General features: G+C 42.6%; 4 protein-coding genes across 8 annotated transcripts in view; 3 read left to right on the plus strand and 1 right to left on the minus strand.

The window, feature by feature from the left end:
- The window catches only part of LOC126267081 (DNA polymerase epsilon catalytic subunit 1), a 266,885-nt gene extending 222,317 nt beyond the window's left edge, over nucleotides 1–44,568 (plus strand). The window contains exons 32-36 of the mRNA XM_049971944.1: nucleotides 4,558–4,712; nucleotides 11,725–11,854; nucleotides 30,575–30,786; nucleotides 36,630–36,762; nucleotides 43,700–44,568. Of these exons, the coding sequence (XP_049827901.1) occupies nucleotides 4,558–4,712; nucleotides 11,725–11,854; nucleotides 30,575–30,786; nucleotides 36,630–36,762; nucleotides 43,700–43,879 (810 nt within the window). The 3' untranslated portion in view covers nucleotides 43,880–44,568. The remainder of the gene's footprint in view (nucleotides 1–4,557; nucleotides 4,713–11,724; nucleotides 11,855–30,574; nucleotides 30,787–36,629; nucleotides 36,763–43,699) is intronic.
- A 38,342-nt stretch (nucleotides 44,569–82,910) lies between these two features.
- LOC126267454 (ATP synthase-coupling factor 6, mitochondrial) lies at nucleotides 82,911–89,703 on the minus strand. The gene is made up of 4 exons (XM_049972721.1): nucleotides 89,618–89,703; nucleotides 89,224–89,379; nucleotides 83,139–83,275; nucleotides 82,911–83,025 (listed from the first exon to the last, which is right to left on the minus strand). The coding sequence occupies exons 2-4, from the start codon at nucleotides 89,376–89,378 to the stop codon at nucleotides 82,994–82,996; spliced, it is 324 nt and encodes a 107-aa protein (XP_049828678.1). The 5' UTR covers nucleotide 89,379; nucleotides 89,618–89,703; the 3' UTR covers nucleotides 82,911–82,993.
- Nucleotides 89,704–89,915: 212 nt separating this feature from the next.
- LOC126268147 (ETS-like protein pointed) lies at nucleotides 89,916–829,643 on the plus strand. 5 transcript variants are annotated; one of them, XM_049973679.1, is made up of 12 exons: nucleotides 89,927–90,116; nucleotides 142,019–142,127; nucleotides 279,029–279,170; nucleotides 406,737–406,790; nucleotides 677,285–677,401; nucleotides 724,884–725,084; nucleotides 763,405–763,560; nucleotides 817,331–817,456; nucleotides 819,128–819,421; nucleotides 820,908–821,165; nucleotides 826,680–826,977; nucleotides 827,278–829,643. In XM_049973679.1, the coding sequence occupies exons 2-12, from the start codon at nucleotides 142,035–142,037 to the stop codon at nucleotides 827,339–827,341; spliced, it is 1,803 nt and encodes a 600-aa protein (XP_049829636.1). In that variant the 5' UTR covers nucleotides 89,927–90,116; nucleotides 142,019–142,034; the 3' UTR covers nucleotides 827,342–829,643. The 5 variants fall into 5 exon arrangements, with proteins under 5 accessions (XP_049829637.1, XP_049829636.1, XP_049829638.1 ...); XM_049973681.1 differs by lacking the exons at nucleotides 89,927–90,116; nucleotides 142,019–142,127 and adding exons at nucleotides 255,226–255,305; nucleotides 255,391–255,506; XM_049973680.1 differs by lacking the exon at nucleotides 406,737–406,790 and having other exon boundaries at nucleotides 89,916–90,116.
- A 37,641-nt stretch (nucleotides 829,644–867,284) lies between these two features.
- On the plus strand, nucleotides 867,285–892,650 carry LOC126268148 (cell division control protein 6 homolog). Its single transcript, XM_049973684.1, has 9 exons — nucleotides 867,285–868,108; nucleotides 868,204–868,380; nucleotides 879,225–879,424; nucleotides 879,550–879,716; nucleotides 879,794–880,040; nucleotides 881,836–882,007; nucleotides 882,087–882,292; nucleotides 889,860–890,003; nucleotides 892,213–892,650. The coding sequence occupies exons 1-9, from the start codon at nucleotides 867,871–867,873 to the stop codon at nucleotides 892,309–892,311; spliced, it is 1,650 nt and encodes a 549-aa protein (XP_049829641.1). The 5' UTR covers nucleotides 867,285–867,870; the 3' UTR covers nucleotides 892,312–892,650.
- Nucleotides 892,651–1,122,977: the final 230,327 nt, after the last annotated feature.

The raw sequence follows: 1,122,977 nt of genomic DNA on the forward strand, positions 1-1,122,977 counted from the left end.
CCGCATGAACACTTCGTTCCAGGAAATGTTCAAAATGTCCTCCGTTAGCGAGGATACATGCATCCCCCCTCCATTGCATGGAATCCCTGATGCGCTGATGCAGCCCTGGAGAATGGCATATTGTATCACAGCTGTCCACAATACGAGCACGAAGAGTCTCTACATTTGGTACCGGGGCTGCGTAGGCAAGAGCTTTCAAATGCCCCCATAAATGGAGGTCAAGAGGGTTGAGGTCAGGAGAGCGTGGAGGCCATGGAGTTGGTCTGCCTCTACCAATCCACCGAATCTGTTGTTGAGAAGCATACGAACACTTAGACTGAAATGTGCAGGAGCTCCATCATGCATGAACCACATGTTGTGTCGTACTTGTAAAGGCACATGTTCTAGCAGCACAGGTAGAGAATCCCGTATGAAATCATGATAACGTGCTCTATTGAGTGTAGGTGGAAGAACATGGGGCCCCATCAATACATCACCAACAATGCCTACCCAAACGATCGCAGAAAATCTGTGTTGATGACGTGATTGCACACTTGCGTGCGGATTCTCGTCAGCCCACACATGTTGATTGTGAAAATTTACAATTTGATCACGTTGGAATGAAGCCTCATCTGTAAAGAGAACATTTGCACTGAAATGAGGATTGACACATAGTTGGATGAACCATTCGCAGAAGTATACCCGTGGAGGCCAATCAGCTGCTGATAGTGCCTGTGCACGCTGTACATGGTACGGAAACAACTGGTTCTCCCGTAGCACTCTCCATACAGTGACGTGGTCAACGTTACCTTGTACAGCAGCAACTTCTCTGACGCTGACATTAGGTTTATCGTCAACTGCACGAAGAATTGCCTCGTCCATTGCAGGTGTCCTCGTTGTTCTAGGTCTTCCCCAGTCGCGAGTCATAGGCTGGAATGTTCCGTGCTTCCTAAGGCGCTGATCAATTGCTTCGAACGTCTTCCTGTTGGGACACCTTCGTTTTGGAAATCTGTCTCGATACAAACGTACCGCACCACGGCTATTGCCCCGTGCTAATCCATACATCAAATGGGCATCTGCCAGCTCCACATTTGTAAACATTGCACTGACTGCAAAACCACGTTCGTAATGAACACTAACCTGTTGATGCTACGTACTGATGTGCTTGCTGCTAGTTCTGTGGAGCAATGAGTCGCATGTCAACACAAGCACCGAAACATTACCTTCCTTCAATTTGGCCAACTGGCGGTGAATCGAGGAAGTACTGTACATACTGACGAAACCAAAATGAGCTCTAACATGGAAGTTAACCATTTCCGGACACATGTCCACATAACATCTTTTCTTTGTGTGTGAGGTGTGTTTCCTGAAAGTTTGGCCGTACCTTTCTGTAACACACTGTATACATTAATCTATGCTGCAGCTATATGTTCATGACAATATAAATGAAAAATTGAATGGTGCCTTGTAAAACATTTCCAGCTGATCTCTACCGCAAGTTGAAGAGTGTGGATTTCCACTTCGGAAGAATTGCATATAAGGATGAAAAATGCATTACTTCTGTGGTCATATAGACTGTATCAAAATCAGTGGATCAAAAGCAGATTGGAATCCATAAAAATAGCGGGAAAAATTGCTCAGAACGTATGACTGAAATATGAAATTAAAGTATGAGTAGAATATTCCTTACTAGGTGCACACTGTATGTATTGGAATGGGGAAAACACTCACAAGTAACAATATCGCTAGGCGCATGAGTGCTTAGCACCCCATTCAGCTGACGCCCGACAGTGTAGTGCTGGATGCCTGACAGTGTAGTGCTGACAGCACTGAAAGGGCAAACTGGCAATGTTGTAAGCATTCTCCATCTCTCTATGTAGAATGCTTTGCTCAGCTGCCACCTTACCTGCACCCCATTCTGAGACCCAAGGATGAGAGGGAAAGGAAATTAACTGTGCAGTTAAGAATCAGGACAAGAAAACAATTTAGGAAAGGGAAAAAAGTTAAAGACAGTAAGAAGTGTAATTCAAGAGAGACTGTGTTAATGGAGATCTTTTTGTTGTATATTGCTTGATGTATATAAAAAAAATAAGGTTCTGGCACTGTGACCTTTGTGGGGGGGAGGGGGGGGGGGGGTAAAAAGAGTTTAGATGTTTTGAAAGATTACTTTAATTATGTATCTCCCCCCCCCCTACCAGAAATACTGGTATGATGGCATACTAATGTGTGTGTGTGTGTGTGTCTAACACATACACTGCAATTAAAAATGAGGACAGAAAAAAGGGATATGTATGTGTAATAATAACTCCTTTTTCTGTCTCCATTTTGAATTTGAATATTCACTTGTCTTCCCACTATACCCCCGCCGGCGAAACATTGCACTTGACAGTTCGCTTTTTGTCTAGTTAGGTTGGCTATACTGTAATAGCGATGTTGCAACAGCAACCGCTATACACACAGCAGACGGTACAGTTTTCCGTCCCGTCTCGAAAATGCAAGGGATTGAGCAATTACAATGTATATAAAAACTCGTTTTTAGTTGTACTACAATGACAGGAAGTAAACAACCGTATAATAAAGCATGTAAAAGCATAACAATGTGCACCCTTTTGATAACGGAGCCAAGAAATGCAAAAAACAAGCATCTGAGGACTGGTACTTTAAAATCAATAATGTACGTAGTTTACAAAGTAAATAATAACCGAGATTGCAGTAAATAACCAATATTAGTAATTTTTCACTCACCAATTTACAGCGATAATGGCGCAATTCCATCCAGCTCGCAATCGTCACCGTTGTCCGATTCAGCGCTAAAACCGTCGACATCGACAAGACAAATCATTAATTGTTCAGGGCTGTTGATAATGCCTTCTATTGTCTGTGCTGCTCGTATAAGCTTCTCGACGTGCTCTACTTTTTTTCTGCAAGAGGCTGCATCCACAGTCACAAGAGCTTCACGCAACAGCTTTTCCACCTCTGTTATTGTAAAGGACTTGTTGTTGTTCCTTACATACATTTTTACATCACTCCATACTAACTCAATTGGGTTGAAATGGCAGTGATATGGTGGCAGCCTTATTACAGTATGACCCTGCTCCTTGGCAATTTTGTCTACTACGTATGTAGGTGTCGTAGGCTTATTTTCTTTAACAAGAGAATATAACAGAACCTTTGTCATACTCATATTCGCTGCAATATTTCGAGCCTGTAACACTGCACCATAACTTCTTTCTGATCATTTGTGGTTGGGGCTTTGTTCTGTATCACCGAACGATAAGGAGCATTGTCCATTACAATTGTTGTAGGGACAGGAAATTGTTTTAAAAGGTTCCTGAACCACTCAACAAATAGTGTGTGATCCATATCTTCATGGTAATCACCAGTCTTTTTTGATCTAAAAACTAAAACTGTGTCAGGGACAAAACTACTGGAGGAGCCTGCATGGACCACAATTAATCTTGCTCCTCTTCCCGTTGGCTGATGGCCGCTACTGCTGGGTGTGTTATCCGTCCAACATTTACTGACAGCTTCCTCGGCATTAACCCACGTTTCGTCTAGCCAAATTGTGGAATGAATGTGTCCGCCCACAATTTTGTGCAAGAAAATGCTACGAGCAGTAACAATATGTGCTCTTTCTAACAGTACTTTGCGTCCGTCTAGCGTTTTGTAATGGAAACCCATATTTTGTAGCACAATTTTTAGTGATGTTTTACCACCCATGAAGAGTTCTTTTAAAGAGATTAATAACTTAGCTACAGTCGGATACTCTTTTCTGTTGTAGTAAGCATAAACATGCCTACGAACTGCATCAGTCTGGAAAGAATCTAAATTTGTGATAGGACTAGGCTGCTTTTTCTTCTTTCCCGGGGTTGATAAAAATGTATTATTTGATCCAGACAGCTCGGAATCACTACGGCTCACTTCAGTATCTTCCAAGTTTTGTAGTAATACTCCCTTACTTACTACCGTTCTTGCACTAATACCAAGAGTTTTTGACGTACTTTCCACCACTTTGTAGGCAGGAATTGATGGCTGTCCATGAATGCTTACGTAGTTTTTCTCCTGCTCGTAAAACTCAAGAGTTCTGCGTAGCAACTCCAGTGCCTGGCTGTTTAGAGGCACCCCTCGACGCAAAGGATTGTCACTAGGTGAACGAAGTCTTTTTCGGTGGCATTTTCCAAGTACTTAAACTCACAATGTAACAAAAGTCACAACGATATAGCACACAGTACAATGAAAACACATGGTAAACAACATACAACTCATGTTGTATACACATTCACTAAACAAAGCCGGCAACGCGGGAACTTTGACGTCACAGCACGTGAGTAACAGCAGTCCTCACTGCGCTGTGATTGGCTGGCGCCCCAAGCTGAATGCCTAGGGCCTATCGTTCTTCACTTGTTACTCTGTTACGCTGCCAACTTCATACGCAAACGTCAAGTGCAATGTTTCAGCGGCCCGGGTATAATTATTGTATGGTCAAACTTTTGTTTGAGTGAAAAAATTGTCAGAGTGTCTTTACGAAAGATCGCTTAAACATGCATGTGAATCATTAACTGTATTTATTCCTGCCAGGAATCGGATGGCCCACAAACACCAATCAGGCGGCGACGGGTCACAAGTAGCCAAACACCATCACAGCTTGCGCCATTGGGGTTGGCTGCTCATGCTACAGCAGCAGATTTTGCTCGCAACCTCATCAAAGAAGAAATGGCTCTCAGGCTGTACCAGTAAGATCCATCTCCAGTATTACTACTTTTGCTGTGCAATGCTGTTAGCTAGTTGTTGCACATGCTCCTCTTTATTGACATTTATGTTTATGCAATTCAAAGCCACCACATTTTCTCTTTAATTGCATTAATGTGTAGTCTTTGTTACAAGATACTGAAATGAATTGTCTACATACGAATGAAATAATTGGTTGAAACTGATCTAGGGGAAGATCAGTTTGGGTCTGAACTCAGGAGAAATGTGGGGCAATACTGACCTTATCACTTACCTTAAAAGAGGGATTGAGGAATAAGAAATCTGCATTTATATAATTTGTTAATTAAAAAAAGGCTTTTGACAAAGTTGAATGGCATAAACTTGAAATTCTAAGGCTATCTGGGATAAAATAAAGAAGTGAAAGCAAGACTACCATTTGTGGAGTCTCGAACATGAAGGAGGAGGAATACTTCAGGAAATCAGTTATGTTTTCAACTTGTACACACAGGGAAACAGTATTGTAGCGTATCCCTCATATTGCTCAACCTGCACATGAACAAGCTTTAAAAAAATTAAGGGGAAATAAATTTAAAAAATTAAAATAAACTCTAAGGATTGCTGATTGCTTTGTAATGCTGTCAACAATGACAAAGGACTTGGAAGATCAGTTAAAATGAAAGGATGGGGGCTTTTAAAGAGGTTATAAAATGAACATCAGTATCAGTAATGGAGTCTGGATGAATTAAGTCAGATGTTGCTGAGAGAATTAGCACAGGATGTGACACCCTAAGAGTAGTAGAAAATTTTGCCTATTTTGGTTGCGAAATAAATGATTAAAATATAAAATGTAGACAACCAATTGTGAGGAAAGATTTCTGAAAAAGAGAAATATGTTAGTATGCACATTAATTTTAAGTGTCAGTGTGCCTCTTTCGGAAGTAACTGCTTGGTGTGCAACCATATCGGAAAGTGAAATGTGGACATTGAATAATGCAACAAGGAAAGAATAGAAACTTCTGAAGTGTGCTGCTACAAAAGAGGGTGGACTTCTTAAATACTGAAGAGGTAATGCATTGACTAAGAGATATAAAATTTATGGCACAACTTGACTGAAAGCAGTGACAGGCTGACAAGACACATTCTGAGATAGTAAGAAATGGCTTTACACATGGCACTGTGCAGCTCGCATGAAACTCAGGAACTTTATTTTTTTATGCAAGTCTTGTTATGCCACTTGAGAAATCTGTCGTACATGTCTTACCGACTGTTCATATAACATAATGATACTTTCGGTATCAAACAGTGGAAGGTCCTGGTTGGAATACCAAACATATTATGAAAATGATAGATTGCTACACATTGTAAAGATGACACGTTAAGTTGCAGACAGGCACAATAAAAGACTGTTACACATTGAGCTTTCGACCAAAGTCTTGTCCATATAAGAAAACACAACCACATTCACACAGGCAGGCACATGTCACATGCACGTGACCACCATCTCCAGCCACTGCATCCAGAATGCAGCTGTCATGTTGAGCAAAAGCAGCCATATGGAGTGAGGCAAGGAAGGGGGAGGGATATTGAAACAAGGCTGCTAGGTGCAGTGTCAAGAGGTTATGGAGAAGGGAGAGGAGAGGGAAACGGAGCAGAACACGAGAGAAGCAGATAAGGTGAAAAGACCAGTGGGTATGTCAGCAGAGAGTGCTGCACAACAAGGGTGAGGGGACAGAGGGCGGACACTGTTGGATGGAGTATGTGGAGCAGTAGGTTACCCTAGGTTGAGTCCAGGATGATTTCGGTAGTGGAGAATGTGTTGGAAGGATTACTCCCATCTGCGCAGTTCAGTTCAGTAAAGCTGGTAGTGGAGGGAGGGATCCAGATTGTGAAGCAACCAACAATTGAAATCAAGCATGCTTTGTTCTGCTGCATGTTGTGCCACAGGGTGGTGCGACTTTGTTCTTGGCCACAGTTTGGCAGTGGTCATTTCAATATAAAAAGCTGTGCAATAATTAGAGCAAAACTGATGTACCGTACTTGCCCGATCATAAGACAAGGTTTTTTCCCCAAATCTGTCATTCGAAAAATACATTCGCAGGCAATCAATCCTATGACATGGACTCGCACAGCTGCTAAAACAGTCTATTGCTCTCATTAAAATGTGTCAGTTTTGTGAAACACAGGAGTAAATGTAATTAAATTCTAACATCTTACAAACTACTGTTGTTTTTAAACAGGTTTGCAATAAATGTTCTCATACATGTATGGATACCATATACAAACAGTAACAGGGAAAAAGTTGCAATAGTTAATGTAGTGTAATAAAGTTTTGGGAACGCATTTGTCTAGGTAACATACTTAAAATGATTAACATTGAAAGATTACAGGCTAATGTGGAAAAGGATTGAGGCTGGGGTGGCATGGGAATGGTCTAGTGTGTTGAAGAGGCTAGGTGGGTGATAGAACATCACTTTAGGAGGATTGGGAAAGAAAAGTGTGAGGTGATCCACATGAGTTCCAAAAGAAATCCGTTGGAATTCGATTACTCGATAAATAGTACAATTCTCAAGGCTGTCAATTCAACTAATAAGTACCTGGGTGTTAAAATCATGAACCACTTCAGTTGGAAAGACCACATAGATAATATTGTGGGGAAGGCGAGCCAAAGGTTGCGTTTCATTGGCAGGACACTTAGAAGATGCAACAAGTCCACTAAAGAGACATCTTACACTACACTTGTTCGTCCTCTGTTAGAATATTGCTGCGCGATGTTGGATCCTTACCAGGTGAGATTGATGGAGGACATCGAAAGGGTGCAAAAAATGGCAGCTCGGTTTGTTATATCGCGTAATAGGGGAGAGAGAGTGGCAGATATGATACGCGAATTGGGATGGAAGTCATTACAGCAAAGACGTTTTTCGTCGCGGCGAGATCTTTTTACGAAATTTCAGTCACCAACTTTCTCTTCCGAATGCGAAAATATTTTGTTGAGCCCAACCTACATAGATTGGAATGATCATCAAAATAAAATACGAGAAATCAGAGCTCGAACAGAAAGGTTTAGGTGTTAGTTTTTCCCGCGCACTGTTAGGGAGTGGAATGGTAGAGAGATAGTATGATTGTTGTTCGATGAACCCTCTGCCAAGCACTTAAATGTGAATTGCAGAGCAGTCATGTAGATGTAGATATTGAGTAGCTGCCTCTCATATGGGGGCATGATGATAGAAAATCAAAACCCTGAAAAGGATAGCATTCATCTGCTCCAGTATGGGCTGGTATTACATAACGAAGGGGGTGCTCCTTTGTAGCTGGTTGTAGGGGAGTGGTGGGAGGATTTGGAGTGTGTGGGGATGTGGCACAAGAAATATATTTGCTGGTGGGATAGTGTCTGTCTGTGAAGGCTCCGCACGAGAGAGTGGTTTTCTCCCACACCCACCCCCACTCCTACCCCTTACTTGTGTGAATGTGTGTGTGTGTGTGTGTGTGTGTGTGTGTGTGTGTGTGTGTGTGTGTGTGTGTGTGTGATTTCTTTGCGGAAGAAAGCTTTGGCCTAAAGCTCAATGTGCACAATCTTTCCATTGTGCCTGTTTGCAACTCATCATGTCATCTTTATGCAGAATAGAAATCTGTCCTTTTAATAATACTGTTAATATTTAAACCACTGAAGAAGGGCTGAGCCAGTACAGGGCAGCCGTATTAAAATCTTAAAAACAAATCCTGTGGAACCACTGTCAACTTTTATTAATCAAGAATAAAATTCCTGAATAGTTAATTTGTCAGTAGACAGAAGTGTGGTGTAAAATTTATAGATAGAGACGACAAATTAAATACAACTAGCAGTTTCGAATGGATTAAAGTTAGAATAACTATACCGAGATGAAATTACTAGTATAGGATAGACTAGCTTGGAGAGTTACATCAAACCTGTCTTGGGACTCAGGATTACAACAAAACCAACAACAACAACAACAACAACAACAACAACATTGATAGTAATGAAAGTTAGTGTGTATTTGGCTGTTCAACTACATGATTGTATGAGATGCACACTTATATGGAAAACAATAGCTTGGAAAACTAGCAACTGTTCTGAAATACAGTGATGGGAAAAAAATCACAGCATCAAAAAATAATTAATGTAGAGTAATAAAATTTAAGGAATACATTTATCTAGGTAACATATTTAAGTGATTAACATTGCAAGATCACAAGTTTATGTAAGTGTGGTATAGCCATTGCAAAGGTGAAATGCTGTTACATTAACAACAGGTGTAACCCCCAGAATGTTGAATGGAAGCATGCAAACATACGTGCATTGTGTTGTACAAGTGCCATATGTCAGTTTGTGGGATAGAGTTCCATGCCCATTGCACTTAGTCAGCCAATACAATACAGGGACAGTTAATGCTTTATGTGGACGAAGCTGGAGATGCCTTTCGCGGACGTCCCATACATGCTCGACTGCACATGCCAATACTCTGTAGAGCATGTTGGGTTACAATAGCACTATGTGGCCAAATATTATCATGTTCTTGAATGCTGTTCATGAGTGGCAACACAGTAGGTAGAATCATCAGGCTGATGTACACATTTGGAGTCAGGGTGCTTGGGTGTGTGTGTGTGTGTGTGTGTGTGTGTGTGTGTGTGTGTGTGTGTGTGTGTGTGTGTGTGTGTGTGTTCCTTCTGTCATACAAAATCACACTCCAGATCAACTGGCCTCCTCCTAACCAACACACGGCCATCACTGGCACTGAGGCAGAACCAGGTGTCATCAGAAAGTACAGCTAACCACCACCCTGCCCTCCAATGAGCTCTTGCTTGACACCACTGAAGTCACAAATAGCTCACTAAATTTTGAGAAAACACAGTGTATACAATTCTGTACAAATGGCATAACACCATTGATAAATATAGACTATGAACAGAAGTCTGTTGCTAAGACAGAATCAAATATTCAAAATTTCTGGGCGTGTGGATTGATAAGAAATTGAATTGGAACATACATATGGGTGATCTGCTGAAATGATTAGGTTATTGCAAATTTTGGTGAGAAACATATCTGTAAGTTAACGTACTACACCTGTTTTCGTTTACTGCTTTCATATGACATCATATGATTCATCATTAAGAGAAAAAGTATTCATTGCACAAAAGTGTGTAATCAGAATAATAGCTGGAGCCCACCAAAGATCACCTTTCCGACATTTATTTAAGGACTCAGTATATTCACAGTACCTTCACATTACATATATTCACTTACGAAATTTGTAATTAATAACCCACCCCAACGCAAAAATAACAGTAGTGCTTAGCTACGACACTAGAAGAAAGGATCATCATCACTAATCTGGGTTAAATGTGACTTTGGCACAGAAAGGTGTGAATTATGCTGCCTCAAGAATCTTTGGTCATTTGCCAAATAGCATTAAAAGTCTGACAGACAGTCATCCAACCATTAAAAACAAATTAAAATAATTTCTGAATGGCGACTCCTTCTACTCAATAGATGAATTTTTAGATATGAAGTAGTAACTGTAAAATAAAATAAATAAATTATTGTGTGTAAAGAAAACTTACATTAAAGTGACATATTCTACATTATTACGAAATGTCATATTCATGATCTATGAAACAAGTATTAATGTATGTATGCATATACTGAACAGGGTAACAGATGTAGCAAAAATCAATCTTCAGTAAGTAGAAGATAGTCCAATGAAAACCACATACACTGATGCCCACGTATAAAACTGTAGCAAATGTTAACAGCAGTTAATTACATTTGCTTTATGATTTAGTCCACAATACCATTGTAACATAATCACATGATCAAGGAACATGTTATTCCATTAAGTGAGCGCAACACCTTCACATGTGCAGCGAAGGTCAGATATTGGAATGTTGTTCATTGGCGATTGCTAGTTACTAATTAATTCTGTCATTGATGGAGTTGCTTGTGCATCAGTAATACCCAAAACCCTCATCAGTGGTGTCATGAAAATCCCCTTACTGTTATGGAAAAACATTTTGACATTGGTCCTCGGTAAATGTGTGGGTTGGTGTAATCACCAATGAGGTAATTACATTTGTAGTCTGAACAGTGAATTACCATACTAGTCGTCTTCATTGGTCAACAGTATCATCATACTGCATCCTATTTAATGATTTAGGTGTAGTAATTGATGAAAAATAGAGGGCTACTTTCACAAAAAAAAAACATAACCAAAAAAATTACACATTAGAAAGATAGCGGCTTTTTGTATTTGCGTCAACAATGGAATGTATGAAAATGTAATTTAAACTGTAAATTATGTGTGTTATTTTACATCAAGAAGTTGCTTCTATAATTTATTACGTGGTCCGAATCATTTTTATGACATGTCTTGTATGCACAGCATTCAAACACCTGTAACTCTGTGTGTACTGATAACTGGAAATATGTTTGTATCAATGTTGTAATATAGAATTGTCCTTTTGCTGCATCCTAAAATATTAATTTTTTTCTCCCAAAAAGTACATAATTTTCTAGGAAAATAGAACTTTGTGTGTATTCTGACTCAGGAACTGCCATTTACTTACAAGTTTCAATATTGTGATTTCCATGTTATATTTAGAAGTAAGTAAAAGACTGATCATTAGTAACTGCTTGACTGGGAATAGTAACTGCTTGATATAGCAGTCTCACCAAGAAGAGACAAAATTAATGCTTTTTACTGTTTTAATGTTGATATTTGCACATCGTGGAGGTGCTTCTGTACTTTGTGGGTGAGAACTTGCTTTGTAGGAGAATGCCATGTACTCACAGCAATGAGTAGTAACAACTCAATTGGTTCTGGCATTGGTGGAAGACAAGTGACATTGAATGTGTGGTCTTTGATCTATTCCCTATTGTTCAGAGTAACTTGAATGTATTTGTCCTTATACTCCTATTAACATTTTTGCTGTGTTATTGTTCCCAGTTTCAAATCATCCCACAGTAGTGCAGTGTAGATGTTGCAGTATGCAGTTACTGATAGAAATAAATATGTTTTGCAGGATGACAGAGTCTATACAGGAGAAAGCTCGCAAACATAGACCCACTGCTGATGATGAAGTATCACCATTATTAATAAACTCAACAGTCAATAAGAATCCGGCATTAGAATTTGTTAAGGCAGTGTGCAAGGTATTTGTATTTCATTGTTAACTATTTTTTAATTATTAATTTAATAATGCACTGACCAAGCACAGTTTAATTGAACACTTCTATCTCAAAAAATTATTATTTTCTTGTGTAATATTTGGAAACAACTAAAATATTGTAATTTTTCTGTTATTCTTTATACACTAGAACTTTCACAATCTGAGTACATTCCAATAACATCATTTCAGTAAAAAACAATTTCACCTCCGTATTCCAATACAGTGGAATATGCAGATATATGCACTTCTGATATAATTGATTTTTTCCTGGAATATCTTCCAGATTTAGACAGCTTCTAAAGTAGCACAAAACTCAGTGTTTATGTACTGTTTTTCTTGTTTGTAGGCCTCCTTTTTCCACAGTTGCAGTTTTACAAATAATGTAGATTATATACCATGTTTTGTTACTGTAATAAAAATCCTTATTTTCCTTCAACATCCGTCACTGTTGCTATAATAGTTGTTTCTTTGTGATGACTAGTTGCATCTGTGTAATGGTTAATGGTGAGGAATAATGCACAACATGTTGCATCTGTGTAATGAGTATAATGCATTTTTGGTTACTTACATGTACATTGGTGCAGCAAAAACACATGAACAGACCAGAGCTGCTTATGGGCGGCCCAAGTTAGCTGCATCAGATATCCACTGGTGTTCATACCTGTTAATAGGCAGAATTGTGGCCACGTGTGGGCAGCGCGAACTAAGCTGCCGTACAATATGGACACTTATTTCAAGAGTCTATAACTTCAATCCGCAGGCCACGTGGGTCGAGCTATACACGAGCTCCCCACTGACTGGTACGGAAGTTTGTTTGGTGCTACCCATTTGTTTCCGCTTTCACTTTGTCGCATCTGCAAAATACACGGCACCCTGTGGTCCCGAGGAAAAAGTTCATTTCTTTCTGGACACGTGTCCACTCTTCTCACCCAATCGGATGACACGCTCCTCGTCGAGGAGTGTACATCCTCTGGGATCAGTGTTCAAGTGGAACTGTTAAGCAAAGACAATTATCGCAATCGCTGGCTAATGGACATTGCAGTCTGATTTCATTTTTGTCACTTGTCCATTTACTCATTTGGCAGAATAAATACATTTTTAGCAAGTGTAGTTATCAGCTGTCGTTACCACACCATCACCATAGCTTACATCCTGAACAAAGTGCATGGGTGAGATAGTAAAGTCAACTCACTGGATGACGGCCATGTAAGCGGCGATACCCACATGTTCCCGTTTCACTGGTGACCCCGACGTGACCACTAGGCTAAATACGTGGTGATGAACTTTCATCAGTGTGACATGAAACCGCAAGTGATGTAACATGTACACCCTCATGCACGAAGAATGAATTTTTGAACAAATCATTGTGAACTACGTGCTAAAGTAAGATAATGACTTTGGAAAAGCTGCAAAAAAGAATAGACAGTAGACAAAAGACAATGATGAGCCGCTAACACGCAACCAGTGACTGGAGAGCGAGCTACAGGCACTCTCCACACGCACAGTCTCTGCCCACCCAGTACCAGCTGGCCACACCAACACCTCCCACTGTTATGGGAGCGGCGGCAAGCACAGGACATGTGTTGATTAGGCTGCTGCTCTTTTGGCCCTACAACCCAATCATGTGGTTCAGCCAAGTGGAGGGAATTTTCTTGAGAAACATTACCATCTGGGGCCTCGCCAAATTCAAATACGTCGTGAGCCAACTAGATCAAGACAATGCAGCCGAAGTGAAGGACATAATCACCACCCCGCTGACACAGTCTTTACATAACTGACAAAAACAGGAGCTAATACAGCAAATTTTATCATCATAGCAATAACGGGTGCATCACTTGCTGGACCAAGAGGAGTGCGGCGACAGGAGGCCATCTCAGCTTATGCGCCATATGCGGAGTCTTGCACAGTCTGACATGGTCCGAGACTCACTGTTGCATGTTATCTGGATGCGCAGCCTTCTAGCACAACAGCAAATAGAAATGCTGCTGTATGCAGTCACAGACTTGGCTGATCGGTGCATGACATGCTGGCGACGGGGCTCAATATCACTGTCATGGCAGCCTACAATGCCGTTGCCATGCCGGCAAATTTGACTCCGCGCCGATACGCATCTGCTGCAGCCACTGGCGCACGGATGCAGACCTGCCCCAACTAGTTCAGGACTTGGCCACACGGGTGGCAGCAGTCAACACGCAGGTCGACCAGTTGGCCCACTCGTGGACAGAGGGCAGTAGGTGCCGTAGCAGCAGCAGGTCCCAATAGCGCCTATCTGGTTCGCACAGTTCGTAGTGCAGTACCAGCTGTTCTGGAGGTACGTCAGTGACGTTAGAGCAGCGGCAGAGCAGGCTAGGCAGGTATCATTCCCACATTGGTGAGGAATTGACAAAGGTTTGTCCTCCCTGCTCGCACCCAAATGTCAGCTGCAACCAGGCCTAGGTGCACGTGGCTTCAGTGCAACATCCAGGCATCTCTTCGCAACTGAACGGACTGGCAGTGTGAAGTACCTTGTCAACATAGGTTCCGATTGTCTATTTCCCCCCGATGTATGCTAAGAAGCTGCCAGAAGGCTGAGGTGCTGTCTATTATGGCATCAAAGACTTCAACAATAAAAACATATGGCAGTCGTCACCGAAATTTAGACCTTGGACAGCGTGGCACGTTCCTTTGGACATTTCCTGTGACTGATCTCGTCAAACCAGTCATGGATGCGGATTTCCTTGGCCCCTACAACTTATGAGCCGACATCGTGAACACCCTGCTGATTGATTCGATGGCAAATTTCAAATTAGCGATGGCCGACCACTTTCTTCAACGTTAAACCAATGAAGTCCCCCAGACTGTACGCTGACATACTGGACAAATTTCCAGAGCTCACTCACCCGCCTGGTGCACCGAGGGACGTCAAAACATTTGATGGGCTACTAAATTTTGACTACACCTGGCCTACTCACCTCATGCCATCCATTTTGACTTGCGCCCAAGCGACTCGCTGAAGCAACGGCTGAGATAGAGGCCATGTTGTGACATGGCATTGTTCAACCATCACGCAGCCCATGGTCCTATGCCCTGCAGTCCTGGAACACCTATTGCGAAGGGAAGGGCTCCTCGTAACTGGACGGATGCAATGAAGAAAAGCTTTATTAAGTTCAAATGAAGCCTGGCAGAAGCAACGCTGCTCGCTCACCCTGTGCATAACGCTAAACTAGCCATGGCTGTGGTCATGGATGCTAGCCAGGCAGCCATTGGAGCAGTGCTTCAACAGTGCTTCAGTGGCAGCCAATTGGTTTCTTCTTATGAAAGCTTTCAGAGTCACAATGCTTACAATCACGAGTTGCTTGCAATCTTTGAGACAGTAAAGTACTTCTGCCCATCAGTAGAAGCTCATCCCTTCATAATTTTCACTAACCACGCACATTTGCAGGCAATAATAGCCATTGTGTGCCGTGCCAATTCCGGCAGTTGGAGTATGTGTCACAGTTCTCCACAGACATCCATCATATTTCCAGAATTGACAACATCGTTGCTGACTGCCTGTTCCGTATTTGTGCCGTTCTCTCTCCTCCCGTGAACTCGGAGGACTTTGCCGAAGGACAGAAGAATGACAAACTTTCAACAGGCACATCACACCACTCGGTTCTCCTGGAGAAATTCAAGCGGAATGCTTTCAACCGTGTCTGCAGACTGTCACACCCCACGTCAACTCCACTGTGCTACTCATGGCAGTGCATTTCATCATGTGTTTCGAAGTATACGTAATAACGATTGGTTGTTTGTTTGTGCTCTGGAAATTGTCTTAAATGCCATCTTATGTCATTTTATGCTCATTTATATTGATATTTTGTTTTGGATTTTACATGTTGGAATATGAGTTAGGAATGGTGTGTAGTGCCACACTGTACAAAAAAAAAAAAAAAAAAAAAAAAAAAAAAAAAAAAAAAAAAACACATGAAAAATTGTTTAAGAGAGTGTGAAAGGATAAGAAAATGCATAGAATGTTGTCATAACTCACTCCTGCAGATCCAAATGACGAAGTAGCCTACTTCCCTATATTACACGTCAACAATTTGAGTCTAAAAACAAAATTTGAAAAATCCCTTTTCGTGAGCATGTGGTGAGTGCAAGTATTGAAAGTTCGTCGTAGTTTATAACATACATCTGATAAATCAGAATGTTTCATATATAGTGGTGTAATCTAAAAATATTATGGCAAGGATCTTACATCTCTGTCGACTGCTGTTAAGGATCCAATCGCAGATAAATACTTGTGACAAGCAAGAGTTATGAAGATGATTGCTGGTAATATCATTCATAGTAATGTAAGTTGTGCTCTTAGATTCCTGTCTAACCACACACAACGAAATTACTACATACTCAGAAAAAAAATGGTGAATTGCTTGTGAAAATAAAAAAGAAAAATGTCACTGTCGGTTGTTTCATACACAGCAGCAGTTTCATTTTTCTAAACATACGGAAGTCACAAAATCGAAGATACTTATTACTGGGAAGGTGCACACTTAAATGTAAATAACAATGAATATTGCAGAAATTCATGAGTAACAAAGTCTCGGAATGTGTTACAAACATGGGGGGGGGGGATTTACACCTGGTGGGACATAAACCTACAATCTACAGCATTACTGTGTCTTGCCTTATCCACTTGGCTATGACAACTACTGTGGGACAGCTGTACAGATTTAAATAAATAGAGATGCAGGCTCATGTTGTCACTGAACGATGCAGGCTTAAGTCACAAGTGCCTGAAATTTTGGAAGGTTTCCATTGTCAGGTTTCATAAAATTCCTGTCCATTATGACTAAAAAGTTGTAAACATGTTTTGATAATTAATAAATAAACCATTTGCGGGAAAAAAGTACGCAAAGTCACAAGTATTACAGCTAACACTCGTGTCAGATATGTAAGCAGAGCCAACATCTTGTAAATTAATGTTTTTTAAGCTCTTAATTACGTAAAAATAGCAGGTGTTTTGTGAGAATATTGACCAAAACGGTTTCTTTGATGTTATAATCATTCACAGTAAAAACGGAACAAATCATATTTCTAACAAAGGAAAACTGTCTTTTATGAACTCACTTTCCATTCGGATGCGACCTGGTGGTTCTTCTGTAAAACATAATCACTAAGCCCAAAACTAAAACCACTCAACATTTCTAAAATAACAAATTCTACCTGTAAACAAGTCACACTGAACCGAATGAGTGGCATTATCGAACTCTAACCACCTCTCGGTACAGTTGTCAGAAAATCTGCAGAAGTGCTGATCAGTATCAGACCTCAGAAGCTTACAGAATAGCAACTTTGGATTAAGAACTGCACCGATAGATATGAACATTACAGAATAGGGCCCCAGGCCACACTCACCACAAGTGCCCAGGCCACCCCCACCGCAGCCGCCAGCGGACTACGTCACGCCGTCCAGCTGCCGCGTGCGATCCAAATGACTGTGCTGCATCATGCCATCACCTGCTGTAGACACCCTGTCTCCAGTGAGCCATGTCATCTCCAGTTGAAATCCAGAAACCACCTCCTGCATTACCAGCTGCTTGTCCATTGCAGCTCCTGACTTGTGTTCGCATCACTGTGCCTTCGCCATATCGGACGTTGAGGCCGAATTAACTTCCACACCGGATTTTCGTGTCCTTTCCCCCAAGTTCCGGACTTCTCTCTCCGCACTGCCAGGCTTGTCCGTCGCAGTTCCAGGAACTGCATTTATGCAACGACACTGTACTTGCGCAAGTGTATACACTTCTTGTGATCGCTGTACCGAAGCATTGAGTCTGGACTGAATCCCAAGGCCAAGCTCCCGCAACCTCACGTGTCTGTGAAGTTTGAACAGTGAAGCTCATAATGCTTTATTTTGCTACCTCTTGTTGTCAGTTTTTCTTTCAAGACAACATCTTTTCAAGTAAGTCACAGCCAGCACTGCCTGCCTCTACTGTCGCTAGCCAGCTGTGCAAGGACACGCCCACTGTGCATCTTGATGCTTACTCACACGCCACCACGCAATCACAGCTGACTGGCCCACCTCCATCATGCTCACACTGACGTCAGAATGAAACGTGCGGAACCCAAATATCTGTCACACAAGCTGGACACCTGCACTTTTTCATAGCTTCTGAGCTCTGCTCTCGAAGAAGGGATCTGTGTGTCAGCCGTGCTGCAAAAATTCGTGAAAGTACCAGAGCCGTTCAAGGCTGGCCCGAGTTAGTTGCATCATATATGCTTCGGCATGCATACCTGCCAATAGGCAAAACTGTGGCAACGTATGATGTGCACAAATGCGGGTCAGCAGAAAAATCAACAGGCAGTGTGAACTGAGCTATTGTATAGTAAAGGTGTGTATTCTGGGAGTCTATAACTTCAGTCCACAGCCCACATGGGTTTAATGCGAGTTCCCCACAGACCCATGCGGAAGTTCGGTTGGCACTTCCGTTCATTTCAACTTTTGTTTTGTTGCGTCCACGAAATACAAGGTGCCTTGCGATTGTGAGAAAAAGGTTCATTTCGTTCTGTACACACATCAGCTGTTCTCACGCAATTGGATGACGCGCTTATACCGAGGAGTGTACAGCCTCCGGGACTGGTGGAACTGTTATGCAAAGACAATTATCATGATCACCAGTTAATGTTCATTGCGATTTGATTTCATTTTTCTCACTTGTTTATTTACTCATTTGGCAGAATAAATACATTTTTGGCAAGAGTAGTTATCAGTTCTCGTTACCACACCGTCACCATAACCTACATCCTAAATGAGGTGCATAGGTGTGCCTGTAAATCTGCCTCAATAAACAACTGACATGTAAGCGGCGATACCCACACGTTCCTGTTTCACGGGTATTGAAGGAAAATTAAGATGTTAATAATCCAAGTTATTGTTGAAACTTCATACACATGCAATAAAAGTCTTATTTATACCATATACTAACTTTCATTTCAAAGCACTCTCCAGTGGTCATTGTACCAGTGTGGTTTGTCATACAAATCTGTCTGTCAAGATCATAAATAGTTCTCTTATTTTTCATTACTACTATTAAGTAGTGTTAAGTTACAATTCTTTCTCACAATTTTTTGCTTCCTACTTCATTCATAATGTTCTTTCTCACATAGTTGCACTAGTTTTAGAACATTCCACTTTACTGGTGCTGGATATATTTTCATTTCCATGTTGTGTAGATGCACTCGCACCTCTTCTATTTTCTTTTGTGGTGTAACTTCTGTGGGTACATCTCATTGTTTTGTTAAACCTATTTTTCTGTGTATTTATCTACTGCATATTTATTAGCTTAATAATGTTTGGTTATAGATGTTTAATTAGTCATTTGTGTGTTTCTCTTCTGTGACTGCATTTTGAATACAGCAGTTTTCTTCTAGTGTTGAGCTACATTCACACTGAGAGATTTGTCATGTATGCTTATGTCCATCACATGAGCTGTGGCACAAGTTGCAAGTTTACATAAGTGACTGTATCCATATGCTCATCGAAAACTCTGCACTAATCCCTGATAAAATTTTCTGCTGTGAATGCACAGGCAGACTCGTGGTGTTGCATATTCAGTAGCAGATTGTGAAAATGGAGTGAACAGAAAATAAACCCGTTAAACTAATTGAAGAATATTGCAAAAGGCATTCATTATTGGAACCTACATTCCCCCATGTTCTGCAAACTTAACAAATGTTCACCCTGGAAGACATCAGGATCAGATAGAGAAGAGCCGTACATATCGAAGTGGTACACCTCTGATTTGTCGCTCTTTCTGAACAGTGTAAACAAGCAAAGAATGAGTTTATGCACTTGTATGTAAGTTAGAGTGTATTTATTATACATGAGTTTTATTGTTGTTGTTGCTATCTGCAGTCCAGAGACTGGTTTGATGCAGCTCCCCATGCTAGTCTATCCTATGTAAACCTCCTCATCTCCAAGTAACTACTGCAACCTACATCCTTCTGAATCTGCTTAATGTATTCCTCTCTTGGTTTCCCTCTACGATTTTTACCCTCCATGCTTCCCTCCAATACTAAACTGGTGATCCCTTCTTCTAGTCAGGATGTGCCACAAATTCCTCATCTCCCCAGTTCTATTCAGTACCTCCTCATTAGTTACATGATATTCCCGTCTAATCTTCAGCATTCTTCTGTAGCACCCTGTTTAAAAAGCTTCTATTCTCTTCTTGTCTAAACTATTTGTCGTCTATATTTCACATATATACATAGCTCCACACCATACAAATACTTTTGGAAAGGTCTTCCTGACACTTAAATCTGTACTCGATATTTACAAATTTCTCTTCTTCAGAAAAGCTTTCTTTGCCATAGCCAGTCTACATTTTATATCGTCTCCACTTTGACCACATAAGTTAGCAAAACACATCTACTACTTTAAGTCTTTTCATTTCCTAATCTAATTCTGTCAGCATCACCTGATTTAATTAGACTACATACCATTATCCTCGTTTTGCTTTTGTTGATATTCATCTTATATCTGCCTTTCCAGACACTGTCAATTTTCTTCAACTGGTTTTCCAGGTCCTTTGCTGTCTCTGACAGAATTGCAATGTCATCGGTAAACCTAAAAATTTTTATTTCTTCTCCATGGATTTTAATTCCTACCCAAAATTTTTCTATTGTTTTCTTTACTGCTTGCTCAGTATACAGATTGAATAACATTGGGGATAGGCTACAACTCTGTCTCACTCCCTGTTCAATCACTGCTTCCCTTTCATGCCCCTCAACTCTTATAATTGTCATTTGGTTTCTGTGAAAATTGTAAATAGTCTTTCGCTCCCTGTATTTTACCCTTGCCACCTTCAAAATTTGAAAGAGAACATTACAGTCAACATTGTCAAAAGCTTTCTCTGAGTCTACAAATGCTAGAAATGTAGGCTTGCCTTTCTTTAATCTGCCCTGTAAGATAAATCGTAGGGTCAGTATTGCCTTGCAGGTTCCAACATTTCCATAGAATCCAAACTGATCTTCCCCGAGGTCGGCTTCTGTCAGTTTTTCCATTCATCTGTAAAGAATTCGTGTTAGTGTTTTGCAGCCATAAATTATTAAACTGATAGTTCAGTATTTTTCACATCTGTCAACACCTGCTTTCTTTGGGATTGGAGTTGTTATATTCTTCTCAAAGGCTGAGGTTGTTTCGCTTGACTCCTACATCTTGCTCACCAAATGGTAGAGTTTTGTCATGGCTGTCTCTCCCAAGGCTATCAGTAGTTCTAATGGGATGTTGTCTAGTCCCGGGGCCTTCTTTTGACTTAGGTCCATCAGTGCTCTCTCAAATTCTTCATGCAGTGTCATATCTCCCATTCCATTTTCATCTACATCCTCTTCCATTTTCATAATATTGCCCTCAAATACTTCGCCCTTGTATAGACCCTCTATATACTCCTTCCACCTTTCTGCTTTCCTTCTGTGCTTAGGACTGGTTTTCCATCTGAGCTCTTGATGTTCATACAGTTTTTTCTATTTTTTCCAAAGGTCTCTTTAATTTTTCTGTAGGCACTATCTATCTTATCTCTAGTGTTATATGCCTCTACATCCTTGTATTTCTCCTCTAGCCATCCCTGCTTAGCCATTTTGCATTTTCTGTCGATCTCATTTTTGGGACGTTTGTATTCCTTTTTGCCTACTTCATTTACTGAATTTTTATGTTTTCTCCTTTCGTCAGTTAAATTCAGCATCTCTTCTGTTACCAAAGGATTTGTACTAGCCCTCGTCTTTTTACCTACTTGATCCTCTGTTGCCATCACTATTTCATCTCTCAAAGCAACCCATTCTTCTTCTATTGTATTTCTTTCCCCTGATCTTATCAATCAATCCCTAATGCTCTCTCTGAAACTCTCTACAACCTCTGGTTCTTTCAGTTTATCCACGTCCCATCTTCTGAAATGCCTACCTTTTTGCAGTTTCTTCAGTTTTAATATACAGTTTACAACCAATGAATTGTGGTCAGAGCCGGCATTTGCTCTTGGGAATGTCTTGCATTTTAATACCTGTTTCCTAAATCTCTATCTTACCATTATATAATCTGTCTGAAACCTTCCCATGTCTCCAGCGCTCTTTCACGTATACTACCTTCTCTCATTATTCTTAAACAAAGTGTTAACTATGATGAAGTTGTGCTCTGTGCAGAATTCTACCAGGTGGCTTCTTCTTAAATTCCTTACCTCCTGTCCATATTCATCTACTACTTTTCCTTCTTTTCCTTTTCCTACAACCAAATTCCAGTCCCCAATTACTATTAAATTTTCGTCTCCCTTAATTACCTGTATAATTTCTTTTATCACATCACACATTTCTTCAATCTTTTCATCATCTGCAGAACTAGTTGGCATATAAACTTGTATTACTGTGGTAGGCATGGAAAATTGGTCTACCTTGGATATAATAATGCATTCAACTATGCTGTCCATAGTAACATATCCGCGTTTCTATTTTCTTGTTCATTATTAAACCTACTCCTGCATTACCCCTATTTGATTTTGTATTTATAACCCTGTATTCAGCTGACCAGAAGTCTTTTTCCTCCAGGCACCGAACTTCACTATATCTAACTTTAACCTACCCATTTCCCTTTTTAAATTTTCTAACTTACTTGCCCGATATCGAGATCCGACATTCCACACTCCGATTCATAGAACACAAGTTTTGTTTCTCCTGATAATTATGACCTCCTTTGTAGTCCCCACCTGGAGATCCGAATTGGGGACTATTTTACCTTTGGAATATTTTATCCAAGAGGACACCATCATCAATACAGTAAAGCTGCATGCCCTCGGAAAAATTCAGCTGTAGTTTCCACCTGCTTTCAGCCATTTGCACTACCAACACAGCAAGGCCATCTTGGTGGATGTTGCAAGCCTGGATCAGTCAGTCATCCCGATGATTCCCCCTGCAATTACAGAGACGGCTGCTGCCCCTCTTCAGGAACCACATGTTTGTATGGTCACTCAACAGATGCCCCTCCATTCTGGTTGCACCTATGTTATGGCTATCTGCATCACTGAGACACGCAAGTCTCCCCACCAACAGCAAGGCAAGGTCCATGGTTCATGGGAGGCGCGGATGAGTTTTATTGTAAATATTTATTTAGACAACGGTGAAGAATATAGAAGAGGTGTTTACAGTTGTATAAGAGGAGGACATCATTATTGTTGAACGTGATAATTATCAATGAACTATCTTCAGCACTAAATACTGCCACTCCACCTGTTCTCGTACGGTGGTACAATATGCTGCAAGCCCATTTCTCATTTGCTTAGCATCTTCAGCAAAATTTCTAAATATTCTTGATAGTAATGTAAGTGGTAGGTGGTCTCTCATTCTCCCAGGTTCTGCGGTACCCCTTTCTAGATTTTCAAAATCAAAACTCCCTGGTGGTGAATAAATTAGGTGAGCTTCTCGATTTCTTAGAAAATTGTGAAGATAAATACAAATTCACAATAGTTGCTTTGTGGGGATCAAGATGAGCAGATTTACATAAAACACGAAAAGTAGACGATAGTATTCCAAAGGCATTTTTGACAACTCGTCAGACTCGACTGAGACTGTAATTAGATATTCTTCTATTGTTATGATTACCTGGGTAGAGCTTCATAACATGTTCTTGAAGTGCAAAGGCATTGTCAGCAACAATTATCTAGGGGAAGAGGTTCTGGCTGAGGTATGTGCAGCTGACCTGCTTTGAAAGGCTTTGTTAATGGTTGTACAGTTAAATACACCTCCATCTGAAATACGTTTTAAATTTGCATTGCTGCATAAAGAAAATGGTAATTGGCATCCACTAATGCCATCAACAGTACTGAAAGAGTCTTTATAGTTGTTGTTAGTGCTTCCAACATGAGCGGGATTGATAGTTTGCAGGTTTTTTCCATCTACTGCCCCTATGTAGTCAGTAAAGTTCCAGCGAATCTCAAATGCATGTGAAATCATTGTACTTCAAAATCTGGTGTCTAAAGAAAAAGAAAGTATGAACAATGTCCCCTGCCCCCCCCCCCCTTTTTTTGGGGTTGATCGGAAGAGATATGTGGTGAAGAGACTGTCCTCAGTACATCAGCGTCATTGGCAGGCAAGCAAGTACTTAGAGTACTCATTCGAAGCCTTCCTACAAACCCACCCTGCAAGAAGGCAAAAGTAATAAAAACAATATTCTAGTGATGATGCCACGGAAGTTTTGAGGTGTGCAAATGAACTAATCATGAGGAAAAAGGAAGACAAGTTTACCTCAGCTGCAAAGTACATCGAATGTCAACTGAGAGCCTTTCACATCAAAAAACATGTTGCTGTCCTTCAGAAGAGGATTCAAGACCAGATTTTCATATTATAGCCTGACATGCTTTTGGTATTATTACAGTATGCACGTACATTAAGAAGCTGTTTGAATCTCCAGTAGCTTAGAAGTGCAATGTAACTGCAAGTACTTCAGCAGGGGTTACAGCTTCTCGAAAATTTATATTCTTTAATGTGTAGTATTGAGCTGTCACATTTAGTAATACTTCAAAGTCTGTCATAGACATACGAACAAAATTTTTGAAACTCTGTATGTCTTGAACTTTTAGGTCACTTATCACAGAACTGAGAGCTGCATGACAACACCATTTACAAGTTACGCACCCACTACCTACGTTTCCTTCTCCATTTATTCTCCCTTTTTACAATTCCATTCAGATGCTATTGTAAAGAAAAGTTCTGTGTTGGACGCCATGTTCCATGAAACTGATTGGCTACATGTCACCATTGAGAAAGCTAATGTTGGCCACTTTTGCCAGGCACAAACCCCTGATCTAAGTTGCAATGTGCATGTACCAAGGTATTTTCCTCCACGACTTGTGTCGCGTACAAATTTCTGCGACAAATCCCTCGGTGTGAATGTGATTAGATTTTTTTCCCTGAATCTGATTATTTTCATGGATGTTCCTATTGTGGTTGATTGGTTAGTTTTCTTGTTAGAGGTATTCTACAAATGTTGAATAGCCATTCAAGCTATTCAACATTTGTAGAATACCTCTAACAAGAAACCAACCAACCATACTTCCATGCTTTTTCATGTTCATTATATCTTATTTCATACGTTCTGTTGGTTTGTTCTAATTATGGAGCATCACAGATGTTACACTGTTTTAGCAAATGCCACGTTTTTGCATATATCAGTGTCATCCTACTCCTTTAAACCTTTCTGTTTTGAATTATTACTTTGGTAAGCTATGTGTATTCCATGGTCCTTAAATATGTTAACAGGTATGTGTATTAGCTTGTTTCCATATGTGAATGTGCGCCAGCTTGCTGGTTAGTGTGTGTGTGTGTGTGTGTGTGTGTGTGTGTGTCAGTCACTAGATTTATGTGGTGTTTGCATTACTTGTTTAGACTGTTTTATTTTCATGACTACCTGGATTGTCGTATTTAAATAGATTCTTCATATCCATTGTTTTTTGCTGTTTGTATTGTTATGTCTAGCGTCTTACTCTAGCGTCTGTCCGATAGCTGCTTGATTTTTTGGGCTGTAGGTGGTTTGATGATGGGTGTAGTATTGTGCCTGTTGTGGCCTTTTTCCTGTAAATACTGAATGAGTGTCTGTTATTTTTCTTTTTCTTTGTAATAACTGTATCTAGGAAGTTTATTTGCCCTGCATGTTCTTTTTCTAAAGTAAACTATGGTTTTGTGAGGTGTGTTTGTCTATGTGTGTAGTTGTTCTGTTTTCGTTTCTGGTTCTCCTACCAAATACAGGCTGTCATCCATGTATCTCCAGCACAGTAGTAGAGTGTATTTACCTGGTAGTATTTTCTGGTATATTCCTTCTTATATTTTGTTCATGAAGGTATTTGTTAGCTTTCCTGAATTGGGGGATCCCATTCACAGTCCCTCCTTCTGTAAGTAGAATTCTTTGTTAAACACAAAGTAGTTTTGGTCAGTAATAAGGTGTAGAAGTGAGCTTATCTCTGAGATGTAATCCTGTAGTAATTGATTTTAATTATCTAATCTTGTTCTATTACCTTGATTATTTTGTTAACGAATTGCAGGGTGCAGCAACACACCTATATCTGGAACACATGTGCCTTTTATGTGGTCTATTAGTTCCCCTGTATTTTTGACTGTTCTATAATTTTGTGTGTGTGTGTGTGTGTGTTGGTGTGGTGGTTTCCCCCCCCCCCCCCCCCCCCCCTGTGATTTGTGACCGGTCTTTCAGAGGTATTTACTTTGTGAATTTTTGGTTGGCTCCAGAGTTTTGGAGCAATAGGTTTCGTACATGCCATACAATGTTTTATCTGTCATCAAGTGTGCATCCTACGCTCATCAGTGTGTTTTTCATTTGGGTTACAAAACTATTTGTTGAATCTGATTTCACTTTTGTGATTTTATTCTGTGTAATGAGTTATTGTGTTTTGTTATTGTCCTCTTGTTTGTCGATGAGAACAACTTTATTCGCCATGTCTGCCTTGGTTACAATTATATTTGCTCTGTCCATTTTTTTCTCTAAGGGTTTTCAGAGTTAGATTTTGTGGTTCTCTCTGTTGGTTAATTGTGTTCACGTCTTGTATCTATGATATTTTTAATTTGTTTGCCTATTAATTCCATAGTTTGATCAGTGTCATGGTATGGGTGCCCTTCTGCTGTTCATGAGATTGTGTGTTCTGAGATTCTGTAATTAAATTTTCTGTGTAACACTTGTTTACTTTTTGTTTGCGTTTCATTTTAAACCTTTCTGTTGTAGCTGCGTTTCTTCATTATTAAATTTTGTGTCTGTGAGTTTTGAGACATGGGTATACTTAATGTGGGTCTTTCTACTTGGTTGGTGTGTTTAAGTGTATTTGTTGGTCTGTAAGTGTTTTTATTTTCTTTTTCTGTGCTGTTTTAACTGTTCTTTGGAGTTTCTGTTCATGTATGGAATGATTTGGGTTCTGAGTGGTTGGATGTCAAATCCATAGTTAAGTTATATTGTGTGTGGTTCTCTCAAATGTATTACAGACTTTCTGTTCCAATTTGATAGATATCATGTTAATGTTTATAAGTGGTTCCACACTTCTGGATTGATTCGTATATCACATCTATTGCAACATGTTGCATAGAGGTTATGTGAATACTACTTGATGGTGACTAAAGTTTAAATTGTCCAAAAACAAGTCAATTGAATATTATGCAACCCATAATGGACAATTTTTTTCTTTTGAAAAACTTAAATTTATATTCACTGTTAACAAATTTATCTTTTTCAGAAGCAATTTCCTTGTTTTTGCCAGCAGTTTCCTGTTACATCTTGTCTACTTCAGCCATCATCAGTCATTTTGCTACCCAAATGGTACACCTCATCTCCTACATTGAGTGTCACATTTCCTAATCTAATTCCTATTACCTGATCTAATTTCATTACATTCTATCACCCTTGCTTTACTTTTCTTGTTCTCTTTTGATAACTTCTTTATAATACATTACCCACTCCATTCAGCCGATTCCTCATTCTGTGCCACCTCTGTTAGAACTGCAATGTATTCATCAAACCTATTTCGTCTCCCTGAATTTTCATTCGCTTTAGAATTTGTCATTGGTTTTCTGTCTTGCTTGCTTGATATACAGACTGAATAACATCAGGGATAAATTGTAATCTCGTCTCATGCCCTCTCACCTACCCTTTCATATTCTTCAACTCTCATAACAGCAGATTCTGTAAAAGTTGTAACTTTTAAATTCCTACTTTATCCCTGCTGCTTTCAGACTTTGAGTGCTTTCTCTAAATCTACAAATGCTATAACCATTGATTCCTTTTTCTTCAGTGTATCTTCGAATACAGGGATGACCAAGAACTCTGCTTGCATACAGAGGTCTTGCATACGTGTAGATCTCTCTCATCTTCATCTGACTGCTCTCTTCCACCCCCCCCCCCCCCCTCCTCCCAATCCTCCTACTACTGCACCACACTGTCTGAGTGGGAACATGGGCCAACAGCAAATGCCCTGTATCATGTGACAGTTTGTAGCTGTTTGTACAAGAGAATACACCAATAAAAATAAAGCTGGGTGTGCAGCTTTATTACACCAACAATGTTATGCACACCACATTGTTCCTTTTAAATTTCTTACAACATTTAATCTTACATATAGAAAGATAGATGAAAAGAAATAATCTCTATGACACACTGGTAAGGGTGGAATAAATCTTCATTTCAAATGCATTTAGAATCAAATTTCATTATCCAGAACTACTGTTCATTCCAGTGGATACATTTCTCAAAAACATAGACCACAAACAAAATATGCTTTTGCTATCATTTAATTATCTTTGGTTCACCGAAGACATGATAAAATTTATATCTGGGACACACTGTCAGCATGTGGACAAACACATTCAGTTTGCATATTTTTGTCACTCAGGTTGCCATGTAATAGTGACTTACTTAATTCCATAATAGGAATAATAATTTATAATAATAACAATAATAATAATAATAATAATAATAATAACCTTCCACATGCATATTTCTGATAGTAACAGTGATATCAATTTCGCATCATCTTTGTAAAAGTCCTGGACAGCTCTAACGCAAAAGAATTTATCTTTTAAAGGGAGTTACATTCCAGAACAATCAGTTTCTGTTGCAAAAGCACAGGGACTCTTTAAACTGAAACAACAAATGGTCCCAAAGACAGATTTGAGATGGTTCTCCTGGCAATCTATTGAAAACTGTTCCTTTAGTTCATTCAACACTGCATTTTCTTTAACACAAGAGATCTTAGGCAAATGGGCACTGTTCTCTGTCAGAAGTTGTCCCTTTCACCATCTAATTTTCTTTTTAAATGGTTCCATTTTCCCCATCAAATAAAAATAAATTGCTTTTCATCTTGCAACATCTTGCTGAGGGCATTCAAGTGTGCAATCAAGTTCACAAAAAGTGAGGTCTACCGTTCATTCTGGTTTTCCTAGTATTGGTTCCTGCTTTCCTTTTTCCTTCATAAATTCAACAAGACCAGAACTTAAATAAAAAAATCATTGTAGGCATGCCCCTTAAGTTAACTAACATATTTTGCAGTAATATATATGTCCCTACACTCTCTGTCCAGTTCCATCAAAAACTGTTGAAACTAACATCATAATAATCTATGCACTTTCAGAAAATTTACTATTTGTACCAGCAATAATAATGAGCTCGATACCTGCGAATTTAGTGCCAAGTGCTTCTTGATGTACAAAACAGCGAATCCCATAAAAATCATCTTGCTGATAGTAATTTTTAGCCCATTCATCACCAACTATATCTTTAAATTCCTTGTGCTTGCAGTTCTATAGGACGTTTTTGGTGCCTGGTTCTTATGTGACTGCTTAATGGACATTGTGAATTTACAATATTCTCTCAGGGAGGGAAGGCTGTGATTCTCATTCATTTTCTATCCAGGCTTGGGACAATAGGTCACTATTATCTGCCTTTTTTGAATGTATGCCCCATTGCAAGAACGACAAAATTTCCTTTATACCAGAAGCAAATAGCTGCCATTGTGTACAGATCAAAAAACACTGCACCAAATGCCAGAAAAAACAGTGCTGCAGGACACTGCTAAATGAAATGTCGTAATTTACCAAGTAGCTCCAAGGAGGACCACACAAAGCCAAGACATTCTGACAGGATGAGCCCTAGAACACTTACTTGAAGTTTTTCCAACACTGTTCTAGGGTCGGTATTGCCTTCTGTATTGCCAAATTTCTCCAGAACCCAAACATATCTTCCCTGAGGTCAGCATCTACCAGTTTTTCTATTCTCCCCTAGAAAAACCTAATGTCATTAACTTTTTAATGTTGAGTTTTTAAACTGATGTTTCAGTAATATTCATACCTGGCAGCATGTGCCTTCATTGAAATTCTTACATTCTAATTGAAGTTTGAGGACTTTTTGCTGACTCGTGTATCTAGTATACCAGATAGAATAGAGTGTTGTGATTGGTTCTCTTAAAGATCTTAATAATACAGAGGAAGTGTTGTTTATTCCAGGTGCCTTGTTTTGACTTAAGTCTTCTGGGCTCTGCCAAATTTTTTCTCATAATATCATGACTCACCTCATCTCTTCTCTTTCCATAATATTGTCTTCAGTTCTTAAAGTTTCCTAAGCAGTACAGTGAGTCACGTTCCAAGGAAACCACTGTTCCCTGATCTCACACTCTTTGCTTTATGTTTCTCAGTCTCATCTTCTAATGCACTAGGTGAATATGGCTTATGTAAAATTTGTGTGTGGTGTTGTTGCTCCTTTTTTTAAAAAAAATAGTCAAAATTGGAGTCTCTGTGATTGCTGAGTATTCTCTTGTGTTTAAAGACAAGCAGTATTGTGCTTGTGGTGCAGGTAGCAAAACTAACTCACATTTTGTTGTTTTATTTCGTTAAAAAAATTATTTTACCCGTAAGTTAGTGGTTTCCCATCCTCTGTACACATTTTTCCTTCCTGATATGAAAGATAAGAAATTTATAAGATTTATCACTTTTTTTGTGTGCTACAATTGAGCTACTGGCAGAGTATTTGAATGAGCCTTCATTTTATGTCATATGTATCATAGTTTGTGGTGTATGTCTTCCCTTTTAGTCAGGGATAAAATACCTCAGTAATTATTGAGAATAGTACCCATGTTTAGTGTAATCTTTTAGTTGCAATCTCCACCATTTCCCCATATGGAATTCAGTTATTTTATTATTGTTTCGTTCTGCATCACAGGTACTGTCACTAGACCCTAGTGTCCAGGAAGAGGTCAACAATATTCGCCGCAATATGTTACGCCTTCTTGGTATTGGAGAATTCAGTTCAGTTGCCACATGGCGTGATCCTTGTATTTCATTCATTTTACCAGAAGTGATATGCAGAGCCTGCAATCACTGTCGAGACATTGACCTTTGCCGCGATCCCTACCGTGGAGTTGACAACGAGACGTAAGTTAACTGTCATGTACAATAAATCTCTGGTAGTTGCTTTGACTTCATTTGTTAGCAGTTTTCATTAATTTTTTAGTTGTAGCAAAAAAATGGAAGTTGGATGGTAGAAGAAGAAATCTACATTGTGCGTATTCTTACACCATATGAAGGATATGTACTCAATTGAATTATATGATTTCGAATAAAAAAGGAAGAAAGAAAGAAAAAAATTAACTTCTGGTCTTTTTACATGCTCTAGGATGTCAAATGAAAGTTAATAACTTATCTGTGTCTGAGCACCAAGTAAACACATGCATCCATATGTTAAGTGTAAAGGAATATAAATTAGTAGCCTATTTATGTGGGGAAAACATGGAGGATGAGGTGTCATCATGTTTGTTAAAAATAACATCAAGTTCATATCCACTGAAACCAGTAATTTCTGCTTAGATTTCTTAAATACTTGTAGAAAGAACTGAGTCATTATCACACCACCTAGCTAACTGATCTTTGTAGAATTTAGTGTTAATATTCTGAAAAATTAAGATAAAAGAAGCAATTTGAAAATATCTAACATTTATAAGCTGAAGTAAATTTATTGTATTGATGTTAACCCTATGAGTATGGTTGTGTTTCTGTTGCTACTAGGACCAGCCACTCTGCAATGCTTTTTTAGAACATTTTTATTCTTCCTTTAGCTATTTTTCAAGCCATAGCCGGCTCATCTTCAGGTAGTAGGTATTTATAGATCTTACAGCTATCTGCAGAGATCGTGGTATAGTGAAAAAAGTTGGATGTGCATAGATTCTGTTGTTTTAGGCACATTTTATTTTGTTACTTCCACATGACATGATTCTTGAAATTGTAAGAATGCTCCCATAAAATGAGTCATTATGCACCAGTCAATACAGTACTTGGATGCAGTTGGTTTTACAACTTGTGTACAAACAAAAAATTACAAGGAACCCATATCCAAAAAGTCATGATTTGGATGTCAGTTTGAAATCAGGTCACTTTCCAGTGACATGCTTCATGGTGCACACATCACAGAAACAATGAGCTGTGACCCAAGTGCTCTACAGGAACTGATCCATGTGGTGATCCTGCTGTTCATTTTGCAAGGTGTATCTGCAACACATTCTTTCAGACACTCTGTCTGCAAGCCCCATAGTCAACCCTTTTAGTTGCAAATGTAGGCTGTTAGTTTCTTGCACCCACTGCTGTGATCAGATGGAAACGGCACGAGATGGACTGCGGTGATCTGGAAAACATTCTCAATCATGCATTGTGCACTTGTACCATTACGCACCATACCATCAAGCTGGGCGTTGAAAGTGATGCGATCTTCAAACTTATTTTACAACCAAACAGTACTTTTCTGGACATGGGTTCCTTATCAGAATTTTACGTCCCCACTACAACCTCTAGAAGCCTATATAGGAATTCTGAACCAAGCTGTATATAAAAATTATCCACTATTGCAGGCATCATAAATATAACCATATCACTTAAATGAACTGTATCAGTTCTTTAAACAGTTTTTAGTGTCCTTTTGAAGATATTAACAACTCCATATGAATTCTTACGGTGAGGATCATGGTAATTTTACTTATTTCAAACAGGGATGTGTCAGAAAACATTCTGGAAGGAATAAAACTGTGGGGACAAGTTGTGAGTTTTGCTGCAATAACTCAGTTGGTAGAGCACTTACCACAAAAGACAAAGGTTCTAGGTTCGAGTCCAAGTCCAGCACTTAGTTTTAATCATCTAGGAACAGGCATTTCAAACATTGGTATTAATGTGATTATTTTCTTAGCATATGCCTCCACATTTTCAGTGAACTGTTTCTGATCATTACATCTTCACATGCAATATTTATGCAGTTACAGTCCACCTCATAGTTGCAACCTAACTATTAACATCCACAGAAAGTTTTCTGCCTGTGTTAGGCAGAGTTTATCACAAAAGACCCAAATTTGCAATGATAAGCAACACTTTATTTTCCCTGGAGCTTGTCTTCAGCTTCAGGAATGATAACAGTGTGTATACACTTCAGGACACCCAGGAAAAACCCTGAAATTTTTTAGAATTCCAGGAATTTTTCATTGTTTTAGTTTACAGTTAAATTTCTATAATTTGGACTTGTGAGAACTGATATTCTAACAAAGAATTTTACTTTAGTCCACTACTGTGGAATAATGCTGCATCAATAAAGCATAAATGTGAGAATAACAGTAAAATAAAATTCAAGTTGCAGAGAGAATTTTCCATTTAGAACACCAAAACACAGAGCACACGCAAGCGTCTGTTGACAGCAAAATGTGTCAAAGACTTTCGCATGAAGACTATTCAATACTTCATAACAACAAGCTGCTTTTGATGAGCATGACGTCACAACTGTTACATTTTTAATGGGTCACAGGAAAATACTGTGAATTTTCACATTGCATACATAATGACAGTCCATACCATCATGACAGGAGATATGCTTGTTTAACAATGACAAATGCAACCCAGCACATTTGTTCCCCTTGGAACCTCCACACATGGATATGCCCATACTCATGCTGTACGCCAAACCAGGATGTATCTGAAAAGACAATGCAGTGCCAATACTGTGCCCATTGTTGTAATCAGGTGCACAACCATTGCAGTGATGCGTATGGATCTTCAGCGATGCATATGGAAACTAGCAACAGCCCCATGCTGACAGTCCATAGTGCTCTAAATGTAATTGCTTTCTCAGTGTGGATATTTCCCTTGCAGCAGACAGACCCATTACCTGGCTCAAGCTGCATGACATAGCTGTAAAATCCAGCACATCTGAAAAAACAATACGTCTGTCTTCTTGAGGTCAGTCATGTGTGACCTTTGTACCCTGCATGGTGTTGAAAATGGTCCTCCTGAACCTCTTGATATCGTGTTTGTATAGCAGTTGTCAGATTCTAACCAGTATTATCAGCAATACTGTGAAAAGATATATGACAGTCTTGATGCACCATGATCTTGCAACTATCCAACTTTGACGTATGGCTCAATACAATTTTCTCATAAATGAACAAAATTCAAATGCAATTTCTGACAGATAAACTCACTGCATTCTCTTTCCTTATATACACAAAATGTAGATGACATATTGTTACCTACATATTGTGTTTGCACTTTTGCTTATCCAAGCATGTAGTATGCTTTACGCCAACTTGGTGTTTTGTGTTTGCTGCCTTCCTCGTGCTGCAATTTTAATGGCCATCAGGGAAATAAAAATGGCAGTTACTCTATCAGAAAATGTAAAATCTGGAATGGAATAATAATAATAATAATAATAATAATAATAATAATAATATGAAAGGATAGGTTTGCTACTTACCACATAGAGGTATCGAGTGGCAGATAAACAATCGTCAAACATAGATGAAAACAAAACAAAACACACACACGTGGGAAGAGAGAGAAAGGCAGAGAGAGAGAGAGAGAGAGAGAGAGAGAGAGAGAGAGAGATTGTCATCTCCGGGCACTAAGGCCTGACTGCGTCTGAGGTGAATGGTAATCTTGGCTGGGCCTGTCAGGGGGTACAGAGCAGGTGTGTGGCATTGATAGGAGGGATAAGATGATAATGCTACATGTGGGATCTGGCAGAGATGTGCTACTTGCAGCATTGGGTGGCTGTGCAAGTGGGGGGGGGGGGGGGGGGAGGAGAGAAATAGAGAAGGGGAACTGACTATGCAGGTATACTGGCAGAATAGGTGTGTGTAGGGCTGGAGTGGTGGCACTGAAGGGGATAAGCAGGTGGCGGACAAGGACCAGCAAAGGTTGAGGCCAGGTGTGTGTGTGTGTGTGTGTGTGTGTGTGTGTGTGTGTGTGTGTGTGTTTCTGTTTACATCTGATGGACTTAATCCAACATAGGAAGTCCAGGATGGAATAAGAATAATGTTATGAAAAAGGATAGACTGCTACTCACCACAGACATGCACAATGAAAAGAGTGCTAAACATTTAAGATTTCGGATAAAAATCTCTTCTTCAGAAACAGAAAACACACGCTTACAGTTACCATCTCCGGCCACTGTGGCCCGACTATGTCTCCCATGAGCAGGTGGTCTGAGTAAGGATGCGGCATGGGTTGAAGAAGGGGGGAGGGATAGCAGCGTAGGCCAAGATGTGCTGCCTGTGAGAGTGCGAAGGGACATGGTGGAGACAGAACAGGGCTCTACGTGCAGTCAAGAGGCTGTGCTGATGAGGGGATGGGAGGAGAAGTGGAAGAGATGAGAGAGAGGTAGATAATGGGAAAGGTTGGGGAGGGGGGGGGGGGGGTTACGATGAGAATATTGGATGTATTGCAGGGAGAGTATTCCAACATGCACTGTTCAGAAAGGCTGGTGTTGTTAGGAAGGATCCAGATGGCACAGGCTTTTAAGTAGTCATTGAACTGAAGCACGTTGTGTTGGGCAGCATGTTCAGCAGCTATGGTCCAGTTGTCTCTTGGCGATAGTTTAACGGGCAGCAATTCATGCGGACCAACAGCTTCTTAGTTGTTGCGCCCATGTAGAAAGCAGCACAGTGATTGCAGCTTATAGGTTGGCGCAGTAGGATGCCATGCAGGTGCCCGTTGCCTTGCCATGGATTTGTTGTAAGTGATGTCTTCAAAGAAGTAGTAATTGGGTGACGATATAGTTGGTAACTGTGACCAGGAAGGAGTTTTAGGTTTGGAGTCTGTCAGGCATTGGGAAAGGTAGTGTTAAAAAGTGGCAAGACCTTGAGCAATGGGGACGATAGTGTAAAAGGGAGGTGGCATCTACACTGATGAGCAGGGCACCGGGTGGTAAAAAACAAGAACTGTGGAGAGTCGATGGAAGAAATGGTTGGTATCTTTTATATATGAGGGTAGATTACAAGTAATAGGCTGAAGGTGATGGTCTCTTGGAGGCACATTAACTGACCACATTGGAGCACCCTGGGTGGCTTTCTTTATGGACAGGAAGCAAGTACAAGGTAGGAGTGCACAGGCTGGTGGAGATGAGGAGAGAGTTTCTGGATGGGCTTAATGATTTGAGAACAGTTAGAGATCCTCCTGGATTCCTGGAATGGAGACACTGTGCCAGGGATTGCAGGTGGACACATCTGACAGCTGGCCAGAGGCCCTCCAACATGTAAACACTACAATTTGTAACCACAGTGGATGAGCCTTTGTCAACATGGATGCGTATAAGATGTCGACATAAAAAAATTTTGAGTAGACGTTTGCCTAACTGATGAAGAGAAAGAGGAAGATGATAATGATTAAGCCTCAGTTGTTGTTCATGTCTAAAGGGTATTTTCAGTAATTTCAGTTTTTATAAATAAAATCATGTTCTTGTATGTTTTATGGAGAAAAGAGAGAACAGTTTTAATTAAGGTTTTGTTTCTTTGTGTGTGTGTGTGTGTGTGTGTGTGTGTGTGAGAGAGAGAGAGAGAGAGAGAGAGATAGATAGAGAGAGAGAGAGAGAGAGAGAGAGAGGGGGGGGGGGGGGGGGGCTTTTTTAAAAGTGATTGCGGTGTGATCATGTGTCTGACCACAATTAATCTTTTCTATTGAAAATCATTTTTTGCGTATTTGTTCTCATACTGATTCTCATCTGTTGTCTTAAGGCCATCTTAAAAGCAAGAGCATATGGACAGTTAATAGATGTGTGTACTCCAATAGTTAATTCTAATAAACCTTCAGTTGAGATTTATTGAAACATTAGAATCATTTGGAGTATATTTTTATGTGATTATTTTTTTAATAATTCTATATGTTTTGTGAAATACCTTAATATTTAAATTATTTCTGTACCTTCTGTTTGACAGAAAGGAATAAAACATTTTTTCTTCCTTTTTCTGTAGCCCTGTATGGAAATGCCCACTGTGTCAAACAAGTTATGACAATAAAGAGCTTGAATACATGTTACTGGATATTGTTCACAGAAAGACCATGGCTTATACTCTTCAAGATTTGCAATGTTCAAAATGTCATGAGGTAAGGTGGTCAAATACTTTGCATATACGTAAATGCAAGCAAAAATTTTAATGCTTTTGTATGTTGGTCTTGCTTTAAAACATTCAGTGGTGTGCCATATAAAAGACTAGTATAATAATTAATAATATGGAACTACAGTTTTGGTTACCAACCACTAATGATAGCATACTCAGCAGTCAGCTTTTGTACTGTTCGTCTCTGGGAATCAACAAGATACTAAGAAGGTACATACCTTCACAATGATTGATTCACAAGCAGATGATGTATTGTGTATTTCTTCATTTTATACTTCATATTCTGGAACAAAACTTTCAGTTGCTCAGCTTCATCATAGTCTCTCGTGGAAAATTATTGCAAAGGAAAAAAGAGCAAAAAGCCTGGAGATGCACCACCCAGTCTGACACTACCCAAGTCCAGTCTTCACATCTATGAAAGGGGCAAAAAGAATACAGCTAGTTTCATGTGCAAAATACATGATGTGGTATTTTGTATTGAGCCAGTCTTCACATCTCTAGCACATGAAACAATCTATACAGAAACAACACAGAAGTATAAAGTGCAACTTTCCCTGTTAAAACTTCCAATCCCTTCTTTTCTGTCATATGTTCACTGTGGACTGCATTTTTATTGTTAATTGTAACTGAACTTTTACAGTGAGGAACAATTCCTAATCTTGTGTTGGACCTCCTTTTGCCCAACGTAGTGCAGCAATTCGACATGGCATGGACTCAACAACTCATTGGATGTCCCTTGCAAAAGTATAGAGCCAAACTTCGACATGGGAAAAATATATTAAAAACAAAGATTCTAAGACTTACCAAGCGGGAAAGCGCCGGCAGACAGGCACAATGAACAAAACCCACAAACACACACACAGAATTACTAGCTTTCGCGACCGATGGTTGTACTAGCTTTCGCGACCGATGGTTGCTTCTTCAAGAAGGAGAGGGAAAGACGAAAGGATGTGGGTTTTAAGGGAGAGGGTAAGGAGTCATTCCAATCCCGGGAGCGGAAAGACTTCCCTTAGGGGAAAAAAAGGACAGGTGTACACTCGCGCGCGCACACACACACACACACACACACACACACACACACACACACACACACACACACACATCCCTTGTTTGTGCCTGTGTATATGCGGATGGATGTGTGTGTGTGTGTGTGTGTGTGTGTGTGTGTGTGTGTGTGTGTGTGTGTGTGTGTGTGCGCGAGTGTACACCTGTCCTTTTTTTCCCCTAAGGGAAGTCTTTCCGCTCCCGGGATTGGAATGACTCCTTACCCTCTCCCTTAAAACCCACATCCTTTCATCCTTTCGTCTTTCCCTCTCCTTCCTGAAGAAGCAACAATCGGTTGCGAAAGCTAGTAATTCCGTGTGTGTTTGACCCCTCAATTACGTCGCATAAATGTTGAGTAGGATTCATGTAGGGCAATCTGAGTGGCAAAAGAATTCATTTGAGTTGTCCAGAATGTTCTTCAAACCAGTCATGAACAATTATGACCCAGTGATATGGCACATTATCATCATAAAAATTCTATTGTTGTTCGGGAGCATGAAGTCCATGAAAGATTGCAAATGGGTCTCCAAGCAGCCGAACTTAACCATTTCCAGTCAATGATTGGTTCAGTTGGACCAGAAGACCCAGTTCATTCCATGTAAACACTATGGAGCCACCACCAACTTGCACATTGCGTTGTCGACAACTTGAGGCTGTGGCTTTGTTCGGTCTTAGCCACACACTGCCTCTACCATCAGCTCTTGCCAACTGAAATAAGGACTTAGGAATTATCTGACCAGGGGCCAGTCATCTAGGATCCAACCGATACGGTCACGAGCCCAGGAGAGGTGCTGCAGGTGATATTGTGCTGTTAGCAAAGACACTCACGTCATTCATTTCCTACCATAGCCCATTAATGCCAGATTTCACCGTGCTGTAGGAACGGATAGGTTTGTCGTACATCCCATGTTGATTTCTGCGATATTTCACGCAGCATTGCTTGTATGTCAGCACTGATAACTCGATGCAAATGCCGCTGGTCTCGGTATTTAAGCGGACACCGTCAGCCACTGCATTGTCCATGTAGCCATAATCATGTTGGAAGCCTTTTCACAGGAATCGCGGGAGTACAAATGACAGTTCCACTAGTGCACTGGCTTTTATATCTGTATGCGTGCATTTACTATCCCTCTCCTTTTGGCACCCCAGTGTATTTTCAGAGACTGCATTGCTGTCGCCCTCTTGTCCTCCCTTTTTGTCACAAAATTAGTGACACCCCCTACTCCCAAGCCTAGAACCAAAATAAGCATGCGAAATACATACAGTGTAATTCACCAAACACCAGTTAGGTAGAATTTCACCTGAGAATGTCAGTCAGTTTTATATAATGTTATTACAAATTGGCTTTACTTCTGTCTTAACAAACATTTGTTATCACGATGTGGGATATTGCAAGAGAAAAAATTTACAAATAAAATCATGTCTGATTCTCTGCTGCCAAAGTTGTTGATTTGCAAATACAGCTTATGCAGACAGAGGTGTAATACACTGCTCGAAAGAATTTTGGCATCTGCCATACTATACTGAGAAATAATTGTGGACTGGGTATGTTACCAGATTATATCTTAACTTTCTGAAACTAAGTACACAACAAAACATCATTACAATACTTGATTATTTACATAAAAACAAGTGAAATGTCTGACTGGTGCCGAAAACTAAGTGGAAACAATCATTCACCCCATCATCCTGGGTGCTTTTCGTTGGTCTTTGAGAGCTTCAGTAATGTGTATCCGCACTGTGAGTTTTTACCACTGCCTGATACATACATAGTATGCTCATTGTAAGGCTACAGAGGCCCTCCTGTGGTACCTGTTCCCATTCTTCTGTGAGAGCCCTTAGAAGTTCTTGGAGTGTCTGTGGTGGAACAGAACAGCCAGAAATAAGATGATCCCACATTGGCAGGATGGGGTTTTGGTCTGGACTCACTACTGGTCATTCCACTATTTCAGTGTTCAGGCTTCACAAGACATCTCTGCTGATGTCCACCATGTACAGCCTGGAATTAGAAGGAATTCGGGGCCACCACCATACCCAGCGTCCACCACATAGTCCAACAGGATCTGTTCAATGGACTGCATGATTGTAAGATTACCATTGTCAATGACAAGATTTGTATGGCTGTCAACTCTGAAGCCTCCCCACAATCACATAGAACCTTGGAACCCTGTCAATTTTGTGCACAATATTTGGCGAGTACTGTTCACCACAAGTCTCTGCACATGAACACGGCCATCACCTTGTCTCGGAGGATATCAGGACTCATCTGTGAACAACAAATTTGTCCAGTCATCAAGTTGCCAGCTGACACATCATGCAGTTTCCGAAATGCATGTGCTATGCCTCCGGGCCATCACAATCTGCTCTTGGTCAAACACAGATGGATCACATGCCTTTCCCATTGTAGACAAGGACAGCATGGTCACTGATACTACATGCACCATGTGTGAGTCTGACTAGCAGTCATTCCTCACCAGGTGATTCTGGTATTGCATGGATAGGTTTATATCAATAGTATGTCGATGTTTATAATGTTCTGTCTGATCAGTGTAGATGCCTGTTGCTAAATAATTAGTATATTGCAGTTCCTTTCTACCTGTAGGTATCACTGGTTTGTTAACAGAGCCTTACAGCAGCCTATTTTGTATCGAAGAGGACTTAGTAACATTATTTCTAGTACTGATAAAAATTTGCAAATTACAAGAGTTGTATTCACAAACAGTAAATAGAAAGATATCAGTTAAACAGTGAAGTGTAAAACAAGCTTAATTGGATTTCTCAAACAGAGACTAGATATAAAAGTTCATTTTTTGTTGTTCAGGGTCTGGATGCGCTGGGAAATCTAAGAAATACCAATGAATGTTTCTGGATTCTGGGAATTTTTCCTAACTTTAGTTTTTCGGTAAATTTCCGTACTTTTGACTTGTAAGACCTGACACTCATACAAATAACTTGACTTTATAACACTACTGCAGCAATAAAACATAAATGAGAGAATAACACCAAAATAAAACTTTAGTTGCAAAGAAAATGAATTATTTACTTCAACAAAACACAGTGCACATACAGCATGTGCCAACAGCAAATTGTGTCAAAGGCTTTGGGATGAAGACTATGCAATACATATTAGAAACAGACTGAATTCACTGAGTGACATCACAATTGTTTACGTTTCTTACTGGTCGCGGGAAAATATTTCGAATGGTGGTTTGAGAAGCGTTACTTTCTAAGTAAATTTCCTTTTAAGGCAAAATGGATTTTGTTACGTGTGAGAATGTGCGATGAGTTTCTTAAATCATGGAGCGATTGACTCTTTCAAAACTTAAGGCATTGATGATCAGCCACTTAGAAAAATTTTAGACCCAAAAGACCATCCATTTATCCCATCATTTTAAAGCTTACTGTCACATTTGTGTTTGATTTATCTTAAAGGGAACAGACATTAAAACAGATAAATCTTCCAGGTTAGTTTTTCATCTTTATTGTAGTTCTTTCATAGGTTCAAATTGTGCAAGAACTATAGCAAAAAGTATAATTATCATTAAAAATGTGCAAAGCAAATTCTGGAGCAACTTCACATGTAATTGGCTTTACTATAGAAAGGGTGAAGTGGTTGACGGAACACATACTCAGCCGCAAGTGCTTGACGGAACACATACTCAGCCAGGTAACCCATGAAATGTTTGGTGCATGACACTGAAATTTATGATCGTTCTTGTCACAAATAGTCAGCTGCTGCAGTTTAGGCTTTGTTCTTATGATCCTGCCTGACCACACATTTGGAAAAAAAGAGCAAAATGATTTGAGGACCAGTATTATATGAGAAAGCTTAGCATTTTTTGATGAAAAATTATCATCTAGTAGCCATATTTGCAAAGCAAAAATATGTATTATCGCACCACATTTTACCGAATTCTAAGTTCACTGCCACATCACTCGTAGCACTACTCCAGTCTCTGTTTCCATATCGTAGTGTGGGCATCGTACTCCTTATATGTTGGTGATCTGTGTTCAGAAGTTACCATGCTGTGTTTGGTGAATTCGCTTATATACTTTCGTGATACCAAAATATGCAGTGTAAATGTTGCCCAGCATGAAGGATCTTTCCAAAATGTGTTGTTTATTGTTGGGAGACAGGAAATTCTTACTGATATGTTTTACAGCTCCAAGGGAAAGTATATTGTCAATTAACATGGAAAAAGTGTACTTCTATCTGGGCTATAGTGTATTTTCACCTAGAAAAAGTGCATTTTCACCCAGAAAAACTGTATTTTTAACTAGAAAATATCTGGAACTTCTTTTTTGTTGTCCATGTGTACACACTGTTGATACACGTGTGTCCACTAAGAAATTTCAGACATGCTTTTGGTCCATTCCTCTTGATGAATTTGTGAGACACGTAAACCAGTGTTGTTTGTTCAGAATTGCACAGGATTATTTTTTTAGGATTAAATTACCTGCAGTCACTACATAACAGTAGCATGACTCATGACCAGATTGTAATTGGAAGGGTTGAATTCAAGGCCCTGGTATAATGCTACACTCATCCTCCGTTCCTTTCTTATTCAAGGATTGTTAAAACGTTTTTGGCTGAACCTTGTAACTACTGGTTTATAATCACATTGTAAGTAACATAACATTTCCGTCCTGCTACAAAATGTAGAATGTTACCTATTTATGTAAGCCCTCGTGCAAATCTTTAGTCAAGAGGAGCAAGTGTCAAACCACAGTCTAAGTAATGCAGTTGTTTCTTTTACTATGTTTTCCTATATTGATGCTGAAAAATTCCAAGCTAATTTCCTCAGCTAGATGAAAGACATTTCTTTCGTCAGTTTCTAACCAGAAATTGTGCATTGTCTGTATAATTCTACCGCAAAAAAATCCACTCAATGCATGTCACTGTTCAGATCAACCAGAGGTCGAAGATAAGGTTTTGTGCACACAGAAGAGCTGTGTAGAATGGCTAACAATTTGTCACACACGCACTATGAATGTGCAGCTTGCTTCTCCAAAGGTACCAAATGGCATGTACATTGTGCAAGTCTTCATTCAGTATGTTGCAAGGAAAGAATGCAAATCAAATGAGTAAAATCGACAAAAATTATTTTAAAACATGGGTATGCATCTCTTCTGTCGCTCAGGAAATTCATATATCTCTAAAACTCTGTAGTTAATATTTGAAGGTAAAATGTTATAAAGACTAAAGAAGTGCAAGTTGATGAAGAAACAATACCATGCAACGGGCAGTTATGACCAGTAGAACGGGCAGTTATGACCTGTAGATCCATAAGATTGGGTACAATTTGGCATAAAGCGAAACATTTGTTTGAAAATGTGTGTGTTAATAAATACAGAACTTTGTCATATTTCCCAAAATATAAGTTGGTGTGTTGTCATGCTTTCTTACTCTACGCATCATCAAAAGTTCAGATGTGGTGTTTCAATGTAGTGATTAAAACACACTGTGTGTTATGCAACCTATGCTTACTTGACACCCCCCAAGGGCAACATAAGATAATGCTACATATCTTTCAATGTATCCATAGTGTAGTATTCCATTATCAGAGGCCACAGTGATCACGTTATCCAGATCTTTGCCATGAACTTTTCTGTTGTGTTGAGTTTCAGTTACTTCATATTTTAAACTCATTTGTATTCAGTTTTAACTTTTAAAACTGGGACACTTCCTTTGATTGTAACTCTACAGATTCCAAAATTTCTAGCCTCAAATTGTATGATGTATACTTAAAAATTTTAATCTTTAAGCTGGATATATCGCAGAGAGTAATACTACTATACATTTATTGCAGTGATATATCCAGTTAGACCTGTACTTGAGGCTATTGTTGCCATTTTCTAATGAAATATATTTGTTTCAGATTAAGATGGAGAATATGACCCGATTTTGCAACTGCTCAGGAGACTTCCAAACATTAATTCCAGTGTCGAACATTGCAGAACATCTTCGTACATTTCAGGCAGTTGCTAAGCACTTCAAAATGCCACTGTTATTAGAAGTAGTTCAATGGACTATTAATGCTAATCCTGGGCTTGTGTAGGAAAAAAAAAAAAAAAAAAGATGACTATCCAAATGATGGAAAATGTCATGGCATGAGTAGTTGCACATGTCTTTGCTGAACAGTCTGCATTCTAACTTACCTGTGATGTGATAGTACAATGTACAATCACTACTCACAAAACAATTGATTTATTTTTTATCCTCTGTGTTGCATGGAATTCTGGTCACAACAGAAAATTTATTTGCTTATTTTTATCTTTGTGACAGTTAAATACATTTTTAATATTGCATTACTGTCATTCAATGAGACTTCTACAAAATAATTGCAAAATATGTTTGCTGGCATTTTTCAACTACAAGAACAAAGGCAAGACATCAGAAAGACATAAGACACTCTAGCGAAAGCTCTAGTTCTATATTTTGGATGTCAGTGAGTTAGTAGGAAGATAAGAATTTGTGACAAAGTGCATAAAGATATGAAACAACAGTGTTGCAGGTGAGCTCTGTCTCTTTCCCGACATCCAAACCACCCACACATTCCTCTAAAACCAACAGTCTCATTGAGTTCTATCTGTGTACATATTACCCCCATTATTCCCCTTCGAACTATACACAGTTGAGATGAGGGATTTAACTTAGCTGCATATCTTGAAAATTGTACATATTGTAAGTACTGTGATACTATTTTTATATATTTATTTTGCTGGTAATTAAAGCACTTTCTTTTTATTTGTCTTGTTCAATTATTTTAAAAAACTTCATTTTTAATGTGTATTATGAGAAGTACACAAAAAGAATAATGAAAGTTTGAAATGAACATCAACATTTAAAGCAGAAGAGGATCATTTACTTTCCAGTCTCTGAAATAAACAGAAGGAGTCAAATGACAAACAAGTAGTGAAATTTTAGTTTTCAGCCTTATCGTTAATAAAAGATACGGATACAGATTAAAAGATTTGTACATGCAGTACTTTGACAATGAGAAATATAAGGTACAGGGAGTCACTAAATTCCCTGTACAGTCTTTGAAGTCTTGTAGGCGGGACCAAGAAAACTCATGTTCGGAAAGATACAGTTTTCCCACTAGCTGCAAAATATCTCAACATATCTCTCTGACTCCTGCTGCTTCTTGTCGTCTGGGTCTGTTTACAAGTGGGTTCACTGCGACATCCACCAACATCAACCCAGATATGGCACCTCCATACCGTTTTATAGTACACATGATCACCAATCACTGGTCTTCCAGCATTCGCTGCAACTATAACTCACGCCAGTAGGTTTTCCTCAGATGTCACAAGGGTCTTGTAAATCAAGCTTTGATCCAACCCCACAGGGAGTAGTCTAGTGGATTCGTGTTGCGAGAACCTGCAGGCCAAGTAGTCAGGCCACTATGGCCTACCCACTGTTGCCCAAATCAGATTATCTAAGACGGTATCTGAAACATGAGGTGGTGTACAACCATGCTGCCAATGGCCTTGCCACTTTGGTAACATCAGTTCCCATCACATCACCGAAGTTAAGTGCTGTCAGGCTTGGCTAGCTATTGGAAGGGTAGCTGTCTGGATCTGTGAAGCACTGCTGGCAAGCGGGATGCACCCAGCCCTTGTGAGGCCAATTGAGAAACTTGAATGAGGCATAGTGGCTCCGGTCATGAGAACTGATAACGGCTGGAAGGGCAGTGTGCTGACCACATGCCCCTACATATTCACATCCAGTGACACTTATCAACTGAGAATTGCATGGTGGTTGGCCGGTACCATTTGGATGGACTGCCATCATGCTGGAACCACACATTTTGATGCATCTGCAGTAACTCAAGATGATTCCTTGATGGCATACTGCATGGACTCTTGGAAGATCGAAGAGCCAATGCAGTGTGCCATCAAGGAATTTCAAGTACATGGCACCCATGAGATATGGTGAAAGAAGGTGTGGTCCAATCACACTTCAATCCTGGAACTGTACTCAAATGTTCAGACCATATTGCACATGCAGCGTGTAGATTTTTCATCAGCCCACATGTGATTTGTGGAATTTGAGAAAACCTTCCCTGGTGAACTTGGCTTCATCTGTGAAAAGAATCTGCCATGGGAAATTGGGCTCGTCTACACATTGGTGCAAGAACTACCTTTAGAATCTGGTTTGTGGCACATTGCCTGTATCTTTCGGGGGTGGTACTGCTGTAGCTGCTGCTCATGCAGAACCCACCAGACAGCTTTGTGATCCACGTTCATTCTGCCTACTATGCGTCAGGTACTCACCATATCCTCTTTCATTGGATGTAGTATAACCTCCTCAAACTGGTGTGTGGCACCACAGTCAGCCCTGCTGGTGGTGAATGTACTCGTCTCCAAAGCCCACTGGTTCACCCTAACAAAGAGGGAGTGCAAAGGTTTCTGGTGGTCTGGAAAATGCTCCACATACTACTGATGAACAACCCTCCTATTGCACGGAGCTTCTCCATACAATAGTATCGTGTCGGCATGTTCTACGAACATGTAGTTATCATGTTCAACAGCAACACACTAAAAACGTACAAACAGCTTGCATTCTGCACTGTGGTCAATGATTACGACTGTGCACTAGTGTGTGGTATGAACAAAGACCACGAGCACGACGACGCCCGCATCTCGTGGTCGTGCAGTAGCGTTCTCGCTTCCCACGCCCGGGTTCCCGGGTTCGATTCCCGGCGGGGTCAGGGATTTTTATCTGCCTCGTGATGGCTGGGTGTTGTGTGATGTCCTTAGGTTAGTTAGGTTTAAGTAGTTCTAAGTTCTAGGGGACTGATGACCTAAGATGTTAAGTCCCATAGTGCTCAGAGCCATATTTTTTAGCACAACGACAGCTGCAAACTCGACTGAATGGCATGTAAACCGGTAGGGAGTGTGGGGCTTCAGATGATCAGTGAATAACATACATAATAGGCGTCATCAGTGCTCAGAGTGCAAGAGATTTGAATGTGTGTTGCGTATTTTGCGTGTTGTGAGAAAATTATATGTTTACAGAAATGAATCCCCGTGCTAAACATAATTGTCTTGGTCCCACTATGAGTCCTCATAATCAGTAAACGTAATTTGGTAACTGTCTTTTTCCTGATGACATTTGTGGAAGTTAGAGAACTCCATGTGTGTGTTCTAGCCATAATCCAGTTATCCTTGTATCTGTAATTGTTAAATTGATACTCTTTGAGCTGCAGACAGACATAACAAAAAGATTGTTACACATTAATCTTTCAGCCATTGCATTCACACAAGAAAGCACTCCTCTCACACATGACCACACACTCTTGCTGCTCAGGCCAAACTCGGTTTGAGGTAGCTGTCTTGTGCGTGTGAAGCATGCTTGTTTGTGTGAATCTGTGTTTGTTTCTCATATCTGATGAAGGCTTTGTCCAAAAGCTTAATGTGTAGCTGTCTTTTTGTTGTGCCTGTCTGCATCTCATCGTATCCTCTTTACAGTGAATAGCAACCTGTTCTCCCATACCTGTTGATATTCCCATCTGGAATTTCCATTGTTTAAATTGATACTCCACAACAGTTTGATGACTGAAGGTCTTGCTTTCAGTCAAGGAGTTGAATACACAATAATAATGTATTGAAAACAGTGCAATGATAAGTTGTCTTGCAGAAGTGTGACTAAGGCACTTCTCTGCATCAAGATAATCTCCTCATGGGATAAAAAACGGAATAACCTCCTGTTCCTAGTTAGTTTGATGCGAATTCTGCTACATGATCTGTAATTTTTAAGTGCCAGAACACTCTATTATTTTCAATTATTGTGACGTCTGAAACAATTAACTCACATGCAATGTGACCACTTAACCTAACCTAATGCATATGCCTTAAGAAGTGCAGTGCAAGATCTTGTTTGGAGTTCAAGTAGCTATGTCAATAAAATAGGTATCCATCTAAACAATGTGACAAGAATCATGACAGTAACTTTTCGATCCTCGCCAACACCTTGGCTGTCGGTACTCGCCAATATTGCCCCTTCAACTCTCTGATAACATCAGGCAGTAACAAGTAAATGGATGAAATACAAAAGATCCAGAGACTTATCAATTCATGAAACATTTAAAGCTTGCCACACACCTGATTAACATCTAGACGACCAGTCTGGGTAAACACTGCCAAATTGCCACATAGAGCTCTAACCAAAGAGATGAATGGAGAAAAGTAGTGGACTACTTCCATGGTCCTATGTATTTGGTAATACAGAACTGACCAACTCCCAGGTGCTACACAACTGAGAAAAATGTGGAGCTCTCTCAAACATTAACGTTTTTTTAATTATCGCTCTCCAGCTTTCATTATTACCTACAAATACATATAAATGTATCTGCTTGTTCTGATACATGGTAACTTTATTGTATGTACTTGTAATGCATAATGATATAAGCCATACACTAAATAAAACCTAACCAGTACTATTAACCGTTCCAGGAAATGAAATTGACAGAAATTAAATAAATTTATTTTTAATGTAAAAACATTGTAAAAGTGCACTGCAACAGCATTAATTCTTAGTAATTGGTAGACTAAATATAAAACTAAATATAACTGAACAAATTTAAATAAAAAAGTCTTACTAAAGGCTGTATTCACACATAACAATAACAGACACAGGAAAAGATGGTGGAACTGCTGCAGGAACATTATTCCCTGAACCAACTCTTTAATTCTCAGATGGCTCAAAAGACTGGTCTGTCACAAGTGAACACAGAAATCTGCTTCACCAAGTGTTTCATCATTGAGAGACATCATCCCTGCAGCTTCGCAACTTTAGCTAATTTTAGGAGTGAAAGGAGATGGAACTGCATGATACACTAGACCAGGCTACTACGAAGTGTCTGACCAGTATGATTTGGTAGCCAAGTATCACAAGCCTGAGACTTCAAAGGACCATATACAGCACTATTCAGAGGTGGCAGTTTATGGCTGCAGTGTGTCGGTAATGTTAATACAACTGTTGTTTTCTTTGAGCAATGTTATTGTTCTTACTGACATTTGGCCCCACAATTATCTATGGTGAGAAGTGTTGGTCTTCCTAAGCTTAGTCATTCACATTTGGAGAAAAAAGAAACTGGACACTCTGTCTCCAGTCATCCATCTTGAGATGTGAGCTGCCGCTGCAGTTCCAGGTGGTGTGATGATGAGCATATGACAATGAAAATGAACATGTTGCAACATGAAAAATGGAGGAACTGCTTTTCCTGTGCTCCCTATAACGCTACAACTAGCTACAAGCATGCCTCTCTGTAAAAGTTTTCTTCCCCATCTGCTTCTGGCCACAAGAAGAGACAACTCAGGCAATCTTAACCATTGTGAGGCTACTATCATCAAGGTTGTAGGTGTCTTCTAGTCCACATTTGAATTTTTTGAAGGCATTCTTTGGAATTTGTGAAACATTTACCAGCAACTGTCCTACTTAATTAGTGGCACAGCTCAAACTAGTCCCTTCAAGGTGTTAAAGAGGATGTATATGAGTCTTCATAAAAGAGTGAAGCCATTGCTTCTCAAATACTACTTCTTGTTGTAAGTGTGCCACGAGCTTCTTGTTGTTGGTGCAAATCGTATTTTACCTTCCTCATAGCTGTGTATGATAAACTATAATACATACCAACAGTTTCATTGAAGCAGGAACTGGCGTTAAAATCTTTTTGTTTGTGCTTGATGGCATAAAGTTTACTTCATGTATAAAACATTCTCGGTATTCTTGCCGCGTCAGTTCTAGATAAAATCTCGACCTTTCGACGGTTACCTCCATCATCATCGTCAGGCGCTCGAGATTTTATCTAGAACTGACGTGGCAAGAATACTGAGAATGTTTTATGCATAAGTGCCGCTGCGAAAAACTTCGTTCCCATAAGTTTACTTCATGACTATCAACAGGTTATTATTATGTTTTAGCATTATTTGAAGATTGTTAAATTTAATAAACATTGTATGAAGGCTAGGTTCCTCTTTTTAACAGCTGTCTCTGGTAGTGTCAGATTGTACACACAATACAACTGGTGGTTGGTTGTACAGTTACAAACTCGTGACAGCTGAAAATACCAACTTATAACTTATCTAAAATAGGTGTGAAGTGAACTTAACTGCAGTTTTTGCAGTGAAAGTTACTGCCAACAGTATTATATATAATATTTAAAAAAATAAAAAACAGTACCAGTAAAATACAAAGTAGTTAACTGACCCAGCCTAAATAACGTAACCGCGTTTATGTCCTATTATTCTAAACACACTCTTTTTTTTTCCTTCTAGGTCAGTAAAACAAGTACTCAACTAAAATTAATAAAAAACAAACTGCTGTATAGTGTCAGCACTTCCATTATTTTATGTAATTAGTTTCTTCAAAAAGCTTATTTAAGTAACAAATAGACTGAAAACAAAATGAGTAGGAAAAACTACTGACAAAAAAAGCCACTCATCACAATTTCTTGTTGCTCTTTAACTGTTTTAATAGCTTAAATTGTTAGATATGAGCAGTTTTTTTAGCCGTCTAGAGGAAGACACTGGAAACTACTACTGCTAGAATTTAAAAGTGGGAATCAATTAGCCTAACCTGGTTAGTTAACCTTGCTCTCCCTTGTACATCTGTGACATCTGTCATGGGGTTCAAGAGACCAGTTTTTAGAGGCAGAAGACACAATTATGCTATACAGAACAAGTGTATAATGGTAAGTTTCATTGGCTTGTTCAGTGGTGCCCTGTGCTAAGCAATATTAATCCACTTTGCATGAAAAGATGATATGCACTTTGTTGAGTGTGCACAAGAATGCATAAGAACAAATTTATCCCCAAGTACAATGTAACTGAGCAAAGTCCTCTGGCAGACTGAAATCTCATCAACCAACCATGTGCATGGTAGTAAGTGCTTTCAGTCTTATGGATTTTGTTTTTTAAAACATTGGAAACTCCAAGTAGGAATATCAACAATGTAGGAAAAGATAGATTGCTACTTACAATAAAGAAGATTCATCAAGTTGCAGATAAGCACGTTTTAAAGACACTCACTTACCTTCTGTCCACAGCCTTGGTTATGAAAGAGGACCACACACACACACACACACACACACACACACACACACACACACACACACACACACAAACTGCCAACTCCAGCATCTCGGACCGGAATGTAACGTCGCGTGGGATGCAAGCAGCAATCTGGAGGGGGTGGGGAATTGGAAGCGGAAGGTGAGGAATGGGCAAAGACAGGCAGATACATTGGCAGAGGGGTGCAAATAAACAGTGTAGGAGACAAGAATGGGAAGGGGATGATAGGACAGCAGGCGTAGAAACTTGGTTTGAGGGTGTAGGGACAATATGTTACTATAGGTTGTGGCTGAGATAATTGCGGGAGTAGAGAATGTGTTGTAAGGATAACTCCCATCTGCGCAATTAAGAAAAAATGGCTCGGCTAGTGAAGCAGCCATTGAAATTGAGTGAGTTATGTTCAGCTGCATGTTGTGGCATAGGGTAGTCTACTTTGCTCTTGCCCACAGTTTTGTGTTGGCCGTTCATTCTGGTGTACAGCTGGTTGGTAGTCATATCAATATAAAAAGCTTGTGCAATGATTGCAGCGGAGCTGGTAAATGACAAGGCTGCTTTGACAAGTAGCCTGGCCCCTGATGGGGTAGGATAAACCTGTGACAGGACTGGAATAGGAAATGCTGAGTAGGTGGATTGGGCAGGTTTCGCACTCCACCAGACGGTGTTTGTTTCTCTCCCCATTCATACTTTACTATCCCTTCCCCGCCTCCACATTGCTGCTTGCATCCCAGGTGATGTTGAATTCCGGCCCGACATGCTGGAGTTTACGGTCGTGTGTGTGTGTGGGGGGGGGGGGGGGGGGGGCGCTGGCAAAGCCTGTGGCCGAAAGCTATGAGTAAGTGTCTTTTAATCGTGCTTGTATGCAACTTGTCTTCTTTATGGTAAATAGCAATCTATCTTTTCCTAAATTGTTAAAGGAAATTTTCCTGGACTTATTCTGAAGAAGTAGCATTATTCAGTAAATTTTTCCAGCTGTTATTGGTAGGTTATCATCACTGGGTAGGTAGCAATAACAGGCAGAGAGAGAGAGAATGGGTACATTTACCAAAATAGCATTTGATGTTGCAGAAGTGATGTCCTGAATTCACACCCTTGGCTGAGTATTTACTTCCTTAACAGTGGAGAGCCATGAAGCTGGAAGCCTCTAGCCATAATTTCTATTGGAATTATTCTCAGTGTTAGAGATCTTAATTGCTTCTCCGGCTTTCTTCAATACATGTTTCATGGCTAACAATCATACATTGTTGAAATGTGGCCGCAGTTCTCCTGATGTTATGCTGTCACACATTTCATTCTCTGTTCTAAACAAGTGTGGTGTTAATGCTCTTCAATCTGCTCTTTTATTGTCTTCCCAGTTTTGCCTATATGTATACACTTTGTCACAGGTACATGTCACTTCATACTCTTGCTGCATAAAGATGATAAGGTACGTCTGTTTTGTGTTTGAAAAATTCTTTTATTTTGTACTGACTGAAAAAAAGTTATCTTTGTACAACTTTTTGGAAGAATTTTATTTATCTGGTCAGCAGCTGTGGAAATGAGTGGTAACCTTGCACTGTCAGAAGTTGGACCATCATCCTTCATATTAGCATAATTAATGCTACTTTGTTTGAAGATAAGTTGTCATAACTATTGACCTTCAGTCTCTCCTTTTGGAAATTCAGTTCCGATTCCAAGCTGTTACTGTCACTGATACAGAAGGTGTATGAACACAGTGCTTTTTGGCAGGGTTAGGTATGACGTGGCATCTAAATACCTATTTGTGTTTGTAGGTTTTCTATACACTGTGTGTCCTCTACGGACAGGAGTCTGACTCACTTTATCTCCAAGGTGAAGTTGATTTTGGGACGATGTCATGTAATAAACTGTAGAATCTCTGTAGTCTTTCCTGTGTAGTCATATAACAAATCAATGGTAGGCAATGAAAATGTCGTGACTCCATTTTGTTAAATTTTACAGGAGAATCAAAAACAGTTTCTTAAAATATAATACAAAGTGATAACGAAAAATTTTCTACATGTGTAACTATATAGTAGGAACCTATTCTTTTCAAAATACTCCATAAAAAAAGCCAGCTTTAACTGGTGACAAAGCTGAACCAATAGCAACACTGTCAGGTAGTTTATAAAATTCACCCTTGTGTTTAAAATAGCTCAATTGTGGACATAATCTGATCAGCTCGGAAACAACTAGAACAATTTTCTTCCCTATGGTGTGCATAGTATCTGTGAAGCAAGTGTTGGTAAATAAAGATTTCATGCCAGAGTTTACAAGAATGTCAGTCACAAATATCTTCACCGTGCATAATATTTCTAAAAATGTTTTGAATCTTTCACAAAAATATTGTTTTTTCCTATCTAGACGTCTCAATTTCAGCAACAAATCACATACTAGAAAGTACATTGAAGAGTTTTCATTTCTACTTGAGACAGCTGCCCATTACTAATGGAGCTACCCATTCTGTAGCTTGATCAAAGGTTTTTCAATTTTCTAATTATTCCCTTTGTCTTATCACTTTCTGACTTGCAGTACACAGGGTCAACCAATAATTGTTACATCTTCTTGTGGTGTTACACAGCATCCATAAAAACTGTTTCTACTCTTATCCACTTTGGTGACAACATTGCATGCACATCCCCCTTGACTAGTGACCATGAGGTGGTTGTGGCAACAATGAGGGTAGGGTAAGCAAAGCAAAAGCTGAAATGCTTAACTCTGTTTTCAAATGTTCCTTTAAAAAGGAAAACCCAAGAGAATTGCCCCAATTTAATCCTCATATCACTGAAAAGTTAAGCGAAATCACTATTAGTGTCAGTAATGTTGAAAAACGGCTGAAATCATTAAAATTAAACAAAGCTCCAGGATCTAATGGAATCTTTATCAGACTGTATACTGAATCTGAGGCTGAGTTAGCTCCTCTTCTAAGTGTAATTTCTTGTAGATCCCTCAAACAAAGAACTGTACCCAGTAGTTGGAAGAAAGCACAATTACACCCGTCTACAAGAAGGTTAGTATAAGTGATCCACAGAACTTCCATCCAATATCCTTGACACTGATTTGTTCTACATCTCAGAACATAATATTCTGAGTTCAAACATAATGGGGTATCTTGAACAGAATGACCTCATCTGTGCCAAAAAGCATGAATTTCGAAAACATTAATCATGTGAAACCCAACTCACACTTTTCTCACATGACATACTGAAAGTTTTGGAATCAAAGTAACTGGGTAGATGCAGTATTTCTTGATTTTCGAAAAGTATTTGACTCAGTAGCACAGCTATGCTTATTGTCAAAATTGTGGTTGTATGGGTACATATGAAATTCAGGATTGTATTGAGGACTTTTTGGTAGGTAGGACACGCCATGTTATCTTGGATGGAGAATCATCGTCAGATCTAGACGTAACTTCGCATGTGCTCCAGGAATGTGTGCTAGAACTAGAACCCTTGCTGTTCATGTTTTGTATTAATGACCTTGCTGACAATATTAATACTAACTTTTTGCAGATTATGCAGGTATCTATAATAAATTCTGTCTGAATGAAGCTACATAAATATTCAGTCAGATCCAGACAAGACTTCAAAGTGGTACAAATATTGGCAGCTTGCTTCAAAGCTCAGAAATGTAAAACTGTACATTTCAAAAAATGGAAAGTCAAAGTATCCTATGACGTAACACTTTGTAGGCATGCAAAACGGAATGACCACGCTCAGTCATGGGTAAAGCAAGAGGTAGGCTTCGGTTTATTGGTAGGCTACTGAGCTGGAGAAGTGCAATCTGTCTACAAAACAGGTTGGTTACACATCAATTGTGCGGTCCTTTCTGTGTGAGGGGGACCTGTACAAAATAGAACTAACGGGGATATTGAACATATACAGAGGTCAGTGCGAATGGTCACAGGTTTGTTTGGCCATAGGAGAGTGGCACAGAGCTGCTGAAGAATCTGAAGTGGCAGACTCTTGAAGATAAACGTAAATTATCTGGAACAGGTATACTAACAAAATTTCAAGAACCGGCTTTAAATGATGTCTCTAGGAATATACTACGACCCCTTTGCATCACTCACATAGGGATCCTGAGAACAATACTGGAATAGTTACAGCACACACAGAGGTATCCAAGCCATCATTTTACTCATATTATATATGTAAATAGAAAGAAACCCTAATAAATGGTACACTGGGATGCACCCTCTGCCATGCACTTCATGATGGTTTGCAGAGTATAGATGTGGTTGTAGATCACACAGAGCTTTCCTGCACCAATATGTTGCTTGTGGATGATCTCATTGTCAAGAAAATTCTCTATAAGTCCCGTCATTCTCCTTCTGCCTGAACCTACAAAAGACAAAACGAGGATGCTTCGGTCGCACTGAAAATTTCTTCAACCGGAAGTATATTGGGTATATTTGTGAAATTTAGGCCCCTGCCCATTTCTGAGATGGTCTGTTACCAAGTTCCTCTGACGAGATGTTTTGGGTGTGGGATATAGTGCTTGATTCATCAGCTTTTTGGGAAGTTTGTGAAATCTGTGGTACCTGTGTGGACGACTGTTCATACAACATAACAATACTTACAGTATCAAATAATGGAAAGCCCAGATTGGAATACCAATAAAAGAAAGGATTGAGCGTTGCTCAGCTAAAGATAACACAGTGTACTGCTGATAACCAGAACAAAAGGATTGTTACACAGAGAGCTTTCGGCCAGTCTTCTTCACAGAAAAAAACATACAAGCAAGCACACCTCACGCACATACGGTCCCAAGGCACAGCGTCGAGACATAGCTGGGCACAAGGCCGTTAATTAACGAAGTTACCTTTTCAAGTAAGAAATGAACTTATAAATTAATGTTAAAAACGTCAATGGGCTCTTTAACTTACGTTAATTTGAGTCCGTTAATCGTTAATTAAGTACCTACTGTTTATCAGAAAAATAACGCCGCGCTGCCTGCGGAAATCGTATTGTGACTTGGTTTGGTCATGTAAGTTTGTGGCCATGCCCGGGTGGGGTGCACATGGTTGACGTCAACAATCGGGTGCGAAGGAAAGAATAAATAGGTACTGCCTGTTTATAGTTGTCTGTTTACTGAGTTTGTGATAAGTATTTTTTCTTGTGGAAACTAAATTATGGAATTGGATTCTAGCTCTACAACTGACGAAAATCCGTGGCCGCGTTCAGGGGCCGTGCCAAGGGAGGAAGGGGGGTGGCTATAGACCCCCTCCAATGAAGTACCATATTACACTGGATACAGTGACTTCAGATATCAGCAAATATATTATTTCAACAGATTCAATCCTTTTTTATAATTATGAAGCAATATAGGTTGCAGTGTATTTCAAACACATTTTAACAAAAGAATAAGAGGGGCAAATATGTTACTATCTAAACCAGTAAATATCATTGAACTTAAAACGGGCGTCTTATTATTTATTAATATACACTGGATGTATATTAATGTACCACTTACAATAATCAAGAAAGCTAAATATGGCAGGTATGCCTACCAACGCTTAAACTGCTGACCCAAGACAAAAACTTCAAAATCGCCAGACATTTGGGTCAAATCGTATATTTTCCCGTGCGCACACATTCTGTAGACGCGTTGCAATCCTGGCAAAGCCACTGGACGCGCCACCTACCGACCAATGGCTATAAACTACACACGAGAATTTGTGAAATCGCATTATAGAGACGTTCGTGTCCAAACGTAGTACGCGTTTGTAGTAAGGAATGTGAAGGTCATTTATGTCCTTTTTAATGCAGCTCAATGAGCAGAAGGCACATGACATTTAAACTATTCATTTGTCCAGCGCGCGGGTTGACGTTGCGGAGCATACGATCGCTGATTGTTGGCGGCTTCTTATTGTCTCAATAAAGACGTACGGAAGATACAGTGTGTTCCAAAACGATCTTTACAACTCCGACCATAGATATTTTTAAACGTGTTAAAAATGTTGGTTAATTCATATATACATAAATTAACAGTGCAGCATCCGATATTAAACTTTAAAACCAACCAAAAATTGATCACCGAAAAGGCAGAAAGAGGACGTAAATAAAATAACTCAAACCCGGAAACTGAGTGAAAACATCCATATAGCGGCTGACCGAGGAAAGAAACCGACTAGATGAAAAAATGATCAACTGACCAATCGATTGTTAAAAACAGTCGGTTGTCCTGTCACTAGTTCCAACTCTTCCACATGCTGTCAGCGACCCCTTGTCTTCCGCTTACGATTATTGACATTATTGAAGTGTGTAGCTTAAGTAGTGTGACGGAATCATGCATAGTGAAGTGTCATTGTTTTCTGAAATAATAGTGTATTAGTGATTGGAGTCAGTGATTAAAGACGTTGCTGCAATGAATCGCAAGCAATTCCTGTCTGCTGTTTATATACAGTGAGGATGAAGTGATCCGGACATCTGAGAAATATGAACAGCTTTTGGAGAGTTTTTCGTTTTTAATGAAATGAGGGCTGAAACTGTAGTAGAAAAAGTGTGCTGATGAAGGTAAAAGACCTGAAACCTGCTTTAAAGAACTGTGACAAGCAGTTTTTCCCAGATGTATGTTTTAGGCCTACTTAAAATATTTGGGACTATTCCTGTCACTACAAGCACTCCAGAACGAAGCTTCTCTACTTTGAGACGAATAAAGACTTATTTGCGTAACATAATGGAGCAGGTGCGACTAAATGGATGGGCTCCTGCAAATATCTGTAACGAAAGAGATATGGACATTGAAAATATCATTATCATTGACATACTCAGTAAAAAGAAACAGAGGCGAATGAGCATAACAAATTGGACAGAAGACAGAAATATCCAGTGAGTTTTGCTATAGATTTTTTTATATTCATATCGAGTTCAAGATTTTACTTTAATGTCATGTTCCGTATCCAGATATTATTTGTAAGTTGATCTTTTTATGGTTTTGTAATTCATACAATTTCCCATGTTAAAATAAGTTTTCTTTTTACCCTGAACTCCAAGACACTAACTAAAAAGTACTTTAAGCAACACCAAATTTTACCAATTTCTCGGTGGAGGACCCCAACTCTCCTTTTATTAAACGATATTCCATTCCCCCAACCCCCCCCCCCCCTCCCCGAGTAGGCTCTTCCTCCTTGACCGCCTTCTAGATCGCCCCTGGCCACATTTAATTAATTTTGTATCCAGATCGAGAGATCAAATATTTTTCGTTTGTTAATTGACTTGTGTAGAAAATCAACAATATTGTTACATTCTACCCTGGATTTTCCATTCTTTGAAATCAACAATTAGGTTTCATTAAAGAGCTGGTTTGCAGGTTACGGTAACGTTAGTTGGGGTCTCTGCGCCATGATTTTACTACATGAGGACGTAGTTCCTAATTTAGTACTAGCCTGAGAAGCACAAATATGTTTTCTTATAATACAACATGCAGCCTTCAAATACTTTATAAAAGAATGATATTTAAACTTAAAGGGAAAACAAGACTAATGGGCCCAGGCACCCTTACAAAGTGCCTTTGTTCCATACAAACTGTTGTTGTTTGAATTGAGGTAACTGGGCCTGTTAGCAAACATGTAAACCCCATGAGAAAATTAATACAAGTCATTTCACTGACCTTGTAGTTGAGTTACCGACAATGTGAGTTAACACCTTCAAAGTGACTAGGTATGAAATTACTTCATATTTTCGAATAACACAACTTTTATTAAGGAACAGGAGGCACAATTACTAGTAAAGATCAATCCAATTACAGGTATTAATATTTAAGTATTATACCATATGTGTGGTTAAAAAAATGTTAATGAATATTCGGTAAGTCACTCAAAACACCAGTAAAGCTAATCATGTCCTTGAATCTAGCAGAGCTGCTTTTAAGAGGTTTTGACAGCTTGTTCGCTACATCTTTTTTTGGTAATGTAAGCCTCTTCTGTTTCCATGAACTTCATTGTTTGGGAATGACGTCTGCCTAACATGACACCATATCCAGTGTGCGACGGGTTTGTCACTTTTACTATGTATGGCCTGAAATTCACTTCTGAATTTCCATGGACTTTGACAATGCAATATTCACACACTTCTATTGAATTCACATCATGTTCGCCTACTTCTTCGTTAGCATAACTTATAAAATCATAATCATCATCACTGTCACATACAGAAAATTGATCACTTTCTTCACTTGTCTCTTCAGTGGTATTATTAAGTTTCTTCCTCCTCCTTTTTTTTCCTGGCAGCAGGCTTAAAAAGGTTGATCTATGCTAACTCTCTCTTCTTTTCTCTTGCCGCCTGTTTCAGTGTCTTTCTGCTTCCTCCTGCTTTTCTGTTTCCTCTTTTTCTTTCACTAATAAATACTGTTTTGATGTAATAATCTCACAGGTGGTCACAAGTCTTTTACGCTTCTTATCACCTGTTTCAGGTTTGTTTTCTCGCTCTTAAGCATGTCTAATAACAGGTCTTCAAAACTTTTGTGGCATACTCCTGTGGATGTACTGGCTACTCCTGGTTGGTTTATAGCTGTGGATGCAGGGATAGCAACCATTTCCAGTGGCGCAGTGTCTATATGGTTAGAAGCTGAAGTGATTTCTGAAGACACTGTATCTGTTGATGGATGGATGGTAGCTACCTGTGGTGGCACATTTGGATTAGGCAGATTATTATTATTATTATTATTATTATTATTATTATTATTATTATTATTACTATTATTATTTTACTTCATCAGATCAGTTGTTTTGAATACTGAAGTTGGGATTGCTTCTTTGTTAACCCGCTGTACTTCCCAATCATAAATTCCAGTAGTCTTAAATCCATTGATAATATTTGTTACGGGCACATCTTGGGCTAGTCTGGTTAAAAGTGAGATAAATGTCTGCTTACGGATTTTTTTATTATTATTATTATTATTATTTTTTTTTTTTTTGCATGGATTTCCTACTTGCCATTTACGTAGTTCACTGTCCCATTTGGTCTTGAGGCTTTTAAAAACTGGCACATCGAGAGGCTGTAATAGGTCTGTAGTATGGGGAGGTAGCTTCATAATGGTGACTTGATTTTGTTGGGCTAGTCTAATCAATTTAGTTGAAGAATAAAGTGGTTGCCATCCATCCACGTGCACGTCCTGAAACTGCTCTTTGTGAAGCAAGATTTGCATTAATCCAATTCACCATTACATATTTGCATCTGAATATGCACAGTAGTAGACGCTTTTGTCGTGCAGCATAATAGCGTAAGAGCACCAATGTATTTTCACGCCCAGATGTACTTGTTTTGCGTCTACATTTTGCTCCAATGACCCCAACAACTCTGGTTTCCGATGGATCATGACAAAACGAGGTTTCATCACAATTGAAAATCCTCTCTGGTTTCCTATGATGATTCAGTTCCCTTACAGTTTTTTTATAAAACATCAAAGACGTTGTGTACTACCCATGGGTTGACTTGGTCACACATTACGTGTTCAATACTTTGTGGTTTCTTGAGTGGCGCCTAGTTTTAAAATTTACAAACCAGTCAAGACCAGGCCCTGGTCTTTAAATCTACATGGGATGCTGTTTTTTCTGATGTAACATTGAACTAAATCCAAAACTTCTTGTCGAGATAAGCCAAAATTACTTTCAAACAGTTCACAATCTCTTCTTCTTCAGCAGCACACAAGAACAATTTAACACCACCACCACCTTTGTCATCTCTTGAAGTGAATCCTTTACCACATGCGCCCAGAATACGGTGTTTCAGTGTAGATCTAGGAACACTGTAGAATGTAGCTGCTCCCCTGGTGGTTTTACTACCATTCTGAACATCTTCAATAGCTTTTTCTAAATCCTTTTCACAGTAGTTAATGTCAGAACCCCTCTGAGTTTTTCTGACGTATGTTCTCAACATTATCTGCAAAAAAAAAAAAAAAAAAAAAGGTTGTGACATAGTCAAAAGAAGTTAAGGCTAGGTTAAATTAAGATTACATTAGACAGTCAGAGTTAGAACTCAAATAGTAGATATCAGGTAAAATTAATTTAACATAATTCACAAAGAAATAATAAAACTGACTTGAGATCTGAATTAAAGAATAACAATAATGGTAATTAATATACTTGGGGTAAATGGGTCCTAGGTGGGCCCAGATACCCCAAGCACCTGGCCCAATTGCCCCATTTTTGACAAACCTTTGGGGTAACTGGGCCCCCCTCTCAAACTTATAACCTAAAGGATTACACATGCTGCCAATAACATAACAAGTGTTTGTCATGCTTCTACTTTATGCTAAATTACTTGTAACATTGATAATACTCACAGTGAACCCATAGATATTCTGTCAAATTGTGATGACACCACGTTGCTATAAAAATCCAGCACTACAAAATTTAAAACTTTCACACACGAAAGCTAAAGCACTTAGAAAGATGAGACTGCTTGCTCAAGGAAGACGCCATTGTCCTTCAGTGCTGCCACCCACTTGAAGTGAAATTCCTCTGTCAACTGTTATGGGAAAGACCTATGGCCCAGTTACTCCCTGGGCCCACATACCGCAATTGGCCTTACCGGTCGCTGGCGCCCTTGATCAAATTCAAGAAGAAGCTAAAGCTCTGTTCATACACGCATCTAATGTGGCGCCACAACTTGTGGCTTGCTGTAGTGGCCTCGTGAGCTACAGTACCAATCACACAGAACGCCACAAATATTACTTAGTTGCACAACTTCCAGTATGGCGTCAGTTGAAATCATATGGAAAAGTGTACACGCCCTGGGACAACAGGGAAATGCGAGAATTTTTTTATGCAGGAGAAAACTGGGAGAAACCCGTGAGTTCTATAGCATTCGAGGAATTTTTCATTGTTTTAGTTTTTGGTTAAATTTTTGTAATTTTGACTGGTAAAAAATGATAAAACAGCAAAATGTGTCAAACACTTTAGGACGAAGACTAGGAATACTTCATAACAGCAAACTGCTTCCGATGAGCGTGACGTCACAACTGTTTACATTCGCTGGTTTTGAGCAGTTGCCAGCGGGCTCATGCGGATGCGCAGTTGAGTTGTGAGTCAGCAGTGCCTTCTCCCACTTCTGGCTAGCTGAAGTGTGGATGTGTAGTCTGAGTTTTAGCAGGGAGGGAGTTAGTGACACGTGTTTATGTTTAGTGATTTTGCTGTTTCCTCTTTATTCATAGCTCACACATCAAATGAAAACAAAAGGGATGTCTGTGGCCGGGAGCTATCACGTGATTTAAAAATTACGGAAGTCTGTTATTAGTTCCAGTTTTCTGATTTCATTTTAGTACCATGTTTTTGGCGGTCAAGCATTAATCGCCTTGTTCAACAATGAAGTTATTTTTATCGCTTTGCTAAATAAATGTGGCTTTTGTTAATCTTTTCCGCAGATGCAACCGATTTATAAGAAAAGATGTGTTTCATTCTACACTATTGGCTAGTTTCAATTGTTCACTGAATTTCAAGTGCACATTTTCATCTTCTGGCATGTATGACATTATGATACAACAAATAATCAAACACGAGTACTGGTACTGATACTCCAAGAAAATTTGCACCCTGAGAAGCGCACTGAAAAGCTTAATATCAGGTTAGGGCCCACTTCATCGTGATTCTGGACATATGAATGTGCCCTTTAAGACCAATTACGCATTTTAGTATGGTTTACGAAATTCCTATGCTCTAGAATTATCCTCTGATGTCCTATTTCTTTTATGACGCCATGCAAGATCTCTTAATACTATATGTGTACGGACATGCGGGCTTCCTACGTCATCATAGCTGCCTACGTGCAGTAATGCGTGTTTTCTTGCGCTCTCTGCAGCCACTGAAACGAACTCATGTGTAACAGGTTGCAGGAAAATGTTGGTTCTTCGAAAAGCGTTATTTTGAGAGGTAATTTTCTTTTGCGCGAGATGAATTATGTTACATGTGAGAATGTGCAATGAATTTCTTAAATCGCAGAGCGTTTGACTCTCATTTAAAACTTAAAACTTTCCGGACCAGCTACTTAGAATAATTTGGAGTCCTGAAGACCAGACATTAATGTCGTTGTTTGAAATTTTACTGACACATTTGTGTGATGTATCTTAAAGTGTAACACACATTAAAAACACCAATGTTATATGCGAAAGCTTAACTTTTCTTGTAGCTTAATAATCTTTAACACCTATATTATATGTGAACACTTACCTTTTCTTACTGTTACACTATGTACATTAATTTAAACAATTAACTTTTCCTATTTGTCTGTTCACGCTACTTAACAGTGATCTTGCTACTGGCTGGCTACATCACGTGTCCTATGCTAGGAATATCTGGTGTGATTGGCTGACGAGATCACGTGACATGAGCTATGATTGGCTTACAATAGCGCCCAGCAATCTCAGTTTCAATGCTTCGGAAACTAACGTGCTGTGTTTGATGGAATTCGAATTTATATTTTCATAGTGCGAAAATATACAGCGAATCGTAATATGTAAATATTCAGCATACATGTTGGTGCACATCAAAGGTCCTCCCCATCTTGCCGAGTTTCGTTTTCTGAAGGGCCGGGAAATTCCCCCTGGTGCGTAAAGCCTTTACCATTCAAAGGGTTGATGTTTTCCTGCTCCGAGGGGAAGTACACTTTTACTAAACATGGAAAAAGTGTATTTTCATTTTGGAAGAAGTATATTTCCACGTAGGAAAAAGTGCGTCCCGGTTAAAAACCGGGACATCCGAGAAAAATACGGTTTTTTGTTTGTTTGTTTCTTGTCCGCATATACACCCTGAATGTGCAGGTTATGCTCTTAGAGCTGTGACAAGCGATAAATACAAGCAAGACGAAACCCAAATGTTGGATCCAAAAATAGATTTCGCGCAGGGATAAATCAGGGGAAACAAACACACTTATAAAAGTAATAACACGCAGAGACGATAATGCTACCTGCAACGTCAAACCATCCAACCAACCAACACACACACACACACACACACACACACACACACACACACACACACACAAAAATCAAACGTAGGCTGCTGTTCTTGTGGGTCTAGAAGCTGCGAAAGTGTATCTGCCGACCACTGATTTCATTTTTGTCAGAAATAAAATAAAAAACGCTGAAATCGAATGGCACACAGCAGCAAATAAACCACGATAACTGCAATAGAATACTGTGTTTCGAAATACTGCCACCAGGGAGCAGCAGTCGTAGGAAAATGGCGTAACAAAGTATATTGAACAACCAAGTTGAACTTTTTATGGCGTGACAAAAGTTACGTCTCTTAAGTTGCTCCACGAAAAAGTGTGAACTCGCACACGCAACTGCAGTACGCCACTTGTTGTGGCGACACTTTCGTTGAGTGTGTGAACCCGGCTTAAAGCATGTGTATCTTGGCTTACTTCTGCTCACAGCTGTGGCAACCATACTTAAATTGAATAATATAGAGGCAATGAGTCTTGTCAACTGAACAAGTTTAGCCAATGCCTTGTTAAGTGGCAGAGATAAAATGCTCGGATCTCCACTAGACGATAACCAGTGCTAACTTGCTGCGGCTTTTCATGCAGAGTTACGGACGATATGGCTGGAAATATATTATAACAACTGAGTGGAACTAGTAAGACAACGAATGGATAAAGTTGTAGAAGAGACTCTGAGGAAATATGTCAAAAGTTCAAAGATCAGAGATACACTCCTGGAAATGGAAAAAAGAACACATTGACACCGGTGTGTCAGACCCACCATACTTGCTCCGGACACTGCGAGAGGGCTGTACAAGCAATGATCACACGCACGGCACAGCGGACACACCAGGAACCGCGGTGTTGGCCGTCGAATGGCGCTAGCTGCGCAGCATTTGTGCACCGCCGCCGTCAGTGTCAGCCAGTTTGCCGTGGCATACGGAGCTCCATCGCAGTCTTTAACACTGGTAGCATGCCGCGACAGCGTGGGCGTGAACCGTATGTGCAGTTGACGGATTTTGAGCGAGGGCGTATAGTGGGCATGCGGGAGGCCGGGTGGACTTACCGCCGAATTGCTCAACACGTGGGGCGTGAGGTCTCCACAGTACATCGATGTTGTCGCCAGTGGTCGGCGGAAGGTGCACGTGCCTGTCGACCTGGGACTGGACCGCAGCGACGCACGGATGCACGCCAAGACCGTAGGATCCTACGCAGTGCCGTAGGGGACCGCACCGCCACTTCCCAGCAAATTAGGGACACTGTTGCTCCTGGGGTATCGGCGAGGACCATTCGCAACCGTCTCCATGAAGCTGGGCTACGGTCCCGCACACCGTTAGGCTGTCTTCCGCTCACGCCCCAACATCGTGCAGCCCGACTCCACTGGTGTCGCGACAGGCGTGAATGGAGGGACGAATGGAGACGTGTCGTCTGCAGCGATGAGAGTCGCTTCTGCCTTGGTGCCAATGATGGTCGTATGCGTGTTTGGCGCCGTGCAGGTGAGCGCCACAATCAAGACTGCATACGACCGAGGCACACAGGGCCAACACCCGGCATCATGGTGTGGGGAGCGATCTCCTACACTGGCCGTACACCTCTGGTGATCGTCGAGGGGACACTGAATAGTGCACGGTACATCCAAACCGTCGTCGAACCCAACCATTCCTAGACCGGCAAGGGAACTTGCTGTTCCAACAGGACAATGCACGTCCACATGTATCCCGTGCCACCCAACGTGCTCTAGAAGGTGTAAGTCAACTACCCTGGCCAGCAAGATCTCCGGATCTGTCCCCCATTGAGCATGTTTGGGACTGGATGAAGCGTCGTCTCACGCGGTCTGCACGTCCAACACGGACGCTGGTCCAACTGAGGCGCCAGGTGCAAATGGCATGGCACGCTGTTCCACAGGACTACATCCAGCATCTCTACGATCGTCTCCATGGGAGAATAGCAGCCTGCATTGCTGCGAAAGGTGGATATACACTGTACTAGTGCCGACATTGTGCATGCTCTGTTGCCTGTGTCTATGTGCCTGTGGTTCTGTCAGTGTGATCATGTGATGTATCTGACCCCAGGAATGTGTCAATAAAGTTTCCCCTTCCTGGGACAATGAATTAACGGTGTTCTTATTTCAATTTCCAGGAGTGTAGTTTAAGCGGTGGTAGCGGGGGCAGAACAACTAAGATGGATTTTTTTAATGTCTATCGCTCAAGCTAAAGAGATGCCTAGTAGTAACACATCTGCAATAGGCAAAGCCCAGAGTCCAATCAAACTATGGCTGGAGGTGAAGTCAAAAGACTCATTCAACGATGCATTAATTCTTGGGGAACAGGTTTTAGTTCATTTATTTATTACATGTACATGTTGACTGGAATACTCTCTTTCAAATTCTAAAGGTGGCAGGGGTAAAATACAGGGAACGAAAGGCTATTTACAATTTGTACAGAAACCAGATGGCAGTTATAAGAGTCGAGGGACATGAAAGGGAAGCAGTGGTTGGGAAGGGAGTAAGACAGGGTTGTATCCTCTCACCAGTGTTATTCAATCTGTATATTGAGCAAGCAGTAAAGGAAACAAAAGAAAAATTCGGAGTAGGTATTAAAATCCATGGAGAAGAAATAAAAACTTTGAGGTTCGCTGATGACATTCTAATTCTGTCAGAGACAGCAAAGGACTTGGAAGAGCAGTTGAATGGAATGGACAGTGTCTTGAGAGGAGGCTATAAGATGAAAATCAGCAAGAGCAAAACTAGGATAATGGAATGTAGTAGAATTAAGTCGGGTGATGCTGAGGGAATTAGATTAGGAAATGAGACACGTAAAGTAGTAAAGGAGTTTTGCTATTTGAGGAGCAAAATAACTGATGATGGTCGAAGTAGAGAGGATATAAAATGTAGACTGGCAATGGGGAGGAAAGCGTTTCTGAAGAAGAGAAATTTGTTAACATCGGTTATAGATTTAAGTGTCAGTAAGTCTTTTCTGAAAGTATTTGTATGGAGTGTAGCCATGTATGGAGGTGAAACATGGACGATAAATAGTTTGGACAAGAAGAGAATAGAAGCTTTCGAAATGTGGTGCTACAGAAGAATGCTGAAGATTAGGTGGGTAGATCACATAACTAATGAGGAAGTATTGAATAGGATTGGAGAGAAGAGAAGTTTGTGGCACAACTTGACCAGAAGAAGGGATCGGTTGATAGGAAATGTTCTGAGGCATCAAGGGATCACCAATTTAGTATTGGAGGGCAGTGTGGAGGGTAAAATCGTAGAGGGAGACCAAGAGATGAATACACCAAGCAGATTCAGAAGAATGTAGGTTGCAGTAGGTACTGGGAGATGAAGAACCTTGCACAGGACAGAGTAGCATGGAGAGCTGCATCAAACCAGTCTCAGGACTGAAGACGACGACGACGACGACGACGACGACGACGACGACGACGACAACAACATCCTCGAGTGTTGCAGTCAAACAACTTTTTTTGTGGGCAAAAACATTTTCTCTCCTATACGAGTCTAGATCTCTGATAAAAACTTGAACATGAAATAAAAACTTGAACATGTTCATGTTCATAAGGGAAACATGCACGTTACGTAGGATACTATCTGATCCTCCTGTATTTTGGTTCTCTTGTGATTTGCCATAAATTGGGGTGTATAGGGACAGCAGTTCAAGAAAAAGTTTTATTTGTCACTAACTTACTGTGAAATGTGACGGTAGTACATTTGCTGTTAGAAACACCCAAGAAGGTTGGAAACAACTAATGATTTTTCTCTGTAATTGAAGATTTTTCTGGCAGCGAAACATGGGAAGTGACGTAATTGACAGAAGTTAACACATCCAACTAAAGGCACTGTTAAGTACTAACTTTGAAGACGAAATGTTGGCGGATGGAAAGGTCTGTGTTCTTTTCGTTAAGAGTCCACCACGCTGCACTGAACTGTAGTAGTAATTCAGCAAAAACTTCAGTGTACGTTCAAACTAATCAGTTGTTTTTATTGTATTTGTTTTGGTGGTAATACTTTTGCTGTAGATGTAACATACTTTCGTGGAATCATTTCAAAAGTTTCCAGGTAAATACTATTTATAAGACACATGTGCAGAGATTTACACTACAAACCTTTTTATAGAAACTATTAAGTTTTTTTCTTATGCTGTAATTATGTTTTACTTTCAGGAGTAAATATGGACATCATGGTTAGGAAGTATCAGTCTTATCCTATAGGTCAGAAGCAGTGCGGTTTGAGGTGCCATGTCACGGACTCTGCGACCCCTTCCGCTGGAGGTTAGAGTCCTCCCTCGGGTATGGGTATGTTTATGTGTGTTATTTTTAGCGTAAGTTAGTTCAGGTAGTGTGTAACTCTAGGGAAGGATGACCTCAGCAGTTTGGTCCCTTAGGAATTCACAAACATTTGAACATTTTTTATCGGTCATCGCCACACACATGCCGCCCCAGAGCACCTGAGATGTAAGCAAATTTAAAATTTCGAAGTCAGCATTGAAAAATAACATCAAATTGTCTAATGAAAAAGTTGAAAGCGGGAAAAAGAAAGGAGGCCAAACAGCCCTTGGTGTACCCATGGAAGTGAAAATTGGGAAAAGTATTGTTGTTACTTGTGCAAGTCGGGGATATCCACTAAGCCTTTATGACTTACAATGTTTTGTGAAGTACCATTTGGACAGAGAAGGAAGAATAAAAAACAATTTCAAAACAGTCTTCCAGGCCCAGACTGGCTACAATGTTTCGTCAAGCAAAAGTTAACTCACACGATATTGAAAAAGTGTTTTTGTGTCTCTATTGACCCCAATGCCTGACGCAATAGGATTCTGTGTTTACATTTGTGATTGTCCCTACTAACCCCATTCATGGGGCGAACAGGGAACTTTTTAATTGCTACTTAGTACAAATCATTTTAAGCATTACCAATTACACTTAGTTGAGAATGAGTACCAGTACCACCTGAATCATTAAAAAAATCTGTTGCAGTTTGCTTTCCTCGTTTTATTGTTTAAAACCTGTAAAATCTGTCCCTCTTCACCCCTGTTTACAGTAACATTGATACCTAAATAATTACAAAACTAAATTATTAAATTATTTTTTAAAATATATCTTCATTATTCTAACTGGACCTTCCCAACTAAAACATTTTCATTTAAGCACTGGTAATACATTTTATTCACATGCTTATTTCACTACACCCAAAGTTTACTATTAGGAGTTAACAACTAACGATTTACTTCAGCTTACAATAAATTTCCTGGAAAGTGACTCTTTGACATTTAACTAGGTTACCTTTTTAGTAACAGATTAATAATTAGCGAAATTAACTTTTTGATTAATGCTTCCCAAGTATAGTTGGGAAGCTGTGGCAGATGGGGTCAGAGGGTGGAAGAAGGTAGGAGCAGAGAAGGCGAAAAGACCAGTGGCTGGGTTGGCAGAGTGTGGTGCGCAATGAGGGGATGTGAATTGGAAAGAGGTTATACTAGGGTGAGTCAAATGAAAATCTTAAATATTTTTTTAAAATATTATCTATTGTGCAGAAGTGGTACATTCTGTATCACTTTTCAACATAATCCTCCCCCCCCCCCCCCCCCCACGCTCAATGCAAATCCTCCAGCGCTTACAAAGTGCATAAATTCCTTTAGAAAAAAAGTCTTTTGGTAGTCCGTGCAACCACTCCATGCATCGCATGGCGTACCACTTCATCAGAATGGAACTTCTTTCCTCCCATTGCGTCTTTGAGTGGTCCAAACATACGGAAATCACTTGGGGCAAGGTTTTGTGAGTATGGTGTATGAGGAAGACACACAAAATGCAGGTCTATGATTGTTGCAATGTGGGGCTTTGCATTGTCATGTTGCAAAAGGACACCTGCTGACAGCGATCCACGTCGCTTTGATTTGATTGCAGGCTGCAGATGATTTTTTAGGAGATCTGTGTATGATGCTCTGATGACAGTGATCCATCTAGGCATGTAATGCCCCAAAATGACGCCTTTTTCGTCCCAAAAGAGAGTCAGCATAACGTTCTGTTCGAAATTTCTTTGGTTTTGGTAATGAGGAATGGCGCCATTCCTTTGCTCGCTCCCTTCGTTTCCGGTTGGTGGAAGTGAATCCAGGTTTCGTCCCCAGTAACGATTCTTGCAAGGAAGCCATCAGCTTCTCATTCAAAGCGCCGAAGAAGATCTTCACAAGTATCAACAAGTCGTTCTCTCATTTTGTGAAACTGGAGCACATCATGCACAATGTGGTGTGCTGACGCATGACTGATCTGTAAACATGCTGCAATGTCATTCAGTGTCACTCGACGGTTTTCCTTCACTATGGCTTCAACCGCTGCAATGTTCTGTGGAGTCACAACTCGTTGTGCCTGACCTGGACGAGAAGCATCTTCCACTGAAGTCACAGCATTTGCAAACTTCCTACTCCATTGGTAGACTTGCTGCTGTGGCAAACATGCCTTACCGTACTGAACCTTCATTCGTCGATGAATAGGTTTCACACCTTCACTACGCAAAAACCGAATAACAGAAAGCTGTTCTTACCTGGTGCAAGTCGCAAGTGGGGCGGCCATCTTTATACTGATACTGCGACGGTATGTGTGCATGGGTAGCATTCATTTCACGCTAGGTGAGGAGAGCCCTACGTCAACGTGACGTAGGCACGCGTCATCATGAGTTTCTCGCGTTGTCCTATCGACTGTTGTGTGCGTCTGGAGTCTGCACTGTTCATTGTTCTTAGTTGATTTACAACATGAAGGCAAAATTAAATGGAACTAGATGGTTTAATATTTTCAGCAACATTCGGAATTACTTCGAACTCCAGTTTCTCAGTTTAACGTTTCTGCCCACATGAATTATGTACAATTCATTGGCTTTTATAAAAATACGAAACACTTTAATTTCTCCCTATTTCACGTTTTTATCCACATGATTTATCCACGATTAATCGGACTAAAATATGCCTAGACACTTTCGTTATGGTTATCATTCCTTCATTCAGATATTCGTTATGTTCATGAAACACACAATAACATCCCACATTCTTTGGATTGCAGCTTGATAATTAATTATTTCACGTTTCTATCCACACGACTTATGCACGGTTCATCGGATTTTTTTTATTGACTAAAAGCTTTTTTTTTACTTTCGGTATGGTCCCTTCGTTCAGACATTCATTATGTTCCTGAACACATAATACCATCCCAAATTGTTGGGATTACAGCTTAATAATTAATTCAACTGGGATGAGCGTAACAGATAACGCCTGTCACTTCGTCCACATGTATTTACATTTAGCTTTGACGTTATCGGTACAATCGCAAAGATCGATATACGCACTCATGTAGTCGATTTAGGTTATTTAGGTTATTTACGTCACGATGACGTAGGGTTACGTCACTATGACGTAGAGTTCTCCTCACCTAAATATAGCGTGAGATGAATGTTACCCTGTGTGCATCTGCACTATACTGCCACCTACGGGCCATTCTGCACGCTGTTTGTAGCACACTTAACAACTTACAGGATAACGGCGCAAAATTTCGATTTGTTATTACAAATTTAAAGTTTTCATTTGACTCACCTTCGTAGAACAGAGGGGTGAAAATATTGGGTGGAGGGTGTGGGGGACAGTAGTATACTGTAGGTTGAAGCTAGGGTGATTTTGAGAGCAGAGAATGTGTTGGTAGAATAATTCCCTGCTCCACTCAGAAAAGCTGTTGGTGGAGGAGAGGATTCAGATGATCTGGGTAGTGAAGCAACTATTGAAATCTAGCATGTTACGTTCAGTTGCATGTTGTGCCAGAGGGTGGTTCATTTAACTTTTGGCCAAAGTTTGCCCATTCATTCTGGTAGACAGTTGGTTGGTAGTCACAACAGTATAAAAATCTGAGGAATGATTGCAGCAGAGCTGGTCTTGGGTGACAATGGGGGTGCCCCTTTGCAGACGGTTCTTGGAGGGGGGAGGGGAAGGGGGAGCTTCATTCAACTCGTCGACTGAAAGCAAAAATCAATATAAACAACGGAAAGCCTTGGTTGAAATATCAACAATTTTGGAAAGGCTAGATTGCTACGCACCAAAGAGATGACATGCTGAGTCATAGATACACTATGTGATCAAAAGGATCCAAACACCACGCTGAAAGTGACTTACAAGTTCGTGGCGCCCTCCATCGGTAATGCCGGAATTCAATTTGGTTTTGGCCCACCCTTAGCCTTGATGACAGCTTGCACTCTCGCAAGCCTACGTTCAATGAGGTGCTGGAACGGTTCTTGGAGAATGGCAGACTATTCTTCACGGAGTGCTGTACTGACGTAAGGTATTGATGTCAGTCAGTGAGACCTGGCACAAAATCGGCGTTCCAAAACATCCCAAAGGTGTTCTATAGGATTCAGGTCAAGCCTCTGTGCAGGCCAGTCCATTACACGGATGTTATTGTCGTGTAACCACTCCACCACAGACTGTGCATTATGAACAGGTGTACGATCGTGTTAAAAAGATGCAATATCCAACCCCAAATTGCTCTTCAACAGCGGGAAGCAAGAAGGTGCTTAAAACATCAATGTAGGCCTGTGCTGTGCTAGAGCCACGCAAAATAACAAGGGGTGGAAGCCCCCTCCATGGAAAACACGACCACACCATAATATCACAGGCTCCGAATTTTACTCTTGGCACTACACACGCTGGCAGATGACGTTCACTGGGCATTCGCCATACCCATACCCTGTCATCGGATCGCCACACTCTGTACCGTGATTCGTCACTGCACACGACGTTTTTCCACTCTTCAATCGTCCAATGTTTACGCTTCTTGCACCAAGCGAGGATTCGTTTGGAATTCACTGTAGTGATAAGTGGCTTATGAGCAGCCGCTCGACCATGAAATTCAAGTTTTCTCACCTCCCACCTAACTGTCATAGTACTTGCAGTGGCTCCTCATGCAGTTTGGAATTCCTATGCGATGACCTGGATTGATGTCTGCCTATTACACATTACAACCCTCAACTGTCAGCGGTCTCTGTCAATCAACAGACGAGGTCGGCCTGTACGTTTTTGTGCTGTATATGTCCCTCCACGTTTCCACTTCACTATCACATCGAAAACAGTGGACCTAGGGATGTTTAGGAGTGTGGAAATCTTGCGTGCAGACGTATGACGCAAGTGCCTCCAAATCACCTGACCCTGTTTGAAGTCCGTTGTTTCTGTGGAGCACTTCATTCTGCTCTCTCACAATGTCTAATGACTACTGAGGTAACTGATATGGAGTACCTGGCAACAGGTGGCAGCACAATGCACCTAAAATGAAACAGGTATATTTCTGGGGGTGTCCAGATACTTTTGATCACATAGTGTAGATGCATTGAAAAGACTGTTTCACATTAAGCTTTCGACCGAAACCATCATAAAAGGAAACACACGCGTATTCACACAAACAAACACACCTTACACACAAAACCGCTATATCAGATCCTAATCTAGAAACATGCTTTACTTGCCCCCACAAAATCAACAGTGTCTGTATAGGTGCAAGTACTGTAGAGTCCTGTCTACATAGATACTCCGCAAGCCACCGTACAGAGTGTGTTTAAGACTATGCTGTACTACTACTAATCTTTTCTTTCCTGTTCCACTCGCAAATTGAGCAAGGGAAAAACGACTACCTGTATGCCTCCAAAAGAGTCGTCATTTCTCATGTCTTATCTTCATGGTCCTTAAGCGCAATGTAAGTTGGCGCCAGTAAAATCGTTCGGCAGTCAGCTTCAAATGCCGGTTGTCGAAATTTTCCCAACAGTGTTTCTCAAAAAAGTACGACGCCTTCCGTCCAGAGATTCCCATTTGAATTCCCAAATCATCTCCATAACACTTACGTGTTGGTCAAGCCTCCCAGTAACAAATCTAGCAGCCCGCCTTTGCATAACTTCGACGTCTTCTTTCAACCCGACCTGGTATGGATCCCGAACACTCGAGCAGTACTCAAGAATAGGTCGCACCAGCACCCTATTTGCGATCGTCTTTACAGGTGATCCATTCTTTCATAAAATTCTCCCAATAAACCGAAGTCGACCGTTCGCCTTCCCTGCCGCAGTTCTCACATGCTCGTTCCATGTGGTGTCACTTTGCAACGTTGTGCCCAGATATTTAAATGACTTGACTGTGTCAAGCATGAAACTATTAATACTGTATCCGAACATTACAGGTTTGTTCCTCCTACTCATCCGCATTAACTTACATTTTTCCTCATTGAAGACTAGCTGCCATTCATCACAACTGGAAATTTTGTCTAAGTCGTCTTTTATCGCCCTACAGTCACTCAATTTAGATATATTACTGTACACCATGGCATCATCACAAACAACTGCAGACTGATCCTCACCCTGTCTGGCAAATCATTTATGTATATAGTAAACAACATCGATCCTATAACACTTCCCTGGGGCTCTACTGACAATATCCTTGTCTCTTATGAACAATCACTGTCAAGGACAACATACTAGGTTCTATTACTTAAGAAGTCTTCGGGCCACTCGCATATCTATGAACTTATTCTATATGCTCGTATCTTTGTTAACAGCGTGCAATGGGGCACTGTGTCAAAAGCTTTCCGGAAATCTGTAATCTGCCTGTTGCTATATACCATGTGAGAAAAGGGCAAGCTGAGTTTTGCACGAGCGATGCCATCTAAAAAAAATGGCTCTGAGCACTATGGGACTTAACATCTTAGGTCATCAGTCCCCTAGAACTTAGAACTAGTTAAACCTAACTAACCTAAGGACATCACACACATCCATGCCCGAGGCAGGATTCGAACCTGCGACCGTAGCAGTCGCGCGGTTCCGGACTGCGCGCCTAGAACCACGAGACCACCGCGGCCGGCGATGCCATCTAAAGCCGAGTTGATTTGTGGACGTAAGCTTCTCAGTATCAAGAAAATTTATCATAATCGAACTAGGAATATGTTCAAGGATTCTGCAGTAAACAGAAGTTCGGTGTATTGGTCTGTAATTACGAGGGTCTGTTCTTTTACCCTTCTTATATACTGGACTCATCTGTAGATATTTCCAGTTACTAGGAACTTTGTGCTGGGTGAGAAATTCGCGATAAATGGAAGCTGGATAAGGGGCCAATGCCATAGAGTGATCTTCGTAAAATCTAACTGGGATTCCTTGTGCACCTATTGATTTATTTGCTTTCAAATCTTTCAGTTGTTTCTCTATGCTAGGGACGCTTATTACCGTGTTATCCATACAGGAGTCTGTTCGATGCTCAAATGATGGTATGTTTATACAATTCTATGTGAACGATTTTTGAACATGAAATTCAAAACTTCGGCTTTCCTTTTGCTATCTTAAACTACCACACCAGACTGGTCAATAAGAGACTGAATGGAAACCTTAGGCTCGCTTAGCAATTTTACGTAAGACCAGAATTTCCTCGTCCTCTCTGCCGTCTGTTGCTGAGGTGCGACGGTGGTCAGTGGCAGATCTAAAAACTTTGTGCCCCTAGGCCCAGCATATTATAAGGTTCCCCCCGCCCCCAACATGTTTTAAATAATAACCATTACCCGATCACTTCACAACTGCCGTTTTGGGTGGGAGCGCTGTGAGCTGTTTTCGTACTCTGCTATTCGTTGTTCTGAAGGATGCGTCAGCGGTCTATTCGCGCTCAATCAAAATGTAATATGGTTCCTGAACTGTACTTGGTGTACGGCAGCGAAATAAAACAAAATTAAAACTTTATTGTGTTAACACATTCTTCTGTCGGAAGAAAACAGAAACGAACACATGAGTCCTATTTAACGTTTAGGTAGTTAAATGGCCTTTAGCTGCCGGAGGCCAAATAAATAAATGCCGATACATGTACACTCTCATCAAATCGCAAGACAAAATAGAGGTTCTTCATCACATTACCATGGCAAGGAAATTCACAGAGTAGTGCTAGGGTTCTAAGAGCTTCGATCTCTCACAGATGAGTTCAGTTTCTTATTCTAAAACTAGTAAAACTGTTTGACAATAAAAAAGGATCATTGGCTATGCATACATATCGTAGAAATCACATTTTACGTTTTCCAGTAAACAAATGACATTGATACAATAGACAATATACCATAAAAAATCACTTTACTTAGGCACAAGTTTTAGTTGTTTATGTATTGCTTTTACTCTAGATAAATGCAATCAGTGTCCAAATTTAATCTCTGTCCTAAAAGCAGTGTAGAGTCAACTTATTAACAGAACACTGTAGTGATGAAGTGACAGTCCATGAACAGATTCATGCAATTGTGGGTCAACGTCTGCCCATGAACATCTCGTTTCATCTAGCTGGACCCCACCAACACACAAAAGAATGGTTTATGTGCCCACTGCAGCATTCTATCCATGCCAAGTTACAGGACAGCTAATGATGACCATTTACACTTTCATACATACTCCACGAACCATTGTGAAGTTCCTCTGAGCAATCTAATGAGTCTAGTAATGTCCTCACAAGAGTGATACATGGCTGAAGGCTGTCACCAATTCTGCCAGTTTAGGTTCGATGACACACTCTTGCGTGCCAAAAAGACCTGTGATCACTCTCCTTTGGTGGTATACACTGGAGCGCTAAAGAAACTGGTACCGGCCTGTGTATTCAAATACAGAGATATATAAATAGGCAGAATATAGCAACGTCTATGTAAGACATCAAGTGTCTGGCATGGTAGTTAGATCGATTACTGCTGCTACAATGGCAGGTTATAAAGATTTAGGGGTCTGAACGTGGTGTTATGGTTGGGGCACAAGCGATAAGACGAACCATCCCCGAGGCAGCGATGAAGTGGGGATTTTCCCATACAACCATTTCACAAGTATACCGTGAATATCAGGAATCAAGTAAAACATCAAATCTCTGCGATCGCTTCCGCCTAAAAAAGATCCTGCAAGAACAGGACCAATGATGACTGAAGAGAATTGTTCAGTGTGACAGAAGTGCAACCATTCTGCAATTTGCTGCAGGGTTCAGTGTTGGGCCATCAACAAGTATCGGCATGTGATGAACTCAATAAAACATTTTTGATATGGGCTTTCAGAGCCAAATGCCCACTCGTGTACCCTTGCTGACTCCACAACACAAAGCTTTACACATCACCTGGACCCGTCAACACCGGCATTGGACACTTGATGACTAGAAACGTGTTGCCTGGTTGGACGAGTCTCGTTTCAAATTGTATCGAGCGGATGTACGTGTACGAGTTGGGAGACAACTTCATGGACCCTGCATGTCAGCAGTGGACTGTTCAAGATGATGGAGGCTCTGTCATGATGTGGGGCATGTGCAGTAGTAGTTATGTGGGCCCCCTGATACGTCTAGATATGAATCTGATAGGTGACACGTACGTAAGCATCCTGTCTGATCACCTGCTTCCATTCATGTCCATTTTACATTCCAACGAACATGGACAATTCCGCCAGGACAATGCGACACCTCACACATCCAGAATTGCAACAGAGTGGCTCCAGGAACATTCTTCTGAGTTTAAACACTTCCACTGACCACCAAACTCCCCAGACATAAACATTATTGAGCATATCTGTGATGCCTTACAACATGCTGTTCAGAAAAGATCTCCACTGCCTCGTAATCTTACTGATTTATGGACAGCTCTGCAGGATTCATTGTGTCAGTTCCCTTTAACCCTACTTCAGACATTAGTCCAGTCCATGCCACATCATGTTGCGATATTTCTGCATGCTCGTGGGAGCCCTACATTATATTGGGCAGGTGTACGGTATCAGTTTCTTTGGCTCTTCAGTTTATATCTTCTCCTCTACATACATAAAATGAAGTTCTCTGCTTGCTTCTGTCTGTATGTAAAGGTTAATATTGGGAAGTGCTATAGGGATTTTGATACAATGATTTGAGGCAGACTGGGTGGTGCATTAGCTCACACCTTCCATCATTTCCATATAAATAAGGAACACTTAGCAGTCATGTCTCTTGAGAACTTTCCTGCTTTGCAGTGCTTAAATCGGTTTAGTTATATTAAAATGATGTGGTTCAGTCGTCTAATGATGTTCTCTGAACTTACATCATAACACTATACAGTGGCCCTTATGCCAAACTAGTCATCAATATACAATAATTGCTATTTCAACCCATGTGTACTGTACTTTTAGGCCTCTCCTGTCCAACTCTTCCTTGTATACAGCATATTGACAATGGCTTTTACAAATCAACAATACCTGACCACTTCTACATATATTATACATTTATACAGTGTTTTCTTAGTTTTATGTTTATAATGACATTAATGATGTTATCTTCTGCAATTTACTATTTCATTACAAACCACAAATGCAAGGAAGCACAGAACGTGTGTGATGTCCCGGGAAGCATACCACTATTTGCCTGCCCCTTCTAGAGACTTCTGCCCCCGCAGAGAGCAGCTTTGCAGCAAAATTGGCATTCATTACCTGTGCAGATCATATGCATCATCATTAACAGCAACATAAACCATAGTCTACTAGTAATACATTAACCACCAACATGTGATGATGAAGTCTGACTCAGCAACTCTGAGTGCCCTTTTGTGGAATTAATGATTTTATTAGAACACCCTTTTGTCTAGGGATGTGTTCCCACTTTTTATTTACATTGTGTGTTCTATACCCTTTCCTAGATTTTAGGAAAGCAGTGTACATTATAACTTTATTTCTAGTGGCTACTAAGCTTTTGTGACCATATACTTACATTGTCCTACTGTCTCAATTATTTTCAAAATTTCATCTATCACAAGCTGAGGACAGTGACAGTGACCTGTGACTGTGACGGGGGGGGGGGGGGGGGGGGGGGGGGGGGGGGGGTAAGAGGGAATAGGGTATGAATTGATCTTTACATGTGAAGGCAAACATTGTACACACAATTTACATAACTTCATGCAGTTATTTACGTCTCATTCAAGAGGTTTTTCATGTCTTATTGGTGCTAAACCCTAATTTTAATTTCTACTCATCTATTTTCTTCTTTACATTAAATTATTATTTTTTTTTTTCAAAGATTGCTTATTTCTGTAATGGAATACCTTGAGCCATAAGTACATCTTACTATTATTTCTTGTTTGTGGTCTTTCTTCCTTAGTTTATTTCTGTGGAAATAGTTGAAAATGTTTAGCTATCATATTGTTTCCATTCTGGATAAATGGCCATGTAACATCATCTCAGACACCTTCCATCTTGACACTCACCTCAAAATTTGTCTTTCAGCCGCCAATTCCCTTTCCATTTTACATACTTTCTAAAATTTATAAATTGAACCACTCAAGATGCTGCCTTGTAACTACTTATTGTTCTCCATAGGTGATTTCTGCTAATCACGAACACACATTTCCTATGCACCTCTCCACAATTCTGACACTTGGTTCTCTGTTTATCACTGTAAGTACTACATGCTCTTACACCAATATCTCCCATGGTAATGGTATTACTACTGATGAACAACATCCTGTTAAATCAAGATTTCTTCCTTATAAAGATGACATATAATATTCCACACTTTTTCCTCTGAATGTAATGCATAGAAGCAGATTCACACCATAGTCACAGGCAGTCAATATCAAACTGTTCTCAACCCACAAGTTGCTTTGAACACAACCATGTTTTACTGGGCACAGTCCTATGAGGTGGTCAGTTCATATTCACATCTCGAATGACACATCCAGCCAGTTATGCGAAAATTTACATTTTAATGTGGACGCTGAACCATGATGCAACTTTTCATTTTTCACCTATATCAATAATTGTCAGAGTTGAAAGAAGACAGTGCCAGGAACAAATGATGACTGAAATCTGATTCTTTACATGTATAGTCCAATACTAAGCCACCGATGGGCATTCCATCCATGCAACTATTCATGCCTATTTAATAAACTCTCAAAGAGCATTTAATTTCACTTAGTAGAAAGGAAGAGAGTCTTATCATTGTTCCGATGAAGAGCCCTCAATCTACAGTTTACAGTTTGGAAGCACAGAAATGATTTTTCTCATTTGCTTACAATAGGTGCTGAATGGGCACTCTGACCACCCAATTATTGAGATAAGTTTGTAACCTATAAGAATCCATAGATCTGGTTTAGATAAATTTGTGGCATCATGTGGAAAAATAGTGAAGCCTTGAAACAACCATATTAAAATGTATGCTACTCAACATTTAATTCCAATATCCTGGGGATGCCACCAATACCTAAAACACCTAAACTTTCCTCATATAAAGCCTCCCACATACACTGAATTACTGTAGATGCTACATATGTGGCAACTATTATTTTGTATTTAAATATGGTAAACATCTTGCCAAGACCTTTAGTAACAGGAAATGTTCTCCACAGCTGGTACTGACAAAATCTTCTGTATCAGATTCTCCCATTCCCAATACTCCCTGTACCATTCCTAACAGCCAAGAGACAGCAGCAATCTTCTCACAATGGGCAACTCTGTGTATCTCAACAGATGAATCACGTCCTTCATCAAACTGTCACCAATTCTCAAGCCGCGGAACAAGGAATCAATATCAACCTTCCCACATCTCCAGTGTATTCTTTAATCCAACCAGTCTATATAATACCCTGTCCATTTTTTCAGCAGATTTACAAATCTTGTCCAGTGCAATCCTCAACAACAAGTCTTTCTTTCTCATCCCATCTGGTAAGTTTCCCCCGTCTCACATTTCTGGGTGACTTTTCCGAATTCTCACCACTTCCTAAACCTCATCAGTCCTCTCCCTTCTGCCTTTTACCTTCCCCTTCATCCCTTCTCCCAGAAGAACGAGTTACTGGTTCCGAAAACATGCAAATTTAAATAACTTTGTATGTGTTTTCCACTGTCCCCTCTTTGTGAGTTGGTTATTTATCTACCGAAACTTCCTGGCAGATTAAAACTGTGTGCTGGACCGAGTCTTGAACTCGGGACCTTTGCCTTTCGCGGGCGAGTGCTCAACCAACTGAGCTACCCAAGCACGACTCACACCCCATCCTCACAGCTTTACTTCTGCCAGTACCTCGTCTCCTACCTTCCAAACTTTACAGAAGCTCTCCTGCGAACCTTGCAGAACTAGCACTCCTGAAAGAAAGGATATTGTGGAGACATGGCTTAGCCACAGCCTATGGGATGTTTCAAGAATGAGATTTTCACTTTGCAGCGGAGTATGCGCTGATATGAAACATCCTGGCAGATTAAAACTGTTTGCCGCACCGAGACTACCCAACTGTTTTCCACTATCATTGCTTGGTGAGTAGATTATTTATCTATCCAATTACATTCTATTTAATGATGTAAATAAAATAGAAAGAAACTTCCACATTGGACAAATATATTAAAACAAAGATTCCAAGACTTCCCAAGTGGGAAAGCGCCGGTAGACAGGCACAATAAAAATAACACACAAAATTTCGAGCTTTCGCAACCGGCGGCTGCTTCGTCAGGAAAGAGGGAAGGAAAAGGAAAGATGAAAGGATGTGGGTTTTAAGGGAGAGGGTAAGGAGTCATTCCAATCCCGGGAGCGGAAAGACTTACCTTAGGGGGAAAAAAGGATAGGTATACACTCTCACACACACACACACACACACACACACACACACACACACATCCATCCATACATACATACATACATACACACACACACACACAAGCAGACATATTTAATATGTCAAGCTTTTTTCATTATCATTATCCATTACCGACATTCAAAGTTACCATACTTATGCACATAATACCCAGTCTGAACTGCACAGTAGTTGTAACTGGCATAGTGCACACATGGCAAGGGTTCTGAGGTCACAAAACTATGTTTTAGTTAGCATTTTTTTCACCAATGAAACTTTATGACACACTCTCTCTGTCTAATGGGCACTTCACTTCACACTGATACAGATTTGCCCAAAGTGGTACTGCAATAACAAAAAATGGGCTAAAAAGGGTCTTAACATGCCAAACATTATATAAAACTGGAAAGACTGCAAATTCAGTAAAATATTTCTAACAATATTTTTCTTCTTTTAACACACAAATCATAAGCCAGGCATTTTTGATTAACTGACTGATGAGCGAAGTATCCAGAAAAAATGATAGGCAAACGATTTTATGTTAACCTTATATTATGCATAACTATTTGTTGTTTATCTAATTAATGGAAAATCTCATATAAAGATGTGAAACAATTACTAACAAAGAGATAGAGGGGCTGGCCAGTACTTACCTCAGCTCAGTACAGCCGATAGAAACACAAAAAACAACCGAAAATTTAAGTTCCTAGCTTTCGGAATAAATGTTCCTTCATCAGGGAGGAGAGAGGGGAAAGAAAGGGAAGAAGGGAAAGTGGATTTAGTTACTCACAACCCAGGTTATGAAGCAACAGGGAAAGGAAAACAGGGAAGGTAGCAAGGATGGAGGCATGGTTGTCCAACAATACTTGGGTGACAAATTGTTAATGAAGTTGTTGGTTCAGTTACACCTCATAACTTGAGCCCATTAGCACTTCACAGTGCTGTCAGCTGCATACCAACAAAATTACATTATTATTGTAAACACTTGTACCAGACAAAGGCAGCAATCTAAAATTATGCAGTATTACATTTTAAGTACTTAAGTTAGATGTTTAGCTATAATGACACCAAAAGTAATTCCCTTTCATAAAAATGTTGAAATCTTGGTGGCTGAAGCAGAAATATATTGATCCAAACTCCCAAATTATGCTACAAAACCAACTATCCTATTTGTCATACAATTGAATTTTGCACAACTCTGTGGGTAAGTAGGTGTCAGTTTACAAACCCATAAGCTTGAGATTTGGTTTTCAGTGATTCCTACAAATTTTATCACTTACTTTACCTCTGGGAATACTTTATATACGTGGAAGATGCCTAGCTGCTCTGCGTCCCACATTAAGCTGTAAGTCTCCATTTAGTTGGATGTGCAAGTCAGTGAAAGCAAGAGCACTAGGTCCACACCTGGTGAAGATCACTTTCTTCAAACCAACTTCTGGGTTAATAGCAGCTTTACACTCAGGCCTACTTCCTCTATGAGTCTTCACAACATTTTCTAATTAACACAAAATAAATGTAATATGGTAGGTTTCAGATGTCTAATATTAACAACATTTATTTAATCAATATTTACAATGAGAATTAACACTAATTGAGTTGATTTCCATACAATTAGGACATGTTGATAGGATCAATCTTTGGATCTGAAACAGATAAAATAAAGTCAATAATAGTAACTGCTTAAAAGTACCTCAATTAATAACTAAAATGAGTAAGTTTTTCTGCTTTTCATATGAAAGTTACAATTAACACAAACCTGTGAACTTAAAAGTTGGGAATTTTGTCATATCTTCACCAGGCTTGCCACCAAACTGCTTTGCTACCTTTTCCAGTTCTGCTTTCCATTCACGTTCTATTTCAGGAGTCATATCCACTAATTTTCCTCCTGCTGCCCTGTGGAAGTATCAAAAATTAAGAAATGCAATGGCATAAAGCTATGAAAATCCTGGATGAGCTAAAATACACTAAATTCATTAATAAAATCTTACAAATGACTTGCACAATCAATAATAATCGAACACATACAGGTGACAGATGGTGGTTTAAGTGTCAACTGGTCAAAAGAGACCCAGTTTTTATAAGAAATACTTCAGTAATGGTCAAAGCTTTTATGCAATTGAAAATTGTCATTCCACCTCTCTTCTTATTGCAACTATCTATTCCAAATTTGACACTGTCATTCATTGCTCTCAGCCTTGGTTTCATCTATGTCTTCCATTTTATCTGCAAGAATCAGGAACTGGCTATCAAAGTTCTGGAGGAAACGTACATTCGCCTGAAGTTGTTTAAGGGAACCACAGAAAATGTTAACCAGAATGGTGAGATATAAATTTAAACATGAGTGCAATGTGTTAACTGCTGTGGCAATAAATGGTGAGAATGAATGATTTCAGACATTCATACTGTTGAAAGAACTGAATGGCACTGCTTGTAAGTCCTGTATGCTGAAGTTAAAACGGATTAATATAGGGCAAAGCTGCACGACATTCCACATTTGTTGACCACTAACATTGTGTCACTGGACGATAAAGTCAAACATGTGGCATCACAATGTTTGGACTGTTTTTGACCAAGTTTCACTTTTAAACTGCATGCTATTATAATTCAAAAAATCTACTGGCTTCACTGATGGATGCATGAGCCCTGGATGCACTAGATCTGATGCCTAACCTGTAGCACTGGGAGGACACTGTCAGGTAACTACTAAATCACAATTATTTAGAAAGCTGCTGCTCTTTACTTGTGTACATGAAAATTTACATTGTTTATTTTACATATAAATGTTTTTAAGTTACATTACTTTTATCTTTATTTTAGGAAATGGGTGTTCATTTGTTCACTTCTCTCCAGATGTCTAATTACAGCAATGTTCAATAAACATAAGGGTACACTACTTTTCCAAATGTTGTCCACAATGTGCAAGATGCCTGTGCTTGGTGTTAATGTCTTGGGAACTTTAGTAACCTATAATTTACAAGCAACACACTGGCACAGGAACCTCTGGTAAGCACCTTCCTGCATTAAATACACAATGGACAATTATACCAGTCATCTTCAACCCAAGTTAATATCTAATCTGGTAATCACACATAATGTATTGCCGTAACTAAGTAACAAAATGAACCCCAGTAAAAGTATTCAAAAATTATAAAGCATATAATGTATTAACAACACAACAAATAATATTAAGAATCTTATTTGTGGAAATTTATAAGTATTGTGGAATTCTCTACACCGAAAACCAAAGCAAACCATAAAGGTAAGGTAAAGCTGTCACCAAACCAAAAAGCTGGTTTGAACATCACATTGCAATCATTACCCACGGATGGCCCTATTAAAACTGGCATGCTATCGCATTCCTCCGACCACTGAACTTACTTATCCAGGCCAGTTATTTGCCAACCAACAGCAAGATGTGGATGTCAAACCACAGCCCAACTTGTCAACTTTCACATCTACAAATCCTTGTCAGAAGCGAAACAAATAAAATCCAAAGACAAACAGAGTATAAACACAGTTTTCTTAATCTGTAATCTGACACTTACCACCAAGTCACACTGATTTTCACAGAGTATTCATTGTATTTGAAACAAGATACATTTACAATCTAACAAGACATCACCTGCATGTAGTATCTGAGAACAGCCTTATTAAAAGAGGAAGGGTGTAGATGACCGTTTGTTAACATGAGACAGGCTCTATTATTATAGGAATACCCAAATGAAAATTTATCAACTATCAGGCTAGATCTGTAGTATATTCTGTGTGTAACAGGAATACCATCATTCACAGTCAGTTGAACTAAAGGTGCTATACCTACACCTTCCTGTTTCGCATAAAAATTACTCAATCCAAAAACAAGAAAATCACACACACACTACACACAAAGCACGGGAAAAATTTTCACTGTCAGTATTTATGTGGCAAGGGGAGAAGAGGCAGTGGCATTCCAGATCAGCAGACTTTGCGCCAATGTTCTGGTTTAAATACCAAACATCTCCGCAGTGTCTCATGAAGTGAAGGCATATGACACTATTGGTGGTGGCCCTTCCTTCCACCACAAAAACACACACACACATATGTAGTATTGCAAATATTGTAACAGAGCATGATGCAAATATTTAAAAATAAAAGTGTGACAAGATGTAGTGATCATCATTACTATAGCATTTATGGTCCAATAATTCATTTCCATACCAGTAAAAGCAGCAGGGGACTGCCTTTGAGGCATTGCAGGATTGTTCATACAACTTGCTTGGTTTTTATAGCTGATTTGTGGCTTGTGTGTAGCTCTGGAATTCCTTGAAGTTTGAAGTCAAACTCTTCTTAAAGACATTTAACATTTGTCTCTAAGCCTGTTAGTGCTTTTAAACCTGAGATATTATTCTCTCTTTTTAACAGCTTTTAATTTCCTCCTTAAACTACAGTGAATCACCCCTCCCCCCTTTTTTTCCTGCGCTATTATTTTAGTCAATCACTAAACAGTAACATCTACAAATACCTCACAGTTCCGACAGCTATAATCTGAATAATTGGAACTACTGTATTATTAATATTTTTATGAGATCTCACAGGCATTAAGAGATTTCAGTTTCTATTCAAAATGCTGCCAACTACCACAGTAATCATTACAGCTGACACACCTGCAATACCAGTAGCCAATTTATCACCCTGCAAAGTGAACTGAAGTTTTAGATAGAATAGTGGCACTGTCATATTTATTTCTAAGCAACAGGGATGGAAAGCATTAATGGCATACACTGAGGTATTCTTGCAAATGAGACAGCACCACATACTACACAGTTATAAGTCAAAGCCGTCAACAGCACAATAATTAAACACTGACTGGCACTTTTTTTTGACAATGCCCCCCTCAACACTTTAACATATTAACAGTGTAAAATCTGAGAGCCACTATTAACCACTGACTGCTTCCATTGTCATATTTCATTTTTCATAAAAATCAAATGTACCATGCCCATTTTGAAACATCTCATTCATGGATGTGATTATTCATTTGTTCTGACATCTTTTAAGACCAAATACCACAGTCAGAATAATTTTTCTCAGAGTTATCCTGTTAGCCTCGAAACACACTTCTGTGCAACAAAAGGTGTTGATTTTAAATACAAAACTGGTATTTCTTTGCACTGTTCAAAATATTGCAAATTAATGCCTAACACACTGGTCCACATCATCAATGTAATTGATTTTGAATTTCGATCACATCCTACTCAGCATCATTACCTCGTAATCTTATTTTGCACAACACTGACTTACTCTACTTAAATATTTTTTCTACACCTAGATGTTAGCACACGCACCCCTTTCTCCTTGGTAATAAATGTAATATATTTCACAGAAAGTATTTTCTATGAACAATTTTCGTCTTTGCATTGAAAGATAACAATGTGTGCTACTTTGAAATGGAACATGGTTCACCCAGTCACGTGACCACATTACATCCAGATGTGGCATAGTCTACAGTTAGTTTTATCGAGATGTGACAACGCTGAGTGGAAGCTTATTACTGAAAAGACTAGAAGTATTCTATTTCAAGAGTATAGATAATCCTAGTCCCTAGTTCATAAAGTCAATTTCCCAAGACAAACTAGGATAGAGATTAAAGCACTCAGTCCAAAGGGATGCCTGTAGTTACAGGGTATTGTAATCGCATAACCCTAATTAGTATAGAAAATGCAGACTGAATCCACTATCTTAGTAATAGTTCTTTAACAATATATTCATCTAGTTTAACCACTTTTTCCTCACATACTCGTTGTGTACTAGAATTTACTTCATCATATTTTCAGAAGAGAGAGGAGCTGAAGTAGTGTTCATGCAGAAATATGTGCAAATGGTTGCCAAGGATAAAGTACATGATGCCACACATAAGTACAGATATTGTGCACTGAACATTGGGATCACATCTGCTGTCTTTAGGCGGTAATTCTGTGGTGGTGAACATTGTGTTATCAGTAGCCAGATAGTGAATTATGAAGACTTTCAAACCTGCCGATAGCTGTATCTTTTTGGGACTTGTGGGTGGAACAGAGGTGACAGGAAGTTAACCTATGCAATTGAAATGAGTTTTTCTAAGCAATCAGTAGAATTTTCTTGCAACAGCTTTACTCTCACAATGAACAAATGTCCCAAACATTGGCCGCTTGGCGTTCTTAAGCATGGTAATTCTAAAGACAAGCCACCTAACTCCTGATTACTGCTAATTTGCAGCTTCTGCTTTACAGTGCTACCTGCAGTTTCTTTGTTATTTAAATAAATAAACTCTGGCCCAACATGCTGGGGCTAGCAGTCATGTGTGCGTGAGATGTGCTTTTTTTTTTTTTTTTTTTTTTTTTTTTTTTTGACAAATGCTGTGGCCATTAGCTATATGTGAGTGTCTTAATTGTGCCTTTTTGCAACTTGACATGTCTCCTTTATGGTAAGTAGCAATCTGTATTTTTTCACATCCTCTGTTATACATCTTAAACTTGAAAGTATACCATTGTTCAATACATGTTACGTGAAAATTAGAAGGCAGACTGGGCCTCAAACGAGAAACACTGTCAAGAGCAGTGCACTACCAGTCTACATCTTTTCTCCACAAGCCACATTATAATGTGTGACAGATGGTAGTTCATACACCACTGTCATTTCTCCAATTCCAGGCATGAATGTTTCACACAAAGATCAACTGTTGGCAAGCCTCAGTGTGAGCTTGAATGTCTGCTTCAACCTTCATGGTCTTTTGTGATATGCTTCTATAAAACAAAGGAGGAAGCAAAATCAATTGTCACCTTTCAAACTTATCAAGACCTTGAGCTCAGGATGCCACTTCAATCCTCATTTAAAACAATAACACAGAGGCAACCCAATGAACATTGGGTTATTTCAATATCTGTTTATGGATGTATGATATCAATGATCAATACTTTCTACAATATATTACTACACAAATGGCATCCTTGTCACCAACCAAACGAAGATGTGTGAAGTAATACAAAAGGTATTACATACAAACAAAGCATAATGTGTACATACCATACAAGTTAGTGTACACATATTCATTTTGAAGTTATGTGTAGATTGTTTGGAAATACATCCAATACCTCTGCTAGTATCAAGTACATTGTAGTTTGGTGGAGGTCACAAGGGAAAATCTCAACAGAGTGCCGCTAATGTAAGGTACTGGAGGGTGTAAGTCTAGCAAAGGAGGGCAGAGGTAAGCTACGAATACAGCCCACATAAAATCCGAATATCATATCAAAACTGCACAGAATTTAATCTGAGTAGTGCTTTGAGCAACCACAGGCATTTGACTTACGCAAATGGAGTTAATTTCACTTAATCATAATTTTGCTGTGATCCTTGCACTCAAACTACACTCATGCTATTTTCTTCAAGTGGTTTCATATCTCGATACCCAAAAGGTAAGAACTGACTCCTCTGCAGCTGTTGACACAAACAAAACCTAAAGAAATCTGGACTTTTTCACATAGTACCTGGAAGTGATAGAATTTCTGTTGCTCCAAGAACTGGCTAAAAAGATTTGGTTGACCTGTCTGACAGTTTGGTTGTGGTGACAGACTGCCTGTAGCATATCTTGAGGTCTATGATAGGTTACAAGATGATAATTTGGTTGAGAGTTGGAGTAGCCAAAGAATGTGAAAGCTAGATTTGCGAAGTTCTTGCCTTTACATCCCACAGAACGAAATGCTATTATATTCATTATGTTTCTAATTAATTACTACTTCAGGAACTTGATGCATTAGGGTGCAATGTAATACAAGTACATAATCTAGCTCCTTTCGAATCTAAATTCGTTTAATTTTAGTACTTACTGGCTTCTCTTGGCATAATCTCTAACTTTATCGATGAATAACTGCTGAATCGGATCTGTAGCCTTCTGGAGGGCAGGTGCAACTATACCAAAATTGCGCCGAAGAAGAAGGGGGACGGCTTTCTTTGAACGCTGCAGAAAATGAGATGTGAGCATTCTGAAAACGAAGGCAGAATTTTAATGTTGGAACTCCTTAATACAGCCGTTAGAGTGTAATAACACAAAAGAACAGCAGTAAAGGCCTTAAAAGTATATGAGCTTTATTTCTCAGTCAATTATACAGTTTATGATATACAATCGATTTCAGATTGTATCCACTAAAAACCACATCAATATATTTTTTCTAGTGTCATACTCTTATTAAACACAAACTACTTTTCTAATAAACTTCTTACGTGCACAATATATTTATCGCGATCACTTCCACCGAGAACGACCGCTATCAGATGCTCAGGCGCTAATGGCGGACGGGGAGCGGAACCACTCCGTTAGTAGCGCAGCAATTATAAGAAAGAAACAACAGGTTAAATGCATATGAAAACAAATGCAAAAATATATATTATTATTTGTAACTGCAAAAATGCGTTCAAAACCGTCAAGTTTTGCTATATTTAGTTACGTCACTGATGTTTATAGTGTTTTCTTACGTCACAAGCAGCGTGGTAGAGGCGACCAATAGGAAACGTTGTTTCCTTTCATTCATCCATTCATTCATTTACTGACTGCGCTCGGCAGCCATAATCTTTGCGTTTTATGTTGTGATCAGTACTACAGAGCAGTGTGTGTGAGTGTGTGTGCGTGCGCGAGCGTGACGTACAAAGGTGGCTGTCATTAGCTGTGAGGACGCGTAAACCTAGAACAGTTCGAGCGACTTGCTGTGTTTGCTACTGAAAGGTGAGGCCGTTAAAAATTAGAACTAATCGTACACAACGTTTGCCTGACCGGGAAAATGGTTGTCATCTATTAATAAATTGAAAAGCCCGTAAGAAACTCGTACCATCTCTGTAATTTCCCAACATTTACATCGCATGTCTTGTGTGATGCGTAGAACATGCCTTGCGCGAAGACACGCGGTTTCCGCGTCAACAATGAACATTGTTTATCTGTGCTTCCAGGCACCGGGCGGCATCGCATACTCTCATTATCAAAGGAACTGTATTCATTTTAGTTTCTAATATGACTATAGATACCAATTGTAAAATCTGAGCTTGTTGTAAGAGGTTTTTTTTTCAGTTGTACACTTTTTGTGACCTCTTCGAACTTTGGTATATGTTAATTTGTACTGACGCAGAATTGTAAAATAGATCGGCGAACGCTCACAGAGCAATAAATGAAGTGATTTGGTTTTGTATCGCTGTTGGAAAAGCTTGTCGTGCACATGCCGTCAGAAATATGTAAGTTTTATATCTGTACTTATATAGGTGAATACTGTTTTCTGACAATAATAATTGCCGGCTGGCGCAGTCCTAGAGACGCGGGGAAGCATGTTCGCAGGAATCAGAGTACACGTCCTAGTCCGGACAATCTGAATTTTGTTTTCTGTGGTATCTGACTGAAAAGTGGTAGGATTCCTTTATCAGCTACATGGGCGATTCGTTCCACTGTTCTTGTCCAACAAATCCACAGAAGCATCGTTAAATATAGTGTCGACTTCTTGTGTAAGGTTCATAAAACTGCTAGGTAACTCGAATTTTTATCCCATGTCTTCTTCAATATATTAAAATTTTGTTTCTCGAAAGTAACCAGACACATACAAGTAGATTCACAAAAAGAAATCTAGAACACATTAATTTCGATGTGGCTAGAGTATTTGACATTTCGGAAACAACGAATGGAAATGATTCGTCCCCGTAAATAAATAAAACAAAAACAAAAAAGACAGTGTCTAAGCAAACAGGAATATGTGAGGAAATAAGGTAATAACAATTCGGGATAGACAACTGCTGTACATCTCTGTATATTCCGAGTCATTTATATTGTATATTTATGCACGATATTAATTTTGTCTGTGGAATATTAATCACCATTAAATTTAAAACAACGATACGCGAGTGCTTTTGAACAACTGTGTTTAATGAAATGTATAAATTTGTGAGAAACAACGGTGTCAGTATATGATGACATGTAGGGACATACCATAGAAAAGTAACATACATGTAATGACCACAGTTTTTTTTTTTTTTTTTTTTTTTTTTTGTTAACTTATCGATGGTTGTATCTATTGTAGCCTAATTCAATAACTTAACTGTTGAACTACGGTGTCACGTTGCATAATTTTGGCGGTTTTACAATTATCAGATCAAAAGTCACAGGAGGTGGTTGCTACTGCGAGGAATTCCGAAGAATGTCGATATTCGACGTGATACAGTTACATCCGCCTACAATACTGCAAGCTTTCGGTGCGTACCCTGGAAGTAGGTCTTGACGCATTATAATTGCAGGAGTTTTGAAGGGTGTACAACAACACTGTTTCTTCTAGCTAACACTCTATTTAAATAGTGAATAGTAAAATTCTAATGTCATACAAGCGCAAATAGTGTGTGTGTGTGTGTGTGTGTGTGTAAACAGAGATAGAGATATCGAGATCGAGAAAATTAGATCACATTGGCTGAGATGTGGGGCGTACTAACGTCCAATCGCCAAAAAGTGAAAGTCTCTGGTGTTACCGAAGTTCCGAATATTAAATTACTGATATAGGGAACCGAATCTGTTGCAGCATCACTGCAATCATTTTTATGAGCTAACGCTATGCAGCCAATTCGCCCTACCGTAGCCGGAGCTCGTAATGTCTTAACAGGCTTCATGCCTACTATCATACCGTCTTCCAGTGAATTCAGTCGAAACATTCTGTGGCACAACTTTGATTTGCGGTGGGCCTGCTTCATATGTAAGGTAACCCCTTACCAGTCTCTTGCAGCTGGCTGAAGAAATTGAGGTTCCGTTAAGTTTTCAAAGCTCACCTTCGAAATACCTTGCACTTCCAGCTGATGAATCATCTTATTTCGTTGTAACATGTTTGTTATCTTGCACCTTCATCTGTATTCGCCGCCAATGTTTCATCATAGAATGTCGATTCATTTCTCTGGCCCATCAATTTTTTCTCTCAGTTGCTCCTTCAGTTTTTCACTTTAGAATCATAGTTCTTTTTGTAAGAAGTTTCCGGTGAGCTGCTTTCCTCAAACATTCTTTATAGTTGTATAGGTTAAATGGCAACTGTCATTTTGCAACGGTAGCTATGTAACTTGGATATCTTCAGCTGTGGAAGAAAGAATCCGAGAAACGAAGACATGTATTCTGTGTAGTGTCTCTTAATTTCGAGCTTAACGCGCCCACAAAGCTTTTGACATTATTTTCTACGACCACATTTCAAATGTTTCCAGTGTTTCTTCTCCCTTTTTCATGTACACCACGTTTCACTTTTATAAGCTCCCCTCCTGGCGTAATTATAGCAACTTCTTACTCAGTTTGTAGTTAATATTTGATACAAGCTGTCGTAGAGGCAGTTATCAGGTGGCAGCACTCATGATAAAAGGCATTCTTCGTTTTGCTGATACTTCACTGTTTGTCTCCAGTACATATAAGCGGCAGTAACCAGTAAACTTCACAGAAAAATTTTGAAAGTAGGCCTCAAAATAAGATTTAAATAACGTGTAACCAATTACGGAAACCAAAAATTATACAAATTAACAATGGAGCCACAGACCAATAAAGAACTTTTTGCATACGGTGCAGCTGTAGTTAACAACTTTGATCGTCAGCAAATTAAGTAAATCAAAGAGAAAAAGTTGCCTGTAGTGGTTTCGGTACGCTAGCGTTTGAAAAGGAAACTTACAGTCGCTTCGTATTACCAACTATGACTAGCCGCATTGAGACATAGGCTTTTAATTCGAAAACCTGAGAGCAGCGCAGCGAGAAATTGCGGGAATTATTAGAACTATGGCCTTACCAGGAGAGAGAAGTAAGCAGAGAAATGGACCAGGGGACAGACTAGAGGAAAATGTAATTACTGCTTCAATTAATATTAAAGTGAGCTGTGCATTTGGCCAACGAAAGGGTGGTAAATGGACCAAGCTTTTCTTCGCGGGATTCTAGCGTAGAAAATAAGACATTAACAGAGATGCCAATCCAATGGATGGTGCGTGAATAACTACACACGTGGACGTGCGTAGCTAAGAGCATTATGCATGGAGATGTCTGAAGGGACAAGGGAGTCTTTATCTAACAATAGCTGAAAGATGTCTTAGCCACCATATTCAGTTTTCTACTTACCCAAAAGGAGCATAGTTACCTTGTGGACACGGCAGAAGTTTTCTACATAGAGCAGTTTTCAAGAAAATGCTCACTTTTTTATGGAAATGGCGTAGGTCGCATGCAATACATACAGTATATTTCGTTTGCAGTTCTGCCACGTGAAGAATGACGGCCGTGTTCTACAGCTGGTGTACGAACACAAAGAAGTAGTCTCTTTTCCGCAAGTGCCATTGTGCTATGTCGCAAGTAATACTCCCGTTTTCAGTAAGTTATGTTATATCTCTGGAATGGCTTTCTTTCTACCCTTCTCTGAAGTTTTCGCGTAGTTTGATATTCTACGTAGTAGCTCAAAATATTGCATATCCAATTTGAATTCGCATCGCGGAGTGTTCTTTTCGTGATTTAGTTTTCTACCAGCAGCGATGTTGTTGATGGCGAATTTCAAACACATGAATACCAGGTCAGTAGTCCACTTCAAGAAAGTTATTAGACTTTATCGAGATTGATACCAACACGTCGCTCGGATTGGAAAACAGAGACGCTGCCTCAGGTATTCAGACTCAAATTTATGCGGACCTTAGAGGATCCTAAAGTTAATGTTTTCATATGAAAATCCAAAGTAAAATCATGCCAAACGAACCTAAAAAGAAGAGCTAAGAAATTTTGCTGTAACATAATGTCAGAGAAGAGATCTAGCCGGCCGCGGTGGTCTAGCGGTTCTAGGCGCTCAGTCCGGAACCGCGCGACTGCTACGGTCGTAGGTTCGAATCCTGCCTCGGGCATGGATGTGTGTGATGTCCTTAGGTTAGTTAGGTTTAAGTAGTTCTAAGTTCTAGGGGACTGATGACCACAGACGTTAAGTCCCATTTTTTGAATAGATCTAAATAGTCTGTTCAGTCGCTCAGTGTCCATATTGGCACCGGAGTGGAGAACGACAGAAGAATGGCCGAAATACTGAATTAGATCTCCCGAAAATGTTTCATGCCAGAAGATCATACATAATACGGGTTTTCCTACTGCTGTCGCACTGACGCCGAAATCGCAGATAATAATAAGCGACCCCAAAATATAAAATAAAAAGATCTCAGTAGTGGAAAGGCAGTTCATCTGAGACGTTGTACTGTGGCCATGCGAAAGAACATGCCTCACCTCCTACCAGTTGTTTATGGTAGGCCACTGGAGCATCAAAGAATAACCAGCGGTTGGAGGGATATATATCTCCCGTTTTCAGGGAGGGTCATAGGGTAAATGTACATAATTATAGGCTGATACCAATGTTGTAGAATTATGGAACATTTGTCATCCTCACGCATTATGACGTTTTCTGGGAACGAAAATCTGCTTCCTAAAGGTCAACTTGAACTCCGGAAACAGAGGACCGCTCTGTTCGTCCATGATATCCAGAGCGCTGTAAATAAAGGCGTTACGGTGATCCCGTCTTCTTTCGCTTCCGGAATGAATTCGATACAGTTTCGCGCAATCGTTTAGTGAACAAAATGCGGCCATTTACCGAGTGGTGGAAGAGATTTGTGGCAGGAGTTTCTGACGTACAACATGCCATTCTTAACGAAATAGAATCGATAGATGGGGCGGTAATTTCGGGAGTACTCTGAGCAAGTTCAAATATCTACAATTACATGTTTACACTGTAAGGCACAATTACGTACGTAGCAGAGGGTTATCGAACCACGTTCAAGCTATTTCGCTACTGTTCCACTCGTAGAACAGCGCGAGCGAAAAATGAACGCTTAAATCTTTCCGTGCGAGCTCTGATTTCTCTTATTTTACTGTGATGATACTCCTTCCCTTTGTTGGTGGGCGCCAGTAAAATATATTTTCAGTCTGTGGACGAAGTTGTTGATAGAAATTTCATGAGAAGATCTTGCCGTAACGAAATCGCCTTTGCTTTAATGATTACCACCCCAATTCGCTTATGATATCCGTGACACTCTTTCCTATTTCGCGATGATACCAAACGCGATGCCAGTCTTTGAACTTTTTCGATGTCCTTTCTCAATCCCATCCGGTGCGGATCCTACATAGCACAGTAATGCTCCAGAAGTGGGCGGACAGATGTGGTGTAAGCAGTCTCTTTAGTAGTCCTGTAGTAGTCCTGTGGCATTTTCTGTAGGTTCAGCGAATAACTCGCAGTCTTTGATTTGCTTTCCACACAACATTCTCTGTGTGATAGTTCCAATTGAAATTGTTCGTCATTGTAAGCCCCCAAGAATTTGGCTGAGCTTACAGCCTATAGATTTATGTGATTTATCTTGGGATTCGTTTGAGTAGTTATGAGGATGACTCCACATTACTCGTTGTCTAGAATCAATTGCCATTTTCCGCACCATACCAGTATCTAGTCAGAATCGTTTTGCAATTTGTTGTGATCATCTGAAGACTTTATAAGACTGTAAATGAGAGTATCAAATACAAAAAAATCTAAGAGGGCTGCTCAGATAGCCTCCTATATCGTGTATGTAGATCAGGGACGGCAGAGGGACTATAACACTTCTTTCGGGAACGCCAAATATTACCTCTGTTTTACTCGATGACTTTCCGTCAATTACTAAGAATTGCAACTTTTCTGACAGAAAATCACGAATCTAGTCGCACAGCTGAGACATACTCCATAGGGACGCAATTTGCTTAGAAGTCGCTTGTGAGAAATAGTGTCAAAAGCCTTCTGAAAATATATAAAAAAGGAATCCATCTGACATCCACCGTCGATATCACTCATTTGTGAAAATAAAGAGCTAGTTGAGTACCACAAGAAAGAAAACCGCCCGGTTAACCGTCCGGTCTAATGCACTGCTTTCTGGGCGGGAAGGCGTGCCGGTCCACGGGACGAATCCGTCCGACGTATTAGTGTTGAGGTCCGGTGAGCCGGCCAGTCTGTAGATGGTTTTTAAGGCGGTTTTCCATCTGCCTCGGCAAATGCGGGATGGTTTCCCTTATTCCGCCTCAGTTACACTGCGCAAACACTTACTCCACGTACGCTTACACAATGATTACCATGCAAACATTGGGATTACACTCGTCTGATGTGAGACGTTCCCGGGAGAGTCCACAGGGAGCCGAACCGCACAATAACCCTGGGTTCGGTGTGGGGCGGCGGTGGGGTGAGTGGACTGTTGTAGTCTGTTGTGGGATTGTGGACCACTGAGGACTACGGCGGTGACGAAGCCTCTCCGTCGTTTCTAGGTCCCCCAGTTCCATACAATACAATACCACAAGAACTATATTTTATGAATCAGTGTTGGTGGGTTGTCGGTAAATAGTCCTATTCGAGATACCCCGTCATGTTCGAATACAGTATATGTTCCAAAGCCCTACTGCAAATCGACGTTAGAGATATGGATCTGTAATTCATCGGATTAGTCCTATTTCATTTCCAGTCTGTATGTAAGGAACTTTCGACGAGCGAGCGGTTGTATATGATTGCTAAGTATTGGGCTGTTGTATCAGCATACTCTGAAAGGAACCTAACTGGCGTACAATCTCAACCGGAGGCCTTGCCTTTAAGTGATTTAAGCTGCTTCGCTACACCGAAGATATCCTACTTAGAAATTACTTACGTTGACAGCTGTTCTTGACTCGAGTACGGGATATTTTCTTTATATACTTTCGTGTAGGAATTTCGGATGGCCCTTATTGTTTACAGTTTCTTAATGAACTAGCGGATAACGTTGGAGGTTCTCTGAGGCTGCTCGCGAGCGATGCTGCTGTCTGAAAATCGAGAAGGCTGCAGCAAAAGGCTGAATGACTTGCCGAGCGTGGACGATTGGTGAAGGGCATAAAGAGACGAAGTAATCAACTACTGTTCGACGGAATGCCCTCTTTTTTTTAGCCGCTTGCGTTCCCGTTTGTGTTTGCCGTCTGAGTTATCGGCCGTTTTTGCGAATGATGCGCGGACTGTCGACCGCGTTTTCTTTTTATCCGTCGTAGCAATTTGGCGAAGGCCATTAATTTTTAATTCTGAACCTCCGTTTTTCTATGGCGTATTTTATAGACCTTTCTCCACGTCCCTGTTTTAAGCTGTATTCTCTTCCATCGATTGGGATTGACATGTAGTCGTTCTTAACGCCTCTCTTCATTTTCTACAATTTTGACATGGGCGCGTATGATCCTAGTTTTTTTGCGCCCCAAAACAAAACAAAACTGTTTGATTGCACAAATGCCGACATATCACTGGAAACAGTAACCACCGTAAAATGCCTAGGAGAAACAATCCGGATCCCACTATAGTGAAATGACCACATAAATAAAAGCAGATTCCATGCTGTGATTCATTGGGAATCTTAAACAAATGCAATTTATTCCCGAAAGAACTTGGTCAGTGGATTGCTGATTATTACACCTCACCCTGGTACACTTCCCATATTAGGTTCATAAAACAGGGAGAAGATCCAACGAGGAGCGGCGCGTTTCGTCAAGAGTTGGTTTAGTCGACAGCAGAGCGTTACAGGGATGTTCAGCGAACTCTAGCGGCAGACACTGAGAGAGAGGCGTGTGCATCACGGCAAGTTTTACTGTTAAAATTACGAGAGCGTAAATTTCAAGAAATTCCTCCCACGTATGTATGGCGAAATGGCCATTACAAAAAAACAAATAAAAAATAAACACGAAGAAATTAGAACTCATTCGGAGCTATATTGATCGCCTTTCTTTTCAGTATTCGTGGACAGAGCAGGGAAGGGTTCAAAGATGGTGGTTCCACAACAACCCTCCGTCACACATCGTAAATGTGGGTGATGGGTTACAAGAGCAGATGCAGAGATTCGCTACAAGGTCCTGAACAGATTGTGCTTCATAACAAATAGCTTCTTGCCGCATAGACATTGGTGTCGTTTCTTTGAAAATCGTCCGCGATGTGCCTATGGTGGAATTTGCAACCTCTTACAGTTCGTGACTGCTTGTCGAACATGGAGCATTTCTCGTTACAGGAATTGCGGACATGCATGTAACAGAAGGTGTAGTGCCCAGGAAGTCCAACGAATGTAGGCCTATAGAGAAAAATTTGATTACAGAACACCCGTCAACTTGCCCGTGAAAGACGCACTCCAAAGAATGCTGGATGGAGGATGCTCGTGTACCGATAATTACAGCACTGTCATAAAAAATACTGGTGCAACCAAAGAGGCTGACTAAATTTCAGCGTCCAAATCTGTCAACGGATCATGCAGCTCAATAATCCATTGCCGAAATAACACAGTTTGTATTAAAATCATACGCCACGCTCGTCTCAGAAAACCAGCAACAATTCTCAATCGACTGAAGGGCAAAAATCTTAAAAGGTCAACTGACAGACCTTTTTAGCCAACACCTACCCGTTTCGTTGGTGCGGGTGCTCGTGAGAAATATACTCTATCCGAAATATACTCTATGGGTAACAAATCAGGGGAGATGACAGATATGTCCAGGATCCGTACATTGCTGAAGGCTTTGTTTGCGGTGTGATCTGCAGTGTGGGGTCTTGCCCTGGTCAGGAAGGGTTTAGCATTCTTGCCACTTAATGTTAAACATTCAGCATATTTTCAACCAGTAGCAAGTCAAACCTACTGCCGTATCCAGTAGGATCCCACACCATAATTCCTTTGGATGAAACAGAGACCTGTAACCAGCTGGTTCATGGGCACGTTGTCGTCGATCTGGGTACCATTAAAAAGCACAATTGATCGCTGAACGCCACAGAATGTGTGTCGAAGTCGACTCTCTCTACACCATGCAAGCTTATGTTGTCTGTGGTATGACATAAAAGGTAAACGTAGCGTTGCAAGTCGAGATCCCAACCTAGCTTTCGGAAATCTTTTCCCGGCGGGTCGTGGTGACACACTGCCTGTAACCTCCTCCCAAATTTCAGTTGTCATTTGTCTGCTCGTCAGTGCCATTCGAACACTCGTACTACATACGCGTGGTGTAGTCGTTCCTACTCTATTAGCGCTCATTGGTCCTGAATCCATCTCGTACCCACTCGGTTCGCAGTTTCTGCACCACAGCCAAATGTCTGTGCAGTCTGCCTGTGTGATGCTCTCATATTCCTCATGCCAGTGATTCGACTTTTCTAAAGTCCGGAAGATGGCGATGGCGTCCTCTGGGCCTGGACCTGAAAAGTTCCAGCAGCGTTAGAACATACCAAACAAGCATCACATAGATCATTAATCATCCGTAGGAATGGCTCTTTTTGTACCGAAAATAGCTCGTACTTTTTAAAAGTGATGAGACTTCTGACTGGTTCGTTACGGCCTGTTACGAATTCCTCTCCGTGCCAGTCTTTTTTTCTCAGAGTAGCACTTACATCTGACGTCCTCAATTATTTTTTGGATACTTTCCAATCTCTGGCTTCTTCTACAATTTCTACTCTCTGCAGCTCTTTCTACAGTACCAAGGATGTTATTCCCTCATTTCTCTTAACACATCCTATCATCGTGTCGCTTCTTGTTGTCAGTCCGAGTCTGCGGAAAACCTCCTCATTCGGTATATAATGATCACCCAATTTTCAACATCACATCTCAGATGCATCGGTTTTAAATCTTTTCCGGTTTTCCCAAAGTCCATGATTCACTACCATATAATGCTGTGCGCCAAACGTTCGTTTGCTTAAATTCCTTCCTCAGATTAAGGTCGATGTTTGATACTAGCAGACTTCTCTTGGCCAAGAATCGTCTCTGCACGTGCTAATCTGCTTTTTATGTCCTCCATGCTTCGTCCGTCACGTGTTACTTTATTTGAAAGGTAGCAGAATTACTTACTTTCGTCTACTTCGTGATCCTCAGTCTTGATCTTATGTTTGTCGGTAATCTCATTTCTGTAACCGTTATTACTTTCTTCTTCCTTCCATGTACTCTCAACCACGTTCTGTACAGAATAGACTGTCCATTCATTCAACACATCCTGTAATTCTTCTTCACCTTCACTGAGGGCAGCAATGTCATCAACGAATCTTTATCATTGATATCCTTTCACCCTGATTTTAATCCCAGCAAGGCAGCTTTCTTTGATTTCCGTCATTGCTTCTTCGATGTATAGACTGAATAATATGGGCAACAAACCGGATCCTCGTCTTACTGCCGTCTTGTTTCTTGTAAATATTTTATATTACCATCTTTCCCTGCATCTTACTCCTATTTTTCTCAAAATTTCGAATATCTAGCACCATTTCACATTGTCGAACGCTTTTACCTTGTCGACAAGTCCTTGGTTCCATTATTAATCGCGGTAAAATTACGTCTCTGGTGCCCTTACCTTTCTGAAAGCCAAATTGATCGTCATCTAATAGATCCTCAGTTTTCTTTCCCATTCTTCTGCATATTATTCTTATTAGAAACTTGGATGTGTGACCTGTTAATGTGATTGTGCGATATTTCGCGCTCATCTGCCCCTGCTAACTCACTAGTCGTTTGGTGTCCACTTCTCCCAGTGGAGTTAGCAGTTTCGAAGGAATGTTATGTCCCTTCTGCTTTATTTGATCGCAAATCTTCCAAAGTTCTGTTGAATTTTGACTGTTATACTGGATCGCTCATGCGCCCCCCCCCCCCTTTTTTTTTTAATTCGCCGAAAGTCGCTTTGACGATTCTATGTAGTGAATCAGTCCTTCCAACGATCATTTCTTTTTAGATTTCTCCACGGTTTTCTTGTTGCCATTTCACTATGGCTTCCCTGCATTTGTTACTCATTTCATTGCTAAGTGACTTCTCCGAACATTTTTGTACTTCTTTTGTCGATCAATTGAAGCATTTCCTTTGTTACCCAAGGTTTCTTCGCAGTTACCTTCCTTGTACCTGTGTCTGCCTCCCCAACTCCTGTGATTGTTCTATTTAGAGAAGTCCATTCTTCTTCAGTTGAACTGCCTACTGCGGGATTCATTCTGGCAATATGTTTATAGTCTCAAAGAGCTTCAAACGCATCTCATGAATCCTCAGTACTTCGGTTTCCCTCCCCCCTTTTTTTCTCTCTTCGGATTTGTGAACTGTTTATTCGCTATTGCTAGCTGAAATTTATTGTAGAATTCAATTAGTCTTCCTACTCGCTCACTCCTACTACCAATCTCATTTTCGTCTTCTCCTACCACGTTCCAATACCTCGTGACTTTAAGATTATCACGTCATTTTACATACCGAACCACCCGTTCGATATCCTCATACAATTTCCCTACCTCTTCATCCTCTGCTTGTAACTTTGGCGCCGACATGTGTAGCTGAACAGCTATTTTTGGCCGTGGTTTGCTGTTGACTCGATGAGAACAATCCTATCGCTGCTCGCGTAAAGATGAAATTTTAATCGGCATATCTGATGAGTATAGAAATAACGGAGTGTTCGGTCGAGGTCATCATGGTGTATCACTCTATATTTCTGTCATTGTATATAGGGGAGAAATACAATAACGGCACATGCGAAACCTACACCACGATCGAAGAGGGATGCCAAGCGCAACCTCCAAATTACAAACCAGTGACTCCTCGAAAACGGGGTAGTCACCCTCCAAGGGAGCGCTGCTGTAACAAGCCTCCCTCCAAAGAGAATAAAATATATTTTGTAGGTTGGCTGGGGAGATCCTTTGCTTTTTTACTTTTCTTAATGTAACACTAAAGCGTTAGTGCAAGATGAATTGCGATGACATGTATGCGAACGAACTCTTCTGCAGTCATAGCACACTAGGAAGGTAACTAACCTCCCTCCACCCTTCCCCCAGCGACATGTGAGCGTTCAGTGCGTTTCGAAGAACGGCCCGAGTAGAGTTAACGCAGTTTTCCCAGTAAACATACGTAATATGTGGCATCATGTTGCTTCGTGAAGAATTTCGCGAAAATTTTTCATTCTCGCATTCAGCGTGCGGTTTCATATCCCGCCGTGTCATTAAAGCTGTTAGGCTGGCAGTTTCCGTGTGCATCACAAAATAATGCCAAGATTCCTTCTGTTTTTAGGAGGAGCGGTGTGCTGCGAAAACTGGCAGTTATTTTTGCGATTTACTTTTTCTTGCGGTTTCCCTCAGTTTCACTTCAGGTTAATTACGTCATGCTACTTTAAAAAGGCCGCCACAGACGTCGTATTGTCTGATTCTGTCTGGTCGATTAAGTCATTTTAATGTTTGGAGGAGGACAAATAGATATCATCTTCTGTGGCGCCACGCCCAGTAAAGCAGTAACGCTATGTATGCCCATCTACATCTGTACACCGTAAAATGCACGAAAGAGGGTACTTACTATTGTACGACATATTAGGACTTCTCCTCGTATATAAATGATGTAGTAGAAAGTGTCGGATGCTCTTTAAGAATGTTCGCAGATGATGCGATTGTCTACACCAAAGTAGCAACGTAAAGAGACAGTATCGATTTGCAGAATGATCTGCAGAGGATTGATGAATGGTGCAGGCTGTGCCAGTTGACCCTGAACGTAAATAAATGTAACATATTGCGTATACATAGGAAAAGAAAGCCAATACTGTACAACTACACTATTGATGACAAACTGCTGGAAATGGCATCTACCGTAAAAAACGTAAGAGAAACTATCCAGTACGACCTTAAGCGCAATGACCACATAAAACGAACAGCAGGAAAAGCAGATGCCAACCTGAGATTCATAGGAAGAATCTTAAGATGTGATTCATCCACGAAGGAAGTGGAGTGGCTTATAAGGTGCTTGTTCGACAGATTCTTAGGTATTGTTCATCAGTAGAGGATCCTTGTCAGGTAGTACTGATAGGGGGGAAGGGGGGAGCGAGAGGTGTGCGTTTCGTCACAGGATCGTTTAGTCGGCGCCAGAGCGTTTCCGAGATGGTCAACGAAGTTTATTCGCAGCCGTTACAAGATAGTTGTTCATCACGGAGAGGTATATTACCGAAATTTTGAGAGCACTTTTTCCTGGAAGAGCATGTCGCGTAATGTCCACGACTTCAAAATTCTAGAAATTAGATTTAATTCGGAGGCTTATTCAGTCTTTCTTCCCACATTCATTCGCGAATGGAACAGGGCAGGGGGGATCAGTTACTAGAATCAGAAGTATTCACGGCTACACACAATTAGATGGCTTGCGAAGTAAGACATATCTAATGCTTAAACTCCTCCGTGTGCGTTATAATCGGTGTTACCTTCCCTTAGTAGACCCCTGCGAGAGCGAAATATTGGCAGCTGTGGTAAATCCCCAAATTCATTTCAGACATACGTGTGACCATTTTTGCTATCCCCTGTTGACCCTTTTTGATGTACGTTCGCACATCCTTGAGCAATGTTGTAGGATGGGTCGCGCGAGTGTTCCGTGAGCCATCACCTTTGTATAAATAGATTGTTCCTAGTATCCTACAAATGAACTAAAGTAAGACACTTACTTTACCCACTATTGACCCATTTCATGTCATATCCATGCAAAATGCAACACCCAAGTATTTAAGAGGGCGTGCTGAAACGAAATGCCTCTGAATTTTTTATGTGATAGCTCTTGAAACTTCTTGAATGAAACAAATTTTACTAACGATGTGCCTCTTTGTTCTTCATGTCTACATATTTATTTCTTAGCATAGTCACCCTTGGGACGAACACATGTCTTCTAAAGAGAGACCAGTTTGCCGATGCTGTCACAGTAGAAAGATGGCTTCGCTGACGGAGCCACCACCTCACCTATGCTTGCACCGCTCCATCACTACCAAAATGAAGTCATCGAAGGTGTTGGAGTTCTGAAAACAGACGAAAATCAGGGGATGACATGTTGAGAATATGGAGGATGATCTATGACAGTGAACCGAAGGTGTACGACTGTTGCGGTTGTAACAGCTTTCATGTGTTGTTTGGCATTGTCATGAAGGAGAGGCTGCTCCTTCTGTGGACGAACTGTTTAGAATTTGTGCTTTGGCTTCTGGCGCTCTCACAGGACCTTGCAGAGTTTATGGTGACGCCTTCAGGCATGAATTCCGAATGCACCACATCGTGAACATCCCAGAACACTGATCGTGACGTTACCTGCTCAGATCAAATGACTCTGAGCACAATGGGACTTAACTTCTGAGGTCATCAGTCCCCTAGAACTTAGAACTACTTAAACCTAACTATCCTAAGGAAATCACACACATCCATGCCTGAGATAGGATTCGAACCTGCGACCGTAGCAGTAACGCGGTTCCGGACTGAAGAGTGAATAATAGGTGTACAGTGTGAATGGAGTTCGAACACTCAAAATTTTAATGGTATCGTGTTTCTTATACCCGTAGATCTGTTCCCTCCAGAAGGTTCAACTGGCGCTCCTTCGGCACAGTATGTACGACTTGCATATTGTTATCGATGTTGGTTAAACACTGGATCGCTGTAGTCTTGCCACCCCTCACCAATCACAAATTACACTTCATACTCCGTACGATCGTACTCTCGGTAATAAACGTTGGTGTGGCACTGACGAGGGACCACGGTATGTGCCATCGCCCAATTTCTCAGGAACTACGCTCAGTGGAAGAGCAGTCAAAATAAGCAAAGACGTGACTCGGCTTATCTGTAGATACTCGACCGTTTCGACAGAAACGAGCTCCAAAGTTTTCGGGATGTCCTCCAGGTACTCTGGGTGTCTTTCACCGCGCGATATCCTCAGACGAAATGGTGACTCAGTGGTCAGCGTTGTGACTTCTTAACTGTGTACCCAGTGTTCGAAACAAGATTATTGTTTTTATTTATTTTAGTTTGTTTGCATTTACCTAACCATATCTGTAAAATGTTACTACATGAATGTTTACTATTAAATTATAGTAGGCCTATACAAGAGCGTTATAGTAATTGTAAAATCACAACTGGCCTTCACAGTAAGTGTCACACATTGATTATCTAATATATGTGTGTATGGTATGTTGAGAGCTACAATCTCTCTTTAAATTCTCGTATTCCGAGTTTCATTCTCTTCCTATATTTTATTCATATGTTTATTCTTCATGAAGATTTGGTGCATTCCGACCTTAGATGAGACCGATCGTAGAGACATTCGAAGTACAGATATTGTCAACACAACGATCATCGCACCAAGGCAGGTTTGCCTCAGTGATGTTTCTTCGTATAATTCTTACTCGGGGAAGAAACACCGTCAACATTGGTGAAGATTTCGCGAGTTGGCAATAATTTCGCGGAAAGTTATGCATAACGGATCGCTTTTCTGGAAACTGAAGCTCACAGCTGATTATGAATAAAGATATAGTACAGGAATTAAACCGAAAACAATTTCAAATAATTTTCTCTTTTTTTTTTTAATTCGTTCATCTGACATGCAATTAGTAGACGAATAAGGACAACGTTATTAGTGTATACTGGAAACCATTCCTGTACTAACTTACGGAAGTACGTTTATAAATGAAAAACAAAAATAATGGTAATAATTGGATTTCGAACATAATGCGCAAAATTAAGAAGCCGCAACGCTACCCACTGAGCCACCATTTCTCTGAAGATATCGCGGGGTAAAAGACACCTAAAAAAACTTTGAACGTGGTTCTTTTTAGAAACTGTCGAATATGTACGGATAAACCGAGATATCTGTTTGCTTATTTTGGTCCGTCTTCTACTGAGCGAAGTTTCTGGAAAATAGGGTTATGGCATTTCCCTTGTTCTCATCATGAGTCAAACGCCGATATCCAAGCGTCGTAGGCTTTTGTTCGCAATGTCACTGAATCTACAGATGCAGTACTATGCAATATTACTGTCAGTTTCTTCAGTTATGTATTCACACCTTCAATGTAACTTTCAAATGATTAATCGATTTTAGAACACAGTAGGCTGCCAATTTTATTATGCATAGTTTCTTTATTGAACAATGTCTATACTTCATGTTACGGGCAAATATCGGCCATGTTCAAATGTACACTAAAGGATAGCGACATGCGCATATACAGATGGCGGTAGTATCGCGTACACTAGGTATAAAGGAGCAGTGGATTGTCGGAGCTGTCGCTTGTACTGGGATGACTGATGTGAAAAAGTTTCCGGCGTGGTTATGGCCAGTTGTGGGAATTAACAGACTGTGAACCGGAGTGATAGTTGGAGCTAGACGAATGGCACAATCCATTTCGGAAATGGTTGGGGAATTCAATATTTCGATAATCACAGTGTCAAGAGTGTACCAAGAGTACCAAAATTTCAGGCATTACTCTTTCACCATGGATAACGCAGTGGCCGACGGCCTTCACTTAACGACCGAGGGCAGCGGCGTGCGCGTAGAGTTGTCAGTGCTAACAGACAAGCAGCACTGCGTGAATGAAAGCGGAAATCATTGTGAACGTTCGACGAGCGTTTGTATCAGGTCAGTGCGTTGAAACGTGGCGTTAATGGGCTATGGCAGCAGACAACCGATACCAGTATCTTTGTAACAGCACAATGTCGCCTGCAGCTCCCGTATTGGGCTCCTGTCCATATCGGTTGGATCCGAGACGACTGTAAAACCGTAGCCTGGTCAGATGACTCCCGATTTCAGTCGGTAAAGCGGATAATAGGGCTCGAGTGTGGCGCAGACCACACGAAGCCATGGTCCCAAGTTGTCAACAAGGTATTATGGAAGTTGGTGGCTGTTCCGTAATGATGTGAGCTGTGTTTACATGGAATAGACCGGGTTCTCTTTGTGCCGAACCGGTCATTGACTCTATATTGTTATGGTCGGCTACTTGGAGACCATTTGCGGCCATTCGTGAACTTCTTGTCGTCAAACAACAATGTCGTATCATCGGGCCACCATTGTTCGCGATTAGTTTGAAGAACGTTTTGGACATTTCGAGCTACTGATTTGGTCACCCAGATTGCCCAACATGGACCCCACGGAACACGTACGAAACAAAATCGAGAGTCAGTTCGTGCTAAAATCGTACACCGACAACACTTTCGCAATTATAGAGGCAGCATGGTCCAATATTTCTGCAGGGATCCTCCAACGACTTGAGTCCATGACACGTTGAGCTGCTCCACTACGACGCACAAAAGGAGGTCCGACACGATATTGGGAGGTATCCTGTGACTTTCGTCACCTTCGTGTATCGCGTTAGTAATTTGTGTCATATTTGATTTCAGCCCCCCCCCCCCCCCCCCCGGCCCCGCCTTACCACGAAACAAGTTTTAAATGCGACACACACTTCACCAACACACATTGTGCAGTAAAGGCACTTTACATAATAGTAGACAACATTCCATTAGAACTACTGACAGCCTTGGGAGAGCCAGTCCTGACAAAACTCTACCATCTGGTGAGCAAGATGTATGAGACAGGCGAAATACCCGCAGACTTCAAGAAGAATATAATAATTCCAATCCCAAAGAAAGCAGGTGCTGACATATGTGAAAATTACCGAACTATCAGTTTAATAATTCACAGCTGCAAAATACTAACGCGAATTTTTTACAGGCGAATGGAAAAACTGATAGTAGTCGACCCCGGGGAAGGTCCGTTTGGATTCCGCAGAAATGTTGGAACACGTGAGGCAATACTGACCCTACGACTTATCGTAGAAGAAAGATTAAGGAAAGGCAAACCTACGTTTCTAGCATTTGTAGACTTAGAGAAAGCTTTTGACAATGTTGACTGGAATACTCTCTTTCAAATTCTAATGGGTGGCAGGGGTAAAATACAGGGAGTGAAAGGCTATTTACAATTTGTACAGAAACCAGATGGCAGTTAAGAGCCGAGGGGCATGAAAGGAAAGCAGTGGTTGGGGAGGGAGTGAGACAGAGTTGTAGCCTCTCCCCGATGTTATTCAATCTGTATATTGAGCAAGCAGTAAAGGAAACGAAGGAAATATTCGGAGTAGGTATTAAAATCCATGGAGGTGAAATAAAAACTTTGAGGTTCGCCGATGACATTGTAATTCTGTCAGAGACAGGAAAGGACTTGGAAGAGCAGTTGAACGGAATGGACAGTGTCTTGAAAGGAGGGCATAAGATGAACATCAACAAAAGCAGAACGAGGATAATGGAATGAAGTCGAAATAAATCGTGTGAAACTGAGGGAATAAGATTAGGAAATGAGACACTTTAAAGTGGTAAAGGAGTTGTGCTATTTAAGGAGCAAAATAACTGATGATGGTCGAAGTAGAGAGGATATAAAATGTAGACTGGCAATGGCAAGGAAAGCGTTTCTGAAGAAGAGAAATTTGTTAACATCGAGTATAGATTTAAGTGTCAGGAAGTCGTTTCTGAAAGTATTTGTATGGAGTGTAGCCATGTATGGAAGTGAAACATGGACGATAACTAGTTTGGACAAGAAGAGAATAGAAGCTTTCGAAATGTGGTGCTACAGAAGAATGCTGAAGATTAGATGGGTAGATCACGTAACTAACGAGGAGGTATTGAATAGAATTGGGGAGAAGAAAGAGAAGTTTGTGGCACAACTTGACTAGAAGAAGGGATCGGTTGGTAGGACATGTCCTGAGGCATCTAGGGATCACAAAATTAGCATTGGAGGGCAGCGTGGAGGGTAAAAATCGTAGAGGGAGACCAAGAGATGAATACACTAAGCAGATTCAGAAGGATGTAGGTTGCAGTGGGTACTGGGAGATGAGGAAGCTTGCACAGGATAGAGTAGCATGGAGAGCTGCATCAAACCAGTCTCAGGACTGAAGACCACAACAACAACATAATAAAACTAACATTGTGCGGTGGTTTAAAATGGTTTCATCATTTAGAATCATATTACTGCTTCGAAACATATCTCTAGCAACGTTAGTTGTGACAAAAGCGTTTCGGAGCATCTCGTATCTAGCCACAGGTCCTGGTTGCTCCTTTATTCCCGCGGGTGTCTGCGTCCTCACACCATCGCAGATGAGACTGAGGGAGCCTCTAGCCCCGGTGTTTCCAATTTGTGTGCGCGGCCGGCAGCTGTCTCGTAGCAGCGGGCCGGGCCGCTGATGGGCGTGCTGCAGCGGAGCCACCAGCTACCGCTGTGGCGCGGCGCGCTTGGCAACAGCGCCGGCCGACAGCTGGTCCAGCCCTTGACACCTGTTGCTATCATCCAGAGATCGCGGCCCTCCGCCCGCCAGCCACCCGTGACGTAACGGTGCAGGCGCAACCTCTGCCTCGCCACTGATAATCGTCTCGCAGAGGGTGGTGGCTGTCGCCTGGGGTGTATCGCGCCCCCGTAACGAGGAGTCACCCGTCACCACTATCTCTCTGGTGTAAATCTCCACCGAGGGCTACACAAATCCCGCCCCCATCTAACATTTGTTCTTTCCCGCTAGCTCCAGCCTTCTGGCTGGCTAAGATTTCATCCCTGTCCCGAACATTCTCCAGATAAGGTCTCGGACCCTCCGCTTGTGAACTGGTCCTCTTCTTCGAGCCAACATTTGTTTTGTCCCGTAACTTCAAATAACGCAAAGTAAACGTTAATTCTTTTAGCTTTATTGCTTGGACGACTCTCGGACAATTTCCTACGATGGCTCGAGCTGCTCACTACCTGAAGCATACACAATGAACTCGAACACCAGTGATAATGCTTCTGATGTTATTTTAAGTACAGCACTCTCCTGATTATCCGGGTACGGATTATCTGGCTTGCTGATTATCTGGATTTACCTAATTTTGGGGTGCTGAAGTCATTGGTATGATCAGTTTTCTGTCGAGTCACATTTTCTAAATAATCAGCAGAATCAAAAACGGTACTGGCGAACATGGACTGCAATAAGACAAACAGGAAATACGTATGCAGACGTTAGAAATAGACGCCATTTAATGTACATATGCAGTATATTAGGACATGACGCCAATTAGTTCACAACATTCTGTCAACTTATTTCTTCTTTGGTGTACGACAACTGTGACAACGATGCTCTTCTTTTATCATTCTTTATCACACTTACCATCTGACTTGGAGATCTACCACACCTGTACCCAAAAAACAAAAATTTAAAAAATTAGTCACACAAAACAACATTCCAAGATCGAAATAAATAAAATAAACAACAAACACTAAAAAAATGTAAATATGTTGCGTGCTAGAGCATTTTGAAAGGTAGATTCAGATTCTACACAGCAAAGTACGTACTAGTTGACATATCTCAGTTGCAAAATGGCTGTTGTATAGTGTAATTAGAACTAATGTTTTTGTTCGAAATAGAGATTTATGGTTGTGAAGTGATAATGAGAAAACAACCGCGAGTTGTTGAGCAGCGATGCCTGTGAACAGGGATTTGAGCCGCCAAGTGACGGAAGTCAGTGGAAGAATAGCACTGCGCAAGAATGCCTTCCAAAATAAGAAACAGCTTCTGCTGAACTAGCCATCAGCTTTGACTCTAACGAAATATTTGTAAAAACCTCTCTGTGGAGTGTCTTGGCATACATACCGGGACATAGCAAAGCGGCAGAAAGTTCGCCTCGAAGCTGCGGAAATGTGGTTCTGGAGGAGAACTGCTACAACTAGCTGGACTGTCAGGAAAATGAATGAGCTAGTTCTACAAGAAACAGGAGACAAGAAGTAATAAGAGCTGCAGCCAAAGCAAAGCAGAGCTCTTTGGACACTTAAATTAGACGTGATATTCTTCTGCAAAATGTTTTTTAAGTCAAGATCATAGGGAAGAAAAGCACGGGATAACCGGGACCATCCTATCTAAGAAATACGATCAGAGAGATGGGACGTTCTTCACACATGGGGATGGAAAGGACAGCTGAAGAGAGGAAGCTGTGTCTGTAGAGACAGTGCTTGGCCTCTTGAAGCAAGTTGAAGTGACGCGGATGAAGTATCTTGGATAAAAAAATCAGCGAAGAAGGGCGATCGAGGAATTAGTTAAAAGACACCGAGGCACTGACTGATACGTTATCAGAGTATGCTGCACAACATTCGGTTTTCATTACCATAATTTTGACTCCCTTCAAAACGAAGGCCGCCGTCAGGAAAACTGTGACTGAAAAACAAAAACAAAAGTTAGACTATCATTTACGAATAGTGAACTGTAAATAAATGATACGATATATTGTGCGTTTTGGGTGAATTTTTTAAATAATAATCCGGGAAATAATAAGTAATCCAGTGGGTTTCCAGCTGTGACATATTTTGTAAATACAATAAACAGTGGTTCCCAGTAAAAAAAGAGTATTTGGAGTATGCATGTTTTTCGGTTATCCGTGCGGTCTCAGGTCCGCATTAATCCGGATCATCTGAAACGTGCTGCCTGCGGTTTCCGGTGGCGTGTTGGAGTAATTAAATTTCATTCGATTTCTCCCTCCATTTCTCTTTGTATATGTATCGTACTCAAAACATTTGCACAACAATACAAATATCAAAGATATATGCTGTCTTGATTGGAAAAAAATTCTGATCTGCACTTACATTGCTTACTGTTTACAACTGCAACGCCCGCCCTCGAGCTTGCATTCAATACTGGTCGGTTCTGTCCCTGGTTTGGTTCTGCAACAGTGTTAGTCGTACGGTGCCATAACGGTATGGATAGATTTACTGCTGAAGGCTTGCAAACGTTTCTGCCATGTGGTTCCCACGTCCTGTGGAGACAACGCAGCGCTTTATACGAGGTGAATCTACATCTACATTAATACTACGCAAACCACCCAACGGTGTGTGGCGAAGGGCACTTTACGTGCCACTGTCATTACCTCCCTTTACTGTTCCAGTAGCGTATGGTTCGCGGGAAGAACGACTGCCGGAAAGCCTCCGTGCGCGCTCGAATCTCTCTAATTTTACATTCGTGATCTCCTCTGGAGGTATAAGTACGGGGAAGCAATATATTCGATACCTCATCCAGAAACGCACCCTCTCGAAACCTAGACAGCAAGCTACACCGCGATGCACAGTGTCTCTCTTGCAGAGTCTGCCACTTGAGTTTGTTAAACATTTCCGTAACGCTATCACGCTTACCAAATAACCCTGTGACGAAACGCGCCGCTCTTCTTTGTACCTTCTCTATCTCCTCTGGCAACCCGACCTGGTACGGATCCTACACTGATGAGCAATACTCAAGTATAGGTCGAACGAGTGTTTTGTAAGTTACTTCCTTTGTTAATGGACTACATTTTCTAAGGATTCTCCCAATGAATCTCAACGTGGCACCAGCCTTACCAACAATTAATTTTATATAATCATTCCACTTCAAATCATTCCGTACGCATACTCCCACATATTTTACAGAAGTAACTGCTACCAGTGTTCGTTCCGCTATCATATAATCATACAATAAAAAATCATTTTTTCTATGTATTCGCAATACACTACATTTGTCTATGTTAAGGGTCAGTTGCCACTCCCTGCACCAAGTGCGTATCCGCTGCAGATCTTCCTGCATTTCGCTGCAATTTTCAATGCTGCAACTTCTCTCTATACTACAGCATCATCCGCGAAAAGCCGCATGGAACTTTCGACACTATCTACTAGGTCATATGGCTTAGCTCCTTCTTCGTCAGTAATCCTGTCGCGCAGCTGTGCGTCACTGAATGTACTTCTGACCGCCAGGAAAACAAGCCAGAAAGTAAACTCAGCAAGTACCGCGAGTGAATCAAAATCAGTTAGTTTCCATGTAAGACACAACACATATCGCCGACATTTACACTGTTGTGCCGATATTTCCAGTGCATAGCAAATACGGAGATAAATAAAGGTAAGAAATCAAACGAAAGCAATGATGAAATGTAATTATTCCGTAACTAACCACTGGAAACCGCAGGTCTCTTTTACCAAAATACTCTGGAAATATCCAGAACAAATTCCGAAAAATCGTCTGTATGATCTGCAGAAGCAGTTTACGGTTTCCGGACGATGCTTCGCTACTTAGGCCCTTAACTAGCGAAGTAACTCGGAGAAGTTCTGCATTTTATCAGCCAACGGTCAGGTTTGCGGATTTGCAATATCTTTTCAGTCTGTAAGAAGCAATTCTAATTTCGTGCTTCCAGTGACCATTATACACTGCAAAAAATGCAATGTTGTCAGAAACGTATGCTGTAACCTATTGCACCAACACAGATAGGAACTCAACTTTCGTTAGTAAAAGAATAAACAATGTCTTTCTAGTTGAGTGTCCATGTTTATTTAATAAACCTTGGAAAAACTACTGTAAGGCTCCCATTAAGTATGCCGAGTGCAGTCCTTGTAACAAGATCGGAAGACTACTTAACTGTGGTGCATTAAATATGGATAGCGGACTTTTTAGAGAAGAGGAGGTCCCTCCCCCGGTGGCGAGTTGTTCGTGGACTGTAGGATGTTGATAAATGTTTTAATATCGAATTCGACCGTTACATTGATCTGCAACCGCTGCTTATGTGTTTGGGTGCAATTGGGTGGGAGAAACCGGAGGGGAGGGGGGGGGGGGGGGGGAGGGAGACTAGAAATATGTGCTACACACCCCACCCACATTGCAGAGACCGCTCTGCAGTATCAACCTCACATTTGACAATGTCTGTGCTGTGGAGTGTCTGAGCACCGAAGCAGAAACTACATCACGATCTCTGCAAAATATGAAACTATCCAGGACACTTCCTCGGAAAACATTACGTAAGACCCCTCCAAATAATAATTACGTTAAAAAAACTCCTAATCCTTTTAATGTTTCTTCAATAGAGAGAATAATAATATGAACTGACTGTTGCATTTTTATCTTCCTTGATTACGTGAATGATCAAATTCATTTTCTTGCATGGACTTGCTGTCGTCAGGCTGTAAAGAAATTATTATAAATGCAAATATTTACACGAAAAATGGTATAACTCTTGACTGTAACCGCTCTCTTTGGGAAGCCGTACTATAGTAACATTATCGAGCCATATTTTGACTTCACATAAACAAATTAGTGTGTGTGATGGTTTGCGTGTATGTGAATTTCTGCTCAGTGAAAGAGAGATTGTACGTGTAATTAGGTGACAAAAATACTAATTTCTAAAATTGACATATAAAAAATCTCAATTTATAGTATCCGATTGCAATAAAACCTTACAAAAACGACTGCAGGGCAAGAGAGGCAGAACAACACACAGGCAAACATCACATAAAATACTAATGTAAATATTTGCACTTGATATTCACAATAAATTCTCGAAACACATCGTACTAAGCAGTTTTCTGTCGCTTAAACGATCAAGTAACTGATTGACCGTGCTCCCTTTCTGTATGATGTTAAAAAACCGGTTGAAATCCTCTGAAGATTGGTTTGTCTAAGTGCTTTTACTGGGAATCTGGCAATATTGGACGTTCTACGCCGTTGTTTTCCTCAGATTTGCTAACAGTACTATTCGGGCAGCACTAGGGGGTGTACAGTTTGAATTCTGAATCCAGAACATGGAGCAACTTTCCGTTCTTCACTCATAGAAAGCAGTATGAGGGGTGAAATAATAGACTACTTGCGTTATTATGGCATCAGCCTTATCGAACATGTGCCTGCTCCATAAGCCTCTTACGTTCTTTCTATTTCACTGAGCGTCTGTTTCGTGTTGATACCCGTTCTGGCTAAGTGTTTTTCAATGTTATCTCACCATCCTCTTTTGGGTCAGCTTCTTCCTTGCCTTCTATTAATTTTTCTCGTTAACTTTAGGTTGTTTTTTTCCTGATATCCTTAGTACATGGCCTCGTTTATTCAGTCTTCGCTTCTTTAGCGTTTTGACGACGCAGCAGTGGTTTGTACAGCTTCGAATGTTATTTATTTCTAATAATCCATTCCCTGTGATGTTAATTGATCACAGGCCCAAAAATAGTTCTTAGTTTTTTCTTCCAAATATTAATAGTTTTACCCTACATCATTTCCCAAAATTTACAGCTTTTGATTTATATAATTCTGTTGACGTTACACTTATTAGACTAACTGCGAATTTTTAAGTTAGTGCTGAACAACTGTTTTCCTAGGAATTTGATGTATTAGCAGCTGCTAAAATTTATATTTACATCGAGAAAAATATCTTTAACACTTCACGTTTGTTGTTTGTAGTGCCACATCTACAGAATTAGAAGACGGAAGTAATAGCGTTTTTACATGCTCGTACAAGTCTAACGAACTGTAGCGGCCTACACGCCAGCCGCCACGAACTAACGTGGTGTTTAGTATTATAAGGTGCACTGCAGTGTTCTTGGTAAGTGAGTCACGGTTGTATGTGCAGTTCCACGTCCAACCGCCAGGGACGCTGTGCTTCTTATATTTTATGTTTTTTGTGTGTTCTGCTTATTCTTTGTGAATTTGTTGGTACGGTACGCGCCTTGCCAGTGTTCCGTTGCCTTTAGTTGTGGCCCGTAATAAACTCCTTTTTGTGTCAAGATTTATTAGTTCCGTATTACAGCGTTATTTCTGCCCTGTCCTGATGTCAGGCGTGCATTCATAATAAAGTTTGAGTCACTAAAAGTGTCGTTCACTTAGGCACTATGAACACGTCAAGCGAGAGTCGGTTAACCATAAGTAGAGCTGAAACCGACAAAACTGGTTGTGGTCAAGCGTACGCTGTACAACATATTATTCTATAGAAACATAATCTCCGTGGACTTGTAAACGTTTCGTCGTTTCTGGATAAAACCGAAGCTTTGCAGATAGTGTATCGGCTGCTTACCCTCTTCAACAAAAAATGCTAACGTATTTTATGCGCAGATGATCATGTATTTCTTATGTCTTACTACTGCAACTGCCCCTAACCTTTCATTGATTTCATTAAAGCAAGTCCCCCCACCCCCTTCCCGTAGCTGAATGGTCAGCGCTACAGAATGTCAATCCTAAGGGCCCGGGTTCGATTCCCGTCTGGGTCGGAGATTTTCTTCGCTCATGGACTGGGTATTGTGTTGTCCTAATCATCATTTCATCTCCATCGACGCGCAAGTAGCCGAAGTGGCGTCAAATCGAAACACTTGCACCAGGCGAACATTCTACCCGACGGGGGCCTTTAGTCACACGATATTTAAATTTACATTAAAAGCAGTTTACGTGAGTAATAGAGAAAGGCGTCGAAAGAAACGGTTCATATAACAATGAAACACTGTAGAAAGAGATGACGTTTTGTAATGTAGAAATTTCTCCACAGTATGTCATTGTAGAATTGAATATTCAATGATATGTTAGAACTAGGATTATTAATTTTTAAAACATCATTGTTACCGGATGAAACATATTACATATTTCTGAGAAGTAAAATATTTTTGCGAAATCGATATAGACAAAGGACCAACGGAAGTAAATCAATATGCTTGCCTTCACGGTTTTTTTTATCTTTGCACTGTTCAGTTATTTCTGCAATAGGCTCTGTGTTTGTTTTAAATGTTGGGAACTACTCCATCGGATTTTGCAGTCTTCTCGGAAATGTCCCTATATTCAATCACGGAGCAAAAGAAGTATTTATTATATGTGCGGTCTAATTTCAGTTCATAACATAATTGAAATCAGACTTCAAATGTAAAAGCTCATTTACAGAGAAGGTACGTACACAGCACCATTTCTTCGTTAAACGTTAATTTACCGATTAACTATGAAACTTTTCCTAACTGCCTGCTTATTGTAGTAAGTGGTAACGCAATAGTTCTGTTGAAGGAAATAAAGTAGTAAACACTAAAACTTCGGCGTAAACAGCTGCTAATAGTTAAAGTGAAATAAAATACAGCCCACTTCTGCATTGATTGGTTTATTACCGCAGAATTAATGCAGTATTTAAAAATTTGGTTACTTATTACAAAAGTACAGTTCAGTAACAGAAGACGACAGGTGGATTTTAGGAATGGGATTAGTACAGTGGTTAAAAAGATAGCGCTCCATCGCCGGGCAGCACTGGTTTTACTAAGTAACGCCACTCCTCCCCCATAGTCATATGTGATTAAAGATAGGTACAAGAAACTATCGGTTCTCAGTTGTTTAGGATACTGCCCTCGAAAACTAATTTTAATATATCCTTATTGTGATGGGCCACAGTCTGCTGCAGTCCGTACTGTCTCACATAACGTGTTACGTGAATGTAAAATGTTTCTTCCACACCTTGTGGCATCGGCAGTTTGCCTACAGAAATAACTCTTGTACAGCCAGTACTAGGCTCTAGATGCTGGGTATAGAATCAGTGTAACATTAGACGAATAAAAAATAGCGAGCGTGTGCAAATAACATAAATGCGAATGGTCACTTATCTTTTTAGCCGCGCCCGATAGTCAAGAAATGCAAAAAAAGTCAACTGACACACACCGAAATAAAAAATGTGGTGAATTTCAGGAACGGGCATACAACCGAAAAATCTTGCAACCTCATGCTGTCGCGGATATAAGATAAAAACATAAAGGTGATACAATCGCTGCTTCCGTATCATATCCTACTCGTAACAGTCGTCTGGTTTCTTCACTAGTTGACAATCTTTCGCTGCACGTGTTTTATCCCTGCTACATTTAGAGTTTTAAAGGTTGTGTTGCTGACCGTACTGTCAAAAGTTTTCTCCAATCTACAAATGCTGTTTTCTTTTTTAATATATCTTCTAAAGTAAATCGTAGGACATTACTGCTTTGTGCTTTCCCACATTTCTCTGGAATCTAAATTGATTTTCACCCAAGTCGGCTTCTATCAGTCTTTACATTCCACTGTAAGTATTTTACGTGAGTGTATTGCTGTCATGTCTTATTACAGTGATGGTTGGGTAACATTAACACTTGCCAAGACTTTCATCTTTGGAATTATTACATAATTTTATCAAATGTATCAGTGGACAGTGTTTTCATATTTGTAGAAAAGTGCTTTCCATCACATGGCTGAGACAATGTCGATATCTCGGTCACACACCCTTTTGAAGCTGTTGCTCCTTTGAAGCATCACGATGTCGATGTTCTATGTAAATATTTTTTGCGTGTGCACACCTTTTCGCCCAGATCTTACAGCTTTTTGGGGAACTTTGTCATTTTCTTCAAAAGTTTTAAACGATGATTGTATTACTTGCATTTTTGGTGTAACTTAAGTTTCGATTCAGTTCGATTGGAGTTAGGTCACCTTTATCTTTTAATGTACTGTCCACAGTGAGCCCGTACAAGGTTGTATGAGAGGGGGAGGGGGGGGGGGGACTATAAAGAAGTTTCCGCTCGAAGGCCGTCCGTACAGATCAGAATCGGTGTGGTTGCCACGCAAAATCACTGAGCATTGAGACAAACTTCGTCAAACATTTGATGTTATTTGGCAAATGATAAAAAGTTTTTGTTGCTGCATCTTGAACTCTTCTCTGGGACACTGACTTCTTTAATAATGGGTAATAAAGGTCAGTTCCCCTGGAATTTTGTAGGTATGGATTTCACTGTTCTTGTCAAATTGTGATGGATTATTTACGAGAATATCATTAGCGAATGTATGTATTATGTATGACAGCGCAGTTACAATGCCTAGCATCTTAAAGAGGCACCTCTGTGGTTGAACATCATATATTATTCTTATTTCTGGCTTTTATGTAGTCAATACTCTTTCTAATTGATGACTTATCGCAGAAAATTATTCCGTACGACATTACTGAGTGGCGATATGCAACATTGTCAGGATGTTGAATTTGTTTCCAAGATTAGTAATTGTACGAAGAGCAAAAGTAGCTGAACTTAATTGTTTGGGAAGCTCAGTAATATGCTCCTTCTAGTTCAAGCTTTCATCAATATTACACCCAAAAATGTCGAGCATTTACTCTATTTACTGACTTCTGCTGATGTGCTAGACCAATTATTTATGATTATTTGTTTGGTAGAACTGAATGTAATGTATTTTTTCAAAGTTTAGGGACAGTCGATTTTCAGAGAACCACTGAATAATTGTCTGTGAAATATCATTTACTGACTCTTCTGTTGCTTTCTCTCGAATGGAATTTATTATAACACCAGTATCATCTGGAAAAAGTACCAATTTTGCTTGTTGAATGTTAAGTGGAAGGTAATTCACATATATAAGGAATAGGAGTGGACCCAGAATTGAACCCTTTGGAACTCCCTTTGTGATTCCATTTTCTTACGAATCACTAAAATTTTCTACCTTTATGACAATGAATTATTCAGGCTCAACCTTCTGCATTTTGGGCGTTATGTATGATTCAAACCAACTGTGTGCAAAGTACGTAATGTACACAACAAACACCTTCGAAAGATCACAAAAAATACCAACTGGGGATGTACTATTATTTAAGGCTTGTACTGTTTGATGAGTGAATGTATAAAAAACATTCTCTGTCGAGCAACCCTTCTAGAGTCCAAGCAGTGATATGCTAAGTAAATTGTTTCCACTTCAGTGTGCCACTACTCTTGAGTACATTACGTTTTTGGAAAATTAAAAAAAAGATATCAGTTAGGAAATTAGGCAACAAATGTTTGGATCTGTCTTGTTTCCTTTCTTATATAGTGGTTTAACAACTGCATATTTTAACTTGCCTGGAAAAATTCTCTTGCCAGTGATGCATAGCATAAATCACCAAGGACATTACTTATTATATTGACACAGATTTTCAGAAGTCTATTCCATCACCCCCACATGGACTTCTGTTTTTTAGGATTTTTATACTTGAAATAATTTCAGTGAAGGGTGTTTATGCCACTTCTAGTAAATTCTATTTTAACTGTTAGGTCCTTAATTCTGCGATTATATTTCAGCTTTTTGTAAGAAGATTGGTCTCTTATAAACTCTCTTGCACAATTCGGATGCCAAACTGCAAAGCACACAACTCGGGCAACACATGTAAGTTTGGCGCCGACTTGTATACGAAAAGGACCACTTGCGGCAGGCGAAACTCGTACACAAGAGTAATACGCCAGGGGCACTGCGATTGACTCACTTGGCCATTTACCACGAGTAGCAGGTAGAGACGAAAGTGTCGCTCCTGTAAAACGGGCTTAAAAATTCTAGTGTGTGGGTGTAACTGAATGATTTTATTTACACTAACGGTAATCTGTGTTGAGTTACAGCATAGTCCGCCAGGTATCGTGCAGCAGACTGTGTTCGTCTTCCTGCAAGCCCTGTGGTCGTGTAAAACAGACTTTAGCCGCGCGCGTTGACAGGAACAAGATCTCGGTGCGGCTGTCAGACATCTGTTGTGGGGTTGGGAGGGCTGCGGCAGGTAGCGCGCGGCACCTGCAGGCCTACCCCGTGGGAACGCGCGCTGCCTCTGCCGGAGCCTCTCCGGTGTCTGCAGCCGCTGCACTTCCAGCTGCCACCCCCGCTTGCTCTGTGATTTCAAGAACGTCACTTCACCACCTCAAATAACATTTTTGTCGAGAAGCAAAAATAAAAAAAACGGTACTAAGTAGGTGTTGTTTAGCCACCAGGGAGCATAACTATCGTGGCTGCCACTCTTCTAACATTGTTCGAACAGCACTACGTCCTTTGTAACCCTTAAAGTGACAAAATCTTTCATCCGACATGACAAAGAAATGCATGCCAGTATGTAGTCTTTGGGAGTAGTAATAAGTAAAATCTCTCAGATTTATATGTATTTCAAAGTCCACCGTGAGTTACTGATCATACCAATGAATCAGGAGCACTAAATTTGTGCTTAAGAAGTTCCAAAAATGGACAAGAGGGTAGCAGTGTCACTTTCCGTTAGTAAACAGATGCCCTCAGGAGGAAGTAGTTTCCCAAGGTGCTCGGGTTCACAACCAACGTTTGACAACAAATATATAGTCTTGGAAAATAGTATTCATACAGCGTTGTTCATGTAGAATAACTTGCCTATGTATTATAAATAAAGATGAAGACCAGAGAAGTTATTTTGTAAACTAACAGTATACGATTTCCTTCCTAATCTGTACATAAAAATGGATCAACTAAGTTACCCTGCTGCAAAAAGTAAATAAAAATTCTGTAACGGCTTCACATAGTGGGGAAAAAGTATTCGTACTTAATAGAAAATTAGTGTGTACAACGATGAATGATAATATTAATACACTCTAATCATTCCTATTCCATGTATCACTTCTGTTAGCCTCTTTGGCATGGAATGGACCATTCTTTTGTTTTTTATTTTGTAGTCACTGAGGAGAAATTTGGCCTCCTTGTAGCAGGCGTCATTTCAAAGTAGTCTTGACTGAAGATAGTGATAAAACAAAGCAGTAGGCTTTACCAGAAATATCGACCCTTAGACAATGTGTATAATAGTGTATTTTAAATACGACAGTATGATATTTTAGGCACTGTATAACACTTAAAACACTTGATAATGGCACTTTGAAGCCGAAATCTTGATTGTGTAAATGTAACACTGCAAATAAAGCCAATGGCGGTACTGACTTTAAAGAAATATATTATGACATTGGCCCCACATTATGAAAAAATTCAGTCTTACTTCGTATTTAGCGTTTTTTGATCATTCTTTCAAGCGTACACAAAGGGTGGTCAACTGTATTAAGGCCTGCGCTCTGTGATGGAAACTTCAGAACATGGGGAGTATGCTACAACCACCACAGCAGACAATTTCGGCTTTGTGATCATGGTCATTGTCTTGTTGAAAGTTGTAATAAGTGTCTAAACCACGGCTATCTACATTCTTTTTGCCTATTTTCCTTTCGGTTATTTAAATACTGAAATTTATCCATGTTATCTTCAACAAAAAGAAGCTGCCCAACACCAAATGTAGCCATACCTCACCCCCACCCCCAACAGCAGTTCCTCCGCCAATCCACTTTACTGTGGGTTGAATGCCTAGCTCAGTATTTGGACGTCTCCAATCAAAATTCTGCCATCATTTAAAGATATGTTAAATTTACTTTCATCTGTACATTGTCCCAGAAACTTCTGTTCTTGCTTGTATGCTCTCTAGCAAATTGCAACTCAGTGTCTCATTCTTCTTGCTGACGTACGGTTTTATTGTAGGTACACTATCTCCATAACCTACACTGCTTAAAATATAGCGATCAGCCCTTGGTATGATTTTTTTCCCGAACTGATCATTATCATGAGCAGACAACTCAAAAGCTGTCAATTTAGGGTCTTTTCTGACCATCCTTATTAACACATTTATTTCTTCTTGCGTCATCTTCTGTAGTCAGCCTCTTCTTTCGCTATTAAAGATAGTAATTCTCTCTCTGTCATGATATTATGGCCTGACAGTTGCCAGGCTTCTTCCAATATCATCTATTTCTGAAAATGATTTTCCTTTTCATATTGGCTTTCCTTTACAGTTGTTTCCTTTCCTTTGCGGCTCATTTCTCCGTTGCACGGCATTCACCTCTTATCATAACATCTGGGAGGAGCAATGTGCCACTGAAAGCGTTCCTTTCTGCAAGCGGTTCGTCAGTCGTTTCAATGTTGACATTTGCAATAGCGTATGAATACTTTTTTCACCACTGTGTGAAGCCAGTTGGTACAAAATTTTTATTTACTTCGAGTAGAATACTAATTTAGTTAATCCTTTTATATGTACAGATTAGGAAGGAAACCCCATAATGTTAGATTACCGAATAGCAACTGTGGTTGTGATCTTTAGTTTCAATCAACAGTTATTCCGCATGAATAACGGTATATGAATACTATTTTCAGTGACTGTAAATCCACATCTTGCAGCCACTTCAGCATCAGAGTCAGTTTTTCGATTTTTATGAAATGCTTCTTCAAGCACAGGCAAACAGTCTGCCCTACCTGCTGCTTCTTGTACTAGAAGCTTCATCCACTGGTCCACTTGACTGGAATTACTGTGACAGTATCTGGAACTGTAGAATCCGAGTCTCTTCTAAATTCTGCCTCTTCTGTGTGCTCTTCTGTAATCTATTCCCAGCACTTAGTTACACGATCAGCCAGACCGTCATCTGCTTTGGAACTATGCCAGCTCCATGACGTCATTCTTATAGAGCTAAAAAATATTCACGAGTGCCAATATGAGCCATTTAATTATAAAAATCAACCGAAAACGAGTAAACATATGCCTATTACTTTAAAGTGTATGCATAAACATGTTGTCATTGTTGCAATACATATTATTTAACGAAAATCCTACATGTGCACTGCCAACGGAAATAATTTATATTATCGGCTAACATTCTCCAGATAATTTGTGAAACAATATCTTAAATGTTCATTCTTCATTAGAAGTAGCGAGGAACGACTTTACTAAAATCTTTTTATTGAAATGTACGACGCGGAAGAAAACTAGCTGCAAATATGGTTGCAAACGACACGCATACTGATGTTATACTTTATTATACAGGAAATGTTACTGCTCATTGACCTTACTGTCGTTTTTATCAGACGAGTTAATCCACAGGTGACAAACGCTAACCCAACTTTTTTTAAATACTAAAACAGTGCCTTGTCAAACCAGTTCTCAGTTACAAAGTTATTCGTAGACTTAGATCTTCTGCACCTTCAACCTAAAAAACAATAGTGATACTGATATTCATATTTGATTGTTACTAAGAAGCATTCTGCCGTGCTGTCTAGGGCGCCTTGCCACGGTTCGCGCGGCTCCTCCCGTCGGAGGTTGGAGCTCTCCCTTGTGTGTGTGTCCTTAACGTAAGTGGGTTTAACTTAGATTAAGTAGTGTGTAAGCCTAGGGACCGATGACCTTAACAGCTTGGTTCCATTGATACTTACCACAAATTTCCAGTTTTTCTCCTGTTTTCACCGTAAGATAGTGAAATCGTAATACAACGTATATCTAAATGATAGCTTCAAAAGGTTTTAAAACAGAAAGCCTGCATAAGAGCAATATTCCCGAATAGGAAAGCCAGCTTAGGCACGATAGTTCTGTAATAATTATGATCCTGTTGGAGACTGCTCCCTGCTTCCTTTCTCCTGCCTGAATAACGTTTCACGCAGCCAGTTGTAAGGCCTTCAGCTGAATGCGTTCAACACATCTGCAACAGTTAAGACAACGGAATGCTGATTAACATACTTAAGTTCAAAAATAATTGACGCTTGCATCTCATGAACTGTCTGTTTTATTGATTGTCGGGTTTGGTACCAAGCGTAATGGCTCATTCTTCAAGATTCTGGACATGTGTTCATAGAGGCGGAAGGGAGAAAGGTTTGAATTTAACGTTTCATCCTTAACGTAGTTACTTTTCTGACACCATCAGTCATATCCGCGTTTACACTAATTCTTCGATGACCGTACAATGACAGGATGTCAAGCTCTTAATCTCCCTTCTCCTCATTCGTTGTTGAAGGACAGTGTTATTATTGATTTTTAACATCTGTGCTCCTTATCACGCAAATAAATGTTTCAGGGAACATATGTGGAAAACCACTGTTTCAGATATGCGAACTTTCATATTCGCCCGTGCAACTTTTCGAGCGCTTGTGCTAATGTGGCCTCGACTGCAGCGAGTCAGACCACCGCCTAGTGGAACCAGCTGTGCAAACCACATTGACGTTCCAAGACTCTTGGAGCTGTAGCTGTAACTGCATGCATGTCATTGTTTTATGCTACTGCTTCATCAGTTTTTCAGCAGCCGTGTAGCACAAAAGAACAAACACTCTCGGATTAGGATTTTGATGGAAACGTCAGTCCGTGTCGGACGTAAGACAAATCCCATTATTTGTTTCTCTAGTGTGTTACGAACTTGTGGATGCTCTCATTTGTAGAGATATACCTCTGATACATATGGATGTAACGGAATATAATGGGTATGTACTGTAATGGAATGTAATCGAATTAAATCAGATGATACTAACGGAATTAGGACAGGAAACATTGAAAGTAGTAGGTGAGTTTTGTTATTTGGGCAGAAAAATAACAGATGGCCGAAGTATAGTGGATATAAAGTATTGACTGACAATGGCAAGAAAAGCAGTTCTGAGGAAGAAAAGTTTGTAAACATCGAATATAGGACAGAAAACATTGAAAGTAGTAGATGAGTTTTGTTACTTGGACAGAAAAATAACAGATGGCCGAAGTATAGTGGATATAAAGTATTGACTGGCAATGGCAAGAAAAGCAGTTCTGAAGAAGAAAAGTTTGTAAACATCGAATATAGGTTTAAGTGGTAGGAAGGAAGTCGTTTCTGAAGGATTTTGTATGGAGTGTTGCCATGTATGAAAGTGAAACATGGACGGTAAGCAGTTTAGATGAAAAGAGCGTAGAAGCTTTCGAAATGGAGTGCTATAGAAAAATGCTGAATATTAAATGGTTCGATCACGTGACCAGTGAGAAGGTACTGAATAGAATTGGTGAGACAAGGAATTTGTGGCACAACTTGACCAAAAGAAGGCTTCCGTTGATAGGACTCATTCTAAGACATCGAGGGATCACCAGTTTAGTATTGGAGGGACGTATGGGCATTAAAAACCGCAGAGGAAGAACAAGAGATGACTACAGCAAGCAGATTTAGAAGGATGTAGACTGTAATAGTTATTCGAAAATGAAGAGGCGCGCACAAGATAGAGTAGCGTGGAGAGCTGCATCAAACCAGTCTTCGGACTGAAGACCACAAGATCATCATAATCATCTCGTATCAAGTCTTTTTGTCGCATTTGCATGTACTAGTAAAGAACTAGGTCTGTCTTCTTCAGATCACTTCATTGTCATATGTATAATATGCTGTTATCGTAACTGTGACCCACATGTTCAGTAACATGTGACTTTCACGGTCGGCGATTTTGGACACTAGAGCACTGGCATTATTAAACGAGATGGCAAGGGTGAGGTAGGGTGTTAAATTATCCATTCGCACCTCTTGATTTTCTATAGCTGTACTAAGTTACTTTACGGGAGTACCGGAATGGATCCGCAAACAAGGGCACGTTTGGTAACTTTCCTATCCGTCTTTAATGAGATAGTGCTGAATCTCATATATCCTAGATTCTGCTGAGACCTTAACAGGAGCATTGCACGGAAAGAATGGAAAAAGTTCACGTCGGGTGCCACTAAAGAACTACTGTTGCTTCCCTCCATACAGCCTCACGCGTGCGAGGTAAGTTGTGAAAGTAAATCAATGTCTAAATGACAAGACAGAAATATAGAAGAGTGTGCCGCGCATATTTCAGACGTACTTTTGTTCGCTAAATACCGGTTTCATTCCTTGTGCTATTTTGTGAATGAGAAGCAACCACCGAAAGAGGTGGCGCAGTGGTAAACACTCTGAACTCGCATTCGGGAGGACGACGGTTCAATCCCGCTTCCGGCCATCCTGATTTAGGTTTTCCACGATTTTCCTAAATCGCTCCAGGAAAATGCCTGGGTGGTTCCTTTGAAAGGGCACAGCCGATTTCCTTCCCCGTTCTTCCCTAATCCGATGAGACCGATGACCTCGTTGTTTGGTCTCCTCCCCTAAAACACCCCCCCCCCCCCGTTAATTCCATTATGATACTGGGTTGTAGCTGTGGTAAAGGAAATGTTTTAATCCTTTATCTCTAGTATTTTGATGACCGTAGAAGATTTCTAAATATAACACTTTATCCTTCATCCTTTTTTTCGTTTTCCTATTGAAGTGAAATTCTATTCTTATATTTTTACTTTAGCTGCTGGCCGTTACGTTCGCAGGCGACTGACTGGATGATGTAATCTTCTTTACAGCCGTACTACCTTCTCTCCAGTCTTTTATTAAACATGATACGCCTTACTCTAACGACTTTATAATGGCAGAGCTTTAGCGTGGGTACTCCCTCCCGGTACAAATTTTAGAAGTTTGAACGCTTGCACATCAGAGAAGTGATAAATCACGACCGATAACATTTTTAGAGGGCTGGTCGTGCCATCCTGATGTAAGTTAATCGTGGTTCTCCAAAGGACTTCAGTGGAAAGGACGTGGCCATTTATTTTGTTGGTTCCGACCATTGTACAGAAATTCACACAGCTACGCCATATTAATTCCCATGGTCGTGGCAAAGATATCATTTGTCCGTGGTGGCCGTTCATGATTTCCTTTCCTTTTGACGTTAAACATTGTCGCTTTCGAAATACGAAAAAAAAGCGCCTGGTGTAACGAAAGCAAATAAATAGAAAAGCAGTCACGCACGTGAGATTATGGTACCATCTTCGCTTCCTACTCTGTCATTTTGAAAGAGCATTTCTTTCTGTGTGGAAGTTTATAACGAGTTCAGCCTGCCTCTCGCCCTAACAGTATAAGTCTGAGAAAAGTCGAATCTTACTACTAAATGGCTTTATTTCGATTGTCCATTTTCGGATAAAACGGTTGTTCAGTTATTAACCTTCTTCCCGGTTTATGTCTATTTACTTTCATTAGGACTACCACATTATAATGTAGTATATTCCCCCTTAGTTGCACACTAGTGTGTGTGTGTGTGTGTGTGTGTGTGTGTGTGTGTGTGTGTGTGTGTGTGTGTGAGAGAGAGAGAGAGAGAGAGAGAGAGAGAGAGAGAGAGAGAGAGAGAGGGGGGGGGGGGGGGGGGGTATGGACGAAACAGTGTGCGAGTTCAAGGAAAGTCAGTGAGCTTACTGTAAGAGTTAACGAAAAAATATTCTTAAATCTCAGTGTTACAATTGATCAATACTTTGTAATGAAACAATGTACTGTAGCACTGTTTTTGCAGAAATTTACAGCTACGTCCAGCTAGTTTGATATTCGATGACAGCATTTTTTTCAGTGACTCCGATTAATTATCCTAATGCGCTTAGAGGATTAACAAGTAGGTACTCTATTTGGATTGTTGAAAGAAAACTAAAGAAAAGTTGAGAGATAGGGCAGAGATGTGGACAGTCATATCCAGAAGTTAAAATACCGCCTATTTATAACGTCCTTGACATAACTGCTTATCACTATCCTGTTCTCTTCTGTCAGAACACAAGTGAGTAGCAGAAAAAGGTGAAAATCATTCACTTGTACCCTATCATTACATCTATCTCGCCTCCCCCCCCCCCCCCCCTCTCCCCCAGCGACTCCCGCCTCCGCGCCCATGACCTAGAAGCAAGTAGTTGAATTACTGTGAAAGAGGTCGCCGCAAAATTGTGCTCCAGAAAAGAAAATGAACTGCATTCGGGGCACTTGCAGAGGAGCAGTTATACGGTTTCTGAAGCGCAACTCCAGACCAATCAGTATGCCGTCGTGAGCGAAGCCGGTCTGTTGCTCGCGAGATTGTCCGCTCTGTGGTGCCTGTTCTAATCAGATGCAGTAATCAAACGTAGTTACATCAGAGAAGCCGGACTGTTTGATGTATTTATTGTGAGGATGTGTTCCTCATGAGGTTCCGTTTGTTCAGTGGCTTTATTCGTAGTGAATGCAACTTCTTCCTCAGCTGCAGCAAAGACTTTTTGAAAGTCAAGTCTGTGAGGTGTGGAACTAGCTTACGTTAATATGCATTTCCAACACGTTTACTGCAGTTTCCTTTACACTACCTGATCAACGTAGCCTCGTCGAACATAATTTTGCTCACCAACGTTATAAAAGTACACGGGTCGGTTTGGAAGGCTGTAGGTTGTGTAGAACGGTTGCCAGACGGTCACGCTTCCTTCACCGTTGACGTAAGTCATAACAGTGAAGTGTGATATGTCAGTCGTTTGTATGGAGCCAGCACAGTAGGGTGGGTCGTCGTGACAAGCTTGCAGAATAGATCTATCGTATTTGGACTTAACCATTGAACAAACCATGAATGAAGTAGCTCAATCTCGATTTGTCGGTGTATCAACGTGAACTGTCCATTGTATGTACAAGAAACGACGATTCACTCCCACCCAGCTAAAGTGGCGTAAGAACGATAGTCGTGAAAATGTTCTGACCGCCAGGGACCGGAGACTAATGACGCGCCTTGTCAATGACAACGGCTTCATAACCGAAAGGAATTGCTGCTGTTAGTGAATGTGGATCCATCTCCACCAGTTTCCTAGCGAAAATTGATAAAAGAACTGCACACAGTCGACAATTTGAAACATGCACTTCTCTTAAGGCCATTTCTCACAGCGGCACATGAAGCTGCACGTCTTCTCAGGGATAAACAACATAGAAACAGGACAGTACGTGAATGAACTGTGTGTAGTGCGGTCCGACGAGTTCCGATTTTACCTCCTATCGAATGGTGCAATGCACTGAGCCCACAGACGGCCTTACTCGCGCAGTGTTTGCAGGTCGTATATTTCAGGTCGGAAGTAGTTCTGTGATGTTTTGAGGCTGTTTTTCGTCTCGTAACGTGGGCTCTTTCATTCAGGTTACCATGAACACGAAACAGGATGTTCACTACAATATTCTCGGTGATCGTGTGTTGCCCTTCCTTCTACATCTTCTTTACGAATATGCTGTGCACACTTTCATCTTTCGAGATGATTCAGAGGGCTGCACGCATACTTCCCTGCTTGACGAACATTCGAGCATCCTACCGCGCCTCGACTATCCCGCCAAATCGCCCGATCTTAATGCCATAGAAAATGTTTGGAGCTATAGGGATTTGACAAAAATATGGAACACGGCGAAAAATTGATCCTTGAACTTAAACACAGATGCTAGTCAAGCCTGCAGCTTCCGCATTTGAATTTGGCCACGAACGGCACATGTGCAATTTCCTCAATACGCTAAAAGTGTAAGTCGTGGTGGGAACAGTGTTATGTGTAGTTGTGAATGCTTTATGTCAGAGGTCAGTGCATTCAAACGTGGACAGGTTGTTGGTGCTCGCATAGTGGGTGTTTCCATAACGAAGATAGCTGACGCGTTTAGAACAAAATCGAATATTTATATCACTTACACGAATGCGGAAAAACATCTTCCGCCAAGGCACAATACGTACGAACGTCTGTTGAGTGACAGTGACGGACGGTCATTGAAGAGGATTGTGACGAAAAATAGAGGACGATAGCTGTAAAAGTCATTGCCGAACTGACTGTCGCACTCGCGAACCTTGTCAGCACCAAAACAACACGAACGGGGCTCCATAAGCAGAGAACTGGAGGAAAGCTGAAATTCCAAAATCTTTCATAAGTGGCGCAAATGCCTTTAACGGGAAAACATGGTGCCCAAGTCATAAATGGAGTAATGGAGTGTCTCGTTTCACACTGTTTCCAGCTTCTGGCAGAGTTTACGTCACTACAGTGAAACATGGTTGAGGTTCGGTGCTGGTTTAGGCAGCCATGTCGTGGAATTCCTTTAGGCCCGCGGATACTCTGCAAGACCGCGTTTACTGCTAAGGATTATGTGTATTTTGTCTGATACATCTACCCTATGGTGCAACGTTTGTCCCTCAACGGTGTTTCTGTGTTATAGACAGGGCTCCTGTCAAGATACCTTGCATCTGGCCTGACCATCATACACGATATCAAAGTGTTACTGAGACTGAGGTCTACTTTGGAGAGAACGGTGCGTGAACGCTGTCCATCTCTATGATCGCTACCTGAACTTGCCTTTATTTTGTTAGAAAGAATGATATAAAATTCCCTTGAAAACCATACAGGACCCGTATTTATCCATTCCGAGAGGACAGGAATCTGTTTTGAATGCCAACGGCTTTCCTATGCCATATTAGGCATGGTAATATGTTGTGTTTTTGGTGTTCCAATAGTTATGCCGACCCCCTATATTTGGAACAGTGAGTGGAACGCAGTAATCGTCATCCCTGCAATAATGGTAATTTTACGGATTCTAATCATCAATGAGTGGCTTCAGTATGCTGTGACATCCCCGAAAATTCCTCTGATCTTTCTCCCTCGCCGAACTGGGGCCATTATCAGGACTGGACGAAGTGTTAATCATCATTAGCGTGATGTATCCTGGAAGTGACTAACATTTTGTCCGACGTGCTTATATATCTTCGTCTCAAATGAAGAATGTAGGTTGAATGCCATATTATGAATGCTGTTTAACTCTATAGAATGAATCAGAAAAAGAGTGCAAATCAAAGCCTGTATGAGCCCGAAGATAGTCTTTTAACGTAGTTTATCTGTTGAAGGAACGGGCTAAAGATCGAATGAAATCCTCTACAAGCGTGAGACGCCTATCAAACTTCGACGCTGTCTAACGAAGTCTATGTTAAGGTATGCGGGATTGGGTTTTAATAAGGAAGAGATGGCGGAACATCCTCAGAGCAGCGGGCGCAAACGCCCAGTAGTATTAAAAGTAGTGTTGCGCCACTCCACCCGACTCCTAATCTGCCGTACTGGTGTGTCGGGCTGCAGACTAGTCGTTCAGGCGCGATATCGAGATTGCCGGGCCGTGGCAAGCCGTCAATAAGCAATTTCCGAGTGGCTCTCGAGGGGCAGCAACGCGCACGGAAGCGCCGTCTCTTACTCCAGGGGACGGGCGTCGCCAGCTTTCTGTTTCACTCGCCTTCCTACTGCTTATTTCAAACGAACGGAACTTTCGCTCACCCTCTCTCCTCTCAGTACCACAATCCAAATGCGTAATTGTGCGAAATAAAACATACAAAAGATAGATGGGGATGAAATCGGTGGGAATGGAATGACATCAAATGGTATCAATGCAAACCGTTCGGAAATGTCGTGTACATGAAAAACTACTGCTGTAGTAAAAAGTGCACACTATATGCACTTAATAATGAACGTATTACATTGCAGCAATATATACAAGTAACATTAAGTATATACCTACGACTTTCGAAATGCGAACTTTTTGTCTGGAAGGAAAGCGTCTAATAAAGTACTGTAATGATGACACGTAAGTGTGGCATAAAATTTCTCTCAAGGTTTATATTTTTGCGTGGGACTGAAATATTTATTCTTTACTATTTACGTTTCTATCTTAACGTGACAAGCATATCTTGTCATAATATCCACGTTTCATCCGTTGCTGTAATGGGATGGTGCATAAGTTCGTAGGTTTTCCCGTAACTTTATTAAACACAACAGAGGCACATAACGAAGACTTTATTTATCAGTAATATATTCTCTTTCATTATTTACAAGAGTCAGCTAACGCCGAGGTAATTTTTAATTCCGCCATTGTAGAAATCACATGGTTTCGAGGCGAAGAACTCGTCGAGCCGTGTTCGGAGCACATTTTCATCCGGAAAGGAAATTCCTTGGAGGTTGGTGGGGAGAGAGCGGAAAAGGTGAAAATCTGAGGGCACAAGATCAGGTGAATAAGATGGGTGCGCAATGACTTCCCTACCCAACTCCTGTACAGTGATATTTGTCAGACTAGCAGAATGCGAGAGGGCTTTACCGTGGAGTAGCATCACTTTATTCAGTCATCTTGGCCGTTGTTCTTAGACTGCGTCTCAGTTGTCAACAATAAATGTCAACAGTGATGGTTACATCTCTAGGAAGCAAATCGTAGTACACAACACCGTCGCTGTTCCACCAGATGCATAACATCTTTTATGGATGCACGCAGCTCTTTGTATGGGAAGCTGCTGTTTTGTTTGTGCTCAACCACTCCTTTCTTTTCAGTATGTTAGCATAAAGGTACCATTTCATGCTCACCTCTAACGATACTGGATAGGAATGGTCGCTTTTGTTCACGAGTCGATTGATGACGAGCAAATTGAGATGCACATACAGGGTGTTTCAAAAATGACCGGTATATTTGAAACGGCAATAAAAACTAAAAGAGCAGCGATAGAAATAAACCGTTTGTTGCAATATGCTTGGGACAACAGTACATTTTTAGGCGGACAAACTTTCGAAATTACAGTAGTTACAATTTTCAACGACAGATGGCGCTGCAAGTGATGTGAAAGATATACAAGACAACGCAGTCTGTGGGTGCGCCATTCTGTACGTCGTCTTTCTGCTGTAAGCGTGTGCTCTTCACAACGTGCAAGTGTGCTGTGGACAACATGGTTTATTCCTTGGAACAGAGGATTTTTCTGGTGTTGGAATTCCACCGCTTAGAACACAGTGTTGTTGCAACAAGACGAAGTTCTCAACGGAGGTTTAATGTAACCAAAGGACCGAAAAGCGATACAATAAAGGATCTGTTTGAAAAATTTCAACGGACTGGGAACGTGACGGATGAACGTGCTGGAAAGGTAGGGCGACCGCGTACGGCAACCACAGAGAGCAACGCGCAGCTAGTGCAGTAGGTGATCCAACAGCGGCCCCGGGTTTCCGTTCGCCGTGTTGCAGCTGCGGTCCAAATGACGCCAACGTCCACGTATCGTCTCGTGCGCCAGAGTTTACACCTCTATCCATACAAAATTCAAACGCGGCAACCCCTCAGCGCCGCTACCACTGCTGCACCAGAGACATTCGCTAACGATATAGTGCACAGGATTGATGACGGCGATATGCATGTGGGCAGCATTTGGTTTACTGACGAAGCTTATTTTTACCTGGACGGCTTCGTCAATAAACAGAACTGGCGCATATGGGGAACCGAAAAGCCCCATGTTGCAGTCCCATCGTCCCTGCATCCTCAAAAAGTACTGGTCTGGGCCGCCATTTCTTCCAAAGGAATGATTGGCCCATTTTTCAGATCCGAAACGATTACTGTATCACGCCATCTGGACATTCTTCGTGAATTTGCGGCGGTACAAACTGCCTTAGACGACAGTGCGAACACCTCGTGGTTTATGCAAGATGGTGCCCGGCCACATCGCACGGCCGACGTCTTTAATTTCCTGAATGAATATTTCGATGATCGTGTGATTGCTTTGGGCTATCCGAAACATATAGGAGGCGGCGTGTATTTGCCTCCCTATTCGCCCTGTGACTTCTTTCTGTGGGGACACTTGAAAGACCAGGTTTACCGCCAGAATCCAGAAACAATTGAACAGCTGAAGCAGTACATCTCATCTGCATGTGAAGCCATTCCGCCAGACACATTGTCAAAGGTTTCGGGTAATTTCATTCAGAGATTACGCCATATTATTGCTAAGCATGGTGGATATGTGGAAAATATCGTAGTATAGAGTTTCCCAGACATTTGCCATTTCTCGACTACACTGACGTTGGGCATTGTGGATTAATGCTTTTAAACGATCTTCATCAAACCTCGAAGGTCTTCCTGATCATGGAGAATCACTAACGCCAAAATGACCCTTCCCCCCCTTAAAACGAGAAAACCATTTTCTTCCCGTGCTCTGCCCAATGGCATTATTCCCATACACGGCGCTAATGTTTCTTTCTGCCTACGCTGCTGTCACTCCTATACTGAACACAAAAAGAAGAATGTGTCGGAAATGTTACGATTTCTCCAACTAGGCACTCAATTTTCAAGCAGTCCACAACTGCACTCACTATGTACAGATAACTAAATGACAATGCGTAAACTCAAATGACAATCGATAAATAAACCCATAGCAACTGGATTACCAACATGCAAAAGAAAAACGGTACGAATCTATGCATCAGCCTAATAAATACTGTATGCCCATTTGCGTTAAAGATATGACTAAAACATCTAACAAAGTAGCCGATATATTGCGAGCCTGGCAGGATGTAGTTACGATATCACGGGAGTGTAGTAATCGGTGTATTATCTGTCATATCAAATTAGGAATTGAGACTTCACTATTCGCACATACCCCCTGAGAGAATGTCTAGTAATAATGTTCGAAAATCATAGGTAGAAATATAAGTGACCGTAAATACTTGCCATGGCTGCTAGTGCACTCAGATAATCAAATAATTAGGCTACTGTTCGCGAAATTTTTTACTCTTAACGTTGCGTGAATCCAGCACTATTAAATAGCAAACCACTCAGTGGGTGAAAGTTGATGTAAGAGCACAAAAGACATTCAACTTTATTTGCCGTAAAGATAATGGTCAGTGTTTTCTTTGACGTAAATGAGATTGGCGCTGTTAATTTTCTAGCAAAGGGTAAAAAAAAATCTGGCAAATACAACGAAAACCTTCGGGACCAGCGTGATGAAAAATTACGCGGGAGGAGACGTGGATTGCAAAATAATGAGGAAAAAACTTACTCCTGCTCATTGTAAAAAGAGGGGGATTTGAAGTCAGAATTATTGGCGCGTCCACTCTAGTCAGCAGCTTTATACCCTCTATTTCCTGCTACTCGCCGTTTAAAGAAGTTTGTGGTTGGAAAACGTTTACAGTCCAGTGATAAGTTTATAGAATTCGCACTTCGTTCTTTTGCAGACCTTACAGGATCTCTGTTCTGACATAGAATATACTGAGCGGAAAAGGTAAATTATATTTGGAGACTAATACGGGTACCCACTTTTCTATATTTAATGAAACGAAAGGTTAAAAAAAATTGTACATCAGATATCGTGTTGCACTGAGCACCATTATTGGAAGAGTTCGTAAATTTGTAGGACATGTTTGCGAATCTAGCTGCTAATGGTACCGGATGCTCTTCGCGCAGTATCAGTCAATGAGGATATTCATTTCTGCTTTACCGGCGTATTACTTCCGAAATAAAAACGCAACAAATTTGTAGATAAGAGTTCTTTCCCGATACGCAGATGCCCCTTTCCGACGAAGTCGCCCTGTGGCCGTACTCTTTGACAATGCCTTGTAACAAGGGAGCAGCCCACCAATGAGAGACACTCGCCGTCGTGGTTTTCCCCACGTTTATCCCTTAAGCGGCCGCGTTTCGGGATGCCAGTATGTGCCCTGCCGGGGCACGTTGCTTGCCTTTTTCTTTTGGCCGTGGTGTTCGCTAGAGCCAGTGTGTGTTTGCGGGTTCGCCGCTGTGTGTACCATAGAAGACGACAAAAGTTCGTGCGAGCGGAATGTTTAAGATTTATTACTTGCTTTGTTTAGCAGTTGTAATCATAGTTGAAATTGGTTCGGTGTGTGCTACATGTTATACCTGTTGGAATTAGTTTGTCCGCAACCGATAGTGTTTGCGACATTTCAGCTTTTGAAGCCGTGTTTCTCCTCGAGTACTTTCATGGAACATTTATATGCTTACTGTTACTATCCACGTGTATTTTGTTGATGAAATAGATACTAATATCTATGTTGAAACCACGTTTCACGTTACTTCCTGGTAACCAGTTGCTAATTCACCCGAGGGCTGGTTTGATGCAGCTTTACACACAAGTCTATACTGCGTAAGTATTTTCATATTTCCATTAATGATGCATCCTACATAAATTTGAAACTGCTTCCTGTAATGTAGCCCCGGCCCCACTACACAATTTGTAACCCCCAGAGTGCCCTACATTATCTAACTGACTACGCCTTGATCCTTTGAGTAACATTCGATCTTTCTCTTCCTTTAGCCAATTTCTAACATAAATTTCTGTCCTCACTTATTAGATTCCGTAACGCTACATTAGTTAAGTGATCTACCCGTCTATTACTCAGTGTTCTCCTCTAGCACCACATTTCAAAAATTTCTATTCTCTGTCTATGCATTTGATCGTCGACGTCTCACTTCCATGTAAGACGAAATTCCATATAAAAACGTTCCTAGTACTTCCTGACTCTTAAGTTTAAGTCTTGTACATGTGATGCTCTGCACCTCGCAAATACTATGTACTGTTACTATATACTAACCGACTTAAGCTGCTCGGTAGATGGCACTAAAGATGGGCATCTGACAAATAGTAGTCTAGGAGCAGAATGAAAAGAGTACATTGTATTGAACAGCGGAAGTCGTATGTATATTAACGTGATAATTTAAATTTGTATCTCGTATTAAGATGTTCATTTCCTTAACTGAAACTTTACTTGCTATTGTCGATCTCCATTTTTATATACTCTTTACATCGGCCATCGTTAATAATTTCCATGCTCGAAACCTAATCTAATTACCTCAGCGCTATGTGATATAATTAGATTATCCTCCATAGGTCAACTATTAATGTCGCCTAGCGGAGGTGATTCACTGCTATTTAAAGTCGACAATTATGTATGTATGTATGTAATAAGAAGGAATTAACCTCTCTTCGGAACTGAAGTGAGGAACAATTGAAAACCATGTCGTCCGTGGGTGGATGGGGAAACCCATAATCTGTAGAACTTGAATCTCAAAACCCTTTAATAACTCTGATAATGATTTTAAATAGTGAAAAACTACGGCAGTTAAGATTTATCATGCTTAGCAGAGATGCATTCCCAGTCTCCAGTGCAACTAATTTCATTCGTATTGTATGCACTGTCTGCGTGCGAGTTTTTAGACGCTAGTGTTAAAAAAATAGTATTTTCAAACGTTAGTGTCTAAAGCATCCCAAGACTTATATTTTCTGGTCATACTAAAAACTTAGCAAGGCGACTGCAGGGCAAGAGAAGCATGACAATATACAAGTAGATATCATGCAAAATACCAATGAAATAATTGCACTTAGTTGGGAACGAACTGCTGAAACGCGTCGTTGGATGAAAAATCGTAACTGGTGCAGTGTTTTATTATGCAAATCATTAATTCCATAACTGCAGCTTCTATTATGATGAATGAAATTTAAACAGGGTGATTTTAAACATGTTGTAGTAATACCAATTATAAGTTTTTATTTTATCCAGCTTGAGTAATTTGCTACCAAATAGAAATATAAAAATGAGAAATATGTAATTAATTTTGGCTGGTTATTGCGTTCTCCGTATCTATCTTGTCCGCCAGTCAAAGCCGTTTAGAAGATCTCCTAGAAGAAAACATACCCAATTAAACGAATGCGTTTAACTTACCGAGACAGAGAAACGTAGCTATATGTATCATATGCAAACCGCTTAATGTATGTAGCGGAAGAAACTTCTTATATCATGTTTTACTGCCTGTTACTCTACCACATATGAAGGAAACGTGGGGGCGAAGTGAGGAGACATTGAGTCATGGGCTGTACATGATTGTAACTTCTAGTACGGTGTGTCTTTTTGCAGCTGAATGTTTCGTGTGCCAGTTAATTTGAAGAGACGTATAGTAGATGCATCTAGGACCTAAAAAAGATCATCACATGGAGGCATGGAAAGAACGTAAAAATGAATCCCGCTGAGAATGCCTAGCGCGAATAGGCGAAACAAATTTGGTTGACACAGATAAATAATTCAGATGCAAAGACGTATTTTTTCTTATCTATGTGAGTGGTCATTATCTCTGATTGCCTTTTGGAGGACTGGTAGGAACTTTTCATTAGTAGGAGGGCTGGAACAGGGTGTAGTCAGCCAGCTAATGCCAGCTGAGAAGTTACTCGAGCGAGTAGTGGCTGCTCCAGGTTTAAAAAATTAACAACGACCGGGAGAGCGGTGTGGTGATTCCACGCCCCACCATACTGCGCCCAATGACGCCATTGGCTGAGGATGACGCGGAGGTTGGTCAGTACCGAAGGGGTCGCCGGAGCCTACGGATGGAGATAACGTTTACGCTTAATATAGCATAGCTGAAATAGTAACTGAAGAGAGATGGCTGCAGATATTAACGATACTGTGACTTCTAGATTAGGGTTACATTTATTAACAATATTTCGTCTTCAGTCACAATATTTTTATTTTCTAATTACTTACCAACGGGTTTTGAAACCACAGATCTATTTTCAATTACTGTAGAGACATATTGGGCATTATGTCTTGTTGTTTTTCACCTAACACTAACAGGAGGACACAGTTATTAGTTTTATAGATAACTGTCGTTGTCTGTATTAACGAGAGAAACAGATACGCTCAATTATGTTCATGTCTGGGGAGTTTGGTGGCCAGCGAAAGTGTTTATACTGAGAAGAGTGTGTCTGGAGCCCCTTTGTAGCAATTCTGGACGTGTGTGGTGTCGTATTGTCCTGGTGGAATTTCCCAAGTCCGTCGGAATGCACAACAGACATAAGTGGATGCAGGTGATCAGACAGCATGCATACGTACGTGTCACCTGTCGTATCTAGACGTATCATGGGACCTATATCACTCCAATTGCACAGGCCGCACACCATTACAGAGCCTTCACTAGCTTGAATCGTCCCCTTCTGACATGCAGGGTCCATGGAATGAGGTTGTCGCCATACGAGCACGCAACCATCCGCTCGATACAGTTTGAAACGAGATTCATCCGAGCAGGCAACATGTTTCAAGTTGAACGATTCTGTTCAGTAGTCGTTGGTCCCGTTCTTGCGGGATCTTTTCCCCGCCACAGCGATGTCGGATATTTGATGTTTTACCGAATTCCTGATGTTTACGGTACACTCGTGACATGGTCGTACGGGAAAATCTCTTCGCTACCTCAGAGATCCTGTGTCCCATCACTCGTGCGACTACTATACACCACGTTCAAACTCACTTAAATCTTGATAACCGGCCATTGTAACAGCAGTAACCTAACAACTGCGCCAGACACCTGTTGTCTTTATATAGGCGTTGCCGACCGCAGAACTGATTTTGCCTGTTTACTTATCTCTGTATTTGAATACGCATGCCACACCAGTTTGTTTAGCGCTTCTGTGTATATACCTCATTTTAGCCACGTAGTGCACTCATAAACTTCTGAATCGTTCAGAATGTAAGTGCATATGTGGAAGTTTTTCACCAATGCAGAAGGCGAAAGGTAAAATGTAGATAATATATTAAAATACTTTATTCCTCCCATTAAACCAGCCTGAGACACTTATCTCGTAATGTAAACTTCAGTTTCCTTCTGTTACTGTTAAGTGAGAAACTAACAGTTGTAATGCCCATTACGTCTGCAGGGTCATTGAAAATGGAGCTGTAGCTCCTAAACACGTTGGACAGTAACTGCAAAACAAAACTATTGTGCTCAAGATGAAATATTATTAATAAATATATCTCCAATTTAAACAGATTGTATGTATTATCTTGGAAACGAGCTGTTGAGTTCATCAAAAAAGACTTTCACAATAATCGGCGTCTTTCTGAAGGTGCCCGGCAGTTTCCGATTTTTTTGCGATATTTCTGGTATTCTTGACTCCTCAAACAAGCCAGTAACCGTGCACTCTCTCCCTTTGTATTCTGCAATGCTCGATGACCCCATTGGTCCATCTTGTCCAAGATCTGCAAAGCTATGCGATATCCCAGTAATTACTGTGCATCCTCAGTCACAGACAACGTAATTCTGGAGAATAACATAAAAACTAAATGTGTAGTGGGAACAGTTCCATGTAGTTATTTTAAACTAGTGACTCGAGTGCGTTTGCTGTTAAGCACCGTCATTTTGAACACACTATGCAAAGAAATACGAATGCAGCTGCTTGTATATATTGATCAATTTGCTCCTGAAAAATGATTATTGGTTTGGCTAACGCTTCGCACAAGGGTAGTTTACAGTCATGACCTCTGTCAACATGACAAAAAAAAATGCTTATTCTCTTTATCTATGCAGTCTGTTCAGTGCTTGATTCTCCACGCAGGTGAAGCTCCACGAAAGTTTTGTAAAGAAGAGATTTCGAGTGAATTGGAAAGGTTATAACATTGTTACATGGTGATGTAAATGTGTCGTAGCTGCCGGATTAGTTACTATGCAAAAAGACTGCTAAATTGGAGAAAGTCAAAGAGAAAAAAGAAAGTTTTGTATCACTCTTGCCCCTTGACATTAGACCTCCAAAAAGCTGAGATATCCAGTACTTCTGGAAGCTGCACTTTTTTTAGTTACACATCTTACAAATTAATGTGCAGCAATTTCTGCAATATTCCGCCAAGAAAAACGCTTCCAACGCCCAAGTTGTAAGGAGCAAAACGTTCGGGCTCACCACGGGGAGCAGCTGTCGTCTCGGCATTAGACTGACGGACAGAGCGTGTGCAAATAGCATAACTCTGTCGCTCAGTTCATTGAACGATACAGCTACATGTGGCAGGACATACCGCAGTCCACGAGCGCGCTTATCCCTTATCGCAGGGTTTATCGGGTAAAATGTTAGGCTGAGATAGGCGTTGCACAGTTTTGTTAGTGCGTCGCAGAGCTAACGTTCGCCGCTTTTAGAACTGTTGCTATGGCGTACCGAGCGAAACAGAGAGGGAGCTATTTTATGGGCACGCCCAGTTCGTTCGAGAATATCGACGTCGATTCGGACACGCCCTTCATATTCCAGAAAAGCACCAACGATTCCACCACCCCTCCAGTCTTCGAGAATAACACTGTGAATACTGGAGAGAATCGAATGCTCTTTGCGTTGTAAGTTCCGTTCTATGCAGATGTTACTTTGGTTTTTTAGGAAACCTGCCTTAACATCGCAAGTGTTCATCTGCAATAGCAAGAATGCTCAATAAAATGAATGTGTGTGGTGTGTGTGTGTGTGTGTGTGTGTGTGTGTGTGTGTGTGTGTGCGCGCTTGGTAATGTGATGTCTCTTCTGTAAAAGGACATATAAAATAGCGAATGAAATATTTGGATGTGTGTGCTTATTTCAAACTGCCATTATCCAGCGAAGATATTGATCCCTTCTCTTACACCGAGGGGGGGGGGGGGGCGAATATCTTATTCCGAATGAGTAGTGACTTGTGCCTAATAATTTAACTCGTAGAAGTCATAAAAATGGAGACACATCGATATGTAACCCTTGAGGCTACTGACCTGGGTGAAGGATGATACAAGGGAAACATCATTTTGTGTATTTAACGACTAGAGATCCAATACTGAGTATTCAATGGCTAAAAATGGTCTTGCGATGCTATCTTCGCTACGAATTGTGATTGTGCTGTTCAATGATGGAGCGTCATTAAACATTAGACGTTCCAAGCAGCGTAGGGTATTTTGTTCTTAAGTCACAGTAAAAACAATGTTACAAAGGTAAGAAGACTCACAAAAAGCTCAAAACGTGTTATTAATCTTTTTACTGCATATAAATGATCTGTTATTGCCGGCATCCAAGCTATTAAAGATCTTCAGATTATTTCCTAGCTGTGACGTGTTATTACTTTCTTGGGGCTGATTGTTTCAGGTCGACTTACTTGATGTATTATATTTTGAATCCTAGATATAATTCCTTCTTTCGGCAGCTTTTATAGTTAACTGACAACTTGTATCTTGTTTGCAGAGGTGGGAGGCCGGATATGGAGCTGGAGTCGTTGTACGGGGACTTCGCCATGGATGAAGAACAGGACTTCTACGCGTCCTCCAGCCCGCTCAAGAGCGCATCAGCCGTGGTACGTCTTGCTTGCTGCCCTTAAATTACTTTTCAAATAATTTTGTCCGTAACGCGCAGTCATTTGATGCACTGTCTTCGTGTTAAACGTCAAGAAAGGTATTTCACCGTATTATCGTGTGCAGTGCATACACAAAACAATAGAAAAATATGACTTACCACGCAGTTCTTCATATTTTTTTACACATCGCGTTGTTCTTAAGTTCGTTTGAGCAGTTGCCAGAGAGCGCCAGAAAAAAAGGCGCTACTGCGCATGTGTAACTAAGATGACGTAGAAAACCCTATGCTTGGCGTTTGCTCTGCTCATACGCTTTTCGTGGCATTTCTGTTTAGTATTCATGCGTGGTGGGGCATCACATATGCATGTGCACTACTGCGGCATGTTGTTGAGAGGACATACGGAGTTGTACTTCGAGCAACTGCTTTTTCATATCCTACCCAGAAAAGGAATGCAAATAAGGAAGCGGTTATTGGCATCATATTCATTTCAAAACTAGACCCTACATCTCAAAGTACCCTACCATTCTGCTATGTGGTGACTTTGCATAATTTTTTTTACTCATACTCTGCAATATTGTTTCTGCACAATTACTGCAAAAAGCTAGTAAGGAGGAATACAAATGTCTTGCAGAAATAAAGTTCCTCGTGTAGCGTGCACAGGAGCAAAGACAACTAATTATTCCACGACTATTTCAAACTCTAAATAAATAAATAAATAAATAAATAAATAAATGGTTATCTGTGCGGCCAAGAAACTGTACAGCTTGCAGTTTATATTCTACTCTAGGAATAAGTATAAAGGCAAGTGGCGAGTTAAAATGATAAAATCAGTGTGTTGCCAGTCTAAAATTTACCATTGAATGGCATTCCATGAATCTTAGATGTAAACAACACCAATCAAGAAATAACGTTAAGCCTAGTGGACGTACTAGTCAAATGTCTTGTGATCGAAAAACATTGTTTCATGGAAGGCAGATTTCTAAAATACTGCTAAAGCTGTCAATATATTTGAAACAAAATATTTAATGCAATACTACTGACTAAATTTGCATGTTTAGTCAGCTTCAAGTGCATATCTATCTATGTTCCTACGTGTATAGTATTAAGAGATCTTACAATGTCAGTACATCAGACTCTACTTCAAGAATATCGGAATTTCGTAAACCGTACTAAAATACTTAATGCAGCTTAAAGTTCACATTTGTATGTCCAGGTTCAAGGTGAAGTGCGTTTATGCAGCTTTTCTGAGTGGTTTTCGGTATGACAGTTTTCTTGGAGTACCATTACTGTAGTATCTCATGTTTGGTTCTTTATTATGTATAATGTCATATGTGCCAGAAAATGAAATGTGCACTTGAAATCAAACGAGCAGTTGAAACTAGCCAATAAAAATACTGTTTGCCTCAGCGTAAAAGATTAATAGAATCAAATTTCTCTAGGAAACCGAGAAAACAACTTCATTAGTGTGCAAGATGATTAGTGGTTGATTTGCTGATAACGTGGAAATAATACAAATTAGAACAGTGAAACTACTAACTTATTTTAGTCTTCCTTGGTTATGGGAATGATGTTCAGCCTAGCTATATCATCTGCGATGTTGCCTCGCCACCGTTGTCTTCTTCCTCTCGTTTCCACTATTGTAGTAGAGGATGTTATTCTCACACATTCTTGCTATGTGACCAGTCCAGCTGAGCCTTCTCTTCTTTGACAATGCCAGGATGTTTGTACGACTTCTGTATTTTTAAATTTTATTTTATTCTCCGTTCTTTGTTGTTGTTGTCTATTACAGATCCAAAAAGTTTTGATAATATTTTTTGGAATACTATAGTTTTTCTTCATCTTTATTCTTGTACATTAAAGCTTAAGTGGTGGTGTTGTGGTCTTCAGTTGGAAGACTGATTTGATGCGCTGTACATGTTAGTCTGTCTTTATCTCTGCATAACTAATGTAACCTATATCCATTGGAACCTGCAGTTTTACATTGTATAATATTGCTGATCAAATATTTGAAGTTAATAATTAGTAAGCTTTTCCTTGTTGTTTTTGTTAGCTACCCTCAGTCCATAAACTAGTTTGATGCCACTCTTCACTCATTCTTATCCTCTGCAAATATCTTCGTTTCTACGTAACAACTGCAACAGACATCCTTCGAACCTACTTACCTTGGTCTCCCTTAACAGTTCTTACCAACTCACACTTCCCTCGATTAGCAAACGGGTGATTTCATGACGCCTGACGATGTGTCCTACGAACTGATTCCTTCTTTCAGTCAGATTGTGCCGTAAATTACAATTTCCCTACTCGATTTTGCACCACGTCATTAATTACACCATCTACCCATCTATTTTCAGCATTCTTCTGTAGTATCACATACGGAAGCTACTGTTCTCTTAATGTCTGAACTGTTTGTCGTCCTTTTGTCAATTCCGTACAAGGGTACACTCCAAAAAAATATGAGGGGCGTTAAAAAAAAATTTCCGTTCGAAGGCCATACAGTCCGGAATCGATACGCCAATCGTGCAGAATCGCTGTGAACACTGAGGCAATCTTGCCAACGACGCACACGGTTGAAGATACCGTTTTTGTTAAACACATTGCCCTGTTGCGAGGTAAAGTCCGTAACTGCCTGCTATATATCCTCGTCCGACAGGAGTTGTCGAGTTTTCAATGTCTTTTTTAAGGGACCGCAAGCATCACAATCGCATGGGGAGGGATCAGTGTTATAGGGCGGGGGCTAGAGTATCTTTCCACATATGTTGGCGTAACTTCTGAGACATCATGCCTCATATATATCCTTCGCTATGCGACGGATGTCTGCGGGCATTTGTCCGTAGGCAGCCAAGGAAAGAATAACAACACGTTGGCCCTGTTTCAAAGCATTCGGTAATAACGTCTCTATACTTCATTTCCGCATTTGTCGCACGCACGTCGGAAAGACGCGAATGCCGTACTAACCCTTGCCTCCATGTAGGTGCTTATGCACCTGCATCGTAGTCGTGCTACGTTGTACATACGCTGCAGCAACGCCCTTGAATGGAAACTCTTTGATCGCCCCTTATGCCTTTAGAAAAGACTTCACAAAACCTATGTTTATCTTTTCTTCAAAATATTGATAGGTCTCTCTTAGCTACTGCTGGACAATCGTGTATTTCTATATCCACTCTGTTGTGTTTACTACAAAAATTCCCCAAGTTCTTAAAGCACTCAACTGGTGAGAGTGAATCCGTCTACAGTGAAAGGTGCGTCACTAAAATTTTCTTACTAATGACCAGATATACTATCTTCTGTTCAGTCTTCTCTTCAGCTATTGCTGGTTACATTTAATTAACTTGTAGCTCATTAATCTCAGTTTAATTAGCTCGAAATGTAGTGATAAAACTCGTTATTATCGGTATAAATTTTATGTCCGGTATGCAGTTGAAAGGTGTCACCTTCAGAAAGTGCCAAGGAGTTCTAGAAGCACCAGCGTACTTATCTGTTTCTTAAAACTTTGTCCTCTGATACTTATATCCGTTTCCACTCTCAGAAGTCGGATTTTTGTTAAGATCCAAAATATAACTATGAAAAACTAGCCAATCCGATAGATCGGCGTCTCATTATATTTCTCCAGAATTCTATATTTACTACTGCATCATCACATTTAGTGAAACGAATTCGTCAGTGAAAACTTTAGGCGATCGTCATTGAACAGAGATAGATTTGTCTGAAAGTAGAACGCACCCCGCTGGGGACAACGCTTTTCTAGTTGCGAGGATATTTCCCCCTCTGCCGCTGCCAGATGTCGGTGTGGAGGCGCCCGTCCCTCTTTGGCTTCCGAAAGTTGTCTCCACGCAGCATTGCCGTTCCGTCGCTGCAGACGGGCGTGAGTCATGGAGGAGTCGCCCTCTCAGCTCTCGTCCGCAGGCGCAACTGATGTATAGCGCGTTTAATCAGCCGCAGACGACTGAAAGCCGTCAACTTTTCGCTGGGCCCAAGCTATGTAATAGAGTTGGAGGACACTGCTGTTTTCGGCAGTATCCCAAAATCACTCCATGCGAATGCTGGGATGAATACTTCAACAAAACCATGGTGATATGATTCTACATCCTTCCATCAGCATTAATACTTTATCTCTACTGACCTTGACGATATATTAAACATTAAGCTCCGTTAACATATAAACTTTTTCGAGCTGTGGTACCGCATCTTGGTTCTTTTTCCTTACAGTTACCCCCTATCTTCACGGGTCCGCATCTTAATTCTGGATTTGGCAGTGATAAAATGCTAAAAAATCTAAACGAAGCTTGAGTGGCTCATGAGATGAGGATCAACACAACAAAAACAAGCACTATGGTGATTGGTAGAGGGAGGAGACTGGCAAATATTAATGTAGAACAAGTTTACGAACGGTACATGCTGCGGATGAAAAATACGGGGTGTTCAAAAAGTCTCTCCGCAGTGCCGTATGATCAACTGCGCGTGCCGTATGATTGTTCGCCTGCACAACGATAGTGCAGTGTATTCTGTACCCATTCGTAGGAGAACTTGCGTTAAGTAAAATACTGAACGGTTATTTTCAACAAGATGGTGCAACCGCGCATACAGCTCGCGTTTCAATGTCACTGCTTGCCGATGTTTTTTTGGTGGTCGCATAATTTCACAGGGACTTTGGCCTCCACTATCGCCTGACCTAACTCCACCTGATTTTTCCTTCTGGGGTGCAGCGAAAGCAACTGTCTATAAAAACCGTCAAAAATCCATCGATGAATTCAAAACTGCAATATCCACTTTCACTGCTGTTACAGAAGAAATGTTATAACTTGTGTTTGGAAACATGATTAGACGAATTGAATTGTGTATTCAACAACAGGGGGGACACTTTCAACATTTAATGTGAAAATTTATAAATAAAAAGAATATTCAATAAATTAATTATTTGTATTTTACTGTGTTTCATTTCAGTATATTCACTGCGGCATACGGCACGCGTGGCTAACAATCATACGGCAGTGCGGAGAGATTTTTTGAACACCCTATAGATCCCCAACTTATCTTGTAATTGAAATAAATGTTTGTAGTTTCACCATAAGCTGCATTGAGAAGTGTCTATTTTTTATTTCTTTATGGTGACTAGCTTTGGACACGTGTGTCAATTTTCAAACCATCCGTGCTGTAAGTGTGACAAACACAGGCGATAGCCCATGTAGCCTACAGAAACTGCACCGACTTAACAACAGCTTAACAACTTTTAAGTCGGCCGTATACGCTTTGGTTACTGCAGGGATAGTTTCTGTATAAGGGCTATTGCCTGCATTTGTTGCACGTACAACACGGTTGGTTTTAAAATGAACACAGGTGTTTGAAACTAGTCACTATCAAGAAATAAAAAATATATACTTCTCAATGCAACTTACTACAAAGCTACGACCATTTATTTCAATTATAGGACAAATTGTTACTAGCCAAGTAAGAGTATTTGAATATCTTGGATGTACGATCAGTGAAGACTTGAGATGTCATCAGTAGGTAAACACTCGCATTGCTGTAGCGAAGGAGACATTCAATGGAAAGAGGATATTATTTTGTGTAGAAAAGGTATGAGGAAAATACTTGGCAAGTGTTTTGTCTGGGAGTGGCATTATATAGGGCAGAAACATGGACACTGAGACGAGAAGTTGGAAAAAAATAAATAAAAAATGCTTGAAGCGTTTGGGATGTGGATATGTAAGAGAATAGAGAGGATAATCAGGATGGAAAGAGTAACGAAAGAGTGTTGGCTGGGGTTGATTAGAGGAGAATGGTGTTACAGGTTATAATAGAAAAGAACTGGATGGAACATTCGTTGAGACGGGAGTTCTTGCTAACAGGTGCTTTGAAGGACTAGTTTGTGGGAAAAGATGGAGAGGAAGGAGGAGATAAGAGATGATACACGACGTAACCGACCGGAAGCGGAAATTAGGTACACATACAAACCCTGCCTATGGGCCGAACACTTGCGATGATTGGTAGAGGTTGGCTGTATGCTCTGTCAACGCTGCTCCCCAACTCCCCTACCAATGAGATTTATGTACCACTTTTGCGTCTAGTGTTTGTGTTTATCCCATGTGAAGGTGAATGAACGTTTGTGGGATACCGCCTAATAACCACATCCAGCGTGGCCGGCACAGCGGCTGCTATCGTTAATCCGTCGGGTGGATTCGATCGTGGCCGGCGCTCCTCCCCGAGTTCGGAAGCGGCGAGTTAACGCGCTTGGCTATCCGGGAGGGTGTGGTGTGGTACCAGTGGTACTTATTTCAGAATGAAGCTGCCGCCCAGAAAGCTTTCACTGTGAGGAAGAGGTGGTGGTGAATTTCAATAAATTTTAGTAAAGTCAGATATAATTTCTGAAAAGGAAACAAAGAGCGGAAACATGAATTAAACAATGTGAGTTGATGGAGTAAACATAATTTCAGTGACTGGTACGAAAAGAGACGGATAGTTTCAGCAGTTTCATTTTGTCGCTGACGATGTCGTGTGACGACGGCCTCCCGTCGGGTAGACCGTTCGCTTGGTGCAAGTCTTTGCCACTTCGGCGACTTGCGCGTCGATGGGTATGAAATGATGATGAGACACAACACCCAGTCATCTCGAGGCAGAGAAAATCCCTGACCCCGCCGGGAATCGAACCCGGGACCTCGTACGCGGGAAGCGAGAACGCTACCTCAAGACCATGAGCCGCTGAAAGAGTCTGTTATGTCCCACTAGAACGAACTTTGCGTTATTATGAGCGTGGAGTTTTCCATCTGAATCATTCTCTTGGACGTAGATGGAGTGTTAGCACTGGATCTGATTGGTAAGAAGAACTGAGAATTAAATCACAACTTAATCATGTAGCTGAGTAATTGAAATTCTTGTGCGTGCATGAGTTTTCTCGTGGTGTACCTTTAGTTGTTCAGCCGAGTTTTCTGTACGATATTTCGACGACCAACCTCAACTGGGCTGAACACCCAAAACCACACCACTGAGTAAATTCCATATTTATACAGATTAGAAAGTGACCGGTATATTGCGTAGTGTGGAATTACAAACGGCGGATGCTTCGTGGAGGGCGCAGAAACCCTGTGAGTGCCCAGCGGTGCACAGGATGAGCAAATAGCCATTTCCGTGACACTGTATGGGTGTCGGCTGCGTGCCTGATGGCTGCTCGGTCAGGTGGCGAGCGACGAGCTGCAGAGTGCGTCCCCGGTAAGCAGATAGCTCGGCGCTGCGCTCAGACAGGTGGGCGTCCCGTCTCGCAGCTGGGGAAGTGCGGCTCGCTGCCTCCTCCAGGAAGCCGCACGCACCGACACTCGCCTCTGGGAGGGTGCGCCGTCTTCCGTGTCGCCCAAATCCTCCTCCTGTCCCTCAGAGTCTACTATAGACTCACCCTTCTTCCTCATTTACAGGCCATTCTCTTCTATCCTTTTCTGTGAGCTTCTCGTGTGTTGTGCAGTCGTCCAGGTCCCGTAGTACAATATCAGCTAGTTTACCGCACTGGCGCCGTAACATAAACCATTCCAAGACACATGCGATGATAACATGATGAAGCGCTCGCAGCTTCAGCCTCGGCAACTTCTACGTAACCATTGACAGTTATCCAATCAAACGAATGAAGCTGTTATCAATACGAAAGTACAGGGGGACATGGTCTTATTGTAGGTGGTATGCCGTTGCGTTCCTTCAACATTTGGTCCGACTTACCCATCCAGTGATAGGGGGACACACAATTTAAAATGAACTCCAAATCACTGTGCGACTCCGCAATTTTCACATTAATAAACATTGTAAATATAAACTACGGATGCTTCGTGAAACGGAAACGCTTCCGGAAATCATCTCTAAAGTAAAATTTCATGGAGAAATTTCAGAGCCCATTGAGATAAAGATGTGAGATAGGTAGGGAAATGGACCATCGCCAATATGTTTCATATCGCCCTGGAAAAGAGAATAAGAACATGGAACAAAGCTACGTAAGGTTGAGCAAAAGAAATGTTTACCTCCAGAGAAGCAGGCTTTTAAGGAGGCGTGCCTAGCGTTCGCTGATTATTTGGCTTCGTTAGCCGACGATAAATAAGCAGTTCTAATAATGCTCGAAAAACTATGAGATACCAGAAAGAACAGAACTCATGATCTACGAAAGCACAGAGTACTTGGGATACCAGCACCTTGGGGAAATTCATTTGAATACAAGGTTTGGAAACACGAGGGGAACAGACATTCAAGTTTTTTTTTTTGGAAGGGGACCAACCGAAAGGGGCTAGATCAGGGGTCTCCAAACACGAAGTCATAAGGGCCAAGATCTACCTAGTGGGATTAAAGCACCCTAGCACTCCATGATCACCGTAATGTAAGGGTAAAGGAAAGATGAAATCGCAAAAGTCTAAGGTTGTGGGAACAGCTAGCACTGAAACGAACTGAGATTTTTATTTAATTACATAATTTTGATTGGTGGACATACCTGACCGAAATTCTGGCGTATTTTATTCTGGCGAATTTCACCGACAAAAAAGTATGTCACTGCACATTATTCACGAAAGCGTTCTGCGAAGTTAACGAAATCTCAAAATCATTGTTAGCAACACTACTACTGCAAGACGTAACAGAGGTAGAGTATGTCAACGCATTGTTATTTCAAGCTGTGCAACAATAAGTTTGGTTACGTAGTCCTGTAGCGAGTAGCAGAGCCAATGTCGCGGTGTATTGGTCGCGATAGGCCTCGAAACTCAATTGTTGGCAGTATAGGTACCACCTCAAATATTTGGCGGGCCGGGCACCGGGGATGTCCGGACAGCTAACGCGGGCCGGTTTGCTGGCCCTCGCGGGCCGATTTCGGCCCGCGGGCCTTAGTTTGGAGACCCCTGGGCTAGATAAAGAAGCAAAGGACGATCCAGGAAGATAGAACTAGCATACTGGTTAATACAGATTAGATATAACAATAAAACATTCTCCTACAAAACAAAGATTAGACTGCGCACTACGGTTGTTAAGTCAGAATTACTTAACAGTTGAAAATGCCTCGTGCTGAATAAAAAAGGAGAAATGGAAGCAGCAGAACAGAAGGAAAGAAATTCGGAGATCGTCGGACTGCAAAAAGAAACGACGGTACATGGGAGATGAACAAAAATTAGTATCTGTATAAACAAGTGGAGATCAGATACCTTATGCAAGAGACGGCACCTGTTCTAAATGAGTCAATGAATATAGACAAAGAAAATCTTCAACTGCGTGAGCAAACAAAATGTGACCACAAAATGAGTAGAGGAAATAAGACATGGAAGAACTTGGGATCCATCAGGAAGAGGTGTAGAACAGAGATATTTCATATGTTGTAAAAATTCAGGGTTTGCAGGAAAACCAAAAGCAAAAGGACCAAGATCATTTGGACAGAGGAAAGGACGAGGAACCTTAGTGAAAGAACGAATAGGTTCTGGAAAAAGACTGTTTCCCGCTGTACATAATAGGCCGAAGTCGTAAAAAAATGGTTAAAGGTGAAAGAAGTGACAGATGAAAATCCTAATATCTGCAGTCTGTCACTTCATCTGGCCAATGCAATTAACACACTTGGCCATAAACTAACAAGGAAACTCGGCCTCATAACCGACGGAACGCCGGGTATTACAACGCACCTACAAATGCATTGCACACAATCGACTGCAACAAGCCACATAGTTCCCTTGTTTTCGCCTTAATTTCATATAACAGTATGCCACTGTACCTACGCTACATTTTTCGCGCCCCTATGCGATCCTGCACTGCACACGCTACATTTTCTGCCAGGGCATATAAACAGATTCCCATTCTTTGGCTCTGAAAGCTATTACTACTACTACATAAAAGACACTTCCTTTCAATCCTTTCCTTCGTCAGTCCCTTCCCCTCCCAGTCCCTTCTTCCCTTGAAGTTTCCTTTCATTTCCATGACCAAGGCCAGACTGCCTATCAGTTTATTTACTCTAACTCTGATGGCGTGTTAATACAAATCCTACACATTACACCTGCTCCATCGTCACTTCCACACCTTACTGCCCCACAAAACCATTCTGCCTCCCCTCGCATAATTTGCCATGTGCTAGAGCAGACCCTTCTTGTTGCGTGCGTTACTTCTTTAATCTTCCTCTCCTTTGCATTATTGTTTTTCAAAAGACAACCGCTACAGCCTAGCTTTTAATTTTGTGTATTCAAACTGTAACTGTAAATATATTTCAGTTTTTGAATATTTCACATAATTTTTGCTATTTTAAAATCGCGTTAGCTGAAGAACGACAGACAGGACCGCTGCCAGCCACACTCGCACTGGGGAGAAAGTGGAACTACAGTAAAGGAGCATAATATTGATTTCTAACAGAGTGTGAGGAGTAGAAATCCGCGGGATGCGACACAAATGGCATCCGATGTTGAAAGTCGGATATCGATTTATCTGTGTCACCGGCCGCGGTGGTCTCGCGGTTCTCGGCGCTCAGTCCGGAACCACGCGACTGCTACGGTTTGCAGGTTCGAATCCTGCCTCGGGCATGGATGTGTGTGATGTCCTTAGGTTAGTTAGGTTTAAGTAGTTCTAAGTTCTAGGGGTCTGATGATCACAAATGTTAAGTCCCATAGTGCTCTGTGTCACTGTGCTATCGCACTGGAGGTTATTGTTCTTCATTAAGAAAAAAAAAAAGAAGTTGGGAGCAGCGTAGGTTGTTTTCTGTACATGATGAGTGGCTATTAGATTATACAAAATAGCATTTTCACACAAACAGGTTACTGCCAGAGATTAAAAGAAGCGCTAGATGGCAAAGCAAATCTGCAGACCTTGCCTTTTTAACTGGTAAACAAGTTAGCCACTGAGCTACATTCACTGCAGAGAAAAGATGAAATGGGATTTTCTTATTTCGTGACTTTCACATCCTTTCCATAACGGCCACACTGAACAGCAAGTACTTCTGTAATACTACTGATACCAGCATTCGCGAGAAGTGTAAGAGATTAATAATATGAGGAGAGAGTTTTCAGATTGACTTCTGCCACGCCAGTAGACAGGTGCGTGGCGGAGTGGGGAACTACATCTCGACCTTGCTCCTAATTTTAGAGCCTGCGGCGGGGAGAGCGGGATGTGGTGCCAGTGAATGCGCGTTGCCAGCCTAGGTCCCATAGATCCTCACCCTTAGATGAGCGACGCTGAGGTGTACGGCCTTGCGGACTTCCGCCATTCTTACCCGTCGTAAGAGACTATTGAAAGCAACTCTGCGCGACAGCCAGTGAGAATCTCCAATCTTCCCCTCCTTAATACGAAGACTGTGATACGCGAATCGTAATTACACGTGCGTCCCCGTTGGAAGGATTTTAGTAGAACACGCATCCGCACCGTTCCCCCTATTTATGACAAATCATTAAAGTTTCCCAGCGTTTTCATCATTAAGATTGCTGTCCAAGGTACATAAAGGTGAGAAGATTTGTGTGCCCACTGAAAACCAGGCCGAGTAAGTAGTAGAGAAAGGAGGATAATGCGAAGTCATTTAAACCAGTCATTTTGGTATAAATTTACTCAAATTACTCCAAACAATGGCATGTTTTCTAACGAGTTACATCATTTCTTTCTTAAGGTAATTTCACTTTGTCACTCATAATTTCGTTTTGATCTTTCGTGTAAAATTCGAACAAAGACTATAGGAAACTTTTTATTGATAAAACCAAAGGTACTACAAAAACGTTGGCTGTGAAAAAGCTGTTTGTGATTTGAAGAGCTTGTATAGTACCATAGCATTTTGTTTTAGAATAAATGCAACGCAGTGGTAACTATGACATATCGTTTAGCATTAAAATCGAATTACTAATTCCTCATTGACGGTTTCGTAGTATACAATGCCTGTGAACTATTTTAGGTTGTACATAACATCTTCGCATTTATCGAAGTGACGTTCATACTGGAGTCTGTGTTTCGTACTGTTCAACAGTATAAGCTACAAGATATGCCCCTCTTCCACGACCCTCCTTATTTCCTGACGACTTTGTCACTCTCTCTTCATTCCCCTCTCCATTTCTATAGTTGTACTTGGATCCATGGTATCTGAAATATGATACATAACTTTTTAGTCCCAACTAACATAAAGTAAAATCTCTCAAACACTAGCGAAAGTATATAGAAAGAAAGCAAATTTAGCTACAAATATGTACGGAAAAAGCTAATTTTCTACCAGATGAACCCACCTGACATGTACAACGTAATGACGATATTTGGTGGTTTTTGTTATGCTTTCTGTGCAACGTCTACTCAATTTACTATTAGTTTATGTGATGCGGTAAAATCATTGAAGTAAACCGGTTTCAGTTGTGTTTAGCGTTTCTAAGGCAGGCAAAAGATCATTTATAAGTATTGTTATCTTTGCTTCACTTGTGTAAGCTGTGCGAAGAATAATGTAGTTAGTAAAAAAAATCGCTGTTTTCGAAGGAGACGTAGCACTTGTATTTCCTCGTTGAAAGTCCGTTAAAATTTCTTACAAACCACATACGACTAGATTGTGTGTACTGTGTATCATACTGAGATATGTTATGTGAACGTCGCATGCTGTGGAAACGGCCTTTGCGTGTTAGTGCCGCATCTCCATTATCCTGCTGTGACTATCAGCATATACTGGAAGGCTCTTCCCTTATCACCATTCTCAGATAAGTGCCAAAAGCAGACTTGGGCGGCAACGAACGACTTACTAAACGGAATATTCCACATTATTCTGCTTTTTCTCCAACAAACATTTCAATACTGATTGACAGCTGTGCGGAAAACAGGAATACGTAACATGGGCCGTTTTCGCTGACGTCCCGTAACTCCAGATATTTAAACGAATACGTAGAATGTAGAAGAATTTGTTTCAGCTTGACTGTAGTTGTAAAGAGTCGCTGAACTAGTGTGAGAGCTCTGCAACACGAAATTATGGCCGACAAAGTGAAATTGATCTTAAAAAACATAAAAGTTGCTGAATGTAAAAGTAAACTGAACTGGAAGAACCGAATTATTCTGCAAGAGCGTTCAGGTGAGCCAGTTAACTTTCCTGAGCATCCCCTTACAATTTTTTGGTAATGTTTATTTAATATCTGTATAATTGTTTGATGTTTCACCACGTTCTCCTGTTGCCTGTGAGATCTGTTGTAAAACTGCACAAAAGACTGCCATGTAGATACCGAATTGAAGTATTTTAGACTTGTTTCTGTACAGTGGACGTGTAGATTAAAATTGAAGTAAAAATCTGATGGCTCTTTTAGCCACAGGTAAAGTTGTAGATATGAAACATCAGTGGTACTGCCCCATTGGAGTTATAATGTTATCCTGTTATGATATGGTTGGCAAACAGCGGTATCTTGAACGTATATAGCTGATAAACTGGTAACTTTTATTGCCATCTATCCTGGATATAACTTACCCTTTCCTGCAACAGTGTTGCATTTCGCCCGTCATCGGAATTGGAAAGTGATTTATTTCTGTGACTCGCGACCGGTGTCCGTGTGTTTTTGTTTGGTTTTTTGTTTTTCCTTAAGCAATCGATGTAATTTTGTTTTCCTAGGACTCATGGTACGCCATCGATCTTTCTCATTTTTCACTCTTCTGCCTTGATAAGATGTCACTTCCCGTTTCATAGACCATCTGCTACGCACACTGCATTTAGGAATCATGAGGTTGTTACTGGAATAAAGACACAAGTTGCCGCGTAACTGTTTGCAGCCCGTTAAGTTTTGCAGAGCTGTATGTTTGAAGCTTAAAGAAATGGGATAAGGCGCGGATGTACTGGCGCACTACGCCGCTTCTCGCTTGTTTTCCAACTCTGCAGCCTGCGGACACGGCACCGAGCCTGATTGGATTACCGTGCGCGCGCCAAGGTCGAGGCTTTTGTTAATCGATAACAGACACGGCACGTTAGCGACCGCGCACTTTTTTTTTTTTTTTTTTCCTTCGTGTGCCTCAACTGTTTGCGAAATGGCTGCGTCTCGTGGCGGGTCTTCTGTGCGGAGCGCTGAAAATGTCCTTGTGTCCACAAGCCAAGCGAAACGGTGCCCTTAAACCCGTCTGCGTCTTGGAGTGGGAGGTGGGAGCGTAGAATGATCGCTATTCGGCAAGCAGTTTGCTAAGTCAGTGGAAAATCAGCCACTTTGCTGTCACGGTAGACTGCCACCTGCATTGTCGGCCGCTGAGCTCCGGTTTCTTGAAACCTGCATCGGAGCTGGTCTCGAGTTGCATTCAGCGCGCTTTTTGTGGGAACGTTTGCGCTGAACATCTTGCGAGGGCACCTGAGCCGTAGTACTGAGCGCACAGCAGTCTCCGTATACTGTTGATTAGAGCAATTTTGTTCAGGGCATTCCTTCGACAGCGTTGCCCTTTGTTATGACGATGGAACGATCTTTCTAGTTAATTTCTGACGGCGATGGCAGCAATAGATCTGCAACTTTTCGTAAAGATGATACACACTAGCTTCTGCCCATTCGTATGGCTTTCTCCATAGCGTTGGTCTTTGTGTTTGAATGAAACTTGTTAACTGAAGCAAAACATAAGATTTTATACTTCAGAAATATATTTCATATATCGAGATCGTACAGAACAGCTTGAAGATGGCAGGTCCCGCCACGGTCGTCGCCTTGATCGAATACATGTGTAGTGACGGTGATTACCTGCGTGCGAGCAGAGCGCTGCACAGCAACAGAGATGGACATTGGGTCCACATTAAATAATAGAGCACCAGAGATTTGTAGATTAGATCAGAACAGAAACATGATATCACATGGTTGACATCAGTACGAATATTAACAGTAGCTTCTCTGGGCGCGGTAACCCATTAACCGGGTCCTAGATGAAACCACAAACGTAACTGCATTTTAGGAATAGAGATTTCAGTTGGTACGAGTTAACGGTGTTTACCAGACGTAAGGCAAACGTCTAGAAACCATCGATTTCAGTTTTCAGCGTGGAACATGTTTGCACCCACGTTCCAGGTCTTCCGTACAGCAGAAAAGTAGTATACTGGGTGTCCCAGGACGAAGGGTCAATATTCAGCGATATGACAGGAACGAACATTCGAAGAAGAAAAAACCCTATTCAATGTGGGCTCCAAAATGCATGCCTTAAGAGCTATGAGCACTTGTTCATCTTCGTTACTGTAAAACACATTCCTTCAACTAAAAGCTAAAAGGTGCTCATATTTTTGAAGGTATTTAAAGGTATGCATTTTAGAACCTACATTCAGTACACTTTATTTGCTTCAAATGACCGTTCCTGTCATATTGCTCCCCTAATCTGATGAGACCGATGACCTCACTGTCTGGTCTCCTTCCCCAAAAGAACCAACCAACCAACTATTATATGTTAACAAATTTCTTTTTTACAGAAACGCTTTTCTTGGTATTGCCAGTTTGTATGTTACCTTCTCTCTGCTTCAACCATCATCAGTTACTTTGGCGTCCAAATAGTAAAACTTATGTTTCGTATACAATGTTTGGTAGGTATCCGACGTCTGACACTATATTCTGCTTCGCTCGTTACTCCCATAACTCTCGACGTCCTTTGCTGTACACCGAAACGAGTGTTTGAAACTCTACGTTCCGAATTTTATCTTCGTCACATAAAAATACTTGTTGGCCCTGACCATTAGAGGTTTATGCGCACGAAAATTCAAGTAAGGAAAAGAAAATTAGGGACATGTTTGCTCACAGGACAAGAGACAAAACGTAGAAGTAGAGAGAAGGAATCCGTCATTGGCTGAAGTTATCTACAAAAACCGTGGTACACTGTAATCTCGATGGGCATTGCAACACCGTACCTCAGAATAAAGTTCCATTATCGTAATCAAAATCCACACCTATTTGAGTGTGGAACTTCGAGCTTTTAGACGCTAATTAAATGGTCTCATTTACGATTCGATCGTCCAGAATTTCATTTCCATTTCCCAGAGTAGTTTCAGCGATATTCAGGATGTTGATGATGTCAATAAGTCTTCCCTCTCTCAAATTCATTGTCAAAACTGAGGTCTGTAAGAGTATTAAAGTAACCGTCGACGAATTGCTGATCATAACCAAAATATTCAAATTACACCCTCTGTAATCGATTGATAACGTTGACGACGTTTGAGGTTTTCTTTTCGTACAGAAATAATGAAAACAGTGGTAGTCAGGAAGGTGGCTATATCCTTGTACTTCGCAAACCACCTTCCGGTGTGTGGTGGAGAGTTGCTCTGGAGCCACTTTTTGACTTTGTTACACCGTATGTGGCCGTGTAGGTATTCGCTAGTAAACGTTAAACACGTCTTAGAGTCCAAGCCTTCATCGCTCAGATACATAAACCTACCTCGAGCTAACATTTACATGCGAACCGGCTCTGAAAAGCTCGTTCAGATGTTGGAACTGCAACATGTGTGACGAAGCATATATTTGGACGAAACCTAATGTAAGGAAGGGCTATATGAGAAATTTAACGAAAACTCGCCGAGTATTTTCGAAAAGCGGAAGCAAACTGAAATAACTTGCCCTAAGTTTATAATATTGAGGGACTAATTTTAGTTTGTAGAGTGTAGATGTAGATGTGTTTGGTGGAACTCTGGAAAACGATTAGTTACGTCTGACGAAACAGAAACTGTTGTAATTGGCTGCAGAAAGACGGACAGAAGCGAGTCGACGATGCTTGAGTTACGGCGCCACACCAATTCTGTGACTCGGGGTAAGCTGCGCCGTTGCGTTTCTTTCTGTTTTTTTGTCGTGGTCCGCTGTAGGCAGCGAGCGCGGCGCTTGGCTGCGCCTGCGGTGTGTGGTCCGGTGACTAATCTTGTTGGACGCACGCCACGCCTTCTGCCTCCTACAAAAGGGGCCGGGGGGAAGTTCGCCGTGGGGCACCCGCCTAAAATGCGTATCGCGCTTCCGTGCGTGTGGATGGCTTTTGATACTCATAACCGAACAGTCTGCCTAACAGAGCAGAGGGTTCGTCACAGACGGGAACGAAAGGACTCGACGATTTGTCCGGTAAAACATATGACCAAAGCGAGAAGACACTAAGCGTTATTTCACTTGCCGATGATATTTGTTACACAAAATATGCTGGATGCGAAATGAAATCAATTTTTGGCTGTCGGGCACAGTTTCCTTGTGGCATGCTACCCTTCATCTATCAAAATCTCTGAAAACGGTGAATATTCGTTATTCTTTTGTAGAATTAATTTTCAAAAGTAATCTAAATATATGCAAAAATTTTAACACATTACCCGATGTTTAAAAATGCACCTCTAACAAATGACACATGGGGGCTCTTGGTCATGATTTCAGTGTAAATGAGTGGCCCGTATTTATATATTCCAGCAATTAGTCTGAAAACGACACTTTTCCACAATAGGAACAAAGTTCCTTTCGTTCCGACTGCTCATGCAGTTAATTTGAAGGACACATGTGAAAACTGTAAATTGCTGCTCACGCTTAATCAGTACGACAAATAAAAATGGCGTGTATGCGAAGACCTCAAGAAAATTGCAATTCTTGTCGTTCGTCATGCAGCTTGGCCACACAAAGCGCTGCTGCTTTCTACGTTATACAGAAAAAAAACGACTATTAAGGGAAAAAGTAAGCACCCGAAATGAATTGCGGTCTTGACAGAAGATAGTGATGAACATTCCTGTTGTCCTCTGTTAGACCATCATGGACAGGAGGGGACATCGGCTGGTGAAGTAATTGTCAATGTTAGTGAGGTTCTCAAACAACCGTGTAACCTAAGATGTTATTTTATTTTGCAGGCGACCAGCTTCAGCATTTAATTATGTCATCTTCAGGCCCCATGTGCATCTCTCCAAACAAACGAAAATGTCATACAGAGCCATAAATCTCTGGATGTTGCGAATTCAATCGTTACACTAGTGCTTCATTCGAAGACATGTTAGCAACATTTCTTTGCGAATAACCTTGGCAAGAAAAGATATCTTTAACAGAACAATACGCATTTAGTATAGTCATCTTCTAATGAACCACAACCGTCAGCTCTTTTTAAGTCAGTATTAATGTTTGGGGAAAAAATACGCGGACGCGTATTGTGAGCGTACAGAAGTACGCGTCGACTTGGTCGCTAGCTCGCAGCTTTATCGGGGTACGTCCCTTGACTGCTGGTTCGCCCACGCTTCTCATGTTCGTAACCTGCGAAGGATGCACGCCAACCTGCGCTTGCACGCCTCGCCAAGCACAGCCTTTGTTTTCCGATCTATAGTCTGCCACCGTGCCCGAACTAACTGCTAGGATGGCGTGCGTTCCCCCGAACTTCGTACACTTGCCGCATGTCGGAGAAATGCGTTTGGTAATATGATTTAAAAGCCAAAACATATTTATTAGGTAGTCACTTTCAGAGGCATAAATCCTCACATGGCGAGTCTGGATGTCGTCAGCGATGATTACATTAGCGCGTTGACATCACAATGAAGGCTCTTTGATAGTCAACCGGACGCCGAAGATGGCGCTATGCTTTAAAATCTGCTCTGGCCCATAAAATACGCTACTGAATACAGTGTACAGCCCGTTTACTAAGTACAATACTTTGCAAATAAGCGCCACTGTGGTTTCCATTAAATGAAACTTAGGCGTTGAGTGATTTATGATAATAAAGTTTTATTAATTAAGTCATTATCAGTTCGCTGCTTTTTTTAAAAAAAATCTGTATTTTGTGTGGCTGACAGAAGTTTGCCTTTGAGGTTTCATGGATTTTCTCTACAGATCAGTGAAGCTTGAGTCGTGTTCAATAAATATGTATTGTTCACCCACACATCATCAGCAATCAGCGATATCTCAAGGGCAATAGGTACAGATACCAGTGCTTTGAAGACTTAGACATTCCTTGTGGCATGGAGTTGGGCATTGCTCTATTGGAATACAGCGCAAGGAATATACAGTGCTGACGGATGACGGCACATACCACTTTCTGCGACTGATTCCCCCTTCTATTCTATATCCAAAATTAGTTCCTAAAATGCATTATAAAAGTTGACTCCAACGCCTATAACATTTTATTCACGTATGCAGTTTAATTTAAAGCTGCATTTCGGCGGAAACATCACTAGTTGCCAACTCGCGTGTGCGTATCCTAACGTGCTCACTGTCTCAAACGTCAATGGTGCAACATTATGCTACAGCATAAGATTTGGAGTTTGGTAATCAGGTCTAGCGGTATAGAGTGGTTCAGGACATCAAAGGCGATCCAGACTTCCTTGATCTGTGGGAACTCTGGAGCGCAGTCTCAACTCCAGTATACACTGACGAGCCAAAGCATTATGACCACCTACTTAAAAGCGTGTTTGTCACCTCTGGTATGCAATTCAGCAGTGATTCTGTCCGCGCCACGGATCTGAAAAGTATTTGACAAGTTTCCAAAGGTTTGTGGAACCATATACCTACGCACAAGTCACTCTTCCCGTAATTTACGGGAAGCTGGTTTGTGGGCGCCTAGGTGGCTCCCAGCTGAATTTGAAGGCCCAGACATCAACGTGAGTTCAACTATCGTGCTCCTCAAACCGTTGCAGCTCTGGCCTGGTGAAGACATCAAGCATAAGGAGTTACAGGATGATCCCTAATAATGTTTTCGTAGTCCACAGCTGTTATCGTGCCTTAGATTACTACCGCCGGTCCCATGGAGGCCCCGGTGAATGCCCTCTTAACACAACACTGCCCCCACCGGCCTGCGTCCGTGGCGCGCTGCATGTTTCGAGCAACCGTTCGCCTGGGTGATGGCGCTTCTAGTTTAACAATAAGCAAGATCCATCCAGTCAGGCGACACGATTCCGTTGTTCTGTGGTCCAATCTCGATGACCCAGTGCCCACTGTAATCATAACTGACGATGTTGTTGGGTCGTTACCGGAACACGTATGTGCCCTGTGCTGCGGAACACCATGTTCAACACTGTACGCTGAACGATACGCTCCAAACACTTGTGCCTGCGCCAGCACTGTTCTCTGTCGTCACATCTGTCCCAGATCGGCCGCCGCGGGTGCTTTAGAGGTCAGACAAGCCTCTGATCCATATGTTCTGCCATGAGGTACGGACGTCCAACTTCTTGTCGCCTACTCGCGGATTCAGCATTCTTCAACCACTTTCCATGGATACTCACCACAGTAGAACAGCCGACCAGCTGCGCCGTTTGGGGTGCACGATCCCATGCACTGGGCCACAACAATCGGGCTTTTGACAAAGTCTCTTAAATCGGCGGATTTCAGCATTTGCCGCTCTTATCGTCGTTACAATGATTCCCCGCTCGCTTGTGCTCCGCTCATACACTTCTTACCGCGTCACGTTCCCTCAGCGCCACCAGGCAGCAAAGAGCCTCGCAGTGGGCAGAGGCCGAAATGTTTTTGCTCATAACTGTAGTACTTCCACTGCAAGGCCCCAACACTGTTAGTCGTTATGCTCCGGTGTTGGTTGCTACACAGCGGATTTTACTTCTTCCCTGGACTCTCCGTTCGCCATATTTGTAAGCGATCGTTCTCATAAGGACTGTTACCAATCGGTAGTTGAGTCAACAGTTGTTATCCGTGAACTTCGAGTTATGACCGCACGTACATATTTTGACAAATCGCTGCAAATCTATTGTAGAAATAAATTTACCCATTTCCTAACATTAGCGTCAGTGTCGGTACAAGAAAGTTTTTAACGTTATTAGTGTGCCTGCTAGACGAATTTCAGTATTTTACAGCGGTTCCGTAGTTTGTCTTCAATGTTTCTTCCCAGCAGCCACTGTTAGCTCCACACTGCAGAGACAGGAAGATCTTACCTTAAAGATTAGGTTTGAAAATTTTCTTGTCCACTTTCGAGGTCACCAACCTTCCAGCGCAGTCTTCCTCTTATCCTCGTGCGGCTTCGGTCTCATAATGGGGACCTTGTGTACATGACATGCGTAATCGGAAGAACTGGAAAAAGAGTCGCCACCTTATTTACATATTAAAACAACATATCGTCCAGTAATATAAAGGAAGATAGCTTAGTACGATGGTTCAGAGAATGTAAAATAAGACAACACCTTGTCATAGCTCACTCGTTTCTCCGTGTGGGCGCGAGATTTGTGGTTCCCGAGGAGAGTTAACGAGACGAAACGGCCTACGGATATAATGGGCCGTTCGCTGGACATCTCTTTCTCTCCAGTGCCTTGGGCTAAGGATGGCGGCACCGGGTCACGGCTGCGTGACAGATTTACTGCCACAGCTGGCAGCTGCAGGACAGAGAGGTCTTGTGCCCAACAAATTTGTAGCCACCTGCGGACCACGTCTGAAATAAGATATATTCCCACGACACTACGATACGTCCCGAGTTTTTTGTCGTTTTGGGGGCATCAGTTTAAAATTGCGATTTGCCTGAACTGATTTATAAGAAAAGCATTTTTAGCGCCCTCTTTTCCTTGGAATCACAGTTTTCGAATTTCCAAAAAATGTGCTCTGGACATGGAAAAAAACCAAGGTTTTTTTTCTTCTGTCTTACTAAATGTAAACTGTGTCTTATTTCTGCTCTGTAGTAGTTTTTAAACTGTGTATACTACAGGGTGCTCTAAAATTCCCCTTACAAACTTCGATAACTTGTAGAGGTGACTGGGCCATTTGAAAACACGTTGTCAACGCGACCACTTTTACAGTTTATTCGTCAGGCGTGACTCAGTTCAACACTTGTTTGACTCATTAATAATCAAAGCAACATAACACGGTTGTTTACAGATAAACCGTTTTTGTTCTTTTAAACGAATGATTAACATTCTGATCCGCTACAAGTAAGGTTCGATGTGGCGATCACAAAGTTCGGTGCACGCATTGCACCTACGAATGATGTAATACACGCGCTCTCTCATAGCTGGTGTCTCTACAATCTGTGCTGCAGCGACCACGACTCGTGCCAACCGTTCTTCCGTCTCTACAGGAGTCTCATAAACCAAACTCCTCATTTGATCCCGGAGTAGAAATCCAGTGGAGCCAATTGCGGTGATCGCGGAGGCCATACGATTGTACCACGTCGGCCTATCCATCTCTGTGCGACTCGTTGCTCCAGATGTTGCCGAACATGATGTGAAAAGTGATAGGATGCGTGGTAATGCTGAAGCCACATGTCTTGACAGACCTTCAGTGGCAGAGCATTTAACAAAAACCCCAATACTCGTTGTAGGAAGGTCGAGTGGATCGGACGCGTGAGCTCCGGTGGAAGCATGTACGTCCCAGTCACATGACCATCCAGAATATCTGCCCACACATTTGTATCAAATCTGTGTTAGAATCCCTGGACATGCATGGCATGGGGGTTTTTGTGTGCCCAAACGTGGCTGTTTCGAGAATTGACTAAACAACCCCTAGTAAATCTACATTCTTCTGTGAAAATAATGTGCCGTGGTAATACCGGGAGCCCGTTAGTACAGCGGCGCAGAAACTGCCTACAGAACTAAACGCGTGGTGCAAAATCAGCTGACTTTAGTGACTGTATTCTTTGCAGATGGAATAGATGTACTTGTTGGTCATGCAGAACATACCAGTCGGTGCAGAGAGCAACATCCATTGCACGCACAGTTGTTCGTTTACTTACTGATTGGTTCTCTTCAACGTGCTGCCTACAGCCTCTTCCAGTTTGGGTGTGCGGTGTCTGAAGCACCAGTCACGTCTGCTGATGGTGAAGCCACTGCGTAATTATGGCTAAAAGTGTATGCTATGGAGTCGGACGTTGAGGATAACGATCTTGCTGAAGGCGACAAGCTGCTCTCCCATTACCGTGAGGTTCTCTGTACAAAAGGATCATGTCGGTGTAGTTTCCAAACACGTCGCTCTAACACCCACAGATACGTGAATGAGGCTCGAATGAGGTCAGAGGGGTAGGATAGACGTAAAATGACGTCAACTGATACGATGTAAGCACCCTCTCCCAACCTCCCCCACCCCACCCCACCATAATTACCCTGTTGAATACCTACCTGGCAAACATGTTTCCAAACGGCTGTAGCACGGAAACGGTACGTTTCCGGACATGGATTCCATTTCAAAATATCATCTACTCAGTGCCCTGTAAAAGACACAGAAATTGCAAGGGGAGCTTTAGAGCACCTACACCCACAGAACTACGATACGTCCTGAATTTTCTGTTTTGTGGGCATCACAGTTTAAAATTGCGATTTGCCTGAACTTGTTTGTAGCAGGAGAAGCATTTTCGAGTGTCTTATTTCCCTCTGAATCCCTTTTTTGAAATTTCAAAAAAAAATTATCCTTAAATGGAAAGAATTTTTTCTTGTAGCTTACTAAATGTAAACAGTTTTTTTATCTCGGCGCTACAGTAGTTTCTAAACATTGGGTCCTATATTTAATATGACATTCTTATCATAATAAACGACATGTAAAACATGTAGAATGCTAGATTAGAAGTAAGAGACGGCCTGAAGGCCTCGCTCTTGCCTTATTAAACAAATTAGTTAATAAATAAAATAATTTTGACCAATGTAAACATTTTTGAAGGTGCTGTGGTTAAACTCAGCATACCGCTCTACAATAAATGGGAATGAGAAACGTCTATAAGTTGGATCTCAGACTCAGGAAGAGCAAAATTGTAATCCTAGTCGGGCCACGATTTTCCTCGTTTATCCTATACATTAAGACTAATGTTTCCTTTAAACAGACCGCTACCGATTTCATTTCTCGTCCCTGTACAAATGAGCTTGGTTTCCCGTCCTTCATTCATCCTTTGTGGCTCACAGTACTTCCTTCCATAATAGCATCTCCTGTTGTGGTTTACCTAGTTGTGTGAACCCTACCAACAAATAGTGTCTGTTTACCCCCCACCCCTTTAAACACACACAATGAGCTTTCCGGTCTTGTGCTAGACACGAAATACCTTCATAACTGACAATAGCTTGTTCTTGTGTTCTACAGAAATCTATTTTGTACTATGGTCCTTGTCTACAGTCTTACCTAAAAGTTCTTAAGTACAAGTATTTATTCATCTCCAGCCATTCTTAAATTGTTTTGCCTACAATTGACACTCAGAAATACAGGCTTGTGGAACTCACCAGGAAATTAAATTTTGACATCAGGGAGATTAAATGAATGTCACCACGCTGTCTATCACTTGCAAGATGCAATTAATGAATCACATTATTGACCTTTTGACAGTTGTATTGGATTCTCTCACCCTTATCATGTGTCACATTTCGTTTGGAGATGCCTTCACAGACCCTGTGAAAACATACCAGAGTACGATACTAAAATTGCGCTTCAGCGAGTCTTTTCATGCCTTTCTCTTCTTTGTGATGTACTTTATTCACGGAACGAAGCTTCAGATTTCCTTGTGAGTTTCCGCGATTTCTTCAAGCTGAAAATTACCGAAAGGGGTGGAGCACTGATAAGCGCCATGGACTCGTATTCGGGAGGGCGACGGTTCCAACCCGTGTCCGGCTATCCTGATTCAGTTTGTCTGTGATTTTCCTAAATCGCATCAGGCAAATGCCTGGATGGTTCCTTTGAAAGGGCACGGCTGATTTCCTTCCTCATCCTTCCATAAACCGAACTTGTTTTCAGTAAGCCGGCCTTGGTGGCAGAGCGGTTCTAGGCGCTTCAATCCGGAACCGCGCTGCTGCTATGGTCGCAGCTTCGAATCCTGCCTCGGGCATGGATGTGTGTGATGTCCTTAGGTTAGTTAGGTTTAAGAAATTCTCAGTTCTAGGGGACTGATTACCTCAGATGTTAAGTCACATAGTGCTCAGAGCCATTTGTTCTCCGTAGCTAATGACCTCGTTCTCGATCGGACGTTAAATGCTAATCTGCTCCTCCCCCAGGCTGAAAATTGTGTATGTTCAACGCAACCAGGCATAATGTTTGTGTTGTTGTTTACAATAGTTTATTTGCTACACGTTTCGAGCCACTAATGCTGATATTCAGGAACAAAAGGCATGCATAAATTTTATATACTATCTATGCTAACGAAATGTAACAACTCGACTATAAACTGAGATATAATGTTGCGATTAATTTGATTTGTAGATTTGTTAATATATATATATATATATATATATATATATATATATATATATATTCGAATAGTTTTGAATATACTTCATGCCTGTCGGTGACCAGCATGCACTTACCTTATCAGGTTGCTTTTTGTTAAATTGTAACACCACACAACCAATATCCTTCTATAAATGATCCACGGATGAATAAAACTACTACTACCACTATCACCACCATCAAGGAGTCGACAAGCTACACGTTTACATTCGATGGACGGATCACTATGAACATTGTCACCACGTGCAGAGGCTGGTGGTACAGAACTATTTCTCAGACTGTCAGACCGATTTACAAATGACTCTGCTATAAACTATGTCGCCACCTAAATGTGAATGGGCAGCTCTGTTAGCTGCAATAGTGCGGATAAAGAGAAGAAAAATAAGCTTGCGTTGTTAGCGCAGTTTGGGCAGCTGAGTGCACGGAGGCGAGCGTCCGCTCCGCCCGCACTCGCGCATCCACGTTGGAACCTGTGACCCCAGCAGCCAGCCCCGCTGTTCGCTTCAATGGGCGCACGCGGCCACCAGATGCGCCTGTTGTAAACACTTCTTGTGGACCGCCCAGCACTGCCGCCGAATTTACTCCGTCTCAGTCTTATAAACGAGTCGCCCAGAACCTTGCCTCAAGCACGGATGGACACACACACACACACACACACACACACACACACACACACACACACACACAATTTTGTAAGGTCATTCATGTAAATGAAGTCCTGAATCGCATTGAACCCTTAAGCACATATCTATTACCACAGGAGCACAAAATTTACCCTAGTACCTTTCAAGGGCATTTTTTCTTCTTTTCATCCATCTAAAGACCACGATAATTTGGATCAACTTCATTCGTTCTGGTCTTTATCCTTTTCCAATATTCTTTCATTCTCATACTTCTACAACCTTCTTCGCTCTTCTGTCCACTTTATACGTCTACATCTATACTCTCCAAGCCACATTACGGTGTGAGACGGAGGGTACCTCTAGTAACACCCCTTCTGATTTCTATTCGTTCGCGATGGTGAGACGAAAGAACGATAGTCTATAAACTACCGTATGGGCTCTAATTTCTCTGATTTTTTTTCCACTGTGATCTTTTCGTGAAATAGTTGGGCAACATATGTCTCGCGAAAAAAAAAAAAAACAGAAAAATTGGAACCCATATGGTTGTTTATAGACCGTTGTTCTCCCGACTCATCATCGCGAACGAAAAGCAAAAAGAAGGGGAGAAAGATAGTGGCACCAAAGGTACCCTCCGCCACAAATTATAAGGTGGCTTGCGGAGTATAGATGTAGACGAACAACATGAACAGAAGAGCGAAGAAGGTTGCAAAAGTATGAGGATGAAAGAATATTGGACAAGGATAAAGACCGTAAAAATGAAGCTGTGAACGAACTTAGGAAAAACTCCAAACACCCATCATGATCGCTAGTAAAGTACTTACATAGAAAACAGACCAACTACCGAGGTAGTCCGTATTTAGCTTTGGTATGAACATAACACCGGCAGTCAGCGCGTTAATCTTGTTTTGTATATACAGCTATTTTAATTATGACATGCCGACATCCAGTGTGTTGCACGGTCCTTGTACACACATTTGTGATATGACATGACAGAAAGCGCAGATTGTGGATGTAGCGTGAATTGTAAAGTTGAAGATCCCAAGATAGTAACATAGTCTCACTGAAGCCGGTTACATGAGTAAATACTTTGCTGGCGATTGTGGCTGTGTGGAGCTTTTCCGGAGTTCATTATACCACGGATCGCCTCCATTCTAGAAATCTTAGGAATATATTTCTTCCATGAACGTACGCTCTCAGAATTTCAGCAGTAACCTTGTTGTAGTGACCGCCAATGCAATTCGTTGAGCTCCGGCGCGCGGATGAATTGAATTTCGCTAAGCCTCTACCAACTAATTTCTGCCTGCCATCTGCTTTTCCTACAGTTTGTTTTATGTGGTCATTCCAATTCAATTAGCTCCGGACCGTTAGTTCTAGGTATTTTGTGTGTGTTACTGTCTCCAGCGCTTTTTCGGCAACAGCCGAACCGTAATGGGTATTGTCGCCTATTTGACGCATTTAATATGTTATATTTATTTACGTTCAGGATCATGTCCCTGTCCCTGCACCAGTTATCGAGCCTCCACAGCGTTTCGCTACAGTGTTCTAGCGTTGCAGCCTTCCTGTAGACAACAGCATCGTCTGGAAAGAGCCTCATAGAGCTTCCTAGTGCACCACTGGTTCATTTATATATCGCCCTATAGCACTCCCTTGGCGTACTCCAGCAATTACCTTTATACCTGTATTTTATCTCGTGAAAAGTATATAACCCACTCGCAAATCTGTCCCGATACTCGATAAGCTCGTATTGTGTTCACTGACTGAATGTGCGTAATTTTATCGAAGACCTTTCAGAAGTCAACTAGCATAGTATCAACCTGGTCGCGTTTGTCTACACCGCTAAGGATATCATGAAAGAACAGATCCCTGTCTACGGAATCTATGTTATTTCTACAGATAAAAAAAAATGGTTCAAATGGCTCTGAGCACTATGGGACTCAACTGCAGTGGTCATCAGTCCCCTAGAACTTAGAACTACTTAAACCTAACTAACCTAAGGACATCACACACATCCATGCCCGAGGCAGGATTCGAACCTGCGACCGTAGCAGTCGCACGGTTCCGGACTGCGCGTCTAGAACCGCGAGACCACCGCGGCCGGCTTACAGATAAAATTTTCATTCTCTAGAAACGTTATAATGGTTTTGCCACGGGTTTAATTCTGTCCTGCAAACCGACAATCTTTAAATTGCTATTTGGAAGTTACCATGTTGTAAATATGTTTTCCGTATTCTTCTTCAAGATTCCTTTGTACTTCTTGGCTTCAGCGTACTTTGTTTTCTTGTTCACAAGAACGTATTATCTGATGTGTCAATCTCCCCAGGTCCATTCCAAGGATGTGTCGGAAGAATATTATGCTTTTTTCCCAGACGGTGCCAGTGTGTCTCTGTCTCTGTATCGGTACACGATACTTGTATCACTTGTCTTCTGTAATGACAGTTCTTCGAGGTCCCATTACGCTCCTAGGAATCCTTTGTTCGCAAGTTGTCTTCTTAGTCTAGATGTTAATAGTGAGTTTGGGTGCTAACTTTATATTCATTTTTGTTTTAATTCTTGTTTTCGCGTGAGACCTTTTTTTCAGAGCATAATGAATTAGGGTGCAGTTTTTCACTGGTTGGGTGACGGGAATTACGAGAAACACACATTTTTAAACTATCGAAATATTGGTATTGTGATGAGCCTCTATCTTGGGGTATCCACTGCAGGTCGATCTAGTTGGGAATACAAAGTGTATACAAAGAACAACAGCGTGAATGATAATAGGCAGGTTTGATTAACTGGAGACAGTAACATAATTGCTGAAATAGGTCAGCTGGCCAACACACTCAGAAAAACACAATTATCTAGGAGAAACGTTCTTAGGTAAACCAAAACCCTGTTTTTAGTCTGGAAACTAAAATTGTCAGGTAGACATAAGTCTCTCAGCAAGTGTGTAGTATTGGATGGGATAAGTCAGCTATATACAAAGACACCTGCATCCCAACATTGAACTATATCAATAAAACCTAGTTAGTGAGTGCTGCTGGTGTAGTCATCAGCTCAAAGACTGCATGGCTGTAGCTCATCACGCTAAACTATCTTCTGCAAATTTTTCCATATCTACATAACTACCGCAGTCCATTTTAAGCTGCATAATGTACTCATTCTTCGATCTCCCTCTACAGTTTTTATCCTCACCCTTCTCTCGACCACCAAATTAACTGTTCCTTGCCGCCTCAGAATGAATCCATTCAACCTATCCCGACTTTTAGTCAAGTTGTACCACAAAGCAATTTCTATCACAGTTAATCAGAACCTCTACAATTGTTATTCGTACTACCCATATAATAGTCACCATTCTTCAGTAATGCCTCATTTCAAAAGCTTCTATCCATTTCTTGTTTTAATTGTTTATCGGCCACGATTCACTTCCATATAAAACTACACTCCAAACAAATACCTTAAAGAATTTTTTTTTATCGTTCTTATATTCCTCTTCCTAGGTATTTTCCCTGTCCTTTCGCAGAAGTTGTACAGAGATCCATATAATAGTGCTCAATAGAAAGCAGATAACGTCACGTCTATTGATTGGGAATTACGTACAAGACTGCATTTAATATTGTAGACAAAATAAAGACGTAGCTATTAACGGACCCTGTGGTAACATCGCACGTACAGATTACCATATTTAAGATGGAAAATTTCTGTCGATAAATTGTAATCAAAGGACCGTATCTGTTGATTCTTGCGTTAATGCAGCACATGTTGGGCTGTCGAGATAAGGTGTTATCAGTTCAGATAGATATTTGTACAGGACAACCTTGGAACGCCCTACGTCGGGACTTCGCGATGTATTTTGATGCGTATTTTCCGATGTCTCCATCCCCGTGGAAGAGACAAAAATGTAACAGCGAGTGAAACGTTATTTCACGGATATATCTTACGAAAACGAGTTGGTTGATTGTAGAATTTCACTGGGCAAAATATCACTGAAACAATAAATACTTCTACCTTTACAGTCACCACAAATACTTACAGATCCTATGATGAAATGTTCTCATTTCGACTTTCAGATATTAGTTTACTTAACACTGATGCTTTCATGTAGATCAGGTTGTTTTCGAAGCTCCATTATTATTTCCATTTTTGTAATTTTTTCTCGAAAATAAATTTCACGCGTTATATAGTGCGTTATTCTCCATCAGTACTCAATGCAGATTATAACACGGCAACTATTAACACGCGGTTCGTGACTACGTAGCTATCTGTTTCGGGAAAGAGAAATTTTGTAATGTGCGGCTCATAGTTCGGGAATTTACAACGTGTTTGCTATATGTGCATCAAATATTATCAAGAGTAGTCGCTTTTGGCCGGTCTCTGTGGCCGAGCGGCTCTAGGTGCTTGAGTCCGGAGCCGCGTTGCTGCTGCGGTCGCGGGTCCTAATCCTGCCTAAGGCATGGATGTGTGTGATGTCCTTAGGTTAGGTAGGTTGAAGTAGTTCGAAGTCTATGGGACTGATGACCTCAGATGTTAAGTCCCATAGTGCTCAGAGCCATTTAAGTTGTCGCTTTTGATTGGTCCTAGCAGCAACTGGCGGTAACCCCCGTTCGGCGTGTACCGCATTTTTGGTTCACATTGAAGAACCACTGAAGAACTGGTACATTTGTCTAATATCGTGTTGGGCCCCGTGAGCATGTAGAAGTGCCGCAACACGACGTGGCATGGTCTTGACTAATGTATGAAGTAGTGCTGGAGGGAATGACACCATGAATCCTGCAGGGCTGTCCATAAATCCGTAAGGGTATCAGGCGGTGGACATCTCTTCTGAACAGTACATTGCAAAGCGTCTCAGATGTGTACAATAATGTCAATGTCTGGGAAGTTCGGTGGCCAGCGAAAGTGTTTATACTCAGAAGAGCGTTCCTGGTGCCACTCTGTAGCAATTCTGAACGTGGGTGGTGTCGCATTGTCCTACTGGAATTACCCAAGTCCGTCGGAATGTACAATGGACATGAATTGATGCAGGTGATCAGACAGGATGCTTACGTACGTGTCACCTGTCAGAGTCGTATCTAGACGTATCATGGGTCCCATATCACTCCAATTGCACACGCCCCACACCATTACAGAGCCTCCACCAGCTTGAATCGTCCCCTGCTGACATGCAGGGTCCATGGATTCATGAGGTTGTCTCCATACCTGCACGCGTCCATCGCCTCAATACGATTGGACACGAGACTCGTCCGACCAGGCAACGTGTTTCCAGTCATCAACGTCGTTGTTGACGGGCCCAGGCGAGGCGTAAAGCTTTGTGTCGTGCAGTCATCAAGGGTACAGGAATGGGCCTTCGGCTCCGAAAGCCCATATCGATTATGTTCCATTGAATGGTTCGCAAGCTGACACTTGGCCCAACATTGAAATCTGCAGCAATTTGCAGAAGGGTTGCACTTCTGTCACGTTGAATCATTCTTTTCAGTCGTCGCTGGTCCCGTTCTTGCAGGATCTTTTTCCGGCCGTAGCGAAATCGGAGATTTGATGTTTTACCAGATTTCTACTATTCACGATACACTCGTGAAATGGTCGTACGGGAAAATTCCCACATCATCGCTACCTCCGAGATGCTGTGTCCCATCGCTCGTGCGCCAACTATAACACCACGTTCAAACTCACTTAAATCTTGATAACCTGTTGTTGTAAGAGCAATAAACGATCTAAAAGCTTTGCCACACACTTGTTCTACATAGGTGTTGCCGAACGCACCGCGGTATTCTGTCTGTTTCAGTATCTTTGTATTTGAATACGTATGCCTATACCAATTTCATTTGCGCTTCAGTGCATTTTCTTTGAAAACCATCCGGAGGTAGACAGATTAAAGGGACTTTGAGTTGTCGGGATGGTGTGATGCTTCATGAGATTGTGTTTCGCAAGAAATTATTCAGTAATCTCTATTCAGGCCCACTGTACGCCCTTGTCTGAGCAAGACAGTAGACCAGGTCGGTTAATAATTGTTTAGTGGTTTCATTTAATGTTGGTTTTAAATAGCATACTGGATTTGTTTTGAATGACCTTTACATCTCGTTGTTGCTTTCCTATCTTAAGAGTCACAGTCGGCATGAATAACTGCACTGTACACGAAATCTTATTTTTAAAAAAGATTATTAGACAACGATCGGATATGTAGATTGCTTAGAGTACTTCTTGTCCTGTTTTTAAGTGATATGTGACCCGGAGATCTTTCATTCCTGAGAAGCATAGATGCACGTAACCTTCAGAAGTGAATCATGTGGTATTCGGTTTGTACAATGAGGAAGCTGTACAAGAAACGAAGTAGTAATTTGGAAAACAAATTGAAGTTCAGGGAGCAGAAATGAAAGTTTTATAAGTTCGCCAGTGACACTGTAATGATGTCGGAGACTTGAAACGATCGGGAGGAACGCAACAGTGTAGAAAGTGTCTTAGAAAGAGTTATGAGATGAAACCGATCAGAAGTAAGATAAGGCTAATGGAGTGTAGCTATTTAAGTTTGGTGATTCTGACAGAATTAGATAAGGAAATGAAACGCTAAAATTGGTAGACGAGTTGTGCTATTTAGGCAGCAAAATAACTGATGACGGCCGAGGTGGAGGGGATAAAAATTGCGGACTTAGTGTAGGTACTTATGCTTTTCAGAAAAGAGAAATGTAAAGGTTTTCGGTACGCCGTATCTTACAGCTCTCAAATATTGAGGAAAGACGCTTTTAATTGTTTAAACCAAAGATGCTATTTATTTATTTATTGGCTAACGGATTTCAGTTGAAGATTTTCACAAGCCACCTATTACAGAGAACAAAATTATTATGGGTGGATACTTTGAATGTGGACGATAAAGATGTCGCTAATAATTTGCTCCAGATGGCAATTACTTACGCATTTTGTATTTGGAATATATTTGGTATGAAGGATTCTGTTTGTCATCTCACTTTAGATGTAGCTCAGATCTGTGTTTAAAAAATGGCAGTTACACCTTATTGTAATATGTCAGTGTATAATGTATAGGTGTCTTATTTGTGGTACCGTCATTATCCAGCATGATCTGAGCCAAGTGAGAACAATATTTCATATACGAGTATAATGGAGGATTTTTTCACGTCGGAATAAACATTGTCACGCTGGATTATTTTTCTTAGGTGTTACAGTAAATTTGGCAGCTGTTGATTCGAAGACTTTTCATTGCATTGCATTACATTACAGCTGTATAAAAATGTCCATTTTATTTCTAGCATAAATATCAGTCAAATTTACTATAGTCGTACTTACACTTACTTGTAAATTTATTTATTCGTAGCACCTAATAAAAATCAGCGAGCATGACAATATAGTATATTCCAACGTGAAGTAGTACACGAAATATCGTTGTCACATGGATCAGGTCATACTGTATAATGAAGGTACCACAATTAAGTCAGATATTGTATTATGCTCCTACTTTGGCATACCACAGTACAGTATGGCCACAATTGTGACATGGTTTAACGCAGAGCTGAGCTACATCTGAAGTTTGATGACATAAATACAACTGTCCGCACCAAATGTATCCCAAATACAAAATACTTAAGTAGTTACCATATTATGACTGATATTATCCACATTCGACGTATAAAATCATCGAATATTTCGTTCTTTGTAATATGTGTCGTTTAAAAATAAGCAAAGCCTGAAACTTGTCAACCAATAAATAAATAGCAGCTTTGGTGTAAACAATTACAAATGTCTTTTCTTCAAAGAGAAATATGTTAATATCTAACTCAAATACAAGTGTTACGTAGTATTTTCTAAAAGAATTTTTTGGAGCGTAGCTGTATATGGGATTGAGACGTGGACAACTAACAGTACAGACAAGATAACAGAAGCATTTGAAATGTGGTGCAAGAGAACAATAGTGATGATTAGATGAGTAGTTCAGAAAACTAATGCAACGGTGCTATATTCACTCGGGGAGAAAATAAATTTATGCTACAACTTGAGGTGGAGAAGGGATGTGTTGATAGGACATACTAGGCAACAAGGAATAGTTAATGTCATGTTGTTGTTGTTGTTGTTGTGGTCATCAGTCCAGAGACTGGTTTGATGCAGTTCTCCATCCTACTCTATCCTGTGTAAGCTGCTTCTTCTCCGAAGAACAATTGCAAACTACATCCTTTTGAGTCTGTTTTTTGTATTCGTCTCTTGGTCTCCAATTTTTACTCCCCACACTTGGCTCCGATACTAAACTGGCGATTTCTTGACGTCTCAGAATGCGTCCTATCAATCGATACGTTCTTTGAGTCAAATTGTGCCACAGATTTCTTGTTTCCGCAGATCTATACAGCGCCTCCTCATTAGTTACGTGACCTACCCACCTAATCTTCAGCATTGTTCTGTGGCACCACATTTCAAAAGCTTCTATTCTTTTCTCATCCAATATGATAATGAAGGGGTAGAGGGAGACCAATGTTTGACAATAATACATTGGTTCAAGTGTTCTAGTAGTTACACAGAGAGAGACGTGCACAGGATAAATCGGTGTAGAAAGCTGCTTCAAAAAAACCAATCTTCAGCGTGAAGTTGAGGACAAGAACTGTATGAACGAAGAATTCTTCCGGTCTTAAAATACACAGAGTACAAAAGTGGTGTACAATGAACGAGAATGAAGAGTTTAGGAAGTAAATTCTCGTAACTTTTACTTGGTGAAGTGACACTTTGAGCTGTGTGTATACCAAACACGTGTTCACGTTGGTGATGGAGCAGGTGTAGTATCTGGGGAGACGGCAGAGTACTTTTTTCTGCGCCGGGCTATCTTTCGCATTATTCTGGCGTGGTCGCTGACCAGATCTGTTCCGTGACTAACGTCGATGCCTGTCCTCCAGAGGGCTGTAGGCGCCGGGCGTGCCCGACGAGGCAGATCGGAAGGCAAAAATAGCCATCAGCCGTGCGACAGCTGGGGGCCCTGCTGCACCCTGCGCCTGGACCTTCTGCTGCTCGTAAGCGCTGCCTGCTCCTGCTCCTCCATCCAACTTTCACATATACCTTGTCCCTATCAGTTGTTGTCCCGATTGCTGGGAACCCCAGTGACCATACCACCGAGGAAGAAACAGGTATTTTTCGTGTTTGTGCCTTATTGCGAAATATTTCCCTACAAACTCATACAACTGGACCACGTATTTATAGCTTACTTTTAAAACAAGAAGGGGGCACGCCATAACTGCTTAGACAGTTGTTCTGAAACGAAGTGCGGCACTTCTAACAAAATGAGAACTACCTCCTTCCCGATTGTGTTGTGGCATACATACATTGTCCTGTCTTCCTCAGACCTGTGAACAGACTTGAACATTGAGTTAATGTAGAATCCAAAACATTAATTAACTTTGCATTTTTCACTTGCAGAAAGCATTGGAATGGCGAAACGAGTTAAAACACACAGAAATAATTACATGAGATCGAACATCGAACTGATCTATTTATCTGAAACTTAACTGTTGAGCCACAGAACCACGATCAGTTTAATTTTATACTAAATCAGGCGGTAGTTTTTGTAGTGAAACGTAATTTATTTTATCAATGCGTGGTGTCTGTTCTTTCGGACATCATACCACGCGGAATCCGTAGCTGTGATACATGTAACTATAGGTGGAGGAGGGGGAGAAAGGACTCGTACCATCAGTTTCATCCCCACTCCAACTTTAATTACATAAAAACACCTGATTTAATAGTTAGTTTGAAAATAAACAGTATTTTATTTCAGCGTTATCAACACTAATTTCAGAATTGTAGTTAAGAAGAATTGCTTTCAGTATTGTAAACAAAGAATTGGCGGATCAGTTCAACTTCAATTCACTTTACTTTTGTACGTCATCACAAAAGTTGTCTGGTAAAATATGATTGTTCTTGTACCTGAGTTGAATTCAGCATAGTGCCGAATGCAAAACAAGTGTAGCCACAGTACAATTTTTTATGATGCTGACTTTAGTAAAAGTTTTACGGAAGAGAAGTGCGAAGAAGACAATTGCAGAAAAAGAAAAAAACGGGTTCTCAAAAGCCGAAAAATCACGAAGGCCGAAAGTATAATAAAGTTTCTTGGATATCAGTGTCTGCTGACAAGGGAGGAAAACATATCGAGTTTCGAACATGTATAAGGAATAGTAAACACCAAGGACTACACCTGATGCTTTGTAAATAAAAGCGAAACTTAACTGATGTAAAACACTCTTAAACTGCAGTAGGCTTAAGACGGAGAAAGTAGTCGACATTTAACAGCTGCAGCTGAAGATGGCCATGCAACGAAGTTTTCTTCATAGAACATCGAACTAATCCATTTATCTGAAACTTAACTGTTGAGCCACAGAACCACAATCAGTTTAATTTTATACTAAATCAGGCGGGATTCCAGTCTCGTTGAATTTTTTGAATGGCAACACGTTTGCCGTCAACAGCACCATTCATTATGACTTCCTAAATAGCAGCTTAGACTTTTAAATCATTTCCAAGTGATTAAGGTACTGAGAACAAAGCAGTTGTTAACGTTAGTAAAACAAGTAAAAAGTATATAGCTCATGTTCGTGACATGCACCATCGGTACGTAGCAGATGAAATTAAATCTCGTGAAACTGGATTCATGTCAGAACCGTACACTGTAGTGGATAAACACAAGTGAGAACCTATATATCATGTGCAAGGACAAAAGTTTTCTTTGTGTTTAGGGTTACACGCGTGTGGAGCGGGAAGAAAACGTAATAAAAAAAACTGTCAGTAGCTGCATAAATTCGTCTTTATTTTTGACAACCGTCTTTGGCAGATGTGACTGCCATCTTCTGGTCTTCAAGAAAATGTTGTTACTAAACGTGTTCATTGTGAGTTAGAGCCTCATGTCATTGGCATTATGGTGGCTAAAACGTAGCACTTCATGCACAGGTTTCTCAGAAAGAAAACATTTACAGTTAAAAAGCATCTCGTGTACATGGCCATGGCCGTATATGTAGCGAATTAAGTCATCTGTGAGCGAACACATACGGACATAGCCATGTGCACAAGGAGCTTTTTAACTGTAAATGTTTTTTTTTAATTTGCTGACAAACCACTGTATGAAGTGCTATATTTCATACACTATAATGACAACATTGCGGGAGGCTGTAACTCACAATGAACAGGTTTAGTCACAAAATTTTTTTGAAGAACAGATGATGACAGCTATATGTGCCGAACACGGTTGTCAAAAATAAACAGGAATTTATGCGATCTTGATTACTGGAAGCTTTTTACCAAGTAAAACAAATCGCGCCTAATCTCTCAACATGAAAAAATACAGTCAAGACTTAATACAATGGTAGGAAGTAGACTCTGCCACGCAACTTATTGATGTAATAAGAAAATTGAAGCTACAGAGGAATGCTGAATCTTACGTTGTTGGATTGAATAATTAATGATAATTGGGAAGAAGAGAGTTTCATGGCACGTCTTGACTAAAAGAAGGGAGCGGTTGATAGAACACATCCTGAAGCGTGTAGTAATCGTCAGTTTGGTAATAAGGAAAATGAGGGGAGTGAAAATTGTGGAGGGAGACCAAAGTGTGAGTTGTCAGCAGGTTCAAATGGACGTCGGTTGTAGCAGTTGTTCGATGTAATGGCTCCCACAGGATGTAGTACCGTGGAGGGCTGCATCAAGAACACAACAGATGAAGAGGAGAGACTTGCCGCAGAGGCGGATACGGGGCGGCAGCGGCGTTTTTCGCGCCGAGTCGGCCGGCGCCTTTAGGCGGGTGCAAAACAGGCCCGGCCGGTGGCCGTGCGGCACGAGTTTGCGGCTGTGGCGACCGGCCAGCCGAAACGGTCGCCGCTCGCCGGTCACTCGCGCTGGCCAGTGCGCGCGGCAATCGACTCGCGCTGCGGCCGCTCGAGACGAAGCTCATAGGCCAGCGGCCGTTGTTGCCAGCTCTGCAGTGCTGGCCGGCCCAGCTGCAGCGGGGCATCTCCCGCCGGCGGCGTGGGCGTGGGCGGCCGGCGTGGGAGACGCGCCTAATTCACCGCCGCCGGCCAGCCTCAATTGCCCGCCCCTGTCACCGTGCCAATAGCTGCCGCAACTCTGACACATCGGCGCAATTTTCTAGTCTCGGCGGGCGGTCGCTCGGCCTATGAGGTCATGCACACGCAGTTAAAAGTGCTGGAATAAGTATGTTTCGGAAAAGGATTATGCCTCCAGGAAACAGGTTTCTTCACTTTTCACACTTGTTTCGGTGAAGTTACACCGCCGTCATTGTTTCCTTCATTTCCGTACTAGCACGTATTGTTGGTCACATAGTCACATGTCATCTACAGTAGAGCTAGTTTGCCCTCTGCAGTTTTGGCCTCCACAGTACGGAGGTGATAACGCATCACGTGTCCAACTGTCTCATTTATGTAACGTAAAAACCCAAGTTTAGGGAAGACATGATCCCATTGGAAAGGTGATGTCTACGTTGCTATCATTGTCAAACCGTACTCCCAAACACTCATTTTATCAGTGTTAACGAAATATTCAATGATCTCCTACATTAGTGACAATAATGCGAGTAAAATGTCGGAATCATCACCAAAATTTGCGTGAGTCGTATTTGTCGTCGTCGTCGTCAGTCCTGAGACTGGTTTGATGCAGCTCTCGACGCCACTCTCCTGTGCAAGCTTCTTCATCTCCCAGTACCTACTGCAGACTACATCCTTCTGAATCTGCTTAGTGTATTCATCTCTTGGTCTCCCTCTACAATTTTTACCCTCCACGCTGCCCCCAGTAGCAAATTGGTGGTCCCTTGATGCCTCAGAACATGTCCTACCAACCGATCCCTCCTTCTAGTCAAGTTGTGGCACAAGCTCCTCTTCTCCCCAATCCTATTCAACACCTCCTCATTAGTTATGTGATCTACCCATCTTATCTTCAGCATTCTTCTGTAGAACCACATTTCGAAAGCTTCTATACACTTCTGGACTAAACTATTTATCGTCCACGTTTCACTTCCATACATGGCTACTCTCCACACAAATACTTTCAGAAATGACTTCCTGACACTTAAACCTATACTCGATGTTAACAAATTTCTCTTCTTCAGAAACGCTTTCCTTGCCATTGCCAGTCTACATTTTATATCCTCTCTACTTCGACTATCATCATCAGTTATTTTGATCCCCAAATAGCAAAACTCCTTTACTACTTTAAGTGTCTCATTTCCTAATCTAATTCCCTCAGCATCATCCGACTTAATTTGACTACATTCCATTATCCTCGTTTTGCTTTTGTTGATGTTCATCTTATATCCTCCTTTCAAGACACTGCCCTTTCCGTTCAACTACTGTTTCAAATCCTTTGCTGTCTCTGACAGAATTACAATGTCATCGGCGAACCTCAAAGTTTTTATTTCTTCTCCATGTATTTTAGTACCTACTCCGAACTTTTCTTTAGTTTCTTTTACTGCGTGCTCAATATACAGATTGAATAACATCGGTGAGAGGCTACAACCCTCTCTCACTCCCTTCCCAATCACTGCTTCCCTTTCATGCCCCTCGACTCTTATAACAGCCATCTGGTTTCTGTACAAATTGTAAATAGCCTTTCGCTCCCTGTATTTTAACCCTGCCACCTTTAGAATTCGAAAGAGAGTATTCCAGTCAACATTGTCAAAAGCTTTCTCTAAGTCTACAAATGCTAGAAATGTAGGTTTGCCTTTCCTTAATCTATCTTCTAAGATAGGGTCGTATTTAAGCTTGCAAATCAAGAAAAAAAGTTTTTGTGCAATGTTAGGCTTATTACACTTTTAAAAATTTAGGTTGGTCTCTTCCAATTTAACTAAAAGGTTGCGGCATAAGTTCGTAGCTTTTCTGGTTTGCTTGGTTGTATTCCGATTTCTGTGAGTTTATTTATATATTGTCATTTTTGTACACTCCTGGAAATTGAAATAAGAACACCGTGAATTCATTGTCCCAGGAAGGGGAAACTTAATTGACACATTCCTGGGGTCAGATACATCACATGATCACACTGACAGAACCACATGCACATAGACACAGGCAACAGAGCATGCACAATGTCGGCACTAGTACAGTGTATATCCACCTTTCGCAGCAATGCAGGCTGCTATTCTCCCATGGAGACGATCGTAGAGACGCTGGATGCAGTCCTGTGGAACGGCTTGCCATGCCATTTCCACCTGGCGCCTCAGTTGGACCAGCGTTCGTGCTGGACGTGCAGACCGCGTGAGACGACGCTTCATCCAGTCCCAAACATGCTCAATGGGGGACAGATCCGGAGATCGTTCTGGCCAGGGTAGTTGACTTACACCTTCTAGAGCACGTTGGGTGGAACGGGATACATGCGGACGTGCATTGTCCTGTTGGAACAGCAAGTTCCCTTGCCGGTCTAGGAATGGTTGGGTTCGATGACGGTTTGGATGTACCGTGCACTATTCAGTGACCCCTCGACGATCACCAGAGGTGTACGACCAGTGTAGGAGATCGCTCCCCACACCATGATGCCGGGTGTTTGCCCTGTGTGCCTCGGTCGTATGCAGTCCTGATTGTGGCGCTCACCTGCACGGCGCCAAACACGCATACGACCATCATTGGCACCAAGGCAGAAGCGAATCTCATCGCTGAAGACAACACGTCTCCATTCACGCCTGTCGCGACACCACTGGAGGCGGGCTGCACGATGTTGGGGTGTGAGCGGAAGACGGCCTAACGGTGTGCGGGGCCGTAGCCTAGCTTCATGGAGACGGTTGCGAATGGTCCTCGCCGATACCCCAGGAGCAACAGTGTCCCTAACTTGCTGGGAAGTGGCGGTGCGGTCCCTTACGGCACTGCGTAGGATCCTACGGTCTTGGCGTGCATCCGTGCGTCGCTGCGGTCCGGTCCCAGGTCGACGGGCACGTGCACCTTCCGCCGACCACTGGTGACAACATCGATGTACTGTGGAAACCTCACGCCCAACGTGTTGAGCAATTCGGCGGTAAGTCCACCCGGCCTCCCGCATGCCCACTATACGCCCTCGCTCAAAGTCCGTCAACTGCACATACGGTTCACGTCCACGCTGTCGCGGCATGCTACCAGTGTTAAAGACTGCGATGGAGCTCCGTATGCCACGACAAACTGGCTGACACTGACGGCGGCGGTGCACAAATGCTGCGCAGCTAGCGCCATTCGACGGCCAATACCGCGCTTCCTGGTGTGTCCGCTGTGCTGTGCGTGTGATCATTGCTTGTACAGCCCTCTCGCAGTGTCCGGAGCAAGTATGGTGGGTCTGACACACCGGTGTCAATGTGTTCTTTTTTCCATTTCCAGGAGTGTATTTGTGGTTCACTGTTGCAGTTTGTCTGCGTATTATCATTTTGTGATCAGCTCGCCGTCGTGCAACATTCGCAAGCAGCGGGGAAGGTTTAAAAATATGTTACACGGATATCGCCTGCTCTAAGCCCTAACCACAAAAATCATCGGGTGGGTCATCTCTCCTTGCTCGTCATCGATTGGCTCATGAACAGAAGCGATCATTCCTGTCTTGTGTCGTTGCTGGTGACGGGAAATAGTGTCTTTATGTTAATGCAACGAAAAGGAAGGAAGAAAGAAAGGATAGAGCCCAAACAAAGCAGCAACTCTGTACAACGACATGAGTGCAGCCACAATAGAGGCATTTGGTGGAATAGAGATAGTTCGATATCCTAAGACTTGCTTCTGGAGGCTTTACCATTGATACTGACATTTATTGTCAACATCTGTGACGTCTTGCAGACGCAGTCCAAGAACAACGACCAGCAAAACTGCGTAAAGCGATACTACTGCGTGATAACGCCCGCTTGCATTCTGCTAGACAAACAAGACACTACACAGGAGTTCGGTTGGGAAGCCATTCCGTACCAGCCTTATTCACTTGATCTTGCACCCTCAGATTTTCCCCTATTCCGCTCTCTAACAATCTTCGAGGAACGTCCTTCCCGATTGAAAATGCGAGACTGAACATGGCTCGAAGAGTAGTTCTCATCAGAATCACTTGATTTTACAGACGCGAAATCGAAAAGTTACCCTAGTGTTGGCAGACTGTTGTAAATAGTGGAGGAGAATGTATTATTGACGACTAAAAACTCTGTCGTGTGCCTCTGTTGTGTTTAATAAACTCATGGAAAAACTCTCCTAACTTATGCACTAATCCAATACTTTACAGTTCGTGCTAGAAACTTTTCACCTGTAATAAAATAATAGGTAAAAGTAGTGCTACATGATACAAACAGTGCTGTCTCTAGCTCCACCTTGCGTGAGGTTATTTTTACTTCGACCATCGTTAATCAATGCATAACTCTGTTTTTCGTACTAACAAATACGTATAACAATTGTATTTCAGAATCATGTAGTCAATATTTTTTCCGAGCTGATTTTAAACACTTTTTCGTGTATGTGGACGATGATTTCCCATATCAAGACTGTAAATCGGTATAAACTATAATCTTTCCCAGGAGGTTATCCTAGTCACCTACGAAAAATCAACAAATCAAACTTGAACGATTCGATGGAGAATTTTGTAATATCTCCCTTAGAAGACATGAAAAAAATTGTAAAATTCGCCAGACGATAGTAGAACACATTGTAGACACGCCACTTGTATTTTCGTACACATTGCTACAACACAAAGGAGTGACTCAGTCTGAGACTTTCACCTTCCACTGTAAAATTGTAAGTACAGAGGGTCTTCGTTGGATTTTGCTTTTTGGAATGTGAGCACATTGTCTTGGACACAGAAGATCAGTGTAACAGCCAGTTCGATAAGCGGAAAATCCAAGAGTTAAATGATTGGTAGAAAAGCGTTATCAGTTAAACCAGTTAGAGCACAGCGTTTGCTCACCATATCGCACATACGTCCGTTTGGTCTACGTCACACATTTCACACGAACTAGATATACACTGAGATTTAACGATTCATTGGAAATTCCGTACAGATATATTGAGCCATCCTGCCTCTGTAGTCCTCCATAATACCAAGTGTTGCACGTGCAGGATTTTGTGCACGAAAAGATCTCTGTTATGTCCCTGTTAGGTTGGATTCATGTCGGGCGATCTGGACTCTCATTCGCTCGAATTGCCCAGAATATTTTTCAAACGAACCTGGTGACATGAAATTGCTTTTTTTTGGGGGGGGGGGGGGGATGAAACCCATGAATGGGAGCAAATGGTCCCAAGTAGCCGAACATAACCATTCCCTGTCAATGATCGGCTCAGTTGCACCAGAGAACCCAATCCATTCCATGTAAACACAACCCTCCAAAGCATTAAGGAACCGCCACCAGCTTGCCAGGTGACTTGTTGAGAACTTGGGTCCATGACTTCGTGGGATCTTTACAGCACTCGAATCTTACCATCAGCTCTTACCAGTGGGAAGTCTGGACTCATCTGACCAGGCCACGGTTTTCCAGTCGTCTAGAGCCAACCGGTATGGTCCAGAACCCAGGAGACACGCTACAGGCGATGCCGTACTGTTGGCAAAGGCACTCGCGTCGGTCATCTGGTGCCGCACTGTGACGACGGTGCTTTCGTCGTCGTTCCACATTGATTTATGTGGTTATCTTACGCAGCGTTGCTTGTCTGTTAGCAATGACAACGCAAACTCCTCTGCTCTTGGTTAAGTAAAGGCCGTGGTGAGAGGTGAGTCCCCTAACGATTTCTGAAATGGATTGTCCCATGCATCTAGCTCAACTACTTAAACCTAACTAACCCAAGGACATCACACAACACCCAGTCATCACGAGGCAGAGAAAATCCCTGACCCCGCTCTGATCCCCCATCCGCCCATCCAGTAGCACGTTTTCGATGATTTCCGTAAATCGCTCTTAGCAAATGTCCGGATGGTTGCTTTGAAAAGGGTATGAACGATTTTCTTCACCATTCTTTCGTAACCCGAGCTTGTGCTTAGTCCCTAATGACCAAGCTGTCGACAGGACGTGTTCCTTCCTTCATACGAAAACATTAGTTACGATTGGAGTGGGAACGGGACCACCTAGTTTGGACCACGTGTCCGGATACGTCGCGTCGACGCCCAGGCAAACGCCTGCTCGAAACCTGTATTGCGCCACAGAGGTAGGCCACTGGCGGCACTCTATTATGCCATGTGGAACTTTCAGAAGTTTCACATGGAAGCCGTCACACATTCACTATCTCTCCCCGTGCGATTTCCATATTTCTGCGGAACTACAGAAAGATATTCGTGGACGCCGATTTGCTTCGCACGAGGGAGGTGCACACCTTCGTACAATAATAGTTCCATAGGCAACGCCGGCCTTTGTGGCCGTGCGGTTCTAGGCCCTTCAGTCTGGAACCGCGTGACCGCTACGGTCGCAGGTTCGAATGTGTGTGATGTCCTTAGGTTAGATAGGTTTAAGTAGTTCTAAGTTCTAGGGGTTGATGACCTTTGAAGTTAAGTCCCATAGTGCTCAAAGCCACATTTTCCATGAAGGCATTGGCCACATTGTCTCAGCGGATAAAATGTATTAAAACTTATGGCGTCTGCTTTTGAAATAATAACTTTTTTCCCATTTGTCTCATTTTTAATCGACTGTCCCATACAGAAACCGTTTTAAAAAAGGAATTTTGTTATAATTGTTCGTCTACGTTTCCACTACGTTTGTTGCTTTTTAAGTAGTGTTTCAGGACACTGTCATTATTGATTGTAGTTTTAACTACTCACTTATGCTGTCTAGGCTCTTACATGTCAAGTAATTTCAGGAACCCCGAATCGCATTCTCTAGAGAACGGCCATTTTCAGTCACGATTTAATCGCTTATGACCTCAGCTGTTTTGCGCCCTAAAGCTCCAACAAACAAATAGAAATAAAGGTAAAATTAGAAGCCCGAAGGGTGATTTTTTCCCTACTAGTGGATCACGGGTGGCTGATAATGAGAAGCGTAAAGGAGATGGTCCAGCAAGGAGGGGGTGTGGAGCTGCGACCGTTCTCCTGGGCGGCAGCCAAGGCCGGCGCTGGCGCTCTGGCTGGCCTTGCTGGACGGCTCCATTCATGGCGGCCGCGACCAGCTCATTCAGCGGCGAGCGGCGCGTGGGACGCCGCGCGGCCCCCACCCCGCGCTGCGCTGCGCCGCGCCGCCGGCGTCGGATTGCGTCGCGCTGGCACGCGCTCTCACGCCCTGACACGCTCACTTTGCCGCCGGACGTCTGACTGCGAGCGCTCTGCTCGCTCCTGGGTGAAATAGGCAAGAAAATCAGTGTTCCGAGCACAACTCTAATAAAATGGTGAAGAAACTGGTGGTTCTTCTCGCTGGTAATTGGCTACTCCAGTCTATATAAATAAAAATGTAAATGTTCGTTTGTTCAAAATCGAGTACCTCCGAACTTTATTCACCGATTGCTTTGAAATTTTGACAACCTTGCATTCGAATACGAAAATAAAACACTGGTAGATTTTAGGGATCTGTAGTCCAGTAAGATGGCTCCACGTGGAGACGTGGCAGAATGGCAGGAAGCTACTACCGTGTTTACATGTGCCATGGCAACACTGCGGATGAAGCATATACTGAAGCGCTGTACAGAATTTCGTTTGTTCAAATCTTATATCTTCGAAAGTGCTTCACCAGTTGCTTCGAAATTTTGACCGAACGTTGTGTTTTTATATACTAAATTTTGTAATATACAGGGTGTTACCAAAAAGGTACTGCCAAACTTTCAGGAAACATTCCTCACACACAAAGAAAGAAAATATGTTATGTGGACATGTGTCCAGAAACGCTTACTTTCCATGTTAGAGCTCATTTTATTACTTCTCTTCAAATCACATTAATCATGGAATGGAAACACACAGCAACGGAACGTACCAGCGTGGTTTCAAACGCTTTGTTACAGGAAATGATGAAAATGTCCTCCGTTAGCGAGGATACACGCATCGACCTTCCGTCGCATGGAATCCCTGCTGCGCTGATGCAACCCTGGAGAATGGCGTATTGTATCACAGCTCGTCCACAATACGAGCACGAAGAGTGTCTACATTTGGTACTGGGGTTGCGTAGACAAGAGCTTTCAAATGCCCCCATAAATGAAAGTCAAGAGGGTTGAGGTCAGGAGAGCGTGGAGGCCGTGGAACTGGTCCGCCTCTACCAATGCATCTGTCACCGAATCTGTTGTTGAGAAACGTACGAACATTTCGACTGAAATGTGCAGGAGCTCCTTCGTGCATGAACCACATGTTGTGTCGTACTTGAAAAGGCACATATTCTAGCAGCACAAGTAGAGTATCCCGTGTGAAATCATGACGGTGAATCGAGGAAGTAAAGTACATACTGACGAAACTAAAATGAGCTCTGACATGGAAATGAAGCGTTTCTGGACACATGTCCACATAACATCTTTTCTTTATTTGTGTATGAAGAATGTTTCCTGAAGGTTTGGCCGCACATTTTTGTAACACCCAGTATATGTAGTATATGAAGAAATATTTAATACATACAGGGGAAATGTTACAACCAAAAATCTCGAAAAGTTCCTGACAGATTTACTTAAAACTTTTACACAATTCTCTGATGAACATCGGAAGAGAATCAGGATTTATATTTTTAATATACGAGGTGATTCAAAATTGGCTGTATACACTTGGTTAGTGTAATGTATGCATCAAAGTATGACTAAAATGTTAAAGTTTTCTCTGAAATTGTTTCCGAGATATGCAACACAAATTTATTGTCAGAAAGCAACGACACGAAGGAGACTGAAATTCACTATCACTACGTACTGTACATTTCCCTATAACTTATTCGGCATGATGTCCGTGTGGGTAAAGACAGTGCCGTGCTCGACGTCTCATTGTTTTCGAAATGTTGCAGGCCCCATTCATCTCGTTCTGCACAGTTGCACAGCCATTTTCATTTCTCTGTTGTAGTTGTGCTACATCCTCAGATGCAACACCATACACGAACTCGTTGAGATGGCCCCAAAATAGAAAGAAGTCCTGTGCATTAAGATGCGGACTGGTTGACCAAGCAACTGTTCCTGCATGATGTATCTACTAATCGGTGTAAGCAACATTGAGATACTATCTTGCCTCCCGAATGAAGTTTGAAGGGGCACCGTCGTGCATAGACCGTAAGTGAATTTGTGTTGTTGTTGTGGTCTTCAGTCCTGAGACTGGTTTGATGCAGCTCTCCATGCTACTCTATCCTGTGCAAGCTTCTTCATCTCCCAGTACCTACTGCAACCTACATCCTTCTGAATCTGCTTAGTGTACTCATCTCTCGGTCTCCCTCTACGATTTTTACCCTCCACACTGCCCTCCAATGCTAAATTTGTGATCCCTTGATGCCTCAAAACATGTCCTACCAACCGATCCCTTCTTCTAGTCAAGTTGTGCCATAAACTTCTCTTCTCCACAATCCTATTCAATACCTCCTCATTAGTTACGTGATCTATCCACCTTATCTTCAGTATTCTTCTGTAGCACCACATTTCGAAAGCTTCTATTCTCTTCTTGTCCAAACTAGTTATCGTCCATGTTTCACTTCCATACATGGCTACACTCCAAACAAATATTTTCAGAAATGACTTCCTGACACTTAAACCTATATTCGATGTTAACAAATTTCTCTTCTTCAGAAACGCTTTCCTTGCCATTGCCAGTCTACATTTTATATCCTCTCTACTTCGACCATCATAAGTTATTTTACTTCCTAAATAGCAAAACTCCTTTACTACTTTAAGTGTCTCATTTCCTAATCTAATTCCCTCAGCATCACCCGATTTAATTGGACTACATTCCATTATCCTCGTTTTGCTTCTGTTGATGTTCATCTTATATCCTCCTTTCAAGACACTGTCCATTCCGTTCAACTGCTCTTCCAAGTCCTTTGCCGTCTCTGACAGAATTACAATGTCATCGGCGAACCTCAAAGTTTTTACTTCGTCTCCATGAATTTTAATACCTACTCCAAATTTTTCTTTTGTTTCCTTTACTGCTTGCTCAATATACAGATTGAATAACATCGGGGAGAGGCTACAACCCTGTCTCACTCCTTTCCCAACCACTGCTTTCCTTTCATGCCCCTCGGCTCTTAACTGCCATCTGGTTTCTGTACAAATTGTAAATAGCCTTTCACTCCCTGTATTTTACCCCTACCACCTTTAGAATTTGAAAGAGAGTATTCCAGTCAACATTGTCAAAAGCTTTCTCTAAGTCTACAAATGCTAGAAACGTAGGTTTGCCTTTTCTTAATCTTTCTTCTAAGATAAGTCGTAAGGTCAGTATTGCCTCACGTGTTCCAACATTTCGACGGAATCCAAACTGATCCTCCCCGAGGTCCGCATCTATCAGTTTTTCCATACTATGACACCAAATGCTCACCGCAAAACGATGTTCATATCCTCTTACTGTAGTTACAAGAGGATTTTCACGTGCATGTTACGAGCGTTTACTATACCTGCACAGGTAAGGAGGCCCTCATCCGTAAACAGTACCAGACGACGGAACAGTGGATCAGCAGCATGGTGCTCGAGTAACCACTGACAGAAATACTGACGTCTAGGTCAGTCGACAGGTGTCAGCTCCTGTATCGCCTGCAGGGTCGAATTGCTGTCTCCCAAGAAGGCGCCATACAGTTGATTGAGGAACTCCTGCAGTGGACTATTTACAGGGCGGATACTTATGATCGGATCACCTACCATTTCTAGAATGTTCTCAACACCAATGATATAATGCCTATCGCAAATGACATTATGCGCCATAACTCGGAAATAAAGCAATTTCAGATTCTCTCTCTCTCTTTCTCTCTAAATCTGAATGACGAAACTGACAGAGACGGGGAAGGAGATTATTTATGTAAATAAAATTCAGATCACTGCATCACGTTTTTGTGACATGTTCTATACAGCGACCTTTACGTCGCCGGTTTTCCTCATCTCTGGGTATCCACCTGCCCATCCATTTACATCCCTATATGTCCCGTCTACTCCCGCAAACTTTTCACTACAATCGTGTTTCCTTCTTCCACGCTAATCTGTTCTCTTATCGATTTATTTAGTTTCCTGTATCGCCAGATTCTCAATAGGTAATCCTCAGTTTATAAACGGTTTTCGCATAGACAGTACGTGTGCACGTAGCCGTGAGCCAAAACTGGTAATTCTCTCGGAATCTGAAGAACACACCGGACAGAGAAACAAAGCAAACACTAATCACTACTGTAGCGCTACTGGCTGCGGTCGTCGACTGCAAGTGACTGGGGTCACTGGCACAGAACGGAAAATAGAACGACATGATAACTGTGAACATAGCACACACGTGATGCTCATTCTCTAATTGATTATTGCTTTGGTAAGTGTCCTGTAACAAACTGCTATCAATCACTTCGTTATTTTGATCCAAGCCAGATATAAGACGGCAGGCAAAACATTAGCGCTCCCCGCTCCCCTTTTAAAATAACGCACTGGTAGACTTTGGGGCTCTGTAGCACAGTAAGATGGCTCCACATGGAGACGTGACAGAACAGCAGAGAGCTACTACCGTGCCATGGCCTCACTTCAAATGAAATTGACCCATTTGCTGGTGCTCGTACAGCGTAATGATCAGGTGTCTCTCATGAAAAGCAGAAAAACTGGGTTAGTCGCAACCTGCTACAAATTTTAAATTCTTATTACTTACGCATTTCATTTGTATTATTTGATAAACCGTAACACATTATTATGCAAATCTCGGTGGCACATTGCTTAACGACTCCACTAGTCCATTTCGTACGTTTTGAGAAAAATGTGTTTTGCTAACGTCGGAGTTCATGTTCCCCATTTGTCAGCCATTTCATTTACGCTCAGGCATGACAAAAGCAACAAATAAAGGAGTTACTCTTAAAGATAATTCGTTGCAGTTCTCTGTACTTCACACTTAACAATGATTTCACGTACGCCATAACGACACACAACGCTGTTGGCATGCCAAACGCACTGGAATACTGCTACCATAGCAATGTGGGGTCTGCATTGCTGGTACTCGCTATACTAAGCACTCAACAACGTCTGTATTTGGGGGGTGGCTTCAAGGAAAGGTTACGAGAGATGTCATTTGTATCGGCGCCTTTTCTAAGACACTACGCGGCTTTGAAACGACGCACGTGTCGCAGAGCATCAGCGCTCCTCTCCGATTTTGATGTGGTAATTGAGGGAGAAGCTACTCACACGGTTAAGCGTCCTCGGAAAGAACACGTGATGTAGTGTCACGTGCTGCGTCCAAGTCTCAGATCGCTCAGTAAGCAACGCAGGCAGCTACTGTGGAGAGTAGTCGCTTGCCCTGTCCGGCAACGGTCTCGCCCGCATTGTCCGCAGATTCGCCGACGCCCACCATGCAAGAAACAGATTCGAAGTTTACAAGATAGCGGACGGAATTTGAGAACCCCACTGTTGGATGTTACGCTCATGTACGTTCTTCCTCTGTTGCTCTGCCCATTTCTGAGCTAAGGAAAATGACGCTTTGGTTTTTCGGGTACGTACGTTACAGAATGTAACACTACTTGCTAACAGGGCTAATAGGTAATCCGAAATAATCGTTGAATTGCTGCTTTCAATTCTGTTATCCACTGACCTGTTCGTTCGCTTGATTATCTCAAATAAACATTTATTTTTCGTTCGGTCCTTAAAGTGCCCAACATAGTAACTGATATGACTAACACAATGAGTGAACAATGATGTAGAAAATATATCAGCGGAAACTGGCTTAAAATCCTATATATAAGCAAGCACCAACGTTACATTTTCTTTCCGCTCTATTGATTCTGTTGCTACATATACTGTTTACGCAGTAAACATCAAACGCTCAGTACGGTAGCTTCTTTTCCAGATTTACTATGCACCGCTAAGAAACTGTAAGAATCTGATCTCGCTAGTAAAATCGTCGAATGTTCAGAGATGGAGGTGTGGGCCGATGTAGATGCCACGTGAACAATGTGTCCCTTTGCGCAGTACGCGTCTTAAAAGGACACAAATTTTCTTAAAAGGACACAAATTTTGTTTGTGTCATCTGAATCGCTAAGGCACTCTCCGAAGTTGGGTAAATTGAAAAGTATGCGACGCAAAGCCTTCATTCATGTTTTCTGAGGCTAGCGCCGTGTCTGAATATTGACGCGTTATGTAATGTCCTGCTCAGACCATAGTATATGTACATCGCCTATTGGTTGGCGCATGTCCAGTTACTGTATATTTGTACAGTTTGTCTTCAGGAAAAGTGTTTCTAGCGATTGGCTAGTGTGGCATCGAAGATAATTGCAGTTTTCACTGAGGAGCAGTAACAGTATCCGAAACGAGAAACTGTAATTACCATTTAGCTTTGATTAGTGCACTGCAGAATGAATAGTTAGAATCTTACTGCTAAGCAAACTATGGAGTCTAATTCTTTCAGTACTTGTATCCTATTCACGAACTGCATATTAGATGCTGGACGCGACAAGCACAGGAAGTCTTTCGCAATGTAGTTTTGTTTCTCAATGGCACAGAACGTACCAACGTCTTGTGGTACGAAGTAAGGAGTACGTAATACTTGTTAAGTGATATTGTTCTCACCTAATTGTAACAGAGTTAGAGATAATTAACGTTCTGTTTTCGGTAACGTCATTAAAAGCCAACTAATTTCTTTTGAAGTGACCGCAGGAGTAGCTAAAACTGATAGCTTTGGCAAGCCATCAGAAGCGATAGCGCACACACATTCGAAAGCAGCAATTGGAATACTATAATCCATGATCCGCAGTTGAAAGGTTAAAAAACGCAGCAGTCTATCAAACTTTTATTACACCAACAGCTTTCGTGAAACTAGTCATTAGTTAGGCGTATGATGTTGAGTTTATAGTTTCATGTCATGTAACTTCAGTTCCTGATCGGTAACGTGAATATGGGCGTATTGTTAAAAATTATCAGCTACCGTTCTTGACTGCTGTCGACTTCGGTATTTCACTGGAAAGCACATGACGCAGATTGTTTTCCCAGTTTGTGTATTTACTAACCAACTGATATACCGAATATCTGATCCTCTGTAAACTAGAGGCGGCTGGAAAGCCTCCAAGAGTCTCTTGCTGCCTCCCGTACCGTCAACATGATATCGAACTCCTGACGCAAAGTGAAATGTTTGGTTCATTGATACGGGTCGAGAAATTAAAGTTTCTTCGAAACTGATATGTTTTAAACAGATCTAGTGACAACAAACAGCACGAAACGTCCCGGGCTTGCTCTGGATATTTAAGGATTCAGTTCCCCTAAAAAATAGCGAGGCAAGGAAGAGGTCAACGCTCTCTTCTCTACTTTACATATTATATTGATGCGAGTGTGTATTTCATTATTACTGTACCACATGGGTGAAGCGAAACTCGACAGTTTGTAAAAAAAAGTATTACGCCAACCCTTTGTTTCCAAGAGAGATCTGTAAAACACTTGTAATGACTCATTCATGCTATGCAGCTTGCACGGCTCAGACATTAATAAAATGACGAAACAGAATAAATTGGGCCACCACGTGTCCAACTTCCCAATCCGGATGTGAGAAATGTAAAAAAAAAAAAAAAATCATTCATAGATATGTCAAACATTTAATAGTAGTCAGTAACTTCGAAAGATGAAGGGAGGGAGACTCAGTTGTCTTCACTCGCTAATGGAATTCATCCATTTATGCCGTTCTAATAATTTCTGTCATTAACACTGACGTGTTTCAGGTGGTCAGCTCCGCGTGCCGTATTTTCTGAAAATTTAATAGTTTTCTGAAGCAGATCAGGTTAAATGCAAAAGATGTTACAGGAGCCAGCGTCACATGGATAATCCAGTACACAAATTTTTATACAGTGCCTAAGCAGTAGGCGAGGGTTTTTCGAGTGACGTCGGAACTGTTACAATAATAACAGGTGGACGTGAACAAGTTTCATGCCACGTATTCTACCCAGAGTTACGGGCCTGGCTGGGACATTACTGGTCACTTCACACTTCTTACACCTCCCAGCGTCAGCCAACCAGAAGTGATAGGCGAACAAGGTTTTTTTCATCTCGCGTAGTATCTCGATCAAAGTTGCTGTCTGGTCTCGCGGTTCTAGGCGCGCAGTCCGGAACCGTGCGACTGCTACGGTCGCAGGTTCGAATCCTGCCGCGGGCATGGATGTGTGTGATGTCCTTAGGTTAGTTAGGTTTAAGTAGTTCTAAGTTCTAGGGGACTAATGACCACAGCAGTTGAGTCCCATAGTGCTCAGAGCCATTTGAACCATTTTTGAAAGTTGCTGTCCCTTTGTGTCTGAGATTGCTTTGCTCGTAGCGGGAGCAGGCCGAGCTCTGCGAGTTCTAACGGGAGAAAGGCAGTTGGTCCTCCCCGTCGTTCCCTTTCAGTTTTCCTGGGCTGACGGTGACTCTTTTCTCAGGAGCGATTCATACCAAGACCCAAGGGCAGAAGAGAATAGGAGCACTTTGCGAAGAGTGCCTGTCACTGAATTTGGGACCACCTCTTGGGTTTTACCTTTCATCGTCACTAAGGAAACAGATCTCTCTAAAGAACTTCGCGAATGAAATGCATCAGACACTCGAAACCGCAATAGGAAAGCGATTGGGTTTTCCTATTTGATTTCTGCAGTTTCTTGATATCAGTTTCAATGGACAAAATTGTCAGAAGTGAATCTGGTGCTACACTTTCTTCAGTGCGCTAATGGAAACACATTTTGTATGTATCGTAAATACTCAGAAAACAGTTCGCCATTTAGTATTTACGAATCATTTACTGTTATTCAGCCTTTCAAGAACTCAAAAGTTGAAGTTTCACGCTCATAATGAGTATGATTAGCAACTTCCTCTTTTGCTTTTAGTTACTAATTTCCTTTGTAACATGAAATTTGTGTGCTAGCTGTGTTCTTCGACATACAAATGCATGAACCAAGTAAGTAGAGAAAACTATACATTCACTAACGGATTTGCTTCTTGAACGTATTCCACCGGGTGCGTCTTCCTGGCTACATTGTTTTGAATTGGTGTTTATTTACTCGAGCGCCACTGTTAAGACAACGAAAGAGCCTTCCGAATCCATAGCAACAAGGACTGAAGAAACAAACGGCTGAATCTCGTTTCCAGGCGTTTGCTACTACTGACGTGCGACCATGCTTCACTGCCCTCCGCTTTCACTATTACACACGCAGATACGGTACTCTTCGCGAGAAGTGTGCATCCCTTTCAGACCTGAATTTTTGCCTGGAAGAAGGAAAGCTTTTTTTGTGGTTGTGCTCTTAGATGATTTTTAATGAGGCAAGATTTATCCAAAAATATGTTTTCAAAACATACTTCGTACAATTGGCTTCATTTCATGAACTAAAATAGCCAATCAAGAAATACACTCCTGGAAATGGAAAAAAGAACACATTGACACCGGTGTGTCAGACCCACCATACTTGCTCCGGACACTGCGAGAGGGCTGTACAAGCAATGATCACACGCACGGCACAGCGGACACACCAGGAACCGCGGTGTTGGCCGTCGAATGGCGCTAGCTGCGCAGCATTTGTGCACCGCCGCCGTCAGTGTCAGCCAGTTTGCCGTGGCATACGGAGCTCCGTCGCAGTCTTTAACACTGGTAGCATGCCGCGACAGCGTGGGCGTGAACCGTATGTGCAGTTGACGGACTTTGAGCGAGGGCGTATAGTGGGCATGCGGGAGGCCGGATGGACGTACCGCCGAATTGCTCAACACGTTGGGCGTGAGGTCTCCACAGTACATCGATGTTGTCGCCAGTGGTCGGCGGAAGGTGCACGTGCCCGTCGACCTGGGACCGGACCGCAGCGACGCACGAATGCACGCCAAGACCGTAGGATCCTACGCAGTGCCGTAAGGGACCGCACCGGCACTTCCCAGCAAATTAGGGACACTGTTGCTCCTGGGGTATCGGCGAGGACCATTCGCAACCGTCTCCATGAAGCTGGGCTACGGTCCCGCACACCGTTAGGCCGTCTTCCGCTCACGCCCCAACATCGTGCAGCCCGCCTCCAGTGGTGTCGCGACAGGCGTGAATGGAGGGACGAATGGAGACGTGTCGTCTTCAGCGATGAGAGTCGCTTCTGCCTTGGTGCCAATGATGGTCGTATGCGTGTTGGCGTCGTGCAGGTGAGCGCCAAAATCAGGACTGCATACGACCGAGGCACACAGGGCCAACACCCGGCATCATGGTGTGGGGAGCGATCTCCTACACTGGCCGTACACCTCTGGTGATCGTCGAGGGGACACTGAATAGTGCACGGTACATCCAAACCGTCATCGAACCCATCGTTCTACCATTCCTAGACCGGCAAGGGAACTTGCTGTTCCAACAGGACAATGCACGTCCGCATGTATCCCGTGCCACCCAACGTGCTCTAGAAAGTGTAAGCCGACTACCCTGGCCAGAAAGATCTCCGGATCTGTCCCCCATTGAGCATGTTTGGGACTGGATGAAGCGTCGTCTCACGCTGTCTGCACGTCCAGCTCGAACGCTGGTCCAACTGAGGCGCCAGGTGGAAATGGCATGGCAAGCCGTTCCAAAGGACTACATCCAGCATCTCTAAGATCGTCTCCATGGGAGAATAGCAGCCTGCATTGCTGCGAAAGGTGGATATACACTGTACTAGTGGGGACATTGTGCATGTTCTGTTGCCTGTGTCTATGTGCCTGTGGTTCTGTCAGTGTGGTCATGTGATGTATCTGACCCCAGGAATGTGTCAATAAAGTTTCCCCTTCCTGGGACAATGAATTCACGGTGTTCTTATTTCAATTTCCAGGAGTGTATTTTCTATTGTAATAAATAAAGTGATCATTCAATAACTACCATGCAAAATAACAATTACGATATTCAATTATACTGTGAAATATTGCGGATAAACCACATTCGGTCACGAGCTGCTACGCACTGCTGCATAGTCTTACTGATATTTTGATAATTATCTACATCTACAGCACTTAGGCTCGATGAAAACATTGAACATTCGCTGATGTGTACCTCAGGTTTCCATTGGGGAAAAATACTTCTATTTCGACTAAGACACAGTAAAAGTTAATGTACCCAATTATAACCAAAGGGTCTCAAAGGCATCCACCGTGAGAAAAAAAAAAAAAATTGTGCCAGACCGGGTTTCAAACCGGGATATCGTGATTATCGCGAACACTTTCTGGAAAGTTTTACCTTAGATTCCATTGATTTCATCACAGTAAATGTAATTTAAGTCACAACCCTGCGTCATATGCATTTTCTAATGGCGACATCCCACGCGTGGGAGTTTGGGTCACTTCTGACAGCATGATAGGATGCATAATTGAGTAGTCGGCAAACTCATTAGTAAATAGAGCCAGGTATGAGCAATACAACGACTGAAATTTCTTTTGGAACCAAGTTTCATAAACTTAAGCCACATAGGTAAGTACTTAGGTATAGTGTTATTGACTTAATAGTCTACTCCTATGCTGTTCCAACTTCCCCATCCAAACTTGCTTTGTATACTTCTTCGATCTGTCCCATTTCGTTCAACCTCTCTCTATGTAAAAACCATCGAAACATACCTTGTTCGTTATTAATCACTGCATCTTCTTCACTACACAGCGCCCAATAAAATTAACTTAATAAAATTTATTGAAGTTTTAAGTCGTAGTTACATCGAATAAAAATTAATATATTTAAGAAAGATATTCTTTATCGACAAAATTAAATCTACAGTGCTGACAAACACCATTGTGAAAAATGATCTTGTGTCTCCTCGGAAAGTTTGAATAAGACAAATTCAATGTTGTTGTGGCTAAAATTAAGACCGATTCCAGGTTCTTATCAATAACACGACTTCTTAATTTACTCTTGATAAGGTTTATGGTGAAAATGATTCTCCACATGAGCATGTAGATCCGACTGAGGAAAAAGCAGCAAATGGTAGATTTTTCAGCTGATTACGAATGTCAGTAATACTCTTAAAAATGAACATATCGTTTCTCCAGGTCTTTCAAAGCGGGCTCCTTGAGTTGCGAACAAAGTCCACACTTGGTTTTTCTCTACCATATCTGTACCAGAACAAAGACGTTTAAATTTCGAGCTCCAATATTAATTGTAGTGAAACTTAATTCTGTTACACAAACATCAATAGGTTTTTTTAGCAAAGGCTAACGTCAATTTGGTGTTTCTGAATTCTTGGAAGCTTCCCTAATATTTGAAAGTGTTTTGAAATAACCGATGTCGATACCAGAGTAATAATTTTAGCGACATTTCAACAGGCTTCGAAAGTGAATCAGTGTTTATATTTCAAAATCTTGAGTAAAAAGAGATAATTTGTTTTCGAATGAAATATCTTGTAAAATCGACAAAATTGTTTCCTTTCCCTTGTAGTTTACAATTCCTTGATTTAGATGAGACGAAACGTTCACAGTGAAGTAAACAGACTCGCCCAGACCTAGAAACGAGCACTGTGCCTGGGCCACAAAGTCTCAGTATTTCTGAACAATTTCTCTGATATATCATGTTATTGCGCTTCATTGATATCAGTTCCACTAATTTCATAAATTTTTATGCATTGAACTTAGATCAGTTGATACATGATTCGCCAGTAACGAGGAGAAAAGTTCCACGAGAGCGATGAGCGCGATAGTAGGCCTAATAAGTGCCGGTAGACAAAACATCATCTAAAGTAGCTAGTATGGGAAGCTGCACTAAGCTTTAGATTTGGAAGTAGGTGACCAGAAATAACACATTAATAATAATTAATATGTAATTGCACATATCATTTGCAATTTTTTTCATCAAAGCGGCATGTCTCGGCAAACAATCTCAGCTGTCGTTCAAGAGACATATGCATAGTTCGAAACAGTTAATATTACTAATCACGCATACTAAAAGATTTGAGTAAAATGGTATTTAATTTATGGATTTCTACTGCGTCCCGTGGCATTGTATCACATAACAATGGAATGAACGCATAAAGCATAAGTGAAAAAAGCAAAATCACTTTTATGATCAGGCTGTCAGTGACCGAATCATATTAGAGGTTTTATATGGTAGATGGAAAACTGATACTCCGGTTTGCACCCTTTCTCAAACAGCCCATTTCGTTGTTCTCCAGGAATATGAAACACGTCATTTACGTGAGCGCAGACTAGGAAAGTATTTTCTTTTCATTTTCTAGGCTCACTTCATTTGTTGCACAACTATAAGATGATGACCACCGGAGTATAGGGCAATGCGTTTCACATGAAGAATATTCTACAGTATCGAAATTCGCACAGATGGAATACTGAGGGTAGCTGCAATACCTGAAGCCCCTTTTACACGGACGACTCCCCTAACGTCAGTCGCCTGTTCGTGGCAAGTGAGTTCTGGCGTATTATTCCTGTACTGCGTCTCGCTTGTCACGAGTAAATATATTTTTGCTTACCTGTCAGCGCAATATTTGCGTTTAGTAGGATTAACGTCTGCAGTGCAGTTTGGCACATGAAGGGCGTTTATGAGGATATGAGGAACCGTCCTTACTAAAAGTCGCAATGCGGGAACAGCAGTGATAAATGAGTTTATTAATGACGAAACAAAATTCTTCTTAACAAACGCCGTATGTTAAAATCTCCACACCGCTGGGAATTGAAGGAATAGGCAAGATGTGTTCCAAACATCAACATTTATTTGCTCGATAAAATTTATACATAGAAACACATCAAACAATATTTAGAAACGCCTTTTTATTTTATTCATTATATGTATATATTTTTTCCGTAAGGCCCACATTACACTCTGAAAGATTTTTGTCAAATATATTTTATAAAAGACGTGTTGTAAAATATTTGATAGTGTGCTGGAGTACTGTTATCCTATCTGTAATTGAAGTTAGATTCTCATCCTAGCTTTAATAAAAAGATAGTCAAAGAACTTTATCATTGAGTGCCAAATAACATCGAAAACCGTCTCGTTCACTAGATCTGACCAGTCTTTCATCTATTTACGTTTTCTTATATGTACAGTGTAGGCGTTTTCTCTGCCCAGGTGTTGCCCAACCTAAATGCTTTCATACTTTCAAGTATTTGATCTCTCTTTCGAGATAATACTAGTAGCAAAAATATAAAGTTCACATGCAACGTATACTGTGGGTCAGAAAAACAATAAAATAAGTATCAAGGAGGCACAAAAGCGCAAAATACGTAGCCACAACGTGAGGGAGCGCTGCGGGATAGGTTAAATTCCATTTGTTAGCAGACGACGCTGATGTCTCCAGTTTCTGCACAAGCGAGCTTACATTCGAGAGAGTCAGCTGATTGTTAACGCCAAAGATCCACTTGCGACTGATTCACCTGCAGGCACGTACGCACGCTCACTATGAGTGCGTTAGGGAATTTTGACGAGAAAGTTGCTGGTGAAAATGGTCTTTGGTGTCGCAGAGGTAGCTGCGCCTACGCAGGTGCAGTTATTCTGACCCGCGGTGCAGCTCGCTGTCCACCCACAGCTCTGTTCATTGACTTCGCGCGCTCCAGTGGCTGGGTCGACGTGTGCGGAATGCCTCTCAACCGGTTGGTGACCACGCCGGACGCTGGTCTCCTCTCTATAGTTGTTCTTATGTCGTCTACTGTCGCGAACAACCGACTCGTATACACGAGCAAGTGTATGCTACCCTTTGTTCTAGAACTGGTCGCCACCCTGGGGTTAGTTGCTCCCTTGGGAGGGAGAGGGATTGAAATTTTCTGAAAGGTGAAAGAAAAACGGGTTTTATTATCATACAGTCACGAAACTAAGTAATTATTAATAAATTATGCATGTTATCAATTCGTTAATCTAACACTAAATAATCAAACAGTAAATACCTAAAATTTACAGATTCAAGGATTGTAGCGAGATTTAATGCGAGAGAATCCACATCCCTTGAAACGGATATGTGAAGGACGTTATTTAGAAATTGCATACAGTCAAAGGTAACTACAAAATGATTTAGACAAGATAATTGCGTTTTGCGAGAAGTGGAAGTTGCCCACAAACAATAAAAATTGAGATGTCGCCCACTTATAGTGCTAAAAAAAATCCCGTTAAATTTTGGTTGAACTATAGAGCATATAAATTTGAAGATTGTCGATTCAAGGGATTACAGTCGCAAACAACTTAAATTGGAACCGTCACATACACAATGTTTGCGGGGGAGATGAACCAGAAACGTGTTTTATTGTCAGAACACGTAGAAGAAGCAACAAATTTACAACGATACTGCCTACGCTACATTTCTCCGCTCTGTTGTCGAGTATTGCTGCGCGGTACGGAATCCTTTCCAGATAAGGTTGGCGAAGCACGTCGAAAAAATTGAAGAAAGGGCAGCTCGTTGTACTATCGCGAAATAGGCAGTGAATCACGGATGTGATAAGTTGCGGTGTCAGTCATTAAAACAAATGCGTTTATCATTGCGGAGAAATACTTTCACGAAATTAGTCACCGACTTTGTCCTCTGAACGCCAAAATATTTTATTGACTCCCACCCACACAAGGAGAAATGACGATGGTAATAAAATAAGAAAAAAAATGAGAGCTCGCACGAAAAGATTCAAGCGTTAGTCTCCTCCCCCTCCCCCCCCTCCCCCGTCCCCCCTCTTGGCATTCGAGAATGCAGAATGCAGGATTAGTATGAAATGTCTTCTATGAACCTTCTGCCAACGCAAGTGTGATTTACTGAGTAATCATGTAGATGTAGATACAGGTATTTGTATTCAGCTCTCAAGTTTTTGACAGAAAATGGTAATTTAACCATTGCCTTTCGTTTATCATTGAGCGTAATTAGTTAAATTGGTAAGATACACCATTCGTAAACTCGAAGGAATCCAGCTCTTTATCCCTCAAGTGGTGCAACCACTCCTTATGTACTCGTACATAAGGAGAATCTACGAAAGTAAAAAGTGACACGAAAGTATAGAACACTTAAATATCTCTTGAAAAGGATTACCTGTGGTTTATTCGAAAAACTGACAGTGAAAACCACTCCTTCACGGATGAAATACGTCAAACCCCAGTAATTAGTAATAAATTCAATTAGTATTAGTGTTGTAAATTATCGAAGCTCTGTTGTGAAAGAACTAGAGTTCCTAACGCTAATAGAAAGCACTGAATCTCAAATCGTTACAGATACTGAAAGCAGGCTACAGCCGGAGATGAGTTCAGCAGAAATTATTACTTGGGACCTACTGATATTCAGGGAGGATATATTAAATGCAGTTGGTGGTGGCATATTTGTTGCTGTTAGACGTAGTTAATCTTGTAGTGAAACTGAAATAGATTGTTCCCATACGTTGATGTAGGTATAAGTTATACTTCAGCTGGAATAAATAAACAATAGATTCCTTTTACTGACTCATCGGCTCAGATGATACAGTTGCTGAACAATTCAAAGAAAACTCGAGTACCGTCTCAGATAGGTACCTCACTCATACAGTTATAATTGGTGGCGACTTCCATCTACCCTCCATATGTTGGCGAAAATATATATTTAAAGTAGGTGGTAGGCATGAAACATCGGGTCGTAGACATAAAACATCGACTGAAATTATACAGGATGCTGTCTCCGAAAATTAGAGCATTAAGTTAAGGAGTCCGCTCGAAGAGTAAAGGGTTACGAAAATATATTTGATGTATTAACAACAATTAATTGTACCGAGACTTAATACAGGAACATCCAAATCCATCAAAAATAAATGCAAATACATCTACAGTACTTCAAAAAGCATGTAAAATTTCGCTTGACGCATTCTTAAGATAGTCCCCATTCTTTTCAATCTATGTAAACGTAGACCAGGTGTCGTTTCAATTCAAAGAAATAATCATGTTTGATTCCATGGCAATGATTGTGCCCCACGACTGTGATGTAATGCAGGACGGTGGTCAGCATCGGTCGTAGTATCGCCTACCTTTTTTATTGCGTATCTACATTTCAGCTAACTGTGCAGCTATCATCAATGCATTATCGGTAATGGTACCTATAACGCGCTGATGATAGCTGAACTGTTAACTGAAATCTAAATCTGCAATAAAAAAGGCAGATAATGTTACGACCGATTCTGACGTTCTTTCTGATCTCAAACGATTATTATCGACGGCAGTTAACAAATAAAAAGACGGAACTGATCCCTTAGCGAAAAGAATGTTCCATATTTCAAATAAAGAACAGGCACCAACATGAGTAACTTTGTAGTAGATTCCTCGATGTAGTGAAGCAGGTAAATTACTTTTTAATGGTAAGTCTTTCACTCCGAATTGTTTACCAGTTGGGTTCCTTTCAGAGCATGCTGACATAATAGCTCCATACTCAGCAATCGTATACAATCGCTCACTCTACGTAAGATTCGTACCTAAAGACTGAAGTAGCACAGGTCACGCCAATACGCAAGAAATAAAATAGGATTAATCCGTTAAATTACAGACCCATATCACTGACTACTATTTGCAGTAGGATTTTGGTACATATACTGTGTTGGATGTTGGAGCAGTTTTAACTGCCTCAAAGAAAATGATCCATTCACACACATTAAGTCACGTATTTAAAAAGTTTTTTTAAAAAAAAAAACGCAGCTTACTCCTTATTCACACTAAGTAATGAGAGCTATGGACAGGAAAACTCAAATCGATTTTATATTTCGGCATTTCCAGATGCCGTCTGACAGCTTTGCTCACAAGACTCGTTATCCAATAGCGTGCCCATGGAGTATTGTGTCAGTTGTGCAACTGGATTCGTGATTCCCTGTCAGAAGTTCTTGGACGGAAAGTCATCGAGTAAAAGAGAAGTGATATCTGGTATTCCCCAAGGAAGCATTATAGGCCCTTTTCTGTTGCTAATCTAAATAAACAATTTAGAAGACAACCTGAGCAGCCCTCTTAGTTTGCGGATGATGCTGTCGTTTACCATCTATTAGTTTTAAAAAGATCAAAACCAATTTAAAAATGACTTGTACAAGATATCTGTATGATGCGAAAGGTGGCCATTGATTCTGAATAAAAAAATGTGTGAGATCATTCACATTAGTAATACACGGTACAGTGACATTGTTACCACCGCTTATGTTCGACGTCAATGTGCAGTAGCCTTTCACAGGCGGCAGATGGCAGCACCAGTAGTTGAAGGTACGTAAAATGTTTCCAGAATGAGATTTTCACTCTGCAGCGGAGTGTGCGCTGATTTGAAACTTCCGGGCAGATTAAAACTGTGTGCCGGACCGAGACCCGAGTTCGAGTCTCGGTCCGGCACACGGTTTTAATCTGCCAGGAAGTTTCATACGTAAAATGTACCGGCGAAAGCGGGATACAGTGCAGCTGTTGTTTTAATGGCCACTGGAGCTATTTATCTGACGTTTAAGAGGGTATGATCATTGGCGTACGGGCCAAGGGTGGAAGCATTTCCAAAACGGCTAAATTTGCAAGCTGCAAGGCAAAATGGCCTTAAGCAAAGCCGGGGCTGAGGCGATTTTAGTGAAGCACGGGTCATAGATGATATGGGTGAACGACGGCAGCGGAGATGTGTACGGACGGACAGAAGTGCAGCCGTTGAGCAACTGACCGCCCAGATGAACCAAGGAGCTACAAACAGTATCTCCTCGACAGTTCAGTGAACATTGCTACGTATGGGCGACCGCAGCAGGCACCTGGTTCGTACTGCCATGTTTATCGCTGTCCATTGGCGACAAAGGCCGGAAATTGCACGCCAATACCGCAACAGGGCTCGTTTCGGATCAATCACGTTTTACCTCCCACCGTGCAGATTGCCGTTGTCGTGTACGGCGTGAAGCACATCAAAGGAAACGCCCTGCAGCAGTTAGCTTGGGGAATGTTTTCGTGGAATTCCCTGGGTGATCGTGTTATTCCAAAAGGTACAATGGATCAACAAAATTACGCATTTATCCTTGGGGGACTATGTCCATCACATTCAGTTTATTTTTCCCTGGACACAATGGCATCTACCAATAGCACAACACAACGTGTCACACACTCGTATTTGTGTGTTTCGAAGAGCACCAGATTGATTTTATCGTACTCCCATGGTCACAAAACTCTCTGGAGTTAAACCCAACCAAGAATCTGTGGTACCACCTTGACTGAGCTGTTCGCGCCATGGATCCTCAACTGAGAAACCTAGCGCAGCAATGGAGTCGACGTGAATCCACATCCCAGTCTATTGCTTCCGGAACCTCACTGACTTTTCTGGCACATCTCGCAGCGGTCCGCGCTGCAAACCGTGGTTATTCAGGCTTTTGACAAGTTGTCACATTCAAGTGACTGGACGGTGTAGATGAAGTCTGTTAAATATCGATTACACGATCAGTTAAACAGATCTGAAGGCTTTAAGTTGAGCTGAATACTTAGGGATTACAATTACGAATAACTTAAATTGGAGTTATCACGTAGGTAAGGGGGCTGCGGGGGGAGGGGGGGGGGGGCGAAACAAAGACTACGTTTTGTTGCAGAACACTTAAAAGATGAAACAAATCCACTAAAGAGACGGCCTGCAATAAGCTTGTCCGTCCTCGGCTAGAATATTCGTGTACGGTATGAGATTCTTACCAGATTGGATTGACGGAGGACATAGAAAACAGCTCGTTTTGTATCATCACGAATTAGGGGCAAGAGTGTAAAGATTACGATACACGAATTGGGGTGGCAAACACTGAAACAAAGGCGTTTTTCATTGAGGCGAGATATTTTCACGAAAATTCATGTACGCCCCGTACATGAGGAGAAATGAGTCGTAATAAAATAAATCAAAGCAAGCGCGGAAAGATGTGTTCCTCCACCCACCCCATGCACTGTTAGAGAGTGAACTGTAAAGAGATAGCTTGAAGGTGGTTCGGTGAACACACTGCCAGGCACTCAATTGTGAACTTTAGAATAGTCGAGTAGATGTAAATGAACTATATTCATGACTTGGAAAAACTATAGGGAAGTACAGGAATTTAAGATAATTTTCAGCGAAGGTAAGATTATGATAACAACCAGAAGGGAAGGGGTCAACCAACATCAAATGTACACTGAGAAAAATGAAACCTAATACTTAAAAAATCATTGAATAATACAGTACTGACCACCTCATTCGTTCATTATTTGGCTCTGAGCACTATGGGACTTAACATCTGAGGTCATCAATCCCCTAGAACTTAGAACTACTTAAACCTAACTAACCTAAGGACGTCACACACATCCATGCCCGAGGCTGGATTCGAACCTGCGACCCTAGCGGTCGCGTGGTTCCAGACTGTAGCGCCTAGAATCGCTCGGCCACCCCGCGCTCATTATTTCTAACTTAAGTAAAACACGTACTGGAAGACGTTATTTTCATTTGTTTAAACGTTAGCTAAGTATTTCTTTATCTTCATCACTATAAACGTGAAATCTACAAAGAAAATTTTTCTAAGTTTGGTTATGCGATGAGCTTTGTTGGCGTTATTGACGGATAACTTACACCGTTTACGGGTAAAGATCTCTGGTAGGTTGGGAAGCAGGATTCTAAAACGATCGTGGAAGCACTAGTTTTTTCAGAACATGCGCTACAGTAGTGTGTTTCTGTGTTGTCAGACAGTGAGTCGATCTCGAATATTCAGTTGCGAACTTGGTCACCTGACTCTTCTTCATCCTGAGAGCCTGAGGAGAGAATAGTTGCGAAAATACACGTCCTATAGATTGCAGTAGATCACATCAGTTTTAGCAGATCAGCAGTTGAGAATTCTTCTAAGAAGGGCTGCGAAACGGCCGACGTCTTTCTTTTAGAGAACAAGGCACAGTGAGCGTCAATAATTTCTACAGAGAGCCATTACACATAGAGAGTTGCAGACATAGTAGTGGTCGTTGTGGCTTTAGTTGTCCGAATGTCACTTACGTTATTTGCTGTATCAAAAAGATTGGAAGCAAATTATTCTCAAAACTATGAAAACCTTACACCTGAGTTGGAGTGATGTATAAAGCGCTGTAAAGTATATGTGCCAGGCAACGATCTCAATGATGTCATCGCCACTCCACCACAAATGGAACGGAAACAATGGCAAGTATCCTCTGCAATAAAGTCCAAAGTAAATGTATCCATATGAGTTTACAGGTAAATGGCAATAAACAAAGAATAGCCAGATTTTCGTAAACCATTTTAGTGTTGTCACCGTTGTCGTGTTTTCCATTTGAGGACTTCATTTGCGAAAGATATGGTGACCTCAGTTTGATGTCTGTCACAATCATTTCTTGTTTAATCTGAAAATCTTTCAGAACAGGAAACCAGCAGTTGATTTTTAAAGTAACAAAAACAGAATACTCGAAACTGATTGACAAGCGAAGTGGTGCCATGCATCCGTGCATTGAAGTATGAGCAATCGTCAGAACGGTAAAAAAGCGAGTATTGATTCCCGTCGTTGAGCAGATTTGCTGTCTGGCAATGACTGAAAATGACAGGTACCATCTATATTTGGACACTGGAGCTATTTATTTGACGTCCAAGAGGGTATGAGCATTGGCGTTCGGGCCAAGTGTGGAAGCATTTTCGAAACGGTTTTCCTTGCGTTTCTGTGTAAAAGTTGCATCTTGCTACTTCACAGTGATTTTCGAATTAATATTTTTTCCTTTTTGGATCACTCAGTATTTTGTGAGTTTCCTTTCACTACATTGTCAAACCCAAAAAAAGGACATATTCATTTACACATACGTCATCACTGGTGAATACAAATGCAGTACCAGTAGAGTAGGTCCGCGCTGCACATATCTCTTTATTTTGTGAACAAAATAGTCTAGATTAGGTTATTACTTAAATGTTGCTCTAGGTTTCGGCCGAATCGGGCGATCTTTGAGAGTTACAACTGAAATACAAGAGCACTGTTCCTACCACTGGCGACAGTTCATGTCTTTTTGCGTACCAGAGCTCTATATTTTACGACAGCGGAATGAAATGTAACCTAATGTTCCGTGTCAGGGCCAGCGAAAAATCGACACAGCTGGTGGTCTTTGTGGCCTGCCGTAATGCGGCACTGTCATGGGTTACAAACATTAGCCTCCGAACGTGTGACCGAGATGTGACGGTCGCGAAACAATGCGTGCGCCATTTGTCAGCAGCAGAAAAGACGAGAGAGACTGATGGCGCGGAATAATGCGGAGGCCACTTCGCAGTGGGGGCAGTGACCGGGACTCAGGTACAGCGCCGCAGGAGGCTGGCGCCGAGGACGTGCGGGGGGTGTCTTGACAGACAGCGAGCTGGCCAAGTGTTCTTCCTACATCTAGAGCCCGGTCCACACGCAACGATCTGTCTGCGCAGATGTCTGTACATGCAAAAGATCGCTGCAAATGTGGTGCGTTCACACGACACAAACCCCAATCTACTACTCGCCCGCCATCTGACGGTGTAGCAAAGAACTGTCAGTGGCAAGCGACTGCGATCCCCGTAAACGTCAAAAATTTAATTCAGTTACTTTGAAATATAGAAATGGAGGAAGTTCTGTTGTGGTCTGTGTCCGCAACTTGTGTTGCAAGAAACATCCAGACCGACCACAGGAAACAGAGAAAGCGGTCAAAATGGTGTAGACAGTGGCTGCTAAAGCGAAAGCAGTTTTCTTACGTAAGTTTACTGCGAGAGTTGCAGGGCGAACCTACAACATTGACAACTATATTCATGTTTCATTTTATAACAGCAGTTAATTTTCTATTATGTTTGCACACAAACATATTCTTTTGAATAAACTTTTGATGAACATATGTGAAATATATTGTTTTACATTACCTCGTGTTCCATTTCTTCGCACATTGACACTCCAATTTCATCTTCAATTGTACTCCTACTTGGTCTTGGCTTTTATTGATCACGAAGAAAGCCAAGAAGATCAAAATACCATAACGTTGGCTGGTATACTTGATCTTCTCCTACACCAGATCTTCTAGAGTTCTGAACTTTGGATAACTCTTTTCGGTAAACAGTTTGCAACGAATTTTTATTTATTTTATTACTGTTTCTCTGTTTGCCGAGGCGTCAACTGTCCGCAATTTTTCAATTAGAACATTGTATGCTGCTGTCTTTTTGTCTCGGTCACTATATTCTTTACTTTTAATCTTCCACAAACATGGGTGGTTTCTATATATTTCAATGAATTCACTAACAAACTCTCGAGAACACTGACGAGGATCAGCCATTTTAATGCCCTGTGCGCACAAATACAAACACTAGACTGAGCAAACAGCTGTTTCGCGCCAGATTTGCGGCGATCTTCTGTCCACACGCTCCAACTTGTTTGCGCAGATGTGGTTTGAACCAGCAGATTTGTGAGGTTTCGCTCAAACCTCCAACTCCAACTTCCAGGTTTGCACACACCTCAGGTTGGTGCAAATCTGTCCACGCGCAACGATCTGTCTGCGCAGATGTGATGTGCGCAGACATTTGCGCAGACAGATCGTTATGTGTGGACGGGCCTTAAGAGAGTATATCCATCAAGCCTCTATTCACTGAAATGACAAAAGTCATGGGATAGAGATATGCACATACATACCCGGCAGGTATTATCGCGTACACAAGGCATAAAAGGGCAATGGATTGACGGAACTGTCATTTGGGATCAGGTGACTCACGTGATTATAGCCTCACGAAGGGAATTAACAGCCTTTGAATGCGGAATTGTAGTTGGAGCTGGATGCATGGGACATTTCATTTCAGAAATTGTTAGAGGATTCACCTCTCACAGCAGACAACGCAGTGGCCGACAGCCTTCACTTAACGACCGAGAGCAGCCACATTTGCGTAGGGTTATCTTTGCTAACAGACAAGCAACGCTGTGAAAAAAAAACCGCAGAAATCAATGTGGGACGTACGACGAACGTATTCGTCAGGACAGAGCGGTGAAATATGGCGTTAATGGACTATGACAGCAAACTACAGATGCGAGTGCCTTTGCTAATAGCAAGACATCACCTGCAGCGCCTCTCCTGGTCTCGTGGCCATATCGGTTGCACCCTAGATGACTGGAAAACTGTGGCCTGGTCAAATGAGATCCGATTTCAGTTGGTAAGAGCTGATGGTAGGGATCGAGTGTGGCACACACCCTACGAAGCCATAGACGCAAGTTGTCGATGTTTCCTTGATGGTGTGGGCTGTGCTTTCGTGGAATGGACTGGGTGCTCTGGTCCAACTGAATCTGTCACTGACTGACTGTAAACAGTTACGTTCGCCTACTTGCAGACCATTTGCAGCCATTCATTGACTTCATATTTCCAAACAACAATGGAATTTTTATGGATGACAATGCGCCATGTCACCGAGACACAGTTGTTCGCGACTAGTTTCAAGAACATTCTGGGCAACTCGAGCAAATGATGTGACCTTCATATGGACCGCAGGACATGTCGGGATCCTGCGGACGATAAACTTGCTGAAAAGGCTGGCCAAACAGCCTACCGGTAAGCCGACCCTAGAGATCGGCACACCGGTGACTGATCTTCGATTGGCCTTACATCGTAAAGGTTTTGGGAACCGGGATACTGAATGGCACACCCTCAGTGCACCAAAAAACTACTTGTCAACGAGGCAACGAATGTGTGGAGATCATTCATGCGAGCTACTCACAGGGACTCTGTTGTCCTTTGCCGGCTCCACATCGGGCGTACGTGGCTGACTCTTCGGTCACCTCATACTTCACGAGGACCCACCTCAGTGGCGCTTGACTGTGGTTCATATCTGGTTGGACCTTCCCGCCATACTGCCAACGGTGTTAGGAGATAATGCCTCAACAGCGGATATAGTTTCACGTTTTCTTCAAGAGGGAGGTTTTTATCACTCAGTCTAAGGGTGGGCGTCTGGTTTTATCTCCCATACCTTCACCCTCCCTCTTTTTTAACTCGCTCTTTCTTTGCTGTTTGTTCGCCTTTTCCCTATTTGTGTTTCTTTAGTCGTGTGTGTTTCGGCAGGAGACTTTAGTGTGTTGCAGAGTAGTTGACTCAGGCAGTTTTATTCTTGCAATCAACCAGCCCAGACCATCTTCTGTGTGGTTTTAATATCTTCCACCGCTTTTTTTCCCTTTTAGTGCACGTTTCCCCCTTTTGATTTGCTTCTTTCGTTTTCTCTTTCCATGTGGTTCCCATTTTACGCCTTTTCACTTTTCACAATTCCTTCTGGGATTGGTTTAACCCGAGACCTGTTTGCATGAGGAAAAAGGGACTGGTGACTCTTTAGTTTGATCCCTTTACTCCCCAAACCAACGAACCAAAGGATTTTTATCCATGAGCCTCATTCGCTACCACATAACGATTCTTAGTTGTTTTTCTACACTAGTAAGAATTTTTATAACATAGCATATGTCCGGAAATTAATGTACAACCATGCATTGCTCTTTAATTACCTCCTTGTAAAAATGACATTTTCTGTCGCACAGCAAGTTACTAAGTTCTACCTACATGATATTAATGCTCTAACTTGTTCTTTCTCTGCCTGCTTCATATTACGCGTTTCTAGAGTGTAATTAAATTATTCCACAAAATCAATATTAGCTGCGTGCATGAAGCAAAGTAGCTGTACCGAAATGAGTATGTGAAGTTTGTTCAATAGAAGTCAAACTACAAAATCAAAGGTCCACTATTCGATCCCTAGTTGGGTCTGATATTTTTTCTGTTACCTGTTTCACCCTCGGTACTGGTTTATATTCGGCAACGTACATCGCCGGTGGAGCCCACTTCAAAATATAGATAAATCTATAACTGGCTGGATCTATTAGCTCATAGAGCAAAGGAAGGCAATAACGTACCACCTTCGACAAGGACGGACCTAGTAAAGAACGATCACGTTCAAATCTATCTTAATTTTGAAAGCCCATTAATGTCTGTTGCTGCTTTACAATTTCTGAATAAGTTTTAGTGGAAGAATTTGTAGCATGGCAAAACGCAGAACGAATCTGGTATTGTGTGTGTGTGGGGGGGGGGGGGGGGGGTACACTGTTGTAATGCCAGTACAGAGAGTATCAGCATGCACATAACGGAAAATTTGATCAAATGCTATGACAGCAAAAGTAAATAATTTTGATGCAAAAGCACGTTGTTTTTTTCAGTAGTTCTTTGCGCCCATTTTCCTTGTGGTTTTTAATGACTGCACAGTGTCAACCGCACACAGCTGACAACAGTATGTATGTTAATGCAATTACCTTTGTTAGAAAACTATCGCTAATGAAATTAGTTCAACGGAAGTCGTTAGCAAGATGCTAGGGGGAAGTCGTATATTTGTTCTTACGCTGAGCTCTTTAGGAAAATGGTGCTCCTTTGTTCTCAGCAGCACACGTTTCTATTATTAATATCAATAAACCCGTGAGATAAACTGAGAGAAAATGTTACTTTATTGAAACTGAACATTCAGCATGAAACAGTATTCTTATCGCACAGCGTCCCAAGCTAGGGAGCTACTGTGGTGGTTAAAGCACTGGATTCTTATTCAGGAGGAGATCATGCAAAGCATTCTGTGAGCATTGTGATATGTTAATTTTATCCATTATGGATGCTCTTGAACCCGTGACTTATATACAGAAACCTGCAACCAGTCGCTTTCTGAAATTTTTGTTTATTGCCACAAACTAATTTTAGAGCCTTTTCAGGCTAATCTTCAGATGGAGCACATGGGATTTCATCTATAGTTCCGTAGCGTGACGATGGGTACTGGCTCTGTGACAAAAAGATTTAAAAAAGATCATTAATGTATCACGACGCGACAGTATTGACCACGTTGCAGTTGTTATCCGCCTGGGATCTTCATTTTATAGTTTATTGGCACAGATTAAATACATATTTCGGTTAGAAACAATTCCTTGGCTCTTGCGCATCTTCTGCAGTCTGGTGGGGGAAAAGATATTGACTTAAACTGGTGTTAGCGTTTATGCCAAGATGTAGTAATACACTAACTAGGGGATCAAAAACTCAGTTGTTTATGGATATTAAATTTACTGAACAAAACTTCAAAGTTAACTACCGCTTCATTACTAATCTTACATTAAAGTGGCCTTAAAGATGCATAGATTCAGTTTATTGCAGCTACATGGGTATTAAGTCAGCATGTATCTAATTATGTTTAGCATAGCTGTCAAGTCATTCATATTTTTATTTAACAGTGGTAAGATTAGTTATTTAGCTACATGGCACAGGAAGTACACACCTGTAAGTTACTGCATGGTAATAACCATATGAGTGCAGTTAAGAAGTGAAGGGAAGGTCGTCACATGACGACTTTATGGAGTCAGTATCAAGCATCAGTACACAGAAATAAAGAGAACTAAATTTGCCTCATCAGAAGATAAGCCTCAAAAACTTAAATATGGAAACATAATTCAAAAAGTGCCTGGAGTAGAGTATAAAAGAGCGAACGATCTTATCTCAAGGTTACTGATACGATAAAATGGGTTTGTTATCTTCCATGTCAGGGTGAACCCCTATCCCATTCCCTGGGGAATCCCCACATCTCAGGCATTTGTACACAGTACGTTCAAGGTCACTGAACGACTGTGTCAGTTACGGCACAGATAAGGATTTAAGCCAACAGGAAAGTATGAAACCCCTCCCCCCCTTTTTCTTTGGGGCAATAGGAAGGTGGGGAAATCTCTCCCCCTTCTGCTTTTGGTTCTAGAGCAATTCTATGAGCCTAGTCATTTGAAATCCATAGTGAAAAAATCAGATTTGTTTGGGCTACATTATCACTTATAACAAGTACCCAAACAAAACCTGTTCCTATCATATAGATACAAAATGAGGATTGTATTGATTTCAGCCACCTAGTTCCAACTACGTTTCAAAACCACCAAACTATCCATATCCTCCATTCGAAAGACACACTTGTAGATAATCACAAATAGACGACTTTTTAGGATTTGTCAGGGTTAGCAAATAAGAAAACAAATATTCTTGTATGAAAACTTTTCATTTTTGCATATAAATTTACATACAGAAAATAACTCTTCCTCTGTGTTTGGGCTAGTTTTCACTTGTAATCTAACTCTACATTCAAATGTTGTAATTTGACAAGTATAGGAAATACATACCTAATTTTTTGCCTTTAAACCCTTGTTACAGCCTGAGCTATTACCTCCGTTCCTCCTTGCAATTCTCCTAGCATTTGGGAATTTGAATTTTTTTTTTTAAAAAAAGAGGCAAATTTAATTCTCTTCCATTTCCAGTTTTCTTCTTCGTGCGCATAATTACATTTAAAGAAGTAAGTTCTGTAATGAGGTATGGCTTAAGCCAGTGCGATACATTCACATTACTTGTTTATTACAATGTGTGCAATAACATTAGTTGCGGGAACCAGTCCTAATTTGGCAATATCTGTACCTTTGTTAAGAAACTCTACATAGTTTACCCAGGCAAATAGTTAAAACTGTATGCAGACTGTCCATAGTTTACAATCTTTCCTCAGCCCTGATTGCCTACAAAGGTTGCGTGCACACCAATCAATTTTTTGGTATTCTTATTATCCCGGTAAATGAACCACAGAATACTGTTAAGCATGACGCAGCAGCTGTTCTGTAAGTTACTTGTTGATATCATATGGCAGTGATTCGCATGGGGTGGAGTGCAGCACATTGTGTATACTGTATGTTAATATTCAAAACACTAATAGTCTTAAACAGTGATCAAACACATGATCCATTCTGTGGTTGTATATTGTAGCCTCCAGCCTGGTAATACCATGTTCTTGAGCGAAGGAGGAAATAAGAGTTTCTCGTAGATGCATGTGTGTGTACTTTATAAAATCTATAAGGTTTGCTGATATCTTTGTTCACTTATGGACTTGGGATTTGAGATATAAATTTGTTGTATATCTTTGTGTGCAACTGTTTATTCACATTAAACTGCCTCTTACAAATGTCTTATCGTTATTTACAATCACATTTGTATTTCCTTGGTAGTCTCCTTGAATACAAGATGCATGGCTTGGTACTTGGCAGTCATACGTCTCCATTTTGTTAGAAACCCAAGAATGTCTTGCATTATATCTGAACTGATAATGAAATAATCGTCTGCACAAAGCTGCTGCAATATTTCAAGCAGGTGCTCCATTGGAAAATCTTGACATCAGTCAGCTCCACGTTATACATGGTGTAACCACAGGATTTTTATATTTCCTCAAAATAGTTCCTTGCAGTTTTTCTAATATTCCTCATGCTGCCACAATATTGCTCCTATTTAGTGGACGTGGTAGCTGCACCTTGATGCCATATCTTGCCTACTGGCTGGTGGTAGTTGTCTGTATTTATTGTGATGTATCTTTTCAGTGGTGCCCTCTCCTGTTGATCCCCATGTTGACGGGACAAACTTTACTTCTGCAGTAAATTTACTGCATTCCAGCAAGATCAACAAGGCAAAGAGCTTCAGTCATTTCTCGGGCTTTTTTCTGTCTACTTCATTTTCTGTATCATAGTGTGGTCAGAAATTTTATTCACTAGATTGTAGTTTATGAATGTTCTGCATTCCATTTTATTAGAAAGAGATGGCAGTGTTTATACATACACTCCTGGAAATGGAAAAAAGAACACATTGACACCGGTGTGTCAGACCCACCATACTTGCTCCGGACACTGCGAGAGGGCTGTACAAGCAATGATCACACGCACGGCACAGCGGACACACCAGGAAACTCTGTGTTGGCCGTCGAATGGCGCTAGCTGCGCAGCATTTGTGCACCGCCGCCGTCAGTGTCAGCCAGTTTGTCGTGGCATACGGAGCTCCATCGCAGTCTTTAACACTGGTAGCATGCCGCGACAGCGTGGACGTGAACCGTATGTGCAGTTGACGGTCTTTGAGCGAGGGCGTATAGTGGGCATGCGGGAGGCCGGGTGGACGTACCGCCGAATTGCTCAACACGTGGGGCGTGAGGTCTCCACAGTACATCGATGTTGTCGCCAGTGGTCGGCGGAAGGTGCACGTGCCCGTCGACCTGCGACCGGACCGCAGCGACGCACGGATGCACGCCAAGACCGTAGGATCCTACGCAGTGCCGTAGGAGACCGCACCGCCACTTCCCAGCAAATTAGGGACACTTGCTCCTGGGGTATCGGCGAGGACCATTCGCAACCGTCTCCATGAAGCTGGTCTACGGTCCCGCACACCGTTAGGCCGTCTTCCGCTCACGCCCCAACATCGTGCAGCCCGCCTCCAGTGGTGTCGCGACAGGCGTGAATGGAGGGACGAATGGAGACGTGTTGTCTTCAGCGATGAGATTCGCTTCTGCCTTGGTGCCAATGATGGTCGTATGCGTGTTTGGCGCCGTGCAGATGAGCGCCACAATAAGGACTGCATACGATCGAGGCACACAGGGCCAACACCAGGCATCATGGTGTGGGGAGCGATCTCCTACACTGGCCGTACACCTCTGGTGATCGTCGAGGGGACACTGAATAGTGCACGGTACTTCCAAACCGTCATCGAACCCATCGTTCTACCATTCCTAGACCGGCAAGGAAACTTGCTGTTCCAACAGGACAATGCACGTCCGCATGTATCCCGTGCCACCCAACGTACTCTAGAAGGTGTAAGTCAGCTACCCTGGCCAGCAAGATCTCCGGATCTGTCTCCCATTGAGCATGTTTGGGACTGGATGAAGCGTCGTCTCACGCGGTCTGCACGTCCAGCACGAACGCTGGTCCAACTGAGGCGCCAGGTGGAAATGGCATGGCAAGCCGTTCCACAGGACTACATCCAGCATCTCTACGATCGTCTCCATGGGAGAATAGCAGCCTACATTGCTGCGAAAGGTGGATATACACTGTACTAGTGGGGACATTGTGCATGTTCTGTTGCCTGTGTCTATGTGCCTGTGGTTCTGTCAGTGTGATCATGTGATGTATCTGACCCCAGGAATGTGTCAATAAAGTTTCCCCTTCCTGGGACAATGAATTCACGGTGTTCTTATTTCAATTTCCAGGAGTGTATATAAAAAATTACGAATAAACGATTTTTTTAAAAAATATTTTTTGTTTACAATCCTGATTACCAGATTTGGTCTTCAAGACTACTCTCAGAGAAAGGCACCAGATGACACAATGAGGCCAATACGTAATACCATCTGGTACCTGTCAGGAACAGCTCGAACTGCAGAATGGCTTTGTGCTCTTGCTGCTCATGTTGCCTGGAGCCTTGGTCTGAGGATTTCTAGAAGACCGAAACTGGTAACCAGAACTAAAAATTAACAAACATTGCTATCTAGAATGACTGTTACTAAAATATTAACTACGATCCCAGTGTACCGTTAACTATGTCAGAAGTTATTAATGTTTAATTTTGCGATCTTAATATTTGGAAAATAGTAAACTATCGAACTACTATAATGCTCACATAAATTTTCGATTGGCTATTTTGGTTTCTAATATACCAGTTATTATTAACAACCCGTAAAAATTCCTTCGCCGATGACTGACGCAAAGTGTGCTAGGAGGCAATATTTCCCCTGAGGCTACATTGGACGACCAACTGGCCTGTTAATAATGACCAGTTTAAACCGGTATTTCTATTAACAACAGACGTGAACATTGACTGAAATAAACGTCTTAGTTAAAAATGTGGTCAGTGCTGCTTATCTTATATTTTCCTAAAACCTTCAACCTTTTTACTTAATCAGATAAAACACTGAAGAGCCAAAGAAACTGTAACACCTGCGTAACATCGTGTAGGGTCTCCGTGAGCACGTAGAGGTGCCGCAACATGACGTGGCATGGCTCCGACTAATGTTTGCAGTAGTACTGGAGGAAACTGTCACTATAAATCTTGCAGGGCTGTCCATAAATCCTGGAGCCACTCTGTAGCAATTCTGAACTTGTGGGGTGTCACGTTGTCCTGCTGGAATTGCCCAAGTCTCTGAATGCACAATGGACATAAATGGATGCAGGTAGTCAGACAGGATACTTACGTACGTGTCACCTGTCAGAATCGTATCCAGACGCATCAGGCGACCCACATCACTCCAACTGCTCGCGTCTCACACCATTACGAAGCCTCCAGGAGGTTGAGTAGTCCACTGCTGACATGCGGGGTCCATGGAGTCATGAGGTTGTCTTCATACCCGTACATCTCCATCTGTTCGACACAATTTGAGACGAGACTCGTCCGACCAGGAAATATGTTTCCAGTCATCAACAGTCCAATGTCGGTGTTGACGGGCCCAGGCGAAGCGTAAAGCCTTGTGTCGTGTAGTCATCAAGGTTATACAAGTGGGCCCTCGGCTCTGCAAGCCCATATCGATGATGCTTCGTTGAATAGTTCGCACGCGGACACTTGCTGATGGCCCAGCATTGAAATCTGCAGCAATTTGCGGAAGGGTTGCACTTCTTGGTCCCGTTCTCGCAGGATCTTTTCTCGGCCGCAGCGATGTGGAGATTTGATGTTTTACCGGATTCGTGATGTTCACGGTACACCCAGGAAATGATCGTTCAGGAAAATCCCCACTTCATCGCTAACTGGGGAATGCTGTGTCCCATCGTTCGTGTGCCGACTATAAAACCACGTTCAAACTCACTTAAACCTTGATAACCTGCCGTTGTAGCAGCAGTAACCGATTTGACAAGTGTGCCAGACACTTATGTTAAATAGGCGTTGCCGACCGCAGCGCCGTATTATGTCTGTTTACATATCTCTGTATTTGAATACGCATGCCTGTGCCAATTACTTTGGCACATTAGTGTAGAATATCATTTGATTATACTCTCTTATAGTATAGTCAAATGACCAGCTTTGCATTCATCTTATGAAAAATTCGCTTTATTAGTTTTTGTGAATGGTGTCGGCCACGTGACACATTGAACTACAGAGCGTATCACTATATAGCTTATTCTTCCATCTGCAGGAAGCAATTGATGGCGATGGAGGGTTTCCCTCGTGGATACTACGTTATCTCAGTAACGGCGTCGTGGACTATCCCGATATTCTCAAGTGATTTAAAGCCACTGCGGATTATCCACCCCGCACTAGTGATAATTAAATCAGGCCTTTTGCGAGTCAAAGGCCACATCTTACCACCTAGTCATTGCGTTCGTTGGGAAGAATTGCAGTGCGTTTTTGTAAGTGTAGAATTTTTCCCACGGTGGACACCACCAAGGGACTTTGTTTACTGGACCCCGGACGACGTCACCCGGCAACCAGCCGTGGGAATAGCGACCGCTAACTCAATTACTGCTGTTTATGCGGTGGCACAGTGACACGCTAATTACCTACACAACGACTCGTTACCACCTGTCTCTTGCCGCTACTGTTGCCACCTGAAGAGTAATGATCCGCGTCACTCACTTGCATTGAAGTCGTATTCCCGGCATGCAACTGTGGGTCTACAGCTGCAAGCGTCTCGAGGGCCTTTCGGCGCATAGCTCTGTGGCAGAGAACCCAACTGTTAATGTAGGTTCACTTATCATCGTCATCTTCAGATTCATGCCTATTAACGGTGGTTGGTCGTGGTGGTTGTGGTTGTTTAGTCTTCCAGCTGTAGACTTCTTCTCTGCAAATACCTGCATCTACATATATTTAAATCAGCATACTGTCGGCAAGACTTTGCCCCCCCGCCCCGATGATCTTTTCTCTAAGAGTCGATTCAGTACGTCTTCGTTAATTATTTGATCTCTCTGTCGTATCTTCGACACTTTTTTGTACCCCTACAGTTCAGAAACTTCATGTTTGATCTTGTCTGTGCGGTTTATCGTCCACGTTTCATTTCAGTGCAGACAAATGCTTTCGAAAATAGTTTCTTACACATTGTATTAGACGCTAACACAGTTCTGTTTTCAGGGAAAACTATTCTTACTCTCGTAGGTCTCACTTTGTTTTAGATGCTTAACACATTTCTGCCTTGCACAGTTAGTTTGCACCCCACATTCAAAATTCGTCTGCCACTTACGGCGTCTTATTTCCTAGTTTAATTCTCTTACCATCACCTGACTTAATTCGACGACAGTCGTAGCCCACTAAACTTGTAGTACTCACACCCCTTTACAGTCAAGCTAGTCGCTGTAGAAAACTTTCAGATTTTTGTCCTGAACACCTTTCGCAGGATTTTTCTATAAAGTAGTAAACACCTCGAGATGGAAACGTTTTGTTTATCTGTGCGTCGCTCCGAGGCAAGTACTTTGTTGGGGTGCTCCTACTACCATGGGTGACCGATTATACGCGTGATTCTTCTGCAGCATCGACCAATTTAAATTAAGAATATGTTTACGGCTTTCTCATAGACAGCTGGCCGCGGTGACCAAGCGGTCCTAGGCGCTTCAGTCCTGAACCGCACGACTGCTACGGTCGCAGATTCGAATCGTGCCTCGGACATTGATGTGTGTAATGTCCTTAGATTAGTTAGGTTTAAGTAGTTCTAAGTTCTAGGGGTCTGTGACCTCAGATGTTAAGTCCCAAAGTGCTCAGAGCCATTTGAACCATCTTAGAGACACTCTGACCTCGCTACCTAGAGATTGGTCGTGTGTGTGTGTGTTTGTGTGTGTGTGTGTGTGTGTGTGTGCTTGTGCTTGTGTGTGTGTGCTTGTGTGTGTGTGCTTGTGTGTGTGTGCTTGTGTGTGTGTGCTTGTGTGTGTGCTTGTGTGTGTGTGTGTGTGTTTGTGTTTGTGTGTGTTTGTGTGTGTTGTGTGTGTGTGTGTGTGTGTGTGTGTGTGTGTGTGTGTGTGTGTGTGTGTTTGTGTGTGTGTGTGTTTGTTTGTTTTGCCAATTCTGAGAGAAGTCTTTCCGGCTGAAAGGTTACTGGTTTGACAGTCTTCTTGTTGTGCCTATCTGCGACTCAGTTTATCTCCTCTACGTGGTGGGTAGCAACTATCCTTTTCATACTATTGTTCAGATATTTCGGATTCATTACGTGGTTTTTGTAGGAGATGGAAACCTTAAAGCAATTTTCAGTCCCTACTGAGGTCGGAGCCCTAGCAATTCAGTAGCAGCTGAACTGTGAAAGCAAGCTAGACATAGGACTGTAATCAAGATGACAGGTATACTACTAAGTATTTGGGAGGCTGAAATGTTACCTAGTGATTGGCCTTCTTCTTTGATTTATGCCTTGCGCAGGAAATGAGACTTGACTGACTTCAATAACTATCGAGAGATCTCGTTTGCAACTTCACGTACTGTATTCCAACGTAATGTTAAACAGAGCTGAAACTCAACTGGACAAACTCAGTAACAGAACGGATATCTCTCAGGAGGTTACTTAACTGAATTTCCAGAACAAACCATCAAGAAAGAAGACAGGTGCTCTCTGAACAGAGGAAAGGAAGAAACAACGCAGCCAGACGACACGCAATCACAGGACGAACATCAAAACAGACCGCAAACAATATAGTTTAATGTCGTGTGCGTAGTTGACCAATACGAAAAAACAACAAGAAATGACAGATTATAAGACATTCTTCACGCATCAAGAAATAGTTAATTTGGTAATGGAGGGAACTGTCTAGGGGGAAAATAGTTGGAGGAGATCAAGACATGTGAATACAGTAAGCAGGTTAAAACGGTTTTTGAGTGCAGATATGGAAGGACTTGTTTCAGATAGGCTAGCAGGGAGAGATACAACAAACCAATCTTCGGAGTGATATCAAGAACTACAAGAACAGAAGTGCGGCACATAGTCCAGCATAACATGTAACAGGTCTGTGCTGTGGAACAAGGGTTTTTGAAGGCGGGTGGCTACTTGCACAGGGCGAGCAAGTGAGTGGAAACAAAGACCGCCCTGAGGAAACCCAAGCAGCCCACATAACGGCGGCTGCGCTGGTCTGGCATGGGGATAGGGTGTCGCACGCCGTATGAGTTGCGCTCGCCGTGTGAACCTCTATACACCGGACAACTGCCCCACTCACTCAGACACGCTCCCCCATCCTGAAAATCTGAAACATGCCAGTGGGCTCTTGGCTCTTCGTCAGTCTGGGCGTAGTAGCTATCAGTCTCCTCCTGAACTGAAATGGGAAAATGTCTCCTGAGGCATCACTCGAAAGAAGCTATAGCGGAGGATTTTTGCAACACCGACATGTGATCGAATCATCTACTTTGCATTCGCTACTGCCTTGGTTTCGCTGTATTCACCCGCAAAGCGATTCATATCCTTTATGCGCTGTCTCCAATGACATCAGAGCCAACTGGAAGTTTTTTCAATACTCTAACTCTAGAAGTAAATAGAACTCATCCGTTACAAAACTAAAATCCAAGAAATGTACAATCCTCCGCGACTAATAACTTGAAAGAAATACTGTCAAACTGATTATATCCATTACGTGCAATTTACGTTTCAGCCTGTTGGTCGAGTTGGAGTGTTTCACTTGCAAGCAGACCAGCAGCCATGTTCGTGTACTTCATTATCGCCACATTACAGAACAACATTTCAGTTAAGCTAATGACTTACATTAGAGCTCTTTAGAATGAGGGCTCAGGCGCTATGAAATGTGATCATCCATCGTAGTTGGACGTTTGGCCTTGTTACAGGAACTGTACTTTACGAAATGGGAGGCAAGAATCTGTGGTGGAACACCACGCCTGCTCCCACACTTCCTCCAACAAGTGGAATCGAAAGAAGGTGATGCCATACTGGTGAGCATCAGACTCTCTCCTATCTACAAGCGTGGATCAGACAGGCACTTTGGACACTGATTATTGACGGCTTATCGTTGGGGTCACTTTGAATAGGAAGTGCTATTCCACAATCATAAAAATGTGAGAGATTTATATACCAACAGGAAAACTAATATTATGCTTTCAAATTGGATAGAAAGAGTGCACTAATATTCAGTAACATTTTGCAAATGTGATCAACATCAGTTAAAAAGAAAAGCTACAAAATAATACCAAGGAAGCTACTATACTGTTGAGAAGAGCGAGAGAGATACACTAGCAACGAGGAACAACAGTGGAGCACGATGGCGCTTTATCTAGACTGTAGGATGCACAGCATTTCGCCGTGTTGTGCAGACATCGGCCAGCGATGGTCTTCCGGTCGTGTCAATCACATGGATTATTTACGCCTCCCGAATAGGGTAAAGTTCATTACCTCTCCTTACTGAGTTGATTACGTCGCTCTCCTCTACCTTTAGAACCAGTATAAAACTCTACAGGAATGTACTGCGTCAGTTATAAAAAATGTTTGTTGCGGAACACATTCACAGAATATTTCCCAGTTCCCACCCAACACGGATGGCACACGAGCTTTAAATTTCCAATCCAGCAGTGTGTGCAGATGAAATGCACGTTTGTTATTACGGAAAGAAAATACTGTGTTTTGAACGATTCAGTTGACTCGTAACACCGTGGTCGAGTGCGCTCTTTTTTTCTTACCTATAACATCTGACCACGGGCTTGTTCTAATAGCGACTGTGCTTGTGGAGATATTTGAATATTTGCACAGTAGCTCTGTACCAAAATTTGACAGAAGTTCATTGATCGGCGATAACTTCACTGAAAGTGCGGCCGAGTGACACAGTTTAAAAAAAAGGGGTGGGGGGTGGGACGGATGACGTTGTTGCATTGACAGCTCTCACGGCAAGTGCCGGCTAATCAATCATCTCGTTGTAACTAGAAGTGGAAATAGTTGGATAAGAAAGCTAACTATGCACTCATATATTTTTATGTTCACCACAGTATCAACATGTGAGACAAGATACTGCGGAATGCACAAACAAACAGTAACGTTCTCGTTAGCTGTTACTTATAACGGGATGACCTCGAGCCATAGATACACCGAGTGAAGTGACGTAGCGTTTAGCACACTGGACTCGTATTCGGAAGGACGACGGTTCAAATTCCAGTCCGGCCACCCAAAAATAGATTTTCTCTGATTTTCCTAAATGACTTAAGGCGAATGCTGGGATGGATCTTCTGAAAGGGCATGGTCTGGAGCCAAGTGTACGTTCTTTCTCATCCCAAAGGTGTTCCGTTGAGTTCAGGTCGGGACTCTGGGCATGGTTTTCCGTTTCAGGACTGTTGTTGTCCACAAACCAGTGACTCATAGTTGCTATTTAATGAAATTACACTGTCATGCTGGAACATCATTGACTCCGAACTTTTCCTCTATTGTACGCAGTACACTCAATTTTCCTATCGCAACACTGTTTCCTCCGTACTTCACTGTTAGCGCTACACATGCTAACAGGCATTAGCCAAACCCAAACCCTTCCATGGATTTGCCAACGTTGTATAGCGTGATTCATCACTTCAAATCCCTCCTTTCCGGTTATCCACTGTCCAGTAGCATCGCTCTTTACATCACCTCACGCATCACTTTGCGTTATCCGTAGAAACGTAAATTATGAGGAGCATTTAGAGCACTGTATCACATTCTTTTTGCAATCATAGCGTTAGCTGCACTGCTGCTAGCGTTTTAGGTTTCTTACGATTTTTCGCAACCGCCCTCCTCAATGTTCAGTGATCCTTGTTCGTGTTGACACGAGGTCTGCTTCAGCTTCGTTAAGCTGCGGTTGTTGATTCGAGTTACCACTTCACAATCGCATCATCAACAGTCGACTTGCTCTGGTCTAGAAGGATTGAAATATCCCTGATGGATTTGTTACACAGGTGACATCCAGTGACTAGTCCTCTTTCGAAGTCACTGAGCTTTCCTAACTGACCCATCTGTCTTTTCTGCTTCTGTACTGACAGAACACAATACTCCACGCCTTCTTTTATACTGGTAGGTGGTTCTCTCGTGATATTTGGTGCTCAGTACCGCATTACATAGGCGTATCCGTATACTTTTGATCAGGTACTGTAATTCGGACTAATTGCAGACACTCAGTTGTTTTAGTCAACAAGATAGCGAACCACGTTAACAGCAAAAAAAATAAAGTTGATGTGTCTTATCGTGAACACAGAGACGAACGAAATGACATAGTAGATAAAAAATTAACATTTTGAATTAGCATGAAAAGTTTTGTTTGTGGCAATTTGCACTGTCCTTTTTTGTATGTCGTCGCCGTCCCCTTTTATTCCGATCTGATTTGGGGCCCCCTACACTTGAGCACAGTATGCAAGTTTGTGTTCTACAGCTTTGCTAGCCAAACTTCAGCTTATGAACCGTATTCTGCCATTTGCTATGACTGTGAATGAGCCTATCCGGTGTCCGACTTGCTGTCTTTACTCATTAGTAGTTTATGGACGTGTGAGATACATTGGCAACACGAATTGTTGTCCTCGACGTAATCGCGTAGTGTTGCTGGCAGCTGGACGAGGGACACGCCGGCCGGCTGGGGCCAGGTGTCAGGCTCGGCTGGAGCGTCCAGCACGGCGCCAGCGATGGAGGCCGCCGCGCGCTCGCGCTCGCGCTGGCCGCCGGCCGCTATTTCGGGGGAGGGTCCGCATTTAGCCCCGTGCTTGGCTCCGGGACCTGCTTCTTCTCACCGGCGCTCCGCACGCCCACGCCTACGCCGTGGGGGTAGCGCCTCCCCGCTCTGTTGCGCCAACACGACCTCGTGTGCTAGTAGACGTGTACCCGCCAAACGCCAGTTTCCGAATATGCGCAAAATCCAGACCACTGTTTCGATGATTCTGAGACTAATACGGGCTGCTAGTTGACCATAGCACTTCCCAACAACATATGCAACAAATTAGTAATCCTCTGCCACTAACACGAGTATGAATTAATAAATCTCACCTATATCTTCAAATGACTGTCTAGTACGCGTCAGTGGTTTCTTCTCAGTGTACCACTTATTAGGGCTTTGCCTCCCTTCCATGCCCGGATTGAGCGCAGTAAGCATAAAAGCTTCAACGCCCCTTAACTGCCATTAGGATAATCTTGCCTTCGCAATCCCTACGGGAGTGGTACGCAAGGAGACGTAGTATAGTAATAGATTCCTCACTTAATGCTGGTTCTTGAAACATTTTCTAAGCGGACACACTTGGTGAAGAACGAAATCAGCCGCAAATAATTTTAAAAAGCTTTATTTCAGTTCCAGTAGCAATTTAAGGCTATCATGCCAATCTTCAGAAGGCCAACTTTTTTAATTACAGTAACGTGTTAGTCAGCAATATGACGTTCGCTTCTGCATTGCACGAGAATATTGGAGTTTTTAGCACCACTTCATATGTTGTGTGCGTAGCAAAAACATGATAATATGCTTGTATTTTGTAAGATATAAAGAGAGACAGTTATACGAACTTAATTACACTGACCTGACAAGTCATGGGGTACCGCCTAACATTGTGTCGCAAGTCCTTTAGCCCGTCGCAGTGCAACGACTCGAGGTGGGATGGACTCAAGAACTCGTTGGAAGTCCCCTGCAGGAATATTGAGCCATGCTGCTTCTATGGCCGTTCATAATTGCGAAAGTGTGCCGGTGCAGGATGTTGGGCACGAACTGACCTCTCGGTTTTGTCCCATAAATATTTGATGGGTGAGGGAGGGAGGGCAAACCATTCGCTCGAATTGTCCAGAATGTTCTTCAAACCAATCGCGAACAATTGTGGCTCAGTGACCTCGCGCGTTGTCATCCATGAAAATTCCATTTTTCGGAACATGAACTCCATGAATGACTGCAAATGTCGTCAACGTAGCCGCAGATAACCATTTACAGTCAATGATCGGTTCAGTTGGACCAGAGGACCCACTCCATTCCGTGTGAACACTGCTCACACTATTATAGAGCCACCAACAGCTTGCACAGTGCCTTGTTGACAGCTTTTGCCCATGGCTTCCTGATGTCTGCGCCTCACTTGAACCCTGCCATCAGCTCTTGCCAACTGAAATCGGGACTCGTCTGAAGAGGCCATTGTTTTCCAGTCGTCTAGGATCCAATCGATATGGTCACGAGTCTGAGAGAGCCGCTGCAGGTCATCTCGTGCTCTTAGCAAATGTCCCGATTGATTCTAATTGTGACCCGCCGATATTATACCCATGGTATACTACATTCTTTGTTTCGTAAATCTTATAATTTTACGTTTTAGAAATTTAGAGCAAGTTGCCACTCTTTTTAGCACATTGAAATTCTGTCAAGATCTGACCATGTTTGTATGGCTCCATTCAGACAGTAGTGTTAGATATCACGACCATCTGTTGTAAGTCATTAGTCACTAAATGGTATAGCGACATTAGCACCGCGAGTACTATCATGTAATTTATTTTATGTTAAAAAAAACTCCCCTTGAAAATTCAGTTATACCACCGTTTCACATAGTCGAGAAAGCCTAGAGCAACTCATCTTACGAGTGACTTCTCGGGCTACGGGCTCTTCGTTTTGAAAGAGCTGCCCCAACCAGCTGGTTTGTAAGGGCAGAAACAAATAAGTCACTTGGCGCTAAGTTTGGGTTGTACGGTGAATATTTCAGACGCTGACAGTGAAATGTTTGCAATAATCCCTGCGTTTGTTTTTCTGTTTGAAGGCGGGTACTAACCCAAACGTATCGCGCTCCCTGTCAGGAGTACAGGTCGTTGCAGTTTTCTCAAAGCAGTGCAGCAGGATTGGGCATTAACAGCCGTACCACAAGACTGGAATTTCAGCACTACACCAAAACAAAACTAGGCTAAACTGTTCTATCCTACCGGTAACAGGGTGAACGAGTTTGACCTAGGCGAAACTAGTGCATCCTAAAATCGGGTTACCTTTCGTAGCCCGTTCAAACCATTAAGGTAATTTGTTTGTGATAATTATAGGTGCAAACACCAGAGTACACCACTATGTTTTTTTCAGGTAATTATTGATACAAATATCAGGTGTAATGCTATTAAATCAAACATCTATGACACTCTTTATGGTTGATTATGATGTTTCCTAATGAAGAAAGTGTGTTTGCTTGAAAAACGTAGCACAAAGGTGGTTATAATTTAATAATAAATGAATCGAATAATAATTGCAACACCTATCTATAAGGAAGGCTGTCTACAATTTAGGGAAAGCTTATGAGAAAAGTGGCGGATTGCCACAGGACAGGTAGGCCGTCAATAACTGATGAAACTAAGCTGAAAGGTATACAAGCTGTTATCCAGAGCCCTAAAAAGTCTATTAATAGGCTACTTCTCGAACTGGATATTTCTGGAACTCCTGTGGTGAGATGAAACTCAAACGTGAGCTACTGGAAAAGCGATCCTGATCGCAGGCTTCAATATTGCTAGACAATATCAAACAAATAAAGGGGTGGTGATAATGAGTTATTTTCTAAGATACTTTCGAGTGATGAGGCAACTTCCAAATTATCAAGTTATGTCAACAGACACAACTGCGTCTACTGGTGTACAATTAGGTTACCATGAGTAGCGACTTTTGACCTATCCTGTATAGTAAGGTAACCTGGACATGAAACGTTTTTAGTTTTGTTTATAAAAGGCGCAAACTTGAAGTCACAAAACAATTTAAAGTGAGTTTCAACATTATTTTGTTTATTAATGTTAAATTCACAATACTGTGTATTTATATTTTGTCTCGCTTTTCCCCCTGCGTTCATTCTTGAAGCGAGAAGTTTGCTACAGTCAGTGTCAGTAGAAGAGTTTTTAGAGTGACATCGTCTATCTTAAGTTTATGGGTTTCCTGTTTGCTATACATTGCAGGCAACGATTCCACGATTAACTCAAGCTGTCTTTTAAATTCATGACCCCACCCTTAGGAAAATGTTTTTGTAAGCGTTTCTATTTTTATAAATACCAGTTTTCAAATTCTTTAGCTAATATTCGGAGAATAAAATGGCAGTGGACTGAAGCCTAAAAAACAATATTTTCAATGCTTTTCTGATAGTCGTCATGGATGGGTATGCGGCGTGACTGACAGCAGGAATCATTCCGTTCAGGTAGAGACATCGATTCGGTGCCCTTGTCTCCTACCATCAAGGAAAGTGACAAGATTCGCCGGGACAGTGGCAGAAATGGAAAACCACAGGAAGTTAAGCAAGGAAGAACAGAAAGATTTAACGACGTTCTCAAAATTGTTAGAGTTTGTTGTTATTGTAGTTTTTAAAAAATTGCACAACACACATATCTACCATACTTTCGGACAAATGCTTTCTAAATTATAGTACTCTGAATTTAAATTATTACTTGGGCTGTTTACTTTCTTCAGTCCACTTGGTTTATTATTATTTTTTTATATCTCGTATTCTGGCGAAACTACGTAACAGTTTATCTTTTGACTGAACATATCCCTATCAGCTGTTTACACTGCTACTATCTGGATTTTCTGGAGACACACTTTTTACTTGTTGAATCCATGCTATATTACTTAATTTTTATGTATACATATAAAATCTCGTGTGTAAACCTAATTGTTCGGAGGGCCAAGTATTTTTCTCATATATCCTTCGTCCTTCCTTCAGGATGTTTTCCAGATAGCCTCTCTGTTGAGAATTAGTTATTCTCTTGTTCAGAGCTTCAGGTTTCATCATCGTGTTGTAAAATCTAACCTTTACGCTTGTGCACTTGCATTTATTTTTTAAGGACTTATGTGTTCTCCCCTACGCTTCCCCGAGTTTTTGTAATCGAACTATCTGTGCTTTCTTTTCAGGCCCCACGTCAGTCCTAGGATCTCGCCGAGATGCTTGGAGTACCCTTGATTTGCCCGCACATCGTGTTTCATTGTTGATTATTGAATTTAGCGCAAGTGAACTCAGGTTTTTCAAGAGAGATTTGTAGGCCAGCTTTTTTCACGGCACGGCACGTTCTTCGAAGACATCGGTTTGATTGTGATTTCACTGTCCGCTAGTATCGCTAACTAGGACATACCACCTTTTTCCTCGTCCAAGTTGGTAAGGCTTCTAGAGATTTTAGTTTATCATATCAAGACGTTTTATACATTTTGTCTTTATTATTGAAATCATAAACTTCTGTGGCACGTTAAAAGCGATGTTCATGGCAAGTTATTTTTAATATTTGGTGGGTTGGTGGGGGTGGGTTGGTGGGGGTGGGTTGGTGGGGGTGGGTTGGTGGGGGTGGGTTGGTGGGAGGGGGGGAGAAGGAGTGGCCGGGAGAACAACAACAACAGTGTCTCTCCTCAGAACCGAATCCTGGATCTACTCTGGTGTGTCGTTATATTGCCTGAGGACAGCGGAGGGCCCTGAGGCAGAGTACGGCTAACGCAGGGCGCCAGTCGCCACAGGTATCCACCGCTGCGAGACAAAGGCGCCACCTCCTCGCCGGCGAGGCGTCTGGCCGCCCGCCGCGGACTCGCGGGGTCCGGCTAGGCTGCACGCGATCGCAGCTGGCGGTCGCGCCACGGCCTTGCCACCACGCGGCCCCGCTTTTTTATCCGCAGCGCCGTCTGCAGATCGCTCATTCGACCGTGTCTCCCACTGTACAAAGACGGAGCAGCAACGCGTCTGCTCCTTGCCCCCATTTCTTGTTCTGCGGTCTTTCTGTGGCATAACACCCTCCCGTCTGCCTGAGAATAATTAAATACCCTATTGCACTTAAGAAGTCGCCAAATGCGGAAGGATATGAAGACATTGTACACCATTGTGTACTGCGTACAGTAGAGGAACAGTTCATAAATCAGCATCTGTGAGTCAATTATTGGTGAAGAATAACAATCCTGAAATGGACTGACCTACCCGGAGACACGACCTGCGCTTTATGGATCATCTTTGGGATGAGTTTAGAACGTCGACGTCGCTCAAGGCCCAAGCGTCCAATATTACTACCTTTTCAGGTTTCGGCTCGTGAGGAAGGAGGATTACCATTTTTATAGACACATTCAGACATCTCACTGAAAGTGTCTCCAGTAGGGTTTAAGCCGTCATGAAGGGCGGACACAGCCATATTTATATCCACTATTGTGTGTCTGGGTACTTCCGCGAAGATAGTGTAAAAGAATAAAAGACGGTCGCAAGGTTAATGTTACTAGACGTTTGCTCCGGAAGAGTTACCTCACACTACTAAAATGCATGGGATCGAAGGGTAGTAGGGGTGACACCATAAACGGTATTTACAAGTCTTAATTTATTTCTAATCGATTTCTGTGTCACGTAACGCCATGTTCAGATCTCTGAATACATGAAACATCTCTTCGTCATAACTGTGCAAATTGCAATATGAAATTGTTTCTAGTTACCAAATGGTTGTAATGGCTCTGAGCACTATGCGACTTAACATCTATGGTCATCAGTCCCCTAGAACTTAGAACTACTTAAACCTAACTAACCTAAGGACATCACACAACACCCAGCCATCACGAGGCAGAGAAAATCCCTGACCCCGCCAGGAATCGAACCCGGGAACCCGGGCGTTCTAGTTACCTTTAAAGATGATCATACATTAATTCCATTAAATTAAAAAGATTCCAGTTTTATATGTGCACGTGACCAGCAAAATGTTTGCCCATACTGCGTCATATTTATAATTATTACTCAGAGATCAAACAGCCTATGATATTAATACAATAATAGTTACGAGAAGTGATGGTACACAAAGTGATTTGGTGTACGTGAGACTACTCATTAGGATGTAGAAACGTATAGTGCCACATCGGCCTTGGGAGGGGGCTATAGTCTCCTTGTATCAGTGACATAAAACAATTGGTGTGGCTCATAACGCACAACCTACATGAGGTGGTACCTAAATGCATCATAAAGCAGAAATGTAGCATACGGGCAATTTTGTTAAATTGTTTAATCGTATGGTAAACAAATCAGTGCAGAGCAGAGTCATTATTCGTATTCTAATGCCACACAAAGACAACGAAACAACCAATGAATAGCATACACACGGCTATTTACAGTGTTCAACACACTTCACATCTAGGAGCATAAGTGTGTGTGTGTGTGTGTGTGTGTGTGTGTGTGTGTGTGTGTGTGGAGCTAGTCATGCTTTCCTAATGAATATCAGTGCTCAAATTATGATGATAAAAACTCACAGAATTCCAGTTTAGAATTTTCTATTTTATCTGTAAATGAGGTCGTGGTTCTCAAATATTACTAAAACATTACAGTTCTTGCCTCATCCACATAAAATTCATGATAATATCATAAGTTAAGCTACCCGTTTCGAGAGCAGGCTCTGATCTTCAGCACTGCTTAAATCGCGGTCGCTCCAGGGTGCCGATCAACGTCCCATAGTAAAGCCGTAGGAGAGTACACGATGCGAGCTGGTTGTGTCAGCCATGCAAGAAGACGACGTGCACAAGGAAACAAGTGTGTTGGTTCAGTAGCTGTTTAGCTTTGACGCTTTTACTCTTATTTTACGTTGTTGAATTATGAAACTTTTTAAAGGTTCTTGGATCGTATTTTACCTGACTATGAGAGCTTGCTTTCGAAACACGTCGTTTGACTCGTGACGTTATCACGAATTTTATGTGGTTGTTCCAGTTTTTAACATTTTAGTAACACAGAATTGCACTGAGCGCGGGAGAAACTACAGGAATAATTGCGTCAGGGTTTTGATACGGCACGGAGACGGTACCTGCACACTCCAACGTCGTTTGCCGGGGCGACAGTGGCCTTTTATGGCTCGCAGTACGGCCGCACGACAAATCTCACTCTCTAGCACTGTCCGTCTAGAAGGAATCTTTTGTTCCACGACGAAAGCCGGTGGCCTTTCGGAGAAAGAAAAACGAATTTGTTTCCTGGTAAAGTTGAAGTTGCACGAGCACTTGGAGTAACATTTTCGCCATCTTTTCCATCGAATATGAACTTGTCTGCAATGCTCTCACTTCCTGTCCCCAGGAAGCGGCCATTTTGCAAAATCCCTCCAGCGTGCAACCAAGGATTGTATTTCGCCAATGTGTGTCATGCTGTTATCTTTTATCTGCCTTGCTCACGTCACTGACTATTTTAAACATATATCTACAAGTACATAATATTGCCTGATTAGCAGGCGTCCGGCTGTGTGGTAACGAATTCAGATGTTCGTATCACATCTTACTTCTCTAAGCGTCCAAGAAAATTCGTCGGCACCTGAGATGAAAATCTGCAAGATAGATTTCCCGTTACCTGTATCACTTACTCATTGACTGTTTCCCAAACCATTTAACCAGTTCTACCTCCTTTTCTTTTGGCAATAACATGCTCCCCAATTGCTGTTTATTTCCGAAGTGAAACTGAATTACACGTCTATTCCAATAACAGTTTCGCCAATATCATCATCTGTATAAAAAAAAATCTTGGAGATATGCAAGTGGTCCCGGCGGAGGTTCGAGTCCTTCCTCGGACATGGGTGTGTGCGTTTGTCCTTAGAATAATTTAGGTTAAGTAGTGTGTAAGCTTAGGGACTGATGACCTTAGCAGTTAAGTTCCATAAGATTTCACACATATTTGAACATAGTTTTATTGTTGCCCAAGAACTTTAAGAAAGTGTAAGAGTACGAGAACATAAGATCGCCATCACGATAAATATTATAGATACGTACGACGGTCTCCACATTATCGTCACGTCTTTCTTTGTCGCTAAGTTCAGATTCACTGAGTTTTATCAGTGGATTGAAGATGAGATTCTGCTTATTCATTCCAGTCAGTAAATCCTCAGTATTTTCCAAAAGTCACTTTGCAGTACAATCTTCATTAATACGCGTTCTGCCTGCCACCTTTATACAAACGAAAATCGCGCGAAAAGGAAATGACCAGTTGCGCACGTCTAAGTACACATTATATAGAACAGACAATTTGACGAAGTTATGCTGGAAGTGTGTACTAGATGACTTGACGGTGATGAGTATGTTGAACCAGTGATACAGACAAAAGATATTATAAAATCTGCATTTACACATTACAAATAACAGTGGAATCCATAACATTCGTTAAGGTCTCAATATACACAGACAGAGCGCTAGAAGAAACAGCCCTTGCACTATATGTAGTCAATCAAAATCTTATCTTGCTCCTCTCTATACGATGTGTGTGTTCATAGCAGATGCATATTCTTGGAATCCTTCTAGGAAACCCTCTCTTTCAACTTTTTAAATTAAATTTCGGGTAATGTATGCTATTTACCTCCGAGTTTTTGATTTGGTTTTAACTATTTTTTAGTTCATCTAGTGAGTGGAGCAAACTTATGACTTCTATTTTCCAATCAGCTACTCCGAGAATAGGCGCAAAGGGACGACTGAAGCACCTAAAGTGCCGCCTGGTGGCTTTCACGCAGTTGTGGCTTCCGATGCACCTGATATGGCCAGTTTTTGCAGACCGCATCCAGGTCTTGGACCACAGGATAGGAGGTCGTTGATGGTTCTACGAACCTACCAGCCCACACGTCCTCCTGATACCAAGCTCTGTCTTTTGTTCATATAATGCCTAAAACAGCTCGAACCTGCTCCAATACCGAGGGCCTTTTGCTCGAAAACCCGGGAATGGATAGAGTTCGGGCATCGTGCTAGTTTTTAGGATCCCCGAAATTATGCAGGTATTGACATGTCGGAGGGAGACAATAGTCTTGTTATGATGGATGTGAGGCGTGTTGTCAACACTCATACCAGGTCCGATGCAGCGTGACAAGGCCTACTGAGTGCGCGGAGGACAGTCAACTACAGTACCGTTCATGGCACGATCTGTGACGCCAGCCGTCCGAGTTGTGATGATGATCTCAGATCTTTCCAGCGACTGGCCCAATTGGTGGACACCAATATGCTTCCAAATGTAGTGGAGACATAGATTACCATCTGCGTAGTGGTCTACGCTCTCAGCTAAAGGAGTGTGCAGAAGACCGCCGCGAATGTATTCATTTAGCGAGAGGACGACACTGAATAGTTCGATGAACACGTACAAGACTCTCAAGAAACGGCTCTTTCAGTTCTTTTTACAATTCCTAAAATACACTTTCCTTGAAGAATCAGCGACATACACCAAGCGCGCGCACCGTCATTTCGTGAAAAAGCTGTGGTTGCTGCAGATACATATTTTTCTGCCGTCAGCATATGCATCACAATGTGCTTTGTTCTATGTTGGCTCGAGTAGTAAAACATCATAATAATCTACCTGCTAAAGTGAATTCAAAGAATTGTTTCATTGTCAGTAGTCTCTAACTGCAGAGACGTAGGATAGTATTGATACTGTAACGTCGTAACCGCACTTAAGTCCAAATCTGTAAGCAGGGCCGTCAGTGAGGTACAATACTTGATACATAAATCACGTTCTATATTGATACCAACTTTGTCGGAACAAAACTGACTTCTAGATGGAGAGTGCTACTGTTACTACGAATGTGGAGTTTGAGAATATACCAAACAAGAGAAACTTAAGAAATATGGAGAACCTTCTAGAAATGATAGTAAATAACAAACAATTGGTGGTGGTCGGTTTTGAACTGTCGACCCACAGGACACCAGGCAGCAACTCTAACCGTTACTCCATACGGCATGCAGCACAGCTCACAGCAGTATGCTCAACTGCCGCAAGCTATTGGTTTCTACAAATCTCGCTTCAGTGTAAGACTTTATTTTATTTATTTATTTTTACCCTTAGCATCTTCGTGGTTCTGTATTCGTAAGGTGAATAATTCCGTCTCCTTTTTCTAGCACGCTAGTTTAAAATTTACGCGAAACTTATGCGTGCGAAATAACAAATGTTTCTATTTCGTAACTGACAGATGGTGTAGTTCACGGGAAAGCAGAAGGGATCTACATCTACATTTATACTGCGGAAGCCACCCAACGGTGTGTGGCGGAGGACACTTTACGCGCCACTGTCGTTACCTCCCTTTCATGTTCCGGTCGCGTGTGGTTCGCGGGAAGAACGACTTCCGGAAAGCCTCCGTGCGCGCTCGAATCTCTCCAATTTTACATTCGTAATCGCCTCGGGAGGTCTAAGTAGGGGGAAGCAATATATTCGATACCTCCTCCAGAAACGCACCCTCTCGAAACCTGGCGAGCAAGCTACACCGCGATGCACAGCGCCTCTCTTGCAGAGTCTGCCACTTGAGTTTGCTAAACACCTCCGTAACGCTATCACCTTTACCAAATAACCCTGTGACGAAATGCGCCGCTCTTCTTTGGATCTTCTCTATCTCCCCCGTCAACCCGATCTGGTACGGATCCCACACTGATGAGCAATACTCAAGTGTAGGTCGAACGAGTGTTTTGTAAGCCACCTCCTTTGTTGATGGACTGCATTTTCTAAGGACTCTCCCAATGAATCTCAGCGTGGCACCCGCCTTACCAGCAATTAATTTTATATGATCATTCCACTTCAAATCGTTCTGTACTCCCAGATATTTTACAGAAGTAACTGCTACCAGTGTTTTTTCCGCTATCATATAATCATACAATAAAGGGTCCTTCTTTCTATGTATCCGCAATACATTACATTTGTCTATGTTAAGGGTCAGTTGCCACTCCCTGCACCAAGTGCCAAGTGTCAAATCTTCCGGCGTATCGACAAGCGCCGGCGGAAAGGTGAAGAACGCAAGAGCAGAGACGGCTGTGAGACGACGTCAGCCAATAGCCTGATGACTAGTACCGCACCACAACAGGAGCGCCCTCTAAGCGGAGAGAATATAAGCGCCGCTCCTGGCAGCCTCGGCCGAAGAGTAGAAGATGCATATTACCAGAGAGGCCTAGAGAGCAGTAATATTAACAATAGCAGTGACTTATGAGCGAGCGTGGACGTTGTATGTTGTGAAGGACACTGATAGTGTGCATGTCACCCATCGCTAGCGACAACTCGTTGTAAATCCGAAGTAAAGTATTGTCCATCTTCTTTATTGTAATTGTTGTTGTGGTCTTCAGTCCTGAGACTGGTTTGATGCAACTCTCCATGCTAATCTATCCTGTGCAAGCTTCATCTGCCAGTACCTACTGCAACCTACATCCTTCTGTATCTGCTTAGTGTATTCATATCTTGGTCTCCCTCTACGATTTTTACCCTCCACGCTGCCCTCCAATGCTAATTTTGTGATCCCTTGATGCCTCAGGACATGTCCTACCAACCGATCCCTCTAGTCAAGTTGTGCCACAAACTTCTCCCCAATCCTATTCAATACCTCCTCATTAGTTACATGATCTACCCATCTAATCTTCAGCATTCTTCTGTAGCACCACATTTCGAAAGCTTTTATTCTCTTCTTGTCCAAACCAGTTATCATCCATGTTTCACTTCCATACATGGCTGCGCTACACACTAAATACTTTCAGAAATGACTTCCTGACACTTAAACCTGTACTCGATTTTAACAAATTTCTCTTCTTCAGAAACGCTTTCCTTGCCCTTGCCATTGCCATTGCCAGTCTACATTTTATATCCTCTCTACTTCGACCATCATCAGTTATTTTGCTCCTTAAATAGCACAACTCCTTTACCACTTTAAAGTGTCTCATTTCCTAATCTAATTCCCTCAGTATCCCCCGACTTAATTCGACTACATTCCATTATCCTCGTTTTGCTTTCGTTGATGTTCATCTTATATCCTCCTTTCAAGACACTGTCCATTCCATTCAATTGCTCTTCCAAGTCCTTTGCTGTCTCTGACAGAATTACAATGTCATCGGCGAACCTCAAAGTTTTTATTTCTTCTCCCTGGATTTTAATACCTACTCCAAACTTTTCGTTTGTTTTCTTTACTGCTTGCACAATATACAGACTGAATAACATCGGGGAGAGGCTATAACCCTGTCTTACTCCCTTCACAACCATTGCTTCCCTTTCATGTCGCCCGACTCTTATAACTGCCATCTGGTTTCTGTACAAATTGTAAATAGCGTTTCGCTCCCTGTATTTTACCCCTGCCACCTTTAGAATTGTAATAAAAACTGTTAATGTGATTTGCTTGAATTGCTGTATAGCTATCCGAGAAGGCAGCATCCTTTAGGCGCCCTGTAAGAGACGCGTGAGCAGGACCCCACATTTAATAAAGCGATTTCCTGGAACAAAACTGCTATTACTGTCAGATGTTCCACTTTTTTGATACCTGATGTTTCCTTAAAATGAGAACTGTTATCGTTTTACTTCAACCAAGATTGCATTCCATTACTATAGTTGTCGGCGTTTTATAGCTCTTTGGGGAAATTAACCTGAAATCTTGAGTTAATTGCAAACTATACTTGTTACTTCTATGCTTCAGAAACGTTATAAGTGCTGAGAACAAAAATGGTGCGCTTAACTGATCTGAATATACTGATTCCTGAACATATTCTTCAGTACTTCACTCTGCGCAGTGATTCTTTGTGGGAGCGCTATCGCCACTAACGATAACTAAGATTATAGAGAAGATACGAGAAGCAGAGGGCATGGCACAATAAGTTTACGCTGTTCAACAAAATTTTTAGTTACAAAGCGCTCAGAAAAAGTTTAAAAACGGTATTCAAGTTTTCTGTGCGGATCGGTTACAAATATGGAGGCCAACGCAATCTCTTTTCGGTGGCATAAAATTTTAGTGTGTCACAGACAATTTCCGAATCATTCACCATGTGCAATGCTTATAAAAAAAGAGAACTTCCTTAAAACGGTAGGAAGCGTCTGCTATCTGCTGTTACGCAATATGAGAAATGCTTCTTTGCTCCCGCATCCGTCATCTCATAAATACTCATGATTGGAAACTCAATTGAAGACTGCTTAATAGATTATTGTTAATGAAGGGGAATCCATTCAGGGGCCAGGTCGTGTGTAAGCAGTTCCACATGAGGCATTAGAACTGTAGTAACTCTTTGCAAATATATGGGACGCAAGCCAACTCGTTAATGAAAGACATCGTAAGCACAAAAAGCGGGGCCAGATAATAAGCAACGAAAGCTGCTGTGGGGTCACGCGCGCTGTATCGAGTGACTCATTCATTCAGAAGCATCTTGCCCTCGCTCGCTACGGACACTGATTTATCTGGGTCCACAAATTTACTTACCGACAAAAGCAAAGGGCACAAGCTTGCCCGGCCACTGATAGCGGTATATTTAGTCACGTACAGTAGAGCCGGCAAAGCCTAGTTAATGAAGTGTTGCGGAAGGCCTTTCTTTCTTTCTTTTTCTGTAGGCGTGATTAGAATAAGATTGTATCCTTCAGATTGCTGTAAACACACACGTTGAACGGAGCAGCAAACGCATTAACATACAGGGAAGTGCGGATGTGTCCACTAACATAAAAAAGAAATAAAGCTGTTCAGAGCTGAGATATTTGAAAGACAGGGAGGCTGGAAAAATCACTGAAATCACATAGTAAGCTGTCTTTAATGAACATGGTATGCTTTTAACATTTGAATACAGTCGAAGGTTCTTGTATTGTATATTTGTATAGATTTTTTTCCATGGCTCGATCTCAATAAAGAGGGCGGATGAGAGGTATTTATTCAACATCTTTCTGTCATATCGCTCAGAAACCATGGAAAGTGTATGAAAGTAAGAATATTGCAACCAGTCAGTTCCAAAAAGAATTATGTTTGTCTTAGACTGAACTCCCAGTAAGAGCCCAAAGCACCCTTGGCCAGTCGGCTACAAAACAATATTTTAGTAAATCGTTCCCGTAGCACAGACCATTTGGGCTTCAGTAAAACATCGCTGTAGTATGGAATAGAATACTATTATCTTTAACTACTGGAGGTAGTTCGCATGTTTATTAACCCAAACATATTTTAGAATTATTGTCATACGAGAAATATTTTTAAAGTGTGTGTGTTTAACAGTACAGTGAAAGAGGATTGTAACTACACCGTATTGCAGTATGCAAGGCGACTTCCTTGGCTTTCGTTATTTCTTTGGCATTCGTTATTTCTTTGGCATTCGTTATTTTTCCCCTCCAGATTCATTTATGATGTGTGAACAACATTGGTGCGCTTATTCAGATCTAAATAGAGGTGTTCTTGCATCTAGCTTTTGAGAAGAGATGAGCAGCCGTAATTGGACAGTAAGATAGTCTTTTATCAAATATGTTTCACAACAGTTATAAATGAATTATGAAGAGAGCGTAAGTACGTGCTTACGTTTTGCGCCTTTTACACCTCTGTTGATATATAAATGTCACGATGGAATCTCACGTGGGCTCTCCATATATGATTTCTTTTTCTTTCTTTATTCATCCTGACCACTGCTTATAGCTTAGCGAAACCACAAACAGTTGTAAGAGAAGAGTATTTTTTCGCGTATTAAAGGCGCTTGTTATGCACATCAACTGAACATAATTCTTGCCCAAGCTATAAGTCAAAATAAACGAGTAAAACTGTTTCTCAGTGCTACTGCAGAAGTACCAATGATCTCCTCTTCTTAACCTCAGAGTGGTTGCTCTGTATGCAATTGTGATACAAAAAGTCTCATGGATAAGCCACAAGATGGAACTCTGAATCCAGAGCAATTCTCACCGATCATAAGAATAAAGAAGCCATTCTAGATTGTCTTCAACACATTGGAGATTAACAACAAGCAGACGACAATTGTGAATCCAACACATGGCCTAAAATTGAAATTACAACAGCCAAAATTTTCCTGTTGGTTTGAGGTATTTTATAAAATAATGCCCTAGGTACATATCTTGTATAGCGAAATATCCCATCTCAATAAAGCAAACAATAGCATCATCAGAAAACGAAAATTTGAAAATTAGGGCAGTATTGATATCATAAATGAGGGAGAACCAAATGTAGCAAAAAGGTAGGTGGGCTGATTTTGAGGAGGGGACCAAACAGTGATGTCATCGGTCCCATTAAATCAGTGAAGGATAGGGAAAGAAGTCGGCCGCGCCCTTTCAGAGGAACCATTCCCGGCATTTGTCTGAAGCGATTTAGGGAAATCACGGAAAACCTAAATCAGGATGGCGGGACGCGGGTTGGGCCCGTCGTCCTCCCAAGTAAGAGTCCAGTGTGCAAACCACTGCGCTACCTCATTCGGCAGCAAAAAGGAGCGAGGCCATGTCTACAACAAGGAATGTAGCAGCAAAGGAAGTCTGTGATATAATAATTGAGCAGAGCAAAAAGAGGTTTGAATTTGGTATAACTCTTCCCAACTACAGAAACCTATGTACCCCCACTTTTCCCCGAATTATCAAACTATCTATTTCGTGGTGCTCCAGGACGTGTTCCATCAACATATCCCTTCTTCTGGTCGTTGTGCCAGACAGTTCTTATCTCCCCAGTTTGATGCTATACCTCTTCATGCCATCTAGCTCTGCAGATGATGGAGATTGGATTAATGTATGACGAGATAAAAGAGATTATTCAGCTGGCTAAGGGAGAGGAAAATGTAATTGTAGTGGCGGACTGAAATTCGATAGTTGGAAAAGGAAGAGAAGCAAAAAAAGTAGGTGAATATGGACTAGGGGAAAGGAATGAGAGTACGCAGATTGGTGCAGTTTTACACAGAGCATATTTAACCATCGCTAACACTTGGTTTAATAATCACGAAAGAGACCTGGAGACTCCGGAAGGTTTCAAATTAAGTAAGTAATGGTAACACAGAGATCTCTGGACTAGATTTGAAACTGTAAGACACTTCCAGGGGCAAATGTGTATTCTGACCGCAATTTGTTAGTTATGGGCTGTGGATTAAAACTGAAGAAATTACAAAGAGGTACTAAATTAAGAAGATGGGAGACCTGGATAAGTTGAGAGAACCAGAAGTTGCTGAGTGTTTAAGGTTGCATTAGGCAACTATTGATTAAAACAGTGGAAAGGAATACAGTAAAAGATGAATTGGTAGCTTTGAGAGATGAAATGTTAAAGGCTCAAATAGGTGAAACGACAAGGCTATGGAAGTGAAACATGGGCGACAGTGTGTTCATACAAGAAGAGAGTAGTAGCTTTTGAAATTTCCTGTTCCAGAGGAACACCGAAGATTACATGTGTAGATCATGTGACCACTAAGAACGTACTGAATCGGAATGATAGGTGAAACGACAAGGCTATGGAAGTGAAACATGGGCGACAGTGTGTTCATACAAGAAGAGAGTAGAAGCTTTTGAAATTTCCTGTTCCAGAGGAACACCGAAGATTACATGTGTAGATCATGTGACCACTAAGAACGTACTGAATCGGAATGGGGAGGAAAAGAAGTTGGTGTCGTGACTTAACTAAAAGAAGGGATCTGTTGGCTGAATACATTCTGAGACATCGAGGTGGTCAGCAATTTAGTTCTAGTGGAAAGTGTGCCGGTTAAGAACTGAAGAGGGACACCAACAGATGAATAGAGTAAGCATGTTGAAACTGATGTGGATTGCAGTAGTTGTTCGGAGATGAAGCCTGTGCAGGAGAGTTGCATCAAACTAGTCATCTGATCACATCAGATCCTCAGCGTTCTCCTATAATACAACATTCAGAACCTAGTCTTCTCTTCTATTTAATATTCACAGTTTGCGTTTCCTTCTTACCTATCAGCCCAAAAAGTTTCTAGGGCGTACTAAAAAAGAGAAAAATTACGAATTTGGTTTTAATGCTACAGGTGCTCTGCATAGGCCCCTAATCTCCACGTACTCCAGTTCAACGAACAAAACTTTCATAAGACAATGTGAAACTGTCAGAAATGTCTTCTTTGGGACGTTGTTCAACTCGCGCGTCACGTTGGTATGAATATCGAGTATGTCGTCAAAGTGTTGTCCCTTCATGTGAATTCTGCACTTCATTCTCTTTGTGGTGTGTTCGTACTGGTAACATAAAGTCTCTCATCTGTGATGTTTTTCCAGTAAAGAATTATCCACGTTTTGCATTTCAGTTAAGTCGTTGATTTTGTTCTGGAGTCGACGTGTACAGGACAAACCTGACCTAACACAATGCCTATTAAGCAGCGTGAACAGAGTTTGAGACGTAGGAACTGTGGAACAACCAGTGTGTAGTTCAATGTTATTCGGGACCAATTTATTCTCTTAGGGAGCATTTACGAATCGAAAGTACGTCATACTATTTGATGTGCAGCAACAGGCACGAATAAATATGCTCCCTCATTGGTATTCGAGAAACCTTTCAGCTCGACAGTATACGGCCGTTAAAAAAGACTGAATTCCTTGCCTTAAAAGCGAACTGTGAATGAACGTTGGCGCCGCTTCGTGCCGCGGATTCCTGCACGTGTACCTGATGGATGGGCGACAAGGTGAAACCGGCTGCTGTGGCCGGCAACGGGCGATAAGAAGTCGAGCGGAAAAACCGGGCGCCGCGCTGCGACACGAGGAGACAGGAGACGGGACGAGGAGAGACGGCACGGCACGCGCCCGCCTGCCTGCCTGTCCCTAGCCTAGGGGTTGCGGCGGCGCGAGGGCAGTGAAGTTGGCAACGCTGGCAGCGCGGGCCGCGCCCTCTGGTATCACGTGCGGCGCAACAAGTGAAGCCCGGCTGCGCTGCCGCAACACGCTCCAATGGCCATCACACGAAATGATACGCTGCTGTTGACATAACCGACAGGTCATGAGTAATGACACGGGTGGGAAAGGGGGAGGGGAAGGGGAAGAGGCAGAGACGGACGGAGACTGTACTGTGATCAGGCGCGATTCACGGTGCAACTACACGCTTGTGTAGAGCGTCTACAGAACGTCTTTCATAAATGACATTTCGACCTGGACTGTTGTTAAATTCATTTTGAATCGCAGTTTCGGCCCTTGTACCAATCTCAAGTAACAGATCCAACAACACAGAATAAAAGATTACTATAAGACCAGTTTAGTTTAATGGACACATTCTATTCTCAAAAGTTTCTAAAATCCAAATTATTTTTTATTAGTTATTCCACATCCTGCCTCATTACGAAGCGCGTCGATACATCGTCATGCGTCTTAAAGAGGACATCATGTTCGTGTTAATCTTGTTAACCTCTTCCATGTGCATAATAGAACTGGAGTTTATTATTTCAGTTCCCCGCCAATGGAGAGGGTGGTACCAGGGGGGGAGGGGGGAGGCTGACAGCGGATGAAACTACTCTTCACCAAAAGATTACAAAAATTTGAAAGGGGGTTTCAGAACAGATAAAACAGATGATAATAAATTTTATTTAAAAACACATTAGTCCTAGACTGAGGTGACAAAAAAATCATACCTCCAGTTCTGTCGGACCTCCTTTCGACCGGCGTTGGAAGTCCCCTGCAGAAATATTGAGCCATACTGGCTCTACTGCCGTCCGTAACAGCAAAAGTGTGGCGGGTGCAGGATTTCGTGCGCGAACTGGCATCTCGATTATATACCATAAATGTTCGAAGGGATTTATGTTGGGCGATCTGGGTGGCCAGATCATTCGATCGAACTATCCAGAATGCTCTTCATATCAGTCGGGAACAATTGCAGCTCGGTGACACGGTGCCATAAAAATACCATCGTTGTTTGGGAACATAAAGTCGATGAATGGCTGAAAATGGTCTCCGAGTAGCTAACGTAACCATTTCCAGTCAATGATCGGTTCAGTTGAACCAGAGGACGCAGATCACACCACCATGGAGCCAACACAAGCTTGTACAGTGCCTTGTTGACAATTTGGGTCCATGGCTTCGTGACGTCTGCCCCACAATCGAACCCTGCCATCAGCTCCTACCAACTGAAATCGGGATACATCTGATGATACCACGGTTTTCCGGTCTTATAGGGTTGCAACTGATATGTTCATGAGCCCAGGAGAGGCGCTGCAGACATTGTCGTACTGTTGGCAAAGGCATTCGCGTCGGTCGTCTGCTACCGTAACCCATAACGCCAAATTTTGCAGCATTGTCCTGTCACACAGTGTTTCCTGTCTGTTAGGACTTACTACTACACGCAAAGGCCGCTGCACTCGGTCGTTAAGTGACGGCTGTCGGCCACTGCGTTGTGCGTGGTGAAAAGTAATGTCTGAAATATGGTATTCTCGGCAGACTCTTAACACTGTGTATCTCGGAATATTCAATTCGTTACCGATTTCCGAAATGGGATCTCCTTTGCGCATAGTTTCATCTACCATTCCGCGTTCAAAATCTGTTAATTCCCGTCGTGTGCCCTTAATCGCGTCGGAAAGCTATTCACATGAATCACCTAAGTACAAATGACAAATCTGCCAATTCACTATTCTTTATACCTTATGTACGAGATACTACCATTACCTGTGCACATCGCTATCCCAAGACATTGTCAACTCATTGCATATTATTTTTGAAACTTTGTACATGATTTAATATTACAGTTAAAATGTAATCTGATGATAATGTGAATGACGAGAGGGTGTAACGGTGGTGCAAGCATATGATCAGGGTTATGGTGGCGGTGGAATGGTCGTTTGATTGTGGGGCTCTGTAGAACGACAGGTAGCGACGAAAAGTCATTAACGTGTAGGTATTAAACTGGGAGGACGGTGTGAGGTGGGGCATTGTGACTAGGGCTAGGGAGAAGGGTATATCTCGTGCTGTATTTCATCGTTGGGTAGTAGTGTTGGATGAGGTCACGACATGAGAGGATGGATAATGAACGCATTGAGGAGTGTTGAAAATGGGATATGTAGTGGCGCAGCAGGCTGACTGGATGATGATAGTGGGTAAGATATTGGGTGCCGGGACTGGGTTTTGCGATTAGTACATATATTGCGCTAGAAGGTGCTCCAGGTAGAGGCTGTGGGAAGTGAATCAGTTGGTATAGGACGCGAGTTGGTGAAGTTAGTCGGGTGCAGAAGGCGAAGCCGAGTGGATGTCTTTTTAGGATTCAAAAGATTTATAAAATTTTCTTGAGGCAGAGGTCCAGGCAATCTTGGCAGGAGTTTGCATAGGGAGTATGAGGGATTTATAGTTCAGGATAATGGTAGAAAGATGTAAAACCCAGGTGCGATCTGTTGGTAGTTCGTGGTTATCGGATTTGTGCATTTCATGGTATTTTTCTATCAGTGATTAGTCCTAAACACTTTACTGTGTTAGAGAGTTGAGTTGGTTGTGGATTGAGCGGTGGAAATCTCAAGTTCCCCCATATTACTCCACTCAAGGAGACTCAAGTGCGGTTGGAGGAGGCTTAGGTGGAACAGGATTTGTTCGTCTATTTGGAAGTATATAGCACTTCACTAAAAACGGGAACGGTATGTCAAACTAGATGTTGCGACAGGAATTCACTAAGCATATTTCAAATACGTTACTTACAGTAGTGATTTCTGTCGAATTCACGTCATAGTGCACTATCATCTATGTGCGTGTACCAGGTAGGACACATACATTTGTAGTTTCAGCGCTGCACACTATATGTATAACGCTTTACATTGCGTTCTATACTAGGGAATTACTCTACTATATGGAGCCCATATGTAGTAGGTATTACACGAGATACCGAACGAATTCGGAGAGGTCGATATAGTTCATATTATATTGGAAGTGAGATATTCTGGGAACCTAATCTACATCTACATGAATAATCTGCAAGTCACATTTAAGTTCCTGGCAATGTGTTCATCGAACCACCTTCACAGTTCTCTCTTATTCCAATCTCGTAAAGCGCACGGAAAGAACGAACACCTATATCTTTCCGTACAAGCTCTGATTTCCCTTATTTTTATCGTGGTGATCGTTTCTCCCTACGTAGGTCGGTGTCAACAAAATATTTTCGCATTCGGAGGAGAATGGTGGTGATTGAAATTTCGTGAGAAGATTCCGTCGCTACGAAAAACGCCTTTATTTTAATGATATCCAGCTCAAATCCTGTATCATTTCTGTGATACTCTCTCCCACATTTCGCGATAATACAAAACGTGCTGCCCTTATTTGAAGTTTTTCGATGTACTCCTTCAGTCCTATCTGGTAAGGATCCCACACCGTGCAGCAGTATTCTAAAAGAGGACGGACAAGCGTAGTGTAGGAAGTCTCCTTATCGGATCTGTTACATTTTCTAAGTGTCCTAGCAATAAAACCGTCTTTTGTTAGCCTTCCCCACAACATTTTCTGTGTGTTCCTTCCAATTGAAGTTGTTTGTAATTGTCGTTCCTAAGTATTTAGTTGAATTTAAGGCCTTTATGTTTGACTGATTTGTCGTGTAACCGAAGTTTAACGAACTCCTTTTAGCACTCATGTGGATGAAATCACACTTTTCGTCAATGGTAATCTTTGGTAGAAAGGCGACGGTGTTCTCGCGAAACCCTGTTTGGCAAATGTGGAGAACTGGTATTATAGGAAGACAGCATCGACGCTTGCAGAATGTCTACGCAGACCTGGCAGTGACCAATAACATTGAAAGTCGTTGGATGAGACGTCTGTCATCGTCGCAACAAGTCTCGCAAACCTGACCGATCTCTCTCGTGCGCCGGGCGCACAGCTCTGACTCCAGCAATGTTGGAACGTGCGCACTCTCTCATTCGGTGTGATCGACGGATCACAGCCAAATATCTCGCTGCACAACTGGACTTCTCTGTTGGCAGTGCTGACACATTCATCCACAAGTTGGGTTACTGAAAGGTGTGTGACCGCTGGGTTTTTCGCCGGCTAACCCAAGTGCAACGAAGAACGTCTGTGCGGAATTGCTCACGTGTTACGAGGTTGATCGAGACAATTTTTTGTCGAAGATCGTCACGGGCGATGAAATATGGGTTCATCACTTCGATCCGGAAACAAAATGGCAATATATGAAGTAGCGCCATGTCTGCTTTCTTCCGAAGAAAAAGTTGAAAGCCGCACCCCGAGCCGGTCAAGTCATGGCGACGGTCTTTTGCGACTCTGAAGCGTTTGTTCTGCTTGATTGACTCTCTCATGGTGCAACGATCAATTATCAAGTGTATTGTGATACCCTCAAGAAACTGAAGAAATGTCTTTAGCGTGTTCGTCGTCACAAAAATGGAGACGAACTTCTCCTTCTCCATGACAACGCCAAGCCTCATACAAATCTGCGCAGCCGAGAGGAGCTCACAAAACAATACTGGACTGTTCTTCCTCATCCACCGTATAACCCCGATCAGCACCTTCCGACTCCTATGCGCGTGGCTCAATGAAGGATGCTCTCCGCGGGAAGCAGTAAGTGAATGATAGGGAGGTTATTGATTCAGCAACACGTTGGCACCAATGTGGAGCAGTAGAGTGGTATTATGCGGTCATAGAGGCCCTCCTATTAAGATGGCGTAAGGCCGTCGCATTGAACGTAGATTATGTTAAAAAATATGTGGTTTTGCAGCCAAAAGAATGGGGACTGTACGATAAATGTGAATCAAGCTTTATCGTATTCCTTATTGAACACCCCTCGTATTTTCTTTCGGGGGCAACAAAAGACTTAGAAGATTCTTTTAACGGAATGGATAGGATATTCAGGAGAAGTTGTAAGATGAATATCGACAAAATGAATCAGATTGTAATGGAAGCAGAGGTGAAGGAGAATGAAGTAGATTTAACACATGAATGGTTACAGACTGTGGAATAGGTGTATAGGTGTACATGCCTGCACACACAAAAATCGAAGAAAGTCACGGTTTTGGCGTCCAGTTCTCCAAATAATCAGTATCGAATTTTGACTGGGCGTGTCTTGTGACAGTAAGGCCTAAGTCTTTGGAGGAGTGTGACGAACGGGTGGCACCTGGCGGCTTCAGAATGAGGTCGCGTCTGTGACGGTGCTCAGCTGGCGCGCCGTCGCCGCTGTGTGGTCCCGCGTGGGCGGACCGAAACGCATTCGCGCCGACGTTAACAAGGGCCCTCTGTTCCAGCAAAGGCGCGCCGCCGGCTGCGATAAGGCTGCACCCATAGCCTCGTGTTCCCGGCTTGTACAATTATCACACGGCCGCATTTTAGCAAATCTATGGACAGATTGAAGCATTGGGTTACACCTGTTTATCCAAAACAGTTAATTATTCTTGTGTTCCTTTGCCTCCAAAACGTGTTTCAGCACACATGTGGGTCCTCAACGATTTCTTATTCGACTGAAATCTGAAAATAAAGGACCTTGGCAACATAAACTACTGGCCATTGCTACGCCAAGAAGAAATGCAGATGACAAACGGGTATTCATTGGACAAACATATTATACTAGAACTAATATGTGATTAAATTTTCACGCAGTTTGGGAGCGTAGATCCTGAGAAATCAGTACCCAGAACAACCACCTCTGGCCGAAATAACGTTCTTAATACGCCTGGGCAATGAGTCAAACAGAGCTTGGATGGCGTGTACAGGTACAGCTGCCCGCGCACTTTCAGCACGATACCACAGTTCATAAAGTGTAGTGACTGGCGTATTGTGACGAGCCAGTTTCTCGGCCGCCATTGACCGGACGTTTTCAATTGGTGAGAGACCGGGAGAATGTGCTGGCCAGGGCAGCAGCCAAACATTTTCTGTATCCAAAAAGGCCCGTACAGGACCTGCAACATGCGGTCGTGCATTATCCTGCTGAAATGTAGGGTTTCGCAGGGATCGAATGAAGGGTAGAGTCACGGGTCGTAACACATCTGAAATGTAACGTCCACGGTGCAAAGTGCCGTCAATCCGAACAAGAGGTGACCGAGACATGTAACCAATGGCACCCCATACCATCACGCCGGGTGATACGCCAGTATGGCGATGACGAATACACGCTTCCAATGTGCGTTCACCGCGATGTCGCCAAAGACGGATGCGACCATTATGATGCTGTAAACAGAACCTGGATTCATCCAAAAAATGACGTTTTACCATTTGTGCACCCAGGTTCGTCGTTGAGTACACAATCTAAGGCTCTCCTGTTTGTGACGCAGCGTCAAGGGTAACCGCAGCCATGGTCTCAGAGCTGGTAGTCCATGCTGCTGCAAATGTCGTCGCACTGTTCGTGCAGATGGTTGTTGTCTTGCAAACGTCCCTATCTGTTGACTCAGCGATCGAGACGTGGCTGCACGATCCGTTACATTCATGCGGATAAGATGCCTGTCATCTGGACTGCTAGTAATAAGAGACCGTTGTGATCCAGCACGGAGTTCCTTATTACCCTCCTTAACCCACCGATTCAATATTCTGCTAACAGTCATTGGATCTCGACCAACACGAGCAGCAAAGTCGCGATACGATAAACCGCAACCGCGATAGACTACAATCCGACCTTTATCAAAGCCGGAAACGTAATGGTACGCATTTCTCCTCCTTACACGCGGCATCACAACGACGTTTCACCAGGCAATGCCGGTCAACTGCTGTTGGTGTATGAGAAATCGGTTGGAAACTTTTCTCATGTCAGCACGTTGTAGGTGTCGCCACCGGCGCCAACCTTTTGTGAATGCTCTGAAAAGCTAATCATATGCATATCACAGCATCATCTTCCTGTCGGTTAAATTTCGGATCTGTAGCACGTCATCTCCGCGGTGTAGCAATTTTAATGGCCAGTAGTGTAATTTGCAAATGTAAAACAGGCTTAAAAATTTTTATTTATTGCGGACTTGTAGCTTAACTACTAGTTAGTCAGGCTTTGTAGGACATTCATTACTAGGAGATTGGACGACTATTAATTAAGATACGAGACCGCAACAGATAAAAAATATTTTAGGGGTAATTGTAAGTCGCAAATGTTATCACAAAACTTTTTCTGTGGTAGATGATAAAGCCACGCAGTATTCAATTTTTCTATCGTTGTAGCAACGAAGGGTAGATTTTTCCCGTGATTTCAGATTGAAGTCATTGGTTGGGCTGTTTCCTATAACACATACAAATTACAGCTCTATCTATATATTAATTACAGAGAAATTTACAATTTAGTTAAAAAAGATATTGCGGGTTAAAGTCCCACAGTTCGTGTCTTTTACTCATTAGAGCTAAACATGGCCACAACACAACAATTTCACAAAGGGCTATTTGAAGGGTTTAAACTGAAATGTCTCGTAATTTCCTGCTTAAAAATACTTTCAATAATGACACATTCTTAGTCACGAAAGGACAATTAGTAGGGCAACCTGAAAGAGTTCAGTTACTGAGGCTAAGCTATCTAGGTACCTAGTAAATAGTGTACTTTTCTGGGTCCTCTGAGTCTTCCTTGAATCCCCCGATTCTTCTTCTTTTTTTCTTCCTATTCGAATACTTCTTCGCCAAATAGTAAGTCAATGTCTATATCTGAGCTACTGCCATGATGTGAGAAGTCTGAAACTGACGCTGAAGAATAATTAGCTGGCTGTTCGATCTGTTTTGTGCTTTATTGGCATTGATATAATGAAAAACAGCTTACTCGTTTCGTTCCTATGCCACAATCTTTTCTTTCATTGGCACGTCATTCCTTCTCAGTTAGAAAGCCTTTCTTATCTCATATCGTGCATTCTTCTTCCATCCGTTGATTAAATCTTCAAGACAGATTAAGATTATTTTACTCGGTGGGTGCTGTCATCTTTGGTGGGGATTATCATTGTAGAATTGTTTTCACATTGGAGTTGCAGGGATATACCCCCAAAACACCTGCGTGGATTTCCCCATTTCGCTATTTTCTGAGAAGTGTTCTATTCTTGATTTTGAGGAGCAACTGGAACAATTATTTCCACGCGAAAGTGAACCTTAAATGCAGTAGTGTCAACGAGTAAATCGTTGATTCTTCACGATTAAATAAATAGTCAGAGAGATGCCGAGGAGAGATGCGAAGTCTGACATGGGGTTTCAAGCGAAGAATGGTGAGCAGGAACTGTTCGTTCCTCTGCTGGCAAAATCCTTGCGATTCAAACATTTCCTCATCCAGTATTCAAACAGACTATCTTCGAGTTGGGCGCCACCGCTCAAGCGTCCGCTCATCTAGTGGGAGCCTTTGGAGTCGTGCAGTGAAGTGAGTCCATAGCCTTGAGCAGATGAATTTTATTTTTAAAGTTGTCTTGGGATGAAATAACGGAAGGATGCGTATATGTGAAAAAACTGCTAATTTTTATGTATAACTTCGAACTGCCTCAAGATATGTCACATCTTGAAGAAAAAGAATAGTATTACTGATCGTACTACGAGTAGTAGCCATCCTCGAACTGCACGGAATAGTCATGGATCTCCGGAACTGCATCTGGCACGTGGTAAAGCTATTGTATGTCTTGGTGTAGCGGGCAGCGCAGAATGCAGCTCGGCTGGCTGGTGCCGACAGGCAGAAGGCGGCGGAATGGCCTCGCAGTCCGCTTTTTGTAACCGCCTCCTCCGGTAACTGTTCGTAGCAGGGCGTTACGCCACGTCGACTCTTATAGCTCTGCGTCTGGGCTTGCGTTTCTTGACTCGCCAGCGCCTGCCCCAGAGCTAAGGCCGAGTCGTCGGAGTCCTTTCCTGTGATCCCGAAGCTACGAACTGTGTTGGATGTTATCTTTGAAACGTTTCTTCCGTTCGCCTTCGGAGCTCCAGTGTCGATGCGCAGTCGCGTCCGGAATCCACCTACTCTCGGCGTCCTGCGACGCGCGAGGGAAATTATGCAATGTACTGCTCTCGCAGATATAATTGAAAACGCGTTTATTGGCGGACAGGGATTAATTATTTACCCTGCTACATTAACCGTCACTTCTGAAGCGTCACCAGCCTGAATTTGACCTGCGACACTACACTGCGTTAAGCTTTTTTGAAATCCAAAGACAATTACTCAAAGCCCTGTAGCTGTGTTGATTCCCATTTCTTCGGTAAGGCGCACTTTTACGCGACGGTAAATCAGTTGTCTCCTTTCACTGTATGGTTTAGATGTGGAGTTACAACATTCCGTCGGTACCTAGTGTTTTCGAGACAGACCTCAGATCTAGGTCCTGGTTAAACTTAATATTTGAGTAAAATAAAGAATCAAAAGACAAAGCTACACTGAATCGAGATTTGTACTTCGATGCTTTTGAATAATACCCGTTCTTGTTTACATTAGCAGTATAGGTAAACGTGAAGTTTTACTGATAATGCTAGAAGTTTGCCGTGCTAGGACGTTGGTAGAATAGGTACTCAGTTTTATGGATTGGACACTGCTATCGGCTAAGGACGCAGCCGGCAGAGGTCTCGCCCATCCCGCTCGCGTGCAGTAATTGATTCTCGAATCGATGCTGCCGTCGGAGTTACTATGCGTGGCTCCAACCCATTATCGAAATATCGGTTATCTTCGTGCGTGATGACCACTTTTTGCTGTTAGCTCATTTCCTTCACTTTTATAGTTTCCTCGTTTCTATTAAGTAAACACACTGGCGTTCGTCATTTTTATGTCTTACGTTGGTGAATCTCTGTGTCCATTTGTCTCTAAAATCAAGGGCGGATTAATAGGTTTCTTTTATAAAACACTAAAACAACAGAGTATCTAATTTCTGGAAGTACCCAATATGATGCATTTCTCATTACGCAATTCAACATTTTAAGAACTATATAAGTATATAATGTCGAAAGCTCCAAGTAGATAGAGATCTGGTCACGACAGTAAACTATTGCGAAATGCAGGAAGATCTGCAGAGGACGGGCGCTTTGTGTTGAGATTGTCAGTTTATCCTCGACATCAACAAAACGTATTTTGCATAAATAACAGAAAGACCTATTATTGTAAGATTACACGATATCCGAACAACCACTGGAATAAGTCACATCCTTTAAATATCTGGAATTACGCGTGTGGAACGATTTAAAGTGGAACGACTACTTAAAACTATTCGTAGATTGAGAGTCATTGCAAGAATTCTCTGGAAATGAATGCCCGCGAAGGTGATATCTTACAGGGGTATGGTTCGGCCAGGGCTTGAATATTGCTCCTCAACCTGAGACCCTTACCATGTAGGATTGAAAGAGGAAATACAGAAGATCCGATGAAAAGCCACGCTGTTAGTCGTAGTTTCGTTTAGTTGAAGCGAAAGCTTCACGGAGATTCTCGTGCATTTCCAGTTCAGAGTATGTATCACGATGTGGTTTGTTGTTAAAATTCCGAGAGCTACCAGTCGTAGAAGAGCCGACCAATATATTATTTTCTGTTTCAGACGTCCTGCGAAAAGACCACGAACGTAAAAGTAGAGGGCTTCCAACACTAATTAGGCTTGTCTAAAACATTCTCGGACTTCTTGCTGTGTCAGTTCAAGGTAAACCCTCGAGCTATCGACGATTAGGTCCATCATCTTCATCAAGAGCAAGTGACTGTCTAAACTGCTGCTGTGGTGGCCTTATATAGCCCATAGACGGCTTCTGATAGTGGCGTAAACATTGCGACGAATAGCTCTGCTTCTACTCCGCATCGAGAGCTCGCTTCCATGCACTGCTAGGATTACATTCTCTGTCGCCGTTCAAGTTCGTCTTGCGTATTCGTATTTTTATAATCTCTCTAATTATAAAATTCCAGTATGTAGCACCCTGGTTCAATAATTTTATTTTGTCAAACAGTATTTTTTGTTTGTTTGTGAGGCTGTGTTCAACTGCAGATTTCTCTAGTTTTCGATTTTTAATATGTCGTTGATGTTCTGCACAACGGTCGGAAGCCGTACGGATTACTTACTTGCCCCCTGACGAAGACGATGGAAGTAACCGTCTAAAGCTCGAGGTATTTTCTTGAACTGACGCAGCAGAAAGTCTGAGAATGTTATATACAACAGTGTCGTCGCGAATTACTTCGTAATGCAAATCAGCCTTACCCGTAGTTGTTCCTGCTTTCTACCATTATCCATTGGCTCTACACTGCGCCGCCTCGCTCATTGGAATCATTCCTGTATTCACATATATGATTACGCATAATTTGAATTTCTTGATCAATATTTTTCCCTAAGTAAGTATAAAACAGCGCACGAAACATTTCACATAATCAAAAATAACTGCAAACGTAATGTGTTCCCATCACAAAAACGTTTAACTCTTGTCACAGTTCCTTTGGTGTCAAGATGTTACGACATTATAAAACGTGGTTGCAGATATCTACTCAGATAAGGCACACTAATCGTGAGTTATCATGAGCCCACCAACAGATATGCGCGCAGATAACATTACTTCATTGCACTTTGTTCATTGCGTTATGAAGTTCAGTCGTCGGCAAGCTTTAGAAAGAAACTGGTGTGAAATTTGTGTGCGCGCCTGCAAATACTACACGCTGGTAACTGCGTGGTGTGTACTATTTTCCCTTTTGTACCTTCGGGAATTGCCTGCGCTTTACTTACATAAGGTCATTATCAAGTGAAATTTCTTTCAGTAAACAGCGAAGGCGCATCGTTTGAGTGTCTATCCTGGAACCACTAATTGAACGTCTATTAGAGTTTAACAGACTGAAAAATGTTGAGTTTTGCCGACGAAGTCGCTGGTTTTTGGGTGAGTAAGCACAAAAACGGATCACGTTTACCATACATTTCAGTAAAAGAAATTATGTGATTTCTTACTCACTACGAGCCGTTAAGTCTTCGTTAAATAATGGATAGTAAACGTTATAGTCTATAAGGTTTCTCATAAAATTAAAGTATTTATTTTGAGTTGTGTCTAGTTCTGCGTTTAGCGAACGAGCTCGTTGTTTGAAGCGGATACACGCCTCCTTTCCTTTGATCTAACCTCCCTCTACAAGCGCGCGCGCACGCACACACACACACACACACACACACACACACACACACACACACACACACACACACACACACACACACAGTATTGATTTCCAAATGCCCTGCCATATAAAACATAGACGTAGATGAATAGAGGCAGAAAATAGAATTTATCTTGCGTTTCGTGCCTGTTCTAATGAGCATCACAATCTGGTGACGACTCCATCTAGTAACGGCGAAAGCGAGAAGCTGGAATATGCAGCTTTGCTGAATTTCATCGTCATGCCGGGAGTATGTAAAACTGTAACTATTGTCATGTGATTGTTACGAAAGCTAGCATACAACAGTTGACATCGGTCCTTCACTTCTCTCCACTGCGACCAAGCAGCGGTGCAGGCATGATGGGCCATAAATATTTGGGTGCTAGCTTCTTTCACCGCTCAGCGCGGCTGTAATTGAAACCTGCGGCTGCCGCAAACAGAAGGGCGCTTCAGCGGTAATACTATCTGACGAGGCCGGTGCTGGCTGAAGCAGAAAAGTGACGCTGCTCCGCGAATACAGCGGGAAGCCAGCTGGCATGGCACGACTTCATTTCCACGTCCCAAGGCTCTTCCCTCAGGCTGCGGCCACTTTTCCAACAAGGTAGTGATTTATGTAAAACGAACAACCTAAGTACTATTCAATACATTCAGAGCTCAAAACATCTATTCAAGTTAGATGTTATGGAATAAACTAGCATGGAGCATAAAAGTCTTGAATTGACCACTGTGCGAGAACTTCATAAATGCTTTTTTCGTGCAGCATTCTGAATTATGTTCGTGCCGAAAGCCAAGGATACCCTTAGACGGCGTTTGAACTACTTTGCTAGAAATCATTGTATATGTATCTGGCTCTATTGGCAATGTATGCTTGTGCTGTTGGCGCCCGACTCCGATAAAGCCGATTCGAATCATTGTGGCGGGAAAGAAAGCTATTATTTGGCTAGCAATAGGAGAAGTAATACAGTTCCCGATCACCAGAATTTTCAGCAATGCCCTGGTTTGAATTTTGAAACCCTCCGTAGTGTCTCATGGAGTGAGGGCTTGTGAGGCTGTTGATGGTGATCGGTTCATTGCATGTGGACGTTCAGCTTGGCGGCTGTCTTGGTGCTGTTCGCGATGGCAAGACTGTATGATAACACATGGTTTCACACTCTTCGTTCATCATCACACAACACGACACTACAGTATACACACATTGCAATCATAGATACATTTAAGAAACAACCTTCAGACTTCACGAAGGCTAGGAGCTATTGTGAGCAAGAGAGAAAAAAAGTTTTCAGTTAGATTACTGCCCAATCCCTTTGGATATGCAAGCCAACAACTCCAAAAGACTACACTGTTGTTGTATCTGTCAGTTTTTCAATACATGTCATCGAAGCCCAATAGAAATGAAAAGCAAACTGGTTGTATACGGTAGACACGTCTAATAAAATTCCGTCGATGGTGTGAAATTCAGCTTTATTCGCGAAAATCAAACCTTCCGCCTGTTTCAGGAGCGGAATGAGCTTGTCATTTCGGTTCCTTAAAGTCATGCCGCTGCTGCTGCTGCTGCTGCTGCTACTACAATGAGTTATACGTTCCGCATATGATTTGCACGATTTTTATCGAAGTAATGTGGAGTGTTTGTTTATAGACTATGTATACATGATGTGTTTGTGACATTGGCTCCGTGCGAACCACGTAAAACTTGGCATTGTTACAAAATTCCAAGCAAACTAAAATGTAATAAAAACCACTTATATAAGTAGTGACTCATTTGAATGTAGTTTTCTTCATTTACACAGGCTACTAAGTTTTAATAAAAAATTAATCTGTTTCAGTAGAAGTTATTGTTCAGTATAATGATTTTAGGCTGGATTTAAAATTTGATTTATTCCATGTCAGGCATTTCATGTTCTGCAAATAAGAGATTTTTGTGGCTGCATACCGATCGCATTTCTGAGCAATTATTAGTTTTAGAAATGAAAAATAAAGGTAATTTTTACTTGTAGTTTTGTAGGTGCCGCACCACTTTTCTTCTGCTTGTTTTTGCGCAATGAATACTTTCTTTGTAAGTGGTGACCAGCCTTAGAAAATTGTACCATGGGACAGAAATGATTGGAAATATGCAAAATATGTTAAAATGTTGATTCGTTTGCTCCCTACCTACGAGTTATGCAAAGGGCAAAAGCTGCTGAACTTATTTGTTGCATTCAGTAATACGTTTCTTCCAATTACAGATTTCATCTAAATATCCTTCTGAAAAGCTCACAATATTCTACACTATTTACTGAATTCTGTTCGTAAGCTTCATTGATGGATGATGTTATTCTATTTGTTATACATAATATACTGTTTTATTTATTGTTATAACTAAAGGTGGGTCAACTCTCAGGAAACCAAGTGAATTCTTTGAAAAACAGTAACAACTTGTTCTGTTGCTTACTCTCTCTAACAAGATTAATTACAGAGCTTGTGCCTTCTGCAAAAACTGCAGACGTTGCTTGATGTGTGTTAATTGCAAACTCATTCACACATACAGAAAATATTTGTGGAACCAAAATGAGGCTGTGGGGCTCTCTTAGTGCTTTCCACTGACTCAGTAAATTTTTGTCTTCTTCCAGCATTGTTTGACTTATTCTGCACAACTTTTTGCATTAGATTTATTAAGTGTTAGCCAAACCAGTCGTTCGTAAATCCGTCAATCACGTAAACCATAAGCATTAAGAGGGCATCATAACCCGCACAAACAAACACCTTGAACAGGAGACGAGAAATACCAACAGATGTTTTTCGTTATTTAAGGCACGTAAAGGTGAGTAGATATATAACTGATCTGTGCGACCCTCCCGTAATCCAAAATGTGATGTGCTGAATAAACTGTTTGTACTACTTTGTGACACTACTCTTAGGTGCTTTACTTTGTCGTAATACCTGTGAGAAATCAATTAATGGAAAAGGATCATACGCGGTGTCGAGAAGGTATGGGACAACGCAGTGTGACTTCGTCACGGAAAAATCGTGTCCGTCTATATAGTCGTGATGGCCTGCACAGATTCGGTCTCCTTGGATAGAAGTTAAGGGACGTTTACATGGTCCATAAAAATTGCATATTGCCGATAATATATCCATTCTCCATTGTTGTACACGACAAACTCACGACAACAAATAACTATAAAACATGTGGCTGTATTTAGTATCCTAACTTTTGAACAAAAGCCATACAATGTTGCTTTCGCTCAGACACGTGGCTGCAGCGCTGTCGGTGAGACATAGGAAACAAAGATGAGAACGAGAGGAAAGCATTTAGAGACAGACAGAGATAGTGTCTTGCAGGACGAAATGATCTACGCCTTTGGTGGACAACACTGGTGATCTCTCGGCAATACATTGCCAGTTCCCAGCAGCAGCCAGCGACGTCAACTATATTGCCCAGCCAAACCACAAAATAGCCGTCTATTGCAGCGATGCTGACAGCAACTCTATTGCGGCCAATATTGCCGTAAGTTTTTTTTTTTTAATAGTGTGGAGACCCTCCATGCCCACACCGGCATGATGGCCAACAGAAACAGGTCTACTGCCATCTCTGCAAATTGGTTAGTTTTTACTAAGTGAGGTCTCGCAGGATGTCGGTACTGCGATGTTTGTGTACGTCTGGTTACGATTAACTATTAATACACGCTCACCTGGAGACAGATCAGGTGCAGAGTTGAACAAAGGGTAGCGGTTTGTAGGGCTGAGGGAAAAAAAGTGCCAAGGCACTTTGTTTCCAAGGGAATGAAAGCCGTGCGCTAGTTGTGTCATATTGTAAGAGCAGTAGTGATTTTCTTGCTGCCTGTTACAGGTCATGCAAGGGTAGGCTTATGTTAGTAATGGGTATCAGCCAGGCGGATACCTTTGACGTTATGGAGCAGTGCTACTCGGCAGCTGCAACTGGGTACTGGTGTTAGCTTCTCGATCAGCACCAGCATGCTTGTAACAGTTGGGTTCATCATCTTTTAGTGTCCGATAAGTCATATATGAGATACACAAGATGTAGGGTAGTGTTGGTGGTTTGTTTGTGCGTTATGTGCGAGCTTGTCGGCTTTAATAGCACTGGCATATCCAGTCAATGTTGTTGTTTGCAGGGGCATGCCGATGTAGCCCGTAGGTGTAATAAAATATGTTCTATATAAACGCATCTGTAGAGCACTACAGTGGGCATGGAAGTCTCTTTGTCTACTGTTCACAGAGGGCTCAACTGGTTGTAAGCAAGGAATCACAAACAGCTCGAATTGTAATGGCCACGTGAACCCCAATGCTGGCTGGCTGCGTAGCGATGTGTAGTGACAGCATATGGGTACGATTTCAACTTGTCCTCCAGGGATGGCAGTAAGTGTATAAGAGGTTGTCACGATGGCAATAGGCAGGTAGTTTGCATTGTTGATGGCGATAACGGGCAAACCCTAAGCGCAGTAGTTTAGGACACCACTGGATATAACATGCTATCTTTAATAGTGGTACTACTGAAATGTATTTATGGCATTAATAGCAATCGCTCCGTCAAATAGGTTTTCGAAACGGAGTTACAGTCCCTGCTTCAGATCACTCCACATGCTACGAGAGTTGACTGAAAAGTAATATCTCAACCTTCGTAAATCTTCAACAATTGGTACGCTGCAGGTACTGACTTGTTCCGTAGCCTCTTCTCTACAGCTCCAGTTGGCGAGAAGCCTTAGCATCTAACGGTTGTTTTGTTAGAATGTAAAGTATGGAACCCTGCGCAGACGGTCGGTCAATGCGATTTAAGCATCGTGCTGTCATTGAATTCTTGACAGCAGAAGTTGTTACCCCAAAGGACATTCATCAGAATGAAAGCAGTTTGTGGTGATTGCGTTGATGTGAGTACTGTGCGTCGTTGGGGGAGTAAGTTTAAAGATGTTGAGGCGGTAACCTCTAACCTGTGTGACAAACAAAAAGTTGGACGTCCTGTGTCAGCAACCACAGTGTTTAACAAGCAAAATGTTGACAAATTGATTCAGGACGATCGTCGTATCACTAGAGAGAAATTGAAAGCACAATCGGCTTTTCACAAGAATGTATGGATCACATTGTTTTGCTTGGCTATCGGAAGATCAGTGCACGATGGGTACCCCGGATGCTGACTCCTGAAATGAAAGCGCACAAACTTGAAATTTGCCAGGAACTCATTTCGCGTTACGAGAATGAAGATGCACAGTACTCACATCAACACAATCACCATAAACTGCTTTCAGTCTCTGATGAATGTCCTTTAGGGTGAAACATTCTGTTGTCAAGAATTCAATGACTGCACGATGCTTAAATCGCATTGACCGACCGTCTGCGCAGGGTTCCATCTTAACACTGTAACAGTACAACCGTTCAATGCTAGGCTTCCCGTCAACTGGAGCTGTAGAGAAGAGGCTAGGGAGCAAACCAGTACCCGCCTCATACCAATGATGCAAATTGTTGAAGAGTTCCGAAGGTGGAGGAATTACTTTTCATTCGACCCTCCTTTTAGCAGGACAACATCCACATACGTGTCGTAAGAAACGTGCAAGGCAGCTTCGATAAACGAAGGGTATCGCTACTTCGATGATGGGCATTTTTGCCTGACACCGACCTACCGAACCTATATGATTTACTATATGCGCATTGAAAGAAGATTATCACTGAAGCGGCTGACGGATGTAACTGAATAAATCGAAATCGAATTACATGGCCGATACTGATACGTTTCTGATCACTGCCAACGTTAACTGGCAAACAATACTATCTTCCGTGCGTCTATATATCAACGAAAGCGGAAGTGACACGCGGAGCTAATGATCGTAAATGTGTTACTCGAGCTTCAGTTTAAAATAATCTTATTACTGATATTGTTGGACTCTGCGGATGTGACCTGCTACCTTAAGTTGGTACCAACCGGAAAGCATTCAAAACCGGTCAACATAATTGAAAATATATCTACTCGTGGGTGGGCCGGGCGGAGCGTGTCAGTTGTCTTCTTAGACTGTCAGTGGCGCAGTTGGCCGGCACGTCGTTCAGTACACTCTTCCACCAAGCTCTGTCGATCCTTTACGGATTGACACGCATGCTGAATGAAAGAAGATTCCACTGGAAAGTTGATTCAGTGCACGATGTGCTTACGTTCTGATTGCAGCACAAAACAAAGGCCACTTCACAGCCAATTTTTAAACCCAGAGATCATGCATAGTTTTGAATCCCGATCTTTTATATCTCATCATGTACCTTTGCTGCGGTCCATTGTCACACTATCGACTTGGTGTTGCTATTTTCGCAAATGTTAATGTATGCAGTTCATTCAGGATATATGACCTGTGCCTTGTGTAAGCCATCTTCAGCTCGATGGCGCTTATAGTCTATAGACGGCTGTTATCAGTCACGATATATGCTGAGGATGCCGGGGACAACAATGGAAAGACATTGACTGTATGTCAGCAAACGTGCCGATAACACCCTTGTATTTGTTTGCTTTTTAACCGGACATTACGAAGAAACAATGTATGCAGAGATTGTAATCGGGATGTGACTCTTGTCAGATATTTTCATTGCAAATTATTGTGGGACTGTGATAGGTCAGATGCATCAGATGTATAGTAACGCGACTGCCATTGACTCCTTAAATTCTGTGTATTTGTATTCTCTTCATGAAATTCGTAAATACATAAACCACAACTTATTTGTAATCGCAATTATAATCTGCGAAAATTCCATGAAAATTTTAATTTTCATTTTCAGTATTCTTTGATATTGTAATTCATGTCTATCAGTTGCCTATAAGCGATCAAGTCTTGTGCAACAATTAATGCATCACGCTCGCAATTTTTACGCTAGTTTTTCAGCGTTTATAGAGAAGAGTCCTGGTATCTAAGAAAACCGGAAAAAATGACTCAAAGAACCATTCATACAGCTATACCAACAGTAAATTTATAAACCCTGCTGCCCTTGTGGTTTTTTTTTTTCCTCCGCGTAAAAGTAGAAGTCTCATCGCATCATTTGGTACTTCGTGCACATCCGTAATGTATTCTTCTGATTCCCCAGAACCCAGTTAACTTGTTTGATTCGGCATAAATCGAGCTACCGCATTTCTCATGGACCATGTCCCACAAGTAAAAATATCACTAGAACACACAAATCAGTAGCAACCACATGTGGACTGGCAAGTACCCGTACGTAAAGAATGAGATCTTGAAACAAAACCATGTAAATTTTTTTCAGCAGACTACATTTTCCACGTACCCGAAAAGAAGCTTTCGAAGATACTGATGCGAGTAAATCTTTACCTTGACATTTGAGAATGATTGTTGCTTGTTTCCATCCTTTTGCGCCAAGAACATTACTAATTCCTATGGATAGTTCGTATGAATATTGTAGAATCATGATTTTCGAGGAGACGACAAGAAGTAGATCTACCACATTACTACATCGAAGTGAATATTCGTATGGCACTGAAATAATGTGATCTACATCTTTCCAACGCTAGCAAGCGTCAAATATGTTTTTCTGATATTATGCAAATAAAAAAAGTAAATTTCATGTTTAAAAATGAGTTGTGCTCCTAGTGGACTTTACGTATTGTCGTTATGGAGCATGTCGGCAGTTCCAGATCAAATTTTCAGTGCGCTGATCTGAAACCACTTGGCAGATTACAACTGTATGCTAACTAGGTCTCGAACCTGGGACCTTTGCCTTTCGCGGGCAATTGCTCTACCTAATGAGCACTCATTCTGGATACAACGTCCAGGCTGTGGCACAGTCGTGTCTCCGCATTATCCTTTATTCCAGACGTGCTAGTCCCGCAAGATAAGAATTTCATGAAGGCTCGAAGGCAGGAAATGGGGTTCTGGCGGAAGTAAGGCTACGAGGGCGGGTCGGGGGCTGTGCTCGGTATCTCAGTCGGTAGAGCACTTCCCCGCTGTAGTCAAAAGTATAGTCAAAAGTCACAACTAGAGGGTTGGGTTGTTTGGGGGAGGAGACCAGATAGCGAGGTCATCGGTCTCATCGGATTAGGGAAGGACGGGGAAGAACTCTGGTGCTGACAATTTCCCGTTCCTTGTCTGGTTGTCGAATACAGAAGCTGTTTACGCGAAAGTGGTCCGCTGCTTTCTTGCTTTTAATCTACTTATACTATGCAGCGTTGCACTACGAAGTCTAGGGAACGTTTGTCTTCAGGTTTCTGTACGTCCCCGTTTTCTTAGTCGAGATGTATGAGGCAGTGTTCAGTGAGTAGCCTGAGAGCAACTGAGGAGCTTCATGCAAAAAGAAACTTAATTTGTGCCCAAGTAACCATATCCGATGTAACTGCTTCGTATTGAGATGACCACTTCGGTACCTTCTCTAACAGTAGCTGTAGTGTGGAATTCGTAGCCACAAGGGCCAGACAGAGTGTTGTTGGCATTCTTGTGGCAGACGACGTGCTTGGCTACAGCTGGCGTAGGCGGATGGAACCACTTGAGATTACGGCGATGCTTTACGTAACGCTGTGTCCTCACAGGTGCCGCAGAGCAAGGGCATATTCAGTCTTCATCCAAACAAGCAGATACTATTTGTTGCCCGATGAGTGCGTTTCTCGATAAAACATATCCTATCACACAATACCGCCGTTAAATTACCATTTTCGCAATGTAACTAATCTAATAATAGTGACACAGTTTTCGCAAACAAATAAGATCTCCCGCGTCTTCTCTCACATGAGGCTGGACGACGAAAAATGACTTATGTCACACTGTTGCTTGAATGCATGGAACAATATCCATGATCTGGTTCTTACTGTTGCTGCTCGTTGTTTCCTAATGGCTTGTCACTTTACCTTTAATGATGGGTTATATTAGAAATGAAATCTCCCGCTATCTTCGTGTGGTTACAATTAAGTCCGTTACTAATCGTCGGTAGTCGCAGAGAAAAATTAATTTTAAAGGCACTGAAATGATTACTACATTAAACATTCCTATTTGTTCTTTCTACTCTTTTCAATAATTAGAGGGAAATCCTTACTCACATTTATAACGGTGTGATGTTTAATGAGAAATTTGCATCGTATTGCCTTCACTGGACAGGTCGTTGCTAAATATTTTCAAAAGAAAAACGTGTTTCTTACTTGAATACCTATTTCGTACATTGTTTTTTAGATCTCGCATCCTACGTAATATTTTCACGATAATGCAATAACGGTTTGTTAAAATCGCTGCTTTTCTATGAGAGGGTACTTTTCATGGGACGTGCATCTTTCGATATTCTCTCGTTTGATACAATTGTGACAAAGGTGATACCTGGGCTACCACTTATCGAGGCTTGCCGAGAACAGATACGAGAGTCGGTATCTACCACATCCTGTAGACGACAACAAGGTACAAATTGTGTCCAGTTCTTGGGCTATGGTGAGGACATACACGATTTTTGAGAGGTTTTGTTGCGAATAAGAGACTCTTGGAATAGAAAGAGAATTACTAATTTACAAGCATGGCGGCGTGCGGAGTAAGTACGTAGATGTAGAACATAGCAGTCCTATGACACTGAAGCTCTTAGATCCGTTTACATCGCTAGCGCAGCCTCCACAGTCTTTCCTGCCAAGCACGGCGGTGTATAATGAAAGCGGTAGGCCCCTTTCCACTAGGAGCAGAGTTAAAATCTCTGTCCGGTTAGCGTGGATTAGGTTAACATGGCTTTCCTAAATCATTTTCGCCGGATGTCGCAATGGTTCCTTCGAATAATGTCATTTCTTGTTTCTTTTCCGATCATCCTGCAGTTGTTACAGTCTCCGATGACGCCACAGCAGGCGGGACATTATTATTAGTTTCATATTTTCTTTCGAAATGCAGTGAAAATTATAGGTACAGGAGAGTGAATGGGGATGAGAATTTGTTGCTATCCAAACGCAACAAATATGTACAGATACCTCAAACTCAGAAAACTCTAAGACGAAAGTAAAAATTAAAAAATTTTTTGAAGTACAATGCATGGAGTTTTCACTTCTGTTGGACAACCATGTACGGAGGAAATTAGTGCAGTTGACTTCCACATCATTGTTAAGTAAAATTAGTATACCCATCTTCATTTCCAGTTAAATTGATGGAAGTGAGTTTTGGCGAGGCAGAATCATTTGTACGAATCATTCGTTGACAAACTTTAGAGGCTGAAAAAGTTCTCAGATCAAGTTGTGCCAATTCCATCAGTTGCAGACATGTGGCATCTATGAACTCTCATATAATATCGTGAAGATGTGGTCTCAAGAGTTGACAGATGCGCCGGTCAACCTCTTCAATTATTACCAAGTGCAGGAGACGCTTTCTCCTGTAACAGTTGTTTTTGGCGCTCGGACAAATTTGTGGGGCGCGATAATGGAGAATGTTCCGCCGCAACTTAAGTAGCGCGTTGTTAAGCTCGCATCAGTGGATTTGACTGGATGCTGCTATCGATTTACGTTGTTGGATGTCCAACAGTCGATCGAAAGAAAGCCGTTCTTAAGACATGTCACAAGTCCCGACGGCTAATGAAATATATACCCTATCCATCAATGACCTATGGTTGATGGACCACCTAACGCTCCTATCTGCAGTAACTACATAAATTGTTGTGTCTCTAGGAAACGGTGGAGAAAAATGTTGTTTGGATGCAAAAGCTCTATATTCTGACGCTATTGAAAATCACTTGAATGGCACATTGTAAATAATAAAAGGAGCAGTAACAGACATGTAATTGGAACTAAGGTATTTTTTTACAATGGAATAGCAGAGATCTGTATGAGACAAATTGAGTGATACTCTTCTGTTGGTAGAACAAGAAAGTATGGAATATACATACATTGATTACGAGGATTTTTGTCCTGTTGCTGCGGTCGTGTGAACAGCCAGATGTTAAACTCAACGCCGAGAGTAGCGTAAACGTCACTATCGCTTGCTCCGGCTGCACCAATTTTCGTGAAGCGTTGGCAACATGGCGTTGAAACGACCCCAACGAAACAGAAAAAATCACCAGAGTCAGTGTATTTTTACTCAGTATTGTTGCCAGAGCTACAAAAGTGTTATATCACAAAATCTTCCTCATACAAGTCTGATAATTTGGCGTAAAAAAGCGTAGCTCATCCTTTTTTAAGAGAATGTCATTCAGGTGATACTCCGTAACGTAAGGAGATATGCCTTTTGGACCTAAACAAGTTTTGTATGAACCAGTTCCTTGCCACACCAAAATTAACGTAAAAACTGGTTATTTATTTCAACTCTTCTGAAATAAAATGCAATGTAATACGTAAACTTCATGGCTCTGGTTACAGCCTTCGCATTTTAACGTTGAAGCAGCCATACACAAATGCGAAAACAAATAAAGATGACCGAAACCGGTAATCAACTGTATTACGTCATAATGATTTATAAATTCCCAACGATAGCTGCATCTCCTGTTTGCGCTCATAAAATTAACGTAATTCTTCCGGAAGTCAGAGTTAGATGGAGCATCTTGTATAAATGCGCTCTCGTAAACAGACCGGTTTTTCCGAAACCGCGAGTGACCACATAGGTTCTGACACAGCATCAGAATTCAATAACGGAGGGAGGCACAGCCTCATATTCTATCGGCAGAACTTCGGCAGCGCACTTTTCTGAAGTTGGGACGTATCTGGTGCTACTGTGGCGCAGTAGTTTTCCGAGAAGAGGCGGGACTTATCGGCGCGATATTTAATTCATGTGCTGCCGAGACGTGCGCCGGGGTCATTAATCCGTCGGTGACAGCGGACACAGGACACGGCAACGTGCGCGCGGCCAGCGGTGCGGCATTCGCCCGCGAGTTACGTCGCCATCCTTCCACAAATCCCACTCTCCGCAAAAGGCACGACACACCAGCTGCAGAGTTTTGACCTCTTTTACCTCGGCAGCAATACTGGTGAGTACTGAAGCCACAGGGAACACGTTGAAAGGACACTATCACATACTGTCATTAGCACCGTTACTGGATACTGTAACACCTCCGTTTTTATCCCGACCTGATCTGATCGAATAGCAGCCCAATATTTATTATCAACATGACCGTGAACCTAATGGGGCTGGTAATCGGAATTGACTGCAACGGAAGTTGTTACTTTCCAGTTCGTCCTGTTCAATACTATAATACTGAATGTCTAGTAATAAGGAACACCAACACAGTTTTACTAATTACGAACTTATATTCTTCTCAAAACACAAAAAGGAGACAGCCACTGCCTTCGTCATACATATCTAATTACGGCTAATCTCAGCACAGGCTTTCTTCATTTTCCATTATCTTCACACGCTATTTCATCACTGCATCCAACACTGCAATCCAAGGTTAGGCCGGCGCGGTAGATGCGAAACCAAATATTGGCACTAGTAACGTCACTGATCATAATGATACTTCTTCACTTTCTCGGTGTTAATCTCTTACTTAGGGGTCTAACCATGGCAATGGTGACACCCTTCTCGGTTAAAGACCCTGTATTTCAACAATGGCCTTCACACACACGATTCCCGCCAACCACACTGGCGCATCTCCACTCGCTCTCGCAACACGTCACAATCGATTGTTCGCCCTATCGACCTTTGCCGAGTGCAAAGTTATAGTAAGGGCCTACGGACTCCTTACAATACGAATATGCACCTCTCATGGCTTCAACGATGTCAGTGCTCACAAACTGAATTGCTGCCGGGCGTACACGTCATCGAGGTTCTGACACAAGGAGGATCGCCATATTGTGCACCAAGAACATAGCAAGCCCTTCACATATGCGCCTGCCATTCGAGGACAAGAAATGCGATCACTGCAACATTGTCTGTCACCCTGCACCACTGGTCGGAGACAAGCAGCAGCGGACTAAGGAATTACAATCTCATTCGTAGGCTCCCATTAACACCACAACATAAACGACTGCGCCTGGAGTAGCGTCGCATTTGTATTCAGCGATGAATCGCGATTCTGCACTACGTCAACTGACCACCGTCGGCCAGTAAGTCCCATTCTTCCTGTGTTCTTGAGAGGCATAGCGGTGTAATTGCTGGCGTCATTGTGTGGGGAGCCGAGCCATTGGATACGACTTCAGATCACGGTTGGTAGTGACTGAGTGCACTCTGAAGGCACAATGGTCCGACGTGCTCGTCCTACGTCATGCATTACCTCTCCTGCGCAGCATCGTGGTGCCATTTTTCACCAGGGCAGTGCTCATCTACACTTGGAACTTTTCCCTATAAACTGTTTGCGTGATGTTGAGGCACTTCCGTGCCCAGCAAGGTCTCCAGATCTGTCCTCGATACAATATGTAAAGGACCAACTCGGACGTAGTCTGTCCCAGTATCAGTATCCAGGATCTCAAGGATTAGCTACAAAAGTTGTAGGCCAGCTTGCCTGAGGAGAGGATAAAACCGATTTACGACACCTATCCCAACCAAATGAGTGCTAGCATCCATACAAGAGGTGGTGCAACGTCATACCAACAAGTGGGTTCATACTGTCAAGTTCTTTGTAAATTTTACTCGATGTTGCAGTTACTGAAGTAATGTCAGTCACCCTATCAGCCCATGAAGTTTTGTTTCCCTCCTCCCCTTATGTATGCTTTCGTTTTTTGTCAGGCGACGTATTTGCGAAAGAGGAGCTAAAAATTACATAATAAAATTGCGCCTGACTGAACGAAACGTAAGTATACAACTCCAGAAACAGCTCAGCGTTGAAAATGCAGTCGTCAAAAACGTTGTATTGATGAAGATACAAATTTGTTTCGCCAGCTGACGTTGGGTGAAAACCCACAACATAAATCTATGTAAAAAGCAGCAAGTTCATGTATTTCTTAAAGATCTTAATCCACAGTCACTAAGCTCAACCATCATGATCACGGATTAATGTTTAAGATGTTCACGGAACGAGGGAGCTCTACTGAGACTCTGTAGGAGGTATTAAGTGACTATATTTCAGGGTTTTAATTTAAATAATCCACCATGCTCACCAACGCAGTGCAAAGTTATTTTGCAGGCTGGTTTTATTACTTTGTTTTTTGTTTCTAGCAATTTCAATCGTTTAACCATTACAGCATAGTAAGATAGGAAATGTGGAGGATAATAGCAGAGTATGGGATATCTGAAAAGCTGATAAAGCTAACTAAAATGTTTGTGATGGAATCGAAGTGTAAAGTGAAAGTACAGGGGGTGTTCTCAGAAGCATTTGAAGTAAAAACAGGAGTGAGGCAGGGAGATACAATATCATCAACCCTGTTCAGTTTGGCCCTGAACAACACCCTGAGGAGAGTAACATATGAAAGAGCAGGAGTCGTCATACGAAAAAAGATAAACGTCCTGGCTTTTGCGGATGATATTGTGCTGATAGAAAAGAATATGGAACACCTGGAGAAAATAGGGACTGTGCTAATGGAAGAAGCTAAGAAAGTAGGTCTAAGTATAAATGAAAGTAAAACAAGGATCATGGTAGTAGGAAGAAGAGCTCATTTAGGACCAAACCATCTAAAAATCAGAAATCTAACAATACAGAAGACAGACACATTCGCGTACCTCGGTGTCAACATCAACCAACAAAACCTTATAGAACAAGAGATAGTAACAAGAATTCAAGCTGGGGGAAGATGTCTAGGAGCTATACACATAGAAGTTAAAATAAGAATATATCAGACCACCATCAAGTGCTATGCAAGTGAGACATGAACCAAGACAAAGGAAACAGAGAAAGAGCTCATCGCTTTTGAAAATAAAGTACTGATAAAAATATATGGACCAGTGAAAGAAAATGAACAGTGGAGAATAAGGAAATACAGAGAACACAGACAATTATACACATTGCCTGACGTCGTAGCGAGTGTGAAAATTATGTGACTAAGATGGTACGGACAAGTGAGGAGGAGAGGGGAGAACACGGGAATAAAGGCTGTAATGGAAGGAGAGGTTGAAGAAAGGATACCACTGGGACGGCCGAGAATGAGATGGAAGGATAATACCATGGGAGACATGCAGATACCGGGGCTGGCAGATGAAGATGCTGATGGCAGAGAAGTGTGGAAGGCTGGACTGAGTGAGGCCAAGCACCAGCTGCGGTATAAGTAAGTAAGTAAACCATTACAAAACTCGGTGTTGAGTAAGCAAGCAAGCTCCTTCATGACAGAGTTCTAGTAAAAATGCACAGCCCCCTATGTAGAGCCCATTTGACGACGTTTCAAATATACGTGGCTTATAGTAAAAGATAGAAAAACAGTATATAAAAGAGTACATAGTACTCCAGCAAACAGACTTCGCAGCAACACAGCGTAAAAAATTAGCATTGACCTATCAACTAAACAGACATTCACTTCACTAACTCCGCAGCTTGTGTGAAACTCGCAGAATAAAAATGTTCGGAAACTAAGAGGGCTATTACATTGATGATGTAGCACAAAAGGCGGCAAGCAGTGAACGATGCGGGAAAAGGTACGAAGTGGAAGACCAGGTACTGTACGCAGAACGCTCCTCAGACCACCAGTGAATGAAACCGTAGCGTTAGTTGACCGAATGTTTAGCAATGCACAGAGAACGAAACACTTAAACAGCGCTACAGTTGGAGGTGAACGTCTAACAAGAGGAATTCCCTAGCCTGTGTCACAGAACAGCAACCTTCTCTGCACTACTCATTCACTAGGGGTGTCACCGATCTGTAATTTACGTGATCACCGATCTGCAATTTATGGTATATAGTTTGTTTAGCAGCTAAGCCATATATATGTTCTCGCAATCGCTAAATAATGGACTGTGACTCGAATCCAAACGATACTATTTCAGGCGTCATCGTAACACAGTCGCTCATACTGGAGCCGTTGCCAACTTTAACAAATACTTTGTGCCGTTTACGTTGTCGCCTGCTTGAAACTTTAATCTTTATATTGTGCTAGTCTCATGGTGCACATACGACCCATTTTTCTGAAATTTTGCTTAGTGCCGTTCAGTTGTTCTAATTTTTTACTGTTCGACAAATGTAACTGTGAAATGCAATCTTAGCATCTCAAAACGCTGTAGCATAGGTAAGTAGGAAGTCTGTGTAACGAAGAAATGGTATGACCTTTGATAACAACTGTTTTGACTGGATGCGCTGAAATCTGCCCTAAGATAGTGAGCTAAACAGCGCATTAAACTCGGAAAGTGAACATATTCGAAAAATAACAATTAGGTGTGGAACCTACAAGAAGTACAATGTGTCTTCATGTCAGCCTCAATGAAAAGTACAAAATCTAAAAATAAGAAGCCATAAATTATTTATTTTGTAAGATAAAAAAGAGTATTTCCACACGGTGAAGGAAGAGATGCAGGTACATTCAGTATCGAAACACTTGAACTGTTGTTGGAGCAGCCTTTTAATGCCAGAAACTTAAACAAAAAATTGATCGGTGGGTGACAGCCTGCTTCATAAGGAAAAAAACCATACCGTGGATGCCGTAGGGCCTTGTCACTCTCTCTCTAGGACAAATATCTTTGTACCGAATGAACACATGTCCAACAAATGCGGTAATATTTCTGTTCGTCGCGTGTCTGTACTTAAAATATAGTAAAAAAAATATTTTCTGACTAAGTCACTGGATTCTCCTTTATTCGTAAAAGTAAGCGGTGAAAATAATGAAACGACGTTGGAGAAGTGTGGAATATACTCCAGTAGTGTTATCTGATTGTCGCTTTTTCCTCTAGTAATGTGTCCGAAAGACATAGTCTCCATCATGAATCGGCAACTCCATATCGGTATCGTGAAGTTACGAAAGACTGGTTGGTTATGCCAGGACTCTATACACAACCCGTTAAAGGGCGAACTTATATGTATGCCTTTTTCTGGGAAATAAAAAAAAGGAGAGGATTGTTACTTAACATGAGGGATGAATCACAGAATTTAGTACCGTTCACCAAGGATTTAATCAAGTTCCTACTATAAAAAGAGGTGGAGTACGTTTCAAACTTCCAGGACAGTAAAAGATATGGTAGCGTTTCGTTGAGCGGTGACAGAAAAACCGTAGTTCGTTGAGGTCGGGCTTTGCCGTTCACTTGCTTCCGTTGGTTATCCAGCTTTTGGTGGAGATTTCAATCTACCCGGATGCTTAACAGGGTAGGAGGACACAGGAGTACTTTCTGTATTCGGAGTTGTCAAGCGTGAAAATATCGCCACACACTTTCATCTCTTTATCGATGCCGATATGTATCTTTATCACTTCCTGTGGAGATTATCATACAGGATGTGACACATACTCGTACACCGAGAATGAACTGTCTTGTATCTATGCTGAACGTATACGTTTATGTTTGTTAAATCGTTTCTAGAATATAGTAACCTACATTTTTAGTTTACTCCTAATAACTCCGACATCAGTATAAGTACAGTCCAACACAAGCGTTCTGCAGTTGCTGTGTAAACAATGCTCGCTAATCACTTACAGTGGAGAAATCCGCTCGTGGAAACAAATGGCAGACTGTATATGCGTGAACGTGATTATTTCGCTTAATCACATGATAGAGGACTCTCCCAAGAATCATATTTCTGAGGGCCGAGCATATACAATTGCGCCTTGGCGTCGTAAATAATTTATGCTTCTGAATCAATTCAGTAAAAAGATACTGCCATTTATGTCAGCTGTTATGACACACTCACTCATCAGAAACTCAAAAGGTGAACTAGCTATGTACATAGTTATGTATGTCCGAAACCCTCATAGCACGAATCCTACGCGCATTTGTCTTTTAAATCATGAAGCAGCGTCCTTTCACTGTTCCTGTCCTTGTTGACTTTGAACCAATTGCCCTTAGAAAATGGCATATTATGTTTTATTTCACTCCACTGAATGTGAGACAAGAGAGAACGAGCTCTGTGCGTAGGTACAATATACTTGATTCGTGGTGGATTGGGTAAGACATGACGTATCATGATCACGCAGTTCCCATTTAGAAGTAACTAGCTACTGGGCTAAACTATCTTTCGTCCTAACTTGTGTGTCATATACGATGATCAGTTACATGCTTCTGTGTAAAATCGGATAAGATATTTAGAATTCGAGGGACTTCCGAAACAATACTCGTGTATAATATGTACGGAAATAACAATCTGGATTATCGATGATATTAAGTGCTAGTTAGGATTGTAGCGCATTTATGAAATTTATGATCACTATTACTTGATGGTACGTCGAAAAGACAGTGATTAAAATGAAGTTAAGAGCAGGAGAAAAAAGTGAAAGGAAATTAACTGGTCTGTCAGCGCTCACGTGGCATTATGTGGCTGTCTAGAGGTTCAAACGACACGAAGCACTGAACTGGGCCACATGAGAATACCGAGAAAAGTTTAAAGATTAAAGATGCAAAAGAATAATCACGAAAGCACTGAAATTTGGAAATATCTAATAGAACAAATAATTGTGGTGCTAAAGGAGCAAGACTACGCAAGATCAACGAAGCTATAATCACAAAAAAGCGCGGGAGACCAAGGGAAAGGTTATTATTTAACAACAGATGAAAGAAGAGGAACTAAAGAAATATGTTTCTGGAAACGAACAGTTGCATAGTCCCATGCATAATTGATCGCCTTTAATAAAATAAAAAAGACACGCGCGAAAGGACGAGGTTTGAACAAGCAGAGAAATAGTGTGTAGATTGGGAAGCGTCTTTGCAAAGTGTAGATATAAAGTGCTCTCCAAGATTTTATTGGACAATGTAGAAAGTCAGTGTGATCAAACAGTTGGTGAATATCAAGGAGGATTTCGATGCGGAAGGTTCTGTACTGAGCAGATCTTCAATCTGAAAACCATTCTCCAACTAAAACAAAAAAGGAGTACGAACATCACCGTGGTTTTCGCCGACTTTACGAAAGCTTGATTCCATCGACCGCCAAACACTACTCTTAGTATTGCAAGAACGAGGTGTGGATTGCAACACACACACCCTCATCAAACAGACTCTCACGGATACAGGCTCTAAGGTGAAGTTCAGGGGAGAACTACCTCAGAGTTTCAACAGCAAAAAGGGAGTACGACAAGGTGATGGTGTCACCCATTCTGTTTAATCTGGTGTTTGATAAAGCCATCAAAACCTGGGAATATACGCTGAGGAATATAGGAATCAAACCAGTTACCATTGGAGCTGGGACCCGAAGAATCGAAATAAGATGCCCTGCTTTCGCAGATGACATTGCAATCTTAACCAACAACTCGAAGGATGCTGCCATTGCTGTCCAAGCCCTGCATGAGAGAATTGTGAAGTCAGGGTTACAAATATCGTATGACAAGGCGAAATACTTTGAGAACCGGCACTCCAGTAACACCCCTTTAACGACTGTACATGGAACGATTGGGAGGGTCGATCGCTTTCGTTATCTTGGTGAATGGGTCCACCCCAATGGTGGAGACGACACCTTCATCTTAGAAAGAGGTAACAAACATCTGTCCCACAATCAGTACAGAAGTGTATTTCGAATAATGCTAAGGTATGTCATCACAGAACTGCTGTCAGACCACAGTTTCTGCATGCCGCAGAGACCTTCTCGATGAACAGAAAAGGTGCGATGGATGACCTGGAGAAAGCCGAAAGACGTATTGTCAGAAAAATTCATGGCCCGAGATTGCTCCCAAATGTAACCTACCGACTGAAGTCTAATTCTGAATTCTATCAACAGTTAGAGAACACCAGTATGCGACGTAGGAGGCTCAAGTTCAATGGGCACCTACAACGAATGAACAACTGGGCTTACCAAGAAGATCTTCTCATTGGTTCAAAGTTAAAAGACTGGAAGCCTGTGGCTTAATGAAGTGCTAAAGGGCTTGGATTCGGCTGGGATCTCTGATCTTGAGGTAGAAGATAGTTGCAAATCTTGTGCTATGGTAGAGTCTTGGACACCACCTCCTAGAGTCCCTAAACGTCGGAAGCCCCTTTCACAGAAGAGGGAGAAATTATCAGCAGGGCTCGAGACATATTGGGAACGGAAGAGATTATCGAAGAACAATTAGTCATAAGCACTCCTTAGTGGGCTTAAATCAATATATATAACAAGCATACATTTGATACATTTTATGTTTAAACGACGCAGGTATTCGAACCGAACGAAAATTTAAAACGAGAGACATTAATGACTGAAACCTGACACGAACCAGCGATCCAGGCTTGAACGCTACCGATAACGCCACGCAGCCATCGAAAATTGACCTCCCTTCAGTTAATTAAAGTCGCGCGGAGAAATAGAAAGTTGATTTTCTTGAGAATTTTTGACAGTTGCATGAAACTGCTTTGAGTGATCGGTAATAAAGTTGTGAAAATGAACAGCCGCTTTGGCAGAGATATATTAAGGACTAGTTAGTACGTCGTATGTGATGGAAGTGGAACGAATGGCAGGTAGCGAGTGGAGGCAGCTGGTGCAACAGGTGGCAGACGCGGCAGTAGCCGTAGATTTCGTGGCCGGCCGGCTGGCTGGACACACGAGTGGACGTCGGCAATCCGACACCCGCCCCCCTGCCCCCCTGCCTGCCTGCCTGCCTCTGGCTCGCATCGCTTCTGTCGCTGCACGCATGCCGGGCTGGCCGTTGGGTTGGCCGCTCCGCTGCTCGCGCTGCGTCACGCACTCTGCGCCCGCCTTGTAACGTTCAACTAGTTCCCCTTAGCAGCTGCATACCGCTATCGTATTCACTTCTCCCCAGCAGCTAAACGTTACGTCTACAGATTGTTGCTCACATGAAACTAACGATTTGAAACCGAAGGCGCCTCTAGTCACCACTTACAGCTGGAATCTGTGTCTTCACTTATTGTCGTCGTCGTCGTCGTCGTCGTCGTCGTTGTTGGTGGTGGTGGTGGTGGTGGTGGTGGTGGTGGTGGTGGTGGTGGTTGCGGTTGCGGTTGCTATTATTACTGTGTGCTGGTTTGGTCTTTAGCAGCCGTGCTATGCGCGCACTCACGCACGCACGCGTTCCACCATACAGTGCAGTTAGCCACTAATTGTTATGACTTAATTTGCAGTTTCTGTGGTGATTCAAAAAAATACTAAAATTTCGTGTATAGTTATAATTGACCTTCCTAACAAAACAGCCGAATATTACGATATCCCGAAAAAAATTAACTGCTTTTTATAGTGGTGAACAATACCGTAGTAGACTAGGTCAAACGTTTTAATGATGGGTGATTTTATATCAATACCAGTGTGATCACGACATGGACCAGAAACTTAAAATTTGAGAACAATTGTGGAGCATAAAACATACTTTAGCACGAGATATACAAAATAACACTAGTTAAAATATTTTTTGGCTGCATACACTACATAGACCACCAAAGTGGGTCGTGAGTCATTTACAAACGACAATAAAGTAAGATCCATGCTGCTGAAATGGGATCTTCGTGCTGTGAAAGGCTGTACCAGAGAAGACAGATTTTTAAAAAAAAAAAAAAAAAAAAAAAAAAAAAAAAAAAACGAGATTTGAGAGGAATTACACGTATTTAACGTAAGAAACAAAACGGAATGCAGCAGAAGAAAATGGAGTGGACATTTCGAAAGAATGAAGATCAGCAGACTACCTTACAGAGTCTAATTCAGTTGGCTGGAGAAATCTGAAGGCCAAGGAAGAAATGGGCACGTAACAGACAACGACCTGATACTTAAAGTGTAGATGCAGAAGAAGTCAATTTTATGACTTAATATATATAAATGAGAAATTCAGTTTAATAATATAAAGCAGTTCAACTAATAACTGGGGTTGACTGACCACAGGGCTAAAAAGGACGGACCAGCTACTATGCAACACACTAAATCCTCTTGCGTTAAATCTTTGACTGCAGTACCGACACTACACAAGATTTTATAACTTTTACCGCACTCCTCTCTTCACCTAAAACATAAGTCATACCGCAACTTAGATTTGCTTGTTCCATCTTGTCAGAATATAAAATGATGCACACCAGAGGCATCCCAGACTGAAAGGGGGGGGGGGGGGGGAGGAGGAGAGGCGGCTCCTGCTGGAGTACGAAGCAGTGAGTTAATGCGTCGCACTGGGAGCCACAGCCGGGCTGTTAGCTTCACTGAGTGCAGCTTTTCGTCCGTTAGTCAGCCACATCGCCTCTCAGCTACGTGGCTGTCTCAGTTAACAGCGAAATGACAGCCTATAGGGAAGTGGCACATTGTACCATGTGTTCATTGCAACCCTTGATGAAAGTTGCACCTGTGGCCGAAAGGAAATGATGGAAAATGTTACTAGCTGATTATCATTAATAAACATACGACAGTGATATAAAAGAAATGATTACACGCAAATGGAGAAAATAATGTGGAAAAATAGTGCATTGTTCATACTTTCATGTACAATACAATCCACTTATATTGCTGATTTTACGCGTAATAAAATGTTTTACAATGTTAATAGCCTCGTTATTTGCCTAAGTTATTCGTCAAGACTGAGTGACATCATTTATTTGAGAAGAACTAGTCACTGTCACTGAATTTCTGTTAAGAAAAAAATTATCAACTCTCTCTCTCGTGGTGCACAGTTACGGGGTGGTCTCAGATTCGGCAGAGGGGGCGGGGTCCAAGCTCACCCCCCAGCACGCGAGGATAAGTCATACGTGCGATCCTCACTCCCCGTGAGTCAGTCGGGGTGTATACTGCGTGTGTGTTTAAAAAAACCGCGGCAGATTACTGCTTCACTGAAACATAGCTTGTTATTAGTCTCCAGTGACTCAATTACTGACGATACCTTAAATCACAATATTTCATGCTATTTTTCTCATTTTGGATCCCGGAGTTCGTTAAGTAACATGCACATCGGCAGTGTCGCAGTGTGTTTTAATTGCCTGTCCGGTACATCAACAAATCCGTGTACACATGATTCTTAAAATGTGATGTTCGAATGGTGTTCCAGTTACCCAACCACCTTGTTTGAGTATTGCTCGAAACACTTTCGTATAACTTCACCAGGCAGTACCAGCGGAACATAAAGCCATTAATTCTTATTTAGTTTTTTAATTCCTGTATTCTATTAAAATAGTAACTTTTTTTTTACTTTGCTGCTGTGCTTCATTGACAGTATAACACTTCGTGCGTAGCAAAAATTATAATGTAGATAGTAACTGATGATGATGATAGTAATACTGAAATATTGTTACTTTTGTTTGTATCCTCTGGAGTTGCGTCCTGACAAGTGTAGACATGTAGATTATTCTGTTTCCGGTTAATATGTCTGTTAAATTTTGAATATTGCCGTGTAAACGTTTCTATTAGCTGTTGCATGGTCCACGCGTGCAGCGGTATAGTAATGGTGGTGTTCACGTTGCAGAAACGCGAACCCGTGCCCCTGGTGGTGAAGCAGGAGCGCGTCGATGGCGGAGACTCCTGTGTACCCGGCTCCGGCCCCAATTCGTGCTCCATGCAGAAGGTGCCTTCGCTGTCTGACCTCAGCGACCCCGAGAGCTCGCTCGGTGAGTACTTTGCTACCTACTCTGCATGTCGTATATACTAATAACGTGCTCTGCCAAGGGATGGAAGCGATCTCGTATGTGGAAAAACACTAGCCAGGACATAAAAAGCAGTTCCTCGTATGATTTGTGCTAGTGTGTCATAAAACACGGGGACACAATCCGACTTCACCTTCGGGGTGACACAGTAGGAGAGCGTCTCCCGTAGCAACGAGAGTGGCGACGAGTCCAAAATGGGGCGTTCTACTTACGGACTTCCCATCGCGGTCCGTTGCTGGTCACACGGATGTCATTCGACGGCGCAAGACGATCGAAATTCGTACCTCAGCGTTCCTTAAGTCGCCGTACATCCTTCGGAAAACAATGGAAAGTGCGTCGTGCGAGGTACTTAGAACGAGTATCAACCACTGTCTTTTGTGTTACAGTAGCCAACGAAGCGTGCGAAAAATTACTGATGTGTATTTCCTCAAGGCCCCTTACTCCTACTGACAGTTTGGTACACATAAAAATACTTAGGCACATTTTGAGAACCGGATCACTTAAGTCACAAAACTGAAAAAAATGTCACTGAAAGAGGTTCCGAAATTTTCCGTTTTAGAGTTCATATCAAAAAATATTGGTGTAATCATTAAGAGCCAATCTCGGTGGTCTTCATTGCACTGGAGCCGCAGCTCGGATGAATTATTTGTGATTTAGTGCCGCCAGCAGCAGTCTTTTTCCTTCATTGGTTGTTCGTATATACAGTTTTGGTTTTAGACAATTATCAAGTATGTATACAGCAAAAGCACCGTAGATTCAATACAAACATTAAACATAAACAAGTCAGTGAAATATAACTTACTTTACAACAAATTCAGTAATGGCACGTTATGCCATAAGTCTCTGCTCATGTCTAAGTAGCGTTGCCTATGGTTGCAGATGTCGTAACTGTTATAAAAATGGAATCACTAACTCAGTTGTCGCGGGAGAACATCGTAGTTTTGGAAACTACATACATTTCGTGTTCCATCGCACTAAACAAAGATGTCAACGTGGATATGCGACTACTAACCATAGATCTATTCCAAAGATCTTACGCTTAGTAGGCGTACACAGAGCCGAAGTATTCAACGTACATAGATGGTGGACAAGAGTTCAAATGGTTCAAATGGCTCTGAGCACTATGGGACTCAACTGCTGTGGTCATCAGTCCCCTAGAACTTAGAACTACTTAAACCTAACTAACCTAAGGACATCACACACATCCATGCCCGAGGCAGGATTCGAACCTGCGACCGTAGCAGTCGCACGGTTCCAGACTGCGCGCCTAGAACCGCGAGACCACCGCGGCCGGCGACAAGGGTGTTATTCTGTCATGTACACACACAGGTTGTGAAATGGATAAAATTAAAATAAATGCCGAGATGTAAAGTTTAGCTGTCGAATATCTAAAATGCTAAAAATTATGCTCGTGTTCCATGAGCTGGTGACGCTGTGAACCGTTATTGTGGGCTGTGGTTTGTAAATAGTCAACAAGCCAAAGTTCTTCAGATAGTAACTAAAACGAGTTTTTTTGTCCTGCCTTTACATGTTTTTACTCTGAATTTTGGTACGAGAATCCCACCTCCAAATTTTGTTTGTGTTTTGGTGCACTGTGTATATTGGTATGGTACTTACTTAAGATAAAAACTGGAAGAGCAGAATCTATATGGTGTGTGGCTTGGATACTCTCGAGTGTAACGAGAGATGGTTGTAGGTTTCTAAACGAGATATTTCTCAATGTATTTGAAAGTTTGGTGTCTGCACTTCCAGACATCACGCATTCATATAATTTGATTGGCCTAGCCGGGCAATGGATCGACATTCTTCAGTGAGAATGCACAAATACGTCCGATCTCCTGTGGGAATCTGAGAGGGAACATGGAGGAAGTGGACAGGGACTGCAGATAGGTGGAACTCGATGGGAATGTGAGTCGTCCGTGAGGCGTACCGAGTTGTCCGCGCCGATACGATAAAGCTGTATCCCAGACGGCGCAGTGATTAACGCAACAGCCTCGTAAGCAGGAGATCCTGTTTCCGAACCACGGTACGGTACACATTTTCACTCGTTGCCGCTGATTCCGCCTAATGTCCCCGTGCAACTGACGGCAGTGATCCCCTCCCCTCCCCTCTCCTCCCTTTCCTTTTCTTCCCCTCTCCACCTTCTATTTACACTTTTCTCAACGTATTCACACTTTGCAATAGCACGTGCGCGTGGTTCCTTAAAAAAGGAATGAGTTTGTCCCTCGTTTCTAAAGACTCCGCCATTGATTGAACATAATCACCCTTCGTTCTTCCAGTACCACGAACGTTCGGTGCGAGCTGGGCAACTTCGATTTCCATATCCCGCCATTGGTCCATAAGATGTTTATTGCACCATACCAGATACTGTATGCAGAACCACACTGGGCTGTGGAGCAGTTGACGGTCGTCTTATGGTGATTACCTCATGGGATTCCGACTGAAGACTGTGCTTCAACGGAGCCTACTGAGGAGATCAATTGGAATTTCTGCTGCGATACATGCATCCCCGTTCTCTTTCTCGAGGATTGGGCTTTACTCTTCTTGCTCCAAGTGGAAAAGTGAAGGCAGATGGCTTACAGAAGTGGCTGTGCCCGATACCCGTGAGCGGTACCTGTTCTAGTATGAACACTGCATGCGTCAGTTGGCCGTTGTGGCCGAGCGGTTCTAGGCGCTTCAGTCCGGAACCTCGCGATTGCGACGGTCGCAGGTTCAAATCCAGCCTCGGGCGTGGATATGTGTGATGTCCTTAGGTTAGTTAGGTTTAAGTAGTTCTAAGTTCTAGGGGACTGATGACCTCAGATGTTAAATCCCATAGTGCTCAGAGCCATTTGAACCATTTTGCAACCGTCACCTGGGTAATACTGACACTGTTCACACAGGGAGGTTTGCTTTCATAGTTTCTTCTATCGAGTGTACACTTTGTCATGGGGAAAATTTTTTATACTAAAATTTCCTATTTACGACATAAATTATAATATGTGAATACGTAAGATACTGAGCATTAGTATTGATCTTCATTATCGTCATACGATTTTCAGTCGGAGGTGAAAATTAATTCTGAATTTCTATGAGATGGTTGACGTCGGATGTTTGCTAGATGGGAACAAGGATGCCCAAGACGAAAGTGGTGAATTATTCACTCTAAACTATGAGGCGATGCAGCTGCCGACGCACTATTAAGCATGTATTATTCCAAACAGATGCAGCTAAGACCGCGCGATGCAAAGAGGGGCACTCGCGTATACCGATAGCTGTCAGGAACAGGTGCGCAGCTCAGTTCTTCAGCCAGCGAACCTTACACAATACTTCGGCTGAGTACGATCCTGTAAACAGGGCACGTTTAGACAAGATAGCAATCTGCACACATTTAAATAACCAATTTTTACACTTTTGTAACTGAATCATCTCATCGTCGAAATTATTCCAACAAAGATCAAACGCTGTTTACAAATCTCACTTCTCTTCCAGTTTCGGAATTACCGATTCACCTGTGATATATTTTCTCCGTCATAACAGTACTTGTTAAATGTAGCATAATCCATTAAGAAGGGGAAATATTTGTAAAAGAACAGTATTTCGGCAGAAACGTCCTGAGGTAGAAAATTGTGCAATTCGCAAATATTTAAATGTAGTTCTTTCTCGGTATGTTGTTGTTATACCTTAGATAATATTACCACGCAATAGAAACGAATGTTACAGAATATTGTTAAAATTACGTTTATAAAATACTGTAAGCCCTGTAGCATACTAATTGCAAATCTTTCCTCAAAGAATAGGTTTTATACTAGTTTCTTACTGTGTACATGATTATTTCAACGACTGTCGTATTATACGTGCCACGTGCCAGGTTGTCGCATTTTAACCGTCAGAATTGATAATGATATTTCCGAAAGCAGTTACGAAATTTTATTAATTAAAATGTTTATCAGATTATACGATACACTTCTCCTTACTTCTACTTACACATTATTAACAATTACGTAAGTAATAGACGTTATTGGCAGGAGAATCTTTCAGAAGTGCTATTAGCCAATTACTATGTAGGTGGACTGTTACAGTTCGGAGACTAATTTAAAAAAATTGGTACGCTTATTGCTGAGATATCCGATGGCTAGGACAGCTTGTTAGGTGCCTGACCCCCCAAGCTGTTGGGGATTTTCCTCCACTGTTGTTCTCTCCTAGTCACATAGTCGTGATGTAATAGAACATTTATAGCGAGCAGTATGCACTAGTTACCTTACAGCTTTTTATGCACTACTTCCAACAGCAATGTGTTTTTAGATTCGAATTCTGGAGGTGCAGATCCACATCACACTATCACATTCGCATAGTCCTGAGTGGCACGTAATTAGTAAATTCAGGTGATAGCCAGAACAATACCGTCAACAATGTCAGTACCTGTTGCCTTCTCTATTCTCGTTCGTGAAGAGGAAACAGATTTGTATACCAATATATGCCCTGAAATTCAAATATATAAAACTCTGACTTATTTGTATAAGATTTTCACATAAATTTCCCAGCATTCATTTATATCAAAATTTTAGTTTCGAAAAAATGAAAAAAGATGTGTTTATCAGTCAACACTCAGCGTGATGAACTCTAAAGGGAAAAAAGAAAACTCCACGGCAAACCTTAAAAGAAGGGTGCAAGTGGCTTTCTGCAACACTTAAAAGTAGAAAATTCCTAAGAGCTTGACGGTTACATGATATGGTTATACGAAGAGGCGCACTGTAATATACCATGAAAAATGCTTTTATGAAATTGGACTGAAATTCTATCGCGCCATAATGTGGTTATGTAATTCGATTCTGACGTATGATGCGTTTAAGGGCTGCAACACCGTGGATCTTTCGGAAGTCGCAAATGACATTGTTTCACTGATGAAACAAATATAGAATGGTGAATTTGGGGCTGCCATGTTAAGTGATCATTGCTGTACGATAAGAGAACTGCTGGAAGACAGTAAGCCTACCACAGGCAGGCCAAAAAACTGCCTTAAAATATTTTACTTCTTTTCACCATTTCCGTCGTCCCTTGTAAAATACATACAATAAATCATTGTCGAAAAGTGAGAGCCAATCAATAAATTTCAGCCTATTCTTCGGATTTTGTGATCCAAAAAACTGTAAACAAATTCATAGTAGTTCTTGTGTATATTATTATGTATTATTATAGAATCAAAACCGCAGAGAGAAAAAGTCTTAGTGCCATTGATCGAACCAAAAGTAGCCACAAAAGCAAATCAACGTCCAGTAAAGTCAAGAGACCTCATTGTTGCATAGTGATACAGCCAGAGGCCCTATATGCAAATGAATGGCTCTCTATGAATAGGAAAGATCAGCTCAAGAAATGAGGGAAAGACAGATCTAGAGGAGAATGTCAGGTGCATTCAGAGAGAAGATTCGTGAACTGTAGAGACACGTGGGAAAGATGATAGAGACCACTCCTAGGAGGTGGATTGCTTGTTTGAATTCTACATGGTTGAGCTACCGGATATTCCGCTACTTTCCCAGCAAGAAAACCAAGGAGGTAGAGTAGGTATCTAGCAACGCACTCCGTTTAAGAAGAAACCCCGTGAGCACCACGCTTTCCAAGAAACTGAAAACAGGAGAATTGTGGAATGATGCGAGGAAGGAACGGCACAGGAAAAGGGCACTAGGTTAAAGTTATATCCCATGCGCGAGGAAGAGGAACAGTACAATTGACACAGTTTGGTCTGTAAATGACGTATACGATAAGGAGAACAGCTTTTCAGAATTTCTAGACCAGTTATACACATCTTCAAGATGCTACATATTAAATAACGTTTACGTAGTTTCACGCATTGTACCTTGTGGTGCATCTGAGCGTACGAACATCCTCTGGACAGATCGTAGACAGTGTCTGAAGAAAAGCAAGCATCCAGCAGGTGCTGAGGCGTGGCGCAAAAACAAAAATTTCGTTGGCGTAGCTATTTGCGTGTGTTTTTTGCGCTCACGGCGCGGCAGGTGGCGCCGCTTGGCTAGAGCAGGCGAGGCGAGGCCAGGCGTAGCTGGCTGGCATTGATTTAGCGTGTCGCGGCCGCCTGATGAGGATGCTGGCGATTATTGTATTAGGCGGGCGCGGGGCGGCCCCTACCACAGGCCTGCCACCTCACCTACTCCCTGCACAAAACGACGTCTCACAATTGTCGAACACTACTGTCTAGCAGCAATCCGACCGATACCTATAACTACAATTTCGACTCCTATGCATGTAACGGTCCTATAGCTCTGTAGTTTCGGTCATCAGCGTTGTGACTGGTTTGTTGCCAATTCCCTATTCCTTTAGCTTGCCAGCCATCCTATTCATTCAGTATAGCTGCTGCGTGGTACGCTGTCAGAGGTCTCTTATATACAGTGACGGAAAAAAATCGAGACACCAAGGAATTGTACGACATACGCGGAAGTAGGGAGCCGTGTTTCTACATTTGAAAGATGATGTCTATTCAAAATTTGCACTAGTTGCATAACAGTTGTGCTAGTAATGCCACTTAGGGGATGCAGATCAAATTTGCTGTAAATACACGCTGTAACGGTCGTGAGCGTTAATTACCTTTGAGATTACACGTGGTGAGTTGATGTTAGTCAAGAATACATTTAACGCGACAAAGACGCTGTTATCAGCAGCACGCTGAGTTTGAACGATGTCGTGTAAAACGGCTACGAGAAACTGGATGATCCTACTGCGATATTGCAGAATGAATCGGCAGGAATGTAGCCACTGTAAGTAATTGCTGGCACGATGGTTATGAGAACGTACGGTCGCAAGGAGACCGGGTTCCGGACGGCCACGTGACAGTACCGAGAGAGAAGACACTCGTGTTATGCGTATGACTCTGACCCATCGTATTGCTTCTGCATCGGCAGTCTGAGCAGCAGTTAACACCACAGTGACACAGCGAACTGTTACTTCAAGGACAGCTCCGAACCAGGCGCCCTGTAGCATACATTCCACTGATCCCAAACCATCCCATTTGCGAATTCACTGGTGTAAAGCTAGAGCTCATTGGAACTGAGTGGTCAGCGCGACGGAATGCTATACCTAACGACCCGCGTTCGATTCCTGGCTGGATCGGAGATTTTCTCCGCTCAGGGACTGGATGTTGTGTTGTCCTTATCATCGTTTCATCACCATCGACACGCAAGTCGCCCAAGTGGCGTCAACTTGAAAGACTTGCACCTGGCGAACGGTCTACCCGATGGGAGGCCCTAGCCACACGGCATAAAGAATATTGGAGGACAAGATGGAAGTCTGTTTTGTTTTCTGATGAAAGCTGGTCTCCCTCGGTGGCAGTGATGGCCGTGTGTTGGTCAGGAGTGGAGGCCAGTTGAGGGCGTGCAACCAACCTGTGTGCGTGTTACACACAGAGGGCCTACACGTGCAGTTATGGTGTGGGGAGCGATTTCGTATGACAGCAGAAGCACTGTCGTCGTTTTCCCGCGTATACCCTGACTGTAAATCTGTACATCAGTCTGTTGATTCGACCTGTTCAGCTGCCTTTCATGGACAGCATTCCACGGTGTGTTTTCCAACAGGAAAGCGCTCGCTCACATACCGCTGTTGGAACCCAACACGCTCTACATAGTGTCGACACGTTGCCTTGGCCTGCTCAATCACCAGATCTGTTTCCAATCGAGCATCTATGGAACATCATCAGACGACAACTCCAACATTATCCACAAACAGCATTAATCGTCCCCGTACTGACCGATCAAGTGTAAAAAGTATGGATTTCTATTCAATTGACATCCGACCTCTGAACAACACAGTGCATACACGTTTGCATGCTTGCCTTCAACATTCTGGCGGTTACACCTGTTATTAATGTACGGGCATTTCATCTATGCAATGTCTTGCCTCGCTCTTACATTAACCTATTATCCTCCAATGTTAATCACGTAAATATGTTATCTAGACTAATGTATTCCCGGAATTTAATTACTCTGCATTAATTATTTTTTGGTGCTGCGATTTTTTCCGTCAGTATGTATTTCTTTCCATATGACATTTAATCCATAACATTAAACGAGTGCAACTACTTTCTGCAGCCTTATTAACAGAAAAAATATAGAAGTGAAAGAAAGCGAGAAGAGTGAAGCAGAAGCGAAAGAAAAACCCATCATCCCTGGACCCTTTGTAGCCACTATTCTGTTACAATGGCAATCAGCAGCCTTGAAATTCATTAAGTAACCTACTCATCAGTGTCCCATTCGCTCATCATCTCTACCCGAACTTTGAATATTCAGATTTGCTTTCCCTTCTCATTGTTCCCTTGTTGAACTCCTCTAGGTGGTTCTGGAGATACAAGGTGTATTATATGTAATAATGAAAAGTGACATGTGTGAAAGTATAGATAGATTAACTCCTCATCCAACTGGCTGAAATATCTCGAAGGATCCATGGTTGAGGAATGTGCTACAAGCGTGGTGGGGTACCGGTCCATTTTTCTGTTGATGTAGGACGACGTCAAACGCGCCAGTTTGGTCCATGTTAGGTTGGTCGAGGTGGACCTGAACGTTGGCCTCCAACATTATCTGACCTCAGTCCCATTTTTCTGTCTAGAGTCATCTCAGAAGTGAAGAGTACAGCACTTCCGTTGATGTCAATGAATAGCTGGGGCAGCGAATTATACAGTCCAGTCTTGTCACGATGATCCGTGACTTACTAGAGAAGGGAGTGCACTACTGCATACAAATGCAAGGTTGACATGGGGAAGACCAGTCTTAACATCTTAAAGTGTACAGTAAATTGTAAATGGAACGTGCTGAATTAATATTGTATTCCTTATTTAGGTAAACCACAGCTGAAATTTTAGTCCAGTTATTTGGGAAGTTAATCGAAAGATTTACTAATGAAATATTGGAATTTTGTTACTATGTAAGGCAATATTTTCTGCTGAAATCAGTGGCGGCTCGTAACCATACATTTGCAATTATGTCGCAAACGGCTTATTTGGGGATCCATGTTTAATGGAACTTTTTCGCTTCTGTTGTGCCCCTCCAATAAGGTTTTTGGCTAAGACTCATGTAATGTCTGTCCAAACTTTCTCTCTCTCTCCGTTTTCTTATGTTCTTAATTGCACGTTTTTTTCTTTGACTCGCTGGATAAAGTTTTCTGTTCTTACTCGATCAGTCCATTTGATCTTCAACATTCTCCTGTAATATCGCACTTCAGAGACTTTTCTTCGTTTCATTTATGTCGTCTCCATTGTCCATATTCCGCTCCGATACACAGCTTTGCTCCAGACATAGCTTTGGATGACTATTTTTGCGGTTCAAGGTTTATTTTCTGATGTTAGCAGATGCTTCTTTTTACAGAAAGCTATTTCACCTTGTGCAGTTCTTGCTATAATGTCCTCCTTGCATGTTCCGTCATTATCTGTTCTATTTTCTAGATATTAAAGTTCATCCTTAAATAACCTTACGGTCTCGTAATTGTGTAAGTGAGTGGTAAAATTTCCACTCGTTGTGATCAGACAACTGCCATATAATCAGCGCGTTCTCCTAATCAGTGTAGATTCATACAAATCGGGCAACGTCCCTACGTCAGTAACTGCTCTGGTTTTGGAGCGAGGAGGCACGATCTTTCTTCGGCGTTCTCTTGGTTCTATTTTGCAAGTTATCGCCCCATCATACGTTTCCTGGAACGAAGAACTCTGTATTCCACGAAACAGAATATATCGCTTAATTCCGATCTTATCTGATGACCTTACGTGTGGACAGTTACAAATGTGGATCAGACTGTTACTGGGCAACAGGACCATCTGCACTGTCTAGACATCCTGTTCCAGACTAATTGAAACCGTAACATCTCTGAAACACATCAAATGCCTCCCTGATCTTTTGACTCTTATTGCAGAGGGGGATAGGTCCACTTAATACATAGGTTCCAATTAGAGAAGACAATCGCCTCTTCTATTCTTTCTAAAGAACCGTCCACTATTTGCCGTAGGCGATTTAGGAAACCTCGGGAAACACAAATATGGACAGCTGTACGGATATTCGACCCTCCGTCCTCCCGAAAGCGAGTCCAGTGTGTTACCACTACGCAAACACGCTGGTAATGCAAAAGAGGGGCATGAATTAATTTCATCTACAGTATTAACAGCTATGTTTAGCCATTTGTGTTACTCCTTTTGCTAAAGCTAATCCTTCTGGACTGGTTCAACGCTGTCCTTCAAATCTTCTTGTCCTTAGTTAGTCTCTCCATTTCTACATAGCTGTTTCACCTAACATCATTAACCTACATTAAATATATCAATCATTGCCGGTCTGCAGAAGTTTTCACCTGTGCTTATTCTTCCAGCGTGATGAGAACTATTATCCTTCCCGTTGTAAGATAATGTTTCCATAAAACTATTTCCCTCTCATTCTTTTAGTATCTTTATATTTCGTACCTTCTCTGTCCCTTAATTGTTGACGGTCTTTAAAAAGCATTACACTGAAAATGCTTCAAATTTTTCCTTCTCCGGATTAGTATTCCTGCGGTCATTGATATGCTTTAACGACGTTTTTTTCATTCTGATTTCCTTACTTTTTGTGTCCGTTGTTTACAAGAGTGCATTAAACTCAGCGTAACTAAAACTAGCCTTTCACTCAGCAGCGGAGTGAACGCCTGGCACATTACAATGCATGCCGTGTCGGGATTCGAACTTGAATCCTTGCTTTTGAGAGGCAATGCACTTACCGACTGAGCTATCGAGCCAAGACACAATGTCCGCTCTGACTGAGAGCGTTGATAGGTGCGGGACCGAGTCCTAGAGCGACATAGAGATGTAATTTGCCAACAGTTTTAATTGTGAATATTCTGGTTGCTCAATATGTCTGGGATGGCTGACCAGATTTTCTTCCAGGTGTTTTGTCTGTAATTTCATGACTGATTTACACATATTTACATATATCCATTTTTGTTAGTTCTTGCAGTAAATTGTGTCTTAAGACTAGGCTTTACAACCTGAACACTGATTTGAAGCGTTTGCACTGCAATAACCATGACTATGATGGACCCAGCTGCAGAGAGGTTGCTTGTGTGTCTAAACCTTACAGATAGACGTACTGTGGCTGCAGCCACACTGGAGAGGTATCTTTGGAGAGGCGAGACTAACAACTAGAATTATTAATTTACCTTTAAATGCTTCCTTGAGCTCTTATATTTTGACTGTTAGCTGAAAAGAGAGAAATGCATATAAGGTAAGGACACTAGGGATCTTTTTTCTAAAGTAGTTTAAGTACTTAAGAGTTCGTGAACATTAGAATGCAGCAACAGTTTTGAATGATTTACGTGTGTTGAAAAAAATGTTTCTTAACAGAGGACAACAAGAAATAATGCAAAATCTGATTAGATTGTGCGGAAACAGGTCTTCAGCATTTGTAGTGATGAATAACAACATTCACACATTGGTTATTCACTGCTATCAGCCGGAAATTTGAAGTCTTAACCTGTAGGATGGGCATAGCATGTAGGTTACATTGCTAGGTCAGTGTGAACTGCAAGCTTTTGGAACTTCGTATAAGGGGCATTAAAACTAGGGAGGGTTCATGGTAAACAAACTGATGTTAGTGACGTGCGGTATAATTTAAATAATTCATGAATTTCAGAAATTTTTCGTTACCTGCATCTGTCCCCGTAGCTACGTTAAAATACGTTGTTGCGCCCAAGGTACCGAACATTCTGCAAATTCTAGCAAAGAACGACTGGCTACAAATAATTTCGTACTGCGCTCTCTCTCTCTCTCTCTCTCTCTCTCTCTCTCTCTCTCTCTTTGTGTGTGTGTGTGTGTGTGTGTGTGTGTGTGTGTGTGTGTGTGTGTGTGTGTGTGTGTGTGTTTTCTGCTACTCCTTCTTATACAACTTCTTGTTGTTTTCCCTTGCGCAAAATAGTTGGTCGTTCTCGGTCAGGCTGTTTTTTAGTCTTATGGGTGTTCCCTTGTGTTTCTCTTTCCAATGCTTGTAGCTAACCGCCTAATAAAAGCGTTTGCTATGAAGATCTCAAAAGAAGAAATAGTGGACCGTTATTTACCTCTCGTGATTAGAACACAAGTGCAGTTAGCGTGCACTGACAGCTGCTTTTGGTTCGACGTAAACATGTCGTGCCTTTGTTCTAGTCTGTAACATGTATTTTTCCTCTACTTGCGTGTCTCCTTGCCATAGACACGTCCATGCTCGCCGGATACTCAAGGTACCATATGGAGCCTATCAATACTGCGTTTGTAAAGGAGCGGGATCACGTGTATGTTAACAGAGGAGGACGACGTCTCAAAGTTTCTTATCATTTCTACTAACGTTGCAAGCAACGAACCAGTTGAGTGAATCTTTTTTTTTTTCTTCTTAGGAACTCTAGTTTTGCACCTGCTGTATTAGGCCTATTTTGTGATTGTGGGAAACTGAAGTTGAACACGACTGGATTGCACGTTAAAGGGCCGGTCCTCAGGCTGTATCATTCAGCTTACCGATCAAAGTAATCCAACATAAATACCTCCAAGATGTCAATATGCAGTGTTGCACGAGTATTCCGACCAATTTTTGGATTAATGAACGCTTTAATTATTTCCCCATTAGCCACTGTCATATGGTACAGGAAGTTTCCTTCTTAACTCAGCAAATTCTCTTATAATTCTGAATGAATTAAACTTCTTCGAATTCCTGCAGTGCTCTTATTCTTAGCCATTTTCGAAGTATTATATGTGAAGTTCCTCTTGGAAAACGTGTTTCAAGACTGTACACGGCTATATACGATTCTGGATTTGCGATGAGCTTCTACACATCTATATTTGCATCTGTACTCGTCAAGCCACCCTACAGTGAGTGGCAGAGGGTAGTCTTAATTCAGGGGAGCAACGTTTCTGCCTTTAGAACGTGTGTATCATCTTTCGCTGGTCTCACAGACTGTCTTACATGGTTCGTCGTTGTGTGTGTGTGTGTGTGTGTGTGTGTGTGTGTGTGTGTGTGTGTGTGTGTGTGGAGGCAGGGGGGGGGGGGGGGGGCAGGCAGTCTCCTTGCAATCAGCCATGGAAATGAGGTTTCTGCCCCAGGGGATGGCAAGCGATATGCGCTGAACACAAACCATCTCGCCACCTCTCAGGAAGTTTGATATTGACCGTATCTCGGCGGACACAAGTCTCATTCAAAAATACAGTGAGGCTCTTTGTTCATCCACGTGTTAAAAGATACTCCTGTCGGACAGACTACACTTATTTACGCTATTTAAATTGGCCGTTACTGATTATCCTTTCAGAACAATGATAAAATGTATACCCATCAATCCCACTGCCACTTTTTCTTGTAAGATTTGTTGCCAAAGTAACTATAGTAACAATTTAACCTACGAAATTTAAGCGTCAAATATTCCCGAGAACAAGTTATCCTCAGCCAGAAAACCATAACGTTGCCATATAAGAGCATCAGTAATAAATGGTAGCAGACTTTCGGTTCTCTAGGTAACCGCAGATGTATGTGACACGTTTGAGTAAATCTACACGCCATAGCTAATAACAGGTACGTACACGGTCTACGTAAAGTTAACGATTGGTTAGCGTTTTATGACTGAGTGCAGAATAGCTGGGAAAGCATTCATTACTTACAGGTATCAAGCGTTAAAGTGTCCAGTTGTGTATGAATAACATGTAGTGGGGAAAAAAGCGGAAGGAAAGTAAAAGGTTTCAATGTCTCATGGAGCTCATTAGACACAGAGGGCGGATAAAGATACGAAGGTGAAGGAATTTGCCTTAACGCTGTTGAAGTAATTATCTCTACATTGACTGAAGTGTTAAAAGGAAACCACAGTCAGGATAGCAAGGCGAAACTATGTTGAACCTTCCCCCAATTCCACTCACGGAAAATGTTTGTTTTAGCACGTCTTACTGTCGAAGATGGGTACGAGTGCGGAGTGGAAAGAAAAGAAATTGTATACTGTTCAATAGGTACAGAGTTGACTACAATGAGATTAGAAGTCCAGCAACATAGTAGTATTAGATTTGCACCAGGGTTTGTGGTACGTAAACTTATTGTTTTCGCGGAGTATTTATCGACAGAAGTGGCGAAGAGGTTAACGCAATGGATCTGCATTCTGGACAAGCAAGCTTCAAATCCTCCTCATTTCATCCTGCAGCCTACTAGAGCATATGCCCTGTACATGGTGTCGTCCTCGACAGGATGTTAAACACAAAATGTTATTTCCTTTCGCGGCATACTGACCATTATTGACACAGCCGACGTATTGAAGCTTCGTGTCCGGAGATGGCACATGTCTAGCATCGACGCTTCAATTACCACCGTTTCCCTCGTGTTGTTCGTAATGCTACATGGACTCTTCCACCTAACTCCAACTCCTGCCTCTATAAATAAAATGTGATGAATGGTTTAAGAATGAAGTCTAGGGTGCTGAGATTTACGGGACTGCTACAATAGTGTCTGTTCCACATTCCAATATGGTTCGTCATTTTGTGCCCAGCTGAGGTCACCTCTTCATAGCCGAATGAATGCAACTTTTTGTGCTTCATGAAGAGAATAAAATAAGTAGATGGTGCCAAGGACTGATCTACATATGGACACAATCTGATTAAAGGTATCTGGACACTTATTGGTGCACACTGATGTGAGGTATGTCCACCCTTCGCCTCTATGATATCCTGAACTTCGTTGGGTACCCTTTCAATGAGATGTCTGAATGTCTGTGTAGGAATGGTATTCCGTTCTACCTTAAGAGTCGAAACCAGAGAGGGGAGTGATATTGGACGCTGGAGTCTGGAGAAAAGTGGACGTTCTAATTCATCCCAAAGGTATTCCATCGGGTTGAGGTCGGGACTTCGGGTATGCCACTACCCTTCTGGATTATTCTTGTCCACGTATTATTGACTCACAAATGGTGCTTTGTGAGAGGATGCAATTTCGTGATGATACGAACAGTCAGCATTTTCGAACTGTCCCTCTGCTGCATGCAGTACACGGTGCTGTAAAATGTGCTAATATCCTTTCGCATTTGGCGTTTCCTTGAGTGCAATAGGTGGACCACATCTCGAACACGGAAGACACCCACATACCAGAACAGCACTTCCTTCGTGCTTCAGTCTTGGCGTTACACGTGATGGCAAGTAACATTATCCAGACATTTGCCAAACCTTTCCATCGGATTTCCATAGGGTATAGCGTGATTCATCACTCCGAATCATTCGATTCCAGTCACTTCCTGTCCAGTTCGCGTCGCTCTGTACACCACGTCAAGCATCGCTTAGCATTTATTTGTTATGAGGAGCTGCTCGATGATTGTATCAATTTTTTAGCTTCATACTCACGGTGGTTGTTTTAGCAGGATTGCTGGTAGTACTTCGGAACTCACGAATGATTCCTCCCGCTGATTACATCATATTTTACAACCACCCTCCGCAGTGCTCGACGATCCCAGTATACACGAGGTGTGCCTGGTGTTGATTTACCTGTAGTTGTTCTTTCTCGTTTTCACTTCACAATCCCATTACCAACAGTCGACTTGGGCAGCTTTAGAAGGGTTTAAATGCTTATGATGGACTTGTTACTCATATGACATATAATGAGCAGACCACGTTCGAAATCACTGAGCTCTCCTAATCGACCCACTCCTTTTTTTGCTGCTTCGTAATGGTACTCCCCGCCTCCTTTTATACTGGCGGGTCCGCATCTCGTGACATCTAATGGTCAGTTTCGCATGACGTATGGTTTTATGGATATTTTAGATCAGATTGTGTGCATACATGCGTGCGTACAAATTCCAGAAGCCATTGTACAGTGCGTGGCGGAGGATACATTATACCATTGTTAGTAGTAGCCTCTGCTATTCATTCGCAAACAAAACGAGGGAATAACGATTGCCTGTCTGAAACGTGATCTCCTTAATCGGAGACTGTAGACAGATGGCGCGTGGGTAGCACACTGTACTCGCCTTCGGGAGGACGACGGTTCAATCACGCGTCTGACTATCCTGATTTAGGTTTTCCGTGATTTCCCTAAATCGCTCCAGGTAAATGCCGGGATGGTTCCTTTGAAAGGGCACAGCCGACTTCCTTCCCCGTCCTTCCCTAATCCGATGACCTCGCTGTCTGGTTTCCTCCCCGAAGCAACACAACCTCCCAACTGTAGACAGAGGAATCGTGCTGCAATCTGTTGCAAACGCTGAGTCTCTTAATTTCGTCAATTTGAAAATAAACTGTCGTAAGATTCCAGTCTAATGTTACGCAGCATTTCCATATAATATTCGCGAACCGGTCGAAACGAGTGATAACAAATCTAGCAGTATACTTCTGAACTGTTCCGATGTCGTCCTTTGATCCCGCTTGGTGGGTAAATAACACTCGAGCAGTGTTCGAGAATGGTTCCGTTACAGGTGCGAATTGCACTTCTTCCAGAGCTTCCCTGCAATGTTGTTTCGTGCTCGTTCCATTTAACGTCATTTTACAAAATCACACTTAAATATTTTTAATCGACGTGGCTGAGTGATAAATCACATGTATTCGTTATCTTCATAGTGCCTTCCAACATTCGTGCAATACTTGAAGCAACCTGTCATTCGTCACAATGACTACGCTTTCCCTTACACAACAGCGTCATTAACAAACACTGAAAATAGATGCTTAACCTTCCCAACAGATTATGTAAAATGGGAGCAGGAGCGGTCCATCACGTGTGAGGCCTGCTATCAGAAATGCCACGCGGAAAGGAATCACATTTACAAAGAGGATAACGGCCGCGTCAGACGCGACACAAGATTAGAAAGCTTTGCCGTGGCTTGGGCCAACGAGCACGTCGGTGTTGCGTTGCGAAGTTGGCTGGCGATCGTCGCTGTGAGCACCGCGGCGGCCTTGTCGTGACCAGCCTTGGCTCGTTAGCGCAGTTAGTGTGGGCCTGGAGATGCGCGCCAGCGCCGCAGGCGGCGGCTGCTGCTAGCCTCGATCACGGACCACTCCACGACGCAGTATGCCTTCCCCACTCTCTCACTTCCAACCCACCATACGCATCTCCCCCTTCGCAAAAGTCATCCACCGGACAAAGAGACAATGTCAGCCTGGACCAGAGGTGCCCGCTATGCTGATAGTTATTTTCGTTTCCTTTTTATTGGTAGGCCTGAATGTTAGCATTGGGCTTAACGTAAGTTCGAGTGGCGCGGCGCCAGGAAGTCCACCAGTCTCTGTCGAGGCCGGAACAAGTATACGAGGAGAGTGGTGTAAACTTCCGGGCAGCGTCATTCAAACGGCAACAACAAATGCACAAGATTCCACAACTTTTTCATATTTTCTTGTCCATATTTTTTTTTTTTTTTTTAATCAGTCTTCTGATTGGTTTGATGCGGCCTGCTCCGAATTCCTATCCCTCTGTGTAAATCTCTGCGTCAGAGACAAGCACTTTGGGCCACAAGTTTCACCAATTAGAGCTCCCTCGAGTACCACGGAAGCTATTCCTTGATGTCTTAACATACGCTCTACCATACTGTCCTTTCTCATGTTCCTCCTTTGGACGATTCTGCAGATATTCTCGTTTCTTATCCTGATTTTCAACAACCTTCTAAACATCCTACGAACAAGTTACAGCACTTAGTGTTTCACAGGCTTGCTATTTTGGTGTAAAAAACACCAACAAAAAGAGCATGGAAGCAAGTGATGACACATAATTGATCTCAGACATACTTGTAACTGTATGGAGATCCGTTACTGCATTGCTGTGCTCTTCAGCATGTTGAATTGTCGCTGGCGGGAAACTATCAGTCCACCTCTATAAAGAAGAATTTTATAGTTATTTCTCAGCATTGGCCCTCGCGTCACACAGACAGCATCACGACCGATTTAGATTTCGTAGTAAGTCATCACCAAATGATGTGAATACGTTACACAATAACTCGCAATTGACGAATTACTACACAAAGTATTCACTTCATTTAATGGTGACTTTCTAAGAAATCGAAACCGATCGTCATGGTATGTGCGACTTGCGACGCTCAGAACTACAGTAAAATAATTTCGTTACAGGATGGGCGCTGTGCTCCCTTCAGTCTGCGTAGCCTGTCAGCTATGGAACGCACGTTCCTTCAGAGCTGCAGCACTGAGCCGATCGACTTCAGCAACAAACTTATTGTATACTCTCGGAGCAGCAGTCAGGCGCACGCTTGTTTTGAGGTTTTCAGTTTACGTCAGAGAGTAGTCGGCGACACTATTCCGTGTGTACTGGAAGACGAGGCCGCAGTGTCGCCGCGGAGTTCGTGGAAGCGAACGCGGCGATCGAGCCGCACGGGCTGCATGCCACGCCCGCCTGCGCCGTCACGCAACTGCCGCGCTGCCAGCCAGCATTCAGCTCGCGGTCTTATCCACCGGCGACGACGGCTGCGCTCTGTCTGCTCTCGTCATCCTCTAGCGCAACAAATTCGTAAAGCGTCCAGGCACAGCGCCTTCTATTGTCGTACGTGCCTCGCTAGCCGCCGACTCAGAGCTTCATACTAGCCATTTTTGTTAATTGTTTGTTGCAAGGTATTCTCATCGGATGTAACAATAGAGGTTGAACTCTGCAAGCCGCAGCAGAAAGAAAAACGAAAACTGAACTGGTATCTAGGCGGTTATTGTTTGTCAGTCGCAACATCTACCGTGATAACGGCGCCTCACAAATTGCTTTGATGAGAAGTTACGAAATTACGAGATTCTAGCTGAGAAGTGTTAACGCCATTTCGCATGTTCCCCCCAACATTGCTCTCCTTGCACAGTATAGACGCCCGCCAAACCCTTCGTAATGCCGGCTCGCAAAGAAACTTTTGACTTTACGCCAGAGAATTTACTTCCTGCAAATTTCTCATCTGTTAGAATGCAAGTAATCCTGCAACTGTTTCACCCATTCCCTCAGCTATCCGAAAAATAAGAGGTCAAACCAGATATAATCGCCACATTTGGCAAACTACAGCAAATAGCATTACATTTAATTTTAATAGTATACAATTTATTAGTATATAAAGTAATGTAACTCGCCGTAACAACCTGTATTCCATTGTCACAAATTCTCATAATCTTTTCACTTCAAAGTTGCTGTTCAGATCCAGATTGGAATCATTTCTGGGCGTAGCATTCTCAAAACACAATTCCATCGCGAACATTTATTTCAGACAGCCAGCTGATTTTGGCGCTGTAGCATTTTCAAGTGCTTACACAAATCCTCGTCATTTTACCGTCACTCTGTGTACTTGTATACAATGCATGTCAGTCATTCAGTTATTTTCAGATATTTAAATGACACATACACTATATACGCCTACCCAGTGTGATTGCGTAAAATAATGAGTAAGCACATCGCTGAAATCAGTTGTTCGTATGAAATGTTTCTGATTCATTTGTAAAATATCTTTCTCCACGTACGGTTTTGTTGCTGAAAGTCAGTCGTATCCATTTACTGGGGTAATAGTACGCACCTGGTTACGCTACGGTCGGAGGTTCGAATCGTGCCTCTGGCATGGATGTGTGTGATCTCCTTAGGTTAGTTAGGTTTAAGTAGTTCTAAGTTCTAGGGCACTGATGTCCTCAGAATGTCCTCAGAACTTAAGTCCCATAGTGCTCGGAGCCATTTTGAACCATCTGGTTACTAGACCCTACTAATTCGGTGAAATCTTGTCTCATGGCTGGCGCCGGGAACATCCCAAGATCTTTGATATAAAGATTTTGAAGTAATCTGTATACTCCACAATCTAGTACACTGTGTGTCGCGGAGAGTTTGTCATACCAGTGTCAGAGATTTTGTGTCGCAGTCTCTTCCCGAAAAAAGCGATTGAAAAAATGACTTTATATGCAGTAGCACGCGCCCGACCTCTCGTATCTTATTCTCATTATCCGTAGGGAAAATAAACACCGATAACAACGTTCTTCCTCAAATACAGGTTCTCAATTAAAAAAAGGGATTTCGGATGAAAAACTTCGCCTTTCTTTGAAAGATTCACGATTTAAGTTCGCCGAGTATCCCTGTTACACTTTCGTGTGGGCTACAACGACTTGTAACGATACAGAGTCCCTTACAAATGCACTACGCTTCCTCGGGACTCTTTCAACAGATCATCGTAGGTGGTTTCCAAAATTAAACTGTATGCTCTCTCCACCTTACTACTATACACTTGTGACCTTTTGTTGTTGCGTTAGTAAATGTAAGTGGAGAAAGGAGGGGCCAGGGGAGGGAGGGTGTGGTAGTACAGTAGTATTATTCGAAGCTCTCTCTGCCATACACAGTACAGTAGCTTGCTTAATGCGGACGTAGATGTGGTGAGGAACATTATCGTGCTGACACAGATAAGGTCCGACTCCAAGTTGCTGCTACAGTGCGGGAAACGCGCTGTTGTCAGAAATCTTATCTACGTTCGTTTCTCGTTTCGTTTTAAATTCAATTGCCTTTTGGCCTGTATAGCTGGCGAAACTTCTTTTACCTTTTCGCTAGTGTAAATTGCCAGATCCACTATAAATTGGTATATATGAACTGAAGTTCTATCTGTGTAGCGACAAATTTAAAACATGCACCTATGCTCCAAACAGTACTGAACACTGCTTTCGGAGGTCATGGAAACTGTTTTTGCTGGATTGTATTCCGCAACTTACTGTTTGAACCCTGTTCATACACTCTCTGATGAACAACGTTTGCCGAGCATCCACGGGCTCCATGCACGTCCAGCAGAGTTCTGCATCGTCTATCACCGCTGATCACTCCATATGTCTTCATCCATGGTTCCACAGATAAGACTTCTTTGTTTGTCACGCATCAAGCAACTTCGCTTACTATTTCGTGTAATCGCTGCCTTCTCGACAACACCATGGCCGTGATAACCGAACCCCATTGCCTCTTGGCCGATCGTTCTGTCACTGATCCCCTCTATCTGAGATGCGATGCAAGCCCTCTGAAACACTTGACAATGATGTCCGGCATCTGGTTCGCGCAATACAGTCTGGGGATTCGCGGTCTTAAGCAAATATTTCTAGGCCTACCGCTACCGTTATAGTGTTTAGTGCAGTTTGTAGTGACCCCATCAACAGTCGACCTCCGCACTTTTACGTACGTCCTGTGAAATGTCTCCTACAACGCCCCAAGCTGAGTAAATCCCTTATCAAACCCAATTCTCGTCAACTGATTCAAGTGACTCACCCGGGATTGTAAACACACAATGTTGTCACGGTGTCATTTCGACAGTATAATTTCGTCCATACAGAATCATAAATATGCGGCTATTATCGGAAAGACGTCTATCGCTGAAACAGTGCCCTTACATCACCAGCTGCCTCGTGCACAGCTCTTTCACGTTCAGCAATGGAGTTCGGATTTTTACCGATTTGCACCAACAGAGGAATCGAGCTAGACGCAGCGGTGGTGGGACCAAGCAAAAAACTGGTGGGGTGTAGTCTTCCGCAAGGGCGGGGGGGGGGGGGGGGGGGCGAAAGGGGCACGGTGGTTTTGTGCATTACAGAATTCTGATACGCTATGGATAACCAGAAATTCACTGGGATATAACAACTTTTTAGTGTCACCTACAGAATTTAGTACCTGTGACACGACACGTCTTGAAACTGACAAACGCATTTATATAAAAAAAATGGCAACTTTCGGTGCTGTCTACTTAAAAAGAGATTCGGTAATAATCGTGCGTGCCTGATGAATAATATAACCAGAGTTGTCAGCCGTTGTGCCTACAGACAGCTATACTCTGCGTATCTAAGATGAAGCCTGATTTTAACAAACCTATGCCCTGCCATTGGTGATAGGCTACACTGATCGAGCACTTGGTGTCGTAAGAATACTGACAATAGGCCTTAACCTATGTATTTGACATTTGGTTGTTGAAACTAACACATGGATTTCATGTATGTTTCACTTTGCTCCAGGTCACATCCCCTACGACACACACACACACACACACACACACACACACACACACACTGCAGGCACTGTGAGATTCGGAGTTCCCTCAAGCGCGCCCCGTAGTTGGTGACGAAGCATCGCGCATGCGCGGGATGACAGCACACACCCGCGCATACTAAGACGGCCGGCCATTGTTCCGGACGGGACAGCCGCACACGACCATCGACGCCACCGTCGCCTCCGCCAACGGCTGCATCCTCACCAGCGGCAACACCGCCGGGCGTTGTGGCTGCCGCCTGCAGAAAAACACGCCCTGCCAAAAGACAACGAAAGCAAACACTAGACGGTTCGGACGCGACTCGAAGATCTCCATTGTCCGCGGAAATTAAGATCCCTCAATTACTTCCCTGTGGCCAGCTCCAGTTTGACTGCTTCGTTGTTACCAGTTTCGTCTTGCTAGCGGAATTCCTTATTGGAATTCAGGACGTCAGTTAAATAAAACTCACTTTGCTGTCCTTGGCTTTTTGTTGTATTATTTGTTCTGAGGTTCTCTTTGCTTTGGCGGCATCTAGAATTGGAGATTAGAGGTAGAGGCGGAGGGAGAGAGAGAGAGAGAGAGAGAGAGAGAGAGAGAGAGAGAGAGAGAGAGAGACTAACCGGTTGATTTTTTGTTCTCTATGATTTCGGAAGAATAAAAAGTATAAAGAGTTTGCAGAACCAAGCCTGAAATTACTCAATCCGTATCGACGCCAATAATAGAGGGTCCTAAAGCCTTCAGGTGAAAGGTAACTTAACGTAAACGGCATTGAGTCAGCAGTCTTCATACTGTCAAATTTCATTCCATTTGCGTGTGCCATTCCTTGTACTATACCGATTACACATCGATGAATTTAGTGGAATCGGTAGGTTTACAGTAAAAAGCAGTAATCGCAATAATCATGTATTGTGAATCTGTTTTGCCTTTACATTGTAGGTCGTAATAGATTTTTCTTTGTTGTAACCGTAGGCTTTTTCTCAATGAACATTACTGCCCATTTTTTCTCAGCCAATAGGTTCCCAAAATGAGGACAGTGGAGGCAGAATATCGAACATTATTCAGCTTGAAGCACGCTGTTGCCCTGCATGATAAGTTCGCTCATACAACACAACGTAAATGTTCCCATCTGTTCCTGTTCTGTGTAGGGCCTGCGGAATATTTTGTAATTTCTTGTTGTGTTCACTGGACGTGGAGTACAAGGGAAATTCAAAAATTAAGGGATAAATGTACTAACAGAAAAACCACTGGGTATATAAAAATCGTAAGTTTTGTGGACCACGTTGTTAATCTTTTGGACAAATTCAGTCAACTGCGTAAAACAAGTAAACTACTTTTAGTTAATTTTAAAACATCGCCCCTCTCGATATGTGTACGTCAGCGGTTCAGCTTCTAGTAATGTTTTCCGCCAACCAAAGACGTGAAACCGTTCGAAATTTGCTCAAAAATGTTGACACAGTGAGAATGAAAGCGTTTAATCAGCAAAAAGTATACTAGCTGATGTAAAAGTTTAAATCTGGCAGAAAGTATCAGCGATGTTCATCACACGCCTGATCGACTCATATATCAACCGTCGTGTTACAAAATAGCGTAAATGTCTTTATTTCAGAAGACACAAATATCAAAATGTCAACAACTGCAGGTGCGTGTAATGCTAGTTTCCGAAATGAATGTCTCTCTCTCTCTCTCTCTCTCTGTGTGTGTGTGTGTGTGTGTGTGTGTGTGTGTGTGTGTGTGTGTGTGTGTGTGTGTGTGTGTGTGTGTGTAGTTACTTCATTGCCATCTGTTAACGCCTGCATATGTTTGTTCATTGACATGCTGTGGCATTGTGCTGCTTCATCACGCTGAGACATAAGCTGCGTGCGAGAGATTGGTGTTCTTGTTTTCCAGCAGAGGCCCTCGAGAGGAGGCAGCAGTCGCGTTGAGCTCCTCATCTCCGGCCTCCCAGAACCACATCCGCTTCCTCTTCCTATAGTTAGCTGCTCCGCAATGCCCTTTCGTTCCCCCTTCCGCTCATCTCTAATCTGTTGCTGTGTCTGCTCTGCTGTTCGTATTTGTCATTTAGGTTGCAGTAACCAAGTTTTCATCCATTATTAAAATCTGTTGGCATGCTACGGTCAGTTGCGAAGCATGTGACGTCGGAGTGAAGAACCAAGGAAACACTGCGAATGCGGTCTTCATTTATATACCGTTATTCGAGGACAGGACATCAAATAGTCTCATTGACAGATTCATGTAAAACATGTTTCACTACTGCATGCCACTATTGGTCACGCCTCACAGAATGAAGTGCCTGAATAAACCTCTGCTATAGCCATCCGGGTAAGTTTCGGTGCGTAACAGATATTATAACGTGTAGAGGGCTATAGCCTCACGTGTGAATAAAGTGAACACTGACATATTTTAAAGATTCATGCTGGCTTGAAGCAATCACCCTCATCACTGCTGTGCCATCCTGCATGTTTGTTTCTTAGGCAATCTACTTACATGCCGAACTATTCAGACGTGCAGCATACGCGATGGTTCAGCTTGCCGCTTTCTCTCTCTTTGTTTTCTAAATGGTGGTGATCAGCAGCACTATCACTGCTTGAATAACTTATCCTTACAGTTTCTTCACTACTTTATGGTTTCAGGTGTGTAGCCATTTCCATTTCTCTGCTATAAACCATCAAACGGATATTTGGATTACAGTCAATACTTAATGTTGATAAAATGCAGTGAACTGGCGACATTTTTTAAATCCGGTCAACCCACTGCATTTTAACAACGTATCAATAAAGTAAGTTATGAATATCCAAAATATATCCGTTGCGCAGATTGTACTATACACGTATGATCAAAAGTGTTCGTACACTCCTATACAATTGAGCACTAGATGCTACGAGAGGCGGATCCGATAACACAAAAAGAGGCAGGGTGTGTTGTGTTGTCAGTAGAGAAGCAGTAATAATAAAATGGGGCGGTCAGAACAGTTCAATGACTTGCAACGTGCAATGTTCATTGGATGTCACTTAACGTAACAGATCTATCAGACATTTCAGACCCTCTATAGCTACCAAAGTCGGCTGTTGGTTATAAGACCGAGCGGCTGCGAAGAAACAAGTACAGTTAAACAAAACCAGGCAGACCTGTTGTACTGACGGACGCGGACAGGCAAGTTTTGCAGGGGACAGTTGTAAAACGTTGCATGAAATCAGCGGAAGGAATTAATCGTGAGACTGCTACCAGCAATCCAACTGTGTGTAGTACTTAAAAATAATAGGGTACAATGATCGAGCAACTCCTCATAAGCCACACATTTCCGTACTCAGTGCTAAGTGACGCGTGAATTGGTGTGAACATCGACGCCACTGGACAGTGGGTGATTGGAAACGAGTGCTTTGGAGCGATGAATAATAACGCTGTACCTTGTGGCATTCCGAGGGAAGGATTTGGGTGTATCAAATGCCTGGAGGAAGTTACCTGCGGTCGTGTGTAGTACTAACAGCGAAGTACGAAAGAGGTGCATGGTATGGAGGTGCTGTTCGCAGTTAGTGTGAGGTGCGCTATTGGGCATAAGATAACGCAAATGCCGAAGGATATGAATACATATTACAGTATTGTTTACTGCGTACAGTAGATGAATTGTTCGGAAATGATGATTGTATCAGCGTGACTACGCTGTCTGTCATGAAGCATCATCTGTGAGTCAGTGGTTCGCTGTTATGAGCATCATCTGAGAGTCAATGATTTGTGGACGAAAACATACCTGAAACGGAATGCTTTTCTCAGAATCCGGCCAGAACACAACTGAACACTTTCGGCATGAGTTAAAACAACGACTTCGCTCCATACTCCAGCGTGCAATATCAGTACATTTTCTGGTTTCATCTCTTGAGGAATAATAAGCTGCCATTCCTCCACAGCCTTTGACACCTCATTGAAAATGTATCCAGCAGAGTAAAAGCCTCATAAAGGCGAAGGGTGGGCACACCTCGTATATGTGTCCACTGATAAGTGTCTGGATACATTTGACGATCAGATAGCGTATTGTTAAAAACGGCTGTACATGCGAAACTGTACAGTAATGAAAATGAAGAATTGTAATCCATGTAACGTCAATCGGTTCGGCAGATTGTCAGTCAAAGAAATTGTTGTGACTGTAGCCCCCACTGCAACTAAGGTATTAGAGTCTTTGCAGAATTAATGGGAGAAAGAATGTCGCGTAGATTGGTATTGGCATGGTTTTGTACTGTATGAAGTTCGGGAATTAATCAAACTTTAAAGCGTGTCTTGACATTTGATAGTTGAAAATGATCAATTTGTACTTGCTAATGCAGTTTCCTTGAAAAGCAGGGATAAATTAACATTTATATAGTCACGACTCCATTGTCATGTAGCGTTGCTTGAGTGCAACGATTTTTTAAAGTTTTAAATCATGTTTTTCTGGGATTTTCTTGTATTCGTCCACTAAAAACATGGTCAAACACTGCCTATTATTCTATACGATAGTGGCAGTTTGAATGAAAGTAATTTGTTACCTAGAATATGGAAACTCGAGCTAAAGAGTGATTCAACTTCTGTTTAATATCAAGACTTTCACAGTATTTTGCAAATGGCTGCTCCCTTGGCGTCGGGCTAGACACAGTGACACCATGAAAGTCGAACCACACAATATATGCTTTGCTTCTATGCCTACAGGGTGATTCCGTGATGATACAAATTTTCAGGGATGATGGACAAAGGCAGATGAACCAGTTTGCGGTAATGGATCCCGATTCGGAAACGACATAGTCGAAAGTTACAAGCGAAAATCGATGTGATAGCTTTCACAGTGAACCTCTTCCACGGCAAGCTCTTTGCTTTTTATATTTTGAGTGGAAGCAGTATGATCCAAAACCAGAGAAAAAGTCCGGTAAACATGGGCTCTAAAATGCATAATTGCTACTGTAAAACATCACTTCTACTGAACAAATGCTCACATCTCTTAAGGTGTGCATTTTAGAGTCCATGTCTACTGGACACTTCATCTTCTTTTGGTGTATGCTGTCTCCTCCCAGAATATGGAAAGCAAAGACCTTGCAGTAGAAGGCATGCGCTGTCCGAGGTAACGATTTTCCCTTGTAACTTACGACTAGGTCGTTTCTGGACCACGGTTCCTTACCGCAATTTGATACATTTACCATTCTCTATCGACCCTGAAACTTAGTAACATCATCACGGAATCACCCTGTACGTATGTAACAAGGCTCATAAGGCAAGATAATTGACTACTGGCGTCATTTTTCTGTGAGTACAAAGCGAAGATATTGGCGACCAGTATTACGACGGTGTGGCGCACATGAGACCTTGTGGGAAGCCCTGCGAAGAATGTGCAGAGGCTCGCAGGAGTGCGATTACGAGTTGTGCGTGGCGCCTCAGTGTGGTATCCTGAGACTATCGCAGTTATGCGCTTACGCTTCAGCGCCGGGGGTGTAGGTACTTACGTCATGCATGGAAAAGCAAGATCAATGAGATATTAAGAGTCTGCCCGAGCTTGCATTGTTGACGTTCCATTATAACGACTTTAGTTTGGGGCCACGTATGATGGCTCGGTGGCCAAATACGTAATTGTCATTAAGGGGAAGCAAAATTTTCGTACTGTGAAAAGTTCATGTGTTATACGAAGTCGCAGACACGACGAAATTCCGAACTCGTCTCTGCCTCCGTATCCTCAAGGCTTTCCGTTATTGCCTCTAACTCGCTTCAAACCAGTTCCATTACGGCTGCTAAAACAAATGTCGACTCCCTCGTCCCTCTTTTCCAGATGAGATAGTGTTCTGTCTCTAGTTCCCTCTGTTTCAGACAAGTACACTCTTTAACACTACCCTCCTCTTGCTCTCGTTTCTCTACAACCATCCGAACAACTGCGCATTTACGCAGGTCGAGGAATGATCGGGCAGTAAAAGTTCAGAGATAAACTTCTCGAGTTACATAACTGATCGTCCATTTTATCTTTACTGTATAAAAAGAAGCGGCAACTGTATTAAGTATATGCCGTTTTAACACTTTCTACTACCCGAGTTAGACTAGTGTATTCACAAACAAAACACGGAAAACAGTCTACTCATACTTTCCGTACTCCACGTACTTATGCCCTCCATCGGTACGTTCCATATGGGGCCCTTTCCACGTAGAATAATCATGCCTTTGTTTTGCTGCGTCTTTGAATATATGCAGGTGCCCTGCAGGTCAGGTTTGTTTTCTGGAACGGGAGGACCTAGAGTTGACACAAGAAGAAAAGAACTCCTTGTCAAGGACAATGTGTTCAGTATTTGTTTGCTTCTCTATAAAATTTCACGCGCAGCGATAAGAACTATTTTCTCTCCGCAGTAAGATTAGAGATGTCGTCTCTGTTAGATAAGCTTAAGATATTTCACAGCCGCAGCGAGATGCATACTACAGAATGGGTCAGACCCAGTGTTATGAGTAATGTGAATATATTCTCCACTGATCTATTTCTTTACAAACCACCTCACATAAATGTCTCACTCACCATGCCAACAGCTGCAAGAACACACTCTTCTCGGAGTATACTGAACTGCTAACGGCATGTGAAATACGTATAGTCGAATATGTTCTTAGTGAGTGAAAGTCTAATAACAGAGTTTTTAATACTACATTTCATCACCAAAATATCACAATGATTTCGCCTGTAGGGGCATCAAATAACGGTAACACGCACTCAGGGGGTTACCTCGATTACAAGTTATGAATTATTTCGTGTTGATGAAAAGTGTGAGCTTTCACAGGCTTGTTTCTGTTTGAACCTAGCTAAAATACTACCAGTGATCTGTATTTCTGGTTTTGTCAGCTGTTGCGGGAGTAACGCACTAGTATTTGAAATTAAATTTCGAACCAACGTGCATCATCCAATAATATTGCGGGAATTTGGAATGCGAATAAAATACTAAATATTGTGATTTAGTAAAAAGTATCTTTTTATTGTTATGTAGCTAAGATAAAATAATCAGGAGCTATTTCGTAAAGTGTATAATAATTATTTTGCTGGTATACTGGTGGCATAACCTACTGAGACTACACTCACAAGAACGGTAAGGAAATATGCTTTATGTACAGACCTAATAAAATAACCCCGCGAACGACTTCTAAGTTTGATTCTGGAGGGATCATTAAGTGCAGCACAAGAGAACTAATGCACAAAACGTCTTTTAATGGTGCGTCCAATGTGAATTTCTCCAATTCTGTAGTAAGTTTACATGGTATCGGAAAAATGTTGTACGGAAGTAGATAAAAGTAGTTTCACAAAATTAGCTACTTCATTTGTTTACTGAGTCTGCAGTTCTCTCGCGGGTTTTAAGTGTCAGCTTCTTATGATCCGTATGTTTTATATCTGATCAAAAATTTGCTGACACACAGTGGTGGACATCAATAGGCGGTGTGTCCGCCCTTCGCTTTCATTACGGCTTGAACTCTGCTATGAGGACCTGCATTGAGTTGTCCGAGTGTCTGGAAGAATGATGGCTCATTCTTCTTCAGGAGCTGAAGCCAGAGAATGCAGTGGTATAGGACGCTGGGATCTGGTCCACGGTGTTCATGTTGGGACTCTGGCCAGGCCAGTCCATTTCAGAAATACAGCTGTTCAGAACCCATTGGCAGACAGATGCTGCTTTATGATGAAGTGCATTGTCATGCTGATACAATCAACCATCATATCCAAGCTGTTCGTCTACTGCATGGAGTACAACATTCTGTAAAATGTTTTCATATCCTTCCACATTTAGCGTTTTCTTAAGCGCAATGAGGTGTCAACACTCTAATCACGGAAAACACCCCCAAGCCGTACCACCACCACCACCACCACCACCACCTCTTTACTTCACTTTTGGAATTATACATGATGATATGTAAAGTTCTCCAGGCTTTCGCGAAGCCCAAACCTTTCCATCGGACTGCCACAGTAATTAATCACAACAAATCACTCGTTTCGAGTCATTCACCGTCCAGTGTCGTCACTCTTTACAGCACCTCAAGCGTCACTGACTACAGAAATGTGTGTCTAATGAGGAGCTGCATGACAGTTGTATTTCATTCTCAACATAGCATTTATACAGACAACCAGTTTCAAATAACTATTTGGTACCATGACCTAGGTTTCGACATCTACTGAGGGAATCTTCATCATAATGAAATTTTGATAAACCCTATAAAATAATACATAGAAAATGCACTATGACGAAAAACATTAACCAAGATGACAATTGTCGTGACGTACAAAGGTTACTTACGTAAAATTACATAGCGAAAAAATAATGGTCAGAATTTATAGTAGCTATGCTCCAGTTAAAAATGAAATAAAACGTCCCAGCCTTTGCCATGTGTGCCTAGCTAGGGACATCGTCTGATTGATCGGCCAGTGGCTTACATTGCTGCCACGAAAACAGACAAGTTGCGCGGCTTATCGGGCACGGACAGTGACATGTGTCCATTTGAAACATTGACAGAAATAATTGAGAAAAAAAAAGACAGTTAATTTTAAGAAACAAAATATAAAGGAAGAGAGCTTAATGTATTGTTGAAAATACACAATAGTCAAGCAGATTAAGTGTAACTAAGAACCATCTGTTTGGTTTTACGGAAATTACTATTACGTTAAGGATAGGATAATACAGAAAATTTTCACAAACAACTGTACAATCTAGAAAGTATTTGCGTGAAGGTAATTTTTGTAGTACATATCTATGAGTTTCGAAGAAAATGATGTTTCAGAACCAGAGGCAGGAAAATATAGTAAAAATAGAGGAATCAAAACTTCGCGAGCTGTGGATTGACGCCATTGAAAAAAAATTTATTACGTAGTTGTAACTGTTAGAGGATGAGGCCATCGTTCTTAGAAATATGCATGGAAATCTCCAGCTCTTGGAGTACATCGAGCCTTTGACCTTTCTTTTATCTATGTAAAATGGAAATGTCTTCGACGTCTTTCGCTTTGTGTCCGGAAATTAACAGATGATCAGCAAAAGTTGAATAGTGCACAGTAATGCCTCTTTTTTTCCAATAAATGTTTCTTGTACCTGACAGTAAAAGACTTTCCAGTTGGTTCTGTATAATAAACGGGATACGTATCACAAGTGATTTTATACTCTCCTGGATTGTGTGTAGGAGCAATTGTGGTCTTAAGGTTGTGACTGAGATTTCTTTTCTTTTTCAACTTATTGTTTGTGGAAAATCTAACATTGACTCCATATTTTTAAATCAAAGATAACGAATTTTATGCGAAATAGGGCCTAAAAATGAAATAAAGAAGACATTTTTGTACGCGTTACTGTGAGGAACCGCACTGCTGCCTAAAGTGGTAACTTTAGCGTCAGTTTTAAGTTGGAAAATGTCAACTAACGTGGGTTCTTTTTAACTTCCTACGCCCAGTCGTTGTTTTACAAGGACTGCGGATAGCACTTTGGAAGTAGCGAATGATCATTCGGCTGATGTTACTTTTTATAACCACTCGCCGCAATACTCGACGGTCCCTATCCGTCAGTACATGAGGTCTGTCTGGTACCGCTTTAGCTGTGGCTTGTTCCTTCGCGCTTCCACTGGTAATGTGCCCATCACCTGCAGTCTACTTGAGCAGTTTTATAAGGTTTGAAACGCCGTTGATGGATTTGTTGCTCAAGTGACTTCTAATAACTAGTCCACATTCCAAACCACTAAGCTCTCCTGGCCGAGATATTCTGCTGTTACTGCCACTTTGCTGACAACACAATACCTCTCTCCTCTCTCGTGACGTGGTCAGTCCCACATTACGTGAGGGTGTCCGGATACTTTTGATTAGAAATCGTACAGTTCTCTCCTAGGTCCTCACAGAATTGGTCCGTACTTGTATAGGTGTCAGACACAGGAGACAGTAGTTGGTTTGTGGGACGAAGTTTTTTCTTTCTGCAGATCTCGAATAAATTTCTGTCTGACCCAAAGTCACCGTGATATCAGTGACATCTCAGGGCTATAATGATGACAGACACATTTATCCATCCCTGTACTCTGTGTTACCTTCCAGATGTGGCCAGGGTTCTTTTGTTATCGTTATCACTTCTCTCCGTTCCCTGTTATATGCGCAGTTGGCGCTCTTGAACATAGACTATCGATAAACCTACGCATGAGCTCGGGTTTTTTTCGTCGTTTTTAAGATATCGTATCTTAGTTGGTAAAAACGGAACCCTTATAAGTATCACTTTGTTGTCCGTCTGTCTGTCTGTCTGTCTATCCGCAGTATCACGATCAGGGTACAGCGAGAAATCCGAAGGCCCGTCTGCACCAGCCATAGTGGGCAATGAAATTCTGAACATAGCTTGTATGTAAGTCGAATCTGGTCAGTAAAGAAATATTAATGCGATCTCGAATGTTCATTTTAACGTATATATTTATCATCATACCAAATATCATCCATGTAATGTATAAAACTATTCTGTTAAAAAGAGTTATTCCACAGCATTTTACGATTTTTGCTACTTGCAGAGATTTATTGCCAATAGTGTAATCGAGCCGTAATGGAATTATCCGTCTAGTTATTTGCAGTACGTTACATTTCTTTACGTTCCGCATCAACTCACAGCCTCCACACCACTTTATGTGTAATAGTATCGTCCGCCAGCAGAGCTTCCTACATTATCCACTATATATAGTGAACCAGAACTGCACTGACAAACTTTCGGCGGTGGAGGTACAGGAAAAAAGTCCAATAAATTTGGGCTCTAAAATGCAAGTGTGGAAAACATCTCGTCTACTGAGCAAGTCCTCATGGTTCTTAAGGTATGTATTTTAGAGACCATGTTTACTGGACAGTTTTTTCTTCTTCTGGTCTGTAGAATGACCCCTGAAAGTTTGTCGGTGGTGGTACGGTTCACTCTGTATATTATATCGGCCCTGTAGCATCCCTTTGGAATACTCGTGAAGCCTTGTTCTCGTAGAGGGGCTGCCACAATAAGCATGCGTGTGATGCACACCACGATACTGATGCGTCCCGCGTTATCAAATTTCCAGAGAAGTTGATGTCACCGGGAGCGGCGCCTAACGTCATTTCAGGGAACATCCTTGCTTCCGGTCTCTGCTCTGGTCGGTTCACAGCTACAAGTGCTGACTGAACTGCGCCTCAGTAACGTTGCCATTGTTTTACGAGGACATTCTTGCCAGTTTGCGGCGCTGCGTTGTCGAAGCAGACCATCTCCATACTCCCAACAGCCAGAAGATTTTTATTGCAGTTTTTTGTCCCTAAAAACGTTAAAAAACCCACAAATTTAAGTAAAAGTGACGGCTGCATGTATGATCGTCAGGTATGAAGATCACCGGTTCGATTCTAGCACCGCATATGTCCCTTCTGTAACTTGATCTTCACAGAACTATAGTAAGCATACCATTTGGTGGTGCTGCAAACGCTTAAAATCAGTGAAATTGTATCCTAGATGCGCGTGACTGAAATGAGGAGTTGCAACATAAAGGCTAAAGAAGAGGTGCTAGGAGAAGGAAGCCCACACATGTCCCTCTCATTGGTGACGACGTACCGCTCATCCTCCATAATGCGGAAGGGCGCTTGAAAAGAGTACTGAATTAAGAATCTATATCAAATGGTATCGACGAATCGTTGCTGAAGACATTCTCGAACTTAAATGCCTGCTTTGAGTCGGAGAGCGCGGAAGCAAAAATGGTTCAAATGGCTCTGAGCACTATGCGACTTTTCTGAGATCATCAGTCGCCTAGAACTTAGAACTAATTAAACCTAACTAACCTAAGGACATCACACACATCCATGTCCGAGGCAGGATTCGAACCTGAGACGTAGCGGTCGCTCGGTTCCAGACTGCAGCGCCTAGAACCGCACGGCCACTGCCGACCGGCCAGCGCGGAAGCAAAACATAAGTCACTTACCTGAATAATAATTCAGGACCTTTAAAATAACGTGACTCATTAGAAATTTCAGAGGGATGTGTGTAGCAATCCTGCATTTATTACACTCTTTCGTAATTTAAACGTTCATGTTGCCAATTATTATTGTTCTGAGACTATTTTCTACGGGGACAAATAATGCCACGCATGAAACTAGCAAAGATTGTTTTACCTTACTATTTATTAAAATACATAGATCAGTTTATGTTACTCGTTTGCTTTTCCACGAAATGTTAAAAGTGAAAAGATTACAAATATGTTGACCGAAAGTGCGATTGCGTGATGCAGTGGGTGGAGGACACGATGAACTTCAGTGTCTGAAAGATAACCTGCTTCAACTGCTTCGTCTAGCTGTACACCCGTACTCTGGCTACAGTAAAGTGCATGACAGAGGGCAGTTCCCACTGTTCCAGTTCTTAAGGCTTCTTCCCGTTCCATTCACTTATGGGGCCGGGGGGGGATTGCTATTTAAACACTGCAGTTCGCGCTGTAATGCACTTGGAGGAACAACGCATATTAGCCGTAGCATGGTACATAAGACTATGAGCTATAAAATGTACACTGCTTTTGTTTGATATTGAGATATAAAAGAATATCTTAATACATATATAGAAAAGCTGCTGCTTTATCAGTCACACTATTCTCCTGCCATTCGCAAACCGTTAGACGCAGTGAGTACTCAACGCGTGGGTAACTGTATGGATTCTTGCGTGATTGAAATGTAAACAATAATCATTCAGTGTACCGGGAGATTCCTTATCTTGTGTTAAGGTCAGTGGACTAACGACGTGTTTTTTTTTAATCAAAATGTGAGTAGGCTTTTAAACATCCGCTAATTTTACCTCACGTGCGCGATTACCTCTAATATTATTACACCTCTTTTGGAAGCACGAGTGCATCCCGGAGCAGATATAAGAATTTTTATTTCGCGTCCCATATCCACCATTTTAGTACTGCTGGAGTGTAAGCCGGTCGTGTCAATCATGCGTACGGAAAACTTGATACTAATGGCGTCAAGTATAAGCCTCATAATGCTTAAATGTTCCGCGTTCACGATTGAGTGCAGCAATAAGGAAACGAGATAGCTGACATTAGTAATGGTATTAGCGTTAGTGCATGGCTTGTTATATCGTTCAACAAAACAGATCCTCACTGGCGACGGACGAGTAGTTTGTAGTAGACGTTTTGTGTTCTTGGTACCAGCCGGAAGGCAAAAACTCCGGGGCGCTTCCGCAACCTCACTATGAACAATACGCAGAAATGTTATGAGCAGTGAAAATAACGAATACAGACGCCTATGTTAACTCGAACGTCACTAACTGAACATATGTGGGCACGAATATGCAGCATCAGTCTCGTTTTATTTGTGCTAGACCTCGTACACATTCTCTGGAGAAACGCAAATACACGTAGGAAATAAATTGTTCGTCCACCGACATTGATTTGATCGAGCAACTTAGAAGTTTCCACCCAGTGTGAGGACGACGCGACCTTGCTCAAAAACATCTTAAGAGACGAGTGCGTAGAAAGGTAAAACAATTTTAAAAATTAAACCAGTGTTTAATATAAAATTGTCTAAAATAATGTGTGCGCACAGCAATTGGAAAGGTCTAATCAGATACAACAGAAAAATGTTTGTGGTTGATCATTGGACTAAACAAGTCTGGAGCAACCATCTCGAGTCACACTAAAAACCCGGCCTAGGAGCTAAGGCGGTAGTCCACACGGTTCAAACGGTCGATTGGTAGTACGATAGGTCCCTTATCATTTAGCTACAAAATAGCAGGTCAGCAACTGGAAGCAATTAATTCCATAAATTAACTGGGAGTACGCATTAGGAGTGATTTAAAATGGAATGATCATATAAAGTTGATCGTCGGTAAAGCAGATGCCAGACTGAGATTCATTGGAAGAATCCAAAGGAAATGCAATCCGACAACAAAGGAAGTAGGTTACAGTACGTTTGTTCGCCCAATGCTTGAATACTGCTCAGCAGTGTGGGATCCGCACCAGGTAGGGTTGATAGAAGAGATAGAGAAGATCCAACGGAGAGCAGCGCGCTTCGTTACAGGATCATTTAGTAATTGCGAAAGCGTTACGGAGATGATAGATAAACTCCAGTGGAAGACTCTGCAGGAGAGACGCTCAGTAGCTCGGTATGGGCTTTTGTTAAAGTTTCGAGAACATACTTTCACCGAAGAGTCAAGCAGTATATTGCTCCCTCCTACGTATATCTCGCGAAGAGACCATGAGGATAAAATCAGAGAGATTAGAGCCCACACAGAAGCAAACCGACAATCCTTCTTTCCACGTACAATACGAGACTGGAATAGAAGGGAGAACCGATAGAGGTACTCAGGGTACCCTCCGCCACACACCGTCAGGTGGCTTGCGGAGTATGGATGTAGATGTAGATCCGACAATTAATTCTGTAGTGACGCTAAAAGACTCGATCCTTTTTGTCACTATAAGAATTACCGGGATTGTTGAAATACTGTGACGCATACATTTAGTAACGACAATGACGTTGGAAGTTTCCATGTAGTGTAAATACTTGCGAAATATGGCACTGTTATGCACTAGAGAAATATGGAACCCATAGGCATTTCAGCTTTCGGTGAGTGCACTTGTAACGTTTCGTGCGGCTTGCAGCTATCGCTTTATCGGAATACTGATTTGGTCCCAAAACATGGCACTAAATGTTCCTTGCGTTACCTGTTCAAACGATGTAGCTTTCCTATCCTTATGGCGCCGTCACTACTGTGGTATTTAACAGAAGTAAAATTTATAAACCTGATATCAGTGAAGAGCGAACGAAAAGGAACAGCACCTCAGTTCCATTACCAATGTACCTACTCCATACGATACATGGAACTAAGAAAATAAGTTGTAATGAATGGTTTTCCCTTTTTAAAAATAAATGGCTGAACATAGGCCGATTAACATCATCGTTACGGGCTCAAGTCTATCATTGTTTCTTTTTTTTTTAAAAAAAATAATCACTTAGACGTGGTCTAAAAGCTTTATTGCTGACTGAAATTCTGCAAGAATACGAAGTCTGTTGCTCCGATGTGCTGCAATGCAAGGAAATCACGAACGCAGGTGATCATGTGAGCTCAGAACAGCTTCATCATTCTCTCCACTGCCTGCTTTAGCAAAGTGCTTGTAATAAGTATTTCGCATGTAAGACTTTCCTCTTTGTGTCCGAAAAAAGATTGCACGTATTCTTGTATTGTCATATTACACTGGATTATTCCGAAACATCTTCAGGGAAATTCTGTGATATTCTTTGTAATATATTATTTTTTTATACTAAGAAAAAATATAGCAGAAGCGTGTTGTTAGCCGTTAAAAGTTAGGATCGAAGGTTTCTTCTTATTACAAACGTGTGGTTCCTGAAGAGGGGCAGCAGCCTTTTCAGTAGTTGCAGGGGCAACAGTCTGGATGATTGACTGATCTGGCCTTGCAACATTAACCAAAACGGCTTTGCTGTGCTGGTACTGCGAACGGCTGAAAGCAAGGGGAAACTACAGCCGTAATTTTTCCCGAGGACATGCAGCTTTACTGTATGATTAAATGATGATGGCATCCTCTTGGGTAAAATATTCCGGAGGTAAAATAGTCCCCCATTCGGATCTCCGGGCGGGGACTACTCAGGAGGATGTCGTTATCAGGAGAAAGAAAACTGGCGTTCTACGGATCGGAGCGTGGAATGTCAGATCCCTTAATCGGGCAGGTAGGTTAGAAAATTTAAAAAGGGAAATGGATAGGTTAAAGTTAGATATAGTGGGAATTAGTGAAGTTCGGTGGCAGGAGGAACAAGACTTCTGGTCAGGTGACTACAGGGTTATAAACACAAAATCAAATAGGGGTAATGCAGGAGTAGGTTTAATAATGAATAGGAAAATAGGAATGCGGGTAAGCTACTACAAACAGCATAGTGAACGCATTATTGTGGCCAAGATAGATACGAAGCCCACACCTACTACAGTAGTACAAGTTTATATGCCAACTAGCTCTGCAGATGATGAAGAAATTGAAGAAATGTACGATGAAATAAAAGAAATTATTCAGATAGTGAAGGGAGACGAAAATTTAATAGTAATGGGTGACTGGAATTCGAGTGTAGGAAAAGGGAGAGAAGGAAACATAGTAGGTGAATATGGATTGGGGCTAAGAAATGAAAGAGGAAGCCGCCTAGTAGAATTTTGCACAGAGCACAACTTAATCATAGCTAACACTTGGTTTAAGAATCACGAAAGAAGGTTGTATACGTGGAAGAACCCTGGAGATACTAAAAGGTATCAGATAGATTATATAATGGTAAGACAGAGATTTAGGAACCAGGTTTTAAGTTGTAAGACATTTCCAGGGGCAGATGTGGACTCTGACCACAATCTATTGGTTATGACCTGTAGATTAAAACTGAAGAAACTGCAAAAATGTGGGAAACTAAGGAGATGGGACCTGGATAAACTGAAAGAACCAGAGGTTGTACAGAGTTTCAGAGAGAGCATAAGGGAACAATTGACAGGAATAGGGGAAAGAAATACAGTAGAAGAAGAATGGGTAGCTCTGAGGGATGTAGTAGTGAAGGCAGCAGAGGATAAAGTAGGTACAAAGACGAGGGCTGCTAGAAATCCTTGGGTAACAGAAGAAATATTGAATTTAATTGATGAAAGGAGAAAATATAAAAATGCAGTAAATGAAGCAGGCAAAAAGGAATACAAACGTCTCAAAAATGAGATCGACAGGAAGTGCAAAATGGCTAAACAGGGATGGCTAGAGGACAAATGTAAGGATGTAGAAGCTTATCTCACTAGGGGTAAGATAGATATTGCCTACAGGAAAATTAAAGAGACCTTTGGAGAGAAGAGAACCACGTGTATGAATATCAAGAGCTCAGATGGCAGCCCAGTTCTAAGCAAAGAAGGGAAGGCAGAAAGGTGGAAGGAGTATATAGAAGGTTTATACAAGAGCGATGTACTTGAGGACAATATTATGGAAATAGAAGAGGATGTAGATGAAGACGAAATGGGAGATACGATACTGCGTGAAGAGTTTGACAGAGCACTGAAAGACCTGAGTCGAAACAAGGCCCCCGGAGTAGACAACATTCCATTAGAACTACTGACGGCCTTGGGAGAGCCAGTAATGACAAAACTCTACCAGCTGGTGAGCAAGATGTATGAGACAGGCGAAATACCCTCAGACTTCAAGAAGAATATAATAATTCCAATCCCAAAGAAAGCAGGTGCTGACAGATGTGAAAATTACCGAACTATCAGTTTAATAAGCCACGGCTGCAAAATACTAACGCGAATTCTTTACAGACGAATGGAAAAACTGGTAGATGCAGACCTCGGGGAGGATCAGTTTGGATTCCGTCGAAATGTTGGAACACGTGAGGCAATAGTGACCTTACGACTTATCTTAGAAGAAAGATTAAGGAAGGGCAAACCTACGTTTCTAGCATTTGTAGACTTAGAGAAAGCTTTTGACAATGTTGACTGGAATACTCTTTTTCAAATTCTAAAGGTGGCAGGGGTAAAATACAGGGAGCGAAAGGCTATTTATAATTTGTACAGAAACCAGATGGCAGTCATAAGAGTCGAGGGGCATGAAAGGGAAGCAGTGGTTGGGAAAGGAGTGAGACAGGGTTGTAGCCTCTCCCCGATGTTATTCAATCTGTATATTGAGCAAGCAGTAAAGGAAACAAAAGAAAAATTTGGAGTAGGTATTAAAATTCATGGAGACGAAGTAAAAACTTTGAGGTTCGCCGATGACATTGTAATTCTGTCAGAGACGGCAAAGGACTTGGAAGAGCAGTTGAACGGAATGGACAGTGTCTTGAAAGGAGGATATAAGATGAACATTAACAAAAGCAAAACGAGGATAATGGAATGTAGTCAAATTAAATCGGGTGATGCTGAGGGAATTAGATTAGGAAATGAGACACTTAAAGTAGTAAAGGAGTTTTGCTATTTAGGAAGTAAAATAACTGATGATGGTCGAAGTAGAGAGGATATAAAATGTAGACTGGCAATGGCAAGGAAAGCGTTTCTGAAGAAGAGAAATTTGTTAACATCGAATATAGATTTATGGATCAGGAAGTCGTTTCTGAAAGTATTTGTTTGGAGTGTAGCCATGTATGGAAGTGAAACATGGACGATAACTAGTTTGGACAAGAAGAGAATAGAAGCTTTTGAAATGTGGTGCTACAGAAGAATACTGAAGATAAGGTGGATAGATCACGTAACTAATGAGGAGGTATTGAATAGGATTGGGGAGAAGAGAAGTTTGTGGCACAACTTGACTAGAAGAAGGGATCGGTTGGTAGGACATGTTTTGAGGCATCAAGGGATCACAAATTTAGCATTGGAGGGCAGCGTGGAGGGTAAAAATCGTAGAGGGAGACCGAGAGATAAGTACACTAAGCAGATTCAGAAGGATGTAGGTTGCAGTAGGTACTGGGAGATGAAGCAGCTTGCACAGGATAGAGTAGCATGGAGAGCTGCATCAAACCAGTCTCAGGACTGAAGACAACAACAACAACAACTCCCTTGAACCAGAATTTGCAGGCTCGACGCAATAACAAGTACCCTCGCATCATACATGACGCCTGACTGATTTAGTCACTGAGCGACTTATCCGAACTTAACTTTTGCGCGAAGTTATTATTTAGACTTGCTTCACATTCGGTCTATTCATGGGAACAAGATGTTCTGTCTATGCTCGTCTCCATCGCTAAATTTGTTGGCTACCCTATACATTTTGTCGCATTTCCTTTTTATAACGAACACTCTGTCGAGACGTTAGCGCCAAGCGGCAGCAGGAGATTCCAAGTTTGGCTGCCAGAGGGCAGCAGGAGACGCGCAGGTAGCGAGGAGTTTCACAGAGGGACCGCCAGGTGGCACTGGCTGCTGCAACGCCAGTTGAGCGGACATTTACAGCGGGAGGCCGCAGATGAGGCAAAACGTTAATGTGATCTTCAGTCGCTTACGGCTCTCCTGACCTACAAACAGTGTGCCCGGTAACTAATTTTGGACTCCCAGGTGTCCACAGGGAAACGAGAGAGGCTGCCAAGTCTCCTCACTGTATCTCGCGTCGCCCTTATCTGCTTGGTTTTAAGACGTCATGCAATTCTCGAACAAACCAAATAGTTCCTGTCACAGATTTCTGTGTGTTTTGATGTAGTATGTGTGTTTCTTCTTCGTCTAGCATCTACGCTGCAGTAGGGCTCCTGCTGCAAGTGGTACATTGTTTCGTTCGAGGATTAGCATATTCATGAAAACCTATGAATATGCAAGTGAACAACCCGCTTTCATGGCCTCTGTACTGCCGTGACCGTAAAACTGGAGCGTGGGAAACGAGCAAGTGGTATTATGTTAATGACTTGCCGTCCCTCACGACGCACTGTACTGCGCGAGACAGCTACGTTCGTGAAGAGGCACAATACAGAAACTCTCCAAAACCAGTTACACGAATGTAGGAGTCAATCGTTTTGTTCGTTCAGAGCAGTCAGTTCCCCATCTCCTTGAAACTAATGCCAGAGAAAAAAGATTGTTCACTTATTTTCTCTGGCAGCAACGACACGGATCAACCAACTGTCTTATGTCCAAAAAAAGCGAGAAATGTAATGGTGATGTTCAGGCAGTAAGCACTGATAATTAAGAGAACTGAGAGATTATTTTGTTTCGAATAACTAATTGTGCCCGCGTTATCGGAATGGTATTTAGTTTTAACAACGTAAACACCCATTTTAAGTTAATAAAGAAAAGATGTTGCTAAGATGGTTTTTTCTTTGTTGCTACTCAACTTGCTCCGTTACACATGATCTGGATTTTATAGAATGCCCTGGAGTACTTCCCAACGTTACGTTAGGCAAGGTGTAGATAGCAGGTAAGTGAAGTGTCATGGTCATCGTCAAGTCTTGGGACAATAGAATGAAGATAAATTTTTTACGTTAAGACTGGATATGTGATGCGTTCGGAATTCCTTTGATCTCAGGGCACAGACGAAATGTATGAGCTATTAACTAATTCCTCTCAGTACGCAATACTGTACATTTTTTACTCCCTGAACATCTGTCATTGCTGCCTCAGGATCACGGGGTCCCGGGTTCGATTCCCGGCCGGGTATGGGATTTTTGTCTGCCCGGGGACTGGGTGTTAGTGTTTTCCTCATTTCATCATCATCATTCGTGACAGTGGCTCGATTGGATAACGTGAAAAAATTGGACTGGGTAAAAATTGGGACTTAGTACGGGTGCTGATGACCGTGCAAAAAATGGTTCAAATGGCTCTGAGCACTTGGAGACTTAACATCTGTGGTCATCAGTCCCCTAGAACTTAGAACTACTTAAATCTAACTAACCTAAGGACATCGCACACATCCATGCCCGAGGCAGGATTCGAACCTGCGACCGTAGCGGTCACGCGGTTCCAGACTGAAGCGCCTAGAACCGCACGGCCACACCGGCCGGCGTGACCGTGCAGTTGAACGCCCTAAAAACCAAATATCGTCATCTGAACATCTCCCCCTGAATCATTAAAGCTTGCTTTTCCGTTATAAATAACGTCAAATCCACGACTCTGCGAGAACCTCCTACAGGTCACTATGCGAAGCTAGTGGAATAGATTGGTTGTATGCGTTAATTTAGAAAGGAATATTACCATTTAGCGTCCCATGTAAGAGGAGGTCATTGAGAGGAAATATTAGATCAGGTCCAAGTCCACATGAATACTCTATTGTAGGTACTAGCCATCCTTATTTTTCGTAAATTAGACTAGACAAAAGCTGAAGGCCATTCTTGTCCAGCTCGTTTGATACTTTGTATGGACGTTGATGTGAGTAACTAGTCGTTTCTTTCTTCTTTTTCTACGTCGTTGAAGTCATTGCCCCTATGTAGTCTTCATGAAAACTTCCTAAAGGTGTATTCATTTTAGTGTTTTGTATTGGTTACTGTCTAGGAGCACTATAATTTTATTGAGTAACTCATGCGTCTACGCACAAATTCACGTTTGTGCCTTGATCAGGAATACTGTGGTATAACTTGTGACAACAAACTTTGAAGCTTTCCTAGGACTGGCAATTTCCTTGAGTTCAACCACTCATCTTTCTGAAGAGTCATAGAATACGAAACGGTGTTGCTTGTCGAGCATCTAACACATTCTGCAACCACAAAGCAATGCTGCAGTCTTTTATTCCATATGCATAAGTATCTTCTTTAGAAACAGGGTGGGAGACTGGAGAAGTACAGTAAGTAATTGAGTAACTGAAAGTATTCACTGCTTTCTTCCTGACTCGTGACTTAACTTGGATTTTGGCTGTTTCGGGCAACAAACTCAAACGATGTGGTTGCAGTCGTCTGTCGACCATAGGACTTTTTCTGGAATTTATCTACTCTGTCGCTCCTTATAATTTATGTGCAAAAAATCCCAAATTATGTGTTTTTACCTAGTCGACGTTAAACTGTAATATCCAGCTGTATCTGTATGAAAAAAAAAGCTGGAATTAGACGAAGCTTGCCATTGCAGATAAGGAAATAATCGATGTCGAGATGTGTGCAAAAAATATACCATTACAAAGGAATTTTTTTGCAGCTAAAATAAAGTATACTGATTCTCATTGTAAGTACACATAGGGGGAACTTTATCTGTAGCTAGGTCAAGCAAAACGAATGCCTGGCGTTTAGGGTGGAAGTTTATCGCGTTGTATTGTGATGTAGAGAGGAAGTTACCCCGCATTCAAAACAATTTGAAAATGAAGCAGTCTCTTGTATTCTCTCTCACGAAAAAGAAATCCAAAGTTACAGTATGTTCCAAAGCTTTAGGATGAAAACTATACAGGCGGTAGAGGATCCTATTTGAAGCAGTGGTAGGTAAGGAACTACTCTTCATAGTTGACTACTCAATTTTCTATTGACAAACAGTCACAGCAACAACGAAACTTCAAATCAATTTATTGTTTCTTACTGAAGTCCGCGAAGTTGGCAGATTCTTGCTGGAGGAACTTCTCCACATGATTCTCAAAATCTACAGTGCAAACATTTCTTCGTCGGCAACTATGGCCAGCTTAGTGTTGCGTAAACGAACGAGCTTGTTGTAAATTTCTGTCCACGGCGATGTTGTCCAGCTAGGAGGAGATCTGCTGCAAAACGTTCCTCTGCAGCCCTACATTCTCTCGGCTTTACGGGCAGTCCTACATACATTAAATACATGGTTACACATTCATGTAATGAGTAATGATGCGTCTTCTTAGACTAGTTATGAACTGTAAACAGCGGTTAATTCGACCACGTATAATGTAAATATTTGGTTGCACCAGCTGATTCATGATGATAAATAAGTGATAACGTTGTAAGTTAAATTTAAGAATATCTTTAGAAAAACTCTTGAGAACATGTGGCTTCGTAAGTATAATTAAATGAATGAACAAAAACAGGACAAGTGTGAGTAAGAGGGCGCCGTACAAACTTAATTAAGTAGATAGATGTAGTTAAGTAAAAAGTTTTGATTAGTGAGTTCGCGAGTATCAAAATATGACACACAAATGGCAGTATCATTTGATTGCATTGACTTACAAGCTTAAATCTTTTACATCATCAAGGGACCGTAGAGCTTAGCATTTGACATGAATTTCAACTTGATACCTCTAACCGTGTCTAAGAGAAAGACCTGTTAACAGACGGACAACAAAGTGATCCTATAAGCGTTTCGCATTTACTGACTTAGGTAGGGAACCCTAAAAATGAGCGTTCAGTGTTTCGATTAGTTGTATCATCAGATGGACACGCAGCTGTCACACTACGAAAGTACTTGGAAAGTCCCTATGAGCTTTCTGATATGGATTCATTAATATCAGTTGAATTGTTGAATGAAATAATTAGAATGTTACGTAAATTTATGTAGTACACCTAGTAGGACGAGTAATTTTTGGTACGATGCAGCCCAGCATATGATGTCAAGCAAATTATATCCGGACACTCTATCTGGCAAGGACAGAACGGTGGTTTTTCAATACGGCATTTTATTTTAATATATTTCATAATGGAATGAAGTAAAAGAAGGCTGACAGGGATTCAAAAGCCACTCCCGGAGCGGCAGATTATAACAATCGCTAAGGCAGACATTATTTTAAGCTTCCGGGATTTAATTTAAGCGATGTTAAACATGGATACATGACTGAAGACTGCGTATTATTTTTCAAGGTAGCGCTACAGTCATCTGTGTAGAAGTAGTTGTTCCATGAAATACAAGCGTTTCATAAACACGTGCCTCGCAAGAATTTCTCATTCAGAACCACATACCACCTGAAATATTAATTTTAGGACATTGGTTCCCGATCTAAAAATACGCAAGTTAGAATCCGCTACCGTTCCTTTTTACTTTAACCCTGACGATCTGTGGCACCATACATAAGTGACATGTCTTTGGAGTATGGAAGACACTATACCAGGGACCTACTGTATATTGTTGATGGCGCAAGGCTCCAGATGCAAGTTACGTTCTTAACAACTTCCGGCGGAGACAGAAATTTTATTTTCAGTGTTAAAACATTTAAAATGGTCTCGTAATCTACTTATTAATAGGTATAATATTCTGTTAAATGCATAACACAGTAAGAGAAGTACTTTAGTCGGAAACCGTGTGTATGGCGTGAGACAATATTATGCAAGCGGCGAAAAATCACAAAGACCCAGTTCATTTAGTATTTAAGAATGAGAGCACTTAGGCCCTGCAACAAACTTTACACGTGATCTCATACATTTTGGGAACTTTTTCTCACTGACACCTTCAACAAAAATGACTAAAGGAAAAAGTTTATCACTTACTACATTTCCACTGTTCCTGCAGTAAAACTGCCGCATTAGGCCTGTCTTTTTAATTTATTACTTCTTCACTACTAATTGTAATCGGAACACATTTTGCAGTCCCCTCATTATACCTACAAAAATTGTATCATTGTGTGACTATTTGAGGAGAAATAACGTCATGAACACGAGATGCGTGAAAAACTAGCGCAAATTAGCTAAACTATTCATCCAGTGTTTGATAATGGGGACACTTAAATATTTCCAACAAACTTTAAACATAAGTTAAAGCCATTTCTATGAACTTTTCTCGTTTACATGCTTTAATATTTAAAACGTAACTCAATTTTAATCAGAAGTTTGAAGCTGTTTATACATGGGAGTTCGATTTTTACAGAATCGGTGCTCTGCTGGTGTATACTGAATACACTAAAATGAAATGTTTCTGTCTTTTGTTTTGCATTTGCTCCTGCACACTAACAAATGTCCGTGAACTGTCTACAGTGGATGCATCAGCAAGCTGGTTTGATGCAGTAGTATGTTGTACATAGAAGAAGATGCAGCCTACACCCTGCTGTTCGCGCGCTCTGACAATACTTTGGCCTAGGTTACTGATAGGATTACCTAAATCGATAGGTATCGAATGGCATCACTCGATAGAAATTGCTTTTCGTCGCTGTCAGCACTCACTGTCGTGCAGCACTGTGTTAAGTGTGTCAACGTCTACTAAACCCTAATTAACAATGTCCGAAGTGTGATATGCAACGGAAATTATATGTTATTTATTTAATTTGAGACGAGTTAAAGGCTATTTTATATTCTGGGTAATGCCTGTACAGCTGGAAAGCATTCAATACCATTCCCCGTATTTAGATTTCGGTCGATCCCCTATCCCTATTAGCCACGTCGTCGCAAGTCTTGATACAGTGCGCCGTGGTATCCAGACGGACAGCAACGATCGCTTAGTGGATCCATCCATCGGATATAAACTTCATGTTTCCGCCGTTTCAGGAGCACCACTTGTCTTACACTACGTTCGAGGGCTGGCGGATTCTAAGTAAATGCATGGGTCGGAGGATGGAGAGGCGCTGCACCGCGTGCGATCTTGGTGCGCGAGTTGCGCAGGTTGGCACCCCTGGCGCGTCTTTTATGAATGGAGCCGGGCAGGCTGTATCCCCTCCCCCGCCAATCCCCTCACGATGGGGTCACTCACCGGACGCGCTCGGATGAATGAACGTGGACCGCGTGGCGAAAGTTGTCGAGTCTGCATATGCATGAGCGTCCGCGCTGCCCTAATCTCCGCTTCCTGGTTCGCCACTCTGTCAAGAATGCCATCGATTTCGATATTGCTAATAACACATCCGGTTCAAGTTTCATTCAGGTAATACAGGACGCGAACTAACGTTTCACTTTCCGCTGTAGAGCAGCAAAGGGAGATAAATGGCTAAGTACTGCTTAATTGATAGGAGACATGGCCTGAGAATGTAATGTATGGGAAAATGAATAACAAAAAAGAAATTGCAATTTAACAGCGACTGTAACATCAAGTGTTGAGTTGCTAAATCATAAATGTACTAGATACGTGTAATACTACAAATTATAAGGGGCAGTCAAATGAAAACGAGACAGATGAACAAAAAGTAAGTAAACTGTTCATTATTTCGAAAGTAATCGCCATAGTTGTAGACACATCCACCCCATTGTGAGAGAGGGCTATCGACGGCTATGAATGTCTTTCTTCGTATCTCTAAACTATTTGGAAGTCGCTTGGGAGAGTTCAGGACTGTGTAGAGGATGCGCAAGGGCTCTCCAGCGAAACTTCTGCAGACTAGTTGAAGCAGGCTTGATAACATGTGGGCAAACATTATCCTGCAGCAGAATGATGTCTTCTGTCAACATTCCTGGGCGTTTGACATGATGTCGCGCTTAAATTTTTGCAAAGTTGACACTTAAATACATGTATGGACCGCATGACTAGCTACATAGAACTCATATGGAAACCTATATACCTTGAGAAATTAATTGATACTGAGAGCTGGTATTATCTGCAGTGGAATACACTGTGGTAACAAGGTGCAAACATATTCGTAGCAGGTAAGGCATATATTATCCTAAGATCGTATGAGTAACATCGTAGAACTTCCATCCCGATAAGTTTTACTTGACTTTTCTAAATTATATCTGGCGAATTTTAGGATGGGTTCTTTAATAGTGTCAGAGCCGTTCCCTAACCCTCGTCAGACTCAGCTAGTGCTGCAAAACAAAGTGCTTACCCCTAGCAGTTCTTCCTTCGCCATCCTGTGGGAATGCTAGGCAATTAATATTGTGCCGTTAAAGTCTATGCAGGGTTTTAATCTGGTCTCAAAGCACGTGTGATTAGTTCATGTTTAGGCAGCCTATTGATAAAATTGGGTAGAACCAACATTCAGCACGAACTTTAGTTAGTGGAAACCAACGAACGATGTCGTTGATGGTGAAACGTAGGTCTTTCACTAGGCTGCGAAATGCACACGTACGATTTTTCTTAAAGTATTAGAATTGCAGATAGTAGATGTTGAAAAGTAAGCAAACTTCTATGTGCTTCTTCAGTGGCATATTAAACAGAAACGACCACGTTTCGTCAAAATCCTTACAACGTACGTGCCCCAGGTTGATATGAATGGGCGATACGGTAACTGTTGTCTAGTCCTGTGCAAAAAGCATATCGAATTTTGCGTTGCGGTGCTATAAATCCGGTCTTCCTTGATCCGAATAACTCCGGAAACTATCACGGCAAAGGTCTTAAGTCGCAAAGTACTGGTGCAGGAAGCACGCCGTGCAGTTAATTCGGTGAGTCACGGGTTATTGCATAATTTCCGCAACGTTGCTGAGCGACTACTCAAAGCAGACACGGTTAGGAGTTGGAGAAAGGTTGTTTCTTCTGTTGTACATCCTCCTCCTTCCACTTCCCCCACCCCCTGGTAGTCTCGTGGAAACCTTTCACATTTTGGGTAGACCTTGGGCTTATAAGGATCTTGGGAACAGTATCATTTCAGTGATTCACCACAACCTTGCACTGCAGACAGAATTAGAGGTATCAATTAAGATCTAACGCTCTTCAAATGCACATGCTGTATTCGTCGTGATTCTAGCTGGGCGTGAAGAAAAATGTAAAAGAAATAAATCCTCGCTCTGTTTCTGTACGCGTGCTGTTAACAGATACACGCCTTCAAGCCTAAAGCATTGTAGTTTCAGGGCTACATTCCAGCATGTGGTGCCGAAATTGTACCTCTTCGTCAATTCAGCTGTCATTTTACCCCGACAGGCACTAGCTAAGCACAGTTTTTCTTTCCATTTGCAGCTGAATAGGTACTGCTTTTTATCCGGCCAGGCAGACTGTCAAACACAGCATCGTTTTCACCATTTCTTCGTGAGTAGAATATAGTCACGCACCAACCTTCCAGTAGGTATTCTGAAATAGTCATTAGCTGCGTACTCAAGGCAACCAGAACGGTGGAGGTCGTAAAGTTGAGGCAACATGTTGCATATAGTCAGGGGGACTCTACGAAAGACTGTATCAGTTCATTTGTACCAGTGATGTGGTTGTGCTAGTCTTAACGTTTGTTTGTAATTCTGTATCTGATAATTCCATCATGGTGTAGCAGTACACATTTGTTTGGATTTATTGTTCTATCGACGCCGAACACATTAGAGATTGAGCTGGGAATGAATATTCTTATTTAATTCTGGGAAAGTCTAAATCGAAATTAATGGAAGGAATTTTATTCACTACTGTGCCGTCAGTGTCCTTAGCACAATGCCGCCATCTGTCGGGAATGCTGCATTAGCATTGCCAGAAGCAAGAGATTTCACTGAGGGTCAATGTTTATGGGATGCTGTCCCTAGATGGAACACCTTAATATATTGATGGATGCTTGGCGTTTTCTTGGGGATAATGGAAGAAAAGTATGCATGTAGATGTGTCGATCCCATGTTTCTATCGGAAGTCTAAAACACAATATTTTCGTGCTGTACTTTGTGTAGCAAAAACTGGTTATCCATTTGATAAATATCACTGTAATAAAAAAGGAGTGGAGAGACATACGTAAGGTATGTAGGGAAATAATAGTGTGAATTACCTTTAAGTGTAAGATTGATAAAATGAACTCCGTTTTCAAGGTACATTCTAGTTGCTAAATCCTGTTGTCGTATATGTCTTAGTCTTTCACTCCACATTCTTTTCTTTTTGCGTAATATTGGACATTGCGATATCTTATATTTCCCAATTCGTTGCTTTACAGCACATTTACGATTCACTACTTTAACCTAATTTTTAAAAATATCTCGAAGCAAGAGATCTTTTATTTCTCTAAGACGCTATTTCCGTAATGTTGCACTTCTCGAGGCTAAGTTCTTCGAGAATATGCACACCTCATGCCATTGTATCATATGATTATATTTTGTACGAAGATCTCATTTTAGTAAAGCTGTCGTCGACACAAAGAATGGGTTGAGCACCATAATATTTTAGTAGACATGGTGCTATGAGAGGTGGTATATCCTTTTGTCTCCCTCCGAAAGTTGAATTGATTTAGCCAGTTACAGGGGAAGGAGTAGCGATAGTTTATCGTGGATTCCAAACCATTAACAAATAATTGACAGAAGTTAAAGAAAAGATAAGTGACATACGAAATCCTTGCACTGAATGGGTATCGAACTCTAGATGTTTCGATTTTTAGTCTCGCGCTTACCAATGAGCCACCTCTATCTTTAACCTTACTCTTTACTTCTTCTGGTAGTTATATAAAGCCTTTCATTCTTCCTTCTTTGCATTATTAGCAATTTTTGAAAACTGAAGTACGCAGTATTGATGTTACACAATAATATTTATTTCGTAGTTCACGGTGAAACAGTTGCAGCTTTTAGACCGCCCTCAGACAACTTAAGACCAAACAGATAATCCACATATCATCATCGAAAGTTTATAGCTGTAAAAAGACCATTTTTCAATATAGACTTGGCCTTTTGCGACTATACATCTACAGTTGCAGCTTTTAGACCGCCCTCAGACAACTCAAGACCAAACAGATAATCCACATATCATCATCGAAAGTTTATAGCTGTAAAAAGACCATTTTTCAATATAGACTTGGCCTTTTGCGACTATACATCTACCCGAAAAACACAGACATAATGAAATACACGAAGCAGCCATGAACAAACACAAGATAAGACTTATTCCTTATAACTACTTCGTGTATTTTCGTATGTTTGTGTTTTTCATGTATCTATATATGTTAATCATAAAAGATCACATATCTTTGGAAAACCATATTTATACAGCTCTAAACAGTCCCTGATGTTGGGTAGACCGTCTGTCTAGGCTTAAGTTGCTTTTAGGGTAGCCTAAAAAGCCGAAAGCACGTCCACAATGAACTATGAAATACACATTGTTGTGGAACATGAGCGTTATGTCTGTATTTTAATATTTTGGACAGTCAACTGAAAGAGACAGATGGAAAAAATAAGTTGTTTATTATTTTTAAAGTAATCAACATATCTATTAATGCATTTATCTCATTGTGACACCAGACAACCAACTCCTTCGTGAAAAAACGTTTGCGGTTGCCTACAGAACGATGATTATTCCCAGCCGTGCATCTCTTCTTCCGAAGGAAAATCTACAGCCTCGAATGTCTTTCTTCAAGGCTCCAAAAAATTGGGAAATCGCATGGGAGGGGGGAGGGAATCGGGACTGTACTGAGGATGTTTAAGAGCTGCGCTGCCCACCGAAACTTCTGCAGTACCGTCCAAACATTTTTGGATCATACGGGTGGGCATTTCGTTGGCAGGTTGTTTAGACTACACTGCAAAAGTCTCACAGGGAAACTCTTCGACGCCGTCTGTGAAGTCCCATGTCTCCCCACGCGTTTTCCATATTTTTTTGTATCCTAAAAAAAAAAAAAATTCGTGGCAGTGGATTTGCTTCGGACGAAGACGTGCATGCCAGGATACAATCATGGTTTTGTAGGCAACCGCAATTTTTTTTCCTTGAAGGCACTGACCGTCTTGTCCCACAGTGTGGTAAATGTAGTAAGAGTTATGGTGATTACTTCAGAAATAATGAACAGTTTACTTACTTTTCACTCATCTGTCTCGTTTTCATTTGACTGCCCCTTGTATGCCTGTGTTCCTCCAAGTGCCGACGAAATTTCCATAAATGCTTAACCAATTGGCTTTACAACGAAGCTTTTTACATTCCATTTTTTCAATGGGGACTATTATATAATCTTCCGTATTTATTCACGGAAAAAAGTCTTCAATATCTTCTAATTGGGAGGTATCTTCATTGTTGCTCTTAAGTGGTTGCGACCCTGTGCCTCTTTTTCTTCGGTGTCATGGTCTTTCTCTTCCTGTGTGTGTCAATCTTAATTCATCATTCAGTAGGTGGTGCATTCATTGTAACACTTCTACAGGCTGACTACAGGAAAAGTTTCAAACAGCAATTTTCAGCCGTGATTTTGTTAACTGCTTCTGCCTGTAACGTCGTCTTGTACGATTCGAGTTGTAAGTCACTTATCACTGACAGGAAGCAAGAGGAGGTGCGAACATTTAGGGGCGAGTGTCTCACGAAGGTGATTATTCACGACGCAGTGGCTGGCAGTAGGAAGCGGGTGCGGCCGGCAGTGGCCGCGGGGCTCGAAGCCGCGACCGGTCCGGGGCGGCGTGGAGGGGGCACACTGGAGGCCTGGACAACACCTGACCGTGAGAACGGGCCGCCTTCCTGCCGCTGCCGCTCGCCAGAACAGGTTCAATTAGGCGCTTATAAATAGCAGCAGCAGCGGCACCGCTGCGCGCTCACGTGACGTGCCGGAGATCCTCACCCTGTCTCCAGCTGGCGTGTTGTTGGCCATCCGAGGAGTTTTCGATCCAAACATGACCTCGCCGTCTTCGAGAACTGCCTTCCAGTACGTGAGAACAAGAAGTCATGTCTCACGTTGGGTATCGGCTCATGCCGAAAGCACTCGAGAACAGTCTTGTACGTTGTTCTCGTAAAAGGTCTCGCTTCTGGAGTTTTGATTTACATTTGCTTCTACCTCCCTCTTACCATGCGATATCTACAACGGTTTTCATTTGTTCACTTCTTGTACAAAAATGCAATTCGAGCGGCCTGGCTGGAAAAATATTAGCTTTTATACACTGCCTTCAGTAGAAGGTAGGGAAGACGGTTTTACGACCGTGGCTTATGCCATCCGCCATCAACACACACACACACACACACACACACACACACACACACACACACACACACACACACATTCACCACTAAGTAATTGCGTTACCACTCAAGTAGAGTTCTTATCTTGGAGTCCCACTCCAAGTTCTGACGAGCGACCCACTATTCCGTTACTTTATATCTGGGGATCCCAGCACACACTTTTCGCGGCAGTCGCCATTGATCCCGCGCCAAAGCGACAATGACGACACTAACGGCGGATTGTCGATGTGTACGATGTGCAGCATACACTGAAAGATGTATAAAAGCTTACAAAACGCTCTTTTCACCAATATTTGATTACTGATCGTCGGTGTGGGATCCATACCACGCAGGATTTGTACAGGAAGTAGGGAAGATCCAAAGAAGAGCAGCACGTTTCGTTACAGGTTGCATTAAGCAAGAGCGAAAGCGTCACGGAGATTCTCAGCCAATTCCAGTGGTAGAAGCTGCAAGAGATGCATTCTGTATCGCAGTATGGTCTACTGTTAAAAGTTCCGAGAGAGTTGATTCCTAGAAGAGTTAGCCAATATATTGCTTCCTCCTACGTACATCTCGCGAAAAGGCCATGAAGATAAAATTAGAGATTCGAGCCCGCACGGAGACTTGCCACCAACCAATGACTGGAACAGGAAAAGGGGAAGGTGATAGTACTTTACGAAGTACCTTCCGCCACACACCGTAAGGCAACTTACGGAGTATAGAGATAGACTATTTCAAGCAACTGTATATTTGCATTAACATAAAACAATGATCCAATTTTGCTACGAACTGTTCCATTAAATTTCAAAAAATATTATGAACACAAAAGAAGAAAAATATTTTGCAAGCAAGATTTTAATATTTCGGTATGGTAGCTATATTTTGTATTCGTCAGTGAATTACGTAATGTGAACCGAACATGAAGTACTCAGTGGCTACGATTTTCATTCCAAATTCTTCGTATTATGTGCAGTGAGTTATTTGGTTTGGGGGCATTATAATAACTATGACCAATAAGAAGAAGGTTCATGTACATCTGCCCTGTCGTTGATGTGGTCTTCAGACTGACTACTTGATTTCATGAGATTTATGGGCTCCTGGTGACATCATCCTGAGTAGTATCCGCGCCTGGAGAACCGAATAGGGGACTGTAGTACTTCTGGAAAAGTTTACCCGCGAAGATACCATCATCATTAAGCTATACAGTTGACACGCATGGCCTCGGAAAAAATAAAAGCTGCAGTTTCCCCTTGCTTTCAGCCGTTCGCCGTAAAAAGGCCATTTCGGCTAATTCCTTGCGTTTGTCAGTCACTCAAACCGGTGGTCCTGCAGCTACTCAAAAAGCTGATGACCCTATTCAGAAAGAACAGTTTTGTGTGGCTTATCCACAGGTACCCTCCGATGTGGCTGCACCTTCGGTACGGCTATCTGTATTTGAACAGTAGAGGCACGCAAGCCATCGCACCTCGGCAAGGCTCATAGTTCGTAGACGGATAATAAGCTAAACACTCAATTCCCTACCCTAATAATTTACTTATAAACACGCTAATCTAAAACAGCAAAAATTAAAATATTATATCATAACTAACTTCATTTATATAAGCCTATTTCATTAAAGGCTCAGCTGATTAAATGAAATCCCACATTATCAGAACATGAGAACAGAGTTCTCGACTCGTTGAAGTTCTCATTTTTGCCTAGCACTACCTCACAGTCAATCATACGACAGCCATATATGCGTAGATCATATTTAGGTCGAAGAAGGAAGTAGCGCACCACTTTCATCAAGTTGTTATTGAGGACAGCAATGACAGTTTCCATCATTCTCCCCAATTCTCATCGTCTGGGGCTTGCTGGACAAACTTGTATAAAATCGGTAACCAACGTTGTCAGCGGTGTAGTTCTTCTGTTTTGTACTCACAGATACAATAACTGAAAGGTAACATAAGTCGTCACAGACAGATGTCTACGTTCTAGACTCCAATCTGTCTCTAAGGCGTGTAAGAAAACTTGATGCTCTTAGACTACTACCAACAACGTTAGCGAAAATTCCATGCCGGACTCCCGTTGTGGATTAAATGAACAGTGTGTTTTACGCTGTAAAAGCCGCACTGAAATATGAAACTATATCTGCGCAGGTAGTAACTCCAGTTTACTTCCTCTCCACGAAAATGCCACTGTCCTCCACACATGTTTTTCCTTCTAAAATGATTTGGATCGATGATGATGATGAAGATTATTCCTTCGAAAATATAGGTCCAACTCCTGACATACTATGCAGACGGGGTTACCTGTTTATTGGAGGAAGGAGGACTTGCAACAAGTATCGGCTAGACAGACTAATTTACTGATTAGCTGTGAAGACGCTCCCTGACTGTGCAAGAGAAAGAAAGGTAACTTTCTATAGCCTTGTTGCAAGATTGTCTCCAACAGATTGACCAACCGTATGTTCACCTACTGGCAACACACGAAGATTCTTACATGGCTGGCTGACAGAAACTGAAAAGGACATAACTGGGAATGACTGATCTCCAGAAAAAGCAGTCTGTGAGACATACCCTGAAGGAAGTTCGCGGATTTCAGGAAAAGCGCCGAAGATAAGTTACCCGTGGACAGAAGAAAGGGAGTAGTTAAATCGGTAGAGGATGCAACAGTACTGGGCAAAGATAAAAGCCCAAGAAGAAGAAGAAATGCCGGCCGCTGTGACCGAGAGGTTCTAGGAGCTTCAGTTCGGAACCACGCTGCTGCTACCGTCGCAGGTTCGAATCCTGCATTGGGCATGAATGTATGCGATGTCCTTAGGTTAGTTAGGTTTCAGCAGTTCTAAGTCTAGTGGACTGATGGAAGAAGAAATCACCATATCTGTTGATCTCATTTGCAGTAAGAGCTGCAAGCTCGAACTAATATGCGTTGGCTTTTAGCATTGAACAGTGACTTCGAGATACATAACTGTTTATCATGGAATTTCGAAACGCAAAAGAGCGTCCATACTGGAGTGACGTAGCGAAAAGTAACATCCAGAGAAGGTAGTGGAAGACATGGTAATACGAAATACTGTTCAGACACAGCCCATAAAGTATACCTGACAGGATGTCGTTAATAGTAACAAAGTATTTCTGCTTTCTCAGGGGTTTTTTTTTTTTTTTTTTTTTTTTTTTTTTTTTTTTTTTTTTTTTTTTTTAAGGCTCTTAAAATGGATGTAGATAACGTCACACACTTCACCAACAAAAGACGAAGGATCTGTCAGCGGTTAGTCTGATACGTTCTAGGTAGATCGTTAACTTTATAGTTTCGTGATATGTCTAGAGGTGTTTCCTGAAGACAGTAATATTACAGCGTGCGCAGAGATGAGCGCGGAGCTCTCCATCATTAACATAGTCCATTTGCTCTAGGCGGAACAGTGAAACGTAGTCACTGACAAGGACTGCGAAGGCAGCAACAGGCATGTTGCGGAAACGGAAACAGCAGTGGGGGAAGTTGGAAAAAAAGGAGAGAGAGAAAAAAAAACTGCGAACTGCGGAGGAGGAAAGGCTGGCAGGTGTTCAAATTTTCTGTGACGTAAGACAGAGACTGTTTCGCAACTATTTTAGCATGTGTACCTAGTATAAACAAATACATAGAAACGTCTGAAAATGAATAAAATAAGCCTCAGAGATACAAATCTAAAATGCTTAGCAAGGAATTTAGATTGCGCTGTAACAGACTGTTGAAGGCAGTTTACTGTGTTAAATGTTGTATTGGTAAACGTGCTGTATTGTCGGTTAAGAAAGTTTATAGAATATATAATGAAAAGGTGGTGGTGACTGAAATTAAATGTTCTAAAAATTAAGTTAGCCACATCCTTTAACCTGTTTATTACTTCAACGCAGGAAAGGGATTACGGAAAAAATCCTTCTCTATTGCTCCGTTATTCTGCAGTCGGCGTAAAGGAAAATTATTATGATGAAATGCTTTCGACAAACTTAGATGTTATTTCTGCCTCTCTTTTAGAGGGGCTTATTAATGACTGTCTCACAACTAATGAATAGTGTCATTGAAATTTAAGACGGCGTGGACTAAAGACAACAAATATGTCGTGACAAATGATATGTATCATATTGGTTAAATTGCATTCAGAAATGCTATATCCGCAGGGTATTGAATATGTCGTGACAGATCAAACTCTGTGCTAGACCGGGAATCGAACCCGAATCACCTGCGTATCACGAGACATTTACGAAAATAATTTCCTTTGATTTCATTCACTTTATTTCAAAGAATTTGATTCAAGTGGAACAACCTTCACAGATGAGCCAAAACATTATGAGAATCTGCGTAATATCTTGTTTGTCCGTATTTGGAACGAAATACATCACTGATTCTGCGTGTCAGGGATTCAACAGTTTCCTGGTAGGTTTATGGATCTATATGGGATAAGTGTGTACGCACAGGTCATGTACTTCGCGTAAATAACGGGCCGCTGATTTGCGTACTCGGTGATGGCTCCTGATAGCGACGCAGATGGGTTCCATAGGATTTACTTCTGACGAAATTGGTTGCCCAGACATAAGCGCGAGTTCACTATAATGGTCGCTCTTCTTTCTGGTTTTTAAATTTGGTCTCACCTTTTATGCCTTTTCCTGTGTGTCGTACTTCATTATTTTATAATTTGATTCCCCTGACTGAATCCGTCCATTTTTAGCGGACCCTCTTTCTTCTGTGGGTAACCTGGGAATTGCGGGACTGATGACCTCGCCGTTTGGTCCCATAAACCCACTGAATCAATCAATCACTATAATGCTTCTCATCCCAGTGTAGCACGGTTGTGTCTCCGAGACACGGACAATTGTACTACTGAAAGATGACAACGGCGTCGAGAAACACACCAAGCATGAAGGGATTCGCAGCTGTCAGTATGTCTTCGATTACTACCACAGGTCCTACGCAAGCGCAGGAGAACGTCTCCCATAGCATAATACTGTTCCCACCAGCCTACGGCTGAGGCGCGCTGCACGTTTCGAGAAGCCGTTCAACTCGATAGCGGCGATAAACAATGGAATAATGTAGCAAAAGTTTGATTCACCCGAACAGTTAACACGTTTCAATTGATCGAAGGTCGAATCCCGATGGTCCCGTGTCCACTAAAATCGTATTTGACGATGTCGTTTGGCCAACATGTGAACACATTAGTAGTGGTGTGCTGCGGAGCTCCAAGTTCAGCAATGTACGGTGAGCGATGCGAAACACTTGTGCATCCACCAGCATTGTGCTCTTTCGGCAGAGGTGCTGCATATCACCCACCAACTGTCCTTCTTTGCACAGCAGACATGCCTCCGAATCCACGTTCTGAGAATAGTCGTCGACGTCCAACGTTTTATCGCCTAATGGTAGTTTCACTCTCTCTCTTTTGTGGATGGTCACGACAGTAGACCGTGGACATTAGATCAACTTCACCATTTTCGAGATTTTCGTTCACAGGCTCTGCGTAATAAGAATCTGCCCTTGGTCAGAGTCGTTTGTCTCAATGTATTTCCCCATTTTCAGTCCGTATCTCCGCCAGGGTGATCCCCCGTCCCTGTTTACCCACAGGGTGGATCAAATGAAAGTACAAATAAAAGTAGTCCGGTGAACAGAGTTCCAGGGTACAAAGAAACACAGCAGAACAAAAGGAAATACAGTACTAACAGGAGATGTTGAAAGTGACCACCATTCATCCTTTAGCACTTTTGGGCCATGTTTAGCAATTTGCTGAAGGCGGATCACAGCTGGACTGCAGATATTGCTGCAGTTCATCCGAAATGTCCGGCCTTAGTTCTTGCAGACTTCGAAGACTGTTGCGACACACCTGAGACTTGAGGCCTCCCCACACAGATTAAGCGCAGGCTGACAGATCAGGTGACGTGGTTGGCCTGCTGGGGTCGCGACCAACCTGACCTCTCCTATAAACTCTGTCAGGCGTGAAGATTGTGTAAATGTGCTCAAAGGTTCGGCAGGCTGTAGGGGGAGTTGCTCCTTCATCCTGTTAGAAGTAACTATAGGTCTTTTCCTCCGCCGTTAATGCTGCCCAAATGGTATTCACTCATTCGGGCCGCTATCATGTGCCCCACCCTCCACGTTTGTCACCGCTTAACGCGTCGGCAATGCCACCAGGCGGCATCCAGTGTCGCAGTGGGCAGTGGTAATAATGTTTTGGTTCATCAGTGTGTATCCCTGCAGTAGAGTAAATCACAGTATTGTCTTATAGTATCAAATCATAGGTACTTCTATAGGAGAATTTTTGATTGTAGTTTTCCTTAAATAATAATAAGAAGAAGTGAGATTGGAAATTTAAATCAGGCTATGATGCCTGCTCAGATATCGGCTGGAACGAAAGTTGGACTCCCGGTCTGGAGAAAAATTTCATCATCACGATATATTTATTGTATTGTAAGTTCAGCATGTTATACAATTTCATCGCATCATCATTTATTTCACCACCGTTGATTCCATCTATTTCTTATCAGCGATTTTAATTTACATGGTCCGTCCCCGTTTCATCGTGTTGAAATTGCACTCAAGCGCCAAAAATGGACGTCTACTGGGTGGCGACAGGAAGCCTTTTCAGCTGAATCAAGTTTTATGCTTCATCAAGTGCATGACCGTTGGCGTATACGGTGTGAATCGTCTGAAAGCAAACTCCCTGCAACCAGGGGAGAGTGTTAGGGTCGCGGGAATGTTTTCGTGGCATTCGCTGGGTGTTATCATTCTGGAATGCACAATGGATCAACAAAAGTGTGGATCTATCCTTTGGGACCATGTCCACCCCTACGTCCAGTTTATTTTTCGTCGACACGATGGCTTCTACCAGCAGGCCAATGTAACTTGTCGCAGCGTGCGTGGTTCGAAGCGCACCATGTTTAGTGTACTGTACTCCCCTGGCCAGCAGATTCCACGGAATTAAACCCAAATGAGAATCTTCGTTCGGGCTGTACTCTCCATGGATGCTCAACCGAGAAACTAGGCAGCTGGTCACGGCACTGGAGTCAGCATGGTTCGACATCCTTGTCTGTATCATCCAGAACTCTCTCTCCGCACGTCCCGCAGTGATCCGCGTTGCAAAGGAGGTTATGCAGACCTTTGGTAGGTGGTCATGTTAATGTGGCTCGACGTGGTAGTTCAGAAAAGATTGCCACACATTTTTCGTTTATTTTGTTAATACCTCTGTTGTGTGACTCGATTAAGCACCTTTCAGATCTCAACTCAGCAAATTTATGTATGTGTTAGGTACTCATCTCGTCTGCTCTGTAGTGGGAGACGCACTGAATAATTGGACACTTTCTTTTCACTGAAAATAAATAAAGCTTTAAAGTTCTTTACCTTATCAACTTGTATCAACTGAAGATCAGGCTGGTAGTCTGATAGTGACGAACAACCACAGCCGCACCTGCTAACACAGGAGTGCTTATTCGCTCCCGAGGGATGACCAGCTGCTGCCGAAACAGCGGATTTATGTAACATAATGTCGCTTCATTGTGCGCAGGAGAGTCGCACAGACGAGCAGCTTGTTGCTTTTGTAATGATACCTCACCTGCGGAAGGCATACATGATTTATGCGTTCGCCTAGCGTGCGCCGTGGCGCGCTGGTAGCGCCTTTAAAACTCCTGAGGTGGCCGGCGGCAAGACCACTTTTTGCGCCTGCTTACATCCTGGCCCGGCTTTGCGCAACGGGTCCACTCGCCTGCACCGCCGCCGCCGCCGCAGCCGCCGCCGCACGCCGTCTCTCGCGCAGCTCTGCGTCTTCCTCCCATCCTTATTCCCACTCCTTCATCTTCATTCCTCCTCCTCCTCCTCCTCCTCCTCCTCCTCCTCCTCCTCCTGTCTCTTTCCATTTGTCTTCATAGGTAAGGACCGTGCCCGATTAAGCGAGGCCCCAGCGATTTAATGGTACTGAATGAGTTGTCCACTCCCTTCCCTTTCCTGTGCTTCTTTCTTGCTGGCGCGCCGTTTGAATGGGAGCAAGGAGGCTGCTTTCACGGCGCGGGCCGTACGTTGTGCTGGTCGCGGTGCGTCCGGCGGGCTCTCCCGACACAAACACCATTCATTTCAACGCTGCGAGTGACGTGTCCTTGGCACCAGCACCTCCGGATGAACTTCCCCGTGAAAGGTAATGTGATTTCGAGGAGTGAGCTTGCAAGATGGCCAATTTTTCGCCAACAACGGAAGCATCAGTCGATACAATAGGGGAATGTGTAAAGCAGATCCAACTCTCAGGTGTGTGTGTGTGTGTGTAAAAAGAAAAGTACCCAGCTAAAAATAATTAAACGAAAAACAGAAAGAAACCAACCACCTTAAGGATAGCAAGACTTTATCCGAAAACAAAAACTCGTAATGAAACTTCTAATGCAAAATAAACTATCATATGAACAGAAAACAAAACAAGAAATATCTAACCCACAGACTCCCCACCACAAACTCACTATGTCCTGGAAAGAACTTCACATTAGCCCACACTCTCGCAAGGAGTCTAGTGTTAGTGTTAGTAGCAGTGACTACATCTGTTGTTAGTGCAACTACGTCTAATACCACTGGTATTTCATCAAATCGGTGCGATTTCCGTATGGTTTTTAAGCCAAACCATGACTCTAATACCACATGCTCTACGATGATGTATTTTCTAGATGAACGAAACTGCTGCAACACGTTAAAAGCACAGTTACATTAAAATGTGAAGTCATGTAGAATCACATTGTAAAATACTTTTCCGTTACTAATGCCGTTTTTAAGAACTTCTGAAGCTTATTTAAGAAACCTTCATCGGCAGTCATGATTCGCCACGACACTTCTGAATGAACCCTGAGACCCTCTTGGGCGATTTGCTACAAGCTTCTAGAGTCAGTGTTCTATTTTATGACATGAAAGGCAGTGAAATAACGGTGCAACCGAAATTTAACACTCCATATTAGATTCCTAGTTTCAGCCTGTGATGGACATTTCAGCACAGCATATACTTTGCGAGACGCAAAATAAGGCAGTATGAGCTGTTTTATCTACTAACGCAAATGCTCTGGTGATCTCACGAAGCTGAGGAAATTAACCTCATCGCACCAGAAAACTCCTGAGCCTTTACATAGAATTAGCTGCGAGTTAGGTGATAGCAACTAGCAGTAATAACAATCGGGGATTGATGACCATAGATGTTAAGTCCAAAAATTAAAAAAAGAAAAAAAAAGCAATAACAATCAGATCAGTAGGCAGTCACCTGACACTTGTATGTCCTCGTTCGGCCTCGGAAAACTTGCTTTAGGCGTAAGTCTCAACCATCGCCGTGTCGTTGACGATTCAATTCGGAGACCGAAACGCCCTTCATACGAAAAGCAGGAAGGCATTATTCTAAAATAAGTAAGGCTGAATTGTGCAACTTAGTTTGCTGGAGAGTTAAGCTGAGACAGCGATAGCGACTGTCAGGCTTACAGATGGTTCTGTAAGATTGAAGAACAGTTGGGCCTCCACTTAAGGTCTATCTCGAGCTTGCTAAGGGCAGGAAACCCTCTTTTCTTTTGGAATAAGTCTCTTCCGATTTAAGTGATCCATCAATTAGTTATTCGTTTCCTCTTGTGAATGTTTGCGCCAGTGGATACCTGTTAAACACGATGTCATGAACGGTCAGTGGGAAACAGTGTTCACGTTACCTATGTAAAAACGGTAAGTAAGTAATCGCGTAATGAACATTTGTGTTGTTACGTTCCCGAGTGTATCTGGATTGTTATAGCTGTAACGCAACAGCCATTTGCGAAAACCTCGTAATTCCGTCTTCTTATCTTATTCTTCCAGGTCGTCAACAGCTGTTTGTGCGAAAGTAATTGTAGATAATGCGTACAGTTAATTTTCACTGTTCCTTCTTCTAACGCTGAAACAGAGCATTTTTTAGCTCTCGAAAGAAACGCTGGGCGCTAGCACATTGTATAATCCTCGGGTAGCCGCCGCACTTAACATCCACATTCAATGGGAAGATTCATCGTCAACGGTGTCTCGTACCCTATCTTCAAAGACACTTGCGATTTAACCCAGGAAATAGATGCCAAGCCTCACGACCAAGAGCTGACCCCACCAACCGTCCCCTCTCTCTTTCCCTTGCCGGCTGAAAAATAGTGACTAAAATTACTGTCAGCACCAGAGCTCGAACCGAATATGTCCTGTTCGTACGATAACTCGTTACAAATACGGGTTTCATCTGTAGTACTTTGAATTTTACGTTTATCTGATTGTTTTGAGTGATAGCACTGGCTATTTTGCTAGGACTAAACAATCCTTTTATTTTATATTGTTCGCGACTACGTAATTTCATCGGTGTAGTTATTTTCAGGTGTATGCAAGTATCAGATGTAGCATAATTGAAATATGAAGCCCAAAAGCAACCATTAGTTGTTTGCTCGGCGTAATAAAAAAAAAAAATGTCACGAGCCACACACTACGTGTTAAAGCCCGTAGCACACAATGTTCACCTTTTGCCTTCCCGCCACTCATATATTCTAGAATGTCAGTTTTGTGGTTAAAGAATATAGTACTTCCACTGCTGTTTCTCACTGACTAAACAGGCACTAAGTGTCTTTGTCCTAGTTCAGTATTCCCATACAATGGTTAGGTGACCTTGCTGTGTAACTATTAGTTTTTAACACCTGGAGTTACGTCTATAATTCTAAAGTCCAGTAATGTAAATAATTTTTAGTTGTGTGGTATCTTCCCTTTATGTCTATTTGTTGTTCTTATTAGTTATTTATTTTACTTAATTCCTGTTCATTTTGTTGTAGGACTATATCAGGTCTCCCACGCTTTCATTCTAAAATTGTGTAACGTAAAGTTTGCTGACAGTAACGCTAGTATGTGCGTCTAACGGTTTATACTCAACAAATTCTCTTGTTATTCTGTCGACTAAAGAACCAATTATTGCCGTATGCTTTGTGTTTTAATCACGGTATATATTATATGTATTGCAAATACTTCAGAATGACTGCACAGTCGAAACTACGTGTGGGTGAACAGTGTAGAATAAAAGAATGGCTTAATTCTAACAATAACAGTCAGTGTGGCAGTCTGACATAATAAAAAAAAAAAATGTAATGGCTGTATGCTCCATTGCAACTAAAATGTTGGAATTTGTTCGTGGTGCGTAATTTTCCTTACTAATTGACGAAATGCCGGCCTGAAATCCCCAATCGCCGTTGCCTGTGAAATAAAACCACAACTGATGGCTAAGAGATCACGGTGTGCCGAGCGAGGCCTCAGATATAAATGCTGTATAGGGTCGAAAAATTTTTACGAGAATTTGATGGCAGCTAGGACGGGAGCGCCTTTTGTCTGACATTCCTGCCGACGGCCCGCCGGGAATGAAGAATGGCCGCCCCGCCCCCGCAGCTGGCGTGAGGGGGTGCGCGGTGGCAGGCTTTTCTCGCGCACATTGTGCTCGCAGCGGCGCGGAGAGCTCGTGACAAATCGCCGCATTGAGTCCGCTCTTGTCGGCCGCCCCAGACGCAGACGAACCCCCTCTCAATGCAAACATCCGGCGCGGCGCGCCGCAGCAGCCCTTCCGTCTCTACACCTGCAGGCGGGGCCCGGGCACGGACAACCACCTAGCCCTCGCCAAGTGGATCTACTCCCCGTCGTCGGTGCGCGCCCCTCTCCCCGGGCCACCCTTGAGAGCCCCCCCCTCCCTCTCCCACCAGTGGAAAAATATTTTCCTTGGGCCCTCGTCAAGTCACTTAACCTACAAAGTAGATTACCACAATGTAAACTGGGTGATGTTTTCAACAAAGGCTAGGCTCTTGTCGACTGTGCTTGGGAAGTGTAGTCACCGGCGATGATGGGAGTCTATAAAGCGTAAGCTGTAAGCGAATAAGCGACTGAGCGTTTTTGTGTATACAGGTGAAATTTAGGTTGTTGTTCAGATTTCTGCTCTCGAAGATGACAACGATGACCCGTGCAACCAAACTCATCTCCGAAATAGATGTGGCTAACGCATAGCTATGCAGTGTCACTCGACTCTGAGGCAGCTTGTTCCAATCATGGTAGAGGAAGAAATTTTCATAGCCTGTATTTGGGCCATAATTAGGGGCGTAAAGTTCCTTATCACTATAGTTTGCGCCAGTGTTCTGAATTAAATTCGCCTTTCCGGGGTGTCCCATGGCATGAGGGCATGGGAATGTTCAGCACACGGTACCCTCGGTGCGACTGCAGTAGAGTAGGGCATGCTACTCCGGTGGACTATGGTGTGTCTCGACATCGGGTTGCCGGCCTCTGTGGCCTCTACAGTCGCCGGTTCGAAACCTGCCTCAGGCATGGATGTCCTTAGATTAGTTAGGTTTAAGTAGTTCTAAGTTCTAGGGGTCTGATGACCTCAGGGGACGCACACACCTACACCTACACGTAACTACGCTCACGCTCGACAGAACCACGTAAGACACCACTAGGTGGAGCAAAATTTCTTTGTTAGGTGTCATAGAGCCGGAGTGAGTTAGACTTGCCTTAGAACAGAATATTACTCTACAGCCAAATCTTGTTTTTACTGCGACAGGAGAGCACACACAGAATTTGCTTATCCCTTCAGTACATAAAGTGCTGAACAGGGTCTCCCCCCCCCCCCCCCCCCCTCCTCCTCCTCCTCCTCACCTGCTGTTTTTTTTAATTATAGTCTGATGCCATTTTTGTCGCCACATAGTCTCTTTCAAAATACGCTGGAAGGAAAGTCTTTGGGATTATTCGGTTAAATGCGTTTTTGCTGTGTTAACGGTGTAGGTGGTAAATAGTTGCCTGTTACATTGATATATTTTCTCCCGGAGTCCTGAGTGGCTGTTTGGAGATAATTCAAAGAAAAAAGTTGCGTGGAGTTAGTGAAACAGTTGGGCAATATCATTATTAGTTAGGTGCTCGAAAAACATTGGATATTTTGTAAGAAGTGCGTCGCGATAAGATCCATTTTTGAATGCTTTCCTGTGGTCTCAGTCAAAATAGAGATTGATGCCGCCGTCGCCTCCCCCTCTTTTGTAGTTACATCGCAAAGGTGTAGACAAGAAAAGTGGGCATATCTCAAAATGTCGAAGGGAAAACGAAGGCTTAGCTTCTGCAGCAAGACCATGTTAAGTAACGAAGTGTTGCGTGCAGTCCCTAATTTCGGCTGATGCTTATGCGAGTGGTGTGCACTGCACTGTGTTCAGCAGCCCAGTGTAGAAAGCTTAAATATTGGGGTTCAGAATCTCTAAAAGAGTTGTTCGGGTACTCGTGAAAGGAACAGAGCTCCCCATGGCAACTTTTCGCCACGCCGCTGCTTATGTAATATGCCACCTGGCTCTCCGCCGGGGATTCGAACCCGCGCCACCTGCTTGCGTAACTTGGCACCACTTCCCTCGCTCCACCTGTCCACGCACGGGGCGTTTTGCGTAACGTTTAGCGCCACTCTCTACCGCTTACACTTTCTCCGCCATCTCCAAAAGGTCATCATATGCCGCCAGTCTCCGAATTCAATTTTCTAAGTTTTGCTGTCGACTACTTTGCATCATACTAAGTGGGTCGCTGGCGCCCTCAAATTGGCGACCCCACGGACAAAGCTAATTATCTGGTGTTCCTTGTACGATGCTTCCGCCGCGGTGTTTCTTTTTGTATGGCTGGTCTGCTCTGCGAAGGACAAGGAGGGCTGAAAAGAATGCTTGATTATATCTCTGCTAGATAGATGTGAAAGGTACCAGTGAGTTCTGCCGATTTCCGGAGGCAGTTGTCATATAAAGTGATGAATCATAACACTAAACAGCAGTTGTTTGTTGCAGTGATTACGTGTCTGAGACAGACGTCCGCAAATAAATAAATAAAAAAAACGTCAGTTTCAGTTGGCAGTTAGCTGTCGGTTGTAAACGTTGATATATTTCCGTGACTTACTTTTTTTGGCCGTGACGAAGAGGATTTGATCAGTTGTAAATCAGATTTGTCCGCATTATAAATGAAATGGATGATCATACCGCATTATTGCTCGGGAGATGCCACCTGTTGCAATTCTTTCTATTTGCCACCACTTCGGAGGAGGCTTACGCGTTGCAAACACCCAGTCCACGAATGAAGGAAATCGAAACCGGGACTCTGCGATTTACAAGCAGAAACACTAACCATTAGAACACAAACTGTGGACATTATAGATGAAAACGTCTGTAGCGGCGTTCTCATCCTGTACAAATGAAAGAATCCGCAAGGAAAAATGGATATAAGCGCTAGGAAATTCCCAGTCATGGTTTGTAATCATGTATCTAGGGTATGTATTAGTTTATTAGTTTCTTTAAATTGTATCTCACTCGAGAGTTCCAATCAATGTGTCCGATGTGCTTGGTTTTATTCTTCATCTGTGTGGCCATAAATTCATTTGTGTGGCCATAGTGTCCATAGTTTCTTTATAATTCTTGAGGGTATCTTTGTTTTGTCGTTGCAAGTACAAAAATACGTTATCATCTTCACCAGAGGCATTTCACTTTATCGAGGTAAAGCATCGTCAGTGGTCTGTAATTAAGTTATTTACGTTTTGATTTGCTTTTAGATCGAAAAATAGTTCGTTAAGAATAAATTTATTTGTACTTACGGTGACTTTCGCTTGATTTCTCGCTTACATCGGGAAATGCGGTCTGCTAGGATGATGCTCGAAATTGTGTACAGCAAGTGAGGTGCGTCAGATGTTTGTCTAATCTATTCTATTTGTTGCTGTCGGATATGTCATTTCGCAAAACTTTTGACCAACTTTTTCTAATTTTTTAAAATGTTTTCCTCTACTCTGGCTACAATTAGCATGGTTTTAGTACCTCGTTTCTGTCGTCGATAGTGTGCAGACAATACAGCTAAGGTAAGAGTCGGGCGTTGGCTGTAGTAAGTCTTCAAAAATCTTATACGTGTTAGTCAGAATCGCAAACAAATCATCCCTGGTACCCCCCGGACTCCAGAATGAGATTTTCACTCTGCAGCGGAGTGTGCGCCGATATGAAACTTCCTGGCAGATTAAAACTGTGCCGGACCGGGACTCGAACTCGGGACCTTCGCCTTTCGCGGGCAAGTGCTCTACCGAAATGTATCATAAGCTCTCTATGAAAGGATATGTGATAGCTTTCATTGGCTGTGAAGCGTTATCTGTGTCCCGTCAGTGCTGTGTGGCTTAATCAGTTCTCAAGGGAGTTGTCAGCAAGAGGACGTGTTGTTCCACTCTGTGTGGCTGCGTGTGGGGACCACCCATCGGCCGACTGTCACAGGGGAAGAAGCCGTCTGTTTAGCTGGGGCTGGTGCCTGCAGATAGCGGCCGTTATCTGGCAGCATTGTGTGGGCTGCGCTCGCCGATTACCCGCGGCCGCGCCTATCGCGGCCTTCTCGCCACTCTGACAGTGGCCTCAGATACCGCCAGCTGTCAACAGCTATGGCGCCACGCTGGAGCGGGACGGGTCGGGCGATTCTTTCTTCTCCCAACACACACACACACACACACACACACACACACACACACACACACACACACACACACACAGATTTGAGCAAGCGCTAAGGAAATTAAGGGTAGGTCTCGAAAATTAGTTAAATTACAGGGAGGTATTAAATTACTATGAAGCGTATGGCAGCGGTTGCTTTGAATGACCCCTCATGCTGGAGTCTCTTCTCATTTTAGTGGCGTTTGCAGCACGGCAAAAGTGACCACTTTAATTTCTCTGTGCACACAGTAGTTGCGTTGTCTCCACAGTCCCTGCTGGACTACTAAGTAGGGGCTCGCAGTATAGTCCTAGATTTATAACTTCAAGCTGGTTCTCAACAGTTTGTAAGCCGACGTTCTCGGAATAGACACAAACTATCTTCAAGCAATTTCTGTGACGTTCACCCATGGGTCAAACAAACCTGTAATCATGTGTGCTGTTTTTTTTCTATTGTTCACCCTATTTGGTACGGTAGGATTGATCACATGAGCCTTTTAATCTCCTTTGTAGACATACTGCGTTCCATTAGTGTTCTGCCAATGATCCATGGGTTGCCACCTACTTTACCAACGACTTAGCCTAGGTCATAGTTCCATTCCCCTACAAATTATCTCACCTATGTACTTATATGAGTTGCCAGTTCACTGCCCAAACGTATGAAATAAAAGTTTTTGCTCTTTTGTTCGTCAGATTTCATTAAAAAGCGAACGTTTCAGGACATTAAAACCAGGCTCGTAGTGCCTAATGAACTCAGAGGTTGAAGTTTGCTGTAGTGACAGGCTTACAAAAAAATGGCGGGAAAAACGATACGTTAAGAAAACAGTCTGAGGTTGCAAGAGGTTGATAATGGAGGGAAACGTGGGGAAATGGGTAAAAATAGTAGACGAAAATCGTCTTCGGACTGAAGATTGTAACAACAATCCAAATGATATTATTGTCTTTGATTTAAACCACTGATCTATGATTTTTTCGAAATGACAGGTAACAGACAATTGCTGACAACGTGAGGTGCACGACATTCGTTGTGAATGAACAAAACTGAAAGAAATTGCTGGATTCTCGAACGCTGTTAACTTGAAGAAATTTGTGTTACGTTTCAAAACACAGCTTGTGAATGTTTCATTGCGGTGATTTTTCGCATAAACCACACTGCCTTTTGCCGACACCAACATCAGAAAACAAAGAATGATCAATAGCGATATCAAGACGAGTGGACTATTTTGTAAATACAGCCGAATATTCTTTCGTAAATGTGTAAAATTGAACTTAACAGTGATAAAATAACCGTAGCGGAATACATCGAAACTAAATGAGAAGAGAAATAGTAAGGGCAACCACATGTTTGACGTTGCCATCTGGCGGACTAACAGCCACCAACAGTGACAGATTATTTTACAACTACAATGGAACGGATGATGTTCCGAATACGAACGAAAGCAGTTATTATTGTGAAGACGAATGCGAGAATTCACTGTACTAAATACTCCAATACTTTCTTACTGGCTCCTGGGCGAAGAAGACGGTCTTCATAATAACTTCCCTTACTTTGCCGTGTTCATCATCACGTCCATTTTAGGTCAAATTTTGTCGCCGTTACAGTGAAGATGTTTGTGGCTGGTCCATCTGATGTGTAAATGTAACGAAACGTCGGACGTATAATGTAGATAACATCAATTTCTTACGTCAGAGAAGTCGACGACAGCAGGTCGATGGAGGGTGGCTACAAGATTTCTGGTCCAACTTGCCGAATGCAAGCCTCCAATTTGTTTCATCCCTAACCTCCACTACAACGGGATTTTCCCTTTGTTTAACTAACTTTTAACCACCCCCGATATGTCGATACTGTGTGTGTGTGTGTGTGTGTGTGTGTGTGTGTGTGTGTGTGTGTGTGTGTGTGTGTGTGTGTGTGTTCGCGCGTGCGCGCGCCTTTCAGAACCTCAATAACAGTTGTCGTTCACGGTTCATAAGATTTGTCTATTTGATGATCTTAACGCGCAATGGTTTGGCTTGAGAAACAGGAGGGCATTTCGTAATGCCTATACTACTCGCCCCGCTGCAGCCGTCGACTAACTGTAAACTTAAAACATTTCTATCTGATCGGCGGCCGTCTAGAATAGTTCAGATAGCAAAAAGCAGATGTTCTTTGAAAATATCACGCTGATAGACAGTAAGTCCATGAATAACACCCCATAGCGGTAGGTGTTTAGGATGCAGTTTTCGCATTGTATTGATAACTAATATTGAAACTCGTGACGTGGCGAGGAAACCTGCTTTGCCAATGGTGGATTATGATTGCGTTACGTGTTGCTTGAAGAACTTTGTTTGTTTTACTTTGATGGCATTTGTTTGTTTTAGTGTGCTTAACATATAAAGTACTGTCGGAATCTTATCTGTCTCATCCTTTTTGGCTCTATTGAACGCATATGGCAGTCTACGTCTGCATACTCTGATGAACCAAAACAATATGACCACTTCCTTAGTAGCGCGTTGTTCCACCTTAGGTATCCAATGCAGCAAGAATTATGCGTCGCAGGATTTGAGTAAGTCCTTTATAGGTTTCCGGAGGTGTGGCACAAGACGTCTACGCAAAGATCATGCAATTCGAAAATTACGTGGGGCGTGCCAAATATGTCCCATCGTGGTCATATCAAGGGAATTTGGTGGCCAAGACATAAATCTGAGTTCACTGTTATGTTCCTCAAATCTCTATAACACGATTCTGGCTTTGTGACAGGGACAGCTAGACTGCAGGAAGATACTATCGCCGTCGGGGTAAAGACATCAAGCAAGAAGGAATGCAGGATGTCTCCAATGACGCTAAAGTTGTCTAAATTAATGGTGCCTTCAGTTATCTTCACAGTTTTCGAGGAAGCCCAGCTGCATAAATCCCATAGGACAATACCGCGCGCACGCACGCCTGCGTAGGTGACGCGGCGCGGCGCATGTGCATAGCCGCTGTTCACCTGGATGTCCGCGTATCGGCACATTGCCATCGACCTGGTGTGATGAGAAACGTCATTCATTCGACCAGGCGACACACTTCCATTGATCTGCCGTTCAATTTCGACGGTCCTGTCACCACTGCAATGGAAAATGACAGTGTCTTTGGTCAATCTGAGAACGCACAGGGGTCGTCTGCTGCGGAACATGTTCAGTGTTGGTTTCTACCGAAAGAGCTATGCACCAGCATTGTAATCTGTCGTCACATCTGGTATAGACAGCTCTACATAGCGGGCAATCCTCCGACTTCCATGTCCTGGGTTGAGGCGTGGATGTCCATCTTGTGTCCTCCTCGTGTTTTCACCGTCATTTTACCACTTTCCGTAACTGATCGGGACAGTAACACCGACCATCTTCGCTGTTTCCGAGACGTTCGTTCCCAGGGGGCCGGGGCATAATAATCTACCGTTTGTAAAATCGCTTATCTCGATGGATTTCCCTATCCTAAAATGATTTCCATTTGTTTTTCTCAGCTTATATATCTTCCTTACCGCGGCATGTGCATTCAGTCTCGCGGTAGGCGGTAGCAGTGTTCATTATGTGTTGTCTCATCAGTGTTAATTACAGTGCTAACATCTCTGAATGCAACTTAGCTGGAAAAGAGAGAGAGAGAGAGAGAGAGAGAGAGAGAGAGAGAGAGAGAGAGAGAGAGAGAGAGAGAGTACATAAGTTTTTGAATAGGAACCCGTGTCCAGAAACGTCCGTTTCTGTTCTACCACGCTTTCAGTTTGGATGTATAACGCGTCCACGTCTCCTGACGGAAAGAGAAAAATCTCAGAGTTACTTGTGTTGGTATACATTAGCGTAGACAGAATAACATGTACTACTTCTACGGGCTATTCTTGTGGGGTGGTATGCCAAGTCTAGTTTACGAAACTTCTGTAGAAACAGAGAAAGATCTGCTGGCATGAATTCTGACCGCTGCATTAGGAACTGGAGAGAGACCTGGCGGGATGGAGAATGTGTATCAGAACATGCTTCCTAGGTACGCCACGTAGGTGGTCGCAACATGGAGCCGCTGTTATAATGCATCAGTTCGTTGTTGTTGTTGTTGTGGAGTAATGTAAACACATGACTTTAAGGTGTTAATACACGCAAATGTGCTTCAGTAATTAATGGATTTGTCGTAACGCCAAATTCAGTTCCTCAAGGAGAAGTTGGATGAGTTAAACATCTGAAAAGAAAATGTCGTCGAACAGAAAACGTACTTCCCGGATATGGGTTCGATTTCAAAATATTACGTACCCACTCTCCTATACAAGCCCCACAGGTTTGTAACGGGAATTTCCGAACATCCTGTGTATGCGAAATCAATGAAGAATGTGTTCTGTACATTTTTAGCAGTGGTTGATAATCTGTGAACATCCTGGTCTATATCTCCCGGCATCTGCTAACTTCCGAATATAACGGCAGATTCATTTTATTCAATAGCATTAAGTATTGCATGTGGACGAAAACATGTGCGTATGTGTTCTTGGGAAATTACTCATCCATGGTATCATTACTGTGTCGATTAGCTAGCTCACACTGTCTGATTCTGGATACCATTCTATCCTAAAATAAATTTTACACCGTACTCACCTGTGTGGGAAATACAAACATGAGAAACTGGTCGAATGGTCTTTGAATCAGGAATGATCGCAAGCAGTGTAGCTTTATAACGAAAGTTTGTGCACATCACTTTCTGCGAATTTAGCAAGAATTTTTAAATTATGGTTCCATATTAAAATTAAAAAAAAAAAATCAACATGAGTGACAACTCAATTACGCCTTTATCGTTTACGCAGGGTTCTTGTTGAGTTGTTGGTGTCACTTCATATGAAAGAGTGGATTGTGTGGAAGGTGTCGTCGCTCAGGATGAGCGGGCGGGGGCTGGCGGTGACGTCACCCTGGCACTGCGGCTTTGTGAATGAAGCCCTGGCCGCGTGACGTCACATCCGGTGCCGGCTGGCGGGCGCTCGCGCCTCGCAGGCTGGCCGCCTGGCGCTGTAGGCGCTGCCATCTGTCAGCATCCCCAGCAACTAGGTCGCCGGCCGACATCCGGTGTGGGCACATAAACACGCAGAAATATCGCAGGATTGTTGTCGCTGCAAGCGGAGACGCCCGACCTGCAAGGGAACTGTTAGCGCGCGCGTAATGGGATACGCCCGCAGCGAACAAATATACCTTAGTCGCCGCTGCCGATTGGTATTCCCATTCTTCAAAGGCAGGCACGACTTTGGGAGAGATCTCTCCCTGCATGTGGCCATTTATTTGCCAAACACCGAACCGTGTCAAGGAGTGCGTAGTGATTTATTGTCATTGGCAAAATCGCATAGTTCTCAGTGACAGAGGTTATTTACTAATCTGATCTGCCACTGACAAACATGTGCTAAAAATTGTATTCTTAAGTACGTACCAAACACCGATTAAAAACAAGTTTGTTTGTGTGGCCATTTCCTAAAAGTTTGATAGGAATCCACAAGCATGAGTGGAGTAATGTAATCGTACCCGGGAACTAAAGTTCAGTTCATTGCCTGGAAAAATTCTCTATTCGTAATACTGTGACACATAGGATGTTTGAGATACAGACAACGAAGAATGCTTATAATGTTAAATTATTTCAGCATTGTTCTCACAAAACTATTTAGCTGTTTGCCAAAACTTTTTCCCGGTTGCATACTCAACTCAGCTATTCACGATAATCCAGAATTAATTACGATAGAAAGGATAGCGTCTTTCTAGGTAAGCACACAATTTTGGAGAGAGAGAGAGAGAGAGAGAGAGAGAGAGAGAGAGAGAGAGAGAGAGGTGGGGGGCTGGTGCGGCTTGCAGCTCATTACTTTTTCCATGTCTCTGTAGATTAACTGCAAGACACATTTCAATTAATGTGAGGCTTGAAGACACTGTTCTCCCGTAATGGCCGCACGTTCCATTCGAGGAGTAGCGACAGCAACTGCATAATGCAAGATTTACATCTTTAAGCCCATCGCATCTCCGCACTTCTCGTCGAAAAGCTGCAATCTCAAGAGGACAATGACATGGCGTGCTGTAGTTGTATACCAGGAGAAACACTTTCTATTTGTTAAGTGACAGTACATTAACGGCACTGCACTGGAATAGCCTAGCTCCACGTAAGGATTACTTGCTTGAAACTGCGCCTGACGCACCGTCCTATGCTACCCGCCGCACTGCTTTGTGCGCAAGTTTGCGGTTGACGCAGGCGCAGTGAGTCGTCCAATAGATGTGTAGCGGGCGTGTGCTATTGTTCTTTCCACTGATACGTAATTCGCCTGTACCTTGCGCATACTTCGACGATTCGGAATGTGAACATATTTAGGATGTAACATTGCATCATAAGTAATTAAAATGATTTGTGATTGTCACAGTGAAAGAATGCTATTTGTCATATATTAAATCACATTTTATGCATCTTATGAAACAATGGACATTTTAAATGATGGTTACTGTAATTTCTGCGAACATTAACCATTTCGGAAAAGAAATCCATCTTCAATGTAAGTAAAATGAAACAGTTTTTCTATTTTCATTTATGTGGGGAAAGCGCACATTTTACTGCCGACAATAACTGACTCGTAAAATAGTTAATACAATATCCCACTTGAAGGTCGAAATTTCAAAACCTAGGATTCACGAGCGTGCTGTACCCTTACTGTCATGAAAGCGGTGTGCATCACGAACAAATGTGTGTATTGAAAAAATTCTGCTAGATTTTATTTGTTATGAAAAATTTCTGATCTGTCTGCTTATCCAAATGCAGTTAAACGTATGAGGATAAGGCAGCGTAGAAAATTCGAAATTTATTTTTGAATTGGTCGAAAGAGTACGGATACGTGCACTTAACGGGAAATGACAAGTGTTATCTCCTGTGCGGGAATCTTAAGTATTTATCGGAAGCAAATGAGGCTGTAACAACATAATACAGCAGGACATGGTATTGATTTTTTTTTTCGAGTGTCGCATTACTCATCTCCAGTATCATGTCATCAGTTTCAAACGTAAAACGATGGCGTCGGAAAAGTGAGAGTTTTTACGAACATAACCTCGCAAAAAATATACTGGCAGCCAGCTCCTCAGAATACCAAAACACGTTGTAAACTATCAGTCCATGATTGGCAGTTGTTGTTCCTCAATATGGCTCTATCTTTCAGTGTCACAGTGGAAGAAGAAAGGTTCATTTGTCATAAAAGCTGCGAGCGGTGTGCATGGAAGCTGGAGACTTGTGAAGCACTGTATATTTCCTATGTCAATGAAGGCGAATGCATCGTTTATCAAATTCGCTATTTTACGATAATTGCCACATAACATTGTAAATATGCCACAACCATTAATACCTGTATTCTTTAATCTGGAAGATAGAAGAACTCTAGCAATGAAAATTTGCGTTTCTTCAATCTTAGAGCGCAAACCGATGTAATTAAAGCTCAGAACGACTGAAGTATAGCCTTATTTGTTTTAATCACTTTGTAAACAACGTTAATATGCCGCAACTCTACATGTACATGTAAGCAGTAAGAGTGAGAGTTAAGTACAAAAATGCATTACAGTGACACGTTCAAAATGTATGACTCGACTTAGTCATATTGGATAGACCAGACACGGACTGAACCTTAAATGTGATGCGATGTCACACCTTGGCGGATAGATACTTGATAAGCAACAAGTTTCGTGTGATAGCAGTGGCTTACATTGTGTCCAAACGAAGAGTAGGACCGACTTTTACTCTAAACGTACTGGAAGCTGCTCCTGTCCCTCCCTCCCTCTCTCTTCCTCCCTCCCTCCCTCTCTCTCTCTCCCTCCCTCTCTCTCTCTCTCTCCCTCCCTCTCTCTCTCTCTCTCTCTCTCTCTCTCTCTCTCTCTCACACACACACACACACACACACACACACACACACACACACACACACACACGCACACACACAGCAATGTTACTAATGGTACAGATCATCAGAGCCTTAATTCTTTGTGTACTATCTCAGTATTCCCATGTTTCTCCTTAAGTATATGTAGCTACAGCATGCTACGTTGTTCCACAGATCAATCACTTTTTAAGATAATACGAAATTCCGAAGTGTTTTATGGAAAAGAGTGGGTGTGATAACCCATGAGCAGGGAATTTGTGGATATGTGTATTAGTCAGAGCTAGATCGTCATTTTCTTTGGAGAAAAATCGTTTTTTCACGTCGGTTTTTTTTGTGTAGTTTGCATTCGAGATCAACAGATTGGTTCTGAAGATCGTATGTTATTTTGGTACGCCGAAGAATCAATACAGTGTATGAAGTAATTCGATGAATGCCAGATACAAGCTTTATTTCATGTGCACCAAGCTAAAACTTCATAGTATATACTATTTAATGTGAGAAGCCATTATGTGTTTCATATGAACCTAAAATGCACAGCGATTGTAACAAATTACCGCTTCAGATCAGCTCATTTTCTCTAAAATGTTCGACGTAACCGTTTATTTAAGTGATACTGGTAAATATGTATACCACTGGTTTCAAATACTGCCAACGGCCTTGACGCAGTGGTTACACAGGTTCCCGTCAGATCACCGAAGAGCTGTCGGATTTGGCTAATACTTGGTTGGATGACCTTTCTGGTCTCCCGAGTGCTGTTGGCAAGCGGGGTGCACTCAGCCTTTGAGAGGCGAGCTAAGGAGCTACTTGTCTGAGAATTAGCGACACCGGTCACGAAAACTGACAGCGGCCGGCAGAGCGGTGTACCAACGACATGCCCTACGTATCTGCATCCGGCGACGCCTAGGGGCCGAGGATTACACGGCGGCATGTCGGTACCGTTCGGCCTTCAATGCCTGTTCGGACTGTGTTTGGTTGCTTTACTGGTTTTAATTTCTGTTGATTACTTTATTTACAGCAGTCATTTTATTGGTGTAAATGTATTCACGATAGGCTTGAGATATTTGCGGAGTTATGCTGTGAACATTTACCGATGGCCTTTGGGCCACTGGTCTCCAGATCTGGGTTTGTGTTCAACTAGCTCTTCTCATCTGTGAATACGCTCTTCTGATATCTTCTGACATAAACGACGATCATTTCAATTCACTCAAACATTTCCTAAATTACAACGTATGAAATGAATGATGGAGTCGTTAGTAAGAATATTTACGCCTACTTTCAGTCATTGCTTTAAATGTAAGCAAATAGACTGTCGCGACTTCACTGGTTATATGCTGTGAAATCATTCTTTTAATGAAGAACAAACATTGCAAATAATGTTGTTTCACAAATTAACTCGGAGATGTTAGCCGTCGAGATAGTATAAGTTATTTCCGCCGACAGTTCACAGTTAGGATGATTATTGAAAATATGTAACATGACGGAAACAGTTTATTCAAAGACTTGAATGTCATAGGCATATTATTTACTCATATTTGGTTGGATTTTGTAATTAGATGCATCATACTAATATTCGTGAATATTTCTTTTAGATCTGTAAGAATGACTTCATGCAGTTGGCTTATTTCCGTGGCGTATGAAGTCAAGGCTGATAGTGTAATGGGACTTTTGGGAGGAGGCTAAAGAACAGAATGCAGACGATTCAGAATTTTGAGGTATTTCTTAACTTTCAAACATTAGTACTTAAATAATGGTAGTCTCGGTAACACAGTGCCAAGTGGAAAAGTGGGTGAAACGTTTAATACAGCTGCAGCTGGCAGGGCATACTGTTTGATGTTGAAGAGGCATTTCATGCAAGTCGTGAAACTGACGCAAATATGGAAGGGGCTGCAGAAGTGCATTTATGTGCTTGGTCTAAATTTGATTTGTGAAGCCCGAGCCCTTTGGGGAACTGTTTTCCTTCTTATAGCTTATTCTGTAAATCGTGCTGGACTTGGAAATATATAATTAGTTGAGCAGTTTTATTGATTACTATTCCCGAAGAGTACATACGGAATTACAAAAACAAAAAACAAAACAAAAAAACTCTTTGGTGTAAGGTGCTAGTTTCCTCAGACTTCTCAAAGGGCAGGCAGCGTTTCATAAGCATGTGTGGACGCAAGGATGCAGTAAGATGATTCTCGTCCCTTCTTTTTGTGGCAGTGAGTATAATTTTATCAAGTCTCTGGAGGTGTGGGACACGAACGTCGCGAGATATCATGGTTAGAAAAGCCTAAGAAAGGGCGCGTGGTGCAGGCAGTAGCAGGTAGCTGGTAGCGGGTTGCGAGCCAGATAGGATCGGGCGAGGTCCCAGTCCGCATTGGGCACGCTCCGTCAAGGATCTGCAGTTAGACACGACGTATCCGGCCGACCTGGAAGCACGCCTCGTTACTCGCTTGGGCGCTCTCCCGGCCTTATCACCTGCGACCACTTGTTTCTGCGCTCACTCGGCTTGCAAGTTTTTCTTTCATGGAAATCTCCCCATCAGCCTCCCATGGCGCCAAATTCTATGGACAAAGCATCCATCTATAAACATCTGTCTCTGGAAAGAACGGCGAACGCTAACAAAAACGAAGGGGTAAGATCCTTCACCTTAAGGAACATCTTAGTAGCACAGTAGAGGATGGCTTAAATAGGCCCACGGTAATCCTTGAGATCATATGTTCTACATGCATGTAGACTGAAAATCTGTATAATTTTTAACTTACACATAGGAGGACTACAGCGCTTTTATTTTCAACAGAACAGTTCAATTTTAAAAGGGTATACCTTTTACATGCACACACACATACAACATTCGGGTACATTTTGAAAGAGAGGATAATAGATTCATTGTACGCTAAATAGAAATGGCCCATCAATTGATTTAAGATGTACACTTATAGAGATCTATCTCATCTCAAGCGAAGTTGCTACACTTAGTCGGGAATGGGCTTCTGAAGTGGCGTCCGTTTGAAAGACTTACACCAGGCCGTTGAGCCACACGAAATTATTGTTATTACAATACTGTGTTGGAATAATAATGGTTCAGATGGCTCTAAGCACTATGGGACTTAACATCTGAGGTCATCAGTCCCCTGTTACAGCAATGAAACAAGAGTATTTGTACGCAGTCGGATGCATGGATTCGACTAAGAAAAGAGAAATAGAAAACATGTAAAAGACAGAGGAAAATCCTAAGAGAGATATGAGGACAGTAAAGCACAACGGTGAATACAGGAACAGGAGCAGTGAACGGAGGTCCAAGAAAATTAAACAACTAAATGTAACGATGAGATGACGTAGGACGATGTTTCACGGTCTTGTGAAAACAGGATATGGAAGAGAATTTCTGAACGTGTCAGCTGCAAGAAATCAGAAGAGTCCTGAAAGAGATGATTGGTGAAGAACATGTAATTATGAACAGAGATAAGTGTCGAAAGAAGGCTTTAAATTTACACATACGGAGGAAATAGCTAAAGAAAAATTGAGCAAAGTAGTCAGAAGTTCGGAAACAGCACTGCGACCGTATGAAAATTTATTGGAAAAACCGGAAGTTAAATCAGAAGTAGTTACTTATGTGGTGTGTCGGAAGCCTGGGTGTCGCACATAAATTTCATTTTTCTTCAGCAGCAGTCCCCCTTATCTACTTCTGTAACAAACGTAAGCTGTCCTGAATCTGTTGGTTAGTTTGAACATCACAGTACTGTACTAAACTTGGTCCTTTTGCCTTTCAGCGACCGTCCGACTCACCAAGCCAGTTACAGAGTGAACTACAGTCTAAGGGACCCTGAACCAGAGTACAGTTTGCTCCTTTTGACCTTACAAACTCATTGCTGAAGCGAACGGAGCAATAAGTGATAGAAAAATATTTAGAACTGATTGTGGTGCGAAGTCCGGACGTTTATATTTGTTTTCTAGCACTGAAGCATTCAGCCACACATTACGTACTTTTTGGTATTTTACTTTTCCTGAAGATAGTCATTTCATTTCCTTTACCATCATTTCGATGTATACCTTTACTGGCGAGGGAACTGGGGCCTAGTGTGAGCGAGTTTTCGTAACACAGTCGTTTTCTGTGCGAAATTGTGTAGCAACGGAAAAATTGCTCCAGCGTAACCAAGCGATTTGCGCTGCGGGTCGTTGCAGGTGAATGCATCGCAGCCGTCTTTTTTGCTGGCTTTTTCAATCGGAACTTCGGTTGGCAGGGAGCGGCTCTGCGATCTGCGCTGCTAGCCTCCGCCTCCGCCTTTGCCGCCCGCCACGGCGAGAGGGGACAGGGGACGGGGAGGGCTTTCCCGGATGTTCACTTCAATTAGCGCTTTCTACGCCAGGAATGCGGACCCCGCCCCCGCTTGCGTTTCTTTATTGCAGACACTCAGCACGCGCCACTTCCGCCGCCCTTCTAGTACAGCTCTTGCGCGCAACCAGGCGATCTATGCTTCTCTCGTCTTCGCAGCTTAGCGCAGTTTCGAAAGAGAGTATTTAGCTTATAAACTAAAGAAGTGAAGGGAAACGGTATTCAGCGCAGCTTCCTAATCACTACCACTGTTTGTAGATTGGAGTTGATTACGTCTATCATTATATTTGGCTCTGAGCACTATGGGACTCAATTTTTGTGGTCATAAGTCCCCTAGAACTTAGAACTACTTAAACCTAACTAACCTAAGGACATCACACACATCCATGCCCGAGGCAGGATTCGAACCTGCGACCGTAGTTGTCACGCGGTTCCAGACTGAAGCGCCTTTAACCGCACGGCCACACCGGCCGGCTATTATTATATTCCTGCTGTTAAATCTACAGTAGGCTATTTTGCAAAACTTGACGAAAGTAACTTCCGCACGATGTATCACTGCCAAGTAACATAGCTCGATGAAACTTGGGCCATGCAGCTACAGTATAGAGCAGTAGGTAACTGAAAGAAATAAACGATGAGGCGAACAGAAATGACACGTTTATTCAATAATGTTCATCAGTGAGTGTACAGTGTTAAACGATTTGGAGGTCAGTATGTTCATGCAACATCACGCCTCCACACAAAGGTACTCCGCAACCCGCCGTACGGGGCATGGCGGAGGTTGCCGTAGTACTAGTGATACCCTTTACTGTTCCAATCGCAAATTGAGCGAGAGAAAGAAGACTCTCTATGCCTCCGTATGAGCCCTAATTACCTTGATGGTCGTTATGCGCAGTTTACTTCGGCGGCGGTAGAATAGTTCGGCAGTCAGATTCAAATGCCGATTCTCTAAATTTTCTCAGTAGTGTTCCTCGAAAACAAAGTCGCCTTTCCTCCGAGGTTTCCGATCTGAGTTCCCGTAGCATCTCCGTAGTACTTCTGCGTCGATGGAAACCTACCGGTAACAAACACAGCAGCCCACCTCTGAATTGTTTCCATGCCTTCCATTAACTCGAACTGATACGGATCCCAAACACTCGAGCAGCACTTAAGTACGGGTCGCACAAGCTTCCTTTATGCGGTCTCCTTTACAAATGAACGACACTCCCCTAAAATTATCCCAATAAACCGAAGTCGACCATTCGCCTTCTCTACCACTGTCCTCACATGCTCCTTCCATTTATTACCGCTTTGCAACATTACCCCCAGATATTTAAACGACGTGACTGTAAACCAAGGACACTACTGATGCTGTATCTGAACAACACCGGTTTGTTTTTCCTACTCATCCGCATTACATTTTTCCACATTTACAGCTAGCAGCCCTTAAACACATCAACTAGAAATTTTGTCTAAGTCATCTCGTATCCTCCTTCAGACACCTTACCATACATCGCAACATTATCAGTAAACAACCACTGATTGCTGCCCACCCTGCCCGCCAAATCAGTTACGTATGTGGAGAACAACACACTTGGTTGGGGGCACTCCTGACGGTGGGGTTGGAACGTGTGCAGTGAGTGACATTTGTACGGAGCCCGGGCTGACTTTTCACAGGTACAGCCGCTGTAAGCAGTCCAGAAAGTCAGCACAGCTTGTCGCGCGAGCTGGCTCGCGCTCACATCACAGCAGTGAGCAACCACGTATCGCGTCAGGGTGGCCTATTAACAGGTTTCGTGGCTAATTTATTTGTAAGACTGTTGTATTAATGAGAACTGCCAATTTAATTCAACATATCTTTTAACATTTTGCTGTTTCAAGGAGTGGGGGACAGCAAAGTAAGAAACATGGTATTTCTTACGGCGGTTGCAGTCTTACGACGACTGCAGTTTTAGGCCGAAATTTAAACTGACAAATTTATTTTTCGTTACAATTTTATTTAAACATAAAAACACAGAACGTCAATGAATATTAATTGTTTTGCTTGCCGTTAAAGGCTTAGTGTCTAATATCATTTTTTTGATTGATGATAATTCGAGGACAAGCTCTTAAGGTGAAGTCTGCCCATGAGCTTCTGTGGGTGGGTTTTGTTCTCTTAGTTGCGAGAAAAAGCAGCTTGTACATGTGTGTCTAAACATCGACATAATCGTAGCTGCAGACTTACGAAGCCCTGAAAATTCACATTGAGGGAACAGAAGTCTCTGATTTGTGGTAAGTTCCTGTGGGACCAAACTGCTAAGGTCATCGGTCCCTAGGCTTACACACTTTTTAATCTCGCTTAAACTAACTTACACACACACACACACACACACACACACACACACACACACACACACACACACACACACACACACAAACCCGCGCCCCAGGGAGGACTCGAACCGCCGACTGGGGGAGCCGCGCGAACCGTGGCAAGGTGCCTTAGACACAAACGTCACACAGCAGATGTATAAATGCTAACTGTAGCAAAAGTTTCCACACTGCCAACATAACCTAGAAATCAGTAAAACTGCGCAACCCTTTTCAAGCTGAAACTCAGCATGGTAATTTGAATTAACTGCAGATTTATTCTTTGAGTGTTCCTCTTGATAAACAAATGTGTTTTCTTAGACAAAAGTTGGGAAAATTATTGATGTTTATTTCTCTGCTCCCTTATTATAAATACTTTCTTCAGTGATATCACTTACAAGTTTTCCACCTCGGCTTCTCGCTGTTCATCTTCCAAGTGACTATAATCTTTTGCATGGAATCGGTTGTAATGTTGTTGTAAACTGAATACGTGTTTTGAAGCACGTTAGTAGAACACTAAACGCATCAAGACATCATCACGTACAATAAAACACATAGACATCCTTCACTGATACGTTGTTGTTGATGTATCTGACCACTTTGAAGTTCCTAACCCAACCACCATGCTGCTTTTCATCCCTTTGAAAACAGCTACTTTCCATTTTAAAAAAAAAGGAAGAAAAAAGCGTAGTTCACATCTTTAGTGTGTGTGATCTTAAATCCACAAACGATTTGACTGTATTCGGATTACAATTACATCTAAGTAATGTTTAAAATACAGATTGCGTAAGGCACTGTCTCACACCGGAAGATTCCAAAGGTAATTTTTGATTTCTATCACCTTAAAACGGAAGCATCTTTACTCCGAACTTGGCATAAAGGCAAATTGGGAAAAACAAGTTGCAAGATTTCCAGGAAAACTGAAGCGAAACAATTGGCAGCCAGTCGTTGGAAATCAATTGCTCTGCCTGTTGACTGTGTGAACCAACAAACTCTAAGGAAACAGACATTGGTTTGCAACCCGATATCCCTGCCACTGCACCTCCTCAAGAAGACGTTTAGAAAATTTGCGAAAAGCCTACCCTGCTCTTGAAATTACAAGAAGCAGCCTCATGTAAGCAGGAAGGGAAATCTTTATGGTGCCGGTGACTTTTAATGGATATGTGTCTTCTAGTAACACTCATTTTTTGATAAATGTAAAATACATTTGTCTTTCTAAGCTCGGTGCTAACTTTTTTATTATAAATATCAACTAGCCTGAATGAAATTTTTGAAGGGAGGAGACTTAATATGTCTCCTTACTTACATTCATTAATATTATCGAAAATGTAACTTGTTTATTTTATCATAAAGTTTATGTACTGGTAATTAAAAACTTACAAAGTTTATTTTTAAATAATCAGTGAAAACAAATTACTAATATTTCTCGTGAAATAAATGCACAGAACCATTGAACTATGTATGTCTCATGTATGTACACCTGCCTAGTAATGTGTAGAGCCCCTGCGAGCACGCAGAAGTCGCGCAACATGACGTGGCATGGACTGGACTAATGTCTGACGTAGCGCTGGAGGAAATTCAAACCGTGAATCCTGCAAGGCTGTCCATAACTCCGCGAGTGCGAGGTGTTAGAAATGTCTTCTGACAGTATGTTGCAAGGGAGCCCCGATATGGTCAATATTATTCATGTCTGGAGAGTTGGCGGCTATCGGAAGTGTTTAAACTCAGAAAAGAGTTCCTGGAGCCACTCTGTACCAACTCTGGATGTGTGGGGTGTCGCATTGCCCTACTGGAATTGCCCAAGTCCGACGGAATGCACAATGGACATGAACGGATGCAGGTGACCAGGCAGGATGTTTACGTTCGTGTCACGTGTCAGAGTCGTATCTAGACCCATCGGGGGTCCCATATCACTCCAACTGCACATGCCTCGCACCATTACAGAGCCTCCTCCAGCTCGAACAGTCCTCTGCTGACATGCAGGGTCCATGGATTCATGAGATTGTCCGTACACCTTCATCCGCTCGATACAACTTGAAACAAGACTCGTCCGATGAGGCGACATGTTTCCAGTCATCAATAGTTCAGTGACGATGTTGACGGGCCCAGGCGACGCGTAAACCTGCTTGGATGATGACAGTTTCGAAGCATCGTCAAAGAGGCAGGATTCCAACCAGGCACGTTAGTTGTAATGGCTTTAAAAATGCTCGTATATTTCTCACTTTTTATTTGGCAACAAAGCGTAAACAACTTAAATAGTGTTTATTTCCTCCCAATAACTATTAAGGTCAGCACAGAGTCTCAACAACTGTCAAAACTGCTTGCTCGAACTCTTGAACGTTCAGTCCAGAAATCATGATACCCAGCTTTATAAACACGCTTTTCCTTTTTCACTGGCAAACGCCAGTATTCTGTCATTCGGTCCCCTGTTACCTGCAAGTTAAAAATTACTACCATTATTCATCAGTAAATTATTTTTGTGGAAGAATTTTCCTCCAGAATAAGTGGGATGTTGTGTAGTTCCCATATATTTTTGCCTAATAATATGTAACGAGTGTTTCACACTTCTGTGTGACACTTGTTACTAAGTCGTGGCCTCGACAGAAGACCTGCCCTACTTCTTCAACGTAAGCTGATATAGTGTCTATTTCTTTAGTCCATATCTTAGCCTGACAAAATGCTTTCGCACTTCATTTGCTGCTCCATCTGGAATACAAAAGTGGCTGCCTTCCCCTAAAACTGTTCTTTTTTGTGGACAGTTTTCCTTTGCATTTATTCTTTTTAAAGTTTACACAACGCCATTAAGTCATTTCTTGTTGTTTGTATAGTCTGCTATATACTAATGTCCGTTGTAAATCAATAAAGGCTTCCCCTACCTCATCTCGGTGAACTCAGTTATCTCAGCAGTAAAACACAGAACACTACTTGCGAGTCAGAGATCTCTGCGAGAATGCCACTCACACTACGAATTGGTGCGGGGACAGGGAACTTAGTGCAGAAAATGGGCTTCGGCTTCCTCCAGAATACGTCGCAGGTAGGCGCGGATAGGCTGGTGTATCCTAATTCAAAATGGTTCAAATGACTCTGAGCACTATGGGACTTCACATCTATGGTCATCAGTCCCCTAGAACGTAGAACTACTTAAACCTAACTAACCTAAGGACATCACACACATCCATGCCCGAGGCAGGATTCGAACCTGCGGCTGTATAAGTCGCGCGGCGCCGGTCTGAGCGCCTAGAACCGGTATCCTACTTCTGGAACACCACAGTGTCCTGGGCTCCGTGCAAATATCAACACATTCCCTCTCCGTACAAGTGTCGCTCCGTACACTCGCCGTCGAGGACAAAATACCGGATTCTGTAACTTAAAAATCTTTGGGCGACATATGTCTGGGAACCTGTTCTACCTGTTCGTAGTTTCGTTAACAGCATGAAATGGGACACCGTGTGAAATCCTTTCCGGAAATATAGAAATTTGGAATCTGCCTCCTGCCCTCCATCCGTAAGTTTCAGTATATCATGTGAGAAAAGGGTAAGTTGAGTTTCGGACGAGCGATGCTTTCTAAAACCATGCTGATTCGTGGACATAAGCTTCTCAGTCTCACAAATATTTAATATATTCGAACTGAGAATATGTTCAAGGATTATGCAGAAAACCGAAGTTAGGGATATTGGTCTGTAAGTTTGTGGGTCCGTTCTTACACCCTTCTTATATATGACTAGAATTATCTTTTACAAATACTGCCTAATCTCTCTTATTTCCTTTTAAAAAATTTGGTCACCCTATATAGGGGCCACCAGGGATTTTTTTCCCAGTCGCTTGGGTTTTTGCGCAGGGCGAGAGATTCGCGATAAAAGCAAGCTAGGTAAGTGGCCAGTGTTGTTGAGTACTCATTGTAAAACTGAACTGGGATTCCATCTGGTCCCAGTGACTTACTTGCTTTCTAATGTTTCAGTTGTTTCTCTACTCCAGGAATGCTTATCACTATGTCGTCCAGACCATAGTCTATACGATGGTCTGACGACGGTATGTTTGTACGTTTCTCCTGCGTCAACATTTTCTTGAAGGTGAAATTTAGAATTTCCGCTTCCCTTTTCTATATTCAGCTACCAGACCAGATTGTTCAACAGAGGACTGAATGGAAGCCTGAAACTCGCTTAGCTATTTTGCACAGGACCAGAATTATGTCGGGTTGTCTGTCAGATCTTTTGCTAAGATATGACGGTGGTAATTGTTGGATGCTTCGCGCTTAGGTATTTTCATACACACACGAATCTCGACTAACCATAACACCAAGACCACCAAAACAATCATATTCGACAATGTTGGACGTACTATCACGTGGCGAGAGGGGGCGAACACGTATGCACCTTGGAACATTGTCGTCTTAGAGGTCGTGGTGTTATGGTGTGGGGAGGCTTAATGTTGGATGGGCGTGCAAATGGTTCAAATGGCTCTGAGCACTATGGGACTTAACCTCTGTGGTCATCAGTCCCCTAGAACTTAGAACTACTTAAACCTAACTAACCTAAGGACATCACACACATCCATGCCCGAAGCAGGATTCGAACCTGCGACCGTAACAGTCACGCGGTTCCGGACTGAGCGCCTTAACCGCGAGACCATGGATGGGCGTACTGACCTCCAAATCTTTCAACACTGTACACTCATTGGTTAACTTTATTGTGACACTATACTCCTTCCCTATCTGCGTCGTCCCAGGGGTGCATCTGGCCGTGACTTTTATGGATGACGGTGCGCGATCGCATGAAACAACACAGGTCGAGAAGCTCTTGTACGAGAAGGTAATGAGGGAATGCACTGCCTCCCGTTCCCCACATTTAATTTCCTTTAGCAATTGTCTGATGCGCTGGGGATGCGAATCGCAGCAAGACCATTCAGCAGTTACACATTGGTGACCATTCAGCAGTTGCCAACCGCTGTAAACCGAATGGAACGCCCTACCATTAGTAACCTTGTGGCCTACGGCCTGCATGGGAGCACGTTGCAGAGCATGCCTTGCCGTTTGTGGTCTACGCTCTCTCTCTCTCTCTCTCTCTCTCTCTCTCTCTCTCTCTCTCTTACTCTCTGTTAAGGACCATTTGTAATTTTCGGGGGGCCATCATGAACTACGGTGTCTTCTGTGTAATTATTGTCTTTGATCGAATAAAATTGTCATTTCTGTTAGTTTCATTGCGTATTATTGTCTGCTGACTTCTGCAGTGTACGTAGCAGTTCGTTGTATGTACGGTCCAAATATCATCGAGCTATATTACATGGCAGTGACATATCATACGAAAGTTACTTTCGTCCATAAGTTTTGAATACCAGTGTAAATTTTCAGTGTCGTCGTCCAGTTTCTGCATGGTCTAAACAGACATGCATTTGCTCGCTATCTGATTTGATACTTCGTTTTCCTTTGGTGGAAGTCAATCTTCTCGCTGCAGCACATAATTAATCTGCTATATAAGGGAAAGGCGTTGGGTGTAATGATAGTGTATAGCTTTTCGCGGAACCCTGCGATCATACCTCATGTGGTGGTTATAGATCCCTATATGTGGCACAGCCTATTCGGCAGAACATTAAACCACATTCAAGTTGGTGGGTGTAATAGATCCTTTGCCGATTGTGTTGTGGCCTGATTAAATCGGATGTACTCTGGTTTTTATTGCTGACGCTCTGCACACTTCTCATCCAGAGGATCTCTTTGCTGTCAGGGAATTTTGGTTGTCTTTAAGTGTAACGTGCTGTCGCGTAGTTCACCTAACAAAGACAAGACAGGAAGTGGGGAAGAGATGATCGACTCATGGTGATTATTAAGAATTTCTTGAGCTGTCTCGTGGATATGTGAATAAAGTAAGGATAGATAACACGCTGGCTCATAGAGTGAATTTGGGGTAATATTTGCGTTTGCAGGTGTGTTCGGTATTTTGTCGTTTTAAGTGTGAATCTGTTTATCTGGTTGCTAAAATTTACGTTGTGAGTGACAATTTGTCGTTAGGGCCCCAAAAAATGTAAAAAAATAGTCTATTTTGCTCAGATGATTCCCCACAGCTTCTAACGACGACATGACCACAGATGTCGGGGAAGTGTTGTAGACTGGCACGTTAAACGTATTAGTGCAATACTGTGGCCTTCTGACATGTCAGTTCACAATTCGCGCACAGCGGGTGAAACTTCGACTTGACAGCCTTGGAGCCCACAGTGTGAGATGGGACGACCACTTTTAATGTAAGACCCACAATCCAATTTATTTTTATTCCAATTTATTTTATGAGCACCGCAAATATGTTGGTAACACGTTTTAGTATTTTGACCTTATGAGCTGATTTTGACGACTTGCTGATGACAGCATTCTCTAGAAACGCGTTGTGGAGTTGTGTGTAGGGCATGAAAACTGTTGAAGCTGTTGAAGACTACCAGTTATTACTGTTATTCAACGACTAGTTTTCGTAACATGTCACAACTATCTGTACAGCGCAACTGTTACATACTGGCTAACTATGGCGCAGCGTTATCATGTGCCTTGAGCTATTAACGATTACTTATAATGTGAAGTGACTGATGGTACATCATAATGACTCCGTTAATAGCACTCACGCTACAACGTTTCCTGCAGCTCCTGGAAACGATACGTGTCATATTGCGAAAGCAGTGTATGGCTGTGATTGGATGCTTCGCGTATGTTTGAACACTTACGTCGTCTGAAGCTATTTTCAGCACTAGAGGATGCCAGGCGGGTACAGATTACAATGCAGTCTCATTTCAGGCCACCGGTGTTGCAATTTCTTTCAACATACTTGAGCATACACAACACGAAAGCAAAGTAATGGACACTTTGAGAGGTGGCGATATATCACACATGAATTAAACGTGAAGCGATATATCACACATGAATTAAACGTGAAGCGTCAGCGAGGAGGCAACCTCTTCTGCCGGGTCAGCACAGGCAGAAATCAGAAGAAGTCGGTGACAGGAAATGACCCCAGAGTCCCGGTGTGAAGCTGCGAGCGGGCAAACGAGAGAAAAACCTGTTTAGACTTCCGCTCTCAATTGCTCGAGGCGGCGGCCTCTCGCTGGCGCCGGGATGTGCGTCACTGCCGCGGCGCGGCCAACCAGCACACACTGGTCAGGTGCTCCCCTCACATGGGCCTATCCTGTCCGTCACATAGGCGACACCACACACACACACACCACACACACACACACACAGTTAGCCTGCAAGGAAGGATGGATGGAAAAGACGAAGTGGTCACTAGAGAAGCAACACAAACTCGGACGGGGAAAGAAATCGGCTTAGTGATTTCTAAGGAACTGTCCTGGTATTTGCCTTAATCTTAAATCAGGATGGCTGGATTAAGGATATGAAGTACCATCCTCGCTAATGAGAGTCCAATGTGCTAACCATAACACCATCTCACTCGGTAGTTAGCTTGACGAAACTGCCAGATCCAGAATGAGTCTGTCACCCTGTGGTTGACACTGATATTCCTGGAAGGTTATATCGGCGTGACAAAAACGGTGTTGCGAACTGTCGCTGATGCGCCCCATAATTTTCTCCAAAACGAAAAGCCTACGACTCTGTGCTGGGATCACCTCGTGTACCCGAGCGATGTGTATCATTGCTTAAGACGCAACAGGCTTAAAACTGCCAACAGGCCATCTTTATTCAAGTTTTCCCTGTATTTCCTTGCCCAGCTGAAATGGATTAAGCGTATACACCGCACTGCTTCAAAACTGCAAGTGAAAAGACGCCTTCTGGCGTTTCAGCAAAGGGAGACAGTCTAGCTATGACGTTGTCAACTCTAGTTGGAGGTTCAAGGTGTGAAGTCCCAACTTCTTGTTCTTCGGTTCTCCAGTCCATTCTGGACCTTTACCTCTTCAACAATTTTCCTCCAGATGTCCCGATTATTTGCTAGTGCTTTCCAATTCCTGTATCTCATTCTCCATAGCATACCTTTTACCCACATCGTTTTCAGTTGGACGCGCTATTTTTCCCCTCCTGGATTTACAGTTAGTATCTCCTTCAGCTCCTAGATTTTAACCTCCGTGCCACATGCCAGCCCACATCAGGGTTGTTGTCTTCACTGTTTTTGTGATAGCTGGCTCCTTATATTTGGTGTAAAGATTATTGTTATACTATCTCCTTATCACTCTTTCGCAGCAAGGGCTATTAATCTTCGGAATAGCTTCGTCACAAACGCATCCGACATGCAGGCATCCTTTACTATTAGAGGCCATGTTCATGGGACATGTTACCATTGGAGATATTGCAACTATGTCTACATCATCGACTTACATTTGCATCGATTTGCGGAAGGTCGCCATCCTAGCTACTAGTTTACCCTTTCTTATCACGTTTTACAGTGCTGCATTAAAAAGAAGATATGCCAGCGCCTTCCCTTGGCGTAAATCACAGTGAATATCCAGTAGCTCCAACAACACTCCTCAAACGATGACTCTACTTCTCACATTGCTCATCGTAATCCTCCCAACTCTCCCAGAGCAGCATATAATTTCTCACGATTTACGCTATTATACACAGCTCTAAAGTCGATGAATAGATGATATGTGTCGATTCCAAATCAATTTTTTTAAAGATTTATCTCGGGGTGAAAGTCTGTTCCACCGCTAACTTCAGTGGGAGAGATCCACTTTTATATCGACCTGTGCCCATCTAAATGATTGGAAGGAGCCGATTAAACAGTAGATAGAACGCCTTCCACCACAAGTATAGGATTGTAAGCCCTTGATAATTTTCACATTCCATATGATCACCTTTCTTGTAGCGTGTGAATGTAACCCCTTTATTCCACTGTTGTGGCATTTTCTCTTCTTGTCAAATGAACGTAATTATTTTTAAAAGGAGCTGTTTTTGTAACTCTGCAGGGTTTTTGTCTGTTGCGGACGCCGTGGTGTCCTCCAGTCTTTCCATGTCAGATCTTACTTCTCCAGGTGTTCGTGGAAGAAAAGTCTCTTCACTTGCTTGTTCTTTCTTATCCATGGGAACTGTTTGTGTGAATTGAATAGGTTGCTAAAGTTCGTATATACCCTTCTCTCCGCTGTCAACTAGCAAGTAACTTTAATGATATCGTAGTATCCACTCTGTTAATGACCACGTCGACGAGTCATAATCCTAATCTTCATCCTCGTCCTCGTCCTCCCTCCCTCAACCACTGGTCTTTGACGATATTCACAGATGTGGATATTAGACTTTGGAAAAGGAGAGAAAGAAGTGCAGTGTCGATTGTAGGGCGTGCTGAGAGCATTTGACCTGTAGCGCAAAACCCTCCCTCTCACGAAGACCTCACTGATTTGGTATTCAAACTTCTGGAATTACTCAGATCTGTTTCTTGGTACATTTCACATTTTTCTGCTGTAAGATGCCTTGCAGTAGAAAGTATTCAGCCGCTGAGATCACGTATAATACTGGTTGAATATCCCGTGTTCCCACTTATTGGCTTATTTCTCCACCAGTATTTATTTATTTAAAATTGACCCCGCTTTCTGAAATTTCGATGACAGTGTGTGGAATAGACTTTGACAGCATGAATAGCTGGAAAATACAACGTGAAATAACTTCTCTTTGACATAAATTGTCTTTAATCATTTTATATTTACATTGATTTTTTTTCTTCAATTCCCAGATTCGTTCTGTCTCGTAATTACAGATGAAAGAAGACATCCCACGACGACTAGCGTTTTCCTTTAGATATAATGTTTCGTAACTAGCCAGGTTAAAGAGTTACCACTCACTTGTACGAAAAATTGTAAATATTCTTTTTCGTTTGTAACGCAATAAAATTTCAAATCATATGCTTAATGAAGATTTTTTGTTCTATTACTTCGGCTCAGACTTGGACGCTATAATTTCATTTTCGTAAAGTGAAAAAAGCCGTCTGTGTTAATTTTTTTAAAACAATCTCATCTTGAATTGTAGTACATTCATATCGAGATTGCAGATAAGTGTCACCAACTGACCAGCATAGATAAAATATAAATATGAACTACATCTGTCAACAGGCCAGTAAATACTTTTTCGTGAGTTGGCTAACATTGAATATATATGATTTCTTTTTTATTTTAACAGTAATGATCGCAAGATAAGGCAGCGCGTCTGCCATCAGGCGGCCGCTGGCTGTTAGCTAAAAGATCATAGTTGTCCGACACTGCGAAAGGCCACTTTAACTGAAAAAGACGATACCGGGTTGTCAGGAGTCCAGTTAATTTCTCGTGAAACGAAGGTAAACAGATCCACTGAATCTATAGACACATGAATGTTGCAAATACATTAAAACATTACAATATGAAAATCTGTCTGTCATGGCTCGAGCGAAAAAAGAGTTTTTGCCAGCCATTACAAATACTAAAAGTGTGGCATCCCATTTCGTGCATTGACAGTAACAGCTTCAGGCTGCAGATTACGTTTTGTCATTGGCCTACCTGAGGGCACCAGCTCTGATACGATGTGCCCGCCTCATGTGTCCCAGCTCACTAGAAGGGATAGGAATCCGATTTCGCGCTGTCCGCTCCAGGCAGTGACATGTGCAGCCATGTGTAACGGTTCGCGGGCGGCGGGCGCCGGAAGCCAGTGCGAGAAGCCGGGGCAGGTGTTGACCTCAGCTTGTTCCGCCTGCCCCAGTGTTCCCCTGTCGTTAACTCCTCCAGTATACGTGCGTTTCTAATACTCAAGTACTTCAGTTGGCGTATTCCAAAGGGACACTTTGTCAACGTGTTAGAAATCCCAAACATTAGTCGTAGGAGAACGACTAAGAAGCAAAACTATGCGTACAGTCGACATTTATCACATCGAGGATCATATTTTGACAATTTAGCAGCGAAGGTGTTAATTAAGTATGTATAACTAAGGCAAAAACGCCGAAAAACGCTTTTCGTTACTTAAAGACCGACGTGCCGTCGAGAATACATCCTAGAGCGCTGGACCACGAAACAAGATTACCCGAGTAACTCTTGATAGTGGACGAAATTTTCGTCACCAGTCTTTCGCCAAGAATGAAAGACTTGATGGCGAAAAAGTTCTTGAGTACCACACCACACCTCGCATCACAGCTCTGTATTAAGACCCAACTTTCTCCGCAGTGTCCCGTGGGGTGATACCCATGATACTGCTGGTGTTCTTCCTGTCATATGTAGACGTTTACATTCCGAGGCCCATATGTTGTTATTGCAGAGCCGGCTGCAGTGGGCGTGCGGTTCTAGGCGCTATAGTCTGGAACCGAGCGACCGCTACGACTGATGACCTCAGAAGTTAAGTCGTATAGTGCTCAGAGCCATTTGAACCATTTTTTTAATTAGCCGAATAATAATTACTTTCCGTTTACGAACAACTGTGGTTTGAAGGCATTTATTTACGCGATGAACTTGGAAGATGGTATATTGGTGTAAGTGAAGAGGAAACGTAAAGGATTTATAAATCAGAAAGTGACTTCGAACTGAAAAGTTTTTCTTTGCCTGACTACTTTATCAATTAGTCACAGTTGGATTTAGCTCATGCAAATTCCTGGTTGATACAATTTGTAGGAATGTGAAACAGAGATTTCACATAAGCTCAATCGTAGGTGAAGCAGTATACAGATTTCGGTTCATTGTCAGGATACTGGGAAAATGCAATTCAAAGCGGAGGTTCTTGCAAAACGCAGTTAGGACTCTTCCTAAAATATTCCTCAAGTGTATGAGACCCATACAAAGTAGGACTTACGGCGGATATTGAACACATACGAAGAAGGCAGCACGAATGCTCAGAGGTATGTTCCACTCATGGGAGAGTGTCGCGGAGATGTTGGAAAGTGTGACTTGACAGACGGGAACTATCCAATGTTTCAAGAACTTGTTTTAAATGAGGATCCTAGGGAGATACTACAACCCCCTATGTACCGATATCGTAGAGACCGGAAAGACAAGTTTTGCCTAATCACAGCACGTAGAGGCATTTCATCCTACTCGCACATTGCTGTGTAAGTGATGTCGCGCCGAGCCGACTTATACGTCTACAAGTGGCGTCATATTTAAGACTGTTTTAGATGTTGACACCGAGTATAGTATGAATGTTGATGCTGCTAAGCTGATGGGTATTTCGCATAGTCACGTCGGGTTTTCTGACTTTGCTTTGACAGGTTGTTAAAATGTTCGTAGACAGGCGTGGTTAACCATGGCTATTGTTCTTGTTGATTCAGCATTACGACACAGTGTTTCATGGGCGAATGGAGAGGAAATGTGTTATAAATGCAAGGTACATTTCACAGTGGTCTGAAAAAGAAAGTATATGGATGCAGAATTGTTAATAAAATAAAGTAAAAGGCTATAAACATGTTGCAGAAAGTGACCCTACCCGTCAACGAGTGCAGCCACGGTGCTTTTTCAAGTCTGTTCTACGAAAGTGAAAGGAGCCTACCAAGTTTGTGCTGGGGCATGTCAGAAAGGAAAGTAGAGCATATGGGAAGTGTGCACTGGGGTGGTTTGGTGTTGGTAGGAGTCAGTGTGTGGTGAGCGAAGTGCGAGTGTAGGAGGGAAGCGCGGGCAGCAGCAGCAGCAGCTGCGGCACCTGCGGCTGGGCCGGCAGCCGGCCTTGACACGGCGTTCAGTGACCGGCCGGCCGGCGCAGCGCTGCAGCCTCCGGTTCCCACGTCCGCTGAATGGACCGGCAGGTTCTCATGAATGGAGCGCCGCGGACCGGTCGCGTGGCGCTGCCCCCTCCCTCCGGCCGGCCACACGCGCCCGCCGCGCGGCCCGGCGTGGGCGACCGGGCCTGCTGCGCTGCGCCGCGCCGCGCCTCGCCTCGCCTCGCCTGCTCCACTCCGCTCGTTAGCCGCACGGCTCGCCGCTTCCGGGGTACACACACACACACACAGCAGAACTCAACTGCGCAACTTTCACCGTCTTCCTGATCACCACTCCACTCCCTTTGAGGCTTCACGGTGTTGTTTTGAATGACACGTACTGCCTGACAAAAAATGAAGACATGATCGGATGTCAGTGTAATTACTTCGACGTACACACTATTGCAGGATATGTAAATAATTAGAAATGCAACTGTCCGTGACAGAACAGCTGCCAGGTTGGGAGGGTATATGAGGCGTGAACAGTTAGATGGTGAGTCATCACTGTGAAGGATTCCGTGTACTCGTGTGAGACAGCATTATCTTCATGTAATAGGTCGAATATACTCTCATTGTGGATCTCCATTTCGCCGACTGGTCGAATCGTGCAATGTGCATCTTTGTGGGGCTTTCGAATGTGGAAGTGGCACCATGGAAATGTGAGAGAAGGCACTATTCGATGTCAAGGTCATAGTAGACAACGTCTGATCGCCGCACGGGAGGATCGCCATGCTGTAAATTAAGCACATCGTAACACCTTCATATAAGCACGTGCCTTCCGCGAAAAAGTAATTGAACTCCCTGCAACATTCTGTATCACACTGCACCAATAGTCGCAGACTATCTACATCTACATCCATACTCCGCAAACCACCTGATGGTGTGTGTCGGAGGGTACCTTGAGTACTTCTATCGGTTCTCCCTTCTATTCCAGTCTCGTATTGTTCGTGCTCTAATCTCTCTGATTTTATCCACATGGTCTCTTCGCGGGATATACGTAGGAGGGAGCAATATACTGCTTGACTCCTCAGTGAAGGTATGTTCTCGAAACTTCAACAAAAAATGGTTCAAATGGCTCTGAGCACATTGGGACTTAACTTCTGAGGTCGTCAATCCCCTAGAACGTAGAACTACTTAAACCTAACTAACCTAAGGACATCACACACATCCATGCCCGAGGCAGGACTCGAACCTGCGACCGTAGCGGTCATGTGGTTCCAAACTGAAGCGCTTAGAACCGCACGGCCACACCGGCCGGCAAACTTCAACAAAAGCCCGTACCGAGCTACTGAGCGTCTCTCCTGCAGAGTCTTTCACTGGAGTTTATCATCTCCGTAACGCTTTCGCGATTACTAAATGATCCTGTAACGAAGCGCGCTGCTCTCCATTGGATCTTCTGTACTTCTTCTATCAACTCTGTCTGGTACGGATCCCACACTGCTGAGCAGTATTCAAGTAGTGGGCGAACAAGCGTACTGTAACCTTCTTCCTTTGTTTTCGGATTGCATTTCCTTAGGATTCTTCCAATGAGTCTATCTGGCATCTGCTTTACCGACGATCAACTTTATATGATCATTCCATTTTAAATCTACATCTACATCCACTCCTAATGCGTACTCCCAGATAATTTATGAAATTAACTGCTTTCAGTTCCTGACCTGCTATATTCTAGCTATCAGCAGCCGGGCTAGTGAACTGTCGTCCCTTTGATGGGTGGCGTCCTACTTTGTTCAGGTATGAATCGCGGTTCTGCAGTACCCTGCATGACAATGCTCGCAAGTATGGCGGCGACCTGGGAAGAGATCCCATCCTCCCTCTGTTTCGGAGAGGCATAGCGGTGTTACTCCTGGCGTCATGATGAGGTGACGGGAATCTTACCGCACAGTTTAGTCGTGCCATTTTTCAACAAGACAGAGCTTCTCCACATGTGGAAAGTGTCTCTGAACTCTCTCCGTGATGTTGAGGTCTCCAGTGGCCAGCTAGATCTCGCGATATGTCCCCAATAGAACAAGTGTGGGGTCAGTTCGGACGTCTTATTCCGTTCAGTGCCAGTATCCAGGATATCAAGCACCAGCTGAAACTGTTCCGGGCCAGATTGCATAAGGAGAAGATGAAACGGCTTGCTGACACTATTCCCAGCCGAACTGGTGCACGAATCCAGACCACAGTGGGTGCAACGTCACAGTAATAAGTCTGCATATACTTCAGCGTACTATGTAACTCTGACTCGATTTTGTAATCACTGCAGTAACATCATACAGCCCTACCCGGCCAATCCGTGGAGTTTCATTTCGTTTTTCTTCTCCCATACTGAGTGCTTAATTTTCTTTGGCAGGCAGTGTAGTTCTTTTGAAACACACGAAACTTCATAAATGTCTTAAAAGTACACATTAATCAGTACGGAAATTTGGTTACGTCAGTTCCAAAAACTCGGAGACATTAATCTCATTTCGCATTTGAGGATGCCAATAGGCAGATGGATTGAATATCAGCCAACATAAAACAAAACAAATGGCTACTAGTGAGAACATGAAACCCACTACAATAGCTTTTGGCATTTATACTTTTGAGAGAGTTGATAGACAATCCCCCATTCAGATAAAGCCTTTTATGAAATTAAATAAAGTTATTGCATCAAACAAGCCTATTTTCCATTACAAAGCTACTTTCCCTCAAGACTCTAACTTAGATCACCAAATTAACGATTTATGAAACTAAGAAAATGTGTAAATATGTAGCGGGATCTTGGTCATTAGCTTCTAAGTTGTTGGAATGCTAGGTGCCTGAGAGAGGAGGGAACTTCGAAAAATCGGTGGCCCACGTGTTAAAGACGAAGCCAGAGGAGGAGAGACAGCATTATTTATATATATAGTGTGAATGAAGATCCACCTATTACAAGAATAGTGACTGAGAAGGGCAGGGCGCATGGCACATGGCACGGATGAGCTATTCGGAAGTGTCTGCAATTGAATTAGATGGAAACCCGGGGGGAGTGTGGCGGGGGGCTCAAAGAGAACTGGGTCGACATAGAGCCAGATTGTTGGGCGGAGACTTGGAGGACCTGCAGAAAATGAGCTGTAGGCGATGAAACCTCAGGCATTTCTTATTGATAACTGGTGGAGAACTGTTGACGAGACCAAGGTTTACAGTGAACTGTAGAACCACAGGGCTCCTCATTCTACATTAATCCTCAACAGGTCAGCCTCCTTTGAACAAGGCCTTTGCTCTAGTGCTGCATTATGGCAAAACCACATCCACATTATGACAGGAGCAGATCATACAAAAAATTAGCCACCCTTAGAAGACATTATGCTAATATTGTCTGCCTCTAGCCTTCATAATGGCCTCAGATTCTCGAGGAAGTGTGTTCACCAGTTTTTTCAGCTGAAGTTACTCAGTTGATGATCAGATCTTGTATCGCAACCAAACTTCAGGGATGTCAATTGCTGCCTTTCACCCACTCTTTGGAATACCCGCTTACATTTTCTTTGGGATTACGGTCAGGTGATACAGCGGGTCATTCGAGATGCGATAGAGTGCCTGAGTGTTCCTCAAACCTGGAAGGCATATGTGCAGTCCTGTGAACATCTTTGAAGACTACAGTGTACACAGCAGACTCACCATGAATGTGTAGAAGGAAAGGCAACATTTGTTCACCGAGACTGTTGAAATATACAAGGGTTGCCCAGGAAAGAACGAATGCGAAACGTTACGTATGTATTATTTGAAGTCTCCTGAGTGAGCGCGCCAAGTTTCCGTCATTTCCGCAGATAGCGTAGCTGCAGGACAGTTCCAAAACGGCGTCTGTAGATGATATACATTACAAGCAACGTGCCGTCATTGAATTTCTAACGGCAGAGAAAGAAACTGTGGTGAATATGCACAAATGCTTGTGCCAAGCCTGTGGAGCATCTGCTGTCGGTAGAAGTAGAGCTAGTCGTTGGCCACTGAGGGTGAGGTCATCCTGAAGGCGGTTCGGCGGAGCTCCGCGATTTGCGGCGGTCGGTGAAACCATCCGAGGCTGTCACACCTGACATGTTGCAGCGAGGACAGAAGCATTACGACTTGGCAGTTGGCGCTCCATTTGTCAATCGGCAAAGGAAGTGTGGATGCAGTTATCCGCACTCTCGGATATTCAAAAGTGTGTACAAGATTGGTCCCGCGTAGTCTAACGGTGGATCATGAATCGCACAGAAAAAAAAACATTTGTCTTGATTTGTTTCAACGTTTTGAAGCTGAGGGGAAAGCCTTCTTGACCCGAATTGTGACAGGTGACGATACGACAGTCGATGGAATGGCGTAATTCTCACTCCCCACAGAAGAAAAAATTCAAAACAACTGCTTCCGCCGGACATGGTCACCGTGTTCTGGGATGTGAAGGTGTGATATCATTGCTGTGATGCCAAGAGGCGGTACCGTTATTTCAGAATCATATGTCAACGCATTAACAAAACTCAAGTAGGCGCTTCCGGCGATTTCGGCGCCACAGCAACCCAGATGATGATTTGCTGCAACACGATAGCGCTCGGCCCTACACAAGTCTGAACACGTCGCAAAACAGCTTTGGACAGTGCTACCCCATCCACCCTACAGCCCTGGCCTAGCCGCTTCGAACTTCTACTTGTGTGGGCTATTACAGGATTACTTTCGTGGAAGACATTTTGAGGACAATGAGGTTATTCACACAGTGAAGCACTGGATTGGTACCGACAGGCCATACGCGCCCTTGTTTCGCGCTGGGGGAAGGCCACAGAACGGGATGGAGATTACGTGGAAAAATAGGGTGTGTAGATGAAACTCCGTTCTTTTGTGTGTGTGTGTGTGTGTGTGTTGTGTGTGTGTGTGTGTGTGTGTGTGTGTGTGTGTGTGTGTGTGTGTGTATTTCTCATTATGGTCAATAAAGGATCGTTGAAGACAGAAATGCGGTGCATTACTTTCTGGAGAACCTTCGTATCCTGCTTTGTGTTCACGTTAACCTAAAGACGAGGGCTCGAGTCACGATGCGAAATCCCTACAGAACATCCTCCGGCCTGAGCTGTCCCCACACAGACAACAGTTAAAAGGCTCTATCGGTCTTCTACACTTCGCATTATTTGAAAAAAGGAAAAAATTGCAACTTCCTGGACCACAGTGCATGCGTCCGAACAGCTCCTTTCTGCCATTCTGTGACGTCTCCAACCCGATCCGCGTTATTTCGTTGACCCATGCTGTCCACTGGCACATGAACACTAACATCAAAGCATAAGTTACGACAGCAGTAAAGAGCCACGTGGCCGCTGGGTTAATTGAGTCTTGCTCGATAGACAACCGGGCCTTGAAATGTGAAAGTAGTTACTAAATAGGAAATGGCGCCTTCTAGGGATTTTCTCGAAACGTGTAAGGCCTTATCGGCTTTGCGTGTTGTTGAGTTGACTCTCAGTGCTCACAGAAAGCTGCAGTCCGAAACTACTAGGTTCGTTTAAGGGTTAGAGACTTTCTGGTGATGTTAAGTATATTGCCCATAACATTAGCTAAAGCTATCCTCATTTTGCTGGTTGGTTTGAACGCCACAGTCCATTACTATTCGTGGCTTTCCGTTCCGATCTTCGAACTTATTTATCCCGACAGTCACAGGGCGCCTACAGTTTAAAGTGGACTCCGAACCATGATACTTTTCGGCATTTCTCACATACATAAATCTCGTTTCCAGACGTAAACGACAAAAATCCTAGAACCACCCGAAATTTGTGTAACAAACCTTTTGGATATGCAATTTGACATGTACCCTGTGTGCTATCGAGACACACCCAGTAACATCATTTCTTGGGAAATGATAGTGTGAGAAAGTCTTGCCAGAAGACAACGCAGGCCAGAGAAGTAGTGTTACGGGAAGATAACCTCGATCGATGAGAGTGATCGCGTTTACTAAACAATGTTGAACTAAAGTAAGAATTCGCTAAGTTTGAGAATCGTGAACTGGCTCAACTGGATGTGGGAAGCAAGTCATGGACCATCTGTGACGGAGGTGATTATAGTGAGTCTACATTGCTGGGATCAGAGGTTAGATACACAGTGATCCATAAAGTTATTTTTCAAGTATGGGAAGATTGTAAGAACTTGCAAGTGAGTATCCAGTACGTGGGAATGGGTCCTTAACAGTTTTTGTACGATTTTTCCTGGCAAATTTGCAATTTAGTACATGCGCATATGATGAGTCGTATTAGAATTTGGGTATGCTCGCTAGTAAATAGTGCTTATGGTAGAGACTGACTCGGAGAGGTATAGTTAAAGCAAATAAACTGTGTGTCTTTCCGGGGAAACAAGTAGTAGTTTGATTTTGAATTGACTTTTGACCGACGCAGCTTCCAATTGATCACAGTTTGGAAATTTGTAGTGAAGGTGCATTGAACAGGGTGGAGGTGATGAGTTGATTATAAACGATATCCAACGAATCTTTGAGTCTTCTTGTTTGCAGTTAGGTCGCTACAGGACATTTACTGTTAGTGCTGGGGTGGCGTCTATTTTAACCGTGATTATGGAAGCGAGGTTGGCGACCCTTAGTAAGGCTATTGTTCAAGTGTAGCAATGTGGAGAACTGATCCGGTTCCATTGCCAACCGTTTCCGCGACTGATCGTCGTCATGTTTAGTAGTATCGCTCGGAGTGCGTGCTTTCCACTCGCAGACGCAAGTGCATGCTCAAGCGACGCTACATCACGGAGGACGAGGAAAGGAATATTTGAACATGCGGTAAGTGATCGTCATGATAATGAGAGGCGTACAGCGGAAGGTATATGCTCCAGCTACTACTTGCACACTTCATTTTCTACTCACAGAAACTTAACTGATAAAACATCTGCCTATATACTTCGCAATGAGGCCAAAAGGTACTTATCAGGGTATCCTCAGCATTATATGTATTTAAATAAGATTGTTTTCTTAGGCTTTTCAAAATGGCTCAGAGTACTATGAGACTTAACTGTTGAGGTCATCTGTCCCCTAGAAGTTAGAACTACTTAAACCTAACTAACCTAAGGACATTACACACATCCATGCCCGAGGCAGGATACGACGAACCTGTGACCGTAGCGGTCTTGCGGTTCCAGACTGCAGCGCCTAGAACCCGCTGGCCACTTGGGCCGGCTACATGTTGGCTGACTATGATACGTTAGTAATAGGCTGCAAAAACGCAGTTTGTCTATAAAAGAGACGGCATCCAAAATACTTGCACTCCCCATGCTTTATTATCAAGTCACACTAGCAGTGGTTATCGAGCATGTACGTAGAAGGGTCGCAAGAGAGTCAATCTGACGGAACTGTTGAAAAATCTTAACGGTCAGCCACTTAAAGAAAGACACCGTACAACTGCATAGACATTTCTACTCTGCAAACCAGGTTGAAGAGCATGACAGAGGTTACTTCCCATTGTACCAGTCATTAGTGTTTCTTCCCATTTCACTCGTGTATGGAGCGCAGAAAGAATGACTGGTTAAAGGGCTCTGTACGCGCTGGAATTAATCTCAGGTGATTGTTGCATCCAGGTATTCATACGAGTTGAAATACTCGAATTTTTTTACTCTTAAGGTAACATATGTTTGCAATATGTGTAAAAGCACAGTTTTACATATCTGCATTTTTAACGAAACTCCAAATCTTTGCACCCTTTTATGTTGTATTGAAATGGTACTATATATTTGATACACCGTGTAGTTTTAGTTTCGTTAATAAGTGTTGGTTTGGTATTGTATCTAATACTTTCCAAAGGGAGGATTACCCTGTTGATTTGATGCATGGCTTTCAGGATGTCATCTGTGAAAAGCGTGAGTAGGATTTTTTGAGAGAGAGAGAGAGAGAGAGAGAGAGAGAGAGAGAGAGAGAGAGAGAGAGAGAGAGAGAGAACATTTATTTTGTCTAGAATTGATGCGAGAGGAAGTAAAGATACTCTACGTTACAGAGTTCCAAATTTTGTCAAATATAACTGAAGGTATGCGAAGCTCTTGCCCTTCCCCATTCAGATTTTTACACAGAGCAATAAACTCCAATCTACTTCGAAAACAGAAGCCACATGCGTTAGTTGAACAAGAATTAGCCTCGGATTTTCTCTCTCTTCTTATTTAACCGAATTACCAATCGGCCTTTCTTAATAACAATCGGCGATCGGTTCTGAAATTGACCTCATAATTCGATGAACGCAATTAAATTACTGGTAAGCAGCCTCCATTTACGTTCTCATTTATAATCATGCTTATGCCCGGATACTCACTGGATGAATGCTGTAGTAACTACAAAACTTTCTCTCTCAACTTGACGTTAACGTCGGGAAAAGTTCATGGTACTAATATTCAAGAAATTTTTGCTGTCGGGATTTCATGATGATGTACACAACTCTATCTGGATTCGGCGAATGTTCTCCACTAATTTCCATTTTTTGTGAGATACGGGACTCCGGTACTCAGTTATCGCCTTGACAGCAGTTCAACGCCAACGTAATTATTCGGTTATGTTACTGCCTTTGTCCCTATTTATGCTGTAGTTCAGGTTGGAGCAATATGAAATTAGACATAATGAACTGTTCCGAAAGCACCTACACCTGGCTATGTCGAAAGAAACCACTCTGGGGCAAGAAACTGGTGACTCAGGGGAATGGCAACGATTTTGTGGTAAGTCAGGTTTATGACTGTAGTAAAGGCCGCGAGGGGCAGAAATTGTCCTGTTGCAGGGAAAGGAAAAAGCTGGTGTGTCTGACATGACTTCACGCAACCAAGTGCTCTCTCTCTCTCTCTCTCTCTCTCTCTCTCTCTCTCTCTCTCTCTCTCTCTCTCTCTCTCCTTTTTTTATGAGTTCATATGTCCGTTTCAATACTCATAATGTTCGTTGACTATTCTTTTGAGGGACATTTCTATCGCGATGAATATTCTGATCATTTGACCAGAGCCAGTAATTTCGCAAAAAAAGACCGCGCAGCGGAATAAATTGTAACTTCCAGTATTTTATCCACAACTTTGTCGAATGCGGCTGCACGTACTTACTGTGGATCTGCAACACTTTTTGGCGTTTCTGGCGGCGCTCTTCTATACTTTATATCAGCTCTGCAGACATGTACCTAGGATCAGCTCACAATGAATTACGTGACTTTATTTTTTTTTCGAGCTTACAATCAAAAGTTTGACTAACATCTACAGCTACATCATTCCAATTCACACTTAGGTGTCTGACAGTATGTTCACAAAACCAATTTTAGACTCTGTCTCAACTATTCCACTCTGGAATAGAACGTGTGATTCCTGTTTTGTCTTAGTTTATTACAATGGTTATTTTTATAGGAGGAAGTCATAAAATACTTTGACATGCCGAGGAAAAAATTTGTGACCAAATTTCGTGAAAATACCTTGCCACAACTAAAACACCGTTAGCCTTAATTATTGCCTTCACAACTTTCATATCTTACGCGTGACACACTCTCCCCTGTTTCGCGATGATATAAAACAAGCTACCTTTCTTTGAACTTCTACGATGTTCTACTTCAATCCGGTCTCGTAAGGGTCCTAAACCGTGCATTAACACTCCAGAAGAGAACGGATAAGCGTATTGTTGGCAGTCTTTGTAGCAGATTTGTTGCACCTGTAAGAATTCTACCAATAAACAGTCTTTGTTTCGCCATCCCCACAATATTTTTATGTGATCTTTCCAATTCGGGGTTGTTCGTAATTGTAATCCGAATATATTTAGGGGAGAACTACGTACACTATGTGATCAAAAGTATCCCGACACCTAGCCGAAAATGACTTAAAAGTTATTGGCGCCCTCCATCGGTAATGCTGGAATTCAATATGGTGTTGGCCCAAACCCATCCTTAGCCTTGATGACAGCTTCCACTCTCGCAGGCGTACATTCAATCAGGTGCTAGAAAGTATCTTAGGGAATGGCGGCCAATTCTTCACGGAGTATTGCACTGAGGAGAGGTATCGATGTCGGTCGGTGAGGCCTGGCACGAAGTCGGCGTTCCAAAATATCCCCAAGGATTCAAGCCAGGACTCAGTGCAGGCCAGTCCATTACAGGGATGTTATTGTCGTGTAACCACTCCGCCACAGGCCGTGCATTATGAACAGGTGTTCGATCGTGTTGAAAGATGCAATCACCATCCCCGAATTGCTCTGCAACAGTGGGAAGCAAGATGATGCTTTAAACATCAAGGCAGGCCTGTGCTGTGATAGTGCCACGCAAAACAACAAGGGGCGCAAGCCCCCTCCACGAAAAACACGACCACATTATAACACCACCGCCACCGAATTTTACTGTTGGCACTATACACACTGACAGATGACATTCACCGGGCATTCGCCATACCCACACACTGCAATCGGATCGCCACGTTGTGTATCGGATTCGTCACTCCACACAACGTTTTTCCGCTGTTCATTCGTCCAATATTTACGCTCCTTACATCAAGCGAGGCGTCGTTTGGCATTTACCGATATCATCTGTGGCTTATCAGCAGCTGCTCGACCATGAAATCCAGGAAACAGTGGACCTGGGGATGTTTAGGAGTGAGGAAATCTCGCGTGCAGACGTATGACACAAGTGACACCCAGTCAACTGGCCACGTTCAAAGTCCGTGAGTACCGCGGAGCGCCCCATTCTGCTCTCTGACGATGTCTAATGACAACTGGGGTCGCTGATATGGACTACGTGGCAGTAGGTGACAGCACAAAGCAGCTAATATGAAAACGTACGTTTTTGGGGTGTCCGAATACTTTTGATCTCATAGTGTAGACTATATTGTACCGGCTTCTAATTTGTGCCACTACTATAAAATTCATACCTCTTGTACTATCCGATATTTAGAGAGGTCAGCGTGAGCTACGTGTTTCTTGGTGCCATATTGTGAACTCTCTGTTTTGTGTGTTGAGAAACAGATCGTCTGAAGACAGCGTTTTTGTTGTAGTGTTCATTTATCTCTTTGTGTACGTGGCGAAGAGAATTGCTTGTATAAGGTAAGTGGGAACATAAGGTTTTATTTACGGATGAATATGCCTGAAATAATATTTTCACACAGTAACGAATCAGCATTCGTTGCGATTCGTTAGTAAATGTTGACATTGCTATAATGTACCTCTCTACGTTTCTGATATTGTATCGCCTTATGTTTCTGATATTGTACCGGTATAATTTAAGAAACATACAGGTGTAGTGAGCTTCAGAAAATGCGTTTAGCATTATTAGTGCAACATAATAGTTACAAAGGATACTGTGTGTTTTCTAATGCATTCTTTATCCTAATTTACGAGGTTTGGAACTTTAATAGTGGCAAATTTTAATACACAGGTCGTACAAAATATATACGTGTTTCAAAGTTTTACTGACCTTCAAAATAGTCACCAGCATTGTGCATAACCCGTTGCCAGCGATGTGGAAGTCGTAGGATACTCATAGCAGTGCCAGTTGTGTTGACAGTTCGAGCGGCGCGGTCTATTGTCCGACGAATTTGTAGCAGTTCTGAAGCGAATGCCGTGAAGTGTTTCTTCAGTTTAAAAATAGAGTTGTAGTCACGATGGCTTATGTCAGGGGAGAGCAGTAGGTGGTGTAGTACTTAGGAGCCCCATCAGTCAAACAATTCAGAAGCAGCTTGCACTGTACGTGCTTGAGTACTGTCCTGCAGAATGATGGTCAGGTCCTGCAGAAAAAGTCATCACTTCTGTATCTATGCTGTTCATTTTTGGAATACAACTTACGACCAGCTTAGAGTATCCTACTACTTCCACATCGCTGGCAACGGGTTGTGCTCAGTGCTGGTCACTACTTGGAAGGTCAGTAAAACTTTGAAACACACACCTATTTTGTGCGAGCTGTAAATAAATAGTTGCCACTATTAAAGTTACAACCCTCGTATGAATTAAATCATTATTTTCTATTACAGTATGGAAACAGAAAGGTGTTATGGAAAGTGGAGCGCTGATGAACAGTATTTAGTTGTAACAGTATATCAAAATAGGGATCGTGGGTTAAATGAAAGTACGTGATGTAAAAAGTGCCTTAGCCAAATAAAAGGACATGCTGAAAATAACCGTGTAAACCAGGTTGCTAAAATTTTTGGCCGCAGAAAGTGTTTCTCAACGAAGTTGAAAATGAATTGGAAGAGAGTATTCTTACATTTGAAGAGACGATGTTGGGTTTATGTGTATTGACATTTGCATTATATAAATTATATTCTCATCAACTACGCAGAAACAAATGCTATAGAACCGCTTTAAAAATTGTTAAGCTTTCAATTCTCTGCAACCTTAGAGAAAGTTATATAAATTACGTTCTTTATATTATTTGAAAAAGCGTTAACAAATGTATACCAATAATACTGTAATAATAATAAGTATTCGCTGTTTAGATTTAGAAGCATCCGACCCAACTTACATTTCAAGGCGGTGGGTTCCTCTGTACTCTTAAGGAAATAAATAACGGACGTAAGAAAACTTGCTTACGACATTGCAGAAAAAAATGTATCGTCCCATAATTTCAATGCAGAATAAGCTATGCCAGGAAAGAAGTGTCGATCCAAGAAATATCACGGTATCAGAGTAAAATGACGAAAGTTCCAAGCAAAACTTCAAGGACTAACCATGAAAAAAACGACGGGAGTGGGGAGTTAACCGATGCAAAGGAGAGAAAATCTAGAACTAGAGTTTCGCCTGTGAAAAGAAAGTTTTCAAGAGACTCTGGAACGAAACCACCACAAAAAAACTCATTCTTAAAACAGAGTAATGGTATTAAGAGTTGTGTGAGGAAGATAGAATGGTGAAGAAAATGATCAGATGCATGTAATGTAAAACTGGAGCCGTAGAAAACGGTCAAACGTGAGGAAAGGGGTGAGAAAATTCTGTCGCAGTTCCTGCAAATAGTGATGTAAGAACTAAGATGAGGAACATTTGCTTAAACTTAGAATAGTACATATCTTTTTCGGTCAGGGACTTGGTTCATAAGAGTGATATAATTTAGGACCCACTGGTACAAATTAAGAAACCAGATTCTTAATTTGTACCGCTTGCAGATGTTTAGAAAATCATACGTAGCGTGCTTGCTTCTCTGTAAATTTCCATCCTTTTTATCTGATATCAACAAAATGAGAATGGAATAGGGTAATTAATTTTGTAACTCTTTATTAATCATATGCAGTTGATATTCCTGAGACATATTAAGTCTCACCTCTGTCTATGACAATGATGTAGACTGATGAAGAGAATTAAAATTAGTAGCAGAGTCAGGATTCGAACTCTGGTCTCCTTCTTACTGACAAATGCGCTATCAGCTGCACTACTCTGGCAGTTATGCTGCCTTGCAGTTTGACTACCATAACTGCATGGAATAACGTCGTATATCTTCCTAGCTGATAATTAATTCCAATTCATGCCTCAGCCCATTGCTACTCCCCTTCTAAACACTCCTCAGTGTTGCAGAGGCTTTCCGACATTGGAATTGTACCTTAGCAATGAGCGAAAAGGGTTTAATCCTACCCGTGCCCCAGGTGTAAATGATATATTGATCATACATAGTTGATAGTCTTGAGACATACTGAGTCTCACCTTTATCTACGATAGTGATGTAACCTGAAGCAATGAATTGAAATTTGTACCAGTGCTTGATTAGAAGCCGGGTCTCGTGCTTGCTCTGGTATTCTGTACAGTTGTTTAAGCCAAAGTGCCACTGTGGCGCATCTGCCTAGTAAGCAGGAGACAAGGGTTCGTATCCTGGTGCTCGCGCAAATTTTAAGTCATTGCTTCAGCATGCATAATTATCTGACTTACTGTTTCAGTTGTAACACATTAAATCCCAAAAGTGGTACAATTTAGGCAACTCTCCTTTAGCTGAAATGACAGCCGTGAGATTAGTGTGATTTTTTGTGTAACCAACATTTAGCGGATTCCTTATAATATTCATGTGGATGACCTCACACGTTTTGTTGTTTGGAGTAAGACGTCAGTTTTCTCACCATACAGACATGTAAATCATTTTACAATTGGTTTTAGTATTTTCTAAACGACAGCCTCACCTGCAACCTGTCGCTCGGTGAGATTGATTTTATTTGCTGGAACGAGTTTTGCGCTATTATTGGTTGGAATAATGTGTGCTGTGTTAGAAGCGAGGGCGCAAGACGAAACGGCCCAGTTTGGACGCCGGGGCGGGTAGGCGCGGCAGTGTCACCGGCCGCGGCGGCCAGTATGCTAATGAGGGCCGCGGCCGGCGCCCGCGACGTGGCGTTCCCAGGCCGCGGCATCTCAGGCGCCTCCCTGTCAGCGCCGACGACGCCGCCACCGTTTCCGCCTCGCTCCCACCATTAAGCCGCGTCTTCGGTAATGCTGCCTTCCGACGCAACGGTCGCTTTACTAATGCGATCGGCGAAGGAATGCTGCAGTGAAGTGCGTCCTCTGTTTTTCCATCTAGAGTTAATACGAGGAGACACCAAACAAGTTACAACCCGACATTGAATGAATGGACTGAGAGCGAGGAATTTCCAACTAAATGGCACCGGAAAGGCAGTATCGATGGCGCTGTAAAATGTCAGGCGTCCTGGAACGCAATGGTTCTCTTTATATGTACCAGCCCGTATCTGGGCGTTTCTGCGCTACAGTTAATTCTGCCCAAACAGGCCTCGGAAGGCCGAACGGTACCGACCGACCGCCGCGTTATCCTCAGAAAATAGGCATCACTGCATTCGAATATGGAGGGGCACGTGATCAACACACTACTCTCCTAGCCGTTGTTAATTCTAGTGATGGGAGCCGCTACTTCTCAATCAAGTAGTTCCTCTATTGGCCATACGACAGCGCTCTGCAGACCAGGACGCTCACCCATTCAAGTGTTAGCCAAGCCCGACAGCACTTAACTTCGATGATTCCGACGGGAACCGGCTATAGCACTGCAGCAAGCCGTTGGCTGCACTATAAGGAGGGAGTAATTCCTTCACGCCGATGACATTGTAGTTCTGTCAGAAGACGGCGAAAGTATCTAAAGCTGAAGTGAACAGGGTAGATTGCCTTGAGAAGATGACCGAGCGAGGTGGAGCAGTGACTATCATACTGGACTCGCATTCGGGAGGACGACAGTTCAATCCTGCGTCCGGCCATCCTGATTTAGGTTTTCCATGATTTCCCTAAATCGCTCTATGAAAATGCCGCGATGGTTCCTTTGAAAGGGCACGGCCGACTTCCTTCCCCGTCCTTCCCTAATCCAGTCAGACCGATGACCACGCTCTCTGGTCTCCTTCCCCAAACCAACCAACCTTGAGAAGATGAACACTGACAAAAGTAAGACAAAGGTACTGCATCTGACACATTAAAGGGATATTCACTCGATATATATTTAAAATCGATATGTCTCTATGCCTCCCTTTCGTCAGCCTTTCTCGAATACAAAAGTTTTGTGCATGAGCACGAATGTGACATAATACCTTCTGCTACAGATGAAAACGTGTGGAGATGCTGGTGTTTTAAGAAATGAAAAATGGAAGACGTAAGTATCGCATGTTACTATTCATTTACATCTCTGAGTGGACAGATGCCACGGACATACTCCACTCATGTTGTTTCAAAACGGTCCAAATGTCCTTGCAGCTCCACACTTCGCTCGAGTGGGCTATTTTACAGGTCACAAATTGGTAAGGTACAGGATATATCTTTGAGGTCAGTGTTATAGGAAGCCGCACTCAAAAGAATATGACGCACCTACGGCATTGCTTGCGCGAAAGATACGCAGATTAAAATTCTTGATACTGGAACCAACGAACCTGTTTTGTCTGTCTGGTAACTGGGGCGTACCCACTGTTACGTTTCGGTTTGCAGTTATAGAAAAAATTGATTAGTTAGAAGAGAACGTTACCGATGAAGCGTCTCTGAGGTAAATGTGAGAGCGAGTTGTCTGCACCCGCATTTCTGTTTGTCAGACCATCCTTGCTGATTCAGAATAGCTCTGTTTCTTATCAGCTAGACACCGATATGATCTCATGTTCAGATACTTGTCAAAGTAATGGTAAACATGCTTCGTTTCTAACGGTACTGCTGCTGGCATAATACTCTCTAACACAAAGAAAAGAAAAAAAAGAATGGTACGAAAATTGGTAGATGTAATATAAATATACAGACAGAGAAGTAATTACAATTTCAGGAAAACTGGATGATTTATTTAAGAGACAGAACCTCACAAATTTAGCAAGTCAGTAATGAGTTTGTCCACCTCTAGCCCTTCGTCAGGCAGTTATTTGGCTTGACTTTGATTTATAGAGTTCTTGAATGTTCTCCTGAGGGATATCGTGCGAAATTCGGTCCAATTGGCACGTTACATCGACAAAATCCCTAGATGTTTGGAGGCCCTGCCCGTAATGCTCCAAACGTTTTGAGTTGGGAAGAGATCTGACGACCTTCCTGACCAAGGTGGGATTTGGCAAGGGCGAAGACAAACAGTAGAACCTTTCGCTGTATACAGACAGGCATTCTCTTGCAGAGACGTAAGCCCATGTTGGCTTGCCATGAAGGGCAGTAAAGCGGGACGTATAATATCGTTGACGTATTATGACTATGCGGTAAGGGTGCTTTGGATGACAACCAAAGCGGTCCTGTTATGAAAAGAAATGGCATCCCAGATCATAACTCCTGGTTGTCGGTTCATATGGCGAGCGACAATCAGATTGGTGTCCGATCGCTGTCCAGGTCGTCCCCGGAATCTTATTGACTGGAGTAGAATTGTCGTCGGTGACGGGTTCCGATTCGAACTGAGCCCCGATGACGAGCGAAAAATTTGGCACGATATCCCTCCAGAGGACATCCAGCAACGCGACTGATCAATACCAAGCCGAATAGCTGCTTGCAAAGGGTCAAAGGTGGAGCAACGCCTTATTGACTTGTTCAATTTGTGCGGTCTTCCTCTTTAATAAATCAGCCAGTTTTCTTAAATTGCATTCTTTTGTTTGTCTGTGCATGTAATTAAATCACTTCTACTGATTTCTATCCCTTTCGGAAAATACCTTCGTAATACGTCGGATTTTTTTTGTTTTTCTTTGACCGTATTTCCCACTACTATCAAAATGTGGAGCCCACTACAGAGGAATCACGAAGGAAAATAAGCACACTGAACAAAAAGTTAGTCACTCCCAAGAGACATCACGCTGTTACCGTGTAACACCACCTCTAGCCCTGATGCTGGTCTCAGTTCGTCGAGGAAGTGTGTTCACAAGCTTCTTCGGATGTGATATATCCAGCTGAAGCCACTCACTGATGATTAGATCCTACTGTGTTTCCAAACTACAGCATGTTGATTCCTTCGTTTCACTTTCTGTTCCAAATAGCCCAAAACATTCTTTTGATATTAAAAAAATCGAATGATTTAACGCGCCAGTAGAGGTGCGATAGGATGCCTTAGTTATAATCAGACGAGGAACGCTTATGTGCAGCCCTGTAAACACGGCGTTTCCGTTCTTGGAAGATGGGAATACCCACAGCATACACATAGCAAATACACTCCTGGAAATTGAAATAAGAACACCGTGAATTCATTGTCGCAGGAAGGGGAAACTTTATTGACACATTCCTGGGGTCAGATAGATCACATGATCACACTGACAGAATCACAGGCACATAGACACAGGCAACAGAGCATGCACAATGTCGGTACTAGTACAGTGTATATCCACCTTTCGCAGCAATGCAGGCTGCTATTCTCCCATGGAGACGATCGTCGCTGAAGACGACACGTCTCCATTCGTCCCTCCATTCACGCCTGTCGCGACACCACTTGAGGCGGGCTGCAGGATGTTGGGGCGTGAGCGGAAGACGGCCTAACGGTGTGCGGGACCGTAGCCCAGCTTCATGGAGACGGTTGCGAATGGTCCTCGCCGATACCCCAGGAGCAACAGCGTCCCTAATTTGCTGGGAAGTGGAGGTGCGGTGCCCTACGGCACTGCGTAGGATCCTACGGTCTTGGCGTGCATCCGTGCGTCGCTGCGGTCCGGTCCCAGGTCGACGGGCACGTGCACCTTCCGCCGACCACTGGCGACAACATCGATGTACTGTGGAGACCTCACGCCCCACGTGTTGAGCAATTCGGCGGTACGCCCACCCGGCCTCCCGCATGCCCACTATACGCCCTCGCTCAAAGTCCGTCAACTGCACATACGGTTCACGTCCACGCTGTCGCGGCATGCTACCAGTGTTAAAGACTGCGATGGAGCTCCGTATGCCACGGCAAACTGGCTGACACTGACGGCGGCGGTGCACAAATGCTGCGCAGCTAGCGCCATTCGACGGCCAACACCGCGGTTCCTGGTGTGTCCGCTGTGCCGTGCGTGTGATCATTGCTTGTACAGCCCTCTCGCAGTGTCCGGAGCAAGTATGGTCGGTCTGACACACCGGTGTCAATGTGTTCTTTTTTCCATTTCCAGGAGTGTATGTGGAATGAAGAGCAAGATTTGATCCCCTAGAATGAAGTTAATTTCTTGCTTGATGTTATCCTCATCCTGAACGAGCCATGGTACGGAAAACACACCAAAATGTCACAGAAGCACCTGCACCATGAATTTCAGGTGCCCCACCCTCTCCCTTTATGGGTTAAATGCTTCACTCGTCTAACTTGTCCTCGACACCTTGCATAATTGTGGAGAAACGCGGACCACACTACACGCTTCCAGTTATCTACTGTCGTGTGTTGTTCGGCCCATTTTGTTGTGAAGCTTCTTGTGCTGCGGGGTACAACTCCAAATGACCACGGCGTGTATTTCCTCTGTGTTCACTTGTAAACTATTTGAAATAATTTCGCATTTATTTACAGCTCATTTCCGGCTTGGAAACGCTATGTCATTGACAATGTGTCACACACTTGGCCGGTTCCCCCTCTGTCTGGATCTTCTCATCGCATTTCTTGTAGCCACATTGAACAGCCCGCGTTGAAACACCAACAAGCCGTCCAACTTTATTCATTGTATAGTCATTGATACGTCCAGACACGATAGCTCCTCTCTGCCATCCTGTCACATCTCCAAGTGGACCCATGGTACTGAGCTGATTGCATTAAAGTGACTGGCACGTGCACACCAGTTGACTACCACGACGTAATTTAGCGGCGGTGGGTCGTATGACAGCCCGGTACCAGTTCTGCATCTGCAGCGTTCCAAAGTGACCTGTGTGCTGGTTTAAGGTGGAGACTAAAAGTTTTGTACGGTGAGCTAACTAACTACGGCACGGGATAGAAAGTAAAAAACTTCTTTACTTAACGAAGAATAACTGTGGAGAACTAGTGTCCAGTCAGTCACAAAACAATAAAACGAAGAGAAGAAAATACGGGAACTGCATTAGGGCGGGTAAGTTAATCAGGTGATGTCACGTCCTGCAGCGCACAGCAGGCGGTAAGTGGGCCTGGGGCACAAGGCAAACAATCGCAGAGCGCCTGATGGTATCTGCGTGCTGTTAAACCTGGCGCGGGTGGCCTCGGGCGCGTGAGTCATGCCGCTGCCTCTGCCTCTGGTCTCTCGGACTGCCTCTCGTTAAAGCGTTTCATAACGCCTCGCCACAGTAAACAGGTACGAGCCGATGTTGGGCTTGCACACACTGCTCTCAGCTTGTCAGTTATAAAGACGTCGCACCTCACAAAGTGCACTACCTGAAGACGAATTTCCGTCTCAGCTCGTTGACTATGAGCCTTATGTCACATATGTAAAGCCACTCTTGTTTTCACTTATCGGTCTGCTTCTTTCTCATCCACTGGGTGTTTAACTATTACTGTTACAAACGAAAGGGACAAGTAGAAAACAGTAAAACACGCAAATAAGGGGCTGAGAGTACATTCACAATTCACAAGAAATTGCCGTACATTGTGATGGTAAAGTCTGAGATCCAAGTCTGTCTGGACTGCATTTAGAATTCGACTAGTTTAAGTGAAATGGCGTACGCAAGTAGAATTACTGTTATCGTTAAGGCCACGTTCTCATTCAAATGAGCAAAAAATAGACAAAGTTTGTAATTTTTTTAAGAAAATGAAAAGACATATAAAGAATGCATGGGGATTATGATTGCTCCTACTTTGATATTTTGTTAATAATTGCAAACCAAAACAAGAGACTGACGCCCGTACTGATGATTTGATCAAGAACCTGCGAGTTTGAAGTACGAAGACTGCGTGCAGTGTAGCCCCTTAGGAGTCACCTGAAATGAAAAATGGATAAATTCAGTCCATACTACATTAAATTTGTGGTAGCTTATACGTAGTCACAATGAAATAACATTAAATTTAACGATGTGCTGCTAACTCTAACTTTGAGTTTAATTTTTTCGCTATTCATAGCTTTACAAAAAATTGTTAATATTAACAACTGTAAGAGATTATAGATATAAGATCTCAAGAAAAGTGATTAATTTTCGGGGTCAAAGGTAGAAGTTAATAAATTCAACGGTTTTTATTTTATGCTGCACCCAGTTTTGAAAATTCCTTTCTCGAGGAAAACCAGTCTGAAGTTCCGGAAAAACGTTTATATGTATTATTTTAATTTGCGTAAAAACTACGTTATATATTTTTAATGTCGCTAAACACAAATTTGAAGTTGGATACTCAAAATGGCTAATCCAGTATGGCGGACCAAAATTTGAGCAAAAAAGTGTTTTCGTTACTAACGTTGAGTCTGCAGTTCCAGGCCTGTATATCAACCCTTCCTCTAACTATAGTTGTTCCTGGAGAGTTGTTCTTCGTGGCGAGAAAACCGATCTGACTTAGCTGGATATGCTACATTAAGGACACTGCGTAGATTGTTCGTCAGCAGTTTCGGCGAATATGTTTGCATGCATACTGCAATGTAAATAGATAAATTTTCGACAGAAAGGGTATATAACACGCACATATAAATATCTCTTCCTCATACCTTTTCTGTGTTGCCACAGATAATACGTCACTGATCTCATTTGTACTGAGATTGCTGTTACACGCGAGGTGCCTATTTGGTTCCACCGTTTTGAGTGGAATGCGTAAGTTCTAATTCATGTTCAAATGGCTCTGAGCACTTGGGGACTTAACATCTGTGGTCATCAGTCCCCTAGAACTTAGAACTACTTAAACCTAACTAACCTAAGGACATCACACACATCCATGCCCGAGGCAGGATTCGAACCTGCGACCGTAGCGGTCACACGGTTCCAGACTGAAGCGCCTAGAACCGCACGGCCACATCAGCTGGCTCTAATTCCTGTTCATCAACCTGCAGTCTTCTACGGTTGTTGACCGCTGCGCAGAAAACAGCACGTAGATAGTGAATCCGTTATCTTGAGGTTGTAAGAAACTTTTAGCGAGGAACTGATGTTATGTGAGAAATTAAATTTCGAATTAGTTTGTTTACATGGGATGATTCTGGCTTTTTCTTGGCAGAGCAGGAGTAAAGGCATAGTTGTATTCCACAAATATTTTCCATTCTTCAACAAAATAATGAACTGCGCATTTCCATGATTACTATCACACTGTATGTCCAAATAACCATAGACTACTAATAGTCTTATCTGACACGGACATCTCTCTTATCATACACTGCCGAGTCATCTCTGATCTTCCAGCCGAACCACTTCGCCCGCCATCAAAGTTTAAGTGCGATCCGAAGATCACCGAAGTGCTTCGTCTGCCTTTACGTTTAGCAATTGTTTATCATTGTGCTAGTTACAAATCCTTGTGAAATAACGGAATGACAGTACGCTGTTGAGAGATGCTTTAATATTAAATCCAAGGGAATACGCTTTGTAGTTTGTCTAATATTAATAATAGATTACCATTTTGGCGCGCATATCCCGAATGCAGCACCCAATCGCGAAGAGAACCACAATTTAGGTGGTCTCGCGATACCCATGCCGAATAAACTATCTGTCACGGGTACCTCACACCACATTCCGTCATCTTACCACCGCTACCTTCTCAACTGCTTTAAGAAGAGCTTCTTGTCGCCGTATATGATGGCTGTCAAGGCAGAAATATTACACATGGCACAAAAGTTTGTACTTGAGGCAGGCGTCTCCGGCTGAGAGCGTCCCATGGCGGCCGAGACACTGCTACGAACAATGGACTCTAGAAACGTTTGTAACGCACGGATTAAGAAACCTTTTCGTCCCATCATTGTGGAAAAACATATCTTTCGAAAAGTACAATAAGAATCGAATTTTCAACCATTTTGAATGAGAAAATGTCCTTACGGAAGGTTAGGGTACGTTTTTTAAAAAAGTAATATGTGTGCTTTTAAAAGTATTAACAATAATATTTAATGGATGTTTAAGCAAACAATATTTTAAAATACCACTTTTACATCTAGACGCAAAATCAACATGGACCTTAGGATCTTTTATGTCGATGGTCTTAAATTCTGGCCATACATACGTGGAATGTGATAAAGATTTTGGTCTCTCTGAAAAGGCAAAGAAACATATGGAACATGTACTTGTTTCCCAAGACAGAATGTAAGCAGTGAAGCAGGTCGGCAGAAGATTCTCCTTTATAGAGATGCAAACAGAAAACTTTCTTCCAGTTATGCCATGGCTGCCATAGCTGCCATAGCAAAGAATAAGTAGCTAAAGACAGAAGAAAACAAAATACAGCGGAGAAATACCATATGGATCTGAGTCAGCAAAGAAAATGATCTAACAGTGTACTTCAAGTAGTCACTAAACAGTGATCTTAAGTTTATAAAAGCGGATTCTAGGAGACCAAATGTTGGTCCCTCATCGGTATCTCTTCTGTAGCCTGTGAATCAAGATGGGTTTGAAATAAAATTTGAGAAGTATATAAATCTGCAGAAGATGTCATCAGTTTATAACATATCTCACTCCCAGGGAGCAGTTACCATGGGTGTAACAAGAGGGAATAGAGAAAGACGAGGACGTGGTCAAAGAAGGTGACGAGGAAGACCGAAAAAGTAACAAGCAATGGTACAGCGTCATGAGTGTTGTCCGGGACGGGCGTACTTAAAGAGATGCCACAGAAGAAAATGATAATGATTCTATAGGCACTGAGTGTGAGGGGATTATAGAAAGCAACTATGGATACTGTGTCGTATGCGTTGGAACCACACCAATGTATTTTCGTTTACGTATGTTAATTGTCTTTGCTATTAACCTACTGCTTTTCAGTTTTTATATTAATTTCGCTTTAATTACTCACATATCCTTGTTTCTATTATGAACATTTATATTACTATGCATGTCATTTGTGTTGTACCGAAAATTTTTCCAAATATAGCACAGTAAGTAAACGGTTTTTCCACTTGTACCTGTTTTGCTTTACAAAGTTTTAAGACGCAAGGAGTTAAGTGTTTAAAAAATAATACAGGAACACTACGGTCTCTAACCATATTTACAAATATACACAGATTAACTGACAGTTAGGAAAAAAATCTGGTAACGCAAATAATTTATAAATAGCGATTTACTTTTGGCAGTCATAAGTAAGTGCTTGTAAGTGCTTGTATCATCTGTACTGTCAGCCCCTCAAATAAACTTAGTATACAAAGGTTCGGAAACCAGTGGTTCTCGCTACTACTCACACATTCCGTCATATTCGGTGCCCACCTTAAAAATAAATGGCAAGTAAAACGCTACTAGATCGGCGAATGTTATTCATAATGAAATTAATTGAAACTGCATGAAATGAAGTGACTGGACTGATGATGATGAAATCAGTGAAGCTGGAATGACATGAAATAACTTCAGTGCAAACCGTTGCAGTGTGGTGTCACTACTTACTCGTTACATTCCAGGTTCCTCACATCTGAACTCTTTGCACTGATATCATTTCGCGACTCTGCAGCTGCATTGCTTTCATCCATGTCCATACATACGATTCATTTCCATACATTTAATTCATTTCATATATTTCACTTGTGGCAGGGTATGCCCAAGGTCCTCCACAGACTTCGTTTACCTGGGTGCTGTTCTCTCAAACCCCCCTCCCGCGGGTAGTGTTCATCAGATGGAAATGCCGGTGACCAACTTTGAGCCATGCCTAGAGCTGTTCTCAGGTCGTTTAATGGTCCAGGCGACTGCTAGCATTGAGAGGGTGCAAATTTTAGATCACCACTATGTATTCGTTATTCATAATGTAGCCATCAATCCACTCAAAGTAACTTGTAGCAAACGTACATACGAACTTAATTACCAATTGTTGGCTGCCATCCTCTCCCATTTCGCGCGCCCCTCCGTCCAGAGAGTCGATCATAATTCCTATCAACTCTCATAAATATCGATTTTTTTCATTACAGTAAGAAGCTGAATGCAGACATGCTTCACCGGAGTATTTCGAAAGTAAACATTGCTTGATATACCCCTTGGTCCTCACTGTACTTGTTCATTATTTTGTGTAAAACAATTTTTTGATTCTTCTGTACTGTAACTTCACTATCACGCGCTTACTTTACCTCCATAATCACACGCCTCTTGTGACGCTCAGTAGTGGTGATGCCATTCGGTCTTGAAATAAGTAGGTGGTTTGAATCCGAATAAAATTTTCATCGGAAGAATATAGGCAGCAAGGGAACAAGAGCGGGTTAGCGGCATACAGTAAATTCATACGCCATTTAGCACCAATCATTTCTTCTAAATTTCAACTTCGTAGTTTAGTGGGATGAAAGAATCGCTTAATATCTAGTACACGACAGTTCTCCTCGACGATATGGGTGCTCTGCTACTGACAACTTCATGAATGTTATTCAAGTTGTGCATTAAGTGCCATCCTCCCTTACGCATATCAGACAATCTGATGGAAATTTACATTTTGAGATTAGTAGGGTATGTGCCAGCACCTGCTTTCACACTACTTTTCATTTTCATCTTATCTCCTAAAAATATTCATGGAGAGCGTTTACAAGGTCAGCTGCGAACAGAATGTTTATGTGGTGGCAAGGCGGTCACCGTGGTCTGGAGGGCAGCGTCTTGTCTGAGTCTCGATTAGATTTCAGCCACTGCTTATTTGAATAAAATCCCGCAACAACGATGGCCGAAGACTTCCGGTACGAGGAGTCAACCTCATTCCGCCAGCGACTTTGTCAAAGAGGACAGAGGATCATGCTGACCTCTTCCCGGTGATTTGAGAAACTAGCCCTGACGGCGGAAGAATCAGCAACGGTCAATGACAGGAGGATGGGTAAGGCAATAGAAACCACTTTATTAGAGGCACATCATGTAGGCCTGTATTCACAAGACATGTCCTCTGTAACTGAAAAAAAAAAGTGTTTCACAATGTTTTCTCCATTGGCAAATGACACACATGTCCCCCATTCGGATCAGAGGCAGTGGGCTGCCAAGGGAGAAGTGACCATGAGAAAAAGTTTGGAATACAAACGAATTAGCGGGCCGCATACACCAGTCAGAAGATATACGATTTAAAAAAAAAAAAAAAAAAAAAAAAAAAAAAAAAAACTTTAAAGCATGACGGAAGAACCTCGATCCGGGAGCACTCTAGTCAGTGGATTACACCAAAATCGCGTGCGACAGCTAGCAAGAGATGCCAGTAGCTTTCACACAAGCACTAGAAACACGTTGGTATTACCTACTGAAAGCAAAGATAATATGAGGAGAGCTAAACGAATATGCCCGTTGTTGGTCCCTCGCTGCTGCGCTGCCAATTAGCGCAGAGGGAGGCGTCCGCGTGGCGCTGCTGTCCTCGCCTGGCCGGGACACTGTCACAGCGGCCCTCGGCCCGCGCCAGAAAAACACCGCCTTCCGGCGCTTCCCAGAAACGGGCGCAAATAGCTTGTCCGGCGCATGCGGCTACACGCGTCTCGCCGTGTTCTGCCCTCCCGTGCCTCGACCGTCACCTAGCGGACACAGTCGCTGCCCGCCGACCGCCGTTGATGCAGACTCCTCTTCTGTCGACGGCTGAGAGCATGTCGCAGAGTTACGCCGAGGTCATCACGTAAAAGTGACTACGAGCGAATGGCAAGAGAGTAAGGGAGTGTTGTGGGATTGTTACCAACCACAACACATTTATTTAAATATTTTGTGTAGGCGGTGTTGAAATTTGGTAGGGTTAAGAAATGCATTTTAAATACACAACTGTATTGTTTCTATTGAAAACAATCGGTTTCGGTCCAACATCACACCGCCTTCGGGTGTCTTGTACCAAAAGAAGAAAACCAAATAACAAGTGTGTACAATGTGTGACCATCGAGTATTTATACGGTGTTCCGAAACTACTTGTAATGCTAGGGAACATTTTGTTAGTGATTCTTTCTGTCATTGAAAACTGCTCATTAAACGGATGCTTGGCTCTGATGTGTCCTTGGAAACACACAGATTCAGTCGCAGTCATTACCGCCTTGTGACAACAGTGAATATGAAGCGGTTTACGTACATCTGGTATACGGGTCTGTGAATGAAAATGGACGAACTGCAGTGAGACAGTATAGACAGCGGTTTCCCAACCGGCGGGTTCCACAATACCGAACACTCGGACGCCTACATCGCCTGGTATCTGAAACAGGCACTCTCCGTGCAAGTGAGCATGATACAAGTCGGAATCAAACAGTGCGAACTCCCGAAGTGGAAGATGAGATGCTGCGACGCTCTATCTACAAGTACACGACGTATTTCACACATCCTGGCGTCAGACATAGCCTTGTTACAAGACCAGAAATTTCATCCTTTCCAGCTTCAGCGCTTGTCAGCATTAGCACCTGCAGATTATCCCCAATGCGTGCAGCTCCCAAATTGGTTTTTAAAACAGACTACCCTGCACCCATAATATTCGGCCCATGCCCTGTACACCGACGAGGCTTTGTTTAATCGCGAAGGCTGTTTCAGTATATACACTTTGCATGTTTGGATACACGTAAGTCCACAACATATTCGATCCCGTGCTCATCAACAGAGCACAAAAAGGTACTTACAAATGCAACTGATTTGTCTATTGTCACAGTTGAAATGCCAAATGTAGCTTATAAAATCTTCCATTACTATTATTAACTGTTGATAGCAGTTACGCCTTGACAACATCAGCGACGGTTATGATCATCCTGTTCTCACATTTTTAACTGAGCAGCCCAAAGACCGTACGATGGAAGTCCCAAACATTCCAGAGATATAATGACGATCGATTTAGTCACATATATAAATAATCTTGAAGATCAGGTCAGAAGCTCCAAGAGTCTGTTGCAGATAATGCCGCGGTATGTAGAAAAGTATACTAAACATTATACTGATATGAAGGAACCTGCAAAAGACAAACGCTTGGCGCAGTGTTTGACACTGATCCTCAACATAAACAGATGTTTTGTATTGCGCATAAATAGGAGAAAAGATACGTTATTGCTGAGCAGTCACAGAAAGCAGTGACATACATTAAGTAGCTTGCAGAAATGTTTCGAACGTTTTAAGCAAGGAGTATACACATGTGTGGATTGAAGTGAGTGCTGTTTTGAAATCGACCACCATTAATTGAACAAGTTTACTAAATACGCAAATATACTGTTTCATTCTCATGGTTTTTCCCCAGAGCTGCTACATTTTTTTTTTTCACCTGCAAGAAAGTCATGTTTCTAGTGAATTTCTTGTACACAACTGCTGAACTGACGGAATATTTTGAAACGTGCAACAGTGTAAGCACGCGCCTCATGGAACAGAATCTGTCACAAATTTGCCTCATCAAATAGTCACAGTCTCGTTTCTTGCTTATTACAACTATACGACCCAGATGTGCTCTGCTCGATCGATAAAAGCTTCGTGCATCGTGTAATGTTAGCATCAATATTTCCACTGAAGATGTTCCAACCAGTTATATAGCAAGAATGCCTAGCTGAGGATCTACACGTAGAGCAGGTACCGACAGTTTTACCCAAACAGTAACGTATTGCGCGTAAGTAGGGGAAAAGACCAGTTATTTACGATTGCTTTCTTTTATTGTTCTGCAACTGTGTAGTCACAACCGTTAAACACCCAGGAGTATCCGTACGGAAAGATTTAAAGTCGAGCGACCACATACATAAAACTAATCGAAGGACCGGCAGATGGCGAACACATCAATTGGAAGGATTCTTAGAGGTAGCAAGTAGCACTTTCTTCAGATTACGTGATCATTGCTCGTCAGACTGGGATCCTTACCAGACAGAAATGACAAGAAATAAAGACTATAAATGATGTAGGAAATTAAGCAGACCCAAAAAAGAGCCGCGCTTTTGTCTCAGGTTTGTTTGGTAAACGCGAAAGCGCTCCGGCGGTGCTAATCCAACTTCAGTTTTACACGCTAAAAGAAAGGTCTCACCCACCAGTACATGGTTTGCTGTTGAAGTCTGAGATCATACATTCCTAGAAGAGTGGATCAATATGTATATTGAAAAAATGCCATGAATGTAAAATTGGATAATTAGAGCTGACACGGAGAGCTACCAACAATCGTTTTTCCCGCATAATTTTCGTAACTGGAGCAGGAAACCGGGAAAGTAACAATAGCACACAAAGTACCCTCCGCAGCACATCAGATGATCGTACATACAGATGCTCGAGGCGCCCCCCCCCCCCCCCCCCCCCACACACACACACAAACGCTTAACATAATACCGTTTCCGTTAAATACTGTGGCTCTCTTACTTCGAGATTAGGGGATAAGTCTGTAGTGGTGGCGGTATCTGGATGTTTGGGTTTAGTCGGCCTGTCCGCTACGCTCCCCGGAGATCATTAGGGCGACTGCCTGGGGAGCAACCTGTTGTGCGGGACTCCCTCGCTGTTTACGGCAGTGGCTCGCTGGGGGGTTGCTGTCACAACTGGCACCGCGCAGCAGGGAGCGGAGTCGCCCCACACAATTACCAGCCACTCTTTCCAGGGGGAAAACAACCCCGACTGACACGCTTCTACTTCCTCTTTGGTCTTATCGTCCCCCTCTCACACCACAGATTTGACTTCCCGAGTTCTGAGATACGTGACGCAACTGCTAAAATACTGGACTAATATTTAGGAGGAACACCACTCAAACCCTATACGCTTATTCTTACTTCTGCCCTTACAAAATCATTTCAAAATATCGTTAATTTCTTCACACTTCAGTGTCCGCCTTAGTCGTCCTTATTTATTATCTCTACCTCCCTACATGCAACACTGAGTCATCTTTTAGGACAATTTATTTTACTCTTTTCGTAACGTCGCCCGTAACGTTACTTCAACGATCCAGATTTTTGTTTCCGCCCACGCTGTCAAATTCTTATAAAACATGTGTTGCGTTGGCAGAAGAGCCAACACCGTGTTACTAGAGGAAGCCGAAATGCACGCGTTTTAGCTCACGCAGGCTGGCGTGAGGGGGGAAGAACTATACTGACGTGAGGACTGGCGCGTGACAAGGAAATTAGAATTCAGAAAGCGGACGAATTTAGGTTGATACTTAACTTTAATACATTAATGATGAACGTCGCTCTTGACGGTACATGAGTCACAATATTATCTGTTCAGAATAGTAACTGAATATGGCGCCTTGCTAGGTCGTAGCAAATGACGTAGCTGAAGGCTATGCTAAACTGTCGTCTCTGCAAATAAGAGCGTCTGTAGTCAGTGAACCATCGCTAGCAAAGTCGGCTGTACTACTGGGGCGACTGCTAGGGAGTCTCTCTAGACCTGCCGTGTGGCGGCGCTCGGTCTTCAATCATTGATAGTGGCGACACGCGGGTCCGACATACACTAACGGACCGCGGCCTATTTAAAGGTTACCACCTAGCAAGTGTGGTGTCTGGCAGTGGCACCACAACATATTTCTCTTATATTTTTTCGAGCATTCCAAATAGCTCTCCTGTCGCTTCCATTAACAATATATAATTGTTGGGTAATATACGTATGTTACTGTTCAGCATCGTAGCTTGAACCGCGACGAACAACAACGCTCACACACCGTCTACAAATTTGCAGTTTAAATCTGAATTATGACGCACGCTATGGTTATCAGGAATGTAGTTGCGAACTTACCTCGATTGGCTGCTTCATCACCATCACGATGTTGACTTATTTCGTTTAGCTCCGCAAGCAGTCTGACGCTTTGGTCGTATCTTCACTCAGACGATGTTTTCCTTAGACGTATCAATTTGTCAACAGTGTGAAACTCGCAGCAGGCATTTCGTTAGTCTGTCGGAGGTGTTCCCTTGTGATGGAACTGCAAATGTGATTGTAGGACACACTTGTCGGCAGTTGTGACGGCCACGTAGCGGAAACGTTGCGTAGAGTCTTACCACTCGCTGGGCAGAGTGTGTTCGTTAGCGGAGATGTGTCGCCACACGCCAGACGACCGAGAAGTCGTGTTATCGTTGTTGGCTTCCTGTTACTTCACTTCCGCAACCTGCATCTTCAGTACCTGCAAGGGCCTCGCTGTTGCGGTAGTAACATTGTGAAACAGACCTACTTTTTTCAGGTCTGATAAAAAGAATGTCGTAGCAGGAACGCGGCACTTGTGACAAAGTACTGTAATGTCCTTCCGATTCTAAACGAAAAAAAGTCACAAATTAAACGTAGCTAGCCATTTGAAAATATGTCCACTTATGTGGCGATGAAAACGCATGGACGTAGTTTTCTCGTAAGATGTCCTAAGAATCATGGATGAACGGAAAGAGGGAGATTCCTAGATTTCCAGAAAACGTTTGACATAGAGCCCTACTGCAAACTGTTAAGGAAGGTTCAATCATATGGAAATAGGCTCTCTGGCTGTGAGAGTCTTGTGAAAACATTTAACCGCAGAAACCAGTACTTTGTCTTGGACTGTGTGTGTTCATCAGAGACAAGGGTACAGTGAGGAGCGTCCCAGCGAAGTTTGATAGCACTGCTCTTGTTCTTTATACACACAAACTATCTGACAGATAGATTGAGCAGCGATATGGCAGTTGCGTTGTTGAGTAACTGTAAGAGGATGCAAGGTGAGCTAATATCTATTCCGTGTGACGAATACCTTGCTCTAAATGTAGAAAAATGTAAGGTATTGCAGATGAGCAGGCAAAACAATCTTGTACTCTTCGAATATAGTTGTAGCGCTGTGCTGTCGACACCGTTACATCTACTAAATATCTAGAAGTAACTTTGCAAAGGGACATGCAATGGAACGCAGTTTAGACCGGTTGTAGGGAAGGCGAATTGTTGACTTCAGTTGATTAGGGGAATTCTAGAAAAACGTAGCGTTTCCATAAACGAGAGCGTGTCCATTCTCCAATACTGCTAGAGTATTTCCGACCTCTGTAGGGTCGGATTAAAGGAAGACATCGAAGCTATTAAGAGGCAGCTGCTAGCTTTCTTACTGGTAGGTTTGGTCAACCAGCATTTACGACTGACGGCAGAGTGATTATACTGTCACCTATTGAGACGCCAGTTAGAAGCTATCGATAGGGGGAGGTGAAACGAGCCGCCACGGCTCAATGGGAGTTGTCAGAAGAACGGCAACTGACTTTCTCAAAAGGTTACTATGTAATTTTAAATATCCATATTGTCTGTGAAACTATGCTGCAACCTCGATTGTGTACTTCACCTAAGGCCAATATAGATGTATAAAAGCGAAGCTTACAGAATGTCTTATTCCCACCCACTCTGTAACTAGATAAATGCAACAAGAAAGGAAACGACTCGTAGCGTTATCGATTTTCCCCGGCCATGCACTGAACATAGAGATCTGAAGTAATCCCATGGATGTAGATGTTGGAATCTTACAAAACCAGACGACCAGCCTGTCGTTAACTGAAATATCCCAGATTTTTCTCTATGCATTCGAGCACTCTAATACGGCCATGCATCGTTAAGTATTAAAAGTGTGTATTTTTTTCATTTTAATCATTAAGTAACGTTCTGTATAGGGAGGTTCTTTTATCCGAAATAACTATGTATTTTCTTTTGTGGCTGGATTTTTGACTTTGACTCCTGAAGGAGCGTTCTGGAGAACAGTTTCGTAGTGGTTGTGTGCGTAAAGTAAAACACTTTTTCCTCCGAGTGATGGGGAAGTAGGCGATACGGAAGACATCCATTCGAGGAGTCATCACCGATGAATTTGTTAGCAGGCTTTGAGTCTCGTGGGTCGCTTCCACCCTCTACGTGTTTTCTTCGCTCGCCGGATACTCTGTCTGTGTGTGTGTCCCTTGCCCGGCCTGCCATTGGCCGGTGGCGCTCTAACGCCCTCTGTGATTGGCTTGTTGCAGGGGAGAACTCGCGGCGTGGCCCCTACCAAAGCGGTGGCGTGCAACAATTAAAAGGTAGGTAAAAGCTCGGGCGCCCACGGCTCCTCCCGGGGGCTTTTAAGAGCAATACAATTAACCCCTGCGCCCCGTTTATTAAGTTTGCTCGCGACTGGTAATTCTGTTTGTCTGTCCTCAGCGGCTAACGCAATATCGCAGACGGCGACGGAGACATTTTTTTATCCCTCTCCTCCACGTCTCTCCACACGCAATTAGCAACGTAATGGAGTTTGGGCGGGTTCCGCACCACTTGCGGCCGATGGCGCTCCGCTGGCGATTCGGCCCACGGGCGACGCAGCTGGCGATCTCTCCGCCGTTCACTAGGGCAAAGTCCCTCCCTCCCCCCCCCCCCCCCCCCCCCTACTACTAGATTCTCAACATTCCTCTAAAGTCGTCTCACGGAAAAAGATTGTTGCCCACTCCCAAGGAGTTTCCAAACTCTGTGGCCGTATACGAACGCATGCCGACATCTCAGTGAACTTCTCTATATTGCACTTAAAACTTCAGCAAGTCCTTTATCCGGTAAACAGGACGATTAATTTTTTTGGTGGTAAAACGAGCCTCTCTTTCTTGACACCGAATCTTGATTTTTTTATGGACCTCTACTCTTCAAACAAACAGAAAACCTTAGAAATAATTACTTTTTCTAATTATTATTAATAATAGTGGAAATAGTGACGGTGATAGAGGTAGTATCGTGTAGGTGGTAATATTGCATAAGTTATGTAAGAATCTTTATAAGGATGAGTGCAGCTGAGTTCAAATTTTAAGTGACAGGATACAATGGGATAAATAAATGTTCAAGAAACACCGTGAAAAGTGACTGCAAGACACCAGTTTAGTATACATGAGGAATATTAAGGAAAATCCAGCTAGGTGTACAAAGATAAATAAAAAAGTATGATTTTTCAGTTTGATTTCTGTAGTAAAACCTCAGTTGAAAAGAAATAAGGTAATACTGACACACTATTACGAATGTTGGCAACAGCTTAGAATTAATTTACTTCAGTAGTTATACGAGAGCATACTGTTATAGGTAGGTGATTTAAAAAATTCGGTTATGAGCACCAAATTACGAGTACGTCCTCGTGTTCAATACATATGGTAAACTCCTAAAAACTGAAGGAAAACTTTTATTGCGTACATTCATCTGAAACGTTACGCTGATGACTTGGGCACGAGCACATTTGATTTTGCCTTCATTTTCTTGTCAAACTTTCTCACTCCACTCTTTTTTTTTTATTTTAATTTTTAAAATTTTTTTTAGCTCTGAACATTATCGATTGTATCGGAAATGGTGATAGTTCTTTCGCTTTTTGTTGGTCGGCTATATCAGGAATACCGAAAAAAATGCACTTTTGCCATCGTCGACGTAAGTACTTCGTTCCTAGTCAATAAAATGAGCTCCATCAGTGATGTTGTATTTGCATTAAGTGATTACAAGATAGTATTTTATTGAGTGCACTGGAACTGAAGAATCTAAAATAGGTTGAAAATCTTTTGACTAGTTCGTAATGTTATTCACGTAGAATAGATGTAATCTCGGTTTTGTTTCGTTAGATTTCGTTGTCATGAGTGTGCCATGTACGTTAAACCCCACATACGGCAATCGACACTACTGTATATTCTTTCCACCTGGCTGTTTGTCTGTTTCATTTTGTATTGAAACATGTTCCCTTGACGGATCCGTGGCTAACTGACCATGGATTACTTCTGGTAAGGGAAAGGAGTAAGAGGATAAGGTGAGAATTAATCAATAAACGGTAGTACCTTATTGTGATCTGTAGTAGTTAAGCGCAGCGGAGTTTCGGATTAACCTTAATCATAACAGCCTGCAGTGCCACTCTGTAGATTCAGATGCAATATTATTTTGATTTATTAGTCCCAGGTTGTATCAGCGACGGTAATTTAATACAGCTGACACAGCCGATGAATGTTCCTAATAAGATGTATACTGTCAGTCCTCTACAAGCGCTCCATACATAATACACTGCAGACAATAGTAGTTGATGTATATTTTCCTGCAAGATACATAAATAAAAAAAGTAGGTAGAAGAGACAGAGAGACAAAGAGATAGTCGCATTCGACACTTTCTCAGCGTCTGGTACAAAGCGAACGAAAGTTGGTGTACTACGGAAGAGGAGAAACCGAACAATTAAAAAAGAGGCACGTACACAAGACGTAAGAGTACAATCTGCCTGACGTCGCTCATTGCTGATCTTGCGTTGCGTCGTTCGCCGATGGACTTTTCACCAGGATAGCCATGCAGGGACCGCATTCTATCTGCGATGAGCACTGTTTCGAACTACACATTAAAGTGCTGTCATGAAAGAAAGAGCCCTTGTTTTAAAATAATACACTGTGTTATGAACAAGTGTCCCGTTGCTGGTGAGGTCATTCTAGATGAAGCATTAACGTGTTTTAGTAAGGTGGGGGAAGAACTGTACGTGATCTCACTGAACCAGTCATCTTGGGATTCGACTGGATTGGTTTTAGTAGTATTACAGAGAGTTACGTGAATGAAGAGTAAGTTTTTAATCGACTTTGAGGTGCCGGCCGATGTGGCCGAGCGGTTCTAGGCGCTTCGGTCTGGAACCGCGGGACCAATCCGGTCGCAGGTTCGAAACCTGCCTCGGGCATGGATGTGTGTGATGTCCTTAGGTTAGTTAGGTTTAAGTAGTTCTAAGTTCTAGGGGACTGATGACCTCACATGCTAAGTCCCATAGTGCTGAGAGACATTTGAACCATTTGACTCGGAGGTGGCAGATTCGAATCTTGGCGGAGGGAAGAATTATCATTGCCCATATGTGGCTGGTGAAGAGAGGATAGGTGGTGCATAGGTGCTGCTTATCAGAGATTGCGCCAGTAAGTATCCTCGGTTAAATTCCAGACCTCTCGGCAGTATTGTGGAATGAGGACATCCGACGCTGTTGATGGTATCCGTGCATCGGAAGGAAAGGCTAAGCTCGGAAGCTCCTTGGTCGTATTGGAGCAGACGAGACTGTCTGCCCTTCCTTCACACTGTCAGCAGTAACACAGACGCGACAAAAGAGCGCCATACGCTTTCGTCACAGTCACCAGCAATTTGCGAAGGGAAGGTGTCAATGTGCGCGAGGAGGGGAAGCCTTCCCAATTACGCGGCTGAATCTACCCCAAGGCTTTTGCTGGCCGACTTGCCATACGACTTCCTTGCTCTCTCTCTCTCTCTCTCTCTCACACACACACACACACACACACACACACACACACACACACACACACAGAGAGAGAGAGAGAGAGAGAGAGAGAGAGAGAGAGAGAGAGAGAGAGAGAGAGAGAGAGAGAGCCGAGCGACCGCTACTGTCGCAGGTTCGAATTCTGCCTCGGGAATGGATGTGTGTGATGTCTTTAGAACTAATTAAACCTAACTAACCTAAGTTCTAGGCGACTGATGACCTCAGAAGTTAAGTCGCATAGTGCTCAGAGCCATTTGAACCAAACCTCCTGCTTTTGGTATTTTCTTTTGCTCCAGAAAATGATGATGGAAGGGGGAGGGGGCGGAGGGGCTGCGGTCTTCAGTATTTTCTTCTTACTCACGGAATTACTATACAGTCCCACCTGTGGCCCCGGGCGTAAAGTCCAAATCTTATTTCCTTTAATTTGAAACCTATGCTTATCTACATGTTATTCGTCCATATCACCCATAATACACAGAGTTACTCTTTTCGTTTCGTTTATCCTCTTCTGGTATCTGTACGGAGGAGGCAGAAAGAGGGAATATCACGGGCTATACATTCCTCCCCAAATCGTATTGGGAGCGGGGAGAACCTTTGTCACCCACTTCCTACCCCTATTCAACCTTCACCTTCACTATATCTTCTTTTAACAAGACTCATAGTTCATCGTTATGTTTTTGTCATTTTATCTTCTATCTATCAGTATTGACCCGAGTGACTGTACATTAATCGTTCGTTGATTATTAAGGTAAAGGGACTAATAACCACCCTGTTGAATCCCGTACCACCATCACCACTATTATTATTATTATTATTATTATTATTAACTGTACACTTCAAATTTTGATACCTTCACCAGTGCATGAGGAGGGACTCGCACCGGTGACCTCCGCTTTTCGAGACAATATACTGTCTTTAGACGTATGCTTAGTGCACGGGGGGGAAAAAACTATAAACCATCAGTAAAGGGCAAACTTAGATGTTAAGCTGTGATTTGAAGTAACTGCGTCACCAAGTCCTGGCTTGAGCACTGTAGTCGTCATAGTGAAGGCCCCTGTAGGGTGACAAAAGTACGACCTGTGCGGCGTACGGAAACGCGGACGAGTGCGCGCTGGCAGCCGAGACGCGAGCGGTCGCGTGGCGTGCTGTGAGCAAGAGCAGCGCAACTCTCGGTTTCTGCGGCAGGAAGCGCTGCCGTTAGCGGCGCCGGAAACCCTGGAGCGGCCAGCTCGCGGGCCGCGCCTAGCTCCCGTTCTGCGCCGCCACGCTGGCGCACACCTGCGCGTGCGGGGCGTGCTCTGTCCGTGGTCTCATGGCGCTGCTGCCGCACACTGTCTGATCAAAAGTATCCGGACACACCTAAGTAATTCTGAACTGACTGCTAGACGTCGCGAGAGGAGCAGTAACAGCACAAAAGAGCTCAATGACTCCGAACGTGGACTGGTCATCTGAATAACAAATTCATCAGGGATATTTCAACCCTTCTAAAGCTGCCCAAGTTTTGGTTTAGTTTTGGTTTAGCTGTGGTTGTACATTCGCGTTTCCTCTTAACAAATACGTCACCAAGACCAAGCAGATCTCATGTACTGATGGTAAGCGATTGTCGAGGGTTATGGGGGGGGGGGTTATAAAACGTCTCAAGAAATATTTCGTGGGTTCCAAAGTGCTATCATCAGACCTGTAAGCACAATGATTGTGCATAGTCTCTAACATACAGTTATTAGGGACTATGTATTAGGGACTATACAGGGTGTTACAAAAAGGTACGGCCAAACTTTCAGGAAACATTCCTCACACGCAAATAAAGAAAAGATATTATGTGGACATGTGTCCGGAAACACTTAATTTCCATGTTATAGCTCATTTTAGTTTCGTCCACCTACGCTCAATGGAGCACGTTATCATGATTTCATACGGGATACTCCACCTGTGCTGCTAGAACATGTTCCTTTACAACTACGACACAACACGTGGTTCATGCTCGATGGAGCTCCTGCACATTTCAGTCGAAGTGTTCGTATGCTTCTCAACAACAGATTCGGTGACCGATGGGTTGGTAGAGGCGGACCAATTCCATGGCCTCCACGCTCTCCTCACCTCAACCCTCTTGACTTTCATTTATGGGGGCATTTGAAAGCTCTTGTCTACGCAACCCCGGTACCAAATGTAGAGACTCTTCGTGCTCGTATTGTGGACGGCTGTGATACAATACGCCATTCTCCAGGGCTGCATCAGCGCATTAGGGATTCCATGCGACGGAGGGCGGATGCATGTATCCTCGCTATCGGAGGACATTTTGAACATTTCCTGTAACAAAGTCTTTGAAGTCACGCTGGTGCGTTCTGTTGCTGCGTGTTTCCATTCCATGATTAATGTGATTTGAAGAGAAGTAATAAAATGAGCTCTAACATGGAAAGTAAGCGTTTCTGGACACATGTCCACATAACCTATTTTCTTTCTTTGTGTGTGAGGAATGTTTCCTGAAAGTTTGGGCGTACCTTTTTGTAACACCCTTTATGTTAGGGACTATATGTTATGTTAGGGACTAGAGACTATCCACAATCATTATATTATATAGTCTCTAAGAAATCTCCAGCTACCATATGCACAACAACAATAATAATTTCTGTTATGTCATTACTTTAGGATAGGCACAGTAAGTAATACCCCATTTAAAAATACACAACCTTAACCGAGGTGGGATTCGAAGTCTGTCATCTCTGCTTCGCAAGAGAGCATTGTATCCTCTGTTTAAGTACCATGATTTTAGTGGGACAATTAAGGAACAAACTCGAAGAAGTTGAAGGGAGTTATTAAATTGAAGTCTCTGAATAGGTGGTAGAGCGCGAATGCTCAAACTGTTTGTATTGCACCTAGTGCAACAACGATGTCATCTCGTTTATGTGGACACTGCACGCAAAAGAGCACCAACATCGCAAAGCACAACTTGATAGTGTACCAGACTATCTTTAGACTACCTAACCAGGAATGCTGTTAAGGATCCTGTAATCGAAGTCAGGTCTTTTTTGAACGAAATATTTATTTACTCTAAAGATGGACGAGATGAGTCATTTTATAATTTTTTTTCTCTTAACTGAAATAAAATTAATAATTAACCTGCCTTTCGCAGGATATTATTTCGTCGTAAAAGACGCAAATACTAGACAGAAATTAGCAGTGAAATAAAATCAAGTGAACCTCTTATTGGGTGTACAAAATAGAAAAGACTAACACTGTGGGAGGAATACTATGGAAGGAAAACTGCATGGAGGCTACAGTGCCAGCATATCTTTGTGCAGCTCGCTGTTGCAAGATTTACAAATCCAAGTTCAAATTGGAGCTACATCAGGAACCTCGGCTGTACATTCAAAACGTATGAGAAGGGAACTGCTAAGATTCTGGATCGCGCTACTGCGGAATGTGAACGCTTAACAGCAGAGTGCTGCAAAATAGCCACAGATGGTCGTCAGATACCTTCTATCTCCGACCTTGTGGCTCGAACCTCCGTCCTCGACTCACAGAAAAACGTTCCTTCTCCCTGTCCAACTTTAAACCTGTACCTACCTTACCGCCAAGGTGTGGCGAGGCTGACAGGACATCGTTGCCCGCCTTGATGACGTTCGCCGGCTCACAAGCTCGATGGTGTGATGCGTTCAGACTGACGCCAACTCTGGGCCACACACACTGCGAGCGCGGTTGACGAAGTGAGTTTACCGAAGGCTCTCTGTCGCTACAACGGGCACGCCAGCCGAAAGCGAAGCATTTTTTTCCCCCACTCACAGTCCAAAAGATCACTACGCGATTGAGAAGTATGCTGGCCCTGGCCCGCCCGGTTAGCCGTGCGGTGTAACGCACTGCTTCCCGGGCGAGAAGGCGCATCGGTCTCCGGCACGAATCAAAAATGGTTCAAATGGCTCTAAGCACTATGGGACTTAAATTCGGATGTCATCAATCCCCTGAACTTAGAACTACTTAAACCCAACTAACCTAAGGACGCACACGAACCTGCGATCGGCTGGAATCCGCCCGGCGGATTAGTCTCGAGGTCCGGTATGCCGGTCAGCCTGTGGATGGTTTTTAAGGCGGTTTTCCATCTGCCCCTTATTCCGCCTCGGTTACACTATGTCGGTGAGTGCTGCGCACACACTTTCTCCACGTACGCGTACGCCATAATTACTCTACCACGCAAACATTGGGGTTACACTCGTCTGGTGTGAGACGTTCCCGCGGGGCTTACACTGAGGGCCGAACCGCACAATAACCCTGGGTTCGGTGTGTGTGTGTGTGTGTGTGGGGGGGGGGGGGGGGGGGGAGTGGAGTGGACTGCTGTAGCCTGTTGCGGGGTTGTGAACTACTGAGGGCTATGGCGGGGACGAAGCCTCTCCGTCGTTTCTAGGTCCCCAGTTCCATACGATACAATACAATGCTGGTCCTAAAATGAGTATATATGACATAGCTATATGTGACAGTAATGTCACAAAGTCTGACGGAATACGATTGACGAAACAGTCAAGCGAATCCTGCAATCAGTGTCGCGTGCGAAGTTTAACTTCACAACTACTCAAGTCATTTTTGCAGACTGGAGACTGGCGAACAGCAGATATCACTTCGGCTTCACTAGCACTTACGACGCGGAAGTAGCTTTGCTTCATTTACATATTTACGGTCGCAGTAGCTGTAAGAATTTCCACGTTATGCAGTGCACACACATTCGAGAAACGCGAGTTTTGCAAGTACAGCCGGCTCCGTGGTTGAAGTGTTCGGTGCCCTTAACAGACAGGCTTTAATCCTAAAAAGTTTTCGGTAGGTATTTATTTTGTTTTGGTTCTTAGTAACAATGTTCTGGATTACTAAAAGTTCTTTGTTCTTCGATCAATATCTTGACCGTTAAAAACATTATCTTGCGATTTAGTCGGACTGGAAAATTACAGAGAATGTTGAATATTCCGCTGTCAGAAGCGACGTACGATCTAATGTTAAACTTATTTAGCGCACGGTAACCAGCGGTCCCAAGTACAACACCTCACAAACTTTTAACTGAGAGACGTTCTCTGATTTGCGAACACACAAGTGCGGTCTTCGCGATAAGTTACAGCAAAACTGCAGAGCAGACGTATGTTTTAATTACGGGCTGCTCGCCACCGCAAGCGGGCCCCGGCTCTCTGCGGTGTGCCTCTATTTGTCTGTAGGCCGGGGGACACGTCATTATGCGTGACGTACAGGCGGGCCGCGTCCAAATTACCACTGCCGAGAAAAACACACGTCGGGCTGGTTTCACATTTCATTCTAACAGCTATTCCACCAGGGGCTGATCTGATAGCGGTGTCAGGAGGGGCCGGAAAAAAAGAGGGTAGGCCGTGGGCGCTAGAGGCCGTTATCCGGCGCCTGTCGGCGTATTTCGTGGCGGCGCGAGGCGCTGACTGAGTTAGGAACTGTGGCGCGCTATCGGCCAGCCAGATGTGATTTACTCGCCGCTGCAGCCCGACTGCCCCAGGCGTTTTTGCGTCAAGCCGCTGAGGAGCGAAGGCGTGCACACCACACCACACCACACAACACTGCTACCTTTGGGCCCTGCTTTCTGACAGCTACAAAACTAGCCTGTGACATTCTTCTGATAGGTGTAATTACACCAAAAGTTGCGTTGCCCCGCATACCAGAAACATTGTTTGCATTGAGTTAAGTAAAGTTCAGTGGTGCAAACAGAAGTTCCACAAATCTCAGTTCAGGGTTCACGTCTATTCCCTTTATTACCTTCAAATGTTCATACCTGCAAACCGTGTTAGCACTGAAAGTTCTGGGTAGATTAAAGGTAAGACAGCAGCACAGGCCCATGGCACGACGCGACCGAGTACTGTTTATATGAAAACGTATGAGAAGAACGTACTGCACGGCCGACTGTTACACCCCGTGCGGCGTCGCGTAGGTCTGTTTTCGCTAGTACGGTAAGTGACGCGACACTGCACGTTATTCAAATCTTAATTGTTTTGACCTGCGAAACAAAAGTTTGGTTACCAAAATGGCGTAAGACGAGGAAAAGTTAACTGGATATCCAGAGTTATGACCTTCAAAATGATCATTACATGAATAGTACCAGAAAAAGAAACACCTGGAAAGAAATTGGCAAGGAAATGGGAGTAAGCAACACTTACGAATACCTACAAATTACTTTCTTTTTATTTTGGGAAACGGACTATTAGGTCTCCTTTTTTTAATTAGTACATGCTAAGTATTATATTTTTGCTAGTTATTTTCTCTTCGACGACATTCCTTTTTACCTTGCCGTTTTTCCAGATCAAACTGTCTTACGCGAAATTGAAATAATCTTTGAATCTATCCCGTATCTGGATAGCATTATTTACGAAATTGCCTCCTATTTGAGGAAGGTATCGTAATTGTATATCTTCAGTCTCGTCATTGGCTAACAACGCTATATCATGGGTTAGAAAATAATGCAAGAAAGATGTGGTAAGACTCAAGTTCTCTACGTGTTCATTTGGCACAGTATCCCAAAAGCGTTTTGTGGAACTCCTCGGGCTCTGTTAAGTCTGTAATCGTATACTTTTTCCGATAGATACCAGGGGTAAGGTACCATCAATAGGTTTTTAATTAAAATATTCACATTACTCCAGCTCTCGTGCCTGGTAATTCTTTTGGCTCTGGTATGTTCAAAGTCTGTGTTTCCAGTTTGGTGCTATGTCCTCGCATCACTTTTCTTTCCAAGGTCACCGACGTTCACACACAAATTTATAGTCTTCATCCTCACGTAACTAAGAAAGTATTATCACATTCCCGTTACTTTCATCCATTTTATTCTGAGGTTGCTGAACGACTTATAAAATTTACTACGTATTCTCGCGCCACTGCAATTCACATGCGGCGTACTAAATAGATCGGCGTTGTGCCGCGCCTCTCTGCTGGAGTGCAGTTCCTCTCAGTGCGATATTATATTCAAACAGTGTGCCAGGCTGTGACAGAAACCCGGGACTTTTGCCTTCCACGTCAAACGCTGCATTGACTGAACTATCCAGCCCCGACTCGCTACCCACCCTTACATCTTCACTTCCGGCAGTTCCCCCTCTGCTATTTTCCAGACTTTACGGGAGATACCTCCAGAACTAGCACTTCTGGAAGAAAGGATATTGCGGAGCATTCGCTTACACCCAGCCACTGACCTTATCTACTGAAAAACTCCAAATTGACAAAACTGATATATCTTGGAGAGGACTTTCGATTATATTTTAGGAACTAAGGAATCTTGTAACTTATCTACAGTCTTACAACTTTGATAATAACCGTTCATATAAAAAGGTACTGCTTTTGGAGTAGTGAACTTCCATTGGATTTCATTACAACAAAGTATACATCCGTTTCCAGACTCATTTTGTTTCACTGTTTCGTGTTTTGTTTAATTAACCACTACTCTACCAGAAAGTAAGGCAGTCATCAATGAAAGATGGCTATTTAGACAGACCAATTTTGGTTGGGCACGAGAGTTAAGAGTTGCCGGCGGGGGGGGGGGGGGGGGTTGGAGGGGAGGGGGAGGGGGAGGGGGGACGCTCCTCGGCGATTGGGAATATTCGGTGTGTCACGTGATGCTAGGGATATCGGCAGACCTTGTACTAGCTTTCGACGCTTCATTAGTCGTGCGCAGGATGGAACATGCGCCATTGCTACCAGATCATAAGTCCCCGATGCGTGGGACAACTTTGAATCCCTGCGAGCACTGGGGCTTCCTCGTGTTATAGTCTAAAGGTCGTACTAGAAGATTAAACAGCTGCTGTCAACACCAATCTGTTGACAGGGTTCGCCGTCGACTGGACCTGCGGAATGGCACAACACAATGCAGCAAGTCACTCACCAATACAACTCTGGAGACAACAACAACAACAAAAACAACCGTAACAATCAATCAATACCCTGCTACGTTACTCTGAGCCACCACCTCCATATCACGCACTGAAGCGATCGCCCCAACTGTGCATTTCTGGTTACGCACATCACAGGACGGAGGTAATATGAACGCAGTAACACCGCCATTGGAGGTGCCAAGATATGGAAAAAGGTGACTTGGTCTGACTAGGTGCAGCACACATTTATTACCACGGTGCGACTACATTGAAAATCTCATGAGTCAATACATCTAGCTTGCCAATAGGACTCCATGGTACAGGTATTGTCGTGTGGGGAATGTTCACACGGCATGAAACGCAGGCCCTGATACATCTGCCTTCGTCTCTCACCACCGAGAGATGCAGAAAGATCCGAAACAGATGAAAGGCTATGTAGAATCCTATAGGTATTCCGTCCGATGTAATATGCTTCTCTTCTAGTAGCAGTTTACCACAGATCGGTGGAGGAGCAAAGCTTTCCTAGTGATTCGAAGAAGTGCAGTCATTATCATTTTCAAGAATGATTGTCGAACAGATGCACAAAACGATAGGCTTATGTTGCTGACAATATTTAGTAGAATTTTGGAAACTGTTAGTGCTCGGGTATTACGACATTTCTTGAGACCGAAAATCTTCCCTATAGGAATCATCATGGATTCCGAAAACAACGATCGTGTGAAACCCATCACGCTCTACTCTAACACGAGACCCAGAAAACAGCACATATACCAGCGCCGAGGTTAATGCCACGTTACTGACTTACAGAAGGCGGTCCGTACAGTTCCACACTGCCACTTTGTGAATAAGAGCGCACGGAATATCAGACCATCCTTGTGACTGGACTGAAGAGTTCCTGGCAAACCGAACACAGCGTGTCATTGTCAAAGGAGAGAAACTTTCAGACATAAGTCACTCCGGTCGTACTCCAGTGAAGTGTTATGGAAGCAGTACCGTTCACAATATGTATATAAATGAGCTTCTAGATGACTAGGATTTTCACGAATGTTGCTGTTGTACACAGAGAACTCGCAACGCTACCGATTTGAGTAGAATGCAGGAAGGAAGAGGTGCAGATGTTCGACACTTGGTTCAGGTATGGGCAGTTATCCCTCAACATCAACAAATGTAACACATTACGTGTAAATAGACAGGAAGTCCTATTCTTGTTTGGTTAAACGATTGCAGAATAACCATTGGAAGCAGTCACATCCATTAAATATCAAGGAGTATATATAATCAGCAATTTAAAGTGGAATATCCACATTAAAGTAATTGCAGGTAAGGCCAATGCTGGACTGAAATACATTGGAACAATCCTCGAGAAGTATAATCGACTCACGAAGGAGATAACTTACAAAACACTCGCTCGACCAGTGCCTGAATATTGTTCGTCAGTCTGGGATCCGTACCAGATAGGATGGAGAACGAATAGATAGGTGATCCAAAGAACAGCAGCGCGTTTCGTTACAGGTTGTTTATTTTTTTAGTAACTGAGAAATCCTCACGGTGATTCTCACCAACTGCAGTAGCAGACGTTAAGAGAGAGGCGTTGTGCATCATTATGTGAGTTACCGTCAAAATTCCGAGAGCGTACGTTCCTAGAAGAGTCGTGAATATATACACTCCTGGAAATTGAAATAAGAACACCGTGAATTCATTGTTCCAGGAAGGGGAAACTTTATTGACACATTCCTGGGGTCAGATACATCACATGATCACACTGACAGAACCACAGGCACATAGACACAGGCAACAGAACATACACAATGTCGGCACTAGTACAGTGTATATCCACCTTTCGCAGCAATGCAGGCTGCTATTCTCCCATGGAGACGATCGTAGAGATGCTGGATGTAGTCCTGTGGAACGGCTTGCCATGCCATTTCCACCTGGCGCCTCAGTTGGACCAGCGTTCGTGCTGGACGTGCAGACCGCGTGAGACGACGCTTCATCCAGTCCCAAACATGCTCAATGGGGGACAGATCCGGAGATCTTGCTGGCCAGGGTAGTTGACTTACACCTTCTAGAGCACGTTGGGTGACACGGGATACATGCGGACGTGCATTGTCCTGTTGGAACAGCAAGTTCCCTTGCCGGTCTAGGAATAGTAGAACGATGGGTTCGATGACGGTTTGGATGTACCGTGCACTATTCAGTGTCCCCTCGACGATCACCAGAGGTGTACGGCCAGTGTAGGAGATCGCTCCCCACACCATGATGCCGGGTGTTGGCCCTGTGTGCCTCGGTCGTATGCAGTCCTGATTGTGGCGCTCACCTGCACGGCGCCAAACACGCATACGACCATCATTGGCACCAAGGCAGAAGCGACTCTCATCGCTGAAGACGACACGTCTCCATTCGTCCCTCCATTCACGCCTGTCGCGACACCACTGGAGGCGGGCTGCACGATGTTGGGGCGTGAGCGGAAGACGGCCTAACGGTGTGCGGGACCGTAGCCCAGCTTCATGGAGACGGCTGCGAATGGTCCTCGCCGATACCCCAGGAGCAACTGTGTCCATAATTTGCTGGGAAGTGGCGGTGCGGTCCCCTACGGCACTGCGTAGGATCCTACGGTCTTGGCGTGCATCCGTGCGTCGCTGCGGTCCGGTCCCAGGTCGACGGGCACGTGCATCTTCCGCCGACCACTGGCGACAACATCGATGTACTGTGGAGACCTCACGCCCCACGTGTTGAGCAATTCGGCGGTACGCCCACCCGGCCTCCCGCATGCCCACTATACGCCCTCGCTCAAAGTCCGTCAACTGCACATACCGCTCACGTCGACGCTGTCGCGGCATGCTACCAGTGTTAAAGACTGCGATGGAGCTCCGTATGGCACGGCAAACTGGCTGACACTGACGGCGGCGGTGCACAAATGCTGCGCAGCTAGCGCCATTCGACGGCCAACACCGCGGTTCCTGGTGTGTCCTCTGTGCCGTGCGTGTGATCATTGCTTGTACAGCCCTCTCGCAGTGTCCGGAGCAAGTATGGTGGGTCTGACACACCGGTGTCAATGTGTTCTTTTTTCCATTTCCAGGGGTGTATTTATTTCTCCTATATTTATCTAGCGAAAAGACTGTGAAAGTAAAACTAGAGAGATTATGGTTGAGACGACAGATTACCACCAATTGTTCTTCCTACTGACCATTCGTGGATGGAACAGGAAAATTGCTAACTGAAAGTTATACCCAAAGTACCCTCAACTGCACACCATAAAATGGCTAGCGAGGTATAGAGGTAGATGTGTGTCTTTTTGTTCGGCTATGCAGCATCCTGCAGGGGACCTGCACTTTCAACACGGTCCATTTCAGAACGGTTTGAGGAACATAGCAGCAATGGTGGTTGTCTCTAGAGACCCGCCCCTCTCCTTAGTCTCCCCGCCTCTCTTCCCTCTCGTCCTTCGATCACCCTGTTGGCAACAGATGAGAAGCTATTGGCGATGTGTGTGTATATTGGACGTAGCTCTGTAAATTCTTCTTGCGTTGTGGGTGAAGGTTGTGCGCTAGTTGACATAGTATCTGCAACAAAGCACTCTTCATCTTAGGGAGTCCATGCCACAAAGCTTTGCCCATCATCTTCAGGTCGAAACCCATTGCTACACGCTGGTAGGTGGATGCGTTTAATTCAGCTGCTCCTAAGTCTGTGTGGAACGAAGCAGAAACAGTCGAAGGGGTGTTCGACCTATGGGCTCAGGTCGAGGGAACCTAGTTCCTACTGCTCGTTAATGACCCGCAGCATCTGTCACTATCGTTTACTGTCCTGACACAGTATTATTCTCCTTGAAGAAGACGAGGCACCGGTAAATTCTGGAAACTTTTAAGTCTTATATTAAGGGAGATGGACTATGATTTTTTTTTCGTTTTTGTGTGCTGGATGTCGTTCGTGTGTTTCATTTACAAAATGTTTACTTCTTCCAGATGGTAGGCTGCATAGTGTTGTTCGCCAGACGTCTCTAGGATACTGAAGTAAGAGACCCGTTAAGGAATGGATGACTAGGGTCTTGTTGTATATAATAAATATATACGTCAATTAAGATGACAGATGTACTTAATTTGCAATACTGTCATTCTGCATTGATCACTGGAATCACCGACGGAAAAAAATCGCAACACCAAGGAGGAGTTATGCGGCATAAACTAAAGTTGGTAGGCGTGTTTCCACACTAATGAAAGATGATGCCTGTTCAGATTTCGCGCCAGTAGCGTAACTAGTGGCGTTAGTAGCGCCACTATGAGGATGAAAATCAGGTTTGCTCTAAATACACGCTGTAACGGTCGTGAGCGTTAGTTACTTTTGAGATTAGACGTGGTGACTTAATATTAGTCCAGAATGCCTTTAAGGCGACAGAGACGCCATTATCAACAGTTCACTGAGTTTGAATGACCATCGCCATTTGCCACTTCGGTGGTGTCAAGCGAGAGCTCATTGGAGGTTAGGTTGGGAGACCTGTTATATTTTTTGATAAAATATGGTTCTGCCTCGGTGCAAATGGGAATATGCAACCAACCTGTCTGCGTGCTAGACATAATGGACCTACACTTGGAGTTGTGGTCTGGGCTATGATATCCTATGACAGCAGAAGCACTGTCATGGGTATCCAACGCACGGTGACTGCAAATTGGTACGTCAATCATGTGAGTCGACCTGTTGAGCTGCCATTAATGAGCAGCATTGCAGGGGGTGTTTTCCAACAATATAACACTATTCAACATACCGCTTTGTAAACAAACATGCTCGACAGTGTGTCGACATACTGCCTTGGCCTGCTCGATCGCCAGATCTGTCACCAATTGAGCACATACGGAACGTCATCCACAAACAACATTGACCGTCCTGTATCGAGCGACAAAGCGAAACAGTCATGGAAGTTCACCCTAAAAATTGACATCCTGCACCTGTAAAGCATAATGCATGCACCTTTGCATGCTTGCATTTAACTTTCTGGCGGTTGCACCGATTATGTACTAGCATCTCACATTTGCAATGGCTTAACTCACCCTTACATTAACATGTGATTTTTTGAATTTGAATCATGTATGTTACCTAGACAAATGAATTATCGCAATTTCATTACTCTAAATTTTTTGTGTTGCGTTTTTTTCGTTAGTGTAAATGTAGTCTGTGTATTTACTTATTTTATTTTTATTTAATGCTGGTTATGGTTATAGACTGATATGTAACGTAGCATGAAGTTTGTTGTATTTGAAAAGTCATAGTTTGGTTGTTAGTGCCATGAAAATCGTTTTGGTTTTTAATATGTTGCAGTTATATTTACGTGTCTGTTCTAAGTCCCTGGACTCCCATTTTAAAGTTTTTAATGTGTACGAAGGCGTTAAAAAAGACATCCATACTCCCGTGAAGGCCCGCTTAGTTTTTCAGCTGTTGTTTGGGTAATCATATTCTTCGTTGCGCCATCATCGATCGTTTCTCGAGACTCTTGTACCCGTCAAGTTGATGGCATCATCGATCAGTCGAAGCCGTATCGCGTTGGTTACTAATACCATCACTTACAACCTTGTTGAAAGGAACAGTCGTTTCGATAGCTAGAGAGCTGTGTTCAGTTTATTGGGGATATTCTTTAATTAGAAGAAAAATAATTTTAGCTGTTACGGAAGTAGTAGCTGTAGCAGCAGGTCGTGGTTACGGCGGCAGCGTGTTTGGCTTCCGCGAGACAAAGAGGTGCGGGCGGGGTCCAGCAGGTAGCCGGTGTTTTGGCTGGCGCCGCGCCGGCAGCATCCGGCCGGGCCCGGCCTGGCTGTTACGCAAAGCGCCGCCGGCGGGCCGGGTTTTTTGCGGCCGCTCTCGGGGCCCCGCTCCCCCATCCCGCCCGGCCTGGCCTGCTCTGGTCCGGCTGGAGCTGCACCACGGAAATGTGACCCCGCAGCTCGGCCCGGCCCGTTCATTCATAAAGCCGTCCTGCGCGCCGCCCGTTACTCTAATGGACGTCCGGCGCGGCGGCTGCGCTGCCGGCGGTCGTTCACCTGCGCCCGCCGCGGTCCCGGGTTCGTGCACCGCCGCTGCCTCTGACTCACACACCACTCCCCTTCGCTGTTCGCCACTTATCGCGCTTCCTGGGTACTTGCCCGGCGCTGTTTCGCTCGCTTCGGCGGCTGTGCAGTTGTCAGGTTCCTTCGGCGTAATCTTCTTAATCGACTTTGGCACCTGTGACGGCAGCGACGTCCATCCATCAGACTGACTTGTCTTCCATGCGCGTCCGTCGCGCCCTAGCCGGCTTATCTGCTTACCGTCAAGTGACTCGTCGGTAACATCTCGCGTATTTACCGGCTACCGCCTTTATTTATTTGTTATCTGTCCGTTTCACGTTACGTTGCTTCTTCTGCACCTACGTACACTCCCGCAAGCCAGGTGTTACCTTGTACCACTGCTAGTCATTCCCTTTCCTGTTCTACTTGGAAATGGAACGAGGCAAAATCGTGTCGTTGCTTGTCTTATCCTGTCTTCACAGTCCTTACGCGATATGTTCGTCGATGGCAGAAGAATCGCTTTGCAGTATGTCGCAAATGTCAACTCTCTAAACTTTGTGTTCCGCGAAAAGAACATATGCTTCCCTCCAGGAATTACAATTACAGTTCACAGAGCATTCCGTAATATCCGCATGTTGTTCGAACATACTGGAAGCAATTTCGAAGCGCGTGTTTGAATCGCTTTGGTGTCTTCGTTTAATCCGATAGTAGTAGTCAAGAATGGGTCACACAAATGTTCTGTATATGATTTCATTTATAAATGAAGTACGACTCCTAGAATTCTCGTTATCAACCGAAGCCACCATTCGCAACCTACAACCGAGCTCATGTTGTCACTTCATTCAAGTGGTTTTGCAACGTTACACCTTGATATTTAATCGGAGTAACTGTGTCGGTAGCACAGCACTAAAACTGTATTCGAACAGTACAGGAACTTTTTCGTAATCATCTGCATTAGCTTCCATTTTTCTGCTCCCTTAGCTAAATGTCAGCGTGTCTGGCTGCCATGCAGCAGGCCCGGGTTCGATTCCTGTCTGAGTCTGAGATTTTCTCCCCTCGGGGTGTGGATGTTGTGCTGCCATCATCATCATTTCGCCATCACCCTCACGGAAGTCGCCCCCACGTGGCGTCAACTCGGCAGTCGAACTTTCCTAGGTGGCGACTCCTGGCCATCAATACCTTACTATCATTTCATTCCATTTTTTCTGCATTTAGAACAATGACATTAATTACACCATATAGAGCTTGTGTACCACCTCCTGTACCCTCATACAGTCAATCAACAACGATACTTCACCGCACACTACAGCGTCATCATCAAACAATCTCAGATTGTCGCTCACCCTTTCCGTCAGATCGAGAGAACAAGGAGTGGTCCTGTCACACTACTGTGGGGTACAGTGACGAAGTGTTGTACGATATGGTGTCGCTATGGATGACATGTAGAAATCATCCTGGTACCAAACACATTTCTGTAGAAAAGCTGCATTGGCATTGTCGAATGTGACGTCCCAATCTGACGTACAGATCGAAGTTCATTGTTTCGGAAGACATGTCAGCGAACCTCACCTTCTCCCCTGTATATTGCCCAAGAAACCTTCGCATATGACAAGAAGTCAAAACTAAAACTGTCGCACCAGGCCTATCACTCCTGCCATCGGTGAGCAGACACCTTCCACCCTTTCGATAATGGGCTCCGGATCATGGCCCTACCAGCTGTTACGCAGCTGTCTACAGGGACTTTTGTGGACTCGGTCAGACGGACGATCTTAAGTGAATGATACAGTAGATTACCTTTGGCAAGACCTTTTAATACCATAATGCCCACCTTCAACGCAGTGCGGATCCTCCCTCTTGTCTCTACTGTGACCGACAGACTTTTCTTTGGATGTCTCACTTCAGTCGTTTTCCGGAACTGTTGACAGTGGCACAAGCTGAAGACCACAGGAAATTCAGCCTATACCTCTGCGTAATTGACGATGTACATAGCGCTTAAACAATTTGCGCAAGTACCTCCCCCCCTCCCCCCCGCCCCCCTCCCCCCACCTCCCTTATCATTCCAGTACGCCTTCACATTACTAGAATCCCATGGTGCTTTATTATTGTAGTGCAGTGACAGCTGCTCAGTGCAGATTGCCTTTCTAATGTGTGTGCTCTAGCCAAGATTTTAATTTCAAGACTGAATTACCAAGCCTCTTATTACACTCCGATAAATCTGAGATAATAATGTTTCCCCCAAACCCATTGCTATGGACTTTCTTCCAACACTGAAGTAGGCCCTATTATAGTAGCATCTGTGTCATTTATGAGGGTAGGATATGTGATTAAGCGTATGAGTACCTTAAGCGCTGTAGCAATGAGTTTTTGTAGCCATGGATTGTTGTGAAAAGTTAGGAAGCAAGAGATAAACACAGCTTCGACAAATGACCTTGTTTCGGTTTGCACCAAGCTTAACGTATACAATATCGCATGTTCTTATTCCAAGAAACTGTAGAGAAGTTACTTACGTACATCTCACATTGGCATCTACTTTGATTGTGTCTGCTTCTCCTCGAATAGACCGCTGATGATAATTACATACACTACGAGTAAGAGGCTGTTGCTACATGCAAACAGTGCTTTGAAAAGTTGTAGTCTGGGAATAACAACGGAATGGACAGCCAAGCAGTTGGCCAACTTACATTGGAACCTACAGCGAAATAGAAAACCCGGTTCAACACCTGAAGAACTATAAATCCCCTGGTCTAGATAGTATCTTTGATGATGTGATCGAGGAAATGGGCAGGAAGATGTTGATGAGCTACATTCAACGTGCACAATAATATGGGGAACTGGGGAGCGGCAAGGAGACCGGAAGTCTCTGTTCACCTCACTTCAAAAGAAAGGGTCACACACAAACTACTCCAGCTATTATTCTCATATTCCATGCAAGCTAACTTTTGCTCCATATCTTAAACCAGTGTTCGAATCCATGCATTCAGCCTCAAATATCCACACAACAACCAGGTTTTGTTCAAGGAAAAGGAACTCGTGAACAGATACTCTACATAACACACACATTCGAGAAATCGCCAGTTCTGTGTTCCTGTCTTTAGCTGCTTCCTTAGCTATAGGACAGCCTTGTCTGGTTAAGTTGTGGCAGGTGTTTGCAAAGTTCGGTGCCCCACCACATTTTACGGCACACCAGAAGTCTACAACAATAACCTCACAGTTGTGAAGACATGTCCTAGCGCGTCTGGTTGTATTCTATCCCCCTCATCTGTACAACATCTATGCAGAACTTGTCATTATGAATGCTCTTTATGTTTGAACTAAAGGCATCTCAATGGTGGTCGAATTCTCTGATTTGCTGGTGACACAGTGCTTTTAGTCAGCATCGAAGATGAACTTGCTGAGCTACTAACAAAAGTAAGGGGCATTAGTCTATAGTGTGGACTGGATCTCAATGTCAGATAAATAATCGATAGAGGAGCATCGGTTCAACTCACAGATCGATTAAAGGAAACGGAAGTTGTGTATTCTTTCATCTAGCATTGGAACCAGTGAAGATGAGATAAGAACAAGGATCACTCTAGGGCGAGGAGCTCACCAGGACCTGGCAGAACAGAGCAATAGGAACACATCACCACTCGAGTTTTCGTTCTTCTTTTATAGTTGCGAACATGAACCCTTCAGGCCACAGACATGCTGCGCGTCCTAGTGTTTGAGCTTTGGTGCTGCCACAGTGCGCTGCGCATAAAGCGGTGTGAAAGAACAGCAGATGTGTTCATTATTAGACAACTCACTATATCTAATTCCTTTCTTCTCGTGTCACCCAAAAGATTCACAAGTTCTTTGGCTATATTATGTGAAGAGAGAGGGAGAACCCAGAGAAAATAATCATGGAACGGAAAATCAAGGGCAAGAGACTGAGTGGTAGAGCAGCGAACTGGTGGATGGATCATGTCAAGATGATCTCTGATCGTCGTCTTCAGCAGGCTCTAAGAGAAAGTGGTAACCGTTCGGGATGGAGACGCTAGGTTCATGGGATCACGACGCTCAGCAATGGGCACGACTTGTGGTGATGGTGGTGGTGGTGGTGGCAGCCGAGCATTCGAAGTGACTGCCTCGAGGTGGAGCGCGACCGTGCTATTGTGTATTGGTGATTGGAGCATACGCTTACAAGACCACAACGGCATGCAGAAAATGACAAAAATGTCAAGATGACGTGTGTGTGTGTGTGTGTGTGTGTTCTGAGAACTATTCATTGTTTATGCAACGATGAATAGAGAAGACACAGCAAATTGCTACATGTCAGCTGCCATGTGCTTACTTTTACTCTTTGAGTTAAGCAGTATTTTGTTGGAAAATTCAACAGAATATGAAGAAGAGTCCATAGCACGAGATAAGTGACAGCAATCATGCGTTTGGTTTTATTATGATCATTGGTTTATTTAAAATGTGAGGGTAAGATGTGGCGGTGATGTTACAGAAGGGTGAAAGACTGGAGTTCTCCGGTCAAGTTGCCGCACCGACAGAAGTCCTTTAGTACGATATTCCAGTGCGTGTGTTATTCTAATCACGGTGCAAAGAAGCATTTCCAAAAGAACAGGCACTGCTGCGACTACAGGCGCTATGAAATACATTAAATGTTTTCGTAGTTGCGAATAAGGACAATCGTCAGCTGTAGAATGGAATGACAATGAAAATTTGTGCCGGAACGGGACTCGTAACCGGATTTCCCGCTTACCGCGAGCAGTTGCCTTACCATTTGACTGTCTGATGACGACTCACGGTCAGACCCAAACTTCCCTGTGTCGTCAGTGATGCGTCTGCGACCTCTACTTTTACATCCATTACGTATATTCTCGTGCAAGTCAGACGTACTTAAGTCTCTTGTCTGGTATCGGCAGATAAATACGATATTGTAGTGCCTGTGTTATTCTGATCACAATGCAAAGTTCCTTAGGACATGCATGCATCGTAATTCAGATTAACACGGGCACTGCAGTATCCTATATATCTGTGGATACCGGGCAAGCGTCTTTAAAGTATAACATCTGACCTGCACGGGAATATACACAATGGAAATGAGAGTAGAGGTCCTAGGCGCATGGCTGACGACACGTGGAAGTTGGGGTCTGGCGTGAGTCGTGCACGGATAGCTAAATGGTAAGGCGACCGCTCGCGATAAGAGGAAAATCCGGTTTCGAGTCCCGTTCCGGCACAAATTTTCATTGTCGGCATTCCATTCTACAACTGGTGGTCGTCCTTATTCACAATTGCGGAAACATTTAATGAAGTCTTTCAGATATCTGCAGACTGTTCTCCTTAAAGTCAGCACAACGTGTAACGAAAATAAGACCTGCACGCTAGAACGTTTTACCATTCCCCTTTCCTCAAATGTTTCCCAAACTGTGGTATACGAAATATTTCTGTCGCCAGACATCAAACACATGTCTGCATTCAGCTTGATTTAGTAGACACGCAGAACATTCAACCATTGCAGCTGAGTAGTCGGAGGTTTGATGAAACGAACCTCCATCTGCTTCGTTCCGCTGCAGAAGTCGCGCGACGTTGAGCAAAGCCAACAGATGGCAGCAGCGCAGCGATCTGAGCGTAGCTCCGTCCGGTCGCGCGAGAAGTGCAATTACGTTTTTTCATCTGCCGTGTTATTAAAATAGCGAGTTCCATTCTATTCTTAGCAAGCACCATTCACAGCCCGCGTTGGCTATATATAGATATTGTTTTAATGAATAATTTAATTAAAGCGCACCTGCTCCGCCCCCAGGCGGTCTGTTTTGTAAACAGGGTACTCACGGGACGCACTCGTTGGCTGGCTACTCAACATCGCCTTCCATTATCCCAGCCCTGTAACCGAAACACACGACAGCACCGTAGGTGAATGAGCGAGTAGACACGAGCAAGAGTCTGATTCCGTGTAAGAGTCCATTGTAACGAGCTCCTTAACTATTCCTCTGAGTTTAAATTAAACGTCGAGTCTAAATTAACAGGAAATTGTTCTAACCGTTTGTTGTGGCTTTGGAGAGACGTCTGACGATATTGGTGCCAACGCTGGTGCGGCAGGCATTGGCACCGCGCTAGTAACGTCACGTAGCGAAATACTTCCATTACCCTCGTGGCACAAATTGGTCGCTGCGCTGGTAGCAGCTGGTTTTGGTCACAGCATGCACGTCATTTGTTTTCTCCGAAGTGCGCAGTGTTCCATATTAGTCGTCGCTGTCTTGTGTGTGTGTGTGTGTGTGTGTGTGTGTGTGTGTGTGTGTGTGTTCTCTGAAAACTGCTGTGCCACCCATCGTGCACAGAGGGCGTCCACAGTGATGACGTAATGTACGGAGAATAACGTGAAAGAATACAGATTAGTCAGGAAAACGCAGTAACACTTTTCACCTTCCACACCAGTTAGACTTGTCCGCGTTGCCTCTCCTTCCCGGCCAATTTCGTACAGTATATTGCTCACCACGGAACAGTCGGGCTTTTTTTGCGGTGTGCTCGTTGCAGGCTTTTTCCCTTCGTTAAATGTGCACTTAACAGAACTACTAATGCGCCTTGCAGGTGGAAACGCTCGCTGTTAAGATGCATACAACTCTCCCCGCCACCAGTATGCATGATATCGCAGATCTGATCCAAGCTTCGTATTTGACACAACCCTCGTTTCGCGACACGCTTCCCAAGGATCGCCTTACACATGACGTGGCAAGAAAAGAAAAAAGAAAAAAAAACTTTCGCTGCAGAAAAATTCTAACTGCAGGCTACAGTTTAACTATATCGAAGTGTTTTCATAGTCAAACTTCACATTTGCTGATAGCCTGAAGTTCGTAAATAGGGAATGAAGTTGGTTCACACGTGGAATTTATTTTAGAAAGCTGTGTTTTTCATTTCTTTTCAGTTAGCTATGAAACATTTCTCTCCGTTTTAAAGGCATTATACGATGAGTATCCAACATATCGTTAACAGCAGTACCGTTACACGGAACACGCAAAGCCTGTTCCAGGCGATGAACTATGGTTGCAAAGTGGGACTTTGCAGTCCTTCCTTGGTAGATGGCACAGCATGGCCTTGTTACGGGATGTTGGGGATCTGTCAGCTCAACCCGAAATTCACACCCATCCCTCCCTCATTCGCGTACGGAAAAGACGTTTTGGAATATCTCAATTTTCCCTGCTATAAGCTACAACTTGGTTGATCGCGAAGTATCACCTATTCCCTTCTCCTGAAATACGCTGCGAATACAACAGAGGTGACACGGCTACCACACCACACGAGGGCTTTCGGCCGACTCCTCGGTGTCGCGGGCTCCAGAGCGCGCCACGAAATTGTTGAATATTCCAGCCTTTCGGCCAGTCAGTAGCGGGACACAGATAATTTCATTGGCCAATCATCGCTCGCTATAATAACTCTACTGCAAAATACTGATTACTGCCAGTGCTTTTATTTCCAACAGATGCTTCAAAAGACGTTCCATCCTAGGAAAGTCAATAGCAGTTCAGCCAGCGTAGTCTGTTCCGACCAATATCAATCTAGGAGAATTAAGGAAAGACCAGCTCATTATATCTTCAGGTCCGACAAGACCCGCTTTCTCCTGCAAGAGGAAATTGGCCGTGGCGACCATAGCAATGCAAGGACTAGCACCCCTGCGCGGCTACGAAATATGTTGTACGGTATCGTACGTGTAGCACACTGCTCAGTGAGTGCTAGTCGAGCTGAAGAAGTGCCTCGTACCGCCAGGTGCTCCACCTAGACGCCAGAGGCATACCGACTAATGGCTGCGCTGCAGGAGCAAGGGAGAGTGGGAACCTGTACGGCGGCGGCGGTGACTCACATATTCCGGCGCCCAGAGCGAAATAAAAAGTGGGCAGCATCAGCGCGTTTGTGTTTTGCTGCGACTTCCCACGGCGCCGCCGCCGAGCGGCGCGACGCGAGTGGTCAGAGAGGACAGGTGGCGCAGATGTTCCCACGCGTCGCGCTGACACACCTGCCGGCCGTCTCCTCCCGCGCCCGGGTCTACCACCACCTCCGCCGTCAGTCGCGTCGTCACCACCACCGCCTCTCGGGCCGTAAGATCGCGACAACCAAGTCCGTCTGGCAGAAAATCGCTCGTTGCTCCCACTAATAAAAGGTCAAGTTAGGTGCGATAGAGGGTAGCAGCATGCTAAAAACTCCACAAACTTCAACTGGTTTAGACAGCTATTGGCCGACAGATATTTGATTTTGTGTACGCTTGTAGTGAAGAGTGTTGCCTATCAAACAAGACAAATCTAAAGGTACGTTTATATGGAGCACAGAAATGGCATACAGCCGACAACATACCCGGCAATGTCGTCTCACAGTATTGGTGGCCACAAGAATAGCAGTCATGTTCGGCAACATTAACAGCCGCTGTTGCCCAGCAATGTTCGGCAGTAATACATTTTCGGGCCAGTTGTGTTAACAAGGGCCATAGTATCGCCGTGGAAAGTGGTTGCTGCTTTCGTCCATGAGGAATAAAAGGCAGTTATATAAAGATGAATTGGGCTTGCTGGATCCGTTCTTCTTCGGAAAGTTTAACTTGTGGACTGATATTAAATGCATACTGCTTTCACTTTGATGAAACGCGAGTGTAAAGCAAAGTAAAGGCAACTGGTCTGAGATGCGGTAGAATAAGAAAGACTGCATACTAGTTTAAAACTAGATTGTTGATTTGGTTGCCGGCGATTCATACAGGAGTTTGATGCACAGTTCTTCGAAGGGTACTTTCCATCGTTATGCGTCGTTGAACTAGACATTTGCAACGTTTTAGTGGAAGAACTCGAGGAATTCATAAAGTAGTTTGAAATAAAAATCAGGCGTTTATGTTACTATCTTACTGATGATTTTTTTTTTTTTCGTCAGTACTACGAGAGAATTACGAGTATCATAAATGCGATGCATCTACGATCAAAGTTGTGGGACGTGAAAAGTAATATTTGCAAAGGTCGTAATAAAAGGACTATTTGACAGTTGCAACCATGAACAATGAAACACGTAATGAAATTAAAACAAAAAGAGTAAAAAAGTTTTACGAACCTGTATAGAATACAGTTATGATTCCGCGCTCCAAATCTCCTCCTACGACGGTAGCATCCAGAATGTCATTCTTCTCCTTTGTATTTATGTCCCGTAGTTGTGGTAGTGGATATACGTACCACATTTATTCATTTATATTTATTTATTTACACGTCAAGTTCTGTAGGACCAAATTGAGAACCAATCTCTAAGGTCATGGAAAGAGTCAGTACATGAAATTATAACATAAAAGTAATAAGAGATAAAAATAAAATGTTTATGAACCCAAAAAAATGCCAAGCCAGAAGTTTAAGTAAACGCAGTCAACAATACAACAAGAGTCAGCTTAATCTTTTAAGGAACGCCTCAACAGAATAGGAGCAGTGACCCGCGTAGATACTCTTCAGTTTCGATTTGAAAACGCGTCGATTACTGTTAAGATTTTTTAATTAAAGTGATAGATTATTAAAAATGGATGCAGCAGTGTACTGCACACCTTTCTGCACAAGAGCTAAGGAAGTCCGATCGAATGCAGGTTTGATTTCTGCAAAGTATTAACTGAGTAGAAGTTGCTTGTTCGTGGGAATAAGCGACTAATGTTAACAAGAAATGACAGTAAGGAATATATATATACTGAGAGGCGAATGTCAAAATATCCAGACTTGTGAACAGGGGTCGACAAGAGGTTCGTGAACTTCCGTCACGTATTGCCCAAACTGCCCGTTTCTGACCCAAAAATATCCTTTTACAATGGGAAGAGTTACCCTAAAATGTAATACCTTGCACCATAAGCGAATGAAAATAAGCAAAGTAGACTAATTTTCGTGTCGAATGACCATTCACTTCAGATACCTTTCGAATAGTAAAAATGGCAGCACTAAGTCTTTGAACAAGATCATGAACGTGTGCTTTCCACGACAGTTTACTATATGTCTGAACACCTATAAATTTGAACTGTTTAGTTTCTGTGAAATTAGGTCAGTTTTCGTTGAATGTTAGAAACTGTAAAAACTGAGTCTTACTGCGATTTAGCGTTAGTTTATTTACTACAAGCCATGAACTTAGGTCATGAAGTACACTATTTGAAACCGAGCCAATGTTGCACACAACATCCTTTCCCATCAAGCTAGTCTCACCAGCAAAAAGAAATATTTTAGAGTTAGCCGTGATACTAGAGGGCACATCATTATACAGGAGTGGCCTCAACACTGATTCCTGGGGTTCAGTGGGGATTAAATCATAATCCGATGTACTATGCTTTCACATCTAACATACCACCTCCAGTGTACGGATACTTATTTGTTCTTTCGATGTTCAGCGGTTCTGATGGGGATGTATTAAAAACATTGCCATATGGATATGACGTGGTACATAAATAATATGTCAACCTTCGTAAGTATTAGGTTATATTACCCCTTGCATCAATTGATTGTATTCCATGCATTTCTGGTTGTTGAACACTGGAGCGCCAAAGAAAATGGTACAGGCATGCGTATTCAAATACAGAGGTATGTAAACAGGCAGAATACGGCTCTGTGATAGGCAACGCCTGTATCAGACAAAAAGTGTCTGGCGCAGTTGTTAGATCGGTTACTGCTGCTACAATGGCAGGTTATCAAGATTTGAGTGAGTTTGAACGCGGTGTTATAGTCGGCGCACGAGTGATGGGACACAGCATCTCCAAGCCGGCCGCTGTGGCCGAGCGGTTCTAGGCGCTTCAGACTGGAACCGTGCGACCGCTACGGTCGCAGGTTCGAATCCTGCTTCGGGCATGTTTTTTTTTGCCATTTTGAACAGCATCTCCGAGGTAGCGGTCAAGTGGGCATTTTCCCGTACGACAATTTCACTAGTGTACCACGAATATCAAGAATCTAATCTCCGACATCTCTGCGGCTGGAAGAAGATCCCGCAAGGAAGGGATCAGTAAAGAGAATCGCTCAACGTGACAGAACAACAGCCCTCACGCAAATTGCTGCAGATTTCAGTGCTGGGCCATCAACAAGTGTCAGCTTGCGAACCATTGAATGAAACATGATATGTGCTTTTGGAGCCGAAGGCCCACTCGTATCCTGGATGACACACAGCTTTACGCCTCGCCTCGGCCCGTCAACACCGTCACTGAACTATTGACGACTGGAAACATGTTGCCTCATCGGACGAGTCTTGGTTCAAGTTGTATCGAGCGGATGAAGGTGTACGGGTATGGAGACAATCTCATGAATCCATGGACCCTGCATGTCAGCAGAGGACTGTTCGAGCTGGAGGAGGCTCTGTAATGGTGCGAGGCATGTGCAGTTGGAGTGATAAGGGACTCCCCATGGGTCTAGATACGACTCGGACACGTGACACGAACGTAAACATCCTGCCTGGTCACCTGCATCCGTTCATGTCCATTGTGCATTCCAGTAGGGCAATGCGACACCCCACACATCCAGAGTTGCTACAGAGTGGCTCCAGGAACTCTTTTCTGAGTTTAAACGCTTCCGATAGCCACCAACTCCCCAGACATGAACAATGTTGAGCATGTCTGGGATCCCTTGCAACGTGCTGTTCAGAAGAGATCTCCACCCCCTCGTACTGTTACGATACATGGACAGCGCTGCAGGATTCATGGTGCCAGTTCGCTCCAGCACTACTTCAGACACTAGTCGAGCCCATGCCGCGTAGTCTTGCGACACTTAGGCGTGATCGCGGGGGCTCTACACGACATTACAATGGTGTACCAGTTTGTTTGGCCCTTGAGTGCAATTTTTTTTTTTTTTTTTTTTTTTTTTTTTTTTTTTTTTTTTTTTTTTTTTTTTTTACACAGACACCGTGAGGATGGCTGTTGGGCGCAAAAGGTAATGACAATATTAGAGTTCTGCATGTCATGTTCTTCATAAAATACTTTATATCAGATTTCGGTAACCGCCTTCAAAAATGTTTAAAATTATTTTTAACTGTTGGTCTGCATAGTTCCGTTGTTATATTTTACGTAATCACCGAATAAGTCCAAAACTGATGGTTTTCGGACGTCCTATAAATGTGATTCCGTATTTCCAGCTTGCTTCCCTACGTGCAGTAGTTACGAGGTGTACTGTAGCTGAAAATCGGCAATAATATACCGAGCGCAACAGTAGAAGTGGATCCTAAACACCCAGACGGCGTCTCTGATCTCGGGCGTTTGCTCAAAACCACAGACTTGTAAACGGATCTGCTACACTTGGCTGCACGTAACCGCAAGACGAGTGGCGGAAGATAGGACTGGGCGGCTTAGCGCAGGCAACGGCCGCGGCGGCCTCTGGCTAGGACGTGTTAGCGCCGAAGACAACAGATGTGCACACTGCTTCATAACGGCGCGGCGCGCCGCTGTAAACACTGTAAAGCGGCCGGGACACAAAGCAACTGTTGCAGTATTTCTGTCTTGCGGGACAAGTGTGGCCGGACGCGCCTACAGCGGACACAGAACACGCTGCGCGGGAGGAAGTCTGCAGGCCGCCGGTTCCCTGTCTCTGCCTCGGGCCGTTGCCCCTATCCGTGCTGCGTACGCAAACCGATCGCGTTCCTGCTTCCCTCTGTCATAATAATGAAGCACCACTAATAGATGTCTTTACACACGGTTCACTACTCGCCTAAAACATTGGCAGTTAAACAGGGGAAGTCTTCGACGTCACGTCACGATTTTGGGAGGAGCGTACGTCGTGTACAACTATAAAATGTCCTCTTTATCGTCCCATTTTCAGCTTGTGCCTAGAAAGGAGGACTAATATATCTGATTTCCTACCACCCCTCCCCCCCCCCCCCTCGGCATGGTCATTTCACAAGATGTGTGTTGTAGGAGGGTATGTGACTACATGCATGGCAGATGATACTTAGGACTGTACCACATCTCAGGATTTCTTCCTGTTCCATAGACGTATGGAGGGAGAGAAGATTAACTCTTGAAATACCTTTTTGCGCACTGTAATTACTCTAATCTTCTCTTGGCTCCTATCGGAGCGACACATAAAGGGCAGAAAACATATCTATATTCTTGTCTTAAAACTATTTCTTAATATGATGTAAGTAGGCTTCGCGGGGTAACTGGCGTATACACTGAGGTGACTAAAGTCATGGGATAACAATATGCACATATAAAGATGGAGATAGTATCGTGTACAGGAAGTGTAAAAATTATTGCATTTGCGGAGCTGTCATTCGTAGTCATGTGTTTCGTATGGTCGTACGACGGGAATTAACAGACTTCGAACGCGGAATGTTAGTTGGTTTGCAATCAATCATTAATAATATATTTGTAATTCGTTTATTACAGTAATTAATAGTATGTGTGCAGTTTTACTCTGTAGATGCCATACGCTAAATAAAGTAAATAAAAAGTTGGAGCCGGCCGGGGTGGTCGTGCGGTTCTAGGCGCTACAGTCTGGAACCGAGCGACCACTACGGTCGCAGGTTCGAATCCTGCCTCGGGCATGTTTTTTTTAGTTGGAATTAAACGCATGGCACACACTATTTCGAAAACCGTCAGGGAATTCAATAGGAGTTTCTGTAGAGGTGAGAAGTGTCACTGCTAAAAGACAAGCAACACTGCGTGAAATTAGCACAGAAATCGGTGCGAGGCGGACGACGAAGGTGTCCGCGAGGACAGTGCTACGAAATTTGGCTTTACTGGGCTATGGCAGCAGATGACCGACGCCAGCGCCTTTGCTGACAGCACGATATCGCCTGCTGCGCGTATCAGTTGGAAGCTAGACGATTGTGAAATCGTGGCCTGGCCAGATGAGTCCCGATTTCAGTTGGTAAGAGCTGATGGCAGGGTTAGAGTGTGGTACAGAGCCTACAAAGCCATGGACCGAAGTTATCTAAAAGGCATGGGCTGTGTATACATAGAGTGAGTGGGCTCTCTGAACCATCTGAACTTCTTGGAGACCACTTTCAGCCATTCATAGACTTCATGCTCCCAAACAACGATGAATTTTTATGGATGGTAATGAGGTATGTCAGTGGCGGCAAGTGTTAGCGTATATTTTGAAGAATATTCTCGAAAATTCGAGCAAAGATTTGGCTACGCATATCGCCCATCGAGCATTTGTAGGACGAAATCGCGAGGTCAGTTCGTGCACAAAATTTTTCACCGGTATCACTTTCGCAAACACAGACGGTTATAGAGGCAGCATAGGTCAATATTTCTGCAGGGGACTTCCAGCGACTTGTTGACTCCATGCCATATCGAGTTGCTGCGCTACGCCGGGCAAAAGAAGGTCCGACACGATTCACACGTCTGCCACTTTTGATTTCTCAACATGTCCTTGCCTTTCTCTGTTGAGACAGACATACCTGTCACTGTTCTTCCTGCCTTTCTTTATATACAGTTTATATCGCCTGCTAATCCTAATTCGTATGCAGCATTATTCTAAGATGAGACGCACAAGTGATTTGCAAGCGGTCTTCGTTGTGAACTACCTTTTTCCATTCTACTGCTTATGAACCAAAGTCTGCCGTCTGCTTTACCTTCGATTGAGTCTATGTGATTATTCCATTCCATATCCCTAGGCTGTCGTACTCTTCTTGGAACGCACTTTATCGTAATGTTAACATCAGTTTCCTCCTTGATACACAATCTCTCTCTTGCATTGTGTGCCACCGGAGATTGATGAGCATCTCGGTATCGCTACCACACAGCTTAAAATTCCTATTACAAAAGATGCCGCTTTTCTTTGAATATTTCCAATTTCCTCTGCTAATCCTACCTGGCAAATGCCCCAGATCGACAAGGAATATTCAAGCATCGGAGCAAGTAGTGCTTTATAAGCCATTTTTTCTCATGAATAATTAGCATTTTTGTAGGATTCTTCCGAAGAATTTCTGTGTGGCAACTGATTATCCTACTAGTTATATGTGACCGTTCCACTTTAAGTCGCACACACAGAATACCTCTAGATACTCTGCGGTAGTTACTGCTTCAGTGATTTTACCGCCAGTAATGTAACAGAGAAAATAATTGGTCACTTTTCTTCACTATCGTTACACAGTACAAGATAGAACTTCGTCTATAACGGCCTCAGTTCAGATAGTGTATTAAACTATAACCTTGCACTCATTTAAAATGATGCTTCATACCAAAAAAATTTATTTAAAAATGTATCTCTTTAACGACCATATTTTTCACTTTTTTGGACTGCGAAGATCACGAATCATTCTGTACAAGGGAATCTTCTTATTCATCAATTCATTACAACGTTGTAAAAAATACATCACGTATGCTATCTGTGCGATATGTAATGTTAATACACTGGCGGAAATGGAAAGTGTTACACCACGAACACTTAAGCCGAACGGTAACAGACTTAATACTCCAGTGTTTGCTTGCTTTTGGGATACTTTGATTGCTTCATCCTTACGCCATCTTATTTTCATTACAGAAAAGATCCACTCTTATAGATGAGGAACGATGTGAGTACATAATGCATGTTGTAAGTTACTCGTACTTTTCAGTTGAAAACCTTAACGGATTATGCTCAGAACACGTGCAGGTGCAGCTTATCGTCATTTCTCAGACTTCTAGAAGGGAAACATGAGTAGCATTAGAATATAATGCAACTGCAGAAAGAGTGGTGACGAGATGGGCGCAGGCCAACCGTGTGACAAAGTAAGCGTAGGTCCTTCCAGAAAAACTAAAACACGAGAAGATCGTAGGAATGTTCAACTGGCTCTGTTGAATAGATGGATGACGACAGCTGGAATGCGGCAGTGCTCAGTCAGTGTCACGACGAAACGTCTCAAACATGTTACTCGAAGCTGGCTTTTGATCTCGAGTCGCCACTCTTCGTTTATTGGTGAGAACGTACCACAAGGAACATCTGGGACGTTTAGTGGGGTACTGCGGTTTTCAGACGTGTGTGTATGTGTCGTTTCTGTCTGCTGCAGCCAGTAGCAGGCCATCTGGCTGAGGTTTGCAAGCAGCAGCATTTTTCGTGACCATGCCTCTCCTACTCATGAAGTCATGGCCAGCGGGACTGATTTGATAACTTTTAACTGGAGACTGAATGCTGCCTGTGTATGACACCGTTGGTACACCCTGTTGTCATAACCTTCATGACAAGAGTACCAAATAGGATATTCCAGAATGTTAATGCAAGACCCAACGCCACAGTTTCACACCACAGCCACTTTGAGGAATGTATAGATCCCCGATTCTCCTCCCTGGATCCCTGAACTGTCACCCATGGAGCATGTCTGGGATGCGATGGGAAGATGTACACTTTCACACCATCCTCCACACACCAGTCATCATGAACTGACACAGCACGTTTTTCAGGCATGGCAAGAAATTCCTCAAGATGAGTTTCAGAGGCTGTTTGGATGCCATAACAAATAAAAGCGTGTGTTAGTCGTCCACAGAATTATTGCACCTGGCAGTGAGGGCGTTTCGGGCGGCTAATCGTGAGGTTTCATTCAGGAGGACACGCTGAATCACTTTATAATATAGTCCCGGAAGCAGTCACAGCGCAACGCGTTTTCGTTAAATACCTCTGTACTTGTTTTCTGTGTAGTCACCGCGTGTTTCCCATACCAGTCACGGGAAGGCAACTGCAGTTGTACCGTGGTTGGGTCGTGCCTGTGGATGTCGCACCTCATGCCGATGTTTATGATAGGCGTCAGTTTGGAATGAAATAAAAATTTATTTATTTAATGTCCGTTATGTGATGATATCTTCATGAACTTTGATAAATATTGGATAGTTGCTTCATGGTGTAGCACTTTGTATCCCATCAGTTATGCATAGCGGGTCTGCAACTGCATTATGTGGTCTTGTACAGTTGTTACAGAATGACATTCAGATGATTGTAATACCACGTTGTAGGAGACACGAGATACGTTGTCGCAGTGTGCTGGTGGAGGAGCCAGCATACAACGGGCCGGGGACTGCATTTAGCGGTCGCGCGCCGCCCGGCCGCCGGCGCTGAACAAATACACGGAGGCGGGTAAACACCCGCTGATAGGGAGTTAACTGCTATTGGCGAAAATATTTACAGCCACTCTCGGCGCGGCGGCGCGGATTGCTCAAAACACTTTCATAAATCACCTGCGCCCGCCGCCGCACCCGCGGACACCTTACTAATGGCACTAAAACTTATTTTCGGCCGTCCTTTGTCCGGGTTCTTCTTTTTTTATTTACCTTTGCCCTTTTGCCAGTGTTTATTTGCACGGAATGGCGTATGTTTTGTGATGCAAAGAATAGCCGGCTTCGACGTTGGTGCTCTTTACTAACATCGTTTACGTTAGGCACGTGTTCTGCAGGCGTCGGTGTTGCTTTATCCACAAACGCCGACCAGCGTGGCGTCTCGTTAAAGTGCTCGTCTCTCCTCGTGCAGCAAGAGCTAAGTTTCACAGCTGCGGTGACAGGTCGCAGGGAGAGGCAGACTGACATCCATTTTTATTTCCGTTACGAAAACCGCGGCTTGTAATCCAACTCTAGTTATTGATCGCCAATGCCCCTTCCTCATTATTGCACGTCCCGTTAGACGTTATCTGCAAACTGCCATTTTGTTCATTTGAATGCTTGTATACCACGCAAAACAAATGTGGCAAGTCTATTGCGCTAAGTTTTCCGTTTGCATCGAAAATAAAAAGGCTTCATACAATTAGAAGTACTGTGCTGACACATAGGTGGTAAACTGTAACTGAGTAATTCATCAGTTGCAGTATTGTTTCGAATGGTACAGTTTCTTCCGCAAGTTAATGGAAATTATTTGAGTTGAAGATTTTGATGTAAATCAGACATTCAAGTTGAACATGAACAAAAAATTACTGATAAACGATGGCTACGTCGCAAAATTTTCCCATGCTGCACGTGGTGTTTGTAATTGCGGTCTCTACACTGCGCCGCAGGGGGAAATGTCATCCTGGGTCATTCCGTCTCAAATGACCAGAAAAATGGCAAAATGCAACCCATCAACTCAGATTTTCATGAAATTTGATATACATGGTTTGTTTACATGTGCGACATGTTTAAAATTTGAGACATCTCTCTGTAGTCATATCAGAACTGGAGCAGCCTGATTTTCAACCTAGAATACTAAAAAAAAATTCATCCATTACTGTCGCGAATTCAATAATTAATTTTAAATTTATTTAATGCCTCCTGAAATTAAAGTAGGAAACATTTGAAATTTTCCATACTTAAGTAAAATTCGTACCACATTTCTTCTAACAATATTCTAAAGGGTCATTTGAGCCTTCCAGAATAGAAATAGTGCTTTCTTTTAAATTGTCCACAACTTAACATACAAATTCCTATGTTGGGTACAATTGCGTTAATCGTACCCCGGTCTAACTCGTACTCTAGTAATATCAGATCCCACGTTCGTAACATGGAGCATCAAGTGTTTTAAAATTGATAGTCGTGCGAGTAGGCAAAAACACGTGAGCTGACCGCTGGCTGTCGTGACAGATAAATAATTAACAAGTAAGTTTGTCCGAATGTTTTTATAACATTCTTTCATTCATTTGTAAGTAGTTTCAGAGAAGTACATGATGATAAAGTAATTGTTTTGTATCACGTCTACTTTCGTGGTTATCTGATATTCACAATTAACCGATAGGAAACTTACAGGTTATACCTGTAGTTCTGGCATGAAACGGTAGATGTCTAACTGCCTAAGTCGTACTTGCGGAGAAAACGTTAATCGTACTGGTACGACTTAGGCGTTGATGGAAATGATGGAAATTACATACCATGCACAGCATACAACTAATCTAGTCTAGTTTCTTCGGAGAAACCACTATTGAATTAAGAAAACTTGCCTCCAGACCTTCTAAGAAATATCATCTATCGCATCACTTCAAAACAGAAAAAAAGATAGTCGGTAAAAAAAATAACAGGTTTGTGAAAGATCATGCCACTTTGTCCTTGAGAGTTCCCGAAGCAATATCGATGACACGAATGAGGCGCTTTAATAAAGAGCATGTTAATGAGATTTTGATAAATATACAGAAACACGACATGAACATAAGTTCACTGCTGACCAAATATGTAACCTGGAGGAAACTGTATTATCCACTGTTAACAAACCTTCTGAAGTAAGGCAAACACTAAAAGGGCGTAATCACAAGCGGAGAAAGGGGTCTTACAACGGATGCAGTGAATGTAACAGGCGAATTCATATCTCCGATGTTAAATATTAGGCTCAGTGAAATGATGCCCCTAAAAGAGGAGCTATATCAGACGCAGCGTTTGGACGCTCATAAGTGAATGGATAACATCAGAAATGTTTGTACGATGGCAAGAACATTTTAAAGCGTGTATAAAGTTAGCAAAAGGGACCAGAGACAAGTTTTCCTTTTACTGGATGGAGATAGCGCACACACCAGAAATTTAGAGGCACTTCTGGTGAGTCGTGAGTATGGTATATTCATGTATATTCATGCTATCATTTCCTGCCTCAAACGATCCATCTCCTACAGCCGTTCAACAGATCGTTCTTTAAAACACTAAAAAATCCTGGCTGTGTTATGAAACCTGCTAAGATTGCACAACTTCTGGGTAATGCATAACCCAGATCGGTTTGTATGCTAGCAGCTTTGTGACCATGTAATGGAAATGTTATCAAAGAAGAGGCTTTTGTAGTTGTTGTTGTCTTCAGTCCTGAGACTGGTTTGATGCAGCTCTCCATGCTACTCTATCCTCTGCAAGCTTCTTCATCTCCCAGTACCTACATGCAACCCACATGCTTCTGAATCTGCTTAGTGTATTCATCTCTTGGTCTCCCTCTTCGATTTTTACCCTCCACGCGTAGTGTCCACTGTAAATATTGCTGGTTACTCAGACCAAGAATCGCCTCGTAGAACAGAGGCAACGACGCGAAAATCAGAAAGGCCATCTAACGTTGGATCTCCACTTCCTACAATGTCTCAAGAATGTGGATACAAAACCAGTATTGCAACAGTTGCCGAAATTAACACAGTCTTAATTGAATACTTCATCTCTTACCCCATGTATAACAACAGTTACCAAGAAAATGACGAGATGACCTAAACCAACAATGGAAGTAAGACCAGATACTTGCTGAAAAGAGAAAGAAATCAAAGGAAAGGCAAATAAAGAGTCCTTTGCAAAAAACCTATAAAAAAGACAGGCGAATGAAAACTTTAACAAGGATGAAAAATAAAGTACAGAGTTAATGGGCTACGTCAACTGTGTGAGGATGATCGAGAAGACGACGTAATAACTGCGTGGAAGGTAAAGGTTTCGTTATGCCAACTGAAACAGCTTAATTTGTTAAGAATTTATATTTTGTTTCATATGTGTAATTACATTATGTGTAACTGTGAAAGTAATATTACGTTTAGAATTTGTAATTTGTTGTTGCGATGTAACAAAACGTTATTCGATTGATGTATTGCGTCGTCGCTGACTTCGTTTCCTAAGTACCATTTAGGCTCTAGGGGATACATGCCAGGAAACCAGGCGCCTCAATCGTACAGAGGGTACATATTTCAAAAACGTTGAAAACCCACCTTCAGAAAAGATTTTTGTGTTTGTGTGGAAGCTGGTTGATAGCTTAAAAAATAGGAATTCTGTGTATGCAAAACAAATTTTGTCATTTAAATTACCTTACCAGATACAGTAACTCCACCGTAATGGGTACTGTTTGAACAGCCTTTGCCTACGAATTGCAGTTACAGTGTACCAGTATTATGGCCGATACCGCCGGGAAGAAAAGTCCTGTAACATAGACTTTAAAAAATCTTTGGAGAAATGACAATTACACTAGTAGTCATAAAAAGCTGTATTTAGGGCATATTAACAAATTGATCCGCTTTTACACACAGATACAAAATTAATTCAAAATAATATCCAAATTTACATGTACAGAAATTTAATGATGGGATGAATTTGCTTAAATATTGCATACAACTCTTCTAAATTACTAAATATTAAACGTTTCTGAGCATGAACCTTCTTTTTTATGCTGAAGTAGTCTTTCGTACCGGGTATTAGTCAACTGAACTCATCATCGCCACAAAAATTTCTTACAAGTAATACAGTTTCATTTGACAACTTTCTGCCTTGCTCTGGGTCAGGCAGTGAACAGATTCCTTTGGCATAAGAAACTCACTAACTTCACGCACTATTCTTCGTGATGCACAAAACGTTTGTTAATTTTTTTCTGTTGGCCGTGATGGAGGAGCAAAAGTAAGAATACGAATACTTCCCTGCCACTTTGCAGTAGGTAATTTTTCTTTAATTAATTAAACCAGTCTGTCTAAATTTTAACTCTTTCGTTTTTCTTCGCGCTTTCTTGGTATACTTTTAGTCGAATTTATTGTCTTCGCGTAGTTTTTCGTCTGGAAAATGAAGCACACGAGCCATATTCTGTCGGAGATTTTGCTTAGCTGTTTTTATTTTACATTTCCCTTGGCTTAATTTTTGGCGTGGAGCTAGAGAATTCATTTTCATTGGTGAGTGTTCTATGCCTGTTAACCGAATATTAACTTTATCCAGTCCTTCTGTATTGTATCTTCTGCTGCTTCCCCTTTTTGACAGTCTTCATCGGATGCAGTCTTCCCTTCACTGTTGTTTCCATAACTGCTGTGTTTGTTTGACTCCTCCTGATCTGGACCTGAAGTTTCTCTTAAGGCATGCTTGCGACATGTTGAACACAACTTCGACCCTGAAATTACAGTGGGTCTTACATGTAATGTCTCACGGAACTGCTTAGCGAAATCAAGTGAAAAAACTCGCAAATCATGCTGTATTGCTTTTGAGTGCCTTTTAAATGGATCACATCAAACGCACATGAGCGTAATATTCATTCTGATTCAGGTGCTAAATTTTATGACGAGTGCAAACATTAGTTAAATCAACATGTTACTCAATTCCTGTTCTCCAGAGCAAGAGTTCATTGGGTACAGCAGTGAAGGTGTTAGCCACAAAGTTAGTCGCAACAGGTGAGTAGACAGTCTTAGGACAGGCACTCTCCCTGCAGAAAAGTACGAATGCTGCATGATGGGTAACTTGCACCATCTACAGGTCTACTTGTCACACTCCTGCAAGTAAGTTAACTTTTTACATGGTTTACTTCTCCTATAACATGAACACAATAAATTAAGCATGCTTCTTTATAGGTATTCAAATTGTATACTAACCACACTAGCTGCAACTTCTCATGGCAGCTAGCTGAGAAAAATGCACTATCAGTAGTGACAGCTGGTGTGGAAGAAAAATTTGAAAAGTCTCCTATGATGATTCTTTCCAATGGTACCAGCCATAATATTGGGACATCGTATACAGTATGTAAACGGAAATTTGCAATTTAAGTTGTGGACATTCAAAAGAAAGTAATATTTTCATTTTGGAGGCTCAAATGACCCTTCATATTTGATACATGTGAATTCTGCAGAAAATTTTACAGGAGTATGGAAAAATTTTAAAACTTTCCAACTTCATTTTTAGGAGAAATTAAATAAACTTAAAACTATTTATTGAATTTGCGACAGCCACGGATTATTCTTTCTAGTATTTTAATCTGAAAATAAAGATGTTCTATTCCTGAAATGGCTTGTGAAACCATGTGTACCAATTTTCATAGAAATTCGGGTCGATGGATTGCGTGCCGTGGTTCCATTGATGTAGCTTGACCCCTTTACGAATTAAACACGCAACACGCCTGTGTACTGTAAGTTGCATAGATGCAGGAAGTACATAATAGAAGTCAAGCCACTTGAAAATACTACCTGGGATCAAAATTCGAAGCTGTATAAGTGTATATATTGAAGAATAGTAGCATGATTCCTACGAGATGGAAGTAGTGCATTCAGTGAGATTGATCCCTGACACCAGGCATAATACCGAATTGTTGGAGTACTGAATAAAGATTCTCTTATTTTGTTTATTCCAGTTGAAAATATTAGAAAGTTTTTTTCCGTAATCCTTTGGGGAGTTTTCCCCATTGTAACTATGAGCTGTGAGGAGCTCTTCCCTAGATTTTGTCAGTTGAAGGGGATATATCACGATGACGTCTGCATTAAAGTATGTAACTAAGCAAACAGGTATATAATTAAGTCATTGTATTCACTCTTGTAAGAAACACTGCAGCATACTGTAGCGCTTATTATCAATAAAACACGTTATTACGTAACTTTTATATTGCTCGTTATTGCGATTACAGGTTAGACTCGGAGGAGGTGACTAGTGAAGTGTACTTGCTATTCCCGTTGGCAATGTTTTTACAATTAATTTTTTCCCGTGCCACCAGTTTTTAGTAGAACATACTAGCTGTAATTTGCGTCTGCTATGTAAATGTAATCAAGCGTTTAAAAAAAATTATTCGTGCTGTGGTGTCTGCGATCAACAGATGTTCAGATATGCAAAATTAACGGAAAATAGTCGACATGATGTAAAGATCCCTCTGAACGGCTTCGCTCATTCTGACATTGCTTCGTATGAAAGTTCGACGTATTGGTGTAATTATGTAGCAATTTCGGTAGGTGCCCTACTTAGTAGATGAATTCTGCGCTTCTGTTTTCGTAGTATCGTTATTTGCCACTGGAATTCTGCAATCTTGTGCACACCTCTAATGTGTTTATATCATAGCGAGTCTTGGAAAAAGCAGCTCCATTTGGGTGGATGAAACACTCAGCTACATTTTCAGCATACAATTCCAGGCTCCTTTTCCCGCTCACTTTTCAACAAGACGACCTATCATACTGTTTTTGTTTACGGAACCAACATTTATTCTGTAGTGCTACGGTCCTGATGTATATTTCTATCCAGATCCTCTTCTCGCAGAACGAAAACGGCTTCTCTATGTACAATATAAAAGTAACAGCTTCTCTTTCTTGGAGAACACGGCCGTTTTGCCGTTGTGTACCTGTTTCGTAAGGAGCTTTATGCAGATCGACGAAATGACTATAGTGAAAACCCATAAAAACATGAAGTAACCTTGATACACCAGCGTCGTATTGCGAACAACGCTGTTCTGCATCGCAGAAAATCTACGTTTAGTACTAGGGATACGGTGAATGATAATGAGTCTTGCTTAAGATAGTGATAAATTGATAATTCTCCTACTTACAAGCGATTTTTTGTACTTCCAATGATTTCTTTAACAAAACCATGATTCCGCCTCTATTGCTCTCGATGTCCTTTTGTAACTCAGGGTGTTGTATTCCCTCCATAAAGACCATTTGGGTTCTTTAACCCACAACGGTCGTTTCCTGTGAAAGTGAAAAAAAAAAGGTCGTGCTGCAGGTCGATTGCGCGATAATGATTCTTAACAGCCACGTTCTCCCCTCGCTTTTTATGAGCCTTACTTGTTGCACTGCTTTGGGTACGTAGCTGAGGACGTAATTCTAATTGCCGTATAGCGTAGCAGAATTACGGTACAGCGTTGTATCGGCGATTCAGAAAATGTGGACCGGAAATGACTACATGTTTTAGTTTAAGCCGCACTTTGTATAAGCGGCGCTTAGAGTATCTCCGTTGACTATTCCCTTCAGATAAATCATCTGCGTTTTACAGGCTTGCCACCACAAAAAGTTTATCTATGACGTTTTCTACAGCTGTGTCTAGTCGGTAAGGCATAATTTTATAAACTGTGAGAATACAATTTTTGCTATGTCAAGGGTGACGGAAACATTTCTACGCTATATAAGTCGCCAGTCACACTGACAAAATTTCATCAGACAAGTTGACACTATGGCTAAGATGTCCGCCATCACTATTCCGTCAGGACGTGCTTTATGGTCGCAATCTTAGATTGCTCGACTTTACTTCAACAGAGAATTCTCTTAGATTATCAAACCAATGTTGGGAAATTATGAAGTATTTTGGTCCTTGAAGTTCCCACGAAACCCCCTACTCACAAAAACATCATCTTAGGATTAATAAATTTAAACTGAAATTCGTTTTTGCACATCAGACTTACGATTGCTTTAATGCAACACGGCACAATTTTTCGCTTTTGGACCAATCTTTGCATCTCATAGTAGTACCTACACCCAATATCTTCAATTATTTGTTGTATGAATCCTCCTCCTACAGTGTTTGCTCTTACTGGCCCGTGCCATGGAAGTTATTCCTTGATGTCTTAACACGGTACCATCATGCCCTTCTTATTGTCAAGATTTTCCACACATTTCCTTTCCATGCCGATTCTGTGGAGAACACTCTCAGGTCTTACCTTAGGAGTCCACTAAATTTAGAGCATTCTATTGCAACACCTCTTTTCAGACGTTTTCACTCTCTTCCAGTTATCCCACAGGTCATAATTCACATCCACACAAATCCTTGTTCTTGAGGTTCATTCTGAGAAATTTAATTCTAAAATAACGTCTTATGTTTAATACTAGTGACTTCTTTTGTCTAGGAATGTTCTCCTTGCTGTGTTAGTCTAATCGTCCTCCTCGATTTGTCTGTCGTGCATTATTTTGCTTCCAAAGTTGCAGAATTAGTATAATTCCCATCTACTACGTGCTCCCCAGCTTGATGTTAAATTTGTTGCTAATCTCTTCCATGCTGCTGCTTAGCACTTCCATCTTTCTATGGTTGACACCCAGCCCGTATTCTATGAAAGATCCCGTAATCTTCTTCACTTTCACAGAGGGTAGCAATGTCATCAGCGAGTCTTATTATTATCATTTCACTCTGAACTTTAATACCACCTTTGAAAGTTTCCTTCATTGCTTTCTCGATATACTGGGAGGACGACATAGGGGAACTACTTCATCCTTGCATTACAAGCCTTTTTAATCCGAAAATTTCTGTCTTGGACTTTCATCTTATTACTCCCTTTTGGTTCTTGAATATATTCTGTTTTACCTGTCTTCCTCTGTAATGTATATCTTTATGAGCATTACAGACATCTTGCACCACTTTATGTAGTAGAAATATTGTGTAGGCCGCCAAATCCTTTGTTTCTTACTTCAGTTTCCGACCATAACTTCAGAACTTTATAACACATCTTTAAAGCTACAATTAATAGTGATTAACCCATCGTATTTGTAACTAGAACGCCCAGTTGATCCGGCACTAAGCTCGGCGTATTCTTTTTTCAAAAGCAAAGTGTAGTATTTTACTGAGGAATTCAGTCAGCTGCACTACTCATCCACATGTATCCCACCAGATTAACCAAAGGGAATAATACAACATAATCTTCTGGCCAGGAATTAAATGTCAGGAAGCCGTAATTTAGTGTTGTGAATGTTTCTTAAGCGAACAAAGTTTTCTTGGCCGTTGCAATCACGACATTCCTGCGACAGCATTCTCTGTCGCATTCTTCGGACCACACGGAGCAAAATGTGTTGTAAAGAGTAGATAAAAATTTTAGATGTAAATTATATGTCATACCAATAGAGCTTCACAAATGTTTCAGAGGCATTCAGCAACACCGAAAATCTTTTTGCCGTGTTGCGCAGTGCCGCGAAAGGCGTAGTGGGCGTACTGCTTCGGCGCGGATGACTGCACGCAATTAGACGGAGGGTCTGCAGCCAAGGCCGATGAGTTGAGGCGGCCTCCCCCACATCCTTATCTGCTGCAGTCGAAAGGGGCCTGTCGTCAGTAGAGACGTCTGGGGACACAGCTCTTAGCATATGCACACCTGTAACGGGCACACATGTAGGAGCGACAAGAAGGATGATCTTGTCGACCTACCGAAACACGGGAATCAGGCCTGTGTTCGTAACTATGAACTGCTAGTGACTGATGACTGTTCTGTCATTGCGTAGTGACATAGATTAGTTACTGTACTGTCGAGGAGATACGTGTACTTTACTGCTTAAAATTCTTCCCTTTACAGCCATTTTCGTAGTTATAAAGCAGGTGACAATGAGAAATTCAGCTTTCCAAGAGTCTGTCGTGAATAAATTGACTGTAGAAACGTTATCTGTCTACGACATGTTGATAAACAATAGTGACAGCAAAGAGTGCACTAAATCTTCTGTATCTGATCAGAAAGGTTAACATTCTTTGATAACTAGTGGATACGTAAATATCAGGAAATCAAAAAGCATTTTGACCCAGTAGACCGGGCGAGGTGACATAGTGGCGAGTTACTAGACTCGCATTCGGAAAGATAGCGACTGAACCTATCACCCGGCCATTCAAATCTAGGTTTTCTGTGATATCCCTTCTTCACTGAGGACTAGTGCCAGAATGGGAACTTTGAAAGGGCACAGCTAATTTCCTTCCCCATGCTTTCACAAGACTCTAATGGCATCGCCGTCGGAGGCATATTAAACCCTAAACTACCTTATATTAATTCCAGTAGATGTGGCATCTAAGACTAAATTTAGAGTTAAGAAACTTAGTGTCAGACTTATCTCTCGTTGCTCTAAATTAAGCGACGATTGCTAATGAAAACAAAAATAGATAAGACTAAGGAGTTTAGTACGTTAACGAAATTCATATCGACAATCATCGTTTCACTTAAACCCGTCTGTGACTGCAAATCATGGATCCTGAAGTAAGTCAACCGGAAAAATGTAGTGCATTTGAAATTGAGTGGTGTCGACTTCTTCTCAGAATGAAGTGCACACTCATAACTATTTTTAAGCTGTGCTAGAGCATACATGTGCTAAAATAGGCGTAGTGATTCGGTTAAATCTTCCGTATTTCGGGAACATAATAATTTTGTCCTTGGAGAACAATGTGAGCAACAGTACAAGAGACGAAGTATAAAAATAGCTTTGACAGGCAGCATCAATCATTATAGTAGTTCATCTCGAGAGGGTACCTGAAATAGACAGGGATGAGAGATGCGTAATCCATAGAAAAGTCGCGTGACATTTTCGATTGAACTGTTCAGCAGCGTGAATAATGGAGCAAGTACATTACAAAAGGCTGTCCGTTATACATGACACTGTATGCAACAACCCTAGAATACCTTCTTCAGTCTGTTACTCATGAATGTCTAGGTATCCTGATAGAAAATGACCGGCTCAACTGTATTTCTAAAAGAAACCCCAACAAAGCACAAGACAACTGACAGTCTCAATACAGATAGTATATAACAACTTAAAAATAGATCGCTTAGAAAAATACAAATTTATATCATCGGGTATTTGACACATCAAGGTGGCATTGTTGGTGGTGTCTCTGCAGTCGAGTTTAAGGACTTCGTTGGTGCTTCATTGTGTAAGATCACTTTAAAATTTCCGTCACGACTTTAAACTGTCATGAATAAGTTACAAAATACTGCTATTATCGATTTGCTTTTGTGAAAGAGAATCATGTGAGACCCTAAGGTGCTCAATGACCTGGTGTTACCGATGTTACAACACAGGGAAAGTGGCGTAGAAGTTAACATACTGGTTCTTATGCAATAGTTAATTGATGTAATTTCCCTATATAACACACACGAAATAAGGGACAAAGGAAAAAATACCAGCGCAACTTCAGATCTCGTAAGTCGAGATCTGATAGATCAAATGGACTATGGAAATCGGATAATTTTTCTCCTTTTGCAACACATCCGAAAGAACGTGGCCATTCTGTCACAGGTAATGAAGACAACCAGCAGATACTACACATTGTTAGCAAAAGAAAGACAGTGAGTCCCCTTTAAGAGCTCAAAATTTACATAAACAGCTCCATCTGACGACACCTCATTCTTAATAAACGTGTATGCGCTACAAAAAGTCATTACTAACATATTTAATTAAATATTTAGAAACAGACACTGTAACTCATTGCCCCCCATCAAATAAATCCTGTATGATAAGCGCCTTAAATGTAGAAGAATCATCTAAATACTTGGTTTTTAGAAGTCTTATGAAAATCTGTTGTATGAAAATGGATCACTTTACACATCACAACTCAGATGTAATTGACATATGAAGGGCTTATTTCAATAGTGGTACAAGTCCATTTATGTTCATTTTGAGATGAGAGACCTAAAGTTAAATGTGCGTTGAAAAATCTGCAGTTGAGATATCAGAAATATTAAAGCATGTGGCTTCTTCTTTCTTTCTGTTTGTTTGGATCATTAATTTCAGAAGCATTATAGGCAGAAAAGTGTAGGTAATGAACTTGTACCACCATTGAAATAAGCCCTTCATATATACTATTTGACAGTGAATATTTACTCTCAAGTAACTTGGCAGTAACCATTCTATAGATTATAAATGACAGTGTGCTTCCACAATCATGTAACAATATTCGTTTTCGTAATTTGTAATATCTGCTGTGCTTCAGTGTGTGTATTCTCTCTGTACTTCTTAGGTCTATGTTTGTACGCACCCTTCTGCAAGACTCAAGTGATTCCTTCCTAAGGTAATTTACGTTACCCCGTAACAGTGCTAACGATCACGCTTTCGACTAGGTATTACAATCTTATAATCTGAAATATCCCTCCCAAAGAAATTAACTACCTTTTTCACGTAGATAATCTTTATAGCAGATAGGTCAGAGGTCTCAACAGTCGTGTTCCCTGCATGAGTACGCCTTTAACTGGAATTGCAATCGAATCTTATGATAGACTGGAAGTAGTAGAAGCATCATTTGTAATGATGGTGTATAACGAAAGCGAATGAATGACTTTTTTTTTTTTTCCAAGGTGTGAGAGCTTAGGCGCAGATTGTGAGTAGAAACAACTAACAACGTGCCGATTTCTCGGAAAGGATGTTTTGCACTTACTGACAGCGCCATAAACCGACTACTGCATAACTGAAATGAAATGTGGGTGTTCCTAGAACCTCGAAACCGGTCTGCGTGTACGCAGTTGGCAGGCTTGTCGCGGGTGCGATCGTAACCTTGAGGGGGTTCCCACGGCGCGCCGGCGAAGCTTTTCCCGGTCAGTGGAACGACCAGCTTAATTCGCGCATTAGGACAACGTGCCCCGAATCGTTATGCTGGTTCGGGAAGAGTGATGCGGGTTTCGCGCAGTTGTTCCCACGCCGCGAGGAAATTACCCTTTCCGAAGCCAGTGTCCTGTCATCAGTGACGTTGTGGAACACTCATTTTTATTCATATGTTGTTCAGTAGAACTGATGTATTACTGCAATAATGTTATAGAAAGAGTACGGCTATGATGTGTGGTTTAGAAGTGATAAGACATCACCTCTGCTTTTTCAATATATTACGTTTTCCGATTGTAGTGTGAACATGAAAAGACGACTGGAGTGGAAAACACGGAATCAAACGTTTGATTAAAAAAATGTAATATCCGAAAATGAGAAATTCTTGAAATTCGTTTTATTATTTGTAGCTCAGGCATTAATTCTTTTATTCAAATGAGTACTGATATAGTTTCCGGAAACAGAATCAGTTCAGTCGAATGCCAGGATGGTTCCATAAAAAGGCCACCACCTATTTTAATCCCCGTACTTAATCAAACCGAGTTGCACCTCCAACTGTCTCAACCTGGATGTTAGTGTTGTTTTAGTGGTGGTGGTGGTTGTGGCAGCGGTGGCTCTCCACGCTAGTTTGTCTTGTGCAAGCCTCTTCATGTCTGAATAACTGCAGTTTGAACATTGCTGCTGCCTACATCCATTTGAAACTGCTTATTGCCTTCACGTTTAGGTTTCCCTCTTCTGTATTTATCCCAAAACACACTTCACTCCATAACCAAACTGACTATTGTTTGATGCCTCAGGGTATGCCCTATCAAGCGGTCCCTTCTTTTAGGCGAGTTATGCCATATATTTCGTTTCTCCCTAATTCGATTCAGTACCTACTCATTAGTTATCCGAACCAGCCATCAGAATTCTCATGCAGCTCCACACTTTATAAGTTGCTAATACTTTTCTTGTCTGAACTGTTCGTCTTCAAACTTAACCTGCGTGCAATGATACGACCCAGGCAAATAACGCCAGAAAAGGCTTTCTGACCTTCAAATTTACATTCATTGTTAACAAACTACTCATTATAATTCTTATTCCATTCCATTATTGCCTCTAGCCGCTTCACCGTATAGTATTATGCCTAGATTAAGTTTTACCACAATACCGCCTTCTGTTGTTTCACTGCCCTATTAGCGCGGACAACATGGCCTTTCTCTGCACTCCGGTTTCAATGTGGCGATCTATTAGACCGTTTAGTCGCCTGATATCCATATTCATTCAGTTACGCATGGCTCTGTGCTGAGCTTCACATGGCGGTTCTCACTGTTTTAAGGTATTTTCTCTTCCTCCGCTTTATGCTTGCCTTTATTTATCCTGTGTTTTATCCTTTTTAAGTATATACACCTGGTTTTGTTCAAGCATCCTGTTCGACGATACTTCCTTTAGACGGTTCGTTGCCATCGTTCTGACTAACCAACCTACCACCCGGTGATACGTAATACTTTGACAGTCTTTTCCTTAATATTTCAAAATTTCCATTATTTTAGCGCAGCTTAGAACCATGCCCTGTGACTTATAATTTTGTATAATTACGTCGTTGCTTTTCCTTTTCTCTTAGAGCACCCGAGGAAGCCTTAACCAGGCGAAACGCGTTATATGTGATAAAGTAGCTTTGTGACCGAAACTGTCACTTTATATAATTCCTCATTTTCGGAAATCATTTTCTCGCTATTGGCAGTAATTTATATTGTCTGTACTTCAAGCATCATTCTTTATTTTTGGCACCCAAATACCAAAATTCACGTGCTAATTGTAGTATCTCATTTTCTTATCTAATTTTGAAAGCATCGACAGACTGAACTTGTCTGCACTCCATTACGTTTTTATGATTCCTTACTGTTCAACGTATAATGTTAGTGTGTGCGTTTTTTATCTGTAATATTTGAATTTTTGATTTCTAAACCTTGTGTTACATGCTTACTGAAATAAATGTGATGTAAAATATGTAGAATGCCTGTTAAGATGCAGTATGCATCTTCCAGATTAAATAAATAAATAAATAAAGACCGATTTCGTCAGTTCTCGACGCGGATGGTACGTTAAATCCTCATCTTCTTTCCTTTTCCTTCGGTTCAAGTCTACAACAGTCTCAACAGCGAGACATTTGGACCTGTGGCGACTCAATAGCAGCCACGTGTGTTGTCTTCCCACGCTCCCCGCTCCGCGGCCGCAGGAGCCACGCGAAAGCAGCGCCGGAGGTGGTTCGCCGCGGTCCAGGCGAGCGCCAGCGCGGCGATTAAGATAGCTATCGGCGCCTCCCGCAGGCCGCGTTTTTATGCCTCGTAATTGGCCCCGAGCCGGCCGATCGGGAACAAATTGAAAGAGAGCGCGCGGCTGCCGTTACTGCGCCCTCGTGCTGTTCGCTCCACGTCGTCCTTCCGCACCTGTATATGCCTCCAAACAAGTGTGCCCGTGGTAGCCTGTTTACTCCACAACTAGCAGGACCCTCTCTGAATACCTCGCACTCTCTACAAGTTTCTTCGAAATAACAAAGAGAGGTATAGTTTAACAAGTCTGCAGGTATCTGGATTATGAGACCACCAAAAGGCAACGTAGTCCCATACTCCGGGAAGGAGCGTAGGGGAGCCGAAGCAGCGATTGTCCACCGCCACTCATAACAACGTCCCTAGTGTAAGTGGTTTGCCATTACCTTCCTCTGACCTGTTAACAAGTGTCAGTTGTGTACCTTCGTCGTGTGACTGACTGTGATGAGTTTTTGTACAGTGAAATTAAAACTGTGTGCCGGACAGAGACTCGAACTCGGGACCTTTGCCTTTCGCGGGCAAGTGCACTACCAACTGAGCTACCCAAGCACGACTCACGCCCCGGCCTCACAGCTTTACTTCTGCCAGTATCTCGTTTACTACCTTCCAAACTTCACAGAAGCTCTCCTGCGAACCTTGCAGAACTAACACTCCTGGAAGAAAGGAAATTGCGGAGACATGGCTTAGTCACAGCTCGGGGGTAGTTTCTAGAATGAAATTTTCACTCTGCAGCGGAGTGTGCGCTGATATGAAACTTCCTGGCAGATGACATTGTCGCAGTGGCAAAGCGTTGCACGGTCTGTAGAATCCCGATACCTTCTTCATCATGCCGATGGGAGGGCGCGAATCCGTCGTCTTCCAGGGGAACATTACTTTGACTCTTGTACTGCGGGACGGAGACAAGCTGGCGTCGATCCATTATGCTGTGGAGCATTCACTTGGGAATCCATGGTCCAGTGCAACTCGTGCAACGCACCATGACGGCCAAGGAGTATCGTACACTGGCTACAGACCGCGTACACTCTTCCATGACAATCGTGTTTCCCGACGGAGGTGGCATTTTTCAACATGATGATGCGCCATGTCACAAGACCAGGAGGGTGATGCAGTGGTTCGAGGAATACAGTGGCGAGTTCCAGTTGATGTGCTGCCCCCTCCCCCACCGCCGCCCACAAGTTGCCACATCTGAACCTGATCTAACAGATCTGGGATGGTATGAACATGGCCTCAGGCTCGTCGCCACCCTCCCAGAAATTTATTAGCTGACTCAGCTGCATGTCGTCGTTCACACACGTCATCCCGACTAGATCCTAAAATAGACTGTCTCAGCACTGCTTCATTGCTGCTCCAGATCTCCATATAATTCTAATAATTAGAACACTTTCTACATTCGATTTAACGAAAGTACGAAACCGAAGGTAAACCAAAAATGAAGAGCTTACGAAAAAAAGTATTTAAATTTATGTCGACGACGAGGTCATAACAACAAACGGATCACGAGATCAAATTACGGAAGGGAATCGATTGCACACTTTCAAAAGAACTATTCCGGCACTTACCTTAATCCATTTTGTCGAAAAGTCGAATTACCTAAATCTACACAGCCGGGCGGGAAAAAAATGGCTCTGAGTACTATGGAACTTAACTGCTGTGGCCATCAGTCCCCTAGAACTTAGAACTACTTAAACCTAACTAACCTAAGAACATCACAAACACCCATGCCTGGGGCAGGATTCGAACCTGCGACCGTAGCGGTCACAGATTGTAGCGCCTAGAACCGCTTGGCCACTCCGGCCGGCCCCGGGCGGGAAATTGAGTCACTATTCTCCAGAATGCGAGTCTGTTGTCTTGACTACATCTTCACATCCTGGTTCGCGAAAGTTTCCGTGTATGCAATGGCACATACTTTTCTGCAAGAAATACAGTTTCTTCGTGAATAGTTCGTACGTCGTTCTGTTCCCGCCTAAGGCAATAGAAATGAGGCGCAAATAGGTAAGAATTACTTGAAATCTTAGTACTATATTAATTACATTACATATCTTGATGTCATGGTATTGAATGACTTCTTTTTGAAGTTGTGTCTATACCTACACCTACATACTGTATATACCCTATAATCCACCATACACTTCTTGGTGGTAGGTCGTATTGGAACCCGCTCAAGGAAACAATACTTTTCATAGACAGTGAACTTCAGTCGCGACCAAACCAGCACTAGTGTTAGGCTGTAGCCTCTTCAGTGATACACTGCAGAGGATAGAAACTGCCGAGCGGGCAGCCACAGTCGTGGTAATTCTTCCAGCTTCCATTGCAATCAATCTTGCAACACTACCCAGCTTTTAGTGAGCATCCTCCAAATTCTGGACAGGCACATTCTGGAAATATACATTCGTATCAGTCGATCTACATGAAGACGAGAACATTCGTTACATTGATACACGTCGACGCTAAACATACCCAAAACAAATTAGATCATGACAACATCGTCCACTGCCGGTCTCTGGACTTTCTGATGACACTTAAGAATATTTACGAGTAGCTTTCGCCTTAATTGTCCTCTTCCTGACGACTATACTTTTTGGAACGTCATGTTTATAGTATACTGTGTGAAATAACGTCGCCTGTAAAGTCTCCAAGACTGCTCAGAGACAAACCACTGAAAGTAATTTTCGGCGAGGGAGGTAGGAGCAATAAATTGAGATAGTCGAGCGTTGATTGCCATTGAGAATGTTCTTAGGGCCAGTTTGACTTTTACGTGTGGAGCATAGCCAGAAATTACCGCTCCATGCTTAATGTTAATGTGTCGTCGTTACCGCGGTCGTTAAAGGCGGAACACTTACTGCGCACAGTCGGCAACTGTGAAAGGAACAGCGGGGCCTTGCGTGAAGAAAAATACGTTCATTGCCATGGCGCAACGGTCGGAGACCATTAGCGGGCTATGCCGAACGAAATTCTAACATCACGTGAAAGTATCACTCGTGTATTGAGGACATGACTCGTCTGCCTGCCAGCATCATACACCAGATTGTTGCCCCAATTTCTTTTATCCTCTTGCTCTGGACCAGAGTACGTCATAGAGGAACTCGTCCATTCCAGACAGGAATTTACTCTGCAACATTGTTTTCGTGATTTTATTTATAACACCGAAATATTGATTGCTGTCTGAAAAGGTATTGAAATCTGATATATTAGTGTAGAGCTAAAACACACACACACACACACACACACACACACACACACACACCGATAGGGAGAGCGACTTGAAAAACTTTGAAAATTAGATTTGCGACCACCGAGGATTACAAAACTTTTAGAGCTTATTATCATATTAGCCAGTAGCTGAGTGCAGCGTTTAATGTATGGTCGCTGATACAGAAGATCCTCACCTGTTACTTTCGTGCCGTGGCTCTCACGATTGACACCCGGCTCCTCCTATGCCCGTACAATACTTACTTCCCGACGGCCAAGACTCGCGCTCTTATAGAGTTGAAAGGCATGTAGATTTACTATTTATTAGCCCGCCCGGTTAGCCGGTCGGTCTAACGCACGGCTTTCCGGATTGGTAAGGAGCGCCTGGGCCCCGGCACGAATCCGCCCGGCGGATTAGTGTCGACGTCCGGTGAGCCGGCCAGCCTGTGGATAGTTTTTAGGAGGTTTTCCATTTGCCTCGGCGAATGCGGGCTCCGTTCCCCTTACTCCGCCTCAGCTACACTATGTCGGCGGTTGCTTCACAAACATGTTCTCCACGTACACGTACACCACCATTATTGTACCATGCAAACATAGGAGTTACACTCGTCTGGTGTGAGACTTTCCCTGGGAGGGGAGGCGGGGAGGGAGGGGGGGGGGGGTCCACTGGGGACCGAACCGCACAGTAACCCTGAAAGAGTGGTTCGGTGTGGGGCGACGGAGGGGTGAAGTGGACTGCAGTAGTCGTCGTGGGGTTGTGGACCACTGCGGCTGCGGCGGGGACAGAGCCTCTCGGTCGTTTCTACGCCCCCTGTTAACATGCAATACAATGCTACTTATTGTGCCACGATGAGAACGTAGTTCTTGTCTATTGGTAATATCTCCAAGATAATCACAGCGCATTGAGCACACTCCTCGCTATCAACAACTAACTTTTCACAAATTACTTTCGCGGTATCTTCATAAACCCTGCTTGCAGTTGGGATGTACCGTGCAGAAGGCGACCGTCCTACTACTGGACGTTAACATGAGGCGAAATGATTATCGACTCTGTACCAATCAACATTGTCCACAGTGGAGAAGCGCGCGGAATGCCGTGAAGGATTTGTTTTTCCTCATTATTTTGATTTTCTTTGATGGTGTGTTCGTTGTTTAAGCAATATAACTGTAGGAGTTTCCATTCTCTTATTTGTTCTTAGATGTTTTGTGTTTAATCGTGTCTTGGAAGATGGACGAATGAAATTAATGTGATATTTTTTAATGTGAAAATCATTTATGTTATTTACTCGTAATTTGCTTACCGTGCTTGCTTACTAAGGGAAACAGTTTGTATTACACTCACATCCCAACTTCTGGAGTTAATCTTCCTGCCGTTAGTGATAATAGAATGTCCATAGATATTTAAATATATTTCATGCTTTTGGAACAACTTGAAAATAGAATTTTTTTTAAAAAAAGCGTAATCTTTTGTCTAAAAGTAGGAAATAAAATAGATTAGAGAAACATTTAACGCGCGTTTGGATGATCAGCATCATTCAGATGCGCGTTAAAATGTTTAAAGTTTAATGTTCAATTTAGAATATGAGAAGTTTAAGGAGTACTTCAGGATATTTGTTGGGCGAAAACTACCCAATGTTATCATTACGTGATTGACGCATGAGCAACCCGGCTGCTATGCACGATTCAGAACATCATTCAAACACTCAGTCTTACATTTATACAAAACATTTGATGAGTTTTCAAAATTTTTATTTAGAGGTCTCCCTCTCCCTCTTTTGTAGAATTTCAACGTACTTATTTAGGGAATGGATGTTCAGTCAGTGGCCTTCAGATCGTGATTAAGGCCCGTAGACAGCGACTCGCCACCAGCAGTGTTAATAACCTTCTATCGCCGATCATTTGGCAAATGATTTCTCCGACGCCATTCGACTAATACGGGTATCTCCAATAGTCTTATCTCGCACAGCATGTAAGTGTAGCTCAAACAGAAAAGTCGCATCAGATAATGTTACGTGGCAAGCCTCAGTAAAAGTGAATCGCAGCCAGAGGCGAGAGCAACGGACGTACAGAGGTGATGCACATCCCTCGACGCGAGCGTTTCGCTCTACGTACGTCACACGGCCATGAATCAACCGCGTTCGGAGAAGATCCCAAGGACGCTGCCGCGAAATGTGGCTCGAACCGAGACCAGCTGCAACATCACTGCGGCTTTGTCTCGCTGCCTCGCGAGTCTAGTTACCGTAATTGCCTGTTCCTAGCAGCGGCATCTGCCTGCAGCACCTGGCGCTGGCGTCGACTCACTCAGTCCGGGGCAGATTCTCCCACGAGATATTCGTTACGAGCGCCCACACCTGGGCTGGTCTGGCCGCACTGCCGTGTAACTGCCAACTATGCAGCATGCTGCTACAGACTGTCTGTAGAAGAGTTGAAAACTACTTGACGTACCTGTACTTTTACGTTAATTTCTGATAGTTACAGCATTGTTACTTAAGTTGTAACTTACTGATTTTCAAACATGTACTTATGATTATGTGTTTTAATCATTTTTGACGTAATTCCTTAAAATTCTAATAACAGATGACTAGGAGCTACTGAATTTCTTAATCATCATCGTCCTTAAAGTTTTCCTTTTTCATAAAGTAATATTTACTAATCGTAATACAAATGATAACTAGTTTCAGCTTCATTAGCACACAAGAAGTTTCCGTTAAGAAATGGAATAGATATGCGTTGTCACAAATGCTTCTGCACAACACATTATTGACTAGAGAAAATTCTGTGTTTATTGAGAACCCATAGTTTGTAGCTAGAGAGGGGCAGCAATGCCTAGCAAACGAATTAGTCGCATATTCTGTTGGCGACGAAACAACTGGCACACGATGCTTGCGGAGCGTGTCGTCAGTAATCTGCATGGTATTAAAGCGACCTCCACAATCATGCGGTTTGTTACATCATAGTTTCTCGTATGTAGTGCTTAATTTGTGTTTACTTCTGCCTTCCCCCTCCCCGTAATATTTCACTGATACTCGTACTGACAGCAGATGAGTCCTCCGCATCAGTTACAGCAACACCAGTGAAAGAGGGTTAACATCATATTTCTCGAAAACTGAAATTCCAATGCATACGACGGTCTACCTGGTAAGTAAAATTTATTCCAGTTCTTACAACGGAACGCTGCACGTTATTCAATTTGCTGTTTGTATTTATATCGAGGGCGGAGACTCATTTTGACCACATGCACCTACAGTACTCTTAAGACACTGGTCTCGCTTTGTGGAGGCCAGTGGCTCACGTCGATTTCCCACCATCCATGTTTAGGTTTTTCCTCGTTTCCCCAAATCGACTGAGGCAAATGCCGGAATATCCTTTGAAAAGGACGCAACTGATTTCCTTCACCAACTTTCCCCAATCCTAGCATGTGCTCCGTGTCTAATGAGTTTCTCCTGAACGGGACTTCAAACCTAGTCTCCCTCTGTTACTTCCTCCAGTGTGACCTTAGGCAGCAGACGGAGCAGCGGTCGGACTGCATGCCAGTTTCGTACAAAGGCGATAACTCCACAGAATTAAGGCAACTTATTGTTTTAATGTTTAACATAATCTCCATGTCGGTAAATAGAATTTTACTAGCTATTTGACATGTCTGAACTCGTACATAAATATTGTTTGGATACGCAACAGATTTTAATCCACACGTCGTCGTCATTAAAATGAAAAGTTTTCCTCACTTAGATAACTTAGGTTGGTATGATTTGTGATATGAATACAGGCAATTGTTGTGTAGATCATCTAAATATGACGTGCTATGCCAAGAAATACATTTTCCTAAGACGAAAGCAGTCCCTTCGGTGGCGATGAGTCGGGCTGAGTCTACAGTGCTACAAGAAAGCCGTCTAGTTGTAGCGCTTACTGCCTATTGTCCACGTCGTTATTGCAATTTAGGAGTCAGACAGATATTGCGACGTTATTGGCGAGACATGTTAAGTTGTAGCTTATGACGCACAAAATAAATTGACAGAACAACATGACTTGAGTTTTAACATCGCCTTAGACTTACTGAATTAGACTTACTGAATATTTTCTATAATTACGGCGAGAATAGCCGAATCTGTAGCATATGTCATTAGAATCGTACCAATTGCCAACTTAATTATTCCGTCTGTACACTGGCAGCTGTGGCTAATGTCATTCATGCTTAAAATCGGAGAAAATTTATACTTTCACTGGTAAATATTGGAGCAACAAACATAATTAAACGGCGCACAGTGATAGCTGCATTTGTACTTTGTCGTTGCATGTACACTATCCACTGCCAAGGGTAGGAGGCACTTTCTTTGTGTATCAACATTCAAATTTACTGGGTAAAAACACGATATGATTCTTTTCTTAGCACCCAACATCTTCGTTATGCTTCTGTAACCATCTCTCCTTTTGAAATATGTTAAATACACTGGAATGACGTGAAATAAAATAGTAAATATGCATGAAATCGGCATAGAAGATGAAGTGCTATCAATGCAAACCGCTTAGCCATGCCTAAATGCAATGCGATGAAATTGTAGTGAAAATTGAAAATTTGTATCAGGATGGGATTCACATCCAAATTTTCTGTTTCTTGTGAGCAGTCGCCCTAACCTTTAAGCGTGCCGGGCACGCCTGTGCGTCTGACTCGAAACTTTCATTTTCACTGAAGTTTCCATCGTTGATTTCTGAGCACAAATACCAGAGGTTCTTCTACGGGGTATGTGAGAATAGCACCACCGGGACACGAGGTCGGTGGAGGATCGTGGCTTAACTTGCCTTAAGGGATCTCGATTAAATGAATTAAATTCGCTGAACCAAAATGAACTGATGGATAGGGTTCAAACCAATAAAAATTCAATCATATGAAATGATGATAGCGCGAATATGCTGTCAGATATATTAAACCTACAGTGCAATGAATATGCAGTAGAGATGTGATGGTGGCAAAGCATGGATGCTGATTTAGATTTCATTGTCGACGTCTAACCATCTACAGCTGATAATAAAAGACACCAAAAGCCAGATGTTTTTTAAAAAAAATGGTTCAAATGGCTCTGAGCACTATGGGACTTAACATCTGTGGTCATTAGTCCCCTAGATCGTAGAACTACTTAAACCTAACTAACCTAAGGACATCACACAACACCCTGCCATCACGAGGCAGAGAAAATCCCTGACCCCGCCAAGCGAGAACTCTACCGCACGACCACGAGATGCGGGCTCGATGTTTTGAACAACGCTGTTAAATTATGAATGTATTCAATGGCACAAAAGCAACGTGCAAATGCATGTAATATCTTTATTAATCGATAAATATAGCAATACTTAACGTTAAATTTCCCACAACTATGGAGTGTAATGCTTTGCTGTTACATGTTGGTAGTTACAGTAACGCATCAGTTAGAAAATGTTTCTAACTGTTCAATCTACATTTCCAATAACTCGAAATTCTCTCCGTTTATAGCGGGTTTCGTAACAACGTAAGTGTTAAAACACGAGAATGAAGTATCAACCGCTGACATCACTTATCGGGAACACGGCTTCCTATATAGTCAATATAATGTCGATATCATACGTGATGTTGACAAGAACCGCGTGAAAATGAAAGGAAGGTAAAAGTGTTGATTACTCGTAATAAGTAACAAACGAAAATAGTAAAATTATACACAAACTGACAAAATGCGGAACTGCTGGAAAACCTTAACTGTGAATATGGTGTTTTCCTTTATATAAGCACTTAAATTTACCTGGAACAGATGTAGTCTTACGCATCACAAACGGAAAATCTAATTATAAAGTTCGCAGTGTCATTTTTAGCAAAAGGGAAAATAATTGCAGCTTTCAGAGAACACAGGCGCACACACTATTTCATACCACGAACACACTGATTGAATAAATAATGAGAGGCATTAGCCCACGCTGAGCTACCACCATATACATTGTTTCATCTTATTTGTTAAAGAAACACACCGCCATTTGACTGTTGTATTGTTTATTTAAGTACAACTCAGGTTTCGGTCTTTTATGCCATTTTCAAGTATTTGATTTTATGCCTATAACATATATTAAGGACACTTAACATGTTGTCAAACTCAAAGTTGGCCAAATTAAGAAAAATATTGGCTCCCCAAGAAATCACCATCTTGTAACAGAGTAACAACACCAAAAATTTTTTCTGGCTTAGTTCGTTCCAAAACATTGTACTCTCGCCCTCCTTCATGATTGCATTTGTCAAGTAGCAAAAGTGTTCATTGCTGTTGTTGCCAAGATACATTTTCACCAAACGACTCGTTTAAATGTCTAAAAAATTAACGTTGGTAACAGTACCCCTTTTTTTTCTTTTCAGCAGAAAAAGTCAACAGTTTGTCTTCAAAATCGTTTGGTACGATGTTTCAAAGACTCCTATATCGACACTGAAACACTGATTTTTACAATCCGAAAGGTAATGTTGTGTGTATTTGATATGTAATCGATGATAATCGAACTTCCCCAATATGTAGCAACACATGAAAATTCGTGACAATTCAGGACACGTAAGCAGCCTTCGGGCATGGTCAGACTGCCCGGTAGGTAATGCAGCTGTACACGACAAGCAGGAAATCTTCGCTAGATTTCTCCGGTCTGTCGCAAATATCAGTTGTCTCTAAACATCCATTTCCTCGTATCGTCAGTGTGGAGTACGCTTGACATTACAGGCTCTGTAAGTGGAACGTGACTATGGCGTGTGAAGAGCACGAGTTACTTTGAAAACCGCGTGAGCGCAACATTCCGTCCCTTTGCGACAGCAACGGCTGTCTGAATGATAGAGACCCTCAGGAAGCGCGACTGCTGTGAGAATGCCGGCTTCGCAGATTTCACAGTGGACTCCGCCGACGAGCAGATGTCGGCCAGAGTCGTATGGACGCAGAGACGCAGATCACGCACTACTGAAAGCTGACATATTGCTCGCTGCGACGACGGACACGCGAGAGAGCCGGCCGGCCGTGTGTGGGAATTCCTACCAGGTGATGTGGGCATATGTGCTCTTCTGCGCTCGTCCGTGACTAGTTGCTACAGCCGTGTGGGGGAGGCGCCCGTGCGCGACCACAGCACGAGTGATGTTATCTCCTGCCTGGCGCGAGCAAAACTGCGTTCCTCCAGCACTGCAACAACACTGCGTATTTATCCCTCCTGTGTTACGCAGTGCGTGAATTGCTGTGGGAATTCCATGCACTGTTGACAATATTCTCTCTCTCTCTCTCTCTCTCTCTCTCTCTCTCTCTCTCTCTCTCTCTCTCTCTTCCCCCTCCCTCTCTACCTACTCCCTCGTGTTGAAACCGCATGGACAAACAATTAACCTGAAGTTAATGTTCAGTAAGTAAATGTGACCTAAATAGGAACAATAATCAGAGGTCTGTTAGAACTATTAAATCACAAAGAAATATTGCCTGACACTGTGACTACAAGGGTCCGTGAAAGTGAAACAATGCCCGGTTGGCACGGGGCTGCTACCCGTCCATCGTGGAACTGTCACGTGCTGCGGGACGGTATCTGCTCCTGCGAAAGCTTGGCTCACCTTGCTTGCTTGCGTCGGGCAGTGCTATTGTTCCATCACGTTAGGCAGTTGATAACGGAGTGAGACACGGTTGTCCCCTATTCTCGATCTTGTTCAGTCTGAGTATTGAGCAAGCAATAAGGGAAACCAGAAATTTTGATAGAGAATTAGTGGTCATGGAGGCAAAATAAGAAGTTTAATGTTTGCTGATTGTAAACATGTCAGAGATGGGAAAGAACTTGACAGAGAATTTCGAAAGATGATATAAGATTAACATCAGAATTAAAGCAGGTGGTGCCATGTTACTTAGATTAGAAGACGAGAGACTAAAAGCAGTAAATGAGTTTTATTATTTACCAAAATAACTGTGCATGGCTGCAGCAGAAGAGATACAAAATGTGACTATCTGTGGCAAAAAAAATGCATTCCTGAAACAGAAGACTTTAACATGTAACCTGAATTAGTGTTACGTATTCGCCGTGTAATGTCAAATTCATATCCTTAACTACAGAGACTCCGAAGATTTCAGACGTCAGTTGCTTCCACCAGAAATATGAGCTCTTGGGCATTGCACCCATAGGACACGCGGTGTGTGACCATGTTTGTATCCATGCGCTACTCCCTGTGGACGATTTTTCCCATTGAGGCTAAACAAAATAATAATATTTCATTAACAACAGATGAAATTGTCACTAAAAGCCATACTAATTTTTTTAGAATTCCAGAGCGTGTGAAATTTGCAAAAATGTAATTTTGGGGGGGGGGGGCTACTTTCTGTGTTGGGACTGTTGCGCAAGTAGCACAGATTTTGAGGGATCCAGACATATCATACTTGGCGTCTTCCCATTGGAGTCATGTAGTCATGTTCGGAATAAAGTGATTTTCTAACAGTGATTCTTCTTTTCTCAGCTAGCTACTTATCTTTTACTAAACCAAGTTTGAACGCCAAAACTGGCAAATCAAAGAAATGAACGTAAATAACCCCCTAGAGATTCAAGTAAACAATAACCTCCTATGTGAAGATTTTGAAGCCAGCAGTATCGCACGGTGCTATAATCTGGAATGTTGCCTTGTACGGAAATGAAATGTGTACGATAAGCAGTTCAGACAAGAAGAGTGTATAAAGCTTTTGAAATATAATGTTACAGGAAAATGCTGAATATTAGATAGGTGCAATGATTAATGACGTTGCAGTGAATCGGATTTGGGAGAAAGAAATTTGTGCCGTAACTTGACTAAAATAATAGACTGACTGATAGAACACAGCCTGCGGCGTCGAGGGTTTGTCAGTTTGGTAATTAAGGGAAGTGTGGAGGATAAAAACTGTAGGGGGAGATAAAGTCTCGAATACATGACGCAGGTTCAAATGGGCGTAAATTCTAACAGATGTTCGAAGATAAGGCTTACACATTATAGATTAGCGTGGATAGCTGCGTCAAACAAGCCTTTGTACTGCAGACCACCACCACCACCATCACCATCAACAACAACACCAACACTAGCAACAACGACGACAGGCACTTACGAATTGTTCTTAGATAACCATTACAAAGGCGGTTTTGACATTCAGCAAAAGAAATTCTATCTTTAGTGTATTTGATAAATATAAGTGATCTGGCATATAAAGTACGTAGTCCTGTGTGGCCGTTCGTAGACAATGCAGTCGTGTGCAGCGAGCAGACAACTTTAATACCCTTTTAGAAATCTGTGGGACTACCAGTGCCTGATGAAAAGATTGGCGGACCACCACCATCACCAATAAATGCAATGAAATGCAGTTTAGTAGACAAAGGGATCCGATGTTGTTTGAATTCGCTATCGGAGATAGGTCACTATAATCGGTCACAATCTTAAAGTATTTCGAGAGTGTCTGTCCGCTGTGGCTTAATGTGGAATGAGTACCTACAGACGGCAAACATCGGCTCCGATGTTTTGGGAGAATCCTAGGGAAATGCAATCCATGCAGCAGAGAAACGGTTGTTCGACCAGTTCTTGAGTATTATTCGCTAGGTGTGTGTGTGTGTGTGTGTGTGTGTGTGTGTGTGTGTGTGTGTGTGTGTGTGTGTGTGTGTGGTGGGAAGCACCGTGCTACGCCGTGAACTGTAGATGTAGATTCGAAGGGATGCGTCATTCGCCACGAGTTTGGTAAACAAACGTGATAAATACTCTCTTACTACTTCTTACTTGCACGTACCTCGAGTAGATGCTAAAATTAGAGAAATTCGGGCTCGGACCGAAGGGCGCTGGCAGTGGGCAGTGGTGTTTTTTTGTACCATCTGCGTATGGAGTACCAAAGATAGAAAAGAATACTGTTGCACTATATAGCCTTAGTCACACTTCGTAGGATGGCTTTCGGAGTACAGATAAAAATGACTCACCAAGAACTACTTCAATGAAGCAACTACACACGTATCTGCCATATCCACATAATAAACGGAGGTCTTAATAGTGAATACCAGGCGATTGAATATGAATTTGAATGCACAGTGTCGACATATACACTGATAGTGAAAATATCAACGAAGAGATGGCAACTTGTAAGATAATTACACATCACCCGATATTTGCTCTGTAAAGCCGGTCTGTTACGCATTCATCCTATGAATCAAACAGTAGTGAAGACGAACTGATTGTAAGTGAGAAACACGCTGATTGTAATAAATAGATAAACTAATGCCGGTCACCTCATCAAACCATTCACAGACCACATGAAAAATTTTAAAACTGATCAATCCATGTCAGATTCTCGGTCACTGCCCTCCCAATCTTCTCCTTTTTAGAAGACGACTCGCGTTTAGGGATTAAATGTAGAGATCGGTGGCGGGAACGGCGGACGGGCGGGTTGAGATTGCGTAAACAACATTTTTCTTGTGCAAACTAGGAGACAGTGGCTATGCGTCGCCATTTATGTCTTCCAGAGAAAGATAGTCCCACTTGCACCAAAACTCGAAATAATTTTTGCTGAACTGTTCCAATATTGTAGTGGAACTTCGAACTGCACAGTGATGGTAAGCGTGGGGAAAAATAAATTAACATGCCTTTTCAATGAAGCAACTTACTCGGTGTGTGAACTGGACACCGTAACGTAGTATGTGTAGTGGAGGGTACCACTGTTACTCACCCCTTTCTTGCCCTAGTCGCGAATAGTCTGCCATGAGAATGATTGGTTCCAATGGCTCTGAGCACTATGGGACTTAACTTCTAAGGTCATCAGTCCCCTAGAAGTTAGAACTACTTAAACCTAACTAACCTAAAGACATCACACACATCCATGCCCGAGGCACGATTCGAACCTGCGACCGTAGTAGTCGCGCGGTTCCGGAATGAAGCGCCTAGAACCGCTCGGTCACCGCGGCCGGCGAGAATGATTGTTGGTCAGCCTGTTGTGAGCTCGAATGTTTCTGATTTTAGCTTCCGGCCTTTTCGCGAGACATGCGTAGAGGGAAGCAATATATTGGTTGATACTTCTAGGAATGTACTCTCTTGTAATTTTAAAAGTAAACCACACCGCTGTCCACATCGCCACTCTTGAAGCGCCTGCTGTTCATAACGAAACGCGCTGTTGTTCTCTGTATCCGCTTTCAGTCCTATCTGATATGGATTTAACACTGACAGACAGTACTCAAATTATCGGGCGAAAGAGTACTTGTTTTGTGGGTACACAACATTTTCTGGGGATTCTTCCAGTGAGGCAGTCTGGCATATGCTTTTCCTGCGATTGGTTTTATCATGCGGACATAGCTTTATGCCGGATTCATGTTAGGAAGCGACGACACGCATTTTGCGCTTCGCCATTTACGATGTCTGCGTCTCGCCGAGCGTAGCGATGGTCGGCGTTGGACGGTAAAGGCATAGCGCCCGCATGGCGTTCCAGCAGTAGTGTGGCCACCAGCTGCGGACCTTCCCATGGGGCCACACGTGCAGCTGCCTTCCACCTCCCCCATTCCCCCCCCCCCCCCCTCTCTCTCTCTCTCTCTCTCTCTCTCTCTCTCTCTCTCTCTCTCTCTCTGTGTGTGTGTGTGTGTGTGTGTGTGTGTGTGTGTGTGTGTGTGTGTGTGTGTGTGTGTGTGTTCCAACCTCTCCGTTAAACCGTTAGACTCGATATGAAGGACATTGCAGAAACTAAGCAAATCACGGCACTGACTTCACTTCACCAGTTCAATGGTAACTTACTGTAATAAACAAGACATTTTTAGAAAAACAGAGGCTTCTCTCTTGTCTTCTTTCCTTTGCCCACAGATTGCTTATCTTACCTGGACTCGGTTCCCTCTCACCAAAGGGACAAAGGCATTAGAAGGAAGATTATCCCCTATATTTTTCCTCGCTGTGAATAATGAACGAGCAGAACTACACACGGTCCCGGGAATTCTTTCCTCAATCATAGTAGATGAAATTGTAGTTTTCGTATTTGTGCACCAGTTTGACCAAAACACAATATGTAGAATTAAGTACATGATAATTAAAATCAAAAATTGCCACCAAGATGCTATTAAAACTATTGCTGACGAGCTACTGACGCTTAACTCATTTATGCAAATACCAATGTGGATTTACAAAGGGCATAGTTCAGTCTGAACTCTGAACCAGTTTAAACTATACCATTTAAATCCCTAATTCATTAGGGATTACCAGACGCTAAGATCATAGTCAAAAGACTTTTGACTTCGCTGAAAGCTAGGTACACCCACAAACATTATCTCAAATAGATGTAGATGGAATATCAAATAGTCGTACAATCAAAATAATTACAGGATCATGACAAGGTGATGATCAACTGATCTTCATTTCCCTCCACTTGTGCTCTGGAGAAAATCTTATTGAAAATCAGATCATTAAATGATATGAGTGATACTGGACAGCAAGAACATACTTGTTAAACTGCCAGGTGTTAACTAATAACTTTGTATACTTTCTGGAAATCTAACAATAGACGCGATGTAAGTCAGTACGTTACTGGAGGTAGTAACCAAAACAGATATAACGATCTCTACACATTAAAAAGATCGATTCATTACGAACATTAAATATTCCCAAATTTTAATGTCTGATACTGGTCCAACAGCGATTATCTTGAAGTATTTTGGAGAAAGAATACAAAAAATAGTTCACAAGTATTTCCTAACGCTATGGTTTCACGAGGAATGTTTACAACAGAAATTGATAATGCAAAGAACTTACAGTAAGGTTAACAGTACGGTAATGAAAACAAAATATTTAGTGCAGTTGAATTCATAGTATTGATTATCGTATATGTTACATGAATCAGAACTTTGTGAAAGTAGTAGTTTCAAGGCAGATACTGGATCCACTAAAATTGACAGACTTCTTGAAATTGAGAAGAAACATGAAAAATTTCTAAATGGGTTTCATTGCTACTTGTGTTAACATTGTCCTGATTTCCTTACCCATACGAACTGCCCACAAATATCTGTAATGTGTTTGCACAAGATGGGAACCAAACGATGCATCATCAAGTGGCGGATTGTCGCTACACGTAAAGCAGCGTCACTGAGCAGCTATGGCCCAGCGAGCTAGTGCAGTGAGCGGGACACCCGTGTCTCATGCGTGAGGATCGACTATTCAATCCTAGTTAGACTACGCTGATTCAGCTTTCCACTTGTTTCAGTAAACTGCATCAAGCGAGCACTGTGGTAGTACTTAAAAACAAAGGAATACATGGCACGTGATCAGATTAACTTTCACTTGTCAGTGTCGTATACCGTGGCAACGATGCATTTCCGGACACATGTTCACAGGACCTTTTTCTCTCCATTTCCAGTCATGAATCGTCCGTGCAGTTCGTGTTTATCAATGTTCACCCGGTATATTTATGTGTTTATTTAGTGAATGTACCTCGACGTTAGCCATTCATCGAGAAAGTAATGAGTCGTCGTCGTCGTCGTCGAAGTCGTCCCCCGCCCTCTTGGGTAGGCTCTTGTAGGAGATTAGAAAGTAGATGGTAGGCAATGAAGACATCGTAGTTCCAGTAACCAGTAACTCCATTATCAAAGAGAGATTTGAAAGTGCATGGATATATCTAATCTGTCAATAACTGGACTTCTGCTATATAGTTACACATGTAGCAACTTCATCTGTATTACTGTACGTTATTCTTAAGAAACGGTTTTTGTTTCTCCTGCAAAATTTAACAAAATGGAATTACGAGGTTTTCATTACGTACAATCGATATGTAAAACAGTACATCGAAAAGTTTTGGGTCGAATGAAAATTTAGATATTAAACGATTAGCCCAAATTAGGAAGGATGCAGGACGACACGAAATTAGCCAAAAGATTGATGACTAGGCTGTATAAAAAGAGAACGGTATTAAGAAGACGCGTCAGCGAACGCAATAAAAGTGTGGTCGAACCCTTTGTGAGGCAGTGCTTTAGTAAAGTTGGCCTGTGACGCGCAGGGCGCACACAAAGCGGACAGGAATGCTCGTTCCCAGGACGGGCCTTTTGTCGGGAGCGCGCTCTCTGGCGAGTGATCCGCGATTACGCGCGTCCGGGCACAATGTCATTAGGCGCGCCTGCGAGGAAGGGTTGGCGAGCCGGCCGGCCGGAGCTGGCTGTGATTTTAGTGCCGCCACGCGTTAAGCGGCCAATATCGCAAATTAGCAACTCCGGCCGGCCTGGCCAGGGGCCCGCATTTGGGAGATTACGGCTTTTTCCCGGGCTGCGGGCATCAGGCGATGCGCGCCAACTTCATTAAAGTGTCGCGTACGGGGCCAGGGTGCCGGCAAAAAGGCGGCGCACCCACAATGGCCGCGGAGGCAATTAGAGCACGCGTGCATGCGTGAGGCGCCGACCATTGTGGGGCCCGCCCTTTGTGGCCGCCACTGGCAGGTGGCGCCACGTCGTTCTCATCTCCGCCCCCACCCCCTTCGCCTGTTCTGTCCGGCTAAATATTGTCCCTTTTCAACTGGACTTCTTCCTTCTCCTTTGTTTGGTAACGAAACATGCGTCACAGCATCAGTTACGTTTTTCGCAGTCTTCTACATCCACAACTGTCATACATTTCGTTTATGCAACCTCCGGAGGATTGTGTAGTGTACGATAAATCGGAATACTTGACGTAGATACCAAACTACCAGGAGACGATTTGGAACGTTGGGAACGACTTATAATCTTGTAAAAATACCAGTTGTATTAAACTCGACGTCACGGAAGCGTTATTTTCCAGAGTGAATCTTCACTCTATATCGCAGTATCGACTGTTTTAAAACTTTCTGGAACATTAAAACTGTGTGCCGAACTGGAGTCGTTCCCGGGATGCCTCTTTCTCGAGCTAAGATCTATATTTGATTCTTACTAAACTTATTTTTTGCCTCTGATAACCTTCTCTTCAGAGCTAACTTGATTCGTCCGCACTGCGTTACTTTGTTTCCGAGGTAGCGAAATGCCCTAACATCCTTGTAGCGGCAGGTTGGTATTGGAGTACGTTAACCAGAATATTTGATGCCATTAGAAGTCTAAAATCACCTCTATTTACGCATGTCTAACTTCTGACTGCGGGCCTTAGAATGCCCGTGTCGAAGTTGTCTGTCGCCGTTTGTTTACAGCATTATTCAGCTCGGTATTACGTTTAAATGTGTCCCGCCTAGGAACGAACTCTTTAAGCTCTGTTAATTACCATCCGGTGCGATTTTCTACTTCTCACAATTTTCCATCCACATTGATCCAACAAGCATCTCGTTGCAGCGGCTACTGTTGCTATGTGTTACAGAGTTACATGCTGCAAAGAGTGAATCCTGTATTATTTAATATGGTAGCCTGGACAAACTCCAACACAGCTCATTTATCCTCGATAGTTAGAATAGTTTGCAAAAGCTGGGCGCCTCCTCAGGTTTGTGTGTCTTGCTATTCGGTAAATATTACGTATTGTACATACACACACAATTAATACCTCTTGCTTCTACTTTTACACTTCCTAATAATACCTCTGTTGTGATTAGAAGGAATATCTATCTATCTATCTATCTCTCTCTCTCTCTCTCTCTCTCTCTCTCTCTCTCTCTCTCTCTCTCTCTCTCTCTGTGTGTGTGTGTGTGTGTGTGTGTGTGTGTGTGTGTGTGTGTATATCTATCTATCTATCTCTCTCTCTCTCTCTCTCTCTGTGTGTGTGTGTGTGTGTGTGTGTGTGTGTGTATATCTATCTATCTCTCTCTCTCTCTCTCTCTCTCTCTCTCTCTCTCTGTGTGTGTGTGTGTGTGTGTGTGTGTGTGTGTGTGTGTGTGTGTGTGTGTGTGTGTGTGTGTATATCTATCTATCTATCTATCTCTCTCTCTCTCTCTCTCTCTCTCTCTCTCTGTGTGTGTGTGTGTGTGTGTGTGTGTGTGTGTGTGTGTGTGTGTGTGTGTACACACACACACACACACACACACACACACACACACACACACACACACACGTCGTCTTGTATCCTTCTTTGTCCCTGTGTTAACAGTTAGGCGCTTTAATGTTCGTCCATTAGACGCAGGATCAAGGCAGGTAAAACCTTTTGCTAACTCTGGTGAGGATAATCTGAAGCCTCAGGGAATGACATCGTTGTGCCACCAATAAAAAAGACTGCACTGGCTAAGTAACTTCGCCACACATAAACTAACATGAAAATCAACGCTAAATGTCCTAGACGCACCGCAAAGTACACGCGACAGCTAGACGCGTCAGAATGACACTACTGGCTGGAACATTTCGTGGTACACTCACAGAGCATAGAAGGATCCTTCTATGCTCTGTGGCTACACTGCCCCTTGTCGCTGCTCATCACCCCACCACTCGCCACCTTACTTCTATAACCTAAGGTTGTCGACTTTCTGACTTAGATTATTCCGAGACTGGACACCGACACGAGAGCGGTAGCCATTGAAATGGCACCGCGCGAGGCCAGCGAGATCTCGCCGTCGAGTAGGCGTTGGCCTGGGTCACCAGCGCCGCTTCCTGGCAAACCTGCCGCCTTCCGGCCGCTCCCGCTGCACGCCGCCACCATTACAGCTTCCGCCCTGCACTCAGCTCCTACCTGCTACGTGTACTTGCAGGTTTCAAGTATCCAGGTGTGGCCACATTAGCATGAGAGGGAGGTGGGGGTGGGGTGTACCTTTGTACTTCTTGGCACATTATTCTTATTTTAAATTAGGGATTTTCTGCAGGAATAAAGGCAGTGCGAAAGTCAATCAGCTGCACTCGATATGTGTGCGTTCTCTTTCTCGTAGCTGTTGGGACTCTATGTATGTGCGAGGCCGGAGGAGCCATCCTAATTTTCTTTCCGAGCGTGACAGTGCTGCGATATATGCAGGAAATTTTGAAATTTGGGGTAAGCTGCTGTAGGACCAAACTGCTGAGGTCGTCGGTCCCTAGACTTAAACACTACTTACTAACTTCCGCCGCGCCCGAGGGAGGACTCGAACCTCCGACGGGGGTAGCCGCACGAACCGTGACAAGGCGCCCTAGGCCACGCGGCTGCGACGCTTGGCGATGTCTGCAGGATTAACCCGAATCCCAACGACAATAGTTCGAAGGTTCGGCAGGGATTTCTTCTGAATATTTTGGTTAAGAGACTTGAGGTCTCCGATGGTTCATTTCAGAAGTTTTGTATGGTACAGACACAAAGAAAAGTAACAACACCGGTACTTTCGTATCTTGGACTATTGTAACCCTTCATCAGAAAACCTGTCCACACTGCATTTTATCACTGTTAACATGCAGTTATCACTGTTAACATGCAGTTATCACTGCGGGACAAACAAACCAGAGACAGAACCGAACAGTCCCGAACACAAGTTTCAGAGTGATTAGTAAAATGAGTATTATTGCTGTCAATAACAATTGAATCGAACAAGTTTGTCGCCAAACAAGACACACATAATTTACACTTCTCTTCAGATACTTTTAGCACAAGACGGATACAAAGATAAATTGCGGTAATAAATCTAACGAAATTTAGTTGCTCTGAAACGAGCCGCCGGAGGCCATGGGCCCCTCATACAAAAATGCTCAGAAAATACCGCTGGACAAATTCAAAAAATTTGTCGGCAGAGTTTCGGTTCATACTGTAGAATTTGGTATTGCGTACTAGAGGAGATAGATAAATTGATACCTGGTCTTCATTACTATGGTTTTACTAAATAGCTACAAGTGAATCCAGATTGCCTCAACAACACTTTGAATTATTTGGCCACCATAATTATGCACGAATGAAATAGTCCGCTAGCAATAACTTCGGTATCTTCCACAACCTAAACTATAAACTTCCTTTAGTCGTTGTTCGAGTTTGACTGATAAAAGGATCATAGGAACACATCAGAGAGTCCTTAAGATTTGTCGCTGCCGTCCGTCGTCATTATTTTTTTCTCCACCTGTCCTACTTCGTTTTTAATACTCCGTTTTTATCGTCGACATGCGTTGAAGCCAGTTAGGGATAGTGTGAGGCGTTGCCTTGGAATAACTTAAAAAAACGTCTACATGTTCGCCAGAACGATCACTGAGTGGCCCCGAACAGTTCGTATGTACTAGCTCTCCAAATACCGAGCAAGAGATGTTACATGATCAACTCATCATCTGGTAATGTTGAAGAGTACATTGCTAAAATAGAAACTCTGCTGTTTATACACGAGTTTGTTTTTTAATCAGGGTAATCAGCTGTATATCCTATTGCCGTATACTCTGTTTCCGTAGCTGCCGTTTCAGTTACCTCTCGTAATATACTTCAATATTTGTGTACGGCTTCCGCCAAATGTAGAATTAGTTTTTAAAAGTTATTGAACTTCCAGTTCTGAGCGCCAGTCCTGTTTTCTCTTGACTTTTCACACATCTCCTCGACGCGCCAAACATACCTAAATGTAAAGGAGTAAGTTAGTTTTCTTGCTATCTGTTTCGTATTTGGCTGTGTGCTATTTGACATATGGTTTATGGCAAAAAATAAAAAAAAGTTCTCGCTACGAACAACCGTTGTTCCATCCAACCAAACCTGAAAGAAAGTAGACGAAAAAATGAGTAGCCCCATTATATTCATAGGGTCAGTTGTATTTATCTACGCTTAGAGAAGATGGAATACCTACAGAATCAATAACTGCGAGAAAATGGAATTCAATTATTGTCGCTGATTAAATGTTTGAGTGCAAAGATATCAGACAACACCGACTCAGGACGTGGTATCTACATTATTTGTTTCCCATTCGCAATATAATAAACTGAAAAAGTTCGTGGAAGCTCATAACAGACTCAAACTCTGTGAACGATCGTGTCTCTAAGATGGAACCTTCTGCAGGCAGTATGAGTGCTGGTCGTCACTAGTGCCTGGATAGCTGAGTCGGTAAGTACGCTGTCTGCGAAAGACAATGTCCGACACACGATTAGAATCTGTTGTTGTTGTTGTTGTTGTCTTTAGTCCTCAGACTGGTTTGATGCAGCTCTCCCTGCTACTCTATCCTGTGCAAGCCTCTTCATCTTCCAGTACCTACTGCAACCTACATCCTTCTGAATCTGCTTAGTGTATTCATCTCTTGGTCTCCCTCTAGATTTTTACCCTCCACGCTGCCCTCCAATACTGAATTGGTGATCCCGTGATGCCTCAGAACATGTCCTACCAACCGATCCCTTCTTCTGGTCAAGTTGTGCCACAAACTTCGCTTCTCCCCAATCCTATTCAACACTTCAACATTAGTTATGTGATCTAACCATCTAATCTTCAGCATTCTTCTGTAGCACCACATTTAGAAAGCTTCTATTCTATTCCTGTCCAAACTATTTATAGTCCATGTTTCACTTCCATACATGGCTACACTCCACACAAATACTTTCAGAAACGACTTCCTGACACTTAAATCTATACTCGATGTTAACAAATTTCTCTTCTTCAGAAACACTTTCCTTGCCATTGCCAGTCTACATTTTATATCCTCTCTACTTCGACCATCATCAGTTATTTTGCTTCCCAAATAGCAAAACTCCTTTACTACTTTAAGTGTCTCATTTCCTAATCTAATTCCCTCAGTATCACCCGACTTAATTCGACTAAATTCCATTATCCTCGTTTTGCTTTTGTTGATGTTCATCTTATACCCTCCTTTCACGACACTGTCCATTCCGTTCAACTGCTCTTCAAAGTCCTTTGCTGTCTCGGACAGAATTACAATGTCATCGGCGAACCTCAAAGTTTTTATTTCTTCTCCATGGATTTTAATACCTACTCCGAATATTTCTTTCGTTTCCTTTACTGCTTCCTCAATATACAGATTGAATAACATCGGGGAGAGACTACAACCCTGTCTCACTCCCTTCCCAACCACTGCTTCCCTTTCATGCCCCTCGACTCTTATAACTGCCATCTGGTTTCTGTACAAATTGTAAATAGCCTTTAGCTCCCTGTATTTTACCCCTGCCACCTTCAGAATTTGAAAGACAGTATTCCAGTCAACATTGTCAAAAGCTTTCTCCAAGTATACAAATGCTAGAAACGTAGGTTTTCCCTTCCTTAATCTAGCTTCTAAGATAAGTCGTAAGGTCAGTATTGCCTCACGTGTTGAAATATTTCTATGGAATCCAAACTGATCTTCCCCGAGGTTGGCTTCTACTAGTTTTTCGATTCGTCTGTAAAGAATTCGCGTTAGTATTTTGTAGCTGTGACTTATTAAACTGATTGTTCGGTAATTTTCACATCTGTCAACACCTGCTTTCTTTGGGATTCTTCTTGAAGTCTGAGGGCATTTCGCCTGTCTCATACATCTTGCTCACCAGCTGGTAGAGTTTTGTCAGGACTGGCTCTCCCAAGGCCGTCCGTAGTTCCAATGGAACGTTGTCTACTGCGGGGGCCTTGTTTCGACTCGGGTCTTTCAGTGCTCTGTCAAACTCTTCACGCAGCATCGTATCTCCCATTTCATCTTCTTCATCTACATCCTCTTCCATTTCCACAATATTGTCCTCAAGTACATCACCCTTGTATAGACCCTCTATATACTCCTTCCACCTTTCTGCTTTCCCTTCTTTGCTTAGAACTGGGTTTCCATCTGAGCTCTTGATGTTCATACAAGTGGTTCTCTTATCTCCAAACGTCTCTTTAATTTTCTTGTAGGCAGTATCTATCTTACCCCTAGTGAGATAAGCCTCTACATCCTTACATTTGTCCTCTAGCCATCCCTGTTTAGCTATTCTGCACTTCCTGTCGATCTCATTTTTGAGACGTTTGTATTCCTTTTTGCCTGCTTCATTTACTGAATTTTATTATTTTCTCCTTTCATCAATTAAATTCAATATTTCTTCTGTTACCCAAGGATTTCTACTAGCCCTCGTCTTTTTACGTACTTGATCCTCTGCTGCCTTCACTACTTCATCCCTCAAAGCTACCCATTCTTCTTCTACTGTGTTTCTTTCCCCAATTCCTGTCAATTGTTCCCTTATGCTCTCCCTGAAACTCTGTAGAACCTCTGGTTTAGTTAGTTTATCCAGGTCGCATCTCCTTAAATTCCCACCTTTTTGCAGTTTCTTCAGTTTTAATCTACAGGTCATAACCAATAAATTGTGGTCAGTCCATCTATCAGTTTCAAAACAGCACACATACCTTAAAGACTTGACTGCTAAGTTGTTGTTCAGCTGTTTACAAAGTATTACATTTTCAGTATGTCTCGGGAGTATTAAGCGGAAAAGGAACTGCCGACCAACGCAAGCAGGAGTGTGAACACATTGAAGATGAGATTGACTACACAAGCCTCTCTTGTTCGACATCTCTGAACTCGAACTCGCGCTGATCCGCCCGTGGGAAGAAGACGCAATCAGCGTGCGGAGGATATGAAAGTGTGGAACAGGAAACCAGTAATGCCTACGTGCAGCTGGATCAATCTGCTGTGCGTGGGAACTGGAAAAGCGGAGAAAGGGAAACTAATGAAATTACTCGAAAGTAAACTAATCATTACTGGAATGTCCGAAAACTCACTAACCTCTGACTGCCAGAGAGACTGCTATGTGTTACATACTGTAGGTTTTTCAGTTCGAATCCTAAGGGACTCATATTAGTTGGATTACAGTGAGCCGGCCGAAGTGGCCGTGCGATTCTAGGCGCTGCAGTCTGGAACCGACCGACCGCTACGGTCGCAGGTTCGAATCCTGCCTCGGAGATTGATGCGTGTGATGTCCTTAGGTTAGTTATATTTAATTAGTTCTAAGTTCTAAGCGACTTATGACCTCAGAAATTAAGTCGCATAGTGCTCAGAGCCATTTGAACCATTTTTTATTACGGTGAAACCCACAGAAAAGCACCCGTGAATTCTGTTTTTCTTCATTTCCTAGTTATCATTATAACTGAGTTGCAGAACTGGATGAGTTTCTGACAATTAAAAACGACATTCAGGTGACCACCCGCGAATAGTGTCGTCACATGATTGTCGCCCTGCAGAATCATACACTAACTTTAGCCAAGTAAATGCACGTGCATTTCCCTAATATATTGATAGATGGCACGAGACCAACCTTCAAATTCGTTTATTCTTTCTTGTGAAGGAAAGTATTCTGAATCCATTACCACGACTGAAATACTCCGTCAACGTTTTACGAGTATAACATCGTTTCAAGAGAATGAGAAAAATAAATGATACTTTCGGAATCCGTTCGATTTAAATGCAGCGTGAAAGAGAGGAAAAAAGGAGAATTAAAAATTCTTGAGAGAGACCCTAATGAATCACATTAGTGTTTCTCTCAGCACTGGACTGCCAACCATTTCACTTATTGCTACCAAATGAAACGACTAGTATCATCATGTGAAACACAGAATCTCAAGAAATTGTAAAGATATAGGAATGGAAATCAATTATGAGGTAGAAAACAGGCATGCTTTTCAAGTACTTGTGACACCACAGCTAGAATGACAGCAGTAGGGTCAACGAAAGTTGAGTTCTACTTGACGCGGTTGGATGGCGGTGGAGGAGGGAGGAGCGTCGTGCACTCTCTGGCCTGTCGATTGGCCGGAACCATCTCTCATGCAATTATTTATGTCTAGCATAAAAATTGCTCTCAACACTGCAATATTACCACACCTTCCTACTATCAGATTTCTATATATGTGGTGTCTGTACTTCGGAAATTTCCGAAAGAACAGTCGCTACGTATATAACAAAGGCGAGGGCGGCGAATGATCCGTTCCGTGCTGATGCTCAGCAGGCTCGAACTCTTACGGGAATCGACGACATGCCGCGAGTAATGAGGATAATGGGCAAGGGCACATTAGTAGTGTGTGGAAAGGTTGAGAACTTTGGTCTGACGAAATGCGTGCTAGGGTAGTCCGTGCAATAGCGATGACCACTGTATCCGGATTCCGCAGTGGTCAGTGCATCTGCCTGGTAAGGAGGAGACCCGGATTTGAATCCCGCCCCTGCGCAAATTTTTAACTTTCCCCATTGATTTAAGTCAATGCTCAATGACAGCTTATGTCTTTAATTCCTTTGTGTCTTGAATCAAATTTCTAGCTGACGTCACTAATTCCAGATGGACTTTGCCATGAACGAGGGGCTGAAGACGTTGCTGTTTAGTTCCTTACTCCCAACTAATCAGTGTAACGGAGAGACAAGAGGCGCGACTCGGCCGCCTCCGGCAGCGTCAGCGTCCACTTGCCCGAGGACGGCACGTCCAGCCGGCGTCGCAACGGCGCGCTGCGCCTGTATAAGGCGGCGGGGGCGGGCGCGCTTGCTAGGCAGGCGGCGTGCGGCGCGCCGTGCGTCACCGCATTGTTCCGCTGCCGGTGCTTACCAGTGTCACGGCTGTCGCCGCCACGTGCGATCAGCATCCAGCCGGGCACGGTCACTACGGCCGAGAAACGTACCCAAGCGATGCGCAAGCCATTGTCGCCTGTCGCACAAACAGATGTGAAATCTTTAGTGTCATTGTGACACACTTCAGGAAGAATCAGCTGGACGCCAATGCTAGCAGAATCCACAGCAGAACCGCTAATCACTCTCACCCTTTTCCCTCTGTTCTGTTGTGCAGAATTTGAATCGAGGGTTCAGTGTCATTGCGGTGCCTATGAATAACTCTATTTGTCTTCAGAGTGTTTGAATTAGCTTAAAATGGCGAACTAGCACTGCTGAAAGAAAGGATATTGCGGAGTCATGGCTTAGCCACAGCCTGGGGGATGTTTCCAGAATGAGATTGTCACTCTGCAGCGGAGTGTATTACTATGTAATGTATGGTTCAAATGGCTCTGAGCACTATGGGAGAGCACTATGGGACTTAACATCTATGGTCATCAGTTCCCTAGAACTAAGAAGTACTTAAACCTAACTAACCTAAGGACATCACACAACACCCAGTCATCACGAGGCAGAGAAAATCCCTGACCCCGCCGGGAATCTAACCCGGGTGCGGGAAGCGAGAACGCTACCGCACGACCACGAGCTGCGGACACTATGTAATGTATTCAAATGCGTATAGTTATGTATAGAAGTTACTCTCATTTTTAATTTAATTTCCCGATTTATTAGTATACCGCCTTACAAAAAAATAGACAGCAGAATACATGGTCGGATGTCAATGATAACTTCGCACACACCATCAGCTGGTGCGAATATAATTGAAGTTCCAATTACCAGTGACAGAACGGCAACGAAGTTGCGTTGATGTGATGTATGTATGTTGTGGTTGCCAAGTCTGGTAAGGAATGAAGGGGCGTCAACAGTGTCGGATGTTCATCACAGGAAAGGGCACAGAGTTACCGTGTAGCCGTGTGAGACAGCGTCATCAGCACATGACGGAGTTTGAACAGGGTCTCATTGTGGATCTCCATTTGGTCGACTGGTCAGATCGTGCTATAACCAGACATTTGGGGCATTCGGATATGACATGGCCCGAGGTAGGACTACACGGGATCGTGACGGCAGACATATCGTCACGGTTCCAATCCTTGCAAGTGAGGATCAGCTTGTGGTGCACCAAGCTCATCGTAACCGCTTCATGTATGCGTCTGCCGTCAGAGAAAAAGACATACTGCGTCAGCCCACACCACTGGTCGGAGACAAGCAGCGGCCGGACTAGTGAATTACTGCACCTTGTGCAGGCTGCCGTCAACATCACAGCACAAGCGGCTGCGTTTCGAGTGGTGCCATGCCCGAGGAGCATCCAGTGCTACCGAGTGACGTCGCATTGTTTCCAGTGATTAATCGCGGTTGTGCACAACTCTGCATGACCATAGTCGGCGAGCATGGCGGCGACCGGGAGAAAGATCCCCTTCTTCCAAAGTTTTGGAGAGGCAAAGCTGCGTTACTCCTTTCTTTATGGTGAGGGGAGCCATCGGATACGCCCTCAGGTCACGACTGACAGTGATAGAGGCTCGTAACCGACAGCGTGCGTCCTCATGCGTCATGCGACAGAATCACAGTACCATTTATCAACGGGACAGTGCTCTTCCGCACTTGGCAGGTCTCTGTAACAACTATCTACTAAATGTTGAGGTACTCCTGTGGCCAGCAATCCCAGTTCTGTCCTCTGTCTGGAACCAGCTCAGACGTAAACTCCGTCCTAGGCCAGTATCCAGGGAGCAGTTGGCCATCTTGCCTCAGGAGATGATAAAGACGACATTATGACACACTTCCAAACTGAAGCAGTGTATGCATTCTGGCAATACCGGGTGCAAAATCACACAGATGACTGAAAACCTAAGGCCAAGTAATTTGTAAATCTGATTCGTTATTGTAATCACTGAAACAACATCGCATACCGTCTCAACACGTGAAGTTTCATTTCATTTCCTCCTTTCCATGTGGGTGCTTCACATTTTTGTTAGCATGTATTATTATAATTAAGAGAATAAGGAAAAATCTGTAAAACTGTAATATATATGGAAAGACAATTGTAATACGCATACAATAAACATGTATTACAGGCCACTGAGGATACATAGAAAAAAAATGAAAGTGCAATGCATATAGCGTAGAAAGAGAACTATCATTTAGTTGCTTAAACGGGGCGCAACTCCAAGAACCAACTAAGGAAGACAGAAAACGGTAAAATGACGATACTAGCCTAGAATTTTACTATGCTCCTTCTTAATTTTTAAACAGGTCAACAGTCAATGACTCGCTATGAATTCGGAACTGGCGGACAACTTATTTGTATGACACGAGGCTGTAAAATAAAATAAAAGGCTGTCGATATATTGAATATTTAGTACTGGAAGAGTATTTGTATATGAAGTGGCGGGGAGGTGTCAGTGTGTGTGTGTGTGTGTGTGAGAGAGAGAGAGAGAGAGAGAGAGAGAGAGAGAGAGAGAGAGAGAGAGAGAGAGAGAGAGAGAGAGAGGGAGAGAGAGAGGGAGAGGGAGGGACAGTCTAAACTGATAAGTTACTCTTGGGTACAGTTTCTTACAGGTTCTTGGTTGAATGGGTATCTTCTACCGAAAATCATACTGGCGTCCCAGTTCACTGGTGTATTCGTTTGTGATGTTGTCGGCTCACGCTGCTACGATAAAATTCCAATTAAAATTTTATTTAGTAAGCGGTTAGTGAATTTTTTTAGCCACGTACACAGTAAGAGAGACGATAAAAATGCCTTTTTCAATTAAGCACATTCTCCAACGACGCACTTAATTTTGTCATTTGTAAAACTGAGTTTACTTGTGCCCTTTGAACGAACGCCGTTACGGGGAACGTATTTTGTTAGTAGCTTTTCCTGCTGTACCCTCTTTTGAACTTCGCGCGGCCGTGTGCATCCATTACGCTTACTTCACCGGCTACCTGCGTGTGTGGGCTGGCACCTGCGCGTCAGTTGTGTAACGGCTGGCGCCAGTCGCAGTGGCCGAGCGGATCTAGGCGCTACAGTCTGGAACCGCCCGACCGCTACGGTCCCAGGTTCGAATCCTGCCTCGAGCATGGATGTGTGTGATGTCCTTAGGTTAGTTAGATTTAAGTAGTTCTAAGTCCTAGGGGACTGATAACCTAAGATGTTAAGTCCCATAGTGCTCAGAGCCATTTGTAACGGCTGGCGACTAATTCTTGCTACGTGATACCTTAGGTCGGTGCTCAGCTGCATCGTTTCTACGCGGCTACCTTCTCTTTCTAGCATTGGCGTCCAGCTGATTCTTCCTGAAGTGTGTCACAATGACACTAAAGATTTCACATCTGTTTGTGTTTCGAATTTAGTTTCAAGAAATACTGTGACTGTTGTTTTGTTACAGTGAAATTCAAAGATGTCACCATATCTGCAGACAAGAAATCGAAGAAAAATTTCTATCTGTTTCACTCCTGATCTGGCAATTTAATGGCGTTTTCTGGTGTATTCCCTGACAATCGTTAATATTATATCTATTCTTCAGAAACATCACCCGACAATTTGCTGATAATTATCGCAGTGCTTGTTCATCTTAGCAGTGTTAGCAGCGAAATTTTTGAACTCCTGGTGGAAAAACTGGAATCCTCATTTTATGTCTGCATGAGGAAGACTGAATAGTGAACCCTAACGAAATAACTCTTATCAGATCTATGATAAATATTGCAAAACAGCACATATAAAAGGTGTGAGTAGCTAGAGCGCGAACATACATGAACTTTTTGATCACAGAAGTACCTACATTTATTGGCGAGGGAAAGGAGAAGGGACTGAGGAGAAAGCAACGAAAGCAACTATGTATTTTCTAAACAACAGAACTAAGAGCGATATCAGTAGTATACAGAACACAAGAGAAATAATCTCACATTCAGACTCCGTTGTTCCTTTTGTGATATGCATAAAATATTACTATAACAATTAAAACCGATCACTCCATCAATTTTTTGTTCTCGTTGTGATTTGTAAATACTGTCGCCAAACTATATGCCTCAGATTTTTCTTGAGTATTTCCAGGTTTTCAGAATTGACGTAAAAACATCCAAGAGTAAATAGTGCTGCGCTACAACTCAGACCTATCGGGAAACTTAAGATATCTGTCGTATTCTTCGTCCAACATTGCTATAGCCATACACCTGAGAGATAATTATGGCCGGCGACGTGTAGTTTCCTTTTGTAACGGCGTATCTTCACTCTTGCTTGTGCAACTGAACAAATCTAGCAGTCGTTAATGGATACATCTCACGGAAAACACACAGTACATCTTTTTTTAATGTGAACAGGATTTCTTCGGTCCGAAATTCAGTTACACTATCGGAATACATTTATCTGGACGGATGAACTCGTATACAAACACACGGACGTTAAAACCCGTGACCTTGCCTCTAATACCTCTACCAGATTCCTCTTTCGGTTTAAATACGGTACGATAATAACTCATATTAATTCAAAATAACTGTTGTCAGAGAGGTGTATATTCTGTAATTCTGAACACTTGTAGTACCGGATACAGTCACTGTTCAGTTTACAATCATGAAATCTCAGTCTGAACAGTTTATGTTTACCCTCTCACTTTTCAGTTTCAAAATGGTTCAAATGGCTCTGAGCACTATGGGGCTTAACATCTGAGGTCATCAGTCCCCTGAATTTAGAACTACTTAAACCAGACTAACCTAAGGCCATCACACACATCCATGACTGAGGCCGGATTCTAAGCTGCGACCGTAGCGGTCGCGCGGTTCCAGACTGAAGCGTCTAGAACCGCTCGGCCACATCTGCCGGCACTTCTCAGTTTCTTTACAGTACAACTTTCACTGTGAGGTATGCCATTCTGGACTCTTACCAAATCATTATTATAGAAGGTAGTTTACTGTTCATATCTCATTAAATATTTACTAGCGCTATTAAACCCTCGGGGTTTAATTTAAATATTATATGTGATAACTTGCAGTTAGTTTATATTCATGCGCTATAGCTAACCTTAATTATTTTACTCAGTCGTAATTACTGTGTTACTTTTTCGTACTTTGTATCACAATCTCTGCACTCGTTTTACTATTATTTCTTCCTCTCTTCCCAGTTTTCTCTTCTACACAGATCATCTAATATTCGATACTGCTCGACACTAACGCATCTGTCACGACGACTCAAAACTGACTCAAAACTGACTAAAATTAGGAACGCGCACCTGTTCTTACCAGAAGCCCCCATTGTCAAAACTGCAAAGACCAACGAATATTTGTCCAGTTACAAGCTAACGTGGACGAGCATATAAAATACCCTTGCATTGTCCATATGAACTAATGCGTCGTACAAGTGCTTTATTATGTCGACAAGACTTCAAGTGTTTAATCTTATTTCGTTCCTAAAACATACTATATCAAAGATGCAAAATAAGACATTGACATGAACGTAATTAGAATAACGTGTGATTCAAAACAAACTGTTTTCTTGGATGGAGAGACTATTTTATGCCCTGTTATGAAATGGGAATGGCTTTTCGACGGGTAGTCATTAAATTTTAACTATCACTCCTTAAAAAAAGATAAGTATAGTTAGCTAGTAGATTTTTATTTAGCTGCAGGTGCTCGCGTAAGTTGCAGCGAACTGCGATACTGCTGCTTAATCTCATGTGTACATAACTGCAGATATGTACTTGCAAAAAAAAACAAAGAAATTAATGGTTAATAAGTTTGTTTGTATGAAGGACTGCCGGAACAGCTGTCAGCGTGTCGCTTTTATTTACAAATCATCTTCAGTGATCGCTCTGGAAATATGGTATGCATAAAATGTTTCTACATTTTGCTGTTTACAGTTAAACTAGTTTTCCTTTGCACGCTGTCCACTCACATTATTGTGAACACCTTTAAGTGCCCGAATAAGCACCTTTTGCAGCACCTTTTGCAGCACGGACTGCCGCTAGAGTGTCATTTAATGAAGTTCTGGAAGGCTCTGCCAGGGACGTGAAGCCACACAGACTCCAGCACCGTGGCCAGCTGCGCTAAGTTATGCGGCTGACGATCCGTGGCGCGACAAGCCCGATCGAGGTATTCGTACAGATTCTCGATTGGCTTTAAATCCGGGAAGTTTCGTGGCCAGCGGACGTAAACTGATACTGGTGCTCTTCGAATCACGCACTTATACTGTGAGCTGTGTCACTCGTTGCATTATCCTGATGGTAGATGCCATTGTGCCGAAAAACAAAATGCTTCTACGGGTGGACATGTTCCCCAAGGATAGAGGTATGCTTGTGTTCATTCACTGTGTCTTCCAGAGTGAAGGGATCACCCAGGAAATGTCGCGGAAACGATTCCCAGACCTTAACGACCCTTTCTTCGGCCTGGCCTCTCTGCTTTGAGACGTTTCACGTCGTACACGCGAACGGTCATATGTCCGTTTCAGCATAAAGCGTGAATCATTTGAAAAGGCCACATGTCGCCACTCAGTGGACTTCGAACTGTGGTACTGGCGTGAAAAATTCCAACCTTCGTCTTTGATGAACAGCAGACAGCAAGGCTGCGTGAACCAGGTGCCTGCCGCGGAGGCCCATACGCAGCAATGTGTGCTGAACGGTCGTTGAAGAGACGCTGTCGGTAGTCCCTTTGCTCATCTGGGCAGTGAATTGATCAACAGTTGCATGTGTATTCGCCCGCACACATCTCCGTAGCCGCCTTTCACCCCCTATGGCGCGTAATGCACCACAGTTGCATCGGCGCCAGTTTTGCATGGTACCATTTTGCTATGCACGGTATACTTTAACCATGGCGGTAGCCGAACAGTTTACAAACTTAGCCGTTTCAGAAGCGTCCCGACTTTTGAGTCGAAATCGAATGATAATACCCTCCTGGAAGTCAGATAAACCGCTCCGTTGACACTTCACGACAACGACTGCACTATTGCCCCCCATCCGCACACACGCACGCACGCACACACACACACACACACACACACACACACACACACACACACACACACACACACACAGGCGCTCGCGCGCGCGCCGTTTGTGAGTAGTTATTGCAGGATGATGTCGAACATAAAAAGCGGCGGTCACATTAAAGTCATTGGGTCGTGATAATGTGGTGTGCGATTTGCTTACGGTATATTTTTCCCCTTTTCACCTTCTTTTTAATTTTCAAATTGACGAACTAGGATGACGTAGCAACTTCAGATCGTCGTCTTTCCATATTGTTTTGTTTTTCTTCAGTACGCCTTCATCTTCTCCCCGTGTTGTATTTTCCTTTCCATTCTCCATGTCGTTCCCTATTTCTCTGGACTGAAGGCCTTCTAAATTTAGTATCTTATTCTTAGGAAGGTTTGTATGTTGAGATTTTTTAAATGTTGTTTCTTTCTATTTTTTCCTAATTTCTGTATGTCGTGCTATTGTCGATTTCCTCTTCCAGAAATACAGGAATATTCAGATGTTGTTTTTATCCATGTTGGATGTTGTGTTCTTCGCGGCTGTTAATGGTAGTTGGTGAATGTGGCTGGTTGCGTCTGTCACCCGCAGGAATATTTGTTTCATGAGCCTGTTCTCTTTCATCCGGTAGACGTGTCCAAAAAAGATAAATCTTTTAGCCGTTACTTCTGATATTTTCTCTATGTTTTCTGTAAACCTACTCGTTACTTCTCATTTTCCAGCTACCTTTAGTTTGTTACACCCATTATTTTTCTAACAATTTGTCTTTCCAATACCTCTACTCTGTCTAGGCATTGTTAGGCATTCACATCCATATGACCATTCTCGGCGTACCACTGTGGTACAGTGTTTTACTTCTGTGTCTTTTTTAGATCTGCGTTTCTTCTTGTAAATCATCTTTGTCAAATCATATGCGCTCTCCATTTTGTTATCCATTACATCAACATCACATTATTATTATTATTATTATTATTTACTGGTTTCAGGCGAAATCCATTTAATGAGATACAATTATCATATCTGTAAAAGATGCAGGACAATTATCCGCCGGCATGAGTGACCGAGCGGTTCTAGGCACTACTGTCTGGAACCACGCGACCTCTACGGTCGCAGGTTCGAATCCTGCCTCGGGCATGGATGTGTGTGATGTCCTTAGGTTAGGTAGACTTCCCTAGTTTTAAGTTCTAGGGGACTGATGACCTTAGAAGTTAAGTCCCATAGTGCTCAGAGCCATTTTTGACAATTATCCAGCTTATTTACAAAATACTACTTTATTGCTTTGTAAATAAAACCGATACTGGTCTTATGAAAAGCTGAAATTGGAGTAAATGCAAGAGGCGAAAAAACGATAACAGATGATAATTAAATTCTTAACGTTATTTTTTACAGGTAATCAAAGTTCGATGACTGCCCCTCGTATTTGGTGGTAGAGTTCATAATTGACGCTGCAGTGTATAATTTTGCGGATTGACCCCGTACTCGACTGTGTACGTAAACTGGTCTCCAGGTGGTCGCAGGGTACACAGGCGGGGACGACGGGAGGGGTAGAGACAGACAGTCGTGTAGGACAAGACGAAAGCCGGGCAACGCCCCTTTCTGGACTGCATCGGGTGAATGTGATTACGGAGGCGAGGCGAGACGCTCTCGTCGGGCGGCGGGCGGCGGGTAGCGCGTGCTCGCGATTGGCGGAGCGGCGGCCCGCGAGGCCCACCTGGGGCGGCGGCCGCCCACTTCCGGGCGCGCACAATGGACACCGGAGCGCCGCGCACGTGCAGGCCGGCAGATGCGCCTGCGGGGGGCGGGGCGGCCGGGCGGCCGGGCGCCTGCTCCTTCCAGGGGACCGCCGCCTTTGTCCTAGCGGAATCTCGAGCATCCACCCGCCCTGCACTACCGGTTCGACTTCTAGCGTCGCACAGTCGCAGCCCCCAGCCCCCAGCCCCTCCCGATTTCGAGACGACAGCTGCACGAAATGAGTCCGGCGCGTTCGTTACGGACGTACAGCTAGCTTTGCCGCGAGCGCGCGCGCACACGTAGGCCCTTCCCGTGATGCGAGTGGCAGAAACGAGAAGTTTCAGAAGACGACACAGTAATACTGTTGAGGCTGAGACTCCGATATCGGTTATCTTGTTGTGTTGGTGCCACCATATTTATGCACTGACAAAGAAAGAAAAAAAAAAAGAAAAGAAAAATCTCTCAACACCAAAAGGGAGGTGTACGATGTAAATGAATATTGATAATCATGTCTCCACATCTCAAAGATGATGTCTATTTGCATTTGCGCCAGTCGCACAAGAGTGGCGCTAAAAGCGCCACTATGAGGATGCAAGCCAGGTTTGCTTTAAATACACGCTGTGACGATCGTGAGCGGTGAGACTAACGTGTGAGTTGATGTTAGTCCAGTACGCCTTTAAGGGGACAAGGTTGCCATTTTTAAGACTTCACTGAGTTTGAATGACCACCGTCATTTGCTACTTAAGTGGTGTCAAGCGAGAGCTCATTGGAGCGCAGGGTGGAAGTTTGTTCAATTTTCTGATGAAAGCAGGTTCTGCCTCGGTGCCAGTGATGGCAGTGTTGATTGGGCAGAGGCCAGTTGAAGTCCTGCACCCAACATGCCAACATGTCCGTGTGCTAGATACACGGGACCCTTACCTGAAGTTTGCTACCATCCGTGAACAACATTCCACGAGGTGTGCTCCAACAACATAACGCCTCGCCCACATGCCGCTATTGTAATGCAACATGCTCTACGCAGTATAGACATGTCGCCTTGGCCTCCTCGAGCACAAGATCTGTCTCCGTCGAGCTCATATCGGACACCATCGGACGACAACTCCAGCGTCATCCACAAAGAGCTATAACCGTCACTGTATTACCCGACCAAGTGCAACAGGCATGGAACTCCACCCCACAAACTGACATCCGGCACCTGTACAACCAATGCATGCTTTTTTGCATGCCTGCACTCAACATTCTGGGGGCTACACCGTTTATTAATGTACCAGCATTTCATATTTGCAATGGCTTCCCTCTCGCGTTCATTAACTTGTGATCTTGCAACGTTAACCACGAAATATGTCACCTAGACACATGTATTGCCGAAATTTCATTACTCTGCATTATTTTTTATTTTTTATTTATTTTTTATTTTTTATTTTTTTTTCTGTTGCGATTTTTTCTGTCAGTGTACTTGCAAAGCATCAGCTTTCTTCCCAACAACTTCGCCCACAAACGGGTATGTCAAAATTATTTCACATATATTCAATATGTTTTACACCAAGTATTTGCTCCGACATTTCATCTGTATCTACAATCCAACATACTTCCAAAGTATTAATGGTCAACTAAACACAAGGGAGAAATACCACCAGGTCGTTTTCAAATATCTTTACGTGTAACTCCATTTCATGCCCAACCCTATCTCTAGGGCTAATAGGGATATCTTACTGCCACAGCGTACTTGTTCATATAATGAACCATGCACGTAACAAATTCGCATATAATTGCTCCAGGTGATGTGGGTTATGCTTTCATGTCATTCCTATTACCACACTCAGAGGTAGGTGTGCTAGGAGTGTGTTAATTGTCACATTTGTTTCCAGACCGATGTGATACGAATACCCAGTTCGAATTGCTTGAGCTGCACAAAGAGCTGCTGATATGTCACTATCTTTGCGCCCTCCATCCCTACCCCCACCCCAACCTCTGGAGGTGAAACGTCATCGGGACTAGCACTAGTTAGTTGAGCGTTCCCGAAAACTGTGGATTCTGTTCTAATACCGGTCGTTATCGAATATTCTTACTTGTAATGGCTTCTTACGGCTGCCCTCCTCCATCATCCATCCCGTTACCTTCGAATCGAGCTCCAACGCATAAGCGTGGTTTAGGGACTTCAGCTACGGAACTGGTACAAATGAAATAAATGAACAGGAAAGAACTTTCTCGTCCGCTTTAGTGGTATCGGGCGGAGCAATGGGGCGTAATTTTACTAGGTACACTTCTATATTTCCCCTTGCAGTGAAACTGCGAATAGTTCAGAATTGTCTTCATCTCCGATTTCGCGTACCCTGTTTAGGTCTTAAATTGTATTAGAAAGAGGGGCAGAAAGTCACGTACTTGCTGATTGAATACTTGCTGACCTTTTTGAACCTTCCTGAAGAAGTATTTGTAAAACTAGCTGTCATCTTATTACAAATGGGAAAAAGGCTAACGAACTTAGTGCGATGAAAAGTCATATCGTGAAGAAGTAATTATTTTGCGCTGTAGTGCTACAACCGCACTGAAAGCAGCGAACAGCATTTGAGAAAAAACGACTTGCCCTGACTGGTGACATGAAATGGTCAGTAGTTGCTGGCCAGTGCGGCGGCAAAACCTCGGCCGCTGTGATGAAGTATTTGCAGGGAGGCGGAGCGTAACGTAGGCAGTGGGGTGCGGCGCGCCGTGCAACCCTCTGTTCGACAAGCGCTCTCTTATTAAGTCTGCTGCACCCTCTTGTTAGACTCTACATTAGTCACATATAGCCAAGGGGCTGGCTGTCACGAAGTGGTGCCACTTTACCACAATTCCGTTGTTCTTATTTGCCCTATCTCAGTTTTCTGCAAATTTTCGTGAGAACAGGTTCTAAAAAATTTGAACATAATCTTACGAAAGCTACATTAAATGGTCTACCAGTAGGAGTTATTTGCACTTGGGGTGTCTGAAAATGAGTTCTTTGTTTACAGTGAACTGAGGGCAGTGTATGTTCATTGACGCGAAATGTTTTGTGTGATGAGCCATTGCGGACAATCTATATAGCAGAGTACGTTTCCGTTTAACGCTAGAACACCAGACTACGCTGTCACAATCTAACGGAGGCTGCTGTTTAGCGCTCTAAAACACATTTGGTATCATAGAGTAGTGGAGGAGCAGTCATTTATTTACTTCTCGAAAATATTGTGCCACAGTTAAGTGCTATGAAAACCCTTTATTATTTCGACCAATTTACATTGAGACAGTTCATCGTCAGCACATCTGATACAAACCGGTGTAGACTTTTTGATGAAAAAAGAAATGGATAAGAACTTCACAATTCTATAGCACTGAATGATGAACAGAAACTTTTCCAGTCACATTATTTTAATGTATACATACGTGATGTGCAACCAGTCAAAAACGCAATCTGAAAATAGGCACCTGATAAGTAAAATCTTAACAGTGTTCACAAGAGACAAACACCTGAACATCTCTAAAGCGTTGGAACACATCTCCATCAGACGTCTGAATCATGACTGAAAGCACACGTACTGCTGTACTTGCGCACTGATTGCACATTTTAAAAAATTAACAATGTTCTGTTCGTTTTTGCTTCGCAGGAACCTTAGTGTTTGTAATAATCCAAATCGCTAACTACAATAAAGTATTCATCTACTGGTTGAAACTCCCTTTTTTGCTCTCCATTCTTGCTTCTTATATTTCCATAATAAAGTTTTTCATAGATGCCGATGAGTTTCAATAAATATTTACAAACCGCGCAGCACTTAGTTACTGTGAGATATGCAACGCGGTGCTACACTGCTAAGATATTCAGGAACATTTGTGTTCAAATTTGCGCAGGACAGCCTGACTTTAGTTTCCAGTGCTTTCCTCTTAGTCATTTTAAGTTTCTGGAATGGACTCGTACATCAAAAGTGGCTTTAGTTTCTTTCCATAATCACGTTCATGATGAATGTGGTAAGGCCAGTCAGTCGCTGATGGGTTGCATCTGAAAATAAGTTGTGAGTAGGAGGCTGTTTTAGAAACATAACTCATTGCAAATCTCGGAGAGACATACTATGTTAACAGTAAATTCCGAGGGTCAAATGCAGCATGCAAAAAAATCGTTAAATAGCAGTCGGACATAGTTACCGCACGGAAAGCGGGAGAACACCATTGATGAACCAGCTGTCGTGCGGGATGCATGCTAGTAGGCGCGAGCAGAGTTCTTAGGCGGAACTGGTCGTTGGCAGAGGGACTAGGTAGGCTCTGGGCCACCACAATACACGAACGTTTTCGTTTTTCGTTTTCTTTTTTGTTCCCGGAGTAACAGTGCACTTAGAGGGAAGGGAGGTGGATTCCACTATAACGTACTGTTCAGGGCAGGGTCATTACATTCGGAGCTGAAGCTCGAATACGTTATCAGGCTGCCAATGTTTTATGTCTGACTGCAGCCACGAAAATAATAATGATGGTGGTGGTGGTGATAATGTTAATATGTTTGTTTGTATGAAAGACACGTGTTAAAGGTATGTGTGGCTGAACAGTGTGAGGAAGATGATGTTCACACATTCCTTTTAAAAGCTCTAACCTCACCACACTTTGTTGTGCGTTAATGCCAGTACTTGAAATAAAAAACGTAATTATTGGTAACATATATAATCAGCATTACAGAGCTATAAAATAGTGATCATGTTAATGGACTTTTAAAAATATTCTAATTTCGTGATCGAAACACAGTCAAACCCTTTTGTGTTTACCGCTTCTCAGAATTTCGTTTTACGCTTCAGGGCGTAATTACCACAGGTTGGGGTAAAGAACGTTTTCATCTGATGAACCATGCAATTGTTACCTCCACCGCCGCCCCCTGTTATAGATCTTCTTTATTGTTGGCGCCAGTATGACGCCATCAGCGAATAGGATCGTTGTTTACTGGTTATTTTTGCAATTTTCTAATGTGTGACTGAATTAACGATCCTATCAAGTATGAGGTTCGTAGTGAAATATATTTTCTTTCTGAAAAAAAATTACCCTCGAGAAATTTACAGGCAGGAAGCCCAAGTTTTAGGAAATGTGATGAATGAGGCTTCAATTCGAAAGTGGTGCATCATGTTTAATGGCGGACGAATGAATATTCATGAAGAATACCGATCACGTTAACCTTCAGTTGTGAGTGACGAACTCAGATCGAGGGTTGAGGGAAAAAAAATAACAGTCTGCCCGTAATGAAACGTCTATCCTGAGACTGCTCTCCGGAAATTTCGCGGTCAGTTCCTTTTCGAATTTTAACTGGTGATTTCGATGATAGGAAACTGCTTGCCAAGTGCATTTCTCGACTTTCGACGGATAAACACAAAAAAGGGTGAAAACTGCGCTACTGTTCTCACTCGCTACAAGAATGGAGTGGAGTATTTGAACGACAGTGTTACTGATGATGAGACCTCGGATTCGCGTAAAAGTCCACAAACAAAGCAATAGCCATTGAAATGGCATGTCACGATCCCCACCAAACTGGAAAAAAAGACAAACGCTGAGCACCGGAAAGATTATAGTCACAGTATTTTCGGATTGAAACGGCGTCCTACTCATCGTCTAAGTCTAGAGATCCATGAATACAACGGCGTGTTGTCATACCCTTAACCGATTATGCCGCGTCGTTCAAAATACGCGGTGTCGGTTGTTGTTCAGAGGCATTGTTCTTAAAGTGGGAAGTTCTTGAACATGTGTGTTATTTCTTGGCCCCCGAGTGATTACCTCATTTTCCCCAAAGTAATGAACGGTGACTACGTAGGAAAACGGCTAAGATATCAAAATATGTTTTAAAATATTTTCATCCCTTGCCTCGAAAATATATGTCTGTTGAAACAAAGGTTCTCGACCTTTAGCAAGACCCACATGCCGTGTTGGAATTGAGCATACCTTGGTGACAGGTGCTGAGTGGCCGGTGTGGTGGGAGAGCACTGGCGGCCGGCTCATTGAGAAGAATCGCCCCCACGTGGGCCGCGCGCGTCGGCGGCGGATGCGGCCAGCGGCGCGCCGCGTCACGCCACGCCGCTGCAGGCGGCCAGGCGGCGCCTCTCTGCCGCTGCCCACAAATTAGCCTGCACCGCATACCTCCAGCGCAAGTCTCCTTGTTGCGAACTCTTTAAGCCTTACTTTGCGCACCAACAAAACTGCAGGCTGCATCGGGAATCGTTACAGAAGCATTAGGAACAGCTTCCTCAAACATGCTTCCGAAAACTCATCAGGGTTCTGTGCATCGATTTGTAAAAAAGGAACCACTGTAGGGTCGCTTTGTTGTCCTTGTGTTTATCTGTTCGACTGTTAAAACCCTTTTTCCCAGGAACGAGTAGACGTGTCAAATTCAGATTTATGTCACATGTTAAGGTATATCGTCCAATGACGGTGTAGAAATTTCAAGCTTCTAAGGCAGTGTAGTCCTCAATAGGGTACTTGACTTAGAATCATAAAATTTTGCAAGAAACAATATTTCACAGTACAATTAAAGGGGAAAAATCGAAAATCGTTAATTTATAATTATTTACACAGAAAATATGAAATTAAAATATTCTCGGAAGTCATGGAATCCCTGGGATTGACATCTTGCCAGTATCAATGTCGATAGCAGGCAAAAATCGTCAATATCATCGATTCCCGGAATGGATAAACTGTATGCTTAATTCGTTTGAATGGAACCCTCAGTGCACGGGTCTTACTCACACCTGGACAGTTTTTTTTTTCTTTTGTTGAAAGAACATTTTTTGCGATGAAGTTCATTGTTCCACATCTACACGAAGTGTTCGTGGCAATAAGATGATTCATGTAGTTGTGCTTGATGGCTCTCCACTACACGCTGATCACTTTGTTGTAAGAAGGAAGAAAGATTAGGGTTTTTTGTCTCGTCGACGACGGACACACAAACTCTAATTTGGAGAACAACCTCACATGGTATATCTAGCCAGTGTATGGGCTGAACCAGAACTCCACCCTTCAAAATTTTGGAGGTTGTTCGCGGACACTTTCTGTTCCGGTGTAAGGGACCTTTGGTCTTCGGTGGTCACGGTTTATTCGGCTTTGTTGCAGGATTATCTTTGTTTGTGTGAAGATACTTTCAGAACAGTTGAAATGCCTGTAGTACACAATCATCAAAACGTAGTAACACCACAAGATCCAGTTACTCATCGGCGCATAAGGACACATGCAACACTGCTGTAATGTAGTTGCAGTCGCTGCGAGAACAGCTGAACACAGCGTAGTCGTGGCGCTTTTCCTTTGCATTCAGTCAAACAATACACGACAGCATATCGGTCAACTACTCTCCAGTTATTTGTATGCTGTTGTTTATTTCTACAGCTAATGCTGCCGTAAAAACAAACGCAAGACACAACCGAACAGTACTGGATGCAGTCTTGAGGACAAAGAGTAAAGTAAGCACTGCTGTTGTCAGCAGCAAGTACTTTGAGTGAATGGAACAAATTTCTTTCCAGGCAAGACACGCAAAAGATTTGCACTGTTCTACACGTATTTTCAATGCAACAACGATATGAGGCAGCAAGAAATCAAACGAAAAGTAATTACTGTCTAACGAGACACCAGATTCCACGGATCTCTAATAACAAAGTACTTTGAAAATGTCCATGAGCAAGCTCCGAAATTTTGTCGCTGGAGTTGTGGTTCACACTGAATATAGAAGCGATATGAAAAGGGACGATCATGTAAAATGAGTATTAGGGTACGCGAACAGAAGACAGAGATTTGTTGTAAGGGTTCCTGGAAAATGCAACCCACCTGTTACGAAAATCCCAATCCCAAACAAGGCACTAGTGCTTCTGATAAGCGTTGCTAGGATCGTAACAGGTTGATGTAACTTGTACCATAGATATTCGTGGAACTTAGATGGAAATTCTTGGAAGAATGACAATTCAGTTCTTGTTAACGTAACATTGATGTTAGTTAGAGTTACCTATTAGAAGACAAATGTTCAAATGTGTGTGAAATCTTATGGGACTTAGCTGCTAAGGGCATCAGTCCCTAAGATTACACACTACTTAACCTAAATTATCCTAAGGACACACACACACACACACACACACACACACACACACACACACACACACACACACACACACACACACATCCATGCCCGAGGGAGGACTCTAACCTCCGCCGGGACCAGCCTGCTAGAAGAGTCCAACATGTTTTGGCTGTTTAGAACTAGAGTGCTATTTTCTCTCGCTCCAAAGCGCTCGTCGTACCACCCTCTCGAAAGGGCTGCAATAATTCGTTTTTTGTCACATTCTTTTATTGAATATGGAACGAGCGATGGGCTAGTCGCTAATTGTCTGCGACAGGTTGATACTTTAAACACTGTAAAACTACTACATTTTTCAAGGATTAATTTAAAGAATGTAAAGCCGGCCGCTGTGGTCGAACGGTTCTAGGCGCATCAGTCCGGACGGTCGCAGGTTCGAATCCGCCTCAGGCATGGATGTGTGTGATGTCATTAGGTTCGTTAGGTTTAAGTAGTTATAAGATGTTAAGTCCCTTAGTGCTCAGAGCCATTTGAACCATAAAAAACGTAACACGTCTCTTGTTGTTATAGTCATGAAGTAGCATAAGAATAAAGGTCACAAGGCTTCTATTGAGAGAATGCTTGAAAGAGCCAATGGGAATTTATAAAAAAATAAAAAAAAATAATGTTCTCTTCCTGCAACTAGAATCTTGTTTTGCAACTGGTACAACTCATTATTTAACCCTTTCGTTGTTTAAACTCATTCTATATATATTTCAAAAATAAAAGATCGAAAACTTTCTTCGTTTGCGATCAATATTACACTTTTCGTAACAAAGAGAAGTTAGACTTCCACCAATCATCGTGGTGGGACACGTGTCCCAGGTCCTAACCAAGTCTACGTTTTCATTTGACCCTAGGATCTCCAAAGTCACATTTCTCTCTTTAGAAGGACTTTACCAGATTGGTAAACGTGGTAAAAGTGTTACAAATATGTGTCAAAGCATATTTACTCTCATGACAATGAAAAACATGAATGATATGAATGTGTCGTGTCTGTTCTTTCGGGCATGTCCGAAAACACACCAAAAATTCATATAATCGATTCTCCTCGATGGACTATGAATCCACGACATTCAGTGCGGATGTTCATTTGCGTTCGACCTCCAGCGGGAATCTAAAATTAGCGAGCATGGGGACATTGTCGGGGACTGCGGGCAGGTGGCGCTAGGTGGGAGTCTGGGTCAGCCGGGGAGAATGCCGAGATAGCCCGCGCATTTGCAATAAAGTGTGCCCGGGTGTCGCAGTGGATAACACAGCTGCTGGGTAAGCAGGAGATTCCGGGTTCGAGTCCCCGTTTGGCACACACATTCACTCGTCGCTGCTGACTCCGCGTGAAGTCCTGAAACAGCTGATATCATTAGTTCCTTTCCAACTCCCCTTCTTCCCCCTTCCGTTTGCATGAGAGAACAATGAATTTTGAACATAAAATGACTTTGACGTAAAATATTACATTTAACAAATATACTAAGACATATATATCCCACTAACAACAAATCATGTTCAAACACGCACAGTTACTTGAGAGTGTGGTAATGTTCCAAGATAATGCCTGCAATCATGAAGGAACCTAGTCACATAAGACATTCCTGTAGCAAAGAAGATAGTGATTCGATTCGTATTCTTCAGAAATCTGAACTATGCGTATTCTAAACACACACTGTAACACTTGCTCGCTCTTAGCGTTCTATACATCCAGCCTATGGTCCGCAGTATTCTCTCCAAGTTCTGAAAGGTACTCGCAAGACGGGACGTCTATGTCCTATATCTATCTAGTGCTACCAACATTCAAAATTGCATATTCCGTTGGTAAACCATGAAAGGGTTGAATAAACTGTGTAAAGAAATACAGGTGCACATACTAACCGACAGCAGATTATGACAGCACGCAGAGACGGGAAAGGAAATGAGACTGGGCGACCCTTTAAATGTAGACCGGGCGACTGCGCTGTCGCCGCACCGGCTGCAGGCGCTCGCGCCGCCTCTTCCTGCCCGCTCCGCGCGGCTCCCGCGTGCCTCGCCGTGGCGCATCTCTCTACTCCCGCCTCCCGCCTCTCGCCTCTCGCCGACTCATGAATGAAGCCGCCCGTGCGGCGTGGGCGGAATGCGGCCTTGGACGCCGAAGAATGTGTGTCGCGGATCGCTCATTCCGCTCACACGCGTCGCTCCTCCCTCGCGCCTCCTTCCTGCCCCCCTGGTGTCGCCGGACGACTTGGCCACGCATCAGCCCTCCTCCACGTCGCCGGTCCAGCAGGGGCATACACGGTCTGATCGAAAGTATCCGGACATAATTACAGTGTGTGTCCCCCTTCCCCCTTCAACGCTACTGGGGACACTTTCAGCGGGGTGTCTGAATGTCTTGGAGGAATGGCAGGCCATTATTCATCGCGAGTCGAGGCCCGAGAAGGTAGTGATGTTGGACACTCTAGTCTGGAGCGAATCCCACGTCCTGACTCATCCCAAAGACGTTATATTGGGTTCAGGCCAGGACTTCGGAGAGGCAGTCCATTTCAGGAATGTTATTGTCCATAGACAAGTGTCTCAAAGATGCCCCTTATGACGGTTCAATATCATGCTTGTACAATGAACGTCTCCGAATAGTTTCTCTACTGGACGTAGTAAAGACTGCTGTAAAATGTGTTCGTGTCCTTCCGCATTTAGCACACACACTAAACACGAAAAACACTCCTACACCGTAACATCACCTTCTCCATACTTCACTGTTGGCACTACCGGTGATGGTAGGTAATGTTATCCAGGCGTTTGCCAAAACGAAAACCTCTTTTGGATTGCCACAGCATGCGTGATTCACCATTCCAAATCACTCTTTTCCTATTGTCCGCTGTCCAGTGGCGTCGCAACTCATGACACCTCAAGCATCGCTTAGCGTTTCCTACAGCAATGTGTGGCTTATGAAGAACATTGCACCTTATTCTTTTAACTCCCAACGCGCGGTCGTTGTCGTAGCTGGACTGCCTGAAGCTCTTTGGAATTCAAGAGTGATTCCTTCCGCTGATTTCATGTGATTCTCTTACTACCACGATCCACAATGATCAACGGTGCCTGTGCGTCAGCGCATGACGTCTGTCCAGTTTTGGTTTAGCTGTGGTTGCCCCTTCACGTTTCCACTTTACAATCACATTACCAATTGTATACTTGGGCAGTTTTAGAAGGATTCAAGTTTCCCTGAAGTCAATCAACTCTCCTGACAGACCCATTCTGCTGTTACTGCTTCTCTACTGACAACAAAATAGTCCCCGCCTCCTTTTATAGTGGATGTTCCAGATCTCTTGACATCTGTTTGTTGATTCCGCATTCCGCAGAGTTATCTGGTTGTTTTTGATTGGATAATGTACGATGCCTTACATCCGCCTACACAAACCCATATCGCAACGACGTCTGCCGTTCTCAGGCCGTCTGCACTCGCAGCGACTCCAAAGCATCGGAACGAGCTACCGATCTCAATCGGTCACTGGTTGCCCGGATACACAGTTCTACACGCGGCGACAATTCTGAAGTAACAAACCGTTGCTGTCATTTGTGAGCGCGGAAGAATATCTTTTCTTGCGGCCGGCATCCTTTTATTTCATTCGACATGTACAGTATAGATAAAGATGTTGTACTTTGTAATTACAGACGAATGTCAAAACAAAGAAAATTCTAAAGGCATCCATACGTCTACAGAAACATAAGCTGCGGAATGTTCGTAGCAGACAAGGGAGCTGACATAGGCACATTCGAAATTCTCTCTCTTGGTCTATGAACACAATTTGATGTACACTTAAGAGGTTTCTGCCTTTTCTGTCATTTTCCCGCCGTTTTCACCGTTCGTTTGGACACGATAATGTAAGTTTACAGAACGTGACCACCGTCACTCGCACAAAATAATACTCCCCGTATGATTTTAGTTTTTCTTGTGTACTTACTTGCATCGATGTATTTTTTTTTGAAACAATAAATACTCAGTATATTACATACCTGTCATTTGAACTTATTTTCCCCTCTACAAACAACATTGTGTGTCAAATCCTTGCTACAGTAGCCTGAGAATAAATACTTGAATAAAACGGATGTTTGTTTTCCACTTCTGTACAAAATTACTATTCAAAACCTGCTCATCCATATTCAAAATAAAACAATACAGCACTTTTTCGAGGAGATGACGCATTTCATTGTAAGTTTGCTTTACAACGCCGACTCCCAAATCGTTGGCAATTGGTCGATAACACACTGCGAACAATATACTTGAGTCTGTACAAGGACGCACAGACTACGGACACCTATCCAGCTGCTTGGGAAATCGTTCACAAGTGACCAGTTACCATCCACATCGTGAACGAGCCTGAGTTGTTTCTCATGCGGAAGGCCTTACCTAATGAGTCAATGCTTTTACTTATCTTTCGCACTTAAATGCTTTAATCTGATCTGGCACATGCTGACGCACTTGTAAACCACCCTTCTCTCGATAAACCTGACACCCACGAATGAACCCACTCAGTGGTGACGCCAACTAAAACATGCAGTATCATTTTGCTCTAACAGAGGAATATTTTTTCCGGAGGAAATAAATAAATTCGGTTTCGCACAAAATGTTTGACCAGATTTATTACTAAGTGGGAAATATTCCCAGGACATCGTGTTTTAATCTTCCGTGACGGCTAATAACCCGTAAGTTCAACTTACGGGTTAATATATATAATGGTCATATGGCATGAAGCTTCTAATGTGTTACATGCAGTTGCGTCAGCGCTAAAGATTCTCTTACTGATTGTGAGAAAGCTAAATAAACTTGTATTTTTCTTTTCAGGTGAGTAGCAGCCAGCCCAGACTGAAAGTATTTGCGGTACGTGATTCGCCACAGTAGCGAACTGTCTAACACGTAATTAATTCATTGCACGAGGTACAGTGCATTTTCGCATAGCTTTGCACGTTGGAATGAATCATGTGTAGATGTTGATTTGGTATTAGTTTGGTTCATGCCCTTACCACAGCTCTGTCACTTGATTTAATGTCGACTCCTTTGCCGGCTGGTGTGGCCGAGCGGTTCTAGGCGATTCAGTTTGGAACCGAGCAACTGCTATGGTACATGTTCGAATCCTGCCTCGGGCATGGATGTGTGTGCTGTCCTTAGGTTAGTTATGTTTAAGTAGTTCTAAATTCTAGGGGACTGATGACCTCAGATATTAAGTCCCATAGTGCTCAGAGCCATTTGAACCATTTTTTTTCGACGCCTTCTTGTTTAAGTGTCTTTTAAGTTACGCTAATGTGGCTGTGGACTCGTTTTATAATATTTATAGGCAGGGTCGATTCGCTGAGCTACTGAGACACGAGAGTTGAAGTTAAGAGTGACTTGCAAATTGTAGGTACTGTGCTGTCTCACGAGGTCATTAAATTGGAAGACCTGGACGTGACATATAGTTAATGGCTGGACGGAAGACCTCTGAAATAAAACGATATGCATCAGTTTAAAAATATATGTTCATGGTTTGTTGGTACCTGTTGATTGAACATAAGGGGGTCAAATCCATACATTCCCACCAATACTAAAAGTGCTGCGTTGCAATTTTTTTTAGCAGCTGAGCGATTAGCATGTGTGACTGATTTCAGTCCATAGGAGCAGTGATTTTCCTTAGTAGGAGGACTGGAATGTTGCCTCTCCTATGGGATGAACCATTATCGGCAATGTAGGGTCCCTTGACCCCTAACAAGACATCGGAGACTTTCGAATTTTAACCCAAAACACTAGCGTAATCTAATTACTGTGCTTCTATGGGTCGAGCGCCACAGCAGTAGTGTTTATAGGTCATTATGATTACGAAGGAATCTGATACTGTGGCTATATACCAGAACTCGAAAATACTGACCGATTTGACGGTAGTTTAGTTTGGTTTCCGGAGAAATGTTGGAACTACTTATCCTGTGACGTACCTTCGAAGATAGTTTTAACAGAGACAAACCTATATTTACAACGTTTATAGAGTGAGTAAAATTTTTTGACTGTGGTGACTGTAATACACAAATTGTAATTCTGAAGGGAGAGGGTATGAAATACATAGTGGAAAGTTATTTACAACTTGTACAGCAACCAAACTACCGTTATAAGAGCCGAAAGACATGAAAGGGAAGAAATGGTTGAGAAGGGATTGAGACGTGTTAGTACCATACCCCAACGTTATTCATTGTGTACAATGAGGGGGCAGTAAAGGAAACAAAAGAGAAATTTGGAAAGTGATTTAAAGTTCAGGTAGAAGAAATAAAATCTTTCAGATTTTCCGATGATATTATAATTCTGACAGACGGTAAAGGACTTGGATGAGCAGTTGAACGGAATGGATATAATCTCAAAAAGATAAGTAAAGCTAAGAGTAGTGTAATCGACTCGAATTAAATTCAGTTATACTGAGAAAATTAGATTAGGGGCAGACACGCTAAAAGTAGAAGCGTTTTGAAATTTGGGTCACAAAATAACTGAAGACAAGAGCAAGGAGGATACAAAATATTGACTGGCAATAGGAACTCATGCGTACCTAAAAATGAGAAATATCTTAACATCTCGTGCAAATTTAAGCGCCAGTATTTGTTTGTAGTGTAGTCTTAGATGGGAGCGAAAGGTTGGAATACAAACAGAAAAGACAAGAAGATGACAGAAGCTTTTCATATGCGGTGTTATATAAGAACGCTGACGTTCTGATCTGTCAGTCGAGTAACTAATGAAGAGGTACTGAGTCTAACTGAGAAGGGGTTTATGATAAATCTTCACTAAGAGAGCAGTTGGTTGACAGGACATATCCTTTGATGATGAAGGGAAAGAGAGGGACGGTAAAAACTGAAGAGGCAGATCATAGCTTGCATACAGTAAGAAGGTCCAAAGGGATATAGATGACAGTAGTAACGCAGATAAGAAAGTCTGGCACAAGGTAGACTAAAATGCAGAGATGCATGAAGTAAGTCGAACTTGAAGTCCACAACAACAATCAGTGGGGAACACCTGAATAGCTGCTTGGGAGGCCCCGAGGAGTCCTTGAGGACGGCGTGGACGTAGCGTTTGGGTGTGGGCAGAGGCAGGGACCAGTGACCGGCGGAACCGGGCACTTCTGCCCATTACCCGCGTGTGCCGTCTGCCGCGTTAATGGGCGGATGCGCCCGACGCCACGGCCCGCGCCCCAGACTGCTCGACACACTCAGATTTATTCACACACGCACATGCGGAGCACTCGTCAAGCCCAACACAGCTGCTGTACGTTGTTCAGTTTCAAAGTTCGTAACGAATATAGTAACACAAAACTATAGTCTGCAGCAGTTCGTGTATGGTAAATGAAGTCCCACATGTAGTCTACCCCCCCCCCCCCCTCTTTTCCTCCCTGGTCACCCTTCCCAGCCACCGATATGCCATAAACGCTGCAAGTACCCGAAACACCGAAACAGTGTTTCCAGCCTATCGTAGAGTGCAGAGGGCGAGTATTTTAATGTTTGATTATTTGCTATGATTCTCTCATGTATGTACTTACCCAAGCGAACCCTAAGTATACAATGACTGCATGTGCAGAATGCCTGTTGTTGTGGTGGTGGTGGTGGTGGTGGTGGTGGTGGTGGTGGTGGTGGTGGTGGTGGTCGTCGTCGTCGTCTTCAACATGAAAATTTGTTTAATGCAGCTGCCCACGTAAGTCTTTCCTCCGTGAGCCTGTACATAATTATTGCAACCTACTTCTACTTGTACCTGCTTACTGTAGTCAAATCTTGATCTCCCTATACAGTTTTTACCCTCCACACTTCAGTTCATCACCAAATTGACAGTTTCTTGATGATTCACTAGGCGTCCTATGAACTGATCACATCTTGTAGTGCCATAATTTTTTTCTCCCCTTATCGATTCATTGGTTATTCGATATACCTGTCCAGTCTTCGGCATTCTCCTGCAGCATCAAATTTCAAAATCTTCTATTCTCGTCTGAACTGTTTATCGTTCACGTTTCATTTCCATACAAGGCAAAACTCCATACAAATCTATACAAATATCTCGAGGAAAGACTTTCTACCACTTAAATTTGTATTCGATGTTAACAAATTTATTTATTCACAAACACTTTTCTTTCTATCACCAATCGGCATTTTACATCGTGCGCAGTTTGGCCATTGTCAGTTTTTTTGCTGTAGTAAAACTCGTATACTGCCATTGATTATGTATAGATCGGCAACAGGCAAAACGAGTAACATGGCTCAGAGGGACAACTCCAAGACAGAGAAAATTCTGTGACTAGGGTAATAGAACTAGTGCGTTGCAGTTGACACTGTTCACTAGACGTGTCGGTATTTGGTATCAGACACACCTACGATGAAGTACTTTGCCGAAGCAAAACGCAGTTAGTTTCAGATCTATGACTAAGTCCTCGTTTCATCATAACAAAAAGGTGACCATGGCAATGGTGTTCGAAATGGATAAGGACTTGCTTATATATCTGTTACTTTCTGATTAAACTGTGAGCAGCCAGCCGTAGAAGTGTATATATTGTGTGTGTGTGTGTGTGTGTGTGTGTGTGTGTGTGTGTGTGTGTGTGCAAACGCGCGCAATAGAAGCAAATTACGAACTGACTCTTGGAATGTTCATGATTTAGTTTGATCATCTCCATTAATTCGCCGTAGAATTCGCAATTCAAGTACAGCCTATGATTCCACAATCAAAAACACATCACCTTCCCTTTCGATTAAATTGTTTATAGTCAGATATATTACTGTACATAACAAGCACTTTACCCTTTTTATGTCAATGAAATATTCAACTCCTTTCCTGAACGTCTAATTCTCTTCCTATGTTGAATTAACTTTCAATTTCCTCAGAAATTGTCGTAAGAGCTTTATATTTACAAGCAGCATATGTCGACACAGTTCGAGCTAATAACACGCAGTTTAATGTTCACAGTATGGTCATCTCTACAGAAGTGGTTATAACATTAATTCTTACTGTACGCATCAGGTTTGGCGTGTCAATCAGCGAGCAATTACGGCGCACTGTGGTTAGATTCTTCATTATAACGTGGCTCAGAGACGATATTTGGATGACCTCTGACGGGGAAGAATCATCGGGAAACCGGACTAAGGACGAGGTGCAAGGGGTGTAGCCCAGGAGTGTGGTATTGCACTCAGGTTTGTTCCACGGGCATGGAAAACGTTGCGAACCACAGGCACTGCTGCCGGGAGGAGCAGATGACCGCTAGATTGTGCAACAGGCACACTTCTCAGGTACCTTGTGTACTGCACTGTAGCAGTTCGTTCAGTGTATGGTCCAAGTTCCATCAAACTACGTTAGTTCGCAGTGACACACCATACGAAAGCTACTTTCGTGCTTACGTTTCGCACACTAGTGTAGTTCCGTGATGCAGACCTCTGACGAGGTGAGAGGCGTGGCAACCGCCTCGCGCGGCACACTCCCGCCAACAGGCTGCGCGCGTAACTGCCACGGCGCGCAAGTGCGTCGCCAGTTGGCCACATTAGCGTCGCCGGCCGGCTGATGGAATACCCTTGTAGGAGCGCGGGCATGCGGGAACAGGAACGGGAATTTTTCGCGGCAGCAGGTGCGTCGGCGCAGGTGCGGGTCAGCGCCAGACGCTTCCCACCGCCGGCGGCCGCCACCTGCGCAGCCGCCGCCGCCGCCGCCGCCTCCGGAAGCCCCCACCGATCAGTATCTGCAGCGCCCTCTACCAACTAGGTTCGCTACTTTATTGCGGGCCGCGCTGCCCTGCCCTGCCCTGGGTAGCAGGGGAGCATAGGTAATTTCCTCCCCCTCGTTTCAATTTACCGTCCAAATATTGGGCCTCTTTTTGTGCCGCCCCTATACCCGGTCCGTAAACTTTGCTGGCTGGTGATCGCGTGGGAATGCTAGCTAGGGTCGCGAGGTCTCTGCTGGTACCCGGTTCAGTTTTTGTGTAGTACATCTGAGCTCTCTGAAAACAAGTAAGGTTGGACTGTAAAGTACCAACAATGAGTCACTATTTTCCATAGCTGAGGTGCCCCGACAGTCATGGCTTTGGGTGAGAGTTCAAAGACAAGAATCACCTCTACAGTGGAGCGGAAAAAGTGATTAACCTGCATCGAGGTTGGCTTGTTTCGTGAGGATTTACCATTTATTGTTTCTAAATATGTTGTTGTCCATAATCGAGTGCTTCTTAAGGGCCGCGGCTAATGTGGATACAAACAGTAATTGGTAAACTGCTTCAGTCCCTCTCATTTTAGCACAACACTACTTTTCGATGACAATGCCATCATAATGAGATGGATTAGGTCGAATTTATTTGTTGCATACATCTGAATTTTTCTATTTGGGAGATGGTACTCTGGCAGGGAGGTTATGCATCATCTTGCATTTTTGGGGAAGCATTAGCGTTATTTACAGCGCTGAAATGGTTTAAACACTTTTCTCTATATATGTGACAGCTAAACCTGTTGCATATCTGAGCGAACATATTTCTTGTGCACTACCATACATGTGTTCGTGACCCGTCTATGACCCGTCTACCTCCACGCGTATAGTAGTATACAGCAAATATATGCACTCGGATATGCAGAAAGTACCACTTCCATGTGTGGATTGAAATATGTATAAATTATATCACTGCTGTAAATAACGCTAACGTTTCTGGATTAATCCACTACGACACATTGCTTCCCAGTCACAGAGCTGTCTGCCAAATAAACGACGTAGGTATATGTCACAAAGAAGTTCAAAGATTTGAAAGACACCGTCTGATGATTATGGAACGATATTCGAAATGCTTTTTAGGCTAGCATATGTGTGACTGAAGCAGTGTAACATTTGCTAATAATTATCTTGGTCGATGACCAGCGACTGAAGGAATTTGGCTGGGATATGATCCAGCTTCATTTTTTGGTCGCCTCCACGGAGTAAAGAAATGGATTAACAAACTAATGCGGGCAACCTATCGGATCTCCATGTGTTTACTAAACAACGGTAAGTATTTCTTTCAAGTACTATTCACATCATTACACATTATGAACTAATAAAAGAGCTTAGATTCTGCTAGAGATTTAACTTTATGCATCTCAATAAATCGTTCCAGTGAATGTAAAAATAAATAGTAATCCGTTAAAAAATTTTATCTGCCACAGGGAATTAAGATACTGTTGCATGGAAAACAAAATTTTCAGCCCCGTGCTGAAAGCACTTATTTTTCTCGTTTTGAGTCAAGCCGGTGTTGAGGTTATCCTACTGATAGTGTAGAAGTCGTTGCATTCGAATACCTATAACGCAGGCAATCATTATGTAAAATCAAGAGCAGTTCGAATAAAAAATATTCCATAAATAACTGGTGACTTTTATATTTTAAAACACAAAAATCTTTCACACGCTGTTAGGTACTGCGAGCTTTTATCAGTACGCGTGCGTTGTCAGTGCTTAAGTTTTGCGGATCCTGTTAGGTTAATGGTCGTTAGTCATGCTATCCGCCAGTATCATAGAGTTGGCTAAATTACGTTAACTTGTAGGCACTCTGCAACGGCCCTAATTGTTCCTGAAACTGCCGAATTAAGTCTAATGCGGAAATTAGGTGGACAAGGACAGACCTTGTGTCATGCTGTTGCTTAGACATAGATTACAAACGCGTCATTATTCTGAAAGGGAAATACCATCACGGAGACACACTAACACAGTGGGACCAGATTCTTGTGTTGTTACCAGTTTAATTCCTGAGTGTGGATCCTTCTGTCTTTCTTCCAAGGATTTAGTAATAAATCGCAATAAGCTCAATAGTGTAGAGTCTGTGCTTGCCATGAGTGCATGTAGAACATGTGGTGGTAACGTAAAATTATTTTGTTCAATGCATAAGCGCAAATGGTGATACGCTTTTAACTCTGTGCTTCCGTAACTGTGGTTAAAAACACGCAACGTAGTGACACCGGCATGTCTATTCAATATAATATTTCGCGCTACATGGACTAAATGTTAACCTTCAAAGAAACTAGGAAATATTCACTGGCACCATGGCATTAGAAGCATTCAACAGCTGAATAATGGTTCGTTCTTAAAATACAGTGCACCAATCTGATCAGCAAAACGTTCGAAAACTGTAATGGCAAGAAACAATAAAGTATATTAAAGAAAGATATCATGTTAGTGATTGGTAGCTGTTTTGCGACATAATACGGCCACGGAATTCTTATACACTGAAATAACAAAAGCCATGGGATAGGGAATGCATATATGCAGATGGTAGCAGTATCGCTAACAAAAGGTATAAAAGGGCGGTGAATTGGCGGAGCTGTTATTTATACTCAGGTGGTTCACGTGAAAAGGTTTGCGTCGTAATTATGACCCCGGAGGATGGGTATTAAGATACTTCGAACATGGAGTGGTAGTTCAGGCTAGACGTATGTATTCATTATTCAGATATCCCCAGTGGCAAGAGTGTGCCAAGAATACCAAATTTCAGGCATTATCTCTCACCACGGACGACTTGGTGGTCCACTGCCTTCAGTTAACGATTCGAGAGCAGCGACGTTTGCTTATAGTTGTCAGTGCTGACAGGCGAGCAACACTGCGTAAACTAACCGCAGAAATCAATGTGGGACGTCTGACGGACGTATCCGTTAGGACAGTGCAGTGAAATTTGGCGTTAGTTGGCTGTGGCAGTAGACGAGTGACGCGAGTGCCGTTGCCAACAGCACGACATCGCCTGCAGTGCGTCCCCTGGGCTCCTGGCCGTATCCGTTGGACCCTAGACGTCTGGGGAACCGTGGCCTGGTCACATGAGTCCCGATTTTCCATTGGTAAGAGCTGATGGTAGGGTTCGAATGTGGCGCAGACCCCACGAAGCCAGGGATCCAAATTGTCAAGAACGCGCCATGCAAGCCGGTGGTGGCTCCATAATGGTGTGGGAATGGAATCACGAACTTCATTTTTCCAAACAACAAAATTTTTTGGATGACGATGACACGGTTATTCGCGATTTGTCTGAAGAACATCATGGACAATTACATTGAATGAATTAGGCATTGACATCGCCCTACATCAGTCCCATCGAATAGTTACGTGACATAATCGAGAGGTCAGTTCGTTCACAAATTGCTTCACCATCATTATTTCTACAATTATAGACGGCTATAGAGGCAACATGGTTCAGTATTTCCTCAGGGAACTTTCAACGACTTCTTGAATCCTGACATGTCGAGTTGCTGCACTACGCCGCCCAAAAGGAAATTCGTCACCATAATATAAAGCATCCCATGACTTTTGTCATCTCAGAGTAATGTCATATACTAAGAAGTAGCTTTAAAACACAAGTCTTGGTACTCATATATATGGAACAACATACTTCGGTGTTACTGTATGCATTCTGTTACAACCAGAAAAACTGCAAATTCTATACTGTCTCTCAAGGAAATATTCAGTATACTCCATAATCTACGTGAGCTTACGTTCTGTTTAAATGAAGTGAGCGACTACTATTGAATTTACTGACTCGTGATTGCCGCACTGTTGCGACATATACTGGATCTCATCCCGAGGGGAAAAAAAAGAACAGCTCACAATAGGGAACAAATGCAACGTGGGAGGCGCGCGCGCGCGTGGGGACCTTTACCTATTGCTTTACAAATAGAGAGCAGGAGTGTTGCTGTTCGGTTGTGCGTTACCGGTATTGTGTCTTCAATTGGACGACTATTCCTCAAGGCCGACAATATTGAGTTTACGGAAATTTGTACATGGCAGGCGCGACTCGAGATCGAAGATGCAAAATCGCATTTCCGACGACACTGGAAGTAAGCCGCCCTCTGACAGGGCGGAAGGCTACAATCCGATTGGCGCCCTAGCGTAGAGGCACTTGGCGTTGACGTGATTCAGGCCACTCGTCTGCCTACTGACCTACCTGCTTCCTGTTGGGAAGCTGCTCGCGCGTCCTCCCGTAACGTGACGCTGAGTCGAACATTTCTAAATATTGATACCGGTTCTCTCTTTTTTATCTAAAAGTTTTACTCTTTCTTCTTACGTCTTGGAAATATTTTTGGAGTTCTGTATGTTTTTATTTTAACTTTCAAATCCCTTCTGACAGAGCTAAGTGATCGAAAAAGAATGTAACTTTTCTCTGTACTTAGAAGCATGTCATTTTTAGTCATGTAGATTACACATTCCCGTAATCACATACACATTGATGTAGTTGGTGATCAATATATTGGGATACTACATTTATTTGTTTAGGGAATTAAGATATAAATTTAAATAAAAGGACCTCGATTAGAGATTGTGTGTGTGTGTGTGTGTGTGTGTGTGTGTGTGTGTGTCCAAGACAAGAGTGAGCTGGCATTCAAGTACAAGGGGGCGTTCAATCAGTAATGCAACAATTTTTTTTCTCTAAGCAGGTGGGTTTCATTCAGGATACCAGTACACCATATTATTCCCCACTCTTCTGGCTACAAAATCTCTTCTCAACATACTGTTCATGTATCTTTCTGTGGTTAACAATTGAAATTAAGTTATTCAACTGCTGACAGACCAAATATCAACGCCGTGAAGGAATCTCGAGAGAAATGTGAGTTATCACACGTGACCAATTATAACCCACATGTGTTCCCGAGTCATTTGTTTCAAAGTCGCGTGGTCATGCCAAATACTGAAGTCCAGTCTGTCTCTAATTTTTGCTATACGTAGTGTGTGGAATAGGAACATGTGCTTGATGAACGACTGTGGTATATATTTGTACAGAGAAGCACTATTCAGTGGATTGCTGTGTTTGTATTTTAATGGGTGCCTATTTGACAGAAATCTCTTGTAGCGGCCGGACTAGCGTCCCACCTTTCGGACGGATCATCATAAGTAGTGACCCTTGCCTTCACTCAGAAAGACACTAAGGAGAAGATTCAGATTTAACCCCTGTCATCTGAGCTCTGTTGGGTCATCACAAATTATCTCGCTCTCTTTCGATTGCTTTTCAAAGGAAAATTTGTTCCACTGCTAGGACCTGACACGGCTACGTCAGAACCGCACGCGACCGTGTTTTAGCTACATCCGCTGCTGAGCTATGCTGTGGCACAAGTCAAACTGATGTACTGGCATACTGGCAGGAAATCGATGTTAGACACATTTACAGCTTCCTGCAGCGATATTCGCAGCTGTGAATGTGGTGTATAGGGATACAACCTAATGTAAATGAGTATAGGTGTGAGGCTCGTGGAAGTTCTACACTAAAACCGCATGCATTTCTGGACCAGAACCTGCGCAATGACTTGGGAAACGGTATCTTTTTCTTCTGATAGCACATTAGAGCAACTTTCGATTTACTACCCTTACTAAGTATTTGTCAGAATTTTTGTACGGGACAGCGTCTTCATACAATCAATCATTGGCAAGTTTTCGATTGTATACTTCATATCACGCGTGCAAACTGCTAATATACGGACATTTCCGTTGTGCTGTAGATAATGAGCTTTTTATGATTCCGGTATACCTGATGGAACTTTCATCCGAGACGAGGAAAAAAACAATCAAGATCTACAGTAGAACGTGAATGTACCAAACAGACGGCTTCGTCGAAGTCTTGCGACAAGAATAATTTTGATTTACCTTTAACAGTCATGGGCCAGTTCCTGAGGACGGACATATGCACTTGCGCGCTTCCGTTTCACCGCTTTCAGCATATGTTGCACGGGTTACGGGTGACCCGTAGACTAACATTGGCAAGTGAGTCACGGCTGCGCAAACGCCATTGCTACAGCCTAGCTATCTGGAGTCGTAGCGTGGCCAGGCTGTCGTGCAGGTGGTACACATTCGCTATGTTACGGCAAACTCCGATAACGACACTCTCCCCTGCTCGCACCCCGCTTCTCCAATCAGTTACCTCGTAAGTCAAGAGCCATCTCTCTCCCTGCTCCTCAACTCTGTTTCCTTTCTTAGTTGATTAGTTGTAAAGCTGTGTTAGTCTAGCAGTTGCGTGAAAATGTCATAACGCAGATAATGTGTAACGTCGTACCATTCTTGTAACTTTCGCCGCTAAGCTGCCATTAGGTCACTTACTTAAGAGGACACGAGTGAAGGTGCTCTAGATGTTCGCCCTTCTAATTTGTTGCTGCACTGAGTGAGATAGTAAGTGGGTAATGTGAATTCCTTGAAAATTACATCGTAAAAGCACCTGAAACACGAAGCACTGGACTCGGTGCAAACAAGTGATTTTGTGATGCTTCAAGAAAAGTCAGATCTCATAAATGAAAGGTTACTAATTTGGAATTTACAGCAAGAGAAAGGATAGTATATTTGTACCCTAGAAGTCGACTGTGTAGTAAAAGACACATTGCTGTCAAGAGTGACGGTCTGATTACTTCACAAAGTTTTGAGGAGAATTTCAGGTCCCAGAGAATCGTCAGAGGCGTTAGGAATGCCTCCACTTTTATTAGGTTACAGGAAAAAGGGGACTGTTTGTGTGGGACGTAATAAAGCTATGTGCTGGAAACTCTGTCGTTGTTCTGTATCCACACGTATGGCTCGTGTAACATGCTTCACGATGAGTGTAGAAGTGCACTAAGAAAATTACTTTTCTTGTTTTTGTATGCTGTGTTTTACATATGGTCTCAAATGTGCGTTCGTTGCACTGTGAGTGATCTAGACATTTCATTCGAAGTAAATGTATCAAAATGTTAGGGACAGTCAGATGTACGTCTGCTGTATTTTAATGTTGTTCTCAGTCTGAAGACTATTTTAATGCCCCTCTCCATATTAATCTATACTATGGAAGTATCTTCACTTCTGAATAACTATTGTATTGTGTCGTTAGTGGAGGTGGCCAACAAACACAATCATACATCTACAAAAAGGTAACATGTTAATAAGTATATTTTCAGTGTGTATAAATAACTTTGAATGCTAAAGGTTCTTCCCCGGTTCTGAGGTATATACAAAGAGAGTGACGTTCTTGGTTCTAACAAGTAGCCTTGAATGTCATTGGATGTTAGTAATGTATAGCAGCGTAGTGCTACGACGATTTATTGTCCTCACTGCAGTCTGCGATACTAATGTTTATAAATGTAAAGATACACTAAATCTGGGTACAAAGCCCTGGAGTACGGCTGCTTAAAAAGATACTCCGGACAAACTAAGTCGTGAACTTATGTCAATTTATCTTTCTCTGGCAGCGTGCATGCGTAGCTCTACCTCGACGAGAACTGTGAGCGATGCTCGCCCGGCGGTGCGCTAGCGGGAGATCTAAAAGCGCCGCCCCACGCTTAGCTGTTAAGCGGCGCGCCGGGTGTGGTCGACGAAGATGCCGTCGATACCACATAATGTGCCTTACATCCGTTTCATCCTGCTTGTTGTTTTGAAGCCTTGGTGTCCATCCACAGCCGGCCGCTGTGACCGAGCGGTTCCAGGCGCTTCTGTCCGGAACCGTGGTGCTGCTGCGGTCGCAGGTTCGAATCCTGCCTCGGGCCTTAGGTTAGTTAGGTTTAAGTAGATCTAAGTCTCTGAGACTGATGATCTCAGATGTTAAGCCCCATAGTGCTCAGAGCCTTTTGAACCATTTTTTGTCCATCTAAAACTTCTCGATACTTCTCTCCTTTACTAAATTAACCATTATTTGATGAGTCAACCTGTATGATCTTTTGGTCAGTTTGAGTCACAAAGCTTTTTCCTCTCCATTTCGATTGAGCACGTCTTCATTATTTACTTGATCTACTCGTCTGATGTTACTCATTTTTTCTGTTGCACTGATTTGAAAACTTTCTTATGTTTTCTGTGGAATTGATCATCAATTTCTGTATAAGGCTACACTCGAAAAAACTACTTTCTGAAAGGAAAAAAACTCCTTAAATTTATATTTCCAAGATTATATTCGACTATTTTTTTTCTTTTATTTCTGGAATGTTTCCCTTGTTTCCTGTCTACCTTTTATATCCTTTTTACTTCTATCATCATCAGTTATTTTGCTGTCAGAATAACCAAAATTATCTAGCACTTTCATTGTCTCACTTCCTAATCAAGCCGTATCCCCATAACCTGGTTTATTTCGATTGCTGCCTGTAACTCCTGTTTTACTTTATTTATGTTATCCTACAACTTCTCTTCAAACCACTAACCATCCTTTGCTGCCACAGACAGAATAATAATGTCTTAGGTACGCTCAAAGTTCTTATTTCTTGTCCCTCAATTTTAATTGCTTGATGTGTTACAGTGTAGTTTTCTGTGTTCCCATTAATAAGAGTTGTCTACGAGAAGTCGTTTTGGTGGGGGATTAAATCGATGAGTGAGGTGGGGCAGCTGTTGACGTATCGGACCCGCAACAGAAATTTTCTAATCTGCACTGACTCATGCTGATTAATGCTTTCCCCATTTTCATAATCTGCACTGAGTCATACTGATTAAGGCTTTCCCCATTTTCCTAAATCACTTCAGATAAAAACCTTGACGGTTCTTTCAAGAAGGCAATATCCGACGCTCTTCCCCCGACGGGTGCCCGAGGTAGAGTCGGGCGTGGTGTGATCTAGTGGTATAGTTGGAGCCTGGAAACTATTAGCTCACGCGATCGAACCTAATTTTTCAATCTGGTTTTACGGAGCCCTCAATCTCTCAGTTAGGTGAAAAGACAGGTGGATCAGTTCAAGCTTAAACTTAGACCTTATTTCCCTGATAGGATTGTTGGGGAAGGCCAAGGGTGTGCAAGTCGCCGAAGTGACATCCAATTGAAAGAACTTGCAGACAGGCAGTTGAACATTCATCTTGATGTGCTCCCAACCGATCTAGCAATATGAATTTCTTTTACGTGGAACAGAGCTGCGTCCATCAGGAGCGGGACGCAGACAGGAAGGTAATTTTTAACGTTCGTCGGTGCCCCGAGAGCGGGTTGACGCGCTTTCCCACGACCTGCGGCAGCACAGGTGCATCTGCAGCGGCTGATAGGCGGCGCTGAGCCGGCGGGCCCGCCGTGTCCGGCTTGCGTGTGGAGTGCGCGCCGCTGGCGGGAGGCGCGCTTGTTGGAGCGCGCTTCCGGCGGGGCCGACCTTTGTGCCTGCGCTGCCGTGACGACGCGCCCTGCCCTGCCGTGACGTCACCCGGCCACCCCGCTTATCCCGTCACCACCGTCTCTGAGACTCCTAAAAGCCGTCAGCGCAGCGATCTTCCATTTTCCACCCAACTGCCGGCGTGCACCGAGGACCTGCCCAGTCATCGCTCCATTATATTCTACAGACAGACGACTTTCTCAAACTATTCCCTTCTGCATTTAGCTTGGAATACGAATCACTAAACTACTGTCCCACAATCTTCTATCAGCCCAGAGGGTCGGATCGAGCTTTCAGTACTTCTACGGCCTTTTCCCATTTGACTGCGTTAACGTAGGTCTCCTGACCCTACGACTTATCTTAGAAGCTAGATTAAGGAAGGGCAAACCTACGTTTCTAGCATTTGTAGACTTAGAGAAAACTTTTGACAATGTTGACTGGAATACTCTCTTTCAAATTCTGAAGGTAAAGGGGTAAAACACAGAGAGCGAAAGGCTATTTACAATTTGTACAGAAACCAGATGGCAGTTAAGAGCCGAGGGGCATGAAAGGGAAGCAGTGGTTGGGAAGGGAGTGAGACAGGGTTGTAGCCTGTCTCCGATGTTATTCAATCTGTATATTGAGCAAGCAGTAAAGGAAACAAAAGAAAAGTTCGGAGTGGGTATTGAAGTTCATGGAGAAGAAATAAAAACATTGAGGTTCGACGATGACATTGTAATTCTGTCAGATACAGCAAAGGACTTGGAAGAGCAGTTGAACAGAATGGACAGCGTCATGAAAGGAGGGTATATGATGAACATCAACAAAAGCAAAACGAGGATAATGGAATGTAGTCTAATTAAATCGGGTGATGCTGAGGGAATTAGATTAGTTTTGCTATTTGCTGTTTGGGGAGTTTTGCTATTTGGGGAGCAAAATAACTGATGATGGTCGAAGTAGAGAGGATATAAAATGTATACTGGCAATGGCAAGGAAAGCGTTTCTGAAGAAGAGAAATTTGTTAACATCGAGTATAGATTTAAGTGTCAGGAAGTCGTTTCTGAAAGTATTTGTATGGAGTGTAGGCATGTATGGAAGTGAAACATGGACGATAACTAGTTTGGACAAGAAGAGAATAGAAGCTTTCGAAATGTGGGTCATATATCTAATGAAGAGGTATTGACTAGGATTGGGGAGAAGAGAAGTTTGTGGCACAACTTGACTATAAGAAGGGATCGGTTGGTAGGACATGTTCTGAGGAATCAAGGGATCACCAATTTAGTACTGTAGGGCAGCGTGGAGGGTAAAAATTGTAGAGGGAGACCAAGAGATGAATACACTAAACAGATTCAGAAGGATGTAGGTTGCAGTAGGTACTGGGAGATGAAGAAGCTTGCACAGGATAGAGTAGCATGGAGAGCTGCATCAAACCACTCACAGGACTGAAGACAACAACAACAACAACAACAACAACAACAAACGTAGCTCTCATCGGTCAAAATATTCACTGACTGCTCCAAAACAACAGAGAGCACCGAATGTGCTTGCTCCTGCGGAGATTCACTGTCTTTGGCTGTGTGTCAGCTTTCGACAGAAGTTAGCCCCTGCACTGCCGAAGTTCTTGCAATGAAGGAGACCCTTTGATATGCCGCAAATCAGTTTGATGACGTTCTTATTGTCACAGATTTGATGAGTCAACTAGAAAGCCTTGAGAAGCAGCAGTGGGGCTCCAACACTATCCATTAAGTGCTTCATGCAATTCAGTTAATCTGTGTAAAAGTCAACATAAACGTGTCTAGTTGGATCAATGGACACACTAGTAGCTCATGCGGACCACCTGGCGAAACAACGTGTGATTAGTGGCCCACCTTACTAAAATTCCCTTCCACCTACAGATTTTGTTATTGGCGTAGAGAAAGAGGTCCATCAAAAATGGTCACAGACATAGATCATCACTCAGCAGTCCAAAGGAAGAAATTATGGCGCAGTGCAGCCGAGTATTCCGCGAGAAACCTGTTTCTCCGATATCAAGCTATGTAGACTTCATACCACTGCTATAACGCTCATCCAGTGGTCTATCTGGATCACAGTCATTATTCTTCACATCTTTATGTGATGAAAGTTTAGCCATCTCCTTACTGCGAAGTCTACCCAACTGAGATTGCAGACCTCAAGCGTGTGATTTATTTAATTTAATCGTATGGCTAGCTCCCCCCCCGTCGGGCAGACCGTTCGCCGGGAGCCGGTCTTTCAATTTGACGCCACTTCAGTGACATGATGATGATGATGATGATGATGATGATGACAGCACAACAACCATTGCCTGGGCGGATAAAATTCCCCGACTCAGTCGGGAATTGAACCCGGGCCCAGAGGATTGACAATCTGTCACGCTGACTATTCAGCTACCAGGGGCGGACAAGCGTGTGATACTAGATTGTCACGCTATGACAGACAACGCCGCAAGTTTCTTAAGGCCTTGATCAGAGCAGGAATTCCCAACCTATATCTCTGAGGGACCGACTTCGAAAGCTGTCCACAGTGGACTATGTCAGTAGTGCCCGGTTTCCGCAAGAAGATGACATCCAATTATAGATCTGACGAAAGGATTCAGTGTGAGGGGTTGTGATATGGAACTGTGTTGAGTGTGTGAATGTACAAAGTGTACCATGAAATTTACCTGGAATTAATGTAACTTTTAGTGCCTATGCTGTATATGTGATATTGTATACCAGATCTGTTGTCACTCACTTCTCCGGCTAAACTGTTAATGCCAAACTACAATAAATTTAAAAAAAATGCTGTTTTGCGTTCCTACTGATTACTTCATCATGCAGACAACACATCTTTCTTTGCTGTGCAGCCCAGTCTCCATTCGTCTAAACGATTACTCCGTCTGGTATAACCAGTGGTCATTCACTATCAACGCTCAAGCAGGCACAACTGCAGACATCGAACGAATTCATAGACGGGCTGCTAGGCTCGTCATAAGTGCACGTAGCCCATACGAAAATGTATCTCCACGAGTTCTTTAATAATGGAATCGCAAAAAGAATTAGTTGCTTGCAAAAATCGTTTTTTATCGTAGCGGCAACCCACCGAACTGCTGAGTTTAGCATTTCCGCTGGCTGCAGACAGTGTGGTTAGTTCTGCAATACAGTCAGGAGACAGGAGCGAAATTTACAGACTGTGTTACTAACTTTTGCGACGTGGGTAGCCGATGTCAGTCGTCTACGGCTCACCTGCAGATGTCTGGCAGGCGCCCAGGTGAAATATTGTGCGTGGCTAGAGAGGGACGACTTAAGTTTCAGGCTGGGCTATAATATAGGAATATCCACACGAACTTTCTGTCGCCAATATCTTTAAATCATGCCCCATAATTCTCAAATTCACTTAACGAAAATGCTCCAATACCTCACACTTTATCAGAAGCTAACTTTGAAACCCTACCAAAAGAAAACCCACAGTTGACTAAAACTACTGACCGAATGAACCTGAGGATAAATCTCATGACTATCATAGATACTTAAGACCCTCACCGATCTCATGTGTACCTATGAAATTGTTGAATGTGCCTCCGCTGCCCCCCCCCCCCCTTCTCTCTCTCTCTCTCTCTCTCTCTCTCTCTCTCTCTCTCTCTCTCCCTCCCCTACAACCCCTTCTTAGTCATCGCCTGTCAAGCCCTTCACCTTCCATTCCCTGTACGTTTACCCTCTCCTACCAGAATCATTTACCAGCTACTAAAGGCCTCATATTTTCTCTGCAATACCTGCGTCAGTCTCATATTGCTCGTACGATCAAATCCCAACACTGCACTGTATCGCCTATCCTTGGTAACCACGTCCAACCATCATTATATCTTCAGACATTCGTGTCCATTCCCTGGTAATTTGTGGCGCCTTTCCAGACTACTTAATCGCTTATGTAGTCTAGCTATTCTGTTAACTAACCCTATCGTACCTCTTACATTCCAAACGAGAGCTCCAGTGAGTCCATTATCTCCTTAACCGCGATCGTATCCACCTATCTTATCACGTTCATCCCTCCTCTTGAAACTTCGCAACACTAGTCTCATATTCATTTATCGTACAGGGTGGGTCAAATAAAAGTGTCCAGGGGAACAGATTTCCAGGGTACAATGAAACAGAGCAAAGAAAATACAATATTAAACTGACTATATCAGATATTGAAAATAACCACTATTTATCCCTTGGCACTTTTGGAGTCTGGTCAGCAAGTTGTTGAAGGCGGATCGAGGCTGGACAGCTGTAATTGCTGCAGTCTGATTCGAGATTTTCTACTGAAGTTCGTGAAGACTGAAGGTTGTTGCTAACACCTTAACCTCGAGAGCTCCCCACACAGAGTAATCGCAAACTGACAGATCAGGTGACCTGGGTGGGTGGCTCTGGCCGCGACCCGACTGTCCTCTGCTTACAACTCTGTAAAGCGTGAAGATTGTGCAAATGTGCTCCAAGGAACCGGTGTGGATCACATGGTGGGCGTACATATGTTGTGCGCGTCACGGGGCGTTGTTGTATGCATCATCTCGTCCAATCGTATCCACTTGTCCGAACCACTTTTATTTGTCCCCACCTTGTATAACTACTTCCTGTAAAATCCAGTCTGAATCTGTATTCCTTGTCCAGAACGTTACCAGGAGCTCAAAGCACCAACGTCTTTACATGATGAAATCAACATACATTACCAACATGCCACAAAGCTAGAAATCATTTTTAATTCTTACTGATAATAAGTATTTTTAAATTCAAAATCTGAAAGGTACAACAAAGCCCTTGGCAGCCGGCCTTCATCACTAGTATGAAAAAAAACCTACCTTGTGTTGATGTCAACGCGTACTACACCAGTGTCATTCGCGGTTAAATTCATACTCGGCTTGTGTGTGTGTGTGTGTGTGTGTGTGTGTGTGTGTGTGTGTGTGTGTGAGAGAGAGAGAGAGAGAGAGAGAGAGAGAGAGAGAGAGAGAGAGAGAGAGACGCGCGCAGAGGCAGAGAGAGAGAGAGAGAGAGAGAGAGAGAGGGGGGGGGGGGGCAAGAAATAATTGTAGGTGTGGCATTAGACAAGCTTCGGGGGATGATGTGTTTGCGGTGATTTCTTATCTCCTTACTGCTTGTTACACGGAACTGTCGTTGCTCTAGTACGCTCGCCCTACCTCCTTGTTACGACACGTTCTCTCAGTACTAGCGTCCCGGCCGGGGTAGCACAGCGAATAACCGATCTGGTATCAAATAAGACGGCATCGAGCTTAGTCGACAACTGAAGTATCGTCATCAATGTAGTATGGACTGGGCAAGCGCGGTGTCCAGTTGAGGGCTGTTACGAGGGCTTGGATCCTCAGATTCTACAGGCGTACAGCAGATGGATGAGAGTGGAAACTGCACGAGCACAGCTCTCGACGACATTTTAGAAGTAATTTCTTCGCAGCAAGGTTACCGCGCTGAAGAATATGTCAAAGGTAGGTACGACCACGTACTTAAGAACTTAGGCTTGTATTTAGAAACACTACAACTTATTTAAGTCGAAGAGATTAAAGTTCAGTGCTTGTAAGTTAGCAGCAAGTGTGACAAGCTTGTAAATAAGTTTTAAATAACATTCGTGGTCCAGTAACTCAAATTTTTTGAACTGACGTCAGTAAAAGCAGTTTTGCATACATATGTAACAGAAGCGTCATGGATGAACTGCAATAGTAGCTTACAGAAATTTACTTACGGGAATATGTTGTAGATGTCTCAGGAAATGTAACTGACGACTTTGAGATGACTTAATGAATGACGACTGGAGCTTGCAGCATTTTGTTTTCAGAATGATGCCAGTTCACTCTACAAGCGGTACCACACATTTGGTGTCTATTAATGCTGTGAACGTATAGATCTGTAGCTCAGGGTGTTTATTATCTGACTAATGATGCTAAATCTCGGCGCTCGATATCCCGTTGTTTTAAATTTTTTGTTTGTCAGAATAACGCTATTTTTGTCCGTCACTTTAGGTTGAACGCATGAATAGCGTCATGAGTGTGATTTGGAAGAAACATTAAAATAAAGTTGTCCCTCCACATCACCGAGATTAAAAGTAGTATCTATGTTAGGAGACATAGCCGTTGCTGTCGTAGGATGAAATGCAGTACAGATAATGTTAACGTGGGCCTGGTGCTATCATTACATTCGCTGATATATTCTGCAAAAAACATTTCCTTTGAACATTGATACAAGCAGTGGCTAAAGTAAATTGTTAATGTTTCAGTTTTTACCCGAAAAGCACAGACTGCAAATTAACAACTCAAAAGTTTCCGTGCAGTCCTATTAAATATACTTTTCGTCGTCCGTGTATATTTTGGAATTACTTAGCCTGATTGTACTCAGGGTCGCATAACACTGAAATCGACGAACAGATTTCAAGAATATGATTAGACGGTAAAATTGCTTTCAGGTGAGAACAAAACACTTTTCACATCACCGTGCAGGGTGGCGCAGTGGTTAGCACACTATGCAAATTCCAGGATGGTCCCTTTCAAAGGGCATGGCCAACTTCCTTTCCCAACCTTCCCTAATCCGATGGGACCGATGACCTTGATGTTTGGTCCTCCCCCCCCCCCCCCCCCCAAATTAAACAACCAATTTTCCAAGTCGAAGCAACAGCAATGTTGAGATCAAATTTTCATGATTCCGAGAAAAAAAGAAAACACGTAATGTGCAGAGTTATTTGAACTGTGAAAAGTAAAATGTTCAGTAAAATATAGTAGTGTATGCAGTACCATTTTCAACATTGGCAGAATGTGTGTCAATAAAAGAATATGACATTGCCGTCATTTACCCGTAGAAGCTTTATTGAAGATGAGAGTGAACACTCACCAATATTACGTCTTTTTCGTTACACCTAAAATTAATTGTTTTATAGTATTGCGTGAGATCGCTTTTGCTTGAAAAATAATAGTTGTGATGACTTTGACGGCAAACATGAAATTACCGGAAAGGAACTAATGTACATCAAGTTTAAAATACTAGAAAACACCTGTTGTTTATTATTTGCTTGTGTTGGACGTTTTTGTTTTATTCTTTGCATGGTATGATGTAAAAAGCCTTAAATGTCAATACAATCTTCCGTAATTGATTTTTCTCATCATCATTATCATTTAAGATTATGCCTTTCAGCGTTCAGTCTGGAGCATAGCCCCCTTATAAAATTCCTCCATGATCCCCTATTCAGTGCTAACATTGGTGCCTCTTCTGATGTTAAACCTATTACTTCAAAATCATTTCTTAACCGAATCCAGGCACCTTCTCCTTGGTCTGCCCCGACTCCTCGTACCCTCTACTGCTGGACCCATGAGTCTCTTGGGCAACCTTGCTTCTCCCATGCGTGTAACATGACCCCACCATCTAAGCCTGTTCGCCCTGCGTGCTACATCTATAGTGTTCATTCCCAGTTGTTCTCATGTGTAAAATTATTGTTTGTGGCTGGTCGTATATTTCATTGCTTTTGTCATCCATCATTGTGATGATATTAATCGAGAAAAAAGATAGAAAACAATACTGTTCGCGCTTCTAAATACTGATGATAGTCATCGACAGCCTGTTCATAGACTACAGTTCTCTCTTAGTTTTTTGGTCATTAATTCGTTTCTTTTGCTAACCTCTTGATATCGAAATAGTACTTGAATTTTACGTCCCCAATCGTTTGCTGAATATATTCCAATCTCGGTGTTTCCCCATAGTTTTTATCTACCAAACAAGTTGTTCCCTGACGTCTTAACGTATGTTGTATCATTCTGTTCCTTCAGTGTTTTCAACATACCCCTATCTTTACCGGTTCTGCAGCTCCTAATTCCTTACCTTATTTTCGACATCATGAAATAGCACTACATCCCAAGCGCTTTGATTCTCTTCTTTTCCGTTTTTCCCATTGTCGATGAATCACAACCATTTAACGCTGTGCTTCAAACGAATATTCTTAGAAATTTATTCCACAAAATTTTGTCCTGTTTTTTGTCTCCTAGCTTCGTCCTTCATATATTATTTTGCATCCAAGTTTGCAAAGTTCCTTAACTTCGTCTCTTTCGCGGTCACCAATTTTGATCCCAAGTTTATCGGTAGTCTCATTTGTGCTACTCCTCATCGGGTTCATCTTTCTTTGGTGTTCTCTCAAGCCATGTTTTATAGTCGATAATTCCATTCCATTCAACAGGTCCTGCAGTTCATCACTTGCACTGAGAATAGTATCGTCAGCGAATATTATCACTGAAATTCTTTCAACCTGAATTTTAATCCGTCTCCTCAACCTCGGTATAATTCTATACGAGTGAAATAAAAATTCCATCACAAACGGCTTCATGGCTAGTGAACGACGAATTGCACTATCCTTGCCACATCGAGTCCGTGGCAACTGCGACTGGCCTTGCGGGGGCCGAGGCCGACACCACACCTCTGCTCGCCACGGCTGTCCCCCGCGGGGGCGGCTTCGGCTTCCGGCGTGCCAGCGGCATTTCCGCGCGACGCTCGATCTGTACAGAGGCCGCGTAACCCGAGCCTGTTGGGGTAGGTTCGTGACCGAAACACCTGGTGAGCCGACCACGTGCGGAAGTCTATTGATCGCGGGAAGCGGGACACTCGAAACTGCGAGCCGCCGACGGAGACAGAGCGCTCGCGGGCCGCGCGCGGACGCACGCATGTCCTTTGCGCACGCCACGGGCACGTGTACTGCTTGCCTTGCTGCTGCGCCTTGGGCGCTCATTCTTAACTCCGCGCTGTACGTCGAGACCAGCAGATTGTACGATGGGAGGGGTAACTGCGTTTCTTCTATTAGCCCAACAGTCTGGCAGTCGTCCCCGTAACGCCTGAACTCGTAGAGTGCCCCTGTACGGAGCACGAGTACGGCAATAGAGTGCCTCTGAATTAAAGTGCGGTCGTCCTGGCGCTCTCTTCCTCGTTGGTTTTCCACAAATTCAGTCACTGTTCCATTCCCCATTCCTCCTCACATACGTGACTACTACCATAGGTTGCCACGAGCCAAAGCCAGTGTTTTTCGCAGGCCCATGTTACCAGACTTGGCGGCTCCACTGGTACCGCCAAACAAACAACACCGGTCGGCCCGTACTCCCTGCAAGTGAAACAGAGGGACTTTAGCTTCTATTTCAGCTGCTGACGGCGATTCGTCTGCCCAGGCATACACTCAAAGACCAGTGTTGGTGCTTGCCTACCCACTCCAGAGCCAAGTCATTCCGGGACAGAACACTGGGTAGCGGACACCTTCCATGAATTGACGTCACTCACGAAGTGTTGCCCCGCCGTTGCTGCCCACGGACCGCGGCGTTGGCTCCAAGCTGTGACCACTTCCCTATCACACACCAGGCCGCCTTCGGTTGTGTTTCAGGGCCATTCGTCGCCTCGCTGTGGCGTTGCGCTCGGTTACTTTGATGTTTCGTGCCTTCTCTTGTCGCAGCGGGGGAAGAGATCTGCGGGAGTTATATTGTATAGTATGCCGCTAAATCGTGGCACAGTAGTAAGTATGATCAGAACGTTGCTTCGAGAGAACATATTAACAAAACGCATGCATGCTATTTCTGACACGGAACTCGTGAAAGCGAAATGTTACTGTCCAATGTAGTCAGTCAGTGAAGTCCAGAATTTTAAATTCTTAAGACTAAGATAAGATGGAAGACTTTTTGAAAATAACGCATTTAAGACTTCATACAGAAAGTGAATGCTGCGGTCTTCACTATAAGAAGGACCTCTACTGTCTCTGACACTGAAAAAGCGAACGGTTGTTTACTTTGCTTACTTTCGCTCTGTTATCTCGTGTGGTGCTATATTTCTGGACAATACTGTTCACTCCACAAGAATATTCTTAGCCCAGAAATAAGGCGCTAAGATTGCTACGTTGTGTCAGTTCTCAAACTTCGCATAGTCCGTTGCCCAGGTGTCTCGCAATTTCGACTCTGCCAGTCCTGCGCATACTCCACCATGAGGTTTTTCTTTGTCAGTAGTGAATTACAAAGAAGAAACTGCAATATTCATTCAGAAAACACTTGGACAACACTTCCGTAAACATTGTACAGAAAGGTGTGCACGATTCAACAGTTTACATTTTCAGTAAGCTTCCAGCAGAACAGAAAACAGTGAGTGATAAAACTTAACGTATTCAAGTCAAAATTGAAATGTTCCGTTGTATCTTGATCCTTGTATTTTGTACTGGAGTTCCTCGAAATAGTTGAAATCTTGTCTGTTAATCGTTATTTATCTGTATACTATCTCTTTATTCTTCCGTCTTGTATTAAATCTTTAATTATTTGCTTATGAACTTTCTAATAAGAATTCTATAAATTGAGTACTGATAAACGATCATATACTGACATTTTCGGAATGGAATATGCGACCCATGTAGCATGTTCCAAATGTATTCTCTCTCGAACTTAATCATTTTTACAGTCATTATTTATTTATTTATTCATTCATTCTTTATTACACACTTGCTTTCTACGTATGCTTTCAAACATTTGGTAGCTATGTTAGTCCAGTCAAGCCTACCGTTTCAAAATGAAGTTAAGTGAAAAGTTGTTTTACATTTGCATCAATTCTTAGCGGCCAAAGTGTGCTACGCCTGCTAGTTTATTTCTCTGCAACCCAGTTTTGACTTGGGTCTAATACAGTTGTTACTTATAGAGCTTTATATGCTGTACATTTCTTTTGTAATGATATACGATGTCCACGTCGTGTCTCTGTCGTTTTCGCAGGGTTTAACAATTGTATTCAAGTAATAAGTATTAATACTCACCAGTACTGCTACCTGGTGGTTAACTGTTTGCCGCGCGGGATTAGCCGATCGGTCTGGGGCGCTGCAGTCATGGACTGTGTTTCTGATCCTGGCGGAGGTTAGAGTCCTCCCTCGGGCATGGGTGTGTGTGTGTTTGTCCTTAGGATAATTTAGGTTAAGTAGTGTGTAAGCTTAGGGACTGATGACCTTAGCAGTTAAGTCCCATCAGATTTCACACACATTTGAACATTTTTTAGCTGTTTCCCTGAACGGGGCAAGTGCCGCAATGAAACAGTTTTGCGTAATCTCATGAACGAGACAGGTGACTCCATACTCATGTATGACGTGTCACCCAAACCCTGGTATGATTTCGTATTGTACTTTGATAGGTTTCCTGTGTTTGTTTATTGGTCTATAACTATTATTTTGCGCTATATATTATTTGTTGTATTTTACAGATTTTTCAGATTAATCTGATGATATATAAATAGAAAAACGTTATTAAAGAAAGTAGTCACCAAGCGACCTGTGACTTCCTTGTATTTTTTACACTGTCTGTTATTGCACTGATACAACCTTTATATGAAAATCGATGCATACCTCTTACGTTATTTTTTCACACCTCTTACTTATTAAGTACGCATGACAACAGACACCGAACGAATCTTGAGATGTGCTGGTAGGATCGAAATTGCTTGGTAACTTAAATGGGAGTCCAACGAAGAATGACGACATAGTTTCCCCCGAGGTTTTGTTGAAATATGGCGTTAAAATCTGCATTATTCCAAGAAGACTGTGCGACTATTCTATTGCCACCATCGTATATCTTCTGCAGAAAGTTTCTCATTGAACTTTCGGGGAATAAGTAGCATTAAAACTAAGAGTATTGAAAATACTTTTAAATGATATGCAGTATTTCTCTGAATTGCAATTTCTTGGAAGTCATCTACATCCATTCCTGTAAATGAAAATTTCAAGTAGTAAGAGGAATCGCACAGCGTCTCTAACAGAGTCCATTTGGGACTAGTACATGTACAAGTGGTCTTAATGTGTTAACATTTACTGCACTGTAGATGGCCACACAGGACCGAAATCTAGATATGCAATGAACATCATTTACGGCTGATAGTTGTACCCTGTACTACTTGAAACGAACACGGTCGACAGGCACAACTGTTGCCGTATGGAATCAAACCTGAATATCCTGTGTATTTCGTTGTTACTGTTATTGAAAAACCTAAAACTGGGCCGCACTTGATCTCTGATAGAAAATACAGTATAAGATGCGAGAGCTTAAGGCATATACACAGAATCGCAGACGGTTATTTTTTTTCTCTCGCTCAATACACGAACAGAATAGGAGAAAAATCGATAATAGGCGTACAATGTACCCTCCGCTATCCACTGTGCGGTTACTTGAGTCGTGTATGTGTAGCTGTAGATGTGGAATCTTCAGATGGATGACGTGTCAACTTTTATCCAATGGACACACTGTCCGTTTATGAGACATTTAGCAAGACAGTAATACGAAAAGGTGATGGAGCAGCAGGTATCAGTGCGTTCCCCACCGCACATGGCACTGCGGCAGGGTTTGGCACCGCAGAGCGCGGGCCCGGCCATTGTGTCCGATCGCGGGCCGAGGGGCCCTGAGCTTCCGGTCACCTGACCGCCGCCGCCGCACGGCGCGGACCCGCTTCCGTCTTTATTCTGCGCGCACCACAAAACATCCACTCGTAATTGCGCTTTATGAGCAGCTGCGCCTTTGCGTCTCCTTTTGTGGCTGTCACGAGTTCTGAGGAAAACGTCGTCGCGGGGTCTTAGTCCTCCGCCGCCTAGTGCGCCGCTCGTCACCAGTCATCGCACCGCCTGCTGCCGTTGCCTAACGCCCGGGACTCGTTGACAGTAGAATTCAGCAGTCGATGGCAAACAGGACAGCCAGTGTCCTTACATCACTTTTGACCACTCAGCGTACATCTGCTACAAAAAATTAATATCTTCTCGGCATCACTTGTGTCGCAGGAGGAATGGTCAATATTCAGAGATGTGGCAGAAACGCTCTTGAAGCAAAGTACTCGATACGGTTGAAATGGCTCTGAGCACTATGGGACAACATCTTAGGTCATCAGTCCCCCAGAACTCAGAACTACTTAAACGTAACTAACCTAAGGACATCACACACATCCATGCCCGCGGCAGAATTCGAACCTGCGACCGTAGCAGTTCCGCGGTTCCGGACTGTAGTGCCTATGACCGCAAGACCACCGCGGCCGGCATACTTGATACGGACATACGCACTATTCCGAGTAGTCCCCAGGATAGAACACATTTAATGTACATTTGTTTTTCGACTAGGGGTGCGCACGTATATGTCTTACCCATCGGACCTCCGTGACGTTTTATTCTAGCCCAACCTCCTCGTTGCTTTCAACCTCTTCACTCGGAATATCTTTCTGCAGTTAAAATAGCCTGTTGAACGCGCTCTTGATCGCGCTATTCTGACACTGAAGTAGCGGATGGGATTGAGCGAGTATCAGAGAGAAGGTAACTGCTGTTGATAATTCTTCCGGGTTATAGGGCCGTGGTCCATGGAGTTCTTCAATTCCTAACGTTTCGTCCAATACTACGTTGGTCATCTTCAGACAGTCGGCAGGACTCAGCAGGACCAGCCATACTTTTGAAGATGTCCAACGTAGTATTGCACTAAACGTTAGGAATTGAAGAATTCCATGGACCACGGCCATATAAACCGGAAGAATTATCAACAACACTACCATCCGGTCGTGAAAGAGTTCATTGTATGATTAGAAGGTAACTGTGTTCGTACTCGAGCTGGCTAAAATGCTACTCTCATGCACTAATGAGTATGCAGCTATAATGTATGTTTATGGCTTCTGCGGTGGTAGTGCTCCTGCTGCTGTCGAAGAATACCGACGGCGCCTTCCGACTTCGAATTCCTGATTGTAGAGTGTTAATCAGAGTTCCCAGCACATTGAATAAAAAATGTATTCTTCCAAGATCCTGTTATCATCTGAACGCGTAGTTCAACTATGTGTGCAGGAACAGTAACACATTACTGAAATGGTGCACAGTATTTCTGATGCCAGAACGCAGCTGTACGATAATGCTTAGAAGTGAACGTGTTAAAAATACGTATTTTTCAATTGATGCTCTGTAAAACTCTTGTATTGTTTAGCAACTGTTTTACATTAGTGTGTGTGTGTTAACCTGACAATTAATTGAATAACACAGAATATAAATAACAATATACACTGAACATGCTCTATCTCGGAAACATTTCGGAATAAGGCATATGTCTATATTAAATTTCGTGCTTCATATTGTCATTTTTGTCATGTCCTTGAATAATGACCATTCCCACTTGGATACCCTGCTTAGAACTAATTACGTAAAATATTCAGTAGCCTATAATTTCACGCTGAAACGAGCAACTCTAAGTCGTACATGGCAAGATAAGCCAGAATAAGTACGTTTGGCATTAGTAAGTAGTACTGCGATCATGCCAGTTCAGATGTAGCAATCGGCTCTGTACATTGTTTTCATCTTGCCACGGTATATAGTGGGCAGCGGTCATTTTAAGAAAGCTACTTTGTTGACGCACTTAGGGGAAATAATCAGCGCTTAGACAAGGTTACAAGAGTTTGAGCAATGTAGCGGAGCATTCATAGCACCAGAAACAGATATTTATTACCGCCAGTTCTTGCATTAAAATAAATATCAACTAGGTTTGTTATCGCTGTACTTGTTTAAACTTTAATAACGAGCAGTAGTTAATTATAATTTCTCCCCACCCATAATGTATAGCTAATAAATAAATTGAAACGTCAATTATTGTGATGTGTGGTTTATATAATTTTGTGTCTACCGTGCACATAAAATCAAAGTAAAATTCGCAATTAGCATGTTAATTAATTCGTTCTCACAAATGAAAATCTGTACCAGAACGGGACTCAAACTCGAATTCCGGCATTTCGCGAGCAGTGAATTTAATTCATATCAAATGCGATACTTACTAATTATGTATCCAGCAACGATTCGGTTCCTTTGAAAGCCGCAGTACGTGTACTAAATGGTCAAAAGTATCCGGACATCTGTTAGTGAACTTCAATACGGGTGTCGCTAGCCTTCCCCTCTGTGACTCTACCGCGCACACTTTCAGTGAGGCGCCTGAGTGTTTGTGGACGGTTAGCAGCCCGTTCTTCCCTAAGAACCGAAGTGAAAGGAGCTGTGGCGAAGTCTACTTTGTGCCTCATCCCAAACTTTGGCAGGTCGGTACTATGGGAAGGCCAAGTCCGTCTCAGGAATGTCATTGTCCACAAAACAGTTGCCTCACAGATGCTGCTTTATGACAAGTTGCATTGTCGTGCTGGTACAATCAGCATCGTCTTCGAATTGTTCCTTTGTTCTATCAGTACACAGTGCTGTGAAACATCCTTTCCTCATTTAGCGTTTTCTTAAGCGTTATAAGGGAACCAAGCCCTAACCACGATAAACACCCTCATACCGCTGCACCACCTCCTCTGTACGTCACTGTTGGCACCACACATTACGGCAGGTAGCGTTCTCCAGGTATTCGCCAAAACCCAAACCCTTCCATCGGACTGACACAGCATATCGCGTGATTCATCGCTCCAAATCACTCGTTTCCAGTCGTCCTTGCCCAAGGAGTCGCTCTTTACATCACCTCAAGCGTCGCGTAGCGCTGACAACAGAAACAGAGTATACATTTGGGTGAAAAAAAAATATCAAAGTGATAAGACTCAGTACCTACATTTACAGGTGCACCTTATACAGTGACAAGATAATGGCACTCACAATTGTTAACTCTCAAATCGGACGAATTACATAATCGCTTCCGCTCAGTGAAGAAACATTTTCATTCCTCTATCTTTTCCCAATTGTTACGGAACCAGAGAAATTAGATTACGTTACGGAAGACGGCAGCCGTGTTAAATGTCGCACTGTAGTCATACACGTCGAACACGGGTCCCTGGAAGCGCGGCAGTAGCCTCGAGCGTGCGCGATCCCCTACTGCTTCCGGTCGATGGAAAGGGTGGGTGGCAGGCGGGGAGGGGAGGAACTTCCGGCGCGCGAGTGGGGACGCCACGCAATTAAGCGCGCACCTGTGACAGCGTGCGCCGCTCCATGGGAATGCCGGCGCCGGGCCTCCACCTGCCTAATGTGCTGAGCCCGTTCACACAGGCCAGTCGTTGTGGAGGGACCTGCTGCCGTGGACGACGACGACCATGGCTGACAGAGACATTCATATTCAGTGGTTTACGTTGGCACATTTAGGGCCGTCAGGCCCTCTCTTTTCAGTTTCCCAGCCATTCTGTGTCTGTTTTACATCATATTCATTACACGAATCACCCTTTAACTTCCGCCTAATGAACACTGAGGTTACAAAAGTCGTAGCTTAGCGATGTGCACATACACAGCGGTAGTAGCGCGTGCACAAGGTATAAAAGGGCAGTGCATTGTGTGAAAAGGTTTCCAGCGTGATCATGGCCACACGACGGAAATTCACAGACTTTGAACGCGGAATGATAGTCGGAGCTAGATGTATGGTTCATTCCATTTCTGAAATCGTTTGAGGATTCAGTATTCCGACATCCGCAGTGTCAAGAGTGTGCCGAGAATACCAAATTTTACGCATTACGTCTCAGCGCAGACAACGCAGTAGCCTATGGACTTGCTTAACGACCGAGAGCAGCGGGGTTTGCGTGGAGTTGCCAGTGCAAATGGAAAGCAACCTTAAATAACCGCTGAAATCAATGTAGGACGTACGACGAAAGTGTATCCGTTAGGACTGTGCGGCGGAAATTGGCGTTGATGGGCTATGGCAGCAGATGACAGCCGTGAGTGTCTTTGCTAACAGCACGACATCGCCTACAGTGCCTCTCCTGGGCTTGTGCCTATATCGTCTGGACCCTAGGCGACTGGAAAGCCGTGGCCTGCTCAGATGAGTCTAAATTTCAGTTGGTAAGAGCTGATGGTAGGGTTCAAGTGTGGCACAGACCCCACGAAGCCATGGACTCAAGTTGTCAACAACGCTCTGTGGAAGCTGGCAGTGGCTCCATAGTCGTGTGGGCTGTATTTATATGGAATGGACTCGGCCCTCTGGTTCAGCTGAACCAACTGGGACCATTTGCAGCCATTCGTGGATTTCATGTTCCCAAACAACGATGGAATTTTTATGGCCGACAATGCTCCGCGTCGCTGCCCCTCAGTAGTTCGCGATTGATGTGAATAACATTCTGGATAATTCGAACGAATCAGTTGGCCATCGAGGTCGCCCGACGTGAATCCCATCGAACATTTATTGGACATGATAGAGAGGACATTTCGTTCAGAAAATCCTACACCGGCCACACACGCAATTACGGACGACTATAGAGGCAGTGTGGGTCAGTACTTCTTCAAAAAATGTTCAAATGTGTGTGAAATCTTATGGGACTTAACTGCTTAGGTCATTAGTCCCTAACCTTATACACGCTACTTAACCTAAATTATCCTAAGGACAAAAGGGAGGACTCGAACCTCCGCTGGGTCCATGACTGCAGCGCCCTAGACGGCTCGGCTAGTATTTCTTCCACGCCACATCGAGTTGCTGCGCTACGCCGGGCAAAAGGAGGTCCGACATGTTATTAGGACGCATCACGTGATTTTGTCACCTCAGTGTAGAATACAAGAAGTGGAAATTATTATGACACAATTAGCGCAGAAAAAGGCAGTTTACATTCGTCCATAAAAAGTCTAAGGATAAAGACAAATTTTACGCAGATGTAAGGTGTGAGCGTTAACAGCAACAGACACGAAAGGAGGGCGGATGAGGAATAGACAAACGTGTTCGGACACAAATAATTACAGAGTGGAAAATAAAACTGCTTCACTGACTGAGAAAGGAAAAGAGAAAGGTGCGTAACAAGGGGAAGTGGCAGCCTTTGCTTCATCGTTTGACAAGGGGAAATTTGCCATATATTTTAATACTTCTAGGGAACAGTTATGAGATTGATAGCTATGTTTAAATGCAGCAGAGCATTGGACTGCGCTCAGAGTGCATGTTAGCTTGTTCCAGAGTCGTGCCGAGAAGGGGTTTGTGACTTTGTTTATGGAAGCTTACAGCTAAGATAAGTGAGACATTGAGCTGCGATTTTGGTGAAACGGTAGGTATATCTCTGATGCCAGGTACTGATGTGCGTGCGCAGTTTATTTTCAGCTTACAATTATTTGATTTCTCTAAGTAATAGTCGGCGAGGTGAGGAGTCTAGAGGGTGGTCCATTGATAGTGATTGGAAACAAAAAGAAAAGGAATAGCCCATATATGAAATGAACGTAAGATCCCCAGCCGAAATCATTCATTAGTTCGTGCGAATAAAGAGCCAGTTGTGTTCACAAGAATGTTATTATCTGAAAACGTGATAGTTGTGTGTCAACAGATGGTTTTCTTAGAGGTATTTCATTGTTTTGAGACACCCGTTCCTAAGTGTTGTGGTTGTCGTGTTTCCTCATATTCGGAATGAAGTGGTTCATCTTCGTGTACATTGGTGCTTCCCTACGGATCGGAACTAGACGATTGAACGAGGGCAGGGCTGCGTGGTGTCGCGCGGCTGTGCTCGGTAGTCTGTATGCCCGCGGCGACTGCAGTCAGTCATTGAGCGCGGCTCGCGGCTCGCGGCTAGCAGCTAGGAATAGCCTTGGGACGCGCGACGCTCTCCGCACATCCGGCGGCGGTGCCAGCGCCAGCCCAGTCCTCGCAAAACAAACACCGCCGCCCGCGCAACGCCTTGTTCCTCCGCGCTCACCTGCCCCCGCCCCCCACCCCCACACACACAAACAGGCAACACGGACTGATCAACTTGCTATAAAGACGGTCTTAAAAGAGAGACGTCCTGATCAAAATCGGCTTCTCGTGGTGGCTGCGCTTAGCTAATGGGAAGTTGCGCTGCACAAAATCGAAAGAGGACATCGACGCCATGGTCCTCCTGTCAGATGAATGTTTGTCGTATTACATTATGAAATAATGTGTTCTTAGCCTGTACAGTGATTGATATTGCGAAATGAATCTACAGTGTGACACTGGCTCTCTACAGTATTAAATACCTTCTTCGTAAATCTGTGATGTACACTAGAGATAAACTGACTGTTTTGATCAGACAGGCCTCGTATCCGTCCATCCCGATTTATATTTTCCGTGGATTCCCGAAATTTATTCGGCAAATGCCGGAATGTTTGCCGGCCGGAGTGGCTGAGCAGTTCTAGGCGAGACCGCTATGGTCGTAGGTTCGAATCCTGCCTCGGGCATGGATGCGTGTGATGTCCTTAGGTTAGTTAGGTTTAAGTAGTTCTAAGTTCTAGGGGACTGATGACCTCAGATGTTAAGTCCCATAGTGCTCAGAGCCATTTGAACAGGAATGTTTCCTACTACAAGGCCACGGTCGCTTACCTCTCCGATTGTTGTCAGACTAGACCTACAAATACTTAATACCCAGGAATATGAATTATGTTTTCTAAGTCTTAAACTGTAATATTGTAAGATGTTTAAAAGTCCTTGTAAAAATGATTCACAGACGAACAGTATCCTTGTAAAAATGACCCACGGATAAATGTAAATACTAGTAATCCTAATATCGACGACGACGACGATGATGATAATTCGTGCCTGCTTCTAAATCAACTGCTAACGATGACAAATATAGGTCAGTGAGGTCAGTGATGAATTGGCTGTGCCAAGGGTAGAGTTCTATGATTCTACACATTCACAGAAACAGGAAAGTATGCCACCGTCTGCTAACGTCGGAAATCAACCTATTGTGACCGCCATACTTACGTTGCAGTAACTGATTTTGTGGACAGTGTAATTAATATTGACTTACCTTCGTAGTATGTTTTTAGTAGTATTGTTAAAATGTTGTAAGAGTACCATGGTTCGGAGTTAGACATTAGTATCTCAAACAAGGAAGACCGAAACTTCGCTTATGATTCACATTCTGTTGTAACAATGATATCTGATCAAGCAGTACCATTGCGAGATGGGAGTGATGGTAAAATTCGCTATCTGCAGCCTTAATGGACTCTTTACCCGTTAATAACTTGCGAGAACGTCATCAGAGGCTCTCGGATCCTACGGAAGTTACATTTTGTAATGTTCAGTAATTAACCCGAGGCATCGTTCCATTGTAACATGATCTTCATAAAACATTACAATACAATGCTTCCTTTCACAACCGAGGCACTCATTTAGAGTAATTTATACTCTTTGTTTTGTAGATGATGCAGATACCATCACGTAAAAGGATACAATTGCAGTGGAATGGTATTAGGGAACCTCCTGCTTGCGCTGTTTCTAGAAAGAAAGATGGCGATTGCGTTATTGAAACGTATTGGCTCCAGAACTTTGGACTCCATTGTAGGTGCTGCGGAGAGTAAATACTGCAGGTTCCTAGTGCAGCTCAGTCCAGAGCCTTAGAAGAGTGTCAGCTATTAATGCACCTACATTTTTTATGATTCCATAATACATTTCTGTAGGTGTCTGAAAATTAGAATATTGTAGGGTATTTTCTAAAGCTCTATTAAAAACAAAAGACAAAAAAAGGGAACAAGCCGAATGCATACAGTCGTGGAAGGAACGTCTGTTTTACATTTACAGGTAACATGGTATTTCTGCATTACTGAGAAAGGTAAGATCTCATCCGATCCACGATGTACAGGTTGTCTGGTTTGGTCTCTAAATGTTTTCCTACGAATACGAGATGATTCGCTCATCCCATGTTCAACTCATATTGTACACATCTCCTCCCCTTTCTCTGTGTACACCTCTTCCTCCAACCATCTCTTTGTCCAATTCATCCTCCACTCTGTCTGTCCATCATCCCCCCCCCCCTCTCTCTCTCTCTCTCTCTCTCTCTCTCTCTCTCTCTCTCGCGCTCTCTCTCTCTCTCTCCCTCTCCCTCTCCCACCCATTCCCTCCCTCCCTCCCTCCCCTCTTTATCCACCTCCCCCTGTCTTTGCCCATCTCCCCCACTCCCGCTCCTTCCCCCTCCTTCTGTTCATGCCCTTTTCCCCTCTCTCTGTCGATCTCTCTCTCCCCTCTCTTCCTTTTACATGTGGCCTTTATCCCTATACACCTTCCACTTCTCTTCTGCATCTCTCCCTATACCTCATCTCTCCATGCATCTCCTCTACCCTGTCTTACTGTCTGTGCCCCCCCCCCCCCCGACTTTCTCTCTATATATGCATCCCCCTTATCCATATATCTGTCTATTCACCCCACTGTCTGTCCAACTCCTCCTTTCCCGTTTCTCTGTTCCTACCAGTGTTCCCCCCTTCCCATTCCTATACTCACGTCTCTCTTTGTCCTTCAGCACCTCTATCCATCTCAACTTTCCCCCAGTCATGACCATCTGTACATATAGTCCCCCCCCCTCCCCCTCCCCAAGACAAGTCAATAAAGCAGGCCAGCCAGCACTACTCCAGCACAACACTCCTGTCATGCAGGGCAACATACACATCAGAGATATGAAACTGTTTTTTCCCCTGACTTGTACACTGCCCTGCAAAGCAGGCCAATAAAGTAAGCTGATACTATGCCAACACAAAATGCCTATCATGCAGGACGATATATAGGGCCGAAGCTCAATCAAGACGGTTTTGCCTATATGCCGCACCTATTCTTTTACTGTGTGCTGTCAGGTGCATCTTGTACACAGATTCACTATTTCTCTTTCCCGTATTGAAACGAAAGCAAACATTTGATTTTTATGGTGGACACTGTGCTCTGTGATCATCAGAGCACTACTCTACAGTAATGAGTTCATGATGAGTAAATTTCTTAGACGGTGCGTTCTCTCATAAGCGCGCGTGTGATCCAGTGGTAGTCTACTATAAACGAGCCGTCGACGTTCCTGGTGCGAGAGGTACGTGCCATTGCGGCGGCAAGTCTGCTGACGTGGCGTCGCCGCCAGGGGCTTCTTGGGTGTCGTTTGATGTGGCGGCGACTGTGGCGCTCATTAAAAGTATCGACTCGACTTGACCGCCGCGGGCCGCAATTACCGTCCGCAATTAGGGGCCTCTCTGCAGTTCTCTCCTTGCGGCGTCGACGGCGACGCCAAATCTCGGCAAACAGGCCGTCGCTTCGCTTCACGGCGCCCCCTTTATTGGCAGGGGCTTCTGCGCTGCGGGGAGCAATTAAACTTGCAGGATTGTCTCGGCCGATCAAACAGCGCCGCCCGATCCCCTCGGCGGTTAGCGCTGCTGTCGACCTCAGCCTTGTCGCTGGCCCAACCCGAAGAGAGCCCTGTCTTTGGCGCACTTTAAAAGTTCCTCACATCTTCCTAACTTCTGCCAGACTTCAGACATTTATTGCTTGAATAAACTAGTTTGTTATTCAATTAGTCGCATCTTACATCCTTCTACCTTCTTTACTTTGTGCTCGAGTACTGCCCTTCCTGTCCTGTATCGATCGACTGTAATAACGAAGCAAGAAGCGTCTGTAGCAGAGTGCGGCTGTAGTCATAGCGGTCACGAATCGGCATGCCTAGCTACTTCTCATCCTTTCACACCTTACCAGGCTTCTCTTCAGTCACCTAAACCTTTTAATACGGTATTCGGAACCTGCAGTTAGCGGCCAAGAAAAAGTCTAGTCTTCATCTTTAGCCTCATATCGTGACTTTTTCTTAGCTCAGACTTTCCACTTCTCCATTTTATTCCCATGAATATTTCTATTTTAACGAAGATTAAGAAGTCATCTAAGTGCTTGTGTGAAAAAAGTACATTTAATTTATCGATGAATGTGTAATAGATACCATGATAAAAACGAGTAAGTTATCGCCAGCGGAAGTACTACATGAACGTGGGAAAATCGCACATTATTTTCCATATGAATCGGCATACACTAATTTTATTTACTTCACCCTCGGTTGGTTGTGCGAAAGCTTGTTTCACCATTTCATCACTGAAAGAACGTCTAGTAAGAAATTTGAAAGCGCATATTATTCTCCTTTCTGCAGAATGAATATAAAATAGTAACAGGCACATACATCCTGTGCACACTGCTTCTCAGGTAGCTCCAAATTGCACCGCTATTCTTACAAACACACACGTTGCCTGATCGTATTCTTGCTCTGCATGTCACGAGCAACAACTACATACGATGTAAGACGCCTTCTTTACGCTGTAAATCAATGACACCATCGGCTGCATGTGAACATAGTTTCCCTTGAACCCATGTGCTGTTCTTACATACAATATCAGCTCCTTTGTGGTGGACAGTGAATATGACAGTTCTCTAAGAACCGCTGTGATTTCAACTTCATACTCGAATCCTTGGAATCAGCTGACGTGACAACTGTGTAAGTTTTATTACTATATTTAGAGTATTCTAACCAGAAAGAAATTGCACACTCAGAATACAGCTTACGGTGAGCAGCTATTCCTAAAGAGAAGAGTTCCGTCGAGGATGCTCTCTACAACCTGTTCGTTGCATGTGCTGGAGCGGAACTATATTCTTTCGTAGACGACAGGTATAACTTTTTGACTGGTTATGGAGAGAGCTACAGACGGACATTGGATTTGTTAATCTGGAGAGGCAGTGCTATAAGCATAGCAGCTGGCTCGTGACTGCAGTAATGGCAGTATAGCGTCCGGTGCGTTGTCGCCTTTTTACATCTGATTGATTTCCTCCACGATAAACTGTCGGTAAGCAACCCTTCTCAATACTCCTCCGCGTGATGACTGCAGGCTGAAACCAGGAATCGCTCATACAATCGTGACAACTCACTTTTGCCAACTGATCTTTAGTGGTACCGAAGTAACAGGACAGTTACAATAGCAGCAAAAGATCTGAGAATGAAATTAATCACGCCTGCTGTTCAGTTTAATATTGTCAATCGCTCTGCTACCTGAAGTACCAGTTGCCACACTTAGTGGCAGACGCCGCTTGCTGCCGGCGACGTAACATTCGTGACTCATTTGCGTTATTCGCATCGTTTCATGTGCGGCATGTTTATTTTACGCTACATAATTTCATATACAAGCACTAGTTGCAAAAGTTCTAGAAAAGTGATTGGTTTTACTACTGTGAAGGAAATCCTGTATTACTTGTTAAATGGCTGCGTGTCCAGCTCTTTCTGCCAAGGACACATTGTGTGCGCAGCCAAACGTGAACCGACATCAACGGCCCCTCCTATTCGCATATTTCGACTACTTTGTTAATGTGATTGAGGAATAGTACTCATTCGGAATCTGCCAGTAACTGCGACAAAGAACAGACACACTCTTCTTTTACACTGTGTAACAGCCAACGAAGTCTTATTTCATTGTGGATGTGTCACTGGTGTTCGCCTCCGTAACCGAGTAGCCGATGACGGAGTTTGGTTTTAGTTTTTGTGTCATAGGTGATGGCCAGAAAAGATTTAGTGAGACGCTTACAGATGTGTTGAACTGGTGATCTTTAACAAAAGTTACGAACGTTCAAAACTCAGTACTACTCTGCGTAAGGAATGTTTTATAACATTTGGTATAATTCAGTGATGAAATAGTGAGACAAGCTTTCGCACAACCGACCGATGGTGAAGTAAATAAAATTAGTGTATGCCGATTCATATGGAAAATAATGTGCGATAGAGGGCCAAAAACTAACAGCACGTTGTTTAGTGTATGCTGCAGCATGTAAGAAACAAAGGGACAAGAATAATCGCATGTGTTGAGATTGAATCTTACAGAAAGTTGGTGCTCGTCATACAGATCGTACTTTTGTCGTTGTCATGTGGTACCAGGATGTTAACAAATGAAGAAATGTTACAACACTGTATACAGAACAACTGAGAATTCGAATGTAACACACAGTTAACATCTCACAAGAGTTATGGAACAGCAAATTTGACGTAATTGTATTGATTACACTTTTGTTATATTAATGAACACTATGTTGCGGACAGTAAAAGCAACAACCGTACCACTAACGCAAGATCAACTGCTCTTCTGGTGCCTCTGAGAGTGTCTTTGACATGTAAACTCCTACACTGTGAGATGATATGCAGTGTGCATATTTTGGTGCTGTGTACCTTCTTTACCGAGCGTGGTGATGCAGTGGTGGGACACCATACTCTGATTTATGAGAACAACCCGACACGTTTAAGTTCTCTGCGATTTTCCTAAATCGCTTAAGGAGAATGTCGGAACGGTTCCTCGGGAAGGGTATGCCCGCTTCTATCCCTATTCTCCCCAAACCGATGTTGTTTTCCGTCGCTAACGACATTGTCTTAGACGTGACAATAGACTATTAGTCGGATTTGAGAGCAGTCTGTGTACTTCCTGAGCATTTGCTTTCCGTTTTGAGTACCGGTACGCAAAGTTTCAAGCGCATTTTCATTTCATTACAAGATTGGTTCTATTACGTGAACCACTAAAATTTTTCTATACAGTAACTATCTGTACATTTATGTGTACTTTATATGCACTTCTGTAGTTCACCGTTTTAATTGACATAATTAGTTCTGGGACGTTTTGATAGTATTAATGTACTATGTAGATCACTAGCAATGTTTTTTTGCTTCTGTATATAAAGGTTAGTTACAACTCTGTTGTGATCCTGAAACCGAACACTGGGAAGCATTAATGCAGCACGGCATCTCGTTGTGTCTGTCCTCTTCAGAACTTGGGGCGGTGAATTTCTGAGGCTATCTGTGTGCCGCGGGGAGACTTGTTCGCGACGTTCCAGAGAGGCTGCCAGGGCCTTCTGGGAACGCCCGGCCGGCGGCCACGTGCGATTTCTCTGAATTTCTATTTTGTGCCGACTCCGCTTCGGAAGAGAGGTACTGCCAGATACCGCGCGTGTTTGAAGTATTGGGAACGGAATGCTAGGCGGCCGTTTTGGGTGATTTAACATGTTTTCTGACCCTAAACTGCTGGCGGCGGTGATCCACTGGTGCAGCTAGTGGCTGGGCGGCGGAACTTCAAAGGGACGCGTCAGCTCGCTTGTTCCTGTAACTGGATCGCAACGTTGCCACATTACTGTTGTTTTTGAACCTCCATCACCGTGGCGCAGGTGCTGCCGTGTGACCTCCCATGCAGTGGAATGAGAACAGTTCGCCGAAGGGACTGAATTACGTCCCCAATGGGGCATTTTTGTACTGTGCCCAGATTTGCCTTGAGCACTGTCTGCTCTTAATAAATGTAGTCAGCATTATATTCTGTCCGTACAGAGTATGTCATTATCTGCTATTTTTAATTTATGGGCCTTTATTGATGTACACATACAACTCAAAGCGTTCATTTCCGGATGGAAAACTGTTCAGGAACACATTTGTTCAGCGTGGACTCGATGGCTACTTGGTGGGAAGTTGTAAGAGTGACAGATGAACAAGTAAATTGGTGATGGAGCAGACTGAAGAAGAAGATATAATTATGATATTACGTTGACAATTATTACTTTGGATCGTCGAATTACAACTGAATATAACGAATTTTTTCTGCACTGCTAGTTTCGCCTTTATTATTTGCGAGGTATTTTCAGTGACCTGGCGTATACACGTATTTGTTTTAATACTATTTCGTTTTGTGTATTGCACATTCTAAGAGATACAAGACCTGGAAAAGCATTTGAAGGATGGTGAATGGATAACAGTGGACAAGAGAATATCCAGGGCCGAGATGGGTATGTATATCTGAAGAGTGCAATTTATGGAGTCTTAGAGTGGTGGATGGGGTGAGTTTTATCCATCTATTGATGAGTAATTGATGATTGTGATTCATTTTCGTTGTTCATAACTCAAAGTGATCCCTAACGTCTTCGACGAGTTTTACGTCATTTGGAGGTAAAATGGCTGAATGTTTATTCATGGATCCCGATTCAGTGCAGAAGAGCAGCTTTTGAAGGGATAATGACATCCCAGTATTAACTGTTCGCCTTTCAGACTTTGAGTTCATCGGTGCCCCATACATCTTATCTACAGTTCAGACGAAAGAGGGAACAAATTTTCACTGTGAATTTATCAAGTACTATATGATCAGTTTCTGTGTACACTCCATGTGCTAAGAAAATAATATACTGTAGCTTCCTTCGATATTCAATTCCGGCGATGATGAGCGACAACCAGCTGTAGTTCCTCTTCAGTATATTTTCATGAAAGGTTTTTGCAGATCTAAGTGGCTAAGCAAGCTGCATGCAGTATTTGTAATAACTCATCACGAGATTATGGTTTCGCCTTGATAGCTGTTATATTTATCTGAAATCTTTTTCTTGTATTGCAAAGTAAGGAACTTTTCTGCCGATTAGTAGACTCCTTTGTGAGTAGACATTTTACAAACGAAAATGACGACATATACGATAACACATGTTCAACTAGTTCCCCCTTTAGTCTAAACTGTAGGAAAGATATGTGGGGCACCGATGAACTCAAACTCTGAGAGACGGAAATACAGTACTGGGATCTGCCATTATTCCTTCGAAAGCTGCAATTGTGCACTACTGCTGTTACTTTTGGCCTCGTAACATATTTGTATTAGGAATAAATTATCAAAACGTAGAACGCGTGGTTACCGAATACGCTGCGTCTATGGAGTTATGAAAAGGGGGGGGGGGAGTGGTACTAAGTAGAATACTGTTTTGAGGTTTACGTATGTAGCTCTGCTCGTAAGAACATTGCCTGCGAAAGACAAAGGTTAGGTTTAGAGTCCCACCCAGCATGCTGTTTCAGTCCGCCAAAAAACTGCGATAAACAAATAGTGGGTACTGGATGACAGACGAAATTGTCGAACTCGAACAAATGGATGCATGATGTAGAGCACAACATTTCACGTTACGTCCTGGTGTTCCACACGTACAGCCATAGCGTTACCTTTCCGACCACGGAAATTAAATCGTTAAATTGCCCGGACAGTAGATAACACAGTCAAAACAATTTGTACTGCATCGTTATTGTAAGGCCATATAGTATACAGTCCTTCAGACAAGAAAGGTGCTTCAAGCATGGGCATTCGTTGTAAATACCGATCCAGCAGCGACTTTATGTCCAGTTGATTTGCTATTGGGCAATGACTGAAACTGAGGAGGGTGGGAAAGCAAGTGGCTGTGATCATACTGGCATTCGTTTGGTCTGATCGAAATCACGGAAAATGGTGATCTTGATGTCCGACGCATGAGGTTACAGATCGAAAGAAAGAGGTGAATACAAGTTGTGGGATGGAGCAGAAAAGTACATTTAGAGCGTTTGTAACACTTTTCGACAAACAACAGAAAAAGGACAAGTAAATATGTACGACACAGAGCGTATTATTAACTGACACGAGGTCCCCGAGTCTGCACTGGGCGGGGCAATCAGAACAGGCATAAATGTTTTCGTCGGTCTTGATTTCACCTCAATTTTACGGATTATGAGACACTTGTTATATTCATTTTAAGGAATTAGCTGTGGTTCGTACAGTTCATGTTCGTAATATTTTAAGAAATTTGGAGACCACCCAGTTTTCGAGATGGTTGATAACATTTACGCATTAGGCAGCGTTTGATAGTTTGTCCATAGCTGCTCTGGGAATGTTGTCTCTTGATTTTAGGCTTGGGTTAATCATTCGAATTCCAGTTCAGCAGATGGTCTCGCACGTGGAAGACTTCATAAGGAGCATAGTGCCTAACCACCATACTGATCAGCGCGAGTGAGTCGCAACGCCTGCTGCACGACTTCCACCTCCAATATGGAGCCCATCTCCATCTCACAGCCACGGGATTTTCTGAGACTAAAAAGTGAGAGCTATAATTCCTCACCCTGGACATTTTTTTGGTGTGAAAATAGTTAATACTACGAATTACAGTTTAATTTAGTACAGATATCCATCTTTGAAGCTTGAACGCCTGACGCAAGCCGTATTTGAGAATGAACCAGTTCGCTGTTGATGTAGCTGGTATGTTTGTCCTTCACACTTATGTTGTTCTCGTTATTCTATTAATTGGCATCTATTGCTACGATCGGTACGTTTGCGGTTAAGCCTTCAGACAGAGGAGAATTGTTGAGTGAGGTGCTGGAGCTATTAAAGGGCCATCTGCAGTATTGGCTTTGGGGAGGCGCCGGGGTGTGGTGTAATTAGTCCCCCCTTTGTGGCGGCGAGCTTGTTAATTAGGCAGCCGACGGGCGCACAGCCACAGGCAGAGGCAGGGGGAGAAAAGCCAGTCACGCGGCGCAGACTTGCCACGTGCCTTCTGCCCTCCTCGCTCCATCCACTCGGATTCGCGAGCTGTGTTTCGTGCTCAGGTGACTACTGTCGAGCTTGGCTGTTTCGGTGTGCGTGTGCGCTTATAGTAAGCTAAGACTCGGCTTAATCATAGGCTGTTCTCTCTGGTAAGAATCGTGCAAAATCTGAATCGACAGACACGAAAACGTCTAACAGTTCGCGGAGACCTTTGTAGAAGATGACAAGAACTCGAGTGATGCCGTCATAGGATTATGTGGAAGATGGAATGGCGCGCCTTGGTCTTCAGAGATAAAAGCAGACTCTGCCTGCACGCAAGTGATGGTCGTTTGCGCGTGCGACGTAAACTTAGTGAACGCTGCCTCGTAGAGTGCGTTCCTCCAGGGCACACTAGCCCCACTCAGGCCGTATGGCCTGGACTGGGATGAGCTACAGCTCCCGTTCACCTTCGTTGTTTCCGGGGGGAACGCTAACCGGCACCCAGTACTCGCAGAATGTTCTTAGACCAATTATCTTGCTGTTCTTGCAGCTGGAAAGTAATGCGATTTTCTAACAGGATAATGCTCACCAACGCACTGCAACGTCAAGAGCAAACATCTTTGACTGCTCACATAAAGAGAGATTATGCTCCACGATAACGCGTGTCCGCACGCCCTCAAGGTCACAAAAAATATAATGGCAAAGTTCAAGTGGACCATGAGCCCGACAGCCCAGACACGTCGCATTGAGATTTCCATACGTTTGGTCCGCTAAGGAAACACCTCAAAGCGAAGCGCTTTATCTCCGACGACGAACGGAAGGACACAATGGAGGACTGGGTCTTGTAGCCACAAGAATTCTTAGAAAAGGGACTCCAGCGGCTCGTGAAAGAGTGAGATAGTTGTGCTCAGATCTTTGGTTACATTTGAATAGAGACTTCATTTAGTGTTGTTTCGTATCTTTTCTTTTGAACACATTTCATGGTATTATTACTTCGAAAGACATTACAAAAGTTACCAGTAATTACATTTTTTTCCAAGTACTAACGTTCACAGGTGACACGGTGTGATAGGCGTTACAGTTTCTAAAACAAAAGTTTGACCTTCATTTTCCTCACATTGTCCACCGCCTACACGTATACTTTCTACTTTGTACACGCATCACATAAGCTTAAATATATAATGAAAATACTTCCTCCAATTTATACGTAGTTCCCACAGTAGTCCAGAAATTGCTCTTCGCAACAATAAATGAACTAATTGACGGCATAAAACAATAGTATGTATGTAATGGATACTACACTGCTGTACTGCTTACACTGTATTTTATTATTATTATTATTATTATTATTATTATTATTATTATTATTATAACCAGTAGCGAAATGCAAACCACTGGCAGCCTGAAGCCTTCCAGTTTCCGCCAGTTCAAAAGTGAAAAGTCCAGCAGTCAAGTGATTTACAAACACAAAGCCACAGTTTAAATTGGGCTTTAAATGGGGATGAAGTCTGTGGGAGATGCAAATGTCGCTGGAGACAGGAGTGGCACAGAGGAAGTCTGTTTTGTAAAAAGTGTCTACCCTCAATGGAGATAATCAGCTCCCTTTCTGAGCAGAAGTTGTAGGCAGCACTCGTGATGCACTGAGAATTACTTCATACTATAAAAAGATTATTAGAAATAAGTAGTACAAATTGCCTCATTGACTCACTAGTTCCTGAGTTAATAAAACATCTACAAAAACTGATATTATTTCTTTCGTCATTTTAAAACTGAAGTGTTGAAAGAAAATTTTTTCATCGCGAAGTGTAGTTTCGTTCGATGCTATTGGTGATGGAGGGGTGGGAGAGAGGGTAACATGTCATTACACTAAGAGGTAATGGCCTCCAAACGTTGGGAACCACTTGTCTGTACATACTGTAAATGATTCATGAAGAAGGTTTGCACGCATAGTCTATTACTTCGACGGCAGATGGATGTACTTAGTGGTATCCATGCGAAGCCGGGGCAGGTCGTTAGTCGTATATTAATTCAAGGGTTAAGAATAGTTGCTATATATGGAAATGAAACCTGGACTAGGAGCTGTACAGACAAGAAAAGAAGAAACGGTAGCTCTAGACTTGGGGTGCCACAGAAAAACCATGGAAATCTGTCAGATCCAGTAATCAATTAAAGGAATAAAATTGCCAAGAAAATAGCTTTAGGATAAACCCCACTAAAAGCTGGGTAGGTTGATGGGAAACAAAATGTGGGATAAAGGAGTAATTGGTAGCAGAAGGAAGTCTATGTTTTGGGGGGGGGGAGGGGGGGTGTAACAGTTAAAGAGGGACGCCAAATGGCACGTAGTGTAGTCTGCAGTTGTTGTGCAGATGGGAATACACTTGCGCGGGATCAACTAGCGCTACCGGCAGCAGCAGCCCAGTCTTGGGACCCATGGGCACGTCAGTAACATCACTCAATCGGTTCGAAGCCATATGAGCATAGATTCTTTCCACTTTCCATCCGAAACTGTAACTGGAAAGAACTTCTACAACCTTACATGACTGAATAAAATCTTTGAGCTATTTATTTGCGTTGTTCGCGTTTTACAGTAAACAATCGCTGCATTTTCACTGCCATGTCGTTTGTGGAATCCTGTAACTGGCGTCCACTTTTGCTTCTGCGAGAACAGCTGATATGGCCACAGTTGAAAAGTATCAATCTGTGTTACATTTCAAAAGGCCGCCGGAGTGGCCGAGCGGTTATAGGCGCTTCAGTGTGGAACCGCGCGACCGCTACGGTCGCAGGTTCGAATCCTGCCTCGGGCATGGATGTGTGTGATGTCCTTAGGTTAGTTAGGTTTAAGGAGTTCTAAGTTCTAGGGGACTGATGACCTCAGAAGTTAAGTCCCATAGTGCTCAGAGCCATTTGAACCAGTTTACATTTCAAAAACTTAATTGCCTTTCCTGTCTATAAAAAATTTTCTTATATTATGGAAGTTCCAGCAATTTTGCTACGAGAGGAACGCATACCTCATCTTTGTTAACTCTGCCTGCGTGTGTATAGAAAAAAATTGCAGGTACAGTATTGACTCTGTGCTTACTTTTACAAGATATATTGCCTCATGCCACAGACAAAACATGTTAACAAAAAGTAATGGTGCAACATTTTTTGGCTGTTTGTAGTAAGCAGTATAACACGTCAACCCGGCTGTTATTAACCTGTGTTGCAATAAAAGCCTAAGACTGTTATTTCAGAGGAAATGATACTTCTGTAAAGAGACAACTATTTGTCGCTGTCCAATTACAGGTATGAGAAATGGATAAACGTGGCCCTGGTTACATCGATCGTTAGGCAATGTTGATGGAGGCTTCTTTCTAAGCAAGTAAAGTAAAAGTCGCAACCTTAAGTTGCAAACTGCTTGAGAGACATTGACACGGAAAATTACTTTGTGGATCTGTTTTATATTGTTTGCTGTAGTTCATCTGACTTCGACAGTTGCATTCGTTGCGCGGCAGTCGAGAACTTCCAGAAGTTCAACTAACATATTTGTAGCATATGAAAATTCAAATCTGAATTTATTTGTTTTTGTCAACTTTCTTAGATATTCGGGGATGAAAATGGGCCATTAATTCACACATGTATTCGAAATTAAATTTTAATGGAAAAAACCATTAACGTTCTTGTAACCTAGCGTTACAATATTCATCGTAGATTGGGGCTGGAATGGTCGTTTTGGCGAAACTATTGCGTTGTTTATTCCTGTACACGTGTTCCCATTCTTTGTTGGATCTCGAGAAAATCTGTAATGGTATCCTGTTAAAATTTCCCACGAAACAAAAGATAAAAGAAAGCACGTCAATTTATTAGTCGCTTTCAGCTGTCGATTCCTTTAAATATTGAAATATTACCCATTTTAAATAAATTGCTTGCAATTTAAGTTAGCTATCTAATTTGGTTGGGTAAGCTGCAGATCTTCATTTATCAATCTACTTTCCAATTTGTGGCGCTTCCGAACGGACTCTGCAGCTTTGGAAGAAAGTCAACAAGGCGGAACCGTAACGGTCGGCGGAGGGCTTTTGCAGCTGCTCATCGGCTGTCGGATGAACGAACGCCCCCTGCTGCACGCTGCTACGTAAGGGGAGAGGGGGGGGGGGGGGGAGGGGAATGAGCCAACGGCTAGGTGTCTGTCTATATTTCACAAGAACACTTCAGCACTTTTTGTTTTGCTAGTTGCTCTTCGCCGTTGAATACATGTCTTTGGATTCTCACCATGGACGTTTCTATTACGAGATGCTAGCCAAAGTATTCCGACTCAATTTCGTTCCCTCGCTTGTGAGAACGATGAACGGGAAGTCGCCTTGTCATAGATTCATCTGTCAGCCAATTAAGAGTTTCTGAATTGCAATATTTCAGCACAACACTGGCTGTCACAGATTGAAGTAAAAATTCCCTTTATTTTGCTTCCATTGCTGTACCGTGTCGGCTATGAGGCCATTTCCAATAGTATGCTTAATAACAATCCGTCAGAATCGCCATACTTGAATCGGAGTGGAGCAACTTACCAGTTCACGGATGTAATATTTTAATCATGCTTGGCAAGCGACATTGTAAGACAGTTTGTTGTGGCCATGGTCCCTTTCGCATCAAACTAATTAAAAACTTACTTTTATAAGTAAACACATCATGTGAATCTCTTAAAGTACAAACTTCGCGAAATAGGTGCTTGATATGAACATAGAAGACAAAATCCTGACATAGAATACAATGCAATGTGGAGAAAAGACAACAATGAACGTGTCTGATCATAAAGGTGGTATGTAGCGTCGTAATGTCCCACTTCCCCCCCAAAAATGGAGGAGGGGGGCGGTTTCAACTGCTCTGCTGGTCAGGCTTTAATGCACTAATGAAGACCTAGATTGTGTAAGGAATGGCAGATGTCACTCGTGACAATCCTACGTGCAGAAATACAGAAGACGTCGTTTTGATTAGCCTCTGTCATGCAGCAGTTACAGATGTTGGAAACTGAGCGTTTGCTCTGTTGGACTAGTAGACGGGAGTAATTAACTATATACATCTTAAAGAAACCGCTCCTCCAATAATATAAAGTTGTTTAAGAATACTACGCAGTTTTTTTGGGTGGTTATCTTCCGCATCAGCTATTATAAATCAAATTATTATTGTTTTCTGCGGTTTTAGGTTTATTGCGGTTTGAGAGTGTTTTTCACCATACGCGTTTAACTTTTATTTACAGAGCATCTTCTGTGGTCATAATAAATATGGTATACCTAATTTGTTTGTTATTTATAGATTATTAAGAAGAACCTGTGCTTAATCTATAAATAGTAAAATGTAGAAACACATTTTGTATACAATATTTCAGAATTACCACAGAAGATGCTTTGTAATAACAATAAACGCCCCAGGTGAAACACACTTTCAAACTGCTGAAAGCTTAAGACGAAAAGCAATAATTTTTTACTTTCTTTGCACATGTTGCAATATTTATTACCGTAGAGAGAGGGAGGTCCTGAGACAAGCAGAAGTGGGTAGTAAGAAATTTGTATGATCTTTTGATGAAAGAAAACTGACCCGAATGATGTATTTGTTACAATAATTTTTATTTCCAGATACTACCACATATTACCGGTTAGACCTTGGCAAACGGTCAACTTTATATTACTGTACTGTCCAGCTGTACCATGCATTTGATTGTCGGTCGAAATCGGAAATTAAATCCATGCACGTGACTGTGTCTCTGAATAAAAATTGTTATACCAAAAACTGGTAGCCTGTTCACAAAACTGCGGCCTTGTTAATTTTGGTCTCCGTGCTAGAGCAGTTGTGAAGACTGCACATATTAAGACTGACGACTAACGTGCTGTTGCATCAATGGGGATATGTCGTTGACTTCGCGCCGTCCTCGAACCGGTGCGTGTGAACAGGCGGAGATAGAACGCGGCACCTGTTGCCGCGGCCGCTCTCCACACGGCGCCGCCGTGATCAGCAGCAGCCGCGCACGTGATTGGAGGCTCGAGACACCTAGTTAATAGACTGCTGCTAAGCGCGTGGCACTTGTTCACTTCACGTGCACAGCACAAGCAGTCACAAAGTTGTTACGTAGAAACCGTACGCACTCCTCCGTGGCTTGTACAGCCAGGTCGCTCGATTCCACTGTCCTCTACCCTGAAGTGTCCATGAGTAGGATGTTCTTAGCTGGAAGTTGTCCGGTGGGAGAGGGAGGTTGTGGTAGGAAACTGTTCTCAATTACCAGTTGCATTGACACTCTTTAAATTCCAAATTTCCCCCGCGGTACAGTGCTGAGTGAAAACGTACACTTATGAGCCAAAATATTATGACCACCTTCTTAACTTGTTTGTCCCTCTCTGGAACGAAATGCATCACTGATCCTGTGTATCAGGGATCTGGCAGTTTGTTGATAGCTTGGGGGAGGGGGGTGGAGTGGTTATGTGACATCAGATGTCCACGCAGCTCCATGTAATTTGCCTAAATAACTGGCCGCTCATTTGCGTACGAGGTGATGGCGCCGGTTAGCGACCGCGATGGATTCAATAAGATTTAAATAAGGCGAATTTGATCGCCGAGACGTCAGCCTGAGTTCAGTATAATGATGCTCAAACCACTGCAGCACGATTGTGGATTCGAGAAGCGGACAATTAAATTGCTGCAAGATGACATCACCGTCGGGGAAGACATCAAGCGTGAAAGTATGCAGGTCGTTCGTATCGATCAACGTGTCTTTGATTTCTACCACAGGTCCCATGCAGAAGCAAGAGAACGTTTCCCATAAAACAATACTGCTCCCACCACCCTGCGTCTGTGACACACTGTACGTTTCGAGGCGTCTTTTACCTCGATGGCGGCATTCGTGGAGACGACCAGCGACCTAGTGTAGCAAAAATGTGATAAACCCGAAGAGCCGACACGTTTCCATCAATCGGCGGTTGAATCCCGATGATCCCGTGTCCACTGCAGTCGTAACTGAAGATGTCGTTGGATCAATATGTGAATACATAGGGGTGGTCTGCTGCGAAGCCCCATGCTGATCAATGTACGGTGTGCACCACCGTTGTGCTCATTCGGCAGAGATGCCACAGATCACGTTCTACCGTACTTTCACAGTGCAGACAAGGCTCCGAACCCCACGGTCTGAGAAGAGTCGTGGATGTTCAACCATTTAGCACCTAGTGGTAGTTTCACTGGCACACAAAAAGAAATGTCGTGTGACTAGGGCCTCCCGTCTGGTAGACGGTTCACCTGGTGCAAGTCTTCTGTGTTGACGCCACTTCGGGGACTTTAATTTCATTTCACTGTCCTACACATCTTTCCATAGATGCTCACGACAGTTGCATGTGAAAATTCGACCAGGTTCGCCGTTTTCGAGACACTCGTTTACAGGCTCTGCGTAATAATAATCTGCCCTTTGTCGAAGTCGCTTATGTCAAGGGGTTTCCCCCATTTGCAGCCCATATCTTCGCTATTGTGATCCCCGCGCGCGTTTGCTCCGCTTGCATACTTTCGCTATCGCGTCAGGTGGCCGCAGCGCAACCAGGCGGCCTCCAACGTCGCGGTGGGCCATGGTCATAATGTTTCGGCTTATCAGTGTAATTCTGATAAGACTGAACCGTCTGTCAATTACCACTTTTAATCGTCCTCGATACTTCTGGATAAGAGCGGCTCTGTAGCTGTGGTGATGAAGTAACGGACATTGTGCAGGCGCCTATGAATATCTGCGATGCTCCGATTTTCTGCCAAAAGAAACTTAATGATAGCTCTCTGCTTGGAGGGCACATGCACTGCAGACATTTTGAAGGTTAAATACAGCGCCGTCGCCTATCGGAGCTTCATGAAACTTTAAGGGCTGATGCGAGAATATTCCACGTCATCCCATCGAAATTGGGCGAGAAAGAAAGTGTGTTTCATTATTTATTGAGCGCCCGTCATTACTTCTGGAACGGAGTTAGTGCGGACCCAGTCCGAAATGACACAGGAATCGGGTCTCGGAAAGATCGTGCAGTGGGTGTTAACACCATACTTCCCCCGCATCGCCTCCCGCGCGGCTGTAGCTGTAGTTGCCGTTGGTAGGCGGACCAGACTGTGTCAGTCGGCGAGGAGTGGTGCCAGCGATAGCGCGCGTGGCGTGGGCGCAGACAGCCGCCGCCGCCTCCTGTGGCTGCAGATAGAACGCCGCTTCCGGCCTCGGGGTGTCACCGGCCTCGCATTCGCTGCATCTTGTCCGCCGCTACCACCGTCTCTCGAGATAGCGATACACTGCCTCGTGCTACTAAACGCCCATCCAAGTGATAAGCATCTCCATTTGTCTAAAGCTAATTATCTTATACACTGAAGAGCCAACGACACTGGTACACCTGCCTAATATCGTGTAGGGCCCTCGCGAGCACGCAACACGACGTGGCATGAGCTTGACTAATATCTGAAGTAGTGCTGGAGGAAATTGACGAAATTGACACCATGAATCCTGCAGGACTGTCCATAAATTTGTAAGAGTGCGAGGGAGTGGAGATCTCTTCTGAACAGCACGTTGCAAGGCATCCCAGATATGCTCAATAGTGGTTATGTCTGGGGAATTTAATGGCCAGCGGAAGTACGTAAACTCAGAAGACTGTTGCGGGAGCCACTCTGTGGCAATTCTGGACGTGTGGGGTGCACATTGTCCTGCTGGAATTCCCCAGTCCGTCTAAATGTACAATGGACATGAATGGATGCAAGTGATCGGACGTGATGCTTACGTACGTGTCATCTATCAGAGTCGTATTTAGACGTCTCAGGGGTGCCATATCACTGCTCACGTCCCACACCAGCTTGAACTGCCCCCTGCTGACATCCAGGGTCCATGGATTCAAGAGGTTGTCTCCATGTCCGTACACGTCCATCCGCTCGATACAATTTGAAACGACACGTCCGACCAGGCAACAAGTTTCCAGTCATCAACAGTCCAATGTAGGTGTTGACGGGCCCAGACGAGGCGTAAAGTATTGTGTCGTGCAGTCATCAAGGGTACACGAGTGGGCCTTTGGCTCCGAAGACCGTATCGTATGATGTGTCGTTGAATAACTTGCACGCTGACACTTGTTGGCGGCCCAGCATTGAAAGTTGCAACAATTTGTGGAATGGTTGCACTACTGTCGTGTTTAACGATTCTCTTCAGTCGTTGTTGGTCGCGTTCTTGCAGGATCTTTATCCGGCCGCAGCGATGTCGGAGATTTGATGTTTTACCGGGTTCCTGATATTCGGTTTACACGCGTGAATAAAGTCGCCACTTCATCGCCACCTCGGAGATGCTGTATCCATCTCCCGTGCGCCGGCTATAACACCACGTTCAAACTCACTTGTATCTGAATAACCTGTCATTGTGGCAGCACTAATCAATCTAACAACTGTGTCAGATATTTGTTGTTTATGTAGGCGTTCCCGACCGCAGTGCCGCGTTCTGCCTGTTTACATCTCTCTGTAGTTGAATACGCGTGCCTATACCAGTTTCTTTGGCGCTTCAGTGTATATAAGGGAGTGTACTGACTGACGAACTCACTCACTCACTATCGTCTAGCCCAAACCGCTGACGATAGGATCCTGATATTTGGAAAGGGTATTCATCTTAAACTGTAGGCGTCGTTTATGAAGCGATTTTACGAAATTCCACCCCTAAGGAGAGGTGTTAAATAGGGCATGAAAGGTTTTTTGAATGTATGTTAAGGCAATTTTGAAGCTGTAACTACGAAAATTAGTTTTTGGCTTGTCCGTTAGAAGTAAAAATATGTGTTTCACTGTTTTTGGAAATTCAACCGCTGTCAGGGTTAAACAGGGGATGAAAGTTTTTATGAAAACATTTCAAAAAATGGCTCTGAGCACTATGGGACTTAACATCTGAGGTCATCAGTTCCCTAGAACTTAGAAATGTGCTGTCACCGCCAGACACCACACTTGCTAGGTGGTAGCCTTTAAATCGGCCGCGGTCCGGTAGTATATGTCGGACCCGCGTGTCGCCACTATCAGTGATTGCAGACCGAGCGCCGCCACACGGCAGGTCTAGAGAGATTTCCTAGCACTCGCCCAGTTGTACAGCCGACTTTGCTAGCTATGGTTCACTGACTTCTACGCTCTCATTTGATGAGACGATAGATAGCGTAGCCTTCAGCTACGTATTTGCTACGACCTAGCAAGGCGCCACGATCAGTTACGATTGATATTGTAAATCATGTACCATAAAGAGCGACGTTCTCCATTAGTGGATTAAAGTTTAGTATTCCACCAGCTACGTCCGTTTTTCTCAATTCTAATTCCCTTGTCATGTTCCAGACCTCACGCCAGCCTGCGTGAGCTAAAACGCGTGCATTTCGGCCTCCTTTACTAACACGGTTGGCTCTCCTGCCAACCACAACAAGAACTACTTAAACCTAACTAACCTAAGGACATCACACATATCCATGCACCGAGGCAGGATTCGAACCTGCGACCGTAGCGGTCGCGCGGTTCCATACTGTAGCGCCTAGATCCGCACGGCCACACCGGCCGGCATTCCAATTACCAGAAACACTTTTTGGTTAATTCGGGAAAGGCCGTGGCTCTATGGTCTTCATTGGCGTGCAAAGTTTAGAAACTGTTGCAATTTGTTAACAACATAAAAATTCGATTATAGGGAAACAAAACAAAAAAAACTTTGCATATCATATAGTCTACGCCTGCGAAGCAGCAGGCGTTGAGCTAGTAGTTAACATAGATCGCCTCTAGTGCAAGGTCTTTCGTTGAAGCCGTACCTGTTTCGGTAGATTAATCTTCCATCTTTAGTCATCTATCAAATATGAAAACACAATTCAACAGTCGAGCCAGAAAGTAAATAAAAAAATTAATGTTAAATGATAATGAAATATATTTACCCAATTATAATTCACTGTACCGTGCATAATTATAATTACGCGGCATAGTGCTGGTTTCTAGCCTCCAATAATACAAGTCGTACAAACTGTTAAGAACAATCACTGTGACAGTTAACCTTCAACCTCTGTGACGTGCCGACACCTTTGAACATAAGAAAACAGAGTAATCTCACCCGTACACAGTATTAAAATGTTCCAATTGAACGGTATGTCTAAAACATACATACCCGAACTGCACAAGCCTAAGGGACAACCCCAAAAGGACCTAGTGTTTCAATTGATCGTAATTACTCGCTAACTAGTATCACTGCACATAAAACGCCATATATCCAAAAACGTGGTCAAACCACTCTAAAGGCATTCTTTTGTCAAACATGACAAATAAAAGGTTAGTGGACCTCTTGGTTCTCACGGGCAAATGTTTTACTGTCATAGCTACCCAGACACGACTCATGACTCGCTCTCACAGCATACTTTCAGAGTACCTCTTCTCCAATCTTCTAAACATCACAGAACGCCTGCTGCATTCCTTGCGGAACTAGCACTTCAGGGAGAAAGAATACGGCAGAGAAATCACTTCGCCACGTTTAGGGAATTACCTGCACAATTAATTTTCACTCTGCAGTGGAGTATGCTCTGATCTGAATCATCCTGGAAGACTAGAACTATGCCGCACCTGAAGTAAAACTCTTTGCCTTTCGCGGGCAAATGATGTACCGACTGAACTACGTACGCTCAGTTTGTTCAGTATGACGTAAACATTTATGCGTTTCGGTAACATGGCACAAAGCGGTATGATACAGATTTTAAGGCACTAGAGTCACGGCATTCCATGAACATTCTTTTCCATGGTTTTCGTACATGAAATGTGGCTGATGCTGGAATCCTCCTTTGAAAGACCCTATGTCTGATTTCTTACTGTTTCCTTGTTCAGTGGAAAAGCTTGTACCTAGTCTTTCCTGTTCTCGCTGTCAACATGACATTAAATCCTGACCTCCCTCTTCCCCTTTGAGAAAGCAGCTATGTGCGTCAGCTCGTTATTACTTTCCTAGCGCTCTGTTTTTGACTAGTGTTCTCTCTTAATAGTACTGTGTCTCATTGCTCAGAAACAATTTGTTTTCTATCTTTATATTCAACACAGTTATCATTGATTTTACACTGCGACTAATTCTTCATACTCCGTTTGATAGTTATTCTAAAGAATATCAGGAAGATATCAAAATCTTGCTTCAAATGCACTTGGTTTGATCGGTTACTGATGTAAGAACCTTGTGCCACATCGGCCCCACCTTTTTCTACAGCATGCATGTTTGTGAATATCAGTTTGTTTGAGATGGGAAAGCCATTTTTCTAGGTAAATACGCCAACAAAAAGGCTCTAGGATCTATCTGACTTGAAATCGCAACAAATATTCAAGATTTATAATTTTTTTATGACGGTGGTCCGTCTCTCCTCGCCCAGCACAAAAAAAGAACGTCTCTGCTCTGTGTTCCCTTAATGAGAAAAAACCAGAATGGTATGATGAAAGCTTTATGACTAATCACAGCGGTAATTAAATCCAGCCTTTAATATCGCAGTGGTGACCACATTAAGCGTCTGAAACAGAGAACAGGCTTTAGAGATCTGCTATAAAGCGTCTCCCACACGACCAGCTGTTTGGAATATTCAGTGGCCCTTCACCCTGCAGGAGCATGCAGGCTAAGTTACCTCTTGGTTAGTAGTTACTGAACGTTTGTTTCAGGTTAGCATCTAAGTAGTAAAAATAAACCAATACAAATAAAACAAAAGAGACTGTCCAGGGTGTTTTCCTATTGTTCACAAACATTGCGAAAATTCGTAATATATAGACGTGACTGATTTCGTGATGCAAGAACACTTTTCGCGCAAAAAAAAAAACTTGGTAAAACTTGGTAAAACTTAGCGAAAATTCTGTGATTCTGCGAAATGTATTTTCGTACCATCTATAATTCATTCAGTTTCCTTATTAATCGTAGTACAGCAAACCATGGAGCACCTGGCATACGAGGTGACATTGTCTGTCAAAACTCACTGGTGACCTAATTTCAGCCGCCTGTGTCACCACCGAGCGAGTTTGTGGATCCGTATACCGACAAGATTGTTCTAGATAATTGTATGGCTGCGAGAGGCAACCGAGCGAGGTCGCGTAGTGGATAGCACACTGGACTAGTATTTGGGAGGAAGACGGTTCAAATCCCCGTTTGGCCATCCAGGTTTAGGTTTCCCGTGATTTCCCTAAATCGCTTAAGACAAATGTGAGGATGCTTCCGTTGGAAAGAACACTCCTGATTTCATTCCTCTCCTTTCCTAATCCGAACTTGTAATCCGTCTATAACGATCTCGTTGTCGACGAGGCGATAAAGTCTATTCTTCCTTTTTTTGCCCCTAATTCCCCCATTTTTATTTACCTTTCCAGTTTATGTTCCACGACAATGGTGACTGGCAATTTTCGGAGAATAGAACTATCCCTTAATATCTGCGCGAGTATCATACTTATTGGATCAACTGTAAGCTTTCACAAGACGGGTCTTGTGAAATTGGTATTTTATAGGCATAAAAATAATAAATTCGACCTCTTTTAGAGCGAACGCACGAAAATGATGCTTTGTCACTGTTGACTAACGCAGCAGAAAAATTTGGATTTCACACAACTCCCATCTAATAGTAAAAATGTGATCGAAGTGCATGAGATTCAAGATGCATTGTCCGCGTTATATTTCTTTCCGGGCCGTAATGAGATTTTCATGTAGGAAGACGTGTACTCGAAAAACCCAAAATCACGCCATCGTTCGATTTCCTTGTCACACCGGCTTCCTTTAGGACGGGAGTAAGACAAGGCCACACCACATCCAGAATGTCCATGACAAGTAAAGCAGTGTGGTGTTCATTTGAGCAGACTGGTGACCGTTTTGTTTGGTACACCACACGCATACACACGCTCAGCTGTGACTGACATCTCGGCTAGGTGGATCCCCAGTCCTGTTTGATGCTCGCTCGTTTCAAGGCGCGAGACGGCGCCGGCGACAACGCGCGGGCGCTGGCGTCCCGTCTCGTTGCGCTGCGCCTTCCTGTTTCTGACCCGGCAGCGCGCACCTTGTGTTGGCGCAGTGACGTCACGCGGAGAGCGGCGTGGCGAGGAAGCGGGAGAGAGCGGAGTGCGCTGATGGATCGCTTCCGGCCGGCCGGCCCGACCGCCGTCAGCTGGAGCCGCGCGGCGCCGTCGACGTGCGCGCTGCCAGCGCCGCCGCATCGCGCCCAGCCCTGCTATCTGTAGAACGAAACGTATTGTGTAGTGTTAAGCAGCACATTCAGTCTACAGGGACACTCTGATACATTTACAAATGCCTGCAATTCGGACCACCCGAGTACGTTCGAGTTGCAAACGACTTGTTAAATATATCGTGGAGGCAAGAGGGGTTGTCAGGCTGTGACCCATTTCGAGACTTCTAATCAGAAACAGCATTTACGTACTGTCTGTCGGGGCTATACTTGCCAGATCAGAATGACGAGGGAGACGGAGGAAATTCAAGGAAGATGACAAAATTCGTGATGAGCTTTCGGTCAGTCAGAAATTCCTACCGAGATACAAAGTAAACTCTCGATATATTCAGTTCGTCAGTTGTCACTATCGTTGCTCATCAGAGTTGAAGAAGGTATGTTCAGAGAAGAACTGAAGGAGTGCTGCTATGTGCTACGTGCTATCCACACACCTGACACACTGATAATGTATAAGAAATAGAGATACGTCTACAAACTTAGAGACAGTCGTCTTCTCTGAGTACTTTGCTCAGTTACAAATGGCACTAAGAAAATGGGTACTATGTACCTGCCGTCTTGGACGCACCATTGTGAGATGGGTCAGGGATTTTCTCGGCCTCGTGATGGCTGGGTGTTGTGTGATGTTCTTAGGTTAGTTAGGTTTAAGTAGTTCTAAGTTCTAGGGGACTGATGACCTAAGATGTTAAGTCCCATAGTGCTCAGACCCATTTGACCCATTTGAACCATCTTCTTCGCCTGTTCCTTCACCCCAACGATCTGTGTGTTTCTCGGTCATTCTCTAGGTCTCTTTCCTCCTGTTGTCGTTTCATTAGCCTGTCCCCGGTATCGTGCCAACTCCCATTCTTCTCACACTACCATACCATCTTAATCTTGTCTTTCCTATCGTTCCTTTTCCTTACTGTCCATTCCCGTTAGTCCTATCCTGCGTCTTTCAAAATTCATCTCGCAAATCTGGATCCTGCTCACCTGTTTTTTCTTCATTACCGACGTTTCCGATGCATACGTGGATGTTGGAGCATCATATGCACGATATAACGTACGTTTACTGTTTGGGGGTACAGGGTGGGGCAAATAAAAGTGACCAGGAGTCGTAGGTATGATTGGACGTGAATCTATGCTTATAACCGCAGCCCGTGACACGTACACCGTGTGTACGCTCGCCACGTGACCCACACTGGTGCAGAGCGTAGTGCGGGCTGTGTCAGTGTGAGGGGAGCAGTGGAAAGGGGAATGGATCAGCGGGTATTCGTTGTGTGGCAACAAAGTGGTGGAAACAGTGTGGTCAGTTATTTGCTGAGAAGTTTAATGATGATAAAGTGCCATGCAACGCTTAGTTCGAAAATAGCGTCAGACAGGAGCTGTTTTGAACAAGTCAAAAACATTCCGAAACGTGCCCAAAAGTGCCAAGAGATGAATGGTGGTCGCCTTCAACATGTGCTATAGTCAGGTTGGTATTTTATTTCCTTTCCTCTGCTGTGTTCCTGTGTATCTGGAACTTTGTTCTCCGTGCCACTTTTGTTTGCCCCACCCTGTACATCCTTGCTTCAGACTTGACTTGTTACTCTTTTCAGGACTCCATGTTCTTTTCGTCTCCTTTCACTAATCTTATCATCCCCAGGTAATTCAAACTTCCCCTTTTCTGTAATACTTGTCCTCTGATACCTACAGTATTATTCCTCGTAGCCAATCAAAAACCAAAATGTGAAACAGTCTACTCTCAACAGCGTATCTGAAACGTAAATCTGTGAAAAGTCCGCGTAAGAGACAGCAACATAGTAAAATCCAAAGTTCGATGATGAGGACGAGAAAACGAAAGCGAGCGTGTTACAAATACGCTATACAATTTATAAATAGCAAACTGCGCCAAATAGTTTTGTAAACCAATACTCAACGAAATTTTACCGATGCCGACAGGTAAATCTAAACATAAAAACAATTACACATTTAGCAGGCAAATAATAACGAAGAACAGTTCAAGACATATGAGTTACAACAATGGCAAACGTCTACACGAGGAATATGCCACGATTTTACCTGAATGCATAGTGTAGACATTACATTGTAAACTAAATTAAAGTTAGACGCTGCCCTAACATCATTGTATTTCAAATGACATACTACATTAATATACACTTCTGTGATTGATTTCTATTTGCTGTACAAGGCATAAATAATGTAAAAATGGGTGAATACATGTGTAACCAAAGAAATAACAATCCTATGTCAGAATATTGTTAACATACATAAAAATTTGCATGTACAGTTTTCAGAAACAGTACAAGAAAAACTGACTGAAGATACCACAGTTGTAGTGAAAAAGGTTTGCGGGTTAAACAAAACAAAAAAAGTGTTCTTGTAAGAAGACAGAACCCTATTTAATTCATTATCAGATATGTTATTTTACACATCGGATGTGTTCCGTCTTACATTCTTAATGGATCTGATGAAGTGAGTGAGTTGTTTCAGTGGATAACAACGCCCGTGATTCTGAGAACTACCACTGAATATGTCAGATTGTTTAGAGCGAATAAAACAAAGGAAAAAGTGCTCTTTCACACACTGTCCTTCGTTGCAGTTACGTGATGCTTACGAATAATGCAGAAAAGTGCTAAAGCAACGTTGAAAGCAGTCCCAAAGACATCCTGGCTCCGACATAGGTTCCGAGCCAGCTTCCTAAGTGATTTCAGACCAATGCCGGGATGTAAGTTTCTAGGTGGGTCTGGCCGGTTTATTGTGACCTCGTCGACAGTGAGAGCTTGTGTTCGACGCCGAGCAGCGTCGCCGCCGGCGTAGCTCGCTAACTCTTCAAGAACAGGAAAGAGATCGTTTGATGGGCTAGTTGGCTGTACTAGCGGAGAAGGATGTTGCCACCCGCGACGTGTGTATGTGCGTGTCGTTGCATTGCGAGCGGCTGGTCCATAAAATGAGCCGGCGGCTATTCATAGCGGCAGCGGCAGCAGAAATAGTGCGTGCTCGCGAGCCCAGCCTCTGTGGGACGACTTGGCGACATCCGTCACTCAGTCGCTGCGGCGCGACCTGCTCATACTCCACAGCCAAAGCTCGCAGCCGCCAGCAGCCCTTCGCCCTCGAAAGCTGCCGGCAGATCTAGTGTGCCACTCTCCTCTCCTACTAACATTTCACTGAATGCCTGGCGTCAAGTGAAGTGTTTCCGGTAATTTGTCATTATTGTTTTTTTTTACAGGATTTCTCAGAACACTCGTAGTAACTTCCAAATAAAGATGTTTGCTTACATTCGCTTGAAAAGGAAAAAAAGAACCAGAGGCCTCTGCAATGAATCAGAAGAGTAAGTTCGACGCTCGACCTTGCGACGCGACGCAGGTGATAACGACCGTGAGAACTTGGTTGTGTGAAATTAATACTTGGTGGGAAAAAAGGCAATATGCACGAAAAAGCGTAGGAGGCTGGAAAATCAACTGCAATGCAATTTGCTGATGACTTGGTACTGCGTGCAGATTAAATAATATCTCTTCAAAGAACGCAAACTACTCTCTACGGACTCGATGAGTGCGGAATGAAAATCAACGCAAAGAAAACTGAATTTATGGCAGAGCATGTGACAAAGAAGATACGAAAATGAAAACAACAGAAGGTCAAATTGAACAAGTTGCACAGTACATTTTCGGGGAGCATGCTAAGAAATAAGATAAAGAATTGCAGTGGCAAAGAAAGCTTTCGAGAAACAGAAACCGTTATTATGCAGCAAATTGGAGTTTGGGTCAAGGAAAAGGCTGTTCAAATGTTTTGTGTGTAGTGTTGAATTGAAGGAGCTTGAAGAAAATAGAATGGGTGGCTACAGTAATGAAAAGTGAAGCAATGGAGATGGAAAACTAAATAATGGCTCCCGTGAATCTGTTTAAGAAAAGGAAAGCGGGCTGGATGGGACATATTCTGCGACGAAAACGAATTCTAGCATCATCTGTTGAAGGTACAATAGAAAGACAGAAGAAAATAGAAAGAAAAAAATCCTAGATGAAGTGAAAAGACGAAGATACCACACTACGAAGCAGCTGGCCTGGAATATCATCGGACGGAAACAGCAGTGCCATCAGGAGCCGTCCAGTACGAGGAATGCTGTAATGATGTATGTGGTGGTGTTGACTAAAATCGAGTTTCTGAATTACACGAATTTGGTTAATTTTTTGGGTGTAACACTCTGTGGCTTCTGTAAGCATTCAAATTTGGCTCGGGATTATCCAACTCCGTGTGTTCCGCGGCGGGCACCCTGTTATCAGTTTATGCAAAGCTGGAGGCTATTGAGAGAAAGGAAAATGGTTGTGCTATATTTGGATTTTAAAGCTAAAGCGAGGGGGAAAATGGAGTTCTGGGGATGTGTCTGAATATTGTCGATCGCGTTACCCCATCCTTCTCCTCATAATATTTCCGTGTTTGTATCCTCCTAACAGTAATGGTGATCTCAAGAAAAAACTTAATTGCGTCATTATCTCGGTTTTACTTAGCTTTTTACGTCTTTGCGGCAATTTCCCTCTCTGTTGTACACCCGATTTGCACAGCTGGGTAGACTTTTGGGAGTATTTCAGACAGCCGATGTTAGGATGCCAAAAGTGAATTCGTTGAAGATATAACTTTACGTAAAATTTAGCACACGGCCAGATTTTCTCTGTCAAAAGAGTAAAACAAATCGTTCCATTTTTTTTCCAGTTACGCTTCGCTCTCTTTTCGTATCCCAGTGAATTATACTATTTCTTTCCCCTTCCACCCACAATCTGTCTTCTGTCACGTACCTCTCTCTTCCTCTCTCCTACACCTTCTCTCACCAATATTTCTGTCAGTGTCCTCAGCTTAAATCTACCAATATATAACTTACTTATTTCTATTTTCATGAACTAACATGCATTCTATTTTTTCCTACTACAACTGCTACTGTTTTCCTCTGTTTATATAATAGTTATTTCTACATGTTGTATCCCATATTAAAAATGTTTGAAGAAATGAGTGTTCCACTGAATAAAATACAAAATAAGTAGAATGCTTGGTCAGAGGTATGGGAGGGCTTTATGAACTTAATCTTGCCAGGATAAACAAACAAATTAATTAACTAATTAGAATTTAGTGCAACCAGATTTTTGTAGGCTGTTTCCGTAACTGTTCAAAATACAACTAAAACTCAACATAATCAGCCACTAAATTTAGTTTTTAAATTTACGACGCATTCCTATGCATCTTCGTTACGTACTTTTCTCGAGAGCGCTGCTGTTTGTGCGCGCACGCGCATAGGGCGTGGGGGGGGGGGGGGGGGGGGGGGGAGGCGGGGGAAGTGTGTGTGTGTGACGTGGAGGAGGTGCTAAGAGACAGAAAAGACAGAAGGTACCGTCTGAAAGACGGTGTCGCGCTCTTCGACGTTTAAGAAATTTCGTCACTGTGTGTTGGCGGCTGGTGGGCGTTGCTGCATCAGGGGTGTGAGGCGGCTCGGCTGTCTTCAGTGGCTGTTGCCTCACCACCTGCGCAGCTGACAGCGGTGTCCAGCTTTTCATTGCCAGCTGCTGCAAGCGACGAAACAAGCAGTCTCGCGGCTCCCCGCCGCCTATTCCGTTGTGACACTAGCGATGTTCGCCGGCCTGTGCTTACGTTCGGTCTCAAAGGGCCTCACAGAAGCGTCCCCTCTGTGCGCCAGCGTCCAGTGGCCGTGAGCCGCTTACCTACTACCTTACGCCTACTTCACAGTTGTCGTGCACTTCACAAAAACGCGTTGCTCACACTCCAACCTCTTCGCGTTTCAGATATATCTCCTTTTTTAAACTTTTGAAAAGCACATTACTGTAATACTAAGGAAGGGAGCAGGAACCGTAAAAGAAAGTACTTAAATTACTTGGTAGGAACTGGCGACCGGATTATACCTTATGATTCCTTCATGAAATATATTTTATTCACGACGTCCGAGTAGAGGACGCTAACTGTGCCTTCCAGAAACCAAACACATAGGCAACCGCGACAGCAGTGGCGGTGCTAGGGATCAAGCTGCGACTTTCTCACGCAGTGTTGGCACTACGCACGTGCTTATTGGTTCCGCACGGCAGGACACAACACGGCAATCTTTGCTTAATGACTACGGTACGCATAGAAACTTTATTTTTAGATCGTCGGTGTTGGCAGCGGCCGGGCACAAATTTGATAAGTAGAATTCTCTCTGAAATATTAGTTAACAGTTAACAGTGGAGGCAAATGATTAATATTTTCGCACTTTGATTTTTGTTTTATGTATTTGAGGTTAATATCTCTCAAGAATCGGATGTTGTTCCGGAAGCCAATCCAAGGCAAGGAGAATGGGATGGGCTGGCCATGTCTGTAGAAGAGAGGAGGGATTAATACTGAGAGAAATGCCAGAAGAAACCCTAAGGACGAAATCCTTTAGGCAGACCGAAAATAAGATAGTGGCCAGGTGAAAAAAGGTCTTCTGTTGCTTGGAGCAAGGGAAGAAGATGCCAAGGACAGGAGGCTGTAGAGGAAGCCAAAAATCGATTGCGGTTTGTGGGGCCAGGAGAATAAAGGTAATAGTAAGATTACATAAATAAACTGAAGGTCACACCAGTTTTCAGACTAAATAGCCAAAAGGAGAGATTTCCCGACCTTTCTCGTTTATGGACTTTATGGAATTAGTAGCGCCGCGCAAACTGGTGCTACAATTGACGTTTAAATTGTTGTTGTGGATGTGCCACGTATCAGTCGGATGTTATCGCAGTATCCTTACAGATGTCTAGTCAAGTCTACTGTTACCACTCTAACACTTTTCACACCTCCGTTTCGTCTTCACAGACAACTCCTAAAGAATTCCCACGAGAGCAGAATGTTTTGCAGAAATCTCGGCAACTTTCGTGTTCAGAAGATTAGCATTGAAAAGAAAGGGTAAATTCTGCTAGCACGGCAGTACTACCAATACGAATAAGGCTAATCGGACGAACATTAAGTTTTCAGTAGAAGATTGTGCGGGTTACTACGATTCATCTGCAGCGTAGGACTCTTAACAAAATGTATGATGAATTTTTCTTGCACGTGTACAACTCAACTGACCCAATAAGTAGACAGCTGCAGAAAAAATATAATTATGTCGAAGTCCTGAGTACATTCCGCACAACTACAGGGGGCAGAGAAAGCAACGTACGTACTCACGTCAAAATTTTATATTCTTACAGACAATTATCTTGTAACTACAACTATAGTTTATCCAACATCGTCGGATACCATAGGTACACAAGCTATTCCATTCTAGCTTGGCTTCTCATAAGCTGAAATCTGTTTCGTGCATTCATGCGCCACCGTTGAACTTCAACACGAAAGAGGAAGTAGCCTCCAGAATTTATCACAAATCGCCTCCGTGCCGGTCCCTGAGAACTGCATCATTAGGAAGGTAAAATACGAACGCCTGGCGCCTTTTTCAAAAGTAATAAGTTTCTACTCCATCGGATATTATGAACTTTTAAAATGAGAAACGAGATATACAGTAGCCCAGAAAAAATGAATACAGGATGCGGCGCTAAATGTGTAGGGCAGTTCTGGATAACAATAGTAAAGATCAAGTACAAATGCTGAGTTGGATCGCTTTATACAAGGACCAGTCACAGATTAACAAAATATAGAAGAGCCTGTCTTGGACATGTTCAGATGCGTGCCGGAATAACAATAAAAATATTTATGACTGAATGCTAACTTGAAGGAGGGGAGAGAGAGAGAGAGACGGGGGGGTCCACAAAAGCGGGGGATACACGTCTGAAGGAGGGTATGAGAACTATTCCTGTCACCGTCAGATCCATTCACATTTAATGGTTGCCAGTTTCACCCCTTATTGCTTCTCCAGATCTCAAAATAAAATCTGCAAATTCATAAAAATGGTAGATCCCATAAGGACTTGTTTAGAAATAATACTGTCCACATTCCACCAGGTATTCGCCTGACATCACGCTAACCACTTTGGGTCGATCTGAGTATCAGAGACTTCTTGGACACCAAAAAGTGGAAAGAACGCTGTAATGAACAGCCATACCAGAAGCTTGCCTAATTCGAAACTTAACGACGGAGATGCCAGAGTTGACCTTCCCTGTCACTATTGGTCGAGACTGAATTTCACTTCAAGTGAACGCAGGTATGGCAACAGCTTGAACTGAGTTATTGTGAAAGTGCTGCGTGTGACTGGTGCTTAAAAATTGACAGCAGGACCTATTGTACCCACTCCATGCTTTTAAAGGTGGTCTGAAAGACTTGCACGAAATGACACCGAGTTCTAGGCGATCTGGTTGTGTCAGTTTTAAACACTAAACTGTACTCTCATTGCTTATGTACACTATCTGATCAAAATATCTGAACACCTAGAAGTGGACATCAATATGAAGTGTGTTCACCCTTCACCTGTATGCCTGTTTGAACTCTGCCAGGAACACGTTAAAGGACGTGTCTGAATATCTGTACCTTTGCGTCAGAGATGCTGCTTTATGACAGGTTGCATTTTCATGCTGAGACAGTCAATCATCGTCTCTGGATTCTCCATGGGCGCCGTACGCAATGTTGCAGAATGGGTTCATATCCTTTCACATTCAGTGTTTTCTTGAGTGCGATAACTAACCACACCCTAACCTTGAAAAACGCCTGTATATCGTAAACCCACCTCCTCTGTACTTCATTGTTGGCACTATACGTTATGTTCTCCATGCGTTCTCCTTTCCATGACATTGCCCCGTGGTACAGCGCGATTCATCACACCAAATCATTCGTTTCCAGGTATCCACCGTCCACTGGCGTCGCTCTTTACACTGCCTGAATCTTTCCTTGGCACTGGCTGCAGAAATGTATGGCTTATGAGGAGCAGTTCGACCATTTTATCCGCGTCCGGCCATAGAGTTTAAGATTTTCCGTGATTTCCTTGAATCGCTACAAGCAAATGCCTGGATGATTCCTTTAAAGGGCACAGCCGATTTCGTTCCCTATCCTTGAAGCATTCCGAGCGTGCACTCCGTTGGATCTCGTTGTCGAAGGGGCGTTAAACTTCAACCTCCCTCCCTTCTGCCGTTTTACTCCACTTTAACTCCCTGTGGACAATAATTGTTGTGGTTTGATAGCTGGTAGCACTCTGGAACTCAGGAGCGATCCTATCCGATGATTTCGTTCGGTTTTTAATAAAGATACTCCGCAATGCTCGACGGTCCCTGTTCATCAGTACATGTGTGCCCGTTAGTTTATCTATGGCTGCTTTTTTGCGTTCCCACTTCACAGCCGCGTCACCAATAGTAGACTTGCGCAGCTTTGGAGGAGCTGAAATTTCCCTGAAGGATTTCTCAGGTGAAATCCAGTGACTACTTCACAGTAGGGGTCACAGAGCTCTCGCGATCGACCCTTTCCACTATTACACCTTTTCTACTAACAACACAGTACGCCTCGCCTCCATTTATATTGGTGGGTCCGCCGCTCATGACATTTGCTGATCAATTACGCACTACATAGGAGTGTTTGGATACTTTAGATCAGATAGTATGTATGTGTATGTTCTGTAATGCCATACTGTAGTACTAATACCTTTATTCTTTTGACACCCGCATCTAATTGTGCATTACTTTGATCTTATATAATTTACAAGCCTATTGTCGTAGTTGATCTGTTCACCAGTACGTATAGAATATAGCACATCTCCAGCAGCGAGGAAACTATTAGTCTAGGATACGCGAATTCCGTAGCGAGCTCTGCTAGGTGGTTCCCTGCCGCTAGATAGGAGTACTTTTTGACGGGCGGAGGAACGAGGCCACCAACCTGGCGAAAGTCTTTCTCGAGCGTGGCCGAGCGGTTGCGGGAGTTGGAGCTGGTGTGGGTGTGTAGGAGAGGAGAGGAGGCTATTGAATCAGCTGGTGCGGCGACGCGGCCGGATGCGGCCCAAGGACAGCCCACAAAAACTGTTCGCTAGCCTCGCGCGGGGCTCCGGCCGCTTCCGGTGCCCGGCTTCCGGCCGCTGCCGCACCACGCCAGCCAGCTCTACCTGCTGAAGCCGCGCCGGGACTTCCCCGTACTGCGAACGTGGAGCAGAAGTTGCTGCCAGCAGGTTGTCCCGTGCAGAGAAAGACAGTGATCCCTCATTAATCGCGAGTTGGGAGAGCGTATCGGAATTCCTTCAGAAAGTCCGTAGGATCAACCGTTCAAACAAGAGATTAGAAGCTTTTGGAATATGACTCTACAGAGGAACGTTAATGATTAGACGGGTAGAGAGAATAACAGCTAGACTACAATAAGGGATCCATTGATACGACGCACCCTGATGTATTGAGGAATCAATTTGATAATGGAAGAGGGAAATGTGAGGGTATTGATTATAAAGGAAGGCCAACGCTCGAAGGAGTATCAAATAGAGATTGGTTACAGCAACTATGCAGATATAAAGAAATTTGCACATGATGGACAAGCGTGGAGAGCTATGCAAATCAGTCTTAGGAATGAAGACCAATGACAACAGCATGACACTGACGAATGCTCTGCAATTCCGACCAAATAAACAGAAATTAACAATACACGCCGAAAACCGTAATTGCTATATTCGTTCCCTCTAAGTGAGCCGAAACTAAAACTGAATTTGAAATTGTTCAGTGACTAGAAACAAGCGAGCTGGCGCAGTTAATTAGCGGTCGGTTTGATCAGTAAAAGAGTATTGCGAAATGTTCTGTGAGCTGAGGAGGGAATCCTGGGAGGAAAGATTACGATCTTCTCACAAAACCTATTGAGCAAGTTTAGAGGACCAGCATTTGTGATAGACCGGAGATTGAGTCTGTTGCCTACAACGTTCGTCTTGGGTAAGTGGAAAGTAAGGGATATTATGGCTCGTGCAGATACATAGAGCCAACCACGCTCCATTTGCGAGTGGAGCAGGAAAGGGACTGACTAGCTGTGGTACAAACCACGCGTCTCCAAACGCTCAACAGTGACATGTGGATTAACCTGAGTCTTATCAGTATTCAAATCCTCAACAGACTATCCTGGCGTAAGTCTGGAGCGGTTGCCCTATACATTCATATGCGCAAGCTATAACAATTGCTTAAGAAAGATCGTCACTTCCTAGTAGAGTCGAACTGAACTTACGCTTCACACATAATGCCCTCGTCAGCACGTGGAACTTCCTGCTCGATCAGTAGCCATGTCTACCGAAAGACAGCATTGTTTTCCAATCAACTGTTGTTCAACCCCGCACATTTTAGTAACTGCACAAGTAAATTAAAATCATGGTTGTACAAATTAAATTCAATGTATAGAAACTATTAATAAAATTGTCGTGTTGCTTCAGCCTATGGCTCAGTAGCATCGTCGATTACTTGTAAAAGTTCCAGCAATAAGCTAAGATTATTAAAAAATAAATGCCTAAATAGGATCCAAATTTGTCTCCAGATTCACCAAAAACAGTCAAAATGCGCGATGCCTATACGCAGAAGCATTAGAATAGAGCTAAGACACACGCATCTTCACATCAAAATAGAAACATTAAAACTCTCAAAAAGACACTAGAATACGCAGGTTAAGTCTTCCTTGTGAAATGCAACTAAAGAGCAACGCAGTACGAACAAGGAAGGCAGAAATAACGGAAAACGAGGAAAACTAAAACGTTTATTCGAAAAAAGAGACATCTTTAAAGGTGATACATCACTGTCAAAACAACAGCCAATTTATGGTTTTTATGCAACAAGGAAGTCGTGAAACCTCTGTCCAATCCAGAAAAAAGTAAAACTTTCGTAACGTATGTAGGGTAACGATGCAGCTAGTTGCGAGAAAATTCGGTGTCTCCTTTATATGCATTCTTAGCAGCCAGCACTATTGAAGGGTTCACTTTAGAATGATGTATAGTAATCCACTCCCTTATAATAGAAAGTGGAGCTCTCTTCGTTGAGTCACTTATTATTTCGTGATTGCAGCTTCACATACTTCATAAGAATCGCCCAAAAAGGTTTCAATAAATATGGTCTTTGCCCTTTCCCGATGTTGAAGCCAACATTTCGTAAACTGGTGTCTGAGGCGTGCGACTAGCTTTAATGTCGTACCACCCTTTCTCCACGACTGCTCGTTCGGCAGACTCCCCGTTTCGAGTGTGGCACTGTGCCAAGCTTCTCATTCACCAACTTTTGCACCTGCGCTCAATTTGTCGGTGGTGCTACAAATTATCTAATAAATATTTGCAACCTTGCTGCGTGTTTCAACAGTAATAGGGACAAGAGAGCCTACTAACAAACATAAAACTACAAGGAAATTCATCACATATTACTAACGCGGGCACCACAGTAGAAAACTGATGTGCTACTATGATAATATTTGTGTACTTTTCTATATTTGCCGAGCTTATAAAATGTCATCTGCTCCCTTGTATGACTAGTAGCTCCAAACACCTTTCTAGATTCCTTATAGTGTCCCTATATAAAGCTTCGAGGGCGTGCTGAAAAGTAAGGCCTCCTAATTTTTCATGTGAAAACTCTTCATTATTAACATTCTGCATCTTTATTCGTCACCTCTATAGATTTTCAGGCCTCCTGCGTGTCACGTGGCATCGTGTAACGTATCTACGTCGGTGCGTGACAAACGGCGTGCCTAATCGATTTTATCGGCATGGCAGTGCGCAGATCACACACGAGCGTTGCGACATGTGCAACAATCCGACGCCGTGTGTTCCCTGCCACCCGATTTTCATTCGCTTCCAGAACTTAAAGAACACGTTGGGCAACTTTAGTTTGATAGTGATGAAGCGGTGCAAGCAGAGATAAGGTTGCAGCTCCGTCAACTACATTAAACATTCTACAGTGACGGTACAAACAACCTGGTCTGGTTTGGAGAAATGTTCATCGCCAGGGTGATTGTGTTGAGAAATAAGTATGTAGACAGGAAGAGTTAAGTAGCAGAATGCTAATAACTTTTGCTTTCTTTAAAGAAGATTCCTGAGTTTTCACAGAAAATTCGGGACATTACTTTCCACTACGGCCTCGTAATTGACTATTTTCGCGATGAGATGTTCGTGTTGCATAGGATACGTCTCGAATACAAAGGCCGCAAGAATAACCTAGCGTGATCAATGTATGTCCAGAGATATTTCGCCCACTCACTAAATAAATACCATACGGAATTCAAGCACTTCGTGTTGGAAGGAGCATATACACAATGTTACGCACCTGAATCTTTACTCATACCATACACACAGAGTATGAATACCTAAGGAGGCAGCGTTCAGATGCACAGAATTGAATTTTTATCGGAAACACACAGCAGATACAACAGTGACGTGCTGTGGTGCAGCGTAAAATTTGTCCGTAAGTGTTATGTCACCACTAGTATAAATGAATACCGATCAAAAGTACCTTGTAACGTGTATATCCATTTCACAGGCATTTTAGAAACTGTCGTTCGACATCTTGACTCTAGTTGGGTTAGTGCCATACGTTCAATATTTCCTCATCCTTAAATAAGCTAAACTATGAAACGCACATACTTATTTTAGTATCATAGACACTATAACTAAAGTCTTCCTGTTAGTTTCAAACAATTGTAATGTTTCGGAGAGCTTTATAATCGGCAGGTAGTGACTCAGACTTCCATAAACAAATCTTACATGCTGGCGAAAATTGCTCGAAATGTATATACATTAGACGGATCGACTGGCACCGCAGACCTACGCCACGGTAAATGTAGGGAGATACAATTGCGTAGATTAGCCCTAGAATATTGACTCTATTTTACTTAGTTATTTAATCGTATGGCTAGGGGCCCGTCGCGCAGGCATTTCGCCGGCTGCCGGTCTTTCAATCTGACGCCACTTCGGCGACCTGCAGTCGATGAGGATGATAGGATGATGATGATGATGATGATGATGATGACAGCACAGTACCCAATCCCTGAGAGGAGAAAATTCCCCGAGGCAGCCGGGAATCGAACCCGGGCGCAGAGATTGACAATCCGTCAGGCTGACCATTAAGGTACCGGGGGCGGACTTTATAATAATGGGTGTCGATAGTGATCAATGCATAAAGCGCATCTTACTACTACGATAACAACAGATACACTTCATTACAGTTGCTTCCACTAATAAATAAATGTGTGAAAAACGGACAAATGCGTGTAACATGAAAGTTCCGGTCTTGACGCAAAACGTCAACAGCGCCATTTGAACGTCACCTGTGACTACTTTAGCTTGATGTTGGCGACATGCGCAGTAAGCTGTACTTACGTCATACATATTCCTACTTTTTGACCCTGAAAGTTATCCGTTAAACGAAGGCCGGCTTCGGCGTTCGCCCAGGCGTATACCACCTCCCAGCATCCTACCGCTGCACACTACGTATGGGAGTTCGGAATTACGCAGCTCTCTGCCGTAACCGGTTCAGCGGCGCAGTGCTGGCGCCTGTATTACGAGTCGCACTGTCGCCTGCTATCGCGTGCATCGCTGCGCCACCTTATTTTTTTCCTTTATGCTGCGTGTCGGGTTTCGTCAGACACTCGGGCTGTGTAAGCAGGAGAGGCCCTTCTAATACGAATCCGGCCGTTGTGCGATACATCTGCTCCTTTCAGCATACCGCGTGGATTAGTGTTCGTGCATTCTCTCCTGAAAACTGAAGCAACAGCTTCACTGCCGTTGTTATGCTTCTAATCATTTTGCTGCATTACTTTTGAGAGACGTACAGTACGGCTCACGTTTGCAGCACCATTACCTCTTATGGAGAGAATCCTTCTGTTTTGTCCTTTGCTTCACAATAGTTACTTGCGTTCGCCAATAAATTGACGCGGAGTCTAGACTGAGAGCACCAATGACACGTACCAGTGAACAGCCTGGCAGCGGCCCTAATGAGGCAGTAGCTGTGGCAGCAGGTTTTCTCGCAATTACTGCTGATAGGGGGAAAGGGAGGTGGAGGAGCCCTTGATGGCGTCGGCAGCCCTAATGACGCGGACGTGCCCTGCACAGCCTGCGATCATGCCGCTACCGACTTCGTTTTTTCGCGTACCGCCACGCGGTAGCCGCGTTCTGCCGGGCCCACGTGGAGCGACTAATGGGATTTCACCTGCCACCTGTAGCCAGGCACATTTCTGTTGTAGGCGCAAGAGCCACTGTTACATTAAAGTACATTTCCCGGTTTCTCACCCTCTCCCGAGACAGTGTGCAGTATCTAACACTCATAAGTAGATGTAGAACATCCAGACATTTTTGTACCTGCATCCGTCTTGGTATAGTAAACGTCAGGAGTCGCTTAGCTTTTCGTGTCGAACTAAAAGCAGAGTGTGATCTGGATTCGAATGATGGCGGAATAGCGCGGCAGCCTAGTGCACGAATTAAAACACCATTCAGCACGACGCTTACAAGAACCACGAACCACTGAGGCTTAAAATCAACTAGTAGTCCTTTTCAAAAGACAGTGTCAACTATCAACGCTTATGGCAATATTTTCTCTTAGTAGGAAAGACGCCAACACTTATGTACCACAACAGAGTACGTTGTAGACGGTGGCTAACATTCGAGTAAGTAATAAAGAGTCATACATTTTATGACCAGTTTTTATTGTTATACTGCATTGGCACTGACTCCATTTAAAAAGTGCTGCCGTATATGAGATAGTTTCGTGTCTGTATCTGCTTCAGAAAGTCCTTGAGAGATAAGGCGTAAGATACTGGACTGACGCTCAATGGTTAGGTGGTTTTAAATACCGTCCGATCATTCACACTTAAGTTGTACTTTTTTTTCCGTAGAGTACTTTCGTTCGATGCCGAGATAGTTACTTAAGCGAACCGACATTCGGATTTATTTCCATCCTCGTCCAGTCTAAATGAGTACACAGTCAGTAATGACTATGATGTGAAATCTTTATTTGATTCTTCATTTAGATGCTCCTTCATTAGAAACAAAATTGTTTAATTTTTTCCGATATACTGCTTCGCGTTGCCCCTTGTTTACTCAGTGTACATCTCAGACGAAATAAATTTAAAATAACCAAAACACGTGTGGCGAAGAAACAAAGAGCCTTTTTTTACAGACATACCTTGGACGCTAGCAAGGTATCCATAATTAAGTTATCGACTAAGGTACAACAAAACATTTTGTAATTGGATTGGCCTACTGAGAAATACATTAAAAAAATCTTAAGTCTTCTGTTTCTTTTTTGTTTTTTCTTTGTTTCTGTCCAGTAGTTTATCATCCTTTCCCTGCGTTCTCCTCTTCTCTCTTCTGTCCATATTGCGCGTCTATTTCTTTGTTTTTCTCCTGGAAGCCCATGAAATTTTTTAATTTTGTTCGGAATTTCTCTGTTTCTCCTATTTCTTCCCACATTATTTCCATTTCCGTCGGATCTGCCTTAACTTCCTTGATCCACGTCATAGATGTTTTTAGATTTCTGTCAAAGTTAAAAATTCTTGACGTTATTCTTTTTTTCATATGGCTTTTCTTAGTGTCCATAGAATACAACACTTCCTCATTGTGTCTAATATTTGTTTTATTTTATCATAAACTTCCTTACCACTTCTTAATTTCCATTTCCTGGTGTCGTATTTTGGTCCCAAGAATTTCCTCATTGTTTTCCTCCTCTTGTTTTCTATTTCACCTAATTGTTTGGCTGTATTTATAGAAAAGCATTCCGATCTAATGACAGTGGTGAAGTGCTGCAGTTTTGTGTTTATGGACGATTTCTTGTTATTGAATAGCCAGTCATTTTCCTTGCCCTTGGCGCAGTTTAAATCTTTGTCCAAAGTATTTGGTTTTATTGTTTCATCTACATATTTCAGTTATATTGCCTTTCTTTATACTTCCATAATCAGTACCTATGTATTCTGGTGCCTCCTTGCATCTGTCGTATACTCTTTCCTTTCTTAAGATGACACGTAGGTCTGCTTTTGAAGCTGTCTCTTGTAGGAGACATATATGCATCTTACATCTTCTATAGATTTAGCTACGGTGGCAAGATAGTCTGCAAAGCCAATCAATCAGTTCTCAGATGTCCCCACTCCTCCCAGCTATGCTTTTGTTGTTGTCTTCATGGTCTTCATCCCCAAATAACTGCTGCAACCTATATACTCCTGAATGTGCTTACTTTATTCATAGTTTGGTTTCCCTCTACTAGTTTTACCCCTCTCCCCCCCCCCCCTACACACACACACACACACACACACACACACACACACACACACACACACACACACCCTCAACATCTTGTCATTGGTTATGCGATCTATCCATCTAATCCTCAGCAATCTCTTGTAGCACCTCACTTCGAAAGCCTCTTCTTGTCTCGACTTATCATCCATGTTGCACTTCCATACGTGACTATAATCCAGACAAATATCTTCAGAAAGATTTCCTAACACTTAAATCAATATTGAATATTAACAAATTTCTCTTCTTCAGGAATGCTTTTCTTGCCAATGTCAGTCTACATTTTTAATGCTATTACATTCCATTACCCTTTTTTTGCTTTTGTTGTTATTAATTTTATACCATCATTTCAAAATACTGTACGTTCGGTTAAACTGCTTTCAGTGTATAAATGAGTAATATTGGTTTTTGCACATAAATGGCAGCGACAAACTTTCCGTAAAATGATCGAAACTCTGTTTGTAATAGAATTTTTTCCCTATCATTGGCGTATACATTTCCTTGATGATACAGATCTGCAGTTTGTAGGTGATATTCTTCAGTGCTGCCTGTGGTTCCTGACCAAAACGCAGATATACAAACGTTAAAATGTGTGCACAGAAAAATGTTTTACAAAAAGAAATCTGTCTGAAAACTTCTTAATTGTACTATTTTGATATTATTCTGCATTTTTATTCTATTCCTGTTTTCTTCCCTGTTTAAATGTTACATTGCACGTTCTCATTAAACTTTACTTCATCTGTCAGTCTTTGACATCTTCAGGGATACTAGTTAATTACGAACATCATACGCTATATCTCTGCAACACGTCATGATTTCAAATAATTTTCTCGTCATCATTATTGCATTGAATTTCTTCCTCCCCGTCATAGCCTCGAGTCGGTTGTCGGAGTGGGGGGGCTGTTTTCTAAGATGCAACCACACCGCATCTTTAGCCCTAGGAAATAAAAGAAGTGAGATCTACTATAGCCAAGGCCGCTACAGCCTCTTTCTGAAGATTATCTGACACTTTTGCAAACTCTGCGTTTTGCACGTCAGCCATGGCTTCGTCGCTTTTACTTCGTTTTCCACGTCACGCAACACAGGAACGCTCCCACAACACGTGGACTGTGAACTATGTGAGTGCCGTTCAGTGTTTGTTCGATACACTAGGTTTACGTTATCTAGAGTTTCGTGTCGTGTGGCAAGCATCGTCAGCGCGTTGCCGCTTCCAGTGCGCACAATATCGCCAACAACAGCTGAAACAAAGTCAACAGCCGGGAGTCGAATAAATTATTATTCATCCGTGCACGGGTAAATCTCGCCGTGCAGCTGGTTGTAGCATGTAGTATCAACTAAAGGTAATCATATCATCGAATCGTGTGGTTATTCAGTTCCTCATTTCTGGTAGATGCAAACACTCGTCTGCGACTGTAGTTTTTGTCCAGTTACGTCTTTGGATTCTTCACATTTAACGGGTAAGTAGCCTGTGAACTTCACCCAAGTCAGATACCTAAGATATTCCTCTCTTATGACTCAGTTGTTGATGAATTATTGATAAATAGAAACATGAAACTTGTCAATTCTAATATAATGGACATGTACAACGAAAAAGTTTGGTAGAGACGATAGTGGTTACCTGGAAATAGTGCGTGGGTGTCGGCACAATGCTGCTAAACTACAAATTTTAGCAATAAAAGTGGGTCTCGGAAACTGTAACATTAAAACAAGGCAACTAATAAATAAACTCATCCTATGGTAACATTAATTAGGAATGCAGCTATTTCAGTAGTGAATGCTTTTGCAATTTTCAGTGCTGTAGTACTTATCCGCCAACAGAAGACATGTTTGCGAAAATGATAAATATCAGAAATATTTTAAACCTTTTCCGTGGTTATAGGTTCGTAGTTGTTTCCTTTAGAGCGATTTTACATCCATCTAGTTTACCATACCAGTGTTTAGTAAAACATTTCACTTTTTCCCGAATAAACAGAAGTTACCCAAACACCAGAGACAAGTATGTATGTGTATAAGTACATTCCATATAGTATAAGAGTATGACTCGACATTGCTTTTTTCGGTGTACAAGCATAAAATATGTCATTTTTAAGTTCTATGTGTGCAGCAAGTGTCAGATATTTGAAAAGAGTTTGATGTAATCCTTTGACGAACTGCCTTACTTGAAGTAAAGGTATGCCTGCGATTAAGAGAGACAAGAAAACTGCGAAAGTCTCTGCCAGAGATGTTGCTAAAGTGCTGCCACGCCTTGGGATCAGCGTCGTTACTGTCACAGTGACCACAGCAGGAGCAAAATGAAGAAATACATATCATCAAGCAAGAGTTCAATTTTGATTAAGCTCAAAACCTCCCGCTTGGTCAAAATAAAACTCCTGTGTTACCTATTTTCTTTGTATTCAGGTGCAGAGTCGTCGATGGGGAGCAGAAAAGCTTGGTGACGACGGACCCTGATAATCTGATGTATTGCAACGGAAAACAGATTTAGATTGCAAGGTTTGACTTCCGAAAACTACGAATGTGCATCTAATGGCGCGCAATCGACACGCCATCCAACCAATCGCCTTCCAACATTATTAAAAAGCTGAAACAAGAGACAGATTCATAACACATAATTACTAAAGGATTTGTACTGTATTATTATGAAATAAAGGTATAAATAAATTTAAATACTATCATTATTATTCGTAACATTCTAATTAACAGGAATGCGTCCTTATATGAAGACAGACGGAAGAATAAATGAGATGCCTGTGTCAATTATTTTTTAAGTCGGAGAACAAAATTAAATCGACGATTTTAAGCAGTAGCAGTAACAGTAATGAAAATTATAAGTGGATTCATCACTTATCGCACCAGGTTAATTTATTACAGTAAGGCATAGTCATTAGAAGTTTCAGTTTGGGAATATATATATATATGTGTGTGTGTGTGTGTGTGTGTGTGTGTGTATGTGTGTGTGTGTGTGTGTGTGTCGATTACCTAAGTCGGGAATAGCATATCAGAGTGAATAAATAAATAAAAACATCAGCATCCTAGCAACCAGTCACATGTCAGAGTTCAGTTGCCAAGTTCTAGATTCCCAAGAGAATGAAGGAGAGGTATAATGGCATACTGAGTCTTCGATAATGAGGTCGTTTCCTAAACTTCATTGGTCTCATACTGGTCGTTTAATGTAGCATGGTGAGAGCGTGGTATTTCGATCTTGAGGGTATAAGGCCTTTAATGTCTACATTAGACGGTTGTCCGTCCTTCAGAAGCATCTCCTGAAACTGACGAACTGGTTTCATGACGTGTACAAGGCTAATGGGAAGTGTGACAGGTACCTGATTGATGTCTCCTCATCAAGACACAACTTGCATCTTCTGTTTCCAGTTCCCGGGTCGGTGGATCTCTGTTAGCTATTCGAAAATAATATAACCTCGCTTCTTAATTTGGGTCCATTTGTCTGTTTAATGCGACACAAAATGCAAATTACGTGGGAGTTTTGTGTAACATGTGACTGAATAAGAGATGCGGCTGCTAAATTACGCAAGCTGTTTCTTCGGGCTACTTACCATAAAATTTCTCCTCATTTATCTTCCTGACGGCCGACAGCTACGCTTTGTTTACCATTTCACCGCCCTGTAGCCATAGGGGGTTAATCTTTGTGAAGCACAGTTGTAGAACGGTCTTGTAGTACAAATGCATTACTTACCTTTCAGTTTTATAATCCTGGTCTCTACGAATAATCAGCACAAATTGACTTTTTCAGCCGTTATAGTTGTATACCTGAATTAATTGCAGTGCGGTCTAGCATCATGTCCGTATCGTCGACGATCTAACTTTCGTGAGATACAACATTCACACCAGTATGACAATATCTGCTAACTTAGGCTGTACAGATATTGTCATGCTGATGTCAAATATTCCATCTAACGTAGGGAAGATATCTTCGGGACCGCCCAAGGGAAATGTGTTAGGACCGATCTTGCTCTGTATAGAAACTATCTGAAAGATAGGGTGAGTGGGAACCTGCGAATGTTTAGTGATGGCGCTGTAGTGTACGGGAAAGTGGTCGTCGAGTGACTGTAGAAGGATACAAAGTGATCTAGGCAGAATTTCTGTTTTCTATGATGAATGGCAGCTTGCTCTAAATATGGAAAAATAAGAGATGCATATGAGTAGGAAAAGCAATCCTGTAGTGTTCGAATACAGTATTAGTGGTATGCTTCTTGACACAGTCACGGCTATTAAATATCCTGGAGCACTGTTAGAAAGCGAGATGAAATGGGACGAGCACATAAGGTCTGTAATGGGGAAGGTGAATGGTAGATTGCGATGTGTTACTAGAGTTTTAGGGAAGTGTAATTCACTTATGAAGAGATCCATTCTTGAGTGCTGATTATGATTGGGATGCCCACTAGGTGCGATTAAAGGAAGAAATCGAGGCAGTTCAGACACGTGCTGCTAGATTTCTTACCGGTAGGTTCCATGCGAGTATTACGGAAATGCTCTGTGAACTCACATACCCTTTTTTCAGGAGTGCTAGTTCTGCAAGGTTCGCAGGAGAGCTTCTGTAAAGTTTGGAAGGTAGGAGACGAGATACTGGCAGAAGTAAAGCTGTGAGTACCGGGCGTGAGTCGTGCTTCGGTAGCTCAGATGGTAGAGCACTTGCCCGCGAAAGGCAAAGGTCCCGAGGTCGAGTCTCGGTCGGGCACACAGTTTTAATCTGCCATGAAGTTTCACATGGAAGATGCTCTTTTTGCGAAACACTATGAGAAAGTTAAGAAAACTGCCATTTGCGACAGAATGTACGACGATTCTACTACCACTGACTTACTTCTCGCCCAAGGATCGGGGAAGAGAAGGCAAGGGCAACCGTGGCTCATGAGGAAGCACATCGTGTTTCACTCGCTGCATTTGCGAGTGGGACAAGGTACTCCCCGCCATGCAGCGTTTGGTTTGCGAACTATATGTGTAGATGTGGAGTATGACTCCATGGCATCGAAACTGATGTAATTAGTAAAACGTATTGACTAACATACCAAAATGTGTTCATTTCTTGCCTGCTGTAGAAGCGGTCGCGATCCTCCATTCTGTGATTTGTAAGACATCTAAGAACGAAGTCGGCGATACAGCGGTCGACGGCCGTCTCCTCCGACGCATCCGGTGATTCATCTGGAAGCGCTATTTATAAAGCCATCCACGGGTCACCTGGACAGTCCCCCGTATACGTTCCATGTTGCACCGTTCTGCCTAGATATTCCGGCTAGTACTATTTTGTGCTGGCATTTTCAGTCTTTCTGCAGTATTTTTAATATTTTTTCTTGTTCAGTAGCACTCACTGAAAGAACTGAATACGTACTGCTCTGCTTTCAGAGACAGAAATGGCGCGTTTTTGATGTTTACTGACATGTTTATACTGAGAGCAGATGGTACAATTTATAAAAATTGTTCAAATGGCTCTGAGCACTATGGGATTCAACTGCTGTGGCCATCAGTCCCCTAGAACTTAGAACTACTTAAACCTAACTAACCTAAGGACATCACACACATCCACGCCCGAGGCAGGATTCGAACCTGCGACAGTAGCAGTCGCACGGTTCCGGACTGCGCGCCTAGAACCGCGAGACCACCGCGGCCGGCTGTACAATTTATAGTTCACGCAAAATTGTCATATTTTAATAGTATTATCTAATAAAGACACAAGAATCTTCAGCATTTTTTTTTAAAAAAAAGGAAACGCTCTATGTCCTTTGTAGTTTTAACTTCTTTGGCGATGTCTACCCTGTTACCGAAAAAAATTTGGAGAATGCGTTAGTAACGAATAGAGAAGTTAAGATGGTTGTTTCAAAGCTTCAGATGGCGTTCTCCCCACTTGACTACAAAGCACAGAACGTTCATACGTACAGAAAAGTACTGTTTTCGGAAATTGCTCAACTCGTGCGTCCCTTTGGCTTGAATACCAGTTATTTCGTCTAAGCGTTGATCCTTCATGTGAATTTCTGCACATTATACTTTTTTTGTAGGCTCGTACTGATAAAGCCAAGCTTCGATTTTTTGAGAAAAGAACTGTCTACTTTTTGTACTTCAATCATGTCGTGTAAGGCGTCCGTGCGTGGTTGTTTTTGTCTGGTAGTAAAGGGATGCGGGATAAGCGTTGCACACACTTCCTCTTCTTCAAAACATTCTGGAGTATGTCTTAGACGCTTGATTTAGAGGTATTCGTGTCGTTGCCCGATTGCAATTTGTGATAACAACGTTGCGAAAGGATCGCCTCACGTGCACTATTTTACACTGCCTGCTCACAACTGACTGCTCGAATGAACATTTGTTGTTTACAGTTGTTAGTTCAAGCTACTACTTAGTGACTGTACTGACGTCGCTTCCACGCAACGGATAAACTCTGCCTCTGAACCTTTTGGATGGACGGAGTGTGTTAAGAGTACATCGCTGCATCTTCAATAGGAATGAAATACGTTCGATAAAGCAAAAAAAAAGTGATATTCCATACTTTATCTACGAAGAAGAACATCTCCGTCAAGTGCGTCTCCTTCTGAATGTTATGATCATACCGGTTTTGTGGCGAGTGAGGGAGACATTTTTCTGCGAGTTGTAATATATATTCGTCACGAATGTGCAATTTATGAGAAAAAACACATTTTATAATTGCTGCCTTTGAATAAACTCATTAGCTACTCATGACAGATTACACATCATGCCCACTAAAGTGTTGAGAGCGTCTATAGTGATATTCCCGGGCTAGTAATATGCTGGTGCAATGCCCTTAACGATCTTGTAACTACAGACGCTGCCCTGCAGTCGGTGTACTTTCCGCAACATCTTGTTACCTGTGTTAGCGACAAGTATTACGTCAAAAAGAGAGCACGCGTCCGTGGTTTCTCAGCAACAAGACTATGCCGTGCCTTACTGTGCTCTGGGAGGGAACGCCGCCGGCTCTACCAGGAAGGTGCGTGTAGGCCCTTCTGAGAATAGCTCGCCGCCGCTTCTTGTGAGGGACCTGCTGTTGACTGCGTAATGCATTACTGCGCAGCGTTTCAAGGTTATCACTTACGCCAACCGTCCCGAAAAAATCCAGTCCCTGCCAGTTGCTATGGGCTGCAAGAGTAAAAGCAGCTGAGGAGTCAGCTGATCTTTTATGATTGTCTTGGTGCTCTAACTAGCTAGCGGGCGGAGAGCGACTAAATCAGATAAAGAAAGGCGTTACGAATGACGCAGCGTTCGGGGAACTCGTGCGAAGTAATTCGACCCGAATTGATTCCGCGGGGCGTCACGGCGCTTATGCCCGGTCTGGCGTCCATGAATCGCTCCTTGTGTGTTGAAACACTTCACAAATTAACGGAAAATTGGGTTAGTTTTTTTTTTCAGGCATAGGCCATTTCTATTCCACATCGATGGTGGTACACTGTGAAGGATGTGATGGGACTGTTCTACAAGAAGTGGAACTCTATGGAGACAACATAGCGACACACAATATTTAGGAGCCTGTCTTTGTACGACACACTTTCTACAGTGTTTTGGTGGACACACTCTGTCAGAGATTCGTGATTTAGCCTTTGGTGTTTTTTCATACTGTTGTTCCCAAGCTAGACTGATTTGAGAACAGCTTTATCTTTAATGTCTTGGCGTTACTGTTAAGTCGTCAGTGAACGTTTCTTAATTCACTGAGAGATTAAGGTCCTGCAGTGTACTTCTAATATTTGATAAACTCGTGAATTCATTGTCCCAGGAAGGGGAAACTTTATTGACACATTCCTGGGGGTCAGATACATCACATGATCACACTGACAGAACCACAGGCACATAGACACAGGCAACAGAGCATGCACAATGTCGGCACTAGTACAGTGTATATCCACCTTTCACAGCAATGCAGGCTGCTATTCTCCCATGGAGACGATCGTAGAGATGCTGGATGTAGTCCTGTGGAACGGCTTGCCATGCCATTTCGACCTGGCACCTCAGTTGGACCAGTGTTCGTGCTGGGCGTGCAGACCGCGTGAGACGACGCTTCATCCAGTCCCAAACATGCTCAATGGGGGACAGATCAGGAGATCTTGCTGGCCAGGGTAGTTGACTTACACCTTCTACAGCACGTTGGGCGGCACGGGACGCATGCGGACGTGCATTGTCCTGTTGGAACAGCAAGTTCCCTTGCCGGTCTAGGAATGGTAGAACGATGGGTTCGATGACGGTTTGGATGTACCGTGCACTATTCAGTGTCCCCTCGACGATCACCAGAGGTGTACGGCCAGTGTAGGAGATCGCTCCCCACACCATGATGCCGGGTGTTGGCCCTGTGTGCCTCGGTCGTGTGCAGTCCTGATTGTGGCGCTCACCTGCACGGCGCCAAACACGCATACGACCATCATTGGCACCAAGGCAGAAGCGACTCTCATCGCTGAAGACGACACGTCTCCATTCGTCCCTCCATTCACGCCTGTCGCGACACCACTGGAGGCGGGCTGCACGATGTTGGGGCGTGAGCGGAAGACGGCCTAACGGTGTGCGGGACCGTATCCCAGCTTCATGGAGACGGTTGCGAATGGTCCTCGCCGATACCCCAGGAGCAACAGTGTCCCTAATTTGCTGGGAAGTGGCGGTGCGGTCCCCTACTGCACTGCGTAGGATCCTACGGTCTTGGCGTGCATCCGTGCGTCGCTGCGGTCCGGTCCCAGGTCGACGGGCACGTGCACCTTCCGCCGACCACTGGCGACCACATCGATGTACTGTGGAGACAGCACGCCCCACGTGTTGAGCAATTCGGCGGTACGTCCACCCGGCCTCCCGCATGCCCACTATACGCCCTCGCTCAAAGTCCGTCAACTGCACATACGGTTCACGTCCACGCTGTCGCGGCATGCTACCAGCGTTAAAGACTGCGATGGAGCTCCGTATGCCACGGCAAACTGGCTGACACTGACGGCGGCGGTGCACAAATGCTGCGCAGCTAGCGCCATTCGACGACCAACACCGCGGTTCCTGGTGTGTCCGCTGTGCCGTCCGTGTGATCATTGCTTGTACAGCCCTCTCGCAGTGTCCGGAGCAAGTATGGTGGGTCTGACACACCGGTGTCAATGTGTTCTTTTTTCCATTTCCAGGAGTGTATGTAAACAGTGTTTCCGGACTGATTTCTGTAACATGGCGCAATGACGCACACACAGCTGAGGTCGTGGGTTCAAATCCCAGCATTTGTCATTGGTGTGTTTTGAGTGTTCTGTTACTTCGCGTGCGTCATTAAGCTAATAACAACTTTTTCCTTTTAGTTCAGTCTAGCCATTTGACTCTTTGTAACCGATCGGTGTGTTATAATTAGTTCGGCGTAACTATTTCCCTTGGTGTTATGTTCTGACGCCCGCTGTTGGTGCTCCAAGAACTTAGTTCGAAGGTCATGTTAGGCTTTTTACCTGTGGATCATCCCGACAGCTTGAGACGAGTCAGCCTCCACCTTCCGCCTCACGCCATTGTCTGAGCCACGGAAATTCCGTGAGCGTGGCACGCGACACGTGTCTGGAGCCGGGAGCTGTTTACCAAATTTCTCCGTGGGGCAGACATCCCATTGAGGCGGCTGACGTAGTACACGCGGTCTATCGCCGCCTCTCCGTTGCTCTCCAACGTATTGTATCGCGTGGCCTCGTTCCAACCTGCCGTGTGGCGGCTTTTGTTCCATCTACGTGACAGAAAGATCACTTCCAATGTTTCTGGTACTAACGAGAAAACAAGCGACATCTGTCTTCTGATGCAAACCGTACCGATGTTTCAAGCTTTTCCTCATGGCACTGTTTCATTAATTGACGGAAAGTTTTTGATGAAGGGCTGCTTATACACAGTAACTCTTAAGACAACATACACGGTACGATCAGTTGGTATTTCCATCATATTTGTCAATCATCCGTGCCATGTACATTTGGGGAAACATCGATTTATCAGTAACTGTAGGTTCTGTGCACGAAGGATGAAAATTAAAACAAGTAGTGTCACAACGTCAAAAGACATTCCTTTTTCCCATTCTCTTTGATGAAATAATAACCATAAAGTTACACATAAAATTACACTGCATGAAAATAAAATGAAACACCAACAAGGGGAGGAAGACACAGATTCACAGGGTATGTTACGTTGTCTCATTGATTACAGAATCAAGTCAGGTTTACTAATAGTTGCCCAGTACGGGCCACCTTATCGTTGTGTAGTTACTTGACCGTTTTTTTTTTCCATACTGACCCGTAAATTACATGAATTCCCTAAGAAAGCGTCAAATCTAATCTGAATAAATTACTCCCCACAGGACAGTGAAATGTGAATCAGTATCAGTGATTGCCAACACTTTGCTGCATAGATCACAATTTCCTGTGTTACGTTGCATGCATAGCTAAATGAGAAGCCATTGTGGAAGCAAGTTGGACTCCACGGAGAACAAGGGAAGCGCGGCAGGGCCATAAATGCAGGGAGTCAGTTCTCCATCCCCATTCGCAGAATAGCTGCTCGCCACCGTCTGAAGCGTCCTGCCAGACATTTATCAGAGTTGGACCCGGCTGTGTTTTGAAAGGAGGCCGTCCTGGTACCGACCGGCCAAAGTCATACGATGCAGATTACAGCTCTAGGACATGCGGGGAACAGCAGAGACTGTTTTTAGCGAATGGTGTGGCCATGGGGTGCGTACTGCTTAGCGGCAGACTCCCGGAACATTTGCCATTGTGGAGACAGTGGGCAGTCAAAATTCGCTCAGAAACACGTGCTCTTAATATAACATCTTAGAAAGTGGAATGCGAACAGGCCCCCTCTTAAGATCGTGGGATGCCGAGAGCTCGCCCAGGTACCACAAAGAAAAATAATTAAAGAAATGTAAAAACGCTTACCACTGATTCACGTAAATAATTTAGATCTGAGAGTGGAAAGTGTGACTATGCTTATAGAAACCTGCCAGTTTGTCCAGTCCACAAAAGTAGTCAGAGAGAGACCGAGAAATCTGACACATTTAGTAGCACCAAGACCAACAATTTTTTTAACTGGTTAACCACCTGAAACGTGAATACGGGAGGGAGACCAGATTCTTGTAAGATAACATAACTTATTACCTGTTGGCACTCACAAAATTTATTATTTCGCCAGTCACAAATTACGCGAGACTGAAAAACTCGTAGCTCAAAATTTGCCTTGTCGGAAGTGCACTGCAGAAAGTTACTTCTGGGGCAGGTTTAATCCCAGCAGCTATCTTGGTGAGCAGACTTCACTTCTAGACGACTTCCTCAGTCACATCTGCGTCGAGGTGAACACAGACGTAGGCAGTGAGGCGTTCTTGGTACAGAACCAGTGGACGATTGATTTTTCAAAGCGAACCGTAGGGAAAGACGAAATACTTGTAACGATGTACAATAATTTCAAGCTTCATTCTTAAGACTAGTTTGCACTTAGAGCTTCAACATGCTTTCGTCTGGGGCAATTGATGAGCACACACATCCTTCTGTATGATTTTCTAACTTTATACACTAACCTTCGGCAGTCACGGCATGACTCCCACATATGCAAATGTTTTGTCCAGAAAAGTGTTCACTTGAAAGACATTCCAAATCCCCTGTCCACATTGCCGAGCCATTACTCTAGTCATGTAATGTTTGTTCCATTTGTTTACTGTGAACGTGTAATAAACTGAATTCATTCAAATCCTTGTCTAATTTCATAGTCAGATGAATTCCTTTATCATTGTTTTGCTGGGTGATGATTTACTTGTCAAATATACAGGGCTACTTTAAGATATTTGATTAAATAATTTAATCATAGTACTCCAGCCATAAGGCACACGAAAGGTGTAAACTTAAAACGCACACACTGACTGGGTTGGGAAGGATTTCATAAGGCTGTAACTCATCCTTGATATGCAGGATGCAGGATACTGGTACTGGAACAGAGGTAACGTCAGAGATGGTCCCACACACGTTATGTGGGAGACAGATATCCGGATCTTACTGGCGATGGGAGAACATCATGATCACTCGAGACAGTTCGTAGAGACATGTGCAGAGGAGCATTGTCCTGTTGGAAAATGGTACCCCGATACTCTCGCATAAGAGGAAACACAAGAGAAAGCAGGGTGTTCGTGACGTACTGTTGTGCCGTCAGTTCCCTCAGTCACTACCACCCATGGCATGAACTCATATGCGATGGTTCCCCTACCTTGATGTTAGGAGTAAAACTGTGGTGCCTATGCAAAACTTTGGAAGGAGGAGACCTCTTTCTTGTCGCCGCTATACACGCCGAAGATTGTCATCGGGGGTAGCGCCGAACCATACTGTATCGCTAAACACAGTGCGACGCTATTCATGCTTCCCCGTCGCGCTACCACTCCAAAACGCAGCTGTGTGTTGTGGCGTTAATGGCACCCTACGCAAGGGATGGTAATTTCCTTTTCCGCTTGCTGCTAATCTCGGACCAGTGATGTGGGATGACACAGAATGTTGCAGAGAGTCCATAACTTGTTCTCGGATGGCAAGCGGAGATGTGCAAGGATTAGGATGTGCTTGGTGAGATGGCGATCCTTTCTTGTGATGGTCCGACGTGGTCGAGAAGAACCTTGACGACGAATATGCATTCCCTCACTTTCCCTTGCAGTCCAATATTGAGGCACTGTCACATCCAAATTCCACACAAACCTCAATATTGCACGTTCCGATCAGGCGACGAAATGGAGACCCACAATGAAGTCCCTTTCAATCCCTGTCAGATACTGATAACGCTATCTCACACGGATATGCGGCATGTTCGTGACTTCTATAGCAACCACTTAACATCTGACGCAGTTAACGTTCCTGACTTTTCGCGGATGATGCTACAAAACAGAGAGAAGTCGCAACGCTAGAAAATTGTAGCGAAATTCAGGAAGACCTACAGGGGATCGACGCTTGGTAAAGGGAGTGGCAATTGACCCGAAATGTAAAGTACAACGGATACATAGACACAAAGATCCTTTATTTTGTGATTACACGATTGCAGAAAAATTACTGGAAGCAGTTACTTCCATAAAATATCTAAGAGTATACGCATGGAGCGACTTGAGGTGGAACGACTACATAAAATAAATCGCGGGTAATGCAGATACCGGACTGATTCATTGGAAGAGTCCTCAGGAAACGTAATCCATCAACAAAGGAAGTAGTTGTCGATTTACAAAACACACGTTCGACCAACACTTAAATATTGTTCGTCTATGTGGGATCTCTACCTGATAGGATTGACAGAGGAAATAGAAAAGATCCAAAGAACAGCAGCACATTTCTTGACAGGTTAATTTAATAACCATGAAAGCTTTACTGCAGAAATTCCGAAAACGTGCGTTCGTAGAAGAGTCAACGAATACACTTCTGCTTCCTATCTCGCGAAAAGAACATGAAGATAAAATCAGAGGGATTCGAGTCCACAAGGGGAATTACCAGAAACAGTTGTTCAACGAACCATAAGCGACCGGAACAAGAAAAGGAGGAAGTGACACTGGTATATTGGTACACACCTGTAAGGTGGCTTGCTGAGTATAGATAGGATGTGGAGGTGTAGTCCGTTACACCTGTCACAGAAAAATTCAGCTCTAATCATTCACATAATCGCCGAGGGCGTTTAGTGTACGGCGTTACGTTGACATGCAACCATGTCTTCTAGGTGCTTCACTTTTCTTGATGAGGCAGCGTATTTGTGTCCTGGTTGCTGCAATACATAGCTTAGTCTGCAGGTACTCGTATCTCGTTTTGGTTGTTACCTTCCTATCGGCATTAGCATAACCGGAGGAGTTGTTCAGACTGAGTAAGTAATGTAGCTGTCATAAGCAACTGCATCTACTTAGCAACCATTTCCGCATTTTCAAGGACGGAGTTTAGTGTAGGAACGAACTTCTTTCGCGGCTCATTGATCACTGGCCTAGTTACTTGGTTTCAAGATATGTGCATGTTGTTATACAAATTCCTATAGAATTCTATTGAAATACCTGAATACTGTTGCTGATGCTGGCCGGTTGGACGGCTAAATGTTAAGCAATTTCGTGAAATAAGGAATCGTCCAGTAGTCCTAGTGGGGTGTAGAAGGTCTGTGGCCCCTGGGCAGATGTGGTGTATTCGTAGTGTAGTTGGTGATACTTTGTGGTCAACAAAGTTGTTTCGTGCCGTGCAGAAAACTGAGAGATCTTTGTTCCTCTGCGCGGGCGTGGATTTCTGGTTGGGTCACTTTTGGTATTCTGAGCGAGTTCAGGCAGAGACTTCAGCATTGGTTGTGGATTCAAGTAGCTAACTGGACGGAGGTGTTGGTGAACGAGATGCACGTGGCAAAGGTTAGTTGATGTCAACAAATCATTTCCCTTTTCCTAGAAATTTGTGTACAGTAGTATGACCCTCTTCCTATGGACTTTAAGTTGTAATCTTGTTTTGTTGTTGTGGAGCTTAAAGCCGGTAGTTGTTGGAGCCAGTGTATAAACTGTTAACGGTGTGAATTTTTCGTCGAGTGGTCCGATCTTGGAATTTTTCTGGAAATAGTTAGTTACTGGGTTTTGATTATTTAAACTGGAGTAATGCGAAGTTCAGCTCTGTCTCACCGCTCGAAACGAGGTTAGCGTCCCCCGCCCCCCAATATTCGGACTGAAGAAGGTTAATTCGGATCCGACAATAAACATTTCAGTGTAAATCTTGCGGATAGATACATCGCGCAATTTGTGTCTGGCGCCGCACGTTGCTAGAGATGCGAGTCCAATGCGACGGCCAAGACGTCTACAGCCATGCGATCCGGTACATCTGATCAAAGCCGCGCGTTGCGAGCCGACTGGTCAGCTTCCTGCTTCGCGACTTCTATTCGCGGCACACTGCCTCAAAAACAATAAACAGGCCGCGGGACTGCAGCGTTTGAAACATACGCAGGTAAATAAAAATAGAACTGACGATGAAATGACTGTTCATTACAGTGTGCACATTTAGAGACTGAAACTGTCCAGAATGTTCATCAAACCAGTCGCGAACAACTGTGGCTCAAAGACATGGTGTATTGTCATCCATAAAAATTCCATTTGGGAACACAAAATCAGTGAATGGCTGCAAATGGTCACCAAGTAGCCGGTTCAGTTGAATCTGAGAACCCCGTCCTTTCAACTTAAATTCAGTCCACAGCGTTATAGAGCCACCATCCGCTTGCATAGTGACTTGTTGACAACTGCCGGCCTGTGTGGCCGTGCCGTTGTAGGCGCTTCAGTCTGGAACAGCGTGACCGCTACGGTCGCAGGTTCGAATCCTGCCTCGGGCATGGATGTGTGTGATGTCCTTAGGTTAGTTAGGTTTAATTAGTTCTAGGCGAGTGATGACCTCAGAAGTTAAGTCGCATAGTGCTCAGAGCCATTTGTTGACAACTTGCGTCCACTGCTTCGTGGGGTGTGTGCCAGAGCTGAACATTGCCATCAGTTTTTATGAACTGAAATCGGGACTCGTGTGACCAGGCGACGGGTCTCTTGTCGTCTAGTGCCCAACCAGGATGGTGACGGGTCCAGGGGATGTGCTCTTAGCAAAGGCGCTCGCGTCGGTCTGTGCTGCCACAGTCCATTAACGCTAAATTTCGTCGTACGTCCCATATTGATTCCTTCGGTAACTTCAAGCAGTATTGCTTGTCTGTTAGCACTGAGACCTCCGCGCAAACGGCGCTGCTCTCGGTCGTTCGGTGAAGACTGCCAGCCACTGCGTTGTCCGTGGTGAGAAGACTGAAATTTGGTATTCTCGGCACACCCTGGCACTCTGGATCTCGCAGTATTGAGTTCCCTAACGATTTCCGAAATGAAATGTCCCATGCGTCTAGCTCCAACTACCACTCCGCGTTAAAAACCTGTTAACTCTTGCAGCCATAATCACGTCGGAAACCTTTTCACGCGAATCACCTTAGTACAAATGACAGTTCGCCAATGAATTGCCCCTTTATACGATGTGTACGTCATACTACCGTCATCTGTATATGTGCATATCGCTATCCCAAGACTTTGTCACCTCTGTGTAAGTTTGGGACAAAAAAGGAAAGCCTAATTTATGAGAATTTTTTCATATCTTAAGAGTGCGCGAAGTTCAGCGACAGATGCCGGTGCCATTTGGTACCACACTGTTAGTTCCGAAGGCGGACGAAAGGTAAGGTTCAATTTTCCGTGAGGTTTGTAGTTTGTCATAATGAACGAAAATGATAGTTTTAATAGGATTAGTCTTATACCGGTTTTCCAAACAGTACCGACGGAAGCTAGCGAGTGCTTGCCGTAAGTGTGAGAAGGCGCGATGAGGAACTGTCTGCTGTCGACCGGTGACCAGACGCGGCGCCGCGAATGGCCAGGCTGCGCGGTGCTGGGAGACTGCGTGGAGGTCTGGGGTGGGGGGGATAATTGCGGAGCAACTGCGCGTCGCGATGTGTGCGGCGCCGCGCCGACCCCTTCTCCCAGGGCCGGCTGCCGGCAGCTCAATTGAAGGGCGTTACGACACGCTGCCCCGGGCAAATGCCCTCCGCCAGGACTTTCATTGAGTGCGCCGGAGACAATGAGCGAGCGCCGCGCAGCGCCGCCAAGAGAGCAGCTCGCGGGCCGGCCTCCGGCCAGCTGCTGCTGCTGCTGCTGCTGCCGCTGCCGCCGCCGCCGCCGCCGCCGCCACCACCACCGCCGCTGCTCCTCTCGCCCTACTCTTGAAGCTTATACCCCGCACTGTCCTTCTCTTCTATATATGGCGCCACTCTACTGCAACCGTACCAAAATGATCTAGCACCCGTCACAGAACTGTCAAAGTTGTGCTCTCCCTTCCCCCAAAATTATTTTCTGCAATTTTTATGCGCAGATTTAGCAGATTTTGTGTGTCTTTTTAAGTAGGCTTAATAAAAAAATGATGCAATATTGAGCAACACTATTTGAATTATAACATCGATAAAAATATTGCACACAGCAAAATGTGTAACTTCTTGTTCATGGCAGCTATGTACATAGTATTTTAGTATCAAGTTACGAAGGTGAGGCACTGGTTACTTTTTGACAAGATTGAGTGAAATTATGGCTTCGGTTACTGAAGGAATTGTTTTATCCGCTGTGTGAGGAGACGGAGTGGTGAAGATATTTGTAGTAGGAAAAAAGGATGGAATCTCTGTTTGTCCTTGAAACAAGCTTTCTCTGCTTTTTCTGTGTCACGTAAGGCCAATACCGGAAGAGGTCTTATGACAAGCCCATAGTGGATTTCTCCGTCCGTACTAAGTCAATTCTACAAATGAAACTTCCTGGCAGTTTAAAACTGTGTGCCGGACCGACACTCGAACTCGGGACCTTTGCCTTTCGCGGGCAAGTGCTCCGCCAGGAAGTATAGTATCAGCGCACACTCCGCTGCAGAGTGAAAATCTCATTCTGGAAACATCTCCAGGGCTGTGGATAACTCATGTCACCGCAATATCCTTTCTTTCAGGAGTGCTAGTTCTGCAAGGTTCGCAGGGGAGCTTCTGTAAAGTTTGGAAGGTAGGAGACGAGGTACTAAAAGAAGTAAAGCTGTCAGGATGGGGCGTGAGTCGTGCTTAGGTGGCTCAGTAGGTAGAGCACTTGCCCGCGAAAGGCAAAGGCCCCGAGTTAGAGTCTCGGTGCGGCACACAGTTTTAACATGCCAGAAAGTTTCATATCAGCGCATACTCCGCTGCAAATGTTAAATTTCTAATGAGTATGATGTTGTCACGACATTAACACTCTTTCCTTCCGTCCATTTCTTCATGTGGCTAAAATGTTTCGAGCAAAATTTGGAAACCTTAACCCGAAATCACTTGATGAGCTACAGAAACATCCTCATATGGTTTTGATTCGTGTAGAATCTCCAAAACTCCGAATGTAAAGCATCGCTTTCCGTACGGACCTCGTCGTCGACGGGTTGTCGTACATCTGAATACAACACGTAAAACAGTTATTTAAAGACTGTTTATGAATGTAGTACTTTTCATGGTTACCTTCTGAAGAAACCAAGTGAAGTATCGCAGTTGTAAGACATTGGATTTGCATTTGGGAGTACTAGGCCTCAGTTTCCAAATTCAGATTTCCGCGTTCTTCCTAAAACCACATAATGAAAACCTAGTGATTCCTAAAACGGCTTAAGGACAATATGTGTACGGTTCCCTCGAAAAGAACCCAGGCAATTTCCTTCCTCAATCCGGGGGTTTGTCTCTAATTACCTAGTCATGGACGGAAACTTAAATCCTTATCTTTCTTTCTTTCTTTCTTTCTTCCTTCCTTCCTTCCTTCCTTCCTTCTTGAGAAACCACTTGATCTGAGACGGCGGAATGTGTCCGCTGCTACATACGGGAGTCAGTGGTTGAAAGCCTCCAGGCGATTTTAAGACCCATTACTGTATGATTACATTGTTGCAGAACAATCGCTGGCAGCAGTCATATCTAGAAAACATCAACAATTATGCTTACAGAGCGACTAGATATGGAACGACCACATAAAGGTAATTGCCGATAAGGCAGATCAAAGACCGAGATTCGTTGAAAGAATTCTCATGATTCCATTCACAGCTTTAACAGTAAAGTGACGTTTCTACACAAACCCACAAGGTACTCTGTGCCATACACCATGGGGTGGCTTCCGGAGTAGAGGTGTAGACGTAATATAGTAACTTGTTCGTTGTTCACTGTTTTGAAACAAAATCAATTGTGATTAGTTTTTTAAATTGACCTACCACTGTTTGTATGGTGGTAAATGACGAGCGTCTAACAAGAAATAGAAATGTGAATCTATCAGTAGAAGTTTGTGATGAGTCTTTCTTTCTTCAACAAAAGGCTGTTTTGACCAGTTTTACACTCTTACGGTCTCTGCCTTGATAATCGTGTAAAGTCTTGGAGAGCTAGAGGTGCTTGCAACTGCCTTGGATGTTAATCCCTGTCTTTTACATGAACTGTATCTACACTCCACTCTCGTCATCTTCTGTACCCTCCCGACCCTTGCACACTTGTCCCTGGGCGGGAGATCTGATTTACTACTTGTAACATAACCGTCGTCAGGAAAACGTATTTGACATACGGCTTGAATTCAGTGTCGCTAGTTTCAGCCTACTGTTGCCTGAGCCTTCTGAAGGGTCTTCGGAGAACAGTCCTACAACTTAGGTGTCATTGGTGGTTAAGAGTGCGCAGTGTTGTTGCAGCGAGTTCCGCCAGCGCTCTCGGCAGGACACGCACTGCGCAGCCGCTCTCCCACCTCGTCCCGTCCCGTCCCGTCGCGTCCAGTTTTGTTTTGTTTCGCCGCTGATGAGGCATTATCATGTGACTCACCCACTGCCAGAGCGAAAAACAAAAGCAACAACTATTGTCCGCGCCGCTTTCATTCCACTTCCTGCCATCTCTCAATCGTCCACAGTGGATGCGGTCCTGTTGCCGTGACGGGATCGTTAGAATAGATTGTACTCATTATTTGCCACTTAGCCTTTTCAGACGGGTAATCTGATGACTGTAGTTTCCAGGGACTTTTTTCCCCCTTGCAGGTATTTGTTCATTTGTTACGGGATTTGCACGTGGTAATTTTGCAGTGGCGTCACGTAGTCTAGTACCGAACAGAGCCTGTTTTTGTACTGCATTGCGCTTGCAAGAACAATCATTTTTTAAGTGTGGGGACTGGCTAGTTGATCTGTTTTGAAGTTTAGTGACCAGTGGTAACGGTGCTCGTTGTGGGCAATTCGCAAGTATTTCTGACATCAGTATTTTACGTTTCACGCATATATCTCATCATCATCAGCTAGTTCTATCACTTGGTAATATGGCCTGTTTGAGTTGGTTCGCAACATGGGATGCGTGGAGGTTCTTTCCATTTCTGGCGATCTTGAGCTTCTCGTTGCCAATTTAATCCTGCTGTCTTTAAGTCCCTGTCTCATCTGTCTTCCCGTGGATTGGCAAACTGGGCTCCATTCTGGTACTACTTTTGACCAACCGCCATTTTTTTCTTTGAACGATATGACGAGCCCAGAGCCATTCCTATGTCACTGACCTTTGTTTTCGTATATGAAACAGCTATTGAGTGGTCCTCATATTGTTACAAAATGCTATTTTCGATCGGTTCTGTGTCAGTTCATCAGCTTTTAGGATTTGAGAAAACTACTACATACGTCGATAAAATTTTGTGATCAGTAAATATATTAAAATGTATATGGCTGTAAGGATAATTCGAGAGTATCCTCGGAGTCTTTCGCTGTCCCATGCTTCAGTAAAAACTTCTCGGTTTACAAGCCGTGTTATGTGGAATAAAACACTCAAGCTTTCGGCATCAGGAATTGAACTCGCTCACTACCGGGGCTGCAACGGTTTTCTACTTACATAACGGGTGGTTATAATTAAACTTTCCCTTTAAAACACACGTTATAACACGGAAACTAATTACCGTACGATTACCAAACTTAGGTGCATTGATGTCAAGAACATGAAGAGATATAATGCAGATTTAATTTAATTGAAAAACTTTCAGTGTGGTGCTACGGTACATCATACTACTACATACCGGTATCGTGCCGGACAAACATTTGGAAACGACCGGCTGACAATTCGATCATTTACAAATATGTTTTGAAGCAGCAGGTGGTCGTCACGAACGACGCGTGGTGGAGCCCCATATAGCAAGAAAACTGTTGGGTTCAACGAGTGTCTGTCCTCTAGGGCGGGTATGACGTGCTGGCGAAGGATATCGCAGTAAAGCTAGCCAGTCACACTGCACGTCTTTGGTCCTTGAGCGCCAACCTGTTCAGAAAAGAATGGGCCAATGATGAACGTAGCCGTGAAACGACGCCATGTGGTGACACGTTCAACGTTCAGAGGAACTTCATGCACGGTGAATAGAGGTGAAGATCGCTCTCGGCAATTCTGCGTGTTCACCTCACTCGTCAGAGAAAAATGCACTTCCTCTACTCATAGGACTTGGGAGAAACTGGAGAGCGAAGTCAGCACGCTGTTGTGCGTCCTGTGGTGCGAGCTGCCGTATGATTCGGACCTTCTACAGATACCATTTGAGAATGGTTCTATGCACGTTCCGTACAGTGGACACGGGATGTTCAACCGTCGTGACACAGCACGCCCACTGCATGACGACCGGGAGTTGCGCGCACCATTGTCTGCCTTAGCAACAGCGATTCCATAAACCACCTCCTGGAGGGACGCCCAGTTCTCCAGTTGATTCGGACTTCATAATCACGCTCCACTCCAGGTGGAGAAAGATGACCCTTCCGTAATGCTTTCAGCCGGAGATATTCTCGAAGTGCAGGTGCAGCATTAGTGTTGTTTTGATAACAGAGCTTCATCAATAATGCCGTGCCGCTTTTGTCCAAGCTCATGTTGACGCGTCAACAAATGCACTGCGACTGGTCAGGTGTGAGAGACTGTGAATCATGATGACTGATCACGACACCTGGTGGCCATAGTCGGAACTGCACGGTGGCGCTGGAAATCATGTACCCTATACCCTGGACGTTAATGCTACGAAGTTTGGTACTCGTACGGAAATTAGTTTCCGTGTTATAACGTGTTAAGTAGGGAATGGTTAATTATAACCATGCGGTAGATCAAATGGCAGCATCTGGAACGTTCCAGAGAGGACTGGTGTCGCATATATCTGTGACATTTAAAAAGTACTCGGCCTTGAGAATTAAATTCATAGTGAGACGTTTTAGCAGTAGTTGTTAATCATTTAGGTTACTCTTATATAGCAGCCAGCCACAGTCCCTCAGTACTATCTGTAGAACGTATGTTTTTCCAACGTATGGCTAAAACGGAAAGTAGTAGCTCATTTAATATGAATTGATGTCAACTTTCTACGCTAATGCATCTTTTTTGTTGTTGTACTACAGAAAACTTTTACTTCTTGGCTTCTGTGGAAATTACATAAAGCAAAAGTGCCCTTTAGCAATCTACTATTTCAATTTCAGCCTCATGTTAAGGACTGTTCAGAAAGCCCTTACTGGTTCTGGGTTCTGCAAGTCACAATTTACGGATATGTCGGCGCGGAGAGAAAATTAACGAAGCAACTACATTCGTGAATCACCTGTAAGCGTCTCTCTGCTGAATGAGTTAATCGCTTTGGTTGTTTTTCGCTTACAACATGAACTCAGGAAATGAAGACACAAGATTACAGTAGTTAACTTCCTTGCCATCCATTACTCCGTTGTCTGTTTAAAGCGTAACCATGAGCGCGAGAGGCAATTGAAAAACTTGCTTTTAATGTCTTGAAAGTCTTGGGACGGCTGTTTGTCAGTTGTAGTGTTGGAATTCTACGGCGTAAATTCATGGCTTCCTTTCGCAATTACCTAGCGGATGAGCAGTCCACCGCTGGGCTGGTGTACGTTTAGTGTCGATTCACCCAGTATCAGGTGATATTACACGAGTGTAATGAAATTCTCTTTCGTCTGAGATGGCCTTTTCCTACTTTTTTTGCTCATACATCTGTTGCGCCGTTCTTGAACGATAAACAGTTGCGTTAATTGCTACATGAGATATGTGTTTGTTAGGAAGTTGCAGCATCAAGAGAACTGTTGATTCATAGGACGTTAGCGGTAGGTTAATTTCTTGCTTCCTATCATTCATCTCGTTCCATCTCCGCAACTCCATCCTATAACAGATCCCTTCTCGCATTTTCGGAAAGAAAGTTTTCTTACTTTATTAATAATATGACTAAAGCATGGGACACGGTTACGTTCAGTGAGTTTATTTTAATGATTTAAATATATAAGTTTACGTAATTGTCAACGTAATACAGTCGGAAAGTTCAATACGTCGTCCATTAAAGTATTTCAAAATTCTCATATTTTTGTGGTCGGTAATAATAAATAAGAATTAACAGTGAAAATGTGACTTGATTCATTCGCCGTGAAACACTATGACGTGTAGGTAATGAAAATGTACCAGTCATATTTAGGTCAGTTCTTCTCTTCGATATGTATGCCCATGTTTACCTTTCTATCGATGTTAAAACTCTAGACATGTTGAAATTAAGTATTTTAGCCGAGTCAGCGTCTGCTCTTGTCAGTACTGAATTAATCATCTAACGAGGCAAATCGTCCTCTTCCAGAATACCGATTCAAGATGTAGACCATTTTGATTGTTACCATTTGATACTGATTTTTCTTTTAGTCACATTCTTGCTCTTAACCTGAATAAATTTTGTTCGGCTATAAGTACGCTTTAGTCATACGTTCAACAGTTAATGCTGCCTTGTACGGACAGATAGAAGCTAGATTGTTTGGGATGTACTGAGGGAAACACTGGCAAGTCATCACACACCTCTGCTTTCGTAGCTTCTTCAGCTGCCTGATGTCTCTTGGTCAAGGAATCGCAGAACCAGTACCAGAGCCAATTTCTTACATGTGCACGTGCCTTGAAGCCCTCGGAATAAGTGGCAAAGAAAACACTAATATTGAGAAACTCAGCCAGTGCTTGTCCATACTCCACAATTTTTTCTGTGAACTTGGTGTTTATGAAATGCCTTGCTTTAAGGTCCGACGCATCACAGGCAAGCGATCGTATGTTTCAGTTGCCAAGACATTTCATTGCCCGTGACACTTCCTTGTTATCGCGCGCATTTGTATTCATACATCATCGATTATTTTTCGGCCGAAACGTGGTCATCAATTTACTGAGTGCCGCAGAAAAAATAGGACACGTCTCAAGAAAAAAATGTTTCGATGGTGATCAAAGGTCCAGTTCTTGTCATTGCCACGAGATGAAAGTTTCTCGTGGAGGCTGCCTTTGAGAATAGATACAGTATGCGCCTGTATCGACGCGTCCAATGCAGCAGTTCCTCGTGTGTTCGTCATATGCTCTCACGAAATAACCAGGTAATTTTTTGACGGTTCACGTTTGCACCTGATCTACGTCTTCGTAATCTACGTCTCCCTTTTGCATTATAGACAGGTAGTGCTGTAAAGGTAAAACAGAGTTATGTTTACAGTTGATACAATTTGCCCTTTGAGGACAGATTTCTACCACAGCAACGTCCGAACAGTTCTGGCACAGCTGTTTGAGAAGTCACATTGGCAACGAAAGGGATCTAGAGATGACTGTAACGATAGATTCCGCACTGACAAGTTGTCGAGTCCCCCAATACACTCATCGCGCCAGCTCACAGCACGTGACATACGTCATCGGCTACGCGAGGCTGATGCCAAGTGCAAGGAGGTCCTGGTAATGACGAGACTGTTCTGTGCTTTGGATCTTGGAAGCAAAGTGTTGCCAGTCTGTCGGAGATTATCCCCACCCCCCTGCATTTGTCGAGCGACAAGGATGCGGCACCGACGGTTCCGTTCCAGAGTAGCGAATACTGCGAGACGCGACCTGGGCCGAGGCCGCCGCCCCCGCAATCGGAATGCGCGCGCCGTCACGCGTGTGCCTCGCGCTTCGCCAGGTGTCGGCCAGCCGGCCACTGCTAATAGCAGCACGTACTCCGTGACGCTTCTCTGCGCCTGCGTGTTAGGCCGCTCAGTCGGCGCGCCGCTGGGCGCCGGCCAAGTGAGCTGCCTTCCCCATATCGCTGTGTGAATGCGGCGCGCCCACACTTCAGCAGACGTGACTCAGCCGAGCACTTCACATCGGAAAGGTGCTCGAAATATGCCTCGTACGAAGCGGTCCATCTCCGTTGTGGAGTGTCTTTGCGAATTGCCGAGTTCCCGTAACGCATATCTGCAAATGGTACGACTTGGCATCGCTGATAATCAAGGGAGGTGTATCTTGGGGGCTACCGACCTGTCGCTGTTAAAAAGTTGCAATTCTCAGAATTGTCCTACACATCTGTTCATCTTTTCACAAACAGTCAAAAATGATCTGGTTGTGAGGTTAACTCGCAGCTTCCTAGACGGACAGGTGAGTCAGACCTGGGTAGAATCGGCGCGGCGGATTGACGAGTCTTTGTCCGGAACACCAACCAGCCTGAGTGTGGTTTCTGAATGGTCTTCCATGCATTTAGGCAAATGCAGGTCTGACTCCTGGTCTTCACCAAAGAAAATAGGATACACAAACACTTAAAATAAGACTGCAGCACTAAATAAACTGTATTCACGACCTAAGTATATAAGAAAACAGAACGCAAATTACATCCACGTAGACTCCTTCATAAAAAATCATGTGTTAGTGACTTAGATTTTTTGAAAGTTCGTGTAAATACTGTGAGTGAAATGTTTACACTTCCTGTTTCTTTGTTTCATCGTGCAAATTCGCCTCTGAAGCAACGAAATAAAGGAATGTCTTTTTAATTAAAGGTGAGTTACCATTCTTTAGTATTTTGTCATATTCATTCTGAATACGCTTCTAGGCGCTTTAATCTGGAACCGCGAGACCGCTACGGTCGCAGGTTCGAATCCTGCCTCGGGCGTGGATGTGTGTGATGTCCTTATGTTAGTTAGATTTAAGGAGTTCTAAGTTCTAGGTGACTGATGACCTCAGATGTTAAGTCCCATAGTGCTCAGAGCCAAGCCATTCTGAATATTTATGATAAAAATTCAAAGAAGAGAGCACGAAATTACTGAGAGCTGCTGATGTAGGTCTATTTCACGCACACGTATGAACGAAAATGTTTCATTTTACCATATGTTGCCTGCTACTGCAACAAATTATGTATTCACTAATAAACTTTGTTTTTACTGCTATAATTAGACATTTTTGGACTTTTTGTGTAGATAAAAAGAATATTTTGCAGAAAAATACAGGAACTGGTTGTTTGCACGTCATTTTATAAGTAAAGTAACCATCATCGTGCCTTATTCGGTCTTTGTTCTTCCATTTCTCCGTAAGACAGTAACCTGACCACAACTTGAGGCTGATTGAACGTAGCCCTTATTACAATGTGCGGCGGGGCAGGTTCGACACTATGATCGCTAGCACTGAGTGAAGCGAGCTGCAAAATTAATGTCCACCTACCTCAGTATAGCGTTCGTTCACCATCCGTTACTCTGCATTCGTAGGTACTAAGCAGACGATGTTAAAAGCAGCGTTGAACAAAACCATCGTCCATACTTACGATTGCACAGTCCGCGTAACTTAGGTAACAAAATAAACCTGCAAATTTCTAGTAATAACGGGCAGAATGGGATCCTTTCTTCCTGAACTGAAAATGTCCGCTTATCGATACCAATGTTTTTTTTGTGTGTCTGCCCCAGGTAGCGGAGCGGTCAGCGCGACAGAATGTCAATCTTAAGAGCCCGGGCTCGATTCCCGGCTGGGTCGGAGATTTTCTCCGCTCAGGGACTGGGTGTTGTGTTGTCTTAATCATCATTATTTCATCCCCATGGACGCGTAAGTCGCTGAAGAGGCGTCAACTCGAAAGACTTGCACCCGGCGATCGGTCCTCTCGACCGGAGGCCTTAGTCACACGACATGTACATTTAGCTACGGTGTCAACAAGACCACATTTACGTCGACAGCACACCCACTACTAGTTCGTGCAGCTTATGTCACACGCAGGACAGCCAGAAAGTCCAACCGGAAATATTAAGAGATTAATGCAGTCAGTACTCTGCTGCGAAATGAATTTCACGCTAGATCCTTTTCAGTACATTCTTCAAATGAAGATGCTCGCCAAAATTGTTCTGTAAGTGCATACTGAACACACCACGCAGAATTCTTTACAGAGGCCGAAAGTTTAACACGCAGTTTTCTCTACAACAAACACTCAAAAATCTCCCAAACTTCACAGAACTGTCCGTAATTGCATCTACGTGCACGGCGATACAAACCGAACGCGATATAACAGTCTTTTCTTCATTTTACAAATAATTTTTTCGGACACGTCTAACATGACCTCGTCCGACAGCTAGTCCACGACTAACTGACTGCCGTTGCTTTATGGGCGTATAACTCATCCCAATGCGCCGGAAAGACTTTCCTTTCATTGGTTGATCAAAACGAACAGCCAATCACATTAATCTTTCATGAAATATTCTCGCTTAAACTACTTCACTCCAATCAAGATGCGCAGATGCAACTACGTCGTTTCATGCTGCAAGTTTTAACAAAATGTTCCACCGAACCAAACCAAACGAAAAACTAAGAGAAAACTATGCTTGAAATATACTTTAGAACTCATTGCCCTCTTACTATCTTCCTGGCTGCCTTATTACAAAAGCAAACGCTCATAAACATACGTCATCCGCCAGCTACGTGGTTCACAGTTTTTCATGACATCCTGATGGCGTAACACTTACTAGTTACGTAAGGTGTAATACAATAATTATAGACTTGAAATTTGACATATGTCCCACATACATGCTCACACTCACTCTCACTTACTCTCACCCTAACACAAAATATAAATATTAACTTTTAAACTGTTATTTCCATCACGAATGAAAATTTATCGTAAGTTTAGAACTGAAAATCTTTAAAAATTAAATCATAACATTAAGAATGTTATTACTGTTTTCAAATAAGAAAAGAAACATAGAATTTTGTTATTTCTATCTGAATTTATTTTGTTAAGTGTTTGTTAAGTACTTTTTAATAGGTTTTTTATATCTCTGAAACTATTATAGGTAGCGGTATCAAATTTCGACACAAAGCTCGTCTGAATAACAAAAGGTCATGTACCAAATTTGGAATAAAATAGCTAATATTTAACGTAGTTATTTACTTTTTAGGTGAGGTGAATAAGTGATTTTAGCACGCACCACAGTGAGCGTTTTCACCGTCCGCCTTAGCGACAGGCGGGCCTATGGCGCATACGGCCGGCCACATGCCGCCCGCCACCGAACGTTACTGTGCTGCAGGCTCACACAGCAGCTTGCCATAACGTAACAAACTTACTACAAAACAGCTGCGACGCTGCAAATGTACGTGTAGGGGCCTGTGTCGAGCGCGCTTGTGGACACTCTACCACTTCGCAGCGTGTCGGGGGACGCGATGAATGAAGACGGTCTCCCTACCTGCCTCGTCGCAACAATGCAAAGGTTCTTGACCCACCTACCGCCGGGGACACCCGGGCTATTTGACACTTGCTACATCCGGAGACATCCGTTCGTCGTCGCATTCGTATTCATGCCTCCACTGTCGGAGCTTCTGGAACGCTGTTCTCCTGTGTGAATCAGCTCTTCTTCGGAGTGCCGTCGTTCCCATGTTATAAACTTGTTTACGCACATTTATACCTGTGAACACATTTGCGGCAACTGCGAAGAGTCTAATCCTTGCATTCCCGGTGGCGGCAACATAAATGGAAACGAAGAAAATAAATAAATAACTGGTGGCACTGTCACTTGGTCTCTGTGTACAACATTCATTTTCCAGAGTCGACATCGAACTTGATACCTAAGAGAACTGATTCCAGCAATTCATGTTCCTTCTTTATGTTGATACATTATGAAGTAACGGAAAAAACTGAAAGTTTTCCCGCTTCTGATCTTCTATAACCTTGTTTTCCGTCGCGCGTTAAAAGTTCCTATTTTGTAGTGTGCACTTAAATCCCTAAGTGCAGGAATATTCATTGTATGCAGAACTGTGCAGCAAATTTTGTTTGCTTGCAGTCTTCGCACAAAGCTAAGAGTCCACTATACGTTATGTGCAGAAGAAGAAAGCTATCTAGATATTATCCTTCCTTTTTCCACTCGGAAATGAAGCAAGTAAATATTAATCATTTTGCGCCTCTTCCATCTTGTTATCGCAAAAGCGTAAACATGTATGCGACACCTTCATATTGTAAAAGATGGTAGATTTTTATACTTCCGGTGCTCCTTTACTGATGTGCATATTGTCCCTTCGGAATAGGGATACGAGTGCTGCAACAGTTCACAAGTGCGATCAGCAGAACAGTTTCTAAGGTGTAATCTTCGCAGTTGATCTTCGACGTCCTAAAATTTACGCTTTTCACGTCACACCAGTTCGGCTGGATCTTTCCACTTCATGTCAGGAAATGCAAACGCTGGTGTTCTGACAGAAAGCTTTGTACTTCTAGACGTAGTTGCCTTCGTGCGCACAGCGCATAGATATTTCTTCTGGGTAAATCGTAATTGTTGTTAGACATTTTGCCGACGGCTTCATTTTAGACTTTATCGGGACACAAGTAAATAATGTAGTAGTTCTGTCTCTCTGAGAGAACAGATACGAACTTGGCGTCCTGAGCCACATACTAAATGGACTTTGGTTCTGCCAGACTTGAGGGTAGCTACAGACAAGGGCATGAAAGGCCCAAGCGATGCAAGCAGCCGATTGGGGCGCCATGCTGAGACGAGGGCCAGAGGCTCCCCTAGTACAAAATGTGTATATAGGGTAAAAAGTAAGTAGCAGCGCCGCGCGGTTTGAGGCGTCATGTCACGGACTGCGCGGCCCCTCCCGCCGGAGGTTCGAGTCGGGCATGGGTGTGTGTGTTGTTCTTAGCATAAGTTAGTTTAAGTAGTGTGTAAGTCTAGGGACCGATGGCCTAAGCAGTTTGGTCCCTTAGGAATCCACACACATTTGAACATTTTTTAATTAGTAGCGAAAACTGACGCGATAGAAAGTAAACGACAGTATTCGCTGAAGCAATCATATTCCAATGAACATGGGCCAACGAAAGAGCCGTTGGCGAAATAATTGCGGATGTGGGCTACTGAAATATTTCGGTATAAAATATGAACACTTCCTGGATGTATCCTCATCCAATCGGTCTCAGATTTCGCCTAGGGCTTACCTTGACAAGGAACAAAATGTTAAATCAGCACGTTGCACTCGTGTCCCCGGATCGTAGCGTAAAGCGTGACAAAAGTTTGCAATTCACTGCTCCAGTTCTTCAGCCGTATCAGCGGTAGTGCTTTACACTTCACTTTTGAGATGAACACAGACAGAAAAAATCTAAACAATTGAGATCAGATGGCCTTGAAGGCCAAGGTACATTCTGTGTTCGACCTATCCGTCTTGGACCGTATTGACGTTAAAAGTCAGTAACAAAATGTCCCTGTGGAGTACCATGCACGTACCACGTTCACCAACGTTGGGCAAGGTAAACTAGTCCTAGGGTGAAACTGGAGTCCAATTACAAGGGGACTTACTGGAAAAGTTTCGTTTCAGGTAGTTTTGTACTAACGAGGGCAATGCTGCGTAGTTAAGTCAGTGGTTGGCACTTGTATAATTTTCTCACAAACGGCTTGTTTGCAGACCCATGTTTACTGGAAAGCTTTTCCTTGTGTTGTCGCATACTTCCACAGTGTCATTTTTCACTTTTAAATGTGATCCTCCTCCTACGTAGCTGGGTACATAATAACAGAATGTTATTCAGTAAAAGCTGTTAAAGATCTCAGGGTTTACCTTAAATATAAATGGTTTCTTCTCGTAATATTTAGCACTGGACGCAGATTTTTTTTTTTTAAATTCTGTTAGAGGGAAACGTCTGTGTAGTACTTACTTTAAAACAAACAACTCACTTTCACGGCCACTGTATTTAGTTTTTTTTAAAGGTTTTATGAAGAGCCCGCTTGGAGTTGCGGGTGGGGGGGAGGATGTCGCAGAATGACACATACCTTGTTGGGAAAATTGTTCTCGAACTTGCCCTGAGTACAGAATATGATAGTACTTCCAGTTGGCAATGAGGGGTACGTCCCAGACACATATCTAGAAACCTAGGGTTACATGACAGACGAATGAATGACTGAATGAGCGATCAAACGACACAACAAGGGTACTATTCCTGGTTTATAAACTGAACAGCGCACTCCGAAGACTATTGGCTTGTATTCTGGAGGAAACATATGTAATCCTTATCCAGCCATCCTCATTAAAGTTTCTGTGGTTTATTTAAACCATTTCTTTCTCCGAGGCGGTAACAGTCCCATTTTCTCAATCTGTAGGTGCACAGTGCTCCTTATTGTATGGCACCTACGTTCACGCGACGTTAAATTTTTACCTTCCTTCCAACAGATGTATAGTTTGAGCTCATACATGCTTGGTAGTTGCTGTCCGCCTGTGCTAGGCCTGTGACAAGAATATGTAAGTAGACGCATTAGAGACTAGTGAAATCGCGCTCACAGTCCACTCTCCGAGATAGCAAGTAACGGCCCAGACGCACACTGGGGTAACTGGAGAGAGACGGGCACATAGACCGCAGGGTGGTGCGGAAGCATACGCACCGCTTGGCGACGTATTTAAATTGGAGAGAGGCGGGCGGGCATGGTTCGCTGTGAGCGGGGCCGGGGTGCAAGGTCGAGTTACAGCGAGTTAAGATACTTCCGGCGGCGGCAGGGTAGCGCCCGCGCCTGCGCCCTCCCACGCACCGCGCCGCCGCCGCCACGGCAGGTGCGTCCTCCGGCCACTCTTTGTTAACTGCTGCTGCTCACTGCTCGCTCCCAGCCATCGTCCCCACCTCTAGTCCGCAAAAAACACTATTTTTTTTATCGCATAGCGAACTTGTATCTGAATCCATGGCCTCTACCTTCCTAGCCCACTCATGACTTGGGCTTACCTCACACGACGATCAAGGTAGTATTTCTTGACTTCCGAAAACCATTTGACTCAGGCCCATACCTATGTTTGTTGCTGAAAGTATGACCATACGGAATATGGAGCGAAGCTATGTCCGGATTCAGAATTTATTATTAGGAAGTACACAGCTTTTGTTCTTGGATGTAGTCGTAGAGAGATGTAGAAGTAGCTTCAGATGTGCCCAGAGAAGTATTTCGGTGCCCTTGTTGTTCATGTTATATACGAGAGGCGTTCAGTGACTCGTGTAACACACATTTTCAGAAGGCAGAAGCACGCATCGAACCACTCTACTGGTCGACGTCGGTGCCAAAGTCTTTGCTGCATCAGTAACTTCCCCTTGATCCATGTACTGCTTGCCACGGAAGGCATCCTTCATTGGGACAAACAGATGGAAGTCGGAAGATGAGGGATACGGGCTATAGGGTGGACAGGGAAGAACAGTACAGCGAAATTTTGTGAGCTTCCTTCTGGTAAGCAGACTTGTTTGAGGCCTTGCGTTGTCACGGAGAAGGAGAAGATCGTTTGCATTTTGCTGGCTCCGAACACTCTGAAGTTAGCTTCCTGAGGGTGCGCCATATACTTCAGAGTTTATCGTTCCACCATGAGGGAGCACATCAAATAGAGTAAGCCCTTCATAGTCTCAGAAGATCGTCGCTATAACTTTATTGGCTGAGGGTGCGGCCTTGAGGTTTGTCTTCTGATAGGTGTCACTCCTTGGATTGCCGGTTTATTTCCGGTTCGAAGTGATGAACATGTGTTCCATCGCCTGTGACAATGTTCGAGAAGAAAAGTCACATGCAAGGAATTTTACACAGATTGTTCTTGGTTACTCTTCATGGTCTTCTTTTAGCAGCAAGGAACCACATTTCTTGAGTGCCCCAACTCGTGGACGAGTGTGTCAGCACTACCAATGGAGCCGCGCGGAGTGGCAGCGCGGTTTGAGGCACCATGTCGCGGACTGCGCCGCCCCTCCCGCCGGAGGTTCGAGTCCTCCCTCGGACACTTGTGTGTGTGTGTGTGTGTGTGTGTGTGTAATTTCGTAGCATAAGTTTAAGTAGTGTGTAAGTACCGATGACCTCAGCAGTTTGGTGCCTTCGGAATTCATATGTATTTTAACATTTGAAATACAAGTAGAGACGTCCAGTTGAGCAGTGAGGTCTTTGATTGTAAGCAGTCGATCACCTCGAATGAGAGACCGACGGAGGTGGCGCAGTGGGTAGCACACTGGACTCGCATTTGGGAGGACGACGGTTCAGTCCCGCGTCCGGCCATCCTGATTTAGTTTTTCCGTGATTTCCCTAAATCGCTCCAGGTAAATGCCGGGATGGTTCCTCTGAAAGGGCACGGCGGACTTCCTTTCCCGTCCTTACCTAATCCGATGGGACCGATGACCTCGCTGTCTGGTCTCTTCCCCCAAAACAAGCCCCAACCTCAATTGAGTGTGTCCGCACGTTCTATCATTACAGAAGTCACGGCGGTCGGCACGCAGGAGATCACAGAGGTTTGCGCGACCGTGCTGCGATGATGACAGACACCTCACCCAACGATATACCGTACTTTGGTTCACAGGAAGGTCTCCGTATACATTCTGGAAGCGCCTATGAATATCTGCGATGCTCTAGTTTTCCGCCAAAAGCAACTCTGCTTGGAACGCTCCTCCATTACAGACACCACTTCGAAGGCTACGAATAGTGCCACCATTTATAGAAACTTTACCAGATTGGTGGAGGAGGCTAACAGAATTTAGCCAAATGTAAGGCTCTGTTCGTATTTTTCTCAAGCTGCCCATAAAGATTTAAATGTGGTCCGATCCGAACGAAGAGTTAAAATGGGAAGGAAGATTCTCACACGGCGCAGTTGCCGTTCTCCAAAGCGCGGAGCAACAATATATAAGCGCTCTTATATTTTTTTATTGTTATTATCTCGGGCTCGTATTCAGTTTGTGTACTGCAGCAGCTTGGAAGCGAAATAAAAAAAAAAGATAGCCAATAAGATAATTATATGTGGTCGTATAATCGATTACTGTGAGGAGTGCGTCTGCTTAGTGATGGGCCACGCCGGGACAATGAACGTTGGCGTGTGGAGGGAAGGCCGGCGGTGTGCCGGGAGCTAGGAGGGGCGAGTGCGGCCTGTGAATACCTGAACGTGCGGGCCCGGGCCCGGGCCCGGATGCTGCTGCTCCGCGCCGGGCACTTCACGCGCCGCTCATTCACCGCTCAGGCGGCCAGGGCGCGCGGCAGCCAGCCGCCACTGCCAACTCGACGAGCTTCACGGAATCGGGCAGATCAAAACTGTGAGCTACGAGCGGGAATCGTGCCTGCATAGCTCAGTCGACGTCAGAAAACTCGACGAATTACAAAAAATAAAGCTAGTGAATGTCTATCTAATACCTAAAATTAAGTGGCTCGTATCCTCTCGCCGCCCTGCAACACCGCCAAAACCATTATGTCGGCGCTAGGTCACTTTACAAGCTTTGGTCCTATTTTTAAAGTATAATAAAACAGGCTGACGCTAGCAACTAAAAACAAGGCGGTTCAGCCTCACCGACGTCTACTACAGACCAGTGGTCTTGTACATCGGCAGCATGCTTAAGAGTGGAGAAATGTGCCTCCTAGCCTCACCGCACGTTTACTAAATGAGATACCACTGGCTAGCCTTCTCAACAGGCAACATTAACCATATACCGAACGGATTCTTGTCATTTAAAGTACTTTCTCTTCACATACAATTATAAACAGGTGACAGAAGTCATAGCGTACCCCCTAATATTTTGTCGAACTTCTTTTTGCCCGGCGTACTGCAGCAACTCGACGTGGCATGACCTCAACATGTCGCTGGAAGTCCTCTACAGAAATATTGAGCCTTGCTGCCTTCGTAGCCGTATATAACTGTGAATGTGTTGCCTGTGCAGGATTTTGTGCACGAACTGACCTCTCGACTGTGTCCCTGAAAATGACCGATGGAGTTGATGTCGGACGATCTGACCAAATCATCCGCTTGAACTGTCCAGAACGTTCTTCAAACCATTCGCAGACAATATGACATGGTGACATGGCGTATCGTTGCATCGTTCGTTGGGGACATAAATTCCGTGATTGACAGAAAATGGTCTTTGAGTTGCCGAGCATAACTGTTTCCATTCACTGATCGGTTCAGGTGGACCACAGGATGCAGTCCATTCCATGTAAGCACAGCTCTCACAGTTCTAGAGCCACCAGCCGCTCGCACAGTGCCTTGTCGACAACTTGGGTCCATGGCTTTGTGGAGTCTGTGCACACCTCCACCCTACCACCAGCTCTTATCAGCTGAAATCCAATCACCGAGCGAGATGGTGTAGTGGTTACGATATTGGACTCGCATTCGGGAGGACAAAGTTTCAAACCCGCGTCCGGCCATCCTTATCTATAATTTCCGCGATTTCCCTAAGTCGCTTCAGGCAGATACCTCGAGGATTCCTTTGAAAGGATACGACCGTGTCCCTTCCCTAATCCGATCTTGTGCTCCGTTTTTAATGACCTCGTTGTCGACGGAACGTCAATTTTGAATCATGTCCTACTCCTACTCCACGGTTTTGCACCCGTCTAGAGTCCGACCGATGTGGTTACGAGCCAGGAGAAGCGCTTCGGGCGATGTCGTCCGATACCATAGGCCATCATCATCAGATTTCACCACACTGTCCACACGGATAAGTTCGTCGTATCTCTCACGTTGACTTGTGCGTTTATTTCATTCAGTGTTGCTTGTCTATTAGCACTGACAACACTACGAAGACGTCACTGCTCTCGGTCGTTAAACGAAGGTTGTCGGCCACTGTGTTGTCAGTGGCGAGAGATAATGCATGAAACTTGGAATTCTCGGCACACTCTTGATACTGTGGATCTGAGAATATTGCATTCATTAACGATTTCCGAAATGGAATGTCCCATGCGTCTAGCTCCAACTGCCGTTTCCCTTTCAGAGTCTGTTGATTCCAGTCGTGCGGCCACAATCACGTCGGAAACCTGAGTACAAATGACAGCTCCGCCAATACGCTGCCCTTCTATACCTTCAGTACACGATACTACCGCTATCTGTATACATGCATGTCGCTACCTCGTGACTTTTGTCACTTCTCTGTATGTAACTGACAACACCCGATAGAAACTAACATATGTAAATCAATTACAGTATAAATTAATGGAGCACAAAGCTGAGAACACGATAGAAGGTAAATAAAAGACCACAAACTGGCAAGGGATGTGGAACAAGATTCATAACGGACATTTACCCACGAGAGTGGGAGTCCAGTTTATACACCACGGTCAATTGGAAAATTCCAACGGACTCCGAACTATACACAGTACACCTCACCCAACTCACCCTTGTGTTCCCTATGTACCGCTATCGACAGTGAGGAGCACAGACTTACATGTACAAACGCAAGAGCAATATGGACCACAATCAGACCGATGGTGTCGAGCATCAAAGGGACTGCACCTCATACCATGACAACAGCGGACTTCTTCAAACAACTATGCCCCTTTTCTCAAAATGAAGGGAAACGCAGTGAACTGGCTAAAATGTCACATCGTATTTTATATTCCGGGAAACGAAACAAAAAAGTAACAGGATCGTTGAGAGTGCCTCACGACAATGCACCATAGACTTCAACGGACGGGAAACTTAAGGAAGAATTCGGCGGTTTTTTTTTCTCTCCTTCCTCATTGTCTTAAGGAATAGGTTTAGGTAATATAAATGTTAAAGACAAATGTCCTTTATAGGGCAAGACTGGGAGAGGAAGAAGACATCAACTAACAAACAGTTGAGGCAGGAAAGCAATGACTACGTGGAACTAAACAGGAAAACACAAGACAGCAAGAGATGGCGAAGTTCCATGTCTGAAATCGCGGCGAGCAGAACAACTAATGTTGATGTTCTCTCCAAGAAACGAAGATTAGGTTTTAATGTCTCATCGACGACGAGGTCATTGTAGACGATGCACAGTCTTTGGTAGGGCAAGGATATCAACCTTCTCCTTTACCAATAAACCATCCTGGCATTTGGCTTAAGCGATTTACGGAATCAATAGGAAACTGAATAGCGGAAGTCAAAAGGGGACTGTTCAATCCGACATATTGAAACTACCAATGACACTTTTTATGCAGCAAAAATGCACCGAAAGATCCAGTGTCAAAATGTTACCTACTAAGACTCACTGCAATGAAAGCCTACTTATGTGTTATTTATTAGTTAATTTCTTGTATCGAACCCCGGTATTGACCGTGTAGGCATGGTTGAACTACAGACAACACGAGCCGTGTACCTCCGTCCAGGTGGAATGACAGGAAATCTTTGGGTGGGTTTAGTGACATCTCTGAGCAGTCAAAGGGACTGTGTCTGTGATCAAATATCCCCAGTCAACGTCCATCTTCAGGAGTTCTGGGAACTGCGGCAATGCAAAACTCCTTTGATGTGTGTATATAATTCGGATTCCACCAGAAATTAATAGTGTTTCAGCCCCTCGATAAAAACATTTCAACAGTGTAAAACATTTTTCAGAAAATTCTCGGGCAATATAATTTACAACAGCTCTTTGTCTCTTCATATTTATCCGCGGAACAAAATTGTTTAACTTCCGTCTTTTCTGCACTGTCAGTTTCCATCATAGCTGTCAATATGAACTGCAAGTTACTCAAAACGGTTATTATTGGAGCATTTTTAGTACGGTTAATGTGCTTAAAATTCACGTATGTGATTTGGACTTCGCGGCGCCACGTTCCTCTTGTCACGGCTGAGTTTGCTTATCCGCCAATCCGCGCCCTGGACAGAAAGAGCTGTACAAACTGCTGTTATAAGTGGTTCTTCGTGCGGTAAAAATTAACAACTTTAATTTGTTTACATACTCACAATGTGTCTTAGCAGCTACAATTTTGACAGTACATTTGTTTCTGTGCATTCTTCCTGCTTCAAAAATTTCAGGCTAAGCTTCGACATGTCGGACTGGACCATTCCGTTGTAAGGGCAAGTCCAGTGTTTCAACTGCATCACGTCGCTCTATTTTGTCTCGAAGAATCTGTCTAGAGGTCTTTCGAAATTATGCTATGAGTTTTTATCCACAGTTAGGTAGTTACTACATTTGCGACATGTAGATTTTCGTCCTGATATTTTACTGAATCAACACGATAAATTAGATAGATAAGAACTAATTTCTAAAAACTATTAGACCTAATATTATTCAATAAGAAGCGGTTGTAATGCCACTGCTCCCAGATAGCTGTCCGTTCAAAAACAGCTGAAGTAATTGTTTACAATTGTCTGTTGTAGTTCTCACTCCCGAAATTATTCTCTAGACCCACGCCAAACACTACTGCCTGCGTAGAGTGGTTTCATTATTAGGTTAATGCGAAAATGGAGTCACTCTACAAAAGAAACTGTTTACTATACATTTCTGCGAACCATTATAGAATATTGCTCAAGTGTGTGAGGTCCTGAGCAGGTAAGGCTTTCGGTGGAGATTGAACATATACGAAGAAGAGTGACGTTAATGCCCACAAGTTTATTTCACCATCGGGAGAGCCTCAGCACCAAGACGCTTAAGGAGAGACACGCTCTCTTGCAAGCTTGCTTACCAAGTTTCGCGACCCTGTATTAAGCGAGGAACTCTGTACGTAACGCTTCTTTAGGGACTGCGACCACAATATTAAGCAAATTACAGCACGCACAGAGATATGTAAGCAATCATTTGTCTAACGTGTTGTACGCGTTTGGACGGAGAAAATGCTGATACGTGGCTCAGTGGGAACCACCACGCCATACCGTTGACAGTGGTTTGCAGAGTGTTATTGTGGACGTAGATGCAGATGTAGGTGTAGGTGTATAATGTCCGACAAACTGCATAAACTAGTGGCATCACATAAAAAAAGGAAGGCTAGAGTGACCCTGAAGTAGCCAATCACGGTGCAAGTTTTAGGATGGCCGGTGACTGTTCCCTGTCGTATCACAAAACAACTTAATGTCCTCGCGTGGCAGGTATCGCAGCGAGCAGCGGGCCGATCTGCGATTGTGCAGTGTAAATTTGCTGGTAAGATTCTGTGGGCCATGGCAGCGATGGGCTAGCAGCGATATTGCAACATATATTTGAATTTGGCGTGGATTTATTAAGTCACATTGCCAACAGCTCGCTACAAATATACCATCATATATACAGAGAAATCACAATGTAAAAATTTCGAACAGTTATTTAGAATCATTTTACCATGTCCACGGAGGTACAATATTTATAGCTAAGGGTTCTTGACCTATCAACTGGATACAAAATAGAACGTAAGAAAGACTCAACAGAAATTGGGAAGATTAGAATGTTTTACAACCACAGATAGTACACCAAATTTCATTACATTTGCTACCAACTCGTATAAAATAGAAAAGAGGCTTTGTATATCTGAAGATATTCATCACATAATAACACAGAAGCAGTTGCTGGAAAGGACACCTTACGTTTCGGAATGTTTCGTAGTATATGAGTTCATCGAGCTTTGAAGAAACTGCAGGAAAACAACAAACAGTTTACACCTCTTTCTTTCTCTTCTGACGCGCAGAAAGGGATGTCCTTGATGCTCATCGGAAGTAGTTAGGAAAGAGTTGAACCACGGTTGATACGCATTCGTACGATGGTAGTTATCAGCTTCCTGCTTGCCTGAACTTTTCAAAACCAAGGAGAACTTCTAAGGAGCGGTTAGATCGGAGTGTAGTATTGTCCTTCGTGGCAGATGGAAAAGCGCGTATCCTCTACCCATATGTTGCAGCATAAACGTAACATAAGACAGAATAGGACATGTATTACGACATCTAGAAATAACTTTCGTGGTTCTTGTGGAAGCTGTAGGAGGTAAAAACTCTAAGGAAAGGCAGAGATTGGCAGTCGTCGTTGTTGTCGTTCTTGTTGTTGTTGTTGTTGGTGGTGGTGGTGGTGGTGGTGGTGGTGGTGGTGGTGGTGGTGGTCTTAGGTCTGAAGGCTGGTTTGGCACAGTTCTCCGCGATAGTCCATCCTAAGCAAGCCTCTTCGTCGCGTCGTAATGTACATCCATTTCAGTCTGTTACCTGTACTCGAGCATTGGTGTCCCTCTAAAACATCCCCCTCCCCCCACCCACTTCCATTATCAAACTGACGGTTCCTTGATGCCGCAGGACCTGTCCCATTAAACGATCCCTTGTTTTAGTCAAGCTGTGCTTTAAATTTCATTTGTCGCCAATTCCATTCAATACTCGTTACTGTAGCCGACGTTTGATCGATGATTTTTCTGAGGTTTTTTCCAGCACGAGTAGCCGGCATTGATAAAGCTGCACAAATTGTCTGTTGGCCTCTGTCTCGGGTTCTTCAGTCGGACGTTTATTTGAAGGTTTTTGAGACGTTTCTTCAGCACGAGTGACTGGCAGTTGTGAGCTCGACTCGGTCCACCACCAGCAGTGGAGGATGAAGGTTTGAGAATGTCAGCTACTCGTGCTGGAGAAACGTCAGAAAAGTCATGGCACAAACATCGGCCTAAGAGCGCGAGACAGAAGACAACAGGCACTTTCTCAAGAAGTGGCCACGAAAGCATTACCAGTTTTGTACGTTCTCGTTAGTTATTCTCTTGTATGAACTCTTCATCGGTCGCGTTTCACCTCTGGCAAATAATCGAGGACGTTGGGTGCAAGTGCTACTCATAAATGAAGAGGTTGGCACTGCTGGGTAATCAGACTACTGAGATGGATGGCCCAAAAGATGAATCATCGCCGTATTTCGCCGCACACCTTCCTCGCAAATAACAGTGGCAGCAGCAACAAGAAGGGACTGTAATGAGCAGCGCCGGCGAGGAGGCCGCATCCTCACGGCAGGCTCCCCGCAGAGTGCGAGCAGCGGGAAGGCAGCGGCCCAGAGGCGCAGCACATGTGAATGGGCTGCAGGCCGGCGCGGCCAGCGCTACGTCGCGCCTCCCCACGGCGGCGCCAGGTACTGAGCGCTGCAGCCCATTGATGGCGGCGGCTGGGGGCGGGCGCTGGCGGTAGCCGCCGCCGCGCGGGCAGTCTGCCGCGGAGCGCGCTGCCGAGCGGACCTCTGCACGGCCGGCATGTGGGTCAACCTCGTCGACCTCTACCGGCAGCTACGCATCGCATGAGCCGGACACGCACAGCCGCAGCATGGGAATTAAAACGATGAAGTCGTTCGCCAGGCCTAGAGGTGAGACTCGAGACGACGGCGACAGATGCCTCGGCGGACACGTGCCGCGCCACCGAAGCCGCAACTCCGCACGTGTGCCGCCAGCCGTTTTCGGCTTCTCCCTTTTTTTCCTTACGCTTCGGAAAGACCGGCTGACGCCGCCGTTTAAAGGTCGCGCGCGCGCTGTTTTCGTAGTGACACATGGCGCCCGTGTGCTGGTGCTGGTGCGCGGAAGCTGAGCGAAGCCGACGGTGCGGCGTGTGCGAAGCTTGATGGCATAGTGGTGGTGTTCTGTCCTCGCTGCGTTACATTCAGCCCCAGGACGGATTCGTTGGAAATTATAGTGTGCTTGTGCGTTCTATGATTTATGTGCGGCGTTGTTAAATTTATGTGACGTGCCGATATTCTTTTTCCTTTTTTTATTTTTATTTTCTTCTTTTATACACCCGTTGTAATTTCAAGACGTCTGACTCACATGTGGACTTTGTCTAGCGTTTGTTGACACTCGTTGTGTTTGGTCCTTTTACCGTGATGTGTCTTCCACGAAACACGTCATAGCTCTGTGTGACTGCGTTGTAGTCCTCGGGCTGACAGCGTATCTCATTCATTGCCAACCACATTCTGCCACTCTTGGCTCTGAGCACTATGGGACTTAACATCTATGGTCATCAGTCCCCTAGAACTTAAATTAGTTAGGTTTAAGTACTTCTAAGGACATCACACAACACCCAATCATCACGAGGCATAGAAAATCCCTGACCCCGCCGGGAATCGAACCCGGGCGTGGGAAGCGAGAACGCTACCCCTCGACCACAAGCTACTGACCAGCCACTCCTACTTTCAACAATACTGTGTAGATGTAGGACGTACACAGCGTCAGTCCTTCAAAACTGTTTCGTATGGGGCTTTCTTCAGATGTATTCGACACTTGTACTTTGTACAAGAAAGGAGAACACGAAAACTGTAGTGAGCATCTTGGCTTCATAATTTATTTACTTGTTATTGAAATGTGTTGCCTGTACGATAAAGTTTTGTTTGTCATCATTGTCGAACCTGCACTTCATTCGTCACATGTCTCTTTTTATTTCCAGTGCTTTTTTAAAGAATCAGTGACTCGGTATATTATAGTGCCCAATGCGCTGTCGGATTACGTGGCTTCTCTACAGTTTGCTTTATTGAAAATGGTTGCTGCCATGACATATTTTATACAGAGCTCTGCTGTTTCGTTCTTCATCTCGCTGCCGTTCACCGGCGCGAGAAAACTTTGTGCTTCTGAAAGTGTGATAACATTTTTGTAGGTTGTGCAAATACCGTTTTTAAAGTGAGTCCCTCGTAATAGAGTAAACTTTTTGGGATTGATCGATATGTAGAAATAATAGAAACCAAAATAAATAAAGTGAGGTAGTGTGAATGTACCTAGAAGTCACACGGTATTATTATTATCTGTTTCTGCTGGGTGATAGATAATTTCTATCACAATGTAGTCTATTAGTGATGACTTTATATCTGTTGGCCGTTTCGGTTTTAAGTAAACCATTAGTGTGCAATACCTGCTAGAATAGTACCACGACTGAAAGTACTTAGGGATTAGGTCCATTGTTGCTAGTAGGGCAGTAACAGAGCTAAACATTGTCAAAGCCTTGTGTTTGGTAGATCCTCCTTTCCACTGAGGGAGAACTTGCTGTTCAGAGCGTCTGCAGCAGTGCCTAGCTCCGCACACGGCACGTAGCCCACAGCGTGGTGGGCTGGTCTCCCATCAGCGTGGATGCGTACGGAAAATCCCCGCAGGCCCGGTTGCGAAAGCGACGAGCAGAACATCTGGCCGTCCGGCTGTGCTGAGCGCTTCCGCCGAAAACGTGTGGACGCCGCGAAGTGGCCGGTGCACGGCGGCGCGAGTGCGGGCAGTTTTTGGCCTAGGCGGCGGCGGCGGTGGTGGTCGACGCCGTAGCTTGGCGTGGCGTGCGGCAGCCGCACGGCGCAGCGAGGGCGGCCGCAGCCACAGACACAGCCGGCCATTACCTAGCAATTGCCCTGAGAGGGTAATTGGGGCCCGGCCGGGGTCGCTGATTACGCCGTCGCCTCGCCTCGCGGCACACATTCGCCGTCGCCTTTGACGCGCCTGCGCCGCCGATTTGCGAGACCGCGCGCCTCTTAACCTGCCTGCACTCCCACACTCGCCGAGGAGCACAACTGCACTGCAATGCACTGCACGCTCACTCCGCCAGTTTCCTCCAGGCGCTGCATCCGTGTCCATGCATGGACAGCAAAATAATAGACAATGTCCGTAGTAGAAAGGATGTAAAATGTAGGCATGTAACAGCAAGAAAGAGTATCTGAAAAGAGGTATTTCTTAACATCGAATATAAATATTGGGAAATATTTTCGAACTGTATTTATCTGGAGGTTAGCCTTCCACAGAAGTGCAATGTCAGTGCTAAACAGTACAGACATGGTGAGAATTGAATTTGAAGTGAGGTCCCACAAGAGAATGCTGATGATAATTACATCGGTGGACTGGATACTCAATGACGCCGCATCGAATCGTAAAGGGGAGAATAGAGCTTTGGAGCACAACGAGATCCAAGAGAAGGGGTAGGTTGGATGGGCACGTCTTGCTGCATTTGCGAATAGATAATTTTTTAAGGAGGGGGACTATGGAGGGTAAAAATTGTAGAGGGAGATCGAAGTTTAAATATAGCAAAACAGGGGCAGATGGGTGTAGTTTCCTCAAGTGCGACAGCACACACTCGGCGTAATTTTAGAGTGCAAAAAAATGGCTCTGAGCACTATGGGACTCAACTGCTGTGGTCATTAGTCCCCTAGAACTTACAACTACTTAAACCTAACTAACCTAAGGACATCACACACATCCATGCCCGAGGCAGGATTCTTTAGAGTGCAAAAACCATTTTTTATGTCAGTCGTAGATTACATTACTGGCTAGTTTCGGCGTGCGACCCTTTTCAATCCTTGCCATGTCAAATGTCAGCGATCTCATACCAGGTAAAAAGGTAACACTTTTGTAACAGTGTTATACTTTATGCAGATTTTCGACGTGTATCAGGTGAACGAGTGTCAGCTCCCAATTAGCATTAACTCTATCAATGTTATAAATTAAAGTCCTCTGCCGCGTTTTTCTGTCTGTACGTCAAGGCTAATCTCGGGAAGTACTGCTGGGATTTAGATTCGGTTTTCACTGATAGACCGAATCACGAGAAAGGTTTCTGTGTGTAATTTATCATCACAGCGCCTGACAAGTCGGCCGGCCATAAGTACTTAATGCTAACCGATCGAAGGCGGGGCAGATCGCTAGTAAATGTTTGATATAACGACATAATTTACTGACCCAAATGTAAATAATGTAACACCAGTTGTAATTTCCAAAGTGTAACAACGTGAAAGAAACTGTCTTTTTCCCTTGTATCAGCTCGCTGGTATTTGATGTTGCGGAATTTGAAAGTGGCCACAGCCTGAAACTGGCCATTAATGTGATACTTGATGTGATTGTCATCTGTTAAAATTTTCAACAACCTATGGTGGACATAAAATATGGTTTCAGCGCTTAGAAAGTTGATGTTGCGGTAGGTATCCAGAGATGGTGCCTGCACAGGGTAGACAATCGTGGAGAGCTGCATTCAACCGCTCTTCGGACTGTAAACGACGTCGTCCTCAACAACGACGACTGTCATTGTATTTTGTAACCCTACACGTTCTCGTCTGTCGACAAGAAAATTCACCAGGATGTAGTGTTTACGGAATAACACTCACATGCATCATGGTTTAACGTCTTAAGTTTTGTATGCTGACATTAGAGAAAGGCATTTGGTTTAGCAGTGATTGAGACGTTACCAATTAAATTGTTCATATTTTGTGTAGCATCAGTACTGCTCCCCCGATTCAATCGGGCGGATATTTTAGTGTATTTCAGAACGGCTATTCATTTACGTACACATATGTGCTTAGTTGTTCCGTATTTGTTCAACTTGTCTAGGCCGAATTAGATTTTTAATAGGCGCTTTGTTCGTGGGACTCATTACTAACTCGGTGCATAGCCGTCTGTAGAATGAGTATCTTTTGTAAAATGTTGTTGTAACGTAAAAAATCCAATAATTTAAAGGTTATAAATGGTGCTGTAAGAAGGGTGCTTCATATGTTTTTGAATTTTCAGAAAGCCGAGGAAGAGTAATTGTTAAGTGTGTGAAGTTACGTTGACATTTCTATGAAGGAAAAGTAATTATAAATAACTCATTTCAATTTTAGTTATTAATGTAGGAATATTTAATAGTCGCAGTGGCAAAGGGTGATTATTATCTGTGCAAACTTCTGTTTACCAAAACTACGAAAATATTTTCACACATATTGTATTTTCGTGTTTAGCTACAAGTTCGATGTGACAGAAATACAGCGTGCCATTGGTCACCTCTGAAAACATCGGGCCGTAATAAATTCAACCTGAAAAATTGCTGACTTTCAGATTTTTTTCTTTGTACGAGTATGTGTTTTATGTTCGCCACGGCTTTCGTCCTGTAAGTCTTAACGTTATATTACATTTCTCTAAATAAGATTTTGTGTTTAAGGGAAATGATTTTTTTCAGTCTTCAGTATCAATAAACTCATTAGCCTGCAAAGCTATATTTTGTAGAAGTGTAGTTCAGTGTAGAAGAGCTTCACTTTCGATTAACGGTAATTTTTTTCACCTTTACGAAAGTCAGTAGTAGCAAGTGATAAAAGCGAAACAGAAAGAAGTGAAAGAGATTGTGGATAAATTACCGCTGAAATGAGTAAAACCATAGAAAGCACTTTGTGTCATTTGCCAGAGAGTGAAAAAGTAAAATGAGACACTTCCCGAGGGTTTCAAGAAATATTTTGGAGAAGAATTCTAAAAGAAAACAAATTTTGGAGTATGTCCGAAGGAATATTTGAGTGTGATACGCGAAACTCGAGGTCTGGAAAGGGATAGAAAGCTCGCGAAGAATCACAAAAAACAGTCAAAATGCAGTATGCAATACAATGAAGTTAAAATAGTTACGGATGTTTCGGAAGCACTGTAAAACAGAACTCCCTATAAAGCATCGGTGACCTGTGTATGCTGTAAAAGGCTTCGGCTGCCCAACCGTTAACCTGCGTGGTCGGAAATTTTAACACTAAATGCAATGCGGAATCCTGGGGACTTGAAAACGAAAGAAATGTATTGTGGCTGGTAATGTTTATTTATCGTTGTTGTTTTGGGACGTATACGTAATCAAAGACGTATAAGAAACAATTTTTTTTTACTTGCACCCAATTTCCATAAACTAGAGCGGAAAAATCTGAAAGTAAAGCTATTACGAAAGTAGCATAGTCTTTTTGTTCTGTCTATTTTCCAAGAAAAAACTGACAAACTTTTTTTTCAAATGCACACTTGGTAAGGCCTTAACTATAAGAAACGACCATACATTTAGTTCCACGGGAAAACTATGAAATATTGACAACGCATCTAAAAAGAGGTAAAATTTAGGAGTCTTGTAGATTCGCAGTGCATTGACACACAAGTTTCGTCTTCACTTTCAGTAACCTACATCTCATAAAGTTCACTTGGTGTTTCGTGGTCACTTGGTATACTATTTTCAATGGTAATGTTGTTCTCGGAATCTAAAAACTCAGCATTACATTCCTCAGTCCTTAATACACGTTCCTCAAAGTTAGGGTCTCTAACGTTAACTTCTTTTTGCAATCGCCGACATATTCACTAAACTGAAAATATTACACTAACTGCGTCGCGGAGTCCCGGGAACTCCATAAGATCGTTGTTTACAATGGTTGCCTAGATAACAACTGCAGTCGCCTGAGAACGCGATGTGCCTCCCTACCATAGGAAGGTACCGAACAGAGCACGCTCCCTGATCAACAAATACGAACGTTACTAAAACTTCATACTTTCCTGGAGTCCCAGAGACTCCGTAGCGCCGGTCAAGAGTTGATACGAAATGCTACTCGCCAATCATAACTGATCTAAACACCCAACAGGCATGACATCACGTTGGGCCCGAATCGTACCGCGCAGTAATTAAATTTTCAGTATTATCTGTAGCACGCTGTTGCTTCGTAGTGACAGTTGAAGGTAAACTCGCTTAGCTTGCCTATGCTAGCTGAGACAGCCGGCCTGGTCAACGCACCCCCGACAGCTACGTTAGCGGGGACTTTCGGTGTTTACAAAACAGCCTGAAACGGACATTCCGAGATAAGGCGGTGGGCCCGCGCTGTCCGCGGCGGCGTGCGCGCTAAACGGCCGCCACTGTGGACAGCGCCCTATCTTTACGAGACGTAATAGGCCATTTGTCGCCGGCTGTGGCTGCTATCGCCGCCCAGATGGGATTTGCGCGTCTGCTGTGGCAGGCCGGCCCCGGCCCCAGCCCCAGCGCCCACACCGATTGCCTCAAGTGCCCTTAATCTAGAGGCTCGGCATTTAGCAACCCGCTCGCAGCCCGCTCGGCGGATCGTCTGCCCGCTTTCGGTTTCGAAATCACTGCCTAATGAGCTGCCGTCGGCACCCACTGGCTACGTTGCGTGCGCTAGGGCGGCCACTTCGCGGTACTTCTTTCTCTCTCTCTCCCGGAGAGCCTTATATGAAGCCAAAACGTTTCGTCTTAGACAATGTTGCTAATGAATTTTAGACTGTTTCGATCTTTTCAAGCCGTAACTTCACCGCAATGTATAACTCAAATGGTAACGTGTCCTTTTCCAGCAGAGACTTCCAATTGGCTTTTACATTCCCACGAACGACCGAAAAATTTATCTGCCGAGGGATGGGGGGACAGGACTCTATCTTTGTATATGAATGAAATGGTCAGATCGCAACGTACCATGCCACAAGAACTAATTTTGTCGTTGAGACTCCCACTTCTAGAAGTGTGTGAAATTTCTCTAATGAATAAAAACTGTACTCCAAATTCCGGATGGGGGAGTGTGAGGAGGGAGGTGCAGGCATTGCGCGCGCCTATATTTATTTTCATGCAGAATAGCTCACATTGCTACGAACCACACTACGCCACGTTGTACAGTGGCTTGCAGAGTGAACTAGATGCATACACCCAGTACTGTTCCACAAACCACCGTAGAGTGTACATTAGAGGATTCCTCCTAGTGAAATTTTTTTCATACAAACTTGCTTCTGACGTGCGACTGAAAGAACCGATATTTTAATATTTTCTCATCCTGTGTTTTATAAAATTTTCTTAGTTACTCTATCGCATCTCTGTTTCTGATAAACTTGTCGAAATGTTTAACTACCTTTTGTTAGGCAATGTTTCAAACTTCCCCTGCATTTGTAACACTCGTGCAAATTACGAGCCCACATAGCATTTTATTTCAAATACTTCAGTTTTATTATTCACAATTTTCCTCATGTTACTTCCCTAATTTCATCACGATAAGTCCTAGTGCTACATACGCTAGAGCAAGAGCGTTCTTCGAGTATCTCCCATACAAGGACTTGGCGTTGTGTATTTCATGTGCCAGAATTCTGCAGCATTCACTGAACATCGGAACAGGTTTTCCAGTTAATGTTATTGTTACATTCTGTCAAGCACCGACTAACAATTCAGGAAAAATTTTGACAAAAGACCGAGATTTGAGCCTATTTTCCTCTTACAGTCAGACACGCGTCTGGTTCCCTATTTGTCTGTTACGTGGATGGTTCGGATTTTTTTTAATATATCGCTGAGACAACACATTTGTAGCGTTAACTCAGCAGTGGCTGAGCTGCATGTACGATTACACACTGAAAGCTGTGCCACTAAACCACACACAACACCAGCCCGCCCACACACACTCTGATTAGCCGAACTGGAAAAGCCCTCAGTGCGCGGTGCGTTCAGTGAATCAGCTAGTCGATTTACTTCTACTTACCGCTACACAGCCTCTTCAACAACACCTCTCCCTCCCCCACCTTGTTTTAGTGTTACTCTCATTTGAGAGTAATTAAAACACATCATAACGGTGTTGTGTAATATTCATCCTACGAACTACGTGTCGATGGTTTATTACCGTGATAAGTTGATATTAGATACAGACACCAACAACCATTTTAAAATTTTGCTCGTTTTCGAGTCTTCGTTCTGGTGCTGATTCTTCTTGTAACTATTCTCATGATTCATGATGAAGCAGTATAGCAGTTTTTTTTTCTAAAAAAAGAGTCCCTTTCCATTATAAAATGTTTGCTTGAGCTATCGGAATTTTGGCCAGTTGCAGTCGTTTTGAATACAGTATGGGTTGTATTGGCTTTGACGCCAGTATTGTGTTAGTGAAATTTTAAAACAAAATAGCAACAAGGACTTCTTATCAATTGCGAATGCAGAACGAATAGTCTGTGCCCATATTTACTGGACTTCTCACGGCGAATATAAAGAATTTTTAGTGATTTGATATACAGTGACAAGTTTCCTTAGTTACACAGTTTTGTCAGTCGTGTTAGATAATTACTGGAAATATTCACATGCTTCAGCGAAAATGATCATGATCGTTTTTAGCTTATAGTGCTTTTATGATAAACTGGCGAAGACCATTTATGGAACTGTAGATTTCGTATGGAGGATTAGAACATACAAAAAAACTGCATTCACTGTTCATCTCATTAACCAGAATCCCTTGTAAAATCCGGTTTGTTTGTAGTTTTTCTTACTGTATCATTTTTCTCTACTGTTAAAGACTGAAATAATTCTGAAATTGTACCAAGGAAAGAGTTCAACATATTCATTCAAAATGTAATATGATGTAAAGAAGTGGTTTCACGCAAAAGTGTGGTGCTTGATTCGACCGATTTGAATTTTTGGTCTTAATAAGTACACATGTTTTACGATGTGTTGTTCTGTTATACAAATATGAAAAATTAGCTACAGTTAAACATTTTGGTTGTGTTCCTGCTTCAATTGATTGCCTGATTTATATACAAAGTTCTATTTAGACCTTTGAAAAATTAAGCCTACTGCTTGAGTTGATACTTGCGATCTCACTGCTCTTATAATACATTTATTGCGGAGCTATTAAAAAATTATTCTTTGAAATTTCACAATTTTCAATGTACCTCTTCGAGGAAAAGCAGGAACTGAGTGGATATTCGGTGTTCACAAAAATTTGTAAGAAACACTTCAACATTAATTTGCCTTTGCTCTTGGAAAGCGCACCCTGTTAAATTTATCATGTAACTCAAAAATTTCTCAACGGCTTGCGGTTAGTGGCTTGCACTGTCGTTATCTTATAAGGAACATGCTTCACATAAATATACTTTGTTTCTAATCTCACTTACCTGTTGCATCCGAAACAGAAATTTATTTGCGAAAAATTACGTTTATCGGGATGCAGCGTCTCTGATACACGTAATCGTATTTGAGGAAGGGTGTTCTGAGCGTGAATTGATTGTAAATTGACATGTTTCGACCTGTCTGTGGCAAAGTGTTGGTTTCCTTTCAGTAGAAAAGCGTGTAGACTAAATATTCCCACATTACTTTCTTAACTGAAGGCTTATTTTTTCACGTTTTTGTGTAACAAGGAGTTGCCATTGACTACATATTCTTCTACCTAATGTTAAGGAGTGTTAATCGCACAGAATCAGTTACGTAACGACAGCACTGAGTTTTTCGTCTTGGTGTGCAAGTGAAGTGGCAGTCAAAGTTACTTGCCTGCTGGTCTGCGAAGGGATGTTTGTGGACTATGTTATAAACCATTGAACTTGAGATTACAGTAACGTCTGCGAGTGGCTTATTTTAGTAGTATAGAGGGCAATTATCTGTTGTCATTGTGAGCTATACATGGGGCCGAATTCTTTTCGGGCTAGCCTACCTGTCCTGTTGTTGCTGTTGCTCTAAAACTGCGTCATAGTTACTCTCCAGATATCGATGCTTTTGTCTAACTCTGATGGTAGTTAAGGATTTTCAGCTGACAATTTGTTTTTATTTTCTCTTACATTTTTTTTCTTTCTGGATGACTGTTACGAGTCACCTGTTGTTATTAAGTGATCATCTAGCCACAGTAATCTTTACCATAAAAAAGAAATTGTCCTGCTATTTTGTAACAGATTTTACGGAGAACAATACGGCGCCCTTTTTCAGAACGTATTCGCGTTTTGTTTTTATGGTTTCTTTCGGGACGAGTTTTTTTCTAAATCGTGTTCATTATATTTCTTACCTGTTCCTGTTTGGTTTTAGGGTTTATTATTGTTCAATCAATTTTAATCACACTGATCTCCAGTTTATTTTATTGTTAATGACCTCGCTCCCTAAAATAACCATTAACTTTTGAGACATATGCAATATACGTAAACGCTGTTGAATATTTCTTCATGAAATGGCTGCCTTTTAAATATAGTTATTTATCTCGAGAAATAACTTTCCTAAAATGAACTCCATACTCTTGCAACATCTAAATACTCTGCTGCACTTTGACACACTTTGCTAGATTGGTACTCCTCATCGATCTTCTTTAATCTATTCATAGCGTAATAGCTATTTCGAATAGTAAACCGCGCATTTCTGTAATACACTCGTCAAGGTCCAACAAGGGATGGTTGCTGTGTGGCCATCTTTGTGATGCTTCATTTAAAAATAAATTCCCTATTTTAGTGTGTCTTACCTTTCACTACAGGAACTAAACATCAAAGACAAGATAGAATTTTTTTATAGTGACGTGAGGGGAATCCCTGTTGCATTTTGACTGGCTTTCCTCACTCGAAGATTGCTGACATAGATTCGGAATAAATTATGATCTGCTTAATCATCACGCTCATCATTCAACACTTCGCCCCATACGGAACCACATGCGCACATACAAAACATGAACGACATTGTCTCAGGAATAAATTAAAACAGTCCAAATACCCCAGTTCCAACAGTTTCCAGGAGGTTTTCCTTGGACCAGTTCGTCTGGTATTGACTGAAAGATAACCGCGACTTCGCAATGGAACGTATTCTAAACAGCCCGTTCTATTCTCTGTAATGAAGAATGTTTCTTTTTTCGGGACATATATTGTACCCGTACCATCCAGACTCGTGCACCATCGATTCATAATCGGGCATACATCTCAACACCAAAAAAAAAAAAAAAAAATTAGTTACCACACGTCTTTACGCTTTTTGCTCGAGATGGACGGTGATAACCACATTTTGAATTAATGTTGTAGGAAGTGGGTGGTGTTGCTGCTCTCCAGGCATTGCGTGTGAATGATCGCCCAACCTCTTGCAGCCGCGCGCTCCATTTCGTCAGTCGCAAAAGATTATTTCGGGAAGTTGGCCTCATTGGCAACTCTGATGTTTATAGACGACGAGGGGAAGGGAGAAAATGAGAGCGTTCCGCTCTTTTAATTTGCAGTGGGGAGAAAATTGCCAAGGTGCTGTGTTTTTGTTTCATACGAGAGAGAATGTGGTTCGCCGGGAAGACTTGAGCTCACACAACAGAATTTCTCGAATTTGGATGACACGTTTCTCGATCTGAGTTTCCATGTGACCTACCTACCTACCTACCTACATACATACATACATACATACATACATACATACATCTAGACGGCCGTATGGCTGATTCTAAGTAGCTTCCGAGAGTGGAGGGGCGCGTGGTACAGTCGCGTGCTTAGTGAAGAAGCGACATGCCCGTTCTGGACTGTAGACAGCTTGACAGAGGCGTTACTTACGAGTGTACAGGCGGGACGCCCTGCAGACCCCTCGACACCACCTCTGCATCGGCCGCCATTTTGCGAGATGAAAACCTGCTGCCGCCCTGTTCCATGACCTACTGTCTCCGCTTCCTAGGACCAGCGGAGAACCTGACTGTCGTGCTGCTACACAGCAGTCTACTACTCCTCACTTCACAGTACGGTAACTTCCATTGCGTGAATATGGCTCGAGTCTTCAATTCAGGTGGCTGTGGCCGTGCAGTTACCAAACCACTACCGCTAATTTAGGGTTTTGTCTTGGAATCTTTCTATCGATACTGAACAGCGGAGATAACCACATGTCAGTTACCTTTATTCATGTTATAACATCACGTACATTTATGCAACGTGATTGATAAAACACTAACAAATATGCAGTGAAAATATTATTACGTAGATAATATCAACTCTTCCATAGTACGCTTATGTCAGGAGATAGGGTATGACCTATTATTCAGTCTCGAGAATAAAACCGCTCTCCCTGTGGCTTCGAACGAAACTGATTGGCGGTCTTTTGTTTGCTATCTATGTTCGACAGACGACAACCCTTCTATGGCAGAAATATTAACCCATTCGAAAAAATGACAGAATGACAGAGTAACGGACAACGGGACATACAGAGCAAGTAGATACAGTGTGTGTGTGTGTGTGTTTGTGTGTGTGTGTGTGTGTGAGAGAGAGAGAGAGAGAGAGAGAGAGAGAGAGAGAGAGAGAGAGACTATACAAAAAATACAATTTACCAGTTCACTGAGTCTCAGTGAACATAGATTATCATAAGAATCGTAGTAGAAATATTAGGATTAATTTTACTGACGTAAGTTTCAGTAGTAGTAGTAATCGGGGCTTTTATACTTGTAATAATTGCGTTGTTTGTCATAGTACATGCTGTTGTATTAGCACTAATAGCAGTAGCTGATGGAAGTATTTGTAAAATTGTGCAAAATAGATTGAAATAACGAAAACCTGTTGCTCTTTTTCTGTCGCAGTAGAGGAACACCGACTGAGAGTGGAAAAAGATACCGTAGGACAACCATATGCGGAGAAAACTACAAATAGCCGTCTAAAAGTTAGAGGGATAGTAATTGAAACAGAGCTGAAGAAAAATAGTATAGGCGCTGTAAACTGCTTTAAATTTTCATTTTAGAAAATAAAATCGTTTGTCCTAAAGATACACACAAACGTAATTTTGTGTATAACGGTCCATTATTGTCAAGAGAGTGGATCCTAGTAAATAGATAAAATAATAAAATAAAAGAACAGATGCCAATTGTCGTCCAGGGGCCCGCATTGTGGAGGTGGACTCTCGGATGTGAAGCAGATTGAAAATATGCTACATAGTATCTAGGTTGCTCCTGGGCGCGCGTTTCCGATAACCGGACCGAAATTGAATCCGCAGTTTTTGTCGTTCCCAGTATAGACTTACCATAAGATTTCTTCCTTTTTACTGCTGTAAAAACATTTACAACAAAGGATATTAATGAAAAATGTACACCTCTATGGAACAGCGTTCTCAACAATCGTTTCTTGAGAAGCAATTACATCTCGTCTATGTCCATTCAGACTCACAAAAAGGCTCCTTGGGATAGAGATCTTCAGAGCTGATTAGGAAATGACCATCGAAACTTTATCTAAATCTGCCTGCCTCCTCCTGTGGAGGAACCGACAGAATATTTTCTAATTAGAACCCGTAATACCTTCACTGCACTCAGCAAGACGTTTCTTGAAGACTGGTACAGAATTGTCCGAATACTTCAGTTTTATGATACACTGACGCTTGAAATATCTTCTGGTCAGGTACTACAAACACTGCTATCTGTTCATTGTTGAAACATCAAAAGTATTTTCTTTGCTGCCTCAGGTATCACTTATTTTAAAATGATCCTTTCTTATTTACTATGGACACGTCATGTGTGTGAAACTCGATCCTTCTAAGTGCGTGCAGCGTACCTGTTGCTTTCACTTTGTGACGCGCATCTGTTTAAATTCGTAATCTGCAGCGCTTCTCTGTAAATACGGAAATAATGTGCGGTTGACGCGAAAAAGAAGTTGATTAAGCGGGACGTCAGTGGCATGCTACAAGAAAAAAAAAAAGTGCTTTGTAGATAAATGTGCTCGCAATAAATTCGACTTAGGGATATCTCAAACTCACCGAAAGTTATGTAATAGTACTCTTTAATGTAGAGAGTCTTACTACTAACGTGAACTGTATAGAGTATATCTTGTGGTCCCACAAGTTATCTGAGGGATGTGAACAGAGTATCCGTGTAACTATGTAACGTGAGTTATGCAAGTGTGCCGGCCGCAGTGGCCGAGCGGTTCCAGGCGCTACAGTGTGGAACTGAAAGACCGTTATGGTCGCAGTCTCGAATCTTGCCTCGATCATGCGTGTGCGCAATGTGTTTAGGTTAGTTAAGTAGTTCTAAGTTCTAGGGGACTGATGACCTCAGAAGTTAAGTCCCATAGTGCTCAGAGCCATGTTTTATGCAAGTGTCTGTATAAATAAAAATTTCAAGCATTAAAAGATGATGTCGTTTAGCGGTTTAGTTCATGCCTGATTAGCGTGCCGCCCCCATTTTACGCGTGTGCTCACACTGGTTTGCGCACGTCTCCCAGATTACTGCTCCACGGCAGCGAAGCCATCGCAGACACTCTCTTTACGTAACGGCAACAAGTATCAGAATTGATCACGGCCGCTCGCTCACCTGTGGGTGTTGCTTCCTCGGCTTCACGTTTACTGCCGCGAAGCTTTTCATCTGGGTAGAATAGCGCTCTGTTTCCTGTACTGCCGCCGAAACAACGCAACTAGCGTTCGTAGCCGGTTCTCGGTGATTATGTAGACTAAACAGGCTTCCGTTATTTGAATCTACAATTGTACAGTTACCTTCATCAGCTACTGCTATTAGTGCTATTAAAGTGGCATGTACTATGAGTACAATAACAAACAACACAACTATTGTATGAATGCGTGGAGTCTGTTCTTTCGGACATGTCCAACAGAGCAGACACCACGCATTCATGTGAGTCGCCTCAGTGGGCTAGGAATCCACCATCTTCAGTTGGAATGTACAATCACGTTCGACCTCCTGCAGGAATCTCAAAGCAGCTAGTACGGAGGACATGGAAGGGGACTGCAGATAGGTGTGGATGTGGGTCGGCCGTGGGGCGTACCCAGATACTTAGCGCAGTTGTAATAATCACCGTGTCCAGGTGGCGCAGTGGTTAACGCAACTGCCTAGCAAGCAGCAGATCCCGCGTTCGAGTCTTGGTGCGGGGCACATTTTCACTCGTCGCCGCTGACTCCGCATCAAGTCCCTATGCAGCAGAAATTATGAGTTCCTCCCCTTTCATTTCCTTTCTACCTCTCCGCCTTCAGTTTACATAATACGGACTAATTTCTCTATATTTCATTTTCCGTCTCCGACGATATTATCCTCAGCTGAGATCGAAAGGCAATGAAATGAGAAGAAGATAAATATAGAACACATTCCTAAATACAAAAGCTTTGACTACGTAATCCGTTAAGAAGTTTCCATTGGAGATGCATTACTCGACTTAAGTATGTCCATTTTTTTCAGCATTAAGAAGCGTATGAGTGATACCTTCGTACAATAGCGTGAGTCATGTTAGTAATTCGGAAGGCAGGGAACAGTTAACGCCACAGTTGTAGCGAATTTAAATGCGAATCGTGGCAGAGAAGAGGAAAAATCAGGCAGTCATATTAGCTGTAGGAACATTTGCAGGCTGTTGGCTATTTCCAATGTTCAACACGTAAGACGATAAAAAATGGTTCAAATGGCTCTGAGCACTATGGGACTTAACAGCTGAGGTCATTAGTCCCCTAGACTTAGAACTACTTTAACTAACTCAAGGACGTCAGACACATCGATGCCCGAGGCAGGATTCGAACCTGCGACCGTAGCGGTCGCTCGGCTCCAGCCGTAGCGGTCGCTGGGCTCCAGCCGTAGCGCCTAGAACCGCACGGCCACTTCGGCCGGCCGACTCGGCCACACCGGTCGGCATAAGACGATCCTTCCAGAATCATGACACAATCTATGTAGCGTAATGCTGACTGAGGCAATTACACAAGTCAGTGGGTAAGGCGAGACTACAAAGTTAATGGTTCGTGGTTCAAATACGCTCATCCAAATAGAGTGCATCATATGACACGCAGTAAATCGACCAGAAAACTAAGTCTCGTATCAAAGTTAGTTTGAGAAAACTTCGTTGCGCAGTTCGCACAACTCTCGTGCAGCAGTCAACAGAACAGGGTCTACTTATCGCAGGTATGAAACCCGAATGTGCTAAGTCGCTCCAAACGATACAGCAACAATAGCAGCTGAGCCATTTGATGTGACGGCGAGGTTGTTACCGCCTCAGGACACGAGCAGTCGTATAGATGGTGGGCATTGTTCGGCGCCTGGTTGTGTGCGAGCGCGCGGCCGCGTATAGCACAGCGTAGAATGCCCCGTGTTGCGTGCATTACGGCGATCACTTGGGACGTAATAGCGGTGAAAATATAGTCTCCTCTTTCAGTACCGTTTTTAACCTGTCTCAGAACAATCGATCTTAACCATTTGTGGATTCGCGGAGCACCAGAAAGAAGCGAAATAGGAACTGGAGTATGGCTTTCGCTAATACAACTTTTGTACAGAGAAGTCAAAGATGCTAGTAGTGCCGACAGGGGCATAAGAGAACATCAAATGAGGCTGCGCTGAAAATCTAGTTTCCTTTGAGTACCTCAATTCTTTTCGAAGTATCTCCAGTGTCTGCCTCACGCTGCAAATAATATTAGTACAATTGAATTTACCCGTAGTCTAACCGAGGACTGGTCTGATGAATCTCTCCACACTAATCTGTCGTGTACAAGCCTCTTCCATTGCATCCACTTGGAACTTGGTTGTTGTAGTTCTGCCTTGATCTTGCTGTACAATTTTTGCTCTCACAGATACCTCTGTAAATAAATTACCTATTCCTCGATGCCTCGGGGTGTCTCCTGTCAGCCGATCCCTTCTTGTTTCAGTCAGTTCGCGTGTAAATTTCTTTTTACCCCTGTTCGATTCAGTGTCCTATCGTTGATTATTCAATCTACTTATCTGATCTTCAGCGTCCGTCTGCTGCACCGATTTCCAATATCTTCTGTTCTCTCTTTGTACATACTGTTTATTATTTCTGTTTCACCTACACCTGACACTACATTCGAGGCAGTTATTTCCATGACAAACTGTTCCTAGCATTTAAATTTATGTTCGACGCTACATTTTTTTCTTTCTTTTCTCTAAAATCCTTTTCTACTGTTGCCAGTCTGGATTTTATATATTTCCTGCTTCGGCTAATACCACTTACTTTGCTTTCCAAATATCTGAACTAATTGACTATATCTACACCTTAATTTAATTTCCCCCACATTACCGAACCTAACTCGAACGCGCTCCATAATCCGCGGTTTCCTTTTATTGGCGTTCATTCCACAGCCTCTTCTCAAGACCACCATCACATCCGTTCAACTGTTCGAAATCCTTTGCGGTCTCAGAAAGAATTACAATGTCATCGGCAGATCTTAATTTTCTTATTTTTTCTCCTTGTAATTTAATTTCTCTGCCAGTTTTATCTTAGGATTCCGCCTCTCGATGAACGAAATGTATTTGTCGAGTGAAGATTTAGAAGCGCGTGAGTAAAAATATGCGTGAATATTAATTCGCCACACAGTTTTCTTTTAACTGCTTTCAATTCTTTCCGATCTAATTGTTATCGTATACTTCTGAAACGGTGGAGATAAGAATTCTGTAAAATGTATGTGCCTCGATATAAATTTTTAGTGGCATATTACGCACATAAGCGTTAAAAAAATGGTTCAAATGGCTCTGAGCACTATGGGACTTAACATCGGAGGTCATCAGTCCGCTAGAACTTAAAACTACTTAAATCTGACTAATGGACATCACACACATCCATGCCCGAGGTAGGATTCGAACCTGCGAACGTTGCAGCAACGCGGTTCCAGACTGAAGCGCCTAGAACCGCACGGCCACAGCGGCCGGCCTGAAGCGTTAAAGAAAACAGCGATGTTGCGTTGTTAAACACTAGAATGATTTATGGTAGGTTGTCTGTCTCTGCTTCGATTGCGACGCGCGGTATGGGCATATGTTAATGGGATAAATGCAAGGTTGAATACAAGCAACCACTCCTCCTGGAGTTAGGTAGCTGGCAACGGGAGGGCCGAACATGTACGGTGCTGGCCACGGGCCTAGCATTTTAATGCTGCATCATCTGTGGCTGTCGCGCGGCGCTGCCGTCCCCACTACAGCCGTGGTCGTTCGTAGTATCTGAGTGCCCGCGTAAGAATCTTTTGTATTCGTACGGTGTTGTACGTAATGAGGGGTTCTTTCTCTGAAATAATTGTTCCTCTCTGTTTCCGTTCCTTGCAAAGTTTAGTGCGGCAAGTGGAAACTACTTTTTTATTAGTATCTACGGGTCACAGTTCTTCAGTAAACTTGAGTTTTACAGTATTTGCCTGCCGTATGTTCATGCAGCTGTATAATAACGATCTAAGACTGCGATCTGTCTCGTGTAACGGAGGTAGCTGCCGGGAAGAGCGGGACATGTTACTCTATCCCTCATATTATCCAAGTTGGCCATACAACGAACAGTAAACTACAGATAAACTGGGAAAAAGAAATTAAAGTTCAGGTGGAAGAAATAAAGAAATTGTAAACTTTGTCGATGACATTCTAAGTAACGTAAAGAATGTGGAAGATGTTTTGAATGGAATGGTTAGTGTCTTCAAACGATGTAAGATGGACGTGAACATATACCAGGGTAATGGACAATTTTGAAATCTGATGATGCCGAGGAAAAAGGTTGGTAAATGTGCCCTGAAAGGACTAACTAGTTGTTGTATTTGTGTAACAAAATAACTAACGACAGCAGGAGTGACACAGCATAACAAGAAAATATTATCGAAGAAAAGGAATACGTTAACGTCGAATACCAATTTAATTGTAAGGAAGTCCTTGAAAATATTTGTAATGTTCAACGTTATGTGAAAGTGAAACGTGGACAATAAACAGAAAGGGCAAGGACAGAAAGGAAGAATTTGAAATAAAATGCTACAGTAGGAATCTGAAAGTTATATGGGTACGCTAATTAGGGGTCAGAGAAAAAAGAGCTTTGTCACAGATTCAATAGAAAAAGGGTTTCCTTGATAACACCAAACCATGTTTCATCAACAAATAGTTACTTTTATTATGGAGGGAAGTATGGCTGATAAACATCGGTGAGGAACATAAAGTTTCGTATATGGCAACCACTTTCAAATATATGTAGCTTGCAGAAGGTAGGCAGACGTGAAGAGACTTGCACAGGGTACATTAGCGTGAAGAGCTACTTTAACATATCTTCTCACAGAAGACGAGAACAACGACGACGGCGACGACTCAGCCTTCTGATAAAGATGGTTTTTAAATTTTTGTATTTGCTCTTGTATTCATCATGGACTGAAAATAATAGATCTTCATAGTACATAACACTGCGGATAATTCTTGTGAGAGTCGCGAGTCAGTAAAATATCGCGTTGCTTCAGAATTGACGACCCTCATCCTTCAGTGTTTGCCCCGTCATGACAGGGCCTGCTTCCCAGCCGTGATGTGACAAATGTTATAATTCTGCTCCTGGATATCCTTCCCGTTGCTTCAGCCGTCTTTTGCTCCAAGGCAGGAATGCGCTACATATCTGTGAATGGTGAAAACAATCCTTCATGCAAAGGATTGTCTTCTTATTTTTGCTGTTTATATGGTGTGTTGCTGAGGCGGAAATGTGAAGCTGGCCGGCGTTTGTGTGGTTAACAGTTTGAAATCTACACGCAAACTGACCACTGTTAATCTAGAGCGCGGATTCGATTAGTTAGCTGATTCATCTCCCTGTTCCTGCCCAACAGCTATTATCAACTTTAATTCCTTTACCAAAGAAGAACAATGTGAGAAAACCCATTAGTCTTACTAGTCATCCTTCAAAATATTTCTCAAAGTCATCCATCAGAGGTTATATGATGAATTTGGGAAATTCATTGCTGAGACGCAGTTTGAGTTTAGAAAACTTTCAGGTACAAGGCAAGCAATAGTTGCACTAAAACTTCAAGTGCAAAACTGCTATGATCAGGGTAAAGATGCAGGCCTTCCTTTTATTGATTATCAAAAGACATTTGATAGATTGCATCATCATAAACTTAAGGAAATTTTAAAAAAGTTGGATGTAGATCAAAAAGACAGACATTCTATAGATAATTTATTCTGGAATCAGGCAGCAGAGCTAAGTTTGCTAATGAGGACACAGGATTGGTTATACTTTTAGAGGAGTCAGACAAGTATGCATTCAATCACCTCTAGTGTTGAATTTCTATTCACAGAATGTCTTTCAGGACGCATTTGATGGTACAGAAAATGGCATAAAGTTTAATATAGTGTTTACCAACAACATTCGCTTTGATGATGATACAATTTTTACTGATTATAATTTGGATGATAATCAGCAACTAGCAAACCTAGGAGGATATAACAATAATATTGTCGTGAATATCAACATTAGAAAGACGCATTCTATGATTGTCACACGATAACCGACTCCTTTACAAATGCAAATCTGCTATTAAATGGCTCCTTTACAAAACGTAGACAAGTTTCAATACAAGAAGAAGACACGTTTAAGCACATAGGGAAGTTGCAGTGTGAAGATTGTAGATCAAACACGGAGATAAAATATCTCAATGAGGACACACGTAATGTTTTCATAAAATTTTCACAAGTAGGACCAGACCTAAACCTTAACCTTAGAGCTCGATTTGTAAGATGTCACATCTGATCTGTCCTTCTATACGGTTCTGAAGGATGGATGCTAAATATGACAACAGCGAAGAATATCGAGGCCTTTGAAACGTGGATTGACCGCAGAATATTTAAATACTGTGGAGAGCAAGAATAATTAACACAAAAGTACTTTGACGAATACACCATCAGCGAGAAATATTAACCACTTTTAAAAGAAATAATTGCGTAGCTGGAGATTTCTCGCGGAACGCAAAATACATACTTCTACTGTTGATAATAGGTGGGTGGTTGTTGTTTTGGTCCAAAGACTATTTTGATACAGCTCTCCACGCTAATCCATGCTGTGCAAGCCTCTTCATCTTCGAGATGGGTAGGTCGAGAAAAGGGTGAAGAAGAATAATACAAGAATATCTTGGTTCGATAACGTAAAGCAGTAAACTACTACATAGGCCTATTGCGATTCCCAACCTCAGTTGTTAGACAGGCAGAAAAAGAAAGAATATGTTGCAAGAATTAAAAGGTGAAACATATTACTACAATCATATCCGTTCATCTGGTTGTACTGTTCTGGAATGGACATTCATATATGGCCTGTATTTGTTCTGAGTTAATGGGGGAAATTCATTATTATTGACGGTTTGAGTCAGGAGCTCAGATAGCCTAATGGATATCGGGACTACTCAGGAAAAGCAGGAAATTAGAGTTTCGGACGGCACAACTTTTCAGTCCTCGCAACATGTTCAATACTTCGGAGTTCATCATTTCTTAGCGTTGCTTCGCTGTTATCATTTAATAACATTACATGTTCATTGATTTCATCCCATTACTGTAACGAACTTACAAAGGCATTCCATCAGCATGAAATATTGTGTTCCATTGGGACCATGGGGAAGAAAGGAGGAAAGAAACAAAGAGACACGGATAGCATCACGCAAAAGTTGTCCACAAGTGTAAGTTCATTGACTGATAACGCGTGTTAACGGCGACATTGCTCACCGTGTTAACTTGGCGATTAGCGGTTTCGTGTGACTAATCAGTATCGCTGACAGCCCGGAGTTACCTCTTTACTGGGTAACGGGAGTGTTAGGTGACAAGAAATGCAAATATGCAACCAGCGAAACGAGCTTTAATCGGAGCTGGTGATATTTGCTTGTGGAGACTGCTAGTTCCCAGTTTATGAGTAAAGCGCAAAAGGTTTGGTTACGAATCATTCGTGGAGAAGCCGGCACGGGTGGGAGAGTGGGGGGAAAAAACCCGACTGCTGTAAGGAACTTTGTAAAGACGTTAAGGTAATTTGGTATAGCTGAAATGGCGTGCAACGGCTAGTCAGCACGTGCAAATGATGGCATTCGTAACGGACTTATAACCGGCTGACACAGGTGTGCTAATGGCATCACGTAACGGGGACATTTCTGCTGTAGGTGGTGAGGCACATAGGGCGTAAGATTTCACGTATTAAGAATTAAATGATTATAATCACTTTGGACAATTTCTTACATTATTTCAAGAGAGATTGAGGGTACTATCGCCATGTCTAAATCATTGGACGAGATTTGGTGAGAAATGGGATTCGAGTCACTATGGGGCTATCCTAATCTGTTTTAAAATGTTTTCCCAAAATAATTCAGCCGAATGCCCGAATATCTTCTGCAATGACACTGAAGCACGATTTCTCCGTAGTGTCAAACCGTGGTATTTTTTGGTTTCCAATTATCCTGCTGTTAAGTGAAACTTAAACGATAATAAACGTTTAGTACGTAAATGGCAAAGCTTTCGCGTTATGACGCACACCCTCATTATTTAACGCGTAAATTACAGGAACAAACGTCTCTTCTTAGCACAGAATATTGTCAGCCTCATCGTAGCTGGAGTTCTCGTGTCATGTTTCGGTTTGTTTTGTATATACATATCTTTCTGATTTTTATTCATTCTCTTATCTGCTCGTATTAAATTTGTTGTATTCATTATAGTGAAAACTACGCGGTGTAAGTCTTTAATTAAAATTACAATTGATAATCTACCTCCATGGTGAGCGTGAAAATTAGTCTATACGACTGCAAGTCAAACAGTGGTGGATGTCGATACGAATGTGACAGAATGCGGTACCTAATATGTTCGAAAACGTCGCCTAACCTAAGGACATCACACAACACCCAGCCATCACGAGGCAGAGAAAATCCCTGACCCCGTCGGGAATCGAATCGTGCTAGGCGCCATTTGTATACCCAACAGAAGTATCGTCTTAGTAGCGCTATCCTACAGTATAGGGTCAAAATACGAATAGCATACTTCCTCATGTTTAGGCCAATGGAGCAAATAGTTTGGTTATTTCTTCCTTTCTTTTTTTTCCATTTGGCATGGTCTTTGGTGAGTCTTGGGTCTTCAGGGACTATGGAGGCACCATTAGTTCAGGGGAAGTTGTGTAGAAACGCTACCCCCCACCCCCCAAAAAAATACCACTTTTTCGAAGCAAAACCGAGGGTCGGATTCCAAGACGGCTATGCACAGCAATTGGCTGAAATATTGACAATATATGTCTCTAAAAACCTTAATTTTCTTGATATCTTTTTATACAGGGGTACAAAGTTACCTTATATGTACACGTAAAATACGCACATAAACGCAGTGTAAGGCGAAAATGTAGTTTATGAAGTGGCGTAGCTGTAACACGTCACCGTTATCACCAGAATGGTTCTGCGATCCCCCCCCTGTATTCCCCGTATTGTAGTACTGAAGCACATGCAAAATTTCTGCGCACATAAAATCTGGTCTCCGGTGTAAAATTACTTTTGCGTTTTAATGTTCGGTAAGTAAACTATCAATCTTTCTGACCCATGAAGTTCTTTTCATATCAGTGACGTACTGTGCTGTGCTAGGAAAAAGAAGGGAACCAGCGGGAAAATGCTCGTATCGGAGCACAAAAAAGGCTAATATGCTCCTGTTTAAAAGACTAATTGCCGCATTCTACCTTCCTCAGCACTTTTAAACAAAATTTCCAAAAATTTTGGCACGCAGAAATGTTCATGCTTTTTTAAGCTGAAATAGGAGGAGACAGTGAAACAGGGAAAGGGACGGACAAGTAATGAATACTGGACAGTAGTAGACGGCGGCTGTGGTATAGAAAGAGCGATGGAGAAAATGGCAATGTGAGAGAAAAACACACGCACACGCACAGTGGCATTAAATGCAGCGGACAGTGGCAGAACAGTGCCAAGGAAAGAGACTGTTTCAGTGGGACAGGAATAAATAGAAGGAAAAAGTGGAAGAGGGAGAGAGCTAGTGTTAGACAGTCTATGACAATCACAACTGAATTTTGCTGCTGCTGAAAGAAGTTATGTTCCATAGTTGGACATTATCTGGGTTATTTTCTTGATTTTTCAATATACCTGTACTGTGTGTGTCTTGTGCACAAATTAGAGCATCATTCATATTCTGCGTTGGCTTTGAACCTCATGTTATATGTACAATACACACAAAAATTTACAAATGACCAAATTTTCTTAGGATTCATCTTATATGCTGGGTATATGGTCCGAGTGATAAAGGAAAAACTCATTAGTTGTGAATAATCCAGAAAAAATTAAATAAATTGAGTGTGGTCCGCAGCCTGGTCCTAGGCTATTCATTTGACGCCTTTGCTTGTAAAGTTTACCCCGTTACTTGCAGTTGCGCCACGACATGGCGTAAGCTTCAGGAAATGTTGCATGGACGTTGTAGCAACAGGGGGTTACCCCTGTGTGACGAGTCGCGTCTGTCAGTTTTCATCGACACGTTTGTACATAATCGTACGCAATTCTTTCTTTAGTTGTAATGAGTTTAGTTTTCAGAAGTGCTTCAGAGGTTTATCACCTGACGTGGAGAATCGTGCAAAACATTTCTTTCTTGTTTGTAATCCAAGATCAGATGCGAGAGTTACTGTTAACAACAATCATCAGCCAACTAGGGACAATGATTCTATGAATTTCCATTGTCGAGAGCTATTTTTGCGAGAGTGGTATTGGGGACCGTCAGATAACATGTGGATGCCATCGATCATACTGAAGTCTATTCTACCTTTACAAGAATTTGTATTTTCTGTACTGAGTGCGGCCCAAGATTAATATTAGATCTTGGTGTATTTTCAATTTGATTACCCAATAGTTAAATAACTTTATTTTAGTTACGTCTCGTCCACTACCTAAAATATTGTTTCATAAAAGCTATAAAACATTGTTTAAAAATTTTGTTCTTAGGAGACACCTTTTTGCACATCATTATGGGTAACTCGCTTGCAGCATTGTATTTTTGACGCTACTAGCCAGAAAGTTGGTCAGGTTAGTTTTGGGATTAGGACCCGCAACCGCTAGGTTATTAGCATCCGAGCTGAAAGGTTACCCTTTTTAACACTTGTTTAACAGTAAGCAGAGGCACGTGGCGGTGGCAGCACAACTTACCAACGATTGCGGCTATTACACATGATGTTGCACATTCAGATTATGGATATCGATATCAATGGCATCATCGGACTACCAAAAACTGTCGTATTCACAGAAACCTTCGGTTAAGCGGCCATCTTCAAGTACAGGATTAACACTACGTCGAGTTAAAGGATGTTTCTCGGCATCCAGTACGTACATTAAGTTTTTTTTCAGTTGCAGTTATTTACGTACATTAAGACGGAATGGAGAAGTGCGCTAAAACACACGCAATATCTGATTGGTGTGTCATCTCTCTCGTGTTTGCATGTGAGTTGTCTCTATTAATGATGATCGCCTAAGAGGACGGAAAAAACAGAAGCATCCTATGCTTGAAAGCTGTGCATTGTTTACATATTTGTTTATTGTAGTTTCTTCCTTTGTGGCGATTGTACTGGGCTCGGAAATTAGAAATCTATCAGTAGCTTAATTAGCAGCATTGTGCTCATCGAACGTGAAGGAGAAATGGAAAAAAGTATCACAATTCGTTACTATAAACTACAATTACTGACAACATTCTAGAAGTAACTGCCAGTTAATGCCATGGAAAGTCATTCTGTCATTTCGTTTATTATTACTTCGAAGGGAAGCGTCAAAGCTTGTTTCACGGTTACCTCCATACTAGCATACAGAAGCAGCGTTTTCGCTTCCGTTTCTTGAGACCAAAGTTAAATTTAAAAGGAGTTTAATGATTAGCCGTTAATTCGTACTGTGTTGTTATAACGCTTTTTTTCGGGAGTGGCGGTTCTTCCTGTTTCGTCTGCGGCGCGGAAATTAAGTGTCTTTGTTTTTTCGGCGAGGCAGGCTGTTTTTAAACGTCACAGAATAATTCACTTTAAGCAGCGGCCGGTGAGGACGTGTCAAAACAGCGCCTGCTGCGGCTGTGCCGAGCGGCATTGTGAACGAGCGGGAAATATATGGGGCAGCGCAGCAGGAGCGGGGCAGGTACCGGCAGATGACAAGTCCTTGTGGGCTGGAGAGGCCTGGAGGCCTGCTGCCGGCCCGTGTCGCTTGCCAGATGGCGACTGCGGGGGCTGGACACAGCTGGAGGGGAGAGGCATTCCCTGCTGCGCCTCACCTGCGCCTTCCCGCGCTCTTACATCCTAATTACCAAACACTTACTCTGCAAGCTCTGCGCCCTTTGTTGCTAAGTGATTTGGCACAGCTCGCCTAGTCTATCCGTATGCTGCTCCTTACATAAGTCGGAATTCTTCAGATACTAGCCAATACGCTAGATGTTTAGGCATATCATTGATATCTTTAGTGTTAGCTGGACAGCAACCTGGGTCCCACTGAGGTAATTACTCTGATCTGGGAAGGTAACTGGAAGACATCAACTTTCGCTACCTCTCATTTAGCACAATAGCATTCCCTTGCACAAATGGGAAATTAGGATTAGGGACTGCATCTAGACGCAGGCTTTGATCCATGACATGGTGGCGTGCGTCGTCATACATGACCAAACATAGGTCAAAACTAAGATTTTCTTTAACTCTGATTGTACAGGCATACTTGATCTGCAACGTAGCAAGAGGTCTAGATTAGTTTGGAAGGTGGCAGCTTTGTAGTGAGTTATTGTTGCGCTGGGTATTTTAAGCATATTAGATTTCGACGAGCGGTTTACAACCGTCATGTCGTGGATCAAAGTAGACGGGTGGTACCGACCAGTTCAATATCGACGTTTTATAAATATTTGTCGGTGTGTTGAAGCGCTTTTATCGTGACTTTTATATTCGTTTTGGCGGAGATGTCGGCCAAATTTGAGATGTTCTTCACAAAAAAGTTTATCTTGACCCGTGTACCTTTTCGCATATACATTTCTGCCATTTGCAGTGTACAACTAAGTAGTTATTCGACAGCGAGACGAGACGAGACGAGACGACAGAAGAGTACATGATTGTATATGCAACGACCTACGAAGAACAGCCGAGAAGAAACAATGGGTGGCAGGCAGTGCTGTGATTGGAAACGAAATGAAGCTGTGGGAACGGAGCCGGTCTCACGTGCGGACCGTCCCAGCAGAGCACAGCACGCCGGCTAACGGCCGCTGTGGAACATTCCTCCCTGTCGCACGAGTCTACGCTGCTGTAGAGCCATGAGCCCCGTAAACGTTGCATACAGCGATGCTGTCTAAACTGAGTTTACTGTTGATCACAAGCCACGATTGCGTCATTTAATGTCGTGTGCCAGCTAAGAGCAATAACGATACGTAGTACTTCCCGCAGTCTCAGCAGTTTGTATAAATGCATCGATGTAGATGAACGAAATAACTAATCAAAAAGTTATATGACCGTTAAAATATTGAACTAATAATAATGAATGTTTCCGTCAGTGAGCAACAGATTTCACGAAGTACTCTTACATTGTGTGTGTATCGTGTAGTGAACCGGGGCCCAAAAAATAACGGAGAGGGTTCGTCCCGCCGTAGCTCTCAGTGGTCCAAAACACGCCACAGTGGTCCACCTGCCCCCACACCGGACCCAGGGTTATATACTCCTACATAGTATAATAGTTTACTAGCTTCACAAAAAGAAATTATCGAGACTATCAATGATGTACGTACATTGTTCTGAATCTTACTCTTATAGGCCTACATTGTTTTGTCTTTATTTTTCTGCGCTAGCAGAATAATTTAGGGATGTAATTGTATGCACAGTCATGACGAATTGAAGAAGTTCAGAATGAAGACACGTATACACTGCCCAGAACAGTCCACCAGACATAAACGGAGCAGAGGAATCGCACTAGGGGAGAAACTATGTCGGGGAAGTTAACAGGTTAAAGAGAAAAGAAAATTGCATGGAAAAGGTGAAAATTGTGCTAGGAATGAAACTGCTTCCATCTACATTAGATGAGCATTCTCAGAACGAAGCTCTGTTCCAAACTAAGTGCAGCACACTATGATATTCAACAGTTAGTGCTTCACCGATTTAAGTTTTCTTCGTAATATTGTCTCTCCTTATCGTTATTCAATCTGCCAGACGTATAACAAAGTTACTGAATCCGTAAAATAAACAAGAAGATTAAACACTTCGAAACTTGCCACTATGGGTGTAAAAGAAGAAAGCTATCGGAGGTATGAAGGAGAAAATCACTTCTGACACATTAGGAAAGGACAGGGAATAGTATATGCGTGTTCATTTGTTTGAAAAAAGGTGAAAGTGTAGTGAAGGTGCAAGTCTGAAAATACATTATAAGAGTTTCTGACTGGTGCCGCGTGGGGTAGCCGCACGGTCTGGGGCGTCTTGTCACGGTCCGCGCGGCTGCCCTCGTCGGAGGTTCGAGTCCTCCTTCGGGCATGGGTGTGTGTGGGTCGTCCTTAGCATAAGTTAGTTTAAGTTAGATTAGGTGGTGTGTAAGCTTAGGGGCCGATGATCTCAGCAGTTTGGTCCCATAAGACATTAACACGAATTTTCTAACTGGTAAATGTTAGTTTCTAACTGGAGAAAGCAGCGACTGTGAGGAATGAAGAAGATAAGGTACGAGGGTTCAAATGGCTCTGAGCACTATGGGACTTAACATCTGAGGTCATCAGTCTCCTAGAACTTAGAACTACTTAAACCTAACTAACCTAAGGATGACACACACATCCATACCCGAGGCAGTATTCGAACCTACGACCGTAGCTGTCGCGTGGTTCCAGACTGAAGCTCCTAGAACCGCTCGGCCACTCAAGCCGGCTAAGGTAAGAGGGCGTAGGGAACATCAGTCGGAAATTTGATTACGGATCTCCCAAAGTATGAGTACAGTATCGGGAAGAACATGGCGACAAAGAAAACCTAGTTATTGTGCTCATAAGTATCGATAACAAGAGGATGCAGTCTTTTGTGTGCAGCCTGAATTTTACGCCGTACCTTGCTGAAAATGTTAAACGCAACGATTGGTGTAGTGCGAACACATGAGGTAACGTCCATGCACCCCCGAATCCAGCTGATTTGCGTTATTGTGTTCAACGAGTCATTGGTATTGAAGATGCTTCCACAATATTCACAGGTCGTTGTAGTTAACCTTTCGCTATTTGCAACGAACCCTATGGAAAATGGAAAATGAGCGTTCACAGGGCAGTGAAACTTCGTGAAAACATTTGACAAGCAGAAGAGAAATAACGAATAAACCACTGAAAGAAACACGCCTTGATTTCCACATGAGAGGGTAACATTTGTTAATTGCACACAATGTTTACGTTCCTGGTTACATACGTTGCTCAATGTGACGACCATCTGCAACCACGACAACTTGGAACCACACTAGAGATACCATTTGACAATTAGTCGTAGCCATTTTAGAACGGCGTACCATCCAATGTTCAGCCGTCACGACACAGCTCGTGCACTGTTTGGAAGTTCGATCACTGCGTCAAGCAGTTTCAGCCATAGGAACAGTAAACTCTCCAACAATTTGTGTCGCAGCTGACCATCGGACTCTGCCAGGAGTAATTTTCAAGTCGCCAGTTAATTCGATCCTGTGAATCATCTTCAACCCTGTTGCGGAAAGAGGACCTCTCCGTATTGTTTTACGGGGGTAGGACGTCAAACGGGCCGACCTGGAGCAGGAGAGGCACCACAGGACATTTTAATTTCCACTGTCTATATTTTTACAAATAAATTCATAAAATTTTAACAGCATGAACAGGAAGGATTCAGGATTCATACTCATAGCAGCGGAAGCTCAAAAACGTAACAAAACACTTTTTTTTACATGTGAAATTTTATCATTTCTTCACTTACTACTGGCTGCATTTGTTGCTATAGGTACACTTTTCTTCCTAAGTAAGAGAGATTCATCGATGTCTTTTTGCACAGCATACAAATCATAGTTACAGGTGTATGAAACTCTAGAAGTTATTTAATTTATGAAAAAATGAATGAACTGTTACATTTTAAACTTCATGTTTAGAAAAAATTCAAGTTTTATGGTTAATTATCTCAATTTTTCCATAGTTTTTAATATATTTGGAAAATTCTAGAGTTTCATACACCTGTAACTACTGTTTGTATGCTATGAACAATTCATCGAAGAATCTCTCTTACTTAGGAAGAAAAGTGTACCTATAGCAACAAATGCAGCCAGTAATAAGTGAAAAAAATGATGAAATTTCACATGTAAAAAAAAGTATTTTGCTACGTTTTTGAACTTCCACTGCGATGAGTGAGAGTTCTCAATCCTTCCTGGTTGTGGTGACAAAGTTTTATGAATTTATTTGCAGAAGTATAAGCAGTAGAAATTAAAATGTCCTGTGCTCACACTCCTGTTCCAAGTCGGCCCGTAAGACGTCCTAGCCCCCCTTAATGCGTCGATACTCCCAAACAGGAACAGCAGTATTGCTGTTGTTTTGATAGCTTCACGAGTAAAGACCAGATCACCTCTTCCAGACACATCTTGACTGTCTGCAACTGTAATGCATATTCGTGCTTGAGTTTCAACGCTACTTAGTCGTACCAGGGCGGCCGCCTAACGGCAAGTCATGAAACTACCACTACTAACAACGCAAATCCTGCACAACCCTGTCTGAACATCATGCCTAGAAAGTTGGGTACTCCTAATGCAAATTATTTTTCCGTCTACACTGGCTCGAGTAACGAAGGTTTACTTATAACTCCATGTATACAGCATTTGAACTGCGACGGCGATATTCTCAAAAATGGTAGCATTAACGCGGTAGCCCAAGTAAAAGCCGAGATTTGTAAAGTGTTTCTATTTTGTCTCGATTACTTTCGCCACTTACGAGCACCGGTTGGGGTAAACAGTATCAAGAGCCACGGTGCCGGTGTGCTCGCTGGAGGCTTGTGCACGCCTGATGCAATAGCGGCAGACGGCAGCAGTCTGCAGGCGACACGCACGTTGCGTGCCGTTCTTCGCTCTGCCGCAGCTGCTTTCAAAATGAAACGTCGCTCTCACTGACTGATGTCAGCTGACCAGGTGGCTCTGGCGATCGGAATTACATTACTCAGAGACAACAGTTCTTTGTAACATCTGTCGTGGTTGACTGTCATATAAACATTTATTCGCCGCTAATTTCTACAGTAAACCGAGATCACCTGATATCTTCGTTGTTATCTTTTGTACACTTTGAGTTTCACCCAGTTTTGTCTGTGATTGTTAATTACATGTTTCATGTCTAATTCGTAAGAAGTGAAATGAAGGCGTTAAATAATTTTCATTTAGTGTACAGTGAAGTGACAGTCATGGCTGGCGATATGCACACATGCAGGTGCCGCTGCTATCGCGTACACAACGTGTAAGTGCATTGGCGGAGCTTGTAAGTTGCACTCGGGTGATTCATGTGAAAAGATTTCCGACGCGAGATCGGAATTAACAGATCGAACGCGGAATAGTGGTTGGAGCTAGACGCATGGGACTTCGATTGCGGAGATCGTTAAGGAATTCAGTATTCCGAGATCCTCCGTGTCAAGAGTGTGTCGCGAATACCAAATTTCAGGCATTACGTCTCACCACAGGTAACGTAGTAGCCTACGGTCTTCACTTAAAGACCGAAAGCAGCGGCGTTTTCATTGAGGTGTTGGTGCTAACACATACCCAACAGTATGTGATTTTTCTGCAAAGGACTTCCAACGACTTGTTGAGTCCATGCCACGTCGAGTTGCTGCACTGCGTCAGACAAAATGACGTACGATACCATATTAGGAGGTATCCCTTGACTTTTGTCACCTCAGTGTACTTCTGTCATCTTCTGACAACAGTTTTCTACCGAAATTTGTCGTGCAAATATATTACCAATACTGTACTGGTTGCCAATGGGCGCATTTATTACAATTCAGTAACAGTCGCAGAATGCTACAGATAGATTTTCCAAGTTCGAAGATTCTGCCATGTTTACAACGGTGCCGAAGGAGATATATAAACGCTTATAGCACTTATCTCCAAGTGATGTCATAGCATTATGTGAATGTTTCCTTTTCGGCTATTTTTCACAACTTTGAATTACAATACGCTTTTGTCGTTCTATGTACTTAACAGGCCGTACGTGAATAGGGGCCTACAGCTCTGGCGTTCTGGAATAAATTCTCGTTTCGTTGGTTTGACTTCACCATTTTCAGAGCTATTATTATTGCGTATTCATATGTAATCGTGGAATATTTGTGACTGTCACTGTGAAACTAAATTGTTTTACGCGTCCTGTAGAGAAACGATGAGGACGTCTCCGACTTGTTAATTAGAAATAACAGAAACGGGGAAATGTTTTTCCGTATGCTTTTATTTGCTGGCTTCAAGTATCAGAGAACATTTGTTTAAAAGAGTCGTCCAATACGGTGTTGTTGAGCTGTGGAGTCCATCGCGATTTCTGTAGTATTAGCTAAGGGTGGATACCAGACTACATTTCTCTGTCTACGAATCATTGAAATCTAGTTCGTTTGTGATTGATACTAGTGTTCAGTTACCGTTATTGAACAGCAAGCGATGTTACACTGGTAGCAGAAGGTAATCTGTACTACCAAAACAGTAAATCACGCATTTATAGAAGGCGAAGCCGCCCCATGGCGGTGGACTCGTTACTCAGCGCTCCATGCACTTGGGCGGTCGCCATGTTTAATTAGCAGTCGCTTAATCATTTCTCCTTCCATAGCTGTGGCAAAGACACAGTTTTATAGGTCCTGTGTAAGTCGATTCAGTCTCTCTTGTCGCTTTGGTTTGTTAAACTGTTTACAGTGTATCCAGCAAATAGTCTGCAGCGAAAGCCTTTCCCTGTAATTGCAAAGCAACAACGCCTTAGGATTTGTTGCATATCACCGGCCTGCTCTCGTCTTCCATTATTTTGCGAGGTAACACAGTCGACTCGTATGCAGACGGCCAGGGTCCAAAACTCAATCTGGCCGTCGAGATTGGTCTTCCGTTGTCTTGCCTAATGTCTTAAAGCAAATGGCAGGACGGTCCTCTGAACCTTGAAGAGGACATACACCATTTAGTTCCATATTGTTCTGTAATCCGAGCGTGTCTTTAATCTCTAAAGACTTTTCGTTGACGGGAATTCAAATCCCTAATCTTCTTCTTTCGTTCTTTCATCATTTCTCCCGTCCATCGACGATTTTATGTCACAGTTACAAACGCTCTAGCAACCATTATGCAGTATAGGGTACATGGGATGAAAGTTTATATTTACATTTACACTTCATTTCAGACACACGTAAACAAGATGTACATTATATGAGCAAAGGTATCCAGACACTACCAAAAACATATCTTTTTCATATTAGGTGCATTGTGCTGCCACCTAGTGCCATGTACTCCATATCAGCGACCTCGGTAGTCATTAAACACCGTGAGAGATCAGAAGGGGCGCTCCGTGGAACTCACAGACTTCGAACGTGGGCAGGTGACTGGGTGTCGCTTGTGTCATACGCCTTAACGCGAGATTTCCACACTCCTAAACACCCCTATGTCCACTGTTTCCTATGTGATAGTGAAGTGCAAACGTGAAGGAACACGTACAGCACAAAAGCGTACTGGCAGACTTCGTCTGTTGACTGACAGAGACCGCCGACTGTTGAAGAAGGTTGTAATGTGTAATAGGCAGACATCTATCCAGACCATCACACAGGAATTACAAGCTGCGTCAGGGTCCACTGCAAGTACTGTGACAGTTAGGCGGGAGGTGAGAAAACCTGGATTTCATGGTCGAGCGGCTGCTCATAAGCCGTTCATTACGCCGGTAAATGCCAAACGTCGTCTCGCTTGGTGTAAGGAGCGTAAACATTGGACGATTCAGCAGTGGAAAAACATTGTGTGGAGTGTACACAATGTGGCGATCCGACGGCAGGGTGTGGGTATGGCGAATGCCCGGGGAACATCATCTGCCAGCGTGTGTAGTGCCAACAGTAAAATTCGGAGGCGGTGGTGTTGTGGTGAGGTCGTGTTTTTCCTAGAGTGGGCTTGCACCCCTTATTGTTTTGCGTGGCACTATCATAGCACAGGCCTACATTGACATTTGAAGCACCTTCTTCCATCCCGCTTTTGAAGGGCGATTGCATCTTTCAACACCAATGAGTACCTGTTCATAATGCACGATCTGTGGCGGAGTGGTTACGCTAACATCCCTGGTAATGGACTGGCCTGCACAGTGTCCTGACCTGAATCCTATAGAACTTCAGCCAGGGCTCACCGACGGACATCGATACCTCTCCTCAGTGTAGCACTCCACCGTCGAGCACCTGAGGGAATGTATGCCTGCGAGAGTGGAAGCTGTCATCAAGGCTAAAGATGGGCCAACACCATACTGAATTCCAGCATTACCAATGGAGGGCGCCACGAACTTATAAGTCATTTTCAGCCAAGTGTCCGAATACTTTTGCTCACATAGCGTACCTCCTTGGGAAAGTTCTTCCGTCATTAGTTACCTCTCATCAGAAGTCCGTAAACATGAAAAAGAAGTATACCTAAGTAACAAAAGGATGACAAAAGTGACAAAACATGATAATTGATGTTATTTCAGTGACTACAAAATTACAAAAGTCAAATTTACGAAGAACTTTAAATTATAATAAGACCACTTAGCAGTATGGCGTTTCACTCTCTATGACCTTCATGGATTGATTGGGAAGTGTGTCATAAAGCAGTTGCATCCTCTCGTGAGCCAACATGGTTCACGTTTGTTGTAACTGGTCGTCGGTACTGGCACTGCGGCGGAGTTGACGTGCGAGCTAGTTGCCGATATGTTCTGTCGCGGATAAATCTGGGGTTCTTTGTAGCCGAGGGAGAACCTCAGCAAGACGTCCACACATGGCACGTGTATCTATGAAGTATTCTCCTGTTGAAAAATCTGACCGCAGCTCTGTCGCATGAGAGGTGACAAATGCGGACACAGGGTGTCCGTGACGCTTTCTTCTGTCTGCAGTCCTTCAGTCACTGCTAGCCGTAACCTGAAGTCATACCCGATGGCTCCCCACACCGTGACGCCAAGAGCAACACCACTGTGTCTCTCCAGAATACAGGAGGAATGGGACGTTACCGCAGGGCGCCGCTATAATCGCCGACTATGATCGTGCGGGTTATTGCAGAACCGAGATCGATTTCTGAACAGTATGCGACGCCATTCCTCAGCAGCCCATGCTTCCAGATCATATCACCGTTCCAGACACAGAAGTTTGTGGAGCGTTATATGTTTGGTGCACAGTAGGGCGATCTTCCCCTGAGGTGGTCAGATGTGGTGGACCGGAACCTTGTCGAAGAGTGTGCCTGACCTGACGTTCACATGTGAATGCCTCATAAGTCTGGATGTTTCATGATTCGACCAGCCGGCCAAATGGAGAGCGACAATGAGGCTTCTTTTTAACTAATAACGCTGTCTCACGCGAGTATGCTGCATGTCAGTGTCAGGGATAATCACCCAACATTTGACGTTGTTCACGCCGCTTATCTACCCTGCCAGTCCTAGAAACAACTCAGAATACAAGCAACACTAATACACTGGTAGCCGCTCTACCTGTCACAGAATTGTAATTCTAATCATTCACATACCCGGCGTGGTGGGCACGTGTACGAAGTTGCAATGACTTCTGACCATGTCTATGGGTGCTCCACTTTTCTTCTCAAGCGGTATATATTTCCTTATTCACTATCCTGTAGCTGTTATCTGCCCTGTTGAATGTTGTCGCAATCGTTGACCTGAGTTCGTCAGTCGGCCTATTCATTGATCATCCTGAATATTCTTTCGTTCGCCACTAAACATGATGCACCATTCCCAGACTGGAATCGAACTCTCGAACTCAAGTATTGTAACGGAACACTCCACTCCCTGCGCTAACTGGGTAGCACAGCTCTGGCGTATTGAATGAAGATACGCGACCGACAGTGTTGCCAAATTTCTTTGCTTTGACACCCCATTCTCTACCGAAAATAGGCTGGATGAAGTTTTGTAAGAGATTTTTTTCGTACTATTACTGTGCAGAGAATCGCGCGCTGGTGTCAAAGAGTGCGCGAATTTTTGTTCATACTGGATTAGATGTCAAACCTGTATAATCACGCAATTACATAATACGGAATTGGCATTATACTGCGAATAGGAGAGAGACCGTGTTGAGAGTTATTGTGGGCGTGACCGCGTTCCGCCAGAAACAGTGCGCCTTTACCAGGCCGCTTTTCTGGCGGGCACTTGGAGAGCGAAGGCGGCTTATCTGGCAGTTAAACAGTTAATGACAGGCGGTTACTGGGGCGTTCAGGCGCGCGAATTACCCTTCCGTGCAGTACGTCTGCAGTTTACTCCTCTTTAACGCCTCGCCGCTGTCGTGAAGCGCCAGGTAGGGAAAGAGCATAAGAAGTTTTGCAACGGCGCCCAACATAAAATTTACCCCGTTATTTGTAGGTTACTGGCGTCAGATTGCCGGAGTTGGGAAGTACAAGAATGTGAATTTCATTTCACAAATGCTTTAAATCAACAAACTCAAATTTACTGTTTTTCGTAGAGTACTTGGCAATCTTTCTTGAAAGAAACGTCGCGTCACCACCTTAATTTCCGTTTTCCTATAATTTCTTCAGACTTACTGCGATCGGATACAAATATAGTTGCAAGTAGTAGAGTCCTCTCGATTTGCTCCTTGAGTCTGAACTAATAATACATCAATGCACTGTAACAAAATTCAAAATGAGTTCGTGCGTTTGTACCTAATGGTCCCTCTGACACCGTTTTCTCTAGAAGCGATTTCCTGTGCTCGGTGTACTTAATACTCTAATATATCTATTCCATTGTTATACTGAAGTATATATAGATTTCATTGTTATACTGATGTATAGGCGCTATAGCGTCCATCAGGAGAAATGATATGGCAGATAGGACTGAAATTTCTCACAATTAAACGTCAACTATGGTTTGGCTAAATAGGTTAACTGGGAGAAACATCAATGCCTTTGGTCTGATGCCATCATTATTTGATAAAACCTAACACTGTTCAAAACGAGGACTACAGTCCTTTGTTTCTTGTGCGTACTGAAAGCTTAACAGTATAACAAGCTGGATAGCGCTCCCTTCAACTGGTAAAGCACAGATATTATCAGTCAGTTGAGCAGTTGGTATCCGGTTTACGTATCTGTCATTGGTGGGAGATGAACTTGATCTACAACAGAGGAAAAAATTTCCTTGTAGTTCATGTTCCGCCGACGCCGTGGCCCATTTGGTCTGGACTAGAATGTGAAAGTAACCGGCAGCAGCTCGCTGACAGGAACCGTCGCGACATTCGCTTTATTGATTTACGAAAAGGTTAGTTGTAAATCTGGACACTCTAGAGGGATTACAGCAGAGGAGCAAGCATGAGTGAGCTGTCCAAAAACATGTGACGATCGATGCAGGTTCCCCTTATTCTACAATAATTGCTCTGTTCATAAGTGTTCATTATCTAAGACGCCACAGATTGTAGTGTTGTCATAAGCTAATACTGGGCTTACCCTTACTTGCATTAAAGTGATCGAAATCATTAGAAGGGGGGGATATGCAACAGGATGAACGCCGTAATGTACAGTTAAGTTATCTTTCAGGCCAGTTTACGATTGCTAGTTGGTGCTAAAAAATGTCACAAATAAGTACTTACGATGGCTACCTGGTCACATAACACACACACACACACACACACACACACACACACACACACACACACACACACACACACTAGACCTCCAATGGGGACCGTATTGGTCTATCGTTGAAGCTCGCCACTGCAGCTGACTAACGTCCGATACGTGGCCAGCCTCTAGTCTTTCGCCTTGCAGGTGAACTGCTTCATTAGGCGATGGACCGTGAGATATACTTCCCAGAAAAAGTGTACCACGTCAGGTAAAGAAGCCAGAGAAAGCGAAAATTCTTAGTACTATGTAAGTCTATTACTCACCATACGAAGCAGACGAGAATTTCATCATCTACTTCAAGATTTGAAGAGGGACAGGGCAAAAATTCTAATGTTAGACGTCGAACGAGGAAACATTTCAGTATATCGTTATAGCAATCCAGCACGCTATTACGAAGTTAACGAATTTCACCTGACGAATGTCTGGCATTAATGCTGAGGTAAGCTTGACACGTGGTTCGGTACACAATAATTGGTGAACACTAATGGAAAAAATTGTCCACAGAGCTAGTAGTACTATTTTAATGTTCCCAAATCTCCATTACAAAATAGCTTGGGAAAAAAAGTGTAATAATGTAAAGCTTGTTGTGTTACCTGTAGAGACTGCACACAAAACGAAGGAAACGTTTCGTCTTGGAGGTTGTACTACAGGCTGCGAAACGTGTCACGTAAGTGGCCGCAGTGCACATATGGTCTGTTGCATTTAGGTCTGTGGTAAGATCAATCAAGTAAATGTTTGTTGTATTTCTATTGCTATATCGTTGAGAACGAAAAGAACTGTTTCCAGATGACATATAGCCAGAACATTCAGCGCCCTACGATCGATTAGATGTAATGTGAATTAAGATCGTGGTAGTTACAGGTCTTAATTATTCCTCAAGAACAACTTTTTGTAAATTACGTCCCTAACCACATTTTCTGTGGATAGGGACATAATTTAAGGAAAGGTAGGAGGTTGATAAATTGACAGTAACTATTTTTCGCAACATAGTTGCTGCCAAGTAATTTCAACTTATCCTTTAGTACTGCAAGAAATGAGACAGCGTATGTAGCTGTACAAACTTGCATAATAGGTAATTACATACGTAACACAAGCACGCACCGACGCAGACAGCAACAGCCGCCCGCTTCGGAAAGAATACGTCGGATTAAAGTATCCGCTCCGCCAGACGTCCGTGTTCGGCAGAGTTGACCGCGTGCAGTTGACGCCTGCCTACCTACCTATCGATTCGGCAGTCTTCTGGTGACCAGTGAGTCAGGCTATCGGGATTGTGGTTAGGAGCGTGATATCTCACGCAGCATTGGCGGCGACGAGCCTGTAAGTAGGAGATGTGGGCTAGACGGGGCAGACTGCGGAGTGTTTGAGGAGGCAGCTGGCGGTCAGCGCAGGTGGCGGCGCGTGCGGCGGCGGCGGCGGCCAGATGACGGCGACAGGTGCCTGCCCGCAGACACGCGACCGCCGCGGTCGCCGCTCTCTTTCATTTCGACCGCGCAACCACGGCAACAATAACTATCATATCGAGCTGCCGAAACAGACTTGCACCTAGCCTGGACCACTTGTCTGGTGGCTTTTCACGTTCTTGTCCAGTACTGTCCACGTCTCGAAACGGTCATCCGACAAAAACCCGAAATATCTGGAGTTCGAATCTCGGCTGCATTTCTCAAATGGCGTAGTGAGGCAACTTGTAGCTAGACTGAACACAGAAACGTGACGAATAGGGCCATCCATACTACGTGAAAGCTGTGTACTAAGTCGGTTAATCACTGATTTATTGAGTTATTTACGTGCTCTCTTGTAGTTCACCTTGCATTTTCTGTAAGGATCAGCATTGTTCGAACTGGAATTAATACATCTCCTGACAGCCTCTGTTTGGCAGTACGCTGGATACGATGAACCCCAAACTGAACTGGGTACATGGAAGTGTAACATTTCAGAGTACAGAATTAACGCTCGTAACAAAAGAGAAAAGTGACCTCTTCTGCTTCTTCGCTGGTCTCGTAACGTGTATATCCGAGGCTGACCCAGTTTGCGCCGAAAACGAGCCATGTCTGTGCGGTAGTTCTATTTCCGTAAATACCCAGATAAAAATCACCTGTGATTGTTGTCGTAGCCGTCGGTCCGAAGGCGGTTTGATGCAGATCAATCGTATGCCACTGTTCCCATAATTCAAGGCTTGATTTCTTCGTACAAGTTTTAGCGCCCAAGCTTCCCTTCTTTATCAAATTAACTATTCCTTGATATCTCATGATGTGTTCTACCAGTCTGTCCCTCCTTTTATCAAATTGCGCTCTGAAGGTCGTGTTACTCCGACCGAAGCATTTCTCCTCTCTGTCGTCATACGTTACACTGCTGCCCAGATAGCAAAACACATCTGCTACAAATTTCCACATCATCAGTTTTCTTACATTGACTGCACTCCACTACCTTTATTTTTCCGGTATTCAGTTCAATCACATCACGATACTTATTAGTTAGGCTACTCTTTTGAGTCCTTTGCCGTCTTTGACCATAAGACAGTGTCTCAGACAACTCTCTTCAATTTTTTTCTGCCATAATTTCCATTACCTTTCAGAATTTGACTGTAGTTTTATTTAATGCTTGCGGTGCTTTCTCAGTGTAGAGATGGAATAGCAGAGGTAATACACTACAACACTGTCGCACTCACTTCTCAATTAGATTTCATACTCTTTACTTCTTGGATAACTGCAGTCTGGTTTCTGTACAAATTGTTGGTAAACTTCCACCTACTCTATTTTTGACACCTGATAACTACCGAATTCCGAAGTGTGTGTTCCAATCAATGGCTTAGGCAGGCCAAAATAAAGAACAAGAGTTTAAAAAAAGTAAGTACCTTCTCCAGCAACGATATCTGAAATTAAATTGAGGTGACGGGTTGACACATACAGATGGGGGTAGAATCGCGTATACAAGATATAAAAGGGCAGTACGCTGACGGAGGTGTAATTTGTACTCAGGTGTGTCACGTGGAAACGTTTCCGGCGTGATTGTGGCTGCACAACGGGAATTAACAGACTTTGATCCATTTGTAGGAGCTACACGCATGGGACATCCCATTTTGGAAATCGTTAGATAATTCAATAATCCGAGATACAGAGCGTCAAGAAGGTGCCGAGAATAGCGAATTTCGGGCATTACCTCTCGTCACGGACAACGCAATACCGATGGCCTTCACCTGACGACCGAGAGCAGCGGCGTTTTCGTACAGATGTCAGTGCTAACAGACAAGCACCACTGCGTGAAATAATGGCAGAACTCAATCTGGGACGTACGACGAACGTATCCCTTAGGCGTTGGCTTTGATGACCGACGCGAGTGCTGGTGACGGCGTCTCCTGCAGTGTCCAAACCGTGTCCTGGTCAGCTGAGTCTCGAGTAGGCCTGATGGTAGGTTTTGAGTGTCGAGCAGACCCCAGGAAGTCGTGCACGCAAGTTGTCAACAAGCCACTGTGCAACCCGGTGGTGGCTCCATAATGGTGCGGGCTGCGTCCTACGGTCCAAGTGAACCTATTATACTCAGATACTTGGAGACTATTTGCAGATAATCATATTTCCTAACAGCGATGGAATTTTATGGCTGTCAGTGCGCTGTGTTTTGAATCACGAAGTGCCATGTCACCGGGCCATAATTCTTCGTAACTGGTTTGAAGAACATTCTGTACAGTTCGAGCGAATGATTACGTCGCCAATCGAACATTTATGGTACATAATCGAAAAGTCATCATCATCATTTAAGACTGATTATGCCTTTCATCGTTCAGTCTGGAGCATAGCCCCCTTATAAAATTCCTCCATGATCCCCTATTCAGTGCTAACATTGGTGCCTCTTCTGATGTTAAATGTGTTACTTCAAAATCATTCTTAACCGAATCCAGGTACCTTCTCCTTGGTCTGCCCCGACTCCTCCTACCCTCTACTGCTGAACCCATGAGTCTCTTGGGTAACCTTGCTTCTCCCATGCGTGTAACATGACCCCACCATCTAAGCCTATTCGTCCTGACTGCTACATCTATAGAGTTCATTCCCAGTTTTTCTTTGATTTCCTCATTGTGGACACACTCCTGCCATTGTTCCCATCTACTTGTACCTGCAATCATCCTAGCTACTTTCATATCCGTAACCTCAACCTTGTTGATAAGGTAACCTCCCATAGAACAAAGTTGGTCGAAAGATTGAACGGTGCACAGATACCTTAGTCTTAGTACTGACTTCCTTCTTGCAGAAGAGAGTAGATCGTAGCTGAGCGCTGACTGCTTTAGCTTTGCTACACCTCGCTTCCAGTTCTTTCACTATGTTGCCATCGAGAAGTCAGTTCGCAAAAAAAAAAAAAAAAAAAAAAAAGTATCCTTCACGGCCTTAGAAGCAGCATGGCTTAATTACTCTACAGGAGATTCCAATGGCTTGTTGGGTCTATGCCGTGTCGAGAAGCTATACGACAGCGGGCAAAAGGAGTCCGACACAATACTAGGTCCCTAGGTCCCTGCCTTTTGTCGCCTCAGTGTACGACCTACATGAAATAAGAACCAAGCGAACGAGCTGTAAAAACAACTTAGTGTAGTGCTCCTGAGACGTGTCGGCGGAAAATGTGAACCGAGAAAGTAGGCAAGGACGCGAGTGCAGTGTGGTGCAGTAGACGGAGGCAGTGGCAGAGGTAGGCAGTGGAGCGGCGCGTGCCCACGGCGCAGCTGGATGCGTCTGTGCTAGCCACCTGCCGGCACACACCTGCCGTAATTAACGATACACTCCCCCGGCAACCGTTCCAGACGTCACGGCCCGTCCTCCAACTGGCCCCCTCCGTAACGGAAACACCCGACACCTACGTTCGCGCCTTTTCTCGCTCACGTTTGGTCAGTAACAATTGTCGTCCTTTCAGTAGACAGCGAGTCTGGCTGTAGAACCTCTAACAGCATTTCTCTGTATTAGTCCACAAGAATGACCGATTTACAATGGAAGTGTGAAAATGAGGCGTAGTTAGTGGCAACTGGATGGGTTTTTGGGGCATTTCGTTTATCGTAAGCCCACACATACAGACAGTCACCGAGAAGTCATCACTCTTGGCCAGCCGGAGTGGCCGTGCAGTTAGCGGCGCTACAGTCGGGAACCGCGTGACCGCTACATTTGCAGGTTCGAATCCTGCCTCGGGCACGAATGTGTGTGATGTCCTTAGGTTGGTTAGGTTTAATAAGTTCTAAGTTCTAGGCGACTGATGACCTCAGAAGTTAAGTCGCATAGTGCTCAGAGCCATTTGAACCATTTCATGACTCTTCACAAACTATGGGTGTCCTACAAAGGTACACCGGGCACATGTTGTGTCTGATGGAGACAGCCCTGCAAAAGGAGCTGGAACACTTGCAATTTGTGTTCAAAGATTATCGATATTCTCCACATAGGATTAACGCAGCTTTAACGCTTGGATTAATAACAGGGGTCTTTGAGACCCGGAAACGTTTCGTTTTTCTGGGAAATTCCTTTATTTTATGTCCTGTGTAACTGACTTTCTTCAGATGGAACAATATTTGCCTCAAGTCAAAGTAATTACATTATTTTATGAGTTTGGTACTCCTGCATATATAATGCATGGCAGGGGTCTCTCAGACCCCTTTGCTTATAGAACCAGTTTATAGTTTACCTGAATGAAGCGTTAAAGTACCTAAATAACTGTTAACAGGTATCAGTCTCGCACAGTTATACGCTTTGATGAGAAGTCCGAAACAGTGTACGACCAACATCCCGGTATGAAACGTCTTGACAGATTGAAGCTATTTGCCGGACCGAGACTGGAACTCGGGACCTTTGCCTTTCGCTTGGGAACTCAGTTGATCACTTCCCGTGAAATACAAAGGTCCCTAGTTCGATTCTCAGTACTGCATATAGATTGAAGTTGCCAGGAAGTTTTATATCCGCGCACACTCCGCTGCAGGGTGAAAATTTTAATCTGGGAACATCCCAGTACTTAACTGAATATGTGTTCCTCAAAGCCAAATTACTTTCTGATGATCATGTGTTTTCTATCACAAACAGAATTAGTACTTAAGATAATATTATTCCTTGCTTTAGAAAATACATGCCGAAGTACCAGTAAAAAACAGAACAAAAAAATATGAAGGTAGCACAAATGATAAAAACTTTAAATCATTTAATACTGAACGGCTCGAAGGGGAAGCTCACTTTGACAAAGGAGATGGAAGAGTTTGACAACGACGATCACCAGTATAGGGAACCGACGTCTTCTAGTGTCCTTAGTGAAGCAAGCAGTGAATAATTAGATGATACAGACGTCGGAATTAATGACTTCCTTATCGGTCATGGCTGAACTCAGTAAATCACTACCACCAATGAGCAGAATAGGAATACACACTATCATGAAAATTCCACTTTTTTCATCTAAGTAATCAAAGACGAAAATCCGCTCTAAATCTTACAAGCATCATTTTCGTGTAAAGACGTTCACAGCTGTGCCTTGTGTGACCAAAAAGAACAAATTTGCGATATTGCTAAGTCTCAGCAAAACACCACCACTGTAGATGAAGGACGTAAAAATATTCTTCTGTAATGAATGTAAATCAGAAGTTGAATTTATTGACTAGAAGATACGCACATACTTGAAATGGACAGTCAGAAGTATGGTTTTTTTTTCTCTCTTGTGGGCAAACATATTGGATACAGTAGCAATAAGAATCCTGTGCCTATTTTCACAGTAACATTCAACTACATGAAAGGTCGATCAGACGAAAACAGAACTTTGATCATATAGAGAGGAGAATCTACAATCCACGGCACATTGTGGAATTACTAGCCAACAGGCGAAGATTGCGGCAAGTGGAAGACCGCTTGAAGGAAGATGCTTCATTTGCCGACGTCCGTTAGACAGAAAAGAGGTCAATCATTCTGCAAATGAACAAAAATACGTGCAGAAAACATTGTGAAATTATTTGTGAAGAGCAAGTGTGCCACTGTGGATCAGTAAAATTGACAGTTAGTTATTAAACTCTTGAAAACTATAACGTAATTTAAAGCCACACCACCGTAATAGCATTCTATGCCATCAACCCCTTCAAAACTTTGTAGCATCCCTTTTAATACTAATAATTAGTACTTTTTTTTAAAGGTACGGGTCTTACAGACCTCTCTTACGAGTGTTTTTGTCCAGCCACTTATGAATTCTAGGTTTAGGAACTGTTGAAGTCCAGGGCGTTCCATGCGTTGACATCATTTCATCGATATTATGTAGGCTCCTAAGGAAACATTATGTTGTAAATACCTTCTAGCCACGTACAAAGACCTGTGCTCTGCTCTTCTCGGTTCGGTTTGCGGATGGCTGAAGTTTACAGAACATAATGTCAGTGTGACAAATCTTACATTGGTCAGACCACACGCACAGTGTGGGAAAGGTGCGTAGAACACGATCGCCACACACGTTTCACAGCCGAGTAAGTCACCTATAGCCGAGTAGTGTATCCCCACATTCCGTGGATTATTTTTCTACGGAAGTCCTCCTGTGATTCAATTATTAAGGAATCTGTCGAAATACATTTGGTGGAATATCTTATTAATCATGATGGCAGCTTTCAACTGGGTAAGGCATGGGGCCCAATGAGTTCTTTAGTATCTTCAGAAAGTAAACATATTGCGTCTAATGACGCGTAGTGACAATTAATTGTATTTGTCGATTCCTGGATTTTGTCTCCACGGCCGAGGCGAAGATGAACAAGTGCTCATAGTTTTTCAGGAACCCATTGTAGAGTCCATGTTTACTGAACCTTTTTTTTCTTGTTTTCGTCCATACTAACACCTCTTAAAGTTGTTTATCGTACAACCTTAGCAACAACAATTTCTGAAGAAGTATTTCACTGTTAGAGGAATCAGAACGATTTTCGTTTATAATTTTAGACTCGTTCGTTTCCGCACAAGGGTCCCTTAACTCTTACTGTTATCTTTATCGTTCGCCATCATCCCTGAAACTTCCTGACATCATCACGGAATCAGCCTGTATATGCACACATTGTCAGCCTCCAGTGCCTATAACTTCCACGCTCTGTAGCGTAGTTGGATGACGTTTCTGGAAACGGGTTCCTATTCTCATTTTGTTCCTCGAGATACCTTCTACACCTCCTCGAAGTTTGTCGATGTTATTTTGGAACACCCTGTATATAATCAGGAAATAAACGAGGGGGCGATATGACGCGACATTTTACCCAGTACTACAGTCGTCTACGCCAAGCAATTGCAGCTTGGTGGAATCCCTCTCATAATTACAGAAGCCCTCCATGCTGTTACTCCTGTGTTGTGGCTAAGCACACAACGTTATCTGCCGGTACCGCCGGGCAGATTCGCTTACGGAAGTTTCGCTTCTGCTGGAGGCACGATGGTTTTCACCACTGGCAAAGCTCCGTTTGTCTGTCAACAAAGCCCGCGACAGCAGCGCGACGCCTACTTTCGCACGCTAAATGAAAGAAAAGAAGGGCGGTGGTCGTGGGAAGCAGAGGTGAGGTGAGGTGAGGTAGGATAGGGGAGGAGAGGAGAGGAGAGGCACAACGAACACTCTGCCAAGTGGGAACTGGGCGAGGCGTCACTTGAGCACGATCATTCTTCATATTGTCCGCACTGCTTTCAGCAGTTTGTCGCCATCTGGTAGACTTCAGAATTTCCAACTGGTGTGTATCGCACGTCTTTAATGCTAAAAAACATCAACTTACCACTGTTACAACAACAGGGCCTGGAGTATGGCATAACTCTCACAGTGCTAAATAGATACAATTTAAAATTACAGATACATGACATAAACATTTTAAATTTTCAGAGCCTGCCAGACGATGGCCTACTGTCGAAACTAGTTGCACAACAATAAAGATTTTGTTAGCATTTTAGCGGTTATATATAGGCATTTCTTATATAAAGTGCTTTAAATTACGCCGATTATTTTCTTCTCCTTGTTGTTCTTTCAGAAACTGTAAAGCATGTCACTCACATGGTGAAACTCCTTAGTTTGTGAGTGGTGCTTTAGATTATGTACATATATAAAAATAAAAAAAGTGCATCATACAGTTTTCGATGCTGCAAGATGACAAGCAGTCTGCACTGGAACGTACTGGAGCGGATTTGAAAATCGGTATCACTATTCCAAGGAAATTTTATTAGTTGGGGAAAAAAAGCGAAAGCTGGTGTAAGATTCATCTTAACGTGAACGGACTATTTAAATAAATAAATAGCATTGTAAAATGTGGCTGGTTGCTGTTATCTTCTATGTTAGAATCAAGCTGTATCAAGTAGACTCAGTTTTTATTACATGTCAGAGCGCCCAAAGCTGCGGATAACATCTCTAAATGTGTCTAAGGTTGGAAGTGCAGACAGCTTGTTCACTGGCTGCAAAGTTTTTGAGTAAAATTATCTCCGCGTTGGTTCTCTTTCTAATGCATCGCTGAAGTACTTTGTTCGATAATTATATCGTTCGTTTCTGTTGAAGCTGTGTTATTCACAAGTAGGTTCTTGTCAATTCGTACGATTCTAATAGGTTGTTTCGCAAAGCTTTCCCCAGCACCTTGACTAAAGAAACAATGACGCACGTCAAAATTAATGTAAAAGTAAGAGCAAATCCTGTAAACAACTTTTAAATTTAACTTAACTCACAACGTTATCTTTACTGCTGTTGCAGTTGCATTTATTGCAAGAACAGTTCGACAAGGCAATCTCCTTCCTGCCTGCGAATTCATCGGGTTGCTTCAAAGGCTTGCTATTACTTGCTGGAACGCTTATTAGATATCTCTTCTTTCATTATTTGACAGTATGTTATAAAATTTTGGTTAATCAGAATCTGGCGATATCTCTACTTGAAAGTCATTTGACACAGTTGTAATGTGACAGGAAGTTTCACATCGGTGCACACTCCTGCTCAGACTGAAAATTCATTCTGCAAATTATCCCCCAGGCTGTCTCCGCAATATCCTTTGTTTCAGGAATGCTAGTCCCGCAAGTTGTGCAGAATTTCTGTGACGTATGGAAGGTAGGTGATGAGATACTGACGGAAGTAAAGGCGTGAGGAATGGCCGTGACTGATACTTGGATACCTTAGTCGGTAGAGCACTTACCCGCTAAAGGCAAAGGTCCTATATTCGAGTCCTAGTATTCCACAGAGTTTTAATCTGCCAGTAACTTACAAATCAGCGCAGATTTTGCTTCAGAGTGTACGTTCTTTCTGGTAAGTTTACAAAATGAGGAGGCGTTGGTAGGTAGCTCTCTGTAATGATAATCTACTAGGAAATGAGATACGTCAATTTATTCAGTTAGTAAGTATGTTACATTGATGCCGCTCAAAGCAGATGGCTTGCGTGGACGCACCGAAAAGGATCGCCAAGCTAGTTTTGCAGGTAAAATACCCAAAAAACGCTCCGTTGAGAAACAGTTAGTATTGACTACAAAAGCCCTTGTCTTTTAGGAGACAACGTGATGAACTTTACCGAGTGCTTGTTTGTCGTTAGGATATGTAGTATTCTGCTGAGCCAGAGTATTATCCGTTTGCAGCGGTTATTTATCTGATGTCAAGGTCAAATTTCATATTTACTACACGAAACTCGGTAATTGTGGGATACATGGTGGGATCGGTTCTTTTTCCACACTATGCACACATTTCAGTGCTTTGCCGAGTGAAGCACGCTTCTGAGCTGTCCGTTGACGTCATGTTCACTTGCGTCATAAATAAGGCAGCTGACACATTTCCAAAGAACTCGTGTTTATAAATAGAGGTTCTCTGTGAGGCGCACAGTGTTTTTATTCACCGGTTTGGGGCGGTGTCAAACAGACCGCTCTGTTCGAGCACTCGCAAGTTACTGACTGCGGTTTGCGGCGTCTTCTTTAGCACTCAACCCTGCTAGTGCGCTCCCTGACTGCTTATATGATGTCTTATATTACTGTCACTCTTAGTTAGGACCTCCCAAAAGTTTTAGGAATATACTCAATTCTTAACAGCAGCTATCATTTTGGGCAGTTGTCCAAAACCCAATAATGGTTTCATCACAGGAAAAGGTACCAACCTTAGAAAAAAAATTTCGTTCCTTTCGGAGTGGTTCAGATGTTTAACGCAGTCCTTGCCTCTTCCTGAAAATGTAATGTGTACCTACAGTTAAATGTTGACGAGCAGTTGTTTGTCACAATTACGGCATCAGTCGTTTGCAACTCGTAGCATTTCTGTTTACCCTTGACCGTGGTGTCTAGTAGACGATTGTTGATGTTAGCTCTGGAGGACGGGAACGAAGACAGTGCTTCTTCCCTATAAGATACTATCATAGAAAGGCCAGCAATTATTCAGATAAAGTTGTGAAGCTCCTTTGTAACTTTGTGTCCACACCACCTAGTGAACCAGATACTACATTATATTTAAAGTGTTATGGGTTCAAAGTATTGCGGAAGAAATGAAATGATGAAGAGACTGTATTAAAATAACATTTGTGTACATATTGTCCACGAGGGAGAAATGAAACAAATAGGCAGTGCTAAACCCTGTGTCTCAGTGGCAGAAAACAGTGGTACAGCTTTTACGCCGTAAATATGTGAAGGTGGTGTGTAATTGTGTTGCCCAGTGAACACATCAGCCCGCGCACCCCACTCTCCAAATCAACATGTTCTGATATTCAGTCAACAGCTAGTTATTGAGGTGAGAGTGCAGCAGTGAAAAGTCTGAGACCGTGTGTGAAGTTTTTGCCATACGAAATGTATTAAGTGACACAACAGTTACTCACACGCCGTTTACAGGTTTACTGGTTTTGGACCCCACCCTCTACAAACTTATGAACCTGAACTGATGCATGAAAGTGGTATTTGGGCGGTGTCAGCTGGAAACCTGGAGCCGGCCCCGTTCTGCGAGAGTTTTAAGCAGGCGGTGGGAGGCATTCTGTGCCCCGTGCCAAGTACGTTATTTTCGTTTCCTGACATTCGGCATTACGATACAGCCGTACACACGAGAGAGATGGGGCCCCGCCGCCGGCTGCTTCTGGGCGGATGCCCGAGGCGCGCCTTGCTCGCCCCAACCACAGTGAAATATGTAGCAGAAGGTACGCCCGTATCAGTTATTAGGTATTATTCCCATTCCATTCACAAAAGGAGCGGGAAGAATGGTCGCTTAGACGCCTTAGTGCGCGCTGTACTTACGTAGGGGTTTGTAGTATATTCCTATCTTTGCCAGTTAAAGCTGGTTGTTGAAGTTTTGTAAGTAGGCATTCACGGGATAGTTTGCGTCCACGTTCAAGCATCTGGCAGTACAGTTCTTTCTGCATGTCCGCAACGACCTCCCATCGGTCTAACAAACTGGTGACAATTCGTTCTGCTCTTCTTTACCTGCTTTCCGTATCTCCCGTCAGTCCTATTTGGCGTGGGACTATCATACTTGAGCATTGATGTAGGGTAAGTCGAACGAGTGTTTTGCGAGCAATATTTGTGGACGGATTGTACTTTGTAGTATCCTACCAATGAACAAAAGTCTTCTACGCTTTATCTACACCGCTATGTAACTCGGAATTGACCACTAGTTGTCACGAGAGACGAACGTCCGCAGCTCGTGGTCTCGTGGTCGCGTTCTCTCTTCCCTAGCACGGGGTCCCGCTTTCGATTCCCGGTAGGGTCAGGGATTTTCATCTGCTTCTAGATGACTGAATGTTTGTGTTGTCCTCATTATTTATGAAAGTGGCGAGTTTGGATTGAGCAAAGTTGGGGAATTTGTACGGGCGCAGATACCCGCGCAGTTGAGGACCCCACAAACCAATCATAATCACCACCACCACGAGAGACGAAACCGGCACTATAAAACGAGGCGGAATGTAAGGTATTGTCATTAGAGAAGCAGCAGCAGCAGCAGCAGCACAATTAATTTGCCAGGAAGACTCATTGGCTTCGAACGTGGACTATTAATTGGATGTCACTGATTAACAAATCCATCAAGGACATGTCAACCCTTGTAAAGCTGTCCAAGTCCATCGTTGATGGTATGATTGTAAAGTGGAAGAAACGAAAGAACAACCACAGTTAAAGAAAGGCCAGATAAACCTCGTGTAATGACGTACAGGGACCGTTGAGCATTCCGGAGGGTGCAGCAGAAGGAGTCTCCCGTGAGCTCCCAAGTGCTGCCAGCAGTCCAGCTAGCACAATGATGGCGCGTAGGGTGTTATAGAGTGTGGAGTACAATGATCGAGCAGCTCCTCATATTTCTGTAGTCAGTGCTAAGTGACACTTGAGGTGGTCTACTGAACGAAGCAACTGAACAATGGAGGGCTCTAAATGAGTGATGTCAAGTGACGAATCACCCTATATGGTGTATCAATCTGATGGAGGGGTTTGGTTGGAGAACATTAGCTGCCATCACGTATAGTGCCAACACTGAAGATTGGAGGCGGTTTTACGGTATGTGGGTGTTTTTTGTGTGTAGGGCGTGGTCCTCTTATTGCTCTAAAGAAAACGCAAAATGGAAAAGATACAAACATATTTTACAACATTATGAACTGCAAACGCTAGAGGAACAATTCGGAGATGACGATTGTATCGCCTTGAGAAAACACACTGTATTGTGTATCCCACTGATTACAGACCGCTGCTACAGTGCGATGCAGGTCCACAGTGGGGCGGCTGTCTTTGCTGTGACACAGGCTGTCAACTGTTGGTCATTTTTCACAACTACTGCCAACTGCCAAAACGGTAGTATAATGTTTTAGGAATTTTATTGCACTTTTATGATTTTCATATGACGCCCTCGTATAATCTCTCAAAGGATGTCTCCAGATAAGACAGCGATAAAAACTTATCGATCGATACCTTTCAGTAGCCTTCAGAAACCTAATTTTTATTCTTGAGGTAAAAGTCTTTGCTGAATCAAATGAAAAAAGGTACACAACAGTGCGACAGACTAAATTATGCAACATTTTTCACTCGGTTCATGTTTCACGAAGATGTTTCTGCTCATTCAACCGTGATGCTGTGACTGCTCCCTGAGAAATGTTTTATTCTTCTAACGATGCAATCAGCTCTCCTGAGACGCTTCTCACCCTACACGGATTCGCCAGCTGTTTGGGAATCCCTACCGTTAATCCGCCACCCTCAAATGCGGCGTTTATCATGAATACGAAGCTGGTGGAAAGCGCCTGATGTGATTTTAAACTGTCGATTAGCTTGGCCGTGACGTCACCGCGCCGGTTATTTATACCTAGCGCGTTGCGCCGCCGCCATGTTGGAGGAGAAGAGAGTTGGGCTAGGGAGTCCCATCGTGTGCTAGACGGCGCACGTCTAGGAGCCTGGGGGCGGCGACTTGTCCACTGTGCTGGCGCTCCCAGCTACACGAATTTGGCGTACTTTTGACAGTCTGGAATAAACTTGTTTCTTGCAGTACATTTAAGTACAGGGTCAAGTAAAATGGAACGGCTGAGACGTAATGATTACCGTATATACCTGAATATTCTTCGTATTATCCACGAGGTGTGTCAAATGTACGGAGACACCCCTTTCCCAAGTTATCGGTTACGTGTGCCTGTATGTATCATGCGGATTCCTGCTTCACACGTGTTTTTCTAAACAGATTATTAAATGTTAGTAATTTGACGTTTCATGTCAATGTTGCGAATTTTCTTTATTGATTGTGGTGTTTCTGGTTTTTGCAACAACACTATTCTAGCTTGCGTACAGTTTCTAATGCTGTGAATGATTTTGCGGGACTAGGAATTCACTGAAGGGAACTGTTATAAAGTTCTTTAAATTTGTGCTTTAAGCTTCGTATGATTTATTTTGTGACTCAAAACACGAGAGCTGTTATTCCATATCAGTATCAGAAATATTTGGTTTCAGACTCTGATAGCAAGAGGAGACACCACGTACGCGAAGGCGCGTATTTGTCCGTCAGATCAGCATTTATTTTGTTGGAGAAACAGGTTTAACTGTTGCTTAACTTTAGGAAGAGAAAGCAGATACCCATTCCTGATACACAGTCCGGAACCGAGTGACTGCTACGGTCGCAGGTTCGAATCCTGCCTCGGGCATGGATATGTGTGATGTCCTTAGGTTAGTTAGGTTTAACTAGTTCTAAGTTCTAGGGGACTGATGACCTCAACAGTTAAGTCCCATAGTGCTCAGAGCCATTTGAACCATTTGAACCCATTCCTGATAACGTAATGAATTATCCACTTTATATTCCTCTGCTCAGCTGAGTTGACTAAGATTAATGGATGATGTATGACCTGAAGGAAAAGCTACATTAATTTAATAACCGCCAACAGCGAATATTGAATACGTTTGCTGTATAGGCAGTACAGCTAAGTGTGCTCCAGTATCGAAACACTTATTTGCCGTGGATATTTATCACATAAATTTCGCAGTATTTATGTACGTGTGGAGTGATGGGAAACCGGAATCAGCTGTTGGAAACTATGCAGAATCGCAGATAAGGAGTTACATTTTCAGCGCTGCCCTCTGTGGGAATATCTTCTTGTAGCAGTCTTCAGTCACAATCGATTGTTTACGAATCGAACTTTTCTAGACTGACCTGAGCCGTATATAACCGTTAAACGTCCTTAACAATACAGCAACGACAATACAAGTCAACACAAAGTCCAGTATCGTATGTTCCCAGTACCCAAACTCTTAAGACACAAACAAATTGTGCAGTTGTGGTAGGTGAGTGATTAATGTGTGACTAGAATCTCTTCATAGTAACTATCTCATGACACTGTAATGAAAAATTAACATAGGAAAGTATCAGATAGCGCTAGAACATGCTTCCCAAGCAGCCGATAGCTGATTCCTGTCTTATGAGCCAATTAATTGACCTTCAATGTAACTCACAGCGATGATGAAAATGTAACAGTGTTTACTAAGGAGGTAAGTCAGTTTCAAAATGCAATGAATAAAAAAAGTACTACGTGTCTTCTTAAATTTTTAAACGTCATCCGTGTTGTAGTTCACGTTTTCTGTAATGTTAATGATTGGTACAGGGTTTGATTTCCAACATTAGTGATAGTAAATATAAGATCCAAGCTGTGTTTTTATGATTGTTGTGAATTCTTTGAGACTCACTGCTAATCTTTGTTGCATACGACGTTATTTCAGTTACAGAAATAGTAAGCTGAGGTGCATCATACAAAAAAATTTCCTTGGATGAAGGTTCTACAGATAACAGCGGACATATTTGATGTGACAACTTATTTCAATATGAAACGTATCTATGACTGACCTTGAAATGGAAAGCTGCTTGTCCGTTCACTCAAAAGATTCCTTAGGAGCTATAGTACCGACGTTTAGAACGAAGGGACGATAAAGCTGTCCCAAGAAGGCACGGTGATTGACCCAAGGGGAAAAAAGGAAACGAGGTCTGCCGGCTAGAAGATGGTTGACAGATGTCAAGGAAGCTACGCACACAAGCAGTCTTCAGGAGGGGCATTGGAAGACGAGAAACTATGAAGTTGGGAAGGGAGAAGCACCATCAGCTGTGAACTTCTAAAACTAAATAAATGTACGCGCATGTTGAGTTTAAATGCGGCTCGAAGTTCCAGTATTTTATCGTATTTTAAGGGATGTAATTTTATTTGTCTACCGGACGCCTTATTGACGTTTAGGTTACATTGCTTTGGTGTCTTATTTGTGACAGGCAAATTAAGCAGAGGGGCGGAGCTAAAATTAATTCCGCGAAGAGATTCATTCTCTAAATCATTGTGTTAGAGAATTTAAAAGTGATAAATTTTATTGTAGTAGTTGTTTACAATGCATTGTATTACTTGCTGCTGCTGCTGTTTTTGTTGTCCTAGTCGTGGCTTCCTGTGCAAGCTTCTTCACATCCGCAAAACAACTGCAGCCTACATCCATTGAACCTGCTTACCAATATCGGGCCTTGGACTCCCATATGCGGTTTTTAACCCCACTCTTCCCTCCGTTACTAAACTGATGATTCGTAGATGGTCCAAGAAGCGTCCTATCAACCGATCCCTTGTTTTACTCAGTTGTGCCGCAAGCTTTTCTTTCCAATTTCGATTCGGTTCCTTCTCATTCGTTATTCGATGTACCCGTCTAGTCTTCAGCCTTCTTCTGTAGCGCCACATTTAAAAAGTTTCTATTTTCTTCTTGCCTGAACTGTTTATCGTCCACGTGTAACTTCCGTACAGTTCTATATTTCTGCCGGCCGGTGTGGCCGAGCAGTTCTAGGCGCTACAGTCTGGAACCGCGCGACCGCTACGCTCGCAGGTTCGAATCCTGCCTCGGGCATGGATGTTTGTGATGTCCTTAGGTTAGTTAGGTTTAAGTAGTTCTAAGTTCTAGGGGGCTGATGACCTCAGCTGTTAAGTCCCATAGTGCTCAGAGCCATTTGAACCATTTTCTATATTCCAGACAAATAGTGTGCTTCAGAAAAGTCATCTGAATACTTAGCTTTATATTAGATAAAAAAATATCTCCCTTTTCGTATTATTTCCAGTCTCCATTTTATATCCTGCCTACTTCCGCCTTTTTTGCTACCCGAATAGCAAAACTGGTGTATTACTTTCAGTGTCTCGTCGAATCCAATTTCCTCAGCATCACCTGAGATTTAATTCAACTGCATTCAATTACCGTAGTCTTAATTTTGGTCCTGTTCACTTTATAGTCTGTTTTCATAGTTACCAGCAATGGATTCTAGTATCTAAAGGACTTCACTGTGGTTTGGCTACTGGGCCACAGAGATGTATTTTCATCTTATCTTGTCATTCTACTAATGAGTGAGCAGCACGCAAACACCACGCTGGTCGCTGCAGGATTCATTTATCCTCGCGTGACACTTAATTGGCGTCGAGGTTGGCCACAATAACCAGCACTCACGTATAGCATGCGGCAGAGGGCGAGCCACAGGTGGCCAGGAGAGCGAGCAAGCTGGCAAGGGGAATTTGTTTGCTGCCGAAACGTAGCGCGGGTGCCTCCTGTGTCACCGGCAATTACCCGCTGTCGCTGCCAGGATTATCCGGCGCCGCGGCCATAAAAATGCGTCTTTACTAGGCGGGTGCCAGGGGCGCGCCCCCCGTCAGCCGTGGGAAGGGAGCGGGCAGGGCCACTGGTTGGCAGGCGCCCGCCCTCCCCGCCCAAAATGCCCCGTCCGCGTGGGAAGTTTGGGCAGACGCCGGCGGTTGGCAGCGCTGGCTCGTCCAGCCAGTCGCCGCTGCCGCTGCCGCCGCCATGTTGCGTCCTTGGTCGAAAGCAATTTGGCTGCGCAGCGGAGCGCAACCGGCAGTCGGCCGCCCACGAATGCTAGAAACAACGGCGGGCACGTATCATCCTGCGACTTAGCCAGACAATCCTCCTTAGGGCACACTCCATCTCAAAACTGTGCCGAGACAAAGTGTCTTACGCTAAGGGACAACATACAGCTCGGTTTGTCCCCTTACGCACTTCTGCAGGGTGATATACACGGAGACAACCCCAAATTTACATCCCTGTACATCGCGTATGTTGGTAGTTTCATCTGATGCCAGTAGAAGTCAGAGATAGATCACCAACATTTTCTTCTGCATGTGGATGGAAAGTATTTTTCTCGAGAAATTTTTTGTGTGGTATCTTTCTAAATATCCAGAGCATATGACGTGCAGTGGCCGAAGAAAGACGAAAAAATAGTTTCCTACTCCCAAAGTTCAAAGTATTTCTGGTTTCAATTGTATAAGCCAATAGAACGACATTTCGTGTCGCTTCCGTGGACTATTACAGAACATTACATGTAGAATATCCTCTTTACTTCGCCCACCGTCCGTATCTTGCTATGCAAATAGTAGAACTTATCTACAGTTTTTTAGATTCCATTTCCTAATCGAATTTCTCTCTAAGTCACATGCTATAATTAGACTACACTCCATTGCCCTTGTTTTCATCTTATAAGCTTTTTACAAAACATTATCCAATCTGTTCTTTGTCAGTCTCTGGCAAAATAATAATGTCAACGGGAAATCTGAAACATGTTACTTCTTGTCCCTCAATTCTCTTTCCAAGTTTTGCTTTGGTTTCCTTTAATGTTTGCTGAAAGTACCGTCTCCTTAATCCGTGGTATTAATATATAAATCCCGCACTTAATTGCTGTTTACATAGCTACGAACTGCATATAGCCAAGAGATTTTAAATCTAAATTATTTCCACTATGATACCAAGACGATTTGTTTTTCAGGGGTGCAGTTCGAGTTGCTCCATTTATTCTAATATTCGCTGTTTTATGTGGCGTTCGTAGCTGCGTGTCAGTTTTCATCAATTTCAGTGCTGCTTGATGCTGAGATTGCTACGGATGTCCTCCATTCTCTGGGAGTAACCCACTATGCCCTGTTATGGTCATGGAGTTGCTTTGCGAGGAAACCCAGTAAGAACTGTCTATAGCTTGTGCTGAATTCTATAGTGGAACCGCTGTTCATTATTTTAAGACATTCATATTTCGATCATTCGTTTACAATCTGATGGGAATCAAGCATTGTCAATTTCAGCCAACTTTTCAACTGTTGTAACACTTCACTAGTTTGCTTCATATCAACTTGGTTAGGTTGTTTATCTGTTTCGCTGTTTTTGAGCTGAGAAAGTTTTTTCAATATTCTAGTTGTGTTCCAAACGCAACACTGAATATGTTTCTCTAGCGACTATTTTCCTTTCAAAAACATTCTAAGATTGTTACTTCACGTCGTTCTTTTCAGTCTGGGCATTTCGACTCATTACCTTTCGTAATTTGCGGTGCTTTGTATATAATTCTAGCATTCTAGTTCTGTGGGCCTTTGAAGAGTTTTGTAGTGCGGTCGTTCTTGGTGGAAACGATGGCAGTAGTATTGTGAACGACATCCTCATCGGTATGTGAGGCGTATACTGTGACAAAGCGTAGCTCGCGATGAGTAATGTGTACGCCCGTGCGGGCTCATTTGCTGCATAAAGTATTACCTTAGGATGGCACTGCAAGCGTTTGCATTATTCAGCTGCTTTCTTCCACGATGAAAATATTACATGGCCGTAAATTGAGCGTGCAGTACTTGGTAAACATTCTCTTTCAGGTATTGAGTGTGTCATAATGTCCGGGTAAACGCAATATAATGCTCTATATTTGTATAAATATTTGACAACTCTTCGGGAAATGAGTGTAGGCTCACATCTGGGCAATTATTATACGTAGACTTCCACTAGCACGTTTGGTGTTGCTTGCTGAACTTAACGACGAGACTTCTTCGTTAACTAGCCTTCGACTTAAAAATGCTCTTGGCGGTCGTTAATATTAGACTCTTCAAACAGACGCATTTTTCCGTATTTCACGTATGTACTCTAAATGCGTTTGTATAGTTTTGAAGGAAGTACTTCATACGAGATCTTTGTTAATAATATTTATTATGTCTGCGTTGTAGAGGTGTCTTTGAGACCTACCGCAATCTGTCGTTATTAAAAGTTGTCTCATTAGTTTTATACATAATGACAGCCTGGAAAAGAAAAGTCCACACAGGAAGGACCAAAACATATACTGATTAATGTAAATGACATACATTCCGAATGGAAAATATGAATGACTAAGGCAAACTGATATTGACTATAACAAATAATTGAGTGGAGTTTCCTTTGAGCCATATCTGGTAAGTTAGGGAATTGTTATAGTATAAGAGCGCCTGTCGGGCTCGTCTCCATTTCTCTGGTGAAGTGAGTTCTCAGTTTTGTTCGCACAATTGGGATATTCCCAGCGCAGCAGCTCGCCTTGTGACTGACCAGTTGTTTTGTTTTGGTTTTGCAGACATGCCGACTCAAGTGCCCCCCTTGACGCCGGGCACGAACAAGAAGATGACGGAGGCGCTCAAGGCGTCCTTCGCGTCCTGGGAGAAGGAGCAACTGCGCCTCAGCATCGTCAAAGGTAGGCTGCCCGCACAGCGCCTGAGCCAGCGAAGGAGGCAGTACGAGACGGGAGCAGCTATAACAGTTTGGTTGCCTCCTTGCAGCCTTTTTGTGGCCCCCGTTGTAAGGAACTACTTTGCCTTTTAATTTGATGGAATTAACCACAGTGTCCGCCAGTTATACATGAAGTGCTGTTCCACTTACAGCCACGTACGCACACAAACCAGCATGACAGTCTCTTATATAAGCGAGTAAACAAAGAGAGGCAATGAATTGCATGGGTGTTCAAAACGAGCATTTCTAGTCCTCCTTGTCTGGACATAATTTTGTCACATTGCCAGCAGTTCATATCAATTATTCATGTTGATTAATTTTTATTTATTGATTCTTGTAGAGAAATCTCTCACTGTTACGTCCCAACACTCGTTAGTTGCTGTATAGTTTTGAAGCTCTTACACGATTAATATTTCAATATTTACCTCCGAAATTGCGAATTACTGTGCACCTAATTTTGGAAAGACATGTCACAGTCACTTGTGCTAGAAAAGGTAGAATGGTGATTATATGTCTAGAGGGTGACAGTGGCTTATTGTGGTAAAGTGAATTTCAGGTAGTCATTAATGCTGAAAATTGTTGTATCTTGTTCTGTTGTTTAGCTTAAAACGTTAAACCCGTGGCCGCTGTTTATGATGTTACGCTAATATTCTCAGCTATTCGCATCTCAGAGTCTTCAGCATAAAAATATATATCTTTTTCAATCTGATAATCTTAAACTAGAAAGACACATGGTTCGTCGATATCAACTTTTCTGTTGAATTCAAGTGAACTATGTATCTCGGGGAGTCAGCAGTAAAGTGCCAGACTAAGAATTCAAAGACCAAACGAGGTGTCACGTCTGGGAGGACGGTGGTTCAAATTATCCACTGGTCAACCAGATTAAGGTTATCCGTGTTCTTCCTTAATTTCGTAAGGCAAAAGGACATAGCGGAGTTCCTTCCCCATCCTTTACATCGGAGCTTTTGATACGTTCTTAGTGACCTCGTCATCGACGCGACGTTAAATCCTAATATTCCTTCCTTCTTTCCTTCAACTGAAACTGTCAGAGGGTTCGATCCCTAGTCTGGACAAGAATCTGATATATCATGTACCCTGTCTTCCACCTCTAACAGTGATTTGTTATTGTGTAAAATACAAAGTTGGACCGTGATTCCGGGCCCATGTTAAAATATAGCTGCCGGCCGCTGTGGCCGAGCGGTTCTAAGCGCTTCAGTCTGGAAGGGCGCTACGGCCTCGGTCGCAGGTTCGAATCGTGCCTCGGGCATGGATGTATATGATGTCCTTAGGTTTGTTAGGTTTAAGCAGATCTAAGTTCTAGGTGACTGATGACTTCAGATGTTAAATCCCATAGTGCTCAGAGCCATTTGAACCATTTTAAAATATAGCTCCTACTATAACTCGCTGAGTCAGTCAATTCAAAAGCCAGAGGAAAGAAATACACTCTGATGAGAAGTATGCGGTCATTAGTTGACATTAGTATGGGGTGTGTCCACCCTTCGCTTTTAGGATGGGTTAAACTCTGCTGAGGAAACTTTGGGTGAGGTGTCTGGAATCCTGTGGAAGAATGGTAGCTGAGTGCGCAGTGGCGTCACTCTTTCCACCGCTTCAAGCGTCGCTTAGCTTGAGGAGCTGCTCGACCATTGCCCCCCACGCGCAGTCATTGTGCTAGCTAGACTGCTCGTACCAGTTTGCATCTCACTAGTCATCCTTCCGCTAGTTTCATGCGATATTTTACAACCACCCTCCGCAACCTTCGACGGTCCCTGTCCGTCAGTACCGGAAATCTCCCTGATCTTTGCTGAGCTGTCACCAACAGTCGACTTCGGCAGCTTTAGAAGGTTTGAAATGTCCGATACGGTTTTTTACTCAGGTGATATTCAACGGCTAGTCCACGTTCAAATTCACCGAGCACTCCTGACATCGATTTTTCTGTTGCTGCTTCTCTACAGGCAAGACAATATTCCCCCCTCCCCTCTTTTTATACTGGCTGGTCCACTTCTCGTGACATCTGGTTGTCAGTTTCTCATTACGTAGAGATGTCTTCATACTTTTGATCATATAGTGTATCTGCCTTACTTTACCCCGTCATCCACTTGCAAAGTAGTCGCTAACACAGAATTTAATTTTTTAAAAGTTTTCGTTGATGTATTTTCGAAAATCTGATAACAAATGTGCGATATTCATGTAAATATCACACTCTTTGTCGAAGAAAGTGCGAAGACTTAATTGGAATCCACATTACCTTGATAATTGAGGAGAAATACTGTTGTCATCCGTGTGCCCAACTCATAAACGCACGTCATTAATTTCGAACTGTGCACCGTTTCGCGTAGCTCTCTCTGTGCTACTTCCCTTCATACACTGACTATAGTTTAAGTTGTACACTAGTTTAGTTACTCGTCGGTAAACTGCCCTTGACAAGAATTGTGGTCCTACAAAAAGCCCACTTTGTTTACGCTCCGATGTAGATTCCTCCCAGTGGTGGCCTCTCGCAGCTCGGCAGTGTTTCAGGGAAACAGGTGCATAAAGTGGCGGCAGGCGAACGTGCCCTCCTTGCGGCCAGAGCTCGCGTGCGGCAGGCGCCGTGCGCCGGGCCCGTCGCTCAGTCATTGTTGACAGGACAATACACGGCTCCCCGGCCTCCGGCGAACACAATTACAGGAAGTGCCGCGAGTCAAAGCTGATCCCACTAGACCAGAAACACATCTCGCTGGCGCCACACTTTGCAGCTCCGAGCGGCGGATCCGCTCCGCCAGAGCTCTCTGCCGGGCCAGACGTGTGGATGTTCAGTGGGTCCACACTGGATCAGCCCTGGCGCTTTCGGGTAGAGCTTGCGGTATTCGCTGACCGAGCTGGCAACTAGGGTGTACATGGCGAGGGCATGGCGGGCAGCTGTTTCCCCCTCCCCTTCTTTCTAACCCTATGCTTCTAACAGAAAGAAAAGTAATCTTCACAAAGCGAACTCATGTCCTGCTACAACGCACAGGCAAAAGTCTCATTTCAGTATCATTCCATTCAATTTACCCTCGATGTTGAAAAGCACGGATGCCTTCCGTTCTTGGATGTACTGGTTCCTTACAAGAAAGACGGCACCTTGAGAGATAGGGTCTTCCGCAAACCAGTAGATACGGATCTCTATCGGTGAGCGGACAGCTGTCATCATACAGCACAGTCCATTGGTGTCCTCAGTACACTTGTACTCAGAACACGTATGATTACTGACAAGAACCGTCTACAGGAAGAACTCTAACATCTCAAGAAAGTTTTTGATAATAATAGTTGTCTACATTGAACAACCCGGAGGGCTTTGTAGTTCAAACCAAAGATTAGTGTTATACCTCAGGAAGCTGAAAGGGAAAGATTAAAGTCTATGGCATTCGTACCATTCCTAAAACCACATGAGCATTTACAGATTTATCTTCGTCATACGACACGGTCTCGAAAAAGTGGATGATGTGCAAACTATAACAAGCAATTCCATGTGAAAAGATGACCAGATTAACCCAGAATATGCTTGGTGAAAGAATAATTACAGTGCATGTTAATGAAAGATCCAGTTCTAAGCGTTCTCTCAAAAATGGGCTACCCAAGGGGTCAGTCCTGGCACCAGTTCTTTTTAATATATAAGCAGGAAGGATCACCTAGAACAAAAACGAAATTTACCTGTGCTGATGATATGGCACTGAAAACCCAATATCAAAATTGGAGGAAGGAAGTGACGAGCTATCGGAAGACCTAGAAATAATGCACAAATAGTACATGAAATTCTGACTCGAACCTAATCCCCAAAAATCGGAAGTGCTTTCCATCTTAGTTGGCTCACAAAAGACTTTGTTTACTTTGGTGGAGAAAGAGTACGGCGCAACACCTGCCTCACGTACGTAGAAGTCACTCTGGACAGATCATTGACGTATAAGCAACATCTGACAAAAAGTGCTCTTCAGATGGTTGAAATTGCTCTGAGCACTATGGGAATCAACATCTGAGGTCGTCAGTCCCCTAGACTTAGAACTGCTTAAACCTAACTAACCTAAGGACATCATACACATCCATGCCCTAGGCAGGATTCGAACATGCGCCCGAAGCAGTTGCGCGGTTCCAGACTGAAGCGCCTATAACCGCTCGGCCACAACGGCCGCCGACAAAAAGTTACAATGTATTTTAATTTGGGTGGTCAACCGACAGCAATATCTATTACCCTTCTGAGGTAACCAACGATTCGTCACCAGGTGGAGTACACTCTGAAAGGAGTGACTATTACTCTCATATGACACACAACTAGTGTCGTATCGCTTCTATCAGACGCCACAGTAACAAGAAACGTGAAAGTGGCTGCGAAATTAGGACGAGGAGCTATGACGCACTCAAGGTATCTAGTGCAGAATATAAGTCTAGGAATAAAATTCTCAACAAACTAGCTGGAACCTCATGGGGAACAAAGCGTTGGCCTTAACCTACTCTGCCGAAGAATACTGCGCTCCGTTGTGGTATAGGAGCCGTCATGCTAACAAAGTCCACGTCCAACTAAACGAAACAATGAGGATAGTAACAGGCACATTGAAATCCATTCCTATTGCGTCGCTTCCATATCGCTCCACCTCAACTCTGCAGACTTGCCACGGCTCAAAAGGAGTGGTTAAATGTAACCAGCCAGGAGATGTACTTTTATCTTTGCTCTTTTACTGCACTTGTTCAGACTAGGTTAATTTCATTCCCAAATGTGTACATTTTGTCTTAAAATATGACAATTAAAATGAACAGATTCTGTTATGTAACATCTATGTACTTTACGTGCACCTGCTTGGTGCTAGTCATTCTTGTTATGTAATGTTTTGTGTATTGTAATTTATTTGTGCTTCTCACAATAAGTATAAAGTTAAGGTCATTTTTCTGCTCGTTAGTTCTGTGAAGTCAGGAGTGTATAAGAGTCCCTGTCGGTACTTCACATACAGCTGAAGTTTGCACGTAACATAGACCTTACATCCTGATAACTCTGCCGTGGCTGAGCGCTGTATACTGTATACAGGCAGGTTGCACAATATTGACAACGCGAACGTCCGGATTTTAACATCTGTTCCATCCTACTAGGAGTACGTTTTCAAGTCAGGTATTGAAATAAGTTTACGAATGATTAATTAATCTTGATCGTGGTTTTAAGCTCGACAAAATTTGGAATCTGACATTGGCAGTAGTTAATTCTCATAGACTACGGACCTGTCTGCCAGAATATGTGAAAGAAGAGCTGTCACAGAGGGGTCACGGTAGCGTATATCTCTGCCGTCTCTGTTTTATTTTTCCCACTGTGACTTGCCCTGTCCCCAAATGCAGTTGGCTCGCTCTACTGTTGTATCAGGTGAATGGCAGCGCTTTACCGTCGGTCTGTTCAGACTCGCTCCGAAAATGACTATTGGCTTGCAGCCGAAATGTTAGCAGCAAGCAAAGTTTGGTTTCGGCTGAACTACATACAATTGTATGAATCGATACAGTATCAGTTTGAAGAAAGCCTGACTAGAAGCAAGTGTAATTAGAAGCATTTGTCTTGTAATCCCAAAACTATTTTGCTATCCAACGCGAAACTGGGATGGGTGTGTAGCGTACAGGCAGGATCTTGGGGTCCGGCTACGCTCTTCAACCAGTTCCTTAAACTGGACGGCGAATGCAGAACAAGAGTGGAAGTAACATCGTGTGCCGACCAAAAAAGTATAATAGGATCTCTTATAGTCTCGCTGTACATAACCTATTCATCAGACAGAGTCAGTAGCATCATGAGATCGTTCGCCTACCATGCCATTGTCTACGGGGAAGTACCATGCTCGCAATTATACGATCGTAAGGAAATGCAGACATCGGGAAAACTTGACATCTTTTAAATATTTTTGAGTAGCATTAAGAAGTGGGAACGCGAATGGAAGACTTAAGACGTGTTGCAGGTTTTCTGGGAAAGTAAAGTGAATCTGTTAAGGCAATACGCCTAGAAGTCGCTTTTTGGTTCAAATGGCTCTGACCACTATGGAACTTAACATCAGAGGTCATCAGACCCCTAGAACTTAGAACTACTTAAACCCAAAAATCACCTAAGGAAATCATACACATCCATGCCCAAGGCAGCATTCGAACCTGTGACCTTAAAGTCGCGCGTTTCCAGACTGGAGCGCCCAGAACCGCTCGGCCGCGCCGGCCGGCAAAGACGCTCGTACGACCAATTCAAGAGAACTGTACTAGCGTTTGGAGTCTTCTTCAAGTAGGAATGGCAAGCAGACACTGAACGAATTCAGAGCTGCAAACCAGTGTAGCCCAAAACAATGTGTAATAAAAATGTCCGGAGAAGTTAAATGGGGAATATTAAGAAGAATTCAGAACTGTTAGTCAAATTTAGAGAAGCGGTAGTCAAAGAAAATTGTACAACTGTTAATCTGCAACCTTCGCATATCCTGTGTAGGGATAATTATGTCAAAAGAGAGAGAAACCAGGCTGCGAGGGAATGGAGTTAAAGTGCTTACAGAGGCAGATAGGCAGGTATTTTTTCCTCGGTCAAAACCGAACTGGTTAGGACAGAAAATCGCTAATACTGGTACAAAGTGTCCTTGGCCATACACTAGGCAGTGGCGTAAGGAGTATTTATCTACATCTCAACCAAGCAATGCGTAAAAGCGCTTACCGATGAACTGTAAATCCGTTTCTGCATATTCCAGTATGCAGAACCCATAAATATCGTTTGACAGTGACTGTGTTAAAGAGTTTCGGTGACAAATAAAAAGCTGCTCCAATCACGGAATATATATTTTCCCTGTACGCGTTCCATTTCCTACTCAATACTGCATGTTTTTCTTAAAATGAACCCGTTTCTGTTGAAAAAATTTGTGTAATTGATCCGTTCGCTTTTCTGTTATATCTTTTCCAGAAATGTTTAGTTGTTGTGGAGATGAGTCTTGTTATACAGCATATATTTTAATGAACTTTGAGTCCTGGGCGACCACGTTTTGAACAGGTCGAAATTAAACTTCTATAATTGAGAGATCATACAGCCTTTTAGAGCAGGGTATTTTTAAAAAAATAAAAAGATACTTGCAGAGCGGTATTGTAACAGTTCGTATTTTATTTTGGACTGTCACTTACCTTCAGCTCTTGCAGCAAGAGGATGACTCCGTAACTTGTACTTTCCCTTCATTTTGTGTGTGTATAATTGACGATAGTTTCCTTATTGAAAATGGCAGTCTTAAATATTTATTTTCTGAAGTAAAGAAAGCGAAAGACATTTGCGAACCATTTCACCTGAAGGGTTCTGTAAGACTCGAGTTGCAATTATTACTGCCAAGCACGTAGTTACAACCTTTGTTGCAGTTCTTGAAGTCCCGACGTAGCATAACACGCCATACAGTTGCGAGTAATGCATCGTTTCCGGCAGTTGGGGGCAGTGCCAAGTGGAATTCCACGCGCTGTCGGGAAAGCTGTCCGACGCCGGACACGGCAGGGTCGGCGTTGATGCGTAGCGCTGCTTTACGGCCCGGCAATGCGGCCCAAAGTAAACTGTGCGTAATCTGCGTTTTACGACCGTTTGTGCATTGAGTAGCTCGTAGCCGCCGTGACTCAGATCAAGTGGCAGGAAGCAGCAGGTCGTTGACCCGGCATCCGAGCAGGTAGCCTACAACATTTAGAGCGCAGTACCTGTCTCCTAGAACCGAACGAGCCCCCACTGGACACGGGTAGTGTACGCTGTGACATCAGCTGCAGACTTCCGTGTGACATCTCATAGAAAATTCCAGGTGTTAGACTCGGTTTAGTATTTAATGACAAATACGTTCAGGCTGCCAACGAAAGCCAATGAAGTTTGGCCGTGGCTCTGGGTGACATTCGACACCTGTAACGAACGCTGATGCAATGGTCTGAACCCAACATTCTATGCTCAAGATGCCACCATTCATACCGCTGCCTTTAGTTTGATTTAAATTGGTTGCATCTGATTTTTAGGTCCAACGTTGTCAAGACCGCTTCATAGACTGTATCTCGTGCAAAGATCATGTGAAAGAGCTGAAATTCATACACAGAATTTATCTGTAAAGTGCCTCTTAGAATGTAGAAAGAAACTCTTCTTGATTTTAATTAGGACCACAGTTGTGTTAATTATTTTTAAACACGTGAAATTTTTCCATCCAAGAAAGAACGTCAAATTATCACGTGACGTCTTTGAAACTATTGAACTCGCTGAAATAAAAAGGGATGGAAACGCCACAATCGGATCACACGATAATCTACCGATCACCATGAGCTTCTCACTCAACCATCATCAGATGCTGTATGGAAGGGCACGCAGTCAGCACACCGCACTTCCTGCCGTTGTCGACGTTTCGACCTTCGAGCCACTATCTCTCAATTAGCTCAGTTGGCATCCCGTGGCTGAGCGCACCCCGGTCCTGTCCTCCTACCAAGGAAATATCCCTGGTTAGCAGTACCGGGAACCAAACCCGTATCCCCCTACTGGAGGTTTGTCGCCTCGACCACTCGGCTATCGAGGCGGACACTGAATTCATTGAAATACTGTATTTCCGTTGGTCACCAATATATCTTGCTCTTTACTTGATATCTCGAATGTTGCCTACCACATTGTGTTTGCAATGTACGACAATAAGCTTCGTAAGTTTGTCACCGTTTAATTCTTAACAATTATGAAGATCAACGTCTTTGTTTCCTACAAACAGTGACGTAATTTTTCCGGAGTTTACACATGTTAGCCGGCCGGCGTGGCCGAGCGGTTATAGGCGCTTCAGTCTGGAATCGCGCAACCACTACGGTCGCAGGTTCGCATCCTGCCTCGGGCAAGGATGTGTGTCATGTCCCTAGGTTGGTTAGGTTTAAGTTAGGTCTAAGTTCTAGGGGACTGATGACCTCACATGTTATGTACAGTGTCTCTACACCCACCAAAATTTTGTTCTTAATTTTAATTAACTCTCGAATTAGGTTTCTTTCTTGAAATAGGCTAGAATTTACTATTTTAGACGTGACAGGCTCCCATTGGTGTATCTCTGACGGAAGCAGAGCTATCAAAACTTAAATATAATGGACAGTCAAATGAAAACGAGACAGATGAGGAAAATAGTGAGTAAACTGTTAAATATTTCAAAAGTAATCGCTATAACTGTTCATACATCTGTCCTACTGTGAGAAAAAGACTGTCGCTTCCTGCATGGGAAAATGTTCATTGTTGTCTACGAAACCATCATTGCATCTAGGTGTACACCTCTTCGGTCGGAGCAAATCGACGACCACGAATTTCTTTCTTCAGGGCTCCAAAAATATGGAAATCGCATAGGGACAGAGAGGGACTAGATGGGTACACCAACATGTTGCCAAGCTTGTTTAGACAACGCTGCAAGAGTTTCACCGGAAAGCTCTTGCGCATGCTGACTGCTAAGTATCTTTCTAAGTAATAGTGTCTTCTATTAATTGTTCTATTTGTATTAATATACCGTGCATACATTGTCAGTTCTCCAACAAGTTGTGATTGTAGTGGGTAGCGGAAATCACTTATCTTTTTTAAGTACATTGATTTATGCGCCTGCGTGTCGAAATGCACAATGTAGGCATCTTGGCATTGAAATACAGTACACTAAGAATTAATTATTGTATATGATTTTTATCTTTCTGTTCGTTCATGAGTGGAATATTTCGTAATTCATGTGCTTCTTTCTTTCATTAGAAAATAAGTAAACGCACTAGTCAATTACTATTATACTGTCAAAATTAAACAAATCAGTGACAGAAAAGGGATGATTAATACAAGTTTGAGATTCTGGAACTACCTCGACAGCTATTTTCAGACCGTTTTTATTTAACAAAAAAAAAAGCCATAAGACAGTTCCTAATGTCTAATCGTTCCTTCGATGACTTTGTGGCAAGTCTACCTCCTTCAACAGTTCATGTTATCTTCCACCCAAAACTGTTATGAAAGGAGAAACTCTTCTTTACACTTTATTCGGACACTTCAGATTAGTTGACTAAGGAAAATATAAATTCTGTATTTCGATTTCTTAACGTTACTATTTTAGTTGAAAAGAAACACTAGCAGTAGTAAAATACGGCAGATAGGCTCCGAAATAAAGCCTGTCGATCACTGTTCTGTTCCAGCAGATGAATTGTATTGGTATAGTTTATTTTCGTAGCAGATATAAACATAACCCATTAATACCTTGTCATTGCGTGACGTAAGGTAGTAGGTACATTGCCTCACCGACTTTTGCGGATGGTAAAAAGCTGTGTGCCGTTGCAGACAGACACCTTTAGTTTTCTTCAGAAGCTGAAGAATCTGTAATCAGATACCTGTAAATTTCGTAACGCGATATTCTTTGAAACTGCGTATGTTCTTGTATGTTTTTAATGTCCTCTTCAGATCTCAGTTGTGCTGTTACAAATAATACGGAATGTGTTCGCCTGGTAGCCGCTAGCGTAGGGGCGCTGCGACGAGGTTCGGTCTCTGGCGTGCGCCACGACTCTGGTCTGTTCTGCAGACAACCTATACGTTATTGGCCAAATTCAGTACGACTTTGCTGTTAGCAGTGGATGCAAGATTATATCGGCACGTACGTGTGATGCGACTCAGAGTTCTCTCTGACAAGGCTTTAACTGAGATCTTCATATTTGTTCATAGTTACCGGACTCTGAATATGGTAGCCATCTTAATGCTAGATTGTCGTTCGTTATTTGGCGCTGGCGACTTTCTGCTTCACGGAACTGTAGCAAATCCTATCAGGAGTAAATGTAACTGCGTTTTCCCTCGCCCCCTCCCCCCCTCCCCCCTCCCTCCCCCCCCCCTCTCTCTCTCTCTCTCTCTCTCTCTCTCTCTCTCTCTCTCTCTCTCTCTCTCTGTTTGTCTGTGTGTGGGAGAGAGAGAGAGAGAGAGAGAGAGAGAGAGAGATGGCTGGGCTAGAGGACGGCCACGGCCACGTTTCGTGCGGCGACCGTTATGTTAGCAGCTCTAGGAGTCTGCTTCCGGTCCACTTCCTCGCGGCGGAGCACCCGCCCTCGGACACGGAATCAGCGGACGCCGCCAGCGCATTCGCCACACGAGCACTATACTGACGGGAACGTATCGTAAACTAAGCAATCCCAACATTTGCGTCGAAAAATCCACCCGTCCCAGTGCTTGTATTTTGCCACCTTATCTCGCAATAAGTGACTTATTGCTTCTCACCTTCATGCTTTATTCCTTTCGTTGATCTATCCCAGAACTTTGCATCAAGCCTCTGTTACAAGCTTGCCCCTACTGTACTAGATTCCCGGTTAGCGTCTTAATTTTCAGTTAATTTATTTCTCTTTGTAACATGTCCTTTTCATTTTGTGGCTTTCTGTATAATGGTTTTTCCTACAAAGATGAAAAAGTTGATAGGCTCAGTCGACAATAGAGTTCATTCATAACGAAGTCGAACATGACTATAGTGAAAAATATGACCTAATTTTTAAGAAATATTGCACTGCAGTACAGTCTTGAACTCAGTTTTTTTCCCTTTATTTTATGGCCCATTTCAATCTGTGAGCTTATCATCAGATGCGTCGGTTTTCCCAAACTAGTATTCAGAACACAGAACACTAATAACCAGAATGGACATCAACAAAAGATGTAAAAACATAACTATACTTTGATAAACACAAATGACTCATAGTGAAGGGTCTCCGTCAGCGTACTGTCTGTATCACAGTATTATAATGTTCTTATATTTTATGACGACGCCCATCTTGGCTTCAAGCCTTTTCGTTTTGTTTGCTGGTTTAAGAAGAAAGGCGCATCTGATGATGATCTTACTGATCGAAACCGGTCGTAAAATAAAATAAAAAAATTACGGTCAAAGATTGTTTTGAATTCCAGGAGAATTTATTCAAATAAAACTTATCTTTTTCCATTTAAGTCTTCAATTCAACGGCGGAGAAGTCTTCCTTTAAGCATCAGTTCTGCATTTTTATGTGTAAAGGTTTTTCCGCTTGTATATTTTCTGGTCTGCGCAAAACGCCTAGATTATCCTGTGGGATTTTTGGTGGTAGCTTCCCGTTGTCCGTTCAGAAAGATTATAAAACTCTCAGATTATTAGTATATTTGGCTGAGTTATAGGAAATTTTTAAATTGTAATCTGTTGTGTTTGAACTGAGGCCGGATGACACACACTTTTTTTTTTTTTAATCATGTGGCGATATGATTTACATTCCTTTGAATATACTGTTCAGCCAAAACATTACGATCATTGTTTGCCGCCACGCTGCTTATATGTAAGCGGAGCAGACACGGACGGGGGCCTACACTACCGAAGATATGGGCGACATATGGGGAAATCCATTGAGATAAGCTACTTTCACAATGGGCAGATTATTATTACGCAGGGCCTGTGAACTAGTGTCTCGAAAACGGCGAAGCTGGTCGAATGTTCACGTGCTACAGTCGTGAGCATCTACGGAAAGAGGTAGAGCGACAGTGAAACCACCACTAGGCGCTAAATGGTTGAACGTCCACGGAACGTGCGGTCCATAGGCTTGTCTGCTCTGTAAAGCAAGATGGTTGGTGAGTCGTGGCATCTCGCCCAAAGAGAGACGAAAAGTGTTTCGGAGCACATCGTACATTTGAACATGGAGCTCCGCGGAAGACCCACCCCTACGTGTTCGATCGTCAATTACGATTGAGTGGGCGCGAGACCATCGGGGTTCGACCACCGATCAGTGAAAACGCATCGGCTCTTCGAGTTAATCATATTTTTGCTACACTCTACAAACGCTGTCATCGAGATGAACGGCGCCTCGAAACGTGCAGCGCACCGTGGACGCAGGCTGCTGGGTGCACTATTGTACTATGGAGACATTCTTCTGCGCTTGCATGGGACTTGTGGTAGTGATCGAAGACACGCTGACAGCTGCGAACCGCCTGCATCCCTTCATGTTGATGTCTTCCCCGAAGACGATGTCAAATTTCAGCAGTATAATTGCCCTTGTTTCGGAGCCAGAGCCGAGCTACATTGGTGTGACGAGAATTAAAATGAACTCATGTTGATGTCTCAGCGACCGAATTCGACTCATGTAAATCCTATGGATCCCATCTGGGTTGCTATTGGGCTCTATCACCGCGTACGCAAATCAGCGTCCCGTTATTCACGCGAATTACATTTACATGGCATGTTCGTAGACATCTAAGGCCACATACTTCCACAAAGCTACGGACAATCTATCGGATCCCCGATACTCAGAATCAATTATTTATTTCGTTCCAAAGACGGACAGACAAGCTATTAAGCAAGTGGTCGTAATGTTTTGGCTCTAAGCACTATGGGACTTAACGTCTGAGGTCATCAGTCCCCTAGACTTAGAACTTCTTAAACCTAAGTAACGTAAGGACATCACACACATCGACGCGCGAGGCAGGATTCGAACCTGCGACCGTAGCAGCAGCGCGGTTCCGGACTGAAGTGCCTAGAACTGCTCGTCCACAGCGGCCGGCTCATAATGTTTTGATTCATCAGTGTTATATATAAGCGATCATGACGTAATAAATTATAGTAAAAACATTTACGAAGGATGCTATCTTCCTGTTGACAAAAAGTCAATTTAAAAAAAAATTAGCATCAACGTGCTGATTTTTTCGACCCAGCAAAACGAGCAATTAATGCATCATTGGGACACGCGTTTTTAAACTGGTGAATCCATACAAAATTTGTGTGATTATTTGCGCTACATCGTATTTGAGTGCCTTAAGAATCAAAGTTGTTTGTCGTGAAATAGTGAGGTGACCTGGTTTTAGCCCCGCACGCCGAGAGCAGACGAGAACGCGGGCGCGCCTACCTGGTCCTCGTCGCATGTGGCGCTCTTGCGTCACGCGGCGTCTTCCCAGCATTCCCCGTCCAGGAGTTGAACAAAGGGCACGTGTCGGGGCACCGTAAGTGTGGCCGTATGTGACGCAATGCCCCGAAGCTGTGTTCGCAGCGTCACGGAGCGCGGTCGCTTCTGTCTCACAATCGGTGCTAACGTTTCCCACCTTAGCTTCGGCGCACGTACCGAACTCCATAACGCCTCCAGATTTCTGATCTACATCATTGCATTTGTGTTCTGTTCGTGTCCTGTACACGTGAGCGAGAAATACATTTCATTGCACACCAGGCTATATGAGTTTGTGATTGAACTTCAAATTCTTTAAGTATCCTCTGCTGTGCCAGTTTTACTATGAGACTGCATAGTTCTGAACTGCGGTAAAATGTGTGTTATCCATAAATATCAGATTTTGTGCTGTATTAGTAAATCGCATGACACACTTATATCGCATGACACACTTATATCGCATGACACACTTATATCGCATGACACACTTATATCGAATGACACACTTATATCGAATGACACACTTATATCGCATGACACACTTATATCGCATGACACACTTATATCGCCAATTGTACAATTATCTGAAATTCTGTCGCCATAGGCCAGGTGCTAAGCTCGTGAATAGATACTCGCAAGTGGGAAACTGAAGCACTGCACGGTCTTTAGCCGCAGTAGCAATCTAGTTAATCATCGTGAACATCGGCACTAAAATCAGTTTCGTTTTTCACTGCGAAGGAAGTATCGTAACGTTTGAACTACCACCGCGAAATAACCAGTCTGCGATCAAGGAAGCTGGTGATAGTTTTATTCCTTCTCTACGTAATCACCCTTCAGTGCGACAAATTTTTCCTGATAATGGATGGCTTGGCGTAGAGCTAGGTTACAGAAGCTTACATTTTGACTGTACAGGAAACGTAGCAGTTAGAAAATGTTATTCTGCAACGCCTGCCAAGCAACAGTTTCTTCATCTGAGGAAAGAATAAGAAGTTACCGGGTCCCATGTCTAGAGAAAATGGAACGGAGAATGCAGTCGTGCAAACTGATTAATAAGTGATTCAGTTTTTCCGCTCTCGCCTCTAATGTGTCACGTCGGTATCGTATACCGGTGCCCCCCCCCCCCCCCCCCCCCCTCCTCCTCTTGCTGTCCCCAATTCTTCGAAGAGAGACGCTCTGTCGCTTCGTTCTCTGCCATTTAGATTATTTTGATGGCAATAGAAGCGTCTGCGTCGCCTAACCATAGCGCCAAATGTTGGTGCATTGATTCTGTACATTTCACCAATTCGTGTGGGTTGTTACAGTGTTGTTTTCCTTCAGATTGTGAAAGCGGATTATCAGACGATACTTGACTTTTATCAGCGTGCCACACCAATTTGGGTTTGGGTCCTCTAGCGGCGTGTTGCGGTACTGTGTCGCAGGGATTTCAGTGTGCTTCAGGACTGCAGTTACATACTTTAAAACAAACAAAAATAATAACGCAACTTTATTTTTTCGAGGTGATAATTAGAACCCTCTTGTGTGATTAACAATGTGTTGCTTTCAGGCTAACGTGATTTGGTTTGTCATAGATTTCATGTATGCGTGGTTCTTTAAAGAAAGCCAGAACGGCTGAACACCTCATTCATTCGGGATCAAGCACTGTCATCAGTGACAGTGTGTTAAACATCACTCTTCTCTCGCTCAGTTACCACAACTTAGCTTTTTTAGGGCTCCTAAATCAGTATATGCGAATGATCGCTGCTGATTCTCCGCCAGTTGTTTCCATGTGTTAGCTTTCCCTATAATAGAGGAGTTAATGGTGTTGATGTTTCTTGTGGGCTTTATACAACGTAACCAGTTTGGCGAAAATGCTAAGCAGACGCAGGAAAAACAATTGAGACACAAATGAATCCAACTTTTGGAAGAATTAGAAAGTAATTATAGCGAAACTCTATCCAGTTAATTTAAAGAACCCACGTTCGAAAAAGACTATGCGACCATTCGCTCGCAACCATCGTGTATCTCGCGCAGTGGCCAGGAGAATAACACAAGAGAGAACTCAGCATGTACACACGCATTTTCTCCTCACTCGGTATGCGAATGGAACAGGACAAGTGCTCACTTATATAGGTACGAGCTAACCTCCGACTAAGCAGTGGCTTTCGGAGGATATATGCAGCTGCATAGCCACTCTTTTCGATCACCGGGGACAACTGGTGCAGAAATCTCAAACAAATACTAGGTATCATGTACAGACACGATAAAAGAAGTTTGTGCCTCAAAAAAAAAAAGGGGGGGGGGGACAGGCAACATACTGGGCATTGATCCGTCAGTATGAAGAAATTGTTCGTAAACTGTGGTGTTATACGGACTACTGTTCCACTTTTTACGTAAAAAGCGAGCGCGCGCGCCCGCTGAGTTACAGTGTGTGTGCGTGTGTGTGTGTTTAGAAGCTGTGACGTCACGGGAGAGGCACAGGCGCAGTCCCGAAAGCGAGCGCATGCAGCTTGACGCTCTCGCAATTACGCCACTTTCGCCTAATTAAGAAGGTGCGTTGCGAAACTCGCGAGCTCTGTATTGTTTGGCGCCTCAACTGGGCTACCGGAGCATCCTCGTCGCGGCTCCTCTCTGCAAACGAACGTCGCGAGTTCCACACCTCTCTATCTCTCCCGGACTAGTCTATACGAATGACGCCCACTGTGGGAACAGCAGTCCTTTCTGGGTGCAATATGACACATTTATCAATTCGCTGCTTCTGTTTGCTAAAATAATAGCAGCGTATCATTTTATTGCAAGGCTATGCTGCTCAGTGGATGGCCAGGAAATGGAAGTGCATAGCATCGACCTTAAGCAATTCCTGTATGTAATAGGTTTTGGTGCAAGTGAGAAGTGAGGTGTAGGTTATGTTCGGGGAGGACGGCAATAATCATAGTGTTGAACGTGAAAGTAATAAAATACAAACTTCCGCAGCGGGAAAAGTCTCACTTATTAAAATATTGTGGGATATTATGCCGTACTTGTGTGGCCTCCTTGGAGCAGCCTGACGTTCTGTCCTTAGTTGCGGAGAATATCTTAAAGAGGGAGGGGGCTGCTGGTACAGGGGTCGCAGCTACTATGAAAGTCTGATGCTACTGCGGGCCAGGGTGTGCATCGGGTCTTCAGAGAAACAACACCCACTCCCACCTGACCCCTTCCTCCGCAGAGAAATGTTGTATTTCTTCAAGAAATTCATTCGATCACGAAATAGTATCCCGTATTTATTTTAATTTTTATGTTCTATTCAGATAAGATACTGCGTAAAGAGTTTGACCGGGCACTGAAAGACCTGAGTCGAAACAAGGCCCCGGGAGTAGACAGCATTCCATTAGAACTACTTACGGCCTTGAGAGAGCCAGTCATGACAAAACTCTACCATCTGGTGAGTAAGATGTATGAGACAGGCGAAATACCCTCAGACTTCAAGAAGAATATAATAATCCCAATCCCAAATAAAGCAGACGTTGACAGATGTGAAAATTACCGAACTAACAGTTTAATAAGTCACGGCTGCAAAATGCTAACGCTAATTCTTTAGACGAATGGAAAAACTGGTAGAAGCGGACCTCGGGGAAGATCAGTTTGGATTCCGTAGAAATGTTGGAACACGTGAGGCAATACTAACCTTACGACGTATCTTAGAAGAAAGGCAAACCTACGTTTCTAGCATTTGTAGACTTAGAGAAAGCTTTTGAAAATTTTGACTGGAATACTCTCTTTCAAATTCTGAAGGTGGCAGGGGTAAAATACAGGGAGCGTAAGGCTATTTACAATTTGTACAGAAACCAGATGGCAGTTATATGAGTCGAGGGGCATAAAAGGGAAACAGTGGTTGGGAAGGGAGTGAGACAGGGTTGTAGCCTCTCACCGATGTTATTCAATCTGTATGTTGAACAAGCAGTAATGGAAACAAAAGAAAAATTCGGAGTAGGTATTAAATTCCATGGAGAAGAAATAAAAACTTTGTGGTTCGCCGATGACATTGTAATTGTCAGAGACAGCAAAGGACTTGGAAGAGCAGTTGAACGGAATGGACAGTGTCTTGAAAGGAGGATATAAGATGACCATCAACAAAAGCAAGACGAGGATAATGGAATGCAGTCAAATTAAATCGGGTGATGCTGAGGGAATTAGATTAGGAAATGAGACACTTAAAGTAGTAAAGGAGTTTTGCTATTTAGGGAGTAAAATAACTGATGATGGTCGAAGTAGAGAGGATAAAAAAGTAGACTGGCAATGGCAAGGAAATCGTTTCTGAAGAAGAGAAACTTGTTAACATCGAGTATAGATTTAAGTGTCAGGAAGTCATTTCTGAAAGTATTTGAATGGAGTGTAGCTATGTATGGAAGTGACGACAACTAGTTTGGACAAGAAGAGAATAGAAGCTTTCGAAATGTGGTGCTACAGAAGAATGCTGAAGATTAGATGGGTAGATCACATAACTAAGAAGAGGTATTGTATAGAATTGGAGAGAAGAGGAGCTTGTGGCACAACTTGACTAGAAGAAGGGATCGGTTGGTAGGACATGTTTTGAGGCATCAAGGGATCACAAATTTAGCATTGGAGGGCAGCGTGGAGGGTAAAAATCGTAGAGGGAGACCAAGAGATGAATACACTTAACAGATTCAGAAGAATGTAGGTTGCAGTAAGTACTGGGAGATGAAGAAGCTTGCACAGGATAGAGTAGCATGGAGAGCTTCATCAAACCAGTCTCAAGACTGAAGACCACAACAACAACAACAACAACAACAACAACATTTCTATTAACAGACGACGATTTTATGATTTGCACGCTTAACACTATAATAATTGCTGCTTTTTCCATAACATAATCTACGCTTCAAGGTCCCACTTGTATCAGGAGCGGTTACTTACAGTGCTCATTTAACGTCCATGATGATGTCCTCTGGTTCCAGATTTCTTGACCTTTCTATATTAGCTGAAGTATCTTGATGTACTCGAAACTACAGCAAACGCCGTAGACTCACGAGGACCATGCAGCTAAATCTTTCCAGCTCACTGCAGTGGAGATATTGGTGAATACCATTTGGCATTTAAATACTCGTGTTTTGGTGCCACACAGTAAGGAGCATTATTTGTATGACTCGATAAATGTCTCTAGAATATACAAGAATGTGAACAGCCTAGACGATAGGAGGAGGACGGTGAGCATCTTGCGGAAATCTATCTAAACATTTAAAGGACGAATATTTCCGGGAGAGTCTAGGAAAATTTTTGTTTGGGCACCGTTACGAGTAGCGATTGAAACTTACTGTAACGAGTGACATTTAATGTGTTACACTTATTCCTTCATCAGGTAGATTACGTTAGTTAATGCGACATCGATGTAGTGCCAAGTGCGACTTTAAGGTAAACTGTAGCACTGCCTGGCGGCAGTTTTAGTGCAAATTTCAAAGTCATGTGGATGTTTTGATTACATTGCTTGAACAGTTGTATTAATATAAACACCTTTTAGTGGTCAAAGGCTCGTTTTTATTTTACTGTTCACCTATGTAATCAAGCGATGCACGTAACTTCGAGCTTTTCACCGAAGTAATTCTTCTTTCGTGTTATGCAGTTACACAGTTCCAAAGGTTACCCACTGTCGTAAAATACCATACTACTTGACAAAAGTCTACGTGATGATGGAGGTATAACCTTCCGAAACGTGTAATGGGAAGTTGAATGTAATAAATCTGACTGGTTACAACAATTAGAATTTTTACAGGAGCCTACGAATACTGCGCACTTCCTTCCCACGCCCCGTCTTTCTCCTCCCACCCATCCTTCTTAGCAATCTAACAATATGGCAAACTGATCTTGAATAAATGGCAAACAACTACTAATTGATGATTATCCACACGACCGGTTTCGCTGCTTTAAAGCAACCTATTCAGTTGATAATTAGTATCATCTACATTAGCACAAGGAGACAGCCCAAACGTTCATAGTCACCGGAATCCAGTCCATGAGGAGGGGAAGTAGTCAAATAATAATAATCGGCACAGCATTGGGGGCGAACGGCGTAGGAGCCGAGGCACGTGTAGTTGGTTATCACGGTGGTAAAGCAGTGGAAGCGGCCAGCTGTATACTCTCTCATGGGCTGGATTCCGTTGACAACGTCTCGGTGTGCTAGTAGAAGTGATCTTACCAATTGAAGAGGCTGCTATAAAGCAGCGAAACCGGTCATGTGGATAGTCATCAATTAACAGTTGTTTGCCGTTTTATTGAAGTTCATTATTATGAATTTAAAGAGCTGTGACTGCCCTTGTTATGAATAATATAGTAATTATCCTCAAGACAAGTTGAGGCTTATTTTAGTATGCCTCACTCGTTCCGCGAACTATCTCGTGGAAGATGCTCTTTGTACAACGATTCTCAGAGTTAACATGAAAATGTAGGTGGGTGCTAATTGCTGTTCCTGCCGCTAGCTCCTCCCACTGAAACACCTGGCGACGGACTCGGAAACTGCGCGTCTGTTGTGTAGCGAGGCCCGCCCTGGCACTGTCACTCAGCCGACAGGTAGAGTCGCGTGCGTGAACTGTGTTGACTGAGATCGGCAAATACCGTTCGCCCTGAGCAAACATTAAACACGACCGCCGCTGTTGACACTTCTCCCTGAAGAGGGGCGCTCTCCTCAATGGGTTGCCATCACTCAATGAGGGGACCGTCTCTCTCTCTCTCTCTCTCTCTCTCTCTCTCTCTCTCTCTCACACACACACACACACACACACACACACACACACACACACACACACACACACACACCTTAATGGTATATGAAGTGTATATGACCCTGCACACCACCAGACCTACAGACCTACATGGCTCATACTCGTCCGTCTGATTCCGGGTTTCCGTTCGCCGTGTTGCAGCTGCGGTCCAAATGACGCCAACGTCCACGTATCGTCTCATGCGCCAGAGTTTACACCTCTGTCCATACAAAATTAAACGCGGCAACCCCTCAGCGCCGCTACCATTGCTGCACGAGAGACATTCGCTAACGATATAGTGCACAGGATTGATGACGGCGATATGCATGTGGGCAGCATATGGTTTACTGACGAAGCTTATTTTTACCTGGACGGCTTCGTCAATAAACAGAATTGGCGCATATGGGGAACCGAAAAGCCCCATGTTGCAGTCCCATCGTCCCTGCATCCTCAAAAAGTACTGGTCTGGGCCGCCATTTCTTCCAAAGGAATCATTGGCCCATTTTTCACATCCGAAACGATTACTGCATCACGCTATCTGGACATTCTACGTGTATTTGTGGCGGTACAAACTGCCTTAGACGACACTGCGAACGCCTCGTGGTTTATGCAAGATGGTGCCCGGCCACATCGCACGGCCGACGTCTTTAATTTCCTGAATGAATATTTCGATGATCGTGTGATTGCTTTGGGCTATCCGAAACATATAGGAGGTGGCGTGGATTTGCCTCCCTATTCGCCCTGTGACTTCTTTCTGTGGGGACACCTAAAAGACCAGGTGTACCGCCAGAATCCAGAAACAATTGAACAGCTGAAGCAGTACATCTCATCTGCATGTGAAGCCATTCCGCCAGACACGTTGTCAAAGGTTTCGGGTAATTTCATTCAGAGACCACGCCATATTATTCCTACGCATGGTGGATATGTGGAAAATATCGTACTATAGAGTTTCCCAGACCGCAGCGCCATCAGTTGTTGACAATTGTAACTATTGTAATTTCTAAAGTTTGTCTGCCTGAAAATGTACTGTTGTCCCAAGCATATTGCAACAAACGGTGTATTTCTATCGCTGCTCGTTTAGTGTGTATTGCCGTTTCAAATATACCGCTCATTTTTGAAACACCCTGTATGAGACACCATTATTTCATTTTTTCTTGTCCATCGAACCCTGTTGAAAATTTGAAGTGTCTTTTTAGACAGTGGGCTAATGTTTGGAACGTCATTTCTTACCTCGACAATATTACCGACGATAGTGAATTTTCGACGTGGCAGTTACACTAAGATGTAAAGCATGCAGGATTTCTAAAGTACTCGGCAGTGGCAGTCCCTGCCTGTCACTTAATATTGCCGATATTCCGCATTTTAAAATTTTCAAACGTTCGTTTCACTTTCTCTCGCATTTTCCATAGCATTACTAAAGTCAGTCGACCACGAAACGTCTGTCGCTTCGCTTCCAGGCCTTTATGCTACATACAATCATAATTATCGCGCAATTCTAGTCTACGTGTTATAATTATTCGTTCCTCGCGTATCGCGATAGTCATAATTGTTAGCATTGATCTGATGATAAACTAACTGCCGTTAGCTGCAAATTGTATAGATTTTGCACAACAAATCCGATTGTCATGTTCAGAAGGCAAGCCTTCATATGAGACAGACCGAGTCCAGTAGATACGGAATACGGTGAAACATCTGACTTTACTCAGTGCTACATCCAGTCATTGCTTTGCCCTTCTCAACCACGACAAACGCTGCTTTCGACCAACCATCTGGTCATGCTTTCCGTAGAACGGAGCAAATAAAATGTAAAACAAATGAGTTGGCCACTCAGAATGATGGTGTTCCTTCGGCCCGCTCGAATTTTATTTTGTGCCTACCTGTATACGCCAAGTTTTGTGGAATGTGGTACGGGCGCCCTTGGCGATGTCGTAACCACCTGTTCAAGTTTTCTGAAGCCACGCCGCGACCGAGGAGAACCGATATTCGCGAGGTCATGCCTGTCAGGCGATGAGATTATAAAATAAAATGCAGGAACTAATTGTGTATATTTCCTTGTTTCAAGGAATATGATGTCAGTACTGACTACGGTTGTTGATGAACATACCTTTTGTAGAAGCGAAACTAAGCTCGTGATTAGTCATGCATTTAATATATTTTTTTTTTTACAGTAATGTGTGTAATCTCATAAAGAGTACCAAACTTGAGATAAGAGGAGGGAATGGCGGAGAGAGGGGAAGTCAGATTTCAGAGAAAAAATTACGCATATCTTTCAAAAGAACTACCCCTGCACACATTCTATGGTGATTTGGGAAATGAGAAAACAGGATATCTGTATCATAACTTCAGTTTTACATTGTCGTTCTTTCCATAGTTCACTTACACTACTCTGCGTTCGTGGTCTCTGAGAATAATTGTTAGAGTCCAGGACATGTTGCGCAAGCACTAACATTAGGTAGCGAAGGTAGGTGATAAAATTTTAGAATCTAACCTGACACTGCAGCAGAACAGTTGTTAAGCAAAACTTGAGGAATAACAATAGTACAGTAAGTGAGAAGAATGTCAAGCATGATAAAATCATCAACGGAAGCCACTTCACATCGGAATGTCTTCTATAACTGAGTGTGATTATCAAGTGTAACGCAATTATCAATGTTTAGCGACGCATAGACCTCCCGGATGTGACTTATCTATGATTTCATTTAGGGCGATGACGAGGTTACCAAAACCAATGGATTTTATTTTAGACGAGCTTCTAACTGCGCGTAGCATTTATTACCTGTATTAAGTTTGTCAAGAAGTGACCGTTACATCGTTGCATCGAGGGCAGTATAGTAACAGTTGTGTGTCAGTTCTAACATTTTCTAGGTGTCTTGACTGTAAAGATGAGAGCAAGCAAATGTCAATAGTTATAATTAAAATAGTGTGTTCTTGAAGCTGACGATGTTAGTAATGTATCACATTACTTTGGAACATATACCTCATAACTCGTTCTTGTTTTTATCATCAACTGGAACTATGGTATAATATAGCCCCCTGTTCACGTCCCTTACAAACTATCCTCTTTATTTCAGCGTGAATGCTGTATCATATTTAACTATTTGCCTAACTTACGTACCTCTAGGACTGCTCCTGCGAGTCTTTAATTTAACCAAATATAAGTTATGGTAATATTGTTATTAGGGTATACATTGTGTGACACACGGATTTTAATATATTATCAATATTTAAATTAGACCAAATAACAGTACGAATAAACAAAAGTGAACCCTCATGATATTCGTTCTTGCTATCTTCTCGTTTGTTTTGAGTGATTTTAAATATTTACCGTAGTCCATTACTATACTAGCGAAAAATTTTTATATCTGCAGTATCTCTTATGTCACTGAAATTGCAAATAAAAGATAAAATAATACCAAGGTTTTAACTCCATTTATGACAGAACATGGATGGATGAAGTTTTGCTTGGACATAGCACTTGGAACGTGATAAATTAAAATTTTATCGTAGTAAAGACGATTTATAGAATCAACCTATTATTTTCTGCCGGCGGGGCTGGCCGAGCGGGTCTAGGGGCTACAGTCTGAAACCGGGCGACCACTACGGTCGCAGGTTCTAATCCTGCCTCGGGCATGGATGTGTGTAATGTCCTTAGGTTATTTAGGTTTAAGTAGTTCTAAGTTCTAGGGGACTGATGATCTTAAGAAGTTAAGTCCCATAGTGCTCAGAGCCATTTGGATCATTTGATTATGTTCTGTGAATCGTTGTGCTAAATGATTGAACTGATAAAATACAATTCCTTTATATGTGTCCTGCATAGGGCACATTTGGCACCACAGGTAGAAAAGAAATTGGAAGCGTAATAGCTTTGGTGCTTCATGTTATTCCAGTTACAGTTGAAAAAACACAAAGAACTTCTCGATTAATCGATGTGTAAAAATTTCATCCCGATATTTGCCTGCCTATGTGCTGCGTAAGAGAAGACTTTAGTGCTTACGCCTGTTGGAGTTTCCAGCTTTTTAAAACAAAAAAGGCCGTCCACGTGCCGGCGCGGTCTGTTCGTTTTGCGGGCACCTGCATTGTCGGAACGACAGCGCGTGCAGCCGCCGCCGCGGCGGGGCGGCGGGCAGTGGTGCGGTCCAGCGCTCTCGTCGGACCCAGTCAAAGGCGGCTGCAGCCAAAGAGGAATGCACTGCCAGAAATATTTCACGGCCGGCGTCCGTCAAAGAGGATCATCCCCAGGGCCAGAGCCACTTTTGTGTGTCGCAAGCGACCGGTGAAACCATAAGCCGGTTGCCCCGGTGACGCGTCCAATTACGGCGTCACTACTGCCCACCACAAAGGTTGCTGCTGTTCGCTGTAACCCTGTGTAGATCTATACGAGTGTCAACCTCCTTCGCGGTTTTTTATCCTCACTTTCCCTCCAGCTCTTCGCTCTCCCTCCCCCCCCCCTCTCCCCCCTTTCGCTTTCCAGGGAAAAAATGGTTTCCACACATCGGTGTACTAGTATCAAGATCGATACACAACGTGTCCAGTCTCATTGGAAACATTTGGAAAGTCGTTCTCAGCACTTTCGGGCTGAAAAATAAAAGTTGATAATTTGTCCGTAACTAATGAAACCTGATGATGTATAAGTTATGACTTCGTTGTGTATTTACTTAGGTCTGAAGTCGTTCCTAGCCGGGCACACATGGTAAATGCTAGAACGTTTCATTTTACGATTTATCATAATTTCATTCTGATGAAGACCCCTCCTCCCCCCCTCCCCAATAGGTGTCATAACCTAGGTAATGTACTTACTAATTACATACAACCGTTTGGCTGTGTAATCCTATTCTGAAAAATTAACTTAGGTCTTTGAAATTTCAGTATTAATGATCAGTAATCGTTTGTGTCAATATTGTAAACGACAGGACTTTTTCCTCCTTTTTTAAAAACTTGATTTGTTGTTGAAAACAGGATGTAGCAATAAATTCGATATCGTGTAACAAATCTGTAATTTTTGCTGATCGTAAGGTAGACGAAAATATTCATAATTACTACACAGGAATACCACGAAACATTACACATCCTTAACAGAAATCTTCAGGGCATTTGTTCGCATCTTGTTGTAAACTGTTCCACCGTTTGTCATTTATCGTCATCCAGAAATCTTTATCAGATTTATAACTGCTGAACGCATAGTTCACAAAATACTACATGTGTGAGAAAATTAGTAAGACCGAGAACGCTGCGTAGTGCCACTTACGTACACCGGTGTCTTTATCCCGCCTCAGTAGGAGTTTCAGCTCCGTACAGCCATCACGTGATTTTTGAGAGCGCCATCAGTGAAGTTTTTTTTTTTTTTATGGAACTGGAATAGCGGAATTTAGAGCAACATTATGCCATCAAGTTTTGTATTAAACTTGGGGTACCCAAGAATGTGACCTTCGAAAAGTTGAAACAGGCTTGTGGGGAACATAGTGTAACAACAGCACAAGTTTTTCGCTGGCTCAAATCATTTTTTCGAAGGTCGAGGGCACGTTGAACGTGGACCTCACTCAGGGAGATCGTCGAAAGGGTACGTGAGAGATTGTTCCTCTAGGACAAACTGTCAACCAGATGTTTCATAAAGACTTCCTTGAAAAGCCAAAGAAAATGGTGAATCGAGTGAGACTGGACATTGTAGACAAACGGATGCTGCATCATGACAACGTCCCATGACGTACTGACACTTCCACCACGGAATTTTTGACCTCAAAAGGTAGTCCTGTGAGTCCAAAGACCTCACCCCCCCACCTCCCTATTCATCTGATCTGAAAGATTTTCCCCGAAATTAAAAGAAATATCTTAAAAGGACGTCATTGTGGGACTCGGGACAATATTCAACAGAATGTAACCGACACGTAAAAGGCCCTACCGTTTGAAGGCTTTCGGCGTTGCTTCCAAGGCTGAGAACGATTCCGCCGCTGTATAACTGCTACAAGGAACTACTTTGAAAGAGACAATGTTGTTTGAAAAAAAATGAAAGCTTTGGTAGATAAGAAATTAGTTTCAGTACTTTTCTCACATGTATCGTACACTGACGAGCCAAAATATTATGAGTACTTGCATGAAAAAGTTTGGTCCACCTATAAAACGCATTACAGCAGCGATTCTGCGTGACATGGATTACACACCTCCTTGGTAGGTTTCTGTTGGTATGGCATCAGATGTCCATGCAGAGCCACGCAATTCACGCACATAGCGCCCCAGATACGCTCCCATCAGACTCGGGTCAGGAAAATTTGGTGGTCTAGATATCAACGTGAATTCACTATCATCGTCCTCAAAACACTGTAGCGCGATTCTGGCCATGTGACACGGACAGTTGGAAGCGCCATTGCTGACGGGGAAGATATGGAGTGAGAAGATACGCATGTGGCCTGCAATAATGGTAATGCTGTCCACAGCTGTCATGGTGTCTTCGATTACGACCACAGATCAGGTGGAAGCCCAGACTAATGACCCCCTTAGCATAATAATGCACGAACTGGTCTGCGACCTTAATGCAGTGGGTGTTTCAAGGAGCTGTTCGGCTGGATGACGGCGTATCCTGACACGGCCACCGACCTGGTGTAACACGAAACGTGAACTGGTCGATCAGGTAACACATTTCGATCGATATACGGTCTCATCCCAATTCTTTTCGCGCCTACTGCAATCGTAATTGAGGATTTGGTTGGTTCAGCATGGGAACACACACAGATCGTATGCTGCGGGTCCCCGTGTTCAACAACATGCGCTGAACGGTGTGCTTCGAAACACTTGTGGAACAAGTTGGCTGATGCGCAGTGACCAGTTTACGTTGAATGCGCTGCACAAGTTCATACAATTTGTTCGGAAAGGGAGGCCAACAGTATTTCCATCTATCGGCCAGTCGGTGACACGCTGCGATGGCAGAGTCGAGGCGCACGCCCTGAGCCTTTCTCAAACGATATTACAGACACTATCTGCTTAAAAAAAATAATAAAAAAATTGCGTTAGTTACAGATTTATATGTCAGCTTCATGATGACGACACTCGTTTCGTTAATGGCCATAGTTACTGCGATATTTGCACATCAATAAGACACCGCGAAATTCGAAATAGCCGGCCGCGGTGGTCTCGCGGTTCTAGGCGCTCAGTCCGGAACCGCGCGACTGCTACGGTCGCAGGTTCGAATCCTGCCGCGGGCATGGATGTGTGTGATGTCCTTAGGTTAGTTAGGTTTAATTTGTTCTAAGTTCTAGGCGACTGATGACCAAAGATGTTAAGTCGCATAGTGCTCAGAGCCATTTGAACCATTTGAGCCAATTCGAAATAAATTGCAGTGAAAAATAGAGGTCGCTGTAATTTTGCGTTCTGTGTAGATTGCATGATATGTTGCTGTGTATTAAATTTAGCTAACATATTGAATTTCCCTATAGACGTGTGTGGTGGTCCCTGTCTATCATCAATATCAAGAAAACTGAGCTGATGCAGTAGACTCAAAAAAATGGCTCTGAGCCCTATGGGACTTAACATCTTAGGTCATCAGTACCCTAGAACTTAGAACTACTTAAACCTAATTAACCTAAGGACATCACACACATCCCATGCCCGAAGCAGGATTCGAACCTGCGACCGTAGCAGTCCCGCGGCTCCGGACTGAGCGCCTAGAACCGCGAGACCACCGTGGCCGCAGTAGACTCATTTGCGATTTCTCGCGCCAACGATAAAGCCAGACTGAAATATCCGCTACATTCCTTCTATTCTCTTCTTCCATAAACTGTTTATCGTTCACATTTCACTACCGTCCAAGGCTAAACTAGTTGAATGATATTCGACATTAATAAAATTCTCTTTTTCAGAAATACTCCACGTGCTATTGTCAGCGTGCGTTTATATGCCCTCTACCTCAGCCACAATCAATTACTTTGCTACCCAAACAGCAGAACTGGTCTAGTTTCTCATTTCCTAATCCAATTCCCGCAGTATAGCCTGGTTTAATTTGCCATCATTCCGTTACCCTTGATGATGATCATCTTATATCCGTTTTTGGAGACAATATCCATTCCTTTCAACTTCCGTTTACGACGTAAGTACAATGTCATCGGCAGACCTGAGAGTTTCGCCTTCCTCTCCCTATAATTTAATTTCCTTTTCAAATTTCTCCGTGATCTCTGCTTGGGAAATGACGTGCATGAAGTGTTGTTACTTGTACCCTACTGCATCTGACCCTCAAATGAAAGCAGCATTCAACGTAGAAGACAGTGTTAAGAGTTATGTCTGTCCGTGTGTGACACTTGGAGTGCTACAGGACAGTCGCGGACGCACATTCGCTGTCGACAGCTAGTGCCAGCCGCATAGTCTGTGAATGCCAGTGCCGCGTTATTCTCCAAACGCTGTGTCGTAGTGTAGTGGACGAAAGGCGTCGCCGCTGAAAGAAGGCCGGCGTGACCTGGGCTATGGGACAGTGGGAGAGCGCCCCGCCGCGTACCTGCCAGATACGACACTTCCGAGAAGTCTCCGGCCGGCGCTGTTTGCTCCCTCGACCCGGCAGACATCAAAAACCCTGAGCCGCCCATGCTTGTCAGCTCGCGAACACATCTGGGTTCTTGCGTGTCTGTCGCCTTCAGGCTGGAGCCGCAAGAGCGGTCTAAGCGTTTATCATTCTCTACGAGGATTCAGCTCACTCTGTGCTCACCACGTGGGGGTGCGTATTCGTAACTGTCCAATCCAGTCCGTGCAGGTATTAGAAGGGAGTGAAAGTGCAGGCTGGAGCAATGATTTCTGTTTACCAGGAAATCTCCGTCCCGTTGCGCTCCTGTCACTTGACTGATATTCCGTATACAAACAAGGCAAGCACGTTGTCAGGATCAAGAAATATGGGAGTGGTGGGGGGGGGGGGGGTGGAGGAGCAGCTCATGTTACTTTCGCGGTGAATGACGAAATACTTTGGAGTTTTCACGGCAAATGGCTCTGGGTACGCTTGCTACTAATGAGTATCTAATACTGATACTGTGTACGCTCTTGACACAGAGTGAGATTGAAATGAGCGGCCCCATCACTCGTTCAACCTACACACTATAACTAAATCTGCCTAGTTTGATTCGCAGTGTTGTACTGAAAATTGAATCTCCGCAAGGTGTATGACAGAGCACAGCCTCGGTTTCTCTTTAGTTTCCAACAGCAACAGCACTGTTAGCCACAATTGCCTTTTGCTCGTTGATATACGAGTACTTTCGTTATATGACGGGCGTACGGTTCCAAGCGTTCGCACTTTCATCGAGAAGAGCTTGTCCAGATTTTGTCATCGCCGCCCAGTCTTCCGCTTCACACACTACAGTTCAGCACTACTGCAAGCTGCTGCTAACAAAAGAACTAAAGCAATGACTTGGTGTAATGCAAACAAAAGTGCTCACGTAGTCATCTGGTCTGACACTTTATGATCGGGTGACAAATGTCGAAATTCGTAGACTCTGCGGAGTGTTAACTATCAGCCGTCTACGACATATCGACAGGTATTTCGAACAAATGAAGAAAGATAGTGGATCACTGGTTTTCTTTGTTGTAAACGTACTAAATTAGATAGATACCCAACCTCCACGCATATCTCAAGATAGTGGGTCTCCTCTCTGACAACCCACAATATGACGTCAAGTGGAGACAGAGCCAAAAGTATGGACCGGAGGAGGAGGAAGAGAAGGAGACGACGACGACGACGATGACGATGCGTGACAGCTCACCAACAGCCCCACAGTTTTTTTTCTTCAGAATTTTATGTACCCGAAAACTATTAACCATCGCTGATCCGTTCACGTTGTGTTGACACTGTCGTACAAAGTGATTGACGTGACACTCTCGTACAAAGTGATTGACGCAAGATACTGAAATATTTTTGTCTTCTCGTGTGTTTCATCGTCTTCATCCATCGGAGTTAGATAGTAGTTAGACATTTTCCATGTTTTGATTTCCTAGATACTTCCGTTACTCTGTAGTGGGATGCTCCTCGGCTGTAGCTGTCGTTACACTTTCAGGCAGCTGTTGCATTCAAGGACATCGTTAGTGTAAAACGACAAGTGTAGGCACGTCGCAGCTTGTCCAACGACAAACAGTAACGGTCCCGGTTAATTGTAGGGCCAGGTTCCAAAAATTCAATGAAAATAACACCACACTGATCCAAGAAGACGGGGGCCAACACCCTTCGTCCTGCTGTTCGTGTAAGTCTTGGTCTTTTCTTTCGAGGGGAACCCGGATGACGCCATTCCATGGATTGGGCTTTGCTCTCAGGTTCGCCACAAAAACAACCATGTTTCATCCTGGGTGATGACGTCTTCAAAACACTTTTCCACTCTTCAGTACAAGTCTTCGTGAGACCCTCACACTTATTCTTCCTCGTCGTTTTCATTTCTCTTGTCAACAATCTAGGCACCCAACGTGCAAAGATTTTTCTGTACCCTTGTGGCCATACGAGTGATACCACACTACCCAGTGACAAACGAGTCATTTCAGCAAGCTGCCGTGTCGTCACACATTTGTCATTTTGAATGATTTGATCAGTGGTCTCCTTATTCACATCACTCACTGCCGTCGATGGTCTACCGCATCATGGATTGTACATTAGAGAGAAATCACCTTCTTTAAACCCTCTGCAACCGCGCTGGATACTGCTGCGATCCAGCGTGTCCTCCCGATAAATAGGGAGCAACTTCCTGTGAATCGATATGGCAGTCATCGCCGATCTTGAAGAGGAACTCCCATCACTGAGCGTTGTCGCAACCTGACATCTACTTCACGGTCCATTATGGCGCACCTGTAAATAAAAAAAACATACTTTTATATACCAACTTACAGGTGAATGTTCCTAGTATGTTCACAAAAAATTTCATTGTCCTAGTGCAAAAAATAAAAAATTAGAGACGACTGTGTAAAACTTTGTAACTCCCTTTGTACAAACGGTAAAAAACCAGTGAAGAGAGACAACAACGCTGGTGGAACAACTCTTAGACATATTTCTCGCTTTGTGCGCAAGCGTTGGCATCGCTTTGGTTTGTGGACTCGCACGGGCGTCGAGTTGGCGGGCTCCAAGTGGAAACCGATTTGTACGTCCGAGCACGAGTCGTGATATGCTAGCGATCCTCGGCAGCGTCGACTCCCTGGTCACGGGCCATGCGCCGTGGGCTGGTTCCGAAGGGGGCGTTGCGCCTCTGAGTGGAATGAGTCGTAGACTGGCGGTCTCCTTGACGAGATAACTGCAACAAGGCGGCACTCCGGCGAACCTGGCTACAAGCGCGCCGACCGCTCCGGCACTGACGTCACCTGCGGGGGAACAAAGGCAGATAGCGTGGCGTGACTAATTCGCCGGCAGCACGAGGACAGGCCCAGCCAGCTCTGTTGACAGTCGAATTTTGCCAATCCCCCCACGGCATCCTTCTAGCCCTAAACCACGTACCGAGGAACTGAAGGAAGAGTAAATAATCTCTCAATTTTGGTATTATTTCGACGCCTTGCCAGGAATCTCTCAATTGTTCTTCATTAGCAGTTAAAATCTCAGAACGACAATATATATTGACGACACAAAACATTATGACCACTGCCCACTACGAGATTGAATGGCGCCATACGTAAGCACAGATTACGGTAGGTTTTCCTAGTAGCATTGGTCAGTTTAAGTATCTTCGGTACCTGTGCGTTAGGTGTGTTGCATACATATAGGGCGGTACTTCGCTCTCTTCATGTATGCGATTAGTGTCTTAAAAGATTCCCCTAAAATCTGGAAGCGGTTAGCAGTCCAGAAACTGAGTGATGATTATAAAGCGCTTGGTAACCTACAGAACATTTTTGTTCTACATAGCTATCCTCCGGCCTGTTACTTAAAAATAAACATTATTTATAGCAAAATTGAAATTCTCGATGTTTAATTCAGGTATTCGAAAATCGTTTTGTAATGTGAAACAGAGGGATGATGCTGTAAAAATAAACGATACAGATTTATCATCAGCACTGGAAAAGTCATTTCCTCAACAAAAAGGCAAAATTTAAAAAACTCAACACAAAGCTATAGCTTCAGCACTTCGTCGAACTCATATAAATTGGTTAATATTATCCATAAACAACTTTTGCATCTATCAATAACACCAGGAAACTCTTGCCATTTCTCATGATGAACAGTCTACTGGGTACAAAATGACAATAATAATTACATATCTATTATTACTGTAAACTCTACTTGTATCAAAAGTCATTGATTTGGGTACATAAAAGCGCGGAAAGTAGGTGACAACTAATTTTTATACTCATTAAATGCAGTTTATATTCTATAAGAATATAAAATACACAATGGACTAACAATAAATAAGGTGCAGCTCTAATTAATTACATGCAAAACAAACAAAAGAGTCGTCGGCTGCAAGTTTCTCTCTTACACATCCATTTATGTGCTTTTCTATCAACGTTACCACTGGTAATCCGATTTATGTAATGTCCCAAAACTACCGAACCGCAGTTTTTGCAGAGCACAGCTCTAGTTGACGCTGAAGTAAATCAAGCTGTCAGTATCGAAAAATGCGAAGCGAGATGATGAAAGAAGATGGTTGGGCAGGTATCGCACCAATTAAAAGCGTCACGACTGCAAGGACTGATTTGGAGGTAAATTTACAGTAAAAGTTCGTTGACACTTTGCATGGTGCAGGATGTAACATTCTAGTAACACTTTCTGTAGTCATGAGTGTGTTGCGCAAAAAATGGTTCAAATGGCTCGGAGCACTATGGGACTTAACATCTGAGGTCATCAGTCCCCTAGAACTTAGAACTATTTAAACCTAACAAACCCAAGGACATCACACACATCCATGCCCCAGGCAGGATTTGAACCTGCGCCGTAGCGGTCGCGCGGTTCCAGACTGGAGCGCCTAGAACCGCTCGGCCACACCGGCCGGCTGTGTTGCGCAAAAACTCAGGAAAGCAAGCGCACGTTTTCTCATTAAAACCTGTTTCGCCAGCCTACCAACGTTCGACTTGTTATTCATAAGAGATGATCTCCTATTCATACAGTCTATCAAAGTCCGGAAGTTTCATGATGGAAGCACGGTGGTCGTCTGTGTGCAGACCAGAAGACATCTCATCTAACGAATGTGTTCCAAATGCTGCAGTCAGCCGAAGAATATGCTGAGTTTGAAGAGCGTAATGTTGCTTACAGCACGAGCGTGCCGACGAGCAGGGCGAGTCGACGTCAGGAATGCCCTGAAATATCTGTTTGTTCACAAAAATGGAATAAAAAGCGCCACACAGGCTTTTTATCGCTGAGAGCGTAACTAGTGTTTTTCTCGACACCAATAGAATACTGAGCTGTATCAAGATGATTTGATGTAAAGAGGTATTTGTTGCCGTTTCCCTCGTGATCGTACGATGACATTAGATCTTACATCTACATTAATGCTGTCCAAGTCACATCTTAGTGCTTGACAGAGGGTTCATAGAACCAGTTTCAGACTATTTTTCCACCTGTCCACTCCCTAATAGCATGTGGAAAAACGAACACCCACAACCTTCCGTATTCACACCACAACATGTGTCACAAGCTATTCTTTCCTTCTACGGGAAAGAGAATTCCTGGTACCAATACCCGGCAGGTAAAACTAGAAGTTGGACGGCAAACCAGTGTATGTCGTGGCTATAAACAGTTTTTCCGCACCTGCAAAAGCTCTCATCAGGTACTGAAGGAGATTAATCTTTCCATTCACAGATATGTATAATGCGACGTGCAGTTACGCACCCAAACGTTTCGCTGTCTGCTGTACTTCCTTAAAGCTGTCTTAATCCGTCTCATATGATTCTGCTGTCGACGGGACGTTAAATTCAACGGAAGACGTGGGAAAATAAATTTCTTCCGCAGTAGGATTACCCCTGACGCAAGCTCTCCTGCGGGACACTATGTAAATGGCGAGCTTTGACCGTCGCCTGTGTTGCGACGTTAGCCAGCTAAATATATCGCCATTTATCTTACTCCTTATAAGAAACTGCCTTCAACCTTTGTTTTATTTTGACGAAAACGAAAATGTTGTATAATATCCGTTGAGTAATATCTTACAATGAACATATTCAAATGTTATAAACCCAATTCTGTTAGGACTTCACAGTAGAATATTATATTCGTACGATAATAAATAATGTATGCAGATGTAGTTGTTGACTATTTGACATTTGCAAAATGTCTTACTACTTGCAAAGTTAATGTTATAGCGCCAAAGTAAGATGAATAAGTAAACTAGTAGTGTAGATAAAGAAGGGAGTCCGTAGTATTTTTTGCTGTAGCCTATTTCCTGAATGACTTTACGAAAAGGCAGTATCAGTGTATGCGGCTGCCATTTACTCTCCTGCTCACTTTCCGCTAACTGTATCTGAACCCGGTACGACAAGTGCTATAGTGAGTTACCATCTTTTCATGCCCAGCATTATATCCTACAATATTTGTTGGTTTCCACTCTTTCGTACGTAGATCAGTCTAAAAAATTGTATCTAGCGTTTCGGCAGTTGGCTGTTTCTTTGTTTCTTTATTTAGTTCCTTACGAGGCACCGACGTTCTAACCATGCAAGGCTTCTTCAAGGAATGCCACGGCGCGAGGTGTAGCAGTGGTGAGACACTGTAAGGGAAAGTGGAGGAATGGTGCGCACTTAAGCAAAGTTATTATTTTGAAACAGTCACAGTAAGTAACCTAAAGCCAACGCTAAGAAAATTTGCTGTATTTTCTCTACTCTTACTATACTAAATCAATTTAACTGCAACTAAAAATAATACAATGAAATATAACTGCAAATATCACAAAGATGCTATTACGCACGATTTCCAGCCGCGTGGTAGGGAAACTACGCGAGAAGGGAAGCTTATATAAAATATACAGGAACTAATATATTCGCAACTTTAATTATCTGCCAATATCTGTAGTGGATTGTATTGAAGAACAAGATGAAATGTGTAATTACTTTCATTTTCAGATTTCAGCAAGTTTTCATTCCTTGAATAAGAAGTCATCAGTAACATAGTTTTGCGGTGAGAGTATATGCAGCGTGATTCCCAACACACGTTACCACACTTCTTTGTCTTTACGTCCTTCTCCCCAGATGCAAACGACTGAGCAGGTTCTTTACCACTTTCAGCTAATGATTTCAGTGCTCCAGTAAACTGGTCGTCGTAATCTGCTGGAAACATCAGGCACGTCCGATGACTGGTGCTTCGTCCTTTCTTCTTTCCTACTTGTTCAGTAAAGCACCTACGAACAACTTTCTTCTTCTTCGTCCCAGTCTATTGGTTCTGTTCATTTATTGGCTTCTTTTTTACAGGTTTGTGCACATGTTCTCTTTCAGCACTCCATTACCCCAATGTAATATTACGTACTAACTCGATCAGATTCTCTATGTTGAACGGTTGTATTTAATAAGCAAAGCAATGCAGATGAAAAGAAATCTCTAATAACTGTAAGCTTACCTTCTTATTTGCTTCCTGTTGAAAATAACTGAAACTGTCCTGTTTCACACGCATTCCACAATTTAAATGGGTTCTGTCTTCTTGTTCCAGTTTGTTACTTGTATGAAATATAAGAGGGCAACAGTAGTCGCAAGTCGTCATTTTTGAAGCAAGCTTCAAGTACTGAATGCGTGCGATTACCCGCTTCCCACAATTACTTAACTCCCCCTTACTTGCATTCGAGGACGGCGGTTCAAATCCTCCTCCACAGTCCCGTATTAAAGTTTTCCTGGTTTCTTTAAACCGTTTACAGGAAATTTCGAACTACCTCGTTCTCTTCTCCATCTTTACCAAAGGCAAGACTGTGCTCCATCTCTAATGACCTCCCCATCGACTGGACGTGAAACACTAATCTCTGTTCCGTCCTTTAACGAAACCCAAAACCCTACTTGGACAAGCATAAAATATTATAGTCACCTTCACATTATTCTAACAATAAGATTCCCGTTCCAATGGAGAGCAATGTGTTGTGATGAATGGCTAAGGTCTGACTTCAGTGTAACATCTTACTTCTTCGCCTCCACCCACACTTTAATACTGTAGTGTTTGTTCCGTCGTTTAGAAGCAATGGAATTTGGCACGGCTAGTGAGGCAGTTTGTTTTGCCGTACGATGGGTCCACTGTGCTGGCGATTGTCGATGTCTCATTGGTTTGCTGGCGATTGTCGATGTCTCATTGGTTACGTTCTGCCTCTCAATTCCTTCGATCTCTTCTCAGAAAATTGGTTTTTCTACGTAGCTTAGCCAATTTGCAGACGGCGTAAGTGTTCCCTCATCTACTAGAGGCTAATGTTCCGAACATGTGGAAATACGGGAATTCAAAGCAATAACTTGTGCAGTTTCCTTAAATGTAAAGTATTTGCACCGGAGAGTAATTTTTCGTCTTAATATGGTTGTGTCTGTTGCAAAGAAAGGAACAGTATACGTAGAGCGTGAGTTATAGTACGTTAAAAAAATGTCTGGCATAGCCCCCTGCTACTGTCCCTGAAATATCAAAACTAAGAGCGATGTCTCGTCGTACAGCGAACTAAAATGCTGCCGCTCACGCCGCCAGCTATGTTGTTCGGTTCCGCATTCTTAAGCAGACAATTAACTTCACCTTTTAGAGTCTCTCAGCGTAGCTGCAAAACGTAATTGGTACTCAGGTAGCCTTTATGACAGTTTATGTGCTGCAGAATGCTGCCCTGCGACCGATTTCGCAAAACCGTGGTAGTGCAGTGGTGCTCACTCGGATGTAGCGGCTGAAAGAAATTTCCTTGCTCGGAATTTGCCATACAGGAGGAGGAGAGGTTGCCGCCGTGCATTTCCAGATGAACGCTGCCCTCCCCGAGTTGTCAGTGGTAGGTAGGGAAGATGTTCGCACATTCGGAATTGTACAATAATATCTGCATCCCGAACCTTTCAAGTTGCGCCGTAATTATTCATCGCGGCGTTCGCGTTGCCGAGTACATACGCTACTGTGAACTTATTTTGCGGAAAATGTTGGCGACGCGATTGAGCAGTTACGGCTCGCGAGGTTTGGGGAAGACGAGCTCGCACCTCTGTGTGATGTGCCAAGCGCGCCCCGCGGCTGACAGGCGGCTTTTAACAATAGGCGGCGGCGGAGGCGGCAGGTAACCCGAGCCGCTGGCAGGCGCCCGCGGACCGCACCGCGCCGCGCGCCGGAAGTCCGACGCCCGTAGACGGGACGGCCGCCTGCCTCCGCCCCCACAGATACGCGCGCGCCAGCATCGCCCAAAACTGAACCCATCTCTGTCATCAGAAACGTCTCCAGGCACGTTGGCAACATTTCCTGGATGCGTTGTCCACTCAGTAGCACCCCTGTTGGAAGTGTGTCTCGAGCCACTACTTCTGCACGCGTTAGCAGTTAACGAAGCAGTTACTAGTTAAATACGTATAAACAATTTATTTCCTGCTGTGGAGCCTTCTGTGGCGTAATCGTCCCCTAATTTCAGTTTTCTTCCACAGCTTCACCTTTGCAAACAATACCCGAATGAAACAACGACGGTCGTTCAATAATTAGCCCCATTTTTTCTCGGAACACATTTATTGTTAAGTCAGAATTTGGTGAAAATATAGGGGAGAGCCGGGCAATGCCGTACAGCGGGGTAATACCGTGCACCGTTTATCCAGTTCCACATGGTGTGTGAAGAGCGTTATAGAACACTACATGGTGCTGCCACATAGCGGAAGTAACTATAATCAGATACAGAGGGGTCTATATCGTTCAACGGCGAAGACGTCTTCGGCAATCGGTTTCAACTGATTTTGACTGTTTTCTTATAAAATCTGAAGATGAGAAGTCTAGAGGTGAGCGAAATATGTTAATAGCAACAATATTTAAAGTAGGTTCTTTTTAATTACGCATTTCTTGATCTTCTTTCAAACATCAAATGTTAGACGTTAAATTTCGTGATTGTTGGGTTAGAATTTACAATGGCGAGTCATGTTGTCTCGGGCCAATACTGTGCCCGATGCAGGGTATTGCCCCGTGGTGAACGGTATTACCCCATATGGTAATTTCTTTTGGTATTTTCGTGAACTATATATTTGGAAGTGTGTGTGTGTGTGTGTGTGTGTGTGTGTGTGTCATCTTAAAAGTTTTTTTTTCTTCTTTTTAATCACAGATGGTGAGAAACAAAGCCAGAACCACAGAAAGGGGCAAAGGGTGGACGGAACATGAAATGAATTGCGCACTCCACGATGTTATAGAAAATGCAAAGCCACAGAGAGTAGCTGCAACAATGTACGGAATACCTCTTTCTGCTTTAAGACAGAGGCTAAAAACAGGAGATTGCTGTAAAATAACAGCTGAAAACTATATTTGCGAATAGTGCCATTAAAACGGGATAAATGTGTTTAGAGACACCATAATCCAATAATTTTGTTTTACCAGTAAAAGTATTTTCTGTCTTTAAAAACTTTCATAAGTTGTAAAATTTATGTTTTTCAATTCTAAATAAATGCTGAATTTCGAGTTTCTTAATTTGATTTATTTTTACAGAGTTTTTGTCATTTTATGTGCTATGTTGTATCATAAGATATATTGCGCGGTATGACCCCACCCCTCGGGGTAACACTTTTATAAAACAGCTGTAGGAACGTAAATCGATTTAATATAGCAAATATGAAGCCATAAACTTGTGGGGCATTGATTTCTTGCCCAAAAAAAGGTGTTCAGTATTTCAATTCGGTTCGAAAAACACGACGTATTTGAAAAATGGCTTACGTGCACGGTAATACCCCGCTCTCCCCTACACCAACATGTCCTGTGTTCCTACGTAGTCTCCATCACGTTCTATGGCCGTACGCAAACGTTGTGGAAGACCATGTACTCCCTGCTGGTAAAAGCTCTTGTCCTGTAGGCGTAGCGATATTTTCACTGCATGACTGACACTCTCGTCATCTTCGAAGTGTGTTCCCCGCAGAGAATCTTTAAGCGGCCCAAAGAGATGGAAGTCCGAGGGTGCCAGGTCTGGACTGTACGATGGATGAGCCAATGATGTCCAGCCGAATTTGACGATGTGTCCCCGTGTTCTTAGACTTACATGTGGGCGTGCATTATTGTGTTGGAGCAAGATTCCTGCTGGATTCTTGTCCGACAACTATAGAGCCAATTGTCGAATTGTGATGGACCGGTCGGCACGAATAACGGCGTCCGCACGGTTCAGCGTGTCTGGAGCAGTGGCTGTAACAGGACGTCCCGAGCGTTGCTGATCATGGAGCTCTGTTTCTGCATCTCCTGAGGCTGTAACTTTCTTCACCCAACGCCAAACAGTTCTCCTATCACGTGCAGCATCACCATACACTGCACACAAACGGTTAAGGATGTTCACCACGGTTTCTATTTCTGCACACAAGAATTCAATACAGCATGCTGCTTGTAACGTGAGTCGTAAGTAGTCGCCATTTTGACGCTGTACTACGGTTCTGCCAGCCGTCAGAACGGGTCGAAACTTCACCGGCGCGCAGAGGAAACATCAAATGTGAAGCACCAACAAGGACGTTTGCCTATGTATATTAATGGCTTTAAAAAAAAAATTATTATTGACACTGGTCACGTGCAAGCATGAACAATTCCTGGCAGTCTCCTTCGTTTTGCTGTCGGATCCTTAAATCAACATGAGTCGGTATTGCAGCGATCCATCTGCCGCCACATTTTAGGCGTCAGTTTTCAGTGGAACTCAGCGGTGGTGGCGGCAGCAGCAGCAGCAGCAGCGACAGCAGCGTCTCTCCTGAAGATAGCGAGCTGGCTGATAGCCGAAGTATCGAGTCATGTTGACTTTAGGATCCGGCAGCAAACCCGAGGTGGTTACCACTGATTACTATGCCTCATTATTGTCAAACACGAGGCCTTTTTTTTTTTAATTTTTTTACGTACATCAGATCGGTGGCGAAATTCAAACCAAAGCGAAAATTCGGTGAAGCTTTGCGCAGATGAGATGTCTCTAGTAGGCCCGTCTTAGCGTCACGTGTGAAGTCCTGCTGACGGCTTTTGCCCGATTTCACCCAGCCCACAAAACATAACCGTTGTGCGTTTTCTTCTCCACAGCAATTATCGGCCTCATACTGCAGGTTCAACGAAGACTCCTGCAGCGTTTACGGCGGGAAGTGTTTCATCACCCACCATACCTTCTGGGCTTATAGCACCCTCTGATTTTCATCTCTTCGCTTACATGAACCGCTGGCTAAGAGGGCAGTACTTCGGCACAGACAATGAGCTGCAGACCAGCGTAGGGAATTAACGAAAATCACATGACTTCTATGGTGAGGTTATCGCAAAGTTGGAACCACACGCTACGACGTATGTCGTAAGTCGAAGCGGCGACTATGTAGAGGGGTAGGAGAAAGATGTAGCTAAATGTCGCAAATAATTATTTTTCTGTGGTTTCCTTTCCGTGAACAATTGGACGATTGGAAAAAAATATCACTCGTTTATTAACTTCAGCAATGATATTTTTTTTACTGAAATAAAACGGCTTAACTGTTTTTCTTTGTGATGATTAACTTCTTGTCTAGTTGCCACTAAATGATTTACAAGAGTGTGTGTGTGTGTGTGTGTGTGTGTGTGTGTGTGTGTGTGTGTGTGTGTGTGTGTGTCATGAGGTGTATCACAACTTTCGTTCGTAACCCGGACAAAAGTTCGTTCTGCATTCTTGACCAAATTTTGCTTTTCCCTGAAGACGTATATACGACACTGGTAACTAATTCCTATTCCCATGCCTGTATGGCCTGTTTAACGAACAAAATTGTGTAAATAGTTTATTTTCATCATTTCGTAGGACTCACTTCCTGGGAATAAACTTACTTCTCAACTTTCACAATAGTTTGCTCCATCTCTAATTACGTCGCCGGCCGCGGTTCTAGGCGCTGCAGTCTGGAACTGCGCAACCGCTACGGTCGCAGGTTCCAATCCTGCCTGGGCATGGATGTGTGTGATGTCCTTAGGTTAGTTAGGTTTAAGTAGTTCTAAGTTCTAGGGGACTGATGACCTCAGAAGTTAAGTCCCAAAGTGCTCAGAGCCATTTGAACCATTTCTAATTACGTCGTTTCCTGTAACCTTCTGAGACACGGCTAACGCTGTAAGCTTACGAGGATTTCACTAAATCCAGACACCAGCCAACTTATGTAAACAGTCTCAGTGCATACTGAGTTGACTCGACAGACACATGTGCAATGACTACCACGAGCCATAAAAATTTCCATCAATACACCAACTCAGACGACGATATTCAGGTTGCGGCATTAAGAAGTTTCATCCTCCTCTGCCCCCCCCCTCCTCCTCGTACCTCCCTCCACCGCCCCCCCTCCTCCTCGTACCTCCCCCCACCGCCCCCCCCCAATCCCCAAAAAATTGAATGACTCAGAACTAACACCAGAAAAAAAATTTCAAATGTCCAATTGCTGGAATCTTCACACATGCACTCGAATACCCCTAGAGCTTCATTGCAGAATTACCTAATGTCAGTGTTACCCATCGTAAATCTCACTTTGCACATAAAAATGAAGTTCCGAGTACTTTCGTTGGACTTCTGTGTCTGGCACATCAACTGACAACCGCAGCGACATTAGGCCTGTGCGATAAAACCTCGCGTACTGTACGCGCATTTGTCAAAGTCACTCCACGTTAACAGTGCGGCTGTGATTCACGCGCTCCAGTAACCAGCCGCTCCCGTGTGATAACAACGGTTTGTTTGTTACGTGCTGCCGGGCGGGAGCTGACGTGCCGGTGGCGTTATCGCCATTCCTCGGGCCGTCCCGTAAGGCTGGCGCTGCCGATAACGCCGCAGATTTCCAGCTCTAGGCCGCATCAGGTAGCAGCAGGCCCACTGTGGCTTAGTCGACGGTTTTTTCGGAACGAGAACTTTCAAAGGAATTTCTTTTGTTGTGGAAGCTTCTCATCCTAAACGAAAACTTCGATGTGGTTGCAGCTTGCGACGTCGGTTTCACCGCAAAAGATGCGGGTATAAGGGTTCTTGCTCCTTGCGTCATTAGTAGACTAATAAGACTTGACCATTAGTAGGATCTTCAGAAAGAGGCAAACCAAGCATTAAAAAAAGGAAAAAAAGCCATACCGTTATTAATAATCCCGTTCGGCGGTCCTGGTTGACGTTTTCCATAACTTTTTAACTCTCGTAGTAAACCGCGGCTGGCCCGTTCTTACCCTCTTTGCCTTCCCTTTAACTTGTGTGGGAATTAATGCTTCATATTATTGCTTCCATCGCGCTGGAAATGGAGGATGTTAGTTGCGAAATACTCGTATTTTGCTACGGAGCATAAAGGTTACTCTCGCACTGCTTTTCCACTCATAGTCAGCTGCGTTTATTGCTGTAATTTGTCTGCAACCGATTTCAGAGTGCCGGCCGGAGTGGCCAAGCGGTCCTAGGTGCTACAGTCTGGAACCACGCGACCGGTACGGTCGCAGTTCGAATCCTGCCTCTGGCATGGATGTGTGTGATGTCCTTTTAGGTTAGTTAGGTTGAATTAGTTCTAAGTTCTGGGGGACTGATGACCTCAGAAGTTAAGTCCCATAGTGCTCAGAGCCATTTTTGATTTCGGAGCAATTACGGCTACATCTTCACCCCTGTAATCGATGTAATATCCCACTACAAATATATCCTGTCAATGTATCCCAGCAACCTCTTCTGGTTACCACGTTTAGCAGATGATGGGATGCATCGACAGGATATACTGTAATACAGTCAAATACTTAACATAGGGGTTGCTAGAGTATATTAAGAGGAAAAACAAAGGTGACTATCTGGAAGTCATAAGAGAGTAACTTTTGAGCTCCATAACAAAATTAATGCTTTGTCTTTAACGACATGAATATCAACAGAAAGTTCATTCTTCCAATTAAATATCCGACTACCGACCACACGTATTGACAGACCTTATTCTTTAAGTCAAGGCAGCTACAAGAATTACACAATATCGACATTATAATGGGCTGTCGTTTAACCGAGCGTTTCCGGATGGCCTCGTCGTCCTCCAACAGTGATTTCGCTCCGTTTATATCAATTTTATTGTAAAGAATTAAATAGGTGTCGTAAATTATTAAAATGAAACTAACTCAACAAGACTTTGTTGCAGCTGCTGCTCCTGGTGCTTGAGATTGCGAAATTCCACCGGAGGGATAAGTACTACAAAATAGCCGTAGCAAATATCACACAGCGAACAGATCTCAGACCAGTAACCTGATTTACTGCTTTCCACTGTGAGCCAAAAGTATGAGGACTCTCTCGCTTGCCCTGAAGTTAATTATCTTATAGTTGTCATTATACTACACAACATTCTCTATGGACGACGTTGCATTTAATTTTGGTTCTTTGTTCCAAAGTTATAATACTTTGCAAATAAACACAATTAACGATCTTCATTAAATGGTTGCTGCATCCGGAAGACGACCACACTCCGCTGTAAACTACTATTGTTAAGATTTCTTAAGCAGTATGAACTCGGTAGCCTTCCCAGTAGGACGTTAATGACTCTCTGGAAGGAGGGTCAAGATCAAAAAGATATGCAATAAAAGAAGTATAGGACCAGAGAACTATAAAACCAAATAGTAGTTGTTGATTTCACCAATAAGGAGTTTTTTTGTTTGTCGCCCTTGCGGCATCTACAAGAATTTGCACTGAGGATATGTTAGGTTATTAACTGTGGACCCATTAAGCATAATATTATTTAATTCCAGTTATAGCATCTGACAGTCTGTTTCTTCATAAACGTATTCCCTGTCAAAAGTAGTACGTGAATGTACGTAACACAGTATTCTCCAGACATCCTCGGCAGTGCCTTTAAAGGGAAGACTAGAACGGCCCTAGAGTTAATCACATACATTCTATAGTATATTTCTGCGCGGTAAAATATAAACGATTAGTTACGGGTAGGAGATAAAACGTCCATTAACAAGCAGAGAGAAAAAAAAGCAATCCTTATTCCTGAAGTACACTGCATATTAGGACAACGTACAACACACCTCTCGAAGCGCTAAAGTTCACTTCCATCTGTGTAGAAAATTTTTCTCTTGGTTTCGTCATATATGTTTTTACTCGTATTATGAAAATGTCATAAAGTATCGAGCGCGTGATGGAAGGACGGAAGACAGGGAGGTATTGGAATGGTGAATAGTAGATGCGCTTCCGACTGGTATGTTTATCAAATTTGAACGAGTTTTTCACTTTATCGCTTAGATCAATAACGATTCTGTCCATAACTGTTATGTTTAATTATAGGAGAAGGCTGAAGCTTTGGCTTCAAAACGGGATCAATGTACTTAATACTTGTAGCATGAAATGTAAACTACACTAACAGATTGGAAGTGTAGCTATTGTCTGAATTACGCAAGTATGACGCTGTATTTGGTGCGCTTAGACAAGGTGAAATTAAATCATAGTACAAAAAATAAGGAATTCGTTTCGTACTTGTCGGACATGTCCTCAAGGGCAACCTAGCAGCAACCGTACAAGCAATCGTGTGGCCTAACGAAAGTGTGTACGCTACGACCTTTACACGGACGTGGACGAGTAGAACCTTTGAATCTCCTTACTTTCCTTTTGTGCAGCGGATTTTGAGGGCACTTTCATTTGCACAGCTGCGTTACTTAAGTCTCCTTGTGACAGGCTTCCCTACGCAGCAACATCTGTCACCATCACAGATAACAATCTGATGGTACCACTACTGCTGTGCCGCCGATCTGAGCTCGATGGCAGTGTTGTGTTCCTGTTGTGTAGCCTTCACCTTGAATGACGAAGTACCCGTGTGAAGGCAAGTGGGAAACTGCGTGGCTTGCTAGTAGCCACAACCAGGCCACAAAAACGCGTATTTCTCCACAATTCAGAGGGGTCCCAGCAAGTGAAAGTGTCCAGTCCAAGCAATTTTCCACATTCGTGCGAGCGACAATTTTATATTCCCCACATTAATTTCACATGACCTTCACGGTAATACACTTAATCAGATTTAAATTTCACAGGCAGTAACGACGCTTCCTTACTGTATTAAACTTGTCCTAATATCTTTGTCAAGCTATGTAAATTTTAAGGAGAAAATGCCTAATAAGAATTTTTTCTGTTACAGAAGAATTTATGAAAGTTCTTCAGTATTTAATGCAGGAATATTCATATCTATAAAGTGTAACATTTGTCGAAGCGAATGAAAGGAAAACCATAGTTGAGAAAGGAGTCCAACGGGACTGCAGCCTGTCCCCGATGTTATTTAGTTTGCGTATTGAGCAAGCAGTCAAAGAAACAAAGGAGAAATTTGTAAAGGGAATTACAGTACAGGGAGAAGAAACTAAAACTTTGAGGTCTGTCTCTGAGATCGTAATTCTGTCAGACAGCAAAGCAACTGCATAGTGCTTTGGAAGAAAAGAAAACTAGAATGTAGTCGAAATAACTGAGGGGGTGCTGAAGGAGTTAGATTAGGAAATGAGATAATAAAAGTAGTAAATGAGTTACTAAAAGTAGTAGATGAGTTTTAGCATTTGGGTAACATAACTGTCGATGGTCTACATAGAGAAGATGTAAAATGCAGTCTGGCAATAGCAAGCAATGCATTTCTAAAAGAGAGAGTTTTTTCACCACGAATATACATTTAAGATCAGGAAGTCTCTTTTTGAAGATAATTTGCTTGAACTGTAACCGCGGCAGTGAAATGTGGAGGATAAACAGTTCAGACAAGAAAAAAATGGTACAAATGGCTCTGAGCACCATGGGACTTAACTACTGTGGTCATCAGTCCCCTAGAACTTAGAACTACTTAAACCTAACTAACCTAAGGACATTACACACATCCATGCCCGAGGCAGGATTCGAACCTGCCCGAGGCAGGATTCGAACCTGCGACCGTAGCAGTCGCACGGTTCCGGACTGCGCGCCTAGAACCGCTAGACCACCGCGGCCGGCTCAGACAAGAAGCATGCCGAAGATGATTAGATAGGTAAGTCGGATAACTAATGAGGAGGCACTGATTGGAACTGGAGTGTGGAAGACGGAAGAAACTGATGGCGTAACTCCACTAAAAGAAGAGATCTGCTGATATGACACGTTCTGCGATATCAAGGAACCGTCAGACGGGAAACGTGTTGGATAAACATATGTAACTGCAGCATGCAGCTACTAGATTTCGCCACGTCTACTTTCACCAGAAATAAAAGCTTAGGCCGAACATATTTTAGGAAACTTGTTTTAGCTTTACATGAAGATAGTATTGGCATGTCATAAAAGCACGGCAGCAACATTTGATACATGATAACGGTTTTTCTAATGTTTCCCTTGTACGTAGTTGAACAGTGTTCGAGTGAAAATTTTCTTTTGTTGGACTGATAGTCAAATTACTATGCTTACACGAAATTGAGCTCACATCGAAACTAAAATATGAATCTGTGTAGCCGGCCGGGGTGACCGAGCGGTTCCAGGCGCTACAGTCTGGAACCGCGCGGCCGCTACTGTCGCAGGTTTCAAATCCTGCCTCAGACTTGGATGTGTGTGATGTCCTTAGGTTAGTTAGGTTTAAGTAGTTCTAAGTTCTAGGGGACTGATGACCTCAGAAGTTAAGTCCCAAAGTGCTCAGAGCCAGTTTTTGAATCTCTGTATATTTAGAACCGTCTGCTTTTGTTCAGATGTTTGGTTTATTTATTCACTTAATGATATGATACCTTGCTGGCTAAGGAAGCAGGAGTACTGTGTTTGCTGTTATGGGCTCGCATTCATTCCTCACCACATCGACTACGAGCATCTTTGCCACAACTGGATCTGTTTACCCATTTCCTTTAGCTCAGGTTGACTCAGCTAGCATCCGTCGACAGCAACGTGGGCTAGTGTCAGAATCGCATGTTAGCGTGCTAACTGAAACGTTGGTTGCGCTGTGTTGCAGACCCGAGGCAGTGGTCGGAGGCGCAGGTGGCTCACTGGTTGTCGTGGGCCATCCGCGAGTTCTCGCTGGAGGGCGTCACCATGCAGCACCTGCACATGCGCGGCAAGGACATCTGCAACATGGGCAAGGAGGCCTTCCTCGCCAGAACGCCGCCCTTCATGGGCGACATCCTCTGGGAGCACCTCGAGATCCTCCAGAAAGGTACTGGTCTGAAACACACAACAAACAATACCTCTTCAACATCCACATCCAGAAACATTCACTTGCTACATTGCTCTCCATTCGAATCCTGCCTCGCGTATGGATGTATGTGATGTCCTTTGATTTACGTAGTTCTAAGTCTAGGGGACCGATGACCTCAGATGTTAAGTCCCCTAGTGCTTAGAGCCATTTGAACCTTTTTGAGCGTCCGTACCAAAACAGAACTGGAGCTTCAGCCAAGCATACCGAAAGCCGCACATGTTCTATCCTCTTAAACGTCATATACACTTTCATGATAAATGCTGCCGAGTAATGATAAAAAATTTTCTTATAGGGAAAGCGTACACTCAGTGGATCGTCGATTTTAGCCATGTTCCCTACGACTATTGTATATGCTTTGGTGCAACAAATTCTGCTCTAGCGTTTTCGAGAAATGGCACTTTACAGTTTTACGAGACTGTTGAATCCCATACCAGACAGGCTAGTGCAGTAGGTCTGCTCGTATTGCGTTCAAGTCTTGCCCTTTTTTACCATTCTTCTACCAAATTGAGTGAAACATATTTCTTCGTAAAGAAACAACAATAAAAATGGCAATCATAGAAGTAAAATTGTATCGAGGTATCACAAGGAATCGTTACACCGTTATGTCTGCTGTGCAATGTATACTTCTATACAAGTCAAAACTTTTCTGAAGCGATTCCAGAATGCGTTTGCATTGAAGTAGACCCAGAGTGATATCATTGATCGGAAAAGCTTGGCACATGTCCTCAGCGACTCCTTTACATCAAGTTTGAGATTTTGTTAGCGTATTCACAATGTGGTATAGAACCAAAAAATTCCATATGTAGGACTGTCGTTCCCCCCTATCCAATTGTTCTTCCGATAAGTGGACTTGCTGCTAATTATCGCCAAAGGTTTTCTTCAGTTCGGTCTGGAATTTACCCTACCTACTGAGTGCTCTTCGTTGTTCTTGAACCACAGCTGAACTGTGCCGTCTCAAGTAAAAGTACACATTTGCCAAACACATCATGTCGTCCCAACTGCTGTATTTGACGATCCGGGCGAATCCTTTTTCATTTCGCCATGTCATGACCAGCATCCCGAGACAACACAGGTGGATGCCTGATGTGCAGCTGACTTTCTGCTGGCTTGGAATCTGTTGGTGTCCTGAATATACCGACCAGGGGAACAACGTACTGCTTGTATTCCGGGTCGCGTCCGTGTAAGCGGCTGTTGTTACGTTACTTAATTGAAGCCACGGCGATGGTAGACGTTTTGAAGTGCCCAGCGTCTCCAGCAAACAATGTCATTTCTTAACCAGAATGAAGTACAAATGCGAAAGTACAGCCAAAACAGAAACCAACTGAACGGACCGGAATATACAAACATGAGCTCTTCCGAGAACCTCTCAGAAACGATAAGTACTAAATAAAAAATAATTTGCCGCCGGTCGGATTTGGACTGGCGTCCCGTAGCACATGAGCCTTGCGACGCTGCATACGTCACACCTCGCAGCAGTATCAACTGTATGAAGACTGCATTAGTCTTTTACCCCCTGGTGCTGTATCAGTTGATAAGTCCAGAATTCCTGCTATTCGTACCTACATTGAAACGGCCACATACATACAAGTGTTAATGAGGTATTTGTTTCCCTCTATTATTATAGACAGTAAAATGTTGGTGTCAAGAAGTGGCATTCATAAAATGTTTTTGGTGCTAGTCTGTTCCATGTTTTTCATGTTTTTAGAATTAGATTCCGTTCCAGTGGCTGTCGGTCTATCAGTGACTACGAAGAATTGAAAGTGTAATGACGTAACTGCGATAACTTTGTAAGATAAAAACAATGTTAATTTCACCACTATTCGTTATTACATCTCAATTGTGCCTGCCCACTTATATACCAAAGCGATTATTTTTTTTATCTCTTTCCGAAGAAGCGGGATTTGTTGTTACGATATAAGTATTTGGGGAAAGATTATAAAGGAAAAATATGCATGTCTCGAACGCAGTTCGGGTAGACTTCCGATCTGCTGCCTTACCCGGTTATGCGAACGCCACTCGTCGAAGGCTGGCTCTTTCGTGTGGCACTGAAAAGGCTCGGAAAATTTTGAACCTTGATTTCTCGTAAACGCTAGAGAAGCGTATCGTATTAGAGCAGTTGCCTTTTACGTGGATGCATAGGTACGTACTAACGTGCTACAAAATACGACCGAACTCGCCGAGCCTTTTGAGTATATGCTTCCTTTGTTAGAGATGGCAAATGTCAATTGAAGAATTTTGTACTCTTCTGTCTCAGGCGCAGAACTGTGCCTGTCGAGAACGAAATTAAAAGAATACATGAAATTAACTAATTAGATCCGTACCCCTGGTCGAACAGAAATCCTGCTTGTGTGTGAATATTGAAAACTTGGAGAGCACTACTGTAAACAGATAAACAGACTACTTCCGACAGTGTGCTTAAGTTAAGTAACTGAGAGCACATAACGTGATCATTATTAATTCCAGATTTATGTTCTCCAAACATTGGCCAGAACTACCTTAAAAAATAGTTCAGCGTTAGTGACCAATCAAATGGCAGACGATAAGTAGCTTCACTTAATTGTAAAACTTATGCTTGATTGAATACCATAACTACCGTTTTCGCCCTGTGCTATGTTGCAGCATGACACTTTATTCATCTCCCATACCAGAACCTTGTGAAGCAGCATGAGATACGTGCAGTTTGTGACAATTAATCCCAAGTCAAAAGCATCATGTTTAAAATACGTGTGCGGCGGCTCGTTATACGCGATCGTAAAATTAAGTCTTCTTCCCCACAGCTGGTTGTGAATGAGTACTGAACAACACTGTAGCACACGAATTTATGGAAGTAATTATTCTGAAAATGACCACGGACAAAAAGAGGAGATTTTACAGCCCTGCGTCTCCACAGTGTTTTATTTTGCATCCCGGCGCAGGCTGCTGCAGCCGACGACTTGCTCGCCAACGAGAACAGTAAAGAAGTGGGCTGTAGTTGTTCCCGAGCACTACAACTCTAGAAGGCGATCCGACAGCTACTGGTGTAATTGCGGTTACAGGAAGGCTGCAATCTTTTGTTATTGAGGACCGCAACCGAGTATCAGCATCAGGCAGTTATTACTGCCCGGCGCGGCGTGCGGCTGTCTGACGTGGGGTAAGCCAACTTTCTCTCCTGCTGATCTACTTCCCTGCCCAGGGTGATGTCCGGCCACACAAGAGCACGCTGTGGGCCTTAATTTATTTGTTTCCGCCGATGTCGTATCAGCTCTACAAAAACCGCACCTTCATGTAGCACACTGACGGTGTCCTGTTAGAGCAGTTTTAAGCAGAATTTTATATCTCACTTTGAGTATCAGCCATAATTATATTTCATTAACATCCAGTGAGCCAGATCTACTGCAAAATGAATCTGTTAAAGGAACCACTAGGTAGAATACTTTATACAGAATCTACAGAAACACTTCCAAAATTTCTGTGGACAGTTCACATGAAACTTCCAACGTGTGTCTACGGTGACTGCATGTGTAAGTGCTTGTGATGACTACATACTAATTTGAAATATCGGCACTAGAGAATTTTGTTGTAAAAAAAAAAAGTATCATCTGTTAATAAAAGTATTTATGAAATATTACAATTTTCAACTTGCTGGTATGCTAATTTCCTTTGTTGTTAACTTCCTTTAAAATAAAAAGAATATGACAACTGTGTGTTTACTAACAAATGAAAAAAAAAATGTTGGCTCTCTCCCTACCTCCTATAATTTATCTTCTGTAACATTACGGTAACATCTGCTGACTAAAATACTTAGTAGAAATTTAACTGTTATCTAGAGCTCCGATGAGAAAATTTATTAGACACCATTGTTAGGTTTTTAAAGTGAAGATTCAAACAAAAAATAGTTGAAAGGGACAGCAAGTAAGAGGGAAAATTAAAGGAATAGAAAACAGATTGTGTTTCCTGAATGATCTGAAATCATTCATCACTACTAGCACAGGCTCCTGTGACAAGTACGTCCACGAAAAATGTATATTATTGACAAACACCTTTTCAAGCTGACTACAGAACAATTCTTCTGACACGAATCCATATTTCGCGCAAGGACCAAGAAGATACGAGAAATTAGGGCTTGTACGAAGGCATATAGATAGTTGTTTTTGCCTCGGTTCTTTTGTGAGTGGACCAGGAAAGGAAGTGACCAGTACTGGTACATGGTACCCACCACCACGCACCGTAAGGTGGCTTGTTGAGTACGTATTTAGATGAATATCTATCGCCCCGCATTAGACGATGTCTTGCGGATAATCTAATGTACTTCTTATTCATAGCTTGTACCAAAATCAGCTACTCCCATTCAGCTCCGGAGCGAAGAAAAATCGCGGCCTAGTCTCATTTTATTCTCATGGACCAAAGGGGGATATACGAGGGTCACTCCAAAAGAAATGCACACTATTTTTTTTAAATTCATATTTAATTCTACATGTTTGAAAGTTTTACAGTGTGTAGATACATCCTTTGGGAACAATATTTTCATTTCTCCACGTAATTTCCATCCCTCTCAACTGCCTGACGTCATCTTGGAACCAGCGCCTGTGTACCCCCACGATAAAATTCTGGACCAACCTGTTGGAGCCACTGTTTGGCAGCGTGCTCAAGGGAGTCATCTTCAAACCTTGCTCCACGAAGAGTCTTCCAGTTTCCCAAAGAGATGATAGTCACATTGAGCCAGGTCAGGACTGTAAGGCGGGTGTTTCAGTGTTGTCCATCCAAGTTTTGTGATCGCTTCCATCGTTTTTTGACTGACATGTGGCCGTGCATTGTCGTGCAACAGCGAAACCTGCTGATTTTGCCGACGTGGTCGAACACGACTCAGTCGAGCTTGACGTTTCTTCAGTGTTGTCACATATGCATCAGAATTTATGGTGGTTCGATTTGGCAAGAGTCCTTCGCAATCGAAAAACACCGCAGCCATAACTTATCCAGCAGAAGGTGTGGTTTTGAATTTTTTTTCTTGGTTGAATTTGCATGGTGCCACTCCATTGATTGCCTCTTTGTCTCTGGTGAAAAATTATGGAGCCATGTTTCATCACCTGTCACAATTCTTCCAAGAAATTCATCTCCACCATTCTCGCACTGTTCGAAAAGTTAGCTGCATATAATTATTCTTGTTCCTTTGTGAGCCACTGTCAACATCTTGGGAACCCAACTGGCACAAACCTTTTTTAAAGCCAACACTTTCAGTATTTTGCAAACACTTCCTTCCCCTATCCCAACGTAGCGTGACAATTCGCCCACTGTGATGCGTCTGTCAGCAGTCAACAATTCGTTACCTCTCTGCACATTGTCTGGAGTGTGTGCAGTACGAGGCCTGCCGCTGCGAGGACAATCCTCAATATTGCCGTGCCCGCTTTCATCACGTAATCTGCTCGCCCACCGACTAACTGTACGGCGATAGACAGCAGCATCTCCATACACCTTTTTCAATCTCTTGTGGATGTTTCCCACTGCCTCGTTTTCACAGCACAGAAATTCTATGACAGCACGTTGCTTCTGACGAACGTCAAGTGTAGCAGCCATCTTGAAGACATGCTGTGACGGCGCCACTCACGGGAACTAGTTGAACTAAGTTTGAAAACAAGTGGGAAGGATGTATCTACACACTGTAAAACTTTCACACATGCAGAATGAAAAATGAATGTTTACAAAAATAGTGTGCATTTCTTTTGGAGTGACCCTCGTACCTAGAAGGCACCAGAGTTGGTGCCCAGTCCACTTCGAATAACTGTTCTCTAAAGTTATGCGACTTAAGTTTTAACCACAGCATTGACCCCTTTCTTCCTTGTCTGCTATACAGACTTCTTGCGATCCGCGCAGCGAATTTTTTCCACGCCTCCCTTCAACCCCATGAATGGATCCGGAAATTACAACAGCAGCTTAAAAAAAAATCGTACTAGAAATGCAGAGCAATCTACCCGCCTTCCCTGCATTTCATTCTGGCGCTCGTGCCGCTTCATATCTTTCGTAGGTATTTAAATCTGTAGCTGACGCAGATATTTCTCACCTAAGACGTAAGCTGATGTGGCTCTTGTTGTTAAACACGCAGATTGTTTTATTATGTATCAGTGGTACTGCGGTGGATCGAGCTGCGGTGCTCACCTTGAAGCGGAGTACAATCAACCCTGCGACGTGCCGTGTCTAGCGGGACCGGCACGTGGGCTCCCGAATAAGGGCTGCGGCGCTGACGTCAGTACGTGGCGAGTCGTTCAACTGTGCGGCGGCGGGGGCGAGCACCTGCGCGGGATGGCGAGCCGTCGCCAACGTACTGCATCACCTTCTCTTCTCCCTCCCTCCCTCCCTCCCTCCCGCCCTCACTCGTTCACTACTTCCATAATTTTGCTGGGAGCTACATTTTAAGACAACATTCCGTTCTAACTGATAAATCGCCTTAACAGCTTCAAATATTATGCACTTAATTGTAGACTTTTAAGTAAGACCTGAGTATATAAGGTCCTACTTAAACGCGGTTTCAGCTTTTTTCCGGATTTGTATCTGGAATGCTATTTTTTTTTTTTAAATCATTCTATAATTAGCCAAGACATTGGTTCCAAGTCATCCTCTGAAACAACGTCACGCACGAACTCAAGTGAATCTCTGCTGTTTTCGTGTGCAAATTTTACAGTCGCTTGATTGATTAAGCGCTCTCCTTGGTGCAGAAGTATTGCAGTGACCATTACTTTCGCATGGTGACATGCGCCATTATAGAGAAAGAGGAATTGCCTACACTATCATTATTAAATAAACAGCAACGGCTTTCCGACGGTAGAATATAGGGATCCAGGACGTGGCCTGGAAACACTCGAAGAGTCGTTGGAAAGAACAGCGACTGTACAGTGGTACAACAAGCTTGTCCCCAACTGTACCCGCGCCTTCCGGCGACAAGGCGCACTTCCCGAGACCACCGCGGATTGCGATACTGTGCGATAGCAGACCACCGCTATCTGTCCAGTTCCGCCGCAGTCGGGGACCGCTGCAGCACAAGCTAGCTACAGCTTCACTACAGTTCTGCACTCATCAAACACCATTACACAGTCGTCGTAACTGCAGAAGTGAAACATGTACACACACTCAGAAACAATTTTGACTCCTAGCCAGTTTACATTCTCCAGATGCGACCTAATTAGTGTTGTTACCATCATTAACAGATACCATTTAATGCCTGGGAAATCAATAACTGCAACACGATCGTGGCAAGTGTTTCTTCTGAGTCACTCGATTTCTCTCTGAAGCTCACGGGAAATAACGCTCTAAATTATACACCAAACTATAATAATTCTTCAACATGTGAATATCGATTCCCCGATGATTGAGTACTGGACTGTTCACATCACAACGCACCAATGGCTCTCGCATTTCGGTATGAAGTTTAATAACAAGTTTGGTAAATACCTTTATAGTATAAAAGACAAAACAAAGAACAGAAAGTTATAGACCGCTAAGAAGTACAGGGATTCGTGGTGTTCCTTCTTTTGACTGCTTTCAAAACCAGTGTTTTAGTTGTTGCAAAATGCCTAATCAAAGATTATTCGGAGCCGTGCTAAAAGCAATAATGCACACTTAGATAATGAAAAAATTCAATGTTGGTGAAAATAAAAATATATCTATGATGACAAATTATGTTGAAGTGGCACCATCTGTTGGCGTCGTGAAAATAGTTATTTTCTGGCAGTATTGTAAAATTACTGTTATTTTGTTAAGGACGTAACTCAAACTCCTGATCACCCAATGGGAATTGACGAAGAACAAACGAGGAAAAGTTATAATAGAATGTTGTAGAACGCCGAATCGTCTGCAAGATAGCTACGTGGGCCGTTCACACTGCTGTTAACACACATCGTCTATTAATGTATATAAACCTGAAGGCGCTAAGAATGGGTTGCAAGACTGTAATACAGAGCTACGTTACGGCTGCACCATTGGCTGTTGTCTGCCGTCCATTAATCATAGAGGCGTGAAGGCTTCTGCCTATTCGGTACAGCCAATGTCACATCGAACGCGCGTAGCTCGCTTTGCTTGCTAATAGCCGTAGCCTACAAGAAAGACGTGCGTTTTGTTGTTCCACTCATTTCTTTTGTGCTTGTTACCATTTTACATGAAGTACAAACGTCATTTATATCATGAAATTTAATTTTATAAAAGTTACTGTCTGGTATGCCTAATGTTTAAATAGGAGGGGGGGGGGACACAATTAAGTTTCACTCCGCGCTGAAATAAGACTAGCAGTTACCCGTGCTGTTGTCTACTTTCCAAATTACCCACATACCGAGAGAAGAGTCTTAGAAACGAAGAAGCCTGACATGTTTTATTTATTTATTTAACTTACATCAATGCGGCGTTCAAGTAGTCATTCTATAAATAGCTTAATAGTTATTGAGTTTGTGAGTTTGTTTACGTATGTACTTAGTTTCTGCATGTTTTTTTATCTGAATATCATCACTGACTTTTTAAACTGGTGATATTTTTTAAAACATTTGCTTGTATATTTGCAGTGTAGGAAGAAGGAAATGTGCAACATTAGCTACCTGTCACGACTGGCGACTATAGGAAATCAGCGTTGGGAACTGAGGTGCACAGTGAGTTCGAACCGGTTGCATGTAGACATCTGCCGGTACTGCGTCTTCCGACGCAAGCTGGCAGCTGTTTGCCGTGGGTACTGGAAACGTTCATGAACCTGCAAATGAAGATAAAACAATATGACGGACTGATTCAAAAACATATATTATGGGCAGTCAGGTTGCAGTAACAGATGCTAAACTGTAGAGGAAGAAGCAGATGAACATAATGGATGCGTTAAAACAATGACTAGCGAGCGGGGGACCGTTCGTGGTAGGAAGAATTTGAATGCAGTGGCCTCCATACAAAGCAACAGACATGTGCTATGTGACGATAAAGCGACCAGCTAAAGCCGTCGTCACTGGTGACACACACACGGGCGGTATATCCAACGTCATAAGAAACGGCGCCGTCGGCACGTGAGACTAGCTGGTTAACGTGATTTTGCGCTCTCCAGCAGCAGTTGTCTGCTTTATTTGGCTCGTAAAACATTGTTTGTTCACGAAAATTTACGAATGTAGAATTTCTACTTCAACTCTGTTAAAACGAGCATTTCCTCCCATGTTCATATGCTAGTCATGTCGTTCTGTCTGTGGTATCCATAAATAAAAACTGCAATGTCCGTGAACATGTAATAAGAGGAAAAGATACACGTCCAATCAGTAGGGGCATCAGTTTATAGAATTTCACAAAATCGAACAAACTACCGCTCACAGAGAGCGCACTTATATTTACGTAACATCAGACGTTACAGAAATTATTTCTAGTAATTTCATAAGAAAGCTTCACAACCTTTTGTAAAACACGAAAGTGAAGAAAAAAATTGAATGTAGAGGGACGCTAACCCTCTACTCACTGTTCAGTAATTTGGCGCCCCCTGCAAACTACACTACACTGAAGCTCTGCAACGAGCGACCTCGTATTTTACGTTGCGAGCTCTCAAAAACTTTAATCGCCGATACATAATTAACTGAGGTTTAATTATAACAAATCCTAACAAGAGCGACACGTTTTTCATGAATCTTCAATGTGTCGTTGCCTTAAAATGGCGCGCTTTCAAAAAGACGGGCTATAACATAAAAATAACGGAACATTAAAATTCTTTAACTATTAATGACTTTCCCATCATTTTTTTAACAAATCGTACCAATAACAGCGAGACAATCAATATGCTGATGCTTAGAAACAGCATATATTCATAGGGTGTAAGTTAGAGCGTAAAACCCAACGAATATGGGCTTCTACTGAACATGAAAAATACAATGTGACGTGTCGAAAGTTCTGCTTGTTATGCAGGGAGCGTTCTCTCTTCTTGTAGATTCTACTGCACATGGCACTTTGCCGAAATGTTTTGCGTTTTACCTGACGAAATGTCTTCGCAGCGTGGTATAGCAGGAAGTGACGTCACAAAACTTGTAGATCACCACGTGAGCTTTAGCTAAGACGTTACACGTGACGACCGCTTTAGCCGTTGCCCAGAACTAGGTCACTATTCCTTGCGGTGCCCGGCTTTCAAAAAGTAGTCAGAGTGAATTGCTGCTCTATGGCGAGTGCTACATCTAAAAGAAGTAAAGTTCTTCAGAAACTGCTCATTCCAGTCTCTAGGAAACAGCTTCTGTTCGTCATAGTTGCATTCTTAGTTTCAGAACTGCTCTCCGAGGCTGACTTTGGAACCGTATAAATGTTGTTTCTGAATTGATGGGTACATTGTCCATCCTGTTAACAAAGATGCGGAATTAATTATAATCAAGTCATAAACGGACTAACAAAATGGAAACTTTTGGCTATAAACGATATTCACATTGTTCAATAAAGTAAATGTTCTTTCCCTCTTTCCAAAGAAATTAATGGACACTTAATTTGCACACATTTGCGTGCAAGAGAGTGCCACTCATAAATGTGCATTGCATACTGAACCTGTTGGTAAAATGATGTGGACACGGAGTTGTCGTGCCGGCAGCAGACTGTGAGTGCCTGGCAATGCAGTGAGAGGCAGTGTGAGAACGCGCAGTGAGTGGTGGGTGTGGTGTGGCTCCACCCGGCATTCGTAGCCAGTCACAGTGCGACAGCCAGGTGAAAGCGTGCAGAAACCACCTAGCTGAAGCATAGCGCACCTCCATCCCGTCAGCAGCTTTCGTTATTTGCTGGTATCGTCGTTATGGCTCGAGTAGGGCACATCTGACTGTTCGCATTTCACTACTTACGGGACTACTTGCAATCTTTCTCTTTTGCTTCTTATATGTTTTCTTTCACCCTCACGTCTCGCAACCACCCACTTCTCCCGCCATATTAAAGTATTTATTTCCCTTTTGTTCAGCCGGCTACGCTGGTATTGTGTGCGGATAGCTAGTAGCTAGCTTTGATAAGCATCCCAATGAAACGCCTGACATGATTTAGGGATAACAGCGACAATTCATATTGCAGATGGCGGCACCATAATACGAAGTAAACGTTTGCCGCATTTGATTTAAGTCCCTTAACAGCAGCAACATAGTGTTTTTCCTCAATTTTCAAGCCACACCTTTCTCCACCACTTGTAGATATCTTGCTCTCATTTCTGGCCGAATTTATTGCTTCATGTAATTTATTTTCGTCATACCGACTAGTACTGGTTCAAATGGCTCTGAGCACTATGGGACTCAACTGCTGTGGTCATTAGCCCCCTAGAACTTAGAACTATTTAAACTTAACTAACCTAAGGACGTCACACACATCCATGCCCGAGGCAGGATTCGAACCTGCGACCGTAGCAGTTGCACGGTTCCGGACTGCGCGCCTAGAACCGCGAGTCCACCGCGGCCGGCCCGACTAGTACTCATTAATTATAACTAAACTTAGTGATTTCCACTTCAGTTATCTGTGGGCGTGCTGAGAGTAGGACATACTTCTTTCCCAAACTTCTTTATCGACACGCCGTAAGTCAGCCCTTCTTCTCGTTTGTTCTTATTGCAACTTGTCAACTGTAAGAGTATCGCCATTGCAGATAGATATCCCTTTCGGACTTCAACGATTTGATTACTACCTGTAGTGTGACTGTATTTATAATTCTACAATATTTCATGTCCGTATCATATTGGGAATTTTCTTCTTATCACAACGTTTAATACTCTCTTAAGTTCATTAACTTAAAAGATATTGGGAATATGTTTCCACCCTGAGATTTGCTATTTTACTGCGTACGGATTATGATACAGTTACGTCTAAAGTTCAGATTATCTCAGCCTTGGCAGCCGAATACAAAATAGCTGTGAAGCGATTATCGGAAAAAAGAAAACAAGAAGTCTACACACTGGATCCAAACTGCTCAGTGGGTTCATGGCTTCTACGTCTACCAGACACAAAGACGAATGCAGATCTCTGCGTTCTTGGCATCCAAGAACAACTGCTGTCGCAGCTACCTTCCTGGCTAACATTTTTCTGCTTCTCCTTCAGCTCCAAACGTTTCTCAATTTTGGGAACGAAAGCAGTGTAATAATGGTTTCAGAACTCTTAGTAAATCCTGTAAAACACTATTTTTTTCATTTGGAGAAGTGGACAACCACTGGCTTGGCGCCCACGTGGTGGTTGCAGAATTAAAACCGCGAGAATCGTGTTCCTGGATATTATTTCCTTAGAAACCTGGAGTGACCCCAGAGAAGCTGGATGTGACAAAGGCAGGCGGTGGCGTTCGTTAGCGCCGGCGTCGGCGTGTGGGGCGTGTCGGTAACGAGCTGGCTGCTCGCCTTGTTACGCGGGGCAGTGGGCGTGCCTAATACGCCGCCGGACATCGATCGCTATTGTTCATCTTCGGCAGATCTGCAGGGGTCTTCGGTCGGAGAGGCCTGGTGCTGGCGCCGCAGCTCGTCATTGTACCACACGTTCAAGATGCCGCACCTCAGCAAAATGCGCAGTTCACGCGAGGCACAGTAATTATACGATCGTGATAATAAACTAAAAGGCTTTGAGTTTGATTAGTTTTGTGGATGGGAGAGAAGCTATACTGAGATCACCTTCTGTGTGCGTGCTCCTGATTAGTGGCAGTCTGTGCCAGTGGCAGCTATCCCACCCCGAATCAAGCACGGAGTATACGTCTATTGTCTAAAGTACGCCACAGGGCGGTTGCTGGACACCTAAGTCACTAATGCGATATTTTTATCAATGCAAATCAGAAGGGGTAATTCTGAATCGCTGTATGATGTCTGTTGAGGATTCTACTGTCATTAAGAACATTCCCCATTTATTCTGATGATTGTGGCTAAAGTTTTGAAAATTGGGAATGTTTCGCCGAAGCTATTTGCAGTTTGCTTTACAGTAAGGTATGTAGTGATTCAGACGCCAAACTGCTAATCGACATAAATACCTTCAAAATTTCCGTCACGAACCTTACTTTGGATTTTGTTACTCACGGTTAATTCTTGGATCCATCATTCTAAATAATAACAATCCATATCCTTATCCTTGTCCAGCAAGGACAGCAATGTATGCGGTACCAGACGGAGAAAATATATACACATATACTGGATGGCTATAATTAAATTTTTCCTTCGCCGTGATTCATAGTCTCACACACCTGACTAGCCACATTGCCCTCGTTAACTTGTCAGGGGTAGCCGTGCGGTCTGAGGCGCCTTTCACGGCTCGCGCGGTTACCCTCGTCGGAGGTTGGAGTCCTCCCTCGGGCATGGGTGTGTGTGGCGTCGTTAGCATAAGTTAGATTAAGTAGTGTGTAAGCCTAGGGACCGATGACCTTAGGTTCCCATAGGAACTTACCACACATTTAAACCAAATTTTAATGTGTCAACTTGAGCTTGGACAAAAGGAGCAGGGCATTATTGATTAAGCTACGTTATCAAAACAACAGTACTGCTGCAGCTGCACTTCGATAATATGGCCAACTGAAAGGATTACGAAAGGATTCTCTTTCTCCACCTGCTGTGCGGAGCATGATGATGAAATTCGAAAAAAAATGGAGAACTGGGCATCGCTCCGGGAAGAGGCCGACGACCGGTTGCACCACACGTGGTTGATCAAATTGGTGTTGTGATTCTTCCGTTTCTCCAGGCGTATTTCATGACGAATCTGGTGTTGGTGTACTGCGCGCAGTTCCTGATCTTCGGGCAGTTCACGTGCTGTGTTACGACAGTTGAACATTCTGTGGTATATAGTACGGAAAATGCTTCGAACCATTCACGAATAGTGTCCGTACAACATTCATATCGTACAGCAGCTTGCACCACAGGACGCACAACGATGTATTGACTTCGCTCTCCACTTTTTCGCAAGGACTGAAGTTGACGAGGGTTAGCCCTCGGCCATCCAGTGGGCAGACGATCATTTTTTTTTTTTTTTCTGACGGCTGTGTGGAACACACAGAATTGTCGAGTATGAGGATCTTCACCTCCACTCACTGTTCATAAAGTTCCTCTGTTTGGTGAACTTTGCACCGTATGGTGCGGCTTCATGGCTACGTTCATCAATGGGCCATTCCTTTTTGAACAGGTTGGCGCTCAAGGACCAGAGCCGTGCAGTGTGACTGGCCAGCGTTACTGCGATGTGCTTCGCCAGCATTTCATTTACGGCAGAGAGATGCATTGAACTAAACAGTTTTCGTGCAAGATGGGCCCAACAGCACGTCGCACGTGAAGTTCACCTGCTTGTCCAAAACACATTTGGAAACAATCGACTTATCAGCCGAGCGTTTCCAAATGCTTGGCCAGCACGCTCCTGTGATTTCTTGCTGTGGAGCAACCTGAAGGATGGGGTTTACCAGGGAAACATTCACACAAGTGCTGATATGAAGCGCAGCATATCAAGAGAGGTAGCCAGCATAGCTACGGACATGCTTCGCTCTGCTTTGCAGAATGTAATCCTGCGCCTTCTGAGACCTCTGGACACTGACGGGCGCAATATTGAGCGATTTGTGTAACAATAATGGTATCTGTATGTAGTGGCATGATGTACCGTAGCAGCACATTAAAAGAGTTTCAGTAGCCGTTGCGCCGAGAAGGTGGATGTGTATTTACATACGTTCCTTCCTGTTGACAGCAGTGTTGGCGTGTCTCTAGACAACCAAACCACCTTCACTGTTCGCTCTAAGCAGCTATAAGAAATATGAGTGTTAGTTTATCAGATCAGATGAATCCTCCTGATATCACACAGGAAGATAGGGCTCTTTAGCTACTGGATTTAGTAATATCCGTATACGTTAACGCAAACAATACGAAACAAGATTAGAAACATCAAAGCGCCCAGAACAATGTCCTTTTACGTCGGCAAGGTCCGTACTTCGTTGTGATGAAATGAAAACACAGTGTGTCGTTGTTTTCTGTCATCTGTGGACAGATACATTGAACTATCACAACCAAAGAGTTTTCTGTACCACAGTAATGATAGACTGGCGTCCAGACAGGATGATAGTACAAGAATTCAATTGCATGCTGTTTTATGACTCCAGAAAATGAACGGGACTTTTAAGTCCTGTCGGGCAGCAAAGATTTAAAAGTACCCTGCAACAATTCACAAAGATTTTTAGTAAACGCTTTGATGGAAACGCATATTATCTTCCGATTACAGCCTATGTATACATTTTGTGCGTATTTCAAACCTTGGCTGCTTATGTTATGCCGTCTGGGCAGGAAGAAGATGCAGGAAACCGTGCTTCGAAACGTTTACCTCAGATTTTGCCGCACTCTGTACACTAATTTCGTAAAGCAGATCACGCTGGTTTGTGGATTATAAGCGAAACTGTACACCTCAGTGCCGAGAGAGAAATGTGGATATGTATTGGCGCCCAGTAATATGTCGCCGTAAATTGGACTTCAAACTCCTGTTTGTTGGGAGAGAAGTTCAGACCCCTTTGTGACCACCAAGTTTTGATTTTCTATTGTTTCAAGCAAGTGTGGAGATGGTTATAAAGGATGTTTCAAAGCCTTCTCTATAAATATCTAGTGGTGATAGATAAAATCAAAGGGAAAAATTTTTGCTAGAGATAAAATTTTCACTGACTTCTTCCACCAACAATGCTCGGAGCCCTTTAGTATTCCCCAGCCATGTGTCGACGAGATTGCACCAAAGTAGCAGGGCCTTCTGTACAGAATACTACCTACTCCCAAAAATTGATAGTGATTTTCAACGGGAAATCCATAAGAATGTATGTCTCTAACTGAAGGAAGATATTTTAGAAGCGAATCAAGAACTCCAATTATGCATAGCTTACCGGCTATCACAAGGAGCAAGTGACTGGGCGATAGGCAACGTACATGCAAACGAAAGCCCCAGAGTACCTACGGCCTGCCGCCTCTTAGAGGCCTAAACAGTCTTAAACGACGCCACAGCAATCATTTTATCTCTAACAGAAGTTGTTACTCATGACGTGATATATTACGAGACATTTGTCGCACAGCTTTGAAACACCCTGTATGTGTTTAACGCGCACTTTCAAATGTATACAAGGGACTTCAGAGAGTAAGTTACACAATATTGTGGAAGGCCGACCAAGTAGCTTTTATTGAATGCTGCACTGTAGTTTAAAGTGATATAGATATACGATACTATTTCACTTGATAGTCACCATGTCTCTGCAACAACAGTTGGAACTTTCTACCAGTCGTTCTAATTCGTTGACGCCAGAAATCCACTCCCTGGCCACGCAGCGGAGCCATTCGAGAACCACTGTGACAATGTCGTCATGGTTGGAAAATATCTGCCCCCAACAAGTTATTTCAGATTGCCGAAAAGATGTAAACTGCAACGTGTATTATCTGGACCTCCTGATCGGCACCACCCACTCCAGTGCAGCCCTGGCAAAACAGCTGGCACGATTTCACCACGGCTTTGCGTGATATTGCATTTGGTCTATATACCGGCAGAATTTCACGGCGAATCTGTGTGCAATTTAGACGTTTTGCCCACGAGAATCGTGCTGTCCCACCAAGTACAGCTTTGGAATACGTTTCCAGTTGTCGCGCCATTTCAGGCGCGCGCCTTATACCCGGACTGCAGCAAAACTGTCTGTGCAGGAAACCCGAAACATGTAAACTCTTCTGACTGTGCGCCTCTCCTCATGCGCAATGGTCTTAGCGTGTCACGACGTTTATAACTTACTGTTTGAAGTCACTACGTAAGAGCACCATTCTCTCTCTCTCTCTCTCTCTCTCTCTCTCTCTCTCTCTCTCTCTCACACACACACACACACACACACACACACACCTACCTTTATACTTGTCCCACATCACTTGACGACCAATTGTAGAGCAATATATAAAAAAAGCTGTGGAAAACTATCTACAGTTGTTGTGTTCTTGTCACTCAGAAGTCTGCTAGTATTCCATTTCCTGTACAGAAATTAAGCGGAGAAACATGTTAGTGAGTGTAGCCACAAACGGAAGCTTGACGGCCTTTAGACAGTAACAAGCACGGGAGTGAAAATTTCGCATAAATAAGCAGAAAAAAGTGTATTAAAAACTCTTGAACGCGGCAGCTCCTGTGTGGTAACTTTTAACCGTTCCTTAAAAGAAATGCCCTTCGAAACTAAAAATTCAGACAATAATCGGGTTTTCTTATCCATGAGTGTCCCATTTATTTCACTGTCTGGGTTTTGCCAAGAACAGGCACTGTGGCGGCCACGAAACAAACAAATCACATACATTGTTGATCAAAAGTATCGGGATGCCTGTTAATGGACATTAACATGGGGTCTGTGTCCATACTTCGCTTTTATGGGCTTGAACCCTGCTGGGGACACTTTCTATGAGGTGGGTGACTGACTGTGAAGGAATGATAGACTATTCTTCCTCAAGAGCCGAAACTAGAGAATGCAGTGATGTTAGAAGCTGGGATCTGGAGTGAAGTTGACGTTCTAACTCATACCAAAGCTACTCCATTGTATTCAAGTTTGCACTCTGGGCAGGCCATTCCACTTCAAGTTGTTGTTACCCACAAAATGGTTCAAATGGCTCTGAGCACTATGGGACTTAACATCTGTGGTCATCAGTCCCCTAGAACTTAGAACTACTTAAACCTAACTAACCTAAGGACATCACACACATCCATGCCCGAGGCAGGATTCGAACCTGCGACCGTAGCGGTCGCGCAGTTCCGGACTGTAGCGCTTAGAACCGCTCGGCCACTCTGGACGGCTGTTGTCCACAAACTGGTGCCTCGCCTCACACATGCTGTTTTATGACAGGATGCATTGTCATGCTGATACAATCTAAGAATTCTTCTTATGAAGAGCTGCTCGACCATTGTACCCCATACAGTGGTGTGCCAGTTGGCCTGTTGGTATCACTTGGAACTCGCGCGTAATTGCTGTTTTTTTACAACCTCCTCAGTGCCCGATGGTCCCTGTTCGTCAGTACATGATGTCTACCTGATCCTGGTATAACTATGGTCGTCCCTTCGCGTTTCTACCTCAGTATCGAATCATCAACAGTCAGTTTGGGGGGCTTCAGGACGGTTGAAGTATCGTTTGTTTGTTTCTTAGGTGACATCCAACGACTAGTCTACGATCAAAGCCACTGAGGTCTCCAGACTGCTGTTACTCCTTCTGTACTGACAACACAGTATTCCCCCCCCCCCCCCACGCCCGTTTCCTTTTATATTGGCGTGTCCGTCTTTCGTGAGATCTAGTGGCCAGTTCTGCATTACGTAGGGGTGGCCAGATCCTTTCGGTCAGACAGTGTGTAATCAGTCAAGCGATTAACTTACATTCAGCGGAAGCACCAGTTACACACGTTATGTTTGGGTTGTGGCCGAACAAAGTGATGACGAGGTGAGGAGACAGGATGGGCACCGGAGCGGGGCTGGGATGACCTCGACCGCGGGGAAACGACCGCGGAACACGCCGGCGGCTCCCACGCCTGCGCCTGCGGCAGCGGCGCCGCTGCGCCCGGGTCAGGGTGGGGCGGTTCGCTCCTGTAGCGCACACGTCGTCCAGCGAAGGCAAAGGACTGCTCTACGCCTTGTTAACCACCAGTGTCGGTCTGCGTATTAACGTCCAGAACAAATTACCGTTTCCGTTTGATCGAAACTTCGCCTCGTCATGATGCGCCATTATATGCAAAAGCTTTTATTCTCTTCCAAGTTGACACCGGCTGCTATCGCCTGCTCATTTACCGGCAGATACTTCATGTTCTGTTAGTTTGGCAGTCTCATTAAAGACAGGCAAAACCTATGAGAGTGTTTTTAGTACACTCAGAGACAGTTCAGTCTAAAGGCAGGCGTTAACGTGTTGGTATTTAGCGGATATTTGAAGCAGCAGTAACAGCTCATAAAACAGAGAAAATACAAAAAAAATGAATCACGCTTGCATACATGAACATCAAATGGAGTGTCCGATTTGTTTTCACTCTAAACACTGAGGATTCTTCTCACAATGCTACGACCGATGACCCATCAAACTTTCAATTTTATGTGCCTGTTTACAGTTATGAGTGTTGACCGTGTCAAACATATGTGACATGCTCTAAGGCGCGTCAGAACCACTCGAAAACGGTGGCAGACCGAAATCGATATAGGAATGAATATAATATAGCACAAACTGTGGCTCGGTGAAAATATTGTCATTTCATAAGTACAATTCAACTGTGTCATCTAGTGCACCATAAATTACTGGTTTTACTTAATTACACTTTGTAGGAAAAGATAACTCCAGTTAAAAAAAAAAAAAATCTGTCAAGCAGGACAGCTAACACTGAACATACTGAATTATAGAGGAATATGAGGTGTCGTGTTGTCGTTCCCAAATTGCATCACGGATGTCTGGAAAAGGCCAGAATCGAGAACTCAGCTAAAAGGAATGGTTAATCAGTAGGTAATTGATGTAATTTTTTGGATCTTATTTCTGGTTGCGTAAAGTCAAATCAAAACTCGATGCAGATGTAATTCTACGTGAGACAAAGTTTAAAAGCAAAATATTATGGTTTTGAATGTAAATAGCTCGTGGCTTACTATACTGACAATTGAAAACTTCAGGGAAGTGTGTGTGTGTGTGTGTGTGTGTGTGTGTGTGTGTGTGTGTGTGTGTGTGTGTGTGTGATAAGATCGCATGACGATTCGCACTAGTGCTTGAAATTTAGTCTTCATGTGGGTTCTGTCACACGAAAACTTTTGATACTTTTTTTTCCCTTTAGGCGAGAATCCGTTCAAAGTCCTTGATGTCGTTAAGACATTACGTATTATAATCTGACCATTTATAATGAAGGCAGTTGCGACGTAGTCGTTAATTAATTCACAACGTCGATCGTGACGTACGGTATAGTTCCTTCGCTTCTCCCTTTGAACTTCGCATTAGTCCAATTTATGTCGCAAATATCTCAGATAATTGCATGGTTTTCAAAGCAGAAGCTAACGAAGTATCAGAATCTCAATGTAGCAAAGGTTTCTTCGCTGCTGAATTGAAATGAAAAAGGAAAAAAAAATAGAGTTATCTGTTGTACATGCGCAAAGACGAAAATTGTTTTGGATCTGAAGCATAAGTTAACGGAAGAAATTTTAATCAGTCAAAGAGTATGGCAAGGTTGCAAACTCTCAACGGTCTTCAGTACATAGAGAGATGATATAAGTAGGAACAAGTAGGAAAATGTGCACCCTGGAATCAAATTTAATAACGATGTGTAAATAAATACTTGGCTTTTTCCAGAAGATCAGTTAATCCTACAGGGCGGTGAAGATAAGTTTCATAAATCGTTACTTATGGTAAATATCAATTGTAATTTTCAGATATCTAGGAGAAAAACGAAAGTTATGGCATGGTAAGGAAAATACTGAATCATGCCAAGCGAGTAATTGCCGATCAATCAGCAGAAAAAATTTCGAGCTAGACTCATTGTGGTTGTTATTTATCTTTTAACGATGTTGACGTAATGAAGAAAAGCGTTCGTCCATTTCAATATATGCGTGGAACAATTGTGCGAACACTGAAGGGTGAGGTGGTAGAAGAGACTTTAATTCTGTAACACTGTGACTGTGCCAACATTGATGTGTGGAAGCGTGGCTGGATAAAACGTACGTTCGTCGACCCATAAAGTGTTGGCAGGAAAACTGAGGTCGGAATGAGCTAACAGCCTAATCCTGAAAGAAGACGTAAGTATAACTGCTGTGTTATTAAATGAGTTCGCACCAACTGTTCGTAACTTTTAACTCAATCTGTTTGCAAAGTATACGCGTGGCGTCACTTTTGTATACAGTACATAACTGATTTCAGAATGGAGTCGATGGCCGATATCATAGACTAGGAATAGTGCATAGATGATGAGCTTGATAAGCCTTTCACGAATATGCAAACAACAAATAATTGAAAAATATCAATAAAATGCACCAGGAATTCTCATTCCTCCAGTTACTGCTTCAGAAACTAGCCTTGTTGAAACACTTACTTATTACCGAGTCTCTAGCTTGGATCTTGCTGCCATTTTCCCCATAACATCGGCGTTCTGCCAGTCGACATCTCAGTTCTTCGAGCGCCGAATTTTGATTATTCCCTGTAGGGGTGTCAAAAATGCTTCGACGCGGAAAGGTTCAGCTGGTTTATAAAATTCGTGTTTGGCTGAACAAACATGACAGTTGATAGTTCATCCAAACGTCGATCCGCGGCCAGCACCAGCATCGCATATTCTAATAAAAAGACGGCAGTGTGGAGTGCTGTAGTGAGGTCAGTGTCGGCGTTGTAGAGAAATGTGGTGCAGCGGTGGCCGGCGTGGAGGGAGCGCGTCAGACGGTCTGGGAATGGCCACCGTAAATTAGGAGGGCTGCATTGTGTGTCGGCCGGCGGACACCTGCGCGTTCCCACGGCGCTACCTTTAACCTGCATAATGACGGGGCCTGCCGCGCCGCGAGCTGCTTGGCCTTCGCCGCGTACGCGCTGACACGCCACACGACCGACGCCGGTCTACACAAAATACATGCCCGCTCGTCACACGCAGGCGCGCACGGTCGTCCCACTGTAAGAACGAGCCCGCCACGCTACAAATAGATCATTTCCTGTTTCTCGTCGCTTTCGTACACCCTCTGATGACGGCACCTTCACGGCAGCACTACTCGTATTAGACATTACGTGGTCTACAATCCCAATTGACAGACATTAGTAAAAATCCCCCCTCCCCCCTCAGTGAATAAAAGTGTGAAACAATACAACCTTACCCCGTTGGCTGAAACAGTGTTACACATCTTCAGCCTTTAGTAAGGGGAGGGAATGAAATGTGCTAAAAAAAATTGTATTTTATTATTAAATATAAATCAATAATTGTTTGATCGAACAACAGCCCATCATCGCGCATAAAAACTGACAGAACGTCCGTCCAATGATGATCGTTTGCATGTAGACCAACGTCGTAAATTAAGGACATCAGAATTATAGCCGGCACGAAAGTATTTGATTTATAGATTAAACAATATGTTAACAGCGCGAAGAACATTGCTAGACTGCTATTTTGGCCATGCCCTCCAGCCTATTAAGTAAAACATAAATCGGATATTTTCCAGAATTCTAAATTTTTGGTGCAGTTTATATATAAAGTTACTGCAGTTAGAAATGCTAATGATTTGACACATGTCCTCTAATTAATGTTGTTTTTTATATCTGAAGATGGTTTATTATTTGATCGAAAATAATAGTTTTAATACAGCGACATACAGTTATTCTATCCAATCATGATTTCTGAAACATATTTAAAAGCTACAAAGCACCTCCTCCTTACACATAAATAAACCATATAATGTTAGTGTCCAGTTCGTATATCACCTGCACGCAATTACCGTAATTATATGTCGTTTATTACGCCCCCTTCTGAGCATTTCTTTTTACGATGTAATTTCATTTGTGAGCTGCAATGGCAGTCACCAAGAAGCCGCTTACTGGTAACAAACCATACGAATCCTTTGATTACTTGAGGCGAAAGTGTCGGCAAAAGTGGTTATTAGTGAAGTACGGTTTGGCATCACCATCACTCGCGAATGAAACGGGTTTTCTCACGGACCTCACGTAAGGTAATCGGGATGAATCCTCTCTTATAGACCGATTTCTGTTGTTGGTTTTTCTCCGAATCACTGCTTTTGCCTTTGGCCATTACGCTCACCTACTCGCCTTTAAAAAGATATATGAGAATCCAGTACCCTGCTCTAACGTAACATTACCAATTACTTGGGACATGATTGTCTAGAACGGGGAAGTTAGACACGGTCATGCAATATATACATTTGTCTCATTCGTTGTTCCCATATTGGTTGAATGTAAGGAAGGATACGCTTTTGTCGACAACAACTTCGAGAAGTATTGCGAAGTGTTTAAAACATCTCGGTGCAAGATACAGGTTGCTATCACACATCAAAAAATGTATGCCACAAAGTTAACCAGCGGAATTCCGTCGGTGGAAGCTCATGGTCCTTTCGTTCACTTGTTTTAAAATACTGTTTTCTTTTCTGATTTCTGTGCAAAAGAAGCTGAGAGATCCAATAGCTCCATTGTAAAACTAGGGTAATCGTAATTCTTCTGAACAAGCTTCGGCTGAGTTCGCTTCCCCCTTCTACTCTGACTGAAAGAGTGCGCTCTCTCTGTGACCACACCATCGGTGGGATACAAAATTTTAACCCACATTCCTATCTTCCTGTGTGGTGTAGTGAATAATGAAAGTCCGTACTTCAGTAAACCAACACATGTAGTATTACTCTTTGTAATGGAGCATGTTAATAAACATAACATGAAAACCAGGTACGTACGACAGAACACAGAGAGGCTTCATGCAGCAAAGCAACAGGTAAGCTCGCTTTAAGCAAAAGAAATGCGATCTGCATGTCTGTATGGCGAGATATGTGCAGCACCAAAATAAGGTGGACAATTTTTATGTAGTTTTATGTCTAGAATGTTACAGTATAGTACTGATGCCTTTTGTATAGCGGTAAAGGCTACATTACCAACGTCGTGAATTACTGATCAGGTTAAAATTGAATAGTAAGGTATATCTATATCTTTCGGTTGTAAGTAATGGTAAGGGACACTCGCTGAGAAACAGAGTTATTGTAGGCAAAACTTGGCACATGGTGTGCTTTATTCATATCAGCTGATGGCTCCACGGTAAACCGAGAAATATCAACTGTATCTTCAATTTCAGATTCTCACTGTTGGTAACTTCGTCAGGATGAGAGCTTCCAGTACGTGAAATTATACGGTGTTCTTCGTGCAGGAAAATGCTTTTCAGGGACGATTTGTAAAATTTTGAGGAAGATGGCGATGACGACGACTGAGTATGGTTCTGAATGCAAAAGTCTATGCTAAGATAAATACGAATAATTCTTTAAATAAGTACACAATGTAGTGTCTTTTGCCACTGTTTATGTGAATTTACGCGATAGTGTGATGGCAGGGCCATCCTTAACATTCTTTATGTGCTGTAGTACTGCAGCAAGTTAATGTTTATATTATGCTAAATTATAGTTTTCTGAGGTTGTTATACGTCATTGTTTTCAAAATTGGTGATGTTAGCCTTAGTATCATAAACTGAAACATTTCGGGCCTTTACAATTTGTAAAGTTTCGTTAACTCAGCCAGCAAGTAAACAGTGGTAAGTCCGAGTTAACTCGTATTAAGTGCTGCAGGTGAACAACGTAAAGTTCCCGTAGGCGTATTTTTAAAAATAACGATTTGGATAGAATTAACGATTTTAAACGTATGTCGTTACTCTAGAAATCTCTGAAAACAATGAGACTTACACAATTGAGCAGAATCAGACAGCTTTAGGTCATTTAGCGAATTTAATATGGCGCTCAGAGAGAGAATTTTTGATTTCATTGAGTAAGCGTATAATCTACCAAAATTAAAATTATCTTTTTGCGAGTTGTATCTTCTGTTTCATTATTACACCACAGAACAACGCTCAAATGGCACTGAAATTATGAAATACGGGGTGTTCAAAAAGTCTCTCCGCAGTGCCGTATGATTGTTAGCCGCGAGTGCCGTGTACCGCAGTGAATGTAACGAAATAGAGATCAGTGAAAAACAAGTTATTAATTTATTTAATATTAATTTTTACTGAAACAGTGGAATGTTGGGAGAGTCCGCTTGAAGGGAAGTAACCCAGGCAGGGGAACAATCATACGGCACTCCGGAGAGACTTTTTGAACTCCCCGTAATAGCATATTGCGTGCAGCAGCCTCACGCACAATTTCACAGTTCACACAAAATTTAAAAACCTCAGGGACAGTAACTACACTGACAGTATTTTGGGAAAATAATCTTGCAGTCTGAAGTATTCCTAACAGAAGTTGAACATAAATATGCGAAGTAACTGCGGCAGATAGAAACACACACGCAAAAAAGGCGTCTGTCGTCTTCTATTTACTGGGAAGAAAACTTAAAAAATAGAGGGGAGGACAGCATGGATGGAAATCCGTCAGCAGAGTGTAAGTCTAAATGAGCGCAGGGCCAGGGCCAGGGCTGGCCCAAGTTCGTGTTCTCTTAGGTGCCGTTCCAGTCCCGAAAAGAAATTTCCTGCCGGTTGTTAAAGTATGCGTAACTCGACATTTGCCCATGCCGAAGCACTGGAAGAGTGCTAATAAAGAAAACTTACTCATTCCATTCGAAGCTACAATGACAAAGATTAGTTCTTGTTTGTTTCAAGGTTCCTCCTGTAAGAATGAAGTTATCGTTCAGTAACTGTAAGAAATTTTGCCGATTTCTTCTGAAAATGTTTTGTAAGAAAAATGCATACATTAGTTTCTTTCACTCTTAAATGTTGTTCGGGATCCTTAACTTTTACATCACTGGAACCGTTTCGGCTTAATAAAGTTAAGTGGTTTTTCTTTCTTGTAGACTTAATGACGTATTACTTTTTTTTTAAATTGACTATTCAGTATATTTCTTATTACTGGTCTTTCAAAACTACTTTTACAAATTTTAGGGACAGGTTGTTTACATAAAACAAGAAAAAAGTTTCTATAAACGTATGTCCGAAAATTCTTCATCTTCGAGTCATTAATGAAAGTTTACTGGTAAAGTGCCTGGAGCACATCAACGCACAAACTCTCATAATAAATGCTCAAAATCCCCTGCTCTTGCTTCAAAACACGCATGCATTCGTCGAATCCCGGACTGTCGCAAATATTCCATGCGACGTCGATGAAGAGTTTCGGGATCCGATTGGTCTGCTGCGTAGATAAATGGTTTGAGGTACCTCCGGAGATAAAATTCAAAGGATTGAGACCGGAGGAACGTACAGTCAAGGAATTGGTCTTGGTCTACGCATCCATCTGTGATTGTGGATACCACCCAGTGCATCTCGCACACTGAAATATGGTGGAGCTCCATCATACATAAACCATATGTTTCTTGATGAGATTGAAAACATCCGTTTCAGTTCTGACTTTGTTGTATGTTTCGGCAAAATTGTGTTCTCATCTTCAAATGCACTGTAACGTCCGCATGTCCTACAGTGTAATCTGATCTCTACGGTATGCAACCAGCTCGCAGCTGTTTTGTGAAAAAAAATCACATTTTCTTGCTATTTGCAAAGGCACATCTTGTGGTAGGTCTTGGAGGGTGTTCCGAGTACCTACAATTCCAGCCCACACATTAATCGTAAAACTGATGCTGCTGTCCAGTGTACGCTGTAGCATGAGGATTACAATCGGCCAATAGGTGTAGGTTGTGCAGATTTATTGTCATGTCTTTTCAAACGTTGTTTCGACCGTAAACAAAGCTGAAGTGACTAACAATGGATTGGTAGTTTGTGAAACAAATAATCGGAAATAATTCTCCCGTGGTGGGTGATCGGCAGATACATAGCTCTGCACACATTGGTGACGGTACGGATACATGAGTTGCTCGTGAAGTATCCCCCATGCTGAACTTGGAGGTGGACGACACGTCAGCGCTAATACCTGGCTCTCCTTCAACAGCCAGTACAGAGCGCTCTTCAAGGTCAGGCTTACGAGCAACACGTGGTCGTCTCGATCAATAGTCTTCGGTGCTGCGGGTTCTATCTCAGCAACGTGACGATAAACAGCACCGAAGATTGGATGACTCGGCTGTCTTCGGTATGAAAACACCGACTGATACAGACCTGCTGCCTCGTGTCCATTACCATTCGCACCGCTGTACATAAAAACCGTGTCTGCCAGCTCACGAAATGAATATCCTGCCATGTTTGAACGGTGCGCTGTCAGTTAACGCACTGTCTGTAGTACAAGTACACATTAGACACCTTGAACGGCCGCTCCCGCCGGAGGTTCGAGTCCTTCCTCGGGTGTGTGTGTGTGTGTGTGTGTGTGTGTGTGTGTGTGTGTGTGTCTGTGTCTGTGTGTTGTTCTTAGAATGTCATCGGTCCCTAGACTTACACGCTCAAGTAAGTGTGTGTAAGTCTAGGAACCGATGACCTCAGCAGTTTGGTCCCTTAGAAATTCACACACATTTTAACATTTTTGGACACCTTGAAGACAGACGAATATAAAAAAGTTCCCTTGGCAACACACCACCACCTAATGTACAATGAGTCAAACGGGTACACAGATAAGTAAAGTTGTTGGGTTGTACCTGAAACGCCATTAACGTCAACTCTAAAACGAACAGTGACCCAACTCAAAAATGCAAAACTTAAGAAAAATCGGGCTAATGGAAACTTAGCTATATTGAAACAGTGTAAGCTTCCTTTAAATTTCAAGTACCTGTCGTTGGCAATAAATTCCAATACTTATTTCATGTATGTCGGGGCACTTTACACGTATTTTCGTATTTTTCAGTTAGGCAAAAATAAAACTGCCCTTTTTCAACTTGGGTCACTTTTCTTGCCGGGGTAGGATAAGATTATATCAAGGCCGGCCACGGCGTGCAAACCGCATGCGATCCGGACGCGAGGGACGAGACTTGCCCTCCCTCGGCTTTGCTAGGTCCTTCCCAGAAGTACTTCGTGCAATGCGACATGTCATTTAGAATTGCGGTGTGGCAGTTTTGGATCGGCACAACTCTCTTCAGTAAGGCACGATCGTGGTGTCAACTCTGTTTACCCTTCGCTGTTTGTTCTTCGTATGATGGACGTTTACAGGTTCAGTGTCTGCGCAAAAGAGGCAGTGTAGAGATTTTTATAAATAAATGAGAATGACAGAGGAGACTGATGGGAACTCCCGATATATAGTATGCAGTCACATAATCTCTAAATTTGCTATCAAACGACATGGCAATACCATGCAAAAAGGAATTTTAACATTTAGTTGAAAATGGAAGAGCAAAAAAAAATACAACAATCGACAGACGCGATTCATCGTTCTCTACATCAAGAAGCATTCTCTGCTAAATTTACAGGCATGAAGCATGTGAAGAAATACGAATAGTAAAATTTCTGAAGTTGCACACATTATTTCACTATCAGTTGCGATAGTTTCCGATGTAACTGAACGAATAGTATGCAAACTTTACGTATTGCTGTAAACTATGTTGGTTAAGTTAAGACGCATCGTTGGAACTACACTCCTGGAAATGGAAAAGAGAACACATTGACACCGGTGTGTCAGACCCACCATACTTGCTCCGGACACTGCGAGAGGGCTGTACAAGCAATGATCACACGCACGGCCCAGCGGACACACCAGGAACCGCGGTGTTGGCCGTCGAATGGCGCTAGCTGCGCAGCACTTGTGCACCGCCGCCGTCAGTGTCAGCCAGTTTGCCGTGGCATACGGAGCTCCATCGCAGTCTTAACACTGGTAGCATGCCGCGACAGCGTGGACGTGAACCATATGTGCAGTTGACGGACTTTGAGCGAGGGCGTATAGTGGGCATGCGGGAGGCCGGGTGGACGTACCGCCGAATTGCTCAACACGTGGGGCGTGAGGTCTCCACAGTACATCGATGTTGTCGCCAGCGGTCGGCGGAAGGTGCACCGTAGGATCCTACGCAGTGCCGTAGGGGACCGCACCGCCACTTGCCAGCAAATTAGGGACACTGTTGCTCCTGGGGTATCGGCGAGGACCATTCGCAACCGTCTCCATGAAGCTGGGCTACGGTCCCGCACACCGTTAGGCCGTCTTCCGCTCACGCCCCAACATCGTGCAGCCCGCCTCCAGTGGTGTCGCGACAGGCGTGAATGGAGGGACGAATGGAGACGTGTCGTCTTCAGCGATGAGAGTCGCTTCTGCCTTGGTGTCAATGATGGTCGTATGCGTGATTGGCGCCGTCCAGGTGAGCGCCACAATCAGGACTGCATACGACCGAGGCACACAGGGCCAACACCCGGCATCATGGTGTGGGGAGCGATCTCCTACACTGGCCGTACACCTCTGGTGATCGTCGAGGGGACACTGAATAGTGTACGGTACATCCAAACCGTCATCGAACCCATCGTTCTACCATTCGTAGACCGGCAAGGGAACTTGCTGTTCCAACAGGACAATGCACGTCCGCATGTATCCCGTGCCACCCAACGTGCTCTAGAAGGTGTAAGTCAACTACCCTGGCCAGCAAGATCTCCGGATCTGTCCCCCATTGAGCATGTTTGGGACTGGATGAAGCGTCGTCTCACGCGGTCTGCACGTCCAGCACGAACGCTGGTCCAACTGAGGCGCCAGGTGGAAATGGCATGGCAAGCCGTTCCACAGGACTACATCCAGCATCTCTACGATCGTCTCCATGGGAGAATAGCAGCCTGCATTGCTGCGAATGGTGGATACACACTGTACTAGTGCCGACATTGTGCATGCTCTGTTGCCTGTGTCTATGTGCCTGTGATTCTGTCAGTGTGATCATGTGATGTATCTGACCCCAGGAATGTGTCAATAAAGTTTCCCCTTCCTGGGACAATGAATTCACGGTGTTCTCATTTCAATTTCCAGGAGTGTATTTTGAAAAAAGAAAGGCATTAGACAATGGCGAGAAGCCGTTAAAGGTAAGCAAGTTAAGAATCAATTCGGTTACACAGGGTCCAATGGTTGCCACGATGGAGAGTGCCTGTCATTTGTGTTCGATATTATCATCTTAACACTCTTAGATAAAGATAAATAGAACTCAAAGCTGCGAAGGAAACCGGAAAAAGGAAAGAAAAGTAAGAGATCTGTTCAAAAAACACCGGTACATTCGTAATTGCGAGACAATGATGCATTGTAGCGGAATGCGGTTGACGTCTCTGTACACGTATGTGTTAAAGTTTAACTGCCGTAAGTTACATTGTTGTATTTCTGTTAGTTATTGTTTGATGCTGTGTTGAGTAGAACGTTGTGTCGCAAAGCTTGACAATTTCAAGATGACATAGCTAGAGGAGCAACGCGTCTGCATTAAATTTTGCGTGAAACTCAGGATTACGTTTACAGAGAGACGCCAAATGATGAGTGCGTAAGCCGTACTCGGTGTTACGAATCGTTCATACCGTTTAAAAATGGCCGGACGGAAGTTCGATGACCCTCGTTTAGAGCTTCCGACGACGCTCATGTCAGGAATGTAAACGAAGCTGTGCGTGGCAGTCAAAGACTGACTGCCCAAAAGGTTGCAAAAGAATGTAACATTTCAACTGGATCGTGTCTCGAAATCCTCACAGCACCTTGGGATCCATCGTGTTGCCGCCAAGTTCGTCCCACGGCTCGTGAGTCAAGACCAGCAAGACCTTCGCCCAGCAATCTGTAGAGAGCCTTTGGATCGCGCAAATGAGAATGGGATGTTCCTTAAGAGAATCATGAGCGGTGATAAGGCGAGGGCCCACGCGTATTATGTAGGTGTACGGTTTATGGTGTTGAGACCAGGGTTCAATCTTCAAAATGGGTCGGGAAAGGTTCTGCAAGAGCAAAAAAAAGCTCGTCAGAGCAGGTCACACGTCAAAGCCACGCTGCTAGTTTTCTTTGACTTTCAAGGATTAGTTTATCCATCGTGAATTCGTGTCACAGGGACAAACTGTTAACCCATGTTACTATCGGGACGTGTTGCGACGCCTGCAAGAATATATTAGAAGGAAACGACATGACGTGTGGCGAGGCAATTCATAGCTTTTGCACCGAGATAACGCACACACACATTCGTCCCTGTTGGTGCGTGAGTATTGCACAAGAAACTAAGTTACTATTCTGCCTCATCCTCCATACTCGCCGAACGTGGCCCCTGTGGTCTTCTTTTTTATTTACAAAGCTGAAACCCCCGTTGAAAGGACGAAGATTTGCAACAATAGATCAGTTACAAGAAAATTCGCAGGCGGCGCTTTGCACGATCCAGCAAGAGGCTTAGCAAGACTGCTTCCGGAACTAGAAACGGCCTTGGTGGCGGTGTGTCAATTGCGGAGGAAAGTATTTCGAAGGAGACCATGCACAGTAAGTGAAAGATAAGCACAGAAAAATTTTGTGGTAAAAGTTCCGGAATTTTTTGAACAGACCTCGTATATATATGATCAACATCAGGGGCAGTTTGAGCAAATAACAACGCAGGGTGACATTCCACGAATTGAAACCTTCACTACATTGGAAAGTGGATGGGCATAAGGAAAACCGAGGAGGTAGGCATGAATGAGAGAATAAATAAAATAATTTTTTGCAAATATCTACAATAAGAAATCACTATCAATGGAACAGAGATGTTGACGATACCAGACCGTTGTAAGACTAGATGTTCTGTGTGCATCAGAAAGACAAAGCTTGAAGTGCAAAACTGGACAGTGCTTTAAAACAATGTACGGAATACAGAAGAATGACGAACTTCATAACATAGTAGTAAAGGTGACAGATACCATCAAGAAAAGAAGATTGGTTTCCTTCGGCCATACATTTCACATGATTGCAGCACGCTGACAAAACTTGACACGTTTGACGGAAAGACCTGGTTGCTGTTCAGGGGCCAAAAATATATTTAAACGGAAAGTAATTGACTGAATATGACATCAAGACTGTCAACTGCCAACCATTGACAGAGGATAGTAGAAATGTCGCACAGGTGAAGAAAGACAGGCAGACCTTGCTCTGAACTGAAATAAACCCAATACAGCGGTAAAAAGAGAAGAAATAATAGAATGCTGTTGACTAATTGCCACGTAATTTGTGTTTGATCCTCACGCTTCGCGCTTGAAAGTCAGACGTTCGGTTACTTCCTCCGAGGTTCGATATTGAGCCATAATGCCATTACTGCTGCACGCTAGAACGGAAACGGAAGTGTGTATGAGGATACGATTTACGTGCCAAAAGAAGGCGCCGATGAGTCGAATGAGAGAAGTGAGACGGAGGTGCAGTGCTGCGGCGGCAGACGCGCGATAAGCAGAGGGCAGGTGGCGGGTGTTGCGCGCGAGTGCCGCCAGGCGGCTGGGGCCCGCCGCGCGCCGGCCAGTGCGAGCCCTGCCGGCGTCCAGATGGCCGCCGACGGCTCTGGTGAGTACGTGCGCCGCGCCTCCACCTGTTGCTGCCTGCACCTGTTGATCACGCACACGACGTGCAACTGCGTCGGCCAAGTCGTTTGGCAGTTCCTGTCGCACGATGAGCCTGACAGTCGAGCTACAATGCGGCAGAAGGCTTCGGGGAACTTCTATCTCGTGACTGCAGCTAGGAACGCCCTAAATAAATACGTCAAACTTTTTGCGGTGGAGAAGACCAACATCAAATGTTGACACAGTGTCAAAAAAAGTAACCACCTACATTAGGCGTAATTTCGCAACGTATTGGAGACACAGGTGCTAAGCTTAACGGAATAATTGCCAGGAGATAGTGTCACATTTCACATAATCTGACATCTTTTATATTTCCGAATTCCTCGCCAGCGAGACACTGTGTCATATTACTCCAGCTTCTGTTTGCCATTTTACCTCTTAAGCACCGCACAGCCCTCTCTGATGCTTGTATATACATAGATGCAGTTCTTCTCGAGGCACGGTTCAACCATTCATCCTAACAGTGCAAACACTGTACGGGGTCACTAAAGTTGGTGGCGGCACTGAGAGGGAACGAGAACAGGAGCTGATATACAAATACTATCGGAAGAAGAACATGAGTTATGAGACATGATGTTCTGTAGCGCTTAACACAAAACTCTAAAAGAAATGAATTCGTCCGTTAACGTACTAGCCTGCGAGAGAATTTGCCGGCAGGCTGTTCCTACACACCACACAATATGGAGATAACTTAGACCATATGCTTTCGAAATTGCTACTTACCCGCCTGCTTTCCATAAGCAGCTAAATAGTCACTTCTCGTGCCTGTGTGAGTCAATACAGTGAGACAAACCGCGTATATTGAGAGACACGTTCCCGGATTTCGCATGTATTCTCCTCGAGCTACTGTGTGTAACGGAGGGATTCATTACAATTCGCACTATCTAGTATTAATGGTTGCAACAAATTTTGTCTCCATTTATTTTTTGGAATAGAATCCTACATTCAGATATTTCATCTTTTCTCCGTACATTGTTTTACTATTTGAAGGAAGGTCACAACTTGTGCATTTTATGCTTTTAGACACAGTATCTGAAAAATACGTAAATGGACGCTTGCAAGTGTCAAAAATCTTCGTGTCCTTCCATACGAAGTCAAAGCGACGCGAGTCGAACCAAAATGCTTCCGAAATATTTTCAAACAATCTGATAGTCAACATATTCGAACATTTAAGGCACCAGATAGCAAAAAATTAACTGTAGAAAAATTCCCTATAACAGCGGACAAACGAAATAAGCCTTTATCTGAGTTATAAAGAACTAACTTTTGATTGTGTGTGTGTGTGTGTGTGTGTGTGTGTGTGTGTGTGTGTGTGTGTGTGTGTGTGAAAGCACATCATTCGGTCAAAGAGTTTTCGAATGACGCAAGATACGGTTACGTAACAACTGTTGCGGAAATCGGGGATTGCACATAATTCGTATCAATAAAAAGACCTTTTCCAGAGCGTGCGAATCAGGAAGTTTCACAGTCTTTTAGTGGATTATAATTGCAATAGAAGCAGCACCTGATACGGAGTGGGACGCAGCGGCACAGACGCAAAGCTAGGACACACGATTTTGGGGGAATTGGTGTGAGCGCACTGTGGCTGCGTGCGGCTGGCGGCACGGCAGAAGCGCGTCACTCACCCCGCCGCGACCGGCGTCGCTCGCCGCTCGCCTCTCGCCTCTTGACCTGCGGCGCGGGATCTCCAGCGTCGCGTCCGTCTGGGCAGAGTGTCGGGCCACAACTGCGTGCTGGCGGCGCGCACCACGCTGACACACATCCCCCGTATTGACTGCAGGATTTCCTGCGGGGCTCAATAGCAATCGGCAATGCCGGTCGGATGCTGGCCGTCCGGCCGGACGGAGCGGCTGCCGCTGCTGCTGCCGGCGGCGCCTAATGAGAGGAAACGCCGCGACAATGACGCTTCCGTCGCGCCGCGGAAGTGTCGCAGCAGCAGCAGGAGCCGGCACGGGAAGCCGGCCCCGGTCCCGGACGCCACCCCGGGCAGCCGCCGCTGCGCTGCTGCTACTGCTGTCAGTCGCTCGCCGTGTCTACGGGCGCGAGTGCGGTTGTCGGTACCGAATACACGGTACAACCTCCTACATCGCAAGGTTGCAGCCGAGACTGGCTCTCCCCCGTGGGACTGCGAGAACACCGGAATGAACCCTTCTGACAAGTGTACTCAATCAGTGTACCAAGGCGTGAGTGGGGAATACACTGTGATGGCCAATGTGTGTCTGGCTTCTATACTCCACAGGTGGACCAAATACAGGCTGGCCCGTGAGTGACTATAATCACGCCGAAATATATCCTTCTGCCGAGGATGCACCGTGGAAATGTAACGGGAAAATCGTAGTGTGCGTTGGACACTCCCCTCCCATCTCTAGCGATTAGGCACAAGGAACCGCTGTTCAAGCTCCCCGCCATCCTGTGTTTCCGAGTAGGCGTCCATACTCCGTCGACTACACGACCCAAGCTGCACTCTGAGCCAACAGGGAGGCTTCTTTCAACTCTTCGAGTACGCTAACTGGTGCCCCTGAATATGTGCCTCGTGTTACACGTAGAAGAGAGTAGTTCGTGAGTTTGTGATAAGGACACGTGAAAATTCCGTATTCGACGTGTGGACGCTCGTACATCAGCCTTGCATCAGGACATGGACTGAATGGAAATTATGCTACCTCGACAGCAACGTTGTCCGATGTGCTTATTCTCTGCAGACGTCACTAAAACTGAAAGTTCATTACGTATATTAGGAGCTCCACTACATGGCTACAATTTTTCACTGCTCCAGTCACTCAGTCACCATAACTTTCGCGAAGTGTTAATTGTTGTGTAACAAGGAAACTATGAGTGAATGAGTTTTTGTTGGTGATGACAGCAAGAAGGAAAACGGAGAAGCTCGGTGCCGCTACGTAGCCCACTCCTGGCGAGTAGCACCGAGGGTGTCACCCAGCAGGGCACGGCTCACCAACATGTACCTCAACTACACAACACATTGCACTCAATATCTCCATTTATTCCGCACTCTGCACTCAGTCTTCCGGTCAAGAATACTTCTGAAGAATTTTTCTTCTGCTACAAGGATTCGAATCGACTGCCTCCAGCTCCAGCTTCAACGCACAAGTCAAGTGGTCACGACTATGGCATGTGTTCGGAATAGGTGAAGTTTCTGCTGGCTATTATTTTGACTATTCATTGATATAGTTATGTAAGTAATGCTCTTGAGTAAATTTCTAGAACCTGTATTCAATGAATTTTGTTAAAGACTATTCTGCTGCCACTACCATATACCTCGCGTGGGGATCATGAGAAAGGAAAGAGCTAATGTTAGTACGAAGTGCCCTCCACAGTGCACTATGCCCTGGCTTGCGGCAGGTCTGTATACCTGTATGTTTTAAATAAAAATTTTCATACATAGTTCATGGGACAGTCAATACGTTCCTGCTTCCATGTCCTCCAAACAAACTTACTTAAGCCGTTACCGTAAATACCACTCTTGCGGTATCACCTTACCAATTTTGGGGCAGCTTGCTCGAATGATACATTTTCAGCATGAGCAAGGCTAGTATTCCTTCGGCACGGTACTAACGACCCGGTTGCAGTAGAGGAGCCACTAGCTACGTGCTAAGCCACTCTTCTCGCGGTTGTGTGGAATGACGTGCTCTTTCGGCTTTCACTTCAGTTAAGCATTCAGCAACGATAGTGGTAACCTATTCAACCTAGGCAGAAAAACGGTCTCCATAATTTTTCCGCTTCGATACTGTAGCATAAGATATCAGTGTGACATAATGGACGAGCTTTCAGCTCCTGTTAGAGTCCGAAGTTGCCATAGTACATGACAAGAAAACATTTTCATTTCGTTGCATAGTATCTGAACGGTTATCCTATCAGTACACATGACGGCTGTACGTAGAGAACAAAAGCAGCGTCTCCAGGTCAGATGACCTTGAGGCAGGTTAATAGCGCAGCCGTGCTCATACAAGGTGTTGTCGCCTTATAAAAGCTTTCCTGTCATTTGCATTATGTGGCAGCTCAATGTTTTTCACCAGTCTTCTGGTTCCATGTGGCCTGCCAATATTTCCTACCCTGCCTGTGCCATTCTCTTCGTTTCAGAGTATCATTTACACTCAACTTCCTCAATTATTTTGTTAAATATATTCCAGTCTGTTTCTTCCCTTAAAATTCTTCCCCGCTACAGCTCCACCTAGTGCCATGAAAATTATTCCCTGCTGTCTTAATACTTGGCCTAACATACTGTATGTTCTTCTAGTTAGTTCCTTTAGTCCAGAGGTCGCATCCTCCCATACCACATGTGAAACGCTCGATTACTTGTTTTCTTCCGCAGTCCATGGCCCACACTGACAGTGCTGTGCTCCAGACGTGCATCCTCGAAAATTTCTCTTACGAATTAAACCAGGTATCACATACAGTTTGACTTGTTTTGGTCAACAATGCTCTCTTTGCCTGTGCTAGTCTGATTATTATGTCTTCGTTTCTTCGTCCGTTATGGGTTGTTTTGCTTCCAAGATACAGAATTCTTTCCTTTCGTCTACTATATGCTCCCCATTTTGAAGTTTGTCTCTGATCATCTCATTTGTGCTACTCCTCTTTAACATGAATTAACTTATGCTCGATATGTACTGATCCCACGGAATCGTCTAATAAATCGAGAAAGTGCAGGAATTCCATCCTTTGTAAGCTTGAAAACAATTAACGTGTCCAGAGCGTTATTCGAAACAAGCTGAGTAACAGATATTGCCCCTATATGTATTTATTCCAATCTTATGTTCGTCTGTCTCCTCCTTCCCCTCTCTCTGTCCGTCTCCTCTTTCGCCCTCTCTCACTCCACGTTATCACACGAATAGAACTCTGATAGTTCTTACTTCCTCAATATTTCTTTCCATATCGTAACTAATGCGTGTTCTAACTTTAGTTGAAATCGTTCCAGGGATCCAGGATGAGCTGATTACTCGTGACTTCTCCCGCCTGTGCATATGTAAAATATAACACATTTCAGAGATAAAGGTGAAATACGTGTAAAAATACGTCCATCAAATTTCTCTCTGCAATTTTATTTTCAGGCAGCTCAATGTGTATGGCGTCGTATCTCGTGAAATATTGTGTTGTATAACGGTATATTTTTTAGAAACATTCTAGTTTAATTTACGGACCGCAGTATCTGACGTCATATCTTCTGAACTGTGCGTCGTAAAATGATACAATTTTGATGGTACATTCAGTGGTAAATGTGAGAACTGTCTGCAAAATGTGTCGCGAATACTGTTAGTAAAATTAAAACGCCGTGGTTCATGCAGCATCTTTACTGCACTAACAGTGAAAATGCAGAAAGCGATAAACTTTTTTCCTTTCCTCATTGTGTAGGAGCCGTCGCCGAGGAAAAGTTTTGTAAATGTTTGCAATTATTTGTAAAGTGCACTGAGTGCCCCCATTCTCAAGTACTGGACGACTAATGTGCGGGTAGCCGCGCTTCATGGGCTGTACTGCTTTTCCACTCCACCCAACACCTTTGATATACAGTGTGGTCAGAAAATGTCTGAAACGCTTGTAGGTATGTTGCAGAGAAGGTCGTACTGAGATATGAATGTTACAAAAAAGAAAAAAATCGATACGTTGCGCCGTTTCCGAGCTATTTAGCATTGAAGTTAGCCAAACGGATCGTCGCGCGCGTAAATTAAAGTTTCAGCTAACGAGTCAAGGCACTCGTTGGGCAACCCCGCCCCTGGCAGGCCGCTTGAATGCGAGCGCGCGACGCCCGATTGGCTAAATTCTATGCTAAGTAACGCTGAAACGGGGCAACGAATCGAATTCCTTTCTTAACATTTATGTCTCAGTACAACCTGCCCTGTAACACCCCTACAAGCATTTCACACATTTTTTGACCACCCTGTACAAATTGTACAAATTGTACAAATTGTACTTACCCACATAGCGATTCTTTCCAGGCAGGAAGTGATCCACGTGTACCAAGTTTAGTCGAAATCGGTGCAGTGTTTAGGAGATGATGTGGAACATTCATATATACGTACATCCATTTTTATAATATGTATGCACGCGCGCTCGTGTGTGTGTGTGTGTGTGTGTGTGTGTGTGTGTGTGTGTGTGTGAGAGAGAGAGAGAGAGAGAGAGAGAGAGAGAGAGAGAGAGAGAGAGAGAGAGCACTTAAAAGAAGTGCTAAGAACACGTCACAGAAGGTTGTAAGATGTTACGAAAAGATTGCATTGTGAAAGTTGGTTACATCTATGGACGTCTGCGAGTATTTGGGGCATAAGAGTAGAAGGTAACCCTGAAGGCCTTGCGGGGACATGTTGAGTGACCTGGTGGCGTGGCTCGTTGTGTTGCAGAGGTGGAGAAGGAGCGGTCGCTGGGCACGGCGCCGGCCGGCCTGTACGAGTCGGTGTGCGTGCCGGACCTGAGCGAGTACCTGGGCAACGCCGTCGCGGGCGGCGCGTACGGCGCCAACACTCCGCACGGCCAGCAGGCGGCCTTCCTACACGACGGTGAGTACACGGAGAGTACACTATCTATCTAAAGGATCCGGACTCTTGGGTATGTCCACTTATCGTCTTTAGGAGGACTTCGCCGCATATACTTCCAGAAGACGTCTCAATGTCTGTGGCGGAACGGCAGACAATTCTTCCGCAAGTGCTTCTTCTTCTTCCGTATCCGGATGCATCATTTATATCTTCCCTTCCCAGTAATTAGCAACGTAGGTTGCTTTGTCATTGACTTTCAAAATATCGTCGTTAGTGCATGCCATAGACATATCTGGGCAAATCAATAGGTGGTCCAAGTCCTGTAATGCTCCGCATTCACACCTATCGCTATCGCTGTAGCCCCACTTAAATAGGTTTACCCCAGTGCGCAGCCGGTTTAATGACCTCCAAGTTGTAAAAGGTAGTTGAAATCCTGCAAATCCCTCCTCAAGTAGTTCCATTGTGGAGTGTGGCACCATTTCTTCCCAAAGAGATAGCCGCCTTGCGACAGACTTGGTGGCGAGCTCTTCAGTAGTTTCAATGAAACTCCTGCGAGATTTCAGACGGACACGTTGTTTTCGGTGAATATGCATCGGGTGTCGAGGATCATTCTTTTGTTTTGATCTCTCCTAACTTTGATTACTGAACACTTTCAACATCGAACGGAATATTTCTTCCATTGAAGCCAAGCCAGTAGCTTGTGTTTGGACACCAAATAAGAAAAAGAAAATTCGAAATGTTTCCATGTTTAGTGTTCTCGTTTTGTTTTTCAGTGAGATACAGACCGGCTGGATAGGTCGAGTGTAATGTGACACTTATATTTCATTTAGTGGCAGAAGGTATGACAGTTTTTCGAGGTGGGTTGTTTTCCAGTGGAATATTCTGTAAGGTGCCGGAAAAAAGAACAATGACTTACATGTTGACTAGTCTGCTTCATGTATAGGACGAACTCGAACTCCATCAAAAAAAATTCGGAGGATGTATACTGAAATTTTTAAGTATTTTCGAATGAGGGACATATGGTGTCCTTAGACATATTTCAGGGTAACTGATTTCTTAATGCCGTTTAGCTTTGTAATTGTATTGCACTGGAAATGTCTGCATAATAGCGCAAAAGTAGTGTCTTTCTTGAAACAAACTTATTTGCTCACGATTCTTGCTGTTGACAACAGTAATGTCTGCGGCCGTGCATATAGTACTGATCAGATCACTCTCGGGTTATTTTTTTATTTTTAGTGGTGTTGGTTTACTTTAAGTGATACAACTCGTAATCAGTAGGCTAAACCTGTCCGTATTGCTATGTAGCGCTGATGGCGTACAGGTAACACTGCCGGAAAACAACCAAACCGTGGTCAGATCGGAGCACCACTGAGTGCAAGGTTGAGGACGAAGCATAAAGTGAACGGAAGTGTTGGCCACACCAAGTATCGTGAGTGAATGGAACTAGTCTGCAAATAACGCATGCATACCGCATAATGCCAACAGGTGACTGTAGGTATTATCAGTGTACTAAAGATACCAAGATAAAAGGGGACAAGAAATTGAACGAAATGCACTCACCCTGAAACAAGCCATCGGAGACCTCGCGTCCCTTATTCCGAGATACTGGAAAAAATATCCCTGAGCAGCTCATAAAATGTTGTCGGTGGAACTGGGCTTCACCCTGTAAATGTGGTTACCGAGAAGCGGCGACAGTTCTGGAATTCCGGTTTAGATTCATGCACTAGGATCTCGGTACAGAAGGGTTTAACACTGCCTTCCTCAAACATGTGAGCGAAGTGTCAATGTCACATCTGTACCGTGTTTAAGACTGTATCAGTGTATGTATTGGTGTCCCTATTCATGATTATGGGCCCGAATTGGTGTAAAATTAGATGCCAACAAAAGGCTCTCTGCGTTTGAAAAGAAAGAATAGGCCGCAGGTGTCAAAGAGGTTAATCACAGTCCCTGGTGCGTTTGTACTAAAAGAAGCTGAGTAAATGGTTGTTGACAAACTGCCTGTTGGCGTCTGTGTCTGGCTCTTCGGCTGACGTTTGTTTGATGATTTTTCTGGCTCTTCGCCAGCACGATTGGGCTGGCAGTCACAGCTTCGCCCTCCATTGCTGGTGGTAGACTGGCGTCGAGCTCGTGGCCACAAATTGTATGTACCTGCTGCACCAACGCCCAAGGGCTTCTCCGCGGTCATTTCCGCTGCGGTTCTCCCCTTGCTACTTGGTGGCAACAGTCGTTCGCTGCATCACGAGAATCCAGAATCGGTTCACCTTCAGGCTTTCGTTTCTCGTTGAAGCTGTTGTCATATTTGTGTATTTCTATAGCTTCCCTGAACAAGCGAGTGCGACAGCTCTTCTGTACAGCCAGAACATCCGTGTCGGCGAATTTTACTATGTGATGGGTATCACATAACGTGTCCTCCTTCACGGCTAATTTCTCCAGCTGCCCCATCCTGCAATGCCTCTTATGTTCGCTAATCCTAGTGTTGCTTGATCGTCAATTCATTCCAACATAGATTTTTCCGAAAGTCCAAGGTATGAGATATATTCCCGACATTGTGGGTGGATCCCTAGTCTCCTCTGCCGACCTGAGACTCTCTTCGATCTTCTTTGTCGGTTTAGGTCTTTATGCTGTGTTTCCGCAATATACGACCGTTTCTTTCCGCTATTGTGTGAATGTATTGCAGAAATGCCGTACCCGGCATTTCTTTTTACGGTGTGTCACTTCACCTGATGATTCTGTGAACTTCTTATGTAGACTAATTGGTGAAATACCCATTTCTCCTCAGACTGCTTTGCAGCTGCTGCATCTCGAGTGTTGCGGCTCACATATTCGTCTTGCTCGCGTTACGAGCGTATTAATCGTGCCTATTTCCTGCTCACGTGATGATTTGACAGTTGGTGCAGGTATCGGTCCGTATGTCTCGGTTTCCGATACACGCTGTCCCCCAGGTTTTCAACAGATCATGCGACCAGAGCATCTGGAAAGTGCAGCTATTGGTCCTTTTCCACCTCCGTGATAAATTTTACATGCTTGGAAACTGTTCAGGTGTTTTACGAAATCACCGAGCTGTTCCACACCATGGCTCCGCGCAGTGAAGGTATTGTCGACCTCATGTGCCTGTGCTTCGGGATGTTCCACGAAGAAGTTGGCCACCAATTGATTAAGTGGACTGCCCATCGCGACGCCTCGGAAGTGTTAGTAGAAGTTGCCCTTCCACATGAAATAATTCGTGGTGAGACGTACATGAGAGAGCTTGGTGACATCTTCCGGGAAAATGGAATAGATGCATTCCAAAAAGTAATGGAATGGCACCTGTGTAAACAAAGAAGCAACATCAAAGCTGCCAGGCTGTCGTTTGGTCATTGAGGCACAGGCGCTGGACTGGGGACCCCGTAAACCTAAGGTGTGCTATAGATACTGACCTTGCGTGGATCTGTGGTGAGGAACAGCTCGGTGACTTCCTAAGATACCTGAACAGCCTCCATGCACGTAAAATTTACCATGCAGTGGAAATGACCAACAGGTGCCCTTTCTAGGTGTTCTGTTCATGACATAGGGTGGAAACTTGGGACACAGAGTGCATCGGAAACACACACAGAGGGACCGATACCTGCAACAAACAGTTCAATCATCACCCGAACCAGAAAAGAGGCATGATTAATACGCTAGTAAAGCGAGAAAGACCAATATCTGCGCAACACCTCAGACACAAGATGCAAGAACTGGAAAGTGATATGAGGAGCAATGGGTACGTCACCAGTTAGTCTACATAAGTGTTGCAGAATCAAACAAGCGAACTAACGTTGTATCGTTAAAAAGATGTGTCGGGTACGGCCTTTCTGTCACACATTCGCAGGATAATGGGCAGAATAGGTCATATATTGCGCAAACACTGCTTAAAGAGTATTTATAAACAGACAAAGAAGATGATAGAGTGTCTCAGATCGGCAGAGGAGGAAAGGGACTCACTTTTAAAGTCGGGAATATGCGGAAGAGTGTGTATTGGAATGACTGGACGATCCATCAGCACAAAACTGCAGGCGCTGCAGGTGGGGGCAGGTGCAGAAATCGACGCCTTATGTCCGACACCGACCATACAGTAAAATTCACCGACACGCTGTAGAGATGAGATATATCCGCTTGTTCAGTGAAGCTATAGAAATACACAAACATAACAGAGAAGAAAGCCTTAAGCTGGACAGATCCTGGATTCCCGTGCTGCAGCGGACGACCGCTGTAGGTAGCAGGGGAAGAACAGCTCCGAATATGACCACGGAAAACCTCTTGGCTGTTGGAGTGCCAGGTATATGTGATCTGTGGCCGCGAGTCCACCACCAGTAATGGAGGGTGAAGCTTTGACAAAGGCCAGCCACTCGTGCTGACGAAACGTCAGAAAAAGTTTCCGTGAAACTTTGGTGGAAGAACCCGAGACAGTAGCCAACAGGAAGTCTGTTAACAAGCCTTAACAATATTGTAGACGGTTGTTTCTTTTGGGTTAGCGCGACCGGGGAGTGCGTGGTACAGTAGAGTAGGCCGAATATTGGGCATGAAGGAAGAGCAGTCTGGAGTGGAGCAGTAAGTGCAGCGGAGCGTGCCGTGCGCTGCCCGGCGTGCCGTGCGGGTAAGGCGCGGGCCGGCGAAAGTCTGCAGTCTGGCGCAGCCGCAGCCGCGGCCACCTCGCCGCCACGCATGCTCTTCACAGGTAGGCCCGCTATGTAGTGCGTGTAGCAGCTGCTCGCGCCCAGGCTCACCTCAGCCGCCTGCCGACACCGCAGATTAGTAGCTGAAAGCATGTGCCGCAGTCACTCTTAAGACGCTCTTCATATTAAGCGGTTGTCTACAGTTTTAGCCGATTCTCACCGACCAAATCACTGTACACGGAAGTTATCATCTAGTGGTGCGTCATGTTGATGAGTTACAGCTCATTTGTGATGCCTTAGGTCATCAGTCCCTTAGAACTTAAACTACTTAAACCTGACTAACCTAAGGGCATCACACACATCCATGCCCGAGGCAGGGTTCGAACCGGCGACTGTAGTGGTCGCGCGGTGCGAGACTGAAGCGCCTAGAACCGCTCGGCCACAACGGCCGGCTGTGATGCCTTATTTCTTAGGTGCATCCTCACATGTACTTTGAGAATTTTGTATCTTTTGGTAACTATTTAGTCAGTCAGACGTTGGCATACCGCTTCTTAAAATGATGGGAAGTTTAACTGGAAAATGTACATACAGCACGTCCATTAACCCTTTCGTTGGCGAGTCTGTGGTAGCAGTGCAGTTTCTGTGCGCGCCTTACGCTAGCCCTGGCTGTGCAGTGCTGGTCTCTTTCTGCCCGTCCCCTACCACTGGAAGCTGACCACAGACATAAAGGGGATCTCTTTCGCAGTCGTCATTGTCTTCTTCAGTATCGTCATCAGTTTAACTCCTGGAATTCGACCGCGGGCAACGTGAGGAACGATTTTCTCGGCCTTGAGATGCAGAAAGCCCCAGATGGACGATACTAACTATATCCTCGCTATGAGACCAAGAAATATTAAATTAATCCTCACTAAATTCATCCTCACTGTCACTATTCGACCTTTCACTTCCGCGCTTGCACATCTTCTAACTGCTTCGTAACACGCCTCTACACTGTAATCCCCCAAAATGTGCCTCAGACAAGTAATATTTGTGTGTGTATTCATGTTGCATTAAAACATCTTCTGGCGCTGTGACCGCTGCCGCATATAATCGTCGTTAGCACTGAGCCCGCGCAGGTTTTCGAAGTATATCTACGTCGCAACAAATAGTCCCAACTAATATTCTTCCGTAAAAAAAATACCAATTATCTGCTGTAAAATGGCTAGCACAGTGAACTACCCACCCACCATGTACGGCACAATTCTTCTTCCGTTAGTCCCTTTCGAAGTATTTAAAGTGCGAAATCACATTCAATAACTGTTCAACATGAATGTCCTCTCATGTGCATTTAGTATTTTAGTGTTCTTCGTTTAAATTTCTGATATGATTTATGCTATTTGTGCCTGTGATAATAGACTGCATCATTCTCCAAGTCTGCATGTCACCTCTACTATCTTTCGCCATTCTCTCTCCAGTACGTAAAGTATCACGTGTTGTTGCGTTCCGCTCATGGTGCAGATGGTTATCTTTCCTGGTAGCCCGTAGTTTCTCCTGTTATTAAGGCTTGGAATTGTTCCTCGTATTTTTCTTTTTTTGTGTGTGTAATGTCTGTTGCTTACATGTAACGTGCAGCATTGCGTCATTGTAGCTAATCCGAAGAAAAGGATTTCTGATTATAGCGTACAAGTATCTCTATAACAATTCTGCCTTCTGCTTGTTTATTGAAATTTTATCAACCATGTTTCTCTGTGTTTCTTGAATTACTAGGCGATGACGTGTAGATTCGACCCGCTCGAATAGTATGATGCTCTGACCGCTTATTCCCGAAAATTCTTCGATAGACACACAAAGATCGATCTCGCGAGTCGTACTTAAGACCAGTGGTCTGCAGAACTGCTCTCCTGGTTCTTTTATTCCGTGCCATATTGATAGTGCCCAGTCTGCGATCAAATCTCTTCAGAAACAGCTTAATGGAATACATGAACTGCGGGGAACATTCATTTAGTTCAAGTATACCTTTGCTATTACCATTGTTTCTGAAAGAATGTTTTGTGATATAAACCACTGCTCAGGATTACGCAAAGGCTTCGTTGGTAAAATAGGTTCAAAACTGTTATTACATGTTAGGAAGAACACACAAGATAGAATTTAGCTCAAGACTCATCTATGTCACTGATTTTGGGATCAACTGTAATGTAATTCTTAGTGTTTACACTGTTTCCTTGTCGGCAACAAGCAGTTTCCGTCTCCGTATGAAGGTCGATTGCGGCAGCTGTCATAGTTCGTCTCACGCCTCTTCGTACTCTTCTTTTGATAATTACATTGTTTTCACGAAACATTATCATTCGCAAATTGCCACCATTAGTTATATATCTTCCTCATATAACGTGCATCTCCAACTTGTAGCAACGGTCACTAGATGTTACCGGAAAATTCCTCTTGACCATGGCAAGTTTGATCTTCCATCGGAACGTAGTAAATACTATTTTGGCTACTCTTCTGCTACACACATTTAAATCAATAAAAAATGAAATCATTTATTTTTCTGTTTTTTTTGAGAAGATTCTGCCCATTTTGACATATAGTCTATAATATCAGCAAAATATTTTCTTATAATAAGTAATAACAGAGGCTCAATAAGGCATTTTAACAGAATGCAGCATTTTTGACTAACAAATATAAAAGTTCAGGCAGATTCTTCCGTGACACGCTGCTGATCGTTGCCGTCAGCAGATCTTTGCTTTTACTGTGGTGAACATTTCCCCCCCTCCCCCCCCCCCCTCCGCGCGCGCGCGTGTGTGTGTGTGTGTGTGTATCTCTAATTCACTCTATTCACAACGCACAACTGTCTCGCCAATCCCCTAGATACTTGCAGTGTTTGGAGCGAAGAGTTAATACCAGTTCCAGTTTCAGTCTCACGTGCCGGAAAAAGAGGAAAACCGTACATGTGACAAGTACGTTAGTCCAATCCAAAAGAGAGAAACGACGTTCATGTTCCAGTTTGTTTCGGTCTCCCCACTAAAAACCGGTTACACCTGCTATGTAAATACATTCACTTAACGCAAGCCACCGGTTTACATTAAGAGTTCTGCTGGAACACTATATAGGTACTAGATCAATGTTTTAGTCGATATATTGTCCCACGTGTTGGCGCCCACTGTGGTGTCAGCGTGGGAATAAATTCATCGTCCGACAAAGTGACGAGCTTGTTTTTAATGTCGCTTGATCATCGAAACAGATTACGTTACTTGTCAGCAATTCCTCGACGTGGGCTTTACAAAACAATGCGTTCCCTGAAATAACATAACAAATTTCAGTCACGTTATTAATAATGAGCTCTTAAAGATTTGTATAGTTTTTGGAAACAAATTAAGCCGTAACTTTCGGAAGTGTTGCCTTTGTTGGATGTTGTAGACGTATACATTGAGTTTCTCGTAACAGTCGTCAGGTGAGTTTTCTCTGGTATTTCGGTATATATTTGCAATATAGTTTTTACAATGTGCTCATGGAGTCAGCTTAAACAATTACTGATCATCACGTTTTTTTTGGGACGCCCAGTGTCGACCGAAAACGCCGGTTTGCTTCCAGTTACAAACAAAATTACTTTTAAATCGACATGTTATGTGCCGATTCGATACAGCGGTCTCAAATTAGTGACGTGCGATATTCATTTTGCCGGTATGACTACAGCAGGGGCAGTAAAACACAAACAATGACAAGTACTATAACAGCGACTGAGCAGCGCTGCTGCATGGCTGCAGCAGACGGCGCGGGCCGTGGCGGTGCTGCTGGAGTACTGGTTATTTTCCGTCTTTTACTGTCCCTGTTAACACACATCGATAAAACATATATCCCACTAGACTGACAACTTATAAATTGCAAATACCTGCCGAAACAACACAGGAAATTCGCTTGGAACAAGAAAAATGCTGGAGTCACACGTGATCTTGGTCAATGTGTGTAGATGTTGAAAAACTGAGTCCTTGTGCTGTAACGGCTGCGTACAAGCAACCTGAATAATCTACTTTAGTTGCATGTGCAATATTATTTCCAGAGATTTTATTAAACCATCGCTCACTATTCCTATCAGACCAAATTATACTGAAGAGGTCTTCATTTGCCATGTGTCTATGTTAACACCAGGACTGCTTAAGCGTACCTGTTTCATCGCTCCCTTCCCTTTCCATATATACACACACACACACACACACACACACACACACACACACACACACACAAAAGCGGATTTTTTCGAAAACTGTGTGGCCACACACCTAGGGGTTCAAACTAGACCATAACCTCTGTCTTCTCATGTGGGCAAAGACATAAACGCCACATCGAGAAAAACGGTAACATTAATTTTATAGCTGCCGTTTATTGGCTCGTTAGAGATATTTACCTGAGCACAGGTAACACGGATCCCCTCCATCAACGTTCCGAGACGGCTCCTTGGGAACGCACGCCGGAAGCTCGAAAGGAGACTTTAGATTTTACTGCCAGGTCTCGTTTTTTCCTTTTATTGGCGCCGTAAACTACTGCTTACGAATAAAATCACTCGCTCATGTAAACCGGTTATATAATCTCATAGCAAGTAACTAACTTCCCTCAAGATATGACTCACTTGTTGCCTACAAATAAAAGGTGTAAAATTGTGTTGTGCAACCGATTTCAAGTTCACATGAAATTAATGCTTCACTTCTATTCCCGTAGAAATGAATGAGAGACAAAATTAACGATGGCGTGTTTAGAGTGGGCTTCATATCACGTATATATCTTTGATGCTGCCTAGGTCTTTGTTATAGTAGGTTCTCTTATTTTTCGAATACAGTACGCACTGGAAAGCATCCCTGCAAGTACAATACTAGTTTATTACTCGCAGGTTCAATACTTAAGTTGTATAATGCAACGAGCATTGTCACTCTGATTTTAAACAAACACGCAAACAAATGTTTCGCAAATATTAACAGTTCCTCTACCTATCGGAAGGTCACGCCCTGACAATGTCTGTTAACATACATATGGTTACCACGAGCGCTACCTACGGGCAGAACGCCGCGCTTGAATGTATTACAGCATTTTAGTTGAAAGTAAAACCCCAGTAGGGACATATTAGTCACCTGTGGAACAGTATAGTGAACATCCATCATGCTATGAATCACAATCGCGACCAACTGTCGTATCCACATCATAACATTAAGCGCAGAAGTCTTGCCAAAGAGAGTCGAACTGGAGTCAAGGTAATATCATACCGACATGAATCGGTTCCAGTTGACAGGTAGTGTGGAAGACTTAGAGGCCGTCTACATTCTATGTTCCACAGGTCTACAGGGTGATTGATATCTACGACTTTGAGTCAAAGAAGCCGTGGGCTGAGCGCTCGAAAATTTAATTTTGTGCGAAGAGGATCTCCATTCGTAACGACCACGGCGAGCACCATGCCGTAAATCACTATACCACGTACTTCGTTATGGTCGGGCAAGAAATTATGCAAAATGCGCTCCCCAAGATTGGCGTCGGGTGGTGTTTACGGATGAAACTCTGATTTGTTTGTGACATGATAACCGCAGACGTGGTGTCTGGAGACAACCAGGTATATTAAACGCCTCCACATCTGTGTCTCACATGTGCAGCAAGGTGGTGTGGAGTGATGTTCTGGGGTGAAATTACATGGGCTCACCGTAGACTTACCATGGTCGTTTAGGGCAGCCTCAATGCTCTGTGGTACAGGGACGCGATTCTGCAGTAAAAAAAATATATATATATATATATATATATATATATATATATATATATATATATATATATATATATATATATATATATTTAAAAATCATTAATTGTACGTCTAGGATTCTGGGCCAAAATGACGAAGTTAAATTTAATGTCCAATTCAAAACGAATGAAACTGTACTGATATGTGCACATATTAATCCGTGTATTTACGCTCCAAAATCAACACATCAGTCATGCGTTCCTTAAAAGTCATCGCCCTACCACTGGATTGTTCAGTCATCGAAAAAATGGTTCTTTGATAGTAAAGATACAGATTCAGGAATGTATTGACTCGCTAGAGCTATACCTTTGCAATTGTAAACAATTTAATCTGTCGATGGTTAAGAAATTCCAATGTTCCTCAGGCTGTGCGCTGTTGAATTTTTTGATCCATTAAAACCTGAGACGAAAAATAAAACTAGAGACTAGATTGGGAATTTGAAATTTTCGGGAACTTGAACTGCTTCTCTTGTGTTCAAGTTATTAAGCCGAATTTCGCCTGTTTATGTAGATCGTCCTTACTGGACAGTGGACCTGTTTAAATGCGACAGAGGACGAAGTTTGTAATTAGCTTACAGGCTTAAAAATATAGCTCTGGATTGTGAAATGAATAATAAATAAATAACCGGGTGGTGATGGCGATGGTACTAATACTCGTAAAAGCGAGCAAATCGAAAGCCGCTCACGAAAACAGCTGTAAAAAAAAAAAAAAAAAAAAAAAAAAAGAACGTAAAGGCAGTATAGAAGTCATGATATATGCCGTCATTTTAATTAACTGCGCGTCTTTATGTGGACAAGTAAGCTGTATAGATAATTCTGTGGTCGGTCTTCTAGGCGGGAAATATTTTCCTATCGATTTATTCAAGATTTGTACTACTCCAACTAAAATATAAGATTATAAGCTTAAGGGGCTCTCCTCTCTCCCAAAATCGATATAGTGAAGTTCATGACTAATAGTGTTTCTCCCGTGTCCGAGACAAATCGTGTCGATGTCATTTGTTTCAGCACCGCTGCCACCAGCTAGTGCCGCGCCAGTTTAGCGGCCTCTGTTGCAGGACTGCTATAGATACTGTGGTTTTAGTCTTGCGGCCCTTACCAAAAGCTCTTTGTAGTAATTTGCTTTTGACATACTGTAGCCACTGATGAATCATAAGCTTTAGCAGCGGCGATGTAGAGAGGCGCCGGAATAATCAGTGAGCTACGCGTAAATGCAGATGAAATGTGGGAAAATTGAGGATTCGCCTGTGGGCAGAGTCGCGCGGCAGACGAGCCGAGTGTTGCACAAGCGCGGCACGGCACGCGCCCTTTGCGGCGCGGCTGGCTCATCCAATAAAAGAGAAACAAGACAGCGCGGTGCGCGGTTCACGCTTTCTAGGCGCCGCGCCGGCTTATTACGAGTATAACGCAAGCACCTCGCCGTTGCCGGTTCCGGGGCGCGACCCGCTCGCCAGCGCCCGGACCACCTCCCCCGAACCCCGCCTGCGTCACTTCCGGCCGCGCCGACGCGCTTCCGCCGACGCCCGCCGTCGCGCTGGTCAGTTGGCGTCCGTCTGCGGGTACCAACCTGTCGACCGCTGCTCCTCCGGCTGCCAGTCTCCTACCCAATCTTTTCAGATAATATGTAAATTTTCTTCTGCACTCTGTTATCAGTTATAAGCTTCGTTTAGTACGTTTATTTACTAGCCTACAATTCCGTTTCGAACAAAATTATCATCCTCGAAACGTCATGTGTTTGCTCTTAAAAAGAACGCATACACAGAGACAGACAAACAATACGAATGTAAGTGATTGACAACAAAGCGCCAACTTTTAACTTTGTAACGAATAGTCTGATGACGGATCTGTTCCGTTTTCCAATGCATCACATGCTGATAACAAGAAGTTTCCATACATACTGTTAGCAACCGCTGTCTACTACATTAATTGTTTTGCGTTAATATATCTAGTCATTGTCTGCCGTTCTACTGCCTTATCTCAGTGGTTTCATGGTGTCTAAAATCCGTACGAATCAGAATACCTGTTCCTTGTGACTGTGGTTCTTCTACATTTTTTATTCTCGTAGCCCTAACAACAAATACGTTCGTATATTTTTGTACCTTGTGACGATGTCGCTATCGGGGAAAACGGAATTATTCTTCGTGAGTGATCTATGAATCCATCAACCTGCCCAGCCCTAACCTGAATACAGTAAGATTTTGTCTTCGATTCAGGTCAAATATCACACGAAGGGGGCCTAAATGAAATCATCTCATAACCGCTATTTACAGCATCTAATAAGCCTTGAAACGTTCTCGTATCTGGCTGCGTGCAGTTGGAAAGAGAGATGGCGAATGTTAAAATTTCAGCTTCCTACCGGTCGTATAGGAGCTCAAAAGAATAAACAACCAACACAAATATTTCTCACACCAGAACAAAATTAAAATGCTCGATATTAAACTTTGTATCCAGTAAACACACTGGTAAATACACTCCGATAAACTTCAAGCTACTAATCACAAATTTCTGTAACTCAAGCACGATATATTGTTTCGAATTCCAAACAAATATTGCACCCCTTGAGTCCCTGGCATCCTTAATCCGGATTAATTTCATTCCATTAACGCATTGAGCAAACCTGACCTGGAGCAGACAGGTGTCTATTGTACTCGTACATTTCAGTACAAGAACTGACATAAAATAATATTGTAAGATATTCCATTTCCTCGGCGAGCTTAGGCTGGCGCTACTTGGCTTCCATCACTGCCTGAGAACACAGTGCCACCGGCAAACTGCTTCATGTACGCCGGTCGCATCGAGGACAGCGTGACTCGAGCAAGTAACAGAATCCTGCAACATTATTTTCGTCTTCATAAGCATACTTAAAATCCGCCATACCGCTAGACCGTTGGCCCCTCGGCAGTAATGTTATACAAAAATCCTGGTAAGTAGACCGTACTCGAGAAATAACCCCTTAACGACGGGAACCTTGGGCGTAGGGCGCGACGCTGTCGACGGGAGCCGCGGCTGGCCGCTTGTTCCCGCTGAATGGCTGGTTCGCGGCCGCGTGCATCTCACTTTGATTTTGTCAGTCATTACCACCATGATCGCTGAACTATTTGCTAGTTGTTTGGTATTTTATGTTGGTTTACTTTCAATCTCCCTTTGAACAGAAGGAGTGATTCTTCCACGTAAAGGTTTTCACATCGGCATAAGTGCTTCTTGGAAACAATACGAAAGTGATCCAAAATAGGATGAAGTCTGAACAAGTAGTCTGTTGTTTTCACAGTATTATCATTGAAGTGTAAAAATCGTAGGACAAATATCTATCTCGTGAAAGAAGTAGTGAGCAAATCGGTGTTTACAGAAGTGGATGTTTTGATCAGTACTCCGATAAAGGCAACGTTTTTACTCTTGTCATAATTTGAGACATAGCTGCAAAAATAAGGAATTCATTTGGTGTCGCACGGTCCAATCTTTCTTCATCTGCCTGTTAGATGTTCAGAGCGTTTAGTAAAATACCTATTTGTTTCGTAAGAAATATGAGCCACAATTTCTTCACTTACAAACAGGGAAAACAAGCTAAAGAAACTTGCTGTATCAACTACACTTTTGAGTCCAGAATCTGATGTTTTCGTGGTGTTAACATAATTACTTGTCCATACCAGGTTCGGTTTTATATCCGAAGGCGTGGTTCCTTCTTCATCTTTCTCCTCGTCTTCTGATGAGTCATCTGATATTGCGTCTGGTATTGTTGAAGGGGCAGGAAACACCGATGCACCTGAAGACGTCGGTATGCCTGAAGTCATCGAATGGCCTGCAGAGGGTGACTTGTGCTGAAACACTTGGTCGTGGTAATGAATCATTCTCAAATCCACTTTCACCGCTGAGCTCGAAATCACTAATAGCAACTTCAGGTATTCTTCGGCTGAGTAAACAAGTTGCTCATATTCAAACTAAAAACCTTACACAAAGTTAAACACCTACAGCCAAGAAAGGAGACAATACAGATTGTATATAACGACAGCAAAAGTGTCTCCGCTCGCATTGTTCTGCTAACTGAATGCCCAAATCCTTTGCCGGTAACACAATACAATGTGAAACCCCTTGACAGCTCGCTAGATAGTGCCAGGGACGTTCTTTCAATAACACTTATGACGTTGTTCGGTATTAAACCTCATACATCTCGAAATAACTCACATAGCAGGTGTAGTAGATACTGATAACGACGAGTCACTTGTATGTAGGGGTTACGGAGTTTCTTTATTGCTGCTCAAGGTGTGTATGAAATAGCAAAGGGTTGCCTACCGTTTCTAAATCCTCGTCACTGGAGCCGTATGTTTCGTACAGTTTGATACCAGACAAATCGGAATACGTGGAGCCAGAACTGTTCCAATTGGACCTAGCCCAGAGGCATAGTCCCCAGCGATTCACTGATGAGTACGGTAGCAAACAATGAATGTTTTGACCTTGGCCACCGTCCTGGGTGAATTAGGTGTAAGTTATTAAAGACACTTTAATGGCCTCGCTTTCTATTACTCGTGGTTGTGGGAAGAACTACGTTCCATTGTAGCCCTGTGCTCAGAAGGCTGCGATATGTATTTCACTTCCTTGACTGAATTCCTTTGGCCCCTTGGGATCAAAGAGCCTCAGGACAACTCGTCATCTGTCTTTGGCCATTTTCCTCAGTTTCAACCAGGTCTTGCCAACTCACCTTGCTTCCCCTTCCAGCAATCTTCTCCATGGGCCTTTGGGCCTGCCTCTCATCCCAGTTTGCTTGGGATTCCACCCCAGTGCCTTCTTTACGATTGCTCCTTCTGATTTTCTCGATGTGCGACATACCTTTCGTGTCCACAAAGCTATTTTTGTCGTGAGAAGCGAATTCCAACCCTTTCATCCCTCTACTCCGTCACCCTTCCCATCCTTTGTCAAGCGAGTGATCATATTGTGGTATTGCTGCTTTCTCCCGTTTTATGCGTTTAAAAGGCTTTATAAAGCTGATGTCACTGTCTTCCTCCGAAATTAACTGCCGACGACCCACGAATCATGGAAGCTTTGCGGTCTTGTTTTCTCATTCATGCCTGTCTCACGTGTGACTTCATAAGTGTGTGTGTGTGGGGGGGGGGGGGGGGGTCGGGGAAGGGGAGGATACATACGACAATGACGTTATATGTGTATGAGGGGAGGAAGGATAATACGTGTAACGCGTGTGTGGTGGGGGGGGGGGGGGAGAGGGTGAGCGGGGAGAATATACCAGAAACGGCTGAGGTGGAAGCAATCGAAGCATTTACAAAGATAGAGGAGGAGGCGAATAGATTGGCCAACATTTATTATTTGGTGGCACCTTAAGATGGAGGTTCAAACTTCAAAACTGGTCGTGTAGTATACAAGAAATTACTGGTAACTGAAGCTTTTTTTTATTATATTAGTTATCGGTAAAAAGTTGATATATAGATGCTGATTTTTCAGTTCGTAACTATGACTTTAGGTTCCTGATTCCATTTGTCTCACCTGTTCTCCTGCCATCAGAATGAGGAGCCAAGCCGAGGCGTAAAACAAGAAGCGACAGAGAGAACAGGGGGAAGACCGTCACAAAGAGAATAACACGCAGCAGGGGTTGGTGCGCTTGGTGGTAAGGGGTTTATCTCGTATCGCCGACGCAGAGCTGAGTAGTCTGGCGCAAGCGGAAACTCGTATCTCGCACTCCAACCGCCGAGGAAGCGGAAGTGGAGACCAGCTGCGGCACATGTTTTCGTCGTGTCCCTGGGACGTTTATCTAGTGGTCAGCAGATTTCACAAACAGTTCCGCGGGTACGTCTTATTTTAATCCGGCTGCGGTGAACTGCACGGTGTACTTCTGGGACTTGTTTCTTATATCCGGTTAGCAATTCTTCCTTGTGTCCTCGCCCTTAGGTCGGCGTGAGTTAAAATCCATCATTCGCTCGCTGATGTCGCAGTTTGCATTTTCTTGTTTGACGTGGCTTTAGTTAGTGTACAGCTGCCGTCTGGTCGACGAGCACACTAATCGACGAACGTTGCTGAGAACATTCGCGAGCGTGCGTGCTTTTGTGTATCGAAATTTACAACCATTTCTTACGTCCTCTGTGACTGAGATGGCACAGTATTGGCTTCCCTCCTTGTGATTTCGTTGTTTGGCTGATGACGAAGGGAAGCGACGAAACACGAATTCTGTGCAGTACGAATTTTCGGGAGTCTTGCTAATATGCCAACAGCAGCGCATGAATCCATAAGACGCGAAGTGCCAGCGATGCGATGTGTGTGGCTGGTTTGGGGCAGAGCCCGCCCCCCCAGCGCCGGCCACCGGCAGCCTTACAGCGGCAGCCGCGTTCCGCACCGCCGGAAACAATGGCAGGCTGAAAGCCGCGCGGTCCAGTTGGCGCAGTTTCCATTACGGCCGCTCTATCAGATGCCGCCCCTTGTGTTGCCCGGCGACGCCATTTCCATACGCCCGGCTCCGCGCCCGTTTATTAACATCCTTTTGTGTCCGTCCTGCTATCTGCCAGAAGACGGGGGTAATGATGGAGTACGGGTGAAAGCAGTGCACGAATAACGGACCGGCGTCGGCGAACCGAGCCCGTTCCCGTGCTCCGTACAGCCAGCAAGGAGTTTGGATTCGCCGACTTAGGATTCGCGTGTTTTTCTCAGCCTGTGATGGGAAAGTACACACCGCGCTATTCAGTATGCAGTTTCCCAGTCGATCGGCTATGCGATACCTACTTTCTTTCGAATCTCTTGGTGGCTCAAACATGAGTCTTAATCGGCTTTCTGCATGTACTTCAACTGATTCTGCAGCTCTTCAAATGTCGAAATTCTATGATATATTCTTCATGTAACATTTCCTTAATAAGCTACTATGTGGGTTAGATTTGTTCATCTCATGGAATTTCAACAATGAAGTGACAGAAAATTCCAAGGATAAAGAAAAAGAAAGCTACATGAAATGAGCGACGCTCAGTCCCTTCCATCGCTAATGCTTCATGTACTCAATTTTATGTGCAATAAATCGGTATCGGTTATGCCTTCAGTCCGAAGACTAGGTTGGTGCATCTCTCCACGTCTGTTCTGTGCAAGCCTTTTTACCCCACATCGAGCTGAACCTGCTTACTGCAGTCAAGCTTTTGTGTCTTTCTACGGTTTTTACCTCGCACACTTCCATTACCAACGCAACTATTCTTTGATGCCTTAGGTGTGTCCTACAAGCTGATCCCTAATTCTAGTAAAATTCTGCCTTACGTGTTTTTTGTCCACTATTTGATATAGTGGCTGCTCTTCATTAGTTATCCGGTCTACCCATATACTCTTCAGCATTCTCTCGAAATATCACATTACAAAAACTTCTGTTCTGTGTTACGTTCACCTGTTAACGACGTTTCTGTAACAGTCGGAAGTTTAGCTTTATTACGAGGTATTTATGTTTTATTTTTCCTTTATATATTAATTTTTAACGAACTCATTGGCGGCTGAAAACATTTTTCCAATAGGGTGCAAATAGGGCCTACGCTACTTCTTTTGAAACGAGGCGAATCGCTGATTTATCGTCTTTAATTATAAGCACCAGTGGGCCCAGTTGATGATGTAATGTCTGGAACCGACGCTGATTGTGTTAACAGATTTTGTGTAATCTAGGTTCGATATCCTTTACGCCCGGTGACCAACAACTTTCACGCAATGTTTGCAGGGCGAGATGAAAAAATGCCTTTACTCACAAAGCACTCTTAATTTCGTATTTGAGCGAAAATAATAAAATACTGGGAGGGAATTTTACAATAAAGTCCCGATGCGAGTAGAAACGAAATTCAATGAGCTCTACAAGGCCCAAGGTCGCAGGAGGTAGCAGACCATGCGTTTGATAAGGCGTCTACTGTTTGAACTCCTCGAATTCGCTTTTACTGTTTGCAATGCACAGTGCAAGAAGAGAGACAGGGACGTCGACTCTTGACAGGCGCTTTAGAGGAGTTTGGAGCAAGGCGGCAAAATTCGTAATAGACGGTAGTGTGCGGTCCTGGACGGCGACACGTAGAAGACGCGTTTCGCCAGAAGCGCCCTCCCGCTGGAGGTGTGGAAACGGCGTCCGGTGGCCGGGCGGCGGCGCCGCTGACGCAAGCGAGGCGGCGGGCGAGCAGCGGGCAGCGGGCAGCGCGCGCCGCGCACACTGCGGCCGCGCCGGCGTGCGATGCTGGCGCTACACCAGCTGCGCTGCGACCCCTACGGCTGCCTCTGCTGCGCCGACGGTAAGCGCCTCGTTTCTGTTCAGCGCAACACGTGCTTCGCAACAATCGAACGGAAACATCCATCTGCTCGTAATCGGAATTCTTCTTCTCCTTCTTTCTTCCAGCGTATCCTCAACTCCCCCCATCATCATCATCTGATTTATCTTCGTTTAACGTTAACGGCCATAGCAGCTTTTTATGGCCTTTTTTAAGTTATATAAATTTCTCTCTCCCCCTAAAAAAGTAGTTTTACCTATGTTTGACTCATTGCTTTCTCTTGCCTGTCGTTTTGTCTCGTATTTCTTCTTAGTGAATTGTTGAAAATAAAAACTGATGGCAGTGATGTCAGTCTTCGTGCTTGTCTTACTTTTTTTAGCTATTTTACAAGCATTTTTCAAGTAGCGAGTTTGTTGGTGTATATTTCGTTCCTGTGAAAACTGCTGTTGAGTAATTCTAAATAAAATTTGTTCATTTTTTTCCTTTCGCTAAACTCTATTTTCTGTAAATTGATTAATGATACGGATTCTGGAATGTTACGCCATGTTAAATGTGTTGCTTCCTCTTGTGTTAATTGTGAAAGGTTGCTTCGTAAGGCAGAGCGAAAATAATTTTGTAACATTTATTTCCCTTGCTTTGAAGGGAAATACTCCGTTCATAAAGAACGTTTCGGCATGGCCTGAGACTGATTAGAAAATAAACAAAATCATCGATCTGCTGCTTCAGGCACTTTTATTTTGGCTTTAAAATCAACTACTCGTTTCAGTAGTGACGGCATTAATATCATCGGCAGATTTTGCTTTCTTTGCGCGTGTATTCACTGACATACTCGCCCCAACATCGGATTATCGATAACCAGAACAACAGACAGGGCCTTCCCTTAGGGAAGCAGCAGTTGTTTGTCGCTTACTGTGGAGTGCAGACCGTTACATAGTGCCGTGTCACGCTGACGTGCCGGGAGGCCCGTCGGGTAGCCTCACGGCTCCCGTACATCACGCTCGCTATGGCTCTCACCTCCCTGCTGGTCGCGGCCTTATGGTTCCATACCCAGCGTACAACGGAATTTCTGCACAGCCGGACCACACGCGACTTTGATTGCTTCGCGACGAACACACCGGATGTTTGTTATTTTGCCTCATCCTATCCTTGCTGAAGTGCATTTTCAGGTTAGATCGCAAATTGCCGGTATACCTGTGAAACCTTGCGTGATAGTGTTAAACTTTACTGTATTCATTATTGAAGCGAAATTAACCGTAATATGGTTTAATGATTTTTACTAGAATGGAATGGCGCTAAACTGGATCGATATTTTGTTAAGTCCCTTTTGACAGCAATGAAACACATGTGTAAATCGACTTTGTTTTCTACATTATTATGAAACAATAAGAACGAGCGATTAACGCACATTAATTCTTACGTTCTGCATTGCTAATTCGTTTCCGAACATGTTTTGAGAAGTTGTACTATACTTTTTTAACCAATCCTTTATCCTTAGCAGCTGAAGAACAGATACTTCGACAAGCACTGAAGTTGCAAATGAACTGTGCTAACATTTGGTACCACAAATGTGATTTGGATTAGAGTAGGATGAAAACACGCATGTAAAACAATGGCGCGTGCGTTGCCTCTGCACGTGGCAACACTCGTCGACACTTCCCGGATGCTGATAGTGGCGTAGCCATTCAGCTGCGGGAAATAGTGTGACGGTTGAGCGCTGTGACCAATTTTATCGTCTTCACAAACTTCCAGTTCCGCGTGAAAGACGCAGCGGCATCTCCGCATTGCCACAGCGGTCCGCTGAAATGACAGTATGACATCTTTACTGTACCATAGATTGATGTGCAGAAACTGATTATCCTCCGTAACAGGTTAATAAATACAGCTCCAGCGCTGCCTTGGCTGCTTAGTTACGTTAAGGACATCTAATAATAACATGACGACAGAATAGTTGATCAGTTAACAAATTTTGATATTTTAATTTCATCGGCAACTATCTATCTTCACCAGTGAGGCGGTTCAGTAGTAAAACAGCGGACTTGGGTTCAAGAGACGGCGGTTCATATGTTTGTCCAAGTTAGTCACATTTCGGTTTTCTGTAAATTATTTAAGGCAAATGTGACGAGTCCTTAGAATAAAAGGACACGACCGATTTTGTTCCCCATCCACAACTCCGATCTGGTCGTTCACGGGGCGTTAAAAACCCTGTTGCCTTCGGTTTAGTCGATTGGTCAATCGCAGTGACAGGGATTTATAGCTCCGGACGTCCCAGTCTCCTGGGTGTTTAATCAGCAGAATGGAGCAAGCAAGAGACTTTTGCAACAACAAATATCACTGTTAAATCACCAGTCCCATAGCACAGCGTCGACGTGTATGTAAATGATTAGAGTTGCAATTTCCTGTGACAGGCCAGCAGAGCGCACAATTTTGTTCGTGTTCAGTGTTTTTAGCAGGTCTGTTAGGGTATGTAAGGGGCGTGAAAAGCGCGACATGTTGAGCGATCACAGTGAAGAACACGGAGGCATCCCGTACTCGTGTGAGACAGCGTTCTCGGCATCTGACTGTTTGAAGGTGGCCTCATTGTGTGTCTGCATTTAGACGGCGCGTCTTGCAGTGTCCAGATTTGTGAGGTATTCAGATGTGACAGTTGCCCTTTATTGGAATGCATGGGAACGTGAGGGCAGACATACCCGTCGACAAGGTTCCAGTCGAGTATGTTTGACCACCACAGGGAAGGAGCGCCATATTCTGCACCAAGCACGTCATAGTCCCTCCACGTGTGCGCCTGCCATCAGAAAAGAACTAACGCACGCCTTGCAACGTACGGGTCACCCTGCACCATTGGTCGGAGACTGGCTAAAGTTCGGAGTCGGGAATTACCGTACCATGCGTAGGCTGCTGTTAACACCACATTTAGGCGCTTCAGTCTGGAACCGCGCGACCGCTACGGTCGCTGGTTCGAATCCTGCCTCGGGCATGGATGTGTGTGATGTCCTTAGGTTAGTTAGGTTTAAGTAGTTCTAAGTGTGGGGGACAGATGACCTGAGATGTTAAGTCCCATAGTGCTCAGCGCCATTTGAATCATTTTTTAACACCTCGACACGAACATTGCGTTTGGAGTGAAGCACTAACCGGAAGCATGGACTGCCACTAATTGGCGTCACATTTGCGTTCAGTGGTGAATCGCAGTTCTGTGCTAGCCCAGATGACCAGTGTCGACCTGGTGAGGGGTGCTATTTTACCAACGTTTTGGAGCTGTACGGCCGTGTTCTGACACCACAACGTTACGTTACTCACGTCTTGCGTACTCGAATGTTACCTATAATGCGACAGTATCGTGGTTGCCATTTTTCAACTGGACAACGGTCGTCACACTGCGTGTGTATCTACGAACTGTATCAGTCATAAGGTAATCCCTAGGCTAACAAGATCCCCTGATCGTTGCCCGATAGAACATGTGCAGACGAGTTCCGACAACTCTTTCCAGTGCCGGTGTCAGGGATATGAAGTTGTGGACCAGCCTGCCTCGGGTGATAATACTAGAGGTGACGCAACGTCACACCGATAAATCGGCTCTTACTGCTAAGTTCTTTGTAAATTTCAATCAGATTTGTAATCGCTGAGATAATATGACATAACCTCCAGCTCGTGAAGTTTCATTTCGTTTCCTCCTCCCCTTCTGGATGTTTCACCTTTTTGTCAGACAGTGTACATGGCTCGGAGGCAATCCAACGTTGTATGGTTATGAGGTGTCATCTTGCAACAGAGTACTTCTCTGACCGTGGAAATTTTTGCATTGGGCCCATCCAGTAAACATTGACATTTTCAATAGGGTTTGGAGTAATACGAAAGATAGAGCTGGTTGTTATCGATGTAACAAAACAACGGCTCTGAGCACTGTGGGACTCAACTCCTGAGGTCATCAGTCCCCTAGAACTTAGAACTACTTAAACCTAACTAACCTAAGGACATCACACACATCCGTGCCCGAGGCAGGATTCGAACCTGCGACCGTAGCGGTCGCGCGGTTCCAAACTGAAGCGCCTAGAACCGCTCGGCTACCAGCGACCGGTATCGACGTAACAGCCCAGGATCGGTAGGGAAAAGGGAGGTCATTGCCGCTTTGCCAGCGGGCGCTCCCGATCGGCGAGATGCAGGACGACGAGAAATGCCTCCGGTTCGGACAAGGCCGCCCCGGTCGCGAAGGCGGCTGTGACCTGTGCGACAGCGACGGCGGCCCGTGGAACCCGAGCCGAGCCGAGCCGCCGGCGACCGGCCGGAAGCGCGCACAAAGCGCCGCTGGACCATATATAGGCTTCCGGTGGCCCTCCCCCTCCCCCCAGCCGCTTTTGTCTGCCACCGGCACGCACGCCACTTATCAGCTGTACCACTGCCACCTGTATGTGTGTGTGGCCACGGTCCGCCGCTGCGGAAAGGAATTTCTCTGCACTCGTGTAATCACGCGCCGGGCCAACAAAGGAATGCGACCTCGCCGTGCCTGGACACGAAACGAAATGCTCGGCTTTCCGGCTACGTGCCACTCGTAGTACTCTTGGGGCTACGTGTAGCTTTTTTTATAGTTGCTTTCCAACTGGTGGTACCTAATGAGTTTTCCAGGCACATGAAAACATTGTAAAGTTGTAGCTTTTTTCAGCGATAGATTCTTACTTCTCTGGCTTGCACTGAAATTGACGAGAATTAAATTTCATTCTTTTAAGCTCTTTCTGAGGGAAACACAAACAGACTATGTCGTGGAAGCTGATGCAAAGCAATTACTACAAAAATGAGTTAGGCGATGTTCCGGGAACGGTGCAGCGTGCTATCTGCAAGTTAAAGGGCCAAGTGCTACTTCCGGATAATCATTTTCCCGTGAAAGGGAGAGTAATGAATGACTAGTTACCCGACTTGCATAGGCCTAATGAGTGGAAATTGTCTATATTATTTAACTACTTTTACACCTATGACTTTCATGTTCACTGCCGCTGAATAAAATGACATTAGAAACTGTATAGCACAGAGAGCTGTGGTTCCCAACCTGGAGGTAACTGTCCCCTGAGGGGTAAAATGACATTTTCTGCGGGGTAAAAACTAAACGATTCGATTCTGTTTCAGTCTCGAAACCAAGTTTTCAAAAGATCAATACTATTATCGTAATTTTGTAAGATTCTAATAATAATTATTATGTAAGTTACCAATAATTACTTTCTCTCAGTTAGTAGCATTAATGCGGTGGAAGTTAAAAGTTGCTCACATAGTCCACCCACTACACACCTATATTGTAGCTTGTCCCGTACATCGCTGATGATAAAAGTGAGACATACACCTAATAAATGCTAAATATCTCAAGAAAATGTCTTCTCCGTGCTGTAGATGGTACCTGCAGTAGTCCATAAACTGATTCATTTCACGCTTCGAAACAGATAAATCAATTAACATCACGACACAGCAGTAACTACATGAGGGCTACTATAGTGTTGTACAAACAATTATTATTATATTCATTAGTAGTAGTAGTAGTAGTAGTAGTATTAGTGGCTGTGGTCAGACACAAAGCATTAACAGCCTGAAATCTCCAGTTTCTGCCAGTTCAGAAGTAATGACCGTAACAGTCAGGTGATTTACGACACTAAGTATAGTGCACACGTTTTAACGTGGTTGACTTTAAATTGGGTTGCAGAGTGCTGGAATAGAGAGGAGTAATGCAGCTTTCATGTCTGGGAAGAAGTTGTGGGAGCATTTGCGACGTACCACCAATTCCTTCGTCAAGCAATATGTAATAGATCACTATTTTTCGATTATTCCTTATATTATAACGCAGCAGAGAACTTTTCATTTTATCGTGTATTTGAACGGTTCTTGTCATCACTACAGTTGTTGCCGTAACATCAATTGATCACACAAAATACGATACCATACCCCACACATTTTTCAGATACTGTTATTTTAACGTACGCTTTTTGATGTAGTTACCCATAATAACTGTTCCCTAGCACACTGGTGCTGAAATATAGTGCATCAAATTATACATGAAATTTTTAGTCATACGTATTCGTACTTGTGTATAAGTGAAATCCTGCGAGTGAACAAATTTGGACGCAGATCGTGTACAGAAAATTTTGCACGCGCAATAATTAGTGCAGGTCTAATCCTCATATGTGATAAAAATTCCAGAAATTGCGATTATCGCTACTCGTAATGTAACTTTCACGATCAGGACATTACTGTAGCTTCGAAAACTCTGACCATTTATTATATGCATTTTTTGTGTCTCCCTTCTTCTGACGGTATGTTAAAAATCGTTTAACAGCTAAAGTATTGATGCATATTAGCATTCTCAAAGCATATTTCAATTGTAGAAGTAGATGTGAAAAGTGGTCTAAAGATCCTTTGTGGGACAAGATAGGTTAACAAAAAACTAAAATTTGAAAGACTTTTTCGTAAATGGTTTACATGTCGACAGTTACACAGCTGTGCTGAGTAAGACACGTCTCGGAAATTAGCCATCTGTAGTAACAGGAATCGCTACGTAACAGCTACTTACATATGCATCCGTTAAAGTAATCGACGGTTCGAAAGTCGCACAGGTTGAACCTTCTATTAAGTTTTATCGTATTCATGCCTTTCCTGGTAGTGTTCAAAATAACTTAAAAATAGTTGTGCTCAAGTCAGTTAGAAATTGAAGTCCCGTGTGTTAACGACGCAAATTTATGGTGCGAGCTGTATTGTATCATCAGATGACAATATCACAATATATCTTTATTTTTTTATAGAATAAGGTGCCCTACTGCTCTGTGAGTGCATAACAAATAGCAGTTTCATTTGAGAATATATCAGCAATATCCCGGTATCCCGGGTTCGATTTCCGGCGGGGTCGGGGATTTTCTCTGCCTCGTGATGCCTGGGTGTTGTGTGATGTCCTTAGGTTAGTTAGGTTTAAGTAGTCCTAAGTTCTAGGGGACCGATGACCGTAGATGTTAAGTCCCATAGTGCTCAGAGCCATTTGAATTTTTTTGCAATAGCAGCTAGATGAGACTGAACTTTAGAACATGCGTCTGTCAACAAGTTGAAGGATGTGAGGAATGAACGAATACTTGTAGTAACACTGAGCAGCAGGGAGCCCCATGCAGCGTCGTGTTCTTTGGACCTCATTCGTACCAGAGACGAAAGTACAACCCAGAGAAGGAACAGGCCACCACTGCCTAGTTGTTGCAGCCTCTGTGCCATCCGCGAGCAGCGAATTATCGAAGATACGGGAAATTACGGGTCGGGATTTGGCACCGGGATCCGAAAGCGTTCCTAAGAAAACGAACGCAGTGCTCGAGTGGTTCCGGTGGCAGCGGTGGGCCGGAGGCTGCAGCGGCAGCTCCCAGCTTCCGGAGGCGGCGCGCTGATGAGTGTCAGCTGGGCGCGGCACCTGCGTCCTGTGCGCCGCGCCGACAACCTGACAAACTTGTGCGCCTGAGTTACGGGCCCTCCTTACAAATGGCTGCTCACCTCCCTGTGGCCGACCTGGCCGAACCCAAATAAACGCCCCCGCATAACCGGAAGGGCTCTCTCACTGGCCGCGCCATTGTTTTCCGTTCCGTCACGCTGCCCCGTTCGGCATAAACACGCGTCTGCCCCGGCCATCCGGCAGCTGACGGATCGTCGCTTTTGAGCTCTGGCTTTCACACGCGCAGAAACCACAAGCGGGCGCAATGCGTATCCCATCACGGCTGCCGCTCTCCTCGCATGCGCTGCTCGCGTCGAATCGACTGCGACTCTTGACAGTCTCAACGAACTACTATAAAAACGGCGCGGAGCCATACGAACGGAGTAGTGCACGTACAAAATTCTGATACCGCAATCGGAATTATCGGACCACATCTCTAACCAGCCATACGACATCACGTTTCCACGCACCGGAATGATTCGTCCATCGAACTCACAGCCTATTCTTTCTCTCTCTCCGCCAGTATTGGGTCTCTACTATGACCACCTGTACGAGGTGCTTAAAATGACACTGGAAAAACTCTTTAGGGAAATTCCCACGGTACCTGTGATCACGAGAATGTAGGATTATAGTGTGTTTACTGGAGTGTATGAAATCTGATCCACAGGTAGTGAGGGAAAAACTTTAAACTGTAATTTTTCTGTCAATTTCTCAGTTAGTATCAGTTTTCAAGAAACCTATGTCAGCACGAGTACTCTGCAAAAAATGGTTCAAATGGCTCTGAGCACTATGGAACTTAACATCTCATGTCATCAGTCCCCTAGACTTAGAACTACTTAAACCTAACTAACCTAAGGACATCACAAACATCCATGCCCGAGGCAGGATTCGAACCTGCGATCGTAGCAGCAGCGCGGTTCCGGACTGGAGCGCCTAGAATCGCTCGGCCACAATGGCTGGCAGTACTCTGTAGTTCACAATTAAGTGCCTAACAGAGGGTTCATCAAACCAGCTTCAAGTTATTCCTTTACCGTTCCACTCCCGAACAGCGTGCGGGAAAGATGAACACTTAATCTTTTTGTGCGATCTCTGCTTTATCTTATTTTATTATGATCATTATTTCTCTACGTAGGTGAGCGCCAAGAAAATATTTTAGCACTCTTCGGAGAAGGTAGTTGGTTGAAATTTCATAAGAAAATTCCGTCCTAACGAAGTGATTGTTTTAATGATTGCCACCTCAACTCGCATATAATTTCAGTCGTACTCTCCCCTATTTCGCGATAATACAAAATGAACTGCCCTGTGGACTTTTTCGGTGTCCCCCGTCTACCCTATCTGATGCGGGTACCTCACCACACAGCAATACTCCAGAAGAGGGCGGACAAGCGTAGTGTAAACAGTGTCTTTAGCAGACCTGTTGCGTTTTCTGAGTGTTCTGCCAATAAATCGCCATCTTTGGTTTGCTCGTTATTTTAATCCGTAAGCATTTACTTGAATTTACAGCCGCTAGAGTTGTGAGATTTTTCGTGTAACCGAAATTTAGCAGTTTCCTTTTAGTACTCATGTGGATGAATTCACACGTTTCAGTTTTTAGAGTCCATCAGTGTATTACTACCTATGAGCTGTGTCGCCATGAGTCTGACACACATGTAGAGTTACTAGAAATATCAAATTTGATAAGACAAATACAGCGACATTAGCAAGTAGCCACATATTCATTTCTTTCTGACTTGGTATTTGTGAAAATGCTCTGTCGCACGGCCGATTTCTTCAGTACGTTGCTTAAGAAGTCATAGCAGGACGCTTGCGGTTGTTTTATCTTCTTGTGCGGTATAGGGAAGTCGCCGGAAGTGGGATACCGAGCGGAAAGTCTTGTGAGCCGGTTTACTGTAACTAAGCTCTTTTTTATTGTACCTTGTAATAATGAAATGAATTGGCTGCACTGAAACGAAGTGGATGGAAAGATGGGGATGAAATCTCCGAAGATGCAACGATACAAAGTAGGATCACTGCAGACCGTTCACATATACTGCACTTGATTTGTAGTAAATATGCAATATCAATTGAAAAATTTGACTCATACCTGGAGGTGGGCTCAGATAACATAATAGTTAAGACGGCTGCTCGCGATCAGCAGAAAATCTGGGTTCGATTCGCGTCTGGCACAAATTTAGTAATGATTTTCGATTTTGCTTCAATATTTTCCTTACCGTTAGATCACAAGACCGTTCTTTAAGTTGTTACTGTAGACAGAGCCGAGAATTCACGTTAGCTCTTTCAGTAACCTGGTTTTCTCGATATTGTTACCTTCAAAATCGAATAGCTCGTGGTACTTTATCCGGAACTGTCGTACTTACTTGTAAGCTCCTTGTGAAACGCTCTCTTCAGTCTGCAAGTTAAATTTCACCGTATTCATATCGGACAGTGCCTCCTTTATATAAAGATCGAAGCTGTACTTTTCTGTGTTCACAGTTTTATTTTCTTTTATCTCCGCGTCAATCAAACACATTCGTTACGTTATCTGAATTAATTACACATCATTGTTTCCCAGTAAGTAAGTAATTTGATCAAGAAATTTGAGACATCTGTAGCGCTCTTATATTCCGTACTACCTTATTTGGTCCACCTGACATTGTCACGTCTGACTTTTTCTTTTCATGTACCTCATAGCATCGTTTGTTTCGTGCATTTAATCTAAAAGTTCTGATCATCTGAATTACGAAAGCGCGTTTGTTGCTTTCCGAGTCAGACAGATACCTTATACACAGTTTCAGATAACACAGCAGACGTTACCCTGTATCTGCATACGGGCCTACTGCAGGGTGCCTTGTGGTGGGTAGCAAAGAGTACTTTATTTACCACTACAATCAGCCCTTCTCCTCCCATCTTTCATCTTCCGTTTGCGAATCGTGTCCAGGAGGAAGTCGGTAAACCTCCGTTAGCGTTCGTATTTCCTTGATTTCACACTTATGGTCATTTTTTATGAAATATTTTGCTCTTAGATTAATAATGTAGCCTGTACAGACTGCATTTGACGTGGCAACATGGAGAAAAGGAAACTAGAGTGCTGCACGTTCTCTCAGCAAATTAACGAATCGATCGAGGTAGCTGGGTTGAAGTGCTAGTCTCCCATTTGTGAGATTTAGGCTTCCCGTTGTTCCTTCTGGCTGTCTACAGGATTAAAGCACAAAGTGAACGCTCTGAAAAAGATTGCAGGAACTGATTCCACAAATGAAAATGCCTTTCTTAAAACCATTTTGAATAAGCATTTCTTCCTCCCTCCCCCTCTCTCCCCTCTCCCTCTCTGTGGGTGGGATCGTATCAGCGTGCTGCAGTGACGCTAACGGTTCTTGAAGCATGAATCTGATAACTACCTGCATATTATGATCTTTTAGCTCGTAAACGTACACACAATACTTTTACGAACTGATGTTTCCTTGGAGGGATTTAGTGCCAGTAACTTACATCTCAACAAAATAATGAATATGATAAATGTGTGGCTCACGTAGTACTATTGGAGGTTGACCTACTTTACGGTTTATCGTGCATTGTGCAAACCGTTTTAATTGCTGTCACATTTTCTTCCATATGCCTTGGCCACAACGCAAAGTTGATTCTTAGATCATACAGTTTGACCGCATCATACGAGTCTTGAAAAGTTATGAAGTTAATGTGAATTTCTTTGCTCTCACCGTTGTGCATGTACTGTTAGGCTTTGCTGACTGCGCCGTGCGTGGTCTTGTTTCGGAAAACAGTGGAAGGAAAATCTCCGGAAGGCGTGGGAGTCCCTTCTAAGAGATTCATGACGCGCGTCATATTACAATTTCATCACCACAGGAAGCCGAAGACAACGTTTTTACACCAGAGCTCCACTTCCATTCATTCCTCGTTTCCAGTTATTATTAAAGGCTTCTCGTTTTAGATTTATGAATTGTACCTGACTTCTTACCTTAGTTTTACTGCAGCTATGATGCAGACAGTGAGAACTAGTTTTACTGGTTGAATGTGAGCTTAATACACAATTCACAGTTGTTATCTCCAGCCATTAACTACCGACAGCTTCACAAACTTGTTCTGATATTTCGTAATATAACACAGCAAAAGACTGTGGAGGATGTGGTCATACGAGACAGAGTTAAATAATGTAAACGGAATCTGAGGGAAAATTTTTGTTTTCGTTGCTGCTATGCTGACTGGATCTTGCAACAAAAGAAGCTCTTGTCCCGAAATTATTAACCATGAGTTGGTACTGAACTGGGCCATATCGCTATCTATCGTAATGCGCAAAATTTTCCCAAGTAGCCAGCTTAGGGCTGTCTTTTATAATGTCATACATCCCCTCACATAAGCATTGGTGTATAGCCGATAGGAGTATCCCCCAGTGTTCTCCTGTCACAACGTAAATAGCTGGCACATGTCTAATTAGTTATAGTGCATCTGTTTTTTGGAAACAGTCGTCCCATTTGGGGCTCCGGCGCGACAGTTGGCTTCATCCCATGGCACGTGAGGTGTCCGTTTCTTATGGGTGCTCTCGCCGACACTAATATACGGTGTTCCGAGGCGAAGGCCAAATAACGCTTGACGCGGCGCAGCCCCCCCCCCCCCCCCCCCCCCCCCTGAAGGCGCTGAGAGCAGCGCCACCTTGTTAGTTGGGTCCTCCGCCGCGTGAGGCGCTGCCAGTGTAGCGTCCCCTCCCGCCCGCCGCCAGCCAAGGACTGGGTGCTCGCTGGCTTCAGTTGCGAGTTCGGCCCCGAGGCGGAAGGCCGCCGTTAGTCGCCATGGTGCTTCAAGTTATAGACCTGGTCGCTGCGGCGCATGAAGCCTTCTACGCGGATAGTCCTACGTTCGAACATCCAGACACAGGTATGCTTCGTGTGATAGCAAAAAAAAAAATTTGCTTGTTAGCCTGATTCTTTCCGTAGTTTTGCGATTGGAATAGTGTGTTTCTCACGAGCTTGCTATGCCTCTGCAACAATGCTAGTTTAGCTTAACTTTTTTATTGTGATTAGTGTCTATGTGGTTGCATTTCGTTAGCAGTTTCATTACAACATCACATTTACAGAGATTATTGCAGAAGAATAAATTACAGAAGATAGCATACTGCTGCAAAATTACACGTCAAGTTTTCGGGCTCCTAAGATACGGGCTAGATGTTAAGAGAGAGGTTAGATGCGTGTTACGAAAAATCAACATTGTTTCTGCATGTTTTTTGCCAAAATGTAGGATACGTGTGAATGTTTCAGAAGCTTAAAGTCTGTATGTCATATATCCAGTACAGTAAGAGAACCATTCTTACAGGAATGGTTGTTACTTCGCCAATAGGTGGCAGCATTGAAGAATGCATTTCTGTTATGTGACAGGTGGCAGCATTGAAGAATGCATTTCTGTTGTGTGACAGGTGGCAGCATTGAAGAATGCATTTCTGTTGTGTGACAGGTGGCAGCATTGAAGATTGCATATCTATTGTGTGACAGGCGGTAGAATTGAAGAACGCATTTCTGTTGTGTGGCTAGTGGTTAACACTGACGAGTTCGGGTCTGTTGCGATACAGTTCACTAGTGCATTACTGATTTGAACTGGAACCGAAGGCAGTGGATCTATGTACTGCAGAGGTTTTAAAGAAGAAAACTGGAAAAGAAAAGCAAGAAGGAAACATACACTACTATACTATGTAAGTTGTTACTTGACCGCCTGTTGTCCGAAAGGACATACCTTAATTATATGATTCAAAAGCAGCTCGATGGTATTAGAAAATCCCTGTTTTCAGTTCATTCTGCTCTCCCTTTTTCGAATCTACATCACTTAGTCTGGATTCAAAGGGCTGAGTGTACAGACTACCGATTGTGAAAGAAAGCACGGATTAGAAGATTAGGTCGAGTTGCAGTTGGAAGGAATTGAACAGAGTAGGGTTTCATTCGAAAGGGATAACAACCACCCAATCCATTTTCATTGCGTAACAGTGCATGCTGAAGGAGCAACTGTCAGATAAAGATGTTATGTATTTGTTAACTGCGAAGACATAAGGAGCCGTGTTTGTTGTATGTTATGTTAAGGGATAAATATTGGGAATGGACAAATGTGTGGCTCTCGGTGCGATTATCCATTCCGCAGTACGTCCTTTGGTAGATGGGTGGAAGACAGAAGCCTGCTTGGTGAAAATTCATGTGATACAATACTAATAAAACCGGTGCTCTCGAACGTCTCGAGCGGATTGTTCAGGAAGAGTGCTGTTATTTTCTGAAGTCTGTGACAGTCCCAGAAAAAGTAAGCGATACGAACGGTGTGTTGTGAGGTAGGAGAAGAGCGGCAGCAGCAGTGGAGAAGGGAACAGGTGGCGGGCGCCGGGAACAAAGGTGAGCCAGCGGGCACTCGTAATTGTAGCAGTTGGCGCCGCACCTGCCCGCCTTGCCACGCGTCGCCTGCATCTGCCGCCCCGTGTCTCCGACTAACCGCCGGCCTGCAGTCATACACCACGGCGCCAGCTCGGTGCGCCGAGACCGCAACACTCGAATCGTGTCCGTTTGGTCGTTCCCGTTCCCGATAGTCGCTAGACATCTTTTGCGAGGTCTTCCTCCGTCCTTGGCGTCTCTAATGCTCTAACTGAAGGCGGGAGCTAATCTGTTTTAGTGTAACACCTCATCACTCACATGACCAAACACTTTTTTAAATTTCGCGTTTGAACGCTCATTGCCACAGAACTTCATTATCTAAAATTTTTTAAATATGTGTATAAACGGTTTCTTCCATGGAGTTAATTTTAAGTAGCATCGTGAAATAATAAATTAATGTGCAAGGTGGTCAGTATATTCTGCTGAAATTGGCTAATAATGCATATGCTTGTTGGTTTTTAATACAGATCAATTCGACATAATTGTAAGTCGGCTTTGACAAAGCCGTTTTTTGCTTCGGCATCGTGAAAATGTGCAACGTCAATATAATGATGCGTGTTAATGGAGAAACTGGTTGTCTCGTGACTATTACTGACGAAGCAGCCCGAGCAAGCTTCGATAACTTCTTATTATTGCACGTATTTTGCGTAATAATTGCAAATGTTCATTGCGCAGCGAATGGGAGATTTTTTCCCCGATTATGGTTTATAAAAGCAGCGAGCTGTCTCAGCCGCGAGTATGAAGTATGTCCTTTCACTTGAGTTGTTCAGCTATGAGCTAGAGACCACATGTGCAGAGCATGAGGATGTGTTAACTGATTAACCGAAATAAGAGAGCGAAAGGGCTATAATACAATTTAACAGTCAAGCCACGCATACCGCTAGTAAGACAAATTACGGTCGTAAACTGAATTGAGGAGTTTGTGCACTCGCACACAAATAGCAGCCTGTTTTTGTGCCTTAAAGTAAAACTACTCTCCTTAAGAAACGAGTACTGGATGATGTTGCTATACACCCCACACCCTAGTAATCATCAAGTTCCAAAATTGGAGAAATTCGGACTCGTGTGGAGGAGAACTGGGTGTTGCATTCACGATTTGAGATGTTCGTGGTTGTAACAAACTTTTTTTTTTTTTTGCAGCGTAATGGGCTTTTAGAGAATGGAATGCGAAACGGAACTGATAATGTTGATAGCTAAAAAACTACAACCTAACACCAACTAGCGAAGTTTTGAGATGGGTAAATACGTAATATTACAGATAAAGACGAAGGATGCAATTTGCTATTTGTCTTTGCAGCGTCATTCGCGAGTTGAAAATTAGTATCCAACAACTCCAGTGACCACTTACCTTACGTAATTGGTCTGGGGACCAACCTTCACGCAACTTACCGGCCATATTTTAGCAGGACGGAATACGTAAGACGGAGTAAAGAGTCCATTTCCCCTCTTTCATATTTGGGGCACGCGGAAGTCATCGGAGCAGTACTTTATTTTCCGGATGCGGCGCCACTCAGCATCGTCCATTACCTCCTCCTTCGGACCACACCCACTAGCCCTGACTACGTCAGCGGTATTTAGGCAGGCTCCAGGGAACAGCTTTTCTCAAATTGAATTAGCCTTAGGGAACAGCACCTAGCATTTCTATCAATGCTGTGATTTCTGACACTCCTGATTTAATGTCGTCCAATTTTATCATTAAAAACCACACTTAGGAAGAAAAATTAATCGCTGAGTAAGAGAAACTGAAAATTTTAGATTTTGAATCAGTTGTCACTAAAGGAAAGATAGCGTTCTGATTGATTCGTTACAGGTACAGTAGGTTATGTTTCGTTAATCGTATTGATAAACGAAAGCAAATCCGTTCACTTCATGTGGCGGCATTTCGATCGGTAAGGTCATATTACCACTTGAAGAAAGCGCATTAAAAAAGGAAATAAGCCGCAAGGCAAAATGTCAACGAGGAAATGGATTAGAGATTTGTGAAGTCTTAACATAAACATAATTGCAGTCCAGTTTCATAACGTTCCAACGCTGCAAATAATGGATGGAGAGGAATGCTACGCACCGTAATCCGGAAATTATACTTTGTCCTGGCATTCGTCACATCTTAACTGCCGCACCGAGCGAAAAGAAAGATGTCTCGGTGTAATTTATCAGAGAACGAGAGCTTAATTGTATCGGGCATTATCGTGAATAAACAGCGAGCAAGAGTAATACGAAAATAAAGCTATTGATTAATGGTACACTTGGTGTATGACAGTGTTGCAATTAAGATGGCAGACAATACGGTCAGAAGTGGCGGGACGTTTGCTACAGCGGTAACATGAGGGCCAGCTGACGCCACAGGGAGCAAGGCGAGTCAAGGTGAGGGCGGGCGCCCGCATGGGCCGTGAACTCGGGGGCCCGCATCTGCCGCCTCAGACTCGCGCTCTGACCACGTGCGCAGCACGCCGCCGACACACTAACCTTCCTACGAGACCAGACCGGCAGACGTCTCCTCCGTCCGTTCTGCGACAGCCTACACGTTTCTCGTGAAATACGCCCTCGTACGCAAGTGCTGTCTTGACATGTAATTGGCGCGAAATATTGATGGGCACTTTTGTTCCGAAAATGTCCGTGGCGTGTCACTTCGTTAAAAAAGGCATGTACTACGCTGACGCCAATATTTGGTCTCTAGAAGTGAACGTCTATCAGGCAGACAACTGTCGCGATGACTGAAATAGGAACCCTACTGTTCACTGCCGGGACATCTGATGGGTGCTGGTCGGCACGCAGTGGTGTTGGAAGGCCGCTCAGGATTTCAGTTGCCCATGTCACCAGAAATGGGGAACAAATCGACAAGCATCAGAACAGCAGTCCGAAGGTCACACTCGAAATACTTTCTCACCCCTTCCTACCTCCACAAAAATCCCATTACGCTGCAAAAAAGTAAGTTTGCTACAACCACGAGCATCTCAAATCGTGAATGCAGTCAACAAGGGCTTGCTGTTCTACTTTGAGAGCTAAAAAAAAAAAAATCAAGGCGTTTGGAAAAACGAAAGACACCGAGAATAAGGAAAAAGTTTAAAAATTCTGATGTACGTTCCAAGACGAGTCAACAAACATGTTGCAGTCATCATCTCGCGTGTAAGGATGGCAGTAAAATTACGAAATATTTTTGGTCTTATTCGAAGCTGTAACTGGCTCTCACGATAAGTGCCAGTGCACAAATCCAAAGATTCTGGGTTACATCGGCAGTCGGTTGTTTCACCTTTGGCAATGACTTAAAAAACGCTGCTTTAATACCTTGGTACGGCGTGCAGATCGAACTGTATATACTCCTGTAACTCTCTGCTTACGTCAGTGCGACCGACGGGAGTATGGTATGGCATACCACCTCGAAAAGGAGCGTGTCTAGCAAAGTACTGCGGCTTCACCTTCTTTTTACAGAGGTGGATAGATGGAAATCAGTCGGTGACCGAAATAGAATCTGAACTGAAACAGGCACAGTGTGCGTGCTCGGTGCCACTCACTTTATCACATTGCTTCACGGCTTGTTGCAATAATATCTGACGGGAAGGCTCTTTCTCGGTACCCTACCATCAGTCCATCACATTCGTGTAGGATCTGCTCAGCGCTATGTAAAATATGGCAGAACGTGATGCAAGCTATAAAAGTCATCGTTTCCTCTGAACCGATAAACACGACCGGGGAAAGTTTAGTGTGACGAAGTCTGACCGCCACTTCCATTTTAGTGTTAGTGATGGAAGAGTCTCGTTTCGGGGTGCGCGTGACTCTTCTTTCACACTGTAGGGGCGCTTTTCTGTGGCGAGCGGCCTCGTGCCAGAGAACGGCGTAAGCCAGCCGGCAGCAGCGGGCGGCCGCCATCTGTTGGCGGGCAGGTGCGCCTCCACCTGCCACCTCCCGGCCCTTTATTTGTTCCCTCTTAGCGCCGCCTCATCTCACCTCTTCGTCATCGTCATTACAAGACAACAAACTGTTTTGGCGAGCAGTCAAGTGATTTCCAGTTTCTAAGTGGTTCGACTGCCGAGGAGATGCCTGAATAGAATTACGAGCGGCAAAACGATTTGCTCTGTGACTAGGCGTACATTACACCAAACGAAAGACCGCCAGCAAAGAGAGTAATGAGAAATAAAGCTCCGAGGATTCGTACCGTCTCACCGAGCGAGGTGGCGCAGTGGTTATCACACTTGACTTCCATTCGGGAGGACGACGGTTCAAACACGCGTCTGGCCATCCAGACTTGGGTTTTCCGTGATTTCCTTAAAATCGCTCCAGATAAATGCTGGGATGGTTCCTTTGAAAGAGCACGGCCGTTTTCTGCTCCATCCTTCCCTAATCAGAGCTTGTGCTCCGTCTCTTATGACCTCGTTGTGGATGGGACGTTAAACACTAATCTCCTCCTCCTCGTACCGCCTCATTCTCCAGGCGAAACCGCCTTCATATCGTGCCCTTGTGTATTTGCCTGGGGAACTTGTACAAAATTTAGTCGTCACTGTGAGTGTGGTGTTGGCTCGGGCTCAACTGGCGCGCGTTCCCGAGTCGGCGCATCAAGTCGACGACCACCCCATCTTTCTCCAACTGTGATGGTGCTCCGCCTACGATCACTTTGACGGATTGCTAAACTCTAACTTACCTTCACTGATTATTTACTTTTCCAGAGAACTGCGCATAAGAGTCGGTGATCGGTGAGCTGCTTCAGTCTAGTCACGCCGCCGTCTCCCACATTATTATCCCCCCCCCCCCCCCCCCCTCTCAAGTTCTCATCAGATCAGTTGCTCCTTCGTGCCTCGGGGTATGTTGTATCAGCATATACCTTCTTTGAGGTACTTGTGCCACAAATTTCATTTTCCGGATTCGATTCAGTACCTATTCATTAGCTATCAATCTTCTGCAGAATGAACTAAATGTCAGAAAACCATTGTTGGAAATTGTCTATGTAGACTAGTGGTTTGGTCTCCCGGTTAGCACAGAACATTTGTGTTTGGAAGCAATGATCTTTACGTCAACTACCAGTCATATTTTTTGTTTTTAGCTGTGGTTTCTTTTTATCGCGTCAGTTAAATATCAGGATAATTCCTGCTAAAAGTCCAGGGACGACTTCAGCCCCCCTTCTTCTCCATTGTGAGTTCTTGTTCTGCCTCTAATGATACAGTCGTCAACGGAACGGTAAATCTCGAATATTCCTTCCTTCAAGGGTGCCTATACGATATTTTCCATGGGGGTGGGATGACCTGGGGATGTAGAGTATTTTTAGTATTTTGGAAGACGAATGGAGATTTGTACGTAGCCATAAAAGATTCTAGTTCCAGTTAAAATCCTGCGTAATAACGACTTTTCTTGCCCCCGGGTATGGGGTGCCCTTGTCGTTGTTCATTTCTCTAGAGGCCCATATTTTTACTGATCCCCTGCCAGCAAGTCCAGAGTATTATGTGCTTCTGCATTGAAAAGCAGTCCTCATTGTCACTAAGAATCATTTCTAAACACTGTAAATTCTGCCTTGTACGAGCGAGATGACGCAGTGGTTAAGATACTTAACTCGCGTCGTGGTTCCTCACACTCGTCCGGCAATCAACGTCTTTCTTTTCAATAATATTAACGGACACTGAAATTTGTAAAAAAATTCGAAGCAGTAACATGGAAAATTTTAATAGGTTTTGGCTTTAGTTAATTTATTTCAATTACGGTACTGAAACTAAAAGAATACTTATTTGAATTCTTAACTATTAATGATATTTCTATAACTACAAACAGAAATGTAAAATGGATCAAGAAGACATATCGCGAAAACCCTCTATAGTCGGGCTTGCCCCCCGCCCCCCCCCCCTGTCCCCCCCCCCCCCCCTGCCTCTGCAGTTTCCATGACTTGCAGATGACACCATCGATAATAGTTTTTTTGATTCCTTACAGCAACACATTAGTATAGCTATATCTTAGAGACACCCACATAAGGGTAGATAAGATTTTTTTCGTTTAATTTGGCTTAGCCTTCTCCATGTCACTTCCGTTCTATAGCGCCTCGTAATGCTCTGTTTTCGCAGCCTTCTATAATATATATTTTAGGTTCCATTTGAAGTGCTTGCTTATAGAGCCGCTCATTCGGTACTTACAAGCGTTCCTAATCTCCCGTCCCATTTTTCTGGCGTATTATACTGTACTGCCCTCCTGCGCTAACATGAACCACTAAAAATGTGCGACCGACTATTATTGGAAAAGATGTGGGTTTCGGATCACCGTCCGGTCATCCTTACCATGTTTTTCATGAATATCTCCAAGTGGCTCCAAGAATGAGAATTTATTAAACAAGGTTACCGACAATATTCTGTCTCTTTTTAATCCAACAGTGACGGGACGTTTAACATTTCTTCCAAAATTCTGCCCTTTTTACCTGTCGGTCAGTCCCAACGTTGAATAACTCGCTGACAGGAAACGAACATTTGTTCGTGACTCAAAGACTTCTCAGGCTGACTTCCTGTTGGACGAAGAGGATTCATACCACGCTATGAAAAAAATAGGTCACTGTTCGTGGTTTCGGGATCTCCATCTCCATTGACGTTTGTGCGGCTTTTTCGCCGCAGAATAAAATCCTTTCTTCCGCCAGGTCACTAACAGAGGTGAGGAAATTTGAAATATGCGTAGGAACTACAGCCTTATTGTGGCAATGGAAAGGTGGACATTTTCTTCTACTTGCCTTCCGGCGATGAAACGTTCAGCACCCTTGCAGGAATCGGAAATATAACTTACACACAACACTAAACAAATCTCTTATTAATTGCTTAGTTAATGTTGCGGTAACAATGTGAACATTTTGTCCACATTTTACGAATATCGCATCTTCAAATTATTGGGACCTTGTGCTAGCCTAAGATAAAGTTTGACGCGTCAGGTGTGGGCCTGGGTAAACATGTTTTAACCAGTTGGATACGATGCGAGCAACTGCTAGACAAGGGCACAGATCTCGCTGCGAACTGCGCTCCACTGCCATGTCTGGCTAACATCACAAGAAACTTACGAGAAAATATCAGTATTATTGCTCCCTTATAATACAAAATAATTTCTTTTGATGGTACTTGAACACTTCAATTTATCAATAGTGAAAGAGATGTAAGGCGTACACCAGTTAAAAACACAAATATATGGATGCGTGTTAAGGAAAGTCCGATTTTGTTATACTGAACTGCCAAAGTGCAATCCATTCGATAACTCTGCGTATTCCATGTTCCCTTTACAATTTTGTACCACCTTTCTCACAGGGAACGTTAAGTGTAGTCTGCGTTATCTGAGTAAGTGCACCAAAGTCACAGCTTCAGCAATATAACAATTATGAGTTCAGTAAAAAGGCGTAAAAACATGCGGTTTGCAACATTTACCTCTCTCTCTCGTGTAGAACAATAACACGTAAATGACGACGCATAGGGTCCTTGCTTCTAGGAGAGTATCATTCCTGTGCTTTTCTAGTGCCGCATCAGTCGATGTTAGGTGACTTTCAGCGCGTATCTCTGTCACAATAGCTCCTGTTTCCTTGCCAGCATCTAGCGAAGGGGAGCGTGGTAAGACACTGGCCTCGTATTCGAAAGGACGGCGTATCGAATCTCCGCCCGGTCATCCAGAATTATGTTTTCCGGTCTTTCGTAAATCGCTTAAGGCAAATGCCGGGATGGTTGACAAAACAGAGCTTGTCCCCCCGGCTCTAATGAAGTTGTCGTCGATCTTTAATCTTCCTTCCTTCCTTCCTTCCTTCCTTATTGACAGCAGGTGCAGTAGGGGACCCACAAGTAGCTTTTGTCGTGCGACCCTCCCCTCAAGTAGCCCTTGCGGCTGCGGCTGCGGCGTCGCCCACCTTATTGATCGCGTGCAGAAAGCAGCGGGCCACTGACACCTGTGGCGCAATAGCGCTCCTGCCTGAACGCGTGGAAAAGCTTAGCTTAATTCTAGCGAATCCACACTTTGCCTGTCGCTAGCAGACACGAATTTCTACGAAGCTGCTTTGTTGCTATCGCTGTTGTCGACAACTCCTGTCTAAAATAATGTAACAGTAGTTTGTTTTCCTTATTCCTGAAAGAAAAAGGTGTAATTACGATTAATTCAGTTACGAATAAAGTTTCATAGTCAATAATAATTCGTTTCGTCACTTAGTATACGTACAAAGCTTCTTGATACTGGAGAATATAGAACGTTTGACAAAAGGAAATTGACACGGTTTTACCGCAGGGGGAGAGCGTAATATTTTAATGCCCTACTAACAAGGATTGTTGAGGGGATTTTCCTCGCACACGCCTGCAGTTACTTAGAGCTATCCGAATTTTTAAACTCGCGCACTAGTCAAGTTCTAATCACTGCGCCCTGTCGTTGTGCTTCACAGCTAGCGAAGGAAAACGCCGACTGAATTAACTGTAAGCTCTGCCATTTGTAGATCTTAACAGTTTTCTTTGGCATAACCGCGCAGGTGGCGGGCTACTTGAGTATCTTGGTAAACCTGGAAATAGGACACTACCTTAAGGACGTTGTTTAAATGTGGCACAGGGATAATATTTCAAATCACACACTAAGTGCTAATGCTAGTATTTCCTATGCATGCACAGAGAGCGGACAAAAATATGGAAACGCGACAAATATGACACATTACCATGTCTAATACGGTGCAGGAAAACCGTTGGCGTTCAAAACTTCCAAATTAGCAAGTTCATGTAACGATGTTGCAGCCGATTAGCAATGACGCATCCTTCTCTCCAAAGTAGACGGCAAAGGCTCAACAATGTCGAGATGTGGTGACGGTGGTGGCTAGGGGACGTGCGACAGTTCACCCTCGTGCTCACAAAACCAGTTCTGGACGATGAGAGTTGTGATAACGGGGCTCCTGTCGTTCCAAAACACGGCAAACTTCGAATCGTGGGATAGATCTGATCAACTAAAACGGTCTCGCAACCCTTGGCAGTAACTATACCTTACAGAGTAACCGTGTGACCCATGGAATACCACGATATGGCGCTGCGTAAATCGGCACCCAACCCCAGCCATGTTTCACTCTTGGGAAGTAACCTCGCCGGAAGTCGGACCAAATGACATTCCTCCATTGTTCCATAGTCCCCTTTTGACGGTCTGTCACGACCACTGAACACACACTTTCGTCCGCTTTGTGACTTAGCAGATGATGTTCGTGTTTCCCTGTGTGCGGTAAAATCTGCTATATGGTGCCTCTTCAAACACAGAACATTTCGGCTACCTCAGTTACGGAATCGTCCACCATTCAAGCACCAGCAATTTGCCCACGTTCGAATCCATTCACCTCGGACGTAATGGACTCACAACTACACAGAACACTCTTCAGACCACAACTGACATTTGCAACACATAGATCGAGCGGTTCTAGGCGCTTCAGTCCGGAACCGCGCGACCGCTACGGTCGCAGGCTCGAATCCTGCCTCGGGCATGGATGTGTGTGATGTCCTTAGGTTAGTTAGGTTTAAGTTGTTCTAAGTTCTAGGCGACTGATGATCTCAGAAGTTAAGTCGCATAGTGCTCAGAGCCATTGGAACCATTTTGCAACGTATTGAGGGCATTGCACAGGCTCGTTGTCAAATAAAACTGCGCAACCTGCCGGGTTAGCTAGCATTGCATTTACTCGTAAGTTTATGCACGCATTTGTCGCGATGTTTTGGTATTTTTGTACTACTCCTGTACTTCCACCAGTTCAACGACGTAGGCGCCTGTTCGTGCTCCAGTACGACTGCTTATCGATGTAGCTTTAGGATCCGCCAGCACGCAATTAGGATACTTGCTGCATCGAGGGACTTGTAAGAAGACGTCTATCCGCATCTCGGCCCCTCACTTAGAAGAGCATGTACAAACTTGGGCAGAAGAATCCTCCGAGCATTTGAAGAGTGCGCGCAAGAATTTCCATTGTCGTTTTAAACTGGTCTCAACCTTACGTCTACTTTTTATGAGTATTTTGAGAAGAGTACACACGGATTATTACCTTAGGGTAAATGGTATCGGCTGTAGTTTTTTACAAAAACTGGTAAGGCTAAAGAAAGACAGGTATCAACACAGATAAAAAAATGTGCAATTGCAAAATCGTAAAATGGGGGATTACACTCACTGAAGTGTTTCGTGCAGGTTTAAATGGTATAGTAGGATTAAAAATAGCTTGCGAACAATATTAGCTGGAAATGAAGCTCGTTATTAGGTACTTTTTTGTCATCCCTCTGTCAGTTTTGCAATTAAAAATGTAACAGTTTTGTTTAGCTTAACATTGCTAGAGTCGTACAACATTGCTTACCGACGTGTTGCGGAGAGTGGCCGAGAGAAAACCACGGGTCTGCTGTGAGTTGCGGGGTCGGTGTGTATTGGTGTACTGAGCAGATGTGAGCCTGTCTGTAGGTAGTCTGCTCGCGACGATGGGCGTCGGCGCCCTTTGTCCGCTGTAGCCGGAAGCCGCACGGCGTCGCGGCGCCTGTCTGCATTCGGGAACAGCCGGCGTTCATGGAGAACACACACTATTTTAAAAAGCCAACAAATCCACAATTCTGAATATATGGCAGTGGCATTTTGTACCATCCTTTACGTGAAATTGACACTTTACTGTTACGCTGTACACCTTTTTCTCAGAAACTATGTGAGAGATTTCTACAAATTTTCTCTATTTAATCTCTTTGCATGTAGTAAGCTTCTGTAATGAGGTTTTTTTGAACATATCTAATAGAGGTATTGTAAAAATTTTTAATTATAGTTCTGTAAGTATAATATAAAATTCATGCAAAATTACTAGCACTTCGCCCCATATCTCAGCTTACACTCAGAATTTCAAAATTTGCTATTGAGGCAACATCCATGTGAGAAAAACGTATATAAACTTCAAAAACTTATTTTTAGAAAATATAATTTAAAGTTCAACCCAACGTTATTTTCTTTTGCCACCTCTTCAGAAGGCCCCAGATTTGTACTCAGCGCCCTCTTTAAGGCTTCTCTTCTGGTTTCTTGTTTTCTGCCTTCTCTCCTTTACCAGGTCTACAACTGACTTCTCAGCCCCACAGAGGCGCTGTAAATCTATTTTTCTCAAGGTGTATTGAGTGAAATTTTGCATCTTATAGCCCATTCTTTCTGATACCTTCAGCCACCCCAGGGTCCCATCATTAAATATAAGAACTGCACCGTAAGTTCTAATTCTGGCAACTGTAGCAAATTAAAATGTGGTTTTAGGGCATCGCTTCCATGCGAGACACATTTGGATTCTGAATTTTGCAACGAACACACAGTTTTTAGAAGTTCAGATTCGTCCAGAAACCTGTACGTGGGGCTGACAACATCCAGGATAAAATTTGGAAGGCTTTCCTAGTGAATGTAGGGACTGTTATCCTTCTGAGACTGTAAACATTAACAGCAGCTAATATGGCACAGATGATGAATAGGATGTTCATCTCTTGTCACCATATGGAAATATGTAGCCCGTACTGCACTTTCCATGTTACATACACTGAGTAGTTCTGTCTGATAGCTTTCCCATAACAACTTGAAGATTGTCTATCATCTTCTTTACGAGTGTGTTTTGTCCACCAATATCCTTTCCATCTTCCAACATCTTGCCCTTCTTGTCACTAACAAATCAGAGATGATCCATAAAGCCAAAGAGTACATATTACGGCCTTCTAGATAAATCTGTAAGCTTGCTTTCAAGTAATCAACAGAATCGTTGTTCGCTGAGCTAACACTGAAGTGTTGTTTCAAAAAGTGGGCGTGGTAGGTAGGTTGCGTCACACATCTCATTATTTTTCAGGCACTTCGGATGCGATTTCTTCATTGAAACTTTGAGATCTTGTTGTCCACGAGTGCTACTAATAAATAAATAAAAATTGAAGATTGACATTTTCACTCAGTTTCATGACACTTTCTAGACGAGCTATGCCCATAAACAACATATCTCTTGAACAATGAGTCGTAAAATGATGTAATTTGGAGGTCCAAGTAGTAGTATATGTGGAAACTGTTTGTAAACTGTGTTGCAGGTAATTTCATACTTTGAGACTCAGGCTGGCTTCGTCTCAGAAAAATTAACTGAAAACAAATAATCTGCATGAGACACATCCTGTTGGATTGTGTGCTACACTTTTATAGTACAGGCATGCGTAGATATACTGGCGCCACAGTTAATTTACTGATTCGACGAATCACTTACCGCAGCAGAACAATGTACTTACATGAGGGATTCGACGAGAAATGCGAAGCCTTCTACATTTGAACGCGTCTCTGGTTTATCTCGCGTAACATGCAACAGTTTTGTGCAGTGGTTAGAGCAGCATAAAGTCGATGGACACGTGCGAATAACTGTAACAGCCAGGGGACTGGAGCGACTACCAGTTTCGCGGTTTTGCGAGAATAGATTTTTATGTTGCAGCAATGTATACGATTACGCAAAACTGTTAGTTAAAGACAATTTCAATTTTGGGTACTTGAAATATTTTAAGATCTGTGTGTAATTTATGCTGTTCTCAAGTGTTCCTCGCGCGAAGTGTGAGACAAGAGTCTCATTTCCATTAGCAAAACTCGTCTCGTCTCTCATCTATCAGCAATCCCTTCGGAAGCACCGGATTAAATGTTTGAAAAATGATCCTTTGTCTAATGATTGCAATATGATCAGCTTGTATACTGCCCAACCCTGTTCCTGAAGAATGTGATAGATCTGTCAGTGTACAGTGCCACATGCCCACTCCCAAACAAAATCTTTAGTTTAAAAGCTACCTTAAGCGCAAAAAAGTTTATTTCACACAATAAATATCACTGGAATAGCGGACTCACGCTAGCAGAACGGGCGTTTTCTTTGTAACGAGCCACGCTGATGAATCACGTTTGCAGAATGTTTCACTCACGCAAAACCTTAATGCAGGTCACACCAAGTGCTAAGAAGGTTTGGGTTATCTGCGCGTCATAAAACCAATTACCACACAGGCAATTTATTTTTCTGAAGTGATAAAAAGTTTTCCTCAACCTCGACATCAAAACGGAATGCTGCATGTTGCCGCAGTAATATCAAATGATAAATATGTGTAATTCAGTCAGAAATGAAATGTACCGGCAGCTACTTCTTTGCACGTTATCTCGTAACAGAAGCATGGAGTTGTTCACTTATTTCCACGCTATCCAAACAGAAAGAACCATTGTCATGATTTACATCGAAATCTTGTAGGGCCTTCAAGAGATTAGGGCCCACCAACTACTCTCTCGAAGCATAGTATCCACAACATCGCGACTCATAATGTGACCTAGGGTCGAATGACATTACTGATGCAAAGTGCCTGCAATCAAAAGAAACTGCTAACTCCATGCTTATATCCACCATACACGTTAGAAATTTTGTTCCAGATCTTGTTTTATCCGGAACATATACTGATTATTCACGACTTGGTGAGCAGTTGTAGTAGTCAGAAAGAGTGACTGTACTCACAGGATATCTTGTTTGTTCCTCTTTTGATATACAGGAATTGCCAAACCAGAATTACAGTGATGTACGTTGATCAAGGTGAGGAGTAGTTTTCTATTTCTTACAACTCTAATACAGCGATGGAAACTGTCATTTGGCCGGGAGACGCATTAAAACGACAGACTTTAAGTTGCGGAGCAGCATATTTGCTTTTTTGACTGGGAAAGAGAATACAAAACACCTCATAAATTCAATGACGATTTATTTTTCTGTAGAACGATCCTACTGACAACCACTTAATTAAAACTGCAGTTTCATCGGCCCGAAGAACAGCTTAGCAAACCGATCGAAGCTCAACTCCTTGCTTTGTAGTTATTTAGTTTTCCCGAATGGCGCAGCCTAACACTCGACAGGATCTTAATCAAGCTGCCGAAGGCTAATATACCGTTACCTTACGGAGGAGTAAAATGAGAAAGTGCGCCTTCCTCAGTACGTAAGTCTGTCAGCACAAAAGACGCGCGCTATGGTAATAAATCCTACATCGGATTCTATTTGAGGCATGAACTTAGCAGGCATAAGATGAACTCCCTTTGGTAACGATAAATACATACATTCTCTGTAAGACACTGTTCAGCGCGTGACATTTTGTAGAGCACGCAGGGAACTTATCCATTTAAGAATTCAACAAGGACAAAACCGTTTACCTGGCGGCGGTACAAAGTCTTTAAATCTATGTAGTCACAGACTCAAGTCTGTAGCAGTTTCTCCTTGTACAGGGAGAATCTCGTTTCTTTCTTATGTTTTCCCTCTGTTGATTGCTTAGTAATGGCTCAAATTACTAAGTGGTTGTGACGCGTCTTCGAATCCTTTCGGTCTCTTTACACTCATCCCGTAAGGTTCATACACTAGCTATAATATACGTCGAGAAGGATCACATGATATCATTGCACATAAGACGAGGTGCGGTATTACCTCGTGTACTACCCAATATTTCTCGTAGACAAGTAATTATGCCCTTTAATTAGGTAAAGACACTGCGCAGAGGCGACGCAACCGTTTCGCAGAATTCGACGACGCGATCCCTACTTGGTTTCCTTTGTTCTGTGCTGTGTGAGTTGTCTTCACAAGAAACTTTTGCTTTAGGTGAGGCGGATGCGAGGAAGGCATGAGGTCGCGCGGCTGTGGAACTTCGCCGGTCGGAGGCCGTTCCAGGCGAGCGCGCGCTAGTCCCCGCCTTCCACTCCGCCGTCTGTTTACACTTTCCCGCCCGAGCTGTTGTCCGGTCGGGCGGGGCAGGACGCTATTGGGGGGAGGCGTGACACTGCCAGCCAATTGGCGCGCCGTGGGCTCCGCCCTGGCCTCCATTGGCCGCCGCTGTTGCGTAGCCACGCCTCCCGCTGTCCCACCCGGCCGCGGGTCCAGGGAACAATGGGCTGGACACGAGGTGGGCGCAGTCGGCCGCCCGTGTGCCATTAATCTGGCCACTGATGCGGCCAGTTTTAATTAACATCGCTCGGCCACTAACGAGCAACCGGCACACAATGAGCGGTCGCATTGAGCCGATACACTGAAACTGTGCGCTCTCCAAATAGGGTCACTCATTAGCGGGTAAGCTTACCTCCGCTGATTAGATAATTGCGACAATGGTCTCCACGAAGTTGTATCGGATTACGCTACATGCGTGCTAAACTAGGGTCTGTAATTTCGTTTGCCCATTTCACTGCACGACGCTTAGTCCGTGTACGTTGTTATCCTATTATACTATATACACACATTTTCGTTGCCATAGGCTGTAACTGTCACACTAATTCGAGTTAACGTAACTGTAACTGAATAAATGTGGATGTGGAGCCACAACATATACTTCTCTTCTTAGTTTCCACAGTTGGTTTTATATTCCGATGATACTTTAAAAATACTGCAATCGGGAAAAAAGAATGTCTATTGTCAGCGAAGCTATAACTAATTCTCGTGCCTACAAAGATGTATGTCGCATGTTCACAAACCGACACATCCTACAATGTTATTACAGACACAAGCTGAATTTTCGCTTGCGTGTAGGCAGCTGTATGTTGCGAAGGTGAAAGACGACTCTAACGAGTCCCACGTCGTTTAGAGCGGTAGGCCTCTGATTAAATTTATATCATTGCTTTAGTGTGTCACCCACGTCGAAAGTTCGCGGAGGATATTAGCTCATGGAAGGTCTCTGGCAGTCACAAGCTTGCCCATATACTAATTTTAGCTTTCACCAGGTCGACTTGCTGATTCTTCGACAGAAGAGATGAGCGTCTGATAAACGACCAGTTTTCCTTTTCGTAAATCACTTGTCTTGCTTTTTGCAGCACACTGATCCACAAGTCTCATACGTCAACTGTACAGGTGAGCTGACTGTCATTCGGGTGTCTTATCACCCAGTTTACCACATAATTTCGAAATTTGCAGCAGCTTTAGACCATTCTTCGTTAAATAGTAAACTCTGCGAGTCGCTACGCATTCTAGCGAACTTCAGACTCTCAGCCCATCTCCTTGTTGGTCTTAGTACACCATAAATTCTGTTCGGGGCAGTACACGATCTTGGAAGCCACACGAGACATTTAAAGGCTCAAGAAATTACCTGTGCCGCTTGTCGACTTCAGCACGCCACATCATATAAGACTTTAAGGACAATACTAATGAGCGATATGAAATAGGACGATCATGCAGAATTCAAAGCCATTATTGGTGAAAGCAAATGGAAGACCAAATTTGTTGGAAGGGTTCTGGGAAAATACGACTGATCTGTAATAGAGATCGCATACGAGACGCTGGTGTGACGTATTGTGGAGTTCTGTTCCACCGTTGGTGTCCTCATCGAGTAGGCACGACAACGTACATCAAAAGATCAGAGAGACGCGCTGCTAGGATTGTAATACGTTGGTATGATCCATACGAATGTGTAACAGAAAAGTTGAGGAACTTAAAACGTGGATTCTTGAAAGCAATGCAAAGTAGTTCTCGCAAAACCCAGTAAATTTACAGGACATTTATTCAAATAAGACTGTGCGACCGCTATGCTGCTACGAGCATATGTCTTGCGTAGGGACCCTCAGTATACACTACACGATTAAAAGTATCTGGACATTAGTATGGGGTGTGTCCAGCCTTCAACTTTATGGCGGCTTGAACTCAGCCAAGGACACTTTCAGTGAGGTGTCTGAATGTTTGTGGAGAAGTGACAGCCCATTCTTCATCACGAATGAGACCAGGTAATGCAGTGGCTTTGGACGCTGGGGTTCGGAGAGAAATCGACGTTCCAACTCATCCCAAACGTAGTGGGTTCAGCGCGTGATTCTGGGCAGGCCAGCCCATTAAAGGAATGTTATTATCCACAAACAAGTGTCTCACAGACGGTGCTTCATGACAGGGTGCATTATCATGCTGATAACTATCATAGACTCGGAATAGTTCCTCTACTGACCGCAGTACATAATGCTGTGAAATGGTGCTCATATTCTTCCGCATTTAGCGTGCACTATGAGAGGACAACGTCATAACCTCAAAAATATACCATTACATCGCATCCTTCGTACTTCTCCGCTAGTACTACACGTGAAGGAAGGAAGGAAGGTGAAGTTTTCGAAGCACTCTCCAAACCCAAACCCCTCCATCGGACTGCTGCAGGGTATAGCGTCATTCATCACGCCAAGTACCTCTTTCCAGTCATTCACTGTCCAGCGGCGTCCCTCACATCAAGCGTCGTTTAGCATAGACTATAGAACTGTGTGGCTGTAGAGGGGCTGACATGCCATTCTTTTTAACTGCCTTCGGACAGTCATTCGGCTCGGTGGGAGTGATTGCTTTCGCCGATTTGATGCGATTTTTTACAACCACGTTTCGCAACGCTCAGCGGTCCTTCTACGTCAGTCGATGAGGTTTGCCTGGTGTTGGTTTAACCGTGGCTGGTTACATTTCACAACCACATCAACAACAGTCTACTTAAACGGCTTTAGAAGGGTTGAGATGTCCCTGATGGGTTTGTTACTCAGATCCACGTTCGGAAACACTGAGCTCTCCTGATCGACCCATTCTGCTTTTCCTGCTTCTCTGCTGACAACACAAAACTCCCCTCCCCGCCCCCATCCTTTTGTCCTGGCGTCCACCTCCTGTGACATCTGGTTCTCAGTTCCAAATTACATAGGTGTGTCCGGATACTTTGATAAGATAGTGTAAGAGAAGAGAGAATAGGGCACGTACAGAGACGATATTTTTTCCCTTGCTCATCACGGGAATAGAACAAATAAAATCGATAATAATGATACACTGTGCCTTGCACCGACGGTAGTTTTCAGAATATGTAGACGTACAGTCCTCCGGTATGATCTCGATGCTGCCGCACAGTTCTCTGTCGCCAGCCAGAACGACATTCCCCTTGGTTGATTTGGAGATCTCTCTGCAGCGTCCTACAGCAAAATTCTGAAGGTGTTATCCGTGGAAGGTCCCTTGATGATGCTGAAAAAGTGTAGGCTATTTGTCGGCACAGAGATTTGCCACCGGTCTATACCTCATTCTTGTCACGTGAGGAAAAACCGACATGAGGTGTGAGGAGCACAGCGAGCGCGTTGTGAGCAGTTTCACATTGCTTCCAGACTTCGGCACCGATAAAGTCACTCCCTCACAGTTTTTGGCTCAAGTGCGGAGACCAATCTGGCTCTCTTGTTAGAGCATCCAGTCCGCGTGTAACAGCTTCCCGGCCGAACACAAGGAATAATGAAATTTGTGCAACTGTCTTGACAGCGGAAGCTCAAAAGCAAACGTCATCTCGACAGTTCCATTCTGTAACTAGGTGTTTGATGTGATGCAGTATATGTCTGGCCCTCGGCTTTCCGCGTTTGCAGTAAGACACGCGCGTTACAGAGCAGTATTACGCGGCGCCGGTGTTACGAAACGCGCAATTAATGGTGGCAGGCGGAGCGAGGAGGCAGCCGGGAGAAAGCCGCATGTGGGCGCGCGCCTCGCTGCCCATATGGAACGCCGAGCGACCACCGAACTTGGCCGCACCGAGGCAGTGTTTCCCAGTTTGCCAAATATACGTTGTATGTACTCAGAATTCTCTAATTTTGGACTCATCTTTGGCCACGTTTGAAGCAGACAGTACAAGAATGTTACGAAGCAATACGTTCTCGTTGGCTAAAGGATAAATAGTGCATGCTTTTTTAACGCTTTGAAACTTGTAAATATCTTCTTGCACACGAGTACATAACATCTGGGATTTCTTACCATAGGATTAGACGCTAAAACATTGTGTGGGGTGGTGAGAACAAGCATGGAGTGGAAATATCTATGGAGTGAGCAGTCGGATACGCAAAGTACATTGCCACCCACGTCACGTGACTGTCACCTGTGAAAAGTAAGTGTTCCTTCTTTCAAGTATTTCGATTTTCACCCATAGCATTGAAGGTGATCTTAAAGTTTCATGTGAACAACGGTGCTATACCAAGAGTCACGTGGCATTTCTCGTTTGAAGTTGGCGACACCGCAGTACGCTGCCACTCCATGCTCCTACTCTGTGGGCACAACGGGAAAAAGTAAAAATATTGCAGTTTTCTATTCGTTGTTTATTGATTTAGAATCTCACTCTTATAGTTAAGAATATGCAGATGTGTGTAATCATTCAATACCACTCTTTTTAAACATTATTTTTTTAAATGTAGCTTTATGGATATGCCAGAACACCGAGCGACAAAACGTGATGAACTTATATTTTATGTATATTTATTTTTTCCATGGGTTTTTCTCGTATTAGTAATTAAAGTCCGAATTTTCCCAACTGTTGAAATCGGCCTTTTTTAACGCTGCGAAGACCATTGTAGTAAGGAATGCTTACAAGATGTTTTCAACATGGACAATGGAGCGCGAAGAACTTATTTAACTAATTGGACGTCTTATAACCGATTGTCCGTATACGAGCGATAATGTTTCCGTGAAGTGAGCAGTGGCGAGGTCCTATAGTTACTTGTTTGCCGCTCTGTAAGCAGGTCACCGCGCCCAGCTTAGAAGTGCAAGCAGTGGACACGGATTATTTACATGACGCTAATTGTGAAGACTTAACGCGCGTAAGCTGCCATAGGTCTTAGCACTTTACATTGCCGACTTACTCTTTACGGAACACCACATTATTTTGCACTACAAGTTCAGGGCCCTCATTCTTGAAGGTTACGCGTCTATTATTCTCGTGAGTTTCCTACAGCAGGTTACTCTCAGTTGCAAAATTCAGGGATCTTCTCACTTGTAAGCGAAATTTTTCTGCAACAGCAAAAGTTTCCAAGCGGCTGATGCCGTGCGGGCGATATTATCTTTGTAACGTACACTCATCGATTGGTACATTACTCTTTACATAATGTCTATGTTTTGGCTTTTTATCAAAGAAAACCTGATTGAGAGTAAACTCAGCATTTGAACAACCCAAATGAGACTAGTAAAATATTTAGTAATTGGATAATTGTAAAATAAATTTAATTGTCTCAAAACATTGCAAATTATGCAAAAGTATATAGTTAGGGGTTTGCGAGAAAAGTGTGTTTTATTACAAGTTCCATAACTACGGGAAGAGTCTGAAAATTGTTGGTGTGCAGTCTTATTGTGGAAATCCTCGTTTTGTATCAGTAATATATTTTCACTGTTGGATACGGCAATGTTGCATTTTACTAGACTGCATCGTTCTCCCAAAGTATATGATTTGATCTGTTCAGCACTAGGTGTTATTTGTCTAGATAGGACTTGGCGCGGCAGGGACGACGAAATCGCGAGAGATCAGCCGCTTAATCGGGCTATAATTTTAGGCGGACTTTCACACCCGTTGAGCCAAATGCCATCATAGTTTCTTTTTTCCGTCTTAAATACCCAATCTCCTTACAATTCCAAAACATACACCCCATTGATGGAATAAGATACTTTGGCAGTAAAGCCTAACAGGGTGCTTTCGTCACCAAGAAGTAGTAGGATTAAGTAGATAGGAAGAGTTTGGAATACACCTCTAGCAAAAGATGGAAAATCGTGGGCAGTCAGCGTTACATGGTTTATCTCCTAATAGTTCTTTTGTAGTTTGAAGTACAAATGGCAGACAGGAAATTCAGATATCTGACTTAATAACGAAGGAAGCATTTAAAGTAAAATTTGTACGTTTCTTTTCTGAGTGTATCTCGCCTATCGGGCATTTTTAGCATTTAGATATTGATGAAGGCTTTTGATTGACGAGAGTGGAAGCGTTATATAGTTCCAAGAAACTTACCTGTGAGAGCGTTCAGTAAAATCATTGCGAAGGACATCTGATTTCACAGTAGGATGTAAAAAGATATTACCGGGCTGGCGCAGGTCACACGAGAATCACACAGAGTAGGAATATCTATGGAATGAGCATTGAGATGAGCAGATAAAGATTTTTTTATTTTCAACCTACACTGCCCTGTAGGTCACGTGGTGACTTGGTATTTCCCCATGAAATTTACTGTTGCTTCTTTCACGTATTGCTATTTACATCAACCATTGCTGTTACTAATAAATAAATGTGTAAAAATAGGATACTTACAATACTGAAGTTGGTTTTAGAGCAAAATGTAAACAGAGTGAGGCGATTTCGATCTATTATCGGCGACAAGAGTAAATCTGTGTGTTGACTCCTACTGTATAACCAATCATAACGATAGAATTTGAAAAGCATGACACCAACAAAAACCTATCTAGACGTACACTCCGCAAATAACGTCTGCAACATACGTGCAGTCGTTTGTCTTCTCGCAGCACGCGTGAATGAACGGGGAAACGACAACGATACGAGGTACAATTCGCCTTATGTGCGTTAGTGGCACACGACAATGGCATCGCCGAGGAAAGCGTTCGTTTACATTTGGAGGGGAAAATGTAGCGACGTTACTGGCGGGATGACAAGCTGGCCGCAAGTGCAGTTGTGGTGAACGCCGGTGTTGTGTTGTGTGCAGGCGGGTACAGCCACCTGAGGTCGCCGGCGGTGCCGCCGCGCGACGCAGACTGCGGCCGCGACGAGCCGACGCCGCCGCCCGCCTTCATACACCTCCGCCCGCCCGCCGGATACCACATCAAAGACGGTGAGTGTTGCGGCCGCCACCTTGTTTCTCACTTCCAGCTCATTACTGCTCGCTTGCGCTTCCGATTAGGTCCCCTTCGTCTTCCGGAAATCGAGAAACCGTCGGCGGTTCTGGTCATACTACCGCAGTGTGACACCTTCACCACTCAGCCAGGGACAGTGACAATATACAACAAGCTAAAAGATATTGATCTCAAAAGTTTTGAACGTAGCTCGTAACACGCTCTGTTATTTTACGTCAGTTCGATTCCTCAGTTGCAACAAAACTGGACTAAACGGTTCTTCCTAAACGGGCAGAACTGGTTAAAGATAGAAATCAACGATAGCTGGCAACGTATCACGATGCCTGTGTACTTAATTCTTGCTAGTGGCTGAAAACTTTTATGGTAGAAACCGATGATGGCAATGAGTGATTTTTGTATCACGAATATGGATAGAAACGGCCGTGACGTTTTCCAACACGTATCACTATTAGGCACTACTATGAAACGGTTAGGTCCTGCACGTAATTACGAAGTTCATACTTTTAGTGTCATGTTGTGAATGCTGGGAAATATTGACAGTGTACTTCGAAGTATTTAATAACATTTTGTTCTTGCAATAAACCTCTGCCGTTGCAGGCCTATTTCAGGAATCATATACCTGGTAGAATCATATTTCTTGGCAAGACTTACGTCTACATATTTTATATCCGTTTGACTCGTTCTCTGCCAATCTGTGTCTTAATGTTCTCAACTCCTTTTGCGTCTATTAGTCTTGTAGTTTAAATGCAAGTATTGACACAGTCTCCTTGTTATCTCTGTGTTTCTACAGAAATGTTATCAACAGCACCACTGCTCGTTTGCATAACTCTTGTAAAATGTATGACGAAGGAGTGTATGAAATGCCAAGGGACTGTTGTATGTATTACGCCCTAAGCATTTAAATTAAGGCGGTCATTTAATATTATCTCATTTTGTTTAGAAGATAAAAAGTTTAATGACATGTTTAATCGTTCGATAAGTAACTAAAAATCACCGTCTGGAGCTCAGAATATCTAATTACCTAGAGCTTCCCCATGAATTTCTACTTTACAGTATCAGCTTCAATGTGGTAATAAGTGTAAAATATAAGGGTATCAATGATTTCAGATTTGGATTTCTTCGTAATATAAGTGGCAGCATTGCATTCAAGTTCACTTTTCAGAGTGACCAGTCCTTCCTAAGTAATTATAAATTCCGACGTAAAGACTTTACTCCGCTACACAATCACGCTCAGTGACTAGACAAATGACTCGCAGCCATAGTGCCACAGACGGATGATTCGTCACATGCGATTCATCACACTTTACGAGGATTCCGAACGATCGGCAGTCGATCGTTGCAGTCGGCTGTTTTTGCACATATATGCAATTTGCCCACATACTGTAATCTATGGGCAGATCGCGCTCCTGATTGAACGTTTACTGCGATCTGTCACTCTCATATGGGGCCTATTAGAGTACAGTAGTATCTTCGTCGTAGACTTATCCTTTCGTCGTGGAATTTTATACGGTTACTAGGAGAGCTCATGCAGAGACTTGAACGTAAGAGGGCCGCACCTTCGTGAGGCTTTCTCAGGAGGCTGACACGAAGAACAGGCTCGCAAAAGAAGTGAGAATGTCGGAGCGTGACGAGTGTGCCCGTTTGCGCAGGCGGCGCATTCGGCCCTCTGGAGCCGACGCTGGGGCAGGCGCAGGCGGCGGCGCTGGGCAGCGCCGACGACGGCTTCGGCGGCCCGCAGCAGCCCCCGCCCCCGCCCCCGCAGCAGCCGCCCCCGCAGGGCCAGCAGCCGCCGTCCGGTCCCGCGCACTTGGACCACGACCAGGACTACCACTCGCTGGACGCCCACCAACCACCGCCCTACCTCGAGTCTTCCCCGGAGTTCTACTCTGCTGCGCCTCCGCTCTTCGACAAGTACCAGCAGTACGTCAAGAACTTCAGCCGCGGTGAGTGGCGCCGCAGCACTTCTCCGAGGAGGCACGCCGCTATCATCCGTGTAGTCCGTTTCTGCAGATGAACGTTACTCCTATGGGATACAGCACACTTCCTCTAGAGTAGTCAATAACAGTGCTTGGCTTGGCACTCGTTTTTATTTGCTCTCCTTTAGTGTCCTTTGCACTCTCTTTAAATCGCACAAATGTAACATTTTGCTGGTTGAAGCAGTTTCTGGGTTCCAGCTGAGACAGACGGCAGATTGTTAAGTAGTTTTACACGCGCTGGGTGAAGTGTCTCCTCCACTTAAAAGTCCAGCTCTTCTCTTTTATTCGTTGAAATAGCTACCATTCCAAGTGAAGACCTCCCGTGAGTCTGGCTACAACATCAGTGATGCAACAACATAAATTCACGATTATCAGCTGTTTCCGTTGCAGTTAAATCACCTATTAATTTAGTATTTGATTGTACATATTGCTTAAATTATTCGTAAGGCGTGATTCCCTGTCGTAGATAGGCAAGTTCCGCGCATCTCTCCGTGTTAGCGTATCTGTGCAAGTCTTTTCATATCATTTTACACTAACTGCTGCTGGACATTCTATACATTTGAACCTGCTTATTATATTTGATCGTTGGCCTTCCTCTACAATCACCCACTAGCCAGTCACCAAATTATTCTCTGTCTCAGGATTAGTCCTACTTATCGATCCATCGTAGTTGAGCCGCAAAATTCTTTTGTCTCCAGTCTCATTCATTATCCTTTCATTAGTTACTCAATTGACCATCTAATCTTCAGTATTCTTCTGCAGCACCACATTGTAAATGCTTTTTATTATTGTTTGTAACGTTCATTGTTCACGCCTCACTGCCATATAAAGCTACACTCCAGCTGAATGCTTCCAGAAAATACTTATTTCTATCCGACTTCATCAAACTACTACTTTTCAGAAAATATTTTCTTGCTTTTGCCAGTCTGCATTTTATATTCTCTTTATCTTTTACAGCGTTCTTCATTTTGTTGTCTCTACTGCATTTCGTGTTTCATTTGTTAATAATTTCCCTCCATATATATTTTAATTCGACTACCTTCCATTACCTTTGATTTACTTATGTTGGTGTTCATCTTATAACTTCTTTTCGTGACACTATCTATTCCGCTCAGCTGGTATTCCAAATCCTTCGCCATCTCTGACAGAACTACAGTGTCGTCAGAATAAACGCAATTTTTTATTCGTTCTGTCTAAACTTGACTTAATTTCCAAATTTCTCCTCGGTGTCCTCTACAGTCTGCTCAGTGTACAGATTGAACAACTTAGATGAAGGGCTATAATCCTCCGCTAGTACTGCTTCCCTTTTCGTGTCCTCCTCCTCCTATAACTACACTCCATAGTCCGTAATAACCAGAGAATCTGGAAGGGTGTGTTCCAGTCAGTATTATGAAAAGATATGACGCGTGTGGCGCGACAGAGGCTTCAGCTCGACTTTGCTCGTCGGTTGCAGCTCGCTACGGCGGCCACCACGACGGGTATGCCGACGCGTACGGGTCGCCGTACGACGCGTTCCAGACGGTGCCGACGAGCGGCGACCACTGGGGCGGCGGGGGAGGCCCCGGCGGCGAGCACGCCGCCTTCCTCCAGCACGCCCACGCACACGCCCACGCGCACCACGCGGCCGCGGCGCGCGGGCCGCAGGACCTGGCGCACAGCGCGCCCGACACCAAGCCCGTGCTGCAGCCCTCCATGCTCGCCGGATACTCAGGTCAGTACACACGATGCCGTGCAGCGTTCTGACCTTTCTTCTACGAGCTGTGATCAAAAAGTAACGGCAGTTTCTTAATTTCGCGGGCTTTACACATCTCACTTCCAAGATTTCTTATCTCGATGGTGCACTTGCCCCGATGTGTGTGTCTGTATTTTCAGCTGTTTTGAATATTTACTTCATTGTTGTCAGTTATATGCGTTTTCGAGTGCTCGCCGAATTTTTAATTTCGAAAAAGATGGATCAAAGAAGTTGCATTAAATTTTGCTCGAAAAATGGAATTAAGTGCAGCACCGCAACCGGAATGTTGACTGTGGCTTTTGGCGAACCTATTACGAGTAAGGCAAGAGTTTACGAGGGTTATTAAACGTTTCGGAGGGGTCGAGAAGACATTGAAGACGACGACGACCGTCCTGGATGTCCTATCACAATAATTATTCGCGACAGCGTGGAAGAAGTAAAGAAAATGGTTCTGGAAAATAGCCAGATCACCGCCAGAGGGGTCGCTGATTTTTATTTAATCGTGTCTGAAGCGTCGCTCATGAAATCATAATAATTGACACATACATATCAAGTATATAACAAATACAAAAAGAGTACCAAAGTATACAGATATATAAGGGGGTCAAGTAGTTTTTTAAAGTATGAACTCTTGGACCAGAATCGGACCACGTCCAGCACTTCCGGGGTGGCATTCGTGAAATCCTCCTTGGTGCAGGTGCTTGGGCACAGCACACACTGTGTGAGGTGGGTGGTGGTTTGAGTGTGTCCACAGTGACACAGCGCCGGTTCATTTGAGAGGCCCCATTTGCACATATTCTCTTTGGATCGTGAGACACCAGAGCACAGCCTGTTAAGCCTTACATATGGCCGGCAGGGAGTTCTTCGTTTGGGACTGACCATTCCTCGAGGTGCGCGTTTTCTTCTCGCCACGTTGGCAGCCTCACTGGCTGCGGTGTCCCGGCGATGTTTTCTGCTCTGTACGGGAAGCTTTTTCTAGATTTTAGTCGACGGCGGGCTGGCTGGTCTTTGTACAGCGGGTGGGCTGGTGAGGTCAACGCCTTTGTCTTTTCCTTCCGGCCGCTACTTTCCTTCTAATATATGGTGGGGCCACACCTGACAGGCACTAAAATTTATCAGTCAGGATTGGGGTCGCTGATGATGTCAGCACATCCCTTCACTCAATTTTTTTTTGGGGATGTTTTGGGTACTGAACACGTAGCAGCAAAGTATGTTCCAAAATCTTGCATTTCGATCAGACGAGACGTCACATAGATATCGCGCGGAAATTGCCGAATGAAGTCCACGACGACCCAGAACTCGTAAATAAGATTATAACAGGTGACAAAACGTGGGTATATGCGTATGACGCTGAAACCGAGGCCTGAACGTCCCGATGGAAACTGGCTGAAGAACCGAGGCTGAAAAAAAGTCGACACATTTGAGCGCAAGTGAAGGTGCTACTCAATGTTTTCTTCAGTTTCAGTGGGATATGCATCATGAGTTCTCGCCTTGTAGTCGTGTGGTCAGCAAGAAACACTAAATGGAAGTTATGCTTCATTTGCTTGAGGCAATCCGAAGAAAGCGGCCAAAACTGTGGCGAAACAGCTTGTGGAAATTGGATCACTCTAATGGTCCTGCTGACACCTCAGTGCTTTTTCGTCATTTCTTGGAAACAAAACAAAACCGCTACGTCGACTCGGTCACTGTGTTCGCCAGACGTGTCGCCCCACAACTTCTTACTATTCCCGAGGCAGAATACAACCTTGAAAGAATGTCATTTTGTTACTATTGGTGACTTAAAAACAGAATAGCGGGAGGAGCTGAACACCGTAACAAAAAGTTGAGTTCCAGAAGTTCTTCCGAGATTGTAAAGAGCACTAGCACAACTGTCTTTTATCTGAGTGGGATTACTTTGAAGGGCACAAAGTGATGTTGATCAATAAATAAAGATTCTTTAACGAAAACGAAAATTCCAGTTACTTTTTGTTCACACCTCGTATACGTAAATGATCTTCCGCTTACAAATTTTGCCTCTTTTCGGGGGAATACGAGAACAGGAATAAAAAGTAGTACCAGTACACTTACTGAGAAAAAAGACAGGTAATGACGTATCTAAATCATTAACAGACTGTTCAAGGCAAACGCATTACTGTTAAAATTTGACAAGACTCGGTACGTACAACCCAATACTTGTCATTGAACTCCAAAAGCTGTAAAAAAGTCTACTCAAAACATGAAATGCAAAAAGTATGTAAATAATGTTTTTGGAGCTACTTGTACATCATAACTTTAACAGGAAAACCCACTGCCTTGAATTCATAGAGATGTAGCTCAGCTACATTTACACTGCATGATACGCTATAGGCAATTTATACATGGAGAAATAAGTTTATTCTGCATATTCCCATTTACTAATGGGTTGTGGTATACTATTCTTGTGAATGTGAACTTAAAGGGAGATAATTTCATTATCTTGTGCCTGTTATAAGAATTATATCTGGCAGAAACTTCTTCCAAAAACTTAATTTTACAATGTTTTATGATACATTTTTTTGGTTTTAAAGTCCATTGTCAATAGCAATATTTTTCTTTTCACAAAATAAATAGTGGAAAACATGAATGCAACACTATAATAAAAAAACACACACTACAAACACTTACAGAGTTTATCATTAGTACACACATATTCAGCATTCTAGCAGAGCATGTTGCAGGTGGTGCAGTGGGTTTTGAGACTGAATTAAAGAGTTTTCTGTTGGCAAATCATGCTACTCCATTGAAGAGCATCTTCACAGAAACTATAACACAATAATATTTCATAAAGTTGAGAGATCTGTCCACAATCCGGGGAGCCCACTCCATAAGCTCTATAGCAACTATGTAATGTAATGTAATAGCCATTCATGTCAGCTCTTCATAGAAAAAGTTGCAATTCCAGGAGGTGGCAGGATGTTAATTTGGGGGGGGGGGGGGGGGGTATTCATCAGTGAATACATCTCTTGGGCCATAGAGGCTACACCAGGTTCTTAAAAGACTTTTAGAGATTCCATACAGCTCATTAACAAATACCAGATTGCATACAGCTCATTAACAAATACCCAACATTACAAGCCAGTCTGCAGTGCTTGCAATGTAAGTCACATTTGGAGAGTGCTCACATAAAACTAATGGGGCCAGTCTGTGATGTTCTTCTGAACCTGCCCACATCTTATTGTCCAGCATTTACTAAATATTTGTTCACCCTGACAGCTTTTACACAGTGTTGAGAAGTGCACTAAGTTGGTTTGACTAATGCTGACTTTCCTTTTTCTCTAAAGAGCAGCTTTGAACTCTCGATTTTTTTAAAAAGCATCTTTAGAACTTTTAAAACATCCTTTTGAGCACAGCTATAGCATTTTCACCAATGACTGATTTTATTGCTGCCTTTGGCTAATTTAATTTAATCTGATTACACATATAAACTCAGTTAGGGATTAATGACAGAACTTTTGCGCATCTGTAACTCAGATGATAACTAGAAAAATGATTGGGTCATAGTCGCATGCAGTTCTCCATTTCTTGGCTCTCTTCATTATTACAGACACTGAGAGCAATAATTCAACTCTTCTATTCCATTTTCTATGACCATTCCTTTTGTTACTCATTAATATCCTGAATAAACAGCCACAATCTTAATGATGTGTTAAAATGTAAACTGCTGTGGAATAAATGTGGCTTTCTGTCGGAGTATCGGGCACTTTCATTTTCACGACAACTAATAGCTTTTCTTGAGAGCCTGAGAAGGTTAAATTATATGTTAAATGTGACAAATGCAATTGGCTGTCTTAAAAATTAAACTTTGCCAGTTGACTGTCAGCGTATGTCGTTAACAGCTCCATCACCGTGCTTCACATTACTATGGAAGAACTTCAGTTCAGTGCCAAAGTGACAGTAACATTTGTCTGTAGAGACAGTGTGAAGAGAATTCCATCTGTAGATATCAGCTAAGTACAAAACAACAAAAGAATTATTTGCTGTGGGAATGGCTTAAACTTTAAAAATTTCACAGTACGTGCTGCAGTGTTTGCATTAATCCTGTAATGTTCCATTGGAAACTTCTTATGAAAATATTTTATTAAAACTGTTTGACTCCTGCAGAAACACCCCTCATTTGCTGATGAAAGTAAGAATGTACTCTTCTAACACACCGTTCGAAATGAATATTCCTTCATGCCGCACAATCGCATGTGGAAGTAATATGACAATAATGGTCAGCATTTAGAGAAATAAAAGTAAAAATGTGCATTGCATAATGATTACAGTATTATCAAAAGCTTTAGAACAACTGGACAGCCTGTGTATAAAGTGAAGTTCTTTGAAGCTGTACAATTACCTTTGACTGAATATATGTACATATCTGGTGCATACAACTGATAAGTAATAGAGAAAACAGTGTCTAAATGTGGCTGTACATTTACATATTTCATTCCACTATATTATTTTTCTTTCATTTCTAGTTAATGGATTTTGCTCTGATGTTGCCATTACATCCCCTCCACAGTGAACTAAATACTTGATAATAGAGCTTTGCTTTGAAATGTCCACTGCCTACCAACAAAAAAGTTAATTTTGAAAACAGGTTACTCTATTTGGCATGAACATCTTAACTACTGTTTCTGCATTATGCTAATACCCACAACCTTTCTTTTTGTGCTATACGTGAAACAACCTTTCTTTATGTGCTTGAAGTGGAACGAATCCCAGCTCACAAGAATCTCAATGTCAAAAAATGAATTAATTTTAAAATATGACTCAAATCTAAGTTGATATTATCATTTTCACAAATTTCTTCTGGTGTCTTTAGAATCTGGTGCTACTGATAATATAGAGGGGACACAATGAACTATATAAGGAAAAGACAGGTTGCTACTCAATGTAAAGATGATACATTGAGTTGCAGATAGGCACAACGAAAAGACACTTACACATTAGGTTTTGGCCAAAGCCTCCTTCAGAAAAAAACCACACACACACACACACACACACACACACACACACACACACACACACACACACACACACTAATCAAAAAAATATTTTTGGCATCAAGAAAGTTCAAACTGATATCATGGTGATACTTTTTGGAACCTCACAATCAGACTGTTAGCTTAATTATCAAAGAAGTGAAAGCTGTATATGTAAGGGATTCCTTTAGGGCAAATGGAATGTATGGAAGGAACTGATTGTGATTTTTTAGTAATTTTTTTTAGACACGTTGTCCGATGGTTTTGTCTTCTGTTTCTTACTGCATTGTGTGTAATATTAAGTGCCATAACACGACTGTGTGTAAAGTGTTTACTTGGGTAGTAAGTATTGGTTTGCGCAATGATGGCAGGAAAAGTTTATTGTAACAATTTGTGCATTACCCTTTACAGCACACTGCAGTTTACAAAGACGGTTACAAATATTAATATGTCAGAATAGTAGGTTGTTGTTGTGTTGTTTTTCTAATGAGTAATTTGTTGTTGTCAGGTGGAGGACCTTGTTTCACTGGCTCAGGTCCAATCCAGTTGTGGCAATTCTTACTGGAGCTGCTTACTGACAAATCGTGTCAAACATTTATCTCGTGGACCGGAGACGGTTGGGAGTTCAAGCTGACCGATCCTGATGAAGTTGCTCGTCGCTGGGGCATTCGCAAAAATAAGCCCAAAATGAATTACGAGAAGCTGAGCCGAGGCCTGCGTTACTACTATGACAAAAACATCATACACAAGACAGCAGGAAAGCGCTACGTGTATCGCTTTGTGTGTGATTTACAGTCTCTTCTTGGGTTAGTGTTTGTACATATGATACTATAACTCGAGTAGTTTTGCAAATGGTCAGATGAATTCAGTGATTTAATTCAGTTATAAAGTAGTTGGTAAAATGTTTACAGTACAGTAGATTTAAATTTTTGTAGTGTTTCTACACCCCGAAATATTGGAAATATATGCTTGTGATGCATATTAATGAAGATTGTTGGATATTTATATTTCCTCCTTCTTCAGCTCCATTTAATATTCTAATACAGTTTTGTCCACTTATGTTATAAGATTGCCTGCCATTTAATGAAATAATTTTGCAATTTCAGGTGCTCTCCTGAGGAAGTTCATGCTGCTGTAGAGTTGAAGCCAGAGAAAAAGGATGACGACTGAACATTTGGAAAGGATATACAGAGTCAATTTGAAGGTTGCTGGTGTAGCAGTAAATTAGGGAGCAAAGAAGTGTACATATCCAATCAATCAGTAATTTAAAATAATTGTGTCGGTCATAGTGTTTGCTATGTCTGTCCTGAAGGTGTCTCGTTTTAAGAGACACCGAACTCCGGCTTGTTCTTTAAATTTCTCCGAGGATATGTACAATGGGAATTATCAATGCTTGTGTTGACTACGCTCTCTCCTGACAACACGTAACGAACCATGTGGCACAGATACCAGAGGTATACTGCGAGTGAACTAATCGTATGTAACTTGTTCGAACTACTGTTGTGTTGTTAGGTAAGAAGAATTACACAGTTTGTTATTAAATGTTTCTAATTAAGTGGTCACAAATAATTGTGAGTGTTTCAGTTTTATCAATAAGTGCCTTGTAAATATTCAATAAACAGTTTTTACTCCCCTGATGCGGGATGCTAACAGATTTTTCTTGTGATTTTACGCGATGATAAATATTGTGGTATCAACTTTTTTAATTGTAAGTTGTAATTTTTCATTAATAGAGGAAATGTAATATATTGTTATGCACACTGTAACTGTTATGATTGTGCAAATAGGAAAAATGTAAATTCAGCAATTTTTTAGCTGATATGGAGTGATGACTCCCAAGGTGCAACACATTAAGTCTGATGGCACAGCTAAAAACAGCTGTTTTGCCTACACTATTTTCGTAACTTTTACCTGTTGCATACTTCTTTAAGTAATATATGGATGAATTGCTTTTAGAAGAAAAAAGAAAATGTTGACGTCTTGTGTATGATGTTTTTACAAGTGATCATTATACCAAATACAGATTCCATTTAGGCTAATGTTGCACTGTCAAATTTGTATGCTATTATGAGCATATCTTTTTAGATGTACCCTGTGATCTAGTAGCTATCGTCATCAACCAGGATGGTGCTACTGTTCTTTTATGCTGAAGTATAGCAAAATCACAAAAACAAATCATTCAGTTTATATCTTGTATTAGTAATAGAACGTTCATTCTCTTAGTTTTCCAAACATGGCAGATATAGTGATCTATCTTTGATATCAAAATTTTTCTAAACTGCATGGTACTATGTAATTTAATTATGCAATTTCTCTGATTATCAGTTCACTCATGTATACATAATGTTATGGAAAACATCTTTGTGAAATTATTTTCTCCAGAAATAATACTATAAAACTGTTTTGCTAGCAAAAGTATTTATGAATTCAGACTTACTTTAGAAGGATTCTCATTGAGGACTGGACTTTTTTTCTGCTTTATGAAATGGCCATTAAGCAAAGTATTTTTTTTTTCTTTTTTTTTGTGGATATTCTTCAAAAGGTGACGCAAATTTTCCTATGCTGTATGTGGTGTTAACATATGTGACCCTCTATATTATCACCATTAAAAAAATGCTGATGATTTCTTGGAAATGACAAGTGATGAAAATTCATTCACTTGCCAAGTGATGAAAATTCATTCACTTGCCAAGTGATGAAAATTCATTCACTTGCCAAGTGATGAAAATTCATTCACTTGCCAAGTGATGAAAATTCATTCACTTGCCAAGTGATGAAAATTCATTCACTTGCCTGTCATGTCTGAAGGGGGTTCAAAAGTAATACAGTTTCAACTAAATTCATGTCATTTCTGCTAAATATCTACCTTAAAGTATAGAAGGTAAAGCATCAGTTTTGTATTCATTTAGAAATTCACTTCTGTATGTTAAGATGTTACTTACACACAAAAGAATATAGGTATGTAATGTTAGTACAGAAACTGTCTAAGAGAAAAATACTTTGGACATATGAATATTTTTAATATCATATGATTGCATTTTCCTCAATGAAAATCTTATTTTTATTATTGCATGCACAAGAGGCCAAGTATTATCATAAAATTTAAATTATTAACCCACCTATTCCAGCCAAGAATGGAAAAATATCCTCTGTACTATTAAAGCTAAATCAGTATTTGGTTTTTTGTGATTTTATATAAATGAAGACAAACTATGCGCAGAAGTCATAGTTGCTGCCTCAATTCTTTTTTTACACCAAAGGAATGAAAAATATATATTGGTAAATTCAAATTATAAATATTATCTGAATGTTTGAGAGAATGACTGTGCTTGATTGAAAGGTTAGAGTAAAGCTATTTGGGACAGCATTGTAAATTTCTATATATGATGGTTAGAAATAAATTATATTCATTTAAAAAAGCTCTGTACTTACAAACTGAAGAGCAAAATAAAGTTGTTTCTGCAGCTAACAATCTGATGTTCATTGGAGCCTTAATTACAGCCATATTCCCTTTAATTAGGCTTGCTTTTTTATCCATGAAACTCTAAGAATATCAGAATACTTTTATTGTATTTTTATCTTTTTCTGCTGCCTGCAAGTCCTGTAAAAACATTGTTAACAGTAAGATAACTACAAGAATCATGAATATCTTTAATTATTCATTTCTGCTCTATTTTTAAAATAGTTTGTTCCAATTTAGTTTAAACAGAAATGCAAAATAGTGTCTCAAAGGCATAAACTTAGTTCATAAATTAATCATATCTACACCTGTGTGTGTAAATATCTTGGACTCCCAGACAATAAATTGTGTACTGACAGTGTTTCAAAAAACTCTGTCATCTCTGACATTACACAATACACAGTAATGGTACGGAGATTCTATGGAACACCACTTGTCCTTCGACTATAGTATGATCCTGTCTAACACTGAACTTTTCATCTCTTCACGCCTACTACAGTCAACAACCTCAATTATCTATTTGAAAATTGAAAACTTTTGTCCTTCATGAACATTTTGTCATGCTACAACAACAACCGGAGTAAAGTTACCCATTCTTACATCCCTTATCATATGACCCACAAACCAGTCCTTCCTGTAAGCTTCATTGCACCCTTGGCTTTGATTTCAGAAGTCTTTCACAATTTATATTGAGTTTATCTCAATTTCCAGTTTTGATTTTTAGAGATCACTATCTTTACATTTTACTAGTTTCACTCTGGTTTCTATATCTTTAACACAATTTTTTACCATTTCTCAATTTTAAATCTTCCTTACTTTTAACTAGCAAGTTTATTGCCATAAAATGCTGATTTAAATCTTTCAATGGTAAAATTCATTCTTGTCTAAGACTATCTTACAATATGCTGGGGCAAGGAGGGCCGTGGGGGGGGGATTGCAAAGACTGCATGTGAATAGAAAGCCAAGTTGGACAAGCATGTAGAAAATTAATCACTGCTCTACAGACTGCACGGTCACTCTGTTGTGAAAGAACAAGAATAGTAAGAAGTTGTATAGCACAAAATCCTGAAATATAAATGTATGCATTCTTACAACTTTTTTTTAGTATTTTTTTTCCAAAACTGCTTTACCTGGAGATGCTGAAGGCAGAGCTATTAACTACACAGACAAACAGTTGCCTGCAGTAATTTATTACAACATTTTTAGAAATGTTACCACTTAATTCAAAATTATATGCTGCACTAGTGGAAAGCATCACATAAAGAATATAGCTAAATTAATATATGAGTTTATGAGAAAAATGTGAAAATATGTACAGAGAAATTGAAGTTACCTAGAGCAAGGCAGTGAAATGGTAAATTAAACTTATCACAGATACCACCAAAAATGTGAAGAATGTTAAATAATTGCAAGTTATTGCAGATTAGCCAAGTCTGAATATCTCTTATGTGATCAAGTGTACACAAAAACTGGAGTAATAAGAGATACATGAGTATCAGTTAAATAATCTCTTATGTAACATTTTGTTGTGGACAGCTCATTTATTAGAGTCCTTCTGGTAAGGACTCTATGAAAGAAGCAAAAACAAGGTCATATCACTATAATGGTGCAGTATGGATTCACATGTTAACAAAGGAGAGTACACTAATGGAAAATGAAAGCTAAGTTTTGCATGAACAAAATTTTATCTTGTTGGCCAGTGTAACTGAAGAACAACTCGGAAAGGACATTGGGGAATGCATGAAGACTGTGTACGAGTATTGTTTTTCAGGTGCAGCACATCTCTGTAACATTGTAGAAATGAGAAAAAAAAATTTGATTGACAGGACATCGCAAATGAGCATTATGGAATCGGATAATAAACTGCTTCAGCTGTAAAAGATTTATTTGTTCAATCATCACCAGTTTTGGGTGATTATAATCCCATCTTCAGGTGAAACAAGACTGTATGTAATGAAACATCAAGAAACTATAACAAAAGATCGTAAACCACATAACACTTGGTTAGATATAATAACAGGAATTCATTTCCCAACTGTAAACATGAAGTTGGTAAGGTCGGATTCGTCAGAATGGAACATGGGTTATGTTTCATATGATCAACAAAATTACCTGAACAAATGGATGGTCAAAGGGGGAACTTACACAATAAGGTGAGTAGCCACTGCACTGTAAACTCCTGCCTGAGGGTTGGTGACAGCTGCACACAAAGATGAAAATAGAGGATGATGCAGCAGCAGAAGGCAGGCGCACACACAAAAATGTGACCGTTTTATTCCAGGGGAAAGTAAAGTCATCTAGTGGCGAATATGCCAGGGCTGACTAGCCCAATCGTTAGCAAAGATGGATACTCGTTATGTAACTGATAAAAATGCTAAACTGTCCATCATCAAAATATATTTAAAAATGTAATAATTGTGTGCTGGGGCAAAATCATTGCGTGCCCAACCATCTGCTAAAAATAATATAATGGTTTAAATTTAAAAATCCACAAATTGGCTAACAGTGGAATGTTACATAAAATACTTAATATAGTGCCATTTGGGTATTCATAAGGAGAAATAGTACCAGTTGGTGATTAAAATTAAAGGGATAAAAAAAATTACGATTCTTCCAAGAGGAATGTTTGAAATTGCTGAGGTCTGAGCACTATTTAAAACAAGAATAACTATTTAGAAGGTACATGTGCTTCAGTGTGGTTCACTTATTTAGGGTTGTTGAGGGGTTCTTGTTCAGGCTGTGCATCATATCCATTTCCCCTAGTAAATTAAGGACATGACATTCGTAGTGATGATGAAGGATACTCAGATTGGTACTTGTTATCAATAGAGTGCCAATTGAGTTGCAAATGACCGGAAAAAGTGGCTTTTAGAATTATTAAGACCTTGATATTCTTCAAATCGGATGTTAAAAGTGTGCCCTGTCTGCCCAATGTAGAGGCACTGGCAATCACTGCACTTAATTTGATAAATGCCTGAGGCCATGATGCACTTCTGAGTTCTGGCTTCATAACGCCTATACTGAAACCCAACTGTAGCTGAAATACTACCTAAATAGGATATTTCGCTGTGCAAATTACATTAAATGTCTACATCAATGGGTGTCAGGGTAATTCCATGGTGAATACAGGGTGACAATTATTGAACTGTATGGAAAAAAACATAAATCAATTACAAACTACAGCATGCACACACTTTGTTCAACATGTAAACATCACTACAGATATTCGGATTTACTTTGACATGTTCAATATACCTGCCATCATTGGTGGTGATGTGGCGCAGACGAATAGCGAAATTTTGCATGACCCACTGAAGTGACAGACAATCGATGCTGTCAATTGCCTTCTGAGTGGCTGTTTTCAGCTCAGCAATGGTTTTGGGGTTGTTGTACACCTAGTCTTTAATATAGCCCCATGCAAAGGAGTCACATGTATTCATCCGGAGAATATTGTTGTTGTTGTGGTCTTCAGTCCTGAGACTGGTTTGATGCAGCTCTCCATGCTACTCTATCCTGTGCAAGCTTCTTCATCTCCCAGTACCTACTGCAACCTACATCTTTCTGAATCTGCTTAGTGTATTCATCTCTTGGTCTCCCTCTACGATTTTTACCCTCCACGCTACCCTCCAATACTAAATTGGTGATCCCTTGATGCCTCAGAACATGTCCTACCAACCTATCCCTTCTTCTGGTCAAGTTGTGCCACAAACTTCTCTCCTCCCCAATCCTATTCAATACTTCCTCATTAGTTATGTGATCTACCCATCTAATCTTCAGCATTCTTCTGTAGCACTACATTTTGAAAGCTTCTATTCTCTTCTTGTCCAAACTATTTATCCTCCATGTTTCACTTCCATACATGGCTACACTCCATACAAATACTTTCAGAAATGACTTCCTGACACTTATCTTCTCTTCTTCAGTAATGCTTTCCTTGCCATTGCCAGTCTACATTTTATATCCTCTCTACTTCGACCATCGTCAGTTATTTTGCTCCACAAATAGCGAAACTCCTTAACTACTTTTACTGTCTCATTTCCTAATCTAATTCCCTCAGCATCACCCGACTTAATTCGACTACATTCCATTATCCTCATTTTGCTTTTGTTGATGTTCATCTTATATCCTCCTTTCTAGACACTATCCATTCCTTTCAACTGCTCTTCCAAGTCATTTGCTGTCTCTGACAGAATTACAATGTCATCAGCGAACCTCAAAGTTTTTATTTCTTCTCTATGGATTTTAATACCTACTCCGAATTTTTCTTTTGTTTCCTTTACTGCTTGCTCAATGTATAGATTAAACAACATCGGGAAGAGGCTACAACCCTGCCTCACTTCCTTCCCAATCACTGCTTCCCTTTCATGTCCCTCGACTCTTATAACTGCCATTTGGTTTCTGTACAAATTGTAAATAGCCTTTCACTCCCTGTATTTTAACCCTTCCACCTTTAGAATTTGAAAGAGAGTATTCCAATGAACATTGTCAAAGCTTTCTCTAAGTCTACAAATGCTAGAAACGTAGGTTTGCCTTTCCTTAATCTTTCTTCTAAGATAAGTCGTAAGGTCAGTATTGCCTCACGTGTTCCAGTATTTCTACGGAATCCAAATTGATCTTCCCCGAGGTCGGCTTCTACTAGTTATTCCATTCATCTGTAAAGAATTCGTGTTAGTATTTTGCAGCTGTGGCTTATTAAACTGATTGTTCGGTAATTTTCACATCTGTCAACACCTGCTTTATTTGGGATTGGAATTATTATATTCTTCTTGAAGTCTGAGGGTATTTTGCCTGTCTCATACATCTTGCTCACCAGATGGTAGAGTTTCGTCAGGACTGGCTCTCCCAAGGCCGTCAGTAGTTCTAATGGAATGTGGTTTACTCCCGGGGCCTGGTTTCGACTCAGGTCTTTCAGTGCTCTGTCAAACTCTTCACGAACTATCGTATCTCCCATTTCATCTTCATCTACATCCTCTTCCATTTCTATAATATTGTCCTGAAGTACATTGCCCTATATGTACTCCTTCCACCTTTCTGCTTTTCCTTCTTTGCTTAGAACTGGGTTTCCATCTGAGCTCTTGATATTCATACAAGTGGTTCTCTTATCTCCAAAGGTCTCTTTAATTTTCCTGTAGCCACTATCTATCTTACCCCTAGTGAGATAAGCCTCTACATCCTTACATTTGTTCTCTAGCCATCCCTGCTTAGCCATTTTGCACTTCCTGTCGATCTCATTTTTGATATGTTTGTATTCCTTTTTGCCTGCTTCATTTACTGCATTTTTATATTTTCTCCTTTCATCAATTAAATTCAATATTTCTTCTGTTACCCAAGGATTTCTACTAGCCCTCATCTTTTTACCTACTTGATCCTCTGCTGCCGTCACTACTTCATCCCTCAAAGCTACCCATGCTTCTTCTACTGTATTTCTTTCCCCCATTCCTGTCAATTGTTCCCTTATGCTCTCCCTGAAACTCTGTACAACCACTGGTTATTTCAGTCTATCCAGGTCCCATCTCATTAAATTTCCAGATTTTTGCAGTTTCTTCAGTTTTAATCTACAGGTCATAACCAATAGATTGTGGTCAAAGTCCTCATTTGCCCCTGGAAATGTCTTACAATTTAAAACCTGGTTCCTAAATCTCTGTCTTATCATTATATAATCTATCTGATACCTTTTAGTATTTCCAGGATTCTTCCATGTATACAACCTTCTTTCATGGTTCTTAAACCAAGTGTTAGCTATGATTAAGTTGTGCTCTGTGCAAAATTCTACCAGGCGGCTTCCTCTTTCATTTCTTAGGCCCAATCCATATTCACCTACTATGTTTCCTTCTCTCTCTTTTCCTACTACCGAATTCCAGTCACCCATGACTATTAAATTTTCATCTCCCTTCACTATCTGAATAATTTCTTTTATTTCATCATACATTTCTTCAATTTTCTTCATCTGCAGAGCTCGTTGGCATATAAACTAGTACTACTGTAGTAGGCGTGGGCTTCGTATCTATCTTGGCCACAATAATGCGTTCACTATGCTGTTTGTAGTAGCTTACCCGCATTCCTATTTTCCTATTCATTATTAAACATACTCCTGCATTACCCCTATTTGACTTTGTGTTTATAACCCTGTAGTCACCTGACCAAAAGTCCTGTTCCTCCTGCCACGGAACTTCACTAATTCCCAGTATATCTAACTTTAACCTATCTATTTCCCTTTTTAAATTTTCTAACCTACCTGCCCGATTAAGGGATCCGACATTCCACGCTCCGATCCGTAGAACGCCAGTTTTCTTTCTCCTGATACACATCCTCTCGAGTAGTCCCTGCCCGGAGATCTGAATGGGGGACTATTTTACCTCCAGAATATTTTACCCAAGAGGACGCCATCATCATTTAATTATACAGTAAAGCTGCATGCCCTCGGGAAAAATTATGGCCGTAGTTTCCTCTTGCTTTCAGCCATTCACAGTACCAACACAGCAAGGCCATTTTGGTTAGTGTTACAAGGCCAGATCAGTCAATCATCCAGACTGTTGCCCCTGCAACTACTGAAAAGGCTGCTGCCCCTCTTCAGGAACCACACGTTTTTCTGGCCTCTCAACAGATACCCCTCCGTTGTGGTTGTACCTATGGTACGGATATCTGTATCGCTGAGGCACGCAAGCCTCCCCACCAACGAAAAGGTCCATGGTTCATGGGGGGGAGGGGGATCCGGAAAATATGGTGGAAAATTAAGGCCCGTGCCAGTGGCCTCTGGCTACCCCGGAACCAGAATACGGTCCCCAAAGTGTTCCTTCAGGATCAAACACATTCCTGCTTCGATGGGGTCGAGCTCCATCTTGTGTGAATCACCTCTTGTCAAAATCAGGGTCACTGTGGATAATGGGGATGAAATCATCTTCCAAAATCTTCATGTACCGTACAGTAATCACCATGCCATCAAAGAATATTGCACCACTTATTCCATGCCTGGACATTACACACCACATAGTCACCTGTTGAGGGTGAAGAGACTTCTTGTTCATGAAATGCGGATTCTCAGCTCCCAAATCTGCCAGTTTTGCTTATTGATGAACCATCCAAATGAAAGTGGGCTTTGTCGCTAAACCCCAATCGTGTCCTGTGGCCAAGTTTGCAGTTTGAATGTCCTAATGCAAACCTTCAGAAGTTATGACAATTTTATTTCATATAGTTCAATAATTGTTGTCGGGTACTAATAAGTCCTTAACACGTCATTTGCTGCATAAGAATGTCCACAGCTTGAATTGTGTAGCCATTAGGACTTGCAATGTACCTAATAATTTCAAGTTCATTTTTATATCTCTTGTGTGCTAAGGTGCACTTTAGTGACATGGTGCACATTTGGGTGCAATGCAGCCATCTTATATTTGATAAGCAGCGAGTTATATTGTCAGTTGTGGTCTCTTTCCTAAAAGTGTGATAGGCAATGTTATTGTTCTACAAAATGATTTCTGATCTAAAAATGGTAAAGCAAAATTAGTGTGGTGCTCTAACATAAATTGAATATTGTGGTGCATCATATTAAGATTTTTGTAAAGCTGCTGGGCTCGTTCTTTAGTACCACTGTAGAGAACTGAGACATCATAGGCATAATGTTTACAGCAAACAACATTCTGAAGGTGTTGGCAGAAATGATATTCAATGTGGCTGACAAAAATATTGACAGTAACACTAACTACGGGTGATCTCATGGCTAACCCTTCTGTCTGTCTGTAAATGACATTATTGAAATTACAGAAATTGTGGTTAGAACCACCTTTAGGAGAGCAAGAAGTTCATCAAATATTTGGAAACATAAATTAGCATGTTGCCTTAATTGGATTTTGTATTCAATATTACTTCTTTATTTAGGATATTTGTAAACATATTGGTGACAGAGAAGCTAGCTAGATAGTTATCATGGTAATCTGGTTTAAAAGTCTCATGAATTCATCCCTGTTTTTCACAGTATAAGAGGTTGGAAAATAAAAATGCCTCCATGGGAAACTATTTACTCTTTCACTAAAAGTTAATCACGAGAATCAATTGTGTTGACAACCACGTGTTAAGTTGGCCTCGCAAAGTGCATTTTTGAGTACTCATTGGTACATGGGTCTCTTTCTTTCTTTCTTTCTTTTTTTCCTTATGAGGTTAAGAAAGTTCTTATTTTTAATTACTTCTTCATTTCAGCAACAAATTTCTCTAGGATTAAGCACAATGATGGCCAGGACTCTACATCGGGTGGACGGGGCACACTTGTAACATCAATTTAAGGAACATCGGAACCTTAATAATTCTAAATCCAGTTTGTCGATCCATTTGAAAAACAATGGAGGGTAAAAATCGTAGAGGGAGACCAAGAGATGAATACACTAAGCAGATTCAGAAGGATGTAGGTTGCAGTAGGTGAAGCAGCTTGCATTGGATAGAGTAGCATGGAGAGCTGCATCAAACCAGTCTCAGGACTGAAGACCACAACAACTCTATTGGTGACATAAAAACCAATTTAAGATAAGATTAGATTAGATTTACTTTCATTCCAATTGATTCATAGTGAGGAGGTCCTCCATGATGTAGAACATGTCAGAAAAACAATAATACATGACAAATATTTACAACTGAAACAAATAAGCTAATATACCTTCCACAGGCCCCAAGTGGAGTGATCATCATTTTTTTTTAATGAACACTATATGAAAGAACCATTTTACAAACACTCATTTATTAAGATCGCATTGATGCACTGAATTTAAAGTTAAAATTTTTTTACTTATAAGGTAATTAACATATAATAGAACTACAACAATACTTACTTACAATGAACACATTACTGCACTGAAGTGGTGGAGAAATTAAATTGTACTTCACACACACACACACACACACACACACACACACACACACACACACACACACACACACACACACACAAAATCAGTTGGTTTTACTGAGAAATTCATCAATGGAGTTGAAGGAACTGGCCACCAACAAATCCTTTAGGCTGCTCTTGAACAGAATTTGATTGGTTGTTAAGCTTTTTATGGCTGCTGGCAAGTTATTGAAAATGTGTGTTCCTGAATAATGCACACCTTTTTGTACAGTAGTAAGTGACTTTAAATCCTTGTAAAGATTATTCTTATTTCTAGTACTGATTCCATGAATTGAGCTGTTGGTTTGAAAAAGTGATATATTTTTAATGACAAATTTCATTAAGATATAAATATATTGGGAAGCAGTAGTTAGTTTCCCTACTTCCCTAAACAGGCTTCTGCAGGATGTTCTTGAGTTCACACTACACATAACTCTTATTGCACGTTTTTGTGCCTGGAAAACTTTAGCTTGGCTTGATGCTATTACCCCAAAAAAATAATCCCATATGACATATGGAATGAAAGTAAGCATAATATGCCAGCTTTCTCATTTTTATGTCCCTTATGTCTGACACAATTTGCATTGAAAATAGAGATTTGTTAAGACGCTTCAGCAGTTCTGTGGTGTGCTTTTCCCAGTTGAATTTATTATCAAGCTGTAATCCCAAGAATTTAACACTGTCCACTTCTTCTATCTGCTTGTCATCATTTGTTAGGCATATACTCGTGAGACACCCCTTACAAGTTCTGAACTGCATGTAGTGTGTTTTTTCAAAGTTTAGTGACAAAGAATTGGCTAGGAACCAGTGATTAATGTCCACAAATATTTTATTAGCTGATCTTTCTAAGACTACACTTGATTTGCTATTTATTGCAATGTTTGTAGCATCAGCAAACAAACTTGGCATCTGGTAATGTTATTGATGAAAGGTCATTCTTACACACGATAAAAGTAAGGGCCCTAAGATGGAACCTTGTAATTAGTCCCCAGTTGGATGATACCTAATAACACAAAAATATACCAGTTGCCTGCAATTTCTTGTCTAATGAATTAAGTACATTTTCACTGTAAGTGTAGGTAGCCTTGTCAATATCAGAACACTTTAGAAATCCGAACAGCTGTTTATGCTAATGTAATAAGCTAGAATTATGTTTTTTGGTTTCTTTCTCAAACTGAAGGTTTGTCTCAATCCTAACCTCTCTTAAAACTTGGTTTCTTTCTGTCCTCCCTACCCGAAAAAGGGTCTTTTCTGAACCCTATAGCCACTGGTATTTTATCACTCATGACAGTGCCTCCCCCCTTTAACTTTCCTGCTATTTTCCCAGACAGTTTACTCTACCCTTTCCTGCTGAGGTGAAGGCCATGCCTACTATAATCCCACCTATTGAGAGAACCAACAGGAACCACACCAATGTATGACCCTGCTCCCAACATAAGTAGCCATCCCAACTCCAAATTAACTCCCTTGACAGAAGAGCTCAAACGAGGTCATTCATGGTGCTCAAGAACAAATACATGCTTTGATGCTAATGCAATCTTTGCCAGGTCTATTCTCTACCCTGGATCTCTGTCAATACTATCACCTGGCCCACCCATTATAATCACGGTGTCTTCCTTTGTGAATTCTGATCCTAGTTCATCCTGCAAAAGTTGGCCAACACCTCCTCCGTGGGAACTACCTGACAACAACACTTTCCTTCTCTTTGCTGATTTCTCTACATTCTTACTTTTCAATTTTCTGCTGAAAGTTTCCCTTGTGCCCTGTCTACACCTTCAACTGCTTGAGGGTCACCAGCTGCTAACTGAAGCAACAGGTCAAATCTATTTTCCACATTCACCATCAAGCTGTCAGACAAAAGTTCTAGGCTTGTTCCTCCTGTTGCCTGTTGCCACTTCCCACCTCTCTTTACCCTTCTCCCTCCTTAGTCTGCCAAGCTCTCTTGTGGCCTTGTCTAACCCAGTCTGAAGGGCGGCAATTTTCCCCTCCTCTTCTAGTGTCTTCCTATCTCTACTACATATCGTACAAAACCACTAATGAGTCTCATTTACTTCCCCTATTCCCATGCCACTACAGTCACCCACCTGGGAAAAACTACAGCACCTGTCACACCAAGGCCCTGACCTAACAATTCTACAGTAAGTCAAGCACTTTTCACTCATGATAAATGTAATAGTTTATTAAGGATATGTCAGTTAAATTACAGATAAACACGAAAATATGATTCCACAAATTTGGCCTATACACATCTGTATGTAAACAAAAACAACACTGCAAAGTTTCTGAAACAACAACTTAAACTTTACACTACTTTCCGGAAATGTGAGTTAAATAATGAAGAGGTATGCTACAGTTAAATTGCTGGAGAAAGCAAAGAACAATTAAACAAAATTCTATAGATTTGCTGTGGCAAAACGTAAAAGAAAATATGACTGTAACCCAACTGCACAATCTTTTCGCATTTTCTGCTATATTACGTAAAGAAAAATTAAACCTTTACTGGCATGCTTAAAAAGCACACTAATACACCTATTTACCATGTAATCAGTACTAAACTAAATGTTGTTATAATCTAAAATTACTTTTCTTTACGAGAACACCAAAACTCGCGCTAGTCGCCTGGCTCAATCAGTGTCAGTATCCTTCATCATTACACACCAAGTTCACATCCTTAATTTATTAGAGGAAATAGAAATTATGCACAGCCTTAACAAAAACCTTTCAAAAGGGTTCAAATGACTCTAAGCACTATGGGACTGAACATCTGGGGTCATCAGTCCCCTAGACTTAGAACTACGTAAGCCTAACTAACCTGAGGACATCACACACATCCATGACCAAGGCAGGATTCGAACCTGTGACCGTAGCAGCCGCGTGGTTCCGGACTGAAGCGCCTAGAACCGCTCGGCCACAGAGGCTGGCTCAAAAACCCTTCAACAGCCCTAAACGGGCAAATCACACTGAAGCATAAATATCTTCTAAATAGTTATTCTTTTCTGGTACAGCACTCAAACCTCAGCAATATTCTTTTCAAAATTCTCTCTGCAAAGAATTGTAATTTTCTTTGTATCTCTTTAATTTTAATCACCAACTGGCACTATTTCTTCTTGTGAACACTCATATGTCACTATATTAAGTTTTTTATACATCTTGCCACTAGTGGCAATTTGTGGCTTTTTTTAATTTAAATTTTACCTTTATATCATTTTAAAAAGTTGGTTGGGCACTCACTATTTGTGCCCAGTTCATAATTTATACATAATTTTGTTTTAATATATTTTGACGATATACATCTAACCATTTATAATTTATATGTTATGTTTATAATTTATATGTTATTTATATGTTATTCACAACTTTATTGCTTTACTTTTTTCTACAATTTGGGCACGTCTGCATTCTACCACCACATCATACCATATCTAGACTTCACACGTGGCTGTCACCAGCCCACAGCTTGGAGTTCAGTGTGCAGTGGCCACACAGCTCATTGTGCAAGTTATTTCACAGTGTTCATTTTTCTTGTTTCCCTCTTTTAACTGCCCATTTGTTTAAGTAATTTTGTTGATTATGTGACACATAACCTGTGTTCCATTCTGACTAACCTAAGCATATCAGCTTCATATTTATAGTTGGGCATGTATTCCTATTATTATAACTAAGCAGATGTTAGATTGCTGACAATCTTTTATTACAGTTTCTCTTCTTTCACCTGAAGATGGGCTTCTAATTGACCAGAACTAGTTGTGATTGAACAAATAAATCTTTTACAACTGAAGTGGTGTATTATCTGATTCCACTGTAGAAAAGGCTACAGAATGAGCTACACAATGTTCCACATGCCCTCCATACCGCCGTGTCCTCTCAACAAACATCGGAAGTTAATGGTCATTGTAGACGATCACTCCCCTAGTTCATGATGCTCTGAGTTGGTCTGCTGCATCATGGTATGACACACTTCCACAGTTCCTACTTTGCTGGTCAACAGTTACTGCTGATGCCAAGGCATAATCTGCTCTCATCATTAGACTTATCTTGGCATCATTCATCCTCCCTAATTTGTGCTGGTGTTACTGTGAGATCAGCAATCAGATTGCCTGATATGGAGGTCTAGGCAGAATGTATTCCATTGGTATCTGGAACTAGGATGATTTGCAAATACACAGTCAACCTTTTTGCATCCAATGTATTGGGCAGTTTACTGAAAATATGTTGACTGTATACTGTGAAGTAAGATTAGGATTTAATGCCATGTTGATGATTTCATTAGAGTCAGGTCACAATCTCAGATAGATAAGGATGGGGAAGAAAGTAAGCCACAACCTTTTCAAATGAACCATCCTAACATTCACCTTAACTGATTTAAAGAAATTGTATTGAACCTAGCCCTCAGACTATGTAACTCATTAGCTAAAAGGTAGTGTAGAGAATTGATTGTGTTAAAAAGAGTTTTGCATGCCATTCCTTCAGAATGTGAATGCAGTGTCTTAATTACTGCCCTAGATTGCTCACTGCATGAATTGGGCTCATAGAATCACTCTTGACATGTCGACATCATTGCTGTTCCTAAATGGTATCTGAAACAATGAAGCACTCTTCAGACTTTTCATGCTCCCACTGCATTCATAGCACAGTACTGTTAATCGTTGCTCTTTCTGTCATTAATCAGCACTCTATCCTAATATCGTGGTCCTATATCACACTTTTGAAAGTTTTCTTTTCCCACAAGTATGTTCCATTACACATAGTACCATAATCATTTGCTATTAAGTCCTGGATCATCAGAAGGAAAGTTAGCTCTTATCCTTTTGCTTTCACTTGCTCTCTGAAAAGAGCTGTGACTACTAAATATTTTTTGTGTAACTTAGACATTTGGCTGCACATACTATTGCCTAATATATTATAAAACTATAAATTAGTATATAATGGGACAGGAGGGGTGTCATATTGTTTGGTTTCAGTCCTACAAACAGTAATCTCATACAGCCATGAAACAAAACAGTGGGTGCTGTGTCACACATAAAACATTGCTTTCCTTGATGTGTGTTCATGATATATCAGTGATACCAGCCAAGGCTCGACCTCTTTTTTTATCTGCAGGCTATACTGCTTTATTTTCCAATGATTACAAAAAAAACTGGATTACATAAATAGGACATTCAAGGAAATCTCTACTTTGTTTGCAGATACAACTGAATGCAACAATCTTCAAAGGAAATCTCGTAGTGGTAATACTATACTAACATTTAGAAATGAATTCTCCTGTAAAATGTGGGCATTAGCTTAGGATTGAATAAAGGTCTGAAGTTTCTGTGGAAGAAACACACTCATTACCCTTCTTAGAAGTTGAATACAGTAGCCCCACTGTTGTGGGAGTACTTTACCCTTGCCAACATGGGAGTAGTTTTAGCTGGTTAAATATGGTTATGTTCATTCTTTTTAAAGTACTGTCACAAATTCAAGAACAAAGACTATTTTTATTGCTAAGTGAGTAAAACGGTTGCTAGAACTGTCTGAATTCTTCAGCAGACATAATCAATTAACTGTTAAAAGCATCTGTCCAAACACAACTCTGAATTTATTAAGGAACCATAAAAAATAAATGGTCTTTTAGGAACAATTTTTAAGAGCAATCCAAAAACATAAGCAGTGTCTTGCATCTCCTGTCTGCTCTAAATGGAGATAATCAGTTAATAGCAATCACAGATTTTGAACCCAAGCTGGAACCTTTTACTTTTCTCCACTTCAGTTATTTGTACTACAGCTGAAATTTCTCCTGATCAGTTTAATAATATTGCTTGCAGAATTGTTAATGCAATCTGTGACAAAGGCATCATTGTAGATTAATGGGAATGAAGTTTCTTGCGATAACATACTTGTACAACAGTCACCCACAAAGTAATGCAGCACATTTTTTCCCTCCAACAATTCTTTATTGAACATAATGAGAATTACACACACAAAAGAATGATGTTTCATCTACACACCCTATTTTTCCACATAATCTCCATCCCGTTCTATGGCCTTCCTCCAGCTGAAAGGAAGGCGCGTATGTCCTGTTGGTACCAATCCTTATCCTCGTGGTGGAGCCAGTGCTTCGCTGTGTGAGTCACCTCCCCATTATCCTGAAAATGTCTTCCACAAATGGTTTTCTTTAATGACCCAAACAAGTCGAAGCTCACTGCAACATGTCTGGTGTGACAGCCACGAATGGTCTCCCTGACCGCTGAAATCGTGGAGCTCCGTTGAACTGCCATCTGATGGCCTCACCCTCTGTGCCCAGTGACTGACTGTACTTCTGTTGACAGCAGATGCTTCACAGACTTTGAACAAGTGTTTGTGAACATTCCCCTCAGTTTCTTTCTCTGTAGTGAAACATTCAGTGACAGTACATTGCTGGTAACATACTTCAGTTACAGACGCCATTTTGAAACTGTCCTGCAGCTATGATACCTGTCAGAAGTGACAGAAACTTGGTGCACTCACATACGTAATATTTCGCATTCATAGCATTGTTTTCAGTTGAGAAGAAAATGTGGTGCATTACTTTCTGGGCAGCCCTCGTATAAGAGTGTCACTGATCGGATGGGTAACCACTTGCAGTGGGGGGGGGGGGGGGGGGGGGGGGGTACACAGTAGTCTGCTCAAGTTCTACAACCTTTCAAAACAGTTCCTGTTTGATTATAAGATATGCATGGTATATGAGTTGGTGATCATTAAAATCATTTGACAATGAGATGAACAGGTTGCCAACATGAGCATTTAAGACCAGTACTACATCCTATCTCTTTACCAAAACTGGTAAGCCTCTGCTTGCCCTGTGAAAGCTCCTCATTTTGTGCCACGCATACAAACCACCAGTCAGCCCACAGCCACTGCTATTGCATATCCTGTAAGAGAGTACACCTTGTCAAGCCGACCATGAATAATCCATTTACATAGTTGTCTTGACTATGTTGACAATATTTGACACTTTGCTTTGGGGAGCAGGTGAATGGAGCACAAACTGAAGCAGAGAAAATGGAATTATGAAGTGCTAACAGATAGTAAGCATTCCTGTTTAGTACCAATAAATAGTAAGCAGAGCATTTTTCTTTCTTTCTTTATATCAAAAGAGAAATGATGATCATCTGTAGCTCAACTAATGTCTGTAGAAGGAAGGTCTCCAGAGATTGGATTCCTTGAAACATAAATGTATCCACCATAAGGTGGTGTTCACAATGGACATGCATCTATACTGCTTCCAAGAGCAGAGCATTGATTGGTCTGGTACCGCGTGCCGCAGAATTTGAATCCCCGCCAGTTGTCATGGACGTCGAAGGCCCCTAGAGGTCTCTGCACCATCGCGCCGGAAGCTGTGGCGGCGCGCACCTCCTGACCCACTCTTAGTGTGAGGGCACCACAGTGGAACACATGGTTCCAGCGGCCAATAGCAACACCCTCGATAAAGTATTTAAGTGCCTGCCTTTCGCTCAACCAGCCCCACGCGGATCCTGTACAACCTAATTCCGTTCCCCCATCTCCTCCTTTTCCTCAAACGGATACAGAACCTCTACACCTCCCGTAAACTCGATCCTCCTCACCCGCTTGTCTCACCCATCCTCTCCCAACCCAGCCTGCTGCCACGCCTGTATTCCCACGTCCCACCTGCTCTCCATCTCTCCACCCTCCTTACCCACTCCCAAGGTGGTTTCCACCAGCTCCCCTTCCCTGATCATGCCCTCCTCCTCTCCATCTACCCATCCTATCAACTTTGATCCTCCCCTCCCACTTCCTGTGTTTTTTCCTTTGGGTACCCTCCCTCCCTTTTCTCTCCTTTTCCCTTTATATACCCCCTTCCTCCACTCCTCTTCCCCCGGTCTTCACCTCCCCCCCTCCTCCCTCCCCTGCCCTTGGCATCTCTGCTCTCCCCTCTTCATCTCCCACCCCCCTCCTCCTCTCTTGGCGGGTTCCCGGACTCGTACATGCTCAGTGGACTTTCGCACGCCGGAGATCATCGCCTAGTGTTTCTGTGTGTGACATCGTTCGTGGTCAAGTATTCCAGTGCTATTTGTTTTGTGCTCCAACGTTCGCATGTGACAATTATCATCTCTCTGTGTGTCCACATGTCTGCACAATTTTATCTTGGACTCTACACTCATGAACAGCTCCATGTTTTTTAAAAAGTGTCTGTCTCCGTCTATGTATCCACCATGTTTATTCTTTGATTGTCTTCATTTGTATCTTTCATTTCCTCTGTGGCCGAAGAACAGCGAACTGTGCCACTGATGACCTACCTGTAACAGGTATAAAAATAACAATAAAGAAAAAAAAAAAAAAGAGCTCAGCCAGAGAGTATAATCCTTGTGTGTGTCTTGACATATCGCCTTGACAACAGATGGCATGTTTACTGTTCTTTGTTTTCATTACTAGTGGACATCTCACATTCGTTTGGTTGTCTCTGTCACTCAGTTGCTTTCTGCGTGTTGTTGTCATAAGGTCTCTATCCATCGTCCGTCATTGTTTCGTGTCCATCCTTTCTGTTCATTTGTTTGATCGCAGGCCGCTCTCTGTTTGGTTCCACCGAGCTTTCTCAGCCACCCCACGACTGTTCCAGTCGCGGTTACAACAGCTGGTGTTGACAGTATCACTGTGATACAGATTTTAATGTGGGCATAACACATTAGTCACAGTTCTAGCTTAGTTCCATAACACTAGGTTCCTGAACTCTCAGGGTCTCCTAAATCTATATGCGGAACAAAATGCTGCACACATTTGTACTGTTTGTTATTTGTAAGACAATATTGAAACTCCAGTTCTATAGCCCAATCATCAAGATGTATGCCAACATGATCTATACTGGAGAGACATGGTCTACGTGTTCTGTTTTCAGTTGGCAGCAGATATGTTTCAAAATCAGCAATGCACATGGTGATTATAACTAAAGTTAAACTTTCAAAACACTGTAGAAATAACATCACTGGTCAGAATGACATCAAATTGCAACAGAATATTATCAGAGAAGGGGGGAAACTTATGGCTGAAGAAAGAAAATAGTGTAAAAATTGATGACTGTTTCGTAGTAAGGGTAATGCAGTTCATAAAATGACAGAACGTTGTGGTGCTTCTGTATTGACTGTATATATAAACAGTGCAGTAACATCAGAGCAGTCCCAGCACCTGATTCCCGCAGAAGAGCATAGAAATCTATGATATTTGACGACTTTTACAAAAAGTTAGAAATTAGAACTGTATTACTTTAGTATTACAGAGGATAGTATCCGATGGCTAGAAAAGTACTGAGTAATGTCCGTGATAAAATTGATTATTCTCGCCAGTCACTGCAACTGTCTTCTCCGCCCACTTGGTTTTTAATTCAGAAACTGTAATGATGGGCGAAATTTGTAACAGACGACAGGGACATTGCAGTAGTAAGAACGAGGTTTTGTGCACCAAGCGCGTATTGCATGCCGAGAAAAATAGGCTTACAGAAAATTTAGATAAAACTTGGGTTTCACAAAACCTTTCGAACAAATATTTTGCTCTCAGTGAAAATATTGGCATCAAACTACAATTACTTTTGCATTAGCGTATATTGGCAATTTGATTGATAGATGCAATGACGAAGGATACGCATTAACAGCCAGTAAAATATTTTCGGGAAGTACGGAATATTCTCGGTCATATTAGAGCGAGCCGTCCGAACAAAACTCTTGGCAACGGACTACAACGACTCGCGCGCTACTGCGCACGGAATATCGCGGAAGTAATTTGCCTCTGTCCGTGACACGATACAATAATGATGTCTGAAATGTTACGGATGAAAAATATTATTTTAAGGGCAAGAAATCATTTTATCAACTTTATAATTACACCCTGGATGCGAAAAAAACACATTTACTGAAAAAAAAACACAGAAGTTACACAAAAGCAAAGAATAAAGATATTGACAGCAGAGTCATGGAGCAGCACATAAACATAGACCTCAATGATTTTTTTCTTTTATTTTAACACTTCCTCCAAAAGAAAAAAATCATGAAATTATTGCTTTGTCTCTTGTATGCCACTTTCTGAACATAGAAAATTCTTTCTTCTCGTTTGACTGCAATATTTCTGAAAAACAGTTTGGATCTTTGTATTCAAGTGCATCAACTTTTGTTGCCATACAAAATTCACCACTTTCCATCCAGGTTGGCTTTCTTCATTGCCTTTTATTCTTCTGATTCTCTTCATTAGAAGATTCAGCAGCTTCTGCATTTAGAAATTCTGTTAGTTCTTTATTGTCATCAGCTTCACTCGACTCTTGACTTTCTCTAGAAGCGAGAGTGGCAATTTTTTCTTGAGTTTGACTTCCTCCAGAAGTGTAGAGCCTAGGAGATTTACATTGGTCATCTTTAGATGAATTCGGATCAATAATTATTCCTGAGGGACTTCAAATTCAACATGATCACTATGTAAATCACAAGCAATTTCTGGCTTATATTTCACATCGTGACTCTACACCACTTTTCTTTTAGATGGAATCCAATCTCTAAACCCATCCTTGTCATTAACATATCTAACAAGTCGTCTAAAAACTGCCTTATCATCAAACTTGGAACGGAATTGTTTGTTAATGTGAACATAGCAGCATGTGCCAAAAATTCTGAGATGATCAAGTCGATTAAACCATAGTTTATAAGGGGTTTTATTTTCAACTGAAGATTTTCCTGTACGATTTATTAGGTAGACTGCTGTGTTACATGCCTCTGCCCACAACCCTTTAGGTAATTTACTCGGATTTAGCGTTGACCGGGCAGCTTCGACAATGGTCCTATTTTTCCATTCAGCCACACGATTTTGTTCATGAGCGTAAGGAGGAGAAATCAGAAGCTCTATTCTCCTGTCTGCAAGCAATTCACTGACATGCTTATTGTTAAATTATTTGCCACCATCACATCTAAATTGTTTGACAACATGTCCATTAGTTCGTGCTTCATTTAAAAACTGCTTAAGCACAGTACACACTTCACTTTTGTGTCTTAAAGAGAAAATTCGACGAAATTAACTAAAATCGTCTTTGAAACATACATAATAATGCTTACCTCCAAAAGATTTCGTGCTCATTGGTCCATTGACATCTACGTGGATTAATTCACCAGTACTGGTAGAGCGTATTGTTCTTGTTTTGAATGGCAGCCTATGCATCTTTCCAACTGCACAGCCATCTCAAAATTCACTCTTGGCATCTTCCACATTAATGTTCATTCTTTTTAAAATATTCTTCACATGTTATTTATTTTTATGACCAAACCTTTCATGGTATACTTGCAATGTTTTGGATGAAGTCATCAAGTTCACATGATTCATTTTTGCATTTCTAACAATATGCATGTTCAACACATAAAGTCCATTTTTCACATAACCTGTCATAACAATATTGCCATTGACTTGTTTTCGAACATAGACATTATTATAACTAAAATTAGTACTGTAGCCTCTGCAGGCAATGGCTCTCACAGAGGACAGATTAGTACTTGCAGCAGGGACGTACAAAACATTGTCCATTCTAGCAGTGCACCATTTATTGTTTCGTCGAATTTTGATGTAAACTGTTCCTTGACCATACACACACATTTTGACATCTTGTTTCCCCAATGAAATTACTTGAGGAGCATCAAATTCACTATACGAAACAAAATACTGTTCGTTGGGAGTGACATGATTTGTAGCGCCACTGTCGCAATACCGTTTATTTGGGTCACTGTGATTACTGGTACACACACCCATAGCGTATGAAGTAAATGCAGTGTGTTCACTTTCTCGCTTCTTCTCTTTTCTTTTATTGCTGTCACGAATGTTCTGTGGACACTCTGCTGCCCAGTGACTTAATTGTTTGCATATATTACATGGGAACTTCTGTTTTAATTATGACTTCGTCATCTTTACTTGCTGATTACTCATTTGCCGTTTTCTTGTTCTAGAAACGACGAAAGCTGCGCTTCCATTAATGTCTTGTTCACACAGTTCAATAGTTCAGAGTTTTTCAATTAATAAATTCAAGCATTGCTTTTCTGTCGGTATCGTATCCCCAAGATCCTTTAAATTGTCGTAGTCTGTTCCCAGTGTAGACAAAATTCAACCATTTAAGATTCTTTCAGATAGCGTATTTTCTTCATGTTTTGCTAATTCATCGTTCAGGTCCACAAATAACTTTTGCATATTGGCCACATGTGCACTAATATCTTCAGTTTCATCACGTTTAACACGGAAAAATGTTTCAATCAACATATTCAAACGCTACGTTCAAATCGGGCGCGTAATTTGTTCCAGATTTCGGATAAATTCTAGTGTCCGACACCACCCGTCGGCTTTGACCAATGACGTCAACGTAAGGCAAAGATGCTACAATGGACAATCTATGAATGGAACAGATCATACGTGTGAGCAAACGAATGTAGCATGCCATGATCTTGTTAGTGAACTACAGAATACGACTAGACTTTCAAAAATTGAAAGTCTTTTGACACATTATTGCAACACAAAGAAATAAAACGAAAAAATGACCAAATATTGCAACCAATAACTATATTACGCAAAAGTCACGCCAGCTACAGTAGCCCCAAATAACACTCAGTAAAATCGATAGACCAGGGATGGCAGTGTAGTAGAAATATGGAAAACATAAAAGGGGTTACATAAAAAGAAACTTAACGCATATGAACTTCAAAGGCGTCAAAGATCGAAGCTGACAATAACGAAATAAGGACATAACAAGAAATAATAATGTTAGGCCAAACTGTAACGAAAGAAGCAAAATCCAGAATAACTAATGAAAACACAAACTGCCAGGCACGAATGGGGTACTACCCATATCAGTTCTTCCCTACCACCCGTCCTCAATCAAACGCAAAATTTTTAAATAATAAGAAAAGAAACCACGAGTCAATCACACAAACCCTTCGGCAAAGGCACAGCAATACCCCTCGGCCCAGCATTGTAACCAGAAAATATTAAAACGACAAAAAAACCTCCCTCCATGAAAACCAAAAAGTAGCACTCCCACAATACAGTAAGATAAAAAAAACGCAACGTAAAACAAGAAAAAAGTATCAGACCCATCAACACCTAAATAACAAAACGAGCTTTTACATTTTGGGGACTACTTTCATAAATACAAAAAATAAACAATAACCTTTAGGAATACTCTTCCTCCAAAAGTATTCATCTAAATGGCCTTGCAACACTGAAATCCTTCTCTTTCCCTGCCCGACAACAGATTTTACGGGCCCCCAATACCCCCTGATAGTATTAGTACATGCCCCCGTCTTATCTTTAAACTGAATATTGAGATTCACGACTAATTGCCGGCCGATGTGGCCGAGCGGTTCTTGGCGCATCAGTCTGGAACCGCGCGACCGCTACGGTCGCAGGTTCGAATCTTGCCTCGGGCATGGATGTGTGTGATGTCCTTAGGTTAGTTAGGTTTAAGTAGTTCTAAGTTCTAGGGGACTGATGAACTCAGATGTTAGTCCCATAGTGCTCAGAGCCATTTGAAACATTTGAACCACGACCAATTGATGATAACCCCTTTCAACCAACCCCTCGTAAGAAGCAAAGCCATTAGACGTAACTACAGAACCTTCTTCCTCATATTCTACTAAAGATGTCAAGATTTTCTTTGTCCGATTTGGTACAACCCTAAATACAACATCAGCACAATCTCCTCCAGAAACTACAACTCCAAAAACCCAAAGACCAACAACCTCTTGCCCCCTTTCGTACTTTCTCTTTCCAAAGTGTGACTCACTTACTTCAACTAAAACCCCAATCCCCCCCCCCAAATGACCACAATACTTTATAAAATCCCTGCAGACTTCTCTACAATACGAGAACCAGTTGACTACAATGCCACACGAAACCCCTGCTTCATGCATGACAGATTTGCAAGAATATTCATAGCAAAAATAGTACGTTGGCATGTCAATAACTTCTAAATTCAGCCTCGATCTTTCGAACCACGTCCCCCTGCATATGGATCTCCAAATGTTATTTTTTTGCACCTCCACATGTATTCGTCGGAATAACGTGATAAGGCAACCTTCGTCAAATCCATATAATATCCACAGACACAGCACTTGCAAAATTCAGCAATGACACCCAATGATTACAAAAATTTTATAGATGATTTACAGTTACTCATTTTCTGAATCAGAAGTTTCGCAGTAAAAACAACTGACTCGTCCGTAACGAACATCGTGAGAAATCAAGACCTCATATATCACGGCCACTCATAAATCACGACTACTTTCATCAACAGAAGATACCAGAAACAAATTACGAGATGGAAACAAAACAATCTACATCGAATTTTTAATATACGTGCATATCGAGGAAATCCAGAGAAATCATTAACGTTCATCGACAGCAATCTGCGGCACAAACAAAATAATATCACACATTACGTCATTGGTCAAAGCAGACGGGTGGTATCTAACACTAGAATTGACCCCAGATTTCTTTAGCATTCCTGCACGCTAAGACGAGTTCTGCAACAGGTTTACTTAGCGCACTTGCTGTAAGACTTACTTCCTTTGCGTCGTCCTTGTGCCATTCCACATACGCTTCTTTTTGTGCACTTGTCGCATCTTGTGGCAACTCTACACGTTCTTGCGTACCGTTAATAATATCTTCTAGTCCATATGAACGCAGCACCATAGAAATATGCCATTTCCATTTGGCCCAGTCCTCAGGTCCTTCAAGCTTATCAATGCTGACCTTATAATCGCCGCTAGCAATCATGTTTCTTCACAGACACAGTCTCATTTCAAATATTTATTTAATTAAACTATGTTGTTTGCCTTTACACATGTACTGTGCCCACAACCTGATGAAAAATATTATTTTAAAGGCAAGAAAACGTTTTATTAACTTTATAATTACACCCTAGATACAAAAAAACACATTTACTGGAAAAAACACAGAAGTTACACAAAAGCAAAGAATAAAGATATTGACAGCAGAGTCATGAAGCAGCACATAAACATAGACCTCAAGGATTTATTTCTTTTCTTTCACAGTAATTTTGTAGCTGTCTTAACTCTTTCTCATGGGAAGTCTCTTCGCAGTCCTACAGGACGAAAAATTCATCAGCGACTACATTTTTCGCTACACAGCCAGCACAGTTTCACACCTCTTATAATATTTTATTTTTTATCTTGGAATACTTTTATGTTTCCAAAACAAAGGACGCAGCATATGTATATTTGAACTTTGAGGATGTTCTTTTTTTCCCAGTTCAATTACATTAGTGATCCTGTTACCACCACAGATTGAAGTAAAAAATTATTTTTCTCCAAAATTACTTGTAATGTTAGTTTACATTTTTTCATAGCAGCTAGTGAGAATTTTCTTTTGGAAAGTACTCCATCATATTCTAGAATAAAAATAAACTTGCCCAATATCTTTTTTAAAATTTTTACAAACATTTGAAATTATCGCTACAAAAGAACTGGCAATGCTGTGAAGATGGAGAGATGTCCTTGAAGTCCTATTTTCGTGCTAGGCATTATAGCTGGTATGGGCGCAATAACTCCATTATCTTGCAAATCTTTAAGTTCAGCAGCGACTTTGTCCCATAATGCAGTGGGAACAGCTCTGGCCCAGCAAAACTTTGGCTGAGCATTGTCTTTCTGCTTAATATGTGTAACAAAATTGTTAGCTTTGCCTAAACCTTCAGAAAAGAGTTCTGGGAATTCTTTTAGCAAGCTAACTACACTGTCTTTTTGCATTGAATTCAAACACTGACAACACATTGTCCTGAATGTTAAAGTCGAACAAACCAAGTGAATGAAGACCAAAGATATTCTCACACTCGCATGATTGTAGCACTGTAAAAGTCACTGTTCGCATATGCGAGCGACACATAGCACGCAATGTACATGTTCCAAGAACGGTAATGTCTTGTCCATCAGTCGTGTACTAGTTTTAGGCAGGCATGGGGAACCTAACAGTTCACATGTGTGATGATTTAGCGATGTGGCAGAGGCACGCTTGTCCAACTTAAATATCACATGTTTCCCACAAATGAACAAAAAGTTAGTTTGACTGGCATATCACCAAAGAAACTGCACACTTGCTAGTTTTGCTAATGTCTGTTGCAGGCTTGGAATATACTACATTAATGGCATGGGCCTTGAGATGAGAGTTTTGTGAGTGGGCTGAATTCTTATGTTTGTTCCTTTGCAAACATACGGATTGCACATTACCTTTCCTACCACAAGCTTAGCACTGAGCTTGTTGGGAGAGGCAGTCTACACGTCTGTGCCATGAATAACACCTAGAGCAAGACTTAATACTGTTTACTCGGCATGGCTAGCACACGCCGCCGGTGCAGAGCGGGGCAACCGTGAAGCAAGGGACTCAACCCGGCAAATAGCTGAATGCACAAATGTAAGAGCCGATAAGGCACCAGAATCGTACTGATGTAGTATTTGCACTACCTGCTGAAATGATGGATTGGACTGTTCTTTGAGTTTGAAGTCAGGTACGTTGTACACAATCACATCACACAACATAGCATCTGAATATAAAACACCACAACCACATTTGAATTTACATATCCTTGTCATACCCTGCCAATATGTTACCCATTTGCGATACATTTGTTCTGATCGTTTTTTGCAATTGAAGAATTGATACCTAGCTGCTACCACATTCACTTGTTGGCCATAACAGTTAGTTAGCGAAGCAATAATCTGGTCATAACTGAGTTCACTCGGAGTGGCGTTAGGAACAAGTTTTTGAATTAATCTAAACACTTCACTTCCTACCGTGGACAGTAGGTAGGGAAGTTTCACAGTACCAGCAACACTGTGGGCTAGTAGGTGTGCCTCAGATTCGTGTAACCACTCGAGCCATTCTTCTTCTTGTTCACAATACTGTGCTTGTTCCATCAGGCATGTTGCGTTGATTAGTGGCTGCTGCACTATGTTGAGTAGTGCAGAAATATGCTGCATCTGAAACTGAAACATCTGCATTAGCTGTGTGGCATCTAATGCTTGTGGTTGTGGCGCATGAGCACGGGGCGGGACAGGTGGGGTGGCCATGTTGGAAGACAGAAATGTAACAAATAGACAAAAATATGTGCAAATAAAGTTCCTGCAACTCCTACCTGAAAACACTGATTAGCAAAAACGACAAGAAACTGTTAACGCAAATGAGTGCCTCTGAAAGTAAAGACAAGAGAGAATTAAGGCGCCAGCACATAAAAAAAGTCCGTGGCCATCTGGCATGGGGTTCAGAAGAGACTTGTCACCAAATGTTGAGTCCTCGTCGCCAAATCTGGGGTCCTGCCCATTCATCTCGTATAGGGTGCCTAAAGGATGTTGCATTCTCGAAATGCTATACAACAATTCAAGCAGATAACATTAACAGTTTTATTTAAATAAGCAGATTGACAATACCTAACTTTATATTTAGAACAAGTGTCGCAAGTAATGGGCGACATTCAAACAGTAATATTCTTCGCTATAAAGTCCAAAAAAGCAGTGGATATGGATCACTAATAACTGATATTGTAGCACTCTCTGTTAGGCTGTGCTAATACTGTCCCTTAATGTCTGTCTGAGGCTGTCAGCAGTGGCGCTTATATTCACTTCAGTTAGATGCCACTTCTATTGTGGTGATGTCCTGGTCAGTGCGCTATTGGCCCACGTCGTTTCACCTCCTTCTCTGGTCTTGCACTCTTCTTCTTCCTTCCAGCGCTTGTGATTACGCCAGAACAGACAGAATCATATTTTCATTTTTTCCATGCTGTACCGCTTGTTACTGGACCATGTAGAACGGCATAGCAAAGGCCATAGCAATAGTAGTTTGTTGAAGATGAAATAATGTATTTTTTTAACGTGTGGAAGATTGTGTACATTGGCAGAATAATGATATTGTCTAACCATTCTGTCTATGAATATTAAAAAAAAATCACTATTCTTTAACACGCGTCAGAAGGCATTGAGAGCACAGTGTAATCATAGCTATCGTATTAAGAGGAGACCTAAGTTTGACTGAAATAGTAAAAAACATCTTCTGAGGCATCAAGGGATCACCAATTTATTATTGGAGGGCAGGCAGGGTAAAAATCGTAAAGGGAGACCAAGTGATGAATACACTAAGCAGATTCAGAAGGATGTAGTTTGCAGTAGGTACTGGGAGATGAAGAAGCTTGCACAGGATAGAGTAGCATGGAGAGCTGCATCAAACCAGTCTCCGGACTGAAGACCACAACAACAACAACAGTAAAAAAACAAGGAAAAACGCTTTTAGCAACAATGCTTCATTTTTCACAATGTGTATTAACAGTGTATAAAAATAAACCATACAGTAATAGTATTTCTTACAACATCGCTGTTTTCATCAAAAAAGCTCTTCCTCTATCTAAAACAGATCTCTGACACACAGCATGCAAGGAGAGGGGACGATTCACATTTAATATGAGCAGAAATATAAATGTAGGATAAAACGGTACTCCCATTTCTTACCAGAAGCAGATTTAACACAGGTGAGGATTATCATAAGCTCTCATAATATTATGGTTTACTGTGCTTCCGTCAGAACACGTGATAGATGTTTAATATCAGTTGCGTACATTGCAGTAACTTTTGCATCTCTGATCCGACAAATATTAGCCACAAAATCCCTAACCTTCACAAGATGCCCAAACAGGCATTTGGAAAACCACAGAGCATGTTCAACCTATGGTTTAAAAATTTCAACCCAGTATTTCAAGCCTCCACCCAGTGGAAGGACTCATTGGTGTTTGTTTAAATATACATGTTGTAATTATTTGCATACTACCCCAGTAGTGTGCATACCTAAAATGCAGAGCAACGACATGAGCTGGAAGTGATGTCAATATGCTAGGTACATGCGAACACACACATAGGCTCACCTCTCACCCCCAGCCTAGTGTGGTCTTTGTGAGTGAACATACATTCCTCTGTAGAAACGTTTCAGCAGTTATTTTTTTTAGCATAATCACATAATTTAGGGGACCTGATAGTAATGTCATGCACAATTAATGTGGGGAATAAATTGTCTAATGCTGAATATCCGTATAATTTATTATATTACTGCAATGTGGCAATTGATTGAGTGACATTTTTATGTTGGTCTTCGTGGAAAGGGTAGCTATTTGTGGACTACTAGGAAAAATTTTTTAAGCTATACGTAGCAATGGTGTGCTTACAGAAGATATATTGCAGAAATTTTTATACATTCACAGCTAAATTGTTATGTGTGTCCTCTCGAAAAATCGGATAAATTACCCCAGAAATGTAAATAGTGTCATACATTGAGGTGCCAGCTACAATTATATGGTGGTGGTATTCTGCAGACCCATATCAGTGAAATATCCGCATAACTTGTATTTATGTGTATCTTATTGGAAAATCGATAAAATTGTCCCAAACATGCAAACAGCATCATGCACTGAGGTGCCTGTAGGATATGTATCGTGGTGGTATTCAGAAGCCTATTATTCACTCGCATATTGTTAAAAAGTGTGGAGAATCGGTAATCTAGCGATGAAATGTGTGTCTTCCTAGAAAATCGGTAAAAATTAGCCATGAAACTGTAAATACCATCGTGTGTTGCAGAACTACGGGGGTTGCCGAAAATTCGTGAAAACTATGCCAATTCCCCTGGGTGCTTTTACCATGCTCGAAATGTGAAATAGTACTTGAATTTACTGACGCTGCTGCTGCTCCAGTGAGATACTGATGGAGAATGACTGTCAAGGGATGGTGGGAGGACAATAAGAGGTGGGCGGGTGGTGTTGGGGACATGGCCGATAGATGGTGGTGAGCTTCATAAATTACCAACATAAAAATGACAGCTACCACTTTAAGGTAAAAGCTTTGAACACCTGAGTAAACATGAACCATACCGCCCTCTTGCTTATAAATTACAGTAATTATCTTGACAGTTATTGACCATTAACTGACAGTATCATGACAGTACTTGGCATTAATTATGTCATAAATAAACAAGACAGAAACTAGGGCAACTGATCAGTTTGTTTACCTGAGGAGAACAGTAGGCTCTTTGTTCTGGAATGCATTTATGTCCACTACTAAGAGTGACCTAGAAGCAGAAAATAAAGAAAAAGAAGAAAAAAATTAAGAAGAAGGAAACATGGAAAGCAGCAGAAGAAAAGGAAGGCAGTAGAAAGAACAGTGTGAAGAGTATGAATCCCAATCCTGGAAAATCGCATTTCAATGACAACAGTGAAGACAGAGCGTGCATGTACTGCGAAGAAAAATTTTCAAAATCAGTGTCAGAAGATCAGTGGATTCATTGCTAATTGGCCGTACAGGCATTGAGAAACACAGTTTCACTTTTATTTGTGAAAAGTGTAAATAATTTAATTTGAATCATTTTTTACAATAAAATTTATACAGTTCTTTGTTAAAATCGTTTTTATCCCTTATTTTTGAGTTTAAATCAGAATGGCCACTTTGCCCACTCATGTTGGATAAAGTGGCCATTTTGCCACTTTCTGAAAACTGAATTGTGTAAAGTACTTAATTTGGTCCTCAAGTAATTAAAGTGTTCGATATTATACTTCAGCAGTTACAGATTATAATCACTGACTTCTATGCATTTCTGTCTGTTGTAATTCAGGTTAAAAAAGAGTAATATATTAGCCTGGCGGCTTTGTGTGTCTGTCCCCTACATTAACGTTTGCAAAACATACTCAAAGAGCACAGTAAAGATCCCTACTTCTTAAATACCTCAAGTGAATGATCTCACTTATGATTTTTCGTTGTTATTATAAGGACTTTCTTTCATAATTTGATAATTTTTCCTACATTCTGTCTGTTTGATGGCCAAAAAATTATACCTAGTAACTGAGTAAACATATGTGTGATAAGTTACTTTAAGGCAATTATTGTTACATTCTTGTGCTAGAACCCTTAGATCGAGCTCTTCCAACAAGTGCCCTATGGGCTGTAGCATTCACGCTTTCTTAGGGAGCTGTGGTAGTGAAGAGAGCTGGCATCAAGCACGCTAGTATTCTGTGGACACAAGTAGACAGTGGTGCCTCTGTCTTCTCGTGGATTTGTAGTTGTGAAGTCAGCAAAAATGTCTAGTCACAGAAGCCTTCTGTCTGCATGATTAGAAGGAACATATCTCTTCAGTGAAAGTGATAGTGTGTCATGAAACACAATTCAAACTGTAACTGCAATCACATTCATACAGCTGATTACAATAGTACTTAAGACAAAGCTCGCCACAAACTACTTTCTAGTTTGAAGAGCAACATACAGTAAGTTAAAAAAATACTGCAATATTGAAATTGAGGATTATTTAGGACTGTATAAATACTTCTTGTACTACTGTAACACATTTATTTATTTCATCTCAATTCTGCTGAAAAAAAACCTGAATGAAGCAGTAATTTGTGCAAGTTATAAAGTGGCTCATGTCGTAGCACTGAGTGGCAAACCATTCTATTTGATACCTCTAGATAAGTCATGTTTGGCAGCAGAAACAGAATGTTTAGTTCCACAGAGTTTGTAACCTTTGAAGGTATTCGTCTCTCAAAGAAAACGTCTTCCTGTCGAACCCCGAACTTGGGAGCTTGTTTAGAGGCAAATATGGAAATGAGCGTATGGCATCGACGGCCAGGAGGCCCCGTCCGGGGAAGTGCGGCCGCCAAGGGCAAGTCTTATTTCAGTTGACGCCACATTGGGCGACTTGCGCGCCGGTGAAGAAAAATGAAATGAAACGATGATGAGGGCAACACAACAACGCAAAACTCAGTAATCAAACCGGAAGTTTAGTAGCATGTTCCCTAGCACTCTAGAAGAGCAGTGATAAATCTGTTTGTGTGGAACTCATTGTTTTTGTACATAGTATGGACAAGCAAATGTAAGTTATGGAGTTGCAGCTAGCACGGTACCACTGGATTACACTAAAACAGGGCTCATTTTTTGAAGCTGTGATGTGGACAGAATGAACTTGCGTGGGAAAACCCTCATTCTGTGGTCACAGGTGGTGTGCCACAAATAATTGGACCTTATAAAGGTTTCGTATCTTGAGTAAAAATATACTTAAAGGCGCCTTTGGAAGGATACCTGAAATGCACACTGTTTCCCCTCACCGGGAGGCAATGTGCTCCAAAACTATGGAACTTTGTCACGCAGTGGACATTGTGATGAATTGTGCGAATTTTGCATGAAGGCTCAGTGTCAACTGTCGGCGGTTCAAAGAGTTTCTTCGAGATGCTGAAGGAAGTTGTATATTGAGATATGCCTTACCACAGCACTGTTCAGTGCACCAGCAGATTAAGGTTCTTGGCCCTTTTTCAATTCGTGAGGAAATTCGTTTCTAGACAGAAAAAGAAAAGAAACTCCTTGCCTCAGAGAACCAAAATGAATATCAGATCTTGATTTTCTGGCTGCTATAACAATGCACCTAAATACACCAATTGTGTTATTGCAGTCGAAAGATTTGTTGATAGTAAAAAAAGTAACGTTGTATGGCTTGGATGGCTGTAAGAGCCTGAAGGGCAGCAGGTTCAACTGACTAAGTGGAAAGTTTTTTCCTACCCTCCACGCCCACAGGAACATTTATTCACAAAGTATGAGAGTTGTATTCATGCATGACAAACTCAGGGTGTTCGGAGATTAGCTCCATTTATTTGAGATGCAAACAGGGAAGAGAAATCTGAAGTTCTTCACCCACCTTCGTTCTCTAAATTAATCAGCTGCTATCTCATTTGTAAATTACCAACCTATAATTAATCAGATATTAAATAATTTCTAGTCACAGCTCGGAGAACAGATCTTTTCAGAGAAAGAATAGCATTTTCTTAGTACTCTTTTATCTGACTTACCAAGTTCAATGTTGCTAAAGGACAGGTACTGCAATTATTAGAATTTGTCCCAATAGTATCCTAATTTAAACACAGAAACATATCTGAGGCCATGTAGGAATTCAGCTGGGATTATGTCCATATTCGAGTCAACATACTGCTGTGAGCAGCCATTCTCTGCGATAAAGACGACTGAAAACAAGGAATGGTGATAGCTTCAGAAAACTTATGTGAAGAGTATGCTGCAGCAAACAAAATAACAGCTAATATAAGTGCACGTACCTCACAAATAGTTCTGTAAAAAAAAGCATCAATAAATTATTTAACATTTTGGCATCCTGATGCTGTCCCCTTTGCAGCAGCAGAACTCCACAAAAAGAAGAACTAAGAATGTGGACATGGTAAAGGAGCTCCAGACAGTGCACCAATACACCAAACTGAAAATGGAATTCAAAGGACACTTATAATAGTGAGTGTGGAGCATAGAAGGAACATCTACGAGTAGAACTCCTCCAGGGCGGAAACTGAACAATAGTGCACAAATGGGTGCACTGGACTGAAGAGGGAGCACTTAAGAACGTTCCTGATGGGACTGCACTGCAGCGAGAACACCAGCAACATGGACCGAAAACAGAACGCTAGTACATGGACAGATGCACTGGACTGAATACAGAATGACTAAGGACACTACAAGTGGGACTGGACTACAGCCAGTATGCCTGGAACTGGCCATGGTGGAGCCTGGACTGTAGATATAAATACTGTGCCCGTTCTACTTGGTAAAGGTCTCCAGACACTCTGGGGCAGCGGTAGCTAGGGCATCTTTGCTGGTGAGTACCCCTCTGTTTTATGCTGAGAGACGTGTTTGGCCAGTGATGTGTGCATGACTCTATCAAATTTTCGTGTTGCTGTTCTAACAGTGAAAAGTAAATTTGTTATATTGACACTGTGCTTACCATCATGCACAAGGCCAGATGCGACGTTAAGAGGAGGGAGTTCGAATAGATGAAATGTCCCTCGGTGAATCTGCCTGGGTCTACCAAATCACTGGACGATCGAAGAACAGTCACCGATGGAGACGCTATCGTTAGCGTCTTCCAAGTTTCGTCTATCATCGGGTGACCATCCAGCGATTTGGTAGATGGCTCTGAGCACTATGGGACTTAACTGCTGTGGTCATCAGTCACTTAGAACTACTTAAACCTAACTAACCTAAGGACTTCACACACATCAACGCCCGAGGCAGGATTCGAACCTGCGACCGTAGTGGTCGCGCGTTTCCAGACTGTAGCGCCTAGAACCACTCAGCCACCCCCGCCGGCAGTGATTTGGTATACTCTGTCACTATGCCTGCGATGATGATGAACCACTGCACACAGAGACTTTGATTCCCCTTCTCTCTTTCTAAATCCAATACCATGTTGAGAAATGCATGGAGCTCCTTGGCACAATGTAGGGTATTGCAAGTAGTGGTATCGCCATAAAGTGCCCAGATAACGACACCCTTCACGAGGTGCAAGTCGAAAACTGTAGCGATTATAAGGCCCTCTCCCCTCTCCTCGACTAATACGTCCCTGCACCGGAGAACGTGCGGCAGAAGAAGAAGAAATGATGATGATGTCAAGTAAAGGTACTCCTCAGAGGGTTTCTGTGGCTATGCAACGAAGAAATGGTCAGCAAAGGATTGCTCCAGGCTCTGTTCAGAGATGTGGTAGTCCAGTTACACAACAGGACAGTAAGCAGAAGCCATTGCTTTTCATCTTGGCGGTGGACAGAACGGAGAACCGGGCTGGCCGCGGTGGTCTCGCGGCTAAGGCGTTCAGTCTGGAACCGCGCGACTCATACGGTCGCAGGTTCGAATGCTGCCTCGGGCATGGATGTGTGTGATGTCCTTAGGTTTAAGTAGTTCTAAGTTCTAGGGGACTGATGACCACAGATGTTGAGTCCCATAGTGCTCAGAGCCATTTGAACCATTTTTAGAACTGAGAACCGACGACGGAAGAAGGATGCTGACAAAGTCTTCGTGCTGCACAAGCTGCGTGGCTGCCATGAGAAAGTAGAACCGCTCCCTGTGGTAATTGATAACAAGCCTCAGTGTTTCAGGCCTCAAAAAGAGAGGCATATGGCCAAATATTGCGACAATCAAGCAAACAGGGCAGTCAAGGTTGCTCACTGAAGAAGGATGATTGACCAACGTGTGCTCGCTGTTGTAAATTCCATTTCATAAACTGGTGCAATTGCGAGGCCTTCTCAAGCCTGATTAGCACCAGCAAAATGACGCAGTGTACATCCCTGGAGAGATCAGCAGAAACTGATCAAACCGAGAAGAAATGTTCACGAAGACTAGGAAGACGAAGCAAAACTGCAGTTTTGCCCCCAGAGATGTGCAATGGCAAGCCGACAGTTTCGTGTTGGTGATATTGCGGCTATGGTTCTGATTACTTAGTTTTATGTTCCAGTTGCAATCTAATTAAAAAAGTCATCATCCTCCTAGATTCAAAAAGAAATGTTGGACCACATTTATGTGGATATGGACGACTAAGTAGTGGTATAATATCTACCCTTTTCCGTTCGTTGTATAATCCAGTGATATCGCCACTGTTGATCAAAGTGGCGAGTAAAAATTATTTATTTTGGGTGCCCTGAGATGAATATATAGACAACTGGAAAAATCATGAAGAACCTCTGTTAGCATTTTATAAAATTCCGCTATTGATGTTTCTGTACTACTATCTATGCATTTCTTGGGCATACACATTGGATTTTTATATAAAGCTGATGATTTTTTATTATTTAGCCTGCACACTATGCTTCTGACTTCCTGCTCTTTTAGCAGTTAACAAAACCATTGAGTTGTTTAAATTGCTTCTGGCATGCAATTTATATGGTTCTAGAAAATTTTACTATAGCTATGTTGCAGTTTTGGTGAAATACCTGTTTGTACTATTGATCATTTTTTTGGGTTACAAATTATTGCTCCTCTATCGTTTATTTGGAATTTATTTCCTTCTGTTGCAAGTTATCAGAACAGTAATTGCAGTTATCATTTCTTATTTAAAGTACGGGGACATGTGGGAGAGTACGGTTGTACTTTTAATCTACATGTTATGTACATTAAAGGCAGCATTGTTTAAAATCTATAGCATCATACCTTTTCTTTAATTGTGGTAGAAGGTAGGCATAATGTTGCTCAGTCAGACAACTCAGTAGAGTGTGATACTAATTTTATTTGGTAAGTAAGACAATGTCATGTGACCTGGAAGGAAATATTGAAGGTGTTCCTCCATGATTGAAGGCAATAATTCTGTTCTGTGTACCTAAACACTCACTCCATATATATATTCCTATCCATCACTTACCATGCGGTTTGATATTAAAGAGCCATGATGTGCTAAAAATTTACCCCCATGTAGCTGACTTTCTTCTTGAAATAAATGAATTCGCTAAAGGGAAGATACAAATCATGGAATTCAGGGATATTTTTATGTCTTTGATGTTCTTAGCTACTTTTCTAGAGGTCCTTATTGTATGTTTTTTTGATATATGTATAAACATTACTAATTTTATTAAGTTTTTAATTCCTTGTTTATGTAGTATGTGGGATGATTAACATTGTCTACTATGGGATGTGTAGGAACAAATTGTTTGTGTATGTTAGGGTGTGCACAGAGATTTGGTGTTCTAGGGTTCATTGGGATACATGTCTTTTTTTCATATTCTGTAAGCACTGTGTGACATCTTTTTATGGTTTTCTTGGTGGGGGTACAAATTTGTTTGTGGCGTTTCTATTGATTTTTGTGATAATATTACTACCAAAGAAATCGTTAACTTTTTGTATGCAGACATTTTTATTTATGATAGCTAGACTTGGCCACTGTTATTCGTCAATAGTAGCTTTTACCAATTTTGAGCTCTCTTTATGTTGTGTTCACTATTATGAGAGTGATTTCAGTCTGTTGCTATATATGTAAGTTTGTTAAGTCTACTGATACTTTTGCAGATGCAATTAGTTGTTTTTGTTGAGTATTGTGTAATCTAGGTTCGATGGTATGAAAAAAATAGAAAGGAGATACTATGTTGTTAGTTTTTGAAATGGGGTATTATTTTTCCATGAGGCATTTGGTTTTATTTTTGTATGTGGATCTGATCTTTGGCTGATCTTACGAACATAGATATTTATAAAATGTGACATAATGTGAAAAATTTATAGAGTAGTATTGTTACTTAATTTCAGGTGAGCCACATGCATGTCTTGATTTAGGTGTTCCTTATAAGACAGTTTATTGCAGATTTCTCGTTGCAGCCATAATTTTGCCCCATATTGTCTGATGTGAGGTACCAACCTTGGTTCTGCTGAAATCTTGATGTTGATGTAGGCCGGGATGAGTTTCTTCTTTAGGCAAACCTTCCTGAAATTCACACTTTCGATGAATTTTACCATTTTTGTTCTTATTCTTAAGTATTTCAAAAAGTTATCCATATTGGTATACATTTAAGTCCGTAACTTTTGTTCTTTGGGTTTGCAGTGCAAAATATCTCCTCTAATGACATGATTATTATGAGTATCAGGCAGCTACACTACTCTTTAAATGGTTTATATTTTATAAATTACTCACGATGAAAGGGAGTTTTCCAGTAGACCTATGTATTCAAATCAGGGCACCCAAAATTAATAATGTTTACTCTTTTTACTGCATTACACAACGAACAGAAAAGGGTGGATGTTATACTTAGTCATCCATATCCACATAAATGTGGTCCAATAGTCTTTTTTTTAATCTAGGAGGATGATGACTTTTTTAATTAGATTGCACCTGGAACATGAAACTGCATAATCAGAACCAGGGCTGCAATATCACCAACACAGTACAGACAATCAGTAAAAACAAGCAGAGTCCCCTAACTGGAGAAGTATCAAGAATGGAGTCCCACAGGGTTGAGATTTGGGTCCTTTATTGTTCTTAATAAAAATTAACGACTTGCCACTCTATATTCATGAAGATGCAAAGCTAGTTCTTTTTGCTGATGATTCAAGTACAGTGTTCACACCCAACAAGGAAGAATCAGCTGAGGAAATTGCAAATATCTCGTGCACAAAATTATTAAATGGTTCTCTGCAAATGGACTCTCACTAAATTTTGGGAAAACGCATTTTATACAATTCTGTACAGTAAATGGCATAACACCATTGATAAATATAGACTATGAACGGAAGTCTGTTGCTAAGGCAGAATACTCAAATTTTCTAGGTGTGTGCACTGATGAGAAATTGAATTGGAAGAAACACATCGATGATCTGCTGAAACGGTTCGGTTCATCTACTTATGCTATTAGGGTTATTGCAAATTTTGGTCATAAAATTTTCAGGAAATTAGTCTACTATGCCTATTTTCATTCATTGCTTTCATATGGCATCGTATTTTGGGGTAATTCGACATTAAGGGAGAAAATATTCATTTCACAAAAGTGTGTAATCAGAAGAATAGCTGGAGCCCACCCAATATTACCTTGCAGACATTTATTCAAGGAAATCTGGATATTCACAATACCTTCGTAATACATATATTCACTTATGAAATTTGTCATTAATAACCCATCGCAATTAAAAAATAGCTACAAAGTGCATAGCTACAACACTAGAAGAAATGATGATATTCACTATTCTGGATTAAATATTACTTCGGCACAGAAAGGTGTGAATTGTGCTACCACAAAAATCTTTGGTCTTTTGCCAAATAGAATTAAAAGTCTGACAGATAGTCAACCAACATTTAAAAGCAAATTAAAAGTATTTCTGAATGACAACTCCATCTGCTCAACAAATAAATTTTTAGATATGAAGTAGTAACAGTAAAAAAATCAATCAATTAATCTGTGTAACGAAAACTTATGTTAAATGAGACGTTCCGCATCATTGCGCAATGTCGCATTCATAATCTGTGGAATAAGGTTTAATGTATGTATCTACGAAGCTGTCGATCTGAACCAGTTACGTCTTGGGAGCTCCAACTATCCAGAATAACGCAAGGAACGGTATACAGTAATAATAATAAGCAAAATTTTGCTACCGATCAGAGTTTTGGATGTTTAGAGATTGTTTGATGCTGCTATTTATTCTACACGTATCTACATGTGTTCTGCAAAATACAACCCAATCTAGGCAGAAATAAGAAAGTCTCATTGGGAAATGTGACGTAATGAGTAAAGAACAATATTATTTACTTATGCACTAATAACAATACGCTATAATAGCTAAATTGGAGCATTCAAGGGCCAATAATAATAATAATAATATTAATAATAAATACAAATTTGAAAAAACATTTCCAAATGTTTCTTCCGTTCTATCGATACCGATCGTTGTTTCGGCTATCGATTCAAGCGTTACCGCGCGTTTTTCGCGCCAAATCTAGTGTTGCTTTCAATGTGGCTGTGAAAGTGTGTGCTACTAAATCAACGGCATAATTCCGGTGTCTGTTATACGCTTATCAGTTTGTCTGCTTACGAACTGAACTAGAAAACGAAGTTCCACAAAAATGGCAATGGTACAGACGAATCTGAGATTTAAGGTGAGAAAGAATCCCCAGAGAACCTTGGTTGTGAAAGATTTCTACGGTTCGTGCAAAGAAAATACTGGTGCATCACGAACGAATGTATGTGGAGATGATAACAGTAACTCAAAGACAGGAATTGCTAGTGAAGATCCGCAGCAAGATACAGAGAATCGTATTGCGGCAAGGAAACGCTGTACTAGTAATGAAGTGAAATCAGCTGGTATTTTTTTTTATTTTTTATTTTTTTTTTTTTTTGAAATAGAATAGTTATTTATGTGTATGAAAGACGTTAGCCTTAACATGTGAATTTTTCAGATAGTCAAATTGATGGCGATGGCGGGAGTCCTCCAAAGAGAGAGAAATGTGTATCAGCAACAATCCCATCTACTACTCCATCCCAACTACTGATGAAACTGAACTTAACTAGTCCAAAAGCCAGAAGTGATTCACAAGACGAGAAACACTTAACCCCGAAAAAATTGTTCGATTCAGGTATGTTAATATACTTTTCATTGTGTCCCGTACACACCATGAAGAACCACCTTCAGGATTGTGTAACGACTCAAGGTACACAGTCACGAGAGCAAGTCGACATAGAAACGATAAAATATAACTCCTGTTCTTTTCTTTTCACACACATCTCAGTGTAAATTTGTATGATTGCTGCGTCAGTTTCATCGTGTAGCTATTATTTGCTGCTAGTAGCCTAATATTTACCTGATCACAATGGTATTTTTCAAAGAAAAATGCTTGTACATCCAAAAATTTTCGGTTTACCTTTCAGTACTTGGCTGCTAGTCTTCATTAGTGATTAGTGAAAACGTGTTTTTAATTTTCTTTAAATTTGCTAGCTTTTTCCAATGTCTTGCTTTATGTTAGATGTTATCTTCATGATCTTTACACGAAATACATGTTGTCAGCAGTAGAATGCCCTGCAGTCAACTTCAAATGCAGGGGTCTAAATTTTCTCAATAGCGTTTATCGAAAAGAAAATCTTCCCTCCACGGATTCCCATTTGAGTTCCTGAAGCATCTCCATAATACTTGTTTGTTGGTTGAACACACTGGTAACAAGTCTAGCAGCCTGGCCTCTGAATTGATTTGATGTTTTAGTTTAATTTGACCTGATGGGGATTCCAAAAGTGACCATTACACCAGAACAGGCTGCTCTAGTGTTCTAGATGTGGTCTCTTTTACTGATGGGACATGCTTTCCTAAAATTCCCTAAGGAAACCAAAGCTGATAATTCACAATCCTTACATGATTGTTTCATTTAATATCGCTTCGCAGCATTGCGCCTAGATATTTAGTTGATGTGATTTGTCAAGTGCAACACTGCTAATGCATAACTTACATTTTTCTACATTTGGAGCTAGTTGCCCTTTGCATCACACAAATTAGAAATTGTCTAAGTCATCTTGAATCCTCAAAGAGCTGCAGGATTGCTGCTTTCTCTGTACATCTGATTATTTATGTATATAGTGAATACGTAGCCCTATCGCACTTTCCTGTGCTCTCATGACGATAACTTTGGTTGAGGAACACTCGATGTTGTGGATGAGACACTAGTTTCTGTTAATTAATCTTTGAGTCACTCACATGCCTGGGAACCTTTTTGGTGTGTTCGTACATTCATTAAGTCTGCAGTGGGGGGCATGTCACTTTTCAGAAATCTAACAATATGAAATCTGCATGTTTCCTTTCATCTGTTCTTCTGCAGGATATCAAATGATAAGAGGGCAAGCTGAATTAGATGGTCACTTGGTGAATAGCACTATCTAACTACCATGAACCCTTGATGATAAGTGTGCTGTTTAGATAAGACGTAGACGGCCTTTGGTGACAAGCTGACCTGATTCACATACTTAAGCTCTTGAGTGAACTTGGTATTTGACGCAGCAATGCTCCTAGTAAATAAAATCAGAATGTAAATGTTTGTGGGTTAACACACCAATATGAATGGCATCCCTAGCGCCTTATAGGGCACATTCATTGCGTGTTCACCCGGAATATCTTCCACAGGCTGGATTGGAACCAATCGTGGACTACCGCATGCCCACCCTTGGTTTAGGTAGCCCTGTGGCTGTAACCACGCAACAGCTGGATTAATCGACAATCTTTTATTGTGTAAGGGGTTGGTTTCAAACACAAAAAACTGTCATCTGGTGTATAAAGTAAAATCATTTGATCATCTGAGGTCATCCTCACCCCATTGTCTCAGCTGACAGACAAGTAAGGAGTAGAACCACAATCTAAAATAAGCTACTAACACAGAGTGCTTGCTATGGATCATATTCAACTGTAGAAGTTCATTTTGTAAAATGAAGAAACCGTGTAACATTCAGTTTTGGAACACTTAAAATTCCGTCATCTGGTGTAAAGAGTAAAATTGCTTATCTGATAATATCCTCACCCACTGTTGCCATGGGACCAAAAGTTCAATGTCAAAAGAATAAAAGGGTCATACATTCCATAATAACCATTCCCTTGTGCTGTGTAATTGGATGCGTTCCCCATCACACAACACAGGAGAACTGAATGTGGGAAACTATTTGCATGGAATATAGCACTCTTGTTAGTAGCTTACTTTATATTGTAGTTCTATACCTTACTTGTCATTATCAGCTGAGCTAATGCTGTATGGCAGAACAATAAACATTGTGTTCTCTTCTTGTTTGTTTGGTTTTGAATGGTTTGCATTTTGATTTTGTTGAAATGCAGCAGCAGGGCAGAGGAAGGTGTTTGTGGTGTTAATGTGAAAGTAACAGGAGTGTGATTATCTTCTGGATAGTGATTACTGTCATTCCGCTTGGTATTTTCTATTTCCCTTCCAGTCATAGTCGGCATTATGAAAAAACTTAAATGTCAACATTATCTTACGCCCTCCTGACAATACAGCAGGTCAGCTCAGGCTAATAAAGGATCTTTGATTGGGAGAAATGGGAATGTGGTAAATAAAACATGCAGCAAACTATATGTGTGGCATGAGAACATTAAACACAAATGCTATAAATGTAATTTTGAATTTCTTCATTATATTTTTTAAAATAAGCCCTGGGGTCTAGTTTTTTCTGAGACCCACCAAACTGATTTTCTTAAAGGTCCTCTTCCACCAGTTTTACAACCCTTCTAAAAATAAAAAATAAAAAAAGTCACAATTTTACGCCCATTACTTATGAAACTGATAATTTAGTAATATTCACCCCTGTCTTTGGAAATATTACTCTCTTCTTTAAGGCTAGGTCACTCATTTGAGTGAGCAAAAAATTGGCAAAGTTTGGAAATGTTTTTGAGGCAATGGAAAGACATTCAAAGGATCTGTTTGAGGATTATGATCGATCATAGTTTATTTTATCTTAGATTTTCAGTACAGGACAAAAGCCCTTGTAATTAGGGTTTGAGAAAGGGCCTGTGAGTTTTAAGTATGCAGACTGTGTGCAGTGTAACCCCTCTGAAATCAAATACGGATAACGTCAGTTGATATTACATTAAACTTATGGCAGTATATGCCTAACCACAATGAAATGACCTTAAATTTAAGGATTTGGTGCTAACTCAAACTTCGAATTTGATTTTTGTGGGGGATTTTTCACTCTTTATGGCTTTACAAAAAAGTTAATGTTAATAAATTTCATATCCTATACATATAAGCTCCCAAGAAAAATGTTTACTTAGTTGAATCATTTGTATTTTATGCTGCGTGCAGTGTTGAAAATTTTTTTCTTGCGAAAAACCTGCTCTTGATAAAACTGAAGTGCCATGTATTTATGAAATGCTTAGAAAAACTGTAAAGACATATATCATACCTGTTTAAAAGATATTTTATGTGGGTCTTGTAAGAGGCTTTAGTGATTTTGTATTGCCATCAAGATGGCTGCCTGCAGACAATGTTTGCTATAGCATCACAACTAGTTTAAATCGGACTATACAGGGAAACCTACTTGCTGTGGACATTGTTGGAACAAATGTCACTTCCTCTCATGGACATGAAACTCCAAAAATTTAAAGTGATTGTAATCATTCTACACCCCCACCCCCTTGCGGATCCGGTTGTTAGTATAGGCCCGAGGTATTCCTGTTTGTCGTGTAAGAGGCGACTAAAGGGAGTCTCACATGTTTCAGCCTTAATGTGATGGTCCCCTGTATGGTTTGGCCTTCATTTTTCAAATTTTTTTCCCAAAGAGTGGGCTAATTGGAGAAGGGTGCCTTACATGGTGCATCGTGCTCATCATGCATCGAGATCTTTAGCGCACTTTCTTGTCATCACGTTGCAGACATGCCCATTCTCCATCTCTTTGCTGAGGACACCTTCCTGGATACGTTTTCCACCAATCATATTCAACACGATAGCCAGTCCGTTGTGGGGCCACCATGTACTCTGTTGGTTGTGGCCCCCTGACAACACAGGGATCATTCTGCTGATGGATGTGCCGTTACCTCTCCACATATGCAAAGGAGAAGATACCTGTCACCCTGGGGCATCGGGACACTCGGCAACGGGCATCCTGCCAGGTGGCCTTTGCTGCAGCTGGGTGGCGCCCGTGGGGAGGCCCCCTGGTCGGAGTGAGTGGCATCAAGGCAGATGACACGCCACAAAGCATAGTACATAATCTCTTGCTGGTGATCTGCCGCCATCAGTCTCTAAGTGGGCAAAATCTAAGAGCTAAGAAACATGTCCCCAAGTCGTTTGCCTTCCTGGCCACACCATGGGAGGAACGCCAGGCCAAGGACGGCAGTGAAGCTTATTCGTCCCTGTACCTCGTATGTGCGAGAGTTGATGGGAATCTTCAATGTCCATGAAGCCTCAGTTTTTTGTGGAGCATTTGGGGAGGTGGAGAGATTGTCCAAAAAGCGCTCTGGATCACTTTTGATAAAAACAGCATCCACTGCCCAGTCAGCGCCTTACTTGTTTGTGGCAAGTTGAGAGAAGTTTCTGTTACCATCATGCCTCATAAGAGCTTAAAAACAATCCAGGGTAATATATTCCACAGGGACCTTCTTATGCAGTCTGACGAGCTACGCGCCAATTTAGACTGGCGAGTTGCTCATTTCATATGTAGGTGTCTGAGGGATAACCAGGTTGCCACGGGCTCTTCATCTTGGCCATTGAGGGTGATACATTGCCCAAGAAGGTCAAGGCGATGGTCTAACGCTGTGATGTCAAGCCATATATCCCTCCCCCGATAAGGTGCTTTAAGTGCGGGAAGTTCGGCCATATGTCTTCCCGCTGTACTTCCAGCCCCACCTGTCGAGATGTGGACATTCATCGCATCCCAATACTCAGTGTGCCCCGCCTCCCACCTGTGTCAACTGTGGAGAGCATCATTCACCTTGCTCACCAGACTGCAGGATTTTACAAAAAGGGGAAAATCATGGAATATAATACTCTGGACCGACTGACCTACACTGAGACTAAGAGGAAATTTGAGTGCCTACATACTGAGGCTATGACCTCCGCATATGCCGCCGCTATGAGTATAGTTGTACCTCCATGAATTTGTCAACTCCTCTCGCCAGTAGGGGGTCACTTTGGTCACTCCCTTCCCAGGCTTCTGCTAATGGGAAAGATGACGCCCGCCAGCAGCTGAAGAGCCAAAAATCAGCTGGTCGTAGGGCTTCATATTCGTCCCTTGTCCCAGAGACTGATTCAGTGAACTCCTCCCAGCCAGGAAACCCAAGGAAAAGCGTGGGAAATTGAAAAAGAAGACCCATAAGAACAAGGAACTTCCAGTGGCACCCACAGCTCCGCTACCTACAAGCTCTGTATCTTAGGATGGGGTGGAGATTCTGGCGTCTGTTGAGGACCTGGATCTGACCGAACCCTTAGCTACAATGGATGTAGACTGCTCAGGCAAAAAGCTGGTGGCAGCAGGTAACTCTGAGGTGTAAACTGCCTCATTGAATATTCCATGCCTTCCCAGTCTCACAATTACGTCACCCGCCAGTGGAATTGCGGCGGTTTTTTCCACTGCCTGGCTGAGCTACGGCAACTGTTAAAATTTACACCTGCTTTCTGTATTGCCTTCCAGGAAACCTGGTTCCTGGCAATGAGGACTTTTGCCCTCCAAGGCTATAAGGGATATTACAGGAACCATAACTATAATTGAGCGTCAGGTGGAGTTTGCACTTATTTCCTAAACTCAATCTGTCGTGAAACTGTGCCCCTTCAAACCCCTCTTCAAGCTGTGCCTGTCAGAATATGGACGGCTCAGGAAATAAGTGTGCAATGAATGTCTTCCTCCAGATAGTGCAGTACCCCAGAATGTATTAGCTGCACTTATTGATCAACTCCCTAAACCTTTCCTAGTTTTGGGGCTTCTTAATGTCCATAAGCCCTTGTCGGGTGACACCGTGCTTACTGGCCGATGCAGAGATGTCAAAACTTTACCGTCTCAGTTCGACCTCTGTCTCTTTTAAGTACTGGGGCTGCCACACATTTCATTGTGGCTCGAGGTAGTTACTTAGCCATTGATTAATCAATTTGCAGCCCAGGATTTCTTTCATCTATCTGCTGGAGAGCATTTGACGACCTGTGTGGTAGTGACCACTTCCCAATCTTCCTGTCACTGCTCCAGTGTCATGCCCTCAGACACCTGCCTAGATGGGCTTAAACAAGGCGGACTGGGAAACTTTCACCTCTAATGTCACCGTTGACTCTCTCTCTCTCTCATGGTAACATCGATGTGATGGTTGAGGAGGTGACTACCGCAATCGTTTCTGCTGCATAAATGCGATCCCTCTCTCTTTAGGGTGCCCCCAGCGAAAAACAGTCCATTGTTGGTTGCCTGAAGTCGCTGAGTCAATTACAGAGTGTTGGCAAGCTCTCCAGCGACATAAGTGGCACTGTTCCATAGAGCATTTTATAGCCTTGAAACGGCTCCATGCCTATGTATGCAAGCTTATAAAACGACAGAAACAGGAGTGTTGGGAGAGGTACATGTTGACAACAAGGTGCTGTATATCACCTTCCGAATTGTGGACGAAGATCAGACATCTTTTTGGGTTCCAGACCCCAACAGGTGTCCCTGGCATTACCATCAGTGGCATACTATGTACCGATGTAAACGTGATTTCTGAGTACTTTGCTAAGCACTATGCTCGAACCTCTGCATCGGAGAACTACCCCCCCCAGCCCTTCGCACCCTCAAACAGCGGATGGAAAGGAAAGTTCGTTCACTACATTCCACAGTGAATCCTATAACGCCCCATTTACGAAGTGGGAGCTCCTCAGTGCACTTGCACATTGCCCCGACACAGCTACTGGGGCAGATCGGATTCAGTCAGATGATTAAACATCTCTCGCCTGACAAGTGCCATCTCCTCATCTTTAACTGGATCTGGTGCAATGGCATCTTTCCCTTGCAATGGCGAGAGAACACCATCGTTTTGGTGCTCAAACCTGGTAAAAACCCGCTTGATGTGGATAGCTATCGGCCCATGAGCCTCACCCACGTTCTTTGTAAGCTGCTGGAACGTATTGTGTGTCGGCTGTTGGGTTGGATCCTGGAGTCATGTGGCCTACTGGCTCCATGTCAGGGCAGCTTGTGCCAGGGTCGCTCTACCAGTGATAATCTTGTGTCCCTCTAGTCTGCCATACGAACAGCCTTTTTCAGACGCTAACACCTTGTTGCCATCTTTTTTTCTCTATGCAAAGTGTATGACACCACCTGGTGACATCATGTCCTTGGCACATTATACATCTTGGGGTATCCAAGGTCCAATCCAGATTTTTATCCAGAATTTCCTAGTCCCCCCCTCCCCTTATATCCACAAGAAGGGGTCCCGCAGCACTCTGTATTGAGTGTATCACTATTTTTAGTGGCCATAGCAGTCTAGCAGCAGTTGTAGGGCCGTCCATCTTGTCCTCTCTGTATGCAGACGACTTCTACATTTCGTACTGCTCCGCCAGTACTGGTGTTGCTGAGCAGCGCCTACAGGAAGCCATCCACAAGGTGCAGTCATGGGCTCTCGCCCACGGCTTCCAGTTTTCGGCCGAAAAAAGTCGTGTGTTATGCGCTTGTATCAGCATCGTACCATTCATCCAGAAACAGAACTTTACCTTCATGACGATCCACTAACTGTAGTGGAGATATATCGATTCTTAGGACTGGTTTTTGATGCCCGATTGACTTGGCTTCCTCACATTCGTCGGCTTAATAAGAACTGCTGGCAGCACCTCAATGCCCTCCACTGCCTGAGCAACACCAACTGGGATGCTGATCACTTTGTGCTGCTGCAGGTATACAGAGCTCTTGTTTAATTCCGCCTTGACTATGGGAGTCCGGTTTATGGTTCGGCGGCACCCTCAGCATTGCGTTTACTCGACCCAGTGTACCATTGTGGCGTTCGACTAGAGATGGAAGCTTGTCCTTGCGGAGGCAGAGTCCCTCCATTGCAGGTCAGGCGTGCACAACTGTTCGCCAGTTACGTTTTACAAGTTCGTTCTGCTCATCCGAATTGCCGTCTTGTTTGGTTCATCTTTCACATCGGTGGCCCAGGTTTGGGCTTACAATTGCAATTCACATGCAATCCCTTCTGTCCGGAGTCCTTGCCTTTACCATGTATACTCGAGGTCCAATTGTGTACACCTCCATGGTGTACACCTAGACCGCGGGTTCGCCTGGACCTTTCGCATAGCACAAAGGACTCTGTTCACCCCACGGCTTTTTTGCAGTCACTTCATCTCGATTCTTGACATGTACTAAGGCCATGAAGTGGTTTACACCGATGGCTCGATGGTTTATGGTCATGACGGCTTTGCATATATCCATGCCGGACTTATTGAACAGCATTCCTTGCTCGATGACTGCAGTATTTTCACTGCAGAACTGGTGGCTATATCTTGTGCTCTTGAGCACATCCGTTCATGCCCTGAGTAGTAGTTTCTTCTAAGTACTGACTCCTTGAGCTACCTGCAAGCTATCGACAAATGCTACTCTTGTCATCCTTTGGTAGTGCCCATCCAGGGGTCCGTCTATGCCCTGAAACGGTCCGGTTGTTCAGTGGTGTTAGTGTGGACCCCAAGATATGTTGGAATCCCAGGCAACGAACTTGCTGACAGGCTGGCCAAACAGACTATGCGGAAAGTGCTTATGGAGATGGGCATTCCAATAACTGACCTGCATTCGTTTTTACTTCGCTAGGTGTTTTAGCTTCCCAAACATGGAATAGCATAGTCTCAGTACGCGTAATAAACTGTGTGCCATTAAGGAGACTACGAATGCGTGCCAGTCCTCAACGCTGGCCTCTCGCAGTGACTCTTTGGTTCTCTTCCGGCGCCACATTGGCCACACTTGGGTGACCCACGTCTACCTCCTGGCTCCGAATTGGCCATGTTTGGGTGACTCACGGCTATCTCGTGTGCTGTGAAGACCTGCCTCAGTGTTGATACGACATCCAGTTGACAGTGGCCCATATTCTGGTGCACTGTCTCACTTTGACTGCCCTGTGACAAAATCTTGGGTTACCGGACTTGTTGCCGCTAATTTTATCTGACAATGCTTCATCAGCTGATTTTTCGTTTTATTTGTAAGGGTGGGTTTTATCATTTGATCTAAATTTTGGTGTATGTCCTTCCTTCACCCTAATGCTTTTAGGGTGGGGTTTTTAATGTGTTGCAGAGTTCAAAATTCCAAAATTTTGGAACAAATTTTTGCTCAAAAACTTCTCGAATTGTCATTCAGTCATAGATCATAACCATTTTTCAGAAGAGTTACTGCTGTTGATGTGGTACATGTATGGTCTTTTTCTTCCATTCCATTGAAGACATGAATACTAAAGTGTGTTTCAAAACATCCTCACTAATTCAGAGTTCAAATAAAAATATAAAAAACAGGTGAATCAAAATAATATTAACATAAATGATATCTATGAGTGAGTGAGAAGTTTTGTTCACGCACTTTGCTATAATGAAAGGTTGACATAATTATATCAAAATGAGGACTGACTAAGACATCGAATTGACATTAAGCTAGTGCTTACTGTAATCTTGACGAATTGCAGCTGTGGAGGGATGAAGATTGTGCTTATGCTGTGGAATCAATCCTGGCAAACTGTTATTTTCTGTTGCTTGCTGCCCAGCATGCTTTCTGGAGATGCTTCCACATTCCCCCTGTGGAAGAGAAGGAAGGCCACATAACATCCATACCCCAAACAACATTAACACTGTAAGGTGTTTATTTCAGCTGTCAGTAAAGAGATCTGCCCAGAACATGTTACACCTCTTCAGTTGATTAGAAGGTGCAACAAATTTTTCAACAGGACTTGAGATTTTACCTGTACTGGAGTGGACAGAACAGTTTTGAACTTCTTGAAAAACACCACATAATGACCTTATTACTACTATGTCATGTGTGGTTGGAAGATTTGGGATGATTTGTATTTGCTTTTTTGAAGAGCAAGTGAGGCAGTAAACTCTTCAATCATACATGCTTGATTAACACATTATTTTTTCACTAAGTATCAATCAGCTGCAGATTTACCAGATCTGGTTTTAGCAAGATGGAGCCACTGCTTACGCAATTCAGATTTCTCTCAAAGTGCTGAAACAGAAGTTTCCTAGATGCTTAATTTCTTCATGTAACATCACCTGACCAGCGTGATCGCCAGACCTTACACCCTGTGAGCCTTTTGTGTTATGGCATCTGATGGCTGAGCTGTTCAGAACATCAGCTGAGGTCTCCACCTCCCTAAAAACTGCAATACAGGAAGAAACTAGTCTTACTGCTAAAGAATTAGTCATTAGTTATGCAGAACTTCCGAAGTGCATTTGACAATACATTGATGTGGAGGATAATATTCGACTGAAACATTGTTTAAAAAAATGAAAATTTCCACTGTATAGATACCATTCAATTTAATATAGTTTCTTTATCCTGATCCATCTGTTTTTTATTTGAACTTGAAATTAGGTGTTTTGCTTCACTGTGTGTATAACCCACAAGATGATCCTTTTCCCCAACCCACCTCTCAGTGAGTCTAACTTTAGTATATTACCAGTGAGTTAAACTTGCCTCTTTAATCATGGTCTCATTAAAAGCTATGTGTAAGTGTAAGATGCTTTGTGGTGGTGGTGCACTTGCGTGAGGTAAAATAATTGCATTATTTTAAATTATTGCAATTTTTGCATTCCCAGTATTCTTGTATTTTCTGTAGTTTTGTTTCTAGGGCTTCATCCCCACAGTACCTGTGTGTCACATCACTAAAGTTTATTTGACCTTCTTTGCATAATGTTAGACTCAAATTTTGAAGAAATGTAGTAATTTGTATTAGTTTATCATCACCTGGCATACTAAAAGGTACAAATCTACTTATATTCATTCATTTTCCCCTTTTCAGATCCTGCCTTTCATCAAGCAAGAAAGGCTCTCCATTGCACGTCCTGCAATGGATTACCTGGAAGGGAAGAGCAGCTGGAATTCTTCCAAAATTATCTGCAGGACCACTTACTTCAGAGAAAGCCAGGAACTGTTTATGTGTCTGGTCCTCCAGGTACAGGAAAGTCAGCTTGCCTGAAAAAGATAATGGGACTGAAAGAGGTGGGCCTAAAAGCAGTGTGCATTTTTAAATTAATAGTACTGCTCTTATCACGTGATTTGAGTTAATGATGATAACATGTTTAACTGCTCTGTTAGTTTTCCTAAAATTCCTTCCTTTTTTGTAGATTAATGAAGGTTACAGAACAGTTTACATAAACTGCACGGCATTAAAAACTTCACAAACAATATATTCACGAATATGTTCTGAGCTGAATCTGAAGACCTCAACAAAAACTGTTAAGGAATATGTAAAGATCATTGAAAAGTTGCTCTGCAGCAGCAGGAAAATGATGTGAGTAAGATGTAATGAGAAAATAACCTCTTATTTTTTGGATGTGTGTTGATTTAACATATGTTTTTCTATTGCAGATTATTTATTTTGGATGAAATAGACCAGTTGGATAGTCGAAATCAGTCCGTTCTGTATACATTGTTTGAATGGCCATCAAAACCTGATTCAAAACTTGTTTTAATAGGTATTGCAAATGCACTTGATTTAACTGACCGAGTACTTCCTAGGTTACAAGCTCGTGTGGAATTGAAGCCAAAGCTTGTTCATTTCCCACCATATACAAAACAGCAGATTGTAACTATACTATCTTCAAGGTTATCAGAGGTAAGATTTTAATACTACACAAATTTAGTTAAGTTAGTAGGATAAAAACAAAAGAAGTGATTATTTGACTGAGAGTAAGCTCTTTATTGGGTTGACTCCCCTCATCAAGGGCTTATGTCATTGATGTGCGCAACTGAGCCCCAAGTAAATTAAGACTAATCATGCAGTACGATCATTAAAAGGTTGGGTGTCAATGTTTCCCATATATTTATTAATAAATTTGTTTAATAACAGCTGATTCAGCAAGAAGTGATTTAATTATTTGATATAAAGTGGATGTATCATATTAGTTAAAATTTACTGTAGATCATTTGACCAAAAAAATCATGCTGAGTAGTTGGAAGAAACCACAGGTCACATTAGTCAGCAAGAGGAATGGCAAAAGTGTTGCACAAAACTACAATCCAGTATCCTTGGCATCTGTTTGTTGTCGAGTCGTAGAATATATTACATGCTTATGTGTAATAAGGTATCTCGAACAGAATGAGTGTAATTGTGCTCATAGAGCAAATGTGTTAATTTATTGGAAAATTTCAGGAATTTTAGTCTATATAAAATCAGAAGAATTTAACATGATTTTCAAGGAGTCCTTGTGGTTGTACGAAAGTTTCTATGATGTCCTCCAGGTGTGTAAACATAAAGGAGAAATGTGTAGAGTAGAAATGAGGATGTACAGTGCAAATGGGGGTGGCAAAACAAAGAGATAGGAAAAAGAAATGAACAAGAGCAAGAGACACTAATATAATTGTGGACACCTGTGTTTTTGAGATTTTCTTGTTGAAAATAGGAATATGAAGCACCCACATGACAAAACTACCATATCTTCTACATGAGAGCTGAATGTTTAAAGAATTCCTTATTGAGATACAACACTACTCCCTCTTTATCTAGGTGCTTCTACTTGTTATAAGTGCCCTTTGTACTTCAGTAATCATTGTTGCTGCAGCTGCCTCATGGTTACTGACACAGTTCTGCATGGATATTGGGGAAGAGGTCACGTCTGTTGCTATTGGATCCAAAGTATTTGAATCAGGAGTGGGATTCTGAACAATCTATTAAAGGTAGTTATCAGGGATTGCTTTAGTATTGTTTCATGGGACATCTTGACACATCCACCACTTACAAAACTGTTGTTATCCCAATTGAAGGCTGGATTGTGAGTCTCCTGTAATGACATTGGTTGGAGTGGGGAAGGTACGTGCTAGTGAACTTGGATTTCCTCTAAAGTTTTTGTTGCATATGGAGACGAGTCTGGTGGTAGACAGAAGGATCAAATTAAATTTTTATGCACACCCATTGTATTGAGTTTTGCCCAGACAGTTACGCATACAGTTTCAGTTATTGTCTTGGTGGATTTGTTTGTCTGCTATGACAAATACACCACCTCTGTTTACCATTAGCCTATTTTTCCACTATATGATTAAATTTTCCCCAAAAATCTCACTGTTGTCAATTTATGGTTTTAAACAGCTTTTTCTCACATCAAATAGCAGGAGTGCAGTTACTTGATGAGTTATTGTATCATTACTACTACTACTATGCTAGGTACTTCCGAGTAAGGAAATGAAATGCTTATGATACAGATTAAACTCAACATTTGTGCTGATTGCTTATTAACAGATATGTAATTTTTTAAAGGAATTTTTTATGTAATCTCTCGAAGCTTTGAAGCAAACATTATTTTGTGGTCATGTAAGTGTCATTGTATTTCTTTTTAATTACAGTTTGAAATCCTCTACTGTGAGCCAGGCATATTTATTTTTGTCTTCTAATGTCCACATTTCTCTTCTTCCAGTTCAATGTAAACCAGATATTCAGTCCTGCTGTAGTGCATCTTCTAGCTGCAAAAGTTGCATCAGTGTCAGGAGATGCAAGACGTGCTTTAGACATTGGACGGCGAGTAATTGAAATTGCAGAATCTAGACTTCAGGCAGACCCATTGCCATTACAGCCAATTGCACAAAATGGTATGTAGTACTGAAAACACACCTCACATTTGAAAATTCAAATAATTTTCATGTTCTAAACTAAGATGTCTTCCAACAGAATCAAATTCAGCCAATCCAAGATCACCACGTAAAAGCACTGGAGGTGTTGATACTAAACTAGTTATGGATGTTTTGAATAACATTTATGGGACATCACAAACCCTTAATGAAGAAAGTGCATTTCCTATACAACAAAAGGTTCTTGTTTGCACATTGTTACTATTGTTGAAAAGTGGACCAAAAAAGGACATTTCTTTAGCAAAGGTAAGCATTTATTATTTATATACCCACAGTAATTCTAAGTTAAACAAGGTATTGTGCACTTATACAGCACTGGTAGTATTCAGTAGATATTTCTTTATCACTACTGAAAAATTTTTGTAGGGAAAAGTGATCCAAGTGCATTCCTTTATATCACCTTCATCTTGACAAATATTTTGTGATCTGAGGTTTTGTATTTAATTAATCAAGTAAAATTGTCATACAAAGCAAGCAGTATTTTGCTAGTAGTAAACATTGTCAAGTGACAAGTGGTACTTTTGTTACATGGTGATTAAAAAATAACATTTGCTGTTACCAACTTAACACACAATGCAGTTAAGCGCCAAGTTCTTGCTTTAAGCCCAAAATTTTTTTAATTATATTGTACACCTAAAATGCTAAATTGTAGACCTGATTTTGCAGCACATAGGTAAGTGTTAATTCTCTCGTTACAAGGTATCATAAGTGTTGATATTGCCATGAGGTAGTCAGACAAGGAGTAATGTGTGAAGATTGTCGGTTGGAGTTCCATCGGGGCAGTTATAGTGGGGAATTAAATGGGAACTCAATGAGCCTCATGCATGGAAATGTGAGCTCTGCAAAAAGACAAGAGAATTGCTGAACAGAAAGTAAAGATTCGTGCCTTCATGCTGAATTAGATTTTGTCAAATTTGAGGGGGGGGGGGGGGGGGGGTAAGAACTGGATAAAGGTAACCAGTAATGGGCAACAGCTATATACTTGAGCTTCCAATATCCAATAAGTTCAACATGTTGCCTGTATTAGGAGGGGAAGAGCATCATATAGCTGCAGATGACATTAGGGTGCAGAAGACTTCCAGCAAAGAAACTTAGTGCCAAATGATATCAAGAGATAGGGAAGAAGAATTGTGCTGCTATGTGGTAGTCAAAGCAAGGGAGTAGACCAGATGGTACAGGAAACATTAGGGACACGGTATTGTGTCAACAGTATTGTAAAGCAGATTGCTGGTCTTATCTAGATGATGGAGGACATACAAAATTTGTGGAAGGATTTTGTTTGTGGGTTGGGTGATCATAGTTGGTGCAGGAAACAGCCTGACTAGAGAGAGAGAGAGAGAGAGAGAGAGAGAGAGAGAGAGAGAGAGTACTGCTTTTGGGGGTGACATTGATGGAATAAGAGTAGCAACTGCACCTACAGGTGAGCTCCGTAGAGGTCCTGCAGCACAATGACCAGCCCTGGCTCAGCACTGCTGTGAGCTGTATGACATGAAATAGAGCAGTCTGCTGTTGACTGAAATGAAATCTTAAGTGCAGTGCCTGTTTCTACAATCAGAGGTGGGATGTGTTATTGGTGATAGAGATGTCAACCTTGTTCACTTTTTTTCAAAGTGTTTGAGAAGATGGTGTACTCTAGAATAGTAACCCTCCTGAGCAACAATTCCAAGTAATCAGTGTGGATTTTAGAAGAGTTCCTCGACTGAGAATGCCATTTACATATTTGCACACTAAATTTTACAAGAATTAAATAATAAAATAGTGTCTATTGGTATTTTCTGTGACCTATCTAAGGAATTTGAGAGTCACAATAGCCTCCTAGATGAACTGATGTTCTGTTTTATGGAATTGGTGGTACGGCCAACCAGTGTCATACCTAATCAAAAGAATGCAGAAAGTTGTACTGGATAATTCAACCAATTTAAGTAGGGGACTTCTCTTCTGGCTGGGGAGAACTTCCAGGTTCCACAAGGCTCAATCTTAGAAGCACCAATGTTTCTCGTATATATAAATGACCTTCCACCTTTTGTTTGCAGATGATACTAGCACTGTAATAAATCCAGACAATTTTAAACCCAGTGATGAGAAGACATGCAAAATATATTAATTCAGATTTGTACAGAGTAATAGTAATTTTTAGTAATGAAGTACTGAAGAATGCTAATTGGGCAGCTTGTTTGTGATACACAACCCGCATACTTCATTGCCATGCAACCATGAATATCCAAATACTGAAAGATCTGTAGAATTGACTATGGTTTAGTTAACTGATTATTGTAAATGGATATATAAGTATACCAGTTATGTTTTATGTGACTTATGCATTGAGCAAGTAAATAGAGATGACATACAGCAGTGGAAGAAATGTTAAATAATATCCTTTAAATTATTATTGAGTGCTTTTCTGCTAATAGTGTCTCAGTTTCAAAAAGACACAAGTTCACTTCAGCTCCCCTCCCTAGATTTACTACACTAATGACAAATGTAACACATCGTGAGGAAATACCTTACATGGAAATTTCAAATTTGTTTTTGACGTGGAATAGGTGACAACTGTCAGAGGAGGTACTGTTAGTGGTTGGTGCACTTGATATGAAACTATTAATTAACCTGAATCCTGCTAGGGGCTTTAGGTATTGACTGAATGGGAAGGATTCTTCCAGGTTCCACATAAAAAAAATTGGCATAGGATGGTGCCATGCAAGTAATCATGGCAGCACAACAGATTCCTTTATATATTTGCCCTGTGAAAGTGAAATAATTATGGATCAGGATGTGGTTAACTAAGGACAACATTGTGAAAGATAGTATTCCATCACTGTGGGACAATGGGTATGGGGATGTTGGTGTGAAATGATGTTGAAACCAGACATCTGGTGGTAATGGGGCAGGATCTAGGCAGAGGAAGTGAGCAGTGTCTTGAATGTATGTGGGATGTTACAGACAATGGTTTGGAGATGTTGGGCAATGAAGGCAGAGGTTGTTCATCAGGAGCTTTGTACCCAGCCACAATGGGATGACCAGAGGGGAGGTATTTGGAGCTGGGTTTACGGAATTTGAGGAGTAGGTAAAAGGTAGGACTGGGAGGTATGAGGAGGGAAATTGATTCACGTGGACTTGCTTGCGATCCTGATCATAATAATTTGTATGCAAAAGTGTACGAAAGTTGGAGATCTGCAGCCAACTTGTTACTGTAATTCATGACCACTGTGGTGGAGCCGTTGTCTGTAGGAAGGATAAGGTCTGGATTGATTTTGAGGTTATGGATAGCTGTGTGTGCAATAGGAGTGATGGACACACTGGGGAAAGGGTTTAGAATGGAAGGCAAGGCCAGGTTTGAAGTGAAGAATTCCTATAAGATAACTGGGGCATGGTTGGATGGAAGCAGAAAGGATAAAGTTTCGTTGGACTTTTGAACTATTGTAAGCAACGCTATGTGGAATTTTGGAGATTTGAGGCCTTTGCAAGGTACCAGGACTTCTGCAGGGATCAGTATTTCCACTTTGACAGCTGTCACCCATTTGATGTCAAAAAGTCTCTTCCATCCAGCCTTGCCACTTGTGGCTCCACATATGCAGTGGACAGCAATTGGTGAAATATAATAATCTTACTGACAGTCATTGTCCTATCCAGCTCATCCATAAATGAATTTATTTTCCAAGTTTTAGGTCAACCAGTTTTGAACAAAAAGCAGAATGTAAGGCTAGAAAATAAATTTTTCACTTAGTGTCTTCACGGGGCAACATATATAATTGTGGTATTCCCTTTATAGTCACCCCACTACCCAGTGAACATATCGTCATATATTTCTCATTATGTTTGTAGGTTTTATCCATAGAAACTTGAAAAGTGCTTACATGCTGTGTATTAATCTCTCTCATAAATCCTTACCAGGACACAGCACTCAGGTTGGAGACTTTTATACTGATCCACTTTCATGTATTTTCTTTTACCTTTCTGCTCTGAAACACTATCTTCCAAATTATCAGTTCAGCATTGTTGTTTAGACTTAAGAAGTTCTAGTCTCTGTGATCAGCTGTTAACAATTTGGTGCTGTCAACATTTTGTTTGATGTTCCTTTGCGTGTATGTGTATGTCTGCTAACTTTCTAAAGAGCTATGGCGCAGTGACTTGTCAGCAGTTGCTATTTCGATGTAAGGCAAATGGCCCATTTACAGAAAACTCTTTCAGCGTTACCATCCTTTCGTAGTTTGCAGACAACAGTGTGCTTTATTGTAAACAGCAGCAGACATTTTAACATACAGGGTTAGAGGTAACAGAAATGTTACATGCATTTGAATTTAATTTAACTATATTATGACACGGATAGTTGCTACTCGCCATGCTGTGTTTGGCTCCAGCTGCCAGACTCTGGTCTCGCACGTGCGTGCCTGTGTTATTTATTTTTGACAAAGGCCTTGTTGGCTGAAGGCTTACTTTTCGACAGTCTTTGTGTTGTGTCTGTGACTTATCTCCACTACAAGTTGAGTGGCAACTATCCTTTTCATAATATTGCTACTAAATTTGATATGCTCACTGAATATACTCTTCGCTATAAAGTAGGTAGCAGATACTGCACAAATGAAGGTACTCAAAACCAATTTGCAAGTACTAAAAATATACGTTTGTTTTCACCTAACACTTTTTGTTTCACTCTCTTGAACAATGTCAATGGTAACATTTTTGTCTGATTCTCTTTACATCTGGAAGTGTCATCTGCTTGCATATTTATCACTGGTTGCTAATATGGTTTTAAAATACCATTACCTTATAAAACAACTACAAACACAGTGGCCAAATAGAAATTGAAATCAAATCTAGTTGGGGCAAGTAGTTAAAATTTACAAAACACATTTTTGATTTTTCTGAAAATATGTATATTTGACCCTGATTTTTCTGAAAATATGTATATTTGACCCCTAAACGTTACAGTAGATTAGCTCAAGCCTGTCCTTTCCACTCACACTGTCAGTAACACTTGTCCTTTCAGGAGTGTTCAGATTCATTACCACTTGTCGTGTCCACATTAATAATTTTCATCGATGGCAACTTCCATGGTGCTATTGTTCATTCAGTACTAATTGTGCCACCTTATTGCAGTACCCTCTCCAGTGACACTGTGGGGGCAGGTGTTTGCAAGCTTCTGTAAGGTTTCACTGGATATTTGCCCAGGTGAATTCAGTTGCATTGAGGTTACATTTGTATGGCAGCAGGTGGACGACTTAATAGCCTAGACTTAAAGACACTTAGTCAATGACATTGCAGTTAATCTTGCTCTTCTGCAGCCATTCCATCGTTACCACTTCCATGTTGCTTCTTATTGGTATCTTGTCTAGCTGCCTGTTGTGATACGTCTTATTGCCCATGACAATCACTGAATATGAAGGATTCCTGCTACTTGGTACAAGCTTTTGGACAACTTAACTCACACATGGTGTATAGTATCACACCCTTTCTGAAGTTATAGATTTCACACTGGACTTAACCAGCAACTCTCCTAAGGAAAGGAACAATTTACTCTAGAAACTTAGACAGCATTGTACATCACATCAGGCAAAAGTATATCACATCAGTATGTAGCTGTACTTCTATATAAAGTGATTTGGCATGTACAAGCCAGCAGTTACTCAAGGAATATTTAGGGAATTGCTTAAAAAAAAAAATAGCTCAGTCGTGAGTCAAGTCTTTACTATAAGTTTTCTCCCAGAGTAACTTTGGGTGTGCCTACATGATCTAAAGCGCCTGCCTTTCAGAAGTGAAGCAGTTCTGTCTGGTTAAAGGTGCTCTCTGATGAAGTTGCTAGCGAATTCATGCCATCAGTTTAAATAGTAGCATGTGTGGGAGACAGGTAGTGTGTAGACTCGGAAGGGGGGGGGGGGGAGAGTCTGTAGAGCAGAACACTGTTGTTTCTCTCATGTGATGCAGATCTAGAGTAGAACAGACATCTTTCTTGGGAGACAGTGTGTCTGGCTCTACACTCAATGACTGGCCACAAACAGTTCTTAACATGAACTGCCTCCTCTTCCACTTGTCTCTCCAGTCATTCAACGTCAGAGACTAATCTACACTTGGTAACTTCCTACCTTAGACATTCCCCGTGTATATATACATTTTATCTGAGTTCCTTTTCTATCATTGAATATCAGCCCTGGACACCCACTTGATCAGTCCTGACTGCTCGACCACTTGCGTATACTCCGGAGCTGAATATGATGACACCCTCCCTCTCCTTGCAGTTATGCAGGCAATAATCAAATGCACATATTAAAATAATTTTCATGGACTAGGACTGTTGAATAAAAGAATTACTGAAACTAATTTCTTCTTTGGAGATTCTGATAAGTATTTGTGAACTTGAAGAGTCTCGTTAGCAGATTGCTTTCTTGATTGAGCAAGTGGATGTAGCAAATTCATCTGTTATTTTTCCTTGTCGCATATTTAACAACATTCATCATCATTGTGTGAGTGTAGCTGCAAATTGCTGTTCTTTCCATGAAGAGGACTGGAAGGAGTTGCAAGGTGCCACCATCATTGAAGCAGCATCCTCAGACTCACTTGTTTTTGAAGCAGTAAATTGTATTGCAAATCACAAGTCACATCACAGTGAAATTAAGCTGGAAACAATATGACTAGAATGTCAGAACTATGGTTGTTGGTAACGATCAGAAACAAGTGAATATTCCGGAATGAGAGTTTCACTCTGCAGTGGTGTGTGCACTGATATGAAACTTTCAGGCAGATTTAAACTGTGTGCTAGACCGAGACTTAAACTTGGGACCTTTGACTTTCACAGGCAAGTGCTCTACCATCTGAGCTACCCAAGCAAGATGGGTAGCTTAGCAGAAGCTCATCTGTGAAGAAGGTAGGAGACTAGAAGAGTTTGGAAGTTAGGAGACGAGGTACTGGCAGAATTTCTGCTGTGAGGACGGGTTGGGAGTCATGCTTGGGTAGCTCAGATGGTAGAGCACTTGCCTGCAAAAGGCAAAGGTCCTGACTTGTGGTCTCAGTCCGGCACACAGTTTTAATTTGCCAGGAAGCTTCAAGTGAGTACTGTTCCAAAGACACAGTTTTTAGAGGTAATATCGAAACAGTGGCTGTTGAGTCATTGCCCGTGGCTCTTTAGAAAGTAAACAGACAATAGCTAAACTTCATTTCCCTTGATATTATACAGTCCAGACTACTTTGTGCTGCTGGCATGCGCTAAACAACATTTTAAAATGCAGAAGGCCTCACTTACATTACTAATTGCTTCTGGCAGCTGTCCTGTTTTATTGTGCCTCAAGATGATTCTTACACTTTAGTTATTGGAATCCATAAAATGAAGTGGGCCCACAAGTTATGCTGAACAATTAGTGCTCCATTTCAATTGTCAGATAGTGGTATTACAGGAATTTCTTAAGTTAACTGTTTCATGATGAGCACTTGAACTGAAATTTTTCCTTCTTGAATAGATTCTGTTTATGTTGTTTCTTGATAATGGTTACCACCAGAGTACCTGAATGAGACAATAAAGATCCATAAATAGCATAAATAGCATACAGGTTATTCACAAAGTTTCATTTTAATTAATATATTAATATTGATCATATCATGTGTTTTCTGTTCTTGTGTAAGCCAACTTTAATTTCTTTTAATATGTTGTGAGTTGCTCCTGTGTTTGTTGAATTGTATGGTAAGATCTTAATAAAATTAAATGCCTGAATAGCAGCATTAGTCCCACAGCATTCTGTTATGCTTCTTGAGATCTGGAATTTGCATGACATAAAGTTTTTTCCTTTTTGTAAATCATATTTTCAACATGAAATTTCATTTGCAGCTACACGAAGTGTACCGTCGTGTTTGTAGTAGAAGAAATATTTTAGCTGTGGATCAGGCTGAGTTCAGGAGTTTGTGTCAAATGGTTGAAATACGTGGTATTATCCGGTTACAAGGTGCTCGTAAAGAAGCGCGGCTCACAAAGGTAACTTGAACACCTTTAGTATGTCTTAAGAGTTTTGCTGGGTACAGACTAACAATCTTGTTTCTACTTTTTCTCTGTTGGAAATTTTATATGCTATTATTTTTTCAGTCTTTTGCTTTATACTAACTTCACAGGTGTTCCAAAGTCTTCACGTCAGTCTCTCTCTCTCTCTCTCTCTCTCTCTCTCTCTCTCTCTCTCTCTCTCTCTCTCTCTCTCTCTGTGTGTGTGTGTGTGTGTGTGTGTGTGTGTGTGTGTGTGTGTGTGTGTGTGTAATATAACTTCCAAGTTTAGAACACAGAAATGTTACTCTGGGATGACAGGCATCAGTATATAGTTAAAAGAAACCTTTTTATGTTCAACTTTATTTTCCTGTGTGAAAAATGTTTTGTAATTTGTGACCTGCAGTTGTAAGTATTTCTGCAATTCCTTCAAATGTTTGATGAGGGGGCGCTAAAATTTGTTCACACATTATGAAGTTAATTCTTCAGATTGTAAAATAACAGTAATTAATCTGTAGAATTTAATAGCATAATTCACAAGTATAATACACTTTATTTGTATTTTTCTGCTAGTAGCCAATTATTTTATGCTTAATTTAACACATTCAACATATTTAAAGCATGTTTTGCTCATCAGGTGTTCATGCATACAGATGACACATAAAGACAATATCAAAGTATAAAATTACCTAGAACAGTTGTCTTTACTCTTCTGTTGCTGTAGTGATTATTGGGATATTGGAGGTAGGTGGGGGGAGGGGCAGAGGGTGCCCAGAAATTTGTCAGTGTTGAAGTATGCTGGAATACCATGTGAAGTTTTCCATGAAGTAACTGACGCTAAGTTGCTCCAGTTAAGTACGTTTGCAGGTATACAGGTTCTAGAAGATTAGCAATCATTCCAGCTCAAATGTTTATGGGAAACTTATTTTGGTAGATCTTCCAGCAACCGCATGTTGGTGGTCACTCTACCAAATGTGACTGTTCAGAGTGTTAAAATAAGTGGCACACATGAACTAAGCCACATTTATGGAAGGCAGCACCATTAGCATTTTGATGAAGAAACCACTGCACAAATTCCACGTGTTGTGTGAAATATGGTTATTCTAGTGGTGTACCTTCCAGATGCTTAAGTGACGTATGCCCATTACCGGTTCCACAACATGTATGTGGATGAAAATCTATTGAGAAAGCTATATCATAACATCCTCAGAATCTGATGTATGTTTATGGATTTATTTCATCAACAAAACTAGTTCAGTTTATATTATAAAGTTAATATTTTAATACTGTAGTGCTCGAGAATCACATAATATATATATATATATATATTAACGAATATAAAACATTTCAGAAATGTCAGTGTAATTAATGCTGTGTTCTTACATTTTTTATGAATGTGAGTAATCACAGCCAGAAAATTCATGGCAGCACTATAGTGTGAAACAAATCAGGAGATGTTGACTGATTGGTAACAATGAGAAGTAATGAGATAAGATTAGGAGATGAATAGGATGAAATAGATAGGGATATAGCTCTGGAATGGACAGAATCTGGAAGAAGACCAGTTGGAAGACCATGAACAAGCTGGAGAGACCAAGAGAAGTGTAATTTTAATTGGAGAAGACTATAGTGGGAACAAATGCTATACGATTGACTGTGGGAGTGAACAGAAGATTGGAAGAGGCTTTGTGAACGACTTGACTAAGCAGAAACATATCAGGAGAAGAAGATAGGAATTAAAGTAATTGCATGTCATCCAGTGCCAACAAGCTTACATCCAAGACTCACAATTTCACAGATTTACGGTAGTGATATCTACTGTGAAAAGACAAATGCTTGTTACACATTTATTTACAAGTGGTGTGTGTGTGTGTGTGTGTGTGTGTGTGTGTGTGTGTGTGTGTGTGTGTGTGTGTGTGTGTACACCAGTGACACTCAGTGATCCAGCAGTGAATTTCAAATGGCAGATAGAAAGTGGTGGTATAACAAATTTATCTCTGGGAAAATAATTTTATTTCCTCTTAGGCAAGCAAGACTCGTCATGTATTTAAATGTTTCAATAGTTACCGCTCTGTCCCCCTTTCTCCCCTTTTCCTCCCCTTCATTGCCCCCTTCTTCCTTTTCCCTCCTCAGCACTTAATTTTTTGCAGCATTTGTATTATCTGCTAAAGTTCAATCTCAACTTAATATTTTGTTTTTCACCTTCCAGGTTTGCTTACAGTGGGATGAGGAAGAAGTTGCTGCTGCTCTAAAGGACAAACAACTTCTTGCAGCAATTATGAATGACAAGTCTGCTGTCTTACCATAACAGCATTATTAGCATTAACAGAAAATGCATTGTAATTTATTTGTTGAGACTTGCTTGTATTTTTGTGCCTGAAAATTATTGGACAGGCAGCCAATGATAAAAGTGATTGTTAAAGCAATCAGTGTGTATAAATTAAAGAGTAAACTTCATGTTGAAGTTATCCCAAATATTGTCTGGAATAACTTATTTTGTGATGTTGGGAGAAATGAAGTTGGGTAAATTTGTATAATGAAAATCATTCATATTTTTCATTGCATGAGATTTTATTTCAAGGTTGTGTGTTTTGTACATGGACTTTTCCTGTCAACAAAGGAAATTAAAAATATGTTGATCTTTTTTAATTATTTTTTTTCTTGAGTCTTAATCCTTTTAACAATACTATAATTACCAAATATGACCACAACTGACATCATTTTCTTGCAGCAGATGAATCTACAAAATAGGAAGCTATTTCTTTTTAAATCCTGTAAAAAAAAAATTGAAAGGCTATATTTTGAACTGAGGAAATTGAAGGGATTAAAAAGACAAAATGTGCCACTTCTATTTAGTACAGTTAGTTGGGGTAACTTTGGCACTTTGAAGGTAGCATTGGCCCAGAGGAAAACAATATTCTGTGCTATGCAGCTCTAACAGATTAAATTACAAAATGCTACTTGTATCAATGTTTTTTGTGCACTGTTTCCGTAGTTCACCAGTCTGCTGCCACAGGAGCAATTAATGTGACTGGTGTGTCAGTCGAGGTAGGAAATAGTGATGGTCCAATTTGCATCTGTCACAGAAGTGAAGATCGAGGTGTAAAACAAGAAATTTCAATTTCTGACAATGGAAAGTGCAGAACTGAATTAAAACAATATGAACGGAAGATGTGCATGGTTTTTCAGGACGACTTCTTTTGTCCAAAAGCTTAAATATTTAGCAATGTTTTCATCCTGCCTGTCTGCAACTCAGCACCTCTTGTATGTGATTGGTATGAAATATAGGCTTTATTTCCGTTGGGGTAATTTTGTACTATGTTTTGGGATAGCTCTGTCCCAAACAGTTTTAGGCTTATGCTTTGCTAATTTTGTTACCTATTAGTGCTTATTTTTTTAAAATCTGACTTGTTTAAACAGTTTTTCTATCTAGGCTGACAAGTGTTTCTTGCACTACTAAATGAACGGAAGGACTTAAAAAAACCATGGTCCAAAACCTTATCTCTTGGTTCAGCATGTGCGGAGCTGTCCTGCTAAGCACACAAAAGCTTCTTGAATGCTTGTCAATGAATAAAAATTGACAAGGTAGGAGGGGCTGTCTTAGAAAAGTTAGAGGTAAATAAAAGATGTGATTTCAACATTAGTAGCTGATGCTAAGAGGAGGAGACAGAAGTTAGACCTCAAACTGCTTGCAGCATGTGTTTTATCTCCTCTCCATTGTCCAAGCCTAACAAAAGAAGAAAAAATTAATTGCGAAGTTGCTCAGAAGATGGTAATCCTGATCTACATCCATATTCTGCAAATGACTGAAGGGAATGGCAGAGGAGTGTCCCATTGTATTAGTTATTGGCGCTTTTTTCGTTCCTTTCATACATGGAGCTTGGGTAGAATTACTGTTTAGATGTCTCTGCGCATGCTGTAATTAATCTTGCCCTGTCACTATGATAGTGATATGCAGAATGTTGTAGTATATTCCTAGTAATTCAAGAGCCAGTGCTTGCAATCTTGTGTAAGTTGACTTTCTCAGACTTTTCATGTTTCATCTCCAAGTTACCAATTCAGTTCTGTCAGTCATCTCCACGACAAGTGCTCAATTTTTCATTTTTGAACATTTAAAGTGTATTGCCAATCTTTGCGCTACTTTGAAATTTTACCACAATTTGTTCAGCTTCTTTCAGACTGTCATTATAATTAACTGCATCATCTGTGAAGAGTCTGAGGTTACTATTAATATTGTCCACAATGTCATTAATATACAGCAAGGGACCTAACATACTTCCCTGTGGCACTTCCAAACTCACTTTGTCTGTCGATGACTCTCCATCCAGAATAACTTACTACATCCACGCTACAAACAATTCTCTACCAGTTTTGCATGATACGCCATTTGATCTAATTTTTGACAATAAGCTAAGGTGTGGTACTAAGACAAAAGCTGTCTGGTAATAGAGAACTATTGCACCTAGGGATTTCTTTGATCAGAGGCTTTCAGTATGTCGTGATGAAAGTGCAGGTTGCGTTTCACATGATTGAAATTTTCAGAATCCATGGTGGTTGGCAAGGAGAAGGTTATCCTGTTAGTTATACCTAATTATATTTTATCTCAGAATATGTTCTACAAACCTACAACAGATGGACGTAATGGATATTGGACAGTGGTTTTGTGGATCACTTCTGTTATCCTTGAAGACAGGTATAGCCTGTGCTTTCCTTCCAACTACTGACGACAATTTTATGTTGAGGGCTCTGTGATGTGCCACTGGAAGAATCAGCAGAACAAAGCAAATAGCTTGCAGATCCTGAGCAGTATCATTGAGCTCTAGTGGGAAAATCAACATTGAAGACTGTGCTATTAACAATTCTCCTTTTAAATGGGGGGAAAGTACCCAGGAAAAACAAGAGGTTAACAACACTGGCTGTGCTGTTGACAGGATGGAGAAAAGGTAGCCTGAAAGCCCACATCAAGTCATATATTGCTAGAAATCTGTTTCTGATGTGAGCAACATTGTATAATCAATTTTGTTAGAATTTGTTATGCTGTGCTTTTAAAGTAAACTAATTAGTACTTTCTGTGTTCATTTTCTGTCTTTAATTTGGAAGTAAACAATTCATTGAACTGCATTAACAATCTATTAAAAATGTAATTGTTTTTGTTTGGTTTAAAAAGGACTCAGTGCATTTTTAACTTCTGAAAATAGATTTAAACACGAGAGGGACAGTTATCTCAAAGATAACATTGGGACAATTTTTTCAAAAATATTGCAGTCATAAACAGTTGTCAAAAATGGTAGCACCACATGGATTTAGTATCACATGAGATATGCATCCTAAAATGAGTACTGTGTGAAGTAATCAGAGCTTAACATGTGAAAGAAGATGGAAAAGTGGGTCACCACTGCTGGCAGTAAAATTTGTGATGAGCATTTAAGATGGGTTAAAAGTTTGTTTCAGAATAAAATTGTCGTCACTTGCACAGATATTTTCATTTCGATTTACTGCTTTCAACAGATTATTTTGTCATCTATCAAAGTTTACAACATTAGCGATGTTGCATCACAGTTTGTGCCAGACTGGGATTCAGGCCCAAGCCATAATGTAATTTGGAGCACTTACTGTGTAAGTTGTAAAAGATCATTAAAATTGACATACTAATGAATAAAGAAATATATAACTTATGAGGTGTGACAATAAAGTAATGACTGATTTTCTTTGCAAGATGTGGCAACCCTGCAGGTTTGCATAGGCACAGTATTGGTCTATAAGCTACTTCTAGTCCAAGCCGCCCATCGATGCAACTGCTCAGTCGTGAGTTGTGCTGTAATAAGTTAACACGTTTGTGTCTCTCGTCATGGAAATGGAACCGCATAATATTGCCCAACAGTATGCCATTTCTTTTTGCGTTAAATTGGGTGAAAACATGCCAACTACTTACGGTAAGCTTCAGAAGGCATTTGGAGTGGTAGTGTTGTCAAGAGCTCAAGTTTTCGTTGGCATAAAATGTTAAGTGAAGGCAGAACAAATGTTGAAGATGATGATCGCAGTGGACGACCATCAACCTCACGGATGAATGTCAACTTGACCAGGGTGTGTGAACTCGTATGAGCTGAACAAAAATTATCCGTGAAAATGATTGCAGAAGAACTGAACTTCTTTCAAGAAACGGGTCGTCTAACAATAACTGAAGATCTTGGTATGAGAAAGATTTGTGCAAAAATGGTCCCCAAAAATCTCAAACCACAACAACGAGAAACACACAAAAAGATGGCAGCCGATCTGTTAGAGGAAACGGAAATCAATCCAGAATTGAGCCGTGTTATCACTGGTGATGAAAGTTCGTTATTTAGTATGATCCAGAGAAAAAACGCCAAAGTTAGCAATGGTGCTCAAAGGGATCACCCAGACCAATAAAAGCTCACATGTCAGTCAAAAGTGAAATGCATAATTGTGAGTGGCTTTGATTCCAAGGGAATTGTTCATAAAGAGTGGGTGCCTACTGGACAAACAGTTAACCAATATTACTACAAAGAAATTTTATAAGTACTTCGTAAAAGAGTTCTTCGTGTCCGTGCTAACATTGCTGATAATTGGATTCTGCATCACGATGATGTGCCATCCCATACTGCTCTGTCAGTACAGCAATTTTTAACCTCAAAACAAATTTCAGTACTACCACAGCCACCTTATTCACCAGATATCGCTCTGTGCGACCTTTTCTATTTCCAAGACTCAAAATGTGATTTCCCATAAAACATTACCTTACCTTATCATATAAGTAATCAAATGAGCCCTATGATACGTTAGTAAACTCAGTAAATGGTGGAAATGTTGACTTTTGTAGCTTCCGAACTCATTCGCATCCAATGTCATACAAGCAAGTTCAGCTGCTAGTGGCCACAGTCCACACGGGGCAAAAAGGAAAAGGGATGACCCTGGAGGAGAAAACAATCATCTTGCATTTGCATGAACTTGTAAAGAAATTGGGAAATCTGTACAGAGATATCTGAAACTGTGTGGTGTCATCCAACACTATAAAACAAATATCATAATGAATCAGCATAGGGCAAATGCTACATTGAAACTTATTCCTGGAGTTAATAGGTGCTGCAAATGGTGGAGTTAAATCCCTGACTAACAGCAACAGAAATCAGAGCACATATGGAAGAACATCTTGGGAGGTGGTTCTTGAAAGAAGAATTTGTGCAGTTCTGATCAGTACAGGGTTCAATTCCACAACAGATAGACGGAAACCATATGTAAGTTAAGTAAACATAAACAAGCATTTAGTATTTGTCAGTGAGTATGTAATGATGAAAGTCCAGTGGACTTCTGGGATTGTGTGTTGTGGCCAGATGAGAGCAAGTTCATGGTATATCAGAGGAGTTGCAGTTTTAAACAGATTTGCTTTACTGCAACATTAAACACCATAACTGTAACTAGGTATTTCAGTTCAAGCAACAATATGCAAACAACAGTGGAATACTAATTACAGCAAAGAATAAATGTATGTCACGAGTTGTATATATTATTCACTTTATGTTTGGCTCACATATGTCACTACATTGCACTATCAGTTCACCACTCCCCATTAACAGTACCTTTTGTCAAGGATGTAACCAGAGGGGAGGTCCAGGGGTCCGGATCCCTCCCTGTCACATAAATGTAATTACACATGACCTAGTTTACATGTCATGAAACTGAAACATATTTGATTTTCAATCATATGATGAAAATCAATATGCACTCTTGATAGTCAACAATGGCATGGATGATTTAAATTATTGATAGCACTATCAGCTGTTGCCTATCCATACTTCATCCAAGACCAGCTACTGCACATTGTTGGCCTTACTTGAGCTCGGTTGTTTTGTTTTGTTAATCAGTTCAGTTCTTATACTTGCAGTTGAATTTAACGTAAATGCTGCCGTTTATTGCTGTTGTTCTATGTTGTTGCAATAGTTTTTAATTACAGGTAAGTGTGTGACAAGAATGAAGAGAGAAACCAATTTTGATTTGTTCACTTGTGTTATGATAAGTTAAAAATATGTACGTGCTACTATAGTAGTCTAATTACTTATCTATAGCACTGGAGTCTTTATTTGGAGACTGGTTTGCAATGTTTCAGTATTTCAGAAGGCAGTGGAGCAATAGACATAACTACAAATAAAGTTAAACTAAAATCAGTGCAAAAAAATGCACTCGCCCAAAAATTGCTTTGATTAACAAAAATGTCACCCAAACAGCAATGGTTCCATTTCTTTACAAAAATGTGCTGAAAATTCTGTCATTAGTGGCCCAAATAGCAAAATAAACAAAAATGTCACCCAAACAGCAATGGTTCCATTTCTTTACAAAAATGTGCTGAAAATTCTGTCATTAGTGGCCCAAATAGCAAAATAATGTCCAGTCTAGCCACAGAGGCGACACTTATTTAGGAAAACCAGTCACGGTATAGAACAATGGTTAGGGGTTTGCAGACAGTAGAAGGGGTATATGATGGCAGCATACTCTATAGTTTACTTGTTTATATAGATTTTTTCAACAGGTAGCTTGAATTTGTTCAAGTTGACTGCGTCTTGCATCCCCACCCCCCACCTGTCCCTTTCATCCATAGTTTATTTGCACTCTTGTAACACTATACTAATCAGAGTATTTCCAGATGTTCTATGATTATCTTCAAACTGCAATGTTTTTAAGGTGTAGAAACAATTATAGAAAAATACTTTTTCATTGCTTTGTACCAGTACTTATTCTGATTTGGGGAATAGTTGTATATTTCTCAGGCAAACAGTATTCAATTTTAGTGTTGATTTTAGTAAGATTTCAGGAATATGCAGAGCTAAGTGATATTTACACTGGAAGGTAGCTAGCAATTTTCATTTTGTACTATCTGGTTGTGCATAAAGAAGGCTCACTAGGGGATTGGTGATATAATATATCTTCAAGTTTTACTACAGGAAAGATGTTCTACTGTGAAATGTCTTATTCATAATATCTTAGGAACAATGAGTCCAAACCTCACAACTTAATGTATTTGTAAATAAACATCATACAACCAATAACATTTGTTGTACATCACAGAGGAATTTATTAGCATCAAAGACATTATAACCATTTATCATGGATAAATCCAAACTCATTTGTGGTGTCTCATACAATACAAATCTAGTTGAAATCAATGTTAAGGTCCCAAACTGTAGTCCGCAATACTGGTGTATTCTGTTTTCTTTTATAAATAAATCTTGGTTGCTATAGACTGTTCAAATAATAATTTTAAAAGAAGTTCTTGATCATTTAAGAAAATTGGAGGATTTTAATTTCAGATTCAATTGAGGGACTTGGGATGCTTTGATGTGTTGAAGAAATTCCGACTTGGAAATTTAAGTACATGAGTGTTTTAGGAGAAAGATAGCTATTCTCAAAAGAGGTTTAAACCCTTTAAATTTAATATCCAACCCAACTTTAGGAAATTTTGGAAATTTTTGATAAGTTCCTATGGGAACAAACTGCTGAGTTCATCGGTCCCTAGGATTACACTCTACTTAATCTAACTTACACTAAGGACTACACACACACATGCCCGAGGGTGGACTCGAACCTCTGACGGAGGGGGGGGAGCTGGCAAACCGTAGCAAGGTGTCTCAAACCGCTCGGCTACACCGTGCGGCCAATGTTAGGATTAGTCTGCGCCTCAATAGTGAACTTTATACTAGAAGACCGAGCTGTGTATTGATAGCAAAGAGACAATACATTATATTAACATTATATTAGAGTTTTACACAAACACTCTCTCTCTCTCTCTCTCTCTCTCTCTCTCTCGTGTGTGTGTGTGTGTGTGTGTGTGTGTGTGTGTGTGTGTGTGTGTGTGTGTCCCTGTTGAGAATAAATATTATACTTAGTTACGAAAAGTCTCTCTTGCCTAATGTTACAGACCACATACTTTTTGTATGAAGCATGACGGGTGGTGGAGTGGCAGGTGAGTCAGTCCTGTTTGTGGAAAGTCTATCCAGTGATGCATTTGTACCATTGTAGGAGGTGTTGAAGGCGGGTTTGAATTGGTCAGTAGATATGGTGGTTGGTGTTTCCACAACATTGACCTTAACGATCTTCTTCTCCCTGGCGATAAGTGGATATGGTCTGTCATATGGTGGCTGCAGTGGCTTGCATACCACATAGTATTGGACTTGATTACAGTTCCAAAGGTAAATGAAAATGGAGGGACAGTAAGTCTGTTGGCACTCAGAGCAACAGAATATAGCTGCTGAATTCGTGAATGCAGCTTGTGGACTAAATCTGATGCCTCAGCTAGGTTGTTCGGCACAATGCTTAGGACCTCAATGGGCAGCCAGTTCAGTTGGCCATAGACAAGCTCTGTGGTTGTTGCTAATAGGTCTTCCTTAACGGACGTGCGGAGGTCCAGGGGCGGAATGGTATTGATTCTGTCAACTATAGTGAGTCATGTCACCAAAGGGATACTTTTAATTGTCTGAGCATGCATTCTACTAATAAGATCACTGCCATATGGTACGCTTAGTCCTAATACACTTCATGCCCAATAGGATGACGGGTGTTTTGAATAGGTACAATTCTAATTGTCTGCCCTAGTCAGTTGTAAGACTGAGTGGTGCTCCAAAATGGATTATCCATCCTCTGAAGAATGTGATCGCAACTGTTTTGATGCTTATGTCAACCATGGGGAAATTTTCAGGCCAGGGAGTAAAGCAAACAGTAGCTTCGGACGGTGGGAGAGGGCCGACGATGTCCAGATGTACATGCTCGAATAATCATTTCGGTGGGACAAACTTGCCAAGGAGTGCATTGACATGATGGTAAATCTTATTCCATTGACAAGCCACACACTGATGGAGAAATGTCTGGCAGTTTTTGTCCATGCTTGACCACACAAAAACTCGCTTCATTAGGTGCGTCATACCATGTAACGTAGGATGAGACAAATCGTGCAATGATGCTATTGCATGTTGACAAAAGTCACTGGTCACAAACGGTCATGGTTTCACAGTAGCAACTGCATAGTATAACAGTGAGATGGACAGCAGTACTGGGACGTGACAGAGTTGCAAACCTGATTGTTGTATCAGCAAATCTCGCAGGTCAGTGTTAGATTGCTGTGCCAAAGCAAGTGCTTCAAGATCTGTAGCATCTGTGCTCACTTCTATTTGAAGGAGAGCATCCAATCACACATTCAGTTCCCTCTCAATGTGGATAATGCAGGCGGTGAACAGTCCTGTGTAATCAAGGTGGCACACTTGGTATGGTGACACTTTGTCTGGTCACTGACAGAAAACACAAATTAGTGCCTTGTGATCCATAAACTTTGTAAATTGCTGCCCCTAAAGCATGTAGTGGTGCGACATTTGCGTGCTTTGTTTCCTCATTGATGGTCGTCGGTGTTGATGTACTGTGTTGCCATACTGTCTGAAAAATGGGGGTGGAAGTCAAACATTGACTACTTTAAATGATGTAGCCAACAGGTGCACATTTGCATTTCACAGTTCTTTACTTTCTCTGTTCACAACTTCCCCAATAATACACAGTTATAGGGCCAGTGCACTAATGTTTAACTTTTGATAAGCCTCAGTAATAGTTTGCAGGTAAACATCCACATACTGCTACAATACTTTACTGTTGAACATCTACGAGTAGATAATAAAAAGGTACGTATGGAAAAGACACTGTCATTGTTTTAACACACAGCCTAATTGTGTTACACTTATTTCACAGTTAAGTTGAGACATTGCTGTTGATGTAACCATTATGGATTTCTCGTCTGAAATTCAGCTCTGGACAGACTGTCGCATGACCAAAATGTGGGTCTTCATATAGGCACAAAAAATAGGCACTGAAAGTACACTTTGTTTGAGGTTTAATTTACAGAAATTACAATTAAAACTTACCTCATTAAATCAGCTGCTTACATAAAAAAATAGGTTCTTTTAACAGTTTCTTCCACCACAAGGGTTAGGTCAAATTATTTGTTTAAATGATAAAATTAACAGATATAGTTACACAAACAATACTTCTGATGAAACTTTGTATTTAATTAAGGGCTGGCTTTGCTAACATGTTTTCAAATAGAGCCAAATAGATCCTTTAAGAATACTGTGAGTTGTTCCTCCAAATTTTTATAATTAGTACAGAATTTATATTTGCTTATAAGTGAACAATAGAATTTAAGTTACAAAACAATTACTGATTTCAGCCTATAGCAAAAGATACTAACTAGAAATAGCCAAAATAAATTAGAAAATCAATTACAAATATAAACTAAGCACAAAATTAGATCTGGTGTTATATTCTTTAAAACTAAGGTCCAACCTTCCTGTTTTAGAAAAATGCAGATTATACTCATGTATGTTAACCATAATTAGTTAAAAATGAAATTTAAAGAGGCAGATGGCAAAACAAAAGGGGAAGTTAAATTATCCCAGCTTGCTTCGTCACAGCAGAACTTCTTGATAGCAGTATATGCTGCATACAATTCATGTGTGTAGGTTGCCCAGCTCTGTTGTGATGGGGGATAACTTCCTACTGAAAAATGCCAACGGCTGCCCATTTTCATCTACTTGTTGTTGCAGTATAGCACCAACTACAGCAGCACATACGCGCTAACAGGGTAGCCTCTGCAGTGGTGTTCTTGACTTTGGTAAATACCATATTGGCCTCGCGAGACCACAGTAGTTTTAATATTACATTTTGCTGAACCTCATAGCAAGTCGTTATGTGGAGTGGCTAAGGGTGAATGGTGGTGCACAAAATGGCAATAAAAGCTGATGGTGCCAAGAAATCATCACAACTCTCAAACTGTTGAAGGCTGTGGAAAGTTAGTTATTGTGACCTGGTGGTTTAGGGAAGACAGGATTCAGTTACGATTGTGGATGGGGCCGTAATCAATTACTATTGGTTGCCTCTTAAAGTTACACACATTTATTTTTAAAACCATAATTCCAGACTCAACAATACATAAAAAATATCCACACGTTATTAATGACGGAATAAACAACACTGTAAATAATAGTGTTTTCAGTGTGCTACAATTTAGCAAATCACCATACAATACAGATACAGATAATGATTTTTTTTTTTAAAGAAAAAGCAGTTGTGATCATGGCTGAAGGCCTTACATGCCAAGAATGGCAATAAATTAAGAATGATTAAGAACCGGCTAAAATTACAACTTACAGGTGTTGAAATATTAAAAGGTAAGTGGCCACAAACACAGCAGAAGGTATCAGATGCCAGAAATGGCAGCAAATAAGGTTTTAAGGCTTACTGCTAAAATACAAATATCGAATTATATTTTTAAAGCAAATGAACACAATCATGGTTGGAGGCCTATCACGCCAGGAATGGCAATTATACAAAAAATTTTGAAACCTGCTGTAAAGCAGCAAATACAAGCAAAGGTTAATTAAAAGAAACAAGCAACTGACCACCAAACAGGTGAAATATGATGATAGTAACCTTGTAACACATTCCTTACACTGCTAGATTTATTCCAGAAGGTGACCGGAACTATTAACTAGACGAGTTCAAGTCTCGGTCCGGCACACAGTTTTAATCTGCCAGGAAGTTTCATATCAGCGCACACTCCGCTGCAGAGTGAAAATCTCATTCCAGAATTCTACCTGTCTGATAACTTACACCTAAAGCAAAATTAAAATGTGTCCAGTGAGTATTTGACATGTATGCAAGGTTCCATGCTTCTTACTGTGATGAGGAAGGATGTCTACTCTGTCCATGGGAATTCAAGCACCTAGCAGCGATCATCATACTAGACTGCTCAGAACATAATGGGACTATTAATTCTGGACCTACAGAAGTGCAAATTGAATTTCAATGTCCTGCAAATTTCCCCAAACATACAACAGCTTATGCTCTAGTTCTACATGAACGTGTGATTACCTGTTGCCCGGTAACTGGTGTCTTGCACCGAGTACTATAAATGAACAAGTGTGGTGTCATACTCAAAGCATTTCATAATGACTTCTCAAGGTGTGTACATCGTTGCAGAAGTTCAGATTTCTATGATGATGAGAGTGAACAGTTAATATTTAAAGATGTTGTATTCGTAACATACACAGAAGATGCTGGTATAACAGAGACATTCTCAGCACACTTTGTATCACCAAGGTCTTTCAAGGATGTGAAGTGTGCTAAAATACTGAGAAGTGTATGGAAATCACTAGGATGATCCTGGTATACCCTATAAAGGAATGGTGATGTCACTTTGATTATTTGACCACAATAATATCATCATCTATGCAAAAGGTGAGGAGAAGATCAAATGGATGCATCGAATCTTCGAGTTGGCTGCCACACAGGACCTTGAATTCTATGGATGCCCTGCTCTCCATTGACTCAAGGAGAAGAAGAAGAAGTTGTGTTGCCTTATTGACAACTGTTTATGTAATAAATTTGTTAGATATTAATGCTAAATACGAAATTGTTGATAAAGTAAGAACAAGTAAATCAAAAGGAATATTCTAAAATGGACGCACGGCAAATTAGTCAACAGAAATGTTTCAAATGGAAGTTTTATTCATTTTAATACAACCACATGTAAACTGAATGACTTAAGTGGAAAAAAAAGAAATTTTTATCAACAAAAACTATTGAAAATGAAATTCCCAGATATTTATATTGTTAAAAAAGTTTTGAAACAGAAAGGTAGTGAATGTATGTTAAATGGTTAGGTTTTGATAATTGACGCAACAGTTCGGTAAATAAAAGTAATGTAACTTTTTAAGACATTAATAAAAAAATTTATGTATAAATGAAGAGAGACTACATTTTGATAGTCAAATAAAGGTTAACAAAATGTTTTGATGTCGGAATTATTTGAAAATTTTAAATTTGAATTAATTGAATCAGATAGTTTTAATGAATTTAGCTTATTATTTATATATATATATATATATATATATATATATATATATATATATATAAAGATCTATATGAATGTTATTTAAATATAACCATGAGAAATAAGTTTTACGTTCTTAATAATCGTTTGCTGCATTAGTTATATCACAATACAAATGTTCTTGTGCATAATTATTCAAAGTATTGAAATAATTTTGACAACAAATAGTTCTTAAAGTTTCTTTCATTCATTGACATAATTTTACAGAATTTGGTACATAATTACTTCTTAAAATTCTTCACAACATGGATTTTTATTTCAAATGTTATTTATATGTCTTTGAACATTTTAAAATTGTGTTTGAATAACTTAGTAATCATAATTATAATAATATAATTTTAAAATAACAGAGGTAGGTCTTAATCATCATTCAATTGTTTGAAGAACAACATATGTTAATAAACTATTTATTCATTCAATTCCTTCATGTAAAATTTCGAAAGTTCTATCATATATTTCATCTGATTTTTTAAAATACAATTAACCTTAATTTTATTCAGATCTTAAATGGTTTATTTGAACCTCATACAGTTGTTTTACATTAATCTTTATTTTATATTCGCCATGTTCTCTAATTGATGATAAACCTTCTTCATGAACTAAATCTTGAAAGCTTTCTGCATATGACATTTGAGATTTCGTAATTAAAGACTATAAAGCAACTTCATTAATAAATTTTATGAGGATGAATATTTTTAGATAGCAACATTTCATCACTATTGAAATTTTCGTATGCATTACAATATTTTTCTTTAACGACTTCTTCTACAGCATTTGAGAACGTTTATACCCTAAGATATTATTAGCTTGATTTGCATAAAACCATGGATATTTTTTTCATCAATAATTATTAAAACTTTTATGAAGTTATATATAAGTTTGTAATTTTTTAGATCTAAAATCGACTGCATTTATATATGAAAAAATTTAATTTATTTTCATTTTTTAATTATAATATATTTTTTCCTTATAAATAGAAAGTATAAATAGAATGATTTGCCCATTATGCAATCAAAAAACAATAAACTCGTTAAAAAATAAAAATAACTAAATGCCTTCAAAAATGGAATATACCGATTGCATAAAAAAAGGATCAAAAAGAATATACGAAAAAGGGATATGAGCATATAAAAGAACTTGTTAGTAATACGAACGAAAAACATTTATTTGTGAAAATTGTAAAAAGGGAATTAAAAATTCTTCTAAATACATTCATAACAGTGACCATAATCAATCAAAAAAAAAAAACAGGAAATAGGTTCCAATTATCAAAAACATATTTTCCAAAAGTTGATTGTTTTTGTGGAAAATTTGTTTGTAAAATGTATCTGAAAACACATCAGAGATTACTGCATCATGAACATATATTGAAAAGGGATTAATTTTTTATTGTATTAATTGTTTTTGCTTAATCTTCTATACAATTGTTCAATTTTTGGGAGAAATCACTGTCATCATTTATTATTTTATTTGGGTTTAATTTATTATGAACATATGGTAATGTATTAATTCCATCTTCCAACTTAAAACCATTTTATAACATTCAACTGTATACAATTCATGTTTAAATGATCCAATTAAATTCATTTTTCTGTATTGCGTTATTTTGTTATCTAAATGTTTTTATAATCATCAAAACTAATTTCGCTTTTTACAACAGTTTTTTTAACTCCTTTAGACTTTTCTCTTCTTCATCACGAACTTTATAAGTATGCATTTTCGATTAAACTAATGTGCTCCAACATAATTTTTACACAGTTTTCATCTTTCATTTTTCCTAAAACTTTCTTATTTATTTGTGGAATTCCATAAATATTACCTTTTGACTAATCACTTGTGTTAAATTCGTCTATCATTGAATTCATATTTTTATAAAATTTTTCTGTTCTTATATTATAAATAAATGAATCTGTATCCATGTAACACAAATAAATAATTTCGCCATGTTTTGGTTTCGTAGCATTATGATGAAAACCATATATTTTTATTTTGGAAATATCTAGAATACTCATCCCAATACTTTCATAATTATTGATCCTTTCTACATGATAATTTGCTGCACATAAAGCTGATTTTATTGAATAAAGAAAACATTTTTGATCTGTGTATTTTAATATTAATTACAGCTTTTTTATCTTTAATTCCTTTTGGTAAATAGTTTTATATCATAGTTTTCTCTTCTTCATTTGTATCGTATTAAAATTATCAATAAATTCAAAGAGATATTGTCTAGTTACAGTTGAATAACCAAATTCTTTACAATAATTTTCTATATCTGTATAGCTCAGTCCTTCATTTTCCTTACAACAGTTTTCTAAGCTTTTAATCAGTGAGCCATGCGTGGCTTGTGTTCCCACCATCATGTATTTTACACCCTGTTTTTAACATACTTCTATCTCACTACGTCAATTTAAATTACTAATGTCACTCAGTTACTGCTTTGCCTGACCATGAGTGGCGTTAGCAGCACGTATCAATATGTCCCCTCTCATAGTATCTTTGCTCAACTGGTATTACTTCCCAGTCGTTTTCGGTCGTAAGGAGTTTGGGTTGCGAGTTCAGGTCGACCAGTCAGTTGGAAAGTGTCTGGAGCGCAGTCTGGAACTGCCAGTCGGGGAGTTGCAATGTGGCACTAGTGAAGTCGGATTGAATCTGCAGGGAGTTCTGCATTGACATGGCTCGCCCAACCATTGATGCCACAAATCCCTTGAGCCAGGCCACAGTCTTGGTGGATCATCAGACGGTCGCCCTACTGGAAACGCGTTTTGGCTGGCCAGTCGTTCATGAGTTGGCTGTGTGTGTGTGTGAGTGTGTGTGTGTGTGTGTGTGTGTGTGTGTGCATCGACTCCCGATTAGTTTTCGTGCGTGCTTAACTACTGTTGGGTATCGTTTCGGTCTTTGTGCAAGTGTTTGTCAGGTTGTGTGACTAGTTGGCGTTATTTCCTTGACAAGTTATTTTAAGTGTTGTTGGCGAACTGCATCTGAGAGGTCAGTCGTCTCATCGGGCGATGTGTAACTGGTTGTCCGAGTGCTTCTGGGCCTCTTGAATTACCATCTTGTGGAATTTGGGTTGGTCCTTTCCTACTGCAGGGGTGTCATTTAGCCAGTGGGAGTGATTCCTCTGCATGGTTGGGTCCGAGCCAGTATTTTCGCCGTTGTGTGCCTGAAAGTGAGTGGGAGATGCAACAGCAGTGCAGTCGCGACGGAGCACCAGCCACAGACGGACCAGCAGGCAGTCGGTCGGTTGTTGCCGATGAGGGAAGTTATCTCCACGTGGTGCAGTTGGCTGTGGCCGCTGGCAGCCCCTGCGCAGTGTCGGAGCATGTGTGGAACTGTCCGATCGCTACGAGATTCGTGGTTCACCGACCCAGGACGTCAAAGTTTATTAGTTGTTTCAACTACCCAAGCCACGTACATTCATGTTGTGGTGGTTCTTTTCAGTGGTTTGCTGTTGGGGAGGTTTTCATGTGAGCAACACCGAGTGTTTCTACTGCTAAAATTTAGCTGCCATGCGGTGCAGTTAACGATTTTGGTCTACTATAATTTGAGTGCACCAATGGAATTTTCTGTCCTGTGGCCGTTAGTGTTCTGGTTACCTGGCATGGGCACTGACGTAAATTCAGGCAGTGTTCTTTTGAGTAAATTTAACTATATTACCGTGTTCCAAATCAAGTGTACCCAGCGTAATTTTCTGCCAAGTGGCTGTTAGCTTTCTGGTTACCTGCCCTGGCCACTATCATAATTTCAGGCTGCATCCTTTCCTCACCTGTTGTCGCTATCCAACATGGTGTGTAAATTTGACAGCCAATACATCCTCCATTGTGGATTATGACGTTTGTAACCTTTCCGGTTTCAGTTCTTATGTACTTATTGACGGGAAGCAAGTCATTGTGTCGGTCGGTCCATGGCTGTCCCCTGGTTGGGTTCCGACGGATCAAGTATAGTTGGACTCACCACCTGTCTCACCTCAGGGAACGAGGGCAGACCGACCTCCCTGGAGGCTTCTGTGTGCCACTGGTATTTAATTATCTGATGTCGGCTACTTTAAATTCAAAGCTTATGGTTATTTTTTTTAATCACGAAATTAATTTTTAAATTTATCCTTCAAGTTCAAACATTGTGGACTTCTGCCTTTAAAAGATTATGATAATATATTTTAAAATTTTGAAACTTAATTGTGGCCTTCACCCATTGGTATTGCACCTTGCATATGTATGTTCTATGTGCTTAGCCTTAAGGCTTTCCACATAGCTGTGATACGTTTCTTAATTTATTTGATTTGCCTCTTTAATTGCATGTTAATCTTGTTGATTTTAAAGATTTGTTGCTGTCAAACATTCTGGCCTTCTGCCTTTAAAAATCTATGGTAATATATTCTAAAATTTTGAAATTTAATTGTGGCCGTGAGCCATCTGTATTGCATTTTGCATATGTTTGCTGGTTTTTTAAATTATTTAATTGCTATCTTAATTGGATTTTTATCTTGTTGATTTGTGAAGATTTCTTGTTTGGAGGCCCTCAGCTGTGAAAGAGTTGGTTGTAAATGTTATTAAATTACAATAAATGACAATTAGAAGGAGAAACTAACCTCAACCTTTGGCCCTTTCCACAACCCTATTACCTGTTCTGCCCAGCGGATTTAGCGGGCATCTCAATCAGCTTTGGAAGATATATATTGTTTCTACTTTATAATTCTATAGAAAAAATTTAGGTTTTTTAATTTTTAAAAGCGATTATGGATGAAAATTTCAAACAGTAATATAGATAGATAGGGTTTGACAGAGTTTATTTATAAGGAGAAAAATTTATTAGTTTTTTTGTTTTTTAAATAAATGAAAATTTGATTCATCGATATAGTTAAACACAATCTCAAGAACTTATTTATAAAGAAAAAATTATTATATTTTATTTTTTAATTAAATGAAAATTTCATTCGAAGATATATAAATTTTTAAATGGTTGAAACAGCGAAACTAAAATCGTGGTTTTAAATTTGAGAATTTAAAAAAATATGCTGTTTGGATCATAATCGGCATATGGATACCAATCAGCTCCTTATATATATGGTCCAAGTTTCATTGCATTATGTCACTTGACAGTGGTGCATCACGCTACAGGTTCTTTTGTCCATACCTTTTGCACACCAGTGTACCTGGTTTTAAGAAATGATGTATGTTAACAGATGCATATATCTACTTGCCTGTTTTCATAGTTACTGCCTGTGGCTAAGATCTTAAAAATGAGGCAGTTAAGTTTTTCAATGACATTTTGTACTGGCAATTCTCTTCTGTTTCCAGTACAGTTAATGTTGATAAGAACTCCATTCAAAAGGCAATTGTAAGAAAACGTTGGGTGTACAAGACTTAGCAGAGCTGATGTCGAGATACACTGATATATGCACAACCATCCTGATGTATCTAACAAATGTTACGGCCATTGCTAAAACTGTGTGCTCTTTTTCCAAGCTAATTTTTTTTTGATAAAAATACTTACGTTCTACCATCACACAGGCACAGTTATTTGATCTGGCAGTATTATCAAAAGGAAGAGGATGGCGCGAATTATTGGAGGCCTGATGAGAGACAGTAACAGAAATGTTGAAAAATCTTCACTAACAGAACTGGATCCAAGACATCGTACATGTCAGTAATGTGCTTGGAAAACTCTAGTGGCCCTTTTTCAGTGCAGGAACCACAAAGGTCCTTCAGCTCCTACATAACTGTCCCACAGAGGTCATGCAAATGACATTAGGCTCACAAAGAGGCACAGAAGCAGTGGATTTTCACATGTCCCATCTTTAAATGGAAGAGGAACAGATTTTAACGTATTTTTCTGTAAAAAGTATCCTCTGTCACGCAGTTTACAGCGATCTGCAGAGTGGAGATGTAGCTCTACATAGTTTATGTATAAAATGAAAGAGTGTAAAATACTGATTTTCTAAATTAAAGGCTATAAAGACTTAGATATTGGTTTGTCTTACGAACCTCTTTGAACTTATCTACACGTTCTTGTTTTGTCTTGCAGTGCTCATCATTATCATCAGCAGCAGTTTCTATCCTTAAATTACAGCCTCTCCAAGGACTGAGTTCTTCTTTCATGACACCTATGGAGCAGGACTGTATGAGGTTCTTCAAATGAAACCTGGTCAGTGCGTGTACTTTTGCCTTTCACATAAGGTGGCACCACGTAACTGCAGGTATGGTGGAGTCAGCTATTGGTAAAGAGACTGACGTGTGCACACCATTTGATGTTGCATAGCGCCAGTGTGGTTTCACGCCTAAGAGAAGGTTGTCACGTAAGTTACCATCCACTACTGAACATGCAGGCGAGTAAGCAGGAACAACGAGGAGGATTCGAGTTTTGGCAGTTGGAGGAGTTGGAGGCCGCGAAATGTATCGAGGGATGAAGGCTACATACGGTGAGTACAGTCTGAGTCATTCAAGTGTTGTGGAATGGCGCAAACGATTCCTTGAGGGGCGCGAGTCACTGGAAAATGATGCTCGTCCTCGACAGGCTCATCGTGTCATCATACCGGAAATGGCTGCGGAAGGGAATGCTTTAGTCTTGGACAACCGCAGAGTCGCCATCTATCACAAAGCGAAAAACGTGGTCCAACTGAAACATTCATATTTCTTTACGTGTTACATGAATATGTAATAAAAAATTGGGGTTCCTATCTAAGAAAAACGCAGTTAATATTCGTTTGACCTATGACAGAGCCATCTGGCGGGCCAACCATAGCGCCATCTCGTTTCCCCCTTCAAGCTAGACAAGTTACATTCTTTGTAGTTTCATATATACAGGGTGTTACAAAAAAGGTACGGCCAAACTTTCAGGAAACATTCCTCACACAAAAAGAAAGAAAATATTATGTGGACATGTGTCCGGAAACGCTTACTTTCCATGTTAGAGCTCATTTTATTACTTCTCTTCAAATCACCTTAATCATGGAATGGAAACACACAGCAACAGAACGTACCAGCGTGACTTCAAACACTTTGTTACAGGAAATGTTCAAAATGTCCTCCGTTAGCGAGGATACATGCATCCACCCTCCGTCACATGGAATCCCTGATGCGCTGATGCGGCCCTGGAGTTTGGCGTATTGTATCACAGCCGTCCACAATACGAGCATGAAGAGTCTCTACATTTGCTACCGGGGTTGCGTAGACAAGAGCATTCAAATGCCCCCATAAATTAAAGTCAAGAGGGTTGAGGTCAGGAGAGCGTGGAGGCCATGGAATTGGTCCGCCTCTACCAATCCATCGGCCACCGAATCTGTTATTGAGAAGCGTACAAACACTTCGACTGAAATGTGCAGGAGCTCCATCGTGCATGAACCACATGTTGTGTTGTACTTGTAAAGGCACATGTTCTACCAGCACAGGTAGAGTATCCCGTATGAAATCATGATAACGTGCTCCTTTGAGCGTAGGTGGCCAATCAAGACGTCACCAACAATGCCTGCCCAAACGTTCACAGAAAATCTGTGTTGATGACGTGATTGCACAATTGCGTGCGGATTCACGTCAGCCCACACATGTTGATTGTGAAAATTTACAATTTCATCACGTTGGAATGAATCCTCATCCATAAAGAGAACATTTGCACTGAAATGAGGATTGACACATTGTTGGATGAACCATTCGCAGAAGTGTACTCATGGAGGCCAATCAGCTGCTGATAGTACCTGCACACGCTGTACATGATGCGGAAACAACTGGTTCTTCCGTAGCATTCTCCATACAGTGACGTGGTCAACGTTACCTTGTACAGCAGCAACTTCCCTGACGCTGACATTAGGTTTATCGTCAACTGCACGAAGAATTGCCTCGTCCTTTGCAGGCGTCCTCGTCGTTCTAGGTCTTCCCCAGTCGCGAGTCATGGGCTGGAAGGTTCCGTGCTTCCTAAGACGCCGATCAATTGCTTCGAACGTCTTCCTGTCGGGACACCTTCGTTCTGGAAATCTGTCTCGATACAAACGTACCGCGCCACAGCTATTGCCCCGATGCTAATCCATACATTAAATGGGCGTCTGCCAACTCCCCCTTCGTAAACTTTGCACTGACTGCAAAACCACGTTCGTGATCAACACTAACCTGTTGATGCTACGTACTGATATGTTTGATGCTAGTACTGTAGAGCAATGAGTCGCATGTCAACACAAGCACGAAGTCAACATTACCTTCCTTCAATTGGGCCAACTGATGCTGAATCGAGGAAGACAGTACATACTGACGAAACTAAAATGAGCTCTAACATGGACATTAAGCGTTTCCGGGCACATGTCCACATAACATATTTTCTTTATTTCTGTGTGAGGAATGTTTCCTGAAAGTTTGGCCATACGCTTATACGGCATTTTGGGACAGACTCTCTGAGTTCTGTAATACAGGCACTATGATGTCAGAGACAAAGGATGTTTGTGTGGGTCCAGGCGTGTCTGCTGACATACTTTACATGTTTTCTGTGGCTACTATTTACTCACAGATGTGTGTTCACTGCTTCACCTAACTCTAAATTTTGTTGTGTCTTTATCTGAAAAAACGCCAGAAGGGACAGATCTTCTGGATATGCCCCCATTAACTTATTGTCCTATGTTAAAGACCAAATTGTACACTGTTTTGTAGGAACACCTGAGTCTTCATTTAAACAAATACCTTTCTTTTCAGAAAGAGCCTCCTTTCTGCAGTTGAGAAGTCTGCCACCACACGCCATTGCGAGAAGGTTGGGCTGAGTTGTCAACCGTCAGGGTCCAGCTCACCATCTGTCAGTGACAGCTCAGGGCAGAGAAGAGCACCACGTGCATACTACCGATTCGATATCCCATGGTACAGTAGACACTTGTTCAGTGGCTCTGAAGCCTAAAAAATAGTGTGCTAAGGTGCTATGTTTGTAAAATTCACCACAAAAAAATTGTGTGTGGAATGGACGGTGACTATTTACTGACAATAACATAACCAACATTACAGAGCTGCCAAACACGCGAACTAATATGTACTAGGCATGTAGCAGCAACATTTCAGAATGAAACACATTTATAGTTGTTGAGAGTCCGCATCTGCCCCTTGAAATGTCTTCTAGTTTAAAATGTCGCTCTGTTACCTCAGTCTTACCATTATATTATCAGTTTGAAACCTTCAAGTGTCCCCTGGTCTCTTCTTTCATGTATAAAACATTCTTGGTCTTCTTACTGCGTCAATTCCGGGCTTTCGACAATTACGTCCACGTCTTCGTCAGGAGCACTTGACTGTCAAAACTGCTGCTGTGGTGGCTTTATGTAGCCCCTAGTTCGGTCGGTAATTACGTAAAGCAGTCGCAGATGGTGTCAAAGTCTGCTCTGGTGGTGCCACTGCTCCTGCCAATATGTAAACACCGCGACAAACATCTCTGGCTCTTCTCTGCAACAAGAGCTCGCTTTTATAAACCTTTCAGATTATATCCACTGTCTCGGTTGAAGACGTTCTCCCACGCATTGTTACTTCTGTAGCCTCTTCAATTACAGGATCCCTGTATGTAGGAACCTAGGACAAAACATCTGTTTTGATAAACAGTATTTTATGTTTGCTTGTGAGGCTGTGCTCAGCAACTGCAGATTTCTTCAGTTATTAATCTTTAATGTCTGCACAGTGGTTGGAAACCGTGCGGATGGGCTGACTGATATGTAATTGCTTCTGCACTCACAAGGGATGTTGCAAATTGCAGTGGTCTTGAGGCCGAGACTGTCCTTAACAGAGTGTATCATCTCCTTTATCGTCATAGGAGGTCAGAAAATGAATCTTATACCTTGTCTTCCCAATATTCTATCTATTTTGCTGGATGTAGTGCTGCAGAAAAGAAAGAACGTAATCGCTGGTTCATCACGTGAATGTTCAACATTTTCACGTTTCCTTTCCTAGGAGAACGCTGGTTTCATATCATGTGAGCCACAGTCATTATTTTGTAACATACTTCAGATCGCCACAGCAGCAGTTTTGACATTCAGCCACTCCTGATGAAGACAATGGAGGTAATCATCAGAAGCTCAAAGTTGTACCCTGAACTGAAGCAACAGTGCTGTCGTGAAAGACTTCTTTTTCAACCTTCTTTCACGATTCTTAAACCAAGCATTAGCGATGATTAAATAGCAATCTGTGCAAAACTGTACCAGGCAACTCTGTCATTACTTTCACCCAGTCAAACATCTCCAACATCTTCCTTTTCCCACCATCGAAATCCAGTCATCTTTCTTCTTTTGCTGGTGCCTTGTTCCGGTTTTGCAGTGCCAGTATGGTTAGGACGGATTGGGCAAGGTGGTTAAGGGGTGGCCGGATGCCCTTCCTGCCGCCACCCTACAACCCACTGGATGGAGTTAGTGTGCCTCATCTGTTGTGTCTCGTGTAATCCACTGAGAACTGAGGCGGAACATGGGGACCAGCCCAGTGTTTACCTGGTGGTATTTGGAAAACTGCCTAAAAACCACATCCAGGCTAGCCGGCACAACACTCAACGTCGGTAATCCACCAGATGGATTTGATTCGGGGCTGGTGCGCTTATCCAAGTCGAGGAAGCAGCGCATTAGCGCTCTCGGCTAACTTGGCAAGTTGAAAGCCAGTCATGCATCACACTTAAATTTTTGTCTCTATTGACTGTCTGAATACATCATTTATCTTACCATACATTCCTTTATTCCTTCACTCTGTTCATCATCTGCAGAATTGGCGTATAAGCTTGTACAGTTGTGGTGAACGGTAGCTTTGTGCCTATCTTGGCTACGACAATGCGATTGTATGCTGTTCATAGTAGCTTAACTACATTCCTATTTTCTTGTCCATTATTGGGCCTGCTCCAGCATTAACCCTATTTGATTTTATGTTCATAATTTGTACAAATCAGTACAAAGACAGGTAGATCTCTGGCCCAAAATATGTCACTGAAGACATCATCAATAACATAATAGATGACATCAATTAATCACCTCATTTCGCCACCCCACCCCCTCCACCCCTTTGACATAGACTAATTTCCCTATAAGTAAAATGGCGTTAATTTGAAAATTGGTGGGAAATTCAAAAATAGCTAAGTTTTTTCTCCAGTGCTATGATGTCACTGTGGAAGAAAGGCTCTTGTCCTACATATAAATTGATGGGAAATTCAAAAAAAATATAGAATTCAAGATTACCTCTGAATTCTTCCCGATGTCACTGTAGAAGTCGGTTACTTCTATTCAGTATAGAATTCCCTGCGATACTGGCACAGTTTCTATGATGTTAGAATTCCGGATGATATGGTAAAGGGAAGTAATCAGTCTGCTGACCTACTTCACATGTTTGCCACAGGCTATTTTTCAATCTGACATGTTTGGCTATATGTAGCAGTCAGGTCACTTAGAGAATTCCAGGGTGCTCTCCTCTAATGTCACCATTTAAACTGTTGCCCTGAAGTCCAAGTGCCCAACACATATATCATACACATCATGTTATTTACATTCAAAAATCTGTAAGCACACTTCTCCCCTAATTTTAAACAACTGTTCTTCTGACATCACAGTTTAAACAAGTTGTTTTGGAGAATACTGTAAAACTATGTGGTTGCCACTGTCATATTGTGCAGTAGGAGCAACTGAGTTTTATTCAATACCACATCACGAGAAAGTGTCATCTGTGCTGCTGCCTCATGCAGCCTTTTGCAGCATCAGACAACCTCGTGTGCTCTGTGCTGCAGGAGCTGCACACAGAAGTCGCAGGCCATGGGTCACCACTGCTAGGCTGCTCGCTCTGGCACAGAGGTAGCGCAAAGCGCATCTGAGGTTTAGATGTAAGCGTTCATATTTCAGCAGTTTTACCAAATTGTAAATGCATCTCTCCTTATAGAAATGTTGTGTGTAATGCGGATGTCCCTGGTTATGGATGTCCTTGGCTATTGTAAAAAAAATCAGCATCATTTAAGACTGATTATGCCTTTCAGCGTTCAGTCTGGAGCATGGCCCCTTATAAAATTCCTCCATGATCCCCTATTCAGTGCTAACACTGGTGCCTCTTCTGATGTTAAACCTATTACTTCTAAATCATTCTTAACCGAATCCAGGTACCTTCTCCTTGGTCTGCCCTGACTCCTCCTACCCTCTACTGCTGAACCCATGAGTCTCTTGGGTAACGTTGCTTCTTCCATGCGTGTAACATCACCCCACCATCTAAGCCTCTTCGCCCTGACTGCTACATCTGTAGAGTTCATTCCCAGTTTTTCTTTGATTTCCTCATTGTGGACACCCTCCTGCCATTGTTCCCATCTACTAGTACCTGCAATCATCCTAGCTACTTTCATATCCGTAATCTCAGCCTTGTTGATAAGGTAACCTGAATCCACCCAGCTTTCGCTCCCATACAACAAAGTTGGTCGAAAGATTGATCAGTGCACAGATAACTTAGTCTTGGTACTGACTTTCTTCTTGCAGAAGAGAGTAGACCGTAGCTGAGTGCTCACTGCATTAGCTTTGCTACACTTCGCTTCCAGTTCTTTCACTATGTTGCCATCCTGTGAGAATATTCATCCTAAGTACTTGAAACTGTCCACCTGTTCTAACTTTGTTCCTCCTATTTGGCACTCAATCCGTTTATATTTCTTTCCCACTTACATTACTTTCGTTTTGGAGATGCCAATCTTCATACCATAGTACTTACATTTCTGATCTAGCTCTGAAATATTACTTTGCAAACTTTCAATCGAATCTGCCATCACAACTAAGTCATCCGTATATGCAAGACTGCTTATTTTATGTTCACATATCTTGATTTCACCCAGCCAGTCTATTGTTTTCACCATATGATCCATAAATAATATGAACAACAGTGGAGACAGGTTGCAGCCTTGTCTTACCCCTGAAACTACTCTGAACCATGAACTCAATTTACCATCAACTCTAACTGCTGCCTGACTATCCATGCAAAGACCTTTAATTGCTTGCAAAAGTTGGCTCCTATTCCATAATCTCGTAGAACAGCCAATAACTTCCTCCTAGGAACCCGACCATATGCCTTTTCTAGATCTATAAAGCATAGATACAGTTCCATGTTCCACTCATAACACTTCTCCATTATTTGCCGTAAGCTAAAGATCTGGTCCTGACAACCTCGAAGAGGCCTGAACCCACACTGATTTTCATCCAATTGGTCCTCAACTAATACTCGCACTTTCCTTTCAACAATACCTGAGAAGATTTTACCACAACGCTGATTAAAGAGATACCTCTGTAGTTGTTACAATCTTTTCTGTTTCCATGTTTAAAGATTGGTGTGATTACTGCTTTTGTCCAGTCTGATGGAACCTGTCCCGACTGCCAGGCCATTTCAATTATCCTGTGTAGCCATTTAACACCTGAAGTTCCACTGTATTTGATGAGTTCCGACTTAATTTCATCCACCCCAGCTGCTTTATTGCCCTGCAATCTATTGACCAATTTTCTCCACTTCTTCAAATGTGATCCTATTTCCATCATCATTCCTATCCCATTCTACCTCGAAATCTGAAACATTGCTGATCGTATTTTCACCTACATTGAGCAACTCTTCAAAATATTCCCTCCATCTGCCCAAGGCATCCACAGGATTCACCAGCAGTTTTCCTGACCTGTCCAAAATACTTGTCATTACCTTCTTACCTCCCTTTCGAAGACTGCTAATTACACTCCAGAATGGTTTTCCAGCAGCTTGACCCATAGTCTCCAACCTGTTTCCAAAGTCTTCCCAAGATTTCTTCTTGGATGCTGCAATTATCTGTTTGGCTTTGTTTCTTTCTTCAACATAACTTTCTCTTCCTACCTGAGTTCTAGTATGTAGCCATTTTTGATACGCCTTCTTTTTCCTTTTACAGGCTGCATTGACTGTGTCATTCCACCAAGCTGTTTGCTTCATCCTACTTTTACACACTACTGTTCCAAGACATTCTTTAGCCACGTCTAGTACTGTGTCCCTGTACCTTGTCCATTCCTTTTCCAATGACTGTAATTGACTACATTCAACTAACTGGTACCTTTCTGAGCTCGCCGTTATGTACTTGTACCTGATTTCCTTATCCTGAAGTTTCTCCACTCTTATCCTCCTACATATGGACCTGACCTCCTGCACTTTCGGCCTCACAATTCCAATTTCACTGCAGATTCAATAATGATCAGTGTCATCAAAGAATCCCCTGAATACACGTGTGTCCCTCACAGCCTTCCTGAATTCCTGATCTGTTATTATATAGTCAACGACAGATCTGGTTCCCCTGCCTTATCAAGTATACCGGTGAATGTTCTTATGTTTAAAAAATGAGTTTGTGATTACTAAGCCCATACTGGCATAGAAATCATAGAGTTGTTTCTCGTCCCTGTTGGCCTCCATATCCTCTCCAAATTTACCAATAATCTTTTCATACCCTTCTGTTCGATTTCCAATCCTGGCATTAAAATCACCCATGAGCAGAACACTGTCTTTGTCCTTTACTCTAACAACTACATCACTGAGTGCCTCATAAGAACTATCCATCTTATCTTGATCTGTCCCTTCACAATGTGGATATACTGACCCAATCCTAATTTTCTTGCTAGACACTGTCAAATCTATCCACATCAGTCGTTCGTTTACATACCTTACTGCAACTACGCTGGGTTCCATTTCTTTCCTGATGTAAAGCCCTACACTCCATTGTGCTATTCCTGTTTTGATTCCTGACAGGTAGACCTTGTATTCTCCCACTTCCTCTTCTTTCTCACCCCTTACCCGAATGTCACTAACAGCTAAAACGTCCAGCCCCATCTTACTTGCAGCCTCTGCCAGCTCTACCTTCTTCCCAGAGTAGCCCCCATTGATATTAATAGCTCCCCATCTCATTACCATTTGTTTGCCAAGTCGTATCTTAGGAGTCCCTGGTTTGTCAGTTAGAGGTGGGACTCCGTCATCTCCAAAGGTCCAAGGCATTTTGCTCTGATTGTTGCCAGCATCATATTTGAAGTATCGGGAAAGGAGGTTGCTAGCCTTACTTGCCCCTAGTCCCATTGAGTTTTACCCCTAACGGTTGAGGGACTAACCGGTGGATTTGGTAGTCTTTGCCATATGAGCACAAAGGTGACCACGACTCAGAATATGTACGAGATGCCCAGCCTTATTCCAAAGTAACTGGTATCCCGACTGTTGGGGCCACTTACTTGGCCACTCATACGTTGCTCTTCATCCGAAGTAGATTGTTTGCCACAGGTGTCATTCTTCAGGGTTTTTTAAGAATAAAGAAAAAACTGAACGCAAATGTATGTGCCTGTCCGCAGTAAGAAAGTTTAAGTGTAATTGCACCTATTCACACACACACACACACACACACACACACACACACACACACACACACAGAGAGAGAGAGAGAGAGAGAGAGAGAGAGAGAGAGAAAGATATCCACAGGGTGTTACAAAAAGTTACGGCCAAAATTTCAGGAAACATTCCTCACACACAAATAAAGAAAAGATGTTATGTGGACATGTGTCCAGAAACGCTTAATTTCCATGTTAGAGCTCATTTTAGTTTCGTCAGTATGTACTGTACGTCCTCGATTCACCGCCAGTTGGTTCAATTGAAGGAAGGTAATGTTGACTTCGGTGCTTGTGTTGACATGCGACTCATTGCTCTACAGTACTAGCATCAAGCACATCAGTGCGTAGCCTCAACAGGTTAGTGTTCATCACGAACGTGGTTTTGCAGTCAGTGCAATGTTTACAAATGCGGAGTTGGCAGATGCCCATTTCATGTATGGATTAGCACGGGGCAATATCGTGGCGCGGTACGTTTGTATCGAGACAGATTTCCAGAACGAAGGTGTCCCGACAGGAAGACGTTCGAAGCAATTGATCGGCGTCTTAGAGAGCACGGAACATTCCAGCCTATGACTCGCAACCGGGGAAGACCTAGAACGACGAGGACGCCTGCAATGGACGAGGCAATTCTTCGTGGAGTTGACGATAACCCTAATGTCAGCGTCAGAGAAATTGCTGCTGTACAAGGTAACGTTGACCACGTCACTGTATGGAGAGTGCTACGGGAGAACCAGTTGTTTCCGTACCATGTACAGCGTGTGCAGGCACTATCAGCAGCTGATTGGCCTCCACGGGTACACTTCTGCGAATGGTTCATCCAACAATATGTACTACATCTTCATTTTCTGTCACACAATATGATTTCCTGGTATGACTGGTGTGGCGTGGCTCAGTGGCCACGTGAAAGTCCTTTAATTGGACTTAGAGACACCCTAACCTACAGCCTTTATTCAACTGGGGAAAGGAGACGAGGCGCCGTTCCTAGCGACTCCTCACACAATTGAGTATGGAAGGCTAAATTAAAGATAAACTGAAATTTTCAGTATTGCGTCCAAAACGCGATGCCGCGACCACTCGGTCTCCAGGCACGCACTTTACCATTACAGCACCATCTACATCTACATCTACATCCATACTCCGCAAGCCACCTGACGGTGTGTGGCGGAGGGTACCCTGAGTACCTCTATCGGTTCTCCCTTCTATTCCAGTCTCGTATTGTACGTGGAAAGAAGGATTGTCGGTATGCTTCTGTATGGGCTCTAATCTCTCTGATTTTATCCTCATGGTCTCTTCGCGAGATAGACGTAGGAGGGAGCAATATACTGCTTGACTCTTCGGTGAAGGTATGTTCTCGAAACTTTAACAAAAGCCCGTACCGAGCTACTGAGCGCCTCTCCTGCAGAGTCTTCCGCTGGAGTTTATCTATCATCTCCGTAACGCTTCCGCGATTACTAAATGATCCTGTAACGAAGCGCGCTGCTCTCCGTTGGATCTACTCTATCTCTTCTATCAACCCTATCTGGTGCGGATCCCACACTGCTGAGCAGTATTCAAGCAGTGGGCAAACAAGCGTACTGTAACCTACTTTCTTTGTTGTCGGACTGCATTTCCTTAGGATTCTTCCAATGAATCTCAGTCTGGCATCTGCTTTACCGACGATCAACTTTATATGATCATTCCATTTTAAATCACTCCTAATGCGTACTCCCAGATAATTTATGGAATTAACTGCTTCTAGTTGCTGAACTGCTATTTTGTAGCTAAATGATAAGGGACCTATCTTTCTATGTATTCGCATCACATTACACTTGTCTACATTGAGATTCAATTGCCATTCCGTGCACCATGCGTCAATTCGCTACAGATCCTCCTGCATTTCAGTACAATTTTCCATTGTTGCAACCTCTCGATACACCACAGCATCATCTGCAAAAAGCCTCAGTGAACTTCCGATGTCATCCACCAGGTCATTTATTTATATTGTGAATAGCAACGGTCCTATGACACTCCCCTGCGGCACACCTGAAATTACTGTTACTTCGGAAGACTTCTCTCCATTGAGAATGACATGCTGCGTTCTGTTATCTAGGAACTCCTCAATCCAATCACACAATTGATCTGATAGTCCGTATGCTCTTACTTTGTTCATTAAACGACTGTGGGGAACTGTGTCAAACGCCTTGCGGAAGTCAAGAAACACGGCATCTACCTGTGAACCCGTGTCTAAGGCCCTCTGAGTCTCGTGGACGAATAGCGCGAGCTGGGTTTCACACGACCGTCTTTTTCGAAACCGATGATGATTCCTACAGAGTAGATTTCTAGTCTGCAGAAAAGACATTATACTCGAACATAATACGTGTTCCAAAATTCTACAACTGATCGACGTTAGAGATATAGGTCTATAGTCATGCACATCTGTTCGACGTCCCTTCTTGAAAACGGGGATGACCTGTGCCCTTTTCCAATCCTTTGGAACGCTTCGCTCTTCTAGAGACCTACGGTACACCGCTGCAAGAAGGGGGGCAAGTTCCTTCGCGTACTCTGTGTAAAATCGAACTGGTATCCCATCAGGACCAGCGGCCTTTCCTCTTTTGAGCGATTTTAATTGTTTCTCTATCCCTCTGTCGTCTATTTCTATGTCTACCATTTTGTCAACTGTGCGACAATCTAGAGAAGGAAGCACAGTGCAGTCTTCCTCTGTGAAACAGCTTTGGAAGAAGACATTTAGTATTTCGGCCTTTAATCTGTCATCCTCTGTCACCAGGTCCGACTATTTCCTGGTGGTAGTGTGGTTCTGTCGCTCTATGAAATTTCACACTTCCTCGACAACCCTGTCACTGTGTTCTGCAGGAGCAAATTTGTCGGCAGATAGGCTGCAGGTCGTGACGTAGTCGATAGCAGAACAGCAAGCGCCATTCTAAAAATATCTTTAATGGAATTGCGTCAACATTATGTCAGTGATTTATTTACATACAAGCGGCGTCAGTACAAGAAATCATCGCATCTTTTAAACGTAGTGATACTTTCGGATAATAACGGTTAATCCTTTACTTACCATGGGCTCTGCAGGTGCTATGTAAATAGCTTGTGGTGTGCATTCAACTGCTGACGCGTTTTTTCCCCATGACACACGTTTCATCTTATTCCGTCAGTTTTTCTCGTCTGTTTCTAATGCGCAATGAGATGACCAGTGGTGGATCCAGGATTTTGTTTTGGGAGAGGCTTGACCCACCTGAGCGTAGGCTTTCTCAAGGTAAACATTAATATACTAAAAAGCACACATAATTTTATTTTGCTCATTTAACGCACAGCGAGTCTCCCCGCATAACGCTTTGCAAATTCTTCAATGACTTCGACAGGTTGTAGGCTGCCAGATACATCACGGTGAATAGACATGGCAGTCAAACCATTCAACCTGTCATCCGTCATTGTCGTACGAATGTACGACTTTATCAGTTTAAGCGAAGAGAAGCTACACTCCACACTACAAGTAGATATTGGTAAGGTAGCGAGAATTTGTGAAAGAATTTTTATACTAGGGAAAAATTAATTTGTGTCTTGATGTGCCTCTGCTGCTGTTCGGAGGGGGGGAATATTCCTGTCTCTCCAGAACTCCTCCAAAGAGTTATTTCTCCCAATAACGAGAGAGGATGAGGCAAGACGCTGCTGTAAACGCGTGCAGCTGCCACTGAAGAGTTCAGATTTTCTGTTTTTACGATGGCACTTGGTAAAAGGGTGAGCAGGTCGAGAGCTGAAGAGTGGTCTGCTCTCGAAAAGCGACTTCTCAACTGTCCCAATACAAAATCGATGAAAGGAAGGAATACATTCAATCTGAAACAAAACACAACATGACATTTTTCTCGAACTCGAAACAAAAGAAAAGAAAGGAATGCCGCAACAGACAAAAAGCGCGTGTATGTATTAAAGGTTTATTTTGGCTGTAGTATTCCTTAGCATCAGGTGCTTCTATATTTCAGCGATGAGCACAACGTTTGGCGATTCCGGGCGCCTGCACTTGCGTGTCAAAAGGTTCTACAAAATGAGACGCCTTTTGGAAAATTTCTTCACATTTCGTTTCTCTGCATCGTTCGAGTGTTCTTATTACACTGTCCACCATCTCATAGCAAAGGTTGAGATCTAATGCAACTGCTTGAAGTTGCCGTGAAAGCGAAACAGTAATTTCAAATACAGCGGCGGTTACCGGCAAAGCCATATCGTTGCACTTTCCGACGACGGAGAAGTTCTGTCCATTTCTTCAAGGAACTGTACGATGGACTCAAAGAGCTCTTTGAACTGAAGGAGTGTACCATGCCTTAGTGTTTCACTAGGACTTCGTAACCTAACTCTTTTCGCCACTGGATGTTTTTCAAGGGCTTGATAAGTTCCTCTCTTTTTGCTGACTCGCACTCAAAATTAGTAAACACGTCTTACATCTCCCATCATGTTGCGAATACTGCAGGCCCTCACGATAGGAGCACAATTCACGTAAGTCGTTAGCGGTTGGAGCTGCTTTGTTCGGAATTGTACGCCAGTGAACTTTCAGACATGTTGGCACCTCCATTATAACCCTGACCTCTCAAATTCTTAACTTGTAGGCCGGCTTGATTTAATTCTTGAACGATTTAATCGCTTAATGCAGCACCAGTCATGTCAGTTGCAGATAGAAAGCATATGAAATCTTCGTGTACTGTGCTTTTTTGTAAATTCTGATAGCTAATACATACACTGAGTTGTTCTGTACCACTGGTATCCGTTGTTTCGTCGCCAAGGATAGCATAATATTTTGCTTTTTTGACTTTGTCGAGTACCTTTTTCATAATGAGAGAATGGCAACAATCAATCAGCTAATTTTGAGTTGTTTCGCTCAGATATGTAGCATTTTTTGGCGTTGTCTCTAAATGTTTTTGGAGAGACGAATCGCCTGAGTCAATGCAAAATTTTAAAAGTGCTCGAAATTTTCCTTGGCTGATGTCATCACTCAGTGTACCGTCATCTCTGTGGCCTCATAACGGTATGTCTTCTCGATGACATAATATGATAGTCTTTACTATAGGAATCAGCCGCTCTTTGTTTGATTTAATCATATTCAGTTTCTCAATTTCTATTAAATTATTCACAGATTTTTCAAGGTTTTCATAGGAAGTTTTGAAATGTGTGCTTTTTAAAACTGCCATTTTGTGCTAATCTGTAGCAGAATGGTTTCTGAAGATTTCTAGTGCTTGATTGTATTTGCGAAGTGGACGAGTGACTAAAGGTCTTACAGCCACAGAATGCCTACCCCCACTATCTGGACCAGAAAATAGTACGGAAGGCAAACAATATGCAACGTTCTGTTGTTGGATACAGACTAGTCTAGAGTATTCCTTTAGCCAATCAGAACGGAACATTTGTTGTCCACCCTCTGTCTTCTCCGAATATTCATAATTAAGAAGCTGTTCTGAAGACTCCGTCAGAAGTTTATACTTTTTCCTCACTGAGTAATTTTGCTACCACATAAGAAATACCAAAAGGATTTTCAGTGCAAGTAGTCTATGTACTAGCGACTCCCATTGACACTGGTTCCGGTTCTGCAAACAAAAACTACAACTTTTACGTGAATCAGAGAATCATACATAAGCAAATCAACAACTTACCAACAACTAAAATAACTCTTCGGAACTATATTACAGGGTTATTTAAAAAGGCCAATAATCATTTAAGGGTTTAAATTAAACACATTAATATGAAGCTTTTCTTTTATTATGGAGCAAACTTCAAATCAGCTAGTCCCTGTAAAAGTTGCATAGAAACTAACCTACTCGAACAAAATGTATGAAACAGGTGATTTTTTCGCGATTTTAAAGCTGGTCCCATAGTGAAGTCTGTTCTTATTGATAAGTACTTTATCCAATTAAATGATTATTTACCGATGTTAGGTAAATAACGCAGTATAAAAGTATGAAATTCACGGCAACACCGGCATGCGCGAGAAGAAAGCTAGTTTAAAAAGGATTCAAAACCGAACAAACCCAATGATTAATATTACATTACATCACTTACGCTAAATATTACTCCACGCTGTCCATTGTAGGGCAGGCAGAGAGGATCCAGTGCTCAGAGCATTTTTGTTGGCAACAGTGAAATGAGATTTCCCTCCATAATAACTTATTCAAAACTACTGTAAACCGCTACATTTTTATCGGCCCCTTAACAAAACCATCAGATTATTACTTTTTAAGCACTGAGTGTGTTGAGTAACCAAAAGTATGAGACAATCCAATGTAATCCTTTGTTTAATGCTAGAACAATATTACGAAATGTGGCACAGTGAACTTACCTAAGAGAAAATCAAGAGCTCGGGGTTATCAACGTCTTCCTCGACAGAAAGTTCAACACCAGAGGCAGAGGTAGCAGCGGATAAAGTATGTTCAGATGCTTTACATGTCGTCAACACTCCCTGTCAGATCACATGAAATTTAATGAAACCGCAAACAGCTGTTAACTGATGGTCTATTGACACGATCGGATTCGCTGCATTAAAGCAATATCTTCAGGTGTAAGTGGTGTCACATAAATTAACACATAGACACACCCCAACGTTCGTAGTCAGAGAATCCAACCCCATGAAGAAGGGAAGTGCTCAACGAATAAAAATCGGCGAAACATTGGGGCGAATAGTGCAGGGGATGCGGCAACTGTAGTCACTAGTCGGAGGGGTAAAGCAGTAGCGGATTCTGTGACTACGAACTTCGGGAACCTCTCCATGTGTTAATTTGTGAGACACCACTTACACCCGAATACGCCGCTTTAACGCAGCGAAACCGGTCGGATCAATAAACCATCAGTTAACAGCTGTCTGAGGTTTCATTTAGTTTCAGGTCACCATGAATTTCAACGGCTGTGGCTGCCCAAGTTACGAAGTTCCTACCTGCGCCAGCACTTATGTTGGCAGTTCATTATTATGGTAACATTGTTTCTTCCTTCCGAATCCTGCTCGAATCGACAAATGCGAATTCATCATTTCGTATTTCATTTTATTTCTGGCTTTAGTTTCAATAATGTTCATCTGGCTAAAAAGTCTTCCACTTACGCATTCGGCCATAGTAACATTTATCCGTGACAGCGCAAACTTTATCAGTTCGTGAAATGGGTTGATGTCATTTGCATCCCTGTGTTGAAGCACTTCACACCAGAAATTAACAGCGTCTGTTTCGGACCATCTGACAAGAGCTGAATCTTGTCACTGAAGATCAGTTTTTGTTACTGTGCCAGTGTCGATATTACACGATTCAAGAAGGGGGATCAATGACTCTTTAGAGACACGAAGAGCTTTGGACACTGAAAGAAGTGAAATTCTCCTCATTATTTCATTGTTGTCTGGAAGCAGTTGCAACAACTGAATTATTAACTAGTACACAAACTGGATGCATCTCAGACATACGAGATGTTCTTGTTCTGGGTATAATTAAGGTTTTCTCAGTTCATTAATCTTATTTTCAAACTAATATCTTAGATATGTTTTGGGACCTAAGTGGTTTCAAAGTCTAAATTTAATTTTCTTTGCATAGGATATGTAGGAACAAAAGGTTTTTTTTATTAATGACTCTGTTAGCACAACGTGGTTATTTAACACCTTACATGGATCCTTTGCAGTGTAACGGTTGTCTTCGGTTCGAATTATTTCAACGTGCGTTCTAGCCTCTACCCGCTGGTCTGTAGTTCTTGTTACCTCAAGGCTGTATGGACAACCATCGCATATCACATGCGCGTGGAATTTTAAGGGGTTCTGCTCCTTTGACAGTCTGATAAATATCATTATTCAACTGTTGCCAAGTTGAAGAATTCAAAAACCAATTATATGTTTCCTAACTACGAAGTGCAGATTTCCTGGAGCGTCTCACTTGCAGCAGAAGTTGTTGTTGTTGTTGTGGTCTTCAGTCCTGAGACTGGTTTGATGCAGCTCTCCATGCTACTCTATCCAGGGCAAGCCTCTTCATCTCCCAGTACCAACTGCAACTTACATCCTTCCGAATCTGCGTAGTGTAGTCATCTATCCATTCCGTTCAACCGCTCTTCCAAGTCCTTTGCTGTCTCTGACAGAATTACAATGTCATCGGCGAACCTCAAAGTTTTTATTTCTTCTCCATGGATTTTAATACCTACTCCGAACTTTTCTTTTGTTTCCTTCACTGCTTGCTCAATATACAGATTGAATAACATCGGGGAGAGACTACAACCCTGTCTCACTCCCTTCCCAACCACTGTTTCCCTTTCATGCCCCTCGATTCTTAGCAAGCTGAATATAACAATCAAATCCAGAACTACGTTTTTCAAAATTTGATTGACACCATTGTGAACACCTACAATACATTCGTATTGTTTGTGTCTAGACCCTGCAGCATGTTTAGATCTAATTTCAATTCTTGAGTCGGCTGTGCATTATAATGTTCGACATCGGCTAATTTTAAAAACGGTGAAATGATCGCATTGGATGCAGCACTGTAATACATTATTGTTATTCCTAAAAATTCGGTCACGCTAATGTCTGTTGATTCATTAATGATAATGATATACATGTTGTCACCGATGTTGGTGTTGTGGTCTTCAGTCCTGAGACTGGTTTGATGCAGCTCTCCATGCCACTCTATCCTGTGCAAGCTTCTTCATCTCCCAGTACCTACTGCAACCTACATCCTTCTGAATCTGCTTGGTGTATTCATCTCTTGGTCTCCCTCTACGATTTTTACCCTCCGCGCTGCCCTCCATTACTAAATTGGTGATCCCTTTATGCCTCAGAACATGTCCTACCAACCGATCCCTTCTTCTAGTCAAGTTGTGCCACAAACTTCTCTTCTCCCCAATTCTATTCAATACCTCCTCATTAGTTATGTGATCTACCCATCAATCTTCAGCATTCTTCTGTAGCACCATATTTCGAAAGCTTCTATTCTCTTCTTGTTCGAACTACACTCCTGGAAATTGAAATAAGAACACCGTGAATTCATTGTCCCAGGAAGGGGAAACTTTATTGACACATTCCTGGGGTCAGATACATCACATGATCACACTGACAGAACCACAGGCACATAGACACAGGCAAGAGAGCATGCACAATGTCGGCACTAGTACAGTGTATATCCACCTTTCGCAGCAATGCAGGCTGCTATTCTCCCATGGAGACGATCGTAGAGATGCTGGATGTAGTCCTGTGGAACGGCTTGCCATGCCATTTCCACCTGGCGCCTCAGTTGGACCAGCGTTCGTGCTGGACGTGCAGACCGCGTGAGACGACGCTTCATCCTGTCCCAAACATGCTCAATGGGGGACAGATCCGGAGATCTTGCTGGCCAGGGTAGTTGACTTACACCTTCTAGAGCACGTTGGGTGGCACGGGATACATGCGGACGTGCATTGTCCTGTTGGAACAGCAAGTTCCCTTGCCGGTCTAGGAATGCTAGAACGATGGGTTCGATGACGGTTTGGATGTACCGTGCACTATTCAGTGTCCCCTCTACGATCACCAGAGGTGTACGGCCAGTGTAGGAGATCGCTCCCCACACCATGATGCAGGGTGTTGGCCCTGTGTGCCTCGGTCGTATGCAGTCCTGATTGTGGCGCTCACCTGCACGGCGCCAAACACGCATACGACTATCATTGGCACCAAGGCAGAAGCGACTCTCATCGCTGAAGACGCCACGTCTCCATTCGTCCTTCCATTCACGCCTGTCGCGACACCAGTGGAGGCGGGCTGCACGATGTTGGGGCGTGAGCGGAAGACGGCCTAACGGTGTGCGGGACCGTAGGCCAGCTTCATGCAGACGGTTGCGAATGGTCCTCGCCGATACCCCAGGAGCAACAGTGTCCTTAATTTGCTGGGAAGTGGCGGTGCGGTCCCCTACGGCACTGCGTAGGATCCTACGGTCTTGGCGTGCATCCGTGCGTCGCTGCGGTCCGGTCCCAGGTCGAAGGGCACGTGCACCTCCCGCTGACCACTGGCGACAACATCGATGTACTGTGGAGACCTCGCGCCCCACGTGTTGAGCAATTCGGCGGTACGTCCACCCGGCCTCCCGCATGTCCACTATACGCCCTCGCTCAAACCGTCAACTGCACATACGGTTCACGTCCACGCTGTCGCGGCATGCTACCAGTGTTAAAGACTGCGATGGAGCTCCGTATGCCACGGCAAACTGGCTGACACTGACGGCGGCGGTGCACAAATGCTGCGCAGGTAGCGCCATTCGACGGCCAACACCGCGGTTCCTGGTGTGTCCGCTGTGCCGTGCGTGTGATCATTGCTTGTACAGCCCTCTCGCAGTGTCCGGAGCAAGTATGGTGGGTCTGACACACCGGTGTCAATGTGTTCTTTTTTCCATTTCCAGGAGTGTATTTATCGTCCATGTTTCATTTCCATACATGGCTACACTCCATACAAATACTTTCAGAAAAGACATCCTGATGTTAACAAATTTCTCTTCTTCAGAAACGCTTCCCTTGCCATTGCCAGTCTACATTTTCCGATATCCTGTCGCAAATTTTCCACAAAATACCGCCTTATTACATGTTTTATAGCTGCACTACATTTTGTTCTACGTGTTTTAAGTTTTCTGGCAATATTACTGTGTGTGAATTTACTCTTGCACAAATCAGTTACGTGATGACATGACATGATCAGACAATGGGTGGAAACAAATAATACAAGGGAACCGTCAGCTTTGTTCACTACGGAATACTTTTTCACGATTTTGAAAGGTATTTTTACTTGTTGACAATTGTGCTGCCGCTGCCTTGTGTTTTTTTACGCCACTGTAACTTATTATTGCAGCAGAACACGCTAACAAAATATTACGGCAAAATTTACTATACGCTCTTGTGTTATCGCCTTGAATTCTTCCTCGCCCGTCTGCAAATTTTCTGTCGCGTAGCGATACTGCACGAAATTTCTGGGTATACCATCCTCAGTCCTGAGAAAGTTTTTATTTAATTTTTTATATTTCTTATATAATTTGTTTATTAGCAATACTAGAAACACAAGAAAAATGTTTTAAAAATTATTCATTGCTCCCACAGGGGACGTTAAGTCTCAACATGTAATGAAGTTCCACAAATCATATTTCATTAAGAACATCATTTTTTAATTACTAAAAATACATTTTATTGTTACAAAATTGTACCTAGGTATATCAAATAAACAAAAGAAAATTAGATTAGAAAATTTCGGAATACAGTAGGCCTATCATAATCATTATTTCGGATGACAAATTTAATTCATTTAGTCTTCATAGCTCATGATAAAGTTTGAAGCAGTTGTGTGTATCTTGTAGGCAAAGGAAAACTCTGCAGGTGGCACATCTTACGCGTGCCTCATTAATTGAACACCCTGAAACTCGACAGCGGTTTTTGGTAACCAGTTGAAGAAATTCTGGTAGATGTAGAACATTTTTGTTTCGAAGGGCATCAGGAGGGTGATCAACTCTCGATTTTGAACGCTTTGGCGCTGGATTTTCGAAGTCAGGATCATCATCAGATATCACTTCAGGTGCCATAGATATTCTTCACACTTTTCTCTGAAGTGGAGACAGCCTAGAACGTCATTCTTCAATGTACCCAAGACAGATTGATCACATCTGTATTCTAGCCATGAACCACAAATAGCGAAATCAACGAAGTGCATGATAACTCTCACCGTCCGCTACTTAGTTCTGGCACTTATTCTGTACTAGCTGATCAACCTGTCGAAAAACTCAGCAACTCCCATATCTGAATTGTAGGCGCTTACAATTGCGGGACAGTCCACTTGAATGTACTTTTTTTCTTTCCTGGACCAGCGGCGACATTTATCAACTGGATTTACTCCTTCTCTACTGGACATGAAGATAACACTGCGATTGTCGAACCACTTCACTACACAAACTTCGCCACCACTTCTCACAGCCTGATCAATGGATCCCTTGCCATTTTTCTTCATATCCTTGTCTAATGATAGTGTGGAAGCTTTTCGAATTCTGGAGTTCTGAAACGTACTAGCAGCTTGACACTCAGCTTCACTGTGCAATTTGTATAAAAGGGACGCCGATGTGAAATAACTGTCCATGTATATGGTCACTCCAGGAGGAAGAGTGGCTGTCAGTTTTATAAAAGCTTTTCCACCTACATCCAAATTTTCATATTGATTGTCAGTCACTATAGGATCACCTTTACCTTGGTAAAAGAAGGAATCTAAAGATAGATCATCAGTTGCAGCCTGTACAAAATTCTTTAGTCCACAAGGACTAGGTTTCGATTTTATGACTTGTCTTGCTGGACTGTGACCCCAAAATGGAAGCATCTGTTCATCAACAGAAACGTTAGTGGGCCTGGGGTTCAAACTGCAACCATTCCGTACACTTTCAAGAATTGGTTGTATTTTCCAAAATTTATGATTTTGTTTTACTTAGAGGGTCACTTCATCATCAACAAGTTTCAGATGTTTACTAATTGTTAAATATGTCACTGCAATTTTTTTTTAGCAATACCTTCCACTGGCCGAGGTGGCCGAGCGGTTCTAGGCGCTACAGTCTGGTTCGAATCCTGCCTCGGGCATGGATGTGTGTGATGTCCTTAGGTTACTTAGGTATTCTAAGATACCTTCTCTTTGTATATTTGGTAATATTTTCTGGCAGACATTTACTCACACAGTCATGAGGTGATGGTAAGTTCACACCGACTGCCACTTGTTCCTCATGTTCAGGTGCAGGTGGCAGGGGAAAAAATCCAAAGTCTTCTTCCAAAATGTCCTACACGGTAGTGGTAGATGGACTGCAGCAGATTCTTTCAAGATTAAAACTGTGCGACGACGACAACGATGATGGTATATGTACAGATCCAGGCTGTGGCTAAGCCATGTCTCTGCAATATCCTTTCTTTCAGGAGTGCTCGTTCTGCAAGGTTCGCAGGAGAGCTTCTGTAAAGTTTTGGAAGGTAGGAGACGAGGTACTGGCAGAAGTAAAGCTGTGAGGCTGGGGCTTGAGTCGTGCTTGGTTAGCTCAGTTGGTAGAGCACTTGCCCGCGAAAGGCAAAGGTCCCGAGTTCAAGCCTCAGTCCGGCACACAGTTTTAATCTGCCAGGATGTTTCATATCGGAGCATACTCTGCTGCAGAGTGAAAATTCTCATTATAGATTCTTTCAAATCTGCTATCCTTCCTGTCTTCATCTTCATTAGCTATATATAATTCCCAGTCATTACTAACATGGTAATCTGGATCTGTACATATACCATCATCGTCGTCGTCATCATCATCAGAGAGCTCCAATTCACTAATATCTCCGTCAAATAATACATTTACAAAATCTTCAAATGCTTTTCAATCAGGCCTAAAGATTGTAAAATTGTTCACCTGTAGATTACAATTTCCTGAAACATAATTGATATTAACCTAATAATCACTACAGAATATAAAATGAGCAACTAAAATACTATTTTTTTGTAAAAAAATATGAGAAACATATTTTGTGGCCAAATCACGTTATAGATTACACTAAGTCCAGCTGTCCCCTACAGAGTACACTCGAATTTCAATACATTTTTGAAAGACAATTGTAAAATCATTAAAATTATAATTTTAAATTATTGTTCTCTGACTATTTATTTACATTATCCCATATAAACTATATTGATTAAAACAGAATAAAGTAGTAATAAAATACTTACAAACAGCCTCTCCTCTGAAAACACGCTTTTTTTGTCAGCCATTTTCTACTCTAACAAGTTTGTTTGTGTGGCCATCCTCGACAGCAAGCATATAAATACTTGAGGCTCTTAGCCCCCGCCCCACTGAATCCGCTACTGGAGATGACTATATGCTCGCTTCATTGTTGTTATTTTTGGCGGTGATTCTGTGATCTTTGGGGCTCGGCCGTTTGACGTGGCTTTTGGCCGCGACGGGCGTGTGGCACTAGAGAGGGACAACCGGAGAGCCACGCGGCGCGTAAGAATCGGAGGCGAGTGTGGTTGAGCAGGCCGGGGCACGACGCACGTGCAGAGGTTGTAGTGTGTTTGACACGTTGGCAAGACCGGACCTGGCTTGTAGTGGGAGAACTGGACTCGGCCACATTACCCGAATCGAGTCGTGCGGCCCTGATTTGGATCTGTGAAGGCTTTCATAAAAGATTTGGCCTATCTGGATTTGGTGATGTGATACAGTCCGAGCAAGGGAGGTGTATTAATTGGTACTATTGCTGTTCGGAGTGACGGACGGCATAAGCCAGTATGGTGAAACTAATATTTTTCCTGGTACAGTGAGCTGTGTGGACGTTGTTATAGTTGGTTCAAAACACAGGCTTAACATGGAATCTGTACGTTCTGTGTTATCTAATTGCATTACTTGTTCACTCGTAAACAGTGAAATGGTAGCCTTACTTCACTGTTTAAGTTTATCAGTATCCTGTTAAGGGATAATTTAAATGTGCTCCCCAGTTTCAGTGAGCATATGTTAGCCTACTAGTGTAGTTTAAATTTCTGAGCTGACTTGATATTATGCTATTCGCCCTCCTCCTTTAAGGTTACGTCAAGGGCATTGGTTATTGACTCACCCTTGACTATTTTATTTCAATGTTCGTGAAATAGGCTATCATTTTATACATCGTAGTTATTTTACGTCTGAGGAATTAATGTTTGCCATTTTCTCGCCCCGCCCCCTCCCCCTTTTCTCTGAAATTGTATAGTAGCACGGGCTGTAAGACCTTTTTTTTCAGTGTGTTATAGTGTACTGTGTGCGGCACCCTGTCCAGCTCGCCCGCTTGCTGTGGGTTCTGGGTCTAGCCGCCTCTGGTCTGGGTCCAGTGGGACCCCCTTCTGCTACTTGAATTAGCCCGTGCCTATGTGACGTCGCCTGTTTTGAAAATGTGTCACGAAGGGGCGTATCTGTTTGTATTTTATTTTGTGTTGACAAAAATTTTGTGATATCCATTATTCGTTAAAGTTTATCTCATTACTGTAGTCTCCTTTTGGGAGCTTTACTGTGTACAGAATTTAATTAACTTGCGAGTCACTTAATGCTTGTTTAAAGATTCATGTTGTTGTTTGAATAGGGCAGTTGCCCGTGCTTGTAAGGATTTTTTGCTAACTTACCTTATCACAAAAAGTTTGAAGATAAAATTTTGTTTTGCCAAAGAAAAGTTTAATAAAAGTGTTGTTGTTATGAACTGTGAATGTTGCTTAGTGACCCAGAACTCCCGCTCAACAGCAATTTGCTGGTTAGGGTGAATTGACCACCACAGAAACAGTTCAGTTTTCTTGTAAAAAGTTACATTATTACCTCACAGAAAATATATTAAAATAAGTTTTCAAGTTTATATCCAGCAAAAAACATTTAAACAAAAAATGCAAAAAATGAACACAATATTACATGATAATTTCAGTGCTCTGAAAACTCAAATATCCTGCACTCTAAATTTTACTTTTTGCCATATTTTTATTGTTTATAATAAATGTAACAATAAAAACAAAAAACTGCCACAAAATATTCAAAAAACGAAAATTACGCTGTACTGGTTTCTTGCAACAAGACAAATATAAGACGCCTTTCTGTTCTTTTTTGGGTCACAGGTGGAGCATGTTTTGAATTTTTTTAGTCGTTCTGTAACGACTGCTACTCTTGGTTCTGATACGAAAAAACGTGGTGAATGGGCAGACGAAGTTCACGGGCTATGTGATAGTTGTTGACTCGCTTTTTATATGTGGTGTCATCAACGAGTTTGCAAGCTTCTTCAGAAAATTAAAGCGGCTCATCAGTGTATCGTTTTTGTAGGAAACGAAGGACAAACGCATTCACACCGCTAATGGCCAACATGCGGAAAAATAATGCCATTGGCCATCATTGGAAAAGACTTCGACGACCAGTGATATTTGTTTCAACTAAATATACTTCTAGCAGAACCCTAAGCTAAAGATTCAGTGTCTACAATTCTGTCTTCTTCAGTTTGATCACCTGCTTCATTCAAGGATTTCTCAAGAGGCAAAACAAATTCGTTTTCGCTATCGCACTGTTCCTATTCTGAATTATGTTCACTTTCAGTTTCATATTCACTGTCTAATCCAACATCACTTCCTAAACCGTCCTCAGACCATTTTAAAACAGTATTCTCAATATCAGGATATGTAACATGAACAACGGATGAATATTTGGTAACTGAATCCATAACGCAAAGTTCCAGCTGCGGTTCAAAGGCTGCTAGCACGAAGAAGCAGTGATGGTATAGGTTCACATCACTAAACGGTAGCGATCTGTGAGATCGCATGTGAGACGATAAGGGTTAAGTAGTTCCTTCTCCAAGCTATGAGTTTTGCTTCATTGACGAGAACATTTTACATCCATTCATAGGATGTGATAAATGCCGCCATCCAAGAACAATATTTAAAAAGAGATGCCTATTTTTTCTCTTATTTAGAGTAACTCTTAGTTTCATGAATAGGTCCGTTGCCAACCGTATTTGCCACTTCATTCGACTTTGTTAAATGGAACTTTAAAATTTGTAGGATATCTTCAACGTTTTATTATGTATGTGTATAATTGGATTTTATGATAAAATTTGTTGGCTGTAGTTGTAACGGTGTGGTCAGACTAAGGTGCTTTCTTGACGTTTCATCTCGTTTAATTATTTTTATATTTTGTAATGAAATCAGACCAATGTCCTGTTTGAATCATTATATGCAATAATTGTATGTAGTGAAATGGGCTCGGCCTGAAACCAAATAAAATAAAGCAAGGTGTAACATTTAAACAATAACAGTACGAGTTTCTCTAAGTTAATCACTGTTGAATCTCTGAACGAAAATTTGCAACGCGTTTGGGAAACGAAATCGCTAAGCTTTTGCAATTCTGACAGATCCTTTAATCAAAGTATTGCAATAAAGAAGTACGAAAAAGAAACTTACCGGCAGATTTTCTCTCTCTACTTCAGCCTTCCCCAACTGAGGTAATTACCCTCTGAATGGTGAAATGAAATTTTCTGAGAGATAACAACTACAAAATTTGTTATTGTGTTTCAATCATGAAACTAAATTATGCTTAAAAGACCATTACTATGACCACCCTAATATTGATTATATAAATCAATTAAAATATTCTCAAATCACAAGCATTACGACACTATTCGTTGGAAACTACAAGTTCCTCATATAGACCACACTCACTGTACACGAGCTCTGTACTTTGTACCACACACCGATGATGGGTAAACGTGAGACATGTACATAGCAAATGAAAACGTCTTCTCATGGATTATTATTATTATTATATTATTATTATTACTCCTGTTGTTGATCAGACACAAAACACCAGCAGCCTGAAGTCGTTAATTTCTTCCATTTCAGAAACAAATAGATCAGCAATCAAATGATTTACCAACAGTAAGAATAGAGCAAACATTTTAATTTGGCTGGTTTTAAATGGGGGGAGCAGGGGGCAGGTGAAGCAAGTACCGCCAAGGAGAGCAGTAGTGCAAGAGAAGAATGTCTTGTAACTGCCCCCACTGTGGGCAATTAGCTTTCTTATTGTAACACAGTCCGCAGCTCGTGGTCTCGCGGTAGCGTTCTCGCTTCCCGAGCACGGGGTCCCGGGTTCGATTCCCGGCGGGGTCAGGGATTTTTCACCTGCCTCGTGATGACTGGGTGTTTGTGTCGTCTTCATCATCATCATCAATCATCCCCATTACGGTCGGAGGAAGGCAATGGCAAACCACCTCCACTAGGACCTTGCCTAGTATGGCGGCGCGGGTCTCCCGCATCGCTCCCCAACGCTCGGTAAACGGAGTATGGGACTCATCATCATCATTGTAACACACACACACACAAAATGGAAAAAGAAATGTGGTATTTTAAGATTTGAGGATGTCATAGTAGATTTTTGACCATGATGGCAATGAAAATAAAAACAAGAAACTGAATGGACTTTGAGCACGGCTTATGATGTGTACTGGCTGAGAACCACTCAAATACGAGCATAAAAAAGGTTGTTAGACATAACCAGTGACTGGTTAATTCGTAGCTTAAGGTGGGATGTAATGGAGTTTGGTCCAAACAAATCGATTTTTCAAAAATATTATTTTCTTGATCTGCACAGTGTAATCTATGTCGTGTGTGAATTTTATCGTGATAGCAGCTTTACAAATACCTTTAAATTGATAAACTGATTAACTCTGCACTGGCGGCCACTGCCACCGTTTTCGTCATTTGGGAAACTGCTTGCTTCGGCGGAACTTTTGTCAGTGTGAAGGTAATTTTCTTTCGATATCTTTGGCTGCCATCTATATCTCTGGCTGACATCTATATCTTTACCTGAAAACCTTCTTACATGTGGTTTATTTACGTTTTGACAACGCTAACAAATATTACTATGTGGGGGGTTGAATTCGCAAACCTTTACGTGGAAGTCAAGATTTAGGCATAATGGGTGGTGGAAAAACTCTGCTTAGGAAACGGAGATTTCATGGAAATGAGGAACATAAGCTCTCAGCTTCAGCATCGGAACTTGGGACAGGAGAATTGTACAGGTGCGTGAATGATGATATGGATTCCACTGGATTCGGACTTACTGATTTAGAGCTTCTCTGCCGGGATGTAAGGTTTTCATGTTCATGTGTTAGCTTCAAAAATACGAAATGCATGATTGTTGTTGAAGAAAGGAGAGCGGGAATATCTTGCGATTTTAAATTAATTCTGTAATTCGTGTAGCTATGAATTTTCATTTTCCTCCTCCAAAAAGTGGACACTGGTACCTACGAAGGCAATTTCAATTTAGCACATGCTCTGAGATGCCTTGGACAGGGCAGGGAAGAAGGTAGCTTATTGTGAGGTTTTCTGGACATGCCCCCGTCTTGTGCATGGTTTGAAAAAACAGATAAAGCTGTATGCGATACTGCCAAAGTTTTTATGAAGAAAGCAGTGGAGGAATTGGTGGAAATAAACCAAAAATAAATAGATCCTGGGGTAAATATCATGACAATGAATCTCCTACAAATGTTACTGACCTGTGTGTGTGTAGATGGGACCTGGATGAACAGGGGTCGTACGTCTCTGTATGGAGTTGCATCTGTTATTGATATTGGCTCAAGTAAAGTTTCCGATGTATAAATTATGTCTAAACGATGCCACCAGTGTACAACAAGGAAAGCGTCTAACAATGAAGAAAGTGAGAAACTGTGACGAGAAAATCATGCAGTAGCATGCTCTAAAAATTATAGTGGCTCAAGTGGGGCATGGAGGCGCTGCAGTTTTGAGGATGTTCTCCAGATCTGAAGTTCAGTATGGTGTCACATACACTGAATACATTGATGATGGAGACTCCTCTTCGTTCAAAGCTGTAACAGATCAAAATCCGTACAACATCACAATAATAGAGTTGGAATGTGCTGGCCACATAAAAAAGAGGCTTGCTGGTAGGCTTCGTTGTTAACTGAAAGAGAAGAAAGGTGAAGTATTTGAGGATGGAAGACCACTAGGAAGGAAAGGCAGGCTTACTCTGAAAGAAATTGATTCTCTTAAGTTATTTTATGGGAGAGCTATCAGAAAAAAACACATACTTTAGATGCAATGAGGCGTGCTGTATGGGCATTTTTTTCCACAAACTGCCCACTGACCAAATACCAGTGCACACTCTATGTCCGAAAGACGATTGGAAAGTTCAACATTCATGTTTCTTGCAAACCCTGATTTATTGAGGAATGGTCATCACGGAAAGACACAAAATGCAAATGAAAGCCTCAATACTTTAATTTGTATTAGATGACCAAAAATGACATTCTGTGGACTTGAAGTACCCAATATAGGTGTGTATGGTGCAGTTTTTTGTTACAATAACGGAAATAATAGCAGAATTGAAGTGATGAAGAGAGGTGGTATAGATCCTTGTGTGTTTACAACAAAAGCATTTTACACCATCGACGAGAGCAGGGTCAAGAAAGCTGACAGATCAGCATCTTACCTGCAAATACAGGCCAGGCAGATTCAAAGAGGAGAGAAGAGAAACCTGGAGGATGAGGAGTATCAGTATGGTTGTTGTTGTTGTATTCAGTCCTGAGACTGGTTTGATGCAGCTCTCCATGCTACTCTATCCTGTGCAAGCTTCTTCATCTCCCAGTACCTACTGCAACCTACATCCTTCTGAATCTGCTTAGTGTATTCATCTCTTGGTCTCCCTCTACGATTTTTACCCTCCGCGCTGCCCTCCATTACTAAATTGGTGATCCCTTTATGCCTCAGAACATGTCCTACCAACCGATCCCTTCTTCTGGTCAAGTTGTGCCACAAATTTCTCTTCTCCCCAATCCTATTCAATACTTCCTCATTAGTTATGTGATCTACCCATCTAAGCTTCAGCATTCTTCTGTAGCACCACATTTCGAAAGCTTCTATTCTCTTCTTGTCCGAACTATTTATCGTCCATGTTTCACTTCCATACATGGCTACACTCCATACAAATAAATACTTTCAGAAATGACTTCCTGACACTTAAATCTATACTCGATGTTAACAAATTTCTCTTCTTCAGAAACGCTTCCCTTGCCATTGCCAGCCTACATTTTATATCCTCTCTACTTCGAACATCGTCAGTTATTTTGCTCCCCAAATAGCGAAACTCCTTAACTACTTTTACTGTCTCATTTCCTAATCTAATTCCCTCAGCATCAACCGACTTAATTCGACTACATTCCATTATCCTCGTTTTGCTTTTGTTGACGTTCATCTTATATCCTCCCTTCAAGACACTATCCATTCCGTTCAACTGCTCTTCCAAGAACTTTGCTGTCTCTGGCAGAATTACAATGTCATCGGCGAACCTCAAAGTTTTTATTTCTTCTCCATGGATTTTAATATCTACTCTGAATTTTTCTTTTGTTTCCTTTACTGCTTTCTCAATATACAGATTGAATAACATCGGTGAGAGGCTACAGCCCTGTCCTACTCCCTTCCCAACCACTGCTTCCCTTTCATGTCCCTCGACTCTTATAACTGCCATCTGGTTTCTGTACAAATTGTAAATAGCCTTTCGCTCCCTGTATTTTAACCCTGCCACCATTAGAATTTGAAAGAGAGTATTCCAGTCAACATTGTCAAAAGCTTTCTCTAAGTCTACAAATGCTAGAAACGTAGGTTTGCCCTTCGTTAATCTAGCTTCTAAGATAAGTCGTAGGGTCAGTATTGCCTCACGTGTTCCAACGTTTCTACGGTATCCAAACTGATCTTCCCCTAGGTCGGCTTCTACTAGTTTTTCCATTCGTCTGTCAACACCTGCTTTCTTTGGGATTGGAGTTATTATATTCTTCTTGAAGTCTGAGGGTATTTCGCAAGTCTCATACATCTTGCTCACCAGATGGTAGAGTTTTGTCAGGAGTGGTTCTCCCAAGGCCGTCAGTAGTTCCAATGGAATGTTGTCTACTCCGGGGGCCTTGTTTCGACTCAGGTCTTTCAGTGCTCTGTCAAACTCTACACGCAGTATCGTATCTCCCATTTCATCTTCATCTACATCCTCTTCCATTTCCATAATATTGTCTCACGTACATCGCCCTTGTATAGACCCTCTATATACTCCTTCCACCTTTCTGCTTTCCCTTCTTTGCTTAGAACTGGGTTTCCATCTGAGCTCTTGATGTTCATACAAGTGGTTCTCTTATCTCCAAAGGTGTCTTTAATTTTCCTGTAGGCAGTATCTATGTTACCCCTAGTGAGATAAGCCTCTACATCCTTGTCCTTGCCGTCTAGCCATGCCTGCTTAGCCATTTTGCACTTCCTGTCTCATTTTTGAGACGTTTGTATTCCTTTTTGCCTGCTTCATTTACTGCATTTTTATATTTTCTCCTTTCATCAATTAAATTCAATATTTCTTCTGTTACCCAATGATTTCTACTAGCCCTCGTCTTTTTACCTACTTGATCATCTGCTGCCTTCACTACTTCATCCCTAAAAGCTACCCATTCTTCTTCGACTGTATTTCTTTTCCCCATTCCTTTTAATTGTTCCTTATGCTCTCCCTGAAACTCTGTACAACCTCTGGTTCTTTCAGTTTATCCAGATCCCATCTCCTTAAATTTCCACATTTTTGCAGTTTCTTCAGTTTTAATCTACAGGTCATAACCAATAGATTGTGGTCAGAGTCCACATCTGCTCCTGGAAATGTCTTACAATTTAAAACCTGGTTCCTAAATCTCTGTCTTACCATTATATAATCTACCTGATACCTTTTAGTATCTCCATGGTTCTTCCATGTACACAACCTTCTTTCATGTTTCTTAAACCAGCTGTTAAATATAATTAAGTTGTGCTCTGTGCAAAATTCTACCAGGCGGCTTCCTCTTTCATTTCTTAGCCCCAATCCATATTCACCTACTATGTTTCCTTCTCTCCCTTTTCCTACACTCGAATTCCAGTCACCCATGACTATTAAATTTTCGTCTCCCTTCATTATCTGAATAATTTCTTTTATTTCATCATACATTTCTTCAATTTCTTCGTCATCTGCAGAGCTAGTTGGCATATAAACTTGTACTACTGTAGTAGGTGTAGGCTTCGTATCTATCTTGGCCACAATAATGCGTTCATTATGCTGTTTGTAGTAGCTTACCCGCATTCCTATTTTCCTATTCATTATTAAACCTACTCCTGCATTACCCTATTTGATTTTGTGTTTGTAACCCTGTAGTCACCTGACCAGAAGTCTTGTTCCTCCTGCCACCGAACTTCACTGATTCCCACTATATCTAACTTTAACCTATCCATTTCCCTTTTTAAATTTTCTAACCTACCTGCCCGATTAAGGGATCTGACATTCCACGCTCCGATCCGTAGAACGCCAGTTTTCTTTCTCCTGATAACGAGATCCCCCTGAGTAGTTCCTGCCCGGAGATCCGAATGGGGGACTATTTTACCACCGGAACATTTTACCCAAGAGGACGCCATCATCGTTTAATCATACAGTAAAACTGCATGCCCTCGGGAAAAATTACGGCCGTAGTTTCCCCTTGCTTTCAACCGTTCGCAGTACCAGTACAGCGATGCTGTTTTAGTTAGTGTTACAAGGCCAGATCAGTCAATCATCCAGACTGTTGTCCCTGCAACTACTGAAAAGGCTGCTGCCCCTCTTCAGGAACCACACGTTTGTCTGGCCTCTCAACAGAAGATACCCCTCCGTTGTGGTTGCACCTACGGCACGCTATCTGTATCGCTGAGGCACCCAAGCCTCCCCACCAACGGCAAGGTCCATGGTTCATGGGGGGGATCAGTATGGAGGATTTTAAAATCGAGGTAAGCTTACTACGTGCAGAAGTATGAGAAGAACCTCATTTTCTCTGTTTTACATTTTTTCGTTTTTAGAAGCCATTTCTCAGAAGTATATGCGCTAATCCTATGAAATTTTCAGGAACTGTTTGCAACGTGTTGCTGTCTCCCTGGAACTAAAAAAATACGAGGTCTTGCAATAACATTCTGATTTTTAGATGACTGTATGTATAAAAAACTTTAATTTTGGATATGCAAAATTACAAACTCTGTTAATGATAAAATTTGTACCATAAATTAATAACTGTAGTTCAGTGGTCTTATAACCTTCTCAGGACACAACAATAAAATTTTCAGATTAAAAGCTTGATTAGAATTTAAGTTATGGCTTTTTATAAAAAAGACAAAAAAATTAAAAATTCAGTTTTCTGGCAAAATATTAATCCTGTATATTTTATTATATTTTCCGTTGCTTTATACATGCAAAATTTTATGTTTGTAGATTAATAAATATGGCTGCAATAACGTTTTGATGATGAAAGTGTTCAAAGAAAACTCTATTTCATTCTAAAGTTTAGTTTGACGCTGAAGTTGGTGATTGTGAGTGGAGCAGCCCGTCAGGAGAGGGACGGCAGGGGAGGGGTACTGGCAATATCTGATTGCACTCAGGGATAATGGTAACAAGAAAGGTTGAGAACAACTGCTGTACTTGAATTCTCTCCGAAATCAACAAATATTTCGCAACTGATGCCGTGCCATGCCATGCAGTATCTTTCTTGTTTATGCACTTCTATTCATCGGACTTGAGGTCCCAAAGCATGCCCGCTTCTCTACCTCCATTGTTAAAATCTCTGTGTCGATTTTCTCTACGACCAGAGGGCACATTGTGGAAAACAATTTATAGTCTCACACACACAACGGAGGACGCAACACAGCCTGCTGTCAATAACCATCCCGCTCCCAGCCTTTAGTCAGCAGGCTCCTCTTCCGTACCCGCTACACCACCCATGTGAACTTCGCAGTTGATTTCCGTAGCCCATGGCACTGCGTTTGCCGACGGAAAAGTCCGCCTCGCTACGAGCTATTCGTCTGGCAAGCGGCGAATTCCGCAGCCACAGACGTCCTGCGTCTTGTGTACTGCTGCATCTACGCTGTGCGCCATAGCAGTGCGTCCTTTTAAGCTACGTTTTCCTTGCTGTACGAATTTGTCGCAGCTGCTGCGGAATATGCTTGCGATCTCCGTTGTCCGTTCTTTTTTAGAATTAGGCAACTACATCTGATAGAGTGATACGAGATCTACCTCCTGATACCTTCTTTAACTCAATGACCGCGCGGTATTAGCCGAGCGGTCTACGGCGCAGTAGTCGTGGAGGTTCGAGTCCTCCCTCGGGCATGGGTGTGAGTGTGTTTGTCCTTAGGGTAATGTAGGTTAGGTAGTGTGTAAGCTTAGCAGTTAAGTGCCATAAGATTTCACACACATTTGAACATTTTTTTAACTCAATGAAAATTTTATGCTATTGAAGTAGATGAATATTTAAGATTTTAAAAGAAGTTTTTTTCAAAAATGGTTCAAATGGCTCTGAGCACTATGGGACTCAACTGCTGTGGTCATTAGTCCCCTAGAACTTAGAACTACTTAAACCTAACTAACCTAAGGACATCACACACATCCATGTCCGAGGCAGGATTCGAACCTGCGACCGTAGCAGTCGCACGCTTCCGGACTGCGCGCCTAGAACCGCGAGACCACCGCGGCCGGCAAAGTTTTTTTTTTTTCCGCGCTACTCGATATTTATCACGTCATATCTCCTAAACTGAGTATCGTACTACAACATAACTTTATAGTTGCCTTCAGTAGTATATGTCGTTAACGTCTGCTAAAGTTCTGGCCACTAGTGTTGGTAATAGTGAAGTAATGAATTAAAATGTAACGTCTGACGCGAAACTTTTACCAAACCACCGCCCAAAATGTAGTAAGCGACAAACTTTTTCCCGTTGCATTTATTGTGTGGGGTGAAAACGAGAAAAAGTTTCGGAAAGGTTTGAAATAATTTTTGCAGTTTGTTAGAAGTCAATGGGTTCTATAGTTTCTCCTAGACGGGGGCAGTTTCGGACGGTTCGTTGGCGCAAGGTTTTTTCCTGCGCGCTGCGAGGAGCTTCCTGCTACGCCCGCGGCAGTGCATCGCGACAGTGGCAGCGGAGGCAGTGAAGGCCAAGCACGTAAAGTGTTAATTTTGGACTCCGAAAGTACATGGAAGTTAGGGAAAAGAAGGACTGTATGTTATTGGAAAGAGCACTCACGAAGCGCAAAGCAGTGAGGCAAATGTTCTTGCATCGTGAAGAAGGAGCATGTAAAATTTTAGTTTCAAAACATTTGCTCGATGATGCGAAGAAGTTTAAGGCATTTTTCAGATTCACACCCAACCAGTTTCATTATCTTCTTTCATTAATTGAAGACAAACTGAGAAGTAACTCCTGTAACCGAGTGGCAAAACCGATTACACCACCAGAAAAACTCGCAGTTACATTAAAGTAAGTTTCTCTTTGCTTTCCGGGAACCAGTGTCGCTCATTCTGTGAGGAAGAGAAGCGGCCAGCCGACATTTCTGGTGATTGTTTCTATAACAACTCAGTTAAAAATTGTCTATTGTTGCGTGTGCGCGCGAAACAAAGCTGTGCAGCTGTCGTCTCGCTGTTGCCCAGTTCGACTATACCCGCTCCTCCGGCCAAGTAAATCGCTGCGACGTGCGGGACAGACTCCTCCCGAAGCACGCAAGCGTTGTCCGCACCCTGGGAAAACGGCCTCCTATGTTTGCATTGTGCGAGTGAGCAGGGGGGGTCTCGCACGCGTTTTACGCAGCACGCTGCGGGAAATTTCCGCAGCTAGGAAAACGCAGCTTTACCGCGCAGTGATGTTCCGCACATATTCCGCTTGTGTGGCCCCACGTAAGTGAATTTCCGTAGATAACAGTCGCTTGCCTTGCATGTGGATGTAAGCTCACGTGTCTACCTCACCCCCATCCCCATGGCCTATTTGACAACGCCTATCCCCATATTTTTTATAGCCGTCTGAGCTAAAAGACAGCAACGGCCGGCACTACGGAGGACTCGGCTATACATGTGACAGAATTAGGTGCCTGTGTAGATCAGAAACGGGTACATGAGTGCCTTGCCTTAACTTCGCTGCTAACGTAGCTTCACCAGCAGTATCCGTACTCTGCTTCCACGCTGGTCTCTTAGTCTTCCTCAACTGTGTCGATTCGACGTCTAGCCGACACAGTTGCTGGCGATAACGACTCTTCACTTGAATCCATGCCAACTGATATAATTATATTTTCTATTTATTTCTTATTCCATGAAAGCATCTCTCCAACAGCAGTCGGCAGACGCTTTTTTACGTGACAAACCGCCTTTCTCCAGCCTTCCAAGTACACAGCAACAAAATCATCAACCGTTTCTTTTTTTTCAGCTCCGAGAGCGAGAAGCTTGGCATTTCCGACTACCGATCTTATTTCTTGTATTATTCTGTCAATTCTATAACAGCAGGCCTAGAGTTCACGAAATCTTGGACCAAATATACAGAAACTCTTTTTCAGGAAATCAAAACGCGCTATGTTTTTTTCTGCTTCAGAAAGTCCATAAGAAATACTTGCATTTGATCCTGCTATGGTCACCATATGGTAAAAAAATAGCCAACGGCTACATTCTTGTTTTAGGAGTAGCAGAATAAACAAGTTATTAATATTGCTCAGAAAAGGAGTGCACAGAACCGTTAAACTATGTCATGTTTCCGTACTTACAAAATATTGCTTGTGAAAATTGTGGTGTGAGTACCAAAAGCTGGATTTTCAAGTATACCATTAAAATCACATTAAAAATTCAAGCCTCGAAAACCAAAAAAGCTATGGACTTCAAACCTTGGGTACTGCTACATCCTTGCATAATAGACACTATTTTAAAATTTGGTTGCTATCGGCAAAGTGGAAGAAAAGTTAAATTTTTGGGGTCAACTGAAGAATGGGATACAATCTGTCGGCTTTGACCATTGATGTCACAGTTAAATGTCTTTATTTTCGAGCCATAGATAGTTAATCGATTATCTTCTATGGCGAGGTGTCATCACTGTAAACTGAAATAAACGAGTGTGTTTTCAAAAGACCGGGCTTTGTTCAAATGGCTCTGAGCACTATGGGACTTAACTGTGGTCGTTAGTCCCCTAGAACTTAGAACTACTTAAACCTAACTAACCTAAGGACGTCACACACATCCATGTCCGAGGCAGGATTCGAACCTGCGATCGTAGCGGTCGCGCGGCTCCAGACTGTAGCGCCTAGAGCCGCTCGGCCACTCCGGCCGGCCCGGACTTTGTGTACGATTTTTGTTGTTTGTATTAATTTAAATCATTTGTTCGTTCCAATTCATTCGGTATTTATTTTTATTCTTAGTGATTTTGAGATATTTTGAAAGAATCGTGTTTCATTCTGGACAATTTTTAAGAATCGTGTTTCATTCTGGACAATTTTTACTTTTTAATTTTCGTTCGTAGGTATGAATTTATCTATTCCTGCGAATTTGGACGACTTACAGTTGTCGCTTTTTTCGCCTTTGCTGTCACTAGTATTACCACGATATTTTTCAGTGGATACTAGTACTGTCGTAGGCGAAAAGGCCGACAAATGAAAAATTTATACCATAGTTCACTTGACATATATATATATATATATATATATATATATATATATATATATATATATATATATCAACTGAAGAATAGGACAGCAGCACTAAGACGAGAAGGTCAACATAGGTTAAATTTGTATCCCATACAGATCAGCTGAAGTTCGGGATACAGCTCATTTGTCAACTGAGGTAACGTTACTCCTGTTCCTTTTTTTTTTTTTTCTTTTTTGCACTAGAATTCCATTCGTCGGTTGAGCTATATAAGTCAACTGAAGAATAGGATACTTGGACTCAAAGAAGCGATATACCTAACGTTATGTTCGAAATATGAATGTATGTGATATATGCCTACTGCCTGCTTTCTCTCTCCTGCATTCCTTTGTTTCTCAATATCATCTTTGCTGTTAAATCCATGCGATACATCATCTGTGGTAACTTGTGACGTCAAAGCCGACGGGTTGCATCCCATTCTTCAATAATCCCAATTTTTGGGTGGAGTCAGCCCGTAAGCACCGAGCAGTATAAACTGTATGGCTATGCCGAGCCTAATTATGCTCTTTCCTCTGAATGCCTATTGTTCGCACGTCTGCGCTACCAGTCGACCTTGCTCCTGTAAGTAACGTCATCTGACCGCCCCAGTTCACCGCGAGCGCTCACAGCCCAGGTTGCGAGCGAGCGTGAGTGGTCTTGCTCGCCTAGAAGCAACACCACCTGGTAGAAGGCTTTGCTAGAACCAATCTCAACAGTCATGCTGTCGTCACATGTTACTAGAAATTATTTTTAACGCGCGTTGGAAAAGTTGCAAAACTGCGACCAGTCACTTTTTATGATAATTTATTTTGTCTTTACCAGTTTCGTGCAGGTTTGCTCAACTTCTAACGGAGGGAGAAAGTATGGGTTTAATTGCTTGTCACTTGCCTGCGTTTCTGCAGCAAAGATTTTGTATTCAGTGCCCATCCATACAGACTTTGATTCTAAGAATGACTCAAGACGAATGCTGCGACTATTTCTTGCAAAAGGCTTGTCCTTGGAGATAGTCTTGTCAGTCTTCATTAGAAAATATTTTACAAATTTCCGAAGACATTTAGCCCACTTGGTATCGTTTCCAGGGAACAGCACGAGAAGGTAGTTTCTTCTTGTTTCCTATTACATCTATTTACAATATTTACAAGACTGCCAATGTTTACATTAAACTACTTCCCGTATTTACATATTTTCAATGATTCTGACGTTTTAGTCGTCATTGTAACTTCTGTGCATAGGCCATACAGGACAGAAATGATTTGAAGGTCCCATCAATTCGAGGTTTATTTAAGGTCTTTTCAATCGTTTCGTCAGTCTTGATTACTGACTTTTCTCTTCTTTTTCCATTAAAGTTTAAAATTAGTCGGTCAAACTGGTATCCATGGTACTTCGCATATTCTCGAACATTCGGATGAACTTTAATATTAATGTATTTCTTCTTCGGTTCCATCCTTCTGGGACGTTATTAGTGCGATGGCGCCTTCCAGTTCAATTCCACGTTTCTTGGCATGTGTGTCATCGAGCAACTGATCCACTTTTTTTTTGGTCATCAGTCTACTGACTGGTTTGATGCGGCCCGCCACGAATTCCTTTCCTGTGCTAACCTCTTCATCTCTGATCCACTAAATAAGCATAATAGTCCTGCAAGTTTTTGTTTTCAGGCGTGAGCTCCCGAATACACAGCCAACCATCATCCAACATTTACAGAGAAAGATGTGCTAGAAAAGAACAAATTCTTATGTGACAGCGTATTGCCTCAACCTCTGCTCCATGAAACAAACTGTTAGCTGCTTGAACGATGGCAATTTCGAAGTCCATCATCAGTTCTGCAAGTTTCCACCCAAACACTATAGTTTTAATAGCTTCAAAAAAATAAAAAAATAAAAAAAATAAAACGTTCATACGTTTCTCACTTTTTATTTAGCAGCAACGTGTAAACAACTGTTATGGTTTTTGTTTCCTCCCAAGAACTATTAAGGTCCGCATGGAATATAAACAATTGTCCAATCTGCTTGCTCGAACTTTCCCTTTTCGCTGGCAAACACCAGTATGCTGTCATTACCTGCAAATAAAAAACTGCTGCCATCATTCGTCAGGAAATTATTTTGTTGGAAGAATATTCCTCCAGAATAGGTGGGATCTTGTGTAGTTCCCATAAATTTTCGTCTATGCCATGGTAATGGTGTTATTGAGTTGTAGCCTCGACTGGAGAATTGACCTACTTCTTCAATTCAAACTGATGAAACTGTAGCATCTGTTTCTTTTGCCTGCTTCTTTGAACTGACAAAATTTTTTCGTACTTCATTTGTTTCTTCATATTCTGTACAAACAATGCTACCTTCCCCTAAACTGTGATATTTTTGTGGATAATCTTTCTTTGCATTTATTGTTTTTAAAGTTTACACAACGCCGGTAAGTCACTTTTTGTTTGTTTATATAGACCACTAATACCGATGCCCATTGGAGATCAGTAAAGGCTTCCATTAGTTGGTCTCGGTGAATATTATCTCAGCATTAAAATACGGAACACAATTTGCCAGTTAGATGTCAGCTGCAGTACTGAACTCTGGGAGATGGCCATACACACACACACACGCACACACACACACACACACACACACACACACACACTACGAACTGTAGTGGGGACAGGGAAATTGGGTTAAAGCCCCAGAATACTTCGCAGGTAGCAGCGGTCGGGCCGATGTATCCTGTTTCCGGAACACCCTGTCCACTACCTACAGTGTCCTCGGCTCCGTGCAAATGTCAACACATTCCCTCCCCGTAAAAGTGTCACACTCCTTAGGAACACCCGGTCGGAGAGACCGTCGAAAACTTTACACTTTTAGGAACACGCGATCTGTCAGCAGAGAAAGCACATTTTCGGACAGGGTCTTACAAACCACAATATGTAACAAAAAATCTACTTAACGGAAAACAAATGAAAGCGTCGACAATGAGTTGCCGTTCGAGACCCGACTGAGGGTTACTCAATTTCTTCCCTCTCTCGCACGCCATGCAGCGCCGTTAGCATTGTTAACGTCAACTTTAGCGGTATATCAGACTGAAGTCCCGTTCAGAAGCTTACATATCCCCTTCAACGCTTTTGCTTGCTTCCACCAGAGTCGCCATCTAGCTCGTCATCCGGCAGCACAAGTCGGAAGCTATCGAGCATGAACGTGCTGCGCAGGCGGCAGCTGTATCAAAGAAGCGCACTGTATGCCACATAAACCAAGTTAGCGATAGACGTCTGTTCGTTACTAGCCGTTTCTTTATGATGCTGCACGGACGAAATGACGCTGTGACAGCTCGGTGCGTTTACAGTCGCAGGCCGAGGGAAAGGATACTTCCCTTACGCAGAAGATAGGAACCCAAGGAGTAGAACTTTCCAACCTCTTCGGGTTAATTCTTTTCTTTCTCGTTTTTGTTTCTGTCTGTTTTGCACCCTTGACGGGGCCATGTAAAGCCTCCCAGTCGCCACGGCCTTGGCGCCAGCCGGCAAAAAAAAGAACACGGGCGTGGGGCGTGCGCAGTGGGAGCGGGGACCCTGTGCCCGCCAACGCCATTATACCTGTTGTCACCTGCTGTTCCTCGAACGGCTACCTCCCCGTCAGCAACCATAAAAATTCCACAGTGGCTGAATTCCCACCAAAAACAACGGCGAAAAAAGCTGTGGCGGCTCGTGAGTATACATTCGGGGTGTTCACAAATTTTTAGATTCAGACAAATTGAGAGTGTGAAATTAATAGCGTCTTCTGTATAAAGCCAGAGTTACACTATTATGTTTCTGAGACTAAGAAATATGATAAAATATTTGTCAAATTTCTTTGACAAAGATCTTTGATGTGGCGCTGAAAAGGGTTATTACACTATCATCATAGTTTTCGTCAAATTTCAAGATGGCGGACGACAACTTATTACGCCCTGCAATTCCTATACCGCTATTGCATTGTGTGTATTTGGAAGAAAAGCGGCAGAAAAAAAAACTTGGATGAAGCGCTAAGTATTACGTCGAGATATAAAAGCATTCAGAAAAAATTCTCACGAGAGCTGCAAGTGGAGGAAGCCAAGTCTCAGTATGTAAATTACTTACAAATGGGTGTGTGTACTTCCGTATTTGCTCAGTAAAGTGGCTTCTCATAGTACACTACAGAATACTCTCTTGATAAATGCTACATGTGCAGAACTCAGGCACACTGTAATCCATCGATTTTTTGATACATGCGAGAGCTACTCTATACTTTGTTCATCGTAAGAATAAACCTAGTGACAACATTACACCATGTACTCTTCCGCGTTTGCTTGAATCTCATTGGATTTCGTTTCACGTTGAGCGGAAGCCAAACTGTGACCAGTGCAGTCAAGTACGATCATAAGGATACGTTTTATGCTGTGTTACACGCACATAGACTAAGCGATAAGCGGGACAACAGTTTGACCGGCGCATTAAACTTGGACAGCACTGGTCAGCCAGCGGTCCAATTAACCTGCAATGGTGTGAGTAGTTGCAGTTCAGACGTAAAAATAGACGAGCAAAGATACAATATAACTTCGAATGTCATTTAACTTTTAAAGAGAATGAAATAATATTCGGAGAAACTCCAGCACTGCCGCGCTAGGTGGTCAGACAGACAGCACAAAATGCACTCGTTCTCACTTGACATAGTATTCTAATTACAAACAGGTCATCATCATCATCATTTTAAGACTGATTGTGCCTTTCAGCGTTCAGTCTGGAGCATAGCCCCCTTATAAAATTCCTCCATGATCCCGTATTCAGTGCTAACATTGGTGCCTCTTCTGATGTTAAACCTAATACTTCAAAATCATTCTTAACCGAATCCAGGTACCTTCTCCTTGGTCTGCCCCGACTCCTCCTACCCTCTACTGCTGAACCCATGAGTCTCTTGGGTAACCTTGCTTCTCCCATGCGTGTAACATCACCCCACCATCTAAGACTGTTCGCCCTGACTACTAGATCTATAGAGTTCATTCCAAGTTTTTCTTTGATTTCCTCATTATGGACACCCTCCTGCCATTGTTCCCATCTACTAGTACCTGCAATCATCCTAACTACTTTCATATCCGTAACCTCGGCCTTGTTGATAAGGTAACCTGAATCCACCCAGCTTTCGCTCCCATACAACAAAGTTGGTCGAAAGATTGATCGGTGCATAGATAACTTAGTCTTGGTACTGACTTCCTTCTTGCAGAAGAGAGTAGACCGTAGCTGAGTGCTCACTGCATTAGCTTTGCTACACCTCGCTTCCAGTTCTGTTACCATCCTGTGAGAATATGCATCCTAAGTACTTGAAACTGTCCACCTGTTCTAACTTTGTTCCTCCTATTTGGCACTCAATCCGTTTATATTTCTTTCCCACTTACATTACTTTCGTTTTGGAGATGCTAATCGTCATACCATAGTCCTTACATTTCTGATCTAGCTCTGAAACATCACTTTCCAAACTTTCAATCAAATCTCCCATCACAACTGTCATCCGCATATGCAAGACTGCTTATTTTGTGTTCACATATCTTAATCTCACCCAGCCAGTCAATTGCTTTGTCCGCCCCCGGTAGCTGCGTGGTCAGCGCGACAGACTGTCAGTCCAAAGGGCCCGGGTTCGATTCCCGGCTGGGTCGGAGATTTTCTCCGCTCAGGGACTGGGTGTTGTGCTGTCCTAATCATCATCATTTCATCCCATCGACGCGCAAGTCGCCGAAGTGGCGTCAAATCGAAAGACTTGCACCAGGCGAACGGTCTACCCGACGGGAGGCCCTCGTCACACGACATTTCATTTCATTTCAGACTATTGTTTTCAACATATGATCCATAAATAATATGAACAACAGTGGGGACAGATTGCAGCTTTGTCTTACCCCTGAAACTACTCTGAACCATGAACTCAATTTACCGTCAACTCTAACTGCTGCCTGACTATCCATGCAAAGACCTTTAATTTCTTGCAAAAGTTTGCCTCCTATTCCATAATCTCGTAGAACAGACAATAACTTCCTCCTAGGAACCCGGCCATATGCCTTTTCTAGATCTATAAAGCATAGATACAATTTCCTGTTACACTCATAACACTTCTCCATTATTTGCCGTAAGCTAAAGATCTGGTCCTGACAACCTCGAAGAGGCCTAAACCCACACTGATTTTCATCCAATTAGTCCTCAACTAATACTCGCACAGGTGTGATGAAAATTTCTAATTTAAATATAGGGTAATTTTTCTGAGGGAACTGTGTGTAATGCAAAACATAGCGTAGGGATTTTATCGTACTGTTGAATACTGAAGCCACTGAAGGTATTAATTATTACAGTCAGTCGTCTGGTAATCTCTTAGTTCCTTCCTTATCCGAATCAGAGAAATGCATTTCAGTTATGGAAGTGTCATCTGCTACGTTGATAACGAGCCTGTCAACAACAGAATTCACAAAGCCAACCAGGCTCTGCATTTTCTCTTCTTCCAATATGACGATCCGATCTTTATCCTGCCCACATTTGGCAGCGACACGTGAAAAACTGCGGACGTTAGTTCCAGTACGTCTGGCAGCTTAACAGTGTTGTTACTTCTGACGTCAAATCCCGCAACTTAGCTCCAGATCAGTTCTGTTGGGTTCATATTGTAATGGTACAAAAGCAAACGTAAAAATGCAGCATTTGTATGATGTGCTCGATGCTGTGAAAATGTTTTTCAATTTTCTATGATACTAAACTACCTCTGTGGTATGAATAAAGAGCACTTGTGTTTTCATTTTTACCTTAAAAAACGAAATTATGTTTTCTTAATTTAAGCAGCTTTTGCGAACAGTCTTTCATAAAACATCGATAATTAAGAATTTGTATATGAAACGAAAACAGGAATTTCACGTCCAATATGTAATTAGAAACAAGAAGACCTGCATTATTAATAAATAATGATGATGAGTTTTATAATTAGGAGATGTAGGTATTTCAAATTGAACAAGAAAAAGAAATTATTCTGGGGAGATTTGTTCAACGGAGCATTAACTGTACCTTGGTTATCACTCCATTACGTTACCGACTGCACTACATGTACGAGATGGGCGTGTGTATCAACGGTATTATGTACAGTGGCTGAGAAAACTTCAAAGCCGATTATCTCCGTAAATTTATGAGAAACATTAAGAACAGCCTATTTCTCGGCACTTTTTAACCGTGTTCCACTCGCGTGTTTCACTACGTAACAGAAAGCAGCCTATTTCCATACTACGCATTAGCGGCGCGACGATCAGAAGAGTACAACGCTGCAGAGGTTGTGGCTGTAAGCGGTTTTTGAAAACAAAAACTACATAGCTAAAGTGTGACTAAGAAAAACGTTGATGGCTGTTAATACATTTGAATATATTAAAGTTTCATTTAACTTAACTTAGTAATAAGATATCTAATACTTAAGTAAGACCTACTTCCAAGAGCGTAGCAACACCAGTGTACGAGTGCTACGACTTCTGATCAATCATCGCGCTTGTGTTCGTTTACATCAGGTTTATTCTTACAATGAACGGATTATAGTTTATAACACAGCAATCGAGTATCACATTGCACATTAATCAAAATAATTCCAGGAACGTGTGAAGCGATTTTTAAAGTAGGGAAGGTAAATAAATTTTTAGTACACTATATGGCCAATAAGAACTATTTTTAATTTTGAATAACTTAATGAATGGAATTAGTGTTCCACCAACTACAAAATTAATAAGAATTACGAAACAGATCAAGCCTTTTTAACTTGTGGCATCCAGAGTTAAAAAAAGAAAGTGGGATGGAAAGCTAAGAAAGAATATTCATTTTAGACTGTGACCAGGTCTTCTATCTCAGCTAGCTGAAAAGGTGCCTGGATGTTTTCAGATGTAGAGGTGGATGGCTGTAGTATTTCACCTGTCCATCAACACACAACTAACAGCATGCACTGTGCAACTTGCTCACCCCCGCCCTAGTCCAAGAAAGTTTATTAAAAATAAAAAGAGTCGAAGGAACAAATCAGCTTTGAAGCCACGTTCACAAGGACACTACAGAGATGTCAAATAGTGTAGCGACGCCAGTGCTTGAGGTGGTTACATTTCACATCGGAGGTGAGGGTATCATCTGGAGTGCCCCAGGGAAGTGTGTAGGTCCGCTGTTGTTTTCTATCTACATAAATGATCTTTTGGATAGGATGGATAGCAATGTGCGGCTTTTTGCTGATGATGCTGTGGTGTACGGGAAGGTGTCGTCGTTGAGTGACTTCGAGGATACAAGATGACTTGGACAGGATTTGTGATTGGTGTAAAGAATGGCAGCTAACTCTAAATATAGATAAATGTAAATTAATGCAGATGAATAGGAAAAAGAATCTTGTAATGTTTAAATACTCCGTTAGTAGTGTAGCGCTTGACACAGTCATGTCGATTAAATACTTGGGCGTAACATTGCAGAGCGATATGAAGTGGGACAAGCATCTAATGGCAGTTGTGGGGAAGGCGGATAGTCGTCTTCGGTTCATTGGTAGAATTTTGGGAAGATGTGGTTCATCTGTAAAGGAGACCGCTTATAAAACACTAATACGACCTATTCTTGAGTACTGCTCGAGCGTTTGGGATCCCTATAGGTCGGATTGAGGGAGGACATAGAAGCAATTCAGAGGCGGACTGTTAGATTTGTTACTGGTAGGTTTGATCATCACGCGAGTGTTACGGAAATGCTTCAGGAACTCGGGTGGGAGTCTCTAGAGGAAAGGAGGCGTTCTTTTCGAGAATCGCTACTGAGGAAATTTAGAGAACCATTATTTGCTGCTGACTGCAGTACAATTTTACTGTCGACAACTTACATTTCGCGGAAAGACCACAAAGATAAGATAAGAGAGATTAGGGCTCGTACAGAGGCATAGAGGCAGTCATTTTTCCCTCGTTCTGTTTGGGAGTGGAACAGGGAGAGAAGATGCTAATTGTGGTACGAGGTATCCTCCGCCACGCACCGTATGATGGATTGCGGAATATGTATGTAGATGTAGATGCAGATGTAGACATTGCAGTGAACAGAAGACGAACGACTTTTATGATCATATCTACCGCGAGGCCCTAATTTGATCATATTTTTTTGGATATTTGACGCATCAACTTTGACAAAGAAATATGACCGTGTAATACCAACCTAACAATTATCCTTAACAAATTTATACAACTAAAGCCACTGTCGATAATAATAATAATATGCATACCTTGACTGAAAAAAGAAAGAATTGTTTTGTGGAATTTTGTTATTTTGTACATAATTAAGTACATGCAAGCGTAGGCTTCCGCGGCCGTTGTCACAGTCAATTAAATTCTTCTGGGTTTGGGACCGTATTTTCAACTATAAAATTCCGATGTTTCGGCGACTGTTGCAACACGCCTTCCTCAGTTAGCAATTCACTCTGAGCAAGGCGTCTTGCAATAGTCGCCGAAACGTCGGAATTTTATAGTTGACAATGCGGTCCCAAACCCAGAAGAATTTTATTGATAGTTAAGTACAGTTTAGGGCAAGAACGAAATAATGATTAAGCTTTCACTAACCTCCGCTTCGCATTTTTGTGTAAATTGGAACTACTTCATTTTTTATGGCAAACGTACAAGATCCCTAACATATACATCATACTCCGCAAACCACCTAATGGAGCGTAGCGGAGGGTACTTTCGGTAACGCTATTTGCTCCCTCCAACCCTGTTCTACTCGCGGCTAGTGCGTGGGAAGAATGATCCTTGGTAAGCCTCTGTATTGGCTCTAATTTCTCGAGTTTTCTCCTCCTGTTCCATACGTACGTGGGGGGAAGTAACACACTACTGGCCATTAAAATTGCTACAGCAAGAAGAAATGCAGATGATAAACGCATATTCATTGGACACATATATTATACTATAACTACCATGTGACTACATTTTCACGAAGTACCCAGAACAACCACCTCTGCCCGCAATAACGGCCTTGATACGCCTGGGCATTGAGTCAAACAGAGCTTGGATGGCGTGTACAGGTACAGCTGCCCATGCAGCTTCAACACGATACCACAGTTCGTCAAGAGTAGTGACTGGCGTATTTTGACGAGCCAGTTGCTCGGCCACCATTGACAAGACGTTTCAATTGGTGAGAGATCTGGAGGATGTGCTGGCCAGGGCAGCAGTCCAACATTTTCTGTATTCAGGAATGCTCGTAGAGGACCTGCAACATGCGGTCGTGCATTATCCTGCTGAAATGTAGGGTTTCGCAGGGATCGAATGAAGGGTAGAGCCACGGGTCGTAACACATCTGAAATGTAACGTTCACTGTTCAAAGTGCCGTCAGTGCGAACAAGAGGTGGCCGAGACGTGTAACCAATGGCACCCCATACCATCACGCGGCGTGATACGCCAGTATGGCGATGACGAATACACGCTTCTAAACGTTCACCGCGATGTCGCCAAACACGGATGCGACGTTCGTGATGCTGTAAACAGAACCTAGATTTATCCGAGAAAATTGACGTTTTGCCATTTGTCCACCCAGGTTCGTAGTTGAGTACACCACCACATGCGCTCCTGTCTGTGATGCAGCGTCAAGGGTAACCGCAGCCATGGTCTCCGAGCTGGTAGTCCATGCTCCTGCAAACGTCGTCGAACTGTTCGTCCAGATGGTTGTTGTCTTGCAAACGTCCCCGTCTGTTGACACAGGGATCGAGACGTGGCTGCACGATTCGTTACAGCCATGCTGATAAGATGCTTGTCATCTCGATTGCTAGTGATACAAGGCCGTTGGGATCCAGTACGGCGTTCCGTATTACCCTCCTAAACCCATCGATTGCATATTCTGCTAACAGTAATTGGATCTCGAGCAACACGAGCAGCAATGTCGCGATACGATAAACTGCAATTGCGATAGGCTCCAATTCGACCTTTATCAAAGTCGGAAACGTGATGGTACGCATTTCTCCTCCTTACACGAGGCATCACAACAACGTTTCACCAGGCAACGCCGGTCAACTGCTCATTTTGTATGAGAAATCGTTTGGAAACTTTCCTCATGTCAACACGTTGTAGGTGTCGCCACCGGCGCCAACCTTGTATGAATGCTCTGAAAAGCTAATCAATTGCATATCACAGCATCTTCTTCCTGTCCGTTAAATTTCGCGTCTGTAGCACGTCATCTTCGTGGTGTAGCAATTTTAATGGCAAGTAGTGTATGTTGTTTGACTCCTCCTGAAAAGTGCTGTCCCGAAATTTAAACAGTAAATCTCTCCGTGATGGACAACGTCTCTCATGTAACGTCTGCCAGTGAGTTCGTTTAGCATGCCCGTAACGCTCTCTCGCCAGCTAAACTATCCCGTGACGAAACGCGCCGCTCTTCGTTGGATATTCTCTCTCTCCTCTATAATCCCTACCTGGTAAGGATCCCAGATAGATGAACAAGCGCCTTATAAGCCACTTCCTTCGGGGATGAGTTACATTTCCTTAAGTTTCTTCCGATCAATCTGAGTCTTGTGTCTGCTTTTACCACTATCTGTTTTATATGGTCATTCCACTTAAGGTCGCTCTTGATAGTTACGCATAGATATTTTACGGCAGACGCTGTCTACAGCTGTTTGTCATCAATAGTGTAGCTGTACAGTAGTGTATTTCTTTTTCTACGTATGCGCAATATGTTACATTTATTTATGTTCAGGGTCAACTGCCACAGTCTGCACCATTCATCAATTCTCTGCAGGTCGTTCTGCAAATTCTATCTTCTGGCGTTGCTACTTTGATATAAACAATTGCATCATCTGCGAATAGCCTTAAAGAGTACCGGACGCTTTATGCTAGATTATTTACGTATATTGTGAACAGCAACGGTCCTATCACACTACCCTGTGGTACTCCGGGTATTACCTTCTCATCTGTCGATTTAGTTCCGTTAAGAGCGACGTGTTGACTTCTATTTGCAAGAAAGTCTTGAATCCAATCGCAGGTCTAATCCGGTACTCCGTAAGCTCGTATTTTTTTCATTAAACGGCAACATCAGGACGGTGTCAAATGCCTTACTGAAGTCAAGGAACACGGCATCAGCCTGAGCGCCGTTGTCCACTGCGCTGTGTATCTCATGCAGGAACGGAGAGAGCTGAGTTTCGCAGGATCTCTGCGTAATCCATGTTGACTTTTATATAGGAGCTGTTCACTTTCCAAGAACGTCATAATTCTTGAGCATAAAACGTGTTCCATAATTCTACAACAGATTGACGTCAACGGTATAGATCTATAATTGTGTGGATCTGTCTTACTGCATTTCTTAAAAACGGGAATAACCTGCGCTTTTTTCCAGTCGTTAGGTACCTTTCGTTGCTCAAACTATCTACGATAAAGTACAGCTAGAAGGGGAGCAAGTTCTTTGGCTTAATCTTTATTGAATCTTATAGGCACCTTATCTGGTCCTGAAGCCTTTCCACTACCAAGCGATTGTAGCTGCTTTTCAGTTCCGCGATCGGTTATCTCAATATTTGTCATTTCGACGTTCGCATGATGATTGAAAGGAGGGACCGTGTTACGAACTTCAGCTGTGAAACTACTTCGGAAGACCGAATTCAGTATTTCGGTCTTCTCTCTGTTATCTTCCGTTTCTGTGTCGGTGTGGTCGCTGAGAGAATGAATAGATGATTTTAACCCACTTACTGGTTTTACATACGACCAAAATCTACAGGGATTTTACTCAGGTCGGTTGACAACGTCGTACTTTCTAAATGATTGAACGCGTCTCTCATTGCTCTCCTTATGCTCATTTTCACTTCGTTCAGCTTTTGTTTGTCAGCTAGGTTTTTAATTCTCTTGAATCTGAGATGAAGTGCTCATTGTTTACGTAGCGCTTTTCTAATGTGGCTATTAAACCATGGTGGATCTTTCCCATCCCTTAAAACCTCACTGGGAACATACTTTTCTAGGGCATATTCAACAATGCCTTTGAATGCACAAGCATTAATTAACAAATTAACTTATGGGCTGAAAATCAGGCATTCTTAACGCTGCAGCCACACAAAAACGTTTAATACATACTTCGTTGAGAAATGTTCGCTTTTAGTCACGCTTATTTGATTTCGTCACTTTCTCAGTCAACGGATATGATCTCGGAGGCCCTCCTTCCTGTACCGCTAACTTTTCCTGGTAATTTTCATCTCTGTTAGCACTTAAAACAGATTCAACAGAGTTAACGTTGACACTGCACACGAAAGCCGATTCCTACACCGTAAACAACCAACTCCAAACACAAACTGCGGTTTGTGGAAATGATTAATTTCACGTAGTACAGTCTACTAACATAGTCACTTGACTAGAATACAAATGCGCTGAGAACCACAAGGGCCGAAAGCACAGCGTCGTCGATCCTACATTTAAATGGATGCCAGAGAAACCAGAGAGACAGCTTTTTGTGAATATCCATACGTGCAATACAATACAACTTGACCCACCATCAACAGATGTCAGAAGCATGTATAAATGCAAGTCTTACAATCGGCGATGATGTTCTTCGTGGTTCTCAGCGCCTTAAATTGATTACTGAATGATAAAATTCAAAACTTAATATATTAAATCTCATTCAGATTCTCACAAAATAGGTTTTCATGTCAGTATAAAACTGACGACCGACCTAATTTTTCTATTGGTGCATGTGAGAAGTGTGCTACCTTCTAGCGGGAATCAGCCCAGCGAACAGGGATGCAGGAGTGCTGCACTGTGCCACTACCTGGGGGCAATGACGTAAACTTGTAGTTGAGTGGTAACGGCTAGTTACAGGTAGTTGTGCACGCTGTAAACCATGTTCGTTATTTTCAAAACCGTATGAATTTGGCCCATAGGGCAATTACGCCACGCCAATTGCGCATGCGCAAAAGCTTCATAAAATGTACACAACTGAAGTTTTCCTCACGACACTGACGCCAAGTTTCACGCAGTATAGAGGAGTAGCAATTGAATTTAGTGCGGTAGATTTAGTGCCGTATATTTCAGATTACCGTATCTACATGACTTTTAATAGCATTCAAAGAAAAATAACCAATAAATCCACAAGGTTCCAAAAGTTGAATTGTTCACGTGTTCTTGTATTCTTACACAACAGCCATCACTGGAAAACAGTAAACGGCGAAACAGGGAAACACGAACACTAGTCATTAGACATAGGGCAAACACGCACGAACCTTATCGTCAAGATATTAAGCACAATTCGTAGCACTACAAAGCAATAGCTCGCATAGCACAGGTGTTGACTCCTTAACAGCACACAATCAGCACCCAGCTACAATAGATACAGATTTTAAAATTCTAAAATCCAGCCACAGCCTATACCAAAAACTTAACGCTATATGATCAAAAGTATCCATACGATTGTAATGGACATTAGTGTGGAATGTGTCCGTCCTTAGTCTGTATGACAGCTTGACCTTTGCTCGAAATACTTTCAGTGAGATATCTGGTTGTCTGTGGAGGAATGGTAGCCCCCCCCCCCACCTTTTTATGTTTTTTTATTTTTTCACGGTCCGAAATCAAAGCAGATAGTGATTTCGGACGCTGCGGTCTGCAGCGAATTCGACATTCTAACTCATCATAGTGTTCAGGTCTGGATTCTGTGGAGACCAGTCCTCAGGAACACAAAGCACTGCCTCATAGATGCTCATTTATCACTGGCAGCAGTGTTATGCTGACACAATCATCGTCTCCAAATTGTTCCTTTGCTGTACGTAGTACTCAATACTTTTATTGTGTTTACATCTTTCTGCATTTACTTTTTTCTTGAGAGCAGTAAGGGGACCGATCCTCAAAATACGGAAAACACCCCATACCAAAACATCACATCTTCCGTACTCCACCGTTGGCACCACGCATGAATCGGATTGCCGCTGAATAAAGTCTGATCATCATTTCAGATGAGTCGTTTCCAGAGTCGTTTTCAGATGAGTCTGACCAGTGACGTCCCACTTTACACCACCTCAAGCGTCGCTAACATTGGCTGCAGAAATGAGTGACTTAAAGAAGCTCCTCGACCATTGCACCCGATTGCCTTTAACTTCCTAAGCACGAGTGTGTGCGTTTGCACGCTGTTACAAGTCACGCGTGATGTCATTGTGACGTGTACACCCTTTATCCAAGACGACAAGAGGCCGTGTATCGACCACGTATGGACTTTTGTGACCCTTTGAGATGCTAAACTGCGGCAGTCTTTCCTACAGACAAATTTTAGAAGCACTTTATTATATCTTCAATTGGTAAATTTCGTGTAGTTTTGGAAGCTATTGACGTATTTTCCTTGGAAGTCTACATCTGCCAACTTTTGGCAAAAGACCAACACAATACGATTTGTAAACGGTAAAACTGGTAGTTTTGGATATGACATATCCATGGCTTAGTCAGTTAAATGCAGTGTTACAATGACAAGAAATTTCGCCGCCAAGTAGATGCAAGTTAAAACACAACGCTTCAGTGATATCATCCATATTGTCAGCCAATTACACATACCAGTATTATTGAAAAACTGCATCAGTGCGTCTGAAGTTGTTCTAGCAGTAAGCATTATTGAGTCTGGCCTTCAAATACAGTTTCGAGATTTTCAATCTCACCAGAGAGAAAGACAGCTGCCTGTCTGACTTATTTGCATTGAGACATCGGGGTAGACGTTAGCCAAATCTAATGCTAAATTTAACTTCCCATTTCGTTTCTGTTCACATGATGGGTACAGCATTCTTCATGGAAAAAAAAAGTGCTTTTTTTTCTGAAATGGTTCAAACGGCTCTAAGCACTATGGGACTTAACATCCAAGGTCATCAGCCCCTAGACTTAAAACTACTTAAACCTAACTATCCCAAGGACATCACACACATCCATGCCCGAGGCAGGATTCGAACCTGCGACCGTAGCAGCAGCGCGGTTCCGGACTGAAGCGCCTAGAACCGCTCGGTCACAGGGGCCGCCTTTTTTTCTGAATTTCCAGTTTTAGGCGACCGTACTGAGCGCACAATATTTGCAACTGGTTCTTTATATCAGCAAAATGCAAAGTCTTGTTAACATTACTCACCACAATCCTAAAAATTCAGGAACGACTAATGACAATGTATGTAAGCAAAGTAGTCTGCCCTGACACATGAATCATAACGCGCTGCTTCTAGATATAGAAGTGTACGACATGCCGCAGATTATTTTTCCAGGTAGTTTGACATCCCCGTCCTATTCTACTCGAAAGTCAACATGCACAGAATTCTTCGATTCAGTATTCATCATCATTTGGAAACTGCAGTGAAAGTACTGCTGCAAATTTTAAAATGTGTTCAAAGTATCAGATGAGTAACGATAAAAAATTTTGCATGTTACTCATGAAATGAATCATTTGCAAATGTTGTCACCTGAGTACAGTCACTTGCAACTGGTACTTGAGAAAAAAGCTCATTTTTCAAACGGTATGCTGTACCCATCATGTACACGGAAACGAAAAGAGAAGTTAAATTCAGCATTAGATGTGACTACTGATTTCCCTGATGTCTCAATGCAAATAAGTAAGATATTGACACCTGTCTTTTTCCCTGGTGAGACTGAAAATCTCAAAAGTGTGTTTGAAGGTCAGGTTCAATGATCCTTACTCCTAGAACAACTTTGGACACACTGATGCAGTTCCTCAATGATACCGTAATGTGCAGTAGGTCGACAATATAGGTGATATCTGCCAAGTGTCAGTTTAACGTGGATTCTGCACCACGCTGCTACTCGGTGGCAATTCTAGCAGTAAAAAAAAATCACTCTCGGTAATTATAATAAATTTAATTGGCTCAGCCATGTTGACGTTGCATCCAGATTGCCAATTTTACCGTTTGCAATCGTACTGTGAGGCTTTTTGAAAAAATTGGAAGGTTCATATTTTTAGAGAAAATACAGACATCAATAGCTACTAAAACTGCAGCAAATATACCAACTAAAGATATAATGAGCCGCTCCTTTAATTCGTCTGCAAAAATGGCTACCGTAGTTAAGCGACTCGAGCTATCACGAACGATACACGACCTCTGTCGTCTTCGGTACAGCAAGTACACGTCATAATGACGTCACGCGTGACTTAACAAGTGAGCAACTAGACCCACCCCTCTTCGAACTCTTTGCGCTAGCTAGACTCTTGGCAGCGTCTTGGAACTCAGTAGTGCTTTCTTTTTTCCATGTGAGTTTTTACAACCACCTTCCACAATGCTCCACGGTCCCTGTACGACAGTACATGAGGTCTACCTGGTTTTGGTATAGCTGTGGTTGTTCCTTCGCGTTTCCACTTCGCAGTCATATCATTTGGGCAACGTTATAAGTGTTGAAATGTCCCTGATGGATTTGTTATTCAGTTGACAGTCAATGAATGACCTACTCTCCTTTTTATACTGGCGTGTCCGCCCCTTCTGAATCTAGCGGTCAATTCCGCATTACGTATATAATTCTGACAACGGCCTTGCCGCAGTGGATACACCGGTACCCGTCATATCACCGAAGTTAAGCGCTGACGGGCGTGGCCAGTACTTGAATGGTTGGGCCGGCACTTGGGTGGGTGACCATCCGGGGCGCCGTGTGCTGTTGCCATTTTTCGGGGTGCACTCAGCCTTGTGGTGCATATTGAGGAGCTACTCGACCGAATAGTAGCGGCTCCGGTCAAAGAAAACCATCGTAACGACCGGGAGAGCGGTGTGCTGACCACACGCCCCTCCTATCCGCATCCTCATCTGAGGATGACACGGCGGTCGGATGGTCCCGTTGGGCCAGTTGTGGCCTGATGACGGAGTGCTTTATATAATTCTGGATACTTTTGATCAGATAGTACACAACAGGATAAAACTTCCACATACACGAACGCATTAGCAGAAGGATAATAGATAATAAACGACTACACTACTCAATGCCACGCCACAGTACCTAACATATTAAAGGAGCTGCATAAAAAAGACGACACACACACACACACACACACACACACACACACACACACACACACACACACACAGAGAGAGAGAGAGAGAGAGAGAGAGAGAGAGAGAAAGTAAAGTAAGTTCGAAATTGGCGCAGGCTGGTATAAAAACAAGTGAACCTCAACAAGTGCTGATCACACAGCAGCAACATAAACAGTGTGTTTTGTGAAGTGCTAAAGTGTAATTAGCGAGCGGGACTTATCGAAGCATGTTTCTTGTTTCTGTGTGTATTTTCACGACAGAGGAGCATACAGATGAGGACGGCTACTACTAACATAACTGTAAGTAATCACAGTATATTGTATATTTTCGCGTAACAGAATTACTTTCGTAGACAATATGATTTGTTAACTCGCCAGCTAACCGAACTTTATTTAGGGGCAGATGACAAGCTATCGACCAAGTGAGGTGGCGCAATGATTAACACACACTACTCGCATTCGGGAAGACGTCGGTTCAATCCGCCCATCCTGATATAAGTTTCCTGTGATTTCCCTAGATCGCTTCCCATGAGTGCCGGGATGGTTCCTGTGAAAGGGCACGACCGACTTCTTCCCCCATCCTTCCTTTAGCCGTTGGGACCGGTCACACCTCGCTGTTTGGTCCCCTCCCCCGAAACAAACAACCAAGCTACCGGTATACAATAATGTCCGGATGGTTCCACAGAACCCGACAATCAAAATTTTAGGCTTACTTTCGTTAGAATAAGTGGTACTTAAGCCATGTCTGCTTTTTGTGGAACTGAATAATAGTACGCACAATTGATAATACAAAAGTAGTAAAACAAGGTTGGGTATTAATAAACATGATTTGTTTTGCATAACAAACGGAACTAAATTTCGGGAATTTAAACACTGAGAGAATATTAACGCACTGAAGAAGGCTTCTCATTGGGTGAAGCTCAATGGCGAGGACCATTACATCCCGTAACGCTCGAGCCAATAGCATCATTCTGCCGCGTCTATCTGTGCCGCTGTTTGAGGTGCACATAAGGTGCGTCCATACGATGCCCGTCTTGTGTTCAACTTCGCGCATGACCGTAAATTTGGAACAGCGCAACTACGCATGCGCATTTGAGCATGCGTAATTTCCTGGAAATGAAGGCCGTGCGTAAAGCCTTCGGTCTGAATCTTTGCACTTTTTAGCAGACGACAGGTAGCTGAGGCTCACGTGTGCTTGAGTATGTAGAGTGTTGAGATTATGCTGTGATGCGAATTATGCGCAATAGTGTCTGTTGACTACAAAGGATGGACCCGTAAGTTTATAGATGATTACAAAGAAGGAAGTCGTATGGAGTGCCCCTTCTGAAAATTATTTGAATAAAAGCTCAAGATTTGTTGCCGTGAGCGTCAAGTATTATATAAAAGGTCTCCGATCATGGTTTTGTAAAGAATAAGGCACCGCAAGTTTAGAAGTAGAAAAACTGAGAAGAATAAGCCAAAAATTTATGAAAAGTGTTGCCCTATATGAAAACGTGGACGAATACTCACGTTACGGCGATTTAAAAGTACACCAACCGGGGAGCCTGACAGTTGAACCAAAGAAGTGAAGGGGTATGTTTAGAGCCTCAAAAAACTACTAAAAATTGAAATTAAGGACATTGAAGATGCAAAACACGAAACAAAAATACAACCGCCGATGCCATTCTGGCATCAATGAGATTCCCAAACAACTATCATGATTAAAGCTGTGTAAACAAATGAAATACGAATGACGCATTCAAAAATAATTAACTTTCACATGACGACTAAGAATCTCCCTTCAATATTTCTCTGCTTCAAGAATAATCACTGAAATGCTTTGTTTTGAAATGAGGAATAAATAGATAAAACTGGTATGTAAGTCGCCATTCATTAGCTGATGAAATTTTATTGCATTTTCATTGCAGTTTCGTAAGCAGAAAATCTAAAAATCTCGCTGTGACCTCCTTTAAATTTACAGAAAAAACGTTGTCATCGCTTCATCTCGAAAACGATGCATCATACGAAAAAAATGTTCTAAGCGAAAAGTTACAACTGGCCACCTCCTAATCCCCCCTCCCCTGCGTGAACGGGGTCAACTGCGTCTTTTCAAATGGGAACCCCCCCCCCCCCCACCCAGTTTTACTGCATATTCGCATTCTACAAAAAATAAAAAGTACAGTTTACTGAAACCATTGTTTTCCATACGTGGTAGATGTCGGTGTAATCGACAAACATCAGTTGCGCCTGTTTTTGCAATTATAACTGATTCATTTGATCCTACATTTCCTTTAGATGTAAATGTTAACCTTTGTGTTCCAACGAACGATATTAATGTTCGAAATTTACTTTAGTGTTGCAAATTTGACTGTGCAAATACGATATGGTTAGCTGTTTGAATGTCGGACACAAAGGTTTACACATACTCGTACTCCGTGAAAGTGTAGAATCAAATGCGTCGGTTCGTGAGTGCAAAAACAGGCACTCTTGATATTTGTCGATTATATTGCCTTCTGCCACGAACGAAAGACAATGGAGTAAACCGTACGTGTTTTTGGCGTAGAACCCAACTACGCAATAAAAATGGGGTTTATCGTTTGAAAACTAAAGTTGACCCTGCCCACGCGGTAGTAGTAGTTAGGAAAGTGGCCATTTGTAGCACAGACACATGTCTTTTTCACTAATATAAACTTTTCACCTACAATAGTTTTTTCGTACAATGCACCGTTTTCGATATATTTAGTTGTCTCTAGTTAAAACAAGCACTCTGTATGTAATATGTGTTTTATTTCGTAACCTCACACGTATTGTTGCCGGCCGCTGTGACCGAGCGGTTCTACGCGCTTCAGTCCGGAACCGCGTGACTGCTACGGTCGCAGGTTCGAATCCTGCCTCGGGCGTGGGATGTGTGTTATGTACTTAGGTTAGTTAGGTTTAAGTAGTTCTAAGTTGTAGAGGATTGATGACCTCAGATGTCCCATAGTGCTCAGAGCCATTTAAATAATTTGAATACGTATTGTTCCTGAAATACGAGCAGAATGGTTGCCCTGTTCTGTAATCCATGCCCGAACTCGTTTTACCATATTTGAGGACGCTTTTCGAACACGTTGACACTGATGTTGTCAATCTCCGATGTTACGTTCATCTTTAGTTAGCCTGTGTGTGTGTGTGTGTGTGTGTGTGTGTGTGTGCGGCTTGTTTTATTGGTCCTTTCTTTAAGGTAGCGCCACAGGAGGAAGTCTTGAGATGTCATATTGGGAGAACGTGGGTGCCACAATGATAGAGACAATTCAGTCGACATAACAGTCGCTTAAGATATGAATTGGTTCAAATGGCTCTGAGCACTATGGGACTTAACATCTGAGGTCATAATTGCCCTAGAACTTTGAACTACTTAAACCTAACTAAGCTAAGAACATCACACACATCGATGCCCGAGGCGGGATTCGGACCTGCGACGTAGCGGTCGCGCTGTTCCAGAGTGAAGCGCCTAGAACCGCTCGGCCACACAGGCCGGCAAGATATGAATTGTTTCACTAGACTAGCGAAAAGTGGCGCAGTCCTACTGCAACCAACAATAACGTTCACTTGTTTCCAGAGGCAGCTGTGTACTGATGTATTGGGGTTAAACACTGTTTACTGTATTTTCAAAAAAAGAGAAATGGGGCCCTCTGTCCGACGACGTGATACAACACGCTACACCCAGTTCCCTGACAGTGCAAGGTGTTTTCAGCAAATACACGTGCATTTTCGATTGCTTAAATTCTTTTCTTTTGATTATTCGCGTATGCACTAAGGTTAAACCACGTCTCATCAGTGAGTAAAACACGGCCCAATTCTGCGATTCCAAGGAGACAACAAATGACCGAAACCACGTGCAGTATGCTAGTGCTTTTCCTTATTCCGTGCCTTCAAATCCTCCTCACTACGAATATGAACTTCTGCATCACTTTTTGCTCAACACCGTCCGTCATCTGAGCCAGTTTGGTGTCAAAATGGCCGGTTCACCGCTTTCTCCTCTGATTTGTAGCTGAGCTGCATTCCCAGAAACGAGCGATAAAACTCGTAATAGTTGGGTGTTCGGGAATACGGCATCGGAGTATTTCCCATGAAATGTGTCTACAGCACGAGCATACGAACGACTGTCACAATACTGTTCATCAAAGAAAACTCGTTGCTGTTGAGAAAACTAGCAGTGAACTGCGCAACGTCAAGGATGTGTAACCTGTATCCGTTACATTGGCGTCTTTGTTTCTTTGTCGGATATAGCGGTGGTGCTATCTTGCGGTGGCTGATCGAACGTATGCAGTGCAGCTCTCATCTATACACACATGTATTTTCATGCGCGCAACTTTTCGATCGCACTGTGTAAGGCTGACTGCACACACCACCGAGAAGCTTTTCCCTGCTGCGCAGCTGGCCTTCCCACGGCGCGGCAAGGCAAGCGGCCACTAAGGCTGGCCGCAAGATGAGACGCAGGTACGTGAGGTGACGCAGGGTGACTCACGGTGAGTTTTTGCGAACCACACAACTGAATGGTCCTGTGCACGTTAGAGCGCAGCGTGACGTGACGCAGTTCCTCCGCTTGGTGACCCTGCGCACCGCAGTCCCCTGTACGCAGTTTACTGCGAGGCTCACGGTGGTTCTGGCTGTTGGTAGTTCGAAATGGAGGAAAAGCTAACTGAAGCCGTACGTGTTCGCAAAGTTCTGTGTGATACAAGCCATGAAGATTACTTGAAAACGAAGCTGAAAGCTGAGAAGTGGGAGGAAATGGATATACGAAATGGTAAGTTGCATTGTAATTCGTCTTTCGAGTATAATGAAACAAGGTTTTATGAGCAGTGTTTAAATTGATTTGTTGTTGGATAGTCGACTGGGCGTTATGAGTCAATCACTCAGTCATTCAGAACGGAGCCTTTTATATCATATAAAGACCTCACATGTTCTCAAATCTGTGAAAACATTTAATCCAAGGAATAGTTACTTAAGAAAGTTCGAGGAAGCGAGAAATATGCTTTTATACTTGTATATTAAAAAATTAAGCCATTGTGTTCACATAAAGACTGTAATACCCTCGGTTACTTCATTTGGATATATGGTAACCCTAGTTCCAATGCTTTGAAATTTGGACACAACGTTGCACTGGACTACGCGCATGTAAATTTTGACACAATGTTCAACTATGAATTTATACTAATTTTATAATGCGGAAACATTGTTACAAAAAATCGTGAAAATGTACTTGTATATAGGTTATATACAATATATAAAGAAATAGGTACCTAAAAACCATCCTGTAATAGAATACAACGTTGTGTCAAAATTTAAAAGCAATCGGTCAAGAGCTTTCGGAGGTTAGTGGCTATACACAAACCAACAGAACATTTTTATGTATAGAGATATATATTAATCATAATAGCTTATCTTAAAAACACAGCTAGTTTCTCCTCGGTTCCAATAGGCCTTATAACGGTGCATCTCTGTCTGTCAATTCCATTCTTGATGAGATAGTACTGAAACTGCGTATTGCAACTGCGATCCAACTTGCGATAATTGTCGCCGTGACTTACGCTACCGTGAGGAATTTGGCGTGAGCCCCCCTGCGCCACCTCACGGACCTGCGCCTCATCTTGCGGCCCGCCTAAGAACATTCAAAATGGTTCAAATGGCTCTGAGCACTATAGGACTTAACATCTGTGGTCATCAGTCCCCTAGAACCTTTTTTTTTTTGTCATCAGTCTACTGACTGGTTTGATGCGACCCGCCACGAATTCCTTTCCAGTGCTAACCTCTTCATCTCAGAGTAGCACTTGCAACCTACGTCCTCAATTATTTGCTTGACGTATTCCAATCTCTGTCTTCCCCTACAGTTTTTGCCCTCTACAGCTCCCTCTAGTACCATGGAAGTCATTCCCTCATGTCTTAGCAGATATCCTATCATCCTGTCCCTTCTCCTTATCAGTGTTTTCCACATATTCCTTTCCTCTCCGATTCTGCGTAAAACCTCCTCATTCCTTACCTTATCAGTCCACCTAATTTTCAACATTCGTCTATAGCACCACATCTCAAATGCTTCGATTCTCATCTGTTCCAGTTTTCCAACAGTCCATGTTTCACTACCATACAATGCTGTACTCCAGACATACATCCTCAGAAATTTCTTCCTCAAATTAAGGCTGGTATTTGATATTAGTAGACTTCTCTTGGCCAGAAATGGCTTTTTGGCCATAGCGAGTCTGCTTTTGATGTCCTCCTTGCTCCGTCCGTCATTGGTTATTTTACTGCCTAGGTAGCAGAATTCCTTAACTTCATTGACTTCGTGACCATCAATCCTGATGTTTAGTTTCTCGCTGTTCTCATTTCTACTACTTCTCATTACCTTCGTCTTTCTCCGATTTACTCTCAAACCATACTGTATACTCATTAGACTGTTCATTCCGTTCAGCAGATCATTTAATTCTTCTTCACTTTCACTCAGGATAGCAATGTCATCAGCGAATCGTATCATTGATATCCTTTCACCTTGTATTTTAATTCCACTCCTGAACCTTTCTTTTATTTTCATCATTGCTTCCTCGATGTACAGCTTGAAGAGTAGGGGCGAAAGGCTACAGCCTTGCCTTACTCCCTTCTTAATACGAGCACTTCGTTCTTGATAGTCCACTCTTATTATTCCCTCTTGGTTGTTGTACATATTGTATATGACCCGTCTCTCCCTATAGCTTACCCCTACTTTTTTCAGAATCTTGAACAGCTTGCACCATTTTATATTGTCGAACGCATTTTTCAGGTTGACAAATCCTATGAACGTGTCTTGATTTTTCTTTAGCCTTGCTTCCATTATTAGCTGTAACGTCAGAATTGCCTCTCTCGTGCCTTTACTTTTCCTAAAGCCAAACTAATCGTCACCTAGCGCATTCTCAATTTTCTTTTCCATTCTTCTGTATATTATTCTTGTAAGCAGCTTCGATGCATGAGCTGTTAAGCTGATTGTGCGATAATTCTCGCACTTGTCAGCTCTTGCCGTCTTCGGAATTGTGTGGATGATGCTTTTTTGAAAGTCAGATGGTATGTCGCCAGACTCATATATTCTACACACCAACGTGAATAGTCGTTTTGTTGCCACTTCTCCTAATGATTTTAGAAATTCTGATGGAATGTTATCTATCCCTTCTGCCTTATTTGACCGTAAGTCCTCCAAAGCTCTTTTAAATTCCGATTCTAATACTGGATCCCCTATCTCTTCTAAATCGACTCCTGTTCCTTCTTCTATCACATCAGACAAATCTTCACCCTCATAGAGGCTTTCAATGTATTCTTTCCTCCTATCTGCTCTCTTCTCTGCATTTAACAGTGGAATTCCCGTTGCACTCTTAATGTTACCACCGTTGCTTTTAATGTCACCAAAGGTTGTTTTGACTTTCCTGTATGCTGAGTCTGTCCTTCCGACAATCATATCTTTTTCGATGTCTTCACATTTTTCCTGCAGCCATTTCGTCTTAGCTTCCCTGCACTTCCTATTTATTTCATTCCTCAGCGACTTGTATTTCTGTATTCCTGATTTTCCCGGAACATGTTTGCACTTCCCTAGAACTTAGAACTACTTAAACACAACTAACCTAAGGACAGCACAAAAATCCATGCCCGAGGCAGGATTCGAACGTGCGACCGTAGCAGTTATGCGGTTCCGGACTGAGCGCCTAGAACCGTTAGACCACCACAGCCAGCGCCTAAAAAGAGGCGCAATAGAAGTCACGCTGAGCAGCTGTCATGCTGCTGCTAAGATCCTTTGACGAACTTTTTTTAACGTACTTTCGGCATTCTTGCTAACAAATGGAGACTTTTTCATTGGCTTTAAACTTGCTCAAGATTTTATAAACACAAGCTATGTGTCGCACAATTTCATGTGCCACCGAGATGGATACAGATTCGAAGACACTTGTGGTGTACTTGACACAGCAACAGAGCCAACAAAAGTAGAAAGAAATGTGAACAGTGTTTGTTACAAATTTTCGGTCTAATTTATCAGCACAGAGAGACAACAACCATGGCAGTTTGATAAAATATGAGTTAGTTTGTTCAAAATCTAATTTAAATTAAGTTTTGTTTCCACGTTTAATCACGTAATAAAAATGAAAATGTGATGTATTTTCAGTTTTTTAATCACTGTTATAACAGTCACCAACTGCCTTCTTCTCTGAAGCGTTTTTGGTGAAGACTTGGAAAAGAATGTCAACTACTATTTAATCTTCTCCAGTTTATTTGCATATTCCTCACACTCCACATTCCATATAGGTACTTTTTTTTTTTTAATTTCACAGATGAAATCAATAGTATGGACTCTATCTCTAGCCCACTGCCAAACTTGGATCATAACTGGCATGACTGGTACAAATTTTACAGGAATGGCTCCAAAATGTCTGCCTCTGCAAGAGCCGCATTTTTTTGGTCAAGCTGGGTATGGACAATCTTTTCCGATGACAACCGAAATATCGATATTAAGCGCGGAGATGTATGGCATGCATCAAGCCACTGCTTGCGTAGTCGACAAAGTCCTAATATGCACTGACACGACGTGTGTCCGGTAGTCTTGCGACGGCGGCTGATGGAGAACTGTAAATCCATGGGCACGCGATATACTGACAATTCTCCATAGAGCAAGGGATCTGCGCCAACCAATTCATCTACCGTGGATATCGGGACGTGTTGGATTTAGAGACTACGGAGTTCAGACCAGCTGCCGAAAATTGTGCAACATCTACTTCCTGCTGACACACCCCCATAATACAGCGATTTTCGTAGTAGACTCGCCAATCAAGCAAAAACGGAATGTATAAAGTTAGCGGACATGGACCTTAACATCAAAGGTATATGGTATCGGGTGATTCAGCAGTAGATCTCACGGTCAGACTTGGTTTTCCAGTCCGACACTTCTGAGAACATAAACTACTATTAATAGATCGAGAGCAGATCACACGAACATTAATAAAATGAGATGTTTGTTAAAATTAATTACCTCTCGAAGCTGTGATCCCTGTCTCTTTGACGAAGACATTGTACATATATCATATAGAAAGATAAGTAGAATCAGCCAAGAACAATTACACTGTACAATATCCTGAAAATTTCCTCCTAGAGTAGCCCTTAGTGCCACGAATAGGACCTTGCCAGATGCATTTGAAATTTCATATGTCTTTGTAAAATGCAGTTTCAAAATTTGAGGATCTCTTTTTGTGTTTCGTACACAGGGTGAATCAGAAGGAAAGGTACATGCTTTGAGGGGTGATTCTAGTGGTGATTCTGAACAAATAACTCCTAATAAACATACGCCCTTTTCGTAACTTTTCCGGGTAAACCAATGAAGACAGCTAGGAACGGGAAACGTGTAGCGACATCCTTACCAACCGTGTCAGTGCGCAGTTCACATGCGCATGGTGCAGCTGTTTGCCTCAAGACTCAGTCCGACAGAGCTTGTCGTAGTGCACTGCACTACAGTGTCGTCACGTGAACAAAAAATACAGTTTTGCGTAGTGAAAATGTCACGGATCTTCACACGTGCAGAGTATGCTAACATGGTGTTTGTCTATGGTTTGTCCAATGGGAATTCCAGAGCTGCTGTGAGAGAATACCACCAACGATTTCCGAATCATAGAGTGCAAGACAGTAGGGTGTTTAGTAGGGTGTTCCACGAATTGTGTGAGTGTGGTACGGTTTCCAGCTAAATGTTGTCAATGAACTTCCGGTACAACAACTTCTTAATGAAGTTGAGAACATTTTTCAAGTAGTGAACGCAACCCTGCTACTAGCTCTAGAAGAATTGCTGCCCAACTTGGTACCCCACAAACACGAGTGATACACACAGTACACGAGCAACATCTGTATCCCTTTCATCGGCAGAATGTACAACATGAAAGAGATGCTGCCGCCCGGCAAGAATTCTGTCAATGGATCACTGCCAATGAGTGATTGATTCCACGTATTGTGTTCACTGATGAGTCAACAATTACCCGCAGCGGAATCAACAACGCGCGCAACTCTCATATATGGGCAAATGAATATGTTCACGATACTGTGCAAACGAATTTTCAGTGACGTTTCTCAGTCAACATGAGTAGTAGAACAAAGTATGTGTGGCCCAACTCTTCACTGCTGCCAAAATAGTCAAGATGGTGGATCCAAGACGGCGGCGATAGATATGGTAACGTCGCTATGACGTCATGGCGGAATTTCAAACTTTGGCAGGAAGATAGGTCAATTGGGCTACCTCCACTAACCTACCCCCTCCCCTTCTCCCTCCCCCCAAAAAATGGTGGGGAGTTCAGATTCCAGCAGCACAATGCAACACCCAGCTACCTCCACTAACCTAAGAAAATGGCGGGAAAAATACGTGACTTGGGCTCCACTAACCTAAGTCAACCGACCGCCACCTCTTCCTAGGAACTGGCCAGGAAAGAACTCAGGCTGTGCTGGGGTGCTGGATAGGATGGACGTAAGTCTTTATTTTGCATGCAGTGTTTATTTAAAGAATTTGAGGCAGTAGCTCCATCCAGTGTGTCCACCATGACGTCTGGAGTCCAACTGATCTAGTACACTGTACTGCCACCAGAGGGCGCTGTCATCCCTTGCGTGACGTAATCCAAGTTGGCGATCTGGGGGAGGGGGGGGGGGAGTGGCAGGAACCAATAGGAATCCTTAATCCAGTCATGTATTAGACTTCAGCCAGTAGGATGGGGGTATCTGGTAATGTCATTGGAGGGGGTACAGGGCAGGCTCAACAGCTCTGGGACCTCAGTTTTGCTCAATCAGTCAGCAGCAACAGAAGAAGGAGAAGAACCATTGAGCATCAAGAGCTGTCACAATCCAACACAGACCTGCACAACAGGAGGAAATGGAAAAGTAAGTATCCCATATCACTTCTTTCTTTGTGGTTATTATAATTATTATTATTTCTTCCCTTTCTCAGGCGTTATGTCTGGTTAGAATTGGAAAGTGACACGGACCTTGATCAAGCATGACTTCCTTTTAACTGTACGGTATATGTTACATTGCATTTAGGAACTTTCGGGCAATTGAACATGTAGCAATAATTACAGATTTCCGTAGTTGTATGTATATGTTTGGATGTAGCTGTATTGTGTTGAGGTACTGGTGGATATTGTGTGGTATGACTCCTGTAGTTGATAGTATAATTGGTATAATGTCAACTTTATCCTGATGCCACATGTCCTTGACTTCCTCAGCCAGTTGGATGTATTTTTCAATTTTTTCTCCTGTTTTCTTCTGTATATTTGTTGTATTGGGTATGGATATTTCGATCAGTTGTGTTAATTTCTTCTTTTTATTGGTGAGTATGATGTCAGGTTTGTTATGGCGTGTTGTTTTATCTGTTATAATGGTTCTGTTCCAGTATAACTTGTATTCATCATTCTCCAGTACATTTTGTGGTGCATACTTGTATGTGGGAACGTGTTGTTTTATTAGTTTATGTTGTATGGCAAGTTATTGATGTATTATTTTTGCTGCATTGTCATGTCTTCTGGTGTATTCTGTATTTGCTAGTATTGTACATCCGCTTGTGATATGATCTACAGTTTCAATTTGTTGTTTGCAAAGTCTGCATTTATCTGTTGTGGTATTGGGATCTATAATAATATGCTTGCTGTAATATGTGGTGTTTATTGTTTGATCCTGTATTGCAATCATGAATCCTTCCATCTCACTGTATATATTGCCTTTTCTTAGCCATGTATTGGATGCGTCTTGATCAATGTGTGGCTGTGTTAGATGATATGGGTGCTTGCCATGTAGTGTTGTCTTTTTCCAATTTACTTTCTTCGTATCTGTTGACGTTATGTGATCTAAAGAGATGTAGAAGCTGTTATGAAATTGCAGTGGTGTAGCCGATGTATTTATATGAGTGATTGCTTTGTGTATTTTGCTAGTTACTGCTCGTTCCATAAAGAATTTTCTTAAAATGTCTACCTGTTCATAATGTAGGTTTTTTATGTCGATAAATCCCCTTCCTCCTTCCTTTCTGCTTAATGTGAATCTTTCTGTTGCTGAATGTATGTGATGTATTCTATATTTGTGGCATTGTGATTGTGTATTATTATTATTATTATTATTATTATTATTGGTTGTTTTCAAGTATTGGTCCATATGTAATGCTTCCTCATCTTTGTTCAGCAGTAGCCCTTCACATGTCCAAACCTGTAGTGTCGAGCGCCAATATGCGGATCTCTGCTGCGTTACTTCAGTTGCCATCTTGTTGAGACCTGCACCAACCTCTGGACCTTCAGTGGCAACAACCTCCAGCATGTCAGAGCCTGTAGCGACCACGTGGGATCATGCAGTGCACATAGCCAACTTGATGGAGCTGGACAAGGAGCTGTTTTTGTCTGTCCCACTCATCGATTTGTGTGATGAGGACATGCGATCTGCTCCCAGCACATCGAACGCTGCTGGTTGTCCTAAACAGCAGCAAGATGGAGGACAGTACTCGTCATCAACATACAACCCATTCCAGCAAAACATCCCAGAGCTAGTGCAGGCACAGAGTGAAGATGCTGTGGATAAGAAGGCATCGACTGTTCCCATGCTTTTTGGTTCTACATACAATTTGACTCCCAGTGGAATGGAACACATAAACGCTGGTATAGAAGGACATCATGTCTGGGGCTTGCATGTGAGAATAGAAATTGAAAATGCATTAAAGGGTGTTAAAGTGCCAATTTCCAAGTTCGACTGGGACGAAATATGTCATGCAGAGCACTACATCAATCATCAGATGACTGCAGAGTATTATCCAACTTGTTCTCCGGCAGACATTCGTCTTACTGGTGTGACACTATCTACTACAACAGTGTATGATGACTGTGCACTATGTGTGAAATCGGGTGACAACTGTGTTTATCTAAGGCACGCCTCAGTTATGAACTTACACGATCTGGATACTGCACTACATCTTGCATTGGAGAGGTTGAACTATTGATTGCTGAGCATAGACTCTGCATACAATGATGTTGTAAAGTTCCTACATGTGCATAGTGTACATTTTGATGATTTAGTGCAGTACCTTTGTTTGCTCATGAGTGCTGAACCAAAAGAGAAGCAGATTAAATGTGTGTGTGAAAAACCTGAGTACTGTGAGGCATCTATTGGCTTGATGGAGATGTGCTTGGAATTTATTGCATGTCAAAAAGCTTTGTTTGGGTTATACCATACAGGTGCAAAGAAGAAGAAGATATAGAAAGAGTCTTACGATTTTCTTGAAATACTGCATCCTATATATTTAAATTAGGAATGTATGTATATATAATCTCAAACCGTGATTGTGTTTTATTTCATACCATTTCATACCTCTCTTATTATAGTCAAAGTATTACACTTATTAATATCATTATTTTTCAATGCAACTATCCAGTGAACCTCCCGGACACTTGGATGATGTCGTCCTGGATACCGTGCAGCATACATGGCACATGGGCATTTTGATGACAATAGCCATACATTAACACAATATCGACCTTTTCCGCAACTGGTAAACGGTCTATCTTAACACGGGTAATGTATCACGAAGCAAATACCGTCCGCACTGGCGGAATGTTACGTGATACCACGTACTTATACGTTTGTGACTATTACAGCGCCATCTGTCACAAAGCGAAAAAAGTGGTCCAACTAAAACATTCATATTTTTTTTATATACTACATGAATATGTAATAAAAAATGGGGGTTCCTATTTTAAAAAACGCAGTTGATATTCATTTGACCTATGGCCATCTAGCGGGCCAGCCATAGCTTCATCTGGTTTCTCCCTTCAAGCTACACGAGTTTCGTTCTTTGTAGTTTTTTCGTTTGATGCTTATTTCTGGAGATATTTGGCCTGGTCACTATCAATGGATCACCTTGTATAGCTTGGTAAGAGAGGTTAGTACATCAGACTTGCTTGCTGGGGGGTCTCATCCGAGATGTGGAGGAGGCCCTACCGGCGGCGATCGAGAGCACTGGGTGCACCCGACAGCAAATTGTTGCTCATGTCGGCACCATGACTCCTGCTGTCTGGGTTCAGAGGTCATCCTCAGTTCGTACAGGCGGTTGGCGGAGTTGGTGAAGGCGGGGTAGAATCAGAGCTAACTATTTGTAGTATCGTTCCCAGAACAGATCACGGTCCTCTGGTTTGGAGCCGAGTGGAAGGCTTAAACCACAGGCTCAGACGATTCTGCGGAGAGCTGGGGTGCAAATTTCTCGACCTCCGCTATCGGGTGGAGAAATGTAGGGTCCCCCTGAATAGGTCAGACGTGCACTACATACCGGAAGCGGCTACGAGGGTAGCGGAGTACGTGTAGAATGCACATGGGGTTTTTTTAGGTTAGAGAATTCCCTCCCTAGGCCCGACAAGACGCCTCCTGAGAGGCGGCAAGGCAGGAGTAGGCAAAATGCAACAGGGAATAACAATACTAATGTGCTAATAGTAAACTGCAGGAGCGTCTACAGAAAGGTCCCAGAACTGCTCTCATTAATAAACGGTCACAACGCCCATATAGTACTAGGGACAGAAAGTTGGCTGAAACCACATGTAAACAGAAATGAAATCCTAAACTCAGATTGGAATGTATACCGCAGAGACAGGCTGGACAGTGAAGGGGGAGGCGTGTTTATAGCGATAAGAAGTGCAATAGTATCGAAGGAAATTGACGGAGAGAGGGCTGTGTACAAGCAATGGTCACACGCACGGCACAGCGGACACACCAGGAACCGCGGTGTTGGCCGTCGAATGGCGCTAGCTGCGCAGCATTTGTGCACCGCCGCCGTCAGTGTCAGCCAGTTTGCCGTGGCATACGGAGCTCCATCGCAGTCTTTAACACTGGTAGCATGCCGCGATAGCGTGGACGTGAACCGTATGTGCAGTTGACGGACTTCGAGCGAGGGCGTATAGTGGGCATGCGGGAGGCCGGGTGGACGTACCGCCGAATTGCTCAACACGTGGGGCGTGAGGTCTCCACAGTACATCGATGTTGTCGCCAGTGGTCGGCGGAAGGTGCACGTGCCCCCGTCGACCTGGGACCGGACCGCAGCGACGCACGGATGGACGCCAAGACCGTAGGATCCTACGCAGTGCTGTAGGGGACCGCACCGCCACTTCCCAGCAAATTAGGGACACTGTTGCTCCTGGGGTATCCGTCTCCATGAAGCTGGGCTACGGTCCCGCACACCGTTAGGCCGTCTTCCGCTCACGCCCCAACATCGTGCAGCCCGCCTCCAGTGGTGTCGCGACAGGCGTGAATGGAGGGACGAATGGAGACGTGTCGTCTTCAGCGATGAGAGTCGCTTCTGCCTTGGTGCCAATGATGGTCGTATGCGTGTTTGGCGCCGTGCAGGTGAGCGCCACAATCAGGACTGCATACGACCGAGGCACACAGGGCCAATACCCGGCATCATGGTGTGGGGAGCGATCTCCTACACTGGCCGTACACCTCTGGTGATCGTCGAGGGGACACTGAATAGTGCACGGTACATCCAAACCGTCATCGAACCCATCGTTCTAGCATTCCTAGACCGGCAAGGGAACTTGCTGTTCCAACAGGACAATGCACGTCCGCATGTATCCCGTGCCACCCAACGTGCTCTAGAAGGTGGAAGTCAACTACCCTGGCCAGCAAGATCTCCGGATCTGTCCCCCATTGAGCATGTTTGGGACTGGATGAAGCGTCGTCTCACGCAGTCTGCACGTCCAGCACGAACGCTGGTCCAACTGAGGCGCCAGGTGGAAATGGCATGGCAAGCCGTTCCACAGGACTACATCCAGCATCTCTACGATCGTCTCCATGGGAGAATAGCAGCCTGCATTGCTGCGAAAGGTGGATATACACTGTACTAGTGCCGACATTGTGCATGCTCTGTTGCCTGTGCCTATGTGCCTGTTGTTCTGTCAGTGTGATCATGTGATGTATCTGACCCCAGGAATGTGTCAATAAAGTTTCCCCTTCCTGGGACAATGAATTCACGGTGTTCTTATTTCAATTTCCAGGAGTGTATTCCGTACAGCAAGATGAAGAACAGGAACATACAACTTGGTGTTTTTGCATGGCGAGCACGCGGTTGGTCATCAAAGTAAAACAGCGTGGCCAACAGAAAAATGTGAATTTTTGCGCAGAAGCATAAGAAGTGGTGGTTTGGCTCAAATTAGTGGATTCCAGCTGAAACCATCGCTAGCTTATTTCCATAACTTCACCCGCATGTCGACAGACAGTTTTTGCCTTCTTCTGCATAAACGTCTATACTTTGCACACCACGTGGAGTGCATGGCGGAGGGTACTTCCCATTGAACCAATTATTAGCGTTTCTTCCCTATCCATTCACGTATCGAGCATGGGAAGAATGACTGTTAAAATGTCTCTGTGCACTAATTAATCTAATCTGGTCCCCACGATCCCTTTGTGAGCGATAAGTAGGAGGGCTCGCTCTAGCAGTTACGTTGCCCCAGACAAAAATACAAATTGCCGCCCTTTATTTCCTGGCTGAAAATGGAGAGAAAAAAGGCCCGGAAATGTACGGTGTGCATGCAAAGAGAACAGATCGTCCCAAAACACAGTACAGATATGCATCGTATCCACATCACAACAGATGTTCAAAGTGGCCTCCATGGGACTGCCGGTGACAGGGAAAGTAGCAGTCGTCGTGCAGGATACACGTAATCGTATTTTGGCTTACATCACGTTGGCAGGCCACTTGCCTGAAGCTATCAGTATCCTGTAGTACCCGATCCTCCAAATCTGGTGTACGCACAGTCCACCGCCCCACTGCAAGTGCGTCTGTCTGAAAGGACACATGATCACACAAACGCCCAAAAAGGGTACAGCCGTGCTGCTTCTCGACCGTTTCCATCTGCTTCGTCATACACGAACACCATCTTGGCTTATTCCCGACAGGAATACCGCAACATTCTGCTGTTTGAAGTATGCTACGTCAATCATACAGCCGGCAACACGCAAGAAACATACGGCACATGGTCAAAACTGTCATTCGTCAGCGGCATCTTCCGTTGCAACGATGCATTTCCGGACAGATGTTCACAGCACCATTTTTTTTCCTCCATTTCCAGTCAGAAATGCGTCCCTACAGTTTGTCAGTTTTATTAATGTTCACCTTATGTATAAGTGATATTCAAGCAGTACAAAACAGTACAAAACATTTAAAAAACACACTCTTGTTTCCACTTGCTACAGTTACGGGTGTCATTAGCAATATTGTTAAATGATTTGTAAGATTTGGGCAGCTCGCCCGGCTAGCCATGGGGTCTAACGCACTGCTTCCTGGGTGGGAAGGCGTGCCGGTCCCCGGCACGAATCCTCTTGCCGGCCTTTGTGGACGAGCTGTTCTAGGCGCTTCAGTCCGGAACCGCGCTGCTGCTACGGTCGCAGGTTCGAATCCTGCCTCAGGCATGGATATGTGTGATGTCCTTAGGTTAGTTACGTTTAAGTAGTTCTAAGCTCTAGGGGACTGGTGACCTCAGATGTGAAGTCCCATAGTGCTCAGAGCCATTTGAACGAATCCTCTTGGCGGATTAGTGTTGAGGTCCAGGGTGCCGGCCAGCCTGTGGATAGTTTTTAAACCGGTTTTCCATCTGTCTTGGCGAATGTGGGCTGGTTTCCCTTATTCCGCCTGTTACACTACTTTGGTGATTGCTGCGCAAACACTGTCTCCACGTATGTGTGCACTATAATTACTCTACCACGCAAACGTTGGGATTACACTCATCTGGTGTGAGACGTTCCCGGGGGTCCACTGGGGGCCGAACCACACAGTAACCCTGGGTTCGGTGTGGGCCGGCTGTATCCTGTTGTGGGGTTGAGTACCGCTGAGGGTAAGTTGGGGACGAAGCATCTCCGTCGTTTCTAGGTCCCCAGTTTAATACATACATGCAAACATACAAGATTTGGACCAAACTTAATTTTGTAATTTAACCCAGTACATTGCTTAGGCTTTCTTTTTTTTTGCTCAAAAGCAGAGATACTGCTGAAATTTCCTCTGCTGGTTCTGCACAATTTATGTCAACAAAATCATCTTCAGTTACAATGTTTACAGTGTTTAAGCAGTATATCGTTGGAGATGGCATTTAAATTATATTATTTAACAATTGAAAATAGTTACTATGATTGCTAAGTTGTCCAAATCTATTATCTAGTGCGTTAGATGCTTCATCAATTGTTAAATTTAAAAATACAAATATATTTCATATTGTTCTTTTGGATCTTTGACTAGTCCTCGTGCTTCATATGAGAAGTTCTTTGTCTTTCTTATGGCGAATTCTTATGCAGATGGAGCAATGCTGCCATTCCGTTTACCGCGAGCCATGTAACAATAGGTGACATAACCTAGTTTCTCTTGGAGCGAGTGAGTGGAAACCTCCTCCATAGCAGGGAGCGGCGAAAATCAAACAGACGCTCTCGATCGCTCAGCGAGAGATGTCTTCATAGCAATGAAAATTTAGTTAACCGACGCAATGGCAACCACTCGCCCACACTCACAGCCGAAATGGCGCCCCTAAATTTTGGCTCCCTGAACAAATGTCCGGCTTGCCCATCCTTAAAGAGGGTACTGGCTATAGTATATTCCTAGAGATCATTTTAAAGCCCTTTTTGAAACTTTGTAAGTAGCTTTCGTCAGGATTGTTTACGCCAATCCCCAGGAGTCTGCCAGTTCAGTTTCTCTGTGACTCTCTCCCATGGCTGAAACAAACCTGAATTATTTCTTCTGTTCTTCTCTGCATACGTTCAATTTTCCCTGTTACTCCTATTTGGTATGGGTCCCACACACTTGAACAATATTCAAGAAAGAGTCACAAGTGATTTGTAAACAATGTCCTTGTCTACCGCCTGCTTTACCGCCGACTAAGCTTAAGTGATCATTCCGTTTCACATCCCTACAAAGTGTTATAAGATGGCAGGGTATTTTACCGCTCCACATGTGATTCTCCACGACATGCCGATTCGTTTGCTACAGCAATGCCATATTTTGCAAGTAATTAGTTTCATTTGCATAATGAGGAGTGCAATGAGCAATAAGCACATACATGATGGCTTTCGTGTACACGGTATTAATGCAGATAAACACGTACATTTCTATAGTGACCTGTAACTGAAGTGAAAGGGGCCAGTCGCTCAGGTTTGGACGCAGAAGTACAACATGGAAATCCACTTTAGTAAACATTAGCGAGCCACAACAAAACAACGCTCACAGCAGGGAGCCAATTTAAGGCGTCAATGGTCTGGGCCCTCGCCCTGCACATTTCTAAATCAGGTGGAAAAAACCCTCTGTGTCGGAGTTTTCGTAAACATTCCGATCACAAGATACTCTCGTGCTAGCTCATGGGCTTCACATATGAACACACCGGTCCTGGCAACAAAAACTCGGACTCTGATTGGACGGAATGAAGACAAGGGGGCAGAAGGCGACGTTATTGCGACGCAGAAATTTACTAGAAAAATTCTGATTGGCTGAAACAAGCAAGTACGCGCTGCTGAGGTACTAAATGTTGAAGTTACTAGCTTGCTTTCACTTCAGAACTGTGTAAGCTTGGGGTAATACCAAGAATCCCCTCGTGTTCGTTACAGCCACGTCACCCAGAGGTTTAAATTTGGATAAGTCATTCAGGTGATAGGAAACATCGCCCAGCTACAGTAGCGTAGTTTACGTTGTGAGAGTGAGGCGGAAATTTCAGTTGCACTTTTATAACTTTTTCGTATTAAGGTTTGTTAAATTTGATTAATATACGTTTCTTACCCTAAATGTTTGACACAGGATCTTCCAAGACCGTACAGGATGTTCCTAAGATTACCATTTTCGCGTCTTGAACCAAAATGTATATGGTAATTTATATATTAAAAAAATTCTGTGTACAGTGAGTAGACCGTTTGTTCTAAAACAGACGTCTCCCTCGCTCATTGACATATTGTAGGTTTTCGACAACAGCTGGTCTTCTGATGTGTAACAGTGGGCATGTCTGGGACCTCTCTTCCTGGCAGGGCATGGGTTCACAGGCTTAATACTTCCTTTTCAGAGCGCCTCTTTGCATGGTAAGAGGCAGAGCAGATTACACAAAAGCCGGAGCACTCTGCACGTTAGATGATGGCGACCCTACCAGCATACGTAAATGATTATTGGCTCTGAGCACTATGGGACTTAACATCTATGGTCATCAGTCCCCGTAAATGGTTATTATTCTGATCATAAGCAGTATAGGGGAAATATCCTGCTGGAAATAAGAATTGAAAATTTGCCAACAAAATTCAAATGGCTCTGGGCACTATGGGACTTAACATCTATGTTCATCAGTCCCCTAGAACTTAGAACTACTTAAACCTAACTAACCTAAGGACATCACATAACACCCAGTCATCACGAGGCAGAGGAAATCCGTGACCCCGCCGGGAATCGAACCCGGGAACCCGGGCATGGGAAGCGAGAACGCTACCGCACAACCACAAACTGCGCACATTTGCCAACAGATTTAATTGTTAATTACTAGGAAAAGTAGTATCATCTGCAAGGATTCTCATTTGACGGATACTTTACGAGTTAGTAGTCGCCATAAGGTGTGTCATCCTGTTAGAAAAAAAGTGATTACTCCAAACTAACGTTAGTCAGCAGTTACAGAAATTTGTATGTATTTCGTTGCCGGCGCACAGGTGAAAGTTTCGCCGTTCTTGTGTTGCATTGGATTGTATTGCAACAATATTGAGTTTGTAAGTAGGCTGTTTTTTTTATTGGTAACGCCGCCGCCACGTAGCGCTCTGTATGAAAATCACTGGCTGTGCCGTGTGCAGTCTGTGGCTGGTTTGCATTGTTGTCTGCCATTGTAGAGTTGGGCAGCGGCAGCTGGATGCTAACAGCGCGTAGCGTTGCTCAGTTGGAGGTGAGCCGCCAGCAGTGGTGGACGTGGTGAGAGAGATGGCGGAGTTTTGAAATTTGTAAGACTGAATGTCATAAACTGCTATATATATTATGACTATTAAGGTAAATACATTGTTTGTTCTGTATTAAAATCTTTCATTTGCTAACTATGCCTATCAGTAGTTAGTGCCTTCAGTAGTTTGAATCTTTTATTTAGCTGGCAGTAGTGGCGCTCGCTGTATTGCAGTAGCTTGAGTAACGAAGATTTTTGTGAGGTAAGTGATTTGTGAAACGTATAGGTTAATGTTAGTCAGGGCCATTCTTTCGTAGGGATTTTTGGAAGTCAGATTGCGTTGCGCTAAAAATATTGTGTGTCAGTACCTGGTTTCAGATGACGAACATGGGGAAAATGTTTTGAGTGAGGTACATGTGGATCCAGATGATGATCAGTTAGAGTGTAGAACTGAACGTAATCATACTGAACCAACCGGCTCAATATAGGACCGAAAGAAAAGGTGTTAGTGCACCATCACTCAGTTCCGAACTCAATGAGTTGGCATCGGGAATAAGGAATAGGAAAAAACTGCATCAAATAGCTACAGGAGGAGACACAAGCGTACCAGATAATACGTTTGCAATGTTTCAATAAGTGATTCAGATCATGCGAACCGTGCAAAAGGGGTTGCAGGAAATAATTCGAAGAACACTTTACTGATGCTGGAATAGAATACCAAAATACTGCAAGGCAGGTCAAAACAATGTGGCTCTCATTGCATCCTGCTGTTGGAAAAATTATGCGCTGGTTTACAACATTGAAGTCATGTTTTATAACCCTTGAAGATGACTACCCAGTTGTATTAGGAAAACAATTCGATGACAACCACGCAAAGAAAACAGAATGCATTCTTGGATTTCTAGGTGATACTTTAAAAATATTTCCAAACGCTTTATGTTTATGGGAAAAGATAAAGCGTTATCTTGTGAACCCTACAGTATCCTAAGAGATTTATGCCTAAAAACAGAGGAAAGAATTAACGACAAATTCTTTGGATTTATTTGCTCAAATGCCTCCGCACAATTTCACAAATGATGAACAAGAGACTATCAAAACTGTTTTGATTGTATGGTACAAAAATGCATTGAAATTCCTAGACGATCAATTGGATTTTTTCGGAAGATAATAATTTGTCAATAATGCGAACATTTGCGGTGGAAAATATATTTATTTACAAGGATCTGTCAATGTGTTGCGAAAAATTATCACTTATCAAACTCATAGATATGGAAGAACTTTATGATGAGTTCTGTAGTGTTAAGAAAAATGTAAATCAAATTCTATGAAACTTGGCATCAACTATTTCAGCATTCGAATACACCCAACTTATTAAAGATTTTCCAGTCTGTTTCTGTCCGTTCCATGTTCTAACACCGTTGCTGAGAGGGCATTTTCACTTTGTGGAAATGCCTGGACTGGTTCAAGAAACAGACTGAGTGTTGAACATATAAAGGCGGAACTGCACGTAAAAATTAAGTTTCAGTACAATTGCAAAGATTTTTATAATTATGCTCTGAAGCACAAAAAATTGCTGAAATGTGCCAAATTACAAGACAAGTATTCCTTCAAAAAGAAGAACTAAATGATTGAGCAAAGTACCTTATTTACTGATTTGTTAAAGATGTTTTGTGACGATTACTTTGTAAGAGCGAAGAGTTTATTTTGTTTAAAATTTCAAATAAAACTGGTAAAAATGGTTACACTTGTTTTTCTCGCGCTTCTGTACATTTGGAGGCAGGGTCCACTTTTTTTCACAAGTCCCATATATAAATTTCTAGTTTCCCCACATATCTGTGAATAATAGTTCGCAACCCTAGAGAGGAGGGAGGAATAGCGTATTTGAACAAACGCCATATGATGCCACGACGAAATTTGATAATGACCACCTCCACACTGTAAGAAAATTTCAGCATTACAAAGAGGAAGGGAAATTACTTGCATCCGCGAACATTTATAAACCATCGGAACATCGATGATGTCGATGACTTCCTGAATGGCTGTTTTCAGCTCAGCAATAGTTTAATATAGCCCCACAAAAAGGGTCAAACATGTTCAGATCCGGAGAATATGGTGGACAGTCAAGGCCCATGCCAGTGGCCTCTGGTTACCCCAGAAGCAGAATGCAGTCCCCAAAATGCTCCTCCAGGACATCATTTACTCTCCTGCTTCGATGGGGTCGATCTCCGTCTTGCATGGACCACATCTTGTCGAAACCAGAGCGACTTTGGATAATGGGTATTAAACTTTCATGTACTGTTCGGTAGTCATCGTGCTATCAAGGAATATCGCACCGATTATTCCGTGACTGGATGCTGCACACCACACAGTCACCCACTAAGGGTAAAGAGACTTTTCTATCCCGAAATGCGGATTCTCAGTCCCCAAAATGCGACAATTTTGCTTATTGACGAACCCATCCAAATGAAATTGGGCTTCGTCGCTAAACCAAGCCATACTGCGCCTATTAAGTCCCATCATGCCCCGCACCCAACCGTGCAGTTTGAATGTCCTAACGCAAACCGTTTAGAAGTTATGATGATGTTATTTCACATAGTTCAATAACTGTCACCCTGTATGAGGAGTATAGATCTTTGTTTCTCTCACATTACTGAAGCATAGAATAGAATCAAATAAGAGCTGCTTCAGAAGACATACGAAAATTCAGGAGAGATAAGCCCAGTAATTCTTTGAGAACATGGCGAAGAAGAATCAGTGTCTTTATAATCCAAATAGCAATGGACAAATTGATCCATCTCTGTACGATGAAGCTCCCATTATGGTATCAATAATCATTGGTAGGAAGAGGAGAAGATAACATGCAAGTCTTTAAAAGAATCATCCGTGAATTAGATTTAATATTCAGTGAGGATGATGGACATAAACGTAGAAATCAATGAGGATGGAACAGTGATAGACCAAGAAATGGAAACAAGTATGACAGGAACAAAGGAAGGCAGAATCTAATGGAAGATAGAATCCAGGGCGGAATTACGGTCGAAATGGACTATTTTAATTTTCTCAAATGTAGCATTAACGATGATGGTACTGAACAACTATTTTATCCTCTGTGAATAAGGCATAAAGCGTGAAGTAGGTAGCGCAAAGAATGATGAAGAAGGTGCGTACATCCGTATGTTTAACGCTTAACGTGCCAGGTGCACTCTCACAGACTGCGAGCGTTTGTTACTTTGTTGCTAAAGCATAGAGGTGTGGTAGGAGATTACTGCTTCATCTAGTTGTTCTTTCCTGGAGCTGCAGTGATTTCCTATCTCAGCAGTCATTTTAATGAGACACGAACCTATATCACTACTGGGTGTTTCGTGCTGGCGGTCTATGAACTGCGCACGGGGCTTCACGTTACGGACCATGACTTTGAGGATACTGTTTGAAAATGGTCTGAGGACAGTTTAGGAAGTGATGTTGGATTAGATAGTGACAAAGAAATTGAAAGTGAACGTAATTCAGATAGGACCGTCCAACGATGGCCAAATAAGTGGGGTGAATGTGTTTGTCCTTCACAATTCCTCATCTAAGATGAGCCACTTAAATTTTTTGAAGACGCTTGTAAACTCGTTGATGACATCACAGCTAAAAAGCGAGTCAGTAACTATATCATAACCCATAAACTTCATGTATTCATTCGCTGTGTTTTGGGTGTGGCAGAACCAAGACTAGAAGAAGTTGTAGAATTACAAGGAAAAACGCAAAACACACTCCACCTGTGACCCAAAAGGGAAGAGAAAGAAAAGTCTTATTGTTACAAGAAGCCAATTTCTCGACACAAATTTCCAGTGTGTGCAAAGAAAATCTGAGAAGAAAACTAAATTACTAGCATAATTTTCATTTTTTGAATGTTTTATGGGAGTTTATGTTTTTGTTATTACATGCATAATAAAAAATAAAAGTAAGGAAAAAAGTAAAATTTAGAGTGCAGGGTATTTTAGTTTTCATAGTATTAACATAATCATGTAATATTATCTAATTTTGTGGTGTTTTTTGTTTAAATGCATTTTTCTCGTAAAAATAAACTTTAAAATTTAACTGAATATATTTTTCCCCCCATGAACTATGAACCTTGCTGTTCGTGCAGAGGCTTGCATGCCTCGGCGATACAGACACCACAACGGAAGGGTATCTGTTGAGAGGCCAGACAAACGAGTGGTCCTGAAGAGGGGCAGCAGCCTTTTCAATAGTTGCAGGGGCAACAGTCTTGATGATTGACTGATCTGGCCTTGTAACATTAACCAAAACGGCCTTGCTGTAATTGTAATGCGAACGGCTGAAAGCAAGAGGAAACTACAGCCATAATTTTTTCCGAATAGATGCAGATTTACTGTATGGTTAAATGGTGCTGGCGTCCTCTTGGGTAAAATATTTCAGAGACAAAATAGTCCCCCATTAGGATCTCCGGGCGGGGACTACTCAGGAGGACGTCGTTATCAGGAGAAACAAAACTGGCGTTCTACGGATCAGAGTGTGGAACGTCAGATCCCTTAATTGGGCAGGTAGGTTAGAAAATTTAAAAAGGGCAATGGATCGTCGACATAAAAGTTTTCTGGGTGGGGTACGTTATCATAATTTATAAAACTACTGCTGCTGGAGAAAAATGGTTAGGTTAAAGTTAGATATTGGGAATTAATGAAGTTCGGTGGCAGGCAGAACGAGACATCTGTTCAGGTGAATACAGGGTTATAAATACAAAATCAAATAAGTGTAATTGTAATTAGGCTGTTTAGGTTTTTATGTTGGTAACGTCACGTAGCACTCTGTATGAAAATCATTGACTGTGTTGCGTGCAGTCTGTGCCTGGTTTGCATTGTTGGAATTTGCTATTGTAGCGTTGTGCAGTTGGAGGTGAGCCGCCAGCAGTGGTGGATGTGGGGAGAGAGATGGCGGAGTTCTGAGAGCGGATGATCTGGACGTGAGCCATTAGAGAGAGTAAATTTGTAAGACTGGATGTCATGAACTGACTTTTGAACACTATTAAGGTAAATAAATTGTTTGTTCTCTATCAAAATCTTTCATTTGCTAACTATGCCTATCAGTAGTTAGTGCCTTCAGTAGTTTAAATCTTTGACTTACCTGGCATTATTTGCGCTCGCTGTTTTGCAGTAGTTCGAGTAACGAAGATTTTTGTGAGGTAACTGATTCATGAAAGGTATAGGTTATTGTTAGTCAGGGCCATTCTTTTGTAGGAATTATTGAAAGTTAGATTGCATTGCGCTGAAAATATTGTGTGTCAGTTTAAGCACAGTCATTTTCTAAGGGGACGTTTCATAATGGAAGAGTAGGTTTAACAACGAATGAGAAATACGAACATGAATAAGCTACTGTGAACTGCATAGTGAATAGAGATGAAGAAATGTAAGATGAGATAAAAGAAATTATTCAGATAGCTAATGGAAAAGAAAATTTGATTGTCATGGGAGACTGTAATTCGATTGTAGGTAAAGGAAGAGAAGGAAAAATAGCAGATGAATATGGACTGGCGGGAAAGGAACGAAAGAGGAAGCTGCCTGGTAGAATTTTCCACAGAGTGTTATTTAATCGTAGTTATTACTTGGTTCAAGAGACTTAAAAGAAGGTTATATATGTGGAAGAGACCTGGAGACACTGTAAGGTTACAGATTGATTATACACACATCAAAAAGATTTTTGCATCTCCCTGGTTCTCAGAACTCTTGAAGATAGACATTGGCTGTGGATATTGTTTCGCATACACAGTCCCTTTGACTGTTCAGAGATGTCACTAAACCCATCCAAAGATGTAAACAACAATGCATGAGCAGCGCCTATTAGACAGACGGGGTCCGACAGCCTATCAGTTCCAATCATTCCACCAGGAAGGAGGTACACAGCTCGTGTTGCCTGTATTTCAACCATGCTTAGACGGTCAATGCCACGGTTATCGCGTTGGCATTGTTACTTTGTGCCAGGAAGGGCAACGCCACCATGTTGAATAATGCTTTTCATGCAGCCACAGGACGTCGTGTTATGACTCAAACTGTGCGTAATAGGCTGCAAGATGCACAACTTCATTCCCGACGTCCATGGTGAGATCCATCTTTGCAACCATGACACTATGCAGCGCGGTACAGATGGGCCCAACAATATGCCGAATGTACCGCTCAGGATTGGCATCACGTTCTCTTCACCAATAAGTGTCGCATTGCCTTCAACCAATCGTCAGAGACGTGTTTGGAGGCAACCCGGTCAGGCTCAACGCCTTAGACACACTGTCCAGCGAGTGCAGCAAGGTGGAGGTCCCCTGCTGTTTTGGGGTGGCATTATGTGGGGCCGACGTACGTCGCTGGTGCTCGTGGAAGGCGCCTTAACGGCTGTACGATACGTGAGTGCCATCCTCCGACCGATAATGCAACCATATCGGCAGCATATTGGCGAGGCATTCGTCTTCATGGACGACAATTCGCGTCCCCATCGTGCACATCTTGTGAACCTTTAGGATAACGACATCGCTCGACTAGAGTGACCAGTATGCTCTCCTGACATGAGCCCTATTGAATATGCCTGGGATTGATTGAAAAGGGCTGCTTATGGACGACGTGACCCACCATCCACTCTCGGGGATCCACGCCGAATTGCCGTTAACGAATGGGGCAATCCGGGCCAACAGTGCCTTGATGAACTTGTGGATAGTATGCCACGACGAATACAGGCATGCATCAATGCAAGAGAACGTGGTACTCGGTATTAGAGGTACCGGTGTGTACAGCAATGTGGCCCACCATCTCTGAAGATCTCGCTGTATGGGGGTACAACATGCAATGTGTGGTTTTCATGAGCAGTAAAAAGGGCGGAAATGACGTTTATGTTGATCTCTATTCCAGTTTTCTATGCAGGCTCCGGAACTCTCGGAACAGAGGTGTTGCAAAGCTTTTCTGATGTGTGTATAATGGTAAGACCGAGATTTTGGAACTAGGTTTTATATTTTAAGATATTTCCAGGGGCAGATGTGGACTCTGACCGCTCTGGTTATGAAACGTAGATTAAAACTAAAAAAATTGCGAAAAGATAGGAAAGAGATGGGACCTAGATAAACTGAAAGAACCAGAGATTGTAGAGTGTTTCACTGAGAGCATTAGACAACGATTTACAAGAACAGGGGAAAGGAATACAGTAGAAGAAGAATGAGTAGCTTTGAGGTATGAAATAGTGAAGGCAGCAGAGGATCAAGTAGGTAAAAGGACAAGGGTTAGTAGAAATCCTTGGGCAACACAAAGGAAGGAGAAAATATAAATATGCAGTAAATGAAGCAGGCGAAAGGGAATACAAACGTCTAAAACGTGAGGCTGACAGCAAGTGTAAAATGGCTAAGCAGGAATGGCTAGAGCACAAATTTAAAGATGTAGAAGCATATATCACTATTGGTAAGGTAGATATTGTGAGTTAACGAGCATTTCGCTCTCATTGAAGTATATTGCCGAAAGAGTCATCATTTGGGAATTGTGAAACGAACCCTGTCGTCCAGGATCGGGTGCCACAAAGGATGGTTGGTTGATTGGGATTGAAGGGACCAAACAGCAAGGTCATCAGTACATTGTTTCAAATGTGGCCCATTCATACAGTTTGACATCTCAGAAAAATCAGAACGATAAAAGGGAAAAGGATAAAAGACGTAAAAGTGCAGTCGTGTCGTCAATGGTAAAAACAAAATGGGAGAAGTCAGCAAGAGAGCGACCCCAAGGCTATGCTAGAGGCAGGAAATATCCCACCTTCGAAGCAGTAGAGGCAAGACCACCTGCTGTTTAAAAGCTTTCAATCGCTAGAATGTAGAAGTGCGTGTGGGAAAAGGAGACTAACCAATTCGAAAAAGTGATAAAAACAAAGTGAAAAGGAAGAAAAGAGGATCTTGGCCACGGAGGGGAGTCGGGAATCTCCAAAAAACCTTAAAACTGAGAAATAGTTCGACTATTCGGGAATCGTCAGCCAACATTAAAGTGCAGGTAAGTCGGTACTTAGTACGCAGAGCCAAAAGAAGGGGGTCATTTCACCAAAATGTGGGCTACTGACTGGAAGGCTCCACAACCACAAAGTGGGGGTGGCTCGTTATGCAAAAGAAAACCATGGGTCAGCCTGGTATAGCCGATGCGGAGACGACACAGTGTGGTGAGTCCTTTTGGGAGAGGTAGAAGGAAGAACACCACGGGCCTGATGTCACCTTAATCGCACGAAATTTATTAGACAGGGAGGTAGCCTCCAAAGAGTTAGCCCATGATTGTGCGAAGAGGGATTTGATGTGAAGCAGTAAATACGCTGCAGGATGGGTTACAGAGAACGGGCAGTAAGTGACCAGCCAAACGATCAGCAAGCTCATTACCTCGGATACCCACATGTCCAGGGACCCAAAGGAAGTCAACGGAACAAGCAGCACAGTGAAGATCAGCGAGATGGTCATGGATGGCCGAGATCAAGGGATGGCGGGAAAAACACCGGTCAATAGCCAGAAGGCCACTCTTTGAGTCTGTACATAACAACACACGGTTGTGTTGGAACTGTTTAATAAAAGTAAGGGCTTGGGAAATTGCCATCAATTCCGCAGTAAACACCTCACATGTAGATGATTTTTCGTGCCAACAGAGGACGAGAAGGCATATCTCACATGATCAGCAGATTTAGAGCTATCAGTGGAAAAAAGAACAGCATCCCGAAACTCCCATAAAATTCGGCGGAAAAAGCAAGGGAACACCATGGGGGGGGGGGGGGGGGATGGAATCTTTCGGACCTTGCGGAGATCCATCCGAATTTGAGGCCGATGAACTAACCAAGGGGGGTGTTGGGGAGGAAGCGTGGAAGACAGGACAAAGAAGGAGGCTGAAAATCACGGTGAAGAGACACAAGGCAGAGCCCAACCAGTAAATCTATCTGAGGGTGGGAATCAGGTGGGCGACGTCCATGGTCTGGGAACACGATAGAATAGGAAGGATGAGTGGGAGAGGAATGGACAGCGATTGCATAAGAAACCAGAAGCTGGGACCACAGAACAGAAAGGGGGAGGGGGGATCCCAGCTTCAACGAGGAGACTATCAACAGGGCTAGCAGGGAAGGCACCGGTGGCCAAACAGATACCACAACGGTGGACAGGATCCAGCAGGTGCCATGTGGAAGGAGCAGCCAAACCATAAACTTGACAACCATAGTCCAAGCGAGACAGCACTAAAGCACGATAAAGGCGGAGAAGGATGGAGTGGTCCGCACCCCAAGAGGTGTGGGCAAGGAAGTGAAGGACACTGAGTTTACGGAAACATCCTACCTTCAGAAGTCTGATATGAGTCAGCCAAGTGAGCTTGTTGTCGAAAAGAAGACCCAGGAAACGAAACTGTGGGACCACAGGTAATCGTTGTGCATAGAGATAGAGCTCTGGATCGGGGTTGATCATAGTATGGCGACAGAAGTGGACCACGCGCGATTTTAAAGGAGAGAATTGAAACCTGTGTGAGAGGGTCAGTGCAGAGGCATGCTGTTTAGCTCCTGCCGCTCTGCAGAGACCATCGAAGAGGAACTAACCCAAATGCAGAAATCATCCACATACAGAGCAGGGGCGACCAAAGGACCGACAGAGGCCACAAAGTCCATTGATAGCAGTGAGGAAAAGAAGTACACCCAATACAGAACCCTGTGGGATGCCAGTCTCCTGAGTCCATGGAGAACTAGAAACAGTACCAACCCGAACCCTGAATGACAGATGGAACGGGAACTGGCAGATAAAAATCGGGAGTGGGCCCCAAAGACCCCACTGATGTAGTGTAAATATGTGGCGCCAAGCCATGTCATAGGCTTTGCGAAGGTCGAAAAATACTGCAACCAAATGGCGGCGCTGGGAAAAAGCATGCCAAACTGCGGATTCCAACGAAGTAAATGATCGACCAGAGATCGTCCCTCTCTGAAGCCACACTAATAAGGGGACAATAGATCCCGAGATTCAAGGACCCAATTGAGCCGATGGGCTATCATCCATTCAAGTAACTTGCAAACAACAATTGTCAGACTAACTGGCTGATAGCTTTCGACAAATAGGGGGTTCTTACAAGGCTTAAGGACAGGAGCCACGGTGCTATCCCTACACTGAGAAGGGAAGTCACTCTGGAGCCAAATACAGTTAAACACCTGGAGAAAATGTTGCCAATGTAGAGCACTGAGGTGTTGAAGCAGTTGGTTATGAATGGATTTTGGGCCAGGGGCCGTACCATGAGAAGAAGAAAGTGCAGAAAGAAATTCCCATTCAGTAAAAGGTTTGTTGTAAGATTCTGACTGACAAGGGGTAAAACATAAGGCGGAAGCTTCGGCCTGCTGTTACTGGTGAAGGAAAGCAGCCGGATAGGAGGCTGATGCCGATGCCGTTCCAAAATGGGTCGCAATATGTTTCGCGAGAATCAATGGTGTGTACAAACGGCATCCGGGCGGTGAAGGCCTGGGAGGGTGGACTGTCGATGGCAACCTTGGAGAGACCGAAGTGTAGCCCATACCTGTGACATAGGGACAGTAGAACTGTGGGAAGAGACAAAGCGATCCCAACACATACGTTTGCACTGTTTGATTAAATATCGGGCTTTAGCGCGAAGGTGTTTAAAGGTAATACAGTTGGCAACGGATGGGTGCCTCTTGCGGTGTTGCAAAGCTCGACGGCGATCACGGATGGCCATGGCAATGGCCGTACTCCACCACGGGACTTGCCGGCGGCAAAATGGTCCAGATGAGCGCAGTACAGCAAGGCTAGCAGCGTCAACAATCGCGTCAGACATGCCACGTAGGATGTCATCAATACAACCCGACAAAGAGGGAGAAAACACGGCCTGTGCAGTGTATAGAGGACAATCGGCGCGTTGGAAAGACCAACGAGGTTACCTGTCCATCAGGGAGCGGGAAGGGAGCGAGAGAGTCAACGGGAAATGGCCACTATCAGAAAGGTCGTTTTATGGCGACCAGCGTAATGTAGGGAGGGGAGAGGGAGGAGAAAGAGAAAGATCAATGGCGGAAAAGGTACCATGGCTGGCACGGAAATGAGTAGGGGAGCCATCATTAAGAAGGCACAAATCGTAGTCAGCAAGAAACTGGTCTATGAGAAGACCTCGTCTAGATGGAAATGCACTGCCCCACAAGGGATGATGAGCATTAAAATGCCCGAGAAGGAGGAAGGGAGGAATAAGTTGCTGAAGAAGGGCAGTTAAGGCAGCAGGTGTAAGAGTACTGTCAGGATGGAGATAAAGATTGCAAACTATGACCTCCGAGTCCAGATGGACCCTAACAGCAAGTGCTTCCAATGTAGTTTAAAGAGGAATCGACGTGCTAGCAACGTCTGCACGGGCCAATGTACAAACAGCGACAGAGGCCTGCAGGGGGCTGACCTGATTTCGACAGAAAACACGGAACAAACAGAGGGACGGTGAATGATCATCAGAAAAATGAGATTCGTGTAGAACCACACAAGCTGCAGAGTAAGACGAAACAAGGGATTTCAACTCCAGAATGTGACGGTAATATCCATTACAATTCCATGGATAACCACAGAACGCTGATTCAAATGGGGGTTGAACAGGCTAAAGCCAGTCATGATGCCAGGTCACCACCCGTCACCAACAAGGCAGGGCGACATCCATGAACCACAGGTCAGAATCAGGTTGCGAAGTTGGGGATGGGACCTCTGGTGACACCAGAGGCTCCTTGTCCCGAGACTTATGTTTCTTCTTGTTTTCTATTTCAGATCGAGGAGGGCTGTGTGGCATAAAGGAGCCAGCTGCAGCAAGATCGGGAACAGAAAGAGATCGAGCGACCTGGGGGCCCACACATGGTGCTTCTCACAGTCGTTGCATGACAGCAGACCTTTGCCCTGGAAGGTGCCGGGAAGGGGTATCCCGGGAGGGGCGCCCTTGACCGGCAGATGCCGAAGAAGTGGGACACTTCTCCAGCTGGGGAGGGCGAGCTGCGCCTGGAGGAGAAGGTGTGGGAGCTGCAGGGGAGAGGTGGAGGAGTGGGGTTCGGGACTGGGGTAAGGAACTGGGAGGAAGGGGTGAAGATGTAACTAAAGCATAACTAGACGTCATGGACACCGAGTTAAGACATGCATACTTCTTACGAGCCTCAGTGTAGGTTAAACGATCAACGCACTTATACTCCTGTATCCTCTTTTCCTTCTTATATACTGGGTAATCTGGAGAACGTGGAGAATGAGTGCTATGACAATTAACACACACAGGAGGGGGAACACAGGAACTCCCCTCATGGAATGGACGTCCACAATCACCACAGAGAGGGGCCTGCGAACAGTGGGAAGACATGTGTCGAAAATGCAAGCACTTAAAACACCTCATAGCAGGTGGGATGTACGGCTTCACATCACATCGATAAACCATAATCTTTACTTTCTCAGGGAGGGTATCCCCTTCAAAGACCAGGATAAAGGCACCAGTATAAATGTGATTGTCCTTTGGACTCTTCTGAACAAGCCGAACAAAGTGACACCCCGCCATCCGAGATTGTCCCGAAGTTCCTCATCAGTCTGAAAGATGAAGTCCCTGTGAAAAATCACACATTGAACCATATTTAGAGACTGGGGGGGGGGGGGGGGGTAATGGACACAGGAATAGTGCCAAGATAGTTACAGGCACGAAGGGCCCCAGACTGGGCAGCTGAAGCAGTTTTGATCAACAACGAACCTGACCGCATCTTGTTCAGAGAGTCCACTTCCCCAAACTTGTCTTCAATGTGGTCCACAAAAAATAAAGGTTTGGTATTGGTGAAAGTATCCCCATCAGTCTTAGTGCAAAACAGACAGCGGGGGAAAGGTTTCGCCCCTAGCCGACGGGCCTTACCCTCCTCCCAGGGGGTAGCCATGGAAGGGAAGGCCGAAGGGGCAGGAGAAGCAGCACTAAAAGCATCAGTTCCACATGGAGAGATGGTCGCAGAAGAACGGCCAGAGTTCTGCACCTGTATGCGTTCATTTGAATAGCATCCACCCTGATAGCACCCACTCCGATTAGGGTCTCTCCTCGCAGGTGCCACCCAGCCACTGCAAGGGCCGTCTAGCACGGCGGCCATTGCCGGGAGTTCCGATGCTCCAGGACGGGAAGCAACCACTCCTAGGCTTACATGAGGAGGTCACAGCTCAGGTATCAGAAGTGTGATCCCTGTATTTTCAGGGGGCTCAACCAAAAGTGTACATAGCGACCCCACCTCACGGGATGGCTACTGTGCTGGCTATGCACCCTATCATCAGACAACGATGTGAAAGAAGAGGTGGAAGGAACTAGGATGGCACACGTGTCAGACACTAGGTAAGGTGCTCTTCCCCAAATGGCTCACACTATGAAATAGAAATATAGTAATGGAGGTCAAACCCCAGAGGGGGACCACGGAATGCCATAAGGAGGTGATTACGCAACAAAACAAAACTGCAAAACCAACATAACCAGGAGGATAGCGGGGCAAACATAAGCAAGGACACCAAGAGAGGGAGAGGAGAGGGCGAAGGGGAAGGAGCAAGGAAAGGAAAGGAGGGGGAGGGCAAGGAAATGTAGCCTTGGAAAGATTATGATATGCCTTTGTGGACGACCTATAATGTTATCTCTGTGGACTACCTGTAAGAAGATCTTTGTAACTGTTTTGTTTATATAAGATATTTTCGATGTGTAAAGTGTACAACAAGTTGTGTGTGATGTTACGTGTGTGTGAGACTCTACACAAATGGACCATTAGAAAACTTAAAAGTCAACAAAATTAAGCAGACTCACACACACTGACAACATCAAAAGAAATGGCTTAATAAACACCAAAAAACGCACTTTCTCAAAACGTGTCGTGCGAATAGTAAAAGAAAGAAAAAAATCGTGACTGGTAGCAGAAGATTTATTTATTTATAAACAAACCTATTATAGAATCTGAACGCTTTGGTCGGTCTTAACGATCGACATTTCATACAGAAGTGCATCACTGAAATGATGAATATTGTAAATATCAAATCTGTAACTTTATTTGTTTAAAAGATACAGTAAATTTAAATTATAAGTATTTTCAGTTAAGCATCAGATCATCATTTCCTCCACACAAAACACATTGAACCGTGACAGCATGACACCTTGTTAAATCATTAGGTAATAGAATATTTGTTGTAAAGTTTAGTGCATAATAGTTACTTTTGTTCTTTATTTATTTATCAGAAAGCACACTGGTGCAAGGCTACTGCTCGAGGCATTCAAAGCTAAGAAGGAAATTGTTTTGGTTTTATGTAAAAGATTATAACGTTTATGATGTAATGGATATTATTGTTAATTTATTTAGAATGTGAAAGTGGTCAAGCTTTGAGTATTTAAATATGTTAAAATGTAAAATAATGTAGAATAAGCCATAGTCAATCAGATGGGCGGCTTCAGGAAAGGGAACAGCCCTAGTCAGTTGAACAAGGATATTCGGCACGCGGGAAACGCTGCCAGGGACGGGCAGAGGGACAGTGCTGATGCCTGGTACAGACGCGAAAGAGGACAGTTCGGCTGGAGACACCAAAGGGTACAGTTTAGATTGAGACGCGAAAGCGGACAGTCGGTCTTTAGACCGCTAGGAAGTGACACGACTTAAGAAACTTCGCGCTGTGTGGCCCTAAGCAAAGGGCAAGTAATGGAAATCATGGAGGACCTAGATGAAGATGAGATGGGGCATATGACAATGTGTGAAGAATTTGATGGAGCACTGAAATATCTAAGTTGAAACAAGGCACTGGGACTAGATAACATCCTCTCAGAGCTACTGATAGTCTTGGGAGAGCCAGTCATGATGAAACTCTTCTATTTGGCGAGCGAGATGTATGAGGCAGACGAATTATCCTCAGACTTCAAGAAGAGTACAATACTTCCAATTCCAAAGAAAGCAGGTGCTGACAGGTGTGAACACTACTGAACTATCAGTTTGATAAGTCAGAGCTGCAAAATACTAACACGAATTCTTTATAGAAGAATGGAAAAACTGGTATAAGCCGAACTTGTGGAAGATCATTTTGGATTCTGGGGAAAAGTATATGTATGTGAGGCAATAGTGACCATACGACTTATCTTACAATACTTACAAAATAGGCTAAGGAAAGTCAAATCTATATTTATAGCATTTGTAGACTTAGAGAAATCTTTTGACATTGTTAACTGCAATTTGGAATCGGAATTAAAGTCGAGGGAGAAGAAATAAAAATTCTGAGGTTTGTCGATGACATTGTAATTCCGTCGAGGAGGATTTAAGATTAACGTCAACAAAAGCAAAACTAAGATAATGGAATGTAGTTGAATTAGATCAGGTAATGCTGAGGGAATTAGATTAGGAAATGAGACACTTAAAGTAGTAGATGAATTTTTCTATTTGGGCAGCAGCAGAACTGATTATGGTTGAAGTAGAGAGGATATAACATGTAGCTTGGCAATGGCAAGAAGTGGAAGAAGAGAAATCTGTTAACATGAAGAATAGATTTAAGTACCAGGACATCTTTTCTGAAAGTATGTTTATGGAGTGTAGCCATGTTTGGAAGTGAAACATGGACAATAAACAGTTTAGACAAGAAAAGAATTGAAGCTTTTTAAATGTGGTGCTACTGAAGAATAATGAAGATCAGATGGGTTGATCATGCAACTAATGAGGAGGTATTGAACAGAATAGGAGAGAGGAGAAATTTGTGGAACAACCTGACTAGAGAAAGGATAGGTTGGTAGAACCAACTTTGAGGCATCAAGGGATCTCCAACTTAGTACTGGACGGAGCATGGGGGTAAAAGTCGTAGAGGGAGACAAAGAGATGAGTACAGTAAGCAGATTCAAAAGGATGCAGGTTGCAGTAGTTGCTCAGAGGTTAAGAGGCTTGCATAGGATAGAGAAGCATGAAGGACAATAACAGCAACAAATTTTTTGTGTGGCATTAATACAACGTTTTATATAAAAAATTGAACTATTTCACTAAAACTGCTGAATGTAATTTTTATGGATATAAACATAACGGTATGGCAGAAATAAGGCGTTGCTATATGATGCCATTGTGAATTGATCAAAGGTTGTAGTAAATGCACCACCAAAAACAGTCTACAAACCTGAAGTTAAAAGCTCTCCTGTCGAATGATGGGGCATGTTATCATGGTTCATGGACCTAAGATCCACAAAATTTAAACTGAGGAAAGTGTAGGATGAGGTTCTGTATGCAGAATGCGGCTGAGGCATTAAAAATATTTGGACTCAAAGCAAAGGGGCATGACATCCCAACAGTTTTATAGGACTTGATAAAGATATGAGGACATTCCATAATGATTAATAGGTTTGATAGGAGGAGCTGTAAGTGTTCTTTTTGGATTGGCATCTAGGAATGCAAGTCGGGTGATAACTCGTTACATGAGGAAGAGAGATTGACTAGGTAGGAGTAATCTAGTGACGTTTTAACTTTCCCGTGGCATTAATAAGTATTTGTTCTGCCTGCAGTAGCCCTGCTAAGAACCAAGTTACGTTGGAGTGTCCCCACTATGCACCTGTGACAGCTCCATTCAGACAGACATCATACACATACTACTGATTTGATAATTTAATATGGAATGGAGTATAGAAGTTGGTATACCCAATGCTACTATGCTGCACTGCACTGCAACCACTCTCTGCATGGCTGGATTTAAAATGAAACATGAAAAATACAGGGACTACACCTGTATTTTAACCGGAATTACAGGGAGTCAAAAGTAAAAAATCTACTTATATCAAGTTTAAAGTGATGGGAAGTCTGCTAGCTGTCAAACTATAAAGCACTCATTCTAACTTTAAAACTGAGAAGACCATCAATGCAGCGTGTATGGTTTTCAAGCAACTGTCAGTGTCATATGTAATTGAGAGCAAAGGAATAGGAGATGTAGTCACTTGCATCTTTATTTGAACACCTTTGCCACTCATACCATACTGTGATGACCATCAGTCGACACACAGATACCAGTTCGTATCATCTCTGCCACACCTCGCTGTGCATTGTCGTGTCACATCAGGCCAGGTTGCATACCACACCTGAGATATCCTCTCAGGTTCACATACTGTGTGTAACCCACCACCAGTACTTTCACCTGCAGTAGTTATATATATATCTGTGGCTTCGTGCTAAAAGGGCCAATGTCCAAATTCAACGTTTTTCAGTTATTGGCTCTACGACACTTTCGATGAGATCATTGTTTAGGTGTGAAAAAGGTCAATGTCAAGCTCCTTTATTAACAGAGATACAGATTCATTTAGGGCATATGTCCAAATGGAATGTCAGAATAGCATTAATGGCAAGAAAGGCCAATATACACTTACACCCATTTGAAATATATTTTTGTATAAATAAAAGGGCCAAAGTGCACATTGTCCCTTTTAATCCATATGTGTTTGTGACATTGGCCCCCCATCAAGCAACGTGTATTGACATTGTTGTATAACCTTGTGTTGACATTGTTGTGAAATTGTGTTGACACTGTTTTGAAATCGCTTGTCGAGATTGTTTTGTAGTGTTTGTTTAAACGCCAATTAGACCATTGTTACAAAGGTTACAGGATGGCAACAAGAGGGAAAAAGCTGCTACAAATGGGTTTGAGAGAAACTCCAAGCCAAGGTAATGAAAACTTGTATTATTCCTTTTACTTTATTACACTTGACTCTTAAGCATTAGTTTTGTTTGCTTTGCGCTATAATAATCAGTATAAAATTAGCAATTATTAGTGCATTAGTGTTTGAAACAAATTATTAGCATATACGTTCTCTTCAGGTCCGTCTCGGGAGACCCAGCAACAGGCACTGTCGTGCACTGACAAGAATTTTTACAACTTAGTAATGAAATTGATGTCACCAGCTCACCACCTGATTGTGGCGATCTAATGAAGTTTCCTCTGATGAGTATTTTCCCTCGGAAGGTAATTCGAGTGATACAGGCAGTGAAGCGAATGGGCAGAATGAAGCGAATGAACTGAATGTTGTGGACACAACAAATGAAATGAATGCTTTGAGTGAATTGAATAATGATGAGAACGAACAGGACAATTTATTTCAGGAACAAAATGCATCGAGAACGAAAAAACGTGGAAGAAAGAAGGTTGAAGGAAATATTACCAGAAAAAGGATGAGGAGCCCAAACTCGTGGGCAAGAGAAATAAGGAAGAAAAGAAGAAATGCAGGGTTAGAATATAAAAATGCTACAGGAAAAACGGTTGAGGCCAAAGGTCTTAAAGCAGCCTGTACATGTAGACTGAAGTGTTTCGAAAAATTAAGTGAAACTGAAAGACAAACTATATTTTCAGACTATTACTCATTAAGTAAGGAAGCAAAAAACCAATTCATAGCAGGATTGGTTTGTGAAAAAGGTAAAACTCGCCAAAGATTACGATATGGTAGAGAATTGGAGAGTAGGCGAAAATTCACTCGCCTCTATTCACTTCCTAAATCTGGTGAGCATATTGCAGTCTGTCAAAAAATGTTTTGAAATACACTTGACGTCACCTTAAGAAAAGTCCGAGTTGTAACAAAGAAAAAAAGGAAATCGAACCCAGGTATGTGTGCTGAAGATCTGTGGGGAAAGCATGGGAACCAGCCAGAAGTGTCTCAAGAGGCACAGAAGATTATTCTCGATCATATACAGATGTTTCCTGCCATTGAATCTCATTCCTCTCGGGCACATACTGCAAGAAAGTACCTTTCACCCGATCTGTCAATTTCTAAAATGTACAAACTATATGTGGCCTTTTGTACAGAGAACAACATCATACCACAGAGTAGGTCTTTCTAGAGGCAGATGTTTGTGAAAAATTTCAACTATCAATTTAAAAGCCCAAAAATGATACTTGCACAAAATTTAATATCATTGTTAAATCAACAAACCAAGAAGAAGGGCGAATAAGTGCTGAAAAGTTGAAAAATAAACACCTTGACTTTGCCAAAGCTGCGTATAAACAAAAGGATATAGACAAGAAGTTGTCTTTGAAGGATAAAAAGCTAGCTGTCGTTTCCTTCGATTTGCAAAAGTGCCTTGCAACACCGTTTTTAGTGAATGGAGTAATTTTTTACAAGAGGCAGCTCTGGACCTATAACCTCACACTGTATGAGATAAGATGTAATCAAGCTAATCCAAAACGAAAAATGTGCTTCATTTGGGATGAAACCATTGCCAAACGTGATAGCCAAGAAATTGCTTCGTGTCTGATGAAGTACCTAAAAACGTATTAGACAAAGAAATATCAGAAGTAATATTCTACAGCGACTGTTGTCCAGGTCAAACAAGAAACATCTTTGTTAGCGCAATGTTCCTTTACATGATGCAAAAACGTCACGAATAAGGGCATCCACTTTTTATCCACCATAAATTTTTAGAGCCAAGTCATACTCATATGGAAGCTGACACAATTCATACTCTTATTGAGAGAGCAAAGAAAAAACTGTAGACCCCATCGAAATTCCAAGGGATTGGGTGACCTTCATCAAGTACATACAGTGTGATCCAAATCTTATTGTATTCAAAATGGAATAAAGGGAGTTCTTTGATTTCAAGTCCCATATGAAAAACATCTTCATCTGCGTTTAATGAAGATGCACATGGCAAGTTGTTGTACAAAACCAGTCTTGAAGATAATGTACCGTTCAAAGTATTGGACATAAGTAGGAAAAAAGGGAAACAGCATGAGAGCAAAAACCAAGCCAGCCTGCAGCCTATATCAAACCAACCACTTCCTCTGTCAAAACAAAAATTAAATGAACTGAAATCTTTGATGCCATTCATAAGTAGCAGTGGCAGGATGCACTATGCCACTTTCATAAATAGTTTGGCATGCACCTCCGATGGGGATGATGACACTGATTGTGAGTTCGAAGACAAGGAGAACTAGTGTGTGTTTTAACTGACCTAGTATCATTCTTTATCTCATAAAGTTCTAATTTCTACTTTGTTTATAACTTCTAATGTATGTGTAAAACAAGTTGTAATCAATGACACTATTACTTAAAACTAGTCATAACTAAACATGTTTACATGTTGTATCTACATTCTTTCTTGAACAGTCTGAAAGTATCATCTGCATGTTGTACATCAAATATTACTATAAAATAAAAATGAGACATAGAGTATTCTAATTGAGTGTTCATTCCTCTTACATAATGCTCTAATACTTTCTAAATATTGTTATTAGCCCACATTTGTGCGTTTAGTGACAAATAAATGTGGTATTTCAGTAATAATAATTTGTAACAACCTAAAAAGCAGTCATGTATTGATAACATAAGGGTCAATGTCCTATATTAAAACACGAAGAAAATACTTAAAAAAGGCCAATGTCCTTGATAAAATTAGAAATAAGTAATTTTTTAAAATAAGTTATATGGGCCATAATGTACATAAAATAATAAAATGAAAGAAAAGAAATGTCGGTACACCAATTTGTTGCAGTTTAATTCCATTGAGAATTACACAGCAAAACTTCAATCAGCCTTAGCTGAAAATGGAGATTTTGGACATTGGCCTTTTTAACACCAAGCCATATATATAAATATAAACCTGTTAGCATTAGGCAATGGAACAGTTCTGATATTCATAGCTGGAGTAGCCTATATGGTCTCTACACACTGCTACAGCTGCCACCCCACAGTTAGCATGCGATGCACGGTTAGGGACTTTGACACTTTGAACTACAAGAATAGAGCAGCAGTGAGAAATGCAAGCGAACATCTTTGCCTGATACAAGTCGTACGCTCTGCCACAAACAGTGCACTCAAGATGGCTGACGAGGGTGTACTGATGAAGCTCAATCAGAGTCCGAAACCCAAGATCCTAGTGCAGCCTATTTCAAACGACGACAGGTGACATACATACAACAATTCAATGGCTTTTCACATCAACTGTATGGTCAAATCAACGAATAACATATCGAAATCAAAGAAATTTCTACCTAAACAAGTGTTAACGCTCTTTCCAGGTGACATCTCGGAACTGTATTTAACACTGGCTGGAAGTTCGAACATTTACTGGCAGCGTAATGGAATGGCAGTTTAAGATAAGTCCATTTCTGTTACAAATCCAAAACCACCACAATTTGCATTTCTGCTACAGATCCAAAACCACAACAACAACTAGGAAACCGAGAGTTCAAGACAAAATTTTTGTGAATACTGGTACTAGTGCTACAACGGCTTGTTAATGTTGCTAAGAAATCTAAATTTTCTGTCTGCTTCTCCCTCCCCTAGGACGGCCAGACATCCTACACCAGTCGTCTACAATGCAGTGTCATTAACATTCCAGTGCAGGAAATCTATTTCCAATGCCTGAAATATATTCAGCAGTCAAGTTCCACACACTAGGGTTGCAAACGTTAGACAGCCATAAAAACGAATCACATCTCACATAAGAACCTCGAAGATAGGAGAAATAAAAAGTCCTACAGAGGCATACAAATGCTTTTCCATTAATTAAGTATCTTTACTTGATGGTTTTACATGTTTTTACACAAAGTGTAATGACACAACAGTGTTGGACATCGACTGCACTAGGTGGAAGGATGATACCTAAGACCACTGGTCAGCATGTTGTACGTCAACATCTACATACACACTCTAGACGCTACCGTACAGTGTGTGAAAGAGGGTTCCCTGTACCACTACTATTTGTTTCCGTTACAGTTCAACTCACAAACAGAGCATATAAACTCTAATTTCTCGTATCTTTAAAAAAAAAGTTCTAATGTGTATGAATTCCTAAGGGACCAAACTGCTTAGGTCATCAGTCCCTAGACTTACACATTACTTAAACTAACTTAGACGAATCTATGCTAAGAACAACACACACACACACACACAAACATGCCCAAGGGAGGACTCGAATCTCCGGTGGAAGGGGCTGCGCAGTCTGTGACAGGGTGCCTTAAACCGTGCGGCCACTCCGCACAGCTCTCGTATCTTCGTGGTTCTTACTCAACATGTTCACTGGTACACCTGCCTCATATCATGTAGGGTCCCCACGAGCATGCAGAAGTGCTGCAACATGACGTGGCATGGACTCGACTAATGTCTGAAGTAGTACTGGAGGTCTTGATAACCTGCCATTGTAGCAGCAGTAACTCCTCTAACAACTGCGACTTGTTGTTTTATATAGTCATTGCCAGTTGCAGCACGTATTCTGCCTGTTTATGTATTTGAATATGTGTGCCTATACCAGTTTCTTTTGTGCTTCAATGTATGCTGGTGGCAGTAGAATCGTTCTGCAGTTAGCTTCAAATGCCGGTTCTCTAATTTTTCTCAATATCGTTTCACGAAAAGAACATCACCTTTCGTCCAGGGATTCTCATTTGAGTCCCAAAGCATCCCATATTATTTATGTGAGTAGTAGAACAAAGTTCGTTTCGCCCCACTCTCCATTGTTGCCACATTTATTCAATATGGCGAATCCAAGATGGCGCCTATTGATATGTCAACGTCGCAATGACGTCATGGCAGGAAGTTCAAATTTTGCCAGGAAGATAGGTCAATTGGGCTACCTCCAATAACCCAAACCCCTCCCTTACCCTCCCCTCTCCCAGAAAATGGAGGAAACTTCAAATTACATCAGCACAAGTCAGCACAATGCAAAACACCATGGCTACCTCCATTAACCTCAGAAAAGGGTGGGAAAATAGGTCACTTGAGTTACCTCCACTAACCTAAGTCATCCAACCGCCACCTCTTCCTAGGAATTGGCTGGAAAAGGACTCAGGCATTGCTGTATAGGATGGATGTAGGTCTTTATTTTCAGTCTTTATTTAAACAATGAGAGGTAATAGCTCCATCCAGTGTGTCCACAATGAGGTCCAGAGTCCAACTGGCCTAGTACACAGTACTGCTACCAGAGAGCACTGTCGTCCCTCCTGCGACATAATCCAAGATGGCGGTTCGGGAGGGAGGGGGGGGGCAGAATGGTGGGGAAAAGGACTCAGCTTGCGATAGTCTGCTGGAGAGAGGAAGGAGTGTACTTTCTTTTGGAACAATTTATTTAGGGGCAGATTTCATGTAGTTCTTTTACTACACTGATACAAAACAGTCACTCTGACGTGCTTGGGGTCACAATACACAGTTTACAGACCTGAAAACTACTCATAAACTGTTAAAATAATGCAGTACACTGATTTACAGACACACAAACAACTCTTACATTCCCAAAAAATGCATGTAAAAGGTCTGCAAACCGCTCACAACGGTTAAACAGCTGAAAATAATCCAGTGCACAAACACTCACTGCCCATAAATAATGCTTTTGAACTATCGTCAACCAGAACTATCAGAGGCTCCAATGCAGGCACACGCAGACGCCGCCACGAGCCACCGCCAGACACAAGCCAGCACAACAGCGCGAGTCATCACTCTCATGCTGCTGCAGACTACAGCCAGCAGGTGAATGTCCCATCTATTTTCAGGTATACAGTTAGAATGTTATACTGATGTCAGATGTTTATATAAATAAGGGCCAAGTCACCCTCTGGGCTACCTGCACTTGTTTACCGATGCTGGCACCTATGAATATTCACTTCACAGGTTTAAATCTGTTCTGATGATTACTACAATAGCACATGGTGCCTTGTTCCTAGCAATCCTAACAGGACATGCGAGCTGTATATAGCTGTACACGCATGTATACATGGCCAGCATGACTAATGTATTGCCGTGAAATGTTCGAGTAGCAAGACACCATCAAAGGCGCATCTAAAAGGTTCTCAATGTTATACTGATGTCACATGGCTATGTAAATAAGAGCCATAACGACCTCTCGGAAGTTGTATACTGTCCCGTAAATAGTTACGTTCGCTTTCGTGATGTCTCAGCTTGTTCGCATGGAAATTCTTGTCCAAACAGAGCCCATTTACGAAAATAGCCCAGAATAACACCGAGTGCATACCTACTGATGGTCCTAACGTGGCACACCGTTCATCACGTGTTTTCCTTCCTGGAAATCGTTAAGTACTGATTTTAACAAACATTTCCAAAACGCAAACATTCTCACTGTCGAAAGCTTTCTCAGGCTCTCTGAACCGTTGTACAAAGGATGGCACACTTGCTTGCTGCATCGCTTCCTACGGCCATCTCCAGACTCACAAGAATATTGGGAAGCAGACACATATTTATCAGTGTAACTTCAATTAAATATTAGGATTGCTGCCACAGTGTGACACCGACCAATGTACTGGATATGTTTGCTCTTTAGGACTGTGGTTCTGGAACGAATCTCAGTATCAATCCACACATAATTTTCCACATAATTTTTTTCCATTTCCCTTACGCCTATCGATGTGCTGAATCTGTACCTCCCTCAGGTTAGGACATGCAGTAGCGACTACCAGACACTCACATATACCGCGAAGACTGTTGTGCAAAGGCTGGGTTGGTTCCCGCCGGGACAAAGACGTCACTGTTTCTGGCCCTGATCTATTTGCTTGTTTGATTGCTTGCTTTCTACAAACGTCTCCAGACTCTGGGAGTATAAGAACACATGTATTTTCAAATGGTTCATTATACCATTTACGCAACACTTCTCGACATAAAGCACATAGCAGCACGCTACTTATCGCTCGCTCAATATATAGAGTAGAATTTTTTTCTCTAGAAATTCGAAGCTTATCGAGGTGGAGTGTGCTGTAGACCATTGAGTAAGTAGAAATGTATCCCATCTGCTTAGACCTTTACATGAACCTCGAAAAAAATAGAGGAAACTGATATTTCTACCCAAGAATACCGATATTGGTTATGTAACAGATTCGAAATCATCCCTATAACTGACAAAGTCAACTAAAGTGTTTCTGATGTCTAGAGGACCTGCAATCATGTCTTCCGCCCGTCTTTCACCTGCTAGATGCACACACCACAATCGATGTTCTCTCAACTAAATAAATGTGCAGAAACAGTCAACAGGACAATTTCATGGGAGGGAATAATGGTCCAGCGCAAACACACGTTCAAATTGAATCTAGTCAAATTTGCACGTGATAACAAAAGCTATCCAACACATTCTAAGTGTTAGTTCGCTATTCGGCCGTCTAGAAGACGACACGGTTAAGTCACCTGCATTCCTGCATCCCAACAGGACTCTCCATTCAGACAGCCGTTAGCCGGAAACGTGAATCATTCCTGCCACAGGTCACCGCCGGCGCGCCACTCACTATTTAACAGAATTATCCTAGGAAACCAGTCACAAGCATATTTAATTGCTATACTTCCAATTGAATGTTATGGTTGGAGTCTCAATTGGACCACATTCGACAATGAGCGAAGTATCGGGAACACACCCGACTGCGGCTCCGGAAATAGAAATATTTGTACCATTCTTATGACTTGACACACTTTTCCCTTTGCTATCACAATATTCCACATCAAATCCATACCTCCCTTATGAATGGACATAGTCATTTCCTTTGCATATGTCAGAACACAGACACATACTTTATAAGCCTGATGCTCAAGGCGAACCTATCACGGAACCCCAACTACTAAGCTTAATACTTCGCCAATAACTGATTGCTGGCGATACAAAATAATACTTACTGAAAATCAGTGATGGGTGGACATGTCTCACAAGTTTTTCTTGCAAGTGGTACCACTGTGTCTTAGAAAGACAGACGTAATCATCTTACAAACTGCCAGATGTTATAAAACACGACCATATTACTATCACAAGCGGTCTTGGTTCTACACGTGCACACAGGTATCCATGTTAAAAGCTATACTAGCTTTATAAATCGAGGTTTTTCCAGACAAATACCGCTACACTGAATATAGATGGTGATCGCCGGAGTGGATATTATCAGACCAGCAGTGCAATAACACGTCGCTGACGGTGCACCCTCATAATAAAATTACCGAATTTAGAAAGTGATTCGGCTAAGGAACGTGGTATGAAAGCAGTATTTGCAACTCCCTCATCCACAACTCGATATTTCTCCAGTATTTGTAATGCATTCTGTCTCGACGCCACGTCAGAGGTTCGGTGATATTTCGACTGGGTTATAGGCAATGGTAGATTGACAAGGGTCACAAACAGTAGTAGATGGTGTGCTGATTGAGGTCGCATGATAGGCGCTTCAGTCCTGAACTGAATCCTGCAGGTTCGAATCCTGCCTTGGGCATGGATGTGTGTGATGTCCTTAGGTTAGTTAGGTTTAAGTAGTTCTAAGTTCTAGGGGACTGATGACCTCAGATGTTAAGTCCCATAGTGCTCAGAGCCATTTGAACCATTTTTTTGAGGTCGCAAGAAATGTACACTAGCGTTTCAGATCTCTAGTGCTATGCTTTCGGTAGAAATGATATCTATGGTTTGGAATCAGTTCTTCCCATTCAACCACATACCTACGTTGTATCCGATGGAGAAGTCCTTTAATGATTGCGCATCTAGTGAATCATATTTCTGGCACTCTCATATCTCAAAGCGAAACTTTTTTTCGAAGCTATCTCCTACACTAAAATTTTAGATAGCCCCTATGCCTCATGCAACTACTGCCATTTCTGCAGCTTTTGCCCATGTCATCGTTCTAATTGAAGTAGTAACTGAGCAGAAGTCTGAGAGAGATGTATCTACCACCTTCTGCAACCCATGTAGAAACAGAGTGACCTCAGTTAGTGCAACAGGATCATGTTTAGACCATTCCGTGGAAATGAGAACATGTTGTCATAGCTCCGCCAACAGTGTACAATGTGTAAGGTCAGCGCCAAACGAAGTCTACTCTTGCAACACGAGGTAGTATGAAAGACAATACGGGAACTGGGGGAAGGACGAGGATTTTGTTACTGGATTGTGGTGCGTCACCAAACTACATATAAGTACTGCTGTCCGAAGCAGATCAGCATCACTCAGGGCCCATTCACACCTATCAGCCCAACATACTATCTATGTTATTCTGTACCATTCAACAGAGAAAAATTACAAACTATAAAAGCTCCATTAACTTCATACGATAGAGAACTCGAAGACATTTTTACCACGTCTCTCTCTTCCCATATATCGAAAACAAATACAGTCTGCGTGCTGGCATCGAGCATATGACGGTCCTATTATACAGGGTGTTACAAAAAGGTACGGCCAAACTTTCAGGAAACATTCTTCACACACAAAGAAAGAAAATATGTTATGTGGACATGTATCTGGAAACGCTTACTTTCCATGTTAGAGCTGATTTTATTACTTCTCTTCAAATCACATTAATCATGGAATGGAAACACACAGCAACAGATCGTACCAGCGTGACTTCAAACACTTTGTTACAGGAAATGTTCAAAATGTTCTCCGATAGCGAGGATACATGCATCCACCCTCCGTCGCATGGAATCCCTGATGCGTTGATGCAGCCCTGGAGAATGGCGTATAGTATCACAGCCGTCCACAATACGAGCACGAAGAGTCTCTACATTTGGTACCGGGCTTGCGTAGACAAGAGCTTTCTAATGCCCCCATAAATGAAAGTCAAGAGGGTTGAGATCAGGTGAGCATGGAGGCCATGGAGTTGGTCCGCCTCTACCAATCCATCGGTCACCGAATCTGTTGTTGAGCAGAGTACGAACACTTCGACTCAAATGTGCAGGAGCTCCATCGTGCATGAACCACATGTTGTGTTGTACTTGTAAAGGCACATGTTCTAGCAGCACAGGTAGAGTATCCCGTATGAAATCATGATAATGTGCTCCATTGAGCGTAGGTGAAAGAACATGGGGCCCAATCAAGACATCACCAACACTGCCTGCCCAAACGTTCACAGAAAATCTGTGTTGATGACGTGATTGCACAATTGCGTGCGCATTCTCGTCAGCCCACACATGTTGATTGTGAAAATTTACAACTGGATCACGTTGGAACGAAGCCTCATCCGTAAAGAGAACATCTGCACTGAAATGAGGGTTGACACATTGTTGGATGAACCATTCGCAGAAGTGTACCCGTGCAGGCCAATCAGCTGCTGATAGTGCCTGCACACGCTGTATATGGTTCGGAAACAACTGGTTCTCCCGTAGCACTCTCCATACAGTGACGTGGTCAACGTTACCTTGTACAGCAGCAACTTCTCTGACGCTGACATTAGGGTTATCGTCAACTGCACGAAGAATTGCCTCGTCCATTGCAGGCGTCCTCGTAGTTCTAGGTCTTCCCCAGTCGCGAGTCATGGGCTTCCTAAGACGCCGATCAATTGCTTCGAACGTCTTCCTGTCGGGACACCTTCGTTCTGGAAATCTGTCTCGATACAAATGTACCGCGCCACGGCTATTGCCCCGTGCTAATCCATACACCAAATTGGCATCCGCCAACTCCGCATTTGTAAACATTGCACTGACTGCAAAACCACTTTCGTGATGAACACTAACCTGTTGATGCTATGTACTGATGTGCTTGATGCTAGTACTGTAGAGCAATGAGTCGCATGTCAACACAAGCACCGAAGTCAACATTACCTTCCTTCAACTGAGCCAACTGGCGGTGAATCGAGGAAGTACGGTACATACTGACGAAACTAAAATGAGCTTTAACATGGAAATTAAGCGTTTCCGGACACATGTCCACATAACATCTTTTCTTTATTTGTGTGTGAGGAATGTTTCCTGAAAGTTTGGCTGTACCTTTTTGTAACACCTTGTATATACAGCTATTGATCCATTGCACAGACCAGTGTAAAGTTGCATCGCCTGTACTGTAGGATGATGACTGTATCCCACAAACTATACTATACGTCAAAGAGATTTCTCCAGATGCGCCCATGTTGAGGAGGTTAGCACCCCTATCGGTGTATAGCAACAGATCTGAAAGTGTTATAATAGCAGATGATTAAGAAGAACAAGAAACGAGTGGTTTTTATGCATGATGGAGCTCCAGATGGATGGAGTTTGAAGTATTTTACGTAAATCAACTATGCTATCAATTTTAAAGTGTGTGGGATCAGTACCTGGAGGGTAAGAGATAAAATAAACACACGCACTCCTAAGGCTACACGGTTCTGCACTTAAAGCAGGCTATAATGTTAGATCACTTCAGTTTTCCACCTATCAATCGTGTGGAATGCAGCGAGGTTAATATCCCACTGTAAGAAAATATATTTCCAGCGCATGACATACCTCCTTCATGCAGTTTTCTCTACGATAAACTACGGTAACAAACTGTAAAATGAAAAAACTGCTTTCTTTAAACAGCGGCTCAGTGCGGTACATGTGCAATATATCTTTCCATTGATGTAAAATGAAAAAAACTGCTTTCTTAAAACAGCGGCTCTGTGCGGTACATCTGCAATACATCTTTCCAGAGATGTATAGCGTCCACTGTTCACATCCGATCACGGTTCAGAATTTATATTATGCCCGCATACAAAATGATCGTCAGTAACGGAGAATACCTCTTAACGGAAGCACACAAACACATCACATAGCAGCGGTGTCTGACATGCGAAATTACACGTCATGCCGTCACTAACTCTGTAAACAGCACATCTGTCAAGCAGATGTATACATGGGAACTGCAGTGCCTCGTGAACACCTACCACTAACTTAGAATCATCTTAGCTATGAAACTGAAATCTCGATTTTATACCCAATAAGCGCAGGGGAATTGGAGTACATCACACAAATCTTCGTTCGTTTAGAGGAATATGTCTAAACAGGATGGTCACGTTTCATCACACACGATATGGAAGTCCTCTGATGACCTAGAGGTTTTGCTGATAACGATCGCAAGTAGTGCTCTAAGTCACATACAGAACACGTGATTGTATATGATTCGAATGCAGGCTAAGTCACGTGACTGATGCATCTAGACAGAACTGCGCAAATAATAGTCATATGACCTGCAGAAACATCTCCCTCTCTAGAATGCATCATCAGTCTGCCATTAGATCTTACCTCGTTACAGCTCCATCTCAATCGATCACCCCGTTCACTCTCTGTTATCCTTTAACGGAGGTGAATGTAAGTTTAGAGGTTGATTGTTCTCTGTGTTCCTGAAAAGCGTGAAATACAATAGTCAACTCGCATGTATCACTGGTACCTCAACAGACATTCAGTAGTATGCTGCCTCGACGGATAAAAAAGTGACTCTTTCCCTGATTCCCTTCGCTTCCATGTCGATGTTTTCTCGGATTCCTCTTGCTGTCGCGTGCTTGTTCACATGTTCAAGAATTATTCTGCGCCAACCAGAAGACACGCAAGTACTTCCTCAATTTCCCCGTATTTCAGTGTATTTTCCCTCAATTTATACTCGTAATTAAGTCATTTTTCGCAGTTCTATCGATTTTTTTATGTCACTTCTACCCATGTGAGCATGACATAACCTTTCGTTCCATGTTCTAAAACTGCTTGTAAATGTAGTACAGCTGCCAACACCTAGGGCAAATGCACTATTTTTCTGATCGGTCCTCCCGCTGGTGGAACCAACCTCAAACACAGAACACGTCTTCGGACGTAGCGTATGGTTGGTCCACCTAGGAGCTCTATTCGAGATGCGATGTGTGGTGGAGCCACCTCTGAACATCGGTCTGGATATACAGGGTGAGTCACCTAACGTTACCGCTGGATATATTTCGTAAACCACATCAAATACTGAGGAACCGATTCCACAGATCGAACGTGAGGAGAGGGGCTAGTGCAATTGTTTAATACAAACCGTACAAAAATGCGAGCAAGTATGTTTTTTAACACAAACCTACGTTTTTTTAAATGGAATCTCGTTAGTTTTGTTAGCACATGTGAACATATAAACAAATACGTAATCAGTGCCGTTTGTTGCATTGTAAAATGTTAATTACATCCGGAGATATTGTAACCTAAAGTTGACGCTTGAAACCTCCGACGTTCAGTTGCGTGTTGTAACAAACACGGGCCACGGTCGGCGAGCAGCATCTGCAGGGACATGTTTACGATGACGACCATGTTTACGAGTGTGGCTGTAGTGCACTGTTGTGGTTTGTCTAGCTGTCGCAGTGTCCGCCATGTAGCGCTTCCTGCTATTGTAATTCTGCATTCGTCTCCGCACGCAGACCAACTGTAGTACACCGTGTTACCAGACGTTTGTGATAGCGTAGTGTTGTAGGAACTGTGACCATGGTGTATTCGAACTCTGAAAAGGCGGAGATGATACTCATCTATGGCGAGTGTCGACGAAATGCAGCTGAAGCCTGCAGGATGTATGCAGAACGGTAGCCGGACAGAGAGCATCCAACGTGCCGCACATTGCAAAACATCTACCGCCAAATGTATGCAACAGGTATGGTCGTAGCACGCAAACGGGTCCGTAACAGGCCCGTCACAGGAGAAGCGGGTGCAGTTGGTGTGTTAGCTGCTTTGCCACGTTCCCACACATGAGTACACGGGACATTGCGAGAGCCGGTGGATTGAGTCAAAGTAGTGTCATGCGCATACTGCATCGTCACCGCTTTCACCCGTTTCATGTGTCGCTACATCAGCAATTACATGGTGATGACTTTAATCATCGAGTGCAACTCTGTCAATGGGCATTAACAGAGAATGCGTTGCAGTTCTACCTGTTTGCCGATGAAGCAGGTTTCACAAACCACGGGGCAGTGAATCTACGGAACATGCATTACTGGTCCGTGGACAATCCTCGCTGGCTCAGACAGGTAGAGCGACAGCGACCGTGGACTGTAAATGTATGGCGCGGAATCATTGGCGACCACCTCATTGGTCCTCACTTCATTGCAGGGGCCCAAAGAGCTGCAACATACACCGCGTTTCTACAGAATGATCTGCCAACGTTGCTCGAAAATGTCCCACTGGAAACGCGTCGGCGTATGTGGTATCAGCATGATGGTGCACCTGCACATTCCGCAATTAACACTAGGCTGACCCTTGACAGGATGTTCGACGAGCGCTTCATAGGACGTGGAGGACGCATAAATTGACCAGCCCGTTCTCCTGATCTTACACCTCTGGACTTCTTTCTGTAGGGTACGTTATAGAAGAATGTGTGCCGTGATGTGCCTACAACCCCAGAGGATATGAAACAACGTATTGTGGCAGCCTGCGGCGACATTGCACCAGATGTACTGCGGCCTGTACGACATTCATTACGTCAGAGATTGCAATTGTGTGCAGCAAATGATGGCCACCACATTGAACATCTATTGGCCTGACATGTCGGGACACTCTCTATTCCACTCCGTAATTGAAAACGGAAACAACGTGTGTACGTGTACCTCACCCCTCATGGTAATCTACATGTGCATCAGTGAAAAAGACCAATAAAAAGGTGTTAGCATGTGGACGTAATGTGCTGTTCCAGTCTCTTCTGTACCTAAGGTCCATCACCGTTCCCTTTGGATCCCTACGTAATTCGGTGCTCTCCGATACACACGATCGAACAGCGGAGGAGTGGTACTCAAGCGTCAACTTTAGGTTACCATATCTCCGGATGTAATTAACATTTTACAATGCAACAAACGGCACTGATTACGTATTTGTTTATATGTTCAGACGTGCTAACAAAACTAACGGGGTTCCATTTAAAAAAACGTACGTTTGTGTTAAAAAAACATACTTCCGTGCATTTTTTTATGGTTTGTATTAAACAATTACACTAGCCCCTCTCCTCACGTTCGGTCTGTGGAATCGATTCGTCAGTATTTGATGTGGTTTACGAAATATATCCAGCAGTAATGTTAGGTGACTCACCCTATATAGTGCCCGCCAGATCCACACTTGAACATTAATTCGGCTGTGGTATATTGTAGATCTGCATCCCAACATCGCTCCGTACGTCGTGCGTGGTGGATCCACCTTCAAACCATAGCCAGGACGTGGCATAGTGTGGATCCACATCCAAGCATTGCTCCGAATATAACGCGAGGCGGATCCACACTAGAACGCTAAGTCCTGGGGGCGATCCGGGACACAGGCACCTACACAGACATACAGAAAACAGAGCAAACACATTGCAAATGTGAAGTATGTGGGTGGAGGCGACTCGGTACAATTGAGTACAGTGTTATACTGCGCCTCCCGATCAGAAAAATAGTGCATTTGCGGTAGGTGTTGGCAGCTGTACTAGATTTACAAGCAATTTCAGAACGCGGAACGAGAGAGTACTTCATGCTCGCATGGGTAGAAGTGACATTAAAAAGTCGATGGAACTGCTAAAAGTGACTGAAAATAGGTATAAATTAAGGGAAAATACACTGAAATACGGGGAAATTAAGACAGTACTTGCGTATCTTCTGGTTGGCGCAGAATAATTCCTGTACATGTGAACAAGCTTGCGACAGCAAGAAGACTCCGAGAAAATGTCGACATGGTAGCGAAGGGGACCAGGGAAAATTCACTTTTTTCCGTCGAAGCAGCATTCTACTGTATGTCTGTGGAGATACCAGTGATACATGCGAGTTGACTACTGTATTTCGCGCTTTTCAGGAACACAGAGACCTATCTTCCTCTAACCTTACGTTCACCTCCGTTAAAGGATAACAGAGTGTTGACGGGGTGATCGATTTAAATTGGAACGATCACATGTGCAAAAGCTGCAGAAATGTCAGCAGTTGCATGAGGCATTGGGAGTATCTAAAATTTTACTGTAGGATATATGTTCGAAAAAATGACTCGCTTCGAGATATGAAAGTGCCAGAAATATGATTCACTAGTGGCTACAATAAATAAAGGACTTTTGCATCGGATACAACGTAGGTATGTGGTTGAATGGAAAGAATTGATTCCAAATTATAGACATCATTTCTACCGAAAGCATAGCACTAGAGAGCTGAAAAACTAGCGTACATTTCTTGCGACCTGAATCAGCACACCATATACTACTGTTTGTGATCCTTGTCAATCAACCATTGCCTATAACCCAGTCGATATATCACCGAACCTCTGACGTGGCATCGAAACAGAATGTATTACGAATACTTGAGAGATATCTAGTGGTGGTTTGAGGGAGTTGCAAATACCGCTTTCATACTACTTTCCTTAGCCGAATCATTTTCTAAATTCGGTAATTTTATTACGGGGATGCACCGTCAGCGACGTGTAATTGCACTGTTGGTCTGATAATATACACTCCGGCGATCACCGTCTGTATTCAGTGTTGCGGTATTTGTCTGGAAAAACAGTTCATTCTGAGGTAATACCATACCTAGATTTATAAAGCCGGTATAGCTTTTAACATGGATACTTGTGTGCACCTGTAGAACCAAGACCTCTTGTGATAGTAATATGTTCGTGTTTTTTAACATCTGGTAGTTTGTAAGACGATTACGTCTCTCTTTCTAAAACACAGTGGAACCGCTCGCAAGAAAAACTTATGTCCACCCATCGCTGATTTTCGGTCGGTATTATGGTGTGGGGCGTAAGCAGTTGGAGTGATATGGGACCCCTCATATGTCTAGATATGACTGACAGGTGACACGTAGTAAGGATCCTGTGGATCCTGTCGTATCACATGTATCTATTCATGTCCAATGTGCATTCCGACGGACTTGGGCAATTCCAGCAGGATAATTCGACACCTTACACATCCAGAATTGCTACAAAGTGGCTCCAGGAACACTCTTGTGAGTTTAATAACTTCCACTAGCCTTCAAACTCCCCAGACATGAACATTATTGAGCATATCTGGGATGCTTTGCAACGTGCTGTTCAGAAGAGGCCTCCAGCCCCTCGTACTCTTACAGATTTATGGACAGCCCTGCAGGATTGACGGTGTCAATTCCCTCTAACACTACTTCAGACATTAGTTGAGTCCATGCCACGTTGTGTTGCAGAACTTCTGCGTGTTCACGGGAGCCCTACACGTTATTAGGCTGGTGTACCAGTTTCTTTGGCTCTTCAGTGTATCTAAGTGTCTAAAAAATGAGAGTGACTGGAAGTTCAAAATGGCTAAACAGGAATAGCTATAGGACAAAGGTACGGATATAGGGGCATTTGTAACTAAGGGAAACAGATATACCCTACAGGAAAATTAAAGAGACGTTTGGAGAAAAAAAAAACAGCTGTGTGAATGTCGAGAGCTCAGATAGAAAACCAGTACTAAGGAAAGAAGGAAGACCTAAAAGGTGGAAGGAGTATACAAAGACAGGCCTATACAAGTGGAACGAACTTGAAGGCAGTACTATAGAAAAGGAAGAGGAAGTAGATGAAGATGAAATAGGAGATACGATACTGCAATAAATATTTAGCAGGGCACTGATAGACCAATGTCGAAACAAGACCCCTGGAGCAGACGACAATCCTTTGGTACGCCATTCATAACAAAACTACTCCACTTAGCGTGCAAGATGTAGTAGACAGGGGAATTACCCTCAGACTTCAAGAAGAATGTAATAATTCCAACTCCACAGAAAGCAAATGCTAACAGTTGTTAGTTTAATAAGTCCTAGTTCCAAAATAAAAACGAATTACTACAGAAGAATGGAAAACTGGTAGAAGCCGATTTCAGGGAATATCTGTTTGTATTCTGGAGAAATGTACAAATATGTCAGGCAATACTGACCCTATGCTTACGTCAGAAGATAGGCTAAGGAAGCGCAAACCCAGTTTTATAGATTTCATAGACTTACAGAAAACATTCGACGATATCAACGGGAATACACTCTTTGACGTTTTGAAGGTAGCAGTGGTAAAATACAGGGAGCGAAAGGGTACTTAGAACTTTTGCAGAAACCAGATGATAATAGAGGCACATGAGACAAAAGCAGAGGTTGAGAAGGGAGTGTGATGGGATGTATTGCAGGGGCAACAGTCTGGATGATTGACTGATCTGGCCTTGCAACACTAACTAAAACAGCCTCGCTGTACTGGTACTGCGAACGGTTGAAAGCAAGGGGAAACTACAGCCGTTATTTTTCCAGAGGGTATGCAGCTTTACTATATGGTTAATGATGATGACGTCCTCTTGGGTGAAATATTCCAGAGGTGAAATAGTCCCCCATTTGGATCTCTGGGCGGGCAATACTCAAGAGGATCCCTTAACCGGGCAGGTAGGTTAGAAAATTTAAAAAGGGAAATGGATAGGTTGAAGTTAGATGTAGTGGGAATTAGTGACGTTCGGTGCCAGGAGGAACAAGACTTTTGGTCAGTTTAATAAGTCACAGCTGCAAAATACTAACGCGAATTCTTTACAGACGAATGGAAAACTAGTAGAAGCAGACCTTGGGGAAGATCAGTTTGGATTCCGCAGAAATGTTGGAACACGTGAGGCAATACTGACCCAACGACTTATCTTAGAAAATAGATTAAGGAATGACAAACCTACATTTCTGGCACCGTAGACTTAGAGAAAGCTTTTGACAATGTTGACTGGTATACTCTCTTTCAAATTCTAAAGGTGGCAGGGGTAAAATACAGGGAGCGAAAGGCTATTTACAATTTGTACAGAAACCAGATGGCAGTTATAAGAGTCGAGGGGCATGAAAGGGAAGCAGCTGTTGGGAAGGGAGTGACACAGGCTTGCAGCCTGTCCCCACTAGTATTCAATCTGTATATTGAGCAAGCAGTAAAGGAAACAAAAGAAAAATTCGGATTATGTATTAAAGTCCATGGAGAAGAAATAAAAACGTTGAAGTTCGCCGATGACATTGTAATTCTGTCAGAGACAGCAAAGGACTTGGAACAGCAGTTGAACGGAATGGACAGTGTCTTGAAAGGAGGATATAAGATGAACATCAACAAAAGCAAAACAAGGATAATGGAATGTAGTCGAATTAAGTCGGATGATGCTGAGGAAATTCGATTAGGAAATGAGACACTTCAAGTCGTAAATGAGTTTTGCTATTTGGGGAGGAAAATAACTGATGATGGTGGAAGTAGAGAGGATATAAAATGTAGACTGGCAATGGCAAGGAAAGCGTTTCTGAAGAAGTGAAATTTGTTAACATCGAGTGTAGATTTAAGTGTCAGGAAGTCGTTTCTGAAAGTATTTGTATGGAGTGTAGCCATGTATGGAAGTGAAACATGGACGATAAATAGTTTGGACAAGAAGCGAATAGAAGCTTTCGAAATGTGGTGCTACACAATAATGCTGAAGATTAGATGGGTAGATCACATAACTAATAAGGAGGTATTGAACAGAATTGGGGAGAAGATGAGTTTGTGGCACAACTTGACAAGAAGAAGGGACTGGTTGGTAGGTCGTGTTCTGAGGCATCAAAGAATGACAAATTTAGCATTGGAGGGCAGCGTGGAGGGTAAAAATCGTAAAGGGAGACCAAGAGATGAATACACTAAGCAGATTCAGTTGGATGTAGGTTGCAGTAGGTACTGGGAGATGAAGAAGCTTGCACAGGATAGAGTAGCATGGAGAGCTGCATCAAACCAGTCTCAGGACTGAAGAAAACAATAACAACAAATAAGTGATGATAGCTGAAGCAGAGATGATATAAAATGCAGGCTGGCAATGGCTACGAAAACGTTCCTGGAGGAGAGAAGTTTTTATTAAATGAAACAACAAGTTTACTGTTACCAGTCACCGTTATATTTATCTCCACGACGCGTTTAAAAGGTTTAAACCTCCATCATCAGGTGGATTTACATTAGTTAGTATGATATTTATGTGTATGTTGTGTTACGATTTTTGGAGAAACTTATGGCACTGTCTCCAGTGGTCACAGGTTCCTTTCTCTGTCATAACACATCACATGTATACTATCATATTTTGAAAAATGTGACAGTATATGAGTGATGTGTTATGACAGTGAAAGGAACCTGTGACCGCTGGAGACAGTGCCACAAGTTACTCCAAAAAATGGTAACAGAACACAGACACAAATGTCACACTAACTTTTCCGCCTGATGATGGAAGTTTAAACCTTTGAAACGTGTCGTGGACATAATTAAAACTGTGACTGGTAACAGTAAACTTGTTGTTTCATTTAATGTTAATAACAGTCACGGTAAAGCCTAACCTAATATGTTCGCGTTTAAAGTGAAGAGAAATTTGTTAACATTGAAGATGCATTTAAATGTCACTATGGAAATGAATCATGGATGATAAACAGTTCAAACAAGAAGAGAACAGAACTTTTGAAATGTTGTGCAGCAGAAGAATATTAAAGATTAGAAGGGTACTACTGAGGAGATACGGAGTAGAATTGGAGGGAACTGAAATTTGTGGCGTAATTTGACTAAAAGAAGGGATAGCTTGATAGGATACATTATGAGACCTTAAGGGATTACCCATTTAGTACTGGAGTCAAGTGTGGGGGGCAAAAACTGTACAGGAGACCAAGAGATGAATACAGTGAACAGGTTAAAGGTATGTAGGTTGAGTAATTATTCGGAGGTGAAGAAACTTGCAAAGGCTAGAGTAGCGTGGAGAGCTCCATTACACGAGTTTTCGGACTGAAGACCACAATAACAAGATGTCTGTAATGGATTTTTAAAATTATATTTTGTTAATGTCTTGTTTGTCAGTATGAGAGTGCATGCAACTGCTTATGCTATTGCAAAATAGCTTTCGCAAGTTTACATCGTCCTGCACAATTGGGTTTATTACACAAAACCTCAAGACCCTTGAAGATGTAGATGAGGTAACTGCTGCACTGCAAACGCAAACGTGACCCGCGGGGTGAGCGTTGCGGCACGGGCTTCTCCGTGGCTCGCGAAGTGATGGGAGGGAAGGTGGAGGGACCAGCGCTATGAAGTGACAGAGGGGCAGACGTTAAATCCTCCCACCTCCCACACTTTTGTGACGGGACGGCGGGTCAGCTAGCGGCCAGCCCGCCCGTGGCGCTTGTGGGTCTCCCTCTGTGATTTACGACGTGTCTGCTACCGTACGCCTTTCCCTCTGCCCACCCAGGCTTCGAGCCGCCTGGGAACAACGAACTATGTGCGTTCTCAACTCTTACCTCTTTGAACGAAAAGAAAAAAAAAACAATGCCGCCGCATACTCCAGTGGCCCAAGACAGACGAGAAAGTTTCACTCTGTTAACACTTTACACTCCAACGGTGAGCAGCGCTCTAAATTGTGAATCATTCTTTTCCACTCCTTTATCAAGCCTCACAGAACACGATTTTTCGTAGCTCTCACAGCTCCATTTTCGAAGCTGACTGTACTAAGCATTAGTACTGGCACCTAGCGGAGCCTGTGGTAACTGAGTCGAACTGTAGCCGTCGAGTTAGGAGAAATGTTGTAATAATCACTTTCAAGGTAGCAGGCACGAAACGGCTAGTTCTTCACGCACAGACCTTTCTGATGAATAGATTGTAGAGCTTTTGGAGAAATGTTAAGTGAAAACGAGAACGAGAATGATTTTGATGATGACTGGTGTTCATTTGCAAACAGTTCGAGTGAAATGACTTGGAAAACAATACACCCTGAAGAGTTTCAACAAATATCACACAATGTGAATGCTTAGGTAAATACGAGGGGGGAGTCAAAAGCCGGCCAGAGTGGCCTACCAGTTCTACGCGCTACAGTCTGGAACCGCGCGACCGCTACGGTCGCAGGTTCGAATCCTGCCTCGGGCATGGATGTGTGTGGTGTCCTTAGGTTTGTTAGGTTTAAGCAGTTCTAAGTTCTAGGGGACTGATGACCTGAGAAGTTGAGTCCCATAGTGCTCAGAGCCATTTGAACCATTTTTGAAGTCAGAAAGTAAAGGGACGTTTGAGAAAAGGAACAGTTACAATAATGATAGAAAAATGAAACATACATTATTTTTCTACATAACTTTCCTGCACTTCAACGCACTTTGTCCAACGTTTCATAAATTTTTTGATTCTGTCGGAAAAAGTTTTCTTGTTGCACCTGTAAACAATTTTATTCTGCAGCAACGACTGCTGCATCGGTTGCAAATCTCCTTCCCCTGAGCGCTCCCTTCAATGGTCCAAACACATGGTAATCGCTTGGAGCCGCGCCTGGACTGTGTGGCGGATGTTCCAGCTTTTCGAATCCCAACTCCTTTTCTGTCTTGTTCGTTCGTTTGGCAGAATGTGGCCGAACGTTGTCTTGCTGCAGGGAGACGCCTTTTCGCAGTTTTCCGCGACGTTTTGATCTGATTGTAAGTTTCAATTTCGTTCGCAACACATCACAATGTTTACAGTTTCGCCTCTTGGGGAAAATGAACGGCTACTACACCTTCCACGTCTCAGGACAGTGTTAGCATAATCAAACCAGCTGATGGCTGATGTTTAAATTTCTTAACGTCTGGTGATATGGCTGTCCCAAAACCATGCTCGCATCCTTACTTTTCGGTTAGTGATGATTCACCCACGGTTCGTCAACAGTAATGATTTGCTGTAAAAATCCATCTTCCTCGCAATGATAATGGGGTCGGATGTTTACGAGAGATGTCCATCCTTTGCGCCTTATGCTGCCCTGACAGTTCTTTCTGTACCCACCTTGCACACAGTTCCTGAAAATTTAGCCTGTTTTGTAAGCTGGAATACCCTCAACCATGACTGATATGTGAAATATTGGCAATTTCGTCCACTGAGATTCATCTGTTTTTCCATCACCATACCCCCAACAACTTGATCTTGTTGCTGCAAAGCCTCAACGTTTTATTAAAAATTGTCGTCCATCTTCACATTTTCCGAATCGAAAACCGAGTGAGCGCAGAAACAAAGAATGGAAGCCCCTGAGCCAAATTAATTAATTTATTCACGGAGATCACCCTGTATTTTTCTAGCCTACGGATACTCTTCTCTGTCGTAGTAACGAAATAAAATCCTACGCAGTAACTTTTGTTAAAATCTTCAGATTCTGTAGTTTTCCGTTCCTTTTTATATCATTTCTTGGAGAATCAAAACACGAGTTAGCATATGTAGATCCTGCCTATGTTACAGCACACACTCGATTCCGAAATACTGTAAGCTTTTGCTGTCTATTTATGAATTTGCGCAAAATTTATATTATTCATTACTTCTGGCCACATCAGTAAAAGAGCTTCAGTGAGTTCGATACGACAAGGCCTAATTTTCGAATGTTTTATCTACCTTTGCGCACATCGACCTATTTTGCACTAGAGTTAGACCCTTGCTCCTGCATTACGCTGACCACAAAACACAATGCAATGCATTTTCCACAGAAGACTGGAGCCACACGTGAACACACCACATTGCGCGGGAACGCTGGCGCAAGGCTCTTGCAGTAACAAAGCTGTCGACCGGACACATCATTACAGCTGTTAACGCCTATATACGCCACGCGGCGGGTGTAACCTTGACTTGGCTGCTTGCTTACATTCCTTATCTGTTTCTTACTTTTTTAACATTTACTCATTCCTTTTACATTTCAATTTTTATTTAACACTATTTCAAAATTTAAAAAGACCTTGATGACACTGTCTCCGCCAGTCAGCAGGTGCTCTCAGATTTGCGTTGTGGGCCCAAAAATGACAATACAGCGTCACTCAGCTCAAGTACCATACAATTGCACCATACTTCGACACTGGATATATTCGAGAAATTTAATATGCGAAACATATCACGATCTTTACGTGGCACGTTCTTTTTAATATTTAGGCCTACTTCTTTCTCTTTAAATATTTTCATCTACACTGTGCTCTCTTTTATTTTACTTTATGCTCCGTACTATTTGTGCGTGGTAGTTATATAAGCAAACGGAAGATGTGTCGGTCTAATTTTATTTACTGTTGTCAATGTATCACTGCAGTTCGTCGAACCTGTAAACAGATCCTGGACTTTAATAGTGGCCTGTGATTCCTATTAACTTTGTCTACCGAGGATGAACCTAATACTGAGGCTGGAGCCCCAATCAATTTCCGTTGAAGATACTGGTGAGGGCAGAAAGAGGCAGCTGAACGTGGATATCATTACTTAATCGTCTATATAAAGCGATGGAAATACAATACTATCTTACAGGGCCGTTCAGTTCTGTGATTAAAACTTAGTGTTTCACCTTCGGGAATGCAGCGAAGCGACGAATTCCGTATAGGTGCGTCCCCTCCACGTTCGTCTTAAGGGAATTTCCACCGTAATACGCAATATCCAAAGATTTTGGGTAGACACATGTGATATAAGGTCCATATTCGCTTTTCTAGTTACGATCTGTGCGCCCCAGAAATGGCAAATAAATGCGGAGTAGATCTTTTAAAAATTAACTGGACTGCAGAGTTGAGACAGGATCTGAGAATATAACTTAACACCAGGATTAATATTTTCTGTAAAATAATATGTTCCATATACCTCTTGTTTTATGGTTCTCCCAAGTCTCGCACAAAATTTGAGAGTATGCGACGTGTAATGTTGTATGCTATTAATATAATCGGTCTTAATTAACACCACTTAGATCCATTTAACTCAGGAGATTATTACATCTATTAAACATCTGCTATAGTATACCATACCATTGAACTACTGCGTGTGCTTCTGTGTAACGGCAGAATCGAACGCTCTTTTCACACAGTTCATCAAGACAGACAATGCAAGACCACTCATTCATAGCCTTCGACAAATAAGGAGGTAGGCAACGATGCTGTGCACTGTTGTACTTGGCCACCAGCGCGTCCCGTGCAGTGTCCTCAGTACGTTGCAAGTGCAGTCGTGGTCAGAGCACTGTTCTGGGTAGTTGCCAGTGTACTATATCGGAGCCAAGTGAATTAGAACATGGACAAATTGTTGGCGCTCGTTTCGTGGGTGAAGTGCTTTGTGTTCCAAGATGTACCTTATCGAAGTGGGGTTTATACTGCACACAGGGAAAGCGGGAAAACATCTTTTAAGTCACAACACTAACGAAAGCGTGTGTTGTGAGATCATGGTGGACGTTTACTGAAGAGAATTGCGACAAAAATAAGACGGAGATACCTGCAACCGTCACTGCAAGACTGTCAGTACCGAAAGAACTCGAAGGGAGCTCCGTAAGGAGGGAATTTTAATGCGAGCTGGAATTCAAAAACAGCTCATCAGGGATCCAGATGCCAGTAACAGGAAAAAGTGGTGCCAAAGCTATAAAATCTGGACTAAGGAGCAATGGAAAAATGCGATTTGGTCGGATCTACAGAGGTATCTCATTATTATTACTGGTCACCAACAAAATTCTCGCCAAAGCATTACTCAAGACTCTAGAACCACAAGCTGATACAAAGATAGGTAAATACCAAGCAGGCTTCAGAAAAGGAAGGTCCTGTGTTTAACAATTTTGGAACCTGCGACCGCTCCTTAACATCACACACACAAACAACACTGTAGTCATATTCGTGGACTTCAAGAAGGCCTACAACTCCATAGACAGGCAGATTCTATTGACACGCTAGAAGAATTTGCAATAGACAGAAAACTAGGAAAGTCACACAACAGACACTTACGTACACCACATTCAAAATAAAATTTATGAGAGGTATCTCAGACCCATTCGAGATACATACAGGGGGCAGACGAGGAGATGGTCTCTCACCACTTTGTTCAACATTGTCTTGGCCAAAATTATCAAACAATGGGAGGAAAAAGTAAAAGCAATTCAGTTAGGATGATAATGTGCGGACAAGACGATCATAAAATGCCTGGCATTTGCATGTGACCTGGCAATACTTAACAACAATAGGCAAGAACCACCGAAATACTTGCGTGAAGTTTATGCGGAAACAGGTCTACTTATATCATATGAGAAGACGTAATAAATGGAAAGAAAGAACAACAACAACCAAGCCATGAACACAAAATATGGAGATGTTAACAGAATCGAAAAATTTAAATATCTTGGGGACTGTATACAGATAGGAGGATCGAACGTGGCAGCCAACATATAAAGAACAGAGAAACTCCAGAAAGCTTACAAACTGACATGGACGCACTACAATAAAAGAAATATGTCACGACAGACTAAACTCAGCCAGTACAGTACAGCAATACTACCAGAAGCGCACTACGCAGCAGAAAGGACCACAATCGGAGCATCACTCATCATTGTTGTTTTTGTTGTGGTCTTCAGTGCTGAGACGGGTTTGATGCAGCTCTCCATGCTAATCTATCCTGTGCAAGCTCCTTCATCTTCCAGTACCTACTGCAACCTACATCCTTCTGAATCTGCTTAGTGTATTCATCTCTTGGTCTCCCTCAACGATTTTTACCCTCCACGCTGCCCTCCAATACTAAATTGGTGATACCTCGATGTCTCAGAACATGTCCTACCAACCGATCCATCCTTCTAGTCAAATTGTACCACAAGATCCTCTTCTCCCCAATTCTATTCAGTACCTCCTCATTAGTTATATGATCTACCCATCTCATCTTCAGCATTCTCCTGTAGCGCCACATTTCGAAAGCTTCTATTCTCTTCCTCTCTAAACTATTTATCGTCCACGTTTCACTTCCATATATGGCTACACTCCATACAAATACTATCAGAAACGACTTCCTGACATTGAAATCTATACTCTCTTCTTCAGAAACGCTTTCCTTGCCATTGCCAGTCTACATTTTATATCCTCTCTACATCGGCCATCATCAGTTATTTTGCTCCCTAAATAGCAAAGCTCCTTTACTACTTTAAGTGTCTCATTTCCTTATCTAATTCCCTAAGCATCACCCGACTTAATTCGACTACATTCCATTATCCTCGTTTTGCTTTCGTTGATGTTCATCTTATACCCTCCTTTCAAGACACTATCCATTCCGTTCAACTGCTCTTCCAAGTCCTTTGCTGTCTCTGACAGCATTACAATGTCATCGGCGAACCTCAAAGTTTTTATTTCTTCTCCATGGATTTTAATACCTACTCCGAACTTTTCTTTTATTTCCTTTATTGCTTGCTCAATGTACAGATTGAATAACATCGGGGATAGGCTACAACCCTGTCTCACTCCCTTCCCAACCACTACTTCCCTTTCATGCCCCTCGACTCGTATGACTGCAATCTGCTTTCTGTACACATTGTAAATAGCCTTTCACTCCCTGTATTTTTCCCTGCCACCTTCAGAATTTGCAAGAGACTATTCCAATCAATATTGTCAAAAGCTCGTAAGGTCAGTATTGCCTCACGTGTTCCAACATTTGTACGGAATGCAAATTGATCTTCCCCGAGGTCGGCATCTATCGGTTTTTCCATTCGTCTGTAAAGAATTTGCGTTAGTATTTTGCAACTGTGACTTATTAAACTGATTGTTCGGTAATTCTCACATCTGTTAACACCTGCTTTCTTTGGGATTGGAATTATTATATTCTTCTTGAAGTCTGAGGGTATTTCGCCTCTCTCATACCTCTTGTTCACCAGATGGTAGAGTTTTGTCAGGACTGGCTCTCCCAAGGCTGTCAGTAGTTATAATGGAATGTTGTCTACTCCGGGGGCCTTGTTTCGACTCAGGTCTCTCAGTGCTCTGTCAAACTCTTCACGCAGTATCATATCTCCCATTTAATTTTCACCTACATCCGCTTCCATTTCCGTAATATTGTCCTCAAGTACATCGCCCTTGTATAGACCCTCTATATACTCCTTCCACCTTTCTGTTTTCCCCTCTTTGCTTAGAACTACGTTTCCATCAATTCTCTTAATATTCGTGCAAGTGGCTCTCTTTTCTCCAAAGGTCTCTTTAATTTTCCTGTAGGCAGTATCTATCTTACCCCTAGTGAGATAAGCCTCTACATCTTTACATTTTTCCTCTAGCCATCCCTGCTTAGCCATTTTACACTTGCTGTCGATATCATTTTTGAGACGTTTGTACCCTTTTTGCCTACTTCATTTACTGCATTTTTATATTTTCTCCTTTCATCAGTTAAATTCAATATTTCTTCTGTTACCCAAGGGTTTCTACTAGCCCTTGTCTTTTTACCTATTTGATCCTCTGCTGCCTTTACTATTTCATCCCTCAAAGCTACCCATTCTTCTTCTACTGTATTTCTTTCCGCCATTCCTGTCAATTGTTCCCTTATGCTCTCCTTGAAAGTCTGTACAACCTTTGGTTTAGTCAGTTTATCCAGGTCCCATATCCTTAAATTCGCACCTTTTTTGCAGTTTCTTCAGTTTTAATCCACAGTTCATAACCAATAGATTGTGGTCAGAGTCCACATCTGCCCCTGGGAATGTCTTACAATTTAAAACCTGGTCCCTAAATATCTGTCTTACTATTATATAATCTATCTGATCCCTTTTAGTATCTCCAGGATTCTTCCATGTATGCAACCTTCTTTTATGATTCTTGAACCAAGTGTTAGCTGTGATTAAGTTATGCTCTGCGCAAAATTCCTACCAGGCGGCTTCCTCTTTCATTTCTTAGCCCCAATCCATATTCACCTACTATGTTCCTTTCTCTCCCTTTTCCTACTCTCGAATTCCAGTCACCCACGACTATTAAATTTTCGTCTCCCTTCACTACCTGAATAATTTCTTTTATCTCATCATACATTTCATCAATTTCTTCGTCATCTGCAGAGCTAGTTGGCATATAAACTTGTACTAATGTAGCAGGCGTGGGCTTCAAGTCTATCTTGGCCACAATAATGCGTTCACTATGCTGTTTGTGGTAGCTTACCCGTGCTCCTATTTTCTTATTCATTATTAAACCTACTCCTTCATTACCCCTATTTGATTTTGTATTTATAACCCTGTATTCACCTGACCAGAAGTCTTGTTCCTCCTGCCACCGAACTTCACTAATTCCCACTATATCTAACTTTAACCTATCCATTTCCCTTTTTAAATTTTCTAATCTACCTGCCCGATTAACGGATCTGACATTCCACGCTCCGATCCGTAGAACGCAAGTTTTCTTCCTCCTGATAATGACGTCCTCTTGAGTAGTGCCCACCCAGAGATCCGAATGGGGGACTATTTTACCTCCGGAATATTTTACCCAAGAGGACGCCATCATCATTTAATCATACAGTAAAGCTTCATGTCCTCGGGAAAAATTACGGCTGTAGGCCATTTTGGTTAGTGTTACAAGGCCATATCAGTCAGTCATCCAGACTGTTGCCCCTGCAACTACTGAAAAGGCTGCTGCACCTCTTCAGGAACCACACGTTTTGCCTGGCCTCTCAACAGATATCTCCCCATTGTGGTTGCACCTATGGTACGGCTATCTGTATTGTTGAGGCACGCAAGCCTCCCCACCAAAGGGAAGGTCCATGGTTCATGGCGGGGGGGGGGGGGGGGGGGGGGGTGCAGCCTTCATAGAGAAATAAAAAATAGAAAGTAAAATCATCAGAAAAAATTTTGGTACAGTACACAGAGATGGTATATGGAAGAAGAGAACAACCAAAGAATTATATGAAAACACAGACAGGTTCACAGAAATGACCAAAAAACGCGGGACTAACATTCTATGGACACATACATAGAATGAAGAACAACAGAGTCATATAGAAAATTTTTGGTGTAGTAAACAGTTCAGCCAAAAAAAAGACCAATTGGTTTCAAAAAATTGAAGAAGACCTAAAACAAGCAGAGATCAGTCCTGAAATGATAAATGAAAGAGACAATTTCAGAAACAAAATTATGAACACGAAATCTGAAGTAAAAGAAAGGATTCAAGAGGGAAAATGTGGACAGAGCAAAGGAAACAGGAACACAGCCAAAGAATGAAGAGGTTTTGGGAAGAGAAGAACAAGAAAACAAGGAAAAAAATGAATAATCATGTAACATTAAAGTTAATCACAGTCCCGGAGGCAAAAATATCTAATACGTAATAATAATACACTACTTACCATCAAAATTGCGACACCAAGAAGAAATGCAGATGATAAACGGGTATTTATTGGACAAATATATTGTACTAGAACTGACATGTGATTACATTTTCACGCAATTTGGGTGCATAGGTCCTGCGAAATCAGTACTCAGAACAACCACCTCTGGCCGTAATTGCGGCCTTGATACGCCTGGGCATTGAGTCAAACAGAGCTTCGATGGGATGTACAGGTAAGCTGCCCATGCAGCTTCAACACGATTCCACAGTTCATCAAGAGTAGTGACTGTCGTATTGTGATGAGCCAGTTGCTCAGCCACCACTGACCAGACGTTTCCAATTGGTGAGAGATCTGGGGAATGTGCTGGCCAGGGCAGTAGTCGAACATTTTCTGTATCCTGAAAGTCCTGTACAGGACCTGCAACATGCGGTTGTGCATTATCCTGCTGAAATGTAGGGCTTCGCAGGTATCAAATGAAGGGTAGAGCCACGGGTCGTAACACATCTAAAATGTAACGTCAACTGTTCAAAGTGCCGTCAATGCGAACAAGAGGTCACCGAGACGTGTCACCAATGGTACCCCACAGCATCACGCCGGGTGATACGCCAGTATGGCGATGACGAATTCACGCTTCCAATGTGCGTTGACCGCGATGTCGCCAAACACGCATGCGACCATCATGATGCTGTAAACAGAACCTGGATACATCCGGAAAAATGACTGTATGCCAGTCGTGCACCCAGGCTCGTCGTTGAATACTGGCGCTCCTGTCTGTGATGCAGCGTCAAGGGTAACCGCAGCCATAGTCTCCTAGCCCCCCCTCCCCCCATGAACCATGGACATTGCCGTTGGTGGGGAGGCTTCCGTGCCTCAACGATACAGATAGCCGTACCATAGGTGCGACCACAATGGAGGGGTATCTGTGGTTCCTGAAGAGGGGCAGCAGGCTTTTCAGTAGTTGCAAGGGCAACAGTCTGGATGATTGACTGATCTGGCCCTGTAACAATAACCAAAACGGCCTTGCTGTGTTGGTACTGCGAACGGCTGAAAGCAATTTTTCCCGAGGGCATGCAGCTTTACTGTATGGTTAAATGATGATGGCGTCCTCTTGGGTAAAATATTGGGGAGGTAAAATAGTCCCCCATTCGGATCTCCGGGCGGGGACTACTCAGGAGGACGTCGTTATCAGGAGAAAGAAAACTGGCATTCTACGGATCGGAGTGTGGAATGTCAGATCCCTTAATCAGGCAGGTAGATTAGAAAATTTAAAAAGGGAAATGGATAGGTTAAAGTTAGATATAATGGGAATTAGTGAAGTTCGGTGGCAGGAGGAACAAGACTTCTGGCCAGGTGAATAGAGGGTTATAAATACAAAATCAAATAGGGGTAATGCAGAAGTAGGTTTAATAATGAAAAAAATAGGAGTGCGGGTAAGCTACTACAAACAGCATAGTGAACGTATTATATTGGCCAAGATAGACAAGAAGCCCATGCCTACTACAGTAGTACAAGTTTATATGCCAACTAGCTCTGCAGATGAAGAAAATTGAAGAAATGTATGATGAGATAAAAGAAATTATTCAAGTAGTTAAGGGAGACGGAAATTTAATAGTCATGGGTGACTGGAATTCGAGAGTAGGAAAAGGGAATATACACTCCTGGAAATGGAAAAAAGAACACATTGACACCGGTGTGTCAGACCCACCATACTTGCTCCGAACACTGCGAGAGGGCTGTACAAGCAATGATCACACGCACGGCACAGCGGACACACCAGGAACCGCGGTGTTGGCCGTCGAATGGCGCTAGCTGCGCAGCATTTGTGCACCGCCGCCGTCAGTGTCAGCCAGTTTGCCGTGGCATACGGAGCTCCATCGCAGTCTTTAACACTGGTAGCATGCCGCGACAGCGTGGACGTGAACCGTATGTGCAGTTGACGGACTTTGAGCGAGGGCGTATAGTGGGCATGCGGGAGGCCGGGTCGACGTACCGCCGAATTGCTCAACATGTGGGGCGTGAGGTCTCCACAGTACATCGATGTTGTCGCCAGTGGTCGGCGGAAGGTGCACGTGCCCGTCGACCTGGGACCGGACCGCAGCGACGCACGGATGCACGCCAAGACCGTAGGATCCTACGCAGTGCCGTAGGGGACCGCACCGCCACTTCCCAGCAAATTAGGGACACTGTTGCTCCTGGGGTATCGGCGAGGACCATTCGCAACCGTCTCCATGAAGCTGGGCTACGGTCCCGCACACCGTTAGGCCGTCTTCCGCTCACGCCCCAACATCGTGCAGCCCGCCTCCAGTGGTGTCGCGACAGGCGTGAATGGAGGGACGAATGGAGACGTGTCGTCTTCAGCGATGAGAGTCGCTTCTGCCTTGGTGCCAATGATGGTCGTATGCGTGTTTGGCGCCGTGCAGGTGAGCGCCACAATCAGGACTGCATACGACCGAGGCACACAGGGCCCACACCCGGCATCATGGTGTGGAGAGCGATCTCCTACACTGGCCGTACACCTCTGGTGATCGTCGAGGGGTCACTGAATAGTGCACGGTACATCCAAACCGTCATCGAACCCATCGTTCTACCATTCCTCGACTGGCAAGGGAACTTGCTGTTCCAACAGGACAATGCACGTCCGCATGTATCCCGTGCCATCCAACGTGCTCTAGAAGGTGTAAGTCAACTACCCTGGCCAGCAAGATCTCCGGATCTGTCCCCCACTGAGCATGTTTGGGACTGGATGAAGCGTCGTCTCACGCGGTCTGCACGTCCAGCACGAACGCTGGTCCAACTGAGGCGCCAGGTGGAAATGGCATGGCAAGCCGTTCCACAGGACTACATCCAGCATCTCTACGATCGTCTCGATGGGAGAATAGCAGCCTGCATTGCTGCGAAAGGTGGATATACACTGTACTAGTGCCGACATTGTGCATGCTCTGTTGCCTGTGTCTATGTGCCTGTGGTTCTGTCAGTGTGATCAGGTGATGTGTCAATAAAGTTTCCCCTTCCTGGGACAATGAATTCACGGTGTTCTTATTTCAATTTCCAGGAGTGTAGTAGGTGAATATGGATTGGGGCTTAGAAATGTAAGAGGAAGCCGACTGGTAGAATTTTGCACAGAGCACAACTTAATCATAGTTAACACTTGGTTTATGAATCATGAAAGAAGATTGTATACATGGAACAACCCTGGAGATACTAAAGGATATCAGATAGATTATATAATGGTAAGACAGATATTTAGGAACCAGGTTTTAAATTGTAGAACATTTCCAGGGGCAGATGTGGAATCTGACCACAATCTATTGGTTATGAACTGTAGATTACAACTGAAGACACTGGAAAAAGGTGGGAATTTTTAGGAGATGGGACCTGGATAAACTGAAAGAACCAGAGGTTGTACAGAGTTTCAAGGAGAGCGTAAGGGAACAATTGGCAAGAATGGGGGGAAGAAAGACAGTAGAAGACAAATGGGTAGCTCTGAGGGATGAAGTAGTGAAGGCAGCAGAGGATCAAGTAGGTAAGAAGACGAGGGCTAGTAGAAATCCTTGGCTAACAGAAGAAATATTGAATTTTATTTATGAAAGGAGAAAATATAAAAATGCAGTAAATGAGGCAGGCAAAAAGGATCACAAACGTTTCAAAAATGAGATCGATAGGAAGTGCAAAATGACTAAGCAGGCAAGGCTAGAGGACAAATGTAAGGATGTAGAGGCTTATCTCACTAGGGATAAGATAGATACAGCCTACAGGAAAATTAAAGAGACCTTTGGAGAAAAGAGAGCCACTTGAATGAATATCAAGAGCTCAGATGGAAACCCAGTTCTAAGCAAAGAGGGGAAAGCAGAAAGGTGGAAGGAGTATATAGAGGGTCTATACAAGGGCGATGTACTTGAGGACAATATTACGGAAATGGAAGAGGATGTAGGTGAAAATTAAATGGGAGATATGATACTGCGTGAAGACTTTGACAGAGCACTGAAAGACCTGAGTCGAAACAAGGTCCCCGTAGTAGACAACATTCCATTAGAACTACTGACAGCCTTGGGAGAGCCAGTCCTGACAAAACTCTACCATCTGGTGAGCAAGATGTATGAGACAGGTGAAATACCCACAGACTTCAAGAAGAATATAATAATTCCAATCCCAAAGAAAGCAGGTGTTGACAGATGTGAGAATTACCGAACAATCAGTTTAATAAGTCACAGCTGCAAAATACTAACGCGAATGATTTACAGACGAATGGGTAAACTGGTAGAAGCCGACCTCGGGGAAGATCAGTTTGGATTCCGTAAAAATGTTGGAACACGTGAGGCAATACTGACCTTACGACTTACCTTAGAAGAAAGATTAAGGAAAGACAAACCTACGTTTTTAGCATTTGTAGACTTAGAGAAAGCTTTTGACAATGTTGACTGGAATACTCTCTTTCAAATTCTAAAGGTGGCAGGGGTAAAATGCAGGGAGCGAAAGGCTATTTACAATTTGTACAGAAACCAGATGGCAGTTATAAGAGTCGTGGGGCATGAAAAGGAAGCAGTGGTTGGGAAGGGAGTGAGACAGCGTTGTAGCCTCTTTCCGGTGTTATTCAATCTGTATATTGAACAAGCAGTAAAGAATACAAAAGAAAAATTTGGAGTAGGTATTATAATACAGGGGGAAAAATAAAAACTTTGAGGTTCGCCGATGACATTGTAATTCTGTCAGAGACAGCAAAGGACTTGGAAGAGCTGTCAGAGACAGCAAAGGACTTGGAAGAGCAGTTGAACGGAATGGACAATGTCTTGAAAGGAGGGTATAAGATGAACATCAACAAAAGCACAACGAGGATAACGGAATGTAGTCTAATTAAGTCAGGTGATGCTGAAGGAATTAGATTAGGTAATGAGACACTTAAGTAGTAAAGGAGTTTTGCTATTTGGGGAGCAAAATAACTGATGATAGTAGAAGTAGAGAGGATATAATATTTAGACTGGCAATGGCAAGGAAAGGATTTCTGAAGAAGGGAAATTTGTTAACATCGAGTATGGATTTAAGTGTTAGGAAGTCGTTTCTGAAAGTATTTGTATGGAGTGTAGCCATATATGGAAATGAAACATGGACGATAAATAGTTTGGACAAGAAGAGAATAGAAGCATTTGAAATTTGGTGCTACAGAAGAATGTTGAAGATTAGGTGGGTAGATCACCTAACTAATGAGGAGGTATTGAATAGGATTGGGGAGAAGAGGAGTTTGTGGCACAACTTGACTAGAAGAAGGGATTGGTTGGTAGGACATGTCCTGAGGCATCAAGGGATCGCAAATTTAGCATTGGAGGGCAGTGTGGAGGGTAAAAATCGTAGAGGGAGACCAAGAGATGAATACACTAAGCAGATTCAGAAGGATGTAGGTTGCAGGAGTTTACTGGGAGATGTAGGTGCTTGCACAGGATAGATTAGCATGAAGAGCTGCATCAAACCAGTCTCAGGACTGAAGACCACAACAACAACAACAGTCTCCTAGCTGATAGTCCATGCTGCTGCAAACGTCGTCGAACTGTTCGTGCAGATGGTTGTTGTCTTGTAAACGTCCCCATCTGTTGACTCAGGGATCGAGACGTGGCTGCACGATCCGTTACATCCATGCGGATAAGATATCTGTCATCTCGACTGCTAGTGATACGAGGCCGTTGGGATCCATCACGGCGTTCCGTATTACCTTCCTGAACCCACCGATTCCATATTCTGCTAACAGTCATTGGATCTCGGCCAACGCGAGCATCCATGTCGCGATACGATCAACCGCAATCGCGAAGGGCTACAATCCGACCTTCATCAAAGTCGGAAACGTGGTGGTACGCATTTCTCCTCCTTACACGAGGCACCACAACAACGTTTCACCACGCAACGCCGGTCAACTGCTGTTTGTATAAGAGAAATCGGTTGGAAACATTCCTCATGTCAGCACGTTGTAGATGTCGTCACCGGCGCCAACCTTGTGTGAATGCTCTGAAAAGCTAATCATTTGCATATCACAGCATCTACTTCCTGTCGGTTAAATTTCGCGTCTGTAGCACGTCATCTTCGTGGTGTAGCAATTTTAATGGCCAGTAGTGTAATAAAACTGACCCTGTATTTCAATGCTGCGCTAAGAGATGGCGTTACTTTAGAACTTCGGCCAAGCTTGTCACAGTATTTTGCAAAATCGGGTCAAAATTAGGTCTTGTCGGGACAAGAAGGTCCACAATGGTGACGGGCCCGATATATCGAGACGGACGCACACACACGTACATTCATCCTCTCACATCCTCTGACCCCGCAGTGGCCGCGTTACTTATACTTAAGCTACCCTGAGGTACGCGGCCAACTTTACTAAGCTCACTACCGAATTCACCAAAGTCAATTAAAATTAACCGCATCTTAAAGTATTACTATGTATTTTTGTTTGTTGCTGAACAGGGAAACTACAGGCAGATTCGGCTGTTAGCTGCTAGGTGCACTGAAGCGCCAAAGGAACTGGTATAGGCATGCGTATTCAAATATTCAGAGATATGTAAACAGGCAGAATACGACGCTGCTGTCGGCAACGCCTATATAAGACAATAAGTGTCTGGCGCAGTTGTTGATCGGTTACTGCTGCTACAATGGCAGGTTATCAAGATTTAAGTGTATTTGAACGCGGTGTTATAGTCGGCGCAGGAGCGATGGGACACAGCATCTCCGATGTAGTGATGAAGTGGGGATTTTCCCGTACGACGATTTCACGAGTGTATCGTGAATATCCGTATCTGGTTAAACATCAAATCTCCGACATCGCTGCGGCCGGAAAAAGAACCTGCACCTGCAAGAACAGGATCAACAACGACTGAAGATGATCGTTCAATGTCACAGAAGTGCAACCCTTCCGCAAACTGCTGCAGATTTCAATGATGGGTCATCAACCACTGTCAGCGGGCGAACCATTCAACGAAACATCATCGATATGGGCTTTCTGAGTCGAAGGCCCACTCGTGTACTTTTTGATGACTGCGCGACACAAAGTTTTACGCCTCGCCTCGGTCCATCAATACGGACATTGGACTGTTGATGGCGGGAAACATATTGCCTGATCGGACGAGTCTCGTTTCAAATTTTACCGAGTGGATTGACGTGTACGAGTATGGAGACAACCTCATAAATCCTTGGACCCTGCATGTCAGCAGGTGGAGGCTCTGTAATGATGTGGGGCGTGTGCAGTTGGAGTGATATGTGATCCCTGATACGTCAAGATACGACTCTGACAGGTGACACGTACGTAAGCATCATGTCTGATCACATGTATCCATTCATGTCCATTGTGCATTCCGACGGACTTGTACAATTTCAGCAGGACAATGCGACGCCCTACACGTTCAGAATTGCTAGAGGGTGGCTCCTGGAACTTTCTTCTGAGTTTAAATACTTCCGCTGGCCACCAAACTCCCCATACATGAACATTACTGGACATATATGGGATGCCTTGCAACGTGTTGTTCAGAAGAGACCTCCACCCCCGGTTATTGTTTCGGATTTACGGACAGCCCTACAGGCTTCGTGGTGTCAGTTCCCTCCAGCACTAGTCGAGTGCATGCCACGTCGTGTTGCGCCACTTCTGCTTGCACTGGGGGGCCCTACACAATATTGGGCAGGTGTACCAGTTTCTTTTGCTCTTCAGTGTAAAATACGGCAGGGAACCGCGTACTGCACGAATGCTTGATTCGGGCTGCATGCAGCCCGCAGGCTGCAGTTCAACCAACCACTGCTGTAGATGAACTCTGACATTGACCATCTCAGCTCTCGGTGTAAAGTCGGCGTCTCGTTTGTGGCCTTCTCTCCAAGAATTGTCTGTTCCTTCCATATAGTTCTATTTTTTTTTCGTGGGAATGCCCATCTCATCACACGTGTCTTTCGCAAATCGAAGTGCTTCGTCAACAAGGTAATTTTTCTTGTCTTTCAAAATTGACTTCTTATCTTAGCAATACACAATCTGAAGCCGCATCCAAGAATAACTAATACTTTAAGAGCATGGTTGACTTCTTCAAACACAGCGTCCATAAATACGAGAACGAGAAATCACACAATGCAAGCAACAGAGTTTAAGCTCTTCTGGTTAATACAGTTTTCGAAGAATCAATTTCTCAGAGACATGGATAATCTATGTAAAGCACTGAAATACAGGCTTAACAGCTTCGTATTGAGCACTTCATCGGCCATGTCAGAAACTCTCTTAATTGTAACTCCAATTTTTTTAGAAGAATCGTTCATCTGTGGATAGATGTTGAGTAAAACACGAATAAACTTTGTAAGATCACGAAACAAGGTCACACACAATGGAACTGTTGCAAAAGTGTGTAATCCGCACAGACTGAGTCATTTGCACAAACAAAGCTGTATGATTAAAGCTAGGCGCACACTGACGATTTTTCAGTCGGCGCAACCAAAAAACCGTTGTCGCGGAGATACATCGTGGTGCGCACACAACGACAGGAAAATCGCAAATATTCTCAGTATCGCTACGGATTTTATGGGAACAGCTTGTTTGGTGGTGCTCTTGCTACGGAGAAGAGCGTGAAAACACTGCAAATCTCGTTATTTGCTACATCCAATTGTAAGTAAAAGACTGGTGAAAGGCCAGTTTTACAAATAACACGAAGAATTGTAAAATCACTCAAATAAATTCTTTCAATACCTTCGAATGAGTAACAACACTTTGGACCGCTTCAAGCAGTACGGCCGAAAATAACGAAACAAGACACGACATGGAGGAAGTTTGTAGCACATGAGGAGCGGTTGTCATTACCTTGAGATAAGCACACATCATTTCATTCCACAGTTTTTATTGCCCTTTTACGTTACTGACTACTTTTACATTACTGATTAGATACACCAAGAAAATCACAACTACAATTCGAAACTGGCGAACTGGTTTCCCGTGAAAAGCGCAAAACCAAGTTGCGCATAGAAGTTTCTGAGTTGTTCGGTTGTCAGCAGAGGGGCACACGAAAACAGTTTGTGGAGGTTCCATTCCATTTAGTACATTTGACGAATACGTCTGAAGAAATGAAGTTGCTGGAGAATAAGTAGCTCGAGTGGAGTTGGTATGACGCATGTTCGGATGCTGTGCAAAAATTGGTGGATGCTGATAATATCTGGCATTCCTCATCAGGTACCGTATTCCGCTTTCGCGTAATATCTTTGTTGTTCGTCTAACTTCGCCAGCATGGGCACAAGCATTAAAGCAAAGGTTTCGTCCTCTTTTAATTTCTTTGTTTTGTTTCTCTTTTAATATATTTAAGAGAGATTCCTCGTATGATGTAACCCTCTTGGCTTCTCTTTAAGTAGGATGTCTTGCTTTTGTGCTCTGTGCTGCATCGTCGTTGTGGTTTTGTGAAGATTTTCCTTTGCTATTTGCCAGAATTTCGACGTTGCTGATGGCCAGTCTGCCTACCATTTGAGGGAGCAGAAACAACATTGCATCGAAGTACAGATACTGTCTCCGTTTTCTTGCAGCCTTGCCAGACGAAGACTTTTTCTGTGATGTCAGTTCTTTCGCGAAACAGTCCTTCAGATTTTTTTCACTTCTTTTGAATTTCTTTGCCTGTCATGAATGAAATTAACAATGTGTACACTTTGTTGTATGTAGTCTAATATTCCAATGAATAAATACTAATGCTGTTACGGCATATTATTTCTTCCAGATATTTTGAAACTGGAAATAGCTTTCGCTCATTACAATACGAATATCTGCTAGGAGACACTACAATCAAGAAAGAAGGATACATTGCAGAAATAACTCAGGATGACTGGATGATTATTGCCAGACAGTTTTTTGACAGAACTGACTTTCCAAATTGCATTGGTGCTGTGGGCGTAAAGCATGCAAGACTGACAAAACATGCTAACAGTGGCTAAGAGTTTTATAATCACAAGACTTTTCTTCAACAATAATTTTGGGTCTAGTCGACGCTATTGTTTCACTGTGATAAATGTGGGTTCATATGGCACCAGTGGGGATTCTAACGTATTCGAGAAATCCGACTTCTATCAAAGATTGAAAACTGATCAGTTAACGTTTCCACTTGCTCAAAAATTACCTCACGACGAGGAAGGATAATTTCAGCCCTTTAATTTTGTAGGAGATGAAGCATTTGCACTAACTAGACATATTCTATGGCCTTATTCTAAGAGAAAACCAGACAATGAAACAGCGTGTTTTAACTATAGACTTTGTTGTGTATTAGAATGGTGGGACGTAGTTTTGGGATTCTGACTAACAAATGAAGAGTATTTCACCGTTCTGTCGATATGGATGCCGGCTTTTCAGACATAATCATAAAAGCATGTTGTATTCTACATAATTTCGTAAGAAGGAATGACGGTGTACGAAATGAGGATGAGTCATACGAATGCTCTCTACAGCACTGTGAACCTATAGGAATTAGAGCTGATATGTGTGGTCCGCACATTAGGATTACTTTGCAAACTACTTGGTGACTCCACATGGATCAATACCTTGGCAACATGACATAATGTAAATTGTGGTAATTGCGTTGTCTACATGAAAGTGTACACTGTATTGCAAGTATGTAGCCTAATATTCCTATGAGTAAATAGTCATGCTGATACTAAATATTATCTCTTCCGGATGTCTTGAAACTGGAAATAGCTTTCGCTCATTACCCTACGAATATCTGATAGGAGACACTACAATCAGAGAAGGAAGGATACATGCGCACAGTTGTGGAAGTATCTTAGGCCTCTTCATATGGCAGAAAAAACTCAGGATGACTGGATGATTATTGCCAAACAGTTTTTAGACAGAACTGCCTTCCGAAATTGCATTCGTGCTGTGGACGGAAAGCATGTAAAACTGAAGAAAGCTGCCAACAGTGGCTAAGAGTTTTATAATTACAAGACTTTTTTTCGACAATACTTTTGGGTGTAGAGGACGCCGACTATTGTTTCACTGTGATAGACGTGGGCACATACGGCGCCAGTGGGGATTCTGATGTATTCAAGAAATCCAACTTCTGTCAAAGACTGAAAGCTAATCAGTTAAACTTCCGGCTGGTCCCGGCGGAGGTTCGAGTCCTCCCTCGGGCATGGGTGTGTGTGTTTGTCCTTAGACTAATTTAGGTTAAGTAGTGTGTTAGCTTAGGAACTGATAACTTTAGCAGTTGAGTCCCATAGGATTTCACACACATTTGAACCTTTTTTGAGTTAAATTTCCCACATCCTCAAAACTTACCTCAACGCGGAAGGAGAACTTCGGCCTTTCCATTTTGTACGAGATGAAGCATTTGTGCCATCTAGCCCTCAACTGCTATGGGTGGTCTCTCAGGCGGCTACAGTTTTTTGTCTCATGACATTCCACACACCCTTGTGAGGCGAAGTAGCTTCTTCTGTGCACCTTCTCATTGGATGACAATGTTGTTGCAATTTGTTTCTTATTTTTGGGTCTTGAGTGGTCTCACAGACGTACCATAGTGTCTGCGTGTCATGTTTTTGTCGAACGTTACCGTTTCTCTGTGGTGAGGAAAGCTAGACCTTCTATGCAACGTTTTCACGTTTTCTATGCGAGACGAATGTGGGCGTTCAAGAAGGCCTCAGTGAATTCTCTGATGAAGACTTTGGTGACCGTCATAATGACGCCGACCTCGAGTATTTAGTGACCACGATACTAATTTGGAGATGGAAACTGAAAGTGATGAGGATGTGACAGGTGATGGCGATGGAGAAGCGTACTTCTTCGGTAACAACAGAAAGATGTTTTCGATGGAGGAAACAGAAGCTGCTAACGTAAGAACAATGCAACTCAACATTGTCTTGCAGCTACTTGGACTGCAACAGATCCTGAAAAGTCTTAAGGAAACTTGCTATTTCGGAGATATGAGCCGCAAATACAGAAATAATGTTTTGAAAAATGAAAAAATCAGTCTTTTTTATCCTCGTTTGAAGTGGAAAACCAGATATACGTGCCAAGTGGGGTGTTCCGATTTGGTTGGAGAATTGTAGGATGGTCTGCGTGAAATGCAGGCTGAAAGCGATTGAAATGTGATTCAGGGCCTCAGAAGAATACGTAAGGTAACTACTTCCTTCTTAATTTTTAGAATAAAAATATTGCGGAATTTCTCCCTTCACAGAATTATGGAGTGGAATAAAAGCTCTAAGGCTTAAAGGTTGAGTAGCAAACTCAAAGCTAATTCCAAATACAATTTGTCGTAACTGAAATGTGTTTTTCCATACAGTTATCTTGCAAATCTGTAACAATAATCTGTGAATGGGTAGAGAGATAATTATGTGCTGTTATTTTAGTAACACATAAAGTAAAAATAAACTGCAAATTTTGCCGAGATTTATGTTTCAAAGTGTTTTAAATTCTGCATTGTTTAAAAAATGAAAATTTCCATGTAGTATGTTCCCAAGAAGAGTAACGAATAACAGGAAGTCATGAAAATATATATTTACCAAAACAGTGGTTTTATACATAAAAAATAAAAAAGTGGTCTGACAGATCCCTCTATAGTAACTGTGTTCCTGTAGCTAAGGGCTAGACATATTGTGCGGCTTTATTCTGAGAGGAACCTGATAATGAAACAGCGTGTTTTAACTACAGACTTTTCCGTGCTCGTAGAATGATGGAATGTACTTTTGGGATTTTGGATAACAAATGGAGAATGTGTAACTAGGCTGTTTACGTTTTCTTATTGGTAACGCCACGTAGCGCTCTGTATGAAAAATCACTGACTGTGCTGTGCGCAGTCTGTGGCTAGTTTGCATTGTTGTCTGTCATTGTAGTGTCGGGCAGCGGCAGCTGGATGCTAACAGCGCGTAGCGTTGCGCAGTTGGAGGTGAGCCGCCAGCAGTGGTGGACGTGGGGAGAGAGATGGCGGAGTTTTGAAATTTGTAAGAATTGGTGTCATGAACTGATATATATATATATATATATATATATATATATATATATATATATATATACTCCTGGAAATGGAAAAAAGAACACATTGACACCAGTGTGTCAGACGCACCATACTTGCTCTGGACACTGCGAGAGGGCTGTACAAGCAATGATCACACGCACGGCACAGCGGACACACCAGGAACCGCGGTGTTGGCCGTCGAATGGCGCTAGCTGCGCAGCATTTGTGCACCGCCGCCGTCAGTGTCAGCCAGTTTGCCGTGGCATACGGAGCTCCATCGCAGTCTTCAACACTGGTAGCATGCCGCGACAGCGTGGACGTGAACCGTATGTGCAGTTGACGGACTTTGAGCGAGGGCGAATAGTGGGCATGCGGGAGGCCGGGTGGACGTACCGCCGAATTGCTCAACACGTGGGGCGTGAGGTCTCCACAGTACATCGATGTTGTCGCCAGTGGTCGGCGGAAGGTGCACGTGCCCGTCGACCTGGGACCGGACCGCAGCGACGCACGGATGCACGCCCAGACCATAGGATCCTACGCAGTGCCGTAGGGGACCGCACCGCCACTTCCCAGCAAATTAGGGACACTGTTGCTCCTGGTTTATCGGCGAGGACCATTCGCAACCGTCTCCATGAAGCTGGGCTACGGCCCCGCACACCGTTAGGCCGTCTTCCGCTCACGCCCCAACATCGTGCAGCCCGCCTCCAGTGGTGTCGGGACAGGCGTGAATGGAGGGACGAATGGAGACGTGTCGTCTTCAGCGATGAGAGTCGCTTCTGCCTTGGTGCCAATGATGGTCGTATGCGTGTTTGGCGCCGTGCAGGTGAGCGCCACAATCAGGACTGCATACGACCGAGGCACACAGGGCCAACACCTGGCATCATGGTGTGGGGAGCGATCTCCTACACTGGCCGTACACCTCTGGTGATCGTCGAGGGGACACTGAATAGTGCACGGTACATCCAAACCGTCATCGAACCCATCGTTCTACCATTCCTAGGCCGGCAAGGGAACTTGCTGTTCCAACAGGACAATGCACGTCCGCATGTATCCCGTGCCATCCAACGTGCTCTAGAAGGTGTAAGTCAACTACCCTGGCCAGCAAGATCTCCGGATCTGTCCCCCATTGAGCATGTTTGGGACTGGATGAAGCGTCGTCTCACGCGGTCTGCACGTCCAGCACGAACGCTGGTCCAACTGAGGCGCCAGGTGGAAATGGCATGGCAAGCCGTTCCACAGGACTACATCCAGGATCTCTACGATCGTCTCCATGGGAGAATAGCAGCCTGCATTGCTGCGAAAGGTGGATATACACTGTACTAGTGCCGACATTGTGCATGCTCTGTTGCCTGTGTCTATGTGCCTGTGGTTCTGTCAGTGTGATCATGTGATGTATCTGACCCCAGGAATGTGTCAATAAAGTTTCCCCTTCCTGGGACAATGAAATCACGGTGTTCTTATTTCAATTTCCAGGAGTGTATATTATGACTATAAAGGTAAATACATTGTTTGTTCTCTATTAAAATCTTTCATTTGCTAACTGTGCCTATCAGTAGTTAGTGACTTCCGTAGTTTGAATCTTTTAGTTAGCTGGCAGTAGTGACGCTCACTGTATTGCAGTAGCTTGAGTAACGAAGACTTTTGTGAGGTAAGTGATTTGTGAAACGTGTAGGTTAATGTTAGTCAGGGCCATTCTTTTGTAGGGATTTTTGAAAGTCAGATTGCGTTGCGCTAAAAATATTGTGTGTCAGTTTAAGCACAGTCATGTACAATTTTTAAAAGGGGACGTTTCATATGTCGACCCTTAGCCAAGGATACCTCACTGGAATCTTCTGATTTTTTCCCTTGTAGTTTGTGTAATTAGTGTAGCTTTTGTTTATTGCTAGCGCGTAATCATAGAGAGAATTTCCTTTGTAGTTGCAGTCTTTCATTGTTGTACAGTAAAATAGTTGTGGCATGCATGTAGTTTTGCACGAAGTATTTCGCAGCTGCGCTTGCAATTAACTAGATATTATTTTCAGTGCTATGTTAATGTGTTCTCTTATTTTTGTTCTTCAAATTGTGTTTTTCTGTGTTGTCGTGTGAAAAATTGTGACAATAATGGCGTGTGAAAAACGTAATACTAGGCTCCAAAGTAAACTGAGAAATGACAGTGAAGACGAAAGCAGTGTGTTAGCGCCACCATGTAATGAATTAACTAATGTTCAAAGTAGTAATTTGGTAATTGTGCATATTGAAACGGAGCGGGTTGCAAATAATGGTGTAGGCAGTGAAACAATTAATGAACAGGAAAGCGTTATCGATCGATCGGTCGGCAAGAGCTCGCCTCAGGATTCCGAAATGACAGGACACAATATTGCAAATACTGTAGATTCAGGTTTTGCGTCCTCACCGTTTTCTCAAATAAGTCAAGACACATTTTCTGTTTTTCAAACTGCGAATATTGCCGGTGCAAATGCATTGCCGAATAGGACTAAGGAACATATTTCAGACACCAGTGCATTGTTATTACAATTAATGCAACAAATGGGACAAAAGCTTCAAAAGTTAGACACAATGGAACAAAATCAGAGACAAACACAGCAAAAGCTTCAAAAGTTAGACACAATGGAAAATAATCTTCAAAAGTTAGACACAATGGAACAAAATCTTCGGAAGTTAGACACAATGGAACAAAATCAGAGACAAACACAGCAACAGTTGGACACAATGGAACATAATCTTCGGAAGTTAGACACCACACTTGAACAAACACGTGAAGATTTAACTACTGAGTTACATAACATTGAATCGAAATGTCAAAAAATCTGTAATGTAAAAACACAAATTTGTGAGCATTTTCAACCTATTTTTTCGCGGCATGAAAACTCATTACAGAATCACGAAGCAGCCATAAAAGAATTGCAAACTGTTGTTCGTGAAAATCACGACACCTTGAAGCTAAAATGGACTCAGTTGCATCCACCGATTCAGTTACGCAACTTGCAAGAACTCAGGAAAACTTAAAGGACACAGTAAATTCGATTTCAACACAAATAGACACTCTGAAACTTGGTTCAGAAAAACACACTGAGGAAATGTGTTCACTATCGGAGAAAGTAGCCGAACTTTCGGATCAGTTCACTAATTTATCTACGAAGGTAGATGATAATTTGAATGACGCAAAACCGGTAGTCTTTAATGACACAGAAGAGTGCGAACAAATTAGGAAATTCAAACAAAGTCTGAATCAAATTAGTACGCAACACCAAAGAGAAATCCGGGAAGTACAAGATCAGCTGACACAGGTAATACAACAATTACGTAATTCAGATGACACTCGCGCTCCAATACGGGAAGAGGGACATAGAAATACGGAACAGCCACAAAATAATAACACAGGGCACTTCGGAAATTATGAAAGAAATTGGCAAGGTACACCGAATTCTGAGATGGAACCGCCGACACGACGTAACAATGACCGATATGCTACCCGCCGAGACGATGATTTTGACTATAAGCTGTTCATTACTACACGTAAATTCAAAACATTTAAGAATTCTGGCAACGACATTCATCCACAAGCGTGGCTCCATCAATTCTCTCATTGTTTTCCTCCCAACTGGTCACTAGAGCACAGATTAGAATTTATGTGTGGCTACTTAGAGAATGAACCAGCTGTAAGAATGCGATCGGTCATTCACGATTGCCACAGTGAAGGAGAATTTTACCATGCCTTCCTCTCAGCATATTGGTCCCAAGCCACACAAGACCGAGTAAAACATAGCATCATAATGATGAAACATTTCGAACAATCTGAATTTTCCAGTCTTGTCAAATATTTTGAAGACATGTTACATAAGAATCAGTATCTTTCAAACCCATACAGCCCATCAGAACTCATCCGCATTTGCTTAATCAAATTATCTGAACATTTACGACAGATTATTTTAGCAGGACGATGCAAAGACGACATTGAAGCTTTTCAGGGACTGTTACAAGAATTAGAAATTGACACAGACAGTCTCGGGATGCGAAAACAGGAAAACAATCACTACAGATCACATCCGTCGGAATTCCGAGATGAAAGAAACAATAACTGGGCACGACAAGGCCATTCTCACAACACAAATCGTGACCAAAACAGACACCACCCATATGACAACCACTGGCAGAGTAATAGTTACAGAGAAAGACCGCATTTCCGTAGTAATGAATATCACAGACACAATCAGAGAAACAGACAATACGGGAACCAAAATAATTATTATCAAGGGAGACGGAATAACTTCAGACGCAACGGTCCAGCGCGCAGTTACGATTCAGGGAGAAATTCTCCACCACGTGACAGACAAGAAATTAATTACAGAAATTACCGACATGACGACAGACGATATGATCGTAACGACAGACCTGAATTGGATCAGAACTGGCGGAATTCAAACAGAACAGGGCTCTCTCGGCAAGGTGTATTTGTAGAAGTTAGGTCTCCTAATTCCAATAACGGCGCGCGCCAACAAAGAGACAGACAATGACCCGCACCGCAGGCAGCCGCGTGCGCCGGCTGGCTCAGAGAAAAATAACATAGGCGCTAACCTTGAGAAAAATTCCAGTATTCTTTACCGACGAATACCGCATGATAATTGCATTCAAGTTCAAACTCTGAGTACTATAAAGGGTAAAAGATTACACCACATATCACATGCAAAACCATTTATTGAAAGAAAATCTGGTTTTTAACTTTGTCTTTGCCATAAAATTTTTCACATCACGTCACTAGTATACTTTGTCACACTAAGAATCTGTTAACATGCAACAATGTTTTGAAGTTAACTATCCAGTCTAGAACTTAGAGAACTTATTTAGACAGTATTTACGAGTGCATTGTTATAGTGAACAGACATCACAGTGTTTTGCGTGTGTACATTCTTGCTTGTTAGTTGCACGATTACGTAACGACTATAAGGCTCACATACTTAGAACATTTACCAGTATTGCTAATGAGATTTTTATGCAACATTTTGGTTTACTTGAAAATACATTCTGGATTTAAAGTACTTTCTGTGAGATACCAGATGATACAGTGGTTAGTTTATGTGACAGCTACACGATTTTATCACGACGCTACTAATGAGTGACAATTTACAATGTTGCTTTTGCAGTTTATCTGTTTTATATCTGCACAGTTTTTCTGAATTTTTCTGGAAAGTAAAACATGTTTTAGTAGTAACGTTTGTGGTATAGCTACAATGAGACAGCCTTTTCTGTAGCACAACAATACGTACAGTACAGTACTTACTTCATCACGGCAATAAGCGTAATAACTAAGACATCTATACGCAAAGCATTTCAATTTCGTTTATCATGAGGTAAGTACATTGACTTCTGCAGAACTTAGCTTTCGAAGGACAATAACTACGACACTTCCACAGAGATTGTCTTACAGCAAGACGCACATTTAGCGCTACAGGACATGCATTAAACTATTTATTTTTCAACATATTTGAATTACCAAGAAAGTTTTCCGTGATACATTTCATTCCATTGCTGTAATCTGTAACACCTGAGGATATAATTACATTATTCCTCAGGGGGGTACACGCTTACTTTGTGTACCATGTGTATGGCAAGCACAAGGAGCCCTAGTTAATATGGTATTTGCTTATACAACTTCACACATTGGTACCATATTTCTCTAACACATAAATTACACAGCTATCTGATCATTTAACTGAGAGAGACAAACATTTACTTTACTACATCAGTGACAGATGTTTACGTAATTACACCATTGGATAACTTCACACTTATGAAATTGTATTTTGTCTGTACTTTGTGAACAGTTCATATTTTTTCGGAACCATTGTGATATTACGACAGCTTTGAATGATGTAGTTGGTATGGGATCATGATTTTCAAAGTACGTTTGAGGTAGATGACACTTTCGACATGAGCAGAGAATTTTTAGGTTTTGAAATTAGTGGAGGAAGCTATGACGATTTTGAGAATTTGACCAAGGTGTTATGATGTTGTTATTACGATGACTATGTGTATTATGCTGTTGCGGTATGTTTATGATCAATAAGCTGATGCTATATGAGTTATTTGATTATGCTACGTATCTGTTATGATGAAATATTGAAGAAGTGTCGACGAATATATATATGTGTAATATGGTAAGAAATAATGAGTAGTGGTTAGGGACTCTGATTTGTGAAAAAGGATGTTGGAAACCGAGAATCGTACTTTAAGAGTTATGAAATGTGTGTATATGCGTGAATGTATCACTATGTTAGCGAAAATTTTTTGGACACTATTCTATTTAAAGGATTTTGTTTCTACATATTTGTAACGCAAATTCTTGACCTGTGAATTTTTTTTATATGAGACTGTCACTGTAGCGGAAACTACTGTCGTAAATTTTTCAGTAAGAAAGGTAAGTGGCCACCTGCACGTAATGCGTCGTGGGCACCCAGCTGTGCGACAGTTGCCTGGGAAAAAAGCCATTAGTGTGTGCCTTTCTGAGGCACGGGTAAAAAAAAAGGGGGTCATTATCTTCGCTATTGACATTTCTTTGTCGCAAATACGACACGCTCAAACTTGATAACATATGATTACACTTTGGAGTTCTTAATTTATGATATTTACTGAAATGAAATGATGAGAAACGTTTGATGTCTATTGGCTTGCTAGTTGGAAGATTGTTTACTGCATTATGAAATGCCTTATGGCTAGCGAATGACGTTTCACGCCTTGCTTTGCCTATTTTGTTTAATATCTCGTTTCTAGCTGCACTGCAGCATTGGTTAGAATAAAATTTTATAGATGCCCTAATATAAATATTTTCTGTCTACAGATCCAGTATATAATAATAATGTGATATACTTCAAAAAAAAAATGAGGGAGCACAAAAAGACATTTCCCTTCACAGGAACTGCATACATAATTTTCTTTTCAAGTACTTGGTAATTTATTTCATTGAATAAGTAGTGGTGCACCATTTTAATTACGTAGACATTAAGATGTGAATATACATTTCCCTTATCTGCGTTGTTGTCTTCAGAGTACTACTTTTTCTGCTTGTGGGTTTGTCATGTTTAGATATAAGTTATTACATTTATTGCTGCTTGCTTTTCTTACCTGCACCTTTTTTTCATTGCTGTTTGTATTAATTGTTTTGTGCTGCTGCATTGCCTCGTCCCTTAGTTAAGCATCTGAGCTCATTAGATTTAAGTTAGCTTAAGAGAGGGTAGCCTATATAAGAGAATGAGTTGCGATGGATTTGAAGAAATGCACTGAGAGGTTATATGAGAAAAGTACAGAAAGCAGGTATAGGTAGGTTTTTCTTGGAAATAAATGATGAGTTAAGATACTGGAAAATAAATGATGAAGTAAGAAATATGTGAACATATAAATACAGAAAACATGCTTCGATAGGATTTATTTGGTGGAAACAAATTTTGAAATAAGACGAAAGATCTAAGGAATGAAGTTTTGGGTTGGACTGCAGTACCAAATGTTACACTGAAAACAAATCCTGCTCTTTCCTCTTGTGTTAACCCACTATGTGTTTGTGTACCCTTGGGTATTTGTGTTCTTCCTGTGTTTATGTGTTTATCTGATGAGAGTTACGTAGTAGAATTTTTATGATAGTGTGTTATTTACTCTGTAAAGATGTTTATACATTATTTATCTGTTCTGTTTTATTGCTAATGTGTGAAGTTGATGTTTCAAAAGTTATTCTGATCTTTTATGTATGTACTTATGTCATAATTTTTGTAACACTGATATATTTGCTATTTCGATTCTTTTGTAAAGCCTGTACTACCAAAAATGTTATCTGTATTGTTTTGTTCTTTAATGATATATTTTGTACCTTTGTTATTGTATTCTTATGTTATAAAATTGTAATTGACACCAGTTCATCACATTACGTAACTTGTAAATTACATTTCACTGCACACGTTTCTGTTGGTCATAGTATATGGACAATATGTGAGAAATAGGGACTGATAGTGTTTGCACGTGTGTTAATAATTCAGTAAGGGACTGGATAACAGCATTGCTGGTTGTAAGGACATTTCAAAAACAATTTTTGTGTGTGCACAAGTGGTGGTTATGGACTTGCTATATTATCCGCAAGACTCTTCAATGGTGATTGTGCGCCTGCACAGTCAAACAGATGGCTGCTGGCCATCTCTACAAGGACTACAATGGGTCTACACCTTTGATGACCCACCAATACCATTATTTCTACAAGGACTGCAGTGGGTCTGCACCTCTGGTGGCCCACCAATAGTAATCTCTACCAGGACTACAGTGGGTCTGCTCTGTGATGACCTACCTACCGATAGTCTTCAACGTCGACTGACTCTGCTGTGGCCTATTACCTGTCTGCATGTCAAGAGTCAGCACTGTCTTTCGTTGGAAGGACAACACTACTTCTTCAAGACTGCTTACAAATCCACTACTTCCAAGTGCAATTTCTTTTATTTCTCAGACTTTGAAAAAAAACACTGCAATTTTACTGTGATGAACGATCAGGACTGTCTTTATGGACTGTGAGAGAATTTTAGCTTTTGACCAACATTGTATCGATAAGTGTGTGCATTTCATTTCTTTGTTATTGTAATTATGAAAAAATATTTCAAATCTGTATTGGCCACGGCCCAAAACAATTTGTAAATTTTTTTGTGGGGAGCATGGGGGCTATGTAAGTAGGCTGTTTATGTTTTCTTATTGGTAACACCACATAGCGCTCTGTATGAAAAATCACTGGCTGTGCTGTGTGCAGTCTGTGGCTAGTTTGCATTGTTGTCTGCCATTGTAGTGTCGGGCAGCGGCAGCTGGATGCTAACAGCACATAGCGTTGCACAGTTAGAGGTGAGCCGCCAGCAGTGGTGGATGTGGGGAGAGAGATGGCGGAGTTTTGAAATTTGTAAGAATTGGTGTCATGAACTGATATATATATATTATGACTATAAAGGTAAATACATTGTTTGTTCTCTATTAAAATCTTTCATTTGCTAACTGTGCCTATCAGTAGTTAGTGACTTCCGTAGTTTGAATCTTTTAGTTAGCTGGCAGTAGTGACGCTCGCTGTATTGCAGTAGCTTGAATAACGAAGATTTTTGTGAGGTAAGTGATTTGTGAAACGTGTAGGTTAATGTTAGTCAGGGCCATTCTTTTGTAGGAATTTTGGAAAGTCAGATTGCGTTGCGCTAAAAATATTGTGTGTCAGTTTAAGCACAGTCATGTATAATTTTTCTAAGGGGACGTTTCAAATGTTCCATCGGCTTATTGATGTGGGTGTCGGTTTCTCAGACATAATCGTAAAAGCGCGTTGTATTCTACAATATTTCGCAAGAACAAGTGACAATATATGACTGGAGAACGAATGCCTTCTACAACGCTGTTAGCGTAGTAGTAGTAGTAGTAGTAGCTTTATTCATCCGTATATCTCTTTTTACAAAGGTATAGAACATATCAAAGTACTTATAAATTTAGATCAATTTAAAATAAGCTAATTCGTATACACAAATATTTACAGCCTTCTAATTAGAGACAATCATTAGATTTACTCCTGGTATACAATACTTTTTTTTTACAAATAACTTATTAAAGAATGTAATGCCACATTGCTCGCTCATATCTCTCTATCAGTCACCGCACACACTATACACACATTGTTTCATAACACTACACACACACACACACACACACACACACACACACTGGTGATCTTTGGGCCATTTTCTGTACCGCAACTTACCATTTGCTAACCTCAAAAACTGAGTCAGCATCCCTCCATAATGTGTGAGATGTTGAGCTCAGAAAGAGGTGCTAGTATTACGCTATGCATAGCTTGGGGGTAAGTATTTCCAGAAAGGAAAAATAGAAGGAAAAAAACAACGTGAAGGTGTTATGTGGAATGTTGGATATTTTATGGTTCAAATGGCTCTGAGTAATGTGGGACTTAACATCTATGGTCATCAGTCCCCTAGAACTTAGAACTACTTAAACCTAACTAACCTAAGGACATCACACAACACCCAGTCATCATGAGGCAGGATATTTTATAATCATTATTATTATTGTTTATTTGTATAACATTTTTAACGAACCCCTACTCTGTTTTCGCCAAGTAATCTTTCAATGTGTAAAATGTATTGCATAACATGCACTTTTTAGCTGCCTTTTTAAATAAGAGTATTTTGGCAATTTCTTTAATCTCTTTTGGTAATTTATTGTAAAGTTTTATTCCTTTAGGAATTAGAGCTGATATGAGTGGTACGCAGATTAGAGATTACTTTTGCAAACTACTTTGTGACTCACACGGATCAGTACCTTGGCAATACGACAAAATATAAAGTGTGGTAATGATGTTGTCTATATGAGTGAACAAAATTAGTGAACCGTGAAATACCTTTGTTATTCTTTCCTGGTCCAGACAATTCAGTCCAGTTGCGAATGACGCTGTAGCACACTTCACCCGATAGTTTCTTTTTCAAATTGCGATCACTGTATTCTTTTAATTTCCTATAGTAGAGAATCGACAACACAGCTTACAATGTCTTCTCGCTATCAGACATGCTGATGGCGCACAGAATGTGTCTGTCTGCAAACACACTACGTGAGCGACTGACAAGGGAAAAGTGGTAAGATGGCCCACTGGATAGCACACGAAAAACTGAACACAGATCAAGCATGAAAACAGGAAGGAGGTGTACTGAACTGTGAAAAAAAAAAGGCAAAAGGGAAACAGTGAACGGTCCAAGAACAGGAAGTGCAATACAGAGCAACGTCAAATAGCAACGCGGTCCTGGGTAACTGGGCACGGTGTTGTGCTACAAGCGGGCGAGCCGTATTCAAAACTTCCTCCTACTAATTATTTACTTTTTCACAAAATCATGAACTGTCTGTCCGGTCACTGAAATGTTTGTTCTCTTTCTGTAGTCTTGGCAGTTGTTGTACTATACATTGGTTACAGAATGTGAGCCATGTGGTAAGAATACGTTATCTTCGCAAGTAAATGTGATGAATAGTGAGAGCAGGGGGATACCACATAGACGTCTCACAGAAATGAAAACAACAAATAAAAGGGTATGAACTATGTAACAACAAAGGAATTCAAGAGTTAAGTCTTCCGAAATGCAACGCAACGCAACTTCAAAAACATTATAAACGTACTGTATGTTTTGACAGAGCACAGAGAAACTTTGTAATTGTGCAACTGTTGCGTTCATTTGTTGCAGCTTATGAGACAAACCATTATGTTCTCACCAATTCTTTGGGGGTGATCAGATTCAGTCATACGAACGCGTATATCGGGCAGGGAAGTATATCTCACTTGTATTGTATTGAACTGGGGACCTAGAAACGACGGAAAGGTTTCGTCCCCGCCGTAAGCCTCAGTGGTTCACAACCCCACAACAGCTACAGCAGTCCACTCACCCCACCGCCGCCCCACACCGAACCCAAGGTTACTGTGCGGTTTGGCCCCCAGTGGACTCCGCCGGGAACGTCTGGCACCAGACGAGTGTAACCCCAATGTTTGCGTGGTAGAGTAATTATGGTGTACGTGTGCGTGGAGAAAGCATTTGCGCAGCAATCGCCAACATAGTGTAACTGAGGCGGAATAAGGGGAATCAGCCCGCATTCGCCGAGGCACATGGAAAACCGCCTTAAAAACCATCCACAGGCTGGCCGGCACACCGGAGCTCGACACTAATTCCCCGGACGAATTCCTGCAGTGGATGGCACGACTTCCCGCAAGGAAAGGATGGTTCAAATGGCTCTGAGCACTATGGGACTTAGCATCTATCAGTCCCCTAGAACTTAGAACTACTTAACCTAACTAACCTAAGGACATCACACAACACCCAGTCATCACGAGGCAGAGAAAATCCCTGCCCGGAAAGGAGAGTGATACCACAGACACAGATATATACGTTACTCTGTGGATGCCGGCCGCGGTGACCGAGCGGTTCTAGGCGCTTCAGTCCGGAACCGCGCGACTGGTACGGTCGCAGGTTCGAATCCTGCCTCAGGCATGGATGTGCGTGATGTCCTTAGGTTAGTTAGGTTTAAATAGTTCTAAGTTCTAGGGGACTGATGACCTCAGATGTTAAGTCCCATAGCGCTCAGAGCCATTTGAACCATTTGAACTCTGTGGCATTACACCCCACGACTAACCGGGCGGGATGTATCTCACTTACTTACAGGTTGTACAAATTAGGTGCGTTGATAAGAGATTCCTATCATATGACACAAGTACTGTCACGAATGCCATGTATGACAGACCAGGCGTGTTTCCCGGTGGAGGATTCGAGTGACTTGTCACCTTGTCATCAAACGTTTGTGGTTCCCATTCGAAAGCCACTTTCTTTCGGCCACTAATACAGTAGTTATGCAGAATCAACCGTCATTAGGACCGTATCTTGTACTTCGGTGTTGCAAACTGACGTTACACCACGCCACAGACACAAATTTGAATAAAGCAAGCAGCGAGAAAAAGGAAGGAAAAAAAGGCATGTGGGAGGTTAAAACACGACCAGTCGCTTTGCAGTCCATCTCCGTAAACACTCTACCATGTCGCCCTTTGTGTAGGCAGCTGCTGTATGTTGCAGTTGTTGTTCTTGGTCTATTAACTGTTTCTATTTTGCTTTTTTTCACAGTCCAGTGTACCTTCTTCCTGTTTTCACGCTTGATCTGTGTTCAGTTTTTGACGGACTGTCCACTGGGCCCTCTTACCACTAAATCTGAGGTGGGGGTGGGGGGGGGGGGCGTGGGGAGTTTCCATTGTAAGAAACAGCTTCGCCCGTGTGCTCGGGCTTGTGCCAGTGTATGTGATCCATTCAACATCTGCGACTATCGAGTCGTACGTGAAATAGAGCACGTTGCGTTTTTTAAATCGCCGCTACTGTCTGATCGCAGGTACGTGCGCTCTTAATCCAGCCAGTCTTTCATTCTTGTGACAAAATCGCCTGTGCGCACCAAGCCGAAGTCCACAAATTCTTGCTTGAACTTCTGAATGCCCTCCATCCATTGTAGAAGCGTTGTCGTATCCATGTCCTCTGCGTACTGTTGTGTCCAAACCATAGAGATTAGTGACCTATATAATTTCTTCCGTTATGTTAACAGCTCTCGTCCCAGTTTGCTGAAAAAACCTAGAAATGATATCTTTACTTCTACTTTTTTGTTTCCCAAATGGACGGAACGAATGATTGCACTGATTTTACCTGTGGCAGACGTCCGGCGTTCTCTCAAAGATGACATAAAAACACTTCGAATTTCTTATCTGATTTAAAATCTTTTCCTTAACAATTCCCTCCAAACGTGCGATACGTTCATTTAGTACACCAGGCGATAAATAGCTTAGTTGTGAATAAGTGGGCTATTCTAGCTAAATCAGCTATTCTCTTAGTACAGCATCATATTTAGTTAAGTCTGATCGGCTGTAGAAAATTTCCAGTTTTCCACCACTACTGTATATGCTCTCTGTGGCGGCGCAATGCAATATTTAGTTCGGCCAAGAACATAGTGACGTCTACCAGTCATTTTAAAATGTCTCTCCGTTTCCTTTTTTCTGTTTGAGATGCTGTTGTATAACATTATCAATTGCTTTCGCAATTAACTTGTTATTAAGGTTTTCCACTTTTCAAAACAACTTTACGTTTTTCTGAGTTTCATGGTTGTAAACCTTCGGACTAAGTTTCCACCAGCCTTGTAAACCCAGTAACAAATTGCGTCTTTGCTAAAGAGCATACAGCAAAACTGGTATAAACTTTGGTTTATAGTTGAGTATGCCATCCAGGTTGTCAGAATTTTCGCACTGTTTGACCCATTGATACAGAACCAATCAGACATCAACTGTCGTCCTATCGCCCTGTCTGTTGACAGAAACAAATGGTCTGTCTTTATTATGAAGTGCTTCACTTCCTTTTTTAATTAAATCAGTCGTTAGAGTTTCTATAATATGCCACGGCCAATGACAAATGTCAGAAAATAAAATATTACTGTACCACTACTTTCACCAGTTTCTTCTTAATTTGCTCGCTCATTATCTATGTGTCGTCTTCGAATCTATTTTCATTTACTTTACAGTTATCTATAAGATTTCTACATTTTCCTTGAGCTCTTCAATTTCTTCATAAATGTCCTCTCTAAATGGTTCTTCACTTTTTTTTAGTTCTGTCAGCTTTTTCGTTACCTACAAATACATTCTCGAATTGGGATAATTTTACATGTTCTTCCATGTCATTTTGGTCTGGTTCTTTGTGAGCACTTGATGGTAATGTAGAAGTTCAATAAATTGACAACACTGAGTTGGCCAACAACTGGTCTTCTAGAACTTACGGCCTCAGTTTTTTTCTTTGCTATTCTCTGCTTGGCCGATGGTGTTTCATGTTCGCGAATATGTTTTAAATTATATTTCTGCAAAAAGTCAATAAGAACAATCGATCACGGATAAAGATGAAATAATTATGAAAAAACTGTTAATTCCCTAAGTACAAAAAATGTACTTATCAGCACTTACGGCACTAAAAAATTACTACTAATAAAATAATGGAAATCTAACTTAGTACGCAGTGTTTCAGAATTACCGCACAAACTGTTGTGTAGCATTTAAATACTTCAGTTCGCTCAAAATTGTTTGCTTACAGCGTTGGAAAGCGTCTTGCAGGCACTTGCCTTGCAAGTAACACACTGCTTTGAACGCTATTTAACGTGCTAGAGCAGATATGGCGTCTCATTTTCTGCAGTGTTGGTCCATCCGCATCTCTTCGTTGTGTTGCTCCTCTTACTGCTGCTGAGTTGGTGCTTCTATTCCTCCATCCATCAGAAATAACTTATCTCGAATAATATACGATATATGGTTATTATAAGTTTCTTGATAACTTTTTCCGTGATATGTTAATTTTAAACTCGTTGAGAAATACTCTTCTTCGTCTCTTTTACTAGTGCTCATTTTGTAAAAATACGTTTAAAAATCAGAACGCAGAAAGAGGCCACGTACTTGTCTTGCGGTCAGCACAGTATTTGTAGCATGGATGTTCGCACATATCCAGTCCTCCCTTAGTGCAGTTGTACGTCACTCTTTTTTACATTTCTATGTTTATTGGACAAAAGATTAGCACGAATTTCATGGTTATTTTTGCACGGTATTCCCCCTAAAGTCAGCTTCAAGTCGATCGAGGTTCTTGCTAGTGGGACACCAATATGCAAGTTAACAACGGTCCTTTTTTTGAGCGAAGCATCAGACTCCATTTCAGCACATACACCTCAAATGTGTGCAAATAGAAATTTCTGTGTTGTGCAATAGCGACCACTTTTTATTCGTCATTTCCTGTTTTGGCAAATACTGTATACATGAGCAACGCCCCCAGAATGGAATGAACTCTTCAATCAGCAGATATTCTGTACATGTAAATGCCTCCATTTTTTTCCTTTAGAAATTCACGAATAGCACATAATATGCAGCTTTCTTCATCACATAAGCTCGTGCTTCATATGTAAATACTGTGTGACACCACTATTTGACACCGCCGCGAGAGTGGCCACGTGGTTTGAGGCACCATGTCACGGATTGAGCGGCCCCTCCCGCCGGAGGTTCGAGTCATCCCTTGGGCATGAGCATGGGCATGGGTGTGTGTTGTTCTCAGCATAAGCTAACTTAAGTAGCGTGTACGTCTAGGGACCGATGACCTCAGCAGTTTCGTCCCTTAGGAATTCACACACATCTGAACATTTTTTTGACGTCACAGCTGCGTTAAATAATTAACATAACCTTTATTTTCTTGTGATTTTCAATGTCTTATTGTTCCATTATACAACATAACGTTCCATATGGGTAGATAAGGAGGAAAACAGCTCTGGTTTTATGCTGGACCAACTTTATGATTGATACTGCTCTTCAGATTTGGGCACTTTGCCACCCTAGCTTCAGGTAAATGTTTGAAGATAATATTGCGTTTTTCATGGCTACTATAGTTAAATGGCTGCTTGTTCCGTTTGGTTTTCCCGTTATGTCAGGAAAAAGCAGCCACTATTCCCAATGACCGTTTCAACACCACAAGCGGCAGTAAACTCTGTATGAATAATACGAGAGGCAGTGTCCCGATTGACTGACTGACTGACTCACTCACTCACTCACTCATCATCGCCCAGCCCAAAGGAGTAAGTATAGGAACTCGAAATTTTAATCTCATACTACAGGCGTCTTTGAAGAAGATATTTTTTGAAATTCCGTCCCTAAACGGGTGAAATAGGGGCTTCGTTTCTTGATCAGAAATAAAGAAATATGTGTTTCAGCATTTTTCGAAATTTAATCTCTATGGGGGTGACATAGCGAGTGAAAGTTAGTTTTTAAAGAACAACTAAAATATTTGTAAAGTTACATATATGAAAATCGGTAGATGACTTCCCGGTTCCAATTAAAAATTCAGTCCCTAAGGGGTGAAATAGGCGTTGAATGTTTTATGAAAATCTTTCATTATGAAAGCATTTTTAAGGCTATATCTATTAAAATTTGGCTTCTCAGTTAGAAATACAAAATACGTGTTTCACTGTTTTTGAAAATTCAATCATTAAGGGGCTTTCACTGTTTTTGGAAATCCAATTCCTAAGGGGGTGAAATGTTTTGTGAATAAATTTCATTGTGAAAACATTTTTAAAGCTAAATCTTTGAAAATTGATATTTGGGTTCTCGGTTAGAAATAAGAAAAATTGTGTTTCACTGTTTTTGGAAATTCATCCACTAAGGGCTTGAAATAGGACCATCATCACCCAGCTCAAACTGCTAAGGACAGGAACGTGAACTTTGGAGATTGTGTTGATGTCATACCGTGGGCATCGTTTAAGAAGGGATTGTTCGAAATTCCACTACTAAAGGGGGAAATAGGGGATGAACATTTTTAAGAAAATATTTCGTTATATTAAAAAATACTAAATCTATGATAATTGCTGTTTCATTTCTCCGTCACATACGTGTTAGGGGATAAAAGTTGCTATGGAAATATTTCGTTTTTAAACCCAGGAGACCCTAAACCGGATACCTCCTCCATCCACAATCTCAATTTTTTTACAACCAGAGTGCCCTCTCTAGTAAAAGATCGATTTTCTTTATTTTGCAATCTCAGATCTTCACTAATCACAAAATCATAACAGCACGAAAACCTTTGCAGCAAAACCAAATCGTAAAAACCGTTTAGTGACGGACGAGCTATGTTAACAATGATCCCTGTAAAAACAAAATACATCAATCAATGAATTACTCTCTCATGTTCTTTTGTGAGAATAGATAATGTTTACATAATATTTTAGCAGTAAAATGTCTCTAATCGCCCATCAGCTACCGTAAGTGTGAGGAACGAAACGACGAAAAAAATTAGTTTTACAACTAGTGTATAGAAACCCCCCACCCCCTCCAAAGAGCTGGTATCCAGTGCAAACCGCAACCCCACTACCCAAAATAAAATAAAATAAAATAAAATATTTAAAAAAAGTCCGCCATCCACTAGCTACGCCTTTGAGCATATGTCTGATTGGGCAGAAACTTGGACGCTGAGGAAGGCGGGAACGAAAGTACAGGAAGCTTTCGAACTGTAGAGGCAATCATTAAAACAAAGGTGTTTTTCGTTGCGACGGGATTTTCTCATGAAATTTCAATCACCAGTTTTCTCCTTCGATTGCGAAAACATTCTGTTGGCACCCACCCACATAGGGAGAAATGATCATCACGATAAAAAAAGAGAAATCAGGGCTCGCACGGAAATATTTAAGTGCTCGTTTTCCCGCGTGCTGTTCGAGAATGGAACGGTAGAGAGACAGCATGAAGGTGGTTCATTCAACCCTCTGCCAGGCACTTTATTGTGAATAGCAGAGTAATCTCGTAGATGGAGATGTAGTGATGGGGAATGGAATTGAAAGTACCAGGGACTCATAATGTCTCATACGAAGAAGTGATGAGAGGAACACTGGACACAAGGAACCTACTCAAAACAGTCACTGCTACGTAGAACAATACATTTAGCCAACTACTTCACCATGCATCTCAGTTTACTACACTGATTGGAGGAATGGTGGATGGAAGAAGGCAGTGATGACGACCGAGACAAGAGTTCACGGATGAAAGACACAGCATCGACAGACTAGTATCAAGTACATCTACATGCATACTCCGCAAGCCACCGTATGGTCGATTGTGCCACTGCTGCTTTTCCCGTTCCAGTCGCAAATGGAGCGAGGGAAAAACCAGTCTATATGCCTCCGTATGAGCCCTAGTTTATCTTATCTACACGGTTCTTACACGAGATGGACGTTGCCGGCTGTCGAATCGTTCTGCAGCTAGCATCAAATGCCGGTTCTCTAAATTTTCCCTGTAATGTTTCACGAAAAGAATGTCGTCTTCACTCTGTGGATTCCCGTCTGAATTATCGAAGCATTTTCGCGATGCTTGAGCGTTGATCGAAACTTCAGGTAACAAATCTAGCGGCTCTGAATCTGAGATGGTGCGAGTCCCAAACGTTAGAACAGTACTCAAGATCACGTCGCACTATAGTTGGAGTCACGAACGAAGACGGTCGAGTTTAGATTTGTTCTGCGCACCTACGTTACATATGCTCCAACAGCCAATGAGCGTTCAGTATGTTCTGAGCGCTCTGCTGAGAATGCTCTAGCTAGTGCCAGCGTTAAACGTGATAGTAGCCAATTGTTTAGTGAATTTTTATTCCATTTGTTGCGAATTGTCATTACTGATGGTGGTGGTAAGTGATACTTTCCGCATAATCAAGATGATGATGATGAGATCCCATACTCTGAGGAGCGTAGGGGACGATGCGGGAGACCCGTGCTGCTGTACTAGGCATTGCCTTCCTCCGATCGTTTATGGGGATGAATGATGATGATGATGAATACGACACAACAACACTCAGTCATCACTGTTGTTGTTGTTGTCTTCAGTCCTGAGACTGGTTTGATGCAGCTCTCCATACTACTCTATCCTGTGCAAGCTGCTTCATCTCCCAGTACCTACTGCAACCTACATCCTTCTGAATCTGCTTAGTGTACTCATCTCTCGGTCTCCCTCTACGATTTTTACCCTCCACGCTGCCCTCCAATGCTAAATTTGTGATCCCTTGATGCCTCAAAACATGTCCTACCAACCGATCCCTTCTTCTAGTCAAGTTGTGCCACAAACTTCTCTTCTCCCCAATCCTATTCAATACCTCCTCATTAGTTACGTGCTCTATCCACCTTATCTTCAGTATTCTTCTGTAGCACCACATTTCGAAAGCTTCTATTCTCTTCTTGTCCAAACTAGTTATCGTCCATGTTTCACTTCCATACATGGCTACACTCCAAACAAATACTTTCAGAAACGACTTCCTGATACATAAATCTATATTCGATGTTAACAAATTTCCCTTCTTCAGAAATCCTTTCCTTGCCATTGCCAGTCTACATTTTATATCCTCTCTACTTCTACTATCATCAGTTATTTTGCTCCCCAAATAGCAAAACTCCTTTACTACTTAAGTGTCTCATTACCTAATCTAATTCCTTCAGCATCACCTGACTTAATTAGACTACATTCCGTTATCCTCGTTGTGCTTTTGTTGATGTTCATCTTATACCCTCCTTTCAAGACATTGTCCATTCCGTTCAACTGCTCTTCCAAGTCCTTTGCTGTCTCTGACAGCTCTTCCAAGTCCTTTGCTGTCTCTGACAGAATTACAATGTCATCGGCGAACCTCAAAGTTTTTATTTTTCCCCCTGTATTATAATACCTACTCCAAATTTTTCTTTTGTTTTCTTTACTGCTTGTTCAATTTACAGATTGAATAACACCGGGAAGAGGCTACAACACTGTCTCACTCCCTTCCCAACCACTGCTTCCTTTTCATGCCCCACGACTCTTATAACTGCCATCTGGTTTCTGTACAAATTGTAAATAGCCTTTCGCTCCCTGCATTTTACCCCTGCCATCTTTAGAATTTGAAAGAGAGTATTCCAGTCAACATTGTCAAAAGCTTTCTCTAAGTCTACAAATGCTAAAAACGTAGGTTTGTCTTTCCTTAATCTTTCTTCTAAGGTAAGTCGTAAGGTCAGTATTGCCTCACGTGTTCCAACATTTTTACGGAATCCAAACTGATCTTCCCCGAGGTCGGCTTCTACCAGTTTATCCATTCGTCTGTAAATCATTCGCGTTAGTATTTTGCAGCTGTGACTTATTAAACTGATTGTTCGGTAATTCTCACATCTGTTAACACCTGCTTTCTTTGGGATTGGAATTATTATATTCTTCTTGAAGTCTGTGGGTATTTCACCTGTCTCATACATCTTGCTCACCAGATGGTAGAGTTTTGTCAGGACTGGCTCTCCCAAGACTGTCAGTAGTTCTAATGGAATGTTGTCTACTCCGGGGGCCTTGTTTCGACTCAGGTCTTTCAGTGCTCTGTCAAACTCTTCACGCAGTATCGTATCTCCCATTTCGTCTTCATCTACATCCTCTTCTATTTCCATAATATTGTGCTCAAGTACATCGCCCTTGTATAAACCTTCTATATACTCCTTCCACCTTTCTGCCTTCCCTTCTTTGCTTAGAACTGGGCTGCCACCTGAGCTCTTGATATTCATACACGTGGTTCTCTTCTCTCCAAAGGTCTGGAAAAATCCCTGAATCGAATCCGGGACCCCGCGCGCGGGAAGCGAGAACGCTACCGCAAGACCACGAGACGCGGAAGAAAGAGGTGGCGTAATTTTCAGGACATAAGCTTTCTTGAAGCGGCAAGCACGCGAATGCGCGTAACTCAACTGTCGCTTGGAATCGTCAACAATGCAATCCCCGTCTGTGTCTCGACATGCGAGAACCGTCATCGTTCGTCGATCGGACTTTCGTGTTCTATACCTGGTCTCTTTTATCAATACGTTACACGTTCCTAAAATTCTCCCAATAAACCGAAGTCGGCCATCCACCCTCCCGACTGCCGCCCTTACGTGCTTGTTCCATTTCGATCGATGACCTCAACAGTCCCTTAGGAATTCACACACATTTGTTCCATTTCAAATAATTCGCAACCTTACGCCTAAAGTAGTGCGAGGGATGGAGAATGTATCTGAGAAAAGCATCAATTAACGGTGTATGTACACGCACTGGCTAAAATGCCACACATCTACACTAATGAAGAATATGTAGACATGGTGTTGCGTTTACGGTTTTCGCGATAGTAGTGCTCCTGCTTCTGATGAAGAATCCCGTCGGCGTTTTCAGACACGTCAGATTCCTGATTGTAAAGTGTTTATCAGAGTTTTCGGCGCACTACGTGATGTTTAACAACCTGTGCAGCAGCAGCAACAACACATTTTTGAAATGGTGCACTGAAGTCCTACCACCACCACACGGCGACTTTCTGCACGTATCAGTATCCCACCAACACGTGTATGGCGAACGTAACATGCGGGAAACTTGTACCTGTATCACATACAGCGCGTTCACAACCTTCATAGTGGCGACAATGCCACACGACTTCAATTTTATCTCTGGTCAAATGATAATCGTCACTAGCTTCCATTATTATTGTTCACTGATGTCGCCGCGTTTGCACTGAATGGAATGAACAACACACGTAATAATCATCGATGGCCGCAGGAAAATCCACACACTACAGTGGAAACCAATTTCCACTTCGTTTTTCCGTCAGTGTTTGGTGCAATATGATTGTTTACATGTTGATAGGTTCATTAATTTTAGAAGAGCGAATGGGGGAACAGAATTACTTGCACTTTTTGGCAAATTCGATTGTTGGCCACGCGCACTGCAATCTAGTTTCAGCATGAGGGAACCTCTCCAAGTTTTACCAGACGTGTGAGGGAACATCTTAATTGCACTTAACCTAATCGCTAGACTGGCCATGGTCATCGGGATCGCCAGACCTTACGCCATTAAACTTTTTGTTTAGGGGGTGGGTGATGAACACGCGAGATGAACTGCTTGGTCGCATCAAGGACGCTGCTGCCTGCTGCCCTCTTTACGGAACGTGCAGAGGCACTCAGGCAAGAAACACAGCTTGTTCTCCCAAGAATATACGAATGGACTGATGTTGACTGTGGGATATTCGAACATTTAATGTGAATAACAGTAGTCAGCCACGTGACTACGGGCGAGCCCACCAACTTTCAGGCGGAGTAAAAAAATAAGACGCACCAGTAGGCGACGAGGCAGCTGACCTCGCACACTGCCCGCTGCGTGGGCACCCGTCTTCTTTGTTTATCAACAATTCCCAGCTGATCGCGCTGCGTCTGCGTCCGCTGCTGATAAGATAAGCGGCCGTGCGGCACGAATCTACGCTTCATGCACTGTGGACATCAGCCTCGCACACACAGGCTCATACAATGTTATAGCGCTGCCGATGCTTTTCTATATATTGCCAACTGTGTGTTTCTAAATGTAACAAATTATAGAGACTTTGCACATCATCGCTCCCAGCAAAAAATGCGGCAAGCTAACGTTTAATGCCGACCCGAGACTGAACGTATAACCGAAAAACACGAATAATCCAAATACAAAATTCTCTTTTTCCCCAGAAACAGCTATTTATTTACAGAAAAGCTACTCGTACATATTAGATCTGAAAATCCACAGTATTACTTACATGTTACTAACCAGAAACTGACAACTTGTCTACAAAATTCAAATGCCTCTGAGGCCTATGGGATTAAACGTCTGAGGTCATAAGTCCCCTAGAACTTAGAACTACTTAAACCTAAGTAACCTAAGCACATCACACACACCCATGTCCGAGGCAGGATTCGAACCTGCGACCGTAGAGGTCGCGCGGTTCCAGACTGTAACGCCTACAACCGCTCGGCCTCCCCGGCCGGCCAACTTGTCTACAGAACTACATTTAAAACGCAATGCCTTTCATACTATTTGCTTCCAGTTCACTTTCGGGAAATAATTACACAATTTAGCGACAGTTTCCATATTCTGGACAGTCACACATCTATATAGGATAAGATTTCAGCCCTGCCTACTTTAATAACCAAAGCACTGACACGAATTATTCACAGAAAAATGGAAGGACTGGTAGAAACCGAAGTCGGAGAAGAACAGAGTGGGCTCAAGATAACTATATTAACACGAGTTAACACGGGCTTACGGCTTATATTAGAAGACAGACTGAACACAGGCAGACTTGTAGTTACAGAATTTGGACATTTAGAGAATGCTTTTGACTATATTGACTGGGCTAGAGACTTTGAATTTCTAAAGGCAGCGTGATGAAGCACAGAAAGCGAAAGTTTATTTATAACATGTATAGAGCCAGCTTGTAATTATAAGAGTCGAAGGATACGAAAGGGAATCAGTCGTTGAGAAGAGAGGGAGATAGCGTTTTAGTTTCTTTCCCATGCTACTGAATCTGTACATTGAGCAAGCAGCAAAGGAAACCAAGGAAAAATTTGAAAATTGAATTAAAGTTCAATGAAAAGCAATAAAAACTTTAATGATGCCGTTGACACTGTAATTCTGTCAGAGGCGGTTAAGCACTTGGAAGATCAGTTGAACAGAATGGAAAGTGTCTTAAGAAAGGAACCCCTGATTTCAAAATTCAATATCTCCAAAACTAAGATCTGTAGACAAGTGCAACAAACGGTATGTTCATTAAAAAAGCTGTAAGAATTTTATACAGAGGTTATACGGAAATTTCGAACTAGTTCGGAAAGCTGGTTACAAATAGTGCTCTAATCGCAATACGTAATCAAGGTTCTATATAGACCTTGTACGTAATGCTTATAGAAGGGACGCTGCAGCTCAGAGCGATCAGTTCCACCGTTGAAACGTGAAAGGAGGATAGTGTACCGAAATAAGAGGTTGAAATCATGTATTCCATTGAAAAATGTGTTTTTCTGGTACTGGACACCATAGGCTAGAAACTAACCCAACAACAAAAAGGTGCTGTTTTCAAACACGATTAAGTGTTCCAAAACGACCCGATGCGAAAACCATTCGCAAGCTCTTCGCCAAATTCCAACGGACAGACAGCGTGGCTGATGATCCAGCGCCGAATGATGGCTCCAGGCAAACTATAGTTATTCTCTGAAAATGTCACTAGGGTTTCTGGAACTATTCATCAAATTCCAAGAAAACCCGTCCGAAGAAATGAAATAGACTGGTTTGACGCGTTCCACTAAGTAGAAAATACTGAGACAGAGCCCACACATGTCTCGGTTCAAAATCCAAGGCCATCAGCCCATGTCTGCAAAAGCTGTGCGACAGAAGAGTGGCTTTGTGAAACAGTTTCTCACAATGGGTAATAATGAAGAATTTGATGGTGGCTGCATCTGGCTCACACATGAAGCACACTTCCACCTAAATAGAGTCGTTAGTAAAGAAAAATGGCGATTTTGAGGTTCTGAAAATCTTCATTTGTGTGAAGCAAAACCACTGTACTCTCCCAAAGTTACTGTTTGGGCTGCGGTTTGTAGCGGAGGCATTATTGGACCTTTTTTCATGCGAGAAATGATCAATAGTGAACATTACGTTGCAATTTTGAAGTAATTTGTTGCTACGCAGGTAGCCTCAAACATTTCATGCAAGATGGAGCTCGACCGCATCGCACCAAACAGAGGTTTCGCTTTCTTGATTAATACTTCGGGAATAGGTTCATTGCCGCTTGGATTATTGCAAATTTGCTGGCGCAGGGATGGACTGGCCTCCATATTCGTCCGATCTGACCCCTTGTGCCTCCTTTTTGTGGGGAACACTGAAAGATGCTATCTACTGGGAGCATCCCACCACTCTGGACGAGTTGAAATCGGTTGTCTGTATGGCATCTGAATCCATTTCCGCTAAGCCACTGCAGATTGTGATGGTAAATTTCATCACCTCCGTACTGCAAGTGGTGGACATTGAGATGTGATTGCAAAGACTGCTTGCAGAGGACGTGTTTAATTATGCACTCTGATGCTGCACAGCGCCATCTGTTACCAGATTCCCGAACCTTCCGTATAAATTTTGTATCAAATTATTACAGTTATCAAAATAAACATACCTCTTGTTGCACTTGTCTGTCGACCACGGTTTTCGAGATAATAAATTCCGAAATCAGGGACTCCTTCGCTAAACACCCTGTTACATGAATATGAATAAAAGTAAAATAAAGGCAATGGAATGTAGTCAAATTAAATCAAGCGATGATGAATGAGTTAGAACAGGTAATGAGAAACTAACAGTAGTCCCCCCCCACTTCGTTTTTCCTCTCCTCCCCCTTCTTTTTTCCCCTCATCTGTCCAGGTCCTCCCCGTCTGCCCTTGGCTGTGGTGTGTCATCTTCGTGCCAACTTTTTAGTGCAGTGTTTCAAGTGAATGTTAAGTGTTGTGCGTCTTTTCCGAAGTGTCGCGAACGGAAATCATACTGTCGCTGGGTGTGATTTTTATATCTCTTGCGAACAGCAACCAGACTGTCTCCGCGTTTTTTAATTGTCTGTGTGCTATTTTACCTGTCTGCTTCCTGTGTATTTTATTAACATCGCCGACCCTTAATTTTATATTTTAACTTCCACAATTTTCCGCCATTTTACAATTTAAGTCACCATTTTTATCGCCTGCTTGTATTGTTTATTATCTTCTTATATTTCAAAAATTCTGTAGGCTGAAGAGCGGCGTACTAAGCTGCTGCCAGCCAGCCCCCTTCGGGGGAATCGAAACTCAATAAAGGAAAAAAAAAACACTAACAGTAGTAGATGACTTCCCGCTTTTTTGGGCAGTGAAATAAGTGATAGAGAGGATATACAAATCAGAAAGACTATAACAAGAAAAGCATTTCTAGAAAAGAGAAATTTGTTAACAACCAATATAAATCTAAGTGTAATGAAGCCTTTTCTGAAGGTATTTGTCTGGAGTGTAGCCTTGTAGGGAGGCGAAAAGTGGACGATAAACACTTCAGACAAGAAGGCAATAGAAGCTATGGAATTTCGTGCTACAGAAGAAAGCTGAAAATTAGATAGGTAGATCGAGTAACTAACGTGGAGGCACTGAATCGAACTGGGAAAAACAGAAATTTATGGCACAACTTGACGAAAAGAGGGCTCACTTGATGGGACACATTCTGAGACATCAAGGGTTCGTTAGCTTGGTAATGGTGAGAAGCATGTGTGTGTGGGGGAGGGTGAGGCGGAACGTAGATGGAGAAAAAAACATGAAAACAATAAGCAGGCTCAGACGGATGCAGGCTGCATTAGTTAGTCGGAGGTGCAAAGGCTTTCTCAGGATAGAGTAGCATGGAGAGCTGTAACAAACTAATCAACAACCACAACAACTCTTGTAGCAGATCAGTGGATTTCAGTGCCTGAAAGTGACATAACATAAGTCACATGTATTCTAAACGAAATTATCCGTTCCAATTACAACAGAAGATCCGAGAATAACAGCCCAACTTTGTACAGGTACTCTACAAGCCAAACAATCCACACCTGGAAACCCGGGAGCTTTCTGCGTAACAGCACGAATTTGAGATCTGTGTTCATGCAGAATAGAGAACAATATTAGAGTAGGTCAGAAGTTATACTTGAGAACAATATGAAATAGTGCAGGTGACATCCTTCACCTTTCATTCTACGAGTATATTAAGCCCCAGACATCGAGACATGAAGATGGAATTTGCTTGAGGAGCGTCCTAAACCAAATCTGTGCCACAATGGAAACCAATACGTGAGATTCTATCGCGTTATTACTATTCAGAAAAGTGAGAATGATGGCGCTACAAATAATAAACCCAACTTGTATCCTCGCCCCTAGGGTGAAGGTCAGCACGAGACACAGCAAGTGGATGTCAAGATTCTCCTTCGTTCGGAATAATGCCTGAGCCATGTACGTTACAGTCACACACACACGCGCGCGCGCGCGCAGCGCAAGTTCATACTATTACACATCCAGAAATTCTTCTATGGAGCAGAAGGAGTTGTCAAGCAGATACTATTTCAAATTGCGTTTAAAGTTAATTTTATCATCTATTAACTGCTTTACACCAGTGAGCAGGTGGTCCAAGATTTTAATGGCTATACACCATTGTGTGCCGTACTCAGGCTGAGGGTGGACAGTATACACCATTTCTCGTTATAGTATTATAGTTAGTGTTAAAAAGTATTCGAATATGATAATTGACTTTTATGAGTGATCATTTGGTGTTCGGAACACTTGTACGAAGTGGATCATCTGTGGAGCTTGGAATTGGAAATTTGTGGTAAAGTCTTGTGGGAGCAAATTGCTGAGGTCACACACTACTTAATGTAACTTGCGCTAAGGACGACACACACACCAGTGCCTGCGGGAGGGCTGGAACCTCCGACGGGGGAGCCGCGCGGACCGCGACATGGCGCCTGAGACCACGCGCCGTGGAACTTGGAGCTCTTGTTTGGGTGCAGCGCTTTGGCCACACTAACAATCTGTTTCCTGTCTAGCAGTGTAGCACAGCGTGGAGCAGTCTACGGCACGTGTTACTGGCAATTAGTTTTAATGTATGTTGTTGGGACGTTGAAGAAATTGCGACCCGCCTGTTTGCCCATCCTCTTTTCAATCTTTCATTACACCAACAGTCACGGAGTTCTACCTTCCATGAGGGATAAAATAATGTCTCATAAATGACTTATTGGTTAAAACTACATATATTTATGAGAGGGAGATGGATGGATGACCTCTGCACCTGTGTCACACTGCACAACTGTCACTAACTCGTGTTTCATAACGTTGAGAATTTTGTAATAGGGACTCAATGGCACGTATAAATACTAACAGGTACTGATGACACGACGTAAGAAAATTTAGCCAAGTTTTCTTAATATTTGTATTGTTTATGTATTTGTTATTGCCATGCTGATGAAAGATACAAAACTACTTTTTCAAAAAATCAATATTTTAGGTATAATTTCAAAATAATCACTTTTGTTGGCATTGGACTAACATGAGTGACTATTGTGTTCAACAAATAGAATAATACATAAAAATTAATACTGATATTTACAAGGACAACAGTTCTCATAATATACAAAAAAAGACTGCCATATGTGTTGAGCTTTCGGCCGAAGGCCTTTTTCTAAAGAAGACAACACACACACATTCACGCAAGCACGGGAATTGTCTCTGGGTGGTCATGTGTGTGTACAGTTGTGCTTGCGTGAATGTGTGTGTGTTGTCTTCTTTAGAAAAAGGCCTGATGGTGGAAAGCTCAACATATATGGCCGTCTTTTTGTTGTGTCTGTCTGTAACTCAACATCTCTTCTATATGGTGTGTAGCAATCTTCCCGTTTCATAATATTGCCGTTATTACATCCTGGATTTTCCATTGTTACACATCCGAAAAGGATATACTTTATTTGGAGTGAATTTAAATAAAACATGAACATTAGAATGACTTCTCCATTTGGTTGCATTACCTTCGTTTCATGCACTAAGCCCCAGATGTAGTTCCTCCACCACAGCTGTATCCCGTCTCCCTTGACATGTTTTATCCATAGACCAAATGCGTTGGTGAGAACGTTCACCGTGTTCTTCATTCACATCCCTCAAATTATGTCTGAAAAAATCAATATGTGAAGGCAAGTAGTGAATTTTTATCGACGTTTTACATTCAAGGACGTTGAAACTTTGAATTAAAACTTGTGTAAGTTCTAAGTAATTCTCGCTTCTTTCCTTGCATACAAACCAGCTTTTTTAGTGAATCCCATGCATTATGTTCTTCTAGAGCCGTTACTTCCTCCAGATCTTTTGGTTGTAACATTTGCAGAATTTGGAGCCCAGTAAAAATTCCATTTCGATTTTTGCATCAGGTATCTGGGGAAACACTTATTTTGGGCACAGTAAAAATTTCGCCTCCGATTTTTGTATTAGATATCTGTGGAAATATTTAATGAAGTATGTAATTGGTATCAGTTTAATGTGTGGAGAGGGTAACGAAAGTTATTCCCTCGGTACATGACGTTCTCTAAGTACATTATCTGAGCGTGGGATTAACCCTTCTCTCACGAGCTAATGTTTCCGAAGACAGTGCTGGGCTGTTGCTCTACTATCGCAGTCCGGCTGCTTAGCTGGGTGGTAAGGTGCTCCCCTCCCATGCAAGTGGTTCAAAATGGTTCAAATGGCTGTGAGCACTATGCGACTTAACATCTGTGGTCATCAGTCCCCTAGAACTTAGAACTACTTAAACCTAAGGACATCACATACATCCATGCCCGAGGCAGGATTCGAACCTGCGACCGTAGCAGTCGCGCGGTTCCGGACTGAGCGCCTGAACCGCTAGACCACCGCGGCCGGCCCCATGCAAGTGTGCCCGCGTTCGATTCCCGGTCGGGATGGCAATTTTTCGCGCGCGGGGAGTGGGTGTTGTGTTGTCTTCATCATTTCAGCCTTATCACCGGCGCGCAAGTAGCACAATGTGGTGTCGACTGAAATAAGACTTGCACTTGGCGGCCAAACTTCCCCGGATAGGGCCTCCCGGGCAACGATGCCATACGCTCATTTTTTACTATCCCATAGACAGACAAAACGTGAATACTTTCTACGCACTCTTTGAAGTCGTAGAAGGAATCCAGTCGTCTTAAATACTCGACATAATAATCTAGAAAACAGTGTTATCTCGTAGTAATCTATGGTACTAACAAAGAAAATGGGGATAAAACTAATAACCAACATGACACTGGGTGATTTCTGCTGATTATTTATCGAAATATATGAATAAACAGTTTTCTATTCTAGGTCTTTTTAAAACAAAGATATCCTAAATATTCAAAAATAATTGTTGTTTTCGGAAAACTACGGTCATTTTCGGGCTCTGCAAGTCAATTTTAATCAGGAAGCGTTGTTAAACTGACGTAAACCATTTCTTGGTATATAGGGTGTTTTAAAATTGCCGTTACTGACTTTCAGGACTTGTAGAGGGGAATGAGCGAATAATATTTTGAACTAAAACTCGTGTCCAGGAATGCACTGTTTTCGTGTCACAGCCATTTGTAAACATGTTGGTAACTCCACCGGTTTTACAATTAATTGATTAGGCGTGCCCAGTACATCACTTGTCTTATACTTGCATTCATTCATATACAACGAAATTGCTCGTGCACTCGTTGAGGGGTTCTCTCCTACGCGATGCACAACGACCTCTTCCAATTCGGATGTGCGGCTTCTCCTTGGAACACCGCAGTCACGCCTGCTGATGGTAAAGCTATCATTGGCTAATTGTGGGGTATGCGATGGAGTCGGACGTTGTGGACAACGATCTCAATAAAGGTGACGAGCTGCTGCTCTTCCACTACCGTGAGCTTCGCCATTTAGAAGGATCATGTCTGTGTATTCCGCAGTATTCTGCAACCGAGTACTCAGCTATGTTACTCTAACACTCACAGACACGTGAATGAGGCTCGAAGGGTTCTTAGCAAAAGCGGTTCTAGGCGCTACAGTCTGGAACCGAGTGACCGCTACGGTCGCAGGTTCGAATCCTGCCTCGGGCATGGATGTGTGTGATGTCCTTAGGTTGGTTAGGTTTAATTAGTTCTAAGTTCTAGGCGACTGATAACCTCAGACGTTAAGTCGCATAGTGCTCACAGCCATCTTAGCCAAAATATTATGTACTCGCTTCAGTCTACAATTCTTAGAGGATTGTAACGGGAATTTTCGATTACCCTTTATAGTGTAATCGCTCTTCCTGCTTTTCTAAATACTTTCAAATTTGAGTTTGGACTAACACCAGCTAATGAGTAGTGTAGCTTCTTAACGGAAGAAACGTTTCTCGTAGTCCCTTGTCCAGGGCGGAATACGAAGAGGGTGGGTAGGGGAGGGGGACGGACTTGGAGGATCCTTACATCTCTCCCCGTCCCGCACACCCAAGGACAGTTTACTAAAAGTTTTTATATTCTTACGCATATCGATTTCCTCCTTAGGCATATCGATTTTCAAATTTCTCTGTTAGCTTTCGGAAATTTCGAGTTATGTTTAACTCATGACACTTTCCAAATGTTTACGGCCTGACCGGTGGCTGAAAAAGCGCCACTTCACAGTCTGTCCGTAGCTGCTGCCAGCAACAAGTCCGACACGGTTCGTGAGTCCATAAACAGAACAAGCAAGCCACTGGACTTTGAGTGAGACATAAGACAAGACAGAAACAGAAAGACTCTCCCAAAAAATAAATAAAAAAAACAGCATCTCTGAATGTAGACGGCGACTGGAAGAAACTGCTTTCCCCTCCAATTATACACTTGCTTTAGTCGTAGTCTACAGACTCGTCTTCGCAATCGTAGTGCTAAGTGAAATACTGATAATGATAAATGTAGACTTCGATTTACATCGTGTAAACTACGAAGTTATCAAAGTTGTGAGAGTTTCTTGCTATTATTGTGCTTAGATCAATTCCACGACACATTTACATGTCAATTTTTCGGACGAGCTCTTTTCAAATTATGTACGAAGCGTGTCCAGAAAGTAAATACAGTTTTGTTCTACCGCCACCGCTGCACTAGTGTCGCAGTTCCGCACATTCGCACGCGTCTCTCTGGCCCATCGTCTTTCAAATGACGACATTACAGCCGGATTGTGCTGTGATTACATTTGCTAGTGTTCGTTCGAAATGTTTAAGATTATCACCGAGCCCGCCGACTGTGAAGTGCATTCTCGGATACGGGTTTTTGAACGCAGAGAATGTTGAGCTAGCTGAAATCCTACCTCAACTTCTAGAGATTTATGGTGAAAATGTGATGACGGGTGAAATGGTGAGAAAGTGGATGAGGAAGTTTAGTAATGGACGAACTAATTTTCATGACGCAGCACGAACTGGGCGGCACTCTGTTGTCAGCGAGAAAGTGAACGAGAAAATACGTGGAAATAGACGGTTCACAACAAGGATGCTTTGTGACGAGTTTCCACAAATTTAAAAAACTGTTTTGCTTGAGACAGTCACAAATCTTTTCGCAAATTTTGTTCCCGTTGAATTCCTAAAATGATTACGATGAAGATGAAACGAAGCGAATTGGCTGTGCTTTGACGTTTCTTACCTGACACAGTGATGAGGGAGATGAATTCTTAAACAGAATTCTGTCAGGTGATGAAACTTGACTTTTTCATGTCGCTACAGAATTAAAACAACGGTAGATGGTGTGAAGTACTCACGATCCCCTCAAAACAACGTTGTCAGCAAAAAAATCATGTGCACTGTGTTCAGGGACACACAGGGTATCCTGCTCGTTGTGTTCCTTCCCAGAAGTGAAACCGTCAATGCGGTGCGATACTGTGAAACTCTGAGAAAACTCCAGCGCGCAATTTAAAACGAAAAGCTTGGAATGCTCAGTCATACCATTTTGTTTCATGGCAACACACGTCCCCATTCTGATGGTGCCACCCAGAATCTTATTCAACATTTCGGTTGGGAACAGTTCTATCACCCGCCGTACAGCTCCAACCTCGCACTTCTCCCTACCACTTCTTGCTTCACCCGAAGCATTATTTTGGAGGAAGACGCTTTGACAGCGATGAAAATGCAGAAAAGGTATTCAGCAGTGGCTTTCTTCATGGTTGCGTCTTCCGTGAAGAGGGCACAGAATGTTGGTTTCCCGCTATGAAAAATGTGTGAACAATGTAGAAACATAGCTCAAGAAATGCTCTTTCTTATAAAAACATTTTTTTTCCAAACTAAAAATTATTTCCACAAGTATTTTTTTTTTTCTAAAACGGTACTTACTCTCCAGACATGCCATGTATTTCGCTGAATTGCAGTTTCTTACAAGCTATATTAAAGCGAAGTACCAATCGAAACAATTATTATCATATTGTTAATATTTGCATCCATTCCTTCTCAGTTGCAGTGTCAACTACGTTTATCATCTGTTATTATGGCTCAAATGGCCCTGAGCACTATGGGACTTAACATCTGAGGTCATCAGTCCCCTAGAACTTTAGGGACAATACACACATCCATGCCACAGGAAGGATTCAAACCTGCGACCGTAGCGGTCGCGCGGTTCCAGACTGAAGCGCCTAGAACCGCTCGGCCATTTGTTATTATATTAGAACACTTTATTATTATTATTATTATTATTATTATTATTATTACTTTCGATTATTCCATTTAAGAGAGCGTTTGTACTTGAATTCCTTTATGGTGATTGTTTATGGTTTTTTTCTGAGCCCAAATTTTCTTCATGTGTTCACTGTGTTGTTTCTTTCGCTCCGCTGTCCATTATCATCCTGGTCTCTTCTGTGTTGTGGTGTCAAATTTATGTTTTTTGATGATGTTCCTGAATTCAGTTCGATTTTCTGCATCGTTTACTGTTATGTGTGTTTGTATGAGGTCCTCTTCAACTTCTTTTATCCATTTTGTTTTTCCCCTGCCTGAGTTGATGACTTTAAGAATTCGCTTTGAAATTGCTGTTTTCATATATCCTGTGGATATGTCCGTAGAACTGCATTCTTCTTTTCCTTATTGCATCCGTAATCTTGTCTGTGTATTTATATAATTCTGATGTTGGTCTCTTCTTCCAGATTCCTTGCTCTTGTATCGGGCCAATAATTTTCCTGAGAATTTTCCTTTCTTGTTTCTCTATTTCTTTGATTTTAGTTTGCCCACCTATTTGTGTTGTTTCAGATGCATACAGTGCCTCCGGAAGTACGACAGTATTGTAGTGCCTCAATTTTGCGTTAATGGATATGGACTTTTTGTTATAATAGTTCCACGTGAGTTTATATGCTTTCTGTAGGTTTTTTATTCTTTCCTATATTAGAGCACTTTATATACTTGTTATTATGGGATGCTTATGGCGGCCTAGCCTTACGGTGGGGATTGAGAGAGGGACGGGGGGGGGGGGGGGGAGACAGTAACAAAGTGTGCCACCACCTCTCTCCTTCCACGAGAACCGAACCGTGCATGTTTGCCAGCCCTTGTCCTCCTTTCGCTGGTGTTTTTTTCCGTCAGTTGTGCGAAATGGCCCTTCCACACAAAAATCTGGAAGTGAAACGAAAGCGGTGTTGGGCTCGCCGTGTCAGAAAAGCGATTTACTACAGCCGAGGGAGTCTCTCACGGCAGGAACACACTAACCACTCCGACTGTCCCGTGTAGCCTCTGAACACGCAACAGGGGGCACACCCACATTCTCCGAAAAGAGGCCACGCCGAGACGAACTTTGCGTGTATTTTTACGACACCTTTCAGCCGGAGGGGTGTTGTGGGGAGTGGAGGGGAACAAGCCCCGTCTGCCTATCTTACTGAGATAGCTTTACCTGCGCTTCGGGGTTCCGCGAAAGCAAAAGCCAGGCACAAGAGTTACGGATCGCTTAAATGTTGAACTGAAATCTTCCGTGTACTGACATGTTTAATAAAGATGCTAACCGATACACAAATGAAACTTACAGCACGAAATAGAGTGAAGTGCAACAATGTAACACAACGGTCAACAATAACTATCTCGCACACTAAAGTCGCATAATAACTTTGGTTACAACCAAAAACAAATGAATACCCGTCGAAGACTTCCGACAAATACCGGCTTCTAACGATTCAAGACTGTGGATCCGATCGGCTAACTTAAAAGATATTGTAGTCTACACATGTTATAAAAATGGATGTACGTATGTATGTTCCACATCTCCTCCTAAGCAACTGGACCGGTTTCAGTATCACTTACTGTGTAAAAAGAATGGCTGTGGGAGTAAGAACCGCCTACCTATCAAAGGGGTGAGGGTGGAAAAGAAGCATACTGTAGCTCACGGCGCACAAACTGGGAACGAGAGCACCTATAATGACATGCAACAAACTTCACATATAATTTCAAACCTTAACGAAACCTTATTTCGCTGACAACCTCCTCAATATGCTGAAGAGGAAAAAAAGTTTTCTGCTTACTACGTTTCCGCTGATCATGCAATAAAACTGCAGCATGAAGCACGACGTTTGAACTTACTACTTCTTCACTACTGACTACATCCGCGACACATTCTGCAGACAGCATTCACATACAGCACTGCATGTACCAGGAAAATTATATAATTTTACGCCACATAGTTCAGGATATATGGCGTCATAAACACTGAGATGCATGAAAAACTGCCGCATCATGCATGACGTTTAAATTTATTACTTCTTTGCTACTTATTCTATTCTCATTGTTTTTTGATGAGCAGGGAACTCAGAAAGTTTCTTTCATACTTTTTCATAGGCGTTCAAGATGCCCCGTTAAAATACGCGGCATATGTCAATACGGTATTCAAATTGTTCCCACACTGCAGCGAGCATGTCTTGAGTTACAGATTCCACAACTGCTGTTATGCGATGTCTCAATTCGTTCAGTGTTGATGGTAACGGAGGCACATCAACAGAGTCTTTTATAAACCCCCACAAGAAATAATCACATACTGTCGGGCCCGGTGATCTTGGAGGCCAGTAATGTAAGGCAGAATCATTTGATCCAGTACGACCGATCCATCATTCCGTAATCCTATGATTTAAAAATTCCTGTATTTCCAGATGCCAGTGTGGCGGTGCCCCATCCTGTTGGTATATGAAGTCGTTCGAATCAGCCTCCAGCGGTGGGAAAAGACTACTTATGGAATTACGGCGGATGCGTTCGACGTCTGCATCAGACACTCGGAGATTGCCGGACGATTTTTCTTTACACGAAAAACCTGTTTCTCGGAATTGATAATGCCATCATGCTGTAGGAGGGTCCACACCATTCCTAGTAAGAAAATCACCGCCAAACAGCTATCACTGACCCGCACTAAGCTCAGCGTAGAACACAAAACGCGTTCTTTTTTCCCGACACCATTTTTACTAGAACTGAAGTGGGCGCACACTGCTGCTACCTAGCGGGAACCTTGTAAAACTCGAGAGTTTGCTCTTTCCAATAGTACGTTGTTCACGCACATATCTCAAACAGCATAATAATTATTTTTTCTAAATCGGTAGATTCTTTTTCACATACCCTGTATTATTGAGCGACACACAGTTAAGAGACATCACGTCATAACCATGAGCCGGGTGAAAACGAAACTGCAGGGCGAATTTCGATACAGGTACAGGGGAAACATGTGTACAAATATGTGTGAAATACATATGTTTTTGGTTAGGGTCTGCCTTTAGCAAAACGCAGTTTTGTTTTTTAACCCAAACATGTTTCACTGCAGATGCAGCATCTTCAGTGGGCTTTTATTTTATGGCTGTTAAAGATGAATAATATTCTTTACTGTTGCTATACATGTAAATATTAGTTTTTTAACATTATGGTTCTACAGTGACTGTTTTTTTTTCAGTTTCTCATCTGAAACCACTTACACCTTATAGTAGACAAATTATTTAAGCCAAAATTACGATTTGACAGTTGTTATGGTTAAACTTTAAATTAATTAATTCTGTGTGTGTGTGTCTATTTACATGATGCTTCACTTACATTTTCTTTTTCCTTGTCTTCTTCACTGTGAAGCACTATATTATGAGCTGTCACTATCACTGTTTGACTGTTTACCAGCTGTAGAAACAAACATGGCGGACAGTGGAACAGTTGAAGGTGTAAAAACAAGATGGCTGACAGTGGAACAGTTTAAGGTGTTTGTGGCGGAAGTGGGATGAGAGAGGGATCAGAGGAAATAGATAGAGAATTAGTGGTGTAGGAGGTGGACAGAGAGTGTGGCTGTAAGAGATGGACGGAGAGAAGGGGAAGGAGGAGATTGACAGAGTGAGGAGGGAGCAGGAGATGGGCTAATAGGAGACTGGAATCAATTCGTACCCAGGTAACACTGGGTACTCAGATAACCTGTTATATAAAGCAAATTATAAATGTATACAAATATGAAGAGCGAATTCAAAGTAATCTGTATTCAAAACTTGGACTTTCGGGTAATTTAAACGAGTCAAGTATTGTGGATGAAATTGTTTTCTGTGCTAAAGACTTTAATAACACAAGATTTTATGATTGGTGGTTGTGTGAGGGCAGTAATTACAGGTTTTGTTCCTAAATAATTCATGAAAGATGTATAGAAATGACTTGTTTGCTACTTCTATTTGTTCGCTGAATTTAAATTTAAAGTTCTTCAAGGAGGTCCATTTTCTTCCCTTTCCTGACAATGTGTATAATTTGAATGTTGGCTTTAATACCTGTGACAGAGTGATTACTTTCTTTCAAATGTTTTTCAGAGATGAATTTATCAAAGCTTTTGAGCCGAAAGGCATCCATGTGTTCCCAGTACCTTTCAGTGAAAGTTCCTCCTGTCCTCGTAAAGCCTGACTTGCAGTGACACTACCTATTTGTCTTGCTGCAGTGGATGATGTGCTATTGTAACTTAAACTTGCTATTAGTGCTTAAGCTTATTCGGATACCAATGTTACTCACCGTTATCTGGATTTTGCTTAGCACTAAGATTCATAAAGCGGTTGCTATCGGACTGGCAAGAGGAATTTTCGCGGGCATCAGAAATCAAAGGCAGTCACTATGCACTAATTCATCCCACGATTCCAAGAGTACCATGGTAGAAAACGCGCAAACATCAAGCAGCTTCACGACAGTTCTAACAGGGCTGAAATTTAATGATTGCAAATTCAACAAGCACCTCTATCGGCTCAACCTAAGCGCCACCCCCTCTATGTCTTTGAGGAGAGGAAGTAGATCCAAACCATGTATGTCTACGATGTCCTGGGGACATGTGTCACATAAACGTACTTGCAAGTAATCTTCGGGCTCTTTGTCGTCAGTTCCCAAGCAGCCTTCAAACGTTGTTATCAACGATATAGCAATATAGGTATAAACTGCTATGAGTTCGTCAACAGTGCCGACGTCAAGATATAGCACATCTAATTATGTTGGCAGCTACAATGCCAGGGGAATACCAGAGCTCAATTAATGGACTACATTCCCACGTGCTACTCACCAAAATAACGAACGCTCAGCCTCTAAATGTATGTCACTATGTACCTCCTACATGTTTCTGTCCGAATACTTTGTAACTAATCGTATGGCTGTAATATCCAAATCTGGTTCTTGTAAACTGTTCTCCTGTTCTGCCTAGATGGTGCTTACACACCTGCACAAATGTTCGTGCAGGATATACAACAGAACATTTTATTTTACTGTAGATAAATATGGACTGAATTCGGAATATCTCAAATGTGTACCAACGGCGATTTATCATTTCTTATTGTATTACCAGCATGATTTTTATAGCATACTACATCTTTGCATCCCGCCCACCTGTTTTAACTGAGTGGTAGTTTGTTTGCCTACCCGAGGATGGACCCGGGTTCGATTTACGGCCGGCTTGGAGATTTTCTCCGTGCGGGGACTGTGTGTTGTGTTGTGTTGTCCTCATCATTATATCATCACCGATACGCCAGTCGGCCGATGCGGCGTCACCTGAAATAAGACTTACAACTCGGCGGCCGAACTTCCCATGTTAGGGGCTCCGGGCCGACGATGCTACATGATCTCCTTTTTTGCCGTGTATCCCGCATTACATTTTCATCTTGTTTACTCCTTTCAGTATACTGTGGCTGTAAAACTCATTTAATGTCGGATTCAGTCCTTTGTTAAGCCTATGTTACTTCGTACCAGAGTACGACTTAAACTAATGTCTACTTTGAATTCTCAAAACAAACTGTAATATAATATTTCCATTCTTGAGATGGCTGTATGAGCACTAAGATTGTGAAAACAGGTCTGCATACTATGGCAATGTGTTGCCATTGTTGAGATTCTTAGCTTTTCTGCTACTACATTCTCTGAAAGTTACTTGAAAAATTTTGGAAATTAATAAACACAAAAATTAAAAATTTCTCCTTTTTTTTCTTCTGATCATTTACAGTATCCACAAAGGTATTACGGATCGTCTGCATCCACATTATCGGAAGAAAGAGAATTTTTTCAAAATGTCGAAGACCTTTGATTTTCCTGAGAAAATATGAATATTTCTTGCACATGCGGGAAAATTGTATTCATTCGATATAGTAGCTGCCATTTTAATTTATGTTTCCTGTGTCTGTATGAAAAATATCAACCTGCAACTTGTAATGTCGAAAGCACATCCGACGATTAATCGTACATTACCCTCATATTCTGGCATATTGTAACTCATTGTATTACTGAATAAAGTTATTTACAACTTTATTTACCGATGTTAGACTTGTGTTTTCCAAGCCTGTCCCTCGTCCTTGAAAAATATGTGTCCAGATCGAAGCGGTCCAGGTGCATAGCAGATCTCGATATCTTACCCGACAGCTGATATAAGGGATTTAAGAAATCAAGGCACACATACATTCTCGGGAAAACATCACGCGTTTGATCGTTTACCTGTCGATAATCAATTACATTTGTCTTGACAATAAAAATTAGAAAACTACCAAATAACATTGGAATTCAGTAACAGTTGATGTCTTTTTGTCATATTGCCCTTCAAATGTAAAATATACGAAATAACATAAGTAGTGTTGAAAAAAAATGTAAATTAAAAAGCGAGCAGGACTCAATCCAGCGATCCACCGATTACGGAGCCTGAATGCAAAACAAGAGGACCGCCACCATATCGTGCTCAGAGTCGCAATGCACCGGTACATCATTGACGCATAAAAAATCTCCTGCAACTTTCTCGAAATCGCCCAAGAAGTATGCCTTCTCTTCTTTCGTTTCACCCTCTTTGGGGTACGCTGGATCAATCATTTCTTTGTGCGTTGTTCTTTTCTTAGGGCCCAGTATTTCTTCATTCTTTCTGATCTTCTCCTCTCTTCTTCCGAGATGAAGGGTTTGGACTTTTGTGTGGATTTGTCTTGAAACCTTATGTTTTCATCTTTAGTAATTAATTTAGCAGTTCGATCAATAAGTGAATTTTCTGAAATCTTTAATTCCACTAGGTCTTTCTCAGTTTCTTTAAACCAGTTGGGTTTCGTTTTTCGGTTGCGGAAGAAGTCAAAGATTTGATTAGTTAATCTGTTGGAATTCATTCTGAGAAGATTACCATAAAAATTATTCTCCTTTCTCGCAAAGAATCTGAAAGTTTTTCAATTTTCTTGTAGAGAGTTTCATTTTTTATGTATATAATCTTACTGTCTTGAAATTTTGGCCCAATGATTGTTCTTAAAATTTTTCTTTCCTTTACCTCAAGTTTCTCCATTTGGCCTTTGAAATTCATGTTAAGTGTTTCTGCTGCATACAGTGCTTCTGGCTTAATCACTATCTTGTAATGTGTAATTTTGGACCCCCCTGAAAGGGATTTTTTGTTGTATGTATTTTTTGTTAGTTGGAAGGGATACCCATGTCTTTTGTCTTCGTGGTAGTTTCTTGAAAGCTGTGGATTTAAGAATTAAATTGTGTGCTTGGCAAAGTTCTATTAGTCTCACACCATTTCTGTTTGGTCTCTTGTGTGCAGGATAGTTTCCAACTATTTTCTTATATCTTTTTCTTTACCAATCTGTGCATTAAAATCTCCAAGAAGAATGATGATGTTTTTATCTGGAATTTTCAGAATAATGTCATCTAGATGATTCCAAAAGACCTCCACTTTTTCTTTGTTTTTCCTGTTATCCTCGTTTATAGGGGTTATAGGGGCATGTGCATTGATAATTGTGTAGATTTTGTTTGTGCTTGTGAATGTAATACTTGAGATTCTTTCTGATTGTGAATCAAAGCCAACTATTGAGTTCAAGATTTGTTTGTTGATTATAAAGGCTGTCCCAAGATGTGGTACATTTTTCATTACTCTCGGTCCCACTTTCCCTTTGTATATCCTAAAACCTTCGGAATCGAAGGTATCTGTATCCATGTATAGTGTTTCTTGAATTGCTGTTATGAGTACGTTGTGGTTCTTTAGCGTATCTGTTAGATGTTTTAGTTTTCCGGTTTTCAACAATGAGTTTGCATTGATAGTTGCTAGGTATGTTGATTGCCTATGTTGAAATTTGGATGAGATTCCAAGACACTCCGACTTGTCTTTGTGCAATGTTGCAGACTCCCCAGAATCCGAATGTCTGCTGACGTACTGGCGTACGGTGGATCGTCCACCTGGGGTAAAATAGTCTACATCACACACTTCCATGATTGATGAAAGTTATTTTGGGTGTGGCCCAAAGGCCACAACATATTATATCGTGCATTAGACACAGGACGGAGAAATAGCAGTTTGTTGCTTTAATTTTAGACACCAGTGTATAAATTAATGACTTGGCAGATAGTATTGGTTACAATCTCAGATTTTTCGCAGATGATTCAGTTACCTTTGAGGAAATTCTAGCTGGTAAAATGTCCACTTAGATCTGAGCAACATATCACCTTGTGCAAAGACTGCCACATTGGTCTTGATGTAAAGAAGAGTGCGGCTGTGCGCTTAACGAGACATAAAAGGTTGATATCCTTTGGCTAACACATTAATGAGCCACAACTAGATTCGCTAATATTACACATATAAAGAGTGATCGCAATGTCGAGCACATTAAAACGTAATTGATGTGTGACAAGTGGCACCACGCTGCTGCAACCAATAATCGTTCATCTGCCTCAAGAAGCAGGCCTAACGACATTGTTCACTGTTGTTCAAAGAAAATAGGGCTCACTATTCTGCCACTCGATACGGTACAACACACGCATTTTCTGACAGTGTGTTTTCATGAAAGACTTGCAGATTTTCGGTTGACCAAATTCTTGTGTTCTAACTATTCGCATATCCACTAAGGAGAAAACACGTCTCATCAGTGAAGAAAATATGGCCCAGTTCTGCACTCCAATGGACGTCAACAAATGACCGAAACCACGTAGCCCACGGAAAACTAGACGCCTTTATTTTTATTTTATTTTTTATTATTTTTTTCGTGCACACTTCGAACATGATATGCACGATATTTAACTTCTGTGTATCATTCTAAGCTCTACCGTACGAAACCTGGGGCTGGGCTGACAGTTCCCTCAAGCTTTCGAAGGCGAGCGCAGCATCGCATCACTCACTTCAGTCAGCTTAGCGTCTGTCAAAATGGCCGGTTCTTCCCATAATCTTTCTGTCTGCAACCGATGCGCATTCCCGGAAACGGGCGGTTTATCTCGTTGTTGAATCGTTCAGCACTGCTGTGTCTGGATATTTCCCAGAAATCGCGTGTACGTGTGCAAACGAACGACTGGCATAATACATGTCAACAACAACAAAATTTTTCAGCACTGCGGCATTTGGATATTTCGCACGAATTGTGTGTACATATGCATACGAACGACTGGCAAAATACACGTCAACAATGAAAACTCGTTGCTCATGGAAATACGCATGTTTACCAGTAATACACATGTTATGTGACCTGCACCCGTAACATTGGCGTTTTTGTTTGCTATCGGTAGCATCTGTGTTGCTATCTTGGTGTTTCTGATAAAATGAATGCAATAAAACATGTGCATGACTTTTCGATCGCACAGTATGTGCTAGTAACAACGTGTAAGTATATAAAATGGAATGATCAGAAATGCTCAGTATTAGGCAAAGCGAATGACGGGCCACTGTATCATTGACATGATACTGGGAACCTACAGTTTCTTCACAGATGAGAATACATACATCAGGCCGGTATTACGCTATACAGTTTTCTGATTTGATAGTGTAATAAGCCCCCACCCCCCATGAACCATGGACCTTGCCATTGGTGGGGAGGCTTGCGTGCCTCAGCGATACAGATAGCCGTACTGTAGGTAACCACAACGGAGGTGTATCTGTTGAGAGGCCAGACAAACGTGTGGTTCCTGAAGAGGGGCAGCAGCCTTTTCAGTAGTTGCAGGGGCAACAGTCTGGATGATTGACTCATCTGGCCTTGTAACACTAACCAAAACTGCCTTGCTGTGCTGGTACTGCGAACTGCTGAAAGCAAGGGGAAACTACAGCCATAATTTTTCCCGAGGACATGCAGCTTTACTGTATGGTTAAATGATGATGCCATCCTCTTGGGTAAAATATTCCGGAGGTAAAATAGTCCCCCATTCGGATCTCCGAGCGGGGACTACTCAGGAGGACGTCGTTATCAGGAGAAAGAATACTGGCGTTCTACGGATCGGAGCGTGGAATGTCAAATCCCTTAATCGGGCAGATAGGTTAGAAAATTTAAAAAGGGAAATGGATAGGTTAAAGTTGGATATAGTGGGAATTAGTGAAGTTCGGTGGCAGGAGGAACAAGACTTTTGGTCAGGTGAATACAGATACAAAATCGAATAGGGGTAATGCAGGGTTAGGTTTAATAATGAATAGGAAAATAGGAGTGCAGGTAAGCCACTACAAACAGCATAGTGAACGCAATATTGTGGCCAAGATAGACACGAAGCCCACGCCTACTACATTAGTACAACTTTATGTGCCAACTAGCTCTGCAGATGATGAAGAAATTGATGAAATGTATTATGAGATAAAATAAATTATTCAGGTAGTGAAGGGAGACGAAAATTTAATAGTCATGGGTGACTGGAATTCGACAGTAGGAAAAGGGAGAGAAGGAAACATAGTAGGTGAATATGGATTGGGTGTAAGAAATGAAAGAGGAAGCTGTCTGGTAGAATTTTGCACAGAGCATAAATTAATCATAGCTAACACTTGATCCAAGAATTATGAAAGAAGGTTGTATACATGGAAGAACCCTGGAGATACTAAAGGATATCAGATAGATTATATAATGATAAGACAGAGATTTACGAACCAGGTTTTAAATTGTAAGACATTAATCATAGCTAACACTTGATCCAAGAATTATGAAAGAAGGTTGTATACATGGAAGAACCCTGGAGATACTAAAGGATATCAGATAGATTATATAATGATAAGACAGAGATTTACGAACCAGGTTTTAAATTGTAAGACATTTCCAGGGGCAGATGTGGACTTTGACCACAATCTATTGGTTATGAACTGTAGATTAAAACTGAAGAAACTGCAAAAAGGTGGGAATTTAAGGAGATGGGGCCTTGATAAACGGAAATAACCAGAGGTTGTACGGAGTTTCAGGGAGAGCATAAAGGAACAATTGACAGGAATGGGGGAAGGAAATACAGTAGAAGAAGAATGGGTAGTTCTGAGGGATGAAGTAGTGAAGGCAGCAGAGGATCAAGTAGGTAAAAAGACGATGGCTAGTAGAAATCCTTGGGTAACAGAAGGAACATTGAATTTAATTGATGAAAGGAGAAAATATAAAAATGGAGTAAATGAAGCAGGCAAAAAGGAATACAAACGTCTCAAAAATGAGATCGACAGGAAGTGCAAAACTGCTAAGCAGCTATGGATAGAGGACAAATGTAAGGATGTAGAGGCTTATCTCACTAGGGGTAAGATAGATACTGAATACCGGAAAATTAAAGAGATCTTTGGAGAATAGAGAACCACTTGCATGGATATCAAGAGCTCAGATGGAAACCCAGTTCTAAGCAAAGAAGGGAAAGCAGAAAGGTGGAAGGAGTATATAGAGGGTCTATACAAGGACGATGTACTTGAGGGCAATATTATGGAAATGGAAGAGGATGTAGATGAAGATGAAATGGGAGATACGATACTGCGTGAAGAATTTGACAGAGTAGTGTAAGACCTATGTCGAAACAAGGTCCCGGGAGTGGACAACATTCCATTAGAACTACTGACGGCCTTAGGAGAGCCGGTCATGACAAAACTCTATCATCTGGTGAGCAAGATGTATGAGACCGCATAATATAATATAACAATTCCAATCCCAAAGAAAGCAGGTGTTGACAGATGTGAAAATTACCGAACTCTCAGTTTAATAAGTCACAGCTGCAAAACACTAACGCGAATTCTTTACAGACGAATGGAAAAACTGGTAGAAGCCGACCTCACGGACGATCAGTTTGCATTCCATAGAAATGTTGGAACACGTGAGGCAATAGTGACCTTACGCCTTATCTTAGAAAAAGATGAAGGAAAGGCAAACCTAAGTTTCTAGCATTTGTGGACTTAGAGAAAGCTTTTGACAATGTTGATTGGAATACTTTCTTTTAAATTCTAAAGGTGGCAGTGGGAAAATACAGGGAGCGAAAGGCTATTTACAATTTGTACAGAAAACAGACGGAAGTAAAAGAGTCGAGGGGCATGAAAGGGAAACAGTGGTTGAGAAGGGAGTCAGACAGGGTTGTAGCCTATCCCCGATGTTATTCAATCTGTATATTGAGCAAGTAGTAAAGGAAACAAAAGAAAAATTTGGAGTAGGTATTAAAATCCATGGAGAAGAAATAAAAACTTTGAGGTTCGCTGATGACATTGTAATTCTGTCAGAGGCAGCAAATGACTTGGAAGAGCAGTTGAAAGGAATGGATAGTGTCTAGAAAGGAGGATATAAGATGAACATCAACAAAAGCAAAAGGAGGATAATGGAATGCAGTCGAATTAAGTCGGGTGATGGTGAGGGAATTAGATTAGGAAATGAGACACTTAAAGTAGTAAAGGAGTTTTGCTATTTGGGGAGCAAAATAACGATGATGGTCGAAGTAGAGAGGATATAAAATGTAGACTGGCAATGGCAAGGAAAGCGTTTCTGAAGAAGAGAAATTTGTTAACATCGAGTATTGATTTAAGTGTCAGGAAGTCGTTTCTGAAAGTATTTGTATGGAAGTGAAACATGGACGATAAATAGTTTGGACAAGAAGAGAAGAAAAGTTTTCGAAATGTGGTGCTACAGAAGAATGCTCAAGATTAGATGGGTATATCACGTAACTAATGTGGAGGTATTGAATAGAATAGGGGAGAAGAAGAGCTTGTGGCACAACTTGACAAGAAGAAGGGACCTCTTGGTAGGACACGTTCTGAGGCATCAAGGGATCACAAATTTAACATTGGAGGGCAGTGTGGAGGGTAAAAATGGTAGAGGGAGACCAAGAGATGAATACACTAAGCAGATTCAGAAGGATGTTGGCTGCAGTAAGTACTGGGAGATGAAGAAGCTTGCACAGGATAGAGTAGCATGGAGAGCTGCATCAAACCAGTCTCAGGACTAAAGACCACAACAACAACAGTGTAATAATGAACTTCGTCAAAGTTAGGCCTTGGTCAAATTTTCTTTCATCAAATCTAGCGCTTTGCCTTAGATCTGATCAAAGAACGCGTTCGTCTTCTATTTACTGCTTGGAGGAATGTAGCCGCTAGGAGCGTAAGCGATGCCGCAGCTTTTTTCTGTTTAATGTAGAATTTATAAATGTTAAATATTACCACGAAGTCCGAGAGCACACATGACGTTGGTGCAAGCGCAGTGAAAGAACTGTGGCGGAATACTTGATGACAGTGTAATGCTTATGGAAAAATTCCATTTTGTGCGACGTCAAAGATATTTGTCAAAGAAATATGATGAATATTTGACGAAATTTCATTGTCAAATAAAATTTTAAAGTGTAATACCGGCCTAATACATGTACGGTCTTTACCCAAATACAAATTAAATTTACAGATCGTATATCAAGTAAGGCTAACAGGGTGCTTCAAGTACGTAGAAAGAAAGGTGGAGCCACTGGTAACAGGCTTATTTCACTGGCGAGTGCATTTAACAGAAATACTGAGAAACTTCAACTGGCAGACATTCGAAGAAAAATGACTTACACCGCGAGATTCTGCTTAGACTACTTCTTTCGTATAACCTCGTTGCCAGTTTTGTAAAGGCCTCGTCGCTAATGCTGTTGGGCCAAGTTGCCACTGTTGTTATGGTAAGCCGAATACATGAAACGGTTTCTGGTGCAGTACACCGCTAACACAATTTCTTCCTGCCACTATTGCACAGGACAGAATAACGAAGGCTCTACAACACTCCAACAAATTAGTAACAGAGTCATACTAATGAATTAAAAATATCTGCTTATTCTTGTGATTTGTTTAATAATGAAGTCTGCTACACTGCTTGTAATATAACACAAATACAAGGTCCTCAATGTTTAAGTGCTAATAATCGAAGGTTAACTTCACAGTACATAGAAAATGTAATTTACACCTGTCTGTTCACTTCTAAGAGTTCACTAAACGACGTTCGCTGTCTAAGTCAGCCCTGGACGATGATTTATAACCAAGTGGGCGAGAGCTGCTCTATCTTCCGAGTAGGCTTCTGTCCGTTATCGTCGGATCAATGGCGGATTCTACTAGATCGGCAACTGGCGGAGGCGAAGACGATATCTTCATCCTCAGCGCCACCCGTGGCGCTGGAGGAACTCCCGCAAGGGGGCGAGTCTGTATGGCACCGGCACCAGCTTGCGTCTATGCGCCTGCGGTGCTTTTGCCCTGGCTGTCTTGTTCGGACGATACATCAACTTCAAGAACCGTTTTTCCGGCAGAAATAACGGAAGGCCTCTCCCGCCTCCCTTCCCGCTCCTTAGGCATGTACCTTTTAGGAACGTCGCAGACAAAGTTAGGCAAACAACAGCTTGTACAGATGGCGTAAAAGCAGTGATTGTTCCCACGGTCCATCCTTGAATGGAACCTTAATATCTATATCTACATCTATATTATACTCTGCAAACCAATGTGAAGTGCATGTCATAGGATTTGTACCATAATACAAATTATTACGCCTTTTTCCCGTTCCTATCACTTATGGATTGCAGGAAGAATCATTACTTAAACTCCTTTGAATGTGCTGTAATTATTAGTCTAATCTTGTCTTCGCGATTTCTTTGAGAGCAATAGGTAGGAGGTTGTGATGTATTCCTAGATTCGTCACTTAAAGGTGGCTCTAGAAACTTTGTAAAGAAGTTTTCACGTCTTCATATCTGAGTGGTCAGCGTGGCTGACTGTGATGCTGGGGACTAGGATTCGATTCTAGGCACTGACAGGGATTTTTGCTTGGTGGGTTGACTGATACGGCGTGCCGCCAGTCTCGTACTCCAAGATCAAGGAGCCCGACAACGACCGGGAGAGCTGTCAGATCGATAGCCACGCAATTTGGTTAGTAGCCGCTTCTGAAGCTAAATGCCAAATCCTTCTTGCCATCGCATCAGACGCGGCCTGTGCGCACGAGTTTAGTCTCAGGAACAGGCGGAAACATACTAGCTCGATGGTGGTGGGTGCACAGTGCTGTGAGCCGTCAAAATGAGTCGTCTTAGGTAATTCCACGTCTTCAGTGATTGTGGAAGGAATAGTGTCAAAACCTAGTGGTATAGAAATTCAGCCACTCACAGGGAGTAGTGGGGCGACAGGGGTGCAAGTCATTTTGTTAGTGCAGGTTGCCTACATCAGGGGCAGGTATGCACTCAGGGGGCAAATCTATTCTTCTCCTCTGATTGGTAGGTACTTAACCTATTTACTCCCCCCTCGCTGCAACAGGTACACTTTCAGGTCTGAGTTACTGGAATAGCCCCCCTCTCACTCTTGTCAATTTGAGTGACTACTTAATTAAATTGATGAATTAATTAACCCTCAGGTGGGAAAGTGCCATGTCCCATGCCCTTCTGCCACCCCACACCCCCCTGGTGGGAAGTTCAAATTCAATCAGGAAAATGCAACCTCTAATAACCTAAGAAAATGGCAGAAAAGAAAGGGCACTTGGGCTACCTCCACTAACCTGTCAACTGACCACCACCTCACCCTAGGAAATGGCAGGAAGTTTGAATTTTGATGGGAAGATAGGTCAATTGGGCTATATCTACTAGCCTAAGAAAATGGCGGGAAAGAAAGGGCAGTTCCACTAACCTAAGTCACCCAAACACCACCTCATCTGAGGGATTTGTGGGAAGAGAACTTGACCTCTGCTGGACATAGGTCTTTATTATCTTGCATGCACTATTTCAGTTTAACAATCAGAGGCATTACCATTATCCAGTGTAGACACCAAGGGGTCGAGACGCCAACTGATCTAGTACACAGTACCACCACCAAAAGGTGCTGTCATCCCGCATGTGATGTAATCCAAGATGGTGGGGCGAAAATGGCAGGAATCAGTGTGGTCACCATGGGGTCCGGACTGCAACTGATCTAGTACACAGTACCACTGCCAGAGGGAGCTCTCATCTGTGACATAATCCAAGATGGCCACCGTGACATCAACTGATGACACAAGTACTGTTATCCAGGATGGCAGCAAACAGTGTGTTCACCACGAGGTCTGGACCTAGTACACAGTACTGCCACCAGAGAGTGCTGTCCTCTTTTCCCTGATGTACTCCAAGATAGTGGAGGAAAATGGCAGGAAACAGTGTGGTTGCCATGGGGTCCAGAGTCCAACTGACCTAGTATACAGTACCGCCACCAAGGGCACTGTCGACTGTTCCGTGATCGCTGTCTGGTAGTGGAGGGGAAGGGTCTCATAACAGGAAATTCAAGGGTATATTGTTTATTTATAAAAAATCAGTCTGTTGGGGTTGGATTTCTCTTGCTCATCATTCTCTGCTGTTTGGAAACTTGTAGGGCTTGTAACAAGTAATTACACGGAGTAAACATTTTGCATAACCTAAAGTTCTGTACTCTGGGTGTTTAACCTAATGTTTCGCCATTTGTCAGCACTTAACCTTTATTCTCTTAAGTGGTTTTCCATGTCACCCCCACTTCCTTAAAATATTCTACCGCCTTTGATAGCAAATTAAGTAATTAGGTATGTCCTCCCATCATTTTCTGGTACACTTTTCGAATTTCACATGCTTTTGGACGCTATGTATGGCGCATTCTTCTTTGTCACCCTCCCATTTAGACTATTGTACTGTGCTTTACATAGAAATTATGCAAATTAACCTATTGTTCTGCATTTGACCTGCTGTTCTGCTCCATGTCGCCCACTCACACACACTCTCCCCTTCAGTATTGTACCACTAACACCACGTTGATATAAAAAAATTACGCAAATTAATTAAATTGGTATTCTTCACATGTGTGGGGTAGTTAATTCGCAGCATCCTATGGTTGGTGAAATCGATGGAATACAGTTTAAAACAAGATCGCTAGTAAAAAATACATCCTCCACTCACTCGACACCCGACGCCGCTGCCGCCAGCTGCCAAGCGACACGTAGGTGTCGGTTCAGGTCCCACAATAATGAGGCTGTGGCAACTCTATCATACATGATATCCGAGAAATTTCTGTCAAAACACGTTTTCACCAAGGTACCGGTGCTGGCGCAATGACACCTAGCTGCGGTACGGGTATAGCATCGAGATAGAGGCCCCAATGCTTCCCAGAATAGCACAGGATGTATTGTTCCTCGCGATTCTAATGGAACTTGTGAGCTGTGTCTAGTGTGCACACGTACCCAGTGCGGCTAACACTTCACGGCGAAATGTTCGTCCTGCTGTGAATATACGTCTCAGAAACGTTGAACGTTCACACCACTAAAAAGCCTGTGCATTGATGCGAAAACATCATTAATCATAAAAGCATTCTTGTTGTTTGGAAAGAGATCACTGTCTAAGCACAGACAGGGGGAAATCAGAACAATTATGCAAACAGAATTCAAAGCACTGTCCTACAGAAGAGAAAAATGTCCTGAATTTTCTGTAGCTATAGCTGCAGGTCTGCAGATGTCCTAATGGCACAGTGGCGGATAAGTGACAGCATCCCCACCAGAGATGGATGGTCTCCTTCAACTTGTGTTTGAACACTTGCTTTCTCAGAACTTTCAGTACATACCTTACCACCAACCTACAATTTACGGGATTCAAGGAATTGTATGGAATATATGGAAATTGGTGGAGAGGGAGGCTCTCATAACAGGAAATTCAAGGATATATTGTTTATTTAATTAAAAAAATCAGTTTGTGGGGGTTGGATTTGTCTTGCTCATCATTCCCTGCCATCTGGAAGCACGTAGGTCTTGTAAGAAGTAATTACATGGAGCAAACATGATGCATAACCTAATGTTCGGCACTGTACTCTGGGTGTCTTAACCTAATGTTTGGGCCTTTGTCGGCACTTAACTTATTGTTCTGTTAAGAGGTTTTCCATGTCACCACCATTGATACCAAATTAAGTAATTATTTATGTCCTCCTCACCATTTTCTGGTACACTTTTCGAATTTTACATACTTTTACGCCATTTCTGGCGCATTCTTCTTTGCCACACACAACATTTAACTTTTGTACTGTGTTTTACATAAAAATTATCCATATTAACCTAGTGTTCTGCACTTAACCTGATGTTCTGCTCTTTGTCACCCACTCACACACTCCTTCCCATTAAAATCTGTACTGCTAACACCACATTGATAGAAAAAATGTATGCAAGTTAATTAAATCGATATTCTTCACATATATGGGGTGGTTTTCTTAATTTGCACCATCCTATTGGTCGGTGAAATCGATGGAATATAACTTAAACAAAAGATTGTTAATAAAAAACACAGCCCACCACTCGATGCCGACGCCGACGCCGCCCCCGCTGCAGCCGACGCCACCACCGTGAGCCACCGCCAGACGCATCGCTCTCACACAACTGCAGGTGAAAGTTGGGTCTAGTTTCGTGCATACAGTTAGAATTCTTCGAGTGTTATACTGACGTAACAGAAGTGCAATGCCCACTCACACTGGTCCCATACGCGATGACGCATAGCTGTGGTATGGTCCAGTACCGAGAGAGATGCTCTAATGCTTCCCAGAATAGCACAGGGTGTATTGTTCCTTGTGCAACATGAGAGACACGTCTAACCGTGCTTAACTACCAAGGGTAACTGACGCAGCGCCGCAAAGTGCGCGTGCATAGCTACAAACCCTCGCAAGCGCATCTAACAAGGTTCTCAATCTTATACTGATGTCACATGACTATGTAAAAATAAGAATCGAGCCGACCTCGCGGAAATAGTATAGTGTCCCAGAAATAAACTACTGACCGTTAAAATTGCTACACCAAGAAGAAATGCAGATGATAAACGGAGTATTCATTGGACAAATATATTATACTAGAACTGACATGTGATTACAAGTGCATAGATCCTGAGAAATCAGTACCCAGAACAACCACCTCTGGCCGTAATAACGGCCTTGATACGCCTGGGCATTGAGTCAAACAGAGCTTGGATGGCGTGTACAGGTACACATGCCCATGCAGCTTCAACACGATACGTCAGTTCATCAAGAGTAGTGACTGGCCAATTGTGATGAGCCAGTTGCTCGGACACCATTGACCAGACGTTTTCAATTGATGAGAAATCTGGAGAATGTGCTGGCCAGGGCAGCAGTCGAACATTTTCTGTGTCCAGAAAATCCTGTACAGGACCTGCAACATGCGATCGTGCATTACTTGCAGATGTGTAGGGTGGAGTCGTAGAACATCTGTAATGTAACGTCCACTGTTCAAAGTGCCGTCAATGCGAACAAGAGGTGACTGAGACGTGTAACCAGTGACACCGCATAGCATCACGCCGGGTGATACGCCAGTATTGTGATTTCGAATACATGCTTCCAATTTGCGTTCAATGCGATGCCTCCAAACACGGATGCGACCATCATGATGCTGTAAACAGAACCTGGATTCATCCAAAAAATGACGTTTTGCCATTCGTGCACCCAGGTTTATCGTTGTGCACACCATCGCAGGCGCTCCTATCTGTGATGCAGCGTCAAGGGTAACCGCAGCCATGGCCTCTGAGCCATATTGCACTGACAATTAAATCTTACGAACTGCCATACATATTGACAAGTACGGAAAGACTCTCACTGGTTTACATTGCTCTCCCACTGAGGACAGGAACTTGAATATTAGAACATGAGACCGACCTGCGACCCATCAATATAACACCGCATGCCCTACATAACGTCAAATACGGAAAGACTCCTACTCAATTACACTGCTCTCCCACCAAGCGCAGGAGCTTGAATATTAGTGCGTCAAACCAATCTCCAACCCAGCAACATAACACTGTATACCGAGTCGACGCAGTAATCATACAATTCATATCCTGCGAAAACAAAATTATCCCTTTTACATCATTTTTGCATATACCACGAAGACGGGCAGTACCATATATATACTCCTCTCAGCACCAGATATTTTCTCGCAGCCGACTATCACGTCATCCACCCCCCACGCGCGACTAGAGCACCCACAGCGGTCCGAAGTCGCTATCAGAACTGTTCTACAAATTTGGGATCGTTTCCCCTCGGCACAAACACGTTACTGTTTCTGCTCTGAACCTGCTTCCTTCCTTGCTCCCTTTTCTACACACATCTCCACACTCGGGGATTACAAGAACACATGTACTTTTTTGTATGGTTCGCCATAATATTACACCATATTCGCAGTACTTCTTGATGTCAAACACTAGGCAGCATCCTACCGATCGCTAGCATAACATAATTCCTAAGATATAGACTGGAAATTAGCTCTCTACAAACCTGAAACTTTAGTTAGGTGGGGTGTGCTGTAAAGCACTGACTAACTAGAAACTTGACACATCCGTGAAAACATTTACTCGGCAACTTGAAACAAATAGAGGTAACTGATATTTCCACTCTCGAATACCGATGTCGGTGATTTAGTAGACTCCAGATTATCCCCATAATTTACTAGGTCCACTAAACAGAGTCTCATGTCTAGAGAACCGGCAAACGTGTCTTCCACACGCTAGATGCACACACTACAATCGATCTTCTCTGAACTAAATAAAGTCGTGAAATGTGCAGAAGCAGTCAACAGAACCGCCTCGCTTTCCGTATACGCCTCCCATCCCCTCCTCTCTCCTCCAAACCCTGCTCGCTGCCACACATTCACCATTGTGTTCCTCCCACCCTCCACCTCTACACCCTTTATCTCCTTTCCTGAGGCGGATTCCCCAACACTCCCTCCTGGATGATGCCCACTCTCCCTCCATTTATCCCTCCTATCAACTCTGATCCTCACCTCCCCCTCCCTCCCTCTGTTTCCACTGCTCCCTCTTCCATCATATTCTTACCTGCCCATCCTCTCTTTGACTCCCTTTTGCCTTCCCCACTCCGTATAGCATCTGCTCTTCCCCCCTTTTTCTATGTCCTCTTCCTCCATTGGCTCCCCCCTTTTCTTTTCCACACCTCCCCTCCTCATAGGTCCAGGTCGTCCCCCCACCCACATCTGCCGCCGTGTAACCTATAGTGCTGTTTTCAGTGAATTTCAGTGTTGTGCGTCCCCTGTGAGTGTTCGAACAATCCCCATATGCCACTAGTTGTGTTTTTTTATCTTGAGCGAACAGACACCAGGCTGTTGCTGTGTTTTTTAACTGTGGCTTTCTCCTTACTTTGTGTCTGCATCCGCATCGTCAACGCTGTGCTTTTATATTTTAAATTCCGCAACTTTCCGCCATTTTACTGTTATTAACAAAGTCACTGTTTTATCGCCTCTTTTTATATTGTTTATTATCTTACCATTGTTTGTTTCACTCTTATCTCGGCTGTAGTGTGGCGTATTAAGCTGCTGTCAGCCCACCTGCCCCCGTCTGGGCGAGGGGGAGGAATCTAAAATCAATAAAGGAAAAAAATGTGCTGTAATCTTGACCTTCTTGCCACATGGTGTAACCAATCATTTCGCAAAATCAATCCTTCCAAGACCCAGGCAATTATTGTAGGTCGTGCCACTCACTCCTTCCAGCTCCTTGATTTTTCCCTTACCGTCTGCACTCGCCCTGTCCGCCTCTCCTCCAGCCTCACCTACCTTGGACTCACCATTGACTGTCACCTCACCTGGATCCCTCATCTCTGCTCTATCCAATCCAAAGCCCACAACTGCCTACATCTGCTTAAACTCCTCTCTGGCCGGACATGGGTGTTGCACCCCTCTACCATCCTGCATACCTACAAATCATTAATCCGTTCCATCCCCTGTTATGCCAGTCCCACCTGGATTTATGTCCCTCCCCCAAATTCTATAAGTCCATACCTACAACTCCTTAATCCGTCCCATCCCCTGTTATGCCGGTCCCACATGGATATCCGCCCCCCCCCTCCCCAAATTCTATAACTCCCTCCAGATCCTCGAGTGCGATTCACTCCACTTCACCTACTGTATACACCTCCCATCCCCCTGCGGACCCTCTGTGACCTGATTCCTTTGCCTCATCTGCCCCTTTTCCTTGAACATGTCTGCATTCTCTACACCTCCCACCGATATGATCCTCCTCATCCCCTGGTTGCTTCTCGCCTCTCCAACGCCCGCCTGCTGTCGTGCCTTCAATGTTGTGTCCCCGCCTACCCTCCATCCTTCATCTCCTCTCCCGAGGTAGCTTCCGTCAACTCCCCCTCCCGGATTATGCGCTCTCTCCCTACATTTATCCCTCCTATCAACTATGATTCTCATCTCCCCCTCCCGCCTCTGTCTGTCCTTTTACCAGGCTCCATCTCCCCCTTTCCATCCTGTTTCCTCTCCAGCTACCAGCTCCTTGACTCCATTCTCTCCCCCTGAGTCCTTTTTTTTCCATCCACTGTCTTCCCCACCTCTGTCTCGTGTCTGCCATGCTCCCCTTTTTTTCTGTGCCATCACCCTCCATCGTCCCCCCTTTCCCACCTTCATTTGTCCAGGTTCTCCTGCTCGTCTCCCCTCATAAACATATGCCTTCATACTCTATAGTGTAGTGTTTTCCTTGAGAGTTCAGTGTTGTGCGTTCCCTTTTTAACATGCTGTGAACAGAAACCAGACTGCCGCCATATTTTTTAATGGTGCCTATCTATTTCCTAAGTGTTTTTAATCAGCATCACTGACCTCTTTGTTTTTTTATGTTTTCTTCACAACTTTTTCGAAATGTACCAATTTTAAACAGTCACTGTTTTATCACCTCTTTTTATTGTTATGTCTCCTGATTATTTTTTTAAACTTTATCTGTAGGCAGCAGAGTGGCATATTACACTGCTGCCAGCTTACTCCCACTCTGGGGGGGGGGGGGGGGGGGGGGAATTGAAATACAATAAAGAAAAAAAAAGACACTGTTCCATCTCCTGGATGGTGCACTCTCTCTCTCTCCCTCCATTTATCCCTCTTATCAACTCTGATCCTCACTTCCCCCTTCCTCCCTCCCTCTGTCATTTCCCGGGCTCCCTCCCCCCTTTCCATCCTGTTTTTCCCCTGCCTCCCTTTTCTTTGACTCTTTTCTCCCCCCCCCCCCACCCCCCTAGTCCTTTTTCTTTCCTCTCCACTACCTTCCCCACTCCTTCTCATGTCTGCCCTGCCTCCTCCTTTTTTCTATGTCCTCTCCCTCCATCGGCTCCCACCTTTTTTTGCCTTTCCTCTCCTCCCCACTTTTTTGCTCTCATCTGTCCTGGTCCTCCCCCATATGCCTGGGTCCTCCCTCCCCAATACGCCTTCGAACTCTATATCACGGTGTTGTGTATCCCCTTCTTAAGTGAACAGCCACCATACTGTCGCTAGGTGTGTTTTTAACTGTTGCGAACAGAAACGAGACTGTTGCTGTGTTTTTTAATAGTCTATTTACTATGTGTTTCACTCAGCATCACCGACCCTTTGTTATTATATTTTCTTCGCAACTCTGTCACCATGTTTCAGTTTTTGCTTTTGTTGTTATGATATATCCTAATTCTGTTTTTTAACTTTTTTGTAGGCTGCAGAGCGGCATAGTATTATGCTGCTGCCAGCCTGCTCCCACCTCTGGGAGAGAAATGGAAACCCAATATAGAAAAAGGAAAAAATAGGCACTGTAGGTCATTTCCCTAATGTTATTATCACCTATTGTTCTGTTCCTCCGAGTATCAGCTATTTGCTTGTAGATCGCCAGGCAGATACTCCCTTCTATTTCAGTGAGCGCTTGCTGTCCTATCATTATTTCCCATATAGAGCTGTTGTCTAGACTGCCTGGAACAACTCTCCATTGTTAGACTAATAGCGGAAATATCCTCTCCACACCCAGCAATTATTCACTTGTAGATCGGCAGGAGGCTACTCCCCTGTATTTCAGTGTTAGCTTGCCGCCTTATTGTAACTACCACAACGACCCATCCTTCCCACATAGGGCCACTGCCTAGACCAATAGTGAGAATATCCAATCCACATCTAGCACTTATTGACAAAACTGGATGGAACTACTGTCTAGTGATCGATCAGTGGCAACTCAAATTGTTTAAGTAAACAATATTTTTCACTGCTTACAAAATAATGAAGACTTAAATCTGTCCTATCTGGCAACCCAACACAGACAAACTTCTTTTCCCACCAATCTCCAGATGGGGAGCAAACTCTGTTGTTGTTGTTGTTGTTGTGGCAGTGTTGGTGTTGTGAACTCGACCAGTTGCTACTGGTTCAAATGGCTCTGAGCACTATGGGACTTAACTTCTGAGGTCATCAGTCCCCTAGAACTTAGAACTACTTAAACCTAACTAACCTAACGACATCACAAACATCCATGCCCGAGGCAGGATTTGAACCTGCGACCGTAGCGGTCGTGTGGTTCCAGACTGTAGCGCCTAGGACCGCTCGGCCACACTGGTCGGGAGACCAGTTGCTATCTGGACCTCAAGGTGAACACACAAAATTTGATATTCCAGCCAACAATTTGAATTTCTCACTATTTTTTTTTACTTTCCCACCAAAATTTCGATTGCCTGCCATTTCAAGGGGTGGGAGGGGGGAGGGGAAGGAAGCTGTGGTCCTCTCAGACCAGCAGCTCGACACAGACTGAGTGCATTTCCTGCCATTTTTTCCCGGGCCCCCATTTTGGCTTACAACACAGGAGGAGAGAGGGAGGGAGAGTGTGAATGGAGTTTCCTGAGTGGGCCCCATGTGCCGGACGAGGAAGAAACATAATGTCATCTAGTGGTGACTTTTAGTAAATTGATCAGTTTAATTAATTTGCATAATCAATTTGATATCCTACTACTCGATTACCTCAGTGGCAGAGGGTTATGTAGCATGCCAACTGCCAGAATAGAGTGCATGAGAAGCAGAATAATCGGGCTTTGTCTTCCAGTACAACAACACACAGTCATGTGCGACTCGTACTGATTAGCTGCTATGGTGTAAATTTAGAGACAGGAGTAACATGTATTACAGAGATAGTCATCTTCAAATGTGGTACTTGTTTACAATAAGCGACACATTTAGCGAACATCCATGATCGTGTCTAATATTGCATATACTTTTAAATAGAACGATGTTATTAATCAGTTAATCATCTGCTCACACAGACAAGTCAGGAAATTACTGTGTCATAATTTTGAGGTCGCTGAGGGTACAGCAACATGAAGCAAGGAACAGTTGGCACAAAGTTTTCCGAACTATGCTGACTGGTAACAACCAGTACATGGAAATCAGCGACCAATTTGTTGCGCCCTATTATGGCTCTGCTATTGGGGATTCACAACATACTAAATTGGGTATGTCACCAATTAATAACAAGATGGCATGCAGCCTCAGGTGCCACACAACAATGTTAGTATTTGCTCTTGAGCAAAAATGACCAGTGACCGGTGCTCCACAGAACATCGTCATGTCGCCTTGGTCTGCTCGATTACCAGACACATTGCTAAACGATTACGTATGGGACATTATCGGATGACAGCTCCATCGTCTCCACAACCAGCATTAACTGTCCCTGTTTTGTCCGACCCACAAAATGACATCCAGTACCTATACGACACAATGCATGCATGTTAGCATGCTTGAATTCAACATTCTCGCAGTTACAGCGGTTGTTAATATACAAGCATTTCACATTTGCAATGGTTTTCCTCATGCTTGCATTAAGCTGTGGTCTCGTAATGTTAATCTCTCACACATGTTAGTATTGGGACAAGGGTGATTCTGGCACAGTCTGCTTTGATGCCAGATGTTTCCGAGATGGCGGCGAACACATCATCCAAGATGGCGGCATGTAAACTTGGCAACAGCAAACAAAATCATCCAAGATGGCGGCCGTGACGTCATTAAAGATGGCGGATTTTGGCTTGAAGTATGAATTTTGGCAGGACAGTGCCACGCCCCTCACCCAACCCACAAAAATGGCGGGAAGTTGAAATTCCAACAGGGTAATGCATCACACTGCAGTTACCTCTACTAAGCAAAGAATATCGTGCGAAGATAGGTCGCTTGGACTACCTCCACTAACCTAAGTCATCCGACTGACACTTCCTCCTATGAATTGGCGCAAAGTTTGAATTTTGGCAGTAAACAGTGGTCACTTCATGTTTCGCTGCTAGGCTAAGAAAATAGCGTGAAACAAATGACACTTGTACTAACTTCAGTCGCCCGACCCCCAACTCCTCCTATGAACTGGCGCCAAGTTTTAATTCCATCAGGATACTGCATCATACCGCCGTTATCTCTACTAAGCAAAGAAAATCAACGGAAAATGGATCACTTGGCCTACCTCCACTAACCTAAGTCATCTGACCGCCACCTCTTCTTACGAATTGGCACCAAGCTTGAATTTTGGCAGTAAACAAAGGTTATTCCGCATATCTCTACTAAGCTGTGAAAATGGCGCAAAAGAAAGGACACTTGTACTAACATCAGTCGCCCGACCGCCACCTCCACCTAGGGATTCGTGGGAAAAAATGACTTCTCATTATTATTTAAACAATTTCATTCAGGGGCACTCGCCACTGGGTCCAGAGCCCAACTGACTTAAACACCACCAGACGGCGCTATCATCTGTGACATAATCCAAGAGGGCGACACCCAGTGTGTTCACAACAAGATCTGGACTCCAACTGACTTAGTACATATTGCCACTGGCAGAAGGCGCTCTCGTGACATCAGGTGAAGACGCAAATACCGTTATTCAAGTTAGCGGCATACAATGTGTTCACCACAAGGCCTAGTACTCAGTACCACGAGCAGAGAGAGCTGTCATCCATTTCGTGACATAATCCAAGATGGTGGATGCAAATGGTGGGAAAACGACTCTGGACACAAGCCTTTATATTGCAAGCAATTTCTCCACCATGACATCTAAATTCCAACTGACCTAGTGCACAGCACTGCCACCAGATGGTGCTGTCTTCCCTCATGTGACGTAACTCAAGATGGTGGTCTGGAGGGGGAAAATGGCCTGCTTTGGCTTGCTGTATAAAGAACGACTGCACTCTATTTATTTTGAAACAATTTATTTAGGGATGGATTATATTTATCACACTTACACAAAACACACGTTATGGCATGCTAGAGGCCATCTCACACAGCGCACACACCTGTAAACTACTTCTACATAACGCTCTCCAGCCACGCAAAGAACTCCTAATTTTCGGAAATAATTTCATTACATACTTGCAGACTCCTCATAAATAGTGTTGCACAGAGATGTGTAGACACGCTCAGTACGCATAAACTGTCCAAGTAACTCATAGCACAGCCTACAGACCTGCTCGCAAAATAATGCAATCAATGCATGCAAGCACCCTCCGCCAATCCCTGTCCAGTAGAGTGCACAGGCACCCCAAACCAAGTGGCGCGACCGTCAGCTGTCAAACCATGCACAGACCCTCGCCCGGGTCCCGCAAACATGAGAAGGCGACATCTACTTCATACTTAATTTCTCAGAAATTCCTATCCAAATACGTGTTCAGCTAGACATACGTATTGACGATATTGGGCGGGACCGCAGATGAGAGCTGCTGCCAAATGCAGGTGAAAGTCATCTAGGCGCCCTTGATAACGCGATCGGACAGGAGCGAAGGCTTATTTACAGAGTGCACGCTCCAAGCAGGGCTGTGCACGTGGATTCGTTGCTACCTCCTAAAATAATAACCAAGTCGAACTCTGGTAAATTTCATAGTCCCCCAGAAATACTTAACATGCGCTTTTTTAAGAGTTTTCGTGTTGTCTCAGCTTGTATGAACGGAAATTCTTGCCATAACAAAACCTCTCTACGAAAATAGCTCAGAATAACATCGAATGCAGTCTTCCTTGCAGACCTAACGTGGTACCCAGTCCATTTCGTGCTAACCTTCCTAGTCTCAACATAAGTAAATGTTCTTACAGCTATGTAGATGCCCCCACATCACAGCACAAAGGATGTGAATGAATAGAGAATTATGATTAGCTGGTATCGAATTTACTGATGCCTACGGTATCCAGGCATCATCCACCTCTTCTTTCTGGGATTTTCAGTGGTAAAATTATTTTGCACAGATCACTTAAGTGCATTGACTGTTAAAGCCGTAAACTTGTCTATAGATGATCATCAAATACATAACAGACTCACAAGAATATTGGAAGCCAGGAACGTATCTACCAGTGTAACTACAATTAAATATTACCATTGCTGCTACAGTCTGACACCAATCTATGTACCGGTAGTCTCTCCTCTTGATGACTGTCCTTCTTGAATAAACCTCATTATCTATAGCGCACGTAATTTTCCCCGCATAAAAAACTCTCCATTTTATCTATTTGCTGAGTCTATACGTCCCTCATGATAGGACACACAGTCATCCTCTATACACATGCCACAACATAAACCACACTAACTTTACAATACAATATGCACACATTTTACTCAACATATGCCACAACAACTTAACAGTGCAATTTTACATAAATATGCCGCCTATCTTTTATATCTGTACAGCTCCTGAAAAAATTATCCTATGCCTAACTCACACAGGCTATATGTCACGATGCTCCCCAGTCCTAGGAAAGCACCGTCCACCTTTCCTTTCTTTGTACAGACATAACATTCAGCCGAAATAAACTATTTTACACTGATCGCCATATTGCACTGACAACTAAACCTTGCAAAGTACCATACATATCATTTAATACGAAAAGCCAGCTACACATTTACGCTGTCCTCCCACTGGTGTCAGGAGCTTGAATATTATTGCATGAAACCGATCTCCAAATCAGCAATATATCAATACATACCGTGTCCATGTTGTAAACATACAATTCGCATCCTATGCCATACAAAATCACCCCTTTTGCATCAGAAAGCCCTCAATGAATCGAAGTCACTCTCTGAACTGATGTACACCCTGATGTCGGGCAGTGGCTTCTGAAAATACAAATATCACTACCTTTCTTACGATTTGACATACTCTTCCCTTTGCTATCACAGTACTCCAGTCAAATCCATACTCTCATTACGACTGGACCTAGTCATTTCCGTCCACAAGCACATACTTTATAACCTGATGCTCAAATGTAAACACATCACGCACCCACCACTACTACTAAGTATAATACTTCATCAATAACTGATTGTCTAGCATACGAAATAATACTGACGGAAAATCAACCATGGGTGGGCATATCTCTTGTGTTTTGCTTGCATGTGCTAGCACTGTGCCTTAAAAAGAGAGACATAATCGGTGAGATGTTAAAGAAAATACCGATCACAGCAACTACCGTACGTTACTGTCACAAGCGATCTTGGTTCTACAGCTGCACACAAGTATCCAGGTTAAAAGCGATACCCACTTTACGAATCTAGATACGACATTACCTCTGAATGAGGTAATTTTTTCCGGACAAATACCGTGACAGTGATTGTATGAATGTGTATTACCAGACCATGATGCAACCTTGAGATAAAATTACGGCATTTTGTAAGTGATTCGGTTAAGGAACATAGCATGTAAGTGGTATTTTCGACTCCCTCATACCACCCCGACTAGATAATTATATAGCATTTCTAGAGCACTCTGACTCGATACCATGTCAGAGGTTCTGCAATGTATCCACTGAGTTAAAGGCGGTGACTGATTGAGAAGGAACACAAACAGTAGTAGTAGATGATGTGCCGACTGAGGTCTTACGAAATGTACACTAGCTTTTTCAGATCTTTAGTTTTACACTATACACTAGAAATGACGTCCATCATTTGGAATCAGGTCTTCCCATACAAGCACATACCTGCATCAGATCACACTCACAAGTCAATCATATTTCTTGCACTCTCATATTTCGAAACAAGTCACCTTCCTCGAACCTCTCTGCTACAGTAAAATTACAACCTGGTTTTAGTCACACACCCCCCCCCCCCCCCCCCCACGCATCTTGCAGCCGAGCTCATTTCTACACCTTAGCGCATGTGACCATTCCATTTTAAGTCGGAACTATGCAGAAGTCGGAGAAAGACATCCACAAACTTCTACATCCCATGTGGATACAGAACGACCTGAGTTACTGCAACAGGAGCAGGTTATAACCATTCAGTAGAAATGTGCACATTGTGATATGTCCCCAAACTACACACAAGTACTACAGATCAGTCAGCCGAACATGCTCTCATCGTTATTCTCTACTCTCCAACATAGAAAAATTAAAAACTAACTTCATCTGATATAGAAGTCACATATGCCAACGCAATGGCACATAGCAGTGGTGGGCGGAGAAATAGATTTCGCAATGCTCATTCCAGAATAGTGAAGCATGCAACCCTCCAAGGATTCCTAACAGTATACAGACTCCCCCCCCCCCCCCCCCATGAACCATGGACCTTGCCGTTGGTGGGGAGACTTGCGTGCCTCAGCGATACAGATGGCCGTACCGTAGGTGCAACCACAACGGAGGGGTATCTGTTGAGAGGCCAGACAAACGTGAGGTTCCTGAAGAGGGGCAGCAGCCTTTTCAGTAGTTGCAGGGGCAACAGTCTGGATGATTGACTGATCTGGCCTTGCAACATTAACCAAAACGGCCTTGCTGTGCTGGTACTGCGAACGGCTGAAAGCAAGGGGAAACTACAGCCGTAATTTTTCCCGAGGACATGCAGCTTTACTGTATGATTAAATGATGATGGCATCCTCTTGGGTAAAATATTCCGGAGGTAAAATAGTCCCCCATTCGGATCTCCGGGCGGGGACTACTCAGGAGGATGTCGTTATCAGGAGAAAGAAAACTGGCGTTCTACGGATCGGAGCGTGGAATGTCAGATCCCTTAATCGGGCAGGTAGGTTAGAAAATTTAAAAAGGGAAATGGATAGGTTAAAGTTAGATATAGTGGGAATTAGTGAAGTTCGGTGGCAGGAGGAACAAGACTTCTGGTCAGGTGACTACAGGGTTATAAACACAAAATCAAATAGGGGTAATGCAGGAGTAGGTTTAATAATGAATAGGAAAATAGGAATGCCGGTAAGCTACTACAAACAGCATAGTGAACGCATTATTGTGGCCAAGATAGATACGAAGCCCACACCTACTACAGTAGTACAAGTTTATATGCCAACTAGCTCTGCAGATGATGAAGAAATTGAAGAAATGTACGATGAAATAAAAGAAATTATTCAGATAGTGAAGGGAGACGAAAATTTAATAGTAATGGGTGACTGGAATTCGAGTGTAGGAAAAGGGAGAGAAGGAAACATAGTAGGTGAATATGGATTGGGGCTAAGAAATGAAAGAGGAAGTCGCCTAGTAGAATTTTGCACAGAGCACAACTTAATCATAGCTAACACTTGGTTTAAGAATCATGAAAGAAGGTTGTATACGTGGAAGAACCCTGGAGATACTAAAAGGTATCAGATAGATTATATAATGGTAAGACAGAGATTTAGGAACCAGGTTTTAAGTTGTAAGACATTTCCAGGGGCAGATGTGGACTCTGACCACAATCTATTGGTTATGACCTGTAGATTAAAACTGAAGAAACTGCAAAAATGTGGGAAATTAAGGAGATGGGACCTGGATAAACTGAAAGAACCAGAGGTTGTACAGAGTTTCAGAGAGAGCATAAGGGAACAATTGACAGGAATAGGGGAAAGAAATACAGTAGAAGAAGAATGGGTAGCTCTGAGGGATGTAGTAGTGAAGGCAGCAGAGGATAAAGTAGGTACAAAGACGAGGGCTGCTAGAAATCCTTGGGTAACAGAAGAAATATTGAATTTAATTGATGAAAGGAGAAAATATAAAAATGCAGTAAATGAAGCAGGCAAAAAGGAATACAAACGTCTCAAAAATGAGATCGACAGGAAGTGCAAAATGGCTAAACAGGGATGGTTAGAGGACAAATGTAAGGATGTAGAAGCTTATCTCACTAGGGGTAAGATAGATACTGCCTACAGGAAAATTAAAGAGACCTTTGGAGAGAAGAGAACCACGTGTATGAATATCAAGAGCTCAGATGGCAGCCCAGGTCAAAGCAAAGAAGGGAAGGCAGAAAGGTGGAAGGAGTATATAGAAGGTTTATACAAGGGAGATGTACTTGAGGACAATATTATGGAAATAGAAGAGGATGTAGATGAAGACGAAATGGGAGATACGATACTGCGGGAAGAGTTTGACAGAGCACTGAAAGACCTGAGTCGAAACAAGGCCCCCGGAGTAGACAACATTCCATTAGAACTACTGACGGCCTTGGGAAAGCCAGTCATGACAAAACTCTACCAGCTGGTGAGCAAGATGTATGAGACAGGCGAAATACCCTCAGACTTCAAGAAGAATATAATAATTCCAATCCCAAAGAAAGCAGGTGCTGACAGATGTGAAAATTACCGAACTATCAGTTTAATAAGCCACGGCTGCAAAACACTAACGCGAATTCTTTACAGACGAATGGAAAAACTGGTAGATGCAGACCTCGGGGAGGATCAGTTTGGATTCCGTCGAAATGTTGGAACACGTGAGGCAATACTGACCTTACGACTTATCTTAGAAGAAAGATTAAGAAAAGGCAAACCTACGTTTCTAGCATTTGTAGACTTAGAGAAAGCTTTTGACAATGTTGACTGGAATACTCTTTTTCAAATTCTAAAGGTGGCAGGGGTAAAATACAGGGAGCGAAAGGCTATTTATAATTTGTACAGAAACCAGATGGCAGTCATAAGAGTCGAGGGGCATGAAAGGGAAGCAGTGGTTGGGAAAGGAGTGAGACAGGGTTGTAGCCTCTCCCCGATGTTATTCAATCTGTATATTGAGCAAGCAGTAAAGGAAACAAAAGAAAAAATTGGAGAAGGTATTAAAATTCATGGAGACGAAGTAAAAACTTTGAGGTTCGCCGATGACATTGTAATTCTGTCAGAGACGGCAAAGGACTTGGAAGAGCAGTTGAACGGAATGGACAGTGTCTTGAAAGGAGGATATAAGATGAACATTAACAAAAGCAAAACGAGGATAATGGAATGTAGTCAAATTAAATCGGGTGATGCTGAGGGAATTAGATTAGTAAATGAGACACTTAAAGTAGTAAAGGAGTTTTGCTATTTAGGAAGTAAAATAACTGATGATGGTCGAAGTAGAGAGGATATAAAATGTAGACTGGCAATGGCAAGGAAAGCGTTTCTGAAGAAGAGAAATTTGTTAACATCGAATATAGATTTATGTATCAGGAAGTCGTTTCTGAAAGTATTTGTTTGGAGTGTAGCCATGTATGGAAGTGAAACATGGACGATAACTAGTTTGGACAAGAAGAGAATAGAAGCTTTCGAAATGTGGTGCTACAGAAGAATACTGAAGATAAGGTGGATAGAGCACGTAACTAATGAGGAGGTATTGAATAGGATTGGGGAGAAGAGAAGTTTGTGGCACAACTTGACTAGAAGAAGGGATCGGTTGGTAGGACATGTTTTGAGGCATCAAGGGATCACAAATTTAGCATTGGAGGGCAGCGTGGAGGGTAAAAATCGTAGAGGGAGACCGAGAGAAGAATACATATTGCACTCATCTATGTGATTGGTGTTTTGGTGCTATCCCCACCAAAAGTTGCTGTTCATCCACCAAAACATTTTCCCCAACTCCAACAAGTGATATCAGCCAATCATTATGTGGTAACCATTGCACGGATGGGATGGAAAGGACACTCTCCATGTACTCTAATAATAAGCATCACAGTTGATAGCACGAACAATTTTACAGTATCTTCAACGCCACCCAGTGATGTGACAGTATGTTTCCTCAATTTCAGTATCATAGCTAAACCACCCCTTCTCCACTTTGCGAGTATCAGTGCAAACATGGATAGATGACTGTGCAGTACATCCATTCAATGTTAATTCTCGAACAAATAAATGATCAAAGTATACCTGACAGCACTCCACATATTTCTATCACCTCCATCATAGTGTTTAATTTGCGTATGGGAGTTCCAGAGTATTCTCACCATCTTAGGGTAAAATTAGAGAATGAAAGACCGTCCTCACATTGTCATTGACCAACCCATAATGCAACACCGTTAGTGAATTAATCTGCAACCGACCAGAAGAAGACCGCTACACTCCACCTCTCGTAAATGAATGGAGCTTTCCGAATCCAGTGATACGCGTGAGTTGACTACTGTATTTGATGCTTTTCAGGAGGACAGAGAACCATTCACATCTAAACTTACTTGCATCTGCGTTAAAGGATAACAGAGAGTGGACGGGGTGATCGTTTGTGATAGAGCTGTAACGAGGTACAATTTAATGGTTGACTGTTGCATTCTAGAGAAGGAGACGTTGCTGCTGGTCAATTTTTTCCAGTGTTCTGTCCAGGTGCATCAGTCACGTGACATAGCCTGCATTCTACTCATATACAGCTACGTGTTCTGTATGTGGTTTAAAGCACTGTCTACTTGCGATCGTTAACGGAAAACCTGTCGATCATCAGAGCACTTCCATCTCATGTGTGATGAAACTGGACACATTCCTCTAAACGAACTTTGAGTTATGTGATGTATTCCATCCCCCCTATCACATCTTGTGTGTAAAATCGAGACTTCAGCGTCATAACTAAGTTAGCGATAGGAGCTTGTGAGGCGCTGCAATCCCTGTATACACAACTACTCGACAGATGTGCTATTTATCGAGATAGTGACGGAATAACTTGTAATTTTACCATGTGGGAGGCTGCTGCTAAGTGTTTATCTGTTTCTTTGTAGGAGGTATCCCCCATTACTAACGATCATTTTATATAGGTCTGATGCAGGCATCGTATAATTTCTGAACAGTGGTCGGATGTGAAGATTGGACACTATACGTCTCCCGAAGGCTATACTGTACTCGTATCACGTAGAGCAAGTGTTTTCAGGTTCGATAACATAGTTTTCCGTAGAGACGCCAGGAAGGAGGATGTATGTCATGTGCTAGAAATATATTTCTCAGAAAGGAATATTAACAAGGTTACATTCCATATGTCTGATAGTTTGGAAATGCAGGTGACCTAACATTATAGGCCCGTTAGATGTGCAGAACATTGTAGCCTTAGGAGTGGATGTGTTTATGTTCTCTCTTACTGATACCTTCCAGGTACCAATCCTAGACTCAAGGACAGTACTTTAGAGTTGATAGCTTGGTTGATTTACGTAAAAATGCATCGAACTCCATCTGTCTGGGACTCCATCGCCTATAAAAAAAAACATACCTTTCTTGTTCTTCATAACTGTCCTAAGCCCCTCCACATGGACGCATCTCGGGATTCGAAAACCTCCATTCATTCATGAAAGGTGGAGTGTAGCGGTCTTCTTCTGGTCGGTTGCAGATTAATTCGCTAACGCTATTGCATTGCGGGTTGGTCAATGACAATGTGAGGAGGATCTTTCACTCACTAATTTTCTGGAATAATTCAGTGTATGCATGGCCTGTGGTGGGAATGATTAATGTTTCCAGTTAATGGCAGCAGCACCCCTGTTGGAGTGTAGTAATGTATCTGAGTTAACTTTGTCGTCTTCTAGATGAACGAATAGCGAACTAAGTATGTGTTGGGTGGCTTTAGTGAAATTTGAGAAGATTCTGTATGGAAGTTGCGTTTGCACTAGACTGTTATTCCCTCCCACGTTAATTGTTCGGTTGACTGGGGAAGACCTTACTTGGACTGTAAATTAAAGGGGGATCTGGAATATGTTACATAACAGACATTGGTAATCAAGAGTGGAAATAAAGAGTTTAATATATTTGTTTGTAGTTATTCAGTGGTTTACAGCATGCTGCACCTCGCTAAAGTTAGGGGTTTGTAGAGAAATAACTTCCAGTTTATATCTGGGGAATTATGTTGCGCTAGCGATCGGCTGGATGCTGCCTAGCGCTTGATGTCGAGTAGTACGGCGAAAATGATATAATATTATGGCGAACCATGTGGAAATACTTGTGTTTGTGTGATCCCAGAGTCTGGAGTTGGGTGTAGAAACATAAGCAAGCATGCAGGTCCAGACCAGAAACAGTAGTGCATTTGTACCGAGGGGGAAACGAGCCTGTCTTTGCACGTCAGTTCCGAGAGTCACTGCGATTCATTGAGGGCTTTCTAATGTAAAAGGGATGAGTTTGTATGGCGAAAGATACGAATTGTATGTTTACTACACTCCTGGAAATTGAAATAAGAACACCGTGAATTCATTGTCCCAGGAAGGGGAAACTTTATTGACACATTCCTGGGGTCAGATACATCACATGATCACACTGACAGAACCACAGGCACATAGACACAGGCAAGAGAGCATGCACAATGTCGGCACTAGTACAGTGTATATCCACCTTTCGCAGCAATGCAGGCTGCTATTCTCCCATGGAGACGATCGTAGAGATGCTGGATGTAGTCCTGTGGAACGGCTTGCCATGCCATTTCCACCTGGCGCCTCAGTTGGACCAGCGTTCGTGCTGGACGTGCAGACCGCGTGAGACGACGCTCCATCCAGTCCCAAACATGCTCAATGGGGGACAGATCCGGAGATCTTGCTGGCCAGGGTAGTTGACTTACACCTTCTAGAGCACGTTGGGTGGCACGGGATACATGCGGACGTGCATTGTCCTGTTGGAACAGCAAGTTCCCTTGCCGGTCTAGGAATGGTAGGACGATGGGTTCGATGACGGTTTGGATGTACCGTGCACTATTCAGTGTCCCCTCGACGATCACCAGAGGTGTACGGCCAGTGTAGGAGATCGCTCCCCACACCATGATGCCGGGTGTTGGCCCTGTGTGCCTCGGTCGTATGCAGTCCTGATTGTGGTGCTCACCTGCATTTTACCATGTGGGAGGCTGCTGCTAAGTGTTTATCTGTTTCTTTGTAGGAGGTATCCCCCATTACTAACGATCATTTTATATAGGTCTGATGCAGGCATCGTATAATTTCTGAACAGTGGTCGGATGTGAAGATTGGACACTATACGTCTCCCGAAGGCTATACTGTACTCGTATCACGTAGAGCAAGTGTTTTCAGGTTCGATAACATAGTTTTCCGTAGAGACGCCAGGAAGGAGGATGTATGTCATGTGCTAGAAATATATTTCTCAGAAAGGAATATTAACAAGGTTACATTCCATATGTCTGATAGTTTGGAAATGCAGGTGACCTAACATTATAGGCCCGTTAGATGTGCAGAACATTGTAGCCTTAGGAGTGGATGTGTTTATGTTCTCTCTTCCTGATACCTTCCAGGTACCAATCCTAGACTCAAGGACAGTACTTTAGAGTTGATAGCTTGGTTGATTTACGTAAAAATGCATCGAACTCCATCTGTCTGGGACTCCATCGCCTATAAAAGAAAACATACCTTTCTTGTTCTTCATAACTGTCCTAAGCCCCTCCACATGGACGCATCTCGGGATTCGAAAACCTCCATTCATTCATGAAAGGTGGAGTGTAGCGGTCTTCTTCTGGTCGGTTGCAGATTAATTCGCTAACGCTATTGCATTGCGGGTTGGTCAATGACAATGTGAGGAGGATCTTTCACTCACTAATTTTCTGGAATAATTCAGTGTATGCATGGCCTGTGGTGGGAATGATTAATGTTTCCAGTTAATGGCAGCAGCACCCCTGTTGGAGTGTAGTAATGTATCTGAGTTAACTTTGTCGTCTTCTAGATGAACGAATAGCGAACTAAGTATGTGTTGGGTGGCTTTAGTGAAATTTGAGAAGATTCTGTATGGAAGTTGCGTTTGCACTAGACTGTTATTCCCTCCCACGTTAATTGTTCGGTTGACTGGGGAAGACCTTACTTGGACTGTAAATTAAAGGGGGATCTGGAATATGTTACATAACAGACATTGGTAATCAAGAGTGGAAATAAAGAGTTTAATATATTTGTTTGTAGTTATTCAGTGGTTTACAGCATGCTGCACCTCGCTAAAGTTAGGGGTTTGTAGAGAAATAACTTCCAGTTTATATCTGGGGAATTATGTTGCGCTAGCGATCGGCTGGATGCTGCCTAGCGCTTGATGTCGAGTAGTACGGCGAAAATGATATAATATTATGGCGAACCATGTGGAAATACTTGTGTTTGTGTGATCCCAGAGTCTGGAGTTGGGTGTAGAAACATAAGCAAGCATGCAGGTCCAGACCAGAAACAGTAGTGCATTTGTACCGAGCGGGAAACGAGCCTGTCTTTGCACGTCAGTTCCGAGAGTCACTGCGATTCATTGAGGGCTTTCTAATGTAAAAGGGATGAGTTTGTATGGCGAAAGATACGAATTGTATGTTTACTACACTCCTGGAAATTGAAATAAGAACACCGTGAATTCATTGTCCCAGGAAGGGGAAACTTTATTGACACATTCCTGGGGTCAGATACATCACATGATCACACTGACAGAACCACAGGCACATAGACACAGGCAAGAGAGCATGCACAATGTCGGCACTAGTACAGTGTATATCCACCTTTCGCAGCAATGCAGGCTGCTATTCTCCCATGGAGACGATCGTAGAGATGCTGGATGTAGTCCTGTGGAACGGCTTGCCATGCCATTTCCACCTGGCGCCTCAGTTGGACCAGCGTTCGTGCTGGACGTGCAGACCGCGTGAGACGACGCTCCATCCAGTCCCAAACATGCTCAATGGGGGACAGATCCGGAGATCTTGCTGGCCAGGGTAGTTGACTTACACCTTCTAGAGCACGTTGGGTGGCACGGGATACATGCGGACGTGCATTGTCCTGTTGGAACAGCAAGTTCCCTTGCCGGTCTAGGAATGGTAGGACGATGGGTTCGATGACGGTTTGGATGTACCGTGCACTATTCAGTGTCCCCTCGACGATCACCAGAGGTGTACGGCCAGTGTAGGAGATCGCTCCCCACACCATGATGCCGGGTGTTGGCCCTGTGTGCCTCGGTCGTATGCAGTCCTGATTGTGGTGCTCACCTGCACGGCGCCAAACACGCATACGACCATCATTGGCACCAAGGCAGAAGCGACTCTCATCGCTGAAGACGACACGTCTCCATTCGTCCCTCCATTCACGCCTGTCGCGACACCACTGGAGGCGGGCTGCACGATGTTGGGGCGTGAGCGGAAGACGGCCTAACGGTGTGCGGGACCGTAGCCCAGCTTCATGGAGAAGGTTGCGAATGGTCCTCGCCGATACCTCAGGAGCAACAGTGTCCCTAATTTGCTGGGAAGTGGCGGTGCGGTCCCAGGTCGACGGGCACGTGCACCTTCCGCCGACCACTGGCGACAACATCGATGTACTGTGGAGACCTCACGCCCCACGTGTTGAGCAATTCGGCGGTACGTCCACCCGGCCTTCCGCATGCCCACTATACGCCCTCGCTCAAAGTCCGTCAACTGCACATACGGTTCACGTCCACGCTGTCGCGGCATGCTACCAGTGTTAAAGAGTGCGATGGAGCTCCGTATGCCACGGCAAACTGGCTGACACTGACGGCGGCGGTGCACAAATGCTGCGCAGCTAGCGCCATTCGACGGCCAACACCGCGGTTTCTGGCGTGTCCGTTGTGCCGTGCGTGTGATCATTGCTTGTACAGCCCTCTTGCAGGGTCCGGAGCAAGTATGGTGGGTCTGACACACCGGTGTCAATGTGTTCTTTTTTCTATTTCCAGGAGTGTATATGGACATGGTATGCGTTGATATATTGCTGATTTGGAGATCGGTTTCATGCACTAATATTCAAGCTCCTCACACCAGTGGGAGGACAGTGTAAATGGGTAGCTGTCTTTACGTATTGGCGATATGTATGGAACTTTTAAAGGTTAAGTTGTCAGTGCAATATGGCGAGCCGGCCGCGGTGGTCTAGCGGTTCTTGGCGCGCAGTCCGGAACCGCGCGACTGCTACGGTCGCAGGTTCGAATCCTGCCTCAGGCATGGATGTGTGTGATGTCCTTAGGTTGATTAGGTTTAATTATTTCTAAGTTCTAGGCGACTGATGACCTGAGAAGTTAAGTCGCATAGTGCTCAGAACCATTTGAACCAATATGGCGATCAGTGTAAAATAGTTTATTTCGACCGAATGTCACATCTGTAGAAAGAAAGAAATGGTGGACGGTGCTGTCCTAGGACTGGGGAGCATCGTGACATATAACCTGTGTAAGTGTAGAATTTTTTCAGGAGCTGTTCAGATATAAAATATAAGTGGACTGTTTGTGTAAAATTGCATTGTAAAGTTGATGTGGCTTGTGTTGTGTAAAATGTGTATATACTGTACTGTAAAGTTAGTGTGGTTGATGTTGTGGTATGAGTTGAGAGGATGGCTGTGTGTCCTACACTGATGTACGTATAGATTCAGCATATAGATAAAAGGGAGAAAATTTTTTTATGTGGGAAAATTACGTGTGCTATAGATAATAAGGTTGGTTCAAGAAGTACAGCGTCAAGAGGAGAGATTACCGGTACATAGATTGGTGTCACACTATAGCAGCAATGGTAGTATTTAATTGTAGTTACACTGGTAGATATTTTCCTGGTTTCCAATATTCTTGTGAGTCTGGCATATATTTGATGATCTATAGACAAGTTTACCGCTTTAACTGTCAATGCACTTTAGAGAAATGTGCAAAATAATTTCACTGCTGAAAGTCCCAGAAAGAAGAGGTGAATGGTGCTTGGATACCAGAGGCATCAGTAATACGGCGAGTAAATTCGATAACAGTTAATCATAATGCTCTATTCATTCACGTCCATTGTGGTGTGATGTGGGAGCATCTACATAGCTGTGAGAACATTTGCGTATGTTGAGAGCACGAAGGGTGGCACGTGATGGAATGGGTATCACATTAGCTCAGGAAGAAAGACTTCATTCGATGTTATTCTGCGCTATTTTCGTAAAGAGGTTCTGTTAGGGTAACAAATTCCATGCATACACGCTGTGACAAGACGAAAACTCCTAAAAAAGCGCATGTTAAGTATTTCTGGGGGACTACGAAATTTACCAGACTTAGACTTGGTTATTATTTTAGAGGGTAGCAACAAACCCACGAGCACGGTCCTGTTTGGAGTGTGCACTCTGTAAATAAGCTTTTGCTCCCGTCCGATTGTGTCATCAACAGCGCCTAGATGACTTTGACCTGCATTTGGCAGCAGCTCGCATCTGCGCTCCCGCCCAATATCGTTCGGGATGCCTGTGCACTCTACTGGACAGGGATTGGCGGAGGGTGCTTGCATGCATTGATTGCATTATTTTGCGAGCAGGTCTGTAGGCTGTGCTATGAGTTACTTGGACAGGTCTGTGCGCTGTGTGAGATGGACCCTAGCATGTCAGAGTGTGTGTTTTGTGTAAGTGTGATAAATATAATCCATCCCTAAATAAATTGTTTAAAATAAATAGAGTGCAGTCGTTATTTACTCTATACAGCAAGCCAGAGCAGGCTGAGTCGTTTTCGTGCCACTTTCCCCTCCAGACCACCGTCTTGGGTTACGTCACATGAGGGAAGACAGCACCATCTTTTGGCAGTGCTGTGCATTAGGTCAGTTGGAGTTTAAATCTTGTGGTTGAGAAATTGGTTGCAAAATAAAGACATGTTTCCATAGTTGTTTTACCGCCATTTCCCCGTACCATCTTGGATTACGTCATGAAATGGATGACAGCACACTCTGCTGGTGAGGCTGAGTACTAGGCCACGTGGTGAACACATTGTATGCCGCTATCTTGAATAACGGTACTGGCGGTGGTAATATGTATTAAGTCAATTGGTGTCCAGATCTTGTAGTGAACACACTGGGTGTCGCTATCTTGGATTACGTCGCAGATGATAGCGCCGTCTGTTGGTGGCGATGTGTATTAAGTCAGTTGCGCTCAGGGTCCAGTGGCGAACATACCTGAATGAAATTATTTAAATAATAAAGAGAAGTCCTTTTTTCCCACAAATCCTTAGGAGGAAGTGGCAGTCAGGCGACTGAGGTTGGAACAAGTGTGCTTCGTTTCGTGCCGTTTTCTTAGCTTAGTGGAGATATGCAAATTGACCTTTGTTTACCACCAAAATTAAAGCATGGTGCCAGTTCGTAGGAAGAGGTGGCGGTCAGGTGACTTAGGTTTGTATAGTTAGGCCATGTGGTCTATATTCTGGCGATTTTGTTTGCTGACTAGGGAGAACAGTGGTGTGATGCATTATCCTGTTGGAATTCAAACTTGGCGCCAGTTTGTAGGAGTAGGTGGCGGTCGGGCGGCTGAGGTTAGTACGCTATTTTCTTACCTAGCAGCGAAACGCGAAGTGACTTTTGTTTACTGCCAAAATTCAAACTTGGCGCCAGATCATAGGAGGAAGTGGCGGTCTGTTAACTTAGGTTAGTGGAGGTAGATTAAGTGACCTCGCGCGTTTTTTTTTTTTTTTTTTTTTGTTAGTAGAGATTCTCATGTAGGGCTCTGGCCACAACAGTAGCTGTTCGTCTGACGTGATTTCTTTCCTGTAAAATTTTATGTATTTTCACATCTGGCGGAGCATGCAATGTATTCTGTGAACGCAACTGCTTCATTCAGTATGTAAAACCAATTATCCTGTTGGTTTTTGAACTTCCCGCCATTTTTGTGGGGTGGGTGAGGGGCGAGGCACTTTCCTCCAAAAT

Source organism: Schistocerca gregaria, chromosome 4, assembly GCF_023897955.1.
Source record: "Schistocerca gregaria isolate iqSchGreg1 chromosome 4, iqSchGreg1.2, whole genome shotgun sequence".
NCBI classification, from domain to species: Eukaryota; Metazoa; Arthropoda; class Insecta; order Orthoptera; family Acrididae; genus Schistocerca; species Schistocerca gregaria.

Excerpts from the sequence above, each read along its gene's own strand:
- LOC126267454 (XM_049972721.1), bottom strand. The coding sequence starts at position 89,378 with ATGCTCACATCTCATTTTCTGCAGCGTTCAAAGAAAGCCGTCCCCCTT. Across the intron at positions 83,276-89,223 it reads GATTATGCCAAGAGAAGCCA|GGCAGCAGGAGGAAAATTAG; the intron begins GTAAGTACTAAA and ends ATACTTCCACAG. Across the intron at positions 83,026-83,138 it reads CCCAACTTTTAAGTTCACAG|ATCCAAAGATTGATCCTATC; the intron begins GTTTGTGTTAAT and ends TATCTGTTTCAG.
- LOC126268147 (XM_049973679.1), top strand. The coding sequence starts at position 142,035 with ATGGAGCTGGAGTCGTTGTACGGGGACTTCGCCATGGATGAAGAACAG. Across the intron at positions 817,457-819,127 it reads CGGATACCACATCAAAGACG|GCGGCGCATTCGGCCCTCTG; the intron begins GTGAGTGTTGCG and ends CCGTTTGCGCAG. Across the intron at positions 821,166-826,679 it reads CATGCTCGCCGGATACTCAG|GTGGAGGACCTTGTTTCACT; the intron begins GTCAGTACACAC and ends TGTTGTTGTCAG.
- LOC126268148 (XM_049973684.1), top strand. The coding sequence starts at position 867,871 with ATGGCAATGGTACAGACGAATCTGAGATTTAAGGTGAGAAAGAATCCC. Across the intron at positions 879,425-879,549 it reads AGATAATGGGACTGAAAGAG|ATTAATGAAGGTTACAGAAC; the intron begins GTGGGCCTAAAA and ends CCTTTTTTGTAG. Across the intron at positions 890,004-892,212 it reads AAGAAGCGCGGCTCACAAAG|GTTTGCTTACAGTGGGATGA; the intron begins GTAACTTGAACA and ends TTCACCTTCCAG.